A 1153433-nucleotide genomic window follows, 5' to 3' on the forward strand; every position below is an offset into this window, starting at 1 on the left:
GAACAGCACATTCAGTGCTCATGGGGAGAATGAATTAATTTTACATGAACCACTCTTGCCTGTAGTATTTCTTCAGCAGCTGATTCTAATGACTATTACATGCAAGCAGTAATTCATTCCGGGGTTGCAAATGACCTGTTCCATGTGACAGTTGTTATTTAACCAAGTTTGATGTACCTGGCAGAGATAGATGAGGGCACAACTTGACCATAGACACTTTACTCGTTCTATTGTAACTAAGGCCCAGAAAGCATTATGACTTAACAAAAACTCCTGGGGAAAACACAGTATTTTTCATGTTGCCTCTGTGAAATACAGCTTTTCTCCAGGGACCTTTGATTCTCTTCTGCCTTTGTATATGTATAAGTAAAATGCAAATAATGCATTTAATACAGCACCAAGTCATAAGCAAAGCTGTGAAACTGCTGCTGCTCAGTGGCAGTGGATGGTAGATGTTGCTAAGAGCTATGTCCGGTGTCCACCCTAGACCTGAATTTCAGCATGGAGACTGGTAATCTTGGAAGAAAATGACCGTACTTCTGTTCACAGTTCAGTCTCTTGTGTCAGACTTAGTTCAACTGTTCTGTAAAATGAGAGAAAGAGAGAAATACCATACCAAACGTCCCACTCAGTAGTAGAGATCTAACTGGAATTCAGAAGCAGCGATGGCAATGAGAGATGACAGTAGCGGAGAGACTTTTCAGAGACTTACTTCGGTGTTTTGCACATCGGTTATCAGTTAGCCAGCCGAGAGCAGCCACTGATAGTTCTCTCACAGCATGCAAGACAAATGTAATACAGAAACTGAAAACAGTAAGCATCTTAAATGAAAGTCAATGACCATTAACTTGTTAAGGCAGATTAAGTCTGCACAGAATTGTCAGAATAAATTGTGCGTGGAGGAGTCTCAAAGACATAATTAAGGTATTTGTAAAAGGGCAGGAGGAATTACCGGTCACCAGGACACAAGCCTTTCTCCTCCTTTTACCCAGGTCCTTCTAAACAAGGGGACAGCTTTAGATAAAGCAAAGTGAGTGTGTATAAGGAGTCAAGATCTAGGCTAAGAGGAATATTATGGTAAGAGATGGGTGTTGGGCTTAACTAGTGTAGCTTTTTTCATACCAGTTAGTACCACTCATTCTCCTGATCCAACTCTCTCAAGGACATTTGCCAACCCCAACTCTGTCCATTCCACAACTTATGGCAACACCATTTTTGTTGTAATGCTTCCAAAAATGCTCTTTTGTTAGAAGAACATATTTACTCATAAAATAGCTGAGCCTTATGCTGTATGTGGGCATAACTGTGTTCCCTACTAGTGACAAGAAGATAACTTCAGTTTTCAAACAGACACTGATGTTGGCTTTGCTTTAGGCAGAGGATAAGAATGCCTAGGGAAAATTGTGGCCATTATACAAACAAATACGGCATGCTCCAGCAAAATGTCGATATAAGCATCATCATGCTAAATGAAGATGCTAAATTTTTACTCTAGAAACCGTACCCAACTATCTCTATGAATCTATGGAGAGTTTAAACCTCCTTTGTTGCTTGCTGTTCATATTTGAAATCACAAGGTCAACCCTAATATCACTCCTCATGTTCCTTGTATTTTCAGTGAACAGTTATACAATGCTGATAAATTTTTCCTAAGTACCTTTTCCTCTTTACTCACAAAAGACAACAAATCCATGTTATTTATACATTTTCTTTTAAGATATTTTTTTAATTCTACACTGATAAATTGCCATTTCAAATTTGTCTTAGAACCAGGAACAGCAGTCATTCCATATTGCTGATATTAACATTCTTGATTTAATTTTGTAGGGATTTGAGTGATTCAGCATCACATTCTTCATGATTAGGAAACGTTTTGCAATTTCACTTTACGATATATCAATAAAATTTTATCCTTCCCTTAACGTGCCCTTCTGAGATGAGCTTGCCATAAAACACATTCATGTGCTGCTGATTTAGCCATAGTTCTCTTGCTGATTTTTTCCATTGCTCAAGACACTTATCATTACTGTAAACCCCATCAACTCTTACTCCCACCTCAGCAAAGAATCTGACTGAAAAGCAAAGACTGGAATCAGTTTCTGATTTAGGGAGAAAATAATTGCTTGGGAAGAAAATTACTTAAGGGGGACCCCTCCACCCAGTAACAGCCGTTGAAATTACTGCATGAAATTAAGAAATTTACAAATGCAAGAAGTAAGGACTATAGCTTATTTAAGATGGTTAGATGTTCTAGTTAAAAAATATTGGGATTGTTCCTCCTAAATTTTTGTACCAGCTTAATCAAAGCCAATGCAGACATATGACTTCACCTGCCTCCTCTTTTGTCTGTATCCTCAGCGCCTGCTGAAGGACTTCTATCCTAATTCCTCTTGACAAGTCAGTTACTGCTTCTGTCTCTCTTTCATTGTGCAGTTAAGTGGCTGATCTGTCTTCCTCAGTAAATTTTCAGCATCCTGTTGTTCTAACTTATCTCCAGAGCACCTGGGCCCAAGAGAAAATAGGAAAGGGGAATCAAAGACAGGTGCTAGTGCGTGATGGGTAGTGCCAGGAGAAAGCAAGTTCAATGCAAATTAAAAGAAATTGATGCAAATATGTTGCAGAGTGAATTACGCTGGATATGGAAGCTTAGCAGAACATGGGTAAAGATTTGAACTTCAGCCCCTGCTCCCAGGGACTGCTATATAATTCTCAATCACTGTATAATGACAAATAACAACTCTTCTTGACAGCAATCTATTTCAGGTAAAGAGGGCTGTGCAAAGGCAAAGCTATGGCCTTGAATATTCCCAGGCAAAGAAGGGCACTGCGCCAAGACGCCCATACTTTGAACAAGTGCTGTAACAGCGACCTAAAGAAGAAAAAAGAATGTGCTGCCAGTTTTGAAAGCAGTAATATTTATTATGGAAAGCCAAACCTGAACTCTGGAAATACTTGGTATTTCAGAGGAGAAAGAGATGCAGGAATACCTGGTTTGGATTATCCTAGCAGGACCTATGCTCTTTGCCAATCAAGACTGAGGTGCTTTTTCAACTGGCTGAAGACCTTCTGTTACTTTGGGAACTTTGAAGTTCTGTATTAAAGGAAATACGGTAACTTTAATAGACAGTTGAGATTTCAAGGATTTAATTTGGATTTATGTGTCTGCAATCCCCTATGTAATTTCTTTTGCATCTCAGTTTATGACCATACAAGAAGCCGACTTTAAATTCCTTGGATCTTTGATGCAACCGAGATAGCAATTGTTCCTATGCTTTTTTAGGCTTTGAATTGGCAGCCTTCCATGCAGCCAGATATCCATGGGCTTTACCGGTGTTTCTGAGCCAGTTTTCAGAACAGGCACCATATATCTTACATACTGATGACAAATAAAAGAGATATACAGACCTGTTTTCACTTTGAAAAAGGACTAAGGTTAAAAATAGTGAAATTTACTTTATGTAACAGACCAAGAATTAAATTCAGACTCTTCTGTATGCTAACAGCAACAATACATAGAAGATTCACTCACTGGCTCATATATCAAGACACATTGTCTCAATTGTTCGTGCCTTTCACAAGATGCCCTTAAAATAGAACTCGGATTCTGACCTATTCAGAAAAAAAAAAAAAAAGAAAAATCCTATTTGTAAATAATACTAGAAGTATTCAGACAGCCAAACAGAAAATTCAGTATTTAATTTTAAAACAAAGCTAGAATTTAAAGGAAGATACACTAAAAAAGTTTACACTTAAATTTTATTTAGCATTCCCATTAATGTAATATTTGCCCAGTGATAACATTTATCAATTAGACTGTATTCCAATATTAGTGAAAGAATGTGGGTTTTTTGTCTTGCAGAAGAAACACTCAAAGGTCAGCAACTGTAATTCAAGGTCAACATTTCTCCTGACTCGTATTCTCTTCGTATAGGAGCTGATTTAAAACACTGCTCTGTTTGAGAGCTTTTAGGTTGGATATATCTTCACTTACAACAGGGATATCTTCACTTTGATCTTCAGTTACCAGATCTTCACTGTCCGACAGTGTACACAGGAGTGTGTCATTTTCATAGGTAGGAAAATAATACCTGAAAGCAACAAGGCATAATTACTAGAGAGTCACATATTTTGTTTGAAAGAGGCAGAGCGTATTGTATGAGATTAGATTTTAGAAAAGGAAAAATTAATAAGTCTGGTTGTCTGCAATGAGAGTAAACAGCACACCCAAAAAGTCAACAGGCATGTTGTGCTGGTTTTGGCTGGGATAGAGTTAATTTTCTTCACAGTAGCTAGTATGGGGCTATGGTTTGGATTTGTGCTGAAAACAGTGCTAATAACACAGGGATGTTTTTGTTACTGCTGTGCAGTGCATACACAGAGTCCAGGCCTTTTCATCTTCTCACCTCACCCCACTAGGGAGGAAGGTGGGGGTGCACAAGAAGCTGGGAGGGGACACAGCTGAGACAGCTGACCCCAACTGACCAAAGGGATATCCCACACCATATGGGGTCATGCTCAGCATATAAAGCTGGGGGAAGAAGAAGGAATTGGGGGACATTCAGAGTGATGGCATTTGTCTTCCAAGTGACCGTTATGCTTGACCGGAGCCCTGCTTTCCTGGAGATGGCTGAACACCTGCCTGCTGATGGGAAGTAGTGAGTGAATACCTTGATTTGCTTTGCTTGTGTGTGCAGCTTTTGCTTTCCCTGTTAAACTGTCTTTATCTCAACCCACGAGTTTCCTCACTTTTACCTTTCTGATTCTCTCCCCCATCCCACTGGGGGGGACTGAGCGAGCAGCTGCGTGGGGATGAGTTGCTGGCTGGGGTTAAACCACAACACATGCATCTTAGAAGAGTCAAACAGAAGAGATGGCAACAGAGGAGTCCTTCGCCCTATTTCTTCACCTGTATGTTGTCACAACTGAGGCCACAGATCCAGATTTGCCACCACAAATGCTGAATTGAGATGTTTCAGTTAGAATGCTCTCTTTCTGCTTTACCACCTATAGCATCATTCCCCACACCTATTCAGCCTACTTAAAATCTGAATCAGTGTTTTGTTACGTGCTCTCTGTATTTGCTATGGAGAAAACTAAGGGTAAATAACCAACTTGTTTTGATGCCTAAAGTTAGGTAAACACTATGCATATATCTGTATTAGGCATGCAAAAGAAGGGTTGTGGTTTGATTCCAGAACTATATGTCCAGGGTCTATCTTTACTAGCAATGAAATATGTGCCAGATGCCCATCCCAGGCATGATCTGCCTCTGTATAGAGAGCTAATGGCTGGAAGAATCTCATGCCTACAAGTGGGGCATTAGAGATGTCACTTTGGCACACAGATTCAACCTTGGTTCCACCAGGAGGGAAAGTGCTCTAAGTGCACAACGTATGCCTTCAGCTATTCACTCCTCAACTGCAAATACAGGCAAAAGACATTTTTGCAACGTTAAACTTCTCTGTTATACTGACTTGACAGTGCAGACACAGTTTGTGGGGATAATGCATCCTGGATGCAAATAGAAGAGCAGTGTCACACGTTCATTTTAGCTTCAGACAGTACAAGGATTTAGAATTCTGAGTAGTTTTGAGACTTCAGCTGTGGATCTCAGGGCACTGTTGCACTGGCAAAACTGAGGAGTTTCAACTTATTGTTTTACAGTCATTATCAAGTAACAGTATAAATGCTGGAAGAAATGTGTGTGCCCTTACTGTGGTTGATCCCATGTAGACCTGGATGGCAGGGATGTAATGTGTTTGGTCCCTTCCATATGACTTATCAATCCTCCTTTAGACTGAAATTTCTCCTGGCAGTTGTAACAACGGCAATGGTGGATTTCTCTTCTGATGAAGTTCACTAGCTTTACTTGCTGATAAAAGTTCAGACCTGGGAGAGAGAGTAGTGAACAAGCTCTTGAGGATCATGAGACTTAATTTACAAATGCTTTCTTGGATTAAGGATAAAGAATGATAGGGGTTTACTGAAGACCAGCACTGCCTGAATGTTGTAACTTAGCAAATTAACTGAATAAATGCTTTTTCCCAGCTGCAGAGGAACTAGCCCTTCTTGTAAAAATTGCAAACACCTTGCTTCCTCTCAGTCTACAGCAGAAAGCAAATGTTGGCCAAATACAGCTTAGAGCACAGCCTGCTAACTTGCATGCAAGTCTTAACAGGAATAACAACAACAAGAATAATAATAATAATTCTTCCAGGGCTCAACAACAACTTATTCTTTTATTCTTACTCTTATTCCAGGGCTCCAGCAGCCAGACCTGGGACTCATAGACTGGGTATTTGCAGAAGCTACTCTGCAAAAGAATCCAATGTTTTTAAAGAAAATATCACACATCCTTGGCACTAACAACAGTTCCAGAAAAACTGAAGTGTTCTTGGTGCTCTTTTGTAAGCTGGCAGAAACAGTTTCCGTAACGGAAAAGTTAGATGTCCGAACAAAAATCAAATTGATACAGTTGTTTTCCACTATTCTTATGATGTGGTTTTCTCCACACTAGTCTCAAATTCTGACAATTACAGTATCTCTTACTCACCATGCTCTGACTTTATTTTAGGAAAGTCAAATCCATGTGATTTCTGGAGAAAAAAAAAGAAAAGAACAAAATATCTTATTTCCACTGCTTCTACCATTCCAAGTTAAAAACAGCTCAGCTTTTCATAGACTGAGATAGACATATTCACAGGGACATGGAAACACTAACACATGAAACAAAGCCCCAAAAGTTTTGTTTCATCAGAAACTTTCATATTGTGTTAAACTGCAACACTCCTGTTAAATCATAGAATCATAGAATGGTTTAGGTTGGAAGGGACATTTAGGGGTCATCTAGTCCAACCCCTCTGCACCGAGCAGGGACATCTTCAACTAGATCAGGTTGCTCAGAGCCCCGTCCAACCTGACCTTGAATGTTTCTAGGGGTGGGGCCTCCACAACCTCTCTGGGTAACCTGTGCCAGTGTTTCGCCACCCTCATAGTAAAAACGTTTTTCCTAATATCCAGTCTAAATCTACCCTCCTTTACAACAGGCCTTGCTAAAGAGGTTGCCCCATCCTTCCTATAGTGCCCCTTTAAGTACTGAAAGGCTGCAATAAGGTCTCCCTGCAGCCTTCTCTTCTCCAGCCTGTACACTTACAAGTAATAGCTAGTCATACTCTCAACGTACAACTTGGCTCCTTTGCATATTTTAGAAAACAGATGCTAGAGGTGCATGCAGTACTTTAGTTCTGTGCTAAAGAGGGCATTCTAATGCAGCAGCCAGTTTGATCTTAAGAAAGATGCTACAATCTTACTTTTTAATTCCAAAGTGATGAAAGAACTGATATTTGAAACAAGTCTTACCTGCATGTGAAGGTGCAATTTTTCTGTGGTGTCTGCTTGTTCTTCACAGAACAGGCAAACTGCACACACAGGATGCTCTTCCCAGTCAGACCAGTCTCTTATGATTAAGAGTCAAAAAGATTCATTTAATCGTGGAAAAGAGAAGAGACATTTTGTTAAAGGGCACTTTAGATTCTGCATTCACAGCACTAGAACTAGATCCAGAGAAACTGAATACTTTAAAGGGGTGGAAGAGACAGTATGGATTTATAGCTGGATACATGATTAGAATCTGGTTTACAGTCTAAAAAAATTTTAAATTCAAGAATATCTGTTGGGTAATTCCTGTGCAGGCAGGCAGTAAGTTCTACTTGAACTTGCCTGCACTAACAAACAGGATCTTAACTTCAGTTTCTATCCAGCTTGGCAAGTCATCAAATATTGTGTTCAGTGTTTATTTTTATAAGGTCTTTTAAAATTCTTTTATACCTTTCTAATCTTTCAATACAGCAGCCAAAGACACAACCATCAGGCAGAGTTCACTCTTAAGTGTTATTTACTTATCAAATATTATTATTCCTGAGACACTAATTTTTGCTACATTTAGACATTCACACAGACAGTACTTTACCAACACATCTATTTAGAACTCTAGTACTGCTGAGAGAAATATTATTGCAACCAAGTATAATTAAGTAAATTAAGCTCAAGTCACAGACAAAACCAGGAAGGTCAGGGGCCATGTTAACCACAAATTAATTCCTGCTTATTCAATTCTCTACGGCCGAAGAAGCCACCTCTGCTGTGATAGGAGGACCTGGACCACAAAATAAGGCAGAGCAGAGGTGAATGTTGCCCTCAGACAGCACCGTTGAGAAATTTCCTTTGAAATCCCGTTATCAGACTTTTTTGTACCATTTCTTTCTCATGCTGACATATTTGATGCTTACTCTTGATTTTTAGATTTGAGCAAAACCTGTTCAATTGTTTTTTAGTACAAAAGTTAAAAAAAAAAATTCTCCTTTCTGCCTACATTATTACAAACCCAAAAAGCTGTTGTTGAGCTATATGCAAACGAAAAATAGGCTGGTTGTTGAAATATGAAATTTACAGCCCTTGTTGTGGAGAAGTGTCTTTGATGAGAACAATTTGGAGTTGATTTGATCGGCTTAAATGAATTTTAACTGTGTATTAACTATGCACAGCATTTTCCCTGTAGCTACTTTCAACAATAATGGTCTTGCAAGTCTTCATAATGGGCACGTAAGTAACTCTTACTCTTCTGGGTTGTCTAGTAATTCCCGATCATCCTCTGACTGCACTTCCTCCCAGGACTTTCCAAATTCCTGGGGAGAAAAAAGGAAAGAAAAAACATTTCCTGATTCACATCCCATTTTATATATCAACTGAATGAACATCTGGGGAGTCACAATCAAAATCTTATTTTGCATCACTTTGGTATTTCAGTGAGTTAAAGGTAGTCACATGACACTGCTTTAGTAACAATTTTTAAAATAACAATTTGGTTTGCCTTTTAATGGGGCATTCCCTACCCTATGTCTGGGAAGAAGATGACTTGGCACAGAGCTCTCAAGAAGAGGATCCAAACTCTGTGTAAAACTAGAGTGTTGCAACACTATCAAGATGTTCCTGAGGTAGGTATGCTATCACTGTCTTGAGTTCACCATCACACTTGCTCAGTCCAACCTGCCTACCTCGCTCTTCGTGCAGCACAGCGCGCACTGCTTAAACAATGCAGCTATCACACCTGAGACTTTAGTTGGCACTGCTACACCAGTCAGCGCTCATACCTTGTACAACATAATGTCAGTAAAAACACATAGTGTAAATGTAGCTAGAGGGTACTCCAGAAAGGCAGTACGAGCCAGGGCAGAGATCTCTGAGCTAGCCGCCAGTTTCCCTTCCATCGTCTTCTGAGATGTGAATGTAAGCGCATCTATTAATGGTGTTCTATCTTTCCTTTTACTTTTTGTGTTGTTTTTTTATATCTTGAGGACTTTCAGCACAAAGTGTACCACAATACATTTGTGCAGCATTCAGCACAATGGCAAGCACTCTCAGCATGACTGTGATATAAATAACAGGCAATAAAAAGCTGAAGCACTCTACTGAAAAACCAGCAGTGATCTTTAGCTAGTGTTTTTCTTTCCTCTGATTCTTTCTGCCTTTAAAAATAAACCAGAGCAAACTAACCAGTAATCAAAATAGTATTTCTGAACTCATACTTTTGACTTCTGTGGAGGATTCGCAAAGATCATAGTTGATGATCTTGTTTCCATTAAAAAAAAAAGAAAAAGCAGCCAATAAAAAGATCATTCTTTCATTTCATTCAGATATTCCTTCTGATAAATATATTTAATAACATCCTTAGTAACAAGTGTTATTATTGACTTTATGGTTGTTTGGAAAAAGAAGGAAAAGATATCCATCATTTAACAATTTAATGAGAGTTTTCAAAGCTGTTAGTGTCTATCAGGTAAATGATAAACAAGTGTCTCTAGACAGCTCTAAACATAATGTCATCATATATTACAGAATGAAAATTCAGTAATTAATTCAGTGATGCTATGCGGTAGTGTGTAAACTCTCTGAGTTACAGGGGAGACTCATTAATGTCACCATTACTGTGAGATAACATGAAGCCATTAACACCTCTCACCACATGTTCTCCCAGCTGCACACTAGTTTCCTATGGCTGCTAATGTTAACACCTTAATGAGAGGATAGTGGCTCACAACCACTGCAGCATGAAGATGAATGTTCACAATTTCTCCCCTTACCAGCTTGAAGTATATGTGCACAAAAGAGTATGTTCAAAACAGCAGCCAATATTAAGCTTCACCTTCTAATTAAAGGTGAAAGGGGAAAACCGTGCACAAGCTTTGTTATTGTTGCGGTTTCTTTATGGTATTTTTGCGAAGAAGGCAGAGAAGGATCTGGTAAGAAGTCTCTGTTTCCCTCATCTATTTTTATTCTGAGGAGAAAAAAAAGGAAAAAGGAAAAAGCTAATCAGGTCTGTTATCACTGGAAAATTGCACGGTGAATGGATAACTAGGGACACTGTGATGAAAGTGCTGAGAGACTGAAGCTGAGCAATTGGGTGGGAAAGAGTTCGCTGAGACATTCTTTAAGCTCTTTCAGTTTTTCTTTTCAGTTTTTTCATTCTTTTTTTAAAACCATTTTTTCACTTCTACAGCTTGATGGGCATCTGGGACCAAGGGTGCCTTGCCTTTGTTAATTATTCAACTTCCCTTGCTCTTTCATCCAAGCTGCAAGAGCTCCCAGCAATCATCTCTAGAGACTCCCAAGAAATTCTTAACAAAACCAGAGGAAAAAGTAGACTTGACATTGTTAACAGTTTAAACAGTAGACAATGCATAATTAAAAAAACTGCAGGTCTTGCTATATATCCAAGGAAAACCAACTATTTTAAAGATTACTTCTTGTGTACCTCTCAGAGAGGAGAATCCTATAGAAAAGTGAGGAGAGCATGCAAATATGTGTGGTTTGATTTCCTCTTCCCAAACGAAGTCTAAATGCACAGAGATGAATTGACTCAATTTATCTTCTCAACTCAAGCACAGTTTTAAGGGTTCTACAGGGAGAAGGTCTGCGTGCTTCACTGAGGCAACATACCCCAACTTGAGAAGAAGTGCTGAGATGGGAGAAACTAGAAACAGCAGCTGTATCTCAAGCAGTATTCCCAAAAGAGCAGTTACTGAACTACATGCAAATGTAGTTCCAGGACTGTGGAGCTCAGAAACTCCAAACAGATGCTGCTTTCCCCTGCAAGTTGCCTCTCACCCTTCTTCTCACCTGCTTATCTGAATTGTTTTATATTGCTGCAGAACTTAGAGATGCTTAATCACATAGAAGCGATGGTCTTACCCCAACATCCTCTTGGGGGATTTGATTAAGTCTTGAACTATCACCAACTGACGAAGGGTCTTCCTTTACTATTTTACAAAATATACCCTGCTTAAATCAAAACAGGCTAAATATAAATAGTAACCCCTATAACAAAACATCCCCCTAGTCCCAGAAAATAATAATGATGATTTTAGGGCTTGACAATAAGGAGAAAACATCTTTTTATCTTTGAGGAAAAGTAAAGTCTTTCTGAAACAAGTTTTCTAATAAGTAACAGGTAACATTTTCAGCTGTCTAGCTTAGTCTTAACTGCATTCGTTATAGTGATGTTACATTACTACAAATACATACCATTACTCAATTTGAAAATCAACATTTGTGCTTAATACAAAACATACTCTATACTTAAAGTGCTGCTGGTAACAATCAGATGAACACTGAAAGGCCCTGTCGGTCTGGATCTGCCTCTGTTCCTTGGGCTGGGAATAAGAGTTTTAATACTGTCTTCTGCTCTTCTTTGGCCACCAGCAGGCACCACAGACTAAAAAGCTCTTCCCTCCCCATTTTTACTTGACTCTGTGCAAGGTGAGTCATGGGGCCACAGGCTAACACAGGCACAGAAACAGGAAAATTAGGCTGGAAGTTTTTTTTGAGAAAAGAAAAATAAGGTAACCTACATATGTATCTCAGATGCATTGTTGCTTGGTTCTTCACCCTCTATTACCAGTTGGTCTTTTTCAATTTATACTTCAAGCCTTGCCAAATAGGATTGGTATCATCTTCTATACTTATACAATACTGACAAAAGACCTCCAAATCCACTGGGGAAGTGATCCCACTGCCTTTTAAGTAATTTCCATAACTGCAAAACTCCTACTCTAATTTCATGTAACTATCTAATAATAAACTTTTGATACTTGCTTATGAAAGAAATCTATTATATATGCACATCACAAAAAAAGATTCTACTCCTACTAAAGATCACAGGTAGTACTCTTATTTTAACACTAACCTGTGAGCAACAGAACATGCCAATAATATGGGGCTAGACAAATCAAAGCAGCTTGCAGGTCATGAGAGAAGTCATAGAAAGTCTCAGAATACCAAAATATTTACAAAGGAATTTGCACTTACATTACTCTTTGCTATGCCAAACTGGAAATGTAGGGGAGGGAATTACCAAGACACAGACATAAAATGTAACTTATGTTATGAAAATGGATTCTCACAACTACACTAAAAACACAAGTGAAGCCAAAAGCAGAATGGAGGAAAAGGACGATGGCAGGCAAGCCTACTGCTCTGAATGAAATCAATGGGAGCTCTGCCATCAACTTAAAAAACACAAGAAGGAACTGGCCAGAAGATCATGAGGCAATTCAGCAGACATTCTCAGGCCATCTGAACAAAAAGTCCTTAAAACCTCTCAGTACAAAAGCCACAAAATAAAGGAAACTTCCAGTTCCAGCTAAATAAGTCTATTTTACACAGTGCTTGGTGAAGGTAATATGTAATGGAAAATTATAAAAAAGCAACAATAATGTCTGTAAGATGGTTGTACTAAAGAACTATACATTTAAATAGCTTAAGATCCAGTTGCTGGTAGAGAAGTTTTATCGTGTACACTCTAAAAGTAAAGTGAATAGACCTAATAATATTGATGTTTATCGTTAGAGACCAACTTAGTCTGATTGTCTCTTTATGATGAAAACAAACTTGATCAAACTGACATATAGAAAGATCTTTGTTACATTCTCAAAATTCAAACTTTTGTATGAAAACATAAATAGATAAATTGTACACCTACATCTTTAGGTCAAGATGAATTCAGCAGTAAATTTTGAAACAGTACATCTGTCATTTCAGATAAGATATTTAATCCATGTCTGTATCTGGGAAACTGTATAATTCCCCATGACATTTAGAGCACTGCGAAGCACAGATCTTTAAGACTCATTGTGAAGTCAGTAAAGCTTGATAGTACACATTTAAAAAAATAACCTCTAGTAAATTGTGAAGTCCTGGGGGAGAGGAAGCAAAATCACTACATCAAGTCATTACAGAAAGCAGACCTTGCATAACATCTAGAATTCACTGAACATAGACTCAGCTCAAAAAAAAAAAAGAAGAATCCTATCACATTAATATAATCATAATTAATAATATGTAGACTACATATGTGCAGTAGAGAATAATGTTATTTCTCCTTACATGCAAAGGCCAATCTACTCAACCCTCAGTGAACAAATTAAAGTTCCTGCCTTTAATCTTTTTCCTCTTTGTGAAAAAAACCCCAACGGTTTACCAAAGGCTATTTTGAAAGCAAAGACTTCCTACTATGTAGGAAGTATCCTAAAAAATTTCACGTTAATGAAAAACTTAATCTCATGCTACTTTAGTGTGGAAATACACATTTATAGTGAACTATTTTATAAGTGTTTAAGACAGTGGTTTTATTCTGTTTTTAATCCTTTATTAAAAGAAAAATCCTTTCTTTAAAAGAATAAATTGTCAGAAGTTCTGATATGGCTACAGTTTGAAGGATCAGAAAGACTGAGCAGAAACAGTCCAATGGGTAGGCTGTAGTGAAAGACAACTGAAAACCTGTGGAAAGAAAACATGGCTGTAGCAGAGCACAAAGAGCCAGCAAAGAATTGTGATCATTCAACGTATGTCCCAGAAGAAACACTGGCAGCACACTGGAACAAACCTTGCACATGGCCAATTTTGAACAGTTTGGTGGTTTGGCATATCTTATTTCAATTATATTTACCATCCTCTGTCTGTCATAGCAAGGACCTGAAAAATGCATCTCTAAGCGATGCTGCTAAGTGAACAATACCTGAATTGGTTCAGGCTGGCATGAGAAGTTACTCTGCAAGGACTGCCCAGAATACTAGCAGTAACTAAAGAGGACCAAGGCCCTGACTTGAGCACTGGCCTGTGATTGCCCATACCATTTAATAGTTTGAATGCTCTGTGGCCATGCCAGCAGCACTACCCAGACGATGCTTGGACATGGTGCAGGAAGCATACAAGCCACAGGTTATTCTCAGTAGACAGCATGGACAAGGCCACCAGTTTTGGAGCAACTGGAGAGAGTGGGAAAAGAGATTAGGTACACAAATATTAGTCTTGCTGTTACATCTCTTTTGGCATATTCTGTTTATTAACATGACACCTCCACTGAGTCTGCACTGATGTTATGACCTCCCTGCGTGTCTCTCAAATTTCTGAAGCAGTCTCTGTGCTTCTGGGCAGTCATCTAGCTCAATTTCCTGATCAAAGCTGGGACAGATTCAAATCTGAACAATGAATGCAAATTAGAGATAGAAGGTAATTTAAAGAGGATGCCAAGTTCTGAAAATGTAAGATTACCTGCAGGACTAGCGGAGAAGAAAGGAACTATTAAAATCACTTAAAACAGTTAGAACATTAAATTCAAGTCTGATAACTTGCAAGGAAGAAGCGTATGTTCAGTTGTGTTGAGAAGCTGAGAACATCTACCTTGCAGAACTTCACAACTTTTACCCCACTGTGCAGCAAGTATAGGTCAGTTTTTAAAGCAGTGATATTTGAATATCTAGAAAATAAAATATAGGCCTCAGATCACTGATCTTGGGAAGGAAAGTATACAGGATCACAGAAGGAATTAACTCCATCTTGGGTAGAAGGGACATGGTAGAGCATTAAACATATAACTTTTTGTTCTTAGTATTAGAGTAAAACCCAGGGAAAGAAATTAAAGAGAAAGAGTAGGTAAAACAGTCAAGGATGCCTATTTATAACCTGGGTATTAACAAGCGTAGAAGGCACAAAGTTCAGGTAAAATATGGTCATTTCTGGCACAGAATATAGCAGCTTTTGAAGCAGCTCCTATATTGATGAATTGAAGATTTGACAGCAAGTGCAAATCTGTTACACACACACGCATACACACTCTCAAAGGTCTGACATAAAAAATATTAATACCTAGCACATACACCTATCTGGAGGCTAAAAAGGAACACTTAATTTTTGTTTCATCTATGTGTCTTTCATTTTCCTCCTCTTTGCATTTCATTTATACTCTGAAAAGCACTTCCAACTTAAGGTTCGTTGAAAACAAGCTCAAAGCCAATAGCATTTAAGTTAGACCTCCATTTACTTCATTATTCTATCTCATTTTCCCTTCTGGTTATTAAAGCAGAGACTGACCAGTAATGACATGATGATTAATGTCTCTTCAAGCTGCATTCTTGCATCTCTCAAAATCAATTCTCAACAACAAATATTTTCTATTCCTCAGTTTAACAATTATCCAGAATATAATACCATAAATTAACATATTTCTTAAGAGTCCTTCACTTGATTTTTGACCTTTGTACTAATTGCTGGTTTGGAATTACTCACTTTTAAAAAGATATTGTCTGTACCTCTTTAGTCCATTTATTAATTATTCATAGACCACTTACCAAGTAATTAATCATATAAAATTTGTCGTATTCTTTGTTTTTGGCATTGATTCTGCGATGCTGCTTCTTCCTCATGTGGTCTTTAAGTGTGTTTTTGTCTCTGAAGACTTTTTCACAGTATAAGCACTGCAAACTAAGATAAAATGGTAAACAGGCCAACATGTTAAAATGAAAGTAGTACAAGATAATATCCTTAAATTACCTGGAGTTATATACTCCAGTTAAGATTGATCTTAAGCATGTGAGAGAAACCTAAATGAAAAAGAAAGTTTATGTGGAAAAAAAAAAGTGTAAGATAATCTCAGATCACAGTAGAGTCAATCAAACACAGAAACGACAAAAATGACATAAAATGAAAATAAAGATAATAAAAAAGTTTATTGTTTGCCCCACATGCAAAGTGGGAGAAAAGTCTGATTACCCAAAATTGTCCTACCAAGGGCACGGGAGGGCTGCTGACTGGTCAACATGCGAACTTTTAACTCTGCATGCAGTTATACTGGCATCCAATTCATCAATAAACTGTTTCTTTGTAATAAAGAGTGAAAAAACCCCAAGCTCTGAATGTGCTACAGATCTTTAAAAAACATTTAAATTAGTTAAACAGAATGTTTTATACTTTTAACTCAATAGGGAGGCTAAATGAAAGTTTGCCAGGGTGATCAATAGGTTTTGAAATCCTGAAAAAGCAAATTTAGTAAATAAATTCATGCACGCACGCACACGCGTATATATGTAATAATTCATGTATATATACATACATATATGTACATATATATGCACATATATATACATGAATTATTATATATACAGACGCAGTAACAAATGAGAACAGAAGTATACGTGCTGTCTTAAATTCTGTATTACAAGCACTATAAAATAATTGTTCCCTCTACTGTACTGTAGTATCAACTGACACCTGCAAGTTGAGCCTATAAAGCATTAAGTCAAGTTTCTTGACTCAGACAGTAGACCATGAGGACAGTAATCTGCATTTCAGCCTACATGGGTGATTCTTCCTGAAATAGACGATGGTCATGTTTTTTTCTGGCAGAGATGTAGCAGAGTCCTGAGCTTACAGGAACATTCTTGTTTAATGGATGTAGGTCTTGAGCCTCTAGTTAGACAAGGTGCTAAAATATTTTTCTTATGAATTATGGCTTACATATCCTACCAAGATGGTGACAGTTTCTTGGGCCGTTCTTTGCAGAGGAATAGAGAAAACCCCTAGAAAATAATTTCTTATGAAATAAAAACTTTGTAACTGTGGCATTATATTTTTGTATTGGAGATGCTGGATAGCAGGAAAAAAATTGATTGCAGGGATAAATGACAACACTTTAAGAAACAAAACCCATGGATATTAAAGAAATGTGGTGGCTCTGAATTAAAATTATCACTTTTTTTTTTTAACTTTACTCACAGATCAAAGCATGCTTGATTGTACAGGCAGAAGGAATTTTAACAGTTTCTGGGTCAGGCCTTTCTGTGATTTCCCCAGGGTTTAAGATATAGATGTTGAAGAAAATTATTTTCTTACTCAAGCATCTGCCTCCACAAAAAACCATTAATATTGTGCCTAGAAGGTCTGTGCCTAGACCCTGAAAACCCTTATACTCCTTAAGCAAAGGTGCATCCAGATTCCCTTCAGCTTTCATGCAGGGAGCAGCAGTTCAAGACTCTCAGTATCTTTTTGCTTTCGAAGAACTGCTGTAACGTTTAGGCTTACTGTTAAGGAAGTTTTGAGTTCTCCTTGTGCTTGCAGCCTCAAAATCTACATATTGCCTTGTTAGTGAATCATAGGTCCGATGGCAGAATACATCTATGAATTTTAATATCTGCTGTGCTCCACCTGTTAATGGCAAAGTGTTTGCTCTACGTGTGAAAGGCATTCCCAGGAAGAGTATGTCATGCTTTTCCTCAGCATATACAATGTAGTCATGCTATTTGCCTGAAAGAAGATTTTTTTCCTCTTAATAATATTTCCAGGTACTATTCTACTAGCATAGCTATTATGCCTTTTCTTAGCAGTAGCGGGAGTGGCCTTTCACTGCTTTGGAAGCAATTTCAGCATGTGTATTAACTACAGAGAAGATTTGCTTGGAGAAACCTCCATCTAAATGAAACCCTCAGGTCCTACTGAGAAATAGTAAAGCTGCAATTTATCAGTGAGCAAGGTACCTCAGTACATTAGGCACACCTGTGATAACATAAAAGGCATTCTTAATACACATCTCCATTTCTGGAAGAAGTTAACCTGTATCTATTGTGACTGCATGTTCTTTGCCAGGCCAAAGACTAAATTAGAAAGCACTGTTGGCCTTCCTGTCCTTTGAATCTCCTTCCCCAACCCCCCTGGATGTATAAACCAATGGATCCTAAATCTACTTGTAAGGATATTTAACCTGATTTCCATATCCCAATTTTCACAAATCCCAGTGTTCTGTGGCTTTTCATAACTAAGCCTAAGATTTAGGCAAATTTCTCCTACAGTCTTTGATTACAGGTTATATTTAAATCTAATAAACTTCGTAAAGCTACAGTTTCACTCTTAAGGAAGTACATTTTCTGCTAGAGCCCAATTTATATTTGCTGCATAATTCATATTGTCCCATTTATGAAATCCATAAAGGGCACTTAGATACTTGCAAAGGAAACTCAAAGTGAAGAGTTTTTTGCTCTTTGCTACCCAAATTCTTCTCCCAAATTCCATTTTTAACTTCTTCAGCCACCTCAGGTTTATATGTTACTGAGGCAGCATATACATTGGCTTTCCGCTTCTGCCTTGGGAAGCAGTAGAGAAGTGAGAGACCAAACATCCCACGGTATTGACATACAGAGAGGCAAATGAAGACTGGCATAAGAATGCTGCATTCAGCTATTAAAGAGATGTTTAGCAAAAAGATTGTTATGATGAGAAAAAAGAATATTAGCTCTAAAAGTTATGGGAAAAAGGGATGTGCTATTATTGATGGCAATGGAAACCGTGTAATGCATAGCGAATAAAGCACTGTGCGACTCCATTTTTGCAGCAGACACATACTATGAATTGTATGAATTAGCTTTCAGTAAATCAACAAAAGCCTCCTAAGAGCACTCAAAATAAACTTACATTAGCTCTTTGTTTTTTCTTAACTAACCATGAACATTGAATTAATCCTAACTCAATTTATTTCCATGGTTAAAAGAAATATGACCTAAGTCCATTAAAAAACCAAAACTACTTACTTGTCGAGCTTCTTCTGTAATACAGCCAAAAACTCATAGCAATTCACAATGTTGTCTGGCAGCCCAATGTTAAAAGAATGCTCTTTTGCCATATGATTGAGAAGGACAGATCTACAAAAGACATTCAGAAAGAATATTACATATTTTTGAATACATGTAAGAATTGTTCAATTAGTGACACGAAATAAACCAATTGCTCTACAAATGCATGAAAGCCAACGTTAAATAAACAATAATAGTATTCCTGTTAGGGCTAGGAAAAAGGAATGCCACCTTATTGAAATAGGAAGTTTTCAATTTCAGCTCTGCTGAATATTCAGTAACATTTCAATGGCTTAATCGCATTCATGAAATATAATTGTTTAAATGAAAACTACAATATAATTTATTTTGACCCTCACTCTTAGCAAAGCTTATTTATTATCTTGAATTAGCAAATCACGTTTCAAACAACTGTCTTGAGAAACATTCTAAAAAGCCATTTGTCAGTCGTCTCTATGGTGGTTAGCAAAGCAGGAATTCTTGGGTGTGATATGCTTTTACGTCAATGTTGCTTCATGCAGCACTAGCAACACAAACAGCACTCAAAAATACGCATGAACAAACATAACGGATGTTCATGTAAGCTGTTTTTTAAATAGAGGTATACTGGTTAATTCCTTACGTGCCTCAACTTCTGCATTTGGGGACTAAAGAAACATCCAAGTGTTAACACTGCTGAGCCTTGCTTTTACCACAGCCAAGGCATGATTTTCAATTCACATATTCTGTGAGACTCAAGAGTAAGCAGAGGATGAAGTTTTGGGGGCTGAATGATGTATACTTTGCTACACCAGGCAGTAAAGAGAATAGGACAATCACACATCATTGGATGACCTGCAGGGACATTATCCCAGGTTCTTCTACCTTTCCAGAGTACCAGAAATACCCATGCACTGAGACTTTTGGGGATAATATTCAGTCTCTCCAGCTGAAACAGAGGCGCTGTGTAAAACCAAATTTTCATTGGAGCAAGCACTTGAATGTAACTCCTGCTCGCACTTGACTGCTGCAAAGCACTCCATTCTCACTCTAATTTTCCTCCCATCTTTTTCATTTAGTCTTCAAATTCACACTGGTTTGATGAGGTTTGATGAGGTTTTAAACAGGAAAATGTTTAACTGGATAGAAACTCTTTTTAACAGCTGTACTGGCTTAAACAGCTCGCTCTGCCACTAAAACAACTGCCGAAAATCTTAATCTCTTTAAATGGTTCAGTTCCTAACTCCAGCTTAACGGGTAGTATTAAAAGTTGTACTGGAATAATTAAAGGATTGAGTAGTGGGAGGGGGTCTATTTAAAAGGGTATGCAGCTGAAAGAAATACTTAAACTATACCTTAAAATTAATTCTACCTTCTGAATCCTACCATTAGGCAGTAACTGGTTCAATGACATTAAAACCATAAACAAAGATGCTGAGCAGATATGAAAAAATAAAACAATAGCAAACAAGTCAATAAACAAACCTGTTTCCTGTGAATTCTTGATCACAGAACATACACATACTATGAAAACTCATGTCGTATCTCTCTTGCTGTTGCTGTTCTAGAATTTCTCTCTAAGAAGAGAGACAGATACAGTTATTCAGATGAATAATAACAATCATTCCATCACATAAGCTTATTATACCGCTTTATCCTTACTAGTAACAATGAACAAACAAAATTAAAATGTGCTGCTGACACAAACCAGATGTTAGTGTTTTCTGAGGGTGGGTTCTCACAAAAGTCAGAAGTTTTTTCAAAGGCAGGATGTATTCGAGTCACATTCCATTAAAATTCTCCTAGTATTATACAAAGTGGAAGAAACAAATTAAATCCACAGTGAGATTTTATGCAGCTAGTTAAATGATTCTGTACATAATGTATGAGTTTATAGTTTCTACCTAGGTTCAGATTTACTTCTGGTATCAGAGAGCAAGTTTACGGGTAACCACATAACACCCAGTGGAATGACAATCTCAGTTTTACATGGCTAATTGCAGGCAGTCTAGAGGACCTTTTCCTAATATGGAATGAGGACAAGAGCCCTGGCAGTTTCTGCAAGGAGCTATGGCACATAATAAACTCAGGGAAGAGGAGAAGCTGACTGCCTTTACCACTGGCCCTGTTTACTGTAGAGCAACAGGCTAGGCTAGACACTTTACAACACTTGACCACAATTTTCCTAACAACACCAACACCATGCAGCAGGTGATTTTCTCCGGTGCTGTAATCGCAACAGTGTAGTTATACTGTGGAGTTACTATACACTTCAGATGGAAAGGCCATAATCACCTGGGACATGGGAAAATTGGTGTTTGGATTAAAACTTAGCATATTTTCAGCTTGGCAGTACACTGCTTCATACCTGTGTTTTAAGTACTGATAACTGGTAAAGGATTTATTTTCTGTGCAACAGAGACGTGCTACTGCCTACTTTCTGACATTCAGGATCCTGACTGAATTTCTTAGGGGATTTTCTCAATCTCTTTATCTCCTTAGAGCCTTCAACAGTGGAGCTTTGTGTTTCTCACCTAACTCTTTAGTACCTTTTTTGTGTGGATTATGACCCAGTCTTACCCACAGTCTACATCTAAACTCACATTCAACTATGCCTGTTGGGTAAGCTCCACAGAAGGCAGAAAAGAGAGAAAAGTAAAGGAAGAAAAGAAAGGAAAGAAGACCCAAAACAAAAAGAAATAAGAAGAATGCTTGAGCTATAGTCATTACAGGCCCAGACATGTCCTGCAGCATGGATGGGCTGGTGTGAGCCTATCAAACCACAGCCTGTTGCCACTGGGAGATGGCAGGAGGCTCATACTGGGCGAATAAATGCCCTGTTCATTTCTTTTCCACAAGAGCAGCATGCTGTATCCAGTGGGATGAAAAGGATGCCTGCTGGAGAGTCCAGGAGTGTGCCACACCTGAGCTGCATTTGGTCTAGGGCCAACGGCTGCTGTGGGGGATGACTGCACTGTGCCTTAGCCTGTTTTAGGGCTAACCACACAATTTGGGAGCTGTAGCTGTTGCACATCAGCTAGGAGTCTGTTACCCTGAAAGTACAGATCCTGGGGCTTTTTTGCTTGCTTTTGTTCTTCAGGGTGTAAAATTTCTGTTTGAATCATGCTCAGCAGTGCCTACTCAAATTCCAGGCCATATCCACTCATGTCCTGCTGCGTTATGCAAAATGTCAACTAACAGAAATATAAATTCCTATTTTTCAGGGCTGACTCCTGAAAGAGATAAATGGAGCAGAACACATCTTGTGAGAGCCCTTCAGCAGAGAAGGAATTAAGTAAGGATATCTGTCTGCTCCACACGGGCAGCGAACATCCCACCGCACGTCAGTAAGAACGAGGGCTTTCTCTGGTACTCATAGCTGTCACCCCTCTCTGCTCAGCAGCACGTCTGACGCGGTTTGGCTAACCTTGAATTTGAAGGTGTCTGCATGTAGTTTATATACTTGTAAAATGCACTAGACACAATCTAAAAGAAAATCAAGAAATACCATGTACGATTAAAACATTAAGATATCAAGGGTTTAAATGCCCCCGCCCTCCCATTAATGTTATCCCAATGTAGCTTCCTAATTGTACTTTACTAGGAGGGAAAAAAACATTCTGCAATATTTGGCTGCCTAACTCCAGATTCCCATTTCATACAAATTGCTTACTGGAGCCCTGGTGTGCTGCTACTACCATTATGCCTGAGGGGGAAGGAGAAGCATACTGTATCCTCCACACAGATGGTGCTCCTGCTACTCTGCTCTCTCACCCTTCCTCTTTGCCCCTACACCAGCACGCTCAGCAGCTGGGAAGCTTTGACTAACCAGCATTGTCCTATCAATTTATTCAAGAGTTTTAAAAATATTTTCCAAGGTAGACACTCCTTTTATCAAATGTTGGCATCGGTCATTGTTAGAGGGAGCTTTCTGAGCCAGCAAGCAAATCTGGTACTTGCACAGGTGAGGAATTAAAAGCACTGGTTCAAGTCAAGTATAGTGAAAGCAAGAGGTCTGCTCTACTTCCCTACAGACACTCCCAAACAACCTTCTACCTCCGCTCCATTGCTGGGAGTCTGAAAGGAGAATAGCAATTACAATAACTTGCCTAAAACTTTTGATATTCTGAGTGGAGACTTTCAGCTGGTAATGAAAGCCAAGCTTAAACTGAAGTTACGAGGCAGGAATTGAGTAGTTTAACTTAATACTGCACCAGTTTTCTAACCTGTTGGAACTGCTGGGGCTCTTAGCATTAATTCCTGGTTGACACTAAGACAAAAAAGCCCCAAAACATTTCAGCCATGAATGTTTTCCAAAACTTTTCTAGGATCCTGCATCATATTTAAGTGTCAAAGAATGAGAGGGCAAAGTCACTTGAGGAAAAAGTAAACAGATCACAAAATACACATATATCAGTTTTCTTTTTCTATAATGAATAAAAGAATTGAGCACAGACAGAAAAGGTAATCCAAAACATCTCAAAAATAAGTGAATCAAATGCCATAGCTTGATATGAGGAAAATAGTTTACAGTATTGGTACAGCTTGTTGAATAATTTCTGACCTCCATCTCTTTTTATCTTTTGTGAGATGTTCTGACAGCTATTTGTCCTCCACCTTTTCTGCCATATTTCATGATTCGCTACCCACCCCCCAAAATCCATTACTTTACTGAAGACTGTCAAACTAGCTGTGAAACAACCGTCAACAGAACAGATATCCTCACTGATACAAAGTAGAACCAAAATTACAGAGGCTTTTCGTCTAAACTCTTTGTCCCCACAAGCCACGTGAAGCTTATGAGATCAACCGGGTGTTGTCAAAAATAAGTACTGCTAGACGACAAGTTCTTGGAAGTACATTTTTAGACAGAGCCTAGCTCAAATAAGCAGTAGATATGACTGCGGCAGTTAGCAGCCTCCCGTGGAATAGCTTTAGGAAAATTCTATAGGACGTAAGTGGTTGATCACCTTCAAACATGGCAAATGGAAGTTGGATACTACTGATCATACTTACATGCAACAAAAACATAGTGGCTTTGCAGGAGTACTTTATGCATTCAATAAAATAAAACTAAATTTTAATTCAATTACCCTTTTTTTCTGTCTGGAAAAAACCCTCTTCTACACCTCTTAGTTGTACACTTTCTACTAAATGGGTGACCAAGCATAAAAAAATCCGAACAATTACAGAATACTATATATTCTGTGTTTTAACTAACAGAAAACCATAGTAAGGATGTCCAAGTGTTTATACCAGGATGATCATCTTTAAACATACCAGAACACTAAACTGCTAATACAAAAGAAATTTGATAATTTGCATGACAATTTTTAATTTGGAGTCCAGAAAAAAAACCTCAGTTTGAGGTTGGGAGGAGTTCAGACTTTCTCCTAGGAAGTGTTAATTTAAAATGTGCCTGAAAAAAAAAGTGCCTATTCCTCTCCTAGGAGGCAATATTTTGGAATAAATTACCCTTTTTTTTTTTCCAGAAGCGCTTAAGCACTATGCATCAGCAAGAATTCACACTGATAATCAGTAAAAGATGAAAAATGCATACTTGCAGCTAGTAAGCACTTTTCCCTAAACAATTACTTTGTCTCTGGTCTATAGTTTGAGAGACATTCAAGACGCACAAAATGCTTTCAAAAGGTAAGACTGAAAACTAACTCCATCAAATGCCAAAAGCTACGGACTCAGGACAGCTGGTTTTATGGCTCCTTAGACTTTTGTGATATTGTAATTCTTGCTACCCTTCCCTCCAACACACACTGTATCCCAGGTGCTAAATTGTCTTTATTGCTCAGACCACTGCTTTTTTTAAAATCATAAACTCCTTTACTAACAAGGCCCTTATAAATAATTTATGTAGCTATTTAGATGCATGGCTTGAACCACTGACATAGAACAACCATTCACAACAAGTACTCAGCGCAAGTTTTGATGCTTTTGATTCAACCCAGAGAAAGAATTGGTAGTCAAAATTTTGCCCGTTTTTTCTAACTACATCAGCTGGTCCAACAAAAATGTATTACTTCTTTCTCTAAACCCTGTCTCTTTATAATCAAAGCACTCCTGATACATAAGAAATTAAGGCAGAAAGTACTTCTCTAGCTCCAAGATACTTCAGTCTGGGACAAGACCATGCAGCGACTTTGCAGTGAGACCTGAATTTATCACTCCTCAGTCCAGGAACCCACTTGTGCATTGAAGGACTGGATTCTGCAGTTCAGTCTGTACAACTGAGCTAACAGCAGTATGTGTGGTTTTTTTAAGAGGTTCAGGACCAAGAAAAAAAAATTACTACCACAAGCCCTGACAAGGACAAGTCCAAAGTTTCTTGTCCAAAAACTTAAGCGTATAAGTAGTCTCAACTTTAAGTATTTCACTACTTGACTGGACTGGGGCAAGAGCATATTGTAATTTGGCGTTCTTGTTAGCATCTGCCTTGTCAGTTCTGGTCCTTCGCTCCCATCCTCTCTAGGCAAGAGACTAGAAAGACAGCATGTTATACAAATGCTATACAAATACCTCTGGGGAGGTAGTTTGCCTAAAGATGTTCCTTTGAAGAGGAAACGTAATGAATGTTACAGTGTGAAGGGCTCAAACATCTGAGCACTCAGTCACACTGTTGTGAAGAGTGCATGATACAGGCCACATTTCTTCTGTTACAGTAACAGACTCATTAATACTACTGAAATCAACTCATTAATACTACTGAAATCAGAGTGTCTGCCTGAGAAATAAGGTGCTACCAGAGATAGCAATGCAGGTGTGAATTTGGATCTAGACAATATAAGATAGAGACTTCACAATAAGAATACGTATTTTACCAAGCTCTCCTAGGTGATATCTCAAACACACAGTGTGTATCTTTAGTTGTAGTTTCTTCCAATTTAAATAAGAGTTACATTTCCCTGCTGAGTGCTCACAGAAACTAGCTATTGCTGTAGGCAAAGGAAGCAAGTGAAACAGATACTGGTTTAAAAAAACAAACAAACAGCAAAACAAAAAAAATCGTGCTGACAGATCACAACAAGAAGCTGCTTATACACTTTACTGGCAATAAAACAAACCACCACAGTACACTGAGACAAAGACCAGGAGTGGTAACACTTGAGATGCACTACAGTCTCTGAAAACTTGCCAAACACATCATTTGACAATTATATACACCATTAGGATAAACTACTCTTGGAGTAAGAGAATTACATTCAGTTTTGTGCCGACAGTTTCCTCAAAGATTGGCTGATGAGCTTTAGATCATGCTTGTAGCTGCTAAATAGGAAAAACATTTACAAAGAATCATGGTATCAGAAACTTCATATGTCTCTAAAGACCTGCAATCTTAGCTGTATATCAATAGCTTGTCTCCTAACTTCTATATTCAGCTTCTCTCCTTACTGATCACTGTATTCAGTTCTCCCACTTCAAACAGTACTCTCTTGCCTCTTGAGCACAGAAAAAAAAAATCTTCCAACTCTGTAATCATTATCATGTCCTCTCCAATGTCATTTCAAGAACAGTGCCTTTTCTTTAATATTATCAGAGATGACTGCTGGAGAAGCCCTTCAGGAAACAGCTTAGCTGTAACATGCATGGGAATACAATAAAATAGTCAGGATAGGATGTGCAGCCTGAAGAACACTCAACAATTTTGAAGCCAGCTGTCACACCATCCAACATACATGTGTTTGCTGACTACTTTGTGCACTTTCCACTCTCATCCAGTGAATGTGAAAAGTCATACATAGTTCAGGAATGTCGGAGCCCCACTGGTTAGACAGAGACTGGCACGTCAAAGACTAGTCGCTAAGGAATGAAGGATGATGGCATTAGATACCCACTTTTGGGACAGAGAAGAGAGGAAAGCAATGGGGTAATGACCTACTATCTTCCAAGAGATGCTGCCTATCTGGAGATGAAACTGAGAGTACTCTACTTCATCTGGTACAGGCTGATGACCCAAGTGGGCATTCCTGACTCTTTACGATGTACCCAGATAAGACATTACCACAAAATGCTGCGAACAAGAATGAAGTAGGAAAAGTAATGGGTACCATTCTCCTGAATCTTTTCAGTTGAGTTCAAGGCAAAGACATAGATCAACATCTGCAGTGACAAAATAGGGAGCGTTTAAGAATATCATCATATGGCTGGGGAAACAAAGGCTACCAATGAGTCCCCCAACAAAGAAGAGAAAGAGCATCTTAGGACATCAGCTTGTCAGCTAAGTGGGGAGACTTTAAACTAGATTTGAAGGGACAACAGCAACAAAAAACCCAGAGAGAAATAAGAGTTCTGACTGATAAGAAAAACAGGAAGTTGGGAAGAAAATGGTGGTGGTAAGGGGGAAAGGGTGTAAGAAGGAGAACAAACTGAACATTCTGCTGAACACCAGATCCCATGCAGACTGAATGAGTACAAAGACCAAACTATAACTTAACCAGCATTATAATGAATTGGCAAAAGTCTCAGGATTGTAGGAAGCGTGTTATGAATTTATTGTGAAATCTCTGAGGTGCATTCTTCTGACTCTTTTTTTTTGTACGGCAAGTGGACTCCTAGAAGTAGGGAAAATGTTTTATTTCTGTATCTTATCCTTGATTCCAGCCTAGTCTGCAGAGCTTGAGTTCAAAGTGAACAGTGGGAATGACTAACTGGGATGGCTATAAGGGATTGCTCCCCTAGCTGCCTGCCTCTCTTGCTCTTAGGTTCTTCCTCTCTTCACAATCGCTCCTCTTCTTGAGTTGACTCAGCTACGGAAGCGATACAAGCTAGAACCTACACTTGAAGAGGCTGTAATCAATGACAGGTCAGACGACTCAGGCTTTGAAAGATACGGTGACACTGGTGTAGAAGACATCCTTACAGCTTGCTCAGGAAGCTGAGTTAATTAAAAAGGGAGGAAGTGTTTCATGATATGAGGAAAACGAAATAACTGTGCAAGGATATATGAGAAGAAAAAGAGGGTTGAAATTACAGTAGTCATGTACCACAGGCTGCCAGTCTGAAGCGGGCAAAAGGTGAAGTTTGTCTGACTAAGAGAACCAAAAGAAGATGGAGACAGGCTAACACAGTAAAACAGAATAGCAAAAACCAACCTCCCTTGCCCTCAAATACACCAGAAATAAACGGCAGAGAAACACAGAGACCCATTACTTAATGTAGGAAACAACCAAACACAGACAAAAGAGGAATACTTGCAATATTCATGGGTTCAGCCTTTGTAGGAAAGGTTAATTGTGAAATGCATTTAAAACATAAGAAACAAAGAACCGAGACCATAAAAGGGTAAGAAAGGGTTAAAAGTTGGACATTATACATATGCAAATCTGTCAGAATTTACCCAAGAGCCATTACAGAATCAGGTAAAATGACTTCTGACCATTAGTGTGACAAATCTTCAAAAACCCATGGAGGATGGGCAAGGCTCCAGAGTGCTTGAGAAAAGCAGTTAAATACCAAACACAGGCAAAGAGGACCTATACAATTTCAGATGTAGGTGTTAACATGCTGACATTATTAGCTACTCCGTAAGCGCTTCTAATGTTGCATTATGCTGAATCAGGCTACCATCTCCATGCCTTCCAGTGCATAGCTTCAACTTCTTGAACCATGTCTCAGCTTAAGCTTGTGACAAACTGGGGATCATACAAACAGCTCATCCTGGGAAGCTGGTATAGCTGAGTCCCTCTTCCAGTTTTGGCGAAGACTCCTCTTCAGGGTCTATTTACTGGGAAGAAGAGTAGCCTCTTCACCTAAAGCTACCAGTCACATGACAGGAGAATAGCTGTAAACATGAAAGCAAGACAAGGTGAATGCTGTGGTAGCAAGTGTCTATTTTCAAAAAAGAGGTTTGGGGTTTTAACCTTTTTTAGAAAAATCTTAAAGATGAGCTCAAGTGGCTGATACTGACACTGCCCATCCTAGCATCTCGAGTTTTGCCACCAGGAATTCCTTGCCTGGTACTGCTTCACAACTATGAATTCTTTGTCATGACTGTTTTTCCAAAAGATCCTATCTGTTTTGTATTACACAGCCTTGTCAGCTATTTCAGCAAGCTGTACTCTCTAACCTAGTTCAGGCTCATTCCTTGGCCTCTCTTAATACATCACAGTCACCATAATGTCTCTGCATGACATCCACCTTGGCTAGCTCCCCCGCTGCAATACAGCCTGAAATATTCCTAAACTGGAGTTTCAAAACTGCAAAACTGCAAAAAAAACTTCAGCTAGCACATTTTAAAGACAACATTTGTCCTTGTTTGGGCTTGCTGTTGGAGACAGCAGTTAGGATCCAAAGGCTGCAGAAAAATGACCAAAAGTTGTATAGTTCTGGTCTTTATTCTGCGCAACACAGATGAGCCCATTTGCCAACTCATTCTTAATTGCTGGACTTGTCTGGAGGTAAAAGACTTTGCAAAGCAAAATAACTATTTAACTTGCAAGTCAACACCCAGATTGCAGCAAAAGGAAATGAAAAAATAAACAGACGTTACTGCTGTAACTACAGCTGCAGCTTGATTTCACAGAATCCTTCTGTAAAAACTGAAGATAAAATTCTGATATTTACAACAGCATTAACAGCAAAGGCTATTTCAGACCATAATAAGAATGCATATCTCTTTCTTTTCTAGCTTAATTACTCTGTAAACAAAACCAGCACTTGCTTTGGGCGAAATCCTGCGCTCTTTTCTGAATTTGAGGAAATGTCTATTTGTAGACGAGATGACATGGCTCACCTGCCAACAGACTCCACACTCCCTTGACACTGGCAGCAGAGTGGAGGCCTAGTTAGAATAGGACCGCTTAGCACAAAACACCACAAAACCAGAAACAAAAGCCCTTTAAAAAAAGTACAGTCCAATGTGTAGCAGCCATGAGTTACATTACACTAGACAGTTCTAAGAGAACATTAGCTGCATGCTCAATCATGACCCTCTCTTCTTCCTCAAAGCCACAAGCAACATCATATATGCTTGCAAAACAAACACCATTATGACACTGCATGCCCACATGTAATATTCAAGATATCTTTCATAACCTCAAAGGGATTATAGGAAATTGGAAAAGATTGAGAAGTGCAATAATAATGGACCACTAAATAAACAGCATCCTCAACCTCAAATCACTGAATCACTGAGGTTGCAAAGGACCCCTTGAGAGCAACTAGTCCAACCCCCATGCCCAAGCAGCGTCACCTGGAGTTGGTTACCCAGGACTGTGTCTAGTTGTGTTTTGAGTATCTCCACAGATGAGGACTCCTCAACCTCTCTGAGGAACTTGTTCAAGTGTTTGATCACCCTCACAGCAAAAAAGTGTTTTCTTGTTTTCAGAAGGAATTTCCTAATTTTTAATTCATGCCCATTGCTTCTTGTCCTGTTGGTGGGCACTACTGAGAAGAATTTGACTCCCTCTTCTTCATTCCCACCAAGTATTTATACTTAAGATCCTCCCTGAGCCTTGCCTTCCAGGTTTAGCAGTCCAAGCTCTCTCAGCCTCTCCTTGTATGAAGGGTGTTGCAGTCCCTTAATCATCTTTGTGACCCTGTGCTGGACTTGCTCAAGTAAGTCTGCATCCTTCTTGTACTGGGGAGCCCAGCACTGGACTCAGCACTGCAGGTGTGGTCTCACTAGTGCTGAGTAGAGGGGAAGGATCACCTCCCTTGGCTTGCTGGCAACACTCTTCCTAATATAGCCCTGGATGCTGTTTTCCTTCTTTGCCATGAGGGTGCACTTCAGCATGTGACTAATGAAAGACATAATGTAAGGTAGATAAATCAGGAAACAAATCATGAATGGTTTGGATAAGATTAAGGATGAATTGTTTGCTATCTCTTCTAATATACAAACCAGCCAGGTGTGAGGTGATGGGTTCAAAAGGACCAAACAGATGGTTCTCTCCCAGTGTGTAGTTAAGCTGTGGAACTCACTGCTGCAGAAAGCTGTGGATACTGGAAGTTTGTGTGGGTTCAGAGTTGGAGGTTTATAGAAGAAAAATCTATTGTGTTAATAAACACAGATACAACATTGCTGAATTTGGAAATTCTTGAACTGCCAATTGCTGGAGACTGAGAGAATATTTTGAGAAAGAATCACCACCAAATGAGAAGACGTCAAATACCATAGACACTTTGCTGCTGTCAAGGATAAGATACTGATCTAGACAAACATTTTTTACTAATTCAGGATGGCTTCTCTTATGATGAATTGGAAGAGAAGTATGCTACGCATGAATGCATCAGCTGCTTTTTTGAGTCCATGCCAATGCAATGGACCTACACAGGATTGAAGATCTCAGCAGAGGCAACTCCAACTCCATGGGAAATCCTCAGTGGCAGAACTACCATGGTTCCCCTTTGCAGGAGCTGGGATCCCATGAAGAACTGTGTAAGACTTGTACATACTCCACCAGCTCTGGGGATTCACTACTCATGTGCCACAAGCTGCAGAACCTTACTTTAGCCAGCAAACTAAACAGCACTCACGGGATTTTGCCTGCCAATCCCAATTTTCCTGGGGATTTGTTTTTTTGTAAGCATCTCCTTCATTCTGAATGCTTATGGTTTAAGGCGTCTTCACTTGCATGCTGTGTATGTACAGACCTATAATAGAAACATACCAGAAGAAACAGCACGGGGCTGAAGGCCTGTGTTGATGGTTCCCAGGGCATAGCTGCCAGCTAACATCTCACAGCGCAGATGACTTGCCAGCAGAAGACCCTGCATCCTAACATGAAGAGCCTGGCAACAAGGCTCCTATGTATCGCATAACAATCACTTTTAAATTAGCCCAACAGCAAAAAGAGACTACGGATGTCTATTTCAAACAAGAAAACAACAAAAAACCCCCAGTGGACATCAACCTGGACTAAGACTCATGGAAACTGAAGACAGCAAGAGCTTAACATGACGGACCACCCACTCAGAACTGACAACTCGTAAAATATTCGAAAGGTCTGTCCAACGTACTAGGTTGTCATCACCAAGCAAGAAGAACCAGATCGGTTCATGAGGTTTCAACAGCTGGCATTTCTTGTCCTTTGCATCTCACAGAAACAATAAAGCACCGTGGTGCTTGTGAGTATGTGAGTGTGAATTAGTGGAATCTGAGTAAGAGTGTGAATGCACAAAACCAACTTGCCCAAAGGTTTTGTAAATAAGTATCACCTTCCCTTCCCACAGTATCGCACATTGAGTTTTATTTTGCTAATTTCCCTACTTGTATATTATTCCACAGAAGATAGTGTGTCAATGCATTGCAGGTTCTTGCAAGAAGAATAATGTTCAGCACACTCAGCCTCTTTCAGTGCTCTGGGTGTATTTTCCACTAGTGTGGAACACTGACATACAACCTGTAAATTTATTCCAAGGAAAAATCTATAAATGAGGGAAATGAGTTTAAAAAAATATTAAAAAAATTAGAATTTTGCACTCTAGCAAAAAATGCTTTCACTTCAAAATGCCCACTAAGTTACCATACATTACACTATGGAACTGTTTATCTCAAAATAAATGAAACAACAGTAATTTCTTACCAGTCTCTTTTGCTGAAGCTGTTCTCTAAGTAATCTGTCTTCTGGTAAAACATCACATAGAAGAAAATAATTGTCCTGTTCTTCTGTTAAGAGATTAGGAAGTGTGGGTAAGGGATAGGAAGTTGCAGCTGCTTTGAGTATTTCTGGCATGTAATTTGCTAAACCTTTGGAATGTCTTAAGAATGAGAGAATGTGTTTTTTAATCTATAAAAGTAAGTTAATTTCATAATTTAATGAAACATGCTTAAATATTTGTATATAAATATTTATAAGACCTTTACATCATTTATATTGCAGTACAAAGACAAAAGTCTTGTACAGGTTTTCCCCACTACCAGCTTTATTTTTCAGGATGGTTCTTCTGGAGACATAAAGCAATTTCAATCATTTATATTGGTTACAGTATAAAGTCAGCATGAAAGAAACATGAAATTACCTTTAATTTTGTTTTGCATGAGGGATTATCAGTTATTTCCCTAAGTAATTGTCAGTTTTCAGTAGTTATCATCATTTGGTATACCCTCCCCCTTTACCCTGACCGATCACATTACCTTTTACCATCAGATATTGTTCCAGCTGCAGATATGCAGCACAACTGTTTAGTAACACACATTGAGACGTGCCTAATTTACATTTCTATTTACATGCTTTAGCCACATTTTATGTTTACTAACCTTTCTACTATTTATGTTCATATCTAATCTAATAATAAAACAAATCTTATTCAAATGAATTACCTTAAAATTACCTAGCATGTAAGAAATATAAAGACATTTACAAAAATATATTGCATTTGAAAGTTACTAATTTATTAATCAAAGGGTTATGTGGTTGCTGAACTGAGGTAACTGTTATTAAGTCTTTACAATTTTAAACTTGCTAGATTTCAGCCTTTCCCATCTTTTCATACAGAAATCTATGTTAAGAAGAGAACCCCCCTGATTTCTGAGCTATCAAATTTGAAGGAGATAGCCATTAAAAATAATAAATTTGTTACCAAACAAATTTACAATGAAATATTCTCATTGTCCTCTGGAAGGGCTATTGATGGTTTATAATTCTAGCAAGCTCTGGCATTCAGGCGCTTGACTTGCAATTTTCAAACTGAGTGGTAAGTGTTTAAATTTCAGAAGCAAAAACATATATGTAAGAGAAAGGCAATTATGCATTTTCATGTTTTCTAGGACTATTTTTCTTAAAATTAATTTGAATAATTAAAACAATTTATTTTCATCCATTTTGTACTCAGTTTTTACCTTCCACCCATCTCCGACACTGGCTGCATGCATTTCTTCCTCTCTTTTAAGCTCTCCATGGAGAATTAAATATGCAGGAAAGACTTATTCCCTTATTTTCTTTTAGGTAAACTACTTTTTGGTTAGGAAAGGGGAAGCCACAGAAATGCATCAGCTACTTCTGAGAGAAACACTTCCTTCGCCCAGTCACCGCTGTCCTTATGATGGAATGTCCCACTGTGCCAGCACAGAAGAACCATGAAGTATGGTCTCTGGTCTTGTGTTGGAGCCCAGAAAATGGCCGTATTTGTACCACTGTCATGAAGATATTGTCTCCTAATACTCTTGGGGCAGAAAGCACTGTGGCAGGGGAAGGGAAGGGTGACTGTGGCCCTGATGTCCAGGAAGAGTTAGTGGCATCAGTAGGGGTGGTGGACAGGGTGAAGTCGGAAAAGACAGCTCATTGTGGATGTTTATCCACATTTCTGGAAGGACTGTCACCAATTATTTATGCAGTGGGTACCAAAGCTTCCATAGCCACAATGTAACCAGCGCTGTTTCTAGGCCTTGATTTGCAACTGGCCCTAATTCGGCAGTGCATTTAAGCATGTGTTGAGCTCACCCTCGCTCAGCACAGTGCTGAAGCATGTGTTGCAAACCTTGGAAAAGGTAAGTTTAAATATGTGGTTAAGAGTTAAATATTAATTCTGTGGTTTTCTGACCTCATCTCAGATTACCTTACACTTGTCTGATCAAAGCAGCAGCATATGCCAGAAATTATCACATGACCTGGCCAACAGAGAGTAAGCAAGCAGCATACTTACCTAACGGGGCTTCTGAATTTGTTCTTATCACACTACAAAAGTCTGTGATGGGCTGTTCTGCAAACCTCTTCTTCCAGTACAAGATGTATCTTTAAAAATAAGGGTGAGATGATTAGTGAAAAAGGAAACATCAAAAAAAGTTGAACAGTTGATTGGCTTTCACTTTTTCCATCCTCTAAATTCTGAATTGTGTTGTGTTTTTTTTTTTAATTCCTGCCTCTTTTTTTTCTTCCTTTAATCTAGTTTTCCAATTCATTAAATTTATTCACCTTTATTAAAACTGGGTTTAACCGTCCTGTCAAAGTGAGGAACTCAGTAAGACATATTTGCATTAAGCTTTACATAAACACTGTGACCTATTCATATCTTCAAACAGAAGTGCCACTCTGCTGCATCTTCACTGAAAAGACGCACTACAGAGTAGTCTCAAATTCCCAAAATATTGTGGTCTGTGTTCTACAAGATGCAGGCAGGAATCTGAAACTCGGTAAAAACACCAACTTGTCAAAAGTGAGGTTTTGGCAGATCTCCTGTGGAGTTACAGTGAAAGCTGTAGTTTGGCAGAAAAACAGAAAGACAGAAAAATGAAGCCCCCCAAACACCTGGGGGTGGGATAGCCGTCAGAATAAGGAAAGGCCTAAGCATATCTTGAAGGTTTAACCCATCAACTGGAGTTGTTTAGAAACATTTTTGTACTATCATTGTATTATAGCAGCATTAACAGTCCCCAACTGAGATTAGGTTACCGCTGAACTAGAAGATACTGTCTAACCAAGAAGAATTAATCACCTTCAATTATATGACGAAGGGAACGAAGCAATCCTTGTGCTAATTATTCAGATTCTTACAATAAAAAAAATAATCTGAGAATGCTTAAGTGCATGCTTATATTAATACTTATGACTCACGTGCATGATATAAATCATGCAAGAGTCGGAAAAGTAAAGGCTAACTACTCAATGACAGCTTCCTATTGACATGCCATCAAATTAGAAGAATCATAAAAAATCAGATATCATTATTTTGAGGACATTTCTAAATAGTTATAGCTTTTAATACTTGTGCAATCTAGAAGTTTTCTTGCAATAGCTATTACATCTCATGGTGGCTCATATTACCTCTATTTACTATCTATCTTACTATATGAGGACTTTAACTGCAGCAGCCAAGGAATCAGCATACATTTGTTTCTGCTAGCTTTGACATGGAGAGGATTAACCTCCAGTACAGCAGACAGCTAAGCACAGTGAAGCCAGCGTGCACAGCTGAAGCTCATTCAGAGGCATCATTAGATGTCAGCAAGTGAGAGGTGTTTTGCTGTGCCCTGCCTACTTCGCTGTTTATAATGCACAGTGAAACAGTCTTGCTGCTACACAGAACAGCATGTCTTCCAGAATAAGTAATCCTCAAGCTTTTAGGACATAAATGTGCAAATGAAGGGATTTCAAGATGTCATTTAGTCTGTCCCCTGCACTGAAATAAATGAACACTGTTCAGACAAACTCACCTAACCATAACCGTCTGTGCCATGAAGCTTACTGTTAAGGGGTTTCATATCATAAGACTTAACCGAAATAATCAATGATCAAATAAAGCCAATGCTTTGTCATACTTCCAGGGAGACAGAATGAGTGATTGGTGTCCATCAGTGATCATGTCCAGCCATGCAGTGGAAGCTTCTTCCCTTTATCTCCTTCCCTTGCCCTAATGCCAACTTGTCTTTATTCTTCTGAGTTACAAAAAAAAAAAAAAAAAGTTTTCCATGAGCACTGCTCTTCTCTGGATTCTCCACTTCTTGTAGGTCTGTCAAGAAATGTATTCCTAAGACTGATTGTAACTCATTGCCAAGTATAAAAAAATACTAAGTTTTCATAGCTGTATTTTCCACACTTCAGTTTAACACCTCAGATTATATACTTCCTTTTTTGTGTATAGTATTAGACTACTTTACTGATATTCAGTACAGCAAATAAGAGAGTTGTTACACTTCAGAGTAAGAAACTCCATCATTTCACATCCTGGGGCCACTTTTGATAAGATTTGGCTACCTTTCAACTGCATTAGCAGCAAAAAGAATCTAAATGGCCATTTTTTTTGAAAAGGTGATTTTAAAATATGTTTCTATTAATGCAGAATAATCCCTCAAGCACACTTAAACTGGTGGTCCATAACTGAGCAGCTGAGATCCCTTTATTTATCTGAGGAAACTAGCACTATCACTAAAGAACATTGCATTCTTGTTCTGCCTGCTTTCAGCATAAAACCAAACAAAAACAAGTATCAGTTTTCAATTTTAAGCAGCATTAAGCTCATACATCTGAATAAGGATTTACATGGCTTACATTTCTCTTCCTAAATTTCATCCTAATATATCTTTTCTTTTTTTTTTTGCATCTTGATAGACGTAAGTTATTGGCTTTGGCTGAGCAAGTGATCACAGAAGACCTACCAGAAAACTCCTTTCAGTTGAGAAATTATCCAGCTAACATTTAAACACTGCAACAGAACTATCTATAAGCTGGCAGGTACTGTCTAGCCTACCGCCTGGCCCATACGTTGCCAAGCAAGCGCCTAGTCTCTGAAGTTACAAGCCAGCTGGGGCCATGCCAGGTACTGGAGGAAGTTAAAAGAGAGAAAGCCAAATGTGACCTTGCTGAGATGACCAATGATACAGCTGTAGAAGGAGTCACAGTTCTATGTAGATCACACTACTGTAAAGTATAGTTAAGGATTAAATGAGATTTCTATGGGGAAATACTGGCATCCTTAAAATAGGGCAAATGAATTTCATCCCAGAATGTGAGAGATCCCGTACCGAGCAGCTTCTGTGTACAATACACAGCTTTAGGACATTGTAGAGTGGAAGAAATAGTCTTGTCCTATATGAATAAACCCCCAAATCAGGAGACTTGATTGTCTAGAATGTGCCTTACGAAATAAACAGCTTTCTAGCTGGTACACAACTTGTTGATTAGTGACAGGACCTGAGAAATCCCTAGGATATGTCACAGAATGTCTAACATAGGAATTGCCCTGTATTCTAGAATTGAGTCCTCTGGTCCCAGCAACATCCAGAGGCTGGGGAATGGGAGGGGAATGGGAAAACAACCTTTCAATCCAGCAACAAACAGCTGATCAAAAAAGGAATAAAAATCCTCACACAACACCCTACTGCTTTTTAAAATACCTTAAAAATATGATCTCTAGTTTTCTGAAGATTTCTGTAATATCTGCACACATACACACTCACTTTAAACAATATAACTCTTACCTTCTAAAATCTGCAACCAGTTTCACATCTGCTATGACAAGCTTGTGTTCAATAATCATGTGCTTCAGGAGCTGGTTTTGTTCTGCTAAGAGATAGCATTCTTTGCAGAAAATACAAGGCACATAGGGAGAACTTTCTACTGCAGCAACACCAGCTGGACTTTCTGGCAGAGACAGAGGCTCCAAAATACACTCTGTATCTAAAATAAACAAATAAAAAATTAATTTTGACTAAGTGAATAAATCTACATCACTTGGAGTGCTTTTAGGCAGTACACGTAAAACATGTTTTGTTGGGTCCCAGTTTTGTTGCATGGATCACGCCAGCAACAAGATGCTTGGAAGTGAGTTGACTGCATTATTTCCAAGAAGGACGGTGGGAGGTTAGCACAGGACAGTTTCCAAGTACCTGCTGCAACTGAAACTCCCAGCTGACACCAAGTCAAACAGAGACAAGTGCTCTGCTTATTTCTAAAGGAAGTTTTATGATGAGAAATCTACTTTTCGTCCTCTCACTACCAAGTCTACCTGTTGATATGAATGAAGCTACTCTCTTTGCCACATTCCTCACACTATCAGGAAGGCTTTAGACTGTATGGTACAAACTGTTTCGCACATTGACTTCTCCTAATTATACTTTTATCTATTGTACAATACTTCTACCATTTTCTGAATGACTCTTGAAGGTCTGTATGCATTTGTCTTGCCTTTTTTTCCCCATTATCATCTCACTGTTTTGAGACAAAGGGAAAGACTATTCCTGATAAAGTTCACTGCCACATGGAAGCTTATGCCCACTGAAACACTTCCTAACTGTACAGGTGTTGAGGAGGGGCCAGCCATGCCCCATGTGGAAAGGTCAATGGCCCATGTTTGTACTATACTGCACCTGTCAGACATAGGTTGCTTAAATGACAGCACACAGAGGTGAGTTACCGGCTGATGTTCTCCAGGTTTGCTGCTGTTTGTAGTTCAACAAGTGGGTGGATTGCGTGGCACTGCAGTAGTATTGCAAACAAGCAGACTGACCCAGGGTATTTCTGTGTGTCCCCTCATTTAAACAATAGCAGTGTAAATTCATAAGCTCTCCACTGGTATAAATGAGTGTAATTCATTAAGAAACACGGTGTGACCAACAGATTTCAACAGCTGGCCCCATTAGCCTAACCAAATTCCAGTTGTCCAGAAATAAACCATGGTGTTCCTTTTCCAAACAAATCGTATCTCAATCTTTGGAAAGGGTTTATCTTGGAAGCAAATGCCAATTTCAGTATGTACCTTCAATTTTGGCTACATCTGTTTTGCATAGAAAAAGGAGAGTAAAAGCAAACAGAAAAAGCTCTCCAATAGTTCCTGCACTTTGAGGATGAAAACTGAAAAGGAAACATCATGTGTCTCCTTGATTATTATGATATGAAGTTAACTTCTGCAGCAGAATAAACTCCATACCTCCGGATTCCTGCAGTGATGTAAACATGTCTGTAAAGAAATGAAATTTCACAGAACCACAGAATGGCTGAGGCTGGAAGGGACGTCTGGAGCTTGTCTAGTCCAACCCCTCTGCTTGAGCAGGGCCACCTACAGGCAGCTGCCCAGGATCAAATCCAGACAGCTTTTGAGTAACTCCAAGGATGGAGACTCCACAGCCTCCCTGGGCAACCTGTGCCAGTGCTCAGTCATGCTTACAGTGAATAAGGTGCTTCCTGATGTTCAGACAGAACCTCCTGGCTTTTTGTTTCTGAAGATATCTAAAGAATTAAGGCCGTCTGTCAAACCTATTCTTTTGTCACACAGGAATTTTAAAATGTGTAAGGTTAAAGGAAGTTTACTTAACAATATTTACCAGATAGAAGAATCAACGTATGACAATTTTCACCCTACAAAATTCACATGTATGTATTATATATTGGCAAGCACACCACATCTGATAATGTATAACCTGTCCACATGGAAAATTTGAAAAAGAATTTTAAAAATCATAGCCATTTAGCTTTTTTCCTAGGAAAATAAGCTAATGAAGCAGTGCTCTCCCCCATCCTCCGCCAAGACTTTGAAATAACCAAAGAAGGGCTGCAGTTTCAGAGATGGACCTGGGAAATTCCTAATAATTCTGTGATAAAGTTCAGGTAATGGAAGAGGCACGGAGAGGGGACAGAGACTCTGCCATCCATTGCACACGCTGTTCAGCAGCAGCTGGCCAGCCAGTGTGGACATGTAGCGCTCCCATTGTTACCCGATGAGGATGCTGCAAGGGACAGAGGGTAAACTGGAGCTACTGGGAGCCACAGGTGGGAAAGTGTACAAAACGGTTGGAAATACAGCTTCATCAATTCCATGCTGCTCCTGGAACAACATATCTGCCCTGCACAACTGTTGAGGCTTCTACTTATGACATTTGAAAAATAAAACTTCCTGGAAAGGCAGTGACTTGGCTGAAGACTGATGGTCAGGTTACACTGAATTCAGTGGATCCCATAAAACTAAGCAGTGCAGAGAGATGGCAGCACACAGAGCATAGCATTACCTGGAGCAACTCAACTGCTGTTGACAATCTAACATTTTTCCTCTCATCATTTTACCTGCGCTTCAGCCCCTTCCCTTCCCCCAGACATTTCTTTATTAAACTGGCATTGTACAAATTGTTCCATTTTTTCCTACTTTAAGAAGAGCAGCTGCTACACTAAGTGCTAGAGCAATTCTCATGAAAGGGTCAGCTCTCCCAAGCAAAACTGATGATACCTGCAAGACTCTAGGTTTGTGCATTCTTACAGACAGTATTAGTTGTAGCCTGAAGAATCATTAAAACATGTTTACTGAGAAAAGTAGAGCAACTTAATTTCCTTTGCAATTGCTGACTCTCACTGATGCCAAGAGAACTGAGAAGATACTCTGTCAGCCAGTTCAGCTGTGCCCAGCAAGCAGCTACGTTGCTTTTTGTTCATTTTTGGTTTAGGTCTCTTGCAATGACCTATTTAAACATTTAGACATGCAAATAAACAAATGCCTATCTGCCTCAACAAACCAACTTTTGAAAGGTAGGTGTGTGTTGCAGGAACTGCTACTCAACATAGACAAGGAGCCAACACAGTTATTTAGCATGAGCGCTTGGGAATAGCAATTGTTTGGGTTGGAAGAACAGAGCTGTTAATCTTTAATTGCAGTGGCAAGTTGCAGAAGGGAACAAACTGGGGCGAAGATTTTTTTGCTGCTCAAAGAGAGTAGCTAATACTAAAAGAGATAGATAAATCTACACTACTGGACTAGTGTGGCAATTGCTGAAGCTTATGCAATTTATTTCAAAGGCACTTAAAGGAGGAGGTGAGGGAAAAAAGAATCCATGAAAATATCTTTGTACTCATCTGCTGCAAAAAACACTGAAGAAGAGACTAAATGCACAGAGCTGAACAAAGATGCACAGCCTTTAGCATAGCACTTAATGGACTAACACAACACAAACATCAAAATAATACAAATAAAGCTAAGCATATTACTGAAATCTCTGCAAAAGCAGCTAATTTTGATGCTGTATTTGGAGCAGAATGGCCACAGGTACTGAAGAAAACCTGTTAACTAAAGCACAGCTAAAGGCTAACAGGGACATAAAAACACTCGGATCGAGTTCTCGAACTCCATCAGGACTCCCACATGCAGAGTCACTTGAAAATGAAGGAAAAGCAGCAAGCTTCTCTCCTAAAATCTACTGCCACAGGAATAACTTCACAGGGTCTAGCGCAAGTGCCCTGGCTGACAGTGGCAAGAAGCACTTACCTAGGGAAGTGTATAGAAATAGGGTAAACAAACACTAATCACACAAGTAGCATAGTCCTCCAGAAATCAGAGGGTGGAGAGTTTAAGTCACAGACTGTACATACGCCTCAGTTTAACAGCATTTTATGGCTTGCTTTTTCCCATGGATTTGTTTTAAATTATCGGTCTTTAACACCTACAAAAACCTGCATCAACATTTCACTTTCTCCTAATGGTCCTTCTTTCCTTCTTGCCCATGTTCAGCTCCTGGTTAGGTCTACTCAACCCTTCTTCATGCGCTGAGGTTCGGGGCAGGGGGGTATGAAAACGCCCCAAGTGTGGAAGAAAATGGATTTACCAGTCAACCCAGTTTTTCCTCAATCTCTTCTCTATTTCTTTGTTATTTCTAGCATTTTGTGTGCTTTTAGGATGACTGAATTTACCACTGAATTATCTTCAGTGATTTCAAAGTCTCAGAGAAGTTGTGAATCAGGTGTTAATGTACAAGACAGTGGACATATTCTTTGTGTTCACTCCCATGTGTGTTACTTTGCAGTTGTTAACCCTGAACAGCACTTTTTTTGTCCAGTTCACTCAAGTACCATGAGATTCTTCTGCAATGCTTCAGTTGGCCCTTCTGCTTACCACTTGGGAAAAAAATGTGTATTAAGAGAAAAATTTGTCACCTAACCCCCTTCCTTATTTGTGTCTGTGGTGAACAGCACAGGACCTAGCTCCCTAGGAGAACAGAGCCCTATAAAATCCATCCATTATGTTTCTGCCAAAGCATCCTGTCACCACCGAGTTTTCCTCCTCTGCCTAATGGAAAAACAGCACGACTGTTATGCAGATATCCCAAAGGCTTCACAGAAAGCCCACTGACCTCAGGAATTAAGAAAATCCCTCTCTTGATCACAGAATTGACAACTGACACCATATTGTTCAACCTTTAACAGGACAGAGAAATTTTTACAGCTAATTCAGAGCTAAAAAAATATAGATAAGTAGAAAGAAGAGACTAGAGGAATATATTATTTGAAAACAAAGACTAAAAAGTATACCCAGATCTTCAGGGGAAAAGAAAATGAGTACTTTGAAGACATTTGACAATGAGATGGTATAGAAAATTATTTGCATTACACAGATTACTTTCAAAACTAGAATAAGCACTATTTTTTTTGTTATAAGCACCCATAGGATACCTAGTGCCATGGAATCCTGATCCCTGTACCAGAACTCTACGCACCATTACAACAGTGATAAAAGAAAATAAAAAAAAAAGGCTGCCTGTTATAGAAATTATATGGCTTTATTTTAAGTGTTATTATAATATAGACTAGTTAATCTTCACAGCTAATGAAGCACCAGGCTCAAAATGGATTCATTTTCCTTACTGGAACATTTTTAGTTTCAAATACAATTGTTCTCAGCTCAAAACTAATGTTAGTTTGCACATTAAGTAAATGTTACACCCACACAGTTATAAGGCAGACTACAGCAGTACAGGCAATGTACTCTACCTGCACAATCACACATGCAATTATCACAAGGCAATATGCCGTATAATTTTATGGCCAATACAATAGATATGAGTATCAGAGAGAAAAGGAAAGAAAGATTCAGTGTTTGAAGATTAGCTGTGAAAGGCAAAGTTCTCAGAGATGGTTTAGCCAGTGTAATAGCTTGCTACCACCAAGAAGTGAAGGGATGTCATTATGCAGACTTTTTCCACCTTATCCTACCACATTTGGCAGCACAGTGCTCGCTTCGGCAGCACATGTACTAAAATTGGAACGATACAGAGAAGATTAGCACGGCCCCTGCGGAAGGATGACATGCAAATTTATGAAGCGTTCCATATTTTTTTGCTGTCCTACACAGGGACAGGAGTTGGACTCGATGAGCCTTACAGGTCCCTTCCAACTCCGACATTCTATGGTTCTGTGATTGACTCCTAACCATCTACTATTGCCCTTCTGCCTGTGCTAGCTCCTATGCTTGCCAAATCCTTTGATGAGTCAATTCAGCTCCTTAACCAGACAGAACTACTCACTTCTTTCTTTTTGCTCAATAATGTTGAAAAAGCTCAGAGAAGAGTTCACCAAGCGCAAGAGCAAACTAAGGAGTGCACGGCAAGAAGCAGCAAGATGAAACAGGACCTCCCTCTTTTCATCTCAGCTTCCTCCTCTCTTCTCAGCTTAACAGCCTCAGCTGTTTCATGTAATTTTACCATCAGCATGCCTTATGAAGTGTGCAAAGTTCCTTCAAAACCATGAAGGAAAAGAAAACACTAAGATTTTATCACTGTGCTTCCTAACAAGGACACTGGCTTCAGTTCGCAAAACCTACCGATGTCAGCGTAGGCATACGTAGCGCACTGAATGCAGTTGTGCCCAATTCTTCGTGGTTGTGGATCTGAACTATGTGCTCTGACTAGATCTGGGGACAAGTTGAACACTGCTGCATAAATGACATTCTCTAACTGGAAAGTGGAAGTACTGGGGTTCAGATCAATGAAATAACTTCACTGTTACGAGTCCTAACTTGCATGACTTGGCCGTGGGGTGCAACCTGCAGCAGTGACTTCAGCACCAGAGCTCAGGGAGAGGCAGACCCCTCCAGCAGGCAACCACAAGCTGTGCCAGGGCCCCCTAAATCAGTCTGCAGGGCATGCAAGGAGAGGGGCACTCGTACCCTTCTTTTTGAAGCTTTGCTACCAGATAAAAAGGAATTAGAGTTGCGAGACCAGAAGGAAAGGAAATAATATAAGTTCAAAGATAAGGGTTTTTAACTAGGGAAGAAGAAATCTAATTTTAAAAAGATTAAGCATTTTATTATCAGATGAAGAATACTCTGAAAATTCAAGACTATACATAGTCTGAAAAGTGAAATGATGAAAGAAGAATTAATACAAATTGGCTTAAGACACATATTTACAGGTTTCAGGTCATTTTTTTGCAGTTTATGGCCCAACAACAAGGCTTAGGTTGAAGAGTGTATTATGTAAATTTAGACACACAGAGTATATATTTATAAGCCCACTGTTGGTAACACAAGGATAATGAAACAAAATAAGAACATCTGCTGGAATGTTAAGTGTCTTTCTAATTAAATCCAGTAGTTGAATGAATCAATTCATTACCAACAAGTCTGGTTTATTATCTCATTAATACAGCTGGTTAAAATTATGTGTAGATTAGCACAAGAACTTGAAATGATCCTAAAACAAAAATGAACGCAACAAAGATATACAGACAAATAAAGGAGTCTAAACAATGAGTAAAAGACTGACATTTTTAGACATGTAGAGAAAAAAGGGGAGAAAGAATGACAGGAAAACAAAAGACACCTAGCAAACCTGACACCCCACACTAACAGCTTAACAGATGCCGACTGGAAAACGGAAAGGCTGAGCGCCCTCCCCCAGCTCACACTGATTACATGGCAAAACCATTTAGTTATCAAAATGACCAAACCCCCAGATATGGTACATTAGGGAACTAAGCTGGATTCCTTTAAGTAATTCTGCACAAAACAGTGCTGCATTTAAAACTCTTCAGGAAATGAGTATTTTTAAAGCTTTGTCTAGTACTCAAGTTTTTTTGAGCTATAATGAAAAAGAATATCGAGAAGCACCGGCTTGACACTTGAAATACACACATGACAGCTTCCCCATTTTGCATCCTTGGCACTGCAGCATCTATTTGTTGGCACAGCAGCACTCCCTAATTTGTGGTCATATTCTTGGAAGAGATTTTATACTGATTACAGGATTTTTCCTTTGTTTTCTAGAGTATGAAAGATGGATGACTAATGACTTGCCAAATAAACAGTATTCAAAAACAAAACTCAGAATAATGGAAATAAAACACCCTGTCATCATCCTCACCAATACTACACGCAAATATGTTCCTTAGTGAAAGAAGAATCAATGTACATAACAATTTCCTAGCTCTACATACTAAAGCACTCAAGTACTTCTATTAAGTTGAATTATCATTGATTGTGAGTTCATGAGGAATTATTTAGCTATTACTTCTGCTTGTTAACACACTATGAATGATATTTATTTAAAATGTCCATGTGGTCTAGGAGACAACACGTCCTGTAGCTTCCCCCAGGATCAGTCAGTCTCAAGCCTGTGTAGTTTTTCATTGAATGCAAATGAGCACTTCAAAAGAGTACTTAATCCTACAGCTAAACCTTGTCAGTTTTACAGAAACGGTACATATTCTGCAGCATCTGCTGTCTGGGAATATGAGAATTTTACTCCAGTCAAACGACAGGCTTAAGAAAAGCTGTAAGTTAGCAAATCCTAATATCTCAGGACAGAGTTTCTATAGAGCAGGTGTCTGCTGGGAGCTGGAACTAACAGAAATACAACTGTGCTTAACAGCCATATTTAACAGGGCTGCTCTGTCGGGGAGCTTAGGATGTTGCCGTTTCATTAGCATTAACAAGTGTTGCTATGGGTACCGGAGTGCAAGCATCAGAATACAAGTGAATAGGAGTGGGAAAGTGATTAATAAAAATGTGAAGTGTTGGAATTTTAATAAAACAAAACCAATGTGCTTGCCGATAAGATCATGTTTAAATAATAGACTGCATTATTGTCCACTTCACCAGCAGGTATATGCCACTGCTTGTCATCTTTCTGCTTAAGCCCAGAAAGACAAAACCCTACCTCAATAAAAATAAAGACCAGAGCAAAACCATGGTTCTCACATTCAGAGGAACCACACACTGATGAAAGTGACCCTAACAAGTATTCATAACAAGATTTAAGTGGTGAATTTTAATATGCAATTTATAAATATTTAACAAACTACAGACAGGTTCTGTGCAAGCTCAGAGCCACATAATACCTCGTTTCTGGGTAAATGGCACGGACTCACATTAACATGACCAAATGTAGGATTTGATATCTTGATCACAAACATGAAATTATATTTATCTAATTCAGAATGAAATTTTGAATAATTTTATTACACCCATTAGAGCTACTCTGATTTCTTATGACTGCTTTTAAGCAAATTTAGGACCATTTCTGTTTACAGAACACCTAAAGGGTGAAATGGCAATATTGCAGGATTATCTGTGTCGTACTCAAAATACAAAGCCAATTCCTACTCTTAGCAAAACCACTGAAACATGTCTTATGCTAGTTACCAAAATATATGTTAATCCATTTTTTCCCCACCTCCCCTGTCCAAAAGTTGGAATTAAAAAATGCACGGCAACTGTAATTCCTGCAAGTGACAACCAGGTGATGATTAATTAATAGCAGAACTTCTGCCTTGCTGTTTCATTACACAGCGAAGGCTGTAGGTCAGACTGCACCTTCAGCAGGTACTTCCTTGATTTCAGCAACATCTTCAAAATATCTCCCGAGTCTTACTACATCCACTCTCATCCACTTTTGCCAGTCAATAAATTCCTACTGATTTCTTTGGAGGTGCCTTAGGATTTAGCTGTGTTGCTTCCCTCCCCTACGGGTGCTGCTCTGGGTTTGCAGGACAGACTGTGCTTATTCCCTACGAGCTGCACTGTGACGGGTACGCAGTTTTTCATTACTCCGATGGCCAAAACACATCCTCGAGTTTCAGCACACCGGTCTTCCACACCTGTGGCTATATGTTCCTTTCTAACCCCACTCTGCCCGCTCCTGCAGGATGTCCTTACCAGTGTCTTCCTCCTCTGAACACCTTCAGCACTCAAATCTCCTCATGGGTGCGACAGCAATCAGGAAACCAAGGTCAGTTGGATTACTTTGTGCACTTTTCCATAAAACTTAATTCTCATTTCCTTCAACCCCTCTCTCCGTTCCCTGCCCACTACCCAAACCCCCACAGTACGGACGTGGCATGTGTATGAGTTACACCACCAGCCATCAGTCTCTCTTCATCACCCAGCTCTCGCCTTCCGAGAACACTTGTTTACCTTTACCTTTGCCATACAACCTCCCCAAAGCTTTTTCTTCCCTGAATTTTGGCTTTGGATGCAGTTTTCTGTGCAATCTTCACGGTTAGGTGTACAAACACTTATTTGTGTAAACACTTCACTTATGCGAACAATCTTATTCAGTTCAGCAGGTTATTTGACTTGTTATTCACCTCAATGTATTTGCAAGATGAGAACCATAGACCAGAAATACATGGAGGCAGTCTTAGAGAACATCTATGAAGAACTACATCTATCTACATTTTTTTTTTAACAGAAAAGCAATAAAGCAAATCAAGATGACTCTGAAATGGTATTAAATACTCAGTAGTCTGCCTTGACATTTTCTCTGTACTTAAATGTTTAATTTTAAAAATTTATATTTATGGATCACTTCGGCTTGTAGGAATTATTATACTGATTTCCCAAACAATAGGACATTCCAACCAAAAATATATTTGAAGTAAACAATATCGACCTTTTCTTGTTTAGTGTGATCACAGGACATGGTAGACATGGAGATCCACATTATGTACTAAAATCAGGGATTAAGAAGCAATGACTAAACCTTACCCTATTATCTGTAAAGATTAACAAGGTAATTTTGTAGCCTGAAACTCAGAATGTTTAATTACAAAGAAGAAAAAGAAAATATCCAACACAAGAATTTGAAATGGAAGGACAAAAGTGATCATTTAGGTTCTTCTTTAGTACTTATCACCTAAATCTAATTAACAAAAATGAGTAGCTTTTTTCTGTTTAACTTGCTGTTTAATACAAAGGCATATCAAAGGCATCATAATAAAGCACAGACAATGCTCTTTTAAAGTTGAGGTATAAAGACTTAATTTCTGCTATTTTCACAGGAAAATCAATACTTTAAAAAAAAAAGCATAATTTTCTGCCAAGCTGATCAAGACTGTCATTTTGAAACTTGTAAAAATATGCACTGGAGGGTGTCACAAGTAAAGGCGTGGCACTTAGGGACATGGTTTAGTGGTGGAAATGGCAGTGTTAGGTTAACAGTTGGACTTGGTGATTGCAAGGATCTTTTCCAACCTAAATGATTTTATGGTTCTACGATTCTATGTGTACGTGAATTTAGTACTTGTGTATGTATGTTACCACTGGCATTGTTCTGCTGACTCCTCTGCAAACATTAACACGCTGGAAATAGGCATGTCTTAAGTTTCCACTTACGGTGATTGTGACCTTAGCTCTTCCACAAAGAAGAGGTCTTAACAGTGTGTTTAATAAGGATAGTAATACTTCTTCATTGCTACGATTTATCCTTGCAGTGCCTCCAACAACTACCGTACTATGCCTATTATCTTTTATGCCAGCATCGCTACGTAAAACGTTTTAATTAGTTTACTCTCTACTTCTTGTTATCATTATTTTGTAGAGATCAATAATTCTTTGTTACAAGGATTTTCCTTATCTTTTCTCTTGTCACCTGTCCTTCCCCTCTAACAGGATTCAATTCCCAAGCATGTTTATCCCCTTGATGTTAAAAGGATTGCCTAGTGGTCTTTTTATATGATTGCTTTACATTCTGTAGCTAAAGGAAAGGCTGTGTGATTTTCCTTTAAAAACCTAAAGCCTGCTTTAGCCATTCCTATGAGACACCCCCATGTCATTATGACAGGAATTTTTACCATGCTCTGACTGAAATGTTTTCCTCACAGGGTTTCCAACTCATTTCTACTTGTAGACATTCCTTGAAAAAGGCAACTGTTTGAGAAAACCAACTAAAAATAGTGTGAAATTTTCATTTTAAATGTCACTTCAACTTTTTTCAGACTCATATAAATTAGAACTGACCTAAGAAGTCCCATTTCTGGGAACCAGATGTATGTGGGTTTCATACTGACAGGACAGGTTGAAATCTCTCTCAGGTACTCTGATAGAGCTTCCTGATACTTAGAAAGCCTTCAAGGCTGAATCATTTAACTGAATTTTGTACTTAATAAAGAATCAGCACGAGGAAGAAGCCCAGTGGTGTTAGAAGCTCTGTGGCCCGTTGCTGCTTTGTTAGTGAACCGGAGCTTTTCCAGATGGAGAGTAGCAAAAGAAGTTGTTTCTACTTTTAGTATCAAACCTCCATAAATTGGTATTCAAACTGGAAAATAAAATGGCTGAAAAGGACAGTTCATTACAGCGTGCAGTGATGTGGATCAACATAGTTCAGCCTAATTAATATCTTAGGTCAGGAAAACAAAGCTCAGACTCTATTTCAAATAAACCACTATTTATACTCTTTACAAATAAATTCTTGAAAATCAATTTCAGATGAATTGTCAAGTCAGAGCTTAAATGCTAGTGTCCTACAGATCAAAGGGACATCCCACAGTAGGCTATTTCAGATTTCTATAAGCATATTCTGACTTTGTCCCAGAGTTCGAAGTAAGTATTTTTGTGATACTGGACATATTCCTCTTGTCCTTCACACATTCGTTAAACATATGACACAGATCTCGACTTCTTAAGTATGATATACACTTACTAACTAATACTGCTAATGTAGCTTATGGACATGGATGATAAAATAATGGAAGTTAATTTCCTCGAGAAACAGAATTAGAATGTTAGAATTAGTGATACAAGCTGTTTATGTTTTTCAGGCAACATTTTGCTAACTATATAAACACATGCAGACTCCTGAACATTAAATTAGTACAGTAATAACACAGGCTGCATGTTTTCATCCCATATAAGACAAAATCAAATTAAAACCTCAAGCAGGATGTTTTCTATTATACACCAGCCTTCAGAGAAAAAGCTCTATCTCATTTATTCATGCATTACTGAGTTATAATAGAATTCAATGCTGGCACACTGGTCCAGACAAATGCTAGCAAAATGCTCCGGTGACAGCACTATCACTTATTACTGCACGCATTTGTTTTGCAACCATTTCTGTTTTCATATTGTGAGCCTTGTGCACTCCCACTGCGAGACTGCCAGGGCTGACCTGTGGCACATACTACGAACTTTGGCAGTGAATCATGGGATGCTGCACCACGCTTCCCTGTGGTACCCACCAGCCCTGTCCCTCTTCTTGGACCTCTCAGCACAGGGCTGACCCACACAAGTCCTGCAGTACCTGATCATCCTCCAGCTGCTTCTCACATTGGCTGGGTTTAGAGAACAGTTTTGGTGCACGTGAACCAGATTCGTCTGGAGTCCAGATATGTATGAAACGCATACCAAACCCTAGCAGAGACATCTGGGTCTAAACCAAGGAGCACCACTTCAGACAGTTTTGAAACACCTGCACGTTGTGGCTGTTTGGTGTGGGAAGGTTGACTAAGCATAACCCAAAGCAAAAATGCCAAACCATGCAATATAGTTGCAGGGACTGTGACATCAATTGTTTTTATCTACTGTGCCTTATTATTCATTAATGTGGACAGAGCTATATACCATACCGTACCAGCTAGTCAGTTTGAAACAGATGGCATATCCAGTTATGAAGCTTCTAAACCAGAGGGATAAAGAGAAAGCTTTTAACCAGCTACTAGTACAACGACCTGGATGAGGGGATCAAGTGCATCATCAGTAAGTTTGCAGACGACACCAAATTGAGCGGGAGTGTTGATCTGCTTGAGGGTAGGAAGGCTCTGCAGAGGGACCTGGACAGGCTGGATTGATGGACCAAGGCCAATTGTACAAGGTTTAACAAGGCCAAGTACCAGGTCCTGAACTTGGGTCACAACAACCCCATGCAACGCTACACGCTTGGGGCAGGGTGGCTGGAAAGCTGCCTGGTGGAGAAGGACCTGGGGATGTTGGTTGACAGCTGTCTGAACATGAGCCGGCAGTGTGCCCAGGTGGCCAAGAAGGCCAACAGCATCCTGGCTGGTATCGGGAATAGTGTGGCCAGCAGGAGTAGGGCAGCGATTGTGCCCCTGTACTTGGCACTGGTGAGGCCACACCTTGAATACTGTGTTCAGTTTGGGCCCCTCGGTACAAGAAGGACATCGAGTTGCTGGAGCATGTCCAAAGAAGTGCAACGAAGCTGGTGAAGGGTCTAGAGCGCAAGTCTTATGAGGAGCGGCTGAGGGAGCTGGGGTTGTTTAACCTGGAGAAGAGGAGGCTGAGGGGGGACCTTATCACTCTCTACAACTACCTGAAAGGAGGCTGCAGTGAGGTGTGTGTTGGTCTCTTCTCCCAAGTGACAAGCAATAGGACAAGAGGAAATGGCCTCAAGCTGCACCAGGGGAGGTTTACATTGGATATTACGAAAAATTTCTGTACGAAAAGGGTTCTCAAGCATTGGAATGGGCTGCCCAGAGAGGTGGTTGAGTCACCATCCCTGGAGGTATTTAAAAGACATGTAGGTGTTGCTTAGGAACATGATTTAGTGGTGGACTTGGTAGTGCTAGGTTAACGGTTGGACTTGATCTTAAAGGTTTTTTCCAACCTAAATGAATCTGTGATTTTATATTATACAGGGCAAGAAACAGGAGCAGCTACTCTTTGGGGATGGAGCCACCAATGACAAATGGGAGGTTGACATGTCAATGAGCAAGAATCAAACAGAAGCAGCTGGGCCATTTCACACTGGTCACTGTCTGTCACTCATATTAATCAGAGAAGAATATAAGAAAGTGGAAAAAAAGACCACCTGGAAGAGATGGTCCAGTGAAAACACAAGGCGAGAAAGTCAAAAGGCAAGTTCAAGAAACTCAGTTGAAATATATTACTAAGAACAGATAGGTATCTGCCCTTTCCTCCTTTCCTACTGTCTGGTCTTATCACAACTTTATCCCAGTTCAAGGCCTGTATCCCTTCATCAACAAAGCTGGCGAAAGTCTCAAAGGGAGAACTCTTATCACCTGTTTCTATGACAGGCACATCTTATGGCAGACATCACTGGCCACAAGGACTTAGAGTGTTGGTGCTCATCCAGAAAACCAGCGTTCCCCAGTAAAACCAAAACAAAACAGTGAACAGGGTGTTTCAGTAGGCATAACAAACTATCCTGGCATCTGTGTTGCACTTGGAACATTCAAAAAACTTGTAACGCCTCCCTTGTCCACACCTCTACATCTAAGTAAAGCATGTCCACATCTATTATTTGTTCAGGCGATGAGAAAGCCTTTCAGGTGAGAAGCAGGTATGTGCTAATACTGAGACAGTTTAAAGGATTTAATCAGTCCATAGACTGATGAACCACCGCCCACTGTTGCTCTGCTGCAGGTAACAGAAGGCCTGAGCAGAGATTTCAAACAACTTAAAGGCTTTAACATGCAGGCAAGTTATCATGTTTAACCAGTAGTCCACAGGCATATGCTCACCAGCTACCCTGAAGCAGCTTACGTCTCGAAGAGCTCCAGTTAGTATATAAAGCAGCTGATACTTGGTAGCTTGTCTGTGTATCAAAGCCTTTACCTGCTACTGAGCAGGCAAGAATTCGCTTTGGTTACTGGAATTAAATGCAGCTCTATGTCCACTAGTAGACAGTTAAATTTATCTAACAAAGATAAATGCCATCCATCTCCTCTTTTTAAGCTATAAAAGTTTTCTGAATTCAGAGAAGACCAAACAGCAAGCCTTTATGGGGTATTTCTGGAGAATACAACATAACCTGTGTCTTGTGCTAAGCTATGTTCTCATGCTGAGGTGTGTGGGATACCCCTTTGCCTTCAGGTAAAATACAGTGTGCATTTGTAACACAATTATTTGTAAAATTATGGAAGGATCACAAGCAGTTCGGATCTGTATTACCAAGCAATACAAATACAATCTATTGCTTATTTTATTAATCCATTACTATCCACTTAACAAAATACTTAGTTTCACTTGTATATTCTCCCATCATCAGTTTGGCTTTTTTTTTTTTTTTTTTTTTTAAGAAAAGTGCTGTGGAAGGGTAAAACCACTAAAATCTTATTGTAATGTTACATGAAAGGATTTTGCCTCTTTACTCTTCAAACACATAAGCACATAGAAGGTTATTTTACCAACCGTGTCTTAGTAATTTCCAGCCCTTCATAAGATCCACACGCTTATCAGGTAACCACTCAAAATGACTATGAGATTGCATTTTTAATTAAAAATCATAACAAATGTTCTTAAAGAATTTTTAAATAACACTGTTTTAGGAGATTCATTCTTGCAATAGTAAAATAAATTGTGTTGCACTTATAGAATTAATTAGTGAACTTATCCTCCAGGTGTAATAGCTAGTTGTTCAGTTCACAATGATTAACCTCTGTCAAACCAAGATCCTTTACGGACCTTATAATGGCTACTGGTAGAAGGAACCTCTTCTTCCCCTCTCCAAAATCTATGGTACGGTGGAAGCCCCAGGTCTTGAAATCCTCCATTGAATGCATGGATTTAACCCAAGAAACAGATCACTAGTGGCACTCTAGATGTGTGGAAACCCCCTGGGCAGGAACAACTGAGGATGCAACCATGTGTGTGAATGTTTGGAACTGGCCGGGGTTTTAAGGAAGGGTACTGAGCAGGAAACCAACCTCTAAAACCATCAATCAGAAACGGGCAGATACGGGTGGGCTGGCTGAGCCCATCAGGCTAATGTCTGGAGGAACTCTGATGAATGAACAGGCAAGAAGTGGCAGCTGTATGCTTGGGGCAATGTCTGCTCTATCACCTGGCTGGGGTTTTCACCCACAGCAGCATGCAGCCAGCAGCTCCCCATTCACAACCATGCACACTGTGGATGTTTGAAAAGGAAGGAGGCAACCCACTCACTCGAGGAGGATCTGCATACGAGGGGTAGTGTAAAGATGTGCGGGATGGGAGGGCATCTGGTTTATTACTTTGTTTGGGTAAGGGCCATTCAGTATGAATGAAAGTGGTAGATCACACACAAACACACACAAACATTAATGAGCAGGTGATAACAGAGACAATAAGTCATCTTTGGTCACTACAGGAACTAATGTCATTAAAGGAACTACTCAGACACAGCCCTGAACAGGTTCAACCTGAACTTTGCCACTGATAAGGAAGGGGAAATGGGATTATCATATGTATTATGGTATATTTGAGGGTGTTTGCGGAGTTGAATGAAATTTGCTGTGGGGTATCAGAAGAGGCTTGTGGTATTATGCTTATCTTCAGGAAAATTCAGAGGAGGGGCCAAAGGAAGAAAGGGAAGGATGGGGAGGGGAACAAACATCAGAAAATGAAAGTGGAGAATAAAAAGGGCCAATTGCATTTAAACAGGCTGCTGGTGGCTACGCTTCTCTGGTCAAACCCTGCACCTGATCACCAAGGTCTATCCTTTCTTCTTACTAAATCCTTTTGTTTAATACTTTTTTTGTGTGTGTGTAATTCACCCTCTGTGAGAATGTGTGCAACTGCTCCAAGGCCTAAGAGCCTGCAGCTGGCTCTGCAGGTCCAGAAACCGGCAACTAGAGGGACCATTATATGTCTGTTTTCCTAGTGAATTTAACCCTGTATGCATTGTGTGTGTGTGTGTAATGTGCTATCAAGGTTCAAACTGGAGTAGCCAGTGAGTAGAAGGAGACCTGTGTCTGGAAAGCCTCAAGGCCTGAGTCAAGGCTGGGAAAGGGGCCCATGGTCCAGCCATGGGCAGAGTCAACACCTGGCAAGGCAGGTCAGCCAAAGCAGTTAGAGACTCTGCTAATATTTGAGGGATCCATGACTGTGGGGTACATGTGAGACAAGTGTGAGTGCATGTATCCATTTTGATAGCCAACACCAAGTTGGATTTGCTAGCAAATAGCAGGAAACCCGCATTCTGGGTAAGAGGGTCCAGGGACAGATATCAGGCAGGTTTAGAGGTCATGGTAGTATTCAAGAGATTGATGAATGCAGGTGTGCTGCTGAATGGGATGGTGAGGCTGCCTGTTTTCACTAGTGCACTTCAATCCTGATCAGTCTTTGCCATCCCAAATGGGACTCAAAAGTACCATCCTCCTTAACCCCTCCAGATCTTGAGGACTGGCTTTAGGGGAGAGCACAGGTGTATATATTGCTGCTGTTGCCATTTCCTTCCCTGTCTGGCTCTCCCAGGGGAAGGGGATTAGAAAGATAGTAAGAGGAGCACTTTCCCTTTCTGGAAGAGCCATAAGTGGCCAGGTGCCACTGACAGGGAAACCTTTTAATTGCTTCTTCAGCAGGGCCACCCTGATGCATGCATGAGCTTTACCTAAGGTGCCCTGCAGCACTGTACCCACTAACAGCCTGGAGTAGCAAACTAAGGAAGCTGTCATTGCAATGCTATCACCAGAAGTTACCAGTAACCTGGGGACATAACTTAAGAGTGGGAAAAGGGAAACAATTATACACAGAGAAACTTAATCTTTCCAACTCCTAATCAGCTCCTGCTTAAGGGCAGAGACTACTACACTGCTGAGAGCCATGTACCTCACAAGGCAGTGGTGCTTTCACATGCTTTGCCTCACGACCCTTCATGCTGTTGTGGCTCCATCAGGCCTAATGAAGTTTAATCCTAGGGAAGAAGGTGCAGAAACTATGATAAGAGATCACACTTGTGGAAAGCCAGGAGTGGTAAGGTGAGAGGGGATAGTACACAGGAATCAGAGGCGGAAATGCACAAAAAAAAAAAAAAAAAAAAGAAGAATGGATCAGCAGGGGTGAAAACAGGATCCAGAAGCAGTTTGGGGATGACAGCTGGTGAGATGCATGGCAACAGGACAGGAGCGGTGGAACCAAACGAAGAGCTGTTGGCAGGGAAGGCTGGTGCCTCATAAAGGAAAGGGGCAGGGCAGAAGGAGTAGCCGAGATGGGTGTGGGAAAGAGCAGGGGCAAGAGGGACCAAATGAATGTAGGAGAGTGACACGCTAAGGAACTGTCATTAGAGAATGAGAGGGCCCTTCTAGAGGCAGATGGCAGCTGAGGAACAAAGGCAACGAGTGAGAAATGAAAAGCAGGCTCAAACCAGGTAAGGACAGTGTGAAAGGCTAGAAAGCCATGAAGGACAAAAGTCATTAGTACAGAATAATAGAATCATTTAGGTTGGAAAAGACCTTTAAGATCATCAAGTCCAACCGTTAACCTAACACTACCAAGTCCACCACTAAATCATGTTCCTAAGCAACACCTACATGTCTTTTAAATACCTCCAGGGATGGTGACTCAACCACCTCTCTGGGCAGCCCATTCCAATGCTTGAGAACCCTTTTCGTACAGAAATTTTTCGTAATATCCAATGTAAACCTCCCCTGGTGCAGCTTGAGGCCATTTCCTCTTGTCCTATTGCTTGTCACTTGGGAGAAGAGACCAACACACACCTCACTGCAGCCTCCTTTCAGGTAGTTGTAGAGAGTGATAAGGTCCCCCCTCAGCCTCCTCTTCTCCAGGTTAAACAACCCCAGCTCCCTCAGCCGCTCCTCATAAGACTTGCGCTCTAGACCCTTCACCAGCTTCGTTGCACTTCTTTGGACATGCTCCAGCAACTCGATGTCCTTCTTGTACCGAGGGGCCCAAACTGAACACAGTATTCAAGGTGTGGCCTCACCAGTGCCAAGTACAGGGGCACAATCGCTGCCCTACTCCTGCTGGCCACACTATTCCCGATACCAGCCAGGATGCTGTTGGCCTTCTTGGCCACCTGGGCACACTGCTGGCTCATGTTCAGACAGCTGTCAACCAACATCCCCAGGTCCTTCTCCACCAGGCAGCTTTCCAGCCACCCTGCCCCAAGCGTGTAGCATTGCATGGGGTTGTTGTGACCCAAGTTCAGGACCTGGTACTTGGCCTTGTTAAACCTTGTACAATTGGCCTTGGTCCATCAATCCAGCCTGTCCAGGTCCCTCTGCAGAGCCTTCCTACCCTCAAGCAGATCAACACTCCCGCTCAACTTGGTACACTTGATCCCCTCATCCAGTTCATTAAGTTATTAAACAGAACTGTCCCCACTGTGCTCTGGGGAACACCCCTTGTGACCGGCTGCCACCTGGATTTAAGTCAGATCACCACTACTATTTGGGCCCAGCCATCCAGCCAGTTTTTTACCCAGTGACGAGTCTGCCCATTCAAGCCATGAGCAGCCAGTTTCTCCACGGGAATGCTGTGGGAGACAGTGTCAAAGGCTTTACTTAAGTCTAGGTAGTCAACATCCACAGGCTTCCACTCATCCACCAAGCAGGTCACCTTGTCAGAGAAGGAGATCAGGTTAGTCAAACAGGACCTGCTTTTCAAAGTGAAGAGACAAGCCAAATCAAGCCTTTTTTTTTTTTTTCCCCCAATACATAAGCAGATACAGAGAATCATGAAGTTTATGAAGAAAATTAACCTAAAATAACCACCAAAACCTCAGGCTGGCAGAGGCCAGAGCAACAGAGGGATTATCCTGAGGGTGTAGTGATGAGATTGCAAGCCCATCTTCTGGAAGTTGAAACTGAAAACAGGACAGAAAAGAGCTGAGATATGCAGGGCAATGACTGGGGCATGGCCTGAGGTTTAGCTAACATGAGAAACTACTGGACAGGACACAAGAAATGGATGAACATAAAAACCAGAGTGAGAAGCTGGAAGAAGTTGCTGAGAGCACAGTGAGGAAGGTCTGGCTTTTCAGGTAGTTAAGAGGGAGGTTATGTGAGAGGTGGCTGGGCTTCACAGAGGCTTCAGGGGATGGTGTTGGGACCTTTTGGGTGATGAAATCTTGCAAGGCAAACAGGGCCAAGGTAACTGTATCAGTGATATCTTGTGGGGCTGAGATGGCCCAGGTAAGAGCATCAAAAATATGGTTTATGCATCAGGTAGCGATTGTCAAGCTGGAGCAGTCAGTGAGCAGGAAGAGATCCTCACCTGGAAAGACTTGGTGTCTAAGCCAGTGGCTGGGTAACATATCCAAGGTCCAGGAATATTAAACAGACTTAGAGCCCACACTGATATTCAAGCAGCACATGGGGGTGCTTGCAAATGTAAAGCAGAATTGTGTTTTCCCTAGTGAATGTCAATCCTGATCAAACAGAAGGGAGGAGCGAAACTGGGCTGTCCCTATTCTTGTTCATGCAAGTGCTGTTGGTGTTTATGAGGCTATGATAAAAGCATTGCTCTTTGGGTGCCTGTGTGACCAAACATTTCAGGTTCATGTTTGTGCATGCCTCTCCTGAATGCACGCTCAGCCTTGCTACTGTCCAGACCTGTAGGCAGGGACAGCAGCAGCTGCATCTATCAACCCAGATGGAGAAACCTCCTGGGTCTGAGAATACACAGGGCTGGCTTTCAGTAATCAGGAAAGAGGAAGCCCCAGATCCCAGAGTCCACTGGGTTGAGCGGCTCTCATAGCATCCTTAACACAGTTCAGCTAAAGAAGTGACGCTTACAGTATTAAGTACAAAACAACTTTCACTAAAGTATCCTCTAGGTAGCAAAGAAAAAAGACTTGTGCAAGACCAGTCAAACTTTAGTTTTCCACAGTAAACCGAATTCCTTTAAAAATGGGACATGAGAGAGATGTGGAAGGAATAACAATAACATGCTGTGCTCTGGCACGGTACACTCCAGCAGCATGGTATTAAAAAGTATTTGAGCACATTTAAGACTCTGAGTAGGAAAACGTAACTGTCAGACTGCCGATGAAGCTACGAAAGACGTACCTCCAGAAGAAACCTCATTTCAAAATCCATTGACAGATGCTGTAAGAAATGTTGATATGTAGCCTAATTAATGTAGACTGAACAAATTGTGCTATGGACAGGGATATGTTTATTACAAGCCACTCGGTGAAGGCTGCTGGAGGGAACTAGAAAGCAACACAGTCCTGGATTAGAATATACAAGCACAGGCTTCCCTGAAAATAGGAAACAGCAAGACAGGGAAAAGTATTTTGTTTAATTTTCCTGTATACTGTCTCTAAAGAAGTGACACACCTTCTGAAGCGTACATGCAAGTACAAGATGTTGCTAGGCTGAATAGCCTTGTAGAAATGAAACCTCTGAAAGAATAAGGGTTTTGCTCAGAGACAGGGAAATGATAAATATCAGGGTGAGGTATTTCCTTTGCCCACAGACAATGTGATTTATGGTATAAGATCTGTTTACCCTAAACGACTGGGCTGTAAATGAATAATTTTGAAAAGGCTATTTCAGCTGTTGGGTAGTCCTGTCTTAGTTCAAGGGAAGAAGAAAGACGGGCTCTGTGCCTAATACAAACACGCTGAAGTCAGTCACGGTTAACATGACAGACAGCAGTTAAAAGGCTGTGGCAGAATTTCATGACTCCCAGCCAGCACGTTGGCTGTCCTCTCTTATGGAGACAGGGACAGCTTGGATGTATGTGGAAGTCTATAGGCTGAGGTGGAAGTTAATTTAGCCTGGCACCTATTATTTTTGACTTTCAATAGCAACTTTTACACATTTCATCACTTAAGGACTCCAAAGGATCTGCCAGGGGATACAAACCGAGTTTGGGAGCAAAGACGCTGGAAGTTCACTAATCTTTTCAAGGAGTGTTTGAGCTCACTCATAGGAAAACAGCATAGGCCTCTGAATTCCAACGGCACAAACTTTTTTTTCATACTGGTGTCAATGCGTTTACAAGAGGTACCTGGAAAAACCTCAGGGTAACCTCATCCCCTGTAGTGCTCCACAGACTTATATATGGTTTCACACAGAAGACTGGCACAGCCAAAAGTGACAACCCTTTCAACAGTTAAAATGGCACAGCTCTGCCTCTCATGCAGTTACACTACTGTGGAAGTGCTCCAGAAGGGTCTGCCTTTTCATGCAGGAGAGGCTCATGCCAACACGCTGCAACACATAAATAAAGAGCACTGTTTTAACTACTAGCATAAAAAAGTGACATTACTTTTATGAACAGAAGCAGAGTACATACGAGAGAGCAACACAAAGGTCACTTAAAAGATGACTCACTCCCAAAGTTTGACAACTGGAAGGATAAACATGGAACCAGTGTGTTCTATCTCTAGGTTTGAAACTGCCTGCTTGCACGTGACTTTTCCTTAGGTTGTGTCCTTCATGCTATCAGTGACTTAAAAATTCAACATAACTTGACAGTAGAAGCTAAAAGGCAACCTGAACTGAAAAAAAATGGAGCCAATTTCCTCTGTTAAACTTAAAACATTAAACCTGATTTTTTTGTTCATCTCAAACTGAATCATCCCCTAAAATGTCTAGTTATCAGTTCAGAGTAATGATTTGTTTGAAAAAGATTTTTTTTAAACCAGACGTACTCATCTTAGAGGCGGCCTGTACCCAGCGAGGCCTGCAGAGCAGCATCATATGGCTGGAATCTCCCCTCTTTTTCCTTCTGTTCCTTCCCCCAGGACCAGAGGATGTAACTCAAGCTCTTGCTCCTGCTCACAACACCCGGGTTTCACTAACAAGGATCAGTTCAGCCTGAGGATTTCTTGCAGCTTAACTAAGGTGAGCTCTAGCTAAGCTGCTTGTAGAAGGGCAGAGACCTCTCAACAAGGATGGAGACCTTGCTCTTCTTGCTGCTTAAGGTGCCCGACTTATCCCTGGCTGTCCCGCCCCACAGTCCGGTTGTGCTCCTCGCTGTACAGCATCTGCTTTTCTTTCTCTCTGAGCTTGTCTGAGCCGAGATACGGATTTGTGTCAGAAGCCGAAAAGCCACCCGGACGATCAGCTCGATGTCCAGCTCCCTGGCACGCTGCCGGCACCAATTCCGCCTCCAGCACAACTCGCTGTTGAAACCTCCCCCCCCCACCCCAGTCCCCTCGGCTTCACCTGCCAAACTCGGGGCTTTGCTCGGCGGCGGAGCGGCACCGGCAGGTCCAGAACAACGACCCGCGCCCCTTGTAACCGGCGGGAGGCGGGGATGGGGCTGCCCGGGGCTCTCCCCAGAAGCCCCCCGCGACGGGCCACCGGCCGGGCCCCACCGCGCCGGGCTCCGGCGGCTCCCGCCGGTCCCCCCCACACGTCCTCCGATCCCACCCGCGGTGCCCCGCCGGCTCCGCGCCAGGGGCCGCCGGGAGGAGGGGAGCGGAGGGGGGACCCCCGCAGCGCACTCACCTGCCCGGGCCCGCGGCCCGCCGGGCGCTGCCATGCTGCCGCCGCCGCCGCCGCGCTGCTCCGCCCGCCCCGGCGTGAGGCGGCCCCGGGAGCCGAGCCCCGCCCCGGCCCGCCCCGGCCCGGCCCGGCGGGGAGCGCAGGGCCAGCCGGGGCTCGTAGTTTCTCCCCCGGCCGCGGGCGACGAGGGGCGCGGCCGCGCTGAGGCACTACGTTCCCCGGCGTGCAGCGGGACGGGGCTTATAAGCGGCTGGCGGCGAGCGCGCTTCAGTCAGTCAGTCAGTCAGTCCGCTAGTCGGTCCGTCCGCCCGGCAGAACAATGCCTTCGCCGCCGGGGCCAGGCAGCCGCGGCTGAGGCGCGGCGGGAGCAGCCGGGCAGCGGACGCGCTCGCCGGCCACCGCCGCTCCCAGCGGAGGGGCGGGTGGGTCGGTGGGTGCGGGCGCGGGCACGCCGCGAGCATGTGGATACCCACGGAGCACGAGAAGTACGGCGTGGGTGAGTGAGGGGTAACGGGGCAGCGCGGGGGGACGGGCGGGCGCGGAGCGGCGCTGCCGTGCGGGGAGCGCATCCCGCGGGGGCCGGCGTGGGCTCGTCCCGTCTCCCGCGGGAGCGGGGACAGTGCCGCGCCTGTGCGAGCGGCCGCGTCGCCCTCTGTGCGCGGTGAGGGCTGGGGTCCCGCCGGGGCGGAGCGGGGGGGAAGCGGTCCCTTCCTGTCCCCAGGGCCGTAACAAAGGGCGGCCGATGCCCGAAGCGCGGCTCCGGCGCCTCCCGTCGCTGCCCGAGGATGGGGCCGGTCCCCCGCCTCCGAGGCGGGCGTTCGGCTTATCCCCGCCGGCGCTGGGTGGAAAGGCTGGTGTTTCGCGGGGAACAAAGCAGCCTTAAAAAATACAGTCTGGGAGCGGGGACCCGGTGGGGAGACGGTCTCGGGCGGCGGCGGCGCCCCGGGGAGGAGCCGGGAGCAGGAGCGGGGCCGCGGGCATTGTTCCCGCGTCGGGGGTTTTGTGGCTGCTTCGGTGGAAACCAGACAAAGTGCCGCTTTGGGATTCGCGCTTCCTTGCCTATTTTTTTTCAACTCTGCCCGGTGCAGGGCTCTGAAGCCCGTTGATTTGACTTACAGAGTGGTCAGGGAGGCTCACTGCCGTGGCGTGGGTTTTTTTTTTTATTGTTTGTTTGTTTTTGACACCACCTATAATACCCGCCAACACTCGGTGAGCTCTGGCGGCTGGTCCCGGACAATAGCCCCCCTCTGGCAGAGATGCAGCCCAAGCGTGGTGCAGACCTGCTAGCGTAGCGAGCAGCTTCCCGCCGCGTTTGGGCGCGGAGTTGTGCGTGTCGCGGAGGAAGCCGCGGGAGCGCGGAGCCCTCCTTTGTTTTTGCGTGTGCGCGTAGCAGCGCCCCGGCGAGCCACGATCGCGGGAGCCGGCCCGGCGCCGTGCCGCTCCGTCCCAGCCGGAGCTGGTCCCAGCTGCTGCCGCCCTCCGAACGGTAAATTATCAGAGATCATCGACTGGGATTTATTTTCTTGACTTCTTTATTTGCCAGGTCACAGCTGGGTTGCGAGGTATTGATTAGTCCTGCCACCCGCCTTTCTTTACGAGGAGGGGCAGAGGCTTAAAAACCACTCTGGGACTCCCTGGAATGGCATGCTGGATATTAGCAGTCAAGTATTTCAAGCTGTAGCCCTCCTCTCAGCCTATTTTTTTTTTTTAATTATTATTTATTTATTTTTGAGCACAGTATACTATTTCACAACTGAAGCATTTTTTTTTCCTGATTTATGAGCTAAAGATCACTCTGGAGCATCTTTTCTAATAGTGAAAACAAGCAGCCAAACACTGTTCCCCTTATTTAAATAACTACCCCCTGTTTGCTAAACATTTAAGTGATATCCCTTAAATAAGATTTTCTATGTTTAGTAAACCTTTTCAGGTGGATCACTGTCCAGCTCTTCCTCACCTACCAGGGCTGGTGTCACTGAAATCTTATGCGTGCTAAAGAGACAGTTGTGATTTCTCAATAGTGGGCTTCCTTTGGATCAACCAGAAAATGTAGTTCATTACAAAGATCCTCTTTATTTGTGCAAATATAATATAGTCACAAAAAGATACTTATTCTTATTTAAATTCATTCCATGGTTTTCTGTGATTTGCTTTCCAAAGGCTATTCAAGATAGTAACAAAAAGCTACTGTTCAGTTTGGGTCCTCTATACCCCTAGGATGGGGGTGATACCGTAGTTCATGTGACCATTGCAAAATGTTGAAATGCTAACCTAAAGTAATTTAATTCTTCTCTTGGACCGTGTTTTATGCTATGTGCTCACTCACCTGCGTGATAAGTGCTGTCTGCAAAAATCTTCACACCCAATTATTGTATAAGAGATAGTGCTTTATAGCAATGGTGAGGAAGGCAGGAGAAGAGAGTTGTATCTTGCCATATAATTCTTTAGACTTCACGTAAAGTTAATTTCATAGCTCAAACTTGCATTTTGCACCACAGACCTGCTTATATATTTTCTTTTTTAGTGATGGGATTATTATGTTTCCAAACACTTTTTTTTTTTAAATTTGGATGTATTTATCTGCCCTGGTAAAATGGGCGCTTTATAAAACCCCTTCGAGAATCCCGATTAGTTGTACCAAGCATATGTATCCTTTGTATAAAGAGCTCAGGGCTTTCATCAACATCAGACCTCATCTGCATTTTCAATCTGAATTTTGCAGCACATGCTGTGTGCTGCACATTTCTACTGTGACATGCCAAAATGGATGAATAACCAGGCAACAGCCACCTGGTTGCTCTGAAGGGTTGCTGGTAACCAGGTGGCTGTTGCTCACTTGCACAGCCTGACTGATTCCCACTTTGAGGGGTAGTTAATACAAGTAATGATCATCATCATCAAATTTTTGAACTTCTGCCTGCTAGACACTGATAATATCTAATTGTTTTTTACTGAGCAGGTTGCTTTACTCTTTGAGTTCACTTACTAGTAGGCAGACACACTGCCAGTACCCTTCCTAGCAGATAGGCATAATGAAGAACATTGTTACACTTATGTGGCACCCTTTATACTGCAGTTACGTGTTTTTATAGAAAATATATCTGTGAAACTATATATAGAATCTAAAGAAAGGCTGTCAATTTTGTCAGTTAGGTATTATCCCTCAGGATGCTAAAGGTGGAATAAGCATTGGGGTATTTCTGGTTCTGAGAAAGTTTGCTTTGTCTGGGTTTGGATATCTTTATTTTCCGAACAGAAGGTTAAACTTCTGTATTCCACTTTGAAATTCCATAAGTTTTGAATCACCCTTTCAGCTGTTGTGTCAAACTAGTGACAGCATCGCACAAAGGATCCAGTGGTCAGTTATGTGGAGTATTTAGCACAAAGTATGCTGATGTAAGGGTAGGAGAGGTAAGATTTTTGCTGTTAATAGTATCTAAATCTGGTAGATGTCAAATGGATTTGGCTTACAGAAATGCTGTGTGCTGTTCTATGTGAATTTAGAACCTAACAGAATGGTATTGTTTAGAACAATAACCAAACCCTTTGTTAAAACGAGTCATTTAAGACTGCACAGCTGTGGATGCTCTGCAGGCAGCAAACTGGTAAGCATAGCTTTCAAAGGTGACTCTTACTGGTTGGTGCAAACTAGAAAGTTTTAGCTGTAAGAAAAAATAAATCACAGGACTACATTATTATCTTGTAGCTGATGTTTGGAGTGAAGATACAAGTTCTGTTAGCCTAAGTAAAAGATCAGTTTTATTCTTTTTGTCTCACCAGATCTGCAGATTTACCTGTATCTAAGGATGTGGTTATGCTTCCTGGGACATAGGTGATTCACCTTTTTCTACTGAGCGCAAAGCTTCTCAGCATTTCTCAGGAAGGCATTTTTTGGATTAGGATGGAAAGAGTAACTAAGGAGAATAATTAAAAACAGTTGCCGAACGCATCATCTAATTTATAAGCAGAATGGTATTCCAGATCCTGAAGTTATTCTGTACAGCAAGATGTACCAATTTAACTCAGACAAGTTTAAATAGTGCTTGGTATTTTTAGTGTGGTTAAGCCATCAATCTGGCTTCCCAAGGGGGGGATGAAGTGTGGCCATCTCTTATTTTATAGATGGAGAAACGGAAGGATCAAATGACTTTGTATTGTAAGCTGAGGCTTATAGGAAGAAAAAGACAAGGGTGTATTAGTTGATCACAGGAGCAGTATTGACTAGCCTGTAGACAAAAGCCGAATCAATTGGCTTGTGCCTTGTTCTTCTGAGTTGCATCCAGACTAGTCTTGCTACCAGTCCTCTTGAAAGATAGTAAAGACATCTTTATCTTCATGCTGTAATTGTTTTTTTTGACTATAAGCTAACTTTACTGTAAACGAGCTTGGTTTGTTTAGCTCAACAACAAGAAGACAGACTATTGTGTGGTTAATGTCACATTATATCTCTGTCAATAACTGTGCCAGACTTCTAATATAATGTGTTTTGTTTAACACAAACACTTCATCAGCTTCTCTTCACCCATTCCCAAATGGTACAAACAAAGCCTTCAATCCTATTTCTTCTACTCTCTGATGTTGATCTTGCCTCATGTTTCTCTGGGGAATTCAGTTTGTATTTTTACTTTACACTAATATGACCACTAATAACTGTCTATATACAAAAGTTCTGTTGAGCTCCCTTAAAACTTTTTAGGGCTGAGGCAGGGCAAAACATAGTGCATTTTGGGGCTCATGAACCCCATTTGGCTAATGAACAGTTGGGGGATGACCTTTGTTTTCTTTTTACAGCCTGTGTCTTTTTGTGGGGCCGCTCACATGCAGGTCAGTGCATGGGGCACTGAGCTGGTGGGATACCAGTGCTCCCTTTACTTCACTGGAGTGATGGGAGCCCGTTTTCATTTTATGAAATGCTCCCTACCTATAGCGAACACTCTAGCTATGTGAGATGGAAAATATGTGGGTCTGTTATAGGAAGATTTTTGAAACATGACACATTGTCATGGAGACTTTTACACCAGTTTAGAATGTCAGTCAGATAAAGATGGTCTTCAATATAAGCAGTAACTTTCACTATCTTTCAAAAATGGAATTATCTCAACTCCCAGCTTTTGGACAAAAAAAATCAGTGACTGTATTCTGCTGGAGAGCAGAATATGACGGTTGAGATTTCTAAGTTGTTTTGGTCAAAGTCTAGCCTTAAGTGTTGATGAAGTGGTGGCATTGCCTTTAAAATAAGACGAAATCAAGATTTTAAAAAAACTACATTTTTGGAGGCAGCTGTTAAAAGAAGTGTCTTTAGTATAGATGTGATGTTTTGAATGTCTTTATAATCTCCTAAAGACAACCCAGAGCTGGTTCTTTCATCAAGACCTTACATAGTACCCTTCAGAGATCATATCATCTTTCCTATTCACTACATATCTGGAGCTACTGGGGAGGAGTTTTGAAGGCTGATGTTACTTCATGGTTAGCGGTATACTGATGAGACTGTTTCTTTCTTCCTTTTTTACTCTGTTGAGGTTTTTTGCCACCGTTCTCAGTGTTGGACTTGTGTGGCTACTAGCTGGGTCAGATGTAGCCAAAAGATGATGCAACAATGCTGAATTAAATAGCATAAGGAGTGAAGGTGAGAATGTGGCCTCCCTGCTGGAAGGGACAATGCTTTTTTTTTTTTTTTTTAAATCTAGCATAGGCTAATGTAACCTGTGATTGCTTCTGGGAGCTCAGACAGCACATGATGAAGTCACTAACTTCTTTGTCAAGGAAGCTATAATTGGTTATTTTATTCCTGCCATGCAGATATCAACAACTTTTTGCACTGCTGCAAGAGTGTCTGACTTTGACACATCTCTCTGCTTCCTGAACTTGCAGCCCAGAAAAGAAACTTCAAATAGGGTTTCAAGTTTACAGCCTGGTTCAAGGTGAACATCTTATCTACCACATCCCATAGTTTCCAGTTCATTTCTGAGTGTAATTCACCATGTAGGTTTTGGTCTATAAAGTTCTCCATAATTTGAGTCTTGGGATCAGGGAAGATCCTGAGGAGAACATTTTGACTGCTTGGATCATTTGTGGCACTTGAATGTATTCAGCAACTGAGACAAGGCACTTTCAGCAGAGAGTTTGCACCCCTGGGAGATGTGTTGCTTCATTTCTTTAGTTTTGAGAGACTTGGAATGTGTGGGTGTCTTTTGGTGGTTTTTTTTTTTCTACTGGATTTGTAGTAGATTCTGTGAAGGTACAGTGGAACAAACTAGGTAACCCCTCAAAGTCCTTTCAAGCCTGTCTTTGGTTCTGCTGCAGAAAGGTTGAAATGCAAAGGCTTTGCTTCACTTTCAGTCTGGAATTTCTTTTGTTACTGTGGGTTTTTTGCATGTAACTGTGTACATCAGTGATTAACCTTTTTGTTTTGCTTTTCCTCACTTTCTTGTTATTTGTCCTTTTGTGAGGAGCAGAATGCCTTTGAGGTGACACTGTACCCTTCCCAGTGATTTGGAAGCCAGGAGACTAACCTGGAGGGAGATGTCTCCATTTATTAGTCACATGCATTTAATTTGTTGTAAATATCTCTAACATTATGTAATACAAATAATTGATTTTTGTTTTGGAGATGATCAATAGAAACATAGGAGAAACATGTTTAGAAAGGCTTTTGAGAGATTTAATCTGTGCTACTTTCTTAAGGCCAAGTCAACTCTATCTGTCACTTTTGAAGGATGTTTGCCTCCATAATCTTTGAAATGCTGATAATAGCGTGTCTTCAACTTCTGTATTCAGTGCTTAGCAATCTTACTGCTAGAAAGTATTTAGCACTGGAGGAGTTTTCCTCTTGCATATATCGCTATGTGTTAAAGAAGACTTGCCAAGACTGTCTCCTTTTCCTTGTATGAAATAGCTCCAGTTATTTCATCCTTTCCTTGTAGATGATGATGTTCTTATCTTTGACCAGTTGATCTATGTTGAAAACTGGACAGGAAAGCTTTATCAGGTAAAGCAGGAGAATCTTTTAGTGTGTGCTTTAGGCAATGTGTCTCCTTGTCATTCCTGGGTATGACGCTTGTTCCTTTTGCAGTAGCATTGCATTGACTCATGTTCAGTCGGGAACTGCTAATCAATCCTTCAGATCCTTTTCCGGAATACTGTTGTCTAGACAGTCATTCTCCCATCCTGTATTCGTCAGCTGATTATTTCCGCTTACGTGTCCTTAGCGAATGGCACCTCTTTTCCATACCATTTCTCCTGTTCATTAGCCACGATGGCTCCCAAATTTCCTTTCTCATGGAAGCCTGTTAAAAGCACCTTGTTAGACAGCTTTGTTGTGAGAGATGCGATTTAGGGACTGTGCTGCTAACCAAAGCAGAGCTTGTTAAGAGAAGCAATGCACGATGAACAACTAAAGACACTTGGATGCCACAATGATTGGCCATTAGTTTGCCTTTGTAAATTTAAAGGAATTTGTTTTTCAGATCTACAATGACAAGAGACTGAAGCGATAGCTGTTTTCTGTTTCTTTTCATAATGCATGTTTCTACTTACTCAGAATGCGTGTTCTCAGTTATGTAGTTTAAAGATGACAAGATAACTTGCCAACTTTGCATTCTTGGGCACCTGAAATGTTTCATTTGAAAATAATGCTGATCTAACTTCCAGATGCTCAAGGGTGGATAGGAGAGCTGTGAAAGGTGTAGCTCTGAAAGTCACCTGGGCTATAGGGACAAAAAAGAAGCTTCGATTTTGCCATTTGTAGTGCATTGTCCTTGCTGTTTTTTGTTGTTTTGAGTATGAAAATAGGAGAAAATCAAATCAGTTTTGCAGGATTAAAAAGACCAACACAGTCTTATTATGGGATGAGGCAAAAAAATGTGTTCATGTTCTTCTGAAGGAGAGCTAATATAAGGGGAAAAACCCCTGCTGATACTGATAGCAGCTTTCATCTTTCTCCAGTTGAGGAACCAAGTCAACTTATTTTTTCAGATTCACATTAAATTATTTATCTACTTTGTTAATAGTAGTATCTGAAATGATTACAGCTAAAAGTGGGTGAAGTCTGTTTACTCAGCTCCTCTAGTACATTGAGTTTGTTTTCTTCTTAGTTTGTGACTAGAAAACTACAAATAGTAGATGAGGTAATAAACCCCCAAATGGGGTTGTTAGTTAGCAGAACTCATGATAAGGTGTTTGAGGAATAACTTAAATTTATTTCAGTTTTGCTGTCTGTGTTACTGGATTTCAGGGGTGTGTGTGTGTCCTTCAGGGCTCTGGAAGCAGGGGGTGGCTGGCCTTAAGCAATCAGTAGCTAAATGATGGGCTTGTTTGGTTCTTTCTGCAGCCAGGAAGAAATGGAGTGCCCATTCAAATCCATTGTTTGGGATTTCTTGATTTGATTGTTGTTTGCAGTGAACTTGGGATTTCTGGATGTTATTTAGAAATGCAAAATGAGTTCCTACACTATAAAGGTGTGTACCGACACATTTGCATTTAAAACTTTTACTGAGTATATGGGAATCTATATGCTGTGCATAAGGTGAGCACAAACTGTACAATAGGGGCTCTTCTGTAATAGAAGTTTGTTTACTTTTTTAAAACAAAGCACTTTCTTGTGTTATCATAGATCACTGGTGACATATAATAGGATAACGTTTCATTTTTGAAACTCTTTGAAATTACAGGTTGCAGTGCAGAAAGCAAATTATTACTCCATGAAGCCTCATTTTAACTTTTCTCTGGAGTAGTGTAGTGAGCTAAGCATGTATGAGATGTTGCAGGGGCGGGGAAACCAGTGCTTCTGATGCTTTGTTTTGTGACATAAGTTAAATGCAAGTTAGCTGCAAAAGTTGTATTATTTCATTATTTTATTACACAAACAGTAATGGGTAACAGCTTGATCTTTATATCAATCTGTAGTTATGTCATAGACTATAGAACTATGAAACAGTTGTACTTAGATGGAGTAGCATTTGTGCTTTTGTAGATAATGTTACCCTTAAAATACGGAATACTGTTTTTCTGAGGGAAGGGCCTGTGTGAAGGTGCCTATTTGATTTTAAGTGTATTGTCTTATTTCTGGGGGAAAAAATGTAGCATTGGGAAACTTAAATGTCAGCAGCAGTTCATAATGTTGCCTCTGATTCCATAGGTATAATGGTGAGGTACACTACCTGAAACCAAGCCTTATAGAGATGTGTCACAGGTCGTAAATACTAATTTTTAAAAAATTATAGTAGTAGTTCTTCTAAGGAATCAAGCTGGCTAATTTTGGACCCTGAAGGAATATGCTTTTTCCTAGGCGGTGCAGTTCCTTTCCTGACATCTGTACTAGGTCTGTCAGTACAGTGAGGATACAGAGCTTGACTTGCAATTTCTGCCTTTGCATGGGATTCCACATTGCTCTTCCTGGTGTTAACGTAGTCTCCCCTCTTACTATGATAAAGAAGAAATATGAGCATGTATTTTTGAAGCAATTTAGTGGACAACAGCTGGCAAAGTTGCTGTGTTATTCATGGTTAGTAGTGGAAACTTAAACATTCTTCATTTTTCTGTCTCTTCCCTATTCTTCTACCTTCCCCCCCTGCCCCCAGCTTCCTTCCTTTTTTTTTGGTCTGTAAAACTTCAGACAAAAAAGAGGAAATCCTAAGGTGGAAAACAGAAGATCCCTGTCCTTTTATTTCAGTGTAAGAGAGCACGTGTCGGTTCTGTACAGAGTTCATTACTGTAGCTATACTTATCTTCCTCCACCCACCCATATCAGAAAAAAAATTGAATGGCTAATTATAACTCAAGCCAAAATGATATTACTTCATTATATCCTTTCTTCCACTTGGAATAACAAGACCCAAAAGCTAAAATTCTTGTCATTGGGCCAGATGTCATTCTGAGTGCTCAGCTGTGTTGAACAAATAGGCTTATTCCTATAGCTCGCCAGGTTAAATAGGTAAAGTAAGGGTGGAGGTATCTGCCTGCGCATACTTTGCCATTACATTTGTCTTGGTGAAAATATGCCAGTGATAATAGTAAGCATCTGAAGTTACACACTATCCAGTTGTTCACATTACTGGAAAGGTAAATTCAATAACTTAAACTGTTTTGTGGTTGTTTTTTTTTCTTCAAATTGGAAGACAAAAGACTTGTCTGTTGTCTTTTTTTGCATACTGTTAGGCTTTTTGTAATGATTTAATTATCTGAAGGCTTTGAACAATTTCTTTCCACCAATTGAAAATGCACAGTGAAAGATGCTGAAAATAGGTAAAATATCAGAATAATATGTTGGTTTTTTTCCCGGAAAGTGTGTGGTGTTCTTGCTTGTGAGGCAACTGTTGGTTTTAGAGTTTAATTGTCTTTGGAGATGGTATTTGGAGATGTAACACGGTAAACAATATTCAGAGGAATAGGAGGTAATGGGCACTGTAACTTCAGAGACAGAGTAATATGGAAATCACTCCGTAGTCCCCTGCAGAGTTTTTGTTTTTTTTTTTTTAAAGCTACTGTCAGTGGTTGCTTCTGGAAAACACTTGTGTTTTTAAATTCTTTTTAAAATATAGATAGTAACTTCATATCAGCCAGAGCAATTATAATGTGCTTTAAGAAGTAGTATTTAAAACTTGTTCCCTTGATGAAAAGCCTTGGCTTCCTGCCAGCATGAAGGGTGAGCGGTGTCAGTCTTGCTGCTGTTACCTGTCATCTGTTCAATGTTAGACCACATCCACTGCTTTTGTACCTTCAAGCTTAAGTGTGGGCATGGTTGTTTACATTCAGAAAATGCACTGGGAAGCCTTTAAGACTGAAAATTATTGTGTTTTAATGTATTTGCATGCAAAGGAAAGTGTTTCTTTGTTTCACTTCTGCAAAGGCTCCATTCTACTGCGTAGGCTGGGGCTTGAATAGCAATGCCTCTAAAAGTGTGCATTTATTAAAAATGTGTGTATATTAAATAACACCAGTTTTAAAGATGGCTGAGAAAGTACGGCGGTTAGTTGTCACATTAAACAGGCATAAATTATGTGGTTCCCTCTTTTCCCAATGTAATCAGAAAAATGTAACCTAGTAAACAGAGGAAGTGCAACTGTAACATTAGAGAAATCACGTAAGTTTTCATGATGGTTCTTACAAAGATCTGTTTGAATTTATTTTAATGAATATTGCCTTTAGGTCTCTTTAAGCAGCCAGTTAACAGCATCATAATTGAGGCATAAATGTGGTTGTACAGCTGATACAGATCTGCAGTCTTTCTCAGTGTGTTTTGTCTCTCTTTGTAGTTTCCTCAGCAAAATAATGACCAAGTAGAAAGGGACTGGACTGGTGGGGAGGTGCTCACTTTTAGAGAAACAGAATAAACTTATTTAGCTGTAAGTGTTGAATGGACTCTTTTAAACTAGCGAATTAGAATCTTTTGGTTAATCTATGAAGTGGATTCATTGTTTGCAGAACTGTCAAGTTTGGCTTTTTAATGACCTCTGTAAAATGCTGTTTATTTTTTTTACATACTTTATGCAAAACCTCAAGAGCACTCTGCAGACTACAAATAGCAGGTTTTATGTAAAAACATGGGGCTTGTGTAGGATAGGAATATGCACAGCTCCAGTACCGTATGTTAAAGTAATCCAGGAAACTCAGAATAGCATATTATCTTGAGTGTGTGTGTGTGGAAACTTTGGCGAGCAGAATGTTATTGTCTGGGGACCAACATGACCATGTCCAGGCCAGGCCAGCCCTGGTGCCCGCCCAGCTCTGGCTATGTGCTTCCCCCCTGCTCCCTTGTAACAGCTTGTGTACTGAACAGTTGAGAAGAGCTGATCTGGCTGAAAACTAATCACTTTTTTGGCAGGGAGGGATTACCACTGGATCAGCACCTCTAGCTGGGCTCAGATTGTCTGCCAAAGTATGTGTGCCAGTGTGGGGGAGGTGGGGGAGGCTGCAGCTGGGAGCACAAAAGATGGCAGGACCTCAGCACTCTTCATGTGCCTTGCAGCCGCAGTGTACCAGTGCTTCCTCGTGCTATACTGGTGTTGCCAAGCGGAGGGGCTTTGAACGGGACCTGGCTGCTGGGTGAGCCTGCTGGGTGTGTGGCTCTGAAGGCCCTGGCTTGCTGCTGTGCAGCTCCTAGCCTGGGTGCGAAGGAAGCTGCCTTGCTCGGTCAAACCTGCAGGCGCATTGTATGAGGTGTAATAGAAACCTACTGCCTGATGAGAAATTTAGTTGGCCTGTCAAGAGTATATGGCTGTTTCATGGGGCAGGAACAAATAAGGAGCTGAAGCAGATAGTTTGTTTTCTCATCCAGCTGTTTGGCCTGGATTCATGAGTGTGCTCTTTACTGAACCCATTGTTAGTTCTAAAACTCCCTCATAAATTTTAGTTTACTACTACTTGCTAGTGCTGTTTAGATACAGTCTTAATTTGAGCACTTTGACTAGCACAGCAGTAAGTGCTTTCCTATTCTAGAGGCTACCCTTACTATCTCAAACTTTGTCTCCATGTACAACAAGCAGAACTGTCCAAGCACATATTTTGGACATTGAAGTTGGGATTGATTCTTGTCAACTCTGAGCAGGCTAAAGATTTAGGCTAACTAAAATAGTTTGACATAGATCAGAAACAAAAAACTCTAAAGGTGCAACTTCAGTTCTGTAGATGTAAAATTTGTCTAATTCTGCCATGGAGCAAAACTTTTCTACCTTTTCCCAAAAATGACAGAACCAAGAACTGGTAAATGTACAGCTGGAGCTGTGAAATGTAAGGAACAAAGTAAGGTAAAATGAGCGCAGATGTAATACTTCTAACATCCTTTTGAGATGTCTGCGTCTCATTGCTGCACCCAGAACTTAAACAGGTAAATTTTAAGTCCTTTCAATAGAGTAATATGCGAAAGAAAAATACTTCTTCCTAATACAATAAAAATACATATTGTATAATGATAACATATAATAATGTGGTTGATATGAGAACTTGAATACCCTCAGATTAATGAGAACTACTGCTTCTCATAAAATGATGGCTCTTAAGCATTGCCATTGCCTTTTCAGTCAGGATAGGTCTAGGGATAATTCTGAGGAAAAAGCCTTGGCAGTTGTTCATTCAAACTATATCTACTAGTCTTATCCCGTTTTTCTCCTTTACTGTGGATCTCTCTGTGACAGCCCTCCTGGAGACCATCAGTGGGGTGCCTGGGCATCCTGCACTGCCAGAGTCATGTTCTCTTCTGGCTCTTGTCCCCTGTCACCCAGCTCTTTTGTCTGACTTTTGGCTGTCATTTCTTTAGGCCCAAAAACTGGGACTCAAGCTTAGAGAAAGTACTCTCTTGTTAATTATGCAGTGGTGGTTTTGTACCAAAAATAAGTTTTGGAGACATAACAGGCACTTTCAGCACAGGAGGAATTGTTGGATTTCCCCATGATCTATGGGGATACAGACTTCTCAATGTCTGTTAAATGTAAGGATGCTGTTTCACAACTTCTCTGGCACGGTAGCTGTAAAGCTAGGGGATCACATACATAATATTCATCACGTTGGAGGCATTTTCTTTGGTGTCTTGCCTCCTTTTTAATTAGAGTAGCTATGAACAGACTTCTGTGTTCAAAGCATTTTTTATCTAAAGCACCCCCTGGGAGTGTGTGGTGGGTGTGCTTGATGTACAGAAATGTATGAGAATAGGAACTGGAATGTGGTACATAACCTGTGTATGTAGTTTCTTTAAGTTGGCAGTCGCCTCACTTGTGAATCATTCCAATTGCTGTGTTTTCAACCAGTTTTCACACAAGGTTTCAAATTTGTGTGCCCCTGCTGTTCAGCCCTACCACAATGAACTGGGAGGTGAAGGGGAGAAAAGAGCTATCATATGTCTGATAATTGTTGGGATGGCTCAGATCCAGGATTCTGTTAATGAAGAGTTCCATAGCATGGCCTTAAAATATGTAACTTGTCTGAAAATGTCAATATTTACTTTTCCCCTCAAGTCTTGAATCCTTGAACTACCTTTAAAATTTAAGGGGCAGATAGTTGTTATTATTAGGCATCAGTATTATTGTTGCTTTTTTGCAAAGATAGCTTAGATAACCCTTAGCCTTCTCATCTGTATACGTGCTACTTAGTGTTAACAAATCTACAGTAACAATTTGCAAAAGGAAGGACCTTATGGGTGATATATTGTATAGAAAGGTAGATACAAAGACAATTCAATGATAAAATACATGAGTAATCTGGAAAAGAGTAGCTTGGTCTCCTCAGGCCTATATATTTAATAGGAAAGCTGTTTGGGCAGGTCTGGCTTTGCTTCTTTTTAGTTGCAAAAGTTGAATACCAGGTAATTCCATCATGTGGTCGTTTTTCTAGAGGACTTTAGCTCCAGAAATTTGTCAGTGTGTAGTTCAGCTATAAAATTCTTAGACTTTTTCCTAGTATTAGTTATTATGTACTAGCTAAAAAGAAATTTGTGTTCTGTGTGTATGTTGACTTAATGAACATGTGAAGGCATTCCTGCAGTCTGTGGTATGTCCTGCAGGTCCTGGGGAGGCTAGAGGAATGCTGTGGCTTCAGATGTCACACTAGAAGCACTGATGCTGCCGGTATAAAATGTTGCAGCACATAAACAGTATAGCATACCTGATTTAAATAGCTCAAATTCTTCAAGCTTAGAGATGGAGCAGGATTTCATATAATTTGCTTTGTAATATCATATCAAGCTCTCTTCAAGCCAGCATTATACACTCGTGCGTGTGTGGGTGAATAGCACTTGGCAGGCTTTTCTGGCACTTGGCTCTTCTAACATCTCCCACAAAAATGACTTAGAACCAGAACTTCTACCCTTCCCCCTACTTAAATTACCCTTGTTCTTCTCCAAAATACCATGATCCTTTCTGTATAACATTAGTTTCAGGCTAAATTATTTTTCTGATAATATGAAGAAATTTATCTGTACAGTTGCGTGGAGATATATACAAAGTTCTTCTGCCAGTTGTTTTGTGGTTACTTATAAACTGTTTTTACCTAGAAACTATTTGCTTTGTTTATCTTGCAAAGGTGTTTTGCTATAAATCATGAAGTCAGTGAACTGAAAAGACGTATTTTTTTTTTTGTAATTTTTGGAGGGGCTTTTTAAATATGGAAGCTTGCAGGTTCTGGCAGCTTCAGTTGGAAATACAGACAGACTTGGACAGATGTGCCTAGGAAGTTAGTTGGCTACCCAATAGAGGATGGTCAGTACTCGGTTTGGGATTATGGAGCCTAAGTTAAGCGACAGGCAGGGGCAGAGAGGTCAGAATTGCCATGTGGTTTTATCAGGTCATGGAGTGGGACTTGGAAAAGGATTTACTAGTGAACTGACAGAGGGAAAAGCTGGTAGTCAGGCACTGAGCAAGGAGGATGTATCTTTTTGTGCCTTTCGCTACAGTCATATGAAAACGTGGAAGCTTTGTGAGGAGCTTTCTTTATGCTCCACTGATGGCTTCTTTATGGCATCTGCTGCCTGCCTGTCCAGTGGGGAAGCTGTAATTAAGGTTTGCTGCAAAACTTGCAGAATAAACACAGTGAGGGGGAGCAGATGATCTGGGCAGTCCTTGCTGGACAATGTGCTGTCAGGGACTATGGTTTGGGAAGGATATTTCTCATCACTTGTTGTGCTAAAAGGATCTTACCAAAGCGCACTTCAGAAACAAGACCATTTCAAGCTGATTCTAGCACTTTAAAATCTTGACTTTTCATGGTATCTTGCTTAGTTGTTAGATTTTTAGGTAAGGACCTCAGATTTGAGCTTCTATAATCAGTTGTATTTATCTTAGTTTGTAGGTCATGCAGGTTTTAGTTTGCTAGATGATGACTCTGAGATTCTTGAATGTTGCTAATGAGCTTTGGGCTAATCAAAAGTCCTTGTCTTGTGCTAAGTAAGGGCTTGCAGCGCTCTCAATGAGCTGTTCCTGAACATATAAAATTCTCATTTCCAGAAGGCTGCTTGGAAACTTTTGGCTCAATGTTTTAATTGTGACCAAAGAAGAGTGTGTGAATTGAGAGCTCCCGGGGTAATGCCGTTTCCTGCGTTAAGAGCTCTAGCCATTGAGGTGCTGGTGTATTAGCTAGGAATAGGCAGTATTTAGCTGCAACTTGAGGATTCAGGTACTTGTGACCTACAGATGACAGAGACAGTGGTTGATTTTGAAAGATTTGGACACTACAGATGTTATCTGTATCTGTAAGATGTTTTCACTAATGCGGCTTCACTAAGGTAGTAGATTCCGTCAGTGTCCTGTTGCTTATGGGAATCAGGTTTGAATTTCATTAGTAAGTGAACTTTCAAGTGGCAAAACCAATCTTGATTAAATGACATGTTCACTTGGCTTTAAAAGAAATGCTTTGTATGTTGTACAAAACAATAGCATTCCCTGTATTGTCTGTGCCATCTCATTTCACCTCAGTGAAATGTGGACACTAGTAGAATTTGTGCACCAAAAAATGCTATTTATTTAATAAAATGAAGACTATTTGTTCAGAAGTGTATAAAGTGATGAATGAGAGTGATTTTTGTTCAACTGAGGTTAACTGCATGCCTCAAGACTTTTTATTTTTTGAGGCCACTGCTTAGAGTGTGCATTCTGGGGCTGCTGGTAAGCACTCTTAGCAAACAAGGTGAGTGTGTGTGTATGGGTACATGTGTACCAGTACTGCTCAAAGTACCATCACGAAGGGCTGTTGGCAGAGAATGATAGGAGTTGAACCTGTATTATCATAAACCGTGTGCAGCAGAGGTACGATGAATGCGTATAATGTTTGAATTGGCCTTTTTATTGACAAATCACAATGGATAATCCTAAAATATTTAAAATGCCTATTCTATTCTAGAGTTCATTCCTGGGATCTTGAATGTGTATTTGGAAATGCTTTCTGTTTTATCACAAATGTGACTTAAGTTTTCAAGTAATACAGCTGTGTGTGTTGTGGGAGACACTGGTGACCTTACTAAAGACCGAATTCAGGCCATTCGGCTACTGTCCAAATGCTCTGCCGGCTTAGCTACTTGACCACCTGCTTCTGTTTTTTCCATTCCCTTTGCAAATGTAGGTTTTGTTCATTTTCTGGCATCTCAGCATTGCCTTTTGTAAAAAAATTAAACCATGTGGGTAAGGTTTATGCTGTAGACTGCTTGGGGGTCTTTGTGGTTCTTGCAGTCATTTGAATTTTCATTAACCATTCAAGCATGGCGTTGCTGGAAAAGAACAGAAGATGACAGTTTCTGCACCTCCACGCTTGCTCTCCCCAACTCAGCTCATACACTTTAGATTGTAAGACACCACAGTAGCTGTGTAGTCCTGCTCAGTCACACTGTAGCTTTCCTGGTCTGTGTGAGCTTGGTGGTTGTCCCTGGTGGGAAGTGTCCAGGTAGCACTGACATGTTACTGGGGTGTGATGGTATTCCTTAAACTGTCAAAACATGCAGCTTAAGTTCTTTGTTAATTTCTTTTCAACCTGAAAAATTGAGGAAAAAGGAAACACATCGTAAATCTCACTTGGAGACATAATAGTAAATGCCTTTGAGTATGAATCCCTTAGTAGCTTGGTGTGGCTGGAGCGTTGAATGGGGCGTCTCCAGTAATGAGTTACATTCCCGCATCTACTACTGATCTGCTCATTGACGATGTCCAAATTACATGACCTCAGTGCCTGGTTTGTAAAGCAGCATGCTGAAAAGCAGGCTGTCGCTGCTGACTGGAGGTTTATGTACTTGCATCCTCTGACATAGCTGAGATAGTTCAGGAGTTACGTCTGTGGTTGGTTGATGAAAAATAAAGAAAAAAGGGTTGGCTGTTCTGTGAATTCTCACTGTGTTAAACACTGCTATCAGTTTCTAAATTTTCTGTCCCCTTTTTTTTGTCAACAGATAAAACCACGATGCAGTGATTTTGGTGTACATGGTTATTAAGGCACTAAATTTTAAAACAGAAAAAATCTTGAATTACTTCCGGTATCAGTACAAATGCCAGTGGATTGTTTTTATCTTGTACTTTTAAAAATGCATTAATCACGTGGACAGAAAACCTTATGACCCTCCTGCTTTTTTCCATTGCATCTGAAGACGGCCCTGGAGAAGCCATACCTGGCGGAAACACTCTGGAGGCCATGGCACACTTCTAGCCCATCCTGACAGTACCCATGTTGCAGTGAGTGCTCACAGCATCAGTTGTGTGAAGCCACACTGCATCTCTGCAAATGCCTGGTGGAACCAAGGTGCTCAGAATGCAACTGTACCTGGCACTGCCATCCATATGTGTAAGCGTTGCTGAGTGTAACTCACCATCGCCTTGTAGTAAAAGAGGGTCTCAGCTCTTCAGTTTTCACAACCTGTCTGTCTCTGGAGACTAATGTACGCATTTGGTGATTTCACAGGCTTGGTCTACCGGAGTATGGATAAGATGGAATACTGCAGAAGCTGTGCAGATGGCTGAAGAATATTTGTTTTTATTTTGGTGTTTGCTTCCATTGTGTTCTGTAATACCTGCAAGAAATGGCATCTTTCAAAAGGTAGCTTGACCACCTGGAGTGTCTTTTGCTGGTTGTTTGGGCAGGAGAAGAAAGTAGGCTGAGCAGGCACTGGCTATGGATTTGATCTAAACGTAGTCAGCTATGCACAAACTTGCAGTATTGGCTCGACAACTGTGATGTTAGCTGGCTCTGTTGCTTGTTGGACAGATTACAGTGACTTGGCAATGCTGAAGTGGGAACTTTGGCCTGTGAGGCACAGAGTCTATTAAGAGGGTTGAATGCCTACATATTCCAGCATTTGAAAAAAATATCTGTTGTGTTAGGATGATGGGATCTGGCATCAGAATGTGGTTGTGCAGACTCCACTGTGAGATGTATAGGGGGGCTTGCACGAGGCCCATGTAGGAGAGGTGTTAGAAGTTTGCAGGCTTGCCCCTGTAGAGTCTGGAGGTCCCAAGGCTTCCCTCTGACTTCTTAGAGGATTGTCATGAGGCTCCCAGCTCAAAAGTGAGACAGTGTAAGTTGTCAAGAAACTTAATTTCCTCTGTGCTGTCACACTAGAGAGGGTTCAACAGAAACATTAAGAATTCTTCAAGAATAGCTTACTGGTTTTGATAATTTATTTAACAGAAGTGGAATACTTGAGCTCCCAGTCTTAAGCTTTCTACAGTAAATATTTATGTTCTCTTTTGATTTTTCATCTGTTGGGTACCAAAGATGTATTTTAGAGCCGGCGTTGCTTCACTCATTTCTTTCTTTTTCTCCCTGGCTTCATAAAAGAATCTACCACAGAACAAGCCCACAACATGATAAATCTTTGGTGGTTATTTTTGTGTGTGTTTTTTTTTTTAAATCAAACCACAAAACATTCCCGAAACAAAATAGAAACGAGTCCAACTTCTACGGGTTATATGTAGGTGTGTAGTACTCTGCTTTCAGGATATTAGAAAGACAATAAAATTAAACAATGCACATGGAAACAATTTTCTTCTTAAAGCTAGTTAGTTGTGAGCATTCAGAGTTTGGTGGTGGTGAAAGTCTGGCTTGGTGTCATCTGATACAGAGGAGTATTTCTGGTGGTGTTCTGTTCATAAAGGTTCTACTTCCCAAGTGGCAAAATATTGTATAATAATTTTATATTATAAAGAGCAGTTGAGGAAAACATCTCTTTGAACCATTTGCTATTAGTGTGTTGTGCAAAACATGTGCTGTCAGCTGGTTTTTAGTGTCAAAAGGAGATTATTTTTTAATGATGTACAGACTGTGCCACCAAGTAGTGGATTGCTATATGCCAGCAATGTGCCACTGCAAGTTTGAAGTAGTAGTATCCGAATTAAGATGACAAATAACAGCTTTTCTTGATATACCCTGAGGAGAGAGTTGTTAAAGCATCCAAGCTCTCCAGAGATTTATTTCCTTTCTTTTTCTGCTGGCTGTGTGCTCAGGATAGCCAGGCTTTACCTTGGGTAGATTTTGATACGTGTCTGCTAGGAAGAGTTTAAAAAGGAGATGAGGAAAAATTAGTATTTTGTTTCCAACTTGTAACTGGGCTTTCTGTTGATTACTTGTAAGTATGTATTTTGTGGATGAAACTTAAGGCTGTATTTCTCAAAATAAATGCAGAAAACTGGATATTCTGTGATGCAACGCGTAGTTCTGTCTTATTTTCTTTTAACCTTTTCAGTCTTAGGCATTTGGACAGGAGATACTATCAATGTCAAAAGCAGTTAGGTGTAGTAACAGTTAGGTTAAGAACTGGCCATTTGTTTGCTCTACCTCGTTAGGTTATTGAAAGAAGAAACAGGATCAATATTCTCTCTGCTATTCTCCAGGCGTTGCTACTGGAGAAAGACTTAGATGTATTCTGGCTTAAAGGTTTGACAGTTGACTCTGCTATGCCACGTTAAACATGATGGGAATGTGCCATACATGAGCTATTGATAATTTTTGTGTAGTCTGGAGAGAACGGTCTTGGTTCTTAAGCTGTTGTGCCCAGTAGAGTCTTAAGTACATGAATAAATCTTCATTGCATTAGTTTGCTGTGACAAATTGTATTCAGTATGAATGGCCAACAATTTGTTTGGGGAGGTGTGTGTGTGTGGAATGGGGACTGATAAGAAGTGTTTGAAAATACTTGCTGCAAAAAAAGGAAATGGTGCTGCCAGATTTTTTAAGTGTTTAAGCTTCTTTAAGGTTTGGAACTAGAAAGGCCTTGTTATCAAAAGCAGACTTCATGACAGACAGATCTGAAGTACCTAAACAAAACGAAACTCTGATTACCCATTTCTGTCAATAAGAAGCTTGTCGGTTGCTGGGGAGAGAGGAGCAAGCAGAAGGAAAGGGGAAATGGACAAGGTAAAATTAGAGTTTCTTCAAAAATGTCTAGCTATCCTAAGCTATTTCTGAAATGCTTTTATTTCCTTTTGATGTTTCTGCTGGATATGGAGGTTTTGGTAGTAGCTGTAATGCAGGATTGGGATTAACATTTTTAGCAAGACTAGATTTTTTTTGACAATACTTCCATTTATTTCTAGTTTGGCACAGTAAGGTTAGAAAACTTGCTTTTTGGAATCTAGCATGTGCGTATCTTCTGTAGAAACAGTTGCTTTTGTAAGATCAATAGTTTGCCTTAAATGTTCATGCTTCTTTTTAGATAGCTCATTTTCCTTATGTTTACTAGGGTGTCAATGCTATCCTCTGTTCCAGATAGCACCGGGATTCTCTGTCCTTCAGGGTTTATATGGACAACCTGTTAGCTCTCCCAGTTGACTTGAAAATTAGAGATGTTCCCTATAGTTAGAGAAAAACAAAAGGTCTGTTGGTTTTGAGCCATGCTCAACAGTTATTTTTTACACTTAAGTTATTTCTGATGCTGATGTATCAAATAAAAAGACTTTGAAGTCCACCACTATTTAAGTTCAGGTGTTTCACCTCCCTTGAAACTTACTCATTAACAACATCCATGACTTGTTACATCATCACCTGTTGTCTGTGGTTTAGCAGGAGCCTCTTTATAAGCTTTCACAACATACTGGACAGTGGAGATAAGATGTCATTTCCCCCTTTTCACACAAGGAAGTAATATCCAGTCTGTCGAGCTGTTAGTGATGGACTGGGAATGCAGGTGCTGTGGTTTGCTCTCTGTGCAGGCACTGCTGACATCTTGGGCTGCCACTGCCCTTTGCAGCCTGAGCTGAGCGGGGGTACTCAGCCCTCTTGTAACCGCTTCCTCAGTTAACTCCCAATAAATGTCCCTGTTTCTAGCTCTCCTCTTCAAGTTTTTGCATGCCTTGCAGCAGGTCACTGAGGAGAGAGTTAATGACAAGAATTCAATGGGACTGATTTCAGGAAGTTGAAGATTGGAGCTGTGAAAGTGGAAGCATCTCATCTGGGAGCTGCTGGAGGGGAAGTGAAAACAGGCTGATGATTAACAGGCAGATGCTTGTCCAGGACTCCTTGTGCTAACTTGCTTGGTGGCTTTTTTGTTCACATGCTCTCACCACTCTGGTACGTGTAGGGGAGCTCAGGTCTGATGCAGACATACTCCTGTAGCTTCTGTTCTGTTTTGCCTGGCAAGTGCTGGGGTATACATGTGCCTGCCATCCCTCAGGCTCCTCTCAGTACCAGCTTGGAAGGTGATGGAAAGCAGCTGCAAAGGCAGTTCTTCCTAATACCTGCTTGTACCAAGAAAAGCATTTGAAATACCTTTTGATTAAAAAAGTATGGGGAAGGCTTCATATTATTAAGTCAAATATATGTATTATTTTCATATAATAGTTTTTAGAGTTCCTGGAGGACATCAATAGCAGTGGCTTAAAAGCCATCATTAAATATATTTAGTGTCTAGCATGCTGGAGTCCTGAGACCTTTAGGTTCTATTTTAACATAAATAATGGTCTCTGTTGCGGTCTAGAGATCTTCACTCTCATCCATACCCCACATATATGCCTTAAACTGGCCACACATCTTATGCAGAAGTTCCTTGTACCTGCATTCACAAACCATTAATGGATTGGTGTAAAGCATACTCTGAGGGCTACCTCAATTCTGTCCATCAACGCATGTCAGTGCAGATAGTCTGGCCTGAGGCTGCACCAGGTAATTGCTGAGAAGGTTTAGAAAAATAAACTGAGTCATGATGTGAGAGAACTTAAGACTTGAACTTTAGAATGCTTTGAATATGCTGTCAAAGCACTTGTATAAGCTACATGTAATTAATTCTAAATTAACCTCCACTGCATACTTGATTATACAATCTAATAAATGTGTATATAGGCAGAGGAGTGTGTATGTGTCATGCAAGGTGAATGCTAGAACATTGCTTTACTGGGCTAGTTGGGAATTGAGTAGGTTAGAGCGGCCTGGTCAAGCCTCATGGCAGTCTGGCATGTGCGGAATCAAGACACCATAGGCCATCTCGCTCTAAGAAGCAGTCCCCTTTCCACGTTTCACATAATGAAAAAGTGTTACAATTTTCAGTGAGTTTAAATGATTTTTGGAAGTAGACATAATGCAGTGAATTTTGTCCTTCATTAATGCCTTGTGAATTTGAGGTAATACTACTGAAGATGCTTGACCTCACCTAAACCAGAGAAAAAGTGGGGGGATCTTGGCTCTTTACTATAAAAACAAATGTATGTAAATTTGTATTTTTTAATAATTCATAGAAATAAATGTATGGTAAAACCTGGATCTTCAGAAAAATTTTACTAGTGTTACTTAAAATAGATATATTGTTTTAATGAGTCACTTTAAGGTATCATAACTTATGATTGGCAGCTTCTCTGGTAATTAGCAGACAATTTATTTCCTGCATAAATTGCTTTTTTGATATTAATGAATGTAATGTTAATCAAAACCACTTTAACTCATAAAAGCAGGCTAGTGAAAAGAAATAATTACTGAGAGCTCCAAAGACTCAGGAAGATACTGTGGATTCTCAGTTAATTTTAATGACTGCTTCTAAAACTCCTGGACAAAGAGCTTTGAGATTTGTTTTTAAAACTATGTGTGGAGAGAAACGCAGGCACAGTTTAGAATAAACTGCTGTGTGCTAGTTTTCAACACTGGCTGTAGTGATTTTTTTCCAATGGGTCTAGCATTTCTTGCTGTGTCAATGTACATATAGTACTGTCATTTTTCTTGTACTGGACTCGTTTGTGCCTATGATGATTCAAGTGATTGACAAAATGAAGTAGAGCCTTTGTATTTTAAGAACAGGAACCCTGACAGATATGAGCCCTATTAGAGATCTTCCCTGTCTGGGTTTATTAATCTGTGCCAATGTTTCTGTAAGATATGAGAGCGCCTTTATTTTATGGAGGAATAAATGCCAGTCTGTTTTTTACAAATTCTTTGCAGAGAACAATTGTTCTGTTACAGTAGACAATGCTCAATGTAATGATCCATAACTTTTCATGAAACATAGAAGCTGTCCTAAACTTTTTAACTACTCTAGATGGCAAGTGATGTGTGATTTCTCCTTTTCCAGAACCATAGTAAACTTGTGTTTAAAGTAACCACTTATCCAGCGGGTATATAGGATATCCTTTAAGAAACATTACTATTGTCTTAATGTCTTTCCCCTGCCACTTTCTGCAAAGAAGTGCAAGATTGGGTTAGACTTCAGTGGACTCTCTTCTTTCCTTTACTACATATCGTATAAAGCTTCATGCTCAGTGACTATTAACAAGCATTTCATTATACAAGGCTGTTAAAATATGCAGTTACCACACCTTGCTTGCAACATTTTTGTGCTGCAAGTTTTCTTTAGCTCTTCATTGCAGTCCCTTCATTATCTTTGTGACCCTTTATTGGACTCTTTCCAGTATCACCATGTCTCTTGCACTGGGGGAGCTCAGAACTGGATACAGTTCAGGTTTCCATGTGTGGCCTCCCCAGTGCTGAGTAGAAGGGAAGGATCACCACCCCCAACCTGCTGGCAATACTTGGCCTAATGCAGCCCGGGGTACCAGTGGCCTCCTTTGCTACATGTTCACATTGCTAGCCTATGTTCAATGTGGTGTCCACTGGAATCCCTTGGTCCTTTTCTGTGGAGCTGCTTTCCAGCTGGGTGGCCCCCAGCATGTCCTGGTGCCTGGGGTTGTTCCTCCCCAGGTGCTGGACTTAGCACTTCCCCTGGCTGAACCTCAGGAGGTTCCTGTCAGCCCACTTCTCCAGCCTGTTAAGGTGCCTCTGGATGGCAGCACGACCCTCTGGCATACCAGGCACTTTTCCCAGTTCTGTGTCATCAGCAAAATTGCTGAGAGTACACTCTGCCCATGTTGAACAGGACTGGACCCAGTATTGACCCCGGGGTACACCACTAGCTACTGGCCTCCAACTAGACTTTGTGCCACTGATCACCACCCTCTGGGCCCAGCCATTCTGCCAGTTTTCAACCACCTTGCTATGTGCTCATCCTGTCTGTACTTGCTCAGCTTCTCTGGGACTGTCTTACAGGGAGACAGTGTCAAAGGCCTTACTGAAGTCCAGACAGACAATACCCACTGCTCTCCCCTTGCCTACCAGGCCAGTCACTTCATTGTAGAAGGGTATCGTGTAGGTATGTGTTTGTACAGATGTGTATTTAACTTCTAACTCTTGAAGTGTTTCTCTGACCAAATTTGCTTCAGAAACTGTGCTATTTAGACCATAAATCTCTTCCTAGGTTTCCGCACTTGACACTATGAACTCTTCTGCTTAAGATCAAAGACTAATGGTATGCTAATTGAAAATAAATATATTTTATTAATCGTAGAATGCCTTGATATATTTCAAGCTAAACTTTCAAGTTTGGAAAACCTTTAATTATTTCCACCCCTTTTTTTTTAGATGTTTTGTTAAAAGTAACTAAGGAGTGATCTGCTGGAGCTATATCATTAGTCCGCTGCTTAGTCTGATATTCTGTGATTAAGCTTCTCTGATTGTAACAAGCCTTATACAGTTCAATTCAAAGATAAAATTACAAGAAGTTCTACCACATTTCTTCCTTAAGGCTTAATATAAGCAACTCTGAAATGAAACCTAAGCTTGAGGACAGAATTATGTTATTTTTTTCCCCATCTGCTAAAAGCAAATACACACACACACACAAACACCCCCCCAAGTGTCCCACAATTGTCAGGTTGCAATGGAAACTAATTTTCTACTGTATTGTTTTGGAAAGGGATGTGTCTTATGTATACACTTGAGCTGGTTCAACTACAACAAAAGTAGTGGTAAATAAACTATGTGAAGGTAACCTTTAACCTCTTGCTTAAGCACTTTTGGTGTAAGTCTTTACAATGAGAGAGTCTGCGTAATGGTGTTTTTACACTGAATTTCTGTTGTACTTGTCAAATAGAACAAAGGTTTCTTCTCTGGTCACTTTGGCTACCTGCTTTTCCTGAAGTTATAGAAATGAATGACAAGCTCTATTCCTTTTGGATGAGACTGTACCATGTTCAGTAGAGCGTTCAGTGAATTTCCTTGGGCCATTTCAAGCCATGGGCTTTGTTTATATGAGGGGGTCTGTGTGTCCCTTAACTGAATTTGTAGGAATAAAATTAAGGAGAACTTGCTAAAGTGGGAATCTTTAGTTTTAAATGTTCCAGGTCAGGTATTTTAACTTCAGCACAGTAATGAGCTACTCAGTTTATAACTAAGTGGAAGGACATGTGAGGCACAACTGAAAGACTTGCGTAATTGTGGAATATTCAAGTTGTTATGTAGAAATGAATTACTTTTACAACTGCAGGTGTGTTTGCCAAACTGTAAGTATTGTTCTGTGGCACATGGTGACATCTTACACAGCAGAGAGATGGAACCTCTCTGAGGTCACGCTTGTCTGAGCTTGGTCCTAAGAGGTGATCATCAGGCATACAGGGCTACCAAATTTATCTCTCACCACCCAGACCTGTCCCCAGGCTTTGAGCATGTCCTTGGAAGGTGACACATGCATCACTGAACATCTAGTATCCTTGATTACACAGAAGGAAATAGAGACCAAATTTCTTACCGCAGTCACTGACGAATTCCAATGTACGTTTTCCTGATGACACACTCAGCAAATAATGAGTACAGTAAAGAAGCTCTACTTTGTAGTATCAGATGCAGAAGGGAACAAGCCTTTTCTATAACTATAAACAATATTATTTTTTAAAAAAATCTTTCATGCTGGGGGAGAGGGAGTATTTCTTTTTATCCTTACCATAATGTTTTCAGTAGATGCTGCAGCCTGGGAATCACAGTGCAGAAGATGCAGTGGGTCAGATGCTTTCTTCAGTTCTACTTTAGCTGACATTAGTTGGCTCTCAGGAGTGCCATGACCACCTTGTTCTTTCCAGAGTCCTTACACCTGTGCTGGGTGATGGCGTAAGAGCATGATTTCTCTAAATATCCTTCTCTAAAATTCGCAGAGCTCCTACAGGACAGGTCTGAGGAAAAGACTTGGGCAGGATCTTGTCAGACATGATCGTAGCTGAAACAAAGGCGCAGGAAGGAAGGGGGTTGGTCTGCATGTGTACAATATTTAACACAAAGGCTTTGGAATGATTTGAAGTCTTCCCCCTTCACAAACAGCAAATGTTTGTACGGGGCTAGTTTGAGAGAGACACAGTTGCTCTGGGGCTCCTGATAACTCTAGACCCAGTACAGAATCAGATAATGGATGATTAATATTTAAATCTTATCACAGGCTTCTTGTTAAGATATTTAATGGAGGCAAAAACTCTAGTTGCCTTTAACTCTATCAAAACCCAAATAAATTCCTTTAGGGATTAAGAAAAAGAGTATTTTAAGAACGTCAGCTGTGGGATTTGCATTGTTCATTTGTCCTTTAATTACCTTCTGGCTGCTGTCAGGCACAGATTTCCTGCAGTATAGTTTTACCCATAGTAATTATGCAATAATATACAGGGCCTGGGCTGGGAATAAGGAAACTGTGTTCTATTTCTATCTGTTCCTCAGTTTTGTTCTATGACATGAAGCAAATCACCAGACCTCTTTGTATGCTCATTTGCTAAGCTCAGGAAGAAAATTATATTCTTATTTGTGAAATATTTGAAGATACTTCAGACAATTGATGTGTAGTGTACATTTTTTTTTTTTACTCCTTTAAAATACTTATTTTCCTGTGAACTTTATATGTAATACGAGTTAAGAAATTTTAATTGATATTTTTGTGTGAAAGGGGGTTTCTAAGTTACAGGATGTCATGGCTGAGATAAAATGTAAACAATATGTAGAATGAAATTTTGAAATGTAACTGTGTGTGAAAGTAGCTGTGCTTGCCAGACAATTGAAATAGTTAAACAGTGTTTGCTACCTGTTAGTTCTGTTCTTCTTTTCCATTTTTACAATATAGAAGTAAAAAAAATTTATCCTGGTATTAAGTTTGTTCAACTGCATGCACTTAAATCCCTGGAGTGCTCTGGTTGATTTTGGAATAACAGGAAACAGCATGCCTCCAAGAAAAAATGAAATGCGACAACTTGTTAGCATCATAATTTAAAAGCAAATTAGATTCGGCAAAATACGTTGTATTCCCAAGATTACTTGTAATTCTTTGGAGACGAACTGCTAAGTCTGAGGCTTTTTTTAAATTATCATTAATTTTAGAGAATAAGAAGATAGATACTTGAGCATAGTGGAAGGAGTAAAAATGAGCTAATAACTTTTTAGTACAGACCTGCTTTAAGTGTACTTCAGTCGCTCCAATGTAAGGCTTTAATTTCACTTTTGCTCAGAAGAAATTGAATTATTTAGTCAGAACAACAGAAGGAGATTTCTGTAATGCCATGGAGCCTGGCTCACAGGGAGGAGCTGTCATCTGTCAGAAGTACTTACAGAAAGTGCAGATCATTGCATAGAATACACCATATTAATGTTTACCTAGGGAGTCTATAATATTGAAATGATTGCCATGAGTAGACCCCAGCTGTATGTTGAGAACAAGAAGGCGTTGTATTTATGTGCTAATGGTTTTTTTTAAAGGCATATTTTGAAGTAGCAGAGTTAATTGGGGTCAACCTCTTGGCTGTTACTTACAGGCACAGTTCCATCAACTTGAGTGTCTCCTGTGGTAAATTTATCTGTTTATGATAAAAATTTATGGCCCTAATGCTTTCTGTGTTTTTTTAAAAAGGATTGAGCATAGACATAGATGCTTCTTCACATAGAACTGGGGATACTCCTTATTAGAAGCTGTTTGATCAGTGTTTGAATGGGGGTGGGGGATAATCCTTAATGTGGCCACTTATGACAGGTAGAACCCATTTAAATTTATTAGCTGAATACATTCTGCCTGACTTTGTCACAAAGTCTTCACTCTATAGCCAGCCTGCATTTTTCTGTGGTACCCTTAAATGTGAGGAAGTAGTAGACTGTTTTCTCACTGCTCAATAGCTTTCTTTTCTCTTTCCTGAGTCCTCCACAAGAAGTGGAGTAGAAGTGAACATAACATCTGAATTTGATCTACCTACTAGTGGCTGTGATTTGGCTGAGTGGCAGATCTGTACCTCCTCACATGGTCTAGGAAGGTTGGGCAATACTTGGTTTCCTTGGCTCTGCTAAGGCAAAACAGCTCTTTCAGCAAAGGGGTTGAGGGTTGTTGGCTAAATGTGACCAAACAGTGATTGAACGTTTATTCATGTTAAAACAAACACTTTATGCAGACTATGAAATCAGGCACTTGTGCCTGAAGAACGCAAGGAGAGAGAGGAGAGTAGTTCATTGTTGTTGTATGATGTTGCTATTAGATGTTTAAAAATTTCACTAACTATAATGAGAGTCAGCATGTAGAAGTTTTATAAATGTACAGCTCTACTCTCTAAGCCTGTTTCTGCTTGAAAAGACAGAATGAAATAAAGGATGGAATGAAGGATTATCTTAAAAGACTATGTAAATTCAGGTGATGATATGTGTCTAACAATGTTCCTGTTTTTTTACTCCCCAGTTTTATTCTTTTGTTCAAAGCAATTCTTGAAACATGATTTCATAACACTTTGGAAAAAAAATCAGAGGTTTTGACTAAATTTAAATAGACAGATACTTGGACTATTCATGTCTGAAATAAAGCAGCAATAATTGTCAAGTGATGATACGAACAGTAAAGGAAATTTCACAATTATATTTACATTTAGTTAGCTGTGTGGAAAGACTTAAATACCTGATTTCATCCCAAGTATGTGAATTGGGTTACACTTTTTCAAAAGCTGCCAAACTTGATTAAAAAATGACAGTGATGTAGCAAACTAGAGCTCTTTGAAAGTAACACATCATCACATCCACTGTTTTTTTGACTTCATTTCTGTACAACTTTCCTGGGTGAAACTTCACTCTATTTCCTTCCCATTAAGGAAGCTGAAGCTCAACATCTCTTTCAAATGTATCCATGATGAAGGAATTACTTAGTGTACAACTATATTAATTTAGTTTTCCTCGTGTGCAGAGGATGTCAGCACAAAAGTAAAAAACAAAAAAATCAAAGACTATAAACAGTAGCAGAAAGCTGAGATGGATTACTTAAAGCTTGTTGCCATTTCAAATATTGGTTCTCAAATACACAAGTATTTAATTTTTTTGCAGCTCAGGAAAAAACCACAACAGAATAACTGCACTTACAAGTTGGAAATATTATTCCGTGAGGGAATTGCTAAATGGCTTTAACTGCTGATAACAATTCACAGAGGTTGGGCTGCTGAATGTCCTAACTCTACCCAATTACTACAGCTGCTGCTCTCAGTTCCCTGGAGGGACTGAGCTTGTTTCTGTCTTGCCTGAGCTGTGACCAAGCTTGGCAGGAAGTGTGTGACCACTCAATTGATTTAACATACAGCTTAAGGAAATAATAATCTCAAGGCTTTGATACATGTACAAATTGCCTTGAGAAACACCTTGTTAAGGACAAGTGCAGGTAGGACATTAGGATGTTTACTTGGAGATGAAGCAGACCACTTTGTAGAAGGGCCTGTTCATTTTCATCAATTGGAAGGGAAATCTGATTTATAGGTGGTAAGACAGATTCCATTCCATACACTTTAGGGAGAGTATAAAATGCCAAAATCCAGGCCACAGCCATTCAAGTGACATCCTGCTATGCCTTCCCTTGCATGCAGTTCTAGCAGTAGCACATCCCTTCTGCTGCTGCTGTTTTGCATAGATGTATGTAGAACAAGGTAGAATATGCCAGATGTGGAGTTGGTGGGTAATAGTGTATTTTTTGAAGCACTGTTTTCAGTTGTGCTTTTCATGTGATTTAGGTTTAGGGGGCCCACTATCCCATTGAGTAAGACTTAATTCTAGGATCTCTATGCAGTTATCAAAATTTTCTCAAAACCAAAACAAACAAACCCAAAAAACACCACCCCAAAACAGAAAACCTACAACAACCAACCAACAAAAACCCAAAATAAATCTTTCCCCCCCCAAAAGAATTTCCTCCTTCCTGCAAACAAGCTAGAGAATTTAATGTCCCCCAAAAAGCAGCGGTCAGTTGTTTTAGAGGCCATGTTCTAATTCTCTACCAACTGCATGGAGTCCCCATGGCAAACCGAGCAAATTCAGGCTCTAAATTCTGCAATAGTGAGAAACAATTTCAATGACATTTCCTAAGATAGCAAATTCTTTGAATGATTAGGTGACCTAGGAATTATGGGGCTATTATACTATTTATGCTGTAGAAACTACAGAGCCAGTGTCCATGAGGAGGAAACTTTTGAATGAGATCAGAATTTTCTTTTTACTTCCTCTGTAGTTTTTCCTGTGTCTGTCTTTGAATGCAGCTCTTCTAGCATGCATCATTTCTCATGACATTGGGTGTGTTTAATGTTTAAAAAACAAACATACAAAAACACACTTTGCAAGGTGACAAAGACCAAGCCAGGCAATAAAATGTAAGATATGAACTCTGTGGAATAGATAGCTGGTATTATTCACAGTGTGTGGGGAGATAGGAAATGAGAAACGGGCTTATGAATTCTGATCGGACTGATAACCATGACAACAGTGGCTAATACGAACTGGACTGCAGTATAACGTATTGCAAAATGGGTCGAGGAGGTAGTTTTTGTGGGGGTTTATTTCAAATTTTGCCAGTGAACACTTTGAGTTGTCACTTGAAATACATAATTCAATGTTATGAAAATAACTGTTTAAAAACTTAGTGTAATGTATGATAAATGAATCTTGGTGCATAACTCTCCTCCCAAATTAATTTATCTTGTTTTGCAACATTTCTCTGCTCAGTTGAATGTATTTCAATTGTTGTTCAACTTATTCTGTTTGATACAAGGAGCTTAACATGACTATTCATCTGCAAGAATCCCTGTTAACTTCCTGCCGGTAAGTAAAGTGTTGTCTCAGATAAGTTTTAGACTTTTGGCCGTAGCTTCTTCGTGTGCCATTCCTGGGCTAATGGTTTGGGTTTGCAACAGCAATTGCTTTAAATCAACCAAAATGGGGAAAGATCAAGCTGGATTTATTAGCAGGGGTTCAGGAAATTAATGATCTATTAGTGCTTTATGGACAGACTGCTTCACTTCCAAATGTAAATATGCAGAAAACAGTAAATGCTTACATTTTGTGTCCAAAACATCATGAGTATAAGGCTGAAAGTTTAGGAGGATTGGCTCTTACAACTGTGTCCATTCTATGTTTCTTAGCTTTCCTGAAAATTCAGAAGACTATTAACGAAACTACATTGCAAGCTGGATTGCCATACCTATGTATTTGATTGATGTCCTCTTTCTACTAAATGAGGATAAATGGAATGGCCAGTTACTGGATTGGGTTGTAACACCTAACATCCCACCCCAATTTAATAGTCTATAATTAGATCATAATATGATTTTTCTTTCACAATAGCCACGAATTTAAAAACAAAACAAAACAAAAAAACCTATGTGTGCTGACAAGAAGTGGGAATTGAGAAGTTGACATAAAATAAGCATGTGCCAAAGTTCTGTATTACTGATAATACTATTAATAACTGTAAATGAATTGGGCTGGAATAGAACTACCAGTATTTCAGCCATGCTTAAAAACAAATGAATTTTTTTTTGCATACACCAAAATTGTAAAATAGAAAATTATCTCTTACAGATGGATCAGTAGCCTTGCTTGAAAGAACACAGAAATCACATTTTTAATTGGAGGAGTGATTCAGTTCCAAGAGGCCAGGGGCTGTGCTTCAGTGGGAGGTGTGAAAAGAGCTGCTTGGGAGCCACAGAACCTGCCAATGGGGAAGGGCTCCTCTTGATTACAGGGTAATAGATATGGCCTAGAGCTTGTGGGTTTGTGCCCTTTCAAAATAGTTAATATTTTAAATATTGTTTCTAATGGTGTTGGGTACCCTTGCAAATACACAGTTCTTCCTGGAAGTTTTACTAAGTGCTTGCCTTCTGTTTCTTGCTGTAATTAGACACAGTAATTACTTGTATAAACAAGAATTTCTATATGAGAAGTTTTTTTCTGTTACAAATTTTAATTTAATAGCCTTTCGCTTGCATTGTCTACTTGTAATTTCACTACAAAGGTTGAATAGATGTTCCTGACCTAGTTTCTCTGTGCTGTTCATTACATTGTATCTCTACTATGTTGTCCCGTTAGGGACTTTATTTTGCAGGGGGAACAACTCCAAATATCCCTTCATTAGGATGCATTTCTACTGTTCTAATCTAAAATTTGCTTTGGCAAAATTAAGAAGCTGTGGTCTCCATATTGTCAGTCCTAAAAGAACATTTTCCTCTTCTGTTATTTGTAAGAAAGCTTTTGCAAGGAGTTATTTTCCCCAGGGAAATTTTCTCTTCTGCCTTGTTCATAATTCACTGACAAAAACACACTGCTGTTATGAGATGGAGTACCTTGCTGTAGATGGATCCTCTTACTTCCAGATACCTTACCACTGTTTCTCTCACCCTCTGGCAAGATAAAGATTTTTCTGGGACAGAGGAATGAGCTTTCCTGTATTTGGGTACTAAATTACATGTGTGCAATTGTCCTTCTGCCCTCAAGGTAAGATCAGTCATACCTAAAAATCACAGCATGCTCTAACTTTGTAACTGTTTTCCCTATTTCATGACTTACTGCAGTAGAAAGGTTAAGGAAGCATAGACTTTTTTCTGCTTCTTCAAACAGCTGTTTGCAAGTAGGAAAGGGGCACTTAGATCAGTCCCAGGCAATGGCTAATGTTGAGGTTCATCCATTCTGAGCAACTATTTACCATAATAATTCAACTACTACTTCAGTTTTGTAGACAAACTACTTTTTAACAGTGGCTTTCTGAGCTGTGCGACTACAGGGTTGGTTAAAAAATTGTTTTTTCTTTACTGCAGATGGGTTAGCACATATGAATCTTATTCAGTCACTGAGTCACACTAATTTAAGGCAGTGTTTCAGTGGATGTTTGTGAGGTATCTCAATGACTTAGTTGCCTTCTGTTACTTCTTTGTGGTAGACAGTAGTTACTCTTTGCCACACAACTTTAGGGGCTGGCTGGGGAGGAATAATGCTTTACTGGAGAAGAAAAGCATTGAGAAGTGTAGGATTTATTTTGGCTTTTGTGTAAACTCACTGTTCAGGACAAAATGTAGTTACTTTTGTAGAGTTAGGCATAGATAGAGTTAGGAAAAGGGAATTCCCTGCATGTTTCCACATGTATTGGGAAACCTTGAGCTAACCATGTGGGCAATCTTTGCCTGATCATGGATTGGACCTGTTCTTCTCTTATCTCAAATGTTTGAGAAGGTATGTATGAGAAACCATAGATCTTAAATTGGGTTAAAAGTTCAAAAAAATGTAATTTACACACAAAACCAAGCCTTTTTCTTTCCAAAGGCAATCCATAAACAGGGAAGAAATGGACATTAATTCTATATTCAGAAAATTTTTAGAGAAGAGAGGGAGGGAGTTAAACTAAGGTACACTGGGTAACTCCTTAATTACACTCTCATTGGCTGCATGTGTGAAATCAAATCAAGAGATGCTCAGGAAAATAGACAAAGAAATGTTTCAAAAATACTATCTGTCTAGAGTGCCTTCCAGGAAAGTATGGGCAATCTATTCATGGTGAAATGACTTACAGGCAGTCGTCAGGTAGTTTTATTTTCCCAAAGCCAAAGTCTAGGATCAAGAATAATATTAAGCTATTCAAAATTGCTGCCTGGAAGAGGTGTTCTAAGACAGCAACATGTTTGTAAGTAAAAGAACTGCAGTACTGAGCAGTCAGCCGAGCATGAGGCAGTGCAGTACAATAAAGGCAGAGGCTCTGCAAGATAGGTCTGCCACGCAGGCACAGCAGTGTCCACTGCATGCCTGCCTGTATTCATGTTTGCCGAGCTTGGGCTCCTCTACCCTCTAAGTACAGCCACATCTATGGAGGGAGGCAGACATACCGTAGGTCTCTTGTAGCACCAGCAGAAAGGAAGGGTCACACTTGTGTGAATATATGGAAAACTGATCTAGAAGTAGCTGTTTAGAGTAACTTTAGCAACACAGTAATTCCAAGCCCTGGAAGAAGAGTGTTTTCTAAACAGAAATTGTTAGTGAACTCTGAGAAGCAGTCACGTTCTTTGCACCAGTTCATATGTGATGTATGAATACATCATGTACATATGTTTCGTAAGTAGTTTTGCTATCCTGGACCTATACTGAATGATAAAGGTGAGCCCCTCGCCTTGGGAGGGTGGAGGTAGGCATAATGACAACCTATCATGCTATGTGCGATTGCAAGGCAGCATAAGTTATCATTTGCCCTGTAATTATGATGGGATGCTAAGAAATGGGATGTCATAGTACAGAGATCTGGTTTCAGATCGTGTGGAATGGGAATTTCATGCTGTAGAAGATGCAACTATAGGACTGTCATTTCAATATAGTTCCAGAAAAGAGAGCAGAGGAGAAGTCGGGGGTACAGTTCAACCCCCAGCTGTAATGAGCTTCTCTAATGATTGTGAAATATTTCTTCTGTCTTCCTACTCCCTCACAAGGAGTGATACTGACAGTGCTGGTTCCTTCTTTCCCATCATGCTGTATTTTGAAACCAGAGAAATATTTTTAGAAATCACTCTTCACTTGCATTCTTTGAATGTAGCCTATTGCTTTTGAAACCTGTAGGTGCGTTATATGCAGTGGAGTCCTTTGTTTTTTAAAGAGCTGTGGAAAATAACCTTAAAAGCAGGGGGACAACATAGAAAGCAAGTGGGTCATCTTAATTTTTTTATTTTATTATTGTTTTCATTTTGTTTCCTGCAGAAGATTGCCTCTGAAATCTGAAGAAGCTAAAGCTGTTGGGACAGAACTCATTCTACCACTACCAGGGTTGCTTTTTACAACAAGGCTTCTGTGAATATATAAATTCAGAATAATTGTGTATATGAAAAAGAAACAAGGCAAGATGTAAAGAGTGTGTACATAAGCACAAAACCACTCAACTTGCTTAGAGCCAGCCTACAGTGGTTAGTCTGAAGAAAATCTCTGAAAAATACAGTTACTTACTCTTTCCATGCAGAATCAACCTGGAAGCACAGAAGTAAAAAGATTGTTCATGTTCATTATGCCCATGATACTTCCCCTCTGCCCCCTTACATGTGCATTTTCTCACTTTATAGATAACGGTAGCTCCCTATTTGGTCTTACTACTCAGCAAAGCAGGTGAGATAGACTTAAAATACAGAATGTCTCTGCACTTACTGTCTGTCTTTGCAGAATGTACCAGTCTTGTGAAACAGTTTTTTCTGTTTTGAGATACGTTGGTGATGAGCTGTGTATTTGAGTGTCAGTGGCCTTGGGTGATGTGCCAATTGCCGGGCAGTCAAACCTGTGCAGTTCAAAGCAGCTCTGAACGTTGCACGAGGGGAAACATATTGACACGGTCTGCGAAATTTGGTTGGATGTTCACTGACACTTGGGTTCAGTCTCAAACTGGATTTTATCTTTTCTTCCTTGGGCAGTAACCGTATCACAGGTATTTTAGAAATTACAGTCCTTTTGGACAGTTTCTGCAAATTCAGCAATGGGGGAAAGGCCAAACTAATTATCGGCAAATGCAAATTGAGTTAAAATCTCATACGGCTAACTGGAGACATGAGAGTTGGAGATGAATATATTAATAAAAATTGTCCTTGAAGAATTAAGAAATTGGATTCAAAGAATTGATGAGGTATAGACAGAACTTTGACCTGAAGTCAAGTTTCTTACGTCATCTCAGGTAAATCGAATGCAGGAAGAGAACTGAATAAAGATTTTGAAAAGAAAAAATTAACAAACTACTGGTGTTAAGTTCTCAGTTATTTACAGCCACTAAAGTGCTGAATGAGAACCATGATGAACTTCCACCTTTTTTGCAAAGAGATGTCAAAATTTATCAGGTATGCTCTAGAAATTAAGAGGAAACTTTTTAAGGCTGACAGATACCAGAAAGGGTTTCCTTGGCTTAAGGTTTCGTTTGAAAATTAGGGTGCAGGTCCCACACTACTGCTTACTTGATGATGTAACTATAAAATTTAAGTGGAAGATATTATAAACAGAAACTATTGTGGTTGAAAAGGAGGAACAGAAAAACTAGAGCAACCATGCAAAAACAATTCCTGTGCTGAATCCTTATTGCAACTGACTGGTTTTTTTAGAGGTTTTAGCTATGCTTCTATAATCTTGATTTGGAACAGACTGCAGGATCTCATGCTGATCTTCTTTGTTCTTTGCCTGCTTGGGAGGAGTGTGTGTGTGTGTATCAGGAGTGCACATACGCACAGCTGCTTCTAAAAGGTTATTAAGGAATTGCTGTAACACACTATTGTTTTGAATCACTTTCATCAATGAGCAATGATTTTGATCCTCACTAGAATAGCCTAAATTAGCTGTTTTGGAAATGCAACCAGCCATTGGTAGAGACCACCTACTCTACTGTAAATCTGAACTAAATGTTGTTACAAGCTTGTTACATCCTGTCCAAAAATGCTTCCTCCATTTTCTGTTGCATTATTGACAAGATGAAAAATGACATACCTCTTAAATTTGTTTGCAATTAAATTTATTTATTAAATTGAAGCTTGAAAAGATCTCTTTATTCCTGCTGTCCTGCTAAATTAAGGAATAAAATATTAGGAATGCAGTGAAAGGAAACTTGGCTTCAAATCAGAAATTTAATAAATGATGGAAAGATTGTGGACACACACCTTTTCTTCTGCAAATTCCACATGTTATGTAGACTTAAGTTCATTTCCCTTCTGCAGTTTGGCTTTTCTAACTACAGCAACTTTCTGCACAAGCATTTTCTGTGGCTTGATATGTGTGTGCATGCACACGTACCTAGAAGCTGTCTAGGATGCCCTCCCTACCCCTTCTGTCTTTGAGTGGGAATACAGTTGTCTTGTGCATCCACAAGCACAAGGCATGCTCAGAAGAAAATGCTGGCCAGATTACTCCAAGGCAAAAGTGAGAAAGCACTTGGTGTAAAGGATTACTGAGACATTAAAAGTGGTAATTACAGAGAAGAAACAGGTCTCTCACTAGACTTGTGTGTGAAATAAGAATTGGTGCTTATCAGAAAGTTCTGTAGCACTTTGGGCTAAAAAGAGTTAAATGAATACATAGGCATGGCTAACTTGTCTAAACTGACTGTTCAACATCATCTCCATAATGCAGATGGAATTCGAGAAAAAATAGATTTAAAGCAGCTCCTCCAAGTAGATTAGGCATATATATCAGTTCTATAAAAACTTAAATGATGAGTGTTTGGAGCCATTTACATGTAGTAAAAACGTAGCCTGAAACCCTGAATAATGCAGTAAAAAGCATTATTTAAAAATTAGATGTCCATTACAATTCAAAATTGCTATTCTTTATTGTTCTCTGCAGTGGGAAGATATTAATAAAATCTTAAACCTTAGTTGTTCTGTTTATATTGCAGATGGAAGCAGCTAATAACTGGTTCAGGTGGGATTATGATTCAAGAAGATGGGTACTAAGGATAAGCACATGTATTGGTGTGGGGGGGTTGACCTTGTCTGGCTGTCAGATGCCCACCCAGCTTGTCTTGCTCCCCTTCCCTCAACAGGACGGGGAGAAAGTAGGGTGGAAAAGCCTGTGGATGGAGGTGAAGAGAGAGTCTACTTAGCAATTACTGTCACAGGCAAAGCAGGCTTGACTTGGAGAAAACTAATATATTGCCAGTTAGAGTAGGATGGTAAGGAAAAAAGACAAAAGCTGAATCACCTCCTGCCAGCCACCCCTCTTCTTTCTGGGCTCAACTTTGTTCCTTCATTCCCAGCTCCTCTACCTGCCCAAGCAGTACAGGGGAATGGTGGGTTGTGGTCAGTCCATAACAGCTCCTCTCTACTGCTCCTTCCTCCCTATGCATTTTCCCCTGCCCCAGTACGGGTCTCCCACGGAGTACAGTCCTTCATGAACTTCTCCAGTGTGGATCCTTCCCACAGGCCACAGAAAACCTGCTGTTGTGTGGGCTGTCTGTGGGCAGCAGCTTCCTTCAGATATATACACCTGCTCCATGGACTGCAGGGTGACAGTCTGCATTGCCACGGTCTTCTGCATGGGCTGCAGGGGGGATCTCTGCTCTGGTGCCTGGAGCACCTCCTCCCCCTCCTCCTTCACTGACCTGGGTGTCTGCAGGGCTGTTTCTCACTCCTTTTTGTTCTCTTCTCTGTCAGGCGTTTTTACCTGTACGTAAGTCTGTCTTCCCCGAGGCCCCACCACCATCGTGGCTGCGGGGCCCAGCTGTGCCCTGGGGCGGGTGGGCTGGAGCCGGTTGGAACCGGCCGTGTCCGGCACGGGGCAGCCCTGGCCGCTCCTCACAGAGGCTGCCCCGCAGCTGCCAGTGCCTTGCTATGGGCACCCGGTGCACTGAGGGGTTTGTCAGGTATCTCAGGAAAGCTACTGTCAAATTACTTAGAAAAAAAAACCAAAATAAGCAACTAGCTTTGGTATGTTAAAACACTGACAAATCCTACAGGGTACAATTCCTGTTGGGGCTTCTCAGGACACCTTGCTGGGCAGACCAGGTAACTTGGAATTAAGGAATAGTGAAATCACAGTATTGAGCCTGTCAGTATGTATATGGATTTAACGTTTGGTCTGCTTAGTGTTCCTCATCTAGCTTTTTCAACTTTTATACGAAAAAAACTTGCTGAACATGATTTAATAAGTAATAATTTTAGAGAGACCTTGAACAAGTGTGAAATAATTATGACTATATACTTGAGCTCATATAGATGTAATCATCTCCAAACTTTTACCCAGCCCTTCCCAAACAGACTGCCATTACATGTTTCTTTCTAGTGAAATCTATATAAAACTTCAAATGCCAGGAGAAAGAACTCAGCAACCCTCTGCCTGAGATTTAAAAACCTGTTAAATTCTGTACTCTCTCTCTTTACCCAAAATAGCCGTTAGACTTTGTAGCCTGTCTAGAGAGTCATTAAGTTTGGCCTCTTGCTGATCAAAAATGACACCAGTTCACGATCAGATTTTCTGTGGAAGAAGGCCTGTGAGTGAGTGTTTCAGCTCCAGCTCTGCTGAGCATGCCTTTTGCTGAGGGAAGTCCTAGGTTTTGATCTGAATGCCAAGGTTTTATGCTTTTTCTGTTAGTCATATTTGGGAATAAAACTTGGAATAGCCTTTCTCAAGCAGAGCCAGAAAGTTGTACTTGCTTCATGTGTACTTTCTTCAGCCTCATCAGTGAAATGATTAATTGTTATAGTGCGCTTGCTGGACTAAGCCCTTGGTAGGGGAGGGGAGACCTGTTCTCCCTAGTCCCTGAATGCTGGTCAGGTTTAGGACTAGAAATTTGCAGAGGTTTCAGCAGTTTGGGCAACATGCAGCTATAAACTAGGAACATACAGAAGTAACTTTTGCAAAAACCATTAAGGGATTTATATATTTTTATCTGTGTATTGGGAAACCTGATTAAATGTGTGGTATACAGTTACAATGATATCTGAGTGAGACACCTTAAAATATATGCTGTAATACTAAATGGCCAATCAAAAATAGAATGAATTTTTCAGACAGCCTGTATAGGACAAGCCTTATGAGCTTCCATTAAAACCTGAGGGCTTTAGTGGAAACTTTGTAAGATAGTGAGCGTGTGAGCCAGCTTACTTGATGGACTGTAAGGAGTGATTTATTTTTATCCTAAGGTAGATGCCTGGATGAAGGCGGGGAACTGTGCACCCCATGTTCATCGCATGCATTCAATGCCTGAATTCTTATGCAGAGCTCTTTCTGATTTGAAGAAACTGAACTAGCATACAAAAAAGGATATATTTTTTTTTTTAATTTTTGAAGTAAAATACAGATTTGTGGTAGGCACTTTAAAATGTGGGGTCTTCTAAAGAAGATCGTCTAATGGCAACTATTTAAATTTCTGTCTGAATTAGCTGTCCAGTGATCTGGCTACATGGTGTCCCTTCCTCCTCTTTAAAATATTAACGTGGGACTTGGTGGATGTGGTAGTTTTAAATAGAGTGCTTTGTATACTTTGGAAAACATCTCAAAAATGGTTACTATTTATGTTCCTCATATAAATATTCAGAATTATAGAAGAAGCAGAAACTTATGGTGGGAAAACCCACCTTTTTTTCTCTCAAAGCTGATTCTCTCTATGCTTTCAGGAATCCAGGCTGCTGGTTCTTTGTGGTTAACTGTTGAGCTGCTTATATGTGTACTGAGTTACAATCAACACTACTTAAGCTTGTGGCTTTATTGTTACATGGTAGTACATTCCTGCATTAGACTGTTTTAATGGAAGAGCAGAAGTTAATGGAGAAATATTTCCCTCCGGTTGCCTGAATGCATATGTATTACTTACATTCTCACTATTTGCATAATCATCTCTTTGCTTTGCCAGTGTGTAAATCTGGAGCAGGTGTTATGGTATGCTTATGTAGATACAGACTAATAGAACCTAATTCTGTCTAGGCCCTTTGGACACTAATTCCTTCATGTATTCATGACTAGAGCTGATAGGAAAAGCTTGAAAAGGAAAGTTCTTGCACTTTTTATATTGGTTATGAAAAATTAAACTGTATTAGGTTTCTCTTTCTAGCTGAAATGTCAAATATGAATCCCAGGCATGTCTTAAATGAAGGCACACATTTTCTCAATGTCAGATGAAGTTACTGACAGTTTGTAAACAATTAAAAGAACCCCAAACCCAATTAATTAATGAGTTAGACTGCTCTTTAAACTTCTTCCTTCATGTGATTTTTTTTTCAGGCAGGTAGTGTGTTGTAGCCTGTGGCCGCGTGAAGGTTTCTGCTCTGCATCTCATAAGAACAAGGAGGTCGCTGAACAGCAGTAATAGTTAAGACATTGAGGGCAGGCTGTGAAATGGCTTGGGCTAATTAGTTGTGACTTCAGCCGAAAGATGACACTTTCAGGAGACTAACCCTGTATCTTGCATTGAAATAGTATTTTCTCCTTTAAGTAGAGACTCCAAGCCTCAAGAATATATCTGTGACTGTTTATTTTAAATGGAGTGAGTAAAATGTATATACCCAATAATGCTAGGAGTATAGTACAGGAATACTTCAGTGACTCTGCAATAGTTGCCTTGTTTTTAGCAGGATTTATTGACCTCAGATGAGCATTAGCCATGCAGGACCTGAAATGACTTTAAAACCAAACAAGCATTGTTGCAGCGCTCAGGTTCTGCATGGGTGCAGCAAGTGTACAGGGCCTGTAGTGACCTGGCACAGCGCCCCGGTGAATAAACCTTCCCAGAATCCACAGAACTGGAGGATGCAGCACAAAGCCTTATTGAAACTGGTGTGCTGTGGAGTTTACAAGCCTTGGCTATGCTCAGATAGGACGTGAGAGCTGGGGGATTCTGCAGCATGTAGTCCACTGCGGTCACAATTCAAAGATTATGGTCTTAATATTCTTGAGCTAGTTCTGCTCAGCTTTATAGCCAAAGTGGGTAGTAACTTTTTCGGATCCATGCTGGTACTGGAAGTGATACAGCTGTTCAACCAGGCATGTGATTGTTCTTCTCTCTGCCTCCCTTGCCATTATTGCTTCGTAACAGGAAAACCTATAATGGATGCTTGAAAGCTGACTGTGTTTTCAAAGAAGTTCTCTAGGCCTTTTGTCAGCTTTCTGCCAAAATTTGAGATCAAAAACTTGAAATCATAAATGTCGCTGCTTAGTTCTGCATGATGGATCCGAAATCGTTCAGCCTTATTTTTTCCTGACTTGCTTACTAATATCTTTCTGATAAAAGAACTGTTCATGATGGGGGCTTGGACTAGACGACCTTTACAGGTCCCTTCTGACCCAAACTATTCTATGGTTATATGCTTGTCTTAAAGTTTGAGATCATTAGGATTGCTTTCTGTAATTTCTGTAAATGGCTGTTCTGCCACAAGAACCTATGTCCCTGGAATTTGAGCTGGAATTTAAAACAGGAAACTTCTGTGCTGAATTCAGAGCAAAACAAAAATTAAAACTTTAAACTAACACTTCTGTCCTGCCGTTCTCCATGACTTGTATTACAGTTGGTTTAATTGCTACCAGTGGGTGTCTTGTGATAGTTATTCAGGCTAGCTCTTATGAAACATTGCCGCATGTGGTATTCAAGGCACATCTAGTGGAACTATTTGCATACTGAAATGCATGTAAATATCCAGTTATAATTAAGATGCTCTCATTTCAAACAAAATGTAGAAACTGCTCAATGTTGGGGTAATGAGAGTACTAGCCCTGTATATGGTTGTAGAACAGATAAATTTTAAGTGTCTGGTTTGCAGAAAGAATATTAGTGTGGATGATGGAGAGAAGTGGAGTTGTTTAAACAAGACATGTGGCGAAGAATCAGCAGATCTGCGTCCTTCTGGTTCAGCTGGTGCTGATGTGAACCTTATAATACAAACAAAGTGTAAAGAAGAGAGAAGACATCATTCAGTAAAGTATTGTGGGTAACGACTTTCATTACTTACCTGTACAGCAACCAGCATGCTAAGACTCTCCTCTGCTTGGTGCCTTAGAATGTTAGAGTGACAGAAATATTAAGGAGGGAAATACAATAGAAATACTACAGAAGTATGCAACTGAAACTTCAATGATTAAGTAGCATCCTAATATACAGCTAAGGCAATAAGTTTAAATCAGGTCCTTTTTAAAAATCTTTCCTCATGGCTTTTGTTTAAAAATAAAATTAAAAAACAACCCCCAGACAAAAACAAAACAAAAAATACCACCAAAAAAACCCAACACCCAACAAAAACAAAAGACGACCTATAAAAATTGGCACTGGTTCTACCTCTTTTCTTTCATCCCTGCTGCTTCCCAATCACTGCCATCACAAGAGAATTCTCTTCAGGATTTTTTTACCTACTCTGGCAACTCATTGTTTACTGTTGTGGGCTTTTTTTTTTTTCTTTTCCATGCTGCTTCTCTCCACATTGTCCCATCTTACTCCTTGCTTGGTTCACGAAGTTTTTCATTTTGTAGACTATCAAAAGTGCTCATGTTTTGAGGCTGAATTCTGGTTCCCTACAGGCTTGATGGTTTTCCATCAGATCTCAACATCTGAGGATGTCTGTTTTTTATGGTTAGTTATGCAAGTTGTGGATCGTACCCCTATCCTTTCATCTGTAATTGCAGCTTTTAGAGATGATTCAGCACAATACTTAAATAGTACTTGTACACTTCAGGGCTTTGCTGAATTTGTTGACATGGAACATGAACCACAAATGTAAGTGAATGGGGGAGAAAAGCAGCAATTCCAAGTTCTGAAACATAGGTGGATGACATGGAAAACTACTGGTCTGGGGTTCTCTTTTATGTTCCCTGAAAAAAGCCTTTTTCTGTGAGAGATGGTTGTTGCATGGATTCAGGCACATATGATAGAACTATACTAGCTATGGTCAGTTTTTTCCACTTACCAGCTACCTACGCTTCTTTTGAAGGTATGTTTCTGACACTAAAAAGTTCTTTTTTTTTTTTAGATACGTAAGAAGCTGCTTGAATGTAATCAGCCTCTGGAAAGCTACTTCTTCCATTATAGTAATCTTTTTGAAAACTCTCTAGTCTTCAGCTACTGTTTTAAGTCTAAGTAAATAGGCTTTTCAGTTTCTGCTAAGACAAATTAGAGTCTCATCAATATGTATTTGCATGTTTTCCCTTTCACAGTTATGTGAGAGCTGGAGGACTAGCCTCTGCCACCATCAGTTCTTTGTTAGAAATGAATAAGCAGTTGATGTAGTATCTTGAGTGTAATTCTAACATTTTTATGATAACACTTACGTTACTGTCTTGTTGGCAGTAAAATATATGACTGTATTACCATTTTCTTATGTACTGGGGAAAGGAGTACAAAAATACCATGTAAAGTACGTTAATTCTTTTAAGAATTGTCCTTGTTTTCCTTGTTTTCCATGATTGCAGCTGTAATTGGTTTTTCTTCCCCCCCCCCCCCCCCCCCCCCCGTGTGTGTGTGATGATGCAGATAAAAACAAATCTTGCCGCATATTATAAACTGCTGTGAAACATTTTGAGAGTCATCTGGATCTCATTTGCTTGTGGAATTGTTATTCTAGTCTGTGGTCCCTATTATGAACTTCACTACTGTGAATATGAATAAGAAGCAAAATAGTAAAGCGTATGTCATCTAGAAGGAGCACTGAAACCATCAGATTGTGTGCTTTAACTATCTTTCACAGGCTGCTGCTGAACCCTGTTGAATATGGTATTAGTTATAGTTAGGAGACTTGCTGAGGTGACTTGTATTTCTGTGAAGAGGAAAGGTGATATTATCTGCATTAGGTGATATACTTAGCACATGCTTCATGTTCAGGAAACTCATGTTGGATTGTTTCAGTGTTTCCCTAGGTAAATAGAAACTTAAGATTTGATTTGTTCACTTTATTGATGGCAGTTTTTTATATCTGAATTTGTACTTGATGCAGCTTGGAAATTTTTGAAGACTGAAAGGTTTCAGTAAAAACACTAGATATTAAAATCTCTCAATACTTCAGTTGTGCATTCAGCACTTTCAGGTTATGTTTTTTAGTCTATGGGAAGTTCAAACAGGTCTGAGAGCACAAACCAAATTGAAGGATTTAGGTTAAATTAGTTGTAGAAGGAAGAAATGAATTGTTCTATTTTGCATCCGTGACTAAATTACTTTTATAATTTTTGTTAATCAATACGGACATCTAATTTGATACCTTACCCCTTCCTAGAATTGCCTGGGTTTTGTTAAATAGTTTCACTGCTTGTATTCAGTCTTGGTGAGCTTTAATAACACTAACAAAAATATTTGGTATAAATACATTTTGAAAACTGTGGGTTTTTTCTGGTTACGTTTCTTGTCTGCTGATGCACTATCGCAGTCACTTATTTTGAGATCTGTCTGTGATAGTTTTAAATATGGCAAATCTGCTTTTAGCGGTCTCTGAAAGCATATAGTAAGCTAATTTCATAAATCTGAACTCTTGCGAGAGTTCATAGGAAAGAGGATTGTTGGGGTGCTGGTCCCTTGTTCCTGTTAATGCTGATGTAAATGTCTTGATGTCCCATGTTTTTATCAGATGAATGGGGATTAAACAGCTTGATTTGAACTATAGTTTATATATGTATAGTTTGTATTTATATATTATACAATACGTACCATACTTTAATATGTATTGCTGTATACAATATTGCACATTGTATAGTGTTGATGGTCATACGTTGATATAACTTTTTTGAAGTTAAAACAATGATTATTGTTTCTAGGATGTTGAGCTAGAAGAGGAGGACAGGTTTCTGAGTTATTAAAAGAAATATTTCACAGGAATTAGGTCCCTTTTGTTTTATTTCAGCCTTTTGAATTTTATCACAGAATGCTTTTAATACCTGCCCACACCTTTGCTTAAAATGATCTGTAGAATTGCATCAGCAATTTTCAACATTGCACTCTAGCTCTTCAGCTGTACAAAGCCTGCTGGCGTTAATGAGAATTGAGACTATTGTTTTCTCTCTAGTGATTTCAACTTCATGTATATCAATCTGAGGAAAAATGATTCGTTCTCCTTAAATGACATCAGTGTCCATGTTTTGTGATAACATTTGGTTCAAAGCACCTTTTAAAAATTTTAAGTTGTTCATGCCTACCAGTCTCTGCTACTTTCCGTGTTCTCTGTGTTCCCCTTCACAGTTTTGCTCTGCCCTTGACTTTCACTCTTTTCACCTTCTGACTTGTCCCTTTCTGTTATACCCCCAGAAATCCTTCAAGTTCAGTTCTCACAAAGTATGTAGAATTTACTTTTTCTTCTCCATATTCTACCCATCTGGCCATTATGAATCCCATTAATACTTGGTATAACACTGCCAGATTTGTAACCGAATAAGGTGCTTCCAACTTCAGTATAAAACAAACTTGCTAAAATTACAATTGAGAGGTCAAACCTTGGCTTTAAACTTGCTAGTGTCTGTACTGCTGTTCTAGAGGTCTTGTGTGGATGGCTTAGCTTCAGGTCAGCTTTATTGGATACAGGGAGCAGCCTAAGTAAAGGTTCATTTAACCTAAGTTTTCTTGGTCACCAGTAGTAAGTAAACTTGTGTTTAGCTGGGATTATAAGGATTGAACTGTCCTGAGTATCTATTAAAAATCTTTAAATACTAGACAAAACCTTTGTTTGCAACTGGATTTCATAACTTTGATGGGGCTACCTTAAACATAAACATGAACACAGGTAATTTAAACATCTCACGGGAAAGAGCTGAATTTATTCATGTTTGAATGTCACCAGAATTGTTAAGACTTAATTACATCTGCCTGTGAGTCAGTTTCTGCCCCTGCTTTGAAGACCATTCTAACTGATTCAACATGCTAAAATTTCATTTTTGGTGTGTATATATAAAGGAAGAAAAATGCACATGTGGGAAAGGGTATTTCCTGCTAAGCAAAATACCGTAGTAAAAAATAATTCTATCACATTGTTTGAATTAGTCTTAAAAAAAAAACAAACCCCAACATTTTTAGTTAAACTAATGTCCCCTGACTTCTTTAAAGGCTTTCATATGAATTTTGTTTGCTTCTGTAGGCTGCAAGTCTAATTTGAAGTGCAGCATTACTCTAATTTCTTTTTTTAAATCTACTGTGGTGGAGGGGATGCAACCCCGAGCTATGCAGGTGCAGTAGGTTAGCTTGCACATGGCTGCTGTGCTCTCTCCTTGGCTCTTAGAGCAGCACAATGTTTTTCAGTCTTTGCCAGTTCCTCTCAGTAAGGCTTACCAAGAAAATGTTCTGCATCTTGCTGACTTATGTTCCTTCTTGTCTCTTCCCTAGAAAAGAAATGTTGCTTCATTCTCTCATTTCTCTGAGCCAGACTGCATGTAGCAGAACTGATGAGCTCAGATCCCTGTGCCCAACCAGCAGGACCTCCCTTGGTCATTAGTAGTCACTGATCTCAAAAACTGTGTAGCTAGGTATAAAAGTATTCTGTTTTGGTCATGATGGAGGCTAAAGCTGGGATCATGGTGTATAAAAGGTCATGCTTGCTACCATAGAAGATCTTATCTTAGCATGAGAGAGTGTTAAAGATTGCTCCAGTGCAGATCTGTAGCAGAGCATGTACCCTTCTCAAGACTGTGGTCAGTTTGTGGGGGAGGCTTATTTTTGTGTGATGTTTTGGTGTACCAAAACTGTCATGGATGTGCTTGTATACTATCCTAAACTTTTGTTTTAAATTATTATGTTAGAACATGCTCAGATGGCAGCAAGTCATGAAATGAATAGGTATGAGAACATGCTCCCATCTCTCCCATGCTGAAACCTGGCATGTGATAGTACTTCTGCCTCTGGTCAGTTCTGGTTTACTCTCCAGCACGTGGCTGCAGGCATATTCAGACACTTCCATTTGGCTGGTTTATGGGGCAATAATGGACCTACTGTTCTCCATTTACTGTGGGTGGATACTTTTTCCGGACAAACTTAAGGGGTTTTTTGGTTTGTCTTTCTATATGTTTTTAAACATCAATAAATACATGTATGAATCTGATTTAATATAACTTATTTTGTTGCAAGTACTTGCAAAATAAATGGTTTTGTTTTTACATTTGGCTTATAATATGGGGCCTGTGTTCTGTTTTCTAAAGTTAATTTTCCTTTTCTGGAGAAGAAAACTCCACAGTTACAACTTTCTATCTCCAACTTTCATATTTACTGTGATACTGGAACAGACATTGCTGCAGTTGTGTTTGAGAAGCTCTCTGGTGTTTTAAGGTTTAGAATTAGAAGTTACTCTCATGTTAAATTTCTTTTGGGCATCCCAGGCTAATTAAGAATCCATTAACATGAACTGCTTTGCCACTTTTTATTGGTCATGAGCCTAGAGGTGTAGAATAAAATCCTTGAAACTTTTTTTCACCTTCAAACTGGAGTGTTTAGGGAATAATCACTTCTGAAGTAATATTCCAGTAATGGTAGTTCAGCACTTAAAGATTGGGTATACTCAGCTCTCAATATATTGTAATATATGTACGCTGTGAACTCTTTATTAATGTGTTTACTTCTATTTTTATTCCACTTTGTTCTTTGTGTTTATGTGTACTTGTATGAAGTCTTTCTCAAGCTGACTGTGGTTGTTTGTTCTGCTTGCAGTTAAATATCTGGAAGCAAAACTTTCTTGATGTTTTTAGTCCTCACTCAGTGTTTTAAAAGCGGGGGGAGGGGAGTCTGGTATAGCCCTGCAAGCTCCATGTGGAAAATATTGATAAATACCACCTAATTATTGTATTCTGCAAGGTATTTTAAAATATGCCTGAAACATAAACAATTAGAGAAAATGGAAATACGGTAGAAGGTGTACTTCTTTCCCTTCCTACTGCATTATTAAAAAAGTAATGCTCAGCATTCCTGTCCTTATTATAGCTGGTAGAGAGCCCTCATTCTTATCAGGCTTTTCAGTCAATACGGATTTGCACAGCAGTGTAGATGGGGGAATTCTCTTAGTACCAGGCTTAAAAACCCAGAATCCTCAAAGAAAACAAAGAAAATCTATTTCCATTAATTTTTCAGTCTTTGGACACTAAGCAGTTGAGAAGGAGATCAGAAGTGAGATCAGCTGCAAAGAACTGATACTGCTGTGTTATACAATCTGTGAAACATTTCAACAAGTAATTCGTTTTAGTTAAGCTGAAGTCAGCTGAGGGTTCCCTGTGCTCTCTAGTCAGACTTGAGGACAGGCCTCCTTCTTCCTCTTGGGTACTTCCTGCCATGGTAGGAGACACACTACATTGTTGAATGCTAGCGTACACTTCCAGTAACATGTAGCAGCTGTAAAGACTGGATGCTCTTCTGTAGGTAATCTGAACTTGAAAAAAAAAACCCCAAAACAAAAAAACCCCCACAACCCCAAAACAAAAAAACAACCACAAACCCAAACAACAAAAAAACCCACCTCAAAACTCCCCAACAAACCACCCAAAACCTGAAGTCATGTATTGCTTTAAAGAAACTGAAGTAACTTCTGCGATACAGTAATCATCCAAGTAATGCTTAGATACTCATCATAAATTTAGTTTGTGGAAATCATCCATTGATTGTAATTGAGCATAACAGACATACTTTCCAATGGCCTTCTCGTCTCCTATTTTTAGAATTACTTTCCATTAAGTGATCTACATCTTTTCTTTGCCTGAGGTGTAAAAGTTTAATAATTTGGTATTTCTCACTTGAGTTATTAAATTTAATAGTATCATTTGTGGGTAAAAGATGGATTATGGATTGAAAGGTTCCTGGAGTTGTGGGGTTAAAGGCAGGAGGTAATCAGATTGCCTTTCCTCCCCAACCAGTCTGATCATGTTCAGTGGGAAAAGCAAGGATGCTCCATTGTCCCTGGGGTACTTCAGCGCGTACCTGAGGCTACAAAATCAGGTGCTGTGGGGACCTTGTCCGGTAAAATACACAACCTCCTCAAGCGAGCCCCTTCTGTCTGCCAGGATTCAGTGACACTTTTGAGTTTGCCTGATATTCGACACTCCAAAACACTACAGATGTTTTTGTCAGCTGAGTCAGACTTTTACGGATGGAGGAGGAAGCTTGAAAGGGAGGCTCAGAGTAACCACATGCCCTGTGACTGGTCCCTAATATTAATCAGGCCTCTGGACAGGATATGCTTTGGAAGTCTGCAGTAGCTCACAGCATTTCTTCAGAAACTGGTGGGTGTTGTCAGGAGTACTCAGTGTCCCTTTTTGTTAAATTTTTGGATTCTTGTTTTTCCTTCTAATAAAAAACAACAAAACAAACCACCAGAATTTTGTGACTCCACTGCCCTCATTGTCCCTCCCCTTCCATGTGTTTGCATGTATTTACTACTCCTCTATTTTGCATGCATTAACTCTCTTGCTCGGTGGATTGTGTCCCATTTTGCCTTCCCAGTAGAGCTTTTAATTTTACAGGATAGGGTCTGGAGCTGTCCTTGCTGTGGAATCCACTGGGGACAAAAAGCAATAAGAACGGGATCATCAACCTCCTGTCTGAAGTGGGAGTGAACGGCTTTTCCTTCCCATTATCTGACTCCTATCTAGAAGGAAATTGCTGCCACTGCCACAGCTGCTATACCACTGCTGTCATGACCATGTAGTTGCTGCAATTGCTCTTGCTGCCAGCACATGGGAGTAATTAACACTGATGAGAGAAGATCAAAGATGTGAAGTGCATACCCTGCTTTACATATTTCCATGCAGAACAGATAAATCAAAATGAGAACTCAGCAGAATTATGCAAAAGCAACTTGCTGCTCTTGGCTTAGTTCTAGGAACGGCGAACTTGGATGCGTTTTGTTTCAACACGATTTGAAAGCATCACATACTGTAATACTGTAGAAGTGAATTATTAATGTAAACAAAGCTCTCTGCTGCTTGTAAAGCATCTCCCGTATAAAACTGCACTGCTGGCTGTCAAGGCCAGTGAAGGTACACTAATCCTACAACAAATTACTTCCTAGAACTGTTGGATTATATGAAAGGTCCAACTGGAAGCCATCTTTGCTCTCTGCTCCAGTGCTAACATATCAGTTTTTCCATTAATTGCATGATGACTCTTAATTTAACCTACAACAAATCAATGGTGGTGAACTATGGAGTATGTTATTTCTATTGAATAGCAAGTGAATGGGATGCTTGAACTCACTTAGTGTTCTGTTGAAAAGGACAGCAATGGATTGATGTGGAAAAAATGAATGGGAGAATAGCACTGCAAAACATGTGCAAGTCTTTTTACCCTTTCTACCCTTTTCCTAATACTTCATTAAAGTTATGGTCATGATGTCTATAGCATTCATGCAGATTTCTGTGAAACCATCTCTGACAATCTAGGGAATAGTAAAAACTAAATGCTGTTAGCTAGTTTTGAAAAGTATGACGTCTCCTCTGCCCAACCCTTCCAAGCAACTCCTCCCTTGTCCTATGTGTAAAAAAAATAAAATAAAATCTATCGTAACTATCTTCCCTGACTCAAAATCCCAAATGACAAGAAATGAGCTGAAAAATCAATTTAATTAAACTCTAGCTCAGTTGTTCGTGAATCCTGTTGACAGGTTTAGTTTTAGGCCCTTTGAAATCTTAGATTTTTTTTTCTGTGACTTTTTAAATGAACCCTCAGCAATAAGAATGCAGACAATCTGCGATAGTTAGGCATGGGTTTTAGTGACTGCTACCAAGAGAGCTGTAGCTGATATTTCTACTTCCTCCTTGTATCAAAAGATTACTATTGTCTTGCATTTGAAAATCCTAATTTCTAATGTATTATCAGTGTGGTATTTAATGGAGTTTTGAGCATGTCTTCCAACTCTTGAGTAAAATACTTTTTTTTATTCTGATAAAATACTACCTTCTCTGTGCATTCTGAAACAGGAAGTTAGAGGAATTTACTGAGATTTTTGATACAGAGTTGATGTACAGGAATTGATTATTAGGAGAGAGCAGGGAGCCTCTTCCATGAAGTCCTGGTGAGCTGTTGTGAAAGGTTACTGTAAGAATAATACTAACTGTGAGGGGAGTGGCTCCTCTGTACCTGTCTGGCCAGAGACTGCAGAGCGGAGTGCTAACTGCCTTTGGTGTGGGTGAGGAAGCTGTAAAGTGTGGGGAGTTCAAGAGCTGAAAAAACAGCTCTTTTAAGCTGTGGCATCTTCATACGTAAACCTTACCCTCTTCGGCTGTCAGCAGGAGTTTGGATAAAGGAAGGTAGGAGAGCGCAACATTGTTTTAACCAGTGTTGTAACAGCAGGTAGCTTTGTTTTTTTTCTTGGATTTTGTGTTTCTTTTGCAGATGGCTTAAACGTTGAAGGAATTCAAGTGAGTACCAGTTTGAAAAAACAGAAGGAATATATAGCATTTAGGCCGTGCCTGAAATGACTTGCTTTTGTATCTTTTAAAAGCTTATAACAAATGTATAGAAATGCTTGTAGGAGACCTGTTGCTGTTTTACTATTTGTCAAATGTGTATGTAAAGAGAGTGTAGGACTCTTACAGTATGCTCATTTTCAGTGTGGTAGTTGTCTTTAACACTGTCTGAAAGCATACATGCTTTGTTCTCAGAATTCACTGATTGTCAAATCTGATTGCTTTGAATTAGGCTCTTATTAAAAGGTTGATGGTAAGACAAGCAACCTTTTTTACTGTTAGGAAGATCTTAAATAATTCTGGAAACTACATAAATGTCATTAGCTGTGTAGGGAGCATCTAATGTCTTAAGTTGAATAAGAATTGCTGTTACTCACATTACTAGGCAGTGGAGGCTGGTGCTACAAAGACTGTTTCAAAATGCAGGTGCGTCCCATTGCAGTAATGGATGCATTTAACAAACGGGTTTGAATTTAACTTGAATAAAAATATGATTAGTCTCCCAGCAACTTCTGGTTACTTATTCAGACTACCTGCTTTTGTTCTCCTTTGCCTTTCTGCCTTAATGTGAAAGGCAGCTTTCTCTGAAAAGCTGCTCACAAGATGTTGGATGCCTAAAGTGTAGTGGGTCTGGGAAAGCCTCCATGGTATCCTGTCCACAATCAGCAGGAATAATCCCCTGATATTTCTGACTTGACTTTCCATCCTTTTGAAACACTTACCAGAGGAGCAACGCTGCTGCTCAAGTGTAACTCTGCAAAAGGAGTAGGGAAAGGAGAGAATGCAGGTTATTGGTATCACCACCAGAACCAGAAGTCCTGATTAGTGTGCCTGGTAGCGGCCATCCCTTGAAAAACAGCCTTCCAACTTACGCTTCAGGTATCATGCCTCTTCAGGACAAAAGCAGAGATCTTGCAAGACTGTCTTGCTTCTTTTGTGACAGTGTAGCTGAATGCATGCTTATTCTGTGGGTTAGTTAATCACATGCTTCATTCAGTCAAGAAATTTTCCTGATAACTGAAAGCAAGACTAGGCAGCTGTTTGTCTCAAAAGTATCTTTTATTAAAAGTTGGGTTTATTCCCATAGTGTACCTGTGATAGCTGTACATTCTGGTGTGGTTAGTACTTAAGGTTAATGGACCTTATCTCAACAGCCAGAGATTGTCTTTCCCTGGCTAGGTCTCTGACTGCATCAAAAGAACGGTGTCCTTAGGAGACCCAGTGCCAAGAATGCTGTATCTTTGACCTGGGTTCTTATTATGCTGTGATTAAATAAAATTGTGGCCTGCCATTTCCTTTCAACGTTTATTATTCATTCCTCTCGTAGCAAAGTCACTCATATTTATCTGGTTTTCTGTCTGGTTTTGAATGGGTATGCAATTTGGTAAAAGGAGCCTGTCTGTATGGAAATGTACAGCTTTCTGACTTCAAGTTGTCCTTTCTTCAAAGATAACAGAACAACAGGAAAGCAGAGGCTGGAAGACACTTCTGTGCATTATCTAGTCCAATTCCTCTGCTTGAAGCAGGTTCAACTATAGCATGTTGCTCAGCGCTGTGGCCTGTGGGGTTTTGAGCATTTCCAAGCATGGAGAACTACGTAACCTCTCTTAGCAGCCTGTTCCAGTGCTTAGCCAATCTCACAGTGAAGTGTTTCCGTATGTATTTCAGTTTGTGCCCGTTGCCTGTCACTGGGAGCCACTGAGAAGAGCCTGGCTCCGTCATCTTTATGCACTACTGCAAAACTGGGTATTTGTACACATTGATAAGATCCCACTCCAAGCATCCCCTTCTCCAGGCTAAATGGTCCCAGCTTTCTCTGCCTCTCCACTTTGCCCTTTAACTTCATAGCCCTCTCCAGGATTCACTCCAGTAGGTCTATATCTCTCTGGAGAAGCCCAGTGGCAGTTGGACAAGGTAATCATTGTAGGTCCATTCCAACTGAAATCTCCTTTCCTCTCCTCCTGGCCCTGGCATTCCAGCTGTGTCTCACCTCCCCATACCTGCTGGCCGTGCTCTTCCTAATGCAGCCCAGGATGCTAATGGTCCTTTTTGCAGCAAGGACATGCTGCTGACTCATCTCTCTTAGTGTTCACTAGGACCCTCAGGTTCTCTTCTGGAGAACTGCTTTCTAACCAGTTAGCCCCCAGCCTCTACTTGTGCAGGCATACTGGTGGGCTCCAAGTTTCTGGTCTGGTGGCTGGAGGTAGTGCATCACCATTCTTTACAGATGAGGCCCTGGGAAATCACAAAAGGAGGTTTTTGTAGGGACACATCTTTATGAAGGAAGATGATCATTGTAATTATGTGTATCTGTGCTTTTGAAAGCATCAGTAGTAATTCACTCAAAACTTACTTTTACAGTAAGCATGCAAAAGCATTTAAAAATTTACTATTTTAACGTTTTCCACTGTCATGTTTAGTTTGCTCTATACATATTTGTCATATGCTATTTGTATATGTAGTAATTCTAAATTTTAACGGGTACATTTAAAAAAATTCTCATTATTTTCAAGACTGATAGGAGAATTTTGAGTGCTGCTTTGAAACTTTTAAGGGAAAGCCTAACTATTAAAGCCTGATAGATCAGGTTTTAGTGGAAATCAGAACTCCCTTTAGATGTCCCATTCTTTGAAAATCTTGGTGTATAATGTAGGGAAAGATATGGAAATAAGTGCATAAGCAGGTGGAACAGCATGTTATCGAAAGTTTTTTTCATGGGTAAGCTACTATCAACCCTCAAAATTTCTCACTGACTAATGAAAATCTTTTTTGTGACACTGATTTGGAAACACCACTGTTTATGGTCTCTTGTTACACCACTGGTATGCGGACCACAGTTGGTGAATGACAGATATGAAACTGAGAGATAGTGTGTGTGAGCTCTACAAGCCTTGCTTTAAAGTACTGTCAATTAGTTCTGTTAATTTGTTACTTGAAAATAAACTGCTGTGTTAGTTTTACTCTTGATGTATGAAATCCTTTAAATTATTAAACATGCCTTTAATATTGTGCCCAGGCAAGCTTTATTGCTTCTGTAATGTCGTTCACTTTGAAAACGCTTTATGAATGCTATACACTGCTCACAGTCAAAACTCTGGTGGTGATGTGGAATAGGTAAATGCAAATAGTAAGACTTATGCTATGTGCATCTGATATTAAAAAGCGGTGTAGCAAACATTTTTAGCTTTCTGCTTGGATCAAATAGTTTTCCAGTCATCTTTCCTATGCCATGCGTTGTTGAAAAGAAGATATATGCAATTATTTAGATTGGTAAATAGACGAGTGACTGCCTAAAGCCTGTCAAAACTGCTGTAGCACTGATTAGCTACTTTTAAGCTTATATGTTTCTGCATTGAAGGACAGGATTTGAGATGAATGATTATGCTTAAACCAGGTGATTTTTTTCCAGCTATTCAGAGTCCAAAACAGCACTGTATTGACTAAAATCTTCCATAGGGCTCTACTATGTAGTAGGAAATAGCAGAGACATGCTGTCTATACTGCAGCTGTTTCCATTTTCCTAGGATTAGTAAACTGATTTCTCTTGTTAGGAAGACTCAAATATTGTGCAACATGAAGTACTTCATGTCTTATTCCTGCCTTTAGAGATTGATATAAACAGATGCAGACTGGTTTATTTGTGAGTGGAATTGTAAATTGTATTTCAGTCCCGGTGACATTTTAAGGTTGATTGAAGACGGTACAGTAACGCTGACACAACCTGCAGGTAGTGCTGTACTTGCTTGGTATTGCCAATACCTTGCAGTGTGTAGCACTTCATCAGCGTTCTGAGAGTCGACAATTTTCTACTATAGTAAAAGCTTTCTGCTAATACGACTAAATTTATAGTTTTAAAAAGAAATAATTTCTCTATTTGTTTCTGAAATCTATTTATTTAAATGATGTATTAAATAGTACATGCATTTTGTGCCACTGTCTTTCTCATTGGCATTACGTGTTACTACTGTTGGTTAGGAGGGTGCTTAAAAATGCTTTTCTAGTATTTCATAAAACAGTACCACTATCAGCCATAGTTTAAATTATTAACTTTATGTAAGTAATTTCTTTAAATTATGGAATTCTGGCCTGGCCATTATATGCTGAAGACAGGTGAGGACCCTTTTGTGTGCCAGGCAGTCTCCCTGAAAGGGCCTGGTTGTTTGGCTGACAGCTGAGCTAACCTAATTCATCTCGAAAGTGGGACAGAGTTCAGTTGTGCAGATCACTTCTCGCATTGAGTTATTGACTGCATTTGCCCCCTTTTCACTGAGAAATCTCACATTCAGCAAAATCATATGTATGTGCAGTGTCCAAGGCACATTTATCAAATTAGAAAAGTACTCAAGGTCTCAAAGATTCGTTCAATATTTTGAGAAATAAAGTGGTAGCCTTATATTTCAGTACTAGATCTCCCATGCTAATTTTGATTTTTCTGTTCTTCAACTGTGGGAAGCAAACTAATGTTTACTAGAAAGAATGCTGTTGGCATTTCATTATTTTCAAAGTTAGAAGTATAGGCATTCAGCAGTATGGGTCACAGTTTTTAAATCGTGTCCTGTGATCCTTCAGTTGAATGCTTCTACTTAATTTTTTAATATGAACTGAAGATTTCCATATTTAGATTTTACTAATAAATGCATTTTAAAAAATGCTATGCCAATTTATCTGTTTATTGTTTTCCTAGGTATTGTGTGAATCTCTATCCATTTATATTTGCTGGAGGTTTAAATAACTGAAAATTATATTTCATTATGCACAGGGCAAGTAAATACTCTCCCTATAATACAGGCCTTCATGCTAGGTTTGTCTGACATGGGAAAGCTCCCTGGGAATGCAAAGAGCTTACTTGAGCTGGATATGTTTAAAAAGCTCTCCTAAACATTGAAGAAAGCAGTGTTACTAAAGTTTTAACGTCATGGGGATAGAAAAGGACTCTGTATTCAGAGAAATGCTGATTTATTTATCTTTGAGTCACCATATTAGGGAATTTTTTTGGAAGACTTTATATTCCTTCTCAGGGAAAACTTTTTCCATCAGGTGTGTCCACGTGAGGAAGTTATTTTGGGCCAGGTAGACTAGGTAGCCCAAAAATAAATCTCTTTACAGAAACATATTTTGCTTGTGGTGGTTATTCAGACAGGACCAAGAGGAACAGAAGTGTGTTTGTAACTTTCAGTACTGGTGTTACATTAGCCGCTAAAGATGCAGGTTCCACTCAGCTAAATGCTGTAACAGCACACAGAAATATGTAACTGCAGTAAGCAATCTCTTTCCTCTCCTACACTCTTTCCTTTTTTTATTTCTTTTCTATGAGATAATGTCTGGGAACATAAGACTTTGCAATACTGTGAAGCAATTGTAATTGAGCCATTGGGGTTTACTGCACTAGAAAAATGAAATAAAAATGATTTGCTGCATAGATATTAACGTTAGCTATGGAAACTCCACAGAAGTGTCTCTGAGGTGGGTGACCATTAATAATGCCGAGCTTTGTGATGATGTGGAGAGGGCCTTCTCTGTCTGCCAGGGGAGACAGCACGAGGATTAAAGCATAAGTGCCAAATGATTCATAGCTTTTCTCCTTCAGATTTTCTGCAAATTCCATAATGGCTCAATTTGCATATTCCCAGGTAGTTTGCATACCTTGTTTAAACTGCATGGTTTTGCTCTGAAGGTTAATCTTAGTAAATTAGGTTTATTATTTCAATGTAAGATAGGGATGGGACAAGTCTCTGTTACTCTGCTTATGCCTCACCTTGATTCCAAGGTCATGGGTTCTTTTTGAGCAAATCGACCATTTGGGATTTGATTGTCTTGTTTATTTTTTATGGTTCTGCTAAGTACTAGACACTGCAGGGAGTTTGTGCTGTGGTAGTCATCTCTGAAATTCATTTGCTCAGGAGGTGCCACCAAGCACCCATCTGAAGTAAACAGGCTGCCCAGAGAGGTGGTGGAGTCACCATCCCGGGAGATGTTCAAAAAACCTGTAGACGTGGCACTTTGGGACATGGTTTAGGAGGCATGGGGGTGTTGGGTTGATGGTTGGACTTGATGGTCTTAAAAGTCTTTTCCAACCTTAATGAACCTTAATCCCTTTTATGAGGGATTGTGGATATCATTGGAAGATGGCTGGCAGCATGAAGCAAGAAGAAACATCTAAGGTGCTACAAAGAACAAAACTCTCTGATGAGAATTTTTCCCTGCCACTGATGGCTAGAGAGTAAATACAGAATATTTGGACTAAAGAGCACAGCTCTTTCCAGTGGGATATATGTGATCAATCATCCCTGGAAAGTGCTATTGACTGATATTTTAACTAGACTGAGTAAAACACTGTTGTGTACTGCAAGATGTAATTTGCATTGGTAGAGGAATTCACTGATGTCCCAATACATAGCTTTTATTTCTAACTTGTTCACTTAAAATGCAGACCTAGAATGTTAATTTTTCACGGAGGAGTAATTTAGGTAGAAGAGAAAGCAAGACTTGGGGTTTTTTCCACCTGTCTTGACTGCTGGGCTGTGTAACAGCTCAGTCTTTGCAGAAATGTATCAGTAGGGATTTCAAAATGTACAGTTCTTGTATGCTAACAAAAAGGTCCGGCTCCTTGGTGTCCAGGTCTATGGGAAACATCTTGTTACCATCCTGTGATCTTTTCATAGATACAGCTTGCTGATTTTGTGATGATAGTGGGGGGGTTGTTGGGGTTTGGGTGGTGGTTTTTTTTATATTTGTGGTTTTTCTTTTTGAAAAGATAGTTAAACTCTAATTCAGCTTATTATTTAATGGGCATATTTTTGGTCAGTCTCCTAGTGAATGGGTATGTTGCCTTAATCTCTCAACTCCCCTGTCTCAGTCCATTGCCAAAATGATAAAAATATTTATATGTATCTGATAAAAGCAAAAGTGAAGGACCTTCTGCCTTCCACTCATTGTATATGTTTCATGATTTTTAAGGGATAGGTGTTCTTTTCATGTGTTTTCTCCCATCTTCCCCTCAAGGCAATAGGTGCAGTCTCTCCTTTTGTGACTTTTATTTTAATTTTTAGCCTTGCAGGAGAGAGAGTGCACTTTTAACTATAATAAAATGACTTGAAATGCTCTCCTGTTTGGTTGTCATGCAAAGCTGAAATCTGGAGTCTAGGTGCCTGGCTGGCTTTGTTGCATGGTGCTTGTTGGAGTTTGTCATTCTGTCTTCTAATACAGCAATGATTTTATCCACCTCCCTGGTTTTTAGGGGATGGTTTTATTTACAATAAGGCTGCACTTATGCTTGTTTTGCGCTAATGCAGAGCATACCCACACTTTCTAGAAATTTCTACTTCTGCTTATCTTTAAATGCAAATTAAAGATTTTCTGGAGACACTCCTTGTTTGATTTGTACCTGCAGTCTATGCTACTATGTTTCAGATGACAAATGTAGTTGTCATAATTTATTCTTTCACTATAATTACATAAGGTCTAATTATTCTTCCTACTTTGATATGTGTAACATATGTCTAGTTTTTGTTGCAGTCTGTGCAGATCCAAATAGCTTGTATTTTATACTGAACTTTTTTCTTCACAGAATACTTTTCTACCATTTATATTTTTATTTTACTTTGAGGGAGGGTGTTGTTGTGGGCATATCTTCGTGATTTCCTAGGTAGCCTTCGGTAGTTAGACCGTTGTTACATCCTTGTCATTTTGGATACCAATGCTGCCACCAACAGTAGGGTCTGCAACCCAGGTAGATGTACTTGAGCAAGATGTGGGAGTGCTGTTAATTCTAGTGGTTCATCAAAAATCCCCCTTTCTCTCTCTGAAAGCAGGGCTCAGGCAAAGTACTTTGTTCTGAAGAACAGAAGAGCATCATGCTTTATTTAGACAGGTCTGTCTTCATTTAAGTAGAAGTTGTATTGACTGTAGTCTTATCTGAGCTGGGTACTAAATGTACAATTACATAGCTGTTAAAGGAAACAGAACTTTGTGGGAATAGTGAATAATAATTTTTCTTCCTCCTTTTGAAGATCAAACAGATTACCCTGAACGTTGCTTCTGAACATGACAACATGCAGGAAGACTGCAAACATAGTAAAAGGGCTCTTCAGAATATACTTGATAGCTCTGGATTTTTTTTATCCTTTCTTTTCACGTGTGGCTCTGAACTGTAGTCACAAACTCAGCTTGAGAACTCAGAATAAATCACAGAATCACAGCATAATCAGGGTGGAAAGGACCTCAGAAAGTCTCTAGTCCAACTTTCTGCTTGAATCAGGGTCAGCTGTGAGATGAGATCAGGTTACTCAGTGCTTTATCCAGTTCGTAGCCTTGAAAACTTAGAAGTTAGAGGGACTGCACAACCTTCCCGAGCAACCTTTTGCACTGCTGGACTGCCTCATTGTGACAGAGTTTTTACTTATATCCACTCAGAAGCCAGGTATAAAATGTCTAGGACTTCAGGAGGAATCTGTCTCACTTGTATTTCCTGCCTCCGTTCTTCTCATTTGTATCCTTTTCCCTCTTACTCTTCAGCTTCTGTTTTCACCTCAGCTCTACCACCTCTCCTAGTGTCACTGATGGGATATACTCATCTCCTTTGATTGTCCCACAGCTTTGTCCCACTTCTTTTTAAAAGTTTGTAAAGATGATGGCAAAAGTCACCCCAAAAGGAAAGTAACGCAGAGAATGCTTTACTGGTCGCATTTTATTTAAAAACTTACTGCATCCTTGACACTCAGAGCCTGGTACAGATGGTAAGCAAAGGCATATGCTACGGTCATTTTGCAGTTTGCATTTTCTGTTTAAGGATAGCATAACATGTGTTAAAAGTGTATTTGAAAGATTATGCTACCAGAAGCTATGATGTAATGAATGCTTTTTTCAGAAATGTTAAAATATTATATTCTGCAAACTGTTTCAGTAAGAACACTGTAATAGCATGCATACAGTTATTCCTGATTTATTTTTTTCCAATTGTGGTTAAAAGTTTGGTAAGTTAAGTTTTTGTTTAAAAGTAATTTTTTTCTTGTAATGTCCCAGAGCTGAACCTCTGTTTTGCACCTAGAGGATATTTTATGAAATTAATAACAAATATACTGTTTTTTGTTAGAATAATAGTTGTAAAAGTAGGAATCAGTCTAAGGAAAAATACCAAAGTATGCAGAAGGAGGTTTCAAAAGATGATTACATTGAATTCAGTGGGGTTTTCGAATATTAAAATGTTAAGATCTGCCTTGAAAGACTTGATAAAAGTGACCATGGATTTTGTGTCTGAAGTCTAATGGATTTAAAACCCGATTATGTGGTATCAAGACAGAGTTCATCTGGACATAAAGTCAATAAGTTGATATCTCAAGGGAACAATGCTGCAATCAGCGTTACTACATGCTTTCATCCATGATGTAGTGGAAGGCTGTACAAGGGACATGATACGGGCCCAACGTGGTGGCTCACTGCTGTTCACATTAATAAAAACACAGTGAAGTACTACTGCCAGAGTCTCAGACCAGCAGAGCTAGGCAGGTGTCGTGATTCAGCCCCAGCTGGCAACTAAACACCACGCAGCCACTCGCTCACTCCCCCCACCCCTCTGGGATGGGGGAGAGATTTGAAGACCAAAGCAAAAAAACCCAAAACAAACAAACAAAAAAACCCAAAACTTGTGGGTTGAGATAAGAACAGTTTAAAAATTAAAATAAAATAATGATGATAATGAAGATTATTATAGTAATAACAGTAATGATAATAGAATAAAAAGGAAAAGGGTAAAAGGGAAAAAAAACCAGAAACGCAAACGATATAACCGCTCACCACTGGCTGACCGATGTTGCTGGTCCCCGAGCCACGATCGCCGCTTCTCTCCCCCCGGCCAGCTCCTCCCAGGTAACATACTGGGCATGATGTTACATGATATGGAATATTGCTTTGGCCAGTTTGAATCCGCTGTCTTAGCTGTGCCCCCTCCCCTCCCGGCTTGTGCACCCGGCAGAGCATGGGAAGCTGAAAAGTCCTTGACTAACACAAGCACTACCCACTACCCAGCAACAACTAAAACATTGGTGTGTTATCAACCTTGTTGTCATACTAAGTCCAAAGCACAGCACTATGCCAGCTGCAGTGAAGAAACTTAACTCTATCCCAGCTAAAACCATGACAGCAGGAAACACATAAATTAACTTGCACTAGTCAGTTACATTAAGAAAAAAACAACTTATTAATATACTTTTCTGACTTACGGATTCCTCATTGGAGGCTGGGAGAATGATATTAGCAGATTTTGGCAGTTTAGTGACAGCATTTCCTGTTCAAAAGAGGAATTTAAAGCAAATAGGGATCTTTTTTGAAAACAGGTAGGAAAAATGTGGAAAATACATCCATTGAAATGGTGATTTGCCTTCAGAGTAGTGTTCAGTTCTAATATCACAGCTAAAACTGAAGCAGGCTTGATGAGTGAACGTAATCTGTTCTAGGTCAGAAATCAAGTTAAAGTGGTTGTTTACAGATTTATTAGTGGGACAATATGAAATGATTGAGAAGCCAAGAACTAATTGGGAACTGAAAGGCGGTTTCATTAACCAAATGTGTAGATGGTGCTTTAGATAAGATGCTTGCTGATTGTGTTATCTTACCTGAAAATCTGGAGATTATCCAGAAATCGGAAAAAAAATTGGAAACCAGTTCATGCAATCTCATTCACCTCCAGGAATAACTTGAATTTCTTTTAACAAGTGGTTTGATCAATTACAAAGATGTTAAAAGTCCTTCGTAATGAATCAGCTCAATTTAATACACTTAATACACTGAGAATATAATTGTCTCCGGTTTTGTAAAAGGCAAATGTAGTAAGTAACCTGCGGCCCTCCTCATAGTGTAGTAAATTTTGGATAAACTTGCTATATGAATATAATTTTTTCTTTTCTACCTTTTTCTTTCCTACAAATTTGTCAGCATAAAGAATATCTGCTTTCATGTTTTTTTATCCTTAGCAAAGGTCATTTGTAGGAAAGAATGTGCTCTTTGTGATAAGACGTGATCTGCAGAAAGTGGATGACAGCTCCAGGCTTTGTTTGGGGTAATAGTATTTAATACAGATGAAAATCTTTCTTTCTGAGGATGTATAACTTATTAAGATTGGAGTAACAATACATTTTTCTTGTCATCTGGAACATGCAAATTAAATGCACTGTGGCAGCTGAAATTTAGTTGCATAAGTCATCGAATTTGGAATTGAAACTTAAATTTTCTCGCTAAGGAAAAAGGAACAAGAAATTTATGCATCTAGAATGCTGTGCATGTAGCTTTTTCAAGAACACAAACCAAACAATAATGGTTTGCTGGAAACCAGTGGATGGTTGTGGAAAACTTTTTCATGAAGAACAGAACAGAAAGTTAAATTTTGCTGATTTTCTGTGTGGAGGGAAAGGTACTTAATCTCATTCAAAGGCACATACCATGTGATTGCCCAAATGTTTGTAAAAATGCTTGTAATCCTCAACTGGAAACTATAAATGTTACCATTTCTTACTAATATATAGTTTTGGTGCATTTGGATGTTTTGCTTACTTGTTAGAAGCAAAAAAAAAAAAAGAAACCACACACACACACACAAAAACAAACACAAAAAAACCTCCAAACAAACAAAAACCAATACAAAAACTTTTCCTTTATTTGAAGACAATTTGGAAGTAACTTGGAAAATTTTGAATTTCCCCAGTCAGCTAAGCTGAGCAGCTTTGCAGTGGAGTCTGAGGCAGATATCTTCAGCGTTATTGGTGCTTAGCATATAAAATACATATGTTGGTCCTTTTCTCACAATTTTCATACAGAATTTATGCTTAAAACATCTTGGGGATAACGTCATGGGATTAGAAATGCATATGGAAGGGAACAAGATTCAACAGACATAAGGAAAAAGTACTGAACTCAAGAATAGGGAAAATTTGCTATCAGAAAGCCAGAGTGTTAAGTGGAAAACATGCATGCAACCCTGTGCCTATCAATGCAAGACATACTTAATAAAATAATAGATCACAGAGGTGTTGCCAAGCTGTTTAAAAAAGAAATATTATGTTCTAGGTTGATATTTATATGTTTAAGCTGCAGATAAACATTTGTTGCTCTGTATTTCTAGTTTTGTAACAGATTGTTCTGTGTGCAGTGATTTCCGAGGCTCGAGTTAATACGCTTATCCTCATTGCTGTTTTGCAGAAGCCTTTATAAATTTTAAGAAGTGAAGAAAGCCCCTTTGTATTTCCTTGTACTTTTGGGTTTTGAATAGGCAATGTCTGCTTTTGTTCCTTCAATTGTTAACGTTAATTGCACAGACTGCTCTTGTTGAACTTTGCTTCGTATCTCCCAGTTTTTATCTCTTGACTGTTGCTGAAAGTATGTTCAATAAGTATGTTTGATAGGTGTTTGTGCTAGGTGTTTGTGTAGCTCTTGCTGTAATGGAGATGTATAGCATGTATAATGAAGTGTGTGGTTTACAGGATGTATCACAGTTCCCCAATTTAAAGCAACTATGATGCTTCTTAATGACTGTTAATGGTGCTTTCTTGCCAGACCTCAAATTTCTTCTTCTCGGGGAAGTTGGGGGATTTTGAGATCTGAGAGGAATGATGCAGTGAAGTAATTCAGGTTCTATCCATGTTTTATTTCTTGGTCCTTTGTTATGCAGTGGGGAAACTTTGTTTCATGAGTAAGGTAGTTATTAAGTGAGGAATTCCCCACTTCTTTGGTCCTGAGAGCACTAAATGGATTGTTACCTCAGTAGTACACCTTAGTTAACTAGAAACTACAAGGCGTACAAGGTATTTGAAGTAGGCACTTGCCACGAATACCCTGATCCATTTAGCAAAGAATTAAAAGAAGCTTTATAAGTTGCATTTCATGGGAGCTTTGCTTCTGCAACAGGTGAGCACCAGTGGCTGCAATGCCGAGCGTGCAGAGAGCCAGTGGATAGTGTCGCTGGGCCTTTTACAGGGAATGGCCGAGTACTTGATTCAGGCTCCCATCTTCAAGCAGAAGGGTGAAGAGATGTAGATCTGCATTCTTACATTTAATGCCTATTGTTTATACACTGTGAAATACAAGATATGTAATCTGTTCGTGTTTCTGTTGAAAGAAATAAGCAAGTAACTTTCAAACTTCTCTTTATTTGTATGTAAGCTCACTTTCCATCTTTCACTTAGGTCTTCAGACTTGGAAGAATGGTCCTAGGTGTGGTATCAAAATTAAATGGAGGGACTGGCAAATATGTCAAAGCTGAAAATTAGGAAGCAAAATCACTTGTTTTCTCTATGATGTTCTCACGTTTATGTCTCTTACATTAAATTAGTTGGCAAACTCCCAGAATGTTTGAGGCTTGTTCAAAAGTAATACAGCTGGGTGGAAAACTGTAGCACATATACAGACATGATGTATATGTAAGTGATATGTAAGTTGTTATAGGAAAAAATACTGGTAAACTAATTTAAAAATATTAAATGCTTTATCCATCTGCTACTTTTAGTACTTTGATCTCACATAGGCTGCTTTGGCTGTGGACATGAATTCCACTGGCCATGCCTTTTGTTTGTTCCAGGTGTAGTAACTAAGAATGTTGCTGCTTTGCAGGTCTGTCAGATGAATGAAAAAAATAGTCATTTTAGAGACTCACGTTTTTTACTAGCTGTTCTTCCACCGCATTTCTGGATAAGCATACACTTTGAGCTCCATTTAAGTGAGTGAGCAGCCACTCTTGAGAGTGGTTCAGATTCTTCTTTCTCCTTCCTGAACTTTTAAAGCTGTTCAGCCATATCTTTGTAAACAAAACCAAACACTCTTTCAACTCCTGTGTTATGCATATTGTACTGTTGACTAGTGTCTTCGAGACAATACATCCATTTCTTTGAGCTTGTCTAAACTGAAGGCTTGTTGCAGTAAAAATACCTTTGTTGATACTAGTTGATGTTTGTCCCTTAAAATGAAGTAGTTAATTATTTTGTAATTGCTAGTTGGGATATTGCTGGAATGTTGATTCTGGGCTACAGATATTTGTAATTTACTCTGGTGCGTCTAGCCTGATCCCTAGAGTAAACTGCACATTTTTAGTTCGGGAAAAAAATGGTTTAGGATTGCCTAGCTAACTTTGACATTTATATTTATGGCAGCATAATTGGTTCAGTCATCTTGAGTTTAAAATATGTGAGTTTAATATGAGTTTAAAATAACGTGACCATCTTATTTAACACATGCTTAGAAAAGGGTATGGGGGAGGTAATTGAAGAAACACATTATCATCCTTTGGGACTGAGATATTAATGCAAATCTTGTGGGGGTTGTGTTGGTTGCTGGGTTTTTTGGTTAGTTTTCTTTTTTTTTTAATCCATGTATCCTAAAACTATGTAACAGCCAGTTATGTTACTGTCACTGTGTCTGTCTTTCTGGAATACTTTATTTACCTTGTTTTTGTAATTGCCTGTTCTGAAGGGAGATGGCTAAATCTGACCGCTAGTGCTAGAGTAGGACTGAAGAGCCTGATAACTGCTAGGATGAGAGCAGGAGGTTCATTGTGGTGGGCTGAAGTAATCAAAATGAGGCTTTGTCCACCTCTGGGCTGTTGGCTCTGATGTGCTGAAAACCCAGAACTTCACAGAAGTTAACAAGCACTTTCCTGCTCATGGGGAAGAGAATCTCAGCTACAACTTTTCTTCAAGTTGAAGAGAAAAATTCCATGTATATCAGAGTATGTCTGTGACTGTATACGTTTTCCTCCAAAATAACACTTGTATTACAGCTGCAGTTGGGAAAATGAGTCTATGGGGGAATCTAATGCCTCGTGGTCAGCTTGAGCAAATCCCAGCAGACAGGATGGGTTGTTCTGCCACTGAGGTCAGAGTGCTGAAAGAGCTGGTTTCCGATCTCGCTTCCTTTGTGGGATTTGTGCCCATAGCAACACCCATTGGCAGCTGTGAGATTGCAGTGCCGCTGATGCCCAGCCCTCTGCAGTGGTGCTTCTCTCGGCATACTGACCTAGAATACTGCCCTAGATCTGTTTCAGAGGATTTCTTTAATTTTCCCCTTCTAGCTTGTCAGAAACCCCCTCAGGATGTTAAATTGGTTGGTAGTTGCAATGTGATAAATTGGCTGCTAATTAGTTTTTCTAGAAACATTAGTTCTTACCTTTTAATTTTTTTCTACCCTGCACTTGTCCTGACACTTTACTTTCTCTGACACATCAGAATGTTAATTAATCTTCTTAATTCATCTATTTGTGTAAATACAGATCCTGTAGGCTACTGTGTTGTTTCCTATTAACTTTTGGCTTTGTATAACTGCAAACTAGCCAGATCATTGACTATCAGCAGTTGCAAACCTTTGTGGTGTCCCTCCATCACCAATTTTTGGGGTGTTTTTTTTGCCATGCTTTTGTTGTGATAAATCACAACACTGAGGTTTTCATGCACAGTAATTCGTATCAAGTCTCTTCATACTGAAGTTCTTCACTGTCAAATATGAAATGCTGACTGTCTTTTTTTTAGTCTGTCTCAAATAAGGGACATTAATGCTCTAAAATAGGAAGGGATGCTGACAGATAGTCAGAGGGCATTCACCTTTGAAATGATTGATGTAGTCCAGCAATCATAGCAATCTGCTGCTTGTTTAATGGCTTACATGGAATGACTTTTCTGGTCTTAGTTGTATTCCCTGAGGACAAATGACCATGTCATAAAAACAAAAAACAACAACAACAAAAATTAACATTTGCTGATGGCCTTTGAAGAAGGAAGTCTGAGAAGCCAACAAGCAAATGGTTTTTTCAGCATCTCTGAATTCAGCACCTCTCCTTTCTTTTAAGATTTAATGTTCTTTGTAGTTCCCTTGTAGTTAACCTTCTTTCTGGTTAAATATCAAAATCTAGCTGTGTGAGACTTGCTAGCATTATTGGGTGACACTTCAGTATGACAGTGTGCCTTAAAGTTTCTTAGGTTATGGTAGGCTCATCTTGTGTTTCAGCTGCACTTGCCCAGCGAGGGTTACCTGTATGCTAGCCTTTCATGAAAGCGGGGTCCTGGACCCATCTCTGATTTGGCAGGACCATTTGCAACCTCAGAACTCTGTCCTGAAAAGATGCTGTTCTGACCTTGTTGGCACTGAGTGTTTACAGTTACCTATGTAGGTAAATATTATATTAAAAGGCTATTCAAAACATTTAGGAATATGTATGCTTCCAAAAGACTTCTCCACCTAATTGCACCATTCCTCATGGATGAAAAGTTTCTACATTTCCCCCCTGCCTCAGTTTCCTAACTTCTCCGGTGCTTGCTTTCTTTTGCTTACACTGGAGTCTTTGAAATATAGTCTTATATTTCCCCCTACCTCACATCGCATCAACTTGTTGACACAATCCCTTTGTCCTCCTCATAGGAGTCCCCTGGTATGGGAATAAGCCCCCATCTTTGTTGTGCAGAACCTTTCTGCGACTTCCTCAGATTCCTCAATTCTTCCACTTCCTTTTGCTGCTTCTTCCAGATCTCTTCACCTCCACCTACCTAAGACCAAGTTTTGCAAGAATCTGCATTAATTGACAAAAATGATTCTGTCTTGGAGTTTTTTCCCTTTACAAGAAATTTGTTCTGGTTTCCTCAGGTAGGAGTTATTAAAATTTAATGATCTTTGATTCCCATTCCTCACCCAAAGGCCAGATGGCTAACACACGTCACCAACCTCTTAACAATGGAGAAACCACTTGTGGTATAACCCAGGCATGGACAGGCAGATAATCTAAACTGTTGCACTTGATTTACTGAATATTTAAAGCCTCGTTAAACAGCATTAGAAAGTTCTGTTCTGGCACCTTCAGGAAGATTTGGGTTTGGAAGATTCTCTTACCTACAGCTACCTTGATTACAAAGCAGACATCTGAAAACATGACCGTATGTTGACAGTAAAGGTGAGTCTGCTACCGTGGCTATTAACGTAGAGAGCAAAACACAAATTTTAAGATGTGTAGTTTCACCTAGTCACTGTATGATATCCAGTGAAATTTTCCCCACCGTAACCATTTTTGGGTTTTCCCCTTTTTTTGTATCAAAGCCTCCAAGTGTACAGTACGTAAGTCTGAAAATTTTGTTTTTACAAAAGGGTGTAAAGAAATAAAAGGAAGAAGAAAAAAAAAAAAGCTGCTGGGTGGGAGTTAGCTGGATATTTCCTAGGTATAATAATCTGGAATAAGATTAATATGTAATGTTGGGTGCAGTGTTGGTGCAGCAGTATCTCGCTTTTAGCTGATATCATGAGTGCAGTGCTCTATTCCCAGGGTGAAATCTGAAACATCGAGCTGGAAGCAAAATCTCTAGATATAATAACTGTCTATCAGAAAATACTGTTCAGATTTAAGAATGTGATTTGGGAGCTTCTTACAAGAGTTTTACTTAAAATGAAGATTTTTATCCTGAACTGTTGGCCTTCTGTTCGACAAAACAAAACTGTTTTGAAGTTCTAATATCATAAATGTCCAAGTTAACTAAATATAGGGAAGAGACAAATATCACTTGATTATTTAACTTGCTAAGTGTTAAGCATACTAAGTATTTAAAGTCATGATTACAGTTCGTAATGTAAGGAAGCCAGACACTTGCAGATTTTTTCATTCTTGTGTCATTTATTGTTTGTTTCACCAATAAACATATTTTTCAGGATGTGATGAACATGAAGATAAATGTGGTTACATAAATTTTACTTACAAATATTGCTCACAAAGAAATGACTGGTATTTTCCTCTTTAGCTTTCTACATGATTTAATTGAAATTTGTTCTAAAATACTTCCGTGTGAAAGTTAAATTATCCATTCAGCCTGAGTTCCGAGAGTATAATTTTTTTAAAAAAGTGTATATTTGAACTAGGTTTTCTATAGAATGTATTCAGTCTCTTTAATACCTGCTAATCATAGCATTTAAGATAATACTGAGCAGCTGTGAATCACTACTTAAGAAAAAATAAATACTGAAAGAATTCTAAATCAATTAGAGGTGGTTGAAAAGCACATGGTTTGTCATTAATACTTATTCCTAAAGGTGTGTACATAAATATTCCTCTGTTTGCAGCGACAATGGATCCTTTTGTAGTTGAGGCTTGGTCAAAATCAAGGGGGGGAAAGAAGTATCAGGTTTGCAAGAAAGGTGATTTGCATGCTCTTACCCCTTAGTCTTTGCTTTCTGTCAAATTTTGTTAAGCTTGCTGTGACCTACTTTAGAGTCTTATGATGAGATTAAGAATTCCAGTGAATTCTGTGTTGCAGGCTACAGTACTTTTAGCATATGTGTTTACATTACCACTTTTGTTTTACTGTGAATAATACACAGTTTCTCATTGTAAGCATTTGATTAAGTCCTTGATTCATTTTCCTCTACTGATTCTTTTTTTTTCTTTGTTTGTTTGTTTTTGTTTTTGGTGTGGTTTTGTGTTTTGTTTTGTGGTTTGTTTTTTTTTTTTTTTTTTTTGCTTGGGGGCTGTTGTTGGGGTTTTGGGTTTTTTGTTTTTTCAATATGTAAGAGAATACTTTGTTGTTTTCATGGGTTTAAGTTTCTAAGTTATATCAGGCAAAAGATTACAATTGCAGGTTCACACTGGCTGTTCGGCAGTCAGCTTTATGTTACGAAGTCCAGGGAAACCCAACCAGAAATGTTTGTCCTGTGCCAAAATTTTGTAGGTCATTGCCAGAGTATTCTTTTTGTCACCACACCTATGACAAAGTCTTGTGGTGTCTTTGCTTTTCCTATCTTAGTTATACTAGAAATATGAGAAAAGCACAACCCACTCTAACATTTGGATGTACATGGCTGTACGGCAGAATGTAGTGCCTTGCAGAGATACCAAAGTGACCTGGAAAGACCTCTCTTGAACACCAAAATTAAGATTAGAATCATAGAATGGTTTGGGCTGGAAGGGATCTTAAAGGTCATCTAGTTCCAACCCCCCTGCCCTGGGCAGAGACACCTTCCACTAGACCAGGTTGCTCAAAGCCCCATCTAACCTGGCCTTGGACCCATCCAGGGATGGGGCATCCACAGTTTCTCTGGGAAACCTGTTCCAGTGCCTCACCACCCTCATTTTTCATAGGAGAGGTGTTCCATCCCTCTGATCATTTTTGTGTCCCTCCTCTGGACCCACTCCAACAGGTCCATGTCCTTCCTGTGCTGGACGCAGTACTGCGGGTGGGGTCTCACCAGAGCAGAGCAGAGGGGCAGAATCGCCTCCCTTGACCTGCTGGCCATGCTTCTTTTGATGCAGCCCAGGATATAGTTGGCTTTCTGGGCTGCGAGTGCACATTGTTGGCTCGTGTCCAGCCTTCTATCCACCAGTGTCCCCAGGTCCTCAGCAGGAGATACCTTAGATATCTTTGTGTGGCTAGTAGGCATGAGTTAATTACTCTGCTGAGAAACTGGTATAGTACAGCACAATATATGTGAGTACAGTGTAGTATATTTTATGGTTGGACTCGATGATCTTAAGGGTCCTTTCCAACTGAAGTGATTCTAGTTGTGGCTATTTTGCCACTTGTGTTGCTACTTTAAGGTACTTTACTAGAAATCAGCATATGTAAATTCTACATGGGTCCTGTAGTGTAGTTTATGAATAATCTGTAATTTTGGAAAGCATTAATAATTTTGTAGTTGGGGAAAAAAAAAAAAAAAAGAATTAAGCATGAAGTTCTAAATTGCAAAAGTTATGCTTCCAGAGTTGGAAAGAGTTTTTTTAATAAGGGAGAATTCAAATCTGGAAAGCATCTCGTTCAGTACTACCCTAAATTCAGGAGGCATGAGATAAAATTTGTCCATCTGAATTGCCCTAGTTTTGCTCTACTATACTTTGGTATACTTTCAGTGATCTTGGAATAAATTAAATATACTTCAGGTATTATTAAAGGGGAAAAAAAACCTACCCTGAAACATAAAAGCCAGAACACTGTTGACCTGTCTCCTAATTCTGCCTCCCAGTCCTGGCTGTACGAGTTTTAAATAGGGCTAACGTTGATGAAACCAGGTCAACCCTGAATATTTTATGTAAATTCCGAGTCCTGCTGGACTACATTCACAGCTCAAAACCCTACCTGGGCAAAGCAAGGCTGAATCATTAAGATGATATTTAGTCTTGATTCAGCATGTACTTGCCCTATATGACAATAATTCCATTAATCAGTTTAGTATTTGTAATGGAGACCAATCTCCATGCTTACCGTCAGGCCCTTTCTGTGTCCTGGGTACTACTGTGCTGCTTTTACAAAGGCACAAATTAAAGATCTCTTGAGTTTAACTTTTAATCCTAATTCATCCATCACTGTGTGATCATTCCTTTTACTGGTTGTTGCTTGCTATGTGCCAATGTTGGTGGTTGTTTCAGCCCTTAAAAAGAAAAACGGAGGGGAAGGAATTGAAACAGTAAAATGGAAACGGTAGGGCAGATGAAAATAAACACATCTAATTTAATAATCAGTACGCCAGCTTTTTTTCAGAAAAGATGAAGTGTTGGTAGGGGTATTTCCAAATAAAACTCATAGTTTGTCTTTTCTCATGTCTAATACAGCTGAAATATAAAGGCTGCAAATTCCACAAGATGTACTTGAGCAAGAATATTCTGTTTTGGCTCACTTGATATGTCCAATTCTTTTGGAGACCAAAAGCATAAAATTGTCTAATTTCCATACATTTTTGAAAACACATATGAAAAGTCATAACCACTGATTTTGCTCATATAGAGTTTCCTTTCTGTGACACTTCAGTGGTTTACATGCAAACCTTCAAGGATTAGGTTGGATTATGTTGGTCAAGTAGTGGTATCTCTTTCTGGCACAAGAAGTAACCAAACTGCCAATGAGTGTAATTCTCTTATCCATTAACATTGCTGCTTGTTGGAACTAATGAATTTCAGTGCGAGCCCAGCAGTTATTGCTGGCTGACTTTTCAGATAATCCTAGTGAAGTGAAAAAGAGATTTCTTTTAATTGGGATTGTAATTTTAGAGTTCATAAACTGCATATTTTTATAAGTGAGTTGAATATACTAAGTTGTTTAAGAAAGTTAGAAGCAATGTTGCAAGCCCTGGTATGCCTCTTACTTTCCTCTTCCTCCCCAAATTTAACTGTGTATTGGGTTGCAAATTCTTTCCTACTCCATAATTGAAGAAAAATCACATTTTTTGTCTCTTAAAATTGCTGCTAGGAAGTTTAAACCCATTACAGGCTAGGTGTGCTATTGGTTATTTACACACCTGCAATAGTTTTAATTAGTGAGTAGGATTATGATATGGATCAAAACCTGCTGCTGAATCAAGTCCAAAACAGTGTTTATTCATGTGTGGTGCTCCCAGTTATTCTATGTTTGAGTTGGTATCTCAACTACTTAAATTCAGAAGTCTCAGGCAAATGAGTTTTTGAGAAGAGGGAAAGGGAATAATGCAGAAGTACTAAATCATACATTTGTTTTAAAGCTAGATGAGTCTAAGGAAAGTTACTGTTGTTTTTAAAGTATGTTTGTGCTTAGCCATCTTCAGATTCAGCATTTGGCTTGGTTCTCAGCAGCTGATTTTTTTCAGTAGTTTTAAAAATATTTTGTTTAAGAAGAAGAAATAACCATATAGTAGTCATGCCACATGATGTTCATCTTATCAGTCCTAAGGGCTTCTCTTGCTCAATTTTAAAACCATCCTTGCAGTCTACTGATTGTCTAACTTACTAATTTTCAACACCTGTATATTGCTACTTAAGCTGAAGTTGATATCAGAAACTGGAGTAGAGGAACTGAATAACTGTCAAGCTGGATCCAGGCATGTCTCTTACCTGTCCATTAGTCCTATGTTGGGAAAATGTGTAAGAAATCAGGAAAATATGGTTCTTGGAGACTTCCAAAGGGTATATATGCTTTGGAGCTTTGATCACACTCTGCATTGGTTTTCGTGTGCCACTTGCCACACACTGACTCTGATTAAGAAAAGTTTTGCTTATATCTTAACTGTAGTTAAGTAGCTGTTATCTGAAGCATTGACCTTTGAGACAGAGTGTGGGATAGGGTAGAAGTGGTCCTCCTGATGCAAATAAAAGCCCTGACTTACCTGCTTGGTGTATCTTGCTCCTCCTATGGGTGATGTTACTGCTGGACTCTGAAAGAAGAGTTTTGTGCATTAACTGCAGGATACTGACAAGATATTTTATGGTACAGTCACATATGCAATTATTGTTTTGGTTTTTGTAACTGACAATGGCAAGGTCTGGGTGATTTATTCCTGCCAATTAGTTTCTGAATTATACTCCCTTTCTAATAGTGTTCATACAAAAAGCCCAATGAATTAGGAAACAACTTCTGAAGGCAGCTGTTAAAAATAAAATGGTAAAAGTCAATTCACTCTCCACTGCCTGACCAAATAGTTTGTATAACCACATGCATAACAACCAAAGGTATGTATGATCACCATGGCTTATTACTTAGTAATTACTTAGTAAATGTTAATTTGAATAAAATTTACTTATTTGTAGAATCTCTTTCTGCAAGGGGTCTTCTGCTCGAGTTTCATATTCTTGTTTCAGAAGGGCTTTTCAGGCATGGGAGGAAAACACAACTTTGTCCTCTCCTTTCCTCAGATGCTGGATAAATCCCATGATGCCTTTTTTTATTCTACCTGGATCCCCAGGAGGCTATTAATTGTAGGGGGAAAACAGTATTTAAGAAAACCAATTATTTTAAATTAGCATAATAATGATATCAGCTGTGTGTGATGTGACGGCCCTCTTGATGACTTGTGACACTGTGGCCGGTCTAGCCCTGGGGTTGCTGTTTGTTTGCTGTCCCTTCCTGGGAGAGGCCCTTTCTAGGGCAGCAGCCTTCTGGGAGGAGGCTCTGCTCTTCCTTGCTACTGGTTTTGCCTTGACTTTCATTTCCCTTCATGCCCTGTCTCATCCATGCCCCTTTCAAGTGCCGTTTGGCAGCTTCTTTTCCTTTAAGTCTGTGACTTTTGTACCTCAGTTCAGTGCAAAACAAGTGCATAATGTGGCTTAATGGTGTGGACAGGGGCCAAGTGGATAGGTTACAAATCTGCTTGATTTGAGGTAGCTTATTTCAGCTTTGTTCCTAACCTGCTGGCAGGCACTGGGCTGCTACATGTCTTTTTACCTGTCTCTGCTCATTTTTATTATTTACAGAATAAAGTTTTTACTTCTTGTGGATTTTTAAGAGTTTCAGGAGAGAGCCCTGTAGTTTTTTTTTCATCTGTGGAAGAATGGGAAAACTCCCTAATACTAAAAGAAAAGAAGTACCTGTGTCCGGTTTGCCTGGGACTTTCAAGTTGCTTGTCAAGACCTTGACCAGTATACTAAGGAAGTATTTCATGGTACAGGATGATAACAGGTGTCTCCCAGTACTAATTTTTCAGAAATGCATCACCATTTTCCATGCTTTCCTAGACCTGTGGTATCCCAAAGATATTCCTAGGCTTCTGTGCCAATCTAGAGGAAGGGATAAGGAGAGAACTGTTAAAATGGCAGCTATTTTTAGTGACTCTCCCAGGGCGTTAAAAATCAAAAGAATCATCTTGTCTCCTGAAGTACTTGTACATAAAAAGATAAATGTTAAGATGCAGCAGTGAATCAAAATATAAACATTTAAAGGGGACTGTTTGCTCATACACCTCCTTCCCCCATCACATCAAACAGAACCCCCTCATCAGCAATCTTCATTATCCTAATCAGTTACATATACTTTTCAGATACATATTTCTCATGCTGTTGTGTGCTTTCCTAAACAGCCACCAACTGAACCTAAACTCTCTTCACCCTTGATTTTGGAGTAACAGCCACTATTCTTAAGCAAGTGTCAGCAGAATGTGAAGGTTCTGATTTTTTCAAGAGGTTCCTACAGATGTATTTCTGGAAGTGCACTGTAACATCACAGAGAATACTGTTAAAAGTATACATCCAGGTAGGTTTCTTAGTTCTTCAGAGCTTTGATTAGGAAAAAAGTGTATGCACTTGTTACGTTTTTGTTTGGTCATCCATTTTAAGATACATGCTGGATTATGTTAAATATCCCTGAAGTTTTAACTTTACAGAGATTATGGACTAGTGATGAAACTCTGCAGGGCTAAATACACTCAGTTCTGCTGGCTCAACTATTGAAATCAGGCCAAAAAGTTCAGTGGTTATTTCCAACCATTAAACCTAATAAACCAGTTTAAAGCCAGAGTGGGATGTTTAAACTTGTGTTCAGCAGTTTCTGAAGATTTTCATAGGAGAAGGTAGTTCTGCTTTACTAGTCGTGATAGCTGTATTCCAGTGTATTTGAAACGCCTCTCAGTAGCACTAGATCAAGAAAGTTCTGCCTCATTTAAGATAAAAAACATGTGCCAGGCTCCTTGTAAGTGATCTGTAATCTTTGTCTTCCTCAGTTGCCCTTAATTCCACACCTTGTCAGACTGTCTTGTCTTTCAAGAAGTTTTCTGATGCTGAGTTTGTATCTACAGAGAATTGGCTGACTTGTAGGACAGGCTGCAGAAGCTCAGAATGACAGTGTATTTTTATCGTTAGCTAGATTGTGCAATTTGTTTATTGCATGAGTTGGTAGGGTTTTTGTTTCATTACAGAGGAAATGTCATATTCCAGTAATTTTGTGATGTGCAGCAAAAGATTGACATTAAATAAATAAGCATTGTGAGTAGCAATGTCATTAAGGCTCATAGCTTACAAAGTCAGAATAATTTCTAGAGTTATAAAATGCTAAAGATGGCATTGCAGGTAGGTTAAAATCAAAATAAATAGAACTCTTACTGGTAAAATAAAAATACTTAAATTTATAAAGAAATGGTTGATTGTCAGAGAAACACAGATTACATGGGGACTAAAACTCATCTGAAATCTAATGATACCAGACAAGCTGAAAAGTAATGGCATTGAAGATTGCAAGATGTGTTGATTTCTTTTTTTTTTAATTTGTGTATGCTTGTGTTTGACTTCCACTCATTTTCCAATGGTGTTTTTTACTTGCCTTCCACCGATGGCACATCAAGTACAGAGTGAAACCTGCTCTTCCAAAGGCAAGCGAACAAAACTGGGCAGTGGTTAATTTAAAAGGTTATTTGATGAACCTGTCTGTTAGAAAAATTTTACTGTAGAAGATGGGTGCTCTGTCTGTTTCGTGTTGGTGAAGAAAACTTGTGCTCTGCTTTTCTTGGTGTCCTTGAATGTTATTTATTACTTGAATAGGAGTAAACAGTGAAATATCAAGGGGATATGAGTCTCATTTGCCAAACTCTCTGATACCAGACACATGGAGTTTCTCAGCTGCTGTACTGTTGTCTGTGTTCCCCTTGGGTGACTCTGATAGCTGGTGAGGAGTAATGCTGCAGCTTGCACAGTGGTCTTGTTTTCTTTGCAGTTGACAAGACTACAGCTCTTCTGAGCTTGGGTTTGCATGGTGCTACTGGCAGTTCATTAAAGGCTATGAAATTATGCGCCCCTAAGTTCAGAGCAGCATGTTGTGTATAATGCTTTTGGGGAGGAAAGAGGAGAATAGGAAATATGTGGTCTTAGACTTTGGACCATAGCCAGTGTTCTCACATTAAGTTAGCATGAAATTGCAAGGACATCCTAATCTATTCAAGACCTACTTTAAAATAACCATATTTGTATTGTGAAAAAGTTAAGTGTTTTCTGGGAGATTTCTCCTGTGTTTATAATTATGTGAGGCATTTAATTTTTCTGTTCAATTTCTGCTGGCTTTGTAGGGGTATGACAAGTAGCCAGTGAACCTCCTGGCATATGCAAACGTATCACCATGGATCTGGATTTGGAATTGTGTAGAACTTTGTCTCTTAAATTTAACTTTTTGGAGGTTTAACGAGGTCCAAAACGTGCTGAAGAGTTGTCATGAGATCTGGTATCTGCGATCACAGGGCTTTATTGGCTTTGATGGACCTCAGATGAAGCACTTGTGCTGTGAATACATTAACTGGCACAGGAAGATATAAAAAACTCTGGTGGTTTATTTGTGATTTGAATCAGAAACTTGGGTTTCCCAAAGGCTATAGAGAAAACATGAAGGCTTTTTCAAGTTAAAGTTAAATAGCAATAACTCTTTTCCTTGATCATACTATTAAAAATCAAGGCAATGACTTAACAAGGTTTGCAAATGCTTGGAACTTTGGAAATACTTAGTCTTAATAAAAGTCATAGTGAATAACATAGTTATTTTTAACTAAAAAATGTTGTTCTCATAGATAATGTCATCTTAACATAATCTACTTTTCCACTCACTGCTTTCTGTTAGCTGGATTTTTAAGCTGTTGCTGTTTCCAAGTGATGAAGGAAAATGACCCTTAATCCACACTTACTGTTCAAGACGGCAGTTTCGCTGCATCAGTACTGCATCTGTAGCTCTGCATTAGAGAATTTTAAGTGAGACCAGCTGGTTGAGCTGCATGTAGAATAGTTCCTTTATTATAATTTGATTGAATGCATGGAATCTATACCTGCTTGTACTGAGTCACACTTGCTTTCTACTGTGATGCCTCTGACAGGTTTTACGCTGACATTACTTCTGTAGTGAAGGATGCTCCTGAGCAAATTCATAGGGAGGAGCTGTGTCATCTCTTCATAGACTCTAAGGTGTCCTAGATTTTCTAGACTTGCAAAGACCTGTTTGTTTTGTTTCCTTTTTACTTTTAAATTCCTGGTTCCAGAACTAATGCAAATCAAGAAATTGCTCTTAGCTGGGAAAAGATGTAGACATAACAAGATGGAGCAGGAGTTCAAGAAATACAAAGGGCTTAACTAGCTATTTGATGAAAGAAGAAAACAATTAATGAAATCTCATACCTGCAAGGACAGGGATCCTGTTAGTACATGCCGAATTATTCCAGCTTTGGTGTTCTAGATCAGCAGCCGTTCTCAACAGCAAATAGGTGCCATCACTTGTTACTTTTAGTGCTCTTTTCTAAGATGTAGTGCCTAATAGCTAGGGTACCCAAAGGAAAGGGTTAGCAAAAATGTTTGCAGGTATTGAGAGAACCGATCAAGCCATTATCAAAGAGAGGATAGAGTTCCTGCCTGTAGCTGAGATGCAGAATGAGGAGAGCTTGACAAATGTTCAGGCAGTCACACTAAACTTACTATCTGTGTTAGGATTGTCCTGTGGGTTTTGGCAGCATTGTAATCGGGGATTTGAAAGTGATTACCTTGCTGAATTCAGATGTTGAGACCAGCACAGGAGGGAGTACAGTCTACTGCAGCTCTGTGTCCTTTGTGTACTTCAGACGTGGCATTTGCCTTATCTGTAGAGGTAGCTGGTGCTATTAGCAATACAAATTCCAGATGGTTTTGTTTTGTTTTTCAGACAAGTGAAGAACTGTTGTGTATAAGTATTGTACTTTATACAGTATTTTCAAAGCATGGACATAGATACAAACTGTTTTCATTCTTTTTGATGTGCCTTGAGGTATTTTCATGAATAGCTGTGAAATAAATGTTCTTATTAGGAAAATTCCATGCAAGCATGCATCTCTTAAGAGCAGTTCACTGCTGCACGTGAGCAACACTTGATGTTCAAAAGCCACATATAGCTCAGGAGTCCTGGACTGTCATCATCTGAGTTATGCATTTGATTCTTTTAATTGTGGTGTACGTATACAGGCGAGAGAATTCACATCCTTTCATTTCAATATAAAGTTGAGAGTGTTTATCCTCAGTAATCTGCAAGAGATTTAAGGATCAGTTCTGTTATTGAAGCTAACATTCACATATATTGTGTTTATTGAAAGGAGATTAGATTGATTCCCCCCACCGTCACCCCCTCTCTGTTTTTCTGTTACCATCTTCATTAGCTTGGTTTTTGGTTTGCAGCAAGCCTCCCAGGGTATCTGTAGGCAGCACAATGCATTACTGAACAGATGCCCGAATTAACTTGTGTATTAGAAGCATGAGCATGTAGCTTTGCTATTATGCCACTCCATCCAGATCAATTCATATCTAGGCAAAGCTCAGTGCACGTGATGGCCTTTTACAGTAAGCTTTGGCCATTCTGCATCGGCAGTTGCATGCCTCTGTGTGTTTACGCTTCTAAAAATTCTGCTTATTTAGAAATCTAAAAAGGTTCTTCAGCTTCTTTTGAGGAGAAAAAGCTTCATCGTGGAAAAGGTACAGCTAAGGTGAAGAGAGGGTGATAAGAGATTGCTTATTCAAACTTTCCCACTGGAAGAAGGTAACATGAAATGAAATTTTAAAGTGTCACTGTAAAACAAAAGGAAGACACTTTTCCATGAAGTATATTTAAACTGGAAAGCTTACTGTGAGTTTGTGGACAGTATGATATGTGTAAAGCCTGGTTAAACTAATTCATAGAAGAAAAATCCATCAGTGGTTGTTGAACACAGAAATACTGTGTCTGGCTCAGGGGATCCCCGTGCCACAAAATACTGAGAGCTGTACTGCTGGATGCTTGCGTTGCTTGCCAGCGGTGGGTAGCTTCAGGCATGAATTTGCAAACAGTATCCTGGGTAGAGTCATTGGTTTGAATTTTTTTTTTTCATCTTAATGGCTGTCCTGACGATGTGTGCTCTCTAATGTTGCATTTTCTGCAGCTGCTTATAGTGCCGGATGTCTGCTGTATTTACTATCCATAAGTACATATCAAAGGATAGTTTTTTACATTTCTGCAATAAAGGCTACTGAATCAAACCCTTCCTCAAAGGTAATATATACACATCATTACTCATCAGCTAAAAAGCTGCATAAAAACAAGCTCAATTTTCCATCATAAAAGAAAAATGCAATAGTAAATTATTGTTTTAACTAATATAATAACTTTATAATGTCAGAAGCTCCCTGATGTCTCTTCTTACAGCTTTTCTGATTATTTTTTAAACTGCTGAATAGAAAAGAAATGCCTTGAAATGGTTGTACCTGAAAGTCTCAGTCTGGTGAAAGAATGACACTTTAAGTGCAGAGTGAAAACTTCAGAAATTGCTTTTGCCACTGAAGGAACCTGATTTCAATTACAGCAGATAATATCTGGAATCAATATTAGCTTCTGGTCATCTGTTAGGAGGAAAGGAACGACAATGTCTGCCTCATTAGTTCTTATGTGCAGTTCTCCATTTTCAGGCATCAAAATTTTAAAAATATGACCCCAAGCAAAACCTTGTAGTGGGCCACCCACCACTGTTACCAGCTAATCAGTTCCTTTTCTATGGGAGCATCTTGCTCCCCATCAAAACCAGTCCCTCTGACACAGTGTTTCTACCCTCCAGATCTGTTATTTTCCAGTGTGTTTTTACCAAATTTTGTGTGGTTCATATGCTATCTCTGACAGCTGGGGCATCGTGACTTAGGGCATTGAACTGGAGTCTATTTTTTTCAGTCCAGCATTTAGCCTACACAATATGGCCAAGTAATTATTAAAGTAATTTACATTTTTTCTACCCCGCATCCTTCCCCCCCACTTCAGTTGAAAGACTGTTTTTTATTATGTGAAACCTGACTCTGCTATTGTGGTACAAACGCTCATTTTTGACATAGTTGCAGTTGTTGTAGACGTTGCTTCTACTGTTATTGACTCTTTTATAAGTGGGGGTGTATGTCCTGCTACTCAATGAGAAACTGCAGTGTACTCTGTGTCTTCTTTTGTAGTGTTGAGCTTAACTTTAACTTGTGACGGGGGCATCCTGAGCACCATGTCACATTGGACCCTTGGGGGGAGGCATTTTCATCTTACAAACAAAAAGTCAGGTCAGCCATGAAACGTAGCATGCTCTTGGTGCATCTCCAATGCGTGTCTGTAACACTAACTTACATGGAAGATTTGAATGCACTGGTTGCAGGTAGAAGAAGCATCTTTGTGCTTTAGATGAGTAGAAGGTGAGTTCCTGCGCCAAAAAAAACCTTAGTTTAGGCTTTAATTAAGACCTTGGGTTTGGATTGACCTTTTTATAAGCCAGGCGCTTGCATATGTAAAACTGTCTGTCAGTGAGCACAGGCAGGCAGTGATTTGGATACGAGCAGAAAGATTCTTTTGAGAAGCTGAACATAAGAGTTCCATCAGATTATTCCTTCTCTTTCCTCTTTTTCCAATTGCAGAGGTGGTCTGATATGAAGGTAAGGATTGGAAACCTCTTTCCAATTATTCACACATGTCTTTGTAGAGAAAAACTTTCTGAAAGGATGTCTTGTAAGGTTTTATGTCACCTTCTTGATTGAACTGACCCTGTTGTTTTGAAATGTAGAAGTAGTATATTAAGAAAATATTAGCACATTTGATTAATTTTAGCAGTTCATCACAGACAGGTAACTTAACTGGTTATCTCATAAAGGTTCTTCTCTTTCTGATTCTCTCTCCATAGTTCTCACAGAATGGGTTGTTTCATCACTTTGGATTCATTGCACTTGCGATACCCTAAAAATTTTAAGCTTGGTGTTAAACTCAAAGCTGCTTTAATATTGGACGTCACTGTAGTTCTCACCATATGACTTCACCTTCTGTATGGATTAGGGGTTTGCGTCCTGTGTTGTTGTCTTGCTTTCTTATCCTCTGAGTACCCTTTGGCAGCAAGGAAATATTTAATAATGCCAGCCAGCTGCTGTATTTGAACTCAGTTTCTGAAACACTTCTGAGAATATATCCTACAAACTTTTATTGTGGAGTTCCACATTTCTCCTGTGGCTGAGAGGTGATTGAAGAGGACATCAATCACTATGCCTGTGCTTGAAACACAAACAGGACATTTATATGACCTTCAGGTACTACAATGACAAAAGTATGTACCTAGATGTAAGTGCTTTTGATACTTAGCTTCCTGGGGACATGCCTGTGGGCTGCAAAGACTGGAGATATTGGTAGGTGAGCTATATTCGGAGTGGATTTCTCTTCTCCTGACTGTCCTCCTTTTCTAAGGTCGCTGCTATCCAGTTGCAGTGGAAGTTAGAGAAGGTGATAACCACACCAGCTCCTGTTGTTATAAAAATGAAAATGGGGCATATTTGATGCATGTGGCTCAGTGAATGCTGTATATGTTAAAAGTCCAGTTCTATTAGTATGATAAATGTCTACTGCTCTCAAGTTAGTTTGAGAACACTTTAAGCCACGGTCACTGCAGAGTGATTAACTATATACTTACCACTACTAGGAGAAAGAATTAAGGAGCATCTGCAAAACGTTGCAGAACAATTTGATCTTTGGAGGAAAGGGCAAGAGGTTCGGTACATCAAATTTATATCAAAGCTTGGTTAAGAACCGTGTGGGCTAGCTGAACTGCTGAACCCTGGTGTCTTCTCTGGTGGAACTGTAATGACCTTCTTCCATAACTTCATCGTTACCCTCCGTGTAGACTACTTATGTATATACCCCACAGATAAACTAAAAAAAGACATGAATAGCCACCTTCTGTCTCAGTCCCAGTTCTGTAATGTGACCTAACTAGTAGAAAGTTAGCCGACTAAACATTTGCGTGATAAGTTTAGCTGTGGATTCCTGTGATTTGCATTGAATTCTCTGCTGCTCTGCAGTGCACTTTCTTTTGTTTTGAGTGGCATTGCTAAAGACCACAGGCTGCCTGTTTTAAGCCTGACCTCACTGCAAGACCTCCGCAAGAATCCAGCCAGAGTTTTACAAGTGGATCAGGTGTATGTGCTGGCTCAGTGGTACAGGTGATGCCCTCGTTTCTTTCTTTCTTTTTTTGGTACTCTGCGATCTATCTTTCTAGAAGATATTTCAAGGTATAATTTTTTTCTTCCATACGTGCTCTGAAATGGATTCTAGCCATTTACTACACTATGTCAGATTTCAATCTTTTTTTTTTTTTTTCCCTAAAAGGTTTTTAAATTTTATCTTTAAAAAAAAAAAGAAAAAAATAAAAAAATCTTTAACAAATCTAGTAACTAAGTAATAAAAACTGAATGTCACTGCAAAGTCAGGTCACAACAATGTGACAGGATATATTGGCTCTTAAGGAGAAAATGACTGTCATTCTTTTTATCTCATGGAGGTTAAAAATAAGACATCTCACAAGTGTAATAGCGCACAAGGGTTGGGTTTGGTTTGGTTTTGCATGCTGCTTCTGTTAATTCCTTAATTTTATTTCAGTGGCTGTAGGTGCTATTTTGGTAGACTTTATAATTCGGTTTTGCTTCTTGCAAACTAGAAAGGTGACTGGAATGACTCCTGTTATTCCAGTGCCACAGGGGAACTTAGATATGCATCGTATTGATATTTGGGGACTTTTGGTTTTATCTTAACCTGTTTATAGTTGATAAGCTGTCTTAATTTTTAGGTATTTGTATAAGAATTATTTGAAAAACTCTCATTTTTCAACTCTTAGGGTTTTTCGATGTACAAATGCTGACTGGCAATCAACCCTCTTAAAAGATGGTGCACTTGATTGTGGTGGAGGAACCAAAGCAGCTCTTTTTATTCCGTAATGCTTATCTCAGGCTTTTTTAGTTCTGTGTAAATACCTTGGAGAGTAGGAGGAGCACCAAAATGAATAGAGATTGAGTCGATACACATGCCTGTGCTGGGGAGTGGAAAGCTCAGTGCTACAAATACTGGTCACATGTTATATCAAACTCCCAGGGACTGACCAGGCACATAATCTCACAGGGTTTTTTCAAAGGGATAAAGACCATGGGTTACGCACAGTGATGATTTAGCAATGATTGAAGTGATGATTGAATTCAGTGAGTTTTGAAGCTTTCAGATTCTGGAGAAAGATTTGGCAAAAATGTACTTCTTGTACGTTTTTATAGATGCTATCTTATAGTATAAACCACAGCCTGTTGGTTTACTTTTAAAATCTGGAACTTTCTGTCAAAGATTCACAAATGAATTTTCAGTTTTCATTGTTGCTGACAGCTAATCTCTCCTGCTGCCTTTGACGAGCAACGTGACAAGCACAGGCTGTGGATGACGGGTTATATTGTGTTTGAGCGTAGTCTCTGCCTGTGGCGGGAAAGACCTCCGACAAAGCAAAATGGATTGCCGTGACTCAAAACCTTGCAGGTCCTCTGGTGGAAGAGTAGTTACTTTATATGCGTGTCTGCACCCACGGGGTTTCCTTTTGGCTTCTACATGTGAAGATTTGTTCTCACACCTCTGAGTTGGTGGTGTGGTTTTGTTTTTTTTTTTGTTTTTGTTTTGTTTTTTTTTTTTTAATTATTATTTTTTATTTTTTGTTTGCTGTGAGGTTTGGGTTTTCCTATCTAGATGGATAGATATTTGACAGCAGCAAGACTGCTGTCAGGCCACTAAGTAATTTTGTGCATCATGCCCTGAGGATATTGGTAGAAGGTCGCTTTCCTTTTCAACTTCAAGATTAAGCTCCAAAAGAATATTACGATGCAGAGAATTAAAATTGCTACTGCTTGGTCTCATAACCTGAATTAGGCAATAACTTAATTCAGAATTTCAGATACAGTAAGCAAAGGGTTGAATAGCTGAACTGCTATTGAGTATGTTAATGAATTTTTAGCATTTGTAGGAATGTACATTTTGAGTGGCTTTTGAGAATTGTATTTTTGTTCTGAGCAAAAAAAATAGCTGGCTATTTTTTAGCACTAACAATATAAGACTTAAAATTTGACCATTGTAAAATTTGTTTCTGAGGCATCGTTTATCTCCAGCAATGGAAGCCTGTTTCTGTAGCTCTTGTCCCAGCCTGAGCTTATGACCTGGGCTTTACTGGCTTCGGAGAGGCTGCAGGGGAGACTCTGAGTGTACTTAACATAATTTAGTGAACAGAACACTTTACTGGTCTCCACCCCCTAACCATTTCCTCACATTTGGGATTATATGGAGTGTTGGGTCTATAGCATCCATTAAGAGAATGTGAAATAACGTTTTCCTTTTGGGTTTGTGGGTGGTATAGGTGGCAACAAAAATACTGGTACTTCAGCTTGCAAAATTCTGAGGTTTGATATGTGCTAGTGTGAGCATTTGGAATAAAACACTTTCTGTCCTTCAGGGTGGGTATGGTCTAGCTAACAGTGTTCTGCAGTACAAGCTTTCCATTCATATATAGTAGGTCTGTAAGTGTTTCGGGTTTTTTCCAAGTCCTGTATTTGAAATTTTCTGCTCATAAGAGTGGCTTAACCTCTGATTCTTTCTACAGCTTATTAAATTTCAGTAAGCCTGTTTGTTCTAGCACTTAACTTCCCCTGTTGTTATACTGTTTTTGTTAACATGAGGAATAATACTTTATATTTTAATGTTGTAAATAATTGAAACTTATTATCTTTTTCAGTAATAGCTGGTTTTCGAGGGACGGTCCCACATGGCCTATCACTGGAGATTGGAGACACCGTTCAAATATTAGAGAAATGTGATGGTGAGTTCACAGGCTGGAACTCCAGTGATAATGAAGTTTTGTATAGTGTTGATTTGAACCCCATTACTATTCATTTATTTTGTTTAATTAACACATTTTTGAAATCAATAATATAACACATTCTGGCCTCTTCATTTTTTTCACAATTCCAGTGAGCTCTAATCCCTATAATAATTAACTTGCAGTTCATTCTTTTTATTTAATCCCTCTGTTTAATAAACATTCATAGAGGGTAACAGTTAAAACGGCAAGGAGTTCTCATTGTCACTCCTCTGCTTTCTTGGTATTTCCAAGGGAAGCCTGGCTGCCAGCAGGACCCTTTTGAATTAATTCAAAGTCATCAGTTTAAATCTTAAAGCAGTGTAAGCATTCTCTTCTGCCTCTGTTCAGAGTTGGAGAATACAAACATGATTTCGGCAAATGTCTGTTATTAGTGTAGGAGAAATAAAGTTGCATTTTTTTCATAATCCTACTCCTTAATACATTACTCTAAGCTTGTCTGTCAGTATGATTTTTTTGATCGTTTAGGATTATATAGGTATTTTTTTGTTTCATATCAGGGTTATATACTATTAACCTTGTAAGAAAGTTTCTTACAGAAGGCATAGGATCTCGACTTTTGAATCAGGTGTATTATGAATTTTGTATAGTAATGTGGTTGATAGATTTAGAACATGAAGTCCTAAAATGATTTGTAAATGTTTCAAGGGAATATGAAACCATTTCTATTTTATCCGGTGCGATGTCAAGTGCAAAATACACCTGGGTTACATTGTTAGAAGCATTTGGGGATACAGGGTTAAAGAGTAATTCCTGAAATTTTGTGAATTAAATTATCTGGATATGAGCTGGTTTAAACAAAATACCTTTCTTTGTATGGAGAGTCTTTTAAATGAATGCAGTCTGACAGCACTGTGCAATTGTTATATCAGTCCACAAGGGAAAGATGAAGTCTGTTTTACATACGGAAATGATTTGCATACTTTAAAAAGCAAAATGTTCTTTCTTCACAGGATGGTACAGAGGATTTGCCTTAAAAAACCCCAATGTTAAGGTAAAGGTCAATTGCAGTTTTGCATTCTTTGGCAAAAATGTGTATTTACTGTTTAAAGGTTTATAATCTCCATGTAAGCATATGATATTTACTCTTAAAAGAAAACTAGAGCTCAGTGTTAAGTATATCACTGATATTGCTTTAATTAGATTTGGACATAGATTACACTTCTGAAATGCTCCTATGAATTAGGATGATACACTTTACAAATGCGAGACTCTGGTGAACTTTCTTCTACTTCTGATTTTTAGATTGTGAACTCAGAGGAAGCTAAGTTGAAAGGAAAAGACTCCTGAGAATACAAATTGCAAATACTGTTGGAAAAGTTCGTTAGACTGTGCCTATTTTTCTTGATGTTATGAATTAATTTAAAGCGGCCAGTGGAGACAGCTAGTTTATAGGAGACACATGCAGAGTATCAACCGAATGAAAGATATGTATTGTCATGTAAAAATATATGGTTCATTTTATTTTTCTTTTATGTGCAGTCTTTGATTTCCATAGTAGTACTGCTGATAGTACTCTAAACCAGACTTCACTGATTTTTTCTTTTTCTGCATTCAGGCACGAAGTATTATGAAATTCATATTGCAGCATTTGTTCATGTTGAATATGTTTAAGCTTTACCTTTTTAAATTGTCTTTCTATTTTCTTAATCTCTCCTGTTGACTTGCCTCTGTTACTGTAAAGATTTTGTTTTTCATTTGGGAAACCATTTCAAGATTTCCTTTTCTTTTCTCAACACAGTGCTAGAGTTTTTAGTCTTACTAAAGCCATTGAAGAAAGATCTTAAATAATCTGTTGCTCCTTTAGCCTGCATTGTAAGCTTTGATGTTTTTATTCTCTCTTAATTTCCAAGCCTCTTCAGCTGCAAAATAGGGTACACATACTTTAAGTTCAGAAGTTTCATGGGGCTCATATCATAAGTCATTGGTCTTTTGTGCCTAGGCCTGCAGTTTCTGCCCACATAAATTTCCTTTGCTTTATATGGAAGGTCAATGTGAACAATAAATTTAGCCACAGAGTGTAATCTGATGTTTACTACTTTGACCTCATTGATATATATTGCAATTTGATTTATAAGATGTGAGCAGTTGGGGTTTGTTATTGCTTCTTCTGTGTCTTTTGTTGCAATTCTCACCACATGCTTGCTGTCAGTCTCGCTTTGTGGTCTGTCAAATGTGTTGGTAGAAGTTATGAATAGGTTTTCTAAACATGGCTTGATGTGTGAAGAAATGAGATATATATTTTCTGCTTTCCTAGTGTGGATGCAAACAGTTTTCTGAATTGGATTTTTGAAGGGACTCCCTCTGAAAGTAAAATAATAAGAGTACCTTGTAACTCCACTTGTTATTGGTATTGTTCTGTCAAGATTCTTCCCTTGTTATTCTGCCAGCTTTGATACTCAAAAGAAATTATCTGTGGCAGCTGCTCTGCAGTAAGCATGCATATGCAGCCATCCTGTTTTCTGGCACATCGTTACAAGTGCAAGGCTGTACATTTTACTGTCCTTGGGAGATGCTCTCCTGAACTACTTTACATTACAGAGGAGTAGCAGCATTTACAAGGGCAGTTGCCTCTACATAGTAGGTGTGTTTTTGTTGAAGGTCTAATGTCTGTGTTAAAAGAAAATGGGGCACCATCATCACAAAGGAAAGTTGTATGCAGCTGTGCTTATTATAAAGAGAACATGTATGTATTTTCCTTCACTGTATTACATAACGAGCTGTAGCATATTATGTTCCCAGCCAGGAGCTTGAAGCTGAGTTGCTTCATTTTACTTATTGTTCTGATTTATGAAGGTTACTGTGCTGTAAGAACAGTATGACTGTTGCAGCAATGTTGTCCATTCAAAGGAACAGTGGAAAGCCCTTAAATAACTAGAAAAGGACCGCTCCTGTCAGGATACTGAGGCTTTTTGGTAGGCATCTTTCCTACACCACAGCTTTCGTATGCACTGCAGGGCATAGTAACCACAAAATAAAAGTTTATTTGATTTTCTTTATTAACTTAACTTTATTCTTATTGAACGTCGTTACCTTTATGTTGTTTTATTTTGAAAACCCCTACCTGAAGATACTATTTTTAAGATGCTGTTGCTAAGACATTATCCCCCACACTTGGTCTGTTTCTTGTCAAGGTGGGAAAAATTAATAAAAGCATCTAGGGTAAGTTAGCTCGCAAGCAATCTTCTACATGTTCTACACATGTTTATCTTCTTATTTTCTGAAATATTGAAGGATTTAAACTTTATTGAGTATGGCATTTTAGTTTCTGCCTGTTAGATCTATACTGAGTATATATTGCATTCTTTTTTGGGTTTTTTTGGTAATTATCTGGAGGACTTTTAATTCAGCATGCATTTGCATACTAAATGGTGCTAAATGGAACTCCAGACTCATGTAAAGGGAAGGGGTTTTTTGTTTTACCTAAACTATTTTATTTTTCAGGGCATATTTCCATCCAACTACATTCACTTGAAAAATGCGTGTGTTAAGAACAAAGGGTAGGTGAAATGTTCTGAATTCAAATATTTAAACATGGTTGGTTACTTGTACCAAAGATCTTTTGCTTATAAGTTAAAGTGGTGATTTCATTATGTTATAATATCTTAACTTCAGCTTACTGCCACGGGACTTGAAATGGTTGTCCTTAGCTAACCTGATGCTCCTGCGTGGTCATAAAATTGGAGTGATGTGTTCTGAAAAGACATGGAGCATGACTGGGAATATCAGTCTGTATTGTCTAGAGGAAGGAGAAAATGATTGCATGTTTTCACTTCCTGTACAGAAGTTACTCTGTATGGAAGCTGCCTATTGACCTGCTGTTTAAGATCAGTTGTTTTCTTTGATCTTAGTTCAACACATTTTTTCCCAAAGTTTCACCTAATTTAGGAGCATTCACATTATATCATTTATTTAGATTTATTAATAGAGAATTGATACTTAAGAGTTTGAAAACTGTTTAAAGACATTTCTTATCATAATAGATGGATGCCTAAAGATCAGGTGTAGGTGACCTTTATTTTGGGAACATGAACGAGTGAGTAGAAGGTTCATGATTCCTGATGGGCAAAAATAATCATGAAGACTGTAATCATATTAAAAAAAAAAAAGTCTCATTCCTACAGGAGAAAATGGCTCCATTGTTGTTTGCTATGGAGTTCAAGCCATGTGTGAATTGTCATGCCTTAGGATCCTTTCTCTTTTAAAAATGGTTATAGATAAAACTGAAGGTTCAGTGAAATAAAATTCTTGTAAGCGAGCTTAAAGATGGAATAATTTTTCTTAGCAGAGACCGTGACAGTACTTGCAGGGAGTTCAATCTTCATTGCCTCTATTTTCTTAATTAGTGTGTGTTTCCCATTCAGGCCATGTGCCCTACAGTGCATCATGGCCAGGGGCTGTCACATTGTTATGTTAACTTGAAAAGAGGTAAATGATAACATGAGTAAAGTAATCCAGGCATGAAGGCAAACCTTTGAAACGTACTGTGTGTGAGAATGAAGAGGTAGTGATGATGGTGTGGTGGAGAGTTTGGTCTTGACCAAGCTAACCCAGCATTTTCTTGGCCAGTATCAAATAGGCAAGAACTCACTCATACTGTACTGGTTTTCTTTTGAGTTTTTATGTCCTCAGTCACTTGAAGGAATGGCGTTTTCTGTCTTATTTCTGTAAAGAGAGATGTAAAAAAGAGTGGCAACAGTCACTGGTTTGGAGTCTAAGCTAAAGCAGCAAGATCCCTTTGGAAACTGTTGGAAATACTCTGCTGTGAGCGTAGTTTTTGACATGCTTATCTCATAGTAAAAAACTCACCTTGACTTCTCTAAGACCAAGACTTTCCTTGGGGATTAAATTAATTTCACCCAAGACTTTTCCATGGGGGTTAAATGAAATATAAAAAGTGTCATGGGCTGAAGGAGCATCCTTGTAGGTTGATAGACATCACTGTTGGCAGGAGGAAGTCTTTATATTAGTAACTCTACTGGGATTTGTAATGCTTGTGTAATATCATGTGTTCTTCTGCATGTTACAGACAATTTGAAATGGTTATTCCAACAGAAGATTCTGTTATTACAGAAATGACATCAACTTTAAGAGACTGGGGAACAATGTGGAAACAACTCTATGTGGCAAGTACCCTGAATAATGTTGCTTTGATTTAATGTTAACTCAAAAGATACAATGTTGTTTAGATGCTCTAGTTTAGTCTAAGTATATATTTTGGACAAAAAGCATTCAGTTTGGTTTTTAACTGGTCTAATTATGGACTAAATACATCTGTTTTTTTCCAATCGTTGACTACTACCACTGGTAAACTTTAGCAACTTATTGATTGAATCTTGTCCAGCTCCATCGTGTAGCTGTTTGGATCTAAGGTTTCTTTTGTCTGCTAAATTGAAGTGTTGGAAATAAGAGTAATAAACAATAGTGGTATTTTATTGAAATATAGAAGCATAGTATATTACTGAAAATATTTCAGCCAGTTGACTTGATTTATACTCATTCTCTCATATAGTTTTATTTCCTCTAACATCCACGCACTCACAAGCGCTGAGATGTGACCATGTTATTTGACCAAGATCTCTTGTATATGACACAGAGATCAAAAGATGCCTGCTGGTGAGTCCTCATTGCTGAGGAAGGCTGGGAGTGGTTCTTGCACTTGCACAGCAATAGCGAAGTGATTTTGGATTTACCTACCACACACTACAGAAGTGGATTCTGGTTTTGAACTTCTTCATTATCTCATACTTTATAAGTAAAAGTCCCATGTTTCACGGTTCTCTTGTTTTCCTTATCTGGATATTTTGTGGCTCTGGTCTTTTTCTCCCTCTCCCTGACATCTTCAGGTCAGTTTCTCTCCTTGTTGGAATGAAATCGCACCTATGATATTCTATGGTTATTAGTGCCTACCTTTCCTTGTTCTGTCTTTCCTTCATGTACTTATGTGTATATTTTCATATTTCATTCATACAAGTCTTAGTAATTCTATTACATGTCCCTCCAGAGTGCCCCTCTTATGAAACTGTTCCACTATAATAGATACTTACAGTCTTAGCTATCTGTTTAACTATTTTAGTAGATTAATCTTCTCAAATTTTGCTTTAAATCATGTTTTTTAGCCTTAACCATTCCTGGTTTCTGAACCCATGTTTTATTTTCTGTTGCATTTCTGGACTATGAACAGGATATAGTATTCCGATAGCAGTCGTGTGAGCACCAAACACAAAGTAGCAATAAGCAACTATTCTTTCTTTGTCAAAGAAAGTGTTATTTCTATAATTTCCATTTATTACTCCATCACTCTATTGTGTTCATTCTGTAAATGAAGCCTCTCCAGTTCTGTAATTGCCCCCCTTAAAAGTTTCAGCTGAAGCAAAGCAAAGATTATATCAATAAAATTGTTTGTGTTGTTTTTTTTTTTTAAAATTACGGTAGGCAAACTTTTTTTTGCATAGAGAAAACTTCCAAACTCAGCCACCTGATGGTTTCCTATTTATAGTCTTGCTCCGAGTCATCAGTCATTTAAGCAGGTCTGTTGCTGTACGCTTCTATGGGAGAACTTATCTTGGGCCGCATATCTCCGGGACACAGGGCTCTACCCACCCTGGGGACAGTGATGCACAGACATCAATATGATGGATACAAAATGTCCGTTTATTTAGCTGCGTCACACGCTTATATAGCTCTTGCGCTTCCTCTTCCTGCCACTCCTATGGGGAGGAGTCTATCTTTCCATCACATCCCGTGATCTTCCGGTCGCTGATCCCTGTCTGTTCCCCTACACAGGTCTTACTCCATTATATAAATCATACAGATGTGGGATTATTCTACTTCATTTATCTAAATGTTGTGCAGTACCAATAGGATCCTGGACACAAGCTCCCTAGACTATTTTTCACTCCCAAGCCTTCTATGAAGCCGCTGCAGTCTCCCATTCTTCTGCAAGGTTTCAGACCAGTGACTTTTCCACTGTAAGAAATCTTACCATTTCCTTCTCTTAATTGGCTACCCCCATAGGTAGAAACTGTGTTGTTTCAGCGTAGTTAGAACACACAGAAAGAAACCAGTTCAATATCTCTCTTTATTCTGACTGAAATTCAGCCTTCATTGTCTGTTCTGCATCTTCTAACATTGTTGGTGTTTTTTTTACATCATAATTTAAGACATCATAACTGCTGTGATTCCCTTTTTCCATGCCTCCTACTTTCTTCTGTTAACTGAACTTTGTTTTACTTTCTCTTGACTGTAGACTTGTGTCTTTAAAGGTTTAACTAAAATATTTTAGTTTTAAGTTGTGATTTGCACCATGATTTTCTTCCATTTTTAACATTTGACCTTCAAATCTACTACATTAAACCAAACCATGGTTTGGACTTCAAACATGTACACACATAAAATGTCTTCAAAATCTGTTCACTTGCACCTACATAGTCTCCTACCCCTCACCTTAACTCATTGCTGAGTTGATAATTATGGCTTAAGTTGTGAGAAGATTAGCTACCTTCTGCTTATACAGGGGATGCTTCTACTACATGAGAAACATCAATGAGTGGTAGTGGTGCCAGTAGGCCTCCTACAAGTCAGGATGGTACAGAGGTAGCCAGTCTGCTACCTTTTTGAGATGATCGTATGGATTGTGTTCAGAGAGGCTGTTCAGAACCAGGTGACCTTTCTGAAGCCTGCAACTGAAGCAGTTGTTATTTTTCTTAGTGAAAGCTTTAATACAAGGACCTACAAAATCAAGTATTTCTTTCTGTTGGATTTTAAGTAATAGAGTATCATTTTAAACTTGACAGTGAAATTGTAATTAAGCAGTATGAACTGTTTCTTGAGGAACAAGAAACTGTTTCTTCAAAGCTTGTTTGAAATTTCCCTAGATTATAAGGGGAAGTAGTTTTCTTGAATGTCTGAAGCATATCTATGCGTGATTGCTTTGTGTATATTAGCAAGTATATTACTACATTGGCTTCTCCTGGAACAATAGGAGCAAAAATATGATCCTTTAGTGTAGAGACCTAAAATCTATAACACAAGCACAGTTGCCTGCAGATCCGCTCAGCTCTTTGAGATACAGGCAACTCATAGACAAATTCTAAAGCTTTGCAAAAGAAAGGATACCTGAAAATGTTATTTTGAGCTTAATAGTGTTGTTAAACATTAGCATGTCTCTTGTATTCACATGAATAGTTTACTTTAGTAGAGCTTACCATCAGGTACTGAAAACAAAGAGGCACTTGAATTAACGTGCATTTGATTTTGTTTTTTAACTGTAGAAATAAAATCTTTAAACACTGATGTCTGATGGAAAACTATGAAAACATACTGTCGGCCTAGTTCTCTAACATTTGTATAAATTCTTTTTTGTCTCTTGCTCCTAATCCAAGGGCTATTTGTATGACCTCTCTTTTTTTTTTTTGTTTCCTTTTCTTATAAATTTCTTATATTCCTATTGTTCTTACTGAAGTTTTTGGCAACTTTTTTCTTCACTGCTGTTATTGCATGTTCAAAGTAAACTGGCTTTCTTTTTTGCCAGATAGAAAGCCAAGGCAAACAATAAATTAATGCCCATTTTGGTGAGCTTATGAAGTGAATGAATGTGAAATAAAAAGAGCACATTTATCAAATGGCAGTTTGTCAGAGCCCTTGGAATATGAAAGTTATTGACAGAGAGTAATGGTGCTTCTAAGTGAATTTTAGGTTTTCATAGCAATTATGCAGCAGAAGTAGCTGAACTTTGTTTTTATGCCATTTGTTCATAGGAAGAAGGAAAGGGGAAATGGGCTTAGGGCTTCTTGGCAAGAATTAGTAGAACTAATCTGAATAGGAATGTTTTTGCAACTTTGTGTGATGCATCGCTTAAATGGAGGTTGCAATAATTTCCTCAAGCTAAAATTTCTTGGAAAAATTGTATCAGGTAAAACCACTTAGAATTGGTGAAGGAAGAGTTAAAGGAACTTCTGTTTGAGAGGAAAGTGTTATGGGAAATTGGTTGTGCTTAACTGGTATATAATTAGAGTAGGAGGATGTGGTTTAAAAAGGAATAGTATTCACATACTTCTCCTACTGCACAGTTAGATGAAGAACTGCCTGGACGAGATGCTGTCTACGTGACACTATTTACGGTTAGACAGTAGCGTGCACAGTTTTATCATGCAAGAAAAAGTTAAAAGAACATTAACACTGTGGTTCAGATTTTGAATGCCAAGAGCTATTGCCTTTTCATCCCATTACATGTATGAGTTCAAATAGTCTTGAATTACATGATCACATATTAAGTTTGGATGAGACAGTAGCACAGAATGAACATGCTCTTGAAATAACAGTGCTATGGCAAGAAACAATTTTTTTATTTGATTTTTGTCATATCTGTCACATAAATTAGACTGTGTTGGCATGAGGCATAAGGAGCTGGAGTGAAAATTTGGAGGGAGTGTGGTGTAAAGACAGAGGGTCTGTGGTAAGCTCTGAAATAGTTTTATGCGCGCATGCACACACATGCATGCAGGTAAAATGGTCACAGTACGATGGGGAGAAAAAAGACCAAGTAAGGGAATAAGGAAGGAGTTTTCTTGATTTCCCTGCCATATCCGTATTAGGATTGTCAGCTTATACAGGTGACGTAGAGACAATTATATTTTTATCTCACAGAGGAATGAGGGGGATCTCTTTCACCGACTGTGGCACATAATGAATGAAATCCTAGACCTGCGAAGGCAAGTCCTTGTTGGCCATCTCACCCATGATCGAATGAAGGATGTCAAGCGACACATCACTGCTCGTCTGGATTGGGGCAATGAGTGAGTAAATGTAATAATAAATGAAAACATGTAGTGTAATTATAGTGCCACAGCTTTAGGCTCATTGTATCATGTTGAAATGAGGAACAAATTTCTGACAGGTGTTACCTTTTTTTTTTTAAATGGACTTTCTCCTTCATTGTTTTTTCTGTTCACTGTGTTTTAACAGTGAAAAGTGACTACTTGTTTTATTTTGCTCTTTTTCTGTCAGTTTATTTTACATAGCAGTGGTGCTGTCTACAAGAGAATTGCATTGGAATATCTGCAGCATCCGTTCATATCTTTTTAAAACACACCCGAACAGATTCCCATGTGATGCAGTTAGCATAGCTCTGTTGTCTTTCTGAAAACTATGTTGTCTGACATAGCTTCCTTTTTGCCTTGTGTCACACAATTCAGTTCCTATTTGGGTATCTCTAATATACATCTTGCTATTATGCTCTGCATCTTTCTTTTATCTGAATAACTAATAAGAGCTAATGCAAATTATATTATCCTTTTTTTTTAAAGTGAGAAAAAGGTTAAAATACCTTTTAGCATTTGAGTGCTGTTTCCAAAGTCTTTCTTTAACCTATATTTTTTTCTGTTAAACTCTCTCTAAATGCAGTGATATTCAGTAGTAGAATTAATTGAATTTCAGTGGTTTCTGCAACTGTTGCTCTCTGAAAGCCGAAATACCTAACATAGTGGAAGAACTGTGATTAGCTGTGTATGATTAGCTGTCTGCTTAGAATTTTGTACTAACCAAATGGAATTGTGATGGTTTTTGAAGTGGTCCATTCCTAGTCTTTAAAAATATATTTTAAAAAAACTTTCTAATCTTTCAAGTTTTTCTAAGTTCAGCATGACTGCCCCATATGTGTTCTTAATCTTTATTGCTTGCTGCTGTGCTGAAAATAAGTTTTATTTCTGTTGATTCAAGTTCATTTCATTATTTTGTTCAGAGGATACAGCCAAGCAGCTTTGATGCCATTCAGTCCAAATTAAATAAGCTGATGTTTTGGCATTTGATGGATTTTCTTTTTATTTTCTTTTGCACGGTTGTCATTCAAATCGACAATGCTAGTGCGATTCATATTGTCCAACGTCCACAATAGTACAAAGGACAATATCTATTGTACATTGTCCACTATGTGAAACAGATTTAAAAATGGTGGAAAAATGTATTCTCTTGACAAAGTGAAGAAAGCGGAGGAATCATCTGTTAATGGTGAATACAGCCAAAATACATTTAAACAAAACCCAAACCAACTGTAGAGTACCAATTAACATATACATTGTTTGTTGGAATGTTTCTGTTAAATGTAAATAGAAGCAGTTAGTTAATTTGTTTCCCTTTTTTGTAGAAACTACTTACTGTTATTCCGTTTCTCATACAGACAACTGGGACTTGACTTAGTTCCGAGAAAAGAATATGCTATGGTGGATCCTGAAGAGATCAGCATTACGGAGCTCTACAGGCTGGTATGTGAATATAATACTCAGTACTTTTGCTATCAAATTACGTACTGATGTTTTGATGGCAGCTTTCTTCTACTTAACCAAAAGTACTTTTTTTGATCAAATAAACTGGCATTTCATAATGTAATGAGTTTTACTGTGAGGAAAGAAGTTTTCTTTTGAATGGTTCTGTCATCTTTAGATCTGTATGAGATGCTTTGATTTGTTATCAGATAGGCACACATGTACATTTTACATGTTATTTGTTAAAAGTTTTGTTTTCTGATATGCCATTAAAATTGTGACTGGTAACATTCATTTAATCGTCAGTAAAAGCTTATGAGACTCTTTTTCATTAGAGCTATACCTGGCCCATAAGTCCTGTTAGATAAAATCTGTGGGAATACGAATATAGTCGTCGTACAAGTATTGTCACAATTAATCATACAAGCTATTGGTCTTTTCTAATGTATTAATGTAAATAGAAATTAAACTGCATAGAAAAGCTCTCCTATGGGTATAAAAGCCCATCTTGATTTACAGAACCAGCACTGATATTTCTCATACAGATTTAATCTCCAGTGAGGTCTAAGAAAACTTGCCAATTCATTTATTTGGGCTTTGGCTCATATTTGAGTACTGCAGCTGTTACAGATATACAGTTCTGGGCCTTACTTGCTTTAAGACTAAGCTTTTATTTAAACTAAATTTTCTTTTTGTTAACTTGTATTTAAACGTAGAATAAAGCAAAAATATAATTGCTACAGTTTTCTGCAGAGCTGAAATTAAAATATATTTTTGATAATTTTTAACTACTTATGTTGATGAGCTTGACATTACAAGTTAATAGTAATTTCTTCATGCTACAATCAGTATACCTTTGGGCAGTTTCAAAGTAATATGTAATCTTACGGAATCCTGTTGAAGCATTGGATGAAATACAGTGAGGAACCATTAATCATAAGGAGAAACATACAGAGGACGAATAACCCAGAAAACTAATAATGGGAAGTCATAGAGTGCACTTTCAAAAATAAAGAGGGAGGGAAAAAAAAAAAGCCTGAGATAACCTCAGTTTGAAGGCTAAGTAGCATACAAGAATTGCTGTTTAAAATTATTTTTGGTACAATGTAAGAGAGAAATAGTGTAACTTAATACTGTCCTACTCTTAATGGGTGATTGAAATGGTGAAAGTATAAACTGTGAAGTCTCATCAAGAGAATATAGTAGCTCCTATACAGCAGGCTGCCAAAGATTATAAAATATGGATGTGGTTTTTCTCCATTTAAAAAACCTGGTGTTTAGTGTTTTGCAAAAGCATTTTTTGTGTGCTTGAATACTAGAATATCAGATCATTAGCTATTTAAACCAGCTATGAAACCTTATGTTGTTACAGCACAAAGCTTTAAAGTGGCTTAGAATTTTCAGAGTAGAAAAAGGTAGACTTGTAGAAGTTACTGTTTTTCTCCTAGAGATAATTATGACACAGTGCAACACTGGGAAAGTCACTTCCTTGTATTCTCATTCTCAGATACAGAAAAAACCCCAACCAACCAAAGAAACAAACAAAAAAACCCCAAAAAAACCCCAAACACACCCCCCCCAACCTAAAAATTTAAAAATTGGGATTAAGAAAGTAGTTTAGTACTATGGTTTTTTACCTCTTTTTGTTTTGAGTTTTTTACGATTAATTCAAACTGGCTGCTGTGGTGTTTGTGGTGTTTTTAGATGGAGCATCGTCATCGAAAAAAAGACACACCAGTACCAGCTAGCAGCCACCATCTTTTTGTTCAGATGAAGAGTCTAATGTGCTCCAATCTGGGAGAGGAACTGGAAGTAATCTTCTCACTCTTTGATAGTAAAGAAAATCGTCCCATCAGGTACCATGTGATTTTTCACTGGAATACTAATTTCACATAAATTTTGTCAATATACACTGTATATTCTGATCCAGGTAACAAATTTCACACTTAGAAACAAGCAGAGGGTAGCCCTGATTCAGGATAATTTTCTGCTTCCTTTTGAAATTCAGTTTCTATACTTAATAGATGTAGTGTTATTTTAGGTTTAAATAATGTATATTTACCTATTTCAGTTTTCAGTTGGTTTTGTTTGTGGAGGAACATATATACATGTATGCATGCAGAGTGAACGTTAGTTCTGTGACCTAAAGGTAATTTTTCAGTAGCTCTATTTTCTTTTCTCTCTTAATCAGTGAACATTCAAAACTTTGAACTGTTGCTTGCTCTGTAATATTTATGGGATGAGTTCTTCTAGATCCATGAGACTGGAGGGCTGCCTTTAGTGAATTAAGAGCCTTTTCATAAAAGGAGCCTGTACTTCAGTGAGGAGGTGCCTGTACTTCAGTGAAACAGTCAAACCCAATCTCACATTCACCTGGGGTTTGGTTGGCCTGTTTTTTCAGCTGGGAGCTGATCCAGGAACCATTCTTTTTCTGTTGTCTTAGAGTTGAAATTCTGTGAGACCCTGATAACCTTTGAATTCTTAAATATTCAGTGGTTATTTCTATTCCCAGCACATTTCTGGCCAAGAAAGAGAATATGGGAGTGAACAATAGTGGAACCACTGCATTTAATAAATATGAGCGCAGGAGGAGAGCTGAGTTAATGCAAGAACCTTATAAGTTCTGTTCAAGGAATATGCCAGGAAGATTGAACCATTAAATGCTTGTGCAGTGGTGGTGGGTGTGGTGAGTTGATCCTGGCTGGATGCCAGGAGTCCACCAAGCCGCTCTATCACTCCCCTTCTCAGCTTGACAGGGGAGAGAACATATAAAGAAAAGCTCATGGGTCAAGATAAGGATAGGGAGAGATCACTCACCAGTTACCATCACAGGTAAAACAGACTCAACTTGGGGAAAATTTATTTAATTTATTACCAATCAAATCAGAGAAGGGTAATGAGACATAAACCCAAATCTTAAAACAGGCTAAACTTCATTCCAGATTTTTCTCTACCTCCTCCCTTCCAGTGGCACAGAGGGACGGGGAATGGGAGTTATGATCAGCTTATCACATGTTGTTTCTGCTACTCCCTCCTCCTCAGGGGCAGGATTCCTCACATACTCTTCCCCTGCTCTAGCGTGGGGTCCCTCCCACAGGAGACAGTCCGCCATGAATTTCTTCAACATGAGTCCCTTCCCATGGGCTGCAGTTCTTTACAAACTGCTCCAGCGTGGGTCCCTGCCATGGGGTGCAGTCCTTCAGGAACAGAATGCTCCAGTGTGGGTCCCTGACAGGGTCAGAAGTTCTGCCAGCAAACCTGCTCCAGCCTGGGCTCCTCTCTCTGCAGGGCCACAGGTTCTGCCAGGAGCCTGCTTCAGTGCAGGCTTCCGATGGAGTCACAGCCTCCTTCAGGCATCCACCTGCTCCAGCGTAGGGTCCTCCACGGGCTGCAGGTGGATATCTGCTCCACTGTTAATCTCTATGGGCTTAGGGGGACAGCCTGCCTCACCATGGTCTTCACCACAGGTTGCAGGGGAATCTCTGCTCCAGTGTCTGGAGCGCCAGCTCCCCCTCCTTCTTCATAGACCTTGGTGTCTGCAGAGTTTCTCTCATGTATTCTCACTCCATTCTCCAGCTGCAGTTGCTGTGCAACTCTGCTTCTAGCAACTTCTCACAGAAGCCACCGCTGTAGCCCCAATGCTACCAAAACCTTGCCACACAACCAAATACAATGGGAGATCACCTTCTGCTCAGAAGGCTCCCATTCATCATTTCTGCTGGTTGTTGGCCACTGTATTCTTCTCTGCTCTCCTCATGATAAAAAGAACACGTCTGGAGTCAACAAACATCGTCTGCTTTAAGACTGCCCACTAGAGAAATGAAAGACTAGACTTCAAAACAAAAAACACTTTAAGACAGCTCACAATACACTAAAAGAAATAAAAGCTACTGCTCTAAGCCTGTTAATAGGGTAAATAGTGTCACTCAGAATGTGTCCAAAGCCATGACTAGTTGTCATCTTACGTATGGCAATAGGAATTTGGGGAACCATGTGGAATTGGGCTGAATTTGACAGAATTATGTCTATGCTTTGTAGTTGGGCAAGGTAACTAACCAGTGCTTTTAAGGAAGATTATACTGAGTAAATTGATTTTTATTGTTAAAGAAATAATATATAAGCAACTATTGTTACAATGTGAGCTGCTAAACACTGACACTTCATTCTGGCCTATACTTTGGACATTAGTCACCAAAATGCAGTTTACGGTTATTTCTGAGAATTAAATGTGCATCAGGGCACATCTTTTGTGTTCACTCCAGTGAATGCCGCAGCAGGTGACGGATTTAGGAGAGAGCTTCAGACCTTGACAGAAAACAATTTGGGTGTTATGGATTGCTGAAAACAAGGTTATGGCAGTGGTGGTGGTATGAAAGCAAATGGACTGGACTTCATGTTCACATGAAAGCACAAATTCTAGAGCTGTTTGTCACATGCTTGCTGTGAATTGACCTTTAGTTATTGATTCCTGACTCCAGTGTCTGTTTGCAGCTGCTTTATTTTGTGTGAACTTCCTCATCCCATTACTGGCAAACCTTGAAGAAGCGTGTTGCCATGAATCCAAACTGCCTTTCAGGGCATGGGCAGAATGACAAGATAAACTTTGTCAAGGTAGTTTGCAACCACCTGCAAAACAAACAAGCATACACCCCCATTAACAGCAAAACCACAACAAAAAAAACCTCACAAGAAACACACAGAAACCTCTCAACATGTTTTAAGAAGCTGAAACCAAGAGTTTTCACAAGAACAAATTAAATGCAAAGTCTGTCTGTATCACAGAATGAACTCTGGAATGCAGAGGTGTCCAAACTGGAGATTTACATGGTCTTTCTGGACTAGGCCTGGAATTGACATAACCAGGTTATTACTGAGTTAAACCAAAGCTAGTTGGTCTGGGTGCACAGCAGTATGGTATGATGTATAACTTTTATTCAGTACAAATCTGTGGGATATTTCAGAAGTCTTTAGGCTCTGGCTGATGCATGCATGAAATGAACAGCCTCCCTCAGAAAGATGATGTATGAGAGGAGAGAGTCTTTGCGCACCCCAGCTCCTGCAGTTCATACCCTGCAATGGTGGCGAAGCCTACTGGCAATAATAGAGTTGTGGAGTCTGGATATGCAGACTCTTCTGCTCATTTCTGGTGAAAGTGCAAGTCAAAAGCTCTGTGTGGCAACACCTTAAAGTCAGTCACAACCTAGCAGCGTCATTTGTCTGTTTCCTAACTTGTTGTATTGTGGTCCAGTAGAAAAATGCAATGAAAATTATAGATGAAACTCGTTAATAGCACAGAGAAACTTAAGGAACTATACGTGATAATTTATTTCCTGAAACAGAAAGCTCTTTGATTAAGAATTGGAGTATATGAGTATACATGACTTAAAATGTATTTCATCAATTTGTTTATGGTATTAGAACTTCTGGGTTTTGTTTCTTTGGACTTCGTTGCTTTTTACCTCGAGTTTCAGTTTTGCAAGCACTATATGTGTACCAGGCTTTCCTCAGGTGGGAAATCCTGCTTGTTTTAATGAGACTGAATACATAATGCTAAGTACAAGCTCACAGGTACAACTACTCCAGAAATGTGGCTTTATGTGGATTCTAATATAGTGTCCATTTGATGTAAATTGACATAAAGCAGGTGATCTCTGTAGCCTCCTAAACAAAGAATTCATTTGGAGAGAGTGAAAATAGCAGAACTGAGATTTATTGATAGAATTTGTGTTCTAATATTTTTCTTGAGACTAACTTATGTTCTTACCAGGTGGACCTGCAAATGTAAGATCTCTCTATATACCTATGTCATTTTTTGTAACCTCGGGTTTATGCAATTATAATAGCAGTTTTAAAGGATTGTTGAATAACTAGAAGCAACATTATCTGATTAATTTTTTAACTGATTGCATAAATTTTCCACAGCCTCTTTTTTTTTTTGTTTCTGTTACCTGTTTCATGCATTCAGCTGTTTGAACAGAAACATTTGTTCAAGTATCACGATTAAATGAACTGCAATTGTAGATACTGAAGTAGGGGAAGTATCTACAAAAAGGACTAGTACATCTTTAGGAAGCTTGACTATAGCAGCTCCCTTCCTGGTCCAGCTCCAGACCAGCGCAAGGAAAAGAAGTCTCTGGGTAGGGTGCTCTGATCCAAAATGGTTAGCAACATTCAGAAGGAAATACAGCATGTTTGAGCTCACAGCTCACCTGGCTTCTTCATGTTACTGACCTGCAAGGAAGGAACCACAGCGTAAAAATGGTATTTTGTGGCATTTTTCTTGGTGAGATTATGTTGAATGTATTAGTATAAATCTATCTGTATATTGCTGCAGACTTTATACATAATATTTTAATAGTTTTGTGTATTTATACCTTACTGATAAGAAGATATCTTTTTTACTAACATGCATAAACCAATTTGATTTTGTGATAGTGGCTTGGCAAGTTTGCAATTATTGATTATTCTGATCAACTGTAGAGTTGAATACTTTGAAAGGGTTTGATTTTTCTCTTCGTTTTGAAAATATTCAAGTTATTAATAATGTGGATAGCATGTTGAATGTGGAGAAGTCTGTGCTTTGGAAAAACAAGGGGAAAAGGTATTTGGTAACAGAGGAAATGGCCTCAAGTTGCATTAGGGGAGGTTTAGATTGGATATTAGGAAAAATGTCTTTACTGAAAGAGTGGTCAGGCACTGGAACAGGCTGCCCAGAGAGGTGGTGGAGTCACCATCCCTGGAAGTGTTCAAAAAATGTGTAGATGTGGCACTTCAGGGCATGGCTTAGGAGATGTGGTAGAGTTGGGTTGACAGTTGGACTTGATGATCCTAGAGGTCTTTTCCAACCTTAATGATTCTATAGGGAACGTATGGTTTAATAGTTGAGTTTTATATTAAAATGCAAGAATAAGGCTGTCCAGCTGTTGTAAAGTTGTCATTTTCTCAGGCAACATTAAGAACTGATCAGACCTAGAATATAGTCATTGAACAATGAAGGGTAACGAAACTTTTTGTTGTTGTTGCTATAGTTATAGATTCTCACTGAAAAAAGCATGCCATAGCAACTGAGAGAAACCAAGTTATAAGCAGAAAGCACAGTGTGTTAACATTTCTTTCATTTGACTTAGTAGGACTAAAACTGAGTGTCTAATAAGAAAATATAATAACATGCTAAGAACAGATTAAAAGACTATAGGTGTATAAAGTAGAAAGAAATGTAGATATCAAATTGAAACTGTGGTCCTGAATGTCAGCACACAACCCTTCTCTAATTCTCAAGACCCATGTGTTTTGCCACAGGAACTAAGTTCAGTAAGTATTCTCTGCAGGGCTGGATTCTAACATGATGCAATGTTAGCCACTGTGTGTCTATGTAAAGACAACCAGAGGAGGAAAAGCAGAATAGTAATAATTGTAATTCCCTTTACACTTTATACAATGTCTTAATGAGGATTCCTGTTGCTTAAGAGACAGTACAGACTCCCTAGAAGATAGGAAATGTAAGTCTGGATATTCAAAGAGAGAGCAAGAAACAGAGCATGGGTCTTTGTTTTCTTAAAGAAAAACCCAACCTATTAATATAAATCTGTTCTTCACCTATGCTACCCTCTTGTTCCTCTTTACTTTAAATAAATTGGAGAAAAAAACCTGACATGGTCACCACATGGTTTATATTTAAATTTAGCATTTGCCTCCTCTTCATCACCTTTTCTTTCCTTGATTAGTTGTGCTTCATTAGAAAAGAATTGGTCCTGAAAGAACACGCAAGTATATCTTCAGGGCCAGAGATGATGCCATCAGGCTCTGGAATCTCAGTAGATGGAGGTATCTTTATGTAGTCATAAGTAAGATGCCAAGATTAAGACATAAACCAATGCTTACCGTTTTCCATTTTGTTTAATTTTAGAAGGTTTCATGGTGAATAAATGGACTTTAGGATTGCAGTCCAGCTCTAAAAACATCTAAACTTAAATCTTTCTGTGAATTTCATCTCTAGGCTCCAGTTGCAGTCTACAGAGATTCAGTGAAACTTAAAAAGCGATTCAGCTGATGAAATGTCTGTGTCTTCTTCAGGGTGTGTTGGATAACCCTTTAAAATCCATAGACTGTATTGATGAAGGAGCTGCTCAGCATGCCCTGAAGTAGTTTTGAGCTGAATGCATCCTATTTCTTTTTTGTTTTCTGTTTCACTACTTTAAATCTCAATAACATTTGAGCATTCAGACTTTATATATATTCAGTATTAGTTATCTGACTTCTTGTCACTAGCCCGTCAGAGTGGAATCAATAAGGAAAAGCACTCTGAACTTGCCCTTAAAATATTTGCAAACGATTTAGAGTAGGTGGATCAAAAATAAGTGATACATGTATGTACAAATTTACTACTGTTCCTTCAATATATATTATATATTGAAATTCTTTTATTAAAAAAAGAAAGCATGGCCTGCGAGTCTCTCTTGTTATTATGTGGTGGTAGGCAATGACATGTTTAAGGAATATTCTTCTAATTTATCATATAAATTGGTGCTCTCATTTTGTGACCTACCAGTGCATTTCTAGGATAGCACCTTTTCAAATAAGAGATGGAAATTAAAGCCATAAAACTATTAAACCATTATTGTGGTTTTGATAACATGTCTTAATAGTCCTTTAGTGCTTTAAATAAAAGGAAAATTAGGTAAATTTATAACTAAGTTATTCTTAATTAAATAATTTTTCATCTTAAAAGCATGGAGAAATGCTCATAATTTTCCCAGAATGTACTAAGAATTAGGTGATAATATGTTTTTCAGGTGAGATGTGAGAAACTGATGTGAAATGAATTCAGTGACTTGCTCAGAGAAGAAATCTGATGTCAGATAGTCACCAAACAAAAAAACAAAAAACCAGCAGTGTGATGCTTGGGGTTCTTTTTGACCTTCAGACTTCCTAACTGAAGATTTCTCTAGACTGGTAGCAGCTGCGATGCATCACTTGCACCTAACTTAGTGTGATCAGCGCCCACTTTGGGCAGCAGGGACACTTTTTCCTGTCAATTTTATTAAGTTAGAGATCAATGTTCTTTTGTGATCACTTGCCATTTGTTTGGGACAGCGTTGGACTGTACTTTTCTCCAGGCTTTTTTTGTTGCTGGAAATTGGAAAAATAACTGTTTCTAATTGTGTTGGTGTCCACAATAACATCAGTTCTGTTGTATTAAAGTAGATGTGATAATAAAATACAGGTTTATTTATGACTTTGTTAGTGTTCTTAATAAGCAGTAATAATAAATACTACATTACAGACTGTTGCTACATTGATATAATCGTCTAATGTAATACTTTAAGATTTTTTTGAACATGAATATTCTACTTTGTATGGAAGCATGAAAACAATAGACATTTGCTCTTGATGGTCAAGTATTTAAATCTAAGTGGTGACATACTTATGTACTTCATGCATTAAGGCTACAGTTGCAAGTAATTTTCTACTTAATTGGTACATGCTAATTTCACCTGACTGTATATGCACATGCATATATCTATATTTTCTAGGTAAACTGTTAGGAATAATATTTGCTATTACTTGAATTAACAATAAAGATCTGAAGTCAGCCCCTGATGATTGCTAGAGTTTTCCCTGGTGTGTTCTTGTATCTTACTCCGTTTGCCTTCCCTTCTTTCTGCTTTGCAGTTTTCTTTCTTAGAACAGTAACAGCCCCTGAGTGGGATAGAGCAAATGTGTGAATGGCACTGCTGTAACATGGTACAGCCATACAGCTTGTTCCAGTAAAATCCTTTGTTTTATGCACTATTACTTGTTCTGACCTTACATTCCTCTTTCTCTTTTATTTCTGTTTAGGTCACAAGCCCTGTTTGTGTGTTCTTCAGTTTTTTGTTCTTTAAGAAAGTAAAAAAGCCATTTGATGACACTGTAATTTGTAGAACTCATTTCACTACTAGAATCCTAATACACAGGCAAGTTTTTAGGCATACACAGTTGTAAAGCAGTGTTGTTACTGTATTTGGAAAATGAAAGAGGTCCATCTTCATCTTCTCTCAAGAGGGTTTTTTTTTATTTCTGTTTAGCCCTGTTTTCCTGGTTACTGCTGAGGTTTTCCCAGCTACTGAGAGTTGCACGACATCTTAATCTGTTTCTAAAGTATATTATATCAAACATTCTCTATCTAGATCTATTGAAAGTCCAGACGGTAGTTAATTAGTGTTGTTAAGAAATGCTTTTATAAAATCTGTTCCTTGAATCCGGCATGCTCAACAAATGTTTGAGAAAAGCAAAATCAGAAGGACATACCAATTTAGTACTGAGCTTTAATGGTTTGTTTTTATATAATCTAATTTTGTTATAACAGTTTGAAAGTCTAAGACTGCTGTCTACTTCAGCAAGTAGTGCCAGCCAGGAGGAGTGGATTTGCAGAGTTCATGCTAAGCCAAATGTGAACATGTGTAAATATTTTAAGGATTTTACTTTGGACTAACTCTGTGGTTGTGTGGACTGAGTGGTAAGAGCATATGTTCCAGTTTAGTTTTATGCAGAAGAAATCCACTTCGCTAGCTCAGACTGTTCTGGATTGTGAATCAAAATGTGGAGACGATCAGAAGATTTTCTTCAGAAGCGAACACCCGATTCAAACTAACCCGATCATGTAGATTGTAAAAAAGGTGTGTGAGATGGATATTACAGGTTCATAGTCTGAATTGGGGAAAATCCTGTAAAACATGGAGTAACTCAGCTGTACTAATGTAATATTTTACTTTGGTAGTTAACTGATCTTTTTAGCCATTACAATCACCTTACAAAAACAATTTCAGAGTTAAAAGGGATTACAGACACCTGAATGCAGTTGGTTTAACGTGAGATACACTTATGAGAAAATAACTAAGTTTGAACTTCAGGTAAGAGATAGCATTGTTACAGCTCCAAAGGAAGACTGGAAATGTGTTTTCAACATTTCAGCAGAATGCAATGATCCTGTGTTCTGATGCTCTTTATTAGCTGCTTTATAAGTGTGTTGTAGCGTGTGGTGATTTATGAGATCTGTGAAGTTTTTGAGGTTTTTCTGTTCTTAAGAAATTATCAATAGCTTCTGTTCTGTAAAATCAGAATATGAAGATGCTTAGATTCCCAACACTTAGAGTACTGAAGAGTTGTAGTGATGATTGTTTGCTTTGGGGATATCTTCTTCTCTTACCAGCACAGAAGTTAATGAAATGAACCTCTTCTCCTGCAGTTTGATCACACTTAGAAAGCCAATAGTTTTGTACTTCAACAGATTACACAGTTACCAGTTTTGTAGTGGCAGATTTTCAGAGACATAAAAGACTTCTGATTATAGCACATGCTTTTCCCCCACATATACTCATATCATTTACCGAGTACAGCAGTTTGTTGCAGCAGTGATGACCTTAGTGTAGCCAGAGGGCCCATTTACACTGGAGCGCTAAGAACACCAATCCTTTAATCAAAAATATATTGATTTATTTTTTTTTATCAGATCCTGGAAAGATCTCGCTTATGAACTTTTAATAGAATCAGTTTAACTAGTTGCAAGGGACAAAGTAACAGCTTAGCTGTTTTTCAGACAATGTGCATTATTCACTGAGACTGTTACCTTTATTTCTTGCCACAAGAATATTCTGCTGCTACAAAAAACAAAGCGAAAAAAACAGAACCAGAAGGAAAATATTTACCAGATGGCTGTGTTCAAAAAATCAACTATCCCAATGTCCTCTGAAATACCTACCTTTCCAGTGTAGATTCTTTAAGACCGTATTTATATTTGTAGCACATTGATGTCCAGAGATCTTGACTGTTTTTTTAAAGATAATTTTGAAAACGCCAACACTGGGCAGTGTGTTATGAAAAAAGGGAATGGAGGGTATTAAGCCTGCTGCCTACATTTGTTCAGTTCAGACTGTGGACCCTGTTCTTGGCATTAATGAGTATGCATAAGAATGCTGCAATGATCTCCTGCCCAAAGTCCCAGTTGCTTTGCTGACCTTTACGTTTATGTAGAGTTTCTGCCTCTGTGTTACGCCAACATACTGCTGTAGAAATGATTTTTCTTAAATCTGCAATGTGATACACAGTTCTTGCGTAGCAGTGTCTTTTCTAAACCATTTTCTTAATGTCATAATTTTTTCCAAATATCAATGCTATTAATAAGACAATTTCAAGGCAGCACTTCAGGAAGATGGAGTGTGGTAAGATTTTCTCTCATTGATATACACTTTACGTCTGTGTCAATATGATACGAATGTCTTATCACAAATGATTGATGCCTCTGGCCCCATCTGTGTGAGGAGCAGAGATAAGTTGGCATGCTAATCCTCCCTCTTCCTATCACCTTGAACAACCTTGTTTGTAACTATCATATTGCCCTCAAATGAGCACAGATTTCTTAAGCAGCACAAAGAGGAATAGGCTGTTTACCCAAGGCCAATGAAAGCAAACTGAGTTTTCTATTTTGTGATCTTTTGCTGATATGCTTAATGTTTGTGTAAACTCCATACTATATGACATACCAATAACTATCAAAGAATAAGGTTACCCTTCCTTTGTTGTACCCTCAGCCTCACCTTTTTAGTGATGTTCATACACATCAATCTTTTTATGCCTTACTTCTTTCAGTTCTGCTATTACTTTAAACCAATTAAATCACTTTCCGAAGCCTGAAATCCACATTCTGTTGGTCACAATATTTACTACTTTGTGGTCTAACTTTTTTTTTTCTCAGAAAAAAGCCATAATGTCAGTTTTTCTTCCTTTAAGAAACAAACACTTCCCTCCCCCCTTATTCTATGAAAATCTTAAAGGATTTTTGTGTAGTAAGAGAATGTTTAAAGGCATCTTTTGCAGCCTCTGTCAGCATCACCAAACCTGAGATCTGCTCTGTTCTAGCACAGCTCAAAGAACCTGACTTTTAATCATCCCTCTAACTGAAGTCTAGAAAACTGACTATTGTTAATTGTTAAGTCAGAACAACAGCAAGGAAGGGCTTGGAGACCTCTTGAATCAAGCTGATGATGCATTTCCATTACCCAGAAGGCTCATGACTGGAAACCCAAGATGCCCTTCTTGAAAGGTATCCCATGGCCTTTCTTGAACAAGAGCTCAGAGATACAATATTACTTTAAGCACATAAGTGGGTTACACTTGAATTTCAGTATGTACTTTGCTTAGGATCAGTGCTTCAGACATCAGCACTCTCAGTGGAGGAGACTTGAATGGTTAAATTCTTTGTTGCTTCTAAACAATGTTGAACACTAGACCACAAAGGAGACTGAGGATATATCTGTGAAGCTGTAGTGTGTGTACTCAGTGCAAGGCTACAGAAGTTATTAAAAAAGTCCAGGAGAAGAATCCCGTATGGATGGCCTTCTGGCTAATCAAGAATATGTCACATGTTGTGAGGAACGGTTCATTAATTATAGTCATTTGCAACTTCAGGGCAGGCAAAAACAAGTGGTAAAGTGCATGGTAATTATTAACTCACAGAGGTGGAAGATGGAGAAGAATGTGTGAAGAACTGTATTTCCATGAAGACCCAAATGGCCCAGCTGTCTATCTGTGCTGCCTTTATGTGGTACTTACACGTAATCACGAAATTACAGAATGGTTGAGGTTGGAAGGGAACTCCAGAAGTCATCTCGTCTAACCCCCCTAGAGCTGGTTGTCTAGGACTGTATTCAGATGGCTTTTAAACATCTCCAAGGATGGAGACTTCACAATCTCCCTGGGCAACCTGTGCCAGTGCTCAGTCACCCTCTCAGTAAATAGTTTCCTGATGTTCAGAGGGAACCTCCTGGGCTTCAGTTTGTGCCCCTTGCCTCTGGTCCTGTCACTGGGCACCACTGAAAAGAGCCTGGCTCCATCTTCTTTGCACCGTCCCTTTGGGTATTAATATACATTGATGATATCATTCTGGGAAAAAAATGTGTGTGTTTTTTTCCAGTTTAAGGATAGGTTTTAACTGTATCTCAGACTAACTTACCTGATCCCAATAGCACAGAATTTCTGGGAGGAATGAACGCTGACTAGAGAGGCAGGGTTCAGACTGGACTTTCGTGTAGTTTTTTCAGCAATGTAGAATTTTTGTAAAGAAAAAATGTATGTACATGAAAGTGATCAGTACAATGCTGTATCATAGGCTACTCACAATTTAGGTGTTCCTTATAAGTTTTAATCTATCATTAGGTGATAGACTACTCAGCCTTTTCCCCTTAAAATACTATTTTTTAAACATGTGTAACCTTCATTGGTACTGTTCCTTGGAAATTATTATTCAGATACCTCCTCATTATCCATGGATGCCTTTTGTCTTGAAGTAGTCTTGGACCCTGACTTTCTCTGTGCAAATGTGCCTGCTAGGCAGGGCAGGGATTTGAGCTAAAGGAGCTAGCAGGGTTTCTGGTAAGAGGGAGCAACCCGTGGGAACCAGAAACACTGAACTAGCTCAGGGCTACTTTTCCTTTATAGTATTTCCACAAAAGCATAATCTGCACTTTTACTGGTTCACAGCGTAGGGTAGTTCAGTGTATTTTCTATTTCCTGTGCAGCGTGCACAAAAATATCTTATCTTGCACGGTATTAAAACTGTGCTACAGCAAATTAGACAAGATCAATGCATGTATATCTATAACTCACAGATTGAGGAGAGACGAAGCATCTTGGCTTTTCTGGCTGGCGGACTCTTAAGAGTGCGTCACTCTAGGTTAGTCACTTATTACTCTGTTTTGTCTCTCCTCAGAATCAAGATAAAACAAAACCAGCCTGATTTTATTTACTTCCTGCTCATTCAGGAGATAGCCCTGATTTTAGCAGGAGGGTTGTAAGACTTCAAAGGAAACGTAAAAGTCACTTTGGCAAAGGAACAGCCACTACTCTATTAACAATCCTTTATGCATTTGGAATAAAAATGCTTCTTTGGATTGGTAACTTGGTATGTACATTTGTTAATGTGGTTGCTAATTTTGTAAAAATTTTCGTATATACATACATGTGCTCAACATATAAGCAGGCTTAATTATTTTGTTATTGGCTTTGTTTAAGGCAAAATACCTGGTAATTTGCCCTTGTGGATGTGAATGTATTTGGTGTGGTTGTAATTGGAAGTAAATACAGGGTTATAAAAAGCAGCTTAAACGGGAAGACTGAAGTTCCAGAAACTTTAGAAGCATCCCTTCAGAAAATGTGCCTCATTTTTTTCCAGTTATTCACTGTGAGCAGAAAGATTCCTACGTGCAGGAATATAGTCAGGACATATATAGTCAGTCAGCCTTTTCTTGGCAGGAGTAGTGAAGTAGCAGTAAAAGTCATAGGGTTTCTCCTCTGCTCAGATCCTAGATGAGGAGAAATTCTGGAGTAGGAGTCATCAGAGGAGATCAGCGAAACAGTTGTTTCTTGGTCCCATTCAGATCAGAGATGTGAAGGATGTGCCTCAAATGAATAATACTTTTTGCTTAAGGATCACAGAATGGTAGGGGTTGGAGGGGACCTCTGGAGATCATCTTGTCCAACCCCTCTGATTGAGCAGGGACACCTAGAGCAGGGGGCACAGGAACACATCCAGGAAGGTTTTGAATGTCTCCAGGGAAGGAGACTCCACAACCTCCCTGGGCAGCCTGTTCCACTGCTCTGGCACCCTCACAGGAAAGAAGTTTTCTCTCATGTCTAGCTGGAACTTCCTGTGTTCCAACTTGTGCCTATTGCCCCTTGTCCTGTCATTGGGCACTAATGAAAAGAGCCCAGTCCCACTGTCCTGACACCCACCCTTTAGATATTTATAGGTATTGATGAGATCCCCTCCCTCAGTCTTCTCTTCTCCCGGCTAAACAAACCCAAGTCTCTCAGCCTTTCCTCATAAGGGAGATGGTCCAGTCCCCGGATCATCTTCATAGCTCTCCGCTGGACTTGCTTAAGGAGTTCTTTGTCCTTAAACTGGGGAACCCAAAACTGGACACAGTACTCCAGATGGGTCTCACCAGGGCAGAGTAGAGGGGGAGGATAATGTCTCTCGATCTGCTGGTCACACTCCTTTTAATGCATCCCAGGATACCATTGGCCTTCTTGACCACAAGGGCACATTGCTGGCTCATGGTCAGCTTGTTGCCCACCAGCACTCCCAGGTCCTTCTCAACAGAGCCGCTTTCCAGTAGTTCAGCCCCCAGCCTGTACTGGTGCATAGGGTTGTTCCTCCCCAGGTGCAGGACCTTGCACTTGTTCTTGTTGACTTTCATGAGGTTCCTCTTGGCCCAGCTCTCCAGCCTGTCCAGGTCTCGCTGAATGGCAGCACAGCCTTCTGGTGTATCAGCCACTCCTCCCAGCTTAGTATCATCAGCAAACATGCTGAGGTTATACTCTGTCCTATCATCCAGGTCATTGATGAATATGTTGAACAGGGCTGGACCCAGCACAGACCCCTGGGGAACACCACTAGTGACAGGCCTCCATCCAGACTCTGCCCCATTGATCACGACCCTCTGAGTCCTGTTGTTGAGCCAGTTCTCTGTCTACCTCACTGTCAAATACTGAACTGAACTGCCTACTGTGGAGTTCCTCCACATCCAAGGTAAGAACTCTGAAGTGCTGGTCCAGTCAGTCTGTGTGTCCTATTAATTACCTTTCCATTTGTTGTTTTACAAAGAAAACAGTTCTGAAAGTAAAAGACGTGCTTACTGTAATAGCCTGACCCATAAAGTACTAAACATATGGTAGTGAAACATTGGAACCTGAGCCTCTTAGGTACCCCATGAATATGCAGGCTACTTACCTTACGGTGAGAAGGAAATCCCCCCCCCCCACCTTCTTGAGTCTGGTTGTGACCTGAATATTCTGTTCTGGATTCAGAAATTCTTCACAGGTACATACCATGACCAATGAGAAATTTCAAAATCAGGGGGTTTGTATCTTACAAAGATTTCTATAGGTCTGTCCTCTTTCTCCCCTGTACCTATTAATATTTAAAATTATTTAAAATATTTAAAATTTTATCTTTCAGATGTCAATAGCAAAAATATATTTTATTTATCCCTCAAAAGTAAGTAATTTTTTGGTAGCTCAGTTTTACATACTCATCAATAGCAATAGTATAAGCAGATATGGTTTATGTAGCAGGAAGGATGTATATGAAAGGAATGTTTGGCACAGTTGTGCCCTCCAAATGTTTTGGCCTTGTGGTAGGTTCTGTAATGTCCTCCATACAGATCGTTGCCAGATAATCAGAAAGGTTCATCCTGGCTTTAAGAAGTTCTAGATGTTTTAACAACTTCTCTTACTAATCATTCATTTTATCTGACTTTGTGCAATGCTATGTAATTTTCTGTCATTAGTAAGACATTTTTGATCAGTCGTTCTTTAAATGCTGGCTGTTTTTGAGTTGCAATAGAATAACATTTTACTTCAGGGTAGTGTTCCAAGTATTCTTTGAGGAGCTGACATTTCAGCAAGGGCGTTTGCACTGGCCTGACTGCCCAGACTGTCCTATTCAGCAGTTGAATGGGAGCTGCTGCATGTGAATTTGCAGCGAAGTAGCTGCTTTTGTGGGTAAGTAAAATGAGGTAGATATGGTAGGAATGAGTTTCTAAAAAAAGGCGCAAGTGTAGTGGAGCAAGAAAATGCTTTTGAAAGGGGTTGGTTTTGTATTTTATGGGGAGATGGAGCCTGTTTTTAATAATATCTTTCATATATGTTATTCCCAGGTGTGAGGGTGTGTTAGAAATCAGTTGTATTTCATGATGTAGCTCAGTTCCTCTCATGAATATTCATATTCAGTGAAACAAATGTACATACCTATCTACTGTTTGAAGATTTTTTTTTTTCTCAAATATCTTCTAATTGCTGTGGTAGGAGTGAGGATGCCAGCTTATAGAGACCTTCAAGCTGATCTTGTGTAGATATATGGTTTTTTTAAGCAGACAAAGCAACCCAAGCAAGAGGAACCTGTGGTATCATTTAGGTGTCTCATGCATTAACAAATGACCCTGTTAAAAATTGAAAAGTTACAGGAGAAATAATTGATTTTAGTTACAGTGATGAAAGCACTGCAAGGGGTGACCTGTCTTACAGCGCGTGGAGCTTAAAAAATTAGTTACATTCAGAAATGAATGCCGTGTTAGAACAGGGGCATGTGCACCAGCCATGGCATATCTGTGATAGATTTAGGTAGTGATGAGATATAGTCACCACTAGTGGTGTTCTGGTAGGTTTACAGATCATCTTACTGAGAACATGTTGCAGTTGCACTGGCTACCAGCAAACGGCATCTCAGGGTCAGCACAAAAGAACACAGACTTGCTATTTGTAAACCCCCAAATGGTAATGAATATGCAGGAGCCCAGGTGGTGTTGGAGGCAGGGGATTTTCTTAAATGCTTTAATTTCCATTCACTTTTGCCAGTTCCTCCTGCTCTCTTCAAGTTTCATTTCCATCTTTGGGGAAAGACACGGTAAATCTGCTTGTATCCGTGCTGTTACCTCAGCCAGTGACTAGGATAACAAGACTGTAATTCAGCTTAAAGGATCTGTAGGTCTGCGCACTCATAATGCTGTGCTGCAAAATGTTTATCTAAGGTGGCAGACTAAGCTCACTAGTACTGAGAGCTCCAGCTTCTGGTGAACGTTGTTTCTTTAGTTCTAAATACCTGCTGATAGATTCCAGCGTGCTATCTGTCTTTTAAAACTGTGTTGTCTTTTGGGTCTTGTGGTGCCTCATGAAAAAGAATTTAAAATCACTGTTTCCTGAGCAACATGTTACTCTTTTCAAGGAATGTGTAATGCCACCTTTCAGTTAAAATACAGGTGGATATCTGAAATAACGTAGGGCATGTTCATAAAAATTGGGCTCCACAGCATAAAGCAGCGTTTGAAAGTGTTTTTCTTCTCCTTGATCAATGTTGTCCGCATGGCTGGGAGACATGAAGAAAAGCTTTGATGCATCAAAATATTGTTTTGTTCGATTTATTTTTGTTAGTGTTAATGCTTTGATCTTTATCGGAAATTGGCTGAAATCATATTTTTATAGTACTCAGGCTACCTTTTCTCTCCCCCTTTGCTTGTTGCTACTTATTTTAGCAACAAATTTTAGCAAATTTGGGTATGGTTTCTGTAAGTGCATATACAGGGCCTGACTTACTGTGAAGCGGCTTGTACTATGAAGTCATGTTGGCACATTTATCACTCTGTTGTTCTCTGATTAAGAGTACATTTTTAGGGCTTTCTTATCTTTACTTCAGTAACATATGACATGTTGTACCATGTTTCTCTGTACTTCACCACTAAGTATGAGGGTACCATTTTGTATCTGATCTGGTTTTATGAAGTCAATGAGCATTTAGCTGTAAACAAAGTAAATTCAGATTCAAGTGGACGCCCATTAATGGTGTTCTGGAATGTGATACGCTTGAGCTGGTGAATTATGGGGCAGTATTCTCTTATTGTCTCTCATTATTTGTTTTAGAAATCACTGTAACTTATATTTAAGTAGCATTTATAAAGATGTCTGAAAGTGAAGGTCTACTGAGAACTGTGACTATTTGATGACATAGCTTTGCCACAAGAATATGCCATGTGGTATAAATCTGTCTGGTTCTTTTTTTACATAGCGTGTTTACATATCATAGAACAAGCAATCTACCTAGGCTGGTAGTATGACTGGTAACATTTTCCTGCTAATACTAAGGAAATAGGGGTCACTTATGAAAATAGAACAGTTTGTGGCCATGTTTCTTTTAAATGCATGTGTTAAACCTGCAGATTTGGAACACACTGTTACTTCACTAATACATGGGAAGTTACAGTACAAAAATCCCTTGTTGACCTTATTAAATTAATCTTGCCAGCATTAGTTATTTCCTTATTTTGAGTGGGAAGACAGCAGAGTTTATATGTGTACTGCATGTTTAAGTGACTAGATTGGTGCTCATAAAAAATTCATTGCAGTCTAAAGAAGAATCACATCGTCTTAATACAAAGGAATGGTATTTCTGCTTTGGGGTTCGGCTGTGTGTATGTGCCGTGTATATGCATGTGCAACCGACTGCCCAGAAAACTGCTGTGCAAAAAGATCCTAGCCCTAGATTTGACCCTCTGGAGTTTTTGCTGATGTTTGAAGCCAAGTTTTCAGATCTTGGGAATTCTGTCTTTATTTTGTTTTAGGAAGGCTGTTTACTTTTCTCAACCATTTTCTAACCTGTTTGTCTCTATAGAAATCCTTTGAAATGGTATATAAATGCACATGCTCTCTGTACTCAGATATAACGTTGCCATTTTTTTCCTTATAATCTTGCAAGTCTAACTGCTTGCATTTGCTCCCTGGTAAAGTTCAAAGATAACCATTTTAATCTGAACTGTAACTGGTGCTGTGATATGTTTCAAGGAAAAAAAAAAGTATCAAAGCACTGAACAAGGATTAAGGTTTTTATTTTTCTTATCTGTTGTTTTCAGTTTGCTTTTTTCATTGCCACTGGGTCCTGTGCTTCAGTCAAACAAAATTTCAAATTCAAATGAGGAAATTAGATCTGCATAACCATTACATGTCTGTTGCAATCAGTGCATTTCTTTGTGGTGTGACAAAAGTCCTTGGCTTTTAATTGTGTTGTGAATCATAATCTCATGGTCTGTGAGTATAAGCAGAGCTTGAAAATTTCATATTGTAGTGGATAGTGAGTAGGAAGCTTTCAAAAGATTTGCCTTTGTTTCTGCAGAATGTAACTTCAATAAACAACAAATACACTCCCAGTTAAATTCAGTATTTGCTAGTTCATAGGTAAACTATGAAGACAGCTTACCCACAGCCAGACAGGTTTTTTTCTGAATGTTTTTTTTTTCTTTGAACCGACATGTCTAGTGGTGTTCTTAGAGACAAAAAATGCAGTGAAATGGGGTATGTATCTATGTGTATTGTTTTAAATAGCTGTACAGACTGAAGACAAGGTGATGAAATTTAGAATCACCTTGTATTGGCCAAATTTGTATTGACGTGTACCGATGCACTGCAGGCTTTAGTGCACAGAAGCTGTATTGTTACTGCTGAAACAGAGACATTTTCTTTTTATTCAGGCTTGCATGGTGCCCAAAATAATGGGGTCCTAAAGCTTTAGCACTTTGGTAATGTAAATAATAATCCTTGCTCAATGTAAAGCAACTTTGTGTGTGAGACCTATAAACAAAGATTTGCACTTTTTTTACTGTATTTTCCAATATTGCAAATGAGCTAAATCTAAATGAAAAGGCAGAATTATTTTGAAAACTATTTTTAAATCAACAGCAAAATACCAACTTGTTTCTCTGTAAAAATATACTCACATAAACAGTCGTTAAAACTCAATTTTAAAGTTTCCATGGAGACCTAAGCTGCACAAGTTGGCTGTATCGTAAAACGTGAATGTTTCTGAGAAAATAGGATTTTCATGTACTTTGAGGTATTTGAGTTCAACTCTACTACTCTTAGGTTCTGCCTTTTATGCTGTCTGATAAAAAAAGATGCATAGCTGAGGATTGCACAAATGTTTTCAAATAACCACAGTGAAAATGTCTAATTGTTTGTAGGTTCAGCCTGGATAGCTGGCACATAAAAAAATAAAGCATTCTCTAGGCGTAGTTCTTAAGAAATGTGCTCTTGAGTGTAACAGCATCCTGGGCTGTGTCAACAAGAACATAGCCAGTTGCTTACGGGAAGCAATCATCCCCTTCTGCTCAGCGTTGGTTATACCATGCCAGTTTGGATCCTCCAGTACAAGACCGATATTAATGAACTGAAGTGAGTTCAGCAGAAGGCCTCACATAGGTTGCGGGCAAGAGCTCCTGACCGTGGAGGTCAGGCTGAGGCAGTGGGGCTTGTTTGGGCTGGAGAAGAAGCTGTTTTGAGGGGAGCTAAATCACCTGCCTGTACCTACAACAAGATCAATAACATCAGTGGTGCATGGTGGTGTAATGAGAGACAAGGGATATAATTTGAAACAAGAGAAGGTCCATCTGGGTGTAAGTAAAAAATTGAGGACAGTGAGACACTGGAATGGGTTTTCCAGAGTGGCTGTGTCGTCTCTGTAACTGAAGGTTTTCAAGACCTGACTGGTTAAAGCTCTGAGCAAGCTAATCTGACCTTATTATCTGACCCTTCTTTGAACAGGAGGTTGGACTTAGAGGCCTTTTGAGGTCCCTTTCAATGTGAATGACTCTGATTCTGTGAATCATTGATCCAGATTTTCTACAAGGCAATTGCTGGTGCAATAAAGATTTAATTAGTCTCTATTGAGTTGGACCTTATACAACATATTCTTAGTGATTTTCCAGCTGCATTTTGAAAAGCTGTGAATGGTATAGAGCAGTGGTAAACCATGTTTAGCCTCTGGGATAAGCAGAAGAGGCAAATACAACTGAGAAAAACCTAGCTGAACTTTGGAAATTTGGTTTCTGATTTGAGCATTACAGGGCATCCAGACTCAAATGTCTGGTCAGCTGGGGCTGGGCGCAAGAGGATCAAGAGAAACATAACACTTCAGACTTCTTTGCTTTTCCCATCTTCCATATCTCTCAGTGCAGAAATATGATTGTTACACTTCCTATGAGGTTCTATCTTGGAGAAAATGATCCAAAGCATGGAATGTTTGTTTCTTCATAAACTTCCCATGCATGAATTGCCAAGCTTGTTCAGAGGTTGTCCATAATGGACCTGCTATGAAATAGAAGTGGTTCAAAAAGTAACTTCTCTTTCAGTGGGGTCTTATGCCCTCTTCTATCCTGAAATAAGAATTCCCTGAATCTCCCTACTAACGGTGTTAGTACTTACATCAGCTGCAGCATTTAACACCCCACAGCAGATTGCAAAATAGAATTCTGAAAATGAAATTTGCCCTGCTGGAACATCTAAGACTCTTACAAGACTGTGAGAATCAGCGTGCTCTAGTGAGAGATTTTGAAGGAGCTAAGTAAGAAAAATGTCCCCTAGAATCATCTTCCTATCTATGAACAAGGATATTGGTTGAATAGGGGTGTGGCAATGTTGACATTTGTTTAGCAAGAGTCAATACCAACAGACAAACAACTCATTTCAGTTCTAGGATAAATGGATTTTATTGCTTGTGTTTCTCTGTGTACTAGGCAATACAATATCATTCTTCCAATGACAGTCAGTCTTCTATTTTGTATTGAGCTTTTAGTAATATTGTTAGATGATTAAGTCATTCACCACCCTTCACTAGCTCCCTTTTTTATTGATACAGCTGAGACTTCTAGAAAGAAATTAATTCTTTTATATCTTGAGTAAAGTTGCATCTGGTAATAAGATCAAAATGAGGTCTATTTTGCTCTGGTGGTGTTCAACATATCTGTCGTATTTGTTTTCTTACAGTGAAAGATTTTTTTTAAGACTGAATAGAAATGGTTTGCCAAAATGTCCAGAAAAGCCTGAAAGACACTGTTCTCTCTTTGTGGTGAGTTATTCCTGTTCTCAGTCTTTGTTGTGCTGGGTATTGAAAATAGAAGTTGGATAAAATTATTGTTCTGTGGTTGACTCAGAACTGCCCCCTAAGCTTTTACATTGTTATGAATATCAACTCTAAAGACTATGGTTAAAGTGTATTGCTGAACTCCTAAGTTGAATGTCTTCTGGCAATACGTGGACACTCATCTAAACTTCCATGTGGGCATGTGTGCCAGTCTTCCTCCCTGCAACAAGGACCAGTTAGTTTTCCTCCTTGTGCATTTCACACCCAAAATACTGTTTGTGCAGCACTCCCTGTAATTTCAGAATATTAGTAACTGCACAAATGCACCGCTGCTGTTCAAGGCACACAGTGAGTCTTTTGTGTCCTCCCACTGATTTTGCTGCATAGCCCATGATATTTTAGGACAGTGATTTTGAGTCCATGACTGCCAATTTGAAGTCTTAAAGGGATAATTTGTTAATACTGTATAAATTAACTCACTGTTCATTTATCACTTTCACTGACAGTGAAAGCAGCGTGTAAAGATCTCTTTAAATGTCACATTTTAATCAGGAGTCAGAAATAATGAGGTTCTGATCTTGTGCAGGATTTGGGCAGCAGTGAGCTCAGGAAGGACATCTATATCACTGTGCACATTATCCGCATAGGTAGGTATAACCATTTGTGAGTAGAAATCTTATATTTGTTAGACATATGACAGTAAATAAAACTGCTTGGGGTCAGCTTTGGGATTTGTTAGATTAGCTAGGCCTTTTCTTTTCCAAAAATGTATTCAAACACCTGGTTTTTGATGGAAAAATTGCTTAGGATTTCTCTGCACTGTGTTGTGTTATTTTTCAAGTGTACTGCTAACTGAGTTAAGATGCAGGATATTTTGTTGCTATCACAAAACAAAATGAAAGTGTCAAATATGAACTGTCTTAAGATGATGGAGGTCTTTGGGGAGTCCATTCTTGTTTCAAAGAGAGTAATTTCAAGCATCCTTTTTTCATAGAAAAAGTTGCCTGGAAAATTAATGCACCTAATTAGTATATAATATCAGATACATATCTGAAATTGCTCAGATTAATTTTGTCTTCTCCCTGACCTCTTTAAAAAGGGGGAGAGGAAGGAAGTGGAGGAAGTCTCATAATTTTAATCTTTGATGCTATAGACAGATACCATGTCCTCTAGAACAAAGTGGAGGAGAAGAAAAGTGTGTGTTTGTGTTAGGTATTTATTTTAAGAAGTTATCCTCTGGGCTGTACTGATGTGAAACAATAATCTTCGGGTCTGCTTCTGACCTCTTAGATATATTGTTTTCTTTGTAAACTGTCTCTGTAGTTGCATCAGTGCAGCACTAAATATAACTTTTAATCCTATTTTTGAAAGGTATTTTGCTTTGAAATACAGTCACTCTAACTTGTGCTGAGTTCTGAAACAACTTGTTACAAAGTAAACTCTGTTCTACAGCTTTGAGGAGTATTTTTTCCTTGCATTTTCATGCTATTTTAGTGCTTCATCAGAATATCAAAATACTGTGTTTTGTTTTATTGGCAAGGACTGGGAAAAAGTATGGTGAACTCTGATGTAATGCAAGTAGATTTGGTAGGAATAAGTGCTTTAAAGAAGAATGGGGAGTGGAATTTTTCTTATTGTATAGTTTTCAAATATATTCTCAGTCAAGTTTATAAATGAACCACTGAAATATAAAAAAGTTAAAATAAGATTTATATGCTGCATGGTGTGAAAATGAACAATTATTCTTCTAGCTCATGATGCATAGGAATATTTGGAGGAGGCATTGCCCTGCAGCGACTGCAACCAGAGGCTTTTCTTGTCAGAAATTAAGACTTGGTGGGAAAGATACATAGCTGCCAGTGCACAATTGAATAAAATGGTTGGAAAGAGGGCAATTTCAAATGCCAGGAGCACAGCAAGAAGACTGATCGATTGTATTTAAATCAAATAGAAAAGGCTAGGGAAAATATTTTGTTTCAAATCTATTTTCCTTGGCTGCCTTCTTTCTTGGCTTATCATAAATTGTTCTTCTGTCCTTTGTCATCATTTTTCCCCATGTTTCATCTCTATTTGATTTTTCCGTAGCTCGTCGATTATCCCCTTGCTAGTCAGTTGCCTATTTGGAAGCAGCATTTGATTAGTCAATTGTGTTGGCTTGTAGAAATCACGGGTAGCAACAACCACAGTAAAATAATTGTTATTGGACAGCAAATGTTGAACACTCTGTCATGTCTGAATTTGGAATTTAATTTGGTGGTGTCTTGAGTGTGCTATCACTGGGTATCAGAAAGTGTTGGTTGTTGAGTGGAGGTCATGAGAGAATGAGCAGTACATCTGGCCTGAGACTTTTTAAGATCACTACATATTTAGTGGACTTCCTGTACCATTTGTTATCCTAACATAGTACAAAGATGGACCAGATTAGCAGTGAGTACACTTGGCATCATCTACTCAGACCTGTCACCATACTGAGCTGGATTGCTCTCTGCCTCCCTTCTGTGGTTTTAAGAGAGACAGTTCCATGTGTTATGAATCAAATATGTATTTTTTTCTGGCAGGACGAATGGGAGCTGGAGAAAAGAAAAATGCCTGCAACGTACAATATAGACGGCCCTTTGGCTGTGCAGTCCTCAGTATTGCAGATCTGCTGGCAGGAGATTCAAAGGATGACCTCGTCTTAAAAGTATACATGTAAGGAGTGCTTCTTTCTTAATTTTTAAAAGTATCTTAGAGTCAGTTTGTATCAGAAGAAGTGATGTTAAATGCAGTGTGAGTAATAGCTGTGGCTCCTTTCTGTCCCAAAAAAGTGTAGTAGCTAATATTTTTTTTTTTTTTTAAAAATTAGTTTGGAAAGTTTTGTTAGTTCTACAGATGTGTTTATAAAGTGGGATAATATTAAAGATAAAGGTTACATCCTTTTAGATCTTTGTGTATGTTTCAGCATTTTTCACATCCTTGTAAGAGCTTCTGGAGCTCTCTTTTTATGGCAACATGAAGTGCTTTTAGAACTTGTATAAACATCTTGTGCTGCCTAGGCAGCTAGTGAAAGTACTTCATAACTACAGAAAAAAGCAGGCAGAGTATCTTTTTGTGAAATGAAGCAATTATATAATCAATTTACACAAAAGAGTAATTTACACCAAAGTGTAAAAGGTAGTTAGCACTAGAGAACGAAAACTCAAGAAATAGATTTTCAAGTGAATGGTTGATTAAATAGTGGATTTTAGCTGACAGTAATTTGAAGAAAGTTCCGCTTTCTGGTTGTAGCAACACAGTGCATGTAACTTCCTGCTGATCACGGACATTATAGTAAGAACAGTTTCATGGGGTGATCTATTCTAAGTACATAAACCTGGGACACATATTGTCAGGAATTGTGAGGAAGTTCTGCCCATCCCAGGGTTAGCACTCAAATCTTGAAGGCATGGAAGTCTTTCAGGCAGCCTTTCTCCTCTCCTCTGTACCCTTCTGTGCGGAATTAGAGCTGCTGGGATCAGTGCTGCAGAAAAGCAATTAAGTGTGACAGTTGACATGTGGGCTGACTTTTCTTTAGACTCCAGGACGCTAAAGTCAAATAAGTGTTCTTTGTTGACTAACAAATTGTTAGATTTGTCTGCCTATTATATTCGAATTTGCCTTTAATCTTGCTTGTATGTTTTAAAATAACAAAAACAATGGAAGAAGAAATATCACTCAAAACCAGATTTGGTGCTAAGACTAAGTCTGGTCTAAACCATGAAAAGTGATCATTAGAACACGCTCAGTTTTTCCTTATGGAAAAGCAGCTATTTTCTAAATGTATACTGAAATTAAATTTGCTCTTTCGCTGACTACCTCCTGAAGATCACATCCTCTTTTAAGTAACTCTGAAGTGTACAGCACAGATTTTTCTGTCTACTAAGACTAGGTCTGAGTCCTGTGTCTCCTCTTGAGTGTCACAAGATAGATTTCTGTGTGGTTTAATACTGAAGGAAAGATCTATACAGATAATGAACTTGGTCATGGCTGAGTTCCTGAGCATAATTGCTCTTGTCTTTCTCCCACCCTTTGCCACACGAAGCAGGTTTTTCCGTGGTGCCTTTCTCAAATGGTTAGAGCACTCTCACCCTTTCCATTGAGACAGTTTCATGGGACTTTATTAGCTCCTATTGTGTTACTAGTTCTGTGGACAAAAGAGGATTTGTTTAGAGATATGTGGTGAAGCTGGTCTGAAAAACTTGTGTTCCTTTTTCAGAGTTAAGAAAGTTATTATTTTTCTAGGTGCAACACAGAGAGTGACTGGTATCAGATCCATGAAAATATCATTAAAAAGCTGAATGCACGTTACAACTTGACAGGCTCCAATGCAGGTGAGTAAGTTACCACACTTCTGTTTGCATTCTTAGGGTTTCCTTAGTTTGCAAGTGGTTCTATTTTGGAAGGACTAATGTTTATGACAGAAATATTTTTTCACATAGAGAAGAATACTCATATTAGGTGAAAAAGTATGATATTGCTGTTCATGTGTACATCTAGGAAAAAAATCACTGAATTTTTTTTTTTAAGGGGCTAAGTAATTTTTTTCTGTGCTGAGGAGCTACAGTTTGCTGTGGAGTTCTGTTCGCATGTCAGGCTCATCAAATTGTTGATCTGTGTTGCTTAACATTTCTGCTTCACATTTTCGTCAGGAATATAAAATTTTTAATTGACATTATATATTAATTAAACCTCAGAAAAAAATGAAATGGGAGCTACCAGTGCACCCTGCATTCCTACTGGCCAGCTAAGCAAGATGCAGAGTTGATATTTAAGAACTTACCAAGAGTCCTCCATAGTCACCTATATGGTCACTGTAACTGTCAGCAAAATTAATTCAGGTGTGAGAGCTAAGAAATAGGGGGACAACTGACCTTTGTTATTGTGAGATGGTGGTTTGACCTACAGGAGATGTTGGATTTGCATTTTTTGTTTTGGTTTTTTTTTTTTCATACCAGCTTGTTAACTTTTTCCAAATGCTGTCATCCAGGGATGCAGTCATACTTGAAGCCTGAAATTGAAGTTTATGAGTCTATTGTCCTTGTGTTCAAATATTTTTTTTTCTCCCTCTGAAATGTTAATTAGTTGAAATATGACTATAGAAAAATCTCATATGAAGTAATTTTCCAGGTTGTACTGTAATTGTAATCCCTTTCATGTAGTTGACTACATGCCTTGTTAACTTGATTTCAAGCATAATGATTATCTTGAAAATGTAGATTCAAGAATCTTTAGTGGACAACTAAGAAGCACGTAAAAGCTTATGTTACTTACCAGCACTGAAGTTATATATTTAACTGTTTCTAATAATATTATTATTTCTCATATAGAGTCTAACCACATATATACATACATTTGAAGTTTAGAATATCATATCACAGAATCCCAGGTTGGAAGGGACCTCAGGGATCATCTAGTCCAACCTTTCTGGGAAGAGCACATCTAGACAAGACGGCCCAGCACCCTGTCCAGACGACTCTTGAAGGTGTCCGACGTGGCCAAGTCAACCACTTCCCTGGGGACAATATTCCAATGGGTGACTGTCCTCAGTGTGAAAAATTTTCCTCTTGTGTCCAATCAGAATCTCCCCAAGAGCAATTTGTGTCCATTCCCCCTTGTCCTCTCCCTGTGACCCCTTGTAAAAAGGGAGTCTCCATCTTCTTTGTAGCTACTCCTTAAGTACTGGTACATGGTGATGAAATCCCCTCTGAGCCTCCTTTTCGCAAGGTTGAACAAACCCAGCTCTCCCAGCCTATCCTCATATGGCAGCTTCCCAGTCCTTGATCATCTTGGTGGTCCTTCTCTGGACCCCTTCCAGCCTGTCCACATCCTTTTTGTATAGCGGGGACCAGAACTGCACACAGTACTCCAGGTATGGCCTGACAAGTGCTGAGTAGAGTGGGATGATGACTTCTTTCTCTCTGCTGGCGATGCCCTTTTTGATGCAACCCAGCATCCTGTTGGCCTTCCTGGCAGCAGCAGCACACTGTTCGCTCATGCTGAGCTGCCTGTCCACCAGGACCCCCAGGTCCCTTTCCACAGAGCATGCATCTTAATGGACAATAAATATAAAAATCATATAGTGAAAGTACAAGAGCACATTACTGAGTAAGTATAATGTTGGGCTTCTTAAATAAGTTAACCATATTCACAAAGAACAACCTAGTCTTGGTCATTCTGACTGTCCATGCAATACCTCCTTACTCTGTGATATATTGCTTATCCTATTCCATTCTCAGGAGATAAGAGCTCACAGTTAAATACCCAGTTGTCCTAGGAGACATTGGATAAATTTGAATACTCTTAATTATGTGAATATTCAACATGAAAGACCTGTGGGACGTGAATTTTTTTCCAGGTTACAGCGGGCTGGAAACTAAAGCTAGCAAACTGAAGATCAGTTACATTTTGAAAAGCGTTGTCAGGGGGAGGGAGGCAGGGAGATGAGCAGCACAGAATTCCAGTAGTGCGTGTGAAGGTTGAGAGGGAAAGAAGTAGTGAGCACTAATACCACTTTGCGTACTGAGCAACTAAAAGTTAAACTATGAAACGTTATTCACATTGCACACATGAAATTTGTTCCTCTGGGACTGCTTAGCAGTCTGAAAAAGCACTTGCAAGGCTTTAGCAATGCGTTCAGATACTTCTGCTAACACCTCATGGAAAATATTGTTGTTACGCTAGTTTGTATTTTTCCTTTGCTGTCTTTTTCTCTAATAGTATTGAATGGCTGGTTCTGAAGACTCATTAGCCTTGTCTGCCACGTTATAGTTGTCAAAAAAGGATAAAATCTTGCATTACAGGAGACATGGGCATTTGTCTCTCAGGAACCATTGTAGGTATGAGCCAAATATAGAAAAACTTGAAGTTTTGGTTCCTATCACACTTACCCTTTTCAAATTACATTAAAAAGACTTAAGGAAACACAGTAAGCAAACAACAGCAAAGAGGCTTTAGGCTATTGTCTATCTTCTAGTCTTGTTTCCTCTTCAGATTCTGTCCTGCACAGTTTCTTTCAGCTCACGAGGTTTTCAGACTAAGTCTTTAGTTTCTACAAATTGTTATGTCCCACTGCTGAAATAGTTTATCAGATAGTTCATAATATTCTTCAGAAAAAAAAAAATTCTTAATGCAAAGGCCAAATTGTACAGCCTTTGCTGCGTTCAGTAGCATTGCTATTCCTTATGTTGTGTTTGTAGTATTTGTAGAATAATTACTGATAGATCTAGACGATTTCTTAATTATTAAGCAAACCAGGTTTCAGTAATATCTGGAGTGGAGCTGGCTATAAAAACTTTTTCCTATAATATTTTTTCTTAGAATTAGAAGCTAGTTACTTTATTTTAAAATACAGAAATCTGTGGAAAAAATGAATATTCCTGCGTAGAGATCACACCTAATTACATCAGTCTTACAAGGAAAATTATGCATTTCTATTCCTGTATCTGTGGGACTAGAGACCAGTGAAATGTATACTACAGATATGGAAAGCAGTAACTGGCTTACCTCAAACCATATAAAATCATCCTTTATCCCCTTGTAGTACATTTTAGATAGTGAAGGCTAGCTGAAATCATTGCTTTCATATCAAAGCTTGGGCTTCTGTCAAATGTCAAAATCTCTTTGTAGGTTTGCAGTATGGGTCATGGTTGCAGATCCTATTCTTTGGTTGTGACTGCCAAACTATACTCTGGGCTTTTCGTGGGAATAAAATAAAAAACCAGCATTGGATGTGGGCTGTTTTTCTCTTTAATAAAGCAGGCACTAATGTACAAAGTGCCTTGTAAACTGTTATTGATCATATAATAGCTGTTTCATTTGTCCACAGAATTACTGTGCCATGAGTGAACCTGTTGATTTTTAAAATGGTTTGAAGTGCATTTTAGGACAAAGGGCAAGAGAACAAGGCCGAATGTGGTTGTCATTAAACATGGTTTTATAAAAAATAAATAAATAAACAACAGAGTGTGCAAGTCCAATTTTCCATACTTATGCAAAGTCATGGATTCCTTTTTTTTGTTCTGAGGTTGAGTATGAATTTATCATGTGCAACTTTATATTTGTGCCTATGACACTGTCTGGTTTTTTTAATTCCAGTTCTTTAGACTTTCAAAAGTTGAAATGTAACTTTTTTAATACAGCACATAATGATGGAGGGATGTCTCGTAATTGGAGCAGTCTTTTATGTCTAGTGTTTGGAGCAGTCCTTTGGGCTCTGAAGGTAAAGGGTTCTTGTCCACAAAAATCACCCTTTTCTGACTCTGAGCAAGTTGCACAGTTAAACAGTGATGGTTCTTACTGTAATCCCTACTTAAATGCCATCAGCATCTTCAAAGTACCTCCTTAAGCACAAGATCTTCCTGTAGGCACCTAAAGCTAAGGTAGCTTTCATTTCGGCCACTGCTTGAAGTAGAGAACGGGTGGGTAGCTGGGCGCACCCAGGCCACTTGCAGCATCAGGTTATGGGTGGGCTGGATTTAGCTTCCTAAGCACTAGGCTGAAAAAAAAATGCTGGAGAGTATTTCTGGGACTCTCATGCCCATGTTGTTTCAGGGAATAGAAAAATGTTCACTGGGTTTACCATAGAAGTTATTTACTCCAGTGTTTGAGATAGTCTTCAAAGACAGAAAATGTCTTGATTTAGACTCTGATTTGGAAAAGGATTTTCAGTCTGTTTCACATGTCCCAGATAACAATGCTAATCACTTGGCTTCTCAGACTTCCCTGCAGCAACTATTCAACTTTGTATACAATCAGAAAATATTCATTATACCATGGGGAAAATGAAAGTGGCTCTAAAGCCTGCCAAGAAGCGCATGACTTTCCTAAGTGTGATCTATATTCATGTCCTCTTAGCAAATCCTGTAGAGGTGAGATTTAAACCTTGGTCTTGTGTTACATATCAATATTCTCCCCAGTGAGTTATCTTATAAAAAGCATATTAAAAAATTGATGAAAAATGCACCACAACTTTCTCTTTCTTCACCCTCCTTCGAGAAGAAAGACTGGATAGCTTAGTTTCAGTCTGGATCCAAATCCAGGCTTTGGACTCTTTCATGGATTGCATGAAAACAGCAAATGTAGTGGGAAGGTCTTTTCTGTGTCATTATCCTGGAATGCTCTGATGAACCAGACAAGAGTGATGTAACCTAACTGCATGTTTACAAAACGCAGTGTGTTGTATTCTGTGGTAGCAATGCCAAACCTACATTGCAACTCCACTGGAAATATTGATAATTATACATGAACTTTAACTGATGGGAGGGCCTTAAGCTTTAGAGGAAACATATTCAGAATGGTGGGATTTCTCTTGCCATTCTTGTCTCAGGCATGATTTCTTCCATTTATTTTATTTTTTTTGTTTAACCTGGTGGCAGTGTTAATTTTTTAGCTATTGCACAGGGGATCAAAATACAGCTCTTGAAAAATCTACATAAATCATATCCTCTTGGATACAGTTTAGGTCATAAAAAGAAAAAAAATCACAAATCACTGTATTGTGTCTAATAGATGGCAGGAACATGAATTTTTAAATGTGGTAGAGGCAAGACGTGAACTGGGAGGCTGTTTTAAGACAAATCCAGGTTGTGGTTTGATTTGTAAAAGATTGTCTTAAGTCTGTCAGCCTCAAATGGTTAATTTCTTTATTTAAAAGAGAAAGATGCACAATTAGATTTTTCAAATGAATAGTTTAGTGTCTGTAATAAATTCAAGCTTGTTTCCATGTACCTGTGCAAAAATCTGCAGGCAGAGGGTCATCTAAAGCGATGCTGCCTAACAAAAGCAGACTGGTCAATAAATGAGGAACTGCATAGTGCACTGATTGCAGCATGGAGGACTTCAAGCCCATATTGTTGACAGATGTTTGCCAAGAATCCCATGATGAGGAAGGACAAACTGTGATCTTACAGGGGAAAGTTATTAATCAAATCATACAATAAGTTAGGTTGGAAGGGTCCTCAGGAGGTTATGTGGTCCAACACCAGTTCAAAGAGAAACCAACTTTAAAGTGGGATTTAACTTTTTTCAGGGTCAGTGAAGTTGCTCATTCAAAGGCAAATTTCATTACGCTGTTATCATTTGTATTCAACCAGACCAAAGTAAGTTTTATAAAGCAAAAATTATTTGGGTTTAGGGAACTGTTACGTGGGTTTTTTCCCCCAGCGTGCATGTTAGTTTGTACTAAATCTCAGTCTAGCTCAGTGGTCATGTAGGACTCTGTCAGAGAAGGCACAAGCATGAACTCATCTGACAAAACACAAGTTCTGAGACAAGTGTGGCAATGGAGGCAGTTGGATAGAAACAGTGGTATGTGCTTTGGGGCAGGGTATGTCTTCCCATGCCTATTTACCCACATTCAACAGCCTCTTGGCGTTCTAATAATATCTTTTCTCTATGGTTACTATTAAAAAACTGGGTGGAAAACCATATACTTCGGCTGTTTCATCTCCTATTTCACAAAAGTAAGTTTTGGCTTACAAACTCCTTGATTCAGAGGGCCTGTTAGAGTTGTTATTTACCTTTCAGTGGAGAAACTGCAGAGGCCCCATGAAGTGATATAACTGAGGAGCATAATTTTTCACACTTTGTGTGATAAAAGCTGCAAGACATCAAATATAGCAGGGAATTTGCAGCTCAGTATGAGTTTAATGTATGCCGTATTTCTAGGAACAGAGTTGTGGTAACTTACAGTATTTTCTAGATACAAGAAGTAGTGTGACTATGTTTGCATGACACTACCCCAGGAGTTCACAGCATTACCCCACTCAGTTGTTGCAAGGAGAGCTTCTTCCTGTGAATCAGCATGAGAGATGTTGGATGGGAAACAAAACGTGCATTCCCTGCTGGGAGAAGCTGTAGCTGCTGGCCACAAAAAGGAGGTCCAGGCTCACAGTGGAGAGATGAGTGGAGCAATGGCTGATGGAAAATGAGGAACAATGAGGGCCAGAGTGGTAACATACTCTACAGAGAAGATAGAACAGAACAAAGTATGTAACTTTTAAGTAACTCCTGGGCACATGATTAATCACATCAAACTACCCCCTGCATCTGTGCTCAGCTAAGAGAAGATCACTGGCGTTTGTCCTCTGTAGGGTTCACAGATGTGTCAGTGGTGCTCTGAAATGTATTTTGTATCTACTCATCACTAACATTTAAACAGCAAGTGCATTTGTTAAATTACTTGAGTTCCGTGACAATTTATTAATCTGTCAATTTAAATCTTTGTTACGTTTTGTGACAAGGAGATTATGTGTATTCCATTTTGATGTGTTTAAGAATTAGTTGTCACTGAAGGCTGCTATTTCGAATACATTTACAATAAGAGCAGTGCTCATATATGCTTCAATAAGTACACAATGAATTAAGGCATTCCTTTTTGTTCTCAACAAATGCTAAAGCTAAAAAATTAAATATAGAGAGAATTTTGCACATAAATTGTTGTTCAAGATCATTTGGTCCTGAATGACAACTTTGATGTATTTAAAAAAAGCCACTTTTGGAGCAGGTTTTTAGACAAGGATTTGTAGAACTTTTTCATGTAGTTTTTACAGGGTGGATGATATTTATCAGCAATCTAATGTTAAACCTTTTTCCCCAAATTCAGGAATCACCAAACCTTTGAAATTTGTAGCCTAAATCTAGCATGTAATATTAATTATGGTAGTTTTCGGAAAATATATTAATCCTTAAAGATTACAGACTTATAGACCAGTCAGATGTAACTTTGTACATTTTTACAGCAATTGAAGCTTGTGTTATTGTCTGTGAAAGTTCTGGCTTTACCATAAGGACTTAAAAAATCAGGTTCAAGGTAGATTTTTGGTCGTTACCTGTAAGTGTACTTCATATAACATGGCTTGTAGACTGTGCTGGAGGTGAGGGCTCTAATAGAGTTAAATTAATACTGTGCTCTTGGGTGTTGCTAAAAGACTTGTTTTTAGAGAAGAATTAAAAATGTGCCATTGTGATACTGTCAGGGGCATCCTGTATCCAGTAGAAGATAATGACTTGCTGTTGTCTCAGTACTACGATTATGCATGTGATTGAAATGGCACCCAATTTACACCCTGAAATTCCTAGCTAAGGCTACAGAATGAGAATAGCTGGCTCATATTTCCATCTTGGAGCTGGGTTACGTCCTAGCAGTGAGGTTTTTATAAGCCTTTTTCCAAAAATTCATTCTGCTTGTTACTATTAAATAGTGTTGTTGACTTCCTTTACTTTATCTGCTGAAAGAATAAAAAGTCTTAAAACTACTTCAGATTATAAATTATAGAACATATATGCATGATTTTAGCTCCTTCAAGGGTTATATTTCCAAGTTCATTATAAACATTACCTGGGCTTTTATGGTGGTGGAGATTTGGGTTTTAACACTTTCTTTAGGTCCCAGTTAAACGTTGACTGTTTCTTTATTTGAAATAAGACACATAACTGGAATGCAAGCAGCTGAATTTCTAATACAATGGTGTGAAAGCGGTTTGCGTGGCAGAGCTGCACTTCATGAAGGAGAAAATAACAGGTGTTTCCCTGGAACCTTTTGTCTGTTATTTGCGCTAGAAGCAATATAAAACACAAATTATATATTTTGTGCACTGCCTAATATCCTTGTTAACAAAATGGTATGTAAAAATATAGTTCTAAAAATTTTTGAGCAAGACGGTTTGCCTTTGCAACATGACAATGTAGTGTGGAAATGGGTATTGACATGCTGTGTGTACTGTTAATAGAAGAGGGCATCAATAGGCGTACTAAGGTAAGAATTGAAGAAATTCTTGCTGAGATCTTTATTGTCTGTATAAAGAGGTGAGACTGGATGCTAATAGTAGCCACTTAGCCTTCTGGTCCTTTAACCTTCAGCCTATGGTGATTATGGCAAGAAATACTTGAGGCTCTGCCATCTACCCTGTAAAGAAATTCCAAGACACTTTTCTTGTGATACTATAATGCTATTTGCATTTAAGTGTTTACATTCCATGTGAAGAAGGAAGAAACTCCAGCTTTCTGCACTTGAGGGCATTTCTGACAAAAGCCTTAGGTAAAAGAGCTCATTTAATTCATGAGTTCCAAGAATTTAAAGCTGAGGAAAAGGCAAAGAGTTTGGAGTTTCCTTTGATAATTCAAAGTAATCACAATGAAGTCTTTAACAAGGCTAGCAAGGATTGAATCTTACCTCTCCTTTTTTCCCATCTCTGTTCCCAGGCTGTAATTTGTGGGATTTACTGTGGCCAAATTGCACCAGACATAGACAATTATTTTTCCCAGATCACATTAAATCAATAAATTACTTGTTTGCCAATAGCAACGTGGAAATCTACTGGTTTTATCTTTGTAGTGGTAGTTTGGACACTTTAAATACTACCAGAAATGGGAACATCTGTAGGCTTTCAGAATACTTTCAGCACCCTTAGGCAGCTTTATTTGGACAGATGCCTTATTTTATTACCTTTCTTAAAATACAAACAGTGCTGAATAGCATTCTGTCCGAGTTGTTTTTTTTTTTCTATCAGCTTCCTGAGCAGCTGCTAGGCATTTTCTTCTTAATATGATCTAGGATTCTCTGCCACCAGTAGATAGAAGCTGAATGTAAATGCTCTCCCCTCCCCCCAGAAGCTCAAATGCAAATAAATGGTCTGTAAGCGTAATGTACAGTTGCTTTTTGTCATAACTAAATGCAGAAATCAATAATGCAGTATACAAGCTGTTTTAAGGTAAAATGACAGATCTAACAAAAATCTGGAGTGCTCATTCAGCAAATTGTAAATTTTCTGTATTTTCTTTTATCTGAATGATAATAATCTGCGGTGAACTGTGGTACAAGTTAATTGTGAGGAATTTCATGTGCTTGCAAAAGAAATAAAAGCAGATCTGTGCCCAGCACCATAGAGTATTGTAGTAATATTTTCAAAACTGGAGTAAATAAAGAATAATAGTTAACAGAAGACGTTTTAGTTACTGCTAGGGAGGTAATTGAAATTTTTTCTGAGGGGACAAAGTTACACTATGTACCTAATTAAAGAAAATGTGCCAGTCCTTCAGAGACTGGGTAATCATTTTCATTGTTCTGTTTTAGCTCCTAATATTCTGGAAATGGAAAATTTATAGTTACAAAGGTTTGGATATTTTCTAGGTGTAACTATGTCATCTGTGGCACTGCACGTAGATGGTGTAATGATCATATCAACCAGAGTCAGATGCAGTGTGTGGTGGCATGTTGAGATTTCTGTTTTGCTTTGTCCGTGCATAGCTGTTCCAGCAGGAATGCTCTAATTTTTTCTAAAGCTGATAATTTTGTTGTCTAGTGCATGAAATAAGTTGAGAAAGAACTGATGTTCGCATACTTTATCAGAATGGAATAAATTAAAACTAAAGGATATTACCTGTGTTATATGACAGAAAAGGTATTCATGTTTTCCATAGGAGAAATGTTAATGACTTAACTTTCTATTTCTGTGTAAGAAAAGAATATCTCTGCATTCTTTCGATTTTATTCCTTTTCCTGAGTGTCTTCTCCATCTCTCCCAAACTGGCTGCTGACCAAATTCTTTGGAAGCCTGCTCTACCTTGACCCTGTCTCATTACTGTCTGGTGATTAAACCTTCCTTTCTAGGAGCAGTAAGGTTTCCTCTCCACCCCTTCCTTTCTTCTCCATGGAAAAAGCTTTAATCACTTGTAAATTTTGTTCAGTGGCTTTCTGGCCATTATGGAATGCACAACTCTGGGTGCATTTTCGTGAGGAAGGTGGTCTCTTTCAAACTAGTCGGTTCCTCTTCATTCCTCTGTTTTGCAGTGTGTCTGAGGGAGTCTTTCTTCGCTTCAATTGAATGTGCAACCTTCTGAAAGTCTGAATTCCTCTGTGACGTGTCAGTATGTTTTAAATTATGTTAGTTAACTCTAACTGATAAACAGGTAACTTGATTTATAATAAGGATACAAACTTTCGTCCTTTGTAAAATACGAATTATTTGATCTTTCTAACGTACCCCATGACTGTTATTTCAGATGCACGGTTCCTCAGTCATGATGGGTGTCTAGTTTCTTTGGCAAGCATATTGTATTTTTGTAATCCCATAAATATCAGGTTGCTGTGGCTTGTAACTGGCCACAGGCTTTGTGTTTAGCTGACAACACAGTCCTATATGACTTTGGCTGGCTGGACTTGTCTTAGCCTGCCTGAAGATTTGTTCTAACTTTTGAAAGCATTTATCTAATGACAAAATAATAAATTATATCTACTTTATTTTAGCTCTTGCTTAGCTTTGTACAATTCAGTGGTGTAACCTTCTTTGTTATATATGTTTTCTATTTAATAGATAGTTATAACATGTAGTTATTCTGTGTAGAGTTAGCTATCTATAACTCTAGACTAAAATGGAACGTAGAAGAGTAAAGGCCTGTGACCATAACTGAGGCCATGAAAGTCACTGGCATGGGATGAAACTAGAGGCCCCAGACCTACAAACAGCTCACCAGTGGCCGATTACTGATCATCAAATAGTGTGACCTTGAGAGCAGAATAAAACCAGTTTTAGGGGAAACAAAGAGAACAAAGAACAGATATGTGGCATACATAAAACATGTCATATATGATGAATGAAGATGTAATGTGGACTTGCAGACAAGTGAAAAAATAACAAGGTGTAAACCACATCAACAAACATAAAAATTGCTTCAAGAGGATCCTGGAGAGAGAGGAGGAAGAAAGAGGCAACAGCCTACTCCTCATGGCAAAGGACTTGGGATGCTGATAACTTGTTCACCATACACCACCTTCCCAGGTTGAAACCATTGACCTTAAGACACCAGAGGGGCAGAGCAAGGGGCAGATACTGGAAAGATTGTGTGTATATATGTCATTTTAACAGTGTTTTGTTTGGAGTGTGCTATTATCATTGTAAATGGACCAATAATAACTCTTTGATTAGACTCTTATAACTTTCATTAGGACTAAAAATAAGTTCCTGACTTTTCATATACAGTGTGTTCCTTTTGCTCATCACAAGATCCTGAATCTAACAAATTAGTGGGAATTCAAGCAGCCTATTCTGTAGCTTCGGTGTCACTCCCCAGTAACAGTATGCATGTTCTGATTTTAGGCCCTTAATGCAGGGGGACCTAGTTTCCTTGCAAAATTAGCAGAGCTTTGAGAGAGCCATCAGAACACTTCACTGGGGATCACCTTCTTTTCACAGATTATATAAAGTCCTTATGCTCCTAACTTTAGCATTTTTACCAGATTTATCAGATGATCTGCTTCCCTTCTTGCCAATTCCCTTTTCATTTGGCAGCTGGATCCTCAATGGTAAGATTGTTAACTTGAAACCTTGGTTTTTGGAGGTTCTTCAGACTTCCTTCCCTGTGCATCTTTGCTGTGTTTCCATTCTGGTTCAGTTTCTCTCTTTCCTATTGTACCGGACTGTTTACACCGTGTAAGATTTTTAAGTAACTTTGTGATCTTTAATCCAGTGTTCTTAATTATTCTGAAGAGTTGGTGGATGCATACCATTTATATTCCAAAGATGTATTTAAACTATAGGTAAAATGACTAAACCATCTTTTAAGTGTGTTCACTGAGAGATCTTCTTGGTGTTTTGGGGTATAAAAAGATGACTCTTCATTTTCTAACAGTGAATACTGTGAAATACAGAGCTCTAATACCTTTCTCGCCTTGCATGAGCAAGTACTGCAGATCCTTGACAGGTAGCTTATTTCTCAAGGTACAACTATTTTGCCATTGAGGAGGTGTTTTTGACATTTATCTCAGTTTTGAGCTAAATAAAATTCTTCAAGGAAATCTGTGACATTTGTACACAAAGAAAACTATAGTACTAATTGGATTCGAGGTCTTCAACTTTTTGTTTAGGAAACACAATAACTTTCCCAAACACCAGGCGGTGTACAATATCTGATTAATGCTGTTGTGGTTATGTGATCTGGAGCAGTGGCAAATATAGGTTTCCAAGGAAACAGTGCAATAGGGGCACATGAGGGTATGAATATACATAGGTATGTATAACAATTTATTAAAATATAAAAGAAACAAGATTGGAGGTGGGCTAAAATATCCATATATGTAAGTGAGCTATATGCGACCTAGCTCTGCCCATCCAGCGATGAAAATCTTTTCACCTGCTCTAAAAGAGTCTGAGTTTTGCCTGTATCCGTTGGCACTGGTAAGGCCGCACCTTGAGTACTTGAGTGTTCAGTTTTGGGCCCCTCACTACAAGAGGGACGTTGAGTTGCTGGAGCATGTCCAGAGAAGGGCAATGAAGCCGGTGATGGGTCTGGGGAGCAGGTCTTACGAAGAGCGGCTGAGGGAAGTGGGGTAGTTTAGCCTGGAGAATAGAAGGCAGAGGGGAGACCTTATTGCTCTCTACAACTACCTGAAAGGAGGTAGTGAGGTGGGGGTTGATCTCTTCTCACATGTTACTAGTGATAGGACAAGAGGAAATGGCCTCAAGCTGTGCCAGGGGAGGTTTAGATTGGATATTAGGAAAAATGTCTTTACTGAAGAGTGGTCAGGCACTGGAACAGGCTGCCCAGAGAGGTGGTGGTGTCACTATACCTGGAGGTATTTAAAAAATGTGTAGACGTGGCACTTGAGGGCATGGTTTAGGAGACATGGTAGAGTTGGGTTGACAGTTGGACTTGATGATCCTAGACATCTTTTCCAACTTTAATGATTCTGTGATTCTATAACTTCTAACCAATCTCCTGTACCATCAGCTGGCCACAGTGTGGTTTTTCTTCTCATCTACACCAATAATAGTTGTCACTACTTCCTAAAAGATAAGTGGATAACCACACAACAAATTCCCATTACTAAAATAATTCATGTCAATGACATTAAACACAGTCCTTAAAATAGAATGGACTTCACAGAATTTTTTCCGTGTAAGATCTGTTTATGTACCCGTTTGGAGATGTGTAGGTGATCTGTTTTTCATAAGAGAATGGAAGCCTGGTTAGAGTATCATGTTCTCCGGAGTTGCCAAAATAATAAGACATAACTGTAGGTAAGAGGAAAAAGATAAAAGTTGCCATGCTAATTGGATTTCTGATCTCTTTAGTGCCATAGCCTGGACTGGCAGTACTTAGTACAGATTTTTCAAGCTCTGGTTTAAGAACCATCAAACTTCAGGAAAATTTATTCGGTTAAATAGTAACATGGTTGTAGGGGAAATTTCTTCCAAATCCCAAAGGACTGATGACCTTGTTGTTCAGTCTGTGTGTACATGTTATCTACTTAAGCTTAATCTAAAGTTAATTATGACTCTTCTGAGTTGTCTGTTTATCTCCAGTTGCTCAATGTATATGAAGAGTTTGCTTTTATATTCTCCTTGATCTGTATGTTGACACATGATATGTTGTCGTAATGTTGAAGGTCAGGGCAGATGAATTTTTACAAGCTGTATCATTCTGACGCTTGCCTCAGTGCTTATATTTGAAATAACGAAAAGACATGCCTATTGTTTTTGTTAATCTCAGCTGTAATAAATTATACTGTTTGCAATCTGTTTGTATACTGTGGATATGAGTAGATGAAGTTATTTGTCCTTGCTTCTAGAGGAATAAATATTGGAAAATGGTTATACAGCCACCCTTGCATTTTGCATATCTTCTAGCAAACATAAGAAAGATCATGATTGATTAAATCTGATGATTATTGAAAAAAAATTGTAATTTCAGTAATTATGAAATTAGTGTGCCTAAGAAAAATGTTGGTTGTGCTATGTTGGTTTATTAGAGCTTGTTTCTTCAGGTTTTGGATTAATAAGTTGTATCAGGTTAAGTGATGCATTGTAATGAGACTTCCACATTTCTCCCATAGCTAGGGACCATTGTGTTTGCACCTTTTCTTGCATACCAATGAAGGCAGCATTGTGTTGAAGGAATTGAAAAAATTGAAATGGTAGAAAACCTTACTGATTGACATTTCTCTAAATTGGCATTTTTCTAATTCTTTTTCCGCTTAAGGCCTCAGTCCATCCCTTTTGAGATAATTTTGATCCGACGTGTCATTGTAGTTCAGTTACACATCAGTAATAATTTGCGAATGTTTTTTCGTGGGTGGTTGTTTTCAAGTCTTTATTGATTTCTGGATGTTGGTACTGTTCCCAAATACATAAAAAATTTGAGGTGGGTTGGCTTGGTTTTTTTGAACTTCCTGAATTTTTTCTGAGTTCTCAGGAATGCATATATATTTGCAAATATATATAATATTTAAGAGGTAGTGATGACCATATTCTGTTTAAATGTCTTAGTCTTCCTTGTTTTTCTCTTCAGGTCTGGCAGTTTCTCTTCAGTTGCTTCATGGAGACATAGAACAAATTAGGAGAGAGTATACATCCATGTTTACCCATGGAGTATCCATAACAAGGAAACTTGGTTTTTCCAATATTATAATGCCTGGTAAGTTAAAAAGAAAAAAAACTCTCAAAAATCAACAGAAGAAAGAACTAATGAGAAATGACTTTGTTTTCAGATGCTTTCCAAATAAATACTGGATTCTAAAACTACTTAAACTTTTCCAGAGGCTTTTATGTAAGTTTTTTTCAGATAGAAGAAAACTGTGTTCCAGTGGCCCCATTGCATTATACGTTGTATAGTTGTTATGTCAGTGTCAAAAGGGCACATGGCCATAGCAGCCTTATTTGAGAGATGGAACCCCACTTTACAGAAGTGAAGATGACTGAATGCAAGACTGCTGAGCTCTATGCAGAGAAAAAGAAAACCAGCAGAACATTACGTTCTTAGGAGCTGGTAGCTGTCTAAAAAAGGATTCACAGAATTTCACTGACACTGTGAAGCTTCTGGTTTCACCAGGTTTGTGTCTCAAATACTGGAAATAAAGATACTGGAAATGGATAATAATAGGGATGTAGAGACTTTATTTTTATTATTTGGTATGACAAAATATCCAAACACTTAGGCACTAAGGAAGGTGGAAAGGTGGTGCCAATGTGAATGTGAAGAAGCAAATACAGGAAGAAGATTGCAGTAATATTTGTAGTTCTGTCCCTAAAATGAATTTTAAGTTTTGATGGGTTGCTGGAAATTATAAGGCAAATGTCTCTTTAAAGGAAAAGCATACTTGCAAGCAGACTAGTCTGGTATGATTATGGTGGTGTGTTGTTGCTGAGAAATGTTGCAGGGAGGAGCTCACATCTTAGTTTCGGCTGAGTCCACACACAATACCATTGCTCTCTCAAATGTAAATTATCCTCATGACTTGCAGATTTTTAATAGAGACTACCTTCTTCTGACAAAGATCTGTCTTTGCATCCCTGTGCGCCTAAATCAGAAGTAAATTAAGGTTCTGAGGCAAGAACAAATAAGCTTCAATACTTCACTAATCAAGGAGGTCTTAAATAGGCATTTAAAACTCAGTAATGAGGCTCAGCTTTAGCTCTGGGCATGTATTTCTCTTGAACTTCTGCCTGAAACTTGGCAACTGAGAATTCACTCTTGTGTTCTTACTGCCAATTAAACATCTGTCCTTCTGCATCCTTGATCAGTGCTACTAATTGCTTAAAACTTGCACAGAGCAAAAGTTAATAAAACAGTTTTAGCATTATTATGAAAATGCTGGTGTGGCTGTAATGTTTAGAACAATAAAATCCATGAGTCAGATGCCATTTCATTTAAAGGTAGATTATATATGTATGTTTAATGGAAGTATTCACTGGAAATCTTATGGCTTATTAACTAGGGTTTATTTGTTTTATTACTGTTGGATTTGTAATATGAACCAACTGAGTGTTACAGATAACATGGCTGATAACAGTGGAAGCAGTGTTACTGAGCGCACTATAACTCCCATTAAGAAACCTTTCTCCATTTATTTAGTGACCTTCTGCTCTCTGTGTTATCAAATCTTCTAAGTTCTATAAATAGCTCTCGTATCCCATCACTTTCCAGTTGTGAAATAATGTGATGTACTAAACTGCAAAAAACATTATAGCAGAGTACTGTGTAGTCAGCTCCTGGAGGAGTTTCTCAACTCAGTTTCAAAGAATTGCTCAGGCTCAGTTTGTCCCTTTTTCATTTAAAAAAATAATATGTGGGTTCTGGTGTGCTGCTTTCTCAGCCCAAATGTATGCGTACCTCAGTTAAGAAAATGTACAACTTCTATTCTGTGTTTACTAGCATAGAAGAGATTTCTCCCAAAGAGAAATAATCATCTTGCAATGACAAGTTCCAAGGGCTAACCAGAGCAGCATGCCCTAGGCACTGAAATGCCCGCAGGAACCTAGCCTTTGAAATGCTTTTTTCTTTTAAAGCTTCCCTTTCATTTTGTTTCTTTTCTAGTGTCTTTTTTTTTCAGAGATAAATTAGAGAACTTCATCTTTTGCCACTGGAAATGGTCATTAATTAGATCTTATTTTATATTTTTGTTGAAAGTAAGTATGTTGCTGTGGCTAATTAGCACTTAGGTTAGTGTTCTGAACCAGACTCTCTTGAATTATTCAATAGGAAATACTTCATGCTGCTAAACTACAGTATCTCTTTTATAAATGCCATATTTTGAGTCTTTCTCTTATTCTGGTGTATTTAAACTCTCTCTGACCTTCATTTTTCATCATGTCAATCCTTTTCTCTTTGGAGGTTTTGCCATTAAAAGTAACTAGGACCAGCATACATGCCAAACCAGAATTTTGTTGACAATAATAATGTATGTTTTTATAAAGCAGTGCTTTTTACATCACCAGAGCCTGACAGGGTGAAGCCACAGAATGCTCTTCTCAGGACAAGGTGGAATTTTTTAATGAAGAACTCCAAGTGTTTTAGGAAATGAAGTAGATGGCTAGAAAAAAGCATATATGATTCAGAAAGGCTGTGAAATAAGTAACTTTATTCTAGCTGATAGAAGAAGGAAATGCAATGGAAGCGTTATCTTGTGAGTCTAATTAGCACTACTTAGTATACAAAATTTAGCATTTAATATTTGCAAGCATACTATACTTTTTGAGCAGTTCTTTAAGTTAGATTAATGTACATACAGGTGATGGAGTATGAAAGCCCTTTTGTATTTTTCTGTACATACTTTTACTAGCTTTTTTCCTGTTTTAGGTAGTGTAGTCTTACAGAATCTGTTTCCAAATTTGACTTATAGCATCTGTATCAGTGCATAACATCAGTGATGCATATGCTTGTGTGTTCTAGCACATATGCATGTACACATTCTTTTGCACCTTTGTGGAAGATATTTAATTCCGTAAAAAAGCCCGATCCATTAGTGTGTTCTCTGGGATTTTTAGAATTGGAATAAACCCTAGCACAGCTGTTTGTCTAAATGAGGACTTACTGGAGGAGCCATAGCTCCATGCTAGGCCTGCTAGTTGTAAACAGACCCTAAACTATAGTGTGGTAAGCATCCATATAGTTGCACATCTTACTTTCCTGTGCTTATCAGACCAGAACTGCATCTGCTTTACTTTATTTAAGCTATATTGTTCTTAATAGTGCTAAGTCTATTACTGGTAGTAGTTGTCTTGACTGCTTGGTATATTCAAAGCCAAAATCCATTCGGCATGAAACGCTAGCACATAAAGTAAAAGAATCCTGTGTCTTTCTGTAGAATCCTTTTTCACTAAGCGGTTCAGTTAGGTCCAACCCTTACTTCCTGGAACTTGACCTACAAACCTAGTCTGTGCAGCTGTGTATATAATATCAATGATAATTCTTATTTTAAACAGCTATAGATACGGTTTTGAAAGGCTTTGTATCTTGTAGAGGACAGCAGCTTACCTCCAAATGTCTTAGTCCATAAAATATACTGTAATGTATAAGCAATTGGCCTGTTGGCTGACATCTCAACTGATATTCATAGATGGGTATCGAATAGCTATACACACCCTGTTTCAGCTTATGATCTGAACTGGTGGCATTACCACTGCTGAGATCTGATCACCACTTGCTCTGAGTTAAGATGAGAGTTTATACTTCTTCCTGTCCATCTAAATTATTAAACTCTTACGATATTAGAAGAGGGTAAAGAATTGACAAGTCAGGACAAAGGTATTATATTGGCTGTTGTTTCCCTGGTACATGAGTTAGATGGTCTATAATGCTGGTATCTATAGCTGAGCTAGTCAGTCCTGACAGCGAAGTTCTTGGCTTGTAATCCTTCACGCTGAATTTTTTGGTCCTCTCTTAATCCTGTGATATCATTTCACAAATAACAAAGCTAAAGACTCTACATGAAGCTGCCGTATTAATTTTTGTAATGGAATTTTAATACTTCCAGACTTATATTTGTCAAACAATAAAAGTCACATTTTGTTTCTCAGTGTTCTGTCTTTTTTCTACAATTTCTGCTAATGCAACAGATAGAATGAGCTGCCCAGGATGTTGCAGCGCTTTTAAGTTTCCTACATTAAGCTTTCATGTGCTTGATTTAGGAAAAATAACTTAGGGTTTTTACCATCACATCTGCATTGCTTTGCACTTGTCAACTTTTAACTTCATCAGATGTCCTTTAGCTGTCCAGTTAAATTTCATCAGAATCCTCTTTGAAAGCTACTGAATATACTCATTACTCCTTCATCTGGATTATTGAACGGTCTTTTATTCTTTTTGTGTGCAAGTATATGGTCTCCAATCTTACTTTCGATTTTCAGAAGCTTTTAAAATGAAACTAGAACTGGAATCTTTGTCTTTTTATACAAATGATCTCACAAAATGCTATCCATGTGATAACATGCATTTTTCAATGATGTGATTTTGACTGGAAACATATTCCCTCTTTCAAAGCTTAGAATAAGAGTCTGGAGAGCAAAAATGTAGAGAAAGCTATGGAATCTGTTCTCTTCATCATGGTAAGTGTCTGTATCTGTCAGTGAGCTTGGACTTAAAGAGCTGTTGATTCTAGGAAAAGAAATATATGTCTGACACACTTAAGCATTTTTCTCCCACGAGCAGTGGTATGAATTTTTCTAATCTTCTTCATCCTGTATGGAGTACGAACAGCCTAAATTTAACACCTGCCATTGTTTGCTGTTCTGATTTCCAAGAAGCCAGAAATATGTAGTTTTAATTAGTGAAAGTAGCATTGCCTGGGTATATTACTTACACAAAATATGTTTAAGCAATATGGAGTAAAGGACACCCTGAATTTTGACCTTTCGTGAAACTGTAGTACTCTGTGGGGAATATCCTCTGCTTTCTAAATCCTATTTTAATACTTTTATTAAAGCTTTGATCATATCTGCCAAAGGAATTATCATTTCTACAAGTCACTGGAGAAAACAAAGATACTAATACATGACTACATACTTGGTTAGACAAATGCAAGGAACTTTTGTATTATTTTCCTTTTCCTTCCCATTGCCTCTCTTATTTTCGTGGTTCATTAGGAACTGAAGGAAAAATACAAGAGAACTATGGAAAGGGAAGAAAGCCCAGAATTTAATTGGACTTCCCTTGCTTTAAAGTGTCTGGAAGTGGAGAACAGGGAAAAGGGTCTTCTGCATTTTATAGTACTTGGAAGAGTTAGATGGCTTTCTTCTGAGCATAGAATAGTAGCAGTGATGCATGGGAAGTGTATACAAGGATAGTTATAGCTTGGAAGTCTTTCTTCAATAAATCAGGTAAAGAGCACTAGCAAACTAGCAAGTGAATGCTTTAGCTCTGTAGAAATAAATGGTCTGTCAAAATTCAGTTGGAAATAATGTCTTTATATTGCAGCTATACAGAATCAACAGGTCAAAGTTTTCTGTTAAAAAGCTTGTAAGTCTTTTATTCCCTGCTTGTTCAAAGCAATTTGGTTTATATCTCATTGTTAAAAGGAAGAGCAAAAGAAAAATAATCACAGAGCACTTGGGTCTTCTGTGGTAGATCTACAATCCATTTGAAGTCTGAAGCTATTACAGTTTGAGAATCCCTCATAAAGAGTATTTCATTTGTTTAATCAGCTGTTTTCTGATGACTTTTTCTTAGGGCTTGTTGAGTTTCTGGAATAAAGCTGAAAATGCAGATAATGTTCTATTGTAAAAGGACAGTAGGGTAACTGAGAATAGGAATCTGTTCATCTTTGCCTTTGATTTAAATGCCAAAGCTTACTTAATCCAATAGGAAAAAGGCCGTAGTGTTACCAAAGTCACCAATGCTCCTGAAATTCTAACACATGCAGAATTGTTTTAATGTTTGGCTTACATATAGACAAGAATATCAGTGATAATAAGACCTTTTCTATTATTTATATACTGCTAGCTAGTTTTTATATTACTTTCTGCCCATCCACTGTCATATACTGAAATGCAGACACACACCCTGCGCCAAATAAGTTTTTGTGAAGTATAACCCAACGGGTCCCAATCTGAGACCTTTTCTTTGTAGGTATGTATTTAAGCACTGAGTACAACATTTTCTCATTCTTGAGTCATGTGTGAATATTACTCATAAATAGTAATTCTTGTGAGGCTGTGAGAAGCTTCTTGTAAATAGCAAAGTTGTTTGTCACAATAATGGGGAAGTCAAGGTATTGCTATACGGGGAGAAAGCACTGTACAGACAGCTGACTGCTGCTTGTCAGTGTCTTTAAATCTGACACGTTTACTGACAGCTTCAAGCATGCCAATGAGATTTGTCCTGTTTCTTTAAAGTGATGAATACATTCACTGATAAGCAGCCAGCCGCTCTTTTGGTATCTTCTACAATGCAAAACAAAAAAGAAATTGTTTCAATAATGGGATTTCACTTCCCTACAGTGATGAAATTCTTCGTGAAATGCAGTGTGCCTGTATTTTCCTGAGCCAATCTCCTTAAGGATGCCCTTCTCTCAGATAACATCCTTCTGTACTATGATTTTCACAAATCATGCCAGATCGTTTAACTTTAATTTTTTTAATTAAATTTTTTTTAATACAATTCTGGATCCTGTGTAAGAAATCAGGAAGGGAAGGCAAAAGATCAGCACAGCTGAGTAAAGACGTGCTGGTCAAACTAAAGGGCAAGAAGGACATGCACAGGCAGTGGAAGTAGGGACAGCTATCCTGGGAAGAGTATAGGGACATTGCCCAGTTATGTAGGGATGGCGTCAGGAAGGCCAAGGTGCAGCTGGAGTTGAACTTGGCAAGTGATGCAAAGAATAATAATAACTTCTGTAGGTATGTCAGCCAGAAAAGGAAGGTCAAGGAAAGCATACCCCCCTGATGAACAAGACTGGCAAACTGGTAACAACAGACAGAGAGAAGGCTGAGGTACTCAACAACTTCTTTGCCTCAGTTTTCGCTGGCCATCTGTTCCCACACCTCTCGTGGATGGACCTCAAGGCAGGGACTGTAAGAGAAGATCATGTTCAAGGCCACCTGAGGAACCTGAACGTACATAAGTGTATGGGACCCAGTGAGGTGCATCCCAGAGTCCTGAGGGAATTGGTTGATATTGTTGCCAAGTCACTCTCCATGATATTTGAAAAGTCATGACACTCAGTGGAAGTCCCTGGTGACTGAAAGAAGGGAAACACTGCACCCATTTTTAAAAAGGGTAGAAAGAAGGACCCTGGGAACTACTGACTGGTCAGCCTCACCTCTGCGCCAGGGAATATCATGGTACAGACCCTCCTAGAAGCTATGCTAAGGTGCCTGGAGGACAGGGAGGTGATTCAACACAGCCAGTGTGGCTTCACCAAGGGCAAGTCTTGCCTGACCAACTTAGCAGCCTTCTATGATGGAGTGACTACATCAGTGGACAAGGGAAGAGCTATGGATGTCATCTATCTGGACTTCTGTAAGGCGTTTGACATGGTCCCCCATAGCATCCTTCTCTCTAAATTGGAGAGATGTGGTTTTGATGGGTGGACTGTTCAGTGGATGAGGAACTGGTTGGATGGTTGCATCCAGAGAGTAGTGGTCAACAGCTCAATGTCTATGGCTGGATCATTGATGAGTGGTGTCCGTCAGGGGTCTGTACTGGGACCAATGCTGTTTAATATCTTAATCGATGACAGACAGTGGGATTGTGTGCACCCTCAAAAAATTTGCAGATTACACCAAGGTGAGTGGTGTGGTTGACTCACCTAAGGGACAGATGCCATCCAGAAGGACCTGGACAAGCTTGAGAAGTGGACCCATGTGAATCTCCTGAAGTTCAACAAGGCCAAGTGCAGGGTCCTGCACCTAGGTTGGGGCAATCCCCGATGTCAATACAGGCTGGGGGATGAAGGGATTGAGAGCAGCCCTGCCGAGAAGGACTTGGAGGTACTGATGGATGAAAAAGTGGTCATGAGCCAGCAATGTGCACTTGCAGCCCAGAAGGCCAACTGTATCCTGGGCAGCATCAAAAGAAGCATGGCCAGCAGGTTGAGGGAGGTGATTCTGCCCCTGTATTCTGCTCTGGTGAGACCCCACCTGCAGTACTGTGTCCAGCTCTGGAGCGCTCAGATGGGAAAGACATGGACCTGTTGGGGTGGGTCCAGAGGAGGGTCACAAAAATAATACGAGGGCTGGAGCACCTCTCCTATGAGGACAGGCTGAGAGAGATGGGGTTGTTCAGCCTGGAGAAGAGAAGGCTGCGGGGAGACCTTATTGCAGCCTTTCAGTACTTAAAGGGAGACTCTAAGAAAGATGGGGACAGACTTCCTGTGGTGATAGGACATGGGGTAATGGTTTAAACTAAAAGAGGGTAGATTCAGACTAGATATAAGGAAGAAATTTTTTACAATGACGGTGGTGAAACACTGGCACAGGTTGCCCAGAGAGGTGGGAGATGCCCCGTCCCTGTAAACTTTCAAGGTCTGGTTGGACAGGGCTCTGAGCAACCTGTTGTAGTTGAAGATGTCCCTGCTCATTGCAGTGGGGGTTAGACTAGATAACCTTTTAAGGTTCCTTCCAACCCAAAGCATTCTATGATTCTATGAAATCATCGAAGTTCAACTGCTAGAAAGGCATTAGCAAGAGTTTAGTATTGGTACAGTATTCCAGGATTTAATCTCTTCTGCCCCTGCAAAGTGTGTATATTAATAAATGCATATATTTTGATGGTTAAAGTATTTACAAGGTCCAGGTTGTGACTACTGCATGTATGATCAACTTGTTGAAATTTAGGCTACGTGCTGGTGGTCAGTGCTATGTCACCCAGGCAAAGGGCCACCTCCTTTTGAATTGAACTTTTCTGTCGTGTTCCCTGTGTTTCTGTAAATTGCTTGTTCTTATCATAACTTTAGCTGTGCCAGTTCCAAGTTTACTGGGCTAAAAAGGGAGTGGAAGACTTCCTGCCCTTGCCTTTTATCTTCCAGTTTTGCTTGTTATTGTCAGGATATCAGATTGGATAGTAACATCATAGAATATCCTAGCGGCTAGAAGGCATAGCATGGATTGACTCAAAGGGTAGGAGACAAGATGGATCCCTAGTCCTTTCCTCAAGTTAAAATCACCTTCTACGTGGTTTTTTGAGATTCTGCCACTGACAGTAGCTACACAGCTCTTGTCCCATTCTACAAAGTACTCTATGGAGCTTTTCTCTAAAACATTTTGCATCCACAAGGTCCTGGATAATACTGTTTTGTCTGTGCCACATCCAGAGGTTTTTCAGTCCCTACAACTGAAATTGTTTTAAGAGCTGTTCAAGTCATGTTTGGGGTATAAAACAAAGCAACTCATTAGCTTGTATTTTACAGGGATGTAAATGATCAGGAACTTTCTTGAAACCAAATAATATTTTCTGCTCTTTTCATGGTTCTAAAGGACCTGTAATTCTGAGTAAAGCTTTCAGAAAAAGCAGCTCCTAACAAAAGCTCCTAGTGAGTTCTGTGTAATTACTTTTAAATTAGTGGCTGCTGTCAGGACAGTTTAGATTTGCACACAGAGAGCTATAACTATCAGAGATTCTATCTTGTTCAAATACAGTCAAGCTGTGCTTTGTTACAGTACTAAATAATCAAATGGGAATTTATTTCACTAGAAAGCTTTTTTTGAGAATAGTTGGCAAATTAAACTCTCTTTTCTTTCTAACAGACAGCTACCTTTGATCTTTGAGCGCTATCTTCAGCTTGAAAACCTTGTTCCATTTTTATATGCTACAAGAAATTCTACAGTTCTAAATGCAGTTGGAATACGAGAGAAGTCTTGTTGCTATAATATCTGTGTTGCAGTTGTAACACAGCTTCCCCAGTATAAGTTTAAAAACAGTTTTGTGATGAAGGATCATTACTTTGACAGTTAGGTTAGGTACAAATGTTTCTAGAAAAATAAAAGAACAAACAATGCATTCGTACAAACATTCTCCTGATGCTTGTCCTGAACTGACCTTGTAATTACTAGCACCTGTGTTGTTCTTGCTACCTGAGGTTCAGTGGGAGCATTCAAGCCTCTGTGAGCTGGGGGCAGCTTGCACATAGGTCCATAGCTGGGGGTACACCCCATGAGCAGCAACAGACCAGTGCTTGTACGCAGGTCCTGAATAGTGATGATGCAGTCTCCTGTCAGTGAAGGAAAGGGAGCCTGCAGGGCCATCCCATAATGAAACTCCTGGTGGAGAGGGAGGACCCCTGAGCGTGCACTGTCATCTCCAACCTGCAAACTGCTGCTGGCTCTTTTCTCTTTACTGATTATTTAAAATCTGTGTTTTATAGTTGGCAGGTTCAGGAAGGCTGACCTCCATTAGCTAAGCATGTCCTCCAGCAGTCTGTCTTGTGGTTGGTTTGTGACTTTAACTGGCCTTTCCTCCTGCTCCTTGCAATTGCCTCTTCCATGTAATTGATGCTGATCAGTTCTCTGTCCTCCACTTCCATTCAGCCCATGGATACTTCATTGATACTTGGAGTTAAGTGATGAAGCTTCTTCTGCTTCTTCTTAGGTCAGAAACCTTCAACTATCATGTGCCTGGTTAGCACCTACATCTGGGGCAAGAAGGGTTTGGAGTTTTTCCTCTCTCAGCCTATAAATAGAGCTTTCAAGATATTTTTGCTAGGTCAAAGCTGAAACGTATTGGCAGGGCCATATGAAGAGGCAGGTACTGCCAATGATGTGCTGTACACATTTTGATTTAGCAGTCCAGACATTTCAATTCAGCACCTTTCATGTACAGTTAAATTCACTTACCAGAGTAAATGTCCCTGCAGAATATGCACTTAACACTTTGTGCTGCATGGGAAAGTTAAGGTTGTATAATTGTCTGCATCACTGCAGCTTTACTTTTTTTGTTGTTGTTGTTAAATTCTATGGAACTTTAATTTCCATATAGCTCTAGCCCTCACTTCACAGTAGAAGCTCTTGTAGGAATGTTTCAGTCTGTAGCTTTTAATATTTAAAAACCTTGTTTTGATTAGCCAAATAGGTGAAATAATAGGGTTCTAAGTAGTGCGGAAGTATTAGTGTTAATGGGTCAGTTCTGTAATTAGGACAGAATATATTGGTACCCTTTTTCAACACATTGCATTGTTGTCTGAAGTAAGAACAAACAGCTTTCCTAGATACACTCTTTGATCCCCACAGTTCTTCTGAGACAGAAGAACAGAAGAGACAGCTTATTACTTCCTACTGTCATGGGGACCAACACCAGCCTTTTTTTTTTTTTTTTCCAGTAGTTTGTCATTTCACATCCAATGTACAACAACCTTCTGCATTACCTACGGTTGGTTGTAACATGTTAACCTCGTTTTTTTATTGGGATAGTGGCTAGAAGGTAGCTGTGGCAAGATTAGCAGCTTTTTAAGCAGTGAAATGATTCAGACAACATAGAAATGAAACACATGGATTCTTTAATTTGCTTTTCTCCAGCTTCTCTTGACTCAGCCCGTAACCCACATGTCTAGAAATACTCTTTGCATCTAAGGAGACCTAGGTGGTTTAGCTTCACGAAACATGTTTAATGATCTTAGTGTCTGTGGTTCACCATTCTTCAGTCTTTTCTTACCCAGAAAACTGTATGTCAGTCCTAGACAAAGCTGACTTATAATGGGGTTTGACCCTGTAATGTTTAACAGTGTAACTAACTGGATGTTGACAAACGTGTTTGTTGCACAGACCAGAAGCCCTGGTGAATTCAGAAACCTTAAAGAAACTGTCACAACAGGAGTTGGGGGATGGAGATGCTCCATAAGAACAAGTGAAAATTAGCTGCCCTTTCTTTTGAAAGAAATGCTTTCAAATGTTCTAGATCTTTCATACCACACAAATTCATTATATGTAGAGGTAGGTTTGCCAGCTTAAAGTTGAGCATCATTTTTTCTATTGTTTTCAGTTGCTTATTCCTGTACCAAACTTCATGCTGAAAATAACCATTGGATGTTTTCACTGAGACAGACCTAGAGAAGAGGATTTTGTATTTCTCAACATGGATATAAACGGGAATAAATCTGTTGCTTTTTTTCATTATGTTTAAAGTCTCATCATACCCGATTGAGATTCAATCCTATAGGCATGTTTTCAACCAGTAACTAAAATCTGATGTATTGTACTGTATAAGGTGTGCCTCTCTTGTTTCTCTGTAAATTCTTCACATTTTGTCAAGTGTAAGACTGTGTAAAAATCTCAGTACACATACCCCTGGGAGAGATTTTTCTGATTCATACAGATGCTTTAGCTGAGATACCATTTGTACTCACCAAAGTCTGCCTCAGAACTCAGATACTGAGCAGGACTTTCCCTTTCCGTGCTACTTATCACTGTAATTGCCCCCTTAGTGAAAACAGACGATTTAATCTGTCAGAATTATCTGTCTGGTATAACGGTTAAGGCAAAGATCCCTTAGGAAAATGGTGTATTCTTGTAATCAATTGTGTAATTGCAGTTGCCAGAAATTGAAAAGATCAGTTAAAGGAGGAGAGATAAATTCAACAATTTGTTGATGTTCGAATACTTTATGGAGGAAGTTGGAATTGTTTTCACTGGAATGCTCTTAGTTTTACACAGACAATTGCAGGTTTTGGAGAGAGAATTTCTGTTAAGAGAGACTGAAGCAATGGCATTTCTACACTGAGGAAGTAGAAGTGATCAAGATATCACCAGAGCAATATATTGAGAGTGAAATACTTTTTAAAAATTGGATCCAAATATATTTGTCTAAGTTTTTATTATAACTTTTCTTTCCTCCTTCCTTTCCAGGACAAAGTTTACTTTCCAAATCCATTTTCTTTTTTACAGTCAGCTATTTTCTCTTAAGGCTTTGTGCTTGATTTTAACAATCCTATTGACTTTTTGATCTTATGAGTTCATATATGTTCATATAAAGATTGTGCCAAAGATTTATCAGGAGCATGGCTTTCCATTCTTAACATTCCAGTACACTTATCTAATCTGTGCAAGTTCAACATAGTTGGTTTTCTTACATTTTGGTTGCAAGTAGTGATCTTTTTTAAACCAAAAGTGAAATACGTGTGAGTACAAATCCAGACACAAGGCCAAATTTAAACCAAAACCTACATTTTTGTAAAGATTATAAAACATCAGATATGCCACATACTTTGAGAAAAGGAAGCTGCTGTTATATTTGCCTGATGCAGACTGTGCCCTTGATATATAGCCCATAGTTTACGTTCTTTTTGATTAATTTTCCAGTCCGTTTCAGTTATCTCTCCTCCTTTTCTATCCATCTAAATATAAAACATTGTTATTCCTCATATAGCATGAGAGGCTTAGCCTCAGATTTAATTTGCCTTGCATGATAACAGAGAAAATCTGGCATTTTCTTTCAGTAACGTGACCCACGTGTCTTCATTTGCTCTGAGACATTGAAAATAGAGTAGAGTTTCCTGAATGGAAGAGAAACAGGACAAAATTAATCTGACCTATCTTCTCATGGCACTAATTACAACCTCTGCCAAGGTTCCGTAAGGGGAGAACAGGACAGTGCTTGTGAAAGTACGTCCTACTCCTGTGTCTTTTTTCCTTGTGATTTGCTTTCTTCTGGAATTAAAAAGGTGAAACTCAGTGGGTTTGGATTTTTTTAAAAACCTTAAAATGCAGACACCATTTTTGAAAGCCTGCTTAACTTACATGAAGCTCTAATTCCTTCTTTTACAAATGCTTTCTTGTTTTTGCATAGAATCATAGAATGGTTTAGGTTGGAATGTACCTTTAAATGTCATCTCTAAAGATCAAGATCATCATCGCTGCCCCCAACACCACCACGGGCGGGGACATCTTTCACTAGATCAGTTTGCTCAAAGCCACGTCCAACCTGACCTTGAATACTTCCAATGATAGGGCACCCACAACTTCTCTGTGCATCCTGTTCCAGTGTCATTTTCATTTAAATCCTGTACAGTTTATTTAAAAAGGAAAAAATATGGTTTTCACTGAGTCTCATCTGGGCTAGGTCATGAAATTTGTCGTGGAAACGGTTACTTGGTTATGTTTCTCTGAAGACCCCATGGAAAATTGAAATAATTCCTTGCTGATAAATAGTGACTGATGCATGTAGAATTCAAGTTAATCTTTAAAGAGAAATTGCTGCAACTACAAGTCGTGTGCTCAAATCAGTTATATAACAAAGCTTCTCGTATTATTGTGTGTTGTCATTTTTTCTGAATGTAAGACCCTTGCAAGTGACCAACTGCCAGCACCAACTAGAACCGATCCTAGCATAAGTGTACGCTAAGCAAGGACTCAACGTATTGCATGCTCTTTGGTAACCATACTGTACTAGCTTCTAAAACTTTTATAATAAAAGATTACTGCAATGTGGAAATAATCAGATTCTATTAGTTTTAAGGGTAATTTTGTGACATGAATAAACATACAAACAGCTTTACTAATTCAGATGAAGGGCCCATCTAGCCTGAGTGTTGTAAACAGGCTTGTAAGGAAGAGTAAGAACTGAGCATGCATATATGCATGTATGGTAATTACCGCTATGCTCTCTCAGCCTCCAGCTATTTTCAGCTCAAGGGATTTCCTGAACTGCTTATGATTGTCTGTTTCATATCCTTTAGTGGATCTTCTGTCCACAACTTCTCCATTCTTCCCTTGAACCCTTATATTTCTGACATTCACAAGATTCCTTGGAAGGGTTTCGGTTTCTGTTTGGTTTTTATTTTGGTGGGTTTTTTGTGTTTGTTGTTGTTTTGTTTTGTTGGGTTTTTTTTACAAGTCTGCTGTCCATTACCTGAATAAGCACCACCTTTTGCTTACTTTGAACCTGGTTCTCTCCGGGAACCAGAGGCTGATTCAATGATTGCACACACTTATTAGTAATTCCGCTCTTTCATCCTTGACTTCACAGAAAACTCTTAAGTGAATACCATCTGGTGCTGGTATTTTTTTCTGTTCATTCTGTCTAGCTGTACTCCAGCCTCTGTCCATAGTTGTTTCAGAAGATAATTGATAAGATAATACAATAGCAGATTTCCCTCCTTTTTTTAAATGGGCATGGTTCTTGAGGGCTTGATAATACAGTAGTTTCCTCTTTTACCTTTTTTCCCCTCTATTTGGCAATGGTTTAGATTGTGCTTTGGAGGAATCATTTAATTATTTTGCATACAGTGATGGAATAATATTATAAAAATATTAGAAGACTGTAGCAAGACCATTGTTGCTGGTACTTAAAAATCACTGGAGAGTATCCTGGAAAGTTCAAGCAGGTCAAAATCTGCTTGTAGTTTAAAATGAGGCCAGAAATTGAAGATGCACTAATTATTTATTAGTGACGTATCTTTTAATTAATTTTACCCACAGTACAAGTATCCATCTCATGTTTGACTTCTAAGTGGTACACCTATAAATACACAAAACTGTCATACTAGGTTTCTTTTCACCAGTGCTCAGTGAAAATCTGCTTTATTAAAAGGGGATATTCCCATTATGCTACACTTGAATTTCACTAGATGAAAGCACACATTTTCAATTTCTTTTTCCCACAAATGTAGAAATTAGAATTTTAGAAGATGCTTCTAATTATGATGCTGTTCATCCTTCATTTTTCTAGTGTTTCACAAGGAAAGTCCAATTGCTTTGAAGTAGTCCTAGTAGTGTTTTTGTCCAGAGCTAAATTAATTTACACTTTTTTGAAACAGATTTAGTATCTTCAAACAGAACAGGGGCTTCCCTACCATGGCACTCCGGTCACCACCAGGACTGCTTCTCCCCCTGTCCTCCCACAACTGCCAAACAATCTTTCTTCCTTTCATCAACTATACAGTTTGTGGTTTGTGTCGATTCAAACTAAAATAAAATTACCATTGATGTCATCCAGAAGATCTGGTTACGGTCTGACAGAATACTTAGTATGTTAATGTATGAACATGCAAAGAGTTTCAATTTCAGCATGCTAGCAGTATTTAATAACTTGTGTTCTGTGTGACACTTAGGTAGTGCCTGTATTGGATTTGTAGTTCGAATGCGTTGATGAAGATTTTAATTTCTCAGAAACCTTTCCAAAAAGCAAAAAATAAGCTAAGCTAACTTTTTGCTAGAAAACTTTGGAACACCTAGTCAATGTAAAATATATTGAGATCTTTTAGATCAGAATGACAGATTTGAACGCTAGTGACCTGGGAAGCCTGCCCTTCTAATGGGAAGAACAACAGCCTTTTGTTTTTTGCTTCTTCAAAGTAATACACTTCCTTTAGAGATTAAATGTAAAAAAAGATGTAATGTCATAATCAGTTCTTCAAGGAGACATTAAACAGAGAAATGTGAAGACTAAAAATGAAAGGAAATATCTTAATATTGCCTTAGATTAAAAGAGGAATGAAATGAGGTGAAGCTAGACCTCAGCTTCGCTATAGGTGGAGTTGCCACTGTAAAGACCAAAAAGAGCTAACAGATGAGTAAAAGTCCCTAGAATTGGATTCATATGGCAGATAATCTCGGGCTTTTAGAGGGATGAAGCTTTTCTTGGCTTATGACAGCAACTGTTATTTAAAATCTGAAAATTCTGATGAATTGAGGGTGTGGTACTATCTTCTGTTTGGAAGAGAAGATGCAAGTCTACTAAAGTACTAAAAGCAAGAAGTAAGGAAGTTGAACTGACTTTTGCACACTTTGTGTTTGGTTTGGTTTGATTTTTTTATAGGTGAAATGAGGAATGATTTATATATCACTGTAGAAAGAGGCGAATTTGAGAAAGGAGGGAAAAGTGTGGCCAGAAATGTGGAAGTAACAATGCATGTCGTGGACAGCAGTGGTCAAATTTTAAAGGTATATTTTTTGTATGTATTTCCTTGCTGTAGTTAATTTCGATACACTTTTTCAGATGTAAATCATCTTTTGTGGCACCATTTGAAGAGTACAAATTGCTTTAGAATGGTCTTGTTTATCTTTTGTAGTCTTTAGATATTCAAAGTATTTCCACTTTGCTTAAAACCCATATAAAACGCATGTTTGTTTTATTTCTGTGATCAGTTACATGATTCAGATAAACACATATAATTGCCAACCAAATAACTAATGATTCCATTAAGATGCTGGAAAATGTTGCAGCAAGATCACGTTTTGGAGAATTTTTTATTTTATAATAATTCTTCTTAGTAGGTATCCATTTCCTCATGATATACAGAACATGTTTTGATTATTTCAATTTTGTGTCTTATTTTAATAAATCAGAGATCCTTGATGCAAAAATTGCCACCGTGTATCAATAAAAGAATAAATTAATGTTTCTTCAGATTTGGTTGTACACTGCTGGTGATAGCTTACAAACAGGCACTGGTTTATATTTTAATTATTAATAGATGACTGTTTCTCAGATATTTTTTTTCCTGTTCCAAAAGATTTCTGTTCACCTTCAACCTTTTCCATATCTATTTAGCATCATTTTTTTTTCCTTTTATTTGAAAGTACTTTTTTTCACATGCTTTGCATGATGCTGAGGGCTGTGGGGTGACAAAATGAAGAGAGACTGACACAAATAGTCAGGTGCAAATTGTGTGTGTGTGCTTGTATGTGAAGTGAGATTGTGCATATAAATGGATGGCATCCAATTTATGTATGTTTCTATAGACATATATGTGTGTGTATCTTTTTATATAGGTACATGTGAAAAAATAAAGGATATTGAAATGCAAAAGTAATCCCTTATAATTGCTGGGGACAAAAGCTACAGCTTGCTGTTCTCACAGAGGATTAATAGGCATCCCCAAATCAGGACTTGGAAAAATCCATTTGCCTGCTTTGCTATGGAGAGACCGTCATAGGTGTTGCAAAGGCAACCAGCACTTTGCTTCTTCCTAATCAGGGAATCCAGACTTTTTTCTTTTTTCATGCTGGGACGTATCACTGATAACAGCAGGGTTACAGGCCTTATTCAGAGGACTAAAGATCTTGAGCCTGGGCTGTTCTTGTCTCAGTTACATTCTTGTTTGTTCTTTGGGCATACCATTGGATGGACTGTGCTGTGTCATGGGACTCCACATCACATTTGTTGCTTATACGTTCCTCATCACCCAGTTACGCCTGTATAATACTTGGATTCTCATCTGGGTGGATGATTCTTGCCATTTTTTCTAATCAGCAAATATTAACAAAATGCTGCTGTATTTGCGGGTTTAAAGATATTGAGTGTTATACTATATATGGCATTTATTATATGAATATTGAATAGTCTTCCTTGTAAGAACAGTCCTTGATGACGTCTTACAAGTGAACTGATCTGCTTTTAATCTCTAATCAATACTTCTTCTTCATTAGGATTTTATCTCATTTGGCTCTGGAGAGCCACCAGCCAGCGAGTACCATTCCTTTGTGCTTTATCATAACAATGGTCCCAGATGGGCTGAGCTGCTGAAACTTCCTATTCCTGTGGACAAATTCAGAGGAGCACACATCCGCTGTGAATTCCGGCACTGTTCCAGTAAGCGCTGTTCACAACTTCTGCTAGTCCTCTCTGTTACAGCTGCAGTCAGCACATGAGTTTCTGTAATACCTCAGGAAAAAGACAGCTGCATGAACTTTCTTTGTAATGCTTTCATGACACAACTTCTCAGGCTTGCAGCTCTTCTTGGTGGAACTCAGTGCTTTGGTAAAGCACAAATACCAGAAGAAACTAGTCTGGTTTTATGTAATAGAAATAGACAACATTGCAGCTGCAAATGTAAACAGAATTTCAGATAAACTTAAAATACAAATTTCAAATTTACCTGGTGAATTACCCAAAATTATACCCATTCCTTAGTACATGTTTAGCAACCCAACCAATTGGAAATGTTGTAGATACATCATGGTCAATTAACATCATTTTTGTATTGCTTTTTTTTTTAACTTATAAAATAAAATTCCAAAGTTCTTGAAACATTCTGAACAATTTACGGATGATTTTGAGGTAAAAATTGAGGTCTGGGTCCACATTCTGCATACCAAGGTATGTAAGACAGGTTTCATAGCTATGGTGCTGACTGCTGTCAAGCTTGTACAGAAAGGTGAATGTTCATCTTTTAAACTGCTATTGTTGTTTGGCTTTTTGGTGATGTAGCTATAACAAGATCTGATTATTTAGATTGCCTTTGTGGAAAGTGGCACACACAGTAAATTATAGTATAATAGGATTTCAGGTACATAAACTTCAAAATGTAAGAAACAGGTAGAAATTTGCTTTGATTTTGTTTTAATATTTCTTTTATACGCTATGAAGTAGCAAAGGAAAAATATTGGTGGTATGTTTCAGATGATACATTTTTGCACAATCTTTCCCATGCAGTTAAAAGTAGGATATTTTTGTTATGGTTGCCTACACCACCCCAGCTGTGCTAAACCTGGACTCAAAAGTCATATATATATATACACACACACACACACACTTGATGAAAAATTGGTTGATTTTCAAAAGCGTTCATCATTGGCTTCAGTAAAATATGTGCCATCTCAGTGTCTTGTAGTCTGCTTTATATTTAGGTAATAGATTAGTTTTGGAATTTGAGCTTAGGCATCCAAGCTTGAAGATGTTATCTGCTGTCTAACATTCATGTAAGGAACAGTGACATCTTCAGTCATATCTGTAGAGGCAGATGCCTTATTTGAAAACAGAAGTGCAGTGTAGCCCTAGGCCAACCTAAAATGGAGACTAGTAGGTAGAGGCTACTATAGGGGATAACTGTCACAAAAAACCTCTTTTTCACTTCATGTTGGACTGGCTAGGATACATTCATTTGGGCTTCCAAGGATTCTATATATTGCTAAGACTGCGTATTTGGTGACTATTGGAAAGAAACCATTAGAGGAGATAATGTGCAAATCTGAAAAGAAATTTAAAATAATCTTAGTCTGACTAGTTGCAAATAGCTTCTGGTGTACTTTCTTATGTTGTATTATAGTCATTTATTTTGTCTAAAATGTATAATATTAACTTTAAGTGCTGCCATTTACATATGTATTTCAGCAAAAGAAAAGGGTGAGAAGAAGCTGTTTGGCTTTTCTTTCGTGCCCTTGATGCAGGAAAATGGGAGGACTCTGCCAGATGGCACCCATGAACTCATTGTACACAAGGTAATTTGAATTAGTAATCATTAGCTGTAATGGTTCCTCTGGAACATACTTTGAATGCCCAGAAACATTATGTTGAGAGAGTCTGTATTCATTACCAAATGAGTGATAATCTTGTCACCATTGAAGTATCCATTGCTGATTGCTTAGTATTACACTTCCTGTTACAAACTGCAATTGATTCTAGGTATGTGTTTCAGTGCATTGGTGTTACTAAGCCTTACTATTATATATTACATTGTATTTATAATGGATTTTACAAAGTTAAATTCTATTAAAAAACACAAAGTGAACCCCATGATACCCTCTTACTGAATTGCTGAAGTTGGAAAATCAAGCAAGCTCATTTATTCAGATCTAATCAATGTTATCATTTTTAGAGATATTTCAGTTTTATGGAATTTTTGTTTCCATATTTAACCCTTATCTCTGTTCAGAGGATTTGATGTGCTCCAGATAAATTTTAGATTTTAACACCAAAATTTGTAGCTATTCATTTGACATAGCCTGGGCAAATTTGTTAGACTTCAATGTCAGATATGAAACTATGATCCAAAACGAAATTATAGAATCATAGAATCATTAAGGCTGGAAAAGACCCTTAAGATCATCGAATCCAACTGCTAACCTATCACTGCCAAGTCCACCACTAAACCATATCCTCAGGCACCACATCTACCCTTCTTTTAAATACCTCCAGGGATGGTGAATCAACCACCTCCCTGGGCAGCCTGTTCCAATGTTTGACAACCCTTTCGGTGAAGAATTTTTTTCTAATGTCCAACCTAAACTTCCCCTGGCGCAGCTTGAGGCCATTTCCTTTCGTCCTATCGCTTGTTACTAGGGTGAAGAGTCCAACCCCCGCCTCGCTGCAACCTCCTTTCAGGTAGTTGTAGAGAGCGATAAGGGCTCCCCTCAGCCTCCTCTTCTCCAGGCTAAACAACTCCAGCTCCCTCAACCTCTCCTCAAAAAACTTGCTCTCCAGACCCTTCACCAGCTTTGTTGCCCTTCTCTGGACATGCTGCAGCACCTCGATGTCCTTCGTGTACTGAGGGGCCCAAAACCGAACGCAGTGTTCGAGGTGCGGCCTTACCAGTGCCAAGTACAGGGGCACGATCACTTCCCTGCTCCTGCTGGCCACACTATTCCTGACACAAGCTAGGATGTTGTTGGCCTTCTTGGCTGCCTGGGCACGCTGCTGGCTCATGTTCAGCTGGCTGTCAACCAACACCCCCAGGTCCTTTTCCTCCAGGCAGCTTTCCAGCCACTCTGCCCCAAGCCTTTAGTGTTGCATGGGTTTGCTGTGACCGAAGTGCAGGACCTGGCACTTAGCCTTGTTGAATCTCAAATTAGCAACAAGCATAGTGATAATTCTTCAATTTCTGGCAGAGAAACAATAATAATTCATGTAATTTAGGGATTTGGTTCTTTATTTTTGTGCAGTTCAGTTACTTTAACTGGTTTGTTTTCACAGTGTGAAGAAAACACAAACCTTCAGGATTCTGGTCGCTACCTCAAGCTCCCCTTTTCAAAGGGAATTTTCCTAGGAAACAACAGCCAAACAGTAAAAACCACTAAAGAGTCCTTCTGGATTACGTCCTTTCTCTGCTCCACTAAACTCACACAAAATGGTAGGATATGTTGATTATTTAAAACATGATGAATTCGAATGAGTGTGATAGCTAGCCTCTTCTGTGCCAAGCAAGCATGGATGTACTCAAAAATAGCTTATGTTCTATCCATTTCACAAACTGGTTTTCTTCATAATTTTTTATACCCAGATGGAAACCAATGCAGCATGATAAACCACTGATTTTAAGTAGTTCAGGAATGCTTTTTAGCTTAACATGATATTGGAATCAAATGCAGCACTCTTGGAATCAGCTATCAAAACCCAGCTGCTTTACAAAACCTCTTAATCTGTTTGTTTGTAGAGTTTTTATGAAATACTTATTGTAGGCTTTAGGCTGTGGCAGTTTGGTTTAATTAGGCACATACTGCTTTTTTGTTGTATCTCTTCTCTTCCCTAAAGCCAACAAACATTTACTACTACTTAAAATAATCTTATACCCTGGATATAAGGAGCAGCAGATAGAAATACCTGTGTTTGCATTATTTACCTTGCTCTGCATTAAATTCTTAAAATTCTTATTTACTTGCCTTATTAACTACGGTTTGTAACTGAAAGAGATTTCCACAAATTTCTGAATATTGTGTGTTTGCTTGGTAATGTATTTCTGACCATTCTTTGATATCCCCACAGTTTTACGTTCTTTTTTCTGAGCTGTTTATCAGTTTTAAGATCTTGCTTAGCTGTCTTGTGTGTGAATGACTGTCTTTACCCTTCTTATATGTACGATGATAAAATTGCTAATTGCTTGCAAATCGATTATAGGTGTTTACCGACAACAAGAGCAGCTTTTAAAATTGAAGTATTCATCTTAATTTTCACCATTTAGTAGCAAGTGTCCAAAATAGAACTATGTGCAAATAGTAAGTGGTCTGTTTCACTGTGCACATCCTTTCTGTATTCTCATAGCAATTAGCTTCAAAGTAATAAAAGTTAGCCAATAAAAGATTTTCCCAAAGGTTGCTAATAGGCAATCAGAGACTAAATTTTCTTCAGTTAAAGACCTTGATTTAGGAAATCACATGAATCTACTGGTACTTACACATGCATGAAAGTGCTGTCCGGAACTTAAGTGTCTCACTGATAAATAGTTGTGGTATTGTCTGGGGTTATAATACTAATTTATGTTCACAGTACAGGAGTATTTTGTACCTAATGTAAATAGATGTGTGAAATAGGGCATAAAATTTCCTTTTTTTTTTTTAACCATTTTCTGAGTAAGAGGGTGTAGAATATCTGAATAATATTGATCCCCTTTTCAGCTCTGAAAGAGTTAACAATTATTTCAGCAGTACTTCAGAGGGTGGAAATATTTTCAATAGACAGGCTCATATTTTCTCCAAGGATCTTCTTTGGGAAGTTCATCTTGGTGAGTTTCCAAATCCCCATTCTTTTAAACAAAAATTTGCCAAAATCTATTGCATGCTCAGAAAATGAACATAGAGCAAAGCATGTGGATATCTGGTCATGTGAGCATTACTTCAGTTATCCCTGAGAGAATGTAACATATTTATTAAAAATATAGGAGTAAAAAGATCTGTGTATTTACTTTTTTAGTAAACATTTGTATTAGTATTTTTGAAAATTGCTGATTATTTTTTAATCTGTTTTTAAGTTTGGAGATTTTTCTGAAGTTCTCAGAGATCTGTCTGTGTCTACAAACAACCATGTCCAGCCTAGAGATGAATTGAAAATTATGCTGTTGGTCTGGCCATGGGGTGGGGGAGGACCCCAAACCCAGACTAGTAAGGAGTGTGACTGAATTATGCCACAGCTTTACTAGCTTGCTGGGAAATTTTACTCAGCTGTCATTCTCTCATTGATTGTTCCCACATGCCATCAGCTCTCATACTTATTAAAATTATGGGGACTGAGGGAAGGAGGCTGTCTCCCAGTTGTTGGGATTCATAACTTCCTTACCCTTGATACTTTGGAGGGGTTTTTAGGTTTATCTCCGAACAATTTTCAGAGAGCTTCTAACTAGGGGAGCCTGGGCATTCATCAACATATCTTATAAGAACACATCCTTATCTAATCTGTGTGCCAGTTACCTTTTCCTTAGCTTGACTTTTGATCCTGGATAGTTATCAGTTAACGTTACAAAAAAAGTATACTAGCTTTTATATATTACGTTCTTAGCTGGATAGTTACATTTCATTATCCTAGAAAAACCCAAAAGAGAGAAAAAGAACATAATATTTTTCTACCGAGTAGATATCAATACAGTCTTACTTAGTTTTTGACATATAGGAGGGATCTCTGCTTGCCAGAGACTCAGGATCCATCCAGCAAGCCAGAATATTTTAGCAAGTTGGCATCCGCTCGTTTCTCAGCATTGATCGGCACATCCCCGGTAGGCAGCTGTTCATCAGCAGAGCAACATGCCATACAGCACGTCTGTTGCAAGGCAGAGGTGTAATCCATCTATCTGCATTTAAAAAAAGCCAAACTGGTGATTAATAAAACAAAAGTAACAGGGAGCAGCCTTCCAGAGTGACCCCAGTTTGGAGGAAGTGTTGGAAACCACAGAAGCAGCCTGTCGGAAGAAGAATGCAGACCGCCAGTTGTGGAATTCAGCTTTTTCCTTTTGAAGTGCAGTAGTGCTACACCAGGCCAATTTCTGATGTCTCAGGATTTATAGGAGAGGGGTGGAAAGATCATCCCAAACCATTTCCTTATACACGCAGTTCTAAACCTTTTCTTAAACCTAGCACTTTGGCTTTAAACGATGGACTTTGAGAAGGGAAGTGTTTTGTTTGGTAGGAATTGTAGGTCAGGTGTAGTCTATTTTTAATGTACAAATCTGATCATGAATAAGAGATGGCATTGGAAATATTTTTCTTCTTCAGCAAAATTTATCAGCAGCATTGACTTCTTCCAAAAGTATGTTTTCCTAGTGGGCCTATTTTAGGGGATAATTTAATATTCTCCTTTCTCTTAATACATGACACATTGCTGTCCCATCCCCTTGTGATTCACATGTCAGATTTTCTATTCATGTCATTTATGCTTGGGCTATTTGCTAATGTTTTCTCAGCAATGTCTTTCCTCCTTAGCATTTTCCTTGAAATAAGTGCTTTGAAGTGAGTGTCTGACATTTCCTTTCTCTTTCTTTTTTAATCCCCCAACAAATCCCTGAGTGTCAACTATCTTCCCACCAAGTTCCTCCAGCAAACCTGTAAAGAAATATTTTTCCTGCTATGAACTGACAGCTCTAACTAGTCTTGTTACTCCTCAGCTTAAGTTGAGGCTTAAACAGAATGAAGTGCAGAAGTCCTTTTAATTATCCAGAAGACAAATGCAGTTCACTGGATTTGTAATGCTTGTTTCTTGAAAATTCCTGACAGAAAGAATAATAAGACATCTCATTTGTCCTTGATCTTTGGGATGTGTGTGTGGGACCCTCCAGCCCTCTTAGTCCAACTCAAGGACCTCTTTTAATCCAAATCATTCCATACTAGCACAGGTGAATCAAAACAAAAAAGAAACTTATAAATGCATAAAAATAATTTCTGTCCACAAAAATCAATTAAGGCAGCAAAATATTAGTGGAGTAGTATGTACGGTGTTTGCTGTTAGCACCTCTGGTGAGATTGGGATATAAGTAGAGATTTATCTAATGTTATTAAAGACAGAAATATTACTTCATTTCTTGTTGTCAGAGAGAGGAGCTTTCCTGGAGCAAACTGGGAAAGAAATTACACAAAGGTGGGTGTGGCTTAAAAGTTGCTTGAGTGTGGAAATGATCTGTGGTATAAAGCACCCAAACAGTTGGTGAACCAAGAGGAACACTTGCTATTAGCTACTTAGTTTGATAAGTACTGAGAACCCTTCAGAAGAACTGGATCCTCCTAAGAGATTGCTGCGCAGTGATCAGCTAGGCCAGTGGTTCATCTTAAACTGATGGAAGGATTGGATGGTGGTTAACGTTTTCCGCTTCAAACAGCCAGGCTTTGAGAAATTCTGAAAAGCTGGTTAGTGAAACGTGGAAGCAGTAAATGTTAATGTAAAGGAGTGTTGGGATTTATTTAATTCAACGGTTCAAAAATATGTGGAACTTTATGCTATGCTCTGAATACAACTTGAAACGAGTGCTGCAGACGTGAGCGAGTGAGTCATGGGCAGAAAATATGAGGAAATGTTAGCAGAGAACCTGCAACAAGGGAGAAAAATAACAGCAATGTGTCAGAGTTCAGCAAGGGTCAGGATCAAGTGAAAAATGCTGAAAAGCCAAGCCAAGTTTGCAAAGCGCTATTTTAGCATATTGAATGGTATGGGACATGAAATTCCCAATCTCATAGCGAAGTGGTTTCCTTAGTACATATCTGAAGCTGAAAGCAATAACACATGACCTAAGAGTAATAAATATAGTACCTACACTTAAGACAGGTGGAAGAGCAGATATGTTAACTGGACCATCACCCTCCGGTGAATTTTATGCAAGTATTTACAAGAAATCATGGATGAAAAAGTGGACATGTAGCTAAATGGAATGTGCTGCAGGATGAGTTTATCAAAGACATATCATGCCAGAATAAACTTCTTAATCTTTCTTTTCGAAGTTTTTTTTATTATTATTCTTCAGAGGAAATGTAGCAAATCTAAACCATCTGGACTTCAGTAACACACTACATGCGAAATTAGAAAAGATACAGATTAGATTAAAGATTTTAAAACTGGTAAATAAGGGCTAAAAGGGAACTAGCAGGTTGCAGTGTAATGGAAGGAATTTCCTTCCTGAGTGGAATGAAAATACTGATCTGAAGAATTATGCCTGGGATTGAACTCTTGTTTGGAGGGGTTGGAAGGGGGGTGGGGATGGGAGTTGCTTCACTAAAACCTGAGACACTAGAGCGCCTGATAATGCCATTTGCTGCTAATATGTATTTGAAAGGGCTTATCAGTTGAGAGTGAAAAATCAAAATCTGATCCAGGCAAAACAACGTAACTTTGATTTAAATAAGTAATAAGTAAGAGTAGAAATTAGATCAAATCTAATGGTACAAAAGGCAGGATCATACCCTAGTGGAGACTCCTGGGGATTCTGCTGTAGTCAAGGAGCTGAACAGTATTAAACAGGAGAAAGATCTATTTGTGTCACCAGTATGATGTATCTAAAAAAAAACCCCAAATTCTAGAGCATATATGTCAGGTGTTTACAGCAGAGATATGAGCTTGCTAATGATTAGAAAACAGTGATGTAATCTCGTCTGTAATGTAGTTACCATTTTAGTCAGAAAGCTAAAAGAGAATGAATTAAAACTGGAGGAAGTACAAAGACGCTCTGGTATGTTTTAGCTCAGAAGCGTTTGTTTTCCAGAAGAGATTGTGTTGCTTACTAACAAAGCAAGATCTTAGAGGCATTGTGTTTGTTCTCTAAAAAGACAAAGGAAGATGAGTATTTTAAATACATACAGACTAGTAATTAGGAGACTATTTCTAGCTTTCAGACAGCTCTGGAAGGCATCCTTCAATGGGACAAGAGACAGCAAAATAATTCCTTTTCTTAAGATGGTAGTTGACAAATATCTGAACAAGATTGCGTGATATATTTGCCACAGGAGACTGATTTTAATGACTCAGTACCATATTCTTATGTTTCTATTGGTGGAGCAATTATGGGATGGAATGAAAATTTGTTGCTGGGCAGATCATATTATAGCAAATCTTGAGATGTTTTCTTTAGTTTTAATGAAGCCAAGTTTTGCTGAGTGGACTGTAATAATAGAATTTAAAATCTGAAATGCTGCTTTGTTTCCAGCTTTAATCTTACATTTTGTTTTTGCAGGAGATATGCTTGACCTTCTGAAATGGAGAACCCACCCAGACAAAATTGCAGGTTGCCTGTCAAAATTAAAAGAAATTGATGGTTCAGAAATAGTGAAGGTATATACCGTTCTATTCTTTTAGATATTATGAGGGAAATAATATATTTGTGTATCATAAAAATACCTATTTAATAACAAACCATCTCTTATTCTCTCCAATCAGTTTCTTCAAGATACCTTAGACACTTTATTTGGGATTTTAGATGAAAACTCTCAAAAATATGGATCAAAAGTATTTGATTGTTTGGTAAGTTTCATTTTTTGATGATGCTTAACACTAAGAACTAAGTAAAAGAAAAAAGAAAAAGCTTTTTTTTCCCCCTTTTCTCTCATATTTAGGTTCACATAATAAATTTGCTTCAGGACAGCAAGTTTCACCACTTTAAGCCAGTAATGGACACCTATATTGAAAGTCATTTTGCAGGAGCACTTGCATACAGGTGAAGTCTGTACTTTTTCTATATAATTTGAATACTGACAGTTATGGGTAAACTAAGCAGAATCAATCACTAGATTATATTAAACGGTATCATTAGAAATAAAATGCAATGCTTATATGAATGCCCAGGTTTAGGCCTTTAAAAAAGAGTAGAACAACTTTAAGTTACCTGAACGGTTACTTGCTAACGCTCTAACACTGGCTTAATTTTAAAATCTTTTTCTTCCGTAGATTTTTTTATTTGAATTACTCTGAAAAACATAGGAGCCTTAACATCATCCAGCTGCAACTGTGTTCGGTGTAGAGCAGTGCACTAATAAGCGTCACTTACTCTGCTGTACTCTCTGCATTTATTTACTACCTAGACTTCCACTGAAACCAATCCAGTTTAATGAGACTGCAAACCGATGCGCGGGATAGCGGGGATAGTCCATGCTGGCAGGGACTCTTCTGGCTTAGCTGAGCTTGTGTATCCCTGTCAAAATCATTTTACTCCATATGTAATTTTGGTGTTATTTCCTGTTCCTTAGAGATGTACCAGGGGCTTTCAGCAGACTGAAAGCTAAGTGTAATACTGGGCCTGTAGTGATTAGTGAAACCTAGTCTATGACTAGAAGCAGCAGCTAAATTTTTATTTTGTCATTGTTTCTCATATGACAGATATTGGTTTGCATTTTAAGTGCAAAGTTAACCCTTCTCCTACTTCTGTGTTATAATACTTTCTGATGTGGTATTTTAGAGATCTTATAAAAGTACTGAAGTGGCATATCGATCGAGTCACCGAAGTGGAGCTGCACGAGCACATACAGGAAGTACTAAAGGTAATAAAAATCATCAAAGGCAATTATGTATTTGAAAGATGTATTCATACAGCGCCAACAGGTTTAACTTAGGAAATGAAGCAGAATATATACAAATGATGGAATGATAGTACTAATTTTAGGGAGTTGCAGACTCTTTCAGTGCAGTCAGTGTATTCATCATTCTCTTTTGTCAATAAGTTGATTAATGGAGCTTATTACCACTAGACTCTGGAGCTCTATGTTCTGTACTAAATGAGGATATACATGAGTAAGAGTTAGATCTAAGAAATCAAATGCAGATTGCATTGGTGGCATTAATGTCTGTCACATAACTGAATCTAAAAGGCAGATATTCATGCTGACTTAATGGTTCAAAGCTGACACCAGGGAATTCTACTGAAAATAGTGATTTTGGTTGCTCTTGTTGTCCTGTTTTGTACCATCGACAAAGCACAGCGTGGAGGTAGGCTGAGTTGTGCAACACATAATTCCATTTGGGACAGGTGCTACAGTCTGGAAATAAAATATCAACGTGGTATCCTTCTCTGCTTTTCTATTCAGCTGTTAACTTGAGTGTCTTGCTTATAAGAAAGGGCTGTATTTTTAATTTACATTCCAACGGTTTTGCAACTTAATTTAAACTTTTTTTTTTAATATCTGGTTAACGGTTGACAGGAAAACAACTTTTAACAGCCAGAGAAATTCTAAGAACAGCTCAAAAATTTGATCCTATTTATTATATTGGCCTTGTATGTTTATGCAATACATGTTTTTGTAGCCAAAGATGTGCAATGGATGGAGGAGGGGGGTCAGTGCTGAGATTCTGCAGTTTTCCATTTCCTAAAAAAATGAGTGTTCCCTGGTTGGTAGAGATTATGAAAGGCAAGGGAAGAGCATTTCTGGGTATGTGCTTTTGAAATGTTGTTAGTGTTCAGTAGAAAGATTTGCCAGTGTTAAATAACGTTGTGTCCTGTTTCAGACCCTTGCCATTATTTGAAAGATATAATCACTGCATGTGTTCTGTTTAAAGATGAGCTGGTTAATTTTTATGAGTTATCTCTGATTTTTACATTTGTAGGCACAGGAATATATCTTCAAATATATAGTTCAGTCTCGAAGGTTATTCTCGATTGCCACTGGTGGACAAAATGAGGAGGAATTTCGCTGCTGTATTCAAGAGCTCCTTATGTCTGTACGCTTCTTCCTTTCCCAAGAGAGCAAAGGAGCTAGTGCTTTATCCCAACTACAAGTAAGTTTTCAAGCATGCCTGGCTTACTGCTGCTTTCCATGTCTAATATAGAAAATGTATGTGCCATCCCTACCTATACTCCCAGGAAAGAAAATGTGTTTTTCCTAGAGAAAAATGGCATTTTCAGCTTATCCTCCTACCTTTTGTCCTGTAGTGTGAAATTTACATACCACCAGCTTCTAAAAATGCATGGCAAAGATAATTCTAAATCTAATATTTAATTTTGAATTATCATTATAATGATAATAATTGTATTGCTGGATACAAATAAAGACATTTCTCTATTTGGGGCTTTTTACAGCTTAGTTTAACCACATTAAACAGAAGAATTTGAGCCATACAAAAGGCTATTAGACTTTTCATGCCTTACAGAAAACTTTTAAGTCTTTCTGAGCTGTATGTTTTAATACTCAGCTGGTATCTTTATTTCAATTGAGACTACTTAAATTGACTAGTGCAAAAGCACAGAGGCAACGTAGACAGGAGACAGCTCTCTACATTAAGTGCCATAGATTTACCAACCCTACATCTCATATATATACTGTCCTCTTCCCCTGTTTCTGTAACCAAAGGTGCTTAAGACCTGTTAGGAGCTATTAATTTCTTAAGCTCTGTTTTTTTATTTCTTCCATGAAAATGGCAAATCAGAGAGAACAGAGTAGAGAGGTGGTTCTTCCATCTCTCATCATGTAAGCAGGTGGAGTGAAAAGAGAATAGCAAAGTGATATAAACAACCACATTTGGAATTCTTCTTTGGTATCTTTAACCTTGTATGTCATTTATTCTGACACCAGTGTGAAGAAGGTCTGAGATATGAGTAACTTTATCTCAATCAGCAGGATTTGGAGAGGGAGAAAGGAATGTCAGTTCTAGCTTCCTTTCTCTGGCATTGCCCTCCTTTCTTTTCCAGTGTTTTGCTTCCATATCCATTATACTCACCAATGAATTTCTAACCCTATTTTAGGATTGTGAATTGAACCAAGACTGTGAGTGCTGTCTTACTCCAAAATAAAAATATTCATTATGTGAAAAATGAAAAATATGGAGGCCATGATATTACTTACCTTAAAACAGAGCAAACCAAAGCAACTCCAGTCAAATCTTTTTGTTCTGATATCAGCTGGCTTCTGCTGATCCTTTTAAAAATTTCCTCTCTCACATAGATCATGAAGAATCTGTAAAGTACAAACATTTTCGTTCTAACTTGAACTTTTTACTTTCACTTTGTCCTGGGAGAAATGAACAGTCAATAGATAATGCTTAAAGGAAAATAGTCACAAGTGTAGGCCTATTAATGGATGTGAGAATATTTCTTCTGGAAATACAACCATTTTAAAACTACTAACTACCCTTGAAATGTAAAACCAGGCATTTTTCTACATTTACTTGAATTTGACTGTCCATTTTTGTCCTTTTCCTCTAGGCTGTATTTCTCAGCTCATTCCCATCAGTGTACTCTGAACTTTTGAAGCTTTTTGATGTACGAGAAGTAGCAAATTTGGTTCATGATGCTCTGGGTAGCTTGCCAACGGTCATGCATGGGGATGAGTCCCTTCAAGCTGTTAAACTGCAGAGTATTGGAAAAACTGTAGAGAGTCACCTGTACACCAATCCAGGTAAGGTTACACTGGGCTGCCTGCAGGTAAGGATCTCAAGATGTGTGCCAGCAGGTGCGAAGGGAAGAGTGTTGCTCAGAGTAGTACTTCCTAAGGAACAATTCTGGAAGTGCTGCTCTGTACAAGCTGGTCATTTACAAGAATACAGTCGGTTAAATTTAGTGGTTTGTTTTTTAGAGACAAAGACTCTTAAAATATAGTTTTGTTTTGACCTAATGCTGGCAATACGTCTGTGAAGGAAGTTTGCCTTATACCTTTTAAGTAGTTACAAAGGAAGAAGCTTTACTAAATTGATTTTTTTTCTTTTTTTTTCCCCTTTGGAGGCCGTTCAGCAAACAGATTGTCACTTATCCATTAAGTCTTATTTGTGTAACTCTTGCTAGTTCAGCACTTTCAATCCTCTGTTTCTTAATGTAGCATAAAAAGGTTACACATCTCCAAGTGATAGTTGGTGCAGAAAGTACGTAACAGCATAGTTATTTGCTACGCGGAAGAAAAAACTGCTGTGTGGTGACGAGCCTGATATTCTTTTCTGTTCTAAGTGAAACCCCTTCAAGTGACCAAATATTAAATTTGAGATGATGTAATTTGAAATAAAAGAATTAAAATAGAAAAGATTTAAAGAATTCTAATAGGTCTTAATTTATTTACCAAAAGCCCTCTTGAGAGCTGTTTGGTTATTGGCTGTTGGAGTCCAGTAGAAACAGTAACTTACCATCTCAGGCATTCAAGATAAACACATTGCAATGCTGAAGGCTCTGCAAAAACCACCAGGCTGTGTATAAATGCTTTGAGATGCTGCAAAAAGAAAGGAAGAGATCTTAGAATATTTTTTTAAATGCTTTCAGTGATTGTACTTGAAAAGCATGAGCTCAAAGAAATGGGTAAGAAATATGGGATCCTGGCTGGTTTGCTTTATTCTGGTTGTGAAAACAGCTTACCCTTTCCCTTGTGAGCCTCCAGAGCAGTTCCTTCCAGAACAGTTAGCTCTCCTTACGGCTGATTGATCAGACCTTTGATACTCTGGGTAGATGATGACATATTCATGGAACAATCTTAAGGATGCTCTAACTTGGGTTTTTAATTTTCCAAACTACTTAGGGACCAGGTAGCATCATTTCCATTTTCCTCCCATTATCTCGGTTAGGTCAGCCTAACCAGAAGATCCAAATGAATGAATGTAATTAAAGAGAGTTATTTAATACCACGTGAGGGACTCTTGGGGACTTTCTTGGAACTGTAAATCTATTTTCAGCTGTATGACAATTTTTTAATTTGCTTTCTTTTGTGGAAGTGTTAGGCTTTTATTCAAATCCAGTTTCATTATTAAGAAGTCCTATGAGTTGGTTTGGCTATAAAAGCAATGCAAATTACATGTTCGATTTTACATGGTGTGCAGGTTACACACAAATAGAATATAAATTCCTTAGACCACAAGGAAACTTCTGTGAAAGACATCATGCAGTAATATAAGCTCCCAATGTCCATGATACGAAGCTCAGGCAAACACTTCTACAGTATAATTTCAGTCATCATTAAGTGGAAGGGTCATGTGGAGATCAGCATCTTGGTCTCTTTGCCCTTAATGTTTTATCTCTTTAAAATACAAAAATATAAGTAGACTTCCCCCCAGTCAATCCCTAGAAGGAATTCCTTTTAAAATCCTCTTGGGAAAATAAATATTACATTAGAATATGTTAATATGCAGGGTAAACTGTGCATCCTAATGTGAAGGCTTGCTGCTGTGAAAATAATTGATTTCTGTCTCACATATGAAGATGATGAATGCTGCAAGCTGCAGTGCTATCTAACACATTGGAACTAGGTGGAACACAGGAAATAACTATTTATTTGATAACTATTTATTCAAATGTCTAAAAATGAGGAGATAACATTTTCTGTTATCTGGAGCTTGCCTGGAAACAAATGAGAGTAGTTTAGCATGGGAGTTTTATGCATTTTGTGCTGCAAGGGCCTGAACAGCTAACACATTAGCTCCCACTGCTGCAGAAATCAACTGACACTAAAGCTATGCTTTCACTAAAATTTGGAGGTATATTTGCTATACTGTTAAAAAGAGAAGCATCAGACGTGGAAGTTGATTTAAAGTGCCCAAGAGCAGATGTTTAGTACAATTTCAGATGTATTCGATGCATCTTGTCTCTACCTGCCTCTCTGGGAATGCAGGTTATGTGTTGTATTTACTGATCATTTGTGGATAGGATGTCTGAAATGGCTCTGTATTGAGGCTTTGATATAGCTTGCTCAGAACCTTTTTCTGTTTCAGTGATTTTAAACTTCAGCTCTTCCTATAAGTAACAACTACAGAGATGTTACAGGGTGTCAACAGAAGTTATCCGCCTAGCTCCTGTGAAAATTTAGTGCGTATTAAGGCCTTACTTTGCTTCTATTTTTCCATATTTACTTCTGCACCTTTGTAGTACACTAAATTCGGTGTCTCAAAAGAAACAGAAGACAGTTTTCCTGCCAATAAAAACTAGCAATATTTTTTTCCCTCTTGGCCTTTCTTCCAGTCTCCTGGTATTTTGGGTGTAACTCTTTGGACACATCCCTGTTGATACTTGTAGAATGGCCAAATTGATGACCTACATATGCCTGTACACAGATTTTCTACCTTTGTAATTTCCGATACATCGCTAGTCTAGCACTCTCGTTTGTTGTCTTTTATTCATTCAATATTATTATAGCTTGCTTTGGGGAAGAGATAAATCTGTTTTGCTGAGAAGAGTTAAGGCTAATAACAGAGAAACATATCCTGAACCATGTCCTTCCTGACATGGTTAAACAGGAATTAGCAGAACACCAATAATTTCTTTTTTCTCTAAGGGCAGTACTTTGAGCTTGCAAATTCAATAGCTATGAAAACATGAGGTGTGTAAGTGGAACATCTAGGTTTCTTCCTGCAAAGAGGATGAGTTTTCTTGGAATCATCACCGATCAAACATGTCAATTACCAGAAGAGAGATTACATTAGTAGGTAAAGTCCTAAAAAATCAAAATCCCATATTGATAAAGCCTGTATCTTAGCCCAGTTACAATCTGTGGTGCAGCTCTTTACCACGTGGAGAACATTCTTGCAAGGCAAGAAACATTGTGTCTTCCCAAAATATGAGGATTTGGATCTCTACGCAAGAGTAGCTGGGTAGGACTTTCCCGTTAGTGAGGTGAACTGTTCAAAGCAAATAGAGGATTTAATTCTCTGACCATTTACACTATAGATATCATATAGTATATGATATTTATGTATGATATATGTATTATGAAGCTAGGAAAAATCCCAAGTTGATGTTTTAAAGACATCTTCATGTGTTCACTTATTTATTTCATATGTGAAGTTTTATATATTTATTTTATATATAACTTATTCTCTGTTTTTTATTGTTTTCCTTATTTTACACTGAAACCCACTATTAATAGATTAGAAAAGTGACCATTATCTATTTGTTTTCTTTGAGATTGACTGCTTCCCTCAGTCTGTCTTTGTGAATGAGTTCATCTAAGAATTGCATCCTGTATACCACAGGGGAATGTACATGTAGGAAACGCTGTGTTTCAGTCATTAATATCTGACACAATCAGTGAGGATAATTTAATATCTTTGAACTGCCTTATGGAAAGAACGTTGTTACCTGTTAGACTTCCTATGGGAATGAAAAAAAGTTGTTAGCAAGTTCAGGAAAAGATACCATTAACTGATAAGGAGGTTTAGTTCTAGAAGGTACGTATTATGATTTGTCTCTGATTCCATAATTTTTTTCAAATGACCCAAAACTTCTCTTTAATGAGACTTATAAGATATCTCAGTAATCACTGCAAGCTAATTGATTTCTACAAAAATGCAAAAAGCCTATCAGTATTTAAATTGTTGATACAAATCCTGAATTAAAGTTAGTTGAAATGCATTAAACTTTACATATTAACACAGATTTGGGGGGAAAAAAAAAGTTGTTTTTGTTTTGTTTTTTCTTTTTAAACAAAAAGGCTTTACACATTGATCCATAGTACTCCTTTCAAGTACTGCAGGATCTTTTTCAGATTAATTAGTACTTCTTAATTTGTCTTACACAGCAATATACTATTCTTTGGAGTTGTTTCTGTATGTATGCTTCTATACACACCTGTGGGGGTATGTATGTATGTATATCGCATACAAAAGTTCATCCTTTCTTAGTAGCTCTATAGTGGAGAGCAGAAAATACTTTGCAAAAGCTTTGTAAATGATGCTTAGCATCTGTGGCTCATTTTTAGACCAAGGGAGGACTTTCTCAGCCATACCTGTGTTTTCCTTCTGCACTACAGGCAAATTTTTTCTTTCAACTGAAAACAGGCCCTCAAAAAAGTTTTGAAACTGACTGTTCTGAGAAGAGTGACACGTCCATGCAGTCACAGAGCAGGCATATATTTTTGGTTTTGCAATTGGCTTGATAACTGTTTGTTTGGCTTAAGCATTTTCTTCTCCTACCTCCCTCAAGTCCAGTGGTTCTTCCAAACAAGGAGGTGTAAACTGAATAGGTCCAAGTAAACCTATCAAAAACAAGAGCATCTTCCTTGCCTCTCACTGTTCAAGGAGAATGCTCTTTGTTAGTTTGTTTGTTTAAAATGTTCAGTTACGCTAATTGTGTCTCCAAGCAGGGTGAAGTTTTGACCATCTGTTCTGATATAGTCATTGAAATTAATATAATCTTTCTGAAATTAATCTTTAAAATACTCTAGAATAAAGTAAGTTTTGTATGTCTGTGCAGGTGCTTTACCACTAACTGAAAAGCAAGGGGGAGAGTTGCGCTGTGGGTTAAATATTAAATGTTAATGTAGCTTGCATAGGAAAGTCACAAGGGTTGCCCAGAGTAGTCTTTCTTTCTAATTATGCCAAGCATGTACTTGAAAAACTCTATGTCATTATTATTTCCCTCTCTTTCTGTATAATATTTGTAAAGGGTAAGTATTAGCATTTTAAACAGTCAGCTAAATTGTCTTGCTGTACAGAAGAAAAATTAGGATAGTGACTGATGGCTCAGAGTTCTGATTATTGCACCATTCCTTGTGCTCATTAATTTTTCTATAATCAGTGGCTGACATTGCAGCTGACAATTTTTAAGAAAAAGAGTAACCTGAGACAAATATTGTACACTACGTTCTCCAAACTTTCTCTCATATTCCTTGATTTGGCTTGGAGGTGAATATGCCAGCTCTCCTCTTCTGTAATACTACTACATCTCTCCACCTAAACAGGTCAAGACAGAAGTATTAAGGCTATGAAATTACTAGGAATATATATAAAGCTGTGTTATATGTGGTGGTTGATTCAGTAACTGGCACTGTTCCCTCCCATGTATAGTTGCAAGTGATTGTAAGATGCTTTTTGCTCATCTGTTTGGTCTTGGTAAAACAAAGTTCCTAATAATTTTATAGAGCCTTTGCAAAAATGGGATACTTGAAACAGTTGAACGTGGATGCTCAGTTTTGCCTGAGATGCTTCAGGCCATATTGTATGTAAGGGTTGGCTATTTACAAGTCAAGTGTTGCTACATCTAGATTCTCTGGTCTTCAAAATGGAGTTCATAGTGCTGCACTAACATGTAAGCAGCGCACAGAGTAGTGAGTACCTCAGAAAAGGTACCAAGTCGTGTGTGTGCTCATCAGGAAGCTGCCTACAGTTAACCAAGAAGAAACACCTTGGCACAGGACTGTTTCTGTTTTCTCCTCACCTTCTGGGCTGAGGGATTTGAGTTGCAACTGCAAGAAAGGACCTGCTGTCCTCAGAGGGCCTATGGCTCAAAGGATAAGGCTCACCCAAGTAATGTGTGAAAGAGCTACTATAACTGCTCTGTGACTGTTGTGGAGTTGGGTAGCGATTTGGAAGACCAGCTTCAGTGCTCTGTCAGCCTGGATTGAGAGCTTCCTATCACCTTCCTGCAAGGAGAGTACCCCAACTGCAGAGCCACAGACTGGTTTATGCAGTGAACCCTTCATCTCTTCTCTTGAAGATGGGTTACCAGATAGCCAAGAAATCAATATGTGCAAGGCCTAACAGAAAGCAGGGAAAGGGAGCTGAACCCTATAACCTAGAAGTTTGGTCTTTTTTATAGGAATGGAGAGTTCTGCTTTTTCACTTCAGGTGAAGGCATTAGCTGTGGTTTTTCATCTATTGGTAATTGAATTAGTGGTGGGAGTCAGAAACTGGCACTTCCCTAACCACAGGTCTGCACATTAGCCGTCTTCCTGCTCACTTTCCTTTTGACCCTATAGATTTTGCAGTAGATGGGTCAGTGGCAGCTGTGCACACTTGACATCTGAGACTACGTGGGGCAACACTTCTGTTTTTTAGATAGACAAAAATAAAATGCCTTCTTGGTTTGGTTCTGCCCAGCTGCAGTGCTACAGGCAGATACGAACTCTCAGGCCAGTCGTGATGAAAACCTACTGAGGCACTTGCAGAACTAAGCAGTCACTCGATAGAGCCTATTTGTTTCCTGATTTTGGGTTCCAGTACCACTGGTTTTAGATTCACGATGGCCTTTTGCCTCTTGCTGTACAGTCTTTGTTTATATTTTTCTTCAGGAGGAAGATGTAGTGGATCATCTGAATAAATAACAATCAGGAAACACCCATTTGAAAAGAGCAGGCAAGCCTTTTTTTCGAAAACAAGCATATGCTTAAATAGTGTGTACAAATCAACTTGTCCGTATGATTTGTCTTGTGTTATACAGATAACTAGACAATGAAAACAAGGGAATAAGAGAGGAAAACAAGATTAGTGCTGTATTTCAGTGAAGGAAGCATTCAACAAAAATAATCTCAGAATAGATCTTTTTTTCTTCCTCCTGGAAAAAAATAGAGGAAATATTTGAGGGGGGAAAAAGTGTTTATAGAAAGACTACTCCATGAACAGTACCTGGTTGGCAAAATTATTTTAGAGGAGTAATTTTCCAGCTAGGTAGACTCAATTTTTAGGAAATAATTACATTAATGAACAAAGGAACTGAGTAGATGAATAAATTTAGATAATGTAGCATATAATCATCATTAAAATTTTAATAGAGGAAATTATTCAAGTACATTTCTATGAAAACATTATTTCTCAATTATGGAAAAGATCTAAAAACAACAACAAAATGAAAACAGATAACACCCATTCCATTTATCAAGTTGTAAATAGGTGTTTAATGTATTGTATAATAAGTGTAAGTATTAGGGTTCTTCCCATTTAGAATTGTCTTTAATTATAAGAAAAAGAAGCAAGAAAAAGTAGCATGTTAATGAAGTTCTTGCATAATTTTGAGAGAGTTCAGGACTGAAATAGAACCAAAGAACTGTGTTTAAAAAATGAAATAGAGGAAAGGCAAATTATTTTATGTAGATACCAGTAGCCTAAATTGCTCATACCCAGTAGGAGTGAAGAATCTGGAAAAGTGAAAACCCTGAAAGAAATCTGAAAGTACTGCTTGTCTGTAAAGTAGAACTTATTGGTAGAATAATATAAGTTCAAGATGAAGTCTGTTGTGTCCTTGGCTTGCAAAGGGATCCTATCACATGGCAGGGAACACTAGAACTAGGAATAATTTCACATTATTTTGAATACAAGTATTACTGCACTAAGTTTTTTTGCATGGCAGTTCAATAAATACTTAGAATTTTCTGTTGTATATAGTATATTCCACACAGTAGTGGTTTTTTTTTCTCCATCCATGATACGACATACTGATTTTCAGCATTTTGTTTATTCTTCAGATATTTGCTTTAGGATATCATGATTATGAAGTAAAAGCTTCTCTTATCAAAAATGTAGGTTAAAGCAAGTAAAAGCTTCTGCTTATCATAAATACTTTTTTGGACTGAAGACACATTTTATGTCTGTATTAAAATTAAATGTTTCTGTGAGAAGCTCCTACTCATAAAAATTTTCATTTTTTCCAGATTCTCGATATATTCTTCTTCCAGTAGTTTTACATCATCTCCACATGCATTTACAGGAGCAGAAGGACCTTATAATGTGTGCACGTATCCTTAGCAACATATTTTGCCTCATCAAGAAGAACAGCTCAGTAAGTAAACACCATGTCACATCCACAAGGTGTTGAACTTCTTTATATGGCTCAATGACATTTAATGGCACAAACTGGACCCTGACCAAGTCCATTTTAAAGAGTTCTCTGTGTAATGATTCTGCATAAACATGTCATTCTGATTTCTCATAAGCTTTTTCTTCCCATGCAAGAATATTTTAATTGTAGTGCATTGTGCCAAGCTTTTACACTTTTTGAGTGTTGTATTGGACAGAAAGAAATGTCCACTTTCTTTAAGAGGCATTTTCTGTTGTGGGCTGTTTAGTCATAGGGGACATGAGAGTGATATAGGTAAACAAGTTGATAAGAGTACTGCAAGGGGGCTTGCACTTGGTTGTTAGTTGATAAACTTTGTGGCCAGTTTCTGATGTTTGTGTTTGCAAATTAATTTGTGAAAGCTGCATATAAGAGCTAGCTTACGTATGTGTATTGCAGATATGAAGGTGATGCTAAGTTCTGACAGGCAAAGGGATAGAATACAATTAAAAATAACCATTGCCTGTAGTTAGTGCAGTACATATATATCAATGCCAGCATACAGAATCACAGAATGGTAGGGGTTGGAAGGGACCTCTGGAGATGATCTTGTCCAACCCCCTGCTTGAGCAGGGACACCCAGAGCAGGGGGCACAGGAACACATCCAGGAAGGTTTTGAATGTCTCCAGGGAAGGAGACTCCACAACCTCCCTGGGCAGCCTGTTCCACTGCTCTGGCACCCTCACAGGAAAGAAGTTTTTTCTCATGTTTACCTGGAACTTCCTGTGTTCCAACTTGTGCGCATTGTCCCTTGTCCTGTCATTGGGCACTATTGAAAAGAGTCCAGTCCCATCATCCTGACACCCTCCCTTTAGATATTTATAGGTACTGATGAAATCCCTTCCCTCAGTCTTCTCTTCTCCAGGCTGAACAAACCCAGGTCTCTCAGCCTTTCCTCATAAGGGAGATGGTCCAGTCCCCGGATCATCTTGGTAGCTCTCCGCTGGACTTGCTTGAGCAGTTCCCTGTCCTTGAACTGGGGGGCCCAAAACTGGACACAGGACTCCAAATGTATTAGAACTCTTCTATGTGTTTTTCATTTCATACCACTGTCAGCAATTGAAGTTGCTGCGTCAGTGACTTGATATGGATGCAGCTTGCGACTTTGGCACGGTAACAACGTTTTCATTGCGGCTGCTCCTCACAAGATAGTGATAGATGATAAAGCATAGCTGTGGTTTTGGATAGGGAGAAAAGCTTACATGTCTGGTCTTAATTTCAGGAGATCTTTCATTTGGAGTCATCAAGCCAGAGATGTATGCTATAATAAGTGGATTTCTACATAAAACTCTCTCCAATGTTCAGGAAAGGCAGCTACTATTTTTAGTAGTGCCTGAGTCATTGAGAGTATTAACAACTTGGTGACTTTGATATGATTTTTGTGGATCAGTTTGGGACTTCATTCTTTCCATGGTAATCAAGATAATTTAGAGGTTGAGGGAAAAAGTGAATTTGCAGTCAGGCAGCTTTGAAAATTAAGGTTGTTGGTCATTCTAACAGTAGTTTGTACACGAGTCCTCACGGTTGATGCAGTACCTAAATACACTGTCTACTGTCTGCCTTCCTAAGTAGCAAAGTTAACAGTTGTTTGATACTAGGTGAAGTGACAGAGGACATGGCTGTGACACTAGGCTCATCTTGAATCCAAACAGGAATTTTGACTTTTGTTACAAATCATATGTTTTGGGTGTGTAGGAGGGGAAAAAAATAAAATCACTCCTACACCTCGATGTCAGCAAAGTTGAATGATCTGTTTGTCAGCTAAGTTTTAGTTCAATTGTGTGCATTTGATTATGAAATGTTTCCTTCTGTAAAGAAATGTCATCTTAAATTGTGGAGAAAATCGCTCAGATTAAGATGGTGGTGTCTGCTGCAGTGGAGACAGAAAACACTGTTGAAGTAGGGAAAACATATTTCCATCTGAATTAAAAAGGAAAAGTAACTACAACTTGACTTCTTCAAGTGTTTTCGTGCACATAATGAAGGTATTCATGGCCTCTTTTGGCGGTGAACCCTTTGGTTCCCTTGTATTGATGTTGCATACAAGCAGTTGTAGGCTTACATAAATTACTAATTTGTTTGTGCTACTCAGTTGATGGGAAGCAATGTAGCTGGTCGTTACCACTGAAACAGGTCTTGAAGGTTCAGCACCATCTGCTTGTTTCTGGTGATAGTTTCAAAGTGTGAAAACAGATTCTACTTTTTGGAATTTAAGCCTCTCTTGGCAATTTTCCCAGAAAATATATGGGTGTTACCTATAAAAAACTTGACTGAAAAGTTCTTGAATATTATTTACTGCTTTCTTCTAAATATTAATTGAAAATAGAGCCATGCTAATTTGATTAATACTTATGTATTCTAAGTCATCCCTATAAATGTCATGTATATTTCAATACAATGTAATTAACTGAAAACTGTTTTTAAAAAAATCAATAGAATTAAACAATATCATTAGAGAATAGTCCTTGTTTCTTGAATGTAACATTCAGAGCCAAAATATAATTTGTTTCTAAAACAACATCAAAGAAAATACACCTTGGTCTTTCCTTTTTAAAATCTTAAATGTTTTATTTATTATTTAAGGAAAAATCTGTCCTGGAAGAAATTGATGTGATTGTAAACAGCCTGCTAGATATTCTGCTAAGGACCATACTAGAGATCACCAGCCGACCACAACCATCAGGCTCTGCCATGCGCCTCCAGTTTCAAGATGTAACTGTAAGTTTTTTATAATGAAATAGCTCAGAATTGTCACTGGTTGGACAATTAGATTTGTGACAATATTGTCTTTAGATTGTAATACACAATGTCAAGATTTTGTCTATAAAACAGAGAATGGGGAAAACAAGGAAAATTTTTCCAGCATTTTATTAATTTTCAGTGGAAATAGTAATTTTTTCATCAAATTTAAAAATTGTGACCCAGGAAAAAACCCAAAAGATAAAATTTGTTTGAGCCTTGTTTCAGGTCAATATTTATTTCATTACATATCTTTTGTCAACAAATTTAATAGCTTTCTGAAACTCTCTTTAAGTTTTAATTTCTGAAAATGGAAGAGTACCAATCAGTAATGTTTTATTTCCTAAAATGCGTACATTTTTACATGATGAACCAGCTCTAAAAATTCCTGCAGAATCTGTGATGCTAACTTGTACAAAAACAAATTTATTAATTGAAAGGCATGTTGTTGTTCTCTGGGCTAAGCATTTGAGCTTCAGTTCTATCAGATGAAGTAGAGCAAAGAGGATAGTTTTAGAAGATTAACAAATTACATTTTGGTCAACCTGCTGTAACAACTCATGCAAATTAGAAGGCTGAAATGCAGGCATTTACAAGAAAGCTTATGATGAGCATTAATGAAACAAAATGAAGTGTTATTTTGCTTTGTTTTCAGTCAGGTTCACAGTTTGCTTTTGAAGGGTAAATCAGTTCTAATATAGCAAGGAATATGAGTGAATACTTCCAATATGAGGTGAGGGGGTGACGTTTTGTGCAGAGAACATACTATACTGTGTGATTTACCATCTCATTATACGCTTAATTAATTAATTGCCCAATTTTTACACTGTAACAGTTTTCATTAATGAATAGATGGTTGCTTTTCAAATAAGAATTTCCTCTGAGATCAAACATTTCAAAAAGCTTTTAATAGCTGTGGAAGAAATGTGGTGTTGGTGTTTTGTTTGTTTGTTTTACTTTATCCCACCGAGAACAAACGTTATATGGAGTGTTTTATGGAGCTGCCCAAGCTCCACAGTAAGATAACACCATGCTTTAATCACTGCGATTCAGCAGGACTACACATCTAAGAGGTTGCAGGGGGTGGTTCTTTAAATTACAAAATTACAAATGTATGCTGTGTGGCATATCAGACCATTACAAGAAAATCTCAGCTGAAGTAAGGCTTGTAGTATTAGACTGTTAGTGTAGCAAAGCTCTGAGCTTATTGGTTTCTTCTGAGATATCCACTTGCTTGCAGACTAAGTTTTCATAAAACACCATGACAGCCTAATTCTTTCACACCGTCAAAAAATTAGACTCTGAAAGTGCTTTGAAGTTGCAAAATTTTCTTTTTCTGCATCAAAAAAGCCATGTCATTTTCACCACAGGCATCTCAAAGAATACTTAATGTGGAAGTGACTCACAGCACAGCATAAGGCAATTATATACATTTATGTAGAAACATCATGCAGTATGGGCTTATGGCAACACACGGAGCCAGATTCTTGGAACTATTTGTAGAGCAAGTATGATAAAGTACTCAATGTGAGTACAGCAGTAGAGTCTGTTCCAGTATGTTACCATTATTTCAAGTTTTATGTATCATAAAATATTGTTTGTGAGATGTATCATAGCCGCACACTGGATAAAATTTTGTCATACTTTTGCATCAGAAATAGTATTCCTTGTGGAAGTAGTCCCAAACTCATCTCAGTGTGATCTTCTAGGCCCATGTGTTGCTATTTTTTTGCACAAAAAAGCAGCATAAAGAAGCAGCATAAAATCAGGCAGCATCAGGCTATGTGCTGCCATGACTGCCCTGTTTCTTTCATGTCAAGTAGTTTTGGTACCTTGGTACCATTTCAATTGGTAGTGAAGAATCTTATTAGATGGTAACCTACAAGATGGATGTGATGCTTTCAACTGAGCACAAAGATGACATGTCTTCAGGGTGTCAGTGTTACAGATGTTGCACTAACAAGCATTGAATTTGATGCAATGGTAAAAGTGAAACTTCTGCTTTAGGATGTCGGTGATTTAGACCTTCTGATTTCCTTAAGAAAAATGCATTTGCATATAAAGAGTTAGCAGAAAGCAATCCAATTAAAGCAAACTTTTATTGATTTCAGATCTTGGAAGTTCAGCCCCTCAGAAGTTAAATGAATTGCAGTTTAATTGTGAGCTCTGTGTATTTTAATAATTGTGCTCCTTAAATAAGGCACAAAAAATTACTTTAGGATTCTACCTAAATGAATTGGATATACTGCTTGGCTTGACTTATGACACTAGAATTGGATCCTAAATGGTTTTTATCAAGGTCATTATGTGTGTGGAGTTTAATTTTGTGCATGATTCGCATGTACCCTGACTAGTTAGTCCTTGGCTAACATTGGCAGAAATCTTACAACATCCATTTTTCTGCTGAGTTCAACAAATACAGCTGAATTTTAAAAACCAGCTGCATGTATAGCTACCTACATTTGAATTAAAAGCTTAAATTTAGAAGTCAGCTAAAGCAGATACATTTTTAAAGCTAATCTGACTGTCAACTATAACAGTACAGCTTTCTATAATAGATTGTGATTTTTAATATACTACTATAAGACAAAGTACATGTGGGAACATAGAAGGAAGGTGACTAGAAGGAACTGCTTGAAATGCTTGAGCAAGAAGGCAAGTATTCAAAAAGTCCATACTCAAATTTTGTCACTCAAGATAGCAACCATATTTATTTATTTACTCTGCTTATTTTGGCTAATTAGCCAAATCTGTGTGGTCTCAGATTTTATAACTGGATTTAAAGTCTCCAAAAATTATGCCTGTTTAGATTAATCTACATTATACTAAATGGCATGATAAAATCATATGAAGGCTAGATGTAGCAAAATTGAAAACACTAAAAAATAATGACAAAAGACCAAAGTCTTTCTGTTTTCTGAAGAGACCCTGATAGGGTTGGAAATAAATTTTCAGATATATACAAGATAGCAGCTGTAACCTTGACAGTTATGCCCAGAGCATGAAGATTAAGAGACTTTGTAACCTTAAGGTATTGTTTTGAGGATGCTGTGTTCACTGTAAAAACCAACGGTTTTGCAGGGATATAATTAATTTGGAATCATTATTTCATTGTAGAATCTTATGATGGGCAAGACAATTATTATTTTATCACCATGTTGCCAGTGAAAGCCATCATCTCACACACCACCAAGTGTACAAGGTATAATCACAAGTGAATTAGGCCTTCCAATGTAAAATCCAGAATATCCATTCCTGTGAAAACACGCTCCTTTTTAAACTTATTTTCTGGTTTTAATGAAAGGCAAGGGAAAATCTTCCCAAATTTTGGCTTGACAAACTAACGAAAACCACCATTTTAAAGTACTGTCTGTTCTCACAGTCTCATTCCCCATTCTTGGTAGATAGAGGCCAGAAGTCTATTTCCACTTATTAACAAGCTTGTAAGTTTTCAGCATTGTTCTTTTTAAGCACTGGGGTGCAATCCAGACTTTTCACTTTTTCCTGTCCTCATCCATTCTGCAGTCGGACCAGACTGATACCAGTCAGTGTTTCTTCCCAGTTCAAAAGTGAACAAGTAGATGGGAAAGGGAGAGAGGGAGAACCTGTTCCTTCCCATAATGTCTTGGTCATTTGATCGCTCACTGGAGATACCCAGTACTGTTTCCTGCTCATCTGCTGCTGAATCCCATACTATTTGAAGGACAGTCTGGTGAATGTGCATCAGTAGAGGCAGGGAGGAATCGACACAGCAGTCCAGAAAGTCCCTCAGCTGCTGCCTGGAGCACCCCTTTTCTGGAGTGTGGAGTGTGAATCCAGGAATAGGCACTGTGAGAGAGAGTGGTCTTGCCCTATGATTAAGCTCAACTTCTAGATACTTTTTTAAAATGAGAAATTCCTGTGTAAGTCCAAGGAAATGTCTGTTCAAAACATTTTCAAAATTTGTTCAATCCTATAAATGAGTTTTCTTTTTGACATATATGTATTTTGCGATGAAAAAATGTTTTGAAAAAAATTCCCAGCTCACTCCATTAATTTAAATCCGTTTCCTAAAGGAAACCAACATCATTCTTCACAGAATTGTTGCAAAATATTTTTGTTTATGTTTGTTTCAAAACTGAGTTGACTGAGAGGTTGTAATTTTAGCAATCTAATAATCTATTTAAAAACAGATACAAAGGAAACAAATCACAAATCAAACTTAGTTTAGCCCTTCTGGAACTATTTCAGATAGGTTTTGCTAAGCAAGTAAGCTGCATTTGGGGAAAAAAATCATTCTTCAAATGGGAAGGAAGTTCATAGCTAAATTAATGTGTTTTTGCAAAATATGGAGTCTAAGAAATAGTGTTTCCTAACTGTAGATTAATTTCCCTTGCATTAATGTTAATTATTTTTAAGTGCTTGTAATATGACAGTTTAAGCTCAAATACAGAAGACATTATAACCTATTATGTTTCTATTCTTGGCTTATCTGAACAGGGGGAATTTGTGTCCTGTTTGTTGTCACTCTTGCGACAAATGACTGATAGACATTATCAACAGCTTCTTGATAGCTTCAACACAAAGGAAGAGCTGAGGGTAAGTAACTGAATCGTCTTTCCGCTTCTTCAAGTCTCTTTTTTTTTCTCTTTTTGATTTATTTCCCCCTAAGATATTCCTGTGCTTTGATGAAACACTTCAGGTTTTAAATGCAATCTGATTTTCATATCAGCTAACTTTTGCGCAGCGTCCTTAGGTCCACTCTTACGGTGGGGCTAAGTTTCTGTTGCTTCTGCAATGACAGCAGATAGAATAGGGATGGGGAGGAATATATAATAGCTTTAAAGCCATAAACTTAGTCTCAAAGCCTATTTTAAAGATAGTGCCAGTCTAAGGTTACACAGTTCTGCTTGATTCTTCCTGCCAGGCAGCTGGGTTTTTTTGTTTTATTATATGTATTATTTATTCATTAATTTTTTAAATTTTATATGGCAATGGCAAACACACAGCTTGAGAATCGTATATTCAACTAACTCTCCATTTTCCTTAACTGTGCAGCAAGTCCATTGGCAGGAGGACCTGTCAGACTTGTAATGTGTATCTGCCCAGTTAGATCATGGAAGAGAGTAGCTGCAGAACTCTTTTCAGGGCAGCTTCTATCAATTTCATTGATGGAGTTACCAAGTTCATGGTGATACAGCATTTTTCATTCCTTTTTGAAGGAGGGGGATGGATTTTTAAAAAATGTTTTTAAAAGGAAGATTTCCTGTGCCATGTGTATATTAAGATTTCCACTCTGCTAGACTCTGGGAAACTTATTTAGTACCAAATTTGATCCACACAAGAAATCTTGACTGATAGCTTCTGCCCATTATTCAACCAGTGATCCTAGATAGGAAAGTAATAATGTCCTAGTGCGTTAGTGTATTTTCAGATGTTACTCTTAAATTACCATTTAACAAACTTAAGTACTAGCCTGGAAAGGGGAGTCTAGTCATGGTGCAATTTCAGATTTCATTAAATTCCTGGTAGCTGTTTAGAGCTGCTCTGAAGACAACATACCATTCGTGAGTGCCTTTTTGTTGTGAGATGGTCATATTGAGCTTGAAAGGTAAAAAATGCTGCTGAGAAGTTACCTCTGTCGGGAATCAAGGATACTACCTAGGAGTTATATAGGGTGGACAATTTTTTTACTAGTATTACAGCATCTGTTTTCACCTCGCGTAGTTCTTAGAATCATAGAATTGCCTGGGTTGGAAGGGACCCACAAGGATCATCGAGTCCAACTCCTGTCCCTGCACAGGACAACCCCAAAATTTACACCTTATCTCTGAAGGCATTGTCCAAGTGCTTCTTGGATATTATCAGGCTTGGCACTGTGACTACCTCCGGGTTGCAGTGCCTCCACCACGCTCTGGGTGAAGAACCTTTTCCTTTGCTATCCCTAAGCAAATTTTAGTATATGTTGTGGAACCTAGGCATTTTTTACTGAAAATAGTTTCCCTTTTGTTTGAGTTCTGAGCAGGTCTATATTCCTAGGATTAGATTTTTATATTTCCTAGAGGTTTCAAGCTTGATTTCTGTTTGATGTATCTTATGAAATACAGTGTTGAGTTTATTCAGACTTTCTTACTTCTAGAACATGAAAAAATCTCTAGAATTAATGCTTGAATGGTGTTTGATTTAACACATTTATATTCCCCCCACGCACATACCCTACTATTATACAGAGACATATGGAAAGCAGCTGTAGCCAGTGCCATAAGCTATCAAAATAGAGGTCTTAAGAACTCAAGTCCAGCGTTTGTTATTTCCATTCAGATCTCATCAAATCAGCATCAGCTCCACCAGTGATTCAGTGGCAGTAGGTTGATCATAATTAATGCAACATTCCTTCTTTTCTGAATCTTAAATAATGGGTTTTTTCCTCACTTGGAAATATCAAATATCACTGAAATGTGTATAACTGAGAGCAAGACAGAAGGGTGAGACCTAGTGTGTGAGGCTGACACTGCTGTTAATCATGAGGTGATTGTGTATGACTTAGGGTATCTAAACCATCTTGCCACTTACCTCTATTCTTCTGCTTTATTTGCCAAATGTGGGACTTCCCTGGTATTTTATACTGCTTTAAGATACGCTTCTTAGGAAATGACATCAGTACGAGTATGAAGATTCAGAAGGTGTAAATATCTGCAATAAGACTTCTTTTTTTGTCTGAGATGCTTTTAGAGGCTGGACTAGTAGCCATAGTTAATCTTGTGACTAGTATGTACTTTGGGATTTAAGCTTCAGTGGTAACTACCATCAGCTTGCTGTATTTTTGAATCCTCTCTTTGCCCCTGGTCAGTGATGTCAAAGTGGATTGGCTCTTCCCTAAGCCACGTTACAAGCTACAAATCTGATACAGGGTTTGCAAGGGACTTATCTGAGTGTAACCCAGGCCTTTGAATTGCTACCTGCTGTGCTTTTTTGCTTTGACTACCTCTGTTTATAATTAACCATCTATACTGAATGATTAGGCACTGATATCACAAGGTATTTCTTCCTTCTTCCAGACTAATTCTGAAGGCGACTATGTCAAGTACTTGCATGTTTGCTCAGCATTTGTGATACTTTTAAAAAAATACCCCCACCAAACTACTTCTCCAACAAAAATTCACTCATGCAAGCACCTGTAAAAAGGGAATGTTGTCATTCATTCTGTCGAAACATATTTGCAGTTCTTATTCTTTTTTTTTTAACAGCCTATACCAAAATTATTAAAGACTATTTCCAGCTTGTTAATCACAGTATAGCAAAATGGAGACTTTGAAGGAATGGCATGTACACATTTTTCTATGACATGCATCTGGGGGATGCTTTAAACAAGTGGTTGTTTATGGAAATATTTCCTCTATTTTGTGAATATATTTAGTTTAAGTAATTGACATGATGACTATTTTTATTTTAGTCAGTTCTTTGAGAGTCAGGTTTTTTCCACACAAAGCAGAAGATAGAAGAAACATTTCATATTTGAAAACATGCAAGGGAAGTAAGAAAGGAATGACAGGGGATTCATGGCTGAGTGGTAGCACCAGAGACTATACTTCACTCACTTTTTGAAACATTGCATTTAATGAGGCAGTAATTTTAAATGCTTCCTTTTATCTTTCAATATTATTTTAAAGATATACTCCTTTTGCTTACCACAAAATATGATCTTCTTCTAGTAAATATATTTTATAGCAATTTATAGAACAGAGGCGCCCTTGTAGGCAGATATTTGCTGCCACAAAAAAGCTCAGATCTAATTTGTGACAAAAGGTAAAAGTGGAAGTTGAAGTTATAAATAGGAGGAGGGAAGAGGGAAAGTGAAAGAGAAAAACAGTATGTGTTAGCACAATGCAGCTTTAACCACAGCAAGGTGGTTTTGGTTGATATGTGGGGATAAATTAATATTAATTTAATATTAAACTAAGAATAAAAGAAGACAAAACAAACAGATAAGCACATGCCAGAAGGCCTAGTTTTCATCCATTGGCAGTGTACCCTACATAACGTGGCAGAATAGACGTACAGGAGAGATCTGATGAAGGAAAAGATAATATTTCAGAGGTATGGGTGTAAACCTTACTAGATCTCTGATGCCTCTCTTCCAGCTAAAGGAGCCTGAGCAGGGTAAGGTGGGTGCCGAACCCTACCCCCAAGTGCAGTTTATTCCACTGTACTCTAATGACCCCTTGGACATGGGCTGTGTGAGGTCCATAGGCATGGGGAGTGTCTCTGATGGAGAAGCTCAGTTCTAGCCACCATCCTTCCCCTGCTATGCAGGGACATCCATTCATGTACGGGACTTCTGACAGGATGAGTGCTGGGGCAGAGGGGTAGCTCTGAAACAAATATTTGGGTGGCTTCTGATGTAGACTGAGGAAGCAGTGAAGGAAAGATCTGGGAAAGGAGTTGGCCACAGGATGGATGAGTTGTCCAGGCAGAGAGAGCTCACTGTCGAACCATCCTCTTATGGGCACCTGGGCACTCTGCAAAGAGCGCTCTAGGATGCTCTACAAAGACTTGATATCAAGCAGCTTGATAACTCTGCAGTGAGAACCAAAACAATCGGTGATCAAGCAATTAGCTTCAAAGCGGACTGTTGACCCAAACTAAAATGCTAATAATAGATGCACCCTGAGAGATCCAGTGAAGATTCTGACCTGCTTTACAGAGGATTTTACATGCATATAGGGAAATGTGGAAGAAATTCCAAGGCGGTTTTGATTACATGAATAGATGGTTTCCAGTCTCTCAGAAGGCCGTGCTTCTCACTTAATCACGGTTCAATAATTTCATCAAGCGAATATTGCTGCTAGAGGAAACTGAACTGTGACATTGTGATATTATTTAAGTGGTGCAAGATAGCGCAAGAGCTTATGTACACTAGGTAGGAATATTAAGAGATGGTATTTAGAGTATGTAAAAGAAAAAAATTACTCCCTTGCTGTCTCTTAAGATAGAAGGCATATGAGACATTAATTATATCGGTACTCAACCAACCAAATGTTAGTTCACTTATACTGCCGGCAAAAATGTTTTTTAAATGTTAAAATCTGTTACTAAATCGTTATATTATGTTCAGCAGAGTGGATACAACTATGAAAGACAATAGTTTAGTGCAAAGGAAACAGTTCAAATTATAATTACAAAATTGATCTTCTGTGAATGGTGTTTCATAGTGTTGTGGTTTAGCCAAAACCAGGACACATAGTAATGTCTTGTGATGTTTGGACCATGAAAAAGAAATGAGCAATTGCATCGTGCAAAATGCTGGGCATTGTAATGCTGATCTGCTGATCAAAACGTTTTATGGAATTGCTACATGGAGGTGGGTCCCTTGGGAGCAAACACTGGCACTGAGTATCGATGAGCAGTGCTGAGACATGAAGGATACCAGAACATTAATGGCAAAGTCAGACTAGTCACCTGGCATTTTACCCTTTGGTTATTTTCACACTTATAATGGATTCCTAGGGAAATGTAATACCAAATATACAAAAACAGAATAATGAAAAATACAAGTTAGCTACAGATTAACTCTCTTAATAGAAGCTTAATAGTTGTATCTTGAAAATCTTAAAGCTGACTAGTTTTTCTAAAGCTTTTTATAACTCATCTGTTTCTTTCAGTTATATCTCAGCTTTGAATTATACTGCATTTTATTTATATGTTTTTAACACATACTGTAACAAAGAGATCTTCAGTCTTACTCCGGCTTCTCAAATCCACATTTTGTATCTAATATCACATATCACTAAATTGATGACACCATTTTCTATTTTTTCTGTTAAAATTAGACATAATTAGCCTGGTGTTAAGGATTAAAATTTAATGCCAGTGTCTACCTTTGCTTTGTTTTAAAGTTTGCCTGGAATAAAAGATTTATTCTGGTTTTAGCCTAGTTACCTAAAGAAAAGAAGTATATATGATCTTCCTCTCTGTCTGTCATTCTGTTCTTAATGACTTTTTAACAAGCTGATGAATTGGAACAGGCTGCCCAGAGAGGTGGTGCAGTCACCATCCCTGGAGGTATTTAAAAGATGTGTAGATGTGGTGCTTAGGGACATGGTTTAGTGGTGGACCTGTCAGTGTTACATTAATGATTGGGCTTGATGATCTTAAAGATCTTTTCCAACCTTAATGATTCTATGATTCTAGTTTCAGCAGGCTTTGGCAGTGGCCCATGGGTCTCAAAGGCACTAGGTTTACACCTCATGTAGCTCTTGGCTTTTAAGTCTGCGTGGTTTAGCCCCAGTCAGCAACCAAGCACCACCCAGCCACTTGCTCACCCTCCCTGCCATGGTGGGGTGGGGCAGAGAGTCTGAAGAGCAAGAGCAAGAAAACTCATGGGTTGAGATAAGAGTATAATAGTAATAATAATAATAATCATCGTCATTATCCATGAAAAGGAAAACAACAAGAAAGAAATAAAACCCTGGAAAAACAAGAGATGCAGCTGCTCACCACCCACTGACCGATGCCCAGCCAGTCCCCAGGCAGTGATTGCTGCCCTCTGGCCAACTCCCCCCAGTTGATATACTGAGCGTGACATGATATGGTGTGGAATATCGCTTTGACCAGTTTGGATCAGCTGTCCTGGCTGTGCCCCCTCCCCTCCTGGCTTCTTGTGCACCCAGCAGAGCATGGGAAGATGAAAAGTCCTTGACTAGTGTAAGCCCTACTTAGCAACAACTAAAACATCACTGTGTTACCAACATTATTCTCATCCTAAATCCAAAACACAGCACTATACCAGCTACTAGGAAGAAAATTAACTCTATCCAAGCCAAAACCTGGACAAAGTCCTTAAACTATTGCTTGGTTTCCCAGCAGGAGGCCATGTGTTCTCTTCAGTTCAGCGACCAGTCAGGTAGCTCCCTAACACCAGCAACACATATTGTGTCTGGACAACAGTCACGATAAAAATGGGGTATTGGAGAATTTGGGACATAATTGTGAGGTGACATACAGCAGCATTTGAGGCATTGCCATATTGTTGGGATATGGCACAGATCTGCAGGGATTACAGCACAGGGAAGGGAGGTAACCCCTAAACAAAAAAGAGGAGCAGGCAGAAGTGTTGAAATTTAACTACAAGGTGCAAAGCTATAGGACAGCAGTCTGGAATAAATATGTTGCTTGCCGAGCTACTTGTTTATCTGTAAAGCTGGTCACCTGCTTTGAAACACTATGTTATCTGCAATGAGTATCATTTGTACTTTTTAATACAGCTAAATTTTTGGCATCTTGCTCTGAAAACAGGTTGTCTCTTTTATGTAATCTCTAGTGGGTGGGTGCAGGGATCTCAGCTGCCTTTCCCAGTGCCTGCATTCATCCCCCTTTACAGTGATTCTCTAATGAAAGACATCTGTTGTGCAATGCCCATCATCTACACTTTGGTAAATGCACTAGAGAATATATTTTGGTGTTCAAAATTACTTGGTATCCTTTGGTTGTGTCTTCAACTCATCTGTGTTTCAGGTTAACTCTTTAGAAGTGGTGTGGGCAGAATCAATACAAAACATTTCAAGGTCAGGTACCACACTGATTCTGTTAGGTGTGTTATATCACTTGCCTCATGCTGTTCATGATATCAAAAGCTCCATTTTGCTTACTAAAAAAATACTGGCAGCGCTATACACAATCAAGATGGACCTTTAGAAATATTACCCTGGTTGGTAGTTTTATTTGTGAAAAGAAAATCTGAAAAAGCTTGTGCTGAGAGGAGTAGTTTAATTTAGTTATTTATTAGTGAGTTAAATGACATAGGAGATGATAATGCTAAAAGCTCTTAATCAGTGCTTTCTACATTCAAAGTAGCTCACAGGCGTTCACTGCTTTTATGAGTTCAGCACATGAGGCAGAATGGTTAAGTGACCTGCATACAGACAGACAGCTGCGATAACAGTTCAGGGGCCTGGGTGTCACTATTGAATTCATGGGTCTTTGCAAACCCAATGATAAAATTGCCCTTACGCTCTCTCTCTTTCCCAGCAAATAATGCCACTTTTAGAATAAGTCTTGAAAGTGATGAAAACCTGGCATGATTAAGGAGATATTCAGAACTCTGTAGTGTTTGTAAAGTGCTTTTTTGATTTGCAAATTGTTCTCAGGATCACATTTGTGGAAGTGTATGGGTGGAAACCAAATGCATCTTTGACACTTCTCTTATGCATTGCTGTCAATCAAATGGCACATTAAATTAGTTTCCTTCTTTGAAGAAAAATGAATTAAATCACTATTTGAAGCTTTCTTGGGGAATCAATACAATGAAAAAATATTCAGAGGCATACCTGTGTTGAAAATAAATGCAATTCTGCGCTTTCTATAATGATTTTTTGTCTCTGATTAGACTATTTTTGAAGCTCACTGCTCTTTTTAAAGCAGCAAAGACATATGACTGCTTCTTTTCCTTCCACAGGATTTCCTGCTGCAGATTTTCACTGTATTTCGGATACTCATACGACCAGAGATGTTTCCAAAAGACTGGACAGTGATGCGTTTGGTTGCAAACAAGTAAGGCATTTTTAATGTTAATAAAAAATATGGGTAGTGTGCAAAGATCACGGTATAAATAAATAAAGTTATATGATGTACAGAATAAAAATTCAAAATATCTTTTATAACGTTGACTGTAGTTTTTCACTTTTGAACATAAGATTGAAAAATCTCTGGACTTATTTTACATGACAACTTCATCACATAATCTGTACCTCTTTCTATTCTGAATTTCAGTAAGCACATATAACTGGAAACTCAAACACTTTTACAGAATGAAGATGCTAAGCATCAACAGCTTTGTTTTCCAAGTAGCAAATGACAAGTCTCAACAGAGCTTCATTTCAGATCTGTTTGTTGAAATGCTGAGTTGGTAAAGATCTGTTTGCTCTCAAGAAGAAATTATCTGCTGTAATATCATTAATGATGTTTTTGCAGGTTTGTTAATTTAGTGCTTGTCAGAAAAACCACAAATTAAAAATCGCAGATCAGGAAATGAGGTACAGCACAGGTAACCGTAACATAGGGCTCTAAGCATTGCCTAGAGATACTTTGAGATGTAACCTGCCTTTGAGCTATTCCCTCTCTGCCCAGGTCTTAATTTAGAGAAACACGTTCCCAGTGTTTCTGAGAAGTCATTACAATGGGTCTGAAACTATTGAATTTTATTTCACCTATATCACCAGCTATGCTTTTTTGTAGGCTTAGCTTTAGATTAGATAATCCAGCTGAACAGTCAACACAATTCTAGAAGCACCAGTGTTGGCAGAAGAGGGGGGTTGTGCTGGGCAGACCTAGGAATTCAGTCCTAAATTCTGACTTAAACTTTTGTGGTATGCATTGCAATCTCTGATGGAAATTGGTTTTTAGTCTGCATTGTGCCTGCTGGCTCCAAGGAAAATTTAAATTCCTGGTGCTGTACAGACTACTAGTAACAATATTGTTATAATTAAATTTGGCAAAAATTTTATTCAGAATATCTATCTGTTACATGTGTGTGGCTATGCAAGCATCATAGTATTTGTTCAAACTTTGTAATGACTTGAAAAAAATAACATTTTTTGTTCACTTTTATTAGTTCACTTAGTGTTGCTGCTCTTGCCAGGTTTGAATTCCAGAAAAAAAAGAATAATCCCAGAATGGACATGATAATTTGTTTCTGTGTATGATACTAAAGAAGATATGGCTGATACCAGCCTGCATCTGGTAATAATGCTTAAGAAATAAATTAAGAAACACAGGAAAGAGGGAAAAAACATAGGAACTTTTATACTAAATAGATATCCTAAGAAATTTTTATATATTCCAGAAACAGCTGGCTTGGCAGATGGCTTTGCAACAGCTGACAGGTACAAACTAAGATTTAGGAACGACCTTGGCACATGTTTCTCAGGCTGGTGGTGTTCAGATGTGCTAAAGATGATGATACTAAATTCTGCAAAAGGAATATTTACTTGCAGCAGTACTTTAGTTAGCATCACGCATCTTTTATTAATCCTTGTCATGTTGTTTCTGACTATCTAGGAGGTGACTCTGACAAGTTCTGTGAGGCAAAAAAAAAAAATAGGCAGAAGTTGACAGCAACTGCTGGTGGGAACTGGCCATAAGAAGCCAGTCAGATTGGCTAACTGAACCCAATAACACACAATTGATAAGTATTACTGCCAGCAAGTGGGATGTAAACACATCTTTGCCAGTTTGGCATTCAGTAATTGCTTTGCTAGGCATTTGTTCCTCTGTGGACGAAACGCTGGTTTGCTCTGAAACAAGGGGCTGGCCGGGTGTACTTAAAAGTGTGTTGTAAACTGAAGACTCATCGCTCCTGTGTTATATATCTAGGGCTTAGCATCCGTTTCTTTTTGAGGCAGCAGAAAGGAAAATCCACTTCTGTTCTCTCTTCAGCTGCAGAGCACTAGTTTTTCCAGAGCTGTTTCTGAATGGGAGCTCCCCGCTTTCACCTGTGTCCCCCCACTGCCGTTGCAGTGGCTGCCTTCCTCCAGCTTCCCCAGGGTGTTCAAAAGCAGAGGGCCACAAAATAGTAGCTTTGCTAGAACTGTCCCAACCCAAACTCTTTCAGTAAAAACGGAAGAGCCTAGAGGCAGGATGAAAAATTAGGGCATTACTAGTGCCACAGGCAGAAGCAGCTGTGAGCCGTTGTCCCTGAGCTTCACTTGATGAGCTGGAGCACTTCCCATGATCTGAGACTCTTGAGGATTGAAGGCAAAACTTCTTGAACTCCTCATTCCTCTGTTCATGTCTAAAAGGAAGAACTAGAAGGTCTAGCCCATCTTTTTAAGAGCATAATCAAATAATCCATTAACAGTCCAGATCTTTCCTAACTCCTGCTTCCCAGGAATAAAATAACCGTCATGTTTCCTGTGTCAAATGGCCGCCTTCTCAGCTCTCTGGGCTTCAGCCTGAGAAACGGTAGCTAATCTGAAGGCAGTGTGTGTCTTGGGAGCTACACCCATCGCTGCGGTCACATCACCAGCAGCACTGTCTTTTCTCTCCCCTGTCCCTAGAGTGATACAGAAATTCAAACTGTCTGATATTTACAGGAAGAGAGATTTAGCCTGCCTGAGCCTAGGGAAGAAATGAGTCCTAGCAAGGATATAATCAGGTAATAAGCTTTTCCTGGGGGGGGGGGGGGGAACCAACATTTTTTTCTCTTATTTATATATGCAGAACTTAAATTATGTGAAAGATTTTTAGGTCTTAAAACGCCATAATTCTTTTAATATATAATTTTTATATGTAAAAATATTGCTGCCCCTGGTTTCTAGATTTTTTTCTTCCTTGTTGCAGTGTTTTCAGTAATTGTGTGGCATCTGATACATGGATGCTGTCTGGGATTAAAAAAAAAACAACCAACCAACCTAGAAGATACTATGAGCTCAAAAAGACAAATCTGTAACTATCCAGAAATTAAGATACCTCATGATGATGCATGCATGATCTATAATTCTGAATGTCTGAATGCTCAACATGAAAAAGTATTAATGGCTAGCATTTTAAAGCTACCAAGTGACTACCAAGTGAGAAATAAAGTAACGTTTTAAAAGGCAGTATGGGCACTAAAGCAGAGAAATAGATCTTTTTTGAATTGTGTTCTGTGATGGAAGGAGAAGAACATGCAAAAAAATCCTTAATGTTTATGAGCTTCTAGCAGTTGAGCAATGAGACAGAAATTAACTCTGTTTAAAACTGCATAACCATGTAATATCTGTAGTGACCTAATCAGCATACATTCAGCAAAGCAAAATAATTACTTATGGTTATCTAATATTTCTAACATGGATGTTACTACTGAGTGGCAAAATATGTTTTTATATATACTACGGAAAATATAGTTTTAATTTCTTTCATTATAGGGATAGACTTACTTTCTACATCACCTAGGCAGTAAGCTAGCTTGCTGGCCCTCTAAGCAAAGCTTCTATTTGTAACTGCAAATGAACACCACATAATATAGGAAGATGTCCGAATCAGTTGCCTAGTGCCAGAGAGGAATCCAAAATTCTATAATAAAATATGCCAGTCTAAAATTAAAGCTTCTGGATAACACCTTCATAATGTCTCTTTCAAATGGAAATCACTGTGTGATGGTCACTTGCTTAAGTTACCCCAAGGTTAGGAAGAGAATCACTTACCTAATGCTTTAATTGACTGGCATCTTTTGAGAGCATTTAACAGACTCAGCTGAACGACAGCAATGTCATGTTTCATTAACAGTCGAGGAGGCTTTTGGAGAACAAAGTGAGTTTCCATTACTTGCTAAGCAAAGGTTTGATATTTATAATTAGTATGCCTATGTATTATTGAACAATGAATAATTTTCCACTGCTCTCGGTACGCAAGAAGCTTTAATTTTAAAGATCTCTGTATGATTAACTATGTATAGCCTTTCAGCATTTCGTTGAATGGTAGAGATGCTAGATCATCCACTTCACAATTTGAATCTTATAAGCATACAAAATGGATGTGTGAATATTCTTATTTACAGTAAAATAATTGATCTGTAATGTTTACTGTAGTGTGTTCCTTACACTAAAATTCCAATATACTGACAGTTGGGCAAAGGGACCGCAAACAGAGAATCCTTTGGTTATCTAAGTCAGTAATGACTGAAAGATTATTTAAAAAAAAAAAAAAGTAACTCAGAGTGCAGAGTAAGGGAAGGCATCGAACTAGCATTAGTTTCATCATTATACTGCTTTGAAGAATCCTGTTAGCTCCCATGGTGTGGGAGTCTAAGACTCCTACAATGAACAAAAATTCTTGCTTTTATGTAATACACAGTGTTGCTAACAGCATTCTTGCTTTTATGTAATAGAAAATGTTTCTGACAACTGAACCTGACATACAGTCTGTCACAAAATGCATATATATACATAGGTATGCATGTATGAATAAGTTTATATACATATAACAACAGATATATACACATATATGTGATTGTTAATTTCATTTATTTATGAAATATGAAAGAAACTCTTTTTTTGTTCAAACACCTCTGTGCTTGGAAAGATTTCACTCTGAAATAGCAAAGGATGAAATGAGAAGCTAATGTTATAGATTTGTCCCATATGCGAATGGAAAAGAAAGCTTTCATTTTGTACCGTTGGCTGCCCAGGCAAAAGCCAGGTTGCCAGAGCATGGTCCAGGCAGCAAACTAGTTGCTGAACTTCTGGGGGCTGCTTTGGATTTTTCAAACAGGTTATTGCAGAGAGGTTTTCTGGGCAAATTTGATGGAAAAGACACTGTCAAAAACGGCCTGACCAGACCTTGGGTTAGCATTCTGTATATGGGCCCAGAATAATTTAGTAGCTAAAAGCAGAGGTTTTTCTCCTGTAAAAGTCAGTGGTTGTGAACAAATTTGTGACAGGTGGTAAGAGAAAAAAAAGCAAGGCTTGTCACAAACTCAATGTGTTTTAGTTTGATACTCAAATGGATTTTAAAGAAATGTTGTTGTTTTGAAATTGTTGGCTGGGAAGCAACTTGGAATGTGAGTATTGTACCAGATCAGGCAGCTGTCCATCTCTCCATCTCTCCTCTGGTTTCTGCCTCTGCTTTGTGCATTTTTGCTTTTTTTTTTTTCTTTATAGACCCTACATTATTTTTAGGAAAAGAGGAAAGACAACTCCCAACCTGAGCAATGTCTTCTGTCCTACCTGATTTTAGGTTGTTGTGAATTCAGAATAACAGACTGTGGGTCAAAAACAATGGCTTCCATATTTCTGTGTTCAGTCTGATGCTCTGAGATTTTTTTATCTACAACATATACACTCTCGCTCTACAGACCTACATTTTATCAACTAATCCATATCATATCTTTGGCTTACCAGATAAATCAAGCCTGAGCTATGTTGCCTATAGAAAGAGATAACTGCATTGCAGTTATTCTGTTATCTCAGGAAAATTCTGGGGGAAATATTCTAAAAATTGCATTTAAGATTTCTACTCTCATCACCGCCTCATAAGAATTTAAGCTCTTCAGTTTCACCTGCCATGGAAGGAATGTGGCAAAAAAGGAATTGTCTCAGACATAAATACAACGATGTAATGTAAACTTGGCAATATGGCTGCGGTTCTTGACATCTGGTGGGATTTTCTCTTGCATAGTTTTTCAGAGATTTACTAGTTTGGACTTAGGCTGAAATTTTACATAGCAATAGTTCTGATGAACTGACCTTTTCTATCAGAACATCTTCCTGAAATATGCAACCTATTTCCATTTTGTGAAACATATGGGCTGTAAATTAAATCATGCACAATAACAAGAATGACAGGACTCTATTTCTTATCCATGCCTTGATTCTTAGCTTTGCTTATATTACAGTTAACGTTTCATTTGCCTTCCATGCTGCAACAGGGAGTGAGGGAGTGCTGTGCACGTACTGTAACTCCCCATTAGTGAAAAAGTGGCGTGAGTTGTACAGATGAGTGCTAAACATGGAACACTACTTCAATAGAAAAACTACAGTATAACTGTTGAGAAAATACAATGTATGACAATTATATTTGAGTAATGGAACTAGAACAAATGAAACCTGAGACTCAAGCAGTGTTCCAAAAAAAAACTGTCTTGGCTGTTACTGGTGTTCAGACACATCAAACCAGAAGGTAAAGTTTGGCAGGGACGGGCATTTTAAAAGTAAAGAAATGGAAGCAAACATTTGAACTAGTAATAAGCTAAATGATACATAACCATTTTGGATTTATAAACTTGAAATCTGTCAAAAGTGCTAGAAGAAAAAAATACTTTAACTCCTAGGTGGGTTGGTTAACGTGTAATTCTTCAGCGTTTTAAAGATGAAAAATATTAGACCCTTAAAATATACGTGTTGCTGTTATTATATTTAATAAAACATATTTTGTCTTGAATGCCTTGCAAAAATAATAAAAAATGAAGTCCAAAGTATCAAAAGGGAAACAAGTTTTAGCATTGTAATAGCATACAGGTCAAGAACCATGTTCAGAAAAGTACTAGATATATTAACAGTAGATAGATGGCAATTAAATGAAATGTGTAGATGTAACCTTTTTCTCAGAAGGTCTTTAAACAGTTGATTGTTGTAAAATACATGAGTGTGACAGCAAAAAGATCATTCTATGTTTATCTTTTTTCCTCCCCCGTAAGCATCCACTACTGACTACTTTCAAAAATAATTTAATAGTTTATGTGGATTTTTGGTTTGACTAAAATCTGTTGATAGACACAAGTGCTGCAGAGGTTAGCTTAAGGGTTGAATCATTGAAATGAATCATATTTAAATAATCTTTAAGGATGTTCTGTTTCTGTGGATTACCAAACTTGGTTGCTGCAATGAACAAGACTGTCATTGACCCCTCGTGACAACCACTGTGGAAGGATTTGGGTCATATATTTACCTAAGATAGATGAATGTCATTCAGGCAGGTGTCAATGCATGACTGTTTGCAACATACAGAGTAGAGATCTTTAGATGCGGACCTTTCTCGCAGAGCTCATGCAGTGTTGCATTTATCTGCTGTAATTAAAAAGACTCTTTCTCCATAGGGTTGTCAACACTGTATATTAGTTATTACTAGATAATCTATACGCACATATTTTCAGTACCAAGAAAGCTAAAAGCAAATTGCCCAACTGTATGTGTTAGTGCTAGTAGGACAAAATGTGTGTTAAAACTGATATCAGCATTATTTGCAGAGAAAATTTATGGTTTGTCTTTTTGACCAATTATATTCCGCTATACAGAATGCGTCCTTACATGACACCTATTTTGACTTTTTTTTCTTAGTGTGCGTGTCTTCTATCAACTTTCTGCTGTTAATAGTCAGATATTTGGATATGTTTAAAATGTAGTATTTAATGGCACTGTACATGCTACATCTGTTTATTCACTGGAAAAAATGTCTGCTCTGAGTATTAAATATGAATTTCCATTTAATGAAAACTACTGTCTTTTTCATTCTTTTCTTCCCAGTGTGATCATTACTACAGTGTTGTACCTTTCGGATGCCCTTCGTAAAAACTTCTTAAATGAAAACTTTGATTACAAGGTAGAGTAAATGTGTCTAACATAAGATAGATGCAATAGCAGCTACATCATCCTGTGGCTTGGTTTTTTGTTATTAAACTTAGTTCCAGTATCTAAAGAGCTAGAGCATATGCTAAATCAGCAATTTCAAGTGCTCAGAGATTGAGGTTTTTTCTTAAATAGAAGGCTGTCTTAAAAATCAGGGGTGCTGTGCATTTTTTTGATTTCTTCTTATTTTTCTTTTTCTTATTTCAGTCTCTGTGTTAGACTACTGATTTAGGATTTTTGCAAAGCAGTTTTTTGCATTATAGAAACTAATTTTATTATTTGTCTGTTATTTTGTAGTTACCACAGAAAGGAAAATTATTCCATTTTTGAATCAAGGCAAATTTATCAAAAATGCGGGTTTGCAGTTCTGTAATTTTTCTCCAGACCAATTATCAAGCTACATAATTAAAATTAGAAAACTGTGACACTGCATGGTGAATGTAAAGATGTTAGTGAGTACCTCATATAGTGAGATATGGCACCTGTGATAAACCGTGAATTAGAGAGCATGATGCTTTTAGGATTCACATGAGAAGACCTAGGAATACATCTGAAAAGGCCCATTCCCACTGAAACCTGAACAAATATTCTGCCCAACCAAGAGACATTAGCCTAATTGCTTCATGGTAAGAACTGTAGAATTTCCTTCCTAGAGAAGACAGCAAGCTCCTGTTGACTTCCAGCAGAGTTGTGGGTGCTTCTCTGAAAATCCAGGCTCCTGCTGGAGAGATCGGTGGGAATGCAAATTTATCAAATTGACATAACTGGACATGAGGAAGCCTGTCCTTCAAGAAGTTCCACAAGTTCAGAGGCTAAAGCTGATAGAAGAATTGCCTGTAGACAAGACATCTATGTTCCTTAATCTTGCTCAGCAATGTTATTACTATCCTGCAGAATGGCTGTGTCTAGATTGGGGCTCCCCCTACACTTTCGTCCTCCTGCCATGCAGCATCTGTAATAGGGTTATAGTAATTAATATTTTAATGTATTTTAAATTTATCTTTAAAATTATCTTTAAATCTTTTCACTAGAAGATTCAATATCTGATTCATAAAGCATGTGCACAGAACATCTGTATATTTGCAGTATGTTAACAAAACCTGGCTTCGGTTTTCTCCAGTGAAATCTGCAGCAAGTGAGACTTGCAAATAATATTATAAAGTAGAACAGGCCAGGGAATGACAATTCTGTTATGTGGTAGCTTTTGAGGTGTCAGAATTGTGGGGGTTTTGGACTTAATGGCATAACTTTCTGTAGTCCTCTATTTAAAAATCCAAAAAGTTTTCCAAATTTAGAAGGTAAGGTTTTCTGGATTGAATGAATGAAGAAAATTTATCTGCAACTTTGAAACCTTCGCATTTAAGAGAGGTAGAATATGTGAAATTCATGTGTTTTTGCTGAACATTTTGGGGTTGGTGAAAAGTATATTTGGATGCAAAGAAATTCAGTCAAAACCAGAGTAATTTATTAGTTGAGACTCAAACAAGTTATGTGATTTGAAAATTTGCATCTTGAGTGGTCATAAAATGGTGGTACTGAGAAAATGAATTAACCAAATGCCATATGCTTATTATAGATATGGGATTCCTACTTTTTTCTTGCTGTCATTTTTATAAACCAGTTATGTCTGCAATTGGAGATGTTCACACCTTCCAAGAAGAAAAAGGTTTTAGAAAAGTAAGTACTGCTGTCAGCTTCTAGAAAACTGTAATAGATCAGTTCTCAAAATGCAAGGCATGGGAGGCTGCAAAAAGGCCTACCAAAAAAATAATGGTAACAGTATTTCCACTGCCTAGAATGAGAGTTGGCTCTGGCCCTTTGTATAGGTCTTCAGAGCTGATAGCAGCCTTTTGGAGAAGGAAATTAGTTCAGATATTGGGAGCAAAATAGCCATGTTGTAGCAGAGCCAACACTAATTTCCTGTTCACGCATAAGTTGGTTCACACTGGATCAGGTGTTTCTGCCAGGCACTGCACTGTTGTCTGTATGAATTAATTTCATTTCTTTAAGCTAGAGCAAAACTATTTGTTCTTAGAGGGAGAACTAGAGCATATTACTACAAAAAATGCCTTTTGCTCCACAGCTGTTATTGATGTATAGCATTTAGAAAGAACTGATAAGTTTGACAATATGGCAAATAAACTTGGGTTTAGGAATCTGGTTTTAGCTGGGTGCAATGGATAGAGCAAAAACGGGAAGAAATCATCACTGTTAAAGTTATTTTTGATGGACTACAAATGAGACATTTCATTTAACAGTGTTACAGAATGGCATATGAACTTGATTTTCTTAAATTATCTCTCACTGTTTTGCTTTATTTTTCAATACATTGCAGATATGGTGACATGCGGGTAACAATGGGATGTGAAATCTTTAGCATGTGGCAAAATTTAGGTGAGTAATTAAATACATCATCAGTAGCTCACAAAATGAAAAACAAATTATTATTTCTTCACCTATTAAATACACTTGCCAGAGATAGAGGAGTTGTTGATAATTAAGTGTTGATTCAAGTCTAGGAAAACTGTAGTTCCCTTCTTTATAGCTAACTTCCGCTATCTAAGCCTTGATACTGTATCTGACCTACCCCTATTTCTTCAAAGAACTGAAAGAATACTATCGGAGAATATTGGGAAAGTAAGTACTGCTCTTTTTGGGCAGAATTATTATGCCTGGAAGTATACTTATGTTCACAATTTTAGTTCTGTTGCCAAACAGTTTAAGGAACAGACATATATCTTAATTCTGAAAGTCTCTTGAGATGCTGGATTTGCATCAAATCCTCCCCTAAGTCCTAGCTGCACTAAAATATAAAGGCATAAACGAATCAGTGACTGATGCATAAATGACACATTGGACAACACGAGAAAAATATACGCTTGGGTATAAACTTAGGAACATTTTTATATTTATAAGCAATAACTGTGCAAACTGTTTGAAAGTATGAGCCTCAGAGAAATGCAATTAAATGGTGTTTGGGAAGAAAATCAAAACTGAGTAGAAGATTTGGGCACCATGTTTGTCATCTTTATATTTCAGTTATTCAGTTGTACATTAAAGGGCTTATAAAAGATATGAAGACCATTGGTGGTTACTGAGATACTGTCATCTCAATTGTGTAAATCTTTTCCCAGCAAGATATGTAGTTGTAAAACACTGGTCTTTCTGATCAGCCTGTAGTAGAAAGAAATGTTCAAAATAAGAAATATTTGTTTTTTAATATCTTGCTAACATTTGTTATGTATAGCATATTTTATTTATTTACAGAATTTAGTATTGCTTACTTACTCTAAGGCATCCCTCTAAATTATTTGGATACATGGTGGGTATTTCTAAACTGGTATACTGGTAGATATATATATACTGGTATGTATATAAATAAACAGGATGCACTCCAGGGTCCCATCTCCTTCCTGCGTGTTAGGATAAGACCATCATCTCCCTACTCATATTGTTTTCTGCTGAACGGAAACCCAGTATGCAGGCAAGGAGAGAAACATGATGCCTTTCAATAGGGGCAAGTCCTGTGGGGTACAATATGGAATTCATCTGGTAATGTGACCAGTTAAGTACTGTAGTTGGGTTATTTCATATAGTTGGTGTTATGCTAGTCAGCATTTTACAGTGCTCTTAACAGCAAGTGTCATCATAAGCCTTGATCCTTGTAGAGTCACCTTGCTTTCATATGGGTGTGCATCCCAGGATGTTTCCAGCAGAGGGAATGCTGTTATTTCCTTTGCACAAACACAAACACCAAACAGAGCAGCAGGCAGGGGTTACTGCCCACTGGAATATCCAGAGGTAAGCTGGGATGGAAGTGAATTCCCAGCTTGGAAAGTAAGTGCATTGTGATTCATAATTCTCCTATTCTGAAGATATCAGACGTCTTGCACCTGGAGAACTGAAACAAAATGGTCAGTCTTTACTCTATGCCATTTCTAGCTTTCCTGCCAAGGACTCAGTTTTGTAGTTTGTGCTAAGTAGAATATAGTAAGTTAATGGAAGTTGGTTTAGCACTGATTTTAAAGTGAGTTGTTTTGAGAACAGCTGAGTCACGTCTTCCCTTTCCTGCAGTCAAAACATGTACTCCCATTTCTGTACTCACAAAACTAAAGATAGGTAAAAAACAAAGTACTTTTCTCTTTTTGATGAGCATGTAATACAGACAGTTAACCATTTTGTAAACACAAGAACGTAGAGCTTAGAAACTGAACTATTCCTAATAAATAAAATGCTCAGAGAGGACTTTGTCTCTCTTTGTTCTCCTTCTGAAAGGCTAACTTGGGATACAGATAACCCCCTGTCTGATAAATTATGTTGGCCTTTTATTCTTCAGTTCTCTACAGCTTTTCCCTGCACTTTTTGGGATTAAGAAATAGCCCATGCTGTGATGGACATGAGATAAAAACCTATAGACATTCAGAGTGCTATTTTTTAATTCTTCAGATAGTATTTGGATTGCTTGATAGCTCACAGGATACTGAATTCACATTCAAGTTCATGTGCATTTTCATTTTAGGGGAACACAAGCTTCACTTTATTCCAGCATTGATAGGCCCCTTCCTGGAAGTGACCTTGATCCCTCAGCCAGACCTGAGGAATGTAATGATTCCCATTTTCCATGACATGATGGACTGGGAGCAAAGGCGAAGTGGCAACTTTAAACAGGTACTGTATGTGAAGCTATTTATAAAACAGGGCTGAAATTCAAGCACTTCAGAGAGTGCTGGTCCTAGCCATTAGTGGTTCAGGGTGGAGAAGGCAGCCACATCATTATACCTGTTGGAGAGAGATTACCAGGATTACTCTCCACGGGGTTAGTAAGATTCTCCACTTAATGCTATCGTGTTAGTAATTTAAGATGAGGGATAAAATCTATGGCCTGCTGAAGTGAAGAACAAAACTTTGAGTTGTCTTCACAAGGTCGATTTTGGGGTGGCTTTTCACCTCTGCTTTACGGCAGTATAGACTACTGGTTAGATAGGATACAACTAGCTTCCCTTCCAGTTAGTATGAAAAAAGATCAGATGGTCCTTCTGAGGAATGTTCTTCTGTAAGGATCCAAGCATTCTTGCTGCTCAAACACCTTCTTAACGGGCTAGGAAGGAACAACCAAGTGTGCCATCTGCTCCCGCAGCTCCCACTCAGTTCTTTCAGACTGCCTCAAACTATTTCTCAGTGCCCTCCTTCCTGCTGCTTCAAATGACGGAAAGCAGAAGTATTTGAATTACTCCCAGGCAATCGTAATGCTTAGGGTGGGAGCTGTATCTGAAACACAAAACAAACTATTAAGAACGGAGGAGTTCATATGATGTAAGTAGGTAGCTTTTCACTATCAATATATAAGTTTATTGTTAAAACCACCATAGAAATGTTAACAAGGAGCGAGAAGGAAAAAAAATCCACTTGTTCCGTTTCTCTGTGTTTTCAGTTTGGGTTTAAATGTAAATCATAATAGATTTATTCTCTAATAAAATATCTTGACAACAGCTTGGTTTCTCCCCTAGATTTATGGTTGCTAATATATTACTGCTAAAAAGGAGGTTTGAAATATTAACACACAGTGTAGCTTCACCTCTATATATTTTTATAATCAATACACTTAAAAATATGCACTGAAGGAGTCATTAGCCACCAGATACGTTCTGTAAGTTTCTTTGAAAGCTAATATGTAAATCCAGCAAACTGGATTTCTAACCAAATACACTGGCAGGTAAGAAAGGTTGGGAAAATCTGAACCGCCAGTGTTCTAAACAGTACAGATATTTATAAAAATTAATTTATAAAGAGTGGGGGGCAGGTCAGAAGAGATGATATTTTTATTGAGTCTAAGAAAATGGCTTTTGCTTACAGCCCTGCAGTGAGAATTCAGGCAATTTATTTGGGCTGTGTGCTTTTTGTCTGACTCCATAAATAGATAGCTGCCTTAGCAGCAGCAAATGCTACTCAGCCTGTAGTTTTAAAGTCACGTTGCTCAATTTAAATTAGCTCCCTCCCTCAAAAAAAAAAAAAACCCACCAAAAAAGAAAACCCCACAAACCTTGGGAATGATAACAGCTTCAAAGGGATGAAGTGACTTATCATCAGATTTACATGATTGACCAATAATTCTAAGATATGCATTTAGCAGAGTCCATTACATAAAAACAAATCTTCCCTCAATTTTCTCTAATCTTATTAAAGGAAAAAGAAGCTGTTTATACCACACTTATATGTTGCAGGTGGAAGCAAAACTGATTGACAAACTGGACAGCCTAATGTCGGAAGGTAAAGGTGATGAAACATACCGAGAGCTCTTCAACAGTATGTGAGTAATATGTTATCATACGCTAATTCCTTGAGTTCGGTTGGTTGTATCAGATGCTAATGTCATTGTAGAGAAGTAACATTTAAAACAGTTTTGAATCATATTTTTCCTTTCTTTTTTTCCCCTGAAAATCTGAGGAATAAAATATTTTATGGTGGTGTATGGCATCTGTAAAGTCTGGCTGTACCTCTTGCATATAGCTGTAATTGGGAAAGGCTAAATCTGTTATATCACAGAACATTCTCTTTACCTACTAATTTTAAAATCAGAAAAGCAAGAAATGCTTCATAATTGCATAGGATACAAGTAGAGCTCAAATGGAGCATTTTGAAAACAAGGCATGAGAATTCAACAAAAAGCTGTTTAATGTAATATTCTATTGCCAGAAACTTGTACTCATCTGTATAATGTTACTTGTTGATTTCTTGATTGATGAATACAATTTTATTTATTCTGATAAGATTATTTCTTATTATTTTCTTTTATAAATTACTTGTTAAACTTACAGTATATTTTAATAAATGACATATCACTGAAATCTCATAAGAAAAGCTAATAATAATGCTGAAGTCTCTAAGGTTGCCAATAAGTTTTCCCATTGACTGAAATAAATGATTGTCACAGAGTACAGGTGCAAAATAACTAACTGAACTCTGTCTCTGTTGTTCCTCAGAAATCAATTCCACCTACGTGGAAGATTTCACTTATTTCTGGTGTGTTTAGTAGGAGAGGTATTGTTCCTCTTCAGGATTCCAAGCTGTGTATTCTTCAGTACTATGAAACACATGATCTTTTTCTGTTTATATGGCTTCTTAATCATTCCTTCTTCTTTAAGTATTAGTTTTAGCTCTGTTGTCTTTGCTTAACATTCAACATTCAGATCTCAGTGTCTGTGAATAGCAAACATATAATAATCTGTAATTGTATTGAATTGGAAAAAAGGGGTTCCTAAATATTTATCATTTACAGAAGCAAAAGTGGGTAGAGAGATTAGGCAGAATTTTACAGAAAATTATGAATAATGGTAAACAATAGTACAGTATGCTAAAGCAGAACTAAAGCAGAACGTTCTTGTAATTATTAACGAAATTTTTCATAATCTGAGTGAAGATAATAAAAGGTAAGATGATTTCAATATTTTGGTAACACAGTATTCTAACTTCAAAATTAAGACATTAAGGGAAAAGCTCTAATTATAAAATTAAGTCTAAATGCATTCTCATGTGCAAAATACATCAGGATGTCTGTCACTGAAATAACTTAAAATTCTATAGGAAAGCATATTGGTATGAAAGAGTTCCTAATTTTTTTACAGTCTTGAGTTAGATTTAAACTGGGGGATGTTAAACAAGATACAGTGAAAAATTGTGAGAGCCTTTTATAAATCTAAATGCTGAAGACACAGTCATAGTAATTTAAATTGCAAAATGTCTCACAGCATCAGTATACTTGTTGTCTCTCTTCCGGTATAACAGAAGTGAAAACTAAACTCTTTGGGAAATTTCAGAGTAACTGCTCAAGTTCACTTCCAGCTTAAGAACCAATAGTATTTATCATTAGTTTTTTATGAGAGTTTCATTTGACTCTATACATTAACACCTCTCAAGAGGAGAGATTGCAGAAGATACTAATCTAAAATGGAGGATAATGTAGCGTTCTAGGGTATGTGAAGGAAAATGATTAAAATCAGATGGATAGTTTAGGGAGCTGAATGCAAGGGGTTTTTATTTCTTCCACAGTTAATTTAAACTAAGCACTATCTGAGTGTCTTTAGACAGTGCAAGAAAGTAGGCTTGTTTAGGCTGAAGTGACAGAGATGTGGTATGTATCCAAGGACTGTGAAACAGTAATACAGTTTTGCAGCAAGCAGTGGTTTTGTAGTCGTTAATGAAAGCAAGTCCTACCTGATCTTTCGGAAGATTCGGCATGGTTGGTTTTGACAGGTACAGTTGGGAGCCAAGGGGATGCACACACCTACTTTGGACACAGTCTAGTAACTGCAGCGGGTGTGGCACTTCCAGGTTATGTCACACTTTTTGTTTATTCTGTCTGATTTGGAAAATGAATTTAAATCTCCCAACTTCCACATTAACTGCTTTTTTTCCAGACACAATCACTGCATCTTTCCTTTGAACATATCTCTTTTCAAGGACAAAGTATAAGCATCTCTGGACATATCTAAAATACTATGTGCTTAGTATTCACTGCTTGTAATGGAATTGTCTTTATCAAATGAAAAGACATAGTGAAGTAGGGTGAAGATGACTGCTGTTTTGAATCATTGTCTTTCTAGGGACTTGAATGTGACCACTCAGTGATTAGCTCCTGCTGTCATTTGAGGAGCTGCAAAGCATGAAGTAGTGAACATTTTGCTTTCATGAGAAATTAGATGTTGTAATTGTTACCCACTGTAATTGTGGTATGAAAGGTGTCCTGATCTACATTTACATCGTAACACTGCAGTTGAATTCCTGAGTTAATTAGCACAGGGAAAAGAACGGTTTCACTTTATAACGGTGGTTAGAACAAAATTATTGGAATCCAAGGGTATACTCAAGTAGCTCTTTTGTTCTGAATCCAATGGATGCTGCCAGTTTATCAGTTCTGTAGCTGTGTTTAAGTTCAGCCTCACACAAGCCATTTCAGATTTGGAGGTCAGGTGGCCACATCATCAAAGAACAAAACCTGGACTAGTGAGCTCCACTGGAGGCCTGACAATGAGGCTTCTCTTTGGCGAAATGGGAGCTGACATTCAAGCTGAGCAGGCATTTAATACTGAGCTCTGCCAGTTTCCAGGTGATTTCTCTAGCCATGAAGCTGTTATATAAGTGATGACTGCTACCTGTCCCATGCGGTCTTCAGTCTTCTTAATTTCTTCCCCCAATTGCATGACTGAATTCAGCACTGCCCAGTCCATTAGACTCTGTCTGGACTGAATCTTTCGGAGCCCTTCTGAATATTTTTGTGGGGTTTGGGTAGCTCCTCATTGATCTCTGAACTTTTGCAGCAAAGTTTAACTTTGACCCATCTGACTAGATGAGGGAACCTCTGGGTCTAGTGAGGTATCTGGAGTACTTTGTAGTCCAAGGTAGACATCCAGATGTTTTAAGGCACCTCTAGGATTAGATGCCTGTGAGTTAGTGGTCTGAGTAACTCTGTGGCTTAGGCATATAACGTCTACTTACTACATGATTGAGCTAGCTTGAACATGGATCTAAGACAGGTGTTCACCACTGGAAAGCTCTGATCCTGTGGGTCCCCGCTCCACTCTCTTATTCTTGGGTACCAAAGATTTAAAAAAAAAACAAAAAACCCAAACCAAAACCACAACTGTTTGGGTGAACCCAGATGTTAGGCTACAGTAGCACGGATAAGGCAGAAGCATTTTAATTGTTCCTCTGTGTTGTTTATCCCCCTTAGTGCTTTGTAGAACATAGCATCTTGGCTATGCTTTGGGAGCTGTAAGTAACAGGAATTTAACTCTATCTAGATATAGCCATGAGGAAGCCAAGGGATATATTTGAGCAGGTCTTTCATTCTGAGTGTTTGTTCTGTGCATTGTGGTGAAACGTGTATGGTGAAGAGGGGGAGGCATGCATCAGAAGGCAAGTCATAAAATTGTTCAACTGACGACATTGATGTCAGTTTGAATAAGTACTTTGAATGTATCTACACAGCCCATTTGTTGAAACTGTATGTTTATAATGAATATGCCAATACGTTTATAAAGAACATGCTTAAGTCAAATACAGATGAAAACCATCTGTTTAAAAAGAGTAGTCAGACTTCTGCTGTTTTTCTACAGGAACTGTAGGTAATTATTTTGATAAATTTAGGTTGAAACGTTCCTGTTTAACACAGAGTTGAAAGGCAATAGAAAGAAAAAACCAGTGCAGTAATCAGTGCTAAATAATGTAACGAGCTCTACTTTTATTTCTTGTTAGACACAAAAACTTGTATTGAAAGGAACGTAAGGGGTTTAAAAGCAAATTAAGTTAGCCTGTGTATTCTGTATGGAAAGCAGAGATACCAGATTAGTGCTTCAGCCTCTTCTGGTTAAGGACAGTCTTGTCATCTGTCTCTGCTGCAATGACAGCTAGCCAGTCTCTGAATGTGAAAGACTTCTGATTGCCTCCTAAAGAGAAGAATTGAGTCTAAGATCAATATAAGGGGGCAGAATGAAGATCAATGTTTCCTCCTTGCTTCCAGCAGAGCACAGCTTCATTTAGGTTGAATTAGTTTGGAAAATTGCATCTGTGACATCCCCCTGTATGTAAGGAAGTGAACAGAGCTGGAGTGCACAGCTAGTGCAGTTGGCATGTAGGAGTTATTGGGCGCTGTTATATGTTTGGTGAAATTTGGACGTAGGAGTTTCATGGGACTGAACATGCTCAGTATAGATGAAGGTCAGTGGAGCTGACAGCTTGCCCACTGCAGACAGAAGGTTCAGAGATGCTATTAACAATTCTAAAAAGCTCCGAGTATATGCATGTGGCAATTTTCAGACACTTCTAAGTAAACCATACCTGAGTGGATTTTCAGGGAGACTGCAACAATATCTCCATGGACGTGTCATCCTTCTCGGGTCCTGCACCAAGGCATAAAAGTAATACAACTCTGTAGATAAATATTTCCTTTTTCATTTTCAGAGAGGAAGTGTTGGAAATTCATGCCCGAATGGTCAATACTGGATAAATTTAAGCAGTGAAAACCAGAGGCCTGTAACAGAAAGAAATATTAAGTATAATTTTACTGTCAGGTCCACTTACAGCACCATTTTGAAATCTTTTCACTTCAATGTGTAATCTGCATTTACATTAGTGTAAGAACTCAACACAATAGTTTTTAATACAGAATCGTATGACAATTTAAGCTAACGGAATTTTCCATGTTCATGACAGGATGTTCTCAGAACAAAATATTAAGTGAGGAGGGGGAATCATCTTATTAAAATCCCTTCCCCATTCTTAAATTTCACGCATAGTGAAATATTAGAAAGGAAAGTAGGAAAATTCTTTGTTAAAAAAGTTGAGGTCCAATTGAGAAGGTATATTGAGTTGATAAATATTATTTTCTAGGTACATCCTTAAACTCCCCATTTTCTGATGTATCAGCATGAAATTAATATATAAATTTTATGTAAGAGTTCTGTTAAGTCTTTGGGATATTAATATATTCTGAAAATTAGGTATTTGATATATTTTAACCTGATGCAGCTAATATAAAAATCATTTGTTTTGTCAATGCTTCCTGGACTAGAATTCCACTTTTTGGTCCTTATCCTAGGTAAGACATTGTTTGCAAATTGTGCTTCTTGGGAGGGTGTTTGTAAAGGAAAACCTAACTATCAAAGATGTTGCTAAGGTATTAAGGTACTGGTAAAAGCAGAGTGGTTGTCATAGCGACAGTTAAAAATAAACGGTGAAATTGTTCTGGCTTCTTTTTTTTTCAGTCTACTGAAGAAAATTGAGCGGGAAACATGGAGGGAAAGTGGCGTTTCGTTAATTGCCACTGTGACTCGCCTCATGGAGAGGTTACTGGACTACAGGTCAGTGATTATCACAATTTGTAAGTAGGGTTGTCATCTTCAAAATATTAGGAGGCAAATATGGTGACCTTGCACAAACGGTGACTGCACGTGGCCACATCAACTGTACATGCACAGGGTCTCTGACAGCAGCTGCTCAGTCAACAAGAAAATGAGACAAGCTGGCTGTAAACCAACCAAGTAGCCTCCCCATGGTATGAAAATCCAGTGGCTTGCATGAGTTTCCTATCAAGGCATATAGGAACTTTTGGTAGTAGGGTGGTGACTCAAGTCTGTCTGAAGACACAGAGCTCAATACTAATCACCTGACAGTTGTTTTACAGAGTATGTAAAATTTTTATCACAGTATCAGTCATGCTTAGTTGTAGTGTCAGCCAACACAGTATGTATACAAAGGTATGATCTCTGGGTGAGAAACACGCATCTGACTGTACCACATGAACAAAGGAGAGGCAAATAAGAGACGAACAATCCCTTTTAGGAGTGGGAGACTAAGAGGGATTTCCTCCGTCACTTATGAAGTCCATGTAGAAACTTAAGATTTCAGCTTAGTCCTCCTCCTTGCCATCAGCTGTAGCACTTGGTAGAGCTTACGTGTTTTTTCTCCCAGTTCCATGGGGGGACACATGGTAAGACCTGGTACTCTACTTGCTGTCCTCATTAATAGTTTGAAAGGAAAGCTATTTTGTCAACAGAGAGACTGGACTCTCAATTTCTAGAAGCCTGGCAGTGCTATTCCTCTTCAGCGAATGGCTGGATTACAACCTCCTGGGCTCTCAATCCAACAATTTTCAAAACAATTGTGCATACTGGTGGTTATGAGAGTATTTGGGGTTATTGTTTAGCTCATGTGTGCAAGAATGTTTTAAAATTATGTTAAATTGCTTTTAGTGACTGCATGGTGATGTCTACTTGTTATTTTTTTTACTCCAGTATGGTTATACTGACACTATTTTTCCCTTTGTGATAATCAAACTCTATGTGGTTCCATTTTAACTTTTGACTTGGGCGTCAGATTTATTGTGTCCCCAAACAATAAATGATACTACTTATAAAGTGGTACTGAGGAAAATTTGGTGGACCTTGGAGCATTTTACAGAGGAGGTCCAGTGTCATTCTGTTTCTTCACAGACGGGGAACTAATGCTGTAATCCCATGACCAGTTTAGATGTACGCTGTCTCTGAAGAAAGCAGACTCATCCCTGCTCATTCCCTCATTCACATCACCCTTTTCCTTGCCCCAACACAAGTGTTTGTGGTGCACTTTTGTGACCTGACTAAAGTGGGCTAAAACTAACCCAGCAAAAGATGCTAACTGACTCAGCAAAAGATGCTGCCTAACCTGTAGCTCTTCCTGAGGTTTGTGCAGGCAGCAGTGGGAATGAGTGCCTGAGGGCAGGAGGCAAACGGCACTGCCTCTTCTGGCAGCCATGCTGGCTTCTGCTGGCATGATGTGAGCATAAGGTATGAAGAAACCAAATGATCTCCAGCAGTCACCTAGCAAATGAATGACCAGAAAAAAACATTGACTTTCTTGACAATTGAGGTATTCCATGTCCTAGTAAAGGAGACATGAAATCTTTTACAGACCTGGGTCAGCTGTTCACCCAAACGCCTTTGGGTTGCATCCTTTCAGTCAGCTTGCTGAGCCAAATGTGTCTGTTTTCTGAGGTGTGCTTCACTATAAGAGGATAAATGTCATTCCTTTTGACCTGCATTGCTTTCTGTTTTAGGGACTGCATGAAAATGGGAGAAGTGGATGGCAAAAAGATTGGCTGCACTGTTAGCCTTTTGGTTTGTATAATATCTTTTCTTTCCCTTTTTTATTTCAGTTGAGCATTTTCTGATATACAGCCACACATTTGAATAGGGGCTACCTTGTGTCTTGATACAGTTTGAGTGGAAGTTGACAGAATAATACTGCGCTTAGGATCACCAGGGTTTTTTTCAGGGTGAAGTTGATACAGTGGGGAGTTGTCTTCCTTGGCGTTTTATAGTTGGGCTCTGAGGGATCTCTAATACTGCTTTATTCAGTTTTCAGTCTCTTCCTACTGGATAAACTTCACCAAAATATTTTCCAAGTTTAATTGGTCTCTGAGTTCACAGAAACAAACAAACCTTTCCTCCTTCCCCAAACCCAATAAAACTTTCACGATTTCTCCTGTTTGCTTTCTTCTGCAATAATTGATGCAAGTTGGTTCTTATGATGTATAATATAGGATATCTTCTAAAGACTGCAGGCTATCTATTCTCTTCCCAACAGAAGAACCAGAAATGCTGCTCAAGACCCCCTCTTGTCATGTTACCATCGTGACAACAAACCAACAGTACAAATTCATAGTATGAAAAAGATTTCATTTTTGTTTAAAAATGCATTTTGGTTCTAGGCCAGTTTCCACTGACAAGTTTATTGACTTCCGTTAACCTTGGAAAGTTTCCATTTTCATGGTGAATGTTTTGGAAAGCTGTATTTTTAACCAGGGCAAAAAAAAAAACCAGAATAAGCTGACTTGTAATTCTGCATTTTTGACGTCAGTGGAACAATTTGGTTTCACTTCTAAGTAGCAGTTACACATAAGAGAATAAAGCATTTCTTCAGCAGGAAAATAGCGCTCTCTAAATAGAGATGATGTTTACTACGTAGCTGTAGAGCAGCTGGCTTTGTGTCAGAATATCTGGCATGATCTGAATTCTGTAAAGCACCTGAATTATTTTCATCCTATCACTAAGGAGTTTTTAAACGATTATTAGCAAATCATCCAAGATTTGCACAAAAAGGAAATTAAAATATTTAAAAACCCCAAAACACCGTAATACTTTCTAATGGGATTTTCAGTGACTTGTACAGGCTAAGGTGGATTTCATATCCCAATAATTTTTAGACAAATCTTAATACTATTTGCACACCAGAGAAACAACAAACGCTAAATTTTGAAAAGGAAATTTCAATTACAGAAGTAGCACACAAATTTTAAGATGCTTGCCCATATGATGGATGAACTGGTTGTCATCTCAAAAGATGTTTCATGCAATGAGTAATTAGAGGGATGTATAATGTTAAAATTATTTGAAGTACAGAGGAGGAAGCAGTATTTCATTTTTCACCACTACTTTGAAGGTATTTTGATTCCCAAGGGTAAGAGGACTTGTTGGCATAAAAAGAGAATTTTTACGTTGTTTTGCCATAGAGGTATATGCTGTTCTTCCAGAAAATAGAATTATCCAAGTTAACCAAGTTATCATATTAACTGGAATTATGCCACATTATGAAATATGAAGAAGGGGTATGTACCAGCAGCAATAACTTAGATGAAAGGAGAAGGTAGGAATTTTTTTCCTATTCTCCCCACCCTCTGGATTATCTGGAGCAGGTTTCACATTAGTAATGCTTGTTTGGAAAATCTGGTTTAAGAGGTGTCTAATAGAGTTAGGTGGTTCTTATGCATAAGGATCTAACTCCAATTTGAAAGTTGAATTTCTAATGAAAGAATTCTGTCATCACAGAGTTGTAGCATTGTAAGTATACTGGATAACTTTTGATAACTCACTGAGGAGTTTTGTTCAGGCATCTCTGGTCCTCATTGAGGTTTGATATTTAACTGGTATTTCAGGTTCTATTAATTTCAAATTATATCTTCTTTGTAGAAAGAGGATGTTTTCCTGTGATGCTTTACAGTGGCATATGACATCATGCCATTTAAGTAGGACATGTCCACATTGCCTGTTTGAATGTTGTTTTCAAGCTGTTTTTTCTTAGGGAAAAAAGTATTTTTTAATTACTGTGATTAAATTACTGTAATTAATGTAAAACTACTATTTACATCATACCCCCTTTTGAAGACTACATCTGTTATATTTTATATCTTGAAATAGTCTGTTGAAGAATCACACGACACCTTTATTAGCACAATGTATTTCCTGAGCTGTGACTGGGTTGTCTTGCTGTGGTCTGCCTTACAGACCAACTGGACATTGTCAGAGTTAAGCTTCAGAGAAGAACCAGTTGATTTGTATAGTTCAGACTTGTGACAAGTACTGGAGCCTTTAGTGCTTAGGGGTAAGAGCCAGGAAGTCTAGTATTGCAATTCAGTGCCATATTTTGTCTTAACCTTTATGCTTTATTGCTCACAATTCTGTAGTGTAGATTATGCTATTTTCCAGACAGGTAAATATGATCATACAAACAGATATTTTTTCATTTTCTCTTCTAAAGAGAAACATCTGTTCCTGATATACACATTGTGGGCGGAAAAGAGGTGTCTTTGGAATAAAGGCAGATGGTGGCCTAAAGGGGGCATGTCATTACAGTGTTATTGATAGGTAGTCATTTTCTCAAGTCAGTTAGAAAAATACTTTCTCTAGAAAGTTTTTATTTTGATGTTTTCATAATACTCCTTCCACCTTTCTCCTTGACAATAATTCAATTTTGGAAACAGAAGCACAGAATAAAAGTACTGTACAATAGGGGAAAAATTTTGGTCACTTGCCTAGAATTCAAAATAGTAAGTGATTTAAATAATAGAACAAAAACGGTTAATTGCTAATGAGGACTAGCACTAGATTCTTCTATCCTATAGATTTTTATTAACCAAAACAGATTATCCTGAACGTTAAGTATGGCTAGGAGGGGGACTCTGCACATCTGTAGTGAGTATGGCAATACTTGTGAACAGTGCTATAGGGTTGTGCTCCTCTCCCTGTAACTTTTTCATACTCTGTTTTAGGGCTTGCAAATAAATAATGAATGTTTTGAACTAAGAGTTTTGGTGTCACATTCCATATTTTATCCATGTAACAACAAACAGCAGTTACACATCCAGAAATCTTCAGCCACTTCTAGAAATTTTGTCCTGGATATTGCTTTAGAGTGCAACTTGGTGTATTTCAGTCATGCAATGCAATATCTATGCATCAGTTACCAGTTTCCAGCATCAGTTAGGGCTGAAGAAATCACATTTTTCATTCAGGATTGTGCTGTTTACAATACTGAATAGTTCTTCATAAAGCTACCGAAGTCTTTCTGGCATTTTGGTATGACAGAAGGAAGATTAGGCATACCAGGCAGTAGATATTTTTCTAAAATATGACTATAGAAGTCAGAGTGCTGTCCATATTTTCAAATCAACGTACAGCTTTCAGCAAGATGTTAAATGGCCTGAGTAATATGGGTGCACTTTTTGAATGGTTTGGTATTTATAAAGAAATAACCATTGGATTTCAGTTCTGCCAGGTTCTTCCTCTTATGTTCTATGAGAATGTAAATAAAAAGATATTCAGGAGCATGTTGACTTGTCTACTGAAAATTCTACTTACTATTTCTCACTGTATTACTGTAGTTCTGTGTAATGACGTACATGTGAAACTTTCAAATCTATGCATGTATTTCTAGAGCGTTATGTTTGAAGTCCTTTGTAACCGCCGTCATAATTATTTACTAGATTTCATTACAAAATTCAATTTTATTGCAGAATTTTTACAAGACTGAACTGAATAAGGAAGAGATGTATATTCGCTATATTCATAAACTGTACGACCTACATCTGAAAGCACAGAATTTCACAGGTAATTGAGTACAATCCAGAAAAAGATATTTAGGACTGGTCCATGATTTGCAGTCTTTTGCAAACCTGTAAGCTATATCCCCAGTGCAGAACATACCGACCCAGGCAACAGCTGAGTTTCCTTGCACAATTAATCTCTCTCTCAAAATATGGCTTTTTTTCAGCCCTACAACTCTACTACTTGCGGTGCCATGTTGAATGTAAATGACTACTATCGATACACACTAGCAATAAATGTGTGATACAGTCATTCTTCACCCAAGAGGAGTAAAGTTTAGAAGTTTTTATGAGTGCATCCGGTAGTATCTGAGCCTATGTACTTTTTTGTAATGCTGCTGGTTAGCTGTTTGGTGTGGTGTTTCTACACAGCTGTGTTTCAGAACCTAATGTTTAGGTTAAAACAAGAAAAGAAAGGAAAACTAACAATGAGACAGAGACCCTAAAACCTCTAACAAGTATAGCACTTGACTGATGTCTTTCTGAATCTTCACATACCACATTTGCAGTACTGTTGTCCAGGATTTCTCAATGCGAATTTAGAGCCAAGTCTGGCCATTATCTTTTAAATGAAGAAATAAGATAATGTGCATGGTGGTTGTTCATACAACATAAAGCAGACTTCATTTGGGTAACTCCATGCCATCAATAATTGCTGGAGAAGGTAAAATCAGTATCTCTTTAAATTAAACAATCTTTGGTTGCCAAAATATTTAACTGACCTTATAATACCTCCATCTTTTCCCCAGTGTCTACAATTGCAACTGCATGTGTTCAGAATCTCTCCAGAACTCTTTCCTCCTTAAAAGCAGATTAGTTGGCTGGGGATCCCTAGTAAACAGATTACAGATACCTACTGCCACAGCATTTTTCCTTATGCTTGTCTGCTATCCATAGGAAAGATCCTTCGCTTGGAATTTCCACAGTCCCTTTGCAGTTCATGGGTTTAAAGTGTTGACTAGATAGCAGGATTTATTAAGCAGAGATTTTCATTTCCTCATGTGACCTGGCAGTAGTGAGTCACAGGAGAGTTTTGATTATCAAGCAGTATCTTTGCTGGCTTTTGTGCCAAACTATTCATTTCCTGATTTTACAAAACAGATCTTAGTAACTCTTTAAGCAATGTTGAGTGTCCTTTACACACTGGCTGCTAATATGTGTCCAGTTTACCTTCAGCAGTGATATGAACCTAATTTTTTAAAAATTATTTTGCCATCCATTCTTATTTTAAACAGTAATTTGCTGAAAATTTATCTCCAGGGCTTTGTTGCATTTCCTGTGTATTTATTAACGTGTTATCTTTGCATCTTTGCCATGGTAGATTCCACGACTGATTTTTTTTATTATTATTAATTTTTATTTTTTTTGCCATGGGCACCTTAAGGAGGGATCGTCTCACACCCATGGCATTGGGTTAGAGACAGTCTTTTCACTAGAAAACAGACTTAAGTAGTCCGTTGCCTTGCCTTATCAATCAGTAACAACACACAGAGCTTTTGTAAATCAGCTGATCTAAAGTACATGGGAGTAAGAAAAGAAGTTTGCTACTTCAGCGGCATTCCTACATGTTGCACCATTAATTCGTTAACTGCATAGTTTCATTCTAGGGGTGAAGCCAGATTGCCCTTATAATAATTTTTCTCTCCTTTCATAGTATGATTTGCAGGACTGTTTCTAATAATCTTCTGGGGAAAAAAATCAAAAAAAGTCCTTTTTGACTATGTTTTATAACATAGCTTCAAATCTTTCTTTACCCAGCACTCAGTTACAGCTATAACTCTCTTGAGGCTGAAGCACATAAATGTACTGGTTCCTTTTGCATCTCTCCAGTCACCTGAGAAGTGTAATGAGATTGTCTTTGTATCTATCCATCTTAGAAATGTTTAGTTTCTTGAATCTTTCCTGTATAAACTGAATTTCCCACATTGTCAGTGAACCCTGGTTTTCTCTCCTTACTGTTTTGGTGCGCAGCCAGCAGTTACATACCTGTCTGAAAGGTACCAATATGTTATTTGTTATGCTGGCCACTGCCAGACATGGGATGCTGGGTAGAGGGACCCTTCAGACCTTTCGTCCAGTATGGCCACTCTTATTTCAGAAACCTTCTATATACATTTATGATAAAAGAAAATATTGGTACAGCATATAAAAATCTGTTAAAACAAAGGACTTGCACGCCAAGTTAGAAAGAAAGGGTCACAGTAAGCTATCCTGACGTGTTTACACTCTGCTGTCTTTTGCTTCCTAATGATTTTGAATGATTTATTGTTATCAACTTTGTGGATTTTTTTAAATTGATATATAAATGTGCTGCATATTTCGAATACCAAAGTGTAGCTTGAAACTATGACAAAGGATGTTACCAGTCAAGCAACCTGAAAGCTGTGTGATGACAGAATTAAGATTGTCTTTGCAACTTCAGCTGTCTCCCTTGCACATACGTATTGCAGTGCAGCATCATTTTGCACCATGCTTATCGTTTTACAACATTCGGATTCAAAGCACACTCTCCCACAAACATCTGCTGCAGTGATGGTTTTTCGTCCATGGGTTCTTAAGCTGGATGTGCAAGAGGAACGCTGCTCTACGAAAAAACTCTGTACAGTTTGGTTTAAGTCACCTGTCTTATGGGAACTCATGTGGCAGAGGCGGAAGTAGGATATGGTTGTCTGGGGCAACCTTACCTTAGCATAAAAAGTACTTTAGTACTTTATAGTTATGTACAACCTGTAAAACCTGCAATAAAATAAGTCCAGTAGGCAACTTCTTTCTCCAATGAAGTACGTCTCCAGAACGTGGCCCGTCTTTGTACTGACTTATGCAAAGTGGTCCCGTGAGTGCAGAAATAGACTGGGGACACTAACTTGGAAAACAATAATGCATATGCAGTTAGCCAAATTCAACTGCCATAACCAGCTGTAATTCTGGTGTTTCGTAATTGGCCAAAGTCTGACTTTGCAATAGAGAGATTAATTTAGTATTTTTACTTTTAGTGTACCATTTCTCAGGAATTCTGTAAATCAACGTAAAATAATAATACCTTTGATATTCCCAGATAATTTCTACCAACCATCATCTAAAGATTACTGCACAGTTATCTGATCAGGGAGCAACAATAGGTTTGATCCTTCCAAACCCCAAAATAAACAAAACTTTAAAATTTAAAAAAATATATTTTGTGTGTGCACTTTTGAATTGTTTGTTGCGGTAAAGTGTTAATACTCAGCTGCTATGAGGGATTTATTTCCATTACAGAAAGAATGGAGTCTATTAAGCACACATCTGCCTCTCCGTTTCCCTCACAGCCCTGATCTCTTTTGGACTGTATCCACAGTCTATCTACCTACTTTCCTCTTTCTTTATTGATGTTCTTCATCCTCCAGCCCTTGTTCCCTTGCTCAGACAGCAGAGCCATTGAGAGTTTCTCCTAAGCAGCAGGGAAGACTAGGGCTAAGCTGGAAGTTGTTTTTAATTTCTCTGTCCCCTTTGTATTGTCAGACTCTAGGGAAACTGCCCCAATGACTCCACTTCAAATAGTGTGTGAAAATTGTAAGCTGAATTTATTATAGCTGTAGACAGTAACTCTGTCCAAAACCAGCACTACCATCTGTCTTATACTTGAAATAAATCAGCTGCCCATTAAAAAGGTGCATCCCATCAGGAGCATTCACATTTCTGTGTACTTTGTTTGGCTGTTTTATTTGTTTGGTGTTCATAAGTACCGTGCTATAATTTGTCTTGTAGAGGCTGCCTACACACTCCTGCTGTACGATGAGCTGTTGGAGTGGTCTGATCGGCCACTGAGAGAATTTCTCAACTACCCCATGCAAACAGAGTGGCAGCGTAAAGAGTGTCTCCATCTGACCATCATTCAAAACTTTGATAGAGGAAAGGTAAAATAGTCCTGTTACAGTGAGTGGATCTGGAATTAATAGTTTTTTCATTTTAGGACATTATTTTCAGGTCGCAGTTCTTTTCTCATAGAGAGGGGAAGTGTTTGTCATTGCCTGATTAAGCTGTTACTTAGTGACACAGTAGGTTTCTTCTAATCCTGTGTTTGTATCCTAGAAATCCCACACTTACATGTGAGAATAATTTGCACTTGTGTAGCAATTTGCTTTGTAACTGTCAAAGCACTTTATAAAAGATAGTATAATTTCTCCCCATTTTAAAGGTGGTGAGAATGAACCGTATAAAGCTTATGAAATTCACTTAGTGACCAAGTGAGGAAAAAAATTCAGGGGTCTGGATTTATAAGGACTATGTTGACACCTTCTAAGTCATGTTGTGTCTTTTAGAATAGCGATTGCAGAATCTCTAAAAAGGAATGGGTTTGGGGGATCACAGTTCATTGTCATCACTGAGAATGCTGATTCTGAATTAAGCAAGAGTAATTACCCTGCGTCAAAACCCGCCTGGACAAGGTCCAGTGCCCCTGCTCTAGGTGTGCCTGCTCAAGCAGGGGGTTGGACAAGATGATCTCCAGGGGTCCCCTCCAACCCCAACCATTCTGTCATTCTGTAGTTTAAAATTTTATATATCCTTTATGTGATGATTTGTCTTGCTGATAAACAAGCAATTCATCGCAATTTTGTGTAGCTAGTGTAATATCCATGTAAGCCTTGTAAATGTAATCAAACTGATGTTGATCATCAGGTTTTTTTGAAAATTCTGTAATCAGCTTAGAGTTTAAATTATACACTGCAATAAAATATTTTCCAATCTACAAAAATTAAGGAGGATATGTTAAGAATAAAATTTTAAAATGTAAAAATCATACTGTGTTGAATCAATCTCATATGTAGTATCAAGAGGCATGTATCACTCCTGCAATGACTTGTAGCTTGTACAGTGACAGTCCTGTAAGAATACTTTATTAAATAAGTCTCTACATATATTTTTGATCCTTCAAATAATTCATCAGTATTACCTAGTAGCTATCAGTATGTCTAGTGGACAACATGTTAAGAGTATTTTCAGTTACTGTAAGTATGACTTAGTACAGAAAGAAAAGACCACCTATAAATCATGAATTGTCAAACAGTTGCTTTGAAATTACTGAACATCTTTTACTTACTTGCAGTGTTGGGAAAATGGCATTATCTTATGCAGAAAAATTGCAGAACAGTATGAGAGCTACTATGACTACAGAAACCTCAGCAAGATGAGGGTAATGTACCTGAGTACTTCTGAATCAGAGATCCAAAAGCTTTTTAGTTTGGGTTATGAAATTTTACTTAGAAAACCAAATCTGCCACAGAATTGTCCATAGGTTTAGTTTTCAAACTTTATTTTTTAGCTTGTGGTTTTTTTCTACAGTAAAGGTGATAAAAAAGGAGTGTGAACTTTCTGAAGAAAAATGGGAAAATAAATGATCTTGCAACATTTGTACCTGTACAGCACCCCTTTTGTGTGCATGCTTATGCAGAAAAGTTATATTACAAGTTCAGTTTCATTGGTTTCCTATGGTTTATCCAGGGAACGTGCTCTATGCTGTTCTTCGCTAGGAGCAGCAACGTATCTTTGGAGTTGCAATTGCGAGCAAATAGCTTGCGACAAGCCATGTACACCTTTGCAATTTTTTTATTTACTGCTTAAAAATATGGTCTGTTTAATATCATATAGCCAAAATGAATGTTTCTTGACACAGTTGTCTTGATTTCTTTCTCGGTTTTCTTAGAACTCTAAGCATTGTTTCTTTCTTCATTCTTTCTGATACTGTAATTTAAAGATTATTCAGTCTTCCCTTTTCTTGTCTGCTTCTGATGGATTCGATTTTACACTACAGCTTCCTTTTTACATTTTCTGTACGTGTAGGATGCTTGCTCCTAGGACTGACTGAAGTATGCTTAATCCAGAGCTCCTTAACAGCGTTATGCAAGATCCTCAACACAGAGCTGTGTGGCAGTACTCCCTCTGATCTGCTTATTCAGTATATATTTAGATATTCCAATGGCAGAATCCTATAAGCAAAAGCAAACTATCATCATGTGAATAAAAAAAAAATCAGTTAATGCATGTTTAATTAATTGTATTTAATGCGTTTTGTGTCTGAATTGGAAATATCCTTCTACAATATCTGTGCCAGCTATCTTAATCCAAAAATGGTGGTGTGGTGATTTCTCACAGCAATATAACCAGGCAGCTATTGATATCACATACACATTAAATAGCTGTCTGCATTACCTAAATGGGCTTTTTCACAGTGTTAAAATTTATGAACACAGAATACTTCGCTGAAATATTGTCAGGAAAAGGGGGCTTTGACATTAAGATCACTTTGTGGCAGTGTTTTGAGTGAAATAAAAGCAGGATGTATTGATCAAAAATTACATTAATTTCTATTGTGAGATTTTTTTAAGGAACTCACATTAGGTGCTTGAATCATTGCAATCTGGTATGATTTGGACACAAGTCTCTTGAATATGGAAATTGGACTTTGCTGACTAAACTGACCACGTTACTACCATGTGTTTGGATGATGAGCAGATTACTGGGTCATGTGTTTCAAGCTGTTTCTATTTCTTCCATTTTTAATTAAAGAACTACATATGTTGTCATTAATCTAATATTTTACCCTTTTAATATAGGTACTTCATATTTAAGTGTGGGGGTTTTTTTTAATTCTTGGAAACTGTTAGGTCATTAAGAGGTATAATTATTTCATCTGATGCATTCAGAGACTTCTAGATGTCCTTATTGTTGCTCAGAGGTGTGCTGCAATTCCAGTACACTAGAGCAGTGTGCTGTAAGAACCTCCCTTCTGTTATAGGTTAAGGTAAAAATATGTTTTCAAAAAAGACTAATTGCTTTTCTTATTAATCTCACCCAGATGATGGAAGCATCTTTGTACGATAAAATTATGGACCAACAACGTTTGGAGCCAGAATTTTTCAGAGTTGGATTTTATGGGAAAAAGTTCCCATTCTTCTTGAGAGTAAGTGAATTGAAAATAAACAGAATGGAGTAATTCTGGAATTCATGCTGTCATTCATAATCACATTCTCTGTGTGAGAATTTGATCATACCATATACAAGTTCTTATCCTGTGAGAAACAGGGAATTCTTTGTGGTAATTAATGAAATATTATCATGTTGTCAGGGTGAAGAAAAGGTCGTGTCTAATGGAAACACAAATGCTAGGCTTCCAGAGTTCCACATAAACTTAATATTCATTTTTATGTTGGAAAGCATGCACCTACACTATTCCACAACCCAACTTCTTTCCTCCATGGTAGTTTGTTCCACTCATCCTGTTCTGCATCTGCTGGTGGTCACTCAGAACACTGTCAGAAGAGGTATCCCTTGGCAGGGGTACATCAGTAATTTAGCATTTAAGCAATTACATTCCCAAATCCCGTTTTTTAAAAATTACTTTGAAATTCAGCATGCTGAGTTTCATTATCAATGCACTGAAGCTGACAAGATACATAAAGTTACCCTTGAGCATTAATCTTGGATTCTGAAGTTACTGAAGTGCTCTTGAAAATTTTAGTTGTGTTCATCCTGTTCCCCTCTTCCACAGTCTGCAGGGGTTTAGCTGCATTGACTGTCACCTTGGGAAGAGGACATGATCCACTTTATTCATGGAGCCACTGTAATTGTAATCCAAGCTCCTCTTCCTATGGTAATTCAAACAAATGGCGAAGGAACCTTCTCTGTATGGTAGAGGCCTAAAAAGCCTAATTTTTTTTTGCCTTTGTGGTGGGGAAAATGACAAATTCCAAATGGTAAATATAGCATGAAATTCTCCCTTTTAAAAGCAAGGCACAAAAAGACTCTGATGGGCACATAGTTTTTGTTATTACATAGTAATCATCTGACTATAACATCTGTATAAACTAATTTGAAAATATTAATTAGGAAGAATTTAATGTTTAGATTACTAAAAATACATCAACCGATGAAGTAAAAGTTCTGGAAGAAGTTGCACAATAATGCAGTACTTTCAGACGTGGAGGTCTTTCACTGCTTATGCATCTGCCCAGGAAGTATTTATGCGTATTCCAAGTTACATGTACATAGCACAGATTTATGTTTGCAGCACCAACAAGGAACACCTCAGAACTTACGATATTTGATATAATTTTTTAATGGCAAAGCAATTTGTAACTCTTTTAAACAGCCTGGCTGTGTTTGCTATAGAAGGAATAAAGAATAAAGCTTCAGAATAAAGCTTTCACATTTTAATTAGTAGTTGCACAATAACACTATTGCAGTTGATTTCTTGTAGCATTTCCCATGAAAGTGCAGGCTCTCAGAATTCAATGCTTACTGTCTCTGTTGTCAAGATACTAAAAACAACTCTTTCTAGCTAAACCTGCTTCAAGAGGAACACATTAGTAATGACTTCAGAATTTTCTAATATAGATTTCAAAAGGAAACTCATTTAACAATGTTTTTAGAATAAATGGTTAAGGTATTTCCTTATTTCAAGTGTGTGCAAGCCGAATCAAACCAAAAAGTGCTGTCCACAGCTACAGGAAGCCCTCAGCACCACCATGGTCAGTGACTAGTTCCAACAGGTACTCCAAATCCAGGCATCTCATGTTACATGTAGGGGGTGTGTTGTATCTGTATTGACGTTGTACAATCTCAGGAAAATAATGGTACAACTCAATAATGGGCATCCATGTAAAAGAAATTATGTTGGAGCCAGGAGTATTCTTTTACTTCATACTGTAAAAACGATAATTTTCAATTACCAGGCTGATAATTCATAAGCATTTAGAGGATAAGGCAAACTGAATGCACTGTACTACTTTCTTATGTATTGTTTTTCTTCAGAATTGTGTAACTTCAAAGCAAAGTTTTATAGTTCCTCATGGAAATGACTTTCAGCCCATTTCATTGTCTGTTGCATTATATTTTTGTTACTTATTTTATACAATGTGATACATTATGTTAGTTACATACTTTAATTCAATAAAAACAATTTCTCCCTTCAGATTTTTAAAGCATTAAGTACAATAATTAAATTTTTCCAGGCTTCTGAATAAAATATACTTTACATGGTAAAATTCCCTTCTTCTAAGTAACCTGTTCTTTCCAGAGTTCTTATTTTCATTCTTGCCTTTCGTTTCTTTTTTTTTTCTTCTTAAAACGATGTTAAAATTGCCTGGAAAGTCTGTATTTAAGAGCATGTGTTTGGATCTATCTAATGATACTCAATTATTTTCACATAACTTGCTCTTGTGTTTCTTTTTCTTCTTGTTCTTCTCAGAATAAGGAATTTGTTTGCCGCGGACATGACTATGAAAGGCTGGAGGCCTTCCAGCAGCGAATGTTGAATGAGTTCCCGCATGCCATTGCTATGCAACATGCTAATCAGCCAGATGAGACCATCTTTCAGGCAGAAGCACAATGTATCCACATAATCACAAACCCATACACTGCAGTTACATCTTTCATGCTTTTAAAAAATGTAGGTACACATACAGCCAATTTCAATCACAATGTGCCTCCACTGAAATAAACGGAAGGTGAGAATTCCCCAGGAATTTGTCCCAGTCACTCCATTACGTTTGGATTTTTTGTGTGTGTAATTGTTGGTTTTACTTAAAAATTCCTTGGCAGGTTATTAAGTTTCGTACTTTAGCCAAAAATACCTGTGGAACTATCACCACTGTGATAATAGTGTATCGGTTCAAGTTACAGTAATTCAGGTTCTTAAAATACAACATAATGTTAGCATGGCATGACGTACTCTGTAAGAATATATTTCATTAAGTCCCTTTACTCCATGTACTATTCCATGTAAGTAGCTTTATTTCAAAAATAAATACAAAATTCTCAACAAAACACTACAGAGAAATCCCAAACTATCAAAAAATCTCTCAGGTTCCTTTCCCAAGACAGTAATAGTCTAGAAACACTTAATGATACACACTTTTTGAAGAGTTTTTCTTCTGTCATGCTTCAGGAGTCAGTATGCTTTGTTAATTTGAATGAAGTAGGATAGCCTTAACTCTTTACATGTAGATTTGCAGATTTATGCAGTGACACCAATTCCAGAAAACCAGGAAGTCCTGCAGAGAGATGGCATTCCCAATAACATCAAGAGCTTTTACAAAGTCAATCACATCTGGCGATTCCGATACGACAGGCCATTTCACAAAGGGACCAAGGACAAGGAAAATGAATTCAAGGTAAAGTACCACACCCTTTCACGAGCTACTGGACCTATGGATTTATTTGTAACATCAATGATAGTTGTGTTATTGAAACATCATCTACAGTTGTGTTACTCAACCGAGTGTGGTATAACAAATTCTCTAAAGGAGATGGTAGCTCAGGTTTGACTATTTAACGTCTCATTTTAATTAAAATAATATAAAAAATATATGGGAAGGTCTTGTGGTATATGGAAATAGGAGAGAAAGAAGCACTCACTTGCTTTGGCATCAGTGATATATAGACGGGAGAACTGGAGACAGTAGAGCAGTCTCCAGAGACGTTTGTAAGGCAGATGGGAAACCTTTGTTAAGTAGGTAATCTGGGGTTTGGATAGGATTGCCCGAAGTTATCTCTCCCTAGAGTAAGGGAGAGACAGTTTTGACAAAACTGCAGCATGATGTTCTGTTCCTGCGATATCAACACTAAAAACTAGCTCTGAACTTAGAGATTGTCTCAGGGAAGAGCAATAGTTCCCTCCCTAATATGTAAATTACTTCTGTTCCTCCTAATAAAAAAGTCACACTGAAAATTCATCTTTTATTCTTCTGGTGTAATTTTAATTCTGAGTCACTAGAAACACATCCTGATGCAGAATATATTCTGGTATTCAGACACACGAAGAGAATTATCCCATAATAATTTTGTTATAAAGTTAGAGGAAAGCACCGTAAGGGTAATATATTAGCTAAATTAAGTCACTACTGTCCTCTAATTAAATCTTAGGGATTTATTTTAATTGTACAGCTTATATATATTATGTGTAAGCACTATCCTATGTGTTGATTTGTCATTTTATAAATCTGTTGCACAAAGTGTTTAATGGTAGTACATATGAGTATCCCATCAGCCATGCGTTGTGGAATATCAAGATATCACAGAGGAGAGCTGGTCACTCTGTGTGATCTGTAAGTTGTTCTGCTTCTGAACTCCGCCTCTTCTCAGACGTTATCTCTGAAAGGAATTATTAAAATGCTAATTCAGTTGGGAATGACTTCTGGAGATTAGGGGACAACATGTAATAAAGAATAATACCATGTTCAAGAGTGAAGAATCAGCAGAAATTACCGCTTAATAATGGTCCTAGAAAGTAAGGAGAAAAGTGAGTGTCATGTGCTTCTGGGATAGACATTTCAGTAGAAATTTGGAAGTTAATACTTTTTTTTTTTAATGTACACTGTTACTTAAATGAAGGCATTAATACAGAAAACTGGAAATAAGAAAAATATAAAGGCAAATTCAGGAAATAAATAGATTTTGTATATTGTAGAGTCTATGGGTGGAGAGAACCACACTGATCTTGGTGCAGAGTTTACCTGGAATATCTCGTTGGTTTGAAGTGGAAAAACGTGAAGTGGTGAGTATGAGACTGCAGTGCATATTGTGGGTTGGTTTACTTCCTTCTCCATATGTTATTCGATGAACTACTTTATTACCCATATGTAATTTATTTGAGCAAGTTTTCAAGCTGGCTTCAACAAAATTATTTACAAAGCATTTTGAGTTGTCCGGTTTCTCTTGCCTTGAAAAGTATTATTAAGAACCACCCTTATGATTCATTTAAACAGTTGAGGAAAAAAGAAGTTGAGAACAATAATGGGCAGCCAAAGGCAACATTTAATGTCAGCAGATTACTTTCTTAAACCTCAGCATGGTGTAACATTTAATACTTAGAATACCTACAGCTTAACATATCTTTCAGTATTCTTGAAAAGTAAATCTTCTCCAAGTTCCTGCACTGTAATGAACGCCATGTGGGTATATCTCTGTGTCTACCTAGAGCGCAGTTGAAGTTCCCAGCTCCCAGCATGGGCAAGGAAGCATGCCTACGCAGAACCTGTAGGCATAGGGTCCAATGTAGCAATCTGCTACTGCCACATTATAATTTCTTCTCCTTCCTTGTTGTTACATTTCTTAGAAATTTCTTAAATACATTTCAAATGTACTTGGAGGAGTTCTCCTCATATAAAGATTTCTAAATAATTGGTCAATTGTTGAGCCTGTGAGTACAACATCTGTAACTATTTTCCTTCCTGTCAAAGCCTGTTAAAATAGTCCCATTAAATATAGGGATCCCACTGTACAACTGATTTTCTCTAAAACTGTTGTGGTTTTCTTCTATAATAACAACAAAATGCCATTTGTTCACCATCCTCATGTTCTCCTATAGAAAATGAAAAGTGGAATTTAGTAAAAATCAAAAACTTGTGTGTGACATGAGAAATTTTGTTAGTTGACACCGAATGAATCCTGACTAGGTTAATATGAGCCCTAATATGAAGATCCTCAGTTTACTATTGTTAACTTCTGGAAATGGTGACTATAATGGTAACTGAAATAACTTTTCCTGGGTATGTATTAGATCATGACTCAGATTTGTGCTTGTATGTTTTGGAAATTTATGGCAATTGCAGCGCTGTACTCTCCCCATCACTTAGCTTTTCACTTTTCCTGCGGTTCATGCTACCTGTGAGAAAAGCTTCCTCACCCTCAAGAGAGGTCAGGCACGTCCCACTCAAGGACTGCCCTTGACTATAACTTGATTATCATCTTAGCTCAAAGCTTACAATCAAACTCCTCAACCATAATGTCTAGTTGTTGACTTCACTGTGGGTGGGGGAGCTCACTTGCCCGTACTTAGGCTCTGCTCTGTGCGCTTAAGCACAGTGCAGCTCTCCCTGACCTCAAGCCCAATTTAGGTAAAGTTACCAAGGACAGTTTAGCCTTCCAGTAGTTCCACCACAAGCTGAAGTGTGTGAGTGTTTTGCAGTAAAGGCTGAGTATCTCTTAAGGTCGGAAAATGAACCTACAAGAGAGGGAGGGTTGTTTACTTTGGTCCTTGATTACATGATAAAATTAATTCTCTCTGTGCTCAGAGTGTACACTCAGAGAGCGTAACCCAGGTGAGAAGAACTTTTTCTGCCCCAATACTCCAGAACATAGAATATCATTGTTTACTTTTAAGAAATCAAAAATTACCTTTAATATATTTCGTCTTTCAGCTGAAGATTAAGTATGTTTGCAATGTTCATCACTCCTCTTTCAGGTGGAAATGAGTCCCCTTGAGAATGCTATTGAAGTCTTAGAAAATAAGAACCAGCAGCTGAGAACACTGATTAGTCAGTGTCAAACTCGACAGATGCAAAATATTAACCCTCTCACAATGTGTCTAAATGGGGTCATTGATGCAGCAGTTAATGGTGGAGTTGCTAGATACCAAGAGGTAAGCAATTTATTTTCTGTTTCTTGAAAATCTGTTATAAGACAGCTGTTTATTGATTTCTTTCTCTGTATAGATACAGCTTCTCTGTATGAATTGAGGACAGAAAGTACTATATCAATAATAGTTTTAATTATACCTCTATTGTAGTTTTGGGTGAGGTGATATGAAACATGTATAGCTTTATTGAAACAACTGTTTTGCTGCAGATAGGCCCATAAACTTACTCCAGTAATGAGCCAATTCACAATTACCTTGCATTCTTTAGTGGTTTGGTTGGGGATTTTTAATTAAATAGTTAATTGTAACACTATTATTATAATATATTCCCCTCCCCTGACCTTCTAGGTCAGGAGCTACTTCTGGCTCGCCAGCAAATTTACTTTTGTGTGCTGACATTCTAATTTTAAGATAAATATATATATATAAAAAATTCTTAACAAGAAATTTATTGTCTTGAAAAATCATATTTTTCTAGATCCTTCTTCTTTCTCTTCTCCAAATTTTTAAGGAAAGCTATTTTATGGAAAAAGTCTAGGAAGAAATAATACATGTAATTAAGAAATGCTTAATGCTGGATTTGTTCCCAAAAGTTGTTCCTTATTATTCTAATCTCCAAATCACCTTAGGAGAACCTTAAATGTTTGGGATGCTGTATTCCCACAAGTTCTGTGTAATTTTGAAACCTCAGTAAAAAGAAAGCAAGGATTTTTTTTTCGGCCCAGCTTGAGCTTGCTGTTTCTCCTAATAGCCTTATGAAATACTTGAGTCTGCTGATTGTTCCTTTTCCATTGAAAATGTCAAGCTGTATAACATTCCGTCCACTTGTCTCAAAGGCTGCAAGATTCAGTGTCCACTCAACAGTATTAAATTTTATAAAACTGTATCCAAATCAAACTTCAAGAAATTGAGTCCGCTATAGTGTTAGAATCTGTCATCAAAACTGCAACATTATGGAAATTGTGAGTCTAAAGCAAAGCTGTACCATGTTTGATGTTTCCCAGCTGCCTTTAAAGAACAACAACAACAAAACTGTTTAGCATAGCAATGCGCCACGAAGGGAGTCTCTTGAGAAACACAGTCATGTCAGAGCTATGTCTGGTTTGAATTAGCAGTGTCAGAGCTAGCTCAGTGTCTTTGCATAGCTTTCCATTCTTCACGAGCCTGTTAAAGGTTCTAGCTTGCTCCTTTATTATTGTTGTTCTTAGCTGCAATTCTTGATCTCCTAGACAGTCTTCATGTTTCAGTTCTTCTGTCCGCTCCTTCTCTCTCTTGCTATATATCTAAAATAGGACTTTTCACCATTTTCGATTGTAAACACCAAAACTGATAGCAATAGTTGTGAGATTTGAGGGGTTTTTTGTTTCACCCTCATTCTCTTTGCATGTCCCTTTTTCAGTCTTATATGTCTTCCTCCTGTTTTTCCACTTCTTATCATCTACCTTCCTCCTTCTCTTCTGCTCTATAAATGCTTTTCTCTGCCTGTTTCACTTGCATTTGCCCTGTACAAATCTCGAAACTCAGTCAGTCTTGGAGCATGTGGTCTTGAGGTAAGCATGACCATGTCTTTACATCTATCCTCCTTTCCTTTGGGCAACTTCCAAGCTTTAAGTGTAAGACCCAGTAAATAATATCCGTGGGCCAAATGCTGCTTTCTTGATTCTGCCCTCCTCTTCCCCCCCCCCCGCCTTCTGATGGGATAAAAAGCAGCTACCTCTAATTATTCAGCACTTTGGCCAGTATTGGAGGTGTTAAAGCTATACTTCCACTGGTTACAATACAGAAGTAATAGTTATTATGCAGCACCTTCCTACGTGCTAAAAAATGGCTGTAGGCTGAACCACTGATATTTTTCAAATTTTTCTGAACGCTGTTGGAAGAGTGTGGTTTGTGCCCACTAACACCTCTGAAACTGCAATTTGTACTATAGCTTACATTTTTTTTAGCTCCTTTACATGTGCTAGAAGAGCAGAGGCACTTTCATGATTAATTACTGGAAACCACCGGTTCCAAAAATATTACTGGATTTAGTCAAATTCTGATTACTTTCTTTTTCTAAAGTACTGGTGATTTTGTTTGAAGTTAGACTATTACATCTCTGACTCATATTACAGATCTGTATAAATCTCAGCCCCAAACCACTGGGACCACCTGTTTTTTATTAAAAGAACATTAAGCTTGTAGCTGAGGGAGAAAAAATATCAGCTGGCGGAAGTTTGGGATTTGGGATTTTAGCAAGTATCAGGGGGTTCCTTTTAACAATTTAAACATGAATTCTTATAAGTTTATTTATCTGCCGTGGAAGGACTATGTGAAATAGATGTTCTTCATTACAGCGTCAGCATTTTTTAGACAGGTCTCAGCACTTCCTCGTTATGGGTTGTCACAGCATTAAATTTTGGAACTGAATCAGAGGAAGGGGTATATTTATCTCCAGCTCCACTGCTTCCCTATGTTTACTAATGATTCTGCACAGCAAAGATTTTAGTAGCTAAAGTTGGATGGAGAACTTTGTAAGAAGTATGTGATGGAAATGCTAAGATAGGTGCGAAAGGAAAATGCAGCACAGAGCAGCCACTATTATCCCCTCAGCTCTATGGACAGAAAACCATGTGTATGTATGGGTATGCATACAGACACTTTTTGTGACAAATGCATTTTTGAGAAGGTCTAGAAATCTCTCACCTGAGCAGCTGGGCATTTTCTTTATAGAACTGCGTCAAGAATTGTTGTAATTTCAATGCAATCCCCTTGCAGGGTAGGATAGGTGGCCATGTTAAGAAAGATGCAATTGTGAACAAACACGGGAGTGCTATGTCAGGTAAAACGACTCCAGGGTACTATAGCTGGTACAATTGGCATTGGAGATGGGGTGGAAAGTCATGTAAGCTCAGGAACACACCTGGATGTGGGTCAGATGCTTGTGAAGTGAAAATTGGCTTTTTTTGATATCAGTGTCACTGTGAGTACTTTGAAACATTCGTTATATTAAGAGTGAACAAGACGATAATGTCACAGCTCGCTCCAGTACATATAATAGTGTACAATTCCACACTGTTCTTAAGATATCTTAATGTTTAAGGGATAATGAAACTCCTAGCATGAAAAGGCAGGAAAATATCTTTGTAATTATTTGACACTCCTATGTCACAATTAATGGGGAAGAGAGACTTAGTTCAGGTGACCTGTATCTGGTTTCAACTCTGATTTGCAGGTTTCCAAATTTGATTCAGGATCTGCCCTGGATATTGACCAACTGGTAAATTCGACTTAAGAGTGGCTATGTTTTATTTGCCCATAGACTCCACCAATGCATATGTGAATAACTAATTATTTAGCATTTATTTTCCTCTCTTACAGGAGAAAGGAGCTTTTGTTTCAAAAATATTATCTAGAAAGTTGTTTTAAAAAGAAGTGATGTGGGTTTTCTTTCTCACTTTACGTTACTTTCTGATTTTATTCTGCTTAGGCATTCTTTGTCAAAGAATACATCTTGAACCATCCAGAGGATGGAGAGAAGATCACACGCTTGAGAGAGCTGATGCTCGAGCAGGTAAAGTGGGGAAAAACTGACTAGGTGGCCTGCTTAGCTCTTCTAGCTAAAAGTGTCCCAAAATAAAATCTAAAATTTCAGGGGTTAATAATTTTCCGGTGGTTTTCAGTATCTTCTGAATTAGATTCCAGGTAGACAGCAGCTTCCTATACAAGCAGGTTTCTGGGTCATGCCAGTATTTTTTTCCTAATCCTTTCCATCATGATCTTAATTACTTCAAGCTATTTTAAATTAAAAGTTGAATGAAAGGCGAGTTTTTGTCTTGTGATGCTCCTATGCAAATATCTGCACAACATATTTTACCACTACTACAGAATAAATATTATCTCATTGAAACATTTGATGGCTTTAGCAAATATTTGTATGACGTATTTTACTAATACTACAGAACAAACATTTTCACTATAAGGTTTAGCATAAAAGAAAAAAACCCTGAAAAATCTTATTATAGTGGAATATGTCTACTAATGATTGCCAAGTAGGTAGGCAGTAAAAGAAACATCAAGTGATTAAAATAAACAGGTATTTTATGCATGATATGATTTTTTTAATTATTTCTTCATTTATTTATAAGACGATGACCTACCAGCCTCAAATATGAAGTGTCTCCATTTGGAAATGCTGAAATAAATTATTTTAATCAAATGATCTTACTAAGTATTTCAGGTTTTTTAACTCACATTTATCTATGTTTGTTCTATGCAGCATATTGAAATTTCAAACTTTATTCCCAGCTTAGGATAAAGAGGTCAGAGTGTAGAATTTCCATCTTGCCACATCCCAGTTTTTGTCAGCATTGTGGTATCTTTTGGTCAGATCAGCCGAAGGGACAACTCCTCAGACAGTATAAACCCGAATGTGCTCACTGGGCTCACTTTAATTTCATTTAGATAATGTATAGTAACTTACATTGCAGTTTTGTTTTTTCAAGCTACAGTTAATCTCAGTAACCCTTACAATTTAAAAATGGAGTTAATAACTTCCTATGGCAAAAATGTGAATTCCTAGTGATAGCAGTTAAACCCTGTCTGGCACCCACAGATGATTTAACAGAAAACACGGAGCATTCGGAAGGGGTGGGATGGCTCTGTGCACGGATGGACGTGCTGCAGTCCTGACCTCGGGTCAGTGAAGCTGTGCAGCTGTGTGCCCGCTCACAGGCTGCCTGAAAATGTCAGCTAGTAGCTTTCATCCAAAGATATTACAGCATAGTGTAGCTATTTTGTTTTTGAGTTTACATGATTCCTCATGTAACTGATTCAGTATTTTAAATTACCAAATTTGAGCAAGATTAGAATTTTAGCAATGTTATTCTGAAGCCTGTCATACCTTCTGTAAAGAATATACATAAAGCCACCACTTACTAAGGTCTCTGGGGAGTTGGAATAGGGTAGGGAACCATGGACTTAATTGAAAATATGTTACAGGGTCTCTGGTGGATCTGGCCGTTGCTGCTGTTTTGCTCTTTTGAGAACTGTTCTTGTAGAAAACGGCTTTTTATTTAGGGTTTAGAACTGCTCCTTTGTAAAGTTGCCATTTAGCCAGATTTTTCACTATGTTATCCAGAGTTTGTTCTTATATTAGAGTTGAAATTGCATGGGCCAAGTCTTTGGGAAAGTTGAATAGTAAAATGGGAAGAGGGATAAATCCTCTTGTGTATTTCTGGTTTTGGTCTTAGGCCTTGTTTGACAGGTCTGTCAAGGATTTAGATGCTTTTAATACAACATGCATTTTGTTGTGTGGTTGTTTTTTTTTTCAGTAGTATCCTGTTTGACGATGAAAGCTTAAAGAAAATGGATCAAAAATATATTTTGTCCCCTCTTTCCTCCTCTCTATTCTGCAGGCTCAGATTCTAGAATTTGGCTTGGCAGTGCACGAGAAGGTGGTGCCGCAGGACATGAGGCCGTTGCACAAAAAGCTGGTGGATCAGTTCTTTGTGATGAAGTCAAGCCTGGGAATACAGGTACATAATAAGCAGGTGCACAGATAAACCAGGAGACTGTTTAGCTGCAGTAAGGGATTTTAATTTTCCTAAGCAACAAATAGTGACATCTTTTGGTTGTTTATCCACATTACAACTTGTAGCGTTCTTGCAGTACCGCAAAGCCAAGAGAAAGTTAATAAACTGTTTCTACCATGCAGAGAAAAATAGCCACATTCTAGTAAAGGGAAAGCATAATCAGCGAAAATTTAAAGTATTTTTTCTTACTAATGATGAAGCTGATCCAAAATGCAGATACAACTATTCAAATCACTATCTGTATCTTACAAAATCCTTAATGATATTATGTTGATTTTAATTAATCTTCTTTCTAACAACTCAACAGGAATTTTCTGCCTGTGTACAAGCTAGCCCTGTTCATTTCCCAAATGGAAGTCCTCGTGTATGCCGAAATTCCATACCAGTTTCCATGAGCCCCGACGGTGCCAGGGTAATACCACGACGCAGGCAAGTTAAATTACTAGAAATTGATAGATTTTGTAACTCATGGGAGATAACCCATAAAATATGGGTATGAATATTCTCTCTTAACTAATAAATCCAAATTAAACTGTGAAGATTAATACACATGCTGTTTTCACATGAAAAATTATGACTGGCAACTAGAGTTAACCATTTTGTGTTTAATTATTCTTATAATAGTCCCTTGAGTTACCCAGCTGTCAATCGGTATTCATCCTCATCACTGTCATCCCAAGCTTCTGCTGAAGTCAGCAATATCACTGGGCAATCAGAAAGCTCCGATGAAGTTTTTAACATGCAGGTACAAATTATTGTCATTCTTCAAACTAAACAGAATTTTTCTTACAAGGCTATTTACTAAATTAATGCTTCTATTATTTCATACAGAATTCTCAAAGTTATTGCTGATACTTCTTTTAAAAAAACAAATCTTTAAATGGGCTCTTAACCTCCTTAGAAAGAACAATCTTTATGTAACTGTTTCTTCTTAAGTTAGAGCATGAATTTTTTACAAAAGTAATAAGCAGCAATGCGCTATGATGCAAAGTCTTACTTGATGCAAAGTCTGACCTTACAGACTTTTCTGTCCAGTTGTCACAGTTGTGATGTAATTATTCTAATATATTCATTCTGTTTCTATTTATTTGATATTTTACTACATCTTTGAGTAGTTACATTAATACTCTTTATACTGGTTTGCTATTTTGAAATACTGAGAAACTACTTTAACAAATTATAGGTTATTCGGTTTAGTGAAAAATATGTTAGAAATTTTTGTTTTCCAAACCAGTAAGTGTGATGTGGTAACGACAGCATCTCTTCTATATGCAGCCTAGTCCATCTACCTCAAGCCTGAGTTCTACTCATTCAGCTTCACCTAATGTGACCAGTTCTGCTCCATCCAGTGCCAGAGGTCAGTGCTTATCTCCTGTGGTAAACCAACTTACATGATTCTTGATACATTACACAGTCAAATTTCTGCATGGTATCACTAGTCAGACAGCAAATTTAGCCAGTTTGAGGAATATGAATTACTGGGGACAGAGGATTTCTTTGTCATAAGCGTAGAATTGAAATGTCCAAATGTCATTGTTTGAATTTAATCACGTGACACATTTATATTCTAGCCTCTCCTCTGTTGTCTGACAAACATAAGCATTCCCAAGAAAACTCTTGCCTGTCCCCCAGAGAGAGGCCCTGCAGTGCCATCTACCCTACTCCTTCGGAAACCTCGCAGGTAGGAAGCTTGTTGGGATGTATCTGAACACAACTAGCTAAGAAGATGATAAAGGTGCTTACTGAACTTATAGCAGATTCAGTGTCTGCTCATTGCTGTTAATTTTGAAGGTTTTTTTTTGTTTTTATAAGCAAATACTCTAAAATATTTTACATGAAAGAGATGTGAATAAAATACGCAGTGCTTGATCGCATTTCTGCTTCCTTTGTCTAGGTTTAGATCTGGTTTTGATATTTACTCACTGCAGTGAGAGGGAGATGCAAAGGCTTACCAGATGACACAGCCTGCTTGTGTGAAACAGCAGCGTTTGTTCAGTCTAGGGAAGAAGAAAGAAAAAAGAAAAACTGTTATCACAGCAGTTGTCCATGTTGACCTCCCCTTTATTTCTTCTGAAATAGCTAATCCTAGCCACTGTGAGATAATAACCCACTCCACGTGGCAATTCCTATTTTAAAGTGTGGTTTCAGAAAAGAAAGCTAGATGTTTTGTTACTCCAGAGAGAAGAATGAGTTGAGTTCTTGCCTTAAAATTATTGTTACATAGGTCTGTACAAAATTTGTATCTTTTGAGTTATCTGAAATGCAAAATGAGCTTGGTGAGCTAGCCAATTTTGAATCCTTATTTCATCTTTTCTTCTTAATAGACCTAGTTTCCCCTAGTGCTTTCCTTTAACGCAGTTGCTGTTTTAATCATGCCATCATACAGTGCACCTCTTGCTGAAGCTGAGAAAGACGAGAACATAAGTACGGCATGAAAGGCCCTCCTCTCAACACTCTCGTTTCCACCAGAAAATTTGCCTCTGATAAAGAAAAAAAAAAAACAACTTGGTAGTCCAGGATCCTTTATTTTAGAAATGATTTGTTGGTTTCTCATTAGTTGTATTCTTGTCCCTTGTTTCTTCAGTTATTGAACTGGCTCTTGATTTAATTTTTTCCTCTTTTCTGTTTAAGTCCTCATGCTGTTGCCTGAGGACTTAAGAAGCATATTGACGCTTAGTCAGGCTTAAAGGCAGTTCTCGGGAACTACTTACTGATACATCTACTAGACACTTTCTCAGTGGTAGTGGAGCCAAACCAACATACAGGAAAGACCAGGAGATGTTCTTTAAGTAAAGCGGTTTTACAGTTTGCCGCAAAGAAAAAATTATCCCATTTTTGCTCCCAGACTGCAAACTCTTGCTTTGCCAAGTGGAATGCGACTTCTATCCCCCACTCTACCCGAGATTCGATAAGGGAGGCTGAGGAGCTCGTAGGCCCAGTCTCCGCTCTCTCTGAGACTCGCCCAGCAGGAAAATCTCCCAATCTGTCTCTACCCTCAGTGTCCCAAGAGAGGGTAAGTAGAAAATTAACTTGCTCGTACAGTGAAGTATGTTTCAAAGGTGAGAAGGTCTGACAGTTTCTTTCTCTGGTGCTCTACTCCCTGAGCAGTAAAAATGGACTGTGATGAGAAACAAAATTCTGATTCTCTGCCTTCTGATTAAGAAGGGGAAAAGAAATCCTCAGGACAATTGTAAAGAGATCTTGGAGATACCTGCAACTCTCAGTACAATTTAGATGCTCAAACTGTTCCTTGTCCTTTCTATTTTTATTCTAACACCAGTTAACTTCAACAGTCTTGGTTAGAGCTTCACAGTAAGTTACTGAGGAAAGGACCACCCATTTATGAACATGTTTGTTACAGCTTAATGAATGCAATTTTCACAATAGTTTTCAACTGGGAAAGATGAGATACACAGGCAAATTCCTGCACTTCAAGTCCAAATCAAGTCCTTTCAGGCCACAGCTACCTCATTTAAGGAAGTTTGATGAAGTTGAAGACTTCGTAGAACAAGACCACAGCAGTACTGCATCTGCTTCCCTCATTGAAATTGATGCTCAAGGTTATCTACGTACAGCTGTTTTCAGTCAACATCCATTTGTGCTTGCTTTTTGATCTTTGGCTGAGCAATTGTACAGTGTCTCTCCAGCTCTTCCCATACCCTGAAGAGGAATGCCTGCTGTCATTGACTGCTCAACAAGCCTCCTTAGTTTTTGCTCCATTATTCTTCCTAATGGAGCTTTTTGGGTTTCACTTTTTTTTTTTGCCTCATTAAACATCCTGTGATTGCTCTTGTTCTTCCATATGATTTTATATTTCACTATTTTAGTATGTCCTTGTTTCTGTGTATTTCATTCAGCTTTTGCCTCTTTATGTCCTCCAAATTCGGTTGCTTTTTCAGCCTTTGCTCTCTACCTTCACAACAGAAAACAGACTTCAACACTTGCTGACCCGATCCTAGTGCACTGCAGACTCACTAGGCAGCAAACATTCAATCCAGACCAGGCAGGAACATATGATCAGATTTTTCTGTGACATTAGACTATAAATATAGTTACAACACCCCACTTTAATGGTAACTCCAGGAAAATAAATATTACCTGATCCAGTATGACTCTAGTACAGCATAGAAAGGCAAACCTACTGTAGCTCAAAGTCTACCAAAGCATTCTCTCTCTTAGATGTTTTAAGTCAAGTTGAATTGGCTGAGAATTTCTTCCTCGCTTTGTAACACGGAGCTGCAACGTGTTAGATCAATGATGATTACTTTGCAGCTGGGTTTGCCATCTTGTGGAACCACAGCGTAGTGCCTCACTGACTTGGTGTGGTCCTCTGAACACTGGACGGAGATACAAGAATGGGATTTGATTTGATTTTATTTGGGTTTCACTGATTGTTTGATTTTGCTTTGAAGGAGAAAATAAAGTAAAGATTATCTGTTCTCATTTCCTTTGGAAAGTAAATCTGAATTACTCGTAGGATAACTGTATGCTGTTTACATCTGTTATCAAGATAAACTAGTGACCATAGATTATTTGAATGCTGCCAAAATAAATTACTAGTGGCATTTTAAAATTGTTTCATAAATATACTGTGATTTTTTTAAAGAAATAAATATTCAGAAAAGGAAAGACAAACACACTTTATGGGTCAGCTCTTATATGCAAGAGAGGTAAGGAAGCTGCTATCAAAGAAGTTAGGGTTAGAAATGATACACAGTGCTTTTCTGAGATAACAGCCATAACTTGAACGTTGTCAAGCATTACACCTTGTTCAGACCCTGATTCTGCAATGAAATTATTGCAAATCTATCCCTGCGCTTGTTTAGTAATCTATCAAGATACCACTTGAGGAATGAACCTTATTTTGTTTTTTTAGGGAGCTGGAAACTGTCAGAACTTAGTACATAATAATCCTCCCTCTGATTCCAGTATGTACAGTTTTCAGAAAACTAGTCTGCTCCCTATTAGTATGCACATATTTTTATTAAACTATTTATCACTTTACCTCCAAAGTAGCCCTGTGTAGTGGCCATAAGAAAACGAATCTTTTTGTTATTAAAGGCTACTGAAATACAACAGCAGCTATGCATAAACCACGCTGTTCTCAATTTACAGAGAATGCTGTTTAATCATATTGGAGACGGTGCTTTGCCACGAAGTGATTCCCATCTGCCTGGCCCTGACAAAGGTGAGTGGAAATGCTGCACCACACCAGTCTTGGAAGCAATGAAAGTAGCATTCTACAGCAATATGGCAGACTTATTATAATTGTTTTGAGCATAGATTGTCATCTCCAAGTTTCAAAACATTCTAACTAATTATATTATGCTAATACTCTTAAGTTTCAAAACACTTTGCCAAAAAGTGGGGAACATGGTATTTGTCTGAGCTGTGTTGCACTCAGAAGGGCCCAGAAGTTTGCAGGAAGGGGTGATGGAGCAGCAGGTTGCCCGTGAGAGCCCTCCTTTTGGCTTATCAAGAGAGACATATGGGGTGATGGACCTTGGAGATGAAATTTTGGAGACTGGGGCAGAGAGAAGATAGAGATGGATAAAGTCCTGAAGTTTGGTACCTGCAAGTTTTCTTTACCAGATATCAGCACTGTGCTTTTGGTTACTCTTTGATGGAAAAGAAAAGATCAGTTCATAATTTCTTGGTTTTGGGGTTTTTTTTAAATTATTAGATTAAATGAGAAACCTGTGAATTCCCATAGACAAAATATTGCCTTCTATAATTTTGCAAATGGGGATATTCAATATTGTTGGCACAGTTATTGTGCCAAGATTTCATTAGGTGCTCAACATTCATAATATGGTCCATCATTTCATTATGCACTGCCCTTTGCGGTACCCTGAATAAAGGGTACAGTAAAACAGGTGTATTGAAAATAGATATTTTAAGAATATACTTTAACAAGAGCTGACCAGGAATCAGATTTTCATCACTAAGAGCTGATTCTTAGAAGTATTTTTGTGTCCAAGTTTTAATGAAAGCTCACATGCAGATTTTTTCATAGGGCTGAAAAACATATGAAATAATTTAACATGGCAAAACTTTTCCACTGGCCTATGCAGCCAAGTACATTACAGTATTATTAAAATAAAATATTCTCTCCTGGAGACTTTAGCAGTCCAAAGAACTGACTGGTTGGTTGACTTAAAAGAAAAATGACTCGTCAAGAAATTCAGGCATTTGAAGTACCCAGGTCTGGTGCCAAGGCATTTTTAGGACGAAGGCAAAACCATACTGCTAGGTGACAGCCTACAATAAAAAGCAAACAATGTTTTGCATATTTTGGCAATAAAAATGTAAAATGATCCTCTAGAAAATAGATTATTCTGTGCACTGGTCTCAGGGTCAACTAATGTGCAATTATACTGTAACAATATTGTTACAGATATGAAATATTATTTGTACTGTACTTCTTGTATTAAGTCTGGTATATACTGGTACAGCGGGTTTCCAGTCGTCCTGAGAGCCCTGGGTGTTGCTATAGTAGCAATAATTGATACCATCAGTTAACAACAATACTTTGCTTTCACTTCACCTTTGTAAATGGGCACAGAGTTCTTGCACATGGTTCCCTACTCACAACTATGAAATAAGCAGACAAGAAGGAAACTGTCATGGCAAGGCAAGAGGTCTGAGGCTTTGAAGGTTGGGTCATGTTTTGGTGATGGTTTGGGTTTTTTTGGGGGGTGGGGGGGAGGCTTGAAGCAGAATTTTTCTACTTTTTTACAGGATGTATAAGAATAATTGTGGGGATTAAGTTAGCTTTTGTCCTGTCCATGTTAAATGCCTGGTCTTTCTGTCTGTCTGACTTCTCTCCAATACTGGTGGCTCCTTGATAACATGAGATAATCCAGTCCTATTAAGGAAGCTGTTTCAGGCTTTATGGGATCATTCAGTTATAAAGTCATAGAATTTGGTAAAAGTCACGCAGACAAATGCAACGGCCAATTTTATACATGTCAAGGTGATAGTCAGTTTACATTATCAAGCAGAGATCCCCAACCGTGGCTACAAACAGTGTATATAAATTTTCTTAGTTCGCAATAATTTTTTGGTTTTTATTTTTTTCCCAGACACCTTCATTTCTCTCAGTTTTTACTCCCTCTATTTTATGCCCTTCTTTCCACCTTCTTTCAATTCTGAATTTGTAGCCTGTGCAGACAACAAAAGACTGTTACCACTGAAAGCTTTCTGAGACGTGTTGATTGGAATTTGGCGAGTTCCTTTCTCTAGTCCTTTCTGTATATAAAATGAGTTAATGGAAATGGTTTATGAATAGTCTGTTCCCCTCTGCCTAGAAACCTTTAAATAGGAATCTGGTGCAAAGATAAACTGATTACATTAACAGGTTTCAAGCTTATCTGCTGTTGTGGCTGGATTTGCAGTGCAACAGAATGCTATCTCAGCTGCTACTGCTGTAGCAAACTGACCTGAAGGCCAGATGCGTACATCAGGCAACCAGAAGATTGATAGCCATTATTTAAGATCTTTTCAAATGCTGATGTAATCATGAGAGCTTTTCAGGCATGCTTGTTAAGTTGTTTAATGTTTTCATTCTGTGTATTTTTACCCTCATGGGAAAAAGGAAGTCAGAGCTAGAAGTGTTGATGCCTATATATCTTTTCCATTCTTTTCTAGCTGTAAACACCACTCCCAGCAGCTGGAGCCTGGACAGTGGGAAGGAAGCCAGAAACACATCAGAAAGTGGAAAGCTTATATCTCCTCCTGTACCACCAAGACCTGCACAGACTGGTGAGTTCATAGACATTTCAGGCTAAGCTCCAGTAAAAAAATTTACTTGAGGGCTTAGATTCTTTCCACTCTGATCAATTTTTAACTTCTTGGGCAGGTTAATTTATTATTTGATTTCTAACATGGAAGGTTGTAGAACTGCCTCCACAGGTACTTTCATCTCATTAATGTTCTCTCCAGCGTTCTGTTTCCAATACTCTGCCCCTTCACTTAATGACTGAGCAGTTTCAGGCAGTTTGTGCTGGTACTAGGGAGGATGATCAAATTTAATCTTTTGATCTTACGATAATTGGAGGTTAGCAATCAGAAATGATCATTAGCCACAAAGAATCTTACTGGCCAGAAAATGCACCGCAATCATGAAAGTACATGAGTTCTGTTACTATAACCAGTTTGCCTTTCAAAAGATTAATTTCCATTTAAAGGAAAGGCTGCTTAATTGATACTATAAATATAATTATTCTCAAGGGAGTGAGGACGCTTTTTGTGTTTTAGACTTATGCCTCAAAGTATGTCCAGGCACATTTGCAGTGTATTTACAGATAAATGTTGGATATAAGGGCATTATGTATTGTCTTTTTTTTCTTATTTGACACACAAATACATAATATGTTTCTTAAGAGAAGAATAAAACGGGGTGGGGGAAGTTATACTGACATTTTTTTAATCCTATTACCATTTGGTAGGATATAAACCAATTTACAGTGATATGAAATTTGTCAGAGAAGATGGATGCAGAAATTTCTTATACTTCATTGGTTTTACTTTAAGATAATCCTGAGAACAAAGTAAAATTCAAAAAAATCTCTAGAAGTATTTGCAGCCGTCGGGCAAGTACCTAGAGGGAACCAGAGATAATGCTTGTGTATAGAATGATCTCTTATCCACTTAAAAAGATTTCTTAGTGGAAATTGTAATGCCAAGAGTGCACTGAAATCTTTCTGACTTTACAGCATCACCAGCAAGACACATAGCCTCCGTTTCCCCTTCTCCTGCTGGCAGATCACCAATGAAGGTACTATCTTATTGCAGTGAATCGCCTTTGTGGGACAGGTTGTATGTGTTGTGGGGTAGGTAGTATATATTTAGTAGACATTATTTGGGATCACATTATGTTTTCCTTTTAATATCATATGCCTATACAAAAACCATTCACAAGAATAAGTAGCCATAACAATTACAGCAGCTCCAAAGATTTTCAAAACTGCACACAAGAAACCTAATTTTCAGACTCTTTAGCCTCTCAATATTAGGCCTTTCACCTACATGGATAATCAAGCTCACCTGAATCAATGGACAGGTGGGAATGTAAGAAATAACTGTAAGATGTGTCCAACAGTGGCAAAAGGGGAGATGCCAGCTAAGGAGAACCTGTTGTGCAACCCATTCCTCTTACTCCTCCAGCATCCAGAGCTGTTGGATTAGAGGGTGTGTTAGAGAATAATCTCTGCTTCAGTCATTTTAATATCCATTTCATCTGTAGAATGATCCAGAGAGGTTGTGTAAGAAGTTGGAAGTAGTTTGAAGCCTGCCAGTAGGAAACACTAAGCACAGGCTGTGAAGAAGCATTAATTCTTCTCTGGCAGTTAAATACCTATAGCAACTGGGGATCCAGGCTAAACTGAGCGGGTTTCATTTCTATTTCAAGATACTTGAATGTGTCGGTACCCACTTGTTGCACAACAGCTCATTGGTTGGAAAACTTGACCAGGAAATCTGTGTCTTCCACAGCCCTGGAGGACATGAATATGCAGGCTGCGTATTGACAGACTATGCAACATTAGACTTGGGTATAGCCTCCGCTACCCCACTGAAGCAGAGAGAATTTTGCAGTTAGAAATATGAGGGTCAACAACCTGGAAGGAGAGCAAACAGAAAGGAGTGTGACTCCAGGCACGCAGGTGCGAGGGCAAAGGAAGGCAGCCCTGCCAAAGTGGTCCCTCAGCTACCCAATGCCTAACTAATGCTGCAGAGGTACACATGCCCTTAGAAGTAGGAAAGCAGTACCCCAAAATGCTTCCTTTCCCCTTGAGGTCCCTAATCACGAGTCCACAGTCATTCTCCCATGTGTCATCCCATGAGCCTGTAACACTTCCACTTGTGGCTGCACAGTGGTCCAGGTTCAAAACAGAGCAATTGTGCTGGCCATCAGAGTGCCCTGTAGTCCTATTACCATCGAATAACTTCTGCTGAAGTGAGCACTGATCCCAGGTTTCGCACTGGGAAGCTGGATCTCACTTTGAGCGTCCATGAATTTCCAGACTCTTTCGGTGTCTAGACTGTTACTCGCTACTGCTACAAGCAGTCTGCGCTGCTGTTGGGAACCAAGTGCTTACCCCTGCTCAGCTCCTAAACTGAAGCAGGCAGGGTTTAGACATAGTTGCTTTTGTTCTGAATGACAAAAGCAAAGGTCCTAAATCTTATTATGGTCACTTAATCCAAGCGTCAGGCGTTCTTGGAACTTGAACCAATTACATCATTTATTTGAAAACCTTGACCCTGGATGTTTGGGGGGGTAGGAGTGCAGCTGCAGCCGCCTCACACGCAGAGGAATGGAACCCGAAACAAGTAGTTAAACAGGCTCCTCACAATGTCTGAAATGTCTTCAACACTTGCTCTGTTTTTCCCTAGCCACATCCAGGGCTCAGATTTTAGTCTTTGTTCCAACTGTTACATGCTGCCAGAGAAGGCCATCTTAGTACAAAACCCACTGATGTAAATGAAGATTTATTTTTTCTTCCATTGCTTTCAGTGCACTGTGGATCCAGTCCTAGAGGGATAACTAAGATTATCTCAACAGCATAAAGTCAGTGCAGCCAGCTCTGTACATCCATGCCCCTCTTCTTTTCCTCCCCTCCCCACCCTTTGTTGCATGGCTCACACTCTCACCTCAAGCTGAGCAGCTGAGCGCCAAACAGCCTAACAAGAATCGGAGTGAGAAATTTGTCTTTGATGCGATTTCTCCCTCCCTTTTTTAGCTTGCACTTGAGGTCATTAAGTCTAGATTGTCTCAGGCGGCTCCAGTCAAAATTAGATAAGTTGCAAAAACTTTTCAACTTGCTGAGTGTGGTCTAACCTTTTTCAATCAGAGTTGCTTCACTAGGATAGGACTGCTCTCAATGTTTTTTAGGTAGGGCTTTACTGCCCTGCTTTTTATTCTCTGCCAGCACTGTTGTTGCCACTTGGGCCCTCAGCTCCCCATCCCTCGCCTTCCCCCACAGCCCTGCAAGGCTGCTGGTGCAGCCGTTTGCAACCTTTGCCCTCTGTTGGACCCTTGTTCCTGGGGCCCGCAGCGGCGCTTTGCGATCCCTGCAAGCAAGCGGTGTGTCCAGGGAACACCTGGGAGCTGGGGGAGAGGAAGGGAGCAACTGTGGTTCAAAACGCCGCCTGCAGCAGCAGCAGCAGCAGCAGCGATGCCTCGCCTCCTGCCTTCCTGCTGCAGCCCCTGAAGCGCAAGGCGAGCTGTGAGCTGCTGGGCCGGACAGGGCTGGCACCCAGCAGCCGCTGTTAGCTTGGCTCTGCACTTCGCCTCGACGCTGGTATTATGACACACTCGGAAATGATGCCACGATTTAAATGCATTTTTTTGTGCACGACAGTGCGCTAAAATTGTTAGGAGAAGCTCTGGAAAATGAACTTGGAACATGAGAGGCTGAAGTAGCAGCAGTGAGCGGGATGCAAGTCCTGTGCTTTGGCGTTAGGGGGCAGGACGCCACCGGGTATGCCCTGCGCGGGGTAATGCGTTTCCCGTAAAGCTGGGAAAACTGGGGGTTCATTTTAAAGGCTTCCAGACTTTTCCAGGGTATTATGATAGATAACATTTAAATACAGTTTTACTTCCACTCACATGAATTACTGGCATGAGCACGCTTTAAGGTGTACCTAGGCACTCGTGAAATGAGCTTTTTATTGGTTTCTTGCTGGATCTTAATTAAACGGGGATGCAGCCATTGACACTTATCAAGCATCAGGATCTGTGCGCTTACCGCTGTGTGTTTTCAGTCTGAGCACAGAACCGCTCTCCCTCCCTCGTTTACTCCAGGTAAATTTTTTCTTCTGCCCTTTCTGTCGAGCAGGGGTCTGTGCAATCATTCACGCCGTCTCCAGTGGAGTATCATTCCTCGGGGCTCATATCCAACTCCCCGGTGCTGTCGGGGAGTTACAGCAGCGGCATTTCTTCGCTCAGCCGATGTAGCACATCAGAGACATCAGGCTTTGAAAGCCAAAGCAGCGAACCAACAGTGACTGTCCCAAGCTACAGCGTTTCCGAGGAGCCTGTGAGAAAAGAAAGTAAAACCCCGCCGCCTTACAGCGTGTATGAGCGGACTTTGAAACGCCCCGTTCCTCTACCTCACAGCCTCTCCATCCCGCCCGCCGCGGACCCGCCGGCGCTGCCGCCCAAGCCACAGCTGGTCCGGCCCAACAATCTGGAAAACAGCAGCAGGAGGACTGAGCAGGTTCCCCGGCCCAGGCCTCTGCCCCGCAAAGTCTCTCAGCTATGAGAAGCCACTTTTATATTTAATTGCAACCAGTTCTTTACCGTTTAAGAAATAATATTTTTTAAAAATGGTAAAATGCATTTAGTTAGGCACTTTAATATTTCGCCCACCTTTTTCTTTTGAGTAATTTTAAAATGCTTATTAATATTATGTTGCACATTTGAAATGAAATTACTAATTTAGGTTGCCAGATATTACAGGAGCGTGAATGAGAGGATTTTTTTTTTTTTTTAATTTCATGGTGGTGAATACTGAAAATTCTTTTGTTTGTACTTTATTTAAAAAATTAAATCTAAAACCCTACAGCTCTCATCTAAGTTAGCCGAATGCTTCTTACAAAATACAGTATATACTGAGTGGATCTTTACTACTAGAGATAAATGCACGCTTTCTAACAAAGTAGTCTGTAGACTAGGGTGTTTCTGCAAGTAGGCTGAAAGTTGTTTCTCTTGTCCAATGAACAGGTTGGTCATTTCAAACGTCTGTGGAAAAACGAAGATATAATGCAAGTTATACTGCAGAGAACTGTCGTAAGAATGTGGTGGGGAATTTGAAACACACGCTTGGTTTATGTTATTTTAAAGATGGAAAAAATACCTGTATTTCATTCAACATACAGCACCGTTCTGGTGAATCTTGATAAGGTTTTGTGCCATTAGTGTATTACTGTACCCGATGCATTCTATTCTTTTTGAGGTGCAATTTACTTTTATTCTTCCAGTTAATGTTTTTTGTTGTTGTTTTGGTTTTGTTTTTTTAAAGAAGCTACCAGTTTGCTAGTGGAGGTTCTCTGCTGTTTTTTAAATGTCACCCTAAAATACAATCTGTGTATGGAATAGGTACAAACAAATTGTTCATTGTTCATTTAACTTGTGTACAAGAATCTGTGCTGACTACTACCAAGGCAATACAGTAAATGAACAAATTTTTAAAACTACAAATTACTGGATATCGATCAATGAATTTCAAAAGCTAATTGCAAAGGTCATTAATAATTCTGTAAAAACCTAGCAGAAGTTCTGAACAACTCTTTGGATGTGTACGCACCAGTGGAGTCAGGTTTTGGATTTGCTTTTTAGCTCAAGTTCATCACCATCATCTTCATTATAGGAGAATGGTGTTTGGCCTTAGGTTGTATATTAGTGATTGGCATCTGAAGAGCTCTGGGAAGCTAATGTCAAGCCGTAGGAATGTGGAGGGGAAAATTTAAAAAGCACCTTCTGTATGTATTTTTTGTATCCTCTTTCTTTTACTGACTGTTTAACATGTGCTTGGGAACAGATGTGTGAACTGCATTTTAAGTCATGCTGTTAAAAATATTCTCCCTCTTCTGTTGGGAAGCTCATGTTGATTTTAGCTGTGTGTTTGATTTGTTGATAGCTTAACTGGAAGAAAGTGACCACTTTTTATATTCTCTGAAGTAAACCTTCAGCAGTTACAAGCTGCTGACGGTGGTTATAGAGGTTTTCTATGATAAATGTTCAAGTATTTTTGTACATAATTGGTAAATTTTAATAAGGAGTGTACCATTATGTGAAAAAGAAGCAAACAGTTGTGTATGCAGTAAGATTGTTATAATTATGCCAAATACTTTATGTATGGAAAAAAAAGACTATTTGTAAATATGTGCTTTTAACAATAATTCTGCCATATTGACTTTACAATTTTGAATGTCAGAAAAATTAATATATGTTAAAATATTTATGTTTTAGTGAAAGTATTCATAACTTGAAAAGGAACATACGAATTTTAGCTTTGTATCTTGCTGATTTCAAAGTCTGAAATTCCTTAAATTAGCTCTTGCTTTCTACTATAACATTTTTGTGTCTGTAACCACATCATAAAAGGTGTAGAAGGCTACGTATTTATGCCGATATAAAGAGGTAATGCCTGAGATTTAAATAAGGTGTCACAAGTAAGATAACAAAGCTGCTTTGATTCTTTTTTTTTCCCCCACCCCGTGTAGTTTACTAGATTTTGTTAACTAGTGCTTGAGCACAGAATGAATCAGTGTTATTTGCTCCTGAAGCCATTTTTTTATTATTTCTAGCAGTGAACAGAGTTGATGACTTTCTCATTTGCGTGCATTACTGAAGTCAGCTTTGCAGCAAAGCACTTCATGAAGTTTCTGTTTACCTAGACACTCATATTGGTTGCTGCATAATGTTAATATGGAATAAAAGGACTTGATTAATCTTTACAGTACAACTTGTTTTCTACAGAATGAGAGATGATAATTCAGTTTGTTGTGGAATTAAAGTTTTGACTCTTCGTCTTGCTAAATCCCACTGTCCTTCTGTTAAAAATCTCCTGATGGAACTAGTTTTCTCCGTCTTTGGATCTGTAATTGCTTTGTGAGACAATGGGGAGAGTATTGACCTGCTCTTCTGAACAAGTGAAGAATGTAAAATTTACTAGGAGAGTTCACTGTAAATTAACCTGCATGAGTGCTCTGTTTTTATAACCATGGCATCAGGAATACCCTGAACGATAGCAGACGGTGTAAAATTGACAGAGTACTCTAAAACCGAGCTGACGCGTTTTCTGCTTAGCCAGTTTTGACAGATCGATTCTGTAGATCAGCTTCTTGACCTGATTTCCTATTAAAAAATGTAGTATGAAATCTTATGTATGTTGCAACACCCAGCGCTTGAAAACCTAATGTAAATAAAGGTCTTGTTTGAATTTTATGTATTACTCATAAAATGTAGTTTTATCACTTTCTGGATGACAGTGAGTAATTCAGAAGCTCATATAAGAGGACCTATGAGAACAAGTTGCTATCACTACTCAATAGCTTGAATGTTAGTCAACGTATGCTTAATAGTTAGGATGATTTTGTATTCAAATACTGCATTTGAGATGCTGGCACCTCTGGGAAGCCACAGAAGTAACTGCGAACTCAGCTGGCTGGCTTTGAAATGATGCAATTCAGACCGGTTCTCATGATGGGCTGATACCCCTGTAGTGTGAGTGAACTCAATTATCACGATGCCTCAGGTCAGATCATAGCCAATAGCCCCTGTCCCGAAAGAAGTACAAAGCTGAAGTTACCCCTCAGTAGCAAAGGTGTCAGGGCAGTGCAGTTATGGCCCTGTTCACATGGAATGGGGCATAGCTACGTGTAAATCTTCTCTGTATGAAAGTGGCACCTCGCCCTCCCACCTGACCGTTCCTCCTGTTCCCAGATTGTCCAGCAGCATCTGCAAAAAGCACAGGAACCAAGCAAAAAGATACCAATAGGCAGGAGTCAATGCCTGAGGTATAAATGATTAAAAGCATCTTGTTCTGAGTGTCACTGTGGTCAGTGAGGCATGTAGCAGCGTTGTATCAGTAACCCCAGGAGCTGGCAGACACAGCTCTTTGCTCCAGAGCTCTGTTGGTAGACTACAATGCTCTCATGATCCAGGTAGAGCCTTGATATGTGCTCACCAAAGGTCAAAGCCCCATCTGCTGGGACAGCGTGAAAGGATTTCACCACTGGAGTCTTGAGATTCTGAACTTGGACCAGATTCTGTAGGAGAAAGCCCTTCCCATATTAATTTGTTTTTGTCTTCTCCCTGTCATTTTAATTCAGCTTTTGACATATATTTCATATAAGAAACTAGCAAGATTAGGTGCTCTAAACACTAACAAAAACTCTTGTGATTAAATGGCAAAAATACGCAAGCCTTAGAAACGTGAACAGTTTAAAGCCGCATACCTCACGTGTGCACTAGGCATCAGGATGGAGTGGCTCTTCCTGGGTGGTAAAATAAGGCTGCTGAAGAAAGAACATTAAATATGATTTAAAATTGGACTGTTCAGTAAGGAACTCGGTGTGCTTGCAATGACAGGCTGATGGCTTTGCAGACTTCAGTGGGGACAGAGCCTCTGACGTGAGCCTCCCAGGCACGGCTGGGCAAACTTACCCAGGTTAGAACTTGTGCCAGGGATACAGTTTGTAACTCCTCTCTAACTGATGGATGCTGGGTTCATATTTATTTTAGGAAGATTGTGTTAGAAGAAGGGAGAAGGTGAACAGTTGGAAAAAAAAAAGGGGGGGGGGCAAATAAGAACTAGGCAAAATCGTTGATTGCTAGATAATTAATCCAAGTGTTTTCACCCACCCAGTAAAAATAATAGTGGGAGAAATTGAAATATTAGCTGGAATTGAAGTATCAAATTATTTTTTTAAGCTATTGTAGCATCATTTTATACCAGCTTAACTGCAGCTTGAGCCGAACGGGGCAGAAGGGAAGTTGGAAGTCCTGACAAAATACAGGAACTTATTTTATTATACAAACACTTTGGGGTTTGGTTCCACACACACACACACCCCTTTTACTATGGATTACCAAAGGAAAGGTGCCAGAGGACAGGGAAGTCTGACTGCCATGAATCACAAGGGCAAAGAGTTTCTAAATCCCAAAGCCCTGCAAAATATTAACATATTTCCCTGGTTTTGCTAGATAGTTTTTTTTCTTACCCTATGGTGCATAATTGATAGTGTATTTTGCAATGAACATCTTGGTATTTTAGGGAGCAAATCCATGTCCAAATTTCATAGGAAATAGCTGCTCTGATAGCTCATAAGCTGCTGAAATGTTGGTTATGTATTTAAATGTTTTACATCGTTGATTCGCTATTGGTATTAGATCCACTAGTGTATTTCAATTTGTTCCATTTCCTTAGAAATTATTTTGCAGAGGGTTTCTCTGCATTACATTCTTTCTTATTTGTGACAGACTGCTGTCGCTGCTGGTTTTCCTTGACCTCGCTGACTTCCCTTGAAGTGTTTCCTCTTGCTTTCTTTTGAAAAAGAAAGGCCATTAGCGTGGAGCTGCCTCAGCCTTTCCCGTGGGGAACACTTCCGAAGCGCAGCCCCAAGGGGATGCCGCACGGGCACACATCCGCTCATGGGGGGAGGATCACAAGGGCCTTCAGAAGAAAAGCTGCGGGGGGGGGAAAGTTTACCTGTAGAGCACCCGTAGGAGTCTGTGCTCATAAACAGCAATAGCTCAAGGACAGGGACTGAACAGATTTACTAAGACCAGGAGGTGGGGTGTAGCTAATGTCTTGCAGGGACTAATCTTTGCCAAAGGGTGAAACTCAGTCCCAGCATACCCCGTAACAGGAAATCCTTTGCCTGGTTTCCTAATCCTCTCTTCACAGAAAAAATAGGTAGATAGATACACTTTATTTTTTAAAAGAGTTGTTGAGCATGGGATAAGGGGAAACAAACTTCTCCTGTACAGGGAGCAGAGAAACACTGAATCTACACTTAAAGCCTAAGATGATGTGAGAGACCATTGCTCTGGGTCTTTGGGCCGGCTGCTATTCAACGGATGTATCTTGCGCGATGATTTGTCCTTACGCTCTGAATGCGCTCTGGTAGAGCCAAAGCACAGAGCTCTGCAGAGCCAGCTGCCCGCACTCTTTGAGCTCCCATGCCAGTCTCATTTTTGCCATCTGTTGCAAGAGGAGGGCTTGCTGCAGGTGGGCTCTCTGGAGCAGCCACTCTGCTGCGGCCTAACCGCTCTGCTTGTTTTTGAGACATCCAGCTGACCTTTGTAAATATGGTGCTGCAGTAAATCCAAGGATGCGATACAACACCCAGTGCAATGGTTCATATCGGTGTTAGAAACTGGCTTGGGCGAAAGTAGCGCAACCTAATTAATTTAGTCCCACCTCAAGAAAATAAAACAGTCCAAATAAAACTGACCAAATACACTTTACGATGAACAAAACACATCAATAAACTCAGCTTTTTTTTTTTTTTCAGCTAGTGCATTAGATGAAGCAACAACTCTTACTGTGCTATGCTCTTCTCAGGCCGTTAAGTGCAGCAAAGGAAGATTGTGCACGCTGGATAGAAGCTTTTTACGTTGCCAGGGAGAGTTTTCCTGCATCTGCAGTCCTCCCTCCAAGTTCTGCCTCAGAACTGAAGCACACCCTGTCAATACCCCTAAAGCTATAATTCAGTGGAGTTTTTATAGCTGTAAAACCTGAGCTGCATGTTGATAAGCAAGCAAAATCAAAGCAAGTCATAACCTGCTACTTTGAACATGCAGATAGGGTCTATAGGGGAGCAGGCAGGGAGAAAAACAGAGAAAATTGTTTTTCAGGTCATAAAGATCTATTTTGACTTCTGGAATATTTGCTACTTTTTGAGAAGTGCTGAATTTTTATTACATACTTCACTGAGTTTTTCCCCTCTGTGTGAGAGAATGCCTGGGGCTGGCTTTCTCTGGTATCCATGTAGGTTTGAATGTTATTCTTCCTGTACCTAGAGAAAATGGTGGGGGTTTTTCTCAATCTTGTGAAGAGAAAGGGTAGGACAGGACAGAAGAAAGAAGATGACAGAAAAGACTGTGGTCAGTGCTATGTGACCTCTTAGCTCAGAGGTGGTCAGAGAAGTTCTGTAGCTGGCCCTTGATCCTGAAGCCCTTGATTCCCAAACCTTCAAAGGGTAAAGATCAGCTCTAAATTGTGAATTTAGTGCTTGTTTGAATGTAGATTAAAAATAGCTTCCCAATCCGAGAAATGAGTCAGCAGCACTCCAGAGAAAGGATTGTGTTTATGAATGAAGCCAAGCCTGCAAGCACCTCCAGTGTTTGCTGTAACACTCCCATAAGTATCTGAATGGGAAAGGAGATCTGCTGAGAGACAGAGGTTCACACGTTCCTTAAGAGATGTATTTACTTTCTGCTCCCCTTCCCCCCATGCCCAAACCTGCCTGGCTGAAGGCACAAAGAAACATTTCGCAGAAGCACAGAATGTCTGAGGTTGGAAGAAACCTCTGGAGGTCGTCTGCTCCAAGCCCCTGCTCAAGCACAGCCACCTGGAGCCACTTGCCCAGGACCGTGTCCAGAGGGCTCTTGAACATCTCCAAGGATGGAGACTCCACAGCCTCCCTGGGCAACCTGTGCCAGTGCTCAGTCACCCTCACAGTGAAAAAGTGTTTCCTGAAGTTCAGAGGGAACCTCCTGTGTTTCAGTTTGTGCCTGTTGCCTCCGGTCCTGTCACTGGGCACCACTGAAAAGAGCCTGGCTCCATCCCCTTTGCACCCTCCCTTCAGGTATTTGCATACATTGATGAGACCCCCCCCGGAGCCTTCTCCGGGCTGAACAGTCCCAGCTCTCTCAGCCTCTCCTCGCAGGAGAGATGCTCCAGTCCCTTAATCATTTTCATGACCCTTCATTGAACTTTCTCCAGCATGTCCATGTTTATCTTGTACTGACTCTCCATGAAGTGTCTTGTAACCACAAAACGGATTAGACAGAAAAAGTACCACCTTGGCAACAATTTCCTTTTTCATAGCCAATCCTATGGCGTACCTGTGCTGGCCACACCAGCTGATCTCCCTGAAGGCTACGTGGCTGGCACGGGCAAGGGGAAAGGACTTAGCAGAGAGAGGGAGCTAACGTGGGGAAAGCAGGGCTTCCAGAGCCAGCTCATCCGACCTGGATTAAGCAGCTTCCCACGCAGCTCTGGCGAAGCAGCGGGGGTGCCCGGAGGGGCTCCGCAGCCTGGCCGCTTGCTGCTGCCCCCCATGCCCACGCGCAAGGCCAAAAAACGGGGGAGCTCCATCTTGCTGTGGAAAGTGTGCTTCCGCACGCGCCTCAGATGTGATGAGGTGGGGACAGAGGTGTGCACCACAGCACGGTGTCCTTACTCCTGCAGCAGTGACGTACCTGTGGTATGTCGAGTATCGCAGCTAGCTGTCACTCTTGTCTTACCTGCAATGAGCGGCAGCGCTGCAAAGAACACAGAAACAGTTTAAAACGTGTAATTGTAAAACAAAATTGCTACTTATCATTCTCACCAACCCTACATCTATTTAGCCTGAGAACTGAGGAAACTTAGTGGATTTTGCAAATTCTCTTAGCGAGCTTTTTGTGGTTCAGTGCTATTTTTATTGAAGACATCACCAGCCCATCTTGCAAGCGAAGCTTTCAGCAGTTGTGCTAGATGAAACCAGGCACAGCTTGAATGACAGGTCTTCAATACTGCGTTGGCTCATTAGAGAGATTTGTATTCCACACTGAGCTGAAGGAAACGGAGTGACCTGGGAGACACTGAGCAGGCACTAAACCGCGGAAGCAGCAGTAGAAATGATGGCAGATGGCAGGGTCAGCTCGTTAACTGCATTTATCTAATTGAAGACTTGCCATATATTGTCAGGTAACAAGAAAAAAATAATCTGTCAGAAATTCCACCTGGTCATAATTGATCATCATTAATAAATCTGTTCCAGAACAGGCTGCCAAAATCTCAGCTATGATCGCGTAACTCAAACTAATTAGCAAATGACAATTGCTGAGATGAGTTGCTTTGGTTGGGTGATGAAAGGAACCAAAGCCGTGGCTGCTGTTGGCAGAATGGAAAGCTGTTTTGTGAGGGTTTGCTGGGCTGTCAAAACATCTGGCTAGTTTGCTGGTGTGGTCTTTCTCTGATAATTTGTGTGCTGTGGAACACAGGGCTGTAACACTTTTCTCTAGAAACATTGATTATACGTAAAGGAATAAATACTGCAGTTAGATTAACCTGAATTTGCTCTGGAAACCACAGGTTTATCACTGATTTCTACCTTGTTCTCTAAAGAAAAAGGCAATAGTAGGAGCCTAATTCCCAAAATAAAAAAAGAGACTTTGTTTAAACCATATTATGAATTCATTTTTGACATAATATTGACAGATTTCAAACAATAAATTAACCTTAGGTAGACTGAGCCGTGCGGCCCTCCTGCAGGAACACGTGGCGCACCGGCAGGCTGGCTTTGCCTGGCTCCACACCTTCGTTTTGAGGGGCCAGCCAAAAACCGGTGCTCTGAAACGTGCGCGAGTGCGTGCAGTGAGGTAGGATCCCATGAGTAAGAAAGCACCGTGCCACGCTGTCCTTGTACAATGTATCGAGCAGCACTAAAAGTAAATGAATTAATAATGACAGACAATGACAGTTTTTTAATCTCGCTGCTGAATCCTCAGTCTGGCTGTGGTGCAGGCGGCGGCGCTTTGCAAAAAGTATTGCTACGGTTGTTTTTATTTTTATCTGGAGCAGGCAATCTGCTGTGGCTCCTTCTCGGAGCCTTCTGTAGATGTCTTACTCTGTGCGCCCTGCCTGGAGAGCAACGCGTTGACAAGGTCACACAGCAGTCAAGGGCAGAATGAGTGATCTGCCTTAGCTGCTTTGCCCGCATTTGAGTAAGTGCCTATTAAATGATGCTTCTGCACAGCATAGTCAGAATAGCTCGATGCGAGCAGAAGGGCAGGCTCCCATCCTTAAGCACGCTTCCCAGTGGGAAACCGTGGCAGAGCAGAGCCAGAAAACAGGTGAAAAAAACAACAGATCAGAAAAACTGAAATACTGACACCACAGGGGAGACTAGTCCTGGGTGATCTCGTTATTGAGTTGTGTGCGTTCCTGTACGAGTTCTCAGCACCCAAAGAAAAATGTATCAGGTAATGTTCAGGTCAAAAAGATGTTGAGTCCTTCAAAAGGGATATGTTTTTGCCCAAACTGGTTGTGAAGGGACCCTAGTTTCTGATTTTTTTCTAAATGTGTTTGGCATAAATAGCCGAGACTAGTGGTGGATAATGAAGGGGTTAAGAGGATGTGTTGAAGAATAGTTTATTATTATTTTAATGACCTTATAAAATTATTTAAGCAAAACCGGTTTTCCAGCGCTTGTATTCTCACTTTTTGCATTGGTTTCTCCCTTGAGACTAAAGACTGCTTTAAATTTAGTGCTTTACTAATAAGAGGGTTTTTGTATAACTATGCATTATGCAATTGGGAGTAGCCACTCATTTCTGTGCATACTTGGAATTCTTCATACAATTGGAACAAAAGAAGTATTTAAACTTCAATATTGGCTCACTAAAATATTTTTTCTTTAGGCAGATTGCAACCTACATAATGTTCCTTAAATTCCTTGCTCTAAAATCACTGTATCTAACAGAAGTATGAAAAATGTATATATCGATCCAGCACCTACTCAGGGTGAAAGTGGAAGTTCTTTAAACCATTTACAATCAGATAGTTCAGAGGCAATCATCTTCAGCAGACTAATCTTGAAAAGCTGTGATGTGATGGAGAATTGAGGCAATAAAATTGCAATTACTACGTAGTTGTGTTTTATTTCTGTAATGTCTTTTAAAATCGAGTGATGCTACACATTGGAACTTCAAAAATCCTTTTTGATATACAGCATGCAATTAATAAAAATACAGAATAAAAGAATTCATATTCTTTCTCAGCTGCCAGAAATAAATTATAATAATGATGTGGCATGTTACAATCTTCCCTTTTTTTGTTGCCTTTGGACAAAATCTGTCAAGTGTACAACCTGAAGTAAATTGAGAAGCCTAAAAGCGCAGCTAGCGTACTAAATCTCCCAGATTCAATAATTGCCAATGAAGTATTACATACAACATTGCTGGAAAAAAACATGTTTTTAACCATAAAATGATTATCAGAATAACTTTCAGAAAACAAGAGTTCGGATTACAGCGACATCCGGATTTCAGACTACTTATTCCCAATTTGCAAGAGCCACGTAAATAATAAAAAGTTTTCCCTTTACCTCTCCAGTCATAAATTCAGAAAACCGATCACCTTCCCATGCTGATTTCACACCAACCTACACAGAAAAGAATGAAAAATCCCACCCCAAACAAAACAACAACAAAAACCCCTAAACCTCAAACCCACATACTCTGAACTCTACACAAAAAAGAAAAACGTTTTAGAATTTTTACCTTTAATTTATAATTTTTCCTCACACACAGAGAATTTGCCCTGGCAGAGCTGACGGGTTATGTCCTAGGAAGCCCCGTAATCAAAGCTGGAGCGGGGCTTCGTGCACACGATTCACAGCGCTCCCCAGAAAATACCGGAATGTGACCTGATATTTGATCTTAGCCCACTGTATAATCCCTGCGCATCGTACAGAAGTGTGCTTGGTAACTGATACAAAACAAGCGGATGTTCTTGCCTCACTTTTCAAACAAAACATAGAAGAAGGTTTGCCATCGTTATACTAAATGCACAAAATATTCATGACACTTTGACAAAACTGGACTAGCATTCATGGAGGATACGCTATTTGATGTTTTTCCAGGCTTTTGACTTGCTCAGTGTTTGCAAATTACTTTAAGTATGTCACAACAGATGCACTACTCTTTATTAAGAATAAATATTTTACTGTATGTTAGAAGCTTGAGGGTTCACATTTAATGTTTCAGAGGTTGTTTTGTCCCTTTGTTCTTAAATCCTAGGTCTTAGGCACCTGGAAAAAAAAACCCAAAATTACGAATTAGTAATGCAAGCTACCTCTTTCTTTTTAGGAGAAATAGTTAATGCTATGGCTTACTTACAAAACTGAAGTCAGTCATCCAGATCTGATTAGGGAAAAAAAAAAAAAAAAAAGGTTTAACAAGTAGGTTCAGTGGAGTTACTTTGGATTTACAGCAATCTAACTTGGAACGGAACAGAGTCTAACCTGGGGAGAGCTACTGAGTTTAGCTGAATACATACAATACATCAGATGCAATACATTCAAAGGGATATAGGTATCCAACTGAGAACTGGCAGACGCAGGCATCTAAAGTCTTCATATATGAGATTCACCCTTTTTGCTGATACTTAAGAGTCTGTATGACCATATATCTTGGCATTTGGCATTCTCTAGGTTTGCAAACAGCCATGACCGAGGCATGCCTGTGTAACTATGCTGAGTAGCTAAGCATTTAGCTCACACGCAAGGCTCCAGTGCTCAACCTCACAGGAGTTCCCATCGCCCTCCTCCTAGAAAGGGAGACTCCAGCAAAATATGATCAGAAGAGACAGCACTTCCTTTTTTACACCATAGTCCCATGGTTGAAGCATTCAGCCGGTATGCGGCCGATCCATACGTAGTTTCCAGATAAATCTTTGACCACCATGGAGACCACCACAAGGTGGCTGCAGCTGCAGAAACCATACCACAGCGTGGGGTAAACAAGGAGTATATTGGTAGTCTCTCCCCAAATTTCATGTTAAATATTGTGTAAAAGTAATTATGTTAATGTTAGTATAAATGTATTAATACGTAATACACTTTAATTCTGTTAAATATTAGCTGGCGAGCCTGGGACCCAGATTCCCAAATTAAACCCAGATGAATGTCAAGCCCAGCAGAATGAAGAGGTGATTTTGTTCTTTATTGTCACGTGCCTTGTTCTGCCTCAGTAGCCGTTCAGGTGGTAAGTTAGTTTCTCCAGTGGAAAACACCCTGCAGCGCCGAGTCATCTACAGCTTCCCCAGCACGCCAAGGTGCTCTCCCTAACAGGCTACCAGCCCTGGGTAAAGCTCTCCCAGTTTGGGTGACATAATCAGCAATTTGCTGATTTGTCAAACGCAGCGTGATTCTGTTTGTGTGTTTCTGTACAGAGCAGGAAACTGTGATTACATACCTGCCTCCTGCCTAGCTAATCTCATTCTTCATTTACTATTCGCCTGCTGAAGCAGACTGAGAGAGCAGCTCTCACAACTTGTTTAGCTCCCTGGGTAAACATTTTGGTGAGTAAGACACTGCATGTATCACCAGCAGCAGTGAAGCACCACAACACGACTGAGCTCTTTAAAAGAGTTAATGCAGATGCCTGTCCTCAGCGCAGGATTTGAGAACAGCACTGGGGACTCTTTCACCTGAGCACGCTGGGGTACACAAGCCTCAGCAATGGTGGAGCTCCAACCATAGCTGTCCCTGCAGTTTTATTATTGACCAAGAAAAGCAGGTAGCTTTGGCTGGCCACCCTGAGGACCAGCTGCCCTGGGGTGCTTCCCTCAGGGCAATGCATTTCCAGGAGTGAGAAGGAGAAGGAGAAAGGCAGAAACATAAAGGTTGGGTACTCATAGCTGGCATTAGAGCTAGCCTAAGTATATAAACCAAGAGTGTATCACAATACCTGTCTCCCTGCAAGGGATATAAATAGGCTTACAGACGAGTTTGCTGAAGAATTCACCTGGCCACCATTGAACGCATTTTCACATAATCTTCTAAGACACTTACCAGGAAACATTATGTTCAGAGTATTATCTTTTGATCATGAAGTTCCAAATTATTTTTTGCTAAGCCTTAAAAGTTTCATTGTCTATGATCTTTCCTGGAGGTCTGAGAAGAGCTCTGAGGAAGAAAATGAGCCCTGTAAGCTTATCTGTGAATATACAAATATAAGCACATTAAAAACATGGCTGTTTTTAAGCGAACGCTATCATTAAGGTCCATTTTAATGTGACCCAAAAACCTGCAATGTAATGCCTTCATTTGTCCAGGCAAGGGGATATATGCATATGTGTAACTGAAGTCTGGGAATAGCTTTAGAATAATTTCCACTGATTTCCCTAATTTCTACCTCTACTTTTCATATTTCTAGCTCCTGAGAAGGCTGTTGTGAGAGTCAGCTGCAGTGGCTCATGCAGGAATGTTACGGATTAGGGCCTGAAAAATGAGTTGATAAATGTTTAAAAATTAAAAACAGAGACCCTTTCTCAGTATTGAAAGAAAAATCTTGCATCTTAACTGGCTTCAAAGCTCAGTGGTGTAGCAACAGATGGCTGCATTAGATTTGACTAGTTTATGTGCCCTTGGAAACTACATACGCGGTGAACTGCTGGTGAGCTTATGAAAGAATGCAGTTCAATATGCCGATGTTACCAGCAGCCAGAGAGTGACAAGTGAGCCGAAGTCTTAACTCCATCACATCTCCTTTGCCTGTTACCCTCCTGTAGCATGGGAAGGGCTGGCACAAAGTTAGTTTGCCTGCCCAGAGTACTCAATCTGTGCAGAATGGATGGATCGAGGTATGTGGGATGGACAAAAGTGGTCAGACGGATGAACGGCCAGGTAATTTACATCCAGAAATGTTATTATTTTATATATATATCCAAAGATACTGAAGGAGCAGACAGTAAGAAGGGACCAAAACCCACTCAGCATAACCTTAAAGGCTGAAAACTTCTTTCCAAAGAACGTACGATGTGCCTCAGAGGTATGAGTTTAGGCTACAAAGCTGAGAATTGCCTCCTCCAGAGTACCACAAGATTAATTTTACAGCATCAAGTGCATCAGTGCCTGAATGTATGCCAACCTGATCAGGTTTTGGAAACCTTGCGTTTCGTCTGCAGCCCTTGAGGTCTAGCAGGCAATTTTAGAATATGGACTGAGCACTCTGCATGAAGTAGGAGCTGTACAAATCGCAGGAGTAAGTCACCATCTCTTTTACATCTCAGACAGCAGTCAGCATCCTCCCTTGTACAGGGGGCCAGACGGTACCTTCAGCGTGGGATGTACAGACCAGCCCTAGGAACTCCTGAGCTCCAGAAACAGAAACTGAAAGGTGAGCAGGAAACTGGGATCGAGCTCTTCTGCTTCCCAGCAGACTTGTCTAACTCCATTCTGCTTGTATACTAATCACTGTTATTTAAAAACAAGTAGCCACATTTAGATCTCTCTGAGAATCGCAGTCCTTTGGGGTATGTGTAAGTTGTGCTCTGATAATTCACACCAGATTTAAAAGACTACTGTGTTCAGTGCCTCAATTTAGCTACGTGCAACCGTAGCTGTATGCGTGCAGGAAAGCATTTCACAAAGAACTTGCAGGTCAAACGAGGAATTATCCACAAGGTTAAACAACAGCTGAGCAGTAGGGTTTGGACCATAACTCTGGATTTACGTACGTCCATTCTGCATTTGATGCCTTAGTCTTTTATTGGCTCTAACTTCATGTCTTTCAAAGGGATTTTTCCCCAGGGAGGTTTAGAAATGCAGCTCTAAAAGAATGCAGCTAGCTGTTCTTTGAAGATTTTGGATTCAGAAGGTACAGATCTAATTTAAAAAACATTTTAACTCAGCCCAGACTATCCAATTAGAAGTAAAAATTGATTCAGCAAACAAGATGTGCTCAGAGCACAGTGACCTGACAACCTGTAATAAGGCCTCCAAAATAAATACTAACTAGAGGCAAATGGAGATGCCAATTGCTCTTAACAGTGACACCCACTGCTCCTCTGTAACATTGTGTCACGTACTTGTTTTAAATACATTAATAATGTCGTCCATTTGCTAAACTAGCAATAAATGGAAAAACAAAAATTAAGTTCCACATAGCATTAGTAAAGAAAACCTTTTAAGACTGATTCGATGCAGCCACCGCCAGTGCCACGCTGCTGACTAGGAACTAATTATAAAAGCCCCTCCAGCCTTGTGTTTGCTCGCAGGAAGGTTTAGATTAACTGGCATTGTGCTGTTGTGACTGTCCACGGCCGCCAATGCTGGTGCTCGCACGGAAAACAATGGTATCACATATGCTGCTGCTGACTGAAGGGGGGAGTGTGATTCAGAAACAAAAGAGAGAGAAAAACTGTTGCCTTCCTCTTCAAAGTGCTGCACTCAGGGTATGTGTCCATTCAGTAATTGCATAGGAGTTCAGTCGCAGCAGGATTTTGTAATTACACAGCTTAATTGTTCCTGCCTATTATAAATGGCTCTTTGTTTCTGCCATTTGTCTTTCATATTCACCCACACTCTCTATTATATTTCTGCTTGCTTGTCCCCCACTTGTCCCCTACCGATCCCTCCAGATTCCTATTTGCCATTTCTGTGCACTTTGCCATGCATGCCTTGGTTTAATTTCCTCCTGCCTCTGCTGTTCGGTGTTTCTGTCTCAGTAGCGCTCAGCCTGCTCCCCTACTTTCCATTTCAGCTCCCACTCTCTCATTTAAAACTGCTCATGCTGATTTTACTTAATGCAGTATAATTAAGGGTAGGGTTTTTAAGAGGGAAAAATGTCACTTTTCATAGACCAGAATGGAAAATTTCACAGGATGATCTCAAATCTTGTGAACAGACTTTAAGATCCTGACGATGACTCAAATAATGTCAATTTACTTGGGGTTTGGGGGCATTTTGGGGTTGTTTCTTTGAATTGGTATGGACCATTTTTATGCTTACTTGAGAACCACCCTGAAGGCCAGTATATCCTACAAATTTGTTTTAAAAAAAAGAAAAGCTGCAGAGACAGAAGACTGGCGTTTAGGGAAAGATATGGCCTTGGCTTGCTTGGTATGATTGCTTAGAAAAACTGTAAATATTTGTATACAAACAATGTAAATAGTAAAACTATTACAATTTTTTATAGTGGCTGCCCCTCCACCACTTCTAGTGCATCCTTGAGGCCAATTTCCTGGTCTTCTGACACTGATCAGCTCTTGGAGCAGCTCCTGTGGTATCCTGTCTGGCAGCTGCAAGGGAAAGGATGGGAAACCTCAGCTTTGTAGGGCAGGTCCTTACAGTGCAGTTGGCTGGATCAACCCGCAGGGCCTCCTGGCTCTGCCTGAATCTGCTAATACAGCTCCCGCATGTCTGTGCAACTTGACTTGGACTGCCATATTCTTCTGTTGTCCCTGGATTATCACACATGGCACCAATCTTCATTAGCTGTGGCACAAGCAATGTGCATGGTGCCTCCTTCCTCTCTATAATGATGCCATTTATAAAGCGCCCAACCTTACTAAGGCCTTCTTCTGAATCTGGCATCTTTATGAGGAAATCACTGCTTGGATGGCCCAGGATGTTCACAGATAAACTGGCAACTTCTTCTGCATTAAAAGAAAGGAAATTAAGGATGCCTGTGCCATCCACTTGAGATGATGGCAGAAGCGCTCCTGCTTTGCAGTTTTCCAGGAAGATTTTGATAATGAAGCAACTTAATATGAACTTTTCATGTTGATGTTTGCTGCTGGTGGTGGATTGTGATAAAAACTCCTTCGTTTTCCAGGAGAAAGCAAAGAGGAAAAGGAGGACATTCAGGCTTTGGCTTTGAGAATAGTGAATTTGGCTCTGAAACTTCTGGCATGACTGCATGCTTGTGGACTGCCTCTGAGCCCAAGCCTATCACTACCACTGGCCAGACTTTCCATGAAGCACTGGGCTGCCTTTCCCCAAGAGCAGCTGCATCCCCAAATTCTGGCTGATGGAGGAGGAAGATTCGGACTTCCCAGATTATCTGCTCCAGGCATTGACACCGGAGCTATCACAGAGAGCAGGTGCATAGAGCTGGTACATATATTTTTTGATCTTCTCAGTCTGAGTGGTGGCTGGGAGAGTCTTCCCAATGTACTTCCAGGTGGGGTAACATAGATGGCTTTGACGCATTTACTCTATAATGGAAATCAAGCATACTCTGTGTTTCCAACCTTACGTTAGTACCTTCACCAAACTTAATGAGCTAGCTAAAACAGCAGCAACATAGTGTGGCCTTCAGCACTGCACCAGCAACCTTGGGCCTTGCAAACACACCAGATGCACCCAGCAACTGCCTGCCATGACCCGCCATCCAACCAGAGCACACAAGCTACATCAGCCTTGTCCCATGCTTTCCTCACAGGACCATCTACCTCAAAGAACAACAGCAGCTTGCTCAAGCCTGTTCCCTGCTTCCATACCCCAAAACACAAGACTCATAACTCTTCCTTGTGTTTCATCTGCTTTCCTTTGTGATTTACATGAGTCCTACTCCATAAGAGCAAGGAGGGTAACCCTTTCAAGGCACAGTTATTCATGTTGCTCATCAAAACAGTTCAGGCTGACTAGTCACTGGACCTGACTCTCTCCCAGAATAGGCTTAACGTGTACAGCATGGGTATGAACTCTTGCAAGGTTCCCTATACAGATTCCTTAATGTAGAAGGGAATCTTCTCAGGGGAATAACTTTGCTGGTCTCGTCTGTGGGAAGCATCTGTAGCCAGTTCCTCAAAGGCAGCTGCTCTGGAAGCAGTCAGTGAGGGTGGTGCCATGAAAGACCTGTACGTCAAGTGGCCAACAAGCAAAGTTCTGCATAAGGAAGGTACACAGGACTGCCTTTTGGTTTAATTTTCTTCTTTAGAGTTATCATTTTACAGAAGGGTCTTTTTCAATCTGTGATAATGCATTTTACTGAGGGCAGAGGTCAGCAACTCAAGTCTGAACTTCAGGCCAAGAATTTTAAGGCAATTAGACCCAGCAATGCTTCACCATGTGTATTTTTATGGTCATATGTTGTTGTTATAAACCTAGCCCAGACTATGGTCCCAAGTATTTTGCAGCTGTCCATGATCCATGGAGGAGTTTTAGACACATGTGGTCTGAACAGACTCTGTGGGACTGCAAATGTCCATGCTAAGCAAAAGAGCCTGTGTGTCAGGAATGTGTGCTTGTTCTTAACCTGCATTTGCAACAGTGAACAGAAGGTGCCTATATGTAAATATGTCCTAGCTGGTGGCTCTGAACACTTTAGCCTGCAAGATATATACTGCAATATATATATTTTCTCCAGAAGAAGGTCATCAGGATGGTCTTGGTTCTATTATACTCTTTCCTGTTAGCAAACCCGGAGAGGTTCAAGCACTGCCTGCTTGTGTCACAGCCCTAGATATGAAGACATGGGCCAATGAGATCTACTTGTAGCAAGCTGATAACCTCTCATAAGATAAAAAGCACCTTCAAGGCACATGCCTAGAAAAGATGCAAGAATTCAGGCCATGCAGTAAAATCTAGCTTGGAAGTCAGGAGAGATGCATGGGAAGGAAAGCTGGGAAATACATGATTAGCAGCCATTGAGCAACTTTAGAGGCTTAGTACATGGACAGCTGTTCCCCTTTCCTTTATACTAAATACGGCGCATAGTATCAGCTCTCTGTTCTGTCCTTTTTTCATCACCCTTGCTGTGGTTTGAGTACTGGAAGACTGACTGAGCAGAGATGGCTGTGTACATGGTAGTGTGGACCTACAAGGCAGCTCATCTCTCTGAGCATGACAAGAGCATGTTCAGACTGGTGCATTTTGCCATCACATTTTAAGCTGACGGTAAAGAATATAGGTCCACAGTGTGAGGAGAAAGCAAAAACTCCAGCTGCCTTGCGCAGCTGAGCTGCTCCTGTTGTTACGGCAACAGAGGGAGATGTCTGCTGTAAGAGAAAAAGGTGGAGAAATTTGAGCAACTGAAGACAGGTGGGAGAAAGAAGGAAAAGAAATTGGTTCCAGGAGAGAGGTGGCAGCTGTCACTGACCTAGGAGGGAGGGAGGAGAAGGCAACTCTGCCTATGTACATGCAAATCGTGTCACATCCATCTCTTTCTTTGAGAAGACGCGCTCCTGCAGCACAGAGCTAACAATGCGGGACCCTTCAATACTGTGTGGGGTAAGGAGAGTGCCTGCTTATCCCACGAGGTACACATTAGCAGGCTGAAACAAAGTGAACAGGTACTCTGAAACCATGGGTGGCACTCCCAGAGTTAGTGTGACCTCTCAGCAGACATGAATTACTCACAGTGATCAGCAAGACTCAGAGCGCTGATTACAAGTGTTCTTAGTGCCCCCTCAGTAAATGCAGGGAAAGAGCACGTGCTCCTGCCCACGCTGCTAAGCTAGCTGGGCATGCTGTGTCATCTTGACCACAGTGATCTTTTTTGGCATAAACTAGCTAGTTCGTGATCTTACATAAATGTTACAGAAAGTGCAGAAGCTGGGGTTTTTTTTGAGCAACTGTGCTGTATGAACAGCCTGGAACGGCCACCTTCCAGACAGCAGGTCTGTACCTATGCCTTTCCATCACTAGTGCAGGTGCCAACTTCTGCCATTAGCCATGAAGTAGCTTACTAGTGGCTTCTCTCTCACCTGAAGGTTGACATGGATATTACTGATATGTACACAGAATTGCTGAGATTCAGCAAGCATATACTTCTTTAGAGATCCTCACCGAACTTGCCAGACTCTGCCTTTATCGCTACGGCTTGCTAGCAGGGGAAGGATAGCTTCTGCAAGGAGCCAGGTGTCTGATTCCCATTTGGCTGTGAGTGAAGCTTCCAAATCCCTCCTTTGCCTTGCCTGAGTCCCAGAGGATCAGTCTATCACATCATGCCGTAGCAGTGCTTCAGCATCTGCTGAAGGCTGTAGGCATACTCTCCTATGAAGGGCTACAAGGGGACTCTTGGGTCTGAACATAAAGAAAGCAGAGGGGCACAACGAGAGAAATAGGGGACCCCTGCTGCAAGGTATCAAAGGGCACGGAGGCCAGGTTTCACACCTGAGGATACTGCATCCTTGTAGAGTAGACATGGGCAGCTGGGTGGTGCACCAGGAGCCTACTGCATGGACAAAACCAGAGCACTCTGCTCTGCTCTGCAGTCCCCTCACCCGGGCTGCCAGTGACACCACCGTGGGTTAACCTTGGCTGGCCGCCACACCCCTGATAACCCGAAGAAAATGGAATTTTCCACTAAGCCATAACAATGAACCGTGTGAGTGTGGCAAAACAGAATTTGTCGGCCAGGGAAGGGAAGTGAGAGATAGGGATGCACTTGTTTTATGACTATATCCTTGAGGAGAACTGAGAGACTGATAAAAGCGAACATCCCACCTCAGAAGACACTGAGGACGGGGTGATAAAGTGTATAGTCAAGGAGAACAACTAATTGGAATGTTGATAAGATCTAAAACGAAGTGCCCTTTAGGTGAACTATCCTCATCATAATACTAAAAATCATGCCCACAGGTCAGGACCTCCCTCCTCCACCCCCAAATAAGCCCCTCACTGTCTGAGCATGCATGGTAAATTCAAAGAGAGCTGTACCTTTAAGTTGAAACAAGAAAGAAATTAACCAATTATTAGCTGAGGGGTGTGAATATTAGCTGTGACTCACACATTTAGCTCTATAAATGCCTTGGGGTTTCTCAGTGTGGTGTGCTAGCTTTGTGGAGTTGCCACCTAGCACCCATCTTTGCACGAAAATGCATTAAATAAAACACTTCTTCTCTGTGTGTAGTTTGGTGTTTTGCACACCGGGCAAATGAACCCACCTTTGGGGAGAACATGCCCACCAAACTGCTCTCTCACTCCCCTTCCTCCAGCTATAGTGGTGGGTAGATATAACCAGTGTGACAGGACACTGACATTTTTCTGAAAAAAATATGACAGGAAGGGCTTGGACTTTTTTTTTCATTGCATACTGCAAGTCAGTGTTTGAGGAAATGATGACAGTAAAAGTAATACAGACTTAAGTGTAAAATAAATGATAGTCCGTTCCAATGGGAGGCACCAGCACTACAGGTTAAGGACTCACGGCACTCCTATTTCCTGTCAGGTCAGCCGGCCTGTAGGACCAGTGACTAGACTCCGAAGAAGTCAGAACTCATTTCATGGCAAACAAAATCTGCGTAGGGCAACCTGGAGGCAATCTGGATGCAAAGAGTGTTGCAAACCATGTTGCTCTACTAAACCACAGATAACAACTCTCAGTAGAAGAACCAGGACCGGTAAAAGCCACAAATGTACATGCAAGAGAAGATGGCCTTGTTGGGGTGCAAGCTATTTATTATGCTTGCTAGAAACAATGCTAAAATAAAGGTGGTTACAAACACTTGAGGGTAGACACCTTTGACAAGGGTAGATACTCAAGGGTGGCCTTTGTAAGACCACAGTTTCTCAGGTGATGAAAATGCCTCTCTCTGCCGCTTGGTTGAAGGGTGTGTTGCCCCACACGATTATTATTCTCTCTGGTCGAAACCAGATAGGTGGGTAAGGACTGAGTGCTGAACAACGGGAAGTTCCTAAACCGTCTCGGTGTTCAAAACCAGCATATTTTTAAACAACAAGCTAGGAGTGGTCAGCTGTACTCCTACCATCTGGATTAAAGTAGAGACCTCCTTACCCTCGTTACTTGCGTTAGTGACAGGAGTGCTGCTTTTTTTTAAATTTATTTTTTTATTAAGACTTCCCTGGACACTAATTTTTAATGGAATTTGAGGAATTGCAAATGGCTTCCCAAATCATTTAATCTGATGAAATAAGCAAGGAATAATACAAAGGGTGAAAGAGCCTCAACATCCTGCTCTCATCAGAGTATTATGGGAAACATGTAAATAAAGAAAACAAATCAGTGCCCAGTTCACACTTCATCAACTGCCTAACAACTTGCAAGCAGTTAATTACACACATTTAGAATGCAGGTACAGGAGAAATGATTCAGAAATAAGCTTCTATAATAAGAAAGGACAGCACAGAAATACTGGCTCCACTCTGGTAAATGTAACCCTTTAAAAAGTGGTTTTGTTTTAAAAAGTGTTTTTTAAAGTGCTGAAAGAATGTACTGTATGTAACAGCAAAGCAACTGCTGGCTGCTTTATGCCAAGCATTTAATACCCACTGATCTTCAGCGACAGCTCCACATTAGTTTATTGCTAATAACCTTTGTAACCTCTACTCCTCACTTAAAAGGATGATAAGAGTTTACACATTACACCCAAGAACTGAATGCTGTTAGCTACTGTTGATTAAATAACTTGAAGACTATCAAGCAATAAGTAATATTAGGCTGAGTTACTTTCACATTTCCAAATATTTAGGGCCCATGTAGCCCGGTAGCTCGGTAAGTAGAGTATTGCTATGGCTAGTAGCAGAACATGGGCTTCATACTGACCTTGCAAATTCTCAGGACTTGTCGGGGTTTGCTGAGCTTGCTTTAGCACACCTGCAACTCTGCTTTACCTTGTTTACCTGTAACAACAATTTTCTAATGATCAGGTGGTAACTGTCTGATCTGCTGATTTCCTCTCTCTGGTGACCAGCGATAGGACACAAGGAAATGGAATGAAGCTGCATCAGGGGAGGTTCAGATTGGACAGTAGGAAAAGGTTCTTCACTGAGAGGGTGCTTAGTCACTGGAACAGGCTCCCCAGGGAAATGGTCACGGCACTAAGCCTGTCCGAGTTCAAGGAGCAGCTGGACGACGCTCTTAGTCATATGGTTTAGTTTTAGGTAGTCCTGCGAGGAGCAGGGCATTGGACACGATGATCCTTATGGACCCCTTCCAAACTTGTGATATTCTATGATTCTATTATTCTATATTTTACTTTGGTGTAATTTTATATAATTGTGTCATACAACCATGACATGTGGTCATAAGTGGTACTGAGCAGTTACTTGTCATGGTATGACAGCTGCTGGGGGAGGCGCAAGACGACACTGGAATCTTCAGGGCTGTAAGGAAGCCACTGGCGGTCAGTTAAAACTACAGTTCTAGGGATAACACAAAGAACAAGGAACTGGCAGCACACTGAACCAAACCACCTTAGCACCTGCGGAGGCAACAGAAGCGCGAGCACAACCTCGGAGACAGAGGTGGATGTTAGGAAGATCGTATAAGAATTTTAATTGTAGTATTATTGACATTTCTTTTTTCCTGTAATAGTACTGTTTTCTTTTTCTGTAATTATTAGATCTGGACTGATAATTCTCCATTAGCCTGTCAAGATTTTACCTACATTGACAACAGCTCTTGACTTTGCAAATCCCATTTGCTTCCTTTTTTCCTATGACAAGAATTTGAGGGTAGTAACTGTTCCTAGAGGAAAGCCCACACAATTAAGTTGATTGTTGTAAGTTATTTATTTTTCTGCCCTTCAAATATTATGCCAGTTTCACTGACCGATGACAGGATTTCAGGAATAATTTTCTGATGTCTCAATTCTTCTCCTTCCCCCAGTGCAGAGGTCCCTACAGTTTTATGCTCTGCTGCCTGCCTGACCAACTGGAAGGAAAATCTACTTTATTCTGACCAGGCTGTGCTTCAGTACGTATGAGGCATAACATAAACAACACGTGATGGTCAAAAGAGTATCAACACCAAGGAGCAGAAACGTTTGTCCAAAGATCTTTGTATGGTAACTTCCGTACAGTGTCATGATCAGTCCAACCAGGGTTTTTTCTTTTTCTGTGTAAGTGAAGAGCACCGAACCATGGGTCAGCGGGCAGGTACTAACACCAGTCAGGGAGTTTTGGCCTGTGCTCCTGCCAGGATTCGGTACCAGCCTTCAGCTGGGTCCCTGGGAACTCGGCACAGGCAGGGTGGGATGCCTCTCCTCCCATGGTGAGCACCCTGTATGCACCTACACCTGAGTGAGTCATCAAGATGCACTCAGTAGCAACTGCATTTGAAAAAAACCCACAAAAATGAGTGTGTAATCCTTTATCACAAGCCATTTTCAGAGCCCAAACGCCAGCAGGGATTAGATGCCTAGTCATGCAATAAAATGGAGATGTGTAATACTATAAGAGTACTGAAGAAGCCACGATCACTTTTTTCCCCAGTACAAGAGCAGGTTTAACATTTCTTGCCCTCTTCTGTGCCACACCATTCATTGCTGCCCTTGGGCCACAGGTCCTTCAACCCACCGCTGGAGGGTAGGAAGCGTGCATCTGCAATACCCACTTCAGCAATCAGGCTGCTTGATCTCGTGCCTCCGGGGCTCGTGCCCTTTTTTAACAGCACCTTTTCCACACTCTCAGGTGGCTGGGCCCAGCCCAATATTCTCCTCCAACACACACCTCTTCAGAAGAGTACACTCAACACCACTCAAACATTCATTCCTTCACTATATGGAGGAAGATAAACCGGCCTTAAATAACCTACAGACAGTTGTATCTGCAAATGTACAGTATTTGATTTTAATGCGAAGTAGGCCTTGGGTATCTCCTATAGATTTTCCACGCTCTTAAAATGCAAAATGAAATTAAGCTAGGGGAAACTGAATTAAATGTGTTTTTAGCATAAAACTTGCCCCAGTCTGATGAGTCTTTAAATGAATTTTGCGGTACAAAAGTTTTATGGATAGCCAAGAATGCCTTAATGGTACTCTCAGCCAAAAAGCAGTTGAAAAGGTGGGTGAAAAGGGCATGCTGTTTCTTTACTTCAGCCACTGATGCATCAAAGCATGGAAGCAGCAAAGCATGTTCAGTAGCTATTCGTTAGAGTTGAAAGCAAAATAAACTATTCTCTGCTTCTAGGTAGCAATGTAACTGCAGTAGGAAGACATAAAAAAAGAAGAAAATGATTTGAACATTGGTAATGCATCATTTGCAGCTGGTAACTTCAGTAACGGCTTTGATAAATACCATTTTATCTACAAATAAATGAAGAATAAGAATGGGTATTTCCTGCTAGTTGTTTAGCACATGTGTAATTTCAAAATGAAGAAAATTGCTGACAAGCTGTCGTTTGATCCTGAGAGGTTTACAGCAAGAGTTCCAGCTCAAGAGTTTCCGAGGGAAATATCTCATCAGCTCTGAATGCACAGAAACATTGAGGCACGTTCCCATAAGATGCTTTCTCTAACATTACAGATGAAAGTATAATGTCATGTTTTGCAGCAATATTTTTGAACACTTTGTGAAGATTTCCCAGTTAAATTTTTACATTGTGGGTGATGAAAATGAAGACAGCGGATACCAGCAGCCAAATACTGTATTTATTCCCACGCAATGCACTAAAAGGCTTATCGTAGAATCTTACAGTGAGCCGCAACTCAAATGTGTCAAAGAAGAAAATGCATTAAGGGTATTAAACAACAAAAAGTTAGTACGAATTATTTGATTGTAAAGGCAATGCTTATTTAAAAATGTGTCAAGAGAGAAGAAGAAAAACGAAATAGGGTAACAATCACCGGTTTACACTAGGTAACAAATATGTTGGCATCACATCGTTATTTCAGCAAACAAAATCACACTACAGCTAATTTTATGTTTTGTGAACGTGTTGGTTTAAGCATTAAAAGCTGTAAGCATTGCTGAAAGATTCAGGTTTGACAAGAGGCTGGGCATGTTGTGTTTGGAATAGTGTGTAACTTACAGATTATGTATACATAATTCAAGGGACTTGTACTAAAAAATGGTCTTAAGAGCATGTCTTCCAATTCAGTTCATTAATCAGTACGCTATGGTACTGTCTTCTAAGGTAGCTGATTCCGATCTCAAAAACCATGGAAAGAATATTTTCTCTCGGTAAAAAGATGCGGTCAGGGTGCAGGCAACTACGCATTCATACTTTCATAGCTGGGCTTCAAAGTCAAGGTAATTTCAATTATAAACAATTTTATATTTGACCTTAAAATATAATTTTACTAATGAATTACAAATAACTGACGGCACAGGGTCAGAGAGAGGTGTATTCTTAAATACTTCGACTGTGGCCTGACCAGCAGTAGCATCTCCCAGGCTCCACGTCAGGGACTCGCTGAGCCAGAGGTAGTTGCTCTGTGTGTAGCAACCGTTAACGGCTTTCCCTGCCGTGAACTTGCCCATCGGCTCTCGAAGGCAGGTGAACTCTGAAAAACCTCCGGCTTCAGACTGTACTGGCACCTGCACTTTTTATGGCAGCTGATAAAACCCCCAAACACTCTTGTTACAAACATAACGTATCCATTTGCACTAGACAGGAAAAGACAACCTCCCTTCTTGAACACAGGGTTGGAAATACAAATGCAGCCAGTCCTGATGCACAGCAGACGTGGCTGCCATCACTCCACATGAAATCTGGCATGTACTAGGAAACTCATCAGCCGAACAAAAAACCTGTGTATTTCTGGGTGGATTACGATATTTGCAGTTTACACAAGTGACGTATACTGAATTATTACGGAAAAAGCTCCAGTATTACACATTATTATTCAAACCAGTTTATTTTTGTCCGATTGCAGAGAACAGCCGCAGCGGCGGAGCCCTTGCGCGTTTCGGTCTCCGCCGCCACTGAAGGAAATCACGGCTGCTGCCGCCCCCCGGCCTCAAGCTTTCGCCGCCTCTTGCACAAGCTGCAAACGGAGCCTTGCAAAGGGCGACCAGCGCGAGCGCACCCCGCCCTGCGCAGGGCCCGGCCGGCCCGCGCGGGGAGCAGAGGCACCCCGGGAACCCCGGGCACGCCGCGCTCCCCGCAGCCCCCTCCCGCCGAGCGACCCCTCGCGCCGCTGCCGCGCGGCCGCTGCCAGCCCGCTGTGGGGGTGTGTGTGTCGGGGGGGGGGGGGGGGTAGAGCCGCGGCCCTGCCCCGCTGCAGCCGTTAGCCCACGTGACGCCGGGCGGCTGGCGCGCGGCGGACGCGCTGCAGGGAGGAAGGGGTAAGCGGGCGGGAGCGGCGGGAGGGGCGACGGAAGCCGGGCGGGCCCAGAGCGCGGGGAGGCGGTGGGGGGAGCCCCTGGCGGGGCGAGCGGGTGGCGGGGGAAGGAGGGGGGAACGCGGATCGCAGCGGGGGAGGGCGCGGGGCCGGGCGTGAGGACAGGGAGCTGGGGCGCGGGGGGGGGGGGGGTAAGGGGGAGGGCGAGCCACGACACACACCGCGCGGCAAGCCCGTCCGCAAAGCCGCCCACGCTCGCGCCGGGCGCTCTGCCCCGCCCCTCCGCCCCACCCGCGCGAGCCGCCGGCGGCCATTGGTCGGCGCGGGGCAGGGCGGGGCGGGCGGTGTCACTGGGAGGGGGGAGGGCGCGGGGAGAGAGGAGGGGTTGCAGGGCCGATGCCCGCCCGGGGGCGGGGCGGCCTCGGGAGTCGCCCGGTGGGTGGCGATACTCTCGCGGCAGCGTGGCGTCATGCGGGGAGCGCGGGGGTCAGCGCGGGCACGGGCAGCCGGCGGCAGGGCCCGCAGCCGCCCGCCGCGGGCTCGTGCCGGATTGCTCCCTTCGCTCCCCTCGTTTGAATCCGGGAGGTTTCGCAGTGGGAAGGGACTGGGTCGCAAAGCAGAGGCACGGCGGGAGGCGCTGCGCTCGCGCGTCCTGGCTGCGGGCGGTGGGGGGGAGGGGCTCGTGGCCACGGCGGAGGGTGGAAGCGAAGCGCTCTGAACAGCGCTTGCTGGCGTAGGAAGGAGCAAGGCCTTGAGCGTGACTCAGTGGTTGTGCTCCCCGGTTCGCTTGCGTTTTATCTGCAGCTGGGGCTTACGCTATGCTGGGTGCAGTTCATACTGAGTGTGTTTTCCCGCTTTAATAAATTTGTACCAGATCTTGTATGCATCCTGTGAGGACTATGGTTAATGGCTGTTCCCTGCTATCCTGGTGGAGTGGCTTTCCCATTGCCCTACATCCTGGACATCTGAGAGATAAATTCTTATTTTGGTTTATAGTGGCTTCTTTTCCATGTGTGGTACTTGTCCTTCAGTCTGTTCTTAGTTTAATGCTTCTCTGTATGAAGGCCACAATGCTTGAAGCTGGAAAGATTCAGCCAGTTCCTAGACATCTCTCTGGTGTTCTTATCCTTTTTTGAAGAAAATTAATTTTTTTTGGAAATCAGTGAAAAGCTTACATAGAAAAATGGCAGCTGAACACCAAGTAGACTCTAACCTCGTAATATCTTTTAATTAGCCGGTACTCCATTGTGATTTTTTTTTTTTATTTTATCATATCATTGTTGTTCCGTTGAACTGGAATTAATTGAGTACATTGAGATACCAGAAAAGGAGGGAGGTGATCTAGGAAAGCTGCTTTACATCTCTCTAGATGACTTCCTTGTACTAGCACATTTTTGTTTTCTTTTTCTCTCCAAAAACCAAAATAGCAATACTTGTCAACAGAATATGCTTGGAAGACAAAACCTTTCAGGGATTTTCAGGTTAAATAATTTCTCCAGAAGACTTTAGAATTAGACTTGTTTTTTCCAATATGCAGCTTCGTAACTGAATCCCACATGCATTTTGTAAAAGATTTAACATTTTTAACTATGGTGATTGGAAGATTTCAAGGAGTCTTTCATTTCTTCTACTTTTAAAATTATGGATTCTTCTGTGTAACTTGCATTTGGTTACCAAAATAAATTTGGTCCTGGAATTGATGGGAAATAACTATACCCATGGTATAGTAGGGGATGGTATCAAGATCCATGAGAATAGCATTTGAATCATGCTGGACAGTAATTTTAAGATTCAAATGGTTTCGTAGTCACAGTTGGAATTTTGTGTTGTGATCTCTGGAAGCCGGCCAGTGTGCTGCAGCTTCCAGCTACTTCCGGAATACCTGGATCCTGATGCTTGGCTTTTAGTTCAACAGTACATTATTATTTTAAAACAATGTCTCTATACTCCGCATTATCTGCACTGCACGATTTTAAGATCCTTCTGCACCAGTTAAATTTATTTGGAGTTCTACTTAGTGGCCAAATCATACATTTTTTTCTATTAATTGATAAATAAATTTTGGAGGTTTGTCATCTTCACTGAAGGCAAGAATAAATAAATCCTAGTTCCTATGCATTAGAATGCTTTCTCTTAAAAATAAATTTATTTTCACACTTGAAAGTGAGTCGCTGACATTCTAGAACCAAGTTCAGCTGAAAAATATATATTTTAATGTTCATATAATATAAATTATAAAGTTTGGATAAGCTGAACCCCCAAAGTTTTAGTTATCACTGTAAACCCTGTCTCAGTCAGTGCAGAATGCACATGTGTGGTTTTGCAGAAGTCTTTTGTTTGCTTTTCAACTGAAATTATTTAGTCTTTAAAATTGAGAAATAGGATTCTGTTCGTGTATTAGGGGAAAATATCAATTGTAATTTGCTGGAATGTACACTGCAAGTCCTGAACTGCTGGAGAAACCGGATGCTGCCTTGTATGTATAGTGTGCGGCTCGCTCTGTCACAGGGATTTTGTACTTTTAACTGGAGTGTTCCTGAACTGTTATTTAGACTCTTAGGTACATGGGGGAACAGCCCTTGGCTAATCTGTCTCTTGCTTTGTGAAAAAAGTTAGCAGTCGATGCCAGAAATTAATCTGCAAATACTACAATTTTTGCTTTTCTAATGTAGCTATGGATGCTTTTACTGTGCATTTTTCAATAAAGTTTTCAATTATGTGTTCCTCAGAGTATTTGGGATTAGTTGTTTTATTTATTCCTCAGACCTGAGAAGTTTATATGGCAGTTGAAGTTGTCACAAATCCCAGACTCAAAATCAATATGGTGGTGAATGGTTATTACAGAGTACACTGGGTGCGCTCTTAGAAAGTCCCACAGTGACCTCTAATGTTCAAGGATAAAACCTGAGTTGTTAAAATAAAGGAAGTTATTTTCAAAGGCACAATTTTGTGTATTAGTTTGTACATTCAGTTTATTAATACTCCACAGACAGTAGATAGTAAGCAGTTGGTTCATCAGGTCTTACTGCTAGGTTTTCTGGGAATATTGCGTTGGGGAGTCAGTTCTAATTCCCCTGTTTTGAGAAAGTGTGCACAAAGCCTTCTTTACAGTAGTCGCAAAGCTATTTGCTTTTGTAAAGTACACTGAAAATGGAAAATACCTTTCAAATATTAAATACATTCTCTCTATTCTTTCTTTTGGAATTATTTATTCATACAATAATAAATATTATTGTCAGTTTTTATTCTGTCCTTATACACTCAATGCATAGTTGCATTCTTGAAAGATTCTTAACTGAAAAGCTTGTTTATATTTACTCATTTGATTTTCCATTAGGCTAGAAGAAACTCCCCTGTTCCATACTAAACTTATTTGTTCTGAATGCAGAAACTTCTCTAGAAAGAGTTTGTTTCTGACAATATTCATGTTTTGGAGTTGAATACTGATATTCTTAGGCCGCTTATTCAATGTTATATGAATACCTAATGTTATATATTTTGGTTAAAACTGAATATTCCCTTTTTTTTTGGTTTTGCCTAAGTTTGATTCTGGATAACCACAACTAATATGACAGTTTCATGGTGCTTGAAAGAATCATTGGCGAGATAAATGTGCAAATGAATTAAAAATCAGAGGTTATGCTATTGTTTACTGTAAACATAATCTACAAATTCAGTGAGTTTAGAAGCAACACCTCATTTACACAGTCTGCTCAGGACCAAAACATAGCAGCAGCTGGTAGTTGTTTGCAAAGGGCACTTCAAATCAATTTATAAAATTAACTTTGCATGCATTGAATCTTTAAGCTGAAGGGCAACACAGAACTTTCAGTTGCAAGAAGCTAAATACGTGTGATATTGTTCACCTGTGTTCCAAAATTGATCTAGTTTAGTACTTTATGTACAATGTATGTGAATGAGTATTAGTTTCTTTGAAGATACAGAAACAAGAGTGAAAACAATTATTGTATCTTTTCTGTTAGGACAACTGGTACTCTGCCAGTCACCTGGGCATAGTACTTGAAGACTTTACATTACATGTACTGCTCTGGAAAGATCTAATTTATAACAATTACTGACCTTTTTTTGTATCGCAATGCCCATAGAAAAGTGATGGTATGACTGTTCTTTTTCTCAGTTGCTTACATGCATGAAACAAAATCCGGAATAACTTGTCAGAACTGAGGGGTGACTGATTACTCTCGGTTCTGAACTAGTTGTTACTTTAATTGCTGAGAGTAACTTTCACCTACAGTTACGTTTTCTTATGCTTTTGCTTTGTATTTTGAGAGTGAATTATTTTGTCTGGAAATATGCAGTTGTCTATGAAGGTAAAATTCATGTCCTTGAGACATTAAATACGTTGGTAAGAATAAGCAATATGAATTTCTTTCCAGTCACAACCAACATGTGGATTGAGCCTTTGTATGTGGGATGGATCCCAGTGATGGGATGTAGTAATATTAGCTTAAAAGAAGAATTGGTTCTACATTAAACCATTCAGGGTTTTTTTTTTTCAAGTAATAAGTCTGTGACAGATGAGGTTGCTGATTGTTGTGGTTTAAGCTTTTTTGTTTTGATGTGGTTTGTAAGCTGAAGGTCCACTGTGTTGATCTATTTTTGTCTGCTTCTGGGAACTTCTGTGTATGATACAGCTCTGAGAAGATTACAAAACTGGATTTTTATTGTTGCTGTTCTGAATTGTGGTATACTGGAAAATATTCTGCATATTTTGTAGTGATGGGAGCTCTTACATGGAAACTGTAATTGTTTTAATTAAAACTAGGGCATAAGAAAATGGTATATAACAGAGTTGATGCTAACAAAATCTGCTGCTTTATATTCAAAACAAGTAAAACATTGAGGTATCAGGACAAAATGACTAACCTAGGAGAAACAGAAGAGCGGAGCATACCTGTGTGGCTACTGAAAATGCTGATGAGGCTAGGATTTGCTGCTTCAGTAATACAACAGTCATTTCCATCATCTGTGGTGTTTCCAAACTCGTGACAGAGCGGTGTTTTGTAATGACTCTGCTGGGGAATACAGAGAGATTAGTATGATGGAGGAATATTGTGAGGAAAACTTGTGTGTAGTGTATAAGTACATTAATGGAACAGAAATTTCACCATAATGGTGAAATAATACCAGGATGGGCTTGTGTTTAATGAAGGGTAAATAAGAGCTCATTCTGGAACTAGACAGTATTTTTAAATAAAAACTTACATGGACTAATCTGATTCTTCTGTGACAGCCATCACCACCATATCTATGTGCATCAGCCTATGCTTGGGAAATTTGTATGAATTAAATTAGCCTACTAAAAAGTCTGTGTAGTTGCACCCTTACAAAAAATTACTGTAATGTAATAGTTACGGAAATGTATAGCTAAAGTGGGAAGTGAGGGTCAGGCTGCATGGCAGGAGTTCGCTCTGGCCTTGTATCATGACAGATCGGTGAAAAGGCCCATGTTAAAAAGATCACACAGATCCTTATGCTGAGCAGCATCCTGTTCATCACAGTTGTTAGACCAGGTATAACCTTGTCTGCAAGTTGTTCCAGTCTTACTTAAAAGCTTTTGTGCTCAATTTTATATTTCATAGGGTGCAACAGAATTGGGCTCATTCATGGGTTTTGGTATTTTCTGTTACGAAAGCCTTCCTTATTTTCAAACCATATATACGTGAATTCTAGTGCGATGGCATTGATTTATAGAAAAATGCATATTGTGATTGACTGGTAAGTTGGGTATTTCAAAGTATTATGGAACTGTATATAATATAGTAACTGATTTCTGATCTAGATCAAATAGGTAATTTCAAACTAACATAGCAGTCTTGGCTGGGTAGTTGTTTTGCATGTAGGTTGTAATTCCCTCCTTCCTGTTCCCTCACGTGCCTTCTTGTAGAAGCACATAAGGGGCCCTTTTATTTCCTTTGTGGATGACTGCTAATGCCTTGTTTTTACAGCTATTTTTCCTATCATACTTCTGCGGGTAATTTTTAAGTACCTAGATTTGCAAATATATTGTAACCTGGGGCTTTCTCGATGTTACTTGATGGGTTTCTGCAGGCTGTTTGATAAACAGTGTCTTCTAATGTGCAAGCAAGTGTAAGAAAAAATAAACATTTTATACATAGAGAGCTATCTAAATAGCATCTCTGCTCCATATGTTGTAGTACCCACGAGAGGCTCATTATAATCCCTGGACCTTTTGTGCACCAAATACTTCAGTCCAGATAATGCTGTGCTCCATCTGCCTTAATCTCTGAGCTGCACAATGTGAAATTCTTAATGCTTTGACCTGCTATATGCTAGCATTTTTGATCTTGGATTTTTCTTGTCTGTGCTGCCATTTCAAACAAGTTTTCAAGGTTGTTGCTTTGAAGATTATCAATTCTATTGAATTATTCTGTGGTTTTTTTTTCCCCTAAACCAAGGATAATTTATAAATGCTGATAAGTGTATGCATCTCTAAATTATTTTTACTATGTTTTATGTGTTTGATTTTGTTGCGCCATCTTTTAAGTGTTGTGATTTGTTGATTTTATTCAAGGTGTCACTGACTGGGCAGAGATCCAGAAATATGTGGTGGTGAAATTATTTTTTTCAGCAAAAGATCGTTTGCTTGCTCCACTGACATACATTTAAACCTGCTGTATATTTAGCTGCCAACATAAAACAGGCATAGCACTGGATTTCAGAATTTTACTCTGGAAATGTAATGCTTTTAAAATCTACAGGTACTTTAGAAATCTTTTAAATTTTATATACCAGAGAGCTCTACTCAGTATCATTAAACATTGATATTTCACAGAGATCTTATTTTTAGAAAGCACTCGAACCAACTGTTACTTACTGATTTACTACTTGGATGAATTTTCAATTTTTAAGTAGTATATATGATTACCATCTTTTATTATTTATGTATTAGGAAATTGTGTTATGCCTTTCAAACTTGTTAGCATATCTTTATATACCTATGAAATAAGTAGCTTCTTGTCCTTAACATTTTTGTTAGCTGTTACTGTCCAACACTTCTTCAGATTCTATGTAGTTAGATTTAACACTGTTAAAAAGTTGACTATCTGTTCTGGAGGGTATTCTTCATTAAAAGATAAGTAAAACATAATGTAAAGGAGCATTAGAAATAAATTTGTAACCTCAGATTCTAAAAATAAAGTAGATTAGAGACTTGGAAATAATACCTAATTTCAACCTTGTTAAGTTTTGTAATTCACTTTGAATGTTGGACATAAAAATTTTTATAAATAAATGATAGGTACATGTGAGAACTATGCATTTTTTAATGAACCCGTTCGTTAATTTGATACAGAAAAATATAAATAAAAGATAATAGATATATATCTAATATAAATATAAAATAAATGTAAACTAGGAAAATTCTATATTATAAATATAAATGTAAAATCTATAATATAGAGAAAAATATATCAAATTGAAATATTGGAAAGTTATGGCATATTCCCTTCAGTAGTCTTCACAAATTTTCTCAAACTGAACATGTTTTCTAAGAAAATAGTTAATTAGGTTACACTGAGGTTATAAAATATAATGTCTAAGAGCAGAACATTATCTCCAGGAATGATAACTATCAAATGTTTTCTTTGTTTTGAAACAAATACTCCAGACAGAAAATTATTTGTTTTTAAAAAAAATGGTAAGGGTCTTCGTTGTGTCTACCCTTTACTACCCTAAATTCTTACTTGCAACTGCTGTAAATGCTTATAATTACTTTTTTCCCTTCTTTTCTCCTGAGATCACTTAAATATAAGAGAAGAAATCACCACACATTTTAATCAAACAGTATTTATCAGTTGAGGATTATCCATTCATGTGTACGGTTTCTGGTAGAAGGTGTGCTGCGAACTGTCTGCTGCTTACATTCAAGCTCTTCCCCTGTGGCCACGCAAGACAACTTGAAGCCTCTCTTACTGAAAGAGCAATGGGTAACCTTCCTTCTGCCTCCAGCTGGATGATGAACTGTTGTGTCAGCAGTTGCGTGCCAACTCTGTATGTTCATATGCTTATCCTATGGTAAATGCTTGTCTGTGTTTGGAGGGTAAGGCTTATGAAATAGACCTGGCAAAAATGTTCACACTGTTTTGTTATGTGGAAGGACTTAAGGTTATAGACAGATGTTTTTAAGTAGTTGTTCTCAAACTGTTTAAAATGTGTATGCATATGTTCACTATCGTTTGGGAAGAAGGGCTTCTACAGTAATCTACAGGCCTGCTCACTTTGTGTCCTGGGGAAAAGCTGAGGAAAGTTTCAGAATGTAGCATATGACTGGAAATGAAGGATTCATCTTGGTGTGGATGGAAGATAAAACCAGTGAGTGGTTTGATCGGTTGCCTAGTGGAGGGAGGAGGGGAGGAAGGGAGAGAGGGAGGAAGGAAGGAGGAAAAAGGAAGGAAGGAAGGAAAGGAAGGAAGAAAGGAAAAAAATTCAGGGCAAGTAGAGAAGTCCTTCAGCACAAAAGTTGTTGGTGGCTTTGCAAATCGATTGCTTGTAGGGGTGCTGTTGATGTTTTTCCCCTCATCTTTATTCCTACTATGCCTTGTAATGCTGCATGTGTCCAAAAACACAGAAGTAGGACCTGAACTCCCAGCTTTGTCCACAGCTGCTTAATACTCCCAGTGTTGCCTTGGCCAAAAATGGACTGAGGATGTAGCATTTTTGTCTTTACTGGTTTAACGTGGCTGCTAGATTCCATCACTATTAATGAGCTTGTAGTTCCCTGAGCATATGGTTGGTCTCCTGAGGATTGTCTGACCAGTTACTTTTCTTCAGATACTAGATTTTTCTGTAGATACCAGCATGGGGCTTTTGCAAGGAGTTTATAACAAGATCTGTCAGTGGATTTAGTAGAAGAGATAGGGTGAACATTCATGCTTCATTATTAAAGAAAAATAGGTTTGAGGAATTTGAAGAGTAAGTAAATTTGTCTGATTTCTTAGTGTTTTTTTTTAATCTAAATTGATCATATTGTGATACATCTGTCAAGCAATGCCTTACAGCTCAAAGAGTGACTGTAGAGAACATGGTGGATATGTTTGTGGGCAAGGTCTCAAAATTGTGTTTTGAGGTTGACATTGCTGTTAGGGTGGAGGAAATCCGAGATATACCAGATCTCAGAGGAGTAGAATTCCAGCCAGAATACTCAACAGGTGAAATTCAGAATCAATGGGTTGAGAGAAGGGTGTTAAGGTGTATAAAATGGTACAGTGTGTTAAACAGTAGACAAACACCTGATTTTTAGAGATTTTATTTTTGTGTGGAATAAAAGGTAAATCTGTGCCAATGGAGGTGGGTTGGTTCCAATAAGGAGTTCTTAAACAATAAGCTGAAAGTAAAGCATTTCAACATTTGTCTTGAATTGATGAGGGTTTTGATCTGTTTCACAGCCTGTTCCAGATTCTTTGTGAAAGCTGTTGATGCAAATTGAAAATCTTTTAATGAAATGTGCAGAAAGAATATATAATCAAATTACATGCATTAAGTACATTTAGTCTTTTTACTAGCTAAACGTGTGTTATGAACAAGAGTTACAGACTATGGTGAAGTAGTTCCACTTAAAAAAAAAAAAAGTAAAAGGATTTAAAACCTTGTGAACGTGAATGTCACAAGTAGTAATAATCATGTTCCTGACTTTTAGAAGACAAATCTTGTCACTGGAAAGCTATCAATATTTGTAAAGAATTTTAGTGAAGAATATGCTGATGGCTTACTTTGTAGAACTGTGTTTCCTCTCTTAAGTGTAAACCTTTGTGGAATTAAGTAGCAATATCTGTGACAGAAATAATGCTTTCAGTACTATTTCATCAGAGTGATTTGAATTTGTATTTTGCATACAAATAGTTCATCACTTCCATATTTCTGAAAATGCAACAGAGAAAAAAAGATTTCACAATAGCGAAACTCTAAACATTCTGTTGGTAAGAGGATTAAATGAAACTGCATGTATTTATCTTTTCCATTATTTTGGCTGTAAAATAATTGTGTTCTTGAATACAAACACACTGAAAGAATCGAAAGTTCAGGGCACAGTCTGTTCTCTGCTTCTATTACTGTCTGTTGGAGTTAGGATGTGATAGAGGGAGCAGGGACTCCTCAAACTGATCTTGTGCAGGGTCTACCAGGAATTCATTAGGTGGAAACAATGAAACTGCAGTTACATAAAATAGTCTTGTACCTTTGCAGCAATACCTGAGTACTCCGCTTGCTTTTCAGAGGTATAACTAACACAATCAACTTGTCCTTCAGTGTACTTTGTCGGTATTTTTCAAGAATGTTCAGTGGTTCAGGGCTAAATAAATGGATGGGAGATAGCATAATAAATGGTGAGTTGGAGTGGAATAGTCCCATGTGTCATTACTTAGCTGCCTAGCCTGCCAATATGCTTTTAACTTTCTGATGTATTAGTGAACAAAGAGTCATTGTGTTACTGCGTGTCCCTATGATATATGTGGAAAATTTGAATTGATTTTACATGCTTGCAGTTACCACAAGTGTGGAAATAATGCATTTGTGCATTTTTATGTGTGAAAATATTTAATGAAGAAATGGTAATGTGTTGCAAATAGTCAGCTTTCCCTTACATAATATAATCCATCTTTGAGGGTCATGAGTTAGTAATTACCTGTGTAAGGAGAGAAAATTATTTACAGAATTTTAGGATAGGATAGGATAGAATAGAATAGAATAGAGTATTTTAAGTTGGAGGGGACCTACAATGATCATCAAGTCCAACTGCCTGACCAATTCAGGGTTGACCAAAAGTTAAAGCATGTTATTAAGAGCACTGTCTGAATTCCTCTTAAAATCTGGCAGGCTTGGGGCATCAATCATCTCTCTAGGAAGCCTGTTCCAGTGTTTGACCACCTTCTCGGTAAAGAAATGCTTCCTAATGTCCAGTCTAACCTCGCTTGGTACAGCTTTGAGCCATTCCCATGCATCCTATCACTGGATCCCAGGGAGAAGAGATCAGCACCTCCGTCTCCCCTTCCCCTCCTCAGGAAGCTGTAGAGAGCAATGATGGTGCCCCTCAGCCTCCTTTTCTCCAAACTAGACAAGGCCAAAGTCCTCAGCCGCTCCTCACAGGACATGCCTTCCAGCCCTTCTGCCAGCTTTGTTGCCCTCCTCTGGACAGATTTAAGGACCTTCACATCCTTCTTAAATTGCAGTGCCCAGAACTGCACACAGTGTTCAAGGTGAGGCCACACCAGTGCTGAATACAGCGGGATAATCACCTCTCTTGACCGCCTGGCTATGCTGTGTTTGAGGCACCCCAGGATGTGGTTTGGCCTCTTGGCTGCCAAGGCACACTGCTGGCTCCCACTGAGCCTGCTGTCAACCAGCACCTCCAGAGCCTTTTCTGCAGAGCCATTCTCCAGTCACTCTTCTCACAATTTATCCTTGTGCCTGGCATTACTCCAGCCTAGGTGCAGAATCTGACATTTGGACTTGTTAAATTTCATCCCATTAATCATTGCCCAATGCTTCAGTCTATCTAGATCCCTCTGCAGGCCTCTTGTCCCTCAAGAGAGTCAACAGCACCTCCCAGTTTGGTATCATCAGCAAACTTGCTAATGGTGCATTCAATTCCTGTGTCCGAATCATTGATAAATATATTGAACAGAACTGACCCTAGAATTGAACCCTGAGGAACACTGCTGGTGACCAGATTTTGGCTGTAAACTCCAACTGAATTTTTTGCAATTGGTTATTTCATTCTAGTTGATGCGTTTTTTTTTTCAGAAATATATAATTGGATTTTGTCTGGTTGTATCAGTTTGCTTCTTGCTCAGCGGAACTGTTATCATTGAGTCATTTTTATCAAGTAACTCTGCTAGCACAGGATCACAAGAAATGGTAAAATTAGCTAAAGGGTAAATGTCAAGTATCAGGCTCTCTTCTGTGGACTAGACTTTTAAATTCTGATGACGATTTCTGTTCTTTTTCATTCTCATGTACACATTTGGGTTTTTTCACTGCAGCTATTGGGACACCCTAACAGATAATATAATACATTTATTTTTAACTGCTCCTTGTTGAATTGCTACAATTTTTTTGTTACTTAAAATTTGTTTTATAACCACTTTTTTCCAATTTTTTTTCTTATTTTTCAGATTATGGCACAGGCTCAAGGTTTGGGGAAGAAATACATTAAAGCCTTTTTTAAAGGTTTCTTTGTTGCTGTTCCCGTAACGGTGACTTTCCTGGATAGAGTCGCCTGTGTAGCAAGGGTGGAAGGAGCATCAATGCAGGTATTGTTGGAAATATGTTTTGTGCATCAGGAAATTAAAAAATGACTGTCCCCTGGCAAAAGCAGGGTGGAAGAAAATATTCTTCTCACTGCTATTAAATAACTACATTGTAGCATGGAATGGTTTAATTTTGTCTTTGTTAAACAAATACCTTTATGATGTGAAAAGAAAAGCTTTTGAGAAAATGTACCAGCACTCTGTCTCAGTAAAGGGAAAATATATAGATAAGTAGTGATAAAGATATATTTATTTGATTATTCCTAGTCATTTAGAAATAAAGATTTCTTTTTTTGAGCACTACCTTTTGTCTCTTGGGATTAAATTGATTACTCACAAAGAGGCTTTATTAATTTTTAGTAGCTGTATTGTAGTAATTGTAAGGCAAAACTGGTTCTTTCTATACTTGCTCTTACAAACAAGTATAGCATCATTTCAGTGAAGAACACTGAAAATGGTATGAAGCAAGTATTAATACTTATGCTTATCAGGACATAAATATCAGTTCACTATTTTTACTTTGGTTATACTGAATGTTTATACAGTGTAAGCAAATAAATATAAATAGGCTGTGTAACATGTAGAAGATAAATACTCACCATAGTGAAAAGCTACTTTGTTTCCTCTGTTATTGGGACTTGAAAAATACATGTTGTAATATAGTTAGGCAATTTTTATATTGTTATTTTGTATTTTAACTTATATGCGTTGCCTATTGCTGTGCATCACCACTGATAACTATAACTTATTTTCCAATGTTCCAATGTTGCAACATTCCAATTAGCAGAGACTAAGGATTTGGTTCTTGGATGCCAAGCCCTCTTTTGTGATTATCTGAGTAAGCTCAGAGCCTTGAAGAAAGGTTTCACAGCAATCAAGACGAGCTGCTGGAGTTTGAATTATGCAGCATTCATGCAGACAAAACTTGGGCTAGAACGTGGGCCTGGCTGTTTTGTGTTTAATGCTACAGAAGAGCATGGGATGGGGAGTTGGGAATGGCAAGGTGGCATTGTGCCTTTGGTGGCAATCTGTAACCTGGTGTTTTACCTTTGTCTAGAAACCTCAGCTGGTCTAGAAGGCACCTCTTACCTCAAGAACAGGGACCAAAGTAAAATCATTGTACTCCAGTAATTCTACAATCTAAGACCAGAAGTTAGGTGTAACATAAGTTACCTATGCCCTTTTCACGAATGTTATTCTGCATATCATGGATGACCAGTCACAGGTGGGAGAATCTCAGGGCTTACAGTTGCAGAACCAGAAATTTGCTCTACACAGGAGGAGAGGAGTGGGGAACTGGGAAAAAGAGTTTCAATCTCTTTTCACTACCTTCAGACAGGAGAAATTCAAATATATAACACAGCATCTATATAAATAAAAAATCAGCCAGACAAATAACAACTCACCCATTTTCCACCTCCCCATTTTTTGCCTCTGTTGGGATCCAGAGCCCCATCCAGAATTCAAGATACAGAAGCATCTTGAATTTTATGCTTTTGGTGGGTTTTTTGTTTGTATTTTTTGGGGGGGTTTGGGTGGGTTTGTTTTTTTTGTGGTGTTGGTGGGTTTTTCTTTTTTTTTTTTTTTTTTTTTTTTGGTACTAGTGAGCATGACCTGAGCATTTAATTCTTGAGTTGTTGTTTTTTCAGCCTTTCACTGTTTGGTATTTTCTGTGTCTGGCATAAAGTTCTGTTTGATATCCATTCATGTTTGGATAGTTTTAGATAGTTTTACCTCAGTAGCGGAAAGAAATTTTTTTGATTTTCCTATTCCACAAGTCTATTGAGTCCTTTTGATCAAGACCTCAGTTTAATGTTTCCTTTGAAGTCAAAGTCTCAGGGAGTGCTCTGGTATTGTTCTGGAGTGTTGCTCCTGTACTTGAAGGGCATATAGTTAACTGTGGTTTATCCATGGAAGATTTGAAAAACACTACAGTCATTTGCTCAGGTTTATTCAACCTAACAAAGAAGGATATGCACGCTTCATAGTGGCTAGGGAAAGCAATATATTTTCAGTGAGTGATTAAAATCTAAGCTCTTCCCTTGATGTGTCTGTTGACTAAACATTTCCTTTGTTGACTGAAGTATGGGTAGCTTGAAATCTGACATTTCTGATTTTAATGACATCTCAGTGTCTGTAAAATTCTCTCTCTGGTTTTATTCTGGAATATAGCATTGAAATGGAAGTTTGTTTTAAACTTCTGTGCCTATGGATGTTTTTCAGACTACAAAAAAGCACTATCTAGTGCTTTTAATAAGATACTAATTTCCTTGCCAAGATTTATTAGGTACCTAACTAAGTCTGACAGGAACATAATTGCAAGGAATATATCCCTCTCTTGCAGAGTAGCTTGAAGGAGCACTGGTCATTGCATTGCAATTCTATCTATTTACTGTGTTCTCTGAAGAGTGATCTATGTGGAATGTCTCTGAAAGCTATGTGTATGAGGGAGAGTCAAGTTCAGTCAGCATGTAGTCATAATATCCATCAATCACATGCTTCCAATGCTATCTTATTGTTTCAATTGGAAGATATGGTATGATTCACAAGAATTTGTTTGTAATGGACAACTAGCTGGCTTTGTGTACTCATCCTTGTGGCTCCTGCTGAGCCTTGTCATGGTTTAACCCCAGCTCAGCTGGCAACTAAGCCCCACACAGCCGCTCACTCACTCCCCCCTGGTGGGATGGGGGAGAGAATTTGAAGGGTAAAAGTAAGAAAATTCATGGGTTGAGGTAAACACAGTTTAACAGGTAAAGCAAAAGCCACACATGCAAGCAAAGCAAAACAAGGAATTCATTCACTACTTCCCTTTGGCAGGCAGGAGTTCAGCCATCTCCAGGAAAGCAGGGCTCCATCAAGCGTAACCGTTACTTGGGAAGACAAACGCCATCACTCTGAACGTCCCCCCTTCCTTCTTCTTCCCCAGCTTTATATGCTGAGCATGACACCATATGGTGTGGGATATCCTTTTGGTCAGTTGGGGTCAGCTGTGCCAGCTGTGTCCCCTCCCAGCTTCTTGTGCACCCCCAGCCTCCTCACTGGTGGGTGGGTTGAGAAGTAGAAAAGGCCTTGACTCTGTGTACACACTGCTCAGCAGTAATGAAAACACCTCTGTATCATCAGTGCTGTTTTCAGCTCAAATCCAAAACGTAGCTCCGTACTAGCTACTATGAAGAAAGTTAACTCTACCCCAGCCAAAACCAGTGCAAGCCTGAAATTAAAAGTTCTGACAAGAAGCAAGGAATAAATCTATGTCATGCTCCCTCTCCTACCTGGCTCTCTGTTGCATTCTCCCTCTCCCCCCCCCTTTTCTGTTTTTGTTTTGGACCAGTCGCACTGCTGCTTCGTAGTTACTGACTATGGTAATACTTTTTGACACCCTGGCAAGCACAGTGCATAAAGGTTCTAAAGAAAATACAAATCTTCGGATTTATTTTTAGTCATTTAATACAGACTTCATGCATTTCATTGTCTCAAGATGATTTTGTATTTCTACAGTGCTTTCAGCCACCTGTCATAATTCTTTCACTTGTGCTGACTTTAGTATGTTTGAGTATTAACTCTAACCTATAGGGAATAGCAGTGAAGTACTGCAGTTTATAATTTTAACATCTTTTTAATAATTTCATTACCTTCTTTTCTCTTTGCACAATTACTGTATTTTCAATCCTCACGTGAAGTGTTTTTTGTTGCTTAGGATTTTACAGATTGATGTGCTCATCTAGCATTTCGTTAATGGTAGGTTTCAAGTGAGTTGTAATCTGTTTACAACACTGAATGTAAGTGACACAAATAACTGGTACCATGATTTCTTAATTGGCTGTTGTGGATTTTTTGTTGCTCCTCTTGTAATGCTGGATGTGTACTTTAACGTGTTTGCTATCATACGGGCATCTTTTTTACATCTTGATATCCATTTTTTTTCTATTGAGTTTCATTGCTTGTCTGCTATTACGAACTCTTCCTACATAATGATGTGGAAAAAGGAACCCCCCATGGATATATAAATTTGTAAATTCATTAAACCAAATGGACTGTTTTCAAGTGAGATGGAAGATGACAGCATATGTGCAACTTTGTATGCAAGTTCTGTTGCAAACAGTTCAATACCAAGGATTATAGCGAGTAGCCTGACCAACGATCTCTGACAAAGCACACTTGTTTCAGCAGCAAACATTATTGAATGTTCTATTCCATTATGCATAATGGCAGTTGTAATTATTCTGTGGCAGTTTCTCCTAACTTTATTATTGGGATTACTGTACCTAAGCCTGTGAGCTCATGTGAATATTCTTTCTGTTCCCCAAGCTGTAAGCAAGTAAGTTGTGACCTTCTGGTATTCACTAGCAGCATAACAACTATCAAGTTAATCATTATTTATAGCAAAAGGGCATGCTTTTACCCTCCTACTTATGGAACCTCATGTCCTGTGAGGCTTCATCATATGGCTGGGGATCTCAGTTTGCATGCTTTTAGCATTAGATTAGTTAGTAATTGGGAAGAGTGAATGTTTTTGACTTCTGCACTACAGTTCTAAATTAAGACTTGTGTGTCTCATTTGTAGCAGGCTATTATGCCAAGAACTTGGGCAAACAACTTAGAATGCTTCAAGCCTGAGGATGGAAGAAGCCCCTGTATTATTTTGTTTCTTATAAAAATAAAGAGCCCTTGTGAAGCCTTTTTGTTGACTGCTTTTTCAGAAGCTGTATTTCTGTTTTGCTAGACCTGAGACCTTACTACTAGTAAAAATGTCATGGGGAATAAGTTGTCTCTGAACACACTGCATTAAATTCTTTCTCTACCTTTTGTTGTGGAATCACAATTTATGTTATTTACGTTAGAGAAAGACTTGCTGAACGATTTAGGTGATTTTTTTTTCTTACGGAAAACTGTAATTGTTGATGTAAAATGAAAGTTGTCTCCTAGTTTTACTTATATTTCTTCTGCCAAATAGTATTTTTGTCTGTGCATTTTGAATATGTCAGGTTGTTTTGTGGGAAAGAAAAAAAATTCTCTCCATTATCATATTTCTCTCAACCATAATTCTAATGTGTAATGAGTCGGATATCCACTCTCTATGTCAAAACCACATGAGCAATGTGTTGCTTAAAATAGCAAGCAATATGGCATTACATTTAAGAGTGCTTTGGGTTAAAAAGATTATGCAATATCCGCATGTATTTAAACTCTAAAGCATTTCCTTTTTTTAAATACAGAAAACAGTAGGAGTCAGCGAGGATAATGCAACGAGGGCAATACTGTAACTACCTGGTGTATTTCTCTGTAAGATGAAGTTGATCTAGACTTAGTTGCAAGGAAAAGATTGTGAACACTCATGTAAAACTTTTCTAAATATCAGCTGTGAAATGCTTTATCTCTTGGAGCAGTGGGTTTAAAATTTCCATTTGTTTTGACCTTGTCTTTTGGCCTTTTAAGGTGGATACTTTTGAGTACCAAGCAGTTTACTTTGTGAGAATATACCATACATATGATTCCTGCTTTCTAACATCTGTTTCTTTGCCTAATATCTAGTACCATGCTTAGCTTGTGGCCCTTATGTACCTGCATTTGCTAAAATGAGTATGACTGTTAATTGTTTGTGAATTTGTATATAAAGAATTTGTACATGAAGATACTGTCCTTTGGTGGAAGACACTATGAAGGTGGAAAATAATTCTGGAAAGTCCTGATTAAAAAATCATTAGCTTCTAGTTTTCATTTATCTGGCTTTTGCAATGCATAGACTCTAGTAAATAAAATAACGAGTGTTATTGTATGTACTTACAGCTTAGACTTGGACCAGATTTCTGTGTATTTTAATGTGATCTGCTTTGATCTGCAGCCTTGCTTGACTATAAATTTGCCCTACAATCCACAGCTCAACATGTAACTAGCCTTGTTTGCACTTTAGCTAAACATATTGTGTCATTTCCCTCCCCCCGATTTATTCCTTTGAACTCTCATATTCCGTACTGTTCATGTGAATTACACCTACTCAGAACCCCAGCACATTACTTTTTTTGTTGCACATTAAGAAGCTAGTTTTTCACAAGTCCCATTTGAAAAAGGTCTTTATCAACTGATCTGGCTAGCAAAGACAAGGTGATTGAGGAAACTATAGTACAGAGAAATCAGCACTTCTAAATAGATTTTAAAATTAAAAATAAAATCTATCTATACTGGTTTGGGAGCATAGTTTTACTGAATAAAAATACAATGAAATTTAACACTGTGTAATTAATTGTGTTGAGAACAGTTGATTTCAGTCCTATACCCACATTGATTTGCTCATCAAAGGTACAATCAGTCTGGGGAGGGAAATCTCAGAAGTGAATGTCTGGTGGTACATGTGGGGGGCCAAGTTGTATTGCAAGGTGAACGCTGAAAACCTCTTTTACAAAAATAAAATTTTAGTAAATATTGCAGTTATCATACTTATAAATGATGAGCTGCCTAGTCTCAATACCATGCTTTATTAAATATGTCTAGAGTCTGAATTAGAGGTCATCTGCTGGTCAGCTTGGAGATACTGTAATTGTATTTGAAGAGTCTGAAAAAGCTTGTTGAGAAGTAAGCTGTCAAAAGACTTTAGTCAGGATTACTCTTAAATACTTTCTGTCTAAGAAGAGGAGTATTTGTATTGAAATAACGCCAGCGAAAACCAATGAAGACAGCCCTGTGATGGGCTACTTCCTTCCTCTGCCGTTTCTCATGGGTTAACTCAGAGCCAGCATTAACCAGGTATTCTGGTTTTGTACCACGTCACACAAAATGGTTACGTGCAGTTCTGTGTACCTCCTGATACTCTGCACTAATTAATTACTTTGGTTTTTTAAATGTTGAGATTAGTGAACAGTCTTATTTCACTGTATGGTTCTGTGAGAGTTCATGCTTGTTTGTATCCTGTTACGGAAGGCCCACTTTTACTGGCAGCGTCACTATATGCTGTAGGTGTAGGGTTTGGTTTTTTCCCTTTGCGAAGAGTGTTGAGGGTAGTATAGTTACAAGTATGAGTTTTATTCTTAGTGCATAATGCTTGTATAAGCAGTAAGATGCCTGCAGAAAGTTTTGGTGGGGTTTTTTTGGGAATTAGTGTTCTTGGTTCTCCTTTGTTTTTAATAGTAAATGATAAGAAGTAAAGGCAATCACTTCTTTTCATCAGGCTTGTCATAAGTATGTATCCTGTGTAATTTAATTTGCATGCAGTAGTGCACTGAAAGATGTGAACTGCAGGTTGCCAGAAATTAATGACATTTAACATAGCATTTAATAAAGAAATATATTTCCCAGAATACAGTGGATTCTTGGTCCTCTTCTAGTAAGTGGGTATGTTTTTACTGATTTTAATGGATTTCACCTGTTGATAGACTGAGAGTTAGGTGGAAGATTCATGAAGGAAATAAAGATCTAAAGCTAGTTGTTTTTCTTTCCCCCCTCTCTCAGCCTTCTTTGAATCCTGGGGGAAGACAAGATTCTGATGTAGTGCTCTTAAACCACTGGAGCATTCGAAATTATGATGTGCAACGTGGTGACATTGTGTCATTGGTGTAAGTAATTTTGCATACATTTCAATACATGCTTATATAAATGTTGAACCATTAGTATTTAATATTTAATGTAGAATACTGTAAGTATATATATGAACAAGGAATGTAAAATGTTTAATAATGTATTATTGTTATTCCTAAATAAGTTTTCAAAACTCATTTGTACAAAGAATGCATTACCAAGTTTTTACTTGAAAGAAATGTCGTGTAAGATATCAACTGATACAGTATATATGTGCACCAAAACTGCCAAGAAAAAAGAGCTGTGAGATAAGCAGAGAAAGTTGATAAACCATTATGTGGCTTCACGGAGTATACTTTTAAAGTTGTCTATGCAGTCATATTTGCGAGAAAAATAGTGTTTGCTTGCCAGTTAATACTGACTTTTTATTTTTCTGGAGAAATCTGGGTACAGAATAAAATTTTAAATAAGATCACAAGAATTCAACCATCTCCATAAAGGACAAACATAGCAAAAAAAGTTTTACAATTATAATGGAGAGGTTTGTGTGTCAAGCCAAAAGGTGGCAGTGTTTTGCTGTTGAAAATATTGAAGACTACCAGGACAGAAACTCCATTTCACCCTTAATGTAATATAGAAATGGAATGTCAAAGTGTGCATAACTGACACAGTGATATAATACATACTCATACTACATGCTTGGATAGTTTAAGCTTCAGGTTTTAGTTTTGTAAGTGAAATGCACAGTATGTAGATTATAACAACTGTCTTTGGAAGCTATATTATCTGGCTTCCTTTTTGTCTTGTATCTCTTCTAATTGTCCCATTTTTTTGCCTACCTCTTCACTGTAGTGGTTATTTGTATGACAATTTTCACTGCCAGCTCTTAAAGCAAACTCTCTCATGTACTCTTCTTTTGTTACAAACTTAAAATTTATTTTACGATCTGTCTTATTGTCTGGCCTCTGAGATTTTCCATAAATGGTCTAGTTACAAAAACGAATTTATTCATGTTTGCAACACCTAATATTGCAAAAAGGTCTCCAGTTTCAGGCCACTTAATGACTGCTTGTAAAATTTTATTTTGCCTGTGTGTGCATCCCTCTGCCTAAGTCATGCTCTGGTGATTGTTTAAAACAGTGAATGTATCTGATTAGTAATTAATTGACTGAACAGAAGAAGGGCATGTTGTCTGACAAGAAAACAGAATAAATAGTTTCATTCTTATTATACTTAAAGGTTTGTGGTACCATCTGAGCCATCTGCATTGATTGATTTCCCTTTGCTGTATGTTTGGGCATGATAAGTAACATTTTAGATGCTGTGGGTTTTTTTGTATGTTTTGAAAATTTTGCCTGTTACTGGTGGAGCTTATGTATACCCATGTGGAAGAAGTTGCATTGTATTTATGCACTGTTCTGAGGTTTTTCTTAATCTTTGGGGCAGTACACTGAACAATCAGACTAGAGGATTCAGAAAGCACTTTAAGAACAATACAAAGGAAGTTAAACAATGTAAAAACAGTCTATTGAGTAGTTCTCATATGAAAATATTGAAGGATATTTTATATATCAGTAACAACTTTTAGGTTATTAAGTACTTCATGGTATGAGTTTGTCAGAAGCAGCTTTGGCCTACTAGCTTATTGTAAAGTTTTTAATTGTGTTAAGACTTGCAGGTTATAGTATCTGGATGTGATTTTGTATCTGAGTTGTTTGAGAAAACTTTTGGTACAGGAGACTCTTATTGTGTAAACAGATTAATATTTTTATCCTTTTTATTTTGGTTGTTTACCTATGATTCCTATAACTCACTAGTGAATAGATATCCTATATATATGCATGAATTTTACTCAGTGGTCCTCAGAGGATTTGGCTGATTTAGGCAAGGCATGAACAAGGAAGGCCAGTCTTTCATCAGCTGCCGCTTTTTCTGTTCCTGTCAGAAATTTAGATTAGAAAGTGTTGGTGTGACTGAGATGGGCAGATGGATATGTAAACCTTCTTTCATATTCTACTTAGCTGCTTAACATTTACCCACTGTCTCCTCTTTTCTACTATTTTCATAAGCAGAAAATAGCTATGAGGTTCTGGGAAGGTGGTCTTTTGCAGAACAAGAGCTGGGATCAAGTATTCCTTCATGACAACTTGACCAGGGCCGTCCAAGTTCTTTGCTTTCTTCATACCATCAGAAATCATGTCATTCTGGTTGGCTGCTGTTTCTATCAGAACTCTTAAAAGGGATTGTTGAGATCCCAACTGGCAAAGTCTAGTATAAGTAGAAGGCCAACAGCCAAACCTTGGAGCAAAGAGATGAGTTAGTCTTGGTGGACCTGGATGCCCCAGGAGAGGATCAACCAGCCTGTGATTATGCTTGTGATACTGCTTACAGATCCCAAAGTTTTTCTTCTCTTGTTGAATCTAGTTCTTGAACATATCTATTTTTGTTACTTGCTGACTTTGATTACAAATGAGCACCCTGTTCCCAAACACTTATTGGTTTTTATGCCTAGTTAAGGTATTATGTAAACATTGCATGTTTAAGGAAACATGTCATGTGTCTCTCTCATCCCTTTCTCTGCATCTGATCACATCTGCATCACAACCACAACCACAGCCTTGAAATGAGCCACCGTGTAGTGCACACGTGTGCATATACCTGGTTTTAGACATAATGTTTAGAATGGCATTAGTCCTTAAAGGTATCAAATTAGGGTCAGATAAAACCAATGAAGAGAATAAGTTGGTAGGAAAGAATGATTTGTTTGGTGTTCTACAAATAGTTAAATGTTACCTCAGCTTTTTAGAAGATGTTTTAAGTTAACATTTTTCTTTTAGCTTGAACTCATCCTTACTGACACCAGAATTAAGAAAGCTCAATGTTACATGTTATAACTTTTGAACTTACAATTTTAAGTTGATTCAGAACTTAGGGGTATTAATATCATCCTTAATTTGATCACTTGCTTCAGTGCTTTATTTAGATAGTGCTATATTACTGGGACTTAATAAATGAAAATTCAAAGCAGGAATGTATTTTCAATAAATTAAATACTTTCCATTATTATGTCTTCCAGAATACTACCTATGCATCTCTTAAACAGATGCAAAAATAGTGTGTTATTTTCTTTGTTTTGCAAATGCATTCATTTATCGTCAAAGAGAGGACGTAGTCATGTGGCACATGAGGTCATCTTTAAAAGATAAATGAATACAAAATGAATTTTTGCCAGACAGGCCTTGATCTTTCCATAACTTTTGTGGTGAAACAGATATTTTGTTTTATAAGAGCTCTGCTGAGGTAGATCCCAAGAGTTATGTAGAACTTTATCAGATATTGCAGAATGAGTTACAGGATGAGTAGGCTTCTCCCAGCTAGTTTTACCCTGTAAAGTTTGAATGCCAACAACATTGTGGCTGTCGCAGTATGCATCGCAGCGTAGGCTGTACAGCTCGTGCAGGTCCTTGGGAATATATGCTGCAACTGCTTTCCTAGTACTAATGGAGCTAGTACTCTCCTGTTAAGTATTAAAGGACATTTTTGCCAACTTACCTATACATAATTTGGTTTCTACTGTGCACAAGTGCAGGTGGTGTTGTTAAAAGATGTTGCCAAAGCATGATTTATAGCTCTAGAATTCCTTTTGCTTCTCTCTACAGCAAAACTTATATCCTCAATGTAAAATCTTGTCCTCTTTTTATTCCCAATTCCCGTCTTAATGTAAAAAAACTTTTTGCAGCACGTAGAAGATTGCAAAAATCGTGCGTTTATGTAGAATGGGTATTTTATCGATATCACAAAATTTAAGTAAACACAACATTAAGTCATACGTTTAAAATGCTATTTGAGATAAATAAAAGTTTGGACATTGTCTTATTCTTTACTTGGTTAATAGTTTTTTAACAAAGGAGCTAACAATGACTGCAGTATAAATAGGGTTGTTAGATTTTGAATGATGAAATTTCAAGGCTGTAAATATTCATAGATACTAACTTTAGCCTTTGGAGGTATGTCACTTCTGTAATAGAGAACACCTTTTCCAAGGTGTGACTGGGAGTGGGAACCTACTTGCTGGGTACGTTGCCAGGTGTCCCTCCATTTCTAATTTAGAATGTGTGATTATGCATTAAATCAAAATAGCTATGCTAATGTAATCTAGAAGAAGATTGAGAACCAATGCTGGTTTTCCCTACATTCTGAATGGTGACATGCTTCTAAACTTTTGAACTGTAATAGCTAAATGAAAATGGGCTATATATTTGAAAACATGTTTTTAAAGGTCAGCTATAATAATAAGGAAATAAATGTTTTATTTTTCTTGTCAGCTTGTGAGTTCTTATATAAAAAAGCATAGTTGCTCTAAGCACAAAACCAAATTTTTCTGTAGAAAATGTCTTTACATTTAAAAAAGCTTACTTCCTATCTCCTAACCTGATGAAGGATATTAAAGAGCTTCTGTCCCTGCTTCCTCTGACTATAAGGTTACGTTCAGGGCGTGCAGCAAGTTCCTTTACTTTTAGTAACTGCTAAGTATTTTTGTGTAAGGTTATATGTGTTTGAACTCTGAAAAATCCAGTGCAAATCAACACTCTGGAGGAAGAATCAAAGTACAGTGTGTGAGGTTGTCTCTGCTGCTGTATCCATCACTGACATCTGTTCAGAAATGAGAACTGGGAAAGATAGTCGCTGTGATGATTTTATGTGATGGTTCAACAAGTTTCAGCCTATTCACACAAATCTGAATAATACAAATTTTGAAGGAATGTGGTCCTGTTCAGTTGATGGAAACAAGAGAGTTCCCAAATGACGCAAAGTGAATACATACTATTCATAAAACATCACTAATTGACATTTCATTAATAAGACTTTCCTAATAAAATAAAAATCAGTAAGAAGGTACTTATTGAAGGAACTGCATTGAATTTGAATCGGTAGTTGTAATTATGAAAAGACTTCCTATTAAATTCTGGTAGATGTAACATGAATAGATATTTAATTTACTTTTAAGAAAGTTTCTTTCTGACTAAAGTACTGTACAACATTTTACGAATACTTCTGCCTGACCTTCTTAAGTCTTCCAATTTCTATTCTATTTTTGTTTGTACTTAGGTCCCTGTACCAAGTCATCTGTCTTCTGGCAGGTAGGACACTGCAAAGGAGGTTGTGCTGACATAGAAGCTAAATAATCACTTTACTTTCTGTGCCTCAGTGACCTCAGAAAATCTTTTCCTAGTTGTTCTTTCAGATGGGAAAAAAAATCCTCATGTCTTCCTGATAGAAATCAAATATGTAGGTCTACTTTTATTATCTGTGTTACAATCTAGTCTTAGAGTAGATATCATACTATATATGTGTGTAGATACTGTAGATGAAAGGAAGACTCGCATCTTGTATATATAAAGTAAAATGCATTTTCTAAAGAAAGTTTTCAGATACCGTACATGATCCTCAGTTTTATTATGAAGTGCTCAGGATGGGTTTAAGTAGGCAATTATTGTAATACTGCGGAAACGGAGCAGTTGTGGAAGAAAGAAGTTGTTGTCTTTAAAGTTACAGTCATTTGATTTAAAGTCTACGGATGTGAGTAGGAAGTTTACAAGATTTGATTGTAAGAATAATTTCTGGAGAGAGTCTGGCTAGAATCTTTAGGCCAAAAAGTTGCATATATGATTGTTATGGCTTACAGATTCTTTAGTGGTCAAATTACAATTTGGAGAACTAAAAGTAAATATATTTTCTTTTTTAAATTGTTAATGATGTGGAAGTCAGTCAGATGGCTTAGGCCATTTGTGAAAGAGCTGTTAGTTGATCAGTAAGAGTACTGTATTGTTTTAAGTGGTGCCAGTGAGAACTTCATATTTTGGTTGATTTTAATTTTATTGGCTTTGCTATTGAATTAAGAAACAAATCACTGCTTGTTGAATCTTTATTACAGTATTCATTAGAATACTACATTGCAAGTTTACTAAAAATCACTTAATTGATTACCACAGTAACCTGATTGGACAAAAGTGAACATTAAGCTTACATACATTAAGCTAACATAAACCAGAATGCGGCCAACTGGTAATTAAAAAAGAAGAAATTGTCATTCTATCACAGCAACGTATGTCAGATAAAATTATTAAATCTACATCAGGTACTTGATAGGATGTAAGTGGATCTGAAACCTTGCTTATAAGATCAGTAATTTTGACTCTAAAAGCAAATGTTGAGATTTAATAACAGAAGACCATTACTTGAATAATTTTTCTGATTCTAGTTAGCATCCCTTGGATAAATTTATGGACATGAGTGTGGTTGTCAGAAATTCTGTTTAAAATGTGAATTCCTATCAGTTAGAATATAAGTTTAATCTTAGTGACTATTCATAAGATAATTCCATCACTTCTCATCTTATAGTGGCTGAAGGGCACAACTTGGAAAAACACTATTTCCATGTCTTTTGCTGTTGGTTTTGATTTTGGGTTTGGTGTTTTTTGTTTTTGTTTTGTTTTGTTTTCCCTGCATATAGCCCTTGCTTTTAATTTAAAATGCAGCATTGTGGGACTTGACAAAAATAATTAAAATCAGATGCATAGGCTGTGATATATGGTTGAATTTACTACTGAGGTAAGTAGCATAAAATTTCACTAAGACATATTGTAGTGAAAGTGGAGGGAAGTTGTGATCTTACCAACCTCAGTACCAATTCAGATCAAGATGAATTTGAAAAATCAATCGAAGCATCAAGATTAAAGCTATTTTATGCAGGATTATCTATTGATCAGTACCCTTTGTTTTAAGTATTTTTCTTCTTGGCCCATCTGTATTTACAATGGAAAAACTGCAAGTTATGGTTATGTTGCGGTTCAGCCAGATTAGGATGTGAATAATGAAAACAAGTTAGATTTGAAGTTTCATCCGATATATATATATGTCTGATTCTTTGGAATGTAAGAAGGATGGGAGAAAAACTGTTCTGTTGTGATCTTTAAATTGTAAGGTGATCAGATAAGGTGTTAGCAGCTAATTAATATATAAGGAGGATTTACCTTCTGCTGAAGGAGGACTGATAACAGTAATTTTCAATCTCAAAACAAAATTAACTTATTCAATTTAAACAAAATTAATTTATTTATTCCTTCATTTGATTAATTTATTTTTAATTCACTTTTTAGTGATCAAGTGTATGAAGATGAGAAGGGGGAAAAAAAACCTATTTAACAAATGAAATAACTTTTACCTGCCTGTATTCAATGGAAAAGGGAACAGCATAAACCAGGTTTTTCTATTGTTCTTGAAGATGGGCAGTTCCAGTATGTTGGAGATCCCGGGTCTAAGTGGGCAGCTGCTTGAAACATTGCAGAAATTACAGCCATTATTTGATTGGCTGGAAAGCTGTCTGTGATCCTGTAACTCCCTGCCTTACAGTGTGATGGCTGACTGCCCTGCGAAGGTCATGTTGAGCAAAAGGAGCTTGAAACCTGCCTTGATTTAGAAAAATGTCACTTTTACCTTTTGAAATATTTATAATTTAGATGCTAGGAACTTGCTTAGCTTTCAGCAGATGCTGGCAATATAAATGCCCGCTGCGATGTATGTACAGAAAGGTAAAAGTATATTTTTCCAAAACTTTTTGTTTTCTTTAACCATAAGAAAATTTGACAACTCTGATAGGGAAATAGTTGATATATTTTTTTCTCAGTACACTTTCAACTGCTGAGAAGTAATTACTGGTTATTTATGTCTGACATTGCTTATGACTTAGAGCTAGGAAAGGTTTTACAAGTCATTGAAATAGTCTACACAGTCTCATTGCTGGAAGAAGCAGGAAATACTATTGTTTCAGCAACTAATGGGGAATTCCAGTGCTCATTCTTTATAGGGTATTCTTAAGTAAATTCTGACTGAACATCTGGGATGGTATAGGATAAAAAGTCATCGGTATTCATATGGTTATCCTTGCACAAAAATAGCAAGTGTGTTTTTGATTATGATAAGTTTAGATGGATCATAATTTTTGAATGTGTACTCAATCTGTTGAGCAAATACCTTGAAGCTTTAGAGGATTGTTAAACTGAAAGAAAACTGATAGTTTGTTGAAAGTAAGGTAATTTCCTTCCCTTGAAGGTAAAGGACTTGTGAGGAAGCCAGTGCACCAACTATGATTCCTAAAGAAGATATGTATTGAAGTACTTAAACTTAGGTCCACTGAACTGATGAAATTTGGAGTGCTGAACTGATGAAGTACTAGATTCAGTTTAAGATAAACTTCTCACTAGATCAAGATCTTACCTTTCACATTGCTTTACTTGAGTCGTGAATGATTCAAGAGTAACACATTTTGGCTCTAAAGATGCTGTATCAACTTCTACTATGAAAAGTTTTTTCTGTACTTGGAGGGAGCAATGAAAAATATTTTTTGTAGAACTGTGGAGATCAGCTTACCCTTTCTTCTCCATAGGAAACCATTCTCTTCCAAAGATAACCAGTTCCGTAACATCAAAGCTTGCATTTTCCAATGCTAAGTTCTGTTACCTGCAATAGTATGAAAGCTGTAACAGAGAAATGTTTGTAGCATGTTGTAATATGATTTAACAATGCTTGAAACCTAGAACGCAGTAATTTTTCTTACGCAATGAAGCTTGTTTATTTTATTGTTTTTAAAGTCCTGGCCATAAGCTATTAAACAAATGAAATTGGTTCTGTAGTTTTGAGTACACCAAAAGGTATCTAAATACATTTTAGCCTTTTGTGCAGTTAGGCGGCTTTTATTTTGTGTACAATCTGGGAAGTACTAAGGTGATATTTTATTATACAGGATATTTCATACAGTGTGTTCTTGGACAAATTATAGTTTAAATGCTGCCACAGCTGACTTCATATCTTTTAGTAATAACTTCCCCTAAGCCAGTTTAGTCAGTTGTATTATGAGCAACCATAAATATTAACGGCAGAATGTTACTTCTAGGAATCTTTCAATGAACTGTACATATGCTGACAAAGTGAATTCTGCTTACACATCAAAAATACTTATTTCCAGTCTAATTGGTGAAGTTGGAAGAAAAACCATGGGTCTTGACCTGTGCTGAGTATATTGTGGACATGAATATTTCTGCATGTAATGAGCAGACTCTTGGCCTTGTTTTCTGTTTTTTTTTCAGCCTGTTAGCAAAGGCAAAAACAAGGGAATGGCAAATTATCAGTTTTAAAATTATAATTAACCTTATCATCACTGTATTTTCTAGGGAAATTATATTAGGCTGTATTAATGAATGTAACATTAGTTTTTTATGTGCAATCAGCTGCTCCTGCAAAGTGCTGTTGAACAAAATGTAGCTTTAAATACATGCATATATATTTGTTCAGCTGAGAGGGGACCTTACTGCTGCTGTCATGTTGATTAGCTGCAGAGAAATGGAGTCAAACCCTTCTCAGAGGTGCACAGCAAAGGGAAAAGAGACAATGGTCACAATTGAAGCAAGGGGCATTCTGACCAGATATAAGGGGAAAAAATGCACAATTAGAATGGCTAAGTCATTAGCCAGAGAGATTGTGAATCTTCCATCCTTGGAGGTATTCAAAACTTGACTTGCCAAAGCTCAAACACCCTGATCTAGCTTTGCAGTTGTCTCTCTTTTGGCCAGCAGTTGAAGCAGATGACTCCCAGAGGTCCCTTCCAACCTGAATTATTCTGTTTGTCTACATCAAATGGAATTTCAGCAATGGAACTGTTAGGCTATGAGATGTAATTGCTATATCCTTTCAAAGTTAAAAGTCAACATTACCAGTTAGTGTTTAGAATATGCATTATGCTGTTTTTAATTGGTTTTATACCACAGAAGTGGAGTTTCTAAAAACCTCTTATTCTGTAGTTGTGGTTGTGATATTTGTCTTACAACAGCTTCTAAAAGACCCAGTCACGCAATGAAAGCCTGTTGTGTTAATAGCTGAATGTACAGAGAATGGTAAGAATGCATTTGGGTTTTATAACTAGAGTGTAAATTCTCTAAAGCAGAAACAATGAGTAGATTCAGGCAGATGTGTATTGTGAAACAGTAGGGTGGGTGGCAGTCTGCATGCAGACAGCTGAACATTGGGTCATGTTTAACATACTATAGTAAAGAGAACTGCTTTGCTAATGTATGTGGAGAGCAGTTCCCAAGTGAGAAGAGGAGCCTGGAAAAGTACACAAGTAATTGTTTGCTCACTTGTTAAATTTTCAATTAAGTCTGACTGGATTCATTCATAAGGGACAAGGTCAGCATTTTGACTGTAAATCGGAGAGAAATGTGTCAGGAAAAGGGTATAAAGGCCACCTAGCATGAACGCAAAAAAATTTAATATGATAGAAACTGAAAGCAAAGAGAGGGGTTACCTCCAAAATTTAGTGTCATGGCTGTAATTTAATGGCTTGATGTAGGGAGAATCTACAAGAATTTTTTTCATTTATTTCATAAATAGAACTGAAATTGATTTGAACTTGACCTGTCTCCTCTGCCAATATGGAGAAGAACAATCTAGCCTGCTACTCTCTAGCCACTCAGCTCAGATTTTCCCTGGTCGTGTGGGTATCCTCTTTTATCGCTACCTTTGTGAAATGTAAAAAAGTACTCTATAAACAGAACTTTGGACTAGGGAAAAAGGTAGAGGTAAAAACTTAAAATTATTGTTCACTTAAACCCAAGATCCATAGCATAATGCCATTTACTATTTCAGTAATTAATAGTGTATATCTTAAAGCAAGAAAGAGATACCTAGTGAGCATCTTTCTTGTGTTATGTGTTGTTTTATATGTTTGCTTTAAGGGACAAATTAGTGGCATTCTCAGAACAATAACTTTGATGTTTCAAAAACTAGGACAACTGTAATGAGAGAAGTGTGCTCTTGCCCTATAAAGGAAAGTATATTGCCAGCAAGCAAAAGATAATAGCCTCCTGTACACCCAGAAGGCCTTCTGTGATGTTTGTGTCTGCGTAAGATCCCCTTCGCCCTCAGAACAGTCTGTTTTTAAGCTGATGCTGTTTGACCTTAGTAAAGAGATACTCTTGGAAGATACTTAAATGTGCAGTCACACACAGTGTGTTCCTCAGCCCTTTAAGGCACCGACAGTAGTATTTTTCTAGAGCAGATTTGTATTAGTTGCACTTTCCTGGAGCTCAAAGGCTTATCTGTTTAACATTAAAGCGGAAAACATAATTACAAATTATATTCCATATCCTTAATTGATAATAGCTTCGCTGAATCCATGAGACAGAATTAGAGACTTAGTTGCATTGTTCCAAACAGTTTATGAGATGGTTTCAGATTTCTGATTAAAATAGGAGAAGCTTCCATAGAAGATGAAGTGACTTTGTTAACTACATTTTCCTCACTGTGAGCTGTGATTTCTTTGTAAAACTTGTGAAGAATATAGATTGTTCTAGGTCAATATAACCCCTGCTTCATAGGAACAGCATGCACACCTTTGAGAATTGAAGGGGGCTGTTGGTATAGCTGACATATGTTTATTGTAACACACCTTAAAATACCTTGCAAAGCCAGGAAATTGTAAGAACAATAATCTTTCATGGGCCTCTTGTGACCTTCTAGGAAAATGTTTGACCTTTACGTTATCCCATTATATCCAGACTGTAATATTGAAAGTTAGCTAGACTTTTAAAATAAGATGAACACTTGTCACCCTTACTACATGAAACCTTATGCTTTCCTGTGGTCAGACAGTGCTTTTTCTGCATCAGCGGGACTGCAGTACTGCTGCTTAATTGAGAGAGAGGGAATCTCATGCCATATGTTTTAAAACTGACAGTGATGGGAAGGTGTGATGTTGGGAGAAATTTATGGTGTTGTGAACACGTGTTAGCTAATACTAGATCAAACGTGGTATAGCAAAACAAAAGATCTCTGAGTGTCTGAACCCAAATTTAGCAGAAAAGAAGTGCATCTTAGTATCTGAAACTTTGTCTAGATTGATAAAACAGCTGAACACATTCATATAGAATATTTCCTGCTCTTTCTTTTCCTTTCCATCTCTCCTTTTTGGGCATTCTCTCAGTGGTTTTCTTTGAGGAAGTTTTGAGTAGCTGGCTTTCCAATTTTTTATTCTGGTCAGTTCTCATTTGTAATCCTTTGGCCATTTCTGATGTTGAAGAGATTACAGAGTTTGTGAATGCATTAAGGGTGCTGAGGTTTATGTATGTATTTAGACAGTGTAATAGTTGTTTCTGTGTTGTGTTACTTTAAAACTGGAGGACTGCGGTGTGCAGCTCAGGAGCTGTTGTCTCCCACTTTCCTAAAATCTGCCACCATTATTCCAGCTGTCTATTCTAAATAGTTTCCCCTTCCTCCTTTATAACATTTAACAAGTTTTTTGTGTGTGTGTTTGTTTTTTTGTATGTTTTAATCAGCTTTTAGCTGCGGTTAGTGATCAGGTATAACATCTCTCTCTAGTCTGTATGTGAATGAATTGAGACATTTGAAAATACTTAGAGCTTGCAAAGACTCTAACAGTTGTGTTTTGGATTTCAGCGGTGCTATAACTATATGCAGGGCAGCTCAGCAGGGCTTTTCAGTTCACAAGATTTGCTAATGCAGCAGCAGTTAACCGCCAAGGGAAATTTAAATTTGAAGGGACTCTTCATGTCCTGATTTGTAAAAGTCCTCCTGGGCTATTCTAGAAATTTCTGCTAGCAACTACATTTAGCTCTACTGTGTGGCTTGTTTCAATTCCTGTGTGCAGCTGTGTACTGTTTGCTAAAAGCTCATGAGGTATTACATCTCAGCAACAAGTATATTGTCTAGATGGTAGCAGCAGGGCTAGCAAACATGTGTCAGTCCCTGGTGTTCAGACAACATGTACAGAGCATTTGGTCTTATTAGCACAAAGCATTACTTCAGGCTAGAAATAATCCATTTTGGTACCTCTAATCTACCGGTTATACTCCTGCTTTTTGATATGTTAATAGTAATATGACTGATACTGCAGTGGGCTCAGTAAAGATTCTGATTTTTTTCTGATTGGATCATACTTGCAGTTGACAAAGTGAACAAATAAAACACGTCATACTGCTTTTGTCATGAGTTTCATCTACATGAAGATAAAAGTCACACAATTTTTAATGTTGTCTCATGAAGAACCCTGTTTTTTAAACAGGCACTTTGAATGTAACAGGTTTGTGATTCCTGTATTCATATATTCCTGCTAGATCTCCCATGTCTTTTCTAAGAATAAACTGATTATGGAGATTGCTGTGGAAGTTTGATCCAAGAACAAAAGGTGAACAAATGTAGACTAGTACAAATAGCTGATATTCAAAATTATCTTTAATTCAGGAAGAAAATTAGTCACCCGAGGAATTTGTGAACTGTAATAGCAAAATTCTTAACAGGTGTGAATTGATGAGATTACTATTAAAAAGTATCTGTGATATACATGCTGGCAAATAGGAGGCTTCCATAATCATTTAATAATGGTTATTATTCATATGTAATATTTGTATACTGATTTCAGATTGCATAATCCATTTGGGAAATACAAATTATGGACACACAGAGGTCATATTTTGAAACAGTTGGCATGCAGTAGCAGAATGACTGTAGCATATCACTCACACTCATTGCAAAAGTTCTTAAATGTGTGTGCTCTTTATGAAAGTCAGTTATTTTCTCCTTTCCCTGGGTGATTTGGAACAAAAGCAATGGTTGGTGCTGCTGAGAACCTAGATCGTGAAAGGATTTGGAGCCCCTGTTGTTGTAATTCCTTAGAGCGTATGAGGTTTATATTGCCTGTGAGAAGAGAGACTGTAATCCCCATCTTGCTCGTCCAACCTACAGCCCAGGTTACTCTCAACTTTCTGTCTGTAGGGTCTAAATCCAATATATATTTTAAACTGCTTCAAAAAATCAGAAGACTTAAAAAATAGTTCTTAAAAAATAATTCTGACTTGTGTATTTACAGGCAAATGAGATCTCTTCCTAAAGTTGTTTTCTCAGTGTCTTTGGATTGTTATATTAAGGAGGATACTAATAAGCTGAAGGGAATTTGTAGCACTGCAACCAATGTGATTATGAGATTTATACAGAGGGGTGCTAAAGAAACATATTTATGTTTCTCTCCCGTAAATGGTTTTTGGTGCTTAGATTGCATTTGTATCCAAGGTCCTACCCAAGCCACAGATGGTGTGTTACTGGACAATGAACTGCTTTTCAACTCCCACTCAATTTGAGTGTGTAAATCTTGGGATGTCAGTCTTGCCACTTTCAACCAGTCCTAGTAAACACACAGAAACATCAGAGAGAAAACAAGGAAGCTGAAAACAGGCCTGTGATGGAGAAAAACAGTTATATGATCGACACTTGGAGAGATTGTTTTGGTTTTGCTGATCCTAGCTGCATTTTGGTGGAATCTCTATGCAGCAGAGATTCTAGAGGAGTTTTGACATCTTCATTTTACTGCTGATTTGGTTTTGGTCTGTTTTATTTTATCATTACAGACTTCCTTAGACAAACAGGTTACAGTAATACTTTCCTTTTTCAGTGCTTGCAACAGACTAGTTCATCTGTTAAAGTTTGGCCACTAAGCAAATCTATTTCCTCTCTTCATAACATCTTTTGGCTTGTTTTTTTTTTTTTTAATTTGAAGAGTCTCTAATGAAGCCTTAAGGATGAAGCCCCTAGGCTATTATTTTATTCTTATTTATATTTTGCCATGCCTAAGGGTGCTGATTTTAGACAAAAGCATCATCGTTCAAGAAAGTCCACATAGATTTCTTTGTTGCCTCAAGGGGGGTTTCTGCATTAAACTTACTCCAATTATCTCTATTGTTTTAATAGTTAAACATCATAAATCAAGCCTACTCACCAGAATTTCTCTCTAGTTAATGGAGAAAAATGAGCACTTCCAGAAATTAGTTTTTATCAATTATCCTTAGATATTTTATTTTAAATGATGGGCCAGATAGATGCTGTGGATTTTAATTTAGATTAAAAACATATTTCTATATGAATTTTCCACTGCTGTCCCTGAACTAGGTGATGAAATAGTAATGAAATTATTTGAATTTCTTTCACCATACAGTTTTAAGGGTTATTTGCATGGAATTTACTTATGTTCAGAAAAAAATATTTTCCATGTTATATCTTGAATTTCAGGGTGACATCTCTTGCTCTTCACTGAATGTATCTGGGAACCTCCTTTTGTGAGATGGTAATAGCTGACCAACAAGGGCCTTCAATGTTCCAGCCAAATTTTCATGCTGTTGTGATAAAGCATCTGTTAATGAGTTATACTTGCAGGTAATTAAATAGTATTGGGGAGTCTTCCTTACTGTTCTTGTATTTACATCAATATTTTCTTCTTCCCTTCCTTCTTCTCTGTCTGTTAAACCACACGGAAGAAAAACGGTCATAATTTAATGAATGACCCCTTGGATCACAGATGCCGACAAAATGAAGCCTGAAAATTGTAAATTGGCTGGCTGCTGTTATCCTAACAAAGCCCATTACAGTCACACAAGAGAGCATAACTTATGTAGTGAAACTGTGACTTTTTCATGGTTTCTTTGTAAACATGACAAAATTTATGGATGGCATTAGTGATACTAAGTTGACAGAATTAAAACCACTGTTTATGGATACAGTTCAGTAACTTGATTTAATTAGATTCTCACCACATTGATCTAAGAGGATTTTCAAGCAGTATTTTATGACAAGGGTTTAAAAGAGAATGCTGAAGTTCTCACACAAATGATGAATTGAAAGAAATATTTTCATTTATATACATAAATATTTAACCAAATACTTATTGTTTATGCTCTTGCACTTTAAAACAGCTTACAGGGGCTTTAAAACAGTACAGGGGCTTTGGCTACTGTACAATCCCAAACTTCGTCTTTGACTAATAGTGTACTGCATTAACATTGGGTGTGTTAGTATAACAGAGAAAGATTCAGCTCCACTCAAATAGACACATCAGAAGTGGGACATCAAAATGCAGGCTCCATTGATAGTATTGACTATAGTGGGAACTTCTGACCCTTGGGTCCTTTATTGATGCCTACATTTAACATGGTGAATGGAACAGTTTCAGAAGGGAGTGAGGTTATTAGGATAATCAATTATCTCTGATTCTGTCAGAGCAGATAATACCTTTTAGTTTCTTCTTCATTCCTGGTTTCTTCCTGTTCCTTTCCTTTCTTAGGCTACCTGTCCCCATTAATAACCAACTTGGGTGTAAATCTACTGCACTGTATTGTAACTCCTTCCCATTTGATAAGCTTTACCGAAAACAACAGGCAATAATAATCTCTGAGATTTTTAAGATAAAGCTTTGGACACTTAAATAGGGTAGACTATTGGGAAGTGCAGTATAGACTTGTGAACTGAGCATAAAGAATGATAAATTAAATGCCAATTGATGCAAATAATTTGAAAAGAAAAAAATTCATTTATTAAATGAATTTATGGAGGTGACAGTGTTACCTAAAGGCTTGTGTTCCAATAAATATGGTGGGTGGTTGTAAGGACATTGTGTTGTATGCATCCTAAAAGTAGCTGACAGAGATTTTACTTGCAAAAACATCATTACCAAGAAATAGCATTCATCATGTAGAAAAAAGTTTGTTTCATTTTGTTCTGCACTAGAGTGAGATTATAAAATTAAAGTCAACATTCATAACACTTTTAAAACAATATAATTTTGATTCTTGTTAAGTGTTCAAGGTTTAAAAGGAGCAGTACCTCAATCTAGGAACAAATACATGAAAGCTAGCTGAGCCCCACCTTATTGCAAGCCAAAATAAATCTTGAAGTCCTTCGGTGAGGGCTCTGGTAGAAGGGTAGCTAGGAGATCTTTTAAACCACAGATTTATAAATTAAGTTGCTGGCACAGCAATTGCCAAAATAAGATGGGCGGTCAGATATTGGGATGTGGAGGTTTTAAGTCCAATGAAATCTAAGGCTACTTATAGGAAATCTCTGACAAAGAAAACATTTATGCCAGCATCTATTGCCAAAACTAGCAAAAGAAGGTGGCAAGTGTTGTGTGGTTTCCCTGTCTGTGGTCAATTCCCCTTGGAGTTCCTCAGCATTGACAGCCGTTGGATACGCTTCTTTCCATTAATGTAGTCCCTGAATCTGTCCAGCATCCTTTTAAAACTAAACAAATTCAGTGACAGCTAATCCATAAACTGCTAAAAGTTACCTCTCTCTACAACCTCCTGTGGCAACAAAGTGCAAAAATTATCAGGTATTTTTTGTTCTTCATCCAGGGGATATCAGAAATCCATGCATCTGGGTATTAGGTTTCAAATTTGGATTTCAGATTTAGCTGAGAATTGTGCCAGTATTGAATATCTCAGTAGCTCTTTATGTAGAATCCAGGTTGGGATGTATGCGAGTCTGAGCACAGTCTTCACACCATTGGTTAGAACTTTTCTCAAACATAAGAAGTTGCCAGTTATGTGTAGAGTGTGTATTTCTTGGTCAAACTTCACCTTCCTTTCAATAGATATTGTAGCAAAATGAGGAAGTACTCAAAGATGATCTCGTTTCTGCACTTCATGTACTGTAGGAAGGTATGAATAGATTGGATGTTCAGTTCTGACATGAACATTGTGTCTTCCGTTATCATTAGCTCCAAGTTACATGGTTTGTGTCTAGGATTAAATTCATGTCTTAGTGATATCAGGATGTATTTGAAGAAGCAGTTCTGGAAGAGGAAAATGAATGCCATGATAATTTTTCTTCATATCCATGATTATTTAGTGATGGTGCTCTTAGGATGAGGTATATTTATTTGATTTTTAGTTGCTTCTGCCTTTTTTTATACTCCTAACTTACATCTGTGAAGACCATCATTGTGAAATCTATGCAAAATAAGAAAACAGGGGAAAGGTTCGTGTACTTTCAAAATTAAACTTCACTGCTGTATTATAGTGAGAAATGTGCCCAGCCACAATGTATTGGGTTTATGTAGGTTTTTTTTTAATGATGGTTTAAAATTCTGCTATCAAACTTCAAAGTTTATTATGAATGCTACAAATACTACTTTTTCCCAAATGACAGAACAAAAACTCAAAGATCTCCACACCTGTGCTGCTCTTTTTTTATTTCTCATACTAATGAATCATAATGTATTGCCTGAAACCAATTTATTTGTTGTTTACAAAATTATGCTGTAATACATTTCTGCTGTGTGTTAAAATTAGTGGAAACAGTAATGGTTCAAGGAGAGGAGCAAGGTGGATTGAAGAAAATGGTAGCCTTTAAACTAAAGTAAATCTGGTTTTGTACTTTTTATTGCACAATGGATTCCTTTTTTACAGTTACTGGTTTAAGTTTAGAAATTCACAGCCTCTCAAATATTTTCCTTTTACTGATAAAAGAATGTCATGACAATATTGAAGGCTGCTGTATAATGGGAACAAAGACTTTGTTTTACTAAATATACCGAACTCTGACCAACACTGACGTACTCACTTGGTTGCTTTCTAGTTCAGTTATAAAAATAACCCAGCAAAGCTTCTTCTATAAAAGGATTATTCTAGGGAACATTTGCTTTACAAAGAATAAAATATATTCTGTGTTACTACATTTGACAGAACAGAAGATGTGCGGTATTCTTATCTTGTATTTACAATGAAGTGATCCTCTTTCTCTGTTACTAGAATTCAGAGATTATTTTCTTAGAATGATATAAAACCCCCTTCCTTAAGGAATTTCATGGTACATTTTAAAAAATATTTTATTTTTATAGTGTTCTTCATACTAAAATAAATAATAGAATCTCTAAGGCATGATGAAAGATATATGGGAAGAGCTTCTACTGTAATGAAAACCAGTGTAGTTTGAAGGGATTATAGAGTAAAACAGGACTAATCTAAGAAAACACAGCTATAATATTGCTGAATGTTTTCACTTTCAGGCATTTTACAGAATGCTGATGTAGCCAATAAAAGAGCACATTCATCAAAATACATAATTTAATTTAAAAAAAAAAACCAAAAGCACTCCAGTTTAAGCATACAGTACTCAGACTTCACATGAAGGTGAAGAAACCCCCTAGGACGTTTAAAATTTATGAGGAGTCTTGTGATTTCATTCATTATGTTGACAATATGCACAGCTTCTTTCAGAAATGGATTGGACCAAAAAAGGTGAACAGACGTGGTTGTAATAGCTCTTCCCATAGTGTGTGCTGAATTATGAGAGTTACTTCTGGTTATACGTTACCCAGGAGGACTGTTTAATGTGCTTGGTTATATAGATCTGCAAATTTTCAGCTGTGGGCTGGTATCCATATTGAGCCATAAATTTGTAGCTGATGTATTGCTTTCTAGGCAGACAACTCATACTCTGATAGAATTAAGGGCAAGAATTGATTTCCTGCTAAATAAGACCCATTTCAGTTTAAAGTGTAATAAATGGCAACTGGAGTCTCTATATGAAGCAGATATGTGTTGTAAATATTGCATATAGAAAACAAGACTTTTTATAATTATAGATTTGCATATAGATATGGAAAGATACCTTCTGAATGGAAACACTATCTATAATCTTTTTACTGTTTGAATTTTGATTGACAGAAACATTTCTGCTAATGTATCTTTGCTGTGGCTACATCTCTATTCTGACAGTATGCTGTACTATCAGAATATACTTTTAGCTTGGTTTTAGCTTCTATTAAGTACTGAGGTGAATACTGCATGAGCTAGCGGTCTCACATGCTCATAAGTACCATAACAAAAAGATGTTTTACAGAAAAAAAAAAACAAGCCATGATTGCTTATCAGCTATGTACCAGCAAGGGTCTTAATGAAATTTGGAAGGAGGTTGATTCACTGAGATGCATAGCAATATCTTTTATGAACTGAAGCAGTTTTTTTCTAATCAGTAGTTAAGCTGCCAAGCAAGTCTGCTTAATTTCACTTCCACCCTGTGACAAGCAGCTGCTCTTTTAGGATTTTCATGATACTGATATAACAAGTAAAAGAGGAAAGAAACTACCTCTGCTGGTAGAATAAGGAAAACTTCGCTGTGGTATTTCAACTTCATTTATATTTGGAATTACATCGTGGTTCAGAGTCAGAAAAAACTCAGTCTGCCCTTCCCTCATCTCTTCCCCATGCACTCTTTTTCTTTTTTTTTTCTTTTTTTCTGTTTCTCTGTTGTTTTTATGGTGAAGAATGTGCTGTGTAAAGTTTAATGAACTTGGATCATTCCTCATCAGAGAGAGATTTATCTTGGAGGATTTCAAGCCACGTTTTTTCCTTTAGAACTGTTTACTATGAACTTTTTCAGCTGACAAGAAAGAATGTGTATGCTTGTTGAGGATAAAGGGAACATTTTTCTGTAAATATTATTTCCCAGTTGTAGTCTGATTTTGTGTCAAAGCTGTGTTCCTGTCTAGAAGAAGCAACCCATCCATCTAGTTTTTATTTTCCATGTGAATTTCTCATTTAATTAGTTCGTTACTGTATACATGTATAGCTAAAATTGTATATTTACTCTGAAGTAAAGGAAGCAGTTGCCATCTTACGATGTTTTAGCTACCTGGTTAAAGCTACATGCCCATTGTTTTTCTAGCAAGTGCCATAGTTTGGATTTTCTGTTTTTGGGGAAGACTCTCCTTTTTTAGGATGGTATCAGAAATATGTGTTTGTGTGTGGAATGAATTTTCTGAAGGTACATAGTAACTGCTGAAGAAACATCTTGCTTCTGAAGAATGGCATAATTTTTTGCAGTTTACTGTAGGGAATGTAATGTTTTACAGAAATTCAGAAGAATTCTGTCTGGGTCATATCCAGGCTAAAACTCTTGGTAGATTTGGGAGTGTATGCTGAATACTTTAAATACACAAAGCTGTCCATTCCAACTGACACCACTGGTCTCATTGTGTCATCTCCATACTTCTATTCTCCTGACTTAAGCTTTTCCAGAGCATTTTTGTTGCACGCCATCTAATTTGATATGTATGACAGATGAAGTGGCTCTTGTCCACTAACCAGTGGTTGATAGGAGGATTATAAAGGAGGACAGAAGCCATTATGCAGTGGCTCAAATATGCTTCTAAACACAGCATTCAAAGGAACCCCCCCACCCCCCCCCCACCCCAACCACCCCCCCCCCCCCCCCCCCCCCCCCCCCCCCCCCCCACCAAACACACACCCCCCCGACCCCCCCCCCCCCCCCCCCCCCCCCCCCCCCCCCCCCCCCCCCCCCCCCCCTTCAACTTCCGTACTCCGTTGGAGGTTTGATAAACAGGAAGAAATGCATTTCAGTTGGAAACAACTGCAGAAATGCATTTCAGTTGGTAACAACTGCAAGTGTATAGGATCAAAAATCATATGGAGTAACTTTACTTATCCACAGTCTTTCATTTCTAAAGGAAAAAAGACAATTATGAAAATCACCAAATCAAATAAAAAATAAACTCTCATTGTTGGAAAAGAATAACCAAGTTGGTGAGATGTGAGGTGAGGCTACTCTTCCTACTTTTATGCAAATTAGTCTTCAAAACTGTCAAGAAATTCTTAAATTTTGTGTATGACCTTTTATTTGACAGTATCCTTATTTCTTGAAATAAAACCTGCAGAATAATACCATCATATAATGCAGAGAGTAAACAAGTAAAAAGTGAAATGACATTGCTGTTGCTGTAAGTTGATAGAATCAACAAAGATTAAAAACCAGAGTCCTTTGCTGAGAGATCAGTATGATAGTAAATGGTTACACAGTGCTACTAGAGTTGACATGTTATCGTAGGAGTATCTAGAGGTGCTGATGGATTTGATTATTTTTGTTGTAGCACTTATGTCCAGAATATATCTTCTGAAAATCCATGTAATCCTGGTGGTATATAAATTTTCTTGGTATTTAATTTCTATCAGTAAAGTTTCCTTGGGAATGTCCACATTTGGAAGTGTGGCCAAAGCTCCCTACCACCTGAAACTTGTGTGCTGAAAGGCTCATTGCAAATAATGAAACCTACTCAAGATCAGTGAAATAGATACTCTTGCACTTTCCTACGGGGTCCACTCGTTAGACTTTCTTGAAACACTCATCAAAAGTTTGGCGAATTTGAACTAGCTCTCCTGCCTTGTTTAGGGATGTTTTACCCTGAAACCGGTCTACTGTTTTTCCTCTTCCTCACAATAACCTTCGTATCTTATAATCCAGGAAATCTACCTCTTGTGATCCTGTCTAGGCAATCCACCCTTTTGCCCTTCTCCTAATCATGTATCTCTCTTTTGAGCACAGGCTTCCAGTTCTCCCCTTTTCCCTAGCCAATGCTTTGTTTCTGTGGGCAGATAAATAATTTTGTCTGTGGCACTTAAAGTGCAGAAGTGCAGAGGAATGAAGAACCTTCCTCTTATTTCTACTGGTTTCTTTCCTAAAGTGTTTTCCTCCTCTTTTCCTGACAGCCTTGTTCTTGTATCCTGACTGCTCCTTGTTCTAGCTTGTGACCTTCATCTGGAAAGAGGAGACTGTGTCTGGTGCAGCTGTTGTGACGCATTGCTGAGGCCTTTCTCAGCTCTCCGTTTCCCAGAGCAAGGGCATTGTCAGGTTGTCAGGACAACCCAGGCTAGGTTTAATGAGATGGACAGTGGAAGAAGAGGTTGAGGTCTCTAGTCTTACTTGCATTCTCTACAAAATACTACATTACTTTCCTGGAAAGAAAAAAAAGAATTTTTCTGGAGCTTCTGATACCCTTCAACTCATTGTGATATATATCATCCCAATTTACCATTCTCTTTCAGAGGTGGAAGTAGTAGAGGACATCAGGCTAGTTTTGAGAAAGCATATTTTAAAAATAAAGGGTCACTAGAATCTTGATATACCAGCACAGTTTTTTTACTTCTATATTTTTCTGTACTGGTATTTACTGCACAAGATTTAAAGCTTTAGAATTTCTAAAAGATTGTATTATCTCTGTTCATCATGACAGTAAGAAAAAAGCTTACCTAGTTCTGTTTTAGCCACCTTAGTTTGGAGTCATATAATCTTTAATTCTTTACTCTGAGCTCTCAATTTTGGTTGTCTTCTCTATCGATGCTTTGATTCTAGTTATGTTTATAAAGAATTTTCCAGAAATAACATTTACCTGAGACAGCCTAAATTTAGCTCTAAATTCACAAGGCTTTCTGTTATTTCGAAGAAGTGTCCGTTTCCAGGTTGGATCTTGCAGGCATCACCTCTAAGCAGGTTTGCAGTGCTGTATCTGCTGGTTTTTTGATGCATGTATGCTTGCCAGATGTGACTTCTTTCTCCTTTCTCTGAGTTGGCAGCTCTTGGCTGCATCACCTGCAGTTGTACGTTGTTTTGCAAATACTATGTGTGGCCCTACATTCCATATGCTTCTTGTCTTACGCTATTTCTCGCAGTATTTCCTTTGTGAGGGTTCTCCGAAGTTTTCACTTTGTATTCTTCAATTTCTTTTTATTTTCTTCTGTAGCCAAAGCAAGGGTTTTTGTTTGTGGTTTGTTTTGTTTTGTTTTGTTTTGTTTGGGCATTTTCTTTTTGTCCTCAGTGATTTCTGCAGCCTGCCATATCACATATCACTCTTTTCCAAGTGTGAAGTCATATCTTTTGTTAGTTCCTTGCCCCTCGCCCTCCACCCTGCAGCTTTGGCTATCTGAACTGAATTAGTATCTGATCTGTTATAATGAAATCTGCCAAGTGCCTTAATTATAAGTCTGACTTATTAGTTTAAAATGAATAAAAGATTCTTCAAGGAATTCTTTCACTTTTGCAGTTTCATTTGCAATCTTTCAAAAGTGTCTTTTCCAGAGGTTTCAAGATTATTGCAATTTCAGTTCAGAGTTTGTGCTTTCAGTCTGGCTCTGTTTGGAAGCAGGTGAAGTAATCAGTAGGTATAGGTTCAGCAAAAATAAAAAACTAGTTATCAGTGAAATTTATTTTCTGCTTCAGGTGGATTCCAGCTTTTCCCATACAGATGTCAGATACTTATCTGATTTTCTTCCTACCATTCATCACCGTAACACTAGTTTTGGCTTGTTAGTGGCCTTTAGTTCCTGCGCTACTGTTTTTCCCTCTCTGTCTATAGAAAGGGACAGTAATTCTGCTGGAACTGTAGGAATGGCTGATAGAATACAACTCTCCCTGAGTGAAACAGACTGTTTAGCCAGAACCTGACCATTATATAAGGAACATATTAACACCCACCCCAAAACAAAAAAAACCTAAACCCCAAGCTAATCTTCGGGAGGAAATAAATCCCTTTGTAGTCTTTCTGTCTTATTATAAATTATTATTTATAAATTATTATTTATAAATTTATTAAAAATTTGTCTTACTATAAATTTTTCTTTAAGGTCTTTGTTCTGTGATAGTGGGCATTTTGCTGTATTTGAACTAATGTATTCTGTTCAAATATTGTAATGTTACTGGGATCTTAATTTTCAGAATATTAATCAGTTGTTACATATTTGACCAAATGAAAATTGGTGTTACGCAGGGATATGGTGTGGGATGGCAAAGGCTCCTTGATTTAAATTATGAATAGTCCAGAAAAAAGTGGAGAACGGTGTTTGAGTGGGGATGCTTTGTACTTATATATGCCCAGTGGTAAGTACGGAGAGTTAATAAATGCTGTGTAGGAATTGAAAAGAATTCCTATCCACCATTTCAGAAATTTTTAGTGCTGTTTGGAAATGAAGACTATCCTTGAAAGGCAGATGGCAGTTGCATACGAAGCACTTCCTGAACTGTTTGCTGCCTTAGGCTTTATGATAAAATAGGAAAGTTGGCAATATGTACTATATTATCCTCTCATGGAATAATAATCACTTCTTGTAGGTTGCTTCTGTAGGCACTTCATTTTACATAGATAGTTCAGATATAAGGTATTATGTTTTTATAACAAAAAGCATAGGTTCTTGCCTGTGTCATTTAAATGTTTGAGAATAGCTTTCTAAGTAGTATTTTGAAGTTAAAAGTTGTAGGTTTTTTCCTTAAGGTTTCAGTAGTGACTACTCTGCTTCTGTATTCATGTGACTTTCGTGTTTCAGTTTAATCTTAAATATTGAGTGTATGGAATATTCCAATATTTGAATGCATTATAATTGTATTAGTACCTCATCCTTACTTAGAACTTGTTCAGTTTTCATATGCATTTGTACCTAAACCCTTATTTTGATAACTCCATCCCATGCTGACCCTGTATTATTGATAAACCAAAGTCATGTGCACAATGTAACATGCTTCATGAAATAGTGGGGATCACTTTAAAAAAGCTGCTTCTAAAGAGAACCTGTACTTACTACAGCAAACACTGGGACACTGTACACAACTCTTTGTGCTTGGTTCATTTACAAAATCCATTCAGTGAAGTGCTGCCTCTGACATTTCAGTGAAATATAAGACCAGAAGGAGGGAGTGCTGATATAATTACATATTAAGCCTTTTTAGATGGGGTCTTCTGTCCCCGAAGACCTGCTTATGGTTGCAAATTTTCTTTATCGTGACTAAAAATGAGCCGTCCAAGCACATATGAGACCTATCATGCTATAGTTTCCAGAAGACTTGCAAAATTTCCACAAGCTCTGATTGTCTTCCTAGATCAATCACGTAGCCGGATGGGCATATACTGCTAGGAATTTTTCATCCTTTTTCCTTCCTGTTTTAAATATTAACCATACTGCATGCAGATCCCTTTCATATATTCAGTTTTTCCTTGTTCTTATATTTACAGACATTCACCATAAGACACTTACCAAGTTAGAGGAAGCAGTTCAAGAATATTTTTACTTGCCTTTATAAAGCTTGGGCTCTCTAAATGAATTCTGAACTTCCCATGTTGCCTACTGACAAATATTGTGCATAGGAAACTCATATTATTGTAGGTCACTGAATTAATTTTTAAAATGCCAATTGACATGATTCCCTTAGGGACTTGTAAATTGCAGCCTTATATTATGTACCGGCACAAATGTGGAAATTCAGTGTTTTAGAAGGGAAAACATTTGTAGTACTGAAAGGGATTAACATGATTCAGGTGATGCTTTTCTAGCATTTAAATTCTAATAGATGGAAATAGACAGGCTTTCTAGAGATTTTTCACTGTCATTGCATGTTTAACTCTTGGGAGGAAAATTGGAATTGGTGTCCTTACTTCTGGCATCAAACTTCACAACTGTGGTTGATTGTTGTATTTTGCATAACCAAAACTGGGAGTTAAAGTATTAATAATGAATGGAGCTTAGTTCAGTCCAGACATAAGGACACTAAATGCAAGAAGAGAAGGAGCTGAAGATAAGCTATCCAGAGCTATTTGTGTGAGTGATTGTTGATTGGACAGATCTATGGGATGGTACTGGTATTTGTAATATCCTGCTGACATACGGCATGCATTCTATTTCCATCAAATAGTCAAAAATAGAGCATGGTAGATGAGAGATGATAATTAGCCAATAAAACAGGCTTTTCACTTAATTATAATGCTCCCAGTAGCAGTGCTGCACTTAATGGCTTGTCAGCAAGTGCTCTGTATTCCTCATGCACTGAAGTTTATAAAAATGGTAATTTTTATTCTGCGGAATTGTGAAACGTGATATTCAGTTTACAAGTCTGAAAGCAAGGTGCTGTCTTTGGCCTGTCTTCATTATAGAAACCCTCTAACATCATCTTGCCTCCTTGAAGATGATAACTTGTTTGGGACTGTTCAATATATTCATCACTGACCTGGCTGATGGGACAGAGTGTAACCTCAGCAAATTCACAGACGATATCAAGCCGGGAGGAGTGGCTGATACACCAGAATGCCGAGCTGCCATCCAGCAAGACCTGGACAGGCTGGAGAGCTGGGCCAAGAGGAACCTCATGAAATTCAACAAGAACAAGTGCAAGGTCCTGCACCTGGGGAGGAACAACCCCATGCCCTAGTACAGGCTGGGGGCCGAACTACTGGAAAGCAGCTCTACTGAGAAGGACCTGCAAGTGCTGGTGGACAAAAAGTTGACCATGAGCCAGCACTGTGCCATTGTGGCCAAGAAGGCCAATGGTATCCTGGGCTGCATTAAAATGAGTGTGGCCAGCAGATCAAGAGACGTTATCCTCCCCCTCTACTCTGCCCTAGTGAGACCACATTTGGAGTACTGTGTCCAGTTTTGGGCCCCCCAGTTCAAGGACAGGGAACTGCTTGAGCAAGTCCAGCAGAGAGCTATGAAGATGATCAGGGGACTGGAGCATCTCCCTTATGAGGAAAGGCTGAGAGACTTGGGTTTGTTCAGCCTGGAGAAGAAAAGACTGAAGGGGGGATCGCATCAATACCTATAAGTATCTAAAGGGAGGGTGTCAGGATGATGGGACTGGGCTCTTTTCATTAGTGCCCAATGACAGGACAAGGGGCAATGGACACAAGTTGGAACCCAGGAAGTTCCAGGTAAACATGAGGAAAAAATTCTTTCCTGTGAGGGTGCCAGAGCAGTGGAACAGGCTGCCCAGAAATGTTGTGGAGTCTCCTTCCCTGGAGAAATTCAAAACCTGCTTGGATGTGTTCCTGTTCCCCCTGCTCTAGGTGAGCCTGCTCAAGCAGGGGGTTGGACAAGATGATCTCCAGAGGTCCCTTCCAACCCCTACCATTCTGTGATTCTACGTGATTCTGTGACTAATACCAAAATTACCAGAATTAACAAATTGCTTATTGTGAAAATGTTGAGTTTCTACCAGCACAATTGTACACTAGCATATCATTCTGATGTTTTCCAAATCAAGATTTTGCCTGTAGGTATGCTTCTCTGCTTACAGTAGGACTTTTTTCAGTTAACATAGTAGAGTAACAGTGACCCTCTGAAAGTTGTCTGTGATGCTGTTGAGCCATGACTCTTGAATTGGGAATCCTCACCTTAGTAACAGGAAATACACTATGAAAACAGTTAATCTACTTCAACTGGCTAGGATAAACCACTGGATAATACATGATGTAGAAAAAAAATTTTTGGCAGCAAGAAGAAGGACTTCATAGTATATTAGGTCATTTTCCAATTCACATCCCTAATTTGTATGATTTTGTCCGTGAATAAGTAGAGCTGTTTCTGGCATTCTCCAGTGAGAGGTTATATTAATAATGCTTCTTTCATTTTAAATTTACATTTTTTGTAGAGCTGTTTCTGGCATTCTCCAGTGAGAGGTTATATTAATAATGCTTCTTTCATTTTAAATTTACATTTTTTGTCAGAGATCATTAAATTTCTTTTTAGAGTTTGGTTTTCTAGCTTTTATCTGCATGTGAAGCTTTTAATGGCACCATAGCATGTCAAGATATCATAAACTACTTTATACTGAACTTTAAAAGCTGTTTTGTAAGTCTTTTTGGGTGCACACGGTTAATAATGGGTTAAAAGCTAACACCAGCTGAGGGAAGAAGAGAGAAATGCTGTCTTTATATTGTTCAGACTGCACAGTGAATTTACATGAGAATTATATCAGCATTCTTGGTGATATGCCTACTCAGAATGAATTCCCCACAGATGCAAATTTTTTGGACTGGCTTCTTTATCTTTCTTCTTTTGAGATACTGGCTTAAAAGGATGATCTGCCTTTTATGTCTAGAGAATGCTGCCTTGAGACTTACTTGCCATATATTTCAGACAGCCTGTCCAGCTGTTGAAAGTAAAGAGCAATTCTGCAGACAGCTTTGACTTGGACTAGGGGTGAGGTCGAGGCAAAGAACTGGGGAGAGTAGGCACTCCTTTTTACTACAGTTAGTGGAAATTACTCAAAGCACTCCATACTCTGAACATAAGCCTGCCTATGTATAGGAAACCTAAAAAAGTTGGACATGTGTTTATATGTTCACTAAACTGGAAGACATAGATCACAGGGTCACATCCTTGATCATAGGGTAATTCAGTTTGGAAGGGACCTCAGGAGGTCCAACCTCTTACTCAAAGCAGAGCCGACCATGATGTCAGACAAGGTTCTGCTGGGCTTTATCAAGTTAGGTCCTGAAGAGTTCCAAAGATGGAGACTGCATAACGTGTCTGGGCAGCCTCTTCCACTGCCTCGCTGTCCTCACTGGGAGAAAGTTTCTCCTTATATCCAGTCTGAACCTATCTTGTTTTAACTTACGCCCGTTGTCTCTTGTCCACTCACCAAATACCAGTGTGAAGAGCCAGCTGTGTCTTCTTGATAAGCTGGTAAGTATTGGCATGCTGCTACGTCCACTTAGAGCCATCTCTTCTGTAGACTGAGCAAGCTCTTTCCCTTAGCTTCTCCTTGCAGGGCTAGTGCACCAGCCCCTGACCAGCTTGGTGGCTGTCTGCTGAACATGCTCCACTTTACAAATGTCTTTCCTTTTCTTGGAGCTCAAAACTGGAGACAGAATTTTTAGATTCCCTGTCTGTGAGTGTATCAGCTGATCCCTATGATTTGGTGTCATCTGAAAAGTTGATGACAATGCACTGTCACCTCTAGGTCACTGATAAAGAAGTTGAAAGGGTGGGATAGACACGTGTAGTAGTTAATTTGTTACTGTCCCCCAGGCAGAGTACCACCCATGAACCACTACCCTATCAGCCTGACCATCCAACCATTTTGGTTTTTTAGATGTTTGATTTTCTACTCATCCAGGCTGCAGCATCCTGACATGGATACAAGAATACTGTGAGAGATAGTGCTCCTTGTGAGAATCAAGAAAAATTGCATGATCAGTATTGACTTTCATGTTCTTTTTCAGAGTTAGAAAAATCTCAGCTAATAATATTATAGTAAGACTTGCAGATATAGTACCTTAATATATTTTGTAGTGCAATTAAAATAGCTATCCTGTGTAGATGACTAAGTTTCAAGTCATTAACCTAAACTCAGTAAAGTCAAATAGAGGATAACTATTGCTGTGTCTTGGAGGTACTTGTGATTTGTTTTTTTTTCTTCTCCTAGTTCTTTGCTTAAGCTTCCAAGTCTTAGGAGAAGATTTTTAAAACCAGTGTTTTCTGAACTGGATGCCTGCAGATGACCTGGCAAAAAGCCAAAGTGAAAAATATGTTTATTTAAAATGAAGTTTTGATCAGTAAAGAAGGCTTGAAAGACTGGTAACCAGTATGTAGTACAACAGTGTGGTTAGTGCCATTTGTTTTTCTAAACTGAGAATAGTGGTTTATTCTGCTAAAAAGCCATCATTATCTGTATCTGTAAAGATGTTTGCTGGTTTTAATGTGAGTAGAACACTGGACTCTTCATGTAACTTAAAGTAGTTGTGTGGGTTTTTTTTTCTAGCACATGAGGAAGACAAATGATTGCATTAGGATGCATGTTTGCATGATTGTTATAAGGTTTTTAATGGTATTTTTGGTTTGTGGGTTTTTTTTTTTAAATTTTCCTCTTCAGCTGGAACTACTGTAGGAGGTAGCATGATTTCATGGCCTGGTTGGCACTGTTCTCTCTGGAGAAAATGCTGAGGACTACATTAGGAGAAGGTATAGAATTTGTTTTGTATAATATTGTGAAATCAGAAGGCTGACATTTTAAGCTGTAGGCACAATCAGCAAAGCCCAGAAAAGAAATCATTCTGCTTGGTGTAGTCTGGGATTTAATGCATTACCTACTGCATCACAAAAACAAATCATCATTTATCAGTGTAACTGAAAAAGCACTGTTACTTCAAGGTAGAGGTGTGTCAGGTAGCTCTTGCACTATTGCATGGCACCTGGAGTTCTCAGGATAGGTAGTGGTAGTGACACGTATTCTGAAAATTACATTTGTGTTATGGAAAAAACTGTGGTTTCTTCCTTTAAATCCAAGCGTCATGAGTATGACATAAGGTTCCTCTCTGTTTTGGTAAATTACAGAAGTTATAACGTCCTATATCTTGCCTCTTGTTTTGTTACAGGAGTGATACCAGAGGGGGAAAATGTCTGCTCTGGGCAAGAAAATCCAAATGGAAATACTAAATCATTTTATAGTGTAGTTAGCATGTGCTATCATGGGCTTAGAAGAAAACCTGAGGATTTAGGTTTTGATGTAACTTTTGACTGTATATATCATATACCTTTGAGAAGTGTTGTGCAACTTCCAAATATGCTTTGTAAGTAATAGTTGTTCTTTTTCATTTTAAAGGCTTTTGTGTCTGTGTGTACTACTCATCAGAAAAAAAACAAACCCAGACTTATTCAGTCAACTACACTGTGTTCAGCTCTTTATCTTTTTGAGCCTGAGACAATTTCAAGGAACTCAATATTTGTCATCCTCCCACACACACCTTTCATCGCTTTTTTTTCACCCAGCTGCAAGAAAAAGTAGCATGTGTGATATCTATGTATACATATGTATATATGCATGTGTGTATATATATGCAAAAAATATTAGTAGTGTCACATAATATTATGAAATGCTGTAAAATCATCAACGCATTTTTGATCTAGTAAGTTTGTTACCAACCACACAAAAGCTTTTTTTCTTCTTTTTTTTTTTAATTTGGGACAGCTTCTTAAAAAGCCATACTTATCACTGTGCAGCTTTGCATACTAGAATAGCCTGTAATTTCCTCCTTTTACTGTAAAGAAACAAGATATGTGCGTTTTCAGTGATAGAAAAAAATGTGCTTGAAAGAAAGCCCTTTCAGCATTATTGCTTTTGTAACTATCTTCAAACTACTTTGTACTATGAGGGACAGTTTTGAATTTTTTTTGTAAATACTGTCTGTGGAAACCTCATTGTATGTAGAAACTTGCTTTAATGTAGCATTATGCAGGCACAAACACTTAATTTCTCTCTTAATGTAAAATAGACCATGAGAAGTGACATATGCGGAACATTTTTACCTGTGGAGTTGACAGGGTTTTTTTTGTGGGGGGTGGATGTTTATATTTTTGTATTTTTTATTATTATTTTAATACTGAGGTGATGCATATTTAAACCAAGTCAGCTGTGACTTGCTTTAAAATATGTATATATTCTTCACTTGCTGGCATTCTTTTTGAAAGCTGTTGACAGACAACATTTAACTGTCACAGTATCAGGTCTAATTCCTGGGGCGTATTGTGACTATGGGATCTCATCTGTACAAAGTTTCAGCGTTTTTGACAAATGCCATACCTGGCAGATTGGGTTCAAGGTTATTGTGTGAGTTCTAACAATTTGTCAATGGTTGGTTGCTTCCACAGTCTGTCGTGATTTAACCCCACCTGCCAACTAAGCCCCACAGAGCTGCTCGCTCAGTCCCTGCCCCAGGATGAGGGAGAGAAGTGGGAGAGTAAAAGTGAGAAAACTCATGGGTTGTGATAAAGACAGCTTAATAGGTAAAGCAAAAGCCACACGTGCAAGCAAAGCAAAACAAGGAATTCATTCACTACTTCCCTTTGGCAGGCAGGTGTTCAGCCACCTCAAGGAAAACAGAGCTCCATCAAGCGTAACAGTTACTTGGGAAGACAAATGCCATCACTCTGAACATCCTCCCCTTTCTTCTTCTTCCCCAGCTTTATAATGCTGAGCATGATGTCATATGGTGTGGGATATCCTTTTGGTCAGTTGGGGTCAGCTGTGCCAGCTGTGTCCCCTCCCAGCTTCTTGTGCACCCCCAGCCCCCTCACTGGTGGGGTGGGTTGGAAAGCAGAAGAGGTCTTGACTCTGTGTACACACTGCTCAGCAGTAATGAAAACATCTCTGTATCATCAGTGCTGTTTTCAGCTCAAATCCAAAACATAGAGCCATACTAGCTACTGTGAAGAAATTAACTCCAGCCAAAACCAGCATGCAGTCTTAATAGCATTTTCCTGAAAGTCTGGCTTTCTGTATTTCAGAATATCACACCTCTATCCCTTTTCTACTATTTGTGTTGTCTGATCACAGGAGTGACTTGCTGTTTATTAGTAATGCATGAAATACACAGAAATCTAAGGTCTCTGTCCATCTATAAAATAGAATCAAATCCAAATGATACTTACACTGCAAAATGATCAAAATAGGTTTAGGACTGATCTGATCTAGTAATCACTGTTCCAGATCTAGTATTTGTGTTCTGTGAACTTGATTTATTTGTAGTTTTCACTGAAATTTTAAAAAGAAATGCACAGCCACATTCTGTTGAGTGGCTAGATTACATGTGCGTGAAATTACTGAATGGATTATCCCATGATTTATCTCTTCAAGCATTGCTTTTGTATATAGCCTTGGAACTGAAAGGTTAGTAAATTTCTTTTCTTGATGATTTCCTTCCTTATTTAAAGTTTGCCTCATGACAGAGGAGTTATGTGGAACATTCTAGTACAAAGGGAGTTTTGGGGCAGAAATAGTAACAAACTGAAAATGATTAAATTTATCAGAAGCTTGCAAATATTATGTTACTTAAGACTGAAACTTTTTTGTTTCTTCTGGTAATTCAGAAATACCTTAGTCAGTTTACAGCTTATTCTGTTCTATGAAATGGAAAACTGGAAAAAACACCTATGCAGATAAACATTACAATTATTAAAGAAAAGTTTGAAGACTCATAACTGACTTCTCAATTTGAGTTTGCTTTTTGTCCTCCTGCACTTCCTGTACTTCCCTACTTCTTTTAGAAATTATTAAAATAATAGTTTATCACAGGCAAAGGCAGATTAATTTTCTAGATTTGATTACTATCATTAAAACCATAATCGTTCTCCCTTATGCTCATAAACACTGACATATATATTGTTAAAATATTCAGTAGCTATTGAAGATAAATTGTTCCAGGAGATCACCTAATTATCCAATTAATTGGGTATTTTCCATTTTTGCTTTGTCATTGTAGCAAATAAGAAATGCAGATTTTTTGGACTGCCTTTGTGAAACACCTGCTTTTATTTATGAAAATGAATATGAAAGGAATTTCTTAGCCTGACTTTGTACTTCTGCCTTTGTACTTTGGATTCTGTCCTCTGACTGAGGCACCTTAAAGGTAGCATTATGCTGCTGAATATCAACAGACTTAATTCCTCTTTACTGATTTTCCATACTTACGTTTAAAAAAGGCATTAAGCATGTTTGCAATCATATTGATGGCAAGTCTTCTGTTAATACTTAACTGTTTAGCTGAACAGCTGTTAAAGAAATTACATTCCAGTAAACTGAAATTTAAAAAAGGGGGGAAAACCTTATTTGAACAATGGCTAACCCTTAGCTATTTTTATTTTTTGTAACAGAATTTGAATTTAATTTATTTGGCATATAATCCTGTCATAGATTCATAGAATGGTTTGGGCTGGAAGGGATCTTAAAGATCACCTAGTTCCAACCCCCCTGCTCTGGGCAGGTACACATTCCACTAGACCAGGTTGCCAAAAGCCCCATCCAACCTGGCCTTGGACACGTCCAGGGATGGAGCATCCACAGCTTCTCTGGGCTACTGTCACATCCCACCTGAAAAGGGGCAGGGAGTGACTAAGATTTGCAAATCCCCTCAGTGTGGGTTAAGGTGAAATATCACTCAAGGTCTGTACATAAACATCAATTTTAATGGGAGATTTCTATAGAACAAGTATTCTGTACTCATTGGCCGTCTCACAATTATATCTACCTAAGCTGTGTGGCTTTATGGGAAATCAAGGTAGGCCTTGCGTTACTTAACAACTTGGGCGTGGGAGAGAGGGGAGAGATCACTAGTCCTGGATCCAGCACTGGACCTGCCAACAGGGGTATTTGGTGTAGAGAGAGCCTGTGAGAGCGTGCCAGTGCCCCTAAATATGGCCACCGGCCGGGTACTTCTAGAACCTTCCACTGCTTCGGCTTCCTGGAGCGGCTGTGACATCAGTCACTCAAGAGGAGTGACACTAGGCCCTGACACTGTTGGGCAGTTTTCCAGGTTCGTCCCTTACAGCCACCTGTTCCTCACCACCCTCACAGTAAAGAATTTCTTCCTGATATGTAATCTAAATTTACCCGCTTGTAGTTTAAAACCATTACCCTTTGTCCTACTGCTATAGGCCCTGGTAAAGAGTCCCTCCCCAGCTTTCTTATAAGCCCTCTTTAATATTGAAAGGCCACAATAAGGTCTCCCCACAGCCTTTTCTTCTCCAGGCTGAACAACCCCAACTCTCTCAGCCTGTCCTCATAGGAGAGGTGCTCCAGCCCCGTGATCGTCTTCATGACCCTCCTCTAGACCTGCTTGAGCAGGTCCATGTCTTTATTATGCTGGGGGCCTCAGAGCTTAATGCAGTGCTCCTGTGGGATCTCATGAGAGTGGAGTAGAGGGGCAGAGTCACCTCCCTCGACCTCCTGGCCATGCTTCTTTTGATACAGCCCAGTATATGGTTGCCTTTCTGGGCTGTGAGCACTCATCTCCAGCTTTCATTCAGTTTTTTCATCCACCAATACCCCAAGTCCTTCTCCTCAGGGCTGCGCTCAATCTGCTCATTGCCCAGCCAGTATCCATGTTAGGGATTGCCCCGAGCCAGGTGCAGGACCTTGCACTTGGCCTTGTTGAACTTCATGAGGTTCGTATGCTATTCAGTAGGAGTTCACAAAAATATCTAGGTTGAGCCTGACGCATTGTCATTCCTTAGCTGCAAACATATGTCAGAAACCAAGGGACTAATGTGCCTAAAAGATTAGGTCATTCTTACATAGTTACCCTCCTTCTGATGTATTTGTAAAGGATAATATTTAAAAAGTAGCAGGCTATCACCCTGTTGGTAGAATTATAAAATATCACATCTGCTATCTTTCTTTTCCTCTATGAGCAAAATGACTATTTAAGCTCAGTCACTAACTCAATTATGAGAAAAGGTATTGAATTTTTTTTGATGAAGTGAGTCAGTAAAGTTTCATTTGCAATATGAATAGAAAACATTGTAAGTATTTCAATTTTATATCTCAAGTGAAAGAGCAGTTATTAAAAAAAAATCATTACACCCTGCAGACAATGAATAAAACTATGTATTTTTTGTAGCATTCTGGTTGCCTTTGTCAGTTTCTGGAATTTTGTGTGTCCCCCTGTTAAATTCTACTAGAAACCACAAATAAATTTTGGCTCACATAGGTTTTTATCAGACAGGTTTCCTTCATACCCTTCTGATTTAAGTGGAAGTATTAGCAACATGAGTGCATTTTCTTTTGAAATAAGATAGACTTCTGTGAGTTAAGTATGTAAATCCTGTTTTTTCAAGTGTTGTGAAGTTAGAACACTTGTTGGGGAAAGAATAATAAAACGTGAGGCTAGGTAAGCATTAAAAACACATAATCACACGGTTGATAATAAGGTAACAAATGCCCCAAACAGAAAAATTACCAAGACTTTCTCTGAAATTAATTGTATATGTAATCAGGCAGCTGATGATGATTCTTAGTGCTAATATGAGCAAATATTATGACATGGTTCAACAGAAAGATGTGCTTTCTCTGTGCTTTCCTTAAAAATACTTAAATGTTTGTCAAGTAAACATACTTCAATGTTTGTCAAGTGATAAATTTGAAAATATTTCATTATATGAACAATGAACCCTTTCATAGTTTAAAGTATTTCTAATTAGCATTCTACACGAAGAGGCAATTTAGCTGACTTTTCAGAAGTTTTTAATATGCTTTCTCTGATTTGTCCAATTCTTTGTTGTTTATACATTTTAGCCTGAAATTACTGTTTGGGATGTGTTATGATACCAGCATGCTCGTCTGTGGGTAGCAAACATATTTGAAGTCTGCATTTTCATTATATGTGTCCTTAAATCACTTGCTTCGCTTGAGTTTTGCCTGAAGGGTGGAGTGTGGGTCTTGCCGAGATGTGTTGGTACCTGCCTTCATTCATACTTCCAAGCAGATGATGTTTTGCAGTGTGCCTGTTTCAGGTTTTCTGGGTACTTGATTTCTTCTGGGTGTTAGACACTTGGAGTGCACTTCTTGGCAGCAGGTCCAAAATTTACTCCCATCCTATTTGCAGAAACAAGAGTGGATACAAAGGCATATTCTAAATGAGGAAAAAGCAACTTGCCAAAACTCTCTCCCCTCTTCCCCTCTCCCTCTGTACTCAGCCATGATCAAGGATCCAAGCCCCATCCCTCATATGGCATGTATAACCATGGCTTAGGCTTTTGAGGAGACTGCTAAGTTGAGAGTGCTGAGAAAATGGCTACAGAGTAGAATAATGCAAGATAAGGAAGACAAAATGAGAGATGTGGGTTATATTATTGAGATAGGAATCAGCAATAACTTGAGTTGGAAAACACCAGCATGAAAAGGTATATAAACCTAAAGGCAAAGATGGAGTCAGCAAGAGATGTCAAGTCAGTGCCATTAAGGATCATTTCCAGGTAGGAGTGGAAGATGACCCTTTCTAACATGAATGATAGTAGTTAAGGGGAAGGCCTCTTTGCCTCTTGCCTGGTTGGTGATAATACTAATCCTTAGTCACCTTATGAAATTGTACGTACATTTTGTGTGCTTTAGCCAATAAATACTTTTATAAATATCATATTTATTGTTAAGTAAGCATTGTATTTTAATGGTAGTTTAAGGTTTATTCTGCTTGCAGTGACTTTTTGCCCAAAGCTAATGGCACTTGAACAAAGTGACCCAAAGAAAGAGGGATGCATAACTTGTTAAAGAGTTAAAATGAGGTTTTCTTCAAAATCCAAACCTCTTTTTTGTGGCCAGTATGATATGTGAGCTGACCAGGGAGTTTGTGTTCATACAAGCTTCCTATAAAAATATTCTGCTGGAGCTTGGAAAATTTAATAAATTAAAATTGTATCATTTGCCATACATTTTCCCCCTGGTGGTAATTTGCTATCCATTATTGTGTAACATATATTGTACTCGTTTAGTTCCCATATTGAAAACTGCTTTATTAGCCATTTCTTAAGCAATAGTATAAATTAAAGTGAAATTGAGCCATAATATTACTGCACTATCACAGTAATGTGATCATATTCTTTCTACAGTGGGGGATGGACATAAATCTGTCAATAGCAAAACCTGCTAAATACAATACAAATCCACACCATTGTATTGATGTATTTTTTAAGATCTCAGGTCTATCAACCAGCCAGCCTGAATATATTGAATTTACTTTTGCTGTAGCAGTGAAGAAAATCAATTCCATAGTTTTGCACATAAGTGTCATAAAAATCAGATTTAGGATGTCATTGTGCTGATTTAGAAAGAATTGATTTATTATTTACACTGAAGTTGAAAAAATTGTATGAATGTAAAAAACAGGTGATGTAATGGAGAAGATAATTCTGAATTACAAAAAGCCGTCTGGACATGGTCCTGGGCAACTGGCTGTAAGTGGCCCTACTCGAGCAGGGGGGTTAGACCAGATGAACTCCAGAGGTCTCTTCCAACCATTCTGTCATTCTGATTCTGTGAAAATAGAATTTAGAAGTAACCAAGTGGACTCCTATCACTACATAAGTGTTTTCAAGTAATGGAGGATTGATTTACTTTTTTATTATCCTTGCATATGTTTCCCTGAGAATGTGGGAAGCTCATACTATGTAAAACTGGTAGGAACAAAAAAAAAAAGGTTTGTATTTCTTTTAAAAAAGTCTTGCAAAGGCAGATGGAAAACCTGGCTTTGATTAGTCTAGGAAAAAAAGAAGATGAGGAGCAAACACAGAATTCTTGATGTAAAGACCAAATTGGACAAAGTTCTGCCATGCATAAATCAAGTATTATTGGTTCCACCTCAGTTGAAGAAGGCTTGACTGGATCATCTCCCTCTTTTCCATGCCTAATTTTCTTTGGTCTTAATTCATTGCCTTGCTCTTCCATCCAAAAGAACTGCATCATTGTCTAAGTTCAGAACTGATCTTTGACAATAAAGACTTAAGTCCTGCTTCATCTTGTTAATGATGGTAGCTCTGCTTAGTTAACCTGGAGAGTTGAAACAGGGCACAAGTGCATGTAGATTGCTGGTTGATAGGTTTCTGTTACTACTCAATATATGGGGTAGGGTGAATCGTCATCGTCAGATTTCGTGGTTAAAATTATATTCCAATAGAAGACATGGCAGATGTCACCTCGAATTCTTTGTGTTTAGAAATAATTTTTAAACCACATAATCTCTGTTGCTTAATGGAAATCTGCTTGCCTGGAGCAGTGTAATAAAACAAAGTGCAAACCAAAGTGTTTAGGGTGTGTGGTGACTGCAAATGTACAAAACTGCTTGTGTTCAACTGCGTAACTGTGGGAAGCTACAGTAATTCAGATAAATAGTATAGAAATTTAAAAATCAACTACGCATATTGGCTGGGTCTCTGCTCCTTAATTGGCTTAAAGTATTTCACACTGGATGTAAAGAATGCATTTATATATTAATAGCAAACCTTGTCCAAGTGTTTTACATGTCTTGATGCATCTTAATCTCAACTCAAGACTACAGCTTTTGTCACTGTTATGGAGGAAACTCTTTTAATATTTTATTCATTTCATCTTACATTATTCCTAAATCTATTAGTGTAGCTGACAGAAAAAGAAGGGAAGTTTTTAATCTTCATTAATATTGGAGGAATGTGTATAACTCCTAATGGTACCAAAGCAGGAATTGTATAAATTCTTTGGCCACAGAAAGAACAAGCTGTTATAATTGCTACTGAGAAAAATCTGAATTTTCAGTATACATATTTTAATTAAGTTCTTAGCAGTATGGGTATTTTTAGGCCTGCTTTAAGAAAGTTAGTTATCAAAACAAGGTTAATAAATCCATTCTAGAATTTGTATGCTTTAGAGCTGTACTTGATTTATATATGAGTTGTGAGAAACAACTCTGCTTAACAAATTATCTAAACCATTGTCTATGAACCAGTGGAATGAATTGGGTATACATGCTGTTTTTCCTCTAAGTGGCATACATGTTGGAAATGTTTCTCATTCCTCTAACTCAAACTGTTTATAACTGTTTGTATACAGAAGAAAACAAGTTCAAAAACACAGCAGAAAAAAGTGTTTTTCTGTAAAAAAAATAAATAAAATGTTTAGAAGAGGCATGGAAAGTTAAACACGCAGTAGTTTGTCATCTTAATGTGAGGTGAGCAAAGCAAGCTTTTTGAAGACTTGATACAGTATGGCACTAACATGGCTTGAGTGTTGCATATAGTTGTTGTAGTGGTATTCTGAATTCCTTTACAAAACATTTTATTTTCTTCTGGACGTTTATTTTCCAGTCAGGAGCGTATATGCCTTAAAAAGGAAAGTTTTAATAAAAATGATACTGACTACACAGCAACATTTTTCTTTTGTTCCAGGCTTCTTTTGTTTTTCTTCTTTAATCTTAAATGTATTATTGCCAGGAGTGTTCGGTCTTTTGATGACAGACTTGAGAGGCAAGAAAAAGCAGTATTTGTGAGTCCAGTAGGCATAGCAGAGCATAAGTTTATTACTGTCTTTTCATGCTATGTTTGTCTGATAAGTATCAGCTTTAAATAAAGCTTTTGTTCATTCCTGCTATTTTGGTTGGGACAGATTAGTTTCTCTTTAGAAGGCTGGAATATACCAGTTAGAATTTTTTTTCTAAACACATTTGGTAAGGACAAAACTTCTAACATGTGAAAACATGAACCGGTGCTTAAGCCATCATTGGAATCTGTTCTTGCTTTGACTTCAGAATCAAAGGCCTGGCTTTACAAAGCGCGTTGTTTAAATTCACAAGAAAATTTCCTTGTGCTGTTTTTTGCTACCATCCCACCACACTACCCAGACCTGGGGGATGATGTTTGTACACAGGTCTGAAAGCCAGTTTGTTCTAGCAGAGTGCTCTGTATTTTAGTATATTTCTTAGAACACTTTTAAATGTTTCCTGTGAACTGTTCTAGTTCTCATTTGAAGGTTATAAACTATGAACGCACAGAATAAGCACTAATATCCATCAGGATTCTTTTGTATCTCAGCAATCATACTTAGTTGTGAACTTTTATAATATTCAACTAATATGTTTATTAATTTATTGACTCAGCTTTCTTATAGTTGCATTCCAGGCCAAGCTTGTCATGTGGAGTTTTGCCCAGCATAACTCTGCTGGGTCATGGTAGGAGAAATCAAGCCAGCTCAAGGTGCTGTGCAGGCAACTCTTAGTCTGAATTTGGCTCTGCTGACAGCAAATACCTTTTGTTTGCTTAGTCTGTGTCAATCTGAGGAGGTGATGTAACTGTACTATCAGAAATACTTCTGTTGCCATGTAATGGCTGGATTATATCTTACTTAAATGCATCTGTCTAAAAATGAGATTTTTAATAAACCTTAGGCACCTAGAATTCCTTTATAATTAACACGACGAGGAGGCACCCTGAAAAGAGTGGTTTATCCCATTTTAAAAGACATCTAATACAGATGGATGAATTGTCTTCTTTTCATGCATGTCTGTCCCAATGAATTGGGTGGAGGATCTGGATGATTAGATTAGATTAGACAAACCTATCTTCCACATAGCTGAAGTTAAGCATGATGAATTTGACATGTAGGGTACCATACAAGCAAACATACTTACAGTGAATAACTGCAAGTTATTCTGAGGGATAATGATCACATCGTGTATAAGTTTTTGTTAACAAAGTAATGAATTTTATTATCAGTCTGAAAATTGGAGTGAGCTGTGCGTAGGCGGTTGTATGCAAATTGCACAATCGTATGTAAAATAGATTCGGCATTTTAGAATATTTCACCAAGACGTAAGAATAACATACTAACTTGAAAAGACATGTTGATTTCTACACATAATAAGGCACATGAGGAAGAAACATTTGAATTGTTGGTGTGTGGTAAAGTAAAGGAAAATTAGCATCTCTCCTGGATCATAGCTTTGTATTGAAAAGAGATTCTTGAAAGAGAGAGGGGAGAAAAGCAAAAACCATTCAGCCTGGAAAAGGAGCAGATTCCACTGTGGCAAACACAGTGCTAACCTATGAATTGACAGTACTGCAGAAGTAGTACATTCGCATCTTCTGTTTCCAGAGACTTACAGCACAAATATATGGAACTAATAAATAATAAAAAGAAATACTTTCTCACATACTGAAAAATTGACCAGCAGTATAAGTTTCCTTAGATATATTTCTAGCACAGTAACTTGAAGTGGGCTTGACTGTTTGCAGGAATAACATTGGTATGTAGAATGTAAGTGCTTAAAGCTAATGAGGGATTATTAGAGGGAGAAGAGTATCAGAAATATTTTAACTCCTCATTTAAGTTTTAAGAGCAGGGACGAGAATTTCAAAAAAAGCAGGTGACCTCATGCCAGTTTAGCATTTTTAGTTGGTGTTGAAGACAAAAATTTGCTGTTAATTAATCAGAGAAATAGTTGAATTTGGCAGTATTACTACAACAGAACTTTTTGATTTTGTGTGATCAATTTTATTGTCCATATATTTGCACAGACCTGAGCTAACTACCGGTTTGCACATAACTGTAATAGTATACAGATCATCTATTTCTGTGTTACTTTCTTCAGTGGTTAAGTGGTTAACCTGATTAAGTACCAGCTGATTAGATTAACAGGTTGGCAAAAGTTCCTTTCTGTTTCACAGTGCACAATCTTTGGTTGTTTTACTGATAACATTGGTTTGGGTTATGTGCAATGGGTCTGGTCTATTCAATCCATAAAACCACAGGGCAGAGAAGTGAGGGAAAGGAGCAGAGTCAGGTGACTTTTTTCTTGCTTTATTTCAAGCTAATATTTTGGTTTTACATATTGCCCTCTGCCTCCATCCATTTTCCTTTTCCAGATAGTTGATATTTTGCTTCCTTATGTAACAGCTGGGAAGGTCAAGGAATGAGAGAATGCATGCATTTCCATAAAAATTGATCCAGTAATAGTTTTGCAGCATTAATAGTCAGTCCGTTGGTATCAGACTTTATATTACCAATAATCCAAATAATATAATAATAAAAATGAACAAAATGAAACAAGGCTGCGGAATGTTCATCGTTGTGCTGATTCCTGGTATCTATCAATATTTCTGTGTTCAGTAATCTTTGTATTTTGTGCAGTATTCTGCTCCTACTGCAGTATTGATTGCTGTTGTGTGCTGGAATGGCTTAATATCTTCATGGTGGCCTATAAGAATATCTGTTACTGCTCCACATGTTACTGCTAAGGAGTAAGGTGGGGAGTTATGCATGGAAAGGAGAAGCAGATGGACAATAAAAATAGAAGGTGAGAAAGCAAAATAAAAAGAGGGAAGAAAAAGGTTAGTGGAGCTGTATGAGAATGATACTTACATTGATGGGAGAAGGCAATGACTACAATCCTCCCATTACACAGATTGTTTCTCGGTGATGCTTTGCAAGCTGAATGCAGAGTTTCAGTTAAGGCTTTTATTGCTTACTCTAAATATCTCTATGTTATATGTAGAGAAGCCTTGGTAATTAGTATGTAAGGCCATGCCTTGGCTTTATACAGAAGAGTATTAAACGTGGGAGGAAAGTATACATGACTCTTTGTCTAGATTTGTATATGCATGTACTTTTCAAAAAGCTCATTTGAATGAGAAACACCGAGTGGACTAATAAAATTTGATGGCCTGGAAATTGTTATCTTGCCCTTTACTCATCAAGTATATGACACCTCAAATTATTTCATAGAGTATTAAATAATTTTTGTCTGCAGTGTGTCACACGCTTGCAAAATGCATGACACTTATTTTTCAGTAACACATCTATCCAGTGCCTGGAATTTGAACAGATGAAACCTGTCATTCCCGTCACTGTATTTTACTTAGCATACTGTCATCTTAAGTGTTTCACTAGTATCTTCTGTGTGGATTCAGGGTCAGAAATCCTGCATGCTTTCTGTGTTTCCTGCTTTATGTTTTCAGATAGTTTCAGAAAGACAATCAGAAAAAACAAAATACTCTGCTGGTGGCGTCCATTTTCAGTCCTTTGACTCCCTTTAGACTCTTAAAACTTGACTTAGATTTTATTTCTAGAGATATTTTCTTCTTTTTTTTAATGGTCTGTAACGTTGTTTCTTGGGTTTGAATTTGTTTTCAAGCATTCTCCTCACTGACCCCTCAATTTCATGTGCTTTGCTGTCAAAGATCATCTATATTTCTCCAACTCAGTTATTCATACAGTTAAGAAAAAGTGTTTTGCATAAGCGGCTAGAGTTTCTGGAGTGTTGCTTTTAATCACTCCTGTGTCACCATCTGTGACACCAGCTGATTTTGTTTTTTCTTACCTCTGTGGTTATTCCCAGTTTAGATTCATAAAGCTCGCAAAACACAGTGGCTCATTTTTCAGTGACATGAGAACTGCAGGAAGCAAAATAACTTCTATTTTAAATGTTAGGTAGTAAATATTAAAATTACTTCTGCTATCTTGCATCTAGACAGTTATGCGTCAATAGCTGTTCTGCAGAGGAGCATACATGTTGCATGCTTCTGTCTTTTCTGCATTTTTATCAATAATTCTTTCAATTCCATGCTTTAATTCAGATTTAGGCCCATTGATAATTTTCCCTTTAATCCTGATGCTAGCCTATTGTGCTATTCTTCCTTTCCTCCCCTGAAAATCCCCACACCTCATAGTTGAAATAAGTGTCTTTCACTCATCTTTCACCCATAGATTTCTGTTCATATTCTTTTTCTTCATTTTGCATTATTTTTTAATAAAGGAGATAGGAAAATCAGGCAAGTTGCTTATATTTGCAAAAGTATTCAAGTAGCTGAGTCTTCATTTGGACTTATAAGTCACAGTTTAGAATGCGATGTGTCAGTTCTGTATTCCCTGACTGTTTCCCTTCAATCTTGTGCATGTCCTTCTGTTATTTTTATGTTAGGACTGGCTATTAAAGTCCATGAAATCCTGTAGTATCTGTAGCGTTGAAATCCTGTAGTATCTGTAGCGTCGTGTGAAATGAGTAGTTTTATGGGAAAGGTAAGTGTTAACCTTCAAAGCGTACAGAATAAAACAGTGCTATGTAGGATTGCTGAAAATAATAAGCATATAAATCTTTCTGGTAGATTAAATATTTTACTTATTAAAGCATTGCTTATTATTTAGAAACTAATACATGTTATAACCTTATACTTTAATGAGCTACTAATTTTGTCACTTAGAAGTTTGGAACTTTAGCTTAGTTCATTAAAATGGTACTCTTCTGTTGAATTCTTTTTAAAGCTACCATAGTTTTAAATTTTTTTTTTTTTGGCTTACAGTTTAAGAGAGATGTATCAGTGTTTCATGTGTGGCATCAGAATTCCTATGACACTGAACCTCTTCAGCCATAAAATGTCATTAGGCTGTTTGCATATTCCGTTTTACAAGGTCTTGCCAATTAAACCAGGCAATATTGGTTCAGTTTGTTTCATTCAGAGTGCTCCTTTTGGTGGATTTTCACACTGATAACAATAAATCATTGTTTAGATGCTTATTAATTCAAGCAGTGTTTGATTCTCAGATTGCAGCTTCCAAACATTTTGATGCTTCCAAAGGTGTTGCTTGTCTTTTGTGAGTTTTCTCCTCTTTTAACAAGACTGTAGATGTGTCCAGATCTTATGCATGCACATGCACACACACACACACAGAATCAACAGATCTTATGCATGCCCATGCACACACACACACACAGAATCAACAGTACCAATTTTATAAAAGATTAGCGGTTGCTATAAAAAGGCTTTAATTAATTTGTAACAACTTAGATTTCTGAGTAATGTGGAAGATGTATGTTTCTTTCTTCCATCCGTCAGCTTCCCTCTTCACTACCTTATTGGAATTTTCCAAGTTGAGCTGTTACAACAAACTCCTGGGTCGACTGCTGTATCTTCTGTCTTCACCATCTTTCTTTCCAAGAATCATTTAGCAGGAATCTGTTATGGCACACTTTTTCAGTTGTTTCTTCCTCTGAGGACTGCAAAGTCAATTATTTCCTAAGGAAAAGGGCTTGATGGGGACTATGTGCTTAGTCCAAAAAATGAACAGAAACCTCATTAGGCTTCTGCCGTCATTTGCAAGTTGAAAGCCGGATGATTATGAAGCAATCTGCAACTGTACCTGTTCAAGTGGGAGAGATAGTGTTGACCCTTTTTTTGTAATATTATGACCTTTGTTTCTTAGAAAATACCTTCTATTTATATGGGATTAAAATCACTATAACTAATTACCATCACATCTTCTTATCAGGCTATCCATGATACTCAAGATGTTCTCCAGAGCCCACCCACCTTCCTTTTATTGTTCTGTATATTGTTGCTCCTGTGTATTGATAAGAATCATGGAGAACCAGTGTAGGAGAGGCTAGGGCTGGAGTATATGCAGTCTACTGTCGAAAAGTTTATATGAACTGCACGCTTTAAAACATAAATTTTTTTTTCCCTTACTAGTACAATAGTTTGCCTGTTGGCTTGTCTGTGTAAGAATGCTATAAATATCTCGTACTGTTGTCTGCATTAATTTTGACCAGGTCTGTCAGCTGTTTAAACTTTTTATTGTCTCCTATTAATGTTAAGAGAAACTTCTTACAGCCTTCTTGGGAGTTGACCCAGCACTTTGGATATTGTCAACATTAAACTTTCATATTTGTGCAAGTAAGATTATTGGGTGAAAAATCTAAAAATATATAACACCACTTCCTTAGTCTGAAAGTAAGGCAAAGCTCCTAGTTAGCAAAGCAGTCTGCTTATTTTCTTGTAAGAAGTGGAAATGTATTAGTAGAGCAAGATATCTTGGAGGATATTTTTAGAACATAAATTCTTCATGAGAAAGCAAGCATGGGCTTTAGAGAAGTGATGCATGAACTTTCTGAGCTGGGTATATGGCAAAGATAACACAAGATACATTACCGTGTTTTTATACTTTCATTGTCAACATTCTTTTAAAGTGACACAAATTTAAGGTGGTAATTGAATTAAGGAGGACTAGGATGCAGGAATATAGGGGAGAAATGCAGGTGTTTTTTTCAGAAGATTAATTATAAGTCTATTTAGGCAAAGCAGGGTACAAAAGTAGGTAGAAGTGGCCCACCTTAATATAAAGCCTTCCTCAAATATTTTTTTTTAACATAGCCATCTGTGCCACTGAGAGACAAATGTCAGCTTCTGTAATTGCATGGGTTTGTTTCTTTATATTCTGCATACTTGCTCTTGCAATATTGTTAATTGTATCTGCTGCTAAAGTAAAATTGTTATGCATGTTGCTTCAGGAACTGGTCTCTAGGCCTCTCTAATTTCCATGCTGTGTTGATTTAATCATTCAGATGGACTCACTGAAGTGGCTGTTGTACTGTAACAGTGACAATGAGAGTCAAGAGAACTAATAAATATGGTTAGAAAAGTCAGACTTTTCTGACGGTAGTCCATTTTGTACATCTGATAAAATTCCTAGGATAGCTTCAAAGAAATCCTCAAGTATCTTCCTTTTAAGGATTTTATCTCAGTGTTACCACTGAGAAACAGAATACAGTAGAAAATATAGCTGCAAGTTTTTCTTATGGCATATTTCTTACCTTTAAAAAAGACTGTTCTTGGCTGGCAATCATTTATAGCTTAGGTAAAACCTAGTTTTGCTCCGTAGTTAAAGGTTAGAATTTTGCTGGGAGATTGATGGTTAAATGTGAGTACCTACTTGTAGGTATCTAGGAAGTTAGGTGTTTCAAGTCCTGTGATGTTCAGCGGAGATCTAGTCAAGACCATTAGTAGAGCCTAGAAAGCAGATGAATGCTTACAGGTGAACACCCGAATTCAACTTTCTGAAGTTAGAAATAAAGAGTCTTAGTCTTTCTCTCAAAGAAGGCCTGTGCCAAACATCATTATTCTTTCATAAAAGTCATGTAGGTGTGTAATTGAATTTGTGTTTGAGAGAGGACATTGAAGTTTCTACTGTTATTGGGGTATTTTAAAAATAGATAACTTAAAGTATTTTTACAGCTTTGTTTTAAGAGGGATTGTTTGAATTGTCTATAACACGTTTTGTTCATGCAGTTGTAATAAAAAATGACCAGTGAACAAGTTGAAGAGAGAGCATCTGTGATTACTTCATCAAACAATTTTCATTTATATCTGATGAGCTCAACATCAGTAAAAGGAATATTCCTTCAGAATGTAAAGTGCACAGGAGTGGGAATTATATAAACTATAAGGACTGTTGAATGATGGTTGAATTATGAGGTCCTCTGGGATGTAGTTCTGAAATTTGGTAATCTGACAGAATCTTTGTGTTCCAAACAGCAGGTTTCCAGGGCTGACTAGGATTTTAATTTGAGTGGGCTAACTCTTAGTAAAAGCTTCACCATTTTTTCTTGTTTTGATATGTTGAGGGTGGAGAAAACCTATACATAGCTTTCAGTTTTCTCACTTTTCCTGCAAAGGATCCATATAATTTTTGAAGGTCATATATTTACAATATCATTAAAACCAGCTTCCTTAATTTGCATTGTTGCTGGTGTTTACTTGTATAAAAATAGATGTAATTGTTTTTTAAAACGATCTAAAATGGTTTTTCAGTTAAAATCTCTTAAAAAACGTTTTTATTCACAATCAGTTTTTCTTTCTGTTTTAGTCTGTTTAGACTTCTGTATATCTGGTTTTCCCATACACATCTGCAACAGTTTGCAGACTGGACTTTTAAGATCTTTCTGTATTTATGTAGGATACGGTGAGTGAAGCAGGGACTGGTAGCACATGATACACAGTCATGTCACACCCATGCAGTAGATTGGTACTTCCCAGAAGTGTCAGCTCTCTTGCATGTGCCGGAGCTCTGTACATACGTATAACACTGCAGTTTCCCAGTCAACATCGGACCTGCAAGAGGCATCTTCCTTCTTGGCTCACTGTACATGTAACCGTCCAGGAAATCACAGTGATGAATTGGACAGTTGCCAGCCATTTGGAATGTTTTGGTCTGTTTATTTAGGGGTTTTCTGTTGTTGTTGTTTTGTTTGTTTGTTTTTTAAGAACATTGTAAACCAGATGAGTTCCATAATTCAGGTCTTTGGGGAGCTCTACAAATGCTCTCTCACAATTGGAATGGGGTGTTGAAGGAGAAGAAGGTGAGGGCAAGGAGCTGCAGGGTAGGAGAATACTTTCTTCATTTGCATAATGTTATTTTAGTCTGTCCTTGAAATCACAGCATAAGTCTGCAGTATTTCAAATGGACTAGATGTTTGGCACTTGACTTATGCATATATACATACGTGTGTGTGTGTGTGTAGGAGATTTGGTACTTGCGGAGAATATGGAGTTTCCTGTGCGCATGCTGTGCAATGTAAGCACATGCATTTCTGTATAGGCTTTTCCAACACAATGGGTAACGATTTAAATTTTTTAGTGAAATCTTCAGCTTGATGTATTCTTTTAGGTTTGATTTTAAGCCATATCTCTGCTAGGAGTTGGTTACACATAAGTCTACTGACAAAAGGTTTTGGTATAGTTGATACTCAATTTCTTGCTCAAGATTTGTTGATATTAGTTACAAGAAATGCAACAGATTATCTTCCAGAAAATATTGCTCATTCTTATTTTCCCATCCAATTAACTTGGATTAGTATTTAATCCGTCTTCTAGAGAATACATTCTGTAGTTTAAACATGGTTCATATGAATCAGTAGCTAAAAATGTGCACCTTGATTTATGTTTCCAACAAAGTTTTTGAAAGTTTTTTTCCTTTAAAAACATCAGATTACTGTATTTCTCAATTAGCAACCCTTTCCTCTTTGAGTTTATATGATTTACAGAATATTAAAAATTAATGATAAAATGAGCTGTAAAAATATTCATTTTCCCCTATTATTAACATAGAAATGAAAATTGCACTAACAAAATTTATACAGAATCTTTAATGCTTTCTGTAAACTAATCAGAAAGTTAGAAACTCTATTTCTGATATTTTAAACTTTACCACCTTCTGGATTACTTCCAGCTGATCTATTTCCAGCTGATCTACTTCCAGCTGATCTATTACTTCCAGCTGTGTAATCTTCAGTTTATAAAAACAATTTGATCCCGTGAAATGTATATCTCCTACTGAAATGTCAAGGTTTCTGCTCTCACTATAGTTTTTACTTCAGACTTACTGAATTTGACTTCCACTTCAGTATTGTGTTGCATACAGTTTTTGAAACTTCCCTTGTCAGAAAACCAGCTTTTATTTTTTTGGTAATAATTTTTTTTTGCCATGTTGTCACTGAAGGTTTTTTTTCAGTCTTTTCGTGAAGATAAAATTCTTTTTTTTACATTCATGAACTGAAGAGCCCATGCACTTAGGTTCTCTTTCTCTTGGATCATGACTAACCACTCTGTCTCATGGCTAATAACAGTCAACACAAATTCCTAGTGGAATTTCTTTAGGAAAGAGAAGACATTTTACATGCTTTTTGCAGTCTTCAGTGGATACTACTCTTTTTCATTAGGAACATTTTTGCTCTCTGTGTCAAGGTAGTGGGAAAGTAAAAAGTGGCTATCTTACTTTAAAATGTAAAGACACCCGGAAAAATAAGAGTCGAAAAATAGCATTGTCTGGTGAAAAAAAAGACAGGGTAGGTTATTTACTTTATTAAGGAACTATAGGAATTATATATATTCTATAATATTATATATTATATAAGATAGTATAATGCTATACTAAGGAATTACCCTTTATTAAGGAACTTAAATTGTCTGGGTATGCAAGAAGGGGCCAAGTATCTCATGCACTTCATCTCCCTCAAAAAACATTTTGTTAGAAAACCCTGTACGAAACTATTGACGACTGTGAGTATGACAATACTAACTTAAACTTTCATGCCTCTTATTACCAAATTTAGGATAGACTGTATCTTTACTAGCATACATATATTTGGGAGCCGTATATAAAAACATTAGGACAAACAGCACTGAAATAAAACTAAGAATTTATTCAAAATAGTACAAACTGATGAAACCATGTACAGTGATAAGCAAACAGAATTAATCTGAGATTTCTCTCACACTTCTTTCCTGAATGCCTGGTACTAATTGCAGGCTGAGAAAGGATTTGGACTAGACATGGCACAACTACTTAATGCTACCTATTAAACACTCTTCACGTAAAGTATACAAGTGTTTATACATTTAAGATACATATTGACACTAAATCATTCCTAATAAAACAGGTGCTGTGTGGAAGTAAGATGGCTTTATAAGTTGCATTTATGGTCATTCCTAATTCAGTGGAATAGTTTAAGGCTCTCTGTCAGAACTCTAAATTTTATCTAGCACTACTGTGTTTAGTTTAATCATCACAATAGCCCAAGGGTAAAAGAAAAGACATACTTCATCTTGGTGGCAAACACTTGGTAGGACTTGATTATGCTAATTGATTTAAATTTTGTAGTGCAAGTATACAGATGGGCCTCTGGTACCAAACAGTTTAACTTTCTCACAAATAAAGTGAAGTTGAAAAACATGTTTTCAGAAAATGGGCTTAAACAGGAAAGTTGTTTTTTTCCTGTTCTCCAATCCAAACTAAATGCATTTTACTGTATTAATGTTGTTGCAGTTAAACATGGTTAGAAGCTACATGAATTGGCAAATTTTTAATGGCATTTATGGTCATCACAATTTGATACAGATGACTGAATTTCACTGTCAATTATGGATAGATAGTTCTGTATGGTTGCTTACTAGGAAATGATGATTTGTGCTGTGTCAGTTTTTGCTGGAATGAATGGAAGAATTTGCTAAAGATACTCTAAACAAATGCTAGAGCTTCTTCAAAGAAAGCGCCCCAAGTAGTCTCTGTGCAGGACAGAGTTAAAATATACGTAGAACTTATTTGTCACAGATCAATTTTTCACAAATTTTAAACATTTTTAGTGATTTTCAGTTTTTGAGCAAGAATAATATATGCTAATCCCCAGAATTTAGTAATTTTCTACTGTCTTTTCACATTATTTTTAAAATGCATGATGTGCTATATTTGGTGTGTGTTCCATTTCTGTTATTTGCTAGGTGGATGTCTTATACCTCATTAAGATGTTATTTTATCCTTATGTCAGTGCTTAACCATTCAAAAATAGGTTTATTCAAGTGCATATGTTATCTTTAGGTTCGATACCAAAATTCAGTTAATTTAGCCCTCTTATTCAAAAAGCATCTTTTCTCACTAGTGTGCTTAACCATTCACATTAGCTGAGTTTGCAGTAGCAGTTCAAAAGTGAAGAGTACTGAAGGTGTTATGCTTCCAGTCCTCTCTCCCTTAAACTTGCCATAGTTCAATTATAGAAAAGCGTCAAAACTGTCAGAAGTACTACGTGAAGATGGATCTCTCTTAAAGTAGCTGAGACAAAAACTCTTTTTGCAGTAGTCACAACTACCATTGTGAGAATTTTCTAGTAGCTAAATTGAGGTGGATTTTCTGTTTTGGGTTTTGTTTTTTGTTGTTGTTGTTGTTGTTGTTTTCATTCTTTTCTTTTTCTTAATATTGCTGAGTTATTGTTTCTTTCTCAAAGAGCTATGTGGGGTATCTGCAAAATAGATCAATAGCAAATGCAAGTAGCTAGTAGGAGCCTTAGGTAAACCTCAGAGGGCACAGACACTGTATTACGTTCTGCCTCAGGGTAGGCTTAGTAGGAGGCTCTGCCAAGATAATCAGCTGCTGCAAATTTGGGAGATTAATTTATATACATGACTGAGAGAGAGCTCTAGGAACTCAGGATTTATTAAGGGTATCTGAGATTCATTAGAATTAAAACAAGTAGCTTTTCTGGAGAGAAGTGAAATGGGTAATGCTGACCTGAAAATACAGGAACAAAAAACATATTTCATCAGTAGGACAGCTGAGCATTGGAACAGGTTGCCCAGAGAGGCTGTGCAGTCTCCATCCTTGGAAGTTCCCTACTGGAAAAAGCCCTGAACAACCTGACCTTTCTGGCTGAGCCTACTTTGAGCAGAGACCTCCTGAAGTCCCTTCCAGCTGGTATCATTCTACAATTCTAAAATACCTTGAGTTTTACAGCTTGGAAGACCAGAAGAGGACAATGCAAATATGAATGTATATGAAACTGCTGTTAACCTAATATTTCTATCATAAGACCTGTACCATGAAAATGTTTGTATAGAGAGTTTAAACTCAAGTGTACTTACACCTAATGATTTTCTTACCATTTCCCCATGAGATGAAGTACCAGATCAGGGTAAATGACTTCTAGTTACTAAGGCTAGGCAAAGATAGGCTGCACTAGACAAGGAAGCCAGGAACAAAGTGGGAAGTGACTCGATCAGGAGAAATGTAATTAACACTTGTTAAAAACCCATCAAACAGAAAGCCTTGGAAGGAGTTGAATAGCAAATAAATCATCAATTTAACTTTTAATTTTCCAATTTATTTGATAAGTAAAGACAATCTATATTAAAAATGTGCCTTTGGAAAGACAGAAAAGAGTAGTCCACCTAAACAGAAGCACAGTGTTTAATCCAAGAAATTTTCAGCTTAACCATTTCAGTAACGCAAACCCCTTCTTTCTTCCAATTCAGAGAAGTCTCTTGTAATGTTACATACTATTATGGTACTTGCAATTAATTTATTTTTATATTTTTTCTCTTCTGTGGTTTTGTTTAAATTAATATCTTGAACTGTTAGCAGCCTTTTCAATAGTTTGGAAAGTTGGTAACAAATCTGAAACTGCCCATGACTGGGATTTCTTGTCAGATGAGGGTTAAATATCCCATTCGATAAGGCAGTTGCAGCAGATGGCTCTGGTTGGACCAAAATCTCATAAAAGCCCTAGAGGATTACCTAAAAGCAGTTCAGAAGGACAAATTTAACCATCAGTTTAAAGCAATAGTTTACACATAATCAGAAAAATCAGTTAAGAGCATTTAGTGTGTGTGTTCTGTAGCCTGTAAGTCAGCTGCAGATTCTTCATGGCTCTAAAATACAGACAGTGCAACCCTGAGGTGATAAAGAAGGTGGGTGAGTTAAATGGTCCATATCTGATTTTTAGTTGCCTTGTTCCATGGAAATAGTTAAAACAATTTTGCCCTAAATACTTAGCAGAGAGCCACGAGATAGCTTGGATACGGGAAGACATCTACATGGCTAAGAGGAGTAAAAAGGAACAGGTGCACAGCTCTCACAACTGTCATTTTATCTAATTGCTTTTGCCAGTGTATAAATATTCTTTTCCTCCTTTTCAGGACTAATCTATGATCGAAAGCTCCATTTCAGGAAGCAGTAGATAGGCTACTGAACGGCATCAGGAAATTACCTGAATCAGAAAATACAATAGAAACAAAAGGCTTTTTTGTCCACACACACAGTATATAGGCCTACAAATAGAATGCTTCTCTCCAGCCCCAACTGTTAAAAGTTATCCCTCATCTGTTTCCTACAGTCATCCTGATATATTTTTAAATGTTTTCAGTCCATCACATTTAAATGAAGTAACAGCACGCTTTTTTTTTTAAAAAGTGTTTTTCCCCTGTGATTAACAATACTCTGTGATGTCCTGCAGTGATTCTGTTTGGCCACAGCCCAAGTAGTCCCTTTCAGTGATCAATACTGCATATTTCCTCTTGCTTTCACGTGTTCTAAAATTGTGGTTATTCTACAGTTGTGGTTATGAGGTCAGAACAATAAAGTTGGAAATCAGGTAGCAATGAATACTCATTTCACAATCCACTAGAAGTATTTCCCAACTAAGTGACGTGTCTTATATTCCTACCTAGACACTGAATCTAATTGACTGCAGTCTATAATGGCAAATCTAAAGGCAAAATAGCTTTTTTCCCTATAGACGTTTATTGGGACTTCTCTGAATAGACTGAATATCAGTATATTCTTTCCTCATCAGGGGGCCTCAATGTGAATTTTGAATTGTTGTTAAATAGAAATAACTAAGCAAGTGTCCCAATTTTCAGTTTTAGTTCCCCACTGAAATCCTGCACTCTAGTTTACAAGTTAATTATGTAGTTGTAATGACATTGTTTCCTAAACTCCCATTGTAGGATATCTATGTTACAGTAGTCCTCATTGTTTAGGACATTGTGAAGTTTCTGAGCACTATCTAGGTGAAGAAATGCTAAATAAGCTTAGATTTTAACAATAGAATTCTGAACTCAAATTTAATCACAGCATCCTTGGAGATCTAGAATACAGCGCAATATGCCAGCAATGATACTGGCACACAAATGACTGTAGTCAGCCTTGCATGCTGCATTCACATTAATCACACTTGCAAAGGCTTGGATCCATGCAGAAAAGTGATACAGAGAGTGCTTTACTGATGTAGTAGGCGAGAGCATAAAACTGTAATATGTGCAGATATGAAAGACATTTTTTGACATGACAGAAGGAAAGCTGTCATGTCAACTTTCATTTTATTGAAATGAAACTAATGCTAATATACCTGAACATTATTTCACTGAGATGTGGTAGTCTAATCACATTTGGCTTTATATTAATAAATCAAATGGGATATACTGAGGAGCCGTGTAACAGCTTTCTCAAAAGTCATAAACCTGCAAAGTACGAAATGGTGTATAATGGATGTATAACACAGTTCTGACAAATATGAGGTAGAGTTGTCATTCTTCACTAGCTTAGACTACAGAGGAAAAAATGTAATAAATATTGAATGATTCAAAACCAGCTAAAATATTGTTGACATAACTATGTATTAGACTTTAACATGCTTTCATTCTATGTGTATAGAAATCACTTGCTTTAATATTTGAATTTCATAAACACATTTAACAAATAAGAACTTATAGCTTTTGTAAAAACATTTTTATCTGGAAGCCCAAAGTTGAAGAAGTGTTCTTTTTATGATATTGGATGCTAATTATTTTTCTGGATCAGTGGTACAGTCTGTATGTATATATTATTCTCAGTCATACACTACCTGTTGGCTGCAGTCTAGAATAATATGAAACACTTTTTAAACTGTGTATTTAGTGGTGTAGCTTTGAAAACATTTGTTTATAAATCTTAAACAATAACATTAAATTCCTAGGCTAATTCTGCTTTAGATAAATAAAACCTAAAAGTGACATTCATACTGTTATTGAAAGCCCATAAAACTCTCCAGATACTATTTTAAGAAGCGTGCAAAGACACACAGAAAATAATTTCTGGATATACCCCTGATTCTGCACACTGGAAAAAGGCTGAGGGACTGCTTAAGCAAGTTGTTGGGGAAGGACAGATTAAATTCTGCTGTGTCTTGGCAGTGGCTCAGGTGGGCTGTGAATATTATTCCAAGCTGAGAGATTCAATTTTCTTACAATACACAGTCTAACAGGACCCTGTACTCAACTATTTCTTCTGAAAAGCTTTGTTTTATTATTCCTGATCCTCGTACCTGTATTTAATTTTAACTTTATGACCATAAAGTGAATTTCTTGTATAATTATTTAAATTTTTCTTCTCTGAAGAAAATAACAATTTTAGAGTAGCCAACATTTTATTATTTCTTCTATATTTAACTAATGTATAATGCATAATAGTGAGACACACTTACTGTGTAACACTTGTGTCTTGGTGTAGTTTTAGTCCATAGTAAATATTAAGTATAGTTAAAGGTGCATGGATAATCATAGTCTTTTGCATTATTTTCTATGTGTGTTATCTCACACGTTCTGTATTTTGCCATAGTATTAAATTTGCTCGTTAGGAACCAATGTCCTGTAAATCTCAGGAGGCAAATTTAATGTTATAATCTGTAGCATGGGGTGTATTCAAACATCTGGTTATTGCAGAGCAGTGGACCACAGAATATGCTTCTGATGTCCAGATAGAAAATGATCCTGTATAGGCCGAAACGTGCTTCAGTCTGGGCTTGACTTCAAATGAAGTGCAACCAAAACACTTTACTCTAATAGTGGATCTCATCAGTGCTTTCTTGATATGCCTGTATATACAAATTATTTATGTTATGGTTACAATTACTGTCAGCTGTGTGAAGGAGATGATTAAATCCTGAGTGATCCTTAATTTTTGTACTTATTTTGATCACCTATTGAAAAATATAACTGCTTCAGGTTTTATTTTCAGATGGAAACTGCTAATTTTCTGTCAAGTTAATGCTAAATAAAGCTGTTAATTCTGACAACTAAAATCCTCTCTCATTACATGAAAATTGCTGTTGTGAATATACAAGAAACCCACCAGTAAACGGCTTTTCTTTTTCTTTGGCTGGTTCTTTGCCTTAAGACAGTGAAAGTATTCCATCCTCTGAGATCAAGGATGAAATCAGTATGACAAGACATCAGTGTTTTGAAACACCATACTTGGTTTATGTTTTACAGATTGAATGGAGTTTTAGGAAAGCAACACCTGTTTCCAAAATTCATTGAGATAAAAACAGTTGGAGCCTGAGATAATATGGGGTGAAGGGGCAGAGAGGCGTGTGATAGGCTTTCCCTGTCTTAAACACTTTCAGAGGTATCTCTTTTTCTAACTGCTGTCAGAGTTGGGGTACCAAGATAGAAGAGGTCTTTGATCAGGTTCAGTGTGGCCGTTCAGATTTTTTAAAACATGTTTTAAAAAGATGTTTTAAATGTGTTAAAAAATTATGTAGAAGTGGCACTTCAGGCCATGGCTTAGGAGATGTAGTAGTGTTGGGCTGACGGTCGGACTTGATGATCCTAGAGGTTTTTTCCAGCCTTAATGATTCAATGATTTAAAGTATTTAAGAGAAAAATGGTGTAAAATAGTTGTTGAAGAGTCATACCTTCCTCATTTTGCTTAGTTGCAAAAAAGGTTTTATTTTCCTTTTGTGTATTTCAGACACGCTGGACAACTGATACACTGAAACAGTTATGTTCTAGATTTGAAAATTTCTTATCTGATTTTGTGTTTAGGCATTGTATCCTTGCACAACTTGTCTGTGGAATTGAGCTTATACTTCTAATCAAGTATTGAAAACAAAATCTGTGGTGTAGCTGCTATTCAGTATTTTGTTTCTCGGTGGTTGGAGCATGGCAAAGCAACTGGCTCAATGGGATGCCCTTGTTCTGGTGGGTAATTCCTGTTAGAGGAAATGCAAATGAAAAGGGTCAGAAAACTGGCTTGTGTTCACTTCCTGATTTGAAATGTAAATGTACTGCTGAAAGTCTACCGCTGGCATTACTGGAGATAGGAATCAAACTGCTTTATGAAGTGCAGGCGTAACAGCACAAAATGTCTTTTGAGAGACTGATTTGTAAACTGGAAATGCTGTTTGAGAGTTACAGCCAAAGCGCCGTCCGTCTTCTCTAGAACTGCATGGCATGGTAAGCCAGGGTAAAAGTGGTCTACAGAACTTGTAAAGAAGTGCAAAAGTTAAGGTTAAATATCATCCTGTGTCTTAATCCTTTTTCTCTTTGTTGTGTTAGAAAATACAGAAGTTTTCTTTTTAATCCACAACCTGTTCTCTGTCATAGCCATTTGAAAGCATTGATGTGCCCTAGAATGGAAACCTCTAGTAGGATGTGAAATGCAGTTGGATCTACTAAGAGTTCATTTAGTGAACAGGGGTGTAACCGCCTGGGAATTCAGTCTTTCTTCAAGGAGGGATGGAGCAAAATGGTTCCTATGGAGAGACTGAATGGAGAATTGGGGGTGTGGGTTGCTTTGGAACCATAACAACTACCAACTCAGCAGCAAACCCCAGGACTCACTGGGCACTATGTTCCTTTCTGTTCTTCCACCCACTCCTGCCAAGTTTCAGACTCCTGTTTTAAATGAATTGTAATATAAAAATTGATATCTCTTGCTGTAAGCATACCTTAACATTATGGGTTTAAAAATTAATAAGAGAGTTGGCCAGAGATGTGCTAACAGGCATTTAAAAAGTAATTTTTATTAGTTCAATGCAGTAACGTATAAGGAGTTCAGGACTTTGAAATTCAACCAGAAGGCTTTGTTTCAAGTTAAATGATTTATATGCAGTCTGTACACCAGCATACAATATCTGTATACCTCTTTGAAAAGAGTGTACACCACATGCTGGTTGAAAAGGTCAGATATAAAGAGAAAGGAAGAAAATAAAGATGAATGTTGTGAATGTGGATACATGAGCTGTCGGTTACTCTGACTGATAGAAGAATTGGAAAAATATTTTAAACTACAAATATTCTTTGATTTTTCTTTAATGCTTTTTAATTTAGTTTTGGTACACTTGTATTGTAGTCATATTTATACTAACACTGACTGGAACTACTGAGTTCTCATCATGCCAGCTGCTTCTTCTGAGGTTGGTGATTGTGTACTTGGCTTGGGATTTGTCTTTTGTATTCTTTAGGAGCTGACAGTGATTGTGATCTTTTTCTCTCTATCCTAATCCACCTCTCTGAGTCCTTAGGGTGTACTCACTATTTATTGTCTCCTTACCTGGGTGACTCCAACCCTGTTCTTTACCTTCCACCATCATCTTTTAATGGTTTGAATCTGTAGATCTTTGGTTTAATCTGCAGTAGACTGTCCCTCATTTTAGCCTGTTCTTTGTTTTTCTGTATGCTAGGAGTTTGTGTGTGGAGGGTCTTTAAGACCTAGTAATGTAATTTTCACCAGGACATGCATTCACATAGGCCTTCTTTTGTCATTTCTTTTTGTTATTTCCTTCCGCTACCCTGCATTCCCATTAATTCTCCATTCATATCAATATTAACATTTCTATCACAAATCTCTATGGCTCTATGTTTCTCCTAGTGGGTGATTACTTAAACTTTTTTATTCCTCTGTGTCTGTAAAACAGCCAGGATACTAAAACTTAGAGAATGCTGTTGCAGCTAGTGGTAGATGTCTCAGCTGTCAATATAAGTGAAATGCTGCCATACTGGGTCAATCAAAGTGATATTTTATTCAAGGCCAATATTTGGGATCATTGGCACCTGTAAAATCAATGGAATGATGAGGACCCTAAGATAACAGAAAAGTATTCCGTCATCCTCCAAAACAGGTGTGTAATACAATGGCACATCAATTTAAGAATGTTACTAAAACTTCCCTATTTTTTAACTGCAATGAACTTCTTTTTAATCCGTTATGAGATTTTGGGTCTGCATTGGGATGAAAAGATACATCAAATCTCTGGATCTTTTTTCTTTTTTTTTCCTGCTTCTGGCAATGTATGGCACTAGTCCTCCAGCATCAGTAAGACTGTTGGAAAGCCAAAATTAGTTGGTTGTTAATGGCCTCAGGAGGTGGCAAGCACATCCAGGGATTCCTGAAGCTTGGAGAAATCTCAAAATCATCTCCATCTCTCTTGGTGGGCATTGAATGGCACCTTGCAAGAATAGCTGTGCTTTGAAGCATTGTTTCATGGTAATCTTATGCAGCCAGCTGTGGTGTCTTCATGCAGAAACAACAGGCAGGATAGGGGGTAAGGCAGCAGTTCTGTACCTGAAGGTACAGTACCATGTTTTCCTTTTTGAGTGTGCTAACACAGGCATATGCTTAACCTGTGCAGAACCTTTTTAGCCTGACAGATATGGATGTGGAAGGCAGGGGGATGCCTTTTCAGTTACATTTTCATCTTTTAGACAAAACTAAAGTGGTTTCAAGTTGGCACAGCAATTGCTGCTAATTTTTTTTTGAATAAGTGATTCAGAATGTCTCTCTTCTGTTTTATAAAAGATACCATAAACTATTAATTGTGGAAAGTATCAAACTTCTGTGCTTTAGTGTAATTTTTTAAATGTTACCTGTATCACGTCTCTTTGTGTTTCTTAGCATTAAATTGAGACAAGAAGTTGAATAAAAATACATTTGTGTTTTCAACTAGATTGAACACACTGCCTGATGAAATCTGTGTATGAAGAAGTGCAGGATTCTGTGATGTGACTTCAGCAGGGGGATGACATTTCCCCCCTTTCCAATCCAGTAGTTGAAATGAAAAAGAGCACCTTTTTTGTGTGTGTTTTTCACCTCCGTTTGTAGTTTAACTGCTAATCTGCGGTTGCCCATCATCAGGTCTTCCATTCTGTTGCTAACCTACCTGTAAGTACTTAATGCACTGTAAACTGATCGCGTTGAAGACAGCTGCGCAGGTGCAGGGGGTATAAGCAATTTTATCGTTACTGAACTGGAACAAAGTAGAACTGTTTAAAGATACAGAAAACTCTTGAATTTGTGATTCTGGGTGCAGGAAGTTTTGAATTTGAGGACTGATTACTGCATGAACTATTACCACTTTTCAACTTCAAAGAATCTCCAAGAAAATTAATTAGTTACTCGGTATTGTCCTAGTACATTACAGAAATGAGATGCAGTGATAGAACCTCTGTATCACTTCTCTGAAGCAGGAGTCTTATTTTCTTTCATATTTTAGCCGTGTGTAGCAGATGAATAGCACTATGTAAAGCTCAGTCTGCAATAAGACTGGGTCTTATTGGCAATGTTGTGAATATTTAGCATGCAATAATTCAGTTCTCCGAAAAGAAGCATTTTTGTGTTTTTGACAGGTTAGTAAGATTACCTATTTTGTCGCCATCATCATCATTACTGCCTGCTAAGAATGGATAAGGGTGGCAAACCTTCCTAGCTATCTGGTAAGATTTACTTGACCAATCTCACAAGATGTCCTTCAGCTTGGAAACTATATGATACCTTATATAATTTCACAAATTTATACCATAGTGCTTTTATATTTCCATAGTGCTTTTATATTTTAGTGCTAATCCAACTCAAAAATGCACTGTTAGGTTTTAGCAAATGTTGAATTCATTAATGTACAGTAATGTACAATTGTATATATTTCTTGCAATTGAAAATTTCCATAAAAAATAATACTAAATAACTTTGGCAACTACTTCAGAATAATAACAGATGTTATTGATGCATTATAAAATGAATGGGATTATTTGTCTAATTGCCACATTCTCCTTTCAGTATGCTTGGTTTTGGGGTAATAGCAGCATTTCTCTAATATATTTTTGCATAAATTATCAATATGCCTTTTCAGTTTTAATCCAATTAAGTCTCAGAATTTCATGGATTTTAAATTTATGCTTCCATATGTGAACAATAAACACAGAAATGAAAGTAATTATTTGAGGTTTTAATAATATGCTGATACTTGATACCTTCACTCTTTTAAAAAATACAGTACAGTACATAGCCTTTTGCACTGGTATTGTAAAATACCAGTGAGGCTAAGAGATAAGAGCCAAACTCAAGAAAGGTTTTGGTGACCAAAAATCCCAAAGCAGGTTTAAGCACTAAATTCAGGAAATCACACGCAATGATCTTAGGTGCTTAAGAAGTTAAGGGCAAAACATATTTAGCAAACAGGTCTTTACACATAATATATAATATCAGAAATATCTAGTAATGCCATAATTCTTCACTTGCAGTGTGCTTGTCTTCCATCTGATGGTATTTAAGATTCAGAAAGCATGCATCTTTGTTCTGAAGTGTGGTGAAAAGTTGTTGTTGGATCCAAAACATAAGCAGAGATGTTCTTTTGTCTAGTAGCTTGGAAGTTGATGATCTACTCAGTTTGGGGGTCATAGGCACTCCTCAGCTTGGGGGTGTTTGAGGCAACATCCTAGGAGTAATTCTTTCAGAAATTCTCCATGTCCCTTTATTTGAGACCATAGCTAAGAACAGAAGGATACTTCTGACTCTGATTTGCTTCGTGGGTAGAGCTTCCGTTCCCTGCTGGAAAAGTGAAAAGCTTAATTCTAATCATTGGTCACTTCCCTAGGTCTATATTCTCCAAAGAAGGATTACTTTTTTCACAGTTAAAACATTTTATGTTTCTTGTAATACCTAGAAGAATGTCTTACTAAGACTCAAAGTCTGATTCTTATCTGAACAACTGTTACTAGCATTGTTTGTTATTTGAAATTAATTACATTGAGTAATGAAATTCCCCAAATAAACAGTCTCAGGATAAAGTAAACTATAAATATGGATACCTAGATGTTTCTGGAGATAGGTATTTGCTTCGTATATTCAGTTGGTACACAATTAAGGATGTGCATCAGTGAAGACAAGCACATAATGAAGATAAAGAATGGCTGTGAAGGCTTCCTGATCTTAATATGAAAGAATTAATTTAATTAACAGAAATATAGGAAGCTCTGGCAGTTATTAAAAGGCTTGGAAATATAAACAGAGTTTTGTATGCTGGTGGCCTGAAGAGGCCTGTAATTTTGTATGACATATGACAGATGCTTTCAGATTTTGTATGGAAGATTTGGATATAAAATTCAATAGATCAGCTGCCATCAATCAAATATATTGATGCATGTTTGAGGAAAATCTATTTCCTCCAACTTCCAGCCACAAGGAGGCTTTAGAAAGAAGGGTCACCCATTGGTAGAATTGCATTCATAGATTCGTAGCAAAGTACGTCTGGAGAGACTGTGAGAGAACATATAATTAAGAGTTACTGAAATTGAAGTGTGCTTCATCAAGTCCACAGAACTCCTTATATATTGAGCTGTGTACACTGCTGAGGCATAATGGACACTAATTCTTCTTGCATGAGAGACGGGAGGAGGAAAAAAAAGCCAAGAAGCTGGGAACAGAGGGGATTCTAGAAGCTATGGTGCCTGATATTATATCTGGAGAAAATATCTGGAATTAAATTGATGAAAAAGAAGCAAGAATTTCTCACTCGGTGGTGCAGGAAGCAGCAGGTGATATAAGGTGATGATGTGAGGTGATGGGATGATATAAAATGACCAGACCTGGCCAGTGCTTATGGCCAAGGTCCCTTGAGCACTACAAACAATTCTGGTTTGTAAACTACTGTTTTAGATTACTTTGTAAAACAGGCCGTTTTTATGATTCCTTAGCTTCCTGGGCATACTGTCTCAAACCTTACTTATCATTAGAAATATAAATGTGGGGGTTTTTTTAATTTCTTGTCTTAATGTCCACTGGTGCCATTTCAGCCTATTGCTTTTTATCCCATCCTCAGTGGAAAGGGAGAACTGTTTATTACCCTCCTCTTAATAGTAGCTTTGTGTTTATTTGAAGACTTCAAGACTTTAAGGCTTTATTTCAATCATCTTGTTATATTAAACAATCTCAACTAATTCTATGTTGTTCCTGTAGATCATATTTATTGACCTCTGACTGTTCTTACTGTTCTTCTCTGGACTTCTGGATTCTCTGCAGTTTGTCCAGATTTTTCCAGAATTGTACTGGCCAAAATAGGACACAACGTTTCACTCAAGAACTTAATAGTACTGAATACAGTGGAAAAATTGCTCCATGCATTGTATGTAATCTAAAAAGAGACTGTCCATTGCCATTGGCAAGACAAATGATTGATGGTCATGCCCAGGTTTACTATTGGTAGGAATAATTTTTGCTAGTAATATACTACCTTCCTGAGTTTAGACAAGGATGGCATCTTCATTCTAACAAGCTCGACAGGATTTTGAACAAGTATGTTACAATGTAGTACATTCTGGAGACTTTCCTTCACTTCTTTCTTTGAATATCACTATCTTCCTTGACATTTCACATGGTTTACCCTTTTATTTATGACGTCTGCGAACTCTGTGAGCAACTAGGTCCCAGGATCTTGTTGTTTTTCCCCAGTATGTCCCAAAATATCCCTGTTAAGGGTTCAAACAAACTACATTACAGTGCTGACTCATGTTCCATTTGTAAAACTCATTGCAAATACTTGTTTTTTCCTGTTGCAGAAATAGTGTCTCTATCCAAATGAAAGTGGTAATTCTAATCTCTGATGGCACCCACTCCTCTGTAAAAGAAAATTTATACTTTGACATTTGTGCAATACCATACTGAAGAAGAGACTGTAGATATCAAAGATCTTGAAAGTATGGTCTGAAAGAAGCAGAGACATAAACATAGTTCTTACAATATTAATTGTGTGTTTGCAGCCATTATTGGAGCACAAGATAAATCATTCTATATTATCTTATTTGCTGAGCCTTTTCAGAGCAAGTTTTGCCAGTGGCAACCAGTATTCAAATAATTAGAAGTTTTTCTTAGCTGATGTATTAGAGGCAATGACATTCAGATCATTAAAGATGGATAGGTCTTAAGTAGCTCTAGACATCTAGAAGTAGTCTTCTAGGCTCCTGTAATACTCAACAGAGAGGAAATACCACCTTCAGGGGTTAATTCATCACCCTGTAAGATTGCTAAGTGAAGCTGCATGAATCATTTTGAAAGTATTTTTCTTTTTCTTCACCAACTGAAGAGGGGATTTAGATCTCTAGCATAAACCGTGTGTTGACTTCGGATGCTTAAGGCATGCTTGAGGTAAATCCCCATGTGCTTTAGAAATTGTTTACAAAACATCCATGAAGCCAGGGTAGCTAAACATCTCTATCCTGATGAAGTTTATATTAATTTATTTTTTTAAAAGTGAGATTATGGATTTATATGTATATGGTAATGTCACATACGAACAGATTCTCTAAAAATTTTTAGTGTGCTGATAACATTAAAATGTAAACTTCTAAAGAATATGTCATATTGTGTGCCAGTTTAAGGACATTTTCAGTATCTCCTCTATATATTTGGGGAATATTCTGATCCATGAGACCTTTGAGTATTTGTTGAGAAAGTTCACACAATTAAAGAACATGATTATTTCCTGTTTCAAATACACATTAGCTGGTACTATTTTTCAGAAGTTCATTGTGGTGAACAAGAAATGATGATGGATCCTAAATAAACAGTTCTTCAAGTATGCATCCAACAATTAAAACAGCAACTAGGTTCATTAAAGGAAATTTCAGATATTCGGTCAGGCTAATTTTGCAGCCAGTGCTTGCTCATTACTGAGAGCTTCTTACACATAATGAAGAAGGAAAGAAATAGGAACTTGGACTCAAAAGAATTTCTGAGGAGGTGATACTTGTTTACTATTGCTCTTGGCACGATGATATCTTTTATCTTCTTCTGCTGCTTTGCTTGCCAGTAAGGAGTGATAATGAAGGCCTTTTTTTTTTTAAGGGCTTACTGAATACCCTGAAAAGTGTGAGGATAAAAGATTGCAGATAGAACCAGTACATTAGTCCTTTCATAAATGCACTGTCTTCATTATCTTATGAGTATAATGAAACAGAAATCACAGAATATGAAATGTCATAGCTAAACATTTAATAGAGACTGGATTTGAATCAGTATGTTTTGGAGTTCTATTTCTGACCAACACATTGAATCCTTCCTGTGAGTCTATTTAACATGACACCTAGGTTATAATTTTGACTGTATTTGTGCTGCTTCATAGGCAGGACATAAAGCAAATTATGCACATCAAATTATTAGAAAAAAGTTGGGTTTCTGTTAATTAAAACAGGCACTAAAATGTGATATGCCTTATTGCCACAGGAAATTAAGGAAATTTGTAACTGCTGGGTCCCTTTGAGAATGATCTCTTATTTCTATCTGTTTGTAAAATATATGAATTTGGGTAATTTCTAAACTTCATTCTGCTGTCCAGTTGAGGTGTAGCATACTCTACCACTTGGGACACTCCTGAATCTGTCAGGCAGAATCAGTGGTTATGGTTTTGCGTACTATATTTTTTCATTGTGGAGTGTTCATCTTGGATAAATGTATAAGTAAAGCAAGTTGAAGGGCATGTTAAAGTTGCATATGAAATGGTTATGTGGGAATTTGTTGCAGTAATTTTTACACTGTTTAGCGATAAACAGTTATGCGCATCAATTCCCAGGCTATACATATTGTTCTGGCCTTTCAGTATTATATAGAACCCACCCACAGACACACACATGAATTCTGTCCAAAATCCAACTTTTACCTAATCCAAGAAGCAGTATACTTCTAATTTATCTGGGTCATTTCAAGACACAGGTCATAATAAACGCAATGTTGCTTGTAGTTTTCTTTGGGCTTTTTGTTTGTATGGGGTTTTCAGGGGTGAGCTGGAGGGTTGGGAAACTTTGCCTTGTCCTTGAGTGCGTAAGTTTTGAATTACTTTTAAGACATGTAAATGCTTCAGCAATTTTCCAATTCCTGCTTGAGATAGAAGGTTCAATCTGGGACTCTGACATGTCATAAGAACTATGAGGTATTGCTTTCTGATTAATATTTTAGGTTAATAATCTGGTTAGCAGTGTAAGGCATATAAATGTGCATTGTGATTAAATCCATTTCAATAGAAAATTTCAGATACAGTTTTTTAAAAAAGGCCAGGGGAGCATGTCAATGAAAGAAAAGAATATATTCCAGAATGTTTAAGTCTATATTAAGATCTTTGCAAGATTTAACTTAGATTCAGGCAGTGATTGAAACATTACGATGTGCATTTGAATTATAATCTTTAGATACCCTTTGCCAAGTAAAATTAAATATCCAATTTTTATATAGAGTGTATGTGAAGAAGGGCCAGGATTGAGATACGAAATTCTTGCACAGTAGGTAGGCAAGGATTTAAATTGGTCAGTAATGGCATTAACCTTTAACTCCTGGGAATTTGGGCATCTAGTCTAAACAGCAAGGTAGCATCTGTATCTTCTCAACATCCTAAAATTTGGCCTTAAACTTTGCTTTTTTTTTTTTTAAAGAGAAGTCCACCTTTCAAAAATGGAAGAATGATGGGTAAACGGAGTGAATTAGTACTGCTTTCCTCTTACACTGATGGCCCCCTGCCTTGTGGGGGGCTGCGGCTCATGCTTTCTCGGACAGAGGAGGTTTGGTACCCAGGAGTATGCCATAACTACAGCACCACAGGTTATTCTGGGACAAAGGTTTCTTTTCTTCTGCAAGCTTTAGCAACATAATTTTAGGCACTGAGTGAAGTGAGGTGCCTGCAGGGCTTTGTATACCACAGAAATGTTTAAATGTTGGACGTAAAATCAATGAGGTGCCTTGTCTCCCATGTTCTTACTTTAAATTTCTCTCCCTTTGAGTACACAAGGAAAAATGAAATTACAAATGAAAAAATTGCTGTTAGTTTAAAAAAATGCAATTTTTTTTTTACACTCTTCCATTTTGGTGTTTTTATAAGTAGTTAGAGTAATATCTTTAAGCCATAGATTTTAGAACCCTAGTACTCAAACTAATTTTTCAGATTTATATACTTTTAATGGACGTCTACCATTACAAATGTTATGTTTGAATCAACTCACATGTCATCTTTTCTGAGAGCTAGTTATATGTCAAGAACTAAAGCTCAAAAAACTCTTAAACAGATTTCTGCAAGATTCTCAGGTCATGCAAAATGGCCTTTTATCACTGAAATTAATGGAGCTGTACTGATTAATACAAGCTGTAGATTTGGTTTATTGCTTCCAGGTATATTGAGGATGATCTTGACTGTGTCCAAAAATCCTCACTTTCTCATGTCCAAATTGCTGATGCAGTAGGTAGTGCTCTTTGAACTATATTCCTGAATATGAATTTCCTTTTTCATTTGCTGAATGTTCTCTTTAACTTATATTTAGAGGCAGAAAGTCACAGATACAATATCATAAGTTATACATACTGTTGAGATCCCCACTAGATAGAAATGGTTAGTACTGCCCCTGATTAGAGCAAAAGAGATCCTTTTGTCCTCTTTATTCAAGAAAACTAAGTTCTGTCTGAAAAGCCTTTCAAATAATAGTTCTTTCATTTTCTTTCTCTTGCTTTAACCAGGAGTTGCCTGAAAGAGGTGATCATATTAAATACCATGCAAAAAAATTTATCTGTATATTCCTAATCTTTAAAGAAGTTGTCCTGTAGTTTCCTCTCTACTTTTTTTACTTTCTCTATTAGAAATAAGAATCTTTTAATAATGAATGTAACACATTGGGAAGTAAAAAAGAAATTGAAAAATATTTTCTAATATTTTAAATATAAATATAATACCATAAGAGGTTTTATTTTAAGCGTAGCTTGTTTTAGATACATTTGTGTTGAAATAGCTAAAGGAAGTGACTGAGAAATGAGAAATTAGAAAAGTTTTTGTCTTTTCGGTATTGATGTGTATTTGAAAATGTCTACTCCATTCACTTGGTATACTTTCAGATGCTGGAGAAAATACACTTAAGAAGGATATATAAACTTACCTTTATTCCTATTGAAAACTGCGTAAGTTTTATATTTAAATATTGTGTATTTACTAAGAATTACTGCTTTTTTATCCACATACTTAGAAAACAATTGTTTGAAAATGCATATTATCTGTAATATGGTAATGCTTACATAATTAATAAAATTAATTGAAATTGTTCTTTAATTTGTAGGCCACCTAAAAAAAACCACATTAGAATTGTATGGTCCCTGATAGAAGTTGTTTTAATCTGTAGTCTAACTAAAATGTCTATGGTTACATGGGGTTAAATAGTCTTGAGTAATGTATAAAATAGCATTAGAAATTCTTAGAGAAATAGCTTTTTTCCTGGTAATTTTAAAATAATGCTGCTGGAAGAGTATTTCTCTTGGAAGAACAATTTACTCAGCAAATATATTGTGACTGAGAACTAAATGTTGTTGGATTTAATTATTCAGCATACGTCTAATGGTGGAAAGCTGAATTTCAGATAAATGTTTTCATATTCTGTGAAATCATTTAGAACTTCAGCATCCTTGTTACCACAGCCTAGGATAGATCCTGGTGTTGAAATCTCTGCCAAGACACTATTTTGACATATGCAAAGCAGCTGCTGCGTATTTACAGAGAAGAGACGGGACGTGCGAAGGCTGTGTGAGGTACGATGCTGGGTAGATGGCGTGTGTAATTTGAAGAGAGCAAGTAGACAGTTGCTGCAGAATGATGGAGTCTTAACTGTCCCCTGCAGCTCTGACGCTCTGTTGCAGTACAGGATGATATGATGCTTTCAGCAGCTACAATTTAGAATATATACCTCTGCTGTGGCAACTTGGGTGGGTTCAGGTCCAGTCTTTATCCAGGTGTTATCATTAAAAGTTATCCTGCATCTCTTCTGTAAATTTGTAATAGTAAAACCAAACAACTTTAAACTCGCCTATCTTCCAAAAAATCCATATACTAAGTTGTTTCAATTAAACACCTTCAATTTTCCAAAAATAAGAGAAGTTGTGGTTTAATAATATGTAGTACAAGTTACTAACTCTGGCCTCTTTGATGTAGGTGCCCAGTGTGTAAGATATTTGCAGTTACATAGATGGTAATGTTTGAGACTGGCCAGTCCATCTGCTGGATGGGCTCCTGGTTTGGGTAGGATATATGCTGTGAGACTGAGCAGAACATAAGCATGTGTGGGAACAATCAGATCTTCCCAAGTTGTACAAACCCATTTTAGCCCCCTCCCCTCTCCCCAGTAGTTTTCCCCAGTATTTTAACAAATTAACATGTTTACTTTTGCTTTGGAAAGCCTCATTTAATGGAGTGTCTCCATTTCTAGATAATCTCGTTGTACCTTTCCTTCGAAAACCTGTGTATCAACATTATCTTTCCTTTTAGGGCATTTATACTATATTTCTCTGTGTGTGTGGACTTTCCCCATGTTGAATTTAACAGGTCATAATGAGCTGTATTCCATTGAATCAGTAGGCTTCATTTCATGGATTATTATTGAAGTACTGCAGTGTGACGGTTGTCTTTGGTCTGTTAGGTTCATCAGGATAATCTAGCTGCTTAAGAAATATTAAAATGACATACCAAAATCTTGTGAAATCTTTGCTGGTGAAAATGAGTGTGGGTTCTCCCCTTGGTAAATAAAATAGCATTTTTTCATAATTTGTTTTTAATACCCAAAGGCAATAATCCACATTATGGACTTAATGGCCTGTGAAGAATTCTGGAAAGTGTAACAAGGACTCCGAAAACAGTAACTTCAGAATTTTTTTGTTTTTAAATTAAATGAGCATAAAAATCAATCTGACTCCTCTCCTTCAAACTTTAGTTTGCTATAGTTCTCCAAGATTAAGGTTTTGAACAATATGCCAAATATCAGCCTGAATATAATTGTTATGTCCAAAACATGGTAAGGAAAATGGGGAGATGATACTGACTAGTAAGTGATGACTGAGATATCTGAAATAACTAAAGCTGCTTTTTTTTTTTTAATTAAATATTCTAGATTAGGCAATAAACAGTTTATCTGAGGAGGTAGTCTAATATTAGAAGATCTCTCAATTTCTTCACTTCAAATAATTTTTATTTTTAATATTATATGGATAAAGCTACATTTTTTAACTTTGTGTAGGTTTTGTATATTTAAATGAAATCTTTGTAGTGCTTCGTAGTGCTTCATAGTGCTACACTTTGTGTTTAGCACACAAATGCTCCATACAGAGTTGTTTTCATGTGACTGAATTAATGCTACTTGTTTTATTTTTTGGGGAAAAAAGTGGTATTTCAAACAGTGTGGTGGGTGTGTAGGTCCAATGTCTCATGGCAGCATTCAGCTCAACTAGTATTGCCTATATACTTTGGAATTTCTCATGAGGTTGAAGTCTCTTATATGAAAACAGTACCATTTAGTTAAGCTTGTTTTTTAATTGGTTCTATCCTTGTAAACAATCAAATGAAAATTATTAAAGTATAAGAAACATTGTTTGCTTGCATAATAAAATAAATACAATGTGGGTTAAATAGTCTTACACAAAACGACAAACGTTATTAGCAAGCTAGTCTCAATAGTTGGTTACCATACTTGCAGTATCTTTGGCTAATGGAAGCAAGTATAGAAACCAGTAATAGATCACATTTCAAGAAAGCAGTTCTCCCTCTAACTGAATCACTATAGAGACTGCTTTTATACCTCTGTGTTGTGTAATTTGCATGCATATGTAAATTATACCTAATAATTGCATAGATGGTAACATCTATGCGTATTTACTGTACCTGTTAAATGCTGGTTAACATCATTCCTATACTGCAGTACATGTAAAGTTTTAGCACGTTAAAAATTAAATTTGCAGATGCATAAAAGGACATTGTTTGAATTTTTTATAGCATAAACTGCTGCTAAAACATTATTATGCTTAGTCTGAAAACATTCCAAACCTAATATTTAACTTACCACAAAAGTAATTGCTCTTGTTACTGCAGTAAGAGGCCTGTATGCTCTTCCTTAAATTAAAATACTAGATAATTATCTTAATTTTATGTGCAGTGTCAAAATACTTTTTCTGCTGTAGACAAAAGAACATTATAATCTGGCTTCTTGAACCCCTGCTTGGTTTTGTTTTATTTATCTCCCTAGACATTAGCACTTAAAAGTCTTTATGCTAACAACAAATACTTCAGTGCACTCATTGCATTGTAACTATGATTTTCTAAGAATAAAAGCTTTACAGGTTTTGTAAGGAAGTGACAATGTCCTAGACTAATTGAAATAACTGGAAAATAGACCTCCTTTTGAGCATGTGAGCCTCTTTAAGTCTGAAATAGCAGGAGAGGTCTTGAAGTGCAGCTGTAACTTGTTATAAGTTTAACCTGTTTACTGAGCTGCATCATCTGAAAGAAAAAGTAATGGTATCTGTGGAGAAGGGGTAGAGTAAGGAGAAAGGATATTATCCAGAGAAGAGACAATAGAGTCATTAAGTTCTTTCAGGCAGGGAGATGGAGATGAATACAAAGCACTCTGTTAGGGATGAGTGATAATTACGAAGCATCAGAATCCTAATGTTTTCTGTTGTGCTTTTTAGCATCCTTTGGAGTTTATGTTTTAGCTCTCAGAATCATCTGGGTTTTCTGAGTCTCCCTCAGAGGCAGAACTGAGAGGTTTCAAAGATTCAGTAAAAGATTTGACAGATTTGACAGATTTCTCTGGAGTGGTGTGTTTATTTAGTTAAGGGTCTGAGATTGCTGAGCTGGGCATTGTGAGAGTACAATACACAGTCAATGTTAGTGGTGTCTGAAGGCTTACTGTATTTTATAGCTTTCATGGGGTGTTTCAAAAAGCACCTGGTTTTATAATGATGGATATGATAGTTTGCATGTTTTCTATGTATAGTAGTTTGTAGGTTTTCTTTTTTACACTGACTACAGTAGCTAAGAAATTGATACTGCTGTAGGTGTGTTTGAGATTCAATTGGAGGGAGAAGTATTGGTTATTGAATCTTGTCACAGGAATTTGAGGGAGTCCAGTAGATGAGAATGTTATCTGGTATTTTGTGTGAATAATAAAATGGTGATACATTTAGCATCTCATTTGTAACTTGGCATGCTGTGGATCAGTCAGTATTGGCAGGTGAAGTAGTCGTGGATAAGAAAGGAATCAGTTTATGTTTAGGCAAGAAATCCAAGTATTGGCCTTGATCTTACTGAAGACAGACCATGATTTGCTGTTGTGGGATTGGCCAAGGTGTTGTTTTTATTTTTTTTAATGTGGAAGAAATCTATTGTGTTTCCCAGAAAACTAAACTATTGAGCAATTGGAGGCTTGGTTATGGTTTCTGTGCATTCTACTGATTCTTCAGTGAGCGTATTCTCTTGCATGTAATACAAATGTGGTAGGATTTCCTTCTATCTGGTTTTTAAATATGATGAGTCTGTGAGTGACAATACATATTGTACAGTTTTTCTAGGAGCTGGTAAGGATGAGATTTGGTGTCATTGTGCATAATGTGAAGCGGGATGCAGAGTCTTTACTAAGACCTGGTAGCAGGTGGGATCAATCTGTTGTTGCTGCAGTTCATAATTATACTATCACATATTTCTGTTGACTTCAGCAGCCGAGTGAGTGATGAAGTCACGAGCAAAACCAGCCATCACAACAACTTTTCTCCCTCTGAAGAAAATCTATAAAGTCCTTGGCTGTGGTTATTAAATCAGCAGACAAAAGGTGAGCTTAGGAGGAGAGGGATCAGATATGAAGATGGACTTGTGTATTGGAAAGATTAGCTCTTCACCTCTTCGCATGATAAGACTCCAACTGAGAGGGAAAGAAACTGTGAGACATGGCCAAAATAAGTAATTCCTGGGATTGGTTTTATTTTTTTTTCCTCATCCCTTTACTTTCTGGGAACAACAGTAACTTTTGAAGTACATTTCAGACAATGATATTGGAAACTTTAACAAGCTGTGATAGTTTAATTGAAAAGTATATACAGATTGCTAAGAGCAAAATTGGATGGTGACTACAGAATAAGGACTATAAGGGTGCTTGAGAAAGAGCTGACTTACACATCCCTCTACATGATCGCTTTTCACTGAAATCACTCTGTGGAGCTTGTACCTAGATATCCCTGTTATGTCAGTGCTGGAGAACTAGGACAGCCAGCAAGACTTCAGATGCCTTTTTCCAGAGGTCTACGTGGAAAGCATCTTAGAGTCGCAGCAGCCAATACCTGCCATGATTGGTCCTCTATAATGACTTTAAATATCTGCACTCTCAGGAACTCTGATCAGTATTGACTCTCAGTAGTTAAACAGCCTAGAGCTAATAAACTACTATCCAATGCTATGAAAACAGTCAAAATGCTATGAAAAAGCCAGAAGGATGGGCAGCCATCCAATGTGACCTAGACAGACTGGAGAGATGGGCCACATTTGGAGTACTGTGTCCAGTTCTGGGCCCCCCAGTTTAAGAAGGATGTGGAACTGCTTGAGCAAGTCCAGCAGAGAGCTATGAAGATGATCAGGGGACTGGAGCATCTCCCTTATGAGGAAAGGCTGAGAGACCTGGGTTTGTTTAGCCTGGAGAAGAAAAGACTGAGGGAGGGGATCTCATCAATACCTATAAATATCTAAAGGGTGGGTGTCAGGATGGCGGGACTAGGGACTAGGCTCTTTTCAGTGTTGCCCAACGACAGGACAAGGGGCAATGGGCACAAGTTGGAACACAGGAAGTTCCACCTGTATATGAGGAAAAACTTCTTTCCTGTGAGGGTGCCAGATCAGTGGAACAGGCTGCCCAGAAATGTTGTGGAGTCTCCTTCCCTGGAGACATTCAAAACCTTCCTGGATGCGTTCCTGTGCCCCCTGCTCTAGGCGTCCCTGCTCAAGCGGGGGGTTGGACAAGATCATCTCCAGAGGTCCCTTCCTACCCCTACCATTCTGTGATTCTGTGAAAAGTGCTGACAATGTATGGGGAAGGTTTAGTAGATTTTTATGTTTGAGGTGTCTTTTTAGCTGTTTTGATTGAGACTAGGTTGTATGTGTCTATTTCTTTTCCAGTAGAAAGCCTTGTCATTTTTCAGTAGAAACATAATTGTCTTTGCATATGCAGAACAAGGCAATGCTTACAGAAATTCAGAGAAGATAGTTTTACAAGATTTATGATGAGTGGGTCTTCAAAACCTGCACTGATTTCTGCAGTGAGAAATGGAATTTTTCCATGAGGGACAGCAATGGCATCGATATTCCTTTGGTCATTTGAAGAACTGAACCATTCCCCTTTCCTTTTCTGACCTATGAAATCTGTTATTCCATTTTTTCTGGATAGAAGAAAAGAAGAGTTTAACGTGAGGCAGTGGAAAGGAAATGTTTCTCTGGAAGACTTGAGTGTAGGAAGAAGTGGCTGGTAAGTAGGTTGAGTGCTGCTGAGGAATGTTTGTCTCCTGACAATTGCTTGCTATGTTTTGCAAAACTTAAGATAGAAAATGACAGTTACAGACATGAAGAGAAGGTTTCCATCTCGGAACAACCAGAGGATAGGATTCTAATAAAAGTTACAGTTACTCAGGGGAACAGAACAAAGTTATGTATTACACTATTTTAATGCCAAGGTCAGGTCAAAACACAGACTTCTGTTGTAGTTCTTACCTGCCTTTATAGTTTACATCTGAATGCAGATCTGTGGTCATGTGATGGCTGTTTGATTTGTATGTGTATTCAATATTAGGAAGGACAGCAATTTTTTTAATACTGCAGTATTTACCATTAAATAAATAGCTTACTAAATAGCAAGTAGGTGGAAATATTTTAAGTGGGAAAAACCAGATGATGTTTTACATATAAAGCGTATCTCTACTTCAATTTGAAAACAACAACAACAACAAAAAAAAAACAGAAAAAGAAAAAACTATTCCTTTAGTAGGAAATCAGTGGAATTAAAAGTATGAAAATGCTATCTCCATATAATTGATATAAAATGAACTGTGGACTTGCATCTAACAGACACTTGTGTCAGTACATGCTTCTTTGTGTTACATCTGTGCATGTTTCTTTGCCATCCAGACAAACTGATTCAAGGTTCTGATTTATAAGATCATATCAATTCACAAAATATAATTACCTAGTAATCAATTATAAGTAAAATGACAGGATATCAGAATTTCCTGCAAGATGATATAGAAATCCTAATTGTGTGCGAGCCTGTTCTCTGCAAGGTGACATTGAATCAGAGTGACCTTGGAGCAGGCAGGTGTTCCCGGTAGTCAGCAGAGCTGTAGGGGATGCTGACAGGAGGATTTGACAAGTGCGAAACATTCGCTGTTGGCTGGGAATATACTTCTCATTGTGTCATGGTTAAACAAATCTGATAACCAAATCCTCCATTTCCTCGCCCCCAAAAACCCTGTTTCAAAGTGGTTTTCTGCATTCAAAGGCTAGATAATACATAAAAAGCCATTTTGTTTATGGGTGGAAGTTGCAATGTGAAAAAGACTACAGTGTCTAGGGGTAAAACTGCACCGTAGACACTTCTAGATAAATAGTGTGATGAGGCATAGTAATGAAACAATCCTGTTGCTTAACAGAGTTGCATATTTGCAAAATAATCAACCCAGTAGCATATCTCACCAGCGAATAGGTCATGTCAAAACATTTAGAATCACAATGTGAAAAAAACCACTTTACAATGCTGTCAATAAGTGAAAATAAAACTTCTTGATCATAGAAATACTTTTAACCCTGAAATTTTCACACTTCTAAAATTTGATCTTCATAATAGAATGTTTTGTTGCATTTTTAGCAATTTTTATTTCTTTTCTGTAGCATTTGCTGTGTTTTCTTCAGAATGTGAACATTTTATTTGCAGTATTTGCTTCAGAAACATTTTGATAGTATGTTATTTGGGTACCTCATTTTATGTCAAGGAAACTAGAGGTTATTAAAGCCAAGATTATGGAAAGCATTTACTACCTTTGTGTCCAGATGTTAGTTAAAGAAAAGTGTTGAATGGTAAAGAATTTTATAATTTGTCTTCTTCATGGCTTTTTCCATAAATCGTTATTGAAGCTGCCCTATGTATTGATAAAGCTTCTTGTTAAAATCTAGGTGCTTTTTACACTGTGCTTTTTCCTCCTTAAAATCTGGTGGGTGACATGAGAAGTTCTATGCATCATAAACCCCTTTTATTAACAAGAAGATTTTTGTTTCAACACAGTAATTTGTTTCAACACAGTAATTATGAACAATATTTACTTTACTGAGAATGTAAAGAAGTGCTTTTGCTCCCTATTCCAGTACTTTGTTTTCATTTCTGTCAAAAATATTTTAAAAGGAGATATCTACATGCATTTTTTGCACCGTAGGTTATGTTTTCTCACAGGCAAAATGCCTGGTATATATATTTTATATATATGTGTATATATATATTAAATTCCAAGCCATTCATGTACATTACTGCCATGCAAATATTATTTAATGCATAAAATACTTCTAAAGCAAAGTTCAATAAATGCAGAATTCTCCATGGAGAGGCAGTTGGAAAACTCATAAATTTAGATTACACAGTCATGTCAGTGAATTCAAATTAATGAAATGGCATCCCACACAAGCACTACAGTAATTTACATATTAATTTCCGCTAATGTTTTTTTATGGCTGTAACAGACTTGTACTAGTCATATTCGATAAAATACAACAGATTGTGAAACAACAAACAGTGAGCAGTTGGGTATGATTTATCTGTTGTTTCATTGGATCCTCATTTTCCCAGGAAAATGCTCTGTCTACATTATTAATGTCTGACAATTTTCTTGTATTCATGCCCTGAAGCAGAATATGTCTGTTAATTTCGTGTAGCGGCTGCTTTCCTAACAAATGGTATTTATTTTTCATATTATGACAATACTAATAAATAGAAAGTAAAGCTAGCTTTGTGGAGTTGGACGCTAATGTGAAACACACATTTCTGTGTGTACAAGATCTACTTGGTTTAGCTTACAAAGATGTAAATATAATTCTCACTGGATTTTTTTTTATGCTTTCATTCTATACCTACTTTTATTCTATCTCACTTTGATATTGAATGTTTTCTTTTTTTTTTCTGTTCTTTTTTTTTTAATGGGTCCTACAAATGTGGGCAAAGAACATACTGTGGCAGGATGTGCTAGCAAGCTGCTTCGCCTCAGAAGATAGCCCGCTTGGTCGTGCAGTTGTAGTAACCTCCTCCAGAACTCAGGTCTCCTATCAAAAGACTTATATTAGTTGTCTTGGCTTCCACTCTGAATGGCAGGGTAGAACAGAATAAAATGTGAGTGGAGGAAGTATTATATTTGGAAGCTCTAGTACTTGCACTAGCTAAGTGGTGGCTAAAGCCACATACAAGGGCTGTCAAAAACTACTGATATGTTAAAAAACTAATGCTGTTAATTTGAATGGTGCCGAAGTATCAGATAACTCTGAAATCAGTGTTTCTTCCTTTCCTTAATGGGACCATTACATGACTAGTCAAATACATACTGACATGTAATCCCAGATCCTAGAAAAGAAATGTCCTGCTAGTATAGAGTTGTGAGCCTTTGTGGGAGAAATATTGCATAAAATGTCTACTGTTGACAGGGTAAGTAGGGATAGTGAGAATGTGTTTAGCATCGATGATTTCAAGGAGCTACAATGTCTGTATCTGTATACTTGTGTACAAAATATCATGCTCGGGGTTTTTTTTTTTCCTTTTCTTTTAATTTTGGCAATAAACTTATCTCCCTGGAATCTCAGAAGACTTAATTTCTCATTTCTTTTTACTACATATCATTTACATTATTCTGTGGTGTATTTTATTATTGACTTTGACTTTAGAACTTCAAAAAAATATCGGATAATTCTCATATCTAGGTTTAAATAAAAATAAATGAAAAGCTAAGTGTTTTTGAAAGTTTTTAGGCAAGGCAGTATATTAGACAAACTTCAGTGTGACTAATAGTACCCTAATACTGATACAAAGCAAAATGCTTTAGTGAAGTTGCTAGATGTAATGGCTCAGAGTGTGTTTTGGAGACAAAGAGTATCTACTGCCTACTCCACCTGTGCTAATTGTCTGCAGGTATTATCCATTCTGGGCTACCCAGAAGGCGCGGTCTCAGCTTCATTTAGTTGTTTACAGTGCCAACCTGTATATATTCAAGTGGGATGGTTATCAGCTGATCGTTGCATCTTTCACTAGCTGTAATTACCTACACTTCTGAATATTTTTAGCGATTTCTAAGCTAAACAAAATCTTGGTTCAGTGCCACATGTGCATCAAGATGTAAAGTAGACAAATTTTAGGTAAGAAAGCGCTTCCAAGTTAGATTTCTTTTTCTTTCTGCATAAACAGAATGAACCAATGAGATGGCTTTTCTCTTTGATTTTGTGGTAGTAAACTCCTGTTCTGGTTTTGTAGCTCACCTTGTGCCCAGGCTTGTGTTTTGCGGGTCCTCGGACCTGTCCTGTGACAGGTAAAATACATCACTGAATACTGTTTCATCCTCTTCAGCACAGCATGCAGTCATACAGCTCTGATCCTCCTGTCTTAGTAATGGCTGCATTTTCTTCATTTTGGAAATGAAGAATCAGAGGCACGCCAAATCTAAAGACACTTTATGTATTTCAACGTATTTTTACCAGAGTGGAATGCTTTCTGAATGCTCAGAATGATTCACTGCTAAGAACAGTGGCAATGGGAAGAGAAAGTGAAATCTTGTGACAATACATGTACAAATGTTTTACCCTGAGCGTGCCCTTTTTCAGGGGATGCTAGATTTGCAATGTGGTGAGGGGCACAGCATCCTAATGCAGTTGTAATCTGATAATAGTATTTGAATTATTGCAGCCTTTGTCAAAATTTGTGGCTTATTTAAGAAATACTATGTACAGAATTATTTGAAATGATCACAGAAATAGCTCTAATGACTAGTGAAAGGAAGATAAAATTCAGACTTCACACTTCTATTTTCCCTTTGTACTGCACATAGCTTGCATTTTTAAATCTTTTTTTTCTTTCCAAGCATGATTTCTTGCTTTATCATTATTGTATTTTTTCATGTATATATGGAACTGACCTTTTTCCAAAGCAACATTAACTAAGAGTACGGGAATGGCTATGCTGGCTCAGACCAAGGTCTGCTTAGTTCAGCATCCCCTTACCAGAAGTATTATCTAGTCTTTATGTTGTGTTCTTTCTGTTATTATAGACAGGGAATATCTTGATTCTTGTGTAAAAATGACGTTATATACTTCAATGGTGAGACACAAACTGTACCAAAACCAGTATTTACAGCTGTAAAATGATTGACCTGTCCATACTAGCTGATTCTATATCAGCCATTTGGAAACTTGCCCTTCTTTTCTGAGATGACATCAGTATACACAAAGCTGTGCAAACATCAAATAGAACGAGCAAGATTGCTTGTCCACAGAAGGCTGTCTGAATTAAGCAAACTTGATAAAAGTTTGTGCATATAGAAGTTTTAAATGTTTGTGGGAAAAGGGCAAATTTAAGTAAAACAGACTAGAAGAAAATGAATAGAAGACACAAATGTTTTCACTCATTAACAAAGCAAGTTTCGAAGGACATATTTTTTCCTACTGCATTAAAAGTAGATTCTGAGGGAACTATTTCAGTAATGAAATAGTACATTTATAAGGGTGTTCTCATCTTAGTCGTGCAATTGTTGTGCATTTCTCCATGTAAATATGTATTATGCAGCTTTTATGATATCTAATGTTACTCTTGCAGGAAAGAGAGAATGCCTTGGGTAGTACAGATTATATGTGTTAGCTATATCATGCATAGTAAATTATTATTAACTGATAACATTTTACACTATTATTATGGGGCTTCTGGTTAAGTGGTGGAGAGAATTTCTAAGTGACCTTATTGTTTCTAAAACCTTTCTTAGGAATATAATTTGAATTGCTGTGAAATGGTAAAATGTATTTGCTTATCTTGTAAATAGGTAAATAACAAATCTGTATTCAGTGATAGATTTTCTTAAAAATCAGTGTTTCTATTTGTACATGGAATAAACCAAGAACATTACCATGAACTTTGTGAAAGACAATACAACGTTAAAGGAAAGCCCTTCTTTGAAGTTACCTCATTTTGGGGATAATCTTAAAAATAATTGTTTTGAAATAATTGTTTTAGTTGCCTCAAACACCAATTTTAATAACCTGTCCATACCCATGTGCATTCAACCATGCTGTTGAATAGTGAAAGTGGGCAAGAAACAGGACCTTAGGGGGTCTGTAATGTTGGTCTTCCCTTGCATCCTGTTGCCCAGGAGTAGGTTGTTCTATGGGATGTTTAGAAGCCTTTGAAAACCAATACCACTTAAGCATGTGGTTAGTTGCTTTGGTTATCAAAGTTATCCTGATGATCTTAATATGAGATATGAAAATCTTTTTTTTTTTTTTTAATTCTCAGGAAAAAAAAGGTTTTAACCATTACAGGTGTTCCTGCAGCTGTGTAAACAAGTCACAATATATATTTGTAAAAAGATTATATTAGATTTACAGAATTATCAGTAAACAGAGCACTTATTTTTATGCAAATGTATGGTTTTAAGATCTTTAATACATCTTTGAAATGAGTGGTTTCTAGTGTAAAAGATTTGCTAACTTTTCTGATGTGAATATTTGCTGTTTGTTACTTGTAAGTTTTACCTACTGGTGTCTTCCTTGGATGAATAAACTAAGCTTTTCAAAGTGAAGATGCACCTGAAAAGTTTAAGAAATGCTTGTCTTTTTTTTTCCTAGAAAAATAGACAAAGGGAGGCAGAGAGCAGGGGAAGAGGGCAAGTGGTGGAAGGAAGAGAGAGAAATGAGACACCAGAAATCAAGCAGGCTCCAAAATGTTTCAAATTCTTAAAATTTTACCTATTGGGGTGTGGGGGGTTGGATTGTTTTTTTGTGTGGTTTTTTTTTTTTTCTAACTAATTGGGGTTTTTTCTTTAAATCTGTACTGTGTTTCACTGTGCAGTGTGTGTGTTCATTATAATTTTCTGAGGTTTACTCATTTATGCATTTCATTCAGCTGAGATGTTTTTGTCCTCTCTAGTCTCCTATGTTGTGATTTTTTTTTTTTTTTTTTTTCCTGCAGAAGAACTGGAACTAGAGTGAAATCTTTCTTTTCTTTCAGTCCACCTCAGATCACCTGGATTTATGCCTCCTAGCATGCAGAACATTTTCTCACAGGATCCCTCTGTGGCATCATGCTAGTTGTTTGTCATGTCATAGGCCAAAATCTTTCCCTTCACTTTATTGCATTCATGAATCTTTTCCTTTTGTCTGTGGAAAAGGTAGAAGAGAAAAGGTAGCATAATATCGCCTCTTCTCTCCTTAGAATTCATTTTATAAATGCTAAAAATTCTTCATCCTCTTCATAACTAATTTATTCAAATGTGTCATACAAGCCCTGATGTGCAATTATGATAGCAAAAAGTAAACAACTTCCACATTTGGAACGAGGCTTGGTGTATACTAGTGATGTGTCTGGTGGTCTATAGTGAGGCAGATAGGGACAAAAGGCTCTCTAGTGTTTATTAAGAGTTTTGTTGCTTTGAAGATAAAGTATTTTATTTGAAGCATTAAGTACGGGTTCCAGTGTACCATGTGAGGTTGGTAGCAGGTTTATTTTATGTACAGTTGGCTAGGCCAACACATGAAAAACTTCAACTTCAGCACATAAGCACGTCTGTGATCATAAGTTTAATTCTGATTTGGTAGCAATCTGCAGTCCCAAATAGCAACAAAGCATTTCTGAAATGTTATAAAACATATTTCTCTGGAACTGCAATGTTAACTGTAAAAACCTTTTACAATTAAAATAGTAGCACCCTCTAGTGTGGATTCAGTTATACTGGTTAAAATACTTTACACAAGTGTAGGTGTTTAAAGGGACGATAAATCCCTGCAGAATTTTATACTGGCATAAATACGTTGAAAGTAGAGGTTGTACTCTAGAAATGTGGCTCAGATGAGAGGGATGTAAAAACACCTGGTGGCTTGTCACATCTTAAACATGTATAGCTATTTGCAAAGTTGGTCTGTGTCTCTGCCCTTCTATAGATTCTAAACACTTAGGACAGGAGAAAAAGAAGATTGATTTAAATAATTTTAAAGTTAAGCAGTTGCATCAAGATTTAATGCAAAATGACAACATATTATGATAGAATTGAAACGGTTTTTACTTTATTTACAATGAATGTTTCTCATAAAAACTAATTTGTTTTTCAAAAGGTTAAGGAAGGATGATAAAGTGGCTTGCACTTTCCTGTGTCATTAAGCCGCACTTTTTAACCCAAGAACATATGGACATTTATGAGAACTGATGGAGATCTGAAAATAGTGGTGACAATTAGTTCTTCAATAAATGCTTATCCAACTGAATTCAGCAGGAAAGGCCCTTCATAAAGAAGTATTTTGTGGTATTTCAAGCTTATTCAAAAGCTTTAGAGAAAAAAACTTTTATTCTTGCAAGTTTTTAGATGATTTAAATATATTGTTCTCCTACAGATGTGAGATTATAATCAAAGCTTTTTTGGCATCTTTCCAGAAGGTAGAGCAATTGATCAAATCAGTTATGCATATCTTGTGGGCCTTCACGTTTATTTGCAAATTCTGTAATCCAAGTCTTAGTCCTTTGAATATAGTAACAATAAATAGCAAATGTACTCTTGACATCTAAACCCTTTTTTCATCAGGCATCTTTAGGAGGATCTCTGCTTTTCTTTACTCCTTCTTTGCACCAAAGAAACTTAGGTCTGAACAGGACTTCATCTTTTCAACCTGTTCCTTGCCCTTGTAAGGGATTGTATTATTTTATTTGTATGAGCTCCTGTGACCTCCACAGGCTTTGAATTCAATCCTGTGCTGGTGCCCAGAATGGCCATGATGTTTCTAGGAATAATTACATCATATGAATCTCTTCCTTCCACCCAATATAACTTTCTCTGGGGTAACTGTGTTAAATTACTTTACATTCATTATGATTGTAAAAAGCATTTTTTATATGTTCTTGAGCCGCGGAATACGTAATTTGGACACTCAGAGCAAGTAAGTTTTGACTTTTTCCCCACTTTGAAGAAGTTAACTATTCTTTCTGTTAACTACACATTCTTTAGAAGTTTAGTATTTATGCTTTTTTTAAGGTAATTTTGGTGAGTACTGGTGTGCTCTGACCCTGAGCCAGCACTGTGCCCTTGTGGCCAAGAAGGCCAGTGGTATCCTGGGATGCATTAAAAAGAGTATGGCCAGCAGGTTGAGAGAGGTTATCCTCCCCCTCTACTCTGCCCTAGTGAGACCACATCTGGAGTACTGTGTCCAGTTTTGGGCCCCCCAGTTTAAGAAGGATGTGGAACTGCTTGAGCAAGTCCAGCGGAGAGCTACGAAGATTATCAGGGGACTGGAGCATCTCCCTTGTGAGGAAAGGCTGAGAGACCTGGGTTTGTTTAGCCTGGAGAAGAAAAGACTGAGGGAGGGGATCTCATCAATACCTATAAATATCTAAAGGGTGGGTGTCAGGATGGCGGGACTAGGGACTAGGCTCTTTTCAGTGTTGCCCAACAACAGGACAAGGGGCAATGGGCACAAGTTGGAACACAGGAAGTTCCACCTGTATATGAGGAAAAACTTCTTTCCTGTGAGGGTGCCAGATCAGTGGAACAGGCTGCCCAGAAATGTTGTGGAGTCTCCTTCCCTGGAGACATTCAAAACCAACCTGGATGCTGCCCTGTGCCCCCTGCTCTGGGTGTCCCTGCTCAATCAGAGGGGTTGGACAACATGATCTCCAGAGGTCCCTTCCAACCCCTACCGTTCTGTGATTCTGTGTGATTAGAGGTACATACATGAGATGTGTATGTATGCACAGTGAATATTATAGCTAGGAAACAATTTATTATATTTTCCTTTAATATTTCTGTGCTAAATTTAGGAATATCTCACAAAGAAATTTGGAGCTACCATCAAGGCTAATTTGCTGATAGAACTCCTAGGATCAGCTATTAAATTGACAAAGCTCCCATTTATAATCAGTTCACTCAAGCTTAATGATCCCAGTCGTGGAATGCTGACTTGCTTTTCAAATGGTATATTTAGATAAGAGTGAGGGATTTTTAGGTTGGATATTAGGGAGAAAATACAACATCATGTGAGACGACCATTTTTGACAGTGCAGTAAAAGCACTGGCTTATATTGCCTAAGAAAGCTGTAGATCATCTGACTTTGGCAGTGCATAAAAAGAGACCAGAAGGCATTTGTCAGGAACGCAGTAGGTAAAGATATACCTGCTTTGGAGACCTTATTCTCTCTGATTCTTTTTAAGAATTAGGTTTTCTCTGGAATTTAGTTCCATAGTCCCTGCAAAACAATTTGCAGAAGTGCGCAATATATGTCTTAAGAATACTTTGTATTATTATTGAAGAACTTATATTGGCTTTGTAAAGTTCTTTTAGGAAGTTATAATGTGATGTACAGTGTTTATGATGTTCTTTTCTCATGAATACTAAGTAATTTTCTCTTTTTGTGGGGTGATATTGTAAGAAGATTAGTGAGGAGAAATCAGAAGTAGTTCATTCATTCACTCATTCTCTGTGCTGGTAATTCATAATACCATTTTCTTTTGTACAGTGGAATTGATATCAAGAGAGGGAATATTTCAAATTCTTTTCATATGTTCTTTAACAAATCCTTCACATTTCTTTGCAGCTTGACATAAACTCTTCTATTTCCTTCCTCTAGTGTTTAATTTTCTATAACGCTTGTTAGATTTCCATGTGTTGGAGTTGAGTTTGGGGAAGAGGGGGTTATAACTAAAGTTTAATTCTCATAGAATTTATATACATGAGTAATGAAATACTAAAACTTTTTAATTATTTTTTAAAATTTATTTTTTCTCTCAGAGGATCCTCCTTATTGTAGGAAAAAATTAATTGGAACAATTGACTGCTGAAACTTCAGATTGCTTCCATCGAGAAGCGTACCCATCCAAAATTGTGCCTTTGAGCCCTGTTGTAGCCTTTCACTTTTGGCCAGATGGGACAAAGTAAGCTCAAAGAACGTTGGTTATGAAAGAGATGAGGAGAGATTTTTCATTTTTACTGCTTTTTCTTTCTTGCCTTTTCTACTAGAATTTTATCTGCTATATAGACATTCTGCCAGGAATTCTGGTGTTAAGAATCTGCAGAACTTCAGAATGCTTTGGGCAATGTTCCTGCCAAAAACATAATTAGATTCTAGAAAAATATATCTTCAAATAGAAAGAGAGTGTAAATATAGAAAAGTTGATAATTGGATACTAATAGGAATTAAATATGGATTTACAGAAATTTTGACCTATAATCCATTTGCTTTGTCTAAATTTGGAAGGGTATTCTGTTGAATGTAAAACAGCAGTCAAGAATTTAGAACCTAAACATAAGTAATTTTTCTGGCTCTGGAGAGGACATTGGCAGTCCTATGAGGTATGCTTCAGAAATTATTTTATATGAGATTTTGGAAGGGCAGCAGTACCACGTTAGATAGTATAAAACATCATACTAAGTGGTTCATGTGTATGTAAATGATTCTGGACCTGAGAAGCAAATTTTTTTATCTGATCCTATTTAGACTGTGAACTTAGATGTCAAGTCTGCATGCTGCCCTACACCAATTTACTGAGTAAGGTACTGTGATAATTTAAAAATATCTTCATATTGAGTAAACAGAATAGGTATTGTCTGGGTATAGGACCTTCAAATTTATTTTTGCTATTGCTAAACATTTTTAACTAAATGTGTTAAAATACTGATGTTGAAATATTTTATTCTGCAAATACAAAAGAAACCTTTCTGACTAACATATTTTATTTTCTTGGTGTTTTAAACTGGAGGAATTTACGCTGTTTAGCTTAGTTCTAACATGTAAAATAATTTTTGCATTTTGAGTCTCATAAGTTTGGAGACAATCTAAGGATGGATATGTACTTTCTCAGTAGAATAAATATAGCTTGTTTCTACATGGACTTCTTTTGTAAGGTGTATTTTTTTCTGTTGACTCCATGTTTGCTCCAGGAAAGAAATTCTTCCTCTAGTGAAACTGGGTCTCTGATTTCACTTGGAATTTTCTTTCACGTTCTTTTAATTTAGAGATTAGTCAATTTATAGTCAACATCTCCAATGAATTTTTGAAGATTTTTTTTCTTGATAGTTGGCTTTATTGAAAGGTGGTATTAATCTTTTTATTTTTTAATAATTCAAAATAGGAGGCCTTTTTCTTGACTTATCCTGGTGAGATTTAGATTTCAAGGAGTCTTCAGTTTCTGCTGTAGAATATATAGTTAGTAAGAGGGGAAAGAACAAATTAATAATTCCTCCATCACTTCAGCGAGTACCTTCCCATTACAAACTATCACAACGCATAGGTTTTTTTATAACTTTGTGTACCCAGTGATTTTATTGGAAGATTGTTCCAGAATCTCTTCTTGCAGGATCAGATACTATCATTTTAGCCAAAATTTATTGATGGTCATTTGATTAGTTTACATACATACATAGAGTGTGTTTATGTTAAGTTTCTCTTTATTTGTTCTGTTGTTACTACTGTCTTTCAGTATCTTCTTTCCTAATACATTTGAAAATGCAATCATATCCTTCCCAGTCTTCACTTCGTATGAACCAAACAAAGCTCTTAGTAGAATTAACTTGTAAGACTAACGATGTGATGCATTTTGACACTTCCATTTGCCAGAATATCATAGACGTCTCAAATCAGTTAACAGTTGTTATCATTATAGAAATATCAGTCCAGTTTCTTGGGGTTGATGCCAATCTCAAGTTTAGCTAAAGCCTGTAAAAACGAAAAATAAAAGATGTCTTTGTCCGCTCACAAAGAAGAGGCTGACTTTGTTCGCGCTCTTTTTAAAAATAGTGGCGAGAAAATTAACAGTATGCATCTATATAATCACCATAAATTGCTGCTTTTTCACTTCTTAAAAGGAATCAATTGTGATGGAAAACTTTGCTGAAGAGTTACTTTCCACTTCTTGTTTGAGCTCAGTTGTATCCAGTTTTCTACCTGACAGCTAAATCTGCATTTATCCAGCTGCTTTGTCACATGAACTGTGGAGTGTTTTATTTTTTGGAAGACTGAAGAAGGTAAGGGAGGTTTCTGTGTTAATCTGGTCCCACCACATTCAATAATTTGTTAGGCTTTTCTCAAAAAAAATGTTTATTTTTAGTCTACATTTCTAAAATAACACTGATATAAAAATATAATACCTGTTACCTGAAGTGTGTTGGTAAAAATTCAGACTGAAATATCAGAGATTTTTATCTTCAAGTATTCCAAATGACTTTTTATATGCAGCATGTGTTTTGCAGAGATATTGAAATACAGAAATGGTCATGCTAATCACGTAGATATCAAAGTAAGAAATGCCCTTGTAAAAGGGGAAACACCTTAAGCTGTCTTTGTGGTGGTTTGGATAAGAAGGATATAATTTACAGTAACTGCTGCCCAAATTAATTGAAGTTGGTAGAAAAGAGCAATGCAGATATAAAAATGCCTCCAGGGTGGTGGGCAGCCTTTTCCTTTGCTCCCTTTTGCTATCTGAAATGCAGTTTTGTCATTTCAAGAATTATAAAGAGCAGCCAACTGGAATAGCCTCCATATGTTTACATCCTTCATCTCCATGTATGTAGATAACAAAATGACACTTTATCTTGTCCATTTCAAAACATCAAACCCTTTATGCAGATTTAACTTCCCTCTTTCCTATTAGGTCAATATTTGAAGATTATTCAAAACCAGGACTGGATGATTCCTTGTTTATCACTTTTATTAATGCTTTTGTAATTGGCACCCTACAATGCTAGTAACTCATGAAATAAGGAAGTATTTTGAGACAGAAAAAGAACCTGTACTTTTTTCAGATCTTTCTTTTTAATTTAAAACATGATTCAGTAAAGTAGCTGTGAATGTTCCTAGTAGTTTCAATGTTCTACACCCTAAAAAGATAAAGACTATATTTGTTCTGCTGTTACTTTCTCTTCATTTGTGAAACAAAGTACTGTCTCTTAAAGTCAGGAGCCAATGCAGGATTTTCTAGGATGACCTGCAGAAGTTCTAGTTTTGCACCTTTCTTTTTTGTTTTTGGGAGAATTGATTGCAATAATGGAATTGTACTTGAAAGATGGTATTTTTTTGGCAATTTAACATCATAGACAATGACACAGTATATTAGATACACAGCTGTAATTAAAAACAGAAAAGTCCATTTATTTTCTCCCTGGTGAGTAGAACTCCTTGTTCAAGAAGTGCTACTTAAGAAATAACTTCTTTTGCTTATTTGATAATTTCTTTATACTGGCAAAGAATATCTACTAAATAGGCACTGATATAACAGCTGATGTCACTGTTTTTTCTCTGCAAAGGTCTTTGATAACTGGTGAAATCAAATTAGCATTAAAATTTTAGAAATATAACTGTGACAATAGTAATTAGAATTAAAAATATTAGAAATATAACTATGACAATGGTAATGTACCCTGGACCTATTCATAGGGAAAGAATATTAAAAATGGAGGCAAAGGATTATCAGTGTCTTGCCCATAATTGCTGTTGCAAAAGCCACAGTATTCTGCCCTGGAAAGTATAGGAAAGAGAAGGAAGAATACATTCCGCTTTTCCCAGCTTCAGAACAGACAGGAGTTTCACATTTATCCAATGCTAGGTTGAAGCACTAGAGAAAAGGCAGCTGAATAGGGTCCAAGAGTAATTCTTCGGAATCGGAGTTCTTAATGTTCTCATTAGAGGTGTGAGGGAGACAATCCACCACACAGTTATTGTTTGCTTTTTTGACAGAAAGAAGTTTCATAAATTATTCCCTGTTCCTGGAAATTATTCATGCTTTGTATATGAGGAGCCAGGAACAGATCTTTGAGCAGAAAAAAAGGCACCAAGTACTAGAATGTTTATGTCATATAAAACGGGGTAAAATGAGAGAAGTGGCCATTATGGGTGTTGTGTTTGAATAATTTTATAGTAACCAGCCATCATAAATTCACAGCAACTTAATTTTCAGGAGTACCCTGTTCTTAGGAAATGCACCAAAAACATGGTAGGATAGAAGCAAATTGCTCAAAGGAGAAATAAGAGAATGAAGAACATGATGTATATTTCCCCTAACTCCATCAGTTTTGCCCCAACTATGTGAGTCATTTTTTCACTTCTAAAAGTGAACAGTAAATATGTTCCACCTTCATCAAATCACTTTCATCAACTTAACTTTTCTCATGCACAATCTTAAGTGAGCTCAGTCGTTTCTCTGTGATCTGAATCAGCAACTTATTTTCAGAAAGTCCTGATCATCACACATCCCTCCATTCACTGGTGAATTTATTCTGCTTTTGCTTCTTGAGGTGTTTCCGCTGCATGTTCATCTCGCTGTGCATACTTTTGCTTTTATTTAAAATGTCGCACTGAGTTACATAACCAAGACGTTACTTGCTGTGTGAGTGCTATACTCGCTCTGTATTCATGGACTGGGGATGATAACGTGTCTCAGAAAACTTGGCAGAAGAGATAGGAAAGACTATAAGACAAGTTGCCAGAAAGCTTATTTCTGGGTTCTTAGGGATTTTCTCTATTTTGATTCTCTATTAAAAAAAAAAGCCATTAACACTTTGCATCTTGTCATTTTACAGCATGTGAATAAAAGTTTAAATTTCCTGATTAGTTGAACTCTGAAATGCAATGTTGAATATGGTTCGCCAGTACTGCATTTTAGTCATTTATGAAAACAGAAGAAACAAGGAAGTTAAAAACCACATATGTATGGCCAAAACAAATATGTAACTACAAAATAAAGTAACGCAAAAAAGTGTTGCAGTCAGATACAGCGTTGTCAGGAACAAGTTCATTTTCAGCAATATTAATCTACAATATTTTAGGATCACATTATTTTAAAAAATACAATAATTATATTTATGAAAAAGTGATTTAGCTTTTAACAACAATGTGAAGTAAACTGTGTCCACAATAAGATATAGACAGTAATAAAATAAGGAAAGTTGGTAGGTAGTAATTACCTTGTTGTTACTTTTTTTACAAAAGGAAAAAGTGCAGTATCGTGACTTGCTCAATTCAGAACTGAATTTTCAAACGTGTAGGTTGTGTGTTTCCATATATGACAGAAGGTCTCAGATTAAAAAGGGAAAATACTTTTTAATCTTATAATTTCATTCACTCTTATCCATAAACATAGATCACTGTAAGTGCTTGGCAGTCCTTCTAATTTGTTAATTTAATTATTGTACTTCTGCAGTGCTTCTCAGTAGTAAAAGATACTCAAATATTTCACCAAGCTAGAATGATTCCATTGATCTCAGAGGAGTTATTGTATTGTATAATTAATACCAGCGCAATCAAAGAGTTTCTTTTGTATGTCACTGGAGCCCGTTCCTACTCTATGTGCTATAAAGAGACATGACTGCTTACAATACTGTAGAAACCAGATTTTTAAACCAGTTTTGTCAGGTTTTACTCATCTATTTGCTTGGTACTAGAGCTAAGCACCCATAATAGTGTTTTTTATAGTTAAGTACACTCTTCCCTGTAGTAAATAAGAAACCCCACAGGGATTCAAAATATATAAAATTACAAAATAATTACTTTAAAATGTAATTTTTGCAACACTAGATTATACCGAGTGGCAAAGTGCCATGGGCATATTGTATTTGAAAAACACATTGCCTCAGGCAATTTTTAACTGATTTTGTTCTTTTTTTCTTCTATGCCTGCAAAAATATTTCATACCGGTTTCTTTATTTCAGTTCCGTGTTCTCCATTTTGTTGCATAGCTTGGTTTTTGCAAAGGCAAGCAGCCCTCAGTACTAGTTCTTCTGAGTGCCATCATTGTCTAGGCATTCATTCCCAAGGTTAGCATTTATTAGTCCTAATGTTCCATATCTTCCCTCCTACTCCCTTGTACATAGCTTTTTCAGTCTACCTGCAAAGCATTTTTGTTCTGTACTTTCAGATCCCTACTGTAAATTTTCTGATTCACATAAATAATTTACTAAATTGTCACCTGTGGGTATAAATTTTAAGTCCATTTGCACGTCTGAGTTAACATACCTTCGTATTCTTCTTTCTTCCCCTCTGAACACTGTCTGTTATTAGACTGGCACTTTCCTGAGGTCTTTTTCTGCTTGTAAAACACCTAGTATACCAATAAAATTTTAAAAATATCATTAATTCGTACGTTTATGTGGTGAAATGTTGAAAGATTTTCTACTTTCACCTTGATTTGTAAAAAAAAGCAGCCAAGGGACCTCTTTTTCCTCATTTTCAATATTCATTAACAAGGAGTACTATTTTATTCCTTCTAAGCAATGGCCAGGAACCACATTCAGCTGTGTGGTAGGTTTTTGAGATTTCCAAAAGTAAGCTCTTCTTCAGAACTGTGCTCCAAGTCTTGTTTTGATCTTTTTTCCCTATCAGGAAGACAAGACTTACAGAGAGGGGTAATGATTTTTGTCGGTTAGGGAAAAAAAGGTAGGGTTTTGGTCACACAAACCCAGATCTTACATGCAAGCAGCCCAGCTGTATGATAAGTCACAAAAGATAGTACTTCTCCCTCCAAACCCTGACTTACTTATAACCTTAAATCCTCACAGCTATCACCACACTATGATTTTTTACTTTACTGGCATTAATCTAGCGTACAGAGTAAACTCTATAAGGACAGTGATACATATATTTAGATTTATCAGATTCTATTTTCAGTTGTGAAAATTTAGAACTTTACCTAAGTGTACTAAATAATACAGAATATATTAACAATGAATGATATTACTTATGTAATAAGTACAGACTTTGTCCTGGGGAGAGTTAGATTTACCTTTCTGTAGCTTACAAAGCATTGTTAAAAATACTATGTCTTTCCTTAAATTCTGGAACCTTAGGAAGATTCTGAAATTTCAGGACTTCTCTTGACTGTTTTTTCAAGTTTTAAACTTGCATACTATATCTTTGCCTTGTAGGAACAGTCTAAGCAGGAGAATTTTTTGCTATAAGCAGGCTTGAGTGGTGAAAAAGGCTGTGATAAGGAGAAAGGCTTATCTTAACAGCTATTCCAAGAAAAATCAAGCTGTTCTGTAATAATTAAGCTGTCAATAGTATTTCTCATATTTACTGCTATAGTAGGTGGAAAAAATATCAAAAAGAAAATATTTAATCTGTTCCAAAATGAACTGGAAAGGAGATAAGGAAATTTATACAAAGGATGTCTCTTACTTTTCTTTAGTATTTTTCCAGCTTTTGTGCAGAAAAGCCTAGGTAGAACCAAAGTTGTTAGGGGAGAGACAAGGTTTCTCAAATGGACAGTCTCTGACAGAAGGAAAGTAGGCAGTAAGAATGTATGTTCAAGTTTAATATTAGTAGTGCAATGTGCTTCAGGTCTTTGATAAGACTCGTGCTACTTAATGTGCTATTATTAGCCAGAAAATGGAGGATGAACTGAGAGGTAGAAAATTTTGCAGAAGAGACAACACCATTTCAGCTACTTAAATTGGGAAGGTTGTGAAGTACTCCAGCAAGACTGACTTAGTGAGTTGTGTGGCATGACTGCAGTAGAAATTCCTCTGGATAGTTGCAAGGCCACACATCCTAAATAATTATTAGAAATGTCTCTAAGTCCTAAAATTACAACCACTCAAACAAAATATGGTTGAATCTCAAGAGCAGTCAGACCAGCATCAGGAATGGGAAATAACACATAAAACTAGCTAGCTAAATAATTACACTATGTTGTATAGCCAAATTAATCTTGCTGCAGTTTTTTCTCGTATGCTTCTGTGAGCCAATCTCCACTTCTGAAAAAAAAAAGAGAAAAAGTATGATACAACAGTCACTGATGATGAACAATGAGAAATCAAAACAGGGTCCACAGCACTGACAATAAGGACCTCTTTTTTTCTTCCTGAAAGAAGCAACAGCTGTACCATGAGTGGTAGGTGACACTAAAAGTAATTTAAAATATTAACTTATAGTAAGAAAGGCAGACTTTAGAAAGAGAGTGGCATGAAATTATAGAAGGCTTTTATTAAGTATTTGAAATCTTGAGCATGTTTACTTCATGTGGAGATCACTATAACTGGTGATATAAATTTACTTTGCAAAGATCCTTCAGGATCCATGATAGTATGTAGCTGGAGGATTAGGTAGTATCTGCTTCAGCACAGTAACTGACTAGTTAGCACAGTTGCCCAGGAGACAAACTCTGCTTTATTTTAGCCAAGGTGGCTTTGCGTAGTTCACCCCAGTGCTCTAACCACCATTCTGGGGAGAAGAATCTTTTGTCTGACCTGTGAAACTGGGCCATTGGGTACTCAGTGCAAGATTCCTGCCTGCAGAAGGGAGGATGAGCAGTCTGCAGCTTTGTGTCCAGTGGGATAAGCAGGGGAAGCAAAACTCCGTGTTCTCTGGACATTTCTAGATTTCAGTCAGTCATGTGGATTAAGCACATATACACACCCACACATAAATGCATCCCCCCCACACTCTCCCCCCCCCATTCTGGATGCTGGATTTTGACTTCCTGTCTATAATGATAGCTTCTCACCCTCGTGTCACTCAGGTGTTTGTCCAAGTAGAATTAACACATTGTCAGGAATGGTTTAACCTGTCCTCAAAAAACTTCCAGTCATGAAGACCCTGTAAGCTCCAGAAGCAATCTGTTCTATTTTTCTTTTTGTTGATTGTTATACAATATGGTACCAGTAAAAGCAGGTGCATTTCAATAAATTCTTGATGGAACAGTTAAAACACTGAAATACTCTGATTTGATCACACCATCTCAGTATTGCCCAGCATAAATTAATTTTCATCTCAAGTTTCTGGAACACCGCCAAATGAAGTGCCTCTGATATGATCAGTGGTTGTTCCTAGTCTGAGATCTGATTACTGTTTTCCTTGTAAAAGGAAACAACCTCCCATCAATCAAACCTGCAAGCCAGAAATTGTGATCTTTTCAAAAGATAGCAAAATCCTTTACAGATGGTGTGTGTACTTAGTATTACAGCTCTGGATTAATCTTGACATGCCATCATCCTGTACAGATACAACCTGAAAATGTAGGTCTGAAGAATAGCCTAGGAATGTATGTTAAGGGAAATGGTTAGACATGTGGGAAAACTCCTGCAAAACAAACTGAAACTACTGGGACAGAGCATTTTTCAATAAGCAGGAACCTTTGAAGTGATGGAAAGATAGAAGGTATTTTGGAAAGATATAAGCTTCAGGTTGGTCTGGGGAAGAAAGAAAGAGAAGTCTGATCTTGAAACTGTCATTTCATCAAAATTGGGTAGTTTCTATGAATAAAATAAACTGAACATGGTTAAGAAAGAAACTTTCATTATTTAAGGCACACATAAAAAATACATTCTTTTAAAAGAATTACTTTAATACCATAGTTGTCTAAACAAATGGGCTAATCAGTTAAATTTACATAAGCATTTGAAATAATAGGGAGATACAGTGATGTCTCTGTCCATTTTTTTTGTTTTACAGACCACAGTTAATTAACAAGGAGAACAAAATAACTCCTGAAATGAACTAGTTGGCTTTTGTCGCACAAAAAAAAAAGTTTTTGTGTGTGAAAGGATTATGGAGAAAGAGGAAGTACATGCAAATACAAGCCTGTGTTTTAGTTACTGTCTTTTGTTGGCTTGAAAGAATATTGAACTATTTAGTAATAGCAAGCCAGCGTTAGGCTTTATATAAGCAACAGCACAGAGGGATGAGACGTCAGCTTTGCTAGTGGCTTTCGCTAGTCGTTGGTGACATGACTAGTTTTTATACTCAGCAAACACAAGTTCCTTTTTGAAAACAAATACGTAGAGTTGTGAAGACACTTTCCTGTGTGTCTGTCTTACCTTGCTTTTCTGTTGTCTCCCCTCCATTGCCCTAGGTTATGTAGTCTGCTTCTGTTTACAGCTCCCAGCAAGACCAGCTAGTGTTATTTTCTCTGACTTCCCTAGATGCCTTTGTAGAGCTATTGAAAGTACAGGAGAGACATTCTGCTGAGTTTTTGTTCTCATGCTGATCCTCTGCATCATCCAATACCAGGCGTGGGGAGCAATTGCAGAAAGAAGCTTGCATGCTTGATAGCCCTGAAGCAGATCATGATACTAATTGCCTAGCGTGACACACATAGTCTTCAGTGTAGGATTCACAGAAGAAAATGTTGAATCAAGGTCTAGAAGTTCAGTTTCTGGCATGATTAGTTTAATTAGGAGAATGAGTCAAACTGGTAAACATGCCCAATTTTCCTTTGGGGGTAGATGAACCGTGCTGGCTTTATGGGAGGAATGAATATGCTCAGTATAAACAAGATTGTTGTAGGGGAAAGTAGATGACCTCAACAGAGTACAAGCAAAAAGCGGCCTTCAAAGGTTTGTCATTTTGCAGATTTAAATAGGTTTTTTGTGAGCTCAGAAGAAACTTATAGCTTCATAGAAGTTTAATCTCCGGATGGATCTGATGGTCCTGGTTCAAAAGAAAGGGTCATTAAATCTCCCAGTGAAATCATTGTAAGAACTTCATAGTGTTGGCAGAATAATATATTCTACCGCTACCTGGTTTCCAATAATAGTTGAGCAATTTTAATTGGAAACTTTTTTAAAAAATCAGCTTTTAATAGACACCCAGCATGGAAAATTCTAGTCTGAATAGCAGAGGTTATAAAAGCTGGATCTTACAATTAGGCAATAGGTGTCACTGTACATGCTGTCTGCAGTGATCCTGAGGAGAAAGTAATTTAGGTATCAAAGCAGGGAAGAAATATTTCAGATGACCTGCTTTTTGTTGAGGCTAATCAAACAAATTAAAAGAATTTAAAAGCTAATTATAGTCCCTTTGCAACAGCAAATGGTACTGTCTTAGTGCTTCAGTTACCTTCTCCCATTGATTTGGAGCAGGACATTTAAAAGAGACAGAGGCAAATCTAGATTGATAACTTCAGTTAGTCATTTGTATGCTGCTTGCCAGGCTTGAAGAGTAAAAAGCTATCAACCACACATATGTGTGGAAATAGTTTGGGACACACAGTTCAAACAAATATTTGAATCGTTGTAGTCTGTTTTATAGACTGACTTAGGAGTGAAATACCTTCACTGACAGGTGCTACACTGAATCAATTTGAGCTTAGCATTTCTGGGAACTACGAAAGGATATTTAAAGCATCTTTAGCCGAGAGTTCTTTTTAGCAATCTAAATTCTTTTTTTTTTTTTTTCTTTTCTTTTCTTTTTCCCCTTCTTCTCTATATTTGATTTGCAAAGAATAATAGCATTTGCACTGTAAGCTCTCTGGCTAAAACAGACCTGCCATTGCAGAGGGTTTTGCACAGTGACCCTTTTGGAGCCTGGTCCAGCTCATTATAATTATCCCTCTATTCATGCAATTTGACATATTGAGAAGAGCTATCACAGATAAATCAAGTCTATTTTAATCCCCTCTCTTAAAATACAACATTATAAATTGCATGTAATACTAATTGGCACTTGACCTTTGTTTTGTTATATAGATTACTTTCTAAAATGATTTGGAGTGAGTACTATTTCTAAATGAAATATTTTGAGTCATCATCCTTCTGAACTGCATTTGAGTTTTCTGGCCAAATGGATAAAGATAGATGATGTGGAAGTAGTTTTAATATGGCCTTGTCTGTTGACCCATTTGAGGCCCCTGAAATAGTTATAGGCCCAGTTTAGAAATATGTTATGCAGCATTCATTTCATGAGTATCAGTTAGAGAGCTCTGTTCAGGACAGTGCAGTGCCTTAAAAACTTGCCTGAAACATGTCATCCTTTTTGGTGTGGCTGTATAGCTGAGCAATTTATTATTATTTTTTTACAAATAGAATTTTTGAACCTGTTGATTGTTGTATAGGCTAATACTGTTAACTGTGAAATAGAAATAGATGAATGTAAACTCAATGTTTGTGATTGCTTATTATTCCACCTGGCACTGATGCAATTTAAACTGTATCTGTAAAGTCTAAGTGCAGTATTTTAAGATGTCAGCACTTTTTACCCTTTCCTAACTGATAACTCTTAGGATGATTTTTGTCTTAACAGTCTCTCTTTTCATAAAGGCAAATGTGCAGCTTACTGTCAAAATGTGTTGAGGTGTTGGATAAGAAACTCTTTCTTGTTTACTAGATTTAACTCCCTTTTTTCTTTTCCAAGAACAGGATGAAATGTGAAGGTGACAGGCACTTCTTGTTTCTCCCGAAGTAACAGAGTTCAAATCTTGTTCTTTAAACAAGATCTCAAGAAAAGCAATAATACATACCAAGTACAATGTTCTTTTTACTACACATAATTTGCCTAATTTACTGTGGTTTTATCTTATTCACCTGTGACTTGCTCTTGTAACATATCTTGTCATAGTCCAAAAGTTAATTATTGAAGCAGTCTTCTTTTTTCCTGTTGTAGTGTTTCTTGATTAGTAATGTTATAAATATTATCTTTTCCAAAACTAAATGACTTACCTCACTATGTAAAATTGGAATTAACCTGGGTGCTAGCAGTCCAAAGTGTCTGCTTGCCTGTCATCGTCATCTCCAGATTTTCTTGGCAAGCTGCATAGTGTACTCTTAGTTGATTAATTTGTTGCACATTTGTGGTTATGTAAAATAATCTCAGGTTCACCTTTAACATTAAAAGCAAGATGGGATATTGTACTGTATCCTGTCTTAAAAGTAACTGACGCAGTCTGACTGTAGTAGGGCTTCTGCCAAACAGAGGAATCCTACTGCATAAGTAAATTATACATAGATCTATATAGTACGTGGCACCTCAATAAGGATTTAAGATTGGCAAATCAACAACTACTAGCTGGTTAATATTGTGCACAGAATTCAATAGAATGAATTTGTAGCTTGGTGGTTCCTGCAGGACAAATCTTTAAGTTACAGAAAGAATCAACATAATTGGCATTAATTACACACCTGTATGACTGGTTTGAGGGAGTTAGTCAATGATTAAGCATCCATCTTCTCACCATTTGGGAATTCACTGATTAACAGAGGTTTGAAACAAAATGACAGGAGTGTAATAGGGAGAATAATCTTTGGTTGATGGTTTTAATGCATAGCTTTTCTGTACATTTTTTTTATTGACAGGTGTTTATCACTTAGTAAGGCCAAAACCGAAAACTTAGTTTTGAAAGACAATTGTCAAAAGTACCTGCAATATATAGGGAGAAAATATCATCACAGCAACAACAGAATTAAAAACCCCAAAATATCATTACCAAGTATAGGCCACCATAGGTGGAGAAGTTTAACGTCTGGGTTGGAAAAAAGTACTGTGATATGTTTTAGAATTATTTTCCATTCTTAAAAATTGTTCTTGCTCTTTTTGTCTCCACTAAATACATTTTAATATGAAACACTAATATCTGAGTCCATGATTGAAAGAGTAGATTTCCATTTAAGGAAAACAACTAATTCTGTTAATATTATCTTCATCTTCTCATTACTTTAATTTAGGATAATCAAACAGTTTCTGATTATTAAATCCATTTTAGTAGTTCTATTTCCTAAATGCCAATTATTGTTATTGAATTATTTGTTTTAATATGGTACCTAATAGAGTGAGTGAATCCTTATCCTCTACATCTTATTATACTTCGTATTGCATGTTTGCTGCATTGTGTGAAACTAACTCAAGGGTTGTGGAGGAGCCATTTATTTGCTTTCTACTTCTTAAGATGCTTTTCCATAAATGAGTTTCAAGAGCTGGTTGTTTTTCTCCAATGGATACCCAGAAAATGAGGACATCTGTCCAGAATGTCTTTGTAAAATCCCATGGAACACCAAGTAAAGGTGCTAAGATTGTTTTTTTTTTTTTTTTGATGGGGACGTACGCACACTAGCTACATAGGTTTTTAAAGAGAACAGGCGAATTCTCTGGGTATCTGCATTTCATTACCATTACATATTTTCAAAAATTACAAGCTGTTTGCACTGAGGGTCAGATGAGAAACTATTCTAAAGAATAAGATAACCTGCACATGTATTACAGTTTAAGCATTAGTTCTAATCATGATTTTGTATGCAGATTTAGCCCCTTTGTATATACACATTCTGTTTTAGAAAGTCATTTTCCTGTCAGATATGCTTATCATTCTGTTGTTTTGTAATTGGAAAATTATGGTGGTAAAAAGTTTTGAGAATCCATCAGAAGCAATACCAAATATCTGAAATTTTAGTAAACACTGAGAGCTGCTTTTTCATCTAAAGACTAAGAATTTCCATCATGCCTATCTGTGTTTGTATATTCTCTGAATGTGACTTTGGCATTATATTGTCCCGCTTTCTAATCTGCACCTTCTTGCGTTCATCCATCTGGCTAAGTCTGAGGTGCTAAAATCTATACTTCTGCCAAATATAACCAATGTTTAACACATACTTATGCCCATATATAGGTCTCTGCTTAGTCATATTTTTCTACCATATGTCTTGCTCTTCAATTATAAGTTACTGGGTTTTTTTTTTAACAGATAATAGACTAATAACTTTGATAACTGTTACATGAAGAATGAGTCATCTTTCACTGAGCTTTTTGGTTCCTGCTTATCTTTGAACTTCTGTATACTCAACAGATCATCTGTTTCTTCCAATTTTTTCATCTGTAACCACAATTTTTATAACCTCAGAATACATATAATTAGACGTAAGTCAAGACTTCTGAGACAGATAAAATTCAGTTTCATAATGATTATAGAGTGTATTCTGGACAGGAGAAAGAGAGACATAGGAAGGGTGTTCAGGGGGCAAGAGAAGCTGTGGCTTCTAAAGGATGGGAGCACAGGAGCCCTGTTTTTTCTCACTTCCTCTCTTTCCTGCTGCTCAAATCCCTTTGTCTTTCTCCATTGTTTTAGTGTTGAGAATCCACCAGACTCCTTATATTTATATCAGCCAGATCCACTAAGTAGTAGCATTTTAATATTCCTTCCAAAGATGTATCTTGTTCTGCTGCTCTCTGCAGGGGGTCACAGAAGGAGAAGCAAACAGAGAGGCCAAGACTGGCTCTGCCTCTGTAGGAAAACTTGATCAGAATAGCCACTGAGTGATTGGAGTAGCACGATTATCTTGTCCATTTTGTGAATTGGGTGTTTGCAAAAGAAGACTGTCAGTTATGGTAATACAAACTTGAAGGTGACTGACTCTAGATGTATACAGAACTGCATCATTTCCAGTGATCAAGTGCTTCTTTCTGCCCCTAATTACAAATATATTTTTTTTAACTGTAAAACTGACTGTATTTGGCATGCTTTTGAGCAGATTTGTTTGTGAGATTAATGTGAACAGATGGTAAGGTGAGCATTACAGTAGCACCTAAAATATGGACCATGGCTTGAAGGTCTGTTTTGTTCTAGTAAAGGACAATATTGGTGCTGTATAACTATGATACAAAATGCAATGTTATGCAGATTTCTTTTGAAAAGGAAAAATCCTGGTTTGTGCAGCTGTTTGAAGTCGAATGGCTGTCGTGGAAATTAGTTTAATTTACATAATGATTTCATAGGCTAAAATATTAGCAGTCCTATAAATGACTGAAATGACTGTTCATTAATGCAGAACATTTATGCAGTTGTTACAAATGTCTGACATAATCGTTATGCAGAAATACAGACTGAGGAAATTGAGTGTGAAAATAAAACACTTTTTGGATATATCTGTGCTGTTTCTGTTATTCTAAGGAAAACATTCAATCGCCTCTGTCATTTTGTGTAATTGATGATTGCAAAACAAAAACTCTTCCTATTACCATATGAATGTGTTTAAAGTTGGGATTAGAATGCACTCAACTTATTTTTCTGATGGCCTTAAGTGAAGATTATTCTTGCTTAAAACTACTTCAGAATTTGAGGTCTGGAAGTAGCAAATGTGATTACAATTTAAAAAAGAAGAAAAGGGTTTCAGAGGTGACCAAGAAAAGTACAGGCATGGCCAAATTAGTGAAAACTGAATTAATAATAGAATTAATGAATGAATGGATGAATATGATATGCTTTTGGAAGAGCAAGCACGGCTGTTGTGAATGGAAATCTCACCTTTCAGATACACAGTGCCACTTTGAGAGAATCCATTGTTATGTGGATCCTGTTAATTAATAGATTTGACTGGGATTTCTGAAAGGTGTTCACTCTAGTCCTTTACCAGAGGCTATAAAGGAAACTAAATAGTTATTATGTAAGTGGAAAGGTCTGCAAGGATAAATACTTGATTGAAATCCATTGGTCAGTGAAAGGTGGTTTCCAGTGAAGTTTGCAAGACCTTTGTTGAATGTAGACTTTTCAATATATTCATAAATAATACGGGGAAAAAAAGTAAGCAGTGATATGAGTCAATTTGCTGTTGACTTACTAACTCATTGAGGGGAGTTAAGGTAGCACCAACAATGAAAATTTACCAGGGGACTTGATTGAGTTGAGTGCCTTGCAAATTAAATGGCAAATGAAAATCTTTATAGGTAAATGTAAGGTGGTGTACACGGGGGGAAAAATGAATCTTAAAATTATAGGGTCTGAGTTGACCATTATCACATGGTAATGAAAGCCTGGGATTATGACATGTTATTCTTTGAAAACTAAATGCTCAACAGCAGACAAAAAACCAAAGCAAGTGCTCTGAATTGTCAGCAAAAGAAAAGAGAACAAAACAGAGAATATAATTATAAGATTGTATAAATCCATGGTTTTCCTGCATCTTGATGACTGCCTGCAGTTTTAGGTACTCTATTTCAAAAGGATATAGTAAAATAGGTAAAAATGCTCACGTTGGGTTAGACCAGTGGCCAAAAGCATATCAGCATGAATTATGTTTGCCCTGTTCTTACAATTTTCTATGAGCATCTAGGGAAACTAGATGCTGGAGATATCTTTTTATGCTAGTCAAGTTATGTAAAGGGAGTGAGATCTGCCAGGAAATCTTCAGGCTTAGGCTGTTAGCAAACTGTACCAATTAGGTGGTCTAAAGGGAACAAAAGCTTACTGTGAATGCCTGCCACAGGTTTTCAGGAGAAGTCTGTTCAAAGTTAGGGAAAGTTTTGTGAGTAGCACAGTCTTTGTCTACAAAAACTACAAGGACTACATATTTTGCAAAGATTTTTATGCAAATATTGTTACCTCTTGTGCCTAATACAGTTGTATGAAAGACCCAAGTGTACATGGAACTCTGAAGTTACATGAGATTTGACACTACTGGGAAGACAGTTGTGAGTACGGTAGTATGACTTACATACCTTGGCAAGGAGCTTCTTGGCCAATTTTTACTGTAAACTTGGTTTCTGTCACGTATCTAAATTATTCAGAACTTCACAATCTTAGGCTGTAAATCATATTGCTTCAAAACAAAGTTTACTAGTGAACAAATAGTTTATTCATTAGAGTGGTGTCTTTTAAGAAAATGATATTTTGTGTGAATCTGTATTTGTTTAACAGTTTATACCAAAACAGTAAGAGGTTCTGAAAAATCTAAACATTTTGAAAATGAAACATTCAAATTTTTGTGTCAAAACAATTTAGCTAAATTTACTTTAAATTAGTGTAAAAACAAGTCCAAATTAAACCCATCAGCCGTTCTCCACTTCCCTGCACTTCCCAAATTACTCAGCCCTGCTAGATCCCAGACATAAGCATTCATGCTAATTTCTCCACTGTGCTATTTACTATCCAAAGAAAGGAAATAACGGGTAGAAATCCTATTTCTGATTGTGAATAGTGTGAGCTTGACATTGCTGTAGATTTTTATCTGTTAATCTGGATGTGAGACAATAAAAGGATTCATTCTAAAGTTTTCCATCTTGCCAAACAATTTCAAATTAGACCAGACTCTCTTGGTTTCTGATGGCTGTGTTCCTGGAATATTCAGTGAGTCAAAAATATATAGTTAGCAACACAAACCTCAAATATTTTGCTGTGTCATATATGATTCTGGGAGATAGGGGATGCATTCTGTCAATGTGACTAATGACTAATTAGGCAGTCCTATAAGTGAGCAGAGTACAATTGCAGTTACACACTGACAGGGACATTTAGTACTACATATGTTAGTTTTTGAGAATCTGAAATTTAAGTTTCTCATTAGACACATTGCACTGTAGCCTAGAAATATTCTTGATGTTTTTTCCATCCGTTAGAATTTTTTCACAGCATATGAGGGAACTAAATTTTGAAGGGGTGTAAAGAAATTGAACTACAGAGTAGAACATCATATATTAACTCATAGAATCTAAATTAAATAAAGGTGATGAACATAAAATACATGACCAAATTGTAATCAGACATCACATAGGCCTTGAGCTATTGTTAAGATGAAGAGTCATCAGTTAATGTAACATAAGACACTGCATAGTCTTTAGATATCTTGAAGGCCTTTTCAGCGTTAAATTAGAAGAGGGATTGTTCTCCAGCAACAGTCTTTTACATACTTTGCTTTCTGAACAATTGCATTGCTTACATAAAAGTGAGCTTTTGTTGCTTTCTCAAAATACTGCCATCTCAGCAGTGCTGGGACCACAAGTTTCCTTTTAGGAGATACTTAGCAGGACTGTATGGCCATGGGCAAGTCTCTGATCCTTGGAAAATAAAGAAACAGTATGATGTTCCTTGAATACTTTTGCACGTACTGCAAGTTTTTGAAAGATCTCTGGCAGTTTTCGAAAAAAAAAATCACAGGTATCCTCCGTTAGCTTCTCAAGAAGCCTTTGAGGTGAGCGCGGGGAGTACTGGATACACACTTTTTTCCATGGCTGCCAATGGATAAGTGGGAAGTTACAGCTTCGAATGTCAGCTATATTTTGATGCCTGTAATTTACCAAGGTTTTGGCTAATGGTAGCAGTAGGCCCACATCCTCTTTTTCTGTCTCATCATTTCCATAGTCATCTATCTGTAGGTATGGTCGATTTAAAGAATCAGAATCAGAATGACAGAGTGCTTGGAAGGGACCTCTGGAGCTCATCTGGTCTAGCCCCCCTGCTCAAGTAGGGCCACCTACAGCAAGTTATCCAGGACCATGTCCAGATGGCTTTTTGTAATTCAGAATTATCTTCACCATTACATCACCTGTTTTTTACATTCACACATTTTTTGCAACTTCAGTGTATATAATAAATCAATTCTTTCTAAATCAGCACAATGACATCCTAAATCTGATTTTTATGACACTTATTTGCAAAACTATGGAATTGATTTCTTCGCTGCTACAGCAAAAGTAAATTAAATATATGCAGGCTACTTGGATGTACCTGTTTCACCTTGCTTTCCATCTAAATGCACATACAACCAACATTGTTACAGTAAAATGAGTTTAAATTCACTAAAATTTTTGATAGTTTTCCAGACAACTTTTTCAGACAATGAAGCACAGTTTGTTTTTGCACAAGTGGTGCTGAGGCACAGAAAAAAGGCAAAAAAAAAAAAGGCTTTTCCTAGGTTACAAGGGAGGCAAGTTTGAGAGAGGTCTCAAACTTCTGGAACCCCAGCATACCTGGCACCCGCACTCATGGGCTTTAATTCTTGTGTTTCAAAATCGTGTATTACAGAGGAACTATCACTGTATAAATAGCCAAGTTCTATCTAACTTCTGGTTGGAAGAAACCCAAAAAGTTTTATGTACAAATGAAAGGATTAGAGATGAGTGATAATGGGAGTTAAAGCTGCTGAAACTATACCGCAATGAGTCAGGCATTGTAGTCATTCTGTTAGGCTCACTTCTGCATGCAAGGATTATGTACATTTTTGGGTCTGTAGTGTTGAGTGTCTCTACAGTGAGGCTGAGCTTTCTTTTCAGGGAATCTAAGGCTTGCCTCCAGGAAACTTCCTGATAGAAACTTACTCAAAAAAGAAAGTAATATAGTCCCTTCCTTGTCACTGAGTGTCACTTTTTACTCAAGAAAGATGTAACACTAGAATTAATGTAGATAAATTAGGCTTGAGTACAACAGCGTAAGTGTAGAAAGAAACTATCAGATCATATGGTTCATACAGCTTGGCTGAAATCAATGCAGTTTTGTTTACTATGTGCGTCTTAGTGTGCAGATAATATAATTTTAAATACTAAGTGTCTGATCTTCCAAAAAGAATTTCTCAAAACAGGTAAGTGAAAAATATCAAGGTTAATGTGAGCTTCCTTACAAAATGGTCATATGCAGTCAGCAATGTTTTTTGACCTTGCACAGTGAGTTTTGTTGCTAACGATTCATTTGGAGAGGTATCTTTGATTCTTCTGAGAATGATTAGAATGCTAAAAACCAAGCACATTTTCCCTAGTGTGATCAGATTGAAATAAACTGTAAGAATGCCAGGTTTATTTCTGATGTACCTCAAATTTAGAGTATCAGCACAAATGAAGAACCATTTTGTCCCTTGGTTTGTGTTTTTGGTGTATGAAGCTAGATGCCAAGCAGGCAAAGCTGCAAATTATAGAGTGCAAGTGCTTTATATATTGATGGTGCGAAGTTGGTGTCTCTAATGTCTGTGAACCATTAATACTCTGAACAATAATAGCTGTGCTGTTTCTATTGGGAATCAACAAGAAAAGCTGTTCTATTTTTGTTCCTAGCCCATGGAAGAAATTTTTTTTGCTTTAAAACCGTTTTTTGAGCCCAGTGTTGTCAAACAATTGTTACGAAAACAATAAGAGCTGTGGTGTACTTGAACATGCTCATCTCTCGTTCCTGGGATTTAGCTATATCAGTGACTTATTTCTGTTTGTTAATTACAAAATAACAGCAATTTTAATTTGAAATGCTTGTTAGTAACAGTCTGACAGTCCTTTGAGGGGTAGTAGATAACCTTCCATGTCCTGCAAAGGGATTAGCAAATACTGCTCTGGGAATTAAATAATTCCTTTAGTGTAAATTAGTCCAAAAGCAGCCTGTCCAAAACCCAAAATCTGTTAGAAATTTGGAAAGAAATGTAAAGCTGTTGCTTTTGACTGCTAGCTTTGCTCATTAACCCAATGTTTAAACTCATAAGCTCATATATAGAGGTTTTTAACACTTTGTGGAGGAAACATTATGTGAAGGACTGCTCCAAATAAAGGGCACCTGTATAAGAGAGAATGACCTCATCTAAACTGTAAGGAAACCAAGCTGTTGACACTTAACATCAAGAAGATTGCAAGAAAGTTTTTAAACTGAGAAGCTGTAAGAAAGCTGCGAGGTACAGAAGAGAATGTGGTTCAGGATGACATTCCTACAGTTGAAGATACTATAATTATCCTAAGTGCAGTATAGCTCAGATGATGGAACTAATTAAAAGGGAAATAAAACCCTTTAAAGAGGGTGTCAAAAAAAGGCACCAAATCAATAGTACACGAACTTCCATACAAGTTCTGGAAACTGAAAAAATAAGGAGAGGAAAGTGCTAGCCCTAGGTCTGTCCAAATTTTGATGAAAGTTAAGCTTTATGATGCTGTAATATCAGAAACAAAAACATACAGACAAGACAAAGCAAACCATGCCGCTGTTGAAATAGTACCACATTTTACAGAGTTTAGAAGGAAATTAGCACAATGACCAGCTCAGGGAATAGCACAGTGGAACTCTGTCGGGAAATGGGGTTCTATAATACAGGATTTTTTTAAAAAAAAAAAAAAAAGCCCATTGGGCATGTGAACTAGAGATTGTATCTGGAAGGACTGGAAACCTGGAATTCATCTGGCCACATGGAGGTGGCTAGATCTAAGCTTATTGTTTAGGCTTCTCTTACAGTCAGTGAGAGAAATGGGATGGGTACTCCCAGTTGAGCAAACCATCTCATTTTGAAACAGACATCTAAAGTTATACAAATTGGATCCTAAAAGTGACCATTTTCTCTCTATTCACTATAGAGCATAAGGGGACTAGCTGAGATACAGATATCTCCAAAGTAGATGACATGAATCTTGCCTGAAATGGCAGTGAAAGTAGGCCATGCAGATTTCAAAGTTTTTAAGATGTCAGAAAAAAACCCAAGGAAAACAAGTCATGCAAGCTAACAGGAAACACAACTGAGTTTGTTTTGCTTTGCATATCTTATTTTGTTGTCATGGTTTAACCTGTTGGGAACTAGGCACCACCCAGCTGCTTGCTCACCCTCCCCTGCCGCTGGTGGTATGGGGGAGAGAATCAGAAAAGAAAATGGAAAATCCATGGGTTGAGATAAAGACAGTTCGATAGCACAGTAGAAGAAGATAAAATAGTAATAATAGAAATAATGATAAGAGAAAATACAAAACAAGTGATGCACAATGCAATTGCTCACCACCCGCCGACCGACACCCTGCCAGTCCCTGAGCCGCAATTGCTGCCCCCCCAGCCAACTCGCCCCAGTTAATATACTGAGCATGACATCATATGGCATGGCATATCCTTTAGGGCAGTTTGGATCAGCTGTCCTGGCCGTGCCCCTTCCCTTCCCATCTTCTTGTGCACCCAGCAGAGCATGGAAAGCTGGAAAAGTCCTTGACGATTGTAAGCACTAAGCAACAACTAACACATCACTGTGTTATCAACATTAGTCTCATACTAAATCCAAAACACAGCACTGTACCAGCTACTAGGAAGAAAATTAACTCTATCCCAACCAAAAGTAGAACAGTTTTTTGGGGGTTTTTGTTTGTTTGTGGGGTTTTTTAGATTTATAAAGAGCCCTATGAGCAATTGAAGAATTTTTAAGAAACTGAAGTTTTAGAGTGTTCTTTTTCAGGTGTGTGGTTTGTTTGGTTTTGGTTTTTGGTTTTGGTTTTTGGTTTTTTTTCAGTAAAAATCTATGTAATCCTGCCTACAAAATGGAGGGGAAATGACCTGAGTAGTAGTTTCATTTCCAGATTTCCAGAAGATGTTTCTGTTCAGTTTGTTTGGATTTGATGCATATTACAGCTGAAGCAATCCATTTATCCATATTCTTCTAAAAATATGAAGCATTTTTAAAACAGTAGAGAAATGAAGGGAAAGTTTGGTTTCATTAGTAGGAAGATGATCTTCAAAAAAATCAGTATTCATGCATTTTTTTCTCACTGTGCTCATTGACTGCTTTATAGAAATTTATAAACTGGTATAAAAAGAGACATAATGAGGTTTTAATATAGGAAGAAGTAAATCAGTGGAGTGAAAGAGAGATACAAAACTTGAAAGAGTTTGTCTCTTAGAATAATTTCAGAATTGCTTCAGGAAAATCCCAAAAGGACAAGCTTTTGTTGGACAAAAGAAGGCCTTCTCTGCATCCTGCGACACCAGTGCCCCTTCCTTGTTCAGCAGCGGGCCCACTGTATCTCCAGTCTTTCTTTTACTGCTGATGTATTTAAAGAAGCCCGTCTTGTTATCTTTGACATGCCTAGCCAGATTTAATTCCATGTGGGCCTTGGCCTTCCTTGTCACATTTCTGCATACCCTGACAACATTCCTGTATTCCTCCCAAGTGGCCAGTCCCTTTTTCCATGTACTGTGAACTTACCTCTTCCATTTGAGTTTCTCTAGAAGCTCTTTGCTCATCCATGCAGGTCTCCTGGCTCCTCTGCCTGACTTCTTCCTCCTGGGGATGGACCGATCTTAAGCTCCGAGGAAGTGGTCCTTGAATATTGTCCAGCTCTCTTGGGCCCCCCTGCCTTCTAGAGCCCTAGCTCATGGGATTCCTCCTAGCAGGTCTTTGAAGAGGCCAAAGTTGTCCCTCTTGAAGTCCAAGGTTGTAACCCGTCTTGTTGCCCTGGATACCCACACAGTATCCTGAACTCGACCATCTCATGGTCACTGCAGCAAAGGCTACCCTCAACTCTCACATCCTCAACCAGCCCTTCCCTGTTTGTTAGGATAAGGTCGAGCAGCACATCTTGCCTTGTTGGCTTCTCCACCACCTGCATCAAAAAGTTGTCCTCAATGCTCTGCAGGAACCTTCTGGATCGAGCATGACTCACCGTGTTGCTTTTCCAGCAAATATCAGGGTGGTTGAAGTCCCCCATGAGGACCAGGGCCTGCGATTGTGAGGCTACTTCCAGATCTCTGTAGTCATGAGCAGAGTTTTTAAAGCTTTATTTAGTTTCTGGAAACGTTTCTAATAACTTCAGAATGAATAGCTTTAGATTTTCACTAAGTTAACTTCTGCATCTATTACCTGAAAAAAAGTATAACCACTAAGAGCAGAGAAGTTAGCACAAATGAAACAACACTGAAAACATAGGTAGAAATGCGGGTATACCTGTGGAGTTAGTCAATAAATTACTTGGTTCAAATGGTTTGAGGAATATTAGTCTTTGGACTTTCCAGCCAGGTAGAATTACTTCAGAATTAAAAACAAAGAGTGTAACCAATAATCACCTTATCCAAAAGACTTTCATGATCACTGTGCTCTCTTCTGTAAATGTTAAGCTTTTTTTTGATGTGGCCCAGTCTTTGCTTTCAATTCTCATCTGTGCAGATTCAGTGATAGGTTTGATACTTTCAACCATATTCTTGATGCATGGTACAATTTTCTAGTGTACTCTGTCACTTTTGCCTCTTTGTTTAGCTCTTATTTTATTGAACTCTTTTGTGTCATTCACAGTTTTGTGACTGGCAGTTTACATTTCTTAGGCCTTTTTGACCATAAATCTCCACTTGATCTGGTCATAGATTTCAGTACTTTACATTCTTCATCTTGTGTTGTCATCCCTGGTGCACTTCTGCTCTCTCTGAACTCTGTATCCCATTTATGGTGCTGGCCTTTCATTATTTTGATAAGATGCTGAGTAGAAGAACGTATTTTGAATCAAAACATTTCTCATTGTATTTGGACTCACAACATTAAAATAAATGATGAGAATTTTTCAAGAAAGACACTATTTTATGTTTACATGCAGCCTTATTCTTGAATGAACAAGAAATGAAATGTAGCCAGATTGTGCTAAATGAAAACAGAGATTTACTATAAGTTCAAAGTGTAAGGTTTTATCATTTAGAGATGATTTTTTTGTCTTTGAAGGTTTGAACTTCGAAATTATTGGAGGAATAATTGCAGATCTTGCATTTTTTTTCTACTTAAAGATCAATGTGTTAGGAAATTTCTCATTCTAAATCGTTTAAGTCTCTGATTTTTATTTTGAGACTTCGTAGGCTAATTGCAAACAAGTTCCAGGAAAGCACAAAGTAATATTTATATATCAATAACTCACATTTTAAAATATTTGAAATCAACTTTGTCTTCTTGTTGTCTATGCATTCTGTTCTGTAATTTTCAGCAGCACATACTTATTTTATCCTTTGGAATAAGCTTGTATGTTTGACTGCTAATAGGCTCTCTTAGTGCCTTGTGAGAAACTAAAAGGAAAAATATCTCTCACAGCTTTGCTGGAAGGATGAAGCTTAGCATTATTGTTAGCATTCATTTCATTTATTACTAGTTAAGTACCAAATGCTGATGATTCAGAGGATATAGAGGAAAGTTAAATCAAGAAGATTATGCATTTTTTTTCCTCAAGGCTGTAAAAGCAGCGACTAACTCACGCTTTTAGGTGGTAGCACAACATCATCTCAGAGACTCGTTGAGATGTGCTTGCCAGAGATACTTCCTACAGTTGTCCAACAGCTGTCAAACATACACCTAATCTGAGGCTTGCCTAATGCAGGATGGGCTGTGTCTGCTCTTTCTTGTTTTTATTCTAGAGAACTTTTATCTCCTCCTGGCTTAAGCAGACGAGGTTAACAGTATTCTGGTTGTCAGAGCAGCAGCAGTATTATGTGTTGTCCTCGGCCAGGAGTGCTGGAAGGAATATATTTGAGGTAACTCCTGAGTTTGTCAGAAGAACCACAATCATAGCCATAGAGATGTCTTAGTACTCAGATCACTCAGCCCTGTCCTCATTCACTGATGCCCACTTTACAATGCAGGGCTAGTTTGGCCATAATGAAGCCATTTTCTTACACTGTAACTACTTTTGTCAGTTCTTGTACACAAGAGGAGCTATCTAGGGAAGAACTGTTTAGGGAAGAGGTAGTCTTAGGAAAGGCAGATGTATTGAATATTTTTAAACTTTCATGTTTGTAGATAATTGGAGTGTATTTCTTTCACAAAACAGTTGAAAAAATACCTCTTACTTTATTTTTACTTTTCATTGAATGAAAGATGTATCTTCTTATTTGAAGAATCCACAACCAATTTAGAAAACACCAGATGAGATGAGAACTCTTCATTGATACAGAACTAGCCAATTTCTAGATGAGCACAGAAAGTGATTTGCGTGGTTGCTACAAAATGTCAATATGTTAGACTCATCAGTTATCTAATCAGTAGGTTATTGTGTATTCTGACAGTACTCCATGAAGACAGATTTGTTTTACTTTGCATACAATAAGTTGTTTCTATAACTGTTGCTTCAAAGAATTCTGTCATCTGTGAAACAGATCTTTCATGTAGTTTTTGTTATATACTTCCTTACTCAAACTGCATAGAAGAGACAATCAGTAAGAGTAGTTAAAACTGAATATATATCAAGAAGAAAATAAAATTACTAAAAGTCTTTAAAGTTGTGATTTTCAAAAAGAATATTTTATATCCTGTAGTTGAATGTTATGGGCCCTTTATATGCTATAACCTGAAAAGACATTAAAAGCAGTCTATCACAAAGTTCAGTGAAACACTGTTTCATCATTTTGACGGTTCATTTTGATGGTTGGACTTGATGATCCTGGAGGTCTTATCCAGCCTTAATGATTCTATGATTCTATGATCAATATCCTGCTTAATTCTGTCCTGCAGTACATTTCATCTGTATATGCATTTGGTTCTGCAGTAATGAATACAAATATGAACTAAAGAGAAAAGATTTAGAATTAACCTTTAAAAAACTTAATCTTTTGTTAAATATTATTTCAGGTTAAAAATATTTGTTATTGATCTGACATAGTAATCCTACAAGAAAAGATAGCTTTAGAGTTAAAGAGAGAATCTGGCAAGCAAGTATATTTGGTCATGTCTGTGTAAATTTTTCCAGATCTGTTAGTTACTGCTGTGCTTTGAAGATGAAGGAATAATAAAAAAAGCTCTTTGTGGGGGCTAATTGTGGGGTTTTTTGTAAAAGCTATGGTCTTCCATATTTAAGTTAGGGTCTCTGAAAGATGTGTACTGTAAAGCTTTAACAAAAATTTTATCTGTGTTTTCCTTCATATTCTTCTGTCATATTATGTCAGCTGTACGAGTGCTACCAAAACTAAAATGAATCTTGGAATTAGCAGTGCAGAGACTGACTAGAGTTTGCACAGTTTATGGCTTGAAATGAAGTCTCTTGGGAAGTGCCTGAGAACTGACATGTGAGGCACCAAGAAAAAAACAAGCGCAAAGGACAATGAATTAGGTGTGTCATAAATGCTGCCAAAGAGCAAAGAATCCTTGTTAAGAGTAAGTGACAAGTGAAGTGAAGGGTGTTCTGAGTTAGATAAACATGGATCAAAAGCAGAATGAAGTGACTGTAGAGGTAGGAAATAATTGGAGGAAATGTCCGCTCCTGGGGAGGATTCAGAGCTCTGACAAAAAGGCGTTTGGGAAGGCCTTTTACTCCTCTAATGTAGACCTCAGGCAAAAGGACAAGTTACTAGCAGAGGTCAAAATCCTCTTTCTTTGGAATTTTCATTACTTGAAACGTAAATTTGATTGGTGGTGGGGGAAGCAAATGATATGCAACTTCTTAACAACTGAAGGAAAACATATGCTGAATCAGTCATATACTGTAAGACTTTTTCAAGACCAAGCACTAGGGAGGTCGGATCTTGCAAACTTTTAGAACCTACATACATGTAAGACTGAATCATTGAGAGGATCTTGGTGATAGTGTGTGTTAAAATCAATGTGTAAAAACAATATACATTAAGTTCCTATCTGTTTCAAAATAGAGCTTTTTTGAAACAGTGTCCTGGTACAGATAAATCTGTAAACAGGGTTAAGTAACATCAGAACAGTATGTAATTTCGCTATTCTTTGTTTCAAAAAATTTTAATGTGTTCATGAGTTCTGTGAATGTGCCTTGCAACACTATGCAAAATTGTATTTTAAAACATCGGGGATGTTAATTGGTAAATTCACTTTCTGTTATTGGTATAGACATCATCCTATTTAGTTTTCCTTCATTAACAGGGTTTAGACTTTTAAGGGAGTTGTAAAGCCAAAGTTTTTCCTGAAAAGGCATAACTACACTAGGAATATGTAGGGGCACCACCACCGCTTCCTCCATTTTCCTGGTATAATCCAACACTATAATGATATAAAAGCAATAAGCTCTATATGGACTGGCACAGAAATTAAATTACTATGGAAATCTCAGGTCATAACTATATTTAAAACTGTGTTTCGGTGAGCAGGTTTTGGAATTACTTGTAATTGCACTGGAGAAGTAATAGATTCCTTGGAGTTACCCCATTTTGAAGACACTTGCTACTGCAAACTTGAATTATGATGACACTGAAATTTAACAATGTGATGTTAACAGCATTAGGGCCAGAAAAATACAAAGCAACACTGTATAAGTTTACCAGGTTAGGCAGCTGAATTTCCTTAGGAGTATATGATGTACTTTTCCAAAGATGCCAAATGTGCAGCTTCACAAAGAACTTACCAGCTACTTTTATTTTAAATAGCGATTAGATTTTTGATCTATTTTGTCAAACATATCCCAGACTACGTCCAATTTTTTTTTTTTTACTCTGGAAAGATGAGACATGAATAAGAAATTGCCATGGTTTAGCCAATAAAATTAAAGCTGAAATAACTCTCACCAGAGCCACTATACTGCAAAGAGTTGCCTACGTCAGTTGCATCCTACACTCAAAACCAAAAGTGGATAAGTCCTTTTTTGATAGACAATTAATGCCTCTGAGAATGGTTCTTCACTTTCTGCCATTGAGCTACATGTCATGTAGCAGTGAACACAAAGTCTCAAAATGCTTCTATTTACCTTTTCTGAAGCCAAAGAAGATAACCTCCAAGAACTCCTGTTTCTCAACAAATATGAATTACTTTTTAAAGTTGTGTAAAGTAAGATTACAGTAATATTTAGAAATAAACATTAAGAGATTCTTTTTATGTGCTGAGGTATCTATAGTAGTCTTTGACAGCATCAAATCCTGAAAGCCTCTACCCCATCAATGAGATTTTCAAACCCATATTCAAAGTTAGTAGTTACTCAGAACAACACTGTCAGCTTCAAAAGAAATGAATAGTTTCCCAACTTGAGCTCACAGTGAGCTTCACAGAGCTTTATGCAGAAACATGTAAAGAATATACACAGAATCATCCAGCCTCCTGCACAGGACAGTGTGCAGCATTCAAATTTATACCTTTCTTTAGTATTTATGACATACCAAAATATTCAAAATTTATCACCTTTTTTAATGCTCTTCCCTAATGGCTTGGTACCTGCATTATGCTGGAGCTAAGTTGATTATTAATTGCTAGTGTTTTTATTTTATTGTTAGATTTTATTTAGTAAAGTTTCATTTCTTTTGTGTTCATGTAATTTATATACTGTAATTTGATTATATGACGACTCTAAGTTTCTTTCTTTGATGAAAATCCTCCAGGGACTCTCACATTATCAAGTAGACATATATATTTAAACCAAAGGCCATGGTACACATCTTCAGCAAATATATTCCTCAGTTTAAACTGTCTTGTCACATCTATTGATATTTTCCTTACGGCTAACATATATTGCTTATCAGTCTATGGTGTGTCTAGGAAATCCCATTTCACACATCACTTCTCACAATATTTCATAATCACACAGTCAAAAGATTTTGCATAACTGGCGAAACAAGGAAGTATTAAGTTAAACCATCTTTCATAGTGTTACTTAAATTGATGGTCAGGTTCTTTGCTCCTTTACCTTTTCTAACAGCAGCTGCTCCGTTTTTACTTACTTTTGCACTGTTTTACATTTAGTGGTGTTAGTGATATTAATTTTATTTGCATTGTGTATGAAGCAGATATTTTGATAAGCATCACAATATTACAAATGAGACATTGGGGAGCTAGTTACAAACATAGATACACATTTCTCATATTTAGGTCAATCTTGGGAGTCCTGCTCTCTACTTTGGCTTCATTTTACTCTACATTCTTTCAATACAGCTTGCCGCTTTCATTGTTGTACCATTAGCACAGAAGATTCACTTCTTTTTTGCCAAAGTTCAGTAATCATTTTATGTCTTCTGAAGTTTGAAGGTTCTTAATTAAAAATACCATTAAATTAAAAACACCTCTTCTACTGCTGTTATATAACACATTTGAGAAGCTGAGGGAAGCCTCTCTCCCCTGTATATTTTTGCTTTCTTTCAGCAGAAGAGTAAAACCATTTTTTATGCATGACAGAGGTTCTTTTCATGTTCAGCTTTTGGACAAGGAGAATCTGGTTACTGGGGTTTTTGTATGTGTTTTTGTAAATCATTCTGCACTACTCTTCAGCAGGTGATAATTTACCCCATTTCAAATACAGAATCTCTAAATTGTCTAGTTCTCTGTTTTTGACCGTTTGCCTTTTTTCTATTTGAATGTTTGCTGTAACTGTTACCCCTTCTCCTTGGATATATATATTGAATTGTGGTTTCAGTACTTTTTCTTTGTTGAAAAAGTACTTTTTCAGTACTTCTGTTTAGCAGCAGATCTCATGTGCATTTCTGCTTTGCTGGTTTTGGTAGTTTTAAGACCTGGAATTTGAGAATTCATTTTAGGTGCATGTAAAATTATAGCTTTGCTTTTAATTGGTGAACACTGACTATTTTCTCTACCCCTCTTCAGTGGACATGTGGGGTTTTTCTGGACCCACTGATTAGCATTTCTGAACAATTTCAGGTTTTTCCTTCTCTAATTTCAAGACTGCAGCAGTGCCTCTCTTGTAATATTGCCCGGTCTGCCCCTGAATATTTTTCTTTACTATTTAATGTGGTTTTGGTAATATGGTGTATGTATGTACCTGAGGGTAATGCTCCTATGAGCTTTGGCATGGAAAAATGAGAAGCCTTGCTGTGGATGATAAGGATGAGAAAAGGAGCAGAAATTGACCCAAAATTGTATTTTGTGACCAAAATTCCTTTTAAGTTTTTTATTTTCAGTTAACACACTTAAAGTTAATTCTGAATAAAATCAAGCCACATGATAAGTATTGATTGATATGTTAGCCGACGTTATGTGATTTCAATGTTTTCACAGCAAATCTAATGTAAAACGTCAGCTCTTTCGAATAGTAAAATTTATATCAGATTAATTAGAAAAGCACCTTCCCACAGAGGTGCTGATGCCTGGGGCTGCCCCCAGGTGCCCTCTGGCTGCCCTGCTCCCTTGCTGGGGGCAGTGGGAAGAGCACTGGCTATGAGGCTGTGCCCTGGGGAGCCCCCATCGCTCCCAGTGCACCTGCCCACAGGGAGCTGCCGGCCCACACAGCATCCTGACTTTTTTTTCTTTTTAAAATTTTAATCTTAGAGTGAGTTTTACTTTTATGTAAAACAAGAATTATGTTAGTTCTCTTACTCTGGCAAAACTTGCAATTTAACCATGTAAAGTAAATTGAGAAACAGTAAAATAGCAAGACAAAGTATGAATTTTGAGCCAATGAGTATACATTAATAAATCTGAAATAAGAATTGCTCACTCTAGAGAGAAAAAAATTTTAGATATGATTCAGAGACCTTCTGTTTCAGATAGTTCTCTGCTTCCAAAAAACTGCTTTATCAATCATTTCTGTAAGTGAGCCTGTAAATTGGTGTGTAAATGAAGTGTTGTATCTGTTCTCTCCCTTGTTTTCTTTTATACCCTGAACCAATCCTCTGCAAGGCAGATTCATTTGTTGTTTAGTTGAAATGGAATGACTGCAATTCCACAGACAAATTGGGCCTCAGTTAGGTGCACTTTGTCATAAATAATCTCTGAGGAGATTGGATTTCTCTCCTTGCTGATGTACTTCAGCTGTACGTTAAACTCATGGCTTCTTAAAGGCACTGAGTTATTGCTCAGCTGAATGATCACTGAGCCGCATGCACCTGTCCTTGTTCTCCTGTGTTGCAGCCATCTCTATTTCCCTAAAGCATATTCAGCAAAGTTTATGGTAAAAGAAACTACTAGTCCATTTTCTGTTTTTTTTTTTCATTCTTTGTCCCGATTTTTTCTTATTCAACTCCATGATGCACAGCTCTTTCGGCATATATTTCTTCATAATCTGGAGAGAAAAGCCATTTCATGGATTGGTTAAGGGTATTTTCCATGGTCAGGTCATCTAATACTCATATTTCACGTTCAGCAGTAGGCCACTTTGAAATTTAACAGCATGTCTTTATCAGCTGCAGGAAATGTTCTTCACCTTTTCCTTTATAAATTTTACAGTTATTTCTTTTGCTTTGTTATAGAAGTTTGCTCTCCATTTCGGTGTACCCTATTCCTTTTCTTTCTCAAAAGCAGACCGAAACTCTTTAGCTCTGTGGCTGAGATGGCTGGGGTGCTGGCAGTGTGATAATGTAATCCTTGCCTTTTCCCAAGCTACCGTCTGCAGGTTGTGTAATGGGTTGAGTAACATCTGCAAAAGTATGATAGTTCTGATCTAGCCGTTTCTGCAGATGGCCAATCACGCTGAGCAGTCTGAATTATACTTCATTTAGATGGGATTACATAACTATCCTAATGATAAAAATTGAACTGAATGATTCCTACAATGTAGCAAGCTTTAAATCTTTACATATAAAGAGGGAACTGTGCACATTGGGTGGATGGCACGTTCACATTTTGAGTGTCTTTGCATTTGATCTATTTTTTACCTGAAAAAAACCCCAACCAATATATAGGATAGTGAAGAATAGTACACTGTCTAATTCCTGTTTAAAATACTAAAATAACAGAATAGCAGAATCACTTATTGATGGAAAAGCTAATTTTTTATGCATATAATGTATATGGGGCTCATTTAGAAAACTAATGAGACACAGTTTCTGTCTGTCTCAAATCTGACCAAGTGTGTGATGTGTTGTTGAAGAGATGCAAGTGTGGGCTTTTAATTGACAATATTGTCTCTTCACTGCAAAATAACAGTTAGGAAAAAATAACCAAGAAGGTCGTTAGTATAAATCCAATTGATACGCTGAGAATGAGTACCAGGTGTAACAGGCGGGGTGGCAGCTAGTCAGATGAAACAGTACTTTTCCCACATTAGGCAGAGATCACAGACATTACATATCAGCTGCACCTAGTTTATAACATAGTATTTCAGTAGTTCAGAAGTAGTGAAATTCTGTCATGCATCATATATGAACATGTGAACATGGGTGCAAGAGTGGAAAAATACTCTCATCACTACAATGGTATGAATGTACTGTAAATGAGCTAAAAAGCAGTGTATATAATAATTTTTCTTTCTTCTGCCATGTTGCACTTTGTGTAGCTCAGGTTGCATTTGATATAAACCTCCTCCCCAACTGTGTCAGGTTGCACATGGCTGTAAGTAGAGTTGCATATAAGTCTATATATTTGTCAGAATGAATCAGCTGGCTGTCTTGTATGTAGACTGGTGGTAGATATTAACAAAAGACCAACTTGAAGGCAAAGATTAAGGCAACTGAAGAAGGGGCCTTTGACGGAGGAACTTAACACAAGGGATTTAAAAGATATGTGGCCAATCTGTGGTGGATTGGGTGGGGAGGAATTGGGCACAGCGAAGTAGGCAAAAAGTGGTGTTTTCAAAAATGTTTGGACAGTGATATAAATTTAAATTTTGAAATGGCTTCAAAGAAGGACTCTCCAGAGAGAGTCAAGGCCATGTGGTTTAATAACAATGCTGTTGCACAAAAATTGTCACTGAGACAGAAAGGACTGGTGAGAGAATAGCTCAGGGACAGAACAAGACCCTATAATAGAAGTGATGAGTTGCTGAATGGCAGTGCTTGCTGCAACATGTATGGAAATAAAATGTTAGGTACTAGAGATATATTTTGGGTAACTGATGAGGGGATAGAGAAGAAGGAGCAAGGAGAAGAGTATAGCCCATAGATTAAGAGAATAATAGTTGTAACAGTGATGGAAAAAAGGGGCAGAAAGAGTTTAAAAGTGAAGATAAGAGAATCATCTGTTTAAAGTGACAGTGGCATGCCTAAGAAGAGTTATTAACCAGGCATCGGAGATAAGTTGGTGTGACAGGTAGGTTTTTGAGTCATCAGTAGATAGCTTTATAAACTGGGTGAGTGGAGGAAAGTGTTCACAGTCACTGCAAAGTGAGAAGAACAGGGGTTGAGAACTAAGCTCTGCTTTATAACCGTCATCCTATCAGAAGAATAAATATTTTTTGTAGCAGAGTGCCAATAACTTTTCTGTATTTATGGCTCCTTACTAAAGCTTGAGTCTTCTAGTTTGAAGCATGAGAGGAAACACGTAGGATTTTCTTTTTTATGTAGCTCAAGTTGGCACACATTTCTGTTTCTTCAGTGGTGGTGTAAGAAATGTTGTAAACAAAGTTTCTTTCCTCCTAATTGAAGGAAAAATGCCTTTTTAAAATGTTCATTTACATGTTTGAATTGATTCAGAGCTCTGCAAAATATAAAATGATTGAATTATTCCTCCCTGAAAAGTGGACTTAAAGTAATGATGGGTTCCAGCCAGGGTGCTTTAGTGTAATTGGCAGGCAGCCGTCCATTTTGCTCCCAGTGTGATGTTAAATTTAAATAGAAAATATAGACTCCATGGTAGAAAATTTCAGCAGAATTATGTAGTGGATTTTTCATAGGCTCACAAAATGCTCCACAGTACATGCTATTAATTAGGTAAATACGTTACATAGAGAAAAATCTTTTTATTACTGTGAAAAACTGAAGCAGAATGGTATTTAAAAATCCACCATGAACTTTTAAAAAGGGATTACTATGTTTTTCATGTGGTACAGAAAGGTTTTTTTTTCCTATTTCAATTATACATTGCAGACAATATTTTCATTTTATTATTGCAAAATTGTTATATGTGCTCATGCCTAATCTTTCTGTATATTAAAAAGAAACCACAAATTTGTTCTGAACATTATATACTTCTATTTCCTCATGCAGCCTATGATTCTTTTGATGCTTGCTGAAGGTAATGACACTTACTTTGTACTGAATATGGTAGACACTAAAAATCCATGATATTTAGTTATCAGACTTTTCTTAGGTGCATAACTATTACATCTATTTTAATATACAGTAAAGGTCTTTTACTGTTCTGTTCAGATGAGATGGGCAGAATGCTCTGGAGGAGCAGGGCTTGAGGTTATCAAGTTCTGAGTGTTGGTTTTCCTTTTTCTCTTAATGTCATTATGAAACTCCATAGACAACTAATATTTTGCTGCGTTTTCTTCACCTGGATAGCGACAGCTAAGAGTGACTTAATCTTAATAGACCTGTGAAAATCTTACTTTCTTTTCTCAGGTAGGTTTCTATCATTGTATTTTATTCAGTTTTCATGAGGTTAAAAAAAGGACAGTGGTGTACTCATTTCTCCTGCTGTGGTATGGGCTCTCGTATGGTTATTGCCCTCTGTTATCATGTGTCTCTCTTTTGGAAAGTACCTGGAAACAGATAAATACCTTATTTTCAGAAAAAAATTAATAACTGGAAACACTTCTTTCAGTTTCACCTATTTAATGAGTGAGAAGAAGATTGACCTATAAGTAAAACCATAAAATACGTTATTTAATCCATTCACAACAAAACTCTGAAAATTCTTTTGTTGGCATTCATCATGCCATCACTGTGAGAATGTGATATTTTTCCCTCAGATTGCCTGGATGTCTTGCAAGAATTTGCCAAAAGTTCTTAACCCTCTTGAGTAGAACAAGTAGCTTTAGCAATTATGCTTTACTTGTTCTAATAGCATTTCTTCCTCTGTAGTAGACCAAGGTTACTCTGCCTTCATTTCTTTACCTTTCTCACATGAAACTAATAAAATATAAATATTGCCCTGTTAAGGACCAGGCTTTTCTGAGCTAAGGTCCTTATTTTTGTGTTTCTGTGTGGTATCTGTTGATCTTTTCCTGGCACTGTTCTAAAATGCAGTTCATACCTATATGCCCTTCTGTGCTTTAGAGAATGTCTGTGTAAACTGTATATTCAGTAGTATTTTAACCCTCTTCTCTATAAAAAGCTATACCAGTTTCACTTTTCGCTGTGAACTCCTTGAATACAAAGAACTTTAAAAGATTAATGACCAACTGCACCAAAAGGAGTAACACGTTACAAGGAGATTGATTTCTGGTTGAGTTTTTCTTCTGTTGTTTTCTAGCCATGTAATGTTGTATAGATGGAAGTTTAGGTTTATTGGAACATTCTACAAATATAAACTTCTAACTGTACAGGTAAGACCTAGAATTCATAAATCAAGCAAAATTAATAAATACAAAATTTAATTATTAATATTTTTACAGCAATTTCTTTAGAACTTTATTTTCATTGTATCATGGCATATAACTTGCATGTTGTCTGCCCACCCTAACCTTCTACTATATAGTTCTCTGGCCATTTTATATTAGGAAAGTTAAAATATCTTTTCAAAATCCTCTCTGCTTTTCCCATCATTTTAGTTTTTTCTATTTTTTCCTAGGCTCCTATAGGGTATTGAAATAAATAGTAACTTGATAGATGAAAGCTTCATATTGTGTAGATATATTTTATTATGGAGATTCAATATTCCAATAATTTTATAAGAATATGAAGGGTAGAGACCTGTGATCCTTTAAGCAATAATGTTGTTTTAATGGTAGGATTTTTCTTCTCAATGCAGCTGAGTTAAGGAATATGGAAATAGTAGCAATAGTTTTGTTGAGATCTCACACCAAATATGTATTACTGAATAGGCTTATGTTGACAGTAATAGCATTCCCATATTTATTTATTGGCATAAATACGTTCTTGAACTGTAATGTAGTGTATTACATTATATGTTAGGCATGTTTATGTTGTATAAACCGTGTTCTTTACATAGCCATCTGTATTCTTTGCTTTAGCACAAATTTAAACTCAGATTTTAGAAATTTTTGATATCAACAGTGGGGCCACAATTACAGAAACCTCATCATCCATCTAATTTCCTAAACCCAGTTACAACACCAGTCTGTCCTGGACAGTTTCCACTGAGAAATCACCATTATGAAGGCTTCTCACTGCCCTAGTAACCAAACTCTGGATACACTGACTGTTGTTCATCAGCTAAACTCAACATCGCTGAAAGTGCTTCGTCTGTTCAGCCCTTTGGAGGCTACCAGGGTACATAACACAGACATGTCACAACAGCCATGGCATATTTTACTGGGCATGGCAAGCAAGAGTTTCTGCAAATATGTATTTGTATAGCAATTTAACTTTGGGTATGTCTTTGAATTAAAGCTTATGCTCTCACTTGGCCATTTAAAGCCTTCTATGCCTATTTCTGAATTAGGCACCTAACCTGGTTTCATTATTCAAATGTGCTGAATGTTATTAAGAGCCTTTTGTGTAATTCCCTTAGTTACTGTGAAACTTTATACATGGTCATAATTATTAGACTTCTACAAGCACAGTAGAAAGTGATCTATCAGGCCCCATAATAGCATGTTGGCTATTTCTTAATTTCCATTGAATCCTATGATACTGTATATTTATCTAAAGTAAGCTCTGGGATCCCGTAATTATAAAGCTTAATGTATTTATGTTAGGATCCTCTTTATTACAGCTTTCTGGCTGAGCCTCCACATACAACTCCTCATCTTGTGTAACTTCAGTTAGTTCTTATTTCCACCCTCCACGGAGGGCCAGTTTGGCTTACAATTTTTTCATATAGAGCTCTTACAGTTGATCATGTGTGATTTCTGTTTCAAACACAAAGTATTATACCATGTGAATGTCATGCGTGCAAAATGAGTTGGATTCATGTCCTTTGATGACATTGCCTAGTGGATGAGGGAAAAGCTGTGGATGTTGTCTACCTGGACCTTAGCAAAGCTTTTGACACAGTCTCCCACAACATCCTCCTGGAAAGCTGGCAGCTCATGGCTTGGATGGGTGTACTTTTGCTGGGTAAAAAACTGCCTGGGTGGCCGGGCCCACAGAGTTGTGGTGAACGAACCTAAATCCAGTTGGTGGCTGGTCACAAGCGGTGTCCCCCAGGGCTCAGTATTGGGGCCAGTCTTGTTTATTATCAATGATCTGAATGGGGGGATCAAGTAAGTTTGCAGATGACACCAAGTTGAGCAGGAGTGTTGATCTGCTCAAGGGTAGGAAGGCTCTGCAGAGGGACCTGGACAGGATCAATGGACCAAGGCCAATTGTATGAGGTTCAACAAGGCCAAGTGCTGGGTCCTGCGCTTGGGTCACAACAACCCCATGCACTCCCGGGGAAGAGTGGCTGGAAAGCTGCCCAGCAGAGAAGGACCTGGGGGTGTTGGTTGACAGCCAGCTGAACATGAGCCAGCAGTGTGCCCAGGTGGCCAAGAAGGCCAACAGCATCCTGGCTTGTATCAGGAATAGTGTGGCCAGCAGGAGTAGGGAATCGATCGTGCCCCTGTACTCGGCACTGGTGAGGCCACACCTCGAACACTGTGTTGAGTTTTGGGCCCCTCACTACAAGAGGGACATTGAGTTGCTGGAGCATGTCCAGAGAAGGGCAATGAAGCTGGTGAAGGGTCTAGAGTGTAAGACTTATGAGGAGCGGCTGAGGGAGCTGGGGTTGTTTCACCTGGAGAAGTGGAGGCTGAGGGGAGACCTTATCACTCTCTACAGCTACATGAATGGAGGCTGTAGCAAGGCGGGGGTTGGTCTTTTCTCCCAAGTTACTAGTGATAGGACAAGAGGAAATGGCCTCAAGCTGCATCAGGGGAGGTTTGGATTGGATATTAGGAAAAATTTCTTTACTGAAAGAGTTTTATGTTTGTGCCTGTACTCATATGGATTTCTGAATACATTTTTATAATTTTATTTTTTTAAACTTAAGGATTTTAACTGAAATAACAGAATGATGTCACATACTGGAATGGCTATTGCAGAAGTAATACGTACTCAAATACAAAGACAATGAAATATCTACATTAGGAAGATTTTTTCCTCTTTATGTATTATTATTTTGGAAAAATATAATTTTTATATAGAAATATCTTTAAGAGTTCCAATTCCAGGTTTTTATCTTGACTTTTCATAGACATTTTTATTTTTTAATAACTTAGTTTCCTTTTTGCCTCTTGGGAAACGTAACATGAATTTGGATAATACATTTCAAGATACAAAACCTGCAAGAAACTACTTTCTTGTCTGTGTTATTATCACTTTTAGTTTCGAAGAACAAGAGTGAACTCCTATCTAGGCTTTAAAAGTAGGTTGAGTCTTCTCTGCTGAGTGAGTATTGTTACTATTTTTAACAGCCTCAACGGTTACTAAAGAAGATGTTTTAATGCCATAGAACAGTGATTGCTTGTTAGGTTCCTACAGTTACTATGAAATAAGCTGTAAATGGCCTGGATTACTTACAAAAATTACAAGTGCATAGGCAGAGCTTAACATTTCTTTGCCTGCAGTCTTTCTGATTTTGATGGAATTAACAGTCTGATTTTTAATGTCCAAATTATGCCAATGAAGCATGTGACAGTAATGTAGGACAAGGCAACATCTTACTGGGAACATTCTCTAGTATTTCAGTTTCTAAAAATTAATTTTTGCTGAGTACTCCTTTATGAAGTGTGTGTCTTCTGTCTTACCGTGCTACCTGTCACTGTGTGAGGACATGCTGCTGCAAGTTTGCCATCCGCTGCTGTAACATTACTTTCTTCAAGACAATACAATCTGGCCATTGTGTTAACTTTTAAAGTTCTTCCTGTTCTCCCTCAACATCTGTGTAAGGGTCAAATACATTTGGCTTGATAATAAATGTGACTCAACTGCTTAAAGACAGAAGCAACTGTGCTTAATGGCTATATAGGAAGCCTGGGATGCATATGCAAGTGAAGCATATAAAGTAGTTGGTGTGAATAATCCCCAAGTAACTTGAAATTCTTAGTTTTCAAAGGCCAAACATTTATATGTTACCACCTCCAATTAAAGTAGTTTGGGTACATACTGGTGGGTTGAAACAGCTGGTAACACTGCATGCAATTGTTTTAAAAGATAAAATATAGCATGGTTCATGGTTCTTTAAGTATTGAGTGAATCTACTAGGCCTTCATGGGTATTTTCTTTTGCAGTGCACACTAGGAAAAACATAGTCTATGTATCTGAAGTGACAAGTGAGATGTATGTCTCCGATTTTCAAGATTCTGCTGGAAATCAATTGCTGCTGATTTTTATCTGTCAGCTTGCCCTTGGCTCTCTCAAGGAGGTCCTAAATGATCCATCAGGACAATCCATTAGGAGAGTGTTAGTGGTGGTTGTCATTGTTAACCTGTGGTACTCTGGTGACACAAATAGCCCACAGTTTGTAGATAATCTTAGTGAGGCAGATAAGGACAACCTCTACTTCATGAGATGTAAAGCTTCCAGAAGTACGTACAGCCTGGAGAAAAGCTGTCAGTTAGCTGGGACTACTTTGACTAAAAGTAAGGAGTGGGGTAATTGTATGATTCATATGGATTTAATGAAAATGGAACAAATCACTGAAGTACAATGGCAGGTTTGTATGAAAGTCTTAACACTGAAAATTGTTAAAGGAGGAAAATTGATAAAAGTATAAAAAAACCTAAATCAACCATTTGTTTTGCAGTTTAATGAGTTGTAGGTGATGCTACAACCTCAAACCTTGCTTGAACTTGGTCAGAGAGGGCATATCCAGTATAATTCTTAACACATGCATAAATGTAAGCATGTGAGGAATCCCATTAAAAGCAAATACTACTGTGTTGATTAAAGATCAAAGGAGGCTACTTCAGCAGTCCAATGAGAGACCCATAGGGCTGGGCAAGTCGGTAGCCATGAGGCACAAGGCTGAGCTGCAGCCAGCCCCTTGCAAGAGCAGACAAAGGGACTCACAGGCTTCCCACAGCAGCAGGACGGTGTCAGAGCTGGCCATGTCCATGGTCATGCTTCTGGGCAGCCAAATCCATATGAAGGGGAAAGGGGTAGCAAAGCCTGTGGGTCCACTCAGGGCCCTGATGTTTGTTTTTGCATTTTAACAAAAATGGTGGTTTTAATTAGTAGCCAAATAATTCTGACATATCTATTCCTTACACACTTGAATACGTATTTGTGACCAAAGTAGTCTAAGATAATCATCCAGGTTTGCTTTATAAAAAGGAAGGACTAACCCAAAGGGCAATTTGTCCTATCCTGGAATAGATGTATAAGGCAGGTGGTTTTAACCCCCCTCCAAAGTACTGTCTTTCCCAGTGCAATCATCCAAGAAGAAAGCCATGCTTTGCTGCAAAAAAAGCTAGCTTTCAGTCATAAGAAACTCTTCCGTCCAGGCAAACCCATGATAAACTATTAAAATTTCAATTTTCCCCAGTTGTTTCAGTTACCTGTATTCGATCTTTAGCAACAAAATTATCTCTTAAGTATGTATCACATGGACATCGTATAATTAATTTAGAAAAAAAATCAGGAAATTATTTTTCTGTATTCATATATATTTTAAATACATATTTAAAAGTAAGAATTAACAAATCTATTTCTTAGTCTTCAATCTACATTCTGTCTCTCTGTATATGACAGCTACCTAGAAAATTAAATTAAAATAGATATGTCTAATCTTGCACCCACATATCATACAGCCAGAAAAGTACTTTTATTTCCTGTTCCATGCATCTTGGCCAACCAAGTTTGAGAGTTTTCAGGCATTTGTGTTTAGCAGACTTTAACTCCCAAATGAAATTATTTAATTAGATATTTGTCCTCATTCATGAGTTGAGATATGTATTGGAAGTCTAGCTGAGTAGAGATACAGTGTTTTGTAAAATTGTAAGATGTTGAAGAAAAAAAATTCTATTTTGTTTTCAAAAGGGAATTACTTTTCAAGTTCTGATATCTATACATGTGTTGATGAAAAAATTGCCCCTCTATTGTTTCTCAAAATTTAGGAAATGCAGTAAAGCATATAAGCCTTACAGACACAGCCTCAACAGATCTGCGTTTCTCTCATGAGGAATACATTTATTTTTGTGAAGTACTTTGACAACTGTATGGATTGAATGTAAATGGATGTGCATATAAGCTTTTCTGTCTCTGCTGGGTAATTAAAGCATAAGAGAGAATATTGGATTTTAAAAACTCTTTATTAAAATAGAGAAGTGACAGAACATTGACAAATGTTTGGTTTTAGACATTTATTTCATTAAGAGATGAAACTATGGAGACCAAAACTTTAAGAATACTTGGTTTGCTTACATATCTGAGGTAAATATCACCTGAATATAGTTAAAGTTAAAAAAAATCAGCTGCAGATGCTGGTATATAATTTTGATCATTATTTTGTTTTTATAAGTCTTTTAGAATGAAGTTGAATTGTGTATGAATTATTTCTCTCTTTTTTTTTCCCTAGCAATATTGCATACAACCTGGGCTCTTGAACAAAATGCAGTTTATTACTGATCTTATTTTGTTATCCTATTTGAAAATCCAGAGATAGAACATGTCAACAACATGCAGCTTTTTCAGCCTTTCAGCCTTATTGCAGCCTTTCAGTACTTAAAGGAGGGCTATAGGAAGGATAGGGGCAATCTCTTTAGCAAGGTCTGTTGTGACAGGACAAAGGGTAATGGTTTTAAATTAAAAGAGGGTAGATTCAGACTAGATATAAGGAAGAAATTTTTTACAATGAGGGTGGTGAAACACCAGAACAGGTTGCCCAGAGAGGTGGTAGATGCCCCATCCCTGGAAACATTCAAGGTCAGGTTGGACGGGGCTCTGAGCAACCTCATCTAGTTGAAGATGTCCCTGCTCATTGCAGGGTGGTTGCACTATATGACCTTTAAAGGTCCCTTCCAACCCAAACTGTTCTATGATTTTAAGATTCTACGATTCTATGTTCCTGCTACATCCAAACTATTTTTTTTAAGATATTGTCAAACTAAATCCGTGATTCTGTGATTCTGTGAATCAAGAGAAGACTTGTATATTCATGGAATAAATCAAGATCAGTTTTTCTAGTGCTTTGGTAAATTGGTGAGGAAATGTTTTCATCGATCTAATACTTTGAAATGCTGTGCCCATTTGGCCATCTTATTGCTCTAACTCAATACAGAAATTATATAATTATTGTGCCAGGATCACATTTAATAAGTATCTATTGTAGTTTTGACATACTTTACTTACCTCTCAAAAGCTATTTCTGTACACCTGTTTATCAATATTTTAAAGGCCTGATATGAATAATTACAGCAGAAGAATGTCTCTATTAAGTAAAAAATATATTTTTCTCTATAAAAATAACAAACCTGAAAACTGCATTACTTGATGGACTCCATATGTAGTTTCAGATTCCGTACTGAAGTTGTTAGGTATCAAATGTTTAAATTAAGCATTCTGAAGTTGAATGATCTCTCTTCTGAGTAACTTTTCTGATAGGTCTTTTTTTTTAATCTGAGTTGTTCTTTGATTACAGTGAAATGTTCACCTTCCTTTATGTAGAATATATGTAATGGATAAAATTGTATTAGGCAGAAAAGACATTTATAGTAAAGACATTTTAATGGATTTTTTTAATATCAGCTGTATTATAAGCCCTCTCTTCACAAATCACAATTCTGTCTTGTTTATTTCTAGAGCTCTTATACATCAGCTAATGAAACTAGGATTATTTTTCTGTCCTCAGAGTTAAATTTCTGAAGGATAGCAGATAAGAAATTAAGAGACACTAATTTTTGCTTATGGTCTTCCAAAGGTGACGGCGCTGACATCTTCAGAACGTATCTTTTGGACCAGAATTTCCTGGGGAGAGCCTTCTAATAGATAGAACAGCCAGTAAGAAAAAGTAGTTATCTAGTTTTGATTATCAGCATGTTGTAAGTATGAGGTATAGCTGGACCCTATATTATTCTAAAAACATGCTGTTAGCATTAAGACCCAAGAGTGGTAGTTATAGAAAAATACAGTTGAGGCAGTTTGGTTGCGAAAGACTGTGGGATTTCAGAAGTCTGAATGAATTCTGTCAAAAATTCTAGGAGTGGGGAAGGAATACTCATTAGCAGGTGAAAAGTGAAGAAATAAGAAAAGAGCACAAATATTTTGTGAGGGAAGTTGAAGCCGGATATAATGAGGGTGATCTGAGAACATGAAAATACACATCCTAATATATCTGTTACTTGGGAAGATTTGCCTTGTTTTACTGACGAGGTAGAAAGTAAGGTTTGGGGTTTTTTTTATATCAAAGCTAATTCTCATATTTAGACGAAACTTTTATCAAAAATAGTGATAGTGGATCTAATGGTTAATCTTAAACCAGAATATATAAATGATTGTGTCATCTACTGGTATCTAAATTCCAGGAGGTTTTAAAATGTATGAAAGACTTTCAAAGATAGAAAGCATTCTATTTAATATGGAAAAATGATCATGCTATGTCAAATTATAGGTTCATAAAGATATTATTTGATGTAGTCTTTAAAAATACAAACTGAGTACTCAAATACTTATTTGGGTTAATTTGTGTTATTAAACAGGTACCAGTTGCTTATTGCTTTGTTATATACGTAAGATATTAAGCCTTCATCATGTGAAATGAGACTAAGTAAAACTTGCTTCTTAGGGCATGTATGTAGCAACATGAAGGTCTGATTGTTGCGCCAATGAATAGATTCCTTTCAGCTTTTCCCGGATCTGCTGAAGGTAGCAGTATTAATAAAACCATGCTGGCACATGCTTTGTTATTGACCAGCATCCCCAATAGGTACCAAGTCTGCAGCAGGCTTGCTGCTAATGTCTGCTTCTGCATTTTCACAGTTGACACCCCCTCTAGCTAGGTTGTGCTTTCCAATGACACAGTCCAACATTCTTTTTGCTGAGGAGATACACCAACTATTAAAAATAGCTAAGAGGCTGTTACTGTAGTTTTGCTGAAAAACTAGTTTATTAAATGTAAGGAAGTACATGAAAACCTTAAAGGCTACTCATTAGCAGTTGTATAGCTCAATCACTTGAGAAGTGGCATTATTCCAGGCTCATGGGGAAGAAGCAGGTGTAGGCAGTGTAAAAGACATAAATCAAACAGAAAAGCAAAGATAATTTTTTTAAAAATTAATTTAAATGGACAAATTGGTTTCTTTTGCTAAGCCTTAGAAAGTCTTGAAAGAAAAACATAGACTTAAAATTGCAGCATTTGGCATTCTTACATTTTTTGTTCATGCGTGTTCTTCAGTGCATAACACTAATTTTATTTTCTTGTAGAGTATAGAAACTGAGGCATAGCCCCCAGTAGTAAGGCAATGAATGTTTAAAGCATTTATGCATAAAGCTGCCTCAAAGGATAATTAGATTATTATAATGGTACTTGCTTTGAGATAGCTAATTAAAAAATAAATCTATTGCTCCCAAGCTTAATTATTTGAGTAATGATAACATATTAGCAACCTCCAAATTTCAGTTACAGCCAACTACAATTAAAAAGAAAAAAAAATTAAATATGAAATTCGAGATTTAGTAAAGTGAAGGTTTACTAAATTTTGATTTTAATAATTTTCTTTCTTATGTACATTTTCACCCTGTAATTTTAGAAATTCCATAACCAGCCAATGAGTATAAGTGTCCCTCTGCTCTCATGTCATACATGAATGCCAGAGTATTCTGATGTTATATGGAAGTTGCACATGCAGCTGCTCACCACTATTTCAGAGGTGGCAGGCATCGACTCATCAGCTTCCATTGCCAACTCCTGTTACAACTTGTGGAGTTGTGAATGCCGCTCTAATTTATGTCTTTAACTAGCCAGTTTATTGCCACCTCAGTGTTGCAAAAATAGCGGGATGCATGCAGTCGTTGAAAACTGTGGCTTCTTTGAGTCATGTCGCCTTTAGCTCTAACAAAATGAAAAAAAAGACATTTTGGGTATTTTTTGTTCTAAAGCTAAACCTTAAGCTGTTTGTAAAAATTTCTTCAGCTTATTACAACACTTTACTGATGTCATGTCACTCAGATATAAAGGAAAGAGCAAGAGGAAAAAAATAAGGTTTCATGTTTTTTTTTTTTTTTACTAGGAGGCTATATCTGACAGCTTTGACAGCTTTACCTTCTATATATTAATTAGTAGAATTTCGGGTTGTCAATGTACTTCAGTCAGTTGTTTACTAGCACACGTTTGGTGATGCCAGAATTTCACTACTTATTAAAGAGTACTCACAATTTTAAAAACAGACTGTGCAAATACATTGTTCTTTTCCCATTTCCTCTGTAACAAATAAAATCAGAGAAGAACAATACACACTTTTATGATATCAGAGCACATCTCCCCTGTGCTTTGTCAAGTCCAAAACTCTAGAAAACATTAGACAGCACTTTAGGAGCAGTATTTTTAAATTTCTGATGCTTAACTATTTAAACCACAGTAAAAAAGAAAAAAAGAACAGAACAGAAATTCCTTTTTTTCTTCCCCTTGAAATCAGTATCAGTCTTCTGGTTCACTTTATAGAAAAATATTTATGTCCCATCTTTCCATTTTGTGATCTAAGAAATTGATGGTAAAACTCTTAGTGATGTCAGTAAGGGCTGTGATATTAATATGTGGGAAATATATTAAAATGCTTTTTTGCAGGAAAATTTGAAAAGCAAGAGAAGCACCGAAATGATGCGTAGCAGTACATATTACCTAACTCAGTGTGATCACTGATAACCATTTTGTAAAGCTTATATACTTATATTCTCAAAAATACTATCTGTATCAGTCTAGAAAAGTGATTAGATCTTTTTTCCTTTTCCTATGATTTTCAAAATCAAATACTGTATATATTGATGAAAAAAGCTTCATACCTTTATGAAAATCTTAGTATCTGCATTTATATTTATGATGTTAGAAACATAACATTGATACCTGCAAGTTGTGAAGGATAAAAAGTCATGTGTAAATTGAGAAGCTAAATTACTCCTTCCAAGAGCCAATAAAACTGAAAAGCATTCATTATAAAAGTAATAAAAACTTATGAGTCCCATTTTATTAAAACTACTATCCAGTTTCCTGATGGAGCTGGATTACTTAGAGGATAAACCAGTGACATTTTATGTCTGGCAGTGGGGTTTATGTCTGAGGTGAAGTCTCCTGAAATTAGATCGATGGTTTTAATGTGAATCAAAATGGATGGATTTTTATGATGTAAGATCACAACTCCCAGTTTAACATGAGCACCTTCTTTTCATAACATCATTCTGACTCTGTTTTTATTGGCACAGAATTATTTTTGTCTCTTGATTAATGAATGAGAAAGCACTAGCTTTTTGGAAGTAATATATTAGCACTCTGTTTACTAAGTCTCTGGGTCACATATAATGCAGTTCATATTTGATATCCATGTTGCTTCGTAATCCATGCTGGGTATTTTTCTGTCTATAATGTATCAGTCTTTCAAAAATCACCACCAAGGCTAGTTCAAGTTTAACATTAGGGATTTTAATATTATAAAAACTGTAGTTTCTATATATATTTTTACTGAAACCATTTTTATATCTATATAACAGAAATGTCAGGTCAAATTGGAAAAGGTGAAACTGGTTGCAAATGTGAAAATATTTTGTATATATCAACTCCACACCAGTATTTTTTTGTCTGTTTAATGAAGTACATTATATCATCACAATAATTGGTAAGTACAGCAGTGGTGTCTCTAGTCATTAATGTGACTACTTGTACTAATCCACTGAATAGATTTAACCCTTTGAGTATCCACATACCTTGACTGAGCTATGATGAAGTTATAATGACAGATGAAGAAAGAATGAAAACAGAGCATAGTGATGGGGAGGAGGAGACTGATTTAGATGGAACAGATAATGAAAAAGAGTCAACCACTCTGTACAAACAGCCCTATATTGGTATGAAAGGAAGAAGAATGAGCTCCAGAGGACAAACTTTTTTATTGGTTTGAAAGAGAGAAAAGCACAGAAAGTGCTCAGTGATCAAATGTCTACCACTTAAGTAGTTAGAATTCTTCCCTTTAAGGCATTCAAGTAATGACATTGAAAGCTGCACATTTTAAATTATTTTGGTGTATATAAAATGACCAAAGGAAAAAGGTATTTAAGAAAAAATGCAAAATCTTTTTGATCTGCTTCTTTACCACGTAACATGAAAAGCAGAAAGGGTCCATTTTCCAATGAGCAGAACTGCGTCACCAGTTGTAGTGCATCGGGACCTCAGTCTTTGTTTTTGGTATTTATGATTGTAAAGCTTACAAGCAGCACATTCTTTTAAAGGCTTTTTAAAGAAAACTGTGTGTCATAAATGCGCAGCAATTGCACAGAAACTGGAAGCTTGGACTATTAATTAGCCTATATTGAATTGCTTTGCTGTTCATTATGAAATTTAGCAAATAACTGGATATGTTCTACATGCTGGTTTTGAATAAAATTGCTTTTCTTTCAATTCAACATGATGTAAACAAGCAAGCCTAAAACACAGAACTGTAATTTAAAACCAGCTAAATAATGGATTAAATAATGTAAAGGTGCATTTTGATGTGACCAAAAGTGAAAAAAATTGATAAAAAATGTGGTAAATTATTGAGTCATTATCATTAATCAGTATAGTACTCATTTTCTGTCATCAGAAGATCATATAAACTATCTGCATGTCTTTCAATATTTATAGAAACTTGTTGTTGTCACGAAATTAGTCTTCAGAATCAGATGGTTTTCTGTCAGCCCAGTTTGTACAAGATGAGCCGTAGCAGCCATCAGATGAAATACAGACAAGGTTCCAAAATGTGTCAGATATTCCATAGGTGATAATGGGATTTCAGTTCATCTGTCCATATCACTTAAAATCACAGTAAATAAGCTCAAACAGACAGTTGTAATGAAAGCACCTTTGATAGGTACATCATAGTGAGTGTAAAGAGTAAAACTTTGAATTGTTTACCCAGGTAAGTTTAGAAATATTCTAACATATAACAAATATTAAATACTGATTTAATTTAACGAGCTCTGGCTAGGAAAATAGCCCCTTTCAGATAAAAGAAAATATATGTTCAGATCATTTTAGTACAGAAATACTTATGGTTCATTAAAAAGAAAAGGTAGTCATCTAAAATTTATCAGCTGTACCTATCGAACCTCAAAAAATTTGTGACTGAAGTGTTCTCTTAGATTTAATTTCCTAATATGGAGTATGAGCAGCTTCAACATGAAATCATTGATTATATTTAGTGTTATTTTGTGAAATTGTCTACTATTTTCACTAGCTGATATTCCAAAATTGAGTAATTTCTTATTGGAACACACAGCTTTGTGACTACAGCTAGCTTCCTTTAGTAAATTGAGTATTACATTGTTAATATGCTAAAATATATATCATTAGAATTTAAAAGCAAAATACATATCACTTTTAGTTTATCTCTTATTTATATGATTTCATGTATGTAGATTATTATTGTCATATAAAACAGCTTGGAAACTCAAGAAAATAAGAAAGATAACCTTATCACATTGTTTTAAAGTTCCCATATATGTGAGAAAAAACTTGGAAATCATTTTAAGACTGTTATTTGTGAAGAGAGAAATTTGTGATAATGTTTTCAAGAGATGAGTTATTATGGAGATGATTCAGTATAGAAGTAGCCGTTTCTGAAAACTAAGTATCTTCAAGGTGAGTCAGATTGTACTCTCAAAATCTGGCCTTCTTGGCTTTCAGATATATGCTACTAAAGGCAGAAAAATGGCATAATTTAGAGAGATGCACACAATTATGTGTTTAAAAGAACAGTGCAGTGACTTGTGGCTTAGTACTTGATTTGTTCTCTTGAGGATCTAAAGGTTAAAGCAGACTGGCAGGAAGTGGAATCAGTGGCTGAAAACAATCGATAAAATTTTAAAACCTTATTGAGCAGTTTGGGCTACAAGGTTTAGAATCAATTGTTGGCTAAGGAACTACAATAAAAATAATGTCAGGGCTACATATACTATCTATAGCTGTGAAAAATAATATAAAGGAGGGGTAATTTAGATATTAGTGGAGTTTAAAAAGCTAGTAAGTATTGCATGATGTCAGGAATTCTATCCACATCTAAGGGTCAAGAACATGATAGCAAAGTATGATTCTCAATGTCCTGAGAGACAGGATACATATCCTTTCCTCCAAGCTGCTTTTTGTAGTAATTGATTGTCCATTTCTTAGCCTGTTTTTCTGAATGCTCTAGGAGAAGCACTGCGACATGCATAGCTTTTTGTGTGTCAGGAAAGAGGGCCTGTGCTCTCTCTTATTTCAGCTGCAAACATTTCATGCCTTTGACGGGCAATGCCCATCATTAAGGAGTTTCTATCCAAATTCTATGTTTTAGAGTGTACAACATTTCTTGCCTCCATTCAACCTTGTGCTTTCCAGGCTCTCTGTAATATTGAAAGCTGGCAATAGATATGTTCCAGCATGGTCTGGCAATACGTAGGAGCCACACAGAGTTTTCGGGAGCAGGCAGGGGAACCAGTTAGGCAACAAGATTGAGTTATCTCTTGTCTTGGCAGTCCAAGACTCTTCTTCTGCCCAAACACTTTGTTTACCTGTGATAAGCAGTGGTTCAGGAGATGACTGGTATATTTGCAAACATCTGCAGTACAGAAGCTCGACAAGTGCAGCATATGTGTAGAAGTAAGCACAAATTTTTGTAGATCTTTGTACAACTGTAAATTTTTGTACTGTGCTCTTTAATGAAAAAAATTAACGCCTGTATGCAATGAAAGAACTGCTTCTTCATCAAAAAGCTGTTGGCATAGAGGATCTGGAGTCTCCCCATGTAGCCCTCATGGCATACAGTTCTAAGGTTATTCTCTAAAACCTAAGAGAAGGTTTAAAAGAAAGAAAAATGTAATTTATATCAATTTATAGCAATTTCAGATTAGAATCAATTTGCTGATTCTATCTCATTCTGGGCTAATTTTGCTTCTTTGTCAGAATAACCATTCAAAAGGTTAAGTTTTTAGATTTCTGACTGAAATATTTTTGGAATTTCTTTTGTGTGAGAATTTTTATTCTTTCCTGTTTGAATGGAAACAAATTATGAAATGTTAAAAATGTCTTTTCAACAGAAATGCTTTTTTTCTAATAAATCCTAATAGCAATTTGGAAGTTGATCCTGAGAGATATTTTAGCTTTTATATTCATCTGTGGTGTCGATCTAGAGTTACCTTTTATGCTGGGGAAGCCGTTTGTACAAGCAACTGTTGAACAACAAAATGTGAAGAGGATTGTTATTTTAGTTGGTGTTTTAGGTTTTGTTGTTATTCTGAAAATTGTCACAAAGTAGCGCTAAAGCCTTGCAATGGACAGAAGATACTAGCATGAAGAATTTGGCTTTTAAGTACTTTTCCATTCTCCTATATTTGCAGGCTTTTTGTTCAAGCAGTACAGAAATATATCTCTGGAACTGTCTTACAGTACAGGCTGCTTGCCTTCTCCATTATGCCACTACTACATTTTGATTTCCTTCTATTCTCCTTTCAAAACTGATGTCTTGTACTTTTCCCACCCTAGACTGAGTGGAAGGTCTTTGTCTTTGTTGTGCTCAAGTGTCACACAGAGCTAGAAGCCAGGTTTCCTGCACAGTTATGATATAACTCTCTAGGCATCTCAGCTTCTTTCCCATTTCCCCACATTATCCTTCCCACTGCGGTATGCTCAGTTCTTTCATCTGTCTACCACAGCAATAACTCCATGTCTTCCCCAGGTTGCAACTGCTTTGTCACCCCATAGTACTTCTAGTTTCCACCTAACATATTGCGTAATACCCACCACTGTGTTGTGAATTCCTACCTAATGTTGTGGAAGGGGCAGAACTATACCATGGCTTGTCTGGCCATGGTGCAGGCCGTGTGAGAACAGAGAATGATTATGGTCACTCTAGTCTTTTCTCATGAGGATCATTAATTTAAGTATGTCCTTTGCCATTTCCTTATGTTGATTTTTCTTACATTTACAAAAACTTAAAACTGGGAAGCTTAATACATTGACACTTCATACCCCTCTGCTAAATTAGGTGAAAATTGTTCAACAAATTAAAAGAAAATTTTCAAAAGAGTGTGTCTGTGGAGATAGGCATTGCAATCATATTGGAGTTGATTCCTTTTTTACTTCATGAAGAAAATCCAAGATATAAAGATATCACTTTTGGCTCAGAATTCTCTGGACTGAAAATTGCTCAAAGCTAGAAACATTTTCTAGACTACACTGCTACCCTGTTATTATGCTTTTCCCTAAACATCCATTTTTGGCCAATGTCAAACAAGGTTCTGGTTTAGGTGGGCTATCCTTACTTTATTAAATTAAACTATGAGATAGGTAACTCAGGGATTTTATTTTGTTATCAATTGGAGAGGACACTGGTGGACAGATAGGAAAAACGATGTAATTGTGTGGTAACTTACACTGTTAGAGCTGGGCCCCAAATCAGCAGAATTAAAGAACTATTAGGGAAATACAAGGAAAAGAGGGTGGAAACAGAGCAGGATGAGTAGATTGTACATTGAGCGCCCTGCAGAGAAGGACTTGAAGGTACTTGTGGATGAAAAGCTGGACAGGAGCCAGCAATGTGCACTCACAGCCCAGAAAGCCAACCATATCCTGGGCTGTATCAAAAGAAGTGTGGCCAGCAGGTCAAGGGAGGCGATTCTGCCCCTCTACTTTGCTCTGGTGAGACGCCACCTGCAGTACTGCGTCCAGCTCTGGAGCCCTCAGCACAGGAAGGACATGGAACTGTTGGAGCGGGGTCCAGAGGAGGCCACAAAAATGATCAGAGTGATGGAACACCTCTGCTATGAGGACAGGCTGAGATAGTCAGGATTGTTCAGCCTGGAGAAGAAAAGGCTCTGGGGAGACCTTATTGCAGCCTTTCAGTACTTAAAGAGGGCTTATAAGAAAGATGGGGACAAACTTATTAGCAGGGCCTGTAGTGATAGGACAAAGGGTAATGGTTTTAAACGAAAAGAGGGTAGATTCAGACTAGATATAAGGAAGAAATTTTTTACAATGAGGGTGGTGAAACACCAGAACACGTTGCCCAGAGAGGTGGTAGATGCCCCATCCCTGGAAACATTCAAGGTCAGGTTGGACGGGGCTCTGAGCAACCTCATCTAGTTGAAGATGTCCCTGCTCATTGCAGGGTGGTTGCACTATATGACCTTTAAAGGTCCCTTCCAACCCAAACTGTTCTATGATTTTAAGATTCTATGACTCTACATAAACTAGTACTAAAACCTAGAAATAAATACAAGATTGGACTCTGAGACTGACCCCAAAACTGGGAGGTCTGGTCATCTGAGGACTCCTCCTCTAGAGCCAGAAAGTTGACCTGCACTAATACTTTGTTCTAGTTGTTCAATGAACACCAGTTATAGCTCACTCTATATATGTTTTGTCATTTTTAGAGGTGGTATTTTTCCTGTGTATTTATGAGTAGTATGTGTGGACTATTGTTGCCCCTCTGTTTAGCTTTCAGGTGGCATGATTGTTAGATCTCCATCTGAGTGACACCTTATCTAGAAAGTAATAATAAACTTTATAATAATAACTTTTTAATAATTTCTCATTTGAATATATAAGAAATTTGGAAGACTCTTTTTTTTTCTTGTCATTCAGCATTGATCCATTAAGTCACATATTGACATAATCGCAGACTCACAGAATGGTAGGGGTTGGAAGGGACCTCTGGAGATCATGTTGTCCAACCCCTCTGATTGAGCAGGCTCACCTAGAGCAAGGGCACAGGAATGTATCCAGACTGGTTTTGAATGTCTCCAGGGAAGGAGACTCCACAACCTCCCTGGGCAGCCTGTTCCACTGATCTGGCACCCCCACAAGAAAGTAGTTTTTCCTCATATTCAGGTGGAACTTCCCGCGTTCCAACTTGTGCCCATTGCCCCTTGTCCTGTCATTGGGCACTATTGAAAAGAGTCTAGTCCCGCCATCCTGACACCCTCCCTTTAGATATTTATAGGTATTGATGAAATCCCCCCTCAGTCTTGTCTTCTCCAGGCTGACCAAACCCAAGACTCTCAGCCTTTCCTCATAAGGGAGATGCTCCAGTCCCCGGATCATCTTTGTAGCTCTCCACTGGACTTGCTCAAGCAGTTCCACATCCTTCTTCAACTGGGGGGACCAAAACTGGATGCAGTACTCCAGATGTGGTTTCACTATGGCAGAGTAGAGGGGGAGGATAACGTCTCTCGATCTGCTGGCCATACTCCTTTTAATGCATCCCAGGATACTGTTGGCCTTCTTGGCCACAAGGGCACATTGTTGGCTCATGGTCAGCTTGTTGTCCACCATCACTCCCAGGTCCTTCTTAGTGGAGCTGCTTTCCAGTAGTTCAGCCCCCAGCCTGTACTGGTGCATGGGGTTGTTCCTCCCCAGGTGCAGGACCTTGCACTTGCTCTTGTTGACTTTCATCAGGTTCCCCTCAGCCCAGCTCTCCAGCCTGTCCAGGTCTTGCTGAATGGCAGCACAGCCTTCTGGTGTATCAGCCACTCCTCCCAGCTTGGTATCATCAGCAAACTTGCTGAGGTTACACTCTCTCCTATCGTCCAGGTCATTGATGAATATGTTGAACAGGACTGGACCCAGCACAGACCCCTGGGGAACACCACTAGTGACAGGCCTCCATCCAGACTCTGCCCCATTGATCACGACCCTCTGAGTTCTGTTGTTGAGCCAGTTCTCTGTCTACCTCACTGTCCACTCATCCAACCCACACTTCCTTAGCTGCCTGTGAGGAGGCTATGGGAGACAGCATCAAATGCCCTACTGAAGTCAAGATAGATGATTCCTACTGGGCAAATTCTGCACAAAGAGAAAATTTAATGTAAACTGAAATCGATTCTCCCTGATAAGTATAGCTGGTGTAAGTGGTAGGTATCAAATAAATAAAAAGAGTCTTTTCTCATTTACTTCAAGATTTGTCTGTAAATTTTATAGATTTATAATATTATCTTTATGAATTTTCTAAATCTCTATATAAAGCACCTCTCCATAAATTGTGTAAATCTATAAATTGTAAATCTACAAAATGTGTAAAAATATAATCTTGACATGCTAATGAAATGAGATTTGATCGCAGAATTCCAACAAGCTCTTGTGGTTCTCTGAGAAGGACAGAGTTTTGAACAGAATCTGCTTTGACCTTGTCTTTATAGGGAGCTTCTGAAAATGACCACAAAATGTTTAGACTCATAAACCCAGTTTATGCTAGATAACAATTTTTAAATAGAGAAACCCACCCCCACCCCCCCATGGCTAGGTTAGGCAAAACAGAATAAATAAGTTTTCAATATTGCTCTTCCCATGTACAGTGAGTCCTTGCAAGTAGGTCCTTCATTCATCCCATGCTTGTTTTCAGCTACTACATGGCTTTCTGGGATGAAGAAATTCTGAATCACCCCCTCTGATCCTTACTAATTTTCTTTATTCTCTGATGCCTGGCTGCATGTGCCCTGCTCCACTTGGCACTCCCTGCTCTGCCTTCCTTGCTGCCTGTGGGACCTTTTGACCCTTGGTTCTCAGTTGGTCCTACGAAGGCACAATCTTCTTCTAGCTCCAGATGGTTTTACCTGACTCACTCTACTTGAAGAAACAAAATTGGCAATTAAGAACATGCAATAAAGTAGGTCACACCCATCACAGAAGCCATAATTTAAGTGAAAAGTAATCTCTGATCTATAAACTTTTAATTATATACCTATGAGTGGAGGGAGTTTAAAATATATTGGGATTGATGGTCCTTTTAGGACTGAAGTCCTGAGAAACTCATCCCAATATAGTTTCTTGGAACACAAGAAGTATAGTTCCATGGTCAGCATTCGTATGCATTAAATGGATGTACAATTTAGCATGAAGTTGCTGATTTGAGTGTCATTCATTATTTTGACAAATTAGCAATAAATGAGTTCAAATAAATTCAGTGGGTAATTACAGGGAAAAAATTATCTGCACAGACCTCACTGAAAGCTGGCATTTAGAAATGTCCACTAAATAAAACCTAACGATTCATGTATATAACTTGGCATGTTGAGGTTAATCTACCATAGCAGTTTATATCTGTGCAGAATTTGGGTCGAGAAAAACAACCTTTGATGTTTGAGCATAATTCTTTGAAACAATGTTAGAACAGATGAAGAGCACCAGCACTTTTGGCGTCACAATATGTGGAACATTATTTACTGAATCTGTTACAAGGGGAAAAAAGTCTACTACTAGCAGAATGCTGCATGTATTTGTACCATATCACTAACAATCAATGAAAAACCAACATAACTAAAAAAGAAAACATCACAAATGTTGCATTTTGTGGGGTTCACGTTTATTTTTGTCAGTCTTGGTTACTTTTATTTTTTTCCCCGCTGTAAGTGGGCTTTAAAAAGTACGGAATTTTCTTGACAGAATGAAGACATAAACAGTGTTTAAAAACAAAACAAACTCCCATCAATCTGCTCAGACTATAACATATGGAAGAAGAATTCTGTGTTTCTTCCCCTAGTGAATCTTGCTTCCAACAGATAGGATTTCAGGGACTCTCTGAGCCACAGGTTGCATTTGTACTGTTTTGTTTAATACCTCTAACCTAATTTAATATCCACCCTCCATTAATTCTGGTGACCCCTTTTGTACCTCTTCAGACTTTTGTTCTGTAAAACATCATGTGGTAATGAGCTTCTCATTGTTATAAGAGCTGTACCACTGATGTTGACAGTAATTCAAAGTTGCTTTGAAATGGGAGTTTGTGGGAGACATGTCTACATTTAAATATGTTGAGACATTTTCCTTTGACTTTGCTGTGCTTTGGATCAGGCTGTTTTGAACTTTGCTTATTTATTGGTTTAGTCAGATGTCTATGCAGCAGAGTAGAAAAGCAATAAGAAAAACTCAGGAAATAGCGATGTTCTTTTTAGTGAGTGTTAGTGCAATTTTACTTGTCCTTAATGTTGAGCTAATTTCCTGTCTGGCAAGCACTAGTAGTATTTCAGTTTTTCATTAAAAATAGAGAGAGAGGGGGAGAAAGAAAAAAAAAGAAAGTGAAGGAGATGTAGTAGATGATGTAGATTACAATAGTAATTGACACAGCGGTTTAACATGCCACTGGGATAGTGTATAAAGCCTTCTGCCTTTGAAAACTGCAGTTCATCTACTGCTGTTTGGGAACATGAACAGTGATGGAATTTACTTTTTTCTAAGTTATTTGATGGAATCCAGATGAGAGGAAATGATATTTCAGTTATGTGAACCACTCACTGAAACTACCAAATATCAGGACGTGACTCCTTGCTGCTGATATTCCAGTCTAAAATTGGAAGCAAAAGAAATTTTAGTCTTAGATGAAAATGGTTGCTGTCATGGTGCCTCCCATTCTAGCAAGTCACATTTATAGATAATTTATCTCAAATAAATTACCATTCTCAAGTTTGTCCATCATCATATTTTGGTTCTATGGAGTGCTATTGAGGTGCATTTCTTATTTTCAGTTATGTGTTTGCATAATGAGTATTTCTGAAGCCATGTTTTATTTACGTTTAAGGATGAAAATCTCATGTACAGCTACAGTGATTTTTCACTTCTATGAAAGTGAAGTGCACTCAGGAAGTGAATTTCACTGTGTAAATAAGTGTGGTAGCAGCCAAGCCCATTTAACTGCTGGCTGCCTTCTTCTTTCACTGACTTTCACCCTATTCACTGACTACCCTCTTTCTTTCAAATGCTTCACCAGATGCTGACTGAGCTATTGCCACACTCTAAGGCATCAGGAAGATAACCTGGCCACCAAAATAGAAGTGCCTTAATTATTGAAGCATTTATGTATTGTGGTAACTTCTCTGTTGTCACCCCCTTTTTGGCTAATGGTTGCATATCAGTAAATGAGGATGGCATTTGCTCAATGCTTCCTATTTTGCTTCCAGTTAGTAAATTCAAGAAGTTCAGATTTGAAAAGGTGAGTTATAGGTGATTGCTTTTATGTATTAATGGTGCCTATGGAGGGTCTCATTAACACTCACAGCATGGAAAATTCCTGCAGCTACCCTACAGAGCAGTGGAAAACATGACTGCTGAGCAGGCTTTTTTGTTTATGGTTTATTTTTCTAATTTGTTCTCTAAAAGGGTATTTTTGCAGCCTCCATATGACAAATAAGATACCATATGGGAAGAAAAGAACTGGACAAAGGCAGCAAGAATACTTATTTGATTCATTTATTTATTACAGACTTTTTGTTTTTTTGGAGGGGGAGGTTTCATTTTAATTGTATTCTTGTGAATGTTTAATTTCCAAGCTGGCATTTGGTACATTATTAGAGCAGCAATCAGTGATAAAATGTCTTGTTGCAATGTTTACGCTTAGAAAAAGAAATTAAATGTATACAATGAATATATATATTTTATAGCAGAGTTATTTTTTGAGCTATAGGATGATTTTTATATATTTTTTATGAAGGATTCATTCAAATCTAATGCTACTACTTTTTGTTGTCATTTGAGGGTAATTTTGTAAATTTAAGTTATAATTTAATTACAAGTAATTTCTTTTTAGAACAAGATGGAAAATTATTTTTACACTCAAAAATAGTTCCTTCCTTCTCCTATCAATAAGGAGCAGGAGATACCCTGCAATTCAGTGGTTCAATATGAATATAGTAAAGGGCAAGGAGACCATATTCCTCATTGCATACCATAATGCTTTGTATTGCTTTCTACTATATAGTGTCTGCCCCTTTCTGTCTTGCAATTGCATTCCTTGATGTTTGGCTGGAGGAGCAAAATGGCCTTATTCTGCTAGAAGAGGTACAGCTGTTGCTCTGTAAAATAGTCATCAGTACAGCAGTATTTGGATACTCATTACTCTGAAGACATCAGTCTTCTGTGACTGACACCCAATGTATCAGTTCGTGAACTAGGAAGTTGTAGCTGGCAGCTGAGCCTGTGGTTGTCATGCCACTACACCAGCCAAAGGTTTTTATATAGGCTCCTGAAACTCTCTGCAGCACAACATATGCTGATTTCAGACTTAACCTTATCCTTTTAAAGAATTGACTACTAGAACATGTTTGGACTTTCTTTGGTATGTTTTTTTTTGGTTGGTCGGTTGGTTGGTGGTTTTTGGTTTTGGTTGGTTGGAAGACAAAGGAGGGAAGGAGACTGCTATGTCCTTGGAGGTGGTCATATTTCTTCTCAAGAAATCTGGAAAGTCTTGCATTGACTCCTCTTAGCTTAAATCTAAGGTCTTAAACAAGCTGGATAAGTTTGATTCCTTGCACTTTTGGGGCTCATTCCTGCTTTTTTTGTTTACATGTTGGTATTTTTTGTTTTAAATTCTAATGATGTCTGTTCAGGAATACCTGTGTCTTCCAAATGTGACTACTTTTCCTGATTGAGACATATACCAATTGTTTAATTGATTATTTCCCCTACATGTGTTTAATAAAATGACATAATCAAATTGTTTGTGAATAATTCCATGTGAAGATTGAGTATCAGTGTTCAGTATTTGTGCTGAGCTACTAAATCATGATTTTGCAGATATACTATTAGTGAATAAAGTTACAGGTCCTTTATTGATTGTTTGTGTATCTCTGTAAGTAATAATGTAAGTTTATATATTTACATGTAATATTCTCACATGATTTTTTCTCTGGTTTTTACATATCGTTTTATGTGGCTTAAAAAAAGGGAAAATAATTCCTCAATTTTAATATAAGTGAGAGTTTGGAAGCTAGAAGTTGCCATCTGTCGCTGATAGCATGAAGATGTATGTGAGGAGCTTTTTGATTCCAGGTATTCCCTTTGCACAGACTCTTAATGTTCCATCTTGTATGTCTTGAATATTTTAATGGGGAGAGCATATCACAGAAAGATCTGCCAGAACTTTTGAAATTTTGTAGCTTGTGACTGTGATACAATGAAGATGGGTCCATGGACTTGACATCCTGTGGGAAATTAGAACATCTGTCCGCATCCATTCAAGAAAAGTACAAAACCTGCAAAAAGACTTGACAGGTTTCCTAAGTCCTCCACTCCTCTTTGTTCTTAACTAATTTACAGCTAGCTGCAGTCTGGGTGGATCATTAAGCTTGTCATAGGGCTTTTTTTTGGCACACAGTGATTAAAAGATCAGGTTCCAAGGTCTCTAAAGCAGAAGAGTCTGAGAAAGATGTGACACTCACAAATGATCCCTGTCATTTATCAGGACAATCCAGGACAATTTAAAATATTCAGTCCTTTAGGAAACAGTGATTTCAGTGCTTCTCATCTAGAGAAGAGTTTTTTAAAATGAAAATTTTTGTGAGTAGAGAAGAATGGAAAGTAATTCTGAAGAAAAATTCTAATCCCCTTCAAAAAGTATATGATATATTTTATGGGTTTTTTTTGCTGGTTTTACCTCCTAGGTTATATTGGAATCCATAGGCAATGACTGTAGTTCGTGTCTTTATATCCCACAGTTTCTGATGTAAAACTAGCAAGCTCATAAAACCCAAGGAAATATGCACTAGACTTAAGGTGGCGTGCTGCCATCTAAAATACATTTGTTTAATATATTTTTAATTGATTCTGCCTTCATTTTTCCTTTCTTGGTCTGAGGCAATTAAGTGCTCTGTTACTTTGATTCTCTTTGGAACTATGACTTTTTTTTTGTAATCTGGTCTACTGAATATATTCCTAATATCTATGATAAATGCTGAAAGTAACATACATCAAAATGCTTTATTTCACCTAATTCAAAGAAATGTTTACTGGTGTGAATTTAATGGAGATTTTATAGGTTTGTAATTATACAGTGATACAAAGTATCACTGAATAGGATATCAGCCAAGTGTAGATAATGCGTGTTTTAAACATGCAACAGTTTTCTTGACTTCATTAGTTTAGGTGTGTCACATCTTACCACTACTCAGCAGTGTTGGCAAAATTGAATTTTCTCCCTTGAGAGGAAAGATAAAATGCTTTATTTTGCATTCATCTAATGGATAGTAAAATTTTGCTGAAGCAGAACAGCTGCCGTTCTCTGTCCTCCCTCCGCTACTCGATGGCATGATGGCCTCTTTTAAGTGAACTCACTGCCCCATCAACAAGCCAGCTGCGCTTGCCTGTATCCCAGCCTGTGCAACTGTCAGATGTTTGTACCATGTGCTTTGAACGATGTAGGGACATTAACTGGACAGGGAAATATGAGGTGCTTCACTCTGTCCCTATGACCACTGGGCAACTCGCTGCCTGTTCAGCATCTCTCTCCTTCGGCTATGGAAGGACTAGGTGAGAGCAACTACACACCCATGAGCCCCATAAACTGCCAGCTAGTTTCATTGCCATCAGCACCATGCCCTCCTTAGGGTGGGTGATGCTTCAGACCTGCTCTCCTTCTGCCAAATGTTGTTGTCTTTACCAGCCTGACAGCCCAAGTAATGGCCTTCTTTGACGATGGCTAAATATAACTCTGGTCAGACATATGTGAAAATATAGCAGTGTAAGCGTCCAGTTCAAGCATTAAGTGGATGTTTCAGAAATAAATTTCACTAAGTGGGAAAAAACCACCATACAGCTAGATTGCTGGTATGCATTGTAAATAGGTATGTGCATGCTTGTTGCTGTGTCATTGTCTATCATTTTGTACTAGTAATATAGGGAGCCAAAACAATGAGTGATGAGCAAATTGCAGTTTGATGTTCAACTAATACTGAGTTATAAAGATACTTAAGTTGGCATGAAATCTTTATATCAGTTTGAATTTTTTCCAAAGTTTTTTTCCCCTTCTGTTTTCTTAACCTTGTCAAGTTTTTTTACTGACTCATATGTTCCTTTTTCCTGAATTTCTGTAATGAGAAGTTGCAGATATATGAAAGTCCTAATGGACAGAACAGGCCATTACTTTGAAGATAAAGACAGCAAAAGAATAACCTTTTTTCAGTTCTGCTTTTCAAAAGGTGGTTCATCCTTGGTAACATAGCTTTTTTTTTTTTAATAATTTGCCTAACTGTACGTAAGGAAAAGCAAAAATTTTTTCATTACCTCATTACACTGCCCGTGTTCTTAGCTTTGCAAATGTTCACTTTGTATTGCTTGAAACAGCTGTGTTTGCAGGGCAGACATACTAGTGTGCAGAGGGAAGGAGAAGTTATTCCATGCTATTTCTGCTCTAGCTCACACCTGCTTTACAGCACAAGGCAGGAAGAGACTTTGTAGCTTTGTCCTCTCCCTCTCAGACAACACCGTTACTATATCTAGATCTTTAAACTGTATTTTCTTCACCAATCTTTAGGTAGAAAATCTGGATGATAATTCCAGTAGCAGATACAAACCAGCTGGAAAGCTGATGGATACTGATTTAATAATAATCATAAAAAAAATAACAAACAACACCCCCCCCAAAAAAAAATCAACAATAATTTAATGATAAATCATCAATTGTCCTTTTTAAAAAGGATTTTAGGGAGTTTTAATGCTTTGGATTGTTGGACTGTGTTTTGTCTTTAGCAGTTCTCCAACATAGAGAGATTAAACTTCTATACAGTGTAAGTGTTTATGGGGGTGATTGTTTCATTCTCTATTTGTTAGAGTCCATACAATCAGTAATAACAAGCCATAAATCAAAATCTGTTGTGCCTTTCTGTTGACTGAGAAAATACTGTATGCCTCAACCATTCAAAAATAACAAAAATGCTCCTGGAGAGCCATGAAATTAGCTTTCTGAAGGATGGACAATGCTTTTCTTTTTCCCCAAAGTTTTGTTTGTGTTTTTTTCTGGTGTTTTCTTGTTTTGTTTTGGTTTTTTTTTTAAATTAGGAGTAATTGAATTTTTGGTTTTTTTTAATTAAAGCTGAGATTTTTGTTTCATTATTTAGTTTAAATATTTTGTCTTCTAAAAATTGGATTAAACTTAATAAAGTTAATATTGAATTATCAATGCTGTAAATAGAAAGCTATATTAACCCCGAATGGACAATTATCTAGTTTTTGTATTAGCTAATCTGCAAAGCACCTCTGTATTCTATATTTTCTTTTCCCAATCCACCAAAATCAAGACATATTGGAAGGCTGATGGATCAGCCTGTAGTATTTGTATTGCTACTAATATTGAGCTGATGCCTAATATCCTGGTCTTGAAGCAAAATTCCCTTTTGCTGAATTCTAAACAAAAGCAGTTTCTTTCTAAGGAAAGCTATACTCTTCAGTGGAAAGGAACAGATACATCTGGTAGCCCAAGTGAACTGACACCTTAAAATGTTTATTTATTTAAATTCTGTATTCTACAGATGTGAAACACACATTGAAAAATTGCTTGCTCTTGGCTGAATAAACCTTTCTCCAGTAACTCCACTTTAAGGATGATAATGTTTTTCTTTGATATTATTTCCAGGAAGATCTTTGAAAACCCAAAAGTTCTTCATGAGGAGGACTTGATTGTATTTAGCGAGTTTGCTTCACAATGTTTTGATATTCAGGATCTGGATCTCCTTATCCCAAAGAATGACAGTTGCTAGAAAAAAAATTCGGAGAGACAATGGTCATCGTAGAATATTTAATCTTATCCTTTTCCCTTGCTAACAAGTCAATTCCTGCTATTGCTGAAGCGATATGTTTTAAGTTATCATTTTTCTCTAGATTAAATAATATTAGTGATATTCATCTAGATATATTGTCATCTGACCTCCAGTTAGTCTAGTCAGGTTAGAAAAGAAGTTGCAAGTATGATTCCCAAGATATATTTGAAACACAGTAAATAAATCTAAGGTTCTGCATCTTTTGCTATCTGACTTCTCTAATTTTACTTGGTATTAATTATAAACCTAACAGTCTTGATCTATGGCAGGAAGGACTGTTGGGCTTTATCTTCCTATCTGCCATGAAAGAACTACTTAAGTTAATCTGAAATTAACATGCAGAGCTACTTCACAACTGTTTTCTGCTCTTGGGAACCTGATAGTATACACTTTCCAAAAACTATCCTGGTTTATTATAAAAGTTGTTTTTATTTTCTCATTGGAAGATGAGATACATTTTAATATTAATAGAATGATAACTGAGGACAGAAATCATGAGAGGACTTGAAACAATTTCGAGAAAGTTTATTCTAGAGGTCTTCACTTGTGTCTTCTGTTCTCGAGGTTACTTCAGAGTAGAAGACCTCATTTAAAAGAAAGAAAAGTCTGTGAGAACAGCTCTTTACTGATGCAGAGGTGGAATAGGCAGCTTTACCAATCTCATATTACCCCCTCCCCCCCCTTTTTTTTTTTTCAGGTGGTGGTTTCAGGTTTTTTTCTAGTATTTGTCTTCAGTCAAATAGAGTAATGAGAATCATATTGGGGCATTGTATAGAAAAGAGTGAAAATAGTTTATATCACTTATGTTAATCATTTATATGTGCTAGTATTAAAAAACACTCAAATCTGCTAATTCTTTCAGTCACAGGGAGGGAATACTGAATGACAGTAGCAAAGAGGTATCATCAGAAAATTTAATTCAGAGAATCTTTCAGTTTCCTACTTTATTTTAATGTTATAGTGCCCTATAAAAGAATAGAAGAAGATGTAACCTAATAAAAATATGCTTAATTTGCCACCCTTACCTGTTACTCCAATTGTGGTCTTCCCTACTTCTACTAAAGGGACTTAATACAGTAGCTTTAACATATTTTCTTAAAATTGCCTGCACTGGTCAAGAATCAGTATAAGGTCAGAAAATACAGGCTTAGACTGCTTTGCGTAAGTGCAAAATGTTAAGAAGTTATTTCTGACTGTATAAAATATTCTCTTGGATTACACTTTTATAGATAGCACATACTGTAAATTTTCTCTTTACTGGTGACCCCTGGAGTCTCTTTCCTGTCAACAGGTGTGTTGCAGTACTTGATACAGTACACAGTATCTCACAAGATAATATTAAAATATTTTTGTTCTTCAGCTTTAAGAAGAAAATTAAAGCATGCATGCCTATGTAGCAACAGTTTGTTGAAGTCTTGCCTTAAAATTGATTTCTGGTAAAGTCATAGTAAGCGTATGTCAAGCAGAATAAACTTTCTTACTGTGCTGCCAATACTTACTACCAAAAGGTTAAACAGTTAATTTTTCATATGATCTAAGGTTTGTGTGAAATCAGCTTTTTAACTCAAATGTAAATTTGTTTGGTGTGGATTGGCTGGATTTGGAGGCTGAGGCCTTTCAGAGCTGGGAAGAATGAGGCTGGAGAGTGTGAAGAATTGGACAAGTTGGGGAAGAGACATCCAGTTTTGAATTATTTTGGCAGAGTAAGTGAAATGTTTCTGACATTTTTACTGATGGCTCATCTAGGAGGCATGACTAACAGGGAATGGTAGCCAAGAGGAAATTGATCTGTGTCCAGAACTTCAGCTACCTAACCAGGAAACTGTATATTCCTCTAATATTAATTTTTCAGTATGAAATGTTATTCAACTATGGTCAATGAAAATGTTGACCTGGTAAAGAGATTTTTCTTATTACGCATTGTATAGAATGTAAAGGTCTATAGAAGACTGTGATTTAACCTGAGGGTACCTTTGATATTTTACTGTTTCTGTCTAGCTGCTTACTTCCCATCTGTATGTCTCTGACTTTCTCAACCATGCAAGAATTAAATATACTGCTTGAATAGTGTAAGTGCATAGAGAGGATCCTGAATAAAATTGTGTGCTATCCTCCTTCTCATCAATGGTGAGAAAAATGTCATCTTTTGTGGAATTCATACCTCAGTCATACGTAACTAACCCTGTGTTTAGCGTAGTGAAACACACATTCATCCATGTAGTGTGTTTCTACCTGGGTGAATCATTACTTAGTGATCTGTTTCCCAGCATTAGTTTTGACCTGGTGGAACAAATGAGTAGGAGAAAGGTCAGTATCCAGAAATGAAAGCATATATTCCAAACTGTTAATTAATTGAAAGATGTTCTTAGATATTTTTTAGCAGTTTGTGTATGGGCTACTTCTTTGAATGTGTGTTTTCATTCTTTATCCATACAGTTTTAAAGGAACTCTATTAATTCTTGGATTTAGTAATAATTTCTACTCATTAAGTTTTCAGCCAGTGATTAGGGTTTCTTGATTTTTTTAACATCTGCTAAATAACAGAAGGGTGAAATCTACCAATTGCATTTAGGAGGACTTATGAAATGAATTAATTCTTGGAACATTTCTGATTTGCAACCATATCTACCTGTTCCTGGTGGCTGTCCTATTATCAATGAACAAAAATAATACGGCACCGTAAATATCAAAGGCTTCTGTTCTGTCCAACCAACTATATAGATGTTAAAATATAAATTAATAAATTAAGTCTTAAGTTCAGATAAGGGTAGTAAATGCCTAAGAAAACCTTAGAGTATCTTCTTGCTGGAGCTCAAGAAAAAACCCCAAGGCCCTCAGATAATCCAAATCTGTGAAGCCTAATGTATGTGCACACTAAAAATGTCTGTGCTACGCTGACAGGTCGAAAGGGCTTATAATGGCATAGAAGTTATACTTACATCTTTATAGACTGAAGTCTTTCGGTGATGCAGGACTGGGAATGCAATATCATGTGATCTTCTGGCCTTGAGGACAGGAAACAAGGAAAGCCTGTCAGTATGTAATGGCTGTATATTGTCTCTGCTACCCCTCTGCCTCTGTCTGTTTGCTAGAAAGATTAGGTGCTTCTGGATATTCTTAGTTAAGTTAAAAGTTTGGTACGCTTTCATCTACACTTTCTCCTCACTGATGGTGCCACTCAGTCTAATTTTGTGTAGGCTAAAATCTACATGGTAACAGCTTTCAGTTTCAGAAATGTTTGGCCTAAGCCAGCAATGCTCACAGTGATGGTGGCGAGTCTTGTAAAATATCTTAATGTTTTCAGGCCAAAACCATTCTTTAGGCAAACTGATATTGCTATTCTGCCATTCTGCCCCCTCCTCCTTTTTTCTGCATTTTCATGGAGTATAAATTATCCAACATAACATCAGCTGTGAGAGAAAATGGTTACAAGAGCAGGAAAATGGCATTGTGTTGTCAGATCTCACATCTGTGCTCATCGCATATTAAAATATGGTTCGTTATGATATGCACTGGTCTTCTGATCAACAAATTTAGTTACAAATATTCTGAAAAGAGAGCTTGAAGTCCCACCATTATCTTTTAAGTCCATGGCAGGCATTTTTTATCTGCAGGCTGCTTGCTCATGTGAAAGCAAGCACATTTTACATTTAAAAGCACTTCAGTTTTTGCTTGGATTAAGTTTCTCCTGCAGCAGGCAGAGTCAGGATGACCTCAAGGCTTTACAAATAAACACGTTTGCTATGTTTTGATTTTACTAAATATGGAAATTGGTAAGCATAAAAATTGTCTTTTAAAAAATAAAACACCAAATATGCCCCAAAATGAAAATAACCACAGATTAAAAATAACTTCTGTCTGGTATGCCAACTTTATCCTTTCATGTAGCGAACGTAATTTTTAAAAATCTCATTTATGGTGAGATTTGAAACATTTAAAACATAGCTACAAGTCTCCAACTTTTAACTCAGTTTAATCTCTGTCATTTTCAAAGCTGCATCTGCAAGTAAAATCACTTAGTGTTGGGCTTATCCACTCATATTACCACATCGCCAACATTTGTGAGATGATTTTAATTTGGCCTCTTGTGAAGAGGAGCAAGATAAGATTTAAGTGTGTAATTGGCAGTGAATAGTGTGTATGTAATGAAGTTTACTTTTTTGGTGGGCAGACACAGTAAACAAATTCATGTTTTTTCTTGATTTGTTTGTGATTGATGGAGGAAATATCTAAAAAAGCAATTAAGGAAGAGAGACTGTTATATTCTTTAGAACATGAAGCACAATGTTAATGTAGTTCTTAACTTCCAACAAAAGTGTGTGTGGTATAGGATTGTTTTCCTTTAAATTTTGATTAGATTTCTTTGTTGCATCTTTATGGAATTTTTAAAAATTACAGGCCTATTAATGTAATTGTGTAGTATAAACTGTTGTGTTTGGTTTAAACATTTTGAGTGCACTGTTTTTAATGCATCTTCAGACTTCCCATTTATTATCTACTTTTTTTTTTTTTGAAAATTCTAGGTTGTGGCTTGATATAAAGTGTATAATAATTCTAAACTTTCATGAAGACCATTTTATAAGTATGAGGTGCATGGTAAATTCATTACTTCTGATATTGATTAGGTGAGTGTGTTTGACTTCATTGTTAGAAAACTGTTTTTCCTGTAAATGCTATTGATTTAGGCAGAATACACTAGACAGTAGTAATGTACTCCCATTTACTGTTGCAGCATGCAAAGGTTCTCACCTATTATGCTTTATTAAACTATATTTTACTTATTAACCTTTTTTTGTCTAGAGAAGATATGATTATTTCTTTACACAAGTCCAAATCATATTCCTTCCTGTCCTGTTGTGTTCCAAAATAGGACTGCCTTTTTAAGGCAACTGAGATTCTTTAGGTTCATATAGCTTATCAAAACTAATTTCTAAATATACTGCTATCTTCAAAAATGTATTACAACTAATGGTCAGAGTACATTATGCAGTGTCTGTGCTAACATGACTATGCTATCTCAGCAGCCAAGCTAGCCCATTTAGAACTATTTTAGGCCTCTCTGTGATGCACTGACAGCAGAAAATCACTTGCAAAAAATTCATGATATGGGTTTTGCCTATGCATATTAAGTGTGTACCAAAAATGTAGACTGCATATCTGTAGAAAAGAGTTGTTTAATTCCTTATTTATTGGTGTGATTTTCAATGAGGACATATTTCACAGATTTCTCAGGCTGTTCAAATTCTGACAGTGGAGTGCCTCCTTCCAACTTCTAACTTCTGTTCATGGATTCACATTTATGAAATTTGTTTGTTTTTTTCTTGATGCAGCAACAATGGAGACAAGAATATTAATGAAACAAGAAAGTATCTCTGTGAACTTAAAAAATTATGTAAAAGCCTCAGGCAAATAGAGTGTTTGATATTATTTAGTCAGTTAAAAAACATGAATTAGCAAATAATTGATATCCAGGTCTAAGAAGATATTTCAGTGCCTAAACACGTGAATAAGAAAATAGCATCTGATTAGTTCAAGACGGGCACCTGTTTGCTGTTTGCATATGAACTTTCTAAGCTTACACTGTGACTAGGGAAGATCTACCCCACGTCCAGGCTTAAGAGCCAAGCCTTTGTCATTCATGTAAAATCATGAATTAACACAAGCATGTTCCTGTATCTGCTGCCAGGGAGCAGTGAGAGCAGGGCAGATCTGTGAGGGGGACCAGCCAAGGGGACCCTGTGCCATCACTGAAGGGTGCAAACATGGAAGCAGAGTCAGGATCTGGTATTGGGGTCTACTGACAGTGCCACACAGAGCAAGTGATGAGCCAGGGCCAGGGGCCATCACAGGAGTCCTGTGAGCAGCAAAAGGTGATGGGACAAGTGACAGGGCTGGAGGCAGGCTACAGTGGGGGTCTGAAGTCCATCCGTGACAGAGGGCTGGGGACATCTCCCCCTAGCATCACTAGGACAGGGACTGATGGTCCAACCCTGAAGTGAAATGGAGTCCCTGGGCCATTGGCAGGGTGGGGATATTAAGGCCTCTGGATGCCCTCAGGGTCCAGACATATGCTACCAAAAAAAAAAAAAAAAAAAAAAAGCAGCGAGCAATGCAGGACTAACAGTCTGATAGTTGTGCTTGTTAAATGCGCATTAAGAGACAAATGCCATGTTGCTATTTCATCACATTTCAATCAAGTTTATTAACAGAATTCCCATAAAACTAGCAAATGTCAGGTACCAGGCTTTGTCCTTCAGTTTAACAATTTGCTAGTAGTTCTGAGGCTTATTTCAACGTAAGGCTTACTAGTATCTGGTACCTAATCTTTGTCTTTTGAATGCAAATTACAATGCCAAGTTTTTAAGAGCTGTTGAAAAACATGATGTTAGTACCAGCAGGCTTTTTTAAGCACTCCGTGTTTCATAAATGGGGATTCTTTAATGAGCCCTTCTGGCATCTTTGTACATAGATTAGATGGATTTTTGCTTGAGTGGAATCAGTGAGAGGTCATGAGTTACTTCTGCTAATCTTGCTTCAAAAAAAGCCCCCAAAACACAAGGAAGTTTTTGTTTGTAAAACTAGAAGCATAAGTTGCCATCTTGCCTGTTCTAGCCCAAACATATATGCATCAGAGATTTTAAATAATGCTGATAGCTTTGTCTGAAGTTATTTTTTCTCAAGAATTGACAGGATAAGTAGACAAATTCTAAACCTTCTTTCAGGATTATAGTAATGTTGTAAAAAAACAATTTTTTTGCTTTGAAATATTTTTGCACTTTTGGAGAAGTAAATACATACAGGGTATCATGTTCAGACTGAAAAATCATACAAGGACCAATAAATTAGGGGGTACAGAAATTATCTAGGGCTTAATGGGGAAAAATGTTGCCACTATTTTCCCTGCACTTGATAGTGGTGAGAAATCCCTGGCATTACTGTCATTGCTTAAATCTCTGTACCTTTGACAGTGGTGATCTTTCAGGTTATGCATTTCCATTCCTTATATCCAAAACCATTTTTCTTTTTCTTGTACCTGAAAACATAAAGGTTGGAGATTACTGGTGTACTTCTACTACCATAAAAGTAAAATGTTACTGATAATGAACAAAGATAGAGAAACTCAGAGAACTAGTAGATATCATGAGTGCTTTGCTTTCTGAATGACTCTTCTTTTGTGATGATACAGTTCCAATAATATATATTTTAACACATTTTTTTCCCTAAATGTATAAACTTTACAGAAGAAATGTTTTATTTTGCTCTGCTTCATATTTTTTCTTCAGCACAGAAGTGCTCCAATGTCAAACTAGTAACTGAAGAAACCTTAACATATACATGTCCAAGCCATACATTTTTCTTGTGGATCTGCCTTGATTTTTCATTTTTGCATGCTGCTTTCTTTCACTGCTACATTTCCAACCTGTAAGAACAATGATACTGGAATCTTCTCGTTCCGGGACCATATTTCTTTATTTTTGAACTTATCAACTGGAGCAGCAATTCTTCCACATTGTAATGCATTGTGGTCAGATCAGCAGGGCTCTGCAGTTTGCTCTTCACAGATAGTGTTCAATGTTTGAATTAATATAAGGATCACTCTGAAGAGTTCATGTGCTCAGTTTCAAGCTAATGGTATGTTACAGCAAAGATACAATACTTCAGTATAAGAGATGGCACGTTCCTGAATCATATAAGGTGGTAGGTGACTAATTTTGTAGGAATAGGTCTGGTTTGATTTATTGTCATAAAAATAAAGAACATACTGCTAACTTAGGGTTAAGTCCTCTGTTATATGTACTCTTCAAGTGAGTAAGATAGAAGTCCATTGCATGGTAATTGTACATGTTTAACATGGCTATGACTGTATTATTTCAAAACACTTGATAGATAGTATTAAAACTTTCAGTGAGTAGGGAATTATAGTCTTCTAGTATATGGAAAAATACTATACATATTGATGCCTTTGATTTAGAAATACCCATTAATGAAAACTCAGTGTAGTATGAATGACTCTCAGTCTTTTCAGAGAAATAAAAGGATACCAATCCTAATAGTTGCAGTTAGCAAGACTAGTTTCTTCTCTAACGATATGAAGGTTTACAGTTTAGTGACCTATAAAACTGGCTGCCATCCAAACCTCCTGTCTTACAGTTGCTACTGGACTGTTTGCCTAGCAACATACTTAACGGACCCATAGGGAATTCAGACTTACAACTAAATGAGTGTAGAATGCTGAAGAGGAAGACCAACAGTTCAGGTAGAGGAAAAATGAAGAGAAGAAAGCATCTGCTCTGACAGAATCCTGAAATGGCATGTTTTTTTTACAGAAACAGCTCCTTCCTATTTTAACTTTCTCTTGCTCTATCTGTCTATCTATCTATCTATCTATCTATCTATCTATCTATCTATCTATCTATCTATCTATCTATCTAAAAGTTCTTACTATAAGGGTAAGGAGGTAAACTTCTCTTGATTTTGTATCTCAAAGTCTAAATGTTTTTTCTTTTTATTCCCTCCCAAGTTTTTGTTTAATGAAGTTGTCTTGGATGAAAAGAGCATTTGAAAGTAAAATGAGTGAGACCAAAAAAAAAAAAAAACCCAAACCAAAAAAGCCTGGCAGAAATAACCAAGGGAATTTCTGCTTATAATGTATGTCCTTGATTCTGTTTGTCACTCTTTCAAGAAAACCGCTATCTAATAAAAATCACAGAATCATAGAATGTCCTGAGTTGGAAGGGAGTTACAAGGATCATTGAGTCCAACTCCTGTCCCCGCACAGGACAACCCCAAAATTCACACCATATCTCTGAGGGCGTTGGCCAAGTGCTTCTTGAATATCGTCAGGCTTGGTGCCGTGACTGCCTCCCTGGGGAGCCTGTTCCAGTGCTCCACCACTGCACCAAAGGTGAAGAACCTTTTCCTAATATTGAACCTAAACCTCCCCGGCACATCTTCCTGGCATTCCTTCAGGTCCTATCACTGGTCACCAGAGAGAGGAGATCAGTACCTGCCCCTCCTCTTCCCCTTGTGAGGATGCTATAGACCGCAATGAGGTCTCCCCTCACTCTCTTCTTCTCCAGGCTGAACAAAACAAGTGACTTTAGCTGCGCCTTTACGGCTTCCCTTCTGAACCCTTCACCAACTTCGTGGACCTCCTCTGGATACTCTCTGGTATCTTTGTATCCCTGATATACTGTGGTGCCCAAAACTGCACACAGCACTCGAAGTGAGGCTGGACCAGCGCAGAGTAGAGTGGGACAATCTCCTCCCTTGACTGGCTGCAATACAGTGCTTGCTGCACCCCAGGACATGGTTGGCTCTCTTGGCTGTGTTGGCTTATGTTCAACTTGCTGTCAAGCAGAACCCCCAGATCCCTCTCCATGGGGCTGCTTTCCATCCCTTCATTCCCCATTCCCCAGTCTGTATGTACATCCAGCGCTGCCATGCCCCAGGTGCAAAATCTGGCACTTGCCCTTGTTAAACTTCATATGGTTGGTGATTGCCCATCTCTCTAATTTGTCTAGATCTCTTTGCAGGGCCTCTCTGCACTCGAGAGTGTCCAGAGCTCCTCCCAGTTTGTGTCATCAGCACACTTAATTAGTATTCCTTTCAGTCCTGCATCCAAGTAATTTATGAAGACATTAAACAGTACTGGCCCCAAGATGGATCCCTGTGGAACCCTGCTAGTGACCGGCCTCCAGCCCAATGTAACCCCATTTATGACGCTTTGAGCCTGACCCATCAGCCAATTGCTCGTCCATTACATTACGTGTTTATCCAGCTGTATGATGGACATCTTGTCCAGGAGGATACTGTGAGAAGCAGTATTGAAAGCTTTACTGAAACCTAAAAGGATTACATCAACTGGCTTCCCTTGGTCAACTACATGGCTAACCTTGTCATAGAAAGAAATAAAGTTTGTTAAGCAGGACTTTACTTTTATGAACCTGTACTGTCTGGGACCAATGACTGTTGTCTTTCAGGTGTTTTTCAATAACTCCCAGAATAATCTTCTCCATAATTTTGCCAGAAGTGAGACTGACAGACCTGTAGTTACTGGGGTCATCCCTGTTGCCCTTCCTGAAGACTGGGACAACGTTTGCCAGCTTCCAGTCAACTGGGACCTCTCCAGATTCCCAAGAGTATTGAAAAATCATTGAGAGAGGTCTTACTATGACATCAGCCAGCTCTTTAAGTACCCTTGGATGAACCTCATCAGGGCCCATCAACTTATAGAGATCCAGCTGGAGCAGCAAGTCCCACACAGATTTGGGGCTGATTGAGACTTCATCATTCCCACTGCCATAGTTCTGTAACGCAGGGCTCTGGGGGTCCCAGAGCCCATCATTGGTATTGAAGACCAAGCTGAAGAAAGCATTAAATGTCTCTGCTTTGTCTGTGTCCCTGTTTGTGACGTGACCATGCTCTTCAAGTAACAGGCCAATGTTATTTCTGGCCTGCCTTTTACCTTTATTGTATTTTTAAAAGCCCTTTTTATTGTCTGTCACAGTAGTGGCCAGTTTCAACTCTAATTGAGCTTTGATTGCACAAATTTCCTCCCTGCAGTGGTGAACAGCATCTCTGTAGTCCTCCCATGTTGCTTGACCTAGCTTCCACTGGCCATATACTTTATTTTTTCTCCTTATTTCTAGAAGACCACTGCTCAGCCAAGCCAGGTTTCTGCCTGGCCTGCTTGACTTCCTACATTTTGGAATTGCCTGCTTCTATGCCCTTAGAGGTGGTACTTAAAAAGTGACCAGCACTGATGGATCCCAGCACCTTCAAAAGCTTTTCCCCAGGGGACCTTACCAAGTAGTTCCCTGAGTAACCTGAAGTCTGCTCTCCTTATATCCAGAGTTGAGGTCTTGCTGGCAGCTTTCCTCCTGTCACCATTGATTTTAAAATTGACTGCTTCATGGTCGCTGTGGCCAACGCAGCCACCAATCACCACTTGACCCTTGAAAACCTCTCTGTTAATGAGCAACAAATCGAGGAAGGCACTCTTCCTGGTTGGTTCCCTTAGTACCTGTACCAAGAAGTTATTGTCCAGATGGTTTAGGAATCTTCTGGACCTATTTGTACCAGCTGTGTGATATTCCCAGTTGACATCTGGCAAGTTGAAGTCCCCCATACGGACAAGGGCAGATGACTTAGAGGTAACCCTTAGTTCCTTGAAGAATAGCTCATCAGTGTCATCATCCTGGATGGGTGGCCTGTAGTAGACTCCCACAACATCATCTGCTTTATTTGTCTGTCCCTTAATCCTTACCAAGAGACTCAGCTGTGCCATCTCCAAGTGCAAGCTCCTTGCATTCCAGCTCCTCCGCTACACATGATGCCACCCTCCTGCCTCACCTGCCCTGCCTATCCCTCCTGAAGAGCCTGTAACCATCCATCATGGCACACCAGACACAGGACTCATCCCACCAGGTTTCATTTGTGCCCATAATGTCATATCTCTGGGACTGGGCCAAGGCTTCTAGCTCCTCTTGCTTTTTCCTCATGCTGTGCGCATTTGTGTAGAAACACTTCAAGTGCAGTTCATTGTGCCCATTGCCATGTGGAGCAGTCTGAAGTATCTCATTAGCACACAGCTCCTTGAACTTTGGTGTGCCATCCTGTTGCTTGTCACTGACTAGCTTGGTATTGACCCTTTCCCCCCTTCCAATCTAGTTTAAAGCTCTGTCAGCCCTGCTAACTCCTGACCAAAAACCCTTTTCCCTGTCGGAGAAAGGTAGGGAGCTTGCTCAGTAAATTAAAAAAAGGAAAAATGTCTTTCTACATTTTCTGTGGTGTCTTAGGTGATGTCTTAGATATAAATCAAAACACAAAAAAATTCTTTATATATGGTGAGGTAATGCTTTAAGACAGTTGAAATCTAAATTAAGCTTTGGTTAGTCTTCTTTCTAAATCTCCGTCCTAGATACAAATCTCAATTTGTTTTCTTCAAAAGATATACTGTCTTATTTTTAAAAATGTATTCAATGAGATGTTTTGCAGAATTTCAAGTCACAGATAGTGGCAGGCATTGTTTGGAGGTCATTTGCATTAGTTTTTTCTTCATAACATATGGATTAATCAGTTAAACTGAAAAATGCAACCTCTTTTATTATTGCGGCCTTTTGACTCTGCGTTATAACATTGAATCAGAAGGCTCCTGAGCTCAGGGACTGAAGTTGTGTGATTTGAAGGACATTAGATTATATTATGTCAATAACTTAATGTCACTTTGAAAATCTATTAGTACTGTTGTAATATAATCACCAAGCTCATTCCATGCACGAACATCTCAGAACTATAGGGCAATATTATCTTATATGCAGTGCTGCAAAAACATGTCCATATTACTTCAAAGTTTTGCTTGTATCTGAAAATGGGCTGCTTTCATATGGCATGGAGTCAAAAGGCAAATGTCTGTCTCTCGTGTAGTGTCCTCGCTGCAGGTTGTGTTCGCTGCCCTCTTCAAAGCCTAGATTTCCTTGTGAGGAAGCCAGAACAAATAATTGGGGAACCTCAGTAGATTATCCAGATTAGGTTATAGATTATCCAGTTTATCTGTTTTTTTCTCCATGGATGGTTGAGAACTGACTATGCTTGAGAAGGTCTTGTATCTTAAGAGTTATTCCCAACACTTTTGGATCCTGGGCATTATAAAAGTGGAAAATATGCCTTAGATTTAGCTTGTTTTATTCACCTGCTCCCTGAACATTTCCTTCTTTGTTACTACTGCCTTGTCTTGAAGCGAAAGTGGAGCACATAAACTTTATTTCGACTTCAGAGTTTTAATTACTACTATCTGAGAAGGGTTACCTAATTCAGTAAAAAAAAATACCCCTACTGGAGTAAATAGATAATTTTCTCACAAGAATTTCACACATTATTTCCTTCATCAGATGCTTTTTCTCATTTAGCTGTTCTATACAATAAGAGAGATGTGTAGATCATTTGCAGTTCTAAAATTTATTGCTCTAATCATGACACTGGTATATGACATGCTGCATCTTATTTTGTATTATAAATTGCTGTGCAGAATTGTGACAGAATAGAACAATAGTGATGGCTTTAGTTTATGATCAGAGTACTAATTTTGTGTTACTTACTGTTGCAGAATAACTTCTGTCATAATTCGTTTTTTCTACAACAAAAACTTTTCTTCTTTTGATGCTCTAAATCCCTTTTCTTCCTTGTTATAAAAAAAAAAAAGTTATTTGAATAGCTACGGTTGTAGCTGCAGCAGAAAAACAAAATATGGCCTTTTGCTAGATGCAGCTAACAGGCCAGGGCAAATTGTATGTATACACACATTTCAAATAATAAAACATTATGAAATTTTGAAGATTATGAGATAACTACAAATTAAGAAAAATTGACTAATGCAGATTTTAACCTTCTATAAGAGACAGAGTAGATCTAAATTTTGACATTATTTGAGAAAAATAACAGACATCCCTATAGTAAGATTTTCTCAAAACTAAGTGACACCTTAAGTACTCCCAAGTAAACATGACAGACTCTATTAAAATTGCCTTATTGCTATTGATTTTGTACAGATGGTACTCAGACACTGTGGTAGTAATTCTAAGATGAGACTGGGGAGATTGGATAAATGAAGGAGTAAGGTTGAGGTTTGAGGGAAATCTAAGAATTTAATATCTTGGTCTAATGTTTGGGCTGTTTGGGAATTGTGCTGTTGCAGAGGAGACAGATTTCTTACGTGATATCAAGTTATTTGAATAAGCTAGTACCATGGAAGACTAAGGAACTCCAGAAAAAGAGCCAAGGTGAATAGGCAGTCTAATGGAATGTAAAATTCATTAGTAACAGATGAACAGAAGAAGTAGTAAGCTGAGTTACCTTAAGAGTTCCTAAGTGAATTCATTAAATTTACTATTACCATATAGTCAGGTAGAACAAAGAAAACAGGGAGAGATTTTCTTGAGAAGAGAGGGTTTAAAAACTGCAACTATTTAATTTGGTCCGTAGATGAATAAAAATGTTCTCTGGAGAAGTGTAAAAAATAATGATTGGTACAAGTAAGGTAATTGAATTGTGCTGATTGCTGCTTCTGGAAACACAAGAGTAAAGATACTTTTAAGAAATTCAAAAACCATAAAATTATAAACACTGTAGGGATTAAATTTGTCTTTCTTTTCACTGTATGTATACATAACTTTTGGTACACGGGGCATCACTGATACTGAGGAGAATTACTCAGATATAAAATACTGTCTTTGTATGCTTATTCTTCCTGCCTTCTTTTCCAGGACAAATTGCATCAAGTGCAGATATACTGGCAACTGTAAAGCAAAGGGGCTTTAGCAGACATGGTATGCCTGTGTAGCTCCCTTGTCGAACTGAAGCTGCTTCTGAGTCTATGTGTACTTAAACATACATAGAGAGAATTAATAAAAATACATTTGATATGTCATAAATGCCAATCATCAGAGGAAAGTAAGAATACATTAAATTGGAGTACTGTGTCCAGTTTGGGGCTCCCCAGTTCAAGAAGGACAGGGAACTGCTTGACAGGGAACTCCTTGAGCAAGTCCAGTGGAGAGCTATGAAGATGATCAGGGGACTGGAGCATCTCCCTAATGAGGAAAGGCTGAGAGACTTGGGTTTGTTCAGCCTGGAGAAGACAAGACTGAGGGGGGATTTCATCAATACCTATAAATATCTAAAGGGAGGGTGTCAGGATGATGGGACCAGGCTCTTTTCAATAGTGCCCAATGACAGAACAAGGGACAATGGGCACAAGTTGGAGCACAGGAAGTTCCAGGTAAACATGAGAAAAATCTTTCCTGTGAGGGTGCCAGAGCAGTGGAACAGGCTGCCCAGAGAGGTTGTGGAGTCTCCTTCCCTGGAGCCATTCAAAACCCGCCTGGACGCGTTCCTGTGCCCCCTGCTCTGGGTGTGCCTGCTCAATCAGAGGGGTTGGACAACATGATCTCCAGAGGTCCCTTCCAACCCCTACCATTCTGTGATTCTGTATATAGTGGTAAATATGAGGGTGTTTTCTCAATGCATCTGCTCTGTAACACATGCTATTTATTAATATGAAGTCCTTAGAAAATGTTTATTTTCTTTTATTAATTTTCCATGTTGTACAAAAGGTAGTAATCTGGTTTCATAATATAAGTAGTGTCTGTATAGTGATTCTGCAATAAAGTAGTCATTTTGTGAATATAAATAAATGAAACACACGCTAAAGATGCAGAGGGCTAATTGAAACCTATCCCCAAGAACAAACAAATATTATCATATTTTTATGTCATCTCGATAATAATAGACGCTGAGGTTTTTGCAGTACTGTTCTCCTAAACCTCTGTTGTGTTATGCAGCCATTGCATGTCACTATATCAGAACAACAGAAAAAATTATTAGGCAAATTTATAAAATTTTGCTGGGTTTGAACCTCAGTATCTCCAAAATAAAATCTGCCTCTGGCTTAAGGTAATTTTAATTCTAAGCCTGAAAAAGTTTAATGAAGTTGTTTCTCTTCTGGATTTAAATTTTTAATGTGTCTGTGTTGTTTAGCTTACATACTGATAGCTGAACTTATACCTCTGAATTCATACCTTTCTGCAGTTAAATATCAGTGAAATAATTTCCAAAGGCCGGTTCAATTTTTGTGGCATCATTTTAGATGCTATGGAAGGTAAGGCTTTTCTGGAGCATTCAATTTTAGACTAGTAATTAAGGCAGTTAATTTTATAATTATTGTTGTTAGCCATGTTACTAATCTTTTCAAACTCTATAATCTAGAAAAAAACCTCCATTCTCTAATCTAATTACAGTTAATTAATTTCTAATATGGACATTTTTTCTTTCCTGCTCTTTGTCCTTTGCTTATACAGAAATTTTATCTTATGCTATCATATTGATAACTAGAGAAAACAGGTGTTTCTTGGTAGCTTAACTGACTGTAAATATAAGAGCTATTATTTCTTCAATATTGATGTTGAATCTATCAATACATGTGGAATAAGTAATTATATATAACCCAGAATGCTCTCCCAGGTTGCATATAGTTCACAAGAAGCTTTTATCTAAAGTAGATCAGGTTGGTTTGGTGTGTATAAAATATAGCATTTCCTGATTTTCAGGAATGAGAGATCTATTTAGTAATATAACTAAACCATTATCAATATGTACGTTAACGTTAGTTATAGTTAGTAATATAATTAACCATTGACAACACTGCATGTGCATTTATGAAATCAGAATCTTTTGAACGCTTGAATATCTCATATTGAATATAGTGGTGCTTGATTTCTACTCTGAACAGAAGTTGATAGAGCAAATTATGCAACCACCACAGAACTCTGGGTCTGAGTTTATAGGCACTTACATGCCTTAGTGTGTGTTAGTTTTTATTCTGGTATCTAGTCTTAGTCAATGATTGCAAGATTACAAAATTGTGAACATATCCTTATATGAATTAACAATGTAATGGTAATCTAAATGTTGATATTTGTTTTCTTGTTTTTAAGGTGGGAATCAACCTTGTAATTTCTGCCATTTGTAGTAGTTGCTGGTTATTGTGAGTAACAATAATGTATGCTACAGAACATATGCAACTATAATTTTTTGTATGTAATAAGTAGGCTAGAGATTATGAATGACTCATTCTACTATGAAATTACTGAGAATCATTTGTTTTTAAATAAAATAAGAAAGCAAGGGTGTATGAGCTAACTAGCAGCTCATAAAAATTGTTTGGGAGAATTGTTCAGTATAACACCTTAAGACAATTAGGAAAATGAGATTTCTAGTACACAGAATTTGAATAACTAGTAGAAAATATGAATCTTTCTCTCCTTTTTCTGACTAAATACAGTATATTGTATTACACACAAGGGCAAAATATCCATGTACTTTATAAAGCAGTAATTCATGCTGAGTGGATATGAGCAGTCATTCAGAGAACAATTGATTTTACAGTATTGTAGACTGGGTTGGAAACTTGTGCATTCATTGCACTATATGCTATTAAAATTTATATATGAAGTTCACATTAAAGTGGATGTTTTAATAGGAAAATATTTTAAAAGTGAAACTTGACCATCCTAACTGGAGAAGATTTTTTACCAGTATCTCCAAATCAATTAAGTATGAAATCTCTATAAAGTTGAATTAAATAGAATAAAATATATAAATTACTAAATATTTTGCCTTACTGTGTTTAAATAAACTGTTAAGAACTATGAAAAATCTTTAAGAGTTTTGATATTTCCTAGACTAATGTGAAGCATTTAGTCAGTACTTTTTATAGATATTATTTGGCTATAATTTCAAAGTCTCAAGCTTTCACAGTGATTAAAAAAAATTATAGAATCATAGAACCATGGAATGTTTTGGGTTGGAGAGGATCTTTAGAGGTCATCTAGTCCAACCCCTCTGCAGTGAGCAGGGACATCTTCAACTAGATCAGGTTGCTCAGAGCCCCGTCCAACCTGACCTTGAAAGTTTCTAGGGATGGGGCATCTACCACCTCTCTGGGCAGCCTGTTCTGGTGTTTCACCACCCTCATTGTAAAAAATTTCTTCCTTATATCTAGTCTGAATCTACCCTCTTTTAGTTTAAAACCATTACCCCTTGTCCTATCACTACAGGCCCTGCTAAAAGTTTGTCCCCATTTCTTATAAGCCCTCTTTAAATACTGAAAGGCCCCAATAAGGTCTCCCTAGAGCCTTTTCTTCTCCAGGCTGAACAATCCCGACTCTCTTAGCCTTTCTTCACAGGGGAGGTGTTCCATCCCTCTGATCATTTTTGTGGCCCTCCTCTGACCTGCTCCAACAGGTCTTCCCTGTGCTGAGGGCTCCAGAGCCCTCAAGTCCTTTTCCCCAGGGCTGCTCTCAGAAAAAGAAATAGTGGCTTGTTTGCAGTTGGGATGAATGTGAAATTTGAATGAAGGAAAGGCGTCATGGTAATGATCGGTATGTAATTACATTAAATAAGTTGCATTTGCTAGTCTGACTAGCATGAAGCAGGAAGAACCTGAAGCTACAAAGAGAGTGGAGATTTCCTTGTCACTAACCTATCTGATACTTTAGTATGAAATTATAAAGGAGATTCTATGGAGGAGACTACACATGCAGAAAATTTTGAACAAACATGGACTCAAATATTACAGGTTCTTCCATCGTTAGCAACTTGAGAAAAGAAAGGAATTAATGGTGCTGTAGCATGGCTGACATTAATTTGAGGAACAAGGGTTAAAGGAGACCTATATGACTCAAGACTTTAAGAAACAGATGCTCTAAATACAGCTTAAGTCCCTGCATCTAGTATTTTCCACTGAGTTTCTGAGAGAAGCTAAGAAAATATCAAGGACAGGGATAAAGGTAGAGCTTAGAGGAGAGAATGTCAAGATTACAGGCATCGGCCATAACACAGAAGTAAGTGCTAGTAATCAAACTATTACTAAACTGTTTTTTTTGTGAGAGAAGGGAACAAAACTCAATTAGATGTAATTAATTCTTGTTTTAAATGAAAAAGCACAAGAGTATCAGAAGGTAAAATGAAACCAGTTGCTTTTTTTTGAATGCTGTCTCACCAAAGGTAGCATGACTAATTAAGGTGTGGGTCTCCGAAATGTGTTCCTCCGGACACAGTAGGATTTTGACCCTGGTTGTGCTGTCAGTTTGAATGGTTAGTTATTAGGATCTCAAAGGTAGAATCAAAGGTTGTTCACTTTAGTAACAGGCAGTTCTTTTGCCTGTGGACAAAAAGCAAATCATTTCAGTGGTGTAGGGTGTTTGAAGTCTTAGAGAAAACTAGTCAAAGTGTTTTCAGCATACGTCAGAACCAATAAGCTTACCCCTGATCAATTCTTATTGCCTGTGGTGGTGATGTTGCAGTGAAAGATTATTTTGTGCTGTAAATGGGAAAAAAATGTGAAAATAGTTTGGAAAAGTTTTGTAATGAAATATTTTTAAACTAGAAGCTAATTTTTAAACTAGAAAAGCACATATATAGATATAGTGATTGTGAGATTAAACCAGTCATCACCTCAGATATTACTTATGATAAATACTTTTATTGATAGGGTAACCTTAGCAATTTTGTTAGAGATCCTGGGTCCTATGAAATTCAGGATACAGGGAAGTTTTTTCTGTAGTCTGCTAGAGCCAATTTTTGTGCGTTGTAAGACCTAAGGGGGGCCTCCTGCCCTGGTGCAATAAATGTGAGGCTGCTGTGGTTCTGTGTCCCAGGGTTCCGGCCAGTGGCGAGGCTAAGCACACCTCCTGCATAGACATGTGCACACTCTGTGCAGTACACACACTTGGCGGGCCACACAGATCAACCCAGACAGAAAACAGTTTCTTTACGAGCATCAACATAAGCACATGAACATGAACAGCATGGACAGCCTGATCTTGTTCCCCCCATCCAACTGGTCAGGATTGGAGTTTGCTATTGCTCACATCCAAACCCATGCACAACACATGGGTTTTAGATATTCAATTGTTCCACCCAGAACTGTGCCCTAGGCCCCAGTTTCCTTCAGTTACTGCCACCCAGAGCTATGGGTACCCCAGACCTGCAGTCCCTATTGAATGAGTGGTACTGAGAAATCTCGTACAACAGACATTCCAGTTTACCCTGATGCAGATCACGCACATAGACTGGAATGCCTACTTACACAGAAATATTTAGGGCTAGGGTTTAATGAGATAGGACAGGCTGTGGTGATCAGGTACAACACAGCCAGACAAATGCAATGACCAGCCACTGGCTTACATGTGAGTGGCCATTTTTTTCCTTATGTTTTCCTTACTTAGAATCATAGAATGATTTGGGTCAGAAGGCACCTTTAAAGATCACTTAGTCCAAACCCCCTGCCATGCGCATGGACATCTTTCACTAGATTAGGTTGCCCAAAGCCCCATCCAATTTGACCTTGAACACTTCCAATAATGAAGAATCCAGAACGTATCTGGGCAACCTGTTCCAGTTTCTCATCACCCTCGTCATAAAGCATTTCTGCCTTATATCTAATCTAAGTCTACCCTCTTTTACTTTAAAGCCGTTACCTTTTGTCCTATCACTACAGTCCCTGATAAAAAATAAATTATCTCTATCTTTCTTATAAGCCCTCTTTAAGTACTGAAAGTCTGCAATAAGGTATCCCCAGAGCCCTCTCTTCTCCAGGCTGAACGATCCCTACTCTCTCAGCCTGTCCTCACAGGGGAGGTGTTCCATCACTCTGATCATTTTTGTGGCCCTTCTCTGGACCCACTCCAACAGGTCCTCCCTGTGCTGAGGGCTCCAGAGCTGGACGCAGTACTGCAGGTGGGGTCTCACCAGAGCAGAGCAGAGGGGCAGAATCACCTCCCTCGACCTGCTGGCCACGCTTCTTTTGATGCAGCCAAGGATACAGTTGGCTTTCTGGGCTGTGAGTGCACATTGCCAGTTCATGTTCAATTTTGCATTCACCGAACCGTACCAAATCCACCTTGATTCTTTCCTCCTGCCTTTCCTCCTTCTGCTTAAACATCCCATAATAAATTTTATACAATCTGCAAATTATTTTTCCTCTCTGTCCCAGAAAAAATCTTAACACCTCTTTACGTAATAATCACCTTTAGATTGCAAAGTGTTTGGGGAGACAGTTTCTTTCCTTGAGTCACTTTGGTGGGTTTCAGACCAGGGACAACAGTCTAATAATTCTGTAACAGTCTCAAGACTGTTGATTTAGTGTGCTTTGTTTTTGCAGATCAGTTTATTAGGGTTCCTCCACCTATCCCTATTAGAATGTTGGATACATTAGAATTCTAACTATTTTTTCCCAAATACTTGAGAAAGTTAAAAAGTTAACTCAACAGTTAAAAGGAAAGATGTTTTCACCCCTCTGCGTTTACTGTAAAATAAAACTCCTTGGCACATCAGGAGGATGCTTTGAATGCTAAACATTTACATAGAATAAAAAACTGCTTAGATGAATTCACAAGAGAAAAGTCAATGAAAGGCTGTTAATCAGGAATGTACATGAAAGTTCTCCTGGGTGAGGAAGTCCTTGAAGTCTGGAAATTTGAGGAGATGGTAGGATGTATTATGGGAAGGTAGATGGAAAGTCAGCCTGGTCGTGTGATCTTCACTAGGCATCTTCTGCTGAACATTGTCAGAGACAGGATACCAAGCTAGACAAGCTTGTGATTTGAATACAACTGTCATTGTATTCCTTTGTATATACTTGATTGTTAATTGATTGCTTAATAGTCAGAACTTAATATATCTGTAGCTTAGCTTACCAGAAAATTTATTTTCTGATATGTTCCTTATTCCCACTAGCCAATGGTATTATCTCATATCCATTTATAAACTCTGCTTATTATCAGCTTTCTCCTTTGTGACCGCATGTCTTGATTTCTGCTGCATTTTCTATGTATTTTTCTGGCAATATTCCTGAAGGAATAGGTGGATTCTGTCTCCATTCCTTGTTCTTGTTTGTATCCTTTTTACATTTTTTTCTTTTTTCACCTACTCTTTCCACTTGTCCATTTTACTGTTATTAATTACTGCATTTCCAGTGGACTATCTAAAGCTCTAAGCAAGGTATTGTTTGGGCTGAATCCTTCCTCTGGGCCACTTTGGAAATATTGTCATGTTGTAAAGTAGTCTGTGCTTTTCCAAGCTCTTAAATTTCGTGGCACTGTCATCATGGTGATGAAACTGCATGTTTAGGCATACAGTCTGGGACATTACCTTACATAGGAGAGAATTATCCTTGATCAAACTGAAATTTCAAGGTTGAAGACAGAATGAAATGTTAAGAAGGAAGGACTGAAGGTATAGAACAAAACCATGCCGCAAATAAATGAAATTTTGAAATAATTAGTAGTACAAGAGGAAGGATCTTCCGGATCATCAAAGTTTCATACTTTTTTTGGCAGAAGGAAGGCAATTTAAATCTTTTTTTCATGTTGATGGATTTATTCTAAATTTTTTATATTCCAGAAAAATAGATGCTAGTTATAGCTAGTTACTCACATCTGCACTGGAAAAAAAGAAAAAAGAAGGAAAAATTCTTATATTCAGGTTCACAGTCTGTTGTTCTATGTTTATGCAAAACAATGCCATTTAGATATGTACAAGGAGCATCATAATGAAAATGGTAGAATAGGAGAAAAGGCATTAAAGAAATTCCTAAGAATTAGGTGCAAAAAAAGTAGACTAATTATATTTTAAATAAATATGGCCACATAATTAAAAAGTATGGAAATAGCTGTCTGCCTTATGAATACAGTTTTAAAATTTAGAAATTTAAAAGGCCTAGCAACCTACCAAAACTATAGCATCTCTGCAAGAAGAGCTCTTTGAATCATTTAAAAAGGAATAAGAGGATGTTCCTGATCAAAACTTTGGAGTAATTTCAGCTAAAATATTCTTGCTTCTCTGAGCAGGTTACATCACATGTATAATCTCTGGGGATATAGTTCCTCTGCAGAATTATTCCGGTTGGAAGATGAGTCATCTAGTTCAACCTCCTGCTCAAAACTATGAATCAGATCATGTTGCTTATGATTTTGTCCAGTTGGGTATTGAAAGCCTCCAAGAATGGAAATTTCATAGTATGTCTGTGCAACTTGATCCCAAGATAATTTTCCTCATAATTAATTATTTTTCCTATATCTACCTAAAGCCCCTCCCACCCAGTTTCAATTTATGGTGGTGTTGCTCATTTTTCTGCTGTGTGCCTCAGTGACATGCCAGGCTCTGTCTTCTTAGGCATCTCTTAGATGCTAAAAAGCTGCTACTTATTCCTCACCATCCTTCTTTTTTTCCAGGCTGAACAAGCCCAGCTGCCTCAGATTCTCTTCTTAGGGCACGTGCTCCAGCCCCCGAGAGCTTAGGAGCCTTTCTTGTACAGTGGGGTGGGGATCCACACGGACACATTATTGCAGAGGTTGTTTAACAAATGCTGAGTAAAAGGGAATGTTTTTTCTCAACCTACTGGCTACTCTCATGTTAATACAGCCCAGTATACTGTTGGCCTACATCACTACTGGGGCATTTAGCCAACTGTTCTTAAGACCCCCAGGTCTTCTTCAGCAGAGCTGCTCCCCAGTGAGCCACTCCCAGGTTTGTAGTCTTAGGGTTAGTCCATCCTAGGTGTGGGATGGTTGTCCAGACTGCCATGGCTAGTACTATGGTTTTTAGCACCTTTGTGCATACAATCTAGGAATATGAATGTGGGGTCTTTCCCAACTAATCAGGGCTGATGAAAGTGATATTAAGCTAATGTACCTTTCTGTCAGATTAATAATGTTCAAATGCACTTGGACCCAAGCTAGTAAAAGCCTTGAAGTGCTGCACAGCACTTTATGGACTTGCTAATTCACATTTCTCTAAAGTGCATCTGAGAGGCATCTTTAAGTGTAGATATATCCTCAGAGACTCAACAGATCAGCTCTGTTTTTACATACAGACACCTAGTTGGCTTACTCAGTCTCTCTTCCTTCCAAGTTTTCAGTTAGTTTACTAACAGTTTCAAAATTGGTTAAAAAAAAATCCTGTTTTAAAAAAAGTTTCTGTTACTGTAGTCTGCCTCTTTTGCATCAGTATTTTCATGTATAACTTAATATTAAATGAAATTATTCGTTTTACATCTTTCCTCTCCTTAATTTGATTGTTTTCTTTTTTCTCCCCTCTCCTCCTGCTCTTCCCTTTTCTTTTTCTTCAAGCTTTTATTCCGTGTGACATTGATTGGCTTCCTTTTTAGTGGAATACACTTACTTTGGATATGATTTAGAACAAACTTGAATACATTCCAGTGTCTTTTGTTATTGCCTTTAAATGGATTTTTTGAGTTAATCCTTTAAAATTAATTATTTTTAAAGAATTTTGAGGCTTCTTAAAAGCAACAATAAAAATTGCCGTGGCTCTGGTAATGTTTAGAAAAATCACAAACCTTAATTGGTTATTAGTGGCATTATAATTGATACTGTTAAGCAGCTCCTGGACCTTGAGCTCTGTCTTTAATTAGAGACAGAAGTGTCTCCTTCCCTCTGAGATTTCTTTATGAAAGTATTTTGCTTAATAACACAGGGTTATCAGCTTCCAATTGTCTTCTGGATGAAACCTCCCAAATGACACTACCTGTTGTATCTGCCTTTCTCATTTTAGCCAGAATTTCCAAGCATGCTCTTCTTCATTGCTCAAACATTTATTACTTTTCACTTTCTAATAGATAATTTTTTATTGTTTATTTTACAATTAGTATTGTAACTTTTTCCTTGACACTTGGTGAATTATGACTTATTATGTATGGAAATTATTATTATCTACAGTTTCTGATTTTCCCTCCCTTTTCTTTGTAATACCTACATGGTCTGCACTTGATTTGTTAGCAACATATGCTAAGGTTTGTAATCTAACTTTTTTTTTTTGTTTTAAGTATTTTTTCCTTCCTTAGACTTTCTATTTTCTGAATATTTATGAGATGATAGTTTCCACACTCTTGATTAAAGTAAACCCCTACTCACTGAAAAGTCATCTCATTATACATACAGTTTGGCATACTTAATGTAAGGGTTCTAGCAAGAAGAATGTAGGTTATTTTATACACATCCAATGTGATGGAGTATTAATTTTGTGAAGGGAAAAGTAGAGTTCTGTGCAAGAATTTTAAACAAAAGAAGAGATGCTGATAGTGGGAGAATGATGTTGCATGACATACAAAGACAGGGAACTTTCACGTGTAAGACAATTGAAGCAAAAAGAAATTTTCAAATGAAGGAGACAAAAGGAGGAGGAAGACAAACTGAAGCCTAAGAAATCCTGTAGGAAGATAATTGATAGAGATGAATAGCAGGCGCAGGCTCTTGCAAACTTTTTAGGTCAGGAGTAAGAATCTGAAGGAAACTTACATTATTTGTTGTATCTTAAAAAAATTTAGAATAGATTGTATGGCATATTTCTTTTGTTTGTAAGTAGATAATATCTGAACATATAGAACATTCATTTGCTGGTACTTAAAATTCTAGACTATCCAATATTTCTTTGATGGATATTGAATTATTTAATCCTGAAACAGATGATCTCCACAAAGTATTCTATTTTAAGCATTTTAAATAAATACTATTCTTTTCCCATTTTCTATTACTTAAAAATATATGTAATGTTTTCAATTAAATGAGTGATGTACATTGCTTTTGTCTTTGGTAGAGCCATGTATATGAACATTTTTGAGGGCCATGAGTCAGATAGTTAGGTTCATGGGGCCAGGCTTTTGATGGTTCAGGGACATGCTTAGTAATGTTCAAAACACCCAAACAGGTCAGAGTGTAGTACTTGTTAAATTCAGTGGAAGTTACACACCTAAGCGCTTTTGCTGTGTGAGGACGTACTGGTGGGCACATATCTACCTCTTGATTTGGTTGAGAAAAAACAACAACACTTTGACAATATGTTTTTTGATCCATTTTTTTGAAACTATTTAGTTAACCAATGTTCAGGGCAGCAGAAGGCTTTTCTCTTTGGTGTTTGTGCTTTGGTGGAATATGTTTATTAGTGTATGCTTGTAAGTTGTAAGATGCTTTTGAAAGCCTGGATGAATAACATTATATATTCTTTCTCTTTTCTCTTTCTAATAATCCAGCCATTACCCAAGCTAGAAATAACTTAACATTACTCTAGCTCTAGTGGACATCTTCAATTTTAGTTGGCTTTTGTAAGACCAAGGGAGAGAAAGTAAGCTTTAGTTAACATAATATTGTTTGAGAAGAATTGACTGCTGAAGTAAGTGGGGGAACATACTGCAGAGCTTTCAGGGTTGCAGGGTTGCCAGGTTCCTCTAGCTATACTTGAAATTTGCACTCAAATCCACAGAATAATTCAGCTTTTTTCTGTTCTTTTTTCATGTAATTGAAAATTATAAAATGATAACAAATAGCGTAGAGAAGGAATCTCTGGAAATACATTTCATAGGACACTGGGAAAAAGAAGAAGCATTACTAAAGTAGAAAGTAGTTAAGAGGAGGGCTGCGTACTCATGCTGGTGTGATTTTGTGTAAGAGCAAACAGTAGATTAATGCTAAATGAATGGAAGAATTGTGAAGGGTGAGAGGGAGGTTGAAGTTCCTGGAAGGAAGTAATTTTGAATTGGACTCTAACAGCCTGAAAGGCAACAGCGTGATTTGGATATGATAGTGTAAATATACATTTATAAGTGTTGTGACAGTGGACAGTGCTATTCTGGACTTGTCAAGCTAAGAGTCTTGAAGTCATGGTGATGCAGTTCATCCTAGCTTGAGTACTGAAATCCTCTTACATGCCTGTAGAAGAAATAGAACTGAGATAGTGGTGTGCATATGTTATATAATTTAGGTATAGATAGGTGAGCTTGTGCAAGCATTTTAGGAGAAAGCATTGTTTCATGTTTTGGCATACATTGTGTGGCACATGAATATTCAATACAGCACTTAGTTTGCTAAAAATGGGCATGTACTTCTCATAAATACCTGCAGAGCATTTATGAAATAAATTATGTAAGACTTAAACACTTAGGATCAGTAAACACTTTAATTTTTGGAAAGCACAAAATCAGTAGTGAATTGGTAAAATGAATATGACTGCATCTTAGTGTGTCAAGTCAAAGTAATACAAAATTGAGTTATATGGCTTAATTTTTCTCAGAAGCTATCACTGTATTGCTGTTTTTACAATAGTCTGACTAACTAGACAAAAATGCATTTTTAAAATAGCTACCTAAGTAATATATATTTACCTATCCCATTTTATAGTAAATGTTAAGGTAAGATTAAATAAATCTAAGAGACTAAAATTAATAGTAACAGTTTGATTTAATTTAATCCTTTTATAAACTGATAAAGACATAGCTGATTACCTGCAGTTTAATGATGGTGGTTGCTTTACTATGGTGAGACTAATTTTAAATGGTTGTTTATTTTGCATAGTTATTGGACACTGCACTTAATTTAAAAATTATAATTCTAACTCTGTAGCCCTTTTATCTTCCATTAAAATGTTAGAATAAATAGGAATAGATGACTTTCATCATATTGTTCTGTGTCCTATAAAATCATTCTGCCATTATGCCAAAGCATTGTCTTTTAGCTGTCTTTAGTAGTCTTTGGAGAATAACCCGGTTTCTTTGGTGCTATAAAGTATTCAGCTATATGTTTTTAAGTTTCGCTGAAATTCATCCTAGAGGCAGAAACAAAAAGACATTATAAATGTTAACAGCAGAGAGTACAATTTCATACAAAAAAATAAGAATTTCTCACAAGATTCTGCCCTCATATGTTATTCCCAACAGTCATCTCAAGGAATCTGACTTGTACTCACATGCTAAATAACAAAACTGCAAACCGTTGACCTGTAAATTGTAGTATATGAATGCTAAAATGCTTTCTTTATAGAATCTAGGTCTTGACTGGAAGAAATGTGTAGAGATGAAAATTATCATCACTGTTTTTTCAAAATTAGAATATTTCTCTTTCAGGTTTGTCTGTTTTTGACCAGTGGAAAGCCTGTGTTTATTTTACTTTTAAAAGGAGCACGTTCTTTCTTTGTTGAGGTTCTGAAGCACAGCTAATTAACTATCAGGAAAGCTTTGAGATTTGTTTTTGTGTTTCCTAATTATTCAGTTAGCTTGAAAAGCAGCATTCATTTTCTACTCAGTTTTGTGTTGTCCATGCTGTTGCACACCTCAGTTTGGTCATGCCTCTCCTTGTTTTGTCTTGCAGAGATAACCTTCCCATTCATTTATCTATCCTTCAAGGTCTAGTGATCCAGGTGGTGTAATTGCTAGGCATAAAAAGATGAACAAGGTAATTCTTTCACTCTTGTGATGTTACTAGAAACCATATTTAGTGAGTTTAGTCCTTAAAAAAGAACATAAATAGGTTCATATTTACATCTCAATTTCTTCCTTGTCTTCTGTCTTCTACTGATAGAAGAAACTCTAATTGCCCTACCAGCCCTTGTTCTGGCACCTAGCTCTCAGGTATTTTTAAGTGCTGGAGAGTGAAATAAATACATGCTTCCGTTGGAGTCCAATTCTTGTTTGCTTTTCCATCTGCAGCAACAGTCTAAACTGAAGGGATCACCTATGAATACCTTGTTATTAACATGGGACTCCTCATGTTTGCTTTGTTTGCTTCCTTATCTGTGTGAACCTGAGAGCTGTCTATCTGGCTCACAACAATGTTGTCTGATCAAATCCACACACTGCAAATACAGGCAGGCAGCCTCGGGGTGATATATCATGCCAAATGTCATGGAGGGATCCTATTCTTGCATTGGTCCAGGGAAAGAGTGTAAATCTGCATGACATATGAAGATAAAGAGTAAAGTTGAGTTGGACTGTCAAAAGGAATCAACCTGTATATTTCATGATGATGGCTTGGAAAGTAGTTTGTCTCATGTGTGGACATTCTGAAGCAGAAAGCAGTATCTAGGACAGGAGCTGTAGCCTTCCTTGACCCTTAATTTAGCACTCAGCTATGGAAGACTATAATCTCCTGTATGTACTTCATACTCAGCACTTCTGTTTTCACTTGAGCTCTAGCCAGGACAAACAATGAGAACAGTCAAGTATTCAGAGTGGTGCTCAGACCTCAATAATCTGTAGATCTTGGTAGTTTCTTTAATGGATAATTCCTGGAAGGAAGAATATGATTGTTCACCATGGCTGTTACATTCTTCTAGGAAGTTATTTCCTTACCTTCCTTTTTCTAATTTAGTAGAGAATTCCTACTGAAGGAAATGCTGTTCTGTGATTGAGGTGTTGGGTGACTGTATACTTTGGGTGGGAGAGAATCAGTGTATTCAACTTGTGAGAGAAATCCCATATTTCCATGTTAGGGGGATATATTTTGTAGAGATAATAATGTAAAAGTTCTTGGATCAAGAAGCTATAATTATTATGATATTTAATATCTTGTTCTTTTGGCCATTTACTCTGAATTGCTTACCACACCTGAATATGTACAGCATATATCTTTGTGATTCCCAAAAGCATTATGGCTATTTGCATGACAGTGTGAAATTGTCATCAACACGAATAATGAACAGTTGCTACGTAAGGGTAACGAAGATGGAGTTGCTTTCCACTCTTCTAAACTGTAATGTTAAAAAGAACATCAGCTATTTTAGGATCAGGAACAGGCCATCTGCCCAAATTGCCTGCCCTTTCAGCTTTATCTCACTCCCATATTATTGTTATTATTTTAATCTGATTGTCATTACATTTTCATGCTTTGTTTCCCTGAAAGATACTTCACCTTAGTAGCAGATTGGTTTTACACCAGCATTTTCTTTAAGAATTCCAGGTCTTTCTTTAATATTTATATTTTGCTATTCAAATACTTTGCCTCCAAATATGATGTTTGCTTGATAATTTCTTTATTAAGTCAGACAACATCTGTCCTTCATGGCAGTGTTGGAAATGATGTGACAGTCTGGCAACAATAGTAGCAGGAAATAGGCAAAGGACCCACAGCGATGATGGAAGGGAGAGGAACACAGTGTTTGCATTAAGGCAAAGAAAAGGAGTTTTGGAATAAAGTCTAAAAATAATTGAAGCTGAGAGAAAAAAAATTACTGAGTGAGAGATATTTGTAAAAAGCATTTTTTAGCTGCCAGAGGAATTTTATTTGTAGTTTTCAGCTTCATCTGAAGGGAGGAATGACTTAATAAAAGATTCAGTTGCTTTGAAGACTCTTGATTTATAGTCTTGAATGTCTTTGTGGGATGAACTTCAGAAGGAATTAAACATTTTCCAATGGAACTTTTTAAAATCTGAAATTGTTAGTTCAATGAATATTGAATGTTCTACAAGAATGTCAACATTTCATATCAGCAATTAATTTCAGGTATTTTATTAATTCTTATTGTGTAAATACTTGTATTTGTTCTGTCACAGTAATTTGGCAAATGAAAATGGAAGGGTTTGTTCTTAAATGCCTAAAGAATCATATAAATCCTTTTTAATGTTCCAAGGACACTGGAACTTTCTCTCCCTTCCCCTGCCCCTTTTTTTTCTAAATAGGAATGAGCTTCATTAACTGTAAAATAACATCTTAGATAAAAATCAGTTCCCATCAAATATCCAGTTTTCTTTGGAATATAATGGGACTTCTTTTTCTATGATTGTTCTTTCATAAGCATCTAGAGTTCTTTTTTATGCCATAGGATACCAGAGATATACGTACAGGATTGACAAGACCTATGAGAGATAGGAGGACGTGTCCTTTGGAGCAACACCTGAAAATCAGGAGGGTTGCATCAAAGAGCTTTCAAAATGAAACTGGATATTTGTGTCTTGTTATAGCTTTGTTTATGTCATTAATCATCACAGTTTACTGGTTATTTAACTGGTTAGCCAAATAATATATAGTATAGCTATCTGTATAATGTATAGACTTTTCTTAGGTGAATATACTTTCCATTTTTTATGAAAAAAGATATGGATATTCTTTTCTTGGCATTAATTAAATGTAAACATTATTTTTTGTAGTTGTAATTCCTAGAAATAGAAATTACAGAGTCATAGTTTTTGTTTCATTCATGTTTGGTAGCTCTGACAATTGATCATAATCTCTTTAGCAGCCAAAGACAAAAGTTATCTGTCCATTATTTGAAAAAAATAGTCCAGGTTTATGACCATTTGCAGTCTTTCTTTTACAGTTGGCTTCTTTGAAGATCAGTCTATTTAATTTTTTAAAATTGAAAATGGGAAGGCACTTCAATGTAACTGCAGCTTTATACCTCTCTGAGAATACTGTAGTCAAGTAGGTGCATGTACACTACTTTTATTTAAAGTTTTTCTTTAGTGTTCAAAATAGCGAGTCTTTTAAATATGTTGTCCAACTGGCTTAACCTCATATCTCTCTTTGAAAACTCTGGCGATAGAAATGAAACACTATTTAAAGTAACCAGAACAATAATATAACTATAGTCGGTCACGTACCATAGGGTCAGTTTTCATTATTCGTTTCTAGTTCTACTGTATGCTTATGCTATTTACAAGTTATGCTTGTACATTTTGTCTCAGAATACTGAAGTGCAGCTAATCATGAACAGAATTTAGTCTGAATCATTAGATTATTTTCACACTGTCCTATAATACAAACATTGAAGAGGACTCAACTCCCTCAGAGCTTTTATTGAACCTGAAGTGAATAGCACAGTTCTCCGTTTCAAAGCACAGTTGTCACTAGACGGGTTATGGTCATGTATTTTAACATTGCAATCATGAAAATCTTGCCAAGTTTCAGTAATAAATCAAACTGAATTTATCCATATAAAAGACTAATTGCAATTCTCTTGTTTAATATCCAACTTCTAGAGTTGTTATATGGGTAAATTAGTTTGGTCACTTATTTGTCATCTTCACAAACTTTGGCATCTAGGTTGAGTTTTATTCTCAGTGTCTTGTTTTTATGTTTACTGAATGGTTAGATAATCTTTCTCTTGTTTTGATAATCTTCCTCTTTTTCTGTTGTAGCTTAGTATATTCCATGAGTATGTATGCTGCCTTTTCCTGAGAACATTGGTTCCAATTATTTCCAATGGTATTAAACTGGAAGATATTCAAATTACAGATTTGGTACATCAACCAACTGACCTACCAAAACAATTGGTTTGGAAGGTCAACCAATATTCTAGCAATATGCATTTTTTTTCCTACCTAGCAGTTTATTCCAACCTCTTTCTACTGTTGTTCATGGGACACAAAAGTGTTCTTAAAACATCACTTGTATCTATTGCTTCCCCAACAATTTTATTCAAGATGTCTTTCTGTAAGCTATGTTGTGATGAAGTATCATGATCTTCAGTAGGTAAAACCAGTGAATTTTTACTCTGGATATGTTTCTAATCACCTTGTTTCTTACCTCTACAAAAACTGATTGCAATTGTTAATCTGTTTCCAAGAACATTTTATCACCTGTAGCACGAAGTGAATTGTTAGTCTTGGTTTGGTTCTAGTGGCTTGTGTTCAGTGGCTTTTCTCTCTGTTCCATTAACTATATCCTCCAAAATGTCTTCTGTAGTTTTCATACTTAACTTGTCATACTTACTGTACACTTTCTGCTATGTAAAGTTTCTTGTCTTGTCAGTGCCCCACCTCCACTCTGGTTTCACTCCATGCAGTTTATTACTACGAATTGTTTTCTTCCTTAAGTCTGACAGAGTGATAGTTTTCATTTTTTTCCTCTGTAAAACCTCAGTTCTTCTCGTATTGTCTAGTATGTGAACTTATTTTCTAGACTATAGAGGTATTTTCTTCTGAAATGTCTCTTTTGGTTTCAGATAACAAAAAATATTGTATAAGATTATTGTTGATCATTGTGTCTCTTCTATTACTGGCCAGCACAAGACTGAGGGAAGAATCTCCATTTCTTTTTAAGTTATCTTGAGGTCACTGCTTAAGGCTACACCAGCAAAATGAGTTTTATTAGTGAATTTTGGAAATGGAAATTTCCTTTTAGGATGTAAATCAACATTTATTGTGTGAGTTTTTTTAATCTAAGTTTTTCAGCTAGTATTTGGAGTTATGATTTCACATCATTGTAGCTACAGCAGAAACTTAAATGTACATACGGAAGTTAGCATTTGCCTGTGTTAGCTGTTGGAATATTGGAACTGATTTTTGTAAATGTTTTACCAAGAAGTAAATGCTTAATCTTTTTATGAATAAAACACTACATTTCAGTCTAGTAGGTGATAGAAAGAAGTAACGTAGCTGAATTAGGAAACTGAATTTAAAAGTCTTTTCAGTCATATGTTTTAGGTATTGCCTAGCCAAACATTTCAAACACTCATGTTTGCCTTCTCTCTTTCCTTAGTAGCATATTTTAGAATGAGGTTTGCTGTCAAATGCCAAGATAAAGTTAATCTATTTCTGAGCTACTATTTTCTGGTTTGAATAATCAGTAAGTACTGCTTTCAATGCATTGGATTCCTGAGAGAAAACTATTAAATAAATGAAAACACAGGTATGTAACAATGTTTTTCTCTGTTTCTGAGGAAATGAAGTATAGCTCATTGTCAGTTCCAACCTCCATTAAAGAGAGTAAACATCCTAATTAATAAAAGACAGAGAAACTTTAGCCCTCTGCCTTGTGTGGAAAAAACAACCTTCCTCTAAATGAAGAGATTATTGCAAAGTATAGTATACCACTATTAGGAAGTTCTTCCTGTACATTTTTAACAGATTACACTTTGCTGAAAAAATTGTTAGACTTTTCGGCATACGTCTGTGAAGTGATGTAAGTTAAATGTACACTAAGCTACCAAAGCTAAAAGGCGGATTTATTACTTCCTAATGACCCTCAGGCTTATAGAATAGTATATCTGTGGAAAGAACAGCTATCCATTTTTACACACAGCTACACAAGAATCCCACTGCTCACCTGGAGCTTCTGTGGGGATTTTAATATCAAGAATATCTTTGGTCATGGAGAAAAAATGAATCTTTTTAGAGATTTGTTAGGCTAATATCATGGAGATGTTTCTGTGTAGATATTAAAGGTGTTATGTTTATATGGATAGTAGGTGGTTCAGAGTACTGCTGTTGAAAGCATTGTTATGTGTTCTACAAGATACTACTTCTGTATAGTTGATAAAATAATGCAATACCGATATAATGAAATAAAGGTCTGCGGACAGGCTAACATGTTGCCAATAGTACAGAAGTACTTCACACACACACACACATACAAAAGTGTATATAATAAAAGGGTCAACCAAGCATTAATTGAATAATATACATGTTGAAATCTAATTTAAGGATGTTTAAATGGCCTCACCTCCAACATGCTTTTTGCCGTTAACATCTTACAGTAAATAGAATTTGATAAAAAAAAATCACTAAAATTACATTTTTGTTAGAAACATGTAAAATTTCAATTTAAAGGTGTTTAACATCTCAGTAGAACACTGAAGAATTGTAATACTGTTGACATGTAAGTTCATTGATAAATGGATGCTGATATTAACTTGAATGTGCTACTAAGAATGTCTTTTTAAAGTTTTAATCTAAATCTGCAAGGATTTCTTTCTGCAGATCCTTTGGTGAGAACTCTTTGAAGGCATATCTCTGTTCTCATTATTGTAGTTGTATTCCTTCTTTGTACCCCATCAGTTAGGTACCCCTACCAAATCACAAATGTTTTATTCTGAGTCACTAAAAATTCTGTGATCTCATAACTTATTGTAAACACACTTTTGACCCTGTTCTTATGGACATTTTCCTAGTATTTCTTGAAGTTTTACTTTTGGGTGATAGCAGTTGAAAGCTTATTTACACAAATAAAGAATATTACTCAGTGATGGTTAGTTACGGAAGATGCATCTTTTTGGTGTGCTGAAAAAAAAAGCTCAGCATATTCTTTCAGAGATACTTCCAGAGAAAGGAAGGTACAGAGCTGTAAAATGGCTTAATCCTCCTTAATCAACGGAGGATTGCCTAGTTACTTTGAGAAAATGCTGCTATATTTCTCTTTTGGGAGGTATGAAGGAAATAATTTACATCTTAACAATTAGCAACGGGGTAATCCATTTCTTCTAAAAATGTAAGGTATATTTTAATTTGATATCAGTATAAAGTATAGAACGATTCAAATATTTGTGAGATATATCGAGTTACATTTCAGCTATCAGAAGTTTAGTATGAGAATTCTTCCATATAAAAATGCATTTTATCTGTCAACAAAAACTTTTAATAAAATATTTAAATAAAGTAAATAAAGCCTTTTTTTATACTGTGAGGGGGAAAAGTCTTCTTATCAGTGCTCCACATTAGACTTGTATTTGTGTGCTGTTTTATAACATTGTGCAGAGATGGTTTTGCCTGAAAAAATTAGATTTTAATTTCTAAACTCTAGGAGTTGTAAGTTCTAAATGTAGCTTGGTTCCAAACGTAAACGTACAATATATACCTAAAAGTTTCTGCTGATAAGTACAATATCTGCTTGGTGATGGGTCCCATTTCAGCTACCATTTCTCGAGGAAGAGCTCGGCTCTGGAAGCTCTGTCCATAGTGCTGCCATCTGTCATGCCATGACAGCATTTCTCTGCTCAATCTCAATGTGCCTTTATGTGCAATAGCGATTCATCAGATTTGTAAAGTTCCTTCTTCAATGAAACATGTCGACTCTATGAATATCCTAAGTTTTTGTAGTTTAAAATTAGTATAAGTTTCGTCTTTCTGCCTTTAACAACTTTGAAAATTACCTTTACATAATTTAAAAATCCTGGGATTTAACTATAAAAAGGACATTTTTAATGTGAAAGCAAGGTATTCATTAGTACTAGGTGAAGTGAAATTATTATTCCACATTATAAGTGTTTACAGACCAATAATATTATGAAAGTATGCAGCAAACTATAAATAAGTGGAAAAGTTGATCTCTAAATACAAGAAGTAACTCGTCTTCATATACCTACAAAAATTCTGTCAGTGATTCCACAGAAATGTTTACTTCAGCCAAGGCTAGAAAGATAAAATATATCTTATTATAGAGTTTAAAGAATGTTAAAGTCTACTAAAGGCTTACAAGAAATGTTTGTTACTCCTATTTTTACTTTGTCATTCAAGCTACCTATGCATTCTGTGAATATTTACTTCCTTAAGCACAATATTCAGGGTTAACAATTTTTTTTCATTCTTCCTATTTGTTTTCATATATATGAACCAAAATGACACAAAAATTTTACTGTTGCTTTCTTCATAAGGAGATACCACATCTTTTCATCAGGTATCTTAATGGTCAGATGTCTTTACTGGGCTTAGTAGTAGTCACTTTTTCCATCCTAACAGAACTGGGTTTAGCTTGTAATCAACATTCTGATCAGCAGCTTCTTGTGCACATTTGCTGCTTATGGGCCCAGTCCTACTCCCGTGAGAACTTCAGCTTCAATATGAGTAGTCAGGTATTTATTGTTCTCTTTTCATTTTGTTTCAGTTCATTTCTACTAATAATGTTTCTGTCAGTCATTTATTGCTTGTTACATTGTAAAAGCTGAGGAGGTTTATAAACTAGTCAGTTGTTATTGCTGAACAGAAATTTGCAGGTCCAGAATGAAAACCTTAATATCATTTAAACTGTTCAAGCTATTTGAGTTCCCTGTATGGCCAGCCTCAAGTTTAGACATTATTAATAAGTGAATTACCCTTTTGACTGAAGACAAAATATTGGACTTATATTATCTGTGTCTAAACATTGCATTCAGTTTTCAGGCTTCTGGGAAAATACCAAAGCAGCTCAAAATTTGCTGTTATCAGTAGCTAACAATCTATTTCCCTATCAGTCTTACGACTCCTTCCCACCCTCCTTCTCTCTTCTTCCTCCCACAATAAGCAAAGTGTAAAATATCATTGTTATTATTATGAGTAAGTACTTTATGAAAATATTTAATTGTGTGGTTTATTGCAGTTATACAGCCTAACCAGCTAAAATATCCTATATGTTCAGATTGGAGTTTTAACAGGAGAATATGTAAGGAGATATTTTATCAGACATTAGAATGAGTTTGTTTATTCCCAGACACGAGCTCCCAGAATGTTTTGGTTTTTTAGAAACAAACAAGCCAAAAACTATTTTGATTTTAATCAAAAATGTATTTTCCTCATAAAAAAAATTCACATACTCACTGTGTCTACTCTACAGAATTTGTCCATTTCATTACACCATGTGTCAATCCTAGTATATCTGTTCACTGCAAAAACTCGTGGCTAGTGTGTGTAATACAGCACAGGAGGAGGTATTGCTCAGTTCCACTACTTTTATATAATAATTAAAAAAAAAATTACAGAAAATGTTCTTGGCTACTTGCACTGTATTCCAGACTTAAAAGTCCCATGAAAGTTCTAGAAAATGAAGTTAGTTGTATTTGGTTGGTAGAATACCCTTAGAAGCCAGTTAGTTAAAATTCTTCTCGTATGCTGAGTCAGTACCTATTCCCATTTGTCAGCAGCAGCTAAGTCCAGGTGTCTAGCTCCTAAAAGAAATACTTTTTTTTGCTGCCTTTTTATTCAGCACAAATGCAGTCATGTGCTTTTTATTTCAGAAATTAAGTGATATAGTGACTTATTTATGACATATTGGTTGGTACTCCTATTATAGTTGCTTTTACTTCCATTGCGGTGCTTTTTTCTTTGCCCATGTCCCAAAGACTGATTAGAGGAGGATAAAGCTCACTGAGTGAAAAGGATTGTTTCTTCAGGTAATTCTTTAGAGAGCTGTGTCCAACGTCATAGTTCATCTCTTGTGAGATGCAGCTGTAGAGATATATCACAGAGATGATTCCCAAAAGAGCACCAAGGCAGGCAAGGAATCCTATTATGTTGTTCTTTTCATAGCCTTTCATTGCCAAGTCCAGTCCTTTTGTGGTTACGTTGACACATTTTTTCTTATTCTGTGAATAGACAGTGGGAATATCTATACAAATTTTGTATTCTGTTGATGGATTTAGATGTGTAAGATTATATACCTTTATATCAGATGGTATTCGAGCGCTCTGTGCAGCTTGAGAGTTTTCAGCTTTCAGAAAGGCTGTCCATCTAACACTGGACTTCAGAATTTTAGAACTTGCTTTCCATGAAACCAAAACAGAATTAGATTTTATATCTTTTATTTTAATGTTCAAAGATCCATGGCTGTCCTGAGGGAATGAGCCATCCACTTTAATCATGACTGACTTTAGGTCTGCCCCAACTAAATTTGTTGCTATACATGTGTATAAGCCACTTTCTTTTTCTGTTATATCACTTATGTCTAATGTTCCTTCAGAATGAATGTAGTATTTATTGGAAATAGTATTAGGCAAAAGTTTGTGTCCTGATGGTGTTATCCAGTAGATTTCAGGTTCTGGTTCTGCTGTTGCTCTGCAGTGCAAGGAAATATGGCTGCCAGTTTTTAAATCCAGAGCAGATGGAAAACTTTCAGGAGCTATCAGGGGGAGACAGATTTCCATCATTTCCCGGAAGTGTATCTGTCTCACATTCTGTCCTTGGTATTCAGGAGGGTCTACACAAAACAGGGACTCTGGCTCCATGAAGCGAATGTTTGTTTTATTCATGTTAATCCAGCGGATGACACAATCACATCTAATGGGATTGCTGTGTATACTAACCTCTTTGAGGTTAGGCAAGGATTCTATTGTACTGCGGTACAGGGCACTCAGCGCGTTGCTGTTGAGCATGAGCGATTCCAGCTTGGGAAGTCTGTAGAATGCATTTGGATGAATGTATGATAATCTGGGGTTATTGGTAGCTTCTATTTTTCTTAAATCTGGCAAATTATCAACAGCAAGACTATCTATAGAAATAAGTTCAGGCATGTTATTAATTCCCAACTCTTTTAGGTGCAACATATTGCTAAAATCTCCTCGTCGTATTCTGTTAATGGGATTCTTATTTAGATCCAGAAATTTAAGATTTGTAGCCTTTTGAAGAGCAATGTGGGGCACTTTGATAAATCTGTTGTCATAAAAGGAGATGCTTTCTAAATTGTCAAGGCCAACCAGAGCATTATCTGGTATTTCAGTGAGATTTATGCCTGCTAAAACTAGGCTGCGCAGATTGATAAGAGGTTTAAAGTTCATATCTTCGATTCTGATTATTGGGTTTTCTCCAATCATGAGAATTTCAAGATTAGGAGTAGCTTCAAACCACTTCCTGTTGATCATTTGCAGACCATTTGAGTTGAGATGAAGTCTGAGAAGATTATTGAGGCCGATGAAAGCCCCCGGTGCAATCACAGAAAGCAGGTTATGATTAATATAAAGCTCTTGTAAATTGTGGAGTCCAGAGAGACATTCTTCAGGGAGTTCAGTAAGTTTGTTTTCTTCAAGGTACATTGAAAGCAACTGTGGTATCTTTCTAAGATTAATACTGGTCACTGAGGATAAATTGTTCTGAGATAAATCTAGACCAGTTAAATTCACTGGCAAGTCTACTGAATGTTCAATTTTTGCAATATTGTTAGTCTGTAGAAGTAGAACCTGTGTGTCAGCAGGCAGTCTGGCTGGAAAATTAAAAAGGCCTAAATCGTTACAGTCCACTGTGGGAGCCTCCATGTACACAGACCTGGGGGTGAACCATGGTCTGATCTCACATATACATGACTCTGGGCAGTCTGCTTTTTTTTCTACAGCTTGTACTAGTGCAGTGATAACTAAGCCAAGTAGAAAATTGATTTTGAGTTGCATGTCCTTCATCTTAGCTCAAATGTTCAGAAAAGTAACACACCCTTTCGTATTCCACAATTGTGGTTATGGAATTCAGTATGACCTGGTCAATTGATAATACACACACTTGCATTTGTCAAATGATGATCGTGAAGGACTTTCTTCCTGAGGATAAGTGATAAATTTGTAACCAACTTGTCCAGTAGTAAGAGGCATTTTGTGGAAATGAAGGTCACTCTGTCCTTGATGACATAAAATTGATAAGCTTTGTGAAGATGAAGTATGTATAGATGGTCATAGGAGATTAAGCAATTCATTTATTTAGTAGTATTAACTTCAAATCCCATGATTGATTAGTGTTTGCAGGAATGACAGGATGACCTAAAATAGAAGAAGAGGAAATAATTAGTATAAGAAACTATAAAGTTATAAATTAATTTAGCCATCTTTTGCTCTCTGATGTTAATTATTGCAAGTAAGAAAAGAAAATGACTGTGGTGTCTAGAGTATTGTAGTGGTATCCAGATAGCATAAATGAAGTTAATATAGTAATATATCTTCAGAGTTGTAGCTTGTCATACATCCAGTGAAGCATTGCTCTACAGGAAGATGAAGATCCACAAAGTACAAAGCAAAATATATCAGTGAGATTTTTCCACATATTTTATGCTCCTTTAAAATATTTTCTTTTTTCTTTTAGTTATCACTAGAAGCAGACTAAGTTCTGTTGGCTTTGAAAATGTAAACACTGAGGAAAATCCTACAGAGCATGAATATTTAACTTTTGAACATGAAGTTTATAAATATAAGGAACATAATTTATGTGTAATCAAAGGAAAAAGGAATGGTTGGATCAATACACATTCCTAATGATGACATTCTCTAGGCAAGCCTGTGAGATATTTATACAGAAATATACAAAATTGATAATCTACAGGTTTTATAATTTTCTAATTCTTTTTGTAGCTGCTGTTTGGGAAGAAGTCTTGTTTTTTGCATTAGAGGAGTAATTAGAAAGAAATATGTACCTCTTAATAAATAGCTCATCATCTTGTCAAATTCAGGCTAATTACTAGCTTGCTTACTTTGGCTTCAATAACTTCAATTTCAGGGAATAATAATAAAAACAGAAAAGTGTCTTTAGAGTGATAAGAAGGAAAAAAAAATCTACACTGGCAATTGCTTCTTTGGTCTGTAGCTCTGCAAGGATCTGAAATTTGCTATGAAGTTGCAGACTGTCTTCGTGTCCCAAATTATAGTAAAGACTGAAGCCTTAGCATCTTGAAGCATCAGATGTGTCGTCTCCAGATTTTTGGTATGTACTTGTTTTTTCTGGGGAAAAAAAAAATCCAACTATGAGTGTACATTGTGTTCCAAGCCATATAATTCAAAAGCTGTGTTTTCGTATATGAAGTAGTACACATGAACTGCTTCATTTGCTTCAGAATATAGACTTTGCACTAACTTTAAATGGACTTTGTCTCAGAAGACTGTCATATGATACACATTTATGCCCTTTCTCCCCTTGCCTCTAGTGTTAAAATTCACAGTGACATTGTTTACGTACTGTAAGATAAGATCAATGCTTCATTGACATTGATAAATAACTTTTGAGGTGTTGCTGGTATAGACAGACAGAATTACAAAAGTCAAGTGTCAAGGATTTGGATTTTAAGTTTCCTTTCCAGGCCCAAGAGGGTTGAGAATATTGACCAAGTAGGTATTCCATATCAGCTCAGAGGAAAGGTGTTGGACCATATTGAGTGACATGGGCACTGGGCCAATTTGGCAAGTCTCTGAGGCTGCTGTTCGTGTTATGTACATTTAAGGACATCTAATATTTTATTTTAACATGTAAGTGTATTAATAAAGTGAACAGACAATGTGTGAGATAAACATACAGAAAACATTCTGCTGTTTTGAAGATTAATAATATGTTTTTATGCCAATGGACCAGTTTATACTGAAATGGAAAGACAGGCTGACTGAAATAGTAAAAATGTAATCTGTTCCTTTGTTCTAGGAAATGAAATGAACTTGAGGCTTGCAGAAAAATAAAGATTTGCATTGGACAGTTAATGCCTGTAACTTGCTCTTGATTTTGCTACCAGGAGGCAAGGTGATATACCTATATTGAATACTGCCCCATTTCCTAAAGATCTTGGTAGAAATTATTCTATGGCAAATGCACAGATCTAATTTACTATGTAGGGCGAAAAGAGGATGTCCATGGAGGGAATTTACTGGGTTGTGTTCTTGATGCACTTTCTGAAGCACATGTCCCATTGACTTCTGGAATTTTATTTGGGTTGTATATTAAAAATGTATCTGTAAGCATGGCAAATACAAAATGTAAGCTTCTAATAATTGAAAGGTCATTGGAAATCTTACCTGAATGGTAAATTAATTGAGATTCAACAGACTCCTACTGCAGCTAACAAATCTCAGCATTTTGATCCCACTATGGTTCTCAGGGACTTCTGCTCAGTAGAGATACTGGGAAAGTATTCTGGGGAAGTATAACTATATAGCTGACCTGGTTTTCTTCTCCTCCCTGGACATCTGCTATTGGCCACTGTGAAAAGTAGGACATGGAACAAGATGGACTTTGCATGTGTGTCCCAGGTACCTGAGAGGCTGTACCAGTTAAAGCATTTAAACTACTACATTTTCATGTACATAGAGAAAACATCCTCCTGGATTTGAGTTTATACTCCTCTTGAGTTTATACTTCGGCTTCTATGGGATTCTCAAGACAAAAAAAGGGCACCAGTGGACATTTCCTTGTCATATATATTATAGTGGGCTTTCTGCAAAAGGCAGCAAAAAAGAAGAGGTTGGAGATCCAGGTTGAAATTCTTCTTCTTTATGATTTACTTTTTTCTCTTTCTGGTGAACTCTCCAGCTAATAAGCCACCAGCTCAAGCTCATATGGTGTTCTAGCATAAATCTTTCTTATTTCTCCAGCTAAAGTGCTTCTGCCTTGTATAAAATATTCACTGGGGTTGAGTGCCTTGAATAACAGATTGTAGAATAATTTTCACAATCTCTCCCAGCCTGCACAGTCATCATTGCAAAATACATTGTTTACCTTCAGAAAGATTTTCCGTTTATATAGTGTCATATCTATGTATTATTTTACATGAAAATGATTTGGTATTAACCATCATTCAAAGTGCAAAATAAAAGAATGTTTCTGGACATCCATGGTGGCTTATGAGATCATAGAATCATAGAAGAGAATATCTCAAGTTGGAAGGGAGCCATAAGGATCGTTGAGTCCAACTCCCTGCTCCTTACAGGACAACCTACAACTAAATGATATGGCTCTAGTACACATGTGACATAATACACAAAAAAGTGAAGTTGTGAAATGCACAGCAAAAATTGCATAGAATCTGCATAGAATCGTTTGAGTGGCAAAACTTTTTTGTTGGTCTTTTCGTTTAAAATAGTATTATTGTGTGACTCTGCTACACAATGTTGACAGAGAAGGTAAGAAAACATGGATTACTGATGTTCAGTCTTCTGGTCACACTTGAAGAGATGAAAACCCAGAATCAAGTTATGCAGTATGACTTTGCTTACGCCAGCTGGTTGTATTGATTGTGTGTGTGTGTGTGTCTGTGTATATTAATTAATTTCTAACCTTGAGATGTGTACAAACCATTTTGAACCAAAGAGTGAGCTGCAGGTTACTGTAATAAAATAAACTTAATGTAAATTGGTGTCTTGCACTCAACACTATAAACTTGAATTGAAGTTCAATTTCCTTGAAAAATGTGGTGTCACAGAGATAAATATTTGTGTTGGAAAATAAGCATTTAACTTTGTAATACTTTGAACTTTGGGAATGCATTGATTCCCTTTCTTCCTTAATGTACTGGTAATAGTAAATATGTACCGATAATGCTAAATAAAGATTAAATTGAAATACTCTTACTAACAGTGATTTTCAGAATTTTAGTTAGTGGGTTCCAGTGCTTTAAAGCTAAGAGCTTTGTACCATCTTGAGTTTTATGTGAAAGTTTTGCATTTCAAATGTCCAGTTTAAAAGGTACTAGTAAGAAGGACAAAGAGAACCTGAAGGTTATTTGCCTTGTTCCTTTGAGTAGTATTTATAATATCTGAGATTTACGTATGCAGAGCTTTCTGTGAAAAAGTAGATATTTTCTTTTAAAAAGTTAATTCAAATAATGCGATTATGTCAGCATTATCTGTTAGGCAAAACCACTATTTTTATTATAGCTCTTTTGTTCTCTCAAGATTTTCTATGTGATGCAAGTGATTCTTAAAACTTGTACCTACTCTGGTGTACAATAGAAAAGCTTGTAGCGATGAGGTTTAGCAGCACATTATCACCAGTAAGCAGAGCTGTGGGATAAGTCTTGTCACACAAGCAGCAGCAGGAGCTATGCATCGTCATTTTGGAGACTTTGATGTAATTCTTTACCCAGCTGCATTTATAAATTTTATGTGCACTCTGTTTGTACATATATTTCCTCATCCAGATAAAAAGGTATGGTTTGCTTCCTAATGTCTGCAATTAAAAAGTCTAAATAGAATCTGCATCTAAAAAGTTAGTATTGCTTGTTATTAATGATATTCAGTATTTTTATTATTGTTTTCCTGTACTAGACCTGCTGTCCAGAACTGTTTAAGTCTTTGTGGACAACTTATTTAATTTCTTCTGGAAGTCCATCCATACTGCAATCCATACTTTCTGTCTTACTAAATATGGTGTGCCTCTTGGTTTTAAGGTATTATCTCTTGCTTTTAGAAAAATGCACCCTGATGTGTGTGACTTTTTGCAGCCTAATTATCTTTTGTGTAGACAATGATTGGTATGTCTTAATTAGGTTTGTTTCATTTACTGCTATTGACAGCTGGAGCCTTGGTTTACAAGAGGGTATCACCATTATTTGAGCTGCAAAAGGCATTCAGTGAATGAATAAACTGAGCAACGTTTCTCATCACTGGAGCAACAGACAGCTAAGAACCAAGTCAGAGTGGGCAGAAAGGAAAAGAAACACGTCAGGTTTTGGCAATCTTTCTTTTCCACTTCAGCAGTTAGAGAGACAGTGATAAAAATTAAAAATGCAGCAGCTACACTGCAATGTGCCCTGCTGGCAATAAGGCAAACAGTTCACTTCACAAGGACCAATTTAGAGGTGGCAAGCATTTTGAAAACACAGCTGTTCATACAAAGCTACCTTTCAAACACATCAACTGAAAGAGCCACTTCTCAATTCTTGTTATTATAACCATTTTGAGCAGTTCTAGGGGCAGAAATCTGGAAATGGCACTAACCAAAAATCAGGCATGGGGCATTTCATTCCTCACCTGATTGTAGTTTGGTTAGGGGTTTAGTTTTTTTTTAATTTTTAAGTGTTATGGAAATATACAAACTTAAGTTTGAACATTTAGTATCTTCCTGACAATTTTATATGGCAATTCTTCCTTGCTTGTTGTATCATTAAAAAAAAAAGTTCCTTGGGAATTTTTTTATTACAGCACAATTGATAAAAAGATACAACTTATTTAACATATTTCAAGAATTGGCACAAAAATCTGTTTGTTTTTTTTTTTTTTTTTTCTCTACAGAAATGTAACTAGGATGTTTTTGTTGAAATATGTATAGGAATTTTGTGACTGAGGCAGGAGTACAAGTTTAGGTTAAAGCACAAAAAGATAATATACTAGATTTTCATAAAAGAACCAGTCTTGAAATAAAACATTTCTAGAAGTAAGCTTTACTAGCTGGTCCGATACAGTTGCTGGAAATTATATAGGCTTTGTAAAATTGTAAAGAATTTCTGCTGGCATATGTAGTCTTGCTTTCATTCCACTCTCTGGAGCAAAGAGTTTAATACAGAATCCCATTTCTCTTTACAAATACAAATTAACATTTCACTGTAATATGCTCTTCCTGTTCTATATTCTCACATATGGCTAACATATAGTCTCACATTAAAACATGATTGAGGATTTTTGGAAATTAATATGTTTCTGACGATCTCAATTCTGAGGTTTTCAACTTGGGCAGCTGACAGTATCAGATGACAGTTAGATTTTAAGAGTTTTAGGTTGAAAATCTCAAAAATGAGTATCTTAAATATCTGGACATGTTTGAAAAATTTAACTAGGGCTTCCTGTTGGGATGTTGACTAATTTTGGAAATCTACTTTACTTTTTTTCTAATGATTGATTTTTAGAGCTTCAGCCTGGCCCTGAAGAGCAGTAAGTGCAGGATATAAAGGAAATGGCAAAGCTACTTGTGTTTAACCCTAGACGCAATTTGCAGTGTCTGAATAATTATTTCAGCATATGTGTTTCCATTTATTTTGTGAACTTGTTACACCTCCTTTTCATTTTTTTCCTTAGTTGGAATAAATTTGCCTGAGGGAAAGCCACAAGCTTAAAATGTTTAATATGACTATAAACCAGGACAAATTCTCACACCTTAGACAATTACAAGATAAGAATTACAAGATTTTACTGAGGTTACTTTAATTTAAAAATAAAGATAGATTCAGAAAACAAATTATAGTCAGCTAGACTTACATGAGATTTACCCTTTCACTTTCACTAATCGAGTCTGGTCTACTATCCTTGTGCTCTTGTTTACTGTATCTTCATGCAATTTAACAGATATCAGAGGTATTATCACCATGTAAATTAATTAAGAATTTACGGTAGTACTATTTCATGTATCAATCAAAAATGATATTACAGTATTTTGGAAAACTTTGCAATATAATAAATCGTAAAGCTTTGAAAATACACTATTTAAAATAGATGTGATGAAAACAAAAAAGTAAAATGGAAGTCAAAGGAACATTTACTATGGTATCTGATAATTTATTACATATGCTATTTTAGAATAACTTTTCAATGGACTTAAATGAAAATTTGGTAAAACCTTCTTTTGAAAATGGGAGGATGGAATAGATATAGCACTTATTTTCTAACCTATTTTATCAGGATTACTGTGACTGATCATGGAACGGCAGATAATTATGGGACCACCTGCATGTGAAGTAAGGTGTTTGCCAAACATAATCACAGCACTTAATAGAAGTAGTATAAAATTTTGTTACTATTATGAATTTGGTGGCAGCAGCAGCATTGTGCATTGGAGCCATAGTAGTGGATAAGGACCATGACATCTTGTGTACTAACCTGTAAAACGAAACTGTAAGCTTTACTCCATGGAGCTTAAAATTTAAATACAAGAAGAGGGACAACTAGTGGTTCAGACAGGCAAGAAAAAAGAGAGAAGTCACTATGACAATCTTCGAATATCCTCGGATTTATTCTTTTCCTCTAACCGTAGTCTAGTAGATTACTATCATGGTCCTGGATTACTTTTCCAGGCTTTGATTTAAGATTTTCTCTCCGTAGATCTCCCTCTCATGTGCTGTTAACTTTTAATCACGCACTCCCTAGCTATTGAATACATCTGACCTTTTCACAAATGTCATAAGAAAAGAAGAAAAAAAGTTTGTTTGATGATACCTGATAAAGGAATTAATCATTTCAGTAATTACAGTTTCCTTATTTTTTTTTTTACTTCTTCTAATATGAAGTGCACAAAATAATTTTTAGGTATTCTTTTTGTGTGAGCAGAGATGTTAGAAAATTACATTTACATGGCAAGAGGATGAATTTCAGTGGAAGTTGCACATTTCATTACCATTTGTGTTCTAAACTGTCATTTGTGTTCTAAATTCTAATATGGCATTCCAGATCCCCTTGCAATATTTTTTCATGTGTGGTGTTTTTAATGTTAGACTACTTCTAATAATTTTATTTACTTGGATTTTTTCGTAAAAAGAAACTTTGAAAAGGATCTGAACTGATTTCTTATTTTATTTCTTTTTCCTAAATCAAATATTGAATGTATAATTCTGATGTTTTTATCTAAAACTTTAACTCATTGCTAGTATTACTTGTTTTGATTTTCTTTAATAAGTGCACGTATATATTTTTTAGTTGTCAGAGAAAATAGCAAGGATTAAATGTTAAAAATAACTTTTCAAAAGTACTCAAGATATTTGGTACCCTTTTTATAGTTCTTAGCCTTAGAAAGGTTTCACTGTGTAAGTGACTTATGTGTTGTTGCCATTATCAAGCAATTATGTCAAAAAAATTATTGCTGTAACTTGGGAAAGTAATGTGTTGGTTTAATTTACATTGATTCGTACATGTTCAACTTCTTTTTGACAGTTGTCACATTAGTAGTGGAGAAGCACATATCGACAGTTACCTAGGCACATAGTTGGCAAGAGAGCAGTCACGTTCTGGATGTGGGTGAATGTACCCAGTTACCAGATGCTTCAAGCAGATGGCCAGAGCTAAAGATGAGTGAGACCAGTTTTGGCTTGATTTTCTAGAAAGCGAGCATACTGATTCTGGGGGGCTATAGTACATTTGACTAGTGAAGAAGCCTAGCCAAAATCCAGCAGAGCTATTGGCAAAATCTGCATTTTGTGATTTTTTTTCTTTGTGGCTCTTGAAATCTAAATATTAAACATGCCTAAAACATAGAAATAGGTGTGTTCAGGTAGTTGTAATAAAGACAGAGAAATATAGTGGCTGTACTTAGCAAATAATATTTTCCTTGAGAATGTAATAATTTTTCTTTTTTTGATTTATCATGGGGAAAAGATCACTTTAATAAAATTAGCATAACAATAAATATGACTATTTTAGGACTTACAATTTCTATTCTATAATGTTTCAGTAGCAAAGATTTAGGCTTGAAAGACCTAAATGTATTTAAATTTTTGGTCTTTAATGGCAGACTCCTGATATTTAGTGAATTCACTTTCTAGTTTTTGATATGTTTATAATTTGTTTTGGGAAATTGTCATACCAAGGTAAATTCCCTTATAATAATTAAACAATTATCATTTCCAGTGTGCAATGTATTGATTACCAACTATAATAATCTAAAGATATGAAAGGGCTTAATGAATGCAGGTATCTCAGGAACATCCTGCTACAGTCCTAGACAGTACTTGGTGTATGCTTATAGCGCACTACATGGAATGTCCTCTGAGATCCATGAAGGGAAAAATTTATTGCTTGTCATTATAGTAAGCAGAAATTCATTGCTAAAAAACAGAAATTATTTATTTTTGAGGTGCCAGTAGTGGATGAGATCATATTTTCTATGTCATTATTTTTCCTAACAAATTAGGGTGAATTACTTTAACTTTATAATTGTGAATATGTTGGGTGATTACTTTCAATCTGAGCCACTGGGGAATCAGGTTCACAATGTATTGTTCAACAGAAATAGATATATTTTTTTTAAATCTTTCTTGAGGCAGTGTAGAGAAATGGATTGATGAAAAAACAACTTCAGGATGCAAAAACTGACAATGCGTAAACCAGAATATTATTGTCAAGATTAGGAGATAAAAGTTCTGTATTCTGCTGTGTTTTATATCAGGTGGAGTAATTTATGCATACTCATAAATTACCAGCTCATAGATATACTGTCATTTCTGATTGCAGAAACTATTTTGATTTGTATTTTGTTTTAATTGCAGTTTTTGCTCAGCTAAGCATCTCATTAATAGCAAGTTAAGTTTTTTTTATATGATTTGCAAAACTAGCATTATTTACAGACCCAAAATTATTGCTTTTTGTGCATTTTTGACCCATTCGTCAGCTCTAATCCACTCTATAGGATTATCATGGTTCATTTCTTATTTCCCCAGAAGTGAATACATTAAAATGCTGATCTTATTTTCTCTTTATGATTTGCTTTTTAAAATAAGACCAGAAGGAAGAGAATAAATAAAAGATAAATAAATAGCAACACTTATAGTTAAGTACAGTATCCCTTCTACAGTGTGTGGCACTACAGCTAATTAATCATATAGTTCCTGGCACAGTAACTGAATTATCTTTCAAGTGTTTTCCTTTTCCTTTCAAAATTGCAAATTTATTTAAACCATTGTACCTATCCAGCATGTATAGATTCATAGCCACCTTCCCCTCTCGATTTTTTCCCAATGTACAAACCTTCTAGTGTTTTCTATTATTTTAAAAGATTTTTTTTGTATTTTGTCTAAAGTGAAAAATTCACTCAATCCCTTAATGTTAGATGATTTGGCTCATTAACATGTCACTGAACAGGATTATTTTGATTATCCACTTCACATGTTATAGCTACATCTTGATTTTGTATTTCTTTCTTCACTCTCTAGCACCTGTCATCCTTTTATATGACCTTTCTGCATTTTGCATGCCAAATCCAACAGCAGTGTTAAAATTAATGTTCTGATCTCCCAGAGAATTTTGACCATATTTACTGTTCAAGTATTCAAGTCAATCAATCAGATCGTGATCACTGTACTTAAATCTTGCACTAGATTTTACTTTAAAAGCATAATTTCTCTTGCACTTTGCTGTGATTTCTACTTACGATCCAAAGACTAGGCATAGACATATTTGCTATAGGTGCATATGTAAAGAGTAAAGACATGTAGGAACACTACCTCACATATTATGATAAGAACATTAGAGACACGCAGATGTATTTGTGCAATGAAATGCATCTTGCTATGGGAAGATGGCTCTTCAAACTGAATGAAAGATAAGTTTGAATTAAGATACTGAAAAAATCTTATTAGTAATGATTATGGAATGATAGAATGAACAGTTTTCTTCATCACTGGTGTTGAAGTGGGATAGATGAACCATTTCATATTGTCCTTTTAGTTTGTCCTTCCAAAGATGGGTTAGGCATAATGTTGTAATAATGATAAGTTGAAGCAACCGGCATTTTTATTGTAAGACATTTATTTTTAAGTCTGACTTCAGCCTTTCTGCTTTCAGACAATGGCATGGTTCTCTTTTCCAGCAGTAAAACAACTTGAATAAGTAGAGAAAGATAGATATTTCAATAGTGTGACATTTCAATAGTATGAAGTGACAAATTATGCTTTCAGGGTCTTAGTAGTAATTTCTGCTTCAGAGTTCGAAGACATCAGAGGGAATATCAGAAGTAAGGAGAAAGACGTGGTATGCTTGCTTACTCATAGGAGGACCACTGGCACTAGAATGCCAAAAAACATTAGTTCCATTTATCAGCTACAGGCAAGAACTCTCATGAAACGCTGTATATGGTTCTGGTCACTCAGGTTCAGTAAAATAAATTGGAATTAGGGTGGAATCAGTTAGTATGAGGAAAATGATAATAAATCTTTGTGAAAGGAAACTAGGAAAAAGAATGCTGCTTCCTCTGTAAAACAATTTTAGATTTGTTTACAACAGAGGAGAAACAGCTTGGTTGTTTGTACAAATATTAAGTACAGTGATACATCATCTACAGGTAGATGAGGAGTAGTTAAATATATTGAAAAACCTGGAGTTGTTTCTCTACATGTACGTACATGATAATTCTAAGAAAGAATGACAACTGAGAATGGCCATATTAAGATTTAATAGCAAAAATGTTATTCTAGTTCTTAAAAATATTCTCAGAAATTGTCTATTGTATTGCTGCTGGTCTTTGTTGAATTAATGAACTGTTCTCCCCAGTTAACTAGCAATATGTATGGAAACTAGCTAGAAGTAATGGAAAATATATACTAGCATGTGTGGAAAATAACTAGGAGTATGCATGGAAAAAAACACAGCAGGCAAAGATAATGGAAGAACACTTTGTGTCCTATGTAAATGCTCATGAAGCATTTGAAGAAAATGAGATTTCTGGATACATACCATAACTTCTAGAGTACATCCCATAAAGTAATAAAGTACAAACAGAAGGGTAGAATGATGTCTTCTCTTTTTTTTTTTAATTTTATTTTGAAGGCTATGGATATTTCAATATCCTCAGAAATTGCCTGTGGGGTTTTAGAACTTTCCACTGTTCTCCACAAGAAACAAAAAGCAATTCGGCTACCAAAGTTGCCTGAGTTTCTTTGAAGTCATCCATGTAATTTGCAATATTTAAAGCTGTGCATGTTGCTGTAGTTCAGAGAATAAATGTACACATATGCCATGGAAGAGTTTAAAACAGAGGACACGTATCAATTCTCTGACATCTGGAAGGGTTGATTTACCTCTTAACTGGTCCATCCTCAACTAGTATGTTAAAACCAGGCAGGCAGTGTCTCAAAAGCATTTGATCCACCATCTCAAAGAAGAGATTCAGGTGTCAAGGTGATTCTTTAAAAGTGTAAGTAGGTCTACTTTCTTGCAGTAGTATAATAGGTACTGCAGATACCTTTGAAGACCAATAGCCAATAGCCAATCCACTTGATAGAGGTAGCTGATGCAGTGCACAAACCAATACCAATAAATGTGCATTGGGGATTAATTTGGTTAACCACAATTTGAACAGGTAAACGAAGATAATTTAGATTTGATGTGTGGCTTTTTCCACCAGTTCTTATAAATGTGAACTGAATACGTAGTGTAAGTTCTCTTGTAGTATAATTATCCTTCATTCAGGCAATAGTTGTCACCTTGTTCAATATTATAATGATGGAAGTTATAAACCACCTGTCTGTCTCCTTGCAAATGACTCTGTGTCCTCTGCTAATGAGCATGGAAATGTCACCTTAAATTGCTTTAACATTCTTAATACAAAGAAAACAAAGCATGGAAAGCATTTCATTTCATTTCCAAGTTCAAAATCTGTACCAGCTGTTAAGCTTGTGTTAGGATGTTTTAAACTGTCCTTATCATGGTATCCTATAGTATGTGGGAAATGCAAATTTTGAAAGTAAATCCAGATTTAATATTTATCATTTGGAGCAGGGAATGCAGAATATTGTGAGCATTCTAAGTCCTATATTTTCAAACTCTGACTGATCAGGTTCAGTTTCCACTTCTAGTTGTGGAGAACAATCATGATGTGTTCCTGAAATGCCAATTCTGAATCCCCAGTGCCATCCAGTAACTTTCAATTGGTTTATTCTGGACTTAAATGAATAGGCAAAGCAATATGTCTGAATGGCTGAGAAGCTGAAAAGTCCTGAAAATGTTTCCCTGAAGGTGAAGGAATGCTCTTTTCTGTCTCCTGTAATTCACAAGAGATAATGTCAGCCATATCCAGGGAAGATGAAGTAGCATTTGTAAGTTATAGAAGTGATGAGTAGAAACTTATAGCAGTTATGAGGTGAAATAGCTTTGTTTGGCAGTCCTTCAGGAGCAGGCTTTTAGGATAGTTCAAGACTTGCATTACAAGCAGTAAGGAAAATACCCTAAAGGCCATAAAACTGTTTGGCTTGAAAGTTGGGTTTTAGTTTCATAATATTTCCCATGTTGCTGCTAAACATTAGAATGAAATGACAATTGATAAGTTACAAATAAACTTGCTGTTTAGTTGCTCTTTTTCTACAAATAATTATTATTCAAGGGTCAACTTTTAAAACTTCTAAAATATTTTTAGTTAATGAAAGCCTATCTTGGAACAAAATGCTGAAGAATTATTGAGATGAGTTCTCTTTACAGTCAGGATGTGTAAGTCCCTTTTAATGTCCTTGTGGTTTATGGAGTCATATGGACACAGAAAACCGATGTTCACTAGGCTAACATTTTAATGAAAGATGCAGGTGGAGACATAGATATTTAGTTACAGAAACTTAGCACTACCATGACAGAAATAAAAATGGAAGACTGCAGTTACATATTGATGAAGATAAAGCAAATCTTGGTATTCCTTTGAAAGTTGTCATGTAGTGATCTGCACCAGTCCAAAAAGGTTTCATGACAGGTGGATCACGTTGTGTTATTAGTAGCTTGGCATATTACCAAACCCTTTTTTCTCAAGGAAATTCCCGCTTTGAAATGGATTGTTGTTTTGTCGAGAGTTAACAGATATTTTGAATGTATCATCTCCAGCAGGATTGTGCATCCTTTTCCTTATCATGGCTATCCAGGATGATGATCTAATAAATAAGATGGTATCCAGGATGTTTTGGGTATAGGCAATGTCCACTTAATGTTTGCAGATCAAAATGTTATCTATTAAGTATGCTCAGCTGATAAGCACTCATAGTTGTTTTTTCTTAGGCTGAATAATCTCATTTTAATACTGTGTAGCTGCCATACTGATAACCTAGGAAATGTTAAGGTGAAGGAGTCTTGATGAGTTTAATTTGTTCCTCTTTCTGGTCTTCCAAGCTATTTTCAGGGGCTTAATTCTTTTAGGAATTGCTATAGGACCTCTCCTTTGTGACTGTGTCAGAGAAGAATTCCATTCTGCTAAAGCAGAAAGGCTCCTATTGATGCCACCGAATACTTCTTCCCTGTATATGGACTCAATTTCTAGAACTGTGAAGGAGAGAGAGGCACATTTCTCTCCTCTGAACCTGTTACAGAATATAAAAGGACCTTACAACCCACTAACTACTTCTGGTGAATGGGAAGGTTTGTTTTGCTTTGTTTTGCTTTACTGTATAGATAAAATACCAGATTATATAAAAATGTGATCCTTGAAATCTAATGGAAAGATACAACTGCACATTCTAGTGAAAAAAAACTTTCTGCTTCATTTGCTTAATTGTGAAATGGCATATTTTTCAAGCTGTTATTAAGGTTTGAAATGATTAGCCTTCATTAGTTTGGTAATTAGTTTAGGCAGATTGTTTTGGAACAGGCTCATTCCTATCTAACTGCTACTGAGCCTATCATATTTTTGTTACAAAAGTCACTCTTGAAGAATTTTTCACCATGGTTTTAATTGCTTTCTTTTTTAAAAATAACAATAGCTAAGAAGCATGAAAAAGAATTTGTTTCACTCCAAAAAATCCTTAATTCCAGAGGATACACTTACTAATTTGATATTTTCATGTTTAGAAGTGTTAGGGTTCCATTCTGCATGCTATAGAAAGAATGTTGCAGGATTAGATAGATTTTACAAATAGGTACCAGACAAATGCAGACTATTATTTGGATCTATCAGGCAACATACTTTTAAAGCAACAGTTGTAATACAGTCTTTATTAAATAACCTGTAACATTAAAATGTTCAAAATTATTAGCATCAAATTTCAGTGACTTCTGTCTCATGTGGCAATATTAATGGGGGCGCTGACACTTGCTATAATACCATATCTATTTCTTCATAAAATAGACATTGTCAGTAGAGTTAAAAATAAAGTTGCAGAGATTGACCATAGGAAAGGAAGATGCAGATAGAGATTTCTGGAGTTTGGACATGTGTTAGAATTCAGCTGAGGTTAATTGTGGTCTCATTTAATTTTGTGACTGGAAAATATTCAGAATACTTGTTGACTGGAAGTCAGCTTAGAGTTAGCTCTATCCCTATCTCCCAGCCTTGCACGTCCTGATTTGGGGGATGCTGATATCTGGCATTCATAGTCTTCCTGACAGTCAGCTTCAGAGTTTAAAAGAAAAGTATTTAAAAAGTAAAGTCATCAAACTCTTCAGTATGACTATGATTTTTTCCTTTTTGTTTTAATTTGGTCATCTCACTTGCAGCTTAGCTTTGTAAAAGGGCTGTGGAATTATACGGAATTTGTTAACTTCCTCCTTGATGGCTAGAATTCTGAGCACAATTTAAAGTGGTAACATTCTAATAAATTAAAATGTTAATTTATTCTGAAAGCTATAGGTACAAACAGTTATAACAGTTTTTGTCTGCTAGAGATGGACAGGAGAGAGTAAGATGAGAGGAAAGAGAAAGGATTTTTTTTTTCTTTCCCTGCTTTGTCATTCTCTCACTCACCATCTTTGGAAGTTAAAGGAGTTGGAAGTAAAACTGAACTGATGTTAACTTACTTCTACTTCTGCTCTGCTCGATGCATTCCAGCACTTCTCGAGGAGGGGGGGGGGAGAAATAAATTTCACTGCTTTGTCCTTTGAGGGCTTTTTTGTTGCTCAGGCTAAGGCTATCTGTCTAATGGCTGTTTGGGGACCCATGTGGTAAGAATTAGATGTCTCAGTCCTTTCCAGGCCTAAAAGAGACAAGTGAAACCAGCAATTACCGTGCATCAGCCTGCTGCAAGAGCTCAGCTTTTATCACACATAATCTGAAAGATCTCAAATTGTAGCCTAAGCTCCATGTCTCTTTGGGTTATCAGCATTTACTACTTTAAGGATTACAAAATTTAACTGCATGTTCTTTTTAATACTTTTTTTTTTTGCACTTAAGCAATTTGAATAAATACAATAATTCATACTTGTTCCTTGATATTCTGAGTATACTGTTTATACTCTGTGTAATACTTTCTGTTGGAGCTACTTTCTAGGTGAACAACTCACTTTTCATAAACTATGGCTTATGAACATTGTTGAATCCAAACCAGAATTTTCTTTGCAGCTGAACAATTTCAAGTAATGTCCACAAAATACATTTTGCACAGCTTTTTGTGTGACCACAGTTTTATTCATACAAACAAATTAGAAAAGCAAAAAAAGGATGCAAATGTTGTCGTGAAATATCATTCTGAATGTCTCAGTAACCTTTGGAAATATTTTTTGCTTTTTTTTTTCCCCCTGGGTTTATCTTCCTCTGTTATAGATGTAAGTTCTAAAAATTCTAGGAATACTTCTAGAAAAACTTCTAGAAAAACTATTTCTTGAATTCTTATACGCAAGGACCTTGAACAGAATGGTCCAGTGCAGAGTGGTTTTCTTCTGCTGAGAGATGCTTTTTATGCCACTTAGAAAAGTCTATTAATTTCCAAGGGCTCAATTGTGTCTGTTTAGGCATAGATTATAGAATATGTGGTGATGAGCTTAATTTTCTAAGATAACCACATGGACCTAGAGTGCCTCTGGAGCTTAGACTTGTACAGAGTCACAAAAACCTTATCTTTCTAAGATAACCACATTGACCTAGAATGCCTCTGGCCGTGGAAATAATGGATTTGAGGACAGGAACTTGAATATGGGGTTCTCAAATCTCATTTATGGTATGAAAAGCAAAAATCATCACAAGCCAGTCTTCTCCATATAAACAATAAGATTTCTGACTGCTCTTTCCTGTCTGCCTACTGACAGAGATCTAGCTAGAATCAGATTAGGTTTGCCTCAGTTTGCTTCTATTGTTAAAAATAAAAATGAAATGTTATGAAACCAAAACATATCATAATGAAGAAGCTACAGTTTAAGACAGGAGATCATGAAGTTTCATTGATAAGAAAAGTATTGCACAGATAAATCGTTTGGAAGGTTCATTATACACACCAAATTATTGCTCACTCACTCTGAAACAACATATCTATGGCCTTGACATTTAATCAGAGCAAGAATGGCATTTATTCAATCTCATATTCAGTAAGGCACCAATTAAAATTAGTTTTCTTAAGGACAGTAAAATCCAAAATGCTTGTTATTTTTATACAGACTTTTATTACTTTATGTGTTTGTGCTTTCCCTTGAAGACATGTGTTTGGGGACTTTAACCATAGAGTGGCTTTTAAAAAAATTCATTTCTCTCTCTGTTTCTCTATCTTGTATATTTCATATATTTGTTTTATCTGTTTATCTATCTATATCAATACAAGATAAACCATAAGCAGGATTTTGTTTAAAAATAGAGAGAACAATTTCTAGACGTATATATTTATGCCATTAAAAACCAGTATTTGTTTCTGTTGAAGGTGTGCTTAGAGCAGGTATTAAGTTTATATAAGAACTAAAGTAAGTAACATATGCAGAGCTAGCACTGACTTGAATGCTTACATACAGATAGATTGTGCAACATGCAGCCTCTGTGCTGTCGTGAGTGGCTTCATGTATCTGTACTGAGTGCACCTAAATATAATAAAGTCATTATAAATTCTCATGAATTGATGAAGGATTTGATACACTCAGATAACTACTCTGAATATTTTTTGATAGAAATTAAAGATTATATAGTATTTTGACTCTAGTTTTACTTGTTCAGTAGAGATGTAGATTATGGTTTATTGGTATTTACATCCTTGGTAATTGTTTTGCATCTCACTATAAAAAACTAGGCTGAATACATGCATAACATATTAGAAATGCCATTAAGCAAATGATTCTGAATTAATGTTTTGCCTCTCTATGCTATGCAAAACAAATTTTCCCCAATTAATTTACAATTGATTACTCTATATTGTGCCCCTGGGGACTGAAAAAAAAGTCTGTTTATATGTTCCCTGCTATTCTGTTTCTGTAGTTTGATTAAAGTAAGCATCAAAAGAATAATTTATGTATTACTAAAGGTAAAATATTTTAAATTGTAAAAATATAATCACTATTTGTCTGTGTGTGTGTGTTCTGGACTAGCATAGCACTGCACCTGAATTTATTGTGTTTAATTTTATATAGCTGTAATAATTATTTGAAGCATATGTGCTTCCAAAGGGAGGCGTGTGCTCTTAGCGTTTGGACAGCCCAACACATGTAGGTATATCTGGTATATATGAAATTGACATGTTACTCTTAGTCCAATTTACAGTCATCTCATAAACCTTCATTAATGTCTGAGGCACTTTTAGCTTGAATTCTTCCCGAAGCCTAGATACAGAATTTGCCGCTATTAGTTTACCCTCCCAATTCAAGAGGTTCCTATGCTATTTGGGCCGTCAAAACTTCTGACCTGTTCAGGACTTCTACAAGTGCTGCTGTTCTTTTTCTATGTTTCTGTGTGTTTCTAATTTGCGTTTTTAGCCAAATGCCATTCTTCCTAAATTTTACAAAGTCTCCATCTCTGATACCTGCAGAAAAAATGTCTCTGGGCTTCTTTTATCTTCTGTTGAACTGTTCCTCAGCTTTTGTATTCTTTTCTAAGGTATGTGATGACATAGAAGAAATCAGCAGAGACAAGTCAAATAGACAGAGCAGCATTTACTGGTTAGAGCTTGTGAAAATAGCTAGTGGGAAGAATATTCAAACATACGAATGCTGTTTAAATCCAAAGACTTTAATTTTGATTATTCTGTTTCAAGTACAAAATCAGAAATATTTCTGTTATCTGAATGGGCACAATCGCGTACTTGGAATGAGGAGTCAGGATTTAACGAAGTCTTTTTCTCTATTCTAGCAAAAAGCTTTTTCATGTAAAAAACAGAAAAAATACACTGGGAGAGTGGAAAGAAAGCTTAAGACTCCTGGTTTGACCTATAAACTGTAAATTATGAGTCCTGTCTTGATTCCTGTGCTGACTGCTTGGAAGAAGGTGTCTCAGGACCTGGGCTATGGATCTCAGGTGGGCAGAGAGGCCTCTTTCCAGCCTTCGAAATTCAAAAGAATGACAGAGATTTCCTTAAGGTGTGTTCATTAATGTTTAACTTCAGTTGGCTCCCTTTTTAGCATGCTGATTGTTTTGTACTACTATTGCAAGACATCCCCTCATAAATTGTATAGGGCCTAGGCATGTAACAAAGAGTTCAGTTCATTCGGGGAGGGAGGGCAGATAATGAATTATTAACTGTGAAATGGTTTAATTCTTACTTTGAACTAAACCTTAACTTTTGACAAATTATGGGAATTGGAGCTTTACCTTATGTTTTTGCTTTGGAAGATTATATTTCCTACATCATTAAAGAAGTTTTCGAAGTTTTCTTGTTTAGTATAGAAGTCTACTAGGACTGTAATAAGAAGAGAATGCAGAAAGGAAACGTCAGGTTGGACAGAGTATACATTTTTCTCCGTACAACTCTTAATCTTTGTTCTTAATTTACACATAGAGCAATAAAGAAAATGAGATTGTAAAAAAAGATACATGCAAAAAATATACAACTATTGTTTCTTTAAGGTGCCTTCTTAAAAACTTTGAGAAAATGTGTACATGTTGTGACACTTAGTTCCTGATTCTCTGTGGTGCTGAGAGATCCTGATAAAAGTGCACAGTATTATTCCGTTATGTGCTGCTCTGTGTCTCAGAAATAAACTCAGTAACATGTGGCAGTTGCTAGGGTAACCATTTTTTGCATTTTGCAGAAAAAGTCCAAGAATAAAACACATGTAAATTTGCAGTGTGGAAAGCAGTATCGTATAGAATCTTACGGTCTCAATTTGTTTTTTATGGTTTTTGCCTATAGTATTTACATAACAGCGAATTAGATCTGCTTCAGCTTTTACCTTGAATTTCTCCATACACTTGTATTTTGTGTTGCTCGGGAAGTCATTTAAGCATTCAGCTACTAAGCTTAAACTGGGTTTTGCCCTGTCTAACTATCTACATTTACTGTCAATAAGATATAGCTGTGGTTGCTGTAAGTGCTGATCATGTTCGCTGGGTGTAATTATCAGGTCATGTAAGCAGAAATAAAATCGAATTTTAAAAGTTCTCTTGTACACTTAAATATGACTTCCTGTAATTGCCCAAATTCCATTAAGCATCTATCCTGAATACGAGTGCCTGCAGGCATTTGGAAAGATAATATTTCGTTGTTCACACAAGAATCCAACTTAGGGCCAGAACAGGAGTTCTTATTAAGGCAAACTTTTTGTGCTTGTTTTGGAAAATGTTTGGTAATGAATTCTAGAAATTGTTGCATATTGAGAAATGCATCCTTGTTATAAGAAGAAATAATTTTATGAGGTATCATTAAAATTTTTATTTGAATTACATTCAGATACTTAACCCCAGTGCATGGCAACAAGCAGATTTTGTCAGGAAAATGTAAAGACCATAGCTAAGAAATAGTCTATAATACTATGTTGGCATTATTTTGGTGAAATGCTTGGTACTTTTTCATACTTCATGTTTTTGAGTTTAGAGTATGCTTGTGTTGGAATATTGATTTAGAGAGTTGATATAATACCAGTGGTTAATCTCAGCAATATAATTTATGTTTTTCAGAAGCATTTTTCTTAAAAAACATTATCAAATTATAGCTTTTACTCATGCTAAAGAACAGAAATGCAAACTGTCTGCACAGGGTGGTTTGTAATATGAGAAAAATACTTTAAAGACTTCCTGACCCTTCCTTTAAACTTGTAGTAAGTAAATCTCATGACAATGATTTTATGTGTGTTCAGAACTTAGAACTGAAAAGGCTATCTTATGTTATCCACCGATAACATCATAGCAAATGCTTATTTCTGCCCTGATTTACACTCCATGGCTTCAGTGAAATTACATATAGGATTATAGCATAGTTCTAGTTTGTCATCCTTCGCACATCGCTGTCTTTTTTTTCATATATTAGGACTAAAAATGGTGTTCATTTAATCATCTAAATAAGGGTACTCTACATTTTAGTCAACTCTAATTGACCAGTTCATGTTTCTTAAATTAGTCTGGTAGAAGTAATTACTGGATGAATCTTGATGTTGGAGATAACTATGAGAAACTCAGCACAAATAATAGCTCTAAACTGGCAAGATTTCTCAGCAGAATCACTCCTCATGAAATTCATTGCAGGTTTATATCATGTAAAGAGTAAGTCCGTTTAAGTATATTCACTACATGAAGTAGAATACCACTCTAGGAAGTGAAAGCCAAAGTTTAGAGCTTAATATGAAGTGGTCATTATGCTAATTCTTATTCAAGATTGCTAACGCTGTATTTTCAAGACTCTATATAAAACTTTAGTATATTCAGCCTCAAATCTGTGCAATACACTGAACACCTAGCTGAGCAAAAATACACAGATTGCAAATTAAGATGGTAATGTTTCAGGTAATTGTTCTCTTCCCCTACTAGAAATCAACTGTTTTCTGTTATCTGAAAAAATACAATATGTTATCTTAAAAATTTTAATCAAAATAGGAGGGCATTTAAACAATTTTTAGTATCTTGCTGGGATGTGGTCAAATTACCCTTTAGATAACAACAAAGCAAATACTGCCTTGTGCCTAAACGGAGTTTTGTTTCCTTTATAGCTGTTAGCAGTCTATCAGAGTGTCTGCCTTCTCAAAATTTTCTACTCCATACCACTGACACAGAGACCAAACTCAAAACATGTAGCAAAACTGATTGGACAGTGACTTTCACCTCTGGTAACGTCTTAATTGCTCTCATCTGATGCAGTCGTACTAAGACATCTAAGCAGGATCTGATGAGGACAGTGGTGCTGTAGGTTGTTACCCAAGACAATGTTGGCAAAGGATCGTGCCCCTCTGCTGAGTGGATCATGGTGTCATGGGGTGGTCGAGTTGGAAGGGACCTCAGGAAGTCTCTAGTCTAACCTCCTGCTCAAAGCAAAGTCAGCTGTTATGTCAGACCAGCTTTTGGAAGGAAAAATTGATCTTTGGAGTTTCTTACTAGTTGCTATGCAGGATTTATTAGTCTTGTCCTTTCACATAGATCATCGTTGATTTTGGTTCATGTGGATTCGATACTGTACTTTGACGTGCCAAGCAAAATTTATTTTTAAGCAATGCTAATGCAAATTTATTTTTTATGGAATTGAACATTTGACTGAGCCCTCAGTATTGATTGGTCTTTATAATTTCTATTAAAATATCTATATTTCAATTAACGATAGGGTAGATGACTTCCACAAAGTATACTCAGACTTTTTGAAAGTTTGACTAAACTCTGCATGAGAGATTAAATAGCAGTATAGCGGATTTATACCACATCTTTTATGTGCTTACCACGGAGTAGTTGTAGATAGATAGTCTACAATCTCAACATAACTATTATAATTTCCCTGCCGTATTTGTGTCAGGCCTGTATGGTGTGTGTTTATATAAACCTTTTATCAATTTGTCTTAATTCGTTTTAATGTTTCCTATGTCTTTGTGCTATTGCTAGGTCTCATAGAATGACATACCAACACAAGACATTGTCTGGAGAACTGATACATAAAACAAATATAAAATGAAGTAAAGACTAAAAAGGCTTAATCCACATTCACTAGAGGTAAATGGAAAGATTTTTTGTTGCTTTCTGTGAGCATTTGGTAAATGTCAGAGACTGTCAGAGCAGTGATGAAGAATAACACTTGAAAACCAGAAAATTTATGGGTTTTCCAGCCCTTAAAAGAGCAAAAGGTACTTCAGTTCAGAACAGAAGGCTGGGACCTGTATTAGCATAACTCCAAGTATGCCAAATCAAAGTATATGGATCTATATACTTTACTTCAGCGAAGATGGTGACTAAGGACCCTAAATGTACTTGAGAATTTGGACAATGTATAGTAATTTAACATTTCAGCAATTAAATCTTTGAAATTGAATGGAATTTTACTTCTCCATTCTAGTTATAGTTTATTGTTAAATAATACCTACTGAAGGCAATATTTAAATGCCTAAAAAAAAGCACCTGGATATGGATTGCACTGAGAAACCTCTGAAGGCAATGGGAGCACTGGCAATCAGCAACTTGAAAATGTAAACTTTATTAGAGGAAGTTCTTTTATGTAAGTACCTAAATATAAATTGAAAAACCTTTCTGTGACTTCCATTTTCAAAACCCTTAAGGCAAATACATAGTAACGACAGAATGTGTTCTATTTGAATCAATACTTTTCCAATGAAATCACACATTTTTAATTGGCGAATCATATAAGTAATATAATCCTTTCCAGAGCAGCTTCTAAATGTAACTGTGAACAGGATTAGTAAGGGGTATAAAAGTTAGAAATTATACCAGATCATAGAAGGACCAAATCATATATAGGAATAAGTGCCATTACTTCCATCATGAAAATGGAGCCACAAGGAATCTAGCGCTACTGTAATTAAGACTGAAAATGTGCTTACTGTCCTTTAATGTAGACATTAAAGTCTGCCTATTTCTTTCAAATATATTTTTAAAAGTTTAGTAGAAGCTACTATATTCTCTCCATATCATCAGTGACATCTAGGCTAGTAGCTTGACAGCAAAGGTCAAAATATGGAAATATAATAATGCTGGTTTTGATTTTCTGGGGTTTTATTTTTCCTCATTTCCTTTTTATTCCCAAGTGTGACAGTAATGATCATGAACAGAACAGAATTATTGCGACATGATAACTATAGGTGAATGGAGCATTCTTTAAGAATAGCCAAACTCTAATGTTAGGCAACTTTTTGACAGGCTAGAGAGGATGAATTTATGCAGCAAATGTGAAGATCTGAGTATCAGAGAATCACAGTACATTCTTTTCTTTTCCAAGATATATAACTCATTAGTGGACAAGAGAAAGGTACATGGGTTTAGAACAGAACTGGAGAAAATAGGACACAAATCATAAACAGTTTTGCAATAAATTCTAAGTTGCAAGTTAACCATTATGACTAAAGTGTAAAAAGTGAAAGTTTTATAGTAAGTCTCTGCTCTAAATGTTTGGCAAAATTAAGTTAAACTCTTACTGCTACTAAACACAGGAATAGGAATACCTCTTTGATGTCCATACTGTTTGAACAAAACTTTTTACTTTCCTAATTCATTTGTCAAGTAGCCATAGAAATGGTTTTTTGTTGGGTTTTTTACTGAGTAAATTAATGATGGCAACTCTTAAAAACAAGATATGCACAACCTTATTCCACTTACTCACAGGTGATAAAATGGCAATGTAAACACTGATGTCCTTCATGGAAAAATGTTTACTATAGACAAGTGAAATATAAATAGGAGGGAAATGTTACAGTAAGGACCATGTGTTTCCATTTCAAAACACCATTTTAATGTCTATAAGTTATATTTCAAAGTAAGGTGCATATTAAATATTGAAGAGGTTTGCTTCTCCTCCTCAGGACTGATGATGTACTATTAATTGTTTCTGAATATTACTGTTTCCTCACACAGGCAAACCAAAATGGACAAAAGTTGTCATATGTGTAGTATAATTCTGCTTAATTAAACTCCATTTGACTAGAAGTTGAAAATTGGATTTGTTTCCTATGTCTCTCAGAGTGCAGTACTTGAAAAACTACTTAGCCAACTTTTCTGAGCTGGCTAGGTATACTCAGAAAAGTTGGATATGGACTGTGATTTCAAATTTTTTTGTAACTGGCTAGGCAGATTTCCTTTTATTGGAAATCTTATTTTTCAGAAAGTTTTGAATCTCATCTTGATGTTTTAGATAAAGAGGCTGTACCATAACATGTATAATAATTAGGATTATTCTAAACAAGAAGAAAAGTTCTCAAGGAGTTAATTTTGTCTTTTACTTTGCAGCATGAGTGGAAATGAAGCAAAATGATGAATTTTGTATTTCTAGATAGAAAAATGATGAAAACACCAAAAATCAAAGCGAAAAAGCATTTATAAATCCCTTCTGCATCTGTTGACATCAATGGGAATTTTGCCATTTACCACAAATGGAAGTAAAATTACACTCAAAGATGGCAATTCTGAGGACCATCTGTGAAAGGTTTCTGGATTGTTCTATCTAATATGGAAATTTTAATTGTAATAGTTTCATTTGTTTGTTTTTAGCAGATAGTTCTCTTACAATTACTTTTACAGAGAACTCTTAAAACAAAGTTAATGGGAGAGTGGAAACAAACACAATTAGCAAAAAACCAAGAATGAATAAAAGATAACAATTTCAGTTGAGGCTCCCACAACAGTTTTGATCCAGCCTGTGAGGTGTTAAAACACGTCAGAAATCAGCAATATACAGTATCACCAGCTTTAGAGGTACAAGAGAGGTCAATTTATGCTTTAGTATCTGTGGCTAACAAGTCAAAACTATAGATATTGTGTGAGTTGTACTTAATCAGATTTTCTTTGATTTATATTTTTGGACAAAGCAAGTTGGGTGCAGGTAGAGGGTGGTGGCATGAGGGGGAGTGATACGTTTAATGGACACAAGTTGCTCTTGGGGACATTCCAGTTGGACAAGAAAGGAAAATTTTTCACAGTGAGAACAGTCAAACATTGGAAAAATCTCCCCAGGGAAGTGGTTGACTCGGCCACATTGGACACTTCTAAGATTTGGCTGGACAGGGTGCTGGGCCATCTTGTCTAGACTGTGCTATTCCTAGAAAGGTTGGAGTAGATGATCCCTGAGGTCCCTTCCAACCTGTAATTCTGTGATTCTGTGAGATCTTAAAGTTCTTTTAATATAAGCTTTGCACTTTTTTTTGTGAACAAAACCAAAAACCTAAACAACTGTTTTGGACCCCTCATTACAAGAAAGACATTGAAGTGCTGGAGTGTGTACAAAGAAGAATAGCAAAGCTGGTGAAGGGTCTGGAGCAGCTGAGGGAGCTGGGGTTGTTTAGTCTAGAGAAGAGGAGGCTGAGGGGAGACCTTATCGCTTGCTACAACTACCTGAAAGGAGGTTGTAGCGAGGTGGGTGTTGGTCTCTTCTCCCAAGTAACGAGTGACAGAACAAGAGGAAATGACCTGAAGTTGTGCCAGGGGAGGTTTAGACTCGTTATTAGGAAATATTACTTCACTGAAAGGGTTCTCAGGGATTGGAACAGGCTGCCCAGAGAGGTGGTTGATTCACCATCCCTGGAGGTATTTAAAAGATATTTGGGTATGGTGCTTAAGGACATGCTTTAGTGGTGAACTGGCAGTGTTAAGTTTATGGTTGGACTCAACGATCTTAAAGGTCTTTTCCAAACTATACGATTCTGTGTATCTGTGTGAGTAGATATAGAGCTGAGTTCACTGTATTGAAATTACTTTCTGCACTAATATCTAAGTGTATTGCTTCCTATCAGAGTGACTATAAGGTTTTTATGATGTGTGTCCAAACATGCAAATTATTCTTGGATCTGTGGAAGTGAAAAATGTAGGTTCCACAGATTCACTGGCTGTGCTTTCTGCCCAGTAAAGACAGCGTTCAGGAGCTTGCCTTCTGCTCTTGGAGGGCAGAGTACTTTTCCTTATGTGTTTTTGGAGTTCAGAGTCTAACCCTAGAGTAATATGCTGAATACCCTTTTTGTCTCTTATTTCGCAATAAAAATGAAATGACCAAAAAAGTGTTTGTCTGACACAATATTGATGACTGGATAATCTATATCAAAGGAACATTCAGAAAAATATGTTATGTGAATTATACATGCTGGGTGAAATTGCTATTCAGACAAACATTTCTAGCTTTACAGTTCAGTATATTTGCAATTACCTCATTTTGTCTTCTCTCACCTCATAAGGATACCTCTATAAACTGGTGTAGTGATCATTAATCATTCAATTTCTCTCAAATGCTGCAGAATTTTAACCTTGTATTTGGGCTTACCAGTGAGTAACTGGCCAAACAAAGTGAAGTAGTGACATAACTGTATTCTGAGAGTATAATGAAATAGCTGCTGTACAGTCTCAGCTGTCTTTTCACAAAGTTAACATGGTGCATCCTGTGTAGAAAGAAATATATATTCAAAAAGGTGTAGTACAATGAATATATATAGAATATACTTGCAGTGTTATGCTTAGAGGATAACCTAATAAGCTAAGTAGGTCTGTGTTGTTATAAACTGGTATTAAATAGAAGTTGTGCAGATAGTGTCCCTCAAGCTTTGGTGGTAATGAAGCACCACCTAACTGTAATTTTATTTTTCAAAACAAAAGGTGTTTTTGTTTGTCTAGAATTTGATAAGAGAAAATATTGTACTTTATAAATTAATTGTATTGTTTCTGAAACATACTTTTGCAGTGGGGGGAGAGGAAGAATTTTTAAAGCAATGCCTGATTTCTGTATGGGTCACGTGCAAAAGAGTAGTGTCATGTTGTGCAGTGAGTTTGGAGCTGTTACACAGGGAAGAGGTTTTTCTGGAAAGCTTAACCCCCACGTGAGCCTTCGCTGGAGCAGGCTGTCCTGCCTCTCTGTTCCTTCTGTGGCCTGCAACATGGAGCCAGCTGGTGTGGGGAACTCAGCAGGTAATTCTGCACTTTGCTAGAAACACTGAATTAGCTCACTGTTAAATGTCATCTGCAAAAATTGCTGATGCTTGGCATGACCTCTAGAGAAAGCTGCTTTCCAGAGGGGAGAAGATGTTCAGGGACTTGAGAGAACTTGGCAACAGGAATGAGCTTAGGGTGAAGAAACAAATGTCCCTGGTCCTTCGATTTACAGCTACCGTGACACTTGCTAAAACCTTTGAGAAAAGTCTGTTTCTGCATAAAAATTATTCCTGTCAAGATGAGCAATTTTATTAGGACTTTACAGAATAAATCACATAAATATGATATAAATAGTGACATGTATATACCTCCAATTTCAACAAAGATATGCCACCATTGTAAAGCAGAATTAGGAGACGTTTGTGTTTATCCTTATTCAGGGAACAAGTTAAACATTTGCACTTACTTAATTGCATCCCAAGTCAGGGATATATTTCTTGTGCTGTCTCAAATAAGGATGACTTTTTGTTTTAGCACCATGATGAGAAAGCTAACCAACGTGATTGTCAGCTGTGGTTTCGTCTAACATCTCAAGACCACACTAGAAGAGCCCTAGTAATGTCTGACCATCACACTGCATTTGTAAAGACCATTAGGAGAGTTGTCCTCTCTCATCCAGGAAGATGGTATTCTATGATGATTTTCTTTGTTGTGTGTTCTATTACCTGATGTTTATTCTGGTCTATTATTCTGTAGTTTATTCAACAGGCAAGTTCTGAGTTTGTCTGATCCGTAGACAGAGAATTGTGTGAACAGCTTTTTTTTTTTTTTTTTTTTTTTTTTTTTATACTAGTAGCTGGATGTCCAGGGGATTTTTGGTACAGCTAAACTTAAAGTTTGTACCTTTCTTATACGAAATTATTTAGAGACTTTTTCTGGTAGTTCTGGAAGTTTTTCCTGGCAGAGTAGTTGTTATGTGCATGACAAGAACCCTCTAGTAAAAGACTCTTGGGGTAATATTAATGATCAGTAGATATTTTGAAAAAAAAATATTCCCTGTAGCATTTTATTAATCTTTTCAGTGTTTACCTCTAAATACAGATGCTTATGCAGGAAAGGGAACTGCTAAATGATTTTTTTTTGTGCCAATGTTGTCAAAAAGCATTTCCCAGTTTGACTGAGACTGTGGGAGTTGAGCAGAAAAGAGGCAAAAATTCTTTTCTGCTCTAATGCAGAGGTCAGTAGAGTTAAGCTACCATTAAATTTGGGGCAGATATTTTAATGAATTCCAGAAATACAGCAGCTGAATAGAAATAATGGGAATACAGAGATCTTATTTCCTTTGAATTAGAGCATTACTGCTTGAGGCCAAGCAGTTACAGCGAAGAGGCAAGCTGAAAGAGAGTGAGTTTTATTGAGATAAATCTTTTGTGAAGAAGAAATATTTCTAAATGAAGGAAAATTGTTTCAAGGATATGCTGTATAAAATTGTGTTTATGAAATTAAACCCTCCCTTCATTTTAATTTCTTTGTATTTGTTTGTTCTTTGCAGAAACCAGTAAGCAGGTTTGGGAATGCTAGGGGTGAGAGCATACCTGTAGCTCGTCCTTCCAAGCATTTTGTAAATTAAAGCTAAGAAATCATAAAATAGAAGTAAATGAATATAATAAACACAATCCTATTTATCAAATTACATATCCTTTGGCTTGTACAACTAGAACATGTCTTTAAATACTGAGAGAAGAAAATATGCACGTTGACTATCTTTTTATTTCTTTGCTATTCTTTTTATTATGGTTGATTTATTATATACCACCATCTCCCATGTATAAAGAATAGGAAATCCTGTAGGCAAGGGTAACTGAACTAAGCAAAATTGTGAAAGTAGTTTGTATTTCACCCCCATGAAAATGCTTTTCCTCACCAGGTGGCACACTCAGCTACTCTGCAAAGAACCAAAAGTGGAATAATCTGATTGACATCCATATTGGATATTTCTCTGGCACAAGTGAGTATATCTCCATGTGCTGTGCTAATAAAACTTTATCAGTTCAGGTCAGCTGAGGAATTAATTTGTTGTGGAAACATTGATGACATCATTTATAGATTCTGTGTATAATCCTGAAGATCATACTGTTTGTTTAAATAAAGTTTTTGGCATCAAGGATATTAAGGAAAGATCTTTATGAACAACATTGTTTCACAATAAGGGCATTTTACAGTTTGTGATCTGGTCAGTTGAATAAGTAAAAGGCACAGAAAATTTTTTTTTTTTTACAGTTACATTACAGTTGTAATGAGAAGTATTGATTTTTCTCTTAATACAAATGTGTTTAATGACCGTTCTAATGACATCTGTCACTACTGTTTCTTCTCAAATTCTACTGGCATTTTCCCTTAAGTAAAGGATTTTAATTGCTTATTGTATTGTTAGAATGAGAATTAATATTCTTTCTGAAGTAGTAGGAGGGCTTAAAGACTTATTCTGTTAAAAAAAAAAAAAAATTGTGTTTTAGAAACTGTCCATTTTTTGGTCTTCAGAAAATAGTTCCTTAAGTCCTACATGGGAAATTAGTTTTTCACTGTCAGTTCTTGCTAGTTGATGTCAAATAGAGTTTGTGGACTTTAAAGTGAAAGTGTTTACTAAGATGCTTTCTGACAATGTCTCCCTCAAGAGTTTTCTTTTCCTTCAGCTTTCAATGGTGCTATATGGAGGAAGGATGTATGAATTAAGTAAAACATTGATGTACCGTAGCTCACTAAAAACATATACCTATAGTTTAAAAAAAGGTTTAATTTTTTCTCCCTTGTGACTTTACTTTCAGAAGTAAGACAGAACTTGTCTTGAAAAACTCTGTTTACTACTGCTTATCTTCTTCTATTGCTTTATATGCTCTAAAATTTGGCTATTGAACACCAGACATATAAAGTTGTCACCAAGTAGCAAAGCTTCTAGAATCGTTATTCATATAATCAAGATTAGAGGTAAGAGTGAAAGAAAGTGGCTGCAACACTGCTAAATGATTTGCTCTCACCTGCAAACACTTAATTTTGCCCTCTAGTGTCAAGGGACAAGTGATCACAAGTGGTTCACAGGCCACAAGTATTTTCATAAGCTGCTCATTCTTGATCAGTTAACAAAGATTATACATGACATTTTTGATTTGCATTACAGGTAACAATGTTACCTAGCTGATCTGGTCTAATTCTGGTGCAAAAGAGGAATACTCATGTACTTCTGGGTACTCCAAACAGGCATGCTGTGATGTCATGCTCAGACCTACCACCCTGAGAGGCGGTACTTCAGGTTGCCATAACAACATCAGCCAGTCATTGTCTGACACTACAACATTATTGCAGGAGCTTTGAGGGAGTATTAACCAAAACACAGTCACCATACATTTTGACTGGTTTGCTGCTTAAGAATATCTATGCTTCATACTCAGATGATCATCTACAGCATATTTTCTCTGTACACGTACGATTGGAATGACCACATTTTTCTGAAACTCTTTGGCGTATCTATACAATGTTTTAAAGTAGCGCATTAGAGTATATGTGGAAAACCCAATATGCATTAGTTTACTTAATTATATTTACTTAATTTTTACATTATAAATTAGTAAGGATAACGATTCAGAAAAGCTGAGCATGTGCCGTGGTATATAATAGAGAAAGTTTCATCTGAGTAGTCCTTTGCATATAGCACGAAGAGATCAGAATCAGGTTTTCTCCCCTTATTGTATAGCCCATTCTGTAAAAATCCAAAGTAGTAGCTTAACATTCTTGCTTTAACAACTAAAATGCACATGCAATGTGGGTGAAAACAGGCTGTTTAGTTAATTGAATGAGAGATTGCGGTACACATAACAAAATAAGCCAGCTTCCTTTAACCAGATTTCATAGACCATCTGAAACAGAGGAAGCAAGCTTGCCAATAGCAGGAGCTAATGCTTCAATACCTTTCATTTTGTAGTCTGAAAAGGAAACCTCTTCTTAAGCTCATTCATTTTCCAGAGAGAATATTGAATGCTGTGGCATATTGTCAGAGCTGCTTTATTGTCACCATTTACAAAGGTCACCTGAATTAATTGACTTCTTCCCATACCTATTGTTAAGCTACCGGTTTCCTGACATTTATGGAAAGGTGGCAGGCTTACAGGCATTGGCTATCTGTTGATGGTTGTTTCGCAATGTTTGTTTCTCAAAACACAGTAACTCTAAAATTACAAGGAAATAATTGCATCGCTGCAAAGGAACAGATGCTTTATGATGTTCTCCAACATGTACAGTAGTGAGGGGGTGGGGGGAGAAAAGGGGTAGGAGAAATAATCTAAATACTGAACTGTTTTTAATACAGACATAGTATTCTAAAAAGCAAACAAAAGCATGCAGGAAGATTTAGATTTTTTTTTTTCCCCACTTTGAAGCACACATTAGATAGCTAACCTGTCTTTTTCATGGTGTAAGTAAAATCTCTCTGGCTTTCACTGATGCATGAATCGCAGATCCATGCTGATGGACTTTACTGAATGTTTTTTCATCTGAAGGGATACTGAGGTACTGTTACACTGCATGAAAGAAATGACATACACATGCATAAACACAAACACAGTAGGCAATAATAATGCTAGCATGGAATTTCATGTAGAATAAATTGGTTAAATAGAAAATCACTGTCTTTTTTCTAGCCTGCTGCATTTACTGCCCTCTTTATCCCCCTATGTTGGGTTCTTCTGTTTCTGAACAGCAGTACTGGGCAAAAACTCCAACTAGACATGTGAAGATAAAGACATGGAAAGCAAAGACAAACAGTTCTGAGCCTTCCTTTACTAAAAGAGACAAAGCTTTTATAGTGATGGATTTGAACAGTCTCCTTACACGAAAATATACTTTAGAGGCACCCTGCTGCGATCCTGTTAATTACCAAAGAAGATTAGAACTCTTCTGCTTAATGCGATCCTTTTTACCTAACGTGTCCGTTCCAGCTGCATCAGTAATCAGACATTCACACTGTCCCTTCTGACTGGAAAGGGGACGTTTTTAAGCGAAGTCATTTGCCACAATCCTTAAGATGTAGCCTGGCAGAAATTCAATAACTGTTTGTGATATGCTCATTCAGCCTCGCTGCTCAGTGATTTTTAGGTCCTGACATAAACAACATTTCCCTTAATCCTAGCACTGGAGAGAAGAAAGGAGGCTGTCCTGTATCTTGTTTTATTGGTTTCAAAACACAGAGCAACTGTGTAATTTGATTTTGCATCTGAAACATCAGGGGAAATGTTCTCCCGTTACAATTTTTTATCCTTTGATGTTCTTTCAAGCTAAAAAATGAACAAACCTGATACTCTTGCAAGCATATTTAGGGTTATCTCAGGCACAAAAAGCAAATTGCATTTGCATTTCCATTCAGAAAGTAAAATGTGAAAATATGCTAATAAAATAACTTTACAAAAAGGAGAAAGGGGAAAGAGTTGCACATTAAAATAAAAGTCAAGATAAAATTGAAAATAAAGATCAACTTACCCTATGATAAGAGTAGTTTCAGATCTGGAGGAGTTCTTGCATCTCGGTAATTTTGATTCCTTAGTTCAGGTAGCCACATACTTGTATTAAAGCCAGAGTCAGAATAGATGTGCATTCATGTATGTGTGTGTGTGAGTTGGTGTGCGTGCGTCTAACAGTATATAATACAAAGATGTATCTATTGATATCCTACAACATGAGAGACTCTCTGTGCTGCCAGCTGAGATCCCTTACGTTTGCCAGAGCGCTGTTGCTGCCTGGCTGGCTGAGGCTCGCAATCCAGCGGAGAGAGGCGGCGGGGGCGGGGGGGGGGGGGGGGAAGAGAGAGGGATGCTCGCTAGCTCTTCTTATTTCTCCTTGTTTCCATGGTGGTTAGTGGTGCATCGTTCACCCGCTCGGTTGTCACACTGACATGGTGCTGCCTGCTCAGTGGTCATTAATAACTGAGCCCCTTCCACTCCCCAGAGAGGAGCCAATGCTTCGGCGTGCCCAGATGCCGCGTAGTACGCGCGGCTGCGCCAGCCTGGTTGGCCGTGGGAAGCTGTCTGTTACGTGACACTGCTGCTTCGGGTACGGGTACGCGAAACAAGCCTTTGCACGCTTCCACAGATCTCTTCCGATTTGTGGGAGTTACACGGCATGTTTTGTGTTAGTACAGAACAGCTCGGGAGGTTTAAATCCCTTTTTTTTTTTTTTTTTCTCCTTTTAAAAGCTGTATAAGGATGTTATCTGTGTTCAGAACAACTGATTAGAGATCACCGAAGTTCTGCAAAGGCTGCTGTAGTTCAGAGCATACTGCATGTTGAAACCATTCAAGAAAAAAGCTCGTGTGTCGTGTCCCCCCCTCCCAGTTTTGCTGCTTTTTTTTTGTAGTTTAGGAAAGTATTTTTCATACTCCTTTTCTAAATGGTATAAAATATTAAATTTTATTACATACAGTTATCAGTAGAAAGTAAGAGCGGTTAAACATCTTTCTGAGAAATAAAAATTCAGAATAAACTGAGGAAAGGGTTGGTTAAATAAAGTCAGTTTCTTTCAGTCTTTGTCTACTTTACTCTCTCTTTTATGGCCATCTAATTATATAAACAAAAGGCTGCACAGATTTTTCCTTCCCTTCCTTTCTCTTCCCTTTCTTTCTCCCTTCTCCCCTTGTGCCATAATCTTTGGTGAAGAATTTTTTTTTTATCCTATTTGTTATGTATCTGTGGACAAAGGGCATGGAAACTATAAAGGTTTTAAAAATTGAAAAATAATTCACGAATTTTTTTTCAAGTTAAGGGAAGTATACACTGAAATATATCCTAGATATACAAAAAAATGAATGAGAAAGTTTTTGTTAGGAAAAGGGTTTTTTAAAATATACATACTGTTTTATATAAAGGAAATAACTTTGTAATAGAAGATGAACAATAGCGAAATACAGAGAGTTGGTTATCAACAGGTCAAAAGGAAGAAAATGTTGGATATCTTGCATGAATTTGGTACGACAGCCCTGACTGAGGCAGGCCACCCTCTAGTGGATTAAAGTGAAATGTGGTTCTGATTTCACACTCTTCTACTTTGTTTGAAGAAAGGCTCAGAGTCCTGTCTAATAATAGCATGAAAAATTTCTGAAGATTAGCAAACAATGTAAATTAATGTACTTTTTGCAACAGCAATAGCACCAAAATTCTATTATCAAATGGTTACTATTTTATGAATACTATATATCATTTTGATTCACTTTGAGTCTGAGATTGTGGACTGCATTATTTTTGTTTTTATTCTGTAAGAAAATGATTTTACACTTCATAAAATCACTTATTATGAAAAATGAATTAAAGTTAATGGCAACTTCTTGAATAAATTTCAGTTTGTTATAATTGGTTAGGAAAAATTTGCAAAACCAATCCTATTTGAGTTACTGGTACGTACATTGTTGTGGCTGTAATAAAGCAGTTTTTTCCCCTTCTGCCTCAAATTTTTGAATCCTGCATTTAAACTAAGTACAGGGAGCAATGTTTTACATTTTTAAAAGATGTCTGCTGTTCAATTTTCATATAACTGAGCCGGACCTCCTCATATATGAAATAATGGCATTTAAGTGACAGACTGCAAATACGTTAAATACTCTAGGGTGGGAGGAGGGCCAAGTGGCCCTTCCCTTTTCTCCCATTCTCTTACTAAGGGCATTACATTTTTTTTTTTTTTTCCTAATGTGAGTTAAAGAAGTATAACAAAAACGGTTGGGGCTGACCCATCTTTTGTTACTTTTCAGGTCTTCTGGCCTCAGGTTGGGACAGGGAAAATCTCAGGCCAGAAAGACGTCACATCACCTTTCCGTAGTTTCAGGGCTCGTTGGTGAAACTTTGTCTCTCCTTTGGCCACACAAGGAGGCTCTTAGAGCCTCGGATGGTACTTAATGTTCACCAGCATGAGCTGCAAATACAAACCATTGTAAACTTCCCGAAGTAAACTTATGAGCCTTCCCTGCTGCCCAACATAAGGGCCCATGTCTGATGGGGGAGTGCTCAGGATGTGTTAAGAAAGCACAACCAAAATCCAGAAAAGTGAGACTGCTAGCCCCCTGAGGAAACATGGAAATCCTTCCTGATCCCAGCCATGTGGTTAGTCACAAACGATCCCAAAACAAAAGATGTAAACCTGTGCTACAGGGGTGGAACAGTGGGTGGAGTAAAAGAGAATAAATTTCCAAAAAGTTTGGGCAAATTAAAAAAAGAAAAAAGTTATGTTAAAGCCAACTGAATACTGCTATTTCTCCTACCTCAATCAATGGTGAAACAGAAGATCTGGGAAAAAGAGAATAGGTAGGGGCTACCATTGCCCTAGATGAAAGCTTTCTTGGGTTTTGCCCCTAACCTCACATACTCACTGTTCATTCAAAATCTGGCTTTCTAGTTAACATGAGACACATGCAAAAACATATTTGATGATTTGACATGTGAAATTAAGATTATAAAAGTGCTTCATTTTGGTTGATTGGTATGGACTGCGTAATTAGGAGGCTAAATAATTAAATCAGCTAAAGTACACTTGCATAAAGAAAGTGAGTTCTTCTGATAGACTTCATATGCAATTAAAGTACCTCCTTGATAGGCATACATTTACATATTAGTTAAAGTGTTATTATATCATAATAAATTCTGTTTCATAAAAAAAGTTAAATAATTGAATTTTTTAATTTAGCTAATGCTAAAGAATATTTTTTGTCAACCTATCTGCAGGAGAAAAATATCTTTTATAACCAATACAATTACGATGATTAAGGTTCATTAAGTTATTTTCCTGCTGATTTCACTATGATGCTTGGTGGTTTTAAGATAGTAATTGTAATCTATTTCACCAGAATCATATATATAGTTTATTAGGTTACAGGGTTCTAAAAAAATATCTCAGACTGATAGAGAGATGATGAAAATAAGGTAGGCTAACTGCAGGTATTTATTTAGTACGCATTTTATCTGATTACTGAGTGTACATGAAAATTAAGTAATTATTTGTTTGTATTGGACAATTAATATGATACTATAGTTATTACAATACAGTGGTTCTATGCCTGCATTTTTCTCAAAATTGAAAGAGGATTTAAAAACTTTTTCATTTTTTCATTACATAGAAAGGCGGAGCCTCCTTGGGCTTTAATATTCTGTATGCTTCTTGTGGTTCAGGGAGTTAACCATGACCTTTTATAGTATTTTTAGTCTCTGAGAACACACCTGTGTTTAGAATGCAGCACGTATAGTTAAAACCTGAAATAAATACCATGCAGTTAAAGTAGAAAACTGTCATGGTTTAACTCCAGCTAGCAAATAGCACCACACAGCTGCACCCTCACTCCCCATATGCCCCAGTGGGATGGGGGAGAGAATATGAAGAGTAAAAGTGAGAAAACTTGTAGGTTGAGATAAGAACAGTTTAATAATTGAAACAAAAAATACTAATACTAATAGTAAATGTAATGAAAAGGGAAATGAGATAGAGAAGTGAAACCCAGGGGAAAAAAAAAAAAAGTGATGAAACCTCTCAACACCAGCCAGCCAGTCCCTGAGCTGCAATTGCTGCCAACTACCCCAAGCTTATATACTGAGCATGACGTCATATGGTATGGAATATCCCTTTGGCCAGTTTGGATCAACTGTCTTGGCTGTGCCCCCACCCCTCCCAGCTTCTTGTGCACCCAGCAGAGCATGGGAAGATGAAAAGTCCTTGACTAGTGTAAGCACTGCTCAGCAACAACTAACACATCACTGTGTTATCAACATTAGTCTCATACTAAATCCAAAACACAGCACTGTACCAGCTATTAGGAAGAAAATTAACTCTATTCTGGCTGAAACCAGGACAAAAATCCACAAGTGTTAGATTTAAATTCTAAGATGACACGTTTTGTGTCAGAAATTGGCAATTAAAAAAAATATTATTTCTAAGTGTGTATCCATACAGATTATGTCGAAGTGTAAAAGAGCAGACACTTATTGAATAGTTTTGTCATGTATGACTACCTGTGCCCCGTCTTGGTTTCTGATGCACCATAACTAAAGGAAACATATAACATAAATGAAGAGGGTAAGTGGTGGTTCTTTGCACTTTCCTCTTGTAGCCCTTAGATTAAAAAAGAAAGGCACTGGTGTCTGACAGATTGATTTTCACCAGTTCTGCAAAGCATAGCCTCAGTGTGTTTTCCGTGTGAGGTGTGGGGAGGTATTCCTTTCTGAATGAAGGTCCAGAATTGCTCAGATTCAAGGAAATCTGTCTTGTAGCTTCATCAGGTATTAATTGACTTATTAACTGTAAGCAGTTGTCTTTAAGTGATTTTGCTGGAATAGTGAAAAAGTGCCACCACTTCGTGTAATCCCATTCTGCCAGTATTTTCAGTACAATGTTATCATGTGCGTTTTTAGATATTATGGCAACTAACTATTGACATTCTCCTAAGGGCTATGCTTCCATATAGACAAGAAGTAACTTTTATTAATGTGGATCCCTCTGAAACTGAATCATTTTTTCAAGGATAAGCAAAAGCAACATTTCTAGCTCTAGTTTTTGTCTTTTTTGAAGATGAAAAGCTTGTTGCCAACAATGAGTTCAAGTTTCTAAATACAGTTGTACTTCATAATGGGAAGTGTTATGCTCAGATTACTTAACCTGCTACCAACTTTATTTTATCAGATCTCAGAGTTAGTGTTGATAGGATAGAGATAAAGCAGATCGAAACAAATCTAGGCAAGGAACCTATAAAGGATTTCACATAAGGAAAAAAGTTCACATCTATACAAAGCACCAGTTACTTCATTAAAAGCTATGTAGGTCGTAGGTGCTACATGATTTAGCAAGATCTGGAACTGCGTAGTAATAGGAGATGTATAGTGAAAACAAAATCGATCATGTGTCATGGGGATGAACGAAAGCAGTGGTGCTGAGCTGATGCTTATCTTGGTGATCAAGGAGATTTTGCATATTCCAGCAAATTCACGTATTCATGTAGCAATTGTGTGCTACAAAACAGAAAGGACAAGATCCCAGGCAAGAGCTATAGTCTCTTTCCTCATTATACCTCCCAGAGCTATAGTCAGCTTTCCTCAGGAATGGCCTGAGGTCTGAAAAATCTTAACATGGTTTATACCTATTGAGTCTAACTCAAGAGTGATATCTAAGCTCTTCTAATTTTCATCCCTGGCTCTGTTTTAATAGGCAAGAATCTCTGGTGTACCAGCATCTGCTGAAGGCTGGAAGTGAGTCACACATAGCAACTACAACCTTGCTATGCCACGTGGGAAACTTAATGAGGATGGAGTAGTGAGAAGCAGCTAGAGAATCTTTACATGCAGCTGGATTAGATAGAGGAAATATGGGATCTGTAAAGAGGTTATCAAGCTCTGTGTATGTCTTCAATTTTAAAACTGATTTCACCTCAATATGTTTATGTCTTAATTGTGGTGACATCTCAGTTTTTGTAACCTATAGTAATTGGATATAATTTATTGGGATCTTCTCAGTGGTAGATCTTTAAGATTGAGATGCCCTTGTTGATTTCATAAGGATCTGCTTGTGGCTCATGGGATCCGGTATGCACATGGGATATACTTTTTACTATATCTATATTTATATTTATATATACATACAAATATTTATCTCTTTGATTTAATCTGTATCTGAGGTTGATGAAGAAAATGGTGGCAGTGATAATTTGAATATAGGGCCTTGAATTTTCATTCCAATTTTGACTTGTTATAATTCTTATGGGTGGTGATAAATCTTGGACTTTCTGTCTTTATAGAGAGGATTTTCTCTATTTGCTTGCTCATAACTGTTTTCCTTTCTATGGAGAATTAACTGAATTTTTATCTGAAACAGATTTACCCTTTTTCTGTTAACACTGTGCGGTGTGGCAAATAGTACATGATCAGAGAGAGGGAACCTCCTTCTCCCACTAATAATTTTTAATTTAGCCACTTTCCCTGATAATGTCACATTTATTTTTTCAAGTGTATATGGCAAGCCTCAGTGTGTTTCTCATGGGCAGAACGTCACACTTGTATTTCTTTTTTTTTTTTGATGAACCTAAACAAAAACTATTTTTTTTACATTTTATTGTGGTTTAATATTAAAAAATGGATGGACAACAATAGTAATTCTAGAGTATTTGCTTTTCATAACTATTTACATGAAAGCTATGTTGCTGATTTAGAAATCTGTACAAACAGAGTCACTAAGCTAAATATTAGAACTAGAACGTCATTTTGCTTTTATTTACTTTTACTCTGAGATTAAAAGAAGTGTTATAGTAATTTTCCCATGCTATCAATAGCGTCCTCAAACTGTGGTCATGGGTAATTGTTATGAAGCTGTCTTGGTGTTGACAAGGAAAGCACGGATATGTGCAGTGTGTGTTCAGATATGGTTAGCTAATGATAGTTTAAATCAAATACACTAAACTATTGGAGTGTAATGGGTACCTACATGAAGTTCTTAGTAGTTTAGTTACACAATTTCATTTTTTTCAACTTGCAGATCTAGAAAATTAATTAAAAGGTCACTGGAACTTACAACACCCTTACTGATTAAAAACTAAACTATTCAGTTAGGAATGCAGTAAATGTTTCCCCTCTCCTCTGTAATTTGACTGCCAAAAAATCATGGGCGCACATTAGGTATTTTTATTTAAATGTAAAGTTATCTTTACATTAATAAGATGGGGGTAGAAAGGATCATGCACATAATGACTTACTGGAGGAGGAGCTGTTTCAGAGGCTTTCACATAGTTCCCATTACTAAGGAAACCACTTATTTTGTCTGGGCATGTTTTGAATAGATCTCTCATTTGAAGTCTGGTGCTCAAACACTGAGGATTGCATTATAGCACTGAGAAAGAGGCAAAGTAAACAAAAGAGGCTTAAAACCACTGCATCTTTAAGGAATACAGACTGAGTGTATTACATGCTTATGAAAGTGTACACATATGTTTGTATTTGAGAGGTTATATGTATGCATTTTGGTTGGTTTTTTCCTACTAAAACAAAAATGAAAGTATTAATAAGTAAAACAGACAGCAGATGTTCTGTCCTGCACTTTGCATCCGTGTACCATTTAGATAGTATCAAATATGAGTACTCATTTTCATTATTAGATTGAAATAGAAAGAAGTGCCTTTCCAATGATAATGGCTAAAACAAGGCTGCGAGGATGGCAATGTATTCAGCAGTTGACTAAACCTTTGCTTGGAAACTGAGTCCATTTTGGCAAAATTCCTAGCTTAAGTTTAATACATGACTGCAAATACACACCCAAAGATACTTGCATTATATTGGGGCCAGCACATTCTCCCCACATGAACAGCACATGTATTCTGTGCTGACCAAGCACTTATATCAACTATTAGCAATTGAATTAAAACCCCCACTACTAGCAATTGTGTATGCTCAACCGGTGTGCTCAGAAACAAAAGGTTGCCTTAGTACAGCCAGATGAATCTGGTTTGAGGGGATATGTTTTTAAAGTATAAGTATTTAAATAACTTGGAACTGATTCCAAACTATTCCTTAAAGATCAGAATTGTTCACAAAAAAGCTGGAAGTGTCAAAGAGATACAAAAATCTAACAAATTGCCAGAGAGCTTTAGGGAAATTAGGTATCTGGCTAATAAGTATTCTTATTCGGCATGTCCAATATATGAATTTGTTTACCAGTTAGTTTTTCTGTCAAACAGGGTAGAAAACGAAGGCAAAGATGGAAATTCTCATTTTTAGGGCCTACAAACCCCATGACTCTGTAGGGTCATGTGACAATAAAAACAGTACTACAGAAAGTTAGTTTCACTTGAAAATAGAAATACATTCTATATTCTGTGTGTGTTAATGCCAATTTATTTTGAAATGAAGAGTCTTAAGTCATCAGCAGTTGATACCTGATATGTCTGATGAATAATTATTCTTAATATACGTTGCATAGTTCATGAACCATTTTGGGTGATGGGATTACTTGTAAAGCTAATATGCTTTGAAGGGATTTATGTGTGTGTTTGTGTGCACAATTAATGAGCAGCCAGTCTCATATAGATTTTCTTCTTTAACTCCTTGACTGTTAAATGAGAGGGAGAATGACAGCTGTGGTAAAGCTGACATGTCCTTGGCTTGACTTAGTTGGATGCTTTTGGGTGAAATAAAATAAATGTCTTTAGATTACATAGAGGTATCAGAACTCATTTGCCTCAGCTAAGAAATATCAATTTTTAATATTCCAGAGTATTTGTGTTGTTTCAATCCTGTACTGGTTACGTTTGCTTTCTACCGTCTTATTGCACGGATTCACAACATGTCTGAAGGTACACTAAAAGCATTGCTATTCATTATCCTTAAATTTATGCTCACAGCAAAGAAATAAGGTCTTCAGGGCTTGGTAATACTGACAATTTCCTTTACGATGTAACCAGTATGTTTCCACAAAAGTGCATTCAGCCTCCAACTCTCATCAGTATTATCACAAAAGATTAAACCAATATTTATTTATACAATAACTGGGACAGGTACTCTCAGAAAAAGCTAGCACCTGTTTTGATACAAGAGTGTCAGTTTACCTGGTGAGGACCAGGACCATGTGATACTGAGAAACAATTAAGCGTTAATGATTGAGTTTGTAATTCTACTTACCAGAGAAGAAGAATGAACATTTTAAAATAACTTAATTCAAATATATGGGAAAAAAATACAGTATAAAATGCAGTAGATAATATAAATAATAGTTTAGTGACAAGTACATTTTATTATGACATCACTGTGAGAAGGAGGCAAAGGGAGGACAAGTGGAGGAGGGGAGTTTTCCCACGATAAGCAGCTCAGAGGAACATAGGAATATCATTCAGAAGGGCTGTTTGAACTTTAATAATAGAAATGGGATTACACTCTAAGTAGTCTATGATGAAAGGTCATTTAGAGCCAATAACATGCAATTCTGCTGTAAGTTGTGGGCTTATTACTTAGAAATTACTGAGGAGGAGAACATGTCTATTTTACTGGTTGCTCCAGAATTATGAGCTGACAGCATGGCACAGCTGTGAAAAAAAGCAAATATGGTCCTAGGAGGCACCAGGAAAGTTATTCCAGAAGTGATCAGGAATTAGTACCACTTTGGACACCTCATTTAGAATAATTCATTCAGTTGTGGTTTTGTACTTGAACAAAGAAGTGAACTCAAACTGGAACACATGCAATTAAATACTATTCAGATGAGAGCAGAGCCCATAGTACGGAGGGGTTTATAAAACCTTGCCTTGTATAGCGTAGGAGAGTTGGGGAGAAAATAAGATTCCTGCCGATAAGTACATCCTGCTGGTACACAATGAGGTAAAACTAGCAGAAGAACAAAATGGGTAAGTGACTTTTTTTTTTCTTCATGTTTGAGTCATCAAATCCTGGGACAAGTTTCCATTGGAAATACTTTGGGTAGAAAACCAAAACCAAGAGCAAACTGGAACAACCATGACTCAGATGAAACCAACCACTAACAAAAACCCAACCAACCAACCAAAAACCCTATTTAAAGATACTGATTGGTATATTTATAAAAGAGGCTGGTTTGCAAATAGCTGACTTCATGCCTACAGAAGAAGGAGCTAGGCTTAGTATTTTAGGAAGATCTTTCCAGTCCTTTTTTGCTTATCAAAGATAAACCCTACTTAGCAGATTTCTGTGTAAATCCAGTGCCCATCTGTATATTCTAAATTCTATGAAACTGTTTTTGATACTTTTGAATATTTGCAAGCATGGGAATTTCTAACTCTCCAACCAGTGGGAATAAACCAGGTCTTTTCAATATTTACCCCAGCAAGTATGAATAAAGCAAATATAAGTTTAGTAATTTACATTTACTTAACATTATAAAAGAGTGGTTTGGCTACCTGTACATGCTAATAGTTAAGTGACACTGCAAAAAGTTCAGAAGAAAAAAGGAAACTAATATCCATATTATAGTCTTTGATTTCTACTTCTATAGATGGTTCTGGAAACAGTAATCCCCTTTATAATATTCTCTAAACCAAATTGTCATCCAAAGGCCTTATGTTTTACCCAAAGTTTTATTCCCATCTGTGACTTTGATCACCAAATAGAAGCCTCACTCTGTTGTTCAGGTAAAATTTTTCAGTATCTTCCGCTGGGTTGTTGTGGTGTGTTGTTGTTTGGTTTTTTTTTTTTTTGTTTTGTTTTTTTGTTACTGTGACAGATAATCTATGTTCAGCTACAGGAAAGTCACAAAAAGCCCTATATGCACAAAAAATGCATATAAGCGTCCCTATCATCTTATATGCAAAATCCAAATGCCCCCAGATTGCCTGACTTTTTTTAGTGTGATCTTTTAGCACGCTTAATTTTGCTGACATCTACTTCTTCTATAAGTAGCTGTAAGAAATAGCTGTAATAAATCCACTTTTTAGATACATTTGTGCTTCTTCCTTGGGCCTTATCTTTAGCTAATAGGGCACCTATATGTTCAGCCATCTCCTGAAGTGGCTTTAATAGGCAGATACATTAACTAATTTCATATTTTCCTGCAGAGAGATATTCATCAAGGTAACAAACTTGATGATGGAAGAATGTATTTTTCTCATTACTGCTAATTCGAATGTTATGCCAAATAGGCTTTCAGGAACCGGAACACAGATAGTTATGGCCTTAATGAAATAGTAATAACATTCAAACTGGAAACCCAACAGGTTAAAATGCCTGGGCTGAAGAGGGAGAAATCAAACTGCTGATTCATTCCCATATTTTCCTAACTGTACTCTCAGGCCACATATTTTTATCATGGCTGCTGTTATGTCAAATGGAGAATATTGAACTGAACATAAAGGAGACTCAATATTGCCATTTACAAATGTGCCTCAGGAGTAACCTAAATGGTGAATAATTTGGTATGTCAGGCAGGAGCACTAACTTTTGACCAAGAGAGAAGATTCTAGTAATTCCATTAATTCCACTAACCCCTCCTGAGACCGTCCCCGTCCTGGGTGTGAGTGCAGCTACTTTTGGAGAGAAGCCAAACTCTTCATAGCTGCCTACACTGCATTTCAAAGCCTTTAATTGAATATTCCTAAGTGAGCTAACTATAAATTACCTTAGGCTTTGAATCTCACTTTCCACTGATTCATCTTCCCTGTGCCCAGTCTTTCCCTCCTTTTTGTGGTTGTGCAAAGAACATGCAATTGGGTTCTCCCACCTCACTCCTAATTTTGAAAAAAAAAGCAGTTTGCCTTTCTTTTCTCAGAAGTCTTCGCTGCTGACTGCTCAGGTCTTTGTCGTTGCTAGCTTCTGTCCAGAGGGATGGAGATTTCAGTCCTCTGCTTCCTTTTCAAGGTGTTATGCATCAGACACTTTCAAGGGTGTCAGAGGGAAGGCTGGCCCTTGCTGCTTGTTTGGGATCTATTCCTTCCTTTGTTGCAGAGACTCCTGTATTCTTGATTTAAAAACCCCTCTGAAGTGGTCCGCTTTAGTAGGGCTCAACACCTGACCAATCTAAAACCAGGGCAGAGCTGTCAGCCCAAGACCTGGTTCATAGACTCTGCTTATGTGGATTTCCCTTCTTTCCAGTGCAGACTGTGCATGGGGCAGGCAGTAGGATCACTTATGGATAGGATAAGTACTGCCTGATCAACATCTGCCTCCTCGCTGTAATACTTCTGGAGTCAGCTGCTGCAACCCCATTTCTCAGTTTAAACTGTGGGAAGGTGAAATCATGGGTGCAGTCTATTTTTCTTCTTCCTGGTGGAAGGAAGGGGCAGAAACAGGTGCAGCACGGCATATATTTCATGGGTAAATGCTTTGAAAGCTTGTAAAGCAAATAAATTGAAAGGTCAGTATTCTGGCTTGGATGAACTGGTGAGAGAAGCTTTTACTTTGCATATGCCAGTATGACCTTTTCCTTGCCCAACATCAGCATAACTGTACTCCAAGGATTCTAGGGTGTTGATGGCACCAAATATCCAGTGTATCACTATGCAGATTTTCATACTGCTCTTCCTTGAATAAATTTTGGCTCTATAAAGCGTGAAGATCTATGTTCAGAATTCACTAAAACCTATTTAAATATTTATTTATAAATTAGGCTGACATCTTTGGTATATTTATGGTCAACACCTATTTCTGTGTTTTAAATAAATGCTTTGCAAATTGCTTTTTTTTTTTAAGTTAGTCTAAAATTTTATGATCTTGGCTAAGGGGAAGAACAATATGAATTATTATTCTTATTCTTTACAGTTTTTATGGTTCTTCTGAGTCAACCTAAATGACAAAGGCTTTTCAGTGCTGTTCCAAACAACAAATTAGGCCTTATTTTTTTTCTTAACACACAAATCACTAAAGTGTTAAGATGTACTAATTAACTGGCTTCAACACAGAGCAACAGGCAGGGTCCAAAAAGGTCCAGAATTTAAAATCAAGTGTCCCAACACACAAGCTGTCTCTTGCACAGGTTTGTAACTGTGAATTACTAGCTTTGCCTGTATTAGTTTGAGCATAAATGTGTCACAACCTTTAAATAGTATGATTAATCAACCCTTTCAGAAGAGCTGCAGTATTAGAGAGCTCTATAATACATGGCAAATCTTTTTGTTCTGAGAACCATACTTCTATTATTTCACCTGTGTGTAAAGCCTGTGAATATTAAAATCTTCGTAGGCTTTTTAAAGGTTTTAAAGAAAGAGAGAAACTGCTTTTAAACAATGAAAGGCTATAGGTCTTTATTTTTGAAAGCAGTCAATAGGCTCTATAAACACATACCTCACCTTTAATACCACATAATTCCGTATTTCAGTAGTTAGTGGGATAATGCACTGACTCTCTAAAGAGCTTGTGGAAATGAAACATTTAGCAACAGCAACTTGGGGCTTATTTGGTAACTAATTTGCAGTAGTTTATTGATAACATCTCAAGGAAGCATGGAATCATTCTCACTTTCATTGACAAACCATTCCCAAACATGCTTATATGGAATGAGATAGATGTTGTAATAAAATGTTTTACATTATAAGGTTCAGAATTAAAGTTTTGCAAAGAGAAATTTACTAGTGGTTTGCCTGAAGCCATGAAAAATGTGAAATGGTGGCTTTCATGTTAACAATTACTGCATATGCCATGGTCACTCTTCCAAGGTCTATTGTAAACTCTACTTTTACTTGGAAAATAAATTACCCATAAGCTAAAACAAATAATGGTGAGCAACATATGTAAGTGAAAACCCAGGTAAAGTGTTGGTTTTGTTGAAGAAAGTTTTGTGAATTACTGATTTCAGTGTGGTTTTAGCAATATTAGCACAAAGCTATTCCAGAAAGAGGAAGAGAGGAAAGAACTTATTTTTGACATATGCAGCTCATTAACAGTTAATTTACTGTATATATTCCTGGATGGAGTTTGCCATAACACTGTTTTTGCATGTCTCTCTGTCCGGCTTTCTGTGTGTGTGCGCGTATGCATTTCTAGTGAATTTGGTTTTAGATAACACAAGTGTATCTGCAGATGGGATGATCCCATCTTCCGTCTGCTTTTAGCCTGTGTTGGACAAAAGCCATTAGATGAACCTTAGGCCTGACTCTAGTTTCAAATCCTTTTTGGCTAAGATAGTCTGCTGTTTAGTTTTTCTGCTTCCACGGTGTACCTTAGAATCATAGAGTGGTTTGGGTTGGAAGGGACCTTTAGAGGACATCTAGTCCAGCCCCCCTGCAGTGAGCAGGGACATCTTCAACTAGATCAGGTTGCTCAGAGCCCCGTCCAGCTGACCTTGAATGTTTCTAGGGATGGGGCATCTACCGCCTCTCTGGGCAACCTGTGCCAGTGTTTCACCACCCTCATTGTAAAAATTTTTTTCCTTATATCCAGTCTCAATCTACCCTACTTTAGTTGAAAACCATTACCCCTTGTCCTGTCACAACAGGCCTTGCTAAAGAGTTCATCCCCATCCTTCCTGTAGTCTCCCTTTAAGTTCTGAAAGGCTGCAATGAGGTTATCGCATGAGCTTGTTTCCAGTGACTTGTGAACTTAAGTCAGACACTAGACTGTGTTAGTCATCTGCATACTTTTGTATATATGTATGTAAACAAATTTCATATAGTGTAAAACATGTATATATATAAATTAATATAAGTAATTTGTAGATTTATGCATATTAGAGCATGTCTTCATTCCTGAAAAGGCAGGTCTCTAAGCTGGCTCCAAGCAGTGGTAAAGGCAAGCAACACAGCACACCACCATGTAAAAGTATGTCCAAAAGAGGGTTTTGAAAACACTTAATTAGCCTAATTCTAATTAGCTTGAAAGGAAGACCATACTAATCGAGTAATACGGCTCTGAGTTACAATCGTGGCTCTCTACAAAGTACAAGGTGCTTTGGGATTAAATTCCAATGTGATATGAACTTCTTTTTCCTAGGCATATAAACTAACAAAATTTCCGGCTGTTTCATGTTGCTGTTCACTTATCAGAATAAGAAAAGGGCCATCGGCCTAATGGGCAAAAGAAAGAAAATGATATTGTTTTGCATGATGGATGGTTATTTCTCTTGATTCTAAATATTTTAATTTTAAAAATTGGCTGATTAAATACTTACTTTAAGTTTAGGATTTCAGTCTATCTGTAGTGCTGCTTACATTGTTCGTTAATAATGATGTTTTCATATTTGTTTTTAAATATACTATAGAAAAAAAGACACTGTTTGACAAGCAGAGCACAAATATGCCACCTTTGCACAAAACAAAGTAGCTTAAGTATCAGGCTTATGACTAATAGCATCAACCTGCTTATGAATCCAAAATCCATGTTTCATTCATTTAATGTGATTTTTTATAGCCTTCACCCTGTTTATAACATCTCTTCAAGCAGTTACAGTTTTTTCCTGTTGTTTTGTGTATTATTGACTTTCAAAATACAAAATTCCTTTTGAAATAATTTGTTTGAGACAGATACGTTCTAGCTGTCTTTCCATTTCCAACCTTACTTTTATGTCAGAACACTGAGATGCTATATTCAGTGTGGTGAAAAGGCTATTCTTCAAACTTGGAAGATTTCTTGAAAAAGGGTGATTTGGGGCAACTTCCTTTGTCAATCTGGTCAGTTAAACCTTTCTTTAATTTTTAACGCAGTGGAGAAAAATCTACCTTTGCCCATTGAAGACAGTTTTGAAACTGTCCTCATTTCACTTATGTTTCTTATTACAGTTCATTTCCTCATGTAAAATTTGATACCATATTATCCTACATCCGACTTTCAAGTTTTCTGGATCGTCAGATGGATTACGAGAGTAGTCTTTTTGTGTCTTTTCTGTTTTGTTCATCTGTTTGAAACATAGCCATGTTTTTTAATATGCCTTACAAAATTTTGCCCAAACAAATAAATGTGTCTAAACATATGTAGAAAATGTTATTTCCAGTACTATTCTGAAGATTTCTTGAAATGCACATTGCTTTGTTTTAAAGAGATTTTTATAACTTCTCTCTCTTTGTGCTCTATACCTTGTGCACAAAAAGTAAATGCTACATGTAGCATCAAGAATTTACTGAAAGTCTAATTAATGTCTGACTAAACTAATACAGTTAAAAGTGAGAGAGACAAAGTATGACTACAGGGCAATACATTCAGATAGGTTGCATACTGATGGATATTACACAAAATCTTTAAGCAGATGAATTAAATCTTTTCTGTAAAATGGCAGTATTTTATGATGATATAATAGTCACTGCATATCAGATATCTAACTCCTGATATGTTTTTATTTCTAATCCTAGAAATGTCTTTTGGTTAACACGTCAACACGTGACCAACAGCACTGGTTTTAGTACTATATTTTTGATGTCTTAAGAATGTCTTTGTAGAAAGATTTAATTTACATTGAAATAATGGGTTGTGATAAAGAGCTCTAAGGGGTAAGTTGCATACTAATATCTGAATTATTTACAAAAATGTGAAAAACTAGTAAAAACAAAATTATGCAATATATTTTCTAGCTGATGCTAGAGTTTATTCCAGAATTCTTACTGTGTAACTTATAAAATTTCTTGTCAAAAGAAATTAAAGAAAGAGCTACAATATTAGCTGAGAATGCTAATTGAATATGCTATATATAGATATATAAAAAAGAGAATCTGATTCCTAAACCCAGAACACATTCAGTATAGACAAATAATTTGGAATTTACAGAATCAAATGCTCAAAGTGTGCCACTATATTAGAGAGCAGCCTTGTGCTTATTTTCTTAGAACAATGGACAAATAAATAGGATAATAAACCTTTTCTTCTTTCTGGCCCTACTTGGAGTTCACAGCTAAGATGAACAATGGATAGCACCGCTGAGAGTATGTAAAGCAGGTGAATAGTTCAGAAATGTAAAAGATGAAAAGCGTGCTGAAGCACATAAAGTTACCCTGGCTGAGAATTTTAGGATGTTTTAATTGACTTCTGTCTTCAGTTAGTATTTCTACATTGTCAGCATTTAAACTTCAGGTCTGAAACCTTGCTTTCTTGACCTCCTCCCCACAATGAGTTATTTTTTTAAGGTGAATAAAATGATTTTGTTTATTTTCAGAAAACAATTAAGTAACCATGAGCAGAAAGCACCTCAGAATAGAATAGAAAAGTTGCAGTGCTTAACTGGAGTTTCAAATCAGCAAAAGTGCTGAAAATATTTTAAATTGCAATGGAAAAACAACATTTTCATTGGAAAAACTTCTCTTGATTGCTATTTGCCCAATTACCTGCAGCAGCAATTGTAGTCCATATGCTCCACAAAGGTAGAATGCTGCCATTAAAATAGAAATAAAAATGTATCTTTTCATAAGGATGTTAGGTGGCTCAGGAGCAGATAAATTTGTGAAGCCTTAATCCTAGAATTCATTTCATAGATTCACAACAATGCTTTGCACATAATAGAAGACTAGATTAGAAGCACAACAAATGTGTCTGCCAGGTTGACTAAACTAACTTTTTTACTTCTGTGAGTTTCGTCCCTTACCTTCCCCCTCATTACTGTTTTATCTGTCGTCTGGTCCTGTATTAGTATTTGGTACATATTGTCTGTTCTTGTCATTTCTTCCAAGTAAAGAAAATTTATGTGCAGGCTAAGAATATGGTTCGGTCCTTCTAATACTTATTTTGAAAAGAAAAGTTAAAAGTAAGTATTCTTCTTCATGTGTTTATCAGTTTTAAAGAAGTACCGATTGGAGTTTGCAAAGTGTACAAATTCTGGCCTTCAAGAAAACACCACTTACTTTCTTAAAGAACTTTTCTATATGGCCAAAAGGTTAATTGAGTCAGAACCTGTTCTCTATTCTCAGGTCACGTAATAACTGTGGGACGTTTTCTCAACTGCTACCCTGGAGATAAATATAGAATTTGTTTCACAGGTCATCTCTCTCTCCTGCCTTCTGTCCTCATTAAAGTTTCATGGCTTTTTAAAGCAGAAGTTTGTCTTTATACAAATAAGTAATTAAGTCATAAATATTTGGACAAGACACCTTATTTAATGATGTATTTCTATACCAGGAAGTATGCCTACACTCTAATACAACAAGATGGTGAATGACTATTTTAGTGCTGCAGGGTGATGACCCAGTATATTTCTTCTTCTCTTTTGGGCTGCTTCTGAAGGAAGGGCATCATTTTCCCCAGACTTTTCTAACTGACCCACTGGGCAATCAAAATTACCATGAGCTCACATTGTGGAATTTGACTGAGGTAATGATTTAAATCTTCCCAACATCTAAATATATTTCAAACATTTAAATTGTCATATTGTTTTTGACACTGAGTAGCGTTCCACCTGGTTTATAGTCAGCAACTCAAAACCATCACTTAGTTATTCATTATTAATACTACTAATTATTAGTTTGTATTAAAAGTCTATAGATAAAACAGCTGAAAAGGAGAAGTGATGCAAAAGGAAAGAGCTGCATAGCTCTGCCTTCATGCCTCTCTCCTCATTGCTGAGTGTGCCCGTCACACAGCATATGTGAATACAGTCACACAGTGTGTTTCAGGCAGTTGTTTGCTCTAACGTTGGTGCAAGCAGTTCACAAAAGGGCTGAACAATGCCCAGAGTAGGAGTGCGTAGCTCGGAGTGGGGAAGAGGAAGAGTAATCATAGAGAAAATGACAAGGAGAAAAAGATCTGTTTCTCTGAGAGCAGCAAGCTCTTACCAGTCTGGTACTGGGCTGTAAAACAACCTTTCAGGTTAACCTGCTGGCTGCAGTCATTCCAGCCCTCTGCCATCAGCAGCTGCATTCCCCAGCCCCTCCATGGGTTTTCCTCCTCGCTCAGCCCTGTCAGCGTGTGGATATTTGATACCGGCAACAGGTGAATCGTGGTCTACTTCCTTAGCATCCTGAAGCAGTGCAATGAGTGTTGGATCCAACAAGTGCTGGAGCCAGGAAAAGATAAGGTCTAATAGCCTAAGATCATGGCAATCAGCTGTTAGACAGGCTGAGGCTAGTGAAGAACTGCAGGGTAATGCCTTTGGAAAAGGCTGATGCATCTGCCGGTTACATTGCTCTTGAAAAAAGCATATCCTCCTTTCCTGGGTTTGTTTTCACCCTGATGTTAGCTGTTGGCAGAAGAACTTGTATGAAATACTGGATAGGGGAACTGATACGGCTGAAAACCTCCCATTTTTTCCCCCTCTTGGATTAGTTTAATCCAGATCAGTGCTACTGCTGAAAGAAATTCAAACTGAACTGTGGCTTAACTTGGAGACAATAGGAAATATTTCTCTGAGTATAAAAATAAAGGAGAAGATGGGAAAGTCAGATCAGGAAAGTCAGAGAAGCAAGAGTGAGTGAAACAGAATTGTGTAGTACAAAGTCTAATTAGGAACTAATAAGATTTTTCTGTTATAAGCTGGGAGTTATAATTGAAAGTGTCAGAGGAAGAGAGAGATCTGGCTTTATTAGTCTCAGGGTGACTAAAGCTATAAATGTGACATGGCAATGAAAAAAGACAAGTGTAAAGATATATCAGGATACATTACAGCATTTTTAGGAGTGAAAAGAAAATATTAAAGGCAATGTACACAGAACTAGCAGGATCTCATCTGGAATTCTGTTTGTAGTTTTGGTCACTTGTGATCGAAACATGAATTCTAAAAGGAAGAGATGCAAGATGGGTAGCTAAAGTTGGGGAAATAGAGACTCTGTCTTACATAGGTATTATAAAAAAATCTCATTATTTTTTCTTGCAGAATAAATAATGTCTGTTTGTTCTCCTCAAAGAGAAAAGCACTGACAAAATGAGAATGTCTGTTTAAGCCCTAGAACAATGTTAGCAGAAGAGCAAATGTGTATCTGCTGGCAGTGATGACTTATTTTGTAGAAATGAGAGACAATAACCATCTGGGAGTGAGATTCCAGGGTTGGTTCTTTGTACTAGTTTTAGGAAGCAACTTGACCATTTTGTCTCATGGTGAGTACATAATACGTAATTGGAAAAGCTGGAAACTAGACTTAGAAATCAAAAGGCTCTTCCTTTCTAGATTAAAAAATTTTAATGTTCCCCCCCCAGTACCAGAAATGCTGGAGAGTAGATGTAAAGTGGGAGGAACGAGGAACATGTCACTTTAATTAGAGGAAAGCAACTGGTTATACTTCTAATTATTATATTTAGTGAGACTGAGGTTTATTTCCTAAGACATGAAAGACAGATTTTCTGAGTGAAAGTTGTATATTGCAGCAATTCCTCTCTTAAGCCTTCAAAGCACAAAAAGTCAAGCTATATGAGGGTATGTATAATGAGAAATAGTCTTCTTTAAGGGCTGTAAACAAATAAAAAGATTAAATTTGTTCGGTAGCTCATATCTGTTTCAATTAATAATAACAGTTACACTAAAAAAAAAGGTGGAAATGCATGTTCCCTTTGATATCTTTTGCTTTACTTAACTCAAAAATGAGTCCTTTCTATGGTTTATTACAGAATATTTTTGCATCGTTGATAGAGATGTTGGCATTTTTCTGTTAGAAGAAAGATGAGATAGTAGTGACCACTGAATGGCTTCCTCCCTAAGATAAGTATTTGGACTGTTGCTTTCAGAGAAGAGACCAGCATAAAGAATGTATATATGAAAACCATATATTCCTCTAAAAGCTTCCTTATAAAGGCAAAGAAGCCTTTGCACGCATTTCAGTTTCCACCAAACCGTGCATACTCTAAGGTTTTATTTATAATAAAAATATGCTTCTCACAATCATTTTTTAAAAATATACACTCATTCCAACATGCATCACTGCATCCTCATCAGTCCAGCCTTGCAGAGAACAGTCTGTACCAAGTTCGTTCCTAGTCAACTTCAGGTGTGACTGTCAATGCATATGAAAATAATGAATTCCTATAGTTGCTAAATACATCCTGCTCTTTTTTCTCTCAAATGTTAGAGAAGTTGAACGCACCAGTTCTCTAAGCACTCCATTTTTGTGCACAAATGCATGTTTTTATCTGGCCCTAACTCCACAAAGCACTTAGGCTCAATTCAAGAAAGTATTCCTAGCCAAGAGAGCCCTTTAGCATATGCTTAAATGCTTTGCTGAAGCACGGCCAGTCAGAGCAGACTGCCAACATTTCATGTCATGAGCAATAGTCTACTCTTTCTCACTTTCATCTACCTTTGCTGCAGCTGATAGGTTTGCTTAATGCAGTTACTGCTACAAATCTAGCATGCAGTTAGGAGTCTTACAAAGCAGCCACTTTAATGCATAAGCTGTTTAGTTCAGGGGCCCCAGTCCTCATTTTGGACCTCTATGGTTACATAGTAATAGTCGTCTAGCTAGTAATATAAAATATCTTTAAAGTGTGTAGGTATAATGTGGCTGGGTGACAAAGGCTGTTTAAATGTTTTTCCCTTGCTACAGTGCATTTAAATTTGTAAAATTAATATTTTATTAGAGCTGTCTTTCTGTGTTTAAAATATATTTCGGCAGCATAGTGAAGTTTGTGAAGAGCATTATTTTATGATAAGCATTCAAAACCTCTGAGCTAATTGTTTAATTAAACATCAGTGCTGGCCAATGTTGTGTCTCTGGAGGTTAGACAGAGAGGGGGGTCCATTCCAGAGCGAGGGCTGACTAACAGTTCCCTAGTGGGAATGAAAGGTAATATTGACTATAATGTTTGTGTATAATATAATAAAGCCTTTGTATGCATTTTAAGGGGTTGTTTATGACCACAGAAGTGCAAATATAGCTGTGGAAAGAGGCTTAAGGTGTGGTCTTGACAAAAATTTGATCTGAGTAATATTTGTGTAGTATTCCTCCTTGATTTTGAAAGTGCTGTCAGTACTAGGCCTGTCACTATTGACCGTTAAAGAGATTTTGGTTCATTAGATTAAAAAGCTAAAGCTATGTTATGTAAGAAATGCAAATTAATTAGTAGTTTGTTAATAAGGATTTGTTTTAATTCTCTTTCTCACTTGTGAACATTCTCTTCCTTATTTCTCTCAAAAAATAGTATACTAGAATAGGTGAAAAAATGAGTATTCTCAATAGCATGGCTTTCTTACCTTTTAAATTTTCTAACTGTTGTCGAGAATGCTGTACGATGTGTAAGCAGCATTTAATCCTAACTGCAATGTTCTCATTAACAGTAGGTAGGGGATAAAGATAGTGATATTAATTTCAAGACAATCTAATAGATATGGACTTGACTAGGACATGTGGGTTCAGTGTCTTCGCGATGTATTTTCTATATGGTGTCTCCTTTTCCTTTAGGCCTGATCTGTTGAAGTACTGTAGATATAACATTATTGACTGTGATGTGCCAGAAATCATAACAGTAACAACAAAATAATTGAATTTTGTCCTTATTTGTCAGAAACACCCCACAAAACCACTCTACATGTTCAAGATTTAAAAAGTGGGACTCGTGCAGGAGCCACAATTTGTGTATATTAAATGGCAGTCTTCAGAGCTTCTTACTACTGTAAATCTCTTTCCCTCATTCCTCAGTTCCTTCTGCTTCCAGACACTCACAGTTTTCCATGATCTTGCTGCTGCAGTATTTGGCCTTCCTTGTGTTGACATTTCCTAGCATAGGGTCTTATAATTTTACTCATTTTTACTCTTCTAATGTTACTATTACTATTTAGATTGAGAACTTTCATTCTCGGTCTCCTGTAAAACACCAGAAAGGCCATTTTGGCCATCATATTAACCCATTGACTTTACTCCATAAATTCATATGATACATTGCATAAAGTGTTCTGCTAATACTGATCGACCCTAACAGAAAATGTAGAACACCAATGATTTGGCTCATCCTTAAGCGTTACACTCTGTCAAATAATTTTGTTATGTGTATGTGAGAAAGAAATATTCTAATAGAAATAAAAGCTAAAGCTCTCAGCTTTTGTCATAATAGCTGTCTATTTTATTGGAATTGAAGTTTGATTTAGCTTCAGGAATGCTGGCCTATATATCTTTGCCCAGCAGTGTGAGAAAGGGGTCTCAAATGAATACTAAATTTGTTGTAGAATGTCTGCACAACTTACACATGTAAAATTTTATAGTGATGTTTTCATTAGTTGTCTTTCTTTTGAAAGTAAAACTACTGGAAATTGCTTGTGACTGGGTATAGATCGTGAATTAGAAAGGACATGAATTTAATCTCTCATAGAGGCAGCTGTGTCTGATATTTTAATATGGTTTTGAAGAGAAACAGAGGAAAGCTAATTAATGTGTTTATGTAAAATCTACAGATTACAGTGTTTAGCCACAGTCAGTTCTTCTTTACCATGGAGGGAAATGATGGTTGTCCTGTCCACGTCTGTTGCCTACCCAAACAAATAAAAAACTGTGGATGCTCTGGTTGCTAAAGACAAAAGCAATTAAACGACAGGCTGATGAGAAGAAGCTTCTGACAAAATAATTTTATACTAAACAAAGAAAGAAAGATTTCAGTTCAGATGGTGCTAAGTAATTGAATTGCAGAACACAGTGGCACATTACCATGACCATAAAACAATAAAGTTTGTTCTGTGGTAACTGAAAAAAATTCTTAAGGTTGGTAACACTGGCAAATATGGACGTACCACTGAGAAGCATGCTTTGCTTTATGGACACAGTGAAAAACCTTGCCTACTGGTTTAAAGGTCTTGTCTTACTATTTCAATTTCATATTTCCAGCAGTGGTAGTAACAGAGGCAATTGGGAATAAGAGTTCAGAGACCACCTGCATTATTGCTACCATGCTCAGCAGACTTAGAGCATTGTTCAAATGTCCTTATGCACACCGTGTTATGTGCCAGCTATTGTTCTTGCCTTAATCAATTTGGACCTTTAAATTTTTCATCTGTAACGTAGAAATAATCTTTTCTTCCAGTGTTATTTCTCTGCAAATTAGTTTCTAAGATATGTATAATTTTAAGCATTCCTAATTATATTATTACTGGTCTAGCTTTTGTTAAAATCAATGCTAAATGAATTGTCATAAACAATTATAATTATACAGGGGAAAGAAAACATGAAACGTAAACTAGTTCTAAGGCGCACCTTTCACTAAGATTCAGATGGAAAAAACAGGCCACAGAAACTCTGTAGAAGCCAACCAAACTCTCAAAAAAATTAAGTTTTGCAAAGATGGTAATAGAAATTGTATTATGGGTTTCTTAAGACAGAATATTTATACCATAAAAATAATTATATACAAGGTTATGATAAACAAAGGAAATAATTTTTAATGCTTTCTTTGGATCAAATTTGGCAAAGAGATTTGGCCAAATATGATAAAATTCAAACAGGCTAGGTTTTTTTTTTTTTACATTTTTATATAATGCCTATGTTTCATTACAAAGCAGCTGTTAGTTAGCTTGTATTTGAAAATACCGAAATGGGGCCAATGAGCCTCCATTTCTCTTACTATAGAGGCAGAGGTGACTAAGTTTTCTTTTGTTCCTAGATGTTCCCTTCATTGAAAGAATGATCTCACTAGTTATGTTTAATGGCGGGATGTCTTTCATCTCAAGGCAGCGTTTCTGAATTTATTGTAGTTATTTGATCTCTTTGCTGATAGTCCAGGCTTAATATCCTATTTTTACTGCCCTGTCCTGTTTTACATACCAAAATTCTCCAAAACACAGACAATAATTCAGTATTATTCAAAAGGCAGAAAACTGACAAGAACTAGCTCTTCTGTCTGGGTAAGTTATGATTGCTTCCTTTTCAATAGGTAATTGAAATTCATTGGTGTCAAACTTGAGTGTGGAATTCCAGGCTTAAAGCTGTTTTACTGCACCCCAGTGAAGCTATCCCTTGTATTTTGTTAAACATGCATTCGGAATGACTTCATGTTGCTAGAAGTAGGAGTTTTGCTGTTGGGTTTTCAAAGTGACAATAACGTGGAAGTTGCAATGTGTTACTTTATCAGGATAGAGGGATCTGTGACACCAGGACAGCCTTGGGAATGGGGCACTTTGGCTGCCGGTTGAAATTAGGCCAAAAAAAGAAAATACAAAAGCTTGCAATGAGGTGAAATTTTCTTTTGCAGAGAGCTACATTTTTATGAAGTGAAAAATCAATATGTAGAGGAACGTTAATTTTATTGCATGTTAAAACTTTAACAGAGTGAGCGAGCTTGACTTAATGCAGCCTTTGTTGGAATAAAGACAGTTGGGCTCTATGCTGTAGTCCTCAGAGCTGCTTCTTTCCCAGGTGTGCCATATTTAGGTTTTGCCTGCTACTGCAAATTGCCACTTCATTGATTCTTGCTGATACTAAAGATCCATAGATGACATCTCATTTCACTCTAAAATTGGAATGCCTTTAGATTGCTTTACATCAGAAGCTGCAAAGACTATAAGTTTCGGATACCAAATGTGACATTATAAAGTAGAATTTAAGTGTTTTAAGCCTCTATAGATTTTCATAATGTAATTATTCACTCTCCTTATTGCTTGAAATCCAGAAATGTTTAACTAAACATAAGATCAGTCATATAGTGGATCAATGTATGGTAATTGTCATATTTGAGCAAACCATGTGTTTTCTGTCTGCTAAAGATTGTGGTGTTTGGGCCTGGCTTTCTAGCAGGTAATTCGCAATTTATCTACTATCAGGCTAATACTGTACAGGGTCTGCTTCACGGGTAGTTGCTGTTGTGCATTTTTTACTCCTACCTGCTATGAGAGATCTCCAGAATTCTGCACAGGATTAGAAACGTATCTGACACTAACGTCTAGCAGGCTCAAGCTGTTAAACAGAACTGTGAAATGGCAATTTTAAGAGTTTGGTTGACAAACAAGGTTGCTAGAATATTTTTTCTAGGAAAGACAAAAATGCCCTAATTTGGTCTAATGTAACCATCAATAGTAAATTATTCTTGAAGAGGAAAAAAAACCAGTTAAATTATTATGTAAGAATCTGTACCTACTTATTTTGTATGAATTCACATAGTCTGGGTTTGGCCAAGATAAGCAGTAAGAATACATAGAAACTGCATAAAAAGTTTGTTATTCTGTTATTTCCAAAGCAAATATTCCTATGTAATATCAGGTATCACTTTGTATGTGTATAAGAGAAATGTGGATCTTGATTTCTGTGTTTGTATGTCTAGAAATTCTGTATTTATTCTTTAGATTAGCATGTATGTACTTGCTGATACTTAATGAGACTAAGCCATCAATTTTTTAATGATTTAGGATTAATTGCTGCAGTTGTTATAATTTCATTAAATGAACCATAGAAAATAGGACTACCTGACCCTTGAGGTTTCTTCTAATATAGCTACCTCTCATCAATGTAGAATCAGTGTTATTTAAATTATATCTGACAGTTTTCTGCCTAACCCACTCTTAATAGCTTCCAGTTACTGAGTGGTTTAAGCTAGACTATATTTCTTGAATTAACTTATATGATAGCACAGGAGTCAGTAACAAAAGTCTAAATTCATTAGGTTGTGGACTCTTTTTTTGCTTTTTTAAATGATGCTATCTTTTTTTTTTTTTTTATGATGCTATTAACATTTAAGGGGGAGATTACACTTGTTCCATAATGAGAATAAAAGAAAAAAAAAAGTTGTCTTTTGTGGAAAAAATCTGTTATGATTCCAGGCCACTATATAGTGGTGATAGTTTAGAATTTAGTATTTTGTATGTGGTGCATTGTTATGTAGATCTATTAGACACAAATTTTCACTGTTTTGTGGTAGAAATCAAGACATTTTGTATCAAACTGTAGATGCAATTACATCCAAACATAAATAAATCAATACCCCGAAAGGTTATTGGGGATGATTCTATGAAGAACAAAAGTGAGGAAGATGGAATTTTTGTTTTAAGAGGGAAACATTAAATAGTTGTTTATATTATACATACATATTTTTGTGTGTGTGTGTTTATGTGTGTTTAATTATGCATATGACCAAATTATATTTGTATATAATATCTTTATATTTTTTAATAAAGTAAACATTTATATATCATCTAAGAGATTAGGAGAGGGTTGAGGAAAATGACCTGTGAAATATTTTGTATATATAAAGACCAAAGACAGGAAGGGCATTATATGGTAAACTTAAAAGAAAGAAAATGTAGGTAGAATCTTGGAAAAGGCTTCTTCAGAAATATATATTAAGTGGAAACAATCTCCCAAGAGGAATAGTAAAAGTCCTGTTGTTTAGCACATTAAAAACTTTACTGGTAAAATACTAGAAAATATACTATGGAGAACAATCTTGCTCTAGTGCAGAGACAGAATAGTTGGCCTACTAGGCGTTCTTTATCTGTAATATGTATGATTCTATTTTTTCTATTCAGATTTTAAGCACCTCTTTTCAAAATGGCCTGTTCTATAGACAGAATTATAAAAGGGTGTACTGGGAAAAGGAAGTAATGTAGAAAAAAGACATTCATTTCATGTGCATTAATGAAATATGCATCCAGTATGCTAGTACTTTCCCAATAGTGAAGAACACTATTGCCTCCCTACACAGAGACAAAGATTATAAGATGTGGAATAGGAAAAAATGATTTATGTACAGAATGCATCGCTTTGCTTTAAAAGGAGTTACATCCTTAGGAATAATTTTCATGTGGCTTTTGTACAGATATGAGCTAATGGAAGTCACTGGGACTGCACATGAAAAAAGACACTAAGGGGATTGTATAACGAATATCTTAATTAAAGTCATGATTTGGTAAGAGATTAAACCAATTTATATACTCTTAAGCACATGAGAATTTTACTTGACTTCAGTAGATCAATAACTTGTTGATGTAAGGCAAGTATTTGGGTACATTGGGGCCCACTAGCTATTTTTAAGATCTAGTAAGATGTTTGCCTAAAAACATAGTACAGTAGTGGTACCTTTTTTATATTTGGGAAAGATGCAAAAATGGTGTTTGCAGCAGGCGTCTCTTCTTTGTTTTCAGAAGACTGTTTTCATAGTTATTTGCAGTAGGAGCAGTATTCCTTGTTATTGCATTTACTATGACAAATCAGTTCAACCTTTGGCTTTTGGTTTTCTTTTTAGATCTTAAGATTCCAGCTGTGCTATCTGGTACGTTATAGGTGAGAAGGAAAAGTAAAGCTTCAAGTCAGAGTACAGGTAGTTTCAACAAAAACAAGGTCCAATTAAGTTTGCCACATAATTCGGTTTAGCCATTTGGTCAAATAATTCAACCTCTTTAGAGAACAGCTTCATGATGTATTTTAGAATGGCTGGGCAGTGCATAACTGCCTTAGGAAATGGAAGAATCACATTGGGAAATTTTAGATGTCTTTCACTCCTTATAGAACCTAAGTCTGTTAGGTTCAGCTTCTGAACCTCAGAGGGTGTTTCTCTAAGCTGGTCAACAGAGTTGATTCTCTCCCTACTGCAGAATTTCATGTAGAACTAAGACTAAAAATTGAGTTTATTTGGCAGGTGGTCCTCCTTAATTCATCAATAATATATAATAAAATCTTCCTTGAGAATTCACAAAGACACTGTTAAACCTGGTTCTCTAAGTTTAAGAATTTATCTGGGTTTTTTTTTTTTAATTGTTTTATTTTGCTCACTTACTACAGATTAATTAACAGAAGTAGTAATTAACAGTAGACTAGGAACTACAAATAAAAAGATTACCACTGAGTTTCATCCTTTCTTCTTCTGCATAAATAGAATAGCAAAGGAGATTATCATATTCTCTTCTGATTAGTGGCTGTTCTCTCACTGATGAGTTGCTTTTTTTTAAGTTTGGGCTTAATTATATTACTCTTAAGCATAAGTAGTTTAACAAGTGGTTAACACATCTGAGCCCTTGAATATTAAGGGTTGTAAATGCAGCTATCCTGATTCAAAAATTTATTTGACTAGCAGTAATTCCATATTAGCACACGTGGCTATTCTTGCCAGTGCTGCCTTTGGATTGCCCCTCAGGCTTAAAGGGGCAGTAGGGAAAACTTTACTGGGAATTTCCATGTGTTCTCCTATAGCCAAGTGAAATGACTTTGAGAATTGCAGAGCATAAATCAAGATTAATTTCTGGGTATGCATAGCTAGGTGATCCTGAGATCAAAACATTAAAAAAGGAGAAGGTAATACTCCTGATGAGGGGAGTTTTTGAAGCTAATGGATGCATTCCATTAAAAATATAATTTAAAAAACCCACCTTTTTTTTTTTATAATACTGGGGTGTTTTTGAAGGAGTAAAGATTTCTCCATGTAAATTAAAACTGGACTACAGTAGAATTTTCACTTAAAACCTACAGTGAAAACATTGGAAAAGAATTATAACCCACTGAACTAGTTAATCATCACATAGAGAACTGAAAAGATTAAAAAAGTCTTTAGGTTAACATTAAAATATAATTGGGCTATTTCAAATGAAGATATATAAACATCACTACAGACACATGGAGAAAACAAGTTGTGTTAAAGCAGGAAACAGGAATTCTTATTTCAAAGTTGGTAATATGATTGAAGATAAGAAAGACTTCAGAACTAGAGTATGCTAATAATTTGGTCAAGACTAGCTACAATGATCTTGAAGTGTAGATGGTAATTATATATGGAATATAATCAATGTTGTTTATCATACAGATAGTTCTTTCCTTGGGGGAAAAGCACTGATTATGCATAGTTCTTTATGGCTTAAAGGAAGAGTGGTGAAGATATATAAATATTATGGGACTTAAGAAATTTAAATACTGTGATATATGCTCAAGTCTATGGAAAGTTTAATTAAAATCTAAACATATTTACCATTATTGCAAGTCTTGTGATTGAAACACAATAGCTGATCTACATACTGCAGTGTTATGCCTGCAACAGAAGTTTCAAAGTGCCTCTTTGGTCTTCTTTGCCAAATGAAAAATAATATATCTACTAAATTTTGTGTTCACAGTATCTTACTTTTACTTCTCTCACCTGGATAGTAACTGGCTGCTGCAGTCCAGAAACATTCCTTTTCAACTGCAGAATAAATGTATTCCTTGTTCTGGTAGTTGTGAGTACTTATGGTAACAGCAAAATTTATTTAGCCTCATTCCTACATTCTGCTATTCTTCTGGTAGACAAATATGTCCCATAGTCAGTGGTGGTTTGACGGTGAGGGTGAGGTGTGAATGAGTCTATTGACTAAAGATGAGGTTACTTGGATTCAGAATATTCAGTCTGGCCAACTTGTGTGACTCAAAGTTGCAGTGGGTAAGTTTGAACTGACAAATGCCAAATTTGCATTTCATTTAATGTTTATGTATTTCCCTGAAGTTATTTTTGGTAGCATGTAAATAAAAGTGCCAAGAACTTTCTTGCTAAGTACATTCAGAACTGTTAAGCTGCTGGCATACAGCGTAGTGTCTTAACACATATTCATGCATTATTAGATAATCTTTTGTGAGAGGTGTTCCAGGTACTTGGCTAAGACCTTAAAATAAAAACAATAGGGTATGTTTTATGCACTGAGGTTTTCAGCAAAGTTTCTAAGAAGTGTAATACCTGCCAAAAATATCTGGGATTAGTATCCTAGTGCAGACTAGTGGGGTTGGAGCCAGAGAGGAATGGAGGGACTGATGCTAAGCCGTTACAGTACACACTGGTTTGTATCATTATCATCATCAGACAAACTTGGGATATTTTCCATTCCAAAAAGCTGTGTATTGTCTTCAGGTGAATTCTAAGTTTACAGACAGGAACTTGAGAATCTTGGGATAAAAGTGATTCAGTTTAATTTTCCTTGAGTGTGACTAAATATCACTTCATCTTCCCCAAAATTTCATTAAAAGGCCTGGATGTAATACAGAAATTAGCCAGAATGAGAGTATCATCAACATACACTTCAGATTTTCTCTGAATGAATGCTAGTTTAGTTGAAATGAAGCTGTGTGTTAATTTACAGTTTAATTAATTTACAGGCTGCGTGTTAATTTACAATTTAGCCAACCTTGTTAACACTTTATATAGCTGCATTAAATTATATTATTTTAGAAGAAAAAGTACATATAAATTTAAACTATTTTAGTAAAATTATACTATTTAATCTAGGTCTCTGCTGATGTAGGTTAGTACAGACCTTGCACTTCAGCTACATCACAGAGGTGCTCAGATTTACACTAGATGAAACTTGGTTTGTCATTTTATTTTTAAGGTATCTATCTAAAGAAAATAGTTTTTAAAAACACTTAGGCCTTAGTTAAGCAGACAGATAGCAAATACCCAATGGGTTTATAACTGAGAGGAATAAGATCTCAGCCAGACTGTAAGGAGGAGAAAGCAGAGATGATGCTGACTATTTGTCATTTAAGGCCTGAATGTTTCCTGGTGGTATTGTCTTTCTTCACCAGTTTAAACAGGTTTTTGTATTTGTTAATTTAAAAAATGCTTTTCTGTATATTTAGAATAGAAATAGTACAAGTTCCTGTTGCCCTTGAAACATTTACCATCTATTAGTTTAATTTGATGTCCTTGGCAAAAAGGGAACTCTGAAAATTGAACTGAAGCAGTACCAGCTTCTGTTAAAGGAATATGCCTTCAAACACCAGATCAGCATAGTACCTCTAAGCTCTTGAGAATCTTTGCACATTATAAACACTAAAACAACTGGGCTTACTGAAACCACCTTTGTAGATGTATCAGTACAAGTTGCATGTTAAATCAAAGCTACTTGCCTGGTTTTTGGAAACACTACTGTCCTGCAGGTATCAACTGTCTTTCTGTTGACAGTTGATCCTCTGAATGCTTAAGAAGTATAGTTTCCTATTTTGAGTAATTTTTATTATAATAGAAATGTCCAGCATTTTACACTTTCTTGCTCTGAATTACAACAATATTTTGTTCTAGAAAAAGGCTTCTGGGGTAGGAAAAAAGTAATGGGTTCACAGCAAACAAGTTCATTCTTGGTCAGGAGCTTTGAACCCCTGAAACTATTAAATCATCACAGCACTTAAAAAAATTAATTTGGTAACTAGTGCAAATTTTACAGGGGCAGAAGATTTAGAAAAAGTACAGTCTTCATATAAATATTTTGAGATTATGTAAAAGTAATTGAAGAATCATTATAATTACTGCAAACACAAAACGAAAAATACTTCTGTAGTTTCTAAACACATTAAAGAGAGGACATCAGAATTTATTTATGCTGTAAATGTTATTTCACAGTTCAATCAGTTATCTTGCTGTGTAATAAAAGACCCTGAAATTAAAATGACCCCTTTTTGCAGAGTGTAACTGTAGGATTCCTTTTACTATGAGCCTGCCTTGATTTGATCATACTCTTACTGAAACGGAAAATGATATCCAACTAATGCATCTGAAGTGGGTTTTTATACCATCCAAAGCTCTCTTGTGAAATTAATGGCTTCTGCTTCTGGCCTCAATTACATCTTATGATTCTCCAATTTCATGTGGTTTTCCTTTTCTTTCTTCTGTGAATTTTCACTATCCTTCTGGTGATATTCTAAGTCAACATGAAGCACATGCATCTGATACATCACATATTTACAAAAAAACCCAGACACACCCAGATTCAAAAATGTCAGGAATATGATTAATGTTCTGTGCTGTGTTGAGGATAGTCTTTCAAAGCAACTAACAACTTGATCAAGAAAATCAACTTACAGCAGAACAGTGTAATGACTGCAAAATGTTAATTAAATTTTCCAATGTTAAAAAAACATTTTCAGTCTGACTCAACCTAGACAGCATTGTTATTAGCTGAAAGCTAAATATCTGCTTCCTACCTGTAAGTACTCATTAATGGTCCCTTTTACTTAGTCTACGTGCATACTTTTTCTACTGTAAAACACAAGTAAAATTTAGAAATAGGTGTTTCCTTCCAACTGCAAAAACCACACAGTGTATTTCTTATTTAAGGGTGATATAAGTAATGTATAATGCAGACTGTTCATTTATATAGATTGTAAATTAATCATTAGTTTCTTGTTGCTCTTTATTCTTTATAAAATTTATGAAAAAAATGTTGTTTCTCCTGATTTAAAATTTATTGGTTTTAATAATTAAAAAAAATTGGGCGGATGATATTTATAGTGTAATTTCATTCACTAAACAAACAAAAAACTTGCAGCTGCCAACATGATAGATCTCTGATTATGACATTGTAACATACAGGCACTTTATATTTAAGAATTCCCTGCCAATCTTGTGTGCGCAGCGTTCATGTTTGCAGCTCCTTCCTAAGGAGACTGAGCCCTCGTTGTCTTGGAGTTAGATTCCTTAAGCTGTATTGTTCTGTCAGATTTCAGAATCATGTCTGAACTCTTCTATTTAGATGGGTGTATTTACCACTCAAGTCTTTTGTCTCATGTTTTCTCCCAGCTATATTTTTTTTTACTTTTTACTCAGAGTAAAAAGAAGGGAAGACTTAAACTGCTACTCAGGCTACTATTTATTCAGCGGATCCCATGATCCCAGGTATCTTAAGATTGATTTCATTTTGTCTTGACTATTTCAGTTGTGCTATCACCACTGATTTGTATATGGACAACTTGCAATAAAGAACCAGGAAAAAAAAAAGAAAGAGAAATGAAGGTAAAAATTGAATAGTGAATCTGAGTGATTGCTCCATGAAGAATTTATCTGCTTACACTATGGATCTGAGGGAGACAAATAATATATTTTTCTTTCATTATAGCATCTACTGGGTTCTGATGAGAAGAAACATAACCATTTAAAATTTATTTTTCAAAATTATGGGTCAGATTGATCTCATTCAGCTCAGTTGACAGTTTCTGTAACAGTGAAGATGTTTCTCATGAACAGATGCTCCTCACTGAAGTTTTAGAATGGCTAAACTCTTTTTCATTGCCTTATTCTTGATTTGGACTCTGGTCTGTTAATAAAGATTGTTTGTACCCTACTACATAAAGCATAAGAAAGAAGTCTCCTCAAATATTCACATTAGAATCCCAACTGTGCTTCCCACTCAATTTTCACTTTCGAATTTATCAATGGCTTTATATCCCAAACTTTCCTTTCTTAAGAGGTTGATTGCAAAGATTGTCAAGACAGTTATGATTCTAGCCCACATCTTCAGGTCAACTTGACCAGTGTTAAGAGTTGAGCTGTCTTTTGTCTTTGGTAGAAACTGAGTTGGCCATTTGCTTGTGATTGACTGTGTACTGACAACTGGTGGGAAAGGTCATTAAATACTTCGGCCCTTTCGCAGCACTCACTCTGTCAATAGCCTTTCCTCTCTATTGAATGGCAGGTCAATATTTTCTTTGTCTTTCTCTCACTGCTAGTGTATTTACAGGTTTTTTTGATGTTAATCTTGTTTCTTTTTCGTATTTGTATTCCATAATGTGTGTTGGCTTTTCTTATTTTGTTACTCTATGTTCTTTTTTACTTGTCCTACTTTATTCTTGTTTAAGATCAAGGAAAGCTCTGATTTAGTAGATTTCCAACCTTTTTCTCCACTGGAAAAAAATTACTCTTTGACCCTCTCTTCTTAACTACTTCTTTCTGTCTTTCAACTAATTCATCAATTTGTTTGCCTTGTTGAAGTTCACTGTTTCATTTTGCTCTTTATCTCTCCCCTTTTAAAGGAATGTGAATTCTGTAAATTAATCATCAGTCTCACCCAAGTTGCCTTTCACCCACCATCACATTCTCAACAAGCTTGTTCCTTGGGGTCAATATCCAGTCTAGAACAACCCTCCTTCTAGTTCCTTTTTTTCTAGCTCTTATTCCACTACAAAATATATGTGATACAAATATATGTGATACACAAAATATATGTGATACTATATAATCTTTAAAAAATATATAGTATTTTTTAAAAGCCACCAGTGATTTTGAAGACTTTGCTGGCCATTGTGCCATTTCCTGTATTTCATTCCCAACATCTTTCCTGTTAGTTTGCATATGGCCTTTCCACCAAACCTTGTGCTTTGCTTGGTTTGGCTAGCTGTTGGCTGGCAAAAATCTTCATCTACTTCATCACACTAGTGCTTATGTTAATTTCTTTTTTTAATTTTTATTATCATGACTTGATCAAAGTGTACTGCTATATTCTGAGAGCAGGCCCATACAGTTTCCTATCAAGGATTCTCCTACTTAGGGATTTACTGCCATTGAAAATGACAGCAGTTAACAGCCTTAGCAGTAGTGGTGGTAACAACAGCTGTCAGGTGTGTGCTGGATCATGAATCCTATTTTATGAAACTTTGGCCAGTATAACTGTGTTTAGAAACTGCCAGAAATGCTCTTTCAAGAATTTTGATAGTTGTGGAAAAGGTATTTTTATTTGGCATATATAACATATTTTATAGAGGTCTTGCTAGCAGATAAACAATTCTTTCTAGTGCCTCTCAGGAGCATACTTTAGTGTTAAAATCAGTAGACACTTATGTGTACTGAGCTGTACTCCAGAAGCATCAAAAAGGAGCTGCTTCCCCTCTCTAATTTGAATGTGAAGGTAGCGTGCCTGTAATTGCATCCACTGAGTGACACTTAAGTTGGGATATCACAGTAGTGCAATCTTGTGGAGTCTTTGGTGATAGTACATGTTTCTGTTCTGTATTCCAGTAACATGTCTCAACTCTTAGGTGCTATAAGAAAGGCAGAATTTTTCATTCTTTTTGGCTTTACTGCCAGGGTTACTGATTTCCATGGGTATTACTTCTTATCTGTCCACCGGGAACCAGGAAAAAGTGTGTCAAGTGCCAATTTCACATGGGCCACTGGAGAGCCACCAGATGTCCCAGGTGAATCTACATTCCTCTTTTCAGTAGCAGTTTCATACCTGCTCAAACATTTATAGTTTGTGCCTGTACCATTAGCTAGCGATTGGTTTTCAAACATAACAGAAACTATTTGGCTTGCACTGTGACTTACTGACGATGCTATGAAAAATAAAAGTGGTGAGTTTTATTACCAGCCAGCATTCCTCATGTGCCTTTAACCAACAACTCTGACGTCTGCGTATGCAAGGAGTGGATCACTGCATAAAAGAAGAATAATCTGAGACTGGTGCCAGGCTGTGACCTAGAAGCTGAAGAGCACAGTATGCCATTATCTTTCCCTGGAGCTATATAGTCCTGCTCAGGAATTTACTTTGACATTTGTCCTGTCGCTATAGATTAAGCGGTTTGCTGTTTGCTGCAGTCTCACTATCAGAGAGTAATGTGCTTTGGTTTTTTTCTTCCTTGCCTTCAACCTTTATTGCTATCTAGTAATGTAATAATAATTTATTTATAATATATTTCCTCATGTGCTTTGTATGTCTCATAATATAAACACAATTGAAAACACACTTTAAATGATTGATGTTGCAGTACAAATAGAAAAATAAAGTGGTTTTGGTCTCTAAAAGTAATGAAGTAGCTGATTTAATACAGTGCAAGTCTTTAGTGGGATCATATTGAGTGGTAAGCCTCATGGTATCAAAAAAGAAAATCAAATACATGACAAACACAAAAACCATAACTATCATAAGTGTTCAAATGTGAAAATAAAGACACTGAAATCTGGTTTATTTCCATGAGAAATAATGTTCATATGGGTGCAAAATCTGAACTTCAAAATAGTAGCCTTACCTGTGAATTCAGGTGTTTTCACAATATGATTAACACTTCTATTTTAGAGGTGTATTGCCTGAGTAGCTGGAGGCATTATTATTTGAATATTGACATTTACTGTGTCAGTGTTTTTTCAAGCCGTATATTCACTCACATGGACTCTCTCTCACATATGTTACTGAATTAAAAAAAAAAAAAAAAAAAGTTGGGCTAGACCCTGAAACTCTCAGGCAAGATAATGGAAACTTTTTTACATAATTCCCTTTGAAATATTGAAATTTGCCAAAATATCATGGGCATGTCAATGACTTTCACTTCATAACCTCTCTTCATTTCCTGATCTAAAGTCGTGATGTGATATCTCTGTAACATCTCTACATCTGCAACATTACAACTTCTGTAAGATCATAACCTACTTTTTGTTTTTAGTTTCTTCATTATCACTTGCTGAATATATTTTACATGTAATTCTTTTGTGGTTAAACAGGGACAGAAGAAACAATTCTACAGAATATGTATAGAATGGGGAAAAAGGGGGACAATTTTTTTTTTTAAAGCAGATTGCTATTTCCGTTGAACATGAGAGTCTTCATGAAGGACTTCATTAGGTATAATACGATTCTTTAAGCGTCCCACCTGTTCGTTCTCAGGTCAAGAAAAAAACACATGAAAAGCTTTGATTTTCCTTCATCCTTCCCTGCCTCAACCCAAAGTTATTTTTTACTGAGCCAGACTATTGTCATTGACTTCCCATTTTAGACCATTCTTTGTCTTTTATGTTGGGTGTGATTTTTACAACCTTTCTCTGCTCAACTTTTGCCTCAGCAGCGTGTTAATAATGGGTGCAGTTCAAAAGTAAAGAAAAAATTATTTCTAATTTGAGAAAAAGAAAGAATTATATACACATGATCTTGTAATATTTAAAAAGGAAAAAAACCGAGGAAGATTTTCTAAGAGAATGAGATGCATGTGGGAAATTTGAGATAAGTATTTAATGCTTTTTTCCTTTTGGACAAGCCTCTATTCAGTCAGTAGTTACAGCAGTGCTTACAGAATACTGTAGATGTATTTTGAAATCTCTTTGCATGGGGATTTTATAGTTAATTACTAGTGTTGGTTTATTTGTGTATTCTTTAGAGGATAATTATTAAGCAGATTCAAAGGTGGTGACAGCTGCAATCCCTCTATGCTGATTAAAACAGCTAGTCTGTGAAATTTGCAGGCCAAATATGTCCTAAAAATATTGTGACAGTTTGCTTGCTGTAATATTACTTGCTGCTAGTGTTTGTTATTTCAGAACTGTATGCAAAGTAGGGAGTGACTAGAAAGCAACTATTATAACAATAGAAATAACCCATGGATGATAGCTGGCAGAGGGTATTTTTTGTGTTTGCAAGATGTACTTCAAAAGTAGCATTCAGTAATTTATTATCAAACAATATTAAACATTTTTTTTCCTTTGGGAGTTTTTGTACAATTGTGCAGGAAAGAAGATTACAGGAGATTAGAGAGTGGTTGCACAGAATACTTTCATCAGCATTCTAGCTACTCGTCACACATTTTGTCAAAGTTTTTAAATTCCTGACCTTTCAAATTTTTTCGCTTTAAATTTCATTAGCTATTAAAGCAGATGTCTTTAAACATACTATTGACTGCAGATCTCTCTGTACTTTTCCTATTTATTGTAGGTCTGTTATTTGAACTGACACTGTTAATCTTAATGTAATCTAAATAAGCATTCTCAATGCTTTCAAAAAAGCTGATTCCTTTAATGCATTTCATATTGGGACAAAAAAAAGTCCGATAAAATCAGAAGCTGCATTTGAAAATCTTTGCAATTCTAGTCTCTGAAATTACAATCTCGTATTTCGGATTTTGACATTTGGTAGTAGTGCAAGTACTTACCAATCCTTTTATCTCTCCAGGTATTTAAAGTTTGAGAAAGGAAAAAAGGCCATAAATGTTCTGTTCTTCGCTGTTTCTTTTGAATTTGCTTCTTGTTCTTGGTCCGTGGAAGAAGAATGCCTATGACCTTAGGCCTGCAGCAGTAATATACCTCTCTAAAAGAAGGGCAAAATTGTCCTCTTTGACTGGGAATCCCTGTCGGCTACCTTTCTTTCACTACCTTTTAGTGATAGAAAGTTCTGTCTCTCTGGGACAACCTGCATGAAATTTTCCTTATAAAAGTCTGAGACTCAAGTGGTCTAATTAAAAACAGGATTTATTAACAGCACAGAAGCTGCTCAAGATTAGAAGGAAAGAAATGTTTTGCATAGCATATCTAGCCTGACACTCGGCAAAGCTCATCTAGATAGATCTCCCTAGAGTTTAGTTACAGTGAATAAAAATACCTTACACTTATGGAAAACCTTTTTCTTTTTCTTCTCTGATTTTCTTTTTAGGCAGTTTAGCTGCAGAAATCTTTCCTTTCAAGGGACTCAAGCTTTCTTTTTCTTCCTTATATTCTGCTCCTTTACATTTGTGCCCTTTTCTGTTGTTATTAATTTTCAAATTGTTGTATCAAGTCACTGTTGGTGTATTTATGTCTTTCAAAGACAGGTCACCCCATTCCTGATGGGAGAATTCAGCATCCTTTAGAGACTCTTGTTCAAAGTAATTAAACAACAGATAGGAGCTGGCATCTGGTCATGTCTGCAAAACTCACCTATGTCTCTGGCAACTGAGTGGTCTCGATCAATGAATAAGGGAATGATTTAGCAGAGATAACTGTTGATCAAACCCTTGCTGCTAAATGATAGCATTTTTGATGATATTATTCACTGTTACCAATAGTTCTAATTTTCTTTGCCAGGAAGACATCACAGAAAGTAACATGTCCACAAGAGTTGTTGCTATTTTATGCATTTCAGAAGTGGGATGAAGACATCTGGATGTAGTGGGATCCTACAGGACCTTTCGATATTTTCTTCTATTTTTCTATTTCTACCACAATAGCTTCAGGAAGAATATACTGGATGTTATTCCAGTAAAAACCATGGTAGAATTACAAACTGTATGAAAGTGGAGAACAGGATATGAAATGTTTTCTCCAAATTCACTCACCTTGAAAATATCCTTCTTCCTGGCTTTGAGGGGAAATGCTCAATCCAGGTGTTCACAGAACATATGTCCAAAATGCTTTTTCCTTGTCTCAAGGCTATTTCTTAAAGGAAGGATTATTTCTTAAACTACAAATCTCAGGACATACTAAACAAAACAAAAAGCGTAAGAATACAGTTTTTCTTTTGAAAAATTAGTCTAGTTTTAATAAAATGATACTAATTTAAATCAGAAATAAAATACTAATGAGTATCTTTGAATCTGTCATACGTAGAGCAAGATATTGTCTATTTGCCCTTCTTCACATAGCATTGTTAAACATGTTTAGTATTTACAAACAGTATATACAGCTTAGCTCAGTAGTTCATAATTGGTGAGGTCATCTCAATGGCATGGCATAAATACATGAAACAGAGTGGAATCCACATGTGTAAATACTGTTGGATCTACCCTGGTTTGGTACACTATACTCCTTGGGCTGCAGTGGACAGGAACTGAGGCAGCAGCAGCAACAGTCTCAAGACAGAGCAAAGGAGCTGAACTTGGAATAATTCAGAATATTGCCATCTTTCTCAAGCAAATCTACTAAAAGTTAGGGACCACTGACTTAACTCGTAGGTATCCAGCTGACTGAGCCCTGGGCTATAATTAAGGTATTCCTAGGCAGAAGTAGGGATACAGTGTATTCAAACAATATTCTCAATATTGTTCGCTATATAAGCATGATTGGCTGATATCAGAACTGAACCTTTCCAAAAATAGTTGAATGGAAAGTCAGGCATTCATTATATTGGAGCTCTGATTGTTGTGGGAGGACATTAAAAAAAAAAATAAATCCATGGTTCTTTCTCTTCCAATGAAGACTTTATAATGGCTTTCAATCTATATTTTGTTTGTTAGATGCATGGTTGTTGTAATCACCTCACCAAGCACTGAGATGCACCTAAGCCTTGTTTTACTGAACTTCCTATTTTATGTTTTAAGGTACATTTTCTGTTGAAATTTCTTAGCTATTTATATGTAAATAAGTAAGTTTTCTGTAATTGCTACTAGAATAGCCTGCTTTCAGCCCAGTAATTTAATCTAAGTTGCGTATTTTTTTCTTCATTGTTCACTCATAATGGCAATTGAGGGCAAACAGGTTGATCCATCTTTCAACATTACTTTCCTATGTAATAATAGAGAAGAAAAAAACCTTTGTTTTGAGGATTAAATATAGCTATTTTTTAATAGCATACAGTGTTAGACATGGCACAACAACTGAGTAGGGAACAGAAAATAAGCTTTCAAATGCAAAGAAAAAAAGAATTAAAATTGCTTCAAACAGGCATGGAAAGAGGAAAGAAAGATAATTGGGATTTATTTGAGATGAGAGACCAAAAACAGTTTATTGTACATCAGACAGATAAATAACTTTGGAATGTAATATTTTTGTTATTAGCTCATAAAGGCATTTCTGCCACCACAAAACTAATTCAAAGTTATTCAGAGTCAGTGAAGAGCTTTCACCCACTTTGGTGGAGTTAAATCAAACCTATATAAAGGATATCTGTGCTGCTACAAACAGAAAAGTCATATGTAACCTCTAGAGGATGCCTACACTGAATGGGAAGAAATGCCTGGTTAAGGGCCCTCCCTCAAAAAAAAGTGACACTGATCTAAATTGCATTGATATTTAAATCAATTCAGTTAGATTGTTGCAGGTTTCTCCATGTACATATTTGAATCTATTGTATCTGATCTATAGCAAATCAGTTTACAATGTGGTCAGTTGCCTAATTTTGTGATTTACCTATAGATACCACATTGTGATTTTTTGTGTGCAGTTGGGAAATTACAGACAAGTCAATTTTGTTCCTCCAGGAAAAGCATTGTGTGTAGAAGGCCTGAAAAATAATTTTGAGAGGGAAGATGGAGGAAAGATCAGTATAAGGAGAAAATAATTTCAGGTCTCAGAATAGACATAGAAGTAGACCAGTTAAGCAGACCTGTATTTCCAGATGGTACCACGCAAAGAGAAATTTTTTTGGAGTCACTTCAAGTTGTTTTATTGGTCAACGCTAAGAGCTTTCTTTTAGAACTGTTTGTGGATTTGGTGCCTTTCAGTGTCCTAAGAGAAGGGAGCACTGGGTTGAGAGAGGAACTCCAAGAACAGCCTGAAAAGTCAGCTGCAAGGAAGAGGTAGAGTTATTCATAAATACATCATGTATATGATATAAGAGGATGGGAATGCCATGTTACAGCTAATAGTGGACCCTTACTGGCATTTTGAAAAGTGGGAAAGTTGAGTTTTCCCCAGAATACATTGAGAGTATCCTTTGATGAAAAGCACGGGAAAGAATGGGAGATTTTTTGAGAAATGATTGCCTCAGTGTTGATTGCAAGCATGATACCTCATGCTGGTATATGTAGATTCATGCGTGTTTATGTTAAGCTATTACAAGATTGTAACTTAGGTGTTGCATGTTGTCTATACAGCCTGTTAAGGCACAATGCAGATCCCTCCAGAGGGTAATTCAGAGCTTCTAAACTAGATATGAGGAGTCTGACAGTGAGATAGTAACCCTGAAGGTCTAGATGTCACATATCAAAAAGTGATACAAAATGTCTCGTTTGATGTTCATTGTCATTCATGCAGTTTTCATGAACTCTTACATATTTTAGGGAATGTTCATGTAGTATGGTCAGTGAAGAAGTGTGAAGTATTCATGAATGTACATGCATATTTGATAACTAGTCCCAAGGGTATCTTCTGTTCTGGTAATTGGTGCTTCATATTCCAGCTCCTGCACTTGTGAAACAAATTGTGTCAGATTTAGCAGTCAGAGAGGCTGCACAAAAGATAGTTCTGGAGGCTGGATAGATGCTTGGCATTTCAAACCCAGAAACATGCACGCTCCTCTTTGAATAGTGCACAGCCAAAATTTCATTAGACTTTTATCCATGGGAGACATTTTTCTGTTCCGTCATCAATCTGCTAACTACCTTCTGTTCCTTCTCCCACAGAAGCCTTCTTAGCTAGATCCTGTGGAGAGCTGTTTTGTGCCAAACACCTGTACAACCTGCCCTTAAAGCTAGTTTAATCAGTCCAAGCAGACTTCTTTTAGGTCAAGAAGTGATTTTCTCGTAGTATAAAGCCAACCTGTTGCCCTGACATTGTCACTATTTTTGATTCAATGAGAAAGCAGTGTCATGAATAAGGCTAGAAAGTGCTCTTTGACACCAGTTTTGACTTCAGATGCTCTTGTAATATAAAATAAATTAAAGTTCCCTTCAGGCACAGGCAGATGAAGAGAAAGTAAAGATGATTTTTGTGCATTTCAGTTTCTTCACATTGTAGCCTACCCTTTCCACAAGAAAGTAAGGCAACAATGGGGTTTAAATACAGATTATTGATGTAGGATTGTTATGAGAATCTATCAAAATCACTTGTCTCGAAGATGTTTTGCTATAGCAACAGTTCACATGCAACTATTTACCAATACAAACCTGGAAACGTTATTCTGACTAGCAAATGTTTGTTCATTATAGCAGCAGTTGGAGCCATTTTCTGTAATTACTTATCCTCCAATGATGTTTAAGTTCCAAAGGGAGTGTTGCAATGCTTGATAAACCTTGAAGAGAAAAGACAACGTGGCTTTGAATGGTACCTTGGAGAAAAAGCTGCAAGAACATGGCTTTGGAACATGGATCAGAAATAGTTTGCTTTTCCTTCACTATGGAGCCTAAGAGGGCTAGAAAATGGACAAAAACTGTTATAAAATTCTGTTGATTGTATTAAATGCTTGGAAAGTTTAAGCATGAATATGTATTAAAAAAAACTATCAGAAGCAGGATTCCACATTAAACACTTGCTATTTAATGATTTTTTTTTTCTCTGTCAAGTCTGTGCATGAGAGACAGAGAGAGAAATAAGACTAATATTCTTCCTTTTGTATGATGTGCTCATTTACTAGGATAAATCCTCTTTTCTCTATACAAGCACATATGGCAGAAGGAAGCAAAATAAATCTGGTTCCTCTTTGTAGAACGGAACAGGATGTGGAAAGCTTATGTTAGAGTATAAGAGGACTGCAGCCTTTCACATTAGGGACATATGTTTGAAGGGGATCCATCTGTACTGCCGTGCAGACGTGTTATCGGGGCTTTGTGACTGCACTGGGCAGGAGCCAAGGCTGCTGCTGCTGTCAGGGACTCCAGCCACCTCCCAGCGAGTGCTTGGAGTGAGTGAAGGTTTTGCACCCCATGGAGAGCTCCTTAGTCAGACCGACCTTTTTCAAATAGATGCTTAGTTCACTCTTTGTTTTCAGAGATGAGTTTTTAAATTTATCTTCAGATACTTCCTGTGGAAAAATCAAAATATACATTCTTGAGATGAGACCCAATGCCTCCCAGGAATGTATTTTCATGGGTGAATTTTGAACCTCTTCGTAGTAGGCAATTTTAATGGAAACTAAGAACAGAACCGTTTAGTGTGCAGTTGTAATATGTTATCTGAGCTGAATAGCATGCACATTGCAGAGCTTTAAACTTAAGTGCCAGGTAAATAGGAAGCAGGAACATTTCTTACTCTTGAATTTCTCTGGCCTTAAGCCAGTGTACTTAGCATGGTATTATTAGCACTTTATTTTAATATAGAATTATTGGACTCTGGGTGAATAAAAAAAGAGTCATTCAAATGTGGAAATACTAAACTGCATAAAATAACTGCCATTTACTGGCTGTAATTGCTTTTGATCAAGGGCCTTTCGAGGTAGTTTGACTCAAATTCAAAGCACACAGTTGTTGATTAAATATCATCTTTCAGTCACAGGGAGAAGGAGGTTTATTTTTCTTGTTACCAGGTCATCCTGCTTTTATTTAATTTTCTTTTCATTTTTCTTGCTAATGTTGGCATTATGAGACCTAAGCAATCGCTGTAGCAGAGCAGTTATAATAACATAGGAAAAGAAATTCAATCATATTTGTATGTAAACTGCAGAACTGACATGCTTTATTTTGGCTAGCTACTTCCCTGCGGTTTTCCAGGCATTGATAACATACTTCCATGTACTATCAGAACTGCCACAGATGAGGATGGCATGGATTGAACTTTGTTACAGTATAGTACTAGTATGAGATTGCTCTTTCAGTGCGCTAAAATAAATGTTTTCGTTACTGCCATAAAATAAATGCATTTGGTGCCTTGAAGGTTACAATGCAAGCAAACCCCTAAAACTATCTTTAGAAGCCTTCGCCGCATGGAAATGTTTTCTTCTTCTTCCTAGTGAAATATTTTTACCCTTTCATTTGTCATAGTTTCTGTCCTATGCCACTCTTAATGCCAATAAGCACAACTTTTCTCAGGGCCAAAATCATCCTTCAACACTGATTTCTTGCTGAAGACTCAACAGCTTACTATTTGCATAGTCACAATCTGTTCTACTTTCAATGCACTGTGCAGCTTAGTCCAATCTTGTTCTTCAAGTAGAGTCATCAGGACTATCTCCAACTGTGAAACACAGGCACACACCCCAGTCACATCCCTGTTCTATTTTAGACATGTCCTAATTTCCCTGGAAAGGAAACCTGGGTGCTTGTGCCAGAAGGGACATCTGTGTGTCACCAGCTGTAGACAACCAGGAGACCAGAGCTTCAGGACCATTGCAGAGGGCACTTCTCCTGCTCTAGACCTGGTGGTCAGGACCTGTCAGTCTTGATCAGAATACCAGAAGGCATAATGAGCACATCAAATATGCCTATCTCTGTGTCTGATAATAAACCAGATAATAATAAACTCTCCAAATACTGAAGAAAGATACATATGGATCTACATCTGTAGTGTAGGCTGAGAAGATTGTTTCCCTGCCTGACTTTAGGAAAAAAGAAAGCAGATTCATATGCTCAAAGATGCCCTCGATTCCTTCTTCCAGCATTGTTTGAAATCCTGTATTGGAGTAGTCGTAGCTACTCTGCCTGAGGCAGAAAGCATTTTCCCAGTCGTATGTTTAAATAAAAAACAGTCTGTCCTTTTTCTGCTTCAGTGGCGCTAAAAAAGTTTGGTTTTGCAATGTCCACAAGAAATGTGTGTGTGTCTGTGTCGGGGTGGTGCTGGTATTAATCATTGTTTAGTTTGCCTTTCATGGCCTCCATAGTCAAATCATCCTGGTTTCTTCTGAGACTACAAGTCCTTCAAGCAAGGAGGAGCCTTTGTTTTGTGTGTTGGATGGTTTATCGAGTATTGGCAAAAGTTACAAATAAGGACTAACTGTACATTATACAAAACAAAGGGGTTGTGGGGGTAATTTCATTTTACACAGGCAATACAGGAGTTGCTAACTGAATGTATGTCATTCAAATAGAGAAAATATAGGAAGAGTGTGTAACAGTAAAGAAAGTAAAATTATTTTCTCTTTAGAAAAAAAATAAAGAAGTAAAAATACATAGGTAGTTTAAAGATAGCAAAATGACAAACCAGAGAAGCGATAGAAACCAAATCTTAATAATTTATTTTCAAGCTCTCTGATGAATAAGATTTCTACTATTTTAGTCCTATGAAGTCTTTGATATGTCTTGGGAACACTGCAATTAAAGTCGAGCAAAACATTCAGTCACCAACTATGATGCTCTTAATATAAATTATTATTATTAAGATTTTAAAACTTAAATCTTATTCATAACTAAGATGAGAGGAAAAAAGCCCACCAGTTTTGGCCTTGTAAGATTTGAAGTTAGTTGTCATCTCTTGTTTGGCTCAACACTTGCATGAGCTGCTCTTCATGAATCATCAGCTTTTTAGCCAGTAGTCTGTTTACAAGTCTGCAGCAAATTCCTAATTTTCTTTCCTCTATTCTTTCTTCTTTCTTCTTTTTTAAAATTTTTTCTTCTTTTTCCTTTTTTCTTTTTTCTTCTTTTTTCTTTTATCTTGTTTCTCTCCCTTTCTCTTTCCCTTTCTTTGTCATGAGAGACTCTCAAAGCACCGTTATGCTTAGAGTATTATGTATTTTCTTTTACATGCAGGCTATTAAGTTTAGACTTCAAGATTTAATAGGAGCTTTACATAAGCCTGAGCAGGTTCTACTTTCATATACAAGTTTGCCTTCTCACAAGGAAATCACACAGAAACTCTGAAATGCAATAGCCATTATCTCTGTATCTATATATTTCTTAATGTAATGTATACATATATAGAATGTAATATGGCATGCACACATTTACTGAACATTTTTAGTAATAGTGAGGTATATCTCTCAGCACACTCTGTGGTTTTGCACAGTGCAGCTTAATGCTTCCCAAAAAGGGCAGCTCAGGGTTCACCTAGGCCAGAGATATCTTCCAGAGAGATGAGACCAATATAATTTCTCCCTTTCTCTTAGCAAAGGAAGTCTGTTAAGAGCTGACCAGAGAGCACCAGCATGCTGCTTTTATTGCTAATTGGCATCTAAAGGCCCACTTAGAAATCTCTGTAGGTTATAAAAGCAGATAGGTTGACCTCTTATATCAGAGAGCTAGTGGGATTCATGACTTCCTGAATGTTTAGAGAAAAGGGGAACGTGACAGAGAACCATTAATATAAGTATAGTTAGGTATTGAGCTATCATGTCAGATAAAAAGTCCCACAAGTCCTCTACAAGAACTGTTTGTAAACACAGGAATCACTCTAGAAACAACTCAAATGCTGTCACCACTGGAATATGTTATTTTTACCTTCATAGTACAAGCTACTGAAATTATTGATGTGCTATAATGATTCTATGGGGTAATATCATGCTTTATCCATATTTCCTAAAGCTTTGGGAAGAGTATTTAACATATGGATGTGTCAAGTTTTTTATTGCCCTTTCTCTAAAATCTAGGAAAATTTAAATAAGTTTAAATGAGGTGGTTTTATTTTTATCTTGCATAGGCATTCACTTAGAACTACGTAGAGTTATCCCAAGAAAAGAGCTTAGTGTTCCTCATTACTATTGTGAATATAATTAATAGAACTAAGCAAGTGAAATAAATTGACATTTCAATAACTGTCCAATGGACCATGGATTTACTAGCCTTTTGTTTGCAGCAATTTTGATCAAACTTGGATCTGACAAGCGTAAAAATAAATTAAATCTATAAGTGGGAAAGGTTGCCTGTTATTTTATATTCTGATGCAAAGTAGTCTTCTAATAATTGTAGTCACTTTTATATGTTGAGGGTGGCTAGCCTTTCAACTTGTATTAGTCTAGTTGAAAGGAGCAACTCAGATTGTGCACTTTATATATACACATGCATTTTTTTAATCTTTTCTATGTGTATGTAAGTGTAATATTTGTAAAAGAATATTGACATCACTGGAGGCTGTATTTCTCTAATCACAGCATCACTAATGCTGGATTGTGTGTATGTTGACCTTGATTAGTTGGGTTCATCCTTGAGGGCAGTTTAGTTTTTGCAAGTATGTTATTGGTAGCCCCTCTGATAGACCAAAGAGCACCAAATACTGCTTTCTTATATGAACTTGTCATAGAGGAACCGTATGTGTAAATACCAACTTTACTCCCTTATGCTATCACTAGACTTCTTTCAGTTAGTAATAACTTGCCAAAGTGACTGTAATAGCAGACATTGTGTTCATGTGTCATCCCACTGTCATTGTGGGATTTTGTAACCCTTGTGTGATTGTGGCCAGGAAATAAAATTGCTGTCAGTCTTGCATGTCACATTAATTTGTGATAGACTGAATTAAAATAGCTGACCTATTGTAGCACCAGTTATTTTCTTATAAGTGACCTCATACAACATATGCTACACGTTCTTAGTCCTGGAAATAAAATGGTGTTAATCAGGTTATGTACTGTAGGAGAAGAGTAAGGATGTAATCAAGAGGTGGGTTGAAGCTGGTAAAAAAGACACACACTGACAAGTGTGGGCATATCACTAGGTGACATTGATTAAAACAAACAATCTGTGTTGTGAGATTGATGTCTGAATATATTGCATTTGTATAATTCATGTCCATGTCCTTCACATTGAAAACTGAAATGGCAGATTATGAAATACGGACATTTCGGCATGAATATTGAAAAATAACAACTTCAATATCCAGTCAAATCACACTGAAGATAGTATCAGTAAAAACAAACTGTTAACATCGAGGTCATTTTTGTGAAGAAATTACCTCTGTTAGACTCCTAAAATGCATTATTTTACACAATGTTGTTGGTTTCCTTTAGTAGGGCCATATTGATCATAAATGCTTACTTGCCAAGAAATAAGTAGGAATCATGACTTGCCTTGCTGAACTCCCAGGGATGCTCTCACATATCTAAAAATGACTGCTTGGGAGAGGAAATATTCAATAATGAAAGTAGTCAGTTAACAATCTGTTTGCACAATATATATTACTATATACTATTTTTTTCCCCCAAGTCTAAGTTCAAAGTCAGGACCAGAAGAGCACTGCTGTTGTCATACACCATAGGTTTTTAATTTTTTTTCATTAGTTGATGTTAATTAAAAAGAAAAAATGAAGAAAAAAACAGAAAAAGTCTGATGAAAACGATTACAGAGTTGTGTTATATTGCTGCTTGCTCAAAAGAATGTGACACATTAGTACTGTGGTTGCAGGACTACGTTCAGCTGTATAGTGCTTATGCTGCTGGTGAGTGTTCATTCTCAGGGGAGATTGATTTCATTGGGCAGACAAGTATAATTGCTCATCAACATTGCTAAAGGTTTTGGAGTTTGCCAATGTGGTTAGATTACAGGAAGATACTACAGCTACCTCTGTGACTTGCAGTATGTTAGCCTACTGTATCGTAAATCAGCGGTGTCTAAAAATGTGTGGGAAGTATGCAGTGGTGACTCAGGAGTGACAGTTGTATCTAGCTCATTATTTGTGTGTTTGCTACGTGAGATGCCAGCTGTATAAAACTTGCTTCCACTTCTTAAAATGGAGAATATTTCAGCTGATTTTCACTTATCTGAGAATCCAGCATATGAAATACTATTTGATGAAATAACTGGATATTCTTCCTTAAGTTCCTGTCTGAATAGAGCATTTAGAGAAGACGAAATAGTGCTCATCAAATAACGTAGTATCTGCATTTCCGAGGAAGTGATGAGAATGAATGCAATTTGGTACTATCACAAAGTGCGTTGATCAGTAATGTACTGGCATTTCTAGGGCAATAGTATGAAGTTCTCCCACCACACATTTGGGAAAAGGTGGCTAAAATAGACCCTTTGCTTCATGAAAATCTCTTTCCAGCTATCTCTTGCATCAACATAATGTACTTAAACAGAAGTCTCAAGTTTTATCCTGTAAACAGTTAGTCTTTTTTTGCCTTTTCATATCTGGGGGTTCTTCTTTGGGAATGATTATAACATTTGTTTAATCCCAGACTAAGTTTATTCATGGTAACTTTATGGTCATCAATCCTATGTCAACATAGTCTATCCTCAGAGTATTTAAAAAGAGCAATGAACACTTCTTTTGACTTTTTGCTCCAATTTCTGTCCCCTAGTATATACAGAGAAATACCATATAGTTTTCTGACTTTGCTTTGTCAAACCAAATTCTGTTAGTCATTTCTGTAAGAGTGTGACTTTTGGTCTTACTGTTACCTCACCTTGTTGTGTGTTCTGAATTGCATCAGAATGGAGGATGGATGGCTGGATCTGTATGTGGTATCGAAGTGATACTTTTTGTTCTTTACTGCAAATAGGTTACACAGATCTCTCTCACAGCTGCATCATGGTGATGCCTTGCAATCACCTTGACCGACAATTATGCTACATTTTATTCGCCTGTTGTTTTGTGCTTTTGGGATGTATGTTTATCCTGCATAGGTGTGAAAGTAAGAATTTTGTTTCTTTGCTGTGTTCTGTAGGATAAGACTGTAAACGTGTAATTATAAACTGTAATAAAAAAGCCTGTGCATCTTTAAGTGCAGACAAACTGGTAGTTACTGATGACTTTTTAAAACCAACAATTTTTATAACTTGTATAATATTATTAGGGGCATCTTTTTTAACAGGTGGACTTTAACAGCAGTACTTTCTTAACTGAAAAATTCTTACAAGCACACCTGTAAGATTTTTTGTTCTGTTGAAAGAGACTATTAATACACTAAGGAACAGTAATGGTATGATTTTGTGGTAGGCCTTTGTTTTTATAAGAATTGAGATATTTTATGCTGTGCTGGATCTACACTTTGCCAAAAATACATATAATTCCTCTCGCTTTTTGCTACTCACATCTGTGGAAAATATCTTGGACACTCGTCTACAGAAGCTAGAGACATGATGATATGGTTAAATCTGTAACTGTCCAATTGGAGGTAAATTGCCAGTCAGCTTATGGCTAGATTGGTTTAATAAAGGTTGCAACGATATAGAGATTTTATTTATTAATTTTTCTATGCAAGTGAAAGAATATTTTAAAAAAATAAATGTTGCCTTAACAGTATCACAGAGCATGAATAAAGTTCAGGACTTATTTTTAATTTCTCTTCAGTGCCTGTTGCATTGCTCCCACACCACGTAATTTTCAATTTGCACTGAGAGTCCTGTAAGTATATAAAATAGGTTTTTCTTAAGTGATTTTTGCTGTTCACCTGGCTTGCACTGAACAATGCTATTTACCTTTTAATGTTCATTTGGACCCTGTTAGACTCTTAAGTAACTGCAGCCAGGACACTGAGATGTGTCCTGGTTGCATGTATCCTGGAACCCATAACACTCATCTCGCAGTTAGCTTGGTGATTTCCTGCTTTTTAAAAATTTAAAAGCCTTTTACAGTTTTCTAATGAAGTGTAGACCCTGGACTAGTGCTTCTGGTCTATTGAAAATAGGCCTGCATTTCAGCGTCACCTCACACAGACTCCTTAAAACAGTCTGCAGCACATGCTCTTCTCCCTCTCCTCATCTGTTCCCCCACCCCTGCTGCTGCCCCCACTAAACCCCAAGGTTTCACAAATGACTTGCATGTACCATCTGTATCTTTAAAAGGTCTCAGCTGTTATTTTTCGTATCTGAGGTCTATGTGTAAGAGAGACCTGTTGCAGGAAGGACCCCATCCAGCACTCCAGAAGTTTCTCTCTCCTGGCATACCCAGTTGTTTTTAGGGACGCAAAACCTTTCAGGGAGTTCAGAGTCACTGTGCGTTGACCAGGACCACAAAACCCAGCAGTTTTTCCCCCTGCTGACTAGCCATGTCCCTTTAATGGTACATACATGCTAAACTGAAAGCATATAGTTCTTGTATCTGTTTTGGGGACCCATTAAATGTAGAGGAATAGCTTGCTTGATGCAATACAGCAGAGGCAGTATTGGCATGATCTAAGTGACAAATTAGGAGAATCATTTTTGTAGCAGCATTCTGAGCGGGTGTGAGTGGAACAAGATTGCATTTGCGAAGGGCAGAGAAACTGATGTTGCAACAAATGAGATATGTGGTGCTGGGTGTTCAGTTGGGAGTTTTAAATGTGTGAATTTCCAGAGCTAACAGAAGTAAAGAAAAGAAAAAAAATCCTTAAAAGGAGGAGATTTTTGAAGAAGAGAGAGACCCCAAATCCTATTTGGGGGTGAAGGAGGTAACATAAGGGCTGTACAACCTTCCTTTGAAGCAAGCAAACAGGGCACAGGAACAGAATAACTGGAGAAGGAACAGTGTTTTGAGAAGATGAAGTCTGTTGAACTTTTTCTGGGGAAGTGGAGGATTTGGAGAAGAGCTGAAGTGGGTCAGCAAGGGAATGACAAATACAGGAAGAGGTTAGGGAGAAGATGATTCATTAACATAGAAATTAAAGCAAAGACACGAGAAGAAGAATGTATAGAAAGAAGAACGGAAAGCAAGATGGTGCTTATAGTGAACAGTTGAACATAAGTACATGGCAGACATAGAGAGGAAAAGAAGGGACATCACTGCTGCACAGTTCCACAATAAGACATAATGGAAGCAAGAGCTGATTTGGAGGAGGAGAAGCTCAACAGATCTTCCTCATGGTCTGTTTCAGGAGGGAGGCCTCTACAAGCTAAGGCAAGTAAAGAGGTTATATTGCACTGAAAGGTCCAGGTCTCTTGAATGGGCAAGAATTTGGAAAGAATGAGGTATATAGAGGCTTTGGATAGCTGTCAGCTGGCAAACCAGACCAGAGGTATGGTCAAGAGTAGACTTAAGGTATCAGGAAAAGGTTTGGAGCAGGAAGGCATCTTTGGAGGAGATATTACTGGAGTTTGAAGGAGAATAGGAGACCGAGCTGTGTTCTGAAAGAAGATTAGGAGAATGGATCAGGACGAAGAGGATTAGAAAAAGTGGTGGAAACTGTGGGCATGTAAAGGTATTTTAGGGACAAATGGGGTGAGTGGGGAAGAGATTATAAAGGAGAAAGTGACAACAAAGTGAGCCTCAGAAAAGGAGTGTGATCAATGCTATTGCCAAGTCGTTTTATTTTCTGTTGTTTACCAATAAACCGGTAGATACTTAGAAGTTTCCAGAAAGCAGTGATATTTCATCACATTTTCATACATGGCTGACAATAATAATGTAAGGTATGAAAAACATGTAAGTTGAGAGCTAGGCATTGATTGCTTTTAATTATGCCAGCCTTTTCCACTGCCCTGTGTAAACTCTTGAAATGCAATAAACACTGCCTTTATCTTGAGCCCTGGAAATAAGTTGCTTTTACAACTTAGTTTGGGCAAATTCATTAAGAAGTCAAATCCTTCTGAATAAAGTTTTTCAAAACTGAAAATTAAGTATAGTGTTTGCTTCATTTTGAGCAAACCTAATTGCAATATTCCTGGATGTATAATTGCATTTTTACTTTTGGTCAGTATTAAGTGTTCTTCTTTTGTATTCATTCATGACACCTTTGCAAAACCCTGCAAGAGCAAGACCTATAACATGTTTGTGTGTCAAAAGATTTATGAATGCCACCATCTTTCAATTTGCATCCTTTTAAAAAATATATATCCTGAGAAATATGTAGCAATCAGGGTATGGTGGAGAATAAATGGAAGATTCTGCTCTGTCAGAATTTTGTTAGCAGTGCAAGCAGAATAATATCCTTCTGATCAACAGAAAGGTAGGCATTTAAGTTTACTGTGGAATTTCCTTTGAACTATGTAAAGAAATGTGGAGGTTTTGTGTTATAAATCAGTATAATCTAACTTCTGGCCCACCTCTGACAGAGATTCAAATGGACACTTCGGCTAGCTCCTAGCCCTGCAGCTGGCATGGGAAAGACAGTTGGCTATTTCCACATGAGATACCTCTTCATTCACACAAGAAGTTAGAATGGAAGAGTTAGACAAGAAGATTTTAGATACTGGAATAAAAGGCAATTTCTATGTAAATAAATAGGCTGAAGACTCAGTAACACATGAAGCCAAACTGATTAAGTGCAAATGAGATGTGACCAACACCATTTCTTTAATTAACAATCAGAGAAATTAACAAAAATATATTTAAACCTGTAATCTTCTCTAAATGACAGTGTTATGCTTAGCAAATGTTAAAAACAAAAAAATGGTTATAAATAGATATACTTTAGTACATTTGGACTCCCCTTATGAAGGATATAGCCTAAATAATACTGCTAGAATCACTTTGTAAACTGTGTGATTTCCACTTCTGAGTGCCCTGTGATTTGACAGTTCTATTGTATGAAATATGTAGTATTAAATGATAAGCCTCCATCAGAATTGGAGTAGGTATATGCTGTCATTGTGAAATGATGTATTTACTTATTGTGGTGAGCAGTTCAGGTAATAAATGTCATTGTAATAGCTAATATGGAGGGATGGTATTAATGATTAAAATCTCTAAAGGATCACAAATGGAAGGAAAAATAATAAACGAAGAAAGCAAGATGAAAAGAGTCACAATAATTCTTTACAAAACTATAATAATGATAAATGCAGAGTCTCAAGGCAAGTAGATTTTTACTGTTCAAAATGCTTATGACAGAACAAGTTTGGACAAGTTCTTTGTTCCCTTAAACACTGCAATATTAGAAGCATGGGCTGTCTGATTTTCTAATTAAAAAGTTAGTGTTTTGAAATGGCAAATCTAATGTTTGGAATTTTTTCAGTACATATCAAGTTTCTGCTTGCAAGCATTTACTGATGTAGCACTTAATAATGTCTCATCCACAATATCTGTATCCAATAATGGTTTGCAAGAAGGGCAGGAAAGTTCAAAACTGTGAGGTTTAATCTATGTATTAACCAGATTCTCCGAGAGCCATAGCATTTTAGATTTGTTAATTTTGACAGGTTTGTTTTATCCTTATCACCTTTAAAACCCATATCATACCTTCCTTTGGCAAAGAGCTGAATTCACTGTCATGCTGTTTTCCACATGTTTTGCTAACCTTTTTAGACAGCTCACACACTTACAGAGCTGGCATTTAGGACTTAAGCTTTTTCTCTTCTTTTTTAAGGAAAAGAGATGGAGATGATGAGAAAGGGAAGGGGAAGAATAGTGCCTAGATGTAATTACTTGATAAAATGAATTTAAATTATGTGGGAGTTAATCCTTGAGTCACCGCTGGCTTGTTTTGATGAAGACGTTGGTGCTGTGCATAGATACTGCCATTTCATTTTTTCACTTATTTTCACTACATTAGATACAAGCCTTTGTAAACTTATCCAGAAATACTATCCACCCTGTGGTGAAAGTTTTAGAATTTTTTTTATTTGTTACCTTTAAGTCTTTAATCCAAAATTACCAGTATGATTAGTACAGAATGCTACATTAAATTAGATGTGGAAACTGAAGATCAGAAGTTATATATTTTCCTCAGCCCTTCAGAAATATACAGTTATTAAAATAATAAAAAGTAAAAAAAACCCAACACAACCAACAACCCACAAATAGTAACTATAACCAATAAAGCAATACCTGTAGAGGTTTTGTGTGCTAAAGAAGATCTCTTAAATTTGGTGAAAGGTACATGGGTACTGTTTCTTAGTTATAGCTATTATTCATAGCAGTCCTTAAGTGTCTTTCACCAGACTAGTGTTGCATATAAAAGTAACTAGATTTCTTTCAGGATAACAATTGTTTCTGAATCCCTTGTTTAAGAAGTTTAAATAAAGCTAAAATTTTTTAAAAATTGATAAGTTTCCTTCATTGGGATGTGTTGTCTAGAAGGTGGTTTTAAGCCTGTATGTGAAGAGGCTTCACATTAATATGTTGCCAGAGTCAAATGTCTTACAGGTAGTGGTGGTGGTATTCCGTCCCACCCAATCATGCAATTTTATCTTAAATAGAGAGTATAGTTGTCATCCTTGTATTCAGAATTGTAGCACATTGCACTTGCAATGTACCCATTCTCAGGGGCATGTTAAGGACAAATATGAAGCTAAATTTCTTGTAGTTCCCTGCCTGAATGTCACTAATATTTGTCCTTTTTGAGCAAAATAGAAGATATTATTTAGTAAGTAAGGCTAACAGAGTTTACTTATGTTTTCTTCAGTTGCTATTACCTAGACTACACATTTAATTGACCAAGTGTTTGCTAAAAAGTTTTTTGTTTTCCTTGAGAGTTTTACGAGAGACTATTGCTTCCTCCTCACTTTCTTTTTGCTAGTCACAGTGTTTTCAGCTATTTTTTGATTGTTTTTAAAATTGATTCAATGAATTTTCACTGAATTAATTTTGAAAATTCACTCACAGCTTTTAGAGGGTGTGTCCTGCGAAGTATCATTCAGTAGTCATTTGGTTTACGTAGAATGTTCATTTATATATTAATTACTAATAACGCAGAGATTTTTGCCTATGAATGGAAAATGATCAGTCATTTGTGGATAACAACAAGGTTAGGTTAAAGCTCAAGTAGTGACAAGTTGCTTATAATCATCTTTCATTTTATATTTCCTTTCTGATCCAATGAATATTCACCAAGGGAATGATAATTTTAGCTAAGTTATTTGCAGCTGGATGTTAGCCAAATTAGTTTAACTCCAGGGATTGAATGCAAGTGACATACAAGGACAACACTAATATACTAGCTGTGAAGCTGGCAATCTGAAAAATATAAAAAGTGGTACTATGCCTGAATGTATGCTTTAATCATAAGTATCTTGATATTGGCTGAGAATTTTGATCCTTTTGGATGAACTTTTTATATGAACAAATGCTTGACTGATCTTATTAAAGCTCCCTAATGAATCTGCTCTATACTATGAAATTCTTGCCAAACGATTTAGAAATGCAATTAACTAAATGAAAGGTGTACTGACAGACATTATTTTCACAGAAAAATATTATATTTGTTTTATTCAAATTTCATTCTTAAAGGCATTGATGGTGGCTGGTTGCCTTAAAGATGGTTTACTGTGATATGCTGTTGGATGACAATAAAACATCTGTGTCATACTTAAAATAACAGTGGAGGAATAATTCCCCTGTTTATTACTAAGTAGCAAGTCTGCGGTTTCGAATGCTGTAACATATTGCTGTATTCCCATTCTGTTGCCAAAATTAATCAAGTGTCATTTGCTTGTCTGTGGATTGTTCAGGTAGATCCCCAGGAGGTCTAAAACACTCTTCTTTGGAAAAGGCAGCAATTAAAAGTATCTTTATTTCCTTTCAAAGAAGTCTGCTTCAGGACTCATATGATTTATTTTTGTTGAAGTTTGTCTTGAAAATTGCCTTTCAGTTTCTGAATGCAAAGGTAAATATCCTAGGAAAAAAAACCAAAACCAAACTATACCATACTCTAAAATTCATGAGTTGGTTGGTTAAACTTTAAATCTCGAGCTGCATTTGAAGACAAGGTTATAGGTTATAGTTCAATAGTTATTTAGAGGTTTCCTTGTTTTAGTTGCAAGGATTTAAAATGAGAATTAGAGGCTTGGTCTTGGCTTAGTTTCATCAGGGGAAGTTTTTCTGCCATTTATTTCTATGGGAGCTAAACTGACTCCTGTAACTTAATTTGTATTAGCTTGATATATCCTAGAAAAGAACACCATATTGGTTTGATTTTTTGTAGGAGCAAGCAAACTGGCCTTGACTTTTAACACTAATAGTAGAAACCTGCTTATTTGGAGTTGAGGAGCCAAAGTTCATAGGGTAATGGGCCTACGTAATTTCATGTTGTTTGATTTTTATTTCTTAAAAGTCAGCTAATTTCTCAGGAATAGAGGCATAATTCCCATTGACAGTCTTCTTGATCCCTTTATAATTAACAAAACAGAAGACTTGTTCATTTTCCTTTGTATCAGTGCTAACTAGGTTTTTCTGTGCATTCTGGTGATCTCATGCTGTTGAAACACTTTTCAAGTTGTAAATTCAATTTCAAATATTTTCAGTATTACAAAATAATTTTTTAGTGTCTGTTCGTTTCTAACATGTCCTTTTGTTTCACGTTCTACCTAGCAGAACACCATTGTACCTCAAAATTAGAAACAAGCTGATTTGAACGGAAGTTCTTAATAAATAGCATCTTTGGAAGATGGAAAGTACAGGCAGTTGCTGGTATGCGGGAAAAAAAATATTTACTGCAGTGAAACTAAGGAAACAAAACTACATTGCAAAAGAAAATATTTTAATCAGAAGCCTTGTAAGAAACCCCAGAGAGAAAGGACAGTCTTAAATGATTCAAGTAAGGTTATATAGTATGTCTTTTGAGACATCAGTTCACCCTTTCACTTTAAAGACTTACTTGGTTAGAATTCAGTATTTTCACATGCTCAATCCCTTTACTAAATGCAGTCAAGCAGTTATTATTTAATAATTTTATTTAGAAATAATATGCACATTTTCAGCTGCAACTAATTTTTATGGAGCTCTTGCTAAAATGCTTGATATCAGATGTAACCAGCCTGGAGCCCTGAAGAAGATGATGCAGGGAATAGCAGTCAGAGGCTTCTGAAAGGAATCACAATTGAGTTTTTTGGGAGATAGTAGTGGGCAGATATTAGTGTCAGAAAACTCTGTTGGTAAATAAGTAGGTAGGTTTTGAATAATATCTTTTGTCAGGAATAAAATAAGAACAAGAGAAAACAAAAACCTTTTTCCACTGTTTTTATTTTAGAAGATGTAAAATACTTGGTCACATTCCATGTACACGAGCTTATACTTGATGAAGAGAAGCTATAGGTCCTGCTAACATCCTCCCTTTTTTGCCCATTTTTGGAGATGATATGTGTGTACTAACGGATAGGAAACCTTTAGGGATTGTCTTCCAGTGTATTTGAGCTCTTTTCCTTGTTCCAGAGGAGGAGTGGGTTGGTGTGCTGGTACCCTATCTTTATGCTTGCTTTGGGGGTCACTTAGGAAATTCCCAGAAAGACAGCTGGTAGGACAGAATAATTTCTGCTGCCTTTTGTGCAAGGGGAATGGGGCTGGGCAGATAATTTTTTCTTAAATACGGAGGTCATTCCTCATCCCTACGTGTCAGTGGGCCTAGTTATGTGATTGTACCTTTACTGGAAGAGAGACAGAGTTATTAGCACTTGCATAGTTGAATACATTGTGAAAAGTGTACTTAGTCTATAATATCTAGCAAGCCACTTTGACAAGTGACCTTATATATAAGTAGTGGCTAATTGCAGAGATCTGTGAAATTTCCATATCAATGAAACCTACTATTATGGTGACTGTCACTTTTACTAGATAATTAATTTAAAAATTGTAGTGATGTGATTATTTTGTTTCTTTAATTATTTAAAGGTAGCTTGATATTCTCTATTTTATAAAAACTTGAAAACAGTAAATATTTTTAAGTGATTTTTCAGCTGTCAAAAAATCCAATATGCAGTTATTTGTGTAAACAATACATTTGTGCAGTAGGATATTGTATATACGTTATCTGTCAAATCTGTTTATTCCTACAGGATTTGACCTCAGCAAGTATTATTCAAAGTGAGAAAATCTATTTAGAACTGTCTCATTGCCTTGTGTAATCTGCTAAATCACCTGTGGCCATTTATTGCTACAGTAAATAGTGTAAAAAAATCCCCACTCCCACATTTAAGGGCAGAGGGACCTCTCAGACCAAATCTCTTAGAGAAAGCAAGAACTGCCCTTCCTTGTGAAAAAAAAAAAAGTAAACTGAAATGAAACGACTTTGGAAGTGTGAAAGTAAGACTCTAAAGACTTCCATGTATTAATTACAGAGAAGAAAAAAGTGCATAGCCACTTCCCTACTGTGGCCTGCAATCAGAGTCCTTTTAAGGTTTAATGAAGCGGAGTACTTGAAAATAGCAGGAAGGTAGCTGAGTGAGTGAATGGATTGGTGATCTGAGACAGAGTATTGTTAAGCTCTGTACAAATGATGATGAACACAGAGGCATTGATGCAGGAACCTGCCCAGACCTATTCCTTCCCCTGCTCTGATACCATAATCATAATGATGGCCAAAGGGGAAACTACACTTTGTAGGTAACAGGCTCTGTGTTTTTAGTGAAGTTGTCTGCTTTTAACTTTGCACACCAACTAGAGTAAACCAAACCTCAGCTGATTTAACCAAGGACTGTGTTTGTCTGAGGGCAACCAAGAAGTTACAAGGAACTGAGTTATAGCAATTAAAAAAGTTACTATCACTCTGTTATCCCAAAAAGCGGGTTTATTGGCCCGGTGTGCAAAATGCAAAAACTGCACACAGAGAAGAGGTGTTTCATTTAATTCATTTTTGGGCAAAGAGGGGTGTGCTAGGTGGTAACCCACAAAGCTAGCACTCTGTGCCAAGAAACTACAAGGCATTTATACAGTTAAATGTGTCAGTCACATCTAATATTCACACACCTCAGCTAATAACTGGTTGATTTCTTTCTCACTTTGATGCAAAGGTACAGCTCACTGTTAATTTACCACGCATCCTCAGAAAGTAAGGGACTTATTAGAAGGGGGTGGGTATCCTGGCCTATGGGCCTGAACTTTAGGATTATAATGAGGATAGTTCACCTAATGGGCACTTTGTTTTAATTCTTATCAGCATCCCAAGTAGTTGTTCTCCTTGACTATACAATTTAACACCCTGTTCTCAGTGTCTTCTGAGGTGGGATGGTTGCTTTGATCGGTCTTTCAGCTCTCCTCAAGGATATAGTCATAAAACCAGTGCTGTCTATCTCTCAGTTCCTGTTTCTGGCCATCAGATTCTGTTTTGCCATGATCACATAGTTCATTGTTATGGCTTAGCAGAAAATCCCAAAAATTCAGTTTTCTTCAGGATATCAACTCCACAGAAGCTGCTGCTCTCAGTGGTAATTAAAAAAAAAGCCCAAAACAAAAAAAAAAACCCAAAACCAAAACCCCACCAACATTTTTTGTGACTAGGTGTGTGAATGCCATTAATTACTGACTTCCAACCAAAGCTGGTAGATTCTCCCTGAAGTTTGGTGACTTCTTAAACCACACCATTTGTAATAGTCCAGCCTGCCAGCATTGCCAGTTTCTGCAAGACAAAATGATTTCTGTCCTTCAGTCCTTCTGTTCATCTCTGTCTTCCATCCCACAGTTAGTGAAGCTTAGCCTCCTGCCCACTGATGGGCAAGATTGTACAGCTTTTAGCATGTGGTTGCTCATTGCCTAGCACAAGTGTCAAAAGCTCTGAAGCTTCCTCTTTCCTCCTCAAAGTAGCAATTTCCTCTCTTGCCTTGAGCTACTCATCTAGTTTTTGCAATGATCTTACCAGCTGGCAGATGCAATTGTTTTACTCAACACCCAGACTCTTTCATTTATTTGCCATCCTCAAGGGATACCTCTTTCTGTGACACAGAGAAGAATTGAGAACATGAGAACTAGAGCTTTGTTAAACTGGTTTAAAGTAATCTACATTTGGGAATTTGCATTTGTTTAAATAAAGTAATTAAAATTTTATTTTAGTTATGTTGAAGCCACTTTGTCAATGCTAATCAGGTCCTTGTAGTGCTTTAGTGCTATATGAATTAAGACAAAGGCATTCTGGCTTAGTGGGTGGCCTCACTGCTAAAGAGTTGCAACCAAAAACCCTCGGGGAGTAACAGGAGCTGGCAAGAAGAGAAGGGGCGAAGGGATTTGGGGGATGGGGTGTAGCAGAGCAGTCCCTCACCCCCCAGGGCACTGGCCTTTAGACCCTGGAAAAAAATTTTACATCATAAATAGTCATAGAATCATAGAATCATTAAGGTTGGAAAAGACCTCTAGGATCATCAGGTCCAACCTTCAACCAACATCACCATATCTCCTAAACCATGCCGCGTCTACACATTTTTTGAATACCTCCAGGGACGGTGAGTCCACCACCTCTCTGGGCAGCCTGTTCCAATGCCTGACCACTCTTTCAGTAAAGAATTTTTTCCTAATATCTAATCTAAACCTCCCCTGTTGCAGCTTGAAGCGTTTCCTCTCATTCTCTCTCGTTCAAGAGTAAGCTCTCTTCTCCCAAGTTACTAGTGATAGAACAAGAGGATATGGCCTCAAGCTGCAACAGGGGAGGTTTAGATTAGATATTAGGAAAAAATTCTTTACTGAAAGAGTGGTCAGGCATTGGAACAGGCTGCCCAGAGAGGTGGTGGACTCACCGTCCCTGGAGGTATTCAAAAAATGTGTAGACGCGGCACTTCAGGGCATGGTTTACGAGACATGGTGGTGTTGGTTGAAGGTTGGATTTGATGATCCTAGAGGCCTTTTCCAACCTTAATAATTCTATGATTCTATGATTCTGTGATCTTTACAGATTTTCTTCAATTGAGAGAGGAATGTACATTACACAACATTTTATACAGACCTCTAACCCATTCGTTGTTCGTCTGTTTCTTTAATATACTTTAGGGCTAATGTGGAAGGGAAATAATCTTGAGTCTGAATTCTTACACATACCAGTGTTTGTATATACATGTTAGGTATGCCATCATCACTAGAAGTTTCTCCTTACAGCTCAACATAAATGCAATATCTGTTAGCTGGTTGGTCGTAATCATCCTCATGATTGCTACTAGTCAGCACCAAACACAAGACAAAGTTACTCTACTTTCCAGTAAAAGAAGGATCAAATTATTTTTCCTCTGTCAGGAGCTAAAAAAGAAAACACAGTCAGAGACAATGAAACTGTGTTTGGTAATGCATCTGTAGGCCTGACAGTTCAGGTCATAACACTTCACTCATTTAACTTGATATTGAGCCCAATACTTCTGTTTGATTAAAAGACGACTTGGCATCTTGCCTTCATTTGAAGATTCTAATGTTGTATTTTTTTCCACTGGTTAATCACACTTATCCTTAAAGTGTGAATATTATTTTCACATTTGAAGTTATCCAACACCCTGTAAAATTTTCCTCAAGACCAGTTTGATGTACAGAATAGGACCAAATGGAAAAACTTCCAGTGCCTGTGTTGACACATGACAACTTGTGGGTATAAGTGTGGAAGAGCTTCCCTCTCTCAAGATGTGGATGACAAATAAATCCATTTTACATCCTGAGAGTCGTTAGCCAATACAAAGACAGATGTAAGAATTTTTTTCTTTTATACACTTACATACTGCCGTCACCATGACTACTTTCTGAATAATTTAATGTTGTCTGTTAGAAAAAATAAAACGGGGGAAAATAACCTTGCACTCTCCTCAAATTATCTCCAGTAGTCGTTCTCTATTTCTTTAAAATTTCTCCCCTCTTCTGCTCCACCAGCTTATATTTGCTGGCCTAAACCTTGGGTGAACTGGAAGAAGTGGTTGTTTTAGCTAGAGGAATATCTGACTTTATAAAAAGAAAAAAAATGTGTACCAAAAAATCACAGTGTAACCTAAAGAAGTGGCATAACTATTGTTTGTGTTAATGAGAGTGTGAAATTAGGAAATTAATAACACATTTCTCTCTTACTAACTTTGGTTTCACGCACTGAAATTATTTACTTGTTTAAATTTCTAACATAGGACTCTAAGTAGAAAATTTTTAAAAGGTCAGAAAGACTAGCAGGAAGTCTGCGTAACAGCATATGACTCAAAAAAACAATAAAGCTTATAAAGTAAAAAAGCATAAACCAAGAACTATGAATTAATTTGAACAGTCACAAGAAAGGAAATGCATTAAAAAAGTTTCCAGAGCCCTAATAGCTTAGCACTGGTCCATCCAGCTGACAGTTGGCTGAGTAAATAATTTTCTACAACAACCTTGGTTGGCAGATCTCAGATGACATTTGTTCTTTCAAATATGTTCTCAACTTTGATAAGATGGTCTGTAGTCTGGTCTTTGCAAAAGTCCATAGAGTTGTAACTATACTCATAAAATTAAAAAATATTTCACAGCTTATGGAGAACCCCAACTTATCTTCATTAAATATTAAATATAAATAAGTAGAAAGTATATGGATTACATGTAACATACTTGCAACAGTGTTCACTCAAGAACAGTTTTGTAAGCTACATCAACAACCCATAATCATATCATGAACACAAATGTATTTTCTCTTTTCTTAAAATATTAATGACATCAAGAGATTAGTTTTGGAGTTAAGGTGGAAAAAGAGAATAAAAACTTACATAAACTAGAATTTTTACTGCCAAGTTCATTTGTGAATAAATGAGTTTTAGATTCCTGGCAGCAGTTCAATGAGAAATCACGTACCTTCCAGAAAAATTTTAGACTGTAAGTATCTTAATGAGACAGATGCTGTCTTCTCCACAACCGCTGAATCACAATTTCATCATTCATGTAGTGGAGCAGAAAATGTAAGAATGAAATTAGAAAGACCTTCTCCATTTCAGTACAACAAGCCCTAAAAAGCATAATAAATTTTGGAAAGAAAATTAGCTATATAAACACTAGTATGTACTGTGTATTTAATGTTTTTTTATTATGTGTGGAAACGCAGCCCTGTACTCAACTGATCACTTTATAATCATACATAATTTAGAAAGTATTAACAGATTTCAAATGAAATTTTATAAAATAAGCACTAATACTGGATGCCCAACCTGAGACACCTGAGGGTCTCATTATTTCTTTGGTTTAGGAGCTCTTTTTCTACTTAGTTCAAAGTGGATACAAGAGTCATTACATATATAGAAAAAATTTGTCAACTCATATCTATCTGAAAGATGCTTAACAGAGAGCTATACATAAGCTGTAGGTGCTTAGAGTCACAAAATTGTTTAGGTTGGAAAAGACCTTTAAGATCATCAAGTCCCACCATTAACTCAGCAGTGCCAAGTTCACCACTAAACCATGTTCCTAAGCACCTCATAAATACCTCCAGGGGTGTGGACTACACCACTTACCTGAGCAGCCTGTTCCAATGCTTATCAACACTTTTGGTGAAGAACTTTTTCCTAGTATCCAATTTAAACTTCCCCTGGCACAACTTCAGGTCATTTCCTCTTCTTCTATTTCTACTTACCTGGGAGAAGACACCAACACCCACCTCGCTACAACCTCCTTTCAGGTAGTTCTAGAGAGTGATAAGGTCTCCCCTCAGCCTCCTCTTCTCCAGGCTAAACAACCCCAACTCTCTCACCCTCTCCTCATAAGACCTGCTCTCTAGACCCTTCACTAGCTTTGTTGCCCTTCTCTGGACATGCTCCAGCAACTCAATATCTTTCTTGTGCTGAGGGGGCCCAAAACTCAACACAGTATTTAAGGTGCGGCCTCACTAGTGCTGAGTACAGGCAACCAATCACTTCCCTACTGCTGCTGGCCACGCTATTCCCGATACCAGCCAGGATGCTGTTGGCCTTCTTGGCCACCTGGGCACGCTGCTGGCTCATGTTCAGCCAGCTGTCAACCAACACCCCCAGGTCCTTCTCCACCAGGCAGCTTTTCAGCCACTCTTCCCCAAGCCTGTAGCGTTGCGCGGGGTTGTTGTTACCCAGTTGCAAGACCCAGCACTTGGCCTTGTTAAACCTCATACAATGGGCCTCAGCCCATTGATCCAGCCTGTCCAGATCTCTCTGCAGGTCCTTCCTATCCTCAAGCAGATCGAGACTCCCACCCAATTTGATGTCATCTGTAAACTTACTGAGGGTGCGCTCAATCCCCTTGTCCAGATCATCGAGAAAGATATTAAACAAGACTGGCCCCAAAACTGAGCCCTGGGGAACACCACTTGTGACCGACCACCAACTGGATTTAACTCCATTCACCACAACTCTCTGGGCTTGGCCATCCAGCCAGTTTTTCACCCAGTGAAGAGTACACCTGCCTAAGCCATGAGCAGTCAGTTTCTCTAGGAGAATGCTGTGGGAGTCAGTGTCAAAGGTTTTACTAAAGTCTAGGTAGATAACATCCACAGCCTTTCCCTCATCTACTGCGTGATTCACCTGGTCCTAGGAGGAGATCAGGTTGGTCAGGCAGGACCTGCCTTTTATGAAGCCACACTGGCTGCCCCTGTTATCGTGGTTGTCCTGTATGTGCCACATGATGCCACTCAAGATGACCTGCTGTGTCAGGAAGTTACCTCCCACACACTCCAGGAACCTCCTAGATTGTTTCTTTGCTGTGTTGTATTTCCAGAAGACATCTGGTAAATTGAAGTCCCCCATGAGAACAAGTGCAACCGATTGTGATACTTTCACCAGCCATCCTGGTTGGGTGGTCTTTAACAGTCTCCCAGCAGGATATCTGCCTTGTTGGCCTTCCCCCTCATAGAATCATAGAATCATTAAAGTTGGAAAAAACCTCTAGGATCATCAAGTCCATCCATCAACCCAACACCCCTATGCCTCCTACACCATGCCCTGAAGTGCCACGTCTACATGTTTTTTGAATGCCTCCAGGGATGGTGACACAACCTGAGACCATTTCATTTCATCCTATTTCACTTAAGTTTTCCTCTCACCCAGAAGATAAAACTTGTCTCTATCACAGCTGCGCAGCTGGACTAGTTTTGCATGAAAGTTTTCCATACAAAAATACCATGAGCTTTACACACCACATAAAATTTTGCAAGTGCTAAATCTAGAGAAGCCAGTCTGCCATCTCAGCATACCTATTAAGATTTATTTTATCCACTATCGCCTGCTTCAAGCATTAATATTACCACCATAAGATTACTGACTTGACCTTATAATCACAATTGCTAGGCTCTATGCTATTGAAACACTCACTAATGTATAAGACTACCCCACCGCCTCTCCTTCCTTACCTATTCCTTCTGAAGAGTTTATAGCCATATTGGGGAGGTATTTCAACTATTTTATGTATAGTTCCCCATTCTTTCTTTATGAAATAGAAGTATAAAAAAGAAAGTTTGAAAAATATTTATTATTTCAGATAGTGAATGTGTTGCTGGACTAACCCAAGGATGGAGGTAGCAGGTGTTGCCTTTTGTGGAAAGACATCTATGAGTGTACCAGCAGTGCAGGCTTTTCCTTGCCCCTTTGAATGAACTGGGATGCCTCTTGGGGGGTGGTGGTGGTGGTGGTGGGGTCAGGGGTACTTGCTGTTCACTGCATTCAGAGAGTTAATACTGCCTAATCCTAGCAAAGACAATGATTGTGAAAATCTAAAGGAAAAAACGCTTTTGCTTTTTCCTCTTAGAAGCTGATAAACAGGCAGAAATTTGAGGGATTCCCAGTTTGTTCCTATACGACAGATTTATATCACAAACATCCTTGCCTGCTGAGCGCTCCTTGCCTGTCGCTCATTGTTTTGCTTCTGGTGATTCATCCTGCCAACTTGGACTGATCACAACTTAAAGCAGGGAAATATCTCCTTTTCCAAATGTGACAACTATCTTTTTTTTAAATAACTTTTTGATTATGTTCCAAATATCCATTTGTAAACTCCAGTCCCACTGCATACTGTCTGCACAGCAGACGAATAGCAAAGATGAGTGCATTGGTAGCTTTTTATCAAATACTATAAATCATGAATGTTAGTAGTATTGTTACTTGAGGCTTTGAATGTACAGAAAGTTCATAAATGCAAAGTCTTAGTATTACTACTTCTCAGTTAAAAGGAAATCCTGACCCTAATCCTGAAGAAAGCCTAATCCTGAAGTTTCTGAATTATACAATGCCTTAACCAAAACTCGTAAACACCTTTTATACTCTTGTATGGTTTATTTCAGAGAAGTAAGGTTATATGTGCACCATCATGGCTCCAACAGCCCTACTACTGTACCACTTACTAAATATATTGCCAGCTTGAGTTTTAAGGAACTGTGTTAGTAACTGTTTCTGTAGTGATGCATCATTTGAAGCATACATGCAAAAGCTATCTTTAGGTTTTGAGCCAGAAGTAAACAGATATTATATCAAAACACTATGCCATACAGTTTAAATATATTCCAGTATATATTTTATGAGCTTTGCAACAAATGCCTATCATAAACTGGTAGTAGAATATTACTAAGAGAATCAAAATGAAAAAGTTAGATTGTTCTAAAAGACTTTTTTTGTGATGCAGCAGGCACCAGTGTTGTAAAGATCTGTATGATTTCCCACAATTTTTGCTCTTGATATTAATCTCTTCATAACCCCAGTAATTTTCAGTGTTATTCTTGCTTTCTTAAGGTAAGGGTATGAAAGGGCTTCTCAAACGCAGCTGCATTAAAGTTTGTGTTTCAAACCTGTTTTGGATATGCACTTCTCAAGAAATATAAACGCTTATGTTTAGAATGGCAAAGACAATAATGCCAAGTTTGAATTAGCTGTGTTAATCTTTCTGTGCTTCTAATTGATGTTCTGTGTCAACAATGCCCAATACATAGTCAGTGTCAACACATTTCAGAATTCATCAGTACTGTCCAAAATATACCAAATAATATGTGAACCACATATTTAAAAGATTCAGTAGTAGAGTCAGTAGAATTTCTAAAAAGTTTTGTTAATCCCACACCATATCTTGCGTTTCTTCCTTCCAGGTTATCATGCTGCTAATACTGCAAATATTTTCATCCACTAGAAAGAAATAATTGCTTTCTTTCATATTAGTTTCTGACACAAACCCCTATCATCAGTCTTTCTGGCTTGCATTTTCTTTGTGCTGTCCTGCTGACTGTTTTTTGTGAGACGACTTTCCTCCTTTTTTTCCAGAAAATTTTCAGGAAAAAAAACCCCTTTTTAAAAATAAAGCAGTGGATCAATGCGTTAAAGAAAACATAAGACTGGCACAAACATTTTGAGACTTAGTAAAACTAGAACTCTAGCATGGATCCACTCTGACAAAAATAATAGAGACAAAAAATGATAACTTGTTTGAACTTTTGCCTCCTGGATAGAGGGAGGAGGGTGAGTAATGCATCATCAGAGTGTGTGAAAATTGCGTGTAAAGTTTAATTCATCCTTTTCCCTCCCTTCTTGCCTCTTCTGCCAATCTCTCCCTGTTCTAGCAATATTTTCAGCAGGATATAATTTACCTCAAGAAAAAGGTGACAGGGAACTTTTGGGGGAAACTGTCACACAGGATTGGGTTTGACATACTGGATGGGTCTAGGGTTGGTTTTGCTGCTGCCTGAGACTGAAGAATTCATTTTGGGTCGAATAACTAGAGCGGACTGTGGCATGGGGAGAGCTGGGAAGCAAGCGTGCAAACCAAACGCTGGGGTTGTGCATACAGTTGGGGAAGAGAGGGAGAGCAGATTTGTGTCCACAGAGAGGGGGAACACTCTAAAAATCTTGTAAACTGCTTTGTGTGAATGGAAAATCATCTGTAAGTATAGATATTTTACTCATCTGTGCTGTTCACTGTTGGTGACACTTCTGGTTCATTTCATCTTCCCTTTTTATTAAAAAAAAAAGTCATCATACAAGAGAGGAAATGTCTTGAAGTTCAGAATCTAAAAATCTTATAGCAAATCCCAACATGGTACACAGTTTTATTCTTGACAAACTCCTCAAAGTTCTTTCATGCCTGCTTAAGTGATCAAAGTCTCCTAGAGCAATATCCTCATTTATTGTGCAGGGTCCCTTCTGCTATCTGTGAAAGCACATTAGTAGAGGATAATGCAATTAGTATCAAATGGAGCACAATGCATGATGACCTGCTGACATAGAAGATAGGGTTTTGAGAAAGAATATCATGTGGAAAAATGCTCCCTATTAAATTTGCCATTGCTGCTTTTTGCCAAATCCTCATAAGCAGGTCATAACTCCTATTATTACAAGGACTTCTGTCACAGTAACCAATCTACGGTTAATTCAGCCTGACTTTATCTTCAGGTGGACACCTGCAGTTAATTGTGGGCATTTTTCCCCAAATGCTGTCTATGCTAAAAGCAGTCATGAGAAAAAAAAAACGACCAGCCAACCCCAAACCAAAGTTAGGTTGGTTTCTTTTCATTGTGAGAGATTTTAGCTGTGTCCAGTTGTCTTATGATCGTTCTTTCATTTAAGCATATCTTATAACTTTTGCAAATAGCATTTCATAACTGTCGGTTTAAAATATGTAGGTAACTTTCCCATTTTTTTGTTTTGCTAATGTTAGTTCTTAATTTTTTCTGTAATCTATTATAACAAAAGCTAAGTTTTCAACTACATAAGCAAGTAATCCTCAGCATCACTCTCTGTTTCTCAAATGTTATTTTATCATGTAAGTGTATACAAATTCCAGTGAATTTACTGTTATATAGTCTGGGAATAATTTATTTGTGTTCTTACTGAGCACATAGACATCTTTAGGGTTATGTCCTATGGACAGGTTTTTTCATAACTACAAATAGAGATTCAAAATTATTTCTTAGTTAAGCCTCTGTCTTTACCTTTTATTAGTTGGAAGATATTTGAGCTTCATTTTCTATGCTGTAATTACGGAAAAAGTACTTATATTTCACGTGTCACTTTTTTACAAAAATTGCAAATAATTCCGAAGTCCAAACTTATGCCTCTGTAGAGATCTTTTAAATTGTTGGTTGATTTGGTTGTTTGTTTGGGTTTTTTTTTCTGTGAATGTACATTGACATAATATCTTTATTCTTTAAATTATTTCTTACTGAAGAAATGTATTGCAACTATTTTTCAAGTATACATTTTGTTGTTTTTGCTGTTGCCTTTAGCTCACCATTAGTACTTCATTTGCTTTCTTGTGTTATTCAAAAAAAATCTGTTATACATAGATAGATGAAAAAATATTTTCAAGCAGTTTGTCTTTAATCATTTAGTATTAAGATGGCTAGACTAACCTGACATCTGGCTGCCTTTGTATTCAGTGGAGAGAGAAATTCTCCTCCACAAGGTGATTCATCCCACTTTAATTTTCTGTTACCTTCTGTGCCCTGACTATAGCAGACTTAACTCATCTGGAAGGCATAATTTCTTGACTGTAGAAGAGGTTAAATTCAGAAAGTATAAAGCTACTCAGAAATATCAAGAAAGAGAGTTTTCTCAACAGGTGCTCAAAGTAGCATTAAGAAAAAATTTTTAAAATGTGCTTATGGAGTTTAAGTGAATTCAAAGATAGACAAAAGCTTCAAATTGTTCTGAATCACAATTTTGTTTCTTAAATATTGTGTTAATCCTATCTGAGATGCTAAACTTGGTCTCCAGTAGGGACGATGTGAGACTCAGGCTTCTTAACTTCTAAATTTCTTTTGACACAAGATTTTGGTTCCCAAGTCACTGATATTTTTAACATCCAGTACTTTTCAATAATTGTGGTGGTGTTATGTAACTGGAAAAGTTATCTGGAAGACCATTGGAAAGGAATAATTCAAAATTACTGCACAATGTGTAGTGTGTAGTCACAATTAGCATCTTAGGACAGCAACTAATTATTTAATTTTGCATGCTAGAAGAGTTGCCTTTGAAGGGAGGTGTAGCAAGGTGGTTGTTGGTCTCTTCTCCCAAGTAACAGGTGATAGGACAAGAGGAAATGGCCCCAAGTTGCGCTACAGGGAGTTTACATTGGATATTAGGAAAAATATCTTCACCAAGAGGGTTGTCAAGCATTGGAACTGGCTGCCCAGAGAGGTGGTGGAGTCACTATCCCTGGAGGTATTTAAAAGACGTGTAGATGTGGTGCTTAGGGACATGGTTTAGTGGTGGGCTTGACACTGCTAGGTTAGCAGTTGGAGTTTATGATCTTAAAGGTATTTTCCAACCTAAATGATCTTATGATTCTATGAACACATGTCTAATCCCAGAATCAAAGAATTTATAGAAATGCAGTATGTAAGATTCTTTAAAAAGAAGCATAATTCGTAAAATCATACTAATAGATTATGTATAGATTAAATAGATTATTTCTGACTAGTATCCCATATGGCAACCTGAGAATTATTTTCAAGCATTTGATTACATTTTGCAGTTTTCTGTGCCTTTCCCTCTGTTGTCTGTTGCAACAGAAGTAAGTCATATTTTATTTCCATTACAGAGAAGAATATTTGGGTAGCTATAATAAAGATGAAATATGGTTCCTACGCTACAGCATAATGGTTAATGAAACAGTGAATATAGTACTGTTTTGACTTAAGCATAGAAGCCTAGATACTCTAATTCGTAGATTGTGCTGGCTTCCTATTTGCTAGATAAATATTTCTATGTATGCTTTCAAAGTCAAAGGTTAAGGTATAGAGTTTTTCAACCCTTTTGGAAAAGGTGAAGATAAGGTGAAATGGTCAGTTAAAACAGCAAGTAATTAATTGAGTCTCTCTGTTAACAGGAGGAAGGTCAAGTGCACATAGCTATTGTGATTACACAGTCTGCATTATAAGTGGCTGAGTTGTTTAACCTCAAAGTGGTTAGACTGGAAGGCTGAGAACCAATTAAATGAGACTTTACTTCAAATAGTAGCTATGCTTCTGCATTACTATAGTATTTTGAGGTTTTTCACAGTGATGTCCCATAGTTTTGCAGTACCAATTAGCTTTATTGCAGTGAAAAATTTTAATTAGAGTTTTCAATTTTCCTCTCATTTTTAAATTTTTTTTTCCCTTGCCTCACCTTAACTAACTGGCTGAAATTTTTAAATGGTAATTTCTAATGGAGGTGTGTTTGATTTTTTCTTTCTGTCTTTTTCTTGGATTTGCCTTTATGTATTTCTGCAAGTTTTTCAGCTGCACAATTTTGATTGCTGGATCCAAAGTGTAGAAAGGCTTGTTTATTTTTTTCATATAGGAATTATATGTCTAGTTTACACTGGGGAGAGTCCATAGTTATCTGCTGACAAAGATCCAAATTATTCGCAATAACCTTTTGCCATCTATGAAAAATGCTGAAAATCTGCTACTACCAATGTCTCATCTAACAATGAGGTTGCAACTATGTAGATATATGCTGTAGATATACCAGGGAAAACTCAGATCCTTTGAAAGTATGGAGATCTTTATTCTTTTCCCTCCAACTCCTCCTTCATCTTAGTGTAGGACATCTCTGTTAAATAGCATCTGGTGCCAGGAGGTACATTATGGATGGGTATTTACCATTGAAGCTATTTTTTCCTGCCTATGTTATCCTTGGAGAGAGATGTTCCTGCTCTGTTTGAAAACTCAGCTAAATCGGAATGCAGAAAGGAGCTAAGGAATGGGAGCCCACGAGAAAGAGAGAGAAGGGACACGCACGATGTCCAAGAATTGCAGAGCTTGATAGAATTGTTTACATGTTCTAATTATTCCATGTCTATATGGCAAAGGGTAAGACTCCTTTACTGAGGCTTTATGCAGCTGATATATTAAGATTGTTATTTTTGTTTAGAGATTGCTCAATATTCCCCCATGAAGTTTCAGGGAAGCATTGTTTTAGGTTATGTGCAAACAGCTTAAAATTTAATAAAAATAAAACAGTACCTTTCCAACAGTGTGTGCTTGCAATCTGTAATTATTATAACACACTATTTTCAGTAAAAACAAAATAGTTTTTTGGCAGAGAGTGATTTTGCTTTTTAATGGAGGTTTGGCTAAGAAATGCTAATGTAATGTGGAGTTAAATTAAGAATTACAGGATGTTGTTAGAAGTACAGTTTTCCTCATATTTTTAATTATATTTTTGTACATATTTTCCACTGGAGCTGCTGAGCAAATCAACCATCACTGGAACTTATGCCTAACCAGTTGGTGCAACTGCTGTCTTGAAGTACTTGTTTTGTAAATTATGGATGAAAAATGGTGAACGTTTAAAATGGTTCACTAAACCAGTATTTATTAGGACCGGGGCCTGCTTCCTCAAACAGCCCAGAGGGAGTCCAGGAGCAAGAAGCAACTGAAGAATGTTTTCCATTGCTCTCATTATATCCTAACGTTGTCAAAACTATGTATGATTTCTGCATAATACTTCTGTTTGAAAAAATTGCTAATCTATGTCACTTCCTTTAAAGTTATAGCACTATTTAAGGTCAAAACTGGGTCAAACATTGTTACTGATAGGCAAGCATGGACTGAAATGGTTTTTGTAGTATTCAATACCATTTGGAAAATGCCTCTTTAACAGTTGAAGGGAAAAATGCAAATTACTTCAAGACTTGCAATACATTTCCAGTATTTCAAACAAAGAGAAGGCCGTAGGAAAGTCTTATCTGAGCAAAATGATCACATGGTTTCTTTCTCATTCTATCAATAGAAGCTAAAATATGGTTAAGGTCAATGAATTCAGAAATAATTTTGTCAGGCAAATCTTGTATATTTTATCAATAAAATTACAAAACTAGATAAATATAATTGTCATAAAGGCCATAATATAGTATATTTGTTTCTTCAAGAATTCTTTTTGCTACCACATAATATCCTGATCTAGAAACTTGCCTTTCATGGAAGTAACGTGGGCCTCATTAGACAGTTTATAAACAGGTTCAGTTCAACTGTGAAGATGTAGATATGGTTGGAGAGACATCTGTGAATGGTAATATTTCCAGCAGATTGCTTTGTGATCCAAAGTCATAATCCTTCTGCATGAAGAAGAAATAAGATGTTGAAGGTTTTTCTGCCTTGGAGGAGAAGGCATGAAATTGAAGTTGGTTAAATTCAATTTTGAACGCAGATGCAATTCCTAATAGCAAGGATAATTAAACTTCGGAGTAGTTTCTCTGGATGTTAGACTCATTGTCTTCATAATCATTGGTTAAGCTTGCAAACAATACTGAGATAAACTGGGCAATAAATAATCTGGTGGCCATGTCATTACAGTATGACTTAAATCACGTCCAAAAGCATGCTGTACAGAATGTGAAGTGCAAGTAGAATTCAAAACTTTATTGGTTAACTGTTTTAGCAAGCAGTTTACTCAGATAAGGGTTTAGATGTCACTTTTTGTATCCTTTCAATGTCAGATCCTAGGATGAGAAGGATGAGCTTTTTTTCCTGAATATACAAAATAAATGGAATATTGGGAAATAGGAAAATGATTTTACATTGAGCCAGCATAATAATACCAGGTTACTCTACTTAATCTATTATTAAGTATAGTAATGATCCAAGCTGAATAATATGTGTGCCAAGAAGAAGGAAGTTGAAGGAAGCTCCTCCTGTTGGAGGAAGTGTGAAGTACGGCCACAAAAATGGCCCTGGAACTGGAAAACTGACTGTATACCAAGAAGTTTAAGGAGTTCTAGCTGATGAATCCAAGAGAAATTTAAGAACTGCTGTGCCTAAATCTTTCTGCATGAAGAAGAAATAAGAAGTTCAGGGTTTTTCTGCCTTGGAGGAGAAGGCATGAAATTGGAGTTGGTTAAATTCAATTTTGAATGCAGATGCAATTTCCTCATAGCAAGGGTAATTAAACTTCGGAGTAGTTTCTCTAGATGTTAGACTCATTGTCACTCAGAATGTTTGAAACAAGATATCACAACCTTCTCTAAAAATCCTTTATAATAGAATTAGGTACTATCCAAAAAGACAGAAAAGAAAAAAAATATCTGTGGGCTACAGGAGTTAATTAGGGTGATCAGTATGGTCTTTTCTGGCATCAGAGCCTGCATCCCTGTCAAAATATGTTGTTTTTTTTTAAGGTGTCAACATCATGATTCTTCACATATTTGAATAAGACTAAAGGTTGTACATAGTCAGGAGTGAAAAATAATATATGTTTTAACGCACCTCTGGTGATTATCTAGTCCTATCAACCACTCAAGGCAGGGTCAACTCTGAAGTTGGGTCAGGCTGCTCAGAGACTTGTCCAGTTGAGCTCCGAGTATCTCTGCGAATATACCAGCCTCCCAGGGCAACCTGTACCACTGCTTAGCCTCACACAGTTTGAAAACTTTTCTGGTATCCAACTGGAATTTCCCTTACTGCAACTCATGCTGTTTCCTTCCCTTTTTCTGCTGTGCACCCCTCTGAAAAGTCTGAACCCTAATCACCAGTTAGATCGATGACAAGAGGAATTAAACTCTTTGTCTCATTTCTGATCTGCACAACCCCAATTTTTTTTGCCCCTGCTGTTACATTACTCTTCTGTTACTATTATTTTGGTGGTCCATCACTTTTTCCAGTTTTCAATATCTTTCTTGTGCTGGTGGGTCCAAACAGAACACAGATATTGGACCTGGTTACTGGATACATTTAATGCAGAAATTCTATATAATAGAAATTTACAACAGGAAGGACAGCAAAAAAGAATAAAATAAGTGGTAATTTGTTTACCTCCCCTATTATAGTGTGTTATTTTCCATGATATAGAAATTGTCTCAGAACCTGTGATGTTATTAGTTAAATATTATGTTTATTATAATATTCATTATCTGCATAAAGAAGTATAGAATTTAGAGAAAAGTTGTGGACTGGGAAAAAGTTAAATGACTGGATTAAAAATGTTTTGGTTTAGAAAATATATGCATATATTAAGTAAATTTGTATTCTTACACAACATTTAGAGTTGGATATGTTGGCTCAGTTTTATCATAGCTATAGTACTGGGAGGGATGAAAGAATGGATATTGCTACATAGTTCCTACTGTACAGTTTGTGCATCAACTACTATGCTGGCAGCAGGAAGCTCCTTCGTCATGAACTAAGGGCATAAAGCTATTTTGAGGTTCAACATCTTTTTAAGTGTATGATGCAGCCATATAAAACTCCCTGTTTACCTTATTAGGCAGGGCCAGAAAATAAAGATGAGAAGGCTTCACTGCCTCTCTATGTCCTCTTCCTCCAAATATGTTTTAAAAGTAAAGCCACCAAAACTGTACTTTGATGTTTGGAATTCCATACGTATATTAATGCCATTTTTTCTGGGCTCCATCTACATTTAGTTACTGCTCTGGCTATTTTCTTGATCCCCAAAAGGCTCAAGAAGCAGATAAACAACTAATTTTTTATCCTGCAGCAATTCTGGAAATTCCCAGATGCGTAAACCATAACTACATTGGAAGTTTTGATCCAACAGGAATTAGATTTGGGAAATGAAGATGTCACTGAGTGAATGGCTTTGGGTAACAGTGTTAGATTAAGATCTCAAAAGCTTCCCCTTATCTTGTTTTATTGAATTAAATCCTTCTCAACATCTGGTATTAACAACATAAATAAAAGCATAAATAACGTTTGTGAGGAAGACGGCCTTCATTTTTTCAGTCTGTTCATGCTGTAACAACACAGTGCTCATTGTTTCAGTTGCTTCCACGTAGGTGACCATCAAATCACAGAAATCTCGATCTGAAGTAAACTGAGAATAATTGAAGGCAAACTTCCAGTTGCTGCCTAAACATCTTGCTTCTAGCTCATAAAAGTGAAGCCACGTGCTAACAGTAATATACATATATATATATACACACACACACACATAGATACATATAAACAGTGCAAACTTCAGGCACTTTTCACTGCAACTTTTTAATAAATACCTGTCATTTGTTCTGCTCCAGCAAATGCTCACTTAGTATAAAAATTCCAGTAATTTTCAAAAGTGAGCACAAAACCCATGCAGGTTGACTAGGATAGTGGATGGGTAACGTTAAGTGTATGTAGATCATCAAAGTATCTAGTTCAAGCTATCTGTTTGAAACCTATTAGCTGCTTATTCATTATGAGTTCACAGTATAAGATCTTCTTCTACTGCATGCACCCAGAAAAACTGAGTGCTGATTCAAGGAGAAGGAAGATAAAAATTATCACATTATAGCATTTATTTAGTTGGACTTTAGTGTATTCAGGTCTAATTTCTTCTTTCCATGATAGCTATTGTTATAAGACCTGTTGAAAAAAATCTGATTTCTTTTGGTGTGTCTGAGCATCAAAAATTTTGTTTGATCCAGGATTGGGAGGTTATTTATTTATTTATTTATTTATTACAGAGACTGCATGGTCAGCAGGGAATGATATCATGTAGCATTTGGGGATACATATTAATATATCCCTTTGGAGAACAGAAATGAATCAACTCTCTTCCTTCACTTATCTTGTTGGGATCTTAGGATATAGCCTAAAAAGCATGCTCTCTCTAGAAAAGCCTATAGAAATTTAAGTTTCAATCTCTTAAGCATGATTTGCTGTGGGCACTCTTGAGAAGAACATAGTTAGACAACTCAAAGAATGAAAGAAGGGTCAAATAACATATGAAATGTAGAAATGTTATGAAAATTTCATGATTGATCAAATGTTAGTTAGCTTATGTAGCAGTTATTTAAAATTGTGCTAAGCAATATCCATTAGAGAAATAAATAATTGAAATGCTGTAAAAGGAAAAATTTAGGAGCAATATTGTGACTGAAGCACTTATTTGCTCAATCAGGAAAGGAGAAAGCCTTCAGAGAATTGTCAGTATTTTTATCTGCCTATCACTTGCTAAACAGTGGTTTTTCCTGCTGTTTGTATCATTTTGCCTGTCCTTCCTGGCAAAGATGTTTTGTAGTACTGCAATCCCACACTGTTCAATATGGGGTTGAACATGGAAGAATGGATGCTTGCATAAATTTATGTGGGTGTACATAAATAGGTGCGCGTGTACATATATATGTGTGGGTTTTGTACCAGCATAAACTAACTCTTAGGAACTTGTAGTTTATTTCAGACTGTGGTTTTGGGGATGCATCACTCATAAAACCCAGCTGAAGCTATCTGACCAGTCTTCATCCTCTCAATATTTTCTCTCCATGATGACATGCAGTGTGTCTTCAGCTCTGAAAAGTATTTTTTTTAAAAGGAAATTGAACTCTTTACAGCTTTTCTGCTAAAACTATCTTTTAACTTTAGAACTAAACGTCTGTGTAGGGAGAGGAGGGTCCCTATGTAGTCTGTGGGGTTTTTTCAGCATTATCAACTGGACAGGTAGAGGAAGAATTGCCCCAGAATAGTGCACAGGCTGAAGGTTAGAATATTGTATCTTGAGGTACTTGCTGGGGATTAATGAGGAACTGGAATCTTCCCTAATCACTGGTGTGATCTACTTTCAACTCTACTTAACCTAACTCTTTCAATTCCTTTTCAAACAAATGACCAAACGTGAGAGGCTTTAATCCGAAGTTAATGATGTCTTGATGATACGGTCATTTGTTTTTCTTCTTTTACTGTGGTGGAATTGCTCATTAGTTTTTAATGAAAGCTGGGTGTGGATGAGGACTATAGAGCTGAAAGTCAATACAGAATAAGACAAACGCAGATTTAGGAGAAGGAGCTAGGATTATTACCAGAAGCTAATTGTGATAGGTTGCTTATGCTGAGTTGCTAAGACTGCATCTGGAAAACCACAAAAAAAAAAAAAAAAAAGCATACCAAATGTCTAATTTTCTCTTGGTAAATTGTTTATCTTAAAACTCTGAATCTGGATTTTGATGTCCTGATTCATGTCTGTGCATGAGATTGGGATTTCTGCATTGCCCTGTGCATAAACTTGAGTTTGGAACAAATTAGAAGTTGTTGCGAAAGCAGAGTGAGATGTCCCATTATCAGAAGGTACTTCAGACGGAGAGGATGTTACTCCTTTATTCTATTATTTACAGCTAGCCATCAGGTGATCTGTAGGTGAAGTTCAAAGAATTATTTTGGCAGATAAAATCAAATTATTTATCAGTCTTGGATGCTACACAGGCCATTGCTTTCTTTTTGTATTATACAGTGGTGCTTGAACAAATACTGCTGTTTAAAGACAAATTGGTAACAATCCTCTAACTTGATGGCTTGAGGGATACACTGCTAGACTTGCCTGTTTTCCACTTTTCTTCATGGAAAAAGGAAAAGTGACCATGAGCGGAGTAGAGTTCAATCTGCATTTAAGAAGTGGATTTGTTTTCCAGAGTTGTTTTTCCTAGTGCGTTCCTGATGTGCTGCTAGCTGCTACTTGTGCATTAATATTTGTAATGTGCTTGGGATTTTCGTAGTCAGTCTGACTGTTTCTGCTTGCACTGATGTCTCGAATTCATGTGTACTGAAAAATGGTTATATGTAGATGAGGAAATATCTTTACTGAGGAAAATGTAATTGTAACTTTTTGAAAGGCTGATTTAGAAAATCGTCAAGGAATGGTGACTGCTCTATGAAATATCATGTGTGGATCTGGTTGGTAAATGTATGGATGGTTGTTATTAATCCATATTAATGATCTTTGTATTTTCTGAATGACATCTTTGGGAGACAAAATATATTAATTGTGTGTAAGAAACCTCACCTCTTCACACACAATATCACGTAAAAGGAACATGCCTGAGTATGACTTTTCATATAAGGAGAGTGAAAAAGCACAGTGTAATTTAGGAGAGGTGCAAACAGTTTAATCAACAGTTTCTTTTGTTTTTCTATTTCCTTCTGTTTTGAACAAATTCCATTTTCAAAGATAATTGTTACTTTGTTCTGATACCAGTGGGAGAGAAGTACTGAGCAATTATAGGTTGCAATGTTTTGGGATTTTTTTTCTCCATTGTTTAATTTGTTTATACCTGCTGCAAAATTTCAAAGATGGGAATTGCCTATGTCTGCATGGTTTTGATTTCCATAATCAATGAAATCTCAGCTTTACACTAAAAACCTTTTAGGAAGGCATCAGTATCCATCACTTCAGAGCTAGTCTCTTACATCCTGTTCAATCACTGTGGCTCTTGAACAAAACATTCTGACTGCCTCTTGAAAATCCTTGTTTTAAAAGTGTCCATGTTATTGTCCAGTTTGAACCTACTGCTCCCTCTCTTAACAGTCCTTTGACATTTTCATGAATTAGAATGTTAGTATAATGTTTATTTTTAAACTATTCTGGCTTCAAATATTAAAAATATTTCTGATTGAAAATATCTATCTACAAGGAATTCCTTGAAGTCTTTCTAATAAATTGTGTGTTTCGGTTGAATATGTCATTCCTGGCAGAAAAATAACCACTCTTAGAAAAAATACTCGTATCTCAGATTCAGAGTGGTGTTTATTCAAGGTCATTACAATTTTTTGCACAAGGTAGGCAAACTAAGGGGGAGCTTAGTAATTACATTACAATATATACATACTAATTTTACTAAGTAAAATGCTTACATGGGGAATTTCAAGGGACGTTTGTAAGTAAGGTGTTAAAACAGAACACAATTTTGAAAAAGTAAACTTAATATTTGTTTTCATTCAGTCTTTCAGAAACGCACAGTTAATCACATACAATACATATTATTATTTCCATTGCTTAAATTTTATACAAAAATATTGCAGTCTGAGCCTAAATGAATTAAAAATTAAATCAATTAATACTAAAGTAATTTTTGCAAATATTTTAAATTTATAATAGCTTGTAATAATAAACGTGGTTTGTTTTTTTTTCTTAGACTGCTCTGATTGAGACAGAGCAGTGTTCAATGCTTGAATGAGTGTGCATTGAGGCCTGCTAGGGAGCAGCATCAGAAAGTGCTGTGGATAATCCAGATATCTGAATCATATGAGCATCTAAAACTTGATTAATTCCTCCCAAGACTGACATGTAAAATATTACAAAAATGTGTATTCTCAGCCTGATAAAGAACATGAAAGACAAGACTGAACTAGAATATACAACTCTTCAGGTAAAATTAATGTTAAATAAAGTATTAATGTAAACGATATAATGATTTGAAAATTCCAGTGATGACTAGGGAATTAAAGGATGGTCTTTATTCATTGCTCCACACTGCTTTGTGAAAATGGGATTTTCAGGCTTGGTAAACTGTGAAGTGAAACTATGATATTTTGAAATTAAAAATGATGATTCTTGAATTTTGTTTCATTACAGTGAAATATAAAAAAATATTTAAAATATATTGACACACACACACAAAATAACCCAAACCACTTCTAAAATGTCTGAAATACTTTTTTGGCTTCTTATTAAAAAAATTTCAGTAAGATTGAAACTATTTTTCTTTTCAAATTTTGGAATGGAAAGTGAACTGGAAATGCCTTTAGTCATGCAGCAGTGTGGACAAGTTTTTCTTCCAGCCTCATCTCAGCTTTGCTTTTTAAGGAAATGCAATTTTAGTGTGCTACAGTTGACTGGAGGTGAGCTCAAAAGTACTGGTCTGTTGTGTACATAGTCAATGTTTTTCGGCATGAAAACTGTAATATAAAGCTCTTGCGATTCCATGTCTAGCAGTCTATACTTTGAGTCTAATATACGGAACCAAGCATCAGCAGAAAATTGAACCCATCTGTTCCTTCACTGACTTTTCTATATACAAGGAGCAAATGAAAAGAATTTTTTTAAATAACAAGAACACACTCTGCTAATTTTGCACAGTTAAATAAAGAAAAATGAAGAATGAAAAAAATAGGTAAAATATATAAAAAAGAAGGAAATGTTATGGTGCACATACATCCTACATTAACCTGTCAAAACTGTGGTAGAATAACACTTCTAGTAGTCCTATCTATTAGTATGCATGCAGGAAGTGGAAGTATTCATGTTGGGCATGCAAGTTCAGCTTTGCTTTCTCATGATGCATGATCAGAATCCACTCAATAAAACATGCTTACAGGAAAATAACTTGAAGTGAAAGCATGGTATTGCATTAAGAAGCTTTGGATAAAGCTGAAACTTTCAGAAAATTGTACAACTTTTTCTAAACTTCCACAATTCCCTAGGCGAGGTTTACCTAGATTAGTGACAGATTTTAATATAACGTAAAGAGATTTTTTTTTTTCCTAAAGTGAGTGAATGACTTGAATGTTTAAACACAATATGATGTTTAAGTTTGATGGGGAATCCAGGTTTTAATACGTTAATTTATTAGCAAAGGTACCCTCTTCATTGGTAGTGGGACATTCTACTTTGTTGTGGACTATATTTTTCATTATAAAAGGTATGTTGATTATTGTGGTGTTTGTAAGCAGGTCATTTTTCAGCATCTGCTTTTCAATGATGGTTTGCAATGAGAATGATTACAGTAACTTCACGTCAGGGTGAAACATCATGATTGATGCTATATCAAGGAGAACATGGAATCTCCTAATGACTTTAATAGTGTCTATTTCTTTGTGGAATTTCTTTTCATTTTCTTAAAACAACGGGAACATTACTGATTGTATAACCTTATCCCCTGTCTCAGGTCTCCTAGAAACCCTGAACAGAAGATCATTAAACGAGTGATTGCTCTTGAAGGGGACATTATCAAGTAAGTATTTTAAGCCTTGGTCTCTGAGTCTTTACAGGAATAGTGCAGCTTTTCAGTGGATTTTAAATCAGTATCCTAGACAACGAGAACTTTCTAGTATTTTCTTTCTATCTATTCTTAACAGGGATGTCAGCATTGTACCTGTCTCCTTTTTAATGAGAGGAGAAATGCTACACAAAACTGCTCACTCTCTCATTAAAGGTACATGGGTGCAAATAATGCTTGTTCTTTGGGTATCTCTGTCACATATCAAGGCAGGTAATTGTACAGCATTTTTTCAATAAGATTATAGGGCTGTGATTTTTCATTTAGAGAGTACAGCTGCTCTGGACTCTTATAGTGTGGTTGGCAAATAAAAGTAGGGGTTTTTTAGTGGTTGGGGGTTTTTGATTTGTTTCAGATTTTGAGGTTTTAAAAATTTATTTTATTTTTGAGACAAAGAACCCTCATAGCTGACTGCCTTCACTGCAGTGTATAGGAATCTGTAGGGGATATGGTGGAACTGATTTGGAGTAAATTATTCTTCCAGAAAAAAAATTTGTAGCAAGAGTAGACTCTAGAGTACTTCAAGACTTGGTTTATTCTGACAGATAGACTTTCCTACTGGAGCTGGTCAGAAATAAATTATTAGTAAATGTAAATCAAAAGGTTTTGTGGAAACAGTATTATTTTGATGAAAATGCTCACTTGAAAGGGTTTCTTTTTCCCATGTAAAGAATAGAATTGGCATAGAACTGGGAGGGTGGATCCTTAGTTTCCCACACTAAGATATGAATGACCCTGGAAGATTTTGGCCAATATGGGAGACTGAGACTCAATTCATTTAGATAATGATTCTTGCTCTGGTGTAGTGAATACTTAAAAAGTACTTGGCAGCTGCAAATCAAATCAAAGATTTGAGTGTGGTCTCAATGAGCTTTAGTTAATAGGAGCACTGGTGGGCTTTTTTTTTCCCCTTTACAGCTGATATAATTTCTGTTTTAAGGAAAAATTCCAAATTATCTCAGTTTGAGAAATGAAAATAAATTCTGGCATTTCTGTTGAAGTAAAATAGCTGAAATAGCAGACACAAAGAAGATAATTTTATGTCCAAAAACTATGGACATATACAACTAAAACTAGATATCATTTTAAAGAACTTAAAGTATAGGAGCAGCGTGTGCTACTGAGTGATACCTTTTATAGATCTATGTCCTTAAGAAGGTACTTATTCCTTGATGTAGTTATTAGTGCTGTAATTCATATAAGTGATGACTGGTATACATGATTCAGTATTCCTCATTCATTTCTGTGGCAAAAGATAGCAATATAATCTTCAAGTGTTACTTTTCACTGATATATATTATTAACATATTTATCTGGATTTTTGAAGCTGAAGGTAGTTTTTGATAATACAAAAGGCATTTAATAACTTAAATTCTACCTGTAGGAAATTTATTATGCTGTACATTCAAATGCCTTAAGACTCTGAACTTTTCATTAACTTCTGTGGATGTTCTTGGCTAAATGGACAAAGGTGTGGGGCATAATAGCTGTGAGAGTGTGTGCAGAACACTGATGAGCCTGTAGGTTAGTGAATCACTCATAGGTACAGAAGACTGTGCAATGTTCCTCATTCGTCTTTGGTAAAAGTAATTGAGATGTGCATATTTTCTATTTGAATGCATGAAAACTGTCCCAGAGCCTTTTTCTTTAACTGTAGAAACTAGTTTTTAGCTAAAGAATAAATTATTGGACTATTACAACTTGTTAAGTTTTTATTACATATTATTGTCCCTTAATTATGTATGTGTAGAAAATGAAAGTAATACTTGCCACTTTTCTTAGAACTAGAGTAAAGCAAAAGCTTAGGTAATAAGATAAAACAACAAAGGCTGTGATATTTTTCTAAAATATGTATTATATTTGTAATGATACTGCAAGCAGGTACATGACTAGGATATTTGTAACTGAGACAACTGGAGACTGAATGCATGTACAGAAAACATAAATAGAAGATTTCAGCTCCTATTGGATGTCTGAAGACAGTCTTTATTACAAACCAAAAAGAACTGGTTTTGATATCTTAAGATTTTATGTCTATATATTTTTATATATTGAATTATTCCTGATCAGCATAGAATGATGCTCTGAATGAAATTGAAGGTAACATGAGTCATGTACAAAAATGTATCTGAATGTATGGGACTCTTCCCTATTGTTCTGACTCTTTTTTGGTATGGGTGAAACGTGATGCAAAAGTAATATATACTGATCTTAGAAGAACACTTGAACATCCTCATTCCTAATATCAAGTCTTTGAAGTGAAGTATATATGCCTGTATACTAAAAAAACCACTTCTTCAAGCCTTTTGCTACTCCATTGATCAATCAGAATTCCTTCTTGCTGAGAAAACATCCAGTCTCAGTGCAGAGCAGCTATTTCAGTTCCAGGGTACAGAAAAGCAGGAGTCATCCCTTAGATATGGTGGGGTTCTAGCACTTACAGGACTGTTTGTGGGTACAGTGGTTTTGCATCAGAGAGGTAGTGGTTATACAGAGAGTTGTGTTGTGTTGGATGTTTGATCTGGGAGGTCAGTGCAATGTACAAATTCTGTCTGTTGCTCTGCAAATTATGCTTGGTATCATGTGACAGAATTAATTAATACACACTTTCAATGGTGAGTCTTCCAGTCTTCTATTGTGAAGAAAGGTTTGCAAATAATTATGAGTTGGAAAGTATTTTCATTTAGTGCTTCATGATATGATAGGTGATAGACAATATGGTCTATGAGTCTGTAGTTATGCTTTCATAGATGAATGAATTATTTCTATTCAATATATTTGGTGTATGCTTAGGGATAATTTGTCACAAGAAGGCTGTGTTTTCTTACGTCAGCGATTAAAATAAGTTAGCATTTTACTATTTGTTGATTACTGAAAGTAATGAAAGATCAAAAAGTCAGAGCCATTAGTAGTGTAGGAAATGTTCCTTGTATTTTGACTTGAGTTCAGGTGTTATGACTCCACAGCAGAAAGATGTTGGTTTTCTGTTCTTCGTTTCTAAAAGCATTACATAAAATAAAATTTGTGATGTTTAGAAAATACTAATGCCTGACTTCTAGTTTTTGAGAAGAAATTCAGGTGAGACATCTATAATGGATCCATTTTGACCTTTCATTTTGTATTTTTCAGGTAGTCAGACATTATGGACCACCTAGTACTTCACCTATTGAAATATGCTTTGAGGGACTGAAAAATGCTACAAATTAACTGAATAAAAATTCTGGCATTTCAATTTTCTGTCTTGTTTCCAGTCTAGTTGGTAGTTCAGGTGAGGTGAATTTGGGATTGTCTTGTAAATCCCCAGAAGCATGTAGTACATGCCACAAACCTATAACAGATAATTTAATTTGAATAAGCTAGTAGGACTCCCTCCTCAAAAGAATTTAAAGAATAGACAGATAATTACCAGTTAGGCCTTGAGAATGAATCTGTAGGTCAGCTTGAATACAGACAATATTGCAAAGTGTAGCTCCCATAGATCAGGTTTTGTTTTGTCTTCCATGGATTCACAGGAGAATTAACTTTAAGTAGGAAATCATTACAATGGTTCTTGAATATTGTTGAAATGATAATTCTTCCGAAGGAGGCCTTATTTTAAAAGTCAATATAATCTAATTTGTTAAAAATTAATGTTGGTATTATAAAACACTTTGAATAACTTGAAATTAAACTTATTAAAACTCATTTGTCTTAAATGCACTAGTGGAAATTTAAAAAATCTATAGTAACCTATCACAGATGAATTATGGTATGTTTTGAGCAACACAAATAAATGAAGCTTTATGTGAAGTAAGGCAAAATTAGGATTAAACTAGTAAAAATTCAAAGTAAGCGTGTTCAGTAACTTGCTGAACTAATTGGTTCTCCTTCTGTCTATCACAGTAGCACAGGTGTAAAGGAGCTTAGTGTTGCAATTCTGTTTCTTTCATATAAGTGTTTGCTTCTTAAAACTGTACCTGATTTAAGAATTAATTGTGAGCCCCTAGGAAGAGTAATTTTTAAAAGTTTTGTCCAGGGATATTGTTAGGCTATTTAGGAGTCAGTGTTCTGAGGAATGAAAAATTCAGGAAAATTATGTTGCATTTAAGTGTGGTAGAGGTTGAGGGAAATGGAGTTTTTTAGCCTGGAGAAGAGGAGGCTGAGGGGAGACCCTATTGCTCTCTACAAGTACCTGAAAGGAGGCTGTAGCGAGGTGGGGGTTGATCTCTTCTCCCAAGTTACTAGTGATAGAACAAGAGGATATGGCCTTAAACTGCGACAGGGGAGGTTTAGATTAGATATTAGGAAAAAATTCTTTGCTGAAAGAGTGGTCAGGCACTGGAACAGGCTGCCCAGAGAGGTGGTAGAGTCACCATCACTGGAGGTATTCAAAAAACATGTAGACGCGGCACTTCAGGGCATGGTTTAGGAAGAATGGTAGTATTTGTTGACATTTGGACTTGATGATCCTAGAGGTCTTTTCCAACCTTAATAATTCTATGATTCTATGATTCTATCTTGCAAAACTGCTCTGAAGTTGTGAATAAGGAAACACTCCTTGTTTCTCAAAGCATGGCAATGCAGTGATAGATCATTATATTATTAGGCTGTAGGTATAAACCAGGCTGCAGTAACTTTTCAGCTTTTGCTACAAGGTCCATCATTAACTTGCAGAAACTATTGCCACAGAATATTAGGAAGGATAGAGGTATGAAGGGGTTTGAAAAAGGAGTGGAGAATTAATAGAAATAAAGCCCATCAGCTATTAAATGCAGCAATCACAGCATAACTTCAAGTACTCCTGATGCCAAGTTCATGCAGGTTCTTATATTTATTCCAGTCAAGGATCCCATACTGCCTTAAAATATAACCAAAATCTAGTCATTCTGTCCACTTGTTGGAGAACCGCTTCAGCTTCAAACAGTTCATTACTCCATGCAGGTCTTCAGTTGTTTTGTTTATTCTTTTTTTCTCAGAGAGTAGGTGGCATCCAGTATCCCTTCAGTATGAAAAAGACAATGAACAATTTTTCTTACTGTTTTTTTCACTGAACTAGCTCAATTTCATCAGGTAGTTGTAGCTTCTATTTTTTTTTCCACTGAGGACCAAGGGCGGTTGTCCAACAAGACAGCTGTCTTCATGGAGAGACTCTACTACTTGATAGCAACTTGTGTTAGATTATACCACAAAATTACTGCTGGCCTCTAGGAAGCAGAATAGCCTTCAGAAAAACTCAGATTTTGTCAGTGTTGTGGCACAAGAATGTCTCTATATGTAACATCTTCAGGGCAACCACCTGGCAGGAATTGCATCCGGACCTTTGCCATTTAATCACACAGAAATCATTTTATGTTCACTAGTGCTGTAGTAAGAGTTGTCTTGTTCCTTCTCCAATCCCCTCCCACTACCACCCCAACATACACACAAAGACCTCTGATAACTGTTCTGAGGTACTGGTAATGTGGTAAGGTACTGCTTGCAATGGCAAAATGGAATATCAGTAAAAGACATCAAAAGACTAGGAATCACAGTTGATCATGATACACAGGCTATGTTTATGGCTGTACGCTATTCCCTTCTTCCTCAGAAAGCATTGTCTTTGTCTTTGGGTTGTGAGTATAGATCTGAGAGTGTGGGGATCCACATTGACAAGAGTGCTAGTGGGATCAATGGAAATGAGAACTGATTGTACTCTACAGAGACACAGCACTGTCAGAGATTACAAATTTTGGAACCTCTTTCCTTTTGACTAACTAATTGCTGTCTCCAGATTGCTCTGTCTTTGTACTTTATGTATCTTAAGGATGTAGTAGCAGGCAAGCTACCTGTTAGATGAAAAACTCTTCATCTTCCAAAATGTTTTTATTTTGTGGCCATGTGCACAGAATGCGTAGCATTTATGCAGTTTATTTTGCACTACTTATTTTTAGGTACTAATGGGATTTTTTTAAGCCAATGAAAGCTTTTGTTAGGTTCCAGCTATACTGCTCTGTCATGACTCTTCATCATTGATCCTTGCAAGTCTCCTAAATAGAGTTTCCATTGATTTTGATTCAATTTCCATATATAGAGTGCTTGCATGACTGGACTCCATACTCTGTAAATGCAAATGATGGGAATATATATTGGTACAGCATCTTTAAGCTATAAAAACAATCTAACAAACCCAGGATGAAGATTCTCTGTATCCATAATGAATTTCTAAGGTTCTATATACCTTTATCCCAGTAATAAAGGTCTGCAGAGCTGAGTTTCTAAAATTTGTCATTCTTCATACTCATTGTAAAATATGGAGAAATGTTTTTGCTTTGCCTTAGAGTTTCGTTGTCTAATATTTGAGGAAGGTGCATGAAGAAACAGAGGAATAAGCACAGAAAGTTGAATTACAGGAAAAAAAGGTGCAAACATGCTACCTTTTGTCTTCAGAAAATACAAGATATTTCACAAAGGCAAAAAGTATGAAAATGCAAAAAATGTAAAGACATAGTTTTCCAGACTACTTATTTTTCTCATTGGAAAGTGTGAGTGTTAATTTTACAGCAGTATTTACTCATTGCTCCATGCGGTAAGGTCTTAATTCCTTCACTATCCATAACATTTTAAAGATATATTTTCTTCGTAAGAGTACAGATGGCAGCAGCAAGATTGCTAAATGTGTACCATCAATACCATTTCTTTGAGATTTCAGTTGGTTTCATTTGTCAAAATTCACTGAGGACAATGGAGTTACAATGTAGACCCAGTATGACCTCTGGAACTCTCAATATTAAAAGAAAAAAGGCAGTGTAGTATGATTCTCTGAGATTGTACAGATTTTGCAGTGTTAGCTTATAGAATAAAGAAACAACATATCCTATTACCCCTGAAGTGAGGGGGTTTGATTTGGACAACACTATGAGACAATAAAAGAGAGACCATCAATAACACTAATTTTCACAGAGCTACTATTCAAACTAAACCCAGAAGTACTAAAAATTGAGTATGCAATTGCAATTGCAATATGTACTCGACTACTCTCTATTGGTGTGAATCTGAACCAAGACACAAATGACAGCTGCATCTACAGGATGGAGAAAGGGTTTTTTATTATTATTTCTTCCTTTTTTTCTGCTTTTTTTATTTTTTGGTTTAAATAGAGGAGCAGCACTCTAAAATGCAAAAAGCAGAATCTCTTTTAAGATGGCATATCTGTGAATGCTGTGCATAACAAGTCTCAGTAGTGCCAAAGACTATTTTAATCTGCCAGAGTAATAAACTGGGGGGAAGTTTTTAAATGCTCTGTAGGCACCTTGGAGTAACATTTCTCATGGCTTTCAATAAATCCCTGTAGTTATGCAGCCCATGGTTATTGTGAAGTATATTCCAGTATGTGCAGGAAGTGTATCTGCGGACACTTATTGCCAGCATTAGCTGTAGCTGTGTGAAGTACCATTCTATCTTGTGCTAATATATATTATAGAATTAAGAAAAAAGAGGCAAACAAGCACTTTATGTCTTTATCATTGAAAATTACAAGGATGGAGAACAGAAATCTGGGAGAGGGGTTGGAAAAAGTACTGTTGAATTGTTATGGCCTATCTGGACTGTGCTTAGACCAGCACCTGAGAGCATGTAACATTTTCTGTTCTATCCCACCATTGGTCAGTTGTGAAGTTGTCTGCAGTGCAAATATCCAGAAGAGTTATGGTCACCAGTTCACTTCTCTTGAACTGCCTTTATTTTCTATAAAATTATTTTCTAGAACGTTGAGGCCTTTTGATAGGTTTTAAACACAAACATTATGAACAGGGCTGTGATAGATGCAAATGCTGTTTTAGGAAAAGAAAAATATACCGTTGTGTCATAGACCACACATAGACTTCCATGTCCAGTTTTGAGGCAGGAAAGACTGATAATCTGGAAGAAGTTAAGCAGAGGGCTCCAAGCCCTCAAGTTGATCAGGGGCTGCAGCACTTGCCCTGTCAGGAGAGGCTGGGGAAATGGGACTGGTTCAGTCTGGAGAAGAGGAGGCTTTGAGGTCACCTAATAGCAAGTCCCCAGTACCTATGGGGAGGCTAGCAAGAGGGTGGAGCCAGACATAGTGGTGCAGTGGTCATAACTTGACACAAGAGATGTTCAGACTGGATAGAACAGCTGTGGGGCTGTTGCAGAGAAGCTGTGGTCTCCATCCTTGGAGGTATTCAGGACCTGAGTGGATAAAGCCCTCACCAACCTCACTTGATCATGTAGCTAACCGTGGTTTGTGCAGGAGTTTGGACTAGAGACCTTCTGAGGGCTCTTCCAATCTGAACCATCCTATAATTCTATGATACCTGATACTAATTTTCAAATGCCTTACGCCACATTTAGAGGAATATCTTTGTTAGAAGCTTAAACGAATGTAGTGTGTTCATCTCACTTAAGAGAGAATGTCTTTTGTATGCATTTTTCTTTTAAGAAACACATTTGATTTCTGTTTCACTGAAAGTTGATTTGCTGCCAAGGCATCGTACGGTTAGAAAAGACTTGTATGCATACGAGTATAATCATCTCAGTGGGAAGCTCAATAGGTTGTCTTTATGAAGATTTTAAAAAAAGTGAGCAGCAAGTGAATAAAATGCACTAACATTTCAAAAAATAGTTAATAAAATGCTTTAATGTATTTTAATTTTCACAAATTATTTCCTTCTTGCTTTCTAAGCTGTAGATACATATGTCATCGGAGGTCTGAAATTTGGCACCTTAAAAATCTGTACTTACTCTATATTAATACAATACAATCATACAGAAATCCGTACTTAGGAATCAAAATAAAGGATGTGTGCTATAAAAATCATCTTTGTCCTGAGCAGTTTAGGACTTCATCTTCTCAACATTTAGATGGTTGCTTAGGCAGTTTCTGTATAGAAGTTGAGCTCCATGTCAGCTCTCATGCTCATCTATATGTATCATCACATTAAAAGCTCAGTACCACAAGAACAAAGATGGGGATAGGAGGAAGGAAAGAGTATTAAACCCATTTTATAGACAATGAAGTCAGAATGAAAGGTGGTATTGTAGGCTTATGCTCATATAAGAAGTGTGTGGGACAGCCATTAACTGAACTACCTGATTTCAGAAAATGAACAATAAAATCTTGTGTTTGTCAGCAGCAGATTTTTCGAGATAAACTGGAAGGCAAACAAGGTTCAGAACCTAGTAATTCTGTGCACTTTCCTCCTGTAAATTGAAAGGATAATTTTTATTAGCTTGAGCAGTATTAGGATCAGGGATATCATTGTTTGCAAATTGAAGGAAAACATGCTGAAACAGAAGAGTCTCCTCTGAATAATGCAAATAAATCTTACCAGTTATTTCATTTTACAGCAGTGCAAAGTCCTCTCTCTATCTTAATTGAATATATTTAGGATACTGAACTCATCCAGTAACACAGTGAAAGAGTTGTATACACCTACCAATAATGAGTAGAAAACTATCTTGCGAACTAGACTCAGTATGGGGTTGTTTCATTATCCGCATCGTTATCCTGGCTTCACAGTCCCAAATTATGACTTTTTTTAAAACTGAATTCCTTTGTCTCCTTTGAATGAAGAAATAAGCAGACTTCCTGTTCATTTCAAATCAAGTAATGGTACTGCAACTGACTGAGTTGGTGATTTTTAAAGTTATTGCTTTTATGTGCTCTCCTTCCATTCCTACACACAGACACACACGCCCTCTTCCCTCCTTCCTTCCATCCCCCACAGCTGGAGATGCTGCTTCCTCATGTGATTCATTTAAGCTGACCACATACATGATAATACTCCAGTCTAATGAAGAAGATTCATTTCCATCCGCACTCACATGTAGGGAAACAACAGCAGTTACATAATTTTTGATTCTATATATATAAAAAAAAAATACAGCTCACTGCCAGTATTCTTCCTAAATGCTCATCCTTCCAATGCTTTCACCTGGGCTCCCTTTTGGAACTGCTAAAGGCAGCTTAAATGAACACCATGTACTTGGCATTGCAATGAGCTGACAGGGACCACATGTCTGCTTACCAACTCCAGCTGAAGCACAGTAACTTCTTAAAATGCACTGACACTGCTGTTTGTGATCATCTGAACATACTCTTACAGGATCAGAGTCTCAGCTGGTATGAACCATCTTAGCTCTGTTAATGGTAAGGGAAATAGGCCAATTTAGTCTACATACAAATCTGCTTAAACACTTTTTGGGATAAGAACATATGTAAAGAATACAAAAAACGTCACCTCTTCCAAGATTTATAGTTGATTTTATACATTTCATATTTTTCCATTGAGAGGAGTAATGGATACAGAATTGTACACAGGGTGAACTGATGATGCTTTATATCTTTTTTCTTTTATTTATTTAGAAAAGTAGTGTAAAGTTTCCTATTTGTTTGCTTCTTTTCCTCATTAGATTTACAGTCTGACAAAGTTTAGTGCCAGTGCATATTTTATACCATTCGTCAGACATAAGCAAGAGCTGCCCATGTTTTAATTTGAAAATTTTGAAATTATTGTGTTTGCTATTATGTAAAGCTTGCAAATATATGTTGGCAGAAATATTAATTGTAAATTGCTCATTTAAAAAGATTGCCTCCACAGTTTTGCACTGCAAACTGATGTTGAAATGAGGGCCTGAATAGTTCACAGTAGCAGAACTAATAAGGTTTTGAAATTGATCACCCCAGTGGTTATGAGATTCAAATGAGAATAGGAGGGAAAATGACTATTATCTTTTTTCATTATTATAGAATTGACTATTGTTGACATTCTGCTTCTGTGAAGTAAATTGTGTGATGAAACTGTAGCGTATTTTGGGTATAATGAGTAACAAGTCATTAAGCGGGGTCTCCAGCATCTGTGCATAGGGGAGGTAAAAATATTTTCTGCTTTACTGTAGTCTGTTGGCAATGATTGCACAAATAATTTCTGCTTGCTGACCATTATGCCACAAGCTTTTTAATATGCAGAAAAAAAAATATTACGATAAACTGTATGTCATGTATTTCTAGAACTTCAGGTATATCCCAGGTAGCATTTCTAATGACTAGGTTTCAATTTTGTATATATAGCAAAACCAAATGAGTATTTAAGATATTCAAGGCCAGGTTGGGTGGGGATTTGAGCAGCCTGGTCTAGTGGAAGGTGTCCCTGTTCATGGCAGGGGGTTTGGAACCAGATGAAATTTGCGGTCTCCTCCAACCTAAGCCATTCTATGATTCTATGATTTAATCATTTATTATAGCATGAAGGGGAGCAAGTGATAAATGCTGAAAAAGATTGTGATAGGATTTGCTATAATTGAAAATCAAAGCATAGTGTCCTACTAGTAGAGGTGGGAGTCTAATAAGCGATGGACCTCTAAAAGATATAGAATAGAATAATGGATGAGAAAATCAGTGAACTGATTAGAAATAAGTATGTACCTAAAAAAGAAAGGTGACCTTTAATGGATTTCAGGGGACTGACCTGGTGATTGGCTGAATCAATCACAGTTCCACTGTTAGTGCAACTTTATGGGCAAAAAACCCAAAATTGCCTACACACCACATAGTGGAAATGGATGACAGATAATTAAAAGTAGCAGTATCATGTGTCTATTCAGGAGTATTATGGAGCATGTCTTGCCATATTTCCGATATAGTATATGTAGGTATGATCATATTTAAAAGAAGATTTTAGATTTCTAGTAATAAAAGTCATTCTACTGTTTCTAAAGCTTATGCAGTAGTTAAAACTTTAATTAAACAGGTTTTCAAGAATGGGGAATAGAGACTAAGTTCATAAACCAGACAGATATGCTTTGTAAATGAAGAAGAAAGCTAATTAAGTCAAGCATAGCAGCATAATATTAATTTTTAAAAACACTTCAAGCATATTTGTAGTAAATCTTGCCACAGCTATTGCATATTTCCTAATGAGTTATTCTACAGTTTAGATACAGCATCTATGCTGCCAAGTCTCCATAGCCAGGTAAAAAACTGTATCCTCAGGCATTATGCTAATGTTTATTTCAGCACAATTAACTCTTTGAGCCCAATTTATGAAAATAAAAGGGCAAAAATGACATAAGGAATTTTAGGTACCAGAATATTTTTCATTCGTGTAAGTTTTATTCAGATGATGTTAGTTCTAGTTTCTTTGCAAGAAGACAGAGGTTAATACGGAGTGCTTGCTGGTCTCTATCAAGAGCTCTCTCACTTTTGGGATGGAAGAGGGCTAAATTTTGTCATATGTATGGAAGGCAATTAAGGGAATTACTGAAATGCTACATTTTCTTCCATATGAAGACAAAATTGAACTACATGTTTTTACACTGTCAGATTTATACAGTTAAGCTGATTTATATAGTTAAGTTGAAAGCATATTCTGATGTTTGGATGCAGTGTTTGTTTGTGCTTCTATGTTTCCTCAAACTGTTTATCTAAAAAATATTGAACATTTTGAATTATTTGAGAGAAGTGATAAACCTGTTAGAGTGTTGCTTCTTTGGTTGAGTTTCTATATTTCTCTAAAGAAAGCTCTAGTGTCCTGACAGATTACCGAGAGATCCGTAATTCTTGTCTTTTTCTGCTGGGAAATATTGACGATGTTTGAAAAAGTTCAGTTAGATCAGCTTTAGATGTGTTCTTTTGGGATTACTACTACGTAGAATCTGAAAATTTGGGTCAATTTTTGAAGTAATAACAGATGCCTGAGGACTTTTTAACCAAACTGTTTCCCTCTGTCAATTCAAATACTCTTTTTTTTTTTTTTTTTTTTTTTTCTCAGAGAATATAAAAGTATGGTTAATATTGAATTTTTCATAATTACTTTCCTTCTGGCTGGGCCACATAGACTTAAAGTGTTTCACTGTTATAATTAGTAGCATCCTTAATCTTCTTTCCATCATTCATGCTTGAAATTACCCAAACATGGGCAAAACCAGCAGATATATCAGGAATGCTACATACATGTCTACTGATTTTTGTAAAAGGCTTTTTAAAATCTGGAGTGTTCTCTGTGTTGCTCAAAGGCTGAGCAGACAGCTTTACTTGTGAGTCCATAGTTGATGGTATACATACTTTTAATAAAAAGACCAACTTTCTTTGAAAATTAAAAAAAAATTAGAAAAGAGGGTGAGACAAAGCAAAAGAAGAGAAAGCTATACCAGTGGCCAGCCAGAAAGGAAGAGACTGGGATATCTCCAAGGAACACTTGTCTTCCCATCATTTTCTCCAGTGCCAGAGATATTCCCCTAAACACCTCCCACAAGGACTATACAGTTACAGCACGACCAGCTCGGTCTCTCTGCTGGTTTCTTTCACATGTTAGTGCTGATGATGCTGACTACATCGCATTGATCAGGTGCAGATGTTTCACTCCTTTAACTGGTTTTGAAGTTCTGTGCATATGTATTTCTGGATATTGCCTCTGGGCTATTTAAATAATAATTATCTACTAATGTTATCTACTAAGCTCTACATATTCCTGACCATAAAGTTATAAACCAAAAGCTACAAAGTGAGAGGTGAAAGAGGGGCAGGAGAATTCAGGATGACTTAAAGATCAGTCATAATCCATTCTCACAAGAAACCCAACAGCAGAGACATATCAAATTCATCCCACACAATGGGGGAATAAGACAGGACAACCTGAGCAGTGATAAAGGTGCCGTGGTGACCTCATGCAATGGCAACCAGGAGACCAACCACCTCAAGGGTTTGCATAGCTGTAGTGGGTCCTTGTACACCCCTCTGGGGAAACCCGTGTGCTCAAACACCTTTCTGAAATGCCTGTACACCAATGCACGCAGCATGGGGAATGAACAGGAGGAATTAGAGATCTGTGTGTGGTTGCAGGGCCATGATCTCATTGCAGTCACAGAGACATGGTGGGATAGCTCGCATGACTGGAATGTGGTCATGGATGGCTACAGGCTTTTCAGGAAAGACAGACCAGCAAGGCAAGGTCGGGGAGTTGCTTTTTATGTGAGGGAGCAACTGGAATGCATCGAGCTCTGTCTTGGAGTGGAAGAAGAACAAGTTGAGAGCCTGTCGGTGAAAATTAAGGGACAGCCAAATATGGGAGACACTGTTGTGGGTGTTTGCCATGGGCCACCTGATCAAGAAGAGGAAGTTGACGAAGCCTTCTACAGAGAGCTGGAAGTAGCCTCACAGTCGCAGGCCCTGGTCCTCATGGGGGACTTCAACCACCCTGATATTTGCTGGAAAAGCAACATGGCAAGCCCTGCACAATCCAGAAGGTTCCTGCAGAGCACTGAGGACAACTTTTTGATGCAAGTGGTGGAGAAGCCAATGAGGCGAGATGTGTTGCTCAACCTTATCCAAACAAACAAGGAAGGGCTGGTTGAGGATGTGAGAGTTGGGGGTAGCCTTGGCTGCAGTGACCATGAGATGGTCAAGTTCAGGATACTGCAAGGTAGAAGCAGGGCTATGAGTCGGGTTACAGCCTTGGACTTCAAGAGGGTCAACTTTGGCCTCTTCAAAGACCTGCTAGGAGGAATCCCATGGGCTAGGGCTTTGGAAGGCAGGGGGGCATAAGAAAGCTGGACAGTATTCAAGGACCGCTTCCTCCAAGCTCAAGACTGGTGCATCCCCAGGAGGAAGAAGTCAGGTAGAGGAGCCAGGAGATCTACATGGATGAGCAAAGAGCTTCTAGAGAAACTCAAATGGAAGAGGTAAGTTCACAGTACATGGAAAAAGGGACTGGCCACTTGGGAGGAATACAGGAATGTTGTCAGGGTATGCAGAAATGTGACAAGGAAGGCCAAGGCCCACATGGAATTAAATCTGGCTAGGCATGTCAAAGATAACAAGAAGGGCTTCTTTAAATACATCAGCAGTAAAAGGAAGACTGGGGATACAGTGGGCCCTCTGCTGAACAAGGAAGGGGCACTGGTGTCACAGGATGCAGAGAAGGCAGAGTTACTGAATGCCTTCTTTGCCTTGGACTTTACTGCTAAGGCTGGCCCTCAGGCATCTCAGCCCCCAGAGGAGAGAGGACAAATCAGGACAAAGGAAGACTTACCATTGATTAAGAAGGATTGGGTCAGAAATCACCTATGCAAACTGGATCCTCGCAAATCCATGGGCCCCAATGGGATGCACCTGCGAGTGCTGAGGGAGCTGGCGGATGTTCTTGCTGAGCCACTCTCAATCATCTTTGAAAGGTCGTGGAGGACAGCAAATATCACTCCAATCTTCAAAAACAGCAAGAAGGAGCACCTGGGAAAATATAGGCCAGTCAGCCTCATTCCATCCCTGGAAAGGTGATGGAGCAGTTCATCCTGGAGGTCATCTCCAGGCATGTAGATGACAAGAAGGTTATCAGAAGTAGTCAACATGGATTCACCAAGGCAAGATCATGCTTGACCAACCTGATAGCCTTCTGAGATGGTGTGACTGGCTGGGTCGATGAAGGGAGAGCAGTGGATGTTGTCTATCTTGACTTCAAGTAAGGCATTTGACAGTGTCTCCCATAGCCTCCTCACAGGCAAGCTAAGGAAGTGTGGGTTGGACGAGTGGACAGTGATGTGGATTGAGAACTGGCTCAGCAACAGAACTCAGAGGGTCGTGATCAATGGGACAGAGTCTGGATGGAGGCCTGTCACTAGTGGTGTTCCCCAGGGGTCTGTGCTGGGTCCAGTCCTGTTCAAGATATTCATCAATGACCTGGATGATGGGATAGAGTAACCTCAGCAAGTTCCTGATGATACCAAGCTGGGAGGACCAGCTGATACACCAGAAGGCTGTGCTGCCATTCAGCGAGACCTGGACAGGCTGGAGAGCTGGGCCGGGGGGAACCCGCTGAAGTCAACAAGAGCAAGTGCAAGGTCCTGCACCTGGGGAGGAACAACCCCATGCATCAGTACAGGCTGGGGGCTGAACTACTGGAAAGCGGCTCTGTTGAGAAGGACCTGGGAGTGATGGTGGACGGCAAGCTGACCATGAGCCAGCACTGTGCCCTTGTGGCCAAGAAGGCCAATGGTATCCTGGGCTGCATTAAAAGGAGTGTGGCCAGCAGATCGAGAGACGTTATCCTCCCCCTCTACTCTGCCCTAGTGAGACCACATCTGGAGTACTGTGTCCAGTTTGGGGTCCCCCAGTTCAAGAAGGACAGGGAACTGCTTGAGCAAGTCCAGCAGAGAGCTACGAAGATGATCTGGGGACTGGAGCACCTCTTTTATGAGGAAAGGCTGAGAGACCTGGGTTTGTTCAGCCTGGAGAAGAGAAGACTGAGGGGGGGAATTTCATCAGTACCTAAAAATATCTAAAGGGAGGGTGTCAAGATGAAGGGACTAGGCTCTTTTCAGTGGTGACCAACAACAGGACAAGGTGCAATGGGCACAAGTTGGAACACAGGAATTTCCACCTGAATATGACAAAAATCTTATTTCCTGTGAGGGTGCCAGAGCAGTGGAACAGGCTGCCCAGGGAGGTTGTAGAGTCTCCTTCCCTGGAGATATTCAAAACCAATCTGGATGCGTTCTTGTGTCCCTTGCTCTAGGTGTGCCTGCTCAAGCAGGGAGGTTGGACAAGATGATCTCCAGACGTCCTTTCCAACCCGTACCATTCTGTGATTCTGTGAGGTCTTGTAATTTGATGATGCAAGGCCATGAGGACAAGAGCATTTGGGAGTAAAACGTGAAAGTATTGCCATGGCAGCCTTTTCAGAGAATGATTTAGGCAATTATGTTTCTGTTCTCCCTCCACCACTGCCCTCACCCCCGTGCTCATGTATTCTCTATACATCTTTGTACCAGTGCTAAAGCCAGTTTGTAAAAGCATCTGCTTAGGTAATTGTGTTCTGTTACTGTGTATCCTTTGATGTACATAGCAGATTTTGAGGAGTCTTTTAGAAATATTTACAGATCTGTATACACTATCCCTTTGTACACAGGCATCTGAAAATCATTTTGAACATGCCAAGGTATAATGGACATCTACTCTTTGGCCCACAGTTGTCTTACCAGAGTTTAAGAAGTTTCTGGCAAGTTTCACCTTTTAGCTGCTCAGGTCTGTTCTGCTGTACTTAACTGTTAGATGCTGACTTGTTGCCAGGACAAGGGCAAGAGATTACTGTATGTTGCTGAAGGATGTTTTTTCCATCTTTTCTTAGTGACTACTTTTTTAGGGGTTGAAATAAAGTGTTTCCTGCTATAAGCACTTTCCATGATGCATAGTCAGAGCTGAGAAAAAAAGAAAAGTAATTAATATTTGAAATTTTTTAATTGAAGGTCTTCTATAATAAACCATTGAAAGTTGAATGATGAATTAAAAAAGTTTTACAGGCTTTATAGGTGGAACGCAGTTGCTTAAACATACCTGTCTAGTGGCATTTTACATGTCCTAGTTATCCTGTCTGTTCTTACGAGCTACAGTTTCAGAAGGGCACAGTTCTCTTGACCATTGTGTTATAGCAGCCCTTGTCATGAGGATGTCTCAGTAGACTATCTAAAATAACACCAGGCACTTATGTGTGGGCACACGAGTCACTCTTCATAACAGATTAGATGGTTTATGAGAAACAATTAAAAATATCATGCTGAAGTTTTGTCAAAAATCCAGCAACCTTTTTGAGCTTAAATCTTTGAGTCATTTACTGTATAGAAATTGTTCTTTGAATTTTCTTATATATATGTGAAGTTGGCTTAATTATGGTGTACATCTTTGGAGTACGAGGAGTAGAGTGATGAGTGAAAACACTTTGTATGTGAATCATTCCTTGTCTCCCAAGTATCCTCACCAGCTGATATTTTAAGAATGGTCAATAATAGAAAAGTATCAAAGATGTTAATGTATGTGACCAGCTTCCAGTGCAATTGTCTTGTAGACATTATTTAACATATGATGCTGGGAAAGCTGCTTTGTTCTGGAGAAGAAATTTGTATAAAGCACTGGCTGTGACAGTCGTCAGGAGGGACTGAAAGTGACAAGGCCCTGTTTTTGCTAAATTTATAAGCCCTTCTAAATATTTTATATCGTGTACATGGATTTTCAATGTGGATATAGAATACATATATACATATAACTGCTCATATAATTGTATTTTTTTATATATGTGTAAGTGATACATACATAATGAGAAAAAAACCCTGCCAAATTTGTCAAGAATCAAGAGGTATAAGATAGGTCTGCTGGGAACAGAACCGAAAAATAGATTGAAATGAATCATGATTCAGCTATTCAAACTTAGATTCTGTGTTGTCACTTTACAGGCAACTGAAGCTTTCAGTCTAAATATAAATTAAGGGTATAATATATGCTTAAACACACTGACTTTAATTACAAGAAATTCAAAACATCCGTTACTCATTGGAAGCAAATTCTGCTTAGATTAAATAGGAATAAACTTCACGTTTTTTAAAACAAGAAAACATTGCTAAGCTGGTGTTCTGAAATACCTGAAACTCTCCATCTGACAGTCACAGTGGCTGGCAATAAATGCAAATTTGAAAACAAATTATATTGAACAACTTAAATTGTTTTGTTTTCCCTCTTGTTGGGCTATGTTTGATAAAATTAAACAAAAAAGATATTGTTGTGAACAGGACATGTCTGAAAACAGGATTTGCATCCCCGTAGATCTGCAGAAAGAATGAAATGTTTCAGTTATTTGAAAAATGATAAATTTGCCAGAAATTGCCCCTGCAATTCAGATTAAATTGATCATAGCTATTTTATTTTCAGTTTTCACCTCAATTTTAAAGTATTGCACAGATAAAAGTGTGATTTGCTACAACAGTTATTTCTAATGTCAGCCATGTAAACATCATCAATTGTGATCACCCTGCAAGGCTCTGTGCAGAGAGATTGTTGGATAGGTCAGCAGTTGAGAGTTAATCAGAATCATTAGTCATGTTTATTCCCTGTCAGCTTTTCAGATACTGTAATTAAGTTAGATATAAAGATCTTATTACCGAATGCAGTCTGTAGTCCCCAATGGAAGATGCAATACAGTGTGAATCTCAAATTCCAAAATAAAATAAAACCTGTGGTTCAGATTGGAGCTTCACAAAATAAATCATGTTTGCAAAACAAAATGGAGTTCCAGTTTCAAACAGAAGTATCTCCACTCCATGTCAGCCGTGTTCTGATTATACTTATCTTCGGATATTTAAAACAAAAGGAGTCTCAATTTCTGACCAAGTTACCATCAGTTGCTTTTATGTTGTTTTAAAAATTTCTTTGTCTTGACTACATGAGTCACCAAACCACACTCACATCAGCATAATATCAGAATGCCATTAGTATCACATTTTTGGCTACAGCAGGTCAAGGCCCTGGGTAAGCCTAAAACCAGCTGTTTTCAGACACACAAAATCCAGTTACAAATTGCATTATCATGAAGCTCTGTCTCATTGTGCTGTAACCCAGACATTCAGACTGTCAAAAGGAAGAAGGGGACCCATCACCAAAAACTAAAGAACATCAAATGTATATAGACATAAATACCAGGAAATGATTGTTAAGTTGCAATATTTAATGTGCATTAAACCCAATGAGAATTCCTGAGAACACTGGCTGGTAGAAAATTCAGAGACCTCTTATTACATCCCCAAATTAATAACCTTGTGTTTTGTAATTTTCTCCAAGCTTTTTTTAACAGTAACTAACAATCAACACTCTCATCTCAGTCCGGTTGCAAACACAGAGTCTTTTCTGCTCCCAGGAACAGTACTTGTAATTTTGCCCTTGTGAAAATGCAAAAGCTCAACAAGAATGACAATATGCGGGACTGAAAACTTGACACATTTCCACAACTCACTAAAAATAATAGGTGCAGATGTCATTTTTCTGCTCTTCTTTGGAAGAGGCTCTGGAGATTTGTCACAGTATGGAGCATCTCCACAACCACTGTATTACATCTTTTGGGCAATGCCTGTAGCAGAAGCAATACCAAATACAATTTTTCTCTTGAGTCTTGACAACGTACTTTGATTTGTATAGATATTATGAAACAGTAGTTTCAGGATTTTGTTATGTAACTGAATATATGATTGCATAATATACAGTTAATAGAGCTGTAAATAATTAATAGCTGGACTCGTAACACCTTCTATTTTCTGTGGTCATTGCTTAAAAAACTGTTGAGCCGCAATCTTAAAAACACCTTAGCAAATCTGCAAATTTTTCCGATATAATATTCAAGTTCGGGTGGGTTTTTTTTTTTGCATCTCTTCTATTTTATTACAGTAGAACTGCACAAAAATAAATTAAACCAGAGAGTTCTAGAGTTTCTTGCCTGGGGGAAGTGTATCTTAAGTAGTTAATTTATGTTTATTCCACTTCATTTAGAGCTATGTTTTTTTTCTGATTTATACTGCATTGTACTAGGAGTTAAAACTTGTGTTTAAGAGGCTAGTAGTAATATCTGTCTGAGATTGCTCTTCCACCAGCGTCTACTGACTTCTAGAAGTGGATTAATATCATTATTAATGTCTAATGTGCTATGGCATATGATAATAAGTGTACAAATATATTTGACCAAATGTGCTGAAGAAGTTTTTAGTTCCACACGTCCCTCAACTACTTGTATCTTGTTAAGAACTAGATAATCAGTCTTACTTTGTATGACTCTGATATATTCCATGTATTTGTTGGTATAATCAATGTAAATCAGTCTTCCCAGATGTAAGTTCAATAGGGAGCTCCCAATCTGTATGTGATTTCACGCATTGTTTGTCTAAATGGAAGATCCAGATGCAAGATTTTGCACTGGGAACATTAAGTAGATTTGATCCCCAAACTAGGGGACTTCATGTCAGTAAGCTGATGAATGTATAGCACTGACATCTGTATAAACTATAGCTTTCTTTTCTTGCAGTGCGTATATATTATCAGTAATCCTCTTGGAATTGGAGATGCTAAATTCAATAAAATGCCAATAAGTTGGTATTCAAAACAAAGCAAAATATAATAGTATCTAACAAAAAAAGTAGGAATATAATTTTTTTTTCCTAGTCTGTAGCATGGAATAGAGCAGATCTTTTCTCCAAGGAACCTCCATAAAAAATATCCAGTCAAAGAACCCATCTTCTCTTAAAACAAACAAATAAGGAAATAAAAATTCAGAGTAGACTCTGTCTTTCTTGTACTGATGCATCAATATAGGTAGTCTGTCAGAGATGATAGGGTAGTTTGTCATGTGCTTTTTACTTCACAGAGAGGCATTGTTCTTGTCATCACATTTGTCATGAAAATTGCAAGGTATAAGATAATTGGCTAGGAGCTGTAAAAGAAAAGAGATTGGAGTGGGGGGAATTTGTGCAACAAAGTGAATAGCAAGCAGGAATATGATAGTTTTACAGAAACTAAATTTAATTACTTTACAGAAACATCATTTTAAGACATAGTAGATAATTATTCTGTTCAGTACAGAAATGGAGAAGCCTCATCAAGAACAACAGGTTGATTTTTGAGTGCACCTAAAAGGTGCACAAAATGTGGATAGATAAGGGAAGGCTGAAGGAACAGGAACATTTAGAAAATATAAGATTGGTAGAGGAGACCTGATAACAATTTTCAATATGTAAAAGTTTGGTACATGATTGATATGATTAACTACTCCTATAGCTTTAAAAGACAGACAAGATTAGAAGAAGCGATTGGGTTAAATTGTTAAGAGTTATGGTTAAATATTAGGAATAATTTGATAACTAAAGGATTGTTATGTACTACATATTGTTTTATGCGTAAAGTTGTAGTATTTCTGCCACTGGAAGACTGTAATAACAGGTTAAACATTTGAAGAGATGGTTAAATTACATTAAACTTTTTTTTGTTAGATTAAGTGTGAATGTTCATAGCATAGATATTTAATGTTGAGAGGTTAGTCCCATCCTATGTCATTTTTGAGTGAGAAAACAAAGTTTGGATGTTTTGCTTGTGACTGTATTTTCAAGATGACTTGACCTAAAAATTCTTCTCTAGGATGAAGCTCATGACTCCATTAAAATCATCAGAGCTCTGGAAATATATGTAGAATAGAGTTAGGAAAGAAATGGTGTCTAATCTACATAACATATATGTACCATAACACACTTTTGCTTCTGTGTAGTTTATGCTGTGCCTCCTTTCTAGCCTCTGTATACTTGGTTTTCCTTTCCAAGGGAACAAGGGAAGAAGATGATAGGCACTTGTGGGTCTTGTCCTAGCACAGGACCTGGATGGACCAGGGGTGATCTGGAAGCCAGGAAGTGTTCTTGAGGCTTACAGATTGGCAATAGGCTGAATCTCTTAATTTTAATAGACTAATGGCCTACTTAGAAGCACAGAACTTAAAATACTATGTACCACAGAGGAAACTGAAATTTGGAGATACAGAGCTGCATCAGTTATAAGTTGCCATAGTAAGGTAATAAGGTAAAAACAGAAGGCTCAAGTATAAGGTATTTTCTCCACAATCACAGCCTTTCAAAATGTCATGTTTTTCAAGTAATTTTCATCAGTTTTCAGTGATTGCAGTTGGCAATGTAGAGATAGCCATTTGAAAAAGGTCTAGATATAATCTTGGGAACCAAGTTACTAACATAAATTGCAATTCTCCTTATTTATTGTGTCCTCAAAACATATGGAGATTTTGTTGTAAAAAAGTGTATATATATACACAGAAATGTCTATTCAGTAAGTATAAAATATGAATTATATTATAAGATATGCTATATATGTGTGTAATTACATCTATATAATTTTATATACATGTGTACATATATATGTACATAAAATTGTGTTCACAGTTACCTGGTGGTGCCCATGGCTGGAAGCGCAGGGCTCTCTACTGCCATCACTGCCATTTTAAGGAGAGTTCAATAGGACTCCAGTGTCATTGGAGTCAAAGCTGCAGAACTACCACAGTCAAAATTATGAGATAGAACAGACTTAGTCTGCTGCATCCAATAAATTTTGTTTTCTCTTCCTACCTGGGAAGAGGAGGGGTCACAGCTATTTAGAAGAGTTCATCAGGTAAGAGAGAGAAAACAAAAATTTAAGCTATTTGAATATTTTCTGAACCTGCTTATCTCGCTTTCTCTCAGTTTCCCTAGAGATTTTGTGTGCCAATTGTTTCCTCAGGCCCCACCCCTTTTCTTACTTTGTCCTAGATGCTGTTGGTGGAGAAGCCAGGGAAAATTCCTTCTGGACAATAATCACTGTAATAAATAATAGTGTTAATGGGAAAGGGCACGTTTTGCATTGAACAGAAGGCCTAATTGAGCATGCAATTGTATCATGTCTCTCTGTCTCGCAACATCCCTTCTTTCATGCTGTTAGTTACTGCTGGCAGCTCTACACTCCCCCCAGTCTCTACATCATTTTTAAAAGAGACAACTGATAAACCACCAGAAGACAACTGCATTTCAAAAGTTTTCTGTCATTAAAGATTTCACCAAATAAAATATAATTTTTTCCATAAATTCTATACATGTATATGATTCTCTCAAATCTATTAGTTTTTTTATGCAAACACAGTGGTTTCCATGGGGTAAAGGTGATTCCTGGTTCCCTCATTTTCCCTCTTATTACCTCCTATTCCTCTCCCACAACTTTCTCTCCTTCTTCCTCTAGTCACAGATGCAACAGTTTTTTGTCAACTTTATTTTTCTGTCCTCTCTGCTTTTCATGATTTCTTTATTCTTCATCCTCTTTTATTTAATCTGAGTTTTTAATCTTGTTTCTGTGACTTTTTACCTTCACTCTCACTCATTATTCGTTACTGTCTTAAACTGGTCCTTGATCCCAAATGTCTTTTAAGGATGTGTCTCATTTTGCTTAATCTCATTCTCCATCTATATAATAACTGAATGGTTGTGCTAGGTATTTTCTTATGATCAGTGTCTCATGTTCCTGGCCTAGTCTTCTGTCATAGGCACAGTCCAGTTTAATTTACCCATTCACTTGAAACTTTTCTCACCAAAGTCTTCCTAGCCAAATTTCAGGACCATTATTCCGCTGTTATCTTCCTTGATCAATCAGCTACAGTTTATTTTCTTCCTTGCATTCAAAACTGTTGTCTAGTATAAAAACCAAGGTTTTTTGGGGGTTTTGGGCTTTTTCCCTCATCACTGAATCAGGTTTAAGTTGTGGCCCAATAATCTGCATAAGTTATTTTCCTGAACATATATCCAGGGTTCTGGATCTATTTTCTGCTGTCATCACCATTAAGCTTACCTTAGGTGAGGTCATTCATGTAACCGCCAGATGTAGTTATCTCTACTCCAGATCTGCTTCCAGCTGTCCAAAGTAAAATCTTGTTCTGCCTCCCTGACACCTTCTTGTGGATGTGCAGTCAGCAACTCCCATTCAACACCTATTCCAAGGCTCTAATTTGCCCTATATCCAGGCTGGTCTCGCCATTACCTTTCTCAGTGTGTCACACTGTCTCTTCTTGTGTTTCATCTAACTTGGGTCGATCTGTCAAAATCCACTGCATGATTCTGTCAGTCCTCATATTAGTCTGCAATTATGTCTTCTAGGCTCTCATCATAAAGAATATTTCAGAGCTCTACAATGTGTGTGTTGGTTCTTTGTCTCTTTAGAAGTAAAAGTCAAGTAAAGGCTGAGTATCTTTACAGTTTATTACTGTAGCTCTGACTTCTCTGGTCTTTACCAATGCAAATACGCTCTTTTTTTTGGAAGTGGGGGGTGGGCAGGGGTGTTAGAGTGAGGATTTCAGGACTGACTCTTCTTGCTCATAGATTTATCTCGTCAACTCTGTTTCTTCATGTCCACCTGTAAATCATCTTATTATGCACAAGTTGCAAGTCATGATTCTCAAGACTCAGTTCTTTCTTCATTTTCAGTCCTTTACGATGTTCTGTGTTGTCTTGTAGTACACAGAACTTGGCTTCTGCCTCTTCTCAGACTGAGGAAGAACCTCCTCTGACCACTGATTTAATAATTCAGGTAAATACTGTGTAGTTTCTTTGATGTTTTCCACAAAAAAAAAAAAAAAAAGGAAAGTCTCTGTAAATCCATTTGCTTAGCTGCTTGTGACAATCCTTATACTATTTGCAACTTTACAGCAGATGCTTTTGTATTGCTGTTAGTAGTGATGTCCATGTTTCTTTGTATGCCTGTATACTGATTTGCATACAGTGCGACTTCTATACTTTGATTGTAAACCTCTTGGGAAATAATAATAGAAAAGCTGTCATAGTAATTCTAGCTTCTAGATGTTAGTATGACACAAATAATAAATACCAATAAATAAGGGCTTTATTTGGTCACAATTACCTGCTTATATGAAATTTACAATGTGAGCCTGACCTATATTAATGATGCTCTGGCTATATAGAAAGCTTAAAGTGTCTTTTAACACATGAATCTCAGAATTTAGATGTATTGTAGCTTAAAATAGTTAAAATAGTTTCGGAAAGAAAAAAAAAAAGGTGTGTTTCTGCAATTCTAGATAGCACTAATGGTATATTACCCTATAGTGCTTTCTTTCATTTAATGCCTTTCTTCATCTTATATATTTGTCTCTGTTGTTTTTGAAAATCAAATCTATCCTTTGGTAATGTGATTTGCAGGAAATGAAGAATAGAACACTAGACATGAAGTGCTTTTAAACAAACTGTAATTAATTACATGTGCAAATGCATTGACTAAGTTTGGGTTTGCAATTAGTTAACTAATTATGTTGAAAATAGCATAGCATATTTAAATAGATGCCAGTGCCTCTGGTTCACCCAGTTCTCTCTAGGCTGTTATTTAAGTATGCAACTATTCTCTTGCTGTTAGGTATCACCTGCTATAGTTTAAAAGCATGGATGCATGCTTAATTAGACATATATTCGTGATATTTACATATGCAAAATATACAATCTTTGTATTGATTTAAGGTGCATTCTTCTACTTCACAGAAGAGCTGTCCATCAAATGCTATACAGAAGATCTGTTTATCATTGCAGCATTTCTTAACAAAAAAAAAGTTTTCCTCACTATAAACTATATAATCTAAACTGTCTATCCTTCTATGTCTAGCAGCTATCTATCTAGTTAGTCCCTTTATAATTAGTCTTTCAGCTACCTGTTTAAACCTCGTTCCAACCTCATACAATCTTTTAAAGTAATTTTTTATAGAATGTTTAAACTCTCCATAACAGGAATACTTAGAAGTTCTTAAGAAAGGGGATAGAGAAGTTGTCTCTCAGAAATAATGTGAACCAACCTAACTGCAAAAGTTAGAATGAGATGAATCTTGTCACCAGTTTTTTAGAGCTTTTTCAAAAGACTGAATACACTTTGTGTGAGACGATAACAATATCATTCTTTTTGTATTTAATTGTTGGCTTCTGAGACATGGGGACCATATTTCTGGTAAAGAATAGCAGAGTTGTCAGAACAATCAAAATTAAATATAGCTTAATGCATTTTTTAAGCAGAATTTTTGTATATTAATGGCCAGATAAATTGGATTCTAAATAGCAAATATCCCTTTTGATAGCCATTTCTTTGATCAGTCTTCCAAAAGAGAATACTGTGTCTATTTGCTTATGTTCACATTAACAGAAGATACTTGTGGTGTTCACGTCACAGTATACAATTTTAAGATAGTGCATATGCACATGTGTGAATTATTTCTGTTAAGAAACACAGTATTGATTCCTTGTCCACTAGTTCACATATTCATTGTTTTAAAATGAAGACAAGGACAATATTTTGATTTTAAAGTTTGTCTATGGATGACATAAGAATACATTTATATAGTAAAAAGCATAAAAATATTTAAAGAGTGACCATTACCTTTATCAATTCACAGGCAGCGCTGGAATAGTAGACACCAGATATATCTAATGCAGATTCCTGTATACGAAACCCAGACTTTTTTATGAAACCACTTCTTTAGTTAACATACTGTCTTGGTTTCAGCTGCGATAAAGTTAATTTTCTTTGTAGTAGCTAGTATGGGGCTGTGTTTTGAATTTGTGCTGGAAACAGTGTTGATGATGTGGAGATGTTTTGGTTGTTGCTGAGTAGTGTTCACACCAGTCAAGGACGTTTTCAGCTTCCCATGCTCTGCCAGGTACACAAGAAGCTGGGAGGGGGCACAGCTGGGACAGCTGACCCCAACTGACCAATGGGATATTCCATACCATATGACATCATGGTCAGCATATAAACTGAGGAAGAAGAAGGAAGGGGAGGATGTTCAGAGTGATGGCATTTGTCTTCTCAAGTAATCGTTATGCTTGATGGAGCCCTGCTTTCCTGGAGGTGGCTGAACACCTGCCTGCTGGTGGGAAGGAGTGAATGAATTCCTTCTTTTGCTTTGCTCGCGCACGCGACTTTTGCTTTACCTATTAAACTTTCCTTATCTCAATGCATGAGTTTCCTCACTTTTACTCTTCTGATTCCCTCCCCCGTCCCACCAGAGGGGAGTGCTACGTGGTGCTTGGTTGCTGACTGGGGCTAAATCACGACAGTCCTTTTTGGTGCCCAACATGGGGTCCTGGTGCCAAAACACAGCCCCACACTAGCTACTACAAAGAAAATTAACTCTATCCTGGCTGAAACCAGGACACAAGCTTTCTGAAAATTCTTTGCTTTCAAATTTATCAGTCTGGTGAAACATCAAAAACTAGTGAAGATAATGTTGGGCAGAACATATACACTTCGGTAACTATGAATAATGACATCATACTATTTCAGTTAAGATGCAATGAAAATTAACTAATATTTTTACATAGTTTTGTTGTTAAATGCAGCCTGAAAGTCTTAAAATTGAACTTGTGCTGCATACATTTTTTCCCCCAGGGAACAGTTCCAAAGCAGTTCTTTTGCTTGCTGGTGTACAGCACAAAGCAAACAAAATTCATAAATCATACTGACTGAAAACATCAGTCCCAGTTGCTACTTAATGAGGCTTTAATCCATTTTGAACAGTGTTGGTTTTTTTTTTTTTTTTTTGTTAATATAATTTCCTTTTCCTAAAATTCCTAGGGGAGGAGAAGAAGGAATATGGTTAGAACAATAGCATATCTTCTGTCTGGTCTTTAAGGGAAGCAGAGATTGGGGCATTTTTTCAAATCTGAATTTTTAATAAACCTCTTCTGAACCCATTCATGAGTTCAGGCAACGGGATTATCACAGAATCACAATAATGGGTGAGGTTGGAAAGGACCTCTGGAGGTCGTTTAGTCCAGCTTCCCTGCCCAAGCAGGGTCTGCTACAGCAGGTTACCCATCCCCTTAAGCAGAGAAATATTTGTGGAGCAGCCACGGTATCCTGTGAGAATGAACAATTCTATGAAATCTCTACAAAAATGATCAGGTGCCAGGACTGGGCCCAGTCTATTGGGGCGTGAAATCCAAAGTAGAAATCCTGGAGTGGGATGTGTTGGGGTGGGGGACTACTCCCCCCCATAAGGCTCAGGTATCTGGGTTTAATTACTGTTTGAAGGAATGTTAACTTTTTATCAGGTATTATATTTGTTGAATATTTATTGTGTTATACAAGGTGCCAGCACAGAAAAGACTATTCATTATCTTTCTGTGTCCTTTTCCACTAAATTTTATAACACGGTTATGACTGAACTGCGTAAACCACAGATTATCAAGCCACTTCTTCTCCCAGAACAAGTTCAATGCTGCAGAATGCCACATTTTACTTTTTTTTTTTTTTTCAGGGATTATTGTATACATATATATGGATTCCAGAAAATATATTGTCTTCACAAGATAAAGAAAACATGATTAAAATGTATTGAATTTAGAAAATGGTTAGCCAAGATCTTTTTTTGATTACTGTTTTCTATGGAAAATTTTACTTAATAGTACTTTAAGAAGATAATTCTCTTTAACTCTCAGTTTGCTAGAAATCCTCCTCCAATTACATTTTAGAAGGAAAATAATTACCTTCCTTTCTTTCATTCCTCCTTTCCCCATCTTTCGGTAAAAATCCGTGCTGGAAAGATTACCTAATTTAGGCCTTCCTGACAGACTATTTTAGTATTTACTGATATTGCTACTAGAGATCCACTGTTAATAATCTGTGATGAGTTTGCTAAAACGGTAAAACACATTCGTACAGGGAAAAATCATATAAACATCATGTTGTAATGAATTTTTCTTGTAAAAAACTAAATTGGTTTGGCTTCATGAAGGCGTCTCTCATAGTTGACTAGCTTAATATTCATTGTGTCAGCTGCAATTTGAAGGTTATTAAGCCTGACCCAGATTTCATTGGTGTACAGGTTAATTTACTCAGTTATCTTTTTGCAGGTGTATATGTTTTAGCTCTCACCAATTTCTACTTTTAAGTTAGTGATTTGGAAACTCTAAGACCAACCCAGTGATGATGAGAAAGAGAATTACTCTTCATAAAAGCCAATTTAGCACATTTTTTCTCTTTGCATTCTTTTCAAAATGGTTATCCAAGGATGAACAGGATAAAAGTAGTGTTTTAACATACCCATGCTTCACTAGACTGCTACAGCAGCAGTCACCAGAGGAAGTCAGATCCCTCATCCCACTCTATACAGAGAAGACTAAGGAAGATTAAGGGAAAATAAAGAGGGATTCAGTTAATGGACAAACCTTCTGATAACAATCAGGTGACAGGAGGAAGTTGTTGGACGTGCATCTATTCCCACCCTGAAAAGAGAACAATGCTTCTTCTGGAGGGACCTCATATTGCCTTGTGTTTTGAAGCTTTATTCCAAACAAAATGGAAGGTTTTGAACTTAGCATCTTGATGAACAAAACTGATATTTCTTTTCTCTCATTAAAACTTTAGTTTTGATTAACGCTGAAAAATGCTTTCTTGTTTAATGTTGTTTGGAGTCCTTTTCAACTGAAAAGCACTGCCTGGGTAGTTCTGGAGTCTTGAGTATGCTATATTTATCCACAAAATTGACTTTGTATGAGATAACAGGAGTTTATATATGGTTTCATTCTCTATTCAAGAGGTGATCTTCTGCTAATACTCATCCACAGGGACTCGGTTCTATGCTCATATTTAGGTTTCCATTACTCAGGTTTCCTCTCTCTTCCTATCTAATATATTTTAAATGGTAAAAAATTGCCAGAACATTTCTCTTATAAAGCCTTCAGTTCTGTTCTTCACATCCTTTGAAAGAATGAAGCACCATATGTGTTGTCTCAAACCCTTAATTAATTTAATTAACTTTGAAGTGTTATTTAGTTAACGGGGCAACTTTTATTGAAATACGTCTTTAATTTTTTCATCTACTCTGGTGGAAATTGTAGTCATAAAATAGAAATGAAGCTGGAAGAATGGTCTAATCAGTTTGCCTGCAAAGAAAAAAGATCAACTATGTTCAAACAAATGTTTGTCTGTCTTATGCTTCTAAACCTTGCTGAAAGCTATCCTACAGCCTCCCTAGAAAGACTGTTCTAGTGCTTTGCTATCTATGTAGCCAGAATATTTTTCATAATAATTCATAATAGTAAATTATATTAGTCAAAATTAAGCAAATGTTTTCTTTTTCTTCTAAAGTTATTGAAAAAATTGATCATTGTTCCTTCTAAAGAACTTCATATGGCACTGCAGTTTTTATGTGCTGCTTCTTGCACTTAGTCTAATTTTTCCAGACTAAAAATGCTAAGGGCATTCCTGACAGATCTTATTTATTACAGGATTACCCTACCACATCAGAGGGGAATCTGAAGAGAAGGTAGATGCATAGGGACACTTCCCCAGAATATTCTCTGAGCATTGAGAAATGTTTTGAGGCTGATAATGTCTTTGAATAAACTTTTCACAAGGCTTTTCTTCCATAAATTTGATAACTTTTCAAACCCTTTGAAACTTGTAGCATCTATGACACCCCGTGCAAGCAGTTCTGAAGCTTCCCTGTGCACTATTTAAAGAACCAGTTAGTTTTGAACTTTCCAGTCGCTTTTTATTTGATGTTCCTTACATTGTGTATTGGAAAAATAGTTCCCTATTTACCTTCTCTGTGCCGTTCACATTTTTTTTAGTTCTTCATCACTCTCTTCTGTCCAATTATCTCTTTGCCAGGCTGAATAATCCAAGTCTTCTTAATAAATGTATTGCTTTTCTCTAAACCTTTGTCAGTTTTACTATACCATTTTCAATCTCTATCAAGATCTGTCATATTAGGCATCTATTAAAACTGCTCACAGTACTCAAGAGGAGTTACACCACAGTTTTACATAATAACAGAATTACTATTTTTGTTTTTTCTCCCCTATTCCTTGCAAAGAGTAACATTGGATTTGACTCCTAATAGAGCTGATCTTTGTTCAAACTACCAATAATTTCCCCAATTTTACCTTTACTGCATGGTAACAGTTAGATCATGGCCCATCCCTGTGTGCATACAATTAGGACAGGTTATAATTTTTTTTACCTTTCCCAGAAGCTTTACCTGCACTGAGATCTACATCTATTTTTGAAACCTAGTATCACTTGCTTGATCTTTCCTGGATTCTCTCCAGTAGATTACCCTTTTTCTTAATTTTGATGTGGTACTCCAGCTGGGACCTCAGCAACTCCTAGAAGAGTGAATGAATTGTCCATTTCTTTAATGTTTTAGATGCAAAGCATCTCTTAATACATCTCTGTATTACATCTCTCAGATACACTTGTCTTTTTTTTCCATCAACATTATCTCATATTTTGTTTGTGATCAGCTATAATGACCAAAATATTTACTGCGAAATGGTTGCAGAAATATTATTCAGTTACTCCTTCCTAAAGACACATCTTCAGTCAATCTCATGGTGGTGTTTTTTAGACCATCTTAAAATGTAACAGAATAATATAAAATTCTGATACTGCTCTTCAAACTGTTTACAACCCATGACAATTTAGTTTCCTCAGACAATGTCATTAGGGTACTCTCTATTCCATCTCCTGTTTCTGTAGTAAAAATGCTAAGAAGAACCAGGCCTGCACTTAGAGTCTTCTGCCCATCCAGTTATTCTGTGGGATAAGCTTAACCCTAAAGAGTACTTTTCATTAGCTGAAATATTAAACATACTGGAAAAAACAGATAATCCAGATACTATGGAATGCATTAAGGAGCTTTATTCAGCTGCACAGTATCTCTGGGTCTGCCTTAGTGATCATCCAGCTGGCAATAATCTTCTCCAGTGTAAATTAATTTCTGCAGAGCCATCCCAGAGAATATAAGCCGTGCTCTTTGGTGCTCTGGAAGGGTTAGTAATCCCTGTGCAGCTCCATTTTTCTTGCCCCTCACAGAATCTAGAAAAGGGTATGGCATGTTATGGCATGCTGTAATAACGTGTGACCTACCTCTACCCCTCGTGGTGCTCTAGTGTCAGCAATGCTGCATTCCTGCTACACGTGTGGTATTTATTCCCATGTCTGGAAAAATAACACACCAAAAGTCACACATTCCTTAGAAACAGTGCTGATGAGTAGATACATTGCTTTGGAAGAATGCATCTGACTCATGCGATGCCAATCAGACATCATTGATGTAGCCTGTATTTTCTAGTTGAGCATTATTAGACTATTTTTGGGAGTACATCAAAAGCCTCAGTAAAATTAAGATATAGCAATTCTATTGCTTTTCCCAGGTAGGTCAGGTGTTTTGTGAAAAAAAGAAAAAAAAAAAAAAAAAGAAGAAAGAAATTGTATCAATTTATCACAATTTACTCTTTAAAATCCTGGCTGGATGTTTATCATTTCATTGCTGTATAGGTGGTTTCAAATTGAATCTATCCTAGTTTCCTCTGGCATTGTTTTGGCTGTGGAAATTAGACCAATAATCACTTGGTCCTCCTTTTTATCTGATATAAACATAGGTGTTGTGCTTACTTTTCCTAGGCTTCTGAGATATCTTTTGCCCAGCATGAGTTCATGAAGATAATCACTATTGTTTCATGGACTGTTGTAGTTAGTATAAGGCAACTTCATTCTAAATTACCTTCTTACATACCTCCAGAGTTGTTATCTTATACAACATGGTCTCTCCGTATTCTGGGTTTGCCATCCCAGCCCATCACTAAAATTCCTTTAAGTGTTTGGTCATGAATTATTTTTTGTGAAGGTGGGTGCAAAAAAGGTATTAAACCCTTCACCTTCTCTCTGCACTATGACAAAAAATTAGCTTTTTGTTCTATGTAAATATAAGGACTGTTAAGTAATGGAAGTACACTTCCCTTTGCTTTCTTTTCCTTTTTTTTATTTTTTTTTTTAATTGAACTGTTTGGTTTTGCCTTTTAAGTTCCTTTCATCTTTCAACTCATTTCATTATTTATCCTTACTGATTTTAAGCCTACAAATTAGTGCTGTTGTTTTGTAATTCTTATTTTTTCTGCTCCTCAGTTTCAATTTTCTGTTAAAAAGTTGGTTTTTTATTCCTTTCATAGAGACACATTTAATTTTCAATTTTACCATGAATTGTTCCTTACGAGGTGGAATTAAATGAAGAATGTTGTGCTCCTTTCCTAATTTCTTCTATGCAACAACGACAAACATTCTGAGACTTCAGTAGACTGTGGGTGAGATACTCTGTTCCTATCACAACTATTGATTGAGGAGTTAAAATTTTTCATTCCAGTTACCCTTCCTATTGAGAGTTGCTTCTAAAAATCAAAAGTCTTACCTCCTGCTTTTGGTATGTAAAATTATATTGCATAAAAAAGAGGTTGCTAAGATAGATGCAATGAATGATTATTCATCTGAATGTGTCTACTTTGATAGTAATGAGTTTAGAATAGGTTTGTAACCTTTAAACTTAGCTAAGAGGAATCCCAGTTAATGGGTTTATACAGTATCTGACAATGGGACTCCAATCTTGATTGCTGCTTTTAATATCTTAGAGAACAAGGACTATAAAAGGCATAAATTTTATTTTAACATATAATGCATAGAAAGTCTTGGGTTTAAGGGTCATCGACTGTGGGTCTGAGCAGATAATTGGTAAAAGATATCACCATTTATAATCTTAGAAGAAAAATTCCTCCTTTATACAGCTATTTAAAATATAGCCTTGTTTAATGTCATAGTACAATAAGCTTAAACTAATCACAGTGGAATCTAATCATTGTGAGCATGATGATCCCTCCTGTAAATTGTTCCTGATAATAATATTTGCAATAATAAAGGTTTTGGGGGGGAGAATATTTACATAAGCCATTAAAAAAAATTAAAAGTTTTAAAATCATCTTTACCAAATACTCAGCAATGGAAAAAGAGTCTGTTAGTATTTGATCTGCTGGATAGCAGTTGATGCTGCTACTAATGCTATGAACATAATGATGGAAATAACCCTGACAAAATACTGAACAAATCTTTAAAAAATAATGATTATGGATTTTGATTGAATAAAATGCATGTCAAGCACCATGGTGTAATGAAAAGTTAATATGTTAACCTATATTTTGTATATGCCAGATATATACTGTTCACCTTTCAGTAGGTTACAAAATTTGCTGGCATATGAAGTGTGATGATGCCTGAGAAAGAGGCAGGCGCATACTGCAAAAATCGGAGATATTGGTGCAATGTGAAAAGATGAGTTCGACTGTAATAAAATAAATTGTATCAGCAGAGATGTACATCAGCAGCCAGCCTACATCACTTATCTCCCAGTTTTACAAGACAAAATATAAACTCAGAGGAGGTCATTATTTTGAAAAAATATTGAATGGAGACAGATATCACCAGTGTACTTTCTTACAGAAAACTTGAGCAGTATGCAGAAAATGATAGTCTGGATACCTGCAGAGTTTCTAAGTGTTATATACAAATACTTAAACAGTGTTACACAATTAAACATTGACCTAGTTGTTAAAACTTTCTAATTCAGACACAAATTATGCACGAATATATTTCTACTGAAAGCTGTGCTTTGGGCCTCAACCCAGTGGCTCATAAGCTGGGTTTAAGAACCAACCCAGTTGTCCCAGCTGTCGAACCCAGCCTCCCTTCCAGCAAAGAGAGGAGAAGACCAGATTATCCTAGACAGGGGTTTGGAGTACACAGAGTGTGATCTGGGTGGCTGAAGTGATTCTGGAAGTACCATTACAAATCTTCTGTTTTTTCCATTTTGTCTTACTATCTGGCAGAAGGACTTTGAGCCCAGAAGATGAGGAACAAAATAGGTACAGGGTCAAAGCTCAGCAAAGAGGTTCAGCACAGGGTCTGTGCTGCTGGCTGGTGTGAGGCAGCTCAGCATTTACTTTGTTGACGCATAAAATACAAGGACTTTGGTGGTATGGATGGATAAGTGCAGATTGTATAGGTGGAGTTCGGGTCTGAGTAAGTTGCATATGTATATGTCTGTAATGGTGATGAGACACGGCGGGGAGGCGGATGGCCCAAACTCATATGCAAAAAAAGGAAGGAAAAATCTAACATTTAATGGTTATGAAGAGTAATGGTAAGAATGAATTTAATGTATCAGGATATAACACCAGGACAGTGAGAGGTTGGTATGATGTAATTTGCTTACAAGTAAGTGTATCTCACCTTTATATACCATATCTTAATTAGTTCTTAGAATGTTGACTAGAAATACATTAAATATCATATCCATATAATAAAAAGAAAACCATATAATATGGGCATTTAATCTCAGACGGTGGGCACAAAAGTCAGTTTGTGTGAGAGGTCACGCAAACGAAGAAGGAATCTGTTACTGTACATGAGGAGTAAATGTTTAAGTGAGTAATAAAAAAAAGAAAGTTAAAATACTTAAGTTTTAAAAGTAAGTTTTAAATTGTTTTAATAAAGCATCATCTGGGTCCATCTAGAAAGGAAAAGCAGCATGATCTAACAAGAGTCAGCTAGAACTGTGGTAAGAGCTGTGTTTGACCAGTTTATTGAATGTACAATAGAAAACTACAGACACTGAGATTTTAAAATACCAGCAAGTATGACACACGTTAGATAACGTAGTCTTGTTGTCTTTTTGATCCTTTGATGTGCTTATCTGTTCTTTTCAAGCAGTTTAAATGTTGGTGAGGTATGTGTAAAAGGATTGGGTGTTTGAAGGCTGAAAGATTTGTATTATTGTCATGAGGCACAAAGTTAAATAAAAAGTTGGCTTTTATTATAGATTTTGCAACAGGGTTAATTTTTAACTTTTTGGTATTTCTAGTCTGCTTTTTACTTTCCAAAGGCTTTATGTATTGTAAACATTATGGAAGAATAAAATAAATTTCATGTTTAAACTTATTTCCTTGAAACCATTCTAGTTTTATTCTTATTCCTTTACTGTACGCATTTCACTGATTGTTCCAGGAATATTAAAAATATCTCTTTTGCCAGATACTGCTCAATTATATGTTGATGAGTTCACCAAAGAGTTTACCACCTCAGGTCCTCTGCTCTACTGTGTGTTTTGCAGGCACACCTGTCTTCCAGGAGGGTGTTTACTGAAAGGTTGCTTCTCATGTGTGTCAGAAAAGGCTGAGAGAGTAGGAGTTTTCTCATTCTCATTTATCCATTACTTTAACCCCAACACACATCTTCCTCCTCTTAAAAGGTATATAAAAAAACAAATAAATTAAAAAGAAGCCTGACATTTGGATTTTGACATAGTCTTCAGTTTTCAAAGGTGATGACTATCTGGCGCTCTTGCTGATTGTGAAGTATGCATAGTCAGGTCTTCTGAGAGTCACTCACAGGAATTTACAAATCAAATAATCTTATTCATGTGTGTTAAAAAGCTCACTGTTCTTTAAAAATCATACCAAATTCTGAGACCTCTATCTCTTTGCTTGTGGTATAGGGAAGTCTCCCTTAGTTGGGTTTATTTGGGACTGGGATGGCCAGGAAATACATAATTCTTGTGCATCATACAGGAGTGCTTATATAGGAATATATGTGTACACACACACACACATTTACAGGGCTAGATAGAGAATTCCAATCAGAGCTGAGCAGGCCTTCATGAAGCTTGAGTGCATCTCCATTTGTACAGCACTCACAGGTAATTGGAAGCCCCTTAAAATGCTCAAGTGAAGTTGAGAAATTCCATGCCAGAGCCTGTAAATGGCAAAGTAAAGCAGGCAGGCCCATAAATTTTGATGTCAAAATGTTTGCCATTAATGGTCTCTCTTTGGACGCTGTTTCCTCTAGATGTGCCCAGCTATCACATCACATCAAACTTATATTTAGAGCTTTAATAAATGTCTGGCTTCATTTTAAAAAAGAACAGACAAAGGGTCATTGACAGAAACCAGACCAGTTAGTTCTTGAGACATAAGAACTTTCCTGATTATATTACATTTGGATTTACATTGTTAAGCTGAATGATGAGAAAATCAGCAAAGAAATCATATAAAGCATATAAATATGAAATGGAACAGAAGACTCGCATGGTTTCTTGATTTCTTGCTTTGTGGCTTTCTCTTGCTTTCTTGTTTTGTCTTGCTTTCTTGCACTCATGCTTTTTTTGTTTCTCTCTCTCCCCCCTTTTCTGTTCAGCATAAATGAGATCAGAATCAAATCTTCAGGGAATATTCCTAAGCAACTGCTTTTGGTGCAGAGGTCTGGGATAAAATGATGACCCCACTGAAGCTGACAGTAGAACTCCCATTGACTTAAACAAGGGGAAAAGTTCACCCAAGGAAAAGCAATCTTTTGTGAGGAAGTAGTCCATAGAAGACTGGTGGAGAAGGATAAATTTATTACAAAATATTACATGAAAGCAGCATTATATCTGAGAATATGTGTACATAAATCAAAGTTTAATATTATAGTTCCCATAGCAACAACAACTGTGCTACATTGCACATTTCTAATAAGGTGTCAGTCCTTTAAAAACATGCAAAGTAATAAAAAAGTATTTAATATGTAACATATGAAAAGGAGCTATGTGGCCTATAACTTTGAATTTCTTTATTTTGGTGTATTTAAATCCTTAAGTATTCTTTAAACATCTTTCTTAAGGTTGAGTAAACACTATTTTGTTTACTTTTTTATATCTTATATCCCATGACAATTAGTGCCCTGAAGATAAGACAATAGTCTGAAGAATGTTTTAAGCTTTATGCTTATCAGGTTTTGGTAGCTGATGAGACTTTTGAGAAGAGTGCATCTCATGGTACTGACTTTCTTTTTGAGGAGAAAAAAATAGCCAAAAATATTTTCTGACCAGATAGTATACCAGTTTTAAACCTGTAAATTCGGGACGAATATGAACCAGTGATTCAGAAATGAGAAGATTCTCTATTCCGAGCCATCCAGCTTTGCAAGGAAGTTAAATTATTACTATACAAGATTTAAGCCCTTTGCAGTGAAGATATTATCTTTATATTTGTACATTGCTGAGCATGTACTGGCAATACTGAAAATAAATATAATATCTAGTTGAATAAGTGAGCATCCTGTTTATATGCTTGGTATTTATTCAGTTTATCTTTTTAGCTTTTTCTGTCATTTCTCTCTTATAATCCTTTGATAATAATATGCATCAAAAAGGCATAAAAATGTAGAGCTGATATGAGAGGTGATGAAATATGAAAACCAGACTTTTCTTGAAGTTTTCTCACTGAAGATGTATTAGCTATTAATAATAAGACTAGTCAAATATTTGGGTTTTTTTAGTGAAATATTATATGTGCATAAAACACACAAGGACTAATAAGAAATTCTTCTTGACCTCTGCCACTCCTGCTTCTAGTGGCTTAGTAGGTCCAACTCAGTCCTCAAGAATCGATTTCTGGACTTCCAAAAACATACAGGAAACATTGTGATTTACTAGACATTCGATAAGAGAGGAGAACTTCTCACTGAATTCCGTATTCTTGAACTCCACATTTGTTCATAAAGGGATAGCTATAGGAATGCACCTATCGCAGCTCCTCTAGCAGCAGAATACAGCAGAGCATAGTTTGTTTGCTTGGTGGCTTGTAAGGAATGGAGGTAAATAGCTCCCAAATGCTTCCTGGTTGTTATGGAGCAAATTATTCTCCTGTTCATTTAATTCCATGGTTTTTGCAAAGCTAAAGCAATGTATAGTCTTCATTCCATATGTTGTATTTCCTGAACAGAGACTGAAGACTTTTATGGAACCATTTTCAAAACCTTCAGCAGTCAAACTCACAGACTGAGTGTTGAGTTTCATAACAGCCATAAATGCTTTACACTGAAATATGAGACTGAAGTGGTTCATTATATTAAGAAAACTTGATCTCATGGAAATCTACAGAAAACTAAGAAATGTGATTGTACCTGTGTATCATTTAAGTATGAACTGAATAAAAATGTTCTGTACATCAGAACATTATGTATTTGTCCACTCCTGTTACTGACCAGTTTATAAAATACCATGTTTCTTACAATTAATCTAGACCTAGAAATTTAATTCTGAAGTGAATTTCTTTGCTGTTGTCTGACTTCCTTATGTTTTCTACTTTCTTTTTTTAATGTGATATAGTAGTGATAATAAATGCTCATGCTAATGTTGTGGACCCAGGAAATGTTCCATTACTGGTAGCTTATGCTGTGAATTACCTATTCCAGACTTTTAATAGTGTTTTCATGCTTTTTTTTTTTTTTCACTGTGTTCAAAAGCTGCCATCCATTTCTTTGCATTTTACGTCTATTCATAGTATGAGTATCATGCACTGTGTATGTATTTTTTCCTAATAGTGTCTGACCACAGAAATATCAAGCAAGTCTGGAGTTACAACTTCCTGCTCCTCCCCCCTCCCCCCCAAAAAATGTCCTTTTCCAAATATCTTCAGCCTGAAAAATCCAATGCTTCTGCCAATTTAATAACTTATCACCTGCCTTTTAGCTGTTGATGCCTCTACTAATGTCCTCAGAGCCACTATATTTATCATCTGCAAGGTTGTCATTCTAGAGAAGCAGGTATGCACAGCAGCAGAGAGCTGTGCTGACAGAGGAATTTGCAGATAAAGAACATGCTTTAATGTGCTTTTCACAAAACAAATCTTTTCAACCCAATGTATGGAATGGCTGCATCTCTGAAGTATGGAGGAATCTTTTGCTGGCTGTCACGCGTAAATGACATTCTATGAAGAGGGAAGAGCTCAAGAGTATGGCTGTATCACAGTGAAAGTGTGCTCAAGGGTTTGTAGTGTGTTTGAACTCAATGTGCACTAAGAATTTATTGGACTGGCCCCACTCAACCCATATTAGGTGCATGCTGTCTCTAAAAGTATTTCTTAAGGTTGTTGAGAAACCTAAAAGTCATTGTGGAACAAATCTAAAATTATTAGCCTTTCCCTTAAGTATAAAGGAAGGGGAGAAGCCTATGAAAGGAAGTATAGAGGCCTGGAGGAGAATAAGTTAAAAAGAAAAAAGAACAGAAAGAACCAAATCATTCCTGAAAAGCAACAAAAGTCTGAAATAGGAATGATTGGCTTGACTGCTGTGAATTTCATCTGTTTTATTTCCAGGTTTCCCAACAGCTGTCTTTAAGCTCTTATTGGTATAACTGGGACGTTTCTTTGCACTAGCAGTGCAAATGGCTGGGGTAGAAATCCTGCTTCCTTCTGCCTCCTCAATAACTCTACAGTTAGATACTTTTGATGTTGCTAATACTTTGCTTTTTCTCAGTACAGCAAGTGCTGCACAGCGATATAGCAGGTAGCTTTTTAGATATGAGGATTATTTCAGACATACCAGCTGTATTGCTGACTTTCCATGGTGAGGTGCTTGTTGCCATTCATGAGATGAGAAGCTGAAGAATGAGCTTGGTATGCACTGCAAGAGAAAAGCACATAAAGTGCTTTTATGTCTTAGGAATTTTCCCAGTAGGAGATAGCAAAGTATGATTGTCCCTGTCCTAAAATAAATATTAACTAATTCATTGAATAGGAGGAAGAGCTGGCAATTACCTGGTGGCAACTCTGTTTCACTTTCCTATGCAACACTTCCCTATTTGCTCCATCTCAAAGGCCAGTGCAACATAATAGAGCTCTAAAACTGTCCTCTAAAGAAATGTGCATTTTTCAGCTTTGAAGCGAATGTTTACAGGATTTTTTGAGCTGTCACATGTCTGTCAAATTATTTCTCTTTCTCTTGTAAGATTCTCTGCTATGACAGGGAGAACGACTCACTGGGGATTATACAGTGCCACTTCCTTGCATAGCTAGGCATGAGGAATTAATTACAGTCTTAATGCTCAGGGGAAGTGACAGATTATGACTGATGGGGAGTTGTACTGGAGCAGCTCATCTGAAAGAAAGGCAGAGAAGTTTGGCTTCCTTGGCTCCCCTTGCGCTACTGGGGAGTAGAGGTACGTGCTTTTTAAATAGCAACTGGGATAGGAGTCTCCCCATGCCAGCCCTACCCTCCAGCAACATAAGCAGACCCTTGATTGCTCCTCTGGTATATGCCAGTACTTTGTCCTTAACACAGACACATTCCCAGTGGCCATAATGCATCTCTGTCTGGGCAATGAAGAGGAGAGCAAGGGCGGACATCCGAGATAGAAGCTCTCGCTGCAGATACCTGTGACTGCCTCAGTGTGTGTGGCACCAAACCCACATTATTATTCTTCTCTCCTGTTCTGTTGTGATGTACCTTGGTTCCCGTGGGAAAAAAAACCTGAAAATCCAACTCGTCTATGGCCTTGAAGAAAGAAACCTGTGGAAATATGTTAATAATAATAATAATAATAGTATTTCTGGTGTTCTGTTCATGGTCCATTGCCCCTGTTTCTGACAAAACTGATTTTTTCCAGTGTTTAAGAACAAACATGAACAGATGGGACTGGGTATTGCACAGCTAAATTATTAGAACACTATATACAGATTATTTTCTTTTAATGTATTATAGCAACATCTGCTGATGGAAAGACTCAAGAGAAAAATTATTGTTAAAAACTATCTTTATTAAAAAAGCTATATGACTGGTCAAATAAGAAGATGTGGTCTTAAATAGCACTTAGGAAATCTGAGTTTTGTTGAACAGTCTTGCACAAACCAATCATCCTTTGTTTCAGATCAGTCTGTTAAACATGGATAATAATGCTCATTCTTCCCTAACTTTTCCTAGTTTCTCTATATGGATAGCAGAGTCTTCTACACAGAAGTTATATTGTAATTATAATATTGCCAGAAGAAAATGACAAACATTTGAGGACCCTCATTTTGGTTAGGACCACTTTACTCTGTGAACTGGACAAGTGTTATCATTCTTGCCACATGTGGAACAAATTGAATAATCCAAACTTCCAAGTGATTTTCCCATTTCACATCAAAGCCCTTTCAAATGCTTCCCAAGCAAAGTGCCAGGGGACGTACATACTATACATACTATATACTATATACTATATACTATACATAGTATACTGGACAGCTGCGACTTACTGATCTCACTGCTTTGTCAGTACTATTTTTAACCATCTCCCTTTATCGCTAATATGTTTATTCTTGTCTCTTGCCTTAACCTGGTAGGTGTTTGTGGCTGATGGACATTTTCTGTGAACCAAAGAACTGGTTCAGGTCATCTAAGTCACCTTTTTTCTACTTGATTGTGGTTGAATGGCACAGTGCCAGTCCAAAATAAGGAGTTCAAAGTCTTTCCCTGAATGATCTTAGAAACTTATCAGGGGGAAATATTTTTCCTTGTCCCAGACAATTTTTTCATTCAACAAAAGGTCCATTTGAAGTGCAGACTACTCACACTGAATGGTCTCCATTATTTTCCCCCTCTGAAATCACTGGGAGTACTCAGGCTATTTTTGGAATTATTTTTTTTTTTAATAAGAAAATGCAGAGTTTCTATGTGATTTGCTGTTAAAAATATATATTGGTTTTGGTGGAATTTTAATTATGGATGTTATTGATGGCTAACATTCTCTCTCAAAGTGGTGAAAGACATCTTTCTCATCCTTATGCAAACAAGAAGGCAATTGAAATAGTAGGCTTTTTGTGGGGACATGAAAACGTTTTCCACTGGGTTGAGTCAGCAACCTATGGAATCTGATGTTAATAATCTAAAACTAAAATTTGTAATCTTTAAATAGATTATTATACAAGTCATTAGACTGAAAGTCTTTTTCTTGATACTTTTTGCTTTGCAGGATGCCTCTAAAATGTCATTTTTAAAGTGTATATTGACAAAGGTAATATCAATGTTCAAAGTAATGTTCAAGGAGTGATACATTCCATGTTGATCCTTTTTTGTTTTTTCATGTACCTCAGATTCAGCTTTTGGTGATGACTGACTGCTTACACTTTGCTGACAAAGCCTGATATCCGTAATTTCAAAATATGTTTGGGAGCATATACTTCGTTCTGTTTTGATTCTAAATTATGCATTTCTTCTGGCCATCTTAAGTAGAAACAGTTTTGATTTTGATGGATTTTGTTTCTTCTTTTCTGTGGTTTGTAAATAAGAATTTGGAGTTTTGTGTCTGTTGCGGTGTATTATGATTAGAAGTCTTTTCTGTGGCTTCCTGTCACTGTGCTTTCACTTCTTTAGAACCATCTGATCACGCTGATAGCACTTTTCTTTCCAGAAATACCAGCATGCTGGGATTCTCTGCTGTTATACAAAAAATATGTCTATTTTTTCCTACTTTCATTTTGGAAGCTTATGTAAAGCAAAATCAGAAATATTTCCTGTGTAGTGCTTTGTGGCTCAAAAAGGAAATGCAAAAATTCCCCTACTTGCCAAGTATTTCTTAACGATACAAGTGTCAATAAAGTATTCAGCATACTTGTGTTCCTGCTAACATACAAGGCAGTGACAAGCAAGTTGCTGCTATGACCAGACACAGGATTAGGTTTCCTGTTGGTATTTTAAATGGTCAAAGAATAATTCTGAATGCTTTTTCAAGAATTAATATTGAATGAACATTTTCTTGGTTTAGTAACATTAAATGGAAAAACACACTTGGAGAGGCAGAGAATGGGAGAAATACACCAGTTTAATGAGACATCAATTGACTCAATGCTGTGAGGTTACCGAATGCTGTGGAAGTATTAATGAGGATAATGCCCTTTGCTTTTGCAGGTGATTCAGATGATTTCTTTGAGGATCTTCAGTTTGAAATTTTTACTGCTTTGCAGGGTTTTCCTTTAACAAAGCAATGTGAAATTCCAGTGTTGTGAGAAAAAAAAGAAACTATTATTAATGTCTACTCCTAAGAGCAAAGATCAGCTTTCTAAATCTTTTTAGCTCCATGAAGGACTTCTTTACTATTGTCCAATACTGGACTGTGTGTAATTGAGCTCTTTCAGAAAAAATGTTTAAAGATTGGCTCATGTGGCAAATAGTAGGCTGCTCTGAAAAGTATTAGAATATTCCAAAATTAAGCATTTCTATTTAGTAGGTTTCCTCTGTTGATCTAAATTGTAATACCAAACCTGAAAAACTAACAAAGTATTCAGCAAATATAGGTCTGCCTTAACAGGCTAGGAATATAAAACCCCTAAAGGATACTGTCAATTCTTTCTTCTTGAGACATGATTTTAAAGATGGACATAGCGAGAGGTTAAGGAGAAAAACAACAAAAACGATGTTGATGGTGCAGCTGCCTGACATTGGCAACTGAAAACATGAGAAATCTTCAGTTTGCAGAGGCTGAGGGGAGAAATACCTATGGTTCACAAAAAAATGTGAAGGCAGTGCATGAGCTGAATTGTTCACCAAATCCCACAATAGAGAAGCTGCGGGGACTTGAGAAGACTGGCGGGAGATTGGTCTATAACAGACAAAAGAAAGCACTTCTTTACACAGCAGATAGTGAACTTCTGGAATTTGTTGCCACAGGAGACTGTGGAGGCAGACAGTATTAGCAGGTTCAAAAATGGGTTAGACAAATTCATGGATAACAGATCAATAAATAGATACTAAAAGAACTAGACAACAATATGATCAAACACCTCTGATACAATAAATCTCAATGCGCACGGGGAGTAGTCAGGATAGCATGCTTTTTCTGGGCACTGTCTGCTTTTGCAATTGTTTGGAGTCAGACTATAGGGCTGCATGGTCTTCTGCTCAGACCCAGAAATAAGGCATTTCTTATACTCTTCATAAAAGATTAATGATAAGTATGCTTTTTGGATATACTGTAAAGTTATGTTAAACAGCAAGAAATATTAGTATCTATGTTTAATGTGAATCTAATATCAAGAAAAGAGTTTGCATGATGCTCACTTCATAATACAATTTTTTATTTCAGTAATAATAATTCTTTGTAGAAACCTCCTAAAGGTTAACCTTAAAATGATAAAATGTCTCCTTTTAAGAATAAAAATACTTGAATATTTGCTTCATTCATGCTTATTACCTTTTTTCCCTTAAAGTAATCATACAGTTGCAGTTAGGGACAGAAATCACCAGTCACTCTGGCTGATTACTCACTTGCTGAGTGCTTTACAGGACTGTAGTGCAAGACAAAAATTTTCTTTAGTGGAAGGAAATATTAGAAAAATTATCCAGCACATAGATTGCTCAAGGTGGCTATGCTAGTAGCCCTCTGAATAAACAAGTATATGTTCAGATGTTCATGAACAGACATGCATTTAAGTTATAATATCTTGAAATAAGAAAAAGAGAGGTTTTTTCTCTCTCATTTTTCCCTTTCAGCTAAGATTAAAAATAAGAGGAAGAACCTGAATCTTTCATTAATGTTTAGACAGTTGGCTAGAAACTAAAACCAGCTGTTGTGTGCTATGATCTCCACATTCTTTGCTTGTACTAACTGTCAGGCATGAAGGCACCAACATAATTTAATTAATGAGTTTAATTAGAATTGTGAAGAAATCATAAAATTAGGCACCTGTGACTTCAGTTTTAAAAAACTGCTTAGAGATACCTCTTTTTAAAATTTGAAAACTAAATTTACCAGCATTGTTGTTCAATAATTTATGTCTACTACTTGAAATTATTTCAGGGGTCTCTTTGGAGCAGTGTGGATCAGACACAAATAAATTGACAGACTTTCCTTTCAAGCAAAACCCCTTCTCTTTTATCCACCTTGCCTTGCTTGAACTTTTGAACCAAATGTCTTGAATAGACACACTTTGAATTCAACTTGGTAATCCTTGAATACATGAATACTTCAATGCTTCAATTTGTGGAAGGTCATAGGTTTTCATTCTAGACCAAAATTACCTGGGGTGTGACTGCAGTGAGATTTGAGGACAATAGGGAAAAAAATACAATGCCTCGCTGCTCCCCAGGTGGACCCAGGTACACGTCTGCATGCACTGTGAGCAAGACGAGCATACAAGGACCCAGATGGTTGTTATTACCTAATTTTGGCTTATTGACATGTGGTAGTGGGATACTTTTTGGGAGATTTCAAGGGTCCCTACCCAAGGGCAGGTAAGATGTCCAGGCAATCAAGGCTAGCCTGCCATGTGGTCTGTGAGCATTTTCAGTGACAACCTGAGGCAGCAACAGATGTCCGTAGGGACAAGGGATTCATGTCAGATAGCACAATCAACTGAAGACAGGATGGACATAGCCAGTGAATGAGAATTAAGCACATTGCTTTATAGTATTTAGTCCAGCAACAGTTACACATTATCAGTGCACGTTTATTATGGACAGGCAGTAACCCATTCCTGGTTATTTAAATTTTCTCATAACATGTAGTTCAGGATCTTTTTATTAAATTCAGATAATGTATCTGTGATGGAGAAAATGCTAAACACTCTTTCATGTTTTATAAAAGTAATCTATAACTTTCACTGGATGTTTCCTATTAAAAATAAAAATGAAACCTCTCTCTAATCATGTAATTTTATAGGGCTGGTCAGGAAAAAAAAACCTGAAATATTTTACAAACCAAAATGCAATTTTTGAAAAGTATTCCATGATAAAGGCTTCTAAAAGTGACATATTTCTTCTCTTCGAAGTTCGTTTTGGAATTATTTAAATGCTTCTTCAGAGAAGTCTGTATTAGAACTGTTTTGTTATATTTTGGTTTTTATTTGCGCATTGATTGGCACTACTTTCACCATGTTTCAAGGCATTTCAATAGTAGTAATTTATACTATGTTACACATTGATAATGCTGAAAAAATCAACACCTGGAAATTTCTTTTTAAAAATATTTCTTTATATTGGTCACTTTAACTTTCTATGAATATAAATATCCCTTAAAGTCAGGTTGATATATAAATCAAGGCTGAATTTTACTATATCTATACAAGAAATGGGAAACCTCAAAGGATGAAGAATCTTGCAAAACTGTAATTTGAATTTTCAGTCTGAAATAGCATCACCAGTTCAAAAGTAGGTGCTTCTGTAGTCTGATCTACATATATGTGCTCATATATTTTAACAGAAGCCATATGAAACTTCTTGGTATTTAGATTTTTTTTTTAACAAGTTTTTCAGGTTAAAATCAGGCAAGTCAAAATCCAAAACAAGGTTTTATGACAGCAGCTATCATGGCAGCAGACAAAAACTGAAAATAAATGAATAAATAAATACTTCTTTCTTGCATTTAGTATAGTTTTGATGTTTCAGAAAAGCTTACAGTGAATGTTATGTGAAATTTCAACTTGTTCTTAGTTTCCCAAATTATGGCAAGTGTCACGTTACATTTATAGAGTCTATTCTGACTGTGTAACTTTTTCCTTGATTTTACATCAGTTTCAGATTTTTTTCTCAGCAGAATATATCATTCTGTTTTCTAACACATCTTCATTACTATTAAATAAGTTTTCTTACATATTTGATATAAAACAATTGAAATATTTGGGATTTTTAAAACTCAACCATAACTTGTATCAAAAATATACATTTATTTAATAATACAGAGTTAATATATTTTATGGCTTATGGATTACTAGTGTCTTTTAAAAAAGAAAATACAGTTTTAAAGGAAAAGCAATAAAAGGCATCTTTTCATATTTTTTCCTAACAAGCATTAACCGAAGGAAACATGTGACGTTTCAGGCTTCCACTGTACAGAGAATAACAGTTCTTCCATTTCCATAAATAAAGAAAAATACCCACATCTTGAAAACACTTATTAAGTTAAAGTTCCACATTTTGTACATGCTGCCTAAAGCAGATTAGGAAATTTTGATACCTTTAGTTAGTGCTAAGCAATAAAGAAGGTATAACAATTAGATTCTGTGTGAAAGGTGTGTGGGTGGGGAATTATTTCTTACAGTTGGAGCTAGGCAGAGATATTTCCAGACTCTTTTAGCAGTCACAGGTCTACAGGAATCTGATTTTAACTGAGACAGATATTCACAATGCTGATCTTCTTACTAGGTTCCAAAAAACCAGAAGGGGTATTGTTCTTTGTGATGTGTTAAAACTTCTTTTAGCAGTTGCAAATACCATTCTGACATGAGAAACCCTGCAGGATCTTTCTTCACTATTTATTAGATAAGCTCTACAGGAGTCATAGATCTTGCTTTCTCTTAGTCCTGAGTAAGTTGTTCTGGAGTCTTTGCAAGGCAAATAACTTGAAAAAAAATATTTTGAAAGGTCCTTTTACATCAGCAAGCAAGTATGTTGTCAGTCTTGGCAGGACTTAGATTGTGCTGAATTTTACTCTCTCTCTATATGGTGATTCAACAGTACTTTAATTTGTAGAATACAGTGCCCAGTTTCAGAGTCCATGGCTCAGCACAATCCAGACCATCTGAATCTCAGCTGAATGCAGACTTGTTGTGATCAGTCCCACTTCTCTCCCAGAGAGAAGGTCGGGTACTCCACCAGTTCCTTGGTACTTTATTAAAAGCATTTACATGTGGGCAGAAGCACCAGGTAGTTTAGCAGACAATGCCTAGACACCAAATTAGATACAATCAAGAGCACAACTAGCATCTTGTAAAATCTGAGTGGGGTTTGACCCCCCCTATTTCTTACTGCTGGACAACGCTGTAAGTACAAAGCTGTAAGCATGTCCGTGGTGACCCTGTACCCCACCATTGCTCCAGGAGATGAGTAGAGGATTGAAAGAGCGGTTGAAATTTAATTGGGAGAGATTCAGAAAGAGAACAGGCAACAAAGAGAGACTGGTTCTAGTCTAGGTGTTAGCTCACCCTTCCTGGGAGGAGAAAAGACCTGATTTGTGATCACCCAGAAGGGTTTGTCTGTGTTTTAGTGCAGTAACATTGTCTTATGAAATGGATACCTAATCAGAAGTCTGGAATGATGCCTCTATGCAAGCAAGTCTTTTTCTCTGTGACTGCATAGTTTTCCCTGGCTGCACAATGGCCCTCAACAGTTGGGCTTGACATTTGTCTTCTTCCTCTGCCTATACCTAGTATTTGAGATTCAACCATCCTTAAGCTGAGGACAATCCAGAAATCAGAATACAGGAGCTTTAACCTCTACCCAGTAACCTCCAGCAGTCATGAAGAGGCACTGCTGCTGTGTCTGCCTCTATCACCAGTGTCATGATTTTCCCCTCTGGGATACAAAGAATTTTCAAACTCCTCCTCTGACATTTACATGCGCAGAGCACTGTTTGTTGGAGTGCTGGCATGGCTTGCGAACTCCACCCTGAGGCTGAGAAAACACACAGGGTAGGTAACCGAAGGTCAGGCTACAGCCTCTCCCTTGACAATTTCTTTGGCAGAAGAAATGGAAGAAGAACTGCTAAAGGAGACGAGTTGGGTGAGGAGAAAAAGTGAGTTCAAGCAAGAAGAACTTTATAGAGACCTTTAATAGTTGCAGATTCTGCAGGCTGGAGACTAACTGCTGAATCAGCTTTTAAGATACACAACTTTTAATCTTGAAAAAAGTTGGACCATCTCTTTTCTTAGGTTGGCACAGGCATTACTGAAAGGAAAATGTCTACATCTGTTACTGAAAGAGGGAAAAAGGAAAATATTGCTGCAGTATGTCATTAAGCCCAAACCATTACATATGTATCAGATGAAATCTTGGCCTTGTTTACAGTACTGTAAATATTAACTGTTCACTTCAAAACAATGGCCTTCAGTTCCTTCAAACATGTCTAAACCTAAAATTTTACCCAGCAATTTTCTCAATTGACTCAATATCAATAGAAATGGGGTGTGGGGTGCAAAAATTAATCTTTTTGATAGTAGCACCTTTTTGGTCTCTATTTACTCCCTGTTCTTACAGGTATAAAATTTCCAATTTGACCAAGATGGTTCGATAACTTTACTTAGGTGACCTAGAATAATTAGTGAGTTTTTACCTTGGTAAAATTATGAAGTTAATGATAGTAAATATAACAAACGATTCCCATTTAATATATGGTATAATGTGATATTATTAATAACTGTTAATGATATTAGCAAAAACCTGTCATGTTCATAATCAATATAATTTAGTAATGTGAGAAGGTAATGAAATGTTACACTCATTTGGTTAATGGGACTTTTATCAAAAGAGGCAAACTGAATTATTTTCATAATCTTAACTTGAAAGGGCACAGTGTTGGCAGTTAGAATCAGACAGATTCACAAGTGAAAGGTGATAGTAGAGAAAAATTAGATATTGTGTGTTTTCTTTTTGCTGAATCAGTAATCTGGTTAGCCACTTAAATGAAGTGGATGCAACAGATGAAATGTTGCTCTTTTTTTTCAACACATAATTACTGTTTTGTTTTTGTTTTAATTTTTCCTGAAAGTAATTATGGTTCTTCTGATTAAAAGAATGTGCCGAGCAGAAGAATGAAGTAGCTTCAGTATCTCACATGGGATTGACAGATCTGTGTAAAATTGTGTAGGAATATTTATATTCACATATATATAGTATATGCAGTTATCTTTAGATAGTATCAAATGTTGAACAAATTGCTAAACACATTGATATCAAATTTAGATTTTTCTAACACTTATTTTGAATTAAAATACTCTCAATACAGTTAAAGGCAGTAATGCAAGTTTTATACAGATCTTGAAAAGAATATGGTCCTTTGCCAGGTATTCCATAGTATCACCTCAGCAGTATTTTGCTAGAGGTTTAATAAATTTGAAAAAAAAAAAACCCAAAAAGTCCAGATTCTGAACTTATCTGTGTGATTTTAAGTACACGTTAGCAGAAATCATCCATAGTTTCATTAAAAAACCACCAAAATTACATTTTCTTAAAAAGGTTGAGGGGGGCTGCCAGGGAAAGGATCATAAAATGAGAATGCTGTCAGTGCTAAAACAGATGAAACACATGCAGGGAAAGAAAGTGGCACATGATATGGAGGGAATAGTGTAGAAGACCCAAGAATGAAACCACACACAGTTGTTACAGGACAAAGGGTTGAAGTAATCTGTGGGAGAGAAGTTACTGTTAGTTGATCGTACTTAGCAGCAGGAGCAAAATGAGTTCTGCTTTACAGAAACAAGCAATATTAAATGCTTGAGGTAGCCACATGCCTCCTGACTATGTAAGCAAAACTCTCAGGAACAGAGGGAAGTTCCTGTGCTGCTAAATGTTATGTGCATGGTGATCTGCAGTGGTCTTTTACGTAGTTTCTGAAGGAAGGTAGGATGATTTGAAAAAAATATAGAAAAGCAATATGATGCTGGAAATGAGAATCATAAAAAGTGATTGCAAATGAATACAAAGACATTTTACCCAAGGAGAAATTATTTCCTTTAAAATCTGAATCCCCTGGCATTGCTGGTTGATACTACTGCTGCAGCTCTACTGTTCACAAGACCTGGAAAATAACTCCTGGTAGCTATAGCTTTTTTGACTCAACTCACAGAGTGCTTGCCAGCACCTTTGTAAAAGTCCTTTGTGATGCAGTATATACATATTGATGAAAGTATCAGAAGAGGGACAAAACCTAGGTCCTAGGTATGCAACATGTCTTTAAAGCATATAGTAGAATATGTAAGGAACATACAATACGAACTACAAATTTTGTCAAAGATTAAATGAAATTATAGCTATGGGAAAAAAACTCTTAGTGAAATGCAGAAGTTATGAAAAACTTCTCAAGAAAGAGAAATATGAAGGAGGAGGGCACTGAGATCAAGGATATATTTTACCATGTACATTGGTCTTATAAAGCAACAACAGCTCCATAGCTGTTTACTCATTAAAAAGCTTGACTGTTCTGAACATATTATGAAAATTCAGGAAAGAAAGGAAGAAAGAAACAGAACAGAAAAATGAATTGTGCTGAAAATAGCCTTGAAAAGAAATTTGTGCAATTATCTGGGAAATCATGTGATATTAAAACAATTAGAGGCAATGATTCCTCCTTCTTTTTGCAGTCTAAGTCTTTGGTATGTTTTGGTCAAATACATCTGTATTCAGAGGTATGAACACCATCCTTTGCTAGGAAACTGATCTGTCAAGGATATATTTGCTCATAGCAATGATCCCATAAATTCTGTGATTCTCATAAGCAATGATCTCTCATCTTTCTCTCTCATAATTATTTCTAGTCTCTTCTCCCTGTCTGGTACAAAATGGGGTGTTATCAAGCAAACTTCAGGCTTGAAATGAGGCTAATATCTCTAGTGGATGAGCTGGCTTGCTCTTTGTCCTTTCAATCATTTTATCATTTTAGAGAAATATGCGCAATAGTGCATTTATTTCATTAGACCGCTAGAATAAGTGGAAGAAATTTTGTAGAAAAGCCTTTAACATTGTTGGAATATTTTAATTTACATATTTAAGAGTAAATAAAGACTGGTTATTCTACAAAAGAAAAAAGCCTCAGTTACAGAGAGACTTGAGGGCAAAATCTGATAAATCTCTTAAATAAAATGGAAGGTTTGGTAGGCAATCTGTATTATTTGCAGTACTTTCATACAAATATGGTAACAACAATGCTGCCATATACTGAGAAATGAAACAAGTACAAATAATATGATGTTGTTTGGAATTGATTAATTGTAAATAATGTTGAATTTAAAATATCGTTATATGAACTATATTGTATAAAGCATTTAAAAGTTTTTCTAATTCATTTTTTGTTTTCATAGATAGTTGGAATTCAGACAGACATGTTTAATCTATTTGTTGTAGTTTAATTGGGTAGTAGTTTTTTGTGCCTTAAGAAAAACTGAGATGACCAAACTAGTGTTCGTAATAACCACACATATTTTAAAGGTACCAGAGGAGTGCATTGAGGAAGAATATATGGGATCAGGGATCAGAAGTTAAAGTGATATGGCCTAAGAAACCTGATTTATTTTGATGTATATGTGATGTGCATCATCTGTATTTTCATTTATCTATTTATAATATAGACAGATATATATAACATAGACAGACAAAAAAATAGGTCAGAATAATGCTTGCATAGAATAAGTGGTTCATCAAGCCATAAGTAAAACAAAAAAATTATAATATACAAATGGATGTACAGAATATATTTTCATATTTTCTTAACTTTCTCTTTTGGTGGAGGGAGTTGTAGCTTCTGTACCTGTTTATAATGTGGCACTAAAAATAATTTCTCCCTATCACTGACATGTGCATCAAAGTTATCTTCGCTCCCTTTTTTTTTAAAAGCAGAGTGATTTTTGGATGGCAGTGTTTTAGAACACTTAAGTTAGGCTTACATATTTACTCAGATGAAGTTCTTTTCATCTAGTCGTATGTCTGTGAAACTAACAATATGAACTAATTATTATATATTAAAAAATAAAATATTTTGTAATTCAAGTATTTATAGATTTATCTTGTCACAAAATAATGGAAATTTTAAATTCACTTAACAGTGCATACTTAAGATATCAATTAATAGTGAATTATGCAATAATCACTGCATGAATTACTGTCTGAAAGTCTGAGGGTTATACTTATCCATATTTCACATTGGTATCTTCTGGCCTTAGAATTAATATTCCCGGATCTCATTGCTCTGCCAGTGTAGCATAAAGCAAGTCCTAGTGAAAATGAGATCTAGGTTCTATTAACCCATATAAAGGACAGCTGCATTACTAATACAAAATTTTGCATGACTACATTTTGCCTGGTTTCAAAATGTTATGCTTTAATTGGCTGCATTGCATTATCCTGCAAAACAGTGATATAATCATGTTTGTATACCTCACTCAGTGTGATGTAGCAAGCTGGTAGAAATACATTTTAAAAGCTATCTGATACAATACATGGTGCATGCATTTAAAACCTTAACTTTCACACAGTAGATGATTGGCACGAAGTGTAAAGATCAGTATCTGATTAGACTGCTTTTCAATTTAAGTTGAAATCCAGTAACTTTCCTGGATACTTATGTTTTAAAAGTGAGTAACTGTTATTTTGAAGAAGCTGATGAAGCAAGTAATGGCTAAATAATTTTGTTTAGAATGGCATGCTTTTTCAGAAGTTATCTAATGAATAAAACAGAGCTACAGACATCTCCCCTACTTTCTGTATCAGATTTCTACTTATTCTTAGAACTGCTGAATCACCACACTGGTGCATCATTTTGGTAGGAATGCTTTAGCTGGGAAAAAGATAGCATTTGCAGTTCAGCATCATGCTTGCTTTAAGTGCTTAGCTTATTTTTTTACAAAAGGTTGCATTTTGATCATATTTCTGTTCTGAATGAGGAACCCAGTAAATTAGTCTTCATTTTTCCTGAAACTTCAAAATCTTTCATTCAAACAGTGAAGCCTACATAGTTCAGACATTCAAAAATTTGCCCAAGTATAGGCAAAGGGAATCTGTGCCTCCATAATGGCTCCTCCTGATCTCACTGACTCAGAGTCTTTTGTTTCATATTCTGTCATTTCTGTCATTCTGGAGAGTCTTCTTTTGCAGGTTTCCTTCTTAATATATCAGATCTGGTAATGATCCAGAAGCAGTATCCTAAGCACAAGGTCTCCTCCAGCATTCTCCCAGTTCTCAGCTCAGACGCAAATTTTAAAGTCAGGCCTCTCAATATCTGGCTGATCTGCAGCTTTTAAGGAAAATGCATTTCAGCACATAGGCAAAAGTAATTAGCTGCACACAGCCAGAGAATATTCCCTAACTCATTAACATGCTATCATGCATAGTCTGTTAATATTCAGAAATATATATTGAGTTGCTTTGCATACATAACCCTGTCTTCACCTCCATCCCTGGAAAGGTGATGGAACAGTTCATTCTGGAGGCCATCTCCAGGCATGTACAGGAAAAGGTTATCGGTAGTAGTCAACATGGATTCACCAAGGCAAGATCATGCTTGACCAACCTGATAGCCTTCTGTGATGGTGTGACTGGCTGGGTCGATGAAGGGAGGGCAGTAGATGCTCGACTTCAGCAAGGCTTTTGACACTGTCTCCAATAACATCCTCATAGGTAAGCTTAGGAAGTATGGGTTAGATGAGTGGATAGTAAGGTGGATTGAGAACTGGCTCAGCAACAAAACTCAGAGGGTCGTGATCAGCAGGGCAAAGACCTGATGGAAGCCTGTAAATAGTGGAGTTCCCCAGGGGTCTGTGCTGGGTCCAACCCTGTTCAACATATTCATCAATGACCTGGATGATGGGATATAGTGTAACCTCAGCAAGTTTGCTGATGATACCAAGCTGGGAGTAGTGGCTGATATACCAGAAGGCTGTGCTGCCATTCAGCAAGACCTGGACAGGCTGGAGAGCTGGGCCGAGGGGAACCTGATGAAATTCAACAAGAGCAAGTGCAAGGTCCTGCACCTGGGGAGGTGGTCCTGCACCTGCACCCATGCACCAGTAGAGGCTGGGGGCTGAACTACTGGAAAGTGGCTCTGTTGAGAAGGACCTGGGACTGATGGTGGACGGCAAGCTGACCATGAGCCAGCACTGTTCCCTTGTGGCCAAGAAAGTCAATGGTATCCTGGGCTGCATTAAAAGGAGTGTGTCCAGCAGATCAAGAGAGGTTATCTTCATGCTCTACTCCACCCTAGGAGACTGCATTTAGAGTACTGTGTCCAGTTCTGGGCTGCCCAGTTGAAGAAAAACAGGAAACTACTGGAGCAAGTCCAGTGGAGAGCTACAAAGATGGTCAGGGGACTGGAGCACCTCTTTTATGAGGAAAGGCTGAGAGACTTGGGTTTGTTTGGTCTGGAGAAGAGAAGACTGAGAGGAGATCTTATCAATGCTTATAAATACCTGGGGAGTGAGCGTCAATAAGATGGAGCAGATTTTTTTCAGTGGTGCCCAACAGCAGGACAAGGTGCAATGGGCACAAGTTGGAACACAGGAATTTCCACCTGAATATGAGGAAAAACTTATTTTACGTGAGGGTGACAGAGCACTGGAACAGGCTGCCCAGAGAGGTTGTGGAGTCTCCTTCCCTGGAGACATTCAAAACCAATCTGGATGCATTCCTGTGCCCCTTGCTCTGGGTGTGCCTGCTCAAGCAGGGGGGTTGGACAAGATGATCTCCAGAGTTCTCTTCCAACCCCTACCATTCTGTGATTCTGTGATTCTAAAAGAAGCTGGTTTATATAATGGCTTATTGTCAAAGAAATATAGAATATGTAAGGGAAGGGTTAAAGTAAAAAGACTTTTTTACTTTGAAGAAAAAAAGATAGCTTTATGTGTGTGTTGAAAGAGAGGAAGTATTTCTTAGGGGCTGGAAGGTCTTTAGTGTCATGTAGAGGATTCCCTGTGGAGATACTAATATGATTTACATGATATATTACAATAAGGTTTATGTCTTGGGATGTGGGTGTCACCTGATACTGAATGTCTTACTATTTTTTCATTCTGTGAATTTGATGAAGATGGATATATGTGGAAAAATTCCATGCACAGTAATTTATGTTGTTTGGAAAAAGTTGGTCTTAAGTATGATAGAGACTACCTACATTGCAAATGAGTTTATTTGTTTATTATCTCCTGTGAAAACAGAGGAAATTATCTACAGTGTCTGTTCCCTGATGACACCCAGAGGTATGCAGATTGCTGAGACCTTCTGATTTCTCAAGGTCAAATCAAACTGAAGGCAATCATTCCTCATCCAACTTAGCTGAGCCAAGTTGCTTGCTTTGGCAGTGGTACCACATCCTAAAAAAGCAGATTTTTCTTGCTTGTGGGCAGGTGGTTTGAATACCATATAGAGCTCATTTTTGACTGTCAGGATTGAAATTATTTCTCAGCCAAGGATAGATATAAGTACATCTGTTAACTATTAAGTCATGGAGAAAAAAAACCTTTGCAAAGGTTCAAAATGTACCTCAGATGTAAAAAAAAACAAATCAGATTTTCAGAACAATTTGTGTAAAAATGATTAAAAAGATAAATGTAATTCCATTACATTCCGATCAAGAAAATTACTGCAACTCTCGTAGGTTCTATTCTTAAGCCAGTAAGAGTTTAACTACAGTCTGAGCAACAGTAGCATAGGTGGTTATTACTAACCTGTCAAAGACTGTCAAAACCTGAAATTTTGGGTTTTTTTAAACTTGCTTGAATACTATGTATCAAAATCTGGATTTTTTAATGTCTCTGTGTTATTCTTAAAGCTAACCTTTAAAATGGGAAGGGTAAAAGGTGTTAAACACTCTATTTTTCCTTCAAAGATAGTAGGTTTCAGAAAGTGAAAGACCACCCTTTATTAGTAGAAGCTTTATGAAATTTAAGATTGTTCAGTAATTATAACTCATGCTAATGAACTAGATATGAAATTAACAAATACTAAGTTAATTATTACTTACAACAGTTGTTCCCATAAGAATTCATTCATACATCTTCTAAATTTAATTAAAAACTTCATGTATGAGAGCTAACAGAGGTCAAGATTACAGGCAAACTCAGAGAAATGAGTCTAAGAATACTCAACCAAGAAAGAAAATTAGGTTTTTACACTACTTTCAAAATATAAAGTACATTATTGACTGCATTTCCTTTGTAGTGAAGACTTCTCACAAGCAGTTGATGTAAAATTCCTGATGAGCTAATTGTGCTTTTAATTGATCATAGAACCATAGAATCATAGAATCACAGAATCATAGAATGGTTTGGGTTGGAAGAAACCTTTAGAGGTCATCTAGTCCAACCCCCCTGCAATGAGCAGGGACATCTTCAACTAGATCAGGCTGCTCAGAGCCCCGTCCAACCTGACCTTGAATGTTCCTAGGGATGGGGCACCTACCATCTCTCTGGGCAACTTGTTCCAGTGTTTCACCACCTTCACAGTAAAAACTTTTTTCCTAATATCCAGTCTAAATCTACCCTCTTTTAGTTTAAAACCGTTACCCCTTGTCCTGTCACAACAGGCCTTGCTATAGAGGTTGCCCCCATCTTTCCTATAGTCCCCCTTTAAGTACTGAAAGGCAACAATAAGGTCTCCCCGCAGCCTTCTCTTCTCCAGGCTGAACAACCCCAACTCTCTCATCTTGTCCTCATAGGAGAGGTGCTCTGGCCCTCAGATCATTTTTGTGGCCTCCTCTGGACCCACCCCAACAAGTCAATGTCCTTCCTGCGCTGAGGGCTCCAGAGCTGGATGCAGCACTCCAGGTGGGGCCTCACCAGAGCAGAGCAGAGGGGCAGAATCACTTCCCTTGACCTGCTGGCCACGCTTCTTTTGATGCAGCCCAGGATATGGTTGGCTTTCTGGGCTGCAAGCGCACATTGTTGGCTCATGTCTAACCTTGCATTCACCAGAAGCCCCAAGTCCTTCTCTGCAGGGCTGCTCTCAATCTCTTCATCCCCCAGCCTGTACTGATAATGGGAGTTGCCCCGACCCAGGTGCAGGGCTTTGCATTTGGCCTTGTTGAACCTCATTATGTTCTCACAGGCCCACCTCTCCAGCTTGTCTAGGTCTCTCTGGATGACATCCCGTCCTTCTGGCGTGTCAGCTGCACTGCTCAGCTTGGTGTCATCTGCAAACTTGCTGAGGAAGCACTCAATTCCACTGCCTATGTCATTGATAAAGATAGTAAACAGTACTGGTCCCAGTACAGACCCCTGAGGGACACCACTCATCACCGGTCTCTGGAATTTGAGTTATTGACCACTACCCTCTGGATGCAACCATCCAGCCAGTTCCTTATCCACCAAACAGTCCACCCATCAAAATCATATCTCTCTATTTTAGAGAGAAGGATGCTGTGGGGGACCTTGCCAAAGGCCTTACAGAAGTCCAGATAGATGACATCCATAGCTCTTCCCTTGTCCACTCAGGTAGTCACTCCATCACAGAAGGCCACTAGGTCGGTCAGGCACAACTTGCCCTTGGTGAAGCCATGCTGGCTGCCTTGCATCACCTCCCTGTGCTCCATGTGCTTTAGCATAGCTTCTAGGAGGATCTGTTCCATGATCTTCCCCAGCACAGAGGTGAGGCTGACAGGACGGTAGTTTCCGGGGTCGTCCTTTCTACCCTTTTTAAAGATGGGCATAATGTTTTCCTTATTCCAGGGACATCATCTGACTGCCATGACTTTTCAAATATCATGGAGAGTGGCTTAGCAACTACATCAGCCAATATTTGGCTCAAGGATTTTAGGTTTTGTTGTTGAAGAGTGCTAGAAGCAGTCTGAAGCTATTTTTCACTTTATATTGTATTAATTTTTCACAGAAGTATTGATAATTATGCTTATAATTGTTATTCGTTTACATGGGCCTGAATCTGAAAGGTGGATGCCAGTTGCCTGCAAAGCTATCCTTAAGAAAAGGGGTTGAGTCAACACTTCTCCTTAATGGCCAATCTCATAAATGATGTTGTACAATTTGTGTTAGCAATTTATTCTTGTACGATTGCACAAAGAGATGGGTAATAGTTTTCTCTCAGCATGTCTAGATAAAATGGTTAGCTTGTGAAATAGTAGTTTGCACATTTAGAGCAAGAGCTGTATTGCCAGTGTAGCACATACGTGTGGTCTCCTTCTTGTAGTTTAGGCCAGAGATTAAAGTGTTTAATTTCTGCAAGATTTGTGTGAGAGAGGGGCAGTGTCACTAACTGACTAATTTTGATTGTGAAACAATTTGTGCTTTCTTCATAGTAGAGAAAACAACAAATCTGGCAGGTTTTTTTCTTAAAAAAAGTGAACATAGTCTTTACAGTAATAATTAAAAATAACCTACTGTCATTAGCCAAATACGGCTGTCTGAAGCCTGTAGCCTGGTTTGCTTCCACAAATGGTTTATTGATCTGTTGTGGATTAATTCAACAATGAAATTATCTTGAAGATTAAAACCAATATTGAGTAATGGATGGTCCAATTTACTGTAACATGAGCTTATTGCTGCAGTTTGTTACTAATTCATGCAGCAAAAAGCTCAAGTAAAACTTTGTTTTCAAATTTCAGCCTGCATTCCACAGGATAGTTTTTGCAGAAGAATTGCTGAAGTGGATGCGAAGTCCCTAGATAACTGCCCTGTGCAAATGCTACACTAACATTTTGAAGGAATTGTGTTAGTTAAAATAGATTTTCTTGCCCCTCTTTTGTTCACAGGTATACAGGTACTTATTGTTTATGATATATCTTGAATTTTTTTCTATTGGACCTACATGTGGGAAAAATCTGATTAATTATATACCCCATACATGAAATGGCCAGTTTTACAGAGCTTATAGAGAGATTTATCCATGCAGTATCAGTCCTAAAGCAGATAATTAGAACTGCTACTTCTGTTTCTTTTCCACTTCTTTTTCTCTCCCCTATTCCCTTAATACATTTATTAACATCATCAATTTTAACTCTATTTCCTCTAAGTCAAAACTTCTTGTGCACAATCATCTGCTTTTTCAAGATGAGAATTTCTACAGAATTCCTCTTTAATCACTGTAAAAGACTTTTTCTTTTTTGCATAACTGTAGTAATTTTTTCTGGTTTATGATGATTACTTCAAGAGTAGAAAAGAAATATGTATTTTCCTATGTTGTAGAAATAATAAAAAGAACCCGTGATAGTTACTGCACTCTGTGATCTTTTTCTTCTTGCCTTAGGCCTTAAAGAACACGCTGTACACCTGTGTTAAAGCTTTCTATTTTCACAGGGTTCCTGCAAATCTCTGTAAGACCTATCCATGCAGACCAAATTATTTCAATTTTTGTTTCCAAGTATTTATTGCAAAAGCTTTTTGTTTTTGTCTTTTTTTCCCCTTCCCGTTAGTGATTTCCTAATCATAAGAAAGGAGGAGATTATTTGGGGATAGGAGATCTTGTCCAGTCTGAGATGGAGTCACTGACTGGCATTTGTCATATCATTTTCCTGACATTTATGAGGTAAACACGTCAGCAGAATTAACTTTCAAATCCTTTCACCCTTCTGGGTGAAATTCAGGCTTGTGCATGAAGTCTGTAAATGTACAAAACTTTATCAAAATCTATGCTTCTGTATTCAGGAAGATGAGTGGCAGAGAAAATTAAATATTTTTTTTTGCTATTGTTTACCTTTATCATTGATGGAAGATATTAATTTAATAATTTTCAGTGTCTAATCAGACAGAACAGAATTAATGGGCAACTTCTGTCAACCTGTATCTTAAAACATGTTTCTAGTAAAATATAGTCTCATATGGTATTTTGTAAAAGAAATTAACAGTGAGACATAGCATTATGGAATCTCAAAACATACATAAATTTATTGTCCAGACTGTATGGCATATTTCTTAAAGAAAAGAAAAAGCGGAAGGAATTGCATAGTAATAAATTGCTCTTTTAGCAACTACTCTTTGTGTTTAAGAAATCATATGTTTACCAACTCAGGACAGTTTTGCACTTTTGTTTTGAATAGTTTAGGAACTCAGTCTTGAACACTGCGTACTATGAAACTGCTCTAAAGAAAGATGAAAATCAGAGTCTATTTTTTTTTTTTTTCTGCAAAGAGGCAATTATTTTTTCAGCTTCCAATGAACACACAGGTAGAACTTCCATTAGAATAATTCTGGCATGCTCATCCTTTTAGCTGCCAGAAAAAAAGCTGTCTGGAAAAACACTGGTTGGATTTTGTGATGTGCAAAGTAAATAATTACTATTTTTATTTGACTAATAAAATCAAATAAAGTTAATAAAATGCGCTTTTGAGGATTCCTTATTCATCTAATATTTCATAACCTCCAAGTTATTAGTTAGTTGGTCCTTATAACATCTTCACCCCTCTACCCCAAGCCAAACAAACCTCACCAAAAACAGTTTTCCCATTTTGACTTCTGAACATTCCTGACTGGTGCTGTTGCACAATTCAGCTGAATCTCATGGTGAAGGTGGCTTTCTCTCTTCAGCTGTTTTTCTTTAGTTTTAGAGTGTGCTCCTTCTGCCTCCTGCTTTGGGGACATATCTTTCAGACAGTGAAAAATGATGAGCAGCTGGAGGCAGCTAGCTAGATCAAAGGTTTGTTTCTGTCTATGGACAGACTTGGTTATCCAAAACAAAATAAGAGGTATCATTATCTGTAGTCCTGTTGGTAAATGCTTCATCATGGTAATAATTTGGTGTGCATGATAAAATCACCTCCCTGCATGAATGATTGCAGAATAACAGATCATATCTGAAAGAAAGCAAAAGTGTATGGTAGAAGGCATACTGGAATTGTGAAAATGACAGCTGCTCAGGAACTAAATACAGGAATTTTGCATACTCTGCACCTCAGCTTTAGGACTGATCTGTAGTTCGTCATTTTTGTAATATCAGGGCATGCTGAGGCACCGCTTCAGTATGAATTTCTGTGGAGAATGGCTTGAATCATCAATGTCATATTCTGCATCTCTTGGCCTTCTCTTAGGGGTTTCCTTTAAGTTTATCCTGATAGCTTGGTACAGCTGAAGAAATCCTACCCCCAGGACATAAACATTACAGGAATACAAGCTATGAATCCGAGGTCAGTTCAGGTATGCCAGACTATTTTTGATGAGTACCTAATGCTACCCCAGAAGAAAAGCATTCTCAGTGCAATATCTTTATGTGACTGTAACATGTGTCCACTGGCATTTACCTGAGATAAAATCTGATGATTTGAAGAAGTGTTACTACAGAGATGGAAATAACAATCCCTTAATTATATTTAACAGAAAAGCTTCTTGTTCCCTGTTGGGATGTGATTCCTGCCAAAACAACATAGTAAACAGGCCTTGACAGTGCAACTTGCTTATACAAAATTGTTACGTATGTTTTCACTTGAGTAACACTCTTGAAGTGTAAAGGACATCGGCATGTTTTCTTTTAAGCAGGTATTAGATGGTGTGCAAGGTCAAATTCCAAGACAATAAATATGTGAATTTTCCTAAGAAAAAAACATTATAATTTTTTAAAACTGATTAGCCATTTTTTGTAATTCTTTTTAGAACCATCGGATACAAAAAGAAGTATGTGAAAGTTCCACACGGGCATATTTGGGTGGAAGGTGATCACCATGGACACAGCTTTGACAGCAATGCTTTTGGGCCAGTAAGTCAATTCTCTGTATCATTTACACTTTGCAACTGAAAAGCAGCACATGTACAACACAGCAAGTATGAATTGATTGTGATTGTATCTTATTGTTTTTGTAAGAACTAATAGATTTTATAAAATATCTTGGTTAGTAAAGAATGAGTTTGCTTTTCACTATCATGAAAAGAATAGACTCCTTTTAGTTCCTGCACATGGGAAGAAAAGTGGTGGAGATGTTAAAATTTGGAGGGATGTACTGGAGGAGTAGCCAGAGGGTGAGCCAGCTCCCTGTAGCTGACAGATGCTCCCTGAGGACATATTGTGAGCTGATGTAATTTGGAATGGTTCCCTCCTGGGAGCTCGGTCTTGCTTTAGCACCAGTGCTGGGATAAAGAATTAGGAAATCTTAACTGTGCTAAGTAAGTGTTAACTGTTAAATTGGTCTGTGGATGATGGTAGAGATATTTCAAAATTTGCCCAAAAATAGATATTTAACTTTTCTTTTTATAGGGCCATTTTCATATTGAATAAAGACAAAACATAACCTGAAAAATCTGTGTCTTGACTGGTAGAAATGTGCATCTGTTTATCCGGAAGACAGTAAATTCTTCCTCTGCACTCCAGTTTTGGTTTGGTTTTGGGTTTGTTACACTTTGTGTAGATTCCTGTTCTTGTTTTAACTTAATCTAGCAAAGACATCAAGGACCTTATGAGTTTATCTGACTTCTGGAAATTTAGCCCAATTATTAACTTGAAATAATTTGTTCTCAAAAAAAGTACAAAAAAGTCCTATTGTCTGGTTTGGGGTATGTGATGCCATTGCCTCTCTTTTGGTTTGTCTCACTTTTTTTGTGCTTGTATTTCTTGCTATCTTTGGTTATTATTTTCCTGATACTGTCTTCTAAAATTTCTAACATCTAGTTTTAGAGGTTCTTTCCTGCAAGATTTAATTCAGTCTATCCTGTGCAGGTACCTCTTTTTCTTCTCTGTCTCCCTCTCTGTTCTCAAGATAAATCTTAGTCATAAAGCCACTAATCTTCTTTCACTTACAAATATATTGCCAATGTAGACTCAGAGCATAAGGAAACTTCAGCAGTTGGCTATTGGTTTCAGATTTACAGCAGTTCACACAGAAATTAATACAAGGCACAGAAATTAATACAAAGTAAAATCGTCAAGATAGGCACCGTGGAGCTTTCATGCAAGACAGCATGTTGGGGTAAATCTAAATACCTTCAAATTTTTTTTATTCAATTCACTGATGTTTATAAATATTAGCAAATCACCTTCACTAGGCTTTGATCTCGCATTAGTCATCAGCTGCTAGTTAACATCGGGTAGTATGCCACTATTCTTGCAGCAGTGGCACCTTTTGAGAGCTAGTAAGACAGCTTTAGCCAGCGAATTCTTTAGCTTTCTGCAGAAAGTATTACCTTGTATTGTGTTGATGAATACATTATGGCCAAGTCAGCTGTAAATAGGTATTTTCCTCTGGAATTAAATTAGAGCAGCAATCATAAAATACAGGCAAAAGGGGGCAGAAGAGATCACAGGGCTGGAAACTAGCTTGAGAATAATAGAATATTGAAAATTTTCATCTGTAAAAGAAAATTGAAAGTGTATTTAGGAGGACATGCTGGACTCCAGGTTCTTTTCTATTCTACACACACACATTAGATTTTAGGTTACAGGGGCATTTTCTATCGTTGTCTGCTGTACTCTTGAGATCACTTGCACTAGTGAATTAAAATATTAAAATCACTCTCTTCAAGCCGTTCAGAATGTATATTCTTCTTAACTTAAACACTTTTTCTTTCATAAGACTGCAGCAGTCATAAGGAACAGACTGCACAATGGTAAGACATGAACCAATTTTTCTCAATTTGTTAGAATATAGGTCACTTAAGAGATTAGGTTAAAAGTTACACAAGTCACAGTTCGGACTTGGAAAGCCAGATATATTTTCTTGGATCAAAAGATTCAGTAAAAGTAGTGTATTTTTAAAGTGGATTATGTTGTAAGCTACTATTTTTTAAATTTTCATTCAATCTTATAGTAGAAAGGCTTGTGTCGTGTAGACAGACACAGTAATGTTTTGTAGATGAGCTTAATGAGTTACATGGGGCATAAAAGGAAATTAAGGAAAGACAGATTGAGAACAGATGTTAGAATAATTTTTTCTCTTGGAGAATAACAATATGTATAATGGCCTAATGGGTTAGGTTGATAAAGCAAAAACCCTGATACCAATCAAGTTCTAAATTAGATGCACCTTTGGAGAGATATGAATTTCTAAAATGTAAAACCTTGGCAAATTAGATTATCTTTACTTAGTTCATAAAAATATTATAAAATAAATTATATTAACTCTTGTTATTGCATGGTTTTTATAGGACTAAAATTGGAATGTTAAGGCATAAAGAGACATTTTCCTGAAGTGTGTAAATAAAATGAAAATGTCTTAGCTAAGATTTTTAAAGGTTTAATATTTCCTTTCTGCTTAGTCTTGTCTTTGAATAAAATTAATACCTTAACTGATATTACAAAAATAACAGGACATCTGTGGGTAGCGCTGAATTAGAAATGCTGTTAACTCTCTATATGATCAAATCTTAAATATTAATTACCTTTCCAGAATATTGGACTCAATTAAGTAGAGCATGGTTATTGCAGGTTGATTTTAACAAAAAAAATGCTTTGTGCAATTCAGAATGGCAGGTGTTATATAATACTATTGCTTTGATACTGCTGTGTTTCAGGTTTGGAAATATTTCATGTCAGCCATTCATAAGGCTTAAAATAGGTCTTTTGAATAGAAGCCAATAAATACTCAGAGAACATGCATCTTTTTACTATTATTTAAGGGAATAAAAACTTACATATTGCTGGAAATTTATTTGAATTACCTGTATAGGAATAGTGATTTCCACTCAATTAGCTGTTACTGTTTTCAAATTCTTATAAAATAAAGTCAAGCTTTTATGGTATCTTAGCATTCCTTAATTGGCATACAACAGGAATGTAATCGTGAATAGCTTATATAATTATTATATCACTTTTTAAAGTTTCTCCTTTTTGTTTTCGGTTCTGGTAATTTTACTGTTTTGAGGGGCCTTTTACTGTGAGGTTCAACAGCATAGGGAATCTAACAGTACCATTCCTGACAACACTTCTGCTTTCTTAGATCTTTCTTAGATGCAGGAGACACATAATAAAGAATTTATTGAGTATTAAACTCCTTTGTTGCTTCAAATTTCTTCAACATTTTAAAGGGTTAACTTTATTGTTAGCTTTATGCCAGATCAGTTATGGTCTTTGCTTGCACAGCCAGGATAATACCAGCATAAAAACAACGTGACAATTTATATTCTGGATCTGACACTCTGGATAAATCAAGGGAAAAGTCATTATAAACTGTACTTCGTCCAGATCAAATGTGTAGAGTTGGCATCCAGCAGTGCAGTGATGATTTGCAACCAACATGGAAGGGTATCTGAGAAATAGTTATTAATAAGTGCATATAATAACTGATACATATATATATTCCTGGGTGTACACACATGCAGTGAATAGCACTATCAGAATTAAAAAAAAAAAAAGATCAGTTTTATCTTATGGGGATATGTTTGGTAAATGTAATAGTCTTATTACTATATTTCTATGTTTCCAAATGCCTCCAAGCTGAGGATACAAAAGAGCTTTATAAAATTAGGGCTTGAAGTCAATGGCAGTCTTTCAGCCGTCTTGTAAAGGAACTGAACAAAAGCTCATTAAAGTCAATGAGACACTTCTTTTGGCTTTAATGGCTTTGGATAAGACTCTTTATGAATTAAGCTTCACAATCCAGTGCTAGGGCAAAAAGGCTATTATCCTTCTTATCTTCCTGGGAAACCTGAGACACAGGTGGGTTGAATTCCTTGTCATAAAACATCTTTTTGGCTCAGTCAGGCACCCATCCTAGTCATCTTACTAAAAATACATCTAGCTTTTAATACGTTTACTCTCAAAACTAAACCCTATTGAACCTGAGCCTGGCTTTTTGCTTAATAGAAGTTTTACATTCATAAGCTTCAAATAAGTAAATTGCTTTTAGTCAGCATTACTGTAGAGGTCATATTTATGACTGTCCATATAAGCAATTCTGTACTGTAAGTTCATGCAATAAACTATCTGAAAAACATTCTTGTCTGTTTAACTATTCTTTCTTTCAGCAGCACAAAAGTGTAGACTGTGACTAAAAAACTCTGTAGACTAGAGTGACATTCAACATAAGTGAATATGATGAGTTTGTTAGTTATTTTAATTTGCTTTTCAATGGCTATCATAATCTCTTTCAGATATGACAGAAATGGTTTAACTGTTAACCCTCAATGGGCAAATTCAATTAATAACAGTAATGGAGTGTGGCCTATTATAATTATTTTCTTAAACTGATCCAGTTTTTCTCTCTGAAACTACTGTAGAGAATACAAGTAGTCAAAACTAGAAAATATGAAAAGTTCATTCGACAGTAAGGTGAACTGAAATAAGATGCTTTTAGTGAAGTGCAATGTGCAACTGCTTGTAAAGGAAGTATTTGAACCAAGAGGTCGGCAGCCTAAAAGTAGCCCTGCTTCATATGCTGTCTTCTAAGAGGGGTTCAGAGGATAGTTGAAGGAAGAAGCAGATAATTTTCCACAGTTCTGGATTACTTACATAATTGAAAACAAAGAATGCCACGTGTCCTAAAAGCGCACATCATCTTAGTGATGATCTTGCCATCTGTTGAAGGATTCATTTGTGAGTTATAAACTAGTGCAAGAATCACATATCTCCCCTGAAATGGAGCAGCCTCTAAGGCAAAAGATGGGAAGAGTTTAACAGCTGAACAGCATTGTGTTAAAATTACACAGTAAGGTATGTAGGTAGGCAGTGCACACTCTTCCCACAGAGAATTCTGCTAGGCCTTGAAATACCCGGTGACTCTATTTGTGTCCCCATATTCCAACCAGCCATTTGGAGACACTTAAGACAAACAGTTTCAATAGCAGGGTCCTAAACCCTATTTTTCTTAGTTTAGGCCAAAGTCAGGAGGAGATGGTCAAGCATTGTGAAACAAAAGTGTGATTTTAGCAAGAAAACACCTATCTGTGCTTACACTCATAAAGTTAATGTGGGTGAGGATAACAGTGATAGCAAAGTGGTCAGTGAAGGCTGGATATGACCCACTGTGGACTTGCCTGCATCAGTTGTCTAGCTGGTGTTGCAGCTTCTTCTGCTGTCTTTTTGTTACCACTCTGACCAGTACTTGCACCTTCACTAGGCTGTATAAATGTAGCCTTGCAGAGTAGCATGACTCTTATGGGATTATGGGTGACATTTCTACTTTTTCTCTTGTGTATTAAAGAAGAAACGAAACTGTGTTGAAACAGGATGTGTAATGCAAATATGCAATCAATGACATCCCATAATATTTATCCCTGGACACTGGCAGAAATGAAATAGGTAGAATAGTTTACAAACAGAAAAAAAATACTTTTGCATATGGAACATGAAGTTACCAGTAGTAAATAGCATACATGCACAGCTTGAACTTGTAAAAGTCTATGATGAATAAAACAGAGAGGATATTATGTGTTATGACTGGTGATGAATAAACCTCCAAGGGTAAATATGCTTGTCCCTTTTGAGAGAATATTGTATGTTAGATGCAAATTGGGATGGTGGCTTGTCTATTGAGAATGACAATTCACTCCAAGAACTGCTGAAGGGGAGCCTTGTTAATAAGATTGTGTGGCCTCACTGTCCATTAAATTATCATGACTAACTAAATTTGCAGTATAGGGAATAAAAAAGTCCTCCATGGCTGTCCTAATTCTTTTGGAAAGTAAAATATTTAACCTGATTGTAGTCTAAACCAATGCATAAAAATTAAACTTTCAAGCACCTGGCTATCAGCAATCCGGACAGGACTTTCTGTACTGTATCTACCTACCTGAAGCATTCCTGACAATACACTTAGAAAGGTTTTCCTTCTTTTTGTTATTAAATTAATGTAAATAGGATGCTAAATATGATACATTCTCTAAGCACATCCAAAATACAAAGTTGTTTGAATGTTTGTGACTAAAATCTCTCAATTAATTCTATACTATTTCTTAGCAATGGAATGCTCATAAGAACTTGTAAAGTAGCAGAAAGTTTGGGGTTTTGTCTTAGTCATATCAAATCGTAAACATTTTACACATTCTAGCTTATTTTCTTTATTACTGTACTTGGAAGTGTTACTGTTATTTAGCATTGTACTACTGAAAAAGCTTGAGTCATCCTGCTTATGGAACAAGATTTAAGTAATAACCCCAGGCACAATGAATTATTAGTCCAAATATTTGGTGAATATTTCTGAATGCATGTACCTTTAAAGGATTTTCCAATCACGTTGGAAAGGATGGTAGGCTGAACAGTCTACACCTGTTTTTGACATCACTTATGTTGAAATAAACCAGGAAAAAAAATGTTGAAGCACTTTTAGATCGATGTAAGGAAATATTAGAAGAGATCAGAGAGCTGTCAGATTCGTGCCATCATTTGTAATTAACTAATTTGAACAGTTCTGCATTCAAATATAATAATTTGCTGAACCCTGTATACCTCTTCACTAGTTTCCTTACAATTCTATTTCTCTCAAGTTACAGCTTGGAATACCCTTATATTTGATAACCACTCTGCAGAATTTATAGCATTATATTCTCTGTCTAGGATCTCATAAATTACTTGTTTTAATGGAAATGAGGCACGAAGGAATCCTTGCTGACTTTTCTATGGTTTAACTGTATAGGGGATTTTGATTCATGCTGGCATTCATATTAAGATTTGCCAGGATGTCATTTAAAAATCCATTGGATGTTTTTGTTTCTTTCTATTTTTACTTCCTTGGACATGGGCATTGTCAGAGATCAGTCATCGGTTACTACTATAAAGTTCTAAATTTTAGTTTGCAGAATTATAGGAAATTATTATTTTCCCGATTCCATTTTTGGATATGAAAAATGCTTTGGTGTAATAAGTACTGGTCTAATTAAGTCTCCCAATCCTAAAATAAGACTGTTTGATTGTAGCACGTTGTTTACACAATTCCACATCATATTGGGACGTTAGAAATGCATATTTATATGGCAGTGAATGTGCAAACCAATGCACATTTGTTTATTTACAAGTGTATGTTTATTTATTTTAGAGCAAAACATTATTGAAATATGATGAGTAATATTAATAAGACTTCCAATACTTCTATAAATTATTTGAGAGAAGTTATTTTTTCCATTTGCTTGATGCCTGTGTGGTCAGGACTACTGTGCTTTGGGGCTTCCCTGCACAAGGGGTGCAGTGACATAGGGAAAGGAGACCCGTGAAAGGCTCCTGTGATGGAACTGTAGCACACAATGTGGAGGAGAGGCTTCGAGAATGGGCTGGTTCAGCAGAGAAGGCTGCGAGGAGAGCTCACGGCTGTCCTCAGCTACAGTACACCCTACAGGGAAGGCTGAGCCAGACTCTTCTCAGAGATGCAGAGTAGCAGTTTAATGTCAGTTTACTGTCCTATGTGTTAACACTGATGAAACCACATTTATCAAGAGTGGAGAAATGGTAAATGTACTTTTCTATTGTTGCATTCTCTCAGAGGATTATAAAGGGTATCAAATTACATTTCATATTGTGTAAGCGTCTTTTGCAAACCTTCCTCTGTTCTAAAAGGAAGAGTTTGGAAAGTATACTAGGTAGCTTGAATCTTCCTAATTTGGCCATGTTTAAAGTTCATCCAGGGCAGAGAGGAAAGATTTCCCTCAAATACTATATTAATATATTAACAGCACACTTTTTATTTTTCTTTTTTGAAGCAGCACTTCAAATTCTATAGGTGTGTTATGGAACAAATAGAAATATTTAACTAGAGCTAAATCACTGGGATCCTGATCTTGGGAATGTCTATGTATATAGTTTTATGTCTACAAGTACTTCTTAATAAAGTCGAGGGACTGCATGATTCAGACTGCTCCTTTCTGTATACTTTGTTTCTTTTCTCTTTCTCTTATTTTGAAATACTTAAAGAATAAACCACCCCACCTTAAACTGAATAATTTTACTGAATTTAGTGGTTTATTAGGATGACAGCTATTTCAGTATTATCTTACATTTTTAAAAAGTCATAACTCTTTTTAGAAATATTTGTATTCTGGATTGTTATCAAAGCCATAAAAGCATTTTTCTAAACTGCATTTTTAAAATAAAAATATCATAGAATGGACAGATTTATTTATAATTTTTTAGACTTCAAGTAAAAGTAAATAAATAGTTTTCTGATGAACATAGTCATGGTGTTGCCAGAGGAACTTTCAGAATGATAGCAGAATTTTATAGTTATTTGTTCTCCCTTTCACGGAGGGAGAGATAGGTAAGAACAATTGTTGAGAGGTAAATCCCATAGAATGTTACATTTGCTGAGGGGAATAATGCCAACTAACAAAGAAGTAAATATGTTTACAAAACAAATTGTAAAATGTATTCCCTTTCCCTTGACTGTTTTTGGAGACAAGGTCACTTAATTAAAGTTGGGTATAGACATTTTAATTTACTTGCTCTGAGGATTTGGCACTGCAGATTAGCTTTTATTTGGGTTTGAAATTTTACGTAGGTTTCAATTAAGAGCTACTGCAACTCAATGTCAGATCCAGGAACCAGTAAAATGGTTTTAATTCTTCTCTTGTAAAACTTGAGATTTAGAAACAAGTTGTATATAGTATGAAAACTAGTAGTAGAAGTGAAATAGCAGTAAACTTTAGTAAGTGTTGCCAGAGTTATTGTTTGTAGAATATAGCTTTGACTTGGTGCACAGCCAAGAGAGGAGACTGAAGAGCTACAAGCCTTCCCAATTTTACTTTTGGATCACCTTAGTGAGATTGAGGTCTTTTTGTGGTTAAGCCAGTCAGAAGTATTAAAGCCAAAATCTCAGCTTCTCTCCATTTAAAATGCACAAAAGAAATAACAGAAAGTCTAAAAATCCTAATTTGCTAGCAGTTTAATATTCTTAATTCTGTATTATGCCTGATCATATTCACATATTTTCCATTATACAAATTAAAATTCAGGTTTAATTTGCAGCTTTTTAAAAACAAGGATTTGTATAATTTAGATGCCAAAATAACAGACTCTTGGACTACTCTGTAACAGATGTGAAACTGGTATCCAGCATTGAATTTTGGCCATATACATGCTATATCTAATGAAAGCCAGGGGAAGCCTATGACCAAGACAAGGTGTAATACACTGAAAAAGGAGAGGGATCTGAAGAAGTAACTGCCTACAAAATTCTCCATGACTGCTCCTTGGCAGGTTATGTCTCCACCTATAGAAATAGCTACCTTCACATTTCAGAGACTTTGGCAGGAAGAAGGAAAACAACAGATGATGGTTTTTACAATTTTAGTGATTAGATACAAGCATTCCAGAATTCCCCCCCTTTTTTTTTCAGACTCTTATAGTGGTGTCACAACCATGGGCCACTAATTCAATCCATTCTTCAAAATATTGCTAATGCAGGTTTCCACATGCAGTATAAAACAGAAATGCCTGCATTACTCTTCCAGACTGAATTGCTTCAAAATGGATGCACAGTCTGGTGTGAAAGTATAAGTGCTCCCAAAATGTTCCTGATATTGCAGCAGTCGTGTTCTCCATATCCTCAAGCTGCAAACAGATAAAACCCTCCCCTTTGCAAAGTTCAATGTATTTTTTTCAATGGGATATATATTTTCTGATAAGTCCTGTAATATAGGACTTGAGAAACTGCTTCATATGAATATGAAATCTGTACTTAAATATGCTGTATATGTTTACACATTTTCAGCTGTTACTTATTTTCAGAGTAATTTTGGAGCCACTCACATTTTTACTTGTTTCAATGAAGGCATGGGTTCACAACTCAAAACACTCCCTAATTAACATAAGATCTGATTTTGCCTAGTGAATGGAGTCATGTAGAGAGTACTCCTACTCTTCCTAGTTATTGATAGCTATTAAAATGTTTGTAGTATCAGAATGAATTTTTGCAGTTTGTACCATAAAGCTTATATCTATTTACTTATCTAATATTCAGTCTTCCCTTGAAAATTTGTTCAAAAGTAAACTTTGTCTACTTTCCACTGTGGATAGGCCAAAGCAGGCTGTGCTGTATCAGTATGCTTTTAGGCCACCTTTCTCTTTCACAGATGCTGCTGCCATTGGCCTACCAGTGTGTTTCTATATAACCTCCTCTAGGGACTATCTTTAACTCTGTGTGGGCCTCAAGACCTCTAAGGCTGTTTCTTTGGGGGAAATCTAGCACCTGGAGCATGTTCCTTTGGTATTGTAGACATATTTATTAAGCATTTGAGGTTATGTTCTCTCTCCTGCATCGTTCTCATTATCTTTATCACAGTGTCGTTCTCTGTTTTGTTCTGTTTGGATTAGGACAAAGAAGTCATCCAGGATGGTACTGAACTGATAAACTGAATTTCTTACATAAGCCATAATTACAGAAGTAATTAAAATTCCTTTCCTGGTTGTACCAGGGAAAGGTTTTATTCATGTTGATAGGAAAGAATTGCTGTGGCTAAGAAAACTAGTCACTAATTTCAAGAAAATTCTAACATTATTCTTTATGCCAGATCAAAAATTATTTTTAAGATAAAGTTACCAAGTAGAATAAGGTACAGTTCACATAACAGCAGAAGCAAACCTTGCATTCCTGTTGTAGCATTCATCTCCTGTTTGAACTATATCTTTATAAAAGAAAATAATCAAGATATTGTCTTGAACATTTATATTTACATTTACGTGCAGTATGGGTTGTATGGAAGCCCTTAATTCACATCTGTGTTTTAGTTTGAAGTTTTAGGAAACGCAGCAGCCTGAAGTAAGTCATGCACTAAAAAAGAAGAACATTATAATAGGATATATATCTTCCCCAGTTTGCTTTCAGAGTTCTCTCCTGGCACATTTTACACAAATTAATTTGACAGTAACAAAAACTAAAAAGGTATTTGGATTACTTCAGCAGTAAACTAGCAACAGAACCATGTCATTTCAATTTATCACTTGTCTTTAAGTGTGTGAAATCTTAGTTCTTCATCACATTGGGATAGATTGCTTTTATATAGAAAAAAGCTGCAGACTTCACAAAGGAAAAAAAAACAAACCAGAAATTATCAACTGCCAGCTGAGCCTTCACATTCTCCCTGACTTTCAGGTTTTTTAGTGAATCTCGCACTACCTGAACTAGAACAGCACGATAACCTTAGCTTTACCCTTGTTGCTATGTCTCAAGTTATTAGGGGTTTACCCATCAAAAAGAGCTCTGGCCCAAACAGCACACTGTGCCTTTGAAATTACAACGTGAGAGACAAATCCTGTGAAACGGAACTTAACCTCTACAGCTAGCTTTTATCCTGCTAGCATAAATCTGTGTTTCTTAAGAGGATGTCTTCCTGGCACTCTGAAAAAAATCTAACATATTAACAGGGTTACACAGGAAAAGTGCACATCCACTTACCTTATTCGATGAGTTTTTGCACAAAGCTTTTGAAAAAAGAAAAATGAATTAAAATAGAAACAAAAAAATCAGAAAATAATTGGAATTTTGAATCTTATTCTGTGAGAAGTTCTACAGAGACAGAAAAGTTGAGATAAGCCAGACAGATGGTAAGTTATAAAGTAAATGTTAAACAAGTAACAAATGTTCCTTAAGTACTGTTACCTCCAGGTAGGTCCAGTTATAAAGTATCTCTTGTTAATAAACTCAGAAAAAAAGAAGTACAATCTCTTCTAGTTCTGCAAATCTGAATTTTTGCCTTTCTTGTCATACCAGACATAGTATTTTAACAGAATCCAAGATTTAAAGGGGAGGATTGATCTGTTGAAAATCTAACATGACTTTATTCTGCATTATGAAAGAACCAGTTCACTTACCATCTAAAAAAATAAGTGAACAAATTCTTCCAACTCAATGAAAAATATCCAAGTAGAATAAACTTAGTAAACGTCAACATTATAAATCTGTGTGTCATTCAAATTATATTCCTTTTCAAACAGAACTTAATAATATGCTGTCTTCTGTAGCACACTATGGCTTCGTTATTCATCATGATGATCTTGTGCTCTTGATAGTGTCTTGCTGCAGCAACAAAAATACTAATGATAGAAAACTAACAATAGTATAATACCTTTCAGTGAAACAAAGCATTGACACATTTGATTAAAATGGGATTTGATTATTCAAACATTTTTTGTCAGAACAGCTAGGTGCTTTTTCTGAAACGCAAACCATATAATCTAAGGAGAAATAGTTCTGTCTATCAGTAGAAACAGTAGCAGATACCAGTGATATCTGGGAAAGATTCAGTTAACATGGGAATAAAAAAAATAGGTTTATTCTTCTGTCAGGATTCCACTTTAAAGCCTTTCTTCCTAGCTCTCTAGAGAAAGTACCAATCAGCATTTAAATGTGTGTATTTTAAAATGAGATTCATAAGGGACCAAAACTATCAAAGTTTTGTATGAAAAAAGAATACAGAGATGCTGCTTATAGGTTTTGAAATAAAAAATTAAATTATGTCTTTAAAATGGAATGGTGCCAGCTTTCTGGAGACTAATTTAGACTTTTCATAGAATAAGCATTACATAGCATTAATAACTGGTAGCCTTAGATTTCATGTCTTATCTGCAACCAGAGGAAAACTCAGGATTTGTTTTCCATTAAATTTGGAACTGGACAAAAGATACCTCTTTTTCACAGTATTCTCATCATCTTGATATTTCAGTAAAAGTGCAAATTAAGCTCCAGCATTAAGTGGACTTTCAGTGACAGTGTACTAATGACAAGCTAGTGTACTAATGACAAGCTAATGTACTAATGAGTGATCTCTTCGAGAATTTTGCATTCCATTTTTCTATCCTATATAGATACAAAGATACAGTCCACTTTTGAAAATAATTTACCACCTCTGTTGAGGTCTGGGACATTTACAATAGCTGTATTACCTAAGTCAGGAAAAAACCCCAGCCCTTTGTAAACTGGAATGAGTTGATCTTGTGCCTAGTTTGTACAGTATGTTAAAGTAGTAAAAACTTGGGAAAAACCTTGTTTCTGTGGGACTGACTAACTGGGAGTTTTGCCAGAGAGTTCAGTGAGGTCAGGACTTCATCCCCCAGCAGGTTTTTCCTGCTGACGCTATGCTGCAGGCTTATAGCACCACAGACGCTCCCCAGCAAGGCATGGCACACAGCTCACCCCGCCATGCCTTTCTCCAGCCCCTGCCACGCTCCATCTGCCCAGGTCTGGCAGAGTCCTCGGAGGAAGAGATCATTGTCACACAATCACGCACCAGAAGAATCTTGGTTTTGCTTGATATTTAAAGGTTTCCTTTGTTATTCAGATGTTGGTTTGTGGCACATAAATGCTAAATACACAGATGAAGAAGTAATCTTCTGTTTGTACAGTGAGAACCTGGCCTTCAAACCACCATAGTCAGAGGTAGCACTTTCCATTGAGAAATATCTCCCAGTACTTAGGGCTAATTCTAAAACTTACAATTGATTGCACATGTTTTTAGAGAAAGAAAAAGGATTACATACCAGAAGTGAAATACATTCCCTAGCATCCTTTCAGTTGTGTATGTCACAAATGCTCGTCGTTTCTGACCTGTTTGTTATAATTCACAGCCTCTGTGCATTGCAAACTAAAAATGAAAACAGCTGGCAAATTGCAAACGCATTTGCAGTTGTTTTAGTTGATTATAGGTACAATATCAAGCATGAAACAGTAAACCAAATGTCCCTTAGGGTTCTGGGTAATTAACCAGAAATACACTTAGTGTGGCACTGCTAATCCAGTTATATAAAGGGAAAAAATATTTGCTAATAATAATAACAACTTGTATATCGGCTACCTGAATAAAACTCGCAGAGAGCCTATTAGGATAAAGGCTTTTGAAATTATTATTTTCAAAAGTTTATTTGTCATTATTTTAAAAATCCAGTATAATTTTTTGCAGTTTGATTATGGCTTTTTGTTATATTTTCACTCCTAATTCAGTCCTACCAGTATACACTCTGTGACACTTAGTCACAGACTGAGGTAAGGATTACAGAATTGTTTGATAATAAGTACAAAGGTGTCTTTCAGGCCATGTGCAATCGCATCTAGTTTGATGTCTTACTCATCCTAAGTTTCTTCTTTTTTTGAAATACTCTGTATGAATACTCATGGCCACTTTTTTCCTGAGCATCTGAGCAACCCTAGGTACATTGGAAAGGGTTCACTCTCATGATGGGTCTCCTGAAAGCCTTTTCATCTGTCACACCCAGCAGCCTTTGTTAGTTCACAGCAGAAGACACTATAGATTTCTGTTTACCTGGATGAAATAGAAAAGAATTTGCTTTTCTATAGTACCTTCTCTATTTCAAGGTATTTCAAAACACTTGAAAAAACATCCCGACTGAGTTCAATGTTACTGCAGTGTGTATGAGTAGGCACTTGCAGCAGCCCTTCAGGACTGCATATTTAGTAACAGCACAAAGGCAGACATTTCAGCTAGTATAATGATAGAAGGTATGTTGAAAAGATTGTGAAAATGTGTGCAAGGGATTTCACTGTGGGAAAACAAGCAAAGAGACAAAACCATCAAAAACTATGTGAGATGCATAGCATGTCTTAAAATATTTTCCTCATGTATAAAAGATGTAAAATATTATATGACTGCAGGATGTTTCATGCTGACGATATTTTCTTGTTTAAATAACCCCTGGTCTCTCAACTTCATTCATACAAACTTTCAAGACCACCAGAAATATAAAATTAGCATGCTGTTGCACTCTTAGCCATCTCAGCAGAGAAGACAAAGAAGTAAAGCACTGCAGATATTGAATTCTTTTCCATTACTGAATGTGGCAATTTCTCTATGCTCTAGAGAGTATTAACTCCGTATGGATTTGGCTTTGCTAATGCGTGTTCTCTACCTTTTTGTGGAGCTGACACTTGACAACTGTCAAATTAGCACTTTTCCTCTGCATTAATTTTGCATTAAATATATCGATATCTATATATTTAATGATTTCACTCTTGGTTTTTCTGACATGTTTGTCAAACTCCTAGTGTTCGCTTTCAAATGCAGGCTAATAGGCTGTCCCAAGGCAAGCACTGTGGTCAGCAGTTCATCTGAAATGTATATGTGCTATTTTTGTAGCAGGGATAGGAATCTTGATAAACCAAAAGTGCTTGAGAATGCTTACCCAAAAGCTCAAAAGTGCCATTTCAAAACAATATTGTGCAAAAAGATTTTATAAATAATGGAGAGGTAGGATAATGTGTGCAGTTAGATCTGTATTTGTAAGAAGGCACTTAATAAGAGGTCTAAATTTCAGTAATGCTGCATACCTGATTCTTTCAATTCATGATTCCTCCAGAGAAAATCCAGACAGTTATTGAAGTCCCGTGGACTCTGAACCTAAGACCCACTCAAGTCCTTTATTTATAAAAAAATCTAACCCACTTTTTACTTTTTTCCCCTGTGTTTCTGTCTCCTTCCCTTTGCATTTTTGTCGCTTCCTTTTTTCCAGGAACAAAAGAAAATACATTTTTTGCACTGAACTTAATGTATTTCTTGTCATTTTAACAGAGATTGATCTCAGGTTTTCTGTTAAATCACGTGAATTGCATTAGGTGACTTTTTTTATTAGTAAGCAGCTTTCTGAATCTATTTTCTTTTCAGTGCTTTGAACTGCTGAAATGGAAGCGCAGCCAGTTTTCAGTCACATGTCTTGAACACAGGAAGAAAGGGAGCTCCGTCGTCTAACTGTCCCTTGAGGAATACTTATGCTTTCTAATGGAAGTAACATTTCTCAGACCTTGAGATTAGGAATTCCGTCTGGGCTGGTAGAGGTTCAGGGGGCTTGCTGGCTAACTTTCAAATGTTGCCTGAAGTTCTGAGTTTGTTCCACTAAGTTCTTTCTGAAGACTCACTTTTTTGGCTTTGCATTGTGACTTTACAATACAGGCATTTATACTGCTTTTTAATTTCCCTTCTTTCGAATCACTTAAAATTGATATCCCGAGTGTTTTATTCTCCAATGTGAGTCAGTCTGTGAGATATTCAGAACAGAGAGTGTGTGTTCACACATCTCCTAAAGCTTCATACACCTTGGGTGCTCTGTAGGAATTAAGAAAATACATTTTCTAAAATGATGAAACATGACATTAATATAGAAAATGTCAGTCACTAGTTACATTTTGTCAGATAAATATTATTTGCTGTGGCAGAGTTCAATGCTTAATAATACATTGTTCTTGTCAGTACTGTTTAAAGTGCACATGATTCATACTAAACCTTTATCTTAGCTGATAGTGAAAGTAGGCACTTAGCATTTTCCTAAACCAAATCTCAGTTCCGAAGTTTAATACACTTCCATATTTACAGCAATAGAAACGAATATGCTGCCTTCTCCAGAGATTTATTTATCTCGGTTGTATAGAAGAGGTTTATGCTGCCATTGCTACAGTTTTACAAGATCTACTGAAACATTATTTAACAATGCACAGTGTGATAATCATGGATTTGCATATATTGGAAGATGTTTCCTATTTAAATTCAATCTAGAATTAAAAAGTGTGTTTCCTAGCAGAATGAAAGCATAAGAGGGGCAATGTTGCTTGATATAAATATGAAGAAACTTTGCAAAATTCTATTATTTTGAAATATGTAGAAGTAATATTTTAGTATTGTGTTACATTTCTAACTTTTTTCTTTTTGTTTGCCTTCTAAAAGTTTTAAAAGAAAGACCTTATAACAGTATTTTAAATGTTATTACAATAGTCTTAATTTACATATATTTTAGCCACAAATATCAGAATAAGTGAATTGTGACAGAAAAGACATTTTATCTAGGACTGTGTGAATCCCTTCTGAGATTTTTTGAGATCTTTTTCAAACTTAATTAAATTTGCAGATGTTTGCAGATAACCAATTTTGTCCAGACTTGCTTACACCTTTGAGTAAGATGAGGTTTCCCAGAATTATACCTTACAGTCATTTTCTCTCAGCCCCTTGTGTACGGCCCTGTCTTTTGGCACAGGATTTATAGTAGTCTGCAAACACAGAAGTAGCTTCTTCCTAACTAACTAGGATTTACTAGTAGCAATTTATCAGTTTTTACTATCATCAGTGCCACAGCAGCCAAAACACAGAGACATGCATGAATCCTACTCTAACCATGCTTAGGATTTCTCCACTGTATGCAGATGTGTGCAATTTTTAAGTGCTCTCCATTTCTTCACCGTATGCAGATTCTTTTTCAGCCTGTGCCTGCCAGTTGTAGCTGACAGCTTCCCCTTTTCTCTTTGAAGGGCAGGCCTTTTAAAAGATCAGATGTCCTTTGATCTCAGGTTTGATAATTTTCCATATTCTCAGCAGTCAGCTGAGGGGCTCCTCCTTGGTCAGAACCTTAGATATTATTGTGGAGGAATGTTCTAATCTGGGACATGATTTATTTTTGCTGGATAATTATTATCATTATTTATTAAGGAATGAATATTAAAAGTACATATATTATATAAAACTAAGCAATTACAGATGTTGTTATTACAAATGTAGTATTGTAAATGTGAATAGAATGGCAGTCAGTGTTTGTACAAGGCAGAGGTCCTCTGTTCTCCACAAGAATTTAGTCAATGTTCCCTGCAGCGGGACCAGAAGGACCATCCCACTGTAGCCTCTCCTGGCCCCTTTAGCACCCTTCCCTATTGGGACATCCTGCCATCCAATAATAGTTTGTCTGTGATTTTTCAGACAGCTCTCAAGTCAGTTTTCAAGGTGATCTGAAATAGTTTTAGTGCGATGCTGTTCTCATGCTTTACAAACATCTTACAGCTAGCTCACCTTATCCACCCACTTTTAATTCTCTCAGATTGAGCAACACATGTTTATGTCATTACCATGCTATGTGCTGTAAAAATATAAAGAAAATAATTGACCTTTTCAATAAATTTTCTGTTTAATTGATCATAAAAGAAGTACACTTCTGCATCATATATTGGGATAAATTTATCCAAATCTCCGTAAATAGCTATCCAGAGTCCCAAATATATTAGGTCATTGCTGCATTCCTCTGAAGAGTGTTCAAATACTCTACATACTGTGGTCACCAAAAATGGTCCTTATTCTTTAGAAATAAGTACATTCATGTGTATTACACATTAAAAATGTACTAAATTGTGGCCATCTATTTTTTAGCTTCTATTCCCCACAGCAGACTTTTTTCCAAATATTTCTGTGCCAGTCTGTTTCCTGCTGGGAAACCTTTTATCCTGATTACATTTCCCTGAAAATTGCTTAAAGAAGCTGACCTCTCTGTTTGGAAGGAGAAATGCTGTGATACTCCCATTAGTCCTCATAAAAAATATGAGCAACATATTAATAACAATTATTGGAAAGGAAATGGGACCTTCGTATTTTCTATATAATGCTTTTTGAAAAGTTTATGCTTGGAGGAGGATGGATAAACAGTCAGCAATTTAATTTTATAAATACGTTTTTTAGAAATAACCGATCTCCAAAGAACAGAATATCACCTGCAAGATGATATTGGAAAAGTGGTAGTTACTGAATAGAATGTTTTAAAAAAATAATTTGGAGGGGATTTTTATTATTTTAGGAGCAGAATTTTACAACCCTTTCTGGTGTAGGACTAACTAATTTTTTACACTTTCCCTTACTGGCTTCTGAAGTATAGCAGGGGATAAAGGCATATGGGTTGGAAGACTGCATGTTTGTTGTTTGTTGAATAGCTATCGGTTACAGTATCCCTTGGGGATAATACATCAAAAGGAGATTTCAAAATGGAAATGCTATCTGACCATTGCAGTGATGTCAGAAAGACTGCAATCATGACATGAGAAAGTGTGAATTGCTCCTCCTCTTCTCTGAGGTGTTAGTTTTGCAGCTCAATGCTCATGGACTAAATGTCAATACTGTAAGTTATCACCCTGCTTATCAAAGTAGCCAAAAATTTCAAAAATGTATGTATCCCAAAATCCCAAACTGTCTCCTTTCTAGATCCCAAAATGCACTCTGCTCAGCAAGAAAGCCATCAGCTTCTCTTCCATTTTTCTTACAGTGCCCTGCTGTGTCTTTGATATGAAAACCTTAGCACCCTGGAAACTGAGCTAGAGTCAAATTAATTTAATAAAATAAATAATGTACATAGTACAGAACTGATTGCATTAGCCAGTTTCATATTTAATTCATAAAACTTTCCATGTTTTAATTTACTTGCTGCTGCTACTGCTGCTGCAGAATTTACATTCTTCTTCACCACAGTTTTGCTGGAGAAAAACCATTTTCAGTGATAGAATACAAAATAGTAGGGAAAGATAAAGGATTAAATGTGGAAGTGAGTTAAATGGTGTCAGTGTGTGGAAAACAGATGAAATACTGCTTTCTACTAGCAAAATGTAATGCTCTAGCAAGAATTTTGGAGTTTTATGATAGATAAACTGAAGATTGGCCTTGTCCAAAACCATCTTTTTATTATTATTATTGTTGTTGTTATTGTTCTTATGATTATAGCACCACAGGTGCAATAAGCCCTTCACAGACCATGATTTGGTCCAGGTTTATGACAGGTGCCCCACCATTACAGTGGTGGGCAGTGGAGTCATAGGCAAGGGTGCAAAGGTGCATCTGTGTGGACTGCGGTGCAGACCTGGACTTCATCCAGTTGTAGGAGACACCAGAATTAGTCCTGGGCCAGGAGTCTTGCTGACTTTCTGTTCAAAATTTTGGCAGCTTATTGCACCACAGGTTTTTCTGAACTTCTTTTTTTTAGATTATATTGATAAAAAGAAACCCTTTGAGATATCCTTTTCTAGTTGTCTTAAAGGACTTGCAATGACTTGGAATAATACATTTGCTGGTTTCCATCTGTGATTAAAGTAATGTTTAAATGAGGCAGCATATGCAGGTCTTATGCTGGCTTTTATATTTCTGGGTTTGCCAGTTCGTGGAGTACACCTGCTAGCCTGGAGCACCCTCACCAGGACACCCCACCCATGGTGCTGCCTCCCTTGGCTCCCAGCTTGCCTGCCCTTTGGAAGCAGCTGGCTTTCCATTCCCTCATGGAGCTGTCTCATCTTTCTTAAAGAAGCAGGTTTATTTCTATCTGTCTTAAAAAAAAATAACATGCAACTTACAGAAACAGAAAATACTGATAGAAGGATTTTTAGAGGAAGTTTCTATCTGACTCAGCCCTCCTGTTTTAGATTTTCTAATTTCTGGTTGCAGAATCTGTTTAAGACATCATACGCTTAGTGTCCTGCTTTGGCTAGTAGTTTTAGTTTGCAGGACAAACATAATGATTTTCAGTTATAGTTTTGTTCCTCCCCACCCCCAACCCCCCCCCCCCCCCCGTTAAAGCTGCCTTCCCTTAAGCACTGCACAGAACCTCAGCTATGAGGCTACATGACAACAGCATGGCTCACAGAGTTTTTTCCTTTTTTAAAAAATCATAGTACAAAATTGGAAATTAACAAATATGCAGTAGGATATATTGTCTTCTGTTGATCTCTGCAAGTTTACTCTAGCAGAAATGTTGTGTGTCTTTGCATTTTTTGTTTTGTATATATTTAGGGGAACAATTCTTTATGTAGTGGTTCTTCTCTTAGCTGTCCATAATAGCACCAGAGAGGTAGACTGGGCAGAAGACATAGAGGGGAGTGAAGGGAGAGAAGAAAGAGCGGGGAAAAGGAAAAAACGAAGAATTAAGCAACTTGTGATAGTCTCCTGATGGCCACTTCTGTGAGCTCAGTACAGGCTAACGTGACCCTCTTCTTTTACAGGACACTTTTGCTTTTGCCTCCTACCTGACTGCGTTCCTCTTGCTGTAATAGCTCTTTATTGTGAGAGGCAGAAACTGTGTGTCTTGTTTAGCAAAACCCACCTAACTGGCAATTTTCACTCCCTACCCTTGGGGTCTTCCTGTATCCTTTCCATCACACACAGCCATCGCTGTCCCATGGCCTGTGAACCTGAACTCAGATTTCCCAGTTGGTGCAGTATCATGCTGTTTCTCACCATCTGGCAAGCCAGTATTTTAATCCAAAAAGGTTTGGATTGGTCGTGTAAAGGAGCTAATTATATTCAGTGAGTGTTTCATGACATGCTATTATACCCAAACAAACAAGAAATTAATTTTGAAAATGTTTTCTCCAGCAAGTCCCTATTCAACTGATTCAAAGATATAGGACAATATGCATTAAGAGTAGTTTGAAAAGCACTGAAAAGACTATTTAACACATACAGCATAACTGAATTCTGCATATGTCCTGAATTACAATCCTTTTGGGATTATAGATGGGCAAGTACTCATAGTATCTTGGGTATGGTTCATTTACAGAGGATTTCACAGCAAGTGCTTTAACATAGTTCTGTAATCATACGGTTTCAGTTTTGGCTGTGAGGTTTCATAACGAGTTTCCCAGGCAAAACAGTTCATTTGCTATTTTTGTAAACACTCTACACAAATGCTTATTTGCTCTATAAATTTTTATTCTTTCTTTTCAAACCAAACTACACAAGGATAATGTGTTCTTTTAGAAAATACAGGTAGAATTGCGTACTGCAAAATAGAATTTATATTTGTGAGTTAAAGTTTATTACTTCTTTGAGCTGAATTTACTATTTGTGTTGCCATTTACACTACTTTGTTTCTGATAAGTTCCTTTTTTTCACCAATCAATGCGTAGTTCTCTTTAAAAAGTTGAAATGTAGGTACATATTTCTGCTTTTAATTTGCGATATCAAAGAAGTACAGAAATGCAGGGCTGTTTGAAAGCTCAGCGACAACCTAGGCCACTGCCTGCATGGAGACAGGATCAGGTATACCTAGACCTCCTTGAATGCCTGTCTAACCTGTTCTGTGAAGGATATCTAACAATTTCCTTGTCTTTTCAAGTCCTTCACTATTTTTAGAGTTAGCCTTTCTTCACAAACCAAGATCATCTTCTTTGGAGTCATCTGATTTCTTCCAGTCCTTCCTCTAGTAGAGATGGAGGACAGTTAATCATTGCCATTTTTTGTGTGATTTTACTTACTAAAAGACAGTTGCTATATTTCCCTCAGATTTCTTTTTTTTTTTTTAGATTAAACAAACACAATTCCTTCAAGACTTTCTCATGAGTTCTGAAGAAATTATCATCTGTGGTCATCTACTCCATACTTCCTTCCCATCTGATGTGCTTCTTTCTTAGTATCACGCATAACCATGCACACTTCTCCAGCGGAAACCTCATGAGTGCTGCCAGGAGAAAAAATTACTGGCTTCTGTATGTCACACACAATTCAATTTTTAAAACAGACAGGAATGAGCTTTGCTGTTTTGCAATTGTTACAGGGTTAACTTGTTATTGACTGCCACCCTCAGACCCTTTCCTAGGGATTTTAATGATTTTCTCTTGCATACTCAACTTTAATGTACATTTCCCACTGACATGAAAGACTTGTCTATCATTTAAGTTCAGACTTAAATGCAGAATGCATTTAAATGCAGAAAAGGTTATGGTTTCCTCCATGAATATGGAGGAAATACTTGTAATGCAGATGAAAATACAGGGGTTTCCCATATTACCTTATATTTTCATGTGCTACATTTGAAATATGAATGAGGGCTGCACTCCAATTATATTAGAAAATTATCATATTTATTCTAAAAAAAAAAAACCACAAGAAAAACTGACACATTCTGTACATTTTGTATTTAATTTTAAACACCATTTAACTTTTTTTTTAAGATAAACCTGATAACCTAATGTTACACCTTGTGCTTCTCAAACTTGTTTCCACTGCCAGAGCACTTTCATGCTCACCTGTTTTCAGATGACTGTGGGAGAAGCTAATGTACCCTGTGTTTGTTTTAAATATAGTGAAAGGTTTGTATACAAGTAATAAACAGTATTATTTGATTAATATTGATGAAATAAATGGATAACAACTGTGACCAACTGATATTTAAGCCAAGCTTTCTACTGTCCTCCTTTTGGCATATAAGCAATACTGATGCAGTAATTCCACATCGAAAGGTGTGGAAGGGTCCTTTGCATTGGGCTTTTGATGGGGGAGAATACAGGGCTGGCAGGAGCCTGTCTGTGACTGCCTGGGACCATGCCCAATTCTGTATAAGCTGAAGTGGCTGAGAGCTACTTCAAAGTATGGTACTAATTCTAAATGACCCTTCAGAGTTCAATAGCAAAGTAAATATCTGATTAGAGCAAGAACTGTTACAGAATCTGGACCCATGAGAAAATAACTGTATTTTTTGTAGTCTGACCTTCAGACAATAGTTTATGATTAAGAGCTCTAACAGAAGTCAGGACTGTACTTTGTGAACAGTCCAGTTGCAAGGTACACCATGCAAATAGCAGAGATTAATGGTTATGTTGCAACTTTGTGTTTAGAAAGATGACACAAATTTACAATCAGCTTGAATAAAGTCTAATGGTAGAAAGTATCGCTTCCACTTCTAAATAACAAATTCCAGCAAAACAAACTCAGGACCTTAAGGTCAACTGAAGTATGAGATGAATACTTTTTTCCCCACTGTAGGGCCTACCTGTAGTTTTCACCAGAGGACTATGCCAGAGTAGAAGGAAGGCAGCAGTAATGCACTGAAGCTGGGGAATATGTCTTGTGATAGCATATTCACTGACAGCCTTAAGTGCCATAAACCATTTTCTGTCATACAGTTTGGCATAACTGGGGCATATTGCTGCACATGCCAATGTGCAGATGTGTCCATCATGGGCCCATATATGCAAGACATCTTATTCTGTGAGTCTGATGACTTGTGAGGCCTGAGCAAAACAAAAACAAGACAGTCAAAACCAGAACCAAGTTATGACCCACCTTAGTGCAATAAACTGTACCATGTAGCAAGTTCTAACACTCAGTTTCTCAGACTGCCAAACCACAGTGGTGCTTTAAATGGAATATTTTATACTTTGTGGAACAGAACAGTCACAACTAGCAAACCCAGAACATTTGTGAGTTTTTGGTGCTATGCAAAGAAGGACGAAAAGACAAAGGATTCATGCACCAATTACAATTTAGGTTTCTAAGTGTGTACAGGCATATATGACTGTTTGGAAATCTACCACCATAAGATAAAATAGATTATCTCTTTTTTTCTCTTGTTATTCTAAAAGTACTTTTTGCTGCAAGAGTATCTATTATTCACTGTTGCAAACAAGTCAGTGCTATATATTCTTTAATATAGGAGGGCTTATGTATCAAATTAGCTTGGATATATGCTACAAAAAAAAACCCAAAAGTATCTTTAGCACAGATTTTGCAGTTTAAAAATGTTGAGGAGATGGAATACAGTGCAATGATACTTGTCTCAAAAGCCCAGTCAGAAACTTCTTTGCTGACAAATCTCCACAACCCTATTGAGGTCTGTGCTGGTTCACATTTATCTCATCATTACCTCTACCTGAAGTAAGAATTTGGGTTGAAAGACAGAAAAATATCCAGTTTTTATAGAATGCTGCAATTTAATGAAAGGAGGAAAGTATATAACATGGGAGAGAGGAAAATAAGTCTTGGAATTTACTAAGGTTGTTGGTGTGCTTCCAAAGGGAGCAAGAGCTTGCCCAGGGAGGCTGTGGAGTCTCCATCCCTGGAGAAATCAAAAAAGCATCTGGACACAGTCCTGGGCAGCCAGCTCTACATGACCCTGCTTGAGCAGGGTGGCGTGGACCAGGTGACTTCCAGAGGTCCCTGCCAACTTCAACCGTTCTGTGATCTTCAGAGGGAAAATCTATGGACCATCAATGGCTGACAGAGATGCAATATTTACCGTAGCCACTTCAGAATATCCTGCCTCAATAGCAACCTGAATACTGCAAGAATGTTGCTGGTTTTTTACAAGCTTATTATTGTTTCAGCTCCAAAGATAGGACAGAAGTTTGGGACAGATTCTATTGTTACCTGAACTATTTTGCTTTACTCTGCTTCCCAGGGTTATAACCAGCAAGGCCTCAATTTCACCATAGCTCTCATTAGCATGAGACAATATGTATTTCATACTGCTAGCATAATCTGATTTAAAAAAAATGAGGGGAAAACAAAAAAAACAACATGACTGCTGATGGCTTTTCTTTAACATATTCTGAATTTTTCCTCATTGTAAACTCTTTGACACAGTAGTGTCTAAATTACGGGAGGTTGCCAAAATACTGCTCAGATCAAATAGAGATGTACCCTCAAGGTTGAGGGGCTCACGGATAGATAGTACAAGAAAAATAAAAGGTAAAAGAATTAGGTTTTATAAAAGGTAAAGGAGAAGAACTAACTTTTTTTTTGTCCTTGATGAAACAAAAGATAAAATTTTTCCTTGCTTGAGTGCTAGTCTTTGTTAACTGCTGAATGCTAACCCTCAGTTTTCTGTAGATATTACCTTATAAGCATTGCCTTGCAAGAAGGCATGTGATATAAGAGTGTGTGTAGCCATGTAGAGCAGGATAGAAAGGCATAGATGGGAAAGTATAGGAAATACCAAATGATTTTTGGATAAGTGGGACTAGGTTGGTACCACTGGCAAAGGAATTAATCCCAGAAATACAGAATGGCTGAGATTGGAATGAACATCTAGATGTCATCTGATTCAACAAGAAGGGCCACCTACAGCCAGTTTCCCAGGACCGTGTCCAGATGGCTTTTGAACATCTCTGAGGACAGAGACTCCACAGCCTCCCAAGCAACCTATGCCAGTGCTCAGTCACCCTCACAGTGAAACAGTGTTTCCTGATGGTCAGAGGGAACTTCCCGTGTTTCATTTTGTGCCCCTTGCCTCTGGTTCTGTCGCTGGGCACCACTAAAAAGAGCCTGGCTCTGTCATCTTTGCACACTTCCTTCAGTATTTGCATATGTTGATGGGATCTCCCCTGAGCCTGCTCTTCTCCAGGCGAAACTGTCTCAGCTTTCTCAGCCTTTTGTCATAGGAGAGATGCTCCGGTCCATTAATCATCCTTGTGGAGCTTCATTGGACTTTCTCCAGTATGTTCGTGTCTCTCTTTTACTGAGGAGCCAAGCACTGGGCCCAGCACTCCAGATGTGTCTCACCAGTGCTGAGTAGAGGGAAAGGATCATCTCCCTTGACATGTTGGCAGTACTTTGTCTAATGCAGCACAGCATACTGATGAATTAATTGAATTAACTGACCCAATATGATGTAATGAAGTGAACCCAAAAAAACCTGAGTTACTAAGTGAAAAAAATGTTGAGAAAGTCTCTGGAGGTTATTATCAGAAATATTAACTTTCCATGACAGAAATGCAAAACTCATGCCCCCATAGTTCAATTTTGCTTTTATTAAGTTTAGGAGATTTTGGCTGTGTGTCCAAATTGATTTGAAGTGCAAAGCCTTTGTTGGCCGGTAGCCTTTTCAATTTGTTTTGTGTTTATATGATGACATGCCTACACTTTATTATCAGTGAATTCCTTGAAATAGATGTGATCATGTCACAGAAGGAGGTGAGTGAATCACTCAGCCCTGTTGAATTCTAGTCTTATGAACACTCCCAGTAGCATACACTGGCCAGACTGCTATAATTCAGCTGTCGCCTGCAGCCAGTCTCAGAAAATATTTCTTAACATTTTTTTCTGGTAAAAACTGTACAGTGGTCTTTTTATGGATATCTCAATTGAAGTAAAGAAAGTTATGGCACAAATGTTTACAGTAGGCAATGGAAAACAGATTTCTTTGTTTTAGATTGAAAATTTATCAGAAGAGTAGGCTGGGTACAGTCTTCGTTTTGTTCTCTGCTTCTGGCATGGCATTGGCTACGTCCATAAACATTCCAGTGTTTGGAAAGAACTTAAAATAAATAATTAAAAAGGATGCAAAATATAGAATATGAAAGCCTTTGGTTCTTTAAACAGAATTTATTATGTTCAAAGTTACATCTCAATAAAAGGCAAGCATAACTTGAATTAAAATATTAATCCATCCATGCCATTTAGTTCTTTGAAATATTCATAGCCTTTTTTTAGTGGTCATGGTTTGGGGGGGGCAATAAAGTGGGGGATGCTTTGATGAGGAAAACTTTCATCGAGATCAACACAGTTGAACTGACAGGAATGTCCTTCATGAATTTAGAAAATTAGCCCAGCTGGGAGTTATGTTATTGTAGAAAATCCTCTTTAAACTTCATAGTCCGTACTCATAAAACACTTAGAAAATCATCAATCTCTTCCTGCAAAATCCACTTCCTTCTCTCTCTTTCCAGTGCAAACTTCCAACTCGGTTTTATTTACTCCCCCAATTTTTCTTGTTTCAAAGTACTATCAGTACTATTCAGCTGCCACTAAAATGTGTTTCATATTTTGTCTGTGTGTTTAATGCTTGTTTTGCCTTCTCCTCCCCCTCATCTTGCTTTCATATCTGTTCTTTTTTATTCCTTACTATGTAAACTTCAAGGCAGAAATTCTATCTTTTTAATTGTTTGCATTTATACAGCACCAGATATAATCACTGGGCACTTCTCAGACAAAAAAAGGGACTGCTGACAGTCTGATTTTACTTGTGACAGCATAAGTTCATTCAGTGTGGATAGAAGAATGAAATATGCAACAGTAGGGCCTTGCAATTACAGGGTTTGGCATCTCAACTTTTATAATAATTCTATTTTTTTAAAGTCTGCCTATAAAAATATAGCTTGAATCCTGTTTTCAGGTCCTTTGTTTGTACTATGTGGGTAGATTTTTGAAGTGGAAATTCAAGATAGAAAAAAGAAATGCGAGATGTCAGAAGGAGGAAAACAGATAACAGAAGAGTGTTGAGTAATACTGGGCACCTGAAAAGCAAGGCACAGGCAAGAAGACAAAATAGGTGAATACAGAAGGGAAAGATAAGTCATGGAGGATGACATAAAGTTAGTTAATAATATTTTAAAAAATGAATTAATCTAGTGGCCAAAGAGAAACAATCAGTTGTTGCAGTGACTGGAAGAATGATTATATTGGGCTACATTAGAAGCTTCTTTTACTCTTACAGCAGCACAAGTGGAGGGTCTTCGGGTTCTTCTTACCTTTTTAGACCTTACCTTAATTATTATACTCCCTCATTGGGTCATTCATACTCTTCTCCAATGATCAGAGAAAATAAAAGAGGGAAATAAAAGATCTGTAAGGTATGTTATGGAAGAGAAGGCACTGAACCCCTCTCCCTGTAAAACAGAAAGCATGACTGAAATGATAGATATGGTAAAAAAGTCCTGCTTACAGACGTTTATGAAATTCAGTACAAATGGGCTTATCTTTGTGTGACTGCTACTGAACAGAAGAACAAAACTTTTTATTTCTTTTTTATTGTGTTTTGGAAGGGTTTACAAACACACAGCAGTCTAGGTATAATGCAGTGATCTTTTATTGTCAGTCAAAACAACAGTAAGGAAACCCATTATTAAAAAAAAAAAAGAAGAAAGTTGTCTAAAAAAAAAGCTTTAGATCAATGTCAAATTAGTTCAAGGTGATAGGATTATCTGGCTTGTCTTTCTTAAATCTTGTTGGATTCAGTTTGATTCTTTGTGTGTAAAAATAAAGCCAAAATTTTCTCTCAGTGGCTTCCTTTATTAAACGACAAGAGGAAATGTTTGCCAGAGTTCACACAATGGTTGGAGAGTACAAACATTTGCGCTTTTTTTTAACTAGAATTCTTTAAATAATCTTTTCCAGTTGTAGAAACAACTCACAATTTGTAACTTTCTAAAATTCCAGGGAATACTAGGCTTCTTATGTATGCATTTATAAAGTAACATCCATTGGAAGGAAAAGTAACTGATGATATATTTAGTAATTTATTATAAATACTCATAGGGCATTGTCTTCTTTACCATGGTTTTCCAAACAAAGATGTATGTTCCCATTAGTGTTTTAGAACAGGAAAGCTTTGTTACCCTAAACTTATTTTGAAACTTGGAGATTTTGTGACCTACCTATGCATTTTGTCTGACTACTGCTTAGATTTTAGGAAATCCAGTCCTATATTTAACCAGAAAACGATGTCTTAGAAGGAATTCACAAGAAATACCATTATCTTGAATTTTAGTTAGCTAGTGATCAAAACTGAAAAGCAACAGAGTATTCTAATTGATAACTTACTCCTATACCACGGTTGATGCTGGACTTCATGTTTATCCTATAGATGTTCTTCTTTCAGAATTATATAAAATAAATAACTTCTGAACATTGAATTTTTCTTCCTTTTTTCTTTTCGTAGTAATATATGCAAACCTGATGGGCTTTAAAAGTGTGTGGATGTAGAGTTCAAGACAAGCTATTTCAAAACAAGTAGGATTTCCATTTACTAGTGTTTTGTATGAGAAACAACAGCAACTGCAAATGCATCCAACACTGATCTTAAGAGTTTGAAATTTTCTACAAGGTGATAATGTCATTGCTGTAGCCTTTAGCTATTGTTTGAAAGCTGTTGAAATGAAGTCCTGAAAAATTCCTTCAGTCATGGTAAATGATGGAGCCCTGGACTAATTTCCAGTTCTCAGGTCAAGAAGTATACATCAGCCGTACCATGACATTATTAAGGTGAGGTTCAGATTCCTTCCCCACCGTGTCTTCTATACAAAAAAAAAACCCCTAAAGCATACACACAAAATAGGAGTTAATTGCGTGATCTAGATGATTGGAGTATGCTATGGCAGGCCACAGCTTATCTGTACAGGTAGACCTGTGAATTGCTAATGCAATGCAGACAGTTCTGATGACATTGTCAAGGACTCATTTTTCTGCATAAGTCTGTCTCTACCTCAACTAGTCTTTGATTATATATTTCTCTTTATAGTGTAGTTGCCTCAAAAACATGGATAGATGTGAAAATATCAGGAGAATTTTGAAACAATTTACTTCATTGAAAACTCCCCAAATTATTTTTTATTCTGTTAGAGGTGGTAAGAGATTTATTAAGCTGAATAGAGAGAGGATAAACATTGGATAGTAGTTTAAAGTGACAAAGTTTTATGTGCATGTTTGGAATTGAAATCTCAGTGGTAATTTGTTTTTTGGGCATAGAGGAGAAATGATTGCTCAGTGTGGGTGCCTTCAATCCAGTCTAGTGTAATGCAACTCATAATAGTTAGCAAAGATGCAGCCTATTTATTGTGCTTCTTTATTTTTTCTTGGATCTTTAGGAGGAGAAAGGACCTCTTCAGGATCTTAATTTAATTACTATATGGGCTTTGCTTAAAGTCTCCTTAATTATTCCAAAAAGTGAAATATTGAAAAAAATTAAATATACTGATTAGTTTTTAATGCTACAACTTTTGTAGCTTCTTTCTGTCTCTAAACAACAACTTCTGCTATGAGATGATGAATGGAAGTCTTCTGTGTTTGAAGATTTTTTTTGGTAAATAAAGGGTAATGGAAAGAAATTCTTCAACTGTTTTCAGTCTGAGTATGTGAAGGACCATTTACACCGTTCAGCCACTTTGTAGGGCTTCAAAGTAATGTTAATGCTAAGACTACTCTCAAATCATGTTAGAATGCTCAAGTGGCTTACATGTAACTTGTATGCTTGTAAATTTTTAAAATTAGTAAGTGCAAGTAAAAATACCACAGCAAATAGAAAACTGCATACATTGCAGTTGTACAGAAGTAAGCAAACAAGGCCAAGTGTTGTAGTAAACAGTGAAAACTCTGCTTTAAACTTTCTGTTCATGCCAGGACTCTGTTGAAATCACAAAAAGCTGTTTCCTATAATTTGTTACCTCTTAGTTTAATTTATAAATATATTACGCTCTACCACATGTCTCACGAAAAATAAAACTTTGCAATAAACCCCTGTAGATTCAAGTTCCAGGTTTTTCTGTGACACTTTCTTTATTAAACGTTAAAGCCATGACAATATTTGTGAAATGGCAATTGGTGTTTATAGAGCCTTACTGTACTTGTAGAAAGTCCAGGAAGATTTTATATTTTTTTCCTCTGGATTTTAGAAAGACTGTGCAATTCACATATCTGAAGTGAGTAATTTTAGTTATTATGTCATGCTGTGAAGTTCATTTTTCCCTGTTCCTGGTTGTTAATGGTACATAAGGATGCTCCATGTTCAAGAAAAGTAAAGTATTGTTTGAACAGAAATTTGAAAGGGAAATATGTAGATAGAATCTCAAGGTCTTGATAATTTAAAATGATTTTAAAATATTATTGGATTGGAAAAAGAACAACTGCTGATATTCTTTCTTTCTTTATTACACAAGTATTTGCTAGAGCGTATTTCCTAGTTATTTATACAGTATGAATGGAAGTAATAGGAGTAAAAGGGCTACATGTATTATTATCATATGGAATATATATTACAAGCACACCTGAGGTCTGCCAGAGCACTGCTTTTGAAAAGACTGAAAGGCCTCTGCAACATCACCCATGGCCCTTGGTACATTTGAAAGCCGTTTTCTGCCTATACAGGAAAGTCAGTATTGATCAGGGCCTTTTAACTTTGCTGTACAGGATGCTTCATTCATAGCCTGTGGTAGTTCAGGAGTCCCTCTGGTATCAGGTAATCTTCTCGCACAGATGTGTAGAGAGTGTGTGAACTTAGTTTATTCTTGTTCAGGGTAACTGTGAGTATAACCATGGTAGAACAGATAGGGAAATAAACTCTATTTAATATAGGGTTGAGGTAGGTTAAATCTGCCTTGGTGCTGGGGGTAAGAGGCATTGAAGGGTTTCCCTTCGTCAGTGTTTGATTCCTAATCTGCTCTGGGACAGAGTGGCTGCGCCCTCCCTTTTACTCAAGGGTTTTCATTTCTACTTAAGCTGGCTCCTTGTCCTTAGATTCTTCTGTATTTTATCAATATGGCTCAAAATGAACATTTTTCAGAACAGAAAATGGTTTACAAGTTTATCTGATAAATTTTATGTTTTCTTTTCTTTGTAAAGCTCTATACATGGAAAAATCTTCTGCCCTGCTCAAAGCCATATTTTTAAGACAGCAGAGGCACCGTGAGTTTTCTCTAACTCACATAGAGTGAGTTATGTAAACTCTTTCAGTAGAGTTACTACTTTTAATTTATATTAACCTAAATCACTATTTCTAGATATAAAATAATATAAATTTAAGTATTCAGATATATATCTTATTAGTTAATATAATATTTCATATTTTATGATATATTCTATTATACTGTAGATTATATCTTAATATATTTATAATTTAGATATATCTCTTAATAGATATATATAATAATATAAATTTAAATATATAAGTATTTTAAAAAATAAATAAAATAGATATTTTAAAATCTAAAATAAAATTTCTGAATAAATAGCAATTACATAACAAGTAATTTTATGTAAACTCTATCAGTCATTTACATAATATGGAATAAGGATGTGATAATGATCTTCAGACTTTGCTGTGTCCCAAACACTGATTGCAAGTGAAAGACTGTTAGCTGTGCAAAGGCTTTAAGAACAAGGAGCAGCAAAAAGCAATCTGTCTTCCGTCAAAGCACCAACAAAATGCCAGCACTCTTCAAGAAAGAGATGGTCATTAATTCCCTTGACAAGAAATTATCCCCATTCAACCTGGTCTGGAGTTGTAACTCCTTGTAAGAGTTAGAATCCCGAAAGAAATTAAAGCTTCCTTACCTCAGTGGCTAAAAGACTTTAAATATTTTAAGGTAAACCACATGCATAAGTTACATAACTGCTCTGACAAAAGAAGGAAGAATATGTCAGAAGACTGTTCAAAAATATAGGAATTACAAGTATTACTTGAAGTAATTATACCAAGGTAGCATTAAGGAAAAACAACACTGTTTACAGCAATAACTAATGATCCACTAGTTTATTAAGAAAAAGAATACTTTTTCCTTCAAGAGAAATCATTTGCATTTGATAAAATACTATATGATTTGATTACTTCTGAGCATAGTGAAGTTCAAGAAAGAGCTAAATTTTAAATGTTGAAAACACTGCAAGATAACTAACGGTCATGCCTGAGCTACCATGTGCAGTGTTGTAGATGCTCTTATGCCAGAAGCACAGACCCACATTTGTTTGTACACACTTTGTTGGTGAGTTTCTGTGGTGTCATATGTGCTGAGTTCGAATGAGAAATTCTGAGTAGCTTGTGGTTCCATAGTCCATTCTTTCTGACAGTCACGGTGGGCCGACTGGGCTTTTGATCAGGTTTTTGTTATAAGTGAATGCTTATAACTTGATGTCATGGTACTTTAAAAGCTTTAAAAGGTCGTGAGAAGTCAAAAGAACACATGGCTCCCCGTTGCACTGTCAGATTCCTCCATGTGCTGCCTTTGTGTCACAGTACCATACCATGTTAAATGTCTGCAACTGAGTAAGTCTGATGCAATGCCTAACCGTTGTCCAAACGATAGGCCACTTAAGCTGCAAACTTTCCAATTCTGTTTTTGGAAGCATTCGTGCCAGCTGGAGGAAGGAGATACCACAGTCCTAGCTCATCATTACTATTCATAAAAGTTAGATTTAACTAACATTTTTTCTAATGTGAATTTCAATGTAAGTTCTTTTCTTTCTTACCTATTATTAACTATGTCTTGCACATTTTTAAAGATAGGATCCCTGTTTCATTTTGTTCCGCAGTGTCTAGGAAATCCTTTTACTAGTACACACAAGTGATTGTGTTCTTTCCAGTTTCCCCCCTCAGTGGTTTCCATTAGACTCTTGCCTTTTTTTATTAATCATAGTAAGAATGTAAATATGTAATTATGTATAATTTCAAAATCATTATTTTCAGTGTTTTCCTGAGTATAGCTTTATTTTTTTTTTGTCTTTTAAAATCTGGTAGGCATCCAGATATTCTGAATATGTCTATCTGATAAATGCAGAGGGCTTCTAGACTCAGTTGTTTGTTTACTATACTTTCAAACATTTTGAGTATCTGTTTAGTATTCAATGAAACAGTGTAAGAAAAAAATATCTGGACTGCAGGTGCTATCACACTACCCTTACATTTGCTCTTCAACAGGAAATCCAGTGTATCTATGTATTTATATTTTATTTTTCTTTTTTTTTTGTTTTTTTTTTTGTAATGGTTTAGGGTTTGAGGAGTGCTAAGAAAACAGAAATTATAAAATTTGCACTTTTTAAAGTGAAACAGCTCAAGAATTTAAGTGCTGTGCTGGCTTTAACCCTCTCTTAATCTTCTGCCTTTTTGAGCACATCTCTGCTAATAATTGAAAGATCAGTTACACATTACAAAAGTACTGAAAAGTGTTTATCAGGCCCAAATATTGTAAATGTACTTCACTTTGTTATGTTAATGCTAATGGAGTATTATAAACGAGATTTATCAGAAAAGTTTGAGTTGTGAGAGCACATTTTTGAGGGAGTTTTTTGGTTGGTTTGTTTTTGTTTTTCCACAAGCTATGGGACAAGTGTTGAAATTATCTCAGATGTTTCCACTGTCTTCAGTGAGGGTTCTCAAAGCAGAAAATATCTTCAGGAATGAGCTGTTAATTAAGAACTGCCAATTCAGAGAGGGTCTTCATAGCATAAAGTGAACAAAATAGAACATTGCATGATATTCTTGATCCTGTTTTAAGATAGTATTTATTTATATGCACTGTATAAATTATTATGAGATTTTTCCCACAAGGCTTCAACCTCTTGCTTATGTTCAGATAGAAGCATCCTACTTGATAAAAATATTTTCTAAGAAGTATCTAGAGAAATGCAAAAGCAAAAATGAATGTTAATATTTGCATGCACAAACTCTGACTGATATAGAATTTGATGAGGCTGGTTTTAGTGCCAGTGGCTGCTGGATTCAGAGTGTTCTGTGAATGTCTGTGAAAAAATCCTGAGACATCTACCATGTAAGAGTTATCTAGAGCAAGACTTGAAGTGCAAAGGCAGAGGAGGTTTTCCAGTAAAACAATGTATTTTAAAAGGTTGTTTTTTCTTAATTTGGTCTTGATATAGGGCTATAAATATTCTATGTAAAAGCAAACATACCCATTTTAGTTCAGAAGGTCCCCAGTCAAATTCAGGAACTTCAAAATGAACCTTAGAGGAAGTTTCTTACTTCTCTCAGTTTAGAACTTTTTAGAATGCTGGGAGACCAAAAGAGAATGAAAACGCTATTTCATTTTCAATGCTATGTCAATTCTCCCTTGTTTTGATGGAAAGGAGTAATTTTCAAAGAGGAGGTCTGATGATGAAACCAAGGTATAAGCTCTCCTTGATAGGCAGAGTATCTTAAGAAAGCTGAGGCTGCTGATACCTCAGTACATTATAAGCATACACAGAAGTGGAACTGAGTACATCACATATTGCATTTTATTGGGTGCTTTCATGTGTAATTCCCATCACATCTGTATTTTCAATTTCCTATTCTCTGTGCATCTCACTGAGTGAACAGTAAATAAAATCTCAGTTGGCATTTCTGCACTGATCTCTTTCTTGGGACTGTATTTTGGTATGAGTAGCTCATCCATCTGCTTGCTTTCAAATTCCCTCTTGGGCTCAGAACACAGGTGCTATTGTAAGAGAATTTGTTGAATGTTAGATAGAATTTGCTTTATGTTTACAAGTAACAAAAGGTCACCACCCTTGTTTATTGGGATTTCAGTTATCCTGCGTAGACTGTGTGGAACTGTTCGTATAAAAGGTATCAGGCAAACAGGTGAGCGTAACCTTTAAGGTAAAAGCCAATAGTTTTGAAAGACATCATTTACTGCAGTATAAATTTACTAATATAAAACTGCGTGTATTTATTACTTTTGAGAGGAACAAGACCTGTACTGGAGTGACTGGTTTTCTGAAGACTGAGAGCATTCCCAGTGTGAACCCGATGTTCTAAGCTGTCAAAATACCAATACACCTTATTTTCTTTCTCTCTCAAGGAAGAGATTTCTGTGTGTATTCAGTATTGCAGCTGGTTAACACTTTTAAGATAGACACGCTAAGAAACATAGAGCAGGATTCCCTTTCTGTCAGCCTCTTCTTGTGACTTGCCCAGTTTCACCTGAATTCATGAAGACTCTTTGAATCCACATCATTGCAGTGCAACATACTGAAGATCCAGACAAATAGAAGGCTCTGCTGAATATCATAATAATTGAATGAGCGTAGCATTCCTTGATATTTAACTGAAATAGAACATATGATACTGTTTTTGGTTTAACCTCCAAAATGTTGTAAATTGTTAAAGTGAAAATGTACACCTGCATCTTATCAAATGACAAATTGAAAATTAGACTTTTAGAAAGCTGTGGGTAGCACAGGGAGAGTTGTTTCCAGTTTAGAAAACAAACCTTACATATGGTATAGGTGCTTCTGTTAAAATAATCAGTGGGAATATAGTTAAATATCTAGTAGTTGTGCTTCTTTTGATTGTTTTCAAATACGTCATGTGTTTCTTCCAGCATTTATTGCAGTGTCATTTTATCGTGCAAATTTTATCCTGCAAATTTTCTTGAAAAGTAAAAACTTCAAAAGAAGTCTCATTAAACTTGTTTTGATTTCAAGAAAACTAAAGCTTTAACTTGGTCTGAGAGATGGTTCTTAAGATCTTCTAAAATTTATTAATACAGTAATGGAAACATTACTTTCTTATTGGTGTATGTGGCAGTGTAATGTTAATTGCCCTGCACATATCGAGAACGTTCATTCAATCTTATCCTTAATGCATCAAAGAAAAAAATAACCCACAACTTGTTTTTTGTTTTGTATGCCAGTCAAAATCAAATGTTCCAGCTCTTTGAAATGAATGCTTCTAGTTAAAAGTCCTCTTTCAATATGGATCTTACTGCTGTGTTTTCCATGTTTTAAGCTCTGTCCGTATAGCAATAGGCCAGCCCTCCAGACCTTCATCACATTGAAGCTTATAACACCTTTTCTTGAGCAAAGCAGAGTTTAAAAGTCATTACTGAGGAAATTAAATAGGGGTCAAAAGAGCTGAGTACATTTCAATCAGTGTTAAGATGCAATAGCCAAAGTTATGCCTGGTAGCAACCCAGCTATACTTTTTATCTCACAACATCTATCATCATCTTTGTTTTCATGAAAGCCTTTGAAAGATGTGAATGTTTTTACTTTAGATTTGATAGATGAGATTTTATTAAACTTCAGGGGAAGAGGTTTTTTTATTCTCAGCAATTTCTTTATTCTTAAGGAAAAGGGCAGCCCTGAAAGAGTCTTAACAAAGATCTGTTTCAGATACAAAATGATGGTGATTTTCTTCAAAGTTGCTTCTGTCAACAATCTTCTCGAGAGTTTTACAGCTCCTCAACTGCAGGACTTGCATTCTACTCTAGAGTTATTTAGCCACCTTACAGAAGAAGCCAGCTGATGGACACCTATGAATAGTGGCATGGTGGTTTTGTCACCAGTTTCGATGAATGAAGGAATTGATGTCTACCTGAATCAGATGTAGGTCTTGAAAGGAGACTGAGATAGCTTATGATTGCATTCTTTGTATTATCTCAGTGACAATTACAAGAACATACAGGAACTGCATCAAATAGTTCCCCCAGCCTGGCAGATGCTTAACTGGAGGTATTATCAATACCCTGCTGGCAGGAACCTGCCTGCTAAGAAACAGCTTCTCTCCTGTTTTTGGCAAGTAACCTAAGATCAGATGCCACTGGAGGAGGTCAATGCACCTGGGACTACTGGCTGTATCTGAGATGCAAATCACTGAGTTTGAAATCTGTGTGCTTCTTACAGCATGTGTTCTGTGTGAGGACTTGGTCCTGATATATCCATCCCAGTTAGGACACTGACACAGATTATATTCTCAACCACCACCTCAGTAAAGATACTTGTTATAGATATTTCTGAAACAAGCAATGAATCCCTGAATAAGCCACAGATGCCAGGAGAATAGTCTAATTCAAGATGACATGTGGGCCGGTGTTATTTCTGGTACAGTTAGAGCTCATTTTTGTAATCATGTGATTTGTGAAGTTGCCATCTTCACTTCTAGCACAGACCAATGAAATGACTATTGTTTTTTCCTGTGCATGTGAAAAGCTGGTTGGTTCAGACATCCTCTAATGAGTAATTTTCTGCATATCTATTTTCCACCCTTTGGGATGCTATCTGCTTCTCTGCTGCTCATATTTCTTTTTGTCTCCAAGCCAAGTTGTTCAAGGTACTTGTATGTTAAACTGTATGAGTAACTTTAGCAGTCTAAGATAGAGGGGTAGTGTTGTGCTGTACAATCATCCAAATGTCAGACTTTGATCTGCTGGGCACATTACTTCTATTTAATTCCTTATAACTGAATTTTTACAGTAAATGGTAACATTTCTTCAGATTTGGCAGCAAAATCTACAACTTTTATGCTATCTGTACTTGAGAGAAGCTTTAGTATCTGACTAGTCGTGATCCTGGATTTCATTGTTCTAGTGAGATCTGAATCAACATATGGACCATTATCATATTTCTAACTTTGGGCAGGTTAATTCCTAAGTAAATATCTAGGGAGAGTGAAGTTCAGAAATGTAGAACAGCTTTTAAGAATATTGTGCTCCCATTCTCTCACAAGTTTCATTGCTGAGTCAATGAATCCCACTGTGACATAACTTCTCATGTTCCAGATATTTTATTCCCACCAATTTTTGATAGTTACCTCAAAGTATCAGCTGACAGAAAATAGTGAATTATATCAACAAATGGAAAAAAATATCAGTGTCATAAAGGGAAATTGCATAAAGAAGTATGATTCACAGATAATAACTTCCAAAAAGCATGGACAATGTAACAGTTCTGATTTTTAACAGTAAGCTTACACATTAAAATTAATACATGTTAATTAATTTTAACATTTTCATTTCATTTGTTTCCATGGGCATGAGAACTGACCTTTGAAGTGGTTGCTAAAGAGACCTATATCTGAATGTAATAACAGGCCCATCCTGAGAATGCATTGCAATTTAAAACTGGAAATAGTCCATAGTTACAGGGGATTTAGAAAGATTGATTGAAGTAGCGTGCATCACTGATAACACTGTACTATGTAGAACCCACATAAAACTACTAAGTGAATAGTATGTTCACTGTGGAGGACTGTTTTGTTGAATCTTGGTTATGACTCATGTTGATTCATGTTCAGATTCACTTAAGAAGGAAGGAAATAGTGTATATTATATATATAGATATCAAGAGGAGAAGTGCCAAATACATAATTTCATCAACGTTTGCATTTAAAAACTGTTTTTGATGCTGTCACATATTTTATTGCATTTCTAAAGGCAACAAGACTGATGAAAACAAGACTTGAACCCCCCCAACTATTTCTGTTTTCTTCATTAATTGTATGAGAGAAATTATAGAGTATATCAATTACACTACAGATGATTCTTGACTCCCCAAACTTGCATCACCAAAGACAAACTGCAAAGGTAGATGAAGAATAGTCAGAAAATAAGAAATTAAACTCAGCTTTAAAATGGAAGCAGAAGAGGCTATATAACCATTGAGTAAATATACATTGTTAGAGAGAAATATGTCAAATAGGAATGAAGCTGATAAACAAAATAGGTCTGCATTTTTAGTTGAATATAGTACCCAATCTATGACCACAGACTAATTTTCATTTTGAGGCTACGCATACAATAGGCAATATCATAGAACCTAATCTATATTACTTCAGTACTATTTTCTTTACTTCAGTCTATGTACTCTGTATAGACTCTATATACTAGAGAGATATTGACAAATAAGAGGGTACTCACACATCTGCAGTAAAATTTGTCAAGAGGAAAGCTATAGCACTCATAATTACAGTGAAGGAGTTGGAAATACAGTGCAAAAGCCAGAAGGCAAATACAAAGTACTATGTTATATAAGAAATAATAATTGATTTCTCAGGATATGAATCATGAAGTTTGGGCATAATGTTGGCAATACTGTCATACTCAGGCCGGACTTGCTGTAATCTTTCATTTTCACAAGGGCATTTCAAATTCTCATCAGTATAGAATTCTTTTTGCATTAAGTGAGAGTTAGAAATCACCAAGATAAAAAGAGACTACCTGTGGAATAAATGGAAAATATTAGCCACTACTACTAATGTACAAGAGATGTGCAAACTCAGGTTTGTTTGTCAGAATTTATTCCAAAACTGACATTTAGTTCTGTAAGTATCCACCAATATGGTGTGAACAGGAACTACATGAAACTTTCCCCAGATACAAAATAAAATTGCAAAGAATCTTCTGTGCAGTCCAAAAAAGTTCAGACATATTCATGTTCTTTTCTTACATTTTCTGATTCACAGCCTCAGTCCTAACTAGTACCAAAAGTTCTAAAGAGTCCTGCTTGAGAGGCTCTTGGCTTTTATGGCTGTACTGCAAGAAACCATCTCATACAGCTTTGAAAAACTACATATCCTTGTTAGATTTCCACTCTAGAATTAGATTCTACAGACGTATTTATATTTAGTTAAGTCTCAGGGAAGCACTGAGCTTGAATACACATCCAAGACAATCCAAATCTCTAAAATTAGAAATTTGCTTATCTCACTCTGCTGAACACAGTGGAATAGATGTTTCCACCATAGTTACATTGCCCAGGCACAACTCAGGATTCTTTGCTTATATTTATATAGCTGCAGGAAAACATTACACACAGATGCTGCTGCAATATTGAGTGATAAGTTGTGCTTAAGTTAATAAACCTTTGTTGTTATTGTTGTTGTTGCCAATGCTTTCTATTAGAGTGTACTCTACTTGCTAGGTAACTAAAAACAAACTCGATGTTTTAATAGCAATTACAGTGACAAGGCATCTTACGCTCCTATAATAGCTCATGGGAAATATGTAGAGGAAATATTTTTGCCTGGATGAGTAGTTAGCTATATGGAAGAGTATGAAATAATCGAATATTGTCCCAATTAAAAGGAAAATAAAGCTTAAAAAAATGCATAAACAGTCACAAGTCTAGAAGTGTGATTAAACTTGAAAAAAACTATTAAATCTATAGGTAGTCTATGGTAGTGCACAGAAACTCTGCACAGTTTTATGACTGCACATTTGGCAAGCTTGCATTTGTTAGATGAAAGATATGTCTTGCTCTACAATCCACAGAAGCTGTATAATTTCACTGGGGATTTGGGAGTGTAGTAGGCTGGCTTTGGGATGCCCTGTGGGCTTTACCAATATTTTTTGCTCCATTAGAAAAAAAAAATAGCAAATTGAAAACACTATATGAGAATAACATTTCTTTACTTCAGACCTAGCCCAGAGGCAGAAAAGGTGCTTAGATAGATTTGATAAAAACTGTGTCTAAAATATGTGATACGTATTCAGAATGTTTTGCTTAGGACATGCAGACATTTTTTAAAAGCATAGTCAGAAGTAGCTGTGAGACAAAGGAAATAGATTTTGAAGGCAGTATGAAAATCGTATGCTACTGACTTCCTGTCTTCTTGTGTGTTCTTTTTGTTTGTTTGTTTGTTTTTTAATTCTTTACAATTGACAAGTGATTATTTTTTAATCCTATGAGCAATTTTTCATTCTCAGCAGGTATGTCATTACGCATCTATCTTCATTTTAACTTAAACTGCTGAATAAAACCATAGATCTCCCAGTAAATTATCACTATGTTATTTTTTGGAAATCAGTAGGCCCTTTCCAAGTCTTTGTACTTAAATAGAAATGGTGGCTGCTTGCTAAGGAGACCAGACAGGGGACGACACCATTCTAAATAAGGCAGGATTCACCCTTTCATGATGCAATTATTTTTATACCCTACACCAGTAACATTTCAACACTGATTAGCTAATGCTTGAGCTAAGGACAGATTTTTGTTGTGATGTAGATATAGACCTGTAAAACTGTATCTTTTTGTACTTGTTGCTATATAGTGATTTTGAAATCAAATACATTCACCTAGTACATTAAAAACGTAGTTTATTTCTTAGTACAGTGACTTAAACTATTCTCTAAGGAGATATGGGCTTGTTTGTTTCTATGTCCTTGTCAGTACTAAGCATTCAGCAGGCCAATTTTTTTTGTTTTTATTACAATTGTATTGTCTTTTGTGAGCGATTACAGTTGCTAGAACTACGCATTACATATAAGTAGTTTTTATTGTTCCTCCTAATGGGCAATATTGTGCCTGTGTCAAAACAGAATTGTATCTGTCATCATGCTTCTTGTTCCCCTACCTTTATTAGGTTCCTCTGAAATTTTTATTATTTTTTTTCTAGTCATTATCAGTTTCGTATTGTCATTAGTTCCAAAGCAGTTCACTAGAATTAGAACCAGCATAACCTTGCTCCTGATGCCACTGGCGTTTTAAGCACAATATGAGACAGATATAATCTGGGCAAGTTTAGACAACAGAAGGGCTGAATGCTGGCAGTCACTTAATGAATATGGGATGCCAGCTATTTCCAGTTCATAGGGTTGGGTGCTTGCCCAGCCGCATCCCAACAGGATGGTTGGATGAGACCTGCATGTACATCATCCTCAGCCCTCCCACCCTGTCTTGTGTTGACAAAAAGTGTGGCAAATGGGCTAGAAAGAAGTCATGATATCCTCGAAGTTCAGTCCCCTGATCTGCTCTGCCACTGTAAAACCTGGGATTTCCAGGTGTCCACAATGCCCACATTCATGAAGTCTTTAGTGTTTCATAAACACCAGGGGTTGCCCTGTGGCTACTAGGAAAGTAACAGCAAAGTAGTTAACAAGGACTAACAATATTTGGGGTAAAAACCTCACTCTGTGAATGCGATTCAAATATGCATATCTTCCCAGCATACTTCAAAAAGAGTTTTAGTTCATAATCTGATATTTGGTTAAAATTGCCTCCATGAAATATGTGCATATGGATTGTACATCTCTGGACAAAAAGTTTCTTTCTTCATGTACAATATAATTACCTGCATGAAACAGGTAGGTAGGAATTTGTATTGCAGAACTAGGAGGCACAACACAAAATACAAAGCTTTAGGAAATGACAGGTTCTAAGACATTTCATATTCCCCAGTCCCAAGTTACTCTGAGGTCCCTGATGTAATTACAGTCCTGGGAGACCTGTCCCAGTTGTGGTGTCTGTCATGCCTGCCTGTCTTATCGCAGCTCTAGTCAAAATCTCCTTTTGGTGCTGTCAGACCAGTACATCCTCTCACTCTCAGCTCTATGACCTCTGTTTCAGGGGTATTTTGCCTTCTTCCTTTGGCTGGAAAGTATGTTTTCGATACTCCTTTAGGACAGACAGTATAATACAAAGGTACGGTTTGACTCCTTATTTGCCTGAATATTTTACTGTAAATTAAGCCTTTAATTCCTAAAAGATCAATAATTTTTTGGTAAATGCTAAATGCCCAATTTTCAAGCACAGTTTCCTACTAGAGTTTCCAAACTGTAAATTAGCTAATGAACTTAATATACTCATAGCAATGCAGTTATCTTAGATGCCGATGTTTCATTTAGGCTCATGAATTGATGGATATTTTGGAAAGCTGGCCATTTCTGTTCATAGGTCTGTATATGTCTTTCAGAGGAAGAAAACAAAAGATCTTAATACAATGAACTGTTCTTCTACTTAGAAAAAATGAGTCTTAACAGAATATCTGAATGTGTGCCTTAGCTATACTTATCTGTGCGGTTTTTACTTGTTTAAGTTATTTAGGCCTATTCTTATATAACACATATAAAACAGAAGATATGTAAACAGTAGTGAACAGAGATATTGGTTAACACAGCTCGTAGTTTATCTGACGTTATATGGATTTTTCTGTTAAGTCTGAAAATATCCTACCCTACTTATTTGCAGTTTCTAGATGTTATTCTTAATGGAAACTGAGCCTGTAAACCAGAGGTGTCAGAAAGGTAGGAAATCTGACTATACTCGCCATCAGAAAATCCCCTCCCAGATTTTCCAGTGATTTATCAACACACGTTTGAAACTGAAATAAACTATGAAACTGATAATCAGGAATGATTGGGTTATATTAGTGTATTAGTTTTAAAACCTTTACTGGAACATAAAGGATCCGAATACAGCTCATCGTAATCCAGACAACCGTGTAGGTTCTCTATTTCCTGCCCTGAAGTGTGAAATTCAGAATGTACTTTGGCTTCAGTACAGCTGATAAAATTGCATATGACAGTGACTGCAGAACTTTTCATACAGGGGATGATTAATTGCTTTTCTTTTCTTAATATCAACATGAAATTCTTTCCATGCAGTGTTATTTTGCACAAAGCATGCCATATGATGTTGATGAAGATTCAAATTAGGTAAGACATTGAATTTTGGCTGCTTTTTGACTGCTTTTTTTCTTTAAAAAAGAGTTTAGAGAGTTAAAAGAGCAGCTCTTTTAAACAGAATTTTAGTCTTAAGTCTTGGACGTACCTCTTAATATGTGACATTCACTAGAAGAACAACTTCAGTATCTGAACTTCTAAGTTGTGAAGCTGATTGCAATCAATTCATAGAATTGAATCTTTTTATAATTGCTTTCAGAGAAAGGTAAGTTCTAAGATGAAATTAAGAAGTGGGAAAATGAGACAAATAGCAAACAGTAAAGGCAGATGAAAGAAAGCTCCAAAATAAGAGTTGGAAAAGCTGCACTCAGTGTCCTGGTCTGTTATAGATTTTCTATTTGACATTTAGAAGGTCAGTTAGTGGGACTATATGTCCATTTTTCATATGTCTTCAGCACAGATCTACTTAAAATATTGAAACACTTTAAAGTATGTTGAGGGGTCCACTTAAATACCTTCTATAGTTAGAAATAGCAATTACTAGAGAGGCCTTAATGTATTATTGACAAGTGCAGGACAAAAGAGAGTAGCCTTTTCGTAATTCAAAATGCCACTAACATATCTTTTATTTGTCGTTGTCATCATTCATCCTCTATGTGTCATGTGTCATGTTTTCTTTTGAAGTAAGCACTATGAAATTGCTGCAAAGCAATAATTCTAGACTGCGAGGTAATATATTATGTGCCGTGAGTATTAACTGTGGCAAAGTGATGAGAACAGTAAACAATTTTTAGGTACCCCCTGAAGGAACTGTTCATCTTTTCCATGACATAAAGTAGAATTTCAGCCTGTAGGTTAAAAATAAGAAATGCCTGACCCTGAATTATGAGCTATCAGTTTCAACTCCCCCACCTTTTCAAACCTAATACCATTTTTCTTTGATTTCAGTATCTGACTTCCCTGAGCTTTTTTGTATTGTGCTGGTGTAGATGAGCTCTATGTAATACACAACCACAGGAATGCTTTGTCAGTGATTGTTGAGGGAGAGATATAGTCAGTGCATATGCATCATCTCAAGAGACCATACAACTTCTGCTTAATGATAAAATGTCTTTACTGATACAAATTCCTGAATTATTCCTAATCCCAAACGTTCTACAAGTTTGGTAGGACTTCAGTGATGATTTGTTTATGGCAGCATCTGTCCCCTTGACAAGCTGAATGCTAAAATCATTTACAGTTTGTGTAGGAAAATGGTGAACACTGAGCTTTTCCTGAGGGTATTTTCTGGCCACCACCAGATATTTAATGGATTTAGATGCTGTAAGAGCAGAGAGAAATTTTTAAGAAACTCTTCTTTAAACTGCTTTTATGCATAAGACACTACTGGTGCCTGCTTTTTCATGCAAAAGCTTCCTTGGGTAAGTAGAGCTACGTACCCTTCATCTAGGGCTTCAAGAATTTCTGATTTTCCTGATATTCTAAATACACAAAGCATGTCTAACTTAGGATAAACACTTATCAATGGTCTTAAAGCTATTCTCCGCCTCAGTAAATTCAAATATGTCGCTTCCACATCTTGAGAGTGTGTAAATATCTGAGCTATGAGCTACTCTGGGCAAAGGCACACACTGCCAGTCCCTCCTGGTGAATCTGGTCCTCTGCACAGCCAGAAAAGCTAAAGCTGGCATTAAAGTAAGGGAAGAAGGTTAAAATTGAGCTTTAAAACAGAGGAATTCAAGCGTGGAGTCTTAGCTGTGAAACCATGGAATGGATGCCCTATTTCACGAAGGAGACAGAACCCCCACTATGCTTTTCCTTTTCCTTTTCCTGCTTGTGATTTAGACTTTCTGTGCTCAGCACATTGACCCTTGGAATCACTGTCTAGGAACCCAGCTCTCTTCTGTATCTCTTAGAGGGACTTTAGGTGAGTGAGTTAGAACCGTGAATTCTGCTGGGAGAGCCCTATGTATGTCATTTAAGTCATATTTATGAATGCTTATATATACATCAAAAAACATCCTGTGGTTTTTGAGTGGAGTTGCTAAGTGAAATTGTTTGTCCCCCTTTTGCTATCAATTTATTATGAGTAACATTTTCTGAATAAGCACTGAGATATCCAGAATTTCATCTTTTATTAGTTTTTGGTTACACAGAAGCAAAAGAAAGGATCATTGCTATATACCCAGCTGAGCAGTCTGTCTAACTACGGAAACGTTCACATAGGTTAAGAACACGCAGCATCTAAATGGTGAGTTTTAAGACTCTTTGTCTAGTACTAATTCTCTTGGGGAAAACAGCCAGTGACTTTAGCAAGTATTTTATCAGGAGACTGTGCTGAGCTAGCAGATCATGCTTTTAATGGCAAGAATTTGAAAACACAGCATGTGTAGGGAGTGAGCCCAACCTTCGCAGAGGAAACTGTGTTTTGTTTCAGGAAAAGAGGTAGCTTGTTTTCTGTTCTTCTAATTCCTCAGCAGGTGATACTTTTTCCCTATCTTGCCTTTCAATTCAGTGCAGAACAGCGTGATGTCTATGACATGAAGGTCTATGAGTTTATCAGAAACACATACTGTGTACATGAACAAATACTGGGCATAAAACCTAGGATGTGTGCTGTTTAAACATGCGGCACACCTGCTAAACTTGTTGCAGTTGTTTGGATGAGGACCTTTAGCAGTGCAAATGACATTGTTGTAGCTGTTAAAGTATTTGTAGCCACTTCAGCAAGGAAAGCTAGATATAAACAGGCTTTGAAGGCTTGTTTCAAAACATCGCTATGGCTTTTCTTGCCAGTAATCATTATGTGAAAGGCTGGTTATCTTGCTATTTTCTATCATGCAAAATACTTGTAGGATGACTTTTTCTTTTGATAAAACAATTCTATAAGTAATGGTAAAACTCAGTCTGACTAACTATCAAATGTGACATTAAGGATATGGAACAAACCGTACAAGAGTGTACTGGATTTTATCATTTTATTAGCAGTTTGTTAGGGGAAAAGGGAACATCCAAGCAGAAGGGTAACAAAATTGTCCCCTAAAACCAGCCTTACACATTGTTGCCCAAAGCTACATTTGCTGTACAAAGCAGAATTCATGTGTATGAGCAAGTTCCTATGTGGTTTTTTTGAACTGTATGGTTTTTAAACTCTTAAAACATCTTTCATTGATGTCCTTGCAGCCTCATATTTCTGAAAGTGAAAGCTTGAGTATAGGCCTCTAAATTAAAACCAGCTAAAATCAGAGGAGCCTTCGCTTATAAATGTTTGTTTAACTGTACTGTCCTTGTCAGAATGGGGTGTTGGCATTTAGCTAGTATGTCTTTGCTTCAAGTAGTTGGTGACCCACCTGGCAGCTAAAGAAAAATAGCAGAGAAAAAATGTGTTAAGTCAGACATCACAATGAGGGTTTGAAATTGAATTTTACACATATACTACAATGGTATTTTTCATTCCATGAGATTGCTGGCTTCCAATGTTATGGAGGAATGCCTGATTAAAGAGAAGGCTGCAAGTTAATTCCCAACATGCTCCTTGGCAGCTTTTTCATTTCACTTATAGGTAGGAGCAGGTGGTGTCATTTAGAATTAAATACTTGATGTCTAGGTTGGCAGGAAAACAGCATTTAGTGATGAAATGTCCCTGAAATGAATCTCATTAATTGTTCACCAATTTGTGGTAATTTTATTTATATTTGCCTACTGTAATACAAGTACAATGGAACACCATATATTTAAATTGCACTTAACATTGAGTTTAACTAAAAGCAATAAAGGACCAGAATAATTTCAAAACAAAAGATCTTACAGCAATAGTATGTCCGTTTTTACTGCAATAAGAAAGCAGTATCTTCTGTTTCTTTAAACTGGGATTTAAAGGAGAGATCTCCACCGTTTTCTAATTTGTAGTATTATTTTACAACCACTTTGCTGTTGTTGTACTGTTAACGTATGTGAAATGTGAAAATGTGTATACCTTACTCATATACTATGTAATTGCTTTTCATAATACTGCATAAATGGTAATTATGCTACATTTATATGCTAAAAGTTGAATTCAGTATTTCACTGTGGGTATTTAATGTTTACTGGATGGTGTTGTGGCAAAAAGATATATTTAAAAAAAAAACACCTCTCTCATACGATGAATCACACTTTTACCCTAAACATAGTCAACAAGGGTTCGCCTGTGCCTTACTGGTGGAGCGCCACATTGCAGTTGTGTTTGAGGAGCCCCAGGAAGGACACAGTGTGCTCTCTGCTTTGCTCCTGTTGGCTCTGTTGGTTAACATTGAAGGGAAAAAGACCCGTACCAATACTATATCTCTGTCACCAATGGGTATAGTAAACTTGAAGAATGCATGGATTCCATTGCCTACAAAATGAAGGGCCTAGAATGGGAAAGAATTCTGATACTGACTCCAGGATCCATGCACCCAGCATCCAAAAAAGGAAGAAATTTTAGTTTCAAGTTGGTCTTCTACTTGTTTTTATGCTCTCTGTCGATTTGCTTGAAATAAAATTGACCTGTTAGAGACCTATTTAAAAAAAGATATAGTATCAACAACAGGTAGAAGGTAGTTTTGGTCAAAAGCCATAGTGAGAGTCAAGTTACCTGCTCTCCTCTGTTTGTCCTGTTCTAGGCATTCAGGTAGTGCTGCAACATTTCCGTCTGGAGTAGTTTAGAACACGCCTACCACTTCAACCAGTTCCCTTTGACATTTCTTGTAACTAGATTTTTTTTCCCTCTTGCTGTCTTAGTCTGATTTACCTCATAAAGCTTCATTATCTTACTGAAAGAAAATTTCTGTGTTCTGTAAAAGCAATTAGTTTAAAGAGCACCTTAGTACTCTTATTTCCTAAACAAATATGTTGCATAATGAGACTTAAATTAGTCTGCAGCTCAGAGACTCTGGACAGGACAACTGCAACTTGGAAGAGTTTCTGTCTTACATCCTATTTGGTAGAGTAATTAACGAAGTATTAAAATGCTCAGGAAGTATGTATCAGTCACTTTTTAATCTCCAGCTACCTGTTAGTTGAAAAACATTTTATATGCATGAGACATGATCTTTCACTGTTACATTCTGCTACTTTAAATTTCATGTTACAAAGACATCTACAAGACAATAAAGCTGACTTTAATATGGTAACACTTTAATACCTTTGCATGATTTTAATACTGACAGACACAATGATGATAATAATTAATGTTATCATAATGACTTTCCTGTTATTATTATTGTGATCCATTTTTTTAATTATCAGCCAATATTAAGATCCAATTTAACTTACAAGATACATATCAGGCAATTAATGTTGAACTAAAACCAACCCTACAGTTTCATTATAACTCATCAACTTTAAAGTTAAATACACTAAACAACCTAACAATGTTTAAGAAAAAATGATTACATGATTTATTTAATAGTTATTTTCAGAAGAGTTATACTGACACATAATAGTAATGATGTAATAAATTTTGGCAAGTAAAGCTCATATATTCATATAAGATATTATACCTCTATTTTTACATAAACTTTAGACTGCACTCCAGGAAGTAACTGAGTTTATTATTTCTGTTTTTGAAAACCCAGTTGAAGAATATAAATGAATTGTAGCTCAATGGCTGGATGTTGGGTGTTTACTTGAATCCAGTTCCCTTTAGGGTATATTGTTGAGCAGTCCAGAACTGAAGCACCTAAAATCATTGTCATGTTTATGAATGCAAGCTGACTTCTACTGTCTTTTCATTGATACTCAAGATATATACTTTGAAAATGATTTGACACATTTCTTTTCAAGTAAAATCTGTGAAATAATTTAATCCAAAGCCATCCATATCTTTTTTGAAACCTTTTCAAATCATAAAGAATTTTCCATTATCATGCTGCAATTTTTTCCCTTATACATGCCATCCTTTTTGTACTACATCAAAAAAAGACAGTGATGCCAAAACTTTCCAGAATTTTGCTTAGAGCTACCTCCTCCCTTGTCCTAACTCTGAGTGAGAAAAAGTCAGCCTTAGATGGAAGGGATGGCAGAGAGATTCCTGCTGTCAGCAAATAGTAAACTGACAGAAAGATGGAATAGTGGCTCATGTGAAGTAAGCATAGTTAAGAACTGCAAGAGTCTGTGAGTGGAAGGGGAAACAGACTAGAATAAAGAGCATGATAAAAAGTTTAAAAGAAAAATAATTAGAGCTAAATAACCATATTGAGTAGCTATGAAAAGTAGCTAAAGATAGTGGTCAAAGGTGTATAAAATAAAAGGTACTTGGTGAACTATTTTGTGTCATAATTTATAGTAGTAAGTTTATCAAAAATTACCATAGAGTTGTGCAATTTACCTTTGTTCTAATCAGTTTGTGGGATTCAGAGATATTACTCTGTTCTACAGGATAAAATAACACATATGGATGCCTAAAACACCTGCACGTGCTTGCTTCTAACTCAGTAGTCTAAATCCAACATGCTTCCCATGCACCAGGCTTTGAACTTCCACATCCCCTTTATTCTGTTCTCCAGAAAGACTGTCTTCCCAAGCTCTTTCCTAGCTGTAGTCATGCTTCACATATCCATTTGCTTGCTGGGTCTTACTCCTTAATTCCTTACTGTTTCCTGTTTAAAAATTTATACACTGGTCACTCTTATCTCCTCATTCCGCTAGTTGCATGCTGTTTAAACTGAATCTCTCTCTTATAAGTTACTTTTTCCAGTTTCACTAAGATGTTTCTTGATTTCTTTGATCTTCTTCTGTTTTGTTTATTTGAGATACAAAGAAGCAGAGGTCATGTGAACGGAAGGTGGAATGTAGAAACAGAACAATTCTAGGAGAAAAAATGCCAGGAAGAGAAAAAGAAACAAAGAAGGAAAAAGATGGAAGAACTAAAGTAACTTTTCAACTAAATGTAAAAGAATTATTTTTATGGAAACTGGACTATAAGTGAATTTTAACCAGATTTTACCTACTCCAGGATAGGTGTGTTTACTGACAGCATTCTGCTTTACCTCCACAGTTCATTCTTGTGAGATTGAAATTACACAGCTACAGACTTCCTGTTATTACTTGTTATTAATGAGAAAATGACCCTCCAGGGATACTGATTACACACACCTCTATGCCCATATACAAGGTTCCATGAACTTCTGAGTGGTGTAAGGAACGCTACTCCCCCTTGTTCCCATTATTTGTTTGTGTAACACATACCACAGTGTAGCTCTTGAAGTGAAAACTGCAGTTGTAACTCTTCTCCTTTTTACTTTATTTTAAGGATATGTTATTGTTGTGGTTCAGCCCCAGTTGGCAACTAAACACACAGCTGCTCGCTCACTCCCCAACCCTGTGGGACGGGAGAAAATTGGAAGAACAAAAGCACAGAAAAAAAATTGTGGGTTGAGATAAGAACAGTTTAATAATTAAAATAAAATAATAATGATAATAATAATAATTCTTATGATAATAATAACAATAATGGTAATATAATAAAAGGAAAAGGGAAAAAGGACAAAAAACAAAACCACAAACAAGACAACCACTCACCACCCGCCGACTGATGCTGCCGGTCCCCAAGCTGCGATTGCTGCCCCCCTCCCCCGGCCAGCCCCTCCCAGGTAACATACTGGGCATGATGTTACATGATATGGAATATCCCTTTGGCCAGTTTGAATCTGCTTTCTTAGCTGTGCCCCCTCCCCTCCCGGCTTCTTGTGCACCCGGCAGAGCATGGGAAGCTGAAAAGTCCTTGACTAGTACAAGCACTACCCACTACCCAGCAACAACTAAAACATCGGTGTGTTATCAACATTGTTGTCATACGAAGTCCAAAGCACAGCACTGGGCCAGCTGCAGTGAAGAAAATTAACTCTATCCCAGCTAAAACCATGACAGTTATTAAGAAAATGACAAGTCTTATATACAGGCAAATCAGTTTTGAACCCTGATTTCCAATATAGCAAATTAATCTGCTCAACCAACTACATTTTCCACTTTTTCTTTGAAAAGGCCAGAGTTTTCATTAAGTAAATATGTATAAGTAGGATGTTTGCAAGAAGTTCCCTTTGAAAGAGTGGTATTAGATATAAACTATCTTTAATCCACATACCCTCACTGATTTTTTCTTGCACTTCTTTTCATTATTTTCAAACATGTCTCAAAGGTAAAAATCAATATGAATATGTTCAGAATTTGTAGTCTGATGTAGTGAGTAAGCTTTCATATTTTTTGAAAGACCTGGTAAGGAACATATTTTACATTTACAGTTTAATAATACTTAAATACTGAAGAAATATTTTTGAGAGTATGCAAAGAATTTTCACCCACATTGATACTGCAAATGAATATAGAAGTTGTATGCTCTTAGAAAAAGGGACGCATGATTTTCTTTCTTTAACTGTCAGGTTAGTAAATATATTCCTTGAATGGCTTAGGAATATAAAATGAAATACATTTCTGTGGAAAAATCAGAGCCTTTCTGGTTTATTCTTATTAATGTTACAGATGATACATTTACATAAAATTGTCTGCAGTTGTCCATAAAGAGAGGCAAAGCTGCAAACAATAACTAAAAGATTGTATTTGGAATCTGTATTTTCAAAAACATTATTGCATAAGTAGTACTATATGTAAACTGATAAAATTTTGCACACTGTCATCATACATGGCTACTGTAGGCTTACTGGCCTGAATGTACTTAATTTTCTTTATATCTGATTAATTAAAGTTATAAATTAGTTTGAGAAAAAAAATAGCATGCTCCTAGGTTACAGTTCATCTTATCTAAAAATTAGACATGTAGGTCTGAGTTAGTGAGTCAAGGCTGTCTGTACAATCAGTGAGGAAGAGAGACATCCACATGAAAGTTCATATTGGGAGTGAAATGACATATCTCAGGATAAAATAACTTTTGGTTGGGCTGAGTAACTAGAAAGGAAACCAGGAATATGTGTCTCAGTCCTTTAAGTCCAACTTTTAAACACTAAAATGTGGGTTGGATTAATAGAATCTTAAGCATAACTCTAAGCTTTCTACTCAGTTTGATAAAGTCTCCTCAGTTTTGGTAGGTTACCAAATCTCACAGAGAAATGTTGTCCTTTTTATTTCCAGTACCTCTGAACTGTCTACAATTTTATACTCAGTTTCACTGAAAAATGTTATATTCATCTATTTTTATTTATATTAACATCAAATTAAGTAAAAATAAATTTGATTAAAAAAACAAATACAGCACTACTCAGTGTACCTTGCTACTTCCATTAAACCTAGTCCCATCAGCCTAACTTTGATCCCAGTCAAAATAGTGGAATATCTGTTGAACGACTGATAAATAAAGACTTAAACTAGTCTACCTAAAATAATGCAAATCAGCTGGGGATTATACAAAATATAATGGATTTTATGGAATCCAATATTTTTAATGAACTTGCAAGTAGGACTGTATGAATAACTGATTTTTGGTTCAGCTTTGAACCAAAAAATTATGTAGGAGAAGGGAATCTATTTTAATTTTTTATATATGTTTTTATTATACTAAAAATACTGAAACGTACTTTAGGACAATATGAAACATTTAATTTGACAGGAAACTAAACTTTTCATTTAGGACATACAAAGTCCCCAGGCATGTATTTTAATGAAGTGTTGCAGTGCTGTGGGTTAGCTCCCCACGTTCAGAATACCCTTTATCATCCTGTGTTCCCAAACAACTTTTTGAAGGCTGAGGTCAGTGAGGTGTTCTGAATCACTGTTATGTTGCCCTCCAGCAGTGTGGGTCCTGGTTCTTATCCATTCTGATTGATGAATGAAGAAATCAGCCCACTGTGCTGAAAGTAATTCTTCAGGAAAAAAAGAAAAACAAACCCCCAAAACTATTGAAACATTTTAGTTACAGATGTTAAAACTGGAGCTGAGTATAATCTAAAATGATACATATATACAATCAGAAACTTTCAGAACCATTTCCTGCTGCACCAAGATTAACTTGGCAATTCTCCCAGGGCTGGGGGAAGACTGATGGTTGGCTAGATCTTACCTTACAAAGAAGTCAGAAGATGACCAGGTGTACATCTGGACCTGAAATGAAACTGGGATGCATCTTTGGGTCCAGAAACAGACATAGCCTAAATCATCTTACTTAAAAATTAATTGGTTTTTTTTTCATTTAATCAAGACGTTGATTTAATTAATCAAGACACAGTTGATTTCACTTGGTGGAAATCAGGCTCTTTCTACATGGGGAGATATATATAGAGATGTATACCTATGTATCTGAAATTGAGAGAATTTGGTTTTACTGAATATTTTATAATTTTTTAAATTTATGTGAGAAGTTGATTGAATTGGATACAGCTGAATTTTTCAAAAGATTATGCAAATTGGAAAACTTTGGTTGTTCACCTGGTGTAAAATAATAAGTATGGCCAAGTTTTAGACAATACTGGGTAGTATGTTTTCTCTCCCTTTTTAAATACAAACCGTTACTTGGAATTTTGATTATCATTATTGTGTAAGCACAGAGTATCATGATAGCACAAAATTGTTTTTGAAAAGATTATTGATGTAATTCACCTGTTAAATATTTTATCACTGTTGTTTTCAATTAAAAAAAGAACCCTAATTATCCTCAATGACATTAACATTCATAGGAGTATTTACATATGCAGTAATAAGTAGCATTACTTTGAGGGACATATTGCGCTTGAAGGAATGTGTTCATTCAGTAATGAATTTACATAAATGCAGATGCCCTCCCGTGAAGTATTAGGGAAATCAGATAACACTGGTTCTTATCAGTGTGTATATACATGTATGTGTATGATGACAAGGTCTTTAGATTTGTGTGATATAGGAGCACACATGCCTTTGAAAGTCAAAGCAATAAGCACCTGTTGATATATTATTACTAAAATTTTTTAAAATAAACAAGAGTTTTGGAGGTTTAGGAGGAAAATGTTTTGGTCTGCCATCTTTGTGTCATGGTTGAAGACCAAATGAAAATGTGGAGGCTAAATGGATTTGGATACCACAGCACTTTAATCTCAGATATATGCAATTTTACAAATTGCACAACTTCCCCATGCCATGAGGGAGGTGGTGCAATGGGGCAGAGTTGGCCATGTTTGTGTAGTGGTTTTGTACATGATTCCCTGTTCCAAGGGAGAGATGCTGCAGTCCTGCGGATCAGTTGACTGTGTGAGTAGTGCCGGTCAGGCTGTGCACAGTCCTGGGGCCGGGCTGTGGGTTCTGCTGGGCTCTTCCTTGTTCCCTGGTGGTCTCAGATGCTAGTGCAAGATCATGAGACTTCCCTCCCTGGAGTCTTGTGAGAAACTCTTGTCTAACCTCAACATTGCCCAACTAAGTGTTCTTAGTTATAGGATTGAGTAGAGAATAACTTGTAGGTTATTTATCTGTTCAAAGTATGCTGTTGTTTTTTGATGTGCTGTCACTGCTGGTGGTGTTCACAATCCAGCCATTTTAGTGCTTTTGCACTTCTTTATGGTTGACAGTTTGTGTGCTACTTACCTGAGCACACAAAAACTATTCAAGGTGCAGACTGTTGTTTGGGACAGGTGATTGTTGATATTTTGTCTGTTTATATTTACACAAAATGTGTCCTAAATCTTTCTACTTTTATTGAAACTAAAAGCTGGCTAAAGTTCATGGAGTTATGCTAACAGCTATGCTCAACAGGCCTAACTCATGTTAACTGTTCAACTCAGATGTGCTGGAAAAGTACGTGTCCAATGCTCCTGCTAGGAATTGAGGCCACATAATAAAGGGTTTGATTCCCTGTATTGCAGAAAGCTACACAAACATATTCATTATAGATTTTTCTTTATCTGTAGCTGGTCTCAGAGGTCTGCAGTCAGTACAGCTACCTATCAGTACATGGTAAACATCCTTCTCCTTTGTAGTATCTAAGGGACCCTCCCAAACAGTTGAACCTAAGCAGACCTCAGTACTGACTTAGCATGGCAATTTCTTTGCTCCTTTGTTTACACATGCAAATTATATTTTATTTCTTCTCTTTTCTAAGTAGCAGTGGCCAAAAGCTTTATCTGCACTTACACATATATTCTTTGAAAATGAATACAGCTAATAAGGATTCCCGCTTTCCTGACAGTAAAAAGCTCTTATTTTATCAACACTTTTTTTCCCTTTGTCATTGGTCTCTTTTTGTTCTGTGTCTTGTTTTCCCAACCTGGATGCATCACCTGTTTCTTGTATGCCTGCAGATGGTGACAGTATGCTAAGACATATTTGCGATGTGATCCTCTGCACAGCTTTTGGTTCAAAAGCAAAGCATAAGGTTTTACTTACAAAGTATATCGCCCGGCTTTGAAAACTTCAATTTTATCAAGCCTTTCATTTAAAAACAAACAAACAATAAAAGTAAGGGAGCAATGCCAGGTTCTTTTTACGGTGCATTGTTCAGTCCAGGTGGATATTTGAATTTGAAGACACACAGAGAGTGAGTTTCCTTAAGTGTGGGCAGCTTTGATAATAATGTAAAGGTGGAAAGTAGTTGGTTTAAAGAGAATGAGAAATAAAGAGGAAAAATAAAATAGATCTCAAAAGCCTAGCAGAAAAACAAGTTTTGGTTTCTTCCTGATCAGTGATGTGACGACCTTTCCATATTTGGTCTAATCATTCCCAAATTTGAGTATTAACTCACCTTTTGGTTGTAATTGACATAACATGTCAGACAAATGGGACAGGGACAGTGTTCTGTTGTGAATGATAAAATATAAAAGTAAAGGCCTTTTAAATATATAAAACAACCATCAGTCTCCAGGAAAAATAGGCTTTTATGTACTCAGCTGTACAAAACCTGAAAGTGAAAGAATTTTTGTTACAGCTTCAAACTCTTACCTAGTCCAAGAACCACACTGAGTTGCTGAGGTCTTTCTGCTCTATCTTCCTGTCACTTCACCTGTGAAACTGTAATCCTAGTGGTGGAGGCAAAGGGTGAAAATATTGGATTAAGTTGAAATATGGGCTAACTGACGGATGTGAATATTAATGTATTTTAACGGATCTTGCAAGAAAAAATATAGGTTAGATCCATAGGATATCAGCACAATTTCAAAGATAATTTTCCTCTGTAGGAGGTGTAACAGTTAAGACAGCCAACATAATAAGACAGCTGTGAATAATAAGTCTCCCAGTGTGTCTGAAAAAACAATGCCTCTAATTTTGGAAACCAAAGGGTCTTCAGGTAGATTTTGAAAGTTTTATGAACAATTTGTGTTACGATGGAATTAGTGACTATGTCTACTTTAGAAAGTAGTGTGGACCAACAGGAGCTGATATGAACAGTAACACAGAAAGCCCTAAATGGACGGTTACTCACATGATACACACTGCATTGTTTTTTATCTTGGATTTATCTCTAGTCTGATCCCACAGACCATTTGCAGCTGGAGAACTTTAGTTACATTTTGCAGTTTAGTTTCATCTGAAAGTAATTGTATGGTCCCTTTCTGGGTTTATTTATTTCCACATCTTTAAATGGATGCAGAGATCCTGCAAGCAGAATATATACACATATATGTGTATGCATGCACATATATATATGTATGTCTGTATGAATGCTCACAGTATATAAAACAAAGTAAAAGAAAATCCACCTATGTAAATGAATGAACTATTGCAAATAGAAATACTAGAGAACTAGCTGGTAAAGAGTAAGTTGAATTTGTAGCTTTGTTTTTAAGAAGAAAGATGTTAACTGGGCATTTTTCAGAAAAATATTATGCATGATCTGGGTTTCCTTCGTAGTATGAGATTGAGGAATTACTGTCTAATAACAAAATATTAGTGTGTAAACTCATGGAACAGTATGAATGTGGTAGGTTTTTATATACGATAGAGTTTTATTTACAGATTTTTGATAGAAAAGAGGGTTTAACAAACATGGCTTAAAGAGATCAAATGATTAGAAGCTGAATTTTGGCAAATTAAATAAAAGAAAAAAGAAAATTAATAATTTTGAAGGGTAGTAATGTCCAGGACAGCTTGCCTGATGGTACTGGATTATTATCACTTGCAGTCTTAAAATCAATATGTCTCTTAGTAAGGAATTTTTCTATACCTCATTAAGTTTAGATAAGTGGTTACCATAAAAGGCCATAGCACATGATCATAATGTTCTTTAAAATCTGTGTATCTATTACATATTATTAAATATGTACACTTTCACTCATAAAAGTCATGTAGTTTCTGTAAATTCCATGGAGGCTAGAAGGGGTTATTGGATCATTTAGTCTGTTCTCTGGAAGTCCATAGAATTTTGCCCAAGGATCTTTTTGGTTTCAGACAGGTTATTTTCTAGATCAGAAATGCTTTATAAAGAGAAGAGAAGTTATTTCATTATATGGAATATATGTTATGTACACAATCCAGTGTGTGGTAACATTTCTACTTTTTTTTGAGCCCAAAGCATTCCTCATTCTAAGATTACAACTGATAATATACTTATAATTTTACAAGAAATTTAATTAAAAGTTTATATATTTTTTGGTAACTAGAAATTTAAAATCAGTGCAGTGATGCCCTTCAACGTTTGACACATGGAGTTTAGGATGATATGAAAATAGCTAAAAGGATCATTCACTGAGGGAGGTCAGAATAAGCCAAGATGGCAATCTAGTTATACACAGTACAGGAAGCTCTCGCTGTCTGTTACTTTCACTATTTGTCTCAATAAGCTTAAAAGCTCCACAGACACACTTGCATGGACATAATCAGCGTGCTGTGTGGAAATTTAGCTGGAGGACTTTCATGAGTAATGCAAATAAACTACCATGTGAAACCATGCCTCTTTCAAACTGCTTCTAATTCAAGCAGGCTACAGCAAGAAAAATGTAATGTAGGTAGGCTGTCTGCTCTTTGGTCAATGATCATATACTTCTGGGTCTGTGGGGAAACATACAGAGCAGGAACAAAATAGCAGATATTTAGACACAAACTCATTCAGTCACAAAGTGCCAAGAGAGGAATGCATCTTCTGCAAGCTAGTCCCTTTTATTTGTATATAAATAAAGCAATGGAGTGCAACTGGTGTTGGAATTTGTGTCCTGTAACTCAAAGCTTTGCAAAATGACCTGGTTGTTTTGGCTCCCTCTATGGCCAGTGGAGAGAAATAGTTGCTCGCGAAGGTAAATCATCCTCTTTACCTTGGACGTGTCCTAGGACAGTATGAATTGACTTCTAATGATGGAGTCTTTCATCTGGCTGTATGAATCTAAAAGATAGGTATTTAGTATAAAAATCTCACTCAGACTATTTCATTAAATGTAAATAATATATCTAAATATATTTTTCCTAAAAGTCAACTGAACTGCTATAATGCATAGGTTCCTCCTGAGGACTTGTCTAAATAATTCCTTTGTATTCTTGTAATCTGCTCTCTGCAGGATCAAGGGGACTAGATATCACTGATCAAAATATCAGCAGTTTTTTTTTGTGCAGAGTTAGGAAAAGATGGTACGTCCTTTCTTCACAGAAGATGAGAGGCAATGAATTGAACAGAAAGCTTTGACATCTTCCTTTCTTCCTGCTTAAATATGCTCCAAAGAGCTAAGTAACATACATAGAGGCAATTTTCCTAGAAGTCCCCTGAACTCATATTGTGCTTGGTCTCCTCCTATTAATAGCCCATAACTAACTAAGGGAATGTCTGATCAGATCCTTTTCCTTGCTCATGCATTCTCAAAAACCTAAGTGGATTCAGGTTCTGCTGATTTCTTTTGTGACTATGCTTTAGAACAAAAATACAATATGCAGCACACTTTAAAGGCATACGTCCTATGAAATAGGTGTTTCCCCTTAAAAGCATAAATGATCTTCAGTGGGACTTCAATGGGAATGTTAAATTATTTGCATAACTTTGCTCACAGTGAATGATAAATAAGGTTGTTCTTACCTTAAAGACAGAATAATGAATACGATAAAACAAGATAATAATTTATTTTCTGTTTTATTTCTATAATATAAATTAATATAAATTGCCTAATTAATGGTTTTTTTAATTGAAACTTGGGGATTGACAGCACATTGCAGTCCTTAAATTTCGTTGCTGAAATCCCAAGGAAATTAAATGACTAGGGAGTGTAATTTCCTCATGTTCAACCACCTTTTCTAAATAGTGATCACAATCCTGTGCTTATGTTTTATATTCTGTTACCATGGAGATATTACCATATACACAGGATGGTTACTCCATTGCATACAATCAAGTAGGATAAGACTGTTGATTAAAATGGTTGCAAAAAATCTTCATATCTAATAATTGAAAGGGAAAAATAGAAGAAAATCAAATATGATTTGGCTAATCAAAGAAATAATCTTTGATCACATAACTGTTCAAATTTTTCTATAAAGATTCCTTCTCTTGCATTGTTCTTTACTGTAGGAAAGACATACTTTTTAATTGGATTTACAATGCAACATTCCCAATTAGGTACCTAAGTAAATAATGATCCAACACAAATTGATAACAGTCTGACTACCAGAATCTATATAAGGGTATGTTTCTACTACCATTGTATAACACCATGGCAAACGGACCTGGAAAGTGTGAGACTCAAAGTGATTTTGCTTCATATTTGAGGTAGGAGAAAAAAAAAATCCTCCCCAGAATTATTTTACTTACAAAATCTGGCATGTATTTTCTGTATTTTTAAATACATTTTTTTTCAGAAAGCTTCATTCAGTTTAATTGGTAATTAATTTTGTCAGTATGTAATTTTAAATTAATTTTTTAGTACTACATGGTGGTCTTAAGTGTATATTTGCAAGGACACTATATTATAAATTTCTGTCCAGTTCTATAGGGCTGACCTTTTATCATTTCAAATCATTATTATTTTTGCAGAAAACTCCAATGGCATTCCCAGCACTGTAAAAGGCACTTAAATATACAGTGATTCAGAAAGTATTAAACCATGGAAAACCACCCTCATCAAGTGTGACAATTTATATTCTGAAATATCTTGTTGAATCAGGCCATAAAATATTCCTTGCTTTGACTATCTTTCAGTATAAAAGACAGGCAAGATAAACAAAGAGTCTTGAAAGAACTGAATTGAACTTGCTACATAAATCACGATTAAATGGTTTTGAATATTTCCTGTAGTTTCTTAGAATTCTTTTCACCTTTCACGCAATGTTGGTCCTAGACTTCTCAGAACTGTGGGTCAGCTCTTGTGAGCCCTCCAGAAGAATTCAAAATCAGGAAATGTTCCATGCCCATGCTGCAGGAGGTCAGAAAGTGTAGAATTGTCATTGAGAGAAGGACACGTGGCTGTCCTTGATAGAAACCAAAAGAAAGACATGATACAAGGTTGCTAAAATGATGATGGATATATGTAGAGGGTACTTATAATTGAATCTGTTATTGGTTGAATATTTACTACTTAAATCCTTCACATGTCCTGAAAAAAAAGAATCCCTTTTACCAGGAATTGTCCGTCTTTTGCTTTAGGTGTTTACGATAATAATGTTTGCGTAACTGTTATGAGTACTAGGACTACAGTAAAAGTAATCAAATAATGGCAGTAGTGTACACTGCATGCCCTTCATTTATTCCTTAGAGGGAACCCAGTTTGTGAAGGCATATGTTCTGCAAACTGAGCCCACAACCACTGGGAGCAATATATACAGTCCAAATCTGTCAGCATATCACAACAAAACTGTATATATCTAACTAACATGCTGACAAGAATACCAATAAACACAAAAGGGAGGCCAGAATTCTTGCTTGCTTCTAAGCTCCATTAATTATGTTATGGACAGCTTTTCAGCCTTTTGTTGGGATAGAGTGAAAACATTCAACTGCCGTGTGTTTGATTGTGCTCTATCTGTAGATCAAATTTCCTTCCTTGATGGTAGGTTTTTTTTTTTCTAATGCTACTGAAAAGGAGAGGTTTTAATTTTCATTAATTTCTGAAATTTTCATTCTTACTCCTGAATATGCAGCTGTCTACACTGAAAATGGAAGTTTACCTGCTGAAGTCTGCAAAACTGTGGGATGCTATGAGTTAACTGAGTTTTTGTTGTTGTTGGTTTTGTTTCTATAAAGGGTTTTAGAGAAAAAGGTCCATATAACCTATTTGAATAAAATTATAAATTTTAACCAGGTAACTTAACCTAGTAAGTACAAATAATATTCATAAACTAACTTTGTAAGTGTAATTTGATCATAGGCATTCATTACGATATTCAGTAAAGAATATAGGTATTATTAGTGTTTAGAACTGCACCTTTTCTTTAAATAGTAGATAAAAGTATAGTAATATTTCACCCAGATATCTTTATTCACTGACCATCTGTGCCTGCAAACAAATTGAAGACCATGTCTCAGCATTTTCAGAAGAAAAGATTTTCTTTATCTAATTGAACTCTGAAGGGACATTTCAGGAGCCTTGTGTGAGAAACTTCCTTTTGCACTGATTTTGTTACTGATGACAGTACAGGTAGAAGTGGTTGTTGCCATGACAGATGCAGAAGGCAGATGATATCCTTGGTGTTTGGGCCAGCATTACTTGTTATAGAAAAATTGATTTGGATATAATAAGCTGAGCAATTTTTGAGATTATATTGAGTACCTGATAGTTTAGAATTTTTCATTTGCCTACCCTGGTCTACTCATGCTAAAGGGATTACTCTTGAGAGTGACATGTTCTAGGGAAAGTAATATAGAAGACCAAACTATCTTTAACATAAATTATGAATCAATACTGTGTACACTGAAAAAATACTTGGGAGCTAAATTTTTAGGTAAATAAACTGTTAGTTTTAAGCTACTAGTTTGTCTGCCTTTATCTTTTTTTATTTGCACACTACCCCAAATTCTGATAGCCTTAAAATAAATGTTAGAACGACCCTTAGATGACCTTCTTGATCATGTTCACAGCATGCTTCCTTAGTATAAAATTCAAGTTGACAGCATTGTGAATAGAGAAATATAGCTGTAGATTCTGTGTGATTCACGTTACCTTGCAAATGTGCTCACATTAGATTCTAGAAATAGATGTTTGTATATAATGAGATAGACCCTAGTGGGCAGCAAATCAGACGAGTTTTCCAAGTGTTTGAGAAGAAGGATTTACACTTTAAAATTCATCAAACTTTGTGACAAGCAAGGGAAAATCTCCAGATTGTCTCAATATTGAGCATTTTGTTGCCACTTGACTGAGTAGGAGTTGGATAAGGTGTTGGAAAGCTGCAAACATGATAGGGTGCAAACAACAGAAATCTCTAGCTAGAAGCCAGGGGGATCTGTTTGACTGGAAGGGTATTAGAAGAGTTTAGGTAGATCATTTGCGCCAGAGTTGTTTCAATGGTTGTGAACTATTAAGCCCCCTTCAGAGCTTGGGAGCAAATTTTTATTAAAAAAGGAAAAAGTAAAAAAAGGAAAAACAAAAGCTGTTATAGGTCTTCTTAGATAAGAAGGAATTTGTTTAAGCAGGCATTATGAGAGAGTTGTTGCTGGGTTTGGTAGAGTGAGAGGACAGAAGGGACAGGAGAACCCTTTTGAAAGGAGGGGTCCTTTTGCCTGAGGTCCTTCCATTAGTTATAACACCATTGCTGTGTGCTGAGATATCTTTTACAAAACTTATCCTTATCCTTGAAAGGGCTTTGCAGACACTTTAATTCAAACATGTTTTCATTTTTTTATGGTTTGTTTGATTTTTTCTATCAATAGCCCATTTAAGTTTCAATTGCACATACTGCTGCTAAACTTAGGGTCAAAGAGGAAGGGATGGGTGGAATCTGTTCGTAACTGCATTCTCAGTTCCTAACTTGTTTCAAAATAAAAGCTAGAAATATATTTAAAATCTACTCTGCATTTATTTCTATAACACTGCTGGAAATAATTTCCACACCACGGGGACCTCTTCTGAGGGAAGCAGGGTGCAGCAGCAACAGAGGCTCCCTGCAGCTGTGTACTCAGTAAGAGTTTTGCTTCTAGGGAATGTGCAATTTCTAATTATGAGAGAATCCTTACTTGGCATAGGAATGACAGGCTCATCTGCTTGTTAATAAAAGCATTTATTGTCCACATTATAATATGATGTGTATTAGAAAAGAGCTGCCTAAAATCATTGTGGAAACTTCATTAATAGCTCACTATAGTCTGGAAATGAAATCTCTCCCTGAAAATTCTAGTGTCAGCCTGTGCTTATGATTAGTAGGAAAAAAAAGAGGTAGCTTGTTTTCTCCCACTTTTTTGTTTGTGCTTATGCCTGCAATGTGTGCGTAAGCGATGAAGCTCTTTAGACTGTGATATCTTGGGCCTGTGAAGTACTCTAAGCAGGACATAACTGCCACTATGGGAAGCTGTACTGAATGGGTGGGGATCTGCACAAATCACACTGTTGTGTCCTGGTTTTAGTTTAAAAAATCATAAATTATTTTTTTTTCCTCCCAGCTGATAATTTTATTGGGAAAATGAAATCACTGTGTATTTATCAGATTCCTAACAAGCAAAAAATATATTTACTTACTGTGGTACAGATCCTAAAAAGGATCCCTAAAGTGGAAATTAAATGACCTTCAGGCATCGAAAACTCAAATTTTAACATAAAAACACTGGCTACTTGCTGTAGTAGATTTCTCCCAAACACTTCTGATGGTAGAGCACGTGGATGTTCCTGTCTGCACACCTGTATATAACCTGGTGAATCAGAGCTCCCACAGGTGTGCTGCATAATCCTGGCCACTGCTTGCTTTCTGCAATATTTCTGCTTTGTTTAGACAATCTTCAGTTTAATGTCTCTTTTTCAGAGGCAGGTCCACAGAACCTTCTTCCTGTGGCTGTGGGAATCTTTGTATCTTTCTACAGTGATGCTCACTTTCAGTGGGTTAGCGCAGTGCAGTTGTAGCCCTTTGGAGAAGGAATGCTTCCAGAAGTGCTTGATGCAGCTTGAATCTCCTCTCACTGAATGAAAGCATCTTTCTTCCCACGCCAGTGCTGTCATCACATACAGGGGTTATGTACAAGGCATGCCTATTCGGCTCTCTTCATCTCTTTCTAGGTATCTTTTTTTATGAAATCAACTGTCCAAGTTTCTCCCCGTATAATTAGGTCTCTAATTACTTCCAGGGTACAGGGGCTTCTGGGCTTAGCGTTTTCTATTAGCTGTCTTTATTTGCTGCTTACTCTGAGAAGGGAATCTTGCCCTTTGAAACATCTGTGAGATTATTTTCTTACTAACATGCTTGATAAAATCCTCCAGTTTGACTGGGAATTATCTACGTGTGTGATAGAGAAGATGAATGCATTCGTTATGTATGTAAAAACCCTTCAGGTATCCATGACAGTTTTGGAGTTTTAAAGCTCGAAGAAGTGGGAGATCATTATGAATGCACTGAGCAATTGATTTTGCTGGTATCTCATATCAGAAGAGACTAATTTGGAGCCAATCTTTTCGACATGGCAGTACAACAGTTGGAGTAATTTGTGCTAAGTAAAGGCCAACCAGAGGTATAGCTGAGGGGCTTCAAATACTTAAGAAAGTGCAGAAGCTTTTGCTGAAATACTTTTTGATCAGAATAACTTGGCAGTCATGGAAAAAGGTGAACCCATATGGGTCCTTGTCCTCACATTTTATATTCCTTAAATGGGTAATGTCAATTGCTTTACCCCTTGTAAAATTGGCTGGTGCCATACAAGTTAGCAAGACTCTTTACTTGTTCACAGACCAGTCAAAATGATTGCCTCCTTTTGAACCTTGGAAAAACTCTGGCCTTACTGAAATTGCTCAGTTTTTCCACAGACACAACTGGAAAAAGGATTCACACTTTTGTGCTCTTAATAAAGCATTCTGAGTAGTTTTCTGTCACTGTTTTGCTCTGTGATAAAGATCTGATTATGTATTAACTTTATATTTTTATATAAATATACAAATATAATGCATTGTATAAAAATATATTTATAATGCGTTGTAAGGTGTTAGGAGTATTCTAGTGTACAAAGATGAATTTTACGATCTTATAATTGCTAAGAGTATTAGATTCTCTACTTCCAATGATCTTTTTTTTTATTTTCCTGGATGTCTCATCTTGTTTCCTTAAGGTTTCTTAATCTTGCTTAACTACTGAATTTGAGGAAAGGAGTTCACCTGCTAGACAGAGTTTAGTCAGGAAGGGCTAGACAAACCTAATATAAAACATTTCATAGATATGTTACTTGTTCTGTTCTTGTGCAGACCATGGGAATGCTGTAAGTTCTTTTAATGATACATAGTAAAAAGTGAAATTACCAGTCTATTGTTTTTGCCCATGCTTAGATGACATTTCAAAGCAATTCAGGAAAAGCTGTCTTTACCTTAGGCAAGCACAGCCCTTAGTACACTGGATTTTAGGTTCAGGCATCAGAGGTCTAAAAGGTTGACCAATAGAGAGGTCATTGATATAATGAATTTGTTCTCCAGCTGCCCTCAAGCTGAAAGTCATATATGAGGAGACAATTTTGTCTGGAGCCAAGCTAGTGTGACAAATGAACAGACCTGGTCTCTACATGAAAATCAGTGTTTTCTGATTATTAGATGTATTTGCGTAAAGCTCAGGAGAGCCCTGTTGTGCCCATTTACACACTTACAACATGAGCATAACAATATCATCTTATGAAGTTTGCTGTGACTCACTGAGGAGTATCACTATAAAAAAATAAGAATAATAATTTTTTTTAAATATTTATTCTGCGTCAAAACGTCCATTTGTAGTTTGAGATATGGCCTGTACTTTGGAAACAGGCCATTATCAAAGCTTATAATTTTCTAACTGCTGTTGTATTCTGACTAGCTCTAGATTTATTTGCCTGAAACGATTTTAAGTTTCACAGTGTTGAGGTTTCTGAGTTGCTTAACAGTCTGTGAGAATTTTTTTGGTTTTGTTTGCATAGTCTCAGTTAAAATAACTCTTCTACACTATTATAGAAGAGTTAGTGAAGTAATCCAACTGAGACATCAGTTCCCTAATGCTCTGAGATAGTTTTGCTTGACAAACATGCTCCTGCAAACGGTTCTGATAAGCTAAATATGTTGATGTGCTGCTCAATGCACACAGATCAGTAGGCAGCAGCTGTAACTGTGCCTTCTTTTTTTTTTTAAAGTGTGAAGAATGTATGTGTTATAGAGGGAAATATGCCTGAAAATCATAACTGTCATTGCAGATTTGATATCACCCTCAGAGTCTTAAATGACGTGGTCCCTACAAAGTTTGAATACTGAAAACTTCTATTTTAGAGGTATATTTGTGCTTCTGTAATTAAAAGCCTGCCAACCTTACTCAGAATGCTTGTTTGTGAAAAGGTGGAATTTGGATGTCAAGAAATGTTTCTGAGCTGAAATGTGGCAGATAATCTTATTCCAGAAACAATTTATTCTAAAATTGAATAGAATGTATTTTTGTCAAGGTGTGATGTAGGAGTTTAGATTGCATTTCTGTGGTGCTAGAACAAGATCACTAAAAATGCTATAGATATTTTCCACACAGTGTTATCCTTCTTTTTTTAGCACAGTATATCACAACTACCCATCATGTGATAATATGGTGTATAAAAATTATGTATGCTTTAATGCCCGATGTTACACTGAAAATGTGTACAAAAAGAGTTGTTAAGAGAAATGACACTTCAGGGGTCTTGCGGCTTATCACATTCCTTTAATTTCTTTTCTGATTATATTTACCTGACTTAAAGCATGCTGATCATATTTTAGACAATAGAGAAGAATTAAATATATCAGAGTAACACAGGCCACTCAATATAGTAAAATGTGCTAATATAATCAAATGCAAATATGCCTATTCCTTAATATTTATAACTAACTGAATAAAAGGAATTAGGCATAAATTTGGGAATGAAGGACATTGTAGCAGAAAATGAAATGGTATGTTACACCATCAAAAAAGAAAAGAAGGAGGAACAAAGAAGAAACTGACTTTACCCCAAGTATCCAAGAGCAAAGAAAGTCAGCATATAGATTGGCTGTCAGATATTGCATTGACCAAATCTTGTCTACAACAGAAGGGAATAAAAATGTAATGATAAGGGTTTATTTAACTTAACAGAACTACAGGACTGCATTAACAAGAGAAATCCCTGCATAAATGGGACAGCAGCAAAGGGGTTCACATATACAGAATCCTTTTTAATATCAGCCAAAGATTAATCAGCAGTAAGATGGATAGCAATGGCTGATTTTATTCCCAGATTTCCTTTGAAATGTCTCCATGGGATGTACCAAACAGAGAGGCAGTTCCTTTAGAAGGAACCTTAACATAATCCAGGAGGCATTTTGTAGTAATTTGCACTGCCATGACAAAGCCTAAATTAAGCCATTCTGGTGCCAAGCCTGTTGTAGTCTCACAATTGTTAGCACAGGTAGAACTGCAAAGGTGGTGGGAAGTTTTAAGCTTGTGTTTACAGCGCTAGAGGTGCCTTTGCGTGAAATAATGGAGATGCCTGTCTGGCTTTTATATTTTAGCTTTCAAGACAGATGGTAAAATCATCAATGAATTGCAACAGTTGCGAGGAGTGTAGGAAGAGGCGGCAGCTAAAATTGCTGCATCCCAAGATTGTTTCTAGGTTTCTGAATGCTAACCCACACGTTTAACTGCACTGACAGATAAACAGGATCCCAAGGATAGCACAGAATGAAAATAGCATGTACTTACTTCAGATTAACCTACTGCTATGTATAAGGATCATGTATGGTTTCTGCATGTTTTAGCTTCTGAATGATCTTCAAGAACTGGCCTACACATTGTAAGTTATAATAGCCTGATATAAAAGAGTAGGTGAACAATACATAGAAAATAATCAGCTTTAGGGAAGACTGACACAGAAGAAGTACTGAATGTAACAGAACCTGCACAGAGGATTTGTGGAGATGTATATTAACCATAAGTAGATGATCAACAATTTCATTCCTGAATACCTGCATTCATCAAGCAGTGACATAATTTGTTACAAAACCAGAAGGACCACTTTACTTACTACTGGATGTCTAGTCCCCTGTGAGCACAGCCAATGTTGAGGAATAATATATTTCTTAGGCAGTTATCCACCTTATCTTTCAACAATATGTATTTTTATCTTTTCTACATTTGCGTATCATACAACGTCTAGGAACAGCTGGATCTCTGACTAATCACCTGCTTGGAAAATTGGCTAAAAAAGGCATTGGTGGATATTCCCAAAGGCTAACTTTAGGATCACCTCTTTAGGGTGCATCTATGGCCATCTTGTTTAGACTGTGCTCTTCCTAGAAAGGTTGGACTAGATGATCCCTGAGGTCCCTTCCAACCTGGGATTCTGTGATTCTGTGATTCTATAGTCAATGGAAAAAGAGAAAAGAGAAAGGGATTCTGTAGACAGTGATTCAGCAGGATCCTAACCTCTGCTGCCATTAATGGTAAAGGGAGTCAAGACTAAGTAGTTAGTGCTAGAGTTAGCTACAACACCCACATTTTTTCATGTATTTATTTTTGTCAAATTATGAAACTATATTCTTTAATGCTTTAATTGGATTTAGGCTGTTGTGCCACATTGCACTGCTTATGCTTTGTTGTGATGCTGCTAAAATAAAATACCAAATATTCATCCTTGTTAATTAATATGCAATGAGTCACTGTGGAAATAGCTCTACATTTGGATTGTCCTGATTCACCTTATATAATCTGAATTATATACAAGTTGCTTATTGTTTACATTTTTAACTACTGTCAAGATTTTTTTTTAATGCATTTGAATTGATCCTGTTCTCCAGAATATACAGGAATTATTTCCCAATTGACCAGGACAAGAAATTATTTCCCCAAGTAGGAGAAACAATTATTGTATGGCTGTCCAAATGCCCCAGCTTTAATGGATTAAAGAATCTTAAAAATATAAATCTGTCTCAATAAATCTGTTAATATTACTTTTCTTTAGAACACTTGTGACATCACAAAAAATTCTTGAATTTATTATGAAGAATGAGAAAAGGGAGGAATGTATGACAGTAAGTGGGTTTGCTCATAAGCTAAAGGATTTTAAGGTTCTTTTCCTCAAGGCATAAATGATAACAATGGAAAATGGCTTTTTAGAAGTAATTTTATTTATTTGCTGCATCCTAGGGGGAATAAAACAAATAAATGAAGGAAGGAAAGTGCTTGCCCTTTCAGGGCCATAAATTACTCATTGTTCAAAATGATTTGAGTTGTCAAAGGCACAAGATTGCATACTGTTACTTGAGAAATTATCTTCTTTTATATATTGCTATATTCTCTTTATTTTGTGCTCTTTTTTGCTTGCTCTAGTTTATCATTTTCAGTGTTTCAGGCAATGAAAAAGATGTTCTTTGTGTTCTATTAGAGAACTGAAACTTCAAAAGAGATATTAGAGGCCACTAAATAGGGATAATATCAGTTTCCCATTGTCTTGCTGACTTTGATTATCTGCTATTGATTTATACTGGCTTCCTTCTGTCTGTAAAAATATCATGAGCTATTTAATTAAATCCCACATTGGCAATTAGCAGCTGTTATGGTAGCCACTTGAGAGTCATATGATTCCATCATGGCCATATGGTTGCAAAATCTGCTCCCCAACCACCAAGTTTGATTGGATCTCTCTCTGCTCTAAATGTGAAATGAGAGGGTGCTGCATGTACTGAATCTGCTGCATGACTTTGTGGGATTTTTTTTTTAACATATTGTTTGAAGATATTCTGGAAATTTCTCTTTAATACTTTTTTTCCTGTCATTTCTATAAAAATAATTCAGGAAACTGTAGTAAACTTTGATCAGTCTTTATTAGGCATATTGCAACTGGCTTCATATCAGCAGTCAGATGGCCACCAGTTGCATATAAACTACCAACACTGGCATTAGTACTTCAGTATTACATTGCCATTTAAAGGAGCTTTGCTTTGACAAGGGAAAGGATTCGCATGATAGTTTAAAATAAAAAAGAAAATATTAATGTTTCCTATAGTTCTTACTATAGTGCATGTCTTAATACTTTATGGCTTAGTCAGTGTAATAGTTACTGTTTCTTGCCTCTAAGTATAGATATGTGAGAGGTAATATTCTAAATGTTTGTACGAAAACATCTCTAATGGAACCTCTTTTTACACACAGACTTTCTTCACCACCTTACCATAAAAGTGTTGCATCTGAATCTAGCAAATCTACTGAAATAGTACTTTATTTTTACAAATTAAAATTGATTTGGAAGGGTGCATAGTTCAATGACTCAGATAAAACCAATAGATTAGGTAAAAGGAGAATCCAAACATTTTCTTTTTTAATCCTATCTTTAGTTTATATCTTAAGGAATCATATCACTTAAGCCTTGTCTTTGCTTAACAGAAATGATGATTTTATGAGGTTCTCCAGGGACATTGAGAAGTTCTGTGAAACTGAAGGTTTGTTTAGTCCAGAGAGACACAGAAGTTTCTAAGATTGTTCTTGGAGAAATGATAGCTAAAGGTATTTAATCATATTTTTTCCTGGACAGCAGATTGCATCCAGTTCTGTTTTACTATGGATGCAATGATTCATGCATTCAAGTGCGCCTGAATTTATTGTTACTTTTTCCACTGTATAAGAGCAAAGCTGTGTTCCCAATAGGTACAAGATGGGACAATATGAAAGTGGGTGACATGGAGGTACATAGGAAATGATAGCTTGCAGTCATGCAATTTTTTAGGCTGAGGTTTGTGGAGTCCAGAGATGCCAGCCATCCCTACTCTAAGTAATTAGTATTTATAGACTGATTATTACAGCATATTAAAAAGAATCAAAAATAAAAACAGTCAGGCACAACAAGAAAGCTGTGGGTTACATGCCTCTTGCAGCAGAAGCAACATTAAATAGAGAAAAAGTGAAGGTGACTTCTACTTAGTTCTTGGTATTTTTGAAATAGGAAGTGCAATTTAATTTGCAGATGGAACAGTATTATCCTAAAATATGCATGAGACATGATAGCTGTCTTGCTGTGCAGTCTATTCTTTGCAGAAACTTGAGGCTTCCCCAGCTGAGGACCTCTGAGGATCTGCACTGGACCCTCTGGACAGTGCTAGCCTTTCTACAGTCTGTAATGTCATAGCGCTGAGTACTCTTTTAAAATGTTATGACTTCTGTAGATATGAAGGTTAGTGACCAATTAGATGGATTTTTATTATTTTTTTTTTGCGGGGACGTGAATTTTAGGGTATGTTGATGACTTAGTAAGAAAATTGTAAATCACCAGAAAATTTGAAGCTATTTTTAGTACATGCCAGTACAAGCCTTTATTTAATCCTCAGTCGGAAAGGCTACAGGATTCTAGAAACTATACTTTTGTCATTTGTTCCAATTAGCTGTATCAGCCTCAGTTGTTGGTCTGCGTGATCAATACTGTTATTTTCATAGAAATAGTGTCCTGATCCTTTTCAACCTGACTTAACATCTCTTTCTGAAGGCTTACTTCTCAAGATAATTTTCAAGTTGAACTTTCATTTTTCCCTTGGGCAAGTCTATGATGGTACCAAGTGACTACTGATCGGATGATTCAGTTTTCCTTACTTCAGTCTGCTTCTAAGGAGAGTAGTGACTCTTCCAAAATAACATACACAGCCAGTGTGGATTCTTCTATAATTCATAGGACAGTATAAAGTGCAAGAAATGTATATCAAGGACGCTTCATTTCAGAGAAAATATTCATGCACTACCTGCAGAAACAGAGTTCCATCATAAATCTTTAAGTATAACCACTTCTTTTTTCTCAGTCTTTCTTGTTTTCTTTTTTCTATTTCAAACTGAAAATAGAAACCTCTAGTTTACTTAAACCTAACAAATATTGTGAAAAATGACACTCACTTACAGTCCACATTAGCTTAATGTAACTGTACACAGCAATTATAACTATAAATGAGTACAAACATTACATGTTAATTAACTTGGAGTAATACTAGGCTCCATTATCAGCTAGGAAGCTGACAGTGACTTTATCATGTATCTAAAAATAATAATAAAAAAATCTTTATTAGCCATGCTTTGGTTCATTTAAAAAATGAGCCATTTCTTATGTTAGAACAGTTCCTGATGAATTTTGTGTATGATACCTTTTTACTATCTATGTACCCTGGCATATAAAATTAGTATGTAGGCTGGACATATAGAATCCTCTAAAAGCAGATGAAACCCAAACCTTCCCTGGCACACCAGCTTCTGATATTTTCCAGCAATTATTTCTGCATCTCACGATTGCATCTCTGGCAGTGAATCCTCAATATATTTTTATTCTTCACTGGCTGCAGATTGCTTGGGCTTCACACAAAAGATCCAATCTTAAAGTACTTTTTAGATGAAGTTCTTTTGACTCTGAGTAGTATATAGTGACTGGCTCATTTCAGCTGTGGTCCCATAGAGAAAGCATGGCATATCTACTCCATTGGAAGTGAAATCTAAAGAAGAAAACCTGGGAACTGATGTTAAATTGACATTTTTTAAAAAAGAGAAAAGTGGGTGATTTAATGATAACCAATAAGTCTTTGTTTTTAATGCATTATATTTTAATTCTGAAATTAATATTTTTAATCTAGCTTTGCATCACTGATTTTTTTTTAAATTTATTTTTTGGTGGAAGTATGTTGCCCTGGTTAGAACAGAGGCAGTATACAAAAATGCCTTTGTGATGGCTGAGATGAGGTGATTTCTTCCACCGAGCTTAACAGCTTCCTGAGCAAACCATTTTAAAGCAACAAAACTAGATATAACAAATGTGTTATTTAGACAGGTTCTGCTACATTTTATCTGACTACCCCAAGGGACTTTGGCTTTACTCTTCTCATATTCCCTCACTCCCAGAGCTGTCATGTAATATAATGGTATTTAACGAATTGCATTTGGAAACTGATTCTACTCAAGGTCACTAAGATTTCAGACCCCGTAACCTACGCTCAGTAATCCACCTGCCGTTATTACTGCTCTCCTTTAGCATTGCAGTATAAAAAAAAAAGACTTCTGAGAGTTTTCGAAGCAAAAACCTAACAAATTATTCATGAAACTGGGAAAAGCAGTATCAGTAACTGCATACTGGTCCTGGGCCAGTGAAGTCCAAAGGGAGCTTTGCTATTGTCCTCTCTAAATTTAGTATCAAGTCATTTAGAAAGGTAATTTAATGTCGGATGATGTCTTGCGTTTATTTTGAGTGTATCTTTTGAACAGATGGATTTTAATGGAGAACATTACATGATTTTTAAGTCAATATAAAAGCCCAGATTCTTTTAATCCAATTGTAAGCCTTGAACAGAGACACCCAAATTAATAGCACAGTTGCCTAGCCTCCCTCTACAGTCAATGGAGAGAAATGGGGAAGGCTGATACCGCATACTCCAGGTCTACATCACTGTGTCAAGGTCCTCTCTGCACTGGTTGTCTACAGAGCTTAGCATGACTTTCAGTTTAGGCTATCAAGTTAGGTGAGAGAATCCAAGCTTGCTGAATTTCTCACAGGATTTCAAGAGTATGTTGAGAGAGGATCTAGTAAACAAACAATTCAATCAGTCTTCATTTAACCTCAAGTCTTATCCTAGATGTTTTCTCAAACTCAATTTTCTACCTTTAATTTCCTAAATTTAATACGCATTTTAAACTTTTCCAAATAATGTTAATACCTTAAACAGTAATCACTGTCTCTCACATTTGTGTTTTGGAAATCATAGCACTTTAGCACAAAGTATTAATTGCTAAGTTAAATCAGCCTTTTTCTTATGTCTCACTTCAGGACCTGAATTATGTTAATTTGGGGCTATAAAAAGCCCTAAGGTATTTGATTTACTGTCCCTCCAGCATGCAAAAACCTCTTTTTTGGGTCAGACAGATGTTCATGTGGGCAGCCTCTCTACAGAAGGTGAGATTGCAGCATGTATGCCAAATAAAGAGAAATTACTTGAAAGTGGTCTCTACTGATTGCCAGGGAACTTCTACATAAAACCAAGTATCCTTCAATTAGGAAAAAATACAGCAGTATAAGCTAAGGATAATACTAATAAAAAGCTTTTAATCTCTCTCTTCATCCATCCAAGGATGTCTGAATAGGGCCTGCACATGATTCCTTGTGTGGGTATTTTTCCATATGCTTCAGTAGACGTTGGATCATACCAATAGGGTTAAATCCAGCGTCCATTGAAACAAATGAAATTTTATCCCTTAAATCTAATAAGCTCTGTTTCAGGCTTGTAAATTTTACAGTAGTCTGCACTATATTATAATAGCTGTCGGAGTCTAATGCCTGTGAGGCAATTGGCTGCTCACTGCTCATATCTTGTCTTATATAAATGGACAGGAGATGCAGAAATTTTGGAGGAAATGAATGTTCCTCCTTGTTTGCATAAGGCTTTGTTCTAGTAGATAAAAAAGTTCTCTAAACAAGTCCCTCAGGTCATCAACACTTTTTAATGCTGAAAAAAAATTTTAGTAGCATTCACATTTCTGTAAGAGAAATCAAAATATTTGAGGATTTGGGTTTTTTTTGTTGTTGGTGGTGGTGGTGGTGCTGCTGCTGTTTTTTTATTGGAAAACCTATAATTCCACTAGATATTTTCCTCCTATCTTTTTTTTCCTATGAATAGGAGTGTTTACCTAGCACTTAAGTAAGTACCATGGAAAACAAGTGCCTGTGGACTAGTGACATTCATAAATCTCATGTATTTGCTGCAAGCTTTCATGTTTCTCAGATAAGTCATGACAAGCTGTGGTATTGTTACATATTATGCCTATTGGAAATAATAGTCCTCATCAAAAGCAAAATGCAATGCAATACTAGACTGTCACCTACTTATGTCAGAGTAATAATACTGTTAAACCTTGCTGCTCACACTGCTCTATAAATTAATAGTTGATACCAGTAAGATTCAAGAGGTGAAGTATACATAGTTTACAATATTCCATAAATCTGTTTTGGTTTTTGTTTTTTGGTTTTTTTTAGTCATTGATTTTACAGAGGAAATGAAATAAATCTTAGGGTCAGATTCAGGTGCCCTTATACACGAAGAATAGCACTGGTTTACAGGAACAGTCCTTTCAAATTTACTGCATCTAGCTTTCAAATAAGTTACTAATCAGTTTGAGGAAAGGTTCCAGACTCCAGTCAATGTGCAAATTGCATCTGAAACTAAGACATTAAGAAATTCAAAGCTCAGGGTGGCTTTTTGTACATAACATGTCTCATTATTTAAAAAAAACAGAGATATCTATTATCAGCTCTGGGTAGCTTTGTTTTCACTAGGAAACTCCAATGGAAAGTATTAGTCTTTTAAAAAGCCTTAAACATTATAATCAATCAATAAATTATGAAAAAAACTGCTAGGTTTTAGTTTTTATTTTTCTATCACTATCTCTTGTTTGTTCAGCAAAGATACTCTTATTTTTATTTTGACATTTAATAGTAATTTGTTTTAGTGTCATCTAATTGACTTTCTGTAGAATAACAAATATTAACAAAAATAATTTTGATGATTTTGTTAGCAAACACATTTTTAAACACTCTGTTCTTCAAGTGGCTTATTTATGAAAAATAAAGGGCACTTCATATTTCTGAGTAACTATTTTAAAGACAGTTTTTAACCTACACTGATGAGTTTTCAGAATCTTTACTGTAATCCTTGCCTTACTCTTAAAATAGCAAAGCAAAACAAAATCTAACACTCAAGCTTTCCCTATGGGTGAGATGTCATGAGAAACTTGTTGACTCCTGACTGACACAACGTGACACACTCCAAATCTAAACAGAATTTTACACAGAAATGCCATAGCTCATCATGTTAGTGTCTCTGTCAAAAAGACAAAAATTAGTGCAAGTTGGTTACCTTTTCAGTTCAATTTATGGTTCTCTTACATTGTAACAGTAGCATTTCATAATGAAGAACTTGTGGGACACAAACTGAGTAATGATTTTCTAGTGTTCAGGTGAATGATGTCAATATGTCATTATCTAGGAGAGAAAAGGAAGGAAAATATCCTTGTGATGGCAGAAATTTTAACTTTCTTTTTTTCAAGAGAATAATAAAAATGTCACTATTTAGTGATCAACAGGGCCCAGGTATCAAGCATAAAATTATCTGACAAGCTGTCATCTGAGCACTATTTTTGACATGGCTTTAGGATCCAATCACGACTTGTTTATAAGCTATCATTTTTAATTACTTACAAATAGTTCTAATGAGGATGTTTCAGAATTTTGATATTTTAAACCCCTTTCAAAAAACCTCATTAAATAGGGATTAATTTTGACATGGTTCTAAGTAAGAAATCTCAAATGATAATCATCAAATAGGCTCAACCTTGTTTGTGTAGCGGCAATAAATTTAGTTAAAGTAAGATGCACTTTGACATAATAGGGATTCTGATATCTCTTTCTTAGTAGCTAGCTTCGTGTCTATGACACTCAACAAAAGGAACACTTCACGTGTGTTTTGTACTAATGTAAATGAGTACGCATGATGTACTAAAGAATGGTAAGTGGAGACTGAACTTTCTTTGGATTGTCGTAGCTTTGAGAAGATGTTGACTTTTAAAAGAAAGTTTCAATTTCTGTGTACATATATTTTGATGTACACCCTGAATGGCATTTTCGTCAGCTCAAGGGCATGGTTTAGCATTTTCAGAAATGAATATTAGGGATTAAGACGTGTTGATAGTAATGCCATAGTACAGGGTAGTAAGAACTTTAAATAAACAGAGAGTCATAGGGGCAAAACAAGAGTAAGTTTTACTTAACAGGAATTTAATGTATTATAGCCTCAACACTTGAAAACCAAAGAAGCATTTAAACTTCTTTAAGCACTAAAGCTAGTAACGGAGGCCAGCTGAAATATTATCCCTGAGAATAAACCTCTTTTATTATTTTATACTTTCTGATGTATTTCTGGACAGTTGCTATAGCTGTACAATTATTTCATCTCTCTTTTGAGGAGAATCTCAAGTTCTCTTTAAGAAGCCTTACTCTTTATGATTGAAAAGATGACCATGGCAATTTGCTTTCATTGCAATCAGACAGGTGAGATGGCTTTCTTGAATCTAGACGAGGTTTAAAAAACCAACAAGTGAGATATGACGTGCCCCTTTAATCTCAGTCAAGTTCTAATCTAGGGTGGTGTTCTGTGGCCAGAGAATTAATCATTGGTTCAGATGCCACTGAATTTAGCTTTTTTGTTGGAGAAATCATGTCTTGGCTGGACTTGGAAATTAATCTGTCTTGGAAATTATTTCTGTATCCTTTGTCATCCAGATTCTGCCTGTGATTATGCCTTGCCCTCCGCTCTTCCTCATAAAAGAGTGTTTGGGGATTTATAGTGGATCCCCCTCCCGCTGTGTAATGGAGCCAGGCAGCAGAGAGTCTGGGAATCAGAGCTGGGTGCTGCTCTGCCCAGCAGTGGAGGAAGGTTGGTGGGATCTTCTGCCTGGGGTAGTTGCTACCAGCCAGCAACCAGGAAGCCTTTAAGATGAATAATTGAGGCCAGCTGGAGGTTCCCCCATTTCTTGGCATACACGGGAAGGGTAACAGGACTGCCAGAATAGCATCAGAGAAGTCACTCAGGAGTTGTAGCCAGACTTACCAGATACAATCTGTATTAAAAAAAAAGTTCCTTGCACAAAAATGTACTGGAGAGCTACGCAACAGCTGTGAATTAATTTTTGCAGAGATCCAGCAGAGACTGTGAAGAAAGGTGATGTAAAAGTATTTGGAGATTGCAGAATGAGTTGCCTTGCTGTAGAACATAGAATGTTCTGCATTGGACTCTCCTGTTGCAATGGAGGCTAAAGATTGTTCTTTCTCACTGGAAGTTTGAAGGTCTTCCTTCTAATTTCAGGATGCAGGTTGTCCAAGCACTCTAAACTCCTATCCAAAGTTTTGGTGCTATCTACATTTCCCCCACCTCCCAAATTCTCTTGAGAATCTGGCACTGCATTTGTTCACTTTTCATAAGAACCACACTTTCCCTCATCATTAGATACTAACTTCCATCTTCTTATTTGCTGCATTTAGAGCATCATGATTTTGACTCATGGTATGTATTTGACTCATGATTAAAATCACATCCTCGTGCCTACAGACATAAGGTGTGAAAGCCTCCCGTTTGAGATTGATTCATGCTTCAAATGGGTAAGTGGTGCATGCCACCCGATGGTGAGATGTCTGAGGACAAGGCAGCTTCAGATTCACCTCTGGCTGTGATTCCGGACAGCATGGGGACTTAGGTTACTGTGGGAAATTTTGAACAAAGCATGGAAGCCTTTCTTTGCAGGTTTGGGGGTGGCTTTTGTCCATTCAAGAATAATAAGTGTTAGACTCATTGAACAAGAAAGTACACAAAACATAATTTTGGAAAAAAGAATGTATAGTCCTTACCAAGCTCAGACTGGGTTCCTTAAGCTGTGTGGTGGAGGGAGAACAAAGATGCTACAGGGAGATTGCCAGACCTCCACTGCAAAGCAATCTCAACAGCCATCTTTCCATAGCCTCTACCGATAGCTGACAGAAATTTGGTAATGTAAAGCAAGATGGAAGATGAACTATCCATAATCGTCTCATTAAAATATGGATCACTTTTTTCATCCCCTTTGAGTGCTAAGATCCTGAAGCAGAAGTAACAACTCAGTAAACATACAGAAATATATTTTCTCCAGAGCAGACTGATGAAAATGTATCAGATTGTGCTGTCTGCACATGTCACTGCTGCTGTCTCCTCAGCTAATTTCAGAGACAGTACTTGGATCTCCAGGCGTTGTAGCAGTGGTGATGAAAACGCAGTCTGCTGCTGACCAAAAATGTGATTTCTGTCCCCCAAAACACTGAGGTACAAAATAAATGCTGGATTTGCAGCATATTTTGAATGAGATTTCTTATAAAGGTAAGCACTTAAAAGGATTTTTGCTTTCCTTGATTTTCTTACTGGAAGTGAAAAAGCTCCATGCAATGAATTAGTTTTAGTGGTGTTAAGTTTTAACATTTAGCCCTTTCACGTATTAAATGTGCTAATCCTTTTCCTGTACTGATGACCTGGCAATCCTGTGTAGTTATATCTTGCTAAAATAGACTAATAGCTACATATAATCTGAAAAATTGAGTAATTTAAAGAGTTAATAAATCTGGATCATCAGCTCACTGGAAATTGTATGCATTTTCTTTTATTTTACTTAATTTTAATGATGTGCTCAAGTGTTTTACTTGAATATTTAAAGTTCAGCACATGCTTTACAGAACTATGTCTTGATTATGACTATGAACGAATATTTTATTAAATATGCAGGCAACTGATTTCATTAGTCTTCCACTACTTTCTTGCTCATGCTGTATAGCTTAAGAGCAAGTCTTAATATTTCCTTGAGATAAATATAGCTCTTGATAGTAAAGTAGTGGATTAAATCTTGTTACTGTGTTTGGCTAATGCAGAAGGTAACTTTTTATTTTGAAAGTATGAAGTCTGTGACTCAGTTATTTGGTTTATAGTATCCTGTTTTCTTATGTAAGGGTACGTTAAAGAAGGCTAGAGAGCAAGGGGAAAACAGAAAAAAATAGTGAGTACATGCCAAGAAGAATAACAAAGGTCTTGAAGACAGCAGTGGGAGAACTGGCTGCCTACAAACTGTTTTCCCTGTGTCCTAGTGAATCTGAGACATTTATGTGCCTTTGGAAGATTTAGCACAGGCCTTTAAAGAAGCCTGTTCCCCTCTGAATGAGGAGTCACAGTGTCCAGTAGAGGTTTCCTGGGACATCTCAAATGGCAGAAAGTACCTCTATTTAGGCCAATTAACTGGATCTCTAACATAATGGTCAGAAAGCTCATATGTGGGCTCCTCCTGTCCTTCCTAGATTTTCTGATGTCCCCATAGTGATGGGGAGCTGCATCACCCTGTCTGCTGGTCCCCTGCCCCACCTCTGGATCACTCAGCTCTACCTGGGCTGTCAGGTACATGAGCCAGGCCTGGAGACTTGATCCATCATGTCACTTCTCTATGAAATTGCCTTTTCCATAAACACGTGTGCTTCTTCACTGAGGGGATTTTCTGTGGAGAATTAAACAATCATCTCACATGTGAGATCTGGCCTTGTAGATTCAGGACTGCACAGAAGAACTGCAACAGTATTTGATTAAGGATATGAGTCTTATTATACTTCTGATTTATTTTTGTGAGTCTTTTTTCCTCAGCAAAACCTGTTAAGCCATTATCTTAGGCTGATCAGATGTGAAGTAAAGAAAAAAATATGAATATGGGAATGATTAGTTATGTAGGATGTGGAAATTATATTCATAAGTATATAGTGTCAATTATTTAATAACAATTTCTGTTACAAAATGAAAGGGTAGCTATATGATTTGAATTATACCAAGAAACCTTGTATTTTGAAAAATGTCACAGTATCATAAAACCACAGAATACTAAATAATAGTAAGTTTGACTAGGGAAAAAATAGGATATTTTGGAGATAGGTTTTTCTAAATAAAGTAAAAGCTTGGTTTAGTACATTTAATCTCTTCTACATAGTTTTAACAAAAATACAGAATGAATCACACACAGACAAGGGAGGAAGTATTTAAGCATTCTTAAAATCATAGCTATTATTTTAGCTATAAGGCGAAGAAAAATATTCATATAAATTTAAACTATTTATGTGGTTTTTTGCTGGTAAATCAGCTTGGGGAGATTACATATACACAATTATCTCAATGAAATTTACCATTTTAGATGATCCTCACAGAAAGACCACTATTAAAAAGTCTTTTATAATTTTAATAACATATCATGCAGGTATTTAATGACATTTTGATATCCTAGCTGCTCACTGAATATTTGCTCCCCACTGCTTTTCATAGCTCATATTGCCAACAGCATGTTTTCTGTAAGTCAGACTGTTTCTGTATGCCATTTTAGAAGAAAATATAAGCAAGCCTCACAGTAGGAATTTTTGAAATATTTAGTTAAGTGGAATAGTCTATTGAACAGTTGTCTTTTCAAGATAAGAGATGATTAAAATTATTTTATTAACAGTATTGCAAAAACTTAATTTTTATTAGACTAAGGCTGTTGAAATGTGTGATAAAAAAACAGAGAAGCTGTGAGTAGGTTTACAGATCTACTTGCTGAACATGCAAGCTATTGTCACTGAAAATTTTTTAACAGTTCTCCTAGCTTTAGAAAATGCTTGCTTTGCCTAGTAATAGTTCACAGAATCACAGTATCCCAGGTTGGAAGGGACCTCAGGGATCATCTAGTCCAACCTTTCTGGGAAGAGCACATCTAGACAAGACGGCCCAGCACCCTGTCCAGACGACTCTTGAAGGTGTCCAACGTGGCCGAGTCAACCACTTCCCTGGGGACATTATTCCAATGGGTGACTGTCCTCACTGTGAAAAATTTCCCTCTCGTGTCCAGTCAGAATCTCCCTAAGAGCAACTTGTGTCCATTCCCCCTTGTCCTCTCCATGTGACTCTGTGTAAAAAGGGAGTCTCCATCTTCTTTGTAGCTACCCCTTAAGTACTGGTACATGGGGATGAGATCCCCTCTGAGCCTCCTTTTCTCAAGGCTGAACAAACCCAGTTCTCCCAGCCTATCCTCATATGGCAGCTTCCCAGTCCTTTGATCATCTTGGTGGCCCTTCTCTGGACCCCTTCCAGCCTGTCAACATCCTTTTTGTATAGCGGGAACCAGAACTGCACACAGTACTCCAGGTGTGGCCTGACAAGCGCTGACTAGAACGGCATGATGACTTCTTTCTCTCTGCTGGCGATGCCCTTTTTGATGTAACCCAGCATCCTGTTGGCCTTCCTGGCAGAAGCAGCCACTGTTCGCTCATGCTGAGCTGCCTGTCCACCAGGACCCCCAGGTCCCTTTCCACAGAGTTGCTCTCCAGCCAGATGGATCCCAGTCTGTGCTGTACTCCTGGATATGTTTTCCCAGGTGCATGGCCTTACACTTGTCCTTGTTGAATTTCATAAGGTTCTTGCTGTCCCACTCTTCCAGCCTATCCAGATCTTCCTGCAGAGCAGCTCTCCCTTCTGGAGTGTCTACTTCCCCACTCAGTTGTAATATCATAAGTTATTTTACCTTTTTTTTTTTTTTTTATTTAAGAGGTATTTTCTCACCCATTCCCTTGAATAAACTTCTCTGGCTACTGCTGGCCTTCTTTACTTTGTCTTTTTTTTTTTTTCTTAGCTCAGCATTTGATAATTACTGTAACGAGATCTTGCCTGACTGCCAGGTATCTGCCAAGTAAAATTTAAGTTAATGAACGTTCTCAGCTGTCTGGGGTCTGCTGCTCCCAATGCTATCCCATCACAATGCTCATTGATGGAGCCACTCAGGCTGGAGCTGCTCCTAACAGAGCAGATGAGGCAGCAGAGGGTTGGGATGTTCTCCATGACACCTCTTAGTGTTGATACTTCTCTAAGTTCATAAAGTACCCTGATTTTTCTGAACTTCTGTAAAGGGTATGAAGAATATAAATTAGATGCAAAGGTAACTAGTATGTCGGGTTTTTTTTTCACATTACTTGTCTTGAAGAAGAATTTGAGCGTATCTAGAAATCAAAACCTACTCTTTCCTTCTGACAGTAAGGACTCCTTCCTTTCCTTTTATTTATCCTGAATGCTTCTGAAATGTCATCTCTCCCAGCTTGCATGGATATGATCCCTGGCACAGTCATACTTCCAGAAATTTGGTGAAATTTGATCTATCTTCTTAGCTTGTTTGCTCAGCTTTGCAATACTAGCCACTCACCATCAGGGCCTGCTTTATCTGTGAGTGTGCAGTAGAAGCAGAGCAGGAATATGCCAGGGCTCTCCCCTGTATTAGGCAGGGCATCACAGTAAATCTCCAAGGCCAGGGCAGTGCTGGGACACCTCCATGCAGCACTCCTGGAAGCAGAGCGCTGCAGAGGAGGGGTGACAGAGCAAAGGGCATGGCTCCATCTGCTCAAGCACTAGCCCATGGGGATGAATTGGGTCTGTGGAGGAGCAGCGTAGTGAGAGGACAAGTGCAAGCCCTGGGTAGCGTGAGAGCTTTTGGAGCTGCTTTGTGACTCCTTCCCTTGTATTCATTGCACTGTCCAGCTGCATTTGCCAAAGCTGTAGAATGAAAGTGTAAATTAATGACACGCAATGGAACAAAAATGGAAATCAACTTAGTTTGTAATGTACAGTGTTTCTGCATAGTGTCCTAAGTATTTGGTCAAGAAAGACAATGCACATAATCATAAGCTGAAAAATGTTACTAAGCATGATATTCTTCTGACTCTGTTGGCACTGAGACAATATGTTGCTGAACAGGAATTCACACTGAAGGCTTTTATGTATTCCTGAATAATTAATATGCATAGATTTGGGATATAGCTAATGCTTCCTAGGTGAAGATAATGAATGTGTTTTAATAATTGTTCCCTGCCACGTGATTTATCAATTCTTAAAATACTGAATTGCAAATACATTACTGCTTTCTAATGCAGGGCTCTTTCATGAAAGCTATTAGTACATTTTGTTCTTCTGTTGAGTTACATGACTTAGTGACAATCCTATTTAGTCTAGGAATTTTGTGCATCTCCCAGTGAAATATTAAAAAGCTTTTAACTATTAAATGATATTTATGTATATGCAGCATGCAAAGCACATCATAGTGTGCACTAAGCAAATTCTTTCACCATTTTCATTACTAGAAATATAAAATAAATAATAGATCAGTTTGTAAATCTTTTTGTAGACCTATTTAGCATAATGGTTCTGTTAATCATAAGCAAGAAAGAATAATTTCTAAGAATGCTATACTTGCTGAAGATAAAAGAGCAGTAGTGCTGTGTTATATGCTAGTTTCTATTTTAAAAATATGTCTTTAGAAAACACAGAAGAAGAAACTGGGAAGGACTGAAGACGTTAATTAGCCTTAGTGTCCCTTTCAATAACATATCCTTGACAATTCCGAGAAAATGCATTGAGGTAGAATTTAGCTTTTGAAATATTTGTACCAAGTCTGGTACTGTGTTTAATTTAGTCAATGGCATTGACAGCTGATTTCTTCACAAGCTGAATTGCTTTAAATTTGCACTCCTTCTATGAGTGTAAATTACGATTCAAAAAAACTCTCATGTGAAATATATTCTATTTTCAGTGACCACTTCCTTCCTTTATCTCTTTTGTAACTTTAGGTTTAACATAGGCATGTGGACATGATAGAACAAACAAGAATGCAACCAAGTTATTTTGATATTTCGTACATTACATTTTTTCAATTCCGTCAATAACCTGAGCTTTTATTACAATGCAGTGACTGTGCTCACCTCTTCTGATATGAATAGTTTAAATTGGAAAACCGGGGTAGATTGGAGCAGTCACCATCGTTATATTAATTTCAGACAGCTACTTTGTGCTAACATGCAAATTTTATTCACTCTGGGAATCATCCATTGCATTTAAAATATATTTCTCTCTTTTAAATCTTATTTTGTGATTTTGTCTGTGCATATATGTGTAGTATATATACATAATTTTTGAGTGTCTATTTTCACTTTCTTAAATTAAAATAATTGTCATTTATATATTTTCATATTTTTAATATATTTTCTATGTAAATGAACACTCTGGAATTTGATAACTTTAATAAGGACCTTTACTGATTATACAGTAGCTCTGTGAAAGAAAATACATATGAGATGTTTTATCTGTAGCTGGAGCTGCTGCTTCAGCTATCAGACTAATGGAACCGTAATGGAACACTTACTAACAAAATTAATGGGCTGCATTCTTTTCTTTGTCACTAGATCTGTATGGCTCCATTAGGTCTGATTTGTTCAGGGATGAGAGGAAAGAATGATGAAGATGCTAGTATTTTGCTATGTATTTGAAAGGAATCTATCATTTTTTTTGTATTCATGAGCTAGTTAGCATCTTGTTATGCCAACTTTCAGTGAGCTGATACAATTTAAAGAACATCTGTTGTGATGTGGTTTTATTTACAAACTAATTTATTGATTCTCATCTTTGTGTTATTCTTACATTCATAAAAGAAGGAGGTCAAGGATATTTGTTTCTTCTGCCATTGTTCATTATCCCAGATACTTCTACTAGAGGAACTGGTTTCTCTGGGATTTTACTGTAATCCACAGGATTTTATTTTTATTGAGCCTTTTTCCTGCTTCTGCACTTGATAGTAGTTGTTTCAAAGTTCAACCATGTACAGAAAATGAAATGTAATAGCAATCACGTTTACTTTCTATTAAAGTATGGATTTTTTGAAGAGACTAATTTACTGGGAGAATTCTCTGTGAGATGGTTTTACACCTACAATCTAAAATCAAACCCCCATGCAACAACCTTTCTTAAAAAGAAGAAATTTTATTTGACGCAGATAGCTAACCCACACTATATATTTTTCTTAGTATTATATCTGAAACACTACATAGTTGCCTAAGTGTTTCTGTCCTAAGGTTTTCTTTATGTCTGAGGGGGCTGAAATATTCTAGAGCTCTTTTTTCTCCTTTCTCATTAGCCTGGTCCCTTTACACACAGTTTTCAACCTCCACACAAATTTGACATTCCCAATCTTCTGGAATTTCAGGATAGTGAAAGTACAGCTAATTGGCTAATAGGATATAGGTAGCAGGCTTATGAACTGGAAAAATTCATTGAACTTATATGTTTGCCCAAATTGTGCCATCTGTAAATCACCCAGGATTTCTCCATATTAGAGGATTTTTCACCTAAAATACTGGCACCTTTCAGAGCTTCTGTGGGAAGTAGCAAATATCCAGCCAGCAAAATATGGTCTGTATAGACCTCTAGTACTACAGAATTACTGCCTGCCATCCCCAATGACTTTGTGTTATGGAACAGAACATTTGAGAAGAAAATTTTTAATACAGCTGATATTCCATAGGGCTAAGTGTGTGAAAGGATGTATATAAAGCTTCTTTACTAACCTGCATATGAACAAAAAAGATGTTATGAGAATATATTACTTCAGAGAATAAAAAGCATAATTTGAAGCACTGTGATTGTTTGTTGTGTTTTATCTATTTTCAGTTTGAGAGAATCTTAATACTTTGCATCTTTATCATTGGACATGGCATTTGGAAGGCCTGTGCAATATTGTTAGAATATAGCTCAGCTTAAGACTAAAGCGAAAGTGACTCTTCAAAGCCAGAAGCTGATATGTGCCTTTAAAATTGTGATTTTTCTGGCTGTTGATGAAATTTCTCGAGTACACAGGTTATCATCTGTGGCACTTGTAATTTAGTTCTGTTTCTAGTTTGTTAGGTAGCTATTGTTGTTCTCTTCCTGTGGTATTTCTGAGGATTTGCACAATTTAAACCTTTATTACTGACACCAGGAGACAAAATACAAATTAATATTGAATTTTTTCTAGGCTGAAACATGACGAAATAAGAAAATTTTTAGATAGTATTTTTTGGTATTTCTTATTCAGAAGCACATTTGTATTCAAGTACACCTTCAGAGAGGATTTTTGTGTTGATCCAATGTTAAGGATTGCTGCTGTGCTTTATTATTATCTTCCTATTACCTTTGCTTATTATTATCTTCTGTGACTGATCTAGATATTCCCATATTTCTTATATTATTTTATACTTTGCAATATGATTATAACAGGACCTTTTGTCACAGGGACATAAATGTTTTCTGTATATATCATCTTTTTATTAAAATAACTAAGTTAAGTTTCAGTCACAATCCCCCCAAATCAAAATACCTTGTAAGAAAATAATACAATAGTCTATTTAATTTTCTGTTTTTATGTTTCTGAAAGTATTTTTATTGGAAGCAAAAGAAACAGTGAAACCACTATGTGTTTATTAAGATTTCATAAAAATCCCCATTTTTTGTTTAGGAAAAATACGAAAAGAAACACTGAATGTAGGGGGAAAAAAAGATAATCTTTCTGTATTTTGCACTGCTTAATGAGAGTTTATATTGTCTCAATTACAAAACAAGCAGTAAGGTAATGTTGCAGTCAAAGCTTTGTTATGAGTAAAAAGGTGAACACATCTGATACAGAAAGACCCCAATTCATGGTTAGTTGCATTAAAATTGTAACTCTTCACTGTACTTTACTTAGACTCTTAATATGGTTAGTCATGTTACAATGATATTAGCACCCGCACTCCAAATTATCAAATTAATGCACAACAAGTCTCAGCAAAAGTATGGTTTAAAAATGTCACACCCTTTCAAGTATCTACCCTTTTCTCAGTGTTTATGCTGCACTTTTAGGTCCCAAGGCTGGAAGCACCCATCCTCCTCAAAAAGAAAGGAAAGGGGTGTTTTAGTGAATTGACATCCTGAATTCTTCACTAGAACTATGATAACGATGGCTTCTTCTTCCTCACTCTCAGTTCCACTTGGGGCTAATTTAGTACATTTTCTAACATGTCTTTTTGCCTTGTTCTTTCTTCATTGGTGGGCAACACCACTTTTTATCTGTATTTATTAAATATTTTGTTTTACATATGTTAGTGCATTCCTTGTCCTTTCAAACATTTTTTTTTTCTCTTTGTTAGCCTTAAAACCTTTTTGTCCAGCTCCTCAGCCAGTGTTTTTTTTCCTAATGACCGTGGCTAAGTTGCTTATAGGCCTTCAGTCTTTATCATCCCATTTCTATAGTCTTGTAAACCACATTATTTTGTTAAAATTATATTTCATTCTTCACAGAATAATTACTTTTTACTGTACATGTAAAAAGTTTGATTATACCCAAGATTATGCAAATATAAAAAAATATAAAGGATATACGGAAAACTGTAACAAATCAGACAGTAGTCACCTGATCATTAGAAAAACTGTTGCAGCTAAAGAAGCTAAATCAAAACTCCAGGCAGGCAAGGAAAGTTCACACAAAACCAGAGAAATTAAGCTTGAGACCTTGCAGACCTAGTACAAGATCTACAGGTTGTTACTAGCAATTGCAATACTGGCTTACAGGGCTACAGTAACAGCTGAACAACCATTCTTATGTTGTTTTTTTGTCTCTTTAATGTCTTATTATTACTTCCTATTAGCAAATTGACTATTTAGGAAGTCTAATTTTAGAAATTTGTAAATTTAGAAAATTGCAAAGAAAGGCCTGGGTTTTTTGGTTCTGCATTGCAGTTTTTCAAGTTATATTCAGTGGTGCTGTAGTTCCTTGTTTTAATGTTATGGAATTTGAATTTGAAATCGTGGCTCTTTAAGCTAGAGCAAAATCACTACAGGTTCAAGGGGAAAAAGAAGCAAAGAGAAATCTGTAGGGAATGCATGTAATGTAAAGTGAACTCACAACTAGAAGCAGTAGTACCTGAATTTAGCAGGTTGGGTAGACTTTACGTGTCCTGAGAAAGTTGAGAATAGCCTTGTTAAATCCAAATGAAGTCCTGGATTTCCATAGAGATTTTGGTGTGTGCCACTGCATGCTACATCTGTACAGGATTCTTGCACAGTCTGAATGCTGCTTTTACCACTGTGATTTCAGATTGCAAAAGGCATCATGGTAAGAGACAGTGAAGGTGTCAAATGGCGAACAGACAAGAAGAGGTAGAAAGTACAGTCTGTAAATCAATGAGTATTTTAAAATTATGTATTTTGGAACCGGGAGAAGTGGTAGTAATATAAGTCTCTATACTAATAAAGGTGCATTCATCCCAACCTATTAGGACAGAATGAGCAAGATAGTTGTAAATACCACTGCAGATAACACTATCAAGCTTAAGCTTACCTTTCCCTAATGCAGTGCCAGAACTAATCAGTCGCTATACAACGAACATACTAACAACAAGCAGACTCTGAGGAAATATGCTTTTATCACAGTAGCAGTGTCAAAACAGTATTGTTCATGCAAAACTTATTTTGCAGGTAAAATTGCTATGTTAACAGAATGACTTCTCAGTTGATTAAAAGATTAAAGATTAAAAAAAGACAGAATTAATGCCTAAACAGCTCAGGTGAGGGAGAATACGGATTCAATTCAACATAGTGTCCATTGTTGCCACAGCAAGAAAAATAAGTAGAACATGATGTAGAAATAAAAATAAACTATTTAGATTGCTTGCATCTCTTACTCATGTCTGTAAATGAAATATGTTCCTCAAAGAATTTGTGCCTGTAAAGGACTTTTTGTTATAGTTCAGGCAGCATTTCAAGGGGGTAAACTTATTTTCTTAAGTAAAGAGAGTAAATAATGTCTGTAAGGGAGTTGACTACTGTCTTTTTTAATAGATTATTTCAGCATTTCACTGTTGCTACAGAAAGTGTAGCCTCTCAGTTCATCCTTTGTCCGTATCTAACCTTGATGAGGGTAAACCCATCAACAAAGGCAGGTTATTCTCTGAACAAATCTGTTCTTCCTCAGTGAAATTCATGGCTGCTCTGGTAACTACAGAATAATAATGGGCAACGGACAAAAGTTATTAAGGTTGTTTGCAGAAGTCAAACATCAAGGTGCTTTTAAAATGAGCCTTTAACTTATTACAAAAGAAGCCCTATAGCATCAGTGTCATTTGTTATTTAGTAAAGACTTCCATCACCCAACAATACCCGTTTTTCCTTTTTAACACTAGTCATGTTGTCCTGTAAATCAGGTTTATAGGAAGGATATTTCTTTATTAGTTTCAAGCCAGATGATGGTCAGTAGAAGTAATCCTCTGGGCAAAATTATTCCCAGCCTCAGCTTCAAACAAGTTTTGATTTATTTATTATATTCTCAGTCTGTGTGCAGACCTCCTACTGACATCAGTAACAAGCAATACACTGAGAAAAACACAGAGCTTTGAAAATGGGATGTTATTTGTGTTTGAGAAGAGTATTTTAACATTTTTCTCTGTACTAATGCTGTCACATTTTATATGCAGTGGTGGGGTTTGCTGTGGTTTTATGTTTTGGCACCAGCCTGTAATGTGTATGCCATCATGCTGTATACTCGGGGAACAAATCCCTGTGGCAATATTACATTTGCAGACCACTTTATGGGATAATTATGATAAAGGATATTGTGAATTCCATAAATTTCCAACAAACTATACAGAAGTATGTCAAGACTTTAAAAAAGGTAGCTAAATCATATCAAAACAGTTACCACTTAGCAGCCTGTCCTTTGCTTAAATGTAGGAAAAAAGCTGCAATGGATCAGGGAAACAAGTGATCCCTGCAAAGGATCAAGCAAGTGAAATATGATGCTAGACTGCAATTTCAGTGATCTACTTCAGATTCTTTTAGATATTGTGGGTTATTAAGTAACCAAATTATATTCAAGTAGTTCAGCACCTGCTTCATCAAGCTACAGAATATGGAATTAGATATAGACCACTTCAGCTTCACTGATTTGATTATGTAGTAGAGGGAGACTGGTGAATATACATTAATCCTATGAAATTAAATCAAGAAGATTAGCTGAAGTTGTTCCTAGGGGCCTATTTGGTGTCTATTTGCATAAAAAGCTGAATTACCTGCTTACTGAAATAACTTTTTCTTTTTCTTTTTTTTTTTTTTTTTGTAATGAGTAATGAAATGGAACTGAAGATCTGAGTTTACATAAAAATTCAAGCAGGAATATATGGGTTCAAACCAGAAATCCATTTAACTCCTGGCTCTGACAACAGCCAATACCAGATCATTAGAGCATAAGAACAAAACAAGTATATTATTTTTCCCTCAGTGTTTCCTAATGTGGAGTATAGAGACTGCACTGTTACTTTGTTTATGTTCAATTACGTGTGATGGACTTTGCTTCTACTATTATTTTCTGAACCATTCTGGTAATGTTTTCTGGTGTATTCAGTATCCTGTGTAATGTATGTAAGTATGATGTAATCATGCTCTTTCTGAAGAAGCATTTCCTTTTTGTTGGTTTTAAAAATTCTTTAAGATGTCATCTGATGTTTCCTCATTCTTATGAGAAATGATGACATAATAGGCAAATAAAGCCTATGCATTCTTTATCCACGTCATTCATAGTTTTATAGAGTTCAGACTCTGTTGTCTCTTTAGAAGTCTGAATTATTTAACCTTTTCATGTATAGAGACATTGCAATATTTCTAACCATGTTTTTGTCCTGTTTTGCAACTTTTATACTGGCACTGGATACTTTATAGTTGGTGGGAAGCTTATTACTCGCTATTGTCTCCAGAAGTTTAAACAAATAGTTTAAGATGTAGAAGTCTATCCTGGAGGCTTTTCAAATTATCAGAGATTAACCTCATACCAAACTACTTAATTTCAATGTTAAGTATAGACGTTGAAGGCCTGTCTTATTATCTCAGTCTGAAAATGTGACTGTTCTATTTTCAGTTATCCTTAGTCTAGCCATTTCATACCCTATTTGAAAAGAGACTTGTGTGCAATTTTCTTAAGGTTTTCTAAGCAACTCAGTTTTCTAAACTATGCTACCTATAAGTGATTCATTTGTAAGCAATATCAGTATTGGCTTTTATTTTGAATTATTGAAGTAAACCATTAGTGAAGTAAAATTATTGAAGGAAGAAAACAACAAAGAGTAAGATGGTAAAATATGTTTATAAAACATACTAAACATACATACAAACATACAGACATACAACAATACATACAAAACATACAAAACATACAAGTAAGTCATTCTAGAGCTTCAAAAATATTTGATCTGTAGATGTGTTTCAAATAATTCTATTAGAAATACATTTTCATCCTTGGGGAAATATATATGATTCACAGTAATTTCCATTTTTGGTTGGAGACAAAATGGAATTTTGAAGGACAGTGATAAGTGGATTTAGAAAAGCCGCTAACTAATAACTAATAACCAAAAACTTTCATTGGATTATAGAATGCCTCATATGTTTTACCCAGCTGTTTTTCCTGAACCTGAAAAAACATTCCAAGTTCATGTTTGTTACATCCACTGCATTTCAACAAGCAGATTTGAATTCCATGAAATGTTTTATCAAAAAAAAGGAATTGTCACTCCTCATGCATGCAAAGTTCTGTGCTTTGTATTCTCTCATTGCTCTAACAAATCAATATATGCTTTGTATTTTCCACAATTTTTTTTTTTTGTGGTATTTAATAATCTCTCTGGTTTATATTTTGGTTACAGGTTTCTCTTGGACTTCTACATGCTCGAGCTACTCATATCCTCTGGCCTCCAAAACGCTGGCAGAAGTTACAACCAATGCTACCTCCGGAGCGCAAACCACTCCAGAGAGAGCAAGAGTGATCTAAATGTTCAGATGGAAAAACACTGAAGTGAAGTTTAACCAGGAAGAGTTGCAGTGTTATGCCATCAGCAAGTGCTGTGCCAAGTGTGCTTTAACATCAGGTACCATATCAGCAAATACATGCAACACCTTCGTGTTAAAATGCAACCTTGAGTGTAAACGTTTTTTGGCTTTTTGTTTGTTTTGTTGTTTGGTGTTTTTTTTTAATCTCAAACAGGAGTGCATTGTGCATTATTTTGGTTTGAAATAATTGGTTGTAGAGAGTTTGAATGTTTAATTTTTCTGGTAGCAGTAAAATGCTTGACTTGTTATGTCTGTACCTGTGCTTCCCTGGATAAGAAATTATTAAAGCCTTCAATAAAATATTTTAATCTTTTAGATTCAGCTTGTTTCTTTATTGTTATCCTTGATTGCATATGAAAAAAAACCCAAACATGTAATATGCTTTACATTTTCCTGTAGTTTCTGATACTGAAGAATTGGTACTTCTGTAGCTGAAAAGTTAATCATATATGTTATAAACTTTTTTCAAATAGTTGATAAGATTTTTTTACTTTCATGCAGCTTGTGTTTATTATTAAGCTGAGTACATATTACTTATTTTAATTTCTCTTTCAGGAGCATTTTATATAAACATTTCTTGTATATATTGATGAAGTAGATATTCAGTAGATATAAATTATATTGCAGTATCTGAAGGCAATGTTTCATTCATTTTTCAAGTACAGTAAAACTTTGTTAGTATTGATTGCCACATTTCTTTGAAACTATATAATTAGATTATAAATACTATACAATTAATACTATAAGTATATAATTAATATTATAAATACACTCTGTGAATATGCAGTAAAGGTTCTGTATGCATCATAAGTGAAAAGAACTTGAAAAATGACACATTTTCAGCTGCAGTTTAATAAGACAGCTTATTTTCATATTTATTGAATTTTATTTCAGATAGGATAGTACTTTAAAAATTTAACACATCACAAAAACATCTCTAAGCATTTCAGCTAAAATAATGCAATTATCAGAACGTCAAACAAGATGAAAATAAGTCTATAGCTCTTTGAAGGCACACATCTGCGTATCAGATAGACAATAAGTTCAGTCACCTTGAAAACTCTCTATTACGGTCTAACCTTCTTAAATGCTCCAGCTCTGTAGACTCCCTGAACACTTTACTGTCTATGTGTGCCATGATTTTTCGTTGTTCTAAAAAGCTGCTCCATAGATCTCTGGTCTCATCTTAGTTAAAACTAATGGAGTGTCTTTGGGTGTTAATTGAAGTAAATTCACAATTGTTTTAATTGGCATAGGGTGATTGAAAACAATAGTTTGCAATTTTTTTACTTCAAATTAATTAAGAAAACTGAAATGAGTTCAAGAAATTTACTGCAGTCATAATTAATTTTGGTGACAAAGATACAAACACACATCCATGAAAGGAGAAAGAAACAAAACATAAAAAGAAGCAGAACAAAACCAGTTTAGAGCAGCTTTGTTTCTCTTGGTTGTTCAGGTCTTCATTTCCCTTCTTTCCACTAGTTCAGTCCCTCCCTCCTCCTCCTCTTGAGGATCAACTGGGCAGAAGTTCTTACATACATTGACAAGCTGGTAAATTTGGTTGGCTGTTCTGATTCACTGGTATGTATACTGCAAAGCCAGTGCCAGAGAGTTATCAACAAAAACAAGGCGTTTGTTCCTTAGTTATTATCTTAATTATATTTTTCTATTCGTGTTGTCTAAAGATACAGCCAAATGTGTCTGCATCAGCAACATTTCCAAAAAAAGATTCTTTGACGTTCCTTAGGACTGCAGACCTTATTTTCCAATTGAGAAGGGTTCAGGGATATATGGGAATAAAATTACAGATGAGGTAGAATTAAGGGCTGCATGCAAGCTCTTAGGGGGTGGCAGATCTTGCAGCACAACAGAGGTGAGGCTGCTCCAGCACCATGTCCCCTTGTCCATTCAGCAGCAAGACCAAGCATGCCCCCTGGGCACACATGCACACACATTATGTTACATCCATATACATGTGACTGGCCACACACATCAACATAGACAAACCCACTCACGACTCACATAAACACTAATGGAACCAGTGACCTCATCCTGGTTCTCTTTCTGGCTGATCAGGATGAAAATATGTAAGCGGGAAATATATACAAACATATACAGTGTGGATACCTTCCACATCAGACACCCATTTTGCACAGTATACAGAATCCTAGTCTCTCTGTTTGCTGGCACATGGACAAACAAGCCCCCAGACACCCTTCAGTGGAGCCCTCCACTAACTGGGCTTAGACACCCAGTCCATCTGGGTCCATCCAGTATCACAGAATCACAGAATGGTAGGGGTTGGAAGGGACATCTGGAGATCATCTTGTCCAACCCCCTGCTAGAGCAGGCACACCTAGAGCAGAGGGCACAGGAACGCATCCAGGAAGGTTTTGAATGTCTCCAGGGAAGGAGACTCCACAGCCTTTCTGGGCAGCCTGTTCCACTGCTCTGGCACCCTCACAGGAAAGACGATTTTTCTCATGTTTAGCTGGAACTTCCTGTGTTCTAACTTGTGCCCATTGTCCCTTGTCCTGTCATTGGGAACCACTGAAAAAAAATCCACTCCCATCCTCTTGAATCCCACCCTTTAGATATTTATAAGTATTGATAAGATCCCCTCTCGGTCTTCTCTTCTCCAGGCTGAACAAACCCAAGTCTCTCAGCCTTTCCTCATAAGGGAGATGCTCCAGTCCCCTGATCATCTTTGTAGCTCTCTGCTGGACTTGCTCGAGCAGCTCCCTGTCTTTCTTAAACTGCGGGGCCCAAAACTGGACACAGTACTCCAGATGTGGCCTAACTGGGGCAAAGTAGAGTGGGAGGATAACCTCCCTCAACCTGCTGGCCACACTGCTTTTAATGCAGCCCAGGATACTGTTGGCTGCCTTGGCCACAATGGCACCAGCAGTTGGACCTGGATCCTCACTCTTCCCATACACACACGTACACACAAATGGCTCTCCTGATCCAACCACAGTTTCAGCAGCTGCCTGGGACCCCAGGGTGCCTCTGTTAGCCAAAGCCATCTGTGGTCTCACCTCTAGGGACACCCTCGCCCCACCCTCCAGGCCATGTGTCTCACTGGCCAGCTGGTCCAGCTTGGTGCTGGCCCATGTTGTTCTCTGACAGTGCACCCTCATTGGACCCCATTCTGGTGCCACAGGCATATGGACCTTCCATCCCTGGTCCACTCCAACCACTGGCACTCAGACCCCCCACACACATGCACATAGCCCAGGGAGCTCTGCACCCAAGAAAATCACTAGAAATAAAGTTTAATGAGAAGATGAGACAGACCACTGATCAGGCTCAGGTGTCGACAGACCAACACCTGTTTAAGTGTGAATAGCTCCTTTCATACCCTTCTCTCTCTATTTTTCCACACTTGATCCTCCCCAAACCACCCTTGTTTCCCTGACTTTTGTCCCCTAAACATCCCACAAGTCTTGCACAGTACTGAAATGCTCTTTCCTGCACTCCACAGCAAACCTCATACACCTGGGCAGTGTCACCAGTCTGTGGGACAAGCCAGAGATCCTCCCCATTGACTCCTGGCGTTGGCTGTTCCCTGTGGGCCTGGTGAAGGGGCTCATGGCTCTGACTGGGTTACTGAAGTGTACCCCTGCCCCATCTTGCTTCTGTGCTGCTTCATGGCTGTGAGGATGAGACTTTCACAATCTGCTGGCTCCTGTAATAGGCAGAGAGGAGATAAGTCACAGTATTAGCTGGCTTCCTCCAGCTGCCATTGCTCCTCTTGGCTCCTTTGTCTGTGTAGAGACCTGCTCTTTACCACATAACCTTGTACAAACTATGAAAGTTTGAATGTCCCAAGTATTCAACTGTGACATGCCTCAAGGAATATTTATTAATCTATATTTGCATACATATATTTATAAATATTTATTAATTTATATGGATATATAAGATATACATGATGGAATGGTGGAATAGAGAATATGCCTATTAAGTTTGAAGATGTTACAATGGTTGTAAATAGTGCCATAATTTTGGAGAACAGTATTAGATTGCAGTGATCGGAATTCAATAATGATGAGCAGAGAGTCTGGTGGAATAATTACCCATACACATGCTGGATTAAGTTAAAAGAACATTTGGATATTATAGTGGATTGCAGTTGAGCATGAATCAGCAATATACTGTTGTAAGTAAGGAAAATACCACAGGTTGTAAACAGCAGTACAGACTGTAAACACAGGAAACAATATTTCTACTTCATTCCTCTACAGTGTGATTTTAGGCACCAGATTCAGAAAAAAATATGAGGGACAACTGGTGGTGTTAGAGAGAAACAACAAAAATTAAGAGAAACCAGAAAAATATGTCCTCTAAGAAATGTTGGAACTTGCATTTATCATTTAGTCTGGAGAGTCTGAGGCACAGTCTTCAGAATCATGAAAGGTTGTTGTGAAGTAGAAGAGAATTGTTGGTTGTCCAAGTCCATCATGTACAGGAGGAGAACTGACTTACAATGCAACAATGAGACTATTAGGTTAGACGTGGAGAAAGAAACATTTGGATTTTTAAAATAAAACATTGGAATAGATTATTTTTAAAACTTTTTATCAGGACTGTTTGTACTTTGAGACAGGAGGATGGATTAACTAGACCCTGAAACTCACATCAACTATTTTATACATTCTCTGATTAGGTATTCTGCGATAGGTAAACTTGGTGGTGCTTTTGATGCTAGGCATGCAGGCAGTTACATCAATATCTACTTCCTTTAGATTTATCAGATTCATTATATGCAAGCCTAACAGTGTTACAGTAGCCTCATGTACCACATTTTAGAAATAAACATCTAAGGAACCTGATTCCTGTAAAAGAAGGTATTTTGCTACATATTGGCATCAGATTAATGTGCATGACATTTTACATCACCACATAGCTGAATGAATGGAAATAACTCAATGAAATCATAAGCATTTGAGTAACATAATGTAACAGATCATTCAGTATACAGAGCATGAAGAGCAAACCCATCTTGCCAAAGCAGAAAGGACCAAGCAGCTGCAATAACACATGACCACATATTTAAAGGTGTTACTATTTTATTAATATAATAATTTATTTGATTTACAACCTTCAGATGTGAAACACATGATGAGAAGCCTGTTCTGGCAGTAATGAAATCGGTGACAAAATTCTTATGGAGTCAAGCGATGATGATTAGCTTTCTAAGTCAGCATCTTCCTCTGCAGTCACTGGCCGCCTGGTGTTTTGGTGCTGGCTCACATCTGTAGTGCAATGGGGAATTGGTTTCATGGGAGTTAAATAAGCATGAGCACAAGTGAGAAGTAGGACATTAAGAAATGAAAAGATGACAGGATGTTTTAAAACTTGATTTTTTAATGTATGAGGAGTTACATAAATGCACTTCCTATGGCACAAGACATAGAATTGCATCTACCTCTGGATGCCAGACTTATAGAGCAAGGAGAGATGTTGCAAGGTGATCAGGAATTGTTACTCTCAGCAGACATGAGCAGCTGCATCTGAGAGAGTGACAGAGTGAAGCAATGTACCTCAGCAATGCCTAAGCATCACAGTTTCATACAGAAAACCAAAATGCCAATTGAGAAAGTGGAAAGCTCGTGCAAGGAATGAATGATCATCTAATGCATACAAAGTTTCTCAATTAGGTGTTCAGCATTCCCCGTGACAATGAAACACTCACAGTAGCAGACAATGGGGTGAGTTTCTTTCCTCCATCTATTCATCCTTTAAGACAACATACCTAGATAATGCAACATGAAGATTAGCAATCTGTCATGGCATGAACAAAGCATTAGCTGTTCAAGTCTTAAGCCATTACAAAATGGATAATATAGAGCAGATCTACCCAGGGAAAAGAAGGTAAAGCCAAGACAATAGATTGTTCTTTAGTAAACAAATAGTTTACACTGCCTGGCTCCTCAAGTATTAACACTAATGAAATGACATGCTTATCAGACACCAAAGATTGCATCTAAGACATCCGAACTTGAAGTAACATAGTAAAGTCAAGTGATGACAGATATCAGCTCTTGTTATGCAGAATTTTTTCACAAATCTTCTTCATTCATTTAGATTTGTTTGCCACACTAAAATCAGAGAGAGCTCTGAACACTTCTGGCATATTACAGGTAAAATAGCTGTCAGATCCATTGTTCTGTAGGTGTATTTTTCAGGAGTCTGGCAGCTGATGAACCTGCATGCTTTTGTTCAACTTTGGTGGTCCTTTGATACTTTACTATAATATGGCATAATCCTCTCTCCTCAGAACATTTTACTATCATTACTATTATGATCAAGAAAATTATTACTTTCTTCCTCTCCACACCAACATTGTCTATTCTTCATATCATGGTCTATTAAGCATCTTGTCCAAGGTTATATATGATAATCGTGATAGGTTTGGAAAAAACACAGGATTTCTTAGATCACAGTCTACCTTCTTAGTGGTAAGACTGTCATTCATTGCCTTGTACAATTAATGCACAAATGTAGCATTTGTGATATAAAATACAAATATAAATGAAAGAAAAAGGTCAATAACAAACAAAATTCCAAGTAGACAGCTTAGCCCTCCACCATAGTGTTGTGAAAGTGACAGATGAGTCTCTTTAGAGCTAAGGTTTTCTCTGGCAGTATGGGCTCTTATAAAATGTAATACATTCATACTAATGGCACATACTGTAGAAAATGTCCTTCTTCCACAAATATCTGATTTCACTCAAAGAGACTGGATCTGTGTAAATAACATGTAGCAGCACTTTCTAACTGTCTCATTGAAGCTGTGCTTTTGTGCAGAAATAAATTAAAGTTTTGAAGAAAACTGGATGACAAAGGCTGCAAGAAAACCACGTGGTGGTGGCTTAGGGGATAGACCAGGAACCCCAGAGATAGCAGACCTGAAGTCCTCATCCCTGCATCTGTACTCCTTTTCAGTAATTCCTTTGTGTGGAGTAAATGAACAGATTATTAAAACTGGTGCCACAACTACAAACTTAATCTCATCTAATGTTTTCCAGTGTTTTTTAATTAAAAAAAAATGTGTAGCCTGCTGTGGAATTTCTATCATTATCTTTTATGCTCCTGAATACTGTGGGTTTATTTGTTTGTTTTTTAATTTGTGAAATAAAAGATAAGCCAGAGCTATTTTAAGTAACTGCACCTCAAGAGACTTTTAAGCAGAACACTACACAGAAAATATTGCCAATACTCAAACTGTGTCACCATCCAAATATCATCTTGATTGGAATTTATTGAGTGTTATTGAATGGGTGTCTCACCTTTGGATGATTTAGTAACCAAAAACATGAAGGTGCAGAATATCTAAAAATTGCAGCAGCTGAATCTGAATATCAAGTTAGCCTGGTCATACACTGACAAAAACTTTAATTTAAAAAAATGTTTAATTTGTCATAACTTGTTGGAACTATATTAACCCACCACATCATGTACTATCTTCCTCATCCCACTCACAAATGTCTCAGCATTTTATTTAACATCTAACCTTTTCTCATATCCTTGTATTAAATGTCAAAATTGAATTTTACATCCTTTGGGAGCTAAAATGTACCACCCTCATATTTTTTTCTTATACACATTTCAATTAATAAATGAAACGTATAACAGCAATTTTTTAGCACTCCCTATAGTTTTATTCATTTGATCACACAGGTTAATCACACAAATGGTCCTGAGTTTTCTGTAGGACTGTGGTGCCTTGGGATCTAAGATCAGGCTATAGTACTTAACTTTTTAACCTGCTTTTGATGATTCTGTAATTAAAGAAATGCAATTCCTTTATTCTCCTGCATTCTTCCCTCATAATGAATGGATGGTTTCTGAATCTGACATGAAATATCTTAAGGGTTCAGATGAGTAGTCCATTTGTCCAGTAACCTGCTCCTGGTTAGTAAGGGTCAGTAAGTTATGCTTCCTTTAATGAAGAGTTTGGAATGGCCTGCCATAAAGGTAATTACTTTCCAACCCCAGGCAGTTAATGTTAATGTTATGCCCTGAGGCATGAAAGTTTAAATCCTTACTTATCTTACATCCTTTCTGATGTAACTGAATGTTCTCATTTTCTATACAAATGTTTAATGCTTACTTCAACAGCAACACCTGAAAAGTCTCAGTCTGTAAACAGCAAACAGCTGAGTAAAATCTGAAACATTAGCCTTAACTTCTGTTTACTTGTGCTACCCCCTATGTTAAGTTGCAAGCAATTATTTCTTTGCTGGCTGCTTCTGCTTGTGGGATGCTTGGCCCACAGAATCTGTCTGAAATATCTGGTAAATGGAAATTATTTTCTTTCAGTTCTCTTACTCTAAGGAAGAAAAAGCATCACTCTCATAAAACATTTTAAGAAGTACTTATTAAGACTGATATCAATGTTAATGGTTATTATCACAATGTTTTACACTTTATGAGTGTCACTGTTAAAGATTACAAAGATTCAGGTGGCAGATTTCTATATGTGTGCAAAGTTAGTGACTATGGTCAACATACATGAAGCCCTAATGTTTAGGATGTTTGGGCCCTGTAAGGGACTCCATAATCTATGATACCCAGACTCCTTGAAAGGTGCACAGGAGGAGTGCCAGCGTCAAAACAGGGGCCGGCTAAGAAGGGCAATATTTAAGCATTGTACTTAAGTTGATGGAGGCAAAACTGAAACCAGATCTGCAAACCTCTGTGGGGCGACAACAGTCCCAGGAAGTGCTGCTTACTGGAATCCATTGCCTAGGACCATATTCTGGTCCCAGGGGTGTGTTTCATTTTAAAACACACCACGAGAGAAAGGTGCTAAGGCAGACTATCCTCTACACGACAGCTGAACAGTTAGTATATTCACCTACAAAATAACAACGTTCAGGCTCAAGGTTTTCCTCAGCCTGAAGAGCTGATATGAACTGGATAACTTTCTACAAAGAAGTGGCTGATTTGGTAGATGAGGGAGAGCAGTGGATACTGTACCCAGAAGTAACATTCAGGGAAATACATAAAACTGTGAGGAACAAAATGCTAGAGGAAAGCTGAAGTATCTTTTGCCACAGAGCCCTCAACTACTGAATCTTTTAACTTGTGACCAAGATAAGGTACAAACCTTTTTAAAGAATATCCACAATGGGAAATAAATTTCTGTAAATGCCTGACAGAATCTATAATATCATTACCTAACACCTAGTAGCAAGGTCAGCTGATTCTTAAGGCTTTATTTTCAGTGAAAAGAAGGTTGTTAAGTCTCCAAAGGGAAAGAACAATTGCATCTAAAAAAAGAAGCAAGGTGAATCTTGAAATAAAGAGGCTCACAAATACTGACAAAAATTATGACTAAGATGGAAACCTCCACTTTTAGGCTTGAAACAAAATACCTTGGACTTTATTTCAACAATTATAAAGATGATTTTTCCTCCTGACAGAGGTCTAGATTGACAGAGGGTAAATGGAAAAGCCATGCCATGATCTTTCAAGTACATCTTTGTAAAAACCATGTGTGTTAAGGGTAATATCTTCACACACTGTTGTAATAGTAATAAAAAGATCTTCTGTGCCTGAGGTTTGGAGAACAATTGGGATAAAAAATTTCTCATATCTCATTTTTTTCTTTGCTCTCTTTAATCATCCATATCAGGTGCTAGCTGACATAAGCATTGAGTAAACAGCAGACTAACACTCTCTGACTATACAACTGTGTGCTTTCTCTCCTGAAAGATAACTGTAAGTGTCCCTTGGAGGTGGTTCTGCCCTACAAGCAGAAAAGATGTCAGCTTTTACGATAGGATCTGGAATCTAAATGGACTTTTTAGGGCTACTTATTGAAAAACTGTTGTAGCCCCAGCTGGCAGCTAAGCACCACACAGACACTTGCTCACTCCTCTGCCCTGCCAGTGGGATGGGGGAGAGAATCAGAAGAGTAAAAGTGAGAACACTTCTGGGTTGAGACAAGAACAGTTTAATAATGGAAATAAAATATAATAGTCATAATCAAAATTAAAAGGAAAATAACAAAAAGAGAGAGAAATAAAACCCAAGACAGAAAAGTGATGCAAATGAAAAATGATTGCTTACCACCAATTGTTTGATGCCCAGCCTGTCCCCAGGTAGCGGCTGCGCCTCGGCCAACTTCCCCACAGTTTATATGCTGAGCATGACGTCATAAAGTATGGAATACCCCTTTGACAAGCTTGGGGTGGCTGTCCTGGCTGTGCTCCCTCCCACCTTCTTGGGCACTCCCAGCCTTCTCACTGGCAGGCCACTATGAGAAGTCGAAAAGGCCTTGAATGTTTAGCAACAACTAAAACATCAGTGTGTTATCAACATTATTCTCCTTCTAAATCCAAAACACAGCACTGCACCAGCTACTTGAAAGAAAATTAACTCTATCCCACCCAAAGCCAGGACAAGAAGGAATACCAAGTCCTCCATAGACCTTCTAAGATGATTCACTTACCAAACTTCAACCATTTCACTGAGCCTGTACTCATATGCAGGGCCCTGTTTAACTGATTTTGAAGACAGGTCCCTTCAGATTGCGGTGCAGGCTTTATGTGGATTGAGTCACTCTCTGAAGGCGCCAGTGTCTTTTCAGAGTCTGTGGTTAAGATCCATGAATCTGAGGCTTGATTTTTTTACATAATTTGGTACTTTGCACAGCAGATTGCCATCAGAAAACTTAGATAAGTCAAAATCAAGGCTGGATTGTCTCCTAGTTCTGCTTGAATTTTATTACACAGATTAATCTTGAACTTCCCTTTGATCCCACAAAATTATGTAGATGCAAGTTTCCCCCCATGTTGCCTTCTTTCTTGATATATCGTTCACAGTTGGAGAGTACTCAGGCTGACAATAACTTTAAGATTTTTAAAAATAATTTCCATCAGACCTTAATGTTTATTTTTTCACAGAAATGTTGAAAAGAAGATTTAGACATTTTGCTTTAACACATATATCAGCCAGATTATACAGAATTCTGTTGATTACATAAAATTTTACATAAAGAAAACCTCTGAATATCCTTACTCTACAGATAAGTTTAAAAGTTCACAGTCCAGCCAACTTGTGCTTTGTGTTAACTCTGCTGTGGATTACTGTTAGGTTATCATTAAGAGATTCCATTCATGTTGCCTACTCTTGAAATTAGTAGGAGTTTTATGTGAGCAAATGGAACAATATGTACTTTTTTCTTAAATGCTCACAGGAAAAAAATCAAAAGATTTGTTCTAGATCTTAGCAACTAAATCCAACATTAATTATCTAAGTGAAGTCTTTTGTATTCCGTGCTACACAGCTGTACCTAACAAGTTTCTTTTCTCTCTCTAGAGTTGGTTAAACTTATTTGGATTGCCTTAGGGCACAACTCCAAATCTGACATTGAGTCCTCAATAACTGGGTGCCAAGCATGAAAAGGCCTGTTCTTCAGGGCCTGACTTTTTAATACTTTTTGAAGGATTTTCTCCTTTTAAGGCATCTAAAATGATTTGCTTGACTTGCCAAATCAGTAGCCACTGCTCAAAATCACTGCAAAGGTGTGATACAAAGTCTGAACATATTTGTTCTTTTTGTAACAGGACAAAAAAAGAAAATAATTTCCTCTGCCTTTTCTCTATTAATAATCTGTATTTGAAACATACCTTTCTCAGAGGCAGGCAGGTAAAAGTTTTTAGAAAAACACTGAACAGTTTGAATGGGATTTTCCAAAAATACTTAAATGTACCAGTAAATGCATTACTTGATTGAAAGGTAATGGAACTTTTTACCCTAAATCATTTTGGGATAAATCCAAAGAGTGATTTGGTCATCTAGCAGTCAGCCCAAGTTCTTTAGCCTATCATTTAAGCACAGTGAGTCTAATCTCTGCTGCATATTTGGGTTTTTTCCTCTCTCTCTCTCTCTCACACACACACAGATGTTACTTAATCCTCTAGGTACCTAAGGTACTAAAAGCTACATTCACAGAAGGTTTCAGGTGCTACACTACTTCTTCAGTGAACTAATATCTTCAATCTGAATCCCCAGAATCCCCATACAACAAATAAGGGAAGAAGAATTGACTATGGATGAATGAAATTTCTGAAGTGCACTGAATAAGGAAACGTCCATATTGTCCAAAAGCAGGAAAGTTAGTCTCTAAGATTGTATCAATCCTAGTAAATTAAAAGTGCCTAGGAAGAGTCTCAGGAAAATTAGCACTTATTCAAGTAACACCCAGAGTTCAGGACTTTACTCAGGCCTGTGACCGTTCTTATAGATGGTTTGAATGTAGTGACCCTATTTTGCAGTGACCCTATTTTGGAGAATATTAACTTATTTAACAGTGTGACTGTAGGCCATTGGAATAAACGCCAGAGAATGAACGGTCCTAGACACACTTCATTTACCTATATGGATATAACACAAGGCAGTTGGTAGCTGTTGCTCTTATGGGAAGTAGCCACTGCTCTGTTCTTTGCACCATCTCCTGGAATTAGTTGCTAAACACAGCTATTTTCCATGCTTCTTACTCATACTCAATTTTTCCTTTGTTAGACTATTGTCTAGTTTGCAGAAAAGCCAGTATCTACTCCACAGGAAGGATGTGAATCTGTATTGTCCAAAAAGCCAAAGTCATCTTTTTGTATTTTAGCAGAAACTTTGTTCATGGTTTTCACAGGGCTCTTGGAACTTTGTCTAGGTGTTTTGTGCATTTGATCCTCTCTTTGTATCACCTTTTTTTTTGTCCTTGTAATGTCGTGACACTCTGAAATGTTATTTAGTCAGAGTATCCTCTTTTGTTCTCCCTAAGAATTTTCTTAAACTCTGCACTTTTAAAAATAAATAGGGAATATTTTCCCATGAGTATTTCCTCAGAGATTCTGTGACATTGTCCTTACTTTTCCTTCACAACTTTCTTTCAAAAAGTCCTTCCTCAGATTTACAAAGATTTACAAAGACAAAGCCGTTTCTACTCTCTGATCTGCTAACCTGCTTCAAGACTCTTACCCTCCCTCCTTTGGGGTTATTTTTCTCTTTTCTATTCCTTGAGAAAAAAACAAAACAAAACAACAAACAAACACTTCTCCCCAAAAAAACCCCGATCCTGCAGTTCTAGCCTGGATGTATCTACACAAAGGTGGAATGCAAGTGCTTTTAACAAAAGGCAGCCTCTGCCCACTGCTGCCTTAGGTCCTTGGACCTCAGCTGCCCATTCCCATGAACAGTGAGTATCTCTGCTGTTTCCCTCATTAGCAGTGCCAGCAACAGCCTTGAATTAAAAGCTGTAATGACTTGGAAGCCTTTGAAATATTGCTTTAAAAAATCAGAAAATATATTGGAGAAAGATGCACTATTTATCACATCATGCACTCATACACGGCAGAGATGGAAGAGAGCCTTGGCCAAGGGAGCAATTCTGCGTTTTTCCAGCAAATGCTGGTAAAACACGACTTCTGTTTGTCCCACAGATTGGTGAAATGCCTGTATCTGAGTAACAGATCAGGGTCCTTCTTTCCCCCTCAGTGCTACATGGTGGAGAGGTTGCTGTGGTTGTTAGGGGCATCTCTCAGAAGTCAGTGCAATAAGAAACATGTCAGTGTCTTTGAATCTCTGATTTTTTATGCAATGTTTTTTAAAACTTCTCAAGTGCTGCCTAGCTGATGTCTGAAACAAACATATCCTTTCAGAACAAAAATATATAAATATACGTAATCTAAATTAGCATATAGATTCAAACTCTTTAATTATACACTGCAAAGTTTAAAATTATAGATAATTAATTAAGAAAGCACACGTTCAGCACTGATGCTGCTCCAGCTCTTTAAACATCAGCCAGTTAAGGAAATTGAAGAAACTGAACTGATGAGCAGTGTTTATTTACAATAATCTGCCCTTAAGCCTGCAAATGGGTTCAAATACACGTTACTTGTGTCTATCTGCATGGATGAAAGGTGTCTATATGAATAAAACTAATTAGTTACCAAGGGAAAATCTACACTGTTACGTTGCAATCAAAATTGATGGGCCTCATCGAAGGTTTAGCATATTACAAGAGCTGCCAATGCTTGTACAGGAATAGGATAATTCCCTTAATTAATGCAGATAGTTAGTATTCTATTTAGAGACAAAAAGCTGCAATGATAGAAAAAAGAAGCTTTCATTTCCTGACATAAGGAAAATATAGATATTTATAACAAGTCAGAGATGTCTTTTGGCCTACTTTCAATATTTAGTTTTAGAAGATTCTAGTGCTACAGAATTATAAATAATTCTGTTATGCATATTCAAGAAATCATTATTTCATAGCCATGAAATATAAACCAGGTAAGAATTCATGATTTTTCTGAGTTTCATTTAGAAACTCTTACGTCTATGTCCCCCAGGGAGATGCACAAAGGAAATTTCATATATTTATCTAATGTTTAATATTGTCAGAAAGTAATGGTGCTATAAATGCAGTAACATTTAGGTAAGTCATTTAAATACTTGCTACTTATTTACTGAACATTTACTGATGATGATACTGAACATGATGACTTCCTTGTCCTGTAATGTTGAAATATTTTGGAGAACGATAACAGCAGTATTGGAAGTATGGGCTGGTGAATCATAGAATCATAGAATCATTTAAGTTGGAAGAGAACTTTAAGATTGTCAGGTCCAACCATTAACCTAAGATGGCCAAATCCACCACTAAACCATGTCCCTAAGCACCACACCTGCATGTCTTTTAAACACCTCCAGGGATGGTGACTCAACCACCTCCCTGGGCAGCCTGTTCCAATGCTTGACAACCCTTCCAGTGAAAAAATTTTTGCTAATATCCAGTCTAAACTTCCCCTGGCACAACTTCAGGCTGTGTCATCTTCTCCTGCCACTTGCTACTTGGGAAAAGAGACCAATATCCACCTCACTACAACCTCCTTTCAGGTAGTTGTAGAGAGCGATAAGGTCTCCCCTCAGCCTCCTCTTCTCCAGGCTAAACAACCCCAGTTCCATCCACCTCTCCTCATAACACCTGCTCTCTAGACCCTTCACTATCTTTGTTGCCCTTCTCTGGACATGCTCCAGCAACTCAATGTCCTTCTTGTACTGAGGGGCCCAAAACTCAACACAGTATTAAGGTGCGGCCTCACCAGTGCTGAGTACAGGGTCACAATCACTTCCCTACTCCTGCTGGCCACACTATTCCTGATACAAGCCAGGATGCATTGGCCTTTTGGGCCACCTGGGCACACTGCTGGCTCATGTTCAGCTGGCTGACAGCCAACACCCCCAGGTCCTTTTCCTCCAGGCAGCTTTCCAGCCACCCCTCCCCAAGCCTGTAGTGTTGCATGGGGTTGTTGTGACCCAAGTGCAAGACCCAGGACTTGGCCTCATTAAGCCTCATACAGTTGACCTTGGCCCATCAATTCAACCTGTCCAGATCCCTTTGTAGAGCCTTCCTCCCCTTGAACAGATCAATACTCCAAGTTAATTTGGTGTCATATGCAAACTTACTGAGGGTGCACCTTGTCCGATGGAATAGTGCACCTTCTCCTATGGAAACATCTTGCAAATGTATAAACCTTCTAAACTTCCTGGAATCTTTAGTGGATCGATGGCTGCTTGCAAAAACTCATAAATAAATAAAAAATCCTTGCTACTTCTGCCAGAAGCTTGCTCATGGCCCACAGCAGGTGAGTGACTGCCTGGCCACCCACAGACCCTGAGGCCCCATGCCCCTGTCCTCACCCAGTAGCACCCCCAGAAATAAAAAGGCAAAAAACATATGATGCAATTGCAGGGTTGTTATATACAGAAAATTTATTTTACTTGTTGGCAAAAATAATAACACGTCAGAAGCAGAACGGCTTACTTCCCAGAGTAGTTGAAGGCTGTGTGTAGGAGGGGAGTTGTTTCACTGCCTCATTCCCGGCCTTGGCTTACTGCTGTCTCTTCATTATTCACATACAGCTTCTCATTTTGTCTTTTCCATTTACCATATCTCTTCTGTAATTTTATCAGTCTGTAACCTCAGGCAATAATTAGCTGTATCTAGCATGTAAACTAGAGGCAAAGTGTTAAAATTTTATGCTTTTTGCATGTGCTCCCTCCAACTATTTGTTTTTTGTATTTAACAGTGACTTTGGAAATTATGTGTTGGCTAATGTCTTCACTACCAAATCTGTGTGCCCACAGGGGTTCACTGGGCAAAGATAGCCTAAAATCAGTGCTAAATCTTGATTTAAACATTGCCATGGCATTTTGTGGATTACAGGACAAATGACGTAGTTATCTTAGTCCCACCTTGGCCGAATTCACATTTATATTTGCAAAAACAACCTAACAACCTGCATTAGGTATGATTTTAAATTTGGATATTGCAGCCTTGGTGAAAAGAGGATCCCAATTTGAATGCAATATCAACTAAGAGAGTCATGTGATAGGGTGGATGATAGTATTTCCGACTGCCCCGATCTCATAATTCCAGCTGAAAAAATAACCGGTGCAAACCAGTTAAACAAATAATGTTAGCCCAATCTGCTCATATGAAGTAACTCTGATAAGCAGTTTGAATTGTAGCTTTGCAATAGTAATGAAATATTTTAAGGTATGTTTTGTAAAATATGAACTGTTTTCCAAACTCAAATCTAAACATTTTAACTCAATTGACATATTATGTCATTGTTTATATATGTGATGGGTGAAATTAAAATTATAGAGTACAATGTTAATCTAAGAGAAAATAGTCTTGTATATGCTTATCTCTAACTTCAAGAAATATTTATCCTGTTATTTCTTAAATCTTTCACCCTAAAGTAACTGTGTTGTCTACTGTAACTTTTAACTTTCTCCACATCACAGTGTTGAAAGAAAAGACGTAACATAGTCACTGGGAACCCAAGCACAGCTCGCATGTAAACATGCTGACAACCACATAGCTCATAATTCTAAGATAACAAGATTTACATATATAAAACGTACTTGTCCAGGATGGCATTGGGATATTACCTGGCAAAGTGCATTTAAAATATGAATTTTCTGAAAACTACAGACATGTATGCAATTAAATTTTCCCCAAGGATTTGTGCTGAAATATGTACAATTATGTATTTAGTAAAATTATGTTTAGTATGAGCTGTGAGAATCTGAATATATGAAATGTTACAAAACCCCTAATTTGTATGAGTATTATTTAGCTGAGAAAATTATGGGGGTCATTTAACAAATAGTTTCTTTTTACCCACTGAAATCTACCTTAATTTTTTAATCACATAATTAATACAGTAGACACACAATTGTAAAAAATAAACGCAATCATATACAAATACCTGATGTTTATTCTTCTGTAAAAGATTGCAGTGTTTTATTCCAATTAAAAATAGGGAGAGGAAAGATTAAAAATTAGAAATTAAGAGATCGTCTTCAGTCAGATCTGCAGGATGCCTAGTGGGAAAAAAAAAGCTCAAAAGACTATGAAACACTAATGTATGAGTCTGCAACATTCAGTCAAAATTTGATAGTTGTTGTTTCTGATTTTTCATACCAGGTTTTTCAACTGAGCCATTTCCTGCATTTTTAGACAGGATATGTGCTCTCAGTTTTCACCACTGGGAAGCGTACTATTGAATATCATTGAAGTCAGCAGGTTTACAAGTTAGGGCTGGTCCGTGGCTAACCAACGTATCTATACACACATTTTTTTCTTCTATCTGTTCTACATATTATATCTAATTTAATCCCATTGAAATATACTTAAGAAATAATGTGTAAGTATTAGTTTTAATTACTTGTAAACCTGTCTTTTTCTAAGGTCTTTTAACATCTCATTGGCCAGATCCCAGCCCTTCTGAAACCTGGGGGAAAAAAGGTAGTTCACTCTGGAAGACTTAGTGCTCTCACAGAGAACTGCATTTAAAATTCATTTGCTTAAAACCTTTAGGAGAAAAGTTCAATTCAGACTAATGCTTTTATGTGAGATGCCAATACAAGATGCACTTGCTAGCTCATTAACTTTCTACTATGTTTTCTCTGTCTTTGTTACGTAGTGGACTGTGGTGTATCGACATATTGAATACATTGTTTGGTATTAGGTTCCTTGTCCTTCACTTCATTTGTCATATTTTTCATATTCCTACTGTGGCCATCACTCTTCAAGACAGAAGCATATCTCATGCATAAAAGAAAAGCAATTTTAAATCCCACCACTGTGAAAAAGAAGTGTGTGAGAAATCAGCAGGAAGAAAAAGAGAGAGTAATGAAGAGATATTCAGATCTCTTATCTCCTTTTCATTTAGGCATATTGTATAACAGTTCAGGGGTGAGTGTATCTCCTGTTCCAGTGGATCTCAGAAAACTTTATAGTCTTGACAAAGGTAAATGGACAGATTAACTTGAAAGAGACAAAATATTTTATAATAATTCCAAAATATACTAAAGGCTAGTTTTAGAAAGTGGATGAGCCAGGGGAAAATTACTGAGGAATGTTGGAGAGGAAAATTTATTTCACTTTTCAGAAAAATTCTATCTTGATAACTCTGTTGTAATAGAGTTATATATGAATAAAGAAATAGCAGTGGGCATAGTAAGTCATGATAGTAACAGAGAAACCTGTACAGCAGATTAAGGTATTGTAAATGTAAATCAGGTATGAAGAGAAAGTGATATGAAGTATCCGGAACAAGAAATGGACTTTCTGGAATTTTGCCATGTTAATAGCTTACCAAAAAAAAAAAAAAAAAAAAAAAAAAAAAAAAGAATAGAGAGTGGATTACATAAAGATGAAGGATTGTCTCTCTTCAATAGCAGGCACAGTATTACAGTATTGATCTTAACTAAGTGTGTTAGACAATGTTGCTGTTGTTTTTAAGATTATTTTCTTTATATTGTTTATCTTGCTTGAATTTAAGCTGAGTTTTACATTATGAGGTGTGACATTTCAAAACGATTGTCTTGTAAAGGAAAGACAAATTTTGCTTACTGAAATAGAATCTGAGAAGAGTATTTAGATAAATATCATGAACAAGTTTATAACTAGCACGTGTTATTTTAATGCTAGATGTAGGATACCTCACAGTGCAGAGACACTACTAAATTAATAAGTAAGATTTTTGTATTTGACCTTCAATTCTTAAGTACCTTTTCTTGTAAATGGAATCAAGAATAGGTTAATATGTATGTAAGCCTTTCCTCTGCTCATGTCAAACAAACCCAGACACTAAAGCAGTTGATAGAAAAACCATTCTGGCGTTATTTTTTCACTGAGGACTAAAGACAAAAATATTTTTAAGGGAAATGCAGGTTTTAAAATTTTGAAACTTGGATCATTCTAAAAGAAGAAAGAAAATGGTATAAATGGATATTTATAATTTTATTTAAATAAATAGATTAATTTTTTTTTTTGTCTGTTCTCTGATTTTCCAAAGATTATCATGCTGACAATTCACAGGGAAAAAACAACTTTTGCTAACTTCACATAAAATTCTAGTTAACAATGATCAGAAGAATTTAATTAATTATGGCATGTGAGAAATTGTATTTAACTGAGCATATGTCCCATCTGCATTTAACAAAATATGATTTCAGCTAGACTGGTAAAGACATAGGATCCAGTTCAGGGTCCCATAGAGAGTGGTTTGACACTAAAAAAAGAAATAAAATTAAGACTTAAAGATAGCCCGGATTTGAGAATGTTGGCAAAGGATGTTGCAGTTGTCCATATGAAAGCAGATTACAGGGTTCTCTTGGAGGGAAAGCAGCGAAACACTGTATTTTGATTATGCCAATTTTAGATAGTCTCACACAAAAGGAAAATAGAGGAAAAGGACAGAAATTTAATATGGACAGAAGCAGACAGATCTGGGCTACAGAGGTAGGTCTGTGAATTGTCTTTTTAGAGACTCTAGTGAATACTCATTTAGTATGAGATTATCCAGGCAAAGGGAAAAAGGAAGGCCATGCTGTGCAATCCCCATATAAATCAGGAGTGGGGAAATCTCTGTGGAACACAGTTAATGAATACTAATACAAGTAGCAAGTAGGAGGACTAAAAAAACCCCACCAAATAATGTAAGAAAAGTGAGAATAATTTATATTTTCCTGGATAGCCTAGTCCCAATTCTATTTTATCTGTACTTGCTTTTTGCCTTTGGGCTCAGTCAGAAGCTAACTCTTCAACCAAGATGGACTTCAGTTACTCTTGCTCAACTGGCTGCACACTTGACTGAGGACAGGTTGTTGGAGAAGTGTGGTGCCCTGCAGAGTGGAAACCAAAAATGCAGACAAGCAAGGTTGACACTGCATAAAGCAAATTTGAACTGGTAGTAGTACCTGGCACCTTCACTAAGCTTGAGGAACCAGAGCTGAGGCAGCAGTTAAAATTGGAAGTGGTTCTTGATTCAGGTGGGAACACTTCATTTTTCTTCAGATGGAACAAGTTCATATTGTGAAAATTGATAAGGAAAGAGGTTGTGGAAATGTGCCAAGAAGCATGAGTGTCATGAGATTAGAGTGACTTTTGTTATGACTGATTCATCTATGATTATTTAGAATACATATTTTAAATAATTCAATCACTTATTTAGAAATGAAAGAATACTACAATTCAATCTGCAAACGCTTTTCAACAATTTAAAGGTTTTGAACTCTTTACACCCATTTTTAGCTTCTACTTCTTTTATTTTAGTAATCTTTCTGCTATTTTTTCGTTATTAGTCACAGTCCATAATTCTTATTTTCACCCTACTGACCAGTTTAATCATGATAAACTTTTCCGCTCATTGGCACTGGTGAAAAATACTCTCTCTTTTTAAAAATTTTATTCTCACTGTTCCTAGTTTTCACTCTGTTACTTAACCATTCCCCTAGGTTTTTTTTCATAGTCCTCAAAACATTTTTTCAGTTTTCCAAGAATGTTATTATGGAATTAAACTTTTTGAAAATAACAATAGAAATTGTTAACAAAATAAAAATATAAACACTTGTTCCCTTTTTTTCTCTCACAATGTTGGTACCTTCAGATATTACTGCATTTTAAAATTTAATTCTTGTGTATCCATGTAAGAAAACATAATTATCTAGTTACATGATGGACCTAACCTGACATTTTTCATCTCAGTATTAATATGTCATAAAGTCAAATGCTGCAAAGTTATAAACCATGTGGTTCTTGCAGCAAAGTAAGCTGAGATTTAGAGCACAGCTGGAACTTGATGAGGAAAAAAATCCATGGATGAATACATCACATAAAGAAGGTAAACTGTGTCTTTAAGTGTATCTACTCTTTCTACTTAAGAATCTTTGTTTTTAAAAAAGTCACAATTTTTGCCCTCACCTTGTCAAAATGATTCAAGAAAAGTGCCAAAACAGCAACAGATTTAGGGTTTTTTTTAAAGATAAATTATCTTGTTCGACGGATTTTGCCTTAATAGTTGGAATTAAACAGTGTCTAACTGGAATGTCAAGAAGTGGTTTAAATTTTGAGAGTAAGAGGATAGACTGGTCAGATAAGCAGGGTTTGAATCAATGACTAGGTCAGAACCAAAAGGTCATCAAATGTGGTTGAATAGGACATTGACCTGTAATTCTGTCTATAAACACATTGTTGAAACATGGGACATGTCAAAGATTTGAACTGTAACAAGAAGTTTAAATTAACCGAAGAGTCAGCTGGATAAATTGTTGAAGAATGAATTAACTGGAGGGCAGAATGAGCCTTTGGGGTTAAGAGAGGTCTTGTATGGATTGGTTTGATTTTTATCTAGATGAAAACAAATTAAGTGAAAGAAAACAATCTAAAGGATAAAAGGGTTAAGACTTAGTATATTACATTGTTTCATGCCTTATGTATTCCTATGCTGTGGTCCTAATCAATCTCAGTTTTACTGACAAAGCTGTAAGTGCTGCTGAAGCAAATCAGATACTGTAGGTAGAATGGAAATTATTTAACATGACCAAGTAGTTTCTTTGAAAAATATGTATCCCTGGGCTACAAGTGCTCAAAATCAATGCTCAGTGCTCTCTTATGGATGGTGAACAATATTGTGAGGCATACAAAAAATATTCATGATGCTAACTCCCTTTGTCACTGAAATGTCACTGGATTGTCAAAGTGAATAACTGAAAACCTATGTATTTAGTTTAAAAATCTCTCTATGGAGATATGATATCTGGTACATTGAACAATGACATTCCTGTATGTATTAGTGTATTTAAAGAAAGCAATAACAAAGGAACTCTTCACATTTGGAATAACTATTTTATGGGTTAAGAAATCTAATGAAAAATAATTATTGATATAAACCCCCCCAATTATCTTAATAATCACGATCGTGTCTATGAAATCAGCATTCAGGAAAAAAAAAAAAACCAAAACCAAAAGCCTAGCTATATTAGGGGTAAGCAATTATTTGCAGGTAAGCAACACATAAGCAGAGTTATGCCCAAGAGGCCACTCTATATGGGAAATTCTCACAAACACAATATCGAGAATGATTTCTATATGCAGACCCTGCAGGCTAAAGTTCAGAGAAGTGGAGCTGGAGGTAGTGAATAGGCAATATATCTGCATAAACAAATGGATGTACCTCTTGATTAATGGCATGTGGAAAAAAATTTTTATGAAGACATATTTTGTCATTCACAGTCAGACTCTACTAACCAGTATTTGCTTAAATGATTCTTTTATTAATATGAGTAAAAGGACTGCTCATATTTAGGTTTATCTGGAAGGATCCTACTACATGAAACATGCATGGCTTTTTCATTTTCCTTGCAATACTTCAGGAATTATTTTTCAATTTAAAATGTGTGAAGTCTAATAGCTTAGACACAGAGTAATTAGGCAAAATAACCCACCTATTTGCAAACATCTGTGAAACCTTTTATACCAGGGCTCATTTTGCTACTACAGCTAAATGTCCATGTTCAAATTTTGTCATGGTACTTGTATTACGACTGAAAAGGGAGTAACAGATGTATTCAGAATGTGTACCCATATTTATTTTCCCAAGAAATTGCACTTCACCCGATTAATTCTTAGGAAACATTGTGAAAATACATGTTCTGGGAGACATAACCGGATGGTGTCTGAGTTGGTATTTGTAGGTGTGTAATCGCTGTTCACCCTTTATAGACAAGCTGTGTTCTTGTTAATAGAATTATACAAATTCCTGCATAGAGGAAACTGTATGACCAGTGTAAGAGTTTTCACTGTACTTTGATTGCTAGCTACAGACTGTTCCCAGGTCATAATTTATCCATTGAGGCCAAGTCAGCTAGAAGTGTTTTGCTTTGATTTGTGAAAGAGGATTACTTGAGTGCTGTTTCTTTCCACCTCTGTTCCAAGACTTGTATAAAAGGGTTACACATGAAAAAATACTGAAACCCTGTCAATATTTCTTGCAGTATTGGGAATTAGACCTGCAAGTTGTTGAACATCTGCTACCAGTGCTTATCTGGGATTCACAGAGTTGGATGGTAAGTTAATATAAGAATGGACAAGCACAATGAAATATAAAATGTGGGGAAGATTAAGAAAAATAAGCAAAACACTTGTCTATTACTGGTTTTAGTTTACTGAACCTCTCTTGTCCTAGAGCCCTTTGCCTATCATTGGTCAGAGAAAAGTGAAGTGATAAATATAAATATAAATGTTGCTCACCAGGTAAGTGTGCTAGAGCTCCTGTTTTCTCCTAGTGTGTCACTACAGCTGTCTCCTTAAACTGAAGTGTCACTGCCCTATGGCACTGCTTTTAGAAACAGATCAATGAGCCTGCAATTTCCACATTTTTACATTAATTGTGTTAAAATGTTTGCCTCAATGTGGGATTAAAAGGCAAAAAATGATGTTAATGGCATACTTATTTTCAAGTGAACATATTTTTTTAATTAAGCAACTTTCTGAAAGCACTCCATTATACAATGGAGTTTTACTTAGAAAACAAGAAACTATAAGCCCACACTCCCACTGACATTCATGAAAAGGGAGAAAAAGCATCATGTTCAGAATATGATTAAGTCATGGTACTCTCCCTCTGAGCAGCATTTTATCCTATTTCATCAGAACAGGAAACCATTCCTTTAGTTCTAGTGATTAAATCCTACAGGACAAAGCTGAATCATAGAATCATGGAATGGTTTGGGTTGGAAGGGACCTGTAAAGATCATCTAGTCCAACCTCCCTGCCATGGGCAGGGACATCTGCTAGATCAGACTGCTCAAAGCATCATGCAACCTGACCTTGAACATTTCCAAGGATGGGGCATCTACATCTTCTCTGGGCATCCTGTTCCAGTGTCTCACCACCCTCATAGAAAAGACTGTCTTCTTTATAGGTAATGTAACCCTATCCTCTTTTAGTTTAAAACCATTACCCTTTGTCCTACTGCTACAAGCCCTGGTAAAAAATCTCTCTCCATCTTTTTTATAAGCCCCCTTTAAGTATTGAAAGGCTCCAATAAGGTCTTCTCAGAGCCTTTTCTTCTGTAGGCTGCAAGTCTGCAATTCTCAAGTTTATTTTTCATACTGAGCTGAAGAAATCAATAGGATAGAATTTACAAGCTTTTTAAATGAAGCTGCAGAGACTTTTTAGATGTCTTGATCTTCCAGTAAGCAGATCATTCAACTTTTAATTTTAAGATACTTATATCTTCATTTCTAGATAAATACAATCACTGTAAGCTTAACTATCTTTTAAAGATGTTTACTGATATCTTTTATAAACATGATAATAGGGAGCTCAGGAGACTTATTCAAGAAAATGCTAAGGATCTTGGAGTAAACATTTAGATGGAAATTGGGAAACTGGGTTCAAGAGACCAATGCAGGAAAACCATGCTTAAATTCCTAGGTGTTTTAGACGTCTTCACTGCTTAATATTTCAAGCAATGATTTTCCTAGTACCTAAACCTGTGCTACTTATTATAACAAATATAACTCCTGGATCAGAAAGCTGAAAAGCTCAGAAAGCTCAGTGGAGATGGAAGAGGGTGACCTGGCTTCTTTCTGCACCAGGCTGTTGTGCTGGTACTAGTCTATAAAATATTAGAAGTAAGAGCACCACCCTTTTCTTTAGCTTACTGGTCAGCCTAGAACACAAAATTCATGGGGTCAGAATTTTGGACAGTACCAAGAAGTACCAGTCTGCAAACTTTGCAGACTGTCTGCAGAAAACTCAGTTCCAAAACAGGAATCCTAGTGATTTGCTTTGTAAATTATTTCAGATTCAAATCTAGTGAATATTTGATGTAAAATTCTATAAAATTAATCAAAATTCCCTCATGCTCTCTTCCTTGCCTTAGCCATGAGACAGTATCAGCCTCTGTACCCCAGTTTCATACAATTCAGAAGTAAAAGCCTAAGAGCCGAAGTTCTGCACAAAAGATCTGGGGTTTCTGTTTACTGTCTATGTGTTTCCCACTAAGTATTCTAGCTGTTATAAACCCCAACCTGGATTCCTGTCTTCTCCCCATTGCCTGTAGAAATAGTAGTTCAGAGCATCAATACTGAGTATATATAGTTGGCTTCCTACAGGAGTCTCGTTAATCAGTGCCCTGCAAGTGGTCATAAAGTCATGGCTTGCTTAAATTCACTAGAAGAGAGCCTAATCTGGACAGATTTCCACTAGGTCAGATGACTGTAGGCTCAGTGTCTACTTCATTTTCTGACCCAAGATCTATTAATTAGATAGAAGGCTTGCAAACAATACATTTGCAAATATTCCTTTACTTTAGAGGGAGCTGAACATATTGATCTTGCAGCTTTTAATCTATATCTGTATTCATTTTTATGCCATATGCAAATATGATAGATTAATGACATCTCACACTACAGAATAGATGCCTCAAGGGCTGTATGACTCTAAACAAAGGATCTAGGCCCTATATATACAGCAGCTCATGACACATTTTAGAACATTTGTAGCAAAATAAAGCCACAGTTTTGACAGAAATTAAACTGGACTAGTTTAGAATGAATAAGCAGATGTGCACTATGTCCCTTCCTTGACCTTTTCCAAAACAGCGTCTATCCAGCTGGTTGGCTTATGAAAGACAGAGATTATCAGTCTCAGATGAGTGGTAGAATTCAGCAGCTGTTGGAATGATGCATGCCAGTTCTGTTGAATTGTTTGCCTAGTGAATTTGCTGAGAATTTGAAAGACATGTAGAAGTCAGCATGGATTTCATTCGGACAGTGCCATGACAGACTGTTTTTGCTGCATGGCTCTTTCAGATGAAGCACCTTGAGGAAAACCAGAACTTTTAAGTGATTTTCGTAAACCTTCTAAAGCCTTTGACATCAGGAGTTGTTCTTATTTGTGCACAGTCCATTTGGCTGTCCTAATTAGTGGATCAGGTTCCGTTATATGAGAAAGAAGGTTGTGTCTTATGTTTTCAGAAATCTTTATTTCTCTTTCAAATAAGTTAAGTCGACTTCATATTAGCACTGTGTGTGATGCAGTGTTGATGGACGAATTTAAAGACAGCTATCAGCATACTCTTGAAAGCTGTACATGAAAAAACCAAAAAGACTCATATCCTGCAGATATTGACCACTGATTGTTTTGCTACAAAGCACAGTGATTCCACAGTCTATAACAACAACAACAGAAAAAACAAACAGAAAACCAAACCCACCAGAATGTATGTTTCCCACAGGACAGGGTAGCTTTGTAACAGTCCCCTTAGTGTCCACTGATAACATGTGACTCAGGCTGCCAACAAGTTTTGTTATCTTGGTAATGAAATGCGGTGATTGCTGACGGTATCACGAAGTATATCAGCATGGCTAGCAATACTTTGGTAAATTACGGTGCCAGCCACTGACTGAACTCAAAATTAGCTTTTGAATGAGAATATTATGCTGCTGTTGTCATAGTTTTATGGCTTCAGGATTTAGACAGATTGCTATGTAAATGCCTCGTTCATTTCCACCTATGCTGTTTTCAGCAAATACTTAGTGTCAAGTGGCAAAATATGATAACTAGTACCAAAGCTTTGCAGGTCAGTAAAAGCACTGACATTGACGCTGTAATTATCACATCTCAGATGAGGCAGCAAAATATAGTTCATGTGCCTGAGGGGAGCATCCCATTTTTTTGATAGAAAGACAAAGGTGCGGAGCTGGGTGGTTGAAACATTAGGAAGATGATGTCAAAGTTAATCTTAAAGCATGTAAAGTAAACTTATATCTCAAAACAAACTTTGATGGCAACGATTTCTGTAATTCTGGTGACCTTGAGAGACATACATATTGCTGCTCATACACTGAGCTGAAAAATCTTCAGTGTGGAGCAGAAGAAAATAACACAATAATAAAATAAGATCAGAAAGCACACAATTCACAGATGACTTCATGCTGTCCCAGGTTTTGCCTGTGACACACACACAGGCTAGTGTGCCTTCCAACTGGACTCACTCTTATGCTGGAATCCATGAGTGAATTTTGGAAGGCTGGTGTAGATTTTCATATGTTGATGACAGAGGAAAGTTTGCTTCCCCTGTGATAGTATGAAATGGGATGTTCGCCACAAGTCCTTCTTGGATCACTCTTGGCTACTCCAGAGGGTTTATTGTCTGTTGTTTTTTTTATAGATTACTTGAGTATGAATGTGGGAAAGGCCAGATGTAGTCCTGAAGCAGAATTTGTATTAGTGATCTTTAGCAAGTGGGTGCTAGTATCTAAAGAGAATTTACTAGAGTCTTATGTTATTTGGGAGATTTCACATTTGGATGCAGAACAAAACCTGGAAATTTAAACTCTATGAACCATAAGAAGACTCATTATAAAATGCATAACTACAGCAGACTTTAATTAATGCAAACTGCAGCATTGCTTTCTATAGTTAGGAAAGATGAGTTGCTGTCTTTTCAAGCAATAGAAATGTTCAAGTGCCCTACAAAATAATTACAGTCTGAAGTGTTCCCCTACGCTTGAACCACTGGGGAAAAAAAAATCAAAAGACGTAAAGATTTCACCTTTCCTTGGATTTTTATCTCAGTTTATATTAAAGAAATTATAATTGTACTTTAAATTATAAAAGTTACACTCTAGTTTCAGTGCAGTACCACTGAAATTATTAAACTTAATCATGTTAAAACAGAGAATAATTTGTTCAGCATAATCTAGTCTGAAGAAAATTATCTTATGACTTGAAGGGGTCATAACGGTTTCCCCAGTGTCTACAAGAAACCTATAGTAGGATCTCAGCGGTAGTTGAAAAAGTTGGATATATCAAATCTACACATCTGAAGGTTAAAGTAGGAGAATGAAACATGTTCAGGTTAAGTGATGCTGTTAATACAATGACTTCACATACAGTCTTTCTAAAGCATTAATGTACAGTTACTTATGCTTACATATCCCATTAACTACCATTTCTCTTCTACCTAGAAGAACTTGTAGAAAATGGAACATGTATCTTTGAAATAAAGCTTAGATATAATAAATGCATTTCTTTTCTATTCTTCAGTGTCTGATCCTCGAGGCTACAGGTGCCATTTCTCAGTCTGAAATCTTAAAAAATAATCAAAGCTCCATCTAGGTTTGAAATTCCTTAAGTATTCATTAGTATTCAGATGCAAAATCTAGTTCTGAAATCTAGGATATGGCAGCCAGGTAATGCACTAGACACTGGACAGATGATCAGGATGCTTGTATTCGCTTCTATTAGACCTTTTTATGAACAAGCTGCTCAGTTTACTGTCTCGGTATCAATCTTTGTGAAATATTTCCTTTCTGCTCTGGGGTAAAATACAGATGTCAAAGCCTGTTAATAATGGAGAGGTCCTCAGAAACATCAGAAATGCTGGTCCTTCCTCCGAATCCATAGTAGTATCTTTGTTTAGATCAGTATTTCTATGATGGATCAGACTCTGATACCAAGAAAACACCATATTCTTTCAAAAATATTGTGTTTTGATGTGGATACACTAAAAAAGGAATCTCTTATAAGTAAAAAAAAAAAGACAGGGAAAGGCTAGAATCGGTTAGTAATACCTAATTTTAAGTTTTGGAAGACCTTGCCAGGCTTCTCATGTGCACACAGCATGGATCCATCCCACCCCTTTCCAGTCAATAAGAACTCTTCTACTTATTTAATACATATTAGTCTGACGATCTGTTTCACTTCTGTCCAACTAGTGTCAGTAAACAAGACATATATGTGCATATAACACGTATTAGTGTATTATGTATATAAATATCAGTTACTGCAAATTCATCATACAATGTCATTTCAGCTGCTTACTTCATTAGACAGAGGAATCTGACATTACTCTCCATTCCATAATCACTGAGGAAACTAACAAATATGTCAAAAATAATGAGCATTATTCCTTACCTTGGATACTTAAAATTTCTTGTCTTTCTTGCTGAGGATATTTTCTCACTTTTCCCAGGCTCCCAAGTAACAATTTTCTCTCTTCCTTCTCTCTCCTGAGATCCCACTGTCCCTTCTAAAATACCTTCCTTTCTTCAGTGCCTTTTGAAAGAACAAGCAAAACTGTGCTTACTTATACTTGTTTCAGGCTGACCCAACCTCACTGTTATCAGAGCGTTCTGGATTTTCACAGTTGTTAGAGCAAACTGGACTTTCAAATTCACAGTAACATTCTTGTTTTCAGAATAGAGGAGGATAAGGATAGTAGGCTAACAGCCTGCACCTCTGAGCAGGGTGTGTAACGCCCTTCATTTGATTTCAGTGAAATTTTGCTGGTTTTATAGGTAGTGATGCCGCACACCTGGGGTTTTTCCATTCTGTTCTTTGCAGAGAGAAGTGGTCTTTAAAGCTTCAGAAGTTGGCTCTGACATGGAAAACAGCATGTCTTGTTGCTTTTTGCTTATTCCTGAAAATAGAGCTTATTTAATCCATCAACACACTAATCTTTTTTTTTTTTTCTTTTTTTTTCTCTATTTTAATTTCGGGAGGGTTGGGCATGAAAACTGTTTAATCTGTGGCAGAGTAACATTCAGCAGATGGATTAAAAGTCTTATCTTGCTAAAACCAGCAACATCAGGAATCAATATATGACTGACTTCCTCAAGTAATATCTCAAGGCAGAACACACAGGTTTCATAAGTTTACAGAAGTGATCCTAACTCTTGCAGATGCATCTGTGAAGTAAGATGGAGAAATGTGATTGTGTCAGTACAGTTCAGGCTCACATAAGGTTACAAGGGATGAACATTTGAGCTCAGGCATGTCTGCAAATAGCCTTTTGCTGCTTTTTCAAATTGAGCGTCTGATATAGCTTACAAACTTTGACAGATGTAAACAAATTTCAGTTTGACAAACTAGCTGTTACCTTTTTTCTTTCCTTTAAATCTACATCAGGCACTGTGAACTAAATGCAAATAATATCTTCTTCAGTCATCAGGGTCTTCCACATGGAACAGATACATTTATGTTTGCATGAGTAAATAACATCGATTCTGCACCGAACTTCCATAAAGATCCTAAAATGACTTTTGCAGACTATCTTAGCCCCTTTTCATGTAGGGAGCCCAGCTCCTCAAAGCACTTTACACAGCAAGAGTGCCTATTCAGGGAAGCTGAACCACAAAAGCTCAGTAAGCACTCAGTGATGCACTTTGATATAGTTGAGCCTGACCTTTGCCTGTTGCAACCTAATGTAGTTCCACTGATATCAAGGGAACTGTAACAATTTATACAGGGTGAGAATACAATCCGTAATATTTATTAAGCCTTTTTTCTACTGTAGAAATAACTAGGTACCCAACAGAGGTAAATCAATGTAGTTTCATTGAAATCTATGCAGACATGCTGCTTTAAAGAAGTAAGGGACCTGGCCCTCAAACCTTTCACAAATGAATGTGCTCTTTTTGCTGATATTGTCTTCATCTACTTACGAAGTCCTTATGTTAGAAATTAGTTTTTCTCTTTTTTCTGTGTGTCTTTCTACAGCAACACTTCCAAAGTGTGAGCCTGCCCACCCTCTCTGACTGCCATCACTACAACGTTAAGGTCACCAGCTTCCATTTTCTTTCTTCCATTGCTTCCTGTGAACACTTTCTGCTATTGCCAGAGGGCTGCTATCAGCACTGCCTGGCTCCTCAGTCCCTGGGCAAGACTGGGCTGTAAACAGAAAGCCAGATCTGGCATGAACTGCCAGGTGAGGCCTTTTGCCTTTGTCAGGCATAGCACAGGACTCACAGTCAATGAAGTACATGGCAAAGTAAGTCTTTGAAGCCAAATTAGAATTTTCAGACTACTACAGTGCTCTATACTGAAGCAGTAAAGGTGTATTTTAATCACTGCAGACTGCCTAAGGCAGCATTAGTTAGCCTGTAAGGTTATCATCAAGAAAAGACTGAGTATCTTTGGTTGAGTTGTAAAGTGCCTCAACCTTATGGGGCTGCTTGCAGCCTTTTCTCAACTGCACAGCTCCATCTTTGGGACACAGTGTGAAGAGTATACCAAAAGCTAAAGAGATTCTGTCTTTTGATTCTGCAATAAATTTTTTTTTTTAATTCCTTTTGCATGTGCTCTTTACTCCAGTGTCTGGCCTCCAAAGAAAAGGGGTGGACAGGGGATGGTTCTTCCCAGAGCTTCTACTGAGCTTCTCACTCATGAATCTACTCCTGTGTAGAGGCACAGGCATGGGTCTGCTTTGGATCCTGACTGGGACTATGCTGGCAGGGCAGCAGTAGTTATCTGTGGGGATGAACTGCTGGTGCCTAGAGCAGAGGCTTCCAATGAGCTATGGGGTAAGAGAAAGCAGCACACGTGAAAAGCTGAACCTAAGGTACTGAGCCCTTCTAGACTGTCTCAACAGTGGTAGAGACACAGGGGAAGAGCTAGCCATCTTGGAACTGGAAGGAGAGGAAACAGGGATGAGACAAATGGATCCAGAGAAGTTTAAGATGTTCTCTGTCTTCGTTTTTTCTGATGAAGGTGTCTCCATCCCATCCAAACCCCCACTTCTGATTTTTCCTCTGATGATGTTCCCGCTCAGCGTCTGTGTTGGAAGAAAACTCATGTTCTCCTTTGTAACAGAGTTCCCACCTTCCGCGGTTGCTGAAGGGGGTGCTCCACTGAAGCTAATATTTATTCTCCTTCTAAGTCTGAAAACACACTGCACTGAGGAGTCCGCAGCTGCGTAGAGAGTAGAACTGAAAAGGTGAGCGCCATGGCTTGTAGAGAACACTGCACTGGTTAGAGAAAACACAAAATTGTTACATTTGCCTCTGTCTCATTAATTTGCATACGGCTGGAAGTGAAAAACCTCAAGGGTAATTAAATTTTAAAGGTGCAGAAGGAGCAAAGAAAAACATCGATCAGTAGGAATGCTAACTTAATATTTCTTTCACCTTCTATTTATATGAGCAACCTATTCTCTAAGAACTGAAAATGAAAAATTTGTATTGCTATAACAAACACCTTTAACGTATGCAACTGTCACTTACAGCAGCATATAACTCGAGGCCTTCCTGACCTTGGCAGCTTTACAAGGTGTTGGGAATTGAGTTGATTTTTCTCATATTGGCATATGAAGCTTGAGAATGTGCTTCTGGCTCCACCTCCTAAGAATGCTTGTGGCATGAACACGATGTATACACAGCAACTTTATATGTATCATAAATACGTATAAATCAGGAATGTCAACAAAAGCAGACCATTTTGGAACACTTTCCTCCTACCAGCAGCTGAACATTTCATACAGACAGAGCCTGACTCTGCTGTCCTTAAACCCTATGCAAAGGTCTCAGCAGACATTATGCAGTAGCTTGTCCTCCTTAAAGATGAAGAGCGGGGAAATTCTTGAAGCTTTGCTTACTGTAAGAAAACCCAACACTGAAGTTTTTGTTTCCAGTTGAACCAGGTATTTGGAAGTCACTTCTATCTTAGGTATGTATTTATTTCACACATAGAATCATAGAATCATAGAATGGTTTGGTTTATAAGGGACCTTAAAGATCATCTAGTTCTGACGCGCCTGCCATGGGCAGGGACACCTTCCACTTGACCAGGTTGCTCAAAGCCCCATCCAACCTGGGGCCTTGAACACTTCCAGGGATGGGGCATCCACAGCTTCTCTGGGCAACCTGTTCCAGTGTTTCACTACATTCATAGTGAAAAGCTCTATCTCATAAACTTTAATCCTCATATTTCTCACTAATGCCCTAGGTACTAGAAAATTCAGAAGCAAAACCATTTATCGTATTACTGCATGAAGTGTGGTGGGTATGCCCCCCTCAGTACAAGGCAGGTTAAAGCAGTGAACTCTTTATACCCATAGCTCTTCAGTGAGGGTGATCTTTTGGAATACAGATGAAATCTTTTTTCTACAGGTATTTAAAAACTATTTCACATGGAAATCCCATAACCTCAGTTTTCTGACACAAATTTAAGGATTGGAGCTGACTTTGAGTCAGACAGAATGACATAGGGATCTGAAATTCCTAAACAACAAATTGAATCAGGTAGTAAAACTTAGAATAATGATTACACATTTAGGTGTGCAATTTAGATGTCTATATCTAACAGAATGATGTAAGGATGGCGTGGAAACTGGGCTGGAATGTCTAAGCTGGAAGCAATATATTGGACCAGAAGAATAAACTATTAAGTGGCTTGAAAATTGCACACTGGCTCAAAAGGGCTCAGAAGATCCAATCATCCACCTGATAGCTGTGAATGAGCATTGTACCTTGAGGTCAGTACGGGGCCCCATACTGATCAACATCTGCATTGATGACCAGGTTGATGACAAAGAGTGCAACATCAGCAAATTTGTAGGTGGTTCTAAGCTAGAGAGAGTCACTGACATAGAGAATAACTCTGCTTTGGAGGTGTCGCTATAAACCTGAGGACAGCCAACAGTAGAGCCAGGGGAGTCAGCGTGGCAAAATGCAGAACTCAGCACCTGGAGCAGAGCCTGTACCACGTGGCAGTATAGACGAGGAAGTAAGTGACTGAACGTCACTTGCAAATTGCATCACCTGGATGTGCTGCCATCATGGGAGAGCTGAAACCCAGGTGCTTTTTCCTCATGAACCCTGGTATAGTCACACATATTTTCTTTTGAGGGCCTAATGCAATTAGCCTAATTCATGCACAGAGAGTAGTGAGCTGATTCAACCAGCATTGTAGGGGAAAAAGAATTATCCTTTTTATTTTTTATTTTACAGTAGTAGAACAACATGCTTTGTTTTGTTTAGAGGTATAGTGAATGCTCTGTGTACAAATTAATGATCTGGATGTCTTCCTGAATATGTCCAGTTTATCTGCATGACTTCTGGGCCTCAGTAAGATCTCACTATGGCTGATTGTATCCACCCTGGATTGGAATAACTTGGTAAGTGGGAATTCCTTTGATGTTATCAAGCCATGGTAGACTAATCTGATGTCTGTGACTCAAAAAATAGCCACAAAAAGGACTGAATTGGCATACTGCTGTGTTCTGAAAGCTCTACAGTGTCTAAAACTGCCTCTGAGTCAACTTCAGTGTTCAGGATTTTATTGCAGTGTTAAGGATCAGTGCTAAGTTGATCCTTACTTTTTTCATCAACACATTTGTATTTTTCCAGTTTAGTGTGATTCTTTGCTAAGGTTACAATGGAGCATTGTGTTATATGAAGGTACATTTGCATTAGGAATTATTTTCAGCAATCTCACTGAAGAAATAACCTCCTTTGGTCATGTAGCTATATACTAATTGACAATTGTTTCCCATGATGTATATTTTTAAAGACTCATATTAGCAATAAATAGCTCCAGGTGAACACAATAATATTCTCACCCCTACCTACTCTTGTTTTACTGTATCATCATCCCTGGAATAGTAAGTCTTAAAGTTCACACATTATGCTAATGAAGCTGTCATATATTCACATGCTTCTTGCAAAATGTTTACTTTTTATTTCTTAAAAAGTTTCTAAAATGTGAAAAAATTAAATATATTTGTGTATTGATATACATTCATACTTATTACAAAGTATGTTGTTAGTCAGAACACACATTAGAAGTACAATAAAAAAACAGCTGGAATATTATACACTTTAAAGTACAACAAGAGTTTTCCAGTCTCTTTTTGATAACTGCAGCTATAATGTAATACAGTGGCAGAAAAGTAAATTACACACAAAAAATCCATTTCCATGCTAATGGAGTGTGTTGTATAAGACTGTTAGCATGCTTTCAGAGAGCAAATAGATGTTATTTAAGAAACTCACTTCTTAGAATAAAGGTGTACATTAAAATCACTGTCTGAAAGATTCTAGTCAGCTAAAAAAATCTATTCCCTCTTAATGAAAGCATTTATTTCTAAGTAGAAAATGCCAATGAGGCCAATGACTACATAAAAAGCAGTGAAGAACTGTAAAGACTGGGATTTTCCATTTCAAAACCCTTTAACTGGTTTCACAATAATGGTTTAAAAATGAATAATATAAGATCAGGAAATTCTGTGGATGTCAGCTGACAACAGTTTTTGCCAGTTTTCAACCTGTACAAATGAAATTCCTCCTGAAAAGCCTTTAACTAGAAAAATACTGTGGAGAATTTCAGCTAATAACTGTCGTAATCAACGTTGAACAAAGAAAGAAATGCTCTGTGTGTGTGCGCGCGCATGCACATGTGTATGTGACTGACTGAGACTGAGAAAGAGAAGGAAATTGTGTGTATGCAGTGGCAGTACTTCACTAACATTTTTTCCCATTACGTGAAAAGATTAACAGACTTCAGAAATGGACAGGTAAATGGCACAGTCACAGCTGCCTGTTGATAAGTTCTGCTCTCCAGCAGTTCTACTCAATCAGTCCTCCTGCACTATGGTGTATGGTCTGTAATAGTTTCTTATTACTAGAAGAGCGAGAACAGTGATGTTTAAAAGCAGCAGTGGAAGAGGGCTGGGAAATGCAACAGCAGAGTGATTCTTCCACATGCAAGCTGGTAATTTGCTTTGCTGGAGGTGGTGTTCACCACCGCTTTTATTTGCAATCATTTAGGGAGGTAAATGTGTGCTCCAACAAATGTTCGCAGAGATCAAAGCAGCAAAAAATTCCAGTGAGAGTATTTGTATTAGAAATGCTTGCAAAACTATTTTAAAAAGCTATATTTTTTTACCTTTCACACAAAGTACTAGCAGCTGCATATATTTGTAGAGCATATTTTCTTCCTTGTATTTAAAGTGCTATGCAATGCAGAAGACCTAGTACAACTCCCTGCTCTGATTGATTTGTATCAATGGTTAGACTCCAGCTTTTCCATCTGACTAGTGAGCATTGTGTAGATGAAGCGTATTCATATGGATCTTGTCTGTTGAAGTTCTGCTTCGCATATAAGTATTAAATATCTGTTGGAGCAAGTTGGAAGCCTTCCTCTTTCAGATGAATCCCTCAATAGTCTTTACTTTCTATATGAATGAGTTTCCCACCCTCCATAACATATTTTGTGGAGTTAACAGAACCTACAGACTTGAAAGAGGAAGGGAGAAAAAGATCCTAACCCATGGATGGACATTTAAAGTAAGCTAGATGTCTAGCTGGTTAATGATGCATAGGTGAATGGGCAGCAGCAGAAATGACATAGAGGCAACACAGTAGAGGAATTTGGGCAACCATCAAATTATTATATGCAAAGGATGTTTTGCTGAGGCCTTGAGTATTGGTTTTAGGCACAAGATGTCCTTAGGTTTATGAGTTTTCTGTGTGAATCCAACTTCCTGTGAGTTAAGGATCAGCTGCCCATATTGGTTTCCCTGAGCTCCTGTTTCCTTCCCATGGGTGAAACTGTGGCTTTCGTTTCCATTCACTGTGAGGTAGGATATGTTCTAGTCTGTAGTCCTCTTTCTGGATACTCCTGAGGGTCAGCTGAAAGTCTAAATATCCCATGGAAGATAAGAAATATACACACTGTGGTGTCTCCCTGACAGATGTTCAGCCCACCAGCACTTCTCACCTAGACAGCATTAGTTAGCTCCTCCTTGTCTTGTCTGCAACGGCTACATTAGACCATTGTGGGTATGTCAATACTTGGCGGAAGGATGGATTTATACCAGATTACAGTGACTTTAACTATGCTTAGATATTGAACTTAATGATGCAACTGGCTGTCCCTAAAACCAATATTCTATTTTTCCCTTGGTCAGACACTCACAGAGTGGTGTGGCAACAAGTGGCAGGAGAACAGAGGCATCAGGAAAGAGAATTTAACATGATTTTTTAGGATGGGACTTCTCTTTCAGGAGCCAGATTTCAAGCTGATTAAAGTGATTTGATGTGCTGTTAAAAGACCCTCAAAACCAGGCTTAAGCTACTTTTGTTTCTTCTGACATAACACTACCTGAAAAAGTTAGAAAAAAGACAGCCCTGTTGTCTATTTTAATCTAGCATTTAGGGCATGGTAGAAGGATGTGGGATCAAACTCTCATTCCAAATCATTTAAGTCAGAAGTTTTGAGCTTGAGTTTTTCCCAAATGAGTTCTCTAAGCATTGGGTAAATGGATGTGTATGTATGAAAATTAATCTTTCTTCTGTTTTTGTTTTGTGTAAGGAAAAAAAATGTAATTGCCTTGTACTTTATTTATACCAAAACATAGCATATGTGCAAAGCTAATGCCAATGGAGCTAGCTCCCAAAGTTGAAACAATATATGCATATGAAGGCAACGTGGCACCTGAGCTACTAATTGTATTTAGACGCAGGGTTTTCAAGCTTTCAATTGCTGCTGCTTTAATTGTTTATGATGCTCTTGGGACTCAAGCTGTTATCTCTGCATGGCTTTGCACTCCACCATATATTCATGCCGGCCTAACTAGAACTCGCTCAAGGGCCTTTACATCATATTTTATTTCATGGAATAAGCATCCCATTTAATTCCTGACTCGGGGTTGTGAATCTACTAGAGGGAATATTTTAAACTTTGCCTTGGAGTTAGAAATCCTAGACCCAATTTTTTCCTTGACATATCCTACTATCAGGTAGCAGCATACAAGGAGTGGAAGTAGGGTCAGGTAACCCAGGTGTGTAGAGATACTATCCAAGAAAGAAGGGGTGGAGTTAGGAAAGCCAAAGCTCATCCAGAGTTGAATATGGTGAGGGACAATAACAGAAATAAGAAGGGCTTCTTCAGATGTATAAGCAGAAAATGAAGACTAGGGGAAATGGGAACATAGTGTTAAATAGGATCTGGTAACAAAGGGCATGGAAAAAGCTGAGGTACTCAGTGTTTTCTTCTACTTGGTCTTTTCTAGCGTGATTTGTTTTCAGGCATCCCATGCCACTGAGACTAGATGGAAAGTCTGGAGAAAGGAAGCCTTACCCTTGGTAGAGGAAGGCTCAGCCTTTAAAGAAACTGGACACGTACAAGTCCATGGGACCTGATTCTTAAGTAAATACAGTTTTTGCAGTCCTTTCTGAGTTCACAGGTGTCACTGAATATGATATCATAAGATGCACATTGTCCCTTTCTCGCAATAGCTACCTTATTTGAAGAAGAGACCTTTTAGCTTTTTTCTTATCATTCTGTATACATTTACACAGTCTGTCCTGGTAGTTGATTGACATCTGATAAAGGAAGAACAAAGAGGACCCCATTTGCTATGATTTATAATCTCTAAAATTTGGTTTGCATTAGATTGCTTCCCTCTTTTTATGTTTACTTCTTTCTGGCTAACCTTTGAAATTGGTGACATTTCCTGAGTACCAAATCTGTCTGTTAAAATGGATTGTCTGAGGCTGTTGTTACTGTTTAGGCTACTGAAAAAATGCTGATACATGATTGTTCACAACATCCTATTTATATAGTTTCAACAATGTTCTTTACCCTTACAAATGTTACATATGAATTATGTTAGCAATAGAGTTAACTTTTTGTTTTTACTTGATATCTTGTTTGCTGATGTGAAACCAGTTGTGTTGTCTAAATTAGACCTCCTGAAGCATTTTAATGATCCAGCAGGATACTATTTTATAGAAATGACACACACAGAGTCTAGTATCTCCTTAGACTCAGATTGTCTTATAGTTTGTGTTTTCTCCCTTGCGAAAGTGTGTAGTATTACAGAAGGTTTAGAAACACAGGGATATAAAGAAAATACCTTGTGAGTGTATTAAGCTATCCCGAAGTTGTTTATGTCATCTTCCTTTTGAAAGTCAGGGTGATGTTTATATTCAATGTTATGAGTCATCTAATCCATGCTGGCTTCTTTCAACTTTCATTGAGAACTATCCCTTCAAATTAGATTTTGTTTTCTTCTTGCTCTTTGCTAAGTTTAGTTTGTGGATTTTCATGCAGCTTCTGGTGGAAAACAACAAGCTTTCTAAAAACGGCATAATAATTTCTATATTGCTGAATGATGCTGTCAACTCCAGTGTTAATATCCCCAGGAACTTCTTTTATTCTGTCCCAGAGGCAATAACTCCCAAAGTTCTTGTCAAAATGTCCTTTGTCTCCAATGTCTTATGAGTACTTTTTAAATTATTATTATTATGTGTGAATCCACAACTGTAGGGTGAATCATACAAACACATTGAAATAACTCCTCATATTTATAAAAAATGCAACCTAAACTGCAGAAGTCAGAGGATGTTTTTATGTTTTATAAAGTGCTTTTGCAGCTGTTTTGGGGGAAAAGTGTTATATTTCATAACTCTCTATCACTTAGAAATCCTATAATAGTGTACCTATTTTGGGTAAAGTTGGCGTCCTCTACAGTTTATCTTACAGTGTAGAATTACAGACATTTATAACAGGTGTCTGACAAAGTCTATTTTCTTGGGTTTTTTGAGCTTATTCCTCTTTAATATAACTAAGTATTAAATTATCTGCTGAATAATATATGTATTCATATATATATGGAAAACCTTCCCATCAGTAACAGATGGAAAATTTCGGAAGGCCATCACCAGCATTTTACAAGTTACAAAATGTAAGGAAACTATATTCACTTTCTTGAGAAGCAGGCAGAAAATCTTGGGCGAACTGTGAAGCTGCTTTTTCTAAACTGGCAATAGAATGTCTATGCATATGTTTATAACTAGGTAAATATAATGGCATTACTTGCCACTTATTGTTGTCTAATCCCGTCAGTACCAGGAAGAATACTGAAAGGAACAGGAAAACTCATCTGCTTAACATGTGGCTCAGAGGCTGGTGCCCTTTGTGGAATTTTGGCTTTTTTTTGTCATGGGGAGGTTTGCATGGCACTAGGCCTGCTGGTGATAGGTGGACTTCACCTATCTCAAAGGGGCAAAAGGATTCTTGCACATGAGTTGGCAGGACTCATCAAGAGGGCTTTAAACTAGGTTCAAAGGGGAGGGGGATATAGCCGGGCTCAATAGAGAAGAACCTAGGGGTGGCATGCCAGGGTTAAGGGTGAAATCAATAGCCCAGCTCAAGTGCATCTGCACTAGTGCACGCATGGCAACGCATGGCACTCATGGGCAACAAACAGGAGGAGCTGGAAGCCATTGTGCACCTGGATAGCTATGACTTAGTTGCCACCATAGAGACATGGTGGGATGACTCTTATAACGGGAGGGCAGCAATTGATGGTTATAAGCTCTTCATAAAGGATAGGCAAGGAGGGAGAGGTGGTGGGGTGGCTCTATATGCTACGAAGTGTTTCGATTGCATAGAGCTTAGTGATTGTGATGATAAGGTCAAGTGCTTATGGGTAAGGATGAGGGGGAAGGCCGGCAAAACAGATATCCTGCTGGAAGTCTGTTATAGACCACCCAACCAGGATGAAGATGTGGATGAACTGTTCTATGAGCAGCTGGAGGAAGTATCACCATCAGTTTCCCTTGTTCTCATGGGAGAATTCACTTTAGCAGATGTCTTCTGGAAATACAACTCAGCAGAGAAGAAACAGTCTAGGAGGTGCCTGGAGTGTGTGTAAGATAGCTTCCTGACACAGCTGGTAAGTGAGCCTACCAGGGGATGTGACTCGCTTGACCTGTTCACAAATAAAGTGCTGGTGGGAGATGTGGTGGTCAGAGGCTGTTTTGGGATTAGCAACCATGATATGATTGAGTTCTCAATTCTTGAAAAAGTAAGAAGGGGGGTCAGCAGAACCACTACCATGGACTTCCGGAGGCCAGACTTTGGCCTGTTCAGGGCACTGGTTGGGAGAATCCCTTGTGAGGAAGTCCTGAAGGGCAAAGGAATCCAGGAAAGCTGGACACTCTTCAAGAAGGAAGTCTTGAAGGTGCAGGAGCAGGCTGTCATCATGTGCCATAAGAAGAACTGGCGAGGAAACAACAGGTGTTGTTGAACAGGGAGCTTTGCTGCCACTCAGGAAAAAAAGGATAGTTTACCACTTTTGGAGGAAGGGGCAGTCCTGGTTAATAGGGGAGGTCCCAGACAAATGGAAGCTTGCCAATGTGATGCCCATCTACAAGAAAGGCCAGAAGGAGGATCTAGGGAACTACAGGCCAGTGAGTCTGACATCAGTACTGGGGAAGGTTATGCAGCGTCTCATCTTGAGTGCACTCACCAGGCAAGAGCAGGACAAGCAGGTGATCAGTCTCAGCCAGCATGGCTTTATGGAAGGCAGGCCCTGCTTGACCAACCTGATCTTTTATGACCAGGTGACCCGCCTAGTGGATGAGGGAAAGGCTGTGGATGTTGTCTGCCTGAACTTTAGCAAAGCCTTTGACACTGCCTCCCACAGCACCCTCCTAGAGAAGCTGGTGGCTCATGGCTTGGATGGGTGTACTCTTTGCTGGGTGAAAAACTGGCTGGGTGGCCAAGCCCAGAGAGTTGTGGTGAATGAAGTTAAATCCATTTGGTGACTGGTCACAAGTGGTGCTCTCCTGGGCTCAGTTTTGCAGCCAGTTCTGTTTAATATCTTTATCAATGATCTAGATGAGGGGATCAAGTGCACCCTCAGTAAGTTTACAGGTGACACCAAATTGGGTGGGAGTGCTGATCTGTTCAAGAGGAGGAAGGCTTCACAGGGGGATCTGGACAGGTTGAATTGATGGGCCAAGGTCAATTGTATGAGGCTTAATGAGGCCAAGTCCTGGGTCTTGCACTTGGGTCACAACAACCCCATGCAACACTACAGGCTTGGGGAGGGGTGGCTGGAAAGCTGCCTGGAGGAAAAGGACCTGGGGATGTTGGTTGACAGCCAGCTGAACATGAGCCAGCAGTGTGCCCAGGTGGCCAAGAAGGCCAACAGCATCTTGGCTTGTATCAGGAATAGTGTGGCCAGCAGGAGTAGGGAAGTGATTGTGACCCTGTACTTGGCACTGGTGAGGCCGCACCTTAATACTGTGTTGAGTTTTGGGCCCCTCAGTACAAGAAGGACATCGAGTTGCTGGAGCGTGTCCAGAGAAGGGCAACAAAGCTAGTGAAGGGTCTAGAGAGCAGGTGTTATGAGGAGAGGTGGATGGAACTGGGGTTGTTTAGCCTGGAGAAGAGGAGGCTGAGGGGAGACCTTATCGCTCTCTACAACTACCTGAAAGGAGGTTGTAACGAGGTGGGTGTTGGTCTCTTCTCCCAAGTTACTAGTGATAGGACAAGAGGAAATGGCCTCAGGCTGTGTTGGGGGAGGTTTGGATTGGATATTAAGAAAATTCTTTACTGAAAGAGTGGTCAGGCATTGGAACAGGCTGCCCAGAGAGTTGGTGGAGTCCCCATCCCTGGAGGTGTGTAAAAAATATGTAGACGCAGCACTTTAGGGCATGGTTTAGGAGGTGTGGTGGTATTGGGTTGATGGTTGGACACGATGATCCTAGAGGTCTTTTCCAGTCTTAATAATTCAATGGTTCTATGATTCTAAGAATGATGGATTGAATTCTGATCCTTACAGAATCTGTTACCTCCTTTATATTTGGGAATTACCATCCATGAGAATTTTTTCTGAAGTGATTCTGTGCTATATAATGGCACCCTTAATACTTATTTACTGCTGAATCACTAATGAAAGGAAAGGGACTTGTCATACCATGAACAAAATACACTGTTTGTTTTTTCTTTTTTTAACCTAAGAAGGCTAAAGGAATAATATTTGCTTGTGATATACCAGTATAATGTGTTTGTTACTCTTACTGTGTTTTCAAAAACTCATTCCATTTTAAACCTGTATTGAGGATCATAGAATCCTCATAAAAGAGGATTCTAAAAGAGCCTAAGCTGGAAGGAACCTTGAAAGATCATCTGGTCCAAATATTTGTGGGAAAGGGAGCTTAGATGAGGTTATCTAGCACCCTGCCCAATCACATCTTGAAAACCTCCCGTGATGGGGACTGTACCATGTCACTGGGGAGGCTGCTCCAGGGAATGATTGTTCTCACTGTAGAAAATTTCTTTCTTATATTGAGATGAAACCTTTTCTGATACAGCTTGTCACTCCTCATCTTCTTTATGTAGGTCTTGTGAAGGGAGAGCTTCTGTCCTTTCTAGCTGCTCTTTAAGTACCGGAATACTGTGATGACATACCCCCCAAGCCTTCTTTTCTTGAGGGGCAAGAGACCTAACTCCTAGCCGTTCTTTACAGGGCAGGTGCTCCAGCCCTTTGATCTTCTATTATGCTTTGAAATTCCAAAATATACCTATAGATAAAAAATAGATAATGAATGGGAAATTCGGATTAAAAACCAGCAATTAGGGTGCAGGCTTGTGAACATGAGTACAGCTTTGACTTAGGTCTCAGTTGAAACTGAAGGGCTGTTAGAGGTTGTTTGAGTAGTAGAAATAATAAAATTAAACATACTGTATCAATAAGATCACTTTGCAGAGTTCCCCTTTTTACAGGATAGTCATGGATACATCGGATAAAGTAAATGTGTGAAAGGGAAAGTGTTAATACAACATCAACAGATGGCACTTCATCAGATACATGCTAATAAGAGAATAATTTAAATAAAGAATTGTTCCTGATAGTACTTAGACTGTATTAACTGTGATCTAATTGAAATAGATCCTTTGCATATTGCTTCTTTCCATTGTACCCAGTATAATATTTGCAGTGGTCCTAAGGGTGCTGAGAACTCATTCTGCATGGAACCAAAAGGATTAGAGCTGGTCAGGAAATGTTATCTCTGAGGACTCTCAGGATGTTTTCTTGACCTGTACTGATGCACCTTTCTGATGGAAATGTTATGTGCAACATGAAAAGATACACAGGTAGCTAATTAAGGAAAGCTATCTTTTAGAAATATTTTTCCTATCCATAAATGTTAATAAAGTGAGGTTCTCAGGGCTTGTTTCCCCAGCAGACATATTTCTCTTTCTTCACTGTAGCATCCTATGCAGTGTCCCCTTTAAATACAAGGGGAGATTGCCTCCAGAAAAAAAAAATAAATTACTTTTGCATATTTTATTTACCTATTTATTATAAGTCTTTAGTAAGGCTCCTAAAGTAGATTTATTTTCTCTGCTACCTGGAAACTGTTGTGGAAGATGTATGTTATGACTGTTTTCATTCTGCCAAGCTCTATTATGTTGTTTCATTGGCACTAACACATCTGTAATCTAATACCTTTTAGTCTACCATAAATGATGTTTTCATGCCATGTTTAATGATATCATGGTTCTTCTAAATATAATTAATGTTTTAGAGTTTCTACAATAATTCTGTATCTAAAATGTTGAGAAAAGGGAATTTATTCTTGTGGAATAAAGAAAGCTTGACATTCATTAATTTGACAATCTTAACATGACTGATGCATTAACTTCTGAGCATTATTTCAGGCTGGTCAATGTGTTGAGACAGGACACAGTCACCAGTTTTGCCTCTCAAGGGTTTATATTACTGTTTCCTGGTATTAATGTTTTTCCATATCAGTTCATGTCCTTTAGGTGCTTTTATTTCAATGGAAGGAAAATTTTGAAGATCACCTCAGTCAAGTACTACCCAGCTTCATAAAAGAATGGTGTGAAATTGTAAACAACAAATACTGTCAATGGAGGAAAATTAATTGTTCTAAGTTCATTCAAAATTGTAAACATGTTTTCTACAGGTCACACCCTTCCTTAAAGAACCCAAAAGGTATAGTGACTTAATTTGTATTGCAAGCATTTCATGCTAGTCTGAGTAGCACACTGGCATTTCTTTGAAACCTGCCACTGTCATCTACATAACGTAGCCTAATGTATGATCCACAATTGCCAAGCCTGCTTGAGGGCATCAGACAGCTGACTGTTCCTCAACTTGGAAGCTCAGTAGGCAGAAATCATCACAGTCTATGCATACAAGATTCTAACTAGTGAATCCCTTTCATGCTTATTATGAATTCTGTATCTTTTGCATCACAGGACACGTTAATCTGACCTGGTTTTGCCTGTTTTTGGATACTTCCTTCCGCTGGTAAGATCAAAAAGACAGACCTTAAACACAGCCTTTCTCGTAGTGTTTTCCTGTCTGAATGGCTCACAAAAGGATGGCTTGATTCTATCCAGGGACCAGAAATGTTTGTTATTTTCTTCATTATGCAAAGTGGTTAAAACATTGTGGTTGGGAATGGCTTTGAACAGGCTTAACAGGGACAAACTAGCTTTCATTCCAATAAGGTCACATCTTTCTGCTGGTATATCTGGCTTCTTCAGTGTCACAGCTTCCCCTCAGCACAAGCTGGGAGAGCCAGATCTGCTTGCCTCAGGTTGCTCTTCTGCCTAATGTAGTTAGAAAGGCTCAAGTTGTACCATTCACAATGACACTCACAGGCTTAGGCAACAACATGCTTTGATTATTCATCTTCTCTTTATTATTGCCAAGGCAAAAGAGGAGCAGATGACAATTTTCCAGAAATCTCCTATCTTCATGCATTTAGGATTTTTTTAGGCAGTCAATAGCCCCAAGGTAGGTTAGACTGGCTGTGGTTTTCTGCTTTATACGTTTCATTTTAAACTGTGCTATGGCTTACTCTGAAAATGAAGGGCATGATTTCATACTCCCTCACATAATTCTTTAGGAATTAATTCTTTTTGTAAAGAGACAAAGCAGGAAGAATAAGTTATTTCCCAGCTCTCAGCCAGCCTCTGTGTCTTCAAATCACATTTGTTCCCAAGGGGACATTGTGTAGGGTCAGGCAAAACACAAAATCAGACTTTAGGCTTGGGATGCTTCCTCTGGACTGTCATGTCGAGAATCCTGCTATTATAAACTAGCAGGTAACATATTATTTTCATAAGCTACAGGTACACCATTTCAGAAGCGCTTTTTCCAATAGAAACTTTCTTTGTAGTTTACAACTTTGTAAATATTTTTACTTGCCAAAAAGCACACTAGGGCTGGTAAGCTGTTTAGCCTGGTAACATAGTGAAAATAACACCTTCTTCAAAAAGAACTGGTTTTTCTCTGTGCAGTTACGGAAATCCATAGGAGATTCATCAGGGCCTTACACAAGTTTTTAATCAAGGCTTGCTAAATCTTTGTGAACATTTACTGTCCTTTTGGTGGTCATCCTCTCCACATCCTGAGGCATGGTGTCTAGAAATGGTCACCAAGACCTGGCTTTTTCTTCCCTTCCATTTCCTAGACCCAGGGACTGCTGCCAGCTTTGAGCATATTTTATTGACAGAGGCTCTTTTATAGTGCTTGATTATCTGATGAACACATAGCAAAGAATGACTATTTGAACTTTTCACTGGGGAGGCTGAAATCCAGGAACCAACAAAATTTGTGAAAGACTTTGACAATTTCTTCTACTTAATTGACCAAATCCATCTGGAGGGAGCACATTAAAAGCTACAAAGCATTTGCTGTGTGTTGGAGAGCATTGTACCTTTCACGTCTGCAGTGTGAGGATTAGTTGACAGGTTTAATTGTTCCCAGATTCAGCATTCCTCATTAGTTTACATTCAGTGCTTTGTCTTTTATGGATGGTAGATTATTTGACATGACTTGGTATTGCAGGAATTGTTATTTCCAAGCTGCTGCTGAGAGACTGCAAATAATTTTTATTGTCTAACACCCACAAGTTTATACTTTCACATTATTCTACCAAATCCTAATGAACCTTGCTTAAAAAGGAAAATTTAAGCATGACTATCTTCTCACTGTAATTTCACACACATTATCTTAAACAAATGGGAGTGTCTTGAGACTTGCACAGTGCAGATGCCAGGGAATATCCAAATGTTCATTGATTACAGTAACAGTTTTGGTCACAGATGATGTATTTCTCCCCTATGGCTGTTCCTACTATAGAAGTAGAGAAGGAGGGATTGGTTGCTGGCTTTACCTAAAATGCATGGTAAAATACTTTGCTGTTAGACTGTGTAAATTTCAAATTCTGGGAAAGATGCTGTTCCTTTCTCTGATCTCCACAGGAACCAGTAAGTATCTTTGCAGTATAATAATAAACAGCAATGGTTATTATGTTGCAATAATATCTTACCTACAAACTGAGTTAAGCTTACTTCATGTTGTGTTTATATTCATATCATTCATAGTAATACGTTTTAAAGTTTGGCATTTTTCTTTTGTTTTGCTTTTTGGTTTTGTTTTTTTTTTTGTTGTTTTTTTTTTTGTTTTGTTTTTGTTCTATAAAAGACAGACAGTACTAGCCTGTGTCCTGCCTCATGTTTCCACACTATTTTGAGAATTGCATATGCTTTTCAGAAAAGAAACTTCTACAAAAAGGTGAAAACTGCAGCTAGCACTCAGGCTATGTGCATACAAAGCTGATTTCTTGGTGCTGCCTTTCATCCTGGATTCCTTCTTTCAAGCTACACTCAGTTAGCTACTCCTTATTTTAGCAATGTCTGTACTTATCTTGTATCTTCTGTGAGCGTTGCTTGACTTGGTGGGGCACGAAGTGATTAGTAAATATGGTATCATATGAATGTGGCCTTTACCAGCAGCCCATTTTTGTATGCCCACCAGTTCTTCGTATTTACTGAACAACTTACGTTATCTCCTAAAACTTACTGTTTGAGTTACAACCACTGACTTCACTGTGGCTTTTGGCCTGCCTTTGTGCTGTGGACTTACTTGATTTCATTTCTGCTGCACTGAGTTCTAGTTATATTGATGGCCAGGACTAATCTTTCATCATTTCTTTGTGTGAGTGCTTGTGTAGTTTTCTTGAAGCACACATAGTGGCTACAAATTTCTGTTTTCTTCTGTGGTTGAAGTCTATACCAAATACTTGAAAAATGCACCTAAAATTTCTCAATCAGTTCCCAATTCTGAGTCCACGAGCATATTTCAGGAATGAGGGTTTTACTAAATATAGAGTGGAACTCCTGCCTGCAAAAATGATGTCTACCTTAGCTGTTTCAGCACCAAGTTGTGATTTAGTGGGGTTGGAGGGTTTTATGAAGTCTGAACAGTTGTGCATTTCGTGCTGTTCAATATACATGTTCAATAAATCCATGTCCTGTAGTCATGACTTTTGGCTTGCTCCTTGCATATTGTTTTACATTAAGTATGAAATGTTTGCTTGTCTCAGTGTCAGTTCCTACATTACTGGATAGGGCTATCTTGCATTCACAGCTCATCCACAAATAAGCTGGCAGTAGGTGATAACTGCCTTTAGCACTGGATCCTAAATTCCAGAGTATGCATTTTTTTAATGGATGGAGCAGCTTCACATCAAAGAATTTTTGGGTTGTTTGGGGCCTTCTGGAGTGATGCACAGCAACTGCACCACATGGATAAAGCTTGTTTCCTATGCTACAGAACTGCTGTCTGGAAAGCATCTGTGTTTTGGTCTGCAGTGTGCCGTCTGCTCACAGCACTTTTCTTTGACTTACTTTTCCATTGTATCATTGTAGGCTGAGTTAGAATATTCAGCAGTGGCTTTTCCCTATGCTTTTTAATATGATGGATGGGTAGACTGTGGAAAAATAATTTACCACTCCCATAAATTATTGAATTTTATTTATTTCTTATGATGTGTCTCAGCTTTCAGTCTTTCAGTTTCTCTAGATGCCAATGCAACCAAAACAAAAGAGTTTACAGGGTGCTGGGCCATCTTGTCTAGACTGTGCTCTTCCCAGAAAGGTTGGACTAGATGATCCCTGAGGTCCCTTCCAAACTGTGATTCTGTGATTCTGTGAGTCAGGTGTCCTCAGTTTCACCTTGTCAGCACACAGGCTGTTACTGGAACATGCTTGGTAATAATTTCAGTTTCTTCTTCCCTGACCTCAATTTCTATTACAACAAAAATACCATCAGCAATTTTAATTCCTGGGAGATCCTTACTGTCTGGTTACAACAGCCCCATTTTTGGCCACAAATTCATCTGACTCTACCATTTAACCTGTTCTTGGCATTTGAAGTCATTAATGCATTTGCCTTGAATATATGTGGTCTGATTTCCTTGGTTATTGTTAGCAAGTAGTTGAAAATACATCACAGCTAGACTCCAGTTCACCTTTGTTCTCCTATTACAGTTATAGTTGAATAGCTTGCAGTCTTCTGCAGTGTATCTCATGTGAAATCCTGGATTTTCTTAACTCATTCCTGACATTCACTTCTCTGAAAACTTCTGCATCTCCAGTGATGACAGACACTGGACTTTTTCATCTTTTAGCTACCACATAGCACAAGAATGTGTTTCAGATCATGGTCAGTGATAAATTAATCCAGCTGCACACCGTATTGGCAAATCTTCAGTGCTGGTCAAGAGATTAATTCACTGGTAATGCCAGAGGAGAGGAGAGACAATTTCTGGCATGACATGTAACCTGCACTTGAAGATTTCATTGATCACTTTGAGCCTGGCTTACCTTCTCCTGTGAAGCTCATTTAACCAAACAGCAAAGTCAAAGTCAGGCAGAAAAGCCAGCTATAACTGTTTCAGAGGATTCCCAACTTTATTAGTCCTGACATTAGTTTCTGTATGGGACCTTCAGGCAGCCTGAACTCAGTCTGAGTTCAGATTACCGACAAGAACATTGTGATTGTATAGATCCATGTTCATTATTAAGAGGTAGCCAAAGTTGTTTTCTAGTGTACCTACACTGAGATGTCATTCTGTATTGTGTGTCATTTATCCTGCTCCCTGGTTTGATCTACGATGAGCTGAAGTACACCGTATGCTATTGGTGGCTTTGCTCCTGCCACTGGATGCTTTAGCGACCCTTCTTAGTTGGAAATATATTTCTATGGATAAATGTATACTTTTTAATAATTCATCACAAAAGCTGGCCAGTCTATAACATGGAAACTTTAATGTCTCTGGAGTTTAATAAGAAACCTTTTACTGGCAGCCTGCGCTCCTCCCACGGAGTTGCCAGGCAGCTGTCAGCTCTAGCACAAAGCTTGGTGACCTTGGCAGTGCTAAGGCAGGATATACAGCAGGGTAGCCTTCCCAGAGCTCAGAGTGGGACAGTCAGATTTATTGACTGGTAGGCATACAATAAATATTGTAATTTCTCTTTAAATTTCTGTTAATATCTCCTATAACTATTGTTGATGTTTGCCAAAGGAATATATGAATGTTTGTAATGAGCAATTAAGCCTCTATCACATTAGTGATACTGAACGTAAAATGTAGAAGTTAAAAAATCTTTAAAAGTCTAAATGTATCAGAAATATTTATCGTCGTACTATAAATAGAACACTTCAGTATTTTATTTAGAAGCTTTGCTAAGCAGAAGTCATTTAATTGAGTTTTATGTATTTAATCAATATAAAATTTATGAATTACAATATTTTAATTAATTTAACCATTTTTATCCCATACAAGTATTATTTTGAAAATTCTGTATCTAAATATTACATTTGAATATTATAATGTTCTAAGTACCAAACAAAATAAGTGATTTGTTAAAATGTGCTTTTTTAAAATTACTTTTAAATTTTTTTTAAAAAAATCATTTTGGAATATAAAATTGGCTCAAAATAAAATCCTGTCTTGAAAAAAAAATTGGCTCTTGGACAATTTAAAATTGAAAGGATAAGGCTTTAATTCCTGGTTTCCTTCAATTCCTGAAGTTTCAGGGATGTTGTTGGTGAAAATTTTAAAAAGTTCATTATATTCTACTATGAAATTTGGATAATTGTATACAGTATTTTCCAGTTTTTGATGTATTCTAAGGAGACAAACTGAAAAATTGCATTGCAGACTTTTTAATGTTTCTAGATCTATGGAACATTTTGCCTTGAATGGTTTCCTGAGGCCCAATAGGAAGAATAGGAGAGGACTATTGCTCATGTAGTGGAAGTTTGTCCATGATGACTGTTGGACATTGAAAGGCTCGTAAGTCAGATTCCAGCATCACCCCATTTTCCCCATAGAATGCCACAGAGAGGAAAAAGTGTTAGGAGTATGAAGTTGATGTTTTCTCAGATGGAACGGGTACTCAGAGTGGCAGAAGAGCAATAGGCACAACTGGCATTCAGCTTAACAGTGAGATACGTTTGATGATTTCATTACAGTTTGGTCTCTTTTGTCCTTTAAAGCCTTCAACATTTTCCTCCCTGAAGTCTGTGCAGCTTTGCACCACTGCTGTCATCCCCAGAGTCATTATCAAAGATGTAAAGAGGCAAAGACCTCTGGGTCTGCTGTGATGCATCTTGGCCCTGATTTTTGTCTCACTAATCTCTTGAGGACTGATTTACTAAGTGGAGATTAGGTCAGCAATGTTGAAATTCATAATGCTAAACATGGTTGCTATGCCTCCTTCCAAAACATCGGTGTTAAGAATTTGAGTTTCCTTTACAGTGAGTATAGAAAATTTAGTTCTTTAGGTCTACAGTGAGTATAGAAAATTCTCCACTACTGTTGTGTTGCAAGGAATTAACCAGTTGGAAGCGACAAGGAAAATTATATGACTCATGCAGTGATACTTTTAGCACATAAGGAAATGCAGGCAGCTGGCCATTTGGAATTACGTACACCATACTCACCAAAGCAGTGGCTTTGACTTCGGTCTGCTCTTCCCAGCAAAGCTATTACCACAGGCTATGAAATAATTCTTTCATGATCTCTCCTTGTATTTTGATGTATTCACTTGCAAAGTGGAACACCCAGAACAGGAAGGACAGAGTCCTGCTTATGCAGGTCACACGGTTGCTGATGAGGCTATCCCTCGAGGGGAGGTTCAAACCCCTTTTGACAGGGGTGATTTGGACACATTCTTGATGAATGTTCTAACCTTTAAATTCATGGATTAGGTGAGGCTGGAGCATCATAATCAGCACTGCCAAGTCCACCTTTTTCAGCTATGTTTTCTATGGATTTCTGCCAGGAGGTCATATGAGTAAATGAAGCCCTTTGTTATACCACACAAGGTTAGGCAGAAGACAAATGCTGAGCAGGTGAGTGCTGTTGGGATGATGGTATAGAGTTAATTTGTGAGGCCTATAAATTCAGTGGAAATTTTCAAACTGAAGAGTAGGTATCTACAAAATTAGGCAGAGAGTTTGAGAATATCACTGATGCCAAAAGTCACTGATGTGGTTATAACGTTCTGTAACATGATTTCATCAATAATACCATGAATAACAAAGGCAATGTTATTATTTGAAGTACCTTTTGTTTCTTTGCCATATTTTATGCAAATAAACATATGTATTATGGGAGTATATGTTGAAAATGAAGGCTTTGGTGGATGTCCTGAAGTTAATTAATTAAGAACTCCCAATGAGTTGTTAAATAATTCATCTCATTTTTTAGCGTTCTGCTAGTCATTGCATCTGAAATAATTTTATGAAATATGATTAAACTAAGCTTCAACATATTAGGTGATACTCTAGAAGAGGCATCTTCTTACTATTTGTATTTACTGTCCAATTAGATGCCTGGTATTTTAGCAGGTTTTGCTATAAAGAAAAGAAAAAAGGGGGAAAAAAGAGAGGGAAATAAAGCCATAAGGAAAACAAAAGGACGGGCAGAACAAATTGTGTCTTTGAATGCAAAAGAAATGCACTTGACTTTGAATGCTGTTTCACAATATTAAATTTTACTAACATTGTTGAAGCTTTAGAACTTTTTCTTATGGAGTGATATTATCATACTTGTAGATAGTCAATGTACTGATGGTTTGTGTTCTAATTTAGGTTTCTTCTGCGACACTGTAAGGCATCTCATACAGATTAAGCTTAAAAAATTCATATACTGAAAGTGGATCACTGACAAGCTTCAGCCTAAATGCTGCATCTGTAGCCTTGGCAAAAAAGTCCCAATGCAGTATGATGAAATGTCCTTAATTTCAGCTGTTATTTTTATTTGGAGAAGAGCATTTTTGGTATCTTTCAACTGTGTGTGTTTGAATATGTGTTTGTGTGTAAGTGTAGTGTTAAAGTAACCCCTTTACATTTCCCTGGTAAACCCATGCTTGATTCCGTTACACACTAGCCATTTCTGGTCTTCTAATTAATCTTATTGGTTTTCGTCAATTTAGAGATGTTTGTTGGGATTTTTGTCTTTCTTTTGTTTAAATTGTATATAACTGAACACATCGTACTGTGAAACTTAACACAATAAATTTAATGTGCTGGAGCTGGATATTAAATAAGTAATCAAATAGTCAAATAGCTGAATAAGTTTCTTTTCCTCCAAATTTCCCAAGGCACTCACTTCTCTTCTTCACAACTGCTGTAGTGGTTTTTTTGCATGTGTGTTTTGTTTTCTATTTATGTCTTAATATAGGGAAGGAGAAAGCTTAATTAAACTTCAGCTATGGTTTGCCAAAATTAAAATATTTTCAGCTAAAAATTCTTGTTATAAACAAAGGTGATAGCATAATAAGAAATAAAGAATAGTGTGAAAATACACCTTTATTTTGATGTAAGAGCACATTCCTGAAATAGAGCCTTAGGTAAGAAAAATTCTGACACCTGCTTCCTTGAAATGCATCTATACTTCAGGGGTCTAGAACAAAAATTCAGAATTAAAGTTTTTAGTAATTAAAATAATGAATTTTAAAAATGTAGCATCAATCCACCACCACCACCCCCCCCCCCCAGAAAAAAGAAAAATGTGGAAATACTCAGGTTTTTTCTGAGACAGAGAGAACTTCTAACTGACTGCTAAATTCCAGGTTATTGACTGAGACTAATAGTAATTTTTAAAAGATATAAAGTAGGTCTCATAAGGATGTTACTCTGTATTTGGAAGTTTGGTGTGATGTTCCCTATTTCCAGGAATTTCATATCACAGGTGCTTTAAAACAACAACAACAAAATTTTAAAAATCCCAAACTATGCTAGATTTACTTATTAAAGGACAAAAATACAGGTTTAGGTAATTCAGTGCTTGCAGTTAAATTTTAGTGACTTAAAATAAAAAAGTGTCAAAACAAATTATCCAATGAAATAATCACTGAATTTGTTCCCAGTAACATGTGGAATGATTAGCCGCATGACTTCACATGAGTATGTCTCTGATAAACTAAGTTGAGTCTTAGTCTTCATGCTTTTCTCCTTTTGCTAGCTTTCTGGTAATACAGTAATATACTGAATTAAGAGATTTGATTATCAAAGGGAACCATTTTCCATTCTGCAGTAGAGCATGTCACACAAGCACACTCCGGAACCATGAAATTTGATAGCATTTTAAAGATAGCCACCTTCACTAGCTGTTATTCCATACAAGAAACCACAAATTAAACTACTGTAGTTGTAAACCAGAGAGAGACTTTTAAATTATCCTGCCGGAGAAAGTCTGAACTTTGTAAATCACTACATTTTTCAACAAAGATTATTGGGTTCAGATTTAATTCTTTTTCGTTTTAATTAAAGAGTAGTGTTTGTTAATCTGTTACTGGGTTTGTAAGAAAACAAGGTTTTTATACATGTGTGAAAGTCTTAATCCTTAAACTGAGACAAGAATATATTTTCACTTACAGCTGATGCAGAAAAAAATCCTGAAGGAGAAGATGGTGTGGGAAGGACTACGTCAAAAATAATCTTTTTTTTTAGAATAATGACCTGAAATTTAATGGACAGACAAAAATTTAACATTGTTCAATAGTGATAATGCAAAATTACATGGGAAGGAGAAATTGTCCAATATTTCTTTGTAGGTCTTAATTTGCGTTCTGGCAGCTGGCCAGTATTAGATGTCTAGAATATGACAGGTTTACAGAAAACAAAGCACTGGTGTTAAAGCCTAGCAAAGCATTAAAAGACATGAATAACACTAAAAGTCAAAAAGGGGCAATTTTCCCATTCGTGAAGATCAAAATCAAAATTCTGTGCCCTACCATGTAACATATATCAGCTTATATTAATGAACATTCCATGTGGCATCAACCTTTAAGTTCATATTTATCTTGATACTATTAAAAGGAATTGTCCAATATTTCTTTATAGGTGTTAATTTGCATTTTGGCAGCTGGCCTTCAGTAAAATTTTAGTGTTCTTCCTTTAGATATGACTTTGACATTTATTCTTAGCAAGGTAAATAGTGTTCTCATGTCTTTCATTTTTTAGAGTATCCTTACAAAAAGAAAGACAAAGCAGATACAGAAGTGATCTGACCTTTCAAAAAATATTTTCAACTACTTGTTGCTCTATTAAACTGCTTTTCATGATTCAAAACGTGAATTCCAAGAGCTAATTATCACATCTATTTTCAAAGCAGAGTTCACTGAAATCCTTCAAAAGCTTGTCACAAATATTTTTGAAAAATTTCAAGATGAGAAAGGGTGCATGTGGCTATGAAAAATGAGTGCTGACATATTGGTAAATACAAATATACATAAGCCAGTGATTCTGCATGTTTACTTAAGGATAATTTTTATCGTAGGTGGTTGTAGAAAGGAGACTGTTTTACAGGTAATTTCATTAGTGATGTGTCCTTTCACTTTTCATAAAAATATTGGCATTCTACCTATTTAGAACCTAAATTTGGATTTATTTCCCTGAAGTAGGCTCAGTCTTCAAACACTGTGTGAATTACATATTTTTTATATCTATTCTATATGTCACTGTTGTCTTAAATCCACCAAAATGTAATATAAAAAAAATCAAACAGAAAAAATGAAAGTTGCACATACCTGATTGGAACCCTTACAGGTATGCTCTGGATGGCCTTATGCTGGCCATCATTTTGCACCAGTTCTTTTTTCACTAACAGAGATTGAACAGCACACATTTTATTATTCAGTAGAATAAGGTTCCTGCTTTTGTCAATACAGAAAGATTTCTTGACATAGTTCATTGTGTTTAACTCGAACATCAAGAGTTGGATTCATTTCATCTATAGACACCTACAGTATAGATGTTTCTATCTGAAATTAGTCGGTGTAAAGTCACCTTTTTATTTCAGTGGAGGGTAATAGATACTGTTTCCATAAAAAGGAAGAGATGGTCATTTGGTTTTTTCAGCACTTACTCAGAAATTTACACGTGCAGGTGTCCTAAATTCTGCAGGTACGAATATGCATGGCAGTCAAGTTTCCCTAGCACCTCAAGTCTGATATTGGTGAATCAGTCACTGGTGGTGCTGTCTTGTGCTCCTTTGCTTATGGGATTCCCAGGTCAGGAATGAATGTCTTCTCATGTAGCTTTTGACCTTACTGTATAGATGGCTACATCTGAACTACCCAGTGTAGGTCTCATTTTAGTCAATAGACATAAACGTGTACAAAAAATTTTTCTTCTCTGTTTTGTAACGAGATTTTAAGCTAAGATAAAGCATGCCCTTAAAGTGTCTATTACTCCCCACTGAGTGTAAAGGGAGTCTGGACAGCTCTCTCAGATCACTGGTTCTATGACCTGGTATGAACAATACCATAGTTACAGTTCAATGGCTTTAATTTATATATTTCAATATTTTCATGAAATCACAGAAAATCTTGAGTTGAAGGGACCCATAAAGATTATCAAATACAACAACCTGCTCTTTACAAGACTACCTAAAACTAAATCATATGACAACAAGTGTCATCCAGACACTCCTTGAAGTCCGACAGGATTGGTGCTATGATCACTATGATCACCCAAAACTGCACACAATACTCAAGGTGGGGCTGCATCAGCGCAGTGTAGAGTGGGACAATCACCTCCCTCTATTGCCCAGCTGTGCTGTGCTTGATGTACCCCAGGACACAGCTGGCCCTTTTGGCTGCCAGGGCACAGTATTGACTCATGTTCAACTTGGCATTAAGCCAAATCCCCAGATCTCTTTCCGCAGGGCTGCTCTCCAGCCTCTCCTTCCCCAATTTGTATGTATAACCAGGATACTTTGTTCAAATTACATTCCCTTCATTTTAGTGAACCAGCCCATGGATATGTTGGTTGTGGTTTTTTTTTCTTTTTTTCTTTGTGTGTTTCATTTTGTTTTGTTGCATGGTTAATCGTGAAGAAGGAATGACCCACAGCAGTCAAACTCTGACCAAATTTTACTGAAAAAAACCCAACCCAAACAACAAAAAACACCCCACACATTTCCTCACGACAACACATAATGGTCATCTGCAGCTGCCAGACCAAGTGAGTCTGAGTTTATGCTGTAACCAGATACACAGTAATTTTAGAGGTTTTTTTTTTTAATTTCAAACAAAACTTTTAAATTCTCTCTTCTACAAAGACCCTACATCACCCCCTGCCCCTCCCCCCATTTTAAAATAGTCTTTAACTCTTTGATTAGTGCCTGGTACTTGAAGAATGGGGGAGGCCTGAGAAAATTAGAGTTTATATGTACCTCATTTTCTTTTACTGAAAATGAAATGTTTTTATTCATGCCTACAACTTGAGAAGTGATGGGCGCTTCTATTTTCTAGAAATTCAAAATTTAAGGAACAAAACCTTAGAAAATCAGTCTTATTCCTACATAAGGAATTCAAAAAGGAACAGTTTTCTTCTTTGGAAATACTAGAGTAGAACTTTTGCATACAAGAAGCTCAAAAACTTACAGGAAGTATGTAAAAAGAAATAGCTCATCTTTACCCTGCACAGGTCAAATTAATGTTGTAAAATCCATCTCTGTGGAGTTTTATTAACCCTTCTTATTAGCTTCTGGAGTAGCTGTTATATATATTTGAAAGAATGATGCCATTAAGATACACTCCACATAGCTAAGAGTTAAGAATAACCTTTTTTAAAGATATAGTTGATGTAGTTGATCTATAATATGTTCTGCACTTTGTGGGTGTTATTCAGAAACACAAAAGGTGTTATTCATAATGCCTCCTTTACTGGAAAATGTATGCTCACTAACTTAGTTTCAAATGCTGTTAAAAGAAAATCTGCAGACAGAGCAAAAGGGCAAAAGGGTGACATATGGCGTAGCAGACTTTCTAAGATGGTTTTGGCACACAGCCTGCATTAAACTGCAGACACTGAGAAAAAAAAAAGTATTGGAATCAAAAGAAAAGAGAATACAATGAAAAATTGATTTCTAATATTTAGCTATTGCAAACCAGTCAAAACTAGTCAAAGTGCTTTAGTTCATTATCTGTCATGTCTTGCATTGGGCCATTCTTTGATCTGTAAATGACCCAAAAATGGGTCTGAAGTTTGACATCTTGTCAGCCTGATTACATATACACACTGCAGCATTTCCTAATCACTATATACTTGATTTCACCTCTCCAGTTTTCACCTGAATGAGTGATATACAAAAACATCTTCATCATTACCAGACCTCACACACTTCATTTTTCAGAATGGCTGAAAGATGAAATACATGACGTGCTGTTTGAACTGTGGCTAAATGCATTTTATACGTTAAACAAACAGTGCCATGGAAACTATGATATGCATGTCCTTGAGGGAAAACAGTCCATGCATTTCATCTACACAAGGAAAGAAAAGAGAAAGAAAAGTGTAGATGTTAGAATTATTAAAACTACCTAGAGGTAGGGACACTTTTTTTAGAGAGCACATCTGTTTGAGCCAAAAACTAGAATTAGTGATCTCATTGGCCCTTTTCTTTCACTCGGTTACTTACTAGGCTTCTTTGTTACAGATGTAACTAAGGAGGAGTGGAAAGGAGGGTATTAATTTTGAGTGATCAATAACTCATTGCTTTACAGATTCAAGGAGATAATTCTGCCAAATCTCTGAGTTACTGATTCTTGCTGTCTATACTCTCCTATGCACCTGGGAGGTTTTGTTGCCTCTTAAAGCACATACACATTAGGGAGGCACTCCTGTGATTTCTGTGATGCTGATGAGAAGTCACACTGCTAATTAGCTTTGAGAATGTGTGTTTGCATTTACGTATGTATGTTCTAATCTGAAATCATAGTACTTCCCTCTTTCATGAGCTGTCTGTTCCTATCAGCTTAAATAGATGTGGAAATGTAAAACTACACAAAGTGTAGTATAATCATAGCTATGTAATAGCTAATATAGTTATATAATAGCTAATATAATAATAATAATAATAGCTAAAGTGCATAAACCTATACTACACAAAGTGTAGATAAGTCTTTTTCATGGCCTTGGGTTTCTTTAATTACATTTCCTTGTTTGTTTTTCTTGAATGCTTGCTCACCACGTGGGCTCCTCTACTTTCGTAGGAAAAAAAAAAAAAAGTAAGGTATTTTAACCTTTAATTTTGCAGTCAGCTTGGGCTGATTGGGCACTCGGGGCGTGAGCATTTGTTTTATGGTGCCTCAGAATTTAGGTAGATGCTATGGAAGTAGGTCTGGGGATTTTATACTGTCACTTATTGAGTAACAGAAGAGAACGTTTAATTCTGAGCTCCTTCAGTAGATATAAAATTAGTTCCACTAATCAGCACAAAATAAATCAATTGAAACAGCATATTTGGAGAAAACCAACCAAGAAACCAACCAACAAGAAACCAGACAAACATGGTACATTTCCTTTTCTCAGAGGCTGTGAAGAAACTTGGAAAAGTAAGTTCACTTCTACAGCTCTGTGGTAAGCTATGCTGTCAGATAAACATGTATACATACTTGATATGTATCTTAGTTCAAATTTCTTTACTCAGTTTTTGATGATGCAAGTCATCGGTAAGGTATATTTTACTCTTCTAAAGTACCATGATCAAGAGCTGTATTTTATAAAGCAGAAAGGGAAACATTATAGACTGAACTCTTGCAGTGCACCATTATTCTGGGGAAACAATGAAAATTAAATTCTCCATTGAAATAGATCTGGAAGGCTCAGCTTAATTTCCCACAAACATCTTCCTTCCATCCGACACAACATAAAATTTGGCAGAGTTTACTTATCTTTGCTCAGATGAAGCCAAGAACTAAAATAAAAATGAAGAACAATTCAGTGTTGAATGCTGATGGCAGAGATTTGGGCATAAATTTTACAGTGACTTTAGTTAATGTTATTAATTCTTCATTGACGTATTTAACAGAACAACTTGAGCTGCAGAAAAACTAATAAAAAATAATATTTGCAAAATAAATTGATTTTAGCATCCACTCTTGTAGGTCAGAAAGTATATAGAAATCCTTACCTTCTCTGGAATACAGGTATCTAAACCAATTTTTCTTCCCCCCCCCGCCCCCCTCCCCCCGACGTTCTATAGTTACATTGTGGGAGTACTGAGTTGCTAAATCAGTTCCTAGCCCTTCTTGTAAGGAGTCCTAGCTATTGGCTGAAAGTTAATAAAGTTTATTCCTTCAGTGAATTATAAGTGCATAAAAGTAATTCCAGTAATCTAGCTCTAAGAAAGTTACAAAGAATGGCCTTGAAATTGCTTCAAATTGCTTTAAATCAGGCTAGGGATTGATTTTCATCCTCCTCCTCCAATTCTACAAGCAATTCCTACAAGTAAAGCATGCAATAATATGGAAGAAATTCCTGAACATAACTGTATTTAATTTGAGTTATTAAAAATATTGGTACTTTGTATTGGGCTATGTATTGTTATAAATTGGTAGTGAGCTATAAATGTTTAAACCTCTCTACACACATGAATAAAGGAAGTATTTCAGGAATACAGAATACATTCTTCACAGGCTTTCTCACCACTTACTAGTGTTCATAAAGTCTTCCAAGTATTTTCAATCTTACATCTACTTTTTTGTCAAGAATCATGTTTGATGGAGGGAAATTACATGCTTGCAGTATACTACTTGGGCCAGTGGTAGTATGAAGCTAACTGTTTTAATCTCAGCTGTAACAAACTAACATTTTGAAAATTCTGCCGCTTTGTTATCCTACCGGATGTGCTATAAAATCTACCCAATACTGGCTAAAGGAACATGCTGTAAAGACATGATCCTAGGTGAAAAGGTGTGGGGAAACATTGTCAGTTTGACTTCAGACAGCTTCAGTGCTGGCAAAGGAAATTGCTTACGTTTTCCAGGAAAGAAAGGAAACAAATGCCACACACGAGAAATGGATAGTCTAAAAGAAAATGGATATGCAGAAATTCCAGTATGCCTCATTGTCGTCACAGCAAGACGCATTACAGTTTTAGTGTATTAGTTTGGACTACATTTCACATTACTTCCCATTCTTTATTCAGCTTATTGTGGGAAAAAGACAATCCCATATGCAATACTCCGAAACCTGGGCTATGTCTCCATTAACTAGTGACACAGTGCAGTTCACTGGCTCCGTATGCTGGATTTGTTGGTGTTGAGACTCACCTCTTACATCTGCTTCATATGTGATTTGTGGGTTGTGCTCCAGCCTAGGTTTAGATTAGTCTGATTAGTTCAGTTAGATTAGCGAACTGAACATCCCCACTGCACGTATGTCGTAATTTTGTCACCTTGTGTTGTGGTTTAACCCTGGCAGGCAGCTCAGCCCAACACAGCTGCTCGCTCCCCCTCAGTAGGATGGGGGAGAGGATCAGAAGGGTAAAAGTGAGAAAACTTGTAGGTTGAGATAGAGACAGTTTAATAGGTAAAGCAAAAGTCGCGAGTGGAAGCAAAGCAAAACAAGGACTGCATTCACTCCTTCCCTTTGGCAAGCATCTGTTCAGCCATCTCCAGGAAACCAGGGCTCCATCATACGTAAGAGTTACTTGGGAAGACAAATGCCATCATTTCAAATGTCCTCCCCTTCCTCCTTTTTCCCCCAGCTTTATATGCTGAGCATGACCCCATATGGTATGGAATATCTGTCTGGTCAGTTGGGGTCAGCTGTCCTGGCTGTGTCCCCTCCCAGCTTCTTGTGCACCCCCAGTCTACTTGTTGGTGGGGTGGGGTGAGGAGCAGAAAAGGCCTTGACTCTGTGAAAGCACTGCCTAGCAGTAATGAAAACATCCCTGTATTATCAACACTGTTTTCAGTACAAATCTGAAACATAGCCATACTAGCTACCGTGAAGACAATGAACACTATCCCAGCCAAAACCAGCACACCTTACTTCTCAATCAAAGCTGCCTGAAGGCAATCATTTGTTATTTTTGATACTTATATTTCCATTGAGAGTTTGAAAGTATTTAATGTATTTCAGGAGTAGAGCTTTCAGTTTAACATTTACTGAAAATTATCCACTGAAAAGGAATGTAGTCCATGCACTTCAGAACTGCCCTTCAAAATGCATCAACTCACAGTCAGTGAATGAAGAGTTTATTCACAAGAATCACTACTACTCCAAGATAGTGATGAAAACTCAGGCTTTATGAACTCCTGTTGCATTAAAAATATACCATAGAAATCAGTGGCCATTTAAGAAAATATGTACTGTGCTTTCTTTTCCTGTAAATTGACATAAAATTAGCAAACAGCAAAAAACGTACATAATGTTGGTTGTAGAAATTGGAACAAACTTGCTCTAGGACTGAGTATAAGTGGTATTATCTTCATTTTATGGAAATTGCTCCCAAAAATATATGTTAATGTAAAAATTCCATCCAATTCCTTATCTAGTTATCTACATTTATTAAACAAAGAACTATCGGGTTTTCAAAAATTACTGAGTACTTGTTATTTTCCATTGTCTCAGTGAGTTTACAGTAATGTGAAACCTATAAAGGCAAAAGAGTTCAATTCTATATTTAAAATAAAGATTAAAAGCATAGAAAAACAATTTATAGCAACACATGGAAATCAAATTTTATACAAAACCATCAGTTTGTGCTTGCTTAATCTTTTTCTAACGTGCTAGCTTAAGCATTATTTGACTTGTTCAGAGAATCCAGATTTCTCATTTAAAATATACTGCCTATCTTTTAAAGAACAGTGAGCGTTTTTCTTTATATTAGCTACACTTGTCTGTCTCTGATACCTTTGTTACAGTTTTTTCTTCTGAATCTTTTTCATCAGCATCAAAGAACTTTTCAATTTTCATATAAATTTACACCCATCTTTCTGCTATCTCAAACTGCAGAGAATTGACTTCTTAGTGGTAAAAGTTCACATACAGAATTTTATCTTGACATCTCAGAGTTTCTACATAGATCTGCTAGGAAAGGGGCTGGAAAGCCTGCATTTTTATCTTGTATGAATTGATGTACTGTCTATATGACCATAGTATATTTTGTAATTATCATTGTTAATTACCATTGGTTAACATGGGTCTTTTTCCTTTTCGTTTCTTTTTTTTTCCCCCGAGGGAAAATGTGTTTTATTAAAATTCCATTTGCTTTCCCCCCCCCTCAAATTGTCTTTTTCTTATTTTGATCTGATGTGAAGAAGGAAAGCTTACCATGGGAAGAAAAAATACAGTTTTGGATAATGTGTTAATTTTGGACCATGTTCAACAGTCTTTGAATTGGTCCCCAAGAAAAATTCTGTCTTTTACTGCAGCAAAGTTTCTCTGTGTTAAAATTCTTTATTGTGGCAAAACACAGGAGTCATCAATAGCATTCCTGGAAGGTATTTAGGAAGTAATTTTTGCTCCAAGGAACTTCATCTGGGCAACTCAGTAGAACCCAGGTTACATATTCCATGGGAAGCTGCTGTCAAGAGAAGCCAAAACAGTGCTTTTGGTGTTTAGAAAACAGGTTTTTAGAAAAGCCAGATGAGAAGATGGCAGTAGTTTACATGAAAGAATACTGGGATACGAATGAGAGAGTTATGCACCCTGTGGAAAGAAAATTAAAAAGTGGGAAGGAAGTGGCAGGCTCACAGAGCAGGTTTGACAGAAGAGTTGTGTGAAGCAAGCCATAATCCTGGACTAAAAGGCCAAGATTTGGGAAGGTTTTAATATAACTGACTCCTTGGCTTTCATTTAAAACAAGTTTTATTCTCATAGTTGCAAAGGATTTACATAACTTTAACCTGAGCCTAACATGGAATGAGGCATCCTCCTGGATATGCCATTCGTCTTTGTCAAAGGGATAAATATCAGGTTCCAGAGACTAGAATGTAGATCTGGGGTTGGGTTCTTGCCAGTACCTGGGTAGGGAGAGTTACCTGCTTTACATCTGCCTGTCAGGGAACATTGTTTCATCCCTCAGTTTAATAAACCCACATGATTTCACCCCTGAGTTGAGCTGACTGTATATTGTTACTGTTCTTTTAAAGCTCTTAGAGGTCAGTTTGTGCTGAAGCTGGAAGCTGGACTGAAACATGCAGAGGCTTGATTGCAGTCTGTAAATAAGGATACACTAACTTGATTAACTTTGGAAGTTGTTTTCCTTTTTTTCTTGTTGTTATTCTCATCTAATTAAGGTAATTGTAGTTAATTGAAAAGGCATGATTGGTTTAATTGAAGCTGAAGATGCAACAAGAAAATCACTAACGATGAAGATGGAATTGATTTGATGGAAACTACTCCAAACAAAAGTGCAGTCTGAGCATTATGGATCTCTTCAGAGAAAAGCATTTAAGAAAACATGGTCATTTTTTCATCACACAAGCAATGAACAGATGCAGGACCATTGTACTGAAACTAAGTAGAAATAGCGTCAATTTGATAAGTTTGTCCAGCTTTGCTATCTTATATAGTGGACTTCATCTTTCTAATTGTATTGCAGCTGCTTTAGTTTGCAAGAGATGGTGGGGATAGAAAGTTTATATTGTTTAGGGAAGTAGACTGTACCCATCATCAATCTCTGGGAGCGTCAGGACTTATTGGGGGAGAACTCAGACCATGTTAAAATTCATTGGATTCTTAGATAGCATGGCGTCCCTTGATTTGTTCAGTTCCCTTTATAAAAAAATTATACCTAAAGAATTGAGGAATGAAAATGTTCTGGCTCTTTCCCAAAAGGAATTAGGCAATAGGGCTTTGTTCTTCGGTACCCACCAGAAAAAGGTCCAACCTGCCCCTGTGGGGTTCATGGAAGGAAGTTTTGAGGCCTTGTGGAGGTGGAGCAGCAACATACTGAGCAAAATTATTACTCATGATGATGAGTTGGACAGGAGTCATATTGTCTGATAAAACATTTTAACACTTGACTTTGAAAGTGCATGGCTTTTCTGAAAAGTGAGTTTTATGGTTAATGATCTACAACTTGTTTCTGAAAGATTAAAGATATTTCTCAGTGGAAATGTGGTAAAAATGCAGATGTTGGCTATTGTCCACTCCAAAAAATGTCACAAACTATACAGGGTCTGGTTTGTATAAGAACAAATGAGAATAAATCTCATGAGATTGTATTAAAAATTTCATTTTTATTAAATAAGTCAACACAAGGGATGACAACAAAAATACTTTTTCATTGGCTGAAAACTATGTTTACTGTCTGCAGATCAGATTGAATCAAAAAGGTATACAAAACATCATGGTATAAAAAGCATAAATTTAAGTTTAAGAATTATGATTGGACTGAAAGGTACAGGTTAAAAATAAAGAGGAATGCAGCCAAGATGTAGTTAAAAGAAAGGCCTTGGTACAAGTGAAATTTACAGTTTGAACTACCTGGAGAAATAATTGAAGACACATTGATTAGTTGCAATTGGAAGCATGCAAATAAAGTAAAATGAAATTAAATGGAGCATGGAAGTGGCTGACCATACCAGGTAGACATTACTGCTGTAAACTGATGCAGTTTCTTTGAATAAGTGAAGTAATACAATTTACATCAACTGAGCAATAATTCCTGGGGAAGGAATGTTTTATCTTCTTACCAACTTGGAAATTGCATTAGTAATGACATTATTGTAAAATGGAATTTCAAAAGTAAAAATATTACTCCAAAAATGAATTTGAACACACATTGTTCTTGGAAGGACTGAGAAATACCTTTTCTTGAGAAGGCCTTTAAGTGAATGAGGAAAACACTGTTCTGAGGAGAGCTTATTGGCGGTGGCGTACCTCTTGCACTACTGTGAGCCTAAGTTGGCTGATGTCCAGCAAACATAGACCTTTCCGTGCAGGAGTTTCATAGGCAGTTTGAATCTTGAATCAGGATGCACCCCTCCATAAAAATAAGTCCACAGTGCAGCCCTAAATGGAGGTGAAAAAAATGGGCTACTGTTTTTTTTGGAAATGGTCCATAATTTTGTTTGCTTGAATTGGGGCATCAGGCAGCCTGGAACAGTGTCTTGTCAAAATTTCTTTGGTCTCTCTCCAGTGTTCCTTGAAAGGGCTGCAGTGCAAAGATTCTTCACTGGTTTGTTCCACAGACTTGTATTATTTTTGTTTTACAGTAACAGTGAAGTGGCCAATGACAGCCACCTCCAAGACAGACCTGCTGATGACCAAGGCTGAGCCCATCAGCAATGGTGGTAGTGCCTCTCTGAGAACATATTTAAGAAGGTGAAAACTGCTGCACAACAGCCAGAGGGAGGATTGAGAATATGTGAGAGAAACAAACCTGCAGACACTGGGGCAATGAAGAAGGAAGGGGAGTTTTTTTCCCAAATCAAGTCTGTTTTGCCCATGATGGCAATTGGTAAGTGATCTCCCTGTGCTTATCTTGACCCAAGAGCCTTTCATTATATTTTCTCTCCCCTGTCCATCTCAGGAGGGGGAGTGATAAAGTGGCTTTCATGGGCACGTGGCATCCAGCCAGGCTCAACGCACCACATAGTGTTACTGCCCACATGCAGATGAATCATACATATGCTGTTAATTTGTTCATGTGCAAAGCAATTTGACATTTCAAATACAGCTGCTTTGACTGGAGTTACTGAGAACACGGGGTAGCATCCCAGTGTAATACAGGGGTTTGGGCAAACACAGACCTCAAGGTGAAGTCCAGGTATCTCTAAAACCTCACTTAATTATTATGTCTGTAAATGTATGAAGAACACAGTACTGTAATGTAAAATTTTACGTGTACTATTTTGATAACATCTGAAGATTTTTTTTAAGTTAAAATGACAAAATTAATTAATCACAGTTGAGCTTTGACCTGCTTTGTCCTTTTCTAAAAAAAAAAAAGGGGTATAAAATAGGTGAAAAGCAGTTTTATGTCAAATGTAAATTCATTCTATTACAGAGCTTGATTAAAAATGGCAGCTTTTATATGAAAAATGATGGTGAGGAAAGAGTAAGTGGAGGAAAACACTTATATTTCTACAGAGAAAAAATATATTAATTTGTTTCATGTTTAACTGTTGATGATAAAATATAACTATAAATTTTGAGAGTCATTTTTATACTGAATGGTACTGTATAATAGATACAGTATTTTTTCCTTAAAATCCTACTATAAAAATGTATAGCAGCGCACCATTTCTAGTAGAAGTAATTACTTTTTTATTATGATCATATAGCACCTTTCATGGTTGTGAAGTTCATGGACTGTGCACTCATTTTTGAGTTACAAAGTCATATTGATGTTAGTTTCTTGTAATACCAATATATTTTGTATGACTAGTCCTGAGCATGTCTCCAGACTGAATTCTCCAGTTCACATGGATAGCTGAATCCTTGAATAACTTGACGGTGAACAATGAAAGGTCATCACTTCTTTTGAGGCACAGAAAATTCCTACTAAACTTCTACTACAGCTTGGAATTTGGTGGCAACAATGTACTTCAGAAACAAAACCAGAGTCTGACATGATACACTCACTGGTTTTTTTCTACAAAATAAAATTACTTTTTCACAGATAGCAATTAATACCTGATAACTATATGCAAGCCATTGTAATGCCGCAACACTATATATTAGCACCACAATAAAAATTGTCAGTCACATTTTTGTCACATAGCAACAAGAAATTTAATTAATAACACAGTTTTTGCCTTTATTGAGAGTGTAAACATTTCATATAAGGATTTAAAATTGCATGGATGTATGCACCTACCCAAACGTAATTATGTATTTCAAAACAAAGAGAAAGAAAATACAAGCTCATGTGACAAAGGTTTTACTGGTGTTCATTCACAACCATGTTATTCACAGTGGCAACTTTTCCTCCGCTCTCTTTGGGAAACACGGGTCACTAGCTGCTAGACCAGGAAGGCCTTCAATCATAAGGGCCAAGGTGCACCAAGCTCTTAGGTCATATTGGTGATATTTTCACTGTACTATCTATGTTATTTCCCTTCCATGGCAAACCGCCCAGGAAAATTTCACTAACATTTTCATAAACACTAAACCTCACAAAAAGTTTAGAAGTTTGTAAATTTCTAGGCCATAAAACTAAAAGTATGTCAACTTGCTTTAACAATTGTATTGCTACTTCCTGGGACTACTCTGCATAACAGCTAATATTAGGTACAGGTTTATTGCCAGTGATCCGTCCTAATACCTGACATTTTACTTCATGAATGAAGCAGAGTCAACATAATCTCTACATTTGTCTTAGTACCATGAATATAGAATCAAACAAAGCCTGATCTTCATAAATGAATGAAAGAATTATATTCATCGAAGTGGTCGTATTTTAGCCACTGCTTGTTTCAGTAAGGATCAAACACAAGCTACTTATTAAAGAAGTTACCATGACAAGGTAAAATAAGCAAACAAAAGAAAAGCAGGCCAAATTTCTGTATACAGTGTCCTAAACCATCAGCATGTATTTTTCCCAAATCCCTGGAAGAATAAATATCTTGCCTTAAAGATAATAAAGAACTGATAGACTAAGGCATTTTTCACGTAGAAGGTTGCCTAACAGTGTTCCTTGAATGGTCCTTAGAAGGAAGTCTAACTGAATTTCTACACTGTCCGGAGTGGTGGAAGTATGATCTAGATGTGAAAGTAGGTGTATAAAGATGTGAAAGTAGGTGTACAGAGAGAAATGTTCTTACATATAAGTTTTTAACTTTAAAACAAAGACAGGGTTTTTTAGCCAGTATTTGGTACTGTTCTGCTTGTAAAGCAGAAATTTAGCACACTCATTTAGTTTGAATTGTAATCAAAAGCTTGAGAGAGGTCTTCATAATCCAACCTGGTTTATGGAAGTCTTTGTGGTTAAGGCACTGGTCTGAGACCTGCAAATATTTACAGTGAAGCAGCAAAAGGTTAGTTCATTAATGTTTGAAAATACTCTGATACACAAGAGATGGAGCTGCATAAATAAGTGTAAATGTGACTTACAACTCTGAGGTGGGTTGAAACAAATTCCTGCAATGTTCTGTCTAAATCAAGAATTTATTAGAGGGTTAACAATTTATTTATGGAGGGGTTCCATATTTACACATGCAAGCAACTCTTAAATATGTATATAAAAACAAACTAAGCAACGTGGTAAGCTAGAGATCACTGACAGTCATAAACAGACATACTCCATAACATTTCACTTCTTATGATAATTTGAATTTCACTTTTATGTGAAAGAACCACATTCTGTATGGGATCCTCAAATACTTTCCAATTTAATTTCTCTAGGTGTTCTCTTAGATATGTATTCTGTAAACACACAGAATTTCTCCCAATCTTCTTTCATTTCTTTATTTCTTACAGGTGACAGTGTCATTGACAACTTGATATATGGACATAGAACTGTGGTGAACTTTGTACACTGCTTTCTGTGTCCAGTCTCCTCCTCTTTCTTCCATTTTGAGGGTGAGACCCAAGGACTTGGTTGTGTTTAGTAAGGGTAGTGTGGCTGTAATTCACAGCTTAGAGAGACTGTTAGGGATCCTGTGCTGTGAGTAGCACAGAAGCAGTTAAGAGTGTGAGGGAGTGCAGGAAGCAGTTAATGGCTACCCTGATTTAGGTTACAGACTTAAAATCTGAGAAACCAACAATGGAAAGAACCAGTGTAAAAATCTAATAGAAGTTTTACTGTGTCAAAGCTGTGACTGCTAAAAGCACCTACAGTGAGGTTTGGATTTGAGTGCAAACCAATTGAAAGACTCAGAGAAACATGCCAGTAACCGAGATTTAATATTCAACAAAAATGATTAGACACACTGATGGGAACTGGTTATTTAAGTGAACTGGGTAAGGGTTGTGAGAGCCTGTTTCTTTAAGGAATAGGAGCGACAGCTTTGTAAAAAAGGAATGCAGACCCAAAGGAGGAAATAAATATTTCATTAAGAAAGAAGAGAGGAAATGGAGAGTCCTGCAATGGAAAGGATGGATTCATGTAGGTGAAAGCAATGTTTAGACTTGGGCAAGCAATGAAATCTCAACAGTAAAAAGCCAGGAAAACCAGATCCATATGGTATCGTGCTAACAGAAATTTGCATATTATGATCCTTCTATTTAGATCTGAGTTCCTACTGCCCTTTCATGATGATACTTCTGGATAAGGTAACAGAATCATCCATTATCTTGCAGCTCTGTTCAGTATGTAGAGGAGTCAGCCAGATCTTAGATCTTTTTTGGGGACTAGAGCATCACTGGCATCAGAGCATTCTTGTAGGCTGATTTTGTCCACTTGCTGAAGCATCCTAATGTATGGAGTAACAAGAAGAATTTCTGCTAGGAGATATTTCCTCTGGGAAATGACTGGTTGTACTAGCTAGTGACAGGATTACAGAATGGCTGTCTCCTCTCACAGAGAAATGACCATGAAAATACTCTGGTGATTCTATAGTGTGTCTGGAGAGGTGCTCCCAGGAGCTGAACTGACCGGGTGAAACATCTCTGTAATTTAAAGACCCTGGTGAGATCTCAACTTTAATATCATGTTCCATTTTGGTCAAGATATTAAGGAAAGATGAACTGAAATCACAACAGCTGCAGAGAAGGGATGTATGGTTTTTCAGGGGAATGAAGAGCATATCTCTCAGGCAGAGAGATTAATCCAGCAAAATGAAACATGAGGGAAGATACTGTTACTGTATATGAGTATGTCATGGGGGCAAGCATGTGAGGGAGAACTATTTTTTCAGATAAAAGATCAGGCTGGAATGGGAACAGGTGGCCATCAACTGGCTATGTGTAAGTTGAAGGTGGAATGAGAAGACAGGTTCTAACTCTCAGAGCACAGTTCTGGGTCAGTCTTCCAGGCACAAGTACTGAGGGCAATTCACCCCCAAATGCTTTAAAGATAGGACTTGGAGAGTTTATGAAAGTGATTTTATGTTTGATTTGTCGGCAGGGAGCTGACCCAAGAGGTCTCTGGCAGCCCTGCGAACAGACCATATACCTTCATCTCTTCCTTCAAACCCTTTTGGAGAGCTCATTTTTCTAGGCAATCTTCCCTATATTACTCATCTCTATTCTCTCTGCAGTTTCCCATGCGCCCCATGCTTTGTCTTTGTTTCTTTTGTATGGCTTGTTATTATGATCTCCACAGCACAGAGAATTTATCTTTTGTACAATGGCACTTATGTTCATAGTACTATATAGATGATTAATAATAATTAATAGTACCATCTGGACTATCAAGCAGTAACAACTATATAATCATCAGCCTTTTCATCTGACTCTCCTGGATAGCTATTTCATTAACTCTAAGTTTTCAAAATGTAATTAAATGTAAAAATGTCCTCAAAGAAAAGATATATACTGAATAGAAGAAAAATCTTAAACTATTTTTTTGGTCGTAGCTTGTATTCACCTAGTATATAAATTTTGTATATGGATTTACACATGCATAATATAAATGGCTATATATAATACAGAAGTCTATAAATAGAATATTTAGTGAAAAAAACAGGATAATATTAAATCATGTAGCATGATGAATCTAACATACTGTGTTACTCTACATCATTCATGAAACAAAATGAAAATTTGGAAAGAACCTGAAATGCTCATTATTAATTTGATGTTATGTTTATTATGTTTGGTGTTGTTATTTGATGATTATGCCAAACCTAATGACCTTTAGGGGAAATAGAGCATGCTATAACCTGGAAGTGATTACTTAATTAATTCCTGTGGTACTGGCAAAAAAGGCCACCAATTTATTTTATTATTTGTAGTTCCAAGTGGGATCAAACTGATTTTTTATTTTCCTCATACTATTTCTCCAGCGTAGTCTGTAGTCTAAATAGAGGGCAAAGACAGTTCTAATGTCTCTGCAGATCGGTATATTATCTGTTCCATTGAAGGATTTCCCCTGTGCTTCTATTTCAGTTCTTTCCCTGATGTTGTGTAATTTAAGCAGTATTGACAAGGCAGCAGTGCTGTAAAGTGTTATTCATGCCCAAGTGCCCAAAAAGCAATTGCCCACAAAACCTTTAAAAAGCAGCAACAGTTGAATGAAAAACCTACAAATCAGAATTCTTGGCACATTAATAGAAGTCATTCACTGAAGCAAATTGAATTACTGCATGCAAATTAGTTTTAAAAGAGGGTAAGGGTGACTAGCTACTACCTCTGCTGTCAGTATTTACACTCTTGAGTTTCATGTGCTGTTAGCCTGACCTGTCTATAGTTTATGGAATCATAACAATTAGAGAGAAGCTAAATTACAGCCTGATTTCCTCAAATGAAGTTTAAGCACAAAATTTTAATTAATGTTAATGACAGAAAGTCTAAAGGTCTGTTTTATGCCATTTCTATGATCATTTGGGACAAAACAAAAGCTGGAACAGATGCCAAAGTTCTTAAAAGGCCCCAAGTCTTTAACTGATTTTAAATCATAAACTAATTAATGGGTATGCTTTTAAATTAAAAAAAAAATCTAGCAGGGATATGTAGCAGCATATCTGATACGGTTTCTAACGAAAAGAATATTTTTGTTCTATGTATCAGACACGTATTAATTCAACCTGAGAGCATTTGGGGTTGAAAAAACTTGTTCATACAGCAGTAGTGTGGCACTGCATCTGGTCTCAGCCGGTGCAGGCATGGTGCCATGCTACCCTGGCTAAACAACTTTTTTTTTCCAGCTTTGAGTGCATGCAAGCGTTAGTTGTGCACACCCACAACATACATCATAAACCTATATGCAAAAGCTGGATCATTGCAAAAGATGGCATTTCCTCTTGCAAAGAAAATTTTCCTGATTGAAAGCTGTTTAAAAGTCATCATTTGAACCACATTGTTAAAGGTTGCCACTAAATAATTTATTGAGTATTTCAGAGCCACTTTCTCTGCAACATGTTATAATAGAGGTAATTTATTCAGAAGCTTACTTCTAGGAATCATTACTAATGCAATGCTTATAAATGTTACCTTAGTCTAAGGAATCAATGAAAAAGGTACGTTACAAATTGCTATTGAGCAGCACCTTATCCATTTATTGATGAAGTAGCATTGATTCATAGAAAAATTTTCTAACGTTCACAATAAGTTTTCCTGTCAAAGACATCAGGATAAGAATTGGCTCCATTACCAGCATCATAGGGCATATTTTTCTACCACTTAGCTTACATTCTTCTGAAGAAATAGAAACTCATCAACCTCATCACTGACAAACCTGGAGAAGAAAGGAGGAAAGTCTGTGTATTTTTCATAACTGGACAAAATATTTCTTTATGCTTTACAAAAACAGTTGATTAAATGAATTATTTTCCCCAGATTCTCTTATTTCTGACATTTACCACAATCTTATAGGTTGTGACATAGTTGAATATAGACTATTCAGCCTTTTTCATACAATTCCTGTGGCTGACACAATTACTAGAAACAGAGGGTCAGTTTCATCACTGTCCTTCAGCAGTACAAAAACAACTGCAAGCCTACCAAAACTTGTCACTTAAACTAAATTTATGGCTATTTGTTGATGCAGATGGTTTCAAAGTTGCTTTGTGTCACTGCAGAAGCATGAAAAAACCAAAACATATAAGTCACTTTATCTTCCACTTACAGACTAAATTCACCAAAAAAGTGGAGAAGGACTTCAACATTTACCACTATAGGCTGTGCACCAAAGCTTGAGCTTTTTCCATTGATTTTAATCTCTGAGAGAAAGCTGATGACAGGATGTTACTAAAGTGAGCAGATGTTAAAGCGCTATTAGAATTCCATTCTATTAAAGATTATCACCATGGATGAAGATTTTGGAAATGAGCCTTTTATTCTCTAAAAAATGGCTATATGATTTGTATTTCATTCAAACCAAGTCAAGTCATGTGTTCATCTTGTTTCCTGAGATCTCAGTTTCTTATATCAGGGAGCTTACCTCCCACTGGAACAAGAAACTCAGACTATCTTAAAATCAAAATACTGTTTGGGTCAGAACACATCTTTTTTATTTTCCCTCTTCTACAGTTCTGAACTCAGTGAAACTTGACATTTTACTTTATCACTTGGTCTTACAATATTAGATCCTGAAGTGATTTACAAGTGTGAATTTACTGCTTACACATCCTCGCAGTAGATATCATTTATGCCTATCTACTAAGTAGCATTCCCTATAATGCTGACAGTATGATACTGGATTAAATTCAAGCTGATCTTCACCTTCCAGTGCCCTTTGTAAGCAAATCTGAATGCCACCTTTTCCCATTTATCTTGATATTTTTGGAAATAAGTTTTCAAAATGTCCTTCATTCCTTGGCATCATATCTCCAATATAATATAGACATAGAATAGTCTTTCATGGTGAAGCTGTGAACTGAAGAATGTTGTGAAACACCATTTTCCAACAGTGCGGGAAACAGCACCTATTAATAGTTTCTACAGAAAAGACTCATATGCTTATCTTTGTGGCTCTTCTGATCAGAAAACCTGATCTCATGTCTGTTAAATACTAGGGACTTTTATCCTTTGATTTCATTTGGGTCTGACCCAGCTTATCACTTGTACAAATATCCACAGTAAAATCGAGGGCCCAGCTTGCCTGTCCATATTTAAAATCTGCCCTTGTATATATGGTCTGCCGGGTCCTCTGGATGAATATTATGGATTGCCTATGTTGTTGAACAGCATGCAGCCAATGCACTCATTCTGCCATATCAAGTATCACGCAAAAATGAAAGTAGCTGAAGTATTTATGACTAGGCAGAGCCCTTGGGATATTTTCTTGGTCAAAACCAGTATTATCCACTGATCTTGCTTTGTAACATCTTATTTATTCTTTTCATGAAATTGCTGATTTCTTTTTAAATATGTTATTCTTTATAATAAGTTTATATGTACATATATTAATATCGGTCCTCTAAAATTCTTCTGTTTGCCAAATCTTTATTCTTTGGGGGAAAATTCTGAGTTTCTTTATGCTTTACATTAAGTAAAGAAACTTAAATGTAATGTTATTTAGCCTGTTCTTGCCAAATCTGGACAATGAAAAAATTTATTTTCCTGACATTGCCATCCTGATAATTTTTTATTGAGGTTTTTTTATTTTTCATGTTCTGCCCAAAATCTTCTTGCATGTGCAAAGGATATGATCTTCCTTTTAGTGCTACATTATTTTCAAGATACATGCAACTTTTTAAAATATATCCTTAGATATAAGCAATATATATTTACAGATATGAACTTATAAGAGAGGCAAAGGCTGTCATTCTATACATGTACTACTAGGATAGCAGGTGCTGTACATCACTTGGTGGGGAAAGAGCTGTTTTTTTCCTCCAGCAACATTGTTTCCATATCAGAGCCTAGGTCCAATGGAGGTAATGGAACTAAAGGTATAGTTTAATATATTCAATCTGGGCAGAAATTTTCTCCTCATTTTAGAAATTTATTTAAACTTTTTTTTTTTATTTAAATATATCCTTTTATTAATTACCTCCATGTTCTCCCTACCCCTTATCCAAAAGTTAATATATAAGAAGTTCTTACTTAGTTTGTGTGAGGGAAGAACAGTGTTTAGTTCTGTTCTCCCTATCCTTGAGAACTTAACAGCTGCCAGCTATTCACACTATACACCTTTTTGCTTCACTTGTTCTGCTTGCTTTAAAAATCTGCACATTCTTCCATTTATACTATCGTATCTGCATTTGAAATCCCTGACATCTGCCTTTTGACTTTTGCTTAATCTCATTGATATCTATGCTGCTTTCTGACACTTAGGTTTTATGAGTATTAATAAAGATTTCACTCTATCTCCTCCTGAAATATGTTCTGATTTTTTCATTACACATGTTCTGTACATTAGTTGACTGCATTCATCTTTCTTGAACTCATTACATATTCTCTGCAAATGTGCCTTTTAAATCTTAATATATTCAGCTCTTGTCTTTCCCAGATAAAGTCTGATGATGGACTATGCAACCCTATGAGTGCTACACAGGATAATTCAAAATGTATTTTAAAGACTGTTTCCTCATGTGAATCTCACAGCATTCTCATTTCATTAGAACATCAATGTGTTTGTTTCCCTCCAATGAATTTTATTGCTGCGTGGCATGAGAAGGAGGGACTTTTTTCCCAAACAGTTCTTCAGACACATTCAACAACTCAGAGAACTTGAAAAACACTTAATCTTTTCAAATGTTAAAGCATTATTTGGCAACAATATGATATATTATATATAAACCCCCCAGAGATGATACTGAAGCATATATTACATGTATTATTTTTGCAGAAAGTGTATTGCAGAGACAAAAGAGCACACAGTTTGTCTTTAATCCCAGACCTTCTGGGAAGGATATTCTAAATCAAGAAACAAATTTCTTTATTAGATTTTCTACTTTGTAACATGACTTTGGTAGTAAAAGAAATGTTTATAGCATAATCAAAGGTCTTGAATGACCTTGAATAGAAGTTAAGTAATGTTCCTTTAATTTTTCCTATACACTTCACACATTCCTTAGCTTCATTTTTAGTCTACATCTCAGGAGCACCACAAAACTCACACTAAAGTGCCTTCTAGTGCATTGTAGCTCGTAGTATATTGCACTTCACTTTTTCAAAATAATGCCTTTCTTTCTGTCCATCACTTTATGTTTAGATTGCACTGTCAAGTGTGACTGTTAGATTTCTAAATCTCTTCAACAGCCAGCACGAGGTGATCTTCAGTACTTCTAGAAGCACATCCTACACTTAATGATACTACAATTAATGACTCAGTCAATCCCATAGATGATAACTTAAGGCCCTGATCAGTGTTCGAACTCTGCTGATGCTCAGTTTCAATGGCATTGCATTTCTTCATGTATCTTCCCATCTTTCCAAAGTGCTATAACTTAATATAAAGCAGACTAAAGAGGATCCATATTGAAATATACTTAGAAAATTAATCAATACTTTTATGGCCTTTTTTTTCCCAAATAACTCTTAGGTTAGCTTAAAGCTATGTTGTTAGTATAATTTAACTTTTTGCAGTGTTATCTTTCATGTACAAGAATATGTATGTGTATGACAACTTCAAATAATTTGTCCTTCCTCTAAAATACTTTTTTGCCCTCTAGATTTTCTGACTTTGGCATAGTCTCAGTTGTCTCCTTATATCTTTTTATTGATTATTGTGTTTTGCAGCAAAGCATCAGTAACACTATCAGCTCAACAAACCACATAATATCATAGAGTAGATGATGGAATATAGCAAGAAGAAAAAAAAATAGAAACAAAACAATCCAGACGATAAAATCTTGTAGTAGCCATGGCTGATATATGTCTATTGATTATTATATGACTCTCGATATCAAATAATATTTAACTTCATATAAAGTAGACCCCTGACTATTATCTCAGTTGTAGCAAGAGTAGGAAATGGTGTGACTGATCTAAAACATTGATTAGTTAATATAAAAGTTGTATCATTTTGGGTTTTCTGAGCTTATTTGGTGCTGTTGGTTACTGAAGGAGACAAATTATGGTAGATAAAGAGAGTTTTAACCTAGCTGTATGTCTTTCCACATCACCAAAACAAAGGGTAATGAGGATGGGACTAGTACCTCTAGGGTATTTCTCCTGCAAGTTTGGTAATGGTTACTTAGAAATGAGCTCACAATATCAGTGCTGTGACCATGTTTTCCACACAGAACTAGGAGAAACTCTGCATTTGCTACTGGAGAACTATTCCAAACCCCAATGTGATATAGCAGAGCCCTAGTATGACATAGCTGCTGGCCGAAAATACACATTCCATTTATTGAGCATGGATCCACACTGTCTGCAACACCTAGTAAAAGCCATCTGAAAAACTTTAGGTCTCCCAGTGGTCAATGGTGGACATATATAGTTGTTGAAGTTCCATGCTTTGCCAGGGAAGCATTCAGAGCAGGAAACTAATGCAGATGAGATGAATTATCTTCTGGTGTATAACCCCCATAAGTAAAATATATTTGCCCACAGATACAAATTTAATGTAATTTTGGGTACTCTAGAAAATTTTACCTGGTCTTTAGCTACTGTCCATTGTGGAAAAGGTCTCCTGTAAGCTCCATATGGATGTCTCATAAGAATATAATTGCTCTACTTGCCTATGTGAGGGTGAATTCTAAATTAAGCATAGAGGGAGAATAAGAAATAAGGGATCTACATACAAGCTGAGAGACTAAATTAACTTGGCTAAGCAGAGATATTTTTGAGATCCCACATTAACTGAAAGAACCACATTGGTTTGGAAGATATAATAATGGATTTATGGCTGACACATGGTGCTTTTAGAGACACAACCATAAGCCAGGTAGGATATCCTAGGGAAATAAACATGGCTGTGTGTTCAGAGAACTGAATCCTACTTCAGCTGCCTCATCTCCATTGTTAGTGAGCAGAGGTCTGAAATTGTTTCTGCTTAGGCATAAGAGCTTAGTGTTGTTTCAGATACTAGATAATCTGTTGGGTTTTGGGGTTTTTTTTGCATTTTTACTGTCTTTCATGAAAAAACTTCAAGTTACTTTACGGAAGCTCATGGCATGAACTGTATGTACTTGACATATTGTTTTCTCAGTGGGGATGTATAGACCTGTGGCTTGCCCATTATTGCACAGTACTGGGGCCAGTTCTGTTTAATATCTTTATTAATGATATGGATGAGGGGATCAAATGCACCCTCAGTAAGTTTGCAGATGACACCAAGTTGAGTGGGAGTGTTGATCTGCTTGAGGGTAGGAAGGCTCTGCAGAGGGACCTGGACAGGCTGGATCGATGGCCCAAGGCCAACCGTATGAGATTCTGCAAGGCTGAGTGCTGGGTCCTGCACTTTGGTCAAAACAACCCCATGCAATGCTATAGGCTTGGAGAAGAGTGGCTGGAAAGCTGCCCGGCAGAAAAGGACCTGGGGGTGTTTATTGGTTGACAGCCAGCTGAACATGAGCCAGCAACATGTCCAGGTGGCCAAGAAGGCCAACAGAATCCTGGCTTGTATGAGAAAGACTGTGGCCAGTAGGAGTAGGGAAGTGATTGTGCCCCTGTACTTGGTACTGGTGAGGCCGCACCTCTAATACTGTGTGCAGTTTTGGGCCCACTGGAGGTGCCCATCATCCTAGGTATTCACCAACACTATCCCACATACCCTGACAATCATAACTATCAAGCCTTGAGGCAGATCTCTGGATGATATTCTTAAATTGCTTATTAACCTTAGACAACACCAAAACAATATTTCCAAGAAATACCAGTGGATCTATCTTAACAACCCAAGGGTGTTCAAGATACTGTAAAGTTTTTGTAATGAAGGAGGATACATTATAGAAGAAGGTTGTGAAGGTGCCATTCTGTATATTAAAGTCCAGTGCTTGTTAGTGGCTGCTTTCCGATTTTGCTGCTTGCTGTACTGCTTATCATCTGACTCTGCTGTGCCTAGGAACATTCTGATAACAGCAATGGTGATGCACCTGGGCTGGCAGATGGCTAGGGCATCCCTTCCCTTTCTGTGCTGCTGTACTGGACAGTCTGGAACTCCAGTGTGAACTCAAGTCAAAGGGACTGCGACCTGTGGATGAGTCCACATGGGAGCAGGACACCCCAAAGTGTCTGTGGCTGTGGACAAGCCCATGCCAGAGCAGGTATATCTCAAAGCGTCTGAGGCTGTGGTTATGTCTGTGCCATGCAAGGAATTGTGGCCCAAGTATAAGTCCATGCTAGAGAAGGTACACCTCAAAACATCTGTGGCTTTAGATAAGTCTGTGCTGCAGCTGGTACACCTTGAAGCATCAGTAGCTGTGCATGAGGTCATTCTAGACCACCTCAATGTGGCCATGGATAAGCACACAACAGAGGAGGTACACCCCTGGAGGGACTGCAGCCATAGGGAAGGCCATGTTGGAGCAGGTTCGCTTCTGAAGGGACCATGGCTGTGGGTAAGGCCATGCTTGAACAGATGTTTTTCTGAAGGCATTGTGGCCCAAGGAGAAGGCCACGCTGGAACAGGTTCACCTCATAGCAGCTGTGGCTATGGATGAGTCTATGCTGCAACAGGTGTACCTCTGGAGAGACTGTGGCTCAGAGATAAGGATTCACTAGAGGCAGATACATCTCTAAAGGACTGCAGTCTGTGGATAAGTCCGAGCAGAGCAGGGGCAAGGGGAGGAGTTCATTGCAATGTTAAAGCCAATGGTCTGGTCCAAAGGGACCAGGGGTGGAAATTGTAATGGTTCCACCTTTAAATTGTTGTAACCCATCATTTGAGTTGCATGTTATAGGCATTACTATAGCAGGAACTGCCTGAACCAAGGGAGGAGGAGCCTTACAAGAAGCAGTGCATGTGCAGCAGTGACCTGACCTGAGCTGGGTTTGGTGCCCAGTAATTCAATGCAACACACCACCCTTCCTGTCTTGAGTGACCACCGTAAAAGATGGAGCCGAAAGTCATGGACTGCATGAACTCAATAGACATTTTGTGCACACTTGTGGATATTTTAAAGGTGTTTTACAGGGGTTGTCAATAGACTAAGGGAATGATATCTGTCTATTATATCAAAGGATGGGAAGGGAGTTAATGAGATTGTATTGGATAGTGTTGGACCTGAGCATGACATAAATAGTATGGAATAAGGGGTGGATAGTGTCCTGGTTTCAGCTGGGGTAGAGTTAATTTTCTTCATGGTAGCTAGTATGGGGCTGTGTTTTGAATTTGTGCTGAAAACAGTATTGATAATGTGGAGATACTTTAGTTGTTGCTAAGTAGCTCTTAGACTAGTCAAGGACTTTTTCAGCTTCCCATGGTCTGCCAGGGGCACAAGAAGGTGGGAGGGGACATGGCTGGGACAGCTGACCCCAAGTGACCAAACAGATATTCCATACCATATGACATCATACCCAGTTTATAAAGATGGGGGGAGCAGAAGGAAGTGGAGATGTTCAGAGTTATGGCATTTGTCTTCCCAAGCAACCATTACATGTGATGGAGCCCTGTTTTCCTGGAGATAGCTGAACACCTGCCTGCCAAAGGGAAGGAATAAGTGCATTCCTTGTTTTGTTTTGTTTGCATGCATGCCTTTATTATTATATTATTAAACTAACTTTATCTCAACCCACAAGTTTTCTTACTTTTACCCTTCTGATTCTCTCCCCATCCCACTGAGGGGGAGTGAGCAAGCGGCTGTGTGGGGCTTAATTGCTGGCTGGGGCTAAACCACGACACTGAGAAATTCTGATAATCAGTGTGTTTACTAACTCCACTTATAATTCAGTATCATTTTTTCTTACTTTCCCTGATTATCTCTCTGCACACACACACGTGTGTGTGTGTGTGTGTGTGTGTATGTCTGTGCATTTACAGAGAAAGAGTGAGTGTGCATATTTTCTCTTTTAAATATTTATCCAAAATTTGGAGGCAGAAATATTAGAAAAAATATTCTGAAAGGGGAGGAAATTTTTAAAAGACCTTACCTGTATCCAATTAATAAACAGTTATTCCATACAAATCTGTAGCATTATTTTGAAAAAGTATATAAGAACAGAAATTTACTCTGTTTAAAAGTTTCCCCTTTTTTGCCCTTGCTTTCCTGCCCCTCTGCTGTTCACTGATTACCACTGCAGAGCTAAAAGGAAACTGCTGTTAATATATTTCAGGCCTTTGTACTTTAATTCCTTTAGGAAATCTCAAGCTCATAAAGTTCAAGTGTAGACAAAAATTCTCAAAACCTGGTTCCATCATTAGTTTAAATGTGTTTGCAAGCACATCTGGTTCCTCAATGAAACATGATGTACTTTAACTTCTTCAAACTTTGCTTGGCAAACAATAGATTTTTCCTGTTCCTTTCAAACAATCTGAACAGATAAATCATGCACATGTATTTATGTATTTTTACCATTAGGAAGCCCTTTCTTTTTTTTGAATTCACGTAGCTCATAGGTGTAAAATGGTTTCACCTGAAAAAGAATAACATGGTTTAGAAACACATTTTTTAAAGAGCTCTGTAAAGTGTAGCAGATTAAATAAGAAGTACCTGCGAGATGAAAATCAACTTCTAAATCAAAGTACAGGTGTCCTGTATATAAAGATATGGAATTCTGTATGGCAGCAAAGGAACATAACTTTCATTCTGTGAAGGAGAGAAAGAACAGTAACAGCAAATTTATCTACTGTGAAAGAAATTCTACAGCTCTACAGTAAATATACTAAGCATTTGAACACTACAGTGAGCTGTTACCAAAATCTAATTTTCAGAAATTGGCAAAATTTTTAATGAAAAAATATTATAGGTTTTTAGAGATGTCATATGAAACAGAAATTTTGTACATTGGATGTGATTTATGAAACAGAAAAACTGGAGAAATACCTATGTTAACACAAGTTTATGGAAAATAAAGAAGTAGTTGTTGAATGTATCTTCAGAGTTTCAAATAACTGATATTTAGGTTTTTTAATGTATGCTATATAAAATATATGTAAAGAAAACTGTTACAGTGGCCTGTAAAGTTACTGAAGTTATCAGAAAACACTGCTGAATATATGAAAACAAATTATGGGAAATTAACAAAGAAGGCACTGGCCATTTGTTAAAATTTTCTACCATTTAGAAGATGACTGGATAACAGAAAAGGTGCTTTTTATTGCAAAACAAACCAAGCCATTACATGTTTTATACAAGGTAATTATAAAGGATATGTCATCATCTACCTATTTCAGTTTGTATCTGGGTATGTGGAAATTTCCACATGAAATATTTAGTAGAAAAATGTCCATACACAACAGTAATTCAAACTATTTCATACCTTTCATTGTAATAGCAGTTAATATTTTTCATTAAAACCAAACCCACCAGTATGTCCTTCTCATTCAGATTTTCTTAACCTTCACCTTTGGCAGCACAGTCATTACGCTGAAGAACAATGGCTGACCATTTTCCAGAAAGATCCTTCTTCTAGCCCAAGCAGTCTTTTTCCAGTTACTCTTATCCAGTGAAAGGCTTCTGTTTCCACTTGAAACTTAAACCTTTGCTTAGCTGCTTTGAATAATTATCAAAAACCTAATTTTAAAGACCTATGAATTCAGATCATCCATCATTACTTACTATGTCAGCTGTCTGTCTGTCTTTCCAAGACACACCTAGGCATTTTTTTTTTACACTAGGCAATGTAAATTGTAAATTGCCTGTCCAAGATAACACAAAATTTTAGCAAGGTAATTACAAAAACCTTTTTCTCTTAATGGAGTTACAGTGGAAGCTTTTGAATTTTAACCCTATTGGGTAAATAATAGTCTGGACTTCCAAAACTAGCTTTATAGTATTGATTAAAAACTTAACAAAAAGATGAGAATATTCTATAGCAGACACAGAGACAGAAAAGGTAAAGTTGTTTTATTCATTAAAATGTGATAATAAAATGATGGTTGGTGTGAACTATTTCCAAGATGGTAGCACGTATGTAACTACATTCACTGAATATAGTAATGTCACATCTGTTTCAATACTGCGAGATACTGAAACTAATTTAATTTTCTTGGCATATTACTTACCAGTTTTACAGGATTAATTGCATGTTTTATAATTAATAGAAATAATGGCAATATTTTTCAGTTAGGAGCTTTAAATAAATAGTTCACATATTATAATTTACTTACATCTTTTTAATGACATAATTGCCAATATCACAGTAGGAGCCTATGCATAAAAAGGCAATTAACTAAAACAAAGTGATTGGAATCTGAAGGAAATGAGTGTTTTCTTTGCAACAAATTTTGCCTATCTTTTTGGAGAACACCAAAAAATGAGTTCTAAGATATAAACAGTAGACTTCTTTGTGGCTTCGTGGCTTTTCAAGGGGCAGAACATGCCTGATGAAGTGGACAACTTTCTGTGATGAGATAAAAAGGTGACTTTGTAGACATGGGGAGAGCAGTGGATGCTGTTTACCTTGCTTTTAGCAAAGCAGTCAGCACATTCTCCATAGTAACCTTAGAGCCTTATTGATGAACTATTGACTGGATAACTGTGTGGAAAACCAGTTGGACTTCTGGGATCAAAATATTGAGACAGGGAATCCAAAGTCCAGCTGGGGTCTGGCCACGATAAGTGGTATCCCTCAGGGACTGATACTGCTTTTGATGATATTTAACATGTTTGTTAGTGGCATGGACAATGATATGGGATGCTAATGAGTTTGTAGATGATAACACTGGAGGGTAGGTCTACTATGTGTTGAAAGAGCTATATAGGCTGGAGAAATTGGCTGGCAGGTATCTCAGGAAATTCAACAAAGGTAAATGTCAAGTCCTGCACCTGGAGAGGTGTAACCCTCTTAGCAGTTGGGAGTTGGTGGGTTAGAAAGCAGCTCTGTAGGAAATCACTGTGGAGTGTTGGCAGATGGCAAACAACATTAGTCAGCAATGTGCCCCTGAGGTGAAGAAAGCCAGCTGCATACTGGGTTGTATTGACAAGGGTGTAGCCAGCAGAGGAAGGACAGTGATTATTCCTATCATTCTGACACTTGTGCAATTGCATCTGGAGTACTTCATCCAGTTTTGGGTTTCTCAGTACAAGAAAGACTTTGACATACTGGAATGAGTGCCATGGAGGGTGACAAAGAAGGTCTGGGGGTTTGTTCCATTTTAAGAAGAAAACCTTAAGTGAATTATCTTATTGCTGCATTTGACTACCTAGTAGGAGTCACAGAGAAGACAACCCAGACTCTTTGCAGAAGTATGAAGTGATAATGAAGAGGCAATAGTCAAATGTTACAGCACAGAAAATTCTGGTTAGACATCTGTAAAAAATATTAATAATGAGGGAAGTCAAACATTGTCTTGCCAAAAATTTTGTAGGCTCTCCAATCTTAGAGATAGACAAAGCAGAATTGAACATGGCCTTGAACATCCTGCTCTAGCTGGACCTGCTCTGAATAGGAGGTTGGACTGGAGAGTTTTCAGTGGTCACTTTTAACCTGTATGAAACCATGCTTTTATGAAAGTGATTTTTATCTTGTATATAATTTGTGTAACACAGGTGTGACAATGGCAGTAGGATTTAAGTTATAAATATGAAAATAAAGTTTGTTTTTTAGTTGTAACTGAGATATAGCTGGGTATCAAGGCTGAGCCTGTACTCACATCCAATGCTTCTAAGTTGTTAATTCCATGAATGGTTCAGGAACTTCCCAACCAGCCATCCTCACAGATGAGATAATAGGCTGGCTAGAGGCACTGTACCAACTTTTGACTAGGTGATTCTTTGCCTTCATAGTTAAGTATTAAGAATCAGTAGTCCCGCCATAGTCCCACTGAGGACTACAAGAACCTTGCTAGAGCATGCAGAGATGCAGTCGGGAAGGCTAAGGCTCAGCTGGACCTGAAATTGCCTAAAGATGTCAAGAACAAGAAAGGGTTCTTCAGATACATGAGCAGTAAGCAGAAGCACAGAAAATACATAGCTCCATTGCTAAACAGTGGAGGGAAACTAGTCACTACTAAAGCTGGCAAGGCAGAGGTTCTCAATACCTTTTTTGCCTCCGTCTTTACTGGCATAGTTGGACCCCAGATCATGGGATCAAGTAGCTACAACTACTCATGTGTTGATCCAGCAGTAGTGGAGGAGTAGCTGGTCTGTGGCCTCTTGCAAGGGCTGAACCCACGTAAATCTATGGGCCTGGATGAAATCCACTCCAGAATATTAAGAGAAGTGGCTGATGTTCTTGCAAGGCCACTGTCCACCATCTCTAATCTTTGAGAAGTTGTGGATATCAAGGGAAATCCTTGATGACTGGAAGAAGGCAAATATCATACACATCTACAAGAAGGGCCCAAAAGAAGACTCAGGAAACTAAAGGCCCATTAGTCTTACTTTGATCCCTGGAAAAGTAATGGAATGAGTCTTCTTAGAAACTATTAGAAGCCAGTTTAAGCAGGTGATTGGGAAAAGCCAGCACCCATTTACCAAAGTCAAATCATGCCTGACTAACTTGATCACCTTCTGCAACAAAATAACATCTTCTGTCAGCATGGGGAGATCAATGGATATTGTTTACCTGGACTTCAGCAAAGCATTCAACACTGTTTCCCAGCTTCCTCCTAGACAACCTGGCAAGATACAGATTGGGTGGATGGTCTGCAAGATGGGTAGGACATTAGCTTATAGGCCACACTCAGAGGATGGTGATCAATGGTTTTTACTCAGGCTGGCAGCCTGTCACAAGTGAGGTCACACAGGGATCAATATTGGGTCCTGTGCTGTTCAACATCTTCAAAATGATCTGTACAATGGGATTGAAAGCACCCTCACCAAGTTTGTTGATGACACTAAACTGGTTGGTGAGATGGACATGTCAGAAGGGAGAGCCATCTTACAGAGATTCCTGGAGAGGGGGGAAGAGTGGGCAAGCAAGAACTGTATGAAGTTCAGCAAAGAAAAATGCAAGGTCCTGCACCTGGGACAACATAACCAAATCGCCCAGTACAGGTTGGGATCTATGTGTCTGGGAGGCAGCCTTGCTGAAAGAGTCATGGGGGTCCTGGTAGAGCTGAACATAGGTCATCAGTGTGCTGCTGTAACAATGAAGGCAAATTGGATCCTGGGCTGCATCCACGGGGGTATTACTAGCAGAGCGAGAGATGTGATCACCCCACTCTACTCAGCACTTGTGGTGCAGCCCCCTGGGGCCACTCTGAGATCCTAGGATAAGCACTATTGTGCTCTTGGTCATAATGACTTGGGTGTCAGGCAATCTCTGTCCACAACTGGGTCATCTGCTCCCTGAATAGTGTACCAGAATTGTGGCCAGAATGTAAAATATTGACCAAAGCCAAACATCTTGAGGTCCTATAAATAGCGATCCCACAGGGAGACATTTTTGAGCTCTCCTGGACTGCAGCGGCCTGTGTGATCCTGTATCTCCCCCTGGGCAGGTTTCCTGAGGATTGAAGGATTGTCTGTTGATGATTTTGTGAAGAGGTTCACTGATAATCCATTGATGAATGCCAGCACATAAAAGTGAGATATCCATGAAACTCACAAAAAGGGAAATTTTAATCACACGTAAACCTCAGTGTGTGTGCATGTGTGTGAGCAATTTGCCTCTATATACATATACATTATCCCTATTCACATAAACTGTTGATGAAGTCTGAGACTAAGAGTGGACCTAGCTGCACTTAGACTCCTCTCTGAAAGGAGTTTAGAAAGCAAGGGGGTCTGTTCTGAAACTCATGACTCAATGGGAGAGTCCTCCTTATCCCCTGCATCCATGGTCCCTCTATGAATCATTCTAACTTGAGTGTAACTGGATTTTCCTTTGTGCACTTCTTCCACATAAGTAATGTAATGAACCTTGCTATTCTCGAATCTTTAACTAAGTTGCTATGTTGATTGCAAAAAATTCCATTAAATTGCTGTTTTAAGTTGGCTGATGCTTAAGTGCTGTTAAGAATTATACAATTATATAATACATATTATATAATACAATTATATAAAACTGTGATCTGTCTCAAAAATATTAATAAATTTTAAATTGCTAACCAAAGCCGTGTAACAAATCATATTCTCGACAAATTGGTATAGTTGGCAGTATTCACAAATCTGTATTTACAACAACATGTCAGGCCACACCTGGAGTACTGAACACGGTATTCTGGTCCCCACAATTCAAGAAAGGCACAAGCAGGCTATGGTATTTAGTTTTCTAATGGAATTAACCCACAAAAATTAGTTACTTAACTTTTAACAAACTCCGCGTGACTGTGCAACGTAATTATTTCCTGTCATATATGTGACTGCAGATGGAAACACACTGATCAAAAGGGGAAAAACAGTCAGATTATGCATTGTAGTAGGACTTTTCTATCACCCAATTCTTCCAAAGGATTATAACATGTTGTATCAAATTACATTTAAAATTGTGCAAGTGTTTGCAAGCAGTTGTCTGCGCATTCTTTTGATTCTAAAAAGAAAGGGCTTGAAAGTATCTTAGATGGCATGGGTAAGGTGAACTGACTTTATAAACACAAGTAACATCTGTGAACATTTAGGAATTGTAGTAATTGGAGTGATGTTTCAAAATTTTTTCTCACTTTCGCTATTTCCCTTTAGGTTGTGAACTTATTCAAGTGAGTTTACAAGCACTTTATTGTTCTCCAGAGTTCAGATAGTTGCTAAACTGCTCACTGCAGCTTTACATTTAAAATGCTTGTTATAACTCCCTACAGAGTAGTAAAACATTATGCCTTACCCCCATTTGAGCATACAGAAGAATACTTTTAACACCTTTGTTATTGCTGCTACTCGAACTAATATGTTTTACTATGTCAAAAACAATTGCCATCACTTTGTAATTAGAAAAGAGTGTGGGGGAAAAAACCGTCCATAACAAATGGCTATGATGATTTGCTTGTTTGTGCGGATATGCACAAAGGACAGTTCTGCCACAAAGAGCTTACAAATTAACTGAGAAATATTCAGATAATCACATGCTTGTGACCCAGAAAAAAAAGCACTAATGCTACCTTAGAGAAGTGGAAGAACTTTGGATTCCAATATTACTTCAAAAGTTAGTTTCAAACACATCTAGTCAATCGGAAAGCCATTAGCACTTCACACTGTCTGATTTCTACAGAAACCTTCTTGTGAGGACAAGCCAGGCACACAGACACAATGCGTGACTGTGGAGATTACAAGGATAAAAATACACCAGCGGGGGAAATAAACAATGTTAGCCTGAAAAACATTGCCACCGTTAGTCTGTTGTCACAATTTTTTTTATACATATTGACCTCCACCATATGTTTTTATTTAAGTTCATTAAAACAGTATTATGTTTCAGTGCCTTAGGAAACTCTGGAATCAATGTGTCAAGGCCAAATCTTCATATATACACTTTGCTTTATATAATTTAATCTATGTTGATTTACTAGCTGAGAAATTTTTGAACACATAGTGACAGGGCATGATAAATAGGTGCATCTGCATATTTGCAGTTTCTTCTACCTCCAGATACTGATATTAAAGATCATTTGAAAAAGAAAGACTGATAATCTTGTTAATAAGAATGCCTATTCTGGCTGCAGAACATATTCAGGTAAAAAGTTGCTGGAACATCTGAGTATTGCAAAATAAAGATTACTTTCTGTCTCTGCACCCAACGTATACAAGAAAGGTACAAAGAAAAGTTTGTGGTGTCTACAGTCTAGTAGCAGCCCTTATATCAAAAAACATGACGATAATTTCACATTAACTTGAGTCAAATTTAACACATCATCTGACTTAAGCAGAATGCCTGAATGTAAGATTCCAAACACAAGAAATCATTTGGAGACATGACTTGCAATAAAAATTACAGAATGTAAATACATTTTAGAAAAGAAGAAGTGACAGAAGCCAGATGAATTAAAGTGCAAGGTTGGCACTTTCAGTACCTCTTTGGTCATAGTGCTGATCAATGAATTTGTCTTTGCATTGACAGTGATAATAACAGATAAAATGAAGATTAGAAATTGGCCATTCTTGCAAAAACTGCATTCCACAATTACTAGTTCCAAAGCTTCTGTGTCATAGGGAAGTCCAGTGACAAATCTGTCAGATACTATTAAATATTATATACGGTTGCTTCTTCTGTGTGGCTGTCAAAGTTGGTTGCTTCAAAACCCTCGTAATGCACTCATAAACTTCAGCAGGTTAGGTGCTTTATTTAAATTGGTCATCTAAGTTTATTCTTCAGGTAGTGAGAGTGATAGGCACCTCTAGAAGGCAATTTTTTCTTTCATACTTTCCATGTGGATAATATTCTCATACCATCAATTAAATGTAGTGGATCTTCTTGTAGCAAACTAGTTAGGCAACTAGAGTATTTAATATCTAATATTATGGATACTTAATGGATAAAGTGTAGCATTATCTTATGATATTAAAAATATCAAAGGTATTTGAGAAAATTTTATATTAAAAACAACACAGGACCATAATATATTAAAAAGAAAGAATGTACATTTGTGGACTTTTAACAGACACCATCTGGCATAGTTGGGAACTTGTACTACCACACTATAAAAATGGAGAGGTCCAATTACACTTGGTCTGAATCAGGCCTTTTTGAAAACCTTCATTCCTCCATGAGTAATGTAGAAACACTGGTTGGTTAGGGTTTTTTGCTCAATGATCTCCTGTACATGCCTAAACTTGGACAGAAATAATCTGGTCTATGTTCTCCATGATTTAATCTTAAAAAGTACAGCAGTACCTCTTTGTACAAAACAGCCAAACAGAGTACTGGCTGGTTTGGTGGCATAATTCATAAATATTTTCCTGTATTACATTTAGCACCTTGACTGGATGGGCAGACAAAAACTTTTGGTGAGGTCTGAGCTTTATTGAGTAGCATCTTACTTGCTAAGTTATCTCCTTGAAATCAGCACGACTACTCAGTGAGTAAGGAATGACTACTCAGCATGTGCAGTGAAACGGAATCTGACCCATAATATATCACTTTTGATGAAAAACCAGGATATTAAACAAGGTACATTAAATAACAGCAATACCCAGAATGTCCTTTTAAAATTAGCTTTGTTGATTGACAGGTTATCCTCTGTTGCAGACTCTAGGATAAAAGGGTCATTTAAAACATATTATAATTGAAATCCTTCTTATGTTTTCTGATAGCTTCAAATTCTCATATTCATCCTGTTATAATCCCCTGCTTTACAATACAGAATCTAAAAAGTAATCTTATTTGTTAATATTTTCCTGCAAGGTGTTGTTTTATTTCCTTTCTTATTCTCTCCTCCCTGCTCTTGCATTTCTATCCTCTCCTAGTTGCTACTCTCACTTAATTAAAATATAAAAATGTCACTCACTTCATTACAACATCAAACCAATTTAATCTACCTCATTTTCTTACCGGCTGCAGGCAAATTCTTTGTCTAAATACCAGTTGTACTGAATGTTTAGTATAAATCTGTGTTCCTATCCCCTTTCCAGCTGCAGTTTCTGTCTCTTTGTAGCTGTAACGGTAAGAGATTGAGGGACCCTGGGAGGTCAGAGGTAGCAAGGTTCTGGAGATAAGTGACCAAAGACAAAGTGCAAGGATTAAAAACGAAAGGGTAGCTTTGCAGCTGGAAGAATGAGATTTGCAGTGTTGGATAAAATGAAGATCAGTAGAACGTATACACAATTTCTTCTTTAGGGAGGAGAAGTATGCAATTACGTGAGAAGAGACAGGAAGGTTATTTTATAAAGAAATTGCTTGGTAATAGTCCCCATGTTATAGAAATTTGTTCTGAGGACGCAATGATAAATAGCCTTCTCCCCCAAGAATCAAAGCAGTGAAGATGTTTTGCCTCAGGCACACACTGTTACTTCCCTGCTTGTGACCTGGAAGCAGAGTCAGAGGGCCCATACTAACAACACACAGTCAGCACAATACAGGCAATATGTAATCTCTGCACGAAGAGGGTTACTGTTGGCCTGCTGATGGGGAAAAAGGAAGAGCAGAACACCGTTGCAGCAGTGCAACACCAGTAAAACCAAAGCAGACCAGGCACTGTGTAGGTGTAAAATGCGTAGAGGGTAACATGGTCCCATGACAGGAGTATAGTCATTGGGGCTTTTTTGTTTGTTTCTTTGCTTTTATTCATAAAATGACCTTAGAAAGAATAGAGACTCTTGTTATCTTGCTATCTTGTCCCCATTGATCCCCTTTCATCTGTTCATTTCTTTAACTACAATGTCTTTGTGGAACAGCCAATAAAGACAGGCTTCATATTACCCAAATTCAGATATGTAAAAGCTAGATGGAGGTAAGTATGTTAGGCTACCTGTATAACTGTTGGAGAGAAATGGATACTACAAAGCGAGATAGAGCTGCTCCTGTTTCTTTCTTTGACCACATGTTACTAGCTTGGGTCCAGCTGTATCTTTACATACTGAAGTTAGAGCAGTGAATCCTACCTCATATCTATATTCATTCCTATTTGTTCTATTTTAGCTATTTCCCATAAGAAAAAAAAAAACACCATTTTTACAGTAATTGCACTTTCAATTTCAAGATCAGAGTAAGATCAACTAGAAATAAGTTATTTAGATAATTTTGGATTTTTGGAAAATTCTATGAGGCCTTACAGCAAAAAAAATCATACAGGATTGAGTACTGCAATGGCTCTGGATGGATTGTGTTGTAAAATAAGATGTGAACGTGCTTAGAAATACTTGTGCTTGGAAGGATGATATGTTGTTTCCTGTGTACCACATCAGTCAGTTTTGTATGTCATTATACAACCTTCTAAAAAGTGGAAACTGAATACTTTTTTTTGTCAGTACATCAGTGGTTATAATGCCTCTGTATGTAGCTGTCTTGGTTGGCTGCTAAAAGGCTTTAAGTCTAAGGGACTGCTTTGTATATTTAATCATTATATTTGTATTTTGCTCAAACGCTTAGAAATTCATTAACATTTTTCATAAAAAAAAAAAAAAGAGAAAACAATTTCTTTTCTAAGGACTGTTCTATAAAGCTTTAATTCTCATAGTTAAGCTGGCTGTTTCTCTGCCAATTCACCATGCCGTATTACTTCTCCCCATTTACCTGGCAAGAAGCTGATATACAAATTTTCTCTTCATACTAATTCTAAAATCTCTTTCAGTTTGTGTCACTATCCATGGTTAGCAATCAGTGAAAGGATTATTGTTTGAATTAATTTTGAAAAAAAAGTCATAAAATCTTCATGAATATGTTAAGCTTTTTTTTTTTCTTATGAGTCAATGGAGAGATGTCTATGCCATCTACAGTTCACCTCATCTGGCTTTAATTGATTTTTTTGTGTTAAGAGAAGGAGTATGGCCAAACGAGAATGCTTTTGCTGCATACTTTAGGCAGGCTAAAATGAAAAAGTGGTCATTTTATCCATAAGCACTGTATGAGTAGAACTCTGTTCATCTCACTTCAGTCAGAAGTTCAGTGACTAGACAAAGCCAGCTGAGGACTTTTTCAAGAGAATGAAGCTCTCACTGGAGAGATATAGACCTCCAGAGCCTGATTCATCAGAGACATCCATTTTAGGAAAGGTGACTCACCCTTATATATTAATCTCCAAACTACATTATTTTTTGGTAACTGTGTCATTCTGACTAAAGTAAAAAATTTTCAGTCTTCTCTGCTGTGTAGGAAGACTGAGCCATGGTGAAATAAAAATATTCTTGAATGTTCAGGCCCAGAGCAAAATTAACCCCTTCCCTGATTTTCCTAAACAATCCCACTGTCTCACCTCAGGGTGGCAATAAAAAGATGCAGAAATTAGAGGACTATGTCCTCTCACAGGAAACAGTCCTACTACAGCAATAAAAAGAAAAATTCACCATACAGAATACCTTTCTATAGCAAAAGAACTTCCTAGGCTTTCATAATCAAGGCTGATATTTTTGTCAATTCAGATTTTTGACAGATCATCTTTTGGTGATGTTTTAGAACATGAAAAAGAAGCACTTTAAGATTGTTGATGAGATGGCCAGTAGTTGATTCAACAACTCTGAGTGATTCATTGTCATAGCTTAACCTCAGCCAGCATCTAAGCCCCACACAGCCGCTTGCTCACTCCCCCTCAGTGGGACGGGGGAGAGAATAAGAAGGGTAAAAGTGAGAAAACTTGTGGGTTGGGATAAAGGCAGTTTAATAGGTAAAGCAAAAGTCGTGAGTGCAAGCAAAGCAAAACAAGGAATTCTTTCACTCCTTCCCATGGGCAGGCAGGTGCTCAGCCATCTCCAGGAAAGCAGGGCTCCATCACATGTAGCGGTTACCTGAGAAGACAAACGCCATCACTCCAAATATTTCCCCTTCTTTCTTCTTCCCCTGGCTTTATATGCTGACCATGAGGTCATATGGTATGGAATATCCCTTTGGGTCAGCTGTCCCAGCTGTGTCCCCTCCCAGCTTCTTGTGCACCCCCAACCTACTCGCTGGTGGGGCACCCTGAGAAGCAGAAAATACCTTGACTCTGCGTATGCACTGCTTAGCAATAATGAAAACATTCCTATATTATCAACACTGTTTTCAGCACAAATCTGAAGCATAGCTCTGTACTAGGTATTGTGAAGAAAACTCTATCCCAGACTAATCAGCACATGCCTGTATAGAAACAGTGAAGAATTTACTTCATCTCTGCTCTTTGATCATGATATTTTACCTTTACTTTTTACTCTCCACTTAGCTTGAAAAAGAGGTTCCTTTAATTTATAGTAAATGAATTATTAATGAATTCTATTTTAATTCACTTGAAAATATTTTTTTTATTCAGATGAAGTGGTGTATAATATAAAATATTATAGTTGGGCCCAGAAATATACTGGTCACTCAATGTATCTAGTCAGGAGCTAGCCTGAAAGATGTGTTCAAAAGGAAAGATCATTAGATCTCTACTCTGACTGAATTGTGACTGTTATCTTGGATAATTAAGACTCTGTGAAGTTGCTGAAATAAATTTAAAAAAAAAAACAAACTAGAAAGATGGAATTAATGACATTTACCCAAAAGTTCATGAGACACTAAAAAATGAAATTGATATAAATTTCTAATTGGGGTATAATCTACTGCTTATAGCAAACCTGATTCAAGGAATGGAGGAGGAAAATAGGATTTAAAACTGGAAAGTGTTTGGAGAATCAATTTACGATTATACATCAGATTTCCATATCAGGCAGCTTGCTAAAAGTATAGTAAATAACAGGATGAATAAACACATGGAAAAAATTTCCACACAGGTGACTTGGAAGTAAAATGCATTACACAAATGTATCAGAAAGAATCACTGAGTGTGTGGGCAATCGATGCATGTGAGACACTTAACTTTGGTTTAAACAAACCTCAAAAAGTGTAAGAGGGAAGAAAGACCCTCCTGCAAGGATTAGAAAATTACTGAAGAATTTGAAATATAAGGTGGAGATAGCTGAACAGGTTTCTCAGTGGTATAAAAGCTATACCCAAGATTTTGTGCTTATATCTCTGCTGTTCAGTCCCACATTGAATAAAGTCACAATGATGAAGAACAATGGAGAGAAAAATTCTCATACCCACCCATAAAGAGCAGCTGAAGAAAATTTACAAGGCATTTACAGGGCCCAGTCAGAGTTTCCAGTACAGAAAGCCATCCTGATTCTGATAAGTTATGGGAAATACTAATCACCCTTCCCCTTCCCCATCACACCCTACCCCAGTTGCTACTCCTCTATCTGCTTTAAGTAGAGGAAAATGGGCACACACTTTTATACTTTGGATAGTCAGAATAACATCCTGGGACTCTGAGTTCTGTCATAGGCATCTTAGGGAGCTTGTTTAATAGCTTTATTTCACTTTTGTGTGAGGAAGGCCTTATTGTTACGCACCAGTTGTATTTCACTCTACCATACATCTAACTCAGACCATGGTAAGTAAAATGCAGAACAAATTATTTTGTTTACAACACACAAAGGAGGCAAAACACCTATGAAAGTTTACAAAAGCAAGAGGTGGGGGAAGAAAGCAAGCCTATGCTTAACCTGCTTTCTTTAATGTTAAGGTGAGAAAAGCTATCTTTTTCTTCCTTTTTCTCACATTTAGGTGATTCGTGATAAATTGTCCAGAAAAGATGATTGTCAGGGATTTTCTATTTTTGCTTATCATGCTCCTCATGTCGCATTATTAAAGAGCACCCTGTCTGTGTGATGCATGTTAGCTTTTACAACCAATCTCTCTTTTGAAATCCTCCAAGGTTCTAGGCATATAATCTCTTTCCCCCTAACCTTTTTTTATGTCTTCCTTCTGCAAGAGACAGACAGCTTGTCATGCCTCTTAATCCAAAAAAGTGGATTAATCCACATCCTTGGAAATGCTAATGTGTCTTAGTTAAATCAGATGTCATTTTGTCTACTTTGCTAACTAATAAACAACTTTTGCCTTAGCGAGAAGTAAATCCTCTGTCCTCACCTGGCTTTTTAACTCATTGTGTACTTTTCATTCTATAGTGTAATTTGAATAAAAATGTATGGTTTTTATCAGTCTGTGTTTTATATCAGTGTGGCCATAAAGACACACATAAAGATCTAAAGTTGTATCATTTGTTATTGAATACAGGTCAGAAAAGACAGTAACTAGCTTCTCTCACATGACAACAGGTCTGTGTGATTAACCCTTGTTATCTGCCTCCAGCACAATATTCTTGTACTAGAAACTACAGCTGGTTGCCTAGAGAGACAGGGCAGTCTCACAATACTGAATGATTGGGTGGAAAATGGCAAAGGAAATCCAGTGAGGGTAAGGGAGAAGCAATGCACATGGGGAAAAATATATGCATAATGATAGACTTCAAATTACTTAAAATCACTCAGAAAAAAAAAAGATATTATTAGCTAGTTCTTTGAACAGCTCATCACATGCTCCACAATGGTCAGGAAAGCAAATAGACTGTTTAGGATTATTTGAAAGGAATAAAAAGCAAATAGAACAATCATTATGCCCCTAAGAATCCATGGCATGCCTTTAACTTAAAAACTGCTGCAAGTTCTAGTCTTCCTTTATCAAAAAGAAACAAAGAACTGAAAAGGGCACAGAGAAGTGCAGCAAAGATTATTAAAGGTTTGAAGCGACCTCCTGTTAAAAAGTGAAGCTTACCTATAAAATGGACCAGAACTCCAGATTAGAAAAGATAATGGAAAGAAAGATAACATAAGGGTTAGCACCACTGTAAATAGTGTGGAGAAGAAAGATGGGAATTATTTAATTTTGTTTCCTCATTTATTTAACTGTGGAGCTCATTGCCACAGGGTGCTGTAAAAGAAGTAGTGTAACAACAAAGAAGTCTATGAGTCTTCAGATTGGAAAGAGACAGCTGAAGGGAAAGACAATGGAAGTTCATAAAAGTGTATATTGTGTGGAGAAGATAAACTGGGGACAGTTTGTCACTATTTCTCCATTATTAAACTGTGGATCTCATTGCCACTGGTCTCATGGAGGTCAAAGTATAAATGGGTTCAAAAAGAAATTCATAAAGTTGAGGTCCATTGGAGAACATTTAACATTATGGTTCAACCACAACCTCTGGCTCAAGGTACTAAATTACTCTTTTCTAGAAATGATCGCTTTGTACAGGTCATGCTTCCTGTACTCTTCCCAAGGGATCCTCTTTAGCCACTGGTAGGGGGAGAACGTTGAGATAGACATATTTTGCTCTTGTTCTCCTATGGTTGTTTTAACTAATTGCAGAGCTTTGGGACCCACAGCTACCCTTCCATACATTTATTTATTCTCAGATCAGGGAGGTATGCAAGTGAGACCCGCATATACTGTTTATCCATGTGTATTCTTTGCCATTTCAGCACACCTAGAATATGCAATTGGCCCTTTTCTTCCTGCTGAGTTGCACAGATCATGTTACATTTAATAGGAGGAACAGGTTGGCTTACTCCAGAAACTTTGTGAATTTTCTTATGTGGAAACACTTATATTTAGTCTGACAGATTTTCCAGAAGCTTAGATAATGAATAATTTTTACTTATCTACAGCTTTTGTTGATCAAGTCTGTGATTTGATGGATGGATTTTTTTTTCATGATTCTGGAAATGGGAAAAAGCAGAAAATGTCCTTAGGAAAAAAGGTTTTATTTCGAGGCATATAACTGCTACTGGATATACTTTTGAAGTTTAGTCATTGCCACTTTGCCTCGGAAAAAATTGTTTAAGGAAACATCACTAGGAAAGGATACAAGCAGGTAAGGTGTCAAACCAAGTGAAGTGAATGAAATGCCTCACATCTATGATGCTAAAAAAAACTTCAGAAAGCATTGAAATGTTAAGATTGAATTATTATTGTATGGCAATTATTAACATTGGGCACCTTATTTCAGGGCCTTACAGACCATGGAGTCAGTAAGTGTATATTTTGGGACACATGATATGTGACCTTTCAACAAATGTCTGTGCTTCTGCAGCATAATGAATTCTAAGAATGATGCAGAAACATCTACAAAGTGAAAATGGCGAGGCAAGTTCTGGCAATAATATCGCAAAGTGCAATGATGTTGTAGGTCACAGGGAAGTAACCAAATATTTCTGCTATCTATCTCCTTTGTTGTTAAGCTAATATTAATTTAATGGCTGTTATTCACAGTATTTATAATTTAGGTGTGATTTAAATAGATAAAGTGCCAGAAAAAAATCCAAGCTGTGTTGCAGATCATGATTGATACGATGCTCATTTCATTTAAATACATTTGTATGTGAACAGCCATCCAAATATATCTATTATAACACCAGCAGTAAGACAGAATCATCATTCCTTAAAATCTCTATTACTAGACTGTAAGTGGACTGTTAAACTTTGGCTCAAGGGCACAATAACCCTCACATCAGCATAAATTAATCATCAACATAAGCTAATGGAAAGTTAAATTCAATGTTCAAGACACTGTAATTCTTTCCTGTTTTATATATTCCACGCCTATAGATTTTCCAAAATGGGTAAATTTTTTATATTGAAATGTCTTTCCAGACATAAATACTTTAATGCATTTTTATACACTGATTATTTGATGGAAAGGAAATGATCTTTTTTTTTTTCTATCTGCCTTGAGAATGATGTTTTTATTCTTCTGGAAAATATTTTTTGATATATAGCTTTCAAGAAATTGAAGTATATATTTATCTGTACTGGGTGTTTTAACAATAGACTCCTTCAAAAGATTTTCTGGGATGCTGTTGACAACCATACAAAATATGCTACTTGGCCTACAAAACATTGTGGACATTTACTTATAAAGGGAAATGACCTAACAGAAGTTCATAAATATCCTTTTGCTTGATGTATGAATCTGCCCCAAAGATTTTCTCTGACAGCGTAGCCAAGGGGCATAGAGTGAAACCAGGTCATGCCACATAGGAAGATGGAGCAAAGACAGCACATCATCCTGCTAATGTAGATTGAGGAAGATCATGGCTGCTTTGCACTTTATAGGGCATCTCTGACTGATACAGAAACAGCTCCATGTTCTGGTGACAACCGAAATGTACAGCAGCTTTCCTGGCACATCTTCCTTCCTGTTTATACCCTCTATTTCAGTAATACTAAAGCAGCTGTGTACAAGCAATAAACAGCCTCCACTTGCAACTGAATAGATTGTGCCAAGCAGGTTAGACTAGGATCCTTTGCTTTACTGACCTGATGTAAACCAAGCTAAATGAAGAGGATGACTGGGGCCAATATCTCTTGTGACACTCTGTGGGGATCTCATGATGAAAGAAATTATGGTTTTGTTGCAGCGACCCCATTAGAGGTTTTTCTATACTAGCTGCAAAGTGACTTAATTTCTTTGAATTTCAGTAGAGTGTAAACTCAGCCTAATCTTTCAAAACACTCTTTAAAATTGCCTCTTCTGTGTCTACCAGTGATATTACCATAGCTTTCATCATAGGCACTAAATTCATGTTTATTTTGTCTCATCAGTAGAAGAATAAAATTAAGATCCTCATCTTTACCTTTTTTCCCAGGCTCTTCTACATTTTTCTTTTCACCGAGTGATTGCTTTACCTCCTGTGATTTCATTTTATCCTTAAAACCAGCTGGGCCATTCAGCACTGATGGAGTGGCCTTGCATGAGTCTGATTTTGATTCTTCTTGTGAGTATAGAAACCAAGTATAACTTAATAGAGATAGACCACTGACAGTATCTGGTTTCTGTTAGATAAGTCAGGCCATCCAAGCTCTTTGCAATTATTTACCTCACTTTAAAAATACAGTTTATTAATCTGAAATATACTTATTAACCCAAATGTGTCTCCAAAGTTTAAAAGATCTAGTGAACCTTGGAGTATTTGGATGGAATGTTGTCACAGCGTTGCCTGATCATATAGGGCATTTACAAGGGAATCTTTTTGCTGATACCTAATATTATCTCATTATGTATTATTCAGATTTTTTACTACAGGTGATATGAAAAAGAAACAGGGTTTTTATTTTTTGGTGCACTATAAATGGGCCTTTAGCCCAAATATAGTCAGTTATATTGGATCCTTTCTTGTTACATATTCAGATCTTGTAAGTCTTGGAGTTATCTTTCTAATCACAAGACAGAAGGGTCCTGCTTGACCGAGAAAGGAAAAGTCATATTGACTAAACTGTTTAGAGTTTAGTTAACATCTATTTAGTTCTAGTACTCTACACACCCTTGTCTGACATAAAATCTTTGCCAAATTGTCCACAATGGAGGTTCTTCAGCTAAAGAATGATCCTAAACATTTTTAAAATGTTTACTATTATATTTTTGCAAAGCCAAGGAAGACAAACTCTATTTTCTTGTCATTTATAAACAGGGAAAAAGACAGGATTTATGTATTTAGGAAAATAATTATTGTCACCAGATATGTCCATGAAGAACATGGCTTCATTAGTTTGTTGTCATAGTGTACTAGGCTACAAAACAGGTATTGAAGGAAGAATTTACTAAAGCCACTGTATAACAGAAAATGGGTTAAGAGCAATTAAGTTAAATGCCAAACTAGTTTCGTAGATTTCTTTGATAAAGCACCTGGTCTTGTAGGATTAAATATATAAATAATTAAATTTGTACAGTGCTGTGGAAAAATGGTTAAATTAGAGATGATAGTTGTTGGCAGAAAAAATCCAGAATGAGTATGAAATGAGATAAAGAAAAGAAGGTAGCTGGTTGTGATGAAAAGAGGATGTAAAGTGGGGAGATATGAGTAATGCATTTCTCAGCTCATGATGTTGGTATGAAAATTGGTTTGCATTACTGACATTTGACAATGACACACGTTCAAAGACATTGTCAATATAGGACTGGGGTATTACCAAATCACAGAATGGTAGAGGTTGGAAGGAGACCTCTGGAGATCATCTTGTCCAACCCCCCTGCTTGAGCAGGTACACCTAGAGCAGGGTGCACAGGAACACATCCAGGAGGGTTTTTGAATATTTCCAGAGAAGGAGACTCCACAACCTCCCTGGGCAGCCTGTTCCACTGCTCTGTCACCCTCACAGGAAAGAAGTTTTTCTTCATATTCAAGTGGAACTTCCTGTGTTCCAACTTGTGGCCGTTGCTCCATCCTCTTGACACTCACTCCCCAGCTATTTATAAGCATTGATGAAATTCCCCTTCAGTCTTCTCTTCTCCAGGCTGAACAAACCCAGGTATCTCAGCCTTTCCTCATAAGGGAGATGCTCCAGTCCCCTGATCATCTTCGTAGCTCTCTGCTGGACTTGTTCAAACAGTTCCCTGTCTTTCTTGAACTGGGGAGTTCAGAACTGGATGCAGTACTCCAGATGTGGTCTCACTAGGGTGGCGTAGAGGGGGAGGATAACCTCCCTCGACCTGCTGGCCACACTCCTTTTAATGCAGCCCAGGGTACCTTTGGCCTTCTTGGCCACAAAGACACATTGCTGGCTCATCGTCAGCTTGCTGTCCACCAGCACTCCCAGGTCAATCTCAGCAAAGCTGCTTTCCAGCAGGTCAGCCCCCAGCTTGTACTGATGCATAGAGTTGTTCCTCCCCAGGTGCAGGACCTTACACTTGCTTTTGTTGAATATTGTGTGAGAAAAGTTAGATGTTCTTGAGCTAATAAAAATGAGCTGAAATTCAACAAGAAAAATTAAATCCCATGACTGTTTGCATTTAGCTGTGAGATCAGTAAGCAGAAGGAACATGGGGAGACAATTACCTAAGTATACTTGATAGTCACAACACAGTTATGAACAACTAATACACCGTGATACTGAAAACATTAATTTATATGAAGTTGCTTTAGGAAGGATATTCTAACACTCATGAGGATCATAATTCCTTTTTAAAAAACTTTAATGAAACTTCAACATACACATTGTACCCATGTTCAAGGCAGATGAATCAGGAATGCAGATGTAAAGAAAGACTACTAGCTGTATCAGAGAAGGGAATCTAACACACAGGGTGAGAAAACTGAGTTTCATCTTGTCTAGCAAAACAGAAGCTGTGAAGGGACAAGACTGCTACCTGCATGTGCACTGGGGAATAAATGTTACATAAACTGAAGGGAAATGTTATCCCAAGAACAAACAAGGATAACTCATAATGAATAAACTTAAGTGGAAATTCAAAAACAAATGTCTAATCATCAGAGAGCTGGTTTCTGAAAAGGCTTTCCTATAAAGGAACACAAATCATTATTTTAAGGTAGATGTCAGGTCATTGTGTTTAACGCAAATGAAATGGACTGGAATCTAAAATTTACAAGGCAAGATTAGTAGAAGTATTTAAAATGAGTTCAGAATAAACTATTTCAAATCTTCCCAAGGTAATGGGGTATAAAAGCATAGATACAGTGATAAGAAGCTTCTTTCCAGTGGTAAATGTAAGCTAACTTGCTCTACTTCCATGGAACATAACTGGGCTTTTATCATCCCACATAGACAAGGGGTCAGTCACTCACTCACTCACGGTGTCTGCCCACATGTAGGTTCATTCTCTCAGCAGAATCAAGACAAAGTGAGGCAGATTTTAATTTTGTGGAAGAGGGGTTAGCTGCCTCTCATTTACTGCAGGGCATCAGTGGATCATCTTCAAGTGGCCTCCGAGCAGAGGACAACAGAGCTGCAATTTAACATTCCAGGATAACTTCCTAATGGGCAAATCTAAAATAACCCCTGGATTTTGCATCCCTAATGGACGCAGAAATGTCATGTTGCATTTAGATAACTATAGTGTATGGCATGACATAATTGCCTGCAGTGGTGTATTACTGGATGGAATGATCCAAGAGGTTGATATTCATATATACTCCAGGCACATATAAAATGAAAAATTTATTATAGGAGTCAGGATATTAAACATTTGAAATTGTGCTTCACCGAGCTCTTCCTAGTCTGAACTGAAATCAGTCTTTTTAATAGAATAAGGTTTTTTGAATGTTTCCTGCCTGTTGTTGCTGAGCTTTTTTGAAAATTGCTGTTGAAGGACAGGATGACTCTATGGCTGAATCTTCACATATAGTGAACAGAAGCATAGAAAATAGAAATTTTTAAACATTAAAGGTCAAAATTTTTAATGAAACCCAGGTCTGTAACCTAGCTAGAGAACAACTTGCGATATTTGTTTCCTGTGGGCATGAGCACAATGTCATTCTTAAGGCAAGCTTCCTATCCAGAGGTTATACCCTCTGAGGTCTACTGGAATAGAAAATTATCTCAGTAGGAGCTTAAAGAAATTATATGCCTTAGACAACAAATTATGCTTGAATGCATGACTGTTCACTAGTGAATTCAGATAGGATCTTGTGAGTTAAATGCAAAGGCTATGAGCTGCTGAAATTAGATTACAGCTGTCAGGGAGCCTATTACAGAATTCATTGCTATAGTTCATTTGTTTCTTTCAGTTGAAAGATAATGACAGGGACCACCCAGCCCATCTCCATGTCAGAGACCATATACATGCCAGTGCCAAGCAGTTTAAACAAAATGTGAAAAAATCCAGTCAGAAAATCAGAAAATTTTTTGGATGTTTTGGATGTGAGAGTGAATGGCAAGGATCAGAGACATGAGCATCACCATCTCCTCTGGCAAAACCAGAGAAGACCAAATTCCTTAATGCAGACCATTCTGAGGTGATAAAATTAATAAACTTTAAGATCTATTGAATATCCCACAGAAATGAAAGGCACAAATTCAGTTAACTCCTCCTCACCCCACAGACACCTACTTTTTGTAGGCAGCTTTTTAGAGAGATTTCCAGATAAACCATGATTGTGCCTTGACTGGCTTTCACTCTAAAGTTCTCAGTACTTTCACCTAAATGAATGATTTAGAAAATCACCTTGCTGGATACTATTTCCCTAGTGATTAATGAGAGTCTTCCTTCATTGGCTATTTCACTGTGCCACTAAGAAGTTGGTCTGGTTTAGTCTGATAATCCTGTGGGGAGGGGAAACTCAATGAGTATATATTATAACAAGATGTTTTTCTCAGGAATATTGTGGTAGATGGAGGACACTTGCAAGTTTGCTGTAGTGGGGAATATCTAGCAATTTTTAAATTTTCACTTCCACTCAAATCATCACACCTCCACAGTCAATCTTCTGCTCAATTTTATATTTCTCTTTGTCTGTTTCTTTTTTTCTTTTCTTCTTTTTTTCTTTTCTATTTTACTTTCACAGCATCATCCAAAAACTCCACAGTATGGAATATCCTCAGAAATTTTGGACTGTAGACTACTATCAAACCTAAACATTTCCTGAGCAACTTAATGAGTACACTTGGACCTCATGGACCACTTTTTGTCTGCAAAGCACAGTGAAGGAAGCAGTGTCTTAAATGATTTGGTCAGCCCTTGATCCTAGACTCCATTCTTTACTTTTGATTCCAAAGTCCTTTCCTCGGGGTTCTTTTCCCCCATAGCTTAAGAGCATTCTAATATTTTGTATGAGTAATGAAAAGGCTTCGTTTGTGATGGATGCCCTTTTCCCACTGGAAGTTCTATTTCAGCTGCACAGGAGAAACTGTCACTCTTAGAGTAGGAGTTTCCCAAGGAAATACTGAACATTATCTTTGAGATTCCCCTCTGTAAAGTAACGTTAATTCACTAGGGGAATGACTGGATCCTAAAGCAACAGATGAGATATAGTGTATTATTTCAGTGTACAACATTCTCCATATGTCTTCAAACGTTTGACCTAGTGTTTTGAAAAGTGAGCTTGAACAGGTTATTTCCAATTCCTCTAAATATAAAAATGAATTCAAGCAAATAGGTGATAATGGTGGAGTATTTTCCTAGACAGAATGACCTATTGTTATTGCTTTGTGCTGATGAAATATATCTTTCTGCTACATGGTCATTTCATAGTAAACCAGACAGTGATGCCAAGCAAGTATTTAGATTCAACAATATTAACAACATTATCATATTACTGTTGTTTGGCACACGAAGAAGTGGTACATACTTCTTTCTCATCCTATCCCCATCTCTCACTTTAGTTGAGATCTTTGGAGCTAGTACAGATAGAATAATTGAGAGTTCCCCTCAGGTAAAAGCTGCCTCAGAAAGTGTGAATGTAAATACTGCATATATTTGCACTCCTAGAAATAAGATATATACTGTTTGCTTTATGGTTGTAGTGATTGTCCTATTATTTCTTGATTGTCAATATATGAAAAAAATAATTTCAAATACATTAGAATTCTTGTAATTTTCACAGGAGACAATTTCAGTTTTAAAAAGGAAATGTATCCCTTCACGTTTGGCTTTGTATCCACTTTCTAGTGCTATTAGAGCATTTGTAGTTTCAAAACATTATGCCAGACAAGTACTACAACTATGGGACTCTATAGAGAGGTGGGCCTACCAGAACAGGAAGCATTCTGTCAGATAAACACTTTCAAAATAAAGATAACTCTACACATATGTAACGTATATTTATAGGCATATGGGCCCATGGCACTACAGATATTTCTTTTTCTAATAGGTCAAAAAAGTGTACTGCCTTATGTTAGATTCACATGAGGGTCTTTCTCCTTTCTTGAAGAATTTCATCTGTTCTGTAATCCTGAACACGAGTGGGTTTGTTTGTAGTAGATGAACTCTCCTTCACCAAACATTAAGCACTGAGACTTAAGCAGTAAATCTCATAGCAGGTATTGCTTATTACTATTCCTTCGTGCCAGGCTCTGGGTATGGAAGTGACAAGTCAGCATGAAATATATGGTTATTCAGAACAAATGCAGTGGTCCAGAGGGTGTTTACATCCATCCTCATGCTGAAGAAGCAATCCACTGATCCAGCAGGAAATTATTTTCTTTTGTTTGACAAAACTTCAGAGTCTAAAGCATTTTTGTCTTCCCATGTACCTCATTCATGTCTTGGAATTTGCATGATCCAACACGTTTCTATCCTCAGCAACTTACTCTAGCATAAGTGGTTTCAGGCTGTGCCTACTAGATTCCTCACCTCAGGACATCTAGGTCTAGAGTTGAATTAGAAACAGCCTTAATACAGGTGAGGCACTCAAAAGCTGCTGAACCACTCCATGAAGGTGAATCTGGGCACATGCAATAGGCATCAAAGTAAGTTTCCTAAAAAAAATGTGGACCCATTGGAGTCAAAGTCATCTGAGCTAATACGTATGCATATAAAGCAGACTCTTTGTACAGGCAGTGAAGTGGGTACTTCTATGGCATAAGAGATCTCATCTTAATGTTAATGTCTAAAATAGAAGTGATTTGTACCTTGTGTATTTTTGGTCATTCATTATAAAGAGGTTTGAATGACTAGCTCAGACTTAAATGCTGACACTTTAGATCTAAATTATGTGAGAAGAAACCCTTACAGACACTGTAGATATCTAGGTATCTAGATCATGCATTCTGTATGGGCTCCTGGACATTTAAGCCATTCTTAGGTTAATCAGAATCCTTACAGATCTTTCTTTTGGATTTAAGTTTCTAAATTCTACTTAAAACATACTGTAGATATTGGAATGTGTTTTTATATCTTGTCTTTAAAGTTTATAGGGGAATTGCTCCTGAGAAACTTTATACTAAGCAATGGAGACCTGTGACACTGTAGGAAAATGGGTTTTGGAAGTCCTCCCACACCTTGATTTAAGTTTCACTTTCCTCATTATACTGAGAGAAGGAATTGAAGTATATTCTATTGGACATGGAGAAAAATACATGTTGCGAATGTTGCTGAAAGTAAAACCTAGTCCTTAAAAAGCCTGTTTATCACACTGCTTGCATTCTTCAACATAAGTTAAACATGAAATAAGAGTAGCTTCTTGAAGGTGGTCTTCCTGGTTAAAATTAGCATTTTAAGAATTTGAATGCTGCTTGTACTCAAAGGGGGCCTTAGGTGGTAAAACACCCTTTATATTTCTAAAAGTTAGATAACACCTATATATCTAAATCATTGCATGCCTCAAGCACCTTGGTTCTTAAGTTACCACATCACCTTCAAATTTGTATGGTTTTAGTCTGCCTTGTGAATCTAGTGACTTCTTCCTGTCCTGGGTTTAATAATCCCAGAAATCATCCTAAGACTACATATTTTCTGAATTCTTGTTACTTCGTTCACAATCAATCAGATGCATCAATGCCAAAAAATAAGTAAAAGTGGTCTTACGTTGTTTACAGTCACTTCACTGTAATACTTGCACCTTGTTCTGTGACAACTGACACATTTCACATGACTTCAGAGTCATCTGAAATAATTCCAGGCATACACTAAAGGGGTTCATTGGCTGCTCCTTGTGGCATAGGGATCTTCTGGAGCTATGTATTCTTTGCTCTAGTTTGTTTTATAGTGTAAAGGCTCTCAGGTTCATCATTCAGTCACAGCACAGGTGACTGGTTGCAGTGTCTTGTTATTTTACACAAGATCCATATGACTGAGAAGAGATTGCCTGAAGACTGTACATAACTGATACTGGTTTTATTGCATTAATGTAAATGGCAGAAAGTTAAATGATAAAGTTTTCATAGTGTGAATGTAGGCAACATGTAATACCTTGAACCTGACCAAAATCTTTTTGTGGTGCATATGTTGCAAACTGGGGACAGGTCAGAGTTCGCTGTAAAGGAAAAGAGCAAAAAGCTAATTTTTGCAGTTCTCCAGTCATAAGAGCATTCTGTGCATGGTCATTTCCCAGAGTGAGTTCCTGATGTTGTTATTGTCATTATCTATATTAGCATCAGTCCTGCTCGCAGGCTAGCATGCCACTGTATTAGAAACTAATAACAAAAATAACAAAAGGTGTCTTCTGCAAAGAATCAATATTCTAAGTGCAAGGGATGAAATATCAGATAGGTACAAGCACCAGAAAAAGGCACATCAATATGACAGGCAGTCCTGCCACCATATCTGTTGCCTGACTTTTGCCAATTTCTTTTTTTTCCAGGCAATTTAATGAAAAGGGGGTTTACTGAAAAAATGATAAAGGCAAATACAATTGTGTACAAGTAGCTCCTCCCAAGTGGCAAAGGGGAGTGCCAAGCACATAGGTGTTTGCTTGAAAATTTTCCCAGGTGGGTGACAGAGAATATGATTGTGGTCCAGACAAGGAAAAACTACTGGCAAGACCGGATACAGACTGGATACAGAGAAGGGAAATATATTTAACACAGTACAGAAAGGGAAGACAGAAGGAAAACAGAGGAAGAGATGGATAATGTTTAAAATTTGATGGAGTAGAAACAAAATCTTTGTAGCACCATCTCTATAGTTATTAGTAGGGAGGACTGTCTTTTCTAATCTGGAATGAAAAAAAATCCTTTCATACGTTGGGGTACAAGGTAGTGAGAACTTTATCTTTGTGAATGGATGGGACAGGTTCTCTCTCAGATCTGTCACTCAGGCTGCAGGTCTGAAGAAAATCCTTTATATAGAATGAGAGAACGGTTTTAGTCTAAGATGATATACAGGGTGACGATCCTGACCTGCAGTTCTAAATGCTAGCAAGAAATGTTTTTCAATAGAAATGAAAGCAGTCAATTTAGCTATAAAGATTAGACATTTCTAAAATAAAGTTGAAGAAATCTCTAATATTTTGGTTTGGACAAAAAAGCGAAGGTGGAGAAATTAATGATACTCCTCTGCCCCCCCTAAAAGGCTACTTTATGGAGCCACTACCCAAACGTATTCCAGAAGATGGTGTCAAGATAGATGAATGTTGAAAGATTTTTATGATGACTTTTTGCAATTAAACCACCCCTATATTTTGTATAGAATTTTTGTTTTTGTTTTGTCATACCAGTTTTAGACTGGAATCTTCAAGAGATCACATTATAATAGAGGACCTCGACTCTGTAAAAAGAATTCTGACAAATAAATCCCAAATAAAGGAAAAAGATTTTTATGCACTTATCCCTGAAGTCCATGGCAGACATTTCCATAAGTTTTAATAAAAATTAGATTATGCTTGAAGAAAAATTAAACTGAGAAGCAATACCAGTGTTCATCGTATTTGTTTGTTGAAGTACTCATTCATAGATGTTTTTCTAGAAAACAAGGATCTGTTAGTAAGAATGTATCTTTATTTAGGAAACATACAATTTTCACAAGACAACCAATTAAGTCCCACTAAGATCAGTTGCTAAATATCAGTTGCTTGTATGCAGTGACCCAGAACTTGCCATTATATGAATAATCAGGGCTAAACAAAGAACACAGGCATTAATTTCTGAAGTGGACGAGAAGAGTAAATTACATTTTAATGTATCTGTACTTTGAATAGCTTTTTCTGAAGAATTTCCAAGCTTAGAGTGAAATGGAAATTCATCCACTTATCTATTTTTTTCTACTTTTCTGCATGGTAGCAATCAGATCTATTGAGACTGGTTAAAGCTAGCAAATAAAAAATGTATTTGACAAAGACAAATCCTCTGTGCTATGTAATAACCTGCAAATAATTATGTCATCTGAAAAAATAATACTTTAAAAATTCAGGTGTAATTACTTAGGATGCGGATATCTAGTATTATCATAGTCAAATTAATATTTGGGCTTATTGAACATTGCAGTTCTGAATTGTACAGTAGCACAAACTGATTTTATTATCCAGGCTGCACTGAGTAGGATTAAAGGAAAATGGAAACACTGACCTGAAAGATTAATTTGGTACTATGTTGTTAATTTATCATAAAACAGCCAGGACCAGTAGTAGGAACAGTTAGGAGAGGATCTCCACATACAGGTAAGCCTTTGTTTTCCGAACAGCAGATGTATCACCTGGTGTGCAATAAGTCAATAATCACACACTCAGGGAGACATTGCTAATTTATTTCACAGTTGCTCAAGCCTTGGTGCTCGGTGGTTTTCCACAAACCAAGCCCCCTGAAGCTGGCTACCTCATTATATTTATACAATAACTCCATACATATTCTACTTATCTAATACATATTCATTCTAATCTACATAGGTTGCATAATGGCATTAAGTCATTCCTCATGGCTCCACTTCAGATTCTTCTGTGCATGCCTTCCCCTCTTCCGGGGTCTTTGCTGGCCTTTACAGATGAAGTACCCTAACACTTTTTACCCGTATATATGGTCGCGTGTTACACAAGGACAATTTAAGGCTATTTTCTCTTGCCAACTTTCTTTAATTTTCTTCTAAAAAGAACGCTTGTCCTTGATTAAATGGATAATCACTGATGGCCAAGACATCCCACCCCTAAGCTTAGGTTAAATATTAAAACATGAAACAGTGCTTGATCAAAAGGAAAGGAGTCTAGATTCATGCTAATTAAACATGTACAATACCTGTTCTTTCCAAGGGGCAGTTGTTCTCTTACAAATTTATTGAGAAAATCTGGAAAAATATGTCAGATAACTGACTAAACTAAATCAATGGAAATTTGTTTTCAAGACAACTGTGGAGAAAATTTACTGCACCAAATGGCATATGACAGTGTCAAGGTATGCATGTATTCGTGCAAGACGGAACCAGAGGGAGTGATATTATCTGCCTGTCTCTAATGAGGAATACCTGAACCTGTGTGAAAGACAAAAGCCTTGTAAATGTTTGTGCTCTGCTCTTGAAGGCAGTGCATGTTAGAGCCCTGGAATGAGGGAAACACAGGGGTTATACAGAGCTGCTGTGAAACATGCATGTAAATGAGACTGCCAGTGCTGACGTACATGGAGATGGACAAGAGGTCAGAGCAGAGACAGGAGAGAGAAGAGACCACAAGTAGATGCAAGCATGGCCTGACTGCTCCCTATCATTTGGCATGGAGAGGAGGAGGGGGATTCAATGACAGATTTCCAGCAGAGTCCCTCTTCAGAGATCTAAAGAGGGAGTACAAGCAAAAATAGGTGAGATGGGTATGAAGGAAGCAGAACAGGTTCCAGATATAATTACAACAGACACTTGCCTGAATCTTGGATGTTCATAACAAGATTGGTGTTCAGAAGTATTTTTAAAATTGCATTACACATATGGTCTTTATGGTTGAGAAAAAAGTTCTGGAATTGCCACTGGAACATAACTTGGGAAGTGTTCTGTGTGTGCTGTGTGTGTACATCTCTAGACAAGCTAGTAAAAATAGCTCTGATGGGGTGAGCAGACTGAAGCGTCTATTTGGTGGATTATTCAGGAAATTAAATGGCTGAGGTCACAAATGTGACCTAACAAATGGCATTCAGTTCTATACTGTAGCTAAAAATGAGAGGAATAGAATAAAATAAATGGATTTTATTAACAGAAAAAATACTGCAAAGGTTGTTATGTTGAGAATGTTATTATTTTTCATATCTAATTTAACTTAGTCCTTGAGTATAATTTTATCTTTGTTGAACAAAGTGCAGATTGTCCACATGAGGCAGTAATATTCAAGGATTGTGCCTGAGACCTTACATCCAGGTCTCACAGACTGCATGGGATGCTGGCCATGCACAGATCCAATGAGGGCACTGCCCAGCACCCAGCAACAAAGTAAGTTATATCCCCCACTTGGACACACACACAGACACCCACACACATTGTTCTAAAGCAATTCCTCTGGGAGTCTGATGGATTCTCACCAATTTCTTGGATCAGGGATTCGCCCTGGTGAGGCACTGGGGGACTTTAACAAACTGTACTGCTTAAGCTTTTAGAAAAGAGAGATTTCTGTCTCTTGTATCTTGTGATTTTCCTTCAATGAAACACTAAATTTAATAAATGCTTTTTTAAACCCACTGAAGCAATGAAATCCTCAGTAAAAGACTCTTTCAACATCTAAGCATGCTACAGGGCACAAGAAGTATTGTCTATGAAGTGTTTCTTTTGTAAATTAATTCCCAGCAGCCAAAAAACCTGGATACATAGCTGACAAAAAAGAGAAATAGCACACTTAGCCCATAAACCTCAAGGTTGTTATTTACTGAAGACTACAAAATAATACACCAAGGAATAAATTTTCAGTGCAGTTATGGGAGCTGTATAACAAAATTCCCATAAGCACTGCTGTGAAAATATAAATGCAGGAACATATAAAAAACAACAATTTAATCACTTTTGTAATAAATTTGTAATTAATTTAACAGTAATTCCATTTAAGTTCTGAGGTTATTTTACTGGAATCAAAACTTATTTTCACTGCTGAGAGAGCACCTGCCAATAGACAAAGTGCTGGCTTTTTAAATGCAAAACATATCTGGGTACCTTATGAACACTGATTATGAAACTGTCTGAATGCCTTAGAGTTAACAATAAATAAATAACATCAGGCAATCACTGTGCTTGTGGCCTTTTTTGTATAAAATGGACTTAAAAATTTTAAGCAACATACTGATATGACAATATCATTAAACATAATATTATTCCTACAAAATTACTGAAACTAGTTGAAGTACTGTCACAGGAAGACTTCTCACTTCAGTATGATAAGACTAGTTAATTACAATTTCATCATCTTTCATTTGTGCTATGAATCATAATTTCATTTTGACTGTTCTAAATAATGTTTTACTATTTCGTGTATTGTAAGTAATAGCAGATATAGCTACATACATATAATCTCTTGTAGTTTAATGATTCCACGTTGTTAACAAGAAACTGGTACTGAAATTCTGACATTTCCAAATAAATATTTCCCTTGAACTGTATCTTAGAAAATGTTGACATTTGGATTTTTCATTTTAATCAGATTCCCAAATGTCAGAATTTCCTACGGAATGGGAATTCTCTTTTTGACTATCTCTAATATGCCTACAAAAAGTCTGGTAATGATTCAGTGGCTAATGTTCTCTAATTTCTACTTCTTTTGCTGAACAGTAGTGCCATATTGTTACCTTGTGATCATTCTGCTGTACTATTTTAAAGCCTCTCTTTCTGCTTGTATTTCATTCTTACAGAAAGTTTGCAGGGATTTTTGGTATATAGCCTTCCACACTGGAGCCTTCACCTGCAGTTACTGTGTCTGAGTCGAGTAATGGTGGCCACAGCTCTACCTTCTTGGGAGACGAAATCCTTTTTTCTGACATGTGATGTCACTGCTGGTCAGCAACATCTGTCTGGAGCCAGGAGCATCATCTTCCCAAGACAGGTGCATCCAGTCAAAGTCTATTGTCAACTGTATTTACTCTACAGGCTTTTACTGGCACTGTGGTTCAGGTGGTAACTATCAGCTGGTTTAGCTCTAGAAGGAAATGCAAATGGGGAATGAAATGGCCAACAAATAACGTAAAGGGTAATATTAAAGGTAGACATAAATCTCCAGTATATGTTCCTGTGATCTTTTGCATTTGGAAAAAAAGTCTGAAAATTAGGTTCCTTTAAAAGAACTAAGAAATAAAGCATAGATGACCATCTGCTATCCAAAGGCATACATTAGTAGACTCTTTGGTATGGCCTAGCTGTGTAAAGTCAGTGCATTTCTGCAACATGTGCAGAGGATTCCACATGCACAGAATCTGTGTTCAGTCCCCCCACTGTTTTCCTCTCATCCTAATCCAGAACTGATGAACATCTTCAGTGACTCAGCTCTTACCCTGATCTTGTACAACATGCATTAATAGGACCTGAAGAGAGCAAGAATGGAAACTTAAAAAGAGGTCACAGAGGAAAGACCTTTGTATTACCCACAGCGGTTTTAGATCTCTATTACAAAAAGATAACCCATTCTTAATATGCAGAGCACTTCTTTTCAGTATTATCTTGATAAAATCTGAACAGCTGGGTACTTGCAGAAATGTTAGTCTTCAATCACTGCTTAATTTGACCTACTTCTGTGAAATATGTAATTTGGAAGGTTATTGAATATCTGTAGAAAATGTTCGCTGTGATCATAGAGCTATAATGACTCATCATATATAATGACTTTTTGTGCCAGTGATGGTAGGGTGAACATCCATGGGATCAGAATATATCATGGGGCCTTTCTGAAGTACTTAGTACAATACTTCATTATTTCAGGTGACAATACCATTTAATCCCATTTTCACAGGCAGTAACTTGTATATTTTTTCAAAACAAAATACTAAATTAACTTCAAGTGGATTTAAAACAGATATCAAAGAAAAAGTATCCCGGGTTATTAACAAATAGGGTCACATGGTGTTGGCCATGAATACACATGATTGTAAGCAAAATCTTATTGATAACTGGCAAGATATCCCTCAGTGCCACTGGTTATGTGTTTTACATTGATTGCTTGAAGGGATACATATCTCCTGGTAATGTTAACCCTTAATTTTTAACATCTGGCACAACAGATGATGGACTTATTATAGCTATAGAAATCATAAATATATATACTGTGCTGAAAATAGTTACTGGAAAGAGAAGAGCTGGCTGCCTATTGTATAGCAGAATCAGCTGTAAAACAGATAATTTCCTCTAAGCACACACGACTCAGGTTTAGGAACAAATACATGTAAATCTGAGGAAGGCTTCAAAAACCTTGACAAGAACCAGTCAGTCACAGGTAAACTATGGTACCCAGGAGCATCATCTGCAAAAGCCAGTAGTCAAAATAAGGAACTACATAAGCTACAAAGGAGGAGGCTAAGGATGATGTATGAGTCCTACTTTGAACTACCAGGGGAAAAAATCACTTTGATCAAGATTCAATGGCCTTAGACGTTTTCTGGACCTCTGATTTTGAGCTGACTGTCCTTTGATTATTAACTGGGCTGAGCTGGAATCAGGGTGGAGCACAGCAGCAAGCTACAAGTACAAACTTCCACCAGAGGACAGTGAGAAGCTTTTTCTCTCAGTAAACATTGATTGAAAGAAATGGTAGTGTAACACTTGAACTATTTTGGAGGTTAGCACATTCTTTTATCCTATGTCCTCATATAAATAGAGCACAAAGCTTCACATCTTAGTTTCATAAATTTCATAAAAGCTTAGCTGTAACCCTGACAGATCTTTGCTATGTTACATCATATTAGAAGCCCTCCTTCCCCCTTTTTCTTACACTTCTTGTATCTCATACCTCTCTTTTTTGTACTTCTTATTGTTTGGGTAAAACACTCATTCTGACACAGGAATCACAATGCAAGAGAACGATTCCTCTCCCTCTAGTGTATCTTGAATGCAGGTCTCCAAACCACACTTTGTCTTCCTTTTCTAGCTCACTCTCTGACCTTCAGACTACTGCATTGAAGACTATATCAACTGATTTTTTTTACTGAGTTCCTGTCCTAGACCTGAGATTCAGAAATTGAGGATACTCCTTAACTCTTTCAGAATTAGTAGGAATGCCAGCTGCTCACTACCTTCCAGCATCAAACTGTTTTAATTTAAAAGGCTATTTATAGACAGAGTAGCTAACTTCTAGTCAGCTAGTTTAGAAAGTGCCAGCCTCTCCAATTCTGCTGTCCTATTCTCCTTTGCTGATATCACTGTCTCACAGGTGTATACCTTCCTCCCCTCAACAGTAACCCATTGCCAAACCCTGCTGTCTCTGCCTCAAAACATTCTCATGTTTTCCCTATAACCTTATATTTTAATGAAGTCCTCATACATCCTGCTTTTCTGCCATCTCCATGTTAGTAGACTACACACCGTTCAAAGTTAGTATCTTTTTTATCTGTCATTACAACTTATGTCACCCCCATTGTACAGTTTATTTGAGGCCATATGTAATTCTGTCCTTGCATTTAGACACCTTTTTAAAAATGTTTCCCTAGGTCTCTGTTCAGCCAACACAACCTACCCTAGCATATTGTAAATAAAGATTTCTGTTTTCTCTTCCATATTGTTTTTGAAACCCTTCCTGAACCTTAATTTACTTTTAGTGTGACAGACCACAATCTTCCATGCTTCAAAATTATTCTCCATAACACATTCTTAGCCAGGTAGTTACACACATAATGACAGGATTATGACAGAATCTGAGGCTGTCTATATAAACTTATAAAAAACAAGAAGCAGCATATATAAAGAACTTCATCATGGTTGTCATGGTGATGCCTTAACAGTTAGAGGGTGCTGCAATTAAGGTTGCCTGCAAATATTCACTTGCCTGGTTTTGTTTCCATGCCATGGGAAGGTTAATAATTTTAATTAACATGGTTTTGCTTCTGGGTTTTTTCCTGTAGGGCTCCTGCCTCATTCAGGGTACAGGATAGTGAACTAACTAAAAAAGTAAGCACCCACCACTGTGTTTTCATCTACACGTTTTGACATCTTATTTACAGCAAAACATATAAATTATGGTCTAAAGACAGAACCATTTATTTCCTCTTGGGTTTTTCCTGGCATCCATTTGTACAGTCTCACTAAATGCTTCAAAAAAATGAACGGAGTAACCGTCAGCTCTCAGTTCTCTAGAGATGATTATTTGGGTTGCAGATCAAGTGTGGCATGTACAGATATGTAAGCTGACCCTGTGCAGAGCCAGCATGCATCCAGCTGGACTATGGGGCAGGCAGAGCACCTGCAGCTGGTGTTGACTCAAAGGCTAGCTCAGGCTCAGCAGCACAGCTGCTCTTGCAGACAGCAAAAGCCATGAAAGCCAACCCCACGGTACGCGTAGTAGCAATGCAGGCTTTCAGTGCAGGTGCCTCTGCACTGTTGCCTTGGAAGTGGGAGCACTAGTGGGTGTGTTGGAGAAGCAGCTGACTGCGCGGAGCCCAGCAGGTCTAATTGAATTCACTGTTGATACCGTGCCGGCCAGAGCCAGGCTCTGAGGGGTTGCTGTGCTGCACAGTTTCTCTAGTGGCTAAACTATTACACCAGTTTGCCTCCCTTCCTGATGCAGTTGTTCCTAGGCCCTAACTGAATTTGTCACACACTCAGCTGCTTGTGAAGCTGTGCTGTAAGCCAGCTAATGGGAATTAGAAGGCTGAGAAACAAACAGAAAATGCTGAATACCTGCCAGAAAGGTATTATTATTTTCTAATAGTGATGATTTCATTGGTCTGGCTCACAGCATGAATCCACAACCACAGTTGAATCAGCTTAACTGAGTGGGTCGTAAAATGTGTTATGGGGGAGGTATCAAACAGTCAGAGAGAGGGTAGGTCAGGGACCTCAATTAACCAGCTTTACTATTGCTCACAGGGCAACATCAAGCTCTTCTCAAAGCAAGTCATCCTGTGTGCCAAATTAGACCTGACTAGTCAGAGCTCTCCACACAAAGCAGGGTTACCTTTGAGTTTGTCATAGTTGTGAGAGCTGAGCACTTTGGATCAGATTTTCAAATCAGGCCTCCAGAAAAGAGGGTTTGGTAATTACTATCCACCTGTTAAAAGTTTAGCAAGAACTATTCAGCTGCCCTAATTGTAGAGATATCCTTTCTATCTTTGCAGGACCGTGCCTCTCTAACTGGACCGTTATCATTTTGTGATAAACAGGCAAGGATCCTACAAATACACATCTATCTCCGTGTTTAGCTCTGATTCCTCTCCAGATATTATATTTCTATTGTTTTAGAAAAACAAGACATGCAAGTAAAATAAAACTCACCATAACATTCTAAACATCTTCATATTTGAGTGTTTGCTTTTGTATTCTTAATAACAGTATTCAGCACCCTTCTCTCCCTGAACCCTGGGGGGGACACAACTGTGTGGAATGGGGGGTGTGAGTGTATATAATGACTTTTGACCCATAATTCATGGCATTATAACTCTGTCATCAAGGTGGGACCCAATATTTACTTATTTTCTGTTCCTCTTTTCTACGCTATCCAAGGATCTGTTTTCTTTTTATTTGTTATTTATATGCATATTTATTTTAGAATCTAAAATCTCTGGGATAAGAATTTTTCATTTTGTGATTATGGTCAATACATTCTTGGGTTTTGGGGGAAAAATATCTGCCATCACTGTAACAATTTTAAAGATAACTTCAAATTAATCCATTTTTTCCTCCTGTCACAATACGTTGTATTAATAAAGACAATGCAAAGGGCTATGTTATATCATGTAAGTAGCATAAAATGATATATTACATTTTGTGTAATCAGTTATACAACTCAAAAATTCAGCAAACAAAGATTTGGGAATAAAAAGAAGCAACTAAAAAAAAATCCTCTTTACTGGTGATATTGCTCTAAGACCTTTTTCTTTTAAAATGACTTACTATATACAGAAGATTCTTACCATTTTTTCCCCTGATTCATTTACTAAGTATCATCATTTCACATTCACTTTACTCTCTGCAGAAGTTTGGAAACATGACATTATCATATTATGCACAGGCTGGAATGGTGATAGTACTTGATTGCACCCCATAAAAAGCTAGTTCACGGGGAAAAAAAAAAATCCATCACTGCCTGTTGATATAAACATAGACAGCAACAAAGATACAAGCTTGGAACCAGGAAGTCCCTAAGCTTTAAATTGCTGAAAATTAGGACAGTGCACTGGAATTGTCATTTGTTTGTGCTGTTTCCATTCTTATTTTGCAAAAGCAGCCACCATTTGTCTACTATTAAAAAACTGGGCTGAACAGATTTTCAGTCTGGCCCAGCATGTCTGTTCTGTTATTTTGGTAGGTGCATTACATTGTCATATACTGTCATTTTCTTTTGTAAGGCAAGGCAGTAGAAATGGAATTATTTCACTCTTACAAGATTTACAGTGGAGTATCATTCTCTGAAACATTTCCTTAAAAGCGATTGCTTTGTTAGAACATTAGCTTATTTTCTTTATTACCTTATATGAATGCAATTAACTCATGTACCATAGTAATAGTAACATCAGTGGACAAAGATATACTTCAGTACAATTGAATAAACTCTCAGTAGCCCCTATACTCAGATTTATTCTGTATTTTCTTTTAGCTGATGTAAAGCCTAACCTAGAATCACAGAATCAGAATCAGAATCAGAATTACACAGGTTGGAAGGGACCTCAGGAAGTTTAATGGCAATAAAACATAAAACAAGAATACAAACAAAGAAAACAAATGGAGTTCACTACTCCACACAGGGGAGGAGTTTGGGATCCTTTATAGACAGAAATGTGTTATGTAGTATATATATACAACACAATATAGAATATATATTGTTCACAGGTAATTCTGTACCTACTGCCTGAAGATATTAGGGCTGCAAAAGACTGACATTAGGCCACTGACTGGGCCTAATGGCTGAGATAACTGAATGGGATGTAGAAAATCACTGAACACAACATGAGAAACCACTGGATGTGGCAGTAGCACACTGAAGAGCTGAAAAAATTACAGGTAGTGCCATGAAGCTGTCTGTGTCTGCAGGTGTTTAGCGGGGAGTTATGGTGGAGATGGCCAAACTTCACAGATAATGGGGGTCCAGTGATCTTTTGGTCATTAAAATCCTCAAAGTCCAGCAGCGCCTAGTGTAAGGGTGTCAGTGATAACACATAAGGCAGAGGTTGCCTGGGTAACAGGCATACTGAAACTGCAACCAGTGGGGATAAAGTAATCATCAGTGGGTTGTTTCTTTGGGACTGGGGGTGGAAAAAGGGAAGTACAAAGGTGGTGAAAAGGAGGGTCAAAAACAGGAAAAGAGAGAATAAGGTTTGCACATCACACAATTGGCGGTGTTTGAGGGTAATTGCTGAGCAGCCCTGCACGTAAACACTGCAGCCTAAATTAGGAAAATAAATCAACCTGCTGATATGGCCACACCGTGAGTGTTAAACCTGTTTCTGCAGTCAGGAGGATGGGAAGGGTGTCCCTGACTTCCAAGACAAAACCTGGACTTGATGGATCATGCGACCTGATATCACTGCATCAGTGCCTGTTTGAGGTCTGGAGGCATCAGTATCTTCCAATAATTACCCAATGGAAGTAATTGGTTAAGTATTAAGAAAAAACTTCTTTGCGGCTAGTGGGAAGTAGAAAGTGGAGGCAACACTAGGTCTACTTCCACTTGGTAAATAAATGATCTTGCTAAATTGCCTTTTTATTTACCACTTGCTTAAAGATGCTTTCAGCTCATTTTTCTAGCATTGCTCTCTGCAGGTTGCATTACATAGTAAGTAATATTTTTTTCTGGGTTCTAAGTTATAGACCTTGTCACTTTCTAAAATCCACATGTCATAGGTCGAAGTCAGATAAAGTAGCATGCTCATTTATCTACCATTTTCATATGTGCCCACCCTGAGTATGCACACCAAAACCACAAATGAATACCAACTGCAATAGCTTTCAGAAAAAGTTCTCAAAATTGAGACCTTCTAGTATGATGCACTTGCATATAATGACATGACTAAGTATAGGTTTGCCTATGTATTCCAGGTTTTATTACCTTAGAATAATCTACAATCCAATTCCTTCCCTGTTCTAAAATTAAGAAAGTGACAAGCTCCTGTATTTTCCCATCTTTGTCTGACTCTCACTGTTTTCTTGATTCATCATTCCCCTAACAAAATCATCACCTCAAACTTTCAGAGTTCAGAAGCTACATGGCAATCACCACTTGCAAGATCACTAACACATAACCTTATATAACTGTATCTCTACTGGATATTTGCTCCTTTATGTCAATTAACAAATAAAGGTTAAAGATATTTGCATAGGTAAGTAAAGTAGGCTCACAACCCTGTGCTACGGAATAGAGAAATAGCCAGATTCTAAAAAAACATCAGCACACATGAATGGCTTCAACCACAGGCAGTTGGCTTTTCTTCTCTGGTTTAATTGAAAAGGCTCAGAGAAATTTTGTTGTGTGTAAATTGTGGCAGTAGTGCCACAATATCAGTGACATTTTTACTCTGAGCATCACAGCGATTTTTCTACTGACCAGCTGCAAGGCACTTTTTTCTCTGGCTGCCATGGAGCGCCTGGAAAGCACAGCTGATAGCCTTTTCAGCTCCATCTGGGATCTGCTCTGATACTACTTTCCTTGTCACACTTTAGAGGCTTTACACAGCAAAACTATGGCCCAAAATGGTCTTATTGTCATTCAGTACCTCTTCTTAATGTTCTGTTCTCCTCTCCCTACCTTCACTCTTTACCACAGGAATACTTGACATCCTTCCTGGATGAGCTGCTCTTTTCATGCCAACAGAGCAAATAGACTTGGCAGATAGTTTGGCAATAATTGATCATATCCAAACAGTAATTGAATTTTGTTTTCTGTTGACATGGAAGAAGCCAACACCATGCTGTCTCTTCTGTGACAATAAGCACCAAATTACATTACTCATTTCATTGCTCATTCTCCAATCCACTTCTCTGGATATGAAACTCCTCAGGTTACATGGATGGAAAGGGGAGAGAGAAGACTGAGGACGCAGTTTAGCTGTGACTGTACCAAGTGGCTAGGTGCAGTCAGATTAATGAATGGAGCTGTGACCCCCTCTGTCACATCCTCTCCCAAGAAAATCCACTATGCTTTGGTTTCAGCCAAGCATTTTTTTCTCATTTCACATTATCAGCTCCACAATTTTCAGGGCAATAATTTCAGATTACTGTATGGGGACCTATCAGCAATATTTATTTTTCAATGGGCCAGATACTCCACTTTGGCAACTGTGTCAAACACCAGCTGGGGCTTGGACTCAGTTTTTCTTAATCACAAACAGAGCAATTGGCTCTGGATATAACACAAGAAACATTTTCATGTCTGTTACAGCACAATACTTCCTATCAAAATGTTGTGTTTTATTTACTGACACTTTTTCAGATGTGAGTGAGGTTAAAGTAAGGAGTCTGGCAGTTGCAACCTTTCCCCCCTTCCCCTGCTGCCCCCCAAGTATAGTTAATCCCCGTTAGGTGTGCTATCTGTTTCAATATATTAACAGGGTGCACCAGAGACACAGCTTCTTTTATGGGATTGTTCTGCAAGCGGGAGGACAGTAGATTGAAACCAGGTCTCAAACACACATTCATGTACCATAAAGGCCCCTTCTGTACAAGCAGGTGTGAATGGGTCCTACTAACACCCATGGGCGGGAATAGAACAACCTGAATAGAGGAAAAGTACGTGCTGAGTGCAAATGTGTGAAAGCCTCCCAAATGCTGACAAGCTCAGGAGATTTGTCATCCTGTTGCATCTTCAAGAAGTAAAAGAAGACCCCGAGTCTGCCGAGCACGTAAAAGGCCACCAGGCCACGCTGGCACTAACGAAGGGCTGTGGAACTCGGACCACGTCCGAGGCGGCAGTGGCAGCTGGGCTGCTCAGAGGCACCAGGGCTGCCTGGGCTGCTCAGGAAACAAGGCACCCCATGAGGGACCCTCTGCACACCTGCATGGAAGCCACTGTCACGCCACCGCAGATCTCTCCTGTGATTAAACAGCTGGGCTGGCCCCCACCCGGGTGACTGTGAGTGACTGCGTGTGCGGCGGTGTCTGTGTGACAGTGTGCTCCTGCGGGTGTGAGAACAGTGGGAGGGAATAAGCAAATGTACCCTGTGAATAACTATCTGATTTTAATAATACTGGCTTGATTCCCTTAATAATGACAGCCTAATAAAATATATTCCAATAAATATTACTGTGATCTGTATCTCCCCCCCAACTCATTTCCCTATCAAGAAAAAGAGAATTTACAATACACACACACACACACAGAGAATGTATGTGTAAAGGGTCATTTGCTGCAGTAGGTACAGCTGCCAGAAAATATCTTAGGAGTTTTTGGAGAGCTTTCCAGTGCTTTGCAGAATCAATTGCACTATTGAAAGCAAAAGTCTCAGGTTAGCATTATAACTGACTTAATGTTGTGAGTTAAAATTTAACTGACTTCACTGAGATAGAAAGGAAGTAATTTAGGACAGGAATTGCTGGTAAATGTAATGGATACATTACAACCTGGTTTCAATTTCCTTTATTGAAGAAGTTGTAAAAGTAATGCCATTTCAAAGCAGACCTTTTGCATTTGGACCAAATGAAGAGGCCATCCTGTGTTTTCTCCTAACACATCAGTACTTCGTTGCTTTTGAAATCATTTGGCCTTGTGACTGTCAATAATAAAACAAAAAGGGCACTTACTAGTGAATAAAGCAGCGGACTTATTTTGGAAAGTACAGTATGCCAAACCTATCTTTCTTTTGGAAGAAAATGACCTAGTTATGTCTGAACATGAAACTGTGATTTCTGTGTGATACGACAGGATTAAAGAGTGCTGTTTTTCTTTTTCTTATTATCTTGAGTCTTCAGGGTTCCTAAACTGTGGGTGAGAATGAAGTTGACCTGTGAGGCCAACCTATTATCCCTGTCAAGACAAGGAAACCTCTGAGAAAAGCTTGAAAAATATTGGTACTCCTGGTTCTCTTTGAGACACACAAGAGAAAAAGGTCTCAAAAACACAGAAAGCCCTTTTTGTTTTTTATATCTGTAAGTCAGTAAATTTACCAGAATCCTGGAGAAAATTGGTGCAAAATTAAAAACCATAAGTTTAAGGGGACTTGCCAAAATGCTTCGGATGAATCAGAGCTCCTTGTGACCGTAGAATGATTTGTGAAGTTCTGTAAAATATGCAAATCATTTTATTAATTTATCTTGCCTTGCTTCTTCCTATCTTGGAGTTTTCTCTTTGCTTTTTTCTTAGAGAAGCTGTGTTTGATCTTATTCTGGAGAGGGTCAGCGGCAGTCACCTCTTCCCTTGAAGCCTGCTGCGCTGGCAGCTCCAGAGGAGAGGGAATATTCTAGAAGTCTTCTGAAAAGGAAACAAAAACGCCAGGTGATGAAATCACCCCTAGAACTTGAAATTAACAGTCGGGGCAATTGAGAGTAGGGCGGAATACAACGTTTCAAAAACCTGTAGGTCCAAGATGCTCTTGCTGAAAGGGTGTCTAAATTTAAGGGGGGAAAACCAGAGTGTGTCCTGTTATTTCTTCCATTAAGGTTAGACTTATAAGGAGATGTAGGTCTTATCCTCCTGTTGCCTGAGATGCAATCTGCTTTGGTGGGAGTATGTTCTTGCCCTTCTCCTAAATTCTTCCCTTCTCTCTCCCTGGCATTAGTTACTGGCCTGATCCCTGTGTCCCTGTGGCCTGGGAATCTTCTCCCTTCCTGTGTCTGTGCCCGTGTCCACAGTGCCATGCAGCTACTCAGTTCCTGGGTAACATTTCATTTTTGTTTCCTTTATCTAGTTGTTTGTTTGGTTTTTTTTTAAATTAGGCAAAATTAGTTCATTTGATCATGATTTCTGACACATTGCTACCAAATTGGGAAAATAACATGTATTTCAAGAAAACCACACCATTCTGCCTTTTGAAAAAATCTGGTTGTGTAAGAACTCAAAGTAGAACAGCTGTGCTGTGACCTTGGACAAATTACTCAGTCTCTTCGTCTCATTAACAGGCATTGCAGAAGGTATTAGGAGCATTACCTAACTGCTGTTGCAGCAACCCTTGAAAGCATGGCTATACTTGGACTTGGTAAATATGAATACTTTGCATCATTTAACAAAAACATATTAGTGAATCTAATCATGCACAGGAAAATGGTAAACTGCAAAATGGTTAGTGTTTTCTTGTTTTCAATGCATTTCAGTTAGATATGTAAGGCAGTGCTAATTATTAAGTTATTTTTCTGCTGAACAGGTCTAAAAAATACTTTGGACCTGGATCTACAAGGGAAGCTTTGACTGATTTCAGGATGAATTGTCCACCTCAATACCTCTGAGGAGCTGGGCTTGAATGTTTTTTCAGACTGAACTTTTATTATAATGGAAATATTGCAAAAAAGAAAATTGTTTGTTTTGTCATACTTTTAAAGACCATTCTAATTACTGAAGATTGAAAGGGCTTCTAATTTTAATTTGGGAAAAGCAGACACACTTATAATAGAGAATTGCTTATTACTATCTCTGTCTCTGCTTAGCAGTGGAGTTTTTCTTGCTTTTTTTCTCTCTTTACAATATTTGATTTTACTCTCTTTACAATATTTATACTCACATGTTTCCAGAAAGGTAAAGTGCATTGTCAATATTTTACAGATCATGAACTCAGGAGCATAGAAACAAAGAGGCAGATCTAAGCATTTTAGCAGTGATGTTTTAACACAGGACCTTATGATACAGAGCTACTTTGTCATCTTCAGCCCTACATTCAGTATCTTTGTTGGCTGTCTGTTCAGTTAGCTTGGCACTAAAGAGTAATGCTTTCAACAGGTGCGTGTTGAACAGAAAGCCACTTTGGCCAATAAAATCATTAAGATATTTTGGTACCTGTAATTTAGCTGTTTACCAGGGCTTATTGACCCTAGTTAGTTAGACATCCTATGCTAGTCACTGGAGGGAAATAGACACTTCCAAAACATGTTTCACTGGACCAAAAGAAGACTTAACTCTGTTTCTTTCCAGTGATTGCAAAGGGAGAATGACTAGCTCAGATGTGGGCAAGTACTGTGTAAATACCTAGGTGTAGTCTGATGAAGTCCACACTAGTTAAGCTGGGCTGTTAAAGATATAAGGTTTGTACAGGGGAAGATAGGCAGGGTTTGGGAACCTGCATTGTTTTGTGCATTTACCTCAAATGAAATGCCTAAAGCTTTGCAAAGCATGTAGTTGAGCAAGATTTTAAGACTGGTTTTCCTGAGTCCTTGTGCTAAATGGCAAGTTTGAGGCCACATATCTTCTACAATAATTAATGGAGACACTGTCATCTAAGCAACATGTAAACCATTGTAGTGTTGGATTAGGCTGCCTGTGACTCCTTAATCTTGGTTTCAGTCTCCTTTGAGCAATAAACTGGGATTTTCCTCCAGTGTCTTGGCTCTGGGTCTCTGTTGATTCAGACATTAAAAAAAGCTCTCCTAAGCCTTTTTTGAACTAAGTCACTGATTCCAGAAGTTTCAGATCTCATCTGAATTTTACCCACTCTTCAGCTATGAAATACTTTTCTGGATATCATGGAGAGATTGGCATGGTGGCTGCTCAGGCAAAATCACAGCAGTCACACCACCTAAAGTTGATTTGCTAGGCAGGACAAATACAGCAAGTTTACAGTGATGCCTGCCCTGCATAGACAGACCTCACACAAATCACAGCTCAGCCCCACTTGTGCAGTTTACACCAGCCAATCCAGATGACGTGTGGGAATGGGAGGCTCACCATGGCTGACAGCTCAGCTCCTACATGTAGTAATTCCTCTCCTCAGACTGTAACAAGAATGACGGAATTAACCAACCATGGATGTTGCTACACTCCTTGTACAGCCCTATTCAACTGGACATTAAGTCTGGGGACATAGAGTATACCAATCAGTGTATTCTTTGACCTGTATTTTACTCCCTAGGTAATCATTAATGTGAATGAAACAATAGACAATGTGCTTCTGTTAGAAGAGGATGACAAAATGTGGTTTCGTGTAGTGGAGTAAGAAAACCGGCCAGGACTGCCAAGATTAAGAGCCAAGTAGGTAAAAGGTAATTCCAGCAGGGGGAAATCACGACCACTGACTGAATCATGGACCACCTACCCAAGTAATACCACCTACTCAAAAGAGAACAATGGGAAAGGACATCTGAGCCTCCGCAATAATTTACATGTGAAGTGAGCAAGTTTGTGCTGATCACCAAAGAGAAGAATAATGAATATGTATGGATAAAATGAATATGTATCTTTTTGGTCTATATAAATCACATGGGAAGGGTGTGTAAGGTATGCACGTTAGGAGGAGTGATCTCCTGTGCGTCCGGTGCTGTGAATAAAGAATGCCTGCCTTCTAACATTATATTGGTGTTACAAGGTTTATTCCTGATTTCGGTGATAAGAATGCAACTTCTACTTGGTGTTGGAGGCCTGAGCACTGTGTTCCTCCTGAGGGGGGTTATTTATTGCTTTCTGGATTAGGTGTTACCGTATTATCTAGCTCCTAATGGATGCAGGTAGTTGGTCCCAGCTGGGGACATGCAGTGAGGTCTCCTTTGTGCAGGTGGGTAAGCTTTTGTGTACTGTCATGGGGGTTCACTCAGAGCCTGTGTGATGGCTGCAGTTCCTCAGCTGGAAAAGAGCAATCTGTAGGTGGATGCATCATTAGCCACTTTCCTGCGTGTTATGCTTTTGCAGTTCAGCACTGTTTGTTCAGTACATTTATATAGGTTGAATGGCATAGAGTGATTGGCATAACAATAAAAGATTGAGATCTAGATTTTCTCTATGAGTCTTCAGAATTACAAACTCTGATTTTTAGAATAGAATGTTGAAAGTCTTCCCATGAATATTTCACTCAGTACAATTTATTTATTCAGACCTTAAATAGGAAACATACATAGATCTACAAAGAGTTTCCAACCTGCAGCAAACTTCATTGCTAGAATATTAATGGGAAACATACTTGAAAAGGATGCGAAACTATGTGGATTAATTTTAAAAATCAATTAATATTCAGAGATAACATTCTGTGTCACTTAATGAGCCCTACTCCTGACTTTGTGTTAGTTCCTGTATTCCTTTTAGCCATGCAAATTGACATAATATGGTATAACAGTTATGTTTACAATAACTCTCCTGACTTTGGTTTACAATTTTTTATTTTTTTTTTTGCCAGCTACAACTGTTGGTTTGAAATAGGGAAAGACAAAGTGAAGAATATAAAGAAGCAGTAGGATGTCACAGCTTGCTACTGTTAAATTCATTGGGGTTTAGACAATCTTTTGTTGAATCCTCATTAAACTCCCTAACACCACCAAAGATGAAAAAAAGAACCTATCAGTTCTACACAAGGTGATACTCAGAAATAAAACTGACTCAAAGGTGTAAATAATGATATTTTAACCAAATGCATTTTTACCTCTTTTAAGATCACAATAGCCTTAAGTACAGGAAGAATTTTCAAACAGCAGAAGTTGTGAACACAATTCCCTACAACTCCTGGCTTCTTATAAAACTTTAGAAACAATTAGTGCTGTTGGAAGGGCTGTACTGTAACTGTTAGTCCTGGGGGAGCTTCTATGTATTAAGGAAAGTGCATTTTAAGTGCAGATGGATAATAATGACATCACCTTTGTCTGTGTGACAGGCATAGATACTGTTATCACTCACTGTATGTTCCTGTGCATGAGTGCACATGCTGTTACATCTACAAAACAGCAATTGTTAAATCGGTGGTTTGCTGGTTTTGTTCCTCTTTTTCTTCTTACACAGGAAAGGTGAAATCTCACTAGGTGTTGACAGTATAAAGGATACATACAAGCATCCTTTAGGAGGGTTAATTTTAATTCCTGACAGTTTGATTTAACCTTAGTTTTGTTTGCCTATCACAAATGAAGCGATATAACATTTATTTCTTGCACCTTCCTGCACACACTACATATTAATAGATTTATTTTAATTTCAGATAGCCTATATTTTTTCCAGGAATGTAATTTATTACTATAGAATGGTTTAGTGTATATTTTTGATGGAAGATTGACTTAGTGAGAAAATTATTATTTCTCATACATGTAAAAGATCTAGGTTTAGAACAGAGGTTCCTGTCATACAGCGGGAGAAAGACTAATTGCTCATGTCATGCTGAATAATCCTTGTTTCATGGTTTCTTGACAGGAAACCAGGATATCTATGGATAATAGGGAACTTTCATAAGCATCAAAAATAAGAATGAAACAGCCCTATACAGTGGTTCTCACAGCAGCCACTCTCAGCAGTTTCTGGTGGGAGTGGAGCCACTATCTGTTTTCTCCTTCTAAACCAGCTCCTGTAGAATAACAGCCATGGGAGAAAGGGAAAAACAGCTGCACCAAAGAGAAAGGGTGAAAAAAGGTGTGATCCGTGCCTGGAGACAAAGTTAGGCTCTACCTAACTTCTGCATTAGGTATCTGATTTGAAAATGTGATTCTTAAAAATTCTGCACAGCTGCCGTATATTCCCTGAAGAAACCCATGTTTTGTGGTTTACCTCAAGATATGTATTTGGTTTGCTCAAAACCACCCAAGCAGAGAAATGTCATCTTTATCCCGCAACACATAAGAATTTTGTAATGTGTATTTTCATCCGCCTCTAATGTCCATGATCTTGCATTTTTTCTAATTCACATGAAATGATGACATCACCATTGAATTACTGAATTGAGACTAGACTACAGGTTTATCTACCCCAAAGTAAGTGTCCTAACCACCAAGAAATAGTCTTGCTCCAATGGATATTTTGCCTTGGCAACAGGGCTGCAGAAAAGCTGTTCTCCACCTGAAACAACATCCTTTCTCCCCGAGAGAGAGAGAGATATATCCATCTTCTATTCTCCTCTACCTCATATTTCCCCTACTTGCACCAGCAGGAATAACTACCTTCAGCAGTGGTGACTGAGAAAACCCTAAGCTCACTTATAATTATTTACATGGAAATGCTGAAGACTCAATTACCTAAAACAAAGCAGAAATGAGATTTTCCTGAAGGACTGCTCTAAACTGAGACCAACTAGTTATAATCACACATCAGGCACCAGGAGCATCTCTTCTCTCGTTTTGAAAGTCAGAAGCAATATATGCTCATGTTTTGAAAAAACAGGGTCAAGTGGAGCAGAGCCTTCTTTTCTAGATGCCTTGTGAAGGAAAATGTTTGAGGGGAAGGGAAATGACTTTTACTGCCCAAGCTTTATAGATGGGTAGAATTTAAGCCATGCCAGTATTATCAGCACTGTGAGAACACATTGTGAGAATATTGTGTTAATTTAGGCCTGCCTGTATCCAAGATATGGGTCTTTTTTAACCCTGTTCTGAGATACACAACTTGTATATGGACCCTGTATGCTCAATTGCAGCATTAGGTGCCTGAAGCTTAGGGGCTGGATTCCGAGCATTACAGCCCTGATATCTCTTTGGACACCAGGGATTGTCAGGACATAAAAAAGAAGAATGGAACAGACTGCAAAGATGTAGTTGCAAGTTACCAAAGAGAATAAAGCTAAGAAAGAAAAAAAAGGGCCATTTTTGTTGAAAGAAGAAGAAATTATCTGTTGTTTTCCTAGAGTTGTTTTGGAATTCTGAATAGCTAAAGAAATGTGTAGGCTTGGAGGACTGAGTGTGTGACATCTCTCATTTGCCATTAGAAAAAGTCTTTTCTTTCTTTTTTTGTTTTTGCATGGGTGTGGGTACACACAACCCATGTTTGGTTAGTTTTTCCCATCATGGCTGGCTGTTCCTTCAAATTTTGGCTGCTGAGTAACTCCAGTGCCTCTTAGCAGCTAATATGGACTGAAACACCTGTCCGCTTTCTCGCTTTCCAAGTGAGCATAGGCTGCATCAGCATTTCTGCTCCCTGATCAGTTTTGCCCAGACTGCAAGGAGAATGAAAACTGAAAGTGCGAACACCTCTAGTTCACATTATTAATTCCCAGTGTGCCTGGGCAGGTGACAGCAGGAAGAGAGAGTGGAACATAAAAAACATTAAAAAGTCCATTAAAAAAAAATAAAAGAAGACGTGGTCTCTTGCCTGAAAGGAAGGAATGGCTTTCTAATAGTAGCAAAATCTTTAGGACTCCAGTCCTTGGGAGCCTGGGGAATCCAGAGAAGGGGTACGTACAGCTGCCAGTATTGGCAGGAATGTGTCATTTCCTAGATGTCTGGAAATCTGCTGGATTTCTACTAACCGTGACATCTGCCAGCAGAAGTGGTGGTGTTAGAAACAGGAAGGAGTTGATTGCTGGAGCAACAGACAGCGTGCAAAGGATTAGCACAGTTTGGGACCCAAAAGGAGATAGAAATGCTGTACACAGTGTGAGAAAGGCTAAGATGATATTCTGATGTTGCCAAGTATCTACTCTGTCTGTAGAAATTCTCTCATGTACAAAGCTATGGTCTAACATCCTCCTTGAGCAGGTGCAAATGCATGCACATGTTCTGTTTGTGCAGGACAACAAATCAAACATGCAGAGCCTATTGCACGTGTAGAAGAAATTACTGACTCTCATTTTTAAGCTGCGAAATATTTCTTTTTCATGTGTTCCTTTAGGTGTCCTTCCTGTAAACTTCAAATAGATTTTTGCACTTTTAGAAGAGCAAAGATTCACATTAACATTTTTTTTAAAATCTGTGCCAGAGGCAAGAAATCTCTTTTTTTAAAGAAACAGTGTGGTCGGTAATGCATTTTTATAATTTTATTTTGGTCTGCTTTGTGTTTTTTAACAAATAAAATCAGCAATGTTCCTAATGCTTTTCTGGTGGTCTGACTTATGAATGTCAGATTTCAGCTACTGTTGCATTTCTCAAACAAAAACTAGACTTTGCATTATTTTCAGTGAGGTCCATGGAAGCATAAGAGTCCATAAAAGCAAAGTCCAAAACTAAAGGCATCACTGAAATCTGTTATGTGTGCAACTTATTATATTTTGTAATAAACTAAAAAAGGTTTTGCTGATGGGAATATGTCCAGGTGCCCTCATGTTACAGTTTAATGAAATACTTATTGAAAGAGCTTTCCTGAAGTACTTCTACTGAAATACTTCAGCAAGTGGCAGATGGCAACACCCAGTAGACTACAGCCTGGAAAGCCTTGCAGGACTTAATTATATTGCATTGTGAGGAAAACTGAAACTTGAAGAATTTTTATGTTTCATTTTTTGTACAGTATGTCATGGGCCGCCTTCAGTCCCAGTTCCCACTCTTAGTCTGAATGGCTTGCTCTGATTATATCATGTCTGAGTATGTTTTTAGAAACATTAACTAATCTCATTTTCTGAATAGAAAAAATAATTTTGCAAAAGGTTACACTATTTTTCAAAACAAATATTTGTTTTCTTATTTCAGTAAAAGCATGCAGTAGGGTAAGTGGCCTCATTACGATGAAGATGAAAAATCTTATATTCCACCTGAACCAAAGTAATCTGAATTAGTCAAAGGATGGCTTATATCTCCCAGCTGTTGGGCAAAGTCCAAAGCTGTGCAGTCCTTCCTAGGCCCTTATACAAGATTGAGTCTTCTGTTATCTTCCTGAGAACTGCAAATATTTTATTCTGTTTTAATTCATGCATTTTTTCATCCACTGGATATTTTTATTTTCATTTTCAATCTTCACAAAAATTTCAGGCATGTATTTGTATTCCACTGAATCCGTTAGACTTTGGCACTGACTTGAATGATTGTAAAGAGAGGCCTCCAAGTGGCAACACTTTATGCCTATTTAGGAGGCAGTTTCACATTGTTAGAACAGTGATCATTAAGGGACCTAAGCTAGGCAGCACACAATGCTCCTAAGCTTGGCATGAAATAACAGGACAGTCAACATTTACATCCCAGTATGTCCCTTACAGGCATTTATCCTTATAATCTTTGATTCCAGTTGTATGATAAATACGATAAGTACTCCCTGCAGTGTAGGCACATTAAATGCAGACAAAAGTAAGTTTCAAAACAGAATTATCAGTGTAAACCAGAGAGCAATAAGGGGACAATGAGTAAAGACTGGGAAATCGAGGCATATGTTGATTTAGAAGCTGGAATTGCCTCCACCTGGGAGGTGAGACTGGTTCCACCTTGCCTAATTACCTAATGCACAGAGTGACTAGAAATGAAAAGAAATGGAGAGACAAAAAGACACAGGTTTTCTACGAAAAGGAATCTTTCTCTTGTACTCTTCTGCTCTGCAATAACTAGAAATCACTATCACCTACTTTACCGGGAATCTGGAGCTCATATAAGCCTGATTATCCCTTAAGACTCAACCCTCCTAGCCAGTAGAAATGTACATTTGCTTGGAGGATTTTAGAGCAAAGCAAATGGCTTCCAATTTGCACATGCTTACACTTAAAAGTTATTGTCTGATTTGCTGTATTTTCCTCGGTCTTTATTGATTGTTTTATTAAGTCTTCTTATGAAAAGTCTGTTTGAAGGGCTTTTGCTTTTCCTTGTTACCAGAAAATGATTAGTCTGCCATTAGCTGTGCTAACAAGTTGCTAACTCTGATGTATGAGCAATTACAAACATCCAGCACTTTAAAAGAATATGTCTTTAAAAATGTCTCTTTTCCTGTAATGAAACGTTAAGTAACTGGAATTGCTTGTTGCTTCTCAAAAACACCATGAAGCCTATAAGCTGCCAGGCAGAGATTTACTCTGATTGAGGGAGGAGGAGAGGCGCTTTAGCAGTGTCCATTATTACTGGTTATCTGAGCATATGAGCCCAGCTCGCCTGACCTGGTGGCTGAGCAATCCCCCAGAGCCACCAGCACTTTTCTTCTCCATAGCAGTGATGGTGCCAGGTAGGCTTTCTGACTACAGTAAGAGCAGCTGTTTGACCTGTGGCCTCTTCCAGTCTCTGCAAAACATGTTTCCCTTTGGGTCAATGGAATATGAGACAGAGGATTAGATTAGGATAGTCAAAAGCATTCTTTTGGTATCAGAGGCCTTTTAATGACCTATTAATAAATTCCACCTTGAAATGCAGCAGAGGTGCTTTTTTTTCTGGTTCCCATTGTTACTACTGTCAGGATGTTTCAGAAGAAAACTTCTTTCCTCTGAGGTTTAGAACCTTTCTTTTAAATTGCATATGGTCATTCTGTTCCCAGCTTTCCACACTGTTGTTTAATTTACATGGTGATTGCACTCTAATGTGCATAACATACCTCATGTCTCTCCATATTTAGCTAAGCTAAACAAACCCATTATTTTGTCTTCCCTCAGAGGGCTTTTCGGTCCCTTGATCATCCAAATAACTCTACTTTATGTCTGTTCCAGTTTGGATTTCACTTTCTGGTTGACCAGAATTTTACATAGCTTTCACTGAGGCAGCTGATATCCCTTAGCTGACACACAGGGGTAGCCGTTGGATTGCAGAACAGATGTCAGAAAGGAATGCAAAAAGAGGGAGACTCCAGACTCCCTAGAAACACTACCCCTCTATATCCTCTGATAGTGCTAGAGGGGAAAAAATGGGCAACCGCCTGCAAGATTTGGTCTCCTTGCATCTAACTGGTTAGTCCAGTCCTTCTTCTCACCTTCTTTTAGGCCATTTAGGTGTGCAAAGAAGCAAAATGGCAATACGGGCTCTCTGCAATGTCTTTCATGCAGCTCAAGGAGCTGATGTAGAAAAATTCTTCTGGAACCCCTCCCTGTCGTGGTGTTTGCAGTAGCAGGACCTGGTTCAAGTTCAACCTTGTAGAAAAATAATACTACAAGCAAAAGCCTTAATTTTGCACTATGTCATGGAGTTGTGACTGTTCATAGGCTTTGAATCAAAGCCAAATTATGACTCCAACCTTTCCATAGCTTTAGGCAGGACCCTGAGAAAGAGTAGCAATATTTTTCTTCACTTTTTTTTCTCTAATTATAGATTTTAGATACACTTCAGTCTTTTCCTCCTGAAGCAGATTATATCTGCTTTTTCATTTAATGTTACCATACAAATCACCAGGGTTTGTACACCAATAACTTTTAAAAAAGAAGGGGTTCCAGACTTTTTTCTCTAAAAGATCAACTTCTTCATCACATACATATGTTCAGCAATGAGCAAAAGAGACTTCTCAGTCTGAAATGCTCCTGTAATTTAGATGCAAAATTTAAGATTTAAGTCCCAAAGAGCTTCAAACATGATCAAGAAATTACTACAGCTGTGTCTAAATGAACCCTGCTGGGAACCAGCCAACATAAGGACTGAGAGGTTCGAGCATATTTTCCATTAAAATTATTGCATTATCTCAGCTATCACACAAAAACACTCCCCAAAAGAGGAATTACTTAGCAATTCTAAGGAAGGAGCACCATGATCCAGTTCTTCGCTAAGTTCCTGTGTAAAACTAGTCTGTAAAGTCCTGTCAAATTGCATCTTTTTTTTTAATTCCTTTGACACAAGCACATTAACTTAAAACTAAAGTGGGAATATAGCCAGCAAATCTTTAAAGTGAAATGAGCTTGGAACTTAAAGCTAAAAGTGTGGGGTTTAATGCAAATTATACACATTTGTTTGAATATCTGATGAACCACTAAATGTTTTACATAATTTTATTTCACCTGTACTGCTTAATTACCAGTTTCTTATTAATAGCTTGCTCAGGGTACACATTTAGCTGCTTGCCAGGCCAGGTCCTTTGATCCAGAAATATTCTAAGACAAGGATTTCCAGATGTGCCTAAGGGAACCAGACATCTGGCTTCAAATGGTTATGAATCTTGAAGAATTTAAGGGTTTCTGTACAGGATTGCAGAATATTCCTTTCACTTTCACTTTTAGCCTGGTTGTGCTTAGAAACCTCACCTATTATGCTGCCTATTAAGCACATAAATATTATACAAAAAACTTCAAATTTAATATGTAAAGGAAGAAATCAAAAGACGGAAGACAAGATAATGTGATGAATAAATATGGACCAGGCCTTAGCTTATGTGTGTGGAGTGACAAGAGTGGAAATTGCAAGGACACATAGTAGTTAGTCTGCTCAGGGAAGTGCAGATCTACCCTTGGAACAGGTACTGTGCAGAGCTATAACTAGTAGAGTTTTACCAGATCCACCACTACTGGAAAGAGTAGATTTCCCCAAAGAGCGGAGATGCCATGGAGTGAGCATTACAGCACCATCCCAGATCCCTGCATTAATGTCCCAAACAGGTCCAAGGGCTATAAACGCAGTCAGTCTTAGCTACAGCTGCAATTAAATGTTATTTTTTTTCTTTACAAACAGATACATGACCAGAATGTACCTCTAGTTCAGAGTGGTTTTATCTCTTGGGTAAGAGTGATGTATCTTATGAATGCTTCATGAATCACAACTAACTACATATGCATTAGGGAGCAACACAAAGGCCATCCTAAGGATGGGAGAGACTAATCAAGGAGGTGAAGGAGGAAGTGGTACATGGTAGGAAAGCATCAGAAGGAAACTGATTTCCAGATTGAGTTGCCAATAGCATGCTACTGCTTTTGTATATGGGTGGCAGCTGGGGAGGGAGTGTAGGATCCCGGTTAAGCCCGGGTCATCCCTGCTGCTCCTGTTACTTTCAGCTACTGTTGGAGACTGTCCCCAACTCCAAAGTGCTGGCTTAACCTGTGCTGGCTTCTGCATCTCCTACCCGATGTGGCTGGAGGAACACGTGAAAGGGGAATTTTTATTATTTTGCATCATTCTGCCTTTTGAAGAGGAATCTTATTTTCCTCCTGGGAGTCGGTTTACACTGGAAGAGATTACCATTTTATACAGGTCAAGTTAATTGTTTTAATATAGATTTTGAACAATTAAATAACTATCTTGCAATTCAGAAGGCAGGAACCACAGACAAAAAGGATTAATGCATGTTGCAAATTTTACATCCTGGAGGAAATATTGTCTTCTGTAAGTTCAATACATATTTTTAATTAAAACCAAAATGTTAAGTGTTTCTTTTAAAAGTCTTTGTAGTCTTAGATATATTATGTAACGGTAATTTCATAATTGTTACAAAAGTGTCCACGAAAGATTGTTATTTTCAAACCAACATGGATAAAATTGTGTGATGTAGAAGCAATTTACACTTTTTAATAAGTACATTGTTCTTGTTGAAAGAGATTATTGTATTCACTGACAACCAATTTTCTAGTGATGAATTGTCTAAAAACCCTTCTCTGATATTTTTAGTAAGTAGCTGAATAAGTGGTAAGCTAATTTTTGTTTTTCTTTAGAGATAAAAGCATTATTTTAATTGTTTCACACCAGTGTTACAGATAAACATATAACTTTAAGAAACGGTAGCCACATTATGTTGTTAGAACTAAGTCTGTGTCTTGTCACTTAGATTCATCCATCTCTATTTTTTAAATTCTGTTATTTGTTCATCCACAGCCTGAATCAATGACAGGTGGTTCCCTGCCAATTTCATAGATTTTTGGATAAAACTTAATGCCAAAACTTTTTCCTGTGTATGAATATGTCATTTTAAAAATTAATTTTTGAATATTTTCTATTCTTCCTTTCTCCCTCCTATAAAGCAACCATAAAAGCCTTGTTGACATGGAAGTGGTTTATTTCAGAAAAAAGATCTTAATTTAGCCTGTGGACCTCATCTCACACTCTGCTGATTTATTCTGTGCATGTTAACTCCTATTTCAGTAAAATCCTCTAAGTAAAGTAACTGCAACAATGATACAGAAGTAACAAGTATGTATGACATTGGCTTGTCCCCTGAATGAGATAAAGTGTAATGGGAAAACTCAAGTTTTCATTTTTTACTATCTCTTTCTCCTAGAGGTACAATAATTAGGAATGCATAAAATCCTCTGCAATACTTGCCTTCTGAAAGGACCAAACATCCTTTTCTCAGCCTTTACACAATCGCTGTAATGAAGAAGAGTAAAACATACAAGCTTTCCATAAATGCCCTTGAAATGTTTAGATTAATTGTGCAACCATTGGTGCAACGGTCATCAGCTGAGGAGCGCTCAGGTACAGACTCCTCCTGGCACCCACGCTTCTGCGCATCTGCACATCTGTTCTACTGTGCCTTTTCTTCCAGGCTTTTCTGGGCTAGGCAGGGAGCCCCCTTTGTCTTCCTGCTCTTGCTGGTGTGCTGAAAGTAGTCTGTATCCCATTGGGCAAAGAAGACAGAATGTGTGCCAGTAGCAAACCTGACTCCGTTACTTGCTACTTTAGAAAAACATTTTATTCTCTGGTAGTCCTGAACATTTTCAAACAATATGGCACCGGAAGCATGGAAAGAATAGCCTACAATCTAAAAGGTGGAGCAGTAAAATGTAAAGAGAAGATTATGACTGAGTCCGCTCAGGATGTAATACAACATAATCTGGAGGAACACAGCAGCTGGGAGGTTCTCACCCTCATAGTGTGAATGGAGTTATTTAGGTTTTGTAGGAGTCCCATCTTTATCCCAAACCTTTTTCTTTTAGGTCTGGCAAATGTGGCTTCAGACTGGCCTGTGCAAAGCTGTGATTACACAGGAAATGATTAATAGGTATTCTGGCCCTTTTTTTATTTCTCCTCTTTAAGTGAAATAAGAGATGATTTAATAAAAGGGCACCTGTGTCAAAAAATGAGGTGTTTTACCAGTTTAGAGTATGAAGGGCTACATTTAGCAAAACATCACAATGTTGAAAATTATAAGCAAACAGCTACAGAGTGGTAATATTATAATTGTATTAATAGGCATTATACTACAGTATTAAGCACATTTGATAATAGCAGACTGTCTGCCTGCCTAAAATTTCAGTTAGGGACACTGTGTGAAAGTGCAGTCAACTTCATATTACAATATGTAGATATTGTAATATCTATATACATGTTACTAGATCATACATCCTGATATACATCTAAAATATAAGACCTCAAATATTGGTTTCATCCAGAAGCTTGTCAACACCACATATTGCTGTCTCATGGACCCAACTAAATTCCCTCATTAAAGAGAACTTAACTATCAGAATTATTCTGTGGGTAATAAGGAGCTACTTGTAGGGTTTTAGCTTCAAAGAAGTCTCTGTTCCACAAATAATTCTGTCTGGAGCTAATTCAATACCAGAGTCAAAGAACCTGGTAACCTCAGGTATTTCAACACTCCCTTGCACTGCGTAGTTCAGATACGTTTCAAATATACTATTTTTTTAAACATGTTTATTTAGAGTGTTCTTACATATGTGGACTGTTACAGTGTTCACTGGCCAAAAGATCACTATGTGGCTTTGGAAAAGGTCTATGTTAACAGCTGTCTTTTATAAAATATCAAGTAGGCAGAATTTGCTGTATAAAAAGCTGCACTAGGAAACTACCACTGTTTCAAGCGAAGAGAAATCAGGAGTACTTCCAAAGTTTTCGCCTCTTCTGGTATCTGCATTTTTTCACTTAGTTTTGTATTCTTGACTGTAGTTCAGGGGAAAGACTGAACCTTCCCATAACCAGTCTGTGCTCTCCTGTGCGCTGAAGACCACAGTGATTACTTTGCCTCTTATACTGTTCCTTTGACTGTTGTGTGTAAGCGTAAGCCAATGACCACTGGACCTGTACACTCTGGAAATAATAAAGTTCTCAATCATAATGCTGGATCTACATGTGAAAGGAAAATGCAAAATTATTTTGCCAAGTGGAGATAAATAAAAAGATATTTATGATCACTGCTGCTACATAATTGCCTAGGGGAGACATTGATTTGAAGAGCTCTCCATCATTTCTCATCTGCCATCACTCAATGCAATCCCTCAGTGAAATAATATTTCACATTAACAGTATATTGTACACTTTCAAGAATTGTAACATACCACGCACATGTCAGTGAGTTAATTTCCCAAACTATGCTCTGAGGCACTACGCCCTGTGTAATATAATGATAATGCTTTAGGGTTAGATAAGCTGAACTAAAGCAAACAGCATCTTATACCAAGTCAGAGGAACTGAAGCTTGGAGTCTAGATTTTTAATCACCTTACTATACACTACATAATAATGCCAGTTATTGGTCTTATTTACCAGTATGTTTAATTAGTTATTTACTTTTTTGGAAATATAGAAACAGTAAAAAAACCATATGAAGATGCCTTTCAAATATGTCTTAGAGTATAAACTACTTTTTTTTTAATGTTTCAGTTATATTTGTTTCTACTTCTGTGTGATATTAATTGTCCTAAAATGCACGCTAAAAAGCTTTGCTTCAATCTGTAATCACTGGTAACTTCCAGATTTCCACTTTATTTGCCAACATCTTGTGTTATTTAAATATGTTCTCTAGCCCATGTTTAAGCTGAAAATTTAGACAATATTTTTCAAACTGTTTTTGAACATGTGTGTTTAGTATGAATTGATATGCAGTAGTGTTTGAGGTTTATGAGACAGTCTTTAATGTGAATAGTCACTTTGCCATGTAATTCTTAAATGAAAAAAAAGAATACACACACAGTCAAGACACTTGCATGCCAAGAGATTTATTTTTATATAGTTTCTAAATAAAAAACAAATTAAAGGAAATGAAAATAATTTAAATAAAATAATCATTATTGAAGTTACTGGCACATACATAAACCTTTAGTAAAGGTCTTTTCCAAGTAAGAGATTTTTATCTTTCATCATTAGAGACTCATTCACATTTACTCCCATCATGTCTTATTTTCTGGGCCTGATCTAAAGTCTATTGTGATTAGTGAGAGTGTGAAAGTTTGGAGAATTGGAATGAGGTTTGGAAGTTTGAGGAACTGTCAGTTTTCTGCTTATGGATCCCAGCTGATGGTCTGAAATTTCTGAGGGTTTTAAAGTCAACTGAAAGTCACATCGAGAATCTGAGACAGGAAGAAGCTGGAGAAGCCATATATAATAACCTCGATTCTGTGAAAACTAGGCATCTTACCTGAACATACCTTGTGGAATTCTTTTGTACTGATTGGGAAGTGATGAGCTTTCTCAGAGAGCACTTTTTCCCAAAGACAGGGAGAACAAATCATGTCTGAAGGCATTACATCCCACTGAATACAGAGGGACAATAAATGACCTAGATGTCATGACACATCTGATGTCTAGACTCCCAAATGGAGGAGTTGAGTTTGATTTAGTCTTATTATTTACTTCAGTGACTTGTAGGTTCCAGAAGACAACAAATTATATGGTGAAATAAGAATTTTTCTTTTTTTTTGGTCCTAAAAACCAGAACTGTGGATTACTAAATTGTTTGTACTAGCATAAAATAATGTATACCTAAGTGTCTGTATGTTTCTATGATAGACCATATGTTTATTCTACCCTATTTAGAAAGCTGGAATAAGCATACTTTTACTATAGTTCAGAGTCTGGCTAGATGCATGCCTGTCTTAGAGATATTTAGATATTTCCCCATCCACAGGAAGGGGCAGGGATGGCATGTCACAGAAATAGGTCATGGAAATCACAAGCTCTGTTTTCATGAGCAGCCAAAACAACCTAATGACTCTGCCACCAAAGAGGAAAGATTTTGCATGTTCTCCCTTCATAAGCCTTACCCTCCTGCACCCCAACAAGTCCCATTCGCACTGTCTTCTCAGATCCCTGTAATCAGCTTTGAAAACTATTAGAAGCCTCCGTGACCTTATTCATCTCTGGCCACTCCCCTTCTTCCTTTTTTCACTAGATTAGCTCTTTGGAGGGTCTGACAAGCACCAGACTGATGAAATAAGAACAGGACTGTGCGACAGAGAGGAGAAAAAGAAGAAGGAGTAAAATTTCCTGATTTCGGTAGCTGCAAGCTGTTAAAACGGCTTACTGTCCAAGTGCTGCTGCTGGGAATCGTGGACTTCTACTTGTAGATGGAAAAACTGGGAAAGAGGGAGGATGAGAACATGGTTACAGAGTATTGGAGAGAATTCTGACTTGAAAAATCAATTCTTTACTTGAGGAGTTGCAGGCAGATCTTTATTTTAAACACTGTGCAAAAAACCTTTCGTACTGAGTTGGGGAAAGTCCACACTTAACTAGTAAAAATGAATAATGTTAACAGAAGTGCTATTACTTTCAGTATAATATTTGAAAAACATTAAACATTTCTCTTCTCAGCATTATAGCACTATTTGACCAGGGGCAATAACACTCAAACTGTTTTCAATCTCTGGTTGTACTTTAATAAGACTCTTGAAATCAGTAGAACACAGCCGTGGTGAACACTTATCTTCAAAAAGCTTTACAGACATTAAAAGCCTAATCCTGCCTCTTCTAATTGTGTTTCATGATCACTTGCTTATGTGGGGGTCAGGATAGCAAAATCATAGCCTGGGTCCAATGCCATTACCCATGTTGAAAAACCCCATTCTCTACCTACTGGCTTAATACACTACCTCTAGGAGCTGGGCAAAAAGTGCAGTAGAAGTGTTTCCTTACATTGGTCTTTGATGGTGATGTTGAAGATGGTTTAAAGGCATTTATCTCAAAAGAAACTATAAGAATTCAAAATACTTCTGATCTTTCTGGACTACAACTAACAAATAAGGGCAGGAGCTTTTAGCTGCTCACCTTTTTGTAGGGTGAAAGCATATAAATCCATTATGAAATGAGAATGAGGGAGGTACAACTAAAGAAATTGATTTAATACACCCTACAATTCTGGACTGTATATATAATAAAAGCAATATAACCCCCATAACTGTTCTTAGTAAAGATTATGGCAGATTGCTGGATTTAAATTTCAATACTATTCTAACAGCCCATTTATAATGTTCAAAGTAAATGCAATTAGACGTATTGTTCTCATCATCTTATGTAGATGATCAGCAAAACCTATGAGTCTCCTCTTTGAAGCCAAGCTTGTATCATCTAGTTGAAGGATTTACTCAAAAAGCAGGAGTTTGGGAAGATAGTAAGATAAGTGCACTATCTACATGCACCATATATTACCATCTAATAACTCCAGAGAAGCATTTCTGGAGTTCAGAGAGCTTATTTCTATTCTTAGTTGTTAGAGGCGTTATTTATTTATTTAATGAGCATTCGTGTAGTGTGCTGCTGCAGATAGGATAAAGCTTGGTTTCTTATCTATGATTGCATTTTTCTGTGCTGAGTTAGCAAGTGGTAGGGTAGTATGTGTTTTATCATTAATATATTTATTTATGTTATTTAAATTAAGCTTCTTATCAAATCTATTAAAAATTTCATACACGTGTATATAGTTGGCATGAAGAAAAGGATTTATCTGAAGGAGACGTGTAACCTAAAAAGAGCATAAAAAGAAAAGAATTCATAGTCTAATGCTATTCCACACTTTTTGAATTTTGGAATGAGAAAAGAGAAACAATGAAGTCAATGCCTCTGTTTTCCTCCATTTATTGTCTGCTTTTGGGGAGGGAAAAAAGGTATCTGTGAAAAGCAAGCAAGAAAAAGAATGACTTCACTGTGGTAGTTGCACGTATTTATCATAAAAACCACCATAGGAACACCTCAGAAAAAGAAGGATTTGCACAACTGACCAAAAGATGTTATAAAAGCAGAACCATTAACTTGGAAAGGCAGAGGCACAGAAAATCCAAAATCTTTTGTCTTGAGTGGTAGTTGGTACTATAGTAATTTTTTTTTAGTAATGAAGAGGTTATAGAAAGGCTCCAAAGTCTATCATATGTGGTTATCTCAGCTTCTGATCAATATTTATATTGAAAAATCCTGAGGCTCTCCTAATAACTAAAATATGAGCAGTACCACAACAGTTACCAATTGCTGGGAGTGGAAGGAGGACTGGATACCTGAGTATGACTGAAAATGCATTAGGGAGAAATACAAGACTGAGTTTGCTAGCTCTCATCCTCATCTTTTTCTCAAGCCCTCAGGTATTTGAATTTCACAGGAAGAGAAACCAGATCTCATTCCATCTAGTTTTTGATATTTGGGCATCCAGTTAGGGGAATAAACATGTGTCCTGGGTTAGACAAAAGCCATCAACGTAGTGTGTAGGTGGAACTGCTAATTGCCCTGTGGGTTTCCTTTCAGCAGTATGAAGGATTGTCATATCCCTTCACTCAGCAGCTTTAGGAGGCTTCTGTACTTAGCAAAGCCAAGGCATATTATGCTGAACTGCTGAAGAAGCACCTTTACTGGGTAAGTATCCCTTTGTATTGTAACTACAGCAGGAACCTACCTTTCTTTGTAGGAGCTGGCATCTTTTTTTATTAATGCCCACTTGTAGCAGCTTTAACACGTGGTAGTTATACATCTACCTGTTCAAGCCTATGAACGGTTATGTACACAGTGGAAAAGTTACCTGGAACAATTTTTCAGTAAAGCTGTCTTGTTAGCTTTGCTGATGTAAATATTGAAGGTTCTTTGCCACTACATTTTCCCTAGAAAGCCCTACTTTTTTATTAGAGCCTCAACACCTTCAGTACTCTAGAACTATAACAAAAAAAAGAATGTTTTTCCCCAGAAGGTTAAAAATATGATTCCTTTTTCTGGTGATGATTCTCTCTACATTTCAGCAGGTGCAGCCTTTCTCCACACGTTCTATTGATTTCTAGTGAGGTGGGTGCAGCTCCTGCTTAATCAGTTGAATAGCATACAGCTGATGATCTGACTGACTCCACGCACCTAGCATTAAATTACTAGCTTGGCATATGCTCAGTATTCAAGGAATCAAATCCTCACCTTCTCAGCATTTGCTAACAGGAAAATGGGTCATATATAGGTGTCTGGTGAAGAGGTAGACAGTTTTGAAATACATCTAAACAACATATTTACACAAACCACACATTAAAAGCAGAATTAAACACACTAAAATACACAGAACCAGTACAAGGCAAACATTGTTATACCTTTTAATGCTGAAATCCTCAATGAAATTGACTTAATTGGCTTGATAATTTTAGCTCAAGGTAGGTCTGTGGTTCAGACGAGTTGATACATCAATATTTATGATAGAAAGGGAAAGAGGTAAAATTGGAAAATTTCCTAGAATATTTGAGAAAAATTTACTGCATAATTTAGTATGAACCAGACACATTACCTAGTTGTATTAGTAGAAAAAGGAGGGTATATATTTGTAACCCCAGAGACAGACAGAATAATCTTCTGCCTGATATGAAGGCTCTCTTCAACCCCTTCTGAGGAGATATCTCACTCCCATACACCCAATTATTAAATATCCGCAAGTTCATAGCATATTGTAGGGTATGTGAGAATGAAATGAATGAGATGGGTTGACAGGTTTCTAACAGGAAGATGCGCTAGAGAGGAAACCATGGAAGAAAAGATTAAAGGATCAGAGAAACCACATAAATCTCTGTTAAAGAAATCTCTATGCCTAGCTTATGCCACTAACAATAAAAATAAAAAAACCCCAACAGGTTTCATGGGGAAAAATTATGACACATCCTGAGAAATTATTGTATATTATGGCCAGGTTTTTTTAGGACACTTGCCAAGATTTAGATTAGGAAGTATGGCATACCCTAGTGCTAGAAACTGACATAATTGTATTAAGTCTTTTATACACAGCTTTGCATGTTAATACCATGCTCTCCTCTGATCTGGTTAGCCATCCAGCAAGAAGAAAGCGGAAGACAGTTACTTTATAAAAAGAAGCACAGATACTGAAATTACTGGCTTCTTTGTAGGACCCTAAAATAGATTTAACATGCCTCCTAGCATGAACATACAAGGCTTGGATCATTATCCCTGCCAGAAAGACACTATACAACTTGAATGTTGAAATCTTCTTTCTAACAAGCCAAGAGAGGTCTTTCACATCTCTGAGTGTCTCAGATGAAGCTAGAGTTTGTTTGCCTGTGTTTGGATTCATGGGTTTTCTGGGTTGTTTTAGGAGGAGGTTTGTATTGATGGAAGCCATCACTGAGACAGATCAGGAGTTTGATGGTTTTTCATTCAGACACAGGCTGTCTGGGGACAAACAGAAAATACTAATGTTGCCTGCCTGACTGTCCTAGGAAGCATACTAAGAGAAAAGCAGATGAAACCTGCACTGACAGCATTTCACCATAGCATTTCATCTTAATAAATTGTGCCAGGGGACAGTACCTCCCAATAAACTATAGTACAGTGAGGATATGTTAATTAAGTGGAAGTGGATTTCTTGTTTGATCAGACTGTATCTGGTTGATCTGTGATGGTGATGACAGCAACAATAATCTAATCTCATCCACCCACCCATCTGGTATTTCTAATATGTTTATAGTACTGTTGTATCTACATTATCAGTCATGGATGTAAAATATGTAAAGACTGCAAACATAAATAGGGAATGACATATTAATTGAGCAACATGCAAATTGCTGCATTTACAGTGCTGGGAAGTGGGTACTCTAGGGAACTTCTCATTACAGATCAGCTGCTGATATGCTGCTATTAACACCCAGCTGCTTGCTTCTGCCACATAGAGGTTTGTGATGATACCTACTGCCACTTAGTACTGCACAAGGGATGGCTTAGTACTGCACAATGAATGCATGAAGAAATCTTTACTGGGCACTGAAATATGATTCTGTAAAACACTCACGAAGAGGGGGAGAAAAATAGCACAGCAGTATTTCATACACATTAAATTTATTTACTGTCTTGAAACTTGCTTACACAGAGAACCCTCTTCTACAAAGTTGGCTGGTGCGTCACTACTTTCTCTTCCTTTCTTCTTTGTTACTGCCTGCTTTGGGGTGTCTGCATACTCACTCTGTCTTTCTTTTCAGATAATTAATCTTCCAAATAAGCATGGTACTATGCCTCAGGCATTAAGTTCTAGTTTCTGCTTTTTAGTCACTACCATGTCTTATTCAGCTTTATGCACTTATCTCACTGCTCCAGCCTTATCAGGTGATCTTTTTATGACAAGGATTCAGGGAAGGCTCTACAGTATTGTCAGTATTTTCAGCTTCTACATAATGTCATCAACAGTTTGAACTCATTTGTTGGCTGGACTTCAGATTTTGATTCCTTTTTCAGGTATTTAGCTATTTTATATGCACTTCCATTTCTTCAGCTACCTAATTGAAAGTGGTTGTTTTGCATCTTGCTTCAACTTACATCTTTGGTTTAAGTGTATTGCATTCCCCGTCAAACACTGAACTGATCAGAAGTTTTATTTTGTACTTCCTTTAAATTTTAAAGCTTAAACCAGCAGATTAAAGCTGTCTGATGCATGAAAATTACAATTACTTTCATTTCTGTTTTTTACAACTGAAGTGTCTTAATAGCATGTAAGAACATTTGTAAGTTTAAAAGATAGAATGCCCTTTAAATGAAGGTTATGTTCAAGTGAGAAAAAAGGTAACTCTGATTTGTATAAGCAAATTACACAAACACTTACATATACAGATATACAAACATGGAAATGCATACATTAACTTCACTTGTCTCCCCACTTTTCCCACGATTTCTGGAATGTGGTGAAAAATATGGTGAAAATACAGATGTACATTTCTGTGCATTAATTCTATTACTTGGGTGGAGACTTGAATTCATTAGTACTTAAAAGACAGAGAAGCATGCTAGCACATCTTATCTGAACTATTAGAGCACAGATTTGTTTAAATCTCAGACATATTTTCCTCTCTTGTGAACAGAAACCTTCAGAAAATACTGATGAAGAAAACAGTTGGCATACAGCATTCAGTTACTTCAAACAGAAGAGCCAAGGATGTCAAAGAGCTGGTGCTGGAAGGTTCTTGTTCTTGGTCTCCTAAAATTGCATTCCCTATGTCAGTTCATGGTTTCCTTTAGCTGCGCTAACTACTACAGGCATGTTTTGTGATCAAAGCACTTGGCAGCTAAGTTGGCTCCAAGAACCAGTGCTGTCCTTAAAAATACTGCATAACCCTAATCGATTTCAGTGGAAATAAGATAAGAAGAACATACCTAGGTAGCACCTAATTTGTATCCAAGTTTCTGAACTTAGCTTCTACTACAGCTTTCTAACATCTGAACTTTTGACAATAGAACATCCGCATGAAAAACATTTCTGAACATAAGCTGGATACTGATATCTTCATGTGACATAAGTAAATCTCAATAATTTTGTCTGTTAGTGTAAATGTGAATACATTATTTGTAGCAATGAATTACACTTCCATTAGCTGTTTACAGAACTGATTGAGGAGCAAAATTGAAATATAGCATTTAACTTTTCACAAGAACAGTCTGAAACGGAGCAGTGGGTGTTACAGTATATCAGGAAGATGATGCCATTTTACCAATGATATTCTTTATTACCCTTATTTGGCAGAAGAAGAGCTAAGTGATAGATTCAGTGAACATACAAAATGTATACCTATGCATATTTGAGCGTGAAGGGCCTAAACTGAAACATGAAAATATACTTTTGTTTTAAGGAGCAATGTCGAACACACAGTCTGTTAACTGTTGCAATAAGAACTTGATCAAAAACAATAAAAGATATTTTTTTCTGCAACATAAGGTAAAGAATCATCTCAGCACTCTTTACCAATTTAATGTACTTAATTGCCAAACTGTGCTATGCTCACTGCTTCCTTAAAAAAATATATTGATTACCATAAAAACTGTGGGGAACTTAATGGATTGAATTTCTGTACAGTTCCAATAGTGTAAAGTTTTAAAACAGAATACTTACACAAAAATATATGTTTTAGCAGAAAAAATACTCAAGATGCAAAAAATGATGTTTAATTAGATTATTTAAAAAATTTTATATGGAAAAAAAGGATTCAGAGAAGTCCTGTAAGAGGCATTAGTTAGACATTTTTAAAAACGTTTCAAAAGCATATTTTACCTGCTCTGCACATCTGTAATAATAGAGCATTTGTTTTGGAGATTTGGTAGCTATCAGGGAAAATTATTGTACCACAGGCAATTTGTATGAAATATTCATTCAATTAAGTATTCAAAAACCTCTGAGACATTCAACTACTCAGTCAAGATGAGCATATTCTAGAAGAGGCATTGTTTTTATGATAATGCACGCAAACTGATTTCTTAAACAAATGCACTTTTTGGCTTGGCGATCAATCTAACAATAGTATGATGATAAAAGCTGGTTCACTCAGGAATTCCAGAAAATATTTTTCTGGGTCTGCTGTGCTATAAATGCAATTTGTTGTGCTCTCAGTAAAGTTATTAAGATGTTACAGGGCCAGAGCTACTGCTCTGAGTTAGGGTACTTCGGTTTGCTGGGTGCTTAAACTGGTGCTGGGATGCACAGCCTTCCAATCTGACTGTTTCTCACCCTGATTAGCATATCTTTTTTTTTTTTTTTAATAATTAAGCTTATTAACATTGAGATAGCCTATTCTGAGGTTTCTGTCTGCTTGCTACAGAGATGTAGCTTTTCTTGTGGTGCAGGTTATTTTAGGCTGTGTTAAGAACTTTGCCCTATATTGATACAGTCTATCTCTAAGATTCAAAAACTACTACAATGGGCCTGGCTCAAGGTCCATTTAGTCTGACTTTTCTGTATAAAAGAATGGCCATTTACAAATACTTCAGACAAGAAAAGAAGAAGTAGAGGACATATAGATGACTTTTCCTTAGGACCTCTTTTATCATAGAATAGAATCATAGAATCGTGGAATTATTAAGGTTGGAAAAGACCTGTAAGATCATCAAGTCCAACCATCAAGCCAGAACTACCATGCTTCCTAAACCATGCCCTGAAGTGCCACGTCTACACATTTTTTGAACATCTCCAGGGACGGGCACTCTACCACCACCTCCTTTGGCAGCCTGACCACTCTTTCAGTAAAGAAATTTTTCCTAATATCCAACAAAGATGTCCCCTGACGCAGCTTGAAGCCATTTCTTCTCATCCTATTGATAGTAACTTAGGAGAAGAGACCAACACCCACCTCGCTACAACCTCCTTTCAGGTAGTTGTAGAGAGCAATAAGGTCTCCCCTCAGCCTACTTTTCTCCAGACTGAACAACCCCAGCTCCCTCAGCCACTCCTCATAACACCTGCTCTCCAGAACATTCACCAGCCTCATTGCCCTTTTCTGGACATGCTCCATAAACTCAACGTCCTTGTAGTGAGAGGCCCAAAACTCAACACAGTATTTAAGGTGCTGCCTCACCAGTGCTGAGTACAGGGGCCAATTGCTGCCCTACTCCTGCTGGCCACACTATTCCTGACACAAGCCAGGATGCTGTTGACCTTCTTGGCCACCTGGGCACACTGCTGGCTCATGTTCAGCCAGCTGTCAACCAGTACCCCCAGGTCCTTCTCCACCAGGCAGCTTTCCAGACACTCCTCCCCAAGCCTGTAGTGTTGCATGGGGTTGTTGTGACCCAAGTGCAAGACCCAGCACTTCGCCTTGTTTAACCTCATACAATGGGCCTCGGCCCATTGATCCAGCCTGTCCAGGTCCCCCTGTAAAGCCTTCCTCCCCTTGAACAGATCAACACGCCCACCCAATCTGGTGTCATCTGCAAACTTACTGAAGGTACACATGATCTCCTCATCCAGGTCACTGCTAAAGATATTAAACAAGACTGGCTCCAAAAGTGAGCCTTGGGGAACACTGGGCTCAATTATTCTTCTCAAAGAATTTTTCACATTCTTTAGTATTTTATTTGCCCTAGTTTGCACAGCAATTTCTATTTTTATAGTTTGAATGGGAAAAGTTTTTTTGAATTTGTTTTCTTTTTTAACCAGTATTTGCATGGTTTACTCTATTTTTTTAAACTGTGCTGGATTTTTTGTTGAACCTTTGCAAAGCTTTGTGTAATTGTACATCTTTGTCCTTGTCCTCCAACTTAAAATGCATCCTCCATCTTAAAAATGTTTAAACAGTCTCTCTGTTGACATTTACACTGTGATTACTCTATTATAAAGTGACTATTCTGGAAGAATGAAATGTGAACTACTGAGGACTAAATAAAAAAGCTGCTGCTTCTTTTTGGAGATCTCCACTTCTTCCAAGAATGAAAGAAAAATAAAATGTTAAAAGGCAGAGAAACCAATGTTAAACATTAAGACAAAGATCTTAATATTAAATCATGCATATATATCTATCTGAAAAATTAACAATAAGTTCATAGACTGTTAGTATTTACACTTCAACACAGGGCAGCAAGAAGAAAGTATTGGGGTTGACTCAGTGCATTCACTTTGTTAGTGATCAGTCTGGCTGCAAAGAAGAAAGGAGCAGGGTTTATTTTCTGTGCTCCTGTGTGGTTGCAGGAACATGGGTGTACATTGCATACTTGCTAGCAAGCAAGCTCACATCTGTTGCTGGCACTAAGCATGCATTGCACATGCTTTGGGAGTAACTGCTGAGGCCTGACACGGCGCCTGTGTCTGGGGCTGTATTGGTGGCTTCTTAATGTGTAACTTCCACGAAGTTACCGCCAGGAGTGAACACATTTTGAGAGCACCAGTGCTGACCCTGTATGTGCACTGCTATTCCCTCTGGACTGATCAGGGCACACCATAAACAGCCTGTAAAAGTTCAAAATGGTTTAAAACAGATTGCAGTTTTCTATTTAGCCTTACTTTTTGTGAAAATTCATCCAGCTTGCTCTCCATGTATCTTTTGCAACATCAAGCCAACCTGAACATAATATTTTTATTATTATTTTTTGTAAAACAGGATCTAAACATCCCGAAGTGTTTTGTCTTGTTTCAAAATGTTTAGTGAGCTGGAGTTTCCAGAGCAAATTTTTAGCATCTTTTTTCCACCTGTGCTTCTCTAAAGAGGTATGCAAATAAATCTAAAGAACACCCAATACTGGAAACATTGTGTTACCCTTTCCAAATGGACTATAAGTAGTAATGTTATAAATGTAATAATTACAGACAGGTAGGGCTTGTGCAACAGTATGTACTTCAACAACTTTCCTCAGGTATGAAAATTCTTTGTTCATTCTGCCATTGCATCACAACAGCTACATTTTTAAAAATATTTTAAGCCTGACTAGTTCAGTATTGTTTAATGTAAAACTATTTTTTTTCTGAACAAAATATTCCACAATTCTATTCAAGCTATATACAGGGTTGATTCAGAAGATGTTATTCTTGTCATATTTTGAACCTTACTTGAACTCTGACATGATATATCTTAAATAAACACAACAAAGGAAAATGATGTTAAATGTAACTAGATACATTTCATACGTATCATCTAAACACTGACCATCTGATTGTGCAAGTACTAACAGCAATGGTACAGAAATATAATTTACATATAATTCTAGCTTATTTGTATTTTGCATAGGTTATATGTTCAAACTAATAGTTTAAAATTGCTAAAATGAAAAAAATAGTTTTGGCAGCTGGAGTCACTATCTGTATTTGCTTTTTATCTGTCTAAAATCTGTGGTCTTAGGCCTGGATTCATGCCACGCAAGCTTACATGCTTAACCATAGTCACTTAATTAAGAACATATATACTCACTTTGGTGTCCTTACACAGTCAACAAAAAAGGCTTATGACCTTCAGAAGAGTATTCAGCCTGCTTGAAATGTTAATTTCCTTAGAAGTTGGCACTTGGTCTCTATTGATCACAGAGGAAACTGTGGCTTGCAGAGGAGACCATACTGTACTCTAGACACCACAGTAAAATACCTGTGTTTACACAGGAAGAATGGAACAATAAAGTCTAAAATAATATGAAAAGGCATGTTGCTAAAGCTTTGCATTTTAAAAGGCTTTGAATCAATTCTTTTACACACAGTTCTCCAATACAGTGTATTTCCACACTGAACGTTTCAGAGAACCAACTATGTTGTTAATCCTAACGCAAGATATTCAATCTCAAAATGCTTGTAGGAGTGAACAAGCTTTGTTATACCTTAGAACTGTAGAAAATGGGAACTACACAAAAATGAGGATGCTAGTTAAAAGGAAATGTAAACGCAACATACGTGCACTGGAGAATGTTTAAAATAACAGAAATCATCAAATGAAAAAGCCTCCAAAAGGGACATATAAACAGACAGAATGATTAAATGTCTCAGTAAAAGAGGTTAATGGAGGCAAAAAGACATGCTTCAACCAATCAAAGTTGTGACTGTATGAAGAAAACACAATAGAGCACGTATTCCGGCAAGGTAATCATAAACCTAGTATAAATCCAGAAAAAAAAAAAATTGAGAAAGGCATGCTAAAGGCTGAAAATAAAAAAATATTTTGAATACATATGACTGAAGTAAATGCAGAGAGAAAGTTGCCTCTGAAGAGCAATCCAGAAAAGACACATCATCTGAGAGGTACTTTGAGGATGAGAGAGAACAGTAGCATCCTTCTCTGGGACTGACATGCCTAATACAGGACTACACATTAGAAAACCTGTCTATGAAGAATAACAGCAAGGAGTCAATCACCTTAGAGGTGATAGCTAGTGTACAGTGTCTCATTGTCTAGAAGAAGAAAAATAAGTTGTTTTGCTGTTACTTCTTCCTGAGTAAAAAAATCGTGATTTTTGCACCTGCCTAGAAGATGAGATTTGAACTCAAATGCTTCTCCAGACTGGAGACTGAAATCCATGGAGGTTTTCCTCCTCTGGCTTGTGGTCAGGGCCTTTGGAGATCTAGGGAAAGACTGTGGTTTCTGACAACTTTCTTGGGCGCCCTCTGCCTGTCCTCTTCTCCAAGTCAGCAACCACATTTGCCATCCTGAGACCCAGAGTCACACACACGGATTAAATCTTCCTCCCATTGGGGCAGTGAGAAGGAAAGAAGGGAAGAAGTGTGAGGTGGGGGAAGAACTGGAAGATCCTTTCAGAGACAAAGGCTTTCTGGTGATGCAGCTGTGAGGGCAAGATTGTAGGGCTAGATCCTGATTACTGTTCTTGAACGAGACATGCCTACTGCAAAGCTTGAGCACCCTCTCTGTAGCCTGGCTGTAGCAACAGGAACACCCACTGGGTAAGCAAAATAAGTGATCTGGCACTATGACACTTTGCGGCTGTGTATTTCTGTGCACCGTCTGGAGTAAGTGCTCAACAGAGCTCCATTACTGCCTTTTTTGGCTACAAACCAAGATTTCAGATGTTTGCATGCATATAATTATTTTTTCATCATATATGTAGTACATTGTCTGTTCTGGTTCTTGCTAGAATTAGCAGTTTGAAGTTTTTCGACAACTAGACTACTTGTGTGACAAGGTTTGTTCAGATTGGTAGAAGATACTACAACTAGTCTTACAGAGTCTTAAATCAAGCTAAAATATGACTGCCATAACAATGTTTTCAAACAGAGCTCAGCTAGTAGATTGTTGTTGCAATAAATTTGCAACTCCTGGAAAGTGAATCTCCCAATTAATGTTATTATGAACATCTTTATTAGAAACAGAATTTTGCATTTATGTGAAAGAACTTGTATATGAGACATGGAGGTGGGTACATGCACTGTAACTGATTTTTTTTATTTCCCCCTGGCACTCAGATGTCTATTTTTACCTTTTCTTTTTTCTTCTCACAGTTGAAAGCATGAAAGATTCTTTTTTTCATGTTCATGTTTCTATATTTAGGAATATTAATTTCTCAGAAGTTATTGGAAGCCACAGAAATTAATCTTTCTCGTAGTATCACTGTCTCCTTGGGCCACTCTCTATATCAATTCATAGAAATTACAAACATCCTTTTTGATCTCTCCTATTATCTCCTTTCCACTGAGCCTAAACTTTGCGTATTTTTCCTTTCCTGAAATTGGGCTGAAAAGGGGCACTCAGCTACTATAGAAATTAAAGTCACCATGTGTGCATGCACATCCTGACTAAGATTTACTTTGGATAATAGGTGTGTTAGTGATAAGAATAGGAGATATTTAGAAAAGTGGGCTTGCCACATCTGTACTCTCTAAGAATTCATAGTTTTACAGTTTCTGGATCATATGGTCTCCTTTTCTCATTTAAGGTACTCCTAGGAAAGGCAAGGCCTTATCTGAAGAATCAGTGCCTCTTCAGGTCTGGGTGTGACTTATGATACATGGTATCAGACTCTGAGTACTGTCCATACTACTTCTCTTCCATATCCAAGCTTCATGACTGTTATCCACCTACTGTTAGTTTCTCCCAGGATGATGTTCTGTATGGAAGAAACATCGTAAGTTGTTGAAGTTAATTGTAGTGTCATAGCTGAATTTAAACATCCTCAAGGTGTATTGAAAGGTATTTTCTCTTCTCCTAGTAACTGTCAGGGCTGAAAGTAAATATCCAGGCCAATGACCTGGCCTGAGGTTAAGCTAACTGAAAAGGATGTGAAAAACTACTGGGGTGATTAAGAGAAAGTTATATGACAAATAGCTGAACTTCATGGGTGTTTGGAGGGGAATACTAGGTGCTCTTTGAAGAGTAAAATCTTGAAAGACCAGTTCAACATATATGACAATATCAATCATCCCACATTACAGAGGGTAATGGGAACAGAAATATCAAACCTTGGAACAGCTGTAAAACCGAGAACCAACAGGGAGAAGAAAGGAACGGTGAAATGCAGTGTCCAGGAATTGTAAAAGAGATAATAAGGTATCTAAATCATGTAACTGGTGCTCTTTAGGGACTTTAGGCTTGATCACTGAAGCCTAAAGCAGGGGTGAAAAACCAGCCTGTTGTTCCTGTTGTTCTGACCATGCCACATGAGATTAACTCACTTCTGTAGTTAAGAAGACACGGCTGATGGGATGGTGTGATCCTGGACTGATGGATTGAGCACCATGCTTTCACTGTCTTGTAGACCTGATGGCACCAGCATCTATCAAGCACTTCCTGATACAAATTAAGCCAGGCTTTGGAGTTTTTTGTAACTCTTTGTTTTGTTTTGTTTTTTTTTAATTTCTCGTTCTTACTAGTCTCTTTTTTCCATCTGTTTACATTATTCATTTATTAATTGTATCTTCTCTAACACCTAGATCATAAACTTTCTAGTATTTTCTTAATATTTCTTATTCAATCACACCTTGATTTAGATTCAGTTGTGTAACAAAAACAGTCCATACTTTCCCATGTCAGACTGATTCACATTTATTTTCTCTAGGAAGGAATAAGATACTGCTATGCTTTTTTCTGATTTGTGAAAAGAGTTATATTTTAAATATTTTGCATTTTTAAAGATTTTAAGAGTACTGCCATACTGTGAATCATGTATAAATAAAGAAAACCGTGATTTTTTTTTTTTAAGGAGAAGGAAAATGGAAAATTTGTTTTATGAAAACCTGTATTTTAAAATTTGCAGCTCTACAGCATTTGACAACAATCCATGTAAGTCTATACTGAGACAACTACCCTTTTTTAGAAAAGTGTACACACAGAAGATAAAATAGAAATTATATTTTTCATTCTAATTTTCCTTGCCTCATGAGAAAGAATTATTTTAGAATCCAAAACTTTAATATATCCAATAGCTTATGATACAAGATTTTTACATTTTAAAAGAAATATAACCGAAATATTTCTGAGATTCTTTATAGCCAAAAGAATAGTAGCATTCAATATTGCATGTTCTCAGAGAAAAGTCTGAAGAGGTCAATAGCTGGTCAGGTTTTCAAAATGCCTCAGTCACTGTAGCTCTTTTCAATTTTGTAGAGTTATATTGAATTACACTGGCTGAAGATCCAGTGTAGTGGTTTTTATGAGAAAAGTATCACATGGTTTAGCTGTGCTAGTACAGAGTGCTGAGCTGAAATTTTTACATATTTTCTTAACAGGGAAAAATGTAAACCCAATGTACAGTTATACTGGGTGGAAATATAAATGTAATAGGAACAAATGAGGAGATGTTGAAGACAAGAGTGGTAAATAGTATACATGGATGGTATACATTAAATACTGAAAAGAATTTGTCCAATTCTCATTAGATCACAGTAGGATTCTGGTATCACAGAATATAACTTCTCTGTTGCATTGGCAACAACTGTACAAGTACACTGAAGGAAAAAGACCCAGACCTTTTAAGGTAAGGTTAGAGAAGATTGCTAGCCTCATCACTATTTCAGGCATCTCAGGTAGGAGATCTGCAAAGAGATGGAATATCATTTAGCTATTTGGTAAAAACTGAATATATCATGTATATGTTTACCTAATATGGGAATGTCAGTGCAGCTCTTGGTCAGACAAAGCCATCTAAGATGACAAGCAGGATATCTGACACTCTTTTCTAGGAAGGATTAAGGCACTGGCTCTGCCATGAAATGTTTCCCTCTAGGTTGAGTGAGAGGCACTATACAATGTTAAGAGTGCAGTGTGGGTACAACTCACTGGCTAAAGCCCATGCCCCTCTCTTTCTCTTCTCATCCTCCCGTTTAATCTCTTGACTTTGTAGCTCTCTTGCAGAGCTGCCTCAGGAGGACAGAGTAGCTTCCATGGGAGTTCTGTAACGCTTCCTTTATCTTGTTTTTTTTTTCAAATAAGAACTTAAAGTCTGAGACTTGAACCAACCTCACAAGAAATTAAAAATTAATGAGAGGTGGTATTCATGGGCAGGGGTCTGGGCCTATAGGGGTTTACACTGTTTTACATCTTCAGTATTTACATAGTTGTTTCTTTGGCCTAGTCTGTAAAAGGACAATATAGGATTATGCATTACCATTTTTATCCTCAGAGCACTCAGTTAATGATAACGCTGTCCCACAAAAAAGTTTCATGTATTACTGGTGGGGCTATAGCTATGGTTAGGACATGTTGGTTATGTCATGGTTGATAAAATATGACCTCAAAGCAGCTTTCTGTTTGCTGAAAGTATTTACCAGTTATATTAACCTGATATGAGTATTTGCTTCTGAGAATTTACAGAGAGAAAGAAAAGACTATTTGAGTAGTCTGGGTTATGATAAGAGGTCCATGGAACCAAATAAAATAATAAAACCTACAACGTTTTTTGTAAAATGTTTGGTAATTCTCCATGAAAACTGTTTGATTTTGGCTATAATATTCTGGGCCAAAGAGCTAGGTGTTGACTGTGATTGAAAACTCTTCCTGAAACGTAGATGCTTACTAGCATCCAGATGGGTCACTGGACAGTTCAAATCAGCATAATTCTGTTGACAAAGAGTTGATCCTCAGTGAGGAACCAACTTCTTCAGATAGGAAAGAAAAGTAAAAAATCTCAGTAAGAAAGGCAAAGTTCTTAGCTAAGAAAGAATTCTTCTGTCTTAAAACTTGTTTTTCTCCTATATTGCAAAGGCTGTCTTAAGACAGCTCCTCACTATGCCATGGCTTGATAGTTGAAAAATAATGAGACTCCAGGTTCAGAGTTGATACTTACATTTATTACCATCTGTCATGTTTGCTTCTGAGATGTGGTTTGCAAACTGGACATTTATCATTTAAAGAAAGAACAGTTCTGTATATCCATCATCTGTTATACTTCACACTGAGACAATCAATTGCGCCTCTACACTGGCACCGGGTTATGGGCAGAGCAAATGATCACTTCTATTAGAAGTATGAATTTCCACTCTTTTAAAGCAGGCCTCCCAGAAAACAGGTGTTGCATGTGAGTAAGCAGAAAACTTGTGTTGAAGTTAATCTTGTACAAGTTAGGCATACAGGCTTTCTCTATAGTCAATGAGACAATGGCCAGTAAGACAGTCCCCTTGAGGAGGCAAACCATCATCTCTGCAGAGAGGGAGTTAGCATGACAGTGTCCCAGAGGGAACACTGTCTCTTCCTGTCTATATTGCTGCATATCCAGGCATACATATACAACTATATATGCACATTATGTGCAATGTAAGATACAGAATATATAAAACATAGCATGTTATATAAATTTGTTACTTATACATTATACAAACTGATAAAAAATTAAAATAATTAGCAATTCATTTTCTTCCTGCCTCCTGCTTTCCAGTTACTGCAGATTGATCTTCTTTGACAATTTAGACTAGATGCCTGATTACATGACTGAGATTATGTAAGATAACTCCAGCAAAACCTAAACCTGTTATCTTGAATAGGACAAGAGTCAGTTAAACACAGGGGGAAAATCTCTTACATGTGCTATGTATTAATAATGTCCATACATACTGAGATTCATTTTTTGCATAATCTTTATTACTAAAAAAAATCAAAATAATATATCATGTCATAATTTTTCCAGAGCATTAGATAAAAGTGTAACATATTCAGATGCTGGATACTACTGCATGATATCAGAGTAAACAGTGTACAGGAAGGGTGATCATATGAAAGCTTATCCACAGTGTGCGTTTTATCTACACATATTTCAAATGGATATATTTTACTGACAAAACATAAGCTGTATTTGAACTCTGAGTAACATAAAATAAAATAATAAGTTTTGAAGATAAATAAAATATATTATTACCTTGTGGTGGGTTGACCTTGGCTGGATGCCAGGTGCCCACCAAGCCACTCTATCAATCCCCTCCTCAGCAGGATGGTGTGGGGGGCGTGGTGGAGAAAGTAAGGTGGAAAAAACTTGCAGGTCAAGATAAAGGCAGTTTAATAAAGCAAAAGCAAAGGCTGCATGCAGAAGCAAAGAAAACCAAAAGATTTATTCTCTACTTCCCATCAGCAAGTGATGACCAGCCACCTCCCAGGAAACAGGGCTTCAGTATGCATAGTGGTTGGTCTGGAAGACAAGCATCATAATGAATGCCTCCCTCCTCCTCCTTTCTCTTAGCTTTTATTGCTGAACAGACAGCATATGGTATACAATATTCCTTCGGTCAGTTTGGGTCAGCTGTCCTGGGTATTTCCCCTCCCAGATCTTGCCCACCCCCAGCCTGAGGGAGGAACTTTGGAGGGACAGCCGTGATGCTGTGCAAGCACTGCTCAGCAGTAGCCAAAACACTGGTGGGTTATCAACAGCTTTCTAGCTACCAATACAGAGCACAGCACTATGAGGGCTGCTATGGGGATAATTAACTCAGCCTCAGCCAGACCCAATACAAAGGTTATCCAGTCCTATAGTCTGCCTGTGACTTAAGGAAGGAAGACTATGTTTTAGGCACACAAGAATTTCATATGCCATTGAGGTGAGGAAGCAAGAACACAGAGCATAATGCTGCCAGGGTCTGTCAGATTCATTAGGTCCAGTTCTCCTGTAATCACAAGCAATCAGGCTATATAATCCCACTGATACATGTATTAAGCTTCTCTTCATCTCCTATATTGTACTAAAAGAAAGCTGCATTATCAATAAGAATAAATCTATAATACATTACTGCAGATAGAAAAAGTTAATTTAAATATTCAGAGGATTTGCACAAAAAAAAAAAAGAAAGGTAAGACAAATGGTCTGTTTGGGTACGTGAAGGGAAATAACAAGCTCTGATGCACAGTTTCATTCCTGGCAAGACTAGTAAGCTAATGGGTGTGTGTATTGAAGCAGTGAAACTACAAGAAAACTTCTGCCTTTCACTCTTCAGTTTCAGGAAAACAGCATGTTCTCCTCTCTAACTGTATTTCTGGCATAGGCAATCTCATAGCTGTTTTCTAAAGGAACATTTTATTGGTAATAATTCCCTCACACAATTGCAGGAGCAGAAAGGAGGAGTCACACCCCCTGTAGTTGACCCTTATGAATATACAGGAGTGAAAAATATTATCAGTTAAGATGTTGTAGAACCCAGTGACATTTAGTTCCTTGAGGTGGATTTACATGTGATTTCTTGGAATGATTACACCAAAACTGTCAAAAGAGCATTCAGTCTCTAACGCTAAAATTTACTGTAACATAAACTAGGGGGAAAAATCTTTTAAAGAGAAAACTCAGGTTTGGTAAGTAAGAGAGATTAAAAGAAGAGACTTGCCTCTTGCTCTCTTGCCTCCCTTGCTGGTCTTTTTGCTCTTCTACACAGCAACTGTCAATGGCTCCTTTAGTTGAGGCATTCTCTACAGAATAAGAAGTTCACCAGATAATTCATACTGGAAAGGGCCTCAGAAGGTCTCAAGTCCAACTTCCTGCTAAGATTGCTCAGAGTTTTATATAGTCAGGTCTTGGCAATCTCCAAGGACAGAGACCGCATAACCTCTCTAGGCAGCCCGATCCACTGCCTGGCTGTCCTAATGGGGAAACTTTCTCCTTACATCCAGTCTGAACCTCTCTTGTTTCAAAATATTTCCCTTACTTCTCATCATCCCACCATGCACCAAACCCCTGTCTTCTTGCTAACCTCCCCATAAGTACAGGGGAGGCAGCTGCCAAGTCACCCCTCAAAGCCACCTTTTTTCCAGGCTGAACAAGGCCAGCTCCCTTAGCATCTCCTCAAAGGGCAGGTGTTCCAGCCCCAAATACTTGGAGGCCCTCTGCTGAACTCACTCCTGTTTATCAATGTGTTTCTTGTACTGGGTGACACAAAACTGGGCATCGAACTCTAGATACAGTTTAGCAACTTCTGAGTAAAAGGGGATAATCATCTCCTCTAGTCTACTGACTGTCCTCCCCTTCATCCAGCCCAGGAGGCTGTTGGCTTTCTCTGCTGCAAGGGCACACTGCTGGCTCATATTCAGTTTGCTGCCCGCCAAGATCCCCAGGTTCTTTTCAGAAGAGCCACCTCTCCATCAGGCAGTCCCCATCCTGTACTACTGTGGGGGATTAGTCCATATTGGATGTAGGACTCTGATTTTTTCTTTGTTGATTTTCAAAATGGGTCTCTCGGATAATTCCTCCAACTCTGAATATCAGCCCTGCGCTCAAGCATGTTAACTGCACTCTGCAATTTGTTGTCATCAGCAGACCTGATAAGTGTGGTATTGATAAAGATTAACTTAGCTCACTTCACCATAACAATACAGTGGCATATATCTCTGTCTCAGAACAAAAGGCCCAAAGTGAATAATAACGGCTCATGAAGGACTGCTTAGCATTGCCAAATGCGTCAGAGCAGGGTGTGGGGGGAGAGTGAATGAGCAGCTTTGTGGTGCTCCGTTGCATGCTGGGGTTAAACCATGAGAGTAGATCATGTCGAAAGTCTTGCTAAAGTTAAGAAATTCAAATATCTTCTGCCTTTCCCAATCCTCAAATCCAATCAAGGCAATCAGGTTGGTCAGGCATGATTTGCCCATTGTAAATTTGTGCTAACATTTCCAAAGTAACCATTGTTTAGAGTCTGGGTGGGCATCACTCTGCTAATTGGAGGTGTTGAGTGATTGTCTTTGTCTCTCTTGTTTTCTTTACTCATTAAACTGTCTTTATCTCAACCTATGAGTTTTTTCTTGCTTTTGTCCTTCCAATTCTCCCTTCTTTCCACTAGGGGAGAGTGAGCGAGTGACTGAGTGGGGGCTTAGCAACCAGCCAGGGTCAACCCACCATGCTCCATCCATCACACAGGATGCACAGGAAACAATATGTTGCATGGCTTACTTGTAATAGCCTGTACTGTCATTCTCATTTAGAGTTGCAGAGCTTATATTTTACATACAATCTAAATTTTGTTATTTCCTCGCTAATATGTGCTTAGTTATATTTATAAAAAGCGTGTATATGAGTACAAGCTGACTTTAGAATAATTTTTGAAAGCAATCTTTCTCCGTAGTTTTTTGTTTAATACATTTACTGCTAGATATGTAACACTGATTAAAATCTTTCAAGAACTTAATGAATAGAAAGATTATTTCAGAGTTTATACTATTGACTTTGAGAACACTTGCAAAGCAGTTGTGTATTGCTTCCCGCATTTCTGCTGTGGTAATCTGGGCATGATATCTAGTTCTTAAAGTGGAGCAGGAGGGAAAAGGATCTCAACATATGGCAAACTGTTGCCAGGCACTGCTGTTATTATTCATTTCTATAAGTGTACGGAGTTTAGCACAATTGATACCTTATTGTAAGTATGGGTCTCCAGGTGTTACAGCAATACAACTGTTAAATAACATTTCTGTGTACAGATGTGCGGACAAAGAAGAAAAGCAGTTTGATTAAAGCTTCCTGTTAAGGAACACAAAGCTCTTTCTGTGGCCTCATGCCTGTCAGTCTTTGGAATGTTTGCCCCGTTTTGCATCTTATTAACATACAAAACAGCCAAATATTCCCTGAATGCAACACATGTTTATAAATACTGTCAGAGTTATAGACATTTCATCACTTTCAAAGTTTCATGAAATGCTGAGTAGGTACATCAAATTCTGTCATAGAAAGCAAAATTAGCTGATTCCAGGCCACTCCAGAGCTATACAGGCTGTACAGAGAAACAGATTAATCCAGTTAGTCAAGAGCACTAGGTGAGTTATATGGACCTGTTGGACACGTTCTGGAGATCTGTTTAATAGCAGCTGGCTGTATGGGGATATTCTTAGATCATAGAGTTGTTTTCTCTAGATAAGCCAATGTAGCAGAAGTTGGAACCCTCCTTTCTGACCACATCTCTCATTAAATAAATAATTTATAAAAAGGAATAGTATGCCAATACTTTCAGATAGAAGATAATTCAAAGCAAATTTTATTCAGCAGGGCAATGAATTGGAGCAAGCCTGAAGCAGCCAAACTGCAGGTACTGCATATGGCAGACCCATCAGCAATTTCTGAGCCACCAGCACAGCTGCCTGAGGAACCTGCCAAGAGGCCAGATGTCACTTTTGGAAAGCTACATAACACAGCTTGAAGTGTGAATCCTTTGATGGCAAACCACTTTCACTGGGTCACATTCTGATCTCATTTACATTGTTTCAAAGCTGAGATTTCACAAAAAATAAATGAGAAAAGAATTTCTTAAATGAAAATGTAAATGGCAAACCAGCTGAATTCCTTAAAAGAGAAATAGTGAGAGAGAAAAAGTGTTTAAAAGTAGATTCTCAGTTTGCAGGAATAGAGTTTTCCAATAAAAACAAACATTTATATGTGTAATTTAAATAATGAAAGCAATGAAAGGAATTAAAATTATTGCACACATTTTCCTAACTGGGTTTTAAAAATAATTCTTGTTGAAGATTCATGCAAATTAACTTTTATTATCATTTGATTTGCTAGCAAATAGGTGTGTTACTAAAAATTTAATGAATATGAGGTGCTTAGCCATGACTACTTTTTAAGTATTTTTAAAACAGTCTGTTTATTAGAGGACTATCAAGATGCTACTATAGGAAGAGTATAAAAGGATAGGCCTAGTAAAAACAAATTCAGACTATCAGCAACAAAGTTTAATCCCTGTGTGTAATCTTTATGATATTTCTCATATATGCACAATAAAACATGCAGCAAATTTAACAAATAAATGACACATCAGTGTCATTACAGCAATACTCTAGACCTGCTGAAGAGTTAATGAGAGAAGTTGTGATGTTTTACCTTTACGGACGTAAAGGACCTGTAAAGTTTTTAAAAGCTATTTAAAGACTATTTGTTTTTACAGAAATAAAGCTTTGCTTTTTAAGAAGATAGTGACTATTTTAAAATCTGTTTATTGGGGAACATTTCTATCATTTTTTATGTGGAAGCATGAACAACCTCATCTGCAATGTTGCCTTAAGCTCCCCAATGTCTTCTATGATAATCAAAACACTTTATCTTTAGCATTCTCTTTAAGTACAGCTTTGCCCATAGATGCTCATAAGGCTTCAAAGCTCATATGAAAAATACTACAGCCCAGTTTTGATTACATAGCACTAACTGCTTTGCTTCTGTACTTCTCTCCATGTTTGTCGACCAAAGGTCTCTAACAAGACAACATTACGTTTTCTGGAATGACAAGATTCACAGAGCACGGGAAAGACTCTCTGGGGCTGAAGGAAATGACTGACATTATTTTCTTCAAGATAAAAACATGTTATGTATTGGGTTTTTTAAGACCAATGAGACACTCTAAATGTTATTGTCAAATCTACATTATGCCAGCTAAGACCAATTCTTTCCTGGATAAATTATTAATAGAGTGTTTGTCTTGCTCAGCCACATACTATAATGTTTTAGTTTTTTCTGCACTTCCTGAAACAAAAAAGTATTATGATCATTCTACTATTTCCAATAGTCTTTTCAAAATCCATTAATATAATTGAATGAATGTTATTATAATGACATATGTCAGAATTCATTACATGTATTGTGTGTAAAGCTTGCAGCTTAACACTAAAAGAACACGGGAAAAGAAGAAAAAGATGATTCTAGTGTCATATATCTTGTTAAGCAATTAAGAATATTCAACCTGAGATGCATAACAATTGCTATTGCAAACCCACATGCAGGAAATACAGGCTGCATAAGTTATTTCTATATGTGAAACCGATCCTTTGCTTCCAGTCAGCTTGTAGATGACAGTTTAAAGGACTTACTGAAATTTGGTAATAATTCTTTTTTCTAGATGAACTAGAAGCTTGATATGAAGTTCGGTGGTTTTTACGATAAAGAATTTTTTAACAAAATATTGATGGAAAAATTAGAAAGAATTGTTGAACTCCTGCCAAAAATTATTTTTGAAATATACAGGATTTTTTGCCAATTTATTATATAATCATACCTCAAACTGAGATTATTTTCTGCAGAATGGAAAGCCAGATGATTGTCCAAAAAAACCCCTAATTTTCAGTTATATTTTATGCTTTTGATTAAAATATAGGCATTTGTGTGCCATTTACACCATTTTGCTGCTCTGTAACACTCTAGTTTTCTTAATCACATCCTGGGAAACAGGTAATTTTCTCATCAGTTAAGAGACTATTTGGATTCCAGTAAGGAGAACATGCATGAAATTTCAACAATAGGAAGAATCATACAGGTCATCACTTTGTTCATGATGTTTAAAAGGGTTTTAAGCAGCTCATCCATCTACTCTAACCCTCTGCCCTATAAAAGGTTTCACTGTAACTTAGGCTGTCCCTAACAAACATTTATCCAACACTATTGGCCTTCTCAGGCTAAAGAGATGACTGAGAGAAGATGTTTGAGAGGGCTGAGAGTGGCACTGGTATGGCTAATAGAGAAACACCACCTTTTTCAGAAGAAAAACCCATAGGCATTAAATGGAGGTGTGAGGTGGAAAGCTTAAAATGATCATTAGGAGACAGTTCACTTAAAGCTATGAAAAGTGTTTGCACTGGACATTGTGCAAGCTACAAACTTTAAATGGGTTCATAAGAAAAATCCAGAGAAGAAAAATCCATCCAAGACTATCAAACACAAGCAACATGCCCTGGTTTATGAGGAGCGGCTGAGGGAACTGGGGTTGTTGAGTCTGGAGAAGAGGAGGCTGAGGGGAGACCCTATCACTCTCTACAACTACCTGAAAGGAGGTTGTAGTGAGGTGGGTGTTGGTCTCTTCTGCCAAGTTACTAGCAACAGGATAAGAGGAAATGACCTCAAGCTCCATCAATGGAGGTTTAGATTGGTTATTATGAAAAATTTCTTTACTGAAAGAGTGGTCAGGCATTGGAACAGGCTGCCCAGAGAGGTGGTGGAGTCACCATCCCTGGATATGTTCAAAAAATATGCAGACGTGGCGCTTCAGAACACGGTTTAGGAGACATGGTAGTGTTGGGTTGACAGTTGGACTTGATGATCTTAGAGGTCTTTTCCAATCTTAATGATTCTATGATTCCTTGAGTCAAAAATTACTGGGGGTTCAGTGTGTATTCTAGGGGAGACATATTCACTGCCACACATTCACTTCCCCCCACCACTCCAGGACAGTATGAAAATATTGCCCCAGTCACCCCAAGAAAGCCATCTAACTACTGATGCTGTCTCCCCTGAAGTCCTGGATAGCTGTAGTTGTGGAGTAAACTGTTTCAGCCATGCTTATGCTTTTATATCCCTTAAACACCTGCTAAAAATCTCCAATGAAGCCAATTTCCAAAATTTTCCCTAATTTGACAATCTCAGTGCTTGTCACAGCATTAAAATTTTTTTTGGTGACATCCAGCAAGATCTTTTTACTGCTAATCAAAGAGATTATCCTTTTGTCCTTGCCCAAGTAGATATGGAAAACCCTTGATCATAATCTTGTTTATAACGTAACAAAACAAAAGGCAATTATCAAGTTGTCTACACAGTTTCCTGTTCTAGAATTTAAAAATCTGTACAAAACAAATATTAGATCATATCATCGAAATATATTTTTCTGCTTTATAGTTTCTTTGGACTGTCTGCATCAGTGTCTTTCACAAAATTGTATATATTACTGTAGATGAAGGTTTCCCAGTACTGAGGGGAATAATTTCTTCAGTTTTATACACAATATTTCTCAGAGAATCATTCTGAAGCAGTATGATAGCCCTGCTCCAAGTAGTTTTGTCCTATAGAACATTTGCCCGCCATACAACTGCCAATAGCCACTCTGCCTCTTATGTTGCATTGATGGCTTTGTTTTTTTCTTCCTGCAACTGGCACTTTGCACTTTTCTTGACTGAATTGCCTCCTGATGATTTTTGTTATAGCATCCTGAACTCTGATCCTCACCCCAAGGTTATTTTTCATTTCTCCTATTTTGGGGTGATAATAGTTTTCATGCACATACTCTTTATTCCCTTATCTAAGTTAGTGTAAATATGGAATAAAACTATGCTAAAACAACCCCATATAAGATTTCTTCTGGATTAACCTGCTTGCAGTAAAGAGTTGAGAAAAAACTCTGGGTTTCTTTCCAGAAATAGTTTCTTTTCATTTGAATTGTATTTTCCTCATTTTCTTATGACAATATCCTATATGACCTATATGAAAAAATACAATAAATAATGTACTGTTTCCCATTGTCCATCAGAACAACCAGCTGATAAAGAAGGAAATGATATTGTTATTGACTTAACTATGCTGGTTGTTTATTTCAGGTCTAATTATCTCCTAGGAGCTTACAAATACTTGGTTTTAAAAACATTCAGACTCTTTCCATATCCTGAAATCAGACTGATATCTATAGCTTCCCAGTTCTTCTTTCACCCCCCTTTTAAGAAACTATGTTTAGCCTTCTTCAATACCCTGGGACTTCTCCCATGCTTAGTATTTTGTCAAAGAGAAGGACTAATGATTGCAAAATTTATTAGCTAGTTCCTTAACCCCTTTGGGGAGGGTTTTATCTGAGCCTGTGGATTTGAATGCATCTGATCTATGTACACTTTTAAAGCTACTTTTTTACACATGCTGCCTATGCCTGTCTCCATCTTAAAATTAGTTTTCCTTGGAGTCTGGTCACAATTAACCTTTTCTTTCTTTTTTTTTTTTGCTTTTCAGGAAGAGTGAAGTGAGATGGCATGGACTACTTCAGCTTTCCGTACACCATCTATTATGTTTACTTTTCCCTCTAACAAATAATAGCACTAAGCTGTCTTAGTCTTCCTCTTGGTTCTAATGTGGATGTGGAACTGACTTTGTTGCTCTGTTTGGTGTCATGGTAGTTTTAACTTTTTTTCATTCCTGGACTTTTTTGATGTTTTCTTTTCAGACTGCACTCCTTTCTAAATGCATTTGCTACTTCTCTGCACTTTTATATGACTCCTTATTGATTTAAAAGCCTTTAAAGACTTTGGAGGTCATCCAAAGGGCACAGTTCTAGGTGGGTGCTATGACAAATATTGTGTGTAATTATCTATAGCAATCATATACACAGTGGCATATGTATACAGATTTACATTTTTGTACCAAATATTTATTCAAAGCATGTATATCTGTTCCCAGTAGATGTAGTGGAGTACTTAGGTCACTGAAGTAATACACATTTCAAGTACTTCATCCTTAATGTTCTCTCCTATTGAAAAGCTGTGCAGGTGTTGGAGGCCATTATGTAGGATAGGGATCAACCTCTGAAGTGATATAAATGAATGTCACCCATTATGTGGGTGATAATGACAGAAAACAGAGGAAAAAACCTAACGTACACAAATTTGTCTTTGTGATAGGATTTGATGTAATCCATTAAACTGTGTTTTTCTTTGAATTCCTAGGCACAATAAAACATTTTTTAATGTTCCTTGGAATAAAAAATGACTTGCAGTCTTGCACAAAAGAACCCAACCAGCCACTCACCCACCCAACTGAAAAAACACTTTAACATAATTGTAGATAGTAAAGAGGTTAGTATTGAAGTGGCTAACATTTTGACTGTAGCAATGACAGCATGCATCTGCTCTGAAGGAAAAAACCTCTGAAATAGGAAGCTATAAAATGATCCACCAGAAAGTCAGCTAGAAAAATGTTCTGATTATGCTAAAATACCACTGGCCAAAGAAGTTGAGATTGCATTCAAATGCAGTTGAATGTACATTTGGACCAGTTATAGGATCCAAAGTTTTGTTTGCCTACATTCTGGCTGAAAAATACAATCTTGAATTCAGCATGTTCACACAACGGTTTCTGTCATGCAAACCTTTTCCTTCTTTTTGCTTTTTGTCTCTCATGAATCATTAGCTGAATGAAGGAAGTCTCACTGAGTACAAATAGATGTTTCTGAATATTCTGTTATTCATTGTTTATTTAATAAATGCATGTAAACTTATTAAGTTCATTATTATCTTGTAGAATTACCTGCTCAAAAGTGAATTAACAAATCTCTGTAAGTTGCATTAGCTGAAGACATTGTAATTCTGAGAAAACACACAGAAAAAACCTAGAAAAGCTATAAATCATTGTTTTCTAACTTTTTCTTTTCATTTTTTTCCTAGTGAAATGCATTTTTTATTATTTTTTTGACAGTCATGCACATAATCAAGTTGCGAACCACTGATGGGAACCTGCCCATTACAGGCTTTCATGTATAATAAAACAATTGAATAATATATTGCAATAAATTGCTTAAAGGAGTGACAACTTAATTATCTAGACTGAGTAATGGGCTAGAATTGAAATACCTCATACCTGTGGATAATGACACAGTTAATCTGATCAGAATAGTATCTGGAAGACAGCAGTTTGGTTTTTGACACACAAATTAATCATCCAAAAATAACTGTTGGAAATGCAAACAAATGTTGATCTACCATTTAGAATGCAGGAACATGGCTACAGCCTGGAATAGTAATATAGCTGTAGCATAGCAGATATAATATATAATGAAGATCAAGGGAAGTGATAAATGATACCTTAATATACATTTTGTAGACTCAGCTCCCTCTAGCTTTTTATACAACGGTCTTCTAAATTATGTCTGAGTTTCTTGGAAATACTTTTTTTTAGTACTGAATCCACTAAAAATTTCCATTAAATGAACCATTATGAGTGACAAATCACTGCATACATAATATGCAGGAGACAAAAAAGTTTACCTATATCTGCATCAACAGACCTTGTTCCAAGGGAGGGACAGAAGGAATAACATTAATCTCCCTATAAATAATCTTGAAGGAATCCCTGAATTTTACATCAAGAATCCTCAGCCTCAGACTTCTGTCTGCTAAACATTTGAAACTGAGTATTAGGTTTGACAGGTATCGATAAAGGTACTTTCTGCAACAGTAAAGAAACATTAACTTCTTCAGGACAAAATATGGCTGAAATAATGTTGATTATGTATGTATTTTCCTTAAATGACTAGGACATGTATTGTATTTCTCTTTTCCTTTCTTTCCTTAGCAATCCTAAGAGATGTATCATTCAGATCAAGCTCAGATGCTTGATCACTGTGGATGTGATACTCTATACCAGCTTTTTCCTTTCCTTTCCTTTCCTTCTTTCCTTTCCTTTCCTTTCCTTTCCTTTCCTTTCCTTTTCCTTTCCTTTCCTTTCCTTTCCTTTCCTTTCCTTTCCTTTCCTTTCCTTCCTTTCCTTTCCTTCCTTTCCTTTCCTTTCCTTTCCTTTCCTTTCCTTTCCTTTCTCTTTTCCTTTCCTTCCTTTCTTTCCTTTCCTTTCCTTTCCTTCCTTTCCTTTCCTTTCCTTTCCTTTCCTTTCCTTTTCCTTTCCTTTCCTTTCCTTTCCTTTCTTTCTTTCCTTTCCTTTCCTTTCCTTTCCTTTCCTTTCTTTCCTTTCCTTTCCTTCCTTTCCTTTCCTTTCCTTTCCTTTCCTTCCTTTCCTTTCCTTTCCTTTCCTTTCCTTTCCTTTCCTTTCCTTTCCTTTCTTTCCTTTCCTTTCCTTTCCTTTCCTTCCTTTCTTTCCCCTTTCCTTTCCCTTTCCTTTCTTTCCTTTCCTTTCCTTTCCTTTCCTTTCCTTTCCCCTTTCCTTTCCCCTTTCCTTTCCCCTTCCTTTCCCCTTTCCTTTTCCCTCTCCCTTTCTTTTCCCTCTCCCTTTCCCTTCCTTTTCCCTTCCCTTTCCTTTCCTCCCAAAATATTTCTTCTCACACCAGAACTCCTCATATTCATGCCAAATTGTGATTAGTTAACTGTTTCATTAGTGAACGTATGGCTCAATCAGATCATTGCACAATCATTTTCAATGACATTTCCTAGTACAGCTTATACAGTGTATCATGAAAATGTTAAGAACTTCTATTCCTCTAAAAGAGTAAAGAATCATTTTCTGCACGCTTAATGTGCTTGTGTACTTAAGCGTAATGAGAAGTTTATATTGTTCACAGCTATTAATCATTAACCAAACCAAACTACTTGAAAGTAAAATAGATTTTTTATGGTTTTCCACATAAAATCTGACACTGTGTGTCCTCTACAGAGGCAGTGCTTATTCAAAGCAATAAAAATTTTGTTCAATAAGTTTAGAAATTAGTCCCTTTAATTGTGAATGTCACTAAAATATATATCAAGGAAATTCTTATAGTTTGCAGCTACAATTCTTAAAAAAATGCTTTGAGGCAGAAGCCTACCTCCTCAGAAACAGTAAGATTGTCTAGTAAAAAGGACTGATCTTGCTGCTGGTTAACCTGGAGAGAAATAATTCCTTTGTGAATTCTGCGTGAGCACAGTAGAGTCCCTGATGTGTTAATAGTTATGTTATGATTCTTCTTCCTTAGCTATGAGTGAACCTCATCACAGGTTCTGTATTTAAAGCATGAGCTGGCCATAAGATTATAAGAAATAAGATCATAATATACAATAATAAGAATTAAGATTATAATATAGAACTAGAATTTTAAAGCCCAACTCCACAGTGTGGAATCACACCAATAAACTGTAAATTTCACAGCATTCATAGTTACAAACTGTCTGGGTTATTTCCCCCCACCTCGTGAGAAACGTCACACACAGCTGCTTACACATGATTTATTTTGGTTGACAGCGTGCCATGGCATTTCCAATTGCAAGGGAAACTACATTTCCTTAGTAGGCAGCTTTGCATCAGCCAGAGCATTAGTGAGCATGCAGAAGCTTACATCTCTCTAACACTCATCTTGGTTAAGATAATTGTAGAAGGCTTTATGCATGACATCTAGTGATGTCATTACATAAATATTGGAAATAAGTCAATTAACCTATGTCACCTCAATGACAAGATTCCTCTGTAGACAACACTTCAAAATAAAAACAGTAATAAAAAAGAATGGATAAACTCTTACTAGTCTGAACTACTCAAGCTTTTCAAAGTGGTTCCTTTCCTTCTTTTTGTGTCCATGTCAGTAAAACAGAATTCTGTACAAAAACATAAGTCGGAGGAAAGTTAGATCACCCTCTTCTTCCCACTATTGGACCTTCATTTCCCTCCTTCTCACTGTTAGACTTTTGACTAGAAATACGTAATATAACTGGTGACAACCATGAACATTGTCTTTCCTTTTTATTTCCCAGACAGTCACCCGATCAAGGTATTGCAAATGAGTATAGTACGGGACTAGTTTTTATTACAGACTTGATTGCAAAATTACTTATGCTATCATACCCATGGACTATATCTGATACAAAAAGCTGCATTTAAATAGGAAGAAGATAATATGTATATAGAGCCCTTGGTAGCTGTGTCAGGTATTTTTAGTAAACAATGCATTTTGTTATAACTGTAAAACACTGTTGGTGGATTGAAAACAGAATACCTCAGCATCTTGAAAGAAGTCCAGATTAACATATTTCAAGTTTAAAATGAAATATTTTACTGATCTAGTCTATGGCTAAATAGAACTGTTTTGGTTCTCTAGACTATGATTTATTGAATAACACAGGCCATATGCCATAATGGCAGAACTGTTCATTTTGGAGTCTCATTAGTTTAAAGACTATCTTCTAGAAAATATCAAGTGCTAATTTAAAAACTCAGAGAATGTGGGAAACACTGAAGGTGGTAGCAGAAGTGTCTAGGTACTGGGCAATTCAGTGGGTAAGTCTTTACCTATAGAATCACAGAATCATAGAATGTCCTGAGCTGGAAGGGACCCACAAGGATCATGGAGTCCTACTCCTGTCCCTGCACAGGACAACCCCAAATTCACACGATGTCTCTGAGGGTGGTGTCCAAGTGCTTCTTCAATATTGTCAGGCTTGGTGCCGTGACTGCCTCCCTGGGGAGCCTGTTCCAGTGCTCCACCACCCTCTGGGGGAAGAACCTTTTCCTAATATCCAGCCTAAACCTCCCCTGGCACATCTTCCTGCCATTCCCTCGGGTCCTGATTTGTCCTACCTGTTTGAGTTTGGGGCAATTTAGTGACATCTGTTACACTAAGCCAGCAGGATCTGTGGGAGAGTCTTCTGCAATTCAGTATTAATTTAAACAACTCATGTTACTCCAATTAATTTTTTTTGTTGTTTTATTTTAAGCATAAGCTACCAGTAATACTGGCTGATAAGAACCAATTTTCATGTAGATAGACAGGTTCTGTAAAATAGTAAAATAATGTTGACATGATTACAGAATGACATTTTGAAAGACAGGAACATGAGACAAAGGAAACCCTTAATTTAATCTTAATTTAATGTCCTAGATGTAATACCATGATTCTAAATTCTCATTCTAAGTCATGGAATAGTCACATATTACTTTTCCATTCAAGTAATCTGAGCCAAGCCATTCAAAAACTTTTTCTCCATTATTTTTTTTGTTAACACTCCAACTAATTTCTTTAAGAAATAGTCTAATGCTGTTGCAGGATACATGTTGATAGTGAATAATTATAAGTCTTATTAATGAAACCTGCCTGAACAAGTTAAAACAACCTTAGAATAGTCATGCAGTTTGGGAGGAATGTTATAAGACTATCACATAACATTAGAACGTTAAACTCCAAATCCACAGTGTGAAAGATTAGAGAAAAATCCTAGATCTTTTTGGGGAAAAAACCAACCAGACAAGAAAGTTTTTATGACACTTTGGAAAGCTAAAAATAACATCTTAGTTATGCTGACTATGAATATGGTGAAACTTGCTGTTAAACCTAGGTTCTTATTAGTGCATTATTGCCCTTATGTATCTCATCACAATTTTTAAAAAATATGGCTGACATATAAATTTATGACTGCAGCACTTGGTTTCAAAACTCTCAGGCTTATTGATAAAAGCTCAATTCTCACAGAAATACAATACCTGAAGGTGATGTCAATATTTGTAGCTACTTGTGACTATACCTGTCCTTGTTTCAGCTGGGATAGTTAATTTTCTTTCTAGTAGCTGGTGTAGTGCTGTGTTTTGGATTTGGGATGAGAATAATGTTGGTAGTGCACCAATGTTTTAGTTACTGCTGAGCAGTGCTTACACAGAGTCAAAGCCTTTTCTGCTCTCCTTACCATATGACATCATGCTCAGCATATAAACTAGGGGAAAAGCTGGCCAGGAGTACACTGCTCGGGAACTGGTTGGGCATCGGTCAGCAGGTGGTGAGCAATTGCATTGGCATCACTTGTTTTCTATATTCTTTTATCATTAATATTATTTTCCCTTTCTTTTCTGTCCTATATATTGTCTTTATCTCAACCCACAGGTTTTACGTTTTCTGAATCTCTTCCCCCATCCCACTGTAGGGGAGTGAGCAAATGGCTGTGTGGTGTTTAGCTGCCTGCTGGGATAAACCACAGTACCCTACTACATTGATAAATTCAACATACATGTATCTCAGAGCAGTATCAGATCCACACAGTAAATTTTTCTTTTTGCTTAGCAGTGGAACCGCATGTAACATGGAACTACAACTGAAGAAATATCAAAAGCTCATTTAAAATATCCAAAGCTCCACAATACCCTTTTGCACAGAAAAGCTTTTGGGTCTTGGCTACAACTATGTAGTTCTGATATCCCGTAATTACTTCTAGCTACCACAGTTATTTGGGCCAGCCAGGCAAATAATTTCCTGTGAATATTTTCTTTTAAATGAATCCTTTCACTTGTATTCTCTGCTCTATGTTTGCCTTTTTGTGAATATTCTAGCAAATGAGTTGTTGGAAGGGAGATGTGCCCATGAGAATAACTTTCTATAGCAATCACAGAATATTCAAATAAAATTAATAATGAATTCAGCAACTTAAATATTTATCCTTTCAATTCTGGGCTTCTCTGGCCCTGGAAATTCTTTGTGTTTCAGAGAATTCCTGGTGTGTCCCAGTTGCTTCAGTTGCTTTGGTCTTCTACTCACTGATGTAATATTTATTTCTGTGAATTTGTACCATGGAAATTAGAATTTTATCTTTAAAATACACTCACAATAAATATTTTGTGAATATGCTATTTACCAGTGTCTGCAGAAAATAGTTTTTGAATAATTACTATATTTGAGAAATAAGATTGTGAATAATTCATACAGAAGGGAGATAAATTAGTCCATATGTCTATGACAAATAAATAATCTCAGATTCAGAGTTTTCTGCCTGATTAAAAAATTATCTAAGGCAGTATGATAGCAATTTTTGGTCAATAAGAACCATTTAAGGAGATTCACAATAGGTGTGAACTGTATGGCTGTATTTGCATATGTATATTTTAATGTGTTTATTATTATCTCAACCCTTCTAAATGAAATAATGCACCTTTTACCATTTTCTTAAGGTTCTTTGTTTTTTGAGCATCTCTTTTTGTAACAGAGTTTTTCAGTTTTTCTTTGTTTACAGTAACACTAATAATAAACTAACAATTGTTAGGTTGAGTTTAAGAAAAATGTTAAACACTTATTAAGGTCACCTTTTTTAAAAACTACTTGCAGTGATTACAAAATTAAAGGAAAGAAATGAAGCAGGGAATATGCAAATTAAATTTACATTAATTACATTTCTCTGCATGACAAGGACTAATGATATTATTTTAAAATGAGAGTGTTACTCCTGAACTGGTGTTTCACAGCTGACTTTAATTGTCATGGTAGTTTCATAATGAATCTTAATAATATTATACTCACAATATCAGCATGTCTTTCAAGTATGAGTGCAAAAATAATTTGCTGTTATTTTCAAGACTATGTTACTTTTTTGCATCCAAATACAACAGAAAACAAAAAGCCCTTATTTTTCTCAGACACTGGAACACAAGTAAATAGCTAAATCAAATCATGCAGTGATGCTATTTTATTTAGGTAAGGAACATTTCATAAAACAGAGGCACTTTTTAGATAAGAGTTTTTCAAATGTTGTATACTGTCTTTGTTAGAATCCTGTACATTTTTCTATCTCCCACTTGCAATTAAGATGCTTTCACAAAACCCACCCTCAAAATAATGTAAATTTTAATCTGATTTTTCCTTTATTTCTTTTGATTTGAATTATAGCCAAAATAAGAAAAATAACCCATGGCACCAGACTTTATATATAAAATCAACTTTAAAAATACTAAAACATTAGTAAAAGAAGTCCTGCAACAGAAAATTACCAATAAGAAATAAACTCCTAATTTAAATGCAGCCTTCATTATTTGGTAGTATTGTACAACTCTTCCAACTGCAGAACACCAAGCCCAGTTTCAAAGCCTATGGACGTAAACATTTTGTGTATCCCCTAAAAATGAAACAGTATTGTTTGAGTAGAATAACAGACTAAATTGTGTGCACTGGAAGCCAAAGAAGCCTTGTGGAAAGTAAATGTTCTGCATTTTTTCCTTTTTTAAACTGAGATGCTCACACATGGTGAGCTGTCAGTGACTGCACATGTAAGTTTTTACCTTACATTTTAACAAAATCTCTGGTATTTGCAGACTTTTGCAAGAGAGTTGTTAGTCTTTTGGTGATATTTACATGTGAAAGCACTGGTCAGTATTGGAAATCCAGTCTCATCATTCAGGTAGGTAAGTATAATCTTTAGAAAATTAACCTTTAAAATATTTAGATAACACAAAAGGATCTATTGCAAAAATAAATAAATAAAGACCCCACACATTTAAATAATTGACCCCTTAATCAATACATAAACATATAAAAATATACTTTTTCATATGAACCAAAGCTTCCTCTACATTTTAATTGTCAAGTTGCTCTTTATACTATATTTTTTTTTCCATTGAACATTGTATTTTGACATTTGAAGAATAACTGTGATTGACAGGCATGTTAAATGCTGTCAAATTGACTGATTAGGGTTAAAGGAAGCCACAAACTATCGTTGTTCGGATTAACTTGATGTTTAGAAATGTTCTATCTTTAGAAATGTCTATCAGTGACAGTGTCAAAGGAATAAAACTTCATACGGTTAAGGTTTCATTATGATATAAGTATAGGAGGGCTTATCTTTTTTGTTTCTTTAATTTACATCTAACAGTTTTGCTTCCAGTCTTTGGGCTGAAGGAGCATCTTTTGAAAAGACCATGAAGTTATCTTATTCATGTGCCCTTTTCGTATACGTATTGTGTTGAAACAAGATGAGAATTTGTGATAATAAAAGAAAGCTGTTCGCCATAACAGAAGAATGTAGACTGAACACGTGAGACTGCCTCCCTTGCAAGGATCAGTATTATCGATGGAACTTTGAATGTAGGGTGGTCCTTGTGTTTCAGACACTGCTGGCAGCAACAGCCTTCTGACTTAAAGCAGTGCATCCTCCTGTGATCATAAGAAATATATAAAAATGCAAAACTAGACTGATTTTTATTTTGGAACAAATTTTAGCAGAAAAGATAAGCAAGCTTCAAGAATTTAAAAGTTCCTCTAAAGCAGCCCAGACATCTATGAAATAATTCACTTGAAGCAGATGGAAAATAGCTCTATATACCCATAACCTGACCAGTTTAATTCATCAAATCGCTGATATACTTTGGGTTGTCTACTCTTGTGTGGGCAAAGAGAACATGAAAACTATCACTGTAGACACATGTGACAATTACTATCTAGAGAGAAGTAATAAATCCTAGATTCTACTTCTGAGAAGGCTTGCTCCTTAAAAGCATTAGTTCATCACTTCAGGATCGTTCCTGGTTCATCTATTTAATCCATTTTCAGAGTAGTCAGGTTGATACAGATAAATGTCAGGCAGCAGCAAGAACAGGGTTGCTCCATCCACAGGGACAAGCCACAAATCAAGGGTGACCCCACCATAGGTAGTGTCCTCATCAAAAGGCATAGTCCCACAGGGTCTGAACCATGTGGCAGTAATGGAGTCCATTAACAGCCAAAGCCACAGCAATGGATGAACCTTGTCCAGGACCCATCCAGGGACTCCACAGAGGAGCAGAAAGGAAATGATGCCTGAGACAGGACCAGAGGCAGGGCTACAATATTTGAGGTCCAAGGAAGATACCATACTAGAGAGAGGCCTCCTGGTGACTTGTAAAAAGACTGGGAACATGCTCTATCCAGAAAATTACCAGCTGTGTTTTGGGAGTGATTATGGCTGGGTTCATTTCAATGGGTAACCTGGATGTAGGCCACCCTTTCTTGGAGGATAGGATAATTCAGGTGTATGGCTGTGACCAGAGTGTCCCCAAATCTTCCACTCCTTATAAAGGGATGCAGTGTTAAGTTTTGGTATAGCCAAAGGCTAGCAGAAGAATGCCTCTGTGTTCCTGTGTGGAACCAGAAACTGACTAGTCATTAGCAGTGACTCAGGAAGGGGTCTTGTGTTTGGAGATAATGCAAGACAAATCAGATCTAGAATTTTGCCTTTCAGAAAGAAGAGTCTTCTGATAGAATTAATTTGCTTGTCTATTTTTAAACAACAAGAAATCCCCAGATTCCCTTTTCCTATTAAATAGAAAGAAAGAAACACCTACAAATATGGTCCATTTAACTTCTCAGGTATTTGTCTAATTTTGATGAATCACTCTCTACAGGTGTCCACTTTTGCTGATTAGTTAGAGTAGGAGGTGGAAGTAATTAGCTTAGACTTCCATACCTATGTTTTAGACCTCTGAAACTAAGCATAAATCTGACTTCTTACATACTGGCCCTATAATGAAATAACATCCTCAGGACCAACAACACAAAAACATGAACTGTGTTTTTGAAAGCACCCCTGAAAGCTGCAGAACTTGTGTTACTATTATTTCACCTTTTTCACTACCAAACCTTCAAGTTTTATTTCTCATGGCAAGCATGTTAAGGAATGTCTACATACAGGAAAGTAAATTTATAAATTAAAACTCTTTATTAATAGAAAAAAGTAAAGACTTACAGATCCAAATAAAAAGGAAAAAAATCCCAATATACCTCTGGAGCATAATTATTGATGTGAGAATTATTTAGAGTTTTATTAGATGTTTTAGGGCCTCTAAAGCCTCTTCCTCTCTGCTTACATATTTGGGACTCTCCCCCTAGGACTGCAACCAGATCAATTTAGATTATTTAAACCTGGAAGTGGAGAGGTCCTCTTGAGAACAGACAGCAGATTTTTAACAACAGTTTCTGCCATGTTTTTCTTTTCTCCTTTTTCTTTTGGGGAATTTGTGTGGTCCTTGAAGTATGACAGTGTTAAATTTCCTATGGTTTTTCATCATATCCACCAAGGAAATATTTTCCAATATTAATATGTATAGCCAAAGGTGTGTAATGCTGGCCATGATTCCTATTAATGGACTGTTGATCCATTGCACACTAATGGTAACATCAATAAAATTAACCAGAAATCACGTTTAACATGAACAGGCTCCACTAATGTAAGAGACTGAAAGAGTTAATGTCTCAAATGTTGTAAAGTGGGATGCAGCAAACTGCAGGCAGGGAAACTGATGGACACAGGGAGTGGGGGGCATGTCAGAGGATGCACAGTCCCAGGTTCTGGTGGGCCTCACACAGCAACTTGCTGAGGTCATGCAAAGTTTATGTGAGGAAGGGGGTGACCACTCCTCATAATGGTGCCTGCACAGAAGATCACAAAACTTCTGGAACAAGAACCATATAAGCTCACAGGAGGCATAACTGAAGGTGGGGCTTAGACTATAAAAGACATTACCGCAAAGAGACTGGTGTGCACCCACCATCACAGGATTGTCAGGTCTGTCTTCATCACCGCTGGATCCAAGGGTGGTGATATTTTCCTAGCTTTCCCTATTGCTCTTTCTCCCCTCTACCCCCCTCTTTCTTTTCCTCTTCTTCTTCTTTTACAAATACTCTTAATATGAACTCCCACCATCAATGATTTTACATGTTTTCAAGGTCTAGTTGCCTTTTCAAGTTCAAGTTACTTTTCCATTGATATAAAATGTTTAATTGATCACTTAGTGTTGTTTCACCTTAATTTAGTCCAAGGGGGTCATTAGAACCTTGGTCACTCTCCCTCCTCCTCTCAGGTCGGGACATGACAACTAAGTACTGCATTTATAGTCAATGTATTCAAGATGACACGGCGGTCAAAAGTTGCATGCAACTGTGCACTTTTTTGTTTGAAGGGCAGTACAGTATTTTATCATCATTGCTTATATGTACATGCTTCTGATCCTTTTAGCAATGTTTAGCTATTTTAATAACTCTGTTGTCCTCTTCTGATCACATTTTTTGTGTATTCAAAAGAAAAAATTGTATAAGTTGGCACATTAGGAAATGCCTAGTAGGACAGTCTGCTATTTCTGATGTGCCAAACTATATTGGGTAATAAAAAGACCTGCATAATTTATGTTTTCATAGAAGGATATGCTTCTGGTAAAATTATCTGAATTTTTATTTTCAAATTTTTTGTGTAACTGAAATATACTGTCTTACGACTTATTAGAAAAATATTTTTACTTTTATATTTCTTCAGGAACTTATTTCAAAATTTTTTCACAAACTCCAATGATACTTTATTTTTCCTAAATGAATTTTATAGTTACATATTGTACTAGGCTTATTCTGATTACATGCATCCCTTGGGACTATTTTAAATTTCTCTTTTATCTGAGAGGTCTTTAAACCTTTCAACAGTATAAACATGTCCAAGGATAACATAAGACCTTTGCATTGCTTTTACAGCCTAAGGAGTCAGCTTGAATTTGCTTTTGGCCATAGTACATAAAATAAGCCCAGGCATCTTTCCACCTGCTCTGTAAACATCTCCCTAGGACTACAATTGGCAGCAATCAGCATAATATTTAAGAGCCTTAGAACTCGTAATGAGTTTACTATTAAATCCAAGTAGAAACAAAAATTAAATATGAGTTTTCTAGGGAACTGCATTAGCTGCTCAGGGACTGTGACCAAATATGTATGAAGGTTCTAGAAACTGGAAGAATAATCAGAGAAAATTATTTTATAATACCCTAAAATAAAAATTTATATAATCAGGAAATTCTAATTGAACTAAATGTCATAACATATTCCCATAAGATATCCCAGCTCCAAAGAAAAAGGTACTTTAAATTTGATAATAACCTCTCAAAGCTCTAGAAGCATTTGTAGCCCACAACCCAGTAAATATGGCCTTGCAACTGCTAGTAACAGGCCACAGTCTTTGTATGAACAGCAAAAGCCTCAGGACATACCAGGCTTTCTCTGCACTTCCCTGATCCACTTGGGCAATGACCAGATGGTCATTTAGATCACCTTTGCCCAATGGTGTGGGGTGATGTCTACTGTTACCATAGCGTTGATATAGATATGTAAATAATGGCTTATCACAGTTTAACCCCTCTAGGAAGTTCAGCTCCACACAGCCACTTGCTCACTCCCCCTCCCTGGGATGGGGGAGAGAATCAGAAGGGTAAAAGTAAGAAAACTTGTGGGTTGAGATGAAGATAGTTTAATAGGTAAAGTGAAAGCCATGTGCACAAGGAAAGCAAAACAAAGAATTCATTCACTCCTTCCTATCAGCAGGCAGGTGTTCAGCCACCTCCAGGAAAACAGGGCTTTATCACACATAAGTTACTTGGGAAGACAAACGCCCTCACTCTCAATGTCCCCTCTTCTTTCTTCCCCCAGCTTTTACTGTTGAACATGACATCATATGGTGTGGAGTATCTACTTTTGTCAGTTGGGGTCAGCTGTCCTGACAGTCTCCCCTCCCAGCTTCTTGTGCACCCCCTACCTACTCGCTGGTGGGGCACTGTGAGAAGCAGAAAAGGCCTCTACTCTGTGTAAGCTCTATTCAGCAATAGCTAAAGCGTTCCTGTGTTATCAACACAGTTTTTGTCACAAAGCCAAAACATAGCCCCACACATGCTACTATGAAGAAAATTAACTCTATCCCAGCCAAAGCTAGTAAATAGCTAAAAGCAGCTAGTAGCTATGGTGTGCAGCAGAAAGAGTTATCTATGAAACTAGAAAAGGGTTGTAGCATAGAGGAATGGAGCCCTGGGGTAACCACAGGGGCCTTCGAAGTGCAGGCCCAGGTCCTCAATTATAGATGCTAATCACAAATGGTCAATCGCTTGTCACTTAGCAGCTGGTAAAACCAGATTTAGAGGACGAAAGAGACCAAAGAAGAAATATCCAACATATAATAAGTAACAATTACATAATATAACTGAGGACAAGTGAAGAAAAAGCAAGTAAGCTGATGGTTTTGGCAAGCATATAAATAAAGTCACATGTAGACTCAAAAGCAAGGAAGAATCCAAATCTACCATTACCACCATACTCTTTTCAGACTTGGGACAGTGGTGACTGGCTTTAACAATACACTGGAAGGGTAAAAATAGAATCAGTTATAATAATTAACTCTATTATTAATGTGGCTTAGCTGTAATAAATGGATATTTTGGACTATAGGTATTAACATCAGTGTAATTGGACTAATACTAATTCTGATTTGAATATCAGTAATTTCTTCACTCTTCTTACATACCTTTGGAGTCTATGAACTGCAAGAGCTGCAGTAATATATGCCAAAGAAGTATTTTTCAGGAAACAAAGACCTCAACCCTGTGGAAGAAAAAACAAAGGAACATAAATTTTGTACTATACAAGAAGAGGGAAAAAGAAAACACAGAAGTATAAGAATAAATCTGCTTTCAGAGGCATAACTGTGATGTTCGTACTCAGGGCTGAAGAAGGTGGGTCAACTGGACTTAATAGGATTTAATGAACTTAGCTGTTGTCAGAAGAGAACAGCTATTATACATATAGACACAGACACACCCAGACACACCCACACATATGTGAAAGGGAAACTACATTACTTGTTTGACTGAATATTTAATTGGAACTTCTAATATGATGATGCTTTGCATTTTTTAAATTATAAATATAGGAATATGAATTTTAAAGAAAAACATTAGAGATGTCTTATTTCAGCAGGGGAGTTAAATATTTAGATAATACTGCTTTTATTAGGCATTTACTTAACTTCCATGGACCTCAGTGACAATGTTTGTGCTTAAAATCTGGCTGAATGAATTGACATTTTCTAATAAGTGGTTTCATCAGAAAAATTCTGACCATATATAAATAGAATAAGTGCTGAAATAAATGCATTGTAACCTCTGAGGAGAAAGAAATGTGTGTTATTTAGTTAGCACAATGGAAATGTCTGCTTGATGCACAGTGTCAGTCAAAAAGAAGACAGACAATACCAGGATTTATAGGGAAATTAATAGAAAACAATGCTGACATTATTATACCACCATTATGGAATTAAAAGGCATATTTTTCATTTTTCAGCTTCTCAGGCAGCATGTGTGATAACATAAAATATCTTTTCTAGCACTAAAAAATATAGGATGAATACATTGTAATAACACTACAGCAAAAGAAGTGTATAGTATGTCTTACATATATGTTGGAGTAGGTACTACCTTGTTACTCACCAGCTGTGGTATATCTGTTTTGAACACTAAGCTAAAACTATTTTTATTTTGCTGCTTTTATTTCTGTAATTTCTCACGTTCATAACACAGCAAATCTAATCTTTAGTTCTCATTGGCATAAAAATGAAAGTCTACAACAGTTTTTTACATTTAAAAACTTTTTCAGATTGGTAAATTATTGAATACTGTCAGTCACAGACTTCCTTCTATGGTGTCTCTGCATGCTGTTATGGTTCAGCAGCCAAATCTGAGTATGACAGGCCTGAGAACCTGCGGCATGATCTATCCCGGTGTAATCTTCCCTGTCTCACTGGGCTGCCATCTGCCAAAGCAACTCACCTTGAAGAAGAGCAGTGACAGGGTCACTCTGCCTGGTAAAACCAACAGTAGAGGCATATATTTTCATTTACCTTAGTGAATTTCTCATTTTCACTGATGTCAGATTAAAAGATAACTCTTTCTCAAAAGATTAATGTCGTGAATTTTTCATTTGTCCAGGCTTAACACAATTGAACTTGAATTTACCTAACTTATTTAAGAAAAATCTTTCCATACTTCTCAGTCTTTAACATCAAGCAAGTTATTTTAAGGGATTTGTTTCTTGGTCCGTACTCTGAGTTGTTCCTGCCCTGCAGTTTTATTGGACTCAGATTCTCCAGACCTTTTTTTTTTTTTGTGTGTTTGTTTTCTTAAGCATCATGGAATAATCTTATTTTGTTGTCAACGACAGAGATATAAGTACAAGAGTAATAACAGGAAAAGAGCCTTCACAACCTTCTACCCAGAAAACACAGAAGTTTTAGTTTAAAATGTTTTCCAATGTCTTAACATAAAGATGTCATCCATTTTCTTATCAGATATTATGACATCAGACACTATCAAAAGTAACAACAACCCCTCCCCCTAATAAGTTTTATGAAAATGCTTCAGTTACCCAGGTTATCTTCTTTTGCTTTCAGATGTTCATAAAAAGAAATCCATGAGATTTTTATGTCTTTTGAAGGGGTACAATAAAAGAAACTTTTAAGGCAAGACAAGCTGAAAGTTGTCATACCGGATAAGAAAAGCAGCAGCCAAATAAGGGTTGCTTTCTTGTCATTCACAATACCCAGTGCTTTTTACTAATAATTCCCTCTTTATCTGTGTCAAAGCAAGTATCTTTAGAAGAAAATTAACAGCCGTCAGAGCATGGAATACTGGAATAGTCTTTCAACCAAAACATTTAAGTGGATCATGACAAAGTGATCCAGGGGATTAAAATGACATAACTTCATGTAAGAGTAAGAGATTGGATGGCCCAGGAGATTCTGTCCGGTTCTGTGTTCCCTGTAGCATTTTTGGACAAGTGTAGTATCATCTGTAATTTAAAAAATGCTGAAAACTGAATCTTTTATAAGCAGTGTACTTGTTTTCTGTACTGCATGTGAAAAACCTAAGAGCCAGCCTGAGATTTCTGGTGCTCACACAGGTAAGTGTTGAGGAAAATTCTCATCACTTGCTGAACATCAGGACTTTTAAAAACATTTTAGCTTGTATCTTTGAGAATGTAACTTCCTCGAAATAATTTATAAATCCTTGAGCCCTTGTTTGGGACTCACCTTTAATATATGGATATAATCTTGTATTCTAAAGTTCCTATGCAAATATGGTTGCATTAAGATTTAGAGCATGAATCTCAACAATCTTCAATGGATTCCACATTCATCTGTCAGTCAAACATTTAGTAAAAGGTTCTATAAGATTTGCCAGACACTAATACCTTGTATAGAAATTAACATTGATGGGCAGGTTGTAAATACCTCTCTCTTTATTCTGTTCTGAAATGAATTGGCACAGAGAACTGATTTTTTCCTGATGGCTTCCTCAAAAGAAAACCAAAGCTGTTTCCCTTGCGGTGGGAACAACTGAACTGAAAAATGCTCTTAGAAAAAATTCAGGGTCAAGACCCTCGATTTTCCATCAGTTAGGGCAGAAATGGTATTGAATTGTCTTTTGCCACAAAAGTATACAAGCCAAAGACTAATGTTCTGGGATAATAATTACCAGCCAGATCTGTTGAAATACTTTATTACTTGTTTACTACATAAATACTAGACGGAAAAATCCTTGCTAAATAAATAAAAAGTAAATACTACTAAATAATTCAGAATACCTGCTTCTTCACCAGACTGGAAAGACGAAAAGGTAATTTTTCCATAACCATGCGGTTATGACAATCGGTTGATAAGTGTCATATTTTTTCCCCATCCTTTCTCCACAAAATGTTTAATTATCTTAAACAGAAGCCAACAACTGTGATAGGAAAGAGAACCACCTTAACGTACCCTGAAGCACAGAAATGTCTCTTGGAATTCTTGGAGTTCTCTTGGAAAATGAGACAGTTATTCTCTAACAACACAAGGGGTTTGAGTGTGGCTTATGCTGTAACCTGTGTGGTGCAGAAGCAATATCTCTTCTCAGTTTCTATTTTCCCTTGACTCCGGGGAGGGGTGGGGGGGATGACAAAAACAAAAAACAGAAAACCAAAAAAAAAAGGGGAGGGGAGGAAATAAGCTGTTTGCTACAGGATTTTTATTATCTTTTTAGCTAAAACATTTGCAAATTATTTTGAATAGGAGTACAATTTCAGTGAATGCACCACTAACAATAAGATAGACTGTTCAACAAAAATTGCTAATTCCCCTGATTAGAACTGTAATGCTTATGCACTTAAGGCAGAGAGAAGCTGAGGTCCACTGACAGAAACAACAACATTACAAATTAATATTATAAGTCAGAGTGAATTTTGGCTAAATAGTTTTGAATTGGGTAGTATAAAGTTACAAATGTATAATAGCCATAATACTCTTAATATATGTACTCCTAAAAGTGCAAAAAGTATTATCTTGCTATATAACATTGTTTTTCCTAATATATTTTGAGATTATTAAAAAGTAATAGTTTTCATTACCAGTTAAGGTAATTACCATTACCTTCATTGTCAGCAGCATCAGAACAATGGACTGAATTCTGTTCCTGAGTTGCAAACCTGAACAGTCAGTAATTTCTGTTTGTCAGAAGCCAATAACAGATATTGTATTTTAATTAGGGGGTAACATAAGTTAAATTTATCAATTAACCAATACAGTAGGGAGTACACTTGGGAAAGAAATTATATCAATATATTAGGAATAGCACGATTTTATGTGAATATAATTTTTCCTCAATATTAATTGATATTAAGAACACCACTGAAGACCATTTTTTCCTCTTTTTTTTAACAGTATCAGTTCTATATCTTCCAGATCAGTTATACTTTTCACATATTATGGGTATATGGGATTGAGATCTTCTAGGGAGTATGTCTGGCATATGGCTTGGCATCTGGCTATTGTTTGTATTCCCTCATCTCTTCTCTATAAATTCTTGAAGATATTTTGGAACAAAATCTTTGATTTTTCTGTGAGCCAATGACTTCCACCCTAGGGATAAAGCCTAGCTCTTCATTGCCAGAATAACCAAGGATGTTTGGCATAGCTTTTATACAACATATGCGTCTTATTTTATTTTAAAAAATCTCCTATGCTTTAAAGGCATTTATGAACAGTTCATCTACCTCTAATGTATTCTGCAAAAGCTTCAAAATATCCTGCCTGAATTCTAACGAGAATTAACTTTAGTCTTCTAATATATTGTTTCTCAACAACTGTTAGCTCTGCATCTGTGTCAATTTCTTGTTTGACTTTATAATTTCCAGGGGTATGAGTAACCAAGCAGTCATTTGTACTGTAAATTGAAGGTAACTCCCTGAGAAGCTGCAGTTCTTTTTCCTGTTAAGAAGTTTTGGGTATCACTGAAATCTATTGCTTGTGGGAATTCTACCTGCTGAGCATTAATTCAGTAATGTAAGCAAGCTATGCAACCACCTACATACTAGCTTTCTTGTAAATATACACACACCTAAGATGCTATAATGTTTCAGTTTCACTTCAGAATTCTGAATCTTAAATCAGTAAAAACACAAACTTCAGCCCTATTTTTTGTGAGAGGTTTGTGTTGGGTGAAGTTGTAGGTGCAAATATTCAAAGATGTAGTATATTTCTTGGAACTCTCAGATTCTGTTATGTCCTTGACTTTCAGAAAACTTGATTCACTGTTTTTTGACAGAGGAAAATACTATAGCATATTAAGTATTCTAGGTTAGCGTGCACTGTTGTAAACAGGTGATGGGGTGGAATAACATGAACAGATAATTTCTACAAAGCTGGCCAGACTTGTATCTTTGCTGTTTCAGCTGGTACCCATGATATCAGAATGGAGTAGGTGGTAGTGTCAGATTATTGTAGGTTATCTTCTTTTACATCTGTCTTTTTTGTTCTTTCATGGTCCCATCCTAAGATGCCTTAGTTTGCCCACATTTTTACCCCATTAATAATTTTTTCATATCCAGTCTTCATGGCAATCCCATCACTCTTGATATGATATCTCATTTTCTAGTAATGCTTTATATTTTCTTGTGGATGTAAAAGACTCAGGCTGGAATGACAGCTGACATCTGTTAAGGTAAGGATATAACAAAATGGTGGAGAAGGTCTCATCCTATTACTGCAGATCCTATATATTTAGTTGGTCACATTTGTTCTTGGTGAAACTCCAAAATTTGAAGCTGTGTTTTCAATTACAGTTTATCCTTGGTCACAATTGTTTGGGCAGTGTGTTCCCTCCTTCCTCTTGCTATATTTTCCAGACTGTGTGATTCACAACTTAAACAATGCTTGTTTAGCTTGTACAATTTATGTCTTCTCAATCTTGAAATGACTGACTGACTGACTTTACTGGACATTAGAGGTGGAATACAGTTGTTCTACAGATACGATGAGATACAGACACAATGAGATACAGAGACAGTGAGATACAAATTTAAGACATTTAAACCTGAGAACATGACTAAGTTGCCTAGATATTGGTATCTAGTGCTACTCAAGAATTTTCAGGGCATCATATCTGGCCTCTATCAACCATTACAGAAGGATACAGGTCTTTTGTAGGTCTTTTGTCATACCTGCCAGCCATAGTTAGCTGTCTCAGATATCTGGAGATGTGTTAGATAATGTTAATTACCTATATCTAGGCAACTTAATTGTGTTATAGTTATCAACATATGAGGTAGTGTCTAAATTCCCATTGTTGTCAGTGGAGGTCTAGAATTTTTCTTGATTTCGTAAATATAGGCCTTCAGAGATATCTGCATAGTGTAGGCAGACAGGAAGCAGGACTAAAATGAGCCCTGTGGTTTTCTGATATGGTAACTGAAGGTCGGGAAGAACATATCATGCCACCTTAAATATTGCTAGAGATCTATCTTAGGCAATCAGACTTCATCCTTAGTCAATGCTATCAATTCAGCTAAGAAGATTTGCCTTATCCTAAAGAAAATGTTTGGTGACCAGTCAACTTGGTATCTCTCTATGCTTCAAGTGACAGTATTGAGTGTATCTCCACTGACTATTATGGGAGTCCCTAGACTGTGATGCCATCTAACTTACCCCTAGACACTCAAATGTAGATGTGAAAGTTTAGGTATCAGAATCTTGAACTGAATCCCATCACACAACTCTTTCTTAGATTCTGTAAACCATATTTTTAATTGTATGCGTAATATTTTTAGACTTTAGAATCTGTTGTGGTTTTGAACGCCTGTGAGTTTAAGACTATGTGACAGAATGTGTACTTTATCTGATGTGCTTTAAGCCAGAATTGAGTTAAGAATATATGACCTGTATAGGGAGAGGTGTAAAAAGGTACTGAACCTTTTGTCATAATGGTATCTAACTCACGTTCTTTGTGACGCAGTGCACAAAACCAGAAAAAACCAAAACATCTAGCACATCTTTGTCTTTTTGTATCTAGAAATTTAGCTGGGAATAAACTCACACTGTTTAACCTGATACAACAAAATTAATACTTTCTCTCTTTACGTAAGAATCTTATGCTACATTTTACACTATTGGGCTACTAACTTCTGCAACATCTCCCTAATTTTATGCACATGAGTGATCTTAGTAACTCCAACTGACTGCACTTATATGGAAAATCAAGCATGTTGGTGTGTTTTGGGTTCATTTCACCTATTTTTTCCATGTAAATATCTGTAGCTCCCACAGAAGGGCCCCAAATCTGTAAACTGGCATGACTGCAGCTCCTCCTACCAACTGTTGACCTGTAGTAGTTACCTACATTTGAGCTATTCATCCCTCATAGTCTCTGCGGAAGTATAAAAATGTGTTGGCAATTCATCTGATGAGTTATAAATTGCAGTTTTATGAGATGTATTGTACCCAGTAAGTGTTCATACCTCTCTGCTACTTCTGAAGGAAACCTTCAGTGACTAGTTCAGACTAAGATACTGGTATTACTCATATATATCCACATGTACACGTGTTGCAGTGGATTCCACCTATGCACTCCTACTCAGTAAAGGCTATTTGATAACTCTAAAGTGGCAACTTCAGTTTCTGTTATTGAATAGTTACTTGTTAAATAATGCAACAAAACCATTCCTGTTTGATAGTATCCTAAGGTAAAAGTCAATATCTCTATGATAGCTAAAATATTTCATATCTCTATGACAACTAAAATATTTCATGCCAGCATCTACACATCTAAGTGCTGGTTTCACATAAATAAACTTTAAATTATTTTGCATAATTTACCTTGACACTGTGTGCTCTTTCACACCAGTGTTTGCAGATAGAAGCTTATGTTCAAGGAAAGCAAATGAATACCTGGTCCCTTTCTTTCAGTGGAATCTAGATAGACTTTACAGAGCACAGCCTGTAAATACAGAAAATGTGTATAAATAGTGAGAGATCCAGTGTAAGAATGTCACTACACATTGTAAACTCCAAAACAGTAAAACAGAACTGAAATAAATAGTAGATGATTTTATCAAGCTCTCAGTATAAAAACAGAACACTGTGTAACTAAAATTCTTGTTGTGCTTCACATTACTATTAAGACATGCTCTGAAAGCAAGGGTTTACTAATGTCTTGTACTTCAATACAATAAAGGGTGTTCTCATGGATGATCATGAAAGAAGGTGTATATATATAGTTTCTTAGGGCTACAGATATCATTCATGGAATTGTATTGAATTAAAAATAAGGATACTTAAGAATTATAGAAAATGTATTACTTTTAAATGTGCATACGTTAGTCCCTTTCTACTCTTCATGTAATATATTTAAGGGAAGAAACTAATAAAAGTTACATATTAATGAAAACCCTCACATTCTGATTATCTACAGGGTATTGCAGTAGAATATGTAGAGATGCCATATTGTTAATCAAATTATTTCTGTAAATTAAAACAGAGTCAGTTAGTACCTGATACCCTTCCTCCTGGCAAACTCAGCAGCATCTGAATATAGCATAATAGAAAAATCATTTAATGAGACCTGTGGGACATATCTACTCAAAGTCCAATGGGATTATTCCTTCCTAGGTTGCTGAAGGAAATAAGGGTGTGGAATATCCTAGGGCATCTCATGATTTAGTCTTAGAGACACCAATTTATCCACATTGCAGGGCAATGAACCAGAAAATGTGTTAGAGCATCATTCAGATGCAAATTCTGGAGTATTTTGTGATTGGAATTGACAAGATTTCAACATAAAGGGTATTCTTAGAGCAACATAATGTGGCATTTTAAAATGATTGATTATATTCTTTATCTACCTCTGTTTTTCCCAACAGACATAAAGTTTATACTGGTATACCATTTCAAAGCATGGGACCAATTGTAACAGACAAAGAAGCTGAAAAAAAAAATATTTTTCCCACGTCATTCTATACATCTCTTTGTTCCCACCAGAGTAAATCTTGTTTTAGGTACTGACATCCATGAGAGACCTTCAAGAGATTTTGCTGAGTTTATTTAAGAATGCACATGATTAATGTCACTCTTCAGCTGGATACTCAGCGTAGGGGTACACTGCCTGTATCGGATTCCAAGCCCACACACAGAATTTTTCTCCAGTCTTCTCTGCTGTCATCCAGAAAGATGAAGAACTACTTCTGTTAGCTCCCTCCCAGATGGCAAATAAGATCTTTTGCTTGCAATCATAGCCTAAGGAATTAGAAAATGCATCTCAAGGAGTGGAAACAGAAAACAGGAATTGAGTGTGGAAATGTTTGCACTGGATCTGATCTGAGCTCCCATCTAGCTGTGTGTTCTGACACACAAGCAGACAAACACTGAACACCTCAAGTGAAGGTATAAAAAATAGAAGCACTTTTACAAGTAAAAGTTGACTACAATTCTTTATTACTCGCTCTGAATTCTAGTTCATCTTTTGGCCACAGGTGGGTGGAGGACGTTTACACTGCACCTAAGAATAACTATGTAAAAACTTTAATGAATGTATTGTTGCCATTGATATTAGCAGTAAAGGTAAACCTTAAGACCCCAACTTAAGACTTGCTGTGGTATATATCTGTTTCATGAAATTTCTGGCAATTCTAGTCATTATGTTGGTGGCATTCATCTTTGATAATATTATTACTGGGTGTTTCTAAACAATAAAAATCAGCTAAGTTTGTTTTCTAATTTTTCCATTGTTTTGAAATGTTAGTCAAAGCCACACAGAACAAGCAAACATGGACACTTCTAAGAAAAATAAGCACATAATTCCTTTAGTAGGGGGTAAAACTACTGCAGTGAAGGTGTGACTTTCTTTCTATAAGATTGGTCATGCTCATGCAAATGTCAATACATTAATAGATTACTCAGTTTATTTTTCAAATGTAATCTGTTAGGTCAGAACAAGTAGTAGATATGCAATATGGTCTTTCTACATCTGTCAGCAACTTTTCTAGTATAATACAGAACCCAATGATACATGATTCTGAAGTTAGCTCTGTCTCCCCCAAATCAAACATATTTAGAGAAACCAGTGAAAATAAGTGGACATGTGATGATCTATGGTACTGAAAATATTCAGTATAAGTGGACTTCTACTTCTGTAGAGCACATTTACAGAAGGTGGAGATTTTGAAAAAGATGGACTTGGAACAACAAAGTCATAGATAACAAATAACCTTGGATCATACTCTTGTGAGAAAGATCTGTAGTAAGCACAGGCTCCTTACCTGTGCTCAGGAGCTGCCTTGAATCCTAATCCTTGTGTCACCTATGATATAGCTATGCATGTGCCTAGCCAGGTACCTGCTGATCTGGACCTGACCTGTGGACTTGACTTCCCAGCATGACCCCAGACCTACCAGGAGATCCCTGGGCTGTCTGTGCTCTCCTGCTCTGTGTGTTGAGAAGCTGCACCCTCATCGGTGGAGGCACTGCCCCTGCCAGCCTTGCTCTCAGAGGAGGGCTGTAAGGACCAGCTTTCCCCTGCTGCTCCCTGCCGCAATATCACTGAAATAGGACTTCTTTTAATTATTATTTTTATTTGATAGATTTTAAAAAAATGAAATTTTGAGGACATGCTGACTTTTTCAAGGTGCAAGAAACAACCACAGCTAATATAAGTCTTTAAAGCTTATGACTTTTAAAAGAATCAGCTAAAGTCTTTAGACCATGCCTTTATTACTAGTATTGTTTGCTGAGACATCGGGTAAATTTTATCACAAGGAAAATGAGGTTGCTGAGAAATCTCAGTGGTGAGATTCAGAAACAACAACTGGCAACATGAATTGGAAAGAAAAGGTTTTGCTAAATCTTTTGGTTTTGTCCTACTTGGCTATAAGGCAAGCAGAAAGACAATACAGAATGTGAGAGAAAATCATTTAAATGACGTTAGGGTTTTGTTGTCATTGTTTAATCTTTTTTGTTGGGGTTGGCTTTTTTTTGGTACCTACCCATGAGAAATGTAATAATAAAATTTTAATTTATATTACAAAGCTCTTCTGGTTTTGTAGACTGCAGATAAAAGGCCAGAAAGATATTTATGCTTTTGGTATTTTCATGTGATGGGGTTGGCAATTACTATGGTCCTGGCCAATATTTTAGCTCATGAAGTTTGCAGGAAGCTGGGCTGACCAGCCATTGTATATAATAATTACCTGGATCAGACCATGGCATTTGAATCTGGATTTTGAATAGCCATACAAGTGTACAGATTCTTTTTTGATTAATCCCTAACTAAACCTGGAGACTGTTTTCCAGTTCTGAATGTGCTTCAGGGTTTCAGTTTTTAATTTTTTGCTTCCTCTTAAGGTCTGGGCTTATTTGTTTTCTTATTTATACTTATCTCCCCTTTCACTTAGGGTACGGTGTGAAAACTGTGTGCTATATCTCTGGTCTTCACCTATTTCAAACACACATTTTTGGGGTGAGTCCAAACAGCTCTTCCTAGAACATAATGAGGTGAACACAGAAAACAGGCACTGGGTGTGCAGCAGCAGCTTGGCCTTTGTCAACTTTTCATTTATTTTCCTCTATCAAAACCATCACACCATCAGGCATATAGAGAGAATAAACTTACAGGCTGGAAAGCACATGTTACATATTCAAGAGGGAGACCCTTTTGTCACTAATACATAGGTCCATCTACAGTGAGGTGAAGTATTTAAAGTACTAGTCGTGATCTTATTTTTTTTCTTCTTTTACCTGTAAGTCAGAGCAGGAATTGGAGAAAACATTCTTGCCTACTCATCTCATTCACCTAAAAGGGAATTTTCTGAATACCCTGGATACAGATGTCTAACTTCATGTTGCATATGTGTTCATCTCAAATCTCACATTAATCCTGATGCATATTTCTAGATGGTCATCCCTGATGTGTGCTTCTAAGAACACCTTTGCAATGAAAAGAGATTAAGAGAAAAAATATACATTCTCTATTCTGGACTATTCTTTATAATTTCTGGACTTACATCTAGCTTGGTACAAGACTAAAGGAGGGTTACAGTGTTTTTATCCTGCTTTTCTTCCTTTCTGTATTTAATTTGATAGAATGGTACCTCCAGTACCCTGCTGTAGGTTAAACCACCTCAGAACAAACCAGAGAAAATAGTCCGGATGCAGTGGCAGTAAGCAGCATATAGGAAACTCCTGGCTATTCTGCTTGCCATAAGGAACACATTGCTTGTTTTACCACATAACAGTGCCTATATTATCTTTCTACCCTTAGGGAATTTTATGCTGGAAGTCCTACAAGACCTTCTTGTCTAGATAGCCTTGGGCACTGCCAAATCTAGCCCTTATAACAAAAGGATTGCACAATTAGAAGGTCAAATCTTTTAACAAGAGGGCTCCACGGTCCCTTTTTAATCTCATTATTGACAATATAACTCCTACAACCATGCTTCTGTCAGAAGTTCCCAGTTTAGTTGTATTGATATGTCAGGCAGAAATAATGTGGAAGTTAAATCTTTAATGAGATTTGAGTGTCTTCAATATTTAAGATAATCCTGAAATAATGAGTGAATTCTCAGGGCAGGGACTGCCCATGACAAGGCAGGTTCTTCTTGGCTGGGTCTGGGGAGTGGTGGGACAAGGAGGACCTGCCCTGTCCAGACCCAACCAGGGACTGATAGCTCCAGGCTTAAAAGGGTTTCTGAGCCATAGGCAAGGGTGGAGGGAGGCCCCGGGGGAGGCTGTAAGTAAACCTCTCAAAAACACAGTAAAATCTAAAATAAGGTTAGATTTACTCCTACTTGTGACTTGTTTGTGCAGTGTTCCAGGTCCTGTTGAAGAACTGTGTTCAAGTATTTTTAACTTACTTCTGTATGTAATTGAGTTCATGCAATAAGTGCTTTGCTCCTTTGTTTTAATGGGTGATTTCTTTGTCTGGGTTGATTTTTTTTTATTTTTATATTTTTTTAACATGAGGTGTACCGCAGTGAGATCATAACAAGCATCATAAATGTCACCATAGAAATGAAGTATGTATTACATTTCTAGGATACATTAGGCAATTAGTTTAACCAGATTCTTTCATGCAAAAGACAGACAATATTAATATTTTCAGATTTTACAGCAGAGAAGAAGAAATTACAATGTAGCTGAAATGAACACTGAACTTGGGCCTGTTCATAATTTTGGGAGAAGATTAAAATTAAAAGGTTGTAGTTTTTTTGTTCTCTAGCTAAATTACTATTAGAAAGCCAAAACCACCAGGTTTAAGATTTTATGACCTTATTTTATCTAGAGAAAGAGACAGCAGGCAGAATATTTTATTAAGCTAAGGTTCATGATGACTGTACAAAGTTCAAACCATAAACAAATTTTGCTGACAAAAAGCACTCTTAATTTTCTTTCCCAGATTTGTTTCTAAAAAAAGTAAAAGAATGAATTTTACGGTGCACTCTAGACTGATGCTTGTAATTGCACAGCAATCTGTGATAAAGAACAATAGCAGTAATAAATCATGAAATCTGTCAACCATTGGTAGGGAATAAAAGACTAATGGATACAGGACTGGTTTAGGAAACATAAAAGACTATTGGACTAAGATTGGGAAGAAAACTTGTAAGAAAAAAGTAAACTGCAATGATTTAACTATTTTATTAAGACATTGTTTGACCTGAGAAGTAGTCAATTTGTGAACATCTGTTTTCCTTCTGTCCAGTAAATTCATAAAACAGATGTATAGTATTTGTGCTGGTTCTAATTTTCCACTGGTCTAAGCTCAAGGTCACATTTAGTCAGAAATGTCTCCTAAAGAGATGTTGCCATGATATAGAGTAGCATAAGGTGAGTGTTAAACCAAGAATACATGCCATATAGCGTGCAGTAAAATATCATGAAAGTTTACTCTACTTGTAAAAGTAAATGCAATTTACATATACAATTTACTCGTATTTACATGTACAATTTACAATATATTACAATCACATAGGAACTATTAATGACGGTTGCTATACATGTTTACCGCTGTGTGCAAATTTTAATTCACAGTGTGTTCAAATGAAAACAATATGGAACAAGTTTTCTACTAGATGACATTAGAACAAACTCTTACTCCATTTGACATCCAGCATAGCTCCTTCCTGTTGCTCAAAGACAGTTCTGAGGAAACTGTTTTACTTTAGAATAGAAAAAGCTTGAGAGACGTTGCTGGGTGCTTACTATTTTTCAAAACTCGCTGTATACTAAAATTAAAGCATTCATAACTGAAAATCTATTCCTGCATTAAGAAGATATGTTTTTCCTTCATGAAAATTTAGATTTTTTCTTGGAAAATTAACCCACTGCTTTGACCCTTTTGTCACATGAACCATTATTTCCACGCTATTTTACTGAGTATTATTTTATATTTTTTATTCTATTTTTATTGGCAGATTTAAAATTTAAATTGGATTTTGGAAGCTTATTTAAATGTGTGGTAAAACTTAAGGGAAGAGAAAGGAGACCACATTTTTCCTCTTACAGTTAAAGAGTTTAGCATCAGCCATTTTTTAAAAATTAAAGAATAAAAATTATATGATCAAACTAGTAAAACAATTTTAATTAGCCTGCCAGCCATAATATACTTGCTGTCAAATTAGAGGGTCCCTAATAGAGGATCTCACAAACTTTAGGATTCTGCCTATGTGTGACTGCCAGCTACTACTGCCTCCCCTACAACCGCTGCCAAGAATAGTAAGGGCAGAGGTGGTGGAGCACAGGGAAGAGACACATGAGAACTGCGGCTTATAAGATGAGGAAGTTGGTGATCATTTAGGAGACAAGAATATACACACCAATACAGGTAGCTCACAATGAGCTGGATTGGAGACAAAAGAATATCAGAAACCTTGCTCCGCAACACAACTAGAGAAAACATGCATTTGATAAACTGGACATTTTAAGTTACGGGAAGGTATTTTGTTATTATTTAAAATCAAGTATTATTTTTTCTTTGTTATTATTATTCTTTGATATTATTAAATATTATTATCAATCTTCCTTAATTTTCCTGAAGGAGAAATTAAAGCCAGAAGGTATCAAGGATTATTTTCTCATCTAGAGATAAAAAAGGGGTCTTGGAAAAAGGAAAATAGTTCTGAAAGTAAAAAGAACTATTCAAAAAATGCACAAAGTCATTACTAAAAATGAATGCTTAATGACACAGCAAAACAGACCAAAGAGAAAAAAGGTAGATAAGTGTTCCACTTGCCAGGTGTTCAATACCAAGGCTGGCTGGATATAGCAGAATGAAAGAGCTGAGCCATCCCACTGTCTGAGAGAGCTACAAACAGGATGAAGTATATGCTGCACAGTGCCATATCTTTTCTCTTACTCTGTCAATGGCAAACAGTGAGTTCACAGTGCCACAGCAGGGAGGCAGCAGATGGTGGTGCATGGGGGAGGGTAGAGCCCTCTTAGCCTTTTCCTCAAACACCAGATCCAGGTCTGATTCAGACAAAGTACTTAGTGCAGCTGTCCAGTTACTTAGGAGATCCAGATTTGATAAACATGACTGGTTTGATAAATGTTAGTAGAGCTGGAAATTGCATTTAACTTAATAAATTCACTCAAAGCTGAACATCCTGTCTGGTGGGAAGAGATGTACTTTGTCATTCAGTTGTGTAGAAACACTCTGCTAAATAGCTTCTTTAGGCTTCTATTCCTACATAATATTTCTTGAAAAAAGAGAGGGGCGGGGAGAGAGAGACTTAGCTTGTAAACTTCTGTAAATTTTTAAAGATAAATAAAGTGAGAAAATAGGTGATAATATCTATCACATGACAGAGGAAGTTAAACAGAGAGGTAACGTATCATAGCCCTTGCTTTCTTCACAGACATCTATCTTAGGAAAACCCTAGGAAGCCTAAAGTGACACCTAAAGGAGGTTTTATTGTAGTGTGGATGTGTCTAGCTACCTGCACAACTGTATGTTCAGTGAAGAGACTACTGAACAACGTGCCACTGAAGCAACATTTGTATTCATTATAAGAATGAAAAGAATAATGTGTTGAATGATTCTTCTAATATTTTAAGTCTAGTGAAAAAACATAACTTGAAATCAATGTTCTATATTTCACTACAGTACAAAACATGAAAAGCATATTTCTTATGTATGTGTGTGCTGGGACCATCTGATGTTAATCTGATAGTTTCTAAATCTGAAAACTCATCTTTGATGGAACATAAAAAGAAAGTGTTGCTTGTTCTATCAACTTCATTTTCATAGTACTGTAAGTTCTAATGCTTCTATGAGTATTTCAGAGCAGTTTATGTTCTTTCCATTAGAGGTAACAAACTTGTTACTAAAGGATACTGGTCAGCATTAATTAGCAGTAGAGCAAAATGCAGCATACAACATCATGTTATTGCCCTTTTTCCTACAGCACTGTTTGATTACTTAAATGCTGAAGAGGCGATTCATAGATGGTTATTTGAAAATGCATCTTGTTATTTCCATTAGCCATTTCGATGCTATGATTACTTGAAATTACCACAGCGCTCTGTATTTGTCCTGGGCATTCGTTAAACTTCACTGTGTTTTCTCAAAGAAACAACCATATCCCACTATATACATTTGCACAGACCAGCAGAAACATCTTGCTATAGAATAGCCACTTTTATTCAAATTCTTCTCAGGTATGGAGGTAATGAATTACAGTCCACTGATATAAAAATCCTGATTTTATTTAAACATGTATGTTGGAAATAAACCTTTATGACTTGATTTACATTCAAATGAGATGTTCATGAATGGACAAACAGCAGATAAAAAGCTACTTTCAGGATTACGCATTTTTTCTATTATGTGACTATATCACCTCTAAGGAAAAGCTATTTAAATGAGGAAGCCAGGAGTGACAGAGGGGGAAGTTTGTAGCGATGTGATAGCAAGATTGCCTTAGCATTTAGAAAAGAATTTAGTAAGTTTCCCTCTCCTTGCAAAAATAACTTTGGAGTGTAAGGATTGTTGTGTGCTTACCTGCATGATACATTTATTTAAAACTTCAGCTCAGAATTCTGAAAAAAAGGTGGTTTACTCTCTCTGAATGAAATGGTTTTACAAACTGTCACAATTTTAACTCTACAGCTTTTGAGGATTTTTTTAACCAACGTTACAATATCTATATGGTCTAACAATAAAATTTTTTATGTAGGCAAACCTCTTTGTTTTTCAGTTTTGTATTGCTACTTCCCTTTTCCTGTTCTTTGCAACAGAATATTCTGAGAGTTTCAGTACCTGATGACAGCACAGATAACATCAGAGAATTTAAAGCCTATGTCAAGCTTTGAGCCAAATTCAAATAAGAGATTACAAGGAAACCTGTCTTCCAATTGACCAGCTGTTCAATTACAAAGAGGGTTACCAAGATAAATGTATGTGTGTATATATGTACATATCAGTACATATATGCCTGTTTTATTATATAAAATAAAGTAATGAACAATTAACAGGGTTGCTTTACAGTTTCTTAATACTTACTGGAGTTCAAAGCCAAAAAAATATTTTAGGAGTGTCTAAAACTTGTGAAGAAGCCAAATATTTTTCTGGTACTTTGGTTGCCTTAATGAACTGGAAGTTACTGAGGCTTATTTTAATCGTTTGTGACCTGCAGCTGCAGTTATTAACCAGAATAAAATGTGCATAATGCAAGTTTCAAGAGATTGAAGCTGTCTGAAATGGAAAGGAAATTTTGTTACTTAAGATTTTGGCTCAGTGATGCTTAAAATATATTTATCTCTACACACAGATATTAAATGACCCATGAATGGAGTTTGATTTTCAAACCGGAGTTGGGAGGAGAATCTTGCTGTGCCAGTCATGAACTCCACACTATCTTGTGTTGCCTGAGGAGATTGGTCTCAGTTGCGTACACATTCCTGCATATCCAGCTATGAGTAACTTAGCCGATCAGGATAAACCTCACCATTTAAATGCCTTATGACTCAAGACTTCTTTTAAGTCAATAAATATTTAAAATGCTTTCACGAAGGGTTTCTCTCACTTTTTTGACATAGGGATTTAACAGATCCCCAAATGGTAGATAGGGTAAATTGGAGAGCAGTTCCTACCTGCCAGGATGGCATCAGACCTCACTTTTTTCAAGGAACAGACAAATGTAGTCAAGCGGTGGCAGTTCTGAGGGACAAAGGAGCTCAACACAACAGACAGATCTTAAAAAGCAACCTCCTCCAAGCACAGACACTGTCCACCCTGGTGCTCAGGAAAACAAGTGACCAAAGTCTGATGGAAAAAGGCAATATAGAAGAGGTGGAATCTGGATGGGCTTGTCACTAATTACTTGACACTTTACTTGACACTTGCATCTGGAATACTGTGTCCATGTTTGGGCCCCACAATTCAAGAAAAATACCAACAAACTAGAGCAATTTCAGTGGAAGACCCCAAGCTCTTTGGGAGCTGGAGCACTTGCCCTGAGAGAAAAGGTTGAGATTCTAGTCATATTCATCATGGAAAGAGGAAGCTTCAGGGATATATAACAGCAGTCTGCCAGTATTATGGGGAGGTTATTAGGAAGACAGAACCAGACCCCACAGACCTACTGAAGTAGGGAAACAAGACACTGGTCATAAATCACAACAGCAAAGGTGCAACTAGCTATTTGAAAAAAAAAAGAAAAGAGAGAGAAAATCACTTTGAGGATAATTAAGCATTCTGCTGTGAGAGATTGTGGGGTATCTGTACTTGGAGGTTTTCAAAACCTGACTAGAGAAAGTCCTAAGCAATCTGGTCTGAATTCAATATTGATCCTGCTTTGATCAAGAGGTTGTGCTAGAGATTTCCTGTGTTGTCTTCTAACCAGAATGAGTCTGTGATTTTACATTGGAAAAGAAGTGTTGTACACAACCTAAAAGTAACCCAAGAAAGAGTGACAGATTCCAAATGTAATTTAGAAAATCAGCAGATTAGGTTCCATGTAAATCATCACTTATTCATGTATGTCCATGGTCCTTTTTAATGACATTCTGTACTACTTCTGTCATTGTTATCTTGGTTAATGCTTTGGAAAAAAGAATCAAGATTTCCTAATATTACAGGCATGAATTATAAATAAATGTGTTCATTAAGCAGAGACTGCTTGGCCACTAATGGCATCAGGTTAGCAGCAGGCCACATGATCTTAATACTGTTCATTTTTTATGTACTACAGTCCATATGCTGTCCTACAGTCCATATGCTGTCCTACCTCAGTTATCCCCAATTAAGAAGGTGAAAGAGTTGAATTTGACTTTGCTGAGTTTCTGAAATTTTCTTTCTTGATGAAAAAAAGAGGAAAAGGGGATTGAGAAGAACCAACTATTTTTTTCTGCCCCTGTAAAATGGCAGGATCTCATTCCTTTATTTGTGCAGTGAAGATGGAGAGAGTTTAGACCTTATCTAAACTGAGGTAGTGTCTTTGAGGACAGCACGAACTAGCCAATATTTTGAACAGAAGTTACCTTTCAATGTACAGTTAAACCAAGCTTTCAGCTAAGACAGACCCAATTGTTTTGGGTTTTTTTGGTTGTTGTTTGTTGGTTGGTTGGTTTTCTTAAAGCCCCTGGATCTATTTTTTGTTTTATTTCAAGTTCAAACTGGATTAACAAGCTGGGTATATACTTTCACATCTATACATTGTTTGATTTGGAATGGAATTTAACTTTTTGAATGTAAAGACGAAAGTAAATTCACCCAAGAACTGATGGACTTCTAAACTTGCTCACACAACAATGGCAATGAAGAGCACCTCAGCACAAGTGAAAAATGGACGTTGAGAGTACATAATTACTGACACCTAATAACATGATCTGTTGCAGGAACGCTTGATCAGGAGCTAAGCTAGTCTGCATTCCGGTGTCAAGTGTCAATGACCCAGACTACCTGTGTAATGAAGTTGAGTGTAGATAACATAAAATCTTTAACAAAAAATCATTAACACATGCTAAACTATTCAGGCTAAATCCTACTGGATAAATGCGAGCGTGAAACTGAGCACAGCTCTAGATTTCCATTTTTAACTGTCTTAATAATTTCTGAGATAGCAAATTAAATTGTATGGAAACAACTTCCCAAAATACACAATAACATAAACAGAGAGTTCCTTGGGTGAAACAAATTATTATAAACCAAGTATAGTCTTGAAGATTTTAGCCAAAATACCTCTCAGTATTACCCCATCATTAATGCTTTGTTATTGAAATGAAGATGATATATTAATGCAACCCCAAATTTTACTAACTATCCATTAAAAATTTAGCAAATACAAAAGGAGAGTCTGTACTATGGGAAATGTCATTATGGGACTTAAGCCATATTTCAAACATAATTATTTACAACTGTGTGGTCAGAAGCTGCTGAAGTATTAACCAAAACTGTTAACTCCTCAAGTGAAAGGAACTTTATTAAAATTACTGTGAGAAGTCAAACAAAACTTGCTGAATATGAAGGCGTCTATTCCACTACTGGCACAACATCAGACAGGGTTGTAAAGACCAATGTTGTTACCCTAAAACTTTTTATCTTCCTTATCAGAAGCTGGTGAACACATCATTTGACTGACCTCAGCAGCATCCTTAGAAATGACAAAAGATTTTCTACCTTTTCAAGTCCTATACATCTTTTTTATGTGACAGTCTGAGAAGCTGTAACCATGATCCTCATTTCATTCAGACACTAGATGTGAATATCATATTTCTTTGTATTTTAAATTTTTACCTAATCTTACCTAGGTTCTTATGTGACTACTCCCTGTTGGGTTTGAGTTTCTAATCTGTTGCTGCTGCCCATGTTATTTCTAATGACTGAATTTCATAACGTCTCTAATAACATATTCTCCACTCTCTCTGCATTTAACTTGAGCTTTTATTTGAATTTGCTGTTATGAAATGGTGCATCTCTTGTTCATTTTTCATGAAGTAGGCAAGCACTTATGATCTCTTTCAAAAATACTTTTATGCTTTCAGAATATTGCACTCTGTATTTTTGTATATTTTGAAGAGCATAAATTTTACATTTGTGTTTACTTTCACATTCTTTTTTTTTTTTCATTTTTTGCCATTGGGTGAGTAAAAATATAATTTCCCCAGGAGGTCTCATTCTTTGCAAATTAATCACTGAGTGTTCTTTTCTGTCACAGTGCAATTCAAACTGAGATAAACAGCAAGAACATTTTTTTATACTTCTGTGCTGTTAAGAGTTGCTCTTTGAAGCATTTTTCCCTGTTTGTAAAATTTATGACACTAATAAAGCATTACACTACATATGACTGTACTGTGAGCTATGAATCCCACTGAAACACAGAGATAAAGGCCACAGGTGTACATTCAAAAAAGGACGTTTCCAAATAATTCTAAAAATGACTTAAAGTGAGATAGTAACATGGTGACTCACATTATTGTTTAAAAGAAAGCCACGCTCCCAAGCATGTGCTGCTGAAAATTGTTGCCCAGAATTGTGGAATCCGGAGCTCATGTTTTCTTTTTTGCTTTTCTCACACACGAGATGATGGAGAGAGAAAAAATAGCAAGGGTGGGTATTTTATGTTAATCTCAGTATTGATATAATGGGAGGAGGAGGTTTCAGAAGAGATAGAGATGTGTGTTGGTGGGTTAGCAATCATATGCAATGTGTCATGAGAAGGCACTAGGCAATTAACTACAAATGATCTGGAATTTCTTTTAGAGGCTGACTCCAAGATAATTTTGCTTCATATTACATGGTACAGGAGGAAAATCTAGCTATATACCAACATCTACCATAAAATTAATGCAGTGTTTTCTTTCCAGATATTTCAAAGATATTCTTTCCTCAATAGCATGAATTTGTAACCATATTCTGAATTTCCTACATATAGCGTAAGGACTATTTTTGCTGGCCAGGAAGTGGCTGTTTTGTCCCCATATCAAACCTTGCCTCCAACCAAAAAACATTTTTTTAAAAAATGAAGTTCCCATATGCTCATTTTAAATTCAGCCTATTATGAAAGGTATTTTTAATGACCTGTTATTATACTGGTTTTATAATATCCATATATTTATACCCGAATACCTACTTATTTTCTAATTGAATGCACGATTAATTCTATGCAGTAGTAAAGATGGAACAATAATAAAGGCAATGTATTAAAATTATTTAACTTATAAATAATATTTATTTTAAAATGTTGTTCAGTCATTGCTGAGAGGATTGTGTTTCCATAATGTCTCAGAGGAAATATCATGTGAAAACTGTACACATAGCCTAAACAGATAAAATCATCTTGTAATGCCAACACCTGCTCTGATGTCCCATTGCTGCTATTGTCCCAGTTTAACCAAGAAACGTATATCCAAGATCAAGTCAAAGAAATAAAAGTCTACCCATGAACAGCAAAAGAAATGCATTGTGTTATCATCCAACTGATAAAATCTGAAATGTCTGCAGATGTGTTTCTGTAATGGTGCATCCACATCCTCAACTACTTCTGCTGGAGGAGTTGGTTCTTGGTAGCTGCAAGTCCATTTTCACTCCAGGAGTCACTGTCAGATGCAGCACTGAGGAACTGAGCATAGGAGGAAATAAAAAAGAAATCTTAAATATTTTTTCTTACAAAAAGTTTATACAATGTCCAGATTTTATGACACTTCGAATAAAAATTTCTACTTCTTTTTCAAGCTGAAAATATTTTTCCATGGAAATGAAAATTTTAAATTCCTCAGGAACTCTGTCTTTCATTACCATGCGAATTCTTGTCAAATTAAGAACATCTTTTCATGAATTTTCATAGAATTTGCTGTTGGTATTTAAATGGTAGTTTAGCAGTTTTTCCAGCTGCTGCTCTGAAGTGAAGACTAATTCTGGTAAGAGAAGACAGAAGTGCTTTGGCAGTAGCTGTGAGACTCAACATTTCCAGACACTGATTTATGTTTCTTTAGGCAAGGGATGATTCCAGCATGCATAGTGTCTGATTCCTTGATGTCTATTACCTGCATGTAGGAAATCATTTTTCAACAGAACTGATTTCACCTTTTCACTTTTCAAACCACACATATAGTGAAACCTCAGTCCACCACCAAGATGACGCCATGTTTTTCCAGGAACCCTTATCTTGCTTTGAATAGGTATATTGATTTCAGAGGCATTTAAGAGGCAGAGAGCATTTATACCTGATAAAACCGGTTGCTTAAATTTAATTATTGTCTTCCTTCTAAAAATGTGTAACCTATCACAACGCAAAGTTAAACACCCAGTCTTCCTTTTTTTTTTTTTTTTTGTTAAATGTATTCAGTACTGTTGAGCCTTCCCCATTTTTGATCTATAAATAAATGAATATAAAATGAACTTAATAAATCACTAGTGACAGGTTCAAAAGAACCCTGCTGTTCTTTTTAGCTGAATACTAAATGAATATGGTTAAACATATACAAGGAATTTGGTAATGAAGGTGTATTATTGCTCTGAACTGTTTGTAACCTTTGCCATTCTTTTGTAAAATTTAATGAAAATCCAGTACTGGCTTTGTCACATTAAAATCAGAGCAATCAATTTAACTGCACTCTGTTTACCTTTATCTTGCTGATGTTTACTTGTTTTGTATGTGCTTCATTTTTTCTTAACTCAAGAGAAGCCAAATTTGAATACTTACATATCTCTTTTGAGACAGAGCAACTCCTGCTGCTGCAAACAGGCAGGGTGGGATTCAGCCCCAGATTAAATTACCTAAATTTGGCTCACTCTGCAGGGCAATTTGTCAAAGTTCCCATTTCAGTACATGGAGAAATAGGCTCACATCTATTGCTTCCACATAGGTCTGGCCTTTAACTGTCTTTCCATAAATGTGTGGGGCTGCCATAGGTCCTGCCTTTCTTCCACCAGTCCTGTGTGAATATGCAGATATCCTAGGGCATTTCACATATCTTTAGATGAAAATATTTAGGAAAATTAAGTTTATAGGTCTTTACCTAATGTAAAGAGAGTTTGAACACTGAGCACCTGTGCAACCATCTTCACATAAGCACCTCCATATCATGTCACCCATAGGAAATGATTCCCCCTTCTTGATGCCAAAGTTGTTATGGCTTGGATTTTAGTTAGTTCAGAATTGTTTTTCTTAAAGTCCAAGATATGTTTTGCCATATGATTTATTAATTAAGAACAAACATAAAATGACACAAAATATTTTGGGGCCAAAATTGATATTCAAAGGAATAGACAATAGCAGATAAAGATTGCTCTTGCCTAAAGGTCAGCTTTCCAGAGCTGTAAAGTTAGCTTCAGCTTTACCTGAAAAGGGATTATAAATCAGGTTCCTTTCATAAAGTAATGTTCAGAATGCAATTGTTTGACATTCTAACAGCTGGTTCAACACATCAGATCTCTCAACGTCTACAGATAAGGACCTTTTGAAATAAAGATAATTGGGTGGTTTTTTTAATCTGTAGGTGAACTTTTCTTCAAATTTAGAAGCCCCATACCCAGCATGGCTGTTTTATGTGATTAAATCTAGGCGTTCTTTCATCAAGCCTGAAAGAAATTTTCTTATTTTAATGGTCATCAATATCTCTCATGTTATTCATTATGTTACTAAATAGAATACGGAGTCTCAAATTCCTGAACCCTCAGGCTAAACCAAGGTCAGTAGAATGACTACACAGGACCAAGAATTGGTTTTGAAAGATATTCTTTTAAATACAATAACTGAACTCTACTTTCATATAGAAAGAAGCCAATATGCTCAGTGTTATCTTGCCTTTCTCATCATTCAAATACTTTTTAAAAAAGAGTATACTTTTTTTTTGACAACATTTAAATCCTAATGAGTCATATTGCTCTTCTGCTTTCTTGAGCATGGGCAAGCAGGATAGGCAAGAGCGAGTAATCTCCTGATTAGAAAAATGACTCTACAAACAACACATTCATCAAACGGGGAGCTGCATTTCTACCTCTACAGAATGTTCTTCTGATGTTAGGACTCTAGGTGGAAAAGTAAACTTTATGGTGATAAACATCCATGAAATCTTCCTTAAGAAGATTCTCATTGGACTTTCTTATCAACATATTATCTTTCCTCTCAGACCTGATTCCTTCCAATTATTAACTCACTGTGCCACTGGGTATTTCCAAGGAGTGCTCTTTGGCTGATATTGAAAAGAATTTCAGCAGTGGACAGAATCTATGCAAGTTGAATTCACATTCCTCTGTATTAGCTGCCTGGTACTTTCCTATCTCTCTGTATGGCTAAAACTCCACTTTAAACAAATCTCATACAAACATTTCTTTACAAATATTAAGTCATCACCACCTGTTGAATAGGCTATTGCAGTTTTAGGAATAAGCAATAATATGATATATACATCCAGAAAGATAGCTCTTTTTCTAAACACCAGTAGCTGACAGAAAAGCTTCTCATATGTAACTTTCCTGCATTCCAGGGGGAAAAAAGGCCTTGTAAAATGAACAAGAACTTTTGCAAGAGAATGAAGCATGGCTTAATTTGTCTGTGCATTTCATATTTGAACTGTGATGCTACATTTTGCTGTGTCAAGTTTCCTATATTCTCCCATTACAGCATTTTAAGCTTTCTTCCACATTCCTTTCTGGGATTCTTGTCAGTTTTGCACATACTAATTTGGCCAGTTAATAAAAAGTGCTGATTGCCTGTCTGACCCCTGCTCTTGGCCTCTGTGTAAACTCTATAAAACACTTCACCTCTCAGCTTCTGGTATGTCAAACCGATGACTGTGGCCGTGTACAGGCTTTCTGTGGAAATTTAATATTTTTCAGGTGTACTCCTTGACAAACCTGGTAAATGTTCAATATCATTCCAAAATCTGAAGGGGAGAAAAGGAAGGGAGCAAGCAGATAGGAACCCACCTTTATGTTCTAATACATAGAAATTATGGCTGCATAAGTCTTATTTTCTCTAGATTCTAAACCTAATCATTACAAAGTCACATTTGTTAACAAAAATATGGGAAATGTAACAGTAGATACATTTAAAAAATCTTATTCTATATTGGACCAGCCTATACCTGTAAGGAAACTTCTTTTCTCCCTTCTCCAGAGGCTACATTTAGCTGCTCAGCATCCAGTTTTGTTTATTAATACACTTAATTCTTTCAGATTGCCTACATAAAAAAAAAGTAAATGTATCAACTAAACTTGGCATTGGGTTCAAAATTCTTTGAATGTGACATAATTTTTTGGACCTACACAAAGCTGATGTAAAATGATAGCAAATCAGAATCTTAGTACTGGAAACTACTTTTGCTCTTATTTTTCACAGTTATGTAGCTGCACAGATAGAGATTCATTTTTATCTTGACTCACATTTGTTGAAGAAAGACATTCATATATAGATATTTGTCTTGCAACAATAGTTTGCGCCTACCTGTTGAATATTTGAGAACAGCAGTAGAGCATATGTTTTGAAACACCTTTACTTTACAATTATTTTTGAAAGGCTCAGTGGTCTATTGGGCCTATTTCAATTCCCAAGGATTCATTTGAAGGTACATAGGAGTACAATGAATGTTTTTAAGGGGAGAAGTATGCACATATTTCATAACACACTATTATAATTTCTAGCATACACCATGTCAAGGTAAAAAAAAAAGCATGAAGCTAAAAGCATATTATATTCTTTCTCATTCCTTTGTGTGTGATTGGCTTTGAATTTTCAGGAAAAATGCTGTTTCTCTTCACTGAGTCTGAGCTCTTTTAAAATGTTTCCTTTATGAATAATTATCTCAATATAGAGTTGGCACTAGCACAATGTTTATTTTCACTGGAGGCAGAAATTATTTTTTTTAATCAAGAAATTACATATTGTCACCGATCTTTCTAAAGAACTTAGAACCACTGACAGTGATTACTGTAGATCTGCATGGTTTTAATACTTGGAACTCATAATTGTTTTTCATGGTTAAGAGAAAATAAATGAATGGCAAGTGCAGTACAAAAAGAAGAATGCCATTCAGTCTTTAACACCTTCTTGCCCTTGGCAAAGAAAAACAAGAAGATCTCAGCTAGGCATTTCCCAAATCTTGTTTCTGGGCAAAACAGAAAAGGTTTTGCCTAGCATTGTGTGAATTTAAAAAGCTTTTAATGTTAATCTTTTACTGACAAATAAATTGTTGAATTTACTAAGCTTAAGATGTATGTGTAAGTTAATCATAGTATACATATGTATCTGTAAATTAAAATTTAGCATGTATTATATACTCTAATTGTTAGGCATGTTCTCTAATTCCTTGGATACCTAGCTAGGTGCTTCTAAAATATTCATTAATTTGGAAAATATGGTAGGTTTACTTATGAAACTCCTGTAGTAGAATTCCATCATTCATTGTTCTGAAAAATTCACTGAATTACCAAGCAGAAACAACAGCATGTAATTCATGTGACTAACCACATCATATAAAAAATGAGCAGTAAATGGCTGAAGCAAAGAGTTGAGAACTCATATGCTAAAAGGCAGAAGCTGAATATGTGCAGAGTACACTTTTACCGTTATTTAGAGCAGAGCTCTGTAAGCAAGAAATATGACAGAAAGCAACATTATGCAAATGGAAGTAATGTTAATTAACTATCTTTTGGAAGAATTCCAGAATTGCAATTATAATACTTTAAGCATACAATAGGTGAGATGCCTGCTGCTGAATAAAGAAGCCAGCTTTAATTTCTATCCAACTGTTAGTGTTGGGTTCAATTTGAATCAATAAATATTAACAGCAAGATTATTTAGATAATCCTCGGTTGCTGTAAAAGGCCACTAATTTTCAGATGAGCAATAGTTAGTTTCAGTAATGGTGTATCTGTAAATTTACTTTTCTTGCTAGTATCTTCTCTGTTGCAGACATTTAACAAAAACCTATATGTTTATTATAACTAACTAAGGTAAGGAATTCTTAAATAATTATTCAACCTACTGGAGTTGACATAGCTGAAATACACAGTCAGCACAGAATAAAACTGGGGACAATTTATCATAAGGTCCAAATCCATCATTTTGTTACATGAGTAAAGCGTCCATAAACTGATGATATAATAAAGTCTTTGGTAAATGTGGTTGGGGGAAAGGGAAAACAATTCCCTGTAAAGGAAGTTTGTTTGCTCAGAGAATATGTCAACTTTTAAGAACAGTAAGAAAGGTGGCACTTATCTATCAGCCTTTTACAAAGCTTCCCATCACTCTCACATTTCACAAATTAAATCAACAGCAAAGTCACTAGTACACTTCACAGTCTCTAATACTATTGGTTTGGGGAAGGAAGAAGCAGAATCAAAAAGTTTTTCCTAGATTGCTATCAACATTGTCTCTAAAAAAAATGAAAATACTGTTGTGTTCCTGTTCTTTCTCTTACCATCCCTTGTAATGTATCCTAACCTTCAACAATAATCATTGAAAACTTTTGCAAATTTCAGCCGAACAATGGAGGAATAGAGAACAGCAGCCCTGTCTTATAGAAAGGTCACAGGAAGATTTTGTACCCTCTTCAGCATGACAGAATCCACACAGAGGATAAATTCTTCAGCAATGGGAAAATGTCCCGTCTTCTTTGATACCAGCCTGTGCTAGTCAATCATAAGCTACAACAGTGCTGGAAATCAAACTTATAGGAAATCAGGAGATAATTTATTTTACTGTATTTTTTTAGTTTTATCATGTGCTGTTGTGTTTAAATTTTTCACTCTTTGAGTTAGTGGGGCTTTTTCATCAGATGTAGTAGTCATCTTTGATTGTTGCTACATTGTCTTTCCTGTTTTACACCCTAATCTGGAAAAAAAACCAAAAAACCCCAAAACAAAACCAAAACCCCAACCCAACAATTGCTTAGTTTTTCCACAGAAAAGATGTACTGAAAAAAGATTCTAGCTTAGCTTCTGTCCAGGAAGAGCAAGCAAAGTTTCCAAATATGCTTCACCAAACCAGGTCTTTCTGAAGGTTGATGATACCATAGCTAGGTAGGTTGTCTTGAAACTTCTTTTACCAGTCTGATAACCAAATGTCTATGTAGCTTTACTGTAGAAGTAGTAGTGATTCATTAGATGAGATTTAGATATATAGCAGTGTTCACTATGGTATTTTACACATGGTGTTTCACATGAGTGAGACAATCTCCAAGAAAGCACGTCTATTTAAATGGCTTCAGGAGTGTGCAGAGATGGAATGTCAGACAAGTGGAACAATTACTTCTTCTGCCCTTCCATTATTCATTTCTGGATATTACTTCTTTATATTGAAAGAATGTATAGATATCTAAGGAAAGTTCAATGACCTGTGGCCATATTTGGTTTGTACAAAAAAAACATTTGTCCCATACCATAAAAACTAGGGTGTAATTCAAATAAAGTAAAACAGGTAAACTCATCTGTTTTGTACATACAGGAAATGGATCAGTGCTCGTGTTACATATTCTGCTCACCTATATTTTTCTCAATTGGATCACTGCTCCCTTGTGAGAATTCATCTAGATGTGGAGTCAACTAAGTCTACTAACAACACAATCACATCAGTCTAATGAGTCAAATAGCAAATAAAATAAATCAAACAGCACTAAAAATTCCAGTAAAGATGAAGCTTAAGGAAAGTTACAAATCCCTGTACCAGACTAAAGACTATCTCTCTGCTTCTCCCACATAAAACTCTGAATGGAAAATATTCTGTTGGTAACAATGATATATAAACCAACCTCTGAAGCAAAGCGGTGACATTTAAGTTGTCTTCCAGTGAAAACATTTCCAGACTTAACACCCCAGCATGATCTTTCATCTCTTACTGCTGCCTGCTTGCTTTCAGCAGACTGAACACAGCATCAGTTCATACTCACGTCATGTTTAGGAGGTTGCCTTCCCAATTCCCAGGGCTGGAATGTGGAATTGTAAAGAAATAGTGAACTAGATTCTTAAATGTAAGCTTGACATTTCTAGATGTTGATAAAATGCACTGGAGAAAGTGGATAGCCACTTCGTTTTCTCCCCTGAGGTCTGTGACTGCAGTACAAGGAGAATATTCTTACTTCAGACAACCTATATTTTCCCTTGTCTCAGTATCAATATTGGAAAGAATATATTTTTTTTTTAAATTAGGTATATTTTAAAGAAATAACTTTCCAAAGTGCTGCATTTTTTGACCTATGTCTTTTACAAAACACAGACTTCCTTCCCTTTCCTTAAGTAGCAATGAAGTATCTTAGATTTGAAACCCAGAAGGAAAAAACTCTGTCATGAGTCAGTCCTCTTACTCGTTTTTCCTAGAAGCTGGATGGATTTAAGCACAACTTTTAGACATGTGCTCGTGTGTCTCTCACTCTCATCTATTTTTATGCTAATTGTTCTTCTTTAAAATTCTTTTCCAAGCATGAATTCATCCAAAGTCAGCTTCCAGGTGTTGGAGATTTTTATTTCTTTGCAAGACTGAGCAAACCCCCTACCACATCTCTTTTACTTGAATGAGCACCTGTATTCTGAGTAAATCACCTTTCAACCTTCTCTGCAGATATGCTGAGCTGACTGAGCTCTGTAAACCTCAAATAATAAGATTGGTTTTCTGACTCCCATTTTTATGCCTTGTATTTGAACTATCTTCAGTATTTCCATATTTGTCTGGATGTGGACACCGGAAGTAGACACATCCTTGCAGAGGTCTTTCTGTTTCTCGCATACTAAGTCAAAACCATTTCCCTAATTTAACTTGACTGTCTTCTTGTATGCATTCATGGACAGTATTAGCCCTTTTTCTCCAGTATGAGACTGAAAAGTCATATTAAGGAAGTTCTGTGATGATTTCAAGTTGTTTTCTGAATCACTGCTTTCTGAGGTAGTCTCCTCCTCTGCAGGTAGACATCTAGTTCTTTGTTCCCTTTGGTATTACCCTTCCTGAAGTGTGTTAAAATATATTTCTGTAGGTTGTGACCATTTGTTTCAGAGTGACTCAGACAACCAATCACTTGGCCTCCTCATTAGTTACAATTCTACTTGTAACAGGAGAAAACATGCCAGAGCAACAGGTAAGCCAGCTTGGCAGTTCAGAAAGTGTATGAAGTGGCCCAGTGGAAATTCTGCAGGACTGGAGCCAGAAATGTCTCATGGATTTTTAGGTGCCAAACTATGGGTGACTAGTCAAAACAAGATCAGCCTTTTTTTAATAAAGTGATCTTACACACGCAAACATGCACACACAAAAACACCCACAACCTGCTGGAGAGTTTCTTAACAGAGCAATGCAGGTGAGCACATTTAGATAGTGTTGTTATCCCATGTTTTCTCATGAACATGGCCCTTGGAAAGCACATACTGCCTGGGAATTATTCAGTGACTCAGCTAGAGACGTAGGGATCAAATATGTAAGTTCCAGGTACTTGTCCTCTGTCTATTCAGGACATGAGTTTCGAGTATTATATAGCATATAATGAAAAGGCAGAAGGATTTAAGAAGGTTAGTCCTATTTCCTAACATCCTAACATTCATTATCAGTAACGTCACAGCTGTGGTATGGCTTACTTATTAAAAAAAAATAAAATTAGGAGGAGAAATCTGTTGATGTCAGATTTATTCAGAGTGGCAAGACTTAACACCTGACATATCTAAGTAATTAGAGGGGGGCTTTAGCAGAAGGTTAGAGCTCAAATATTATATAGAGTTTATTGCCTGTCATGCTGAATTGAGTCTTGGCCAGTGTAAGGAATTTTCCCAGTAATGTTCTGCACTGACATTATGTAGAGATGTTTGAATAGTTTCTCTCTTTACAGTCCTCATTTTTTCTCCAGATAATCATCTTTCTTTATACTGTTGTCTCTGAAACGCCAGTTCAGTGATTCATCCTTAACTAGGAAAACACACAGATGAATTACTAAACAGAACCACACTTCTTTCAGGGGAAGCATGTAGGAGTGGCTGAGGGAGCTGGGGTTGTTTAGCCTGGAGAAGAGAAGGCTGAGGGGAGACCTTATCGCTCTCTGCAACTACCTGAAAGGAGGTTGTAGTGAGGTGGGGGTCAGTCTCTTCTCCCTAGTAATAAGCGATAGGATGAGAGGAAATGACCTCAAGCTGTGCCAGGGGAGGTTTAGGTTGGATAGTAGGAAAAACTTCCTCACTGAAAGGGTTGTCAGGCATTGGAACAGGCTGCCCAGGGAGGTGGCTGAGTCTCCATCCCTGGAGGTATTTAAAAGAAGGGTAGACGTGGTGCTTGAGGATATGGTTTAGTGGTGGACTTGGCAGTGACAGGTTAGCGGTTAGACTCGATGATCTTAAGGGTCTTTTCCAGCCTTAATGATTCTATGATTCTATGTAGGTGAGGGCAAATATCTGAACAGAGGTGATATCAAGGACATGCTTATATATTTTACTTATTTGGAAGTGGCATCATCAGTGATTTTTTTTTCTTTCATTATTTGCTGTTCTTTTTTCTGAGAAAGATTGTTTATTAAAAATGGTGAACTCCAGAGTACACCTACCTAGTTGTCCTTCTGGAATGAAGAAGAAAGAAGTCTGGATTGGTTTGGGATATGCTTCCTTGCTGTGAACTGCTTCTGAGAGTGATCTCCCAAAGAATAGGTGTCTTCTAGGTGTGCAATCTTAAACACCTATGTTGACAAAATGGGGGTGGCATGGACAGAATATTTGGAGGAAGAACAGTCTCCAGTCATATTGGAGATGGTATCTTCTCTAAACACTGTCCCACTCACAGCTTTGTGGAAAGGCTATTTAACCTCGGGCATTTGTCACTGGTCTTTGCATTAACACACAGACTGGGTGCAACACAGCACCCCCCCTGTGCCCTGTGGTAACCAAGATTACCTTTCATCTCTACCTGGCAGGCAGGTGCCATTCTATCTGTTTATATTCATCCAGCTCACTTACTGGTGCTTTCAGAATCAAGCTTATAGATGACAAGAGCATTATCTCCGATATTAAGTAATCAGAAAACTGGATGATAATACTTTCACACTGATTTCATTCCTCCAGAACAGCAGAACATTTGTCACCAGAAGGATTTAGACATGTTTTGCGTTTTAATTTACGAAACTTACACTACCATCGGGTTTTGAATTAGCAAGGTTTGGGATGGGGGAGTGGGAGAGGTTGTAGAGTGTTTTTCAAACACTTATTCTTCACAAATAATCATTCCAATATATTCTTTTCTTCCCAGCCTGTGCATTGGTAAGTTTTGGGAGTAATGCTTTTTTGGTATAAAACTCCTGATCAGGTCCAAGTAGCATAAATAAAAGTTACATGGAAATGCTCCTTAACACAACATTTTTTCTGGTCGAAACAGAAATGTGCACTATCTATCACAGCAGAAGAAAAGGCAGTTGTTGAAGATGTGGTGTTTTTTTTCTTTTATTAACTGTAATTGTTCAGGATTTTCAAGAGTCCATTTAGTACACTCCATTTAGGAAAGTCCTTTTAACTCAAAGATACAAACAGTGATATAATTCTTAACATGAAATTGTAAGTAACACAGAACAGAAATTTGAGTGGGAGGCCAAAGAGGACAACATTTCACTGATAATTTCCCTTTCCACTCCCACACAGCAGCTCAGAAACTTCCTATTTTGTCCTTATACTCCTAACAACACACATGATCTCACAAACTGAACATGCAAAGATACATATGTTCATACACACATATCCTTCATACAGTTAGACTCCCTCTGAGCACAAATGAATATTAAGGAGCAGGTTTGTTGCAAAACAGTAAAGGTGGATATCTTCAGGTTCAGATATATCTTTTTTTATTAGTAGAATAGTTCAATTTTCAAGTATAATGCAAGTCTACTGCAGAGCTGCATCTGCAGAACAGCCAGTGAAGAAATACAAACTTAGAAGATCTGTGTGGCTATTTGGGTTCTGTAATGTCCTGGTTAAGATGTCCAACTCTTAAAGTTGCTGAACATTTTATATATATTCCTGTTCTGTCTCCAAAAATATAAGTTAGTGTCTTCTTTGTCAACTTCAGTGACATTCATTAAAGCAAAAGAGCTACTTCCCACTTCGTGATGAGCTGTGGTTTAAGACATAAGATTTGCTCCTGCAAATGGGGCAGAACATTTTTCTATACCAACAGAGAAAATATTACAAAAGATGGTCCACTATGCACTAATGCAGGAGGACATGGTACAGGCTGCAGTACAGGGTGTATCTGCACCTTGTTAATTAATGAGTGCACTGGAATCAAAGGAGGTGCCAGATGGGAAGTATGGCCCATTCCACGTCTCCACATCTTACTCGTACAACTTAACTTTTTTTTTTCTAATTTTAAGTAAGGATTATACACCTTACAGCACATAAGCTTAAACAACATTACAGTGGGAGATCTAACAATGACATATGACCCTAAAATGTGAGCAAAAAAACATAGAAAAACAACATAATTCCGACAGGAAAGACTGACTTCAGGAAAAGTAAAAGCTGGCACAAGAAAAAAAAAAACTAATTAGAAATGTATTTTCAGTGAGAAAAGGAAACCTTGAAACCATTCCTGTCAGCAGCATTTAAATTTACATTAAACTTTCAGTTTTACTGTAAAATGTCAAGAACAACAATAAAACCCACAATGTGATATTAAGTTCTGTAAGTGGTTGCATTATTTTGCGGAAAAAAGGCAATAATTCCTTCTAAATTATCTAGTATAATTGTGACTGGATCAATTAATTTATTTGTAGACTTCTCATTAATAGAGTAATAAAGTACGTAGAATTTAGTCCCCTGAATTATCAGAATACTCATCCACAAATTGGAAGATTCATATGTAGATTAGTGCAAATACAACAATAAAAAATCTGGAAAAGCTTCTTGTACTACATTTTCTCTATAATGTTAGGAAAAATGTCTGGATTAGGCATCTTTGATGTTTCAAGGTATTTCCAGAATATTTCTTTATCACAGTGACCATGGTGATACCTGTGCTGTTTTAGTTTATTTTACCCCTTGGATCTCAAATCTGTAAAAGTAATTTATCACCAAAACTGACAGTTACAGAGAAAATTTCCTTCAGTACAGCACAAAGGCAGGCAAGCAGAAAGGGTACAACAGGTTATAATTTAGGAAAACCATTGGATTTAGCTATGCACAAAAGTAGCGTAACAATCAAATGAATTTTTGACAGAGATCTAGGTGGGGGAAAAGGTTTGTGTCACCTTTTAGACAGCTCAGAATTCGAGAATGTGATTAAGGAAATTTAAGTATAGACTTAAGACCAAATCATAATTGCCTGCATGAATATCTTACCTGGGTTAGAATTTTTACCTCCATCTCCCTAAACTTTCCTCAAGCCATATCCAAAGCATACTGATGCCCTAAAAAGATAAATAAATTATATCTATATTTATTTTAATGCCATTATACATTTCCCAACTACACTGAATCAAGGAAAGTCATTTGGGGGAATTTTTTAAAGGAATATAGATAGTTAACTTGAGAGAAATATAGAACATCCTTTAAAAAGGGGATATACTTGAATTAAGACCTCCCGTAATATTTTTCTAACTTCAGTGTTATTTGGAATTTACATATATATAGGAATATAAATACTAAACCAGTGCCTTGTGTAGCTATATTTTGATGTGCAGATTGGAATTTATACCAGTAAACAGTTCTGATAACTAACAAAGATAATGCAAATAAGGCTGCTATAAGTGCATGTGGAAACAAAATAATTACTATATGTTAATTTCAAACAAGCACAAGATCGTTTGGAACCTGCTCCAGTAGAGAACTTGGGCTCGTTAAAATTTAATGTTGTAACACCTAATTTTATGTGATCATCACCTGGGTGGGAATGTATACCCTGCATTAGATGCCTAAGTTCCCAATACAGTGTGCAGGAAAAGCTAAGAAACAGAACAGCATGATAAGCAGGAGTCTGCCTGGATCAGGAATTAGTGTCTTCAAGTAAGAGAACTCCCTGTGCTTTCCTTCACAGCTTTCCACACAGAGGCATGTAACTCCTGACTGTTTAGCTTGCAAAGTTGATGGGAACAGTGGCCAAAGAAAAACAGCTGTGAATACGTCCAGGTGATAGCTTCTTTTTCACGTTGTCCTAACACGAGTGCAATGGGACAGATGATCTGATCCAGTATCCTCACACACATACGCAAACACACAAGTATCTACACACATGCACACACATAAAAAGCAACTGCCCTTGAGCATAAAATCAAACACTTCTAAAATGAATTATCACATTTTTCTGTGTTTCTCTTTTTGTGCAGCTTCTTGAATTCCCAGTTTTCCCTCTGATGTTCCAGCTGACCTCCATGCTTGCTTTTGTACTGAGCAAAACTGTGACAGTGAATGCAAAACTCTGATGTTGAACAGGTGATTTGTTAGTATGGTTTACTTTTTCTTCACCTGATTTCATCAGTTTTTACTACCTGGTAAACTGTGTTTTTACTGATGTTTCCACAAGAAAACACACATACTGTCAGTTAGCAGTTTTGAGGAAGTGGAGGACTCAAAAATATTTTTACTGGTACACATGTATCACACGCTGCAACCTAATAGTCTTGCATGAATAATAATGACATGAATAAAACAGCACAAGACTGAAACTGAATTCAAAGGTTACATGACAGATTCCATTACATACACTTTACTAATAAACAGTTCCCATTTACTGTTTAATCTTTCTGTTAATTTTCATCTTATTTTGCATTTTACTGTTTTGAATTCCTGATTGAATAAGAGATTGTAAGGAACCAGATCATAAAAAAAGAGTAATCCAGTTCAAAAATAAGTATCTAGAAACAAAGTTGATAGTCATAAATTAGATGTCAAAATTCCAGAACTGAAAATAATTTTCATGGGAGGAACACAGTATCTATGCTTTGACATGCTTTTGCACTTTATTAGAATCATTAGCTTACCAAGAACTGGAAACAGACAAGCTCACTTTTTTGAGATTTATATATTTGAGACTTAATGAGTATTTTCTAAAAATTTGTGTTTTGGCAGAAAGTTTCTAGTTAGCTTTACAATTTATGATTTCTTACAATTTCTTACCAAAATTATGTGCACATACTGAATTAATTCTCTGAAGGTGTTTAGAAGCTCCAAAGGGTACAGCTGAGAATAGACATAGTTTTGAGGAACCTGTTTTGTACAAAGAAAATGCCTTTCCATTTTGTGCTGACAAAACCATATAAAAATATCCAGGAAACCCAGGAGCAAATAGAAGACAATTTGCTGTTTCAAATTGATGGAATAAATTGCTTTCTCTATAATAGAAGTTACATTATTATACAAAAATAAATTAAAAAGTCTCTCTCGGTGAAACAAGATCTCCAGATCAGGAACTATGTCTGCATCTGTGCTTGCATAGCACCTTGCACAGTGTGGAATAGGGAAGAATTTTGAACATAAAAATGTTCTGTTGTTCAAGAATATTTAATTCATTTCTACTGAGATCACAGAATAGAAAACATGATTGATATTTATACCACAGCACTGCAATTGTCTAGTTCACAAGCAAATTACTTTCCTATTTCTGAGGCTGTGCATTCCTCTGAGTATTATACAGGGAGCTGGTGGAGGACAAGCTAGTCATTCATGAAAAACACAAGAAGCAGCTTTAAATATAGTCAGTGTTTTCAGAATAGCATAAAGGTGACTCAACCCAGCTTTAGCGCTATGCTCAAAGTTTGTTTGGTTATAGTTGATCTCAAAGAAAGAATATGGATAAGATTTAGGAATGTTATAGATAGATAAATAGATCGGTTGATTGATCTTACCAAAGAGATAAGGTTGCCCTCCTTGTTGTGTTGAAAGAAAACTCAGAGATTCAGAGGTCATATCCTACAAGATAAACCATTTTTATGCTTGTATGAGACTTAGGCCTGAAGCATAAGCCCCAGGATTCATTGGAAACCTTGCAATTAATTTCAGCAGAGTGGGAGACTACACCTTATGTTAACATCTTATTAAGTCTAAATTCGACCTATGAAATATTAGTGCAAGAGAACTATTGCTTCAATGACAGCAAGAAATTACATTTGTTGAAAATGAACCAAATTCCATGTAGAATTTGCTTTCAGTTTCAGTTAAACCTAACTTACATTTGTGTAGTAACTGCTATATAATCAGTTCAGAAGTAATGTTTACAATAAATTAGAAGCAGTTGAACAGTCTTGCTAGAAGTCAGGTATACAACCTGTAGATTAAGGGAATGACAAATTGGTTTTATTTTTCTCTTCTAGAGGGTGTAAATAGTGTATTTTTATTTCTTGTTTAACATTCCAGTACTCTTCAGGATCTGAAATCTATATATAGTAAGTGATTCATATTTTTATTGGAAATAATGTAATAAGTATGCCTGAAGATTGGATTCTAGTAAATAGCTCATATTACATATTCTTAAAGAGAAGGACAGTAATCTCTATTACTTTGGAAGTAAGTGCAATTTCCCAACATAAATGCTGGGATTTTTAACTTCCTCCATAAAATAAAAAAAATTTTATCCCTTCTCAGTTGCTGTGTAGAAGTTACCGACATACTGAATTTACAAAGGACACTATAGAGTAGAAAAGCAGTTTTAATTACTTGCTGTATTATTTACCCTCACTGGAGAGAAAGGTGAAAGGTGTTCCACTTAAGGTGGTCAGTTTAATGCTGTTAATTGGGAAAAAAAAAAAAAAGAAGAATCGAAAAAGAAAAAATTCCATGAACATACTTAAGTATCAGTAAGACGGTTTCTGAATAATTTAAATGGGAAGTCCAAAAGTTACTTGTACATGGAAGAAATAAGAAATGAAGCATTTTAAACATATCTCTATAAACAGCTTTGAAAATATTTATTCCACATTGTATGAAAAATGTGTCATTAATGCCTACTGCACAAAATTGAGGGGAACTTTATCCCCAATTTCCTTCATAACCTAGAACACCCAAAGACACGTGTCATTTTGCCATTTAACTGGCCCAAACAATAGGTATAATAGCATCTCCTGTGCTCAGAGTAGTGAAGTGGGTGTTACTTCTTGATATTTAGCAGCTGTCAGAAGAGTCTCATTTATACTGGCAGTACCTGTGCCAGCAAACAGGCTCCACACATGCACTGGTGCAATGGTCCAGCTTCAGAAATGAGCATATACTCATGGGTCATTGGACAGGAACCACAGTATAACTACCTCTCCAGGCCATGGTCATGAGTTAGGATGTGTTGATATGTGCCATTTCAGAGGGTCAGGTTCACCCCTCTTCCTTTTAATCTACACCTGCCCACTAGCTCACTCTCACTTTCTGCAGCAAATGAAAGACACAGCTGACAGAGCCACTTTGGCATCTAGTTTCTGACTAGGAGCACCTCTTCCAGCAGGCTACTTATTGGCCACTTTGATTTTCTTAGGATGACCCCTAGCAGAGCTTTGATTCAGGCAATTTGCATGTTTCTGAACAGTTCCTCAGCACTGGTCAGGAATTACCACTGATCAGGCTATTTTACACGTGACTATTCTGTGCTGTAGGCTATGAGATTTTAATGATATAGACATGGGCCATGTGCTGCTTCTTGTTCTAGTGTCAAAGAATCATCGTATTTTAATCACTAAAATAGATGTACCGTTCAGGACTGTTTGTGATTACTATTGTATCTTAAACCAAGGTGATATGGCCTGACAGCAGCTAAAGCATTTACTGATTTCTGCTTACACAGAGTCTGATGCTGCTTCACCCTGCACTGTTTTTATGTGGCTTCGGTGAAGTCAGTAGGGACTGACAAGCAAGCAGAGATCTTTGTACCCTGAGACAAGAACGCCTTTATGCAAGGAAATAAAATACAGAAGGGAATTCTTCCACAGCCCCATTTAGTGGGCATCATGGAGGTCCAAAACCGGTGAATGTTCCTGGCAAATGAACTCCCAGACTATCTGACAGCCACTGGTATTTTAGCTCCCAGTGGTTAGCCTCATTACAGTCTGCTCATTTCTGTAGAGGATTATTTCATTATGAAGGGTGCCCAGGAGCACACACTCTCACTCACATACATGCCCTTGCATGAAGATGGTAGCCAGATGCAAGGTGAAGCTCCTGAGGCCCTTGCTACCTGCCACACTATCCCCAGTTTAGTCTCTTTTTCCAACTGTAATCATTATTCAGCAGCCACAGACACTTTAGTAACTTTTCCTCTCAAAGGCATTTATACCTACCTTAAATTACTAAGTACTTCTATATTAAGAAGCAAATAAATAAAACATTTCTGTGAAATGTCATGCTACTGTTCAAGGGATTCAGGTGCAGAAGAGAGTTTGGAGTAGAGTGACATGTGGAGGGTTTAAATCCCACAGCATCTTGGTGACTACAAGATGCAGAAATGCTGCATTTTACTATAGACTAAGGAAATGAACATCATAAAAATAAATACAGTCTGTCCACAGAACTTATTTCAGAGAAACAAACAACAGAAATCAATATTTTAGAATCCTAGGGGTAGGGCACAGGGTTTGCTCCTTGGCACGTGAGCTGGGAGCCAGCAGGCCCCACTGGGAAGGAGTGTGGGTGTGGGTCTCTGCGGGAGGCTGGTCAGGGCCACTGGGGCCTCTTGATGCTCTCATGGCCCTGACACCTCATATCTTAATGTATATAAAGTATTTCTCTCACGTATTACCAGCATATGCTTCTAAAGAAGGGGTTTTTTGGCTCTGGTATACTGGAGCAATGCTCAATTTTATATGGCAACACTTGCTGATAAACTTTTAGTGGTTTTGACATCTAAGAAAACATTGGAATTAATTGAAAATATGTCTCATGGAGTAATTAATTTACCTCCAGAAGCTAGGAACGATTTTCTGCTTTCTGTGGGAACCTATGTAATAGAAGACAGCAGTTGTGGTACACGCTGAGAAATCTCTTTACCACTGATAGATGTGTTATATTTGCCTCTCCTCCTTCCACCACAAGCAACCTTGTATATGATGATGGGGTGTAATTATGATGATTGGATAAATTTTCTCTACTTACAACTGTTTGAAAGTAGGTTTCTAGTCTCTGTATATTTGTTATATAGGGGGATATACCATAGAAACATAGAATCATAGAAACATGGAACGGTTTTGGGTTGGAAGGGACCTTTAGAGATCATCTAGTCCAATCCTCCTGCAGTGAGCAGGGACATCTTCAACTAGATCAGGTTGCTCAGAGTCCCGTCCAACCTGACCATGAATGTTTCCAGGGATGGGGCACCAATGTTCTTTTACAGAGAGGGAGACTTTCCATATAAGCCTATTCTAAGTGAGGTGTTTAGAAGAAAGACAAAAATGCAACCTAACTCTGCTTTATCTAACTTTTGTAGCCACTGAAAGAACATACTGGCTAGCTTAGACTAAATGTCCAATTTTTAGACATCTAAAGTTAGCTGAAAAAAGTCCTATCCCAGTAAGGAGAATGCTCCCTCCTGTAAACAGCTTGTTACATGAAAAAGAATCTTTCCCTACAACTTCAGTATTTTACTTTCAGCATGTCTCAACACTTTCTCCAGGAATATTTTAAGTGAGGTATATTTTTCTTTTACTGTCTACCAGACACTTTTTCCATATTTTCACCACCATAAACTTGTACTGGTAGTAAGAAAAAAGGTTTCTTACCATTTTAGTAGTGAGGTTCTGTAAGTAACAGAGTCAAAATACAAACTTGCTACAAAATGGAGCTGATATTATATAAAAAGCATTTGCATGCTCTGGTTACATCTGATGGGAAAGAACTGGACTTGACAGTCCAGAAGGGCCTATGGCAGTTCTGGGTTTATGTATGTGTAGGGTTAGGATAGGTATTTATGCTGCCTACCACTAGGTACAGCATGTATTAGCCTAGGTTTTTCATATTATAGAGGTAACAGAATAAAAGAATATCTCCCGGAGGAACCTAATTTATAACCTCAGAATACTCCTTTACAGCAGGATTCCCTTTTTTAATAGGAATTTAGGGAAATTAGTCCACAGCTACTCTACAGTGTAAAAGCCTACAATTGGGTGGTGTGGAATCTTCACTAAGGAAATAATAATTCATTATTTTTCACAGTTACTGATATGAAAACAAGATGTTGACAAGAGGTTCATAGTTCCTCTGAGATGATATAGCAAACAAATTTTTAAATTGACTAAGATGTCCTGTGAGAATCAGGTCCATGATACTCTGGTCTATAGGAAACTGACTTAATTACTACTTCAAAGTTTAAAAAAGTTTAAACTTTTTTCTTTTTTCCTAGTTTTGTCTCCTGGGCTTCTCCCAGTAAACAACTTAAATATGCTATTAGACTGAAGATTGTGTCAGATTTACTCATATGCTTCTTAATCATACTTAATCCTGTGGAATTGTTTTCTTATAGCACAGAAAAGAGAGAATTTTTCCAGGCATGTCATAGTTGTAGACATAGATGGGATTTGCCCTATAGTGAAGTCTATGGTAAAGAAGTGCCATTTTCTGCAGTTGCACTTAAAGACCTATTGTGTAGTTTGAGATTTTAGTACTCTGTTTTCATTGTTTGGGCTAAACTTTTGTCAGCTTGCCTACAAATCTTGCTTTGCTTCTATAGAGACTAGTAGGTCTACAGTGCCATTTCCTTAATTACAACACTGGATATTTTTCATTTAATAATTTATAAAGTTAATATCAGGCCAATAAACTCATTGCCCAAATCAAACAGGTTTAAAGTTCTGTTGTACCTCAACAATAATACCTTTCATAGACTTCCCTTCAAAACCCACAGTTTTGCCTAGGTTACTAGGATTTTACAAATGAAATTCTGATTTTGACCTTGCATAAAGCCAATGTTTCCTCCATGAAAGGTTTAGCAAATCCATCTCAACATTTCAGTTCTGACCTTCTCGCTTAGTGGAAGAAAGAACATTTGAAAAAATGTTAAGCAAATACCATGTGAAGATATGGGTGGGTTTTTAGCTTCAAATCAGGCAGAAAGTTGGAGCTTTGACTTTTTGAGATGACTTTGTCTAGGACAGTTAATGAAACTCAGATGAGGGTGCCCAGCTGAATTAGATACAAAGACAAGAATTTTAAAAATCTTTTTTTGCTTGACAACATGCCTGTAAAAAAGCAATAAAATTCTTTGCTCTATTTCCATACTCAAAAGCTCTGTTGTCAGGCTCCTGTTACAAGTACTAATCCACTTGGTTGTAGTCAAGACATTTGAATTGGTGTTATGGTATGTCTTTTTGTCCTCAACTTTGCTCTGTGCTGGTATGAATGTGCTCTTAGAACAGAACAGACCAATGGACATGACAGTGTTTGAAAAAATATGCTGCTAGAGGAGTTGCAAAGACAAATAAAAACCTTAAACACTCTGTTTGTGAAAAGTGGCATGCTGAATCTCAGTAGGAAGTATCGTTATTTCTCATAATTTTAATTTATTTGGGGATTTTAAATTTTTCTACATTTGAAGATTTAACAACTTACTTTAACATCTCCAATTAACAACTCAGATGACTACTAGCACTTTAATATCACCGACCTTTGGCGTTGGAGACTACTATAGAGACTCAGAAACTACTATATCCCTCTGTAACATCAGAATGTATCTTTTTGTGATGTCAGTGCTCTTTCACTTCAGTGTGAGCAAAGAGACTCTCTTGCCACTGAACAAACAGGTCAAGCTCGCTGTAATTGCAAAAGAGATAAGAGTGTGTGTTTGGGAAGAGAGGTAAAACTATTGCAGCTTTTCATACCAAAAGAAATCTCCTTTCATGTGAATCAGTGTCACTAGCAAAAAACTGTCTGGAACAGGATTTCTTACTCACTTAACATATTCTTCTGGTGCGAAGGAAACATTTCTAACTAAACATCTTAAAACTGCTTACTGATTCTGCTAAGCACATTTATTGATAATGAGTTTTACTAATTGCCAAAAAGACTTCATTTCCAAACATTTCTACCTTGTTTCTAACCAGCAGACTAGACATACACTGATGGGTAGAGAAGGTATGAATCAAATCTTGAGGTGAGTTACAGTCTCATTTAATGCTTCTGAAATTAATAGGTCTTCACAGGGACTAGATCAAATGTAAACTATAGTTCTGTATATACAATCTGTTAATCAGTTTTCTGTTTACTTTCCATCAGAATAAAAAGGAATGAAAAGGTAAAAACAAATTAATTACAAGATATGAAGTAGTCTTACTCCACTGATTATACCTGAATTTATTGCGTTAGCAACGTACAGGATACTTGCTTCAAAAATAGCTTTTCAAAAGCAAAACTTACCTGAACTAAGTCATACTTGAGTTTCAGTGCTTCTGAGAGTTATTGCAAAGTATAACCCCTCATAGCTATAGTCCTACTGAAAATAGTCTTCACTCAAAACTATTTTCTTTTTGTAAATGCATGACATTTTTCTCAGATTTTATTAATATCTTTAGAACTAAAGTAAGGGAAAAGAGAGAGGAGTAGCTGAGATTAAAGTGCCTCTGACAACTTAAGTACTATCTTCCCCTCCCCAGAAAAGCTTTATAACTGTAAATGTCACATGTTACACTTAAGTAACAGAAAAAAAAAAAGTAAGTATTCTCTGGTTTTATTCTGCTATCTTACTTCCTGTACTGTGGATACCCGGTAATACTTCAGTAAGTGGAAGATCAATACAAAGATATACTTTGATTTTGGCAGGTTTGGGATCTGACCCTTTGTACATAGCTGGTTTTATCACCCAATTAGTCTACTCCTTCTGTTTGAAATGGATAACATCCCAGACATAGATTTTTTTGAAAGAGAAGGAAAATATGATAAAATCTCAAAACCCAATGTAGAAATATTTCAGAGATTTCTCTTTCTCCCTCTTTTACGCTTTACATTAAAATTAGGTTTTTAATGTATCCCAAGTGTTATTTAAAGTCTATGAAATTTAGCTGACCAAAACCCACCACAGAGAAACAAATGCTTCTTACATATATATAAATATATATAAGCATGTATACATACATATATTAATATATGTACAATGATTTCATTTGCATTGACCTATTTTTGTGATGCTTTGTGTACCATTGTTAAAAATTTGTTCTTTAATCACCACTGCCAATACTAACAGAACTATTTTAAACAATTCAGTGGAGAATGCCAGCTTTTCCACCACCAGACTATGTATTAGTTAGCACTGTGGATAAAAATTGATGGTTGCTGCACACTTTCATTTATTTTGAGAGATATCTGCCATGTTTGAAGGAGAATCAAATGAAAAAAATGATGGCTAAAGCTCTGAAGTTAAATTAAGCTTTGATAAAACGTTTAAACTAAGTTGGATACATAGAAAAATAAGAATGCAGCCCTGAAAATTGGTTTGTGAGACCTCTTGCAGTGACTGCGTCCCACTGACCTCAAATTATATGTCAAAATTACTGGATTAGAACTCTTCAGGTGAAGAATAGTGAAACCCTCAGGACTTTTTCTTTTTAAGTTACTTTGAATTTGCATAAATATTTCAATCCAAGAAGTTTGGGTAAACTGTTGAGTGCCTTTAATTTCCAAATTCACTCTAAACACGTGCTTTGATTCCTTGACCAGCTCCATTATGGAAGTGTGAGTACATGCCTGGCTACTGTTACCAGTCATTTTGATGAATAACATTAATACAAGCAATCAAAATTGTTCACATTAAAAGAATTTGGCTCAGAATTTGGACCATCAAATGACTACCAGCCAAGTTAAGAAAAAAATTTCTGCTTTAGTACAACAGTGCCGTTATACAGGTATGTGAAGTGATGAAAAAAGAACTTAAGACAAGGGGTTGGAGAATAGTTTTTCATGTTTGTATCTTCCCTTTTCAGAGATATCTGCTAGAAAGGAAAGGTGGCGATGTCCACAGACAATGCTGGCAGTGACCTAAGGTGGGAGAAAAAGCAACAGAAATAAATTGATGCAAAAAAATCAGCATGGTACGAGAGTTTCTATTCAGGGACAATATACAAGCTTCTTGTATTTTTAGTATCATCTGGCAGAGCTTAGTAAAGTAAAGATTCAGGAAGTAAAGATGAAGCTAAAAATGGTTGTGAAACTCATTGACATTTAAAGACATACAGGATACGAGGCTGCATAAAAATATCTAGAGCACAGACTTTTGGACTTAGATATTTACCACGAATTCATGGCAGAGGAAGAGATAGTTACAAGACTAACAGTTCAAGAGTAAATTTGCTGGACTGAAGTGATAGGACTAGAAGAAAAAAGAAAAGGGGGAAAAAAGAGCACCAACAAAAGCCCAGTGGAGAAAAGAGATAATGGAGACAATAAGGAACCAGAGCATAGGGAGGAAAGATCAAAAGACAGAATCATTTGCAGACAGAATGAGAAAGAGATGAGAGATAATTGAGCTCCACACAGATAGGAAGCAGCAGATATGTGTGACCACGAACAAAGAAAAAAGACATATTGACAAAGCAAATTCAGGGAACAGAAGGGCTTTACTGTCTGTCAGATGGTATTTGAGAAGAGAACAGTTCATTCAGAACAAAATGGCTCTCAGACAGTATCCCCTCTTACAAAACTTTGGTTCAAATGCTAGAAGACAATGCTAATGACACACTTCACATCAGAGCTAACATCTCTGGCAGATTCCTATTAAGTGGGTGAAAAGAGTGAAGTTCATGCATTCAAATACAGTTCTTTAATGGAGAAGTTTGGTAGAGTGAAATATGCTTAGAGGTCTATACCATAGATTTTTAGTGGTTGGGTGCAATGAATTCCACTGAAACCAATTATACAATCACACAAAAAATATGCAGAAGTTCAGATGGTCATGCATTGACTTTTATGGGTCTCCAGAAAAGCCTGCTGAAGTCACAGTGGATTAATAGCGATTCATGCACACAAGAACTAGTCTCACCAGAAGGGCTTTATGACAGGAATGTTCTGTGGCATCCACAGAAAGTGAACTTATCAAAAGACAAAGACAGAGACAAATGTCATAACACCTGGCATTGGGACTGTGGGTTGTTCACAGATGAGAAGAGTTCTAAACCAAGACATGATGTTAAATTGAATGCAGTAATGTAGAATCTGTTGTTGATTCCCCAATGTTCTCATAACATTTAAGTATTGTCTACTGTTGAAGGTAAATGACTAATGAGTTACTAGTCCAATCCAGCATGGCAAATAGCCATATTCCCAATATAGACCTTTTTACTAAGGAAAGTAACAGATTTATTCAAGTTGCCACATAAAACAAAAGAGGGGATAATGTATTTTCTTCTTTGAAATGTTTGCTACAAAAAGGGCCGTAAACAGAAAACTTTCTGTAAACAGAAAGAAACACATCTCACCTTTCATTTTCAGGTTTAAAAGCCTTATACAGTTGAACCTATCCAGATGATTGAACCAACAAAGAAACAAGACATTTTAAAAAGTCTGTTTCTTTTAAAACATAAGTGTTTTGACATTTTCTATTATCACTGGGACATTGAAATAGAACTAACAGTTTTAGTATTCTTCCCATATAGACTATAGATAGACTATAGGTTGTAGATATCCTTTTCTATATTCATAGTCCTACACTGGATGCTATTGATTTGTCTAAATTCTATTTTTATTTCAAAAAAAATTGAAGATTTTCTGTGAATTTGAACACAAAGATGCAGACAGCAGTTTGGAAGGGTGAAGCTTAGCAGACAAAATTTGCTTCGATGACCCTTTTAACATTGACACAGTATTTAGCATCACATTTGTTAGAGCAGTTTACACAAAGAAAGGTATCCAAAAGGACATACTTCAGCTGAAGGTGACAAGTGAGCTAATGATCTCCTTTAGAAAGAAAAAGTCGTCCTTCAGGGGTGGCTACACCATCCTAACTTTGATATTCTAAGCCCTGCCTGGAAGAGGCTTTGTTTCTCTCTTGACTATAAAGAAAACTCAGTGAGAGAGGCAAACGAGGAAAACCACTCTTTGTGACTAGTCTCCTCTGAGTTAAAACATATTGATTCAAAACGTTGTGGTGCAGTGGTTGTTCACTGGTCAAAGCCTGATACGAGTACTAGAGCAATCAGATACAGAATTCACACACGACTCATTAGCCATCAGGGTAACAAAGAGAGCAATGCCATCTGCTCTAGAGAAGGTAAAAACCCCACAATTTCTAGAATCTTTCAAGTCAGGCAACTAGTCTCTTCAGTCCTCCAGTTAATAAGCTACTCTCTGTATGAATCCTCTTTCTGAGCTGGAAGCCTTTTAATTCTGCCAGCTGGAAAACAGGCTCCCATGTGGTTTCCCATCCCTGGCACCTATTTGTCTTGGCAAACGGAGCCAGCTGCCCTTCTGGGTCTTTAAAGGACTGCCTGGCCTCTTGTAATTTTCCCCGTGTAAATAATTTCAGTGGAGCACAGATGTTTTAACACCCCAGCAGAGGATTGACCTAGTGCAGAAACTACACTGTACTTGCACAGTTCTTTCTATAGGACTCCTTCATGTAGAGTATAGTAAGGAGATTTACCACAAACTTTCAAGCCTGTAAACATTTGGCTTATTAGAAAAAAAATAGTTAAAACACATCATTTGTTCTCAGTCAAAGCAAAAACTGAGCAACATAAAAATAACTTTGAAATCATATTTCTGCTCCTTCTGACACCTCTCAAGAGGCTGAGCACAGAATTAGCCCTCCATGTTATTCATACAGCACTCTGAAGCATGCTGGATGCTTTGTAGATCAAATGCAGTGACACTTACTCTGACTTTAGAAGACAGTCTAATTTTAAACTCACTGCAAGGGAGAAGGAGTGAGGGAGGAAAAATGTTACACTAATATTAAAAAGTAAAAAGATCCATTGTTTGTAATTTTCCTGTAAGAAATCTGCTCACAATTTTTGTTGTAGTTTATTTTCCACATACTTTCCTCTAGGCTGAAGGTGAAAAATGTGCCCTTTATATTATCTTCATCCATGTTTTTGTGGCATCCCAAATTGGCATTTCTCTCCCTTTTGGGCAGTTATCCGGAACAACAACGTATCAGTCCCTACTTATATACCTTCACAAAAATTTTCCACTTGAAAAACAATCTGAGGTGTGTGTATAGAGAGATAAAAACGAAGGAATATGCCATACAGGCGAAAATACTCACTTTTTATCTTAGATTGAATTCCTTAACAAATGATAAAACCAGCTTAATAAGAAAGGCATGCCAGAAAAATGCACAAAAAAATAAAGATTCAGATTGTCCTTTTTCTAATTAATACATTCTATAATTCACTGCACTGACAAGAACTGTTTCAATGGGCATCATCATATTACCAGAGCAAAAGCTGGCCACGAAGTACTAGGACACAGACTTTTTAATATATCTATTACAAAGATGTAGCAAACATATCAAGATTTTGTGAGTGTAACCACTTACACTCAAAGACTCAACACAGTTGTTGAATTGATGTAGTCAGTACATGTCACTGGACAGCTCCTTTTTTGTTTTTGTGGAGGAGGTGTGACCCTGATGGTCAGCTCCCTCACTCTCTCTCATTGGCAGAGATTTGTCTACTTTGCTGTGTCTTGGTCTACATATCCAGGTATTTGCTTTCTTCAGAGATCTGCGGTTTTAATTTGTTCACACCAATTGAGTATGTCGTATGCTTCTTGGGTTAGAGATATGCTCTAATTATTGGTATAAGCACTATTTCATGGTATACTTGCATAAAGTTATGAATAATAACATGGGGAAATGGGGTGCCACATTGAAATAATTGAAACAATGGAAGCACCTACTTTCTACTGAGTATTTTTTCTTTGCTGTTACCACTCTACAATGACTGGTACTCACTTCAACTTGTAATCTCCACTGGACACGTGCACAGTCAGCACAGACCTACTCACTATTGGTTGTGCTCACATTAAAGCTCACAGGTTTTAACATATTTGTGTTGGTCTTTTTTCCTGTTTTCAGCTGGGATAGAGTTAATTTTCTTTGTAGTAGTTAGTATGGGACTATGTTTTGGATTTGTGTTGGAAACAGTGTTGATAATGTGGAGGTGTTTTAGTTGTTGCTGAGTAGTGCTTACACTGGTCAAGGACTTTTCCCATGCTCTGCTGGGTGCACAAGAAGCTGGGAGGGGACACAGCCAGGACAGATGACCCAAACTGACTAATGGGATATTCCATACCATATGACATCATGCTTAGTATATAAAGCTGGGGGAAGAAGAAGGAAGGGGGGATGTTTGGAGTGATGGTGTTTGTCTTCCCAAGTAACCGTTGTGTGTGATGGAGCTCTGCTTTCCTGGAGATGGCTGAACACCTGCCTGCTGATGGGAAGTAGTGAATGAATTCCTTGTTTTGCTTTGCTTGTGTGCGCAGTTTTTGCTTTACCTATTAAACCGTCTTTATCTCAACCCAGGAGTTTCCTCACTTTTACTCTTCTGATTCTCTCCCCTGTCCCATTGAGGGGGAGTGAGCAAGCAGCTGTGTGGTGCTTGGTTGCTGACTGGGGCTAAATCACATCTTTATACCTCATCAGCTGCTCTTGCTCCTCTTTTGATTCTTTGTTGCTAGTAAGAATTCAGTCTGGCAGATGCTTTTTAATATAGGTGGTCCTTACAGTGTGTAACAGACCAAAATGGAAGATTGTTTATGCAGGATCCTTCTCTGCTAACCAAACCAACGGATATGGAAGAGATACATATTATTGTTGTAGAGCCCCATCAAGATCAGTTCTAGCTCTATCTGAAGATATCTCAAATCTCTATTTACCTTCTACTTTAGATGGCAGTATGTCACATAAGCAAGGAGAGGCGGGTGCAAAGCTGATGTGGGGATGTCTGCCAACAAGAAGGACCCAACAAGCCTGGGGGCCTGGTAGGTGCTCTGTGCTGGTAGATGTACACTTCTGTGCCTGCTGTTCACTCTGACAAGCCAGGTGACCATCACTGTCAGCTTGATCAATTTCCCATGAAGAAAGAAGGTGTAGGAGTGCTGCACAACTGCATTAATGTGTAAGGTATATACTTTGTTGTAAAAGGCAGTGTAAGTCATGAGCAGGTGTTTTGAGTCTTACATTTAATATGGAACACTTGGCATGTCTGTAGTGTTACTGTGCATATCTATATCAAGTTCTGGGAAGACTGGATATCCAAAAGACCAGCCATATATATATACATGATATACCAATCTGCAATATCACCTTTATATCCAACAACCCAGATTTCTATCTATCTTCTGCATAAATGGAGAACAGTTAACTGTAGCTGAAAATAAGGAAGTTGTGATACTTGTAAAACTGGAACTTCTTTGAAAATTTTATTTGAAGATTGTGATAAGAAATCATCTTTTCAGTATTGTTTCCTCACTGAATATGTAGCTTGATTCAAAATGTCTCTTAATTTAGTGTTCTTGATCTGGCCAGAAGCTTCTTCAAGAATCAAGCATGTCAGAGAAAGTTATAAAGATTCTGTAATAAATATACCAGCAATTCTATAGTATGGACTCCTCTTTTACTAAAAATATCTTGGTATGTTCCTCTGAGGAACATTAGAAAACAAAAAAATCTTGTTCATATTGCATACACTCTTAAAGTGTAAGCCAGTTAGAAAATGTCACTTCCCACTTTTTAATATCTTAAAGAATCTTTTTTTTCCTCTCTGCGCACCACCCCCCACACCCGCCCCCTGCCCCAGGAAGGCTTTCCAAGTCTTTTATAAAAAACTAAAAACTAAAATACTTTGATCTAGAAATTCCATAGCTGTGTCTCCTTGGATTTCTAGCTTGGTATACCTCATGTTTTAATTTCCATTTCATTCCCTTAGTCAGACTACTGTCTATAATGCTCTTCTGTATTTTCTCTTCATCTAGTGTAATAGGTGCCAAGACCTTAACTATATCACAGGAAGAGAAACCTGGTAGAGGAGTAGAATGTGCATACTAATATTAATATCTAAAAATTCCCTCCTCCTCCATCATTGCTCTAATTATATTTCACAGGTCAGTTTTAGGAAAAGGAGGAAAAGGGAGTGGAATACTGTCCCCTAGTATAGACTTTACCTTTAAAAAAAATAACACTAAAATAAAGGAAAATTCTGCCTTTAACTATGAGATTAACCTATGAGAACAGCTTGTATTCATTTTGTTCTTTTAGCTCTCAACACATTTCAGCAAACAGAAAAGTTTAATCTTTCCAGTCTTCTTTCTAACATCGACGTTTTTATGAGTCTTGAATGGTAAGATTACAATGACCTTTGACCATAGAACAATTGTAAAATAAGTGACTAATCAGTATTCATTCAACTTTGTTATACATACCCATTGTTATGATACTACCTGCTGTTTTGAGAAGTGATATTCATACAATGTAATTTAATTGGTATTTCATACACAGAGATTGCAGCATTACCCAGAACACAGTGACTTTAATTGAACCATTTCCAAATGTCACCATTTACTAAGGACATGTCATAAAATAAAGGTGAATGCGTGATAGATGAGCAGGTATAAAGGTGCTTAATTTCCTGTCAAACTGCACTAAGAAGTCCATATAAGTCTCTTCTACCTACTCACCACTTTTGTCTGAACTTACAGCACTGATAGTTTAAAGATCTACCTCCTTATTCAAAAATGTAACTGTCCCTTTCACCTCTTCTTTTCAATTTCCTTCAGTTTCTCATTTTGATATTCACTTTCATACAAAAAGACAGATATCAGCCTTTTGAAGAAAGATCCTAACACACGTCAAAAATATTAAAAAAAGAAATACATTCATCAGTTAGAAAGACATTAATTTATACCAGCTTTAGTGCAGAGAGTGAGAAAAGACAAATGTCTATTTCATATGAAGTTAAAAACCTGACATGTAAGTCCAAGCATTTTTCTCAGAATAAAGACTAGACTTACTTGAACTGTAGGCAACATCAACTTAACAGCCGAGAGCAATAGAATTTTCTAGGTATTGTAGTACTAAAAAAAGTCAGCTTGTTCTTAAATTGGATAAAATAACCCCAGGAAAAGGAAACATGTCCTTAGTTTTCTGTAGGATACCAGCTGTTTGTTTTTTTTTTTTGTGGAGGAAAAGGGTTTACTAATTACAGCTAAATATAATAACCTAACTGAGAATATATTACATTCTATGATCTCTTCGCAGATCACAATCTTGTTTGAATGCGTTTAATATTTGAAATTACTCACCATAAGAAAACCCAATTCATACTTACATTGTTGTAAATTGTATTTCAATAATCCCATAAAGGAGCAAACAGATATGCATTAGAAATTATAACCACCTGTGTGAGGAGTGGGAGTAATTTGCCCCCCATGTTATCACAGTGCTAATCTGTGACATTTTGGTACAGTTCCTCAAGAGTGAGTCAAGTTTTCCAACTTCCCAAGAAAAAATTACATATGTAGGTTTTCACCTTATCACACAATAAGCATAGAAAATTAAACAATAAAATGCATTGACTTTTCTATTTTCCACATGCTATCAAATTTAGGGTACCAGACTGTGAGAAGCTATATAAGCAAATAGTGAAAGTCACTGTTTTAAAGAACTCGGTCAAATGTTACTCTTCTGCAACAACAGCAAAAGAAGATTTTGTCTGAAGTCATTCAAACCTCACCTTTAGTTAAATGAGAAAGTAAGCACTAGTCTGTTTTCTGGTGTGGTAAAGTGAGACAAGAATGAGAAATCAAAAGACTTGATGAGACTGAGGAAAAATGATGAAATCAGATTAAATGAGGGCATACAGTGAATTGGGCATTAAGCCTATAGCTTTTAACAAAAATTTCAATGACCTAAACATAATTCTATTCATCCATTATACATAACTAACTTACTGAAAGTATTTTCTAGCTGAAGTTCAAACTGCTTTAGCTGGAAAAGAAGGTAGTGTTTGATATGTTTCTCTTTCTGACTTGGTGAACACAAATTACTCTACATTTGTTAACCATTATTAATATTGAAATCACCTTCTACGTGTTTTCTTTAACATTTGCAGAATTTTTTTTTCTTGAGCAAATGCTTCTAGTAGTGTACTCAGCTGACAGAATATCCATAAAAAATGAACGAATGGAGGTGAGAACACAGCTTAAACAAATTAATTTAAACCTTGAAACCTTTCGTCTCTGAATACCTGATTTGAGTGAAACCTTGACTGAAACACTTCAGATTGAAAGAAAATGCATTTATTCTTAGGAAATAATAGGGGTAGAAAAGGACGTCAGTTTTTGAGTTACAGCTTCACGTATACGAGCATTGCTGCAAATGTGCTTGATCTATTCACATCATTTTAGGTAAGCAATGAAGGAACACTGTGATCTCCAAGCGCTAAAACCAGAAACTCTAAACAAATGTATGCTAAAACACAGCCAAGCCTGCATAAAAATAATGCAGTTGCTAGTTAAAATCTGTCTTTTGCCTGTGAGGTAATCTGTATTCTGAATACAGGTTGTATGTGTCCTGTAAATTTGCCCATATTCTCATGAGTGCACATTGTAACAAGCATGGCAGTTGAGTAGTTAAATATAAGTCAAATGTAAGTTTTTAATTGAATACAAATTGAAAAAAAAACACTCAGTTTGTCTAGCTCTTCAGTGTTACTAGGAACAAGATTCAGTGGCAAACAAATCTGAAAGAGGAAGAGAAGACTCTCAGGCTTCACAGATTGAAATAGATTCCTATGTACATTCATTTTTCTTCACAGATGAGAAAGATTAGAATTCACGAGCAGACAGAATCCAGTGTTTAGACTGAAAGAAACCAGCCATTAATAGTAGCTATTTGGAATAAGGCTATGTGACATCTTGTATAGATATGGTATTGTGAAGTGAGGCAAGGGGAAGTAATGTTCATTCTTATTAAGTTAGATATTTAAAAGATGTGGACTGATGCTTTGCAGTCGTCCTTTCATTTATGTCTCCTGGTTCTGTATGGCCTAATAGGCCCTGAGAATTTAATTTCTTTGCTTCATGAATTCATAAACTCTAACACAGAATTCAAAGGGGGTTTGTATTGATAATATTATATACCTGCCAAGGATTTTAAGCAATAGTTTTAATTAAACAGGATAATTATATGCGAAATGATTTAACCTAATACACTTCTGTGGCTCTTCATGATGGATTAAAGGGAGATGCTATTCAGGAGACCCTGCTTTAAGATTTGCCAAATGTGAATTTTTTAATTTAAAATGTGTGGGTGTTACTTTTCTCTGATTGCTTAAATCCCCCATCACGTGCCACTGCATAATGTGATTACTGCTTCTTGCTTTCCAGCAGCAACTTGATGCCATCCAACTTGTGATGAGACAAACTCCAGGAGAATTTTAAGTATTCAGAATACTATCCAAGCCTGAACTCATCTAGAACACCAAGAACTACAATTAAACTAATTAAACTCTTGCAATGTGGCTTTTTAAATTATTGCAAATGGGTAGAAACCTTTAGTTGAATGACGAGGTGTATAACATAAAGCTTTCTCTTTCACTAACTGCAGTTTATATTGGCAAGACATTAATGAGCTGATAAACTTGTTCTCCAGCACTATCCAACAACCGATGCTGTATTTATAAGCCCATAAACTAGTATATCCAGTAAGAAAAGAGCCATTAAATCCATTACATACTTTCTTCTACATATATTGCATGCAAATAAGACTAACTAGAGAAGATTCTGTTAAACAGTGATATCTACTGGGACAAAACTATTTTTTTTTTTCACTTCCATATCTTCTTAAAGTAATATATATATAAGAAAAATACTGAGACGTTAACTGTGCTATTTAAGACTTGAATAAACTGGAGATCATTTTCCAATGGTTAGGAAGTAAAAGAATGAAAGAAAAGTACAAGTCAGAATCAAAGACACTTGATTATATATTATTTCATATATATATTAAAGATATTATTACATATTATACTTCATGTATACAAGATCATAGCACTGGTACAGGACAAGGGGATCAGACCCTTTCTCATTCAGCCTTACACTTTGTGGCAAAGTCTCACAAACATTTTTGTTACTTTATTACATATATTTTTATATATTACCTTTATTTAAAAACTGTATTAAGGTTTTTTTCCTCTTTAAAACACTCATAAATCCTATGCCACTTGCACCCAACATGTTCACATCTCCATTGTAGCTCATAGCTGAAGGGGCTCATTGGTATAGAGTTTCTGAAGACTTTGAAAGTGTGAACTGCGAGACATAAATGGTGTGCCAAAAGCTTGAAACATCAGCTCTGAAAGTACAGGCTGCTTCAGTGATTGCATGCAAAGTCCCAGATGCTGTGTCTCTTCTACTGTGTAGAGCAGCCCTCAGGGTAGCCTCAAGGCCAGCAGAGCTGCCCGTCTACCTTGTTTGCTTGTCGAATCACCCCAAAGGCTAGCTCTGGGGAAAACCTGCTGGTATTCATGGACAGTAATGGGAATTTGTGACATACCCAATCCATAGGCAACAACATTTGTATGTAACCTTCAGCTATTCTATTTGCCATTTCAGTGACATCAAGTAGGGAAAGAAGAAAATAATCTGGAGATTATTCCTTGAAGGTGCCCTCAGGTTCTTCCTAAGAGTACTCAAAATGTTTGCTATCTTAAGGGCAAAAGGGATTTCTGGCAGCCTTAGTGTAGGTTGCAGACAAAAGATATAATGGATGCCAAATGTGTACAACACCATCTCATTCACAGAAAATCTGAAATCTTCACATTAGTTACAGTATAGAGGTTTCCACAGAGTAGATGCTTCTGAAGTAATGAAATGTTTCCCTACTGTTTAAAAATGGTGGGGTTTTTTTGAAAAACATGGTCATGTGATCCAAAGACTGAATTGTTCTCAATCCATTGATCACGCATATATTCCTGTCCTGATAAACTATGGTGCATAAGTTAACTCCAAGCTTTAACAACTTCTAAAACATGATGAGGGTAGCCTAAGCTCATACAGTTTCTTTTTTTCATGAGTAAGATAATGTGAGAGCATGCATGGATGACTACTACAGCTCATACAATTCATTAAAGTGTAGTAACTTGTTTGAATTGCTTGCCCACACAGGAAGTTACCAGAGCAAGGAACATACAGCAGCTGGGCACTCTGCTTTTGTTTTTGCCTCTCTCTGCCCTGAAGTGATACCCCTGTAGTCACTTTTCCCCTGGCTCCCCCGTATCTTCTCTCACAAGAGACAAGCAACAGGATTACAGTACATTATTTCCTCTGGAAAGCAGGAAGGTTTCAGAAAAGCACATGAGCTTGAAAACAAGGAGCTGGAAGTGCAGCCTATGCAGTTACGTTGCTTAAGGCAACAACTAATTTGAAAACACAAATCCATGAAGTTGATCACCATACTTCCTTCCCTTGTCTTACTTTTCCCTACGATAAGCATCATGGCAGAAGAGGGCTCTGAATTCAAACAAGACATAATTTCAAGAGATAATCTTCAGGTTGGGCCCTTTGGAAGACAGACCCAAAAAAATCCAGAGCTCAAACCCAATAATTCATAATGCTTCAGAATAAGAAGAAAACATATTCTTTAATGAAAGGCGATTTTGGAGCACAGGTCTTCACCAATGAGAACATTCTGTTGTGAGTTTGCAGTATGAGATAATAACAGGCTGGTTTGTTTGGTTTTTCTCTGATTTCATCACAACTGGAATTCATACTGTTCCACATAAATTTTTGTTTGGTTATCAATGCCATTGTTTTTTTCAAATTTTTTTCCAGATGTAAATCATACAGAATAAAAAAATCAAGATATGGCACTTTAGAAAATATTGAACTTTTACTTTCTGGACTGCAGATGCCTGCCTCAAAGTATTGTACCTTGGAAAACAGAGTATCAGGGAATACAACCTCATTACCATAATTTAAATATGTAGTGATCCCAGAAAATGTACTCTCAAAAGTCCTAAAATCTTTAGTCTGGAAATTATTCAAATAATTTTTATTGCTTTATTGAGTCTTGAAAAAATGGAGTATTTCAAAGGATTAGGGCACTAATAAGTTTTTCCAGTACTGAAAAAATATTTGAAATAATATTAATTAAAGAGTGGGGATAGGCTGATGTCAAGCCCAAGGAATTTCACGATATGATTAATCTGGGGTTCTGCCAAAAAATATTTAGAGACTAAAATTACAATTTACTCTGCCAATGCGGGAAGGTTTAAATATAATCCAAGATATTTGTTGTCCATTTTCTAAGCAATATAGGTCTGGTTAATAAAGGCTACTGTTGTGGTGTAGGATATTTCAGCATCTCTAGGGTATCTGACCTAGAACAAAGTGGCACTTGATTTAAACTTACAGTATTTGAAAGTAGGAGGGTATAAATAATACATCTTTAAAATGACTTATTGAAGGATCTAAAGCTCTAGGTGTTACAAGGGTTCATAAGTACTTCCAGTTAAGTGCTCTCTAGTATTTTCAATAAACCTTTTTTATAAATAATCTAGACAATGATACTGAAATCATTATGGTCAAATACATAGATAACAGATTGCAGGTTCAATAAATAGTGAAGTGCAACACAGCTACACAAGTGCTTAAAGCTCTTGAAGAAATTACTACTTCCCTTTCTATTAAAAAGTGCCCAGTTAGTTTGTATCTGTGAGCAAATAGAAGAGTCTATATTTACACAACTGGACGTTTAGCCTTGAAAAGGAGTGAGTCAAAGAAGGATTTAGTGATTATGCTAGATGATTGTCTCATTATGTAATCTTAGTGTAATGATCGGTAAAATTTGCTGCAGAAAATCCTACAAAAGTGAAAGTATCTTGCTCCACAGTGTCAGAAAGTCTTTTGGTGCAGTACCATGTACTCTTATGGTATCCACTCCTCAACCAATCATTAGCAAAAATTCAAAGTAGTTCTAAAATGATCCAGACAGCTGCAAGAAAGACTTTGGCTGCATAGCTTAATAAGCTAATACAGTAATTTATGAGAAAAAAAGTCAAAGAAGTTGACTGAATCAAAGACTGTCGGTGCTTAAGTATGGAGCAAAAGCTGAGATGGAAGGAGGAAGGCTTTCCACATTACTAAGAAAGGAATAAAAAGTCAATAGTTGGAAAGAGATTTTAGAAAATTCAACTTTAAATAAGATAAAATTCCTAGTACTGATGATAATTAATGCTGATACAGCTTATCAGTGAAGATTGTAGCTTCAATATTGCTTGGAATCTCTAAAGCAAAACTTGTGCATATAGTTAAAGAAATCTTCTGACGCAGGTTTGAGAGACATTCTTCAGCCCACAAGAGATGACAAAAGCAGCTCTTTTGAGCTCTAAAGAGCTGTAAATATGAGCATTAATACTTCCTTTTCCTCCTCTGCCTCAGTTAATATCCATTCTGAGTGAACTCTCCAAGTACATTTAATACTTCTATTACCATACATAGGGCATATTAATCAAATATCTTGCTTTATGACTTCTCTGGTTGCATAATTTGGCTTCTGATTTTATAAGGGTTTTTATCTGGGTGGGTTTTAATGTCTTTGAAGGTGTCCTGATTGTAAATGACCAGTCAAGTCTCTATTTGGCTCATTTAATTGCCACTTTGATGGCCTCACTAATCACACCTGACTATTTTCACAAGCAGTGGCTATGTCCAAGAAGCAACCAATTCTATTTAATTTACTTCTGTGTAATTTCTTTGTTACCATCACATCGTTGACAAAGTAACTGCACAGCTGGTGTTAGCTGGACCTGTACTGGTCACCTTTCTGTCTTGTTTAGCTCTGAGCCCAGACACTCGTAAATGACCTGAGGATTTCATGTCCCTTTCTAGGGCAAAAGTTTTTCTATCCCCAATGTTTTATACTACTGGTCCCTCTACTCCCACATTCAGATTTAAAATCCCATTCACTTTGAACTCAAGGACAGAAATTTATTTCATCAATTGACCTCATGCACGTAAAGTTCAGAAATATTCTATTCAAGTGTATAGCTAGAAGACATGTATCACATAAGCAAAAACCCATTAGAAGTAGACATATTTGCAGCTGCACTTGCATTTGCAATTGTCCTGACACTTTGCTTGTAGTTACCACTCAAACATGGTTTCCCTCAAGGTTTGGAGACTACCAGGGCTGAATTTCAAACCAAAATATATGTGTGGCCCTGATACACGCAGAGTATTAATAAGGTGATTATTTTGCTCTGAAAGAAAGGTGTACAGTAGGCAAAGTCCTTATGCTGCTCCTTTGCTTACTGTTTCATTAATATATAATGACAAGGCCAGTATCCAAATATAAACAAATCAATTATGTATGTAAATTAACTTCTAATTTAGTTATCCTGAAATACGGTAAGGTTAACAGAATTACATGGAAGCTATTACAACTGAAAGGAAAATAAGATGCATTTTCCTGTTGCTGGTTTAGAGACTTAGTATGAACTGTATTCAAATGGCTTTCCAGCTTGATTCATTTGCACAGAATGTGTTCAAAATAATACCATAAAATGTGCTTGCTCTCTCTCTAGGCTTCATACATCTGCTTTATGGTTTGCTTTAATAACAAACATTTTTATTGTTGAGGTGTGTAATAAATATGACAGACCACATCCTGCAACCTGCAAGGTATGAGGAAGAACAAGATCTCTATGAACAGAGGAGATAGCCTGTATAAGACTAGAATGCTGGGGCTCATTTGTCTTCAAATATGACTTGTTTCCCTGTGACAATCAACAGATAATTTACCCCAGGGGCAAGTATTCATTTATGAACAATGTCCAAGCTTGTACCATAGGACCAATCTCACTTGATTAATTTCTTTGCCAGTGCTAACAAAATTCTATTACTTTGGTAAAATCAGATACATTTGTGGACTACATTATGTCAAAAGCTGAATTTCTGTTCCTACAAGAGCATTAGAGGAAGGTGTAGGTTAGGCTAAATATATAACCCATACAATGAAAATTATTATTGTTTTCTTAACTGGAATGTTTTAAGATCTTTATTGTACAAGCAGGCACCCACTTCTACATAGAGATTTGAAGGAACAGAGTTTATTGGGTTTACATGACTGTTTTGGTAGCAGGTCAGGTTGAAGGGGTGGCTTCTGTGAGAAGACACCAGAAGCTGCCCCCATGTTGGAAAGAGCCAGTTCCAGCCAGCTCCAGGATGGACCCACTACTGGCCAAAGCTGAACCCATTGGTGACATTGGTAGGGCCTCTGTGATAACATATTTAAGAAAGGGTAAAATACATTGCACAGTAGCTGAGAGAGAGGAGAGAGAATATGTGAGAGGAACAGCCCTACAGACACCAAGGTCAGTGAAGAAGGAGGAGGAGGAGGTACTCCAGGTGCTGGAGCAGAGGTTTCCCTGTAGCCCATGCAGAAGACCATGGTGATGCAGGTTGTCCCTCTGAAGCCCATGGAGGTCCACAGTGGAGCAGATATCCACCTGCAGCCCATGGAGGACCCCACACTGGAGCAAGTGGATGTACCCAGAGGAGGCTGTGACCCCATGGAGAACCCAATCCAGAGCAGGCTCAAGGCAGGGCCTGTGGCCCGTGGGGGACCCAAGATGGAGCAGTGTGTTCCTGAAGGACTTTACCTTGTGGAAAGGACCCATGCTGGAGCAGTTCCTGAAGAAGGACCGGTTCTGGAGCAGTTCATGGAGAACTGTATCCCATGGGAGAGACCCCATGCTGGAGCAAGGGAAAAGCATGAGGAGGAAGGAACAGAACAGATTAAGTGCTTTGAACTGACTGCAACCACTGCTCCCCATCCCCCTGTGCTGCTTGGGGGGAGGAGGTACAAGAGTTAGGAATGAAATTGAGCCCAGGAAGAAGGGAGAGGCGGGGGGAAGGTGTTTTTAGTTTTGTTCTTATTTCTCACTATCCTACTCTGTTTAAAAGTAATTGGCAATAAATTAAATTCATTTTCCCAAGTCAGGTTTGTTTTGCCCATCTCTTTCACCCATGACAGTAATTGGTATCTCAACCCACAAGCTTATAATTGTATTTTCTCCTCCTGTCCTGATGATGGAGTAGGAGTGATAGTATGGCTTGGTGGGCACCTGGTGGCTGGCCAAGAACAACCTACAAAGAAAAGCTCTCTCCTTCAGAAATGCCTAGTCCTTGCATTTCTAGTTACATACACTTATCCAGAGAATGAGACAGACTTAGCTTTGATGCCCTTCTTACCAAAAAGGATGTCTAGTTTCTATGCTTAACTTCCTAGAAGAAAGTCTTGTGTTCAACTATATTAAAAAATTTGATTCAGAGCACTCAATAGTTACCTATTTTATCACTTTCCTCTTACATCAGGGTCCAGAACAGAATTTGGGATTCACTGAGTAAGAGACAAACCAGAAAAGGGAACATGCCTCCATAACCCAATAACTGAAGAATTCAACTAGTTTGTCTATTTTACCTAAAGACATTTGAGACACCATATTGAGATTCTCAAATATATTTTATCTTTTCTACAGAAAACTTAGGAGCTTTAGATTCCATTCCAAAATACAAGACCAGCATTCATCAATCAGTTAAGCAAAGCTTAGGACCCTAGTTCAAGACTGATTTGAGAAAATACCAGCCAACCTACCATGGAGTCTGAGATACTTTGGATGCCTGAAATGGGATTTAATTGCCTGTGTATTTGTGTTTAGTGTTAATTCAGATATGCCAGAGTGTCCCAATAGATTTCTGTTTGCCTTTCTAGAAGTGTGCTGATCTCTTGTATCTGATACTGTGTATCATATCTGCCAACCTTATGAGAACATGTTGGACAACCAGACATCTGAAAATGGGAGATGAATATTTGTCCAGGAAACAGAAATTTTAGGACTCGATAAATTTTTTCTGTGCACATGAAGTTGTATTAGTGGGATTCTAAAGTTATGTCGTGATCTTTGGTAAGCAGTGGATCATTTGGATTACAGTTATCCAAGGATCTAAGGCCCCAGGAACAGATTTGCTCAAATCATTCCTGCCTCATTAAGACTTAAATCAAAAAGAGTGTAGACATTCAGCAGGCCCTTGCTAAATGACTAAGTGCTCCTCATATTTGAAAATCTACCTTTTTACTCACCTCCATCAAGTTTGCAAATGGTACAAAATGACCAGGAGTGGCTGAAAGAGCAAAGGGTTGCACTGCCATTCGGAAGGACCTCAACAGGCTGAAGAAATCGGCCAAGAGGAACCTCATGAAGTTGATTAAAGGGAAATGGCAGTCCTCTACCTGTAGAAGAATAAATCCACACACCAGTATAAGCTGGAGGCTGAGCATCTGCAAAGCAGCTTTGCGAAAAAGAAACTAGTGGTCCTGGTGGACAAAAATTTGACCATGAACCAGATGGGTACCACAATGGCAAAGAAGGGCAACAGCATGCTGGGCAGTAATAGGAAAAACATTGCCAGCAGACTGAAGGAGGTGGTTCTTCTCGTTTGCTCAGCGCTAACTCCAGTGCAGGACTACAAAGATGATTAAGGGACAGGAGCACCTTTCATAAGATGAGAGTCTGAAAGAGCTAGGACAGTTCAGTCTGGAGAAGAGAAGGTTCCAGGGCCTGGCAGGGGGATGCAGATCTTAGTGATGGTCATAAATATCTGATGGATGGAATGAAGAAGTGGGAGCCAGATTCTTCTCAGTGATCCCCACTGACAGGACAAGAGGCAGTGGACACAAATTGAAACCCTGAAAATTTTGTATGGACATAAAACTAAACCAGTCAAACACTGGAAGAGGTTGCCCAGAGAGGTTGTGGAGTTTGCATCCCTCAAGATATTCAAAACCTGAAAGGACACAGACCTGGACAACCTGCTCTAGCTGATACTGCTCTGATCAAGGGAGTTGAACTCCATGGTCCAGAGGCCCCTTCCAGTCGCAACTCTTCTTTGATTCTGTGATCCTCCTATTTACTTAACAGTGGACTTTCTGAACTGAGCCAAATGAAGACTCAGTGGAGAATGAACATTTTCTTATTGCCAGTTGAACTACATTTGATTAGGGAATGTAGTCTACCTTGCTGTTTGATCAGGTATCTATGATTTGGAACAGTGTCTGTGGGAATGAAGGAAATCTTTCAAGAACTTAAGTCATGTAAATTGGACAGGAAAAAATACACAATTTCCTGTAGAGAACAATCTTTCTCTGGCAGTAGTTGGACTTTGTGACCTATGAAATACTTTTAAAGCTTAATTTATTATTACATCAGCAACAAAATAACATTTGCTCTAATAACTTTTTATACTATGGAGTGAGTCTCTGATTCTCTCTTTATAATACTGAAACCTTGTATAAGTAGTTACATTGTATAAGTAATGAATTTAGCATCTTATATTAGATTTTTGTTTGTAGTACAATTGCTGTTACTGTTGTTATGTTTTATATTATATTTGTCTATGAAAGATGGGAGGTGTTAATCAGCTGAAGAATGTTAGTTTAGCAGATATGAGATAATAAAAGGACAGGGTGATAACAATAATTAGTTTAGAACTAATAAAATCTGTTGTGTGTATTTACCTATAAAAGTTAAGGCTCACTATAATTGGTCTGTCATTTTTATCACTGCAAAATATGCTCCTATTCTCATTATAATAGCAGTTGTTACAAGACAGTTTGTAGGTGCCTTATCTTCATTCATTGAATTCTAGCAAAATTATAAGTGTCATCTCCAGGAGAAGAAAACCACAATGGGCCAAATATAATCTTTATGCAATGTCTTCAGAAGGCACAAGTTATTGGTAGAGGGGATATCAGTCCAAAGTTTCTTAGCTATGAAATAGTTTCACGCAATTTCATTGCATATCATTAAAGACTAAGTCAAATTGTTCATATGTGAAAGCTTTAAAGTTAATTCCTGAGGAACATGTGACAGATGGATATGGTGAGATGAGGGTAATGATGTGAAATATGCCCTTTGACAAACCTTGCACTGTCTTTCATGGCTGAGAGGTATTAACATCTATTCCATTATTTTCCATTTTCCTTACTTCTGTCTGTGATTTTTGGAAATCACTCTTCCTTTATTTCAGTGGCATACTGGATAAAAGAAGTCAGAAGCTGTTTCCCAGAGCATGAAGTGAAGGCAACTTATATGCTGGAGAAGGAGTGCCACCATCAAACAATTGGACAAAATAATGCAAGGTCTACTACTAATAAAATATATCTGAGATCCAGACTCACTGTTGAATTGTATTACAGAGTCACCATGCTCCAGTCAGTTAAAGATGTAGTAGTGAAACAAAAAAGTCATTGTTGCAGTAAGATGAAAACATAAGGAAGGAAAAGAAATTGTCCTTGAGTCCAGAAAAAATTATAAAAGGAAATAGGAAAACAAAATACAATTTGCGTAAGTGCTGCAAATGACTTTTTTTTCTGGGGTTACTAGCCTCCAACAGTGGCTGTTTGTGACACTTCAGTAGTCACCTGAAGTGTGACAGAAATTATAAGAAATTAAAATAGTCCTATGTATCTGTACAAAAAGAGGTTGATAGATCAAGAAAGTACGGGAAAAGTAATTAGCTGCATGGGGCAGATGCTAGATCTTTTATTTTAAAAAGCAGCAAAAAGCCCAGTTACCCAGTTCTTGTACTTTTAATTCAGTCAGTACAAGATATGTTGGTAACTTCTGAAAAGAAACGAGGCATACTTTGTATGAGTTACTATCATCACAGAAATCCAATTACAGAATCATAGAATCATCGAATCATTTAGGTTGAAAAAGACCTTTAAAATCATTGAGTCCAGCCATAGACCTAACACTACCAAGTCCACCACTAAATCATGTCCCTAAATGCCACCTTTACACATCTTTTAAACCTCCCTACCCTTGATGGCTGTGATTATGAAAACTTACTAATTTTGCCTTATTTCCCTTGTTACTATCATAGGATAAAAGAGTATTCAGGGCATTGCTAAATTAATTTAATTCTGAATTACTCTGGCATAGCTATGAAATACTGTCTGGTGTGTTATAAAATTCAACCACCAAAACTGTAGAGCAGTGCAAAGACTTTTTCACTGTGAATAGCATGTTGAATCAATTTTTATTTTGCAAGTTTTTTTTTTATTTAAAATTTTTGGGGTTTCAATACATTCATTACAAAGTAATCATAGAATACCGAAAGAATAGTTCTTATTCAATGCTTTTGACTAGGGTCATTGAAAAGGTTTGGTGTCTATTCTTTTTAGCTGGCATGGAGAGCTGATGACACATTTCAGTCCCTGGAACTGATACTGAGAACTCATAACCACTTTTTGTACAAACATATAATTAACTAATATGCTCTTTCCCTGCATTTGCCTGTGGAAATCAAACCATTACCATACCATCTGCTCAGAGAAATGCAAAGTGATTCTAAAAGGTCCTGAAAGGAACCTCTAAAGACACTTTCATGACAGAATCTTACCATAGCACGCTATATTATCTTGGTTAAACTAAACCTATGGTACCAACTACTACTAGTCCTTATCTGCCATACCAAAAAATATATCAATGACACACTGGTTTTTGTCAACAAAAATGGAAGAGTAAGTTCAAGGTTTGCTCTCCTCTTCTCATATAATTGACTGCAATCTGTAGGAGGAGTTAATCCTCTGAGAAAAAAATTAATAAACACACATAAAAGAGCATTCAACATTTCTGGATGATAAATGTGTTTCTCAAAAAAAACCTCAAATCAGTAATGCACATAACAAGGTTATTAGGCCAGTGGGCCTTTATCATTAACTTTACTTACAAAGATCACCAAGAAGAAAATTATATTTGCTGGTTTCGATATGACATCTTCAATAAACATTAATGAGGTAGTGTCACTTCATCTTCAAGCACAGATGGTTACATACTTGCCATTAAAGCCTCACAATAATGGGAAATGAAAAAGACTACTATGCATCACTACTTGAAGTGTACAGCTGAATTGCACAACATGAAACTGAACTAAAATTGAGGAGGAAGAGTGATGCACAAAATAGTACAAGAAAACTTCACATTGGCTATTAAATCTTGGACTGTACACAGTAGTAAAGACCTTTTAATAAACAAATAAAATATCCTTTTAAATAATGAGTAAATATTTTAACATTCTAGGAATAAAAAATAGAAATTAAAATGCATCTAATAGCCAAAAACTATAGTAGAAAATAGTACAAAATAGTTCATAATGTGAAGCATGAAAATATTAAGATTTCCTTGAATTAAAAAGACTGCATAAAATTCATTCAATCCCTCACATATATGTAATTTGACAGTGATTTTCAACATAAGATCAAATATTGTAGTTTCATATCTGGTATTGCCTAGCTTCTCCACACCTGACTCGGAAACTAAACTAGTGTTACTATAATAAAATACTTGCATGAAGTTCCTAGATTTTTTTCCTTTGGAGCTGGACTGCTACCCAATTATCAAAGACCCTGCTGGCCCAGAAAAAAGCTCTGTCTCCTCTGGTATTTTTCTTCCAAACATAGCTGTATGTCAGTGGTAAAAGCATGGGGAAAAGGTCAAGTGTAAGATAATTTTACTTCCTAATTTTTGGTAGCCACTACTTCAGGGCTTGCTTTGAGTTTCACCTGGACAAAGACCCTTCTAATACACATTGATGATCCTGATTTGCCTCAACTCTTTCTAATTTTATGAATTTGTTCTAGGTATTTTTCTGTGTGAAGAAATTCCACAGTTTAATTCTGAGTTGTGAGAAAGCAATTCCTTGTCTGCAAATTAAACCTTTTGACCTTTTGCCTGATGTTTATATTATTAGTTTCTTGTGTTCTAACAAATGGTATTCCTTTTGTGTTCCATTCATTTTATTATGTCTCTGTTGTTCCCTTTTGCCAGTTTTCTGCTCTTCAGGCCAAAACCACCAATCCATCTTGTCTTTTTTCTAATTGTAATTTAACCTTTTTGAGGTAAACAGATGAAAACCATATCTCTTTCTCAGGATTCAGGAAAAAATATTTATACAGGCTTATAGATTACAACTATTCTTCTATATTTTGTCGGAGTAAAAAACTGGCTGAATGGCTGGGCCCAGAGTTCTGGTGAATGGAGTTAAATCCAGTTTGTGGATGGTCACAAGCAGTGTTCCCCAGGGCTCAGTACAGGGCCAGTTCTGTTTAATACGTTTAGTAATGATCTGGATGAGGGGATTGAGCGCACCCTCAGTAAGTTTGCAGATGATATCAATTTAGGTGGAAGTGTTGATCTGTTTGATGGTATGAAGGCTCTACAGAGGGATCTGGACAGGCTGGATCAATGGATTGAGGTCAGGTTTATGAGGTTTAACAAGGCTAAATGCCAGATCTTCACTTGGGTCACAACAACCCCACGCAACGCTACAGGCTTGGGGCAGAGTGGCTGGGAAGCTGCCCAACAGAAAAGGACCTCGGGGTGCTGGTTGACAGCCACCTGAACATGAGCCAGCAGTGTGCCCAGGTGGCCAAGAAGGCCAACAGCATCCTGGCTTGTATCAGGAATAGTGTGGTCAGCAGGAGTAGGGAAGTGATCGTGCCCCTGTACTTGGCACTGGTGAGGCCGCACCTTAAATACTGTGTCAAGTTTTGGGCCCCTCACTACAAGAAGGTGCTGGAGCATGTCCAAATAAGAGCAATGAATGTTGTGAAGGGTCTAGAGCACAGGTCTTCTGAGGAGCAGCTGAAGGAACTGGGTCTGTTTAGTCTGGAGAAGAGAAGGCTGAGGGGAGATGTTATTGCTCTCTACAACTATACGAAAGGAAGCGGTGGCGAGGTGGGTATTGGTCTCTCTTCCCAAGTAGCAAGAGAGTGATACGATAAGAGGAAACAGCCTGAAGTTACACTAGGACAGGTTTAGATTGGATATTAGGAAAAAATTCTTCACTGAAAGGGTTGCCAAACATTGGAATGCACTGCTCAGGGAAGTGGTTGAATCCCCATCCTGGAGGAATTTAAAAGACGTGTAAATGTGGCATTTAGGGACATGATTTAGTGGTGGACTTGGTAGTGTTAGGTCTATGGTTGGACTCAGTGATCTTAAAGGTCTTTTTCAACCTAAATTATCTGATGATTCTATGATTTAGTGTAACACCAAACAGTTTTCATTTCTTCTTGGCTGTTCTCAGGGACTAGGAATTTTTTTCTCCAATTGAACTTTCCCCAGCAACATCAAATTTTTTCTACATCAGTTGCAGTGAAATAAAATTCTGTCATTGTGTATGCACAGTTAGGAGCAGTTCCTTTCTCCCGCTCTGTCTCCATGTACAGACTTTTCTTTTCAGACTTCCCTAAGGTGGCTCCATTTCTTTAGGAACCTTTGATGGCAGGTCTTTTTAAAACCCTGGAAATACATGTACGTTCCAGTGACTGGATCTTCATTATCCTCAAACTCTAAAGGTGCATTAATACCAACATATTTAGTGTGTCTACAGGTGTTGTCTGGCACATGAACTCACCAGCAGGGCCCAGTCTGTTTCATATTCTCCAAAACAGGTAGCCGAATATCAAGAAATGTCTCCAGATTGCATTAGCTCCCAAACTGTAAGCAGGACAGTGATAGTTGACATGAGTCAAAAGTCTGCCATAGAGTATTCTAACAGTTTATTGGTAAATGAAATCAAGTTCCACTCTCTGGGAATGTTCCCAAAGTAGCCATTTATTTTTTTACAGTACTGTATACATTTTGGATAGAAGGACTGCTCTCTATAGAATCTGCATTGATTCTTCCTCCTTTCCCATCACTCTCTTTTGCTCTCTCTCTTTTCTTTCCCCCCTGCCAGTTCCAATCTTTACAGTTTGCCTGAAGTTAAATCAGATTTACCAGTTCATTTTCTAGTTCTCTCCTGGACTATTTTAAAATTGATGTCCTATTTGACCCTTTCCATCCTTCTGATTTTAGCTGGTAGTTAGCAATTTCATATTTGATTACCTTTAGGGTTCCTGACTGAATATCATTTCTTCATGTCAATTTCTGATTAATCTCTTTATTGGTTTATCTTAATAGCCATTTACTGACACTTCAATGTGAGACAGTTCCTTAGACTGTTCCCTCATAAAAAAAAAACCCTGAAAACCATTATGGAGATGCATTAGGAGAACACAAATACAATACATTTTTAGCTGTTCTACTATGGACATGTCTTTCTTAAGTGTTTCTTTAGCACCTGCATCATCTTTGGGCCCTTGTCGATTCTTTTGCAGTCTTCCTGACTTTACTGTGCTTAAAAAAACTCTATTAGAAATTTTAACATTGTTAGTAAGTCACTCCTAAACACTTTTGCAAACCTGCAATGTTTAACTCGCCAGCATACATCCTCTTTTCTCCTACTTTTCTTCATTTGGACCCAACTTTTATATTTTCACGTACTTCCTTTTTTTTTTTTTTAATTTATAACATTCCCTTATACTCAGCTGTTTACTAGCTCTTTCTAGCCTTTTAGATAGGTTTTCTACACAGACTTTGCCTCACATATGGTTTTTGATTTTCTGTACTGCCTGCCTCAGAGAATTTAGACATTAACTCTCTTCAGTTTCTTTCTGACCTTCATTGTAACTATTTAAGAATATATATGTAGTCTTTCTTTCTGAAGTTAAATATTATTGTGGTAGATTTCTATAGCTCTTTTTAGCATGCAAAATTGTTTAATTGTAATATTTTTCAGAAATTATCTGTTTAGGTGTTTTCTGGGGCATTTAGCACTAAGAAAGGTAGTGCAACACCTTGGTCTTGGTCTAAGGAACCTGGCAGGGACTTTATACAGGAATCTAGTCTCAGGGTTCAAAACCTGGATTTCCCCCATGATGCATAGGGAACTAAGCATCTCAGAAAAGGAATGCTAAAGCTCCCATGATCATAAAACGTAATTAAACCAAACCAAAACAAACAAAAGCAAAACAAAACAGGATTAATATGGCATTCTGGCTTAACTTTCAGTTTTCCTCCTGCCTGCAGCAGGAATGTGAGGGAGATCTATCAGTCTGTCAAGGTTCTTCTGCATCATGTCCTGAAGGCAGGGAAAGACTAATATTTGTGGATGGATTTGAGCAGCACCAAATCCTTTGTGCTGAAAATGGTGATAAAGACAATGGTGCTGTTTTTTATTTATAAAGGAACGTGGTATCCAGGCAGACTTCAGCTCTTGGCCTTCTGTATCTTGTGGGATTTCAAACTTGTATGTCTTCCAAGTCAGCAGAATACCTTAATCATGAATTTATCATAATAGGTTCTACTCTATGTCTCAGAGAGAAGCATTTACAGAACTACTGGGGCTAGACAAGCAAGGAAAATTATGTGTGTCTGTAGTGAAGACAGCCCACTGGGAGTCAGGGGTTCTGCTTCTTGTTCTATTTATATACTTAGGTGCTACAAAGGTTAGGCCCCTATGAGGCACTCTTTTTATAGCTAAAAATTCTCCCTGATTCTGACCTATTGCAGGTGTTTCTGTGGTCTGAACTACAGAAACAGACAACAGCAGTAGCTGGTTAGCATCTCCCTTTGAAGCAGCAGCATGAGAAAAGGAGGCGCTTTGAAACAAACTGTTGAGAGTAAAAGAATATTTAGAGAAGAAGACGTAGTGATGAGCCAGCTTCTTCCCATTTCTGTTCTCCACATCCCTACTCCCAGCACAGTTCTTTCTGGCCTACCCAGCTGAACTACTGTCCCAGTTCTTACTGTCATGCCCATTTCCTCTACAGGAACCTGATTTTCTGCACAGATGCATTACAGGACAGTCTTCTGGTTAACATCATCTTGTTCAGTTTCTCACTGTGCATTATGCTAGTACAGTAACTTCATGATCTGTAGTTTTGACATAACCCTCTAGATGCCTGTGAAACCAGTGTTTGTTTGTGAGTAGTAATTAAAATATTTTTTTTAAGGCAAAACTCTTATATTTCAGGGAATTTGATTGTACTTGTCCCTTGTTAGTGTTCTCAAAAAGAAAGCAATGGAAAACGGTTACTCTTAGCTTTTGCTTAAGCTTCAAGGTTATTTTAGAGGATGAACTAGTAAGTAAATAAAAAAATGTATGCCTTTCAATTTAACAACAGATATTACTTTAGTAAGTGTCAAATTTAGATGTAGTCATCAGCCCATTTTTTTAAAGTCTTGTGGTTAGAGCATAACCTCCCTACACAGCTCATCTTATTACTACACCACTTCAAGACATATAGCTGCAGAATAAAACCCAACGTTTAGACTGAACAAAGAAATCTCTGTTTTGTTTCAAAACTCTTCTTCCACCATAAAGTTTATAAAAACTGAACTTGCCATGCCACCATTAAAAATGAAACAGAACTCTTTATTAGATGACAGGAGAGAAGACCAAGACTATGAGGTCTGCTTGGAGTCTTGCTATATCAATTAGCCTAAATAATGCAATACATTTTTTATATATGAACAACTTTTATGAGTCTTGAGAAGCAACAAAGTTTGGGTTCAAAGCACACTGAGCACCTCTTAAAATAAAGAGCAAACCTACAGTATATAGTGTGTTCAGTGTGTTCTTTAAGTGATCATTTCGTGATGATAACATCTTGAAGTACAGATTGCTTCATTTTTTGTTGCCTCCAAATGCTATTAGGACAAATACTTTTTATTGATGTTTATGAACAGAAACTGACATTTCAGAATAAAACTTAAGTCTCTAGATTGTTCTTTGTTAGATTTCTACATGACTGAAGGCACAACAAAATGTTCTGTAACGAAAAGTATTTTTATCGTGATTGAATGTCAATGTGCAGTATGTTAAAGTTCATTATAATGCACAGTGTACTAGACAATGTGTCAGTTTGTAATGCTTATGGCTGGTAATGCCATCAGACTAAGTTCTGGTTTATTGCCACATACACAGCAAGAGGAAGATGACACTTAAATAAAATTAGTGTTTTCATATTTCTCTTTACTAGTTTTCTGCATGCAGAAACAAACACTTAAAATTATGAGGGTTGAACATTAAAATTTAGCGCAAGATCCAGGTAAATATTGTAATTCACAGCATACCTGTAATCTAATACAGCCTGTGCAGTATGAATATCTGGAGAATTTCACCTTATCGTCTTTTGTTCACTCACATACATTTCAGACTGCACTCTACTCCAATGTCTTTATTTAAGACAACAGCATGGCTACCAACTCCAGCTGTATTTTGAGAGTGACTCAGAGAACTTTAGGATCTAAGGTGTCCAAACAGGTATCTCTACTGGGCAGCTACTCAGAAAAGCATTAGGCAATTTGACAACGTGTTGGAGTGCAGGAAGTTATTATAATTGATATGAGGGAAAGGAGACAAGAGACAACTCTAGCAACAGGAAAAGAGACTCAGCTGCTGAAAGAAGAAGCTAAAGTCACAGGTTAATGTTGTGTTTTTTCTGTGTCAGATAGACATAGGTTGTTTTCTTCCCAGAGGAGAAAGGAATGCCTTTGTTAACCTTTACTCAAATCAAAGTCAAAACATATCTAGGGTACCTCCATACATTTCTTATAATGGAAAAAAATCCAGCTTTGATAATTTAAGAGTTTTCCAGTTACTATCATAACCAAGTTGCATTTTCAAAAGTAGTTTCAGTGGTTTTGAAAGGTTTCTATACCACAACGAAGTACAAAACCATGGTCCATACTTTCGACCAGGTATAGCTTATCATATTCACCATCCTAAAGCTGTGTTTCCTATAAGAGTCCTTTACTCCTGTTCCCAGGAAACAAAAGACAAGAATGATTTGTGGAAACTAAAGTTAATGGGATGTGCTGTCTGCATCACAAAAAAAACTTACAGATGAGACTAGCATGACTTCAGATCATGAAAAAAAATCATTATTTTTAAATAATTGTTTAAAGAGGACATTCTCAAGTAAGATCATACCCAAAGTACCAGATTAGGTTTGAGTTCTGTGTCAAGGTTCCTGACTGTCCATTTCAGTTTAGTCAATTCTTTCAGGGCAGTTTATAAAGCTTCAGCTTATGTGCAGATATGACCTAGCTAGAACAACCAAGTGCTTAATTCATAGCTCCTACTGTCACAGTTTAAAGTCAGATTCAAATATACTTAACAGAAGGGTCTCCTTTGAGATGCTTGGCATGCAGAAGTTTTACTGTGTCTGCCAGTCATAACTCCCAGAATCACTAGTCTGGTGAGAAAGCTGAAGATACCTGTTCTACCTGTAATCTGCTTTACCTTCACATCTCAACTTACTAAAGAACACAAAGGGAGATGTAGTCATAGCCATAAATTTACCAGTGTCCAGAAGAGGTGTTTTGGGTGGTTCTGTATCTCATAACGACATATCACGATACAGCCTCATACAGGAATGCTCCCAGGATGCCCTCTATGGACTAGACAGCCGTGAATCACAGCATACCTCAATCAAAAGTAAGTACAATCATGCAGTACAATGAGTAAAACAGAGCTCCCAAAGATAAGGTTGAGAATTGTGCAAAACACCCAATGTTGTAGCTGCAGGTTCAGGAGAGTTTTGTTACCAGACCACCACACAGGGGCAGAGTTGATTTTAGTTCTCTAGAGCTAGAGAAGTCACCTGTCAGTGCTGGAGTTCCTGTGCCATCCATTACATTACACAGACTGAAGGAAAGGATCAATGGAAATGTTAAAAATTTTTACTGGAAGTTTTTCTTCTGTTTTTCATCTGTTAGTGATTAATAGCAATTACTGATTAATATCAATTCTTAAAATGAAGAAATATCTAAGAAAACACTTCTATACAAAAAAAGATCCCATCAGCATACCATGGGATATAGGGTTCTCTGTTATTCAGGCCAGAAATATAACTTGAAAGAATTCCTGAATTGTTCCTGCCATGGAGCTGGAATATGTTTCTGCAGATTTGAAGACCTGGCCTGGCATATAATTTGTGAGATGCTACATATCCTTAAATCCCTGCTATAGCTATGTTGGGGTCCAAATACTCTGTATCCTTGTGCTGCAGAGAGATGTGGATAACCTGTCCCGAATGAGGGATGTGGTGTATACCACTTAAAGGAACAAAGTCAGGAAGAAAATTAGGGAAGTATAGTGAATTTGTCTCTTTGAAGATTAAAAGATGAGCTTCTTCTGCAGGTAAAGTTCTCAGACATTAAAAAACCAACCACTTGTGGACAGTCTGTACTATACATGTTTTATTTATAGTTCTTATCAATTTCTTAAGAACCAAGAATTAATGTGAGCTAAAGGGGACAGCTGGCTGATCCCAAGTCCTCTGCAGCCAGAGAGCAGGCAGTTGCTCACTTTTCAGGCATCAACAGTAGTACAGGATTGCCTGGTGTGGGCAACAGCTGTCCAAGGGTAGAGATAAAAGAGCCTGCATGAGAACCTCTGGTATACCAGCTCAGGTTGTTTGCCAACACATCTGCATGAGTTCTGGATTAGTGGCTGGCATACAGGGCTTTGGGGAGGGAAATCTCAAGAAATCTGAAATAACCTTGTTTAAAATAAGTATTTTTAAAAAATCTGTAAGAAAAGAGGTCAGAATATACCTATAACTTCCTTCCTGCTCTGCCATTTAATCCACCTCATGTGTCCTACATCACCAGTCCTTTCTCTCAGATCTCACGAGAAAAGATTCATTTCTGTGTGTGCCTGGGGCAGGAGGGATGCATATATTTTGCTTTGAGCACAGTGCACTCCTGTGCATGCAGCAAATATCCCTCAGTGTGTGTTTTGGCTAGGGTTGGCACTACAAGGCTTTCAGTGCTGTCCAGGATTTTGTTTTCCTAGCTGAGAAATGTCAGAGCAAGGCAATGTGATTTAACCCATCTGCTCAGAGCTAAGGCAATTATTTCCTTCTCTCCCACTCAGTCCTTCATGACTGTGAAACTCTAAATTTGCCCATTGCCACCTGCCGTTCTCCCAGAAGAACCCTGTCTTCTTCTATTTCCCTCTTCAGTATCAGGGAATTCCAATATGTTTAGCTACTTGCAGCTGCCTCAGGAACACAGGAGAAAAATCCCTCAGTGATCAGGTGAGGAGAGTAGGGATTGGATCAGAAAAAGTCAGATCTGCCCAGAAAACCCACTGTTCCCAATCTGCAGTATTTTTGGCATGACACGTCAGCAGCTGTGCAGTTTTGCAATTTCTTTTCAGTAACAGTCATGGTTTAAAGCATTATCAACCATGTCTGGTGAACACATGTGCTCTGGCAAAATTCAGCCATCACAACAGCTTCAGCTGTGCACTTTTTCTAGCAAACTGTTCTGTAAACCAAAGGTATTCCTGTGAAAAGGAGATATATTGTTGACTTGAAGGCATCTGCTCAGAGGGCAACTGTGATGGCTATTCTGAGGGCTGTGTCTAACAGTTGTTAGACTCAAATCTTCAGCTTTTTTAGATAATTACAGTATATAGTATAATTTCTTCAGGCTAAAACTATCTGGTTGTATAAAGCTAAAATAAAGCTAGTTAAAGAAAGTTGAACTCTAGTCACCTAACTATTGTACAATTTTCTGCTTCAGCTAAGAATAGCTGAAGTAAGACCAGACAAGTCTAGACAAGGCCAGGCAAGTCCTTAGGCCTTATACAGCTAAGCTAGTACAAGGTTGTGTTCCATTAATAGCAATGGGAACATCACAATTACTACAGAGCTACACAGGGTTGAACCTTCTTCTACTATGGGAATAAAAGCCTCTCACAAAGTGTTGGACTTTACAGCAAATACTAGTAGTTGCTGATTCCAGTATCTTAATGTAATTTGATCAAAACTATCCAAACCATCACACACAACCTCACTCTCATAGCTTATTTCAAAATAGTATGTCATGGCAGTTGCTTTAAGAGAAATAATTTTAATTGTTCTAAACTAATGACTGTATTCATTTCTATTTTCCCCAGTAAAGTCAAATAACAGGGTTGTGAGGCTTAGTTGGTTTTTTACAAAGCAGAAGTTTAGTTTCATGCTGTTAACAGGCTCATCTAAAGACTATAAACTGTTTATAATACCATAACCACCAAACTTGTCTTTTCTTTTGATGAAGTGTGCTAGTTTAAAACAGATCCTTTGCTGGGCCAGTTGGGAAGGTGTATTAATCCCAGATAATTCCATGTTGAGCTCACTCCTTCTTAGCTAAAGGCTCTGAATTCCCATTTTCTGAATTTTTTGAGCTGGTTTAGAAGATAATTGTCAACATATTAGTAGAAAGATTACACCAGAAGTTGCTGTGGTTACTAACACAGGTCAATCTATAGAACTAGGCACTTCCTCAGAATCCTCAGTATATGAGCGCAGATAATGAGTATGTATTAGATACTGTGTACACAACCCTGATTTCATAACTCAAAATGAGATAGCAAGGGGCGTGAAGCTCCCAAACAATCCCTGTAGCAAGCCAAGTCACAAATTACTTAGTGTGGATCAGCAATATGTAGTTTATGAGACCTTGAATAAACAATTGCCTCTACATTCACAGGGAACACTGAAGAAATTCTCTGTAGGATAAAAGAAAACTAGAGCACTTCAGTAATATAATCCTTATTATAATATATTTCTGTTATGCTAGAATACTTCTATAGTGCCAATAAAAAACCCCAATCTGATGCCAGCGTCAACTGTGTGCTCTACTTAGCATGGTTATATTATTAACAGACATTGATATGTTCTCCCAGGGGAGACTGAGAAGGAATGGGGAGACTTTCTACAAATGTATAATGCCTGAATGTTCGGTAAGGTAATGTTTGTTTAAATGTGAAATGTTAAAGTATTTTCTCATATATCGATTTCCCAGAGAGCCTAACAAGATACAAAACAGCAGCAGGAGCTAAACGCTAAGTTGTAGTCTCACAAAATCATTATTTCTCTCCCTCCCCAAAGAAGAACCCTGATCTGTTATCAATTTATAATGGTTTTCCAACCTCATAAGGCTAAATAAAACATAATTCTAACCAAATCAAGCTTTAAAAGGTCATTTTCTGATGTTGTTGAAGTGATTGCTATTAGTGACTTCCCTCAAAAAAGCAATTCATCATGTAGAAAAATGACTCTTCAGAAAGCCCCCCACCAGGCTCAGGGCTCTTCTGATTGACCTGGGAGTAGACTATCATACATGGTTCTGAAAGAAACAGAGACTCCTGAGTTCAGTATTCCAGCTAATCAAGTCAGACTGCTCACAGGGAGAGCCAGTGGCATAGCCATTTACTGTAGCTCATTCACATGAATTTGTCATCCGCTCAAATCCCAACAGCTGGTGCTCTCATGGAAGACAGTCCCTTGTATCATAGGCAGGCTCATGTCAGACATCCTCACTGCCTGACCTTCCAAGAATTCTATGTATCCAGAATACAGCTCCTAACTTAGGACTAATAAATATTTTGACCTATCCAACTCCACCTGAATATTCTGAGACTAATATCCCCCTTAAAAAAAAAAAAAGCATGAAGGCAATATATAGCAAAAAGTTTACTTAAGCACAAGCCATAATAAAATGTTTTGATGAATATATCTGCAATCATATTTGTTTATAATTTAAGAAACAATAACACTTTAAATCTTTAGAAGATTAAAATCTTCTAGTAATTCCTATATACAAACATCCCTTTAGAGACTTTTTTTTTTTTATTATTGTCTATTGCCAACATACCATTGTAATAGATAATTGCAAGTGTACAAAGGCACAATACTGCACTCAGGCCATATAGTATTGCGTTAGAGGAATTCCAAAGCAGTGTATATATCATATGACCCAAACAGGCATTGGGTGTTAAGTACCTACAGAAACTCACAGAATGAGTTTCTAAGTATCACTTAAAGTTCCACTTCTACAGTCAACTTTGTATAGGCAGTTCTTGTAATCAAGTCCTGTTGGGTCTACAGATGTGTAATACACTAACAAGAAAAACTTTTACCAGTTCTCCAGCAGTCAGGGCTGTTATTAGTCACAACCAGGTCATATTTTAAGTTGAGTTTTCAAATCTGCAGAAGCTATGGTAGCAGAAACAGCATGGTAAACTAGTTAAACTCTTGTTTTAGCATTGTCTTAGGCATCACATTTCTCAGTCCATGCATTTTTCAGATATCTTTCTGGACATCTACTGAAACTTACCTTAGGAATGACACAACTGGGGAGAGCTCTATACAACAAGCTTCAGACAACTTTTCCAAGATCAATTCTGTTAAAAACACCGCATTCCAGTAACACTATTTTAAATTTTTCTTACAGTGGCTGAACAAGAAAAGAGCATTTATAATCTATTCATCAAAATATTATTGTCATGCACCCTCTTTACCGGAGAGTGGAGGAAACCACCTTTAAATATCAGTTGGAGCTTAATCACTATAATGAGTTGTTGGGACATTTTTAAAAACACCTGGTATTAATACTGCAGCATCCTTTCTAAGAAAGTGGATTACTGCTGATTCAGCTCTGATGTTGTTTGGATAATATCAGGTTGTTGACAGGCTTGAACTCCTTAGAAAGCAATAGCTTTTCAATATTGTGTCTAGACTATAATTTGTTAGTGTGGGATAGCTTCTGAAGCAACATCAGCATACAGTAAATAAACATTAAGGGTCCTGATCTACAACTGATCCATAGCACTGTCATGGTCAGGCCAGATACAGCAGTCTTTTTGTTTCTTCATTCAAATGCTGCAGCAACTCATCATTTCTATAACAATGTGAAACATAGTTACAACCCATAATCTGGAAGTTCAATTATGGTTTTCAGAACCACCAGTTCCTTTACTGTCAGTTCCTTTACTGGAAACATAAAAATTCCAGGTTTACACCTCTCACTGTATTCCAACCAAAGACACCTTTGTTAGGCAACAAAAACCTCATTCTCTTCCCTTCTATCTCTTTTCAGTAACTTTATTCTTTGTCAACCTTTCCCCAAGTGGTCTTAGAGAAAGCAAATTGAGTAAAACAAAACTGTAAATTGTGTGTCAGGAATTATTAGGAGACAAATGGAGTGCAAAACATAGAAAATCACTATGTCATTGAAAAAAATTATGATTCACCTGTTACTTAAAAACTGGTTTCCTGTCTCATGGGTATAACAACAGGTTGAATGGATAGGTTCATGAAGATAACTACATCAGTCACAGGGATGGACCTTCTTCCAGGAAAGAACTAAATAAACTAGGACTATTCAGTCTGAAAAAAAAAAAAAAAAAGCTGTAAAAGCTTTCAAAGGAGATATGATACAGGTCTACAAAGTCAAGGGAGTCGTAGAAGAGTGAACAAAGTGCAGAAAGGTAAGGACATCAAATGATGTTATCAGAAATAATAAAAAATAAAAAATATCGATTCCTCCTGCAACATGCAGTAATAATTTGGAGTGCTTTGCCAATCTGGAAAGCCAGGTGTTTAAACTAGTTCAATGATGGACTAGATATACTTAAGGAAGAGGATGCCAATGATACACAGAAGTGACTTGTGGCTCAGGAAGCCTCCGAGACACAACTGAATGTGGATTGACTATGCATGAAAACTACTGTACATGCTGAATCTAGTCTCCTATCTTTGTCATTTTTAGCTGCTGATGCAGGCAAGCTACTTGTATCTTTGACCTAAACCAATATAGCTAGTTTTATGTGCTCCATGGCTCTTGCTGCTGTTTCTTTTAGCACCTCCGAAGCCATTCAAAGAAGCCTGCAACCTCTTCATCTGCTGTCACCATTCTGTTTGTGCTGCAGCTTTTCAGAACAGGTTTGCATCTGGGAGATGTAACAGCTAGAAGTGAAGATCCTTCTCTGGGCTGGTGCAGTGGAGGACAAATTACTGCATTACAGTAAGGTTATCCTTAAGCTAAAAGTGCTTTGATTGTATTTTTATGAAGTTCAAGCCCTACAAATACACACATTGACAATCATTCCATCCATTCATTGGTAGTTATCTGGTTCAAGTACAAGAATCCATCTAGCATGAAAATAAAACAAGCCAGTTAAACAACATTTTGGTTTATACTAATCAGAACATGAATTATATTCTCACTTCGGCAGAATGGGGTTTTGGACTCATGGTTCTATATAGCATATTCTTTTGTAGAGGGCTATTTCACTTAGGTCTTTTTATTATTATGTAAAACTGATCATTCTATCCAACACTAGATAATTTCTCCAATTAGATATTTTAGTGGAAACAATATATGCTAACCCATGAATACACAGCTTATTGATATCACAACTTTTAATAAAATAGGCTTTTGGTAAAATGAGGAACAATTGTACATCTTTTCAGTGTCACTTACCCTAAGATTGTATTATTGCTTCCTGTCAAAATAATGCATCTAGAAAGAACAGAAATGCAAATAATGTAAAACCTATGGGACCATGGTTCTTTTTCAATGAATATAGAATTAGAAGGAGAAAGACCTGGAGAAAACAGTGCATTAAAATATCACAGATAACTGGCCAAAATTGACTAAGAAAATCAGTTTATGAGAAGAAACAATCTTACAATGTATTCTAAGTATATGTGGGCAATAGGTACAACACACAGTACAGTGGTGGGGGATTGGTATGGCTCTACAAAGACTTCTTGTCAAAGCAGAGCCTATGACCTGTTATAGATGCCTCCTTTGGGAAGAGAAATCAGCACAGCTTATTCCACATATGACTGTGGAACAGAGTTTGTTGTAAAGATAAATCTGAGCCAGGTGTAGAACTTCCCGGAAGGAGTCCTGTTTCAAGATTCAAATACCCGTGGTTGCTCACAATTTCCCTTCCATGTTCTTGTCTGTAGATGAAACTCTTGAACTAAAAATCTCCTCAGCCCTAAAAAAGAAGAGGTCAGACAATACCTAAATGCATCAACTAGTGATCCTGTTATGCTTCCTATCTTTGAAGAGAGATGAAAAATATCTGCATGTGTTTTTATAATGACATGAAAGTTGGAGTTTTGAAAGAAACACTTAATATTTACAACAGTAGCTGCTTTCACAATAACAGCAAATATTGTTACATGGTATATAAGTAGTTTTTATAAGTTTGAGAAACACCGACAACAGACCTAAAAAAATGGTACCATTTCAATATCTAGAACAGGTATTTTTGGTTTATCTCGCTGCTGGATCAATATCAGTAAGTCCACTTTACTCCAAGGGCAAGATGAAATATGAATTACAGCTACTATGTTTAAAATACTATAAAACTGTAAGACTATCTTTTAAAACTTCCAAAACATTAGGAAATAAGAAATAATGCAGACAATTTTGTTTTAAATGGAACTGTTTCCATATATAAAGTTTTCCAAATATATATTTCATCAGGTGGTGAGACCTGATTATGGTCAATTGGTATTTTATATGACTTAAGGATTTTAACTGAACAGATAGCTTTGAAACTTCATGGTCATCATTATTCAAAAAAGGGAATAGTGCTAAAATGAGCTGCTTTGTATATTTTTCTCTTCAGTAATTTCTAGAACTGCTTATTATTTGGCTTTGTAATGTGTATTCATTTTAAAAATCATAACAAAAGTCAGGTAAAGTATATGCACATAGTTAACAATATAAAAAAAGGTAAAATAGTAATTATCTTCATATTCAAACACTTCCTTATTTTATCATCTTTTAATGTACGATTTATACAACCTGTCTTCCTAAATCCCCTCCACCAATAATAATGGGTGCTTTTTTTAAATAACTGAAGAGTCCAAATGTGGTCCTTAACCAGACTAAAGCAGAACTGAAACACTGTAATTTCATGAGCTGTCGTTTCAAGCAAGATTCCAGCCTCTTGCTAATGAATGCTGTTCATTCATATTAAAATAAGATGTAATTTTATCACTGCTGATATGACTTGCGAAATACTTATCAAGATAATGTCAAATATTTTTGAAAGGTGTTCTAGCTTCAAAAGAGGTTACTTTCAAGATTCTGTGTTATCCCCATCTTCATTTTTCCTTTTTCTCGGATTTTAATTTTCCATTATTCAAACTGATGCTTACTTCTTTTTTTGCTCTTTCTCCATTTTCCAAATGGTTGCTGTTGAGGAAATCACCACATCAGGTCTGAGAGAAACATGTATGGGAGCTGAAGGAGAAGGAGAAGAAAGAACTTGAACAGAAACCAAGGACATTTTTTGTTTCAGGTTGAGTTGAACAGACTGATTTGGGGTTTTTTTTTGCTTTATTTAGTTTTTACTCAGGTTATTATACATGATTGGTGAACAATATTTTATTTTACCTGAAATTATTATTTTAGTTTTTCAGAAAATAATTTTATGTGTAAATAGCCCATGCATGTAAATAATTGGGTTTTTGAGCCATGAACAAAATCTGATAATGCACAGTACTGTTAAAAATTGCCAGTTCCATTTCTGCTTGCAATGTTTAATTATTATTTTTCTGTTTAGGGTAATGTATTTGATGAATATAAATGCAAGTCTCATTTTTTTTACTTTTAAATTTGGAGCCACTGAAGTCAAAATAAGAAAATATCTTTCTTTAATATTTTCAATGGAGCTTGTGCCTGCAAGAGTTAAAGCAGCTTTCCTTTCCAAAATACTTACTATCATCATTTATATTTTACCTAGAAGTTCTAGGCCTCATTTGAAGCATCTATGTTTTCTGGAAATCATATGTAGATAAGAATAACCAGTGAAGTAAATGGCTTTTTATCCAATGTCGTTAACTGATCTTGTAGCAGTAACAGATATAACAATTACATCCAAGAAAACAAATCAGATTTTTTAACAGACAGTCTACAGGATTTATCTCATTCTTTTCAGGATGTTGTCCTCCCTTCCTTTCAGCCTTTACAAATTAGTAATTTGTTCCAGTTTTAATGCTTTTTGTGAATAGGCCTGGCTCCGTTTTGACGACTCACTCTTTGTCTTTAATATATTTGTCTTCTCACTATGCTAATCATCACAGATATGAGTGCTGAAAAGCAGTTAAGATTACTTATCCAAACAGCTTCTTATCGTGCTTAAACCTTTCTTATTCTATGAGTACACTTTCCTGTCATGGATGGACATTTACGCACAGTGCTGCCTATCTTGGGACTTCTAGGAACAAAAACCCCTTCCCAAGTGAAGCTTCAAAGCTCAAATTGCCAAAATTTTGAGCAGATGGGCATAATCACAATGTAGGGTTTTTTCAGGTTAAGGTGTCCTTAAGAGGTTATAGCTTCAGCCCTCAACAGTGCTGTGGCAAGAGACCTTGTATTTGCACCTTCATATATGAAGGAAAACAATTAGTTTTTAAACAACTCTTTTTTGCTTTGCATTTGCAGCAAGATAAATTGTGTACAGGAGGAGCTATTGCAGCTCAGATGAGGGTCAGCAATTTTCAAGTGTGGGGCAGTATCTTCCTGAAGTCATATCAATGTTCCTCTGATCTTCTAACATTCTTTTTTACTTTCATTCTTTCTGATATATTTAAGCTCCAGTTACACCAAATCAATCTTGTTCTGTGAGCATTTTTCTAGCTAAGAAGTATGGGACTATTTTCTAGTCCAGTGTTTTCACACCAGGGGTACAATTCCCACATGTGACTATTCATTTCCACATTAAAAAACATAAGATGTCTACTCCAATGACCCAAAGAAGGCCATATTTTGGATGCAGAATACTGGCTCACCACTAAGCTACTACTAGTACCTGCCAAGTAGTTAGTCACCAGATTGTAAATTGAAAGCTGCTTCATGTACCTTTTATTACTGCATATAAATAGAGTTAAGGGCTTGAGTTTGAGACTTGGATTCCCACTTCAAAGCTCGCATTCTTTAATCTTGTTCTTTCAGATAAAAATTTTTCCTCATTTGTTAAACCAGCTGATCCCCAAGCTGCCACGTCTTCAGTCTGATTGGTAACACAGCTTAACTTCATCTTCTCTATTAGCAGTAAAACAGCCCTAAGATTACTTTTTCCTGTAATTATATTTTTAGCTTTATCCTTTCCAGATGATTCTTGGCACAACTCTAGAAGTAGCCATTTGAAGATTAAAGGTTTCAGCTTCTTGAGAAATTTCTTGATTTGTCATTTAATCACAGGTTTTCTACACAGGCTGCAATCTAACAAGCATTTTGGCATAGCAATCAACGAATGGAAAATGTTTGGAAACAACCAGCATATTTTGTTTTCCTTTTCCACTGTTAGGATTTCAGTAGTCCATGAAAATCCTCATGGAATTTAAGTGTCATTAACGAAAAGCCAAAGGTGACCTATGTGAATGAAGTGCCATAAATTTGATGAAGCTGGTGTCGTCCAACAGTGGTGGAGATTAGCTGGACCTGCACAGCCAGTTCAGTCCCCAATGACAGTAGAGTATGATGACATGGGGTGTCTTAGAATAAGCAAAAAATTTGATAGAAATATTCAGGGAAAAGGTGGCAGAAAAACACCACTGTAAAAACCATTATCTGTTTTGTAGAGAGGAAAAATTGTTGCTACTGAAGGGGTGACTGTAGAGAAGCTGTACTTACACTTCATGGCCTGCAGGAAAAGTTTTCTTTTTTTTATTTTTGTTTCTGTTTCAACCTATAATTCTACCTGCTTATGCCGAATATCCCAGCATGCTGCTCAGTTATCTGGAAACAGTATTTTTATGCTTTTCAGAAGTTGTTGAAATAAAGAACAACGTTCTAACTGAAACATCTAGATTTTGCCACATTGCCTGCTGAAGGTTACTAAATTGAGATGTGTGAAATAACTTCCCTCTGTTGAATTTGAAAAGGCTTGTAAAATTTAGAAGAGCAAAAAATTATCAACTCCCACCAAAGCTTTCTAAATGGAACATAATAATCTTTGGAAAAGACTCATTAACTGAGGGCAAGAGTGTCGAAGTTTAGATTATTTCATTTCATAATGCCACAGATCTTATAATACAAGTCTTAATCTTTAGAAAAAAACTAATTATAAAGTGCAGGAGAAAACACTCTTCATGTTGTCCAAAAACTGTTCTGTGTAGCATATCTGAAATAAAAACCACTGATGTACCTTTGTGGTTGAGAGTTTGTCTGTTAAAATCTGATGTTGTACCAGACCTCTAGTTTTGTACTGTAAAGCTAGATAAGAAAGTAGAATACAGTAATTATTATAGTAATTTTCATCTGGAAAGGGACATTAATGTGAATAATGTAAAAGCTTGGCCTTTATGAACACTAATGTTTTATTGGAAAGACTTGTTAAATATATCTGTAGGGTTTGGGCTTTAATAATGGTATCTCATCAGTTTCTTCAGACAAAGGGTAGAAAGGTTTACCATAGCTCTCCAGAGCTATTCATCCAGATGCAGCTACACGTGTATGGATGAGAGCTGCACTTCTCACAGGTGCATTTTGTACTCCTATGAGATTATGGAAGGTGGACTTTGTAGTACTAAGTTTAGTACTGCAACTTGGTGAGAATTTCAAAAGAGATCTGAAATAGATAAAACCCTAAAGTCCCCCTAAACTTTTCAAATCATACACTGAGACTTTTGCAAGAAAACTTGTTAATCAAGTAAAGAATTGGGAATGACTGAGACAGAAGCTGCAAATTCTCTCATGTAAATCTGTGGTCTCTTTGCTGAAGGCTCTTATTTCCCACTTACCAGCTTCTTGATCAAGTCCTGTACACTCAATTTCAAGAAAAATCTTTTAAAAATAAAAATATATAATTGACATATATCAAATATCTAAAATTTCACACAGAAAAGTATTTAAATGTCATTGAAATTAACATACAACTTTGAAATCCGTTTCCAGAACAGCTTCAATGTATCTTAAAGAATTTGAGCTAAGTTCATTTTTATGATCGCTCCTTCAATAATCAGAGTTTATTCTGGCAGTATACCAATGAGAAAATAAAAAATAAACAGCAGCTATCACCTTTCAATACAATAAACACAGGATGGGAAGCAGGAAAAGGATCCTGATCAAAGGTTGCATATAATATATTTTGTGTGCTTTTAGTTGCTTGATTGCATCCCGCATAGACTGTGCATCTGACAGTAACTGTGATGACAGTGTGGCTAAAGATGGAGGGAATTCCTAGAGTAAGTAGAAAAATGATTTTACATGGCTCAGTAACAGTAGAAATAAGTATCGTGAGCTGTAGTTTATGAACTAGAAGTTTTTCAGCTACTTATAATGGACTGTCAGATGTAAGACAGCATGTGAATGGATAGGACTATTAAAATAATTCTAGCATAGCTTCTGAGAATAAAATTACTAAAACATTTTGTATTTCTAAAAAATCACCAGAATAAAAACAAAACAAAACAAAACAAAACAAACCACCAAAATGCTAACCAGTGCCAGAAAAAGGAGGGACAACATACTGCAATGTAACCCATAGGCATTCACATGGATCACTTAAGAGTGATCTTACATTCCAAGATAGCCCATTGCTGAAATGATACATCTTAACAGGACTAGAGTATCCTGTACTGCCAACAATGTATAAGGCCTTAGTTGAAATGGTCATCTTTTTAGACTGAGACTCAGTTGAAAAGGACATAATTTTCTCTGTAGTCACTGATGCCTTAAATACATACAAACATCAAAATGTTTTCGAGTTTCTTAATCACCACCTACTTGGAAGTGTAATAGTCCATTGCTTGATCATTTTCAAAGCAGTAATGAAGCAGCACTGGAACTCTGAAAATATAGAAAGTATATTACAGTCAAATGACTTAAACATTGACAAAGTGTTATTATTTGTGCATGTTAACTCTACTGTTAAACTTAGGAGATGTAATTCTATCCACAAATTAACGGGAAATGAGAATAAATACATTTCCAGTTAAATATCCAATTCATATACTGCATAATACTGAAAACTAAGCTTTAGGTGAGCCACAATTTAATCTTGCAGACACAAGTCACTGATCATTATTATTCATGTGCCAAAAAAGTTTTAGAATTATAGGCCATATTTCACTTGTCAGATGTGAATACAGGGAAATGGTCAAGCATGCCCCCATAAGATAGCTACCTCAATATTCTCCAGTTGCAAGGATCTTAAAATATTATTTAGATATAGAAATTACTTTTAGTTACATTAATAAGAATTCCATGATGGCTGTTTTTGTGATAAGTATGATGAAATTAGGAATGTTGGAGTGATCTTCATAATGATACTTTTTAATAATACTTTTTCACAAAGTGCAAATAGTTTTTCATTATACAGTCTTTAGTTTACAGCTATCTGATCTTGCATGTGCTGATGTTTGTGACAAGGTGTATTGGTGCATGTTAATATACAAAGAATTTGCTACAGTTCTTGGTCATAAAATTGCATCATGGCAAGCAGAATAAGCAAAAAGGAATTTCATTCTGTGAAATGTATTAGATTTCAAACGCCTGATTTTATATTTTATTGCTAGCTAACTGAAGCAACTTAACTTATTGAGGTAGGTTGTCCAAAAAAGGGAAACAGCAAACATTTCTGAAAATTAAAACAGATGAAGTATAAATTCTTAAATGAAATATTGCCCACTCAAAGATTTAACAGAATGTACACAACACACTTCAGGAGTCTTGTATTAGGTCTAAAAATATATCTTGAAATCCTAGTTGTCTAAATTCCTAAAAAGTTGAGAATCATAATGCTTTTTCCCATCTCAGAAGCAGCAGAGAAAATATTTTTTGTGTGTGTAAACAGGTTTGGACAGATTAGAGACAGTTGCTACTTACTGATATCAAGTATATACTTCAAGTTATAGTTAATTCCCATCTTATATTTAAAAATGTTAATAATTTATTTAAAAATTTACTGTAATTCATTAGAAATTATTACCCTTTTAATCAATACACTAAATGTTATGACATCAGAATTTTATATTTAAAGGAAGTGAAATGATAGACCTAAGAGATTAACTACATGGTCTATTGAAATTGGTAGTATTGTCCTAAAAATTTCCATAATATAAAGGTTCCCTCTTCATTTTTTATGAGGTCAATCTTGAGCAGGCAAAGCTCACATTGTTGCTGTGTAAGAATACATTCATCTTTATGACCAGTGAGGAATGAGACAGAACAAAGGTACAGATTCACTCTGTATGGGGAATTCTGCTGAGCAGTTGCCAATTTATTCAGGAATAAGGTTTAAAGCCTTCGTTCTGATGGTTATTCCATAGAGGTAGATTTGTGTCCTAAGAAGTAGCCTTTGGCTTCACTGGAGCATGATAGTCTCCCTTTGTTGAGTAACCTGCAGTATCAGCAGAATCATATGCTGACAACAAAATAGCTCTTAACCAACCTTGCAAAATGTGTTAAGCTCTGTTCTCCAAAATAAGATCACTGTGTCCACAAAGGACTGCATTCCGTGTTAGAATCCTCTGTACTAGGGGTTATTTAGAAATGTCCTTCGGGATATAAATTGTTTACACTTGAGTTTTATATCAGCTGTAGATCTGTTCACATCTTCTACACTTCTGAAGGTATCATTTTGGAAAGAATTTCCCTCACCTGAGTAACACTACATAACCAGAACAGGAGGCACTAGTCTATCCCTTACTGTATTCACAGCACTTTGAAAATGTTAGGTGAGAGAAGCCTGTTGTTGTACATTACAGAAGCAAGAGCAGCACACCAGAGGTGATAAAACAGATATAAAACAAAACCCCACAGTTTCTCTCACTGGTATTCCCAGTGATCCTGGAAATTCCTTCAGGAAGCTGTAGGGAGCAATGAGGTCACCCCTCAGCCTCCTTTTCTCCAAACTAGAGAAACCAAAAGTCCTCAGCCGCTCCTTACAGGACATGCCTTCCAGCCCTTCTGCCAGCTTTTGCCAGTTTTGTTGCCCTCCTCTGGATGCATTCGAGTACCTTCACATCCTTCTTAAACTGTGGGGCCCAGAACTGCTCACAGCACTCAAAGTGAGGCCACACCAGTGCTGAATACAGCGGGATAATCACCTCTCTTGACCGGCTGGCTATGCTGTGTTTGAGGCACCCCAGGATGTGGTTTGCCCTCTTGGCTGCCAAGGCACGCTGCTGGCTCCCACTGAGCCTGCTGTCAACCAGCACCCCCAGATCCCTTCCTGCAGGGCTGCTCTCCAGCCGCTCCTCTCCCAGTTTAGCCTTGTGGCCAGCATTACTCTGCCCAAGGTGCAGAATCCAGCATTTGGACTTGTTAAATTTCATCCCAATAAACATTGCCCAAATTATGTCTTGCTCTCAACAATGGCTTGATAACAAAACACCGAATCTGGGCTTAGTAAGCTTTGCCAGTAAGTGCAACAGATAGGCAATCAACCCTACATTCTTCCTTCTCAGCTATCTGGTCTGTCAGACTCATGTGAGTCATGAAAGGGAGGGAACATCATGTCTTACAATTCACTCCTGAGTAAAGGACTGGCTTTCCTGCTCTGTAAAATAGAAATTTGGTCCAAAGCACCTGATTTCACTTACACTGACTTAGTCATCTGTCAGACAGTAGAGGCAGGCAGGCTGTGAGCATGCATCCTCCAGACATGTCTACTTGGGAATCCCATACTTCTGCAGTGTCTCCATATTATGGTCCAGCCATAAACTGGATACTTTCTGCATTTGAAAGTTTGCAGATTTGATTTCTCAAAGACAAAAAACTGTGCAGGATGTCTTCCTTCTAACCACTCCATACCTCATTGAGAAAAAGCTGAGAACTGCGATATGCACTGGACTTTTCAAGAGTTTAACGAACTGTAAGTTTTCTTTTGGGACTCACGTTTGCTTTCTGTTTTCAGAAAATGAAATACTGAATTGTACAAAAGTTGTACTGTTTTTCAGTGAGAAAATTATAATCTCTTTGATTAATATATATCCTCCACAACAAAAATAACGCTGTGTTTGCCATCTCACAGAAAACGTCACATAGAAGTTTCAGAGCTTGTGGCCTCTGTTCATTGTGCTTGGTCGTACTTCTCTTGTTTATCAACCTAGTGTGCAGCTGATTTATTTCTTAATAGAATATATGTAAAGTGCAATCACTGGCAATACAGTCAAGTGAATTTCTTCCATTGACATCAATAGAGACAGGATTGGTCTTTGTCATGTTAGCTTATTCATTTACAAGACAAGTTAAAACATATAGCCACTTGAATTGAATATGAAGAATATGAAAAGTTATTTTTTTACCTACATCAGCTAAAACCTATTGAAAGCTTTCATATATGGATCGTAGAATCATAGAATGGTTTCGGTTGGAAGGGACATTTAAAGATCATCTAGTCCAACCTCCTGCAGTGAGCACGGACATCAGCTAGATCAGGTTGCTCAGAGCCCCGTCCAACCTGACCTTGAATGTTTCCAGGGGTGGGGCGTCCACAACCTCTCTGGGCAACCTGTGCCAGTGTTTCACCACCCTCATTGTAAAAAATTTCTTCCTTATATCCATGGCACCATATATCACATTGCACACTGGTTTTGAATCTTTCTTTCCATTGTCCTGGCATCATTTAACAGCAGGCTAGAACAATTTGGGGTTGGTTTTTTTTTTTTGATTAATGCATTACAGTACAGTATGCAGTACAGTAGAATTACTGCAGCATGAAACTGCTACTGTAAAATACAACAAAAATCTCATCACCTACTGTTTTTTCACACTATGATATGCACAATATTTATTCTAGCACAAGTACCCATCCATTTCATCCAGCGTGTCGGTTAAGCAGACAATTATGATCACATCTTTTGTCACTAGCACTGTATGCCAAATTATCAAGATAGGATCCAATTATGCAGGTCTACTGCATGCCTTAGTTCTACAGCTCATTACAGTGCACACATTTTTGAACAGAAGAGAATCATTATATCAGCGGTCAATGTTTAAGAAATAATAGTTTCTATGGTCTTCAAACATATGCACATAAAAATAGACATCTGTTTAGGATAATAGTGGTACAATTAATGATGACATAGACTGCAAACATACCTTGTACAAGTGAACAAATATCTTTATTTTCTAAGTAGCTGACCTTTAAGTTTTCCATCTGTATTGTACAGAGTTAAAAGAGGTCAGTTGTGGAAAACCTTATCTAACATCTGTGGTGATAATAAAAAAATCTATATTTCAGCAACTAGGCTAGAAAATTCTATGGCTTTTTTCCATCTTTTAAAGTATAAAACTGAATTTCCTCTTCACTGTTTTAGAAGACTCTAAAAATGGAGGTGGGGTGTGGGGTGGGGTGGGAAGGGAATGGAAGGGCAGGGAAAGGAAGGGAAGGGAAAAGTTATTTAATATCCAAGACAGCCAATGTCATTGCAGCACCACTCTATCACCTTTGAGAAGTGATATTAATTGGGGAAGGTCCCTGATGAGGAGGTTCCTGGTGACTGGATATTTGTCTGGGAAAAGATGGAAATATCATTTCCATCTTCAAAAGGCAAGAAGGGAAACTAGGGGAACACACAAGTAGGTCAGCCTCACCCTAGTACCAGGGAAGTCTATGAAATGAATCCTCTTGGAAAACATGTCCAGATGCGTAAAGAAGAAGGTGACAGGGAACAGCCAGGACAGAGGTGCCAAGGGTAAAATTGTGCCTAATCAGCATGCATACCTTTCATGATGACTGGTTCTTTGGGCGAGGGTAGAATACTTGAATTCCCATGGCATCCTTGTAGCTGAATTAGGAAGATATGGACTGAATGGACAGTCTTAAAGGTCACAGAAAATCTGGGTTGACCTGTGAACAGAAGCCACAGTTGTAAGACTAACTGGCAGCCTGTTAAAAGTGGTGTCCCTCAAAAGCCAACATAAAAGGAAAAGCTGAGGAAGCTTGGTTTGTTCACCTGAAGAAGAGAAGGAAAAGAGCAGGCTTTATTGCTGTCTTCGGTGGCCTAAGAGGGTCTGTAAAGAATATGGTGCCAGACTGTTACCACAGCTGCATGTTGAAAGGATGAGAGGAACAGTCACAAACTGCTGCAACAGAATTTTTGGCAAGATATTAGAAAAAAAAGACAAGTGGTAATCATTGCACTAGAAGCATTGAAAAAATATACCCATGAATATTACAGATTCTGCATCACTGGAGATCTCAAAAACTCATCAAGACATGCCCTAAGCAGCCTGATGTAGCTTCAGAGTTAGGCCCACTTTCATCAGGTGTTTGAATTGGAGGACCTGAAAATCCCTTCTATCCCAAATCATACAACAAACCTATTCCCCTCTTCTCTATCTGTTCTGGCTTGCCAAGGCCATTCTTGAAGGCTGAGATCCAGAAGTCCAACTACAATTAGCAAACTCAGCATACCACCTGGTATGTGTGATTTTTTGCCATGCCTCCATATGTGAACCTGGTGAGCAAATAGCTTATTCTTAAAGTCTCAGAATATATGTGGGTATATCAAGAAATGGTGAGAATAGCAGATCTGAATAAACATGTTGTATGCAACTTCTGACCTTTATTGCGCCTAGCACCATTAGGAAAATGCAAATGAGTCGCTCTGTCTTTGTTGACTGGTGTGCTACAAGGAATAACTTTTTTTTTTTTTTTAGTAGCTTTGAGTTTATTATCACTTGATAATGGAGAGCTGTAGCAATAAAGCGTGATCATCATGGTATGAAAAATAGTTATACAGAGAAATTTATCTGAAGCCCAACTTTGATAGCAATTGCTTCTTTTGGATACTGCTTCTTTTAATCAGAGCTAATACTATTTAATCTGAAAACCTAGCCCTGCTGGCTATCAACTAATGTACAGCCACACAGAGTAGTACAGAGCTGAATATTTTACATGGACAACAAAGCTTGAATGTAAGAACTAGCAGTAATTCTTTAAATCTCTGTGGGAGGAAGTTTAGGGTATATGCATCTGAGAATCCCCTAGGGACTGCTGTGACATTGGTGTTGGCTATGATGTAGAATCAGAGAAGCTCAGGAAAACCTTTTTGATGGGCTAAAGCTTTTTAATACAGCAAAATTCTCAAAACTATTAACTAAAAAGAGCATAATTAAAGATGCATGCTCTTAATCTAAAATATACCCAGCTTTTTTCAGATGCTACAATATGTCAGAGTGTGAACAAGCATATTTTAAAATGACAGGTTAAAAAAATAACATTCAACTATTGGCTTTACACATTCCAAGCTAAACTGTTGGATTCATCCAATTAAAGTCCCTTTGCTACATCATTACCATATTTAAACATGCATTTTGCTTTATTTTTCCTCCAGAATTTTCTCGTCAACTCCTCTGCTTGAACCACAGGGTTTTATCTGCAAGAGCAAAAAGAGTGGGTTTGATCCTCTCTTGTTGCTGAGAATAAAGGATACCTTCATTAAAAACAAATGCAAACATAGCCTACATTAGAAGACAAGTCAGTACAATGCATTTCAAATAACTCTGTCATGATTTAGAAATTATCAGGGAGGTCTTTAAATGGAGAACACAGCTCATTGATCACTGTCATTTTCATCACAAAATACATAGAGACTTTTGGAAGAGAAATCTTGTTACCTAGCAGTTAGTTTTCTCCATATTAAAAGGTTTGAATTACTGCTTTTGCACTGAGGATGAACAGCCTTCCCAGAGTAAAGGCAGCATTAGAATGATGGAGGGAGGGGGATTCTTCACCTCTATGATCTAAGCCATTGAGTCATTAAAAAAGAAAACAACCATTGTAATGGGACACTTAGTTAAGAGTGCTAAGGAGAGGAAAAGGCCCCTCCAGGCATCACCTTGTTGATGTTAGGAAGATATCTCCTGGTATTCGCTTATTGATGATAGGTAAAATCACCGTATTGCTCCTGGTCATGGAAGTAAGTCAGGCATGAGTAATAGTGGGAAGAGCAGTTCCAGTGTCCTCCAAACTGTGGTGATCAAGCACTGGGCTGGGTGACACATATTCCTGATCAGCCCCAATCACATGATTTACTACCTGTTCAGCTCTTTTCACGTTCCAGTTTCTTCATCTTTACCACTGTTATCCCCTCCAAAATAAGCCAGCTAGTCCTATTTACTCTTTCCCCAGGGGTCTCAGTTTTGCTGACTTTTTACACTTATTTGTTATTCATGATGTGGTTGCCCTGGAAAATTCCACCTTGGTCAGCAGTTCTGTACAGTAATGCCTCTCTTTAGATATAGTTTTTCACTTCTGCCATTTCTCATGCTGCTGTCATCTTAGTTCAGCCACTAGTCAGGGTTGGCCAGCTGCATTTACATTACTACTCCTTTGATATCTGTAACACTTGTATTTTCTTTTGCTGTTCCCTTAGTGTAGTTCAGGGGGGACATTTTGTCTGAATGCCCTAAAACAAGGAGCAGCCCATAACACTGCTTGTTTATTCGGCCCTTAATCTTCCCTAAATAAAATACTGGTCCCTAGGAAGGGAGACCAGAATGTACAACACTATTGTCACAAAAAATGTTACCTGCTGGCTTTTGATCAAGTTTTACAAAAAGAAAACTAAATGAAGCTAGGAATCTCCACATGAGGACTTTTTCACTACCCCCTGATAGGTTCAGTATCTTTCCCTGAGGGTATGAACTTCTTTTGTTACTGTACCTAGTCTAAAAAGTCTCATTGTGTACTTCCCCTAGAGCCACCTCTGAACCCTGGATTTGAATTGCCTTAGAAATCACAGGTTCTCCTTCCGACCTGCCGTACAGGTCTCTTCCCTTAGGGTGCCACAGTGCTAAGCATCAGCATTCTTTTTGTGGACTACCACATCCTGCAAATAAAATGCTGCCCTCACTTTAGTTTGTAGCTTGATCACAGTTCTCCAGAACAAATTGCTATTCAGTCAGAATCTGGAAAAATGCTATTTTCAATATTTACACGACAGACATATAGACAGAAGAAAAGAAACCTTTCTAACCTTTATGGTGGGAGAGGTGTTTATGTTGCAAAGTAACAGAAAAGATGTAAACCGGCAATGAACCTAAGGGACAAAGTCTTTTATTGATGGGAGCAGCTCTGAACTGCTACCCTGTATTGATAACTTCTTGTTTTCCTCTTTTATTTTTAATCCTTCCAGTTTTTAAGAAAAGGGGTGACATTATGTATTGGCAGGTACATACTGAATGAAGGACACTGCTGACAGAACAGAATTGGTGTAATAGGTGAGCAAATGGTATTAAGCAAGTAATTTATATTTCTACTTTAAGTAAATATACTACAGTTTACACGTAAGCTCATATTAAATGACTGGGAGTAAAAAGGCCTTTCATTTACATCTGCTGATGGTCATCAGTGAAAAGGAATACAAATAAAGACAGGCATTTATTTTTTTTCAGGCAGTACTTTAATGTCTAAAGCCTTCAACAAAAAAGACAGGACAAAATTCTTGTCTCTGTCCACTAGTTTTTGACCCTCTCTAGTTCTAGGTGTTGGAAAGATTTTCCGATAGCCTAAACATGGATCGTTCCATTGGTTCCAGTAGAGACATAATGATTTATAAGCATTGAAATCCAGCACTGTGTGTTTGCAAAGGGTATAAATCAGAGCAGAGACTGATCCATTGATTTTCCTCCCACTTCCTTGTCCATGCCTTGTGCTTTTCAATGCTTTCCATTTTCTCATCATTTCTTAAAGATATCATCTGCAGCAATTTTAGTCACTCCTGTCCAGTGGTATAACAACTTCCAAAGAAGTCCATCATTAAATAATTTATTTATCATTTTGTTTCTAATCAAAGAAATAATGAATAATAAATTTTAATAATAGAGGGTCAAAAATGCTGATATGAGCTCATTGTGTAAGAAGTTACTTCTATTTTAACTATTACATTTTGGGCAGTGATGCTGTGATTTAAATATGTATAGATGAAATACTGTAATCTATTATGATTTTGATGCCCTAAATAAAGATTATGGATTTTATGAGTCCTTGACTGGACTCAGTTTTTATTTCTAATCTGTATGAATGACCTGCCATCACTACATATCAGATCATTAGTGGAGATTTATAGAGATAATATAGTGATTTATTACGGTTCTCTAAGATCTCTAGATGTAGTTTATGCCCTGATTTCAAGCATGAACAGTGTCAATTATTTGCTTGAACTAAATAATTTATCACTAGAAACAAAAACAAAGATTGACAACTAGGCTCTGTACTGTGAATAAATTAATCTGCTAGTCATAGATCAGGAAAAGTCTCCATTAAAAATTCTTTCTGTGATAATACAGTATGTAAAATAAGTTCAGTAAATAATATGGAAGTTGTTACTCATTACACGTGAAGATGAATCATGGTTATCTGCAAACTAGTGTTGAACTTTTGTGTATCCTTAATTTAATATTACTATTGAATCCATAAAATGGCTGATTTGCATTTAAGATTAGATAGATTAATTTCTTCAGTCAGTTGCAGAGTCATGTCTTTGGTGATCTCAGCTTGCATCAGTGTTTAACATCTCTTTAACTTCTCTTTGCATGAAACAGTCAATGAAATGCAGTCCAATCCTATGTTACTTAATCAAACAAAATTTCAATGAACGTCAAATATTTACACTGTCTGGAAAAAGACTGGAGGATTGTTCACTCATTTATAAGGGGATTTTCTAAGTGCCTTTGTAATGTTGTAAAGCCAGTCACTTGCCTCAAGAGGAGAAATTTTGCATATTTATACCTTTGTAGAAAAATCCTTAGTACTGAGTGTTTTACACTAATGTATTCTTTTCATTACTCCTGAAGAATTTAATTACTTAAGGGTATATACTGCTCATTTATGTTGACATTTTAGAATAAAAATGTAGTGCTCTACAGGTATTGGTCATCCTGTAAATACAGGAAACATTGCACAAATTTTATTTCTTTTTGTACAAACATTTTTGCACTTGTTTGGTGCCTCCTGTAGTTTGGCACATCCTCAACATAGTATCACAAATAACAAATTCAGTGATGGTGCAGCATCACAGGCTTTGCTTTGTGCTAACAGAGAACGTATTCATGATACTGTGTTTCTTTAATCTGCTGGATTCTTTGATGCCATGGCCTGAGCTGCCGTAGTTGCTAGCTAAAGCAACTTCCAGGTGCCACACCCATACCTTCCCTTTAAAATACAGAGAGACCGACAGAGCTAAAGCATCCTCAGGTGAATATATCACATTTTGGGTAAATAATGGCCCTGTTCTTGTTCAGGCTTAAATTCCCTTCTTTAGATTATGAACAAAGGTTGGTATGATTAATTTTGAAAGATGAGTTTTGTCAACACACATTTTTTCATAGCTATAGGAAAAATATTATTTCATTTGACAGGTTTGACAATGCTATGTAAATTTTGTCCATATGCAGAGGGCCTGCTCGATGACTTGGTATTACTTACATGCAAAACAAACACCGTTTTGACTAGGGCAAGTGACACCACTCAATAAAATAGCAGATTTTAAAACACTAGTACTGGAAAATCTATGATTCTTTTCTAAACTCCCAAAGCAGTCCTTTCCTTGGCCTAATTTTCAATGCATCCTTATATTAATAGATTTTGCTACTATTTAAAGCACTGCTACTTTGCACTCAACTATGTCATGACTGCTGAATGAAATGGTATTAAAGCATAGGTCATCTTGCGTGGCTATCAGTAAGGAACATTTTAAGATAGTGTTAGATACTTTTCCTTCCTATTTCCAGTCACTTATTTAATCAAGATAACTACTATAGAAAAAATAATGTATTAGGTACAATGGGACATATTATAATATCTCACTCTGCTTAAAACAGCTACATGGTATTTCATAGCAATAAAAGTACGTGCTTTGTAATCACTACAGTCTTCACACCCACCGTATACTTGCTAATGCATTCAATAAATAACCCATCTTAGAATTTTCTAATAATATCTAAGTTTATTTGCAATCCATGTCTACATAAGTATAATGCATATATTGTCTGCTTTTTATACCAATATTTGCATGTGGAAAACATTAGTAGTGCAAATAGAAATTTTTAATTTCAGTATTTGATTTTCTATTGTACTGCTAGTTGTAGCATTGTTCATGACATTTAGGTTACTTTAGACAATTATTTTATTATTTTACTAGTACGGTAAAAATCATATGTATATATGCAATCAGTAATAGAAAAATTCCCTTTGCCTACATTTAATCGCTGAATGTGCAGTATTGTGTACTTGACAAGTCCAGGTCCTGCCTCAGCATTAATGTAATATTTCTTTTTAATTAAATCTCTTTGAAAAGATGCAGAGCAAAAGCTCATAACTCTCCCTTGAGTTTTTTTAGATAAATCAGGCCTGTTATGATACAGAATGCACCCACACACTCACATGCTTCTTAGCAATCTTCACAGGATAGCAAGAATTAAATGAAAAACTCACTTGGGTACTTTACACAATGGGAATACAGGAAAGCTGGGCATTCTCACACTTACTTCCAGAACGATATTTCACATTTACATATTCTCAGTGCTTCAAGTATTTTACTAGAGGTTTCTTGCAAAAACTCAATATAAGCCTCTGAAAAGTGAAATTAAAATCACACTATATTTGCTCCTACATCTGTATAAAAATTTTCTCTAGAAGTAATCTGCTGCAAATTATATCTTCCTGGAAAATAAAGGCTAAAGTTTCCAATTTGTGGTTACACTTTTGTGGTGGGATGGCCTTGGCTGGCTGCCAGACCCTCATCCAGCCACTCTCACTCCCACTCCTCAAAAGGATGTGGGGGAAAATAAAATGGAAAAGCACGTGGGTCAAGATGAAGACAGGGAGATTATTTATTAATTATTGTCATGGGCAAAACAGATTCACCTTGGGGAAAATTAGTTTATTGCCAATTAAAAATAGAGTGGGATGATGAGCAACCTAAAACTAGAACAAAACAAAACACAACAAAACAAAAACCTTTCCCCCACTGCCCCCTTCTTCCCAGGATCAACTTCACTCCTTCATTCCTAACTCCTCCACCTTCTCCCGCCTTGAGCGGCACAGGAGGATGGGGAATGGGGGTTGCAGTCAGTCCATAACCCTTTATCTCTGCCACACCTTCCTCCTCACTGTTCCCCTGCTCCAGCATGGGGTCCCTCCCATGGGGTGCAGTCCTTCAGGAGCAGACTGCTCCAGCCTGGATCCCCAGAGGCCAGAGCCAGGACCCTGCTCCTGCATGGACCTCCATGGGCTGCAGAGGGACAACCAGCTTCACCATGATCTTCACCACAGTCTGCAGGGGAATCTCTGCTCAGGTGCCTGGAGCATCTCCTCCTACTCCTCCTTCACTGACCTGGGTGTCTGCAGGGCCGTTTCTCACTCATTTTTGTTCCCTCCTCTCTGTCAGGCATTTTCACCTGTACTTAAGTCTGTTTTCCCCGAGGCCCCACCACCATCATGGCTGCGGGGCCCAGCTGTGCCCTGGGGTGGGTGGGTTGGAGCCGGCTGTGTCTGGCATGGGGCAGCCCCGGCCGCTCCTCACAGAGGCTGTTCTGCAGCCCCTGCTGCCCATGTCTCACCATATAAATCAAATAAACCTTTATAAAAATGTGTATCTCCTTGTGAAATGAAGTAAGGATATCAACATGTACCAGATATGTTATTTTACATTTTAGCCTCCCCAGTTTTATCTGAAATGTGGTCAAAAGAAAAAAAATCTTTTCATGTTTTCTGTAATAATTTTGTTGTGAATTATTTTTAAAACTTAAGAAAATAGTTGTTTAGAATGAATATCCACATTTATTCCACCTTTTAAAAGAAATAAGCAAATATTGCAGTTGGGCAAATAATCTATTTGCCTTCAAAGCAAGTACTATACAAATAAAATTGAACATTTTAGTATTTTCAAAGTCAATTTTACAGAATATTGACCATTAAGTAGAAACCCTTGGGCAATGATGGCTAATATTCAATAAACTAAATGTGTTTAGTCTAAAATGTAAGTAAAATCTAAATGGCACCATTTTTTTAGGTAGCTAGGTGTAATGAGAAGCCATAAGAGAATCATAAAGTTGCTACTCATACAATACCCTGTCCAAAATCTGGACTGAATTAATAATTGAAGCTGCCTATATTTCCTCAGTTGAAGACATTTTTCTTCTCTTTTTCTCTTATACATGGTTTCAGTATTGCTGATGTAGAAATGTTAACTTTTAATTCATAATTAGCCATATATACACTGCATATTTATGAGACTAATGAAAAATATAATCTGAAAGTATCTTCTGAAGGTCTTTCGAGGTGGACATTTGCTCAGTACTTTGTTATTTATTGCTACAACTAAAGCAGGGTCATACAGTTCAAGGGAGCATCAAAATATTTATGAAAATTTAAATGAGTTTTGATGGGATTTGTAGGTGTTTACAGCACCTTTATTAACATTTTGTAGGAGATTTATGGTTCATTTTATGATAATTTGTAAATCTGAAAGATGTGCATTACTGTTACAGTAGTCTATCCAGTTTTGGAGGGAAAAATCCTAAACCGTAGCTTAGGAGATGAATGTTAGTAGATTAATATGTTCTAGTAATTTTTAACTAGGCAGGAACTACAGGTTTTGTTTGTGAAGAATTTGATGAACCACGGAGCAGCATCATAAATGGACATTATCCAACAGCTGTATTCATCTGGGAAAGTATTTCACCTTTGCCTTCTTTATGTTTAGTTCATTGTATCGTGATGTATTCAATTTTTCCAGTATTGCTGACCATTAAACTATCCATGAGATAAAGGATTTTAAAAACATACTGACATGTAGAATTTTTTTTAAAATATGTCAATCTATGTTTTAATCACTGTAGAAATTCAGGAGTACTTGCAAAAAACTTTTCCAGTTGAATTAGACCTCAGCTATTCAGAGTATAAGAGGCATGTTTAAGAACTGGATATATTTGTAAACTCAAATAGGACAAAGTGCTTTCATTTCTTCTGATGTGATTTCGGTTTGTCAACTACACAGCCTGAGCGGTCCTTACTGTCAAACTCCTTATTGTTTCTCAATGACCATGGAAAGACCTTGATCTCCAGTTGATAAAAGTAATAGTTAGAACGTAAAAATATAATAAAGACCATATTGGGTCAAATCAAAGGTCAACCTGTTCCAACATTTGCTAGTACCAAACACTTAGAAAAGCAAATATGAAAAATGAAGTACTATAGTCATAAGTCCCCAAAACACTCACTTCACTTCCCATGATTTACTGTTTGGCAGCTCTTTGGGCCACAGATGGCTTGGTGGTGTTTAATAAGTGTCGGTAGGGTTTTTCTGTTCTGTATATGAGTTCTGTTTGAACTCATATAATCATTTGGCCTCTACATCATCCTGTGGCAAAGAATTTCCAACTTAGCTACCTAGAAAGAAGTTTGTGTTTTGTCTGTGACCTGCTAGTTTCACTGGAGCTCCTTATTCAGTATTGCACGAGAGAGCAAACAGCTGAAGCTGATTGCCTCAAACCCCTTGTGTTTTTAAATACTGCTACTAGCAATCCTCTCCATTTTCTCTTCTGTAGACTGAAGGCTGTTAATCCCTAATTACAGTTGTCTTTCCTGCTCTTCTCTGTACCTTTTTTACTCTTTCTATGCCTTTTTTTATTTTAGAGAGAAGGTTCAAGGTATAATCCCTCGATGAATTTATACAGTGACATAGTGATTGATTTATCTTGTTTCCTTTTCTAATCATTCCTAGCATGAGACTTGCCCGTCATTGTGTACATAACAGCAGTAAAGTTAGTATTTTTTTCCCACTTATTTATATTGAACTGTTTCTGTCATTTTATTGCTTGTGTGACCTTTCTACAACTCTTTACAGTGACCCCTCATTTATACTAAACTGAATATCTTAGTGTCATAGTAGCAGATATTGTCAGCTCACATTTTAATTGTCAGGTCAGCTATAAATAACTAGGTGAAAAAAAAGAGGGAGGATTTAGGGTTTATTTGGGCAGTTTCTTCATGGCATGGTCTGCCTTGTAACACAGTAGCTAACATCTTTCAGGAGTTACAGTTTTCCTCTCTTCTTGTGAGTTGTTTTGTGGCATCAGAAGCACAAACTCAGTCCTCCATCTTAACTTCAAAAACAAAGCCTGTATGACTGAGCAGGGTGCAAATAAGTACCTAGTCATTCAGCTGGCCTGGACATCAACTGTACCAAGCATCATGTCTGGGCACAATAAAGACTTCTGCCTACAGAAACTAGAATGTCTTAGCAGAGTTACCCTGCTCACCCTTTAAGGCTTGAGAGATTATTTCCAGGAAGGCTTCCTACTTATCATGCACCCTGGCTGGCACAGGTCCAAACTGCATATTACTGAAAAGGTGATCAAATGGTGGGGATAGCTGGTTGCAAGGGACACATAGCATTCCTTTTTAACCAAACTGTTGAGGAAGTTGCCATAATCAACTCCAGAAGGTTGAACTGTACTGTAATTTCAACACTGTGTAAACACAGTTTGAAGAGTACTTCAATGTCATTTGGGCTCAAAGACGCTCAGCTAAAGGCAGTAACACTATCATTCTTTTAAAGGTTGCCTTGAGCTAAATTAAACAAACTCTGAAAAGAATGATCAAGGGGCTGAGGCTATGGGAAAAAATTAAGAACGCTATCAAAAAAATATGATTTTTAATGTCATTTAAAGACATCAGATGAGCCATATGCTGCTATAGATCGGCTGTGTGTTGGGGGAAAATAGTATCACCTGGAATCCAAAGGTGAAACTTAAACCCTATCTTTTATTGACATATAAGCAGTCAGTAAAAGTGAAATACAGAGCAGTCCTACACCTTATCTCCTCTCTTTCTATTTCTCTTTTTTTTGCCAGTTTCTCAGAACGTTCTTTCCACATTTTATACAATGTGTCATTGTTTTCTTTCTCTTTTTTTTGACTACACCTTTCATTTTCTCTCCTCTTGAAAATGCCTTGCTTCAAAATGCTATTGTCATTACATGTCCTACATTTTTATCCCTCAAATAAATGACTGTGCATGGTTAAGTAATAAAAAAATCATTCTATTTCTATGTATTTACGATATTTTCTCTTGCCGATAATATATCTTGCCAATTAAATTTAAGTATTTGAACAACTTGTAGCAGTTTTATCTACTCATTTGAGTAGTTGGTAGCACAGCAGCAAAAAGACATTTCTGAATCTCAGAGGGAAAGTGCTGACAGGTTAATAATATCTAGCAGTATTATTTTTAGTTAACATGTACAAAACTCTAATATGCTTTATTATGTGAGGCTACAACACACCTACAAAACCTCTGTACCTGAAAAATTGCTGGGCTGAGAAGGATCTTAAAGGGGATTGGAACCTTTCTGTCCTACTTAGCCTAAAATCTGAAGTGACAGAAAGTCTGTAGCTGTACTGGTAATTACCCAATGACAGTTATATCTTTCCCCATTTTCATAGCCTCAAGATAGAGCAGTCCCTCATCCCCAAATAATCACTTAGCCTAGAGGTTTCAGATTGTATCTCTGCCTGAGAGACAGTTTGAGAAGAAAATTTGCAAATACTTGAGTGGAATACCACTGGCTGAAATTCTGGCTGAAATAAATCAGTAGTTTTTTGACTGAGACCAGAAACTCACCTGCACTTACCAACTCCAATCCTCTTAGCAAGGTGGTTCATTCTTGCAGATACCATTCCCTCGAAGGTCACTTTGTTTACCCTGTACAACAGGTGCAACAAAATTTTGGTGCACCACGGAGGACACTGTATCTCTTGTCTTCACAAGATCATATCTTTTTCCCTCAAACTCCCTTTTAATGACATTTTCCAAATAAAGTAAATTGCTCCAACAAAATGAGTCAGAACACTTTCCTGTGTAAGAAAGTTAGACACCTCCCTGTGGAAGAAAAGAGGGGAAAGAATACTTGACCTATGTTGCTTTCATAGACAGTGTTAACAAGCTTGCTTCTGTAGACTAACACCTCATTCTGTATGCAGTTTATCACTAATGATTCTTTTATTTCCAGTTACAGATTGAAAAGACTGCTTTAAATCTACAAATTGCTGAAAAATAAAAACAAAGTAATATCAATTTAGTCAACTGTAGTTGATTCTACATCACTAAAGTCATTATGAATATATTTATTACTTTTACTCTAACAGAATTTATCCTTAGAACTAATGTCTCACCTCTGCTTACTTTGTATTTTATTAAAACATGTATTTAAAATCAAACCAGTACCCTGAATTTCTTTTTCAAACAAGATAATTTTAAATTAGGTTTGTTGGAATAACAAAGATCAGGCCACAGGTTTATGCTACAAAATAGAAGAGAGATATAAAAACTCTAAGCCAAATTTTTATTTTCTCATAGCAGATTTTCATCAAGTCTTTGTGGTAGAGAAAGTCAGCTTAGTTGCTTCTTCACAGATACTCCATGAAGTGCATCAGCTGGTATTTCTAATCTCTGTAGTATTACAAGCTTCCCTTTGGGCAGCAAGCCATGCTTCATTTCTGGTTTATAAACAAGGAATTATATAATGAGAACTACCACCCATCCTCATTTTAACAGGCATCTTTTTTTGTACCCAGTTCACCAAGTTAGTTACTCAATACCAATATTTCAGGCTCATTCAAAAAAACATAAAATATATTTTTTAACAATAAATATGAATAATAAGAACACTAAGAGCTGACTTTCTTTTTAAAATACCAATGCTCAAGTTCTTCCTTTAGCTAGCAGAAATGAATAACCTAAACTCCTAAAAACAGGCAGAAATACTAAGCATGTATCTCAACGACAAAAAGTTTAACATTATAAATCCATGCATTTATCCTTATGAAAGACATTGCCTTCGCTGCTTTGGCTTCTTTCTGATGCCTGTTGTAGGAAAGTCTTCTATGACAATACTTAGTTACCAGTTCACAAACTCGCACATGCAATGTAAAGGAGGAAGATCCCATGACTTCTTGGACATGGAGAACCATGAATTGTTTTGATGTTCTGGTTTTCAGAATAATCATGTCAGTCTTCCCATTTCCATTCTACCACCACCAAGGTTTAAAGAAAGGCTGAAAGAACTTTGTTACTACAGACCCAATATTAACAGCATACTTCTAGGCCTAGTGACAGACATAGCTATTTTAAAGCTAGCTCTCTCTGCAAGTTTTCTCCTTCCACTTTTGGAGCTAATATGCAATCAAGGTCTTTGCTCAGCCTGGTGGTCGAAATCCAATCTCTATGACAAAACCTTCCACTAAGCATAGCTTTCACTGATGAAAATCTTGGGAAAATAAGTGTAATTTTACAGAATCATACACTCAGTTCTCTTAGTACGTGGCTGTAGTCTTGCCACATGTCCTGGAATCAAGTGTGCTGTGCAGAATGTAGAAATGAAGAAGGGTCCATCATGCTTGGCTCACCTAGATTTTGTAGAGTATTCTGCCATTATGCTCTTGTTCTTCAAGCTCAGTGATTTTATTTTGCAGATAAAAGAAACCCCAAAATAGAAAGATAGGCTTTGAAATAAAGTATATCCAAACTCTTTTGGAATGTTTCCTTGTAACTGTAACAAGTTTGGCAAACCGAGGTAAAAATTAAAAGTAAAATGAAAGTTAAAAATTAAAGGCGAAATGAAGCAGCAATCATTTTACTGAGATTTTCCTTCTAAAAAGAAAAACTGGAAGCTCTATTTTAACTATTCTAACTCTATTCTATACACACCTAATTACTTAGTTTACCTCTCTTAAATATTGTATTTCGTCATAATACAATGCTAGGATATTTCCAGCTAATGCTCCCTTCATCTGTAATCCCACAGGTATTTCAGAAATAGCTTTTCTTGTACTCTCACATACTGGGTTGCCACCATAAGTATTTTTCTCACATCTAGAAGCATACTATTTTATCCACTTTCTGTTCATTTCCCCAATCTTCCTGCTTAATCTTCCCAGCCAGCTTTCAGAATATATTTGCTGCCTTGCTTTCCTGTTCTGACTCTTTATCTGCTTCAGATTCTAACATACATTCCCAATTTTCAATACTATATCAGACTATTATCAAACTGACATGGCACAGGGCACCTGAAGACATTTAACAAGGGTGTATTTTTATTTAAATATGATCAAGATTCTGTAGATGTTGCATCTACATGTCTGAATGCAGAACAGGACTTCTAAAGACCATCTGTGAAATTACTATAAAATAGAAAGGCAAAAAAGGTTGATGGAAACTAGGACAGGATCCAGAGAATCTAAATCTTACTTAACCTAGAACTTTGGCAACCCCATCAAGCAATCTTCTGGCTCTCCAGGGTTGCCTGCCTCTGTAGGTCCTTAACCTTGACAGCTAGAGAGTTCTGGGTCCCCAGGACTTAAATTTCCCACAGGTTTTCAGAATGGGGAAGACTGTTTTCCTTCTGATGCCAACCTTTTCCCATAACTCCTGCAATTCAGGTGTAGACAGAGAAAATTCTGACTTTACCCAAGTCCCCAGAGAATTCCCTCCAAATTACCCATGTTCAGGACTATATTTATAATATATATCATTTGCCTCTATTAACTACACATAGAAATTTCAGTGGTCATTTTGCAGAAACCAACTGTCCCAAACCCCAGCCTAAGTATTTAACCTTTAAAAAGGCATAAAGATTAAGCTTTAAAATGTCAATTTTTAATTCACAGGTAAAATTCATTTTGCATAAATAAACATTACTCTTAATATGGATGTTTCGGTATAAATTGTTTATCCTGTCCTCTAGTAGCAACTATTTTTATTCTAAAACAGAACAGTATAATAAATATGACTAAAATATTGGTGATCTCATAATGGCCAATGAAATGGTTCACCCTTGTTCATTGCTTCTATATTGGAAATGTTCTTTACAGTACACATATTACTGGACAAACATGGCCAGAACCTGATCTTCATACATTCCTGTCATTTTAATAACCTTTTAATTAAGCTGTAGAAAATCCTAGTTGAGAAAAAGAAACTAGAATATAATAATTCTTGCAAAAAGCAAACAAGACAGAGTAGAAACAGGTAATGGGCAGCAGAGAAATAACTGCCAGGGATTTCCAATTGTCTCTCACCTTCACGCTTATCCTGTCCTGTACAGATACCTTTTCACACAAAGACAATATCTTCTTGTTAAGTGGCATTTTAAGAGAAAATTTGCCTGTTATTCTTTTTCCTTCTTCTCTGAAACGACAGTCATCTGGAAACTACAGAGAAATTAGCATGCTTTGACAGGATCAATGTATTAAAAAATAAATTGCCATATCCACGAAAGCATTAAAATAATGATGATTCAAGAGAAACCCTTTAAAAATCAAGACCTCTATGCATCCATGAATGTGAGTATGTAACATGTTTATTTTTAAAGCACAGCTAAAAGTCTGACAATTTTATAGTGCTACTGGTTTAACAACCTTGACATTCAACAATCCCCTTCAGTAAGAAGGTGGATCTGCCACAGGAGTGGAAACATGGAAAATAATAAATCTTTGGCTAATATCTTGGAGTTTATGACACTATGATGTATATTCATGGACCTGTTTAGAATAATGTAAATATGCACGTACACTTACAGGACCCTGTATATCACCTGAGCTTTCAGGATCTATTTTTTATATGATTATATATGATTTACATTAAAATGACACTAAAATAGGGAATTCAAACATGCCAAATAAATCCACAAATTCAGAAAGTTCTGTAGTTCATTGCTAACAGCAGCATTAGCAATAGCTGGAGAGTTTTTTTCATTACTAAACCAATACACAAGGATAGGATATTGTTTCTGTATGGTTCCCTTTAAGGGATGGGCTACCACTTCCATCAGCTGTGGGGCCAGGGGCTACTGCTGACCAGACACTGGAGCCCAGCCTGGGGCACCCAAGGACCCAATGTCTCTGCCCAGGCTGATGGATGTAGCTGCTGCTTTCCCATTTGCAGGTTGAACCGGTAGTGAGGCTGAGCAGCTACCCCAGACACACACAGAGAGGACAATAATGGTGCCAGCTGTGGCCACAGATGGCCACAGACACAGTGCTGCCTCCAACAGCACCTGCATACATGGCTCACATAAAACATAGACACAGAGCTGCTTTCCACTGCACCTATGTACAGAACTCATATAAAATATAAACACAGACAGCCAAGTTGCCTCCTCCTCTTTGCCTGATCAGGACTGAAGTTCATTAGTGAAGGCACACACACACAACACACTGTAGGATCACACGCATGTTTGTGGTGCCCTGAGTCAATCTGACACCCCTGCATATATCCCAGGCCCTCTTAACTGTAATTAGTAATGCGGTAACAATAAGAGAAAACATACGGCAATTATCCAAGGTAATGCAGAGATTTGCTTTGTTTTTTTCTTAATAGAATTCAGTATAAGTCAGTGAACCGAGCTACCTTTACAGCAATTTAGAAACAGCTAGTACTACCAACAAGGCTTCTGTAACCTACAAAGGCACAAAATTCAAGACATGGGGATTATAACACCCTCCATTTTCCCTTAAGGCAAACTCTGTTGAAGTTGTTGATCTAAGATATGGGGCAGTTAACAAGCTTGTATCTGAAGACTGCAGAATAAAATGGGGTTCGGAAGGAATCAATATTTCTTCTAGATAACAGGAGCCAAGGCCAAGTCATACATTAAACTAAACAGTTTAAGTATAAATATCAATGTGCTTCCTGACAGGATGCCAATATATGTACTTTAAAAGCAAAGGTATACAGCTTGGTCATATAATTAGGAATAAAGTACCAATAAACTAGAGGCACTTCTTAAAAGCACTGAAAATGTCTGAAAGCAGCAATTGACAAAAACACTTGGGTGAAACAGCGGTACAGGCAGAACTCACTCAACTCCAGCTGAAGATCAAACTTTGCAGGATGCTTTCTGAATCTCACAGGATTGGATGCAAAAGCCTTATTATCTCCAAGACAGATCAATACTAGCAACATTTGCAAGATTGAAACAGGTCACACTTAGGAAAGGAGATGGTATCATTTTAATGAGGAAAGAAAAGATCACAACCGGGATCTTTAAGAAGACGACAGCGAAAAGTCATTTGCAGCACAACAGATTAAATGGTTTTCTCCTGATGAATGCTGCCAGTATAAGACAGAGGTTTGGCTTTCCCTGGAATGAAAAGATTATGGTTTTTTTTAGGCATTCAGTTTTTTTCTGAGAAGAGAGAAATGAGAAAGATCCAGTGAATTCTAGCAGTTTTTTTCCCTAGTATCTCTATATTAAATTAAAACTCTATAGATGCAGCTACCAGGGCAGAAGCAGCACAAAACCCTCCTACAAGTGATTGTCTGTCCACAGGATGACATGACTTTGTAGGTCTGATTCACTTTTATCATGCATCTTTTCCTACTGAGGAATCCAGGGAAAGAGTAAGCCCTAGTACAAAGCAAGTCAAGACAGAACAGCCTTCTGCCAGTGTGAGGCAAAGAAAATAGATGACTCATTTGAGACAAATATATCCACCACTGCTCATTCACAATGTATCCTGCAGCGATGCTGGAATCACTTCTAAGACGTAAAGAAAATTATATGAATCAATGTGCAAAACAAATTATTTTCAAAGCAAAAGGTTGGTTTATTTTTTGGGATTTTTTTAAACTTAAGGGCCTTTAAAAGAAAAGAAAGCTTATTTCATTCCATTGGCATGGGTTACTGTTTAAATACTTTGATGATATAAACAGAGTTGCTTCTGGTTTACCTTAGCTATGAGGGAGAGTCAGGCCCAGTATTGGTGATTACAGGGATCAAACCAATAAGGTAACGCTAACAGATTTACTTGTAGAGGGATTTACCCAATTAGTCCTCAAACCCCTTGGGGTGATCACATGACAGATTTTGATAAAGACTTGTATTTCAATAAATCTCACTGAACTGTCAGATTACAGGTAGGCTCATTCATCATAAAGTTGAAGTCTAAGCAGGGGCAAAAGTGTTAAACTGACCTTTCAGACGGATGTTGTATTTTAAAATTCTCTTGTTTACCACTCAGGCAAATCTGTTTCGAAAACGAATGTACAAATGCTAAGTGAGAGTTATAGACACATGCTGAATATCTGAGGATCAATATCTGAGTTTCAAGAACTCCCGGCACCTCCACACCTCCTCCCTGGACTTTGCAAAGTATAGTGAAAAATTCACAACAATCTCTTTGGATTAGAACTGGAGATGCTGAAAGCACATTTGTATCAAAAATCTTAGCTGCCACAGGACGAGAATGAGCTGGGTTGCTGGTAAAACCAATCAGTTCTGGCACATCTGAGCTCAGGAGTGCAAACAAAGCCATTTGGATGCTCATTTACCTCTGCATAGAACCACCCCCTCCAGGGGGTTCTTAAGCCCGTGATCCACTGTCCTTTGCAAAACGCCTCCACTGCCCCTGCATTCTGGATTTGGCCCCCTTTTCCATCTTCAAAGTATGTCAAAAGGAAAAATGAATATTGCTGCTTATAATGGTTTCCTTCTTAGGGATAGTCTAGCGATTAAAACCAGGACATGGCACCATAATATTTTAGTACTTTTTCTCACTGTGCAATTTACTGCGCATCTTTGGACTTATCTCCTCAACTCTAAGATAGAAATAAAGACATTTAACTGCCTTCAGGAAAGATTTGTCAATTGTTAATTGCTGTACAGCAAGAAAGACTGCAATAGTTATAGCTGAAACAGCATAACTCTTTCTGCTTTAAATTAATTTAGCAGTTATAGCACATTCTAAGTTTCATCATTAAAGATCTTGTCTCTGACAAAAATTATTTATTTGCTTTTGAAGATTAATTTAATATAAGCTTAAAAATGAACCATTCTGGAAAAATAATCTGGTTGATTTTAAGCACATAGTATATGCAAGAAATTTCATGCAGAAAGGTAATGAAAAACATTTTTCCACATTTTTTAGGTACAAGTGGATAGAAAAAGAAGTAACTGATATTTAGGAAAATAGATATTTAAAACAGCCAGCAAAACAAAGCTTGCTTATTTTTCATTTTTTCATAGAAAGATAACATATCTCAAAAATGTACAGAATTCTCTGTTCAATTATCCAGAATACATGTCCTTGTTCTAGTTGTTAAATTTGTGATGAAGGTTTCTCTCCACTGGAGATTTGCACAAATCCTTGGAGTCAATGTATCACACCATGAAAGAAAGGGACTTGCATGTACGTGACTTATCTCAAGTATATTCCTATAATGGAAATTGGCCCAAGAAAACTTTTTTAAATTATTATTTTTTTCCACAAGTATAGCAAATGAATAATGAACCATATGGTTATATAGGACTAAAAATATATGAGGCAATCACAGAGAAAGATATAGTATATAGTGTGTGGTCTCTCTCACCTTTGTAGTGCAAAATATAACATGAATGCTCTACTCTACAAAGGCTTTGGGAGGGTTACCACCAAATTTGTTAGGAACTTTAAAGACTGGATTCCTCCTAAGGATCTTTCTTCTTAAGGAGCTGTAAAAGCTAGAAAAGCTTCAGAGTACAGCTCCATCTTTTTATGCTTGGTCTTTCTTTTTTTCTGGCTTTAAAAAACCATGCAAAATCCTATGCAACATTTATGGTAAGATAGATGTTAACTTCAGGTTAAGCTCTCAAACTTCAGGTAGTGCCAGAGATAACAGTTTCTTGAGTTTTCTTACCTACACTGTTAGGAAGAGAAATGATCTTATGTTTAGCAAACATTTTTATGCCTGCGGGCCAGAGTTCAGTTTCAAACTTCCTTTATGGCCAAGGGTAAATCACCTATCGGTTTGAGTCATGTCACTTAACTTGTCTAAAAGTTAAACATCCCATCCACACTAGAGGGAGCATCTTGGCTCTGCCCACAGTTCAAGAGATGGATAGCTAGATACGGGGTATGATTCATATATTCTTAAAACAGTCACTTTTCACTGACTTGGTGAATGTGAAATGAAATTAAATTAAATTTATAATAAGTATAGTTCAGCAAGCTTGTTTTAGGCTACAATCTCCTCCTCTCTCATTCACTTTACAAAATCAAGCATGAAACATTGCCTATTCCTTGGGGAAAGGATGTCCGGACCGAGAATACTTTAAGGACTAAAAGATGTTCAGATACTTGTTTCTAAGATACATATGTGATTTTAGTCCTGTCCTGCCCAGATCCAATTATTTCTCAGATAATATATTAACAGGTTTTCTATATGTGGACATGGATGTTTCTGAACACTGTTATTTCTTTAGGTGTAAAGTATTACAGGACATCAAAATTAATTCATATCCTGGAAGCCCATTTGTTCATTTATATCTCCCTTGAACCATCTCAGTTCCTCAGGTCCTTCACACTTCATGGCACAGATCCATAATGCCATGGATCTTACATTGCACCTTCTTCTGGAGGGCAAATTTTCTTTCTCTGATCCTTTTTCTTTTCTCCAGGATGCCTAATCACTCAGGTGCATCTCAGAAGAATCCATGGGAAATGGAAGGACAGACACTCGACTATGGCTAATAAAACTCAGAGGTTCTAAAAGTCTCAAAGTGTTGTGGCAGTCTAAGATTAAAATTTTGTAGAATAGCGACGTGGTAGTTCTAGTGGCTGTGCTCCTACACCTTGAAATTCGCCTATCATATTCCATTTTTTATGAGGATTCAGGTATGTTCCAAGAATACTGAGTTCTAAAGATACAGAATATGACTGCTTCAAGTGGCCTGGGGGTGTTTTTGTGGATTTTGTTTGAAAAGTATCTTCAGATCCAACCATGTTCATTCAAAGATAACCGAATTTCCAATTTGAAGCTTTTAGTTTGATGGTTAAAAAGCCTTAGAGAAAAAAAAATCCTCTGGAAAGGAAAACAATGTTGATAACAATTCCACACTGAGTAAACTCAGTTTATTCTTACTCTTACACTGAGTTACAGCTTTTGGAGTTTATGAGTTTCTAACACTCGGTTTATTTCTAACCATTGCACTCACTGTTGAAAAAGTTTGGATACTTTTGATGGGAACATTTGTAAGGTATTATTTGCACATTTCTTCATAGCATTGCCAGCGACTTATTCAAACACAAGAGGCAACAAGCTGAGTGATTAATATTATAGGAAACTGTCAGTCATAAGGTGCAAAATCCAGTCAGTACCTAGGCTCACTTCTGCTTTATTTTAATCAGTATCAAGCGTGTGGCTGCACTGCTTGAATGTTCTTCGTTACACTAGGTCAACAATTCCAAGAAAGCATAGAGTATTTTCCTTCCTATTTTCCTTTTGTTTTTAGAGTACCCAAAGAAAATGCTTTTGACATTTTTACTGTCAATTTTTGCATGGTTATGAAGTTTAGTAGCTGATCTATTGAAGAGGTTTTTCTCATCAGGCATAAGAGAGTCAGAGAGAGACTCAATACAGGAGTATGAAAGTCCATGCTGTTCAAACATGCTATTAATTTCTTGTCTGTGTCACCCACAATATGCCTTGTGATAGTGCTGCAGCTGTAATGAGAAAAATAGATATTCTCAAATTTTGTCCCTTTTAGCTTCTGCCCTTTCAAAGGTCACAATATGTAGAGAGTGAAAGACTTGCTCAGCACAAAATATAGTTTATTCTGGAGCAGGTTTGAATTTCTGGAAATTCAGTCACTTTGTAGCCTGTTTCTAGCACAACAACTGCAAAAATACTTCATTCTTTTGCCGTCTTCCTACTGAGCAGAATGTGCCTTTCAGCTATAATCCTATCTCCCCTGATTCTCAAACTCTGAAGATTTGCAGCTTCTTCAGTTACCTTCACAGAGCAGAGTTACTAATCCATATCTCAACATGCCCCATCAACATGTGTCCTCTTTACTCAGGATACTCCACAGGAATAAGTTTTCAACGAACAATCATAGTGAAAGCCCTAAATCCTCTACACTGCCCACTTTCTGTCAGGTGATGGTCAGTCTCTCAGAAGATAAAAATTATTGATGACTCCATTCTGCACTAACTAAGCTATATGCTTAGATACCATTTTCCATCAGTTATGAATATTGGGCTTTTATCTCTATTCAGCAAAATGGCAATGACACAGAGATGGTACTACAGCTAGTATAATTCATAAAACTACATTAATTTCAATGTCCACTTTGCACCGGCTAAAGATTCAGTCCTTTGGGGTTTAGCATATAGTGACAACAAGAAGAATAATCTAAAGAATAGTACTGAATGCGAGATTAGATGTGTTTGAAACCATCTTCTTTCAGCACTGCTAAGGTACCCCTGGTATGCTGTATAGAGTGACAGCCCTTCACAGTGAAAAGGTGATGATAAAATAGACGAGCAGAAAGAGAAGGAACAAACACAGTTAGAGATAAAAGCTGTGAAAAGATTAGAGCTATCTAACAAGTTCATATACAAAGAGGAAATATTCAGAACCTGAAATTTATCCTTTTGGACAACAGTTTAAAAGTGATGGAGGTATATTTAAGAACAACCAAACCTGTGGGCAAGTGGTGTAGGGCTGAACCAGGGAAAGGCAAAACTAAATTGGAGAGGAGGCTGCTGAAAACAAAGCAATAAGAAAATGAGAAAGTTGCCTTTGAGGTGGATCAGTAGAAAAGTTCATGAAAAGTTTAGTAAAAGTTCAAGCAAGTATTTTGAAGTTGAAATATCTTGCTATGCAACTATAGAATTTATTAGAAGAGCAAATGAAGAATATAAAGTAACTTTTAACATTCTTTCGATATCTCAGTGTCTTGAAGTATGAATACTACTAAAATCTTGAGCTTTACTGGTAAGATCTTGGACTTCAAAAATGCAAATAAAAACCTAAATATCAAAACCTTTCATTAGTAAAAGAAAGACCGAGGAAACTGTGGGCCTGCTGCTGAACAAGGTGGGTGCCCTGGTGATGCAGGATGCAGAGAAGGTGGAGTTACTGAATGTCAGCTTTGTTTCAGTCTTTACTGTTAAGGCTGGCTCTCAGGTATCTCAGCCCCCAGAGGAGAAAAACAAAATCTGAAGAAAGGAAGACTTCTTCATGGTTGAGGAGGGTTGGGTTAGAGATCATGTAGGCAAACTGAATCCTCAGAAATCCATGGGCCCTGATGGGATGCACCCATGAATACTGAGGGAGCTGGAAATGCTGTCACTAAGCCACTCTACATCATCTTTGAAAGGTCATGGAGGACAGGAGAGGTGCCCAAGGACTGTAGGAAAGCAAATGTCACTCCAATTTTCAAAAAGGGCAAGAAGGAGGACCCGGGAAACTATAGGCCAGTCAGCCTCACTTCTGTCCCTGGAAAGGTGATGGAGCAGTTCATCCCGGAGGTAATCCAGTTGGTGACCGGTCATAAGTGGTGTTCCCCAGGGCTCAGTAGTGGGTCCAGTCTTGCTTAATAGCTTTATCAGTGATCTGGATGAAGGGATCAAGTGCACCCTCAGTAAGTTTGCAGATGACACAAAATAGGGCGGGAGTGTAGGAAGGGAGGGTAGGAAGGCTCTGCAGAGGGATCTGGACAGCCTGGATCCATGGGCCAAGGTCAATTGCATGAGGTTTAACAAGGCCAAGTGCAGGGTCTTGCACAGCAACCCCATGCAATGCTGCAGGCTTGAGGAAGAGTGGCTGGAAAGCTGCCCAGCAGAAAAGGACCTGGGGGTGTTGGCTGACAGCCAGATGAACATGAGCCAGCAGTGTGCCCAGGTGGCCAAGAGGGCCAACAGCATCCTGGCTTGTATCAGGAATAGTGTGGCCAGCAGGAGCAGGGAGGTGATCGTGCCCCTGTACTTGGCACTGGTGAGGCCACACCTCAAATACTGTGTTCAGTTTTGAGCCATTCAGTACAAAATGGACGTTGAGGGGCTGGAGCGTGTCCAAAAAAGGGCAACGAAGCTGGTGAATGGTCTCGCGAACAAGTCTTATGAGGAGTGGCTGAGAGAACTGAGGTTGTTTAGCCTGGAGAAGAGGAAGCTGAGGGGAGACCTTATCACTCTCTACAACTACCTGAAAGGAGGTTGTAGTGAGGTGGGTGTTGGTCTCTTATCCCAAGTTACTAGTGGCAGGACGAGAGGATAGGGCCTCAGCTGCACCAGAGGTGGTTTAGATTGGATACTAGGAAAAAAAATTCTTTACTGAAAGAGTGGTCAGGCATTGGAACAGGCTACCTGGAGAGGTGGTGTGGTCCCCATCCCTGGAGGTGTTCAAAAAATGTGTACACATTGCATTTCAGGGCATGGTTTAGGAGGCATGGTGGTGTTGGGTTGGTGGATGAACTTGATGATCCTAGAGGTCTTTTCCGACCTTAATAATAATTATTAATTATAATTCTAAATCTCCAAGCTTGTAGAGGAAAATAAGGTTATCAGAAGTAGTCCACATGGATTCACCAAGGGGAAATGATGCTTGACCAATCTGATAGCTTTCTAGGATGGCATGACTGTCTGGGTAGTGTGGGTTAGATGAGTGGACAGTGAGGTGGACAGAGAACTGGCTGAGCAGCAGAGCTCAGAGAGTCATGATCAACAGAGCAGAGTCTGGTTGGAGGCCTTTGACTGACGGTGTTCCCCAGGGTTCTGTGCTGAGTCCAGTCCTGTTCAATATATTCATCAATGGCCTGGATGAAGGGACAGAGTGTACCCTCAGCAAGTTTGCTGCTGATACCAAGCTGGGAGGACCAGCTGATACACCGGAAGGCTGTGCTGCCATCCAGTGAGACCTGGACAGGCTGGAGAGCTGGGCCGAGGGGAACCTGATGAAATTCAACAAGAGGAAGTGCAAGATCCTGCACCTGCAAAGGAACAACCCCATGCACCAGTACAGGTTGGTTGTTGACCTGCTGGAAAGCAGCTCTGCTGAGAAGGACCTGGGAGTGCTGGTGGACAACAAGCTGACCCTGAGCCAGCACTGTGCCCTTGTGGACAAGAAGGCCAACAGTATCCTGGGCTGCATTAAAAGGACTGTGGCCAGCAGGTAGATGCAGGTTATCTTCGCCCTCTTCTCTGCCCTAGTGAGGACACATCTGGAGTACTGCACCTAATTCTGGACCCCAGTTCAGGAAAGACAGAAAACTACTGGAGGGAGTCCAAAGAGGAGTTACAAGGATGATCAGGGGACTGGAGCATCTCCCTGATGAGGAACGGCTGATAGACCTGGGTTTGTTCAGCCTGGAGAAGAGAAGGCTGAGGGGGCATTTCATTAATACCTATAAATATCTAAAGCGAGGGTGTCAGGATGATGGGACTAGCTCTTTTCAGTAGTGCCCAATGACAGGACAAGGGGCAATGGGCACAAGTTGGAACACAGCAAGATCCAGCTAAACATGAGAAAAAACTTCTTTCCTGTGAGGGTGCCAGAGCAGTGGCACAGGCTGCCCAGGGAGGTTGTGGAGTCTCCTTCCCTGGAGACATTCAAAACCCGCCTGGCCACGTTCCTGTGCCCCCTGCTCTGGGTGTCCCTGCTCAAGCAGTGGGGTTGGATAAGATGATCTCCAGATGTCCCTTCCAACCCCTATTATTCTGTGATTCTGTGATTCTGTAATGCAATACTACTTATATTCTACCCCTAGCAAAGCCTTCTTTGCTTCTGCATCATGTCTTGTGGGAAAACTCCCTTTTTTTTTCTTTCTTGCCCATACTAGATGAAACTGGAAATTACAGTTGATTGAAATAGGAACATTTCTTGGAAAACTATTTGCGGTGTTGATAAATTCTTTCATCAGGCTTCTGAAGTCAAAGATCAGAGCTCTGGTCAAGAACAAAACCTACTGAAAACAAGCATTTGATGAGTGCTTTACAGAAAATGCGGGTTTAGATTTCTGTTCAGTATCAGAGAAAGATGCAAGCCAGCAGACAAGTGATTCCCCAACTATGAAGTTACTAGCTACTCTGAGACAGACTTGATCCCTCTTCCCATTAAAAATTTTAAAATGTCCAGAAGTCTTTTGCTCCAGTGTAGAATGAAAACAAACTCTGAAACCCGTTTTTCCATGAACTGCACCTGTTTTCCTTCAGCCCTCCTACAAACGTAGAGTCAGTAAGATATGAAAAAGAAAAAAAGAGCTAAGACACCATGACCAGTTGCAGATATGGAGGGAAAAGCAGACAAAGAAATTGGATTACACCTGGCTTCCAGATGGATTCCACAACATCCTTGTTTAAGCATAGCTTTTTTGACTGAATTTAGCATTTATGAACAGCTGTACATCAATAGCCCAGGACAACGAAATTCATTCTTTGGACCCAATCCAAGGCCAATTAAAACCAATGGAAAACTTCCATGTGTTCCGATGAGCTCTTTTATCCTTGAACTAGATGAAGTTTTGCCCCAAATGGTATAGGAGTATTAGGCTATTCAAAGACTTCAGTTTTTTTCTGAGGAAATAATCTAAATCCACTGAGGGGCTTGGGTTTGTTCTTTTGTGTGTGTGTGTGGCTTTTTTTCATCTTCGGTTGTATAACTTAGTGGTAATAGCGTTAATAGTTCTTACAAAGTGACTGTGCTCAAACTCACACATGATTTGCTTTAGGACTTCCTAATAAGTGCTTAGGTAGAACTAAGGACACCCAGATGTTTCCATATCTGAAACAGTTTATATGTATGAATCATTCAACCATACATACAGGTAGATAATGACAGTATATGCATGTTTGCAAGGAAACAAGTACTACAAAGCTGAACTTGCCATTCCTTCGAAGCTTTTGTTCTGAACATTTTTCAGATCCTATTATTCTGTGGGAGAGAGCAGGTTTCTTTCACCTCTGTTTGCTAGAGGTATGGATGCATACACCAAAAGTATAGAAAAGGCAGTCTCCCTGCCTCACTCCACATAGTGCTATTTTCACAGGTAGTAACAGACTTGACTAATATCCCACAGAACCGCCTCCCCAGGCACACCAATCCCTGCTGCCTCTGCAGCCTTAAATTCTGAATAAGCAACCAATTTGCTAAAGTAGTTTTATGCTCATAAATGGAAAAACTGTGGGACTGTTTCCTAAGAGACACTATTAAAATTTTCAGTGTAATAGCAGGCAGAAATTGAATAGCTATACAGGTCTAATTTTTTCTTTTGTCTTTATATTTATTTAATATTGTGTGTTTAGCTTAATGGTGCAAAACATTTTTATTCAGGATTTCAGTAGGGTAATGTGGGTGGCTCTGATCCTTCCACATGCTGAACATGCACTGTTTAGATCTGACTTTACACTGTGTTTCACCTGAGCCACTGTGCAAAAGGAGTTTTAAATAAAGTGAGGATAAAGCAATAATATTTTACCTTTAAGCATCTTATTTGGTGCTTATTTTTCTGACTTTAGATCCTACAGTGTAATCAAGATAATACGATATTTAGTCTCGCAGCGTGTTGATTTGTAAACAATATTAGGCCAGAGCTATGCTAATTCTCTCTTTAAAAAAATATCGTAGAGGCTATGATATATAGGCTTTTATATAGGTACACCCAGACATACCCAGACATTGGCACTAATCAAGTAAGCCCTGGGAGAGAATACCACTGCCAACTCCAAGGACGGTTTTCTGGTTTATTGGGGGCTTCATTTATAATGCTTCGATGCAAGTGTAGACTGTGTCATAGGAAAGAAAACTGTGTGAGAACATATACTGCACTTTAATGCCTGCACCTGTCTGATCTGTGTAAATTAAAGAGCAGCACAAAAGCTGCATTTTTTTTTTTTTTAGGTCAATGTACATAGTTAAAATGCTAATATGATGGAGCAGAAAGTGACAGAGGTAGGGAAGGTGGAAGAGTGAGGCTTGCAAATACTTACTTCAAAACACAGATGGAAGTGCAAATGTGTGGTGTTCTAAGATGTCCTTTTCAAGTACATCATTCTTCTCTTTACAGAAAAACAAGTAGACAGAGGCTTAATGTCTCCTATTCTTTTATAAATGCAAACTGACACTGAGAAAAAATCTGTCCATCACTGGCAGAAAAAGTCTTACTGTACTTATTGACTTCTATATTGGCTTTTCTAAGGCAAATAAGGCCATTCAACCATGAAATGCACTCTGAGAGTAAGCATATTGGTAGTGATGGTGGAATAGGATTTTTGTTTGTGTCCTGAGTTGTGTGGATCCAGACAGTGGTGTTACCACTGAGGGAGCAGCAGGGCACTCACTGCACGTGTTCCTGTTCTCCAGCTTAACTTTTCATCTTTTTCCCCGTCCATGGTATGTTGACATAATGCAAGTTTGTGTGGTAAAGCCCTGCAGCTGTATTTTCACAGCACTCTTCACATACTTCCTTTGGTTTTCTGTCCCATGTCACCTGCCAGTCACCACAACCCTTTAATGCATTGTATCCTTGTATTTCCTTCCTTCTTACTGCCTAACTTGACTGCTTCCAGCTTTGCTTTCTTCCTTTCCCAGGTCTATTTCCTTTCTCCCCACCCCATGCACACACATTTCCACTTCCATAAACAAGTCTGACATCCTTTTCGTACTTCTGGTGACATCTGTCACAACTGCAATACTCCCTCTTTCATCATTGCTTGTCTGATCCACACACATCTTATTACCTCCTCCCTTCCATCACCACTCAGAACCTCAACCCCATATCTCTGTCCTTCCTCTCCTTCTTTCTTGATGTGTCTAAAACTGGCCATGATATGCCCAATACCGCCATGTTCTGTCTTGCTCCTTCCTGTCTTGTGGCCTCCAAGTATTTTGGTACTTTTCCTTGCCTCTTCAGCTGCAGTTGTTTACTGACCCTGATCTTTTTCTCATGCTTTATGTCTAGATCATAATGTTGGGTGTAGGTTTTAGGATATTTGTCTCCTGTTTCTGCTTGTTTTTCCACTTTTAATTTCTGCCCACACATTCTTTCTTTGCTGAATAGCACTGTGCACAGTTGTTTCTTCTCCCATTTTCTGTTACAGTCCTGTATCCCCCATACAACTCCTCCCTCTTCCTCTACTGTCTTTCACATTCATCTCCAATGATCTTGACCTCCCTGTGCATTTAACCATAAACCACAACCTTTCTTTCCCCTTGTCTGTAGCCCTGATTCAATTTTCTTATTCCTCCAGATTGTTTTTTTCCACTAGCTTAGCACATTTTCATCTTCAAGGCTTTTTCTAAGAAGTTCAGCATCTTTTATTTGCAGTCAGAACACCAATGAAGGAAGACAGAACTGTTACTATTTAGGCAGGATCAACTGCTCTATTCAGGGGAAAAAAAATAGTAGCTCAAAGGTTATTTTGATGACATTGAATGCTTAATTCTCTAAAGCTTTGGCTTTCAGTGAAAGAACATGATAAAGCATCTGGTTTTCCCTTGTATACTCAACATATAAAGAATTGGAAAGCTGGCTGTGTATTGTAAAATAGCTCTTGTTCAAAGAGATAAAAAAGTATTTGGACATAGTTATACTAATCCTTTGTGCCATTTAAGTCTCTTTATTACTGTATATTTTCATATGATTATGGATGTTTTAACCTTAGATCTCATGAATTTATGTTACTTGATGTTAAGTCTCAATGTTATTAATTTATTGAGGGCTTTATTTGCAAAAGTCATCTTCAAGCTTCCATCTGTTCATCTGAACAACAGCTACTGATATTAGCTCTACTGAAGGAAACAACATGCCAAGAAAACCCAACGATCCAGTTATCAGTATCTAACACTTTATCAGAAAAAACAAGTCCCTGTATCACTGATTAAAAGCTCCTCTGCTCTCGGTACCCAGGCAACATTCTTTGAGAGGACCCTGAATGAGTCAAAGCTTTAAGGTAGATATACCTGCAGCTTTTCGTTAAAGTAAACACACTAAAACTAATAAAATCATGTTCTCAATATCTAGACTTATGTTTTAGTACAACACAAACACAAAGGAATAAAGTAGGTTTTTAAAGACAGAACAACCACTTCTGCTGAGGAGACAGATTAAGATAAAAGAAAACAAATCTTTCTTGCTAATGACTCTACCTGTGCTGGGCATACTTTTTCCTCTGGTGCTGCTTTCCAGTGCCTGTTCAGCTTGTACCAAAGTGATCACACCCCAGGGAGGTGCAATCTTTCCTTCCCCCTGAGGACTCCAGATTGCAGCAGACACAACAAAGCAAATAGGCAACCTTCCTGTCTGGTTCTCAGCCACAAATTATTTAATACTGCATGATATAGAATAATATAGTCAGTACATGGAAAACAAACATATTCAACAGTTCTTCCATCCACTATGCAGAGCAGTGCTGGTTCAGAGTATCTATAGATGTTTGAATTATTTGGTCTTGTTATCTGCAGATTGTTCTATAAAGTGTATTTGTGCAACAGCTGTGAGGTGTTCTTGCAGCTATGCTTTTCCTTCCAAAAGAGATTCAAAGGGAGTCTGTGGTTGTCACAGATCTGTCTGTGCAGGGCTGAGATCCATTTCTCCTGCTGGTTTATTCCACCACCAACCAAAACTCCAGATGGAGGGGAGGCTTCACACCTCAAAAGCACAGTTTTGTTTTCTTGATCAAATAAGTCAGGTATCATGCTCATTTAAAATTAAAGAACATGTTTCAAAACCTAAGTAACTGTGAAAGCATCTTTCTTCTACTTTCTACACATAACCCCAACAAAGGAAAAAGGACAGGGAAGGGCATGCCTCTGGTAGGGTATTCAGGAAGAAAAAAACCCTCCCTAGCATGCATTAGCTTGTTTATGATTCTGTCATTATGAGTCATTAGCTGTCTGCCACATGCTCTATCTGCCATTCTGTTGTGTGTGAAGCTTGCTTCTGAGGGATAAACAAAAACAGAGCTGAAAATCAAGCAGAGAATAATTTTCTCATGGACAGAGTGTTCATGGACACTGTGGGGAGAGTCAATAGAACCTTGCAAATTATTTTTCTGAAATATGGAGGCAGATGAATTAAAAAAAGACAGTAGTTAATCAAACTCCCAGTTATAGTAACACATCTGTTAAGAAAAGTCTATGGTCACTGTATTTAAAATTTTAATATTTTTATTACAGTAACTGTTTCTTTTCATTCTTTGTGTTTTGTAGAAAAAGATCTGACAAAAAAAACCCCAAACCTCAACCCAACCCAAAACCCAAAAGATCATACAGCTTCTCTGAGGTAAGAAGAGAACAGTATCCACTGTCAAGCTTACAGGAATGAAAATATAAGTATAGGAAAGAAGAAAAGTTTATTTCCAATTTATATTTGAAAAGGGAAAGGAAAATTAAACTAAAAGGAGTAGAAGGCTTTTCCAGTCCACCAGAGATGCAGAGAAGGTAGTTCGTGTACCAGCAGTGAAGCATTCAGTTGCAAAAAGAAAATGAGTAACAGATGAGGATGTTGGAAAGAAAAACTTTTGCTTGTATAGTATTCATACACAGGTATTACCATATTACCAGTTTATCCACAGAAACTGTACAGGATTAAATGAAATTGCAGAAACAAAAAAACAGTCTGCTTTTCTCTAATGAACCAGGAGTTTGTGAAAAACTATGTCTCATAACCTCTGTTAGTGTAGTACAAGGTGATAACAAACAAATTCAAATCAAACTTCTGAAATAAAATAAAATCAAGTACTGCAAAACAAACTTGACCAAAGGCATATATTGAAGTATCACACTGTGTACAGATTCCATGGGAGATGACACAGTGACATTAGTATAAAAACCTTCTCTATGATGAGAAAAATGAATCAATGAAAATAATAAATATTCCCTTCATATTTACTATTTACTGTTAACACTCAAACTTTACTTTATTATATCCAGATCTATCCTTTCTTTTCCTGCAACTGATAGTGCAGGCATAACCATACTATTACTACAATGACTCCCTTTCCATGTTAGTGTGGTTTCTTCTCCAGATTTCCACATCTGTCATGATGTGCTGCGGGACGCAAGAGATCTTACGGTGTCCTGCTAGAAACTCATAATTTTTCAGTGTGTGATGACAGATCTGAAGTCAGGAGCCCCACACTGTTGGGGTAAAGAACCCCTGGGAAATCTATGACTGAGCAGGTGGGGAAGAAATTATAACTTCTCCATGTAAGTCTGCTTTTACATAGTTAAAAAAAAATAAAAATAAAAAATTGGTTTGCTTATAGCTTTGCCAAACACATGTAATATTGTCTTCAATTTTCTTCTGAAAATTATCTTTGTGTGAAAGTTTCAGCTGAAACAACTATTCCAAAGAATGAGGCTTAGCAAAATATGTTGATTTATTCTTACTGCAATAAGGTGGTGATTTTTTTCTGTGGTCTTCCAGTGTGGCTAATATTTGGAACAAAACAAAAAAATAAACCCCATTGTTAAGTGGAAATCAGATCAGAGGGGACAAAACCATACCTGAAGAGCAGACAGACAATGACAAAAAGGCAGTTGGAAAGACACGTGAGAAGACCAGAAGTATGCTATAAAAGTACTTGGAGATGTGGCAAATGGCTATGTAGAAAAGAGACTGGGTAAGGAAGCAGAAACTGGGGCTTTTTGACCCCAGGGACCTTATACACAATAAGGTAAGTGGGAAATCTGAACATCAGTTTGAGCAGTGACTGACAGTAATCAGGTGGGAGTGATGAGAACTGAACAAGATTTGAGAATGGATCAGAATGCAGTGGAGCAGGGAAAATATGGAGTTGCAAAGGCAGCTCTGAAGACAAATCAGACTGTAGGGTCAGAATGCACCTGACAGCAAATAAGCTGTCTGCTGAACAGACCAGCAGGAGAAAAGGAAATGGCAAAATGAAGGCACCGATAGAACCAGAGGTAAAAGGACTGGGGAGAAAAACGGACATAAATGTGAGAGATGGGCATATAATAACTGGAAAAGAAGCTAGGGAAACACCCAAGGAGTCATGATATAGGAAAGACCTGGTGTTATCTAGACGAATAAAAGGCATGCACCACAAAAGGATCAAGCTTGAAGAGACTATGCAGAAGGCTCTTTGTCCACAGAATGACATTCATTCAAGAGTCTGGAACAAAACCAATTATTTCTGCCTTTCTTTTCTTCCTCCAGTAGTAAGCTAAGGAAAGCCTGATGGGTGTAGTAGGTGACATCCTCCTGCTGCTGTTGCTACTCACTTAATTGAAGTAGCAGGGTTAAGAAAGCAGAAACAGTAGGATCTTATATGACAAATCACAATCAAGATAGCAACAATTTTCAAGAGCACATACACAAAAGAGCACACCCCAGAGATTTGTAAACTATCCTTACACAGAGTAAAAGTGATGTACAATTTTGTTTGGAAACTTAAGAAGTCAAATAGCTTTCCTTTTGCATCAAGTTGTGCCAAATGCTAGGCTCTGTAAACCAAGAGAATATATGAAAATATCACTAGCTTCTGAAAATACCTTAAAATAACATCGTAAAAAAGGTAATGTAGATTCATGAGAAACAAAAATGACAGTCAATGTATTCCTTTGAGCAGTGCGTCCAAAACTAATAATAATGTAAATGATAACTTTTTGGATACAAGGTCAAATGCAAGAGATAAACTAATTTGAAGTACTGTTGAAAGTATATGTTAAGGCAACAAGATGCACAAAAACAGAAGTGCAAAGCAGAGGATGAAAAAGCCATGCTAATCAATACAGTGTGTGGAAGGATCAAGAAGGATAAAGTCAGAACAAAATCTGTGCTGGAAAAGGTCTTATTCAAATAAATATAGCTGCAAAAATAGAATGGATTAGAGAGAATTATTGGCAACCCTAAATCAATTTGTTGAAATGTTCCCATTTATTTTAAGGCTGACTCAGTATGGAAACCATTTTAATCCCACTTCTCCATTCATGGCCATGAAGTGTCACATGAGCAAAATCTAGAATATTGCTTTATTTTAACCAAAAGTACTCTTGAAACTGCTAAAATTTTAAAAAGGTCAGCAAGGTTCCAGTGACCTGATGTAAACTGCCAATCCTTGCTTTTTACCAAATTGTTTATATTGATTTATGAGAATGGGGTAGGCATTTTCTACACTTCCTAGTCATTCTTGTCCTTTCCACATGCAACTGAACTAGTAGAAATATGATTTACCGAAGCCAGGACAACTAAAATTAAGAATTATATAAACAGACTAGGCTCTTGAAATTTCAAGTTTCATTACTTCCTCAGGGTCAGAGTCCCTCAAACACTAGGGGTAAAGAATTCTCCTTTTTCTTAGCAAAAGAATCATCTACACTGCTAGCTTGTACTGACTGTCTTCCGTTCAGCTGGCTATTACACAAATATTGAAAATACTCTCCCTAGTTTAAGGCTATACTCTTTCATTTTGTCTCCATTGGTCTGTGGGCTTCTTTTAGCTGTCTTCAAAACTGGAAGCTGAAAAGCTACATTAAATCAAATGACTTGGTGTGGGCTTCTGCAGTCATCCAGCCACACAACATCCATGGCCTGAGTCAGTATCTCCTCACAGTACAGTACAACATCATTTCTTTCTACCAAACTGTTCAGCTCTTGTTCATGAATCTAATCTCCACATTCCATTTTACTATGTCAATGTATAATATTGTCTGTTATATTAAATGAGGCCCAAAGATAGACAAAGGGGATACACAAATCATATTATCGTCAGTAAATGAAAGTGTTCCCCTAACAAAACCCTATTCTTATGTTGCTTGGGAAATTACCTGCACAAGTCCATTTACATGAATTCAGCCCTGGTCTGTGTGCTGAAGTGTATACAGAAAGCAAGATAAACTAAGGAAAAGCATGGATATTGCCATTCCCAAGATGCTGCAGCCTGCACCACTCTCAGCCTGCTTGAGCTGATCGTCCTGAATGTAAACTTCAGTGCTATGTATAGAAAAATGCAACTTCAACATTTTATTGAGCAGAGGTAGACGTAAATAGCCTTTGGATTAGTGTACAATATTGACAGGGGGAAGCCTTCTTAAGAACCCAGTTTGAAGAGGCAGCTTTTCTTGATTAAAAATGACAAAATATGTTGTTCCTTTGACTGCTTTAAATCAGAACTTTCAACTCCTCCATTTTTCATTAGTCTGGCAACACCTGGCATTTTATTTATGACCTACAGATTTCTTATCATAATGAGCTTTAGTTTTGCTTTCATTTACAAATACCTTTCCAGATTTCAGAATTTTTAGAGGCTGAAAAAAGAGAAAGGAAATAAGAAAAGCAAAATTATTCCTGTACTCAATGATTTCAAGGTAGCCTCATACTTCTGGGGGTCTGATAGGCTTATGCGCCCAAGGCACATGCTTCAGAACTATATTGGAGTTAAATCTGTTTCTGAAACAAATATTAAAAGTTATTTGCCATGTAGTACCCATTATCTCCTGTGAAGACAAAGTGAGACTAACTGACATAAACTAAAATATATCTATTCCTTTTCTCTTGGGAGAGAAAGTCTTAGGGCTAACTCTGCTATTGTAAATGAAAATAATTAAGAGATTAAAAAAAAATTCCATTAAGATATATTCCATAGTACTTTATTTGCTTTTTAGCCTTCTAGTTGCCTGCATTTTTGATGATTATTCAGAAAAAAAATTCCTTTTAGCTTGCTTGAATGTTATTACTTCCTCTACTTTGCATTTTTCTTATATTTACTTTATTGTATGTGTGCTCTGTCAATCAATGAGCTGATTTTATGTTATTTAAAAATGTTATAGTCTTGTCAGCAGTTAATACAATTAAAGTCTCTCAATACTGAGGAAGTTAACTCTTCCACTTTTACTTACTTTATATGGAACAAAACGTCTTTGCAGGGATTGAAAAATGTCTCACAAGCAAGAATTAAAAAGTTGGTATAGTTTAGTCTGCAGTTTTCTTTTTGCTGCTTAAAAGAGCAAAACTGGCAAAAAGACCCTAGTGAACCACAGTAAGCTGCTTATCCATGCTTTTCAGTAAAGAATTATGAAGATCTTACTGGAAATTTTTTGCATAGAAAGATTTCATGTCAAAAGTGATATTTTCATGGGAAACTGCGTGCTAGTAAGAATAAAAATGTTTACAAAACTAACCTTAAAATGAAAATTTTAAATGAACTGAATAACTTCTATTAAAAGTAAACAATTTAATACTGTATGTCAACATATATGTCATTATTTTTATTTGGTCTAATGCCTTCAGAAAGAAAACAGGAAAAACTCATCTTCAAAAACCTGCCAAAAAGTATTTCAAAAAATGTTGGTGAACATATTACTCTTATTTAACCAAAAGTCTTTGAGTAAAGCAATTCTCATGAACATTGATTTTATTTCATATCTGTGTGGACAGTATTGTGTGGGTGCAGACTGAGCTCGAAGATACTTTAGGCTTCAGTATAAATTAAACTTTGCACTGCAAAGTAGGGGATCCCAGTTATAAGGAAAGAATATATGAATGCATTTTGGCTTTGTAAAATAAATGAAAATGCAATATTTTTTTACTTAACAGAGCTAAACCACAATGTTCTTTCTCATGATTCTCTGAAATACTTCAAAAAGTCTGTATTATAGCAGGTCCTCTCTCCCCTTGTAGTACTTTGCCACTCTAGAGCTTGAAGATTGTTTATTTTGTCTGTAGCAGTCAGTAATGAGGAAAAAAACAAATGGTACAAAACAACTATCGCAGGATTTTTGCAAGAGTGTCATCAGCCCTAATATTGAAAGTCTTAAGCTATATTTTAGAAAGAAAATCACCTAGAGGGCAGTAAGGTACTCAGAAAGCACTAATACAAAATAAAGCTAAGGCTGTCTTATAATTTAAATCTTGTTTTAAGGATGAAAACTTTTAAATACTAGTTTTCAGATAAATTTGAATTATTCTAACTGAATGTTTACTTGGTTTTTACAAAAAGCATCATAAAATATACTTACGTGTAGTGTGGGATTTTGATCATTGTATATTTTCTTATTCCTTTCTGTTATGAATAAAAATTTCTTTACATCAGGAAAAAAAAGTGGTACTTTTTTTTATCTATAAAACTTCTTAAATATAATTACCACTGTTCCTGGAACAAAGCTAAACCCCATGCATTATAAATAAGTATTAAGGTCAGTTTGCCATTTAGCTCATTGAGCAGACAGGTAACATGAAGTAGGCTCTGAACTTAGTGATCCATCTGTAGGATCAGGTTTGGCAGATGATCTGAAATCAGAGAAATATAACTGAAAGAATCCTACCAAATTTATTTGGACCTTGGGCTAACAATTCTATTTTGCTGCAAAAATAGATATTAAAATAATACATACTTGTTAAAATAATTTTAATAAGATGTTCTTTATCATTTAACACTTCACAAGTTAAATAGAATATTTTAATTACAAAATTCCTAAAGCAATTCATTTCCATTCTCTTCACTAAAAATCCAGAATGCAAAATGATCAGTGAAACACTGAAAGATATAATTACATAAGAAAGCTTTGGGTGATATTCTTAACTAGTGTAAATAAGAGTAGCAAAGGAAATGTGAAAACTTCACTGGATAATCTTGCTAACCCCAGCTAAGAGTGAGGTTAATTACCAGAACAGCTGAGGTTCTGGTAAGAAAATTAAATTATTCAAGTTGTTCATGATACATAAGCAGAAATACATGCAATTTTTGTTAAAGGGCTATAGCTTTAGAAACTCGTTGATTCACTGCCTATTCTTTCTCTTTTCAGAGTACATTTGCAAAACGTATAAGGGGGTAAATCTTTCTCAGTACTAAGCCTAATTTTCAGTTCCTCTAGAGCTATCCTGGCTGGGCAACAATTAAAAAAGACCTTTGATGTCTTTGGGTATGCAGCCAGGGAAGAAAGCATACAGCTGTGATGTAGGTATGGGTGGCATCCACCAGCACCTCCTTTCAAGTGAAATGAGAGTTTCTCTTTGTACTTCCATAAAATGAGGGTCAGTACATCTAACAGGAAGTAACAGAAAACTTATTTTTCTCCTCAGCCCACATAGGACCATAATTCTTCGCAATCTAATTTTCCGAACTGATAGGAAACCAATGGAAAAAAAGGAAATCAGTGAAATGCACTCAGACATTATGTTTAAGGGAAAGTCTGTCTTAATTTTCTGCCTTCCTTTGTCTTCTGTACAAATGCACATAAATAAGATGATCTCATTTAGAAAAGGAGAAAACCAGCCCACTAGTTACTTTCCTCTCCTGTTTTCAAGCTAATAGATTTTGTATCCAACTCACAGAATAAACAAAGATTGTGTGTGGGTTGTGGCACCTGGGTCAGGAGTCTCAACATGGCAGGCAGGACGGCAGCATTGCAGCAAAGCAGCCCTGAATGAACACCAAGCAAAAGGAGAGGCCCTGGCGGAGTTGTGGCTCCACAGTGAGGGCAATATGTATTCCCCCAGATGTTAGCCCTGCACTGCCTGGATTATGGATGTCATGCACTGTGTCCACCCAGCTCTCCTTTGAGCAGAATGTGCAACATCCCTGGGAGGTACCTCTCAAAGACAGTCTGATTTGGGGGTAAGTTTTCTCATTTTTTCAACTTTTTACAGAAGAAGGAATACAGATCACAAGAATGTTATTTGCTGAACTCTGTTACCAGACAGGCCTGTTGATTTCACAGAAACACTCACTGCACAAGCGGTTGACTCTTGCAAGCAAGTTTGTTAAAAAGATCATGAGATAATTAAGAATTGCACTGGTGAGTTAAAAAGGAAAAAAAAAAAACCTTATATAAAATGAATTTTTATCTCCTGCTCTTTAGTCATCATGAATGTTCAGTTTTAGCAGAATTTTTCTCACTACGGTCACTGACAGTACAAACATAGATATTGTTGTAATCTTTTCTGCAACAAAACACGTGTCCCAGCTCGAAGTGCTACAAAAATATAAAAGGTGCTGATGGGCAATGATTACTCTTCCTTTAACATGTGCGACATAAGATAAATAATTTATCATAAGGAAAATGGATATGATTATGTATTCCTGAAATGCATTTTATTGTCATCTAAATAGTAAATGTAATTAAAGGGAAGATTAACAGCACACATAGCTGTATATATAAATACCAGAGGATGAGGCTGTAGAGTACATTAATGTATATAAAGTTCCAAGTCTACTGATGTGACTGTCAATAATTTTATTTTATAAAATAAACAGGCTACAAAGTGCAATCAACATTTATTCTGAGTTAAAATCTCACTAAACAGAGCCGTGGTCAGAGAAAATTTGAAATTACTACAGTGTAGTAGAAAAGGCATTTTGAAATATAAATATTAAAAAAATAGATCACCATATTAATAATACATCTGTGTACCATGCACATATATTCCTCAGTGAGTAGAAGGAAATTTTAGAGTACATAAAAATGTAGAAAATTCTTATCCATAACAAGATTTCTTCAACTACCCAAAAAGAGTGGGAAGACTTCAATATGTATTTTAGCCATTTCTCTTTAAATTTCTTGTTGTTTGTTCTTTACATTAAATTACCACTGCGTTTTCTGTCAGACACCTGGTCCCAAGCTAACATTTTTCATAAACAATTTGGTCAGCAATCTAGTTAATATGCTATGCTACAGGAAAGAAAAATCTAGCACAAGGACTATAAATCTAAACAAAAAACAAAACAGGTTTTCTAGTAAAGACTTTGAAGAGCGAATATAAATTATTCAGAGAACACCTCTTTCAGAAAATTTTGAAGCATAAGTGACAATTATTATTTTCTTAAGTAACAGCATTCTGATGGGACTAAAACCACAACCATGATTATCTTCCTAGGTACCACAAGGACTCTCCCTAATGTTGCTGTGATCACAACGTTTGAAAGATAAAGATGCAGGTGTGTCTATATATATAAATACATATGCATATAAATATTTTTATATTCAGCTACAAATACATATGTGTATATACACACACATCTACATATATCTGTATATCTATATACCTGTATGAAAGTTGAGTTTTGAGTGTCAGTTTTACTTATGCATGACTGCAGAATCATTGGGTCTTTCAACTTCAAATCAATTTCCAAAACTTTTGTAGGTAAAGTTGCAGCTCTTTAATGAAACAGCTGACCCAAAGTTCAACCTAAGATCCATCACAGGCTTTGTTTGAAGAGCCTAGGCAGCCCTTTAATGTGAAATATAAGGAAGCCCCAGGGACAGTTTGCCTACATGACCTACCCTTACTCCATTGACTATTGACACTTCAGCTTTGTTGTTTGTGTACGTGCAAACCCCAGTGTGATTCTTTGTTCTGTGTTGACCAACGGTGTAAGATGACAGCTTGCAGTGTCAGCACCACTCTTCTGCACAGCTGGTCTGGAATGACTGAGGCTCAATTCAGAAGCAGATTTAGTATTTTAGAAGAAGCATAACCAATGTCAAAAGGTCAATAGCAGTCTTGAACAATTATTTACCACAGATAAAAGTGAAAAGAATAAGTACTTGGTACAATAATGAAATGCCAGCTACACAAAGATACTCTGCTTATGATGTACAGCTGAGATATCCTTTGAAGCAATGAACAAAGAAGATATCCGTTCTTCTTAAGAGTGAAATGTTATAGGGGCTATCCTGGTAAAAGAAATACCTTGAAATATAGTCAAAAGAAACTAATTTTTGTCTTAAGCTAAGCAAAATAACCAAAGGTTTCTGGTGGCAGGAGAGGTTGTCACTGGGGTTTTGGGAAGCTTTTCCTGATTTTTTTTCCCCTGCTTTTCAGTAGATGATGCAGTGGGGGGTGAGTGGGGATAATTTTTTCCTGATGGTGTTCAGCAGTTTCTTTGTGGTTTATTAATGTATTTACCGATTTAGGTGAAGTTTTCTTGTGGGGTGGGTTTTCAGTTTGTTTTTCCACAGCTTTTCTCCACCCCTTCCCCATACTGTACCTTGAAGTTTCTGTGCAACTCATTCACTTATTTGTCTGATTATTTTTTTCCTGTGTTTTGCTTTTATTATAAATGAGCTTTCAGTTACTTTTTACAGCTTCTAGGTGCTGCCACAACTAACAATCTTTTCCTCCATGAGCAAGTTCTTGTCAAAGAAGGTCTGCAGTCTTGGTGTTTCACTGACTGCTGGTTAGGGAGTACCAGTTTCCTGTCTGTTTGCAATGTCTGTCTGGACACCTCTTTAGCTTCTAAGTGGGAACATGGGAAACAAAGGCAATTAATAAACAGAGGAGCAGTTTCCTCAGCTGAGGACATGAAAGGGACCCAAAAGCTATGCTCTAGGCAATGAAGGGAATTGTTCAGGGAAAACTGGGGCTCTGCCCTCTATCTTCTGCATACCAAATGATTACCTTATGGCCTTGCTTAATTGCTGTGAAATAAGAGTATAACTAGAGAATACAACTTGCTTGTGAAAACTAAACAAAAAAGGGGTCAAATATTTGAGCCTCTTCCATATTGTCTTTCCTTAGGTTGTCTCCTTTTCCTGGACTACTTTTTGCAACTAGCATACCTGTAGAACCTTTTTATTTTACCCTTCTGGTCCTTCAAACATCTTAGTTTCAGCTGAATTTTGTACTGATTTTGTCCCTAAATACCCAAGCAATACTCCTATGCTCCTCCCCCTTCTTTAGCTGTTCTTGATTATACCTTTTGTATGCTCCCTTTCTGTAGTTCAGTTCAAGAAACTCCCTGTTTGGCCAACCAGGCTATCTGCTGAAATTTCCAGTCTTTTTTTACAATGAAGCGGTTTATTCCTGATACCTAAATATAATTTATTTATAAACAAACTATGTGAACTTTATGTAACATACAAAGGTATAAAATCCTAAAGGGAAAAAGAAACAGGGAGAATATTCAGCCAAGATGGAAATCATTGTGTTAAGTCATCACTGTCAAAAGAGCTGGTGGAAAAAGGCAACTCAGCAGCACTACAGATCTGTCCCAGTGGAGGCCTTTCTTACTGATGGCTGCCTGACCAACAAAGACTCTTCGGGTGCCTTATCAAAAGTGATGAACATACTAATGTTTGGGCTAATATCTTCTTAAATTTTAGATCTTTGTTGTCTGTGAAAGCCAGTAAATACTTGTTTTATATTTTCTATGGCACTCTGCGGATGTTTCAAGTCCCTGGGGAATCTCAAATAACACTAGGTGCCCCTATTTAGGAAACTGAACAGAGCCTTTAGAAGCTATTTTGGTGAGGTTTGTGGTGCTTATTTTAAGGACCAGGCAAAGCAGTTCCAGCTCAAAGTGTTGCTTTGCTCAGAGGTCTTTCACACATGGCTAGGCTGACTGAATATATCCAAGGGAGCAAAATGGTCATGCTGTAGTAGGTTCAACTTGAACTTGAATTTCTATTTTTCTTGGTGAACCTATAATCATTTGGTTATAAGGTCTCTCCGTGGACTGAAAGTAATTCAAAATTTTTGTAAATGAAAGTTCTAGTTAGCGAGACTGAAAAAGACACATTCACAAAAGTCTTTGACAGCATGAGCAATTCTCACTTCATTTCAGCTCTTAAGCAGAAGGGTGTGGATAGTCATATTATTGCCCTGGTTACCTGCTTATATTAACACCTGGATCAATTTGAAGAAGGAGTTGTCATATCCCATTAGGATTTGAACTGGTGTAAAACAAGGCAATCCAATGTCCTTAGTATTACTTATCTATGGACTCCCTGCTGTGTAAGTTCGAGGAAGAAGGAAGTGGGTTCCAACACTGAAGAATATAACAAATATGGTTTTGTTAAGTGGTTCATGGGGAGGGATGCGGAAAAATATCGAAATATTGGAGGTCTTTTGTGATCTTACTGACCTCAAGACCCAGAGAGAAAAGTGCCACAGTTTTTACATTCAGCCAACAAGATTCATGTACCATCAATGACTGTCCAGCACAGACAATTAAATAGTAGTCCCCTTAATATGATTGAACCCAGGAGTTCTGAGAAATACCTGGGCCTACGTGTAGACCCATGGACAGGAATATCAAAACCAGAACTACTGGAGAAAGTAAAGGATTGGTTACAATGGGTCTGCTTTAAAGCCATTTCAGAAGGTCAACTTCTTGAAAGGATATGGTATCCCATGACTGATCTACTCGGCAGACCAGGCTGACGTGACAGCCATGTACCTGGAAACCCTTGACTTAGCAATTCAAGTGGACATCAAGGAATAGCTACATCTCCCAGTAAGTACATGTGATGGTCTCCTATATTCCAGCACTTGGGATGTAAGCATAGGTATTACCAGACTCTTGGGATTGATTCCCAGAGTGCAGGTCCAAAGGCTACATAGAATTATGCAGTCTTCAGAAGAGAGAATATGACCAGTGGCTTGACAGGTTGGACTTGAGAAAGAATTTGAAAAACTGTGGGTTGCAGCAGGAGGAGATAAGGGAAAATTTCCAGCTATCTGGGACCTGAGAACCGTTACGGTGATAACCGAGGAGCCCAGTGGTGAGGAACCAGTCTCAGAATGGGAGATGCCCACTCCAAAATTCATCTTTCCGAGGCCCTGTAACTGGAGGAAACAAGAATTTGAAAACTGGACCAATCTGGTTTCCCAGGGCTGTGGTATTTCCAACTTTGAGAGGGATAACAACTTTTTAGAGTTTTATTGGGGCATTCCCCACAGAAAGCTCATCACTGATTACACTTGAGAGCCAATATCTACCCGATGAGAGAAATTCTAGCAAGCGATAGACAGGAGTGTCAAATTAAATCTTATCAACACTGTCAAGCAGAGAATGAGTCTTGCGCACATATTGGATATTGGCCAGTGGTACAGGATGCCAGGATCAAAAGGCACAATCACTTAAGGGAATTCTTGGCTGAGGAGGCCAAGAGCTACTGCTGAGAGAGTAACAGAATTATATAAACTGGACCTGGTATTCCTTAAAGGTGACCAAGACCTGGTTGTCAACATCATGGTTAGGTATGAAAGAACTTTAACATCTTTGGCAGACGCAGCAGTGGAAGAAGTTAATAAATACCAACACCTAAAAGATCAAATGCAGGAACTGACTAATTCTAATATAATTAAATTTATGGGATTTCTGCTAGGCAGCCATGGAAAATGGTATCAAGGCAACTATGAATTATTGAAAGAACTTGGACTCCAGTTCCTGGCAGGAAAAGTTAGCTCACTGATTATCAAATACAACACTATTCTCTTCAGTGGACATTATGTATATGTTTGCTGGTAAAGTAAGAACCATTGTAAGATCTTAATGTTTGATGTATTGTAAATATGTGATATGATGATTTGTAAATAAACTGACCTTTCTTCTCTGTCTGTCTAAGGTGGAGGGAGCTAGAACCCCCAGAGCTGCCAAGGGTGTCAAAAGCTTAGATAATGGGGGCGAGAGTAAGTAGGGACAAACTGGGGCTTGGTGTCATGACACGTCACCATTCCTTCCAAAAAGACAATTATCACTGGTCTTTACCAAGGTGCATGGGCCACCTGTACATAACCTGGAAAAGGAACATGTATAAGCTTATACATGTTCAACAAATAGACACTTAAGAAGATGACATCTTATAATATGGCAGGGAAAATGGACTTACCTCTCCTGTGTTTCTAATGGATGTCCCGCTATCCATTTTTGTTCAACAAAAGTGGATCCTGGATCCAAAAGTGCGTTTCTTCAGTGAAGTTTTGAAAAAATGAGCATCTTTCCCATTCAAAATACAAAAAGTTTGTGTAAGAATAGAACTTTCCCATTATAAAAATGTTATATAAAACCAAAAATGTAAATAACTAAATATGTTACCAGCCCTATCAGGGATCTGTATACTAAACCATGTGCTATGGAGAAAAAGAGGAATAAAGGCCTTAGATCCTTTTCCCTTTGCATATCTGTGCTGTGAATCCAATTAAATTTAAATGAATTACAGTAAAAGTTTTCTTTTAAGTGGGAAATCAACTAAATAATACACAATAGACTACATGCATCCCTAGAGTAATTCCAATGATTTTAAAAGGGTTATTTTAAGGTTTAATTTGCCCCAATACATGCAACAGCTCATAACCCTTTATGAAGATTATACTCACAAGTTTAAACAGGAGAGTGCCCTGAATTTCTTGGGAGGCTACAAATGGTCCCTCAGTGCTCATTAGCAGACTCTGGTTCCCCCTAGCATGGATTTCTGAAGCAAAAGCATTATAGTTTAATTTGCATATAAGCTGCTCAGCTATTCAGAATAAACTAATATTCGGCATTAATTTATATATTCAGTAAGATGTGAGGAAGAAATGTTACAAGACAAGGACAATAAAAAGGTAATAAACCAGATTTTTGTCTAAACAAAGAAAAAATGCTGTCACAATATAGTAGTGCTCCCCAAATTGTCAGAAATAGCTGCAACCCTCACTGCCTGAAAAAGTACAAGGCTGAGAGAATGACAGTACTGATGTTGCCAGTTCTGTGTTACTGATTAGTCTTGAGTTTATTGTAAAAAATTGCTACGGTATACCACACTCCTGGCTGCTAAAGGGTTAGAATACAAGCTGCTCATCCAAGACCTAAATTACAAGAAGAATTAAAAGGTTGAGCATGCTGTCAGTGGGCAAGAGGTGAGAGTTTAAAGAAAATGCAGCAGAATAATGTTGTAGGAAGTACTTCACCAGGAAGAAGCAATAGGAACAGAAATAACATGACTATTTTGAATTAGATACCGAAATAGAATATTCCACTAGAAGAAAAAAACCAAAACAAAACAAATCAGATGGTATGTTTTAGAAGGAAGTTAAAAGAAGCAGGAAAAATTAATAGCAGAAATTGGTGGTAGATAGTCAAGTACTTAAGTGTAGACCATTTCACAAATATCCAATATATGAAAGACTCAAAGTATGTGAATATTTAATATGGACACAATGCCAACACAGAAATAATGTTGCAATATTGTAGTCCATTTTTGGCTAGAAAAATCTTGCTTAATAAAACAACTTTGATTATGAGTGAAAAGAATATATCTCTTGCAGAAGCAAAAACTGTCTGATTTACTGCACATAATAATTTAATATTTTTCATTGAAACACTGTTTTTTGTAATTATATCACTATGTAGCTATTTTTTCTCTTTTATGTACTGGTTGTGGAATTCAGTCAACAAATGAACAGAAGGTTGTTTTACTTAGACTATTAATTATAATGTTTAATTAATGGAATTGCAGAATGGTTGGGGTTGGAAGGGACCTCTGGAGGTCATCTGGTCCAAATCCCCTGCTCAGACAGGGTCATCTAAAGGCAGTTGCCCACGATCACGTCTCTAAGAAATGTACAGTTTGGTGTAACATGCTGTTTTATAACATACTATATTTCATGAATATTTTGGTGTTTCTAACTGTCACTAAGGCCAGTCAAAAATGCATGAAGAAAATAATTTTATAATGATCAGGATTATACATCAAATAATTTATACTACAAATATTTATTATGGGTATTAAACTGTTCTAATTACAAATGTTTTCCCAGAAGCTATGGTATATACACTGTGAAATGGAGTCACTGTATAAAATCAAAGCATAAGGCACACCGCGAGCACAGCAGGAGATATGAAAGATGCTTAGGGAACAGAAAGGCAGGGACTCTATGATATTAACAACATCGAACTCAGTTAATATATTTCTTCAATATGAACAGCAAACAATATTTCACACAGGCATGTATTTGCATTAATCCAAAAAAATCCTCAGTTTTAATAATGTAGAGCATGGCCATTAGGTCAACCTGCCACATCAGGTTGCCAGTTTGAGGACTCCCATGGATACAGGGCTGCAAGCTGCTGCCCAAGCCTCATTGTCCACTAGTTGGGCAAATGTGATGGCAAATCTTTCTCATACTGAGGTGAAATTAGTTTGAAGGCCTGCTAAGCCCAGTTTTTAATATTACTTTGATAATATTTGTAGTAGTGTTTTTCTTATCTATAGTGGTACATAGCTGTATTACAGCAATGAGGGACAGAAAAAGGGAGATACAAAGCGTATTGCCAAGCCCAGGAGCATACTCTAAATTTAGCTCTTTCTCGATAACTGCTGGAGTACTGACTGTCTTTGAAATGTTGGCCAGCTTATTCTACAGCATAGATAACAAGTGTTAAGCTAATCAGAGTTGTAATGTCAGCTTCAGATGGTAAATCTGGAGTTACCAGAGAATGACAGCTCTTAACTATCATAAAAAGCTACCAAACCAGATGGCAAATGTGCTAGTGTTTACTTTTTTAAGTGAATGCTGCAGCTGTTATGAAATAATTCCACATTTTCTATTAGAGGGAAACAGAGGAGTTAAATATAGCCATATAATCTTTCTTGTTAGAAAGTGGCCAGATTCATATTTAACTACTGAAACAACATCAATAATCTGGTTTCCATAATTGGTGGCGCTGTATATTTTAATATAGATGTAGTGCATAAAGATATTATATCCTCATAGCTCTGTGTATGTAATAATAAATAAAAAAGAAACATATTTGAAGTTTAAGAACAAACATTTCATTTGCAAAGACACTTCCCACTTTATTACAGCCCTACTTTATTAATTTCTGAAATAAATATAATTCTATTTTTAAATTAAAAAAATTCTTACTAGTGAAAATAAAACATTTATTTTCTCAATCTTTTTACATAAAGGACCCTGATCTATGTCTTTTTATCAGTTCTAACTTTCTTTTTTACATAATCTTATAGTTGCATGTGTTGTGCTATTTTTCGTAACATGATTAGGGATGAAATCCTTAGAATTATAATGATTAAGAAAAAATCCTTTTATATTGCATCATTTTAATAAAATATTTATTGACCACCATATACAATAGTCAGGTTTTCTTCTTTCCATTTTCTTCTGTCCAACAGAACACATATTCATCGAGGACAATGCTTAGTAGAACAGCCTGATATATCTCATGTTTCTCCTACTGATGCCCAGGTAAATCATGGACTCTCAGCTAGAAGCAAAATGCTCTTTTGTATAGAAATAGTGTAAAACACTTGATAAAAATCATAGGTAAGCAATAAGACTTAGGAAAACCAGCTATATTAGAATATCTTAGAAACTTCTAGAAGTTTTGTGAACTGTTTAGAAGTTTAGTAAGAAAATCCATAGGTTTAGGAGAAAATAACCTTTCCACCATCCCTTGCTCTTCCTTTTCAAAAAGGCAATTAAAATTTGATTTATTAAAACAAAACAAAAACCACATGAAGAAATATGAGACATATTATGCTTTTCCAGGAATAACACTTTTTTTTTAAGTTTTCTGTTCATGCCAAAGTAAAGATATTCCTCCTCTATGTATGCCTAAATTTTATCTTTCATTAGCATTAGCATTTCATTAGCTTAAAGTTTTTTTTATTCTTTTTTTCTGTTAGAGTAGTTTTTGTCCTATTTATACATCCTCATATAGTATTTTATGAATGTACAAAGAATATAAAACATGATCTTTAACACAAAATTTAGGGGAAGAAATATTAAGCGATACAGCAAGTAAAGAAGCACATAATGGTTTAAAATCTGAGTAGACTTAGCTGTTCCCCAAATACCACTCTTTCCCTTTGAGTGGAATGTTCCCATCATCTTAAACCAGCCACCTTACTCCGTACCACTTAGTTATAAAATACATAATACCCTTAAACTTTGGAGACCACACCAACACAAGAGAACTGAGAGGTTGTAAGGTTCCCTGTCTACAACCCATGTCTCTGTCAACTGAAGGATTAATGTAAGAGATGCTAGTGGCCCTTCACTGCCTGAATTTTCACTGATACTGGACAGAGGAAATCAAGCTGGAGTCAAGCTGCTCTTTGCAAGGCATGTCCCATGCTTTCAATAAATGCTTACAAGAACAGGAATTATTCAGTTTAGTAAAGTGTGATATAGCTAAATAAAACTGGATCCATTTAGAAGAGGTAAAAGTTAGGTTGAATGTCAAGAAACACTTCTGAAAGTGAGCTTTATTAAGCCAAGAGATTTGCTGTCACAGTTGCCACATCACAAGTCAGTTCCTCTCTACATAATGTTTGTCATTTTTCATATAAATATTGTTTTGCACAAGGTGTATTTATTAGTTCCAACTATTTGCCGAGATGATTAGAATAACTTTTTTTTTTTTTCACATTTGACTTACTCCTAAACTTGTCACTGAAGCACTTTGCTGTTGTTAGTTATGTGGCATTCATAGTTTCACTAACCTGATCCAACAAGCCAGCGTTTTGAAAACATTATGACTAATATCAAGAGTAATAAATACTAATAAATATAAATAATAAGAATGCAATACATAAAGGAAGTCAATCAAGCTTCAAACCAATTACCATTGTATGACATCACTGACAAGCAACTAACTAATTCAAATGAAGAGGTCTGATAATGGAAGGCAAACAGAAAACTCCACTTAATTTTTAATCGAAGATTGTCATTTCAAGACATCTCTGGAATGTCAATAGAAATAGATACACCAGCTGACCACAGGAAAAAGGCATCACTAAAGATGCTTATGTTGTACATCATATTCAGTAGCAGAAAACTTTGTAATGAAGGTCAAAAGCACTTTCAAGAAAACAAAAGTCTTGCTAACATCAAACGTAACTGTATTCCACAGTTTGCAGTTTGAATATTTTCTGTTCTAGTGCCTAGCAAAACATTTTAAGCCAATTTTAAAAGAACATCCTGCTGCATATGCACAGCAGAACAGAAGAGTGGCTGGACACTAAACTTGCTATTAATTTGTCAACCTACTACAAGTGCCCCAAGCTTGCGTCAGTCAGATGAGATCTATGACCAACAATGCATAGATATTTGATGAGCTGAAAACAAGAAATCCTATGACTGATTGGCAAGTTTATTATATCAACTATTCATTCCTGAAAAAAAATTTTTAAAAAGGCAGTTTATAAAAATCTGCATAAACTACAAGATGACCTTTGATCTGACTCCATTTTCATATTGAAATAGAGGGAATAAGGAACGATAAGGAATTGCAAGGCAAATAAGTTTATAGATTCCTCTGTGACTATGTGGAAGAGAAATTCACCATTCAGATATTATTATTTTTCAACCCAGTGTATTTTAACCATCAAGGAATGTTCCAAGAGAGCTCTTTTTCATGTTTGCTTTTAATCGTTTGTGACTCAGCATTAGTCATCCTTTGAGGAAAAAAAGTCTCAGCTTTACTGTGCAAACAGTTTTTTTGAGATACCTCTATACAGATGATTTTAAACTGTATGGAGAGTCAACCAAGACTCTCTGACAAAAAGAGTTAAGAACTTTTCGAAAGATATCTGCATGCAGTTTGGATGACACATATGAGCTTCTGTACCTGTCAGTGAGGACCAGACTGTGAGAGTGAAAGATCTGTATTTAACACAAGAGGAAGTCACTGAACTGTCACTGAAAGTGACTGTTAAGAAAACGCTATTACCTTAGTACTTTAGTCCAGTAAGAAACAAAGAAATATAAACAAACCCAAGTATATCTAGAAAATTTAAAAGGCTTCTTCAACTTCTGATTTCTAAGGTCGGTGGACCTTCATCTCATGAATTGAATCAGTGCTCAAATTCCTTTAAACATACCCTTCCTGTCATGTGTTACCTGTAGCTAATGTTCGACTGGTCTTTGAAAGAACTGAAACACTCTCCCAGGTTGACCATAAAACAATTCACCTGACATAGGACTTCACACCCAGAAACAGAGGTTGGCAGATTGAGTATACTTAGGCAAAAAGAAGGAAGGATACTGAAAAGCAATGAAGATCTGTTTAAGGTCTACACAATTTTAGGAACATGGTACACTTTTTATGTATCTCAGGGAAAGTATTAATTCACTTTTAAAAACAAATGTAGAAAAGAGAATGGCAGAAAAAAACCATGAAGAAAATCCAAGTCTTATATGAAGACCAAAGGCAAAACATCTATGTATAAAAAGAATGACATTTCTTAACAAAGTTGGTAAACCCCCTCAGTGTTTTACTGTGGACTGCATGACTGAAAAATGAGGTGCTGTTGAAGAGACACTTACAGAAAATCTACAGGAATGTGGAGCAGCTCTTTCAGTCCTTAGCAACTAGATTAATTTTCAAGGATAGTCTATATTGTTATTAATTTAGGAAATGAAAATTTATTTTTGTGGCTTTGATGAAGCGATAGGTGTTCTTGTACTTCAACTTTGGTTCTTAAAAGTAGTAAGCAGATAGCTGAATGTGGGAAATGGCTTAATTTATCCCTTGTTCCTTGCTCTGAACTTACCACTGAGAGTAAGCATGCCATCTTATAGCTGCTTTTCTCACCACAGGATGCTCATTCATGCCTGTAGCAAAGAAGAGATGCTTAGGTGGCATGGTGAACACAAGACTAAGGACAAGAGGACAATGGTAAGAATAGAGCTGAAGTAGAGGGTGCTGCGAACAGAGATTTAAGAGTAGTGGGAGCCCTGTCATAAAGAAAGGATGAGTCCCATTCAGTGCATATACAGGAGAGGATTTCTACTTTATTACAAAGGAAAATCTGTCAGATGTGTGGCCTGAAATAAAACGAGAGCTGGTAAACAGGAAATCAAACTGTAGTGACAACTGTAGTAAAATAGTATTAAAAATCAGGGTAAGAGTTCAATATTTTAAGTGGATACAAATAAATAAGGAATATATTCTCATTTCTCTTGAAGAAAAAGAAACAGAATGAAGTATTTTGTTTGATACTGAGACCTGACACCTTTTTCCTTCTGAAGACAGATATGGTATTAACAGCTTTGCTTTACGTTGCAGACTGAGGTTGGGATTACCCTTGTTGACATTGGTGTTCCACATTCAAAGATAAATTGATGGGAAACAGCTATACTGTAGCTTCCATATTCATTCAGGCTTGGTAAGGTTAATGTTCCCTTTAATACCAGTGCACTTTGTCACTAAACAGCATAATAAATGTATAGAAAAAAACCCAAAGCAAAGTAGTCTTTAGAGACATGACATTTTCAGGTAGCTGTTGTATTTGAACTACCAAGGTTCGGGTAGACTTATCGCAAATTCCCAAATGTTGTACCTTTGTTGTGTGTCTGTTGGACAGAACTGGTCACTTAGAATCCATTGTTGACCTGCATTGCTGGTATCTGCAAAGTGTTTGCTTGTTCTTATACCATATTGTTTTGTATCGTATCCTTAATGGTTTTATTGAGAAAATTTTAGTCATGTTCTACAACGTCACAAAATCCAAGAAAGTTAAATTATCACTTTTAACTCATATTTCTCAGTAACAAATTATCACTGTATTCATCAGAGAGATTAATACAGAATTAAGAAAAATACTTCTCTAAATTAATTCCACCCAAACAGTGATAAAGTATTTTATTTTTGACTGGAAGTCTGCCAGAGGCAATCCTGATCCAGAACAGGCTTCTGCAGCTGTCATCATTCTTTATATTTGTTGCAACTTGTGTTCTTTCAATTTACTGACTAGGAAGTTGTGAGAAATCAGCACTTTTGCTAAAGAATGATTGGGATCAGATTTTGAAGTTATGCATTCACGGCTGGGCAGATACTTTTGCTTGGTTATCATTTATGTTTACAATTTATACAGCACAAATAAGATGCCTTAATCACCACATATACGCTCAGAAATATTGATTCTATTGTGGATTTTGCTTGTACATTCTCACTAAATATTCAGGCTTTATTTTTAAAAGTTTTAAGGAATATAAACATGAAGCAAAGGGGACCAAACAAGCCTTACTTACACTGTTAAGGAGGCACATTTTTTTTGTTATCATTAGAAAATCTTAAGATACTTTAGAGGGCCTGCAGATTCCCACAGTTTGGTACTCAGTACTTTCTGGATGCAGTTCGTTTAAGGCAATTTGAAAAATGACACTATAGGTATTTTGCTTAGGTTTTGGTCCAACGTGCGTATTGTATATGCAATTGTTCTCACAAAACCATAGTTATACTCTTAAAGAGACTTAATTTTTGTAGACATAATTTTGGTAGATCCATTAATTTAATGCAATTAATCAAGTATAGGCCAACTCTGTGGCATAACTTATCGACATAACTGATTATTGCAAAAGTTGACACAAGAGCTATTCTCAGTTAATCTACAGTATTTATTACAGTGTTAACAGTTAAGGAGGTTTATAATGAAAGTTGTAATTGTGTATATTGTACATGATAATTAAGTTCAAAGGTATAGAAATGTAGAAGCATATATCATAAAAATGTTTTACAAGTATAGCAAATCACTTTATACCCGGTAGTAACATTTTAATAACTGAGTGAAAAATACTGGTTCTTTTCCTAAAAAGGATTTCATTCTGAAGCATTTAACTACAGTCTAACACTTTCAACAACAAAAAAATTAATATTTTTATAAAGGATGCATGTAATACGAGATTTTTCATAGAATTTTGCCTAGAACCAGAAGCATATATTAGATTTTATCAGTCAGTGGTGATGTCAATAAATACTTCACCTTGGCTGTATATAAAATGTCTTCTGCAAAAATAATTTGCTCAGTGTTATAAGTTTAAGGATTTACAAACAGAGGTGTGGTGTGGTTTTTTTTAGACTGAAAGAGTGGTAGTGCATGTTAGAGTTTTCAGAAGTGAAGGCCTGGTATGATAAAATAGATCTAAGCATACTATACATTTTTGCTTTTATTCTTCTGGGCCTTTATTCTTCTTCCTCAACCAAACCTGGTGTTATAGTCTGGAACAGTTTGGAAGAAAATCTCAGACTCGCCTGTGTGAGATTCTATGTCCTTAAGCAACATTCTATGAAGCTTGTAGTAATGCTCTTTTTGACCTGTATTCTAAATTCAAATTTGAATTCATCTGCAGAAACAGATAAGGAAATTCATATGGATAGTCCTTACAGAGTGTCATTTTTTTATTATTTTAGGAGTGCTAACTACCATACTGCTATACGAATTATGGGTGGTTAATAAACAGTTGGTGTCATGCATTCATGGTAATTAAACTTCAAATACACTGATAAACAACAATGTAACTTTTACCTCCAATTAACCTGCCCTTTCACCTATTAAATGTAATCACACTTTTACTTATAAGTTGAGCATAAACTACACTATATTTTATAATCTTGTTAGCATTCATGCTTTGTTAATGAAATTTGTTCAGCTTATTAAAGATGTTGAGTTTTTGTAGTTAGCTCACATCTGTTGTCAGAAAGAATTAGATCAGGTGGCAAATGACAGCGCCTTTCCTGACAGATGCTTTAGCATTGTGAGTAAGAATGCCCTAAGTGTCTCTTTGAATAATGCCAAGCTTTTCAGTTAGAAGTTTATTTGCCTTGAGGTTTCAAACTGGAACTTTTGGATCAACCTGACATAGTCCCAGACAGGAGTACGTGTGACTTTAGCTTTCAATATTACAGGAAAAGAAAAATTTTCAATATGATTTTTAATAAAGTTTTTTCTTAGAAAGGTAGAAGATAATGTTATCAAACTACCCCAAAATGGCTTCCTTTTAGCGTAAGTACACATATTCCTGTTAAAACACAGAAGACATTACATTATGCATTTAAGCATATCTCAGACAATAACTTACACTTCACTCTAATGATTCCATTATTCAAATAAATGTGCTGACAAACTAGGAAAGAGATTATTTTATGGCAGGGTTTTCATCAGACAGCCATGAAATAATGCTAGCTTTTTGGAAATCATGGCATCTGCTACACAGCTCTTATTCCTCTGCTTGTGATTCAGAGAACACACTTTTTTAGTGAACTTACTGCTTATGTAAGCACTGTAAAATGCTCTATAAAAGTATCTTTTCCATCATTTTTCCACAATGTAGGTAATGGACAGATAACAGCAGTACATGCTTTCTTCATCTCTTTCGGAAAGACACGTGCACGCTGCCTGGTCCATATGGTTCTGCATTCAAGAACTGTAGGAGTGCCTTCAACCAATTCTCTGCAGTGTTTTATCCCTACAAACTATAGTGGAATCATGAGTGTTGACCAGACTGACAGTTCCTGCCCACCTGTCATCTAACCACTTGAAGGAGGGGTTCAAATGCACATATTGACAGCCAGCAGAGAGGATGCTCTCTGTTACTAGCACCCAATGCAAAGATATTAATTTAAGTAAGAATTTTCGTGGTGGGAAGAAAGATTGTTCTTTGTGCATGCTCAGAGAGAAAGACCAGTGAGTGGTCTTTCTCATGTCTCTGCCAGGTGAATGGCAATGAAGGTTTCTCTCTTCTTTTTTTTGTTTGTTTGTTTGTTTTTGGCCAGGTATCTGTCAGAGTACTCTCTGGGTGCATACAGTTTACAAAGTCCCTATTAAAGTTGATAAAACGAAAAGAAACCTGGTTTAATTATTGTAATTAACCCTCTAATAATCTTATTGATGGTCAGAACGAAAAAGCACCTACATGCATTCTTATACCTCCTTCTGACTAAAATGTTCTCTTTTCTTCCAGCTCATAACCCATGTAGAAAATATCTTGGCACTCTTGTTTTTTTCATGCTAACATGCTTATTGTTTATCTATTACAGATAATTATCTCATTACCTTTGAATTTTAGAATGCCACAGTTATGCTCTGATAACACCCCACTGAAGTAAAGAATAACTATTATAACCATTTCAAAGATGGGCATTAAAAAAGGTGTAAAGACTCAAGGTAGTTTCTTCATAATAAGGCAGCTGAAATGGAACTGAATCTGAGGCACATATTCTCATCATCTAGGTTTTCTCTATGCTAAGCAGAGAGAAAGGAGATACTTTCAGATGTTCTAAGGAGGATAAGCACCATGAGTATGTGTCTTTCCTCTGAAAGTAGAAAGGATTAAGGCTTTTAGGTTTAATTATATTTAATTTAGGTAAATAAAACATTGTTTAGGTAAAATGAATTCCATCCCACGTAACTTCCTTAAAATTCCACAGGATGTCTTCAGTGGATCATAACCTGAGTCTTTTGGGTCCAGACTTAATTATAACTGCTTACACTTGAGAATTTCCAAAACAGCAGTCATATGATTTTGGCTCACTTCCTTCTAAGCTGGAAGATTCTGATCAAGATAAAGTATAGAAAAAGTCAGATCATTTGGAATCATAAAAGGAAGAATAACCACCTGAGGATGATACTTATGTAACTCCATTTTTCTCTGGTTTCTTTATCCTTATGTAAGACAGGAATTAGCATGAGAGTGGGCATTTATTGCAGGTCATAAACATCCTCCATGAATGGATATTCAGAGTGACAACAATTTCCTGGTCTAGAGTAATTTTAGCTGCCCTTCAGCATTGCATTATGTCACATTTGGTTACACATATATGATAACACACCCCAACATGACACCTTAGTGAAGTATACTGGCTTGGTATGAGGACATAACGCATAAATGGAAAGTGCCTGGATAGGAAAGCCATGTATCATGCCCCAAAACAGAACCTGCAAAGAAGAAAAAGGACAGGATTCAAACCTGATCAGATCAGGCAGAAACATGGCCAAAACATTTATAGCTGCAGTCTTGAATGTAAGAAATTAGTAGAAGGAACCTCATTGTTAATTTCCAGCAGCATGCAGGAGCACATAGTGCAATAGAGAGTTGTTTATGCATAGATCCCTGAAAACACGTGCATAGTATTACACATCAATCTCCTAATAAGGCCAAAGGGAGGGGAAAGTAGTGCAGTACAGTGTGTGCATACAGGAGTCACAGGCTCAATATGTGCTTAAGTATGCTGGGTCATAAAGCAGACTGCATTAGGATACTAGACTTCTGGCAGGAAATATGCTGTCTAGTTTCTCCTTTGAATGTAGAGTTTCACATTGAATCATCAGTAACATGCTCAATGCCACTGATGGGCAACACTGCAATCCCTCCATAGCTAAGGATTTATGCCAAGATACAACAGCCTTCAGTATGAAAGGCACTGTAGAATCATAGAATCATAGAATGTCCTGAGTTGGAAGAGACCCACAAGGATCATCAAGTCCAACTGCTGTCCCTGCACAGGACAATCCCAAATTCACACCATGTCTCTGAGGGCGTTGTCCAAGTGCTTCTTGAATATCATCAGGCTTGGTGCCGTGACTGCCTCCCTGGGGAGCCTGTTCCAGTGCTCCACCACCTTCTGGGGGAAGAACCTTTACCTAATATCCAACCTAAACCTCCCCTGGCACATCTTCCTGCCATTCCCTCCAGTCCTATCACTAAGAAGATAGAAAATACAGAGCAAATAGGCAAATGTGTGATTTTTCTACTTACAGCAAAAGATTTGACAGGCCAGGGTACATGCTTGACCAAAAGCTTGTTAAAGACAACAATAGACAAGTCCTGATTACACCAGGAGTACGATTTTATTACCACACCTTGTGGTGACTGAAAAAACAGATAGTGCAAAAGTTTTATCATATCAAGTGACAGACCCTTGTGGAGACAAAAAGGAAAATTAACTACCTCATCTCTGCATTTCTCTTTTGTTATTATTTTGTGGTCTATTTA

At 37.2% G+C, this 1153433-nt stretch overlaps 4 protein-coding genes, 1 long non-coding RNA gene and 1 other non-coding gene across 16 annotated transcripts in view; 4 read left to right on the forward strand and 2 right to left on the reverse strand.

Annotated features, from left to right (window-relative positions):
* Nucleotides 1–2898: 2898 nt before the first annotated feature.
* On the reverse strand, nucleotides 2899–61569 carry ZNF277 (zinc finger protein 277). 4 transcript variants are annotated; one of them, XR_010372231.1, is made up of 14 exons: nucleotides 61454–61569; nucleotides 37801–37999; nucleotides 34530–34618; nucleotides 32471–32553; nucleotides 20418–20509; nucleotides 18912–19022; nucleotides 15684–15816; nucleotides 8617–8684; nucleotides 7360–7456; nucleotides 6554–6596; nucleotides 5715–5889; nucleotides 3992–4088; nucleotides 3530–3609; nucleotides 2899–3091 (listed from the first exon to the last, which is right to left on the reverse strand). XR_010372231.1 is itself a non-coding variant. In XM_064447448.1 (13 exons), the coding sequence occupies exons 1-13, from the start codon at nucleotides 61485–61487 to the stop codon at nucleotides 3029–3031; spliced, it is 1284 nt and encodes a 427-aa protein (XP_064303518.1). In that variant the 5' UTR covers nucleotides 61488–61569; the 3' UTR covers nucleotides 2899–3028. The 4 variants fall into 4 exon arrangements, 3 of the variants coding, with proteins under 3 accessions (XP_064303518.1, XP_064303527.1, XP_064303510.1); XM_064447448.1 differs by lacking the exon at nucleotides 3530–3609; XM_064447457.1 differs by lacking the exon at nucleotides 2899–3091 and having other exon boundaries at nucleotides 3119–3609.
* LOC135311653 (U6 spliceosomal RNA) lies at nucleotides 43305–43411 on the forward strand. The gene has a single exon (XR_010371267.1). It is a non-coding gene; the product is annotated as a U6 spliceosomal RNA (small nuclear RNA).
* DOCK4 (dedicator of cytokinesis 4) lies at nucleotides 61570–316525 on the forward strand. Of its 4 annotated transcripts, XM_064447407.1 has the most exons (54): nucleotides 61570–61946; nucleotides 148472–148555; nucleotides 149569–149609; nucleotides 152060–152115; nucleotides 153645–153741; nucleotides 158264–158412; nucleotides 159792–159876; nucleotides 161581–161732; nucleotides 183220–183301; nucleotides 183903–183963; nucleotides 185875–186007; nucleotides 187577–187665; nucleotides 202619–202744; nucleotides 219290–219414; nucleotides 220903–221065; nucleotides 222587–222693; nucleotides 224165–224321; nucleotides 230109–230206; nucleotides 230312–230395; nucleotides 230488–230588; nucleotides 231327–231408; nucleotides 232469–232639; nucleotides 234063–234255; nucleotides 242191–242318; nucleotides 244960–245094; nucleotides 249595–249693; nucleotides 257549–257643; nucleotides 265092–265167; nucleotides 266770–266870; nucleotides 267529–267587; nucleotides 269713–269861; nucleotides 271415–271500; nucleotides 276760–276786; nucleotides 276953–277048; nucleotides 278782–278842; nucleotides 282517–282610; nucleotides 286351–286499; nucleotides 287690–287776; nucleotides 289439–289543; nucleotides 291830–291971; nucleotides 292588–292754; nucleotides 294050–294136; nucleotides 295826–296002; nucleotides 299469–299552; nucleotides 301396–301515; nucleotides 301880–302001; nucleotides 302197–302317; nucleotides 302848–302929; nucleotides 303144–303253; nucleotides 304418–304585; nucleotides 306688–306760; nucleotides 309223–309336; nucleotides 310290–310351; nucleotides 313413–316525. In XM_064447407.1, exons 1-54 carry the CDS (start codon nucleotides 61910–61912, stop codon nucleotides 313836–313838), a joined length of 6075 nt encoding a protein of 2024 aa, XP_064303477.1. In that variant the 5' UTR covers nucleotides 61570–61909; the 3' UTR covers nucleotides 313839–316525. The 4 variants fall into 4 exon arrangements, with proteins under 4 accessions (XP_064303477.1, XP_064303487.1, XP_064303493.1 ...); XM_064447417.1 differs by lacking the exon at nucleotides 276760–276786; XM_064447423.1 differs by lacking the exon at nucleotides 304418–304585 and having other exon boundaries at nucleotides 61571–61946.
* A 24038-nt stretch (nucleotides 316526–340563) lies between these two features.
* IMMP2L (inner mitochondrial membrane peptidase subunit 2) lies at nucleotides 340564–822155 on the forward strand. 3 transcript variants are annotated; one of them, XM_064447497.1, is made up of 6 exons: nucleotides 340673–340779; nucleotides 352928–353065; nucleotides 360509–360612; nucleotides 665120–665185; nucleotides 728207–728309; nucleotides 821657–822155. In XM_064447497.1, exons 2-6 carry the CDS (start codon nucleotides 352931–352933, stop codon nucleotides 821774–821776), a joined length of 528 nt encoding a protein of 175 aa, XP_064303567.1. In that variant the 5' UTR covers nucleotides 340673–340779; nucleotides 352928–352930; the 3' UTR covers nucleotides 821777–822155. The 3 variants fall into 3 exon arrangements, with proteins under 3 accessions (XP_064303580.1, XP_064303573.1, XP_064303567.1); XM_064447503.1 differs by lacking the exon at nucleotides 665120–665185 and having other exon boundaries at nucleotides 340567–340779; XM_064447510.1 differs by lacking the exons at nucleotides 665120–665185; nucleotides 728207–728309; nucleotides 821657–822155 and adding an exon at nucleotides 375707–375746 and having other exon boundaries at nucleotides 340564–340779.
* On the reverse strand, nucleotides 545449–583315 carry LRRN3 (leucine rich repeat neuronal 3). 3 transcript variants are annotated; one of them, XM_064447479.1, is made up of 3 exons: nucleotides 582360–583315; nucleotides 581283–581404; nucleotides 545449–549565 (listed from the first exon to the last, which is right to left on the reverse strand). In XM_064447479.1, the coding sequence occupies exon 3, from the start codon at nucleotides 549212–549214 to the stop codon at nucleotides 547088–547090; it is 2127 nt and encodes a 708-aa protein (XP_064303549.1). In that variant the 5' UTR covers nucleotides 549215–549565; nucleotides 581283–581404; nucleotides 582360–583315; the 3' UTR covers nucleotides 545449–547087. The 3 variants fall into 3 exon arrangements, with proteins under 3 accessions (XP_064303549.1, XP_064303542.1, XP_064303558.1); XM_064447472.1 differs by lacking the exon at nucleotides 581283–581404; XM_064447488.1 differs by lacking the exons at nucleotides 581283–581404; nucleotides 582360–583315 and adding an exon at nucleotides 550213–550866.
* A 312145-nt stretch (nucleotides 822156–1134300) lies between the features above and the next one.
* The window catches only part of LOC135312625 (uncharacterized), a 22243-nt gene continuing 3110 nt past the window's right edge, over nucleotides 1134301–1153433 (forward strand). Inside the window, exons 1-5 of the long non-coding RNA XR_010372255.1 lie at nucleotides 1134301–1134546; nucleotides 1135806–1135866; nucleotides 1143830–1143902; nucleotides 1147260–1147338; nucleotides 1150773–1153433. The exon at nucleotides 1150773–1153433 is cut by the window's right edge and continues 3110 nt beyond it. This is a non-coding gene — a long non-coding RNA (uncharacterized LOC135312625). The remainder of the gene's footprint in view (nucleotides 1134547–1135805; nucleotides 1135867–1143829; nucleotides 1143903–1147259; nucleotides 1147339–1150772) is intronic.

The sequence above is a fragment of the Phalacrocorax carbo genome, chromosome 1 (genome assembly GCF_963921805.1).
Source record: "Phalacrocorax carbo chromosome 1, bPhaCar2.1, whole genome shotgun sequence".
In the NCBI taxonomy this organism is placed as follows: Eukaryota; Metazoa; Chordata; class Aves; order Suliformes; family Phalacrocoracidae; genus Phalacrocorax; species Phalacrocorax carbo.

Coding starts and splice junctions, on each gene's coding strand:
- ZNF277 (XM_064447440.1), bottom strand. CDS start 61,487: ATGGCAGCGCCCGGCGGGCCGCGGGCCCGGGCAG. Junction 7,457..8,616: donor TTACTAGACAACCCAGAAGA/GTAAGAGTTACT, acceptor CTTAATCATAAG/AGACTGGTCTGACTGGGAAG. Junction 6,597..7,359: donor AATTGCACCTTCACATGCAG/GTAAGACTTGTT, acceptor TTTTTTCTCCAG/AAATCACATGGATTTGACTT.
- DOCK4 (XM_064447407.1), top strand. CDS start 61,910: ATGTGGATACCCACGGAGCACGAGAAGTACGGCGTGG. Junction 183,964..185,874: donor TGTGCACATTATCCGCATAG/GTAGGTATAACC, acceptor TTTTTCTGGCAG/GACGAATGGGAGCTGGAGAA. Junction 278,843..282,516: donor GCTGCACTGTTAGCCTTTTG/GTTTGTATAATA, acceptor ATTTTATTGCAG/AATTTTTACAAGACTGAACT.
- IMMP2L (XM_064447497.1), top strand. CDS start 352,931: ATGGCACAGGCTCAAGGTTTGGGGAAGAAATACATTAAAGCCTTTTTT. Junction 665,186..728,206: donor CTTGAAGGGGACATTATCAA/GTAAGTATTTTA, acceptor AATTCTTTTTAG/AACCATCGGATACAAAAAGA. Junction 728,310..821,656: donor ACAGCAATGCTTTTGGGCCA/GTAAGTCAATTC, acceptor TTTTGGTTACAG/GTTTCTCTTGGACTTCTACA.
- LRRN3 (XM_064447472.1), bottom strand. CDS start 549,214: ATGAAGGACATGCAACTCAAAATCAATTTTCTACTTGGCTTAGTTATC.